Below are 1036878 nucleotides of genomic sequence, written 5' to 3'. Positions count from 1 at the left end.
CATCACCATCTTCCCTTCGACCAAGAAAGACAACAACTGCTGGGAAGTCAACACCGCAAAGGGCCTCTCTCACGATGCAGGCGGCGATAACCAAGGCCTTAACAACATGATCCAATATGTCATCAAGACATACTCGGCCGACCCAGCCAAGGTCTTCGTCACTGGCAGCAGCTCAGGATGCATGATGACTAACGTCATGATGGCCACCTATCCCGATGTTGTCAAGGCCGCAACCTGCTACTCTGGAGTGGCAGCAGGTTGCGTAGCCGGTAGCCCAGGAGCAAGTCCCAGTACCGCCGACCCGCGCTGCGCAAACGGCCAGGTCATCAAAACCCCAGCAGAGTGGGCTGCGCAAGTCAAAGCCATGTACCCAGGCTTTAACGGCCAATATCCCCGCCTTATGACCTACCACGGAACCGCAGACACCCTCGTCAGGTACCCCAATCTGGGCGAGCAGCTCAAGGAATGGAGCGATCTTCTTGGTGTTTCTTTCACAAGGAATGTTACAAACACTCCCCAGAACGGTTACACATCTATGATCTACGGCGATGGCACTAAGCTTGTAGGTGTCAGCGCACAGAATGTTGGACACTATGTTCCTCCTCATGAGGATGCGGACATGAAGTGGTTCGGCCTCTAAGCTATGTCAATCATTGACCAGCGTGGAACTCTCACCTGTATCCGGTGCCACATTGGTGGGCGTGAATCACTGTCAGAGGTCTACATGTACATATTGCCAAACGCTACCTGTGCGGCTTTCTTCAGCACGTATATATATTCAAATACTTTACTTTATGATAAATTGCTCTGCATACAGGTGTTACGACATGTGACTTTGTTTGCGTGACGTGGTGAATCGCTGTGCATACCACCGAGTCATCTTCCTTAGACACAAACAATAACTACGTCACAAAGATTAAGCAAGAAATAAAAAGGATTGCTGTGATTCGTCTGAACAGTCAGCCTCCGCACTCCTGTTCATTCATGCATCGCGGGGGGAGTTTGGAAAACACGCGGCACAGTCTGGCCCATCAGTCCGCGGGACACCCTTGCGCAGTTTATTTAAACACCAGCAAAAAGTTTAAACTAGTCCCTAGTCTCAACATCATTGGCTGTACCCATAACCATTTCCAGGTTCTTCTCGCTGTCTTTCCACTCTTCTTTAACCAGGTCGAGTACCCATTGCCCCCTGGGCTTCAGACGGAACTTGAAAGGCTTCGGCTCGACCATGAACCCAACCACGACCATGGACAGCGGATCCACATCCTCACCCTCGGCAGCCTCTATATCAAACGCCCAGAGTAAGTATGCAATATTCAAAAATGCTCCATCAGTCGCGACACGCTTTCCCTGACATATCCTTCTCCCCTGACCAAACACAGGGAGCGGGAGGTCATTCCGAACCTTCCCACTCCGCAACCAGCGCTCAGGCAAGAATTGCTCCGCATCCCCCAGAGCCCCATCAAACACGTTCTTATCGCGGCCAATGGCCCACGCATTCGCCATGATGGTAACCCCTTTCTTGATTTCCACACCGCCGTATTTATCCGCCCAATCGGCGCGCCGAGGAATGGAGCCCGGAGAAACTGGCCGCCAACGAAACAGCTCGTGCGCGGCCGCGTCAATGTATGCGAGGCTGCTGCGGTCCGAAAATCTGGGGAGACGAGTCCGTCCCACAACGTCGTCGAGCACGTGGTGCGCGCGAGTCAAGAAGTCCCGGTTGTGTAGGGCTGCGACGAATAGCCAGAGTAGTTGACGCGGCGATGTCTCCATGCCGCCTTGTATCGATGTTGCGAGTGTGAAGGCGAGGTCGAGGTCTTCTACTGGGTCGTCTGCCGGAGCATGTTTTGCGGCTGTTGCAAGGGCTTGTTTTGTAGCATTCCAGCCCGGTGCATCTCTGCCGTGATGGAAGAGATGCATGTAGAGATTGGCTTGGGATGCAAACAGCTTGTCAGCAGACTGCTGCCATGGGGAAATGACAGTAGGCAGATAGCGCAAGAAAGGCATCAGATCTGGGATTTGGGGATTTGCGGCAAGATGCGTGACCTTTTCTTGGGTGCCAATGACTTTTTGCAATATTGGCTCCTCGATCTTGGAGATGCGAAGGCCATAATGAAGACCCAAGATGACGCTGGACTGGGTCCGCTCGAACAAAGGATACAAGGCCTTTGTGGTAATTGTAGAACCATCAGCACATTTTTCTAGAGCAACGCTGATGTCAAAAAGCAGCTGCTTAGCCTCTAGTTCCATGAGCGGCTGGTACTTGTGCGCTGCAGGTGCACCCAGACTTGGTGAGAGAACGCGATGATGCAACTTGAGATGGTCACCATAGTCGTGCATCAGCGTAAATCGGGAGCGTCCCGGCTTTGCTCCAGTGATCATTTCCATGCTCACTGAAGCCGGTCTGTTACTATACCATTGGCTGCGGCGACCGAAAAGCTCGGTGACGGCTTCATACGAATTGAGAACAACAATAGGTACGATACCAAAGAGTTTCGCGATCGTAATCGGCCCATTTTGTTCAGACCATGCACTCCAATTTTCCAAGGGCTTCTCTATCGGCGAGCTGTGGATATCGCCGATAAGTGGCAGCTTAAGGAGCGGCTTCTCCGGTGTATCATAGCGTTTGTTGTTGGTGTAGAGGTAAGCGGCTGTTAGTGCGCCGATAGCTAGAAAGACTGCTAGAGTAGAGTAGGACATGGTGGTAGCTGACGATAAGAGCCGTCTGAGGGCTTGTTTGGTTCTCAGTTTTCCGTCTCCATTTTATTCCCGTTTTAGGTTTAGAGTTTCAATAGAGGAGTGCTGGCTGGCCTTACAGCTAGGCTCACGTCATAGTAGTCACGTTGTAGGATAGGCTACTCGAACTAGCAACAAAACGGACTTTTGTTTCGTCTAAGAAGGAGGTAAAGGGTTCATCAGCGCTAAGCACGGGTTACTTTAGCATGGAAGCGCTAACACTTTCTAGCGCCATCTGATAATTGTCAGTGGTATATTTTCCAAAAGTGACGTCGTTTCTATCTTACAAAGTAGTTTTCTAGACCGGGCCTACGTGGTTCCCGGATCGGGTCCAGGGGACGGAAAGTGGACCTGAGCTGAACAAGCCCTGAACTTTGGCTGACACGCACCGATAGTCGGTACAGGAAAAACATGGAGTGATGCATACAGAAGGCGTTACGTGGAGAAAGAACTCCAAGTCAATCGTTTTGCTCCTCAAAACATACTCTACTCTTGCCTAATTGGGGGTTATTAAGTCCCAGCTACCCCGACATATTTATTGCGGCATCTGAGTCTTCAACTCGTTACAGTCTCTTCAGTTGCGCGCAACGCACACGTTTTCAAAGAGCACTTTGCTTTCACAATATTCATGGCTGTGTTTTCTTTTGATCTATGTTCCGATCTTTCATCTTGTTGGATCAAGGATGGGGGCAGTCTTGTAGAGCATGTAAGCTAATATCACGGTCTCAAGCTTGAAACTCCGGATCAAGCGTTAGGATCGGACGTGGCTGCGTGTGGTTTCTTCTCTCGTATTTATTCAGTCAGTTTCTACCCCAGTTTGCATGTTGTATAGTCTGCGAAGGCCATGTTCCTTATAGTAAACTGTAACCCCATTAATGAGCTCGAAGGTGGGACGTCAGCGCAACGGGTACTGGCTCTCTCTCAGCGGCTGCAAAGGTTTTTTATATGTATTCCTAATTCATCTTGATATTTGTGCATAGCTAGATTATTTGGAAGATTGTGATTGATCGTTGAACTGTGCTTGGAAATATGGAACTTATCATTATGCTATATGGTACCCATCCATCAGAGGCTGGATGGTTATGTATTAAATTGGCAACACCATTTAGATCTTACAAGTTCGAGAAATGGCGGTTACGAGAAAGTCTGTACCCACAATCATCTGAACCCATTCCTAGGACATCATTCTGGCATAAAGTCTTCGTCACAAAATTCAAAATTTTGTGAATGTCGATCATGGCTGTACTTGAAATCACACTTCTTGCAAGCTTCCATAATGTCGTACTGGATGTTTCTGTAACCTTCTCGGTAGGTTCTCCCAAAAGTACCTGTTCCACACTTATGTCTGAGCAACACTTTGCGAAACCATGTTAAACTTTCATGAACATTGTTCATACCAGGCATCGTCAGAGTAGACTTGATCGAAATGTACGAATTCCATTGAGGATCTGACACGATCCAGAGTAGGATTTTGCTCTCAGGGAACCTTTCTGTATAGAAAAACTTTTCCTCATCTAACACTGTGTAATCCCAAAGGGCCAGTACCATCTGAACTAGATGCCGGATTACCCATTCGTCGTTGACTTCTTCAGATGCTGGTTTTGTAATATAGGCGCATATTCCAGTGAGCATCGCTTCTGTGTTTACGAAAACACAAGCTTGGGTGGGGTCTATGGAAGAATGAGGCTCCACGGTAAGCGAATGAATGGTCTTGGTGTATCGGAAACATGGTGCGTAAATTTTGTAAAGCTGCGCTCGCGGTTTCTCACAAGTGTTCTGGATAAAAGTGTTGAGTCTTCTGGCATAGTTCGTGGCATCGCGACTGTCATGGAAACCAAGGACGACACGATCTGACAGCCTATCAAAGTCAGATGCGGTGGCACAAAGTACGCTGGTTTGGCTGGTGGCGTAACGCTGGAAGTAATTCTCGTTGCTCGAAGCCCAGGCTTCGCGCAGCTTGAGCCCGAGTTCGTCAGCCGAAGCGATCAGCTTATTTTGCTCCAATATATTTTTCAGGGCCCAAACTTTCTTGGCGGCTGATTCAGTGAGAGCAAGATACGTCAATTCTCGTACGGGCATGCCACCACCATCTTTGCGGTACTGCACATAGAGCGAAATCAGGATTCTCTGTGGCGACATATCTTGCACGTCTTTGATCTCTTGGCTCCCTGTCCAAGCCTGTTCGATAGTCTTGACGTCCTGGGCGTGTGGTAAAAGAAACCAGCAACGACTCATATAAACCGTTTTCAACCTTCGGTAGCACGAGTACGCCAGATGTTCATTGGCAGCAGTGTCGTTTCCGGTGATGTACAGCCCTCGTACTCGCGCCTCATACTTGGCGCATTCCCAGACCCTGAAATCGACATGTTCTCCGGTGGTCTCAAAGAGGGGTTGGAAAGAAGATTCAATGGTGGAGTCCATTGCATCGAAGGCCGGTTGGTTGGGCACCCCAATTGTCTCAGCTCCGGTAATAGTACCGTCAAGTCTGTCGCCACACCAAGAGTTTGCGTAACCCGGTATTGAAAGAATGTCGGGTTCTTCGATGATTGTGTAGGATGATCGCGAGCCTTTATCTACCACAGACATAAGTTGCCTTATGATACTGGGACGGAAGATATCACGGGCCCAATCAACGATGTAGTCCATAATTAGAACCAGTTGAAGTGCTTCGTCATAGCCAGTAATACTCCCTTCCCACAGGAGTACGATGTTCTGCTTCTGTGTCAACAAAAGAATCAAATAATCCGAATCAACTCACATAATAGGGCAGATCGTCTGGGCCAGACTTTGTGACGTAACATCCGTATACCCTCCACATCTCACCAACGTACGCAAGAAACCAAGATAATGGGCCCCCTGGTATCGGCATTCTATTGAATTCATCTTCTTGGAGCTTCAGCTGTAGGTACAGATGATTCCGTATCGGTACTGCCGTTTGTATCTCAATTTTCCGAAAGTCGCTGTTGCTTTTGAGGCTTTTGGCTTCCATTACTAAGAATGGGTAGATGGAGGCTCGCCCACCACTATCTGGGTTACAGCTGATAGTCAATCTGTTGAGCAGTTCATCGATCTCAGGGTCTTTTCCTAGGTAGGAATTATGTGGTCGCTCCAAGATCTTCTCAATGGCATCTGTAGTTTTCAGCCCGTAGATTCGATCAGGTTGCATCTCTATCTGACGATGATTTTCGGGGTCATTCTGGATTACGCTTCGCTCGCCAATGCGAGTGGTAAAAATGTCAGTCAGCCCTGTGGGCAAACTAGATTCACAATTAGTTGTCATGTTTTGCTTGGTGACTTCATCAACTTACATGCTATACTGTTTTGAAAATGGCTCACATTCGCATACTGAACGATGTTTTTGACGCTCCGCGAGGTTCTTTGTTCGACTGTTACTTTCTGTCGAGTTTACCTCGACAAGGGATTGCCACCGACGTTTGCGGCACTGCTGGCTACCTTCTATCAGTGTACTGGATCTGTAGCAAATCAAGCTCGGAGTTTGACATACCATGCAACTTCGATTTCAAATCTTTCAAAGATGCGATTTTCAAGCGCCATCCGCCAGGTATCTTCGTTCACGTTCGTGCTTCTCGATTCAACAGCCACCTGGCTTACGCGCGTTGCCCGTGTCTTGTTTTCAAGCTCCCATGGCTTATTGGTGATATCCGGTCGAGGCTGTACTGCATATGACTCGTAAATCATCTGGCCTAATTGTTGAATGTGCTGGAACTTTGTCTGATGTTCTTCTGGAACATTTCCCGGACGCTCTGGGCAGTACTTCCGTTCGTGGAACTTGATGCGAAACTCATCGAGGATCCGCTTGTTTTCAGTAATCTTTTGGCCTTCTGTTGGATTGTCTGGAACAAAATCAATTGAATTTCCCTTTCTTTTCTTGGGTACTGAATTTGAGTGCAAATTTGACGTTCCATCTCTTTTTCTCTTCCTTCCATCACCAGCAGCAATACGTTGGCCCTGTGCATTTCCCTTGGCTCTGAGATCTAAAGTCATGATTGCTGGAGCGAAAAGGCAGTGGAATATGGTGGCTCTGGCCTAAGTACTTCGGGATGTAAGTCCAATAGGTAGAGTTTGGAAGCTTTGCTACCAGATAAGAAGTCGAGACAGATTGTGGCAGGGCTTGCGTTATGAAAGGTGTAGCCAAGATAGCCGGTCAGGGGTATGCATCCATACCACGCTTATTGGGGCCAAAGAGCCCACACAAAGATCCTTCATGCAGGGGCGTGTTTTGATGCAAGGGCTTGAGACTCGCTTCTAAATACCTTCCGTCCGAGAATCGCTCAATCTTAATCCAATTGCACTTCTCCCACTCTAGCGCGGGCGCCACAAATGTTGGCTCTCTGGGCGTATTCGTGCATTCACGTGTCAACCAATCTACTTCTAACACACATCCTCCGTCCCTGCTGCAGGTCCCGGGAGCATAACACGTTGACCAGCCCAGCTTCTTTCCCCTCAAAGCCGCGTGTGAACAGGAAGTGTCTGACTATGTTTGTGATGTACGAGTCTGGGTTAGAGTGAGGATAACTGGCAAGTTGTTAATTTGGTATAACTTAGTGTGAAACCAATCGAGCTGCGGAAACGTCAAAATCGCATATGGCATCAATTTCGTATTCGCCATGCTGGTAAGTCTCGATTCATCTTTTGAAGCCTTAGAAATTGTATCTGCAGCGGAGTATTATTGGGCATAGTGGTGCCGTGACAAGACGGTCGTTGTGGCTTACAGAGCTTACTCATTCGACAAGTACCACCTTTCCTCCATTAGTGACGTCAGTGTACTATGAAGCGAGGCTTATTGCGGAAGTATGAATAGAATTGAAGAGCAAACAAACGTCACCTGTACACTCAAGTCCATCTGCCCTTGATTAGAGGATGTGGTATTTCTGGGTAAACTTTACCGAGGAAGTCTCATAGATGCAGCGACCAAGATGGGACATGAAGGAGTGGCTCAAATTGGCTGCTCAACCAGCCTCGAGATATATCGTGACAACAACCTGGTCATACGACAAGAATGAACATTTCCCATTTGTCAGGGAAGCCACTTGGCGTATGAGCCCAAGCGTTATTTGGACATGGTCGGACTGGATGGCGAAAGATAAACGTACGTCGACGCGGGAGTCTCCAAAGGGGTTTTATTCGGGCCAGCTACGATGCCATGTCGACATGCAGCCAGGTTATGTCGTGCTTTCTAGTGGCATTGGCAGGGTAACATTGTGTGCAGTCTAGCACACGGAAGAGAGTTGCGATCCAACGAGACGGCTTGGTGCAACGCGTAAGAGTGTCGGAAAAGACCAAGTCTGATGCACCTTTTCGGAGCCTGTCGGCTGGTCGGGTTCAGCCCTGCTAGCGCGTAGCGGGGGGCACAGCCAACCCCACCACCACATTGCCATCTTGGCCGTTCACAACCCACTTAGTGACATCAAGCTCGCTGGCCTTCAAATCATTGCGCTGTATGGATTTTGTACACTAACCTGTTTCTATTTCTCTTACTTCTGCGTCTAGATCAGGGCAGCCGCTCTGCTTGCATTTCCTTGCGCCACCGCTGGCTGACCCGCGGTTACTAGCCGCAGTATGGCCAACGCCGCCTGGAATTGCTGCTAGGCCCACTAGTACCTGTTAATCCGTGTCGCCGGTAGGGTTTGTGTTCAACAGCAATTGTGGACTTCGGCAGGCATACCATCAGCGATCGGCAGTTTCCTGATGTCTGGATCAGCCGTATAAGAGTCTGCTAGTGCCCCTCTTGTTTTTTTCTTTTCTCAAGGGGAGGCTTTTAGTGTGCAGTGTTGTCTAGATTGGAAACCATCCGGACTTCTCTCTTAACTACCATCCCCCCACCAAGTGCTTCATTAAGCATAAATCTCGTCTTTTGTAGGATACTTGGAATACAGATTCTGCAGCATATTCGACGGTTGCTCATAATGGCGAGCAAACCAATCTTTGTAGCGACTCATCCCCGAGCATGCTCAACAGCTTTTGAGCGGGTGAGCACGACGCCATTGTTTCCCCTCCTCACAAAATAAGGTTCTCACAGTCATCTAGGTCTTCATGACACGTCACGAAACCCTCCAATGTGTTCACGAGCCTTTTGGCGACGCTTACTATTTCGGCCCTGAACGTCTTGCTGAGCGCTATGAGAACGACCCAAAAGCCAGGAAAGAGAGTGGTTATGAAGAGAGCACTTACAGGACGATTTTCGACCGCATCGCGAGAGAGAACGAAGAGGTTCGTTTGCTAATCTTTCCGTGTGTTTCTACAGTGTTATCGCCTCTCTTTTCAAGATATCTCATCCCTGGAGTCCTTTTTAGCATCATCTGCAACGTCTCGACTATACCATCCGTCTTTCTTTTCTTATGAAGTTTTTTTTGTTTTCTTGTTTGAAATTTCAAAATTTCTAGTTCCTTACTCTTGCCCAAACATATTACTGGTGAGCACGGCTAGTCTCCGTGTTTTAATTCTTGGTAATCTGAATTTGCAAAGACTTTGCACGAAGTCCAGAGCAACCACCCATGCTTGCATCAATTGGAGATTGCGAACCAACTTTCCTCATATTACCGGCATGAAATGGAACTCCTGATGGTCTCTTTCGTATTTTTCTTTTCAGCTTGTCGTCTTCTCCCAATCCGAGCAAAACATGCATTTCCTCATGTCGTTAACAGACCTCGCACTCACCGACGCCTAGGGAAAACGCGTTTTCATAAAAGACATGGCCCAATACTGGATTCCACCATCCGGCAAACCGGCAACCATTGCTCCATCACTTTCCAACTACCGCCGCGGTGTAGGAACAAACACAACAGAGCTCTCGCCGGTCGCTACACGCTCTGACCCTTCCAAGCCACCTTACCCATACGACACTGAAGGCGAGCCTGGAAACCCAACCGTGATCCCCAAAGACCTTTTGGCCACATACCACTTTACTTTCTTGATCCGTCACCCCAAATACAGCATCCCATCGTACTACCGCTGCACGATCCCCCCTCTGGACGCCATGACCGGGTTCTACAACTTCCGGCCCGACGAAGCAGGCTACGAAGAACTCCGCCGCCTCTTCGACTTCTTACGGGCAGAAGGCCAAATCGGACCAAAGTTCGCAGGCCAAACCGACGAAGCGCACAAAGAGCAGACCAACGGGCACACGGGGGGCGTGGAAATCTGCGTCATCGATGCCGACGACTTGCTGGACAAGCCGAGTGAAATGGTCGAGGCGTTTTGCAAGACGACGGGCATCGAGTGGGATCCTGGTATGCTGCAGTGGGATTCGGAGAAGGATCAGAGCATTGCTAAGGAGGCGTTTGAGAAGTGGAAGGGGTTTCATGAGGATGCGTTGGATAGTGATCGTCTGAGGGCGAGGACGCATGTAAGTCGCATTCCACCAGGGGGTTTGCTTCGAGGCAATTGGCGACTAACGATGAGTAGAAGAAACAGCCCAAGTCAGACGAGCAAATGTTTGAGGAGTGGAAGGAAAAGTTTGGCGAGGAGGGCGCAAAGACGATTCGGGATACGGTTGCGGCGAATGTGGAGCATTATGAGTACTTGAAGCAGTTTGCTATCAAGGTCTAAGCCAACGTGGAGAGTAGAATTTCCATTCCAGAATATGGCTTTTTAGTTTGTTCCCTTTGCTTCTAAAGCCAAGATGGGGATTGAAAAAAGAGAGAGAGAGAGAGGGATAAAAATACATTATGCAGTCAGCTGAAAAAGGTGCAAACAAATCCCCGCATGGTTCCCCAAAGTAAGAAGAAAAAATGGCCCTCCAAATGCACATATTCGTACCCCATGGATTTTCAAAAAAAATAAGAAATGAACATGCCAACACCATTTCCCAAAACACCTGCGCTGGCCTAAATAAATAAAAAAAGTCAAGATCGAAATCAAAAAAAAGCAAGAAGAGAAGTATTTCAGGTATGAAGAGCGCCCATCTCAATCTGCCGTCTCCTCTCCTCACGACTCAAATTTCTCGAATGAGTACTCTGGCCACCCGCACTCTCAGCCCGATGGGCACTTCTCCCTCTCTCCTGCAATTGCATCCACGCCTGTTGTTCACCCAGGCTATCCGGCCTGCTGTGCCCTCTGCCGCGCTGCCACTCCGAGTGCGCTTGCACAGGGGTACCCACGAGTTCCTGGCTATGCAATTCGCGGTCGTGCTGGTCTGGGTCTTCGGGGAGATCGATGCGGAACGTGCTGTTTGCGTCGGGACTGGGTCTGGAATCTGACTTGTGGAGGAGGAGGGCCATTTGCTGGTTTACGCGGTCGTCTTCGCTGTAGAGGACGGCGGGAGGGTGGTCGGCTGGGCGCATGGCGGTGGGGTACATGTTTGTGACGAAGTTGTTGTAGTAGGATTGTTCGGACCAGAGGTTGGCGCGGGCGTCCGGGTGCTGACGGGGTGGGGGCTTGTTTGCGGCTCGGAAGGTGATGATGCAGAGGACGGTGTAGGTGAGGGTTGCGACGGCGCTTAGAACGGTGCCGGTGGTGGCTGAGAGGCCCCAATGGTAGGCACTCGAGGATAGGAAGTTGTAGGCGATGGAGATGAGGCCGAAGGCTGACGAGGCAAGTGCGGGTCTATGTTGGATATTGTTAGCTTTGCGCCTCCTCGTGGTGGGGTGTCTTTGAGGGGGGGGGGGGGGGGGGGTGTTCGCACAGGAAGACGTTTTCGGCTTGGAAGTGTTTGTCGCGACAGGCGAAGCAGAGCAGCGCGGTGAATGAGTAGCCGGCTGTCAGCAATGCGACAACGAATACGGAGAGGACGGCCTGAGTGAAGCGCAGCTGTGCGTCTTTGGCGTAGAGGCCGGGCAGTATGAGGTACCTGCGATCATGGTTTAGTTTACAGTGGCTCCGTGCGTGTATCTAAGACTGTGGTGGTGTACACACCCTCCGAGAATCATCCACGACGCTGCTACGGCTATCAGGCGCCAGTACCACGGGGGCCTCTCTTTGTCCTCGCGGCCATGGTCGTGAATGCTCACATAGGCGTCGTTGGTAGCGCGCATTGGATCGGTCGACGACGGCCTGGCTGGTGGTCCGGGTCGCGATTCAGGCGGTTGCTGGCGTCTTAGCAGCGGGCGACGGGGAACCAGATGCTCTCATACGCGACGGGACGGGACGGGTAAACGAGTGACTGAGGTGAGACGGGTGCCTTTAACCAATGTCCCTGTCGCCGCCGTCGTCGTCGCCGTCAAGCGCGGATGCGTGTGCCTGGCTTTCTCGTCTCGTCTTGAATTCAGCCTGGCGACGTAGCGCACGTCACTTCGGCCCGTTGAGGCGTGCAGATGCAGCCGAGGCGCACGGCGCAATGGTTTCCAGCAGGTGGGGGTCACCACCACCACTAGCAGCGACCGACGGAACACAGGGGAGAGCGGAGAGAGAGAGATTCGCGAATGCCGTTTGTTGCAAGCTGGGGAGAATGGAAGAATGGAAGAATGACCAAAGACGCGGGCTGAATGCTTAGTCGAGGAACATGGAGCCAGTGTGCCGGTACGCTGCTGAGGCCGCCGCCGACGCCTGCATTGTACTTACACTGCATGCACTACACGCTCAGCCACTGGCTGTCATCATCGCCCCATCCACCCACCATGTCGACACGCTCTCCTCGCCGTGTGCCGCCTTGCGGAGAGGCGCCCGCCATCTCTTTGTTCCTTCTTTTGTGCCAGGCCAGGGCAGCCCCATGTTCCAGATCGCCTCACAGCCAATGCCAGCCTCGTATTTGTCTCTCGCCCTGCCACGATGCAACCTATCGACTGCGCCGCAGCCCCATCGGCCATGCGGCTTATTCTTACTTGACTCGCCTGTTGCGCTGCTGACGCCTTGGTGTCTTCGTCTTCCTCTGCGTTCCAGTCCTCCAATAGACACTACTATTAGTGCCAGCGAATATGACGTCTGGTCTTCGTGTCCAGCTCATCAATCCCGTCATATGGCCTCGAGCCCTAGCATAGCGTTACTCGAGCCCCAGCGTTACTGCACGAGTACAACAGCGTTGGTGCCATGTGAAAACACTCGCAGCCCTTGCACTGCCTTGCCGTTCGGATGCACGCCCTTCCGATCTGTCTAGCACATCTGCCAAGCAGGTACTCTACGCCTGTGTAGCCACATTTATCTGAAATCTCCAATATCGTACTCTTGGCCTGTGGCCCCTAAGTTGTAGTCATCAAGTGCGCGTGGTCCAGGCTGGCATGCGAACCAGCCAGGTCCCGCATGCGGGGAGATAAGTACCGTTTAGTCTATTGCACCAGCAAGCGGATTACTCCGCCAATCTTCTTTCCACCCTGCGCTTGTCTCTGGCCACAGGGATTTCCAAATATCTGCAAACTGTTCGCTTCCCATCAATTCATCTATATCGTCTTCAAGCAGCTTGCCATTGCAGAGCCTGGCGTTACTGTCGACTTCCTCAATCCTAACCTCGTTTCGGTGTGTGTCTCGAGGGTCGCGCCTGCATATCCAGCTTCTCCCTATCCATGCAAGAATGCCTCGAAAACCCGGACTCATCGTCTGGTCGTTGAGTACCGGTACTCTGCCCACCCGCAAACGTATCAAATCCAGCTTTGGAGGTAGGCCAGCTTTGACCGAGGCATGAGTTACCAACATTTGTTGAAAGATGGATTGTGCGAGACTCTCATCTACAGCAGCGTTGATCAACACTTGGCGCATAGCGATTGCCATTGCTACTTTATCCTCTTCATCGTTCGAAGGCGACATAAGGATGCAAGGGGCATCTGGCCCGTCATCCTCACGGTAGCCAGTGCATTTAAGCATTAGTGACAAGCTTTCCAGGTATCGCATAGAGCCGAGAGTCTGGTATATTCGAACCTCGACACCATCACCTGCAGAGCGTAGCATCTCAATGCTCAGCTTTCTGATTCCTGGGCATGAGTCTCTCAGCTGGATAACCTGGTGTACTGACAGAACAAAGTCATCGATACAGAGCACTTGTAGATCATCGCCGTGGCGTTGAAGTATTGCTTCGAAGCTCATGCTTCCGGGCCCAACAATCCCCAGCTCAGCCAAAGGGTGCAGTGATGTGCAAAGCCGTGTCATTATCGATTCAGCATCAACGTGTTCTTCGTATTCACCGGAGATGGCTAGTAGACTCAGGCATCTCAATCGCGGGAGCCCGTCTTGTTCTGCAAGATCAGCCAATTTCTTAACAACATCCAACTCCATCTGTCTTCCAAGCTGGAGAGATCGCAGAACAGAAAAGTCATTGTGGCACTCCCAAGCGGCTAGTTCAAATCCGGAAACCTCACGCAGGGCGTGGATAGCAAGATCCTGTATTTGACCTTTGGTTTCGGGCACCTCGCGCCATTCGCTGTCTGACTGAGGACGAAAACCCCGCCATTGGGGTCGCGTGGGCCTCTGTCGTATAATTTCTCCAGATGACATTATTGTCTTTTCCCACATACAGACATGCTTTAGGTTGGGTGCTAGTCCAGCCGACAACTGCAATGTGGCCTCGCCGTTGTAGTTCGCGCAACCACTCTCATCATACCTGGAGTAGAGAACACTGATACTATACAAGCACGAAGAGGTCGCTAGCATGTAATCGGTGTCTTCAATATCCTGAAGGACATCCTGCTGGTGAAGGCTGTGGAAATCGAGTCCATGGACGTGAAGCCGACAACCCGGCATTTGCTCATTCAACACAGCGAGAATACAACAAGGTAACTGCTCCATCGACGCCCATATAAGGTCTTTGAGATGGAGACCTGAGATGAATTTCGCAAGGCGTTGCCAGTGTTCCTCGGGTCGACGCTGAGTCCTTGATTTCCACGCTTGAAGCGGAGGTGCCGGGTAGAAGTCGGGGGCAAGTTTCGTCCATGAGGCATGCAACGCACTATTCTTGTCATCCTCGCGCTTGGTATGGTCGTCTGCACCTATCCCGAGCTCCAGAACCCTAATACAGGTACGACTGTTCGCTTCGTCCAATATACATTCTAATCGTCCGAATCTTTCATCGAATTCTGCACCGTCTATATTGATTGACACTCGGGAAAAGCGCTCTCGCCTAGCCGCAGCGCGGCATACCCTGCTAGCCGACGCAAAAGCTAACAAACTGGCCCTATGCGGTTCACATTGCCCAAGATATTCACATACTAACTCCAAAACTAACTGTGGCAGTGCTTCCATGGTACTTTGGCGTAGCGCAGGATCTTGACCAAACTGGGTTGGGTGTACGTAAGGGATCAAGCAGTTGACTCGGTCGGGCCGAGCGTTTTTTCGCCGGGCACGTGAAACCTCATTACCCCCCATTTCTATAGTAAGTAGCTTTCTGGCAATTCCAAGTCCACTCCTTGCACACTGTTCGCCTGGTACCGACGCGCCATGTCGTCACCTGCCGCCTCTGAGACTAGTCCTGAGATTCTCAGACGGGGTCCCAAAGCACTACTACGCCTATTGAGTGCGTAACTCAACAGCTGTTAGTGTTATCTGTGCCTTCCTGGTCGCTCATCGATAGAGAGTGGAGGCTGTCACTCCACCCTATTATATACGTAGTCATGCCAGCCCATTTTGTGTCCATAAAGACTATTGTTCTTCAAAGCTACCCAACATATATTGAGTTCAACAACTCTGATGCATCGCTATGCTGGATTGCAAGCAGCCCCGGGCCACTTCAGTACTCACTCAGCAGAAATAGATACTCCCACTGAATGTGAACAGCCACGCCCACTACTTCCAAATCTCACCCTCAATGCCAACAACAACACTTCCATGCCCTCCTTACCAGTCAAACTTCTCCCCATATTTCCCAATAAACTTCCCTACATCTGCATCCCTCTTCCCCTCGGCAATCTCCAACATTGCCACCGCACTCGTCTCCGAACTCTCAACCCCATTACCTACCCTCTGCTCCCTATCATCGGCTATATCCGAAACCACGTACCCGGGACAAAAACTCCAAACCTTGAAGCCGTCGGCCTTGAGTTGGTAGTACTGGTACGCCGTCAGCATATTCAGCGCTGCTTTACTCATGCGGTACCCGGGGTACCGCACACCGGCGTACTGGTGGCTGTGGTCTGATTTCATGGCGATGCTGCCCATTGACGAGCTGACGTTTATAATGCGGGGGTTAGGAGATTTCTTGAGGATTGGAAGGAGCGATGTAGTGATGAGCGTGGGGCCGAAGACGTTTGTTTCGAAGATTGTGCGGAGGTACTCGCGGTTGGGTGGCCATTGCTCGTCGCGTTCGGGGCAGACGCCTGCATTGTTGATCAGGACGTCGAGCTGGGGGAAGTCTTGCTCGATTTTTTTGCTCGCGGATTCGATAGAGGTGTCGTCGTTGGCGTCTAGGTGGATGAGGGATACGGTTCCTTGAATGGGTTTGGATTGGATGTTTTTGAGAACGGCTTCGCCTTTGGAGAGGTTGCGTGCGCCGATTATGACGTGGTATTTTGGGGAAGCGGAAGCGAAGTGGATTACAGTGTCAAGACCGATGCCGTTTGTTCCGCCTGAAGATGTATGTTAGTGCTTCGTTTTTGGATCTTACGAGAAGACAGATGCATTATACCAGTGACGAGGATGATTTCTTTCTCAGTTTGTGCCGGCATTTTCAACTGGTTTGGTATGTATGTAAAGTGATTGAGGTTATATGATTGAACAGAAATTGAGTGTTTGTTGGGGTGCTATATGTTCTTGTAAATTGAACAACATTTATACCCTCCCCACTTGTTGGAGGCCTTGTTCCCGTGTCCGGTCCGTTCCAAGTACCCAACACCACTAATCCATTATCGCTCATGACGTGTCGGATTCGGCCAAGTCCTAGTCACAAGGCATGTGCAGTATGGTAGGATGTGGTCAAGTTGCAAAATGAGCGGATATAGTCTATTAAGTCCGACGGAGATAAGTTTGTGGTGGTCGCTGCAAGTGCTTCCCGAGACGGCTTGATTACCCTGCGTAAAAGTACTGTGGGTTGGCACATAGTACGACGGAGCATGATGGGTGCACGACTAGGTGTATTAGAGATCATTTGCAGTCAGCTCGGAATACACCAGTCTAAATTCGTGGAATTTTACTCATAACAGGAGACAAGCGCTTCTTAATCTGGCTTTCACCCTTGGCCAATGCTTATAAAACAGTTATTAACTATGTTTAAGAATTTTAAATGGCGCATAGCTCTACAGTAAGAACGTTCTTAGCATGAAAAATAAACAATCCAGCATTTGTTGCTTCGCCAGGGACCCCATCATGTTCCGTCGTATGTGCCGACCCGTAGTAGATGCATTCTATACATGTTTAGTAGTTGCTCCACAATCTTCCGTCATTCCAAACAAATGCTTATTCTTGGGAAAGAGGATGTTCATCTCTATCAAATCAATGCGATTATGCACTAATGGCATGGTTTTCATATCCTCAAACCACACATCCCTGAGTCTGACTTCTTTGTTTGTATCTGTTTGGCATGTAGCGTATGAGATTTTTTTTCTTCAGAAAAGAATGGCAGGCCACACCACAAACTGCCGGAACCGGGTATAAAATCCCTAAGTATACCCAAGTCTCTATATTTTACCAAGCGTCTTGGGAGAGGTTGTGTTATCAAGGTTTGGTCAGTGGATATACGCATCATTTTGGCAGGAATTACTCCGATATATATATATGTATCAGGGCTCACTTGTTGCTCAAGTTCGTAGGTCTACAGGAATTGCTCGATGACTTCAAGATGGACTACTTTTGTTTTGCTTTTTTTCGTGCAGGCTGGAGCGCTGCCAGTGGTTGGACCGATCAGCCGCGTGGGGCAACAGAGGCTAGCGTTGCGCAACAAGACGTCATACTCTGTATTACAACAACATTTATGTCTACGCGCATCTAATACAGCCCGCCGACTATCGCATCTCTCCCGGTCAATGCTACGTGTTCGTGCATAGTGCTGCCGAAGAGATGCCTTCCCTTGTTCGAAAGCTGCTCATTTTCGCAGCAGTGGATGGCCTGATCCTGCAGCCCTCCCCGCCCCGCAACCATCCGCCCACGACACAACAAGCCATCAAAGTCGACTACAAGGGCAATGTCGGGCCGCTACTAAAGGATAGACGCGAGGAAGACACTACGCCTATATCTGTCGAGGCACATGGCATAATTGGTATGGGTGTTTGTATGGGCGCATTGCGATGCTCACGAGTTGCTGACAAGCCGAACAGGGCTTCTCAAAATCGCGACATCCCACTTCCTAATCTCTATATCCGATCGCGAACAGGTCGCACAAATACGTGGAAAGCCTGTTTACAAAATTACCGATGTCGCCCTTATTCCGCTCTCTTCCCAGGCCGATGCCGACAAGGCCATTGCAGCCACTCGTGACCACCTGAGACGTCGCAACAAGTCACCAGGAGGTGAGGATGAAGATACCGAGAGCGAGGGCGACGACGATGCGCCCAGTGTGACGGACTCAGTCGTCGGGGATCTACCTCCAGCATCGAATGAAGTCACGGACCCAGTCACTGGGCGAAAAAGTAGTCCTTCACAAAAGACCAGCGTTGCCGAAGATGTCATACAACGGAAAGGTGTATATGGGAGATTTGCTGACAAGTGGTTCTCTCGAAAAGGTTGGAGTGCAGACAACAGGCGTCTGCAAGGATTTACCTCAGAAGAAAATCTGGCCGCCAGGTATGCAAGGCAGGATGCCGATCCAGCAGTCCCGAAGGAGCAACAAGGACCTGAGGGCGAATCAAAGCCGGATGTCATTCCAACCGAGGATGAAAACGTACCACAAGAAGTCAGTCCTACAGCAATACCGAAAGCACTGGGCGGCAAGAAGGATGCAGCAACCGTAGCTCTGTTGCCGAAAATCTTGCAGACGACGAAGATGTACTTTGCATCAGGTAATTTTTTCTATTCATACGACTATGACATTTCAAATGGCATCGGCCAGCAGCAGCCTAGTTCGAGCGTGCCACTCTTCAAACAGTTTGATCCTTTGGTCAGTCAGTATCCCATATACGTGTTGCCAATCCATTGACCTCTTTCCAGTTTTTCTGGAATCAGAACATAATATCCCCTTTTATTGAGGCCGGTCAACACTCTTTTGTGCTGCCAATCATCCAGGGCTTCGTTGGACAGCGATCTTTCACCCTCAAGACCACAGATTCACAGTCCAGTAGTCTCGTGGTTGATCCAAGCGCAACGCCAGACGACATACAACTACAGCCTTGGCTAGAGAAGCAAAAACAGGAGACACAGCAAGCAGAGAGCGAGAACTCCGAGATCAGCTCAGAGCAGGACTCTTTTGCACAAGGCAAAGACTTTTTGTTAACACTAATTTCACGTCGATCTACTAAGCGAGCTGGACTTCGCTATTTACGTCGTGGCACGGACGACGAGGGTTGCACTGCGAACAGCGTGGAGACTGAGCAGATCCTCTCGACTCCAACTTTTGACACGACCCAAGATAAGATTTTTTCTTTTACACAATTCCGCGGATCTATACCATTGTTCTTTTCTCAGTCGCCGTACAGTCTCAAGCCTCAAGTTACTACCTGGGGCTCCTTTGAGACAAATGCGCTTGCCTTCAAACGGCACTTTACTGACCTATCGTCGCGGTACGGAGAGGTATACTGTGACTCATTGATTGATAAGCACGGCACAGAGGCGAAGATTGGCGAATTGTATGAGCAGCATGCAAAGGCACTAAATGAGAACGGGGGTATCGATGGAAAAGGCAAACAGTTGGGATTTGAGTGGTTCGACTTTCACAATGTCTGCCGTGGGATGAGGTTTGAGAACGTCTCCAGGCTGATGGATTCGATCGAAACTTTTATGAAATCTTCAGGCTGGGTTGAGATTGCAGATGATCAAGTACAGCAAAAGCAGACTGGCATTTTGCGAACAAACTGCATGGATTGTCTGGACCGCACCAATGTGGTTCAATCAGCTTGTGCTAGAACTGCTCTGGAAGCGCAGTTGTCCTTGGGCAACTACCATATCGATCTCCAGCATGACCCTAGTACTTCATGGTTCAACACCCTGTGGGCGGACAATGGCGATGCCATCTCTAGACAATATGCCGGCACAGCTGCGCTCAAGGGCGACTTTACACGAACGCGTAAACGGCAGATTACGGGCGCTCTGACTGACTTTGGACTGACTTTGACTCGTTATTACAACAATATTGTCAATGACTACTTTGCCCAAGCACTCATCGACTACCTTCTTGGTCGCGCGACCGACACCATTTTTTCCGAGTTTGAGGCAGACATGAAGAGCTCAGATCACTTTGTTGATCTGCGTAGAGTACGACAGCAAGCCATCGAGCGCTCAGCAGGTATCGTCATTGAAGACCATGACGAGGACTTGGTCCAGGGCTGGACGCTCAGTGTACCCACCGCAGCAAACCAAGTAAAGACAACAACGTTTGAAGAAGCGATTCTTCTACTTACAGAAAAGGCTCTGTACTTTTGCCGTCTGGACTGGGGTACCGAAAAGGTACGAGAGTTTGAGCGCATCCCGCTTGAGAATGTGCAGGGCCTCATGCGTGGTGTTTATATTACGTCAACCCTAGCACAGCGACATATGGACACGGACAAGAACGTGGGGCTCATCATTCGGTACCGACCCAATAGTCGCGGCAAGCTAGTACGTAGAAATACCAGAGTGTTGGATTCGGAGCCTGGCGATGATTCGGCCAAGGACGAGACTCAGAAAGCTCCAAAGCAAGATGATGCCAGCGGTCGGTTCCTGGCCTTCAAAGCGTTACCAGCTCACAGCAGTGTTCCCGTGGCATCTGGTGATGCAGTTGAAGATGAGACCGAGATTGTCAAGTCGGTTTGTGATGAGATTGCACGGGTCGCTAACGGCGTGCGCAGGGGAGATGGTGAGGGGGATAGAAAAGTGGAGATTGAAGAAAAGGATATTATCAGCCTTGAGGATGCAAAGAAGAGTACTGGTTACCTGGAACAGTTTGAGTATTCGCTGAAGAAGCTTGTTTGGGGATGAATAGATGGGGGCCACCTGTACCCACGTAGGGGGGCGGGATCTGTAGAGTAAAGAAGTTATTAGATAATATGTAGTGGCACTTGTTAGCGTTGCAACACCATAAGGGCATAATATATATCTTAGCTAGTAGCTACTAGCTTCCGTCGATTGAAATGTATGTAGTATGAGAACTTTTCAACTTGGATATCAAAATAAACCTAACTTTGGTATAGAGCACACCAACAAAGATGCCGTTCTCCTTCATGCCGCAATCCTCGGGTCTTCTAGAGACCAGAATATAACAAAAAATGTCCGCAGTCAGTGACGCAGATATCAGGCGTACCGCTGCAGGGGTGTAATTGTTAGCGAGCGAGTTGATGAATAGGGTTACCTTGGCTGCAGGAGCAATATAACCGTGCTGTTCACCTACCGAGCTCTTCTCCTATTCCACATTCCTACAAAATCTGGGAAATGGCCAAATTACGTGCTTGGGTGAAGAAACACCTCCCATCCATATCGGATGCCAAGAAGCAGTCTAAAGACCAATTCCCATTCCTTCCATCTTCACGCCGTCCTGTCACACCGACTTCATTGAGTACACCAGGATGTCTATTCTTCCAACTCCCTGGCGATATTCGCACCATGATTCTCAATATGGCCTTTGGCGGGCGTACTCTTCATATGGACATTGTGCGCCGAGACGAAGCCTGGCGATGGAGAGGCGCCATTTGCCACCGAAACTTAGCAGGAGTACAGCCATCTATGCGACACGGCTGGCACGGACCATGGATCGATTACTACATGTGTAACGCCTATGGATGCAAAGAAACAACTCCAGAAGAGTGCAACATCGGCATCATGGGGTTCCTGTTATCATGTAAACAAGCCTACACCGAAGGAGTTGATTTCCTATACTCTACCAACACCATCGACATTCAGAGCACGCCTCTACTCCTCCATCTCCCCCAATTCATTTTACCCAGACGACTTGCATGCATTAAATCTCTGGAAATTATCATTTGGGCACAAAGTACAGAGCCAGACAACGACAAATCTGCCATGACTGGAAACTATCTGGAGTCTATTCTCAACAACATCGCTACGTACTGCCACCAACTCCGCAGTCTCTGCATCAGCTTCATGGCGACGGACGAGAACTATAACAAAAATTGACACTGCGCCAGCATTACACCTCGTCGATTCCTTTCATCGCCCCACACACCTGCGCGACATGAAAGTCCAAGTTCCTTATAAATGCTACTTCACAATAGCCGCTGGCAGGTCCGTCGTGAATCATCCGCGTGAAGCACCGGCCATCGGGAGGCTTCAGAGATTGCTATGGAGATCAGTGGATAGCGAGGAGCCTGTGCTGCAGGATAGGTCGCTTGAGCGGTATCCGTTTCCGCCGCTGAGGGTCCCGGTGCGGGGGGATGGGAATGAGGATAGCGCTGGATATTGGCTTTTGCCGGGTGATGAAGGACCTTATAAGCCTGTTAGATGGTCGGGGTGTCCAGGGTAGTTGTATACTACGCTTTAAAATATGGGTTGGTATTGTAATGGAATGTGTAGCTGGGTTTAGATGATGTAATGCGTATACTAGCATTTAGCCAAGCAAGAATATTGTTTCTCGCTTACGATAGACTTATTGGTTGTTCTTTTCTTTTCGATTGGAGTAGATTGCAATTATGGTAAACACTTTGAATGATGAGTAATTATGGAAATTTAACCCTCTGAAAAAAATCCTCGAGCTGAGCCAATTGTAGTATTATTATTATTATTATTATTGATTAACGTCCTGTCTCAGCTGGTAGGCTATATAAGACGTGCAGGCTATGCCTACAGGTAACTACGTAGTGCTATCAATTTGGTGTAGGTGGGGGAGGGGGCTATCTAAATCGAGGTGAGGCTCGTGGCCTAGTGTGGAGGAGGGTAGTAGGAGGTCTTGCGGGTGAGAGGAGAGGTAAGTTGGGTGTAGGGCGAAGGCACCTAGTGTAGGTGTTGTCCTAGTTGTCGAGGTTTCCTTTATACCAGGCCTGCGTTGCAGCCCTAGTTTCCTTAATAAAGGCAATAGTAGCCTGTACGCCTACTGTAGTATCTAGTAAGAAAGCTAGCGATAGGGGGTCCTTTGTAGTTTCTTGCATCTTCTTCCTAGCCTCCTTGTATAGCGTGCAGCTAAGGAGGATATGTGCAGGGTCTTGAGTAGCTCGATAGTTGCAGGGGCAAACTTTAGAGTCTACTTTTCCTCGCTTGAATAGGAAGTCTCGTAGATAGCAGTGACCTAACTTAAGCTGATAGAAGGCGCTAGAGGCTTCTCTACTAGTAGGAGGAGTAGCAATCTGCTTTCTAGTCTTCCACTTGTACCTTGCGGCGTAAGTAGTAGGATTTAGAGTAATAGCTTTTCTCCTGTATTGTCCTAGATAGCTAAGCCACTCTCGCTCGCCTAGCTGCTTTATTCGTGTGCCTATTACAGCTAGGCTCGTCCTGCTAGAGCTAGGATCTAGCTTTGTCGCCTCCTTTGCTAGCGCGTCTGCTCTCTCGTTTCCTATAACGCCCTGGTGTCCTGGTACCCACTGTATGGTAGGTAATATGCCTTTTTCTTGTAGCTTTTCTGCTGCTATAGTGCATCTAAGTTGCCACTCTTGCCCTGGGTAGTCAGAAGCAGTCTTTAGTCTGAATATTGCAGCCTGGTTATCTGCATATACTCTAACTTCAAGGTAGTCGTCTGCTAGGTCAAAAGCTTTCTCTAGGCCTAGGGTAATACCCTCTAGTTCTCCGTTGTAGACTAGCTGGTTGTATCCTATATTAACCTTTTCATAAGCTATGAGACTAGCTCCTTTGTAGAAAGCTACTCCTACTCCTATACCCTTGCCTTCCTTTGTAGCTGAGGCGTCTGAGTAGATCGAGAGGAGATATTCGTCTTCTAGAAGCTCCTTGTGGTGCTTTGCTTCGATTTCCTTTGACTTCTTAGATATATTAGTCTTGTAGGGTATTGTAGAGCTCCAGGGCATAGAGGCGTAGTGCTTGATCTCCTCACTATCGTCCGATAGAGCTGTTGAGATAGATCTAGTAATACGCTCTAGCTGCTTTCCTTGATTACTAGTGATAGCAATATTAAGAGGGTGGCTAGGAGCTAGCTTTCTTGCTCTAAAGGCGTATTGTCGTAGGGCGTTGTTAAGTCTAACTCTAGGAGGACATAGAGCTGCTTCTACCTCGCTAGGTATGGCAGGTGAGGTTCTGAAGGATCCTAGGATCTTTCTACAGGCTTGGTTCTGCAGCTTCTGTCTCTGGTTAAGCGCTGTCTGCTGCTCCCTCCAGAAGATTTGGCAGCCATAGTCAGCTACGCTGGTGATGCAGGCTAGGTAGAGCTGTCGTACTGCTCTAGGAGAGAGGCCTTTGTTTGAGTTAGCTAGCCTGCTAAGGCGGTGGAAGGCTGCGCTAGCCTGCTGGTTTCTAATAAGGCTGTGGTGCTTGAATTTGAGGCTGCAGTCAAAGTAGACACCTAGCCATCTAACTAGCTCCTTAGACTGTACTATCTCCTGATTAGGTAGAGTAAGTACTCTAGCTTGATCCTTTCTTGATCTTGTCCAGTTTACTAGTTCAGTCTTTGAGCTATCGAATTGGATGGCTGACTCCTCTGCTAGTCTAAAGAGATTCTGAATCTCCTTTTCTAGTAGCTTGATATTCTTCCTTACTGACGTAGATGATATTGAGATCTGGAGGTCGTCTATATAGGAGGAGGAGTAGATATTCGCATTAGTCTGAATTGCATTGAATAGTGGTTTTGAGTAGATCAGAAATAGGATGGGCGAGGCAGGGCTTCCTTGAGGGGTTCCTGTCGAGATTACCTGCGGCTCCTCAGTCTGTCCGTCAAAGGACAGCTGCAGTATTCTGTCCTCTAAAAAGGACTTTGTCCAGGCTAGTAGGCAGCAGGGGAGGCCTTGATCTTTCATGACTTCAAGAAGCTTGTTTTTTGAGACGTGATCGAAGGCTCCTTTGATATCAAGAAAGATAGTAGTAGTAGTCTTCTGCTTTCTTTTCTGCTGCTGTATGTTGTTGTAGAAGAGTAGCGCAGCGTCGATAGCGGATTTCTTTAGTCTTCCTCCTAGTTGAGAGGGGTGGAGTAGATCTGTTGTTTCCGCTAGTGCACCTAGTCTCCTAGCTACTAGTCTCTCTAGTACTTTGCCTAGGCAGTTTAGGAGTGAGATAACTCTATAGGCCTTAGGGATCGAGTAGTCAGGCTTGTTTGGCTTTCTTAAGATGACTCCCTTTGCTTTTCTCCAGCACCTTGGGTGGTAGCCTAGGTTGAATAGAGTAGAGTATATCCTAAATAGAGCTTCTGGCTGCGCTGAGTAGACCTTTTGGATCACCTCCTGGCTGATCAGATCAGGCCCTGGTGAGGTGGCTTTCACCTTACAGCAGGCAAAGGAGAGTTCGTCCTCTGTCAGGGCAGGCCAGGTCCATCTGCTGTCTCCCCTGTAGATGTGGAAGGAGGGGGTCGCTGTCGTAGGAGGCGGAGGAAAGAGATCCTCTCTAAAAGCCTTACATTTCTTAGTGAAGGATTCCTTGCCTTTAATAGCAGGTATTCGAGTACTAAGGTTATCTTTAGTATATGCTAGCGCTTTAAAGATCTCCTTAGGTGAGTCTTTTTGGAGGAAAGCCTCCCAGTGGCTCTGTTTAGCTCGTTGAATAGCTTTTAGGTATCTATTTTTTGTACGTAGATACTCTCGTTTCCACTGGTAGAGGGAGCTATTATTTTCCTTTGCTGCCTCCTTCTTGTAGGCTCTATAGGCTCTACTTAGGTCTCGCTTATGGCTATCTAGCTCGCTAGTCCACCAGGGCTTCGTCTTTGGCTTTTGGTTGACTAGTGGAGTTGACTTTTCTAGCGCTTTCTGTATAGCTCTCGTAAGATCTTCTCCTAGCTCGTCTAGCTTAGTTTCTAGTAGGATATTTTGTCCTAGGATAAGCTTTCTTGAGGTGTAGTTCGAGCAAGGAGGTAGTGTTGATAGGCGCTTCTCTAGATCTAGGACTTTGATCTCCTGTCCTAGCGTCTCCTTGAAAGTCGTCCAGTCCGTTCGTTTCGTATTATACTGTTTTGGCAGGCTGGCTGGCTGGCTAGGTAGCTGGCTAGTAGTATAGATACTAAATAGAATAGCGTGGTGGTCAGAACCTACTTCAGGTATAGTCTGCCAGTCCAGGATACTAGCAGCTGTATTGCTGGTTGCAAAAGTAAGGTCTAATACGCTTTCTTGCCGCATATGAGATCTCAAGAAAGTGCCTGCCCCTGGAGTATTTAGTAGAGTGAGATCTTGAGTATCTATCCACTCTACTAGTTCCTCTGCTTGTGTGCTAGGGCTGCGCTCCTCTAGGCTCCACCTAGGATGGTGGGTGTTGAAGTCTCCTAGGATAATTGACTGAGGCTGTAGGATCTCCTGCAGGAGGCGCCTCTGAATTGTCGTCTTATTTAGCCCTTCTTGGAGGCTTTTTTCGTTATAAATATTATAGATATAGAGGCTAGAAGTAGAGGCTAGTACTTTGATAGCTAGGAAATCGTTATCGTCGCTAATAAAGGGATTAACCTCTCCTTTTAGGTCTTTTCTAATATAGAATAGTACTCTAGGCCTTAAGGAGGTATCCTTAGGGGTAGGTAGTATCTGAGTAAAGTCCTGGTGAGCGGTAGATCTAGTGTTTTCGTACGAGGATCCCTTAGGTAACCAGGGCTCCTGTACTGCGACGATCCTGGCGTCTACTTTAATAGCTAGGTCTAGGGCGCTCTCAGTAGCAGGGCTATTCCTATTAACATTTATTTGTAGGACTTTTAACATTCTAGTTAGAAGAGGTAGTCCTAGATATCCTAGCTTGTAGGATATCACATTCGTGGCTATTAGCTGCGTGAGGTTTGCTACAATTAACACACTTAAATATAGTGTGTACGCAGGCTTTGCCTTTAGTAGGGCAGGACTTGCATCTGTGTAGACTAGTGTGGTGAGCCTCACCACAAATCTGACAGGCTACTCTAGTGCACCTAGCCTCAAGGTGGCCAAAGCCTTGGCATTTAGAGCACTGCTTTAAGTTGTTAATAACTCGTAGCTTCTCTGCTCTTAGGCTCTCTCCTAGGATATAGAGCTTTCCTCTTATAGCCTTGAGGGCCTCCTCTTCAGTCGCAAAGGCGACGCAGGCGGAGCCATAGCTTTGCTGCCCTCTCTTAGACTCAGGAGTGAGCCAGAAGGGAGTGCCTACTACTTTAAGGCCTTTGTTAAAGGTCTCAATCTCCTCCTTGATTACCTCTAGGCCGTGGTTAGTAGGTAGCCTATGGACGACTATTTTAAACCACGAGGTAATTGGCTGCGCTACCTTAAAGGCTACTAGATCCTTCCAGATACCCTGGTTTTCCAGCAGGTAGTTGGCTGTAAAAGCAGGCGTGGTAGTGACTACCTTATTCCCTTTTGAGGATAGCGTGACTGAGGCGACTACGGGCGATTGCACCCCTCCTTTCAAGGTGAAGGCTTGGTTGAAGGCATTTCTTAGCCTAAGGGCGTCAAAGGCAGCAGGGCCTCCTTGGTTGACTAGGACGAGCTGCCTCTCCTTTAGGCTAGGCTTAGCCTTTTGAGGTGCCTTCTTCTGCATAGTAGTCCACTGTTGCTCCTTGTTTGCAGCTGCAATGGCAGCGTACGATATAGGCTGCGTAAGAGCAGCTGTCTGTCTATCACCCTGCTGGTTTGGTTGTGCAGGAATAGGCTTTTCAAGGCGTCGAACTTTGTCTCTAAGCTCCTTTGAGACATTTGAGAGAGAGGAGATCTGATCTCCTAGGATTGCTGAGTTCTTCTTACTAACTCTACCTGTCTCAGTATAGTCTCTGAAGACTTCTACTAGGTCTAGTAGACTAGTCTGCTGGGTAGGGTTGTTTTCAGCTAGATTAGCTGCTTGGATTACTAGGTTCCTAGCTATCTCAAGAGCCTCTTCTACTGTCGTTGCCTTAGGTGTCCTATTCTGGCTAGAGAAAGGGTTCCTTAGTGTCGAGCCTATAAAAGGAGAGAAGTTGCTCCTAGTACGTCTATGAGTGCGAGTCTTCTCTGGTGAGAAGTTTGCTTGTCTTTTATTTGGTGGTAGAATAGGTATTTCAAATATATTAGAGGTTTCTAGATTTTGAGTGGGGGTAGCAGGCTGCGTAGCTTCCATTTCTATCTCGTTCTGGATCTGTCCTTCTAGCTCTGCTATCTCCTGCCTTATCCTTGGTAGCTCGACGTCGATAGTATCGCTGTCTGGCGGCATCTTGCTTAGTAATCGGCGTGGTCTGTGTGTTCTGTCAGAAGTGAGACGTGTCCAAACGTGTCTACTTTTGAAGGCCTCTAGCTCTACAGCGCGTAGGCTGCACGTTTTAATAGTGGTTGTAATCGATTTCTTAGGGTTTATTTGTATATATTTGACTGATATTACACCTATTCTAGAAAACTCGAAGTTGGTGTGCAGGTGAGCCAATTGTAGTAGTATACCGCTAAAGTCCGTGATACTCTTCCTTAACCCAGAAAATTCCCATAATTTTTAGGGCTTTTTTTTTTTACCGAAGATGTCACTGAGACAAGCTTCCAAGAAGAATATCATAAAGCACAAGTGATCCAGAAAAACAACGAAAGGAAGGTTTCACAGCCTCATCATTCATCCATTCTATTACAGAACGTCTTGTCATAATCTATACACCTTCAATACCCCTTCCAAATAACCTCGTCGCACTCCGGATGCTTAAACGCCCCATTACACAACTCATACTCATACTCAAGATCTGGCTGAAACTCCCAATACAAACTCTCAGCATCACTCCCCATCCTAAACGTATATTCGGCCGCCGCATCCTCGACATAAATCTTGGGAACGCCATTCGCAGCAGCAGCCTCAACCTGCAGCTGCACCTCACACGACCGCTCCATAAGCGTATACAAATAAGCAGCCTCATCAACCGTATCACCCACAGTCTGTGTATTTCGCCGTTAGTACCAGAAAAAAAAACATGGAACATGCCTGTAAAAGGGACGGTCAGGGTTCCAACTTACCAGCAACCCATGATTTCTTAAAATCAGACCCTTGCCCTTTGGCCCCAGCGCAGCAGCCAACCGCTTCCCCTCCGCCTCATCAAACACAATACCGCCGAAATCCCGGTACACAGCCTGTGCGTCGCCGTAGAAGTAGCAGACGTCCTGATTGATCATGTCAAGAGGCTTGGCAAAGGCGCTCCAGGCCTTGCCGGCGGTACCGTGGCAGTGGCACGCAGCGTTGACATCGGGCCTTGCCTTGTGCACAGCCGAGTGAATGAGAAAGCCGGCGGCGTTGGCGGGCCTGCTGCGGTTTCCGCCGACGACGTTGCCGTCGTAGTCGACGAGCACCATGTCTGCGGCTGTGAGTAGGCCAAAGTGCTTACCGAGCGGGTTGGTCCAGAAGGTGTGCAGGTTTTCCGGGTCGCGCACCGAGATGTGGCCGCTCATGCCTTCGGTGAGGCCTTTTCGGGCGAACACGCGGAAGGCGCCTGGAATTAGTGTTATTATTTATCTTGGTTGCATTGCATGAGGGCTGCGTGAGAAGGTGTACCGACCGGCCATGTGGGAGAGGATCCATGCCCGCTGTTTGTCAAACGAGGAAAAGAGAGGGACGCTGGGAAGACACACGCCTTGGGATATGGCTTGCAGCGGCGTCAATTCTTTGGATGCATCGTGCTTGGAATGTGGTACCAGCTGCTTGGATTGCGGCGTTGGTGTTGCTTCGGCTGGGATGGCGGAGGGGGCCATGGCGGTGGTAGATGCGATGAAGAAAGTTACTACTACAATCCGTGATGAGTAGAAAAGCGAAAATCTTCGGAAAGTGGGTGCTAAATTAGAGTCCGATCGGGTCAATGCAGCGGAGATGATGGCTTCTTATCTCAACTCGATCAAATCCTTCTTCGCTCAGTAAGGCGTGTACATGCGAAGTAGTAGTTGCATATCCACCGGCCCGGTTTCAACTCGTGGCCACCACCTGCGGGGTAGTAGCCGGCCTTGCGTACCTGAACGACCACTTTTCTTCGCTCTTCTCCGGTTTACAGCGGACAACACCACATTGTCGCCTTGAAACTCCACTCGGCATTGTCATCGGTATGAACCTTTCCGGTCAAGATACTCTTTTTGATTTTTTTACGTACATTCCATTCCTCGTACTGTTCCGATGCCAACGTTGTCCAGCCGGCCGGCAAACACACAATCATTCGTGCCATGTGTACTCATCGTAAAAGAATAAAAGAATTCATATAAATTAAGAAAAGGGATTAGTATGTGTTTTTTTTAGGTTCAGCAATCCAGGTCTTCGCTTAAAAGCCAGTAGCCCGCCCCTGGGCCTAGCAATGGTGTAAAAGTATGAAGAAATTATAAACAGTTGTTATATCTTACAGTAGTCCCTTAATCCTGAATCTACATCTTTCCACCAGGGAAGCTCGAAAGCAATCCCATATCGAACTTGGCAGCCTGCGGGCACCCCAGGGCAGCAAGAACAGGATCAAGCACAGTCGTCAACTTGCGCACCGCAAGCACAACATTGCCAAGCAGGCCATCGAGGATATCCGGTGTGGCAAACTGTACAAACTGGAACGCAAAGCACATAGCATTGTTGCCCTCAAGCAGCGTCTCCGCGTTGAAAACACCGCCAGTCAAATCCGCGATGTTGACACCAGTAAATGTGTTGGGCTTGCCCGTGTTGCCGCCAATAACAGCCATGTAGGGCAGTGCCTGTAGCGCGCGCACAGCATCAAGGGCGAAAGATGCAATGCCGTATTCATCACCGATAGCACGGCGGTAATACTACAATCAAATGTCAGCAAGCAGCTCCTATTCAAGGCTCCTAATTCAGAGCGCCAAGAGATCGTAAAAAAAGGCAACATACATTGTCGGGAATCCTCTCACGACCAGACGCCCACTTGAAACTGCCCCGCTCTCCCGTCACGCCCTCAAACGACTTGAGCGTCTCCAGATCGAGATATCCATCTGGGTACTCGGCGCTGTGGTTGCGGAAGAAGTGGTACGTGAAGAGATACGTAGCCGTGTTGATCGCAAAGTGCGTAAACGGCCCAGCAAAGTACCGCCCATTAGTCGCGATAGAGTTGTTGAAGCGAGAACCCCGGAAGGGATGCATGACGGTAAGATCGTATCCATTTGGACCGAGGGGCATGGCAGCCAGCTCCTCAAACTGAGCCAAGTTGAGGGAATCGGTGTCGCCACTAGCATATTCACCACACACACATTAGCCATACCCCTCACTCACTTCATTCGTCAAACATCCAACTGATGAGAAAGAAACAGGGAAACAAAAAGGGGAAAAAAGGGGAGAGGGGGATGAATAACGTACGTCTTGTACAAATCCGCACGCGTAGGCGAGCAATCCGCCTCAAATCGATTATGCGACGCGCTGAGACCCTGGGGCTCACCAAGAAGGCCAAGCGACGACGTCGCGGCGGTAAGCAGGCCGCCGCTCTTGGGCTTACCGCCAATAGACACGGTGGTGAGATCGCCGGCGACGAGGCCCGAGTAGACGGATAGGAAGGCAGAGAGGTCCGTTGCCATGCCGAAGACTATTCATCCTCTATTAGCATATCGAATCGGGAGGGGGGGGGAGCTTCTCGCTGGATTTTGGACGTGGAGAGAGGGATGAGACGGACCTTGGGTAGATGCAGTCGTCAAGTCAAGCACCGATGCAACACCGGTTCGTGAGATGTACCCATGGTTGGCGAGGACATTGAGACCAGGACAGGGTCCACGGATGTCGTTTGGTCCTGGTGCTATCTATTCATTGTCCTCGTCAGTTTACTACCATTTCTCCCCTTTCTCCATCCCCCCCACTTCAAAGAAAAGGGGGGAAGAAGAAAGAAGAACAAGGAGGAGGGGAACTCACATATTGATGCGCCCCTGTAGTGTCTACACGCTGCGCATCCGCATCGAATCCGGGCTTGACAAGCCCGAATCCCAACTGTCGCTTTTCAGACGCAGCAGCAGCCTCGCGCTCGATCCTGGCTACGATACTGTTGATTTCTGCAAGCGTCTCGCTGCTGATGTCGCCGTTGTTGAGTAAGTTGGCGGGGAACGCTACGGCGGCCGTGATACACAGCGATGCTGTGTATAGAATTGACGTCTTCATCTTTCTGTTGTCGGTTGTCCAAGCCACTCTCTTTCTCTCCTTTGCTACAAATACCCGAAAGTGCAAGGAAAAGATACACCAGTTACGTTGAGTAGGATTGTGTGTGTGTGTGTGTGTGTGTGTGTGTGTGTGTGTGTGTGTGTGTATTACAACAAACAAAGATTCCGAGAATCCAGATATCCGCAGGGATGCGTTGTTATCTGTGTGTATTAAAGAGAGTGTAGTATAACGAATCTTGCTGGGTTTTTCCAATCCCAAAAAAAGAAAGAATCCGTAAAACCATTGTCCCTCATCTCCATCTCTTTCCACCCTATATACCCTAATGCCCTCATTCGCCTCCCCACCCCCAGACCGTAAACTCAAACGCTTATGAACAACCGAGTCATGTCCCATTAACCTCCCCTGATCTCCCCCGAGCCCTGAATCGCGGCAAAAAAATGGTCTTGATACCTACCTATCGCAAGGAAACCCCAGCCGCAACCCCACCCCCGCCGATCTCGTGTTGCAAGGCGCCATGAAAGCGTGGATTGGTAATTTACCTGATTGGCTCGTCTACCCGTGTAAGCCGTCGATATCGTGTGTGTGTGTGGGGGGGGGGGGGGGGGAGAGAAAAGGTGGGTCGGGGGGGGGGGAGACTTGATAAGATTGGATTGGGGGGGGCAGTTACTAGTTACAACAGGGACTACAATTCGACGGGGATCAGCGGGGGGTAAACGGAGAGAAAAATAAGGGAGTGGACTGTGCTTTTTTGAGGCACACGAAATTCGGCGCCTTAACTTGTTTGGTAGCACGTAAGCCACAGCAGAGTTTTAGGATTAGTGCGTATTACGGAAGTAATGAGCGGTCGGTTTCCGTACGTACTTGGGTAAGAGGGTTTTTTTTTAAAAAATATCCGGACTAAAGTAGGAGGCTTGGGACCATGTGGGTTAGTGGGTGCTAGAAGGAGCCAAGATCGCCCCTTGCTTGGTTTGCGCGTGATAGGGAGATGAAAGAGGGGGTTCTTCTTGTGATTGTTTGCCGAGTTTTTGCCGGAAGGTTTGAAGGTTTCTGGGATTTTTGCTTGGTTGTTGACTTGGTGTCGCGCCAGAGGTGTTCTGGAGGAGGGGAAGTAGAGGCGCTTGTTAAGCATGTGAGCGGTTCCGATGAGGGGGACGGAAGGATGGTTCCTTGTTAGCATGGAATAATGGTGGAACGAAAAAAAAAGCAGATGCAAAGGCGTTAGATGTATAGTAGTAGTCGAATGATTAACATTATGACGTCGTAACTCGTGCTATTTTCTATGGATATGGTTGGGGGCCTTTTCTTTTCGCTCCAGCGCAGCCGTTGACTGCTCATTCGTTTTCGGAACCCATTTTTGACCCAAAAGAGATGATGATAAGGAAAGGGTATCATAAACGTGTATGCGGTCGATGTGGCAATCCTTCTTCTAGCGAATTCATAGATGCGGGAGATGCCAGAGTGACTCGTCCTGTGACCTCGTCGACGACAAGGTTGTCCATCTCCATATACGCTTCTTGTCGCTTTCCGTCCACATCAACTAATGACTCTTCGCTAACGTTCGTAGTGCCATCCACGTTTGACCGCCGTTTGTTTGAGCATGAGCTTGTGGCTTCAATCTTGGTATTCTTAGAACCCAGTTTGGACGCATGTGCTGAGTTCATGCCCGATAGGTTTGAAGCCTGGCTCTTGAACCTCCTTTCTCGCGACGAGTTTTGGTATGAGCTAATTACAGTGGTAACGGCTTGTCTAAAGAAGACTCGGAGTACAGGTATTGACGTGGCGACAATGGCCATGGCAGACTCTGCTGACGACCAGATGACAGTGTTGGTGGCGTCGTCTATATACGTCAGCCAAGTTCAGAAAAGTACATGTTACGCAACCTACACGAGAGATCTAGTTTGGTCAGTAACTCGACATATCGAGCTCGAAGGATTGCGGTCACTCCTGCTCTTTGATCTGGTTAGCAGAACCCAGATGGTTCGTGATGAATGGCTTACAATACTCCCAGACTCATGGCAATGCAGACACCAATCTTCTCCGCCGGGCGCATCTGCAGATTCCAAATGATTTTCCAGGGAATGAGTGCTAGAGAAATGTCCATGATTGCAGACCATACTAGACATGGTATTAGTACACAATCCTGACGCATCACCAAGGTACTACCAACTAGCTTGAAATCGTCCATAGATGACAGACGGATGCTTATCCATACATGTGCCCGGTATGATGTCCACAAAGGTCTTTGTCAACGGCTTGCAAAGGACCCAAGGAAGGATGCAGGTCGGTATGGCGAAGATGACGAGGGTAGTCATGGCAAAGCACACATACGCCTTGATCCATCCTTCAGTCAAACGAAATAGTGTCACTCCGAACGATATCTTGCTGAGGGTGATGGCAGTTGTGGAGACGGTAAGGCCGGTTGCGCCAAGATAAGTGATGGTCTCGAAATGGCTGAAGTCAACTGGTGGAAAGGAGTCAGCCAGACCCTCGGTATCACATGCGTCTCTCATGCAGCTTCTTACTATCAAGCGAGTGTTTTCCAAAACCTAGATTTACACTCAACTGATTGAGGATGGCTTGACATAGCAAGAATAACTGCAAGTTGTGCGTCAGTCGTTTTCTTTGGGTAGAGGTTTTGTCGTTGCTTACCCAGCTGACAGTAAGGATTAAGCTGTCGTACCACAACTTGCCTTGGTTTTTTTGAATCGCCAGCCGAAGTGCGAGAAAAAACCCGGCGACCCCGCAGAGCGACCACACAGTGATGCTCATGAGCGGGCCATGAGTCTCCGCTGGGTTACTGACCCAGTTCTGCAACTGCGTTGACATCCTGGGTGTGCAGAGTGAGCCAGGCCTGGACAAATGCGCTTCCCCGGCGATCAGGCTGCGAGGAGACCCTCAGTTGGGACAAAGACTTGGAAAATACGGGTAGCGATCGCATGTACATGTAACAATTGTTGGGTGAGGGTTACACGACATGAACGATGGATGCCGCCGACACCAACTAACCGTCCTCCCCGTTACCAGTCCCTAGCTGCCGGAATGGTTTCTGCCCGAGCCCACTCTCTAGATTCGGAAGTTTACTCGAGAGGGTGGATGCCAAGGGCCGTTGGATTCCATTTTGTGCGGATGTGTCCACCCCTCCCAATGGGGTTTGCCATTTTGTCTCCGTTACGGGGCAGCGTCGCATTTTGATTATCATCAAGGACTTGGCTGATTAGGACCGACTCATCACCCTTTGGCCTGCAGCAGGTGATCTAGACTGCCTTCCTTGTTCCTGCCTTCAGGGTTGGGCAGTTAACAATGACTCGTATAGTGTGGGCTGGCTCGCGGCCCGCTTGTAGATCAGGCCCACAAACAACCGGCCTAGCCCTTGGGCTAAGATCGCGCTCATGTGCCCGACACTGCCGTCAGACTTGAGTCGTACATTAGATAGAGTTTGCAAAAATCAGCGAGAGTTGCAGATCAGTGTCTCTTGAACTTTAGTCAACGACGCCCGCTGTTGAATGGGAAATAACTCCCAGACATTGTAAAGTCGCGTCACTAGCCACGTCGGAGTCGTGAAGGGACACGGCCCTGTGATGGCAATCAGTGACATTGCACATGAATTTAGTGGCCACATAGTGTCTACTGCTTTTGACCGTCATGGCCTACCCTGTTTGGATTTTGCTTGAAGTTGTTTGATCATTACGCCTGAGTCCTTGGCTGCGTCTCAGTAACAGCCACAAAATCACAGCCCTATAATGGTTCAAGGCTGAGTGGGCTGTGGGTCTATCGCGTGCGACGGCCAGGATAGCGACTGTCTACCATGACCATGGCACAGTAGAAGCGAGTAATATCCTCGAGCCCAGTTGAGCCATGATGCCTTGGCAGCATACCATGCGTGGTACGAGAGGTTTGTTGATTGGTGTGGGTAGATCTTGGTAGATCTGGTGGGATGTTGCCCTCAACTGGGTGTTTACGAGTTGGAAGAGTCTTGTAGGAAGATGGTCGAGTGTCCATAGCGTGGCCTATATGTGACAAAACTTGTTGCTGCATATATTGAGCTGTGCGATCCGTGCACATGCTGCATGTTGCTAGGTGATGGTCCTTGGCCTCATTGGTTCCTTAAGCTCCGATCAGCCTCCTATGACGGCAAAAAGCTTTTGGCGCTCATGGCTTGCAGCTTCGGTACTATATGCCGTACCCATCCGTTCTCTAGGGAGAAGGTCCGAAGAAGACGCCATCATTGTGCCCGGCGTTTTCACTACAACGTTACATGGGGAATAACTGTGCTGTATGTCCGACACGGTGCAATACCGACTCCTCGGAACCTACCCACAAACTTACCTGCATTCACTGATCGTGAAACCCCGGCACTGACATGCTGCGCACATGGCACGCCGCCTTCATCCGCCGGCTAGTCAGCACAATAACCTTTTGGCATCAAGTGACACGAGCCGCCGCCGTGTTGCCCACCCACTACTAGAAACCAATCTTTATACAAAACCAATTCATCGCAGCAAACACAGTAGCCTCACGCATTTGCTGCTCTTGAGATTGTCGCTTTTGGGGGACTACTACACTTAGAAGAACATTTGCTTGTGCAGAGTCAGAAACTCGGTCTCGTGAATAAAAAAACAACACGACAAGAAACCCGTTCGTTCTTGTCAAGCCATGTCGGACACTTCAAAACGTCCTGGAGCACCAGACAGCCACACCATGTGACTTTGATGGGGCCTGCTGCATTACCCGTGCGTCGAGTCATGAGATGGAGTCTTAAGGCTGGAGAACTTAAAACAGTGGACCGACATAGAGTGGTCCACTTCGCTGTGGGAGCATTGGATAGGACACAGCAACCCTCACACTGCATGTCAGGATTCATGAATCGTCACTTCTGATCCGATTCAATCCGATCCGATCCGATCCTTTGTGGCTGAGTTCCATACATCAGGCCTTTCATGCCATGGTTAGTTCAATGTTTCAGAGCGTCATTGTCCATAATTTTTTGATTCGTCTATCGTGAAAACTCGTCATCTACTACGCCTCACCAAGCCGCAATACTCCAATGCGCAGCTTAGCAAACCGCATGCGTCTTGCCGGTCTTGGCCTGCAGACTATGGTTCTCTTCAAAATGATCTGTCGCCTTCTTTTGGAAGACGGGGCTGACGAGCGTCGACCGGCGGCGCATCGCGAACTGGTGCCTATGTCCGAGTCAGCATGTTTCCAATCAAGACTCCGTCATCAGTTGCCAGAAGAAAAAATACTTACTCCTTGTGCTCTTGGATTTTCTTGGCGTCGAGTGCGTCAAGCGTTTGCAAGGCCAGCTTGAAGTCTGCAATCAAAGCGTCGCATCGTGACTTGGTAAAGTCCTCACGAACAACGACACGCAACATCTTCATCTTCTCCGAGTGAGGAGCCATAGTGTAGGCGGGTACAACCCATCCACGCTCACGAAGCTGGTGCGCAATGGCAAACTCGTCGTACTGCTTGCCAAGATCCTCGTCGATGCGGCATGCAACAAGAGGGAGTCCTTCTCCTCCGCGTTGGCTCATGATGACAAAGCCCATGGATTCGAGGTTTGCAGCTAGGTAGTCAGCAGTGCGCGTCAGGTTCAACATTATCCTCCTGTAACCACGCTTTCCTAGACGGATGAGTTGGTAGTATTGTCCGATAATCTGCGAAGCGCCACGCGAGAAGTTGAGCGTGAAGGACGCCTGGTCGGCGCCTAGGTAGTTGATGTTGAAAACGAGTTCTTGGGGCAGATACTGGGGATCGCGCCAGACGACCCAGCCAACACCGGGGTAAACGAGGCCATATTTATGTCCTGAGGCATTAATGGTTGTGACCTTGGGAAGGCGGAAGTCCCAGAGAAGCCCGGGGTTGACAAAGGGAGCAACAAAGCCACCTGAAGCAGCATCGACGTGGATGTTGACATCCATGTCTCGCTCGACCAGAAGGTCATTGATGGCTTTGATGTCTTCGTATTCGCCAGTGTATGTTGTTCCAAGAATTGCGCCTGATGATTTGTCAGTGGTGGATCCTACACCGAAGTCTATACATAGATTTCATACAAATTCCGATTGTGTTTTCGTCACACAGATCTACGCATTCCTTGGGGTCGATGACATAGCGATCAGCTGTGCAGTAGACGTATTTTTCTTCAATGTCGAAGTATCGGCAGGCTTTCTGTGAGTCGTTAGCGTTTCCCGACTAGCAACAGTGGTCCATCAGCCAAACATCCAGATACTCACCTCCCAGCAAACCTGCACAGCGGAGTTCATAACCATGTTGGGCTTGTCGTATGGCTTTCCCTCTGCCTTTCGTTTGTTTTGCCACAACTTCTTCATGGCCAGCACTCCCAGCTAGGTAGTGTTAGTCGCAGACTCCTATTTCTGCTCATTTCAACACTAACCATAATGGCTTCTGAAGATCCAATCGTCGAAGTACCGATAATGTTTGCATCATCTGTGCTTGGAGCGTTGAAAAGCCTGGCAATCATAGAGACACATCCTAATACAGCTCAGTCCTTGTTATGACGATTTCTGCCGTGCTCTGAAGACACGTACGGTTTTGGATGTCGGCGCTGACGGGGTATTCTTCGTAATCGATGAAGTTCTTGGAGAAGGCGTCGCTAGACGATACGGTTACTTTGGTATTCTCGATAAGAGGTCATTGTGGCCATACACCATGAGTTTCTCAACTTCCTCCTCCTGCGAGTTGTGTTAGCGTCGAATGGCTGCAGGAATGTCATGGGGGGGTGCATACCATGTATGTGGTGACGAAAGAGGCCAAGTTCAGCGTTGGTGTTCCGTCGAGTGTGAGATCGTCCTTGATCATCCGGTAGGCCCTAACGAGACATGAGCAACTTGTCCAAAGCTGCGGTTATGAGCGTGGTGGTACATACACCTGAGGGGGCATTTCCCGCTCCTGTATCTGGTCAGTGTGCTGTACTTGGCAATTCGTATTGTCTGGACAAACTTACCGGCATCTCATACTTTGGGAGATCCTCGGCAGCATACTTGCTACCATAGACGGTGGCAGTGAAGTCATCAACCTCATCGTCTGGGCTCAAGTTGATGGTGCTTGCAGTAGCAATGTCGTCGAATTGAGCCTTCTCCTCGGAAATCTCCTTGAAGGTGGCTACGCGGTTGATGTGCACCATGTTGAGATATGTGAGGGGGAGTGCTGGAGGGGAGTGCTGGAGGGGTAGAAGCTGGTGGGCAGGAGACAAGGCAGCGAGGGGGCGGGGAAGGCGCAGCTTAATATGGCTCAAACACCAAGGCGCGTAAGCAGCTACGTAGCTTCGACGGGTAGTAAGGAATCAAAGCCCCCAATCCCATTGTGCATTCTAGTCTCCGGTACAGCTCAACAGCACAGCGCAGCAGCGCAGTAATGCAGCCCCCACCATGGACGGCACGCGCTTATCCCAATGTGATGTGGCCGGCCATAGGCCAGCATGCAAGCCAACGCTGTACGACGCGTCAGTTACGAGCCAGACCGCTATCGAGCCAGGATACGTGTAGCTGGGCATTTGCCATAGAGCCCCTGGCATATCCTCACCGTCGTCCCGAGGGGCAGCGGGTAAGACGATGAATTGCAGTCTGGCACAGCGGCATGGCGGGGTAGTAAGTAGTAACACGGGCCTGGCTAAGCATTTGGCCTCGAAAAGCTTGTCTTTGGCATCACACCAAAGTGTCCTCACCGCCCTTCACCCTTTTAGCCCATTGGGGTCATGGGCTAGCTATCTTGGGGCGGCTAGTAGCGGGGTGTCATGGACAGGTGGGGGGTGGGGTGTTTGGCCAGGTACAATTGTGCACCTACGCACACGTACCGCGTCATTGTCACTGACTCTCTTTGGATGTATGTATCCGCCCACTCCCGCCTCCACATCTTCCTTACACATAGTACACGTAACACAACACATCTAGGCCGATGCGATAAGACAATGGTACGTTCAAGTGTGCACCTAGCCTATTGGAAGCCTCTGCACATCGACGCGTCTGGCTGAATGTACTCGGTACCATCTATATTAAGTGTACAGTATATATATATATGTATGCAAAACCATAGCCTTGCACCTGAGCTACAAAGACGTATATCCTCATGTACTTCGTACGTCTGATTAGTTTTTGTTGTCGCAGAGCTGAAAGAGAAAAGAGGCTCGGGTGTTGCCGCGGGCGCCCCGGACCCCGAGGCGCATAAGCAGAATGGCCGTTGGCTACGACACTGCCTCATTGGTGCCGAGTCTAGTAGTAGCAGTAGTAGGCTGGGCAGTCCACTTCTCTCTACACCTGTTTCACCGAACACGAACTCTCCAAGGTCAAGCAAATTCCCTCTCCAGTCTTGACCGACATATTGCTTCCGCCATCCGTCTAGCTGTGCCATGGCAACAACTGAAGCGGTACATGTGGCCACGTACTTGTTCTTGCACACCGTCCCCTCAGCCTAGCAAAACACACATGTACTACCTGACACGTATGCATTCCCTCTGCAAAGTGGCCTTGTCTGTTCCTTGGAAGCTGGGTAGAGGCCAATGGTTTGGCAATTGCGAGTTTGTCTAGTTGGTACTGTGAGATTGCGCCCTTGGGCTGTATTCGGGCTCCTGTAATTCCCGCAGCATGCAGCAACCTCTTACAAAAGCCAGGCGTCTTTTGTAACGACTAGTTGCCCGAGACCATCTCGCTTGATCCTCCAGTACCATGTGGGCAACAGGAAGCGGATGCATGCAGCCGAAAATGGACCCTGTTCGTACATGATCTACATTGCCCCTCTTCCCGTCTTAGATGATATTCGCTATGCTGATACGACTTGTGCTTGACGGTGCTGGACTGGGACTTGATAGGCTCTTTGGCGGTGAATACGTGTCGGGTGCAAGTTGCACTCGTTTGACGGGATTGTGCACTGGTGGATAATAAGCTGCCGGCTGCGTATTTCGGTGATGGCGTTCGCCTCTTAATTGCCGCACCATGTGCTCAATCCGGCCCCAGTCATTCCATTCCGCGCTTCCATTCGACAATGCATTGGGTGGTGGCGGTTGTGAGCATAACCCGTCTCGCATTGCTTCGTCGCCTCCCGGCGATGCCGTAGCGCCAGGTGCCGAGTCCTGGCCCGACACAGAAACCATACTGGTGCCTGCCCAGACCCAAGAATGCTCCAGACTGCCTTGTATGTCAGCACTGAGGTATGCAATCATCTCCTCGTCGTGTTCCAGCTGTTTGCCGTTGCCGCTGCAGTTGCGTGTTCGGTCGAATAGCCGCTCTAGAAAGAAGGCAATATTCTTGCCACAAGCAGCGTTAATCTTGCGTGTGCTGCCAATAGCTTCGGAGAGATGCAAGCACACCAGGGCTGCATCATACTCGCCCCGGAAGCATAGTACCAGAATGCATCGCCACAGATGCAGGCATACCGTGTTACTCGCAGCCAATGCCATTCTCTCTGTTCCTGTCTGGCCAGAATTACGGAGTGAAGGGTTGTGCAATACTCTTGACACATACTTTGCCGTGTCCTGGGCAACAGAGACGCATCGTTCCAATGCATTGGCTCGGCCCATAGCACTCGACAATGGGCTGAGGTTCCGCCGGTGGAGATGGAATCGAGCTGAGAGTAAGACGAAAACTGTTGGCAACACCTTTGCGTCGAGCAGTGCCCCTGAGTCTGGCTGGTGGTTTTCAGGTAGGAGTAGCAACTTTGAGCGAAGCTGTCCATCGAAGCTTTCCGCTGTTTGTGCGAGTATAACGCTGGACTTTAAAGCGTGCTGTAAGGGGGCGTAGAGGCGCGTGATGTGTATTGTTGCCACGAAGCCAGTAAAATGGGAAGGTTTTGTCGAGGGACGGAAGGGCTCATTGGGCTGTATGTAACGATCGTCGACTGATGATGGGAGCGAAATCTCGCAGTCGTTCTCGTTGATCAACATTGGACGATTCGTCTCGAGTGACATGATCCTGCATCGCTGTCAGTCCCTGGAATAGTTTCACGTCAGATGGACATATTTTGCTCACCTGTCCCGAACGTAGATAGACCACCAAAGTCTGCGTCGAATTTCGCCGTCGAAGGCAGACCAGCAGTCCATTTCAGGACTGATCTGTAGTTCTTGTGCAATTCTCACCGCAGACGCAAGCCAGATGGAGCCGAGGGAGCGCTGGTTACTTTCTGTCGCAAATATGCTTAGCAACAAAGCTGCCTGAGCATGTGTAATGCTAAGCTCCTGTGTCCAGGGCTGAAGAGCAGACACTGCAGTCTCAAACATAGCCTGGCCTTCTGATAGCACGTTGCAAGAAACATTGTGCTCTGATCTAGGATGTAAACAGCCACAAGCCAGTACTGCAAAGAACAAGCCAATCCAATCCCGAGAGCAACCTTGAAAGCTGCGTGCGGCATAAACCTCGTCTGCTTTGTGCTGAAAAGTAGGCCAATGTAATGCAGGATACCAGTCGTGTACCGTATCGAGGAAGGATCGAGAAAAGTACGCATAGTCGGCGCGCAAAGGCACCGCAGGCAGCGGCCAATTCGGTTCCGTATTCCGCAAGACGTTTTGGTGGGGCATGTTGAATATGTCGCGAGCATGTTCTCTGATGTTACTGCGAACGTGGTTGAAGTTGTCGAGGATTGGTACACATATCTGCCGTGGTCCTAGTACCACTCCAGTGTGTACTTCGGAGTGTCTCCGTTTCATGTCTGTTCGCTCTCCGTCCATGGAACTCTGGTCAGATACTTTGTTTCGTAGCTGGGAATTTACATGAGTCAACTCGGCAATTTGACTCTGTAGGTCCTGGACCTGCCTGTGCATAATGAGCATTTCCACCACAAACCTTTTTGTACAGAATGACGCGTACTTACTTGATTGATGACATGCGGCGATTCGTCTCCTTGGTGAACTGACACCGATGATTTCGGCTCGAACATTCTGAACATGCTGAGGTCTCGGTAGCATCGCACTGCAAAGATGGTCAGCCAAGTTCGACAAAGGCCCCAATCCGCCTGTTCAAGCCATGCGTACAATAATGTACCTTCGCTGATTAGGGGCCGCAGATGCCTTAGAGGGGCATTGCCTGCTCAACGTGCGGAGATGGACAGCGGACATTTTGGATAAGTGCATAGACGACTACGACACAAGCCACAAAGTCTTCCCCTTGTCTCCAAACAGCTAATATCTTGCTCGCATTCTTCCGGGGAAATTTGGGTCAAGGTGTGTGTGTGTGTGTGTGTCTGGGTCAAATGCAGTCGCTGCTATGATTTACAAACTCACCTTGACTTTGCGTTCTCGACATGCATCGCATGAAGGGTCTTTTCTTCGCTGCCTGTAGGCTCTCTTCTGCGCAGTTAAGTTGGTAGAGGGTATTTGGGTGGGAGAGATGACCAAGGCACTGCTATCGTGGCGTTGAATGTCGGGCAAGCCTGCAGAGGCAGCACTCGGTGAGGCAGAATGGCTGTAAGAGCTCGAAGGATAGTGCGGTGATCTGGAGCCTGGTTGAGGGATATTCGGTGCAGCAAGCAGAGTCGTCGGACGAGGAGTTTGTTGCGCCAGGGCAAAGGGATTGGGCACAGGCGTCATGGTTGTTGGAGATGCTCCGTTTGAGCTTGTGGAAGACTTGTGCATGGCTAGCAGCACAGGAGCGGGGAAGCAGTTCGGATGCTCCGGTCCAAACTTTGATGAGTGATGAGGGCCCGTAGACAGGATGCTGTGGCTGTAGAGCAGTCAATAGTTACGGCAGCAGCCGATGACGGCAAGCACTGTCGAGGTCCCAACGATTGACCACCTCGTGGCACCACACAGAAGCAGGCAGCCAATGAGGGTGGCTGTCAGCAGCACATAACGTAGCCGAGCGTGAGGCGGCGAGATGCGCAATGTGATGGGAGTGTGGATGGATGAGACGATCAACGGGCCCTTAGTCCAGAGTGGGGGACCCGTACAGGTAGAGCGGAAGGATTGGTAGCTGGTAGTAGAAGAAACAATCCGAGGCGTAGACCTACACAAGCTGGATGCGCGGTGGTCGGGCGGTGTTCCGTGTCGCTTGATGGAGCGCTCCCAGCCAACCGATGGGTGAGTGGGCGAGAAGTCAAAGCTTGGGGTAACAATCGGGAGCAGAGACGGCTAGGGTGGAAAGAACGACCCGCAGCTCCTTCTCTATTAGTTCAACGGCGACCGAGGCCACCGGATATGAGCAAGTGACGGGAGAGAGTCCGGGGGGACGGCAGACAGCGCAGTCAGTGAAGAAGGCTGAGAAAGACGGACCAGGGTGACCAGGGCAGGCGAGAAGTGGACTCGACGCCTCTGTAGGAAGCAATATTCGAGGTGGTGATGCTGCACAGTTGATTAGCCCCAGCCCGGATGGTAATGGTGGAGACCCTGGCACACCTTCGGGGCGCGGCGAGCTGGCAACAAGGTTTATTCGCCGCGGTACTGGTGGATATTGGCTACTACTCTAGACGGTGGGAGTACGGGGGACAAGGGGTAGGAGGGAGGGAGAGAGAATTGGCAGAGGCAGGGAGGGAAGGAGGCAGGTCCGCGGAAGCACATGCAAAAGGGTGCTGGCGCTCGTGGGTGGCTGTTGAGAGTCGAGTAATAGTAATAGGCAAGATTGGGGGAAGGGGAGGGGGGCTCGATGGCCCTTGTCTTGCTTTCCCGGATGGGTTGGCTAGTGTGGTAGTGCGGCAGCAAAAAAGAGAAACACGGTGCTGTTTGGAGCGGCTGACGTAGGGGCAATGGCCAGTAGGAGGGTGGTTTTGGGTAAGTAAGTAGGTATGCAAAGCACAAGAGGCAGCGAAGCTTTTTGCGGGTCTCGAGCGTCACCAAAGTCGAGATATATTCCCTAGGCCTGGGCCAGCGGGTGGGGCAATGGGTGGCATGCAAGCGTGCGGTGCCTGTGTGTTTCGTGAAGACAGCCCAATGGCTCCGTAAAGCGGGTACAGCTGGAGGCGCTTGCTGGATACGGGACGACGCGAAAGCACAAGTCGAGGCTCTAGGACTACACGGGATGCCATCTCCGTGGTCGACTCGGACGCCGATCCGGGCAGACCAGACAGGCCTGCGAGGACGAGACAGTCGGGACTTGTCGAAGCCTCTTGTTCCAGAAGATGATCGGTTCGTGCCTAAAGGGCCAGCGGTCCACAACGCTTCTCCCGAAACGCCCATGGCAAGCGTCTTCGGCGAGATTCCAGCAGGGGCCGACCTGCATGTGGGAATTGAAGGCTTTTCGTTACCGCCTGTCGCCCCGGCCAAGACATGGCAGGGCAGGGCAGGGCAGGGCAGGGCCCGGCTGCAAGGCGAGCACTGTAAGTACGGAAGAGGACTGGCGATGCGTCAGCCAACGGCGCAGGTCGGGCGGACAGGCGAAAGGGCCCATGGGGCGGTGCCTGTGTCAGTCCAGGGGCGGCGGGAGAGCGGGTGCGTGGGCGGGTTTCTGGATCGAATGAGCATGGAGACGGTGGTTCAGCGGAGGGGCCAAGCCACAGCAGAGTTCCAACGGCGGGTGCGCCACAGACGTCAAGCCACCGCGCCCCACCGTAATGCAGTGTCGAGTCTGAGTGCAGGCTGACATTGGCGGCCCCGGTGGCGCCCATTCCCCCCATCGGCCGTCCCATGAGAGACTGCACGCATGTGCATGCGCACGACTGGCGCGTCTCTGAGCCCGCCGTGGACCGGCCCTGCGCAGTGCCGATGCAGATGCGGATGCAGATGCAAGTGCCAGAATAGCCTGTGGGCTCGCTCGCACCGCTGGCCGAGGCGATCCCTGGCCCTGCCCTGCCCGTGCCAGTGCCAGTGCCAGTGCCGACCAGATAACGAAAGCAGCCATGTGCGGACTAGAGCGACCAAGTAGGTGGCTATGTACCGACTAGAGGAACCAAGTACGGGCTGCTATGTATACTTACACCTGCCACGTGAGCACATACTGTAAGTAGATGCATCCATGATTACAACACGTGCAATGTATGTAGTGTGGTCTGGGTGTGCACATGCTATACTTGTCTGCTAGGTGCAATGCACGACTTTTTCTTCTTCTTCTTCTTCTTCTTCTTCTTTTACTACTACTACTACTACTACTACTACTACCACCACATGGTCGTCTGGCACGTACTATGCAAGTACCACCTGCAGAACGTGTTTCCCCACGTTTGGCCTGTCCGCGCCCGTCCCGAGGGCCCCACTGCCATGCTATGCCATGCCCTGTCATAAGCATGCCCTTGCCGTGCCCTGCCGTGCCAACTCGTCTCCTAATTTCCTACATAGCACCATACTCACATACACACTAGTAGCCGTCGACGCTTGCTCGCACGGCATCACCACCACTCAGCCCACCGCTCAGCCTGGCCCCGAGGCGGTGACCAGGCCCTACCTGCTAGCACCAAAGGGGCCCCAGTGTGCCTCCAACTGCCGAACCGCTCGTCTAGACCGGCACGGCGCTGCTCGTTGCCACGTCGAGCTGCCTCTGCCCGTCGCCTAGCACGCGCGCATCCCGAGCCCTACGAGGCGTTCGCCGCACGTCTCAAGCACAGCTGCCATGTTTCTGATACACGCCTTGGCACACCTCCCTTCCCTGCTGCCTTGTTCCCTATTCCCTCCCTCCCTTCTCGCCTCGTCACTCGTCCCTCGTCACACCCGTCGCCTGTTGCCGCCTGCCGTTGAATATTGATTACCTGCACCCATCCTCCTTGGCTGCATCTACCACCTCAACCTGCCACCACGCCAGACAAAAAGGTCCCTTACCCACCCACCATCTGCCAAGCTGATCTCGTGCTGATCATCCATGATTGCGCGGCCCCCCTTGGCCGCCCGGCAGTCTCCGTCTCAGGAAGCCAGCCGAGAGGGGGGCTTTTCGAGAAGGGCCAAGGGCAAGACCAACTTGGTCGAGTAAAACACACCATCTGCAAGACTGCCCGTCGTCTGCAACACAGGCCCCCGCCTATTCTCAAATCGACCATGGTTACCCGAAATGCGCCGTTGGCAGCACACCAACACTTCCCTTCCCCCCCCTAACCCTCTTGCCTTGGCTCTCCCACCGCAGCCGATCGACGCCTTGTCAAGTCCAATTGGACATATTCCGCCGCTAGTCTTGCGCTTGCAAAATCCCCCCCAAAAAGCTTGGTCGTCCGGCGGTGCAGGGAGAATGCCGCAAAGGCGAATCGCGTGCTGAACATTGGTGGCGACCTGCCGACGCGTCCACCAGACGGCATTTGTGCCATGTCGGCGAACGCTCTTACAGCCGCCTAGAAAAGGTATCAATCGACAAAAATGATCGGCAAAAGGATTCAACGTGGTTGCCCCTGCAATATCCGCACTTTTTTCCATGCATCGTCCCTCTTGCCTCACCCACCCCACCCCACCCCACGGCATGCCATCGCGGTATTTGCCAGCCCCCATATCCGCCTCGCGTCATGGCCTCATTTCCCCTCCCGTCCATGGTGCTCGCACGATATTCATGACAAATATCTTGGTAACACACCAGTCATCCCAGCGCGCCTCACAAGGTGAGACCTGTCTTACACTACCAAGGTTGAAGTTGCCACTGTGCAATGACCCGACCGAGTGGCTCAATGAACCCCCCAAACCTTAACTTGACCACCTCCACTCAACCACTCGGAAAAATACGAGACAACCACCATCCACCATGTGGCCTTCAGAACCAGGGACCATTGCTTGTACTTACTGCCCTGCTTACATCCGACCACTAGTCCAAATGCATGACACGATAGGTCTAGGCGAAACGCTGTGCAAATCATCAAACATGTTATAGGGCTGAGATCTTTAGAGCCCAGCATTCTGACATGACACGCACACTACCAATGCTTATTAATGGTTTGACTTTTTGCATGTAGCATATACTGTGCAGTCCACTTTGTGTTTTGTTCCGCCACGTACTTGCAAAAAAAAAGACTCTCTGGAGGTGTTTGGCTGTTTGGAACCATTGCAGCTAGCGTGGTAAACTGCCTCGGTACACTCTTTGCATGGTGAACGACCAGGCCGAGGTCGCGAACAGGGTTGTTGTACTAGGCATGTATTCCACCCTGTCTGTTTCCTTACTTCCCCCCCCCCCTCGCAATCACTCCGCTCTACAAAACATCTGTCACAACTCTAATCCGCACGTGATCATCACCATGGCATCGGCAGAACAAGATGTCCGACTCCAAGACTTTGCCAACATCTTCAGCCTCAAAGGCAAAGTCGCCGTCGTCAGCGGCGGCTCGCGAGGCCTAGGGCTCCACGCAGCATCAGGGTGTGTACCATGCATATTTTTCTGCACGCATCCAAAAATAACCTCACGATGCCCATGATGAACAAACAAACCCTCCATAAAGAGAAAGGAAAAAAAAACTAACTCTCTCCCGCGAAAATCAAAAGTCTCATGCAAGCCGGCTGCTCCAAGGTTTTTATCACCTCGCGCAAGGCCTCGGCATGCGACGCGGCCGCAGCCGCCCTCAACGCTTTGCCAAACAAATCTCCGGACGCAAAAGCCTATTCCGTTCCCGCCGATAGTTCCAAAGTCTCCGAGATCGTCCGGCTGGTGAGCGAGATAGCCAAGCACACAGATCACGTGGATATATTGTTTGCAAATGCGGGGGCCACATGGGGCAGTAGGTTTGACGCCGTCGACGAGAAGAATGGCTGGGACCGTGTCATGGATCTGAATGTCAAGGGTGTATTTTTTACCATACAAAAGTATGTTTCTTTTGTTTTTTTGTCCTCTTCCCTCCCCGGCCTTCTTTATCTTCTCTCCCCCTCCCCACTCAACCCAAGTATGAGGTTCGTCTAGGATTAGAAGCAAGAAAATCTGACAAGGGGAACTGGGTACAAAAAGGAAAGAAAAAGCACGAGCAAAAGAACGGGAGAAACGGAAAGAACCGATTCATGTTGGGGGAAAAAGGAAAAAAATGAAAAAGAAAAAAAAACAAGAGGATTGGGGGACGTTTGCTGACATTTGAGGTTTTTTTTTAGATTCGCCCCGTTGCTCACAAAGGCAGCTTCAGTTCAGAATCCCGCACGGGTGATCGTAACAGGTAGCGTTGCTGGTCTAGGCACTGGCTCTATGGGTGGTGAGTCGGCCGCGTTTTCGTACGCAGTGTCGAAAGCTGCAGTGTTGCATCTTGTGCGTAACCTGGCTGTCGAGCTGGGACCGCGCCACATTCTCGTCACGGGCATTGCGCCGGGCTTCTTCGCGAGCAAGATGACGGATGTGGTGATGCAGAAGGCGGGTGGAGAGGAGGCGCTGGGCAAGGCCACTCCGAACGGACGGGTAGGCAGGCCCGAGGATATTGCTGCCGCCGTCGTGTTTCTGAGCTCCAGGGCAGGAAGCCATGTCAACGGTGACACGATTGTGCTTGACGGGGGGAAGATTCACGGAGGTGTCAAGCTGTAGAAAGTTTTCTTGGTCAACCCAACCAACACCATTCAACAAAAACTCTTCTTTTTTTTTCGTCTTCTTCTTCTTTTTTGTTTTACTCTTCCCCAGTCGGAATCCTCATCCCATGCATACCCGCATACCCACTCTTCTCGGGTCTTTTCCACCCTTTCAACACCTCCCTTCTCACCCCCTCCTCAATCTCCAGCACCTCGACCCGAATCGGCCGACATGTACTCTTCATATCCGGCGCTGACGTCTCACCCTCTCCTTCTTTCCCTTCCTCGGCCTGATGCCACCCCCACGCACTCAAATCCCCCCCAGGACACGTACTCAACGCACACAGCAAATCCTGCTCCGCAAAAAACGTGATAAAGCTCTCCTCAGTCGCCGGACTAGCCTCCATAAAATACCTGCCCTGGTCGTCCAGCCCAGTGACTTGAAATACATTCAGTACGTCATGGACGTCAAACTCGGTGAGGCCAAAGGGCAGCACAGCCCGCACGAGGTTCGAGTGGCAGTGGAAATCGTAGCTCGCGCCCGTAAGCATATGGGATACTATGACTTCATATCAGCCCCGACAATTCCCCCTGTATCTTCATCCCTTCACCCCAACCAAAGGGGAAATCAAAAAAAAAATATTTTACCATAAGGATCACACCTGGTACCCAACAAATCATGACAGCGACCCCCCCACCTCGTCCGTTCCTTAGCCTCGCCCGCATCTCCAACCCTGCGTCTGTCCCCAAGCCGACAGCCATCCTCGACAAGCCCGCAAAGCGGGCGCATAAAGGGCAAGCAACTCCACAGGCGATCCCCCTCGCCCACATGACTACTCTGCAGCTGCCGCGTGCGACTGGCCCAGAAGCGCTCGCGCGGATCGGCTGCGTTCCATATGTTCAGGTCGCCGACTTGCGGGCCCTGCGGCGTAGAGAGCCGGAAGAGGGTGCCGGCGGGGACGCGGAAGGCGTGGGCGCTGCGTGGCGGGATGAGGTGGGTGTGGATGGTGGTGAGGGAGGAAGGGGGGAGGGAGCGCAGGGCTGCGTAGAGGGAGGAAGGGGGGTGGAGGGGGGAGGTGGGCGAGGTGGGGAAGTAGGCTGGAGTTGGGGGAGTGTCGTTTGAGGGGGGCATTGTGGATGATGAAGTGGTGGGTAAGGTGGTGGTGGTGGTTGAGTTGGATGGATAGATAAGATTGATAACAATGGACTTGTGGTTTACGTGGGACTTGGTTTGGATCTGCAGGATTGGTATGTACATATGGATGCGACTCAAAGCCGTTGATAACCGTACATGGGCATCCCGATTTCGGGGGGCATTGCACAATGGCAGATTGTAGATTAGCTTTCTTATCGGGAACGAGGGACATTTACGGGTACAGAGAAGCATATCTGATTCAGATAATGGATACATTCTACATTCCTAAATCACACTTTTCGACACTCATACAGTGTCTTTTTGATAAAAACACGCCGTGCTACATGCGATATGGATAAACGCAAATTTTGAACTGACAAAACAAGTCACAAACGACGTCATATGCTTACACACCCGCACTCTGAACATCAGCCTGCTCGCCATTTACCGCAGCTTCCAGCTTATCCACGACAGAAGTGCCATTCTGTTTCCTTGCATCATGTGTTGGACTTGATCCTGGGGTAGGAATTTCCAGGGTATTCGATCGCTTAGGGCGGAAGGGAATAGGCGTTGTTGGTCTCGACGACAAGAACTGTAATCAGTCAGTATCTCCTTCAGTCCTCAAACCCCGCCACCACGAGACTCACCGAAGAAGCAGCGCTCAACATGGCAATCAGAGACGCTTGAACCACATCCTGGTGGATTCCTACACCCCAGACCTTGTGGCTGCTCTGGGCAGCAGTACATCCAATGTACGTCGCTGCCTTGGCATCCTTGCTCGTACCGATAGTGTGCTCATTATAGTCTACGACATCCAAATCAATACCCAGACTCCTCAGTGCATCAGCCAGCGACGACAGAGCACCGTTTCCCGAACCGCGAATGTTGTGTTCCTGACCGTCAATCTCGATGACACCGGTAAAGATACGGCGGAGATTCTGGGTGCTGACAGTCCTACCCTCTTGCGGCGGTTGAGGAGTGGCTGAGCGATCGGCCTTGATTTCGTAGTCGACAAGAGAGAAGCGGGGGTTGCGCTTGAGATGGTAGGCCTCCTCGAAAAGAGCCGTGATTTCACTAGGCAAAAGCTCGCGGCCAAGCATATCCGTCTCCTTTTGCACAATCTTGGAAAAGGCAATTTGCAGACCACGTGGGAGGTCGAGCTCGAGCTGGCGCTGAATGATCCAGGCAATGCCTCCCTTTCCACTTTGCGAGTTGACACGGATGATGGCTTCGTATGTACGGCCAATATCCTGCGGGTCCAGAGGGAGATATGGGATTTGCCATCGGCTCTCGTTTGTCGCGCCGTTCTTCTTGCGCATCTGGAATCCCTTTTTGATGGCGTCCTGATGTGAGCCACTGAAGGCGCACACGACAAGCTGGCCACCATACGGCGCACGAGGATGGACTGGGATCTTGTTACAGCTCTCGACCATGTCAATGACTGACTTGAGGTCCGAAAAGTCAATCTTGGGATGAATTCCCTGCGTGTACAGGTTCAGGCCCAGAGTGACGAGGTCGACATTTCCTGTACGCTCTCCATTGCCAAACAGCGTGCCCTCTACACGGTCTGCGCCAGCCATCTGGGCCAGTTCGGCAGCCGCAACAGCGCAACCACGGTCGTTGTGTGGGTGCAGCGACACGCAAATCTTGTCCCTCTCGCTAATGTTCTTGCAAAAGTACTCAATCTGGTCAGCGTAAACGTTGGGCGTAGACATTTCAACCGTAGCCGGCAGGTTGAAGATGATTGGGTTCTCGACCGATGGCTCCCATGCAGCCTTGACCGCCTCGCAGACCTCAATGACAAACTCTGGTGAAGAGTCTGAAAACGTCTCTGGCGAAAACTCGTACGACCAGTGGGTTCCAGCCTGCTCTGGGTCGTCCTTTGTGATGGATCGCGCGTACTTTGTGCACTCGACGGCAAGAGCGATTGTCTCGTCGTTGTTCATGTCGAAGACAATCTGCTGGAAGCACGGGCTTGTGGCAAGGTACAGGTGGAGGATGGCGTTGCGAGCGCCCTTGAGGGAGTCGACGGTTCGGCGGATGAGCTCCTTGCGGCAGGGCGAGAGGACCTGTATGGCGACATCGTCGGGGACTATGCCGGGCGTCTGGATGAGGCGTTGTGTAAAGTCAAAGTCAGTTTGCGAGGCCGAGGGAAACGAGACTTCGATTTCCTTGTAGCCAAGCTTGACGAGCATCTGGAAGTAGTCCCATTTTTGCGCTCCGTCCTAGGGCCCGTGTTAGTGCAGGTTGTTAGGTGCAGCGGATGCAGACATACCATGGGGTCGACTAGACTCTGGTTGCCATCTCGCAGATCGGTCGACAGCCAACGCGGTGGCTTGTCAATAGTCTTGTTAGGCCATGTCCTGTCCGGCAGATGCAGTGGCTTAAACGGCTGGTACTTTTTCCATGGCTCTGCAAGCATCGGCATGTTGAAGTGTGGTCGCACGGATTGCTTTTTTTTTTGCGAGTCAAAGTCAACTGGCTCACGCCAAGGGGCGATGATTGAGTTTGTATGAAGTTGGATGAGAAGACGAAGATGTCCAGAGGGTATGTGGTGAGGATATATGAAGAGAAAGACGGCAGCGAGATGAGACTAATTAGCAAAAAAAAAAAGACAGTGGTATGAATCACATCCCAGAAGGAAAAAGGAAAAAGTTTGGTGCTCGGTGATTCAACGCGCCTAAGCCGTCCTGTGAATGGCATATGACGATGCGGGGCGCAGAAAATCGCTTGCGGCCTGTGCTCTCCAATTGCGGGGTCCGATTTTCGGCCTGGCGTCCATGACTGCTACCCGGCCAATCCGAGGATATGTATCAATTGCATACGAGACGTCGCGAGCATTGCACGGGACAGAGACGACGACACCAACCAACTGCATTGTGCATGGCCAGCCGACGACGACATTGGCCGCAGAGAGTGTCAACACTTTGGCCTGCGGGCTGTGTGAGTGGGAATGCAAATCAGGACAAGGCCGAGCGGGTATTCCAGGAACGCCGTCTAGCGCAGACTCCAATTCGACACCAAAGACGCCGCTGGCTACAAAAAATAACGCCGGCATCCATGTACATACATACATACATGCGTACAGACAGACAGACAGACAGACAGATGGCTGTTTCACCGATCCTGATCCCGGCCTAGAACACAGGCACCCTCAACCCACAGCAGTCAATCTCGCTGCCCTTGATCCCAACAGTGCGTCCAAAGTAGAGGCTGCTAAACTCCTGTATAAACGCCCGGTCCGCCTCCGACCAGGTGTCGAGTCCCATGCGTGACAGGTCGTCCTGGTCGATAATCAGTGCCTTGCTGTCATCGTCGTCGTTGTCGTCGTTGTCGCTGTCGCGCTCGCCCTGCTCGTCGGCCTCGATGATTTGCGCCAGAGACTGGATGAGCAGCGAGGACTGGCGGTGAAAGTATGCGATAATTGCTGTTTCCAACGACTGAGAGTACTCGGCCAAGTCGCCAATGAGCTCCCGATCCGCCTCGTGCTCTGCAGTCGCGTATGCATCCCTCTCGCCCGCCGACGCCCACCACATGTAGCCCATGTATGCAAGCCGTGACCAAGTCATGGGCTCAACAACTGTCTCGTCGTACGCTTCGTTGAAGTCGTCGTCGGCGCCTTGGCCATCCATCTCGTCGCGTGACAGTAGCGGAGCCGTGTCGTCGTTTTCCTCGTCTGTATACGCCTCGGGTGCCGTTTTTGACCGGTTGCGCTGCTTGTACAACTCCCTATGTAGCATTTTGTAGCGCGAAACGTCCCGCTGGCTAGCCTTGATGAGGCTGCCGTCGCTCGTCCGTACCCGTGGCCAGCGTCGTTCTTGCGGCGGCGCATCGTACGTGTGTGGAAGCTCGACGATAATGTCATACAGCTTAGTCTTGGTAGTTATGATTTCATCCGTCGTGCATGCCACCCACCCAGCCGACGCCTCAGCGCCTGGAGTGTGTCCGCCATGCTTTGGCTTGCTTAGGTCTTCGAGGTATGGGATTTCATGCACGCCGACGGAGAAGAGGCAGGGCAGTCGTAGCAGCTCCTCTGTGCCGGGCGTGAGGAGCTCCGTGTCGCGTGGTGATATGCTTGAGAGAATGGAGAGATTGTACACTGGCAGCGTCAGCGTCGTGATCAGTCAATGCGCTGCAGAGCCATGGAAAACATACCAAATTCGCAAGCCGTCCTGACAGGCGGAATGCCGACAAACAGTATCCTCTTCCTCAACAGCGCAGCCTGCTGCAGCCGAAACACCAATGGCCCAAACACATCCAGAAACCGCTGAATCGACAGTGCAGGATGATACTCGGGCAAGCTCTCCTCGTCCTTGAGCGCTGCGCTGACTGTCGAAATGGCGCGTTCCCTACTATGCCCCTTTCCCTCTCCCTCGCCATCCTCACCCCCATACCCCCGCCGCTCAACCTGCTCCCTCCAAAACTCCTCCAATGGCGCCACCGTGTCCGCATCTTCAGCCAGCGCCGCCGCCATCTTCTCCAACCTCCCCGCAAGCAACCACGCCCGCCCCAACCGCCCAAACTCGCCCTCCTTTTTCACAAGCACCCCTACAGAAATGAACTTGGCATTGCGCTCCTCATCCCCCGCCTCCCCCTTTGCAAACGCGCTCAGCCCGGCATATCCCTGGTGCGTAAAGTAGACGAGATCGCTCTGCACAGAATGCAATCCCGACGGCAACGATTTATATTCCACCGCGTTCTCGAGCTCGATGTCTGGCGTCGCTGTGCGTTTCCAACTCACGGTGTACCTAGCAATGCCGTTGTGTCAGTCGCCCAAGTAGCTCATCCAGGTAACTATGTAACTCGGCAAACAGGAGGTCTCGAAAAGCTGGGAAATGACGTACCCGACTTTCTTGTCGAAGCGGATCAAAAACAGCGCCTCGACGCTCGGCGCGTCCCCGCTGGGCGACTCGCCGGATGTCGTGCTCGACTCGCGCGAAGCAGACATGGTGGTGCTGCTTGCGAAGGGGAATGCGTTGCGCGGCTGCAAGCCCGCTTGATGCAACGGGCGGCGGCCGGGGGGGCGCGCGGTTTCGCTTGCGAGGTTTGGGGGGGGGATCCACTTGCCGTTGCTGCCGGATGACGGATTGCAACCGTTTCTAGAATGTGCAATGTAACAGTGGCTTGTGTTTAAAGTAATTTGACTTTCTCCTAGTATTGTTATTCAAGGAAAATATAAATACCAGGCCATCATGTGATTTTAAGGCATCTATTAGTCATCCCATATATCTGTCTTTCCCACAAGGCAGCAATCTTCCAGTTCATTGTGGGAGATGTGCGTGCATTGATGATTTCCATTCGCTACTAGAGTCTATCTGAAGTAGCTGGGTACAGTGATTTTGGCTTAGAAAACGGTACAATAGCTAGTAATGAAGGAGAAGTGAAGAAAGTTTCTTCGGTGCAAAAACTTGAAAATCTTTTCTCTAGTATCTCAAAATCCGAAGAGAAATTGGGTCTCATGCTGAAATAGTCCTCAGTATGTAGGAGTTTTTTTTTCCAACTTTGGAGGGAGAAAGAAAGAAACATGTCAATGCAGCGAAAGCTTTATAAAACAGTACGATTGGGTATTATCAGCCAGACTCGAAGTCATCTCGACCATAGGGCACCATCCACCTCCTCATCCCACATCCTCCTAGTCTCGAATTTCCGCACACCCCCTAAACCTTTACCTCAGCATTCTCCACCCTCTCCGGACTTTGCTCCAGCCCCGCCCCCTTCTCCCCAAACCGTCCCCTCTCCGCGTTCCTCGTAGAACTATACTCAACCCTCGTTCTGTACGCAGGGGTCTTCGTCATAAACATCTCCTCTACATCCTCTAGCGTCTTCCCGGCCGTCTCTGGGAAAAGCAAAAACGTATGGATGGCCATTGCAGCGCAGAAGCAGCCAAAGATGAGGTAAACCTTCCACTGGATATTGACAAAGGCTGGGGGAACAAAGTAGGATAGTGCAAAGTTGAAGATCCAGTTTGCAGAGGTCGACAGCGCAACGGCTTTGCCGCGGATACGGAGAGGGAAGATTTCAGGGGGGTAGACCCACGATGCTGGACCCCAGGTAGGGGCGTAGGAAGCGACAAAGAGGTAGGTGCAGGCAATTACGGCTTTGGCTGGGGCACCGCCAATTTCCCAGGATTGTTCGGCAATGTTATTAAGGCCACCAGGGGGAGCGGGCTTGCCGTACGAGGCCATGAGGCCGGCGTTGGCAAACATCCACGCCATCATGAGTGTGGCGCCAATGACAAACATGGGGCGGCGGCCCCAGCGGTCCATGAAGAGGAGGGCGGGTACAGTCATGACTACGTTGATGACGTATTGAATGGAGCTGGCGATTAGATTGGCGTTAGAACTGAGACCTGCCATACCGAACACGTATGTGATATAGTACCTGTAAGATTGTCAGTCTGATAATGAGCGAATGCGGTTGGTTGCTGGATACTTACATCATAACGTTCATTCCCGTAAGTTGGGACCAGATCTGGGTAAAGATGCCAATATGAAGGCGGTTAATCATATTGGGCTTGAACAACTCCATAAAAGTGACATCGGCGTTCTGGCGTTCGAATTCAATCGCCTGGCGAATCTCATCCATTTCGAGCTTGACAAACGGGCTGTTGGGATCGCCCTTGCCGTGAACCAGGACAAGAACAGCCTGGGTCTCTTCCCAGCGGTCGTGACGAGCAAGCCAACGTGGGGATTCCGGGAGAAAGATGAGACCGAAACCAAGGAGAATGGCGGGGACCATCTGCAGGGCCCATGGGATACGGAAGGCTTTGGGTCCATCCAAGAAAGTGCAGCCGTAGGAGATGTAGAACATCAAGAGTATTCCCCAAGTGATAGACCACTACATTTTGCGAAATACGGTCAGCAAATGCTCAAAACGTGTCGTGGATGGTGTGGGTTGTGAAGGCTTACCTGTTGACTTCCGACAACGCGACCACGTCGAGACGGAGGCGCTAGCTCGGATATGTAGACGGGGACTTGGGCAGAGCAGATACCGACAGAGAGACCGTTGATAAAGCGACCGACAATGAGCATGGCAATGTTCTGGGCGGCACAAGAAATTATCGATCCGATGACCCAGATGACGCAGCCGATCTGGATCGCGCGACGACGACCCAACTTATCAGTCAGATATCCAGATAGGAGAGCACCAACAAAGGAGCCGCCAGGCATACTATTTTGTGTTAAAACCATACCATAATTGTCCCGATGAACACCTACGATGCGGTGATACCACCCTGCACATCAGCCTTAGGTCCAGAGCAAGCATCCTCGGGCCCTGTGAAAGGCGGACCCAATGGTCCTTGATTGAAGTAGCAACGATATTGTTGAGTCGGTAAACTATCGTTGTCAGCATCTCAATCTCTCTCAAGCAGTCGGAAATTCAAGGGAGACAAGTAGACATACATAGCGCTCATAGAACTAATATCAAACCCAAACAACCCACCACCAATAACGGCAATAGCCGTGATACCGTAGATATTCCCAATCTGATACATGATCGTGACGTCCGTCTCGAACAAGCGCAGTTGAAAGAAGAAACAACCAACAAAGCTAACGCGGGCACGCGGCGAGACTTATATATCCTTCGCTGTCCACACCCCGCCAGCCAGCCTAGGAACCACAAACGCGGGCAATAGCCAGGTCCCGGAAAACGCCAAACGTGGGAGCCCCGCAAGCGGACATTTGACTCTGTCCCGGCATTGGTAATGCTTTGGTCGCGGGGGCTCATCGGGGCACCCACACCGCAGGCACACAAAGATGAGGTGCGGCTACTGATGTGATACCAAGCTTGGTATAGCCTCCGGGCAGCCAGTCAGTGATTGGGGAGAGCCCAAGCAACAACGTGGATCTCGCGGGGCGCAAAGAAGAAATGTCAAGCCCCGACGCGACCAGGATGATTTAGTGCTTGTCGTTGCGACTCGTGGCTTGAGGATTGATGCCGAGGCCACTGGCGACGGGCGGCGGGTTATGGAAAGCAGGGGGGCGAATTCAGATGTCCGCCTTGTGCATGATTAGGGAAAAAAAGCAGGGCTTCGATCGATCAGAAGCCCTGCCTATCTGCCGTACAGCGTTGTTGGGTCGGTACCGTGAATCTGCTGCCATTTGTTTACTTGCTTCCCCATGGCCGCGCGTGTATGTCGATGGTCGGGCACCTCCGCACTCTCCGCAAAAAAAAACGTGCCCCTTTCTCTCCAGACTCCAGACTCTCCAGACACCCACAGTTTCTCCTCTCATACGCCCCTCCCCCTCCCCCCATTCGATATTGATTTTTTTTTCTTCGCGCGCAAGACGAAAGTGGGCCTGGTTGCCAATTCGCGCAGCGTGTGTGATGAGGTTCCCACTGATGACGTCGGCAGGTTGCGGTTACAAGCAAGGTGTGGCCAATCAAGTGGTTGTGGTCCGCTTTTACGAGTGGATCCATGTTGCAGTCGGCGTTGGACGTTGGAAGCGCCTCCCGTCGAATCCACATCTCAAGCTTTGCGCCGAGGCACGCTTGAGGCTGGCGTTGCCTGGTGTAGCATGGATTTATGGTGGTGGTAAGGCTTGGTCAAGTCTTCTACGTCGTGCCTTGTATCATCATTGGGTTGCGATTCGTATCGCTTCATCGTACTCATAACTGGTGGGAAGCTAGGTTCCCCTCGATACTATCCCCGCCACCACGTATAGACAAGGCGGGCGTTGCATGTTGCATGCGCTCGTGTTTCTAGCGCATATCGACAAGATGCAGAAAACTGGGTACTGCGTGGTAGTTAGCACATAGCTCCGGTGCAAGAGTGGAGTCCACCACACACACTTAGTGAGGAGAAAGACATGCGGAGAAGAAGGGGAAAAGGAGGGGAAGGGGAAAAAGGAAGATGTCTTTACATCTGCACTGCAACATCAAGCTGTCCCATCTAACCTTCAGCCGTTGTATACACCAATGTTGTTGCGTAACTCTACTCGTGTTCACCCGTCTGTCGCGGCTCCACATCCGACATGATGTCCCATGTTCCTTGTCCATGAGGCCTAATCAAGCAAAGCGGGTGCATTTCCCAAGCAAGTCATTGTGCTGCCGATCAAAAGCTTACTTGGAAACCCAAGGCCAATGCATTTCGAGCATGGTAATGTTCTAAGGTCTCACCTTTTGGACCATCTACGACCAATCTCCAACATCTCAGCGACTCCCATGCATCAGCCCATGTCGATTAAACAAGCGTGAAGTCGATTTCGTGGTCGAAAGACCATAATTATACATTCGGAAGCACCCCATCCGGGGGTACCATTACCAGGCCGGACCGTCTGAAGCCTGGCGATAACGAAGTCACGTACTTGCCAGTGTTCGATACAAGGAGCTTCCAGGGAAAAGCTCTAAAATAAGAGTGAACTTGACGCATAATATTCAGCGTAAGCGTCATCTGGGTATATTTGATCCGGTGGTGCAAGCAGAGATAAGTCGCCAACAGCTTTCGTGCCGAGCCGAAAATCGTAGTCCCACACGCTCGCTATTATAGCGAGTCTAGGACTCAAAGTATGTAGTTAGCAATGCTTTGATAGATTAAGTCCCCGCAGCATTGATTGTGGGTCGTTTGCCATACTAGCCGTCGCTATAAGTCATCATGGTTTCTTGAAGTGTACTTATCTTCACAGTTCTCGGGTGAAGAGATCTCGCTGCCTAGAGCACCGATCGAGCGCCTAGCCATAGATCCGCTGGCGTGTAATCAGGTCGCACCAGCATTGGACCCACCGCAGAGAATTCACGTAATGGAACTTCTTGCACAAGGTCGAGTGTTTGCCAGTATTCGCTCACAGAAGTGCATAGAAGCTTTGAATCAAGTCCACGCGCATGGTCATCGAGTGAGTGGTAAGGACGATCTTCCTTCTCACATTTGTATCCGTACCAGAATTTAGATGAAAATCCTAGCCCAGGATTGCATAAGAATGCAAGTACTAGCTTTAATCCTCATAACACATATAGCCTCCTGACTGATCCATGCTTGGGTGTACCATCTATCTTTCCAGGCTTTATGGAGGAGACTGAGGATATGTTCGCAGCACTGAGGTTTCATGATAATTTGTGTCGTTTCTCAATTAGAGTGCAACATAGTAAATATTAATCAGTATTCGGATGTGTTGTTCAATATTACATTTATAAATCGTTCTGTTTTAGGTGCCTAGAAGTTGCTACAAGCTCTATTCTAAGTTTTGGCAACACGAGATTGGAAAAGAGATTATATTGAAAAAGTAGGGAAAGAAAACCACAGGGCGTTAAACGCGATACTATGAGTTCATTGCCTTTGTTCTATCGTTTGGTATAGATGTAACGAACAAGGCCTGATTTCATTGTACAACATACAAGGCACTAGTATTATTCTTAGTTGCAACTTAGATTTTTATTTACATCTATCAATACATAGAGAAGCATAGTACGATAGTAACACTAACTGGCTCAAGATATCTAGAAAGATGACTACAGGATGTCTCGGACAGTATTCACAAATGGCCATGCACCGTCTTATGCTGATGAAAGGGCGGCTGGACGGTTGTAGTAGACGCAGCCTCGCTCGACACTGTCGCAACACTCATGCTAAATGAAATAACTTTGGATGTTTCACTACTTGACGTCATACTCTCGTCAAGCATATCCGCCGCGATTCCCATCGCATTCGCAGTAGGCACCGTAGTAGCTCCCCACGGAGCCACATATGATGTGTACGTTGGCTTGAAACCGATTGTACTCACGCAATAGTCATAGCCATATCCAATACCAGAGCCTAGTAATATGTTAAGTCGACGATTCAGATCTTAGAAAATGATTGTTGAACATACAGTTGTTGAACACCGCGGGGTTCCAGGCAACGAAGCGCCCATGAGCAATGCCATTTGCTTGTTCAATGAGACCGCAAGGATTGGAGAGCCCTGAAAAAATTAGCACTTGAGCAGATGCTTCAGCGGGATTTCCTATACGTACGGCCAGTTTCATTGGCCGTGACAAACTTGCTACAAGCCGCAAGAATTCCGGGTTGGCGGAAGTGACGCGCCATCACGCAGTAGGTACGTCCTTTCTCAAAACATTAGTCCCTTGTGCTTTCGCAATAACAGCGGGCTGGAAACTAACCTGGCATCCAATTCTCACAATTAGGTCCGACCCCTGGATTCCAATCATTCAATCTCTTCGAATCAATCGCCCACAATGCTACGAACTGCTGACAACTCATCCCGTATGTAGCAGTGTCCTGAAGGTTACAGTATTGAGTCATACTCGATGTGAAATTCTGTTTCATGCGCTGTACGCAGTATGTAAGATTTCCATTTAGCATGCAAGGATCATTCAGCTGATTCCACTCTGCAATGTCTGTGGCATTCACGCCGGCATCCTTGGCGACGTCTGCACATGATGCACTGGCGCCAAAGTCAGAACCATTGACGTACGTGATACAGTCGAGGCGCGTCCCGTTTCCGTATGTGTAGTGCCATTCATCGCTACCGTTGATGAAGCCCGTGTTGGTAGGACGAGGAAGAAGACTGGCAACAGTGCCTGGCATGCTTGAAAGACTGCACATTGTTAGAGATACGATTCCGCCGTACTCGACAAAGTAAGGCCACTTCTTTGGGATTACTTACGGTGTTGTCGCCTCAGAAGTAATGGGCACTGGGCTCGGATTGACCCAGTCTCCCCCTGGAGTAGATATACATATTGGATACCCAACATAACTCTTCACCTTCGTACAATCCTCACCAAACACCGGATTCCAAGAGACGATCTGAACCCATGCTACCTTGTTTGCATCAGCAATCTTGGCACACGTATCGCCGCTCTTCACAGTATATGTTTTGCACCTTTGATTAGTGGGTATGCAGAGTGTTCCTGAAGTCGGAAAATTTGCGCAAAAACCCTGGAGGCCGTTGGCAGTGAGGAGACTGGCAACGCTTATGCCGCGGGAAGCGGCAACCGATTGGCACGTGTCTCCACTTCGAATTGTATACATTGCACCCGTACATGTCGTGGGTGTTGGTGTGGTTCCCGAAGTTGTTGTCCTGCTTGATGTTAGCGTGATCGTGGTGGTGTGGGTTGTACTCACGATGTAATCCATGCGGTCGAGGAGGCTATTGGTGTGACAGCAAAACCTGTCTTCTTGCAAGCTGAAGTTAAAGACGTGAATGTTTTTGCCATGTCAGAATTTGACAAAAGTGGCATCTCCAGGCGTGTTTGCATCTGCTTCAAGAAGCAGTCGTCGCATGTAATGGTTGAAGCTGTATTGGTGGTAAGCTCTAGTTGGCAAGCTTTTTTGGAACTATGTACCTGCTGGCTTGGTCTGTGATTGATTGTCAGGATTGACACCAGCTGCATCTCGAACAACGGCATTACAAAACTTGTCACTGCAGTTGTCAGCCTTCACTGTTGCTCGAACTTTGCTTGTCCTTGCCTTACCCGTTCGTCTGGCATAGCAGATTGTAATTCTCTAGCACAGACTCTACCCAAATAGCAGGAAGTACAGCATTGCCTTGAGTATCCACATATCGCGTCGTGCATGCACCAAGTGCTCTCCTCAACCACGTCGATAGTGAGGTCGTACATGCTGCCGTACATAAGGCTTTCAGAATGTTGTCCGCTTCATGTCTCCCCCGACCCGCCCATCCAAGTGAAGAGTCACAATTTTGCGCTTGGTTGAGAACGGCGACGCAAGTTGAAGAAAGGTTAGTGAATGCAGTAGTGAAGTTGTACAATTGAATCTGAGCGAAAACAGAACTGGTATGAAGCAGTAATAGTAGCCTCCTGCCCAACTGAGAGGGTCGCATTTTGTTGAAAGTCTTTGTCTTGAATGAAAAAGTTTGGCCAGGTTAAGCAAATGCAAACGCTTGTGTTAGAGGGCGGTAGAGCGTATCGTCGAAGGGCCTCGTAAAGATTCTGTAAATACAAGCTTCCGATCGCAGGTCCGCAGCAACGCAAAATCCTCCAAGCACGCCTTGCGACATGTACACCTTGTATGACAGGGCTAACGATCTGTCTCCATATGTAAAGGTGGGGTCGTATGTCCTGTATTGTGGCTCTCTAAGATTACGCTACGAACATATTCTCCCGCACTTTAGGACTGCTACACGCGACGAACTGAACGCCCGTTTGTGTGACCCTTTAATTTGGTGGTATTAGAGAAGCATCCTTGGAACCACCTAGACGGTAGTCTATTTTGACATCATGCCGCAGGTCTGGTTAGACTGGGCCTATTTTGATCCTACTTGTGCCGCTGATATGCAGGTACGCGGACGGAGCGGTTAATGTGCGGGAAGTTATCTATTAGACGAATTAGTAGTTATAGGACCATGAGTTTAGCGACGACATTTCTGCGTAAGCCCTAGGTAGGACGCCTTACCTATCAACATCACTTCAATATCGAGATCAAATCTGATTGGACAGTATCTCAAGCCATCAGTTGGTCATAATCTCTCTACTCCTTTCCCTGGTCGCATCTCTCAGGCGCAGGCACCCCGGCAGGATTCATTTGTAGATCCTGACAACTGTTATGGACGGAAAAATGGGTCTAAATGTAGTAGCAGGTGCTGTGCGATGGCTAATATATTGAACAATACAGTGATTTTGTTCATTTTCTCAATACCCGCCGCCTATATCGCAGATTCCGATTTGCTGGGATTCCGTTCCTGCTGCAGTAGCGTACTGCTGCGCGATCCCAGGTCAGAGCGCCTTTGCAGGTACCACATGATTGCCATCTACGTCGTGAATACTGGTATCCGACCATATACATGGCATGAGGTCAGCAGGAATGATACAAGCCATCGACGAAAATAGCGGCTGGTATCTGCATTCATAGACAATCACCAACACAGCCTGAATCCATGGTGCCGACCACGACGTGCTCTGCATTGGTTAGATGTAAGGCCGACCACCTAGACTTCACTCGGTGTAGAACGTATCTTCTGACCTTCTGTCAAGCGAAATTGTATACGGGTGGCAATGATGATCGTGATTGAGGATGGCAACAGATTCCTCACGATCTTTCCTCGGGGCGGTTAAAAGACGTGTTGGGTGACCTCGCAGCGATAATCACAGAATTTGCTCGTTTCTACTTGTTCATTCCAAATTACATTTGTTTCAAGGCGAATTGTTGCCACTATGAGATCAACAAGCTTTAAAGCCATCCTCGCTCTTGGCGCCCTGGGTTTGGCAAGCGCGTATCTTGTGGATCCACCAACAACAGCGGCATCAGATACCGTGTCGGATTGTAGTGGCTGGGTGATAATAGCATCCAGCGATACTTGCTCATCTCTCGCGACGGAAAACTTGATTAGTGAAGTTCAATTGAAGACATACGTATGTTCATAGTAGACATAATTTTAGACAAGTTCTCAACAGTGACAGAACCCATCGATCGGCACGCAATGTAAGCTTGTCATTGGCAACTCCTACTGCATCGAGCAAAATTGGGGAGTACCGCCGCCAACGAAGCCGACTTCTTCATCGACGTTGGCTCCATCGCCGACCAATGGCGTTGCAACTCCGTCTCCAATCCAATCTGGTATGACTTCCAACTGCAACAAGTTCCATCTTGTTGTGAGTGGTGATGGCTGCTATGATATAGCATCAGCTTACTCCATCTCTCTGGATGACTTTTACGCCTGGAACCCAGCAGTCGGCAATGAGTGCACAAGCCTCTGGGCCAAGACCTATGTTTGCGTCGGATTAATCGGCAGTGCACCTACAGCAAAGCCCACCATCACCTCCGCTCCATCTACGACGGTGAAGCCAACCAGCACTGTTGCGACGTCCACTGGCAATGGTGTTACAACACCCAAGCCCGTACAGCCAAGTATGGTTCCGAATTGCAACGGCTTCTATCTTGTCAAGGCTGGAGATGGATGCTATGACATTGCTGCTGCAGCAAGCATTCCTCTTGACCAGTTCTACCAGTGGAATCCCTCAGTTGGAACCGACTGCTCGAAGCTATGGTCTGGTTACAATGTCTGTATCCGCACCATTGGGTTCACTGTACCGCCATCTTCAACGATCAAGACCTCCACGATCCCAACCACGACCAAGCCAGCTTCCAATACACCTACTCCAGTACAGCAAGGCATGATCGCAAATTGCAAGAAGTTCTACAAGGTCGTGGCTGGAGACGGTTGCTGGGACATTGCCAACAACAACAAAATTGCCTTGGATAACTTTTACAAGTGGAACCCGGCTGTGAAGTCGGACTGCTCTGGCCTGTGGGCACAATACTACGTCTGTGTTGGTATTTAGTGTGCAGGTGATTCGTCTACACCTCTGATGGGTGGCCGTCCCTAACTGTGTACTTGACTAGGTAATCTTCTGTTGGAGATGATCGTTGTGGAGATGATGAATTTTTTGCTTTTGATTTGTTATAATATTTAAATTTTCACTAGCAATGCTATGTATGCTGTTAAGTGCGGCCTTCCTTTGATCATGTGGCATGCGAATGTATACTTTTCATAAGGGGTTGAGAACTTGCATTGCGGGACTTGAAGAGATATGACCTGTAACAATACCTAAGGCTTTTGGCACGTAGAATAATCGCTCCCCTGTGATCAATGTCACGTGTCGCCCCGTTGTCAGTCTACACTAGCGATCTATTGTTGGCCACGATTGGCCAAGACACGCTTGCAGCATATAGATACGATCATAGGGCATCTCGAAGTGTGAACATTTAAAATATGATTGCTGATTGAACTATTGAAACCAAAGAAGGTTTAGGTAGTACAATATCATTATAGTAACGACAGGTTAGTTAGGGAAAGCATGACTCTGATAAGTGATTTCGCAGCATGCGAAATTGGCTGCCGAGGTACTCATCCAAACCAGTCCATACCTGGAGTTTCTTGATCGGCTCCACTAGGGCAAACTCCGCGCTTTTGCAAATTATACCATTCGGATTTAGCCTGCTCCATTCCCCCTGTGAGTATCAGCTCTGCTTGCTTCTTCTTCAGGGCCTCGGCAATCCTTATTGCCATTGCAGCGACTTCCTTCTCATCTTTGTCGTCTTCTGATACTGATCGAACAAAGCGTGTGTTCTCGTCCGAAGGTGGCGCGCCAGCATCACCTTCACTAGCATCGCTGGGTTCTGGCTCATTCCTGAATGCATAACCTGTTCGGTCGAATCGCCTCATATCTCCAACGCGTATCACTGTAAGCTTTGTAACTACACCCTGATTGTAGCGCTTCTGAAGTTCAGGAAGTTCATCGTAGAGCCAAATAGAGGGAGTGTCAAGAGCGTGAGTGTACTGTTTCTTGAGCATCTTTTTGTTGTCCAGCATGACGAACACTTCGCCAGTGCATGTCATAGCCATGGCTCGCGACATAGCCTTGAAGTACTTCATACCGTTATCCTTCCATTGCGACTTTTCACCGAGGAGGCCGTTGAGCCAGCAGCACCTGGGGTTCGAGTAGTCCAAGCAGTAGTAATTCTGCCCAGTCTCGCAGCTATCACGCACGTCACCTTTCTCATTAGGCCACAATTGCTGTAAAAGCCACATCAGAAAGGGTCCCCCCCAAGTTTTTGACAACTTACCCAGATAGTGCGATAGAATTCCTGCCTGATAGCGGGCTGAAGACAACCCCAGTCAGTAGTCCAGCGCGACAAAGAGGCGCCTCTGTAATCTGGGTTGTCTTTCAAAGCCTTTGAGCGTTGTCCATAGAATAAGCATTGCCCAAATGTAGCTCCCCATTTCATTCTTTGGATCATCGATTCAGGGGTGAATTGACCAAGGTTGACATTGGAGACTGATCTGGCCTTCTTTCCGCAGAAAAGACATGGGGTCTTGATGAGTGGGCCGTATGTTTGACGCTAGAAAGGGGAGTTGTCAGTAGTGAGGAATGACTGATCCATCCAAGACATTCGTACCGCTCGCTTCCCCAGTTTCGATTGCAAGCTATATGTTATAACCTTTCCACCTGTTTTTGTTGGCACTGCATCGTCGTTCTTGATTCCTTTCCAAAGATAGCGATCAAGTTCAGGGTCCTCGGCTGAAGTGTTCACCATCATATTGTAGTGGAAAGGATGGAGATTCAACGATCTTGAACCAAGCTGCAGCAACTCTTCCTGATGCGCAAACGAGACGGAGGTGCATAGAAGCAGCCATAGTATAAGGAAAGCCATAGTATAAGAACTGAAGGCGTCAATTAGGAAACTAGACCTGAGCCTCGCAATGCTGAATCGAGGGTAGAGACAGACTCGAAGAACGCAAAATGATGGACGTAAACAAGACTTTCGAGACCATAGGATTTCTCTCTTCAGAAGTGAGATTGTGCGCGATTGTCAGCTGGAAAATGCTTGCATAGCCCTCCTGACGGCCGGGGCCGTCTAAAGTTTGGCTTGATTGCCTCTTTCCAATATTCCTTTTCGTTGAGATCTCGCGGACTGAACGCCTAATCGCAATATTAGTCCATATCCAAATCCTGCATTATTATTATTATTATTATTATTATTAATTAACGTCCTGTCTCAGCTGGTAGGCTATATAAGACGTGCAGGCTAGGCCTACAGGTAACTACGTAGTGCTATCAATTTGGTGTAGGTGGGGGAGGGGGCTATCTAAATCGAGGTGAGGCTCGTAGCCTAGTGTGGAGGAGGGTAGTAGGAGGTCTTGCGGGTGATAGGAGAGGTAGGCTGGGTGTAGGGCGAAGGCACCTAGTGTAGGTGTTGTCCTAGTTATCGAGGTTTCCTTTATACCAGGCCTGCGTTGCAGCCCTAGTTTCCTTAATAAAGGTAATAGTAGCCTGTACGCCTATTGTAGTATCTAGTAAGAAAGCTAGCGATAGGGGATCCTTTGTAGTTTCTTGCATCTTCTTCCTAGCCTCCTTGTATAGCGTGCAGCTAAGGAGGATATGTGCAGGGTCTTGGGTAGCTCTATAGTTGCAGGGGCAAGCTTTAGAGTCTACTTTTCCTCGCTTGAATAGGAAGTCTCGTAGATAGCAGTGACCTAACTTAAGCTGATAGAAGGCGCTAGAGGCTTCTCTACTAGTAGGAGGAGTAGCAATCTGCTTTCTAGTCTTCCACTTGTACCTTGCGGCGTAAGTAGTAGGATTTAGAGTAATAGCTTTTCTCCCGTATTGTCCTAGATAGCTAAGCCACTCTCGCTCGCCTAGCTGCTTTATTCGTGTGCCTATTACAGCTAGGCTCGTCCTGCTAGAGCTAGGATCTAGCTTTGTCGCCTCCTTTGCTAGCGCGTCTGCTCTCTCGTTTCCTATAACGCCCTGGTGTCCTGGTACCCACTGTATGGTAGGTAATATGCCTTTTTCTTGTAGCTTTTCTGCTGCTATAGTGCATCTGAGTTGCCACTCTTGCCCTGGGTAGTCAGAAGCAGTCTTTAGTCTGAGTATTGCAGCCTGGTTATCTGCATATATTCTAACTTCAAGGTAGTCGTCTGCTAGGTCAACAGCCTTTTCTAGGCCTAGGGTAATACCTTCTAGTTCTCCGTTGTAGACTAGCTGGTTGTATCCTATATTAGCCTTTTCTTGAGCTATAAGGCTAGCTCCTTTGTAGAGGGCTACTCCTACTCCTACTCCTTTGCCTTTGCTTGTAGCTGAGGCGTCTGAGTAGATAGAAAGAAGATGCTCGTCTTCTAGTAGTTCCTTGTGGTGCTCTGCTTCGCTTTCCTTTGATTTCTTAGATATATTAATCCTATAGGGCGTAGTAGCGCTCCAGGGCATAGAGGCGTAGTGCTGAATCTTCTCGCTATCTTCTGATAGAGCTGTTGAGATAGATCTAGTAATACGCTCTAGCTGCTTGCCTTGATTGCTATTGATAGCGATATTAAGAGGGTGGCTAGGAGCTAGCTTTCTTGCTCTAAAGGCGTATTGTCGTAGGGCGTTATTTAGCCTAATCCTAGGAGGGTAGAGAGCTGCTTCTACCTCGCTAGGTATAGCAGGCGAGGTTCTAAAGGAGCCTAGGATCTTCCTACAGGCTTGATTCTGCAGCTTCTGCCTTTGGTTAAGCGTTGTCTGCTGCTCTCTCCAGAAGATTTGGCAGCCGTAGTCAGCTACGCTGGTGACGCAGGCTAGGTAGAGCTGTCGTACTGCTCTAGGCGAGAGGCCTTTGTTTGAGTTAGCTAGCCTGCTAAGGCGGTGGAAGGCTGCGCTAGCCTGCTGGTTCCTAATGTAGCTGTGGTGCTTGAATTTAAGGCTGCAGTCAAAGTATATACCTAGCCATCTAACTAGCTCCTTAGACTGTACTATTTCCTGATTAGGTAGAGTAAGTACTCTAGCTTGATCCTTTCTAGATCTTGTCCAGTTTACTAGTTCAGTCTTTGAGCTATCGAACTGGATAGCTGACTCCCCTGCTAGTCTGAATAGATTCTGAATCTCCTTTTCTAGTAGCTTGATATTCCTTCTTACTGACGTAGTTGATATAGAGATCTGGAGGTCGTCTATATAAGAGGAGGAGTAGATATTCGCATTAGTCTGAATCGCCTTAAATAGTGGCTTTGAGTAGATCAGAAACAGGATAGGCGAGGCTGGGCTTCCTTGAGGGGTACCTGTCGAGATCTCCTGCGGCTCCTCAGTCTGTCCGTCAAAGGACAGCTGCAGTACTCTGTCCTCTAGGAAGGACTTTGTCCAGGCTAGTAGGCAGCAGGGGAGGCCTTGATCTCTCATGCCTTCAAGGAGCTTGTTTTTTGAGACATGATCGAAGGCTCCTTTAATATCAAGAAAGATAGTAGTAGTAATCTTCTGCTTTCTTTTCTGCTGCTGTATATTGTTATAGAAGAGTAGCGCAGCGTCGATAGCGGATTTCTTCAGTCTTCCTCCTAGTTGAGAGGGGTGGAGTAGATCTGTTGTTTCCGCTAGTGCGCCTAGTCTTCTAGCTACTAGTCTTTCTAGTACTTTGCCTAGGCAGTTTAGGAGTGAGATAACTCTATAGGCCTTAGGGATCGAGTAGTTAGGCTTGCTTGGCTTCTTTAGGATAACTCCCTTTGCTTTTCTCCAGCACCTTGGGTGGTAGCCTAGATTGAAGAAGGTGGAGTATATCCTAAATAGGGCTTCTGACTGCGCTAGGTAGGCCTTTTGGATCACCTCCTGGCTGATCAGATCAGGCCCTGGTGAGGTAGCCTTCACCTTGCAGCAGGCAAAGGAGAGTTCGTCCTTTGTTAGAGTAGGCCAGGTCCACTTGCTGTCTCCCCTGTAGGTGTGGAAGGAGGGGGTGGCTGTCGTAGGAGGCTGAGGAAAGAGATCCTCTCTAAAAGCCTTGCATTTCTCAGTAAACGTCTCCCTACCTTTAATAGTAGGTATTTGAGTACTAAGGTTATCTTTAGTGTATGCTAGTGCTTTAAAGATCTCTTTTGGTGAGTCTTTTCGAAGGAAGGCCTCCCAGTGGCTTTGCTTAGCTCGTTGAATAGCTTTTAAGTATCCATTTTTCGTACGTAGATACTCTCTTTTCCACTGGTAGAGAGAGCTATTATTTTCCTTTTCTACCTCCTTCTTGTAGGCTCTATAGGCTCTACTTAGTTCTCTCCTACGGCTATCTAGCTCGCTAGTCCACCAGGGCTTTGTCTTTGGCTTTAGGTTGACTAGTGGAGTTGACTTTTCTAGTGCGCTCTGTATAGCCTTCGTAAGATCTTCTCCTAGCTTATCTAGCTTAGTTTCTAGCGCGATATTTTGTCCTAGAATAAGCTTTCTTGAGGTGTAGTTTGAATAAGGAGGTAGTGTCGACAGTCGCTTTTCTAGATCTAGGGCTTTGATCTCCTGTCCTAGCGTCTCCTTGAAAATCGTCCAGTCCGTTCGTTTAGTATTATACTGTTTTGGCTGGCTAGGCAGCTGGCTAGGCAGCTGACTAGGTAGCTGGCTAGTAGTATAGGTACTAAATAGTATTGCGTGGTGATCAGATCCTACTTTAGGTATAGTCTGCCAGTCCTGGATACTAGCAGCTATATTATTGGTTGCAAAAGTAAGATCTAGTACGCTCTCTTTCCGCATATGAGACCTAAAGAAGGTGCCTACCCCTAGAGTATTTAGTAGAGTGAGATTTTGCGCGTCTATCCAATCTACTAGCTCCTCCGCTAGTGTACTAGGGCTGCGCTCCTCTAGGCTCCACCTAGGATGGTGGGTGTTGAAGTCTCCTAGGATGATTGACTGAGGTTGTAGAGTCTCCTGTAGGAGGCGCCTCTGGATTGTCGTCTTATTTTGGCCTTCTAGAAGGCTTTTCTCGTTATAAATGTTATATATATAGAAGTTAGAAGTAGAGGCTAGTACTTTAATAGCTAGAAAGTCGTTATCGTTGCTAATAAAAGGAATAACCTCTACTTCTAGATCTTTCCTAATATAGAAGAGTACTCTAGGCCTTAAGGAGGAGTCCTCTAGGGTAGGTAGTATCTGAGTAAAGTTCTGGTGAGCGATAGATCTAGTGCTTGAGTAGGAGGATCTCTTGAGTAGCCAGGGCTCCTGTACTGCGACGATTTTGGCGTCTACTTTAATAGCTAGGTCTAGCGCGCTCTCAGTAGCAGAACTACTTCTATTAACATTTATTTGTAGGATCTTTAACATCCTAGTTAGTAGGGCCTGTCCTAGTAGTCCTAGCTATAAGAATATCGCAGCTAGAGCTATTTGCCGCGTGAGGCTTACTGCAGTTAACGCACTTAAAGATAGTGTGTACGCAGGCTTTGCCTTTTATAGGGCAGGAGTTGCATTTATGTAGGCTAGTGTGGTGAGCCTCACTGCAAATCTGACAGGCTACTCTACTACATCTAGTCTCAAGGTGGCCAAAACCTTGGCATTTAGAGCACTGCTTTAAGTTGTTAATAACTCGTAGCTTCTCTGCTCTCAGGCTCTCTCCGAGAATATAGAGCTTTCCTCTAATAGCCTTTAGAGCCTCCTCTTCAGTTGCGAAGGCGACGCAGGCGGAGCCATAGCTCTGCTGTCCTCTCTTAGCCTCAGGAGTGAGCCAGAAAGGGGTGCCTACTACTTTGAGGCCTTTGTTAAAGGTCTCAATCTCCTCCTTGATTACCTCTAGGCCGTGGTTAGTAGGTAGTCTATGGACGACTACTTTGAACCACGAGGTAATGGGCTGAGCTACCTTGAAGGCTACTAGATCCTTCCAGATACTCTGGTTTTCTAGCAGGTAGTTGGCTGTAAAGGCAGGTGTAGTAGTGACTACCTTATTCCCTTTTGAGGATAGCGTGACTGAGGCGACTACAGGCGATTGCACCCCTCCTTTTAAGGTGAAGGCTTGGTTGAAGGCATTTCTTAGCCTGAGGGCGTCAAAGGCAGCAGGGCCTCCTTGGTTGACTAGGACTAGCTGCCTCTCCTTTAGGCTAGGCTTAGCCTTTTGAGGTGCCTTCTTCTGCACAGTAGTCCACTGTTGCTCCTTATTTGCTGTTGCAGCTGCGGCGTACGATATAGGCTGCGTAGGAGCAGCTGTCTGTCTATTACCCTGCTGGTTTGGTTGTGCATGGGTAGGTTTGTCGAGGCGGCGAACCTTGTCTCTTAGCTCCTTAGAGACGTTTGAAAGCGAGGAGATCTGATCTCCTAGAATTGCTGCGTTCTTCTTATTAACTCGGCCTGTCTCAGTGTAGTCTCTAAAGACTTCTACTAGGTCGAGCAGGCTAGTCTGCTGTGAGGGGTTGCTTTCAGCTAGACTAGCTGCTTGGACTACTAGGTTTCTAGCTATCTCGAGGGCCTCTTCTACTGTCGTAGCCCTAGGTGTTTTGTTTTGGCTAGCGAAAGGATTCCTTAGTGTTGAGCCAATAAAAGGCGAGAAGTTGCTTCTAGTGCGGGTGTGTGTGGGTCTATTAGGCTCGGCAGGTAGGTCATCTACTGTAGAGGGGGGTGTGCTATCCCTAGGGCGCGAGGATTCCTGAGTCCCTTGGGTTCTTTGTACTTCTACTACGATTGTGTCCATCTCGTCGATCTCCTGAGTGTAGCTAGTAGCGCTCATCTTTGATCTTCTACTAGCCTCTTCTAGGCTAGTAGTAGAGGCTGATCTTTTCTTCTTATTCTGCTCTATACTAGAGCTTCGCTCTATGTCCTGCTGGACTCGAGCTTCTAGATCGCTACCTTCGAGTTCTACCTGATCTCTCTGAGTTGGCATTAATCTAGATGGTCTGTGCGCTGAAAATTTTTCTTGAGGTTTGTAAGATAGCTGTAGGGAGACGAGTACTTTCCTCTACTGCGCGACAGCGCGCTAGATGCACGCTTTAGAAGTAGTTGCAAACGATTTTTTATAAGAGATTTGTATATATTTAGCTAATATTACACCTATTCTAGAAAACTCGAAGTTGGTGTGCAAATCCTGCATTAGATTGCCATGCAGATCTATCACTTCAGCAGGATTTCAGGCAACCAGTCAAGCATTTGCCCTGACTGTGAGGCTTAGACTAACATATGCTCAATCCTACGCTAGGGTAAACTCTCGCAGGATCAACAGCAAGTGCATGGCGTTTTCTATTTCCACACTTGTGCAATATATTCAGAGTGCGCAATTGTATGAGGAGGATCTAGCCGATAGAACCTTGGAAGCACTATTTTGGTTGTTGGCTCCTACTAATATCAGAGCAATACGGTGCGCCTTGTTATAGCCGATGTGGCACGTTCAGGTCCATAGATTTATCCGGAAAAGAACGCCAGTGCGTTGAAGTTTCGCCAACCCTCTCTACTAGTGTTCAGGCCAGTCTTGCGACCGGGGTATGGATACATTCAGCCATTGGACTACTCTAAGATTCTTATGTTAGGGTTGCGTTTAGATGCGAAAGGTGGCTGGCGATGAAGCATGCTTCGTGCGCGACTGATCATCGTTCCTGTATTATTCTAATGGTTTCCATTTACTAGTTGTTTTCATTCTGTTCATTTCCCGTCAGTCAGAGTCAAGAAGATTGACTTCGAGTCCACGAGCCATGAATGCGTCTTTGAGACTGCTTTTTTGGTCCATATTGTTTTGCACTGTCTCGTTAGGAGAATGCGCGGTCCAAGCAACACGCCTTGATGGAGGGAGAACATTGCCCAGCCCTGCTCGCATTGGGAAGGCGCAAGTACTGCCACCTCCAATCACACCGAACACCGTGACAGAGATTTGGCGAAGGGCAGAGAAGGGAAGGTGTACAGAAAATGAGCCCTGCACTGGAGGTGAATGTTGTAATGGAAAGACGTACGTTCCTTGTCCACATTCGATCCTCCGTCGCTGATCACCTATAGTGGATGGGTAAGCTTCCATGGTTTTATATTTATGTTGTCCAGATCAGTGTTTGACACTCGCAGTGTGGGTCTGGAAGTGACTTCTGCGGAAAGGATGTCTGCATTTCTAACTGCGACCATAAATCGGAGTGTGGCAGCGGTGCAGCGGTGCCTGGAACAACATGCCCACTGAAAGTCTGCTGCAGTGGATCAGGATACTGTGGGGTAAAAGCAGACTACTGTGATAGTACATGTCAGAGCAATTGTGAGGCCCATATATCTACGTGTATGCGACGATCACTAACTTTGTTCTTGTTCAGGCCAGCAACCTGGCTCTAGTGAGCCGAATCGCGGAGACATACGCAAGCTGGTCATTGGGTACGTACTCATGTGAAACAGGATGCCCGTGGCTAATTTCTATCAGGTACTGGGCAGGTTGGAGTCTGACGACAAGAAGTTGCTCTAAACGAACGATTGATGATGTCCCGGTTGGCTCATTGACGCATCTCAACCTTGCCTTCGCATATATTGAACCTGGAACATTCGAGATTGTACCTATGCCCCGAACATCGGACAAAGTCTTTTCACAAATTACAAATCTGAAGCAAAAGGCGCCAGGCCTTAAAATCTGGATATCGTTGGGTGGTTGGACCTATAGTGACAATGACACGGACACACAGGCTGTCTGGGGAGATCTCTCGCGGACGAACGCAAATAGGTACAAATTTGCTGCAAACTTACATAAATTCATGAAGACATGGGGCTTTGACGGTGTCGATTTGGTAAGTTAGCCTTGGCGATGTTTACAAGATGAATTTTCTAACATTTCAAAAGGATTGGGAGTACCCGGGTGCACCAGGTATGTTACATGTGATTGTCTCATCAATTCAGCTTAACCGATATGACTCTCAGATCGTGGTGGTAAGCCGGATGATCCAGACAATTTTGTTTTACTTCTTGAAACACTTAACACGGTATTCGCGGAGGCAGGATCAGATTTTGGCATCTCGTTCACCGCACCATCTTCCTATTGGTATTTGCGATGGTTTAAGATTGATCTGCTTTGGAAATATGTTTCCTGGATCAATCTGATGTCTTATGATCTGTGAGTACAATGTCTCACTTTGCGAGGAGCATCGGCCTAACAGCCAAACCAGACATGGCAGCTGGGATGCGCCCGGCACTTACATTGGGCCATACGTCTATGCACATACCAACAAAACAGAAATCAAAGAATCTCTTGATTTGTTTTGGCGGATGGGCGTTCCTGCAGATCGGATCAATCTGGGTATAGGATTTTATGGTCGGTCGTACACGCTTGAGGATGCGAACTGCAATAAGCCTGGCTGCCCGCATTCGGCACCCGGTGTGGCTGGGCAATGCACTGGTGAAGGTGGTATACTTTCCTTCGCTGAGATTGAGTCATACATAAAGCGATTCAACCTTGAAAAGATTCACGACAAGGAAGCTGGCGTGAAGTATTTGGCGTGGGGCTCGAACAACCAGTGGGTGTCTTATGACGACGAAGAAACACTCCAAGACAAAGTCGATTTCGCAAAAGAGCAAGGGTGAGTAAGCCCGTCAATTTGAAGCTGTTTATCACTGATTTAGTACTAGGCTGCTTGGCCTATTCGTCTGGTCTATAGATCTAGATGACACAGATCATACGGCATTAAAAGCCCTTCTGGGTGGAAAACTAGACATATTTGCCGATCAGAATGGATATAATCCGAGCGCTATTGACCAAGGCAATTTTGCGTCTGCGACAGGCACGGAATGCAAATGGTCTTCCTGTGGTACCACGTCGTGTGGTGCCGGCTATCAGTCAGCTGGTGCTCAGCAATATTGCGGCATGCGCGATGGTAAAGCTCAGAGGCAAACTTTGTGCTGCCCGCTGAAGTCGACTCCTGATCCGAAGAAATGCAGATGGTCTGGCGGACAACAAGGTGTCGAGGGATTTTGGTGCTCAGGTACTTGCCGTGATGGTGAGATACCTGTTGTATCGAGTACAGAACCATATATCGACGATGAGCACCTGTCTTGCTGGTTCGGTTTTGCACAGTACTGCTGTGAAAGTTCGACTGGTGGTATCAATGATGTGTGTGGCTGGACGAGCGAGTGTCTCGATTTGAAGAACGGGAGACCGGCAAACTCAAATACCCTCAAAGGCGTCTGTGGAGGTGAGTCTGATGGCAGATCTATCTTGGGGATCAAACTAAGGGACTTTGCAGATCGTAACTTCGTCACAACCAAACGTGGAACGTGCCAGGGTAATAAAGGCGTCTCTTTTTGCTGCGATAAAGGCATCGACACATCTTCGTGCTACTGGAATGAGGGCGGTGACTTCCCGATTTGTTCAAACTCGGAATTTTGCAGCTCAACCACTAGCAAAATTGACCAAGATCAATACGGCGGGCCGAATGGGGATGGCAAAGGAGACAGTACACACGAGTGCAAATATACGATACCCCAGCAGCAGGGTATCTGGTCGTGGTATAATGCGGACCTTGCTTTTTGTTGCAACACCAAAGGGATGGGCAAGGTAATCTCTCCTGCTTTTCGCGCTATTTGCTGGTTTGTTGACTCTGCTAGGAAACGATAAATTTGCCCGTGCCGTTAAAGTAAGTCTCTCAATATCTGAAACCCATCGTAAGTGTACCTTTTTAACAAACCACAGAAATCTGTTTCCTACACCTGGACCCGACTCAAATACCGAGAAGCTTTACATCAAAATTGACCAGACAATGGGTGGTCAAATCACACCCGGAAATAGCAACGACCCCGATGATCATGCCTTTGGCTTCTACATTATGTCGGGCCCCGAAGAAGAAATCACGACAGTAAACAAACGCGATGGCTCACATTGGGAACTGTTCGACTGTGACAACACTATTAGCGAAAATCGCCAAACCGTGAAGGCGGTATGTACAGACTCATCCGCAAACAGTAATTGCGACATCATTTTTAAAGGCGGCTTGGAGCATACTGTTGTTGAGATGCCCAGCGACTGCGGTCCTGGCAAATATGCTGTTGCGAGGAAAATGGAGTTGTCGACCACCCATACTCACATTCGACATAAGCTGGAGAAGCGAGGCCTTGCTGATGCCCTCGTATATGACTTTACTTTTGACTACGACTTCACTACGTTCGAAAAGCGTGCTGGCCAGTCCAACGTTCTGGTAAGAATTGACTACAGTGATAATCCTGGCTACTGGGACAGTATTATTGAAGCACCTCCTGGAAATCAAAAGCGCAAACGGGATCTAGAAATAGAAACAATATTTGGTGGCAACAAGAAGGCTTGGCTAGAACATACTTGGCGCAAGGAGAAGCGTGAGCTGCATTACACCGAGCTGCACAAGAGATGGTGGTCAGGCAATGTAAAAGAATGGTGGGACAAGCAAAGAGATGTTGACATTAAGTATCAAGGTGTCAGACACCGGGTGAAGGTAAGTTTATGATTCCATGGAAACTTGATCTGGAGCTAACCTTTCAGGAACAATTTAACATCAAAATCTTCGAAGAGACCCTGAAAGACTGTGCAGAGTGGGCTGACGACCTGTACTTCAAGAGCTGGGTTGAGATGGATCTTGATGTTCAAACGGCAGCTGGAGTCACAGTGATTGTGAGTAATCGCATTGCAAAATCTGTAGCAATTCCATCTCATAAAGTACCAGGGCAAGCTTGGAAACCTTGAAAGTTTCGAAGAGTCTTCCGCATGGTTCCGCACAGAAGGCCAGGTGACAGCTCAACTCAAATTCGAAGCCTTTGGCAAGGTTTCTTTCCATACTGGTAATGTTGAGCTTTTTGGAGCCCACAACTTTGGAGCGACCTTCCGCGTTCCCGGCTTCGTCACCATTGGCCCTGATTTCCGAATCATTGGCTCACTCGCCGGAGAAGCGCAATTGAAGATGTAGATGATCTTACTTCTTTATCAAAAAGAATTCGGCTAATTGTTTTAGAAATGCAACGTACGAAATGAAGTTTCCAGGTTGGGACTACTCGATGCGATATCCCATCGCCGATGGTGAAGACGACAAGCCTGACGAGGAGACTCCAAAGAAAGATGTCTCTGGATCTGGCGTCCATGACAAGTTTACCTGGGATTTGGACGCCTCGGGCAAGGTCACTGCACATATGTAAGAAGTCGTTTTCTGTCATTAACTAACTGTGTTGACGCATATCAGTATCCCAAAAGTTACATTTGGCATAGTGTTCGATAGCTCTGCAATATCTAATGCTGCAGTAAGTAGAAGTAGGTGTGTGTGGCGATAGTGGAAGCGTCTAACGTATTTGCAGCTTGATCTGGGCATTGATTCGTATGCGCAGCTGTACGCAGACACGAAGGTTGGTAGCAATCAACCCTTTATATACTGCTACGGTATGGATGCCGGTGCGGAGCTTTTTGGAAACATCGAAGCGCCGACGGTTTTCAAAACCAGGTGGAGCAAACATTATACTCTCTGGAACGACGAAGTAAGTCAGATGCATCGCTCCATTAATGCTCACTAACGCGAATCACCAGTATGCTGTCATTCCTCGATACTGCAGCGATGGGTCAACTTAGATGTGACAGCAAACCTTGGCTTCAGGCGGCACAGTTGTTTGACACTGGGTGTTGTAATTTATTTTATCCGAATATGTGGCATGTAGAACCGGGGTAATATCCGCCTCGGTTGCTTTTGTAAATATATAAAGTCTCCCGTCCCGAGTAAAGACAGGCTGCTTTCAGCCCCAATTACGTTTCCCTTCACCCGCGCGAGACACGCGCAAGTTGCCGTCAATGCCTGCTCGATCTATTGCCCTAACGCAGAGCATCCTTTCCAAAATCTTTGCGCAACTCTTTTATGACGATCATGCGGCTTTTTATGCTCTTCGAGCAGTATGTCGCGCGAGCAGAAGTGTTTCCGAGGAGTTCCTTTTCCGTAAGATTACCCTTAGAGGCGCGCACGATTTTGAAAGAGCATTTTTGCAAAGAATTAGAATGCCGAATGAGGCGGTTGGCGAAAAGGTGCAATGCGTTCGAGTCAAACCTCCCCGGCATAATCCTACGATTTACGAAGAGCTCGTAAGACTACTAGTAAACTGCTGGAGTCATTTGGTGCAGTTAAAGAAAATAATGTAAATTCTGCAGAATCGTATTGGGGTTATAGAGGCTGACACACAATAGATGGGAAACTCCATATCCTTTCCCTCTTTCGTTGCAATCCGCCTTGTCAGATCGCCCAAACCTGCGACTTACATACATCAACAATGATCGTGAAGGTTATTCAATGGATAAAGCTATTCTTTCATCCACACATCTGGAGCACCTTGAATTTACTGCTCTTGCAATCCAACCACAGGCCGTTTGTTTTTCAGAAATGTGCGAGTTGAAACGGTGCCTACTCCAAGCCCGTAACCTGAAGAAACTATGTTTGCGAGTCAGTGTCGCCTCCGGGGCACAGAACGATGACTACCAAGAAAGTCCACTCAACCTTCCGTTTCGAGGCGATGATACATTTCCGGCGCTCGAGGAGTTGACCTTAGACCCAATGCTTCAAAATTACTTTCCAACGGTAGAGCACTGTGAGATTTGGTCACGTTGCATGGATTGGGGTCATCTAAATACCCTGGATTTTGGTTCTGGCACCCCAACAGCTCTTCTTCAAGCATTGACAGGACGTGTTGCACAGCTAAAGACACTCAAATTCGGCTTCTGGAACGACTATGGGGCTGCCAGCGGCCTTTGGAACTCAAGCAATAACACAAAAGTTCTTGAGCGTTTTATAGATTCAATCGATGCGCTGAGAAATGTGAAGATGCATAGCTTGGATGACGAGGCTATGCAAAAGGTGCGACCTACACTTTTAGCAAAGCATGGACGAAGTCTGTGGAGTTTGCAAGCAGAGTATGCAAAGAGTGTAGCATGGGAACCCGAGCATTTTTACGCTTTAGCTGAGACAGCTCAAACGATAAAGATACTGCGCTTACCAATGAAGGTCGAGAAAAAGCAAGGAAATGAGAGCTTGAGCGTGTGGCCGGACGAGAAGGCTACGCAGAAGAGATGGGCCATCGCACGTCTGAAGAAGCTCTTCTCTAGCTTTAGCCAACAGAAGCATGGTATCTCACCAGGGATAGCGCTGGGCTCCGCGGCTCGTCGATCTATTCACTCGGCACTGACTTCGCTTCGCCATCTCAGGCAGCTTTACCTCAAAGTGTATCTGGAATACAACTCGTACCAGCTAATCTCATACCCAGACCCAGATGCTTGGGGCTCGCCTCAGATCAAGCAAAAGGCTGCCCGTGACCTGATGCTGCGCTTGTGGCACGACTTTGGTCATAACAGCGCACTTGAGCAAATCGAAGTGACCTTCGTTTCGCCAGGTGGTAGCACAAAGATATGGTACTGTACCGTGTTCCGGAAATGGGAGAAGAGAGCTTCGGATGGGATATGGAAGAGTAAAGTCGAGGTGGAGATGCGCGAAGAGGGGAGGGACTACGATCCGAGCACCTTTGATCCGTTTGGCTAAGGGATGTCATTTGCAACATCGTTCTCTTGATTAATTCGATGTTGATTAGGTCCATGATTGCTCTGATTGATGTCTCTAAGAATTTTGAAAGTAATTGAAAGGAACTTGTAAACTAAGGAGCGCAAAGATTCAGCCTACTGTATACTGCTCTTTGGGAGAGACGCCGGTTGGTTGAGATGTCGCTATTGTGGCCGAATGTGGAGTAGTTTCGACGAACTATGTGCATTAACTCCCACACTTATGGAGAGGCTAATACACTAAGCCACGCTATGCATCCTAGACAAGCTATCGCCATGTAAGGTCGCTTTTAAAGCACCGAACCGACTTGACAACACAGGAATGATTGTATGGGTTAGCGTGCCAGCCTGGTAGCATTCTCACCCTTGCAGCAAGTACTTTCTCTTGGACAGGCTGCAATACACTGTTTCCTAGCATCGATGTCGTGTTGTGACATAACCTTGATATCACGCATTTCTTTTGGCCTAAGAATTCCCCTATGATGCTTGGAGAGCCGATGATACTATTGTGGCGGCGGAGGAACTCCTTCATGAGAAATTCATGTCCTGAGATAGTGGGGCCACAAACGCCTGCGATGTTGTGAAAAGATACTCATACCATGGGCGGGAACTATTGATCTTGTTAGAGGCCGAGAAAACGGCACAGCCATGCAGGAAAAACATATTATAGGAAAGGTTGAGCGCATGGTCATGACATAGAAATGAAAGCTATAATATTCTAGCATGTGCTCGGCTTCATCCGTAGTAAACGTTGTCCTGCCTCGCAATTATCATTGCAGAAATCGCAACAGCAAACGCCCCAAATACGGCCCAAAAAATAAGAACGAGCAATCGACTACCCGTTGTAGTCCCAATACAAAATGCCCAAAAAAGCCCGAGCCAAATAGACCACAGCCAGATCCAAAACCACCAATTCCACGCCATCCAACACGTCGAGCAAAGCACCGACATGCAAAACATTGCCCCAAACCACCACTTATCCTTTCTCCACCATTCTCTCATTCCCCTGCGAATACTATACATCCCCTTCTTCTCTTCTGCATACGCATAACTAACCCTCCCACCGCTGATCTCCTTCTTGATCCGTTCGTCAAGCTGTTTCTCACGAAGCAAAGAGACATCAAGGTCTGCGATATCAAGATCGGATTGCATGGCAGCCGCTAGCTCGAGCACGGCGCGGTGCACGCCGGAGACTTCTTCTGAGAGGCGCGAGTGCAAGAGGAGGGTATAGTGCGTATACAGCCACATTATATAGATTCCGATTGTCCACGCGAGGAGGAGAATGATGCAGAGGAACAGCTGGAGGAAGGAGAAGCCCCACCTATAAGTCTGGAATAGGATTTTAGTTGAAGATCAAAAATAGAACAAGGAGGGAAGACAGAAAGAAGGGGCGCACTTACGCCTGTGTTTTGACACTGCCCTTTGTTTTCAATATATGTGCGGTTGAAGAGATTGCCATCTCTGACCCAACTCATACCCTGTGCACCGGAGATGTTATAAGACTTCAATCTGGTGTCTTCAAGGGTGTAAGCAGTGATATTGAGTGTTGGTGGATTCAGTGTGCTGTTTGTCCCGCCCCAATACGAATCCGAATAAGAGAAAGGGGATGACGGGCCAGGGAAGTCCGATGGCTCATTCCGTCCACCACCAAGGCCATATACATGGACGTCTGTTGAGAATTAGCAGACCTATAGGGGCTGGGGGTTTGTTGTCTTACATAGAGAGACTCTGTAAGCTAGGTCACTCTGCTGGATTCTTCCATTACCGATTACAGGATCTCTTCCTTTCCCTAGAGTCTTATCCAAGACCCACAGGTTATCCGATTCGTTTATTCTCGAGCCATCTCGGATAAAATAAAGTACCCGCGAGAAATTACCAAATGGAACAAGATTATCGCTCAGGTCCGGCACTCTCGACGAAACATTAGAATCATAGCCGCTCATAGCGCTCATCAGCGTTGGAAATGCGAGGATGAAAAGCATGGTCGCGGTCATGAATGCCATAGCGACTTTTGACCTAAGTCGACGCTGCGTTATGAAGCTCTTAATTGTGCGGCATGTTGAGAGAACAGAGGCGTCGTTCTCGATAAAGATGGCACGGAAGACCTGATATGTGACTGGCTCACTCGCCATACAAATTGTCAAATACCGTGCGAATTCGCGCCAGGATATAAATGCCAGAATCACCTGGCCGCCGCGTCCGATACCCTGTTATTGTTGTTGTTAGCACAACAATTTATGGTGGTACTACATCTAAAGGGCCGATTAGCGTACAATATCCCATACGATATCCACGAGCTTTGCCTGCGCAAAACTTAGATTCCCGCCCCCAAGGGTAATCTGGAAGAAGCCTGTGGAAGACCACATGCTGAACGTGTCCGGCCGCAGGCTAAAACTGCTGTCCGGCAAGCACGCAGAATCAGTCGTGGTAAACGCAGACATCATGCCAACCATGATTGCGCTGACGATGAGACCAAAGAGCCAGAAGACGCCGAGGGTCCAACCGAAGCCGCGCAACCATTGTGTGGATTTGAGATCGTGCTTCAGATCATGCCAGGCGGCCCGTACAGGTCCGAACCTGGATTGCATGGGTATGGCTTCGGACTAGAGATTGAGTAGTGCTTATTAAACACAAGTTTGGCGTTGACAAGGCATAAAGAGATGGACAATGCATGGTTCAATCGAGCGTGATAATGAGCTTTTTTATCAATCTTGAACTTGGTGGCGAAGAGAAGGCTGAGGCACGAGGCTGAGGCAAGCCAAGGCTGACATGCATTTTCGCCCCCAAGGAGCCGTGCCGATCACCCAGCGGTACTATGCGATTCAACATAGAGCGCTTATTTCTTGATACTGTAATTCACTATTCAAACCTAATTAGTCGCTGCATCTTAATTCACATCCAAGAACAGTTTTTTTACAGCCTAGTAGGAGAAGCCTATAGTTGATCATAGTTAAAGTGATCACATATAATGTTGGGATTGAGCGGATAGATACTTGTAGCTTTGGGTACATTATTTTTAGTGAAGGAGTCCATCCATGCATTCGAACTCAATGAGAATAAGCCGCCTCTTTTACTGCAAGGTCTTGGATTTTGGCTTAGATGAATGAATGTCAATTTTAGCGCGACTTAGCTGTCTATAAACCCGTCGACAAGCGCCAACCAGGCTGTGTAGCAACACAGACCCATATAGCTGAAGCATGAAGTCTACAATTTTTATCACAGAGACAAGAGTCAAACTACCGTATCCAACGCTCTTTCGCAATATTGGCTACGTATCTATAGTGCAGCTAATCAGAGAATGCAATAGGTTAATTGATCTAATACGTTTCAATAGAAGAATTAAGGTTTACGAGTAAAAATCATTACATGAAGCAAACTGTTGCATGCACTAACTAGATAGAGCGCCTTTCACTGTTCGCTGCTTAGCAACCCTGCACGAGTGTAGAGCATCCTAAATATTATAATAATAATAACAAGACACATGCGATCCAATTGCGTAATTTGGTTCTAGTCACTTCTCACTAATTTCCACTTGCATCTTTACCCTCATTTGGCTTTACTAAATCGCAAGTCCATGGGTATTGGGCATTAGGCCTACATGTACCCTACGGACGATATGGATCTCTATACTCAATTACCCACGAATTTAGTCATCTTGGTACCTAAGGAGATTACCACGTCTATGGGGGCGTATGCACAGTGCCTGAAAAGGGTCTAAGAGGCTGTAGGCAGCATCAATCTCAGCCGCACCCTCCGCCTCCGCCTCCGCCTCCGCCTCACACTCATGCATAGCAGCTGCAGCTGCAGTGTAACTCAAGACGAGCGTGCACGCCCTGCCAATCGCCGGGCTACGAGTGTACGCGAACGCTGCTGTGAGCACTTGCAAGTCGCATTGAAGGCTAACCCAACCCTACCCCAACCCATGCTGGAAACCTTTTACTCATTTGCTAGGCCATACCTGACATAAGCTTCTGTTCTCTACGCCCGTTGCTGCCGTACTTAACACCGCCAATACTTTCGTATTAGAACCGAACGCAAACTTCCGGGCCACATAACGCCGAATGCGAGGGGACATGGCGCAGTGGTGAAGCGCCGTCACTTACTGTGAGCAATCTGCCGTCAGCAGATGTCGAAGTTCTAAATCCTTCTCCTCTCTCCACTTTTTACAGTTTTACTAAAATGAGAGATTTGCTTAGCAAACTACTTATACGACTCAGGGAATGACTCGCCAAAATTTGAGAGTACTAGTATATATGGGTATGTTTCACTAGCTCGAATTTTTAGCCAGTCAGATCTAGAATAAAACAATCCTCACTAGGGTAACGTTGACGGGTTTAATTACTATACAGGGTACTATAAGGATTACTAAGATTATAGTAAGAGCCATGTAGTAAGAGTAAGCGGAGAAGCAAAGGCAAAAGTACAGAGCTTACTAGGGTACCTTTAGATCTAAACTCACTTCTAATTAAATCTATTCAATGCGAACTTTCTAGGAAAGGAAATAATGATAAGCGTGTTCTTATACTTCTTTGAGAATACGGTACAGCTAGTAATCGAGCTAACGAAACATATCCATGTAAGTATACTAGTGAGATTCATTAAGAGTGAACCTAAGAGAGCTACTTATTAAAATTACTCTCGGCTAAGGGCCTCACCTGTATCTAGATAACCCCATCTTCGACTCCTTGGTTGAACCCCCCAAATTCCTCTATGTAGCTTTAGAGGTAAAATAGCATATTAAAATATAATCACAATGACGCTAAATGTGATCATATGATTATTCTGAGCCTAACGTCCGTCCCTGCGAGATATAAAACTCTATATGTTGGAAATAACCAATTGGATCGTAGGGATCGTAGAGCGGTCCATGATCCTTGCGATCTAATTGGTTAGTTCCAACATTTAGAATCTTATGTCGCGCAGGGATAGACACTGGTAAATTCAGCGCAAAGACGTCAATCTACTCTGAGTACGGATAGGGAGTCGTATAAGTATATTCCTTTAGATCTGCACTTTGCCAGCTTTCTCTTCGTTCGCTCTCAGACTTATCCACCGTTCTTCTCGCTAAAGCATCCGCTATTTCTCCGCCTTTGTCTCAGTTATAAATACTACTGCACCATACTACGAAATGCAATTCGTTCACTTACACCTGCTAGTAGCAGCGTATTCTATCAGCTCAGCCGTCGCACAATGTTCAAAAAGTGCTGGTGTTTATAATGTAAATGCAGATATGGACTACATGAAGATCGCAGCTTAACTAATACCTATATGTAGGCATGCTCCTCTGACGGAAAATTTGTAGTATGTAGAAATGACCCTAATATCACACCTGAACTAACAAGCAGCACTAGCTAGAATGCACTGGCTACCATGGAAGGGTGGCCGAGCATTGCACAGGTAATAACATTATTTGCGCCAATTATCTTGGGGGCATTGGTTGCTTATACACCTCGTGCGGCTGAGCTAAACTTTAGAGTGGGATTAGAGTATATATTAGAGCGTTTAAAATATTTACATCGCAAGCGTCGGTGCGATAAATAAATCAATATATTATCTCTGCGAACTGCATCTGAGGATCGTAAGGCTCTGCTAAAACTAACTTCTAACTTCCCTACCTAGGGCACACGAATCCCCTCATGGCGCAAAGAGTCGACAATTTTAGTTTCTTAGAATTCATGCTAACACTAGTATCGTACGGCGACAATGAACTGCTTATTTTTAAGACTATTTTCCACAAACCCAGAAGTGCGGTTAGAAATATTATACTATCTTTGGTCCCACTGTCGCCCATCTTGTATCGGTCACTCTAGTGTTAATCTACTTTACACTTTACATTCCCGTTATAGTATGATTGTAACTGCCTAAACACCCTTCGTTTCTTCTCCTCGCCTACAACGTCGTACCCCTACCTACTTCTCTATATACCTAGTCCAATTGTTACTTAGGTAACTATCTCGCATCTTGTTTATATGTTAATTGCTGTGTAGCCTAGTGCTTAGCTATTTATTAAATATAATCCTATTACCTAGCTATGTCTACTTAAAGCTTCTAAACGTCAGACTGCTATAATAAGCTACACCCCTTATTACATATAATACCTATAAGATTTCTACTTGACTGTAATCTCTACTTATCTATGAGTTAACATCTATTCTTTATTTGTATCTAATGGCTTTAATACCTAGCTATCACTTATATGAAATTATACTAGAGCTATTTTATCCAGAGAAATTAGTACGATAATACAAAGCCCTGATTGGATCTTTAGGATAAACCAAGGATTCGTCTAGATCTTACTCTGTTATTTATACTTCTCCCTGTTATAGATTTTAGTTCTATGCGCAGATTTTGTAATATTATTAGATTGAAGTAGTAGAAGAAGAAGTAGCGTCTGGATTTAGTGGGGTTGTGTCACTACCACTATAGAAACACGGAAATAAGGTCTATATTGCATACTTAGTAAGGGATACTATGTAAATAATAGTACAACAACACCCATATCGATGTCCCGAAGATTTACCTCATCTTTATAGAAATTATTATACTCTGACAACGTTGCTTGTAGCTAAATGGACATTTCGGGAACGTGACTGTATAGACTACATGTCCTCGTGAACGGATGCCTCGCGAACTCTATCTCGTCGTTGCTTTTTGAATTTAACCTTGAAACATCGCAGACTTGGCAATCTGAAGTGAGAGGAGCACGAGTATGTAGCTACTGCAAGCATAGGACGCTCTCTATGAAGCTATCCCGATAATGGTAGCGACTACTATGTCACGAGCGATGACTTGTTATGTCATTAGGTCAAAACTTGAGATATTAATCATACGCAGCTTACTCACCTTGCCAATGACCACAGCGCCTAAGCTGACCAGCTCCTCGATTAGCTCGCTTCGGAATACGCGCTCTTTGCCAGTACCTATCTGACCCTCGAAGGTGCCCACCCACCCAACGTAAGCAAAACATGTTTCCATTCCCTTGACATGAAAGTGGTCTTTGAGGGTGATGGGTAGACCATGCAAAGGACCAACAGGTTTGCCATGTTGCTTGTAATAAGCATCGAGCTCTCGAGCTCGTTCAAGAGCTACGCTAAAGCCCACTTCGAGGAGGTTGAGACTCTATTTGTTGTTAGAACGGCCGGTAGTACCGAGGTCGCACAAACCATTTGATGTCCATAGGCGGCTCTCTTGCAGAACGCTTCAACGACATCGTATGCAGGCATTGACCCATTACCTGTACTCTCGACGATCTCCGTAGGATCCATGCGAGTGATGCTGAGTGTTTTCTCATCTAGCAGACTTTCAATAAAGGATCCGGCGATGACTTTGCGCGTTTTTGCTTCCACAAGCGTGTCCTTGGACAGTCGCCATTCTTTTGGTATCTTATCCAACTCGCCTTGCTTCTTAGCTAGAGCTGTCTCTTGCCACGGTTGCATCCTGCCTGGACGCCAGAATGGATGATTAGTACGCGGATCCAAACCGTACCAGAGTACACCGATTGTAAGTATCAAGACTGCTGCGGTAGTGCATTGTCGCCAAGGGCGCATGTCGTCCTTCTTATAGAAGTCTAGCATGAACGGCAAGCTGTGACTGAATATTGGGAAATGCAAACGATAGGAAACACCTGTAGTGCATGGGTTTAGTCGATATCATTTTTCACCCCTCGCTGCTGATCGTGAATCATGATGGGATACTTTCACTCAGCAGGCAGCACACAAAGGCATGAGCATCCGTTCGTCTCTCCAAAGGACGGCAGGCGACCAACAAGAATGTCTCCTTAGGGGTTTCACCGGTTCCAAATGTGCGGTCTCACCCGCGCGCCACAGCCAATCAGTGGCTCGTGTTGATTGTCCATGCCAACTTGCTTTTCCATGTTCGGACGCTGTTGACACAAGCCCATCAGCAATCAGCCTGCCATCGAACGAAACTCATAAATCGTCCTCGTGGTCTCGCATCTATGGTCAGTTGGTTGGTTGGACAAGGCCGTAGTATGGGGTCAGTGTAGACCGAGCACCTGCCCCCATTTGCGACGAAGCGCATGCAGCCAAGCCGTTGGCGTGATATCGGGGCGCTGAAGCCCCGCGTCTTCACCGGGTCTCGTAAGGCGTTCCCCTGATTCGTCCATGTCCTGGTGATACCCAGTAGCAAGTGCTTATGGCGTCATCACACAATCGTCAGCTATACCAGATGGCGCGAAGCCTGTCTGTATCTAATCATGATTATCCGATAGTGATATTGGAATCTTTGCTCGCCTACAGGACCAATCGATGATCGCGCAAAGTGTAGTCGGTGAGAGTCTCTATATGTGGTCATCAGTCCCTCGCATCGCGTTCTGACGCACTCACCTAATGTCTATCCGCCTCATCACCATGGACTCGGTCAACTTCCAAATGCTCTACAATTGGCTGGGCAAGCGAGAGCTGGGATGATACGTGCATGACATCTTACGGCTTCGCAGCCTCACATTCGTCTCCTCCCCGACCAAACAAGAACCAGTTCCTATTGGACGGGACGAACAATATCGCTATCACTCACGCCGAGTCGAATATGAAGCAGCTCCTGTTGGCTACAACTCTCTTGAACGGGAACGTACAGCTGTGCAATACTGCCTTCGCACGTTCGAAGCTGGGATGGCGGCAGGCGTACAGGACGCGAAAGAACCCAATCAGACCGTCTTCTTCAATGTCGCCCGTCTTTTCATATTTCATGTCGCAATCGACCATTCGCAGATGTTCCTTTGTTCTCTCCGAGCCTTCAGATGTCCAATTAATGACCACCAGGATGCCTCCAAATGCTGTACGAGCCATGTTTCAGAGACAAGTCATACATCAGCCCTACGTGCTTTTTCGTAGTGATGTACCTGTATTTGTTTAGTAGCAATGACTAGATTATGATCTTTTGTGGCAGTGTTGCCCACCGTGTGATATATAATCGCATAGGTCCTTGTGGAGGATGCATTAGACAAACATTTATAACAACGATCAACAAACCAGTCCACGAGATACCAACGCCAACAACGAGCAAACGAAATTGATAGAAGCGAACTCCAAGAAACAAAAACATGGCAATCTCAATCGAAGCTACCATTGCGATAGTCACCCTTCTCATCATGTGCGTCCCTGGCGGATTTTGGATTGTTTATCGAATAAGTTGGCTGCGGCCCAGACCGCAGCGCGAGATAGATGAAGAGATAGCTTTGACATATCAAAGACGTAAGCTTGATTCGATCGCGAACCTTGTCCTTTCCTGCCATAACTAACAAAGCACTAGAGCCTATCTCCAACAACCCAAGTCCCACACCAACATGGCCCGTCATGGTTGATGCTCCCTTCGGCAGGCTCTTTGACATGAACGGACAGTTGCCTGTTGCAATGATATCTCTAGAAGTAAATTTCCTATTGTCATCGACTACTGTATAAGTCACTGGCAGGTGGAACAAGGTGACGCTTACCACATCGCTTTCCTCTTCATTTTCCTGACAAAGATTGTCGTTTCCCCGCTCCCCGAGAATGATTCACTGTCACACTGATTAAGCCGACATTCGGCCGTAGCATCTTGTTGGGGACAGCCAGCCTTCACACCAACTATGGCACGGTAGCGTTCACTTGAGGAAGCACGCAACCCGGGCCCTTACAAGACCCTTGGCCGAATAGTTATGGCACAGCGCCAATATGCAGGTATTAAGGGCAAAGATCCGTTCAGTGGGCGTCTACTACATCCTGCGGAATATCCTGTAAATTAGAGGCTATGCACCAATCAAAGACCCTAGTCGCAATGCAAAGGACCAAGCAGCGAGTGAAGCAAGCATGCAACTAATGCTAGGTGAACAAGACAAAGGTAAGCGGTCTCATTCCGGATGCAGTCGATCATACTTCTAGCTTTGATATTGTGCAATGGCGAACATCGTGCAATAGATGTTGAGCCAACAACGCGTTGTGTGACTATAGCTAAAACGTGGGTCACTCGCGGAATAGAGCTTTAGTTATAGATATAACTAAAGTACCAATACTAAGATATAATTACTAGGTATCAATCTAGATAAGCTAAGGGCTGATAAGTGTAACAACGAAATCTAACCTATTCTTATACCTATTACCTTAAGGTCTGGCTATCCCCTCTCTAATATCTTGACGGGAGGTTTGGGATGGCGTTGCTATCCCTTTATGCACTGCCATCCCGGATGGCCAGCCTTGGGGGGATGGCACATCACATGACTCCAAGCCCTGTAATAGCCATTACTTTCTAAAGTGGACGTGGTTGGCTCTCAAACTCGTCGTCTCTTGTTAAGGAGAGAATTCTTTTTGTTACTTGTAACATTCAAGTAGCGATATAACGTACCTTACGAGTTAGTGGCCTAAACGGGTTCGTGGCCCACTTAGGATGGTATTTGGGCCAGGGGCACCCACCGTGGATTAGAATTGGGGTCGGGGCTGGGCTGGCCCTACTAAGAGCTAGGTTATGGTAGGGCTACTTGATGGTTGACCTGAAGCGTAGGGTTTGCACTTACCCATTCTATCCGCTGAGGACATATTCGTGTTGCTTGGTGAACATAAAATAGAGGTGTCTGCGTTTCTGAAAGATAGGTGGTAGAACATATGGCGATGAGTCTCATTGACGCATAAGCTAGTAGTACCATGGTTTGGAAAGGGCGTAAGGGTGACCTACCTTGCTTTGATCTGCCTGCGAATTTTTCGATGAGAATGTTTCAACTACGGGCTACGTAGTAGATTTTCTCAGTAGCGCGGAAGATATTATAGTCATTGTCTTGTTGAACGCTATGTCATTCAATCTATAGCTTTTTATGACAAATGCGACATCTGCGTTCAGTCTCATGTCAAGACACGAATCTATGCATACTTTTGACCTTTTCTCTGGATGTTATTTCTATTCACATAAACTAAATATAGAAAAGCGTTCATTGAAGTCTGTAGTTCACAGTTCAACTTTTCTTCCTCAAATCTTCACCAATCTTCCTAAATAGTTTCGCAAAACTCCTTCGGGTCTCCCAGATTGGCAACAGACAACTAATAGCACTACTGGCAAATACCCAAATGAAGCTTACCACCACCCATGCAGTGAAGAAGCCCTGAGAAAAGATGTAATGCGAGAAGAACATAGGCATGGGGAGAAGGAAGTCCAAGATGAAGGTTAACAGAAACGCGGAGATGCAGGCGAGCTTGAAAGCGCGACGGAGTGTGGAGGGGTCGTCTTCCTCCTCCAGTGGGGGAGCCAAATGATGTGGAAGCTCTGCTTTTGCGGCTGCTTCGGGTTGTGTGGTGGCATCGGCTGCAATCTTCTTTTCGCCAGTATCGGAGAGTTCAGGTGTGGAAGCACCTGTAGGCAATGCAGCGTTGTCTATGCCATCGGTAACGACGGCGTTGATGGCACGAGTAGTCTCCCAGTCGAAACTGTCCGGTTTGATCAAAGTGATTGTGGTTGTTACAATGAGTCCGGTCATGATAGCTGCCAGATTGCCTGCGAGGGTTGGATATGACATACCAGTAGTCTCTACGGTGATTTCGCCGTAATAGCTCTTTGCGGTCGCTAGCCATGCAGTGAGACCTGCGGCAAGACCAGAGAGACAACCAGATATAGCGGCAACTTTGCTTTGTTTCCTCCATGTTATGGCGAAGGCGGTTGGAAACACAGCGCCGCCGATTAGCAGACCCATAACGCTTCAACATGTTACTAAAGATTGATATAATAGCCATGGGATAGGGGAAAACGTACAGGAAAAGCCATCCAAGATCGATCGATGCCGCATTCCAGATGCAGGCGAACACAGACATGATCAACCCGAAAACGCAAATCATGATGTGCGAAACGAAGACTAACTGTTTTGGTGAAGCTTTGGGCGAAACGTATTCCTTGTAAACGTCAAATGTAAGCAACGAAGAGACGGCGATGAGTTCTGCAGACGCGCATGACGTGACGGCCATGAATAGAACCACCAGCAGTGCAACAGCACCTCCCTGTCCCATCAATGTCTCCGCAGCGAAGGCCGCTGCTAGACCGGACGAGATTTGGCCAGAGGTAGGTACCTCTGGGTAAGTGGGAAAGCGTGGGTTATCGGTGAGCGCCACAGCCGCAAGACCAAGCGTTGTCGAAAAGCCAAATGGGATAGCGAACCAGGCAATCCCTCCTAGCAGATACGCCCGTACGGCAGTAGAGGGCTTGGAAGCGATCGCACGCTGCCAGTAGGCCTGATCGAGGAAAACGGTTCCGGATCCAGAGCATAGTTGGATGACACCGAATATCAAACCAAAGTTCGACTTCAAGGTGACGTATGATCCGTCCTGGTTCCCACTGACAGGCCGTTGAGTCCCAGCTTTTTTGAGCAGCTCGTACATCTCGCTAGGTGAGCCGATCAAAGGACTGATAGCGTATGCGTTGAACATGAAATAGAGGATGATGATCATGAGGATCAAGGTGTGGCTGTAGTCGCAGATAAAAGTCGCTCGCAGACCACCGAGGATAACGTAGGCGCAGACACCTGTCTCTATTAATACATCTCTGGAATAGACTTCTCAGGTGTTACTCACCAACTGGAATCAAGAATACAGCAGCATATACTGGCATGCCCGTCAAGCTAGTAACGACCGCACTTCCGCCCAACAAGAGCTGGCTGCCCACCAAAATGTTCGTCACAAACGCGAAGACCATAAATACTAGATGTGCAACCGTTCCGTATCTCGCTTTCACAATTTCAAGGTATGTATGACATCTTGGGGCATTCTGCTTGACCTTGCAAGCCAGAATCGAGAACATGAGAATCTGAACTGTAGCCCCAGCAGCGTACCAGAACGGCCCTGCGACACCATATTGGTATGCGACGGTAGAGGATTGGAGCAGAGTGGCAGCCCAGGTCCATGCCGAAACGATACCAGAAGCGATGAGACCGGGTTTGACTGAGCGCGACGCAGTGTTGAACTCTTCGGATGATTGTGTTGAGTAACGTGTGTATCTGTTTTGGAGACTGGAGATGCCCATCATAAGAAAGGCAAAGAAGAAGCCGATGCCAACGACGACGCCTGGAAGGCTCAGCTGCCATCATTGAGTGAAATCTTAGGGAACGTACCATAGCCGGCTCCCACTGGGAGAGGTATCTTAATCGTGTCTGCCATTGTGAAGGCTTCAACAATTGGAATGTAGAGGCTGGAAAACTCCGCAGGTTCTCTGTTTCCAGGAAAGCAATTATATCAACAAATTCCCCACAGCCATGCCGACTCCAAATACCGCCCAGGGTCTGTAGAGATACTGCCATTGTACTCGAGGAGCAGTTTGCCGCCTACGACGTTTCCGTGGCGATATTACAACATGATGCTCAACCTCTATTGGTGTGATAGGCAAAACCGGTTGCAAAACAGTAGTTGCAGCGACGATCCAACGGTACGACATGGGCGCCTCGTGCAATAAGCCAGAATCGAGAAACCTCCACATGTACAAGACCACGACGGATGGTCTGTCCAATTAGATTACCTAGCTGTGCGGTGTACTTGGGCTGCGTGAAACGATTCCAACGCGACGACGTCTCCGATAACTGTCCGTCAAGTCGAGATAAGGAACATGCTAGCAGTAGGCCTGCCGCTGAGATGCTTGTTGCTAAGGCGGTGATGTCATGTTTGAGGTGGGGATGCAGCTGCCGAAAGCGGCACGTCGAGCAGTTGATAAACCCCCTGCTCGGTTAGCAATCTACCCCGCGAACGACAAATCGCTGAGGTGAAAGTTGGAGCTACCTGACAGCTCCAATTGGAGTCAGATAAGTAGATTTGGAGAGCGTGAACCTTAAATCTCCAGGCCATGTCAATGAATAGTAGTGTAAATCCCGTTACTTCGGTACAGGTCATCCCAGCCCAGCCACGTAACTCAAACCTGGAGCGAACGGATCGAAACCAAATGTGGACCAGAGAGGATATTCAGCCACGAAGACATCCGAACTAACAAATCCTGAACCAAAGTCTTCTCTGATCTCCTCGAGGAATTCGACATGCTAATATTATGAGCAACAACTTTCTCGTATCTGGTAATAAGCTGCTGGCAGCAGCTCACCACGAAAACAGCCCCAACAGAATATTCGAACACTTTAATAAATTGAGCCCGACTGATCCGCGCCGGCCGTTCTATCATCTTCCCACATGTCGGCTGTCAAATTTAGGCTTTCCAATCCAGACACATATTTCTCAACAGTATCCAGCATTTCGCCTTCGTTGTTTAATCCCATAGTGAATAGCTTCAGCTCCTCATTTCTCGTCCTTATCTCGAGCACACCATTACTGCAGCTTCTGTAGTGCCTTAAAGAAGCTTCAATGCCCTCAATCTCACTGACAGCTCGCTGGAACGTTGCCGCTGTTACAAGCCAGATGCCTCTGTCTCGAGAACCGAACCGGGATTGCATGGCCTCTTGACTTCCTCGAATGGATTCTCGAAAACCGCCACGTAGTTTTATAGTATATTCGTTCTACCCAGGACAAGAACGCCCAATTCTAGACGACGCACATGGAATCTGACTACCCGTTCTTACCATGCAGACTCCTCCTGCCTGGTTTTCTCTGGGTCATGGTCACACCTGGTATCTCCCACACCCCGAACCGGCCACGCAGTCCTCTCACCTACATTCTTCTTCCTCGTAAAGGTGGATCCCTTGATCTTCGCATCCCTCTCAATCCTCGGTTCATGTGCGGGATTTCTCGCGAGATTCTCCGCTTCGAAGCCCACCATTCGTCTTCGACGGGGAAGATTATCTTTATTGGAAGCAATAGCTTGGTAGTGCAATACTGCGATGCTAACTAGACCACTAGAGTATTTCGTGAGATCCGAGACGAGTGCTTGGGCTCAGACCAGTGAAATCAAAACGAACAGGAAAAATGCATGTGGGGGGAAAGCTATCACTCTGCAGGTGAGGCTGAGACATGTGTCAAGAAATCGGCTTTGAGTTACGATGTGCTACCTTGACTTCTTGTTCCTATAATTGAGGGAAAACAGCTTCAGTTATTAGGCTCAAATTCGGGAGATCCGTTATATTGGAGTTTCCGTACGTGGATATTGAAGGATGTTATGCAAGCCAGGCTGAATATATGTAGGTTGCCAAGACAACATAGCGTTTATTTAGGGTTGACCTAATTGTAAAGTAACGACTGTTAGAAAGTACGGGCGCGCTGACTACAATTGGTGTGCTGAGTCGATAGTTTTTCTTCTTTACTGTAGTTGTTGTAACATGGCATAGCTATGCGGGTGACCTCGTATTAGTGTGAGAGGCCGCCTTTTGGCCTAGGTGGTTTTTCGCCGGAAGTAATCCCATGGCCATTTAAGCAAATCAACTTGATAGGACCTGTTAACGCCGCATAATGCCGCTGAAAAAGAGATGGTATACCGCCTCCCCTATTCTCTTAGCTCTTCGCTCCCGCAGTCCGGATCTGGAACGTAGCTCCGGCCAGCGCAGCACTCTCTGCCGTAACTGTCGCTTGTATGACTAAGCTTGCAAGACATCCTCTTATCGGACCAGCTGGGAAGTACAGGAATGGCTGAACCCTGGCCTGGCTATTCGCGTCCTGTCCTAGCGTTACATTGCCTGTTTGTGCTACTAGTGCTGCTTGGATGGTGGCATCGTATTTCCTCGTATCAAACGGTATGCGGCCGAGGGGCTTGAAGGTATTGTCCGTGAGGACGTAGATGCCATGGTGATTGGTTTTGAGGTTATTAATCTCCCTTCTAAAGAGGAGCGTTTAGAGATCTTTGCACAGAGATTTGATGCAGTCGAGAGTTGTTTTTGGTCGAGGTGCGTCTTAGGATAATCTGTGTCGAATGTTAGCAGTGATCATGAGGGCCCAAGTATGACTTGAGGGACGGATGTACTGTTCAACCACACCCAATCCGACCCTGTACCTCAAATTCTCTAGTCGATGGAAAACAGCTTCTCTTGCTTCCTCCTCGTCCACTGTTGCAGGGCCTCCTCCCCCCACCAGCCCGCCATATGTTCCTCTTGCTGTGCCTGCTGCCGTGCTTGACGCGTCGTTGCTTGTGCTCGACAATCGTTTTGGCTTCGTGGCTGACGATCTATGGATCCACTCCTCTTCTCGTGCGGTGAGATCAGCTGTTATGCGATATGCTATAGGTACAAGCTCTATGAGGAAGAGATTGAGACACGATGTGTTCGCTAGTAAGAACGTGGGGTTGACATAGGATGTAGAGGGCTCGTTCGGTGCGGAGAGATTGGCTTGCGCTATGTTGAAGAGTGGTTTGCGTGTTTATGCGCTCAGACGAGTAACAGGGTAGCTCGGTCCACGGGTAATGGTGGGAGTGGGTTCGGTGCGCGAAGAAGGAAGATCAGCGCGCTTCGATGTAGAGCGGGCTGCACTGGCGGCTCGAATATATGCGGTTTTTCGGTTTTCGCTGATATCTAGGTGTTTCTTCGTAGGTCAACAGGTTCTGATTACAGCTTGGGTGAAGTGTGGGGTCTATTGCGGTCTGCTATATTAATCGCTTGACTTTTTTTCTCTCTATTTGCTGTATAGCGTATTAGATTAAGTATCTTAAAAAAGAATAACAGGCTGTACTCTAACCTACTAGAAATAGATACTAAAAGAAATAGCTTTATATTTGAATTACTTTACAAAAAGATTTAGGTAGATCTTTATAAGGCCTTGTTAAGCCTTAACAAACAAGTCAGTATTACTATTAAAGTCTCTGAATAGGTATATATTAAATATATAAACCTCTATTATGTATAACAACTAAAATGTAGTTAGAATAAAGGTGGTAGTATAGTAAACTATAGTTGTAATAAAGATAATTAAGCGATAAAGGAGTACGCTAGAATTTCATGGAAACTAAGACATGAATCGCTGAAGCTCAACATCTGTCCAACGACCCACCTTCTCCGCCAACCACATGTCCTTTGCTTGTTCAGTCGCTTTACCTGCAACACCAACAGGCTCGTAGTACTCGCCGCTCTTCACCTCCGATGACACTGACGCCCACAGCTGATTCCATGCGCCTTTCTCCACCGTCATCATAAGCGGCTTACCGACCTTCAACAGCACGCGAACGGGCAGCGACGCACCATCGGCGCCTGCTTGCAAGCCCGTGTTCACGACACCCGGGTGTATAGACGCCCACTTGATGTCCCGGTGCATTTGCGCCATGTGGCGCGTCCAGAGAATGCTGGCAGTTTTACTCTGGCCATAGCGCTCCATGCCGCCCATCTGCTCCGCAGGCGTCTTGAGGGATTCAAAGACGACGCCTGCTTTGGGAGCACCTGAATGAGCTCCAGAAGATACAACGACGACGCGGACGTCGGCAAAAGGGTCACTGGCTGCGGTACTTTTCAGAATTGGAAGGAGCAGCTTCGCGAATAGAGCGTGGCCGAGATGGTTTGTACCGAACTGGACTTCGTAGCCGTCTTTTGTGACAGCAGGTGGGCATGCCATTATCCCAGCGTTGAGCATCAGGATGTCGAGACGTCGCGCCTCAGATAAGAATCGACGTGCTGCTTGTTGGACAGAGTCTAGGGAGTTGAGGTCTAGTTGAAGGGGCTTGATGACGGGCAGAATGCTTCCGCCCACTTGGGCGTGGATTTCTCGGATCGCTTCATTTGCTTTGTCGAGGTTTCGGGACGCCATCCATATTTCGGCAGGACCGTGGCGTGCATATTCGAGGATGGCTTGTTTGCCTAGACCGTTGTTGCCTCCGGTCACGATGATCACTTTGCCTTGGAGGCTAGGAATTTCCGTTGCGGGTGAAAATGATCTAGAACACATTGTGGTCGAGTTGTGGAATATGCGGATTGTAACTTGGGTATGATTGAGAGGCAGATTAGACTTTGGGGGAGGAGATATAGAGCAACGAAGAAGATAGAAGTCGATATTATGCTCTCAACGAGCATACGGCTTTCTATTCAAATAGCTCGACTGGCTGTATTCTATATATGTTCCATAAGCTTTGGCCCTTGATAGACTGTGGTGTCTGTTACTATAATCGGCAGCTTAACGTGGTTGGTCCTCAGACATTACTTAACTCCACTAGTAAGATTGCACTTTCGTTGGCTCAGCCCATATCGAGAATCACAATGTTATCCCAAACCGGACAAGCGCAATCCCATCAGGAGCTGCGCCTGTGCTAGCGTGGAGGGCCTGAAGCCACACTTGCTTCGTGGACTTCGAAGACAAACCACGGACCGCATGCGAATGGGGCCAATCTTACTGTGTGTCAGCGCTGACCGAAAATGCACTATTTTTATCTCCTTTTAGCAGCGGCTGACAAAGCGTAGACCGCTGCCCTGATTCGGCCTTTCGAGGAGATTTGTAGCGAGCGCCTATAGAGAAGTCTCACCTCTCATACGGGCCTGATATTCCACTAATTCATCTCGTTCAGAATTTGGTCACTTAAGACATGCAATGAGAGATTTTCTGAATCGAACGGGCTGAACTCAGCATACAAGATGATACCTTCTTGCTTCCGTAGGTCGCATTTCTTATCCAACTGTTGTTCTTGTGGTAGAGTTCCCTATCAACATTGTTATCTGGAGTAGTCATACTAGACGACAAGGAACTCTTACTAGAGCCTGCGCCACCATTGACAACGTGCTATGAGAGGCTTCTCATTCGATCACGTATTATAAGTGCCTTGCATCTCGCGTAAGGTACCGTGGTAAAAAGAAGATCTCTTATATTTCTATATACCCGCCTCCAGTCCCTGACATAGTTTATGATGTGTTCAATCTATCACACCATCGAAAAATGTCTATGTTTCTCGGCCTGAAGCTGTGTTGCCGCCGCGATAGCAGGAAAGTTCCCTGTTATAATGGTATGCGGGATTCCCTTGTAAGGTGAGATGTAATCGCCCGCTGTAAACACTCCTCGCTCGGACGTCTGAAACGCTGGTGCATCGGCCTTGACATCTCCTATCTCCGACAAAGCCAAGCCAAGTTGGGTTGCAAATAATCCTCCAGAATACGTCAAAGGATTGTGGACCAGGAAGCGGAATTCTTTCGTGTTTCCGTTGGTGAAAGCGACCTTGACACCTCGCTCGACGTTCACTAAGCTATAAATGCAACACCTATCCACCCCGGACGGTGTTCTCGGACATATTGCTTGGATTTGTTTCACCACCTCTTCAGAACCATTCGTGAAGATCGTAACTGAGCTGCGTTATCGGCCATGTGTACCAAAAGGGTAGGCATCATTGCTAGACCTTGAATAGCAAGGGCATCAGAATTTGCGAGCTAAGACCAACGCGAATTAACTTCTACGCTCCTTTATTTCTATATAAGTTTCACTTCGAGTAGGTATATAGATAGTACGGGGATTACTTTGCGCACCTCTATAGCCCTAAATTATTTGTGTTCGATATAGTATCTACGATCCTTAATTCTATATAAGTTACGATTACAGCGAATTAAACTACAGCCATTTACTAATCTTTGGTCTAGTATGCGTCTTGCTGATTTAGCGCGCTTAGCCTTGTAAGTGCCGTTGTTATTATAGTGTGGTTTAAGGCTCTTTAGCTATAGATGTTCTTAGACGAGTGGGTGTATACTATAAGATGGAAGGTAGAAGAGTAGAGTAAAGGACAGAACACGTGCAGATGCTGTAACGGCGCAGGCAAGACTACTTGGATTCGTATTGGTACTAGTATCACTCAGAGGCATATAGGAGTGCGTAGGACAATAAATAAGCCCTAATTTAAAAAGACACATATAGGCCATGTACGAAAGGATATCGAAAAACTACGGAATAAGCTATTATAGACAGGTGGGTTTTATATCCTATTAGTTCCCGCTAACCTTAAGGGGAACTAGTTCGGACCTGATTTGGATATCAGTCGTGATGGTAGCTTAGTCGTTACACTTATAGCTTATTAATTTTTCACTTAATTTTAAGTATAAGTATAATATAGAGAGTTATTCTACTTGAACTTTACTGTCTAATATTGCACCTTGCCGCTCTATCTGCGAAAATTGACTAATAAGAAGCTTAACAAAAGAAGTCTTATATTACTTCCACTCGAGATATACTCTTAACACGGTCCTTCTCTAGCCTATAGTTAATTAGAGTTTTCTTTCCAGTTAGTGTCACTCCACCGCTAGTTAACTATTATGAACAAATAGGTTAGATGTCGCAGGGTAAGCGCTGTCGGGAACTTTTTTACTAATAATGCCGTGCGATAAGCTTTATATAAGCTTAGCTAGGAGGCTACAAATAATACAATATACACTCTCTCTAAAAATCCCTTCTACAACACCTGCATCTAACCGTGCGATATTAGACCTTTAAAGGATATAGAAAGTAGGGGTTAGAAGTTAACTAACATAAAGGGAACAAAGAAGTGATTAGCGCAGGGCGCCCGAGGATCACGTGTCATCATACTTAGACGGCGCCATCAGTGATAGCAGGTCCTAAGGGTAATAGCCAACTCCTAATGTGATGCCAGCCCTCGCAGGTTAGTGTGAGACGGTTAAGTGTAATTAGACGCAGGTACAGAGTAGCAAGAGTGATATTAGGGTAAACAGTCTCGATTCACGTAGACGAATAGCTACCGAGCCTTAGTAGTGTTCCTACTGCTTATATACGTAAGAGAGGGAAAGAGCCAACTAATAGGGGCTAGAGTGGGTTAGGCTACCCAAAGGTAGCCGGAATAGTGAAAGAAAAGGTGATGTTTTGACAGTTAGAGTAACTATTAGGGATAACAGTCTCTAGATGCGATAGCACATAGACATGCAACAAGTATATAATTCTAGAGAATTCCCTTCATACGCTCGTTGTAATTAGTTAACTCTTATAACTCTATCTCCAACCTAGATTAAGGCTTAGTTATTCTATCGTTTATATAGAAGTAGATTGTTCGCCCAAATACCTACCATCCCACCTAGTCACTAGACAACCCACACATAGTCAGCAATTTCAGACTCACCTGTCTCAGTGCTATACTAAGCGCTAAGGTGGATAGGTGGGGTCGGGTTATGGTTGAATTCCCTAAATAGGTAATAGCTAGACTAAATTGGGAATAGTCGCTATATATATAGAGAACCCAACCCCTATGTAAACAGTAAGGTATTAGAATCGTTCGTCACACCGCTAGAAACAGTAAGGTATTAGAATCGTTCGTCACACCGCTAGAAAAAGCGAGCTAAATAGGGCCGACTTCGGCTAGTAATCTAGGAGTCCCGGCTCCTAAGAAAAAGTAGGAATCTAGTTATCTATAAGTACCCAAGTAACTACAAGTAAGTCCTACTCGCAACACAGGTCTATCCTCCATCTTCGCACAAAAGATCAATCTACCTTATCGTCAAACATGAAGCTAATTTTTCTAAGTCTTTTGCCAGCGGCGTCGGCCTACTACACGTGGTACACCAACGACGGATGGTCTAAGCCAGCTGATTATAACAGCCAGGCGTGCGCGTCAAACCCAAACGCATATTATTTCTGCGTACGCCAAAAGCACAAATGTGTCACAAGAATAAGACGCTGACAATCCTGTAGGGTGTTCAAGCTGGGACTCGAGGTGAAAACCCATACCCCAACGCCTTTCCTCGTGGACGCAATGGTTGTATCCTCGCGGACACTCAGGCTAGGGGATGCGACTGGGAAGGAGCTGTTGGCATTGTAAGTTAACGTTGTATTATATTTTACTATGATTACAAGCTAACCATTCTTGCAAAGGTTGTTTGCGTAAGTTACTATGCTGTACACAGGGCAACTAGCTAGCGTTTTACTAACTGCACAATAGTGTTGAAGGAAAATAAGCAGAGCTCCCTGTGATGGCATGAAGCCCAGTTAGTAAGCCCTCGATGATATCTTAGTCACATGCATAAGCGCATGGTACGGGTCTGAAAGACGCTTAGGCTGAACCCCTAAACTTTGGCCGAAGGTTAACTCGAGCCGCTACTAATTAACCTTCAGACCCTTAGCAGTCTATAATTCTCTTCTCCATCGAATACAATCATTAGTATGCCTGTGCGATAGATCCCTGAGCGTAGCCCCTTACACTCCCTAACTAAATCTGCTATCATTAACGGCTAATGTATTATACGTTTACCTGCGGATCACATCAGTCTGATGAGATGTTGATTTGATTAGGTTGGTTGGTTGGTTGATTCCTACACGGTTTCAGCCACGAATCGCAGCTATGCCTGGTTGACAGGCTTAGTAGACAGCTGACGTGGTGCAGACCTTGATCCGCGCCGCCCCACTTTACTCTTGAAAGAGCTATCTGTCCCTAGAGGCCTACCGCATCTGGCTTCTATCTATGACTATGCACATTTTGTCTCTAGAAGTAACGTGTTTGCCTATATTTGTGTTCCTTGAATTGTCTTCCTATGTATGCGCGGTACTTAAAGCCTTATATGTGTAGCGTTGTTTCAAGGCTCGTGGGTGGCACGGTTGCCTCATGCTTTGCGACCGTAATACCTTCAGTCTCCCCCTAGCGTTCAGCTGTCGTATATGCTAGCTTGCCCTTATGCCCCACGGCCTGCAATGTGTTCTCCAAGCTCCGGTATTCTTCAGTGTTATAATGCCATCCACTAGGTTCCTATGCAGCTATGTTTTGTAGTGTGACCTGCCACCAGGCGCTACTAAGTGCCTTGTCAATACACGCTATACATTTTTAGAATGTACTTATAACTACTGTCCACGCAGTCTTTGAACTGTGTATGTGGCTTTGCCTATGTTTCCATAGTCTTGCTTATATATATATTTAGTTTACAATTGTCGAATTTGGACAGCTAATCACCGCCATGCCATGTTACGACGTCATAAAGTTCGCTTCTGCCACGTCCTTCACCACGCCTAAAAACACCACCAAGAGTCCTAGTTAGACGTCTAAAGTCACAGGAAAGATGCAGTCGGCCGTTAAAATAAATGAATCTCCAGAGATCAGAAGTTTGGTGTTGGACCTAGAGGACGATGTAATACGGCGATACGCAAGAGGTGTCCTTATCCCCTCAGGCAGATGTCATGTGACCTTCAACATGGACCAATACAAGGATATCACCACACATATGATGCAGAAATACAACAAGGTAGAGAGTAGCAAATACGATCTTTGAGCATTGCTTACTAGTGAAGGACACATTGAAAGATCAGCATCCCTGGCTTGTGGCGGGATGTGAACAGCCCAGCCGTACCCGTCGATGGCTCAATGTGTGTCACTCCTGCCCGGCATCCTTGTCGAGGCCAGCGGCTGCCGTATTAGTGGTCTTCGCCCCGCTCTTTCCACTAGCTGTATGTAGCCTGTTAGTCACTGTTGAATATTGAGGCATGCCACGACACCCACCACTTGTTCGGTACTGGATTGCGCGCACCATGCGCCAACTAAAAACGTCGTATTGCACTTCGGGAATATGCTCAGCTTGTAGTTGAGCATTAACACGAGTGTAGATCGCAGCCAATTCATTGCCTGGCACTAAAGGCCAGCTAACCTCTGGGTTGGCCTTTACTAGTGCATTAATCTCGGCCTTAGTTATGTTCTACCAGTTCAGATCATCGTTCGCTCCGTTTAAATAAGAGTATTCTGCTATACGTAGAACCTGTCCCATTGTAATTTATTATAACCCGATTTTTCCTGAGCTTCATGTGTTTTAGCACTTTTCTTAAGATCGAATGGTAGCATGGCTTCTATGCGTCCGGCGAATTGACGTCTGTCCAGGTTCTGTAAGTAGGTTCTCTGGGTCGCTAGTAACATTGTGCGGGGCTTGTGCAAGCTTGTCGAGTCTGACTGGTCCAAGCTCGTTTAGCCTTGACAGCCCGTGCCCCCTCCTGAGTCTTCCACGTACGCCCACTAGCAAGCGCCATGCAGGCATTAACATTGTAAGACATATGGACGCGTTGAATACCGTATCCAAGGGTTCAACCAATCAAAGGTTACCTTAAGTAAATCAAAGGTGGCATCGGTAGGGTATGCCACCAACATCGGTTCGAGGTTGAGCCAGGTCTGGCTTCACCCTAGACCATCAAGGATGGGAGCTAACCATCTGCAATTGTGACCATCTAAGCCTGATACTACACGCGCTCTGTGTGCAGTACTTGTCACGCAACAATCGCCTAATATTGGTAACAATCAAGAAGCCCCTGGTAAATCGGCATGCATTAGGTCTTGGCTACTTTAATACTCACATTCGATCAGAGAGTCCTATTATTATTATTATTATTATTAATTAACGTCCTGTCTCAGCTGGTAGGCTATATAAGACGTGCAGGCTAGGCCTACAGGTAACTACGTAGTGCTATCAATTTGGTGTAGGTGGGGGAGGGGGCTATCTAAATCGAGGTGAGGCTCGTAGCCTAGTGTGGAGGAGGGTAGTAGGAGGTCTTGCGGGTGATAGGAGAGGTAGGCTGGGTGTAGGGCGAAGGCACCTAGTGTAGGTGTTGTCCTAGTTATCGAGGTTTCCTTTATACCAGGCCTGCGTTGCAGCCCTAGTTTCCTTAATAAAGGTAATAGTAGCCTGTACGCCTATTGTAGTATCTAGTAAGAAAGCTAGCGATAGGGGATCCTTTGTAGTTTCTTGCATCTTCTTCCTAGCCTCCTTGTATAGCGTGCAGCTAAGGAGGATATGTGCAGGGTCTTGGGTAGCTCTATAGTTGCAGGGGCAAGCTTTAGAGTCTACTTTTCCTCGCTTGAATAGGAAGTCTCGTAGATAGCAGTGACCTAACTTAAGCTGATAGAAGGCGCTAGAGGCTTCTCTACTAGTAGGAGGAGTAGCAATCTGCTTTCTAGTCTTCCACTTGTACCTTGCGGCGTAAGTAGTAGGATTTAGAGTAATAGCTTTTCTCCCGTATTGTCCTAGATAGCTAAGCCACTCTCGCTCGCCTAGCTGCTTTATTCGTGTGCCTATTACAGCTAGGCTCGTCCTGCTAGAGCTAGGATCTAGCTTTGTCGCCTCCTTTGCTAGCGCGTCTGCTCTCTCGTTTCCTATAACGCCCTGGTGTCCTGGTACCCACTGTATGGTAGGTAATATGCCTTTTTCTTGTAGCTTTTCTGCTGCTATAGTGCATCTGAGTTGCCACTCTTGCCCTGGGTAGTCAGAAGCAGTCTTTAGTCTGAGTATTGCAGCCTGGTTATCTGCATATATTCTAACTTCAAGGTAGTCGTCTGCTAGGTCAACAGCCTTTTCTAGGCCTAGGGTAATACCTTCTAGTTCTCCGTTGTAGACTAGCTGGTTGTATCCTATATTAGCCTTTTCTTGAGCTATAAGGCTAGCTCCTTTGTAGAGGGCTACTCCTACTCCTACTCCTTTGCCTTTGCTTGTAGCTGAGGCGTCTGAGTAGATAGAAAGAAGATGCTCGTCTTCTAGTAGTTCCTTGTGGTGCTCTGCTTCGCTTTCCTTTGATTTCTTAGATATATTAATCCTATAGGGCGTAGTAGCGCTCCAGGGCATAGAGGCGTAGTGCTGAATCTTCTCGCTATCTTCTGATAGAGCTGTTGAGATAGATCTAGTAATACGCTCTAGCTGCTTGCCTTGATTGCTATTGATAGCGATATTAAGAGGGTGGCTAGGAGCTAGCTTTCTTGCTCTAAAGGCGTATTGTCGTAGGGCGTTATTTAGCCTAATCCTAGGAGGGTAGAGAGCTGCTTCTACCTCGCTAGGTATAGCAGGCGAGGTTCTAAAGGAGCCTAGGATCTTCCTACAGGCTTGATTCTGCAGCTTCTGCCTTTGGTTAAGCGTTGTCTGCTGCTCTCTCCAGAAGATTTGGCAGCCGTAGTCAGCTACGCTGGTGACGCAGGCTAGGTAGAGCTGTCGTACTGCTCTAGGCGAGAGGCCTTTGTTTGAGTTAGCTAGCCTGCTAAGGCGGTGGAAGGCTGCGCTCAGAGAGTCCTATTGTTTCTAAGCTATTTTTGCATTTACGGAGGCTCCATATTACACCTATCCGATCGTCACCGCAGCCTAAGCATCTAGCCCGCCTATCCAGACTACAACCGAAAGGCCCGCATATTAAGTCTTGACGTCTCGTACACTATAGAATAGATCATGTAGATCAGTGGTCGATAGAACCTGGCCCCGAGACATGTCGAAGATATTGTGGAGCCGCATGATGACGTCCCTTACTATCGTGGATTCTAATTCGAGGTCTGATAATGCTTGCGGGAACTTTTGTTCATGGCTCTCACCTAGTTGAATCCACTCTTGAATCGGAGCTATTGCATCTCCACATGTTTCGTCATTCTGGACATCAAATTGGGGCTCTTGCATGAGTACTATGGAAACCCTAATTGTAATTGTTAGTGGTATGCGTGTGCCTTGGATAAAAAGCGAGTACGTTACCAAGCTACCATGCGTGCTGTGAGGGGGCTTGTGAGTTTTAACGCATGTATGCCTCCTCGTATCTGAACCATCTTCTTGACACCCTCAATGTGCATACTACTGACAGTAGTGTTGCCTTTGCCGAACTGTAAACCGGACATTAGCTCATCTTCTGCAGCATGGTCATACATGAATGTTGATTATTACCTCAATGGCAGCCAACGTGACTACGGAATCTATAGTCTCGTCTCTACATGCCAGGGACTGATCTTCAACACGTCGTCGCACTAATGCGATTGAGTCGGCCATCAACAGTTCGGAGTTTTCAACCCCATTCTGTGCTTTCAGGTCTAGGTCCAAGGATGCCGTCTGAAGAGATACGTGAAATAAGGCGGGGTCGTTGAGAGCGAGTGGCCACCATGAAACAACGAACGGATTCGACCATGTTTCGAGATCTAAAGGATAGTACTGGAAGGCTATATTGGACAGGACTATACTGTGTCAGCTGTATTGCTGTATATTTAGCAGCTTGGTGTCTGCACGAGCCAGATGACCCGAAAGTACTGCATTGCGTTTTTCCGGGGCGTAGTGTATCGCATGGGCTTACAGAAGTAATTCAAGGATCTGCAAACCACACCCAATGATGGATAAGCTCCAGCACACGAGCTCGTGGTAGCCTGGTCCGTGGTAACGGGCCGAAGTGGTCCAGAGGCCTGTCGATAGTGGGTTTTGGCAATGAAGAATGCGAATGAACAAGCTGTGTATTTCTCATGGGAGTATCAGAGCCATAATTTGTACTGTTAGGAACAGCATTCTGTTCCGTCCAAGGTAACGACAGCGGCTCGTTCACATACACGCAACGGCGCATATTTCTCTTTACGTATGCATCGTGAACATTTTGGTGTGCGGAGATCGCAGCTAAGCTTCCATCTTGCGCATGCATCGCAAGATCTTCTCAGCGTTCGGCGCATGTTTGCGCGATCATTCGAAAAGAAACATGGTTCGAGCTGATGCCAATGAGATGGAGTCATGCACACTAGAGACGCCGCAGGACGCCGCAAGACGCCGCAGGACGCCGCAAGACGCCGCAGGGACGCCCTCGCTTGTTCTATTAATCAGCCGCCCTTCTAACTATTACTACTGCAGCGTTAATAGGTTATATGCATCCAATGATAATCTAAATATGTGATAAAATATCCATCAGTTGACTAAAAAAGAATAATCATCATTAGTTATCTTTGTATTTACGGTAAAATCATAGGGCGCACTGTAAAGTGATAAGCTGTAACAGATAGATAGTAATGCTTCTATATCGACTGCGAACGTTAAATAACTTTAGCAGAGTGGCTATTCAGTGCTAGAAATGAAAGAAAAGTCAACTCGTGGCCTGAAGATGAATGTAAGTACTCTATTTTGGCGACATTTTAGCATTGTAACATCCCAGAGCAATCTTCTTTTCTCAGTGCAGAGCGCGGAAGTACCGGGTAGCGTGGCATTCCACGTCTTACTAATACATAAAAGATAGCCACGCTTTTCGCACGTTCAGCAGCGCTTTCCAGACTTCTGGGAGCCCTAGGTCGCGGAAATTAGATCCTTTGCGACCTTTTCTAGTTACCTTAATTCGTACTTAGGTACTTTAACCAGCACTTGCTATAATCTGATGATATTGAACTTAGGTTGGTATGAGAAGGTGGCGAGGAAGCAGCATCAAATATATGCTGGACCGTGGTTGTGACCTAGTCGAGAACTGTGTTTCATCGAGGGAAAAAGAAATATATAAGACTATGATAGGAGCTGAAGAGTCTGTTGAACTACGTCTGTCTACTGTGTACAAGTATTCTGATCAAGGTAGTTGAGGCCCAAATTGACATTGCCATTTCCAGACCTACAGCCAATATCCCAAAGTGTCTGTCTAGCACTTGGCCTTCTGTAAGACGAGTTAGTACGTACTTCGCTTCCCGCATATGTAAATATGACTTACGCAGACCTTGACGCATTCCAGCTGGTCAAGGGCGAGGACAGTAGAGTTGCAGGTAACATCACACTAGATATTCGCGTTAGTAAAACTAATAACTCAAGATTAGGTGAGTACAACGTACAGCAGCATCGCAAACCTCCTTTCCAACGCTGCGCTCCTCGATGGCCTCGGCTTCGCGACGAGCAAGTGGAGGGGCATCACAAGCAGACTTGCAGAGCTTTTTTGCGATAAGACCGGTTACAGCATCCTATAAGTAACTCTAGTTAGTAAGGCTTTTTTTTAAATACTTAAATAATCTTCTTACGCAAGTGACTTTGCAGGCGTCCTGGCAGACCGTGAGCTCGGTGCCAGTCAAGGTACCGCAAGTACGCTTGGAGAGGAGATCTGGGCTTGGGGTGGCCGAGATAGTGAGAGCTTCGCGACGGGCAAGTGGAGGGAGATCACAAGCATCCTTGCAGAGTTCTTTTGCTACAACACTTTTTATAGCATCCTATAAGTAACTCTAGTTAGTAAGGCTTTTTTTAATACTTAAACAATCTTCTTACGCAAGTGACTTTGCAGGCGTCCTGGCAGACCTTGAGCTCGGTGCCAGTCAAGGTACCACAGGTACGCTTGGAGAGGAGATCTGGGCCTGGGGCGGCCGAGACAGTGAGAGCGGCACAGAGGAGAAGGTTGATTGTGGTGAACTGCATGTTGGCTAGTTTGGTAGAAACGACCAGGTTTCAAGTAAGAAGGGAGTGACGATTGTACTGTGAAGGATTGTACTGTGAAGAGATGCTGAGACTGAAGTGAATGAGGATGCTTCTTCAACACTGACGAGAAGCCAGCTACTTATACACATCTGAAGAGGTATGAGATTAAAAAAGCTCCTGCATTAATCCGTCAAATTCGTCCTTTTTGCATTGTGACAGGTTCTAATAGGTCTAGTGTCTTCGGTGCGTGGAATTCAACTAACGCTCGTTGATGCTCCGTAGAGAACCGCCGCTCTCACCCGCTTCAAGTTGTCAAAAGTCCCAATAGGCCTAGTGTCTCCCGTCTACTGCGTTTCAACCAACGCCCTCTGGTACTCCGTAGATTTTCCATACCGAACAGGCACTTATTCGCGCTAACAACGAAAGAAGAGGATGTGCTTATGTACCTGGATTACAGATTTAGTATATAGACACATTGTGGACGCAGCAACCTGCGAATGTATTGAAGCGAGAGTACTGGTAATGCAAGAAGCACTTTACAACTCACTTTGCACATAGTAAGTCTTGAAAAATGCAGGTAGCAGTTCGAATTCAGCCTCAAGATTGGAACACATACGCGAACAGGCTAGTCATGTCTAACAGGGAAGAACTTCCCTTGCACTAATCTAATTACAGTATGAGACTGCCGAAGTTACGATGATAGCACGGTCAGCCTTACGAGAAGCCTCAGGAGTCGGTAGGCTCTCTCGTGTTTCAGAGTTGCTGTAGTGTTCTAAAACATGTCACTGCTGTCTCTTCACTGCAAGCCACTCTTTATGAGTATCCAGAGTGCATATTATGTTATGTCCTATAGTATAATCTTTACGAACTATCTAAGTGGTTCGACTCTTTTGTTCGATCTGAATGTGAAGAGAGTTTTCTCTGAGCTAGAACTATATCACCTATTAGAAAATTTTCCCTGATACCTGTGACAAATCTGCCTCCCTTATGGGTTAGTCTTCCCTTTGTGACTTCGCGTGCCTGAGCTATTCCACAATATTATACCATTCCTCATCAAGTAAGAAAATCAGCTTACTATCTGAGCATTGCAAGACCACTATGCATAACGCTAGAAGTAAGCGCAGTTACGGCCAGACTTGATTATTGGCACTACCTTCGGAAGTGACCATGAGTTCGCAGGCTTTGTCTTGGAAATAGCTTGACACAGACCCCGGAGCAGTGAATATAGACCCTGTCAGCGGTTAACACGGACACTAGAATGCTTGATTCGGACGCTAGAGTGCTTGGTCTAGACCTTGGCATGCTTAGCATAAGCCTCTCGGTAGCGAATCAAATCTATTTTGCTGACTGATATTCTGTGTAGGTAGGTTGACGTACAGCTTAACGTATACAAGGTATACACATATGGTCATATCGCCTACGTAATGCAGGACTGAGTATTGGGTTATGTTTATGGCGCCATCTTTCATCTTCAAACTGCACTGAAACCCCATCAGATCCTTTTTATGGAAAAATGTCGGCAAGATTAACAGGAACAGTGAGATTTTGGGCGCTTTTTACCACAATGCCGCGGAGTCCAGGATTACGTGTTGCACTTTGCATATTCGGTGAGACTTTTGTAGTAGTGTACACACCAACCTGCTTAAAAAACATTTACAGAGTCCGGATCTACCAACATGATACTTGAGGTTAAATTGGCCAGGGCACGAACTTGAGGACCTATCGGGTGGTGGCGGCATGTTAGCTTACCATGACATTTTAGCGCCGTACCATGGGCGGCACACTAGGCTTGATATGATGTACGTTATCTATATGCGACTAGCGCCGCAAATTTTCGTGTTATTATTTTAGCAACACGTTCGAAACACGTTCCTGTTATACTTGTAGAATAAGAGGGGGTCCCTAGTGTCAAGTGCGATTACGTCGTTAGTGGCGCCGCTAGTTTCTACTAGTGGTGATATATCTTACGGCCTGTTTAAAAAAGTATAGCTCACCGTAAAACGTGAATTAGAACACGCACATTCCGCGGGATGCCCGCAGGAACCTGCCCCTAGCCCATCGTAATTTAAACTCTGCCACGACGTGCTCGCCGTACTTGTATCAGTAGTATGCCTGACTTAAACTCGAGTTAAAGTCACAAATCTAAAGATCAAGCCGTAGCATAACCAAAAAGTTATGCGCATCACTTTGCGAAGGCTATACACTGGGCAAAAGCCTTTTCTATCTTTTCGACCGTAGATGTATCTGCCAGATATTAAAATATCTCTAATCTTGCGATCATCCATAAGAGGAGCTACTACAAACCTCTTTTTTATCACGGTAGAAGTGGAAGCGGAACTGCACGGTATGAGATGCGGGGTTTGGTCCGAAACTTTATGCAGGTACCCGGTGGAACGAAAGTATTCATAGTGGGGCTTCGGAGGGGATGGAGCTAAGCCTAATTAAGTAATTGATTTGGTTTTAATACGGTGTATCACCACCTTGAGCAGCAATTACAGCCTCACATCGGTGCCTCATAGTATTTACTATGGACTGTAGATGCTCTGGAGTAATAGCTTCCCAGGCGTCTATTACAATCCTCCGAAGCTGATTGTAGTTGCAAGGATTATCTGATAAATCTGGATAATACTCTTCTATCCAATCTTCCATCCTCGCCCATACTGACTCAATTGGGTTTAAATCTGGTGACCAAGCTGGCCACTGTATTACCTCTACGCCTCCCTCTTGTAGCGCACGTTTTGTATCTCGAGCTGAGTGTGGCCTAGCGTTATCCTGCATAAAAAGTAAATCTGGATTACTTGTTACCCACTTACTTACGAGAGGTACAATCCGCTCACGATAACGAGCTCCATTAATTGATCCTCAACCCTTTTCCCAAAAGAGATAAGGACCTTTTTGACTCCCATTGAAGCAGCCCCAGAACATCCAACCCCTCCTCCGTGGGATTCTATTTACTAGGCAGGTAGGCTCTAGCCGTTCATGTGGGAGCCGAGTTACATATATATCCCGATAAGAGGCTCCAGTTACCCACGTTTCGTCGCTCCAAAGCACGCGATTCCATTGTTCAATAGTCTAATCTTGGTGCTCTAGGGCCTATTGGAGTCGATCCATCCGAATCCGCTCGTCATTTGGTGGCTTTCGGTATGCTTTTCTTCTTCTATACCCTTCCTTTTGAAGAGCGTTCTGAATACACCGCTTAGAGGCTTGCCAGCGTAGGTAGAAGTGCCTAGCAAGTTTGTGGTAGCTCATTCGTCGCGTGCGGCGGCTCTGTCGGATAAAGCTAATCAGCTCGTCAATTTGCTCACGGCTGAGTTTGCGAGGTCTACCGCTCTTTTTCTTTGGGGTAATAGGCACGGATAACGCGTATTGAACCTGGTTCAAGGAGCAGCCAACTTGCTCCTGGATCTCTTTGTAGGTGTGGCCAGCATGGCGTAAGGTGTGGATACGAAGTCTCTCATCGCGAGATAGATACGGGCGGTGTTGACAAGAGGGAGGCGTTACAGGTTCATCCATTGTTGCTGAATACAAAGAGAAACTCCTTGGAGCTAGAGTAAGATTAAGGGGGGAGCAGTCTTGGCACAGTAATATTGAGACGTTTTTGGTAGAAATAGAGCTATTTTGAATTTTCCGAAGTACATCCGGCAAAAACGGGATAATAGACCCACTATGAATACTTTCGTTCCACCGGGTAGTAAGAAGCTTCGCAATACCAGCCACCTGTGGCTTCGACTTCAAACCCTGGTGCTGGTGATCATACATAGTAAGTGGCGCAACACGATAGCACCTCGTGTTAGTGTATGCATGTAGAGCCGAGTTGAATGGCCGACCAATTATATTGACAGCAAACTACTATGCTACATGGCAGAAATGATATATGTGGGCCACTAGCAAGGGCACAATACAGGCCAGGGTGAAGAGTAAGCCCTATACTATAAAGAGTACTATCTATACTCTATAGAGTTGTGATTATTCAGAATATCTCTATAATAAATATGGTGTCATCCGAAGAAGAGCCTGATCTTCATTTTAGCGCGCCCCCCCACACATAACTTGTGCCATGTGGCGTTGTAGTGGGTACTAGCAAAGTAAGCACACTATCATCCTCTAAGGCACTGCGAAACGGCAAAGGTTGCCGACCCCTGTCTTATCTGGGTGCCAAATATCTGTCCTGGGGATGCCCTGTAACCTTTGCCCTGTGAAACGATGTCACATTTTAGGGCCTATCCAAGTGTCAGATGTACATGCTTTAACTATTTGCGCAGGCATATTACCCCGAATAAGTATCTCAAACGCATCTAGCGAAGCTTATATGTCGTCGCAAACCTTCGGCTGTTATTCTCTCTTAAGTATAGCATCATTCTTCGTAGATGAGCCACGTCAGCCACACTAAGTGTATCACTTACTTAGTGGTGCTGCGCGATTTACCTGTGTACATAAAGACGTACTGCACGCTCCTTTATTGCTTACTTCTTACCACTATTCATTTTTCAAGTCTTGCTTCTCACGCTGAATTCATAGATACCTTAGGACTTTGTCTTCGTCCATTCCAACTGTACCTTCCAATCATGTCCGCATTTGCAGCCATTCTGTCTCTGCGTCTTTCACAGGGTATATTCACCGTACTTAATATTGGTCTATCTAGCTACTGTATGTTGCCACAAGAATTTCCTAGCACTACATGATTTCTAACTTGGGGAATCTGGACAGTGGTGCACGAACTAGTCGATGTGACTAGCGACGTGACTGTCGGGCTTGTTGCGGCATGTGTCTCTGCTATGGGCATATTTTGTGCTCCTAGTACGAGCAAAGTTATGTCAACAAGAGGTAAAACTCTCCCGAGCATGGAGATTGATTTATGCTTAATACTTACAGGGTCAAATCTCTACTTTGCGTTTGCTGTAGACTGGGTTGTGAGCATTTTCAACTTGATTGCACTCATCTACCTTGGGAAATTTGTTACCAGCTCATCCTTCTGTCAAGAGAAGATATGCACAGTCGCCAAGCTGAATACTGTGTTAACTGGATTGAATTTTTCCAACTGGGCAGCTACAGCGACGTATATTGGTATTCAGATATCCAAGCCGTGGACAAAAGGTACTGAGCCTGTCCCAGAGATGGGGAAAATCCAGCTTTAGGGCTTGTTTAGCATTCATTCTACATCAGGCTAAGCTCTGTAGATGTCGATGATAATAGCGAGGGGGTTTGAATAAGCTCTAGCTATTTTATGTTAGTTGTATGTACCTGACTTTATCTGTACATCTAACAGTTAGACGATTAATGACCTCTTATGTTAATGAGTATACCGTCTTTGCATTAATGAAGTGAGCCTGCTTATAAGATCGCGTATAGCAGAAAGCTGAAATTACTACACTATAGGACCTGATAACTAGAATAAAACTTAGCTTTTGTTGGAGATAAGCTATTCAGTTGTTCTCCGACCTTACTCAACAAACGTTACCCTGAACCAAATTGTCACCATTCAACCAACCCTGAACCAAATCAACCATCGTTCCAACAACTCAACGATCTTACCCTAAACCAATCTAATAACCTACCCTGAACCAAACTAGAACCTATGATAATGAATATATATAGTAGTAGAGTAGCTAGGTAGAAGAAAGACAAGAGAAAAACCTACTAAGGGAAAACAAGAGAAAGCAACACACCTCATTAAGAGTTAATCACAATACAATCACTTTCTATTCTCTTCCTCTATATTCTTTATTCTCCTACTTTGATAAAGTTGCCTCTGAGTCTATTGCTAGACAAGTAGAAGGCAGAGACCTCTACCGCTGAGCTACTAGTAGAACAAGCAACTACTTCCGCTATCTTCTTTATTTAATCTTAACAGCTTTTTCTTAATTAGCACGAGAATATTAAAGGCTAAGATGGAAGATGAAGATAACAGAATACTAAGCGGAGAATAGCCGAAAGTAGTAAAGTTGTTACTACAATAGGTTAAAAACTTTTAGCCGTTAGCTATGTCAAGTAGGGTGGCGCTACTTGATATAAATATATCCAGAGGTAGCGCTGATCGATCGATAGATCTAGACACTCGGCAGGTAGATGCTAGGGGAGAGGAGATAGGACAATTTGGATAAAACTATGATCTGATTGAATATCTAGTGTACTCTATCTCTGTGGTCGCCTCTAGTTCTATCTACTTAGCTGAACTACTCCTATATATATTTGGCTGTATCAGGTTCTAGAAGAATCTGGGTGTGATCGAGCGCCCGGATTCTGTCGGAGACCTTGAGATCACCTAACCAGCTCAGATCTTCAACAAGAAAGACCACTACTTATCTTTTATATATGAAAACTACTATACTATCTCGATCATCTCATTATTATTATTATTATTATTATTATTGATTAACGTCCTGTCTCAGCTGGTAGGCTATATAAGACGTGCAGGCTATGCCTACAGGTAACTACGTAGTGCTATCAATTTGGTGTAGGTGGGGGAGGGGGCTATCTAAATCGAGGTGAGGCTCGTGGCCTAGTGTGGAGGAGGGTAGTAGGAGGTCTTGCGGGTGAGAGGAGAGGTAAGTTGGGTGTAGGGCGAAGGCACCTAGTGTAGGTGTTGTCCTAGTTGTCGAGGTTTCCTTTATACCAGGCCTGCGTTGCAGCCCTAGTTTCCTTAATAAAGGCAATAGTAGCCTGTACGCCTACTGTAGTATCTAGTAAGAAAGCTAGCGATAGGGGGTCCTTTGTAGTTTCTTGCATCTTCTTCCTAGCCTCCTTGTATAGCGTGCAGCTAAGGAGGATATGTGCAGGGTCTTGAGTAGCTCGATAGTTGCAGGGGCAAACTTTAGAGTCTACTTTTCCTCGCTTGAATAGGAAGTCTCGTAGATAGCAGTGACCTAACTTAAGCTGATAGAAGGCGCTAGAGGCTTCTCTACTAGTAGGAGGAGTAGCAATCTGCTTTCTAGTCTTCCACTTGTACCTTGCGGCGTAAGTAGTAGGATTTAGAGTAATAGCTTTTCTCCTGTATTGTCCTAGATAGCTAAGCCACTCTCGCTCGCCTAGCTGCTTTATTCGTGTGCCTATTACAGCTAGGCTCGTCCTGCTAGAGCTAGGATCTAGCTTTGTCGCCTCCTTTGCTAGCGCGTCTGCTCTCTCGTTTCCTATAACGCCCTGGTGTCCTGGTACCCACTGTATGGTAGGTAATATGCCTTTTTCTTGTAGCTTTTCTGCTGCTATAGTGCATCTAAGTTGCCACTCTTGCCCTGGGTAGTCAGAAGCAGTCTTTAGTCTGAATATTGCAGCCTGGTTATCTGCATATACTCTAACTTCAAGGTAGTCGTCTGCTAGGTCAAAAGCTTTCTCTAGGCCTAGGGTAATACCCTCTAGTTCTCCGTTGTAGACTAGCTGGTTGTATCCTATATTAACCTTTTCATAAGCTATGAGACTAGCTCCTTTGTAGAAAGCTACTCCTACTCCTATACCCTTGCCTTCCTTTGTAGCTGAGGCGTCTGAGTAGATCGAGAGGAGATATTCGTCTTCTAGAAGCTCCTTGTGGTGCTTTGCTTCGATTTCCTTTGACTTCTTAGATATATTAGTCTTGTAGGGCATTGTAGAGCTCCAGGGCATAGAGGCGTAGTGCTTGATCTCCTCACTATCGTCCGATAGAGCTGTTGAGATAGATCTAGTAATACGCTCTAGCTGCTTTCCTTGATTACTAGTGATAGCAATATTAAGAGGGTGGCTAGGAGCTAGCTTTCTTGCTCTAAAGGCGTATTGTCGTAGGGCGTTGTTAAGTCTAACTCTAGGAGGACATAGAGCTGCTTCTACCTCGCTAGGTATGGCAGGTGAGGTTCTGAAGGATCCTAGGATCTTTCTACAGGCTTGGTTCTGCAGCTTCTGTCTCTGGTTAAGCGCTGTCTGCTGCTCCCTCCAGAAGATTTGGCAGCCATAGTCAGCTACGCTGGTGATGCAGGCTAGGTAGAGCTGTCGTACTGCTCTAGGAGAGAGGCCTTTGTTTGAGTTAGCTAGCCTGCTAAGGCGGTGGAAGGCTGCGCTAGCCTGCTGGTTTCTAATAAGGCTGTGGTGCTTGAATTTGAGGCTGCAGTCAAAGTAGACACCTAGCCATCTAACTAGCTCCTTAGACTGTACTATCTCCTGATTAGGTAGAGTAAGTACTCTAGCTTGATCCTTTCTTGATCTTGTCCAGTTTACTAGTTCAGTCTTTGAGCTATCGAATTGGATGGCTGACTCCTCTGCTAGTCTAAAGAGATTCTGAATCTCCTTTTCTAGTAGCTTGATATTCTTCCTTACTGACGTAGATGATATTGAGATCTGGAGGTCGTCTATATAGGAGGAGGAGTAGATATTCGCATTAGTCTGAATTGCATTGAATAGTGGTTTTGAGTAGATCAGAAATAGGATGGGCGAGGCAGGGCTTCCTTGAGGGGTTCCTGTCGAGATTACCTGCGGCTCCTCAGTCTGTCCGTCAAAGGACAGCTGCAGTATTCTGTCCTCTAAAAAGGACTTTGTCCAGGCTAGTAGGCAGCAGGGGAGGCCTTGATCTTTCATGACTTCAAGAAGCTTGTTTTTTGAGACGTGATCGAAGGCTCCTTTGATATCAAGAAAGATAGTAGTAGTAGTCTTCTGCTTTCTTTTCTGCTGCTGTATGTTGTTGTAGAAGAGTAGCGCAGCGTCGATAGCGGATTTCTTTAGTCTTCCTCCTAGTTGAGAGGGGTGGAGTAGATCTGTTGTTTCCGCTAGTGCACCTAGTCTCCTAGCTACTAGTCTCTCTAGTACTTTGCCTAGGCAGTTTAGGAGTGAGATAACTCTATAGGCCTTAGGGATCGAGTAGTCAGGCTTGTTTGGCTTTCTTAAGATGACTCCCTTTGCTTTTCTCCAGCACCTTGGGTGGTAGCCTAGGTTGAATAGAGTAGAGTATATCCTAAATAGAGCTTCTGGCTGCGCTGAGTAGACCTTTTGGATCACCTCCTGGCTGATCAGATCAGGCCCTGGTGAGGTGGCTTTCACCTTACAGCAGGCAAAGGAGAGTTCGTCCTCTGTCAGGGCAGGCCAGGTCCATCTGCTGTCTCCCCTGTAGATGTGGAAGGAGGGGGTCGCTGTCGTAGGAGGCGGAGGAAAGAGATCCTCTCTAAAAGCCTTACATTTCTTAGTGAAGGATTCCTTGCCTTTAATAGCAGGTATTCGAGTACTAAGGTTATCTTTAGTATATGCTAGCGCTTTAAAGATCTCCTTAGGTGAGTCTTTTTGGAGGAAAGCCTCCCAGTGGCTCTGTTTAGCTCGTTGAATAGCTTTTAGGTATCTATTTTTTGTACGTAGATACTCTCGTTTCCACTGGTAGAGGGAGCTATTATTTTCCTTTGCTGCCTCCTTCTTGTAGGCTCTATAGGCTCTACTTAGGTCTCGCTTATGGCTATCTAGCTCGCTAGTCCACCAGGGCTTCGTCTTTGGCTTTTGGTTGACTAGTGGAGTTGACTTTTCTAGCGCTTTCTGTATAGCTCTCGTAAGATCTTCTCCTAGCTCGTCTAGCTTAGTTTCTAGTAGGATATTTTGTCCTAGGATAAGCTTTCTTGAGGTGTAGTTCGAGCAAGGAGGTAGTGTTGATAGGCGCTTCTCTAGATCTAGGACTTTGATCTCCTGTCCTAGCGTCTCCTTGAAAGTCGTCCAGTCCGTTCGTTTCGTATTATACTGTTTTGGCAGGCTGGCTGGCTGGCTAGGTAGCTGGCTAGTAGTATAGATACTAAATAGAATAGCGTGGTGGTCAGAACCTACTTCAGGTATAGTCTGCCAGTCCAGGATACTAGCAGCTGTATTGCTGGTTGCAAAAGTAAGGTCTAATACGCTTTCTTGCCGCATATGAGATCTCAAGAAAGTGCCTGCCCCTGGAGTATTTAGTAGAGTGAGATCTTGAGTATCTATCCACTCTACTAGTTCCTCTGCTTGTGTGCTAGGGCTGCGCTCCTCTAGGCTCCACCTAGGATGGTGGGTGTTGAAGTCTCCTAGGATAATTGACTGAGGCTGTAGGATCTCCTGCAGGAGGCGCCTCTGAATTGTCGTCTTATTTAGCCCTTCTTGGAGGCTTTTTTCGTTATAAATATTGTAGATATAGAGGCTAGAAGTAGAGGCTAGTACTTTGATAGCTAGGAAATCGTTATCGTCGCTAATAAAGGGATTAACCTCTCCTTTTAGGTCTTTTCTAATATAGAATAGTACTCTAGGCCTTAAGGAGGTATCCTTAGGGGTAGGTAGTATCTGAGTAAAGTCCTGGTGAGCGGTAGATCTAGTGTTTTCGTACGAGGATCCCTTAGGTAACCAGGGCTCCTGTACTGCGACGATCCTGGCGTCTACTTTAATAGCTAGGTCTAGGGCGCTCTCAGTAGCAGGGCTATTCCTATTAACATTTATTTGTAGGACTTTTAACATTCTAGTTAGAAGAGGTAGTCCTAGATATCCTAGCTTGTAGGATATCACATTCGTGGCTATTAGCTGCGTAAGGTTTGCTACAATTAACACACTTAAATATAGTGTGTACGCAGGCTTTGCCTTTAGTAGGGCAGGACTTGCATCTGTGTAGACTAGTGTGGTGAGCCTCACCACAAATCTAACAGGCTACTCTAGTGCACCTAGCCTCAAGGTGGCCAAAGCCTTGGCATTTAGAGCACTGCTTTAAGTTGTTAATAACTCGTAGCTTCTCTGCTCTTAGGCTCTCTCCTAGGATATAGAGCTTTCCTCTTATAGCCTTGAGGGCCTCCTCTTCAGTCGCAAAGGCGACGCAGGCGGAGCCATAGCTTTACTACCCTCTCTTAGACTCAGGAGTGAGCCAGAAGGGAGTGCCTACTACTTTAAGGCCTTTGTTAAAGGTCTCAATCTCCTCCTTGATTACCTCTAGGCCGTGGTTAGTAGGTAGCCTATGGACGACTATTTTAAACCACGAGGTAATTGGCTGCGCTACCTTAAAGGCTACTAGATCCTTCCAGATACCCTGGTTTTCCAGCAGGTAGTTGGCTGTAAAAGCAGGCGTGGTAGTGACTACCTTATTCCCTTTTGAGGATAGCGTGACTGAGGCGACTACGGGCAATTGCACCCCTCCTTTCAAGGTGAAGGCTTAGTTGAAGGCATTTCTTAGCCTAAGGGCGTCAAAGGCAGCAGGGCCTCCTTGGTTGACTAGGACGAGCTGCCTCTCCTTTAGGCTAGGCTTAGCCTTTTGAGGTGCCTTCTTCTGCATAGTAGTCCACTGTTGCTCCTTGTTTGCAGCTGCAATGGTAGCGTACGATATAGGCTGCGTAAGAGTAGCTGTCTGTCTATCACCCTGCTGGTTTGGTTGTGTAGGAATAGGCTTTTTAAGGCGTCGAACTTTGTCTCTAAGCTCCTTTGAGACATTTGAGAGAGAGGAGATCTGATCTCCTAGGATTGCTGAGTTCTTCTTACTAACTCTACCTGTCTTAGTATAGTCTCTGAAGACTTCTACTAGGTCTAGTAGACTAGTCTGCTGGGTAGGGTTGTTTTTAGCTAGATTAGCTGCTTGGATTACTAGGTTCCTAGCTATCTTAAGAGCCTCTTCTACTGTCGTTGCCTTAGGTGTCCTATTCTGGCTAGAGAAAGGGTTCCTTAGTGTCGAGCCTATAAAAGGAGAGAAGTTGCTCCTAGTACGTCTATGAGTGCGAGTCTTCTCTGGTGAGAAGTTTGCTTGTCTTTTATTTGGTGGTAGAATAGGTATTTTAAATATATTAGAGGTTTCTAGATTTTGAGTGGGGGTAGCAGGCTGCGTAGCTTCCATTTCTATCTCGTTCTGGATCTGTCCTTCTAGCTCTGCTATCTCCTGCCTTATCCTTGGTAGCTTGACGTCGATAGTATCGCTGTCTGGCGGCATCTTGCTTAGTAATCGGCGTGGTCTGTGTGTTCTGTTAGAAGTGAGACGTGTCCAAACGTGTCTACTTTTGAAGGCCTCTAGCTCTACAGCGCGTAGGCTGCACGTTTTAATAGTGGTTGTAATCGATTTCTTAGGGTTTATTTGTATATATTTGACTGATATTACACCTATTCTAGAAAACTCGAAGTTGGTGTGGTGTTTGGTGTGTGTTCTATGCGTACACACTATATTTAAGTGTGTTAATTGTAGCAAACCTCACGCAGCTAATAGCCACGAATGTGATATCCTACAAGCTAGGATATCTAGGACTACCTCTTCTAACTAGAATGTTAAAAGTCCTACAAATAAATGTTAATAGGAATAGCCCTGCTACTGAGAGCGCCCTAGACCTAGCTATTAAAGTAGACGCCAGGATCGTCGCAGTACAGGAGCCCTGGTTACCTAAGGGATCCTCGTACGAAAACACTAGATCTACCGCTCACCAGGACTTTACTCAGATACTACCTACCCCTAAGGATACCTCCTTAAGGCCTAGAGTACTATTCTATATTAGAAAAGACCTAAAAGGAGAGGTTAATCCCTTTATTAGCGACGATAACGATTTCCTAGCTATCAAAGTACTAGCCTCTACTTCTAGCCTCTATATCTACAATATTTATAACGAAAAAAGCCTCCAAGAAGAGCTAAATAAGACGACAATTCAGAGGCGCCTCCTGCAGGAGATCCTACAGCCTCAGTCAATTATCCTAGGAGACTTCAACACCCACCATCCTAGGTGGAGCCTAGAGGAGCGCAGCCCTAGCACACAAGCAGAGGAACTAGTAGAGTGGATAGATACTCAAGATCTCACTCTACTAAATACTCCAGGGGCAGGCACTTTCTTAAGATCTCATATGCGGCAAGAAAGCGTATTAGACCTTACTTTTACAACCAGCAATACAGCTGCTAGTATCCTAGACTGGCAGACTATACCTGAAGTAGGTTCTAACCACCACGCTATTCTATTTAGTATCTATACTACTAGCCAGCTACCTAGCCAGCCAGCCAGCCTGCCAAAACAGTATAATACGAAACGAACAGACTAGACGACTTTCAAGGAGACGCTAGGACAGAAGATCAAAGTCCTAGATCTAGAGAAGCGCCTATCAACACTACCTCCTTGCTCGAACTACACCTCAAGAAAGCTTATCCTAGGACAAAATATCCTACTAGAAACTAAGCTAGACGAGCTAGGAGAAGATCTTACGAGAGCTATACAGAAAGCGCTAGAAAAGTCAACTCCACTAGTCAACCAAAAGCCAAAGACGAAGCCCTAGTGGACTAGCGAGCTAGATAGCCATAAGCGAGACCTAAGTAGAGCCTATAGAGCCTACAAGAAGGAGGCAGCAAAGGAAAATAATAGCTCCCTCTACCAGTGGAAACGAGAGTATCTACGTACAAAAAATAGATACCTAAAAGCTATTCAACGAGCTAAACAGAGCCACTGGGAGGCTTTCCTCCAAAAAGACTCACCTAAGGAGATCTTTAAAGCGCTAGCATATACTAAAGATAACCTTAGTACTCAAATACCTGCTATTAAAGGCAAGGAATCCTTCACTAAGAAATGTAAGGCTTTTAGAGAGGATCTCTTTCCTCCGCCTCCTACAACAGCGACCCCCTCCTTCCACATCTACAGGGGAGACAGCAGATGGACCTGGCCTGCCCTAACAGAGGACGAACTCTCCTTTGCCTGCTGTAAGGTGAAAGCCACCTCACTAGGGCCTGATCTGATCAGCCAGAAGGTGATCCAAAAGGTCTACTCAGCGCAGCCAAAAGCTCTATTTAGGATATACTCTACTCTATTCAACCTAGACTACCACCCAAGGTGCTGGAGAAAAGCAAAGGGAGTCATCTTAAGAAAGCCAAACAAGCCTAACTACTCAATCCCTAAGGCCTATAGAGTTATCTCACTCCTAAACTGCCTAGGCAAAGTACTAGAGAGACTAGTAGCTAGGAGACTAGGTGCACTAGCGGAAACAACAGATCTACTCCACCCCTCTCAACTAGGAGGAAGACTAAAGAAATCCGCTATCGACGCTGCGCTACTCTTCTACAACAACATACAGCAGCAGAAAAGAAAGCAGAAGACTACTACTACTATCTTTCTTGATATCAAAGGAGCCTTCGATCACGTCTCAAAAAACAAGCTTCTTGAAGTCATGAAAGATCAAGGCCTCCCCTGCTGCCTACTAGCCTGGACAAAGTCCTTTTTAGAGGACAGAATACTGCAGCTGTCCTTTGACGGACAGACTGAGGAGCCGCAGGTAATCTCGACAGGAACCCCTCAAGGAAGCCCTGCCTCGCCCATCCTATTTCTGATCTACTCAAAACCACTATTCAATGCAATTCAGACTAATGCGAATATCTACTCCTCCTCCTATATAGACGACCTCCAGATCTCAATATCATCTACGTCAGTAAGGAAGAATATCAAGCTACTAGAAAAGGAGATTCAGAATCTCTTTAGACTAGCAGAGGAGTCAGCCATCCAATTCGATAGCTCAAAGACTGAACTAGTAAACTGGACAAGATCAAGAAAGGATCAAGCTAGAGTACTTACTCTACCTAATCAGGAGATAGTACAGTCTAAGGAGCTAGTTAGATGGCTAGGTGTCTACTTTGACTGCAGCCTCAAATTCAAGCACCACAGCCTTATTAGAAACCAGCAGGCTAGCGCAGCCTTCCACCGCCTTAGCAGGCTAGCTAACTCAAACAAAGGCCTCTCTCCTAGAGCAGTACGACAGCTCTACCTAGCCTGCATCACCAGCGTAGCTGACTATGGCTGCCAAATCTTCTGGAGGGAGCAGCAGACAGCGCTTAACCAGAGACAGAAGCTGCAGAACCAAGCCTGTAGAAAGATCCTAGGATCCTTCAGAACCTCACCTGCCATACCTAGCGAGGTAGAAGCAGCTCTATGTCCTCCTAGAGTTAGACTTAACAACGCCCTACAACAATACGCCTTTAGAGCAAGAAAGCTAGCTCCTAGCCACCCTCTTAATATTGCTATCACTAGTAATCAAGGAAAGCAGCTAGAGCGTATTACTAGATCTATCTCAACAGCTCTATCGGACGATAGTGAGGAGATCAAGCACTACGCCTCTATGCCCTGAAGCTCTACAATGCCCTACAAGACTAATATATCTAAGAAGTCAAAGGAAATCGAAGCAAAGCACCACAAGGAGCTTCTAGAAGACGAATATCTCCTCTCGATCTACTCAGACGCCTCAGCTACAAAGGAAGGCAAGGGTATAGAAGTAGGAGTAGCTTTCTACAAAGGAGCTAGTCTCATAGCTTATGAAAAGGTTAATATAGGATACAACCAGCTAGTCTACAACGGAGAACTAGAGGGTATTACCCTAGGCCTAGAGAAAGCTTTTGACCTAGCAGACGACTACCTTGAAGTTAGAGTATATGCAGATAACCAGGCTGCAATATTCAGACTAAAGACTGCTTCTAACTACCCAGGGCAAGAGTGGCAACTTAGATGCACTATAGCAGCAGAAAAGCTACAAGAAAAAGGCATATTACCTACCATACAGTGGGTACCAGGACACCAGGGCGTTATAGGAAACGAGAGAGCAGACGCGCTAGCAAAGGAGGCGACAAAGCTAGATCCTAGCTCTAGCAGGACGAGCCTAGCTGTAATAGGCACACGAATAAAGCAGCTAGGCGAGCGAGAGTGGCTTAGCTATCTAGGACAATACAGGAGAAAAGCTATTACTCTAAATCCTACTACTTACGCCGCAAGGTACAAGTGGAAGACTAGAAAGCAGATTACTACTCCTCCTACTAGTAGAGAAGCCTCTAGCGCCTTCTATCAGCTTAAGTTAGGTCACTGCTATCTACGAGACTTCCTATTCAAGCGAGGAAAAGTAGACTCTAAAGTTTGCCCCTACAACTATCGAGCTACTCAAGACCCTGCACATATCCTCCTTAGCTGCACGCTATACAAGGAGGCTAGGAAGAAGATGCAAGAAACTACAAAGGACCCCCTATCGCTAGCTTTCTTACTAGATACTACAGTAGGCGTACAGGCTACTATTGCCTTTATTAAGGAAACTAGAGCTGCAACGCAGGCCTGGTATAAAGGAAACCTCAACAACTAGGACAACACCTACACTAGGTGCCTTCGCCCTACACCCAACTTACCTCTCCTCTCACCCGCAAGACCTCCTACTACCCTCCTCCACACTAGGCCACGAGCCTCACCTCGATTTAGATAGCCCCCTCCCCCACCTACACCAAATTGATAGCACTACGTAGTTACATGTAGGCCTAGCCTGCACGTCTTATATAGCCTACCAGCTGAGACAGGACGTTAATCAATAATAATAATAATAATAATAATAATAATAGTGTGTACGCAGGCTTTGCCTTTAGTAGGGCAGGACTTGCATCTGTGTAGACTAGTGTGGTGAGCCTCACCACAAATCTGACAGGCTACTCTAGTGCACCTAGCCTCAAGGTGGCCAAAGCCTTGGCATTTAGAGCACTGCTTTAAGTTGTTAATAACTCGTAGCTTCTCTACTCTTAGGCTCTCTCCTAGGATATAGAGCTTTCCTCTTATAGCCTTGAGGGCCTCCTCTTCAGTCGCAAAGGCGACGCAGGCGGAGCCATAGCTTTGCTGCCCTCTCTTAGACTCAGAAGTGAGCCAGAAGGGAGTGCCTACTACTTTAAGGCCTTTGTTAAAGGTCTCAATCTCCTCCTTAATTACCTCTAGGCCGTGGTTAGTAGGTAGCCTATAGACGACTATTTTAAACCACAAGGTAATTGGCTGCGCTACCTTAAAGGCTACTAGATCCTTCCAGATACCCTGGTTTTCCAGCAGGTAGTTGGCTGTAAAAGCAGGCGTGGTAGTGACTACCTTATTCCCTTTTGAGGATAGCGTGACTGAGGCGACTACGGGCGATTGCACCCCTCCTTTCAAGGTGAAGGCTTAGTTGAAGGCATTTCTTAGCCTAAGGGCGTCAAAGGCAGCAGGGCCTCCTTGGTTAACTAGGACGAGCTGCCTCTCCTTTAGGCTAGGCTTAGCCTTTTGAGGTGCCTTCTTCTACATAGTAGTCCACTGTTGCTCCTTGTTTGCAGCTACAATAGCAGCGTACGATATAGGCTGCGTAAGAGCAGCTGTCTATCTATCACCCTGCTGGTTTGGTTGTGCAGGAATAGGCTTTTCAAGGCGTCGAACTTTGTCTCTAAGCTCCTTTGAGACATTTGAGAGAGAGGAGATCTAATCTCCTAGGATTGCTAAGTTCTTCTTACTAACTCTACCTGTCTCAGTATAGTCTCTAAAGACTTCTACTAGGTCTAGTAGACTAGTCTGCTAGGTAGGGTTGTTTTCAGCTAGATTAGCTGCTTAGATTACTAGGTTCCTAGCTATCTCAAGAGCCTCTTCTACTGTCGTTGCCTTAGGTGTCCTATTCTGGCTAGAGAAAGGGTTCCTTAGTGTCGAGCCTATAAAAGGAGAGAAGTTGCTCCTAGTACGTCTATGAGTGCGAGTCTTCTCTGGTGAGAAGTTTGCTTGTCTTTTATTTGGTGGTAGAATAGGTATTTCAAATATATTAGAGGTTTCTAGATTTTGAGTGGGGGTAGCAGGCTGCGTAGCTTCCATTTCTATCTCGTTCTGGATCTGTCCTTCTAGCTCTGCTATCTCCTGCCTTATCCTTGGTAGCTCGACGTCGATAGTATCGCTGTCTGGCGGCATCTTGCTTAGTAATCGGCGTGGTCTGTGTGTTCTGTCAGAAGTGAGACGTGTCCAAACGTGTCTACTTTTGAAGGCCTCTAGCTCTACAGCGCGTAGGCTGCACGTTTTAATAGTGGTTGTAATCGATTTCTTAGGGTTTATTTGTATATATTTGACTGATATTACACCTATTCTAGAAAACTCGAAGTTGGTGTGTCGATCATCTCATTGCTAGTATTAGTTTTACTATTCTTCTTTAGATATCTAAAAAAAAATAGCTTAAGTTGACTTACGATACAAATATCCTATAGCGACGAAAATTTCGTTGCGCAACTCAAAAAGGAAAGCTTCCCAGCGGGGAATTAAACACTAGTCTCCCGCGAGCTGTCAATTGCTTGACAAGCGGAAATACTGACCCCTGTGTAACTATGGTGTTTGCCATGATATCTGTTAAATTTTCCGTTCCAGGTTACAGGAACCTGAAGCCAGAGTTCTGTTTTCTAGTAGTCATATTATTAATATTTCAACAGTAGCCGACATTTTGTCGCCCTTTTTAATTGAGCCACTCAGCATGTTGGTAGGGCTCAGTGCCTTATAGCAGCATCGTGGCGTTTAGTTGTCAACGCTGATTGGCTTTGTGCCACTATAAGCCCACTTTCGAAGGTCATGTAGCCCGCGAAGTCATCTTTCTAAGCCAAGGTCGATACGTCAGGTGCGATTAAGTGGAAGTTGTACAGTAGAGCCCTTCAAAAGGCTTTGCCCATGTTAGCGCAGTGTATCGAACAACCAAGCAACTTAGCTTGGCTAGTTGACTTCAGTTAATTACGCAATAAGCAACCACGAGGAGTGGGATATTCCCGCGCGGTACTGTTTTCGCGCAGCACGAAGACGCGCTTCGTCAATCAAGCTTGTCCTTGGAAACTCAACCTAACCATCGAGCTAGATAGTTTACTCTATACTACTCATCGCTATACCGAGTTGTCGTCAGTTGTTTTACCCAGGTATCTTACCCTACTAGACTAGAACTAACGTTCATACCCGAAAATCAAGAGATCTAGTATACTTGGGACTTTGTCCTGCGTACGACTTGAACAGGTGCTGAACCAATATAAACTATAAGAAGAGCTGGACTTGCTGCTAGGCTTAAAGAAGATGAGTTACGGCCTAAGTTGTAGAGTGTCCCAAAATGCGTGGAGAAGCAGAGCTATGTTTGCAAGGGTTACGTAGAGGTGTGCAAGCTACTTGTCTGTAAGGCACGTAATAGATAACGTAATTCTAAGTATGTTCAGTGTTTTAAAGCGTAAGCGCATTCCACTTCTCCAGGAGCGCACCAAGACTGCCTCGAACTTCGCTTATCTCTCTTAGATTCTCTGGCTCTCTACCCGGAAGACTTTGCACGTATTCCATTTGAGGAAATCCCCATTCAGGAGATACATCCTTGACGTCTTTGGGTGCTTCTCCCATGAATGAAGCTCTCGCTGCTGGCGGGACCTTCTTGCCCATTGCCCACACAACTGCCTCAATCGCACTCATCACGAGACGCATGGCAGGGATGTCCCAGACGCCGCGCCGCAAGGCTCCTGCCGCACGAGTGAACAGGTCCTGACAGATGGTCTCGTCCAGGAACGGAACTAGGGTCAAGCATACATGGAAGCAGCCATGCATAAACATGATTGTATAGTCGCTTGACAGCTGCGTTCGGAAGTGACACTCAGCCACCTCGACAACGTATTGGCAGTGCTCGATGCGAAGGTCCCGTGTTGTCGCTTCGTCGGCGAAGATGAGTTCGGCTTGCACTGGCCGGAGTATGAACATAGCTATCTCATCAAAGTGTATCCTTGACATAACGTCAGCTCATTAGATTCATCGGATGTGTCCTTGCTTTACCTCAAGATATTGGTACCTGGGGTGGAGTTCCTTTCGTTGCGTAGGTGACTGGGCAGTGCCTTGCGGAGCGCTTTCAATCTCTCATACAATCTCTTGCGTGCTCCAAGATTTTCGGGGGTCTCGGATTCAAGTACGTCCTTGTTGAATTGCGACACCTCATGCTCGAAAACTGTCAAATTGCATTGAGCGTTGAACACACCTGGTGCGAAAGGAGGTCGATATGAAGCACTTGTGTATGGTTCGTTCAGGATATCAATGTTGCGACAGACTTCCTGATCCCACTCTGGCAAATGGAACAAGCGAGGAACAATAGGCATACGAATGGCCGGCAATCGACCATGGAAGCTTGCTAATATACTAGCTTCCTCAGTGCCGAGATATTTAATTTATTGATCAAACGATACGTACCTTTCATAGCAATAGATGCCCCACTGCGCTTTGCAGTAGACCTGCTTCGCCAGAGGATCACGTGTGGTCTCCAGACGATTTTCGATGTACAGACGGTCGAGCATATCGTACCCGAGGTGACGATAGATCACTCCAGCCTTGTCTTGACCTAAGTAACAACTAACGACGAACATGATGAGCAAGCCCTGAACCGTGGCTAAGGATGGAGTCTCACGGACGTGACCAAGGTGGCGCCTTGCTTCTGCGTCGAAAGCTTTGATCAGATCATAAGCTGACACGGTCAGGATTTTCTTGACTTTTGTTGAGAAAAACTAGGTCAACGTGCTCAGTTGGTTCACGTTTGGCGATTTAAATGGAAGAGCCGACTCACAGACTGCCAAATTGCCATCAGTAAAGGCCTGTGAGAGATTCAAAGAAGATACGAGACATATGGTCGTCTGAATTTGAGCCCGCACACCGCAGATACCTTCGGCACGTGGCATGGAGTTCTCAGTTTCGTGACCTAGTCCACTTACCGATACACAGCAGATTGCATTGACAAGGAACGGCGAGCAGAACTCTGTCACAGCAAGGTTTCCTGCATCCATGTTCTTCAAAAAACATTTCAGATCAATGAAGGGTGTCATGTAGTTGCCATCCCATGCGAAAAATGAAGAGACCAGGGAGGACACGATACCGTCTCTAGCAACCAATGTCCATGGTCGCGCGCGAAGCTTGAGAGGACTTCTTCTCAAAGCCTCGCTGTCCAGCTTTTCAATTTCCGGATGCGAGGACACTGGCGATGTCGGGGTTGGATTGGGAAGCAAGATGTGCGCTTGCCTGACAAGCCGGAGAACTTGTACCGAGTCGGAGCTCGTGCGTATTCGGCGAAAGAACTCATATGCTTCTGTATCCGGCCGCTCGCGGATGAGGTCGAAGAGCTCACGTAGTTGGTCTCGTTCGGCTTCCACTTGATCGTAACGTCGTTTTAATGTCACTCTGCGGTTCTCGTCGCCACTCTCTACTGCGTATTCGCAGTCGATGTCTAGAGTCTTACATCTTGAGCAGATCGGCCGTTCGCCAGAACACTTTACCAATCACTGTCAATTATCTACGTTAATCAAAATGTGGAAGAGACTTGCCTTGGTCTTCTTCACGCGGCAAGCTTCGCACGCAACAATCCTTTTCAAGCGTTTTGGTGCAACCAAAATCGGTCGATTCGGCTTTGGGCCTGTTGAAGGGAGCAAAGGCTTAAGGATACGTCGGGGCTGAGAGTCCATAACTCACTTGATTAGGACGATGTCTAGGTCTTCACGGGATTGAAGCCGACAGTCCATACATATCATTGACGTCAGAGTGTTTTGTGGACAGTCACGGGTGCAGCTTGGATTAGCTGATTGGTTTGGCAAAGAGTTCCGCCCCACTCGAGTAATCTGGAAAATCTCTCAGCACCTACATAATAAAGCAAGCAGGCTGGTAACGCCATCCACCACCGAATGGCGCACCCCACCAGAATGGCGCACCTTGCCAAGACCCCACCTCTTTTGGCCATCACCAACAATGTCGCAACAAATTGATCTTGGATTACTTCTCGTTAAATGAGAATTAAGCTTGCTATTTAAGCTATAAAGTCTACAACGCGAACCTGAGCCAGCAACGCGTTGCTGCTGTCTACAACATGCCCGAAAGTACTCTTCGAAGGCAACGCGCCATACCAGCTTTTCAACGCGTTATCTACCCTGACTGCTCTAGGCTTACAAAGCAAGAAGGGGAGGTGCCTGTTCAACACATAAGAAAGCTTGATACGCGAGGGTTTGCTCCTACGCTTGCTTATGTGCAAGAGATGGCTGATCAACTATTGGCTGCTCGCGATGGGGGCAAGGTTGGAGAAAACTGACCTACAGGTTCATACAGCGGAAACCTAAGATTGAGTCTCAGGTTTCTAGACTAAGAGATTACCAGAAAGTTCTGTGCAGCGATACAGCTATTGTCAGTCCCTGGTTTGATCTTGTATGTAACGTCAAAGCTAAGCATGGGATCTTAGACCAAGATATCTACAACTTTGACGAGGCTGGCTTGCAGATAGGCATTGGAGGGTCATTCAAGGTATTGACTGCGTCCCAGAGACGTCGTGCACCACTCAGCCTTCAGCCTGGCGATCGTGAGTGGATAACTTTGATCGCTTGTATCAACGCGATGGGCTGGTCTATCCCACCCTGCTTCATCCTTAAAGCAAAGCTACCGTCGGCAAATTCGTGATGCACACCGACGCGTGATGCACATGCCACCAACATTGTGAGAGGTTTGGCATATAGAAATGGAGATATCAAAGATAGTATCAAGACTAATCCTTGGGGTCTAGTCCTAGGTTTGGAGGAAGTATTTATACAGTACGTGTCTGCATCCCTATTGGCCCGAGGGATGCCGCTAGAAGAAGCCCTTGTAGTACTAGATACCTTAAGACCTAGCGATTGTTTTTCGTACTAAGCTCTTGCCTAGAAATACGGTTATTGCTACGCGACGTTGAGCTACAGGCACCGCGGAGTATACGCTTTAAATAAAGTATGTAAAATTTAAATACTAACTCTTACTTAATTTACGCATTAAGGTAGAGGTTAGAGGGTATATTAGAGGGTTAATAAAGTGGTGGCCTATATCTACAAGGTAAATAATCGCGGATATTATCGCGTACTTCACTATATAGGAGTAGGCTGGTAAATGTAACTGCACAGGCAAGATCTGTTCAGATTAGTGCCGGTTGGAAGTGTCACTTAGAGGCATATGGGAGTGCGTAGGACAATAGAAGAACCTTAAAACAAGAAAGAACACCTATAGGCCTATTACGCTAAGCAGTGGTGTGGCGGAAATTTGCCGAGTGATCATTTGTCAGACTGTGAGGGATTTTCTGATCAAGGATTAATTTAGATCACTGTAATAAAAGACTGTGATAATTGATAGTAGAAACTAACCATATTGATTGCCCTCTCTCTCTGTCTGCTCTCCAGCGGCGCGCAGGCGCGCCGCCTTATGAGCGCTATCGCTATTGCTTTTTGTATCAGGTAGGCCGCTGAGTATCAGCCTTGCCTAAGGGTACTAGGCCTTGGCGCTCGGCTCTGATCGGCCCGGATCACAGAATCCGGGTGCTCAGTCACACCCGTATGGTCTCTTTCCATACGATCCTTCGTCAGGGAGAGATCCTTCCCGTTACTTTAATAACTAGTCACAGCCACCCGCCATTCTATACCTATTCGTAGTCTCCATGCAAGTCTAGATGCCAAGTCTGCTAAACTAAGTGGCATAGCACGGATGGATTACCGCAGCGCTTGGCTGATATCACCAATGTTGTGTTAATGGCATTTGTTGATTCCCATTTGTTCAGGAAGCGCTACGAGCAGCGCACGGAGATGTCAGATCTGCCAAATCCTACGGTGGGCCTTACTGCAGCCAAGCTACAAGGCAATCGGGTTCAACGAAGGGGTCTCAACCTTCGCCCTGTTTCCTTCCACCACAGTGGCTTTCACACCCATTTCTCATTTAATCACTTATACGCTACTGAAGTCTTTGCAATCTTTATTTGTTTAGTATTTGAGAATTGGACGAGCAATATACCCCAAGACACGTCCACTGTGGACTATTCGGGCTTGGCGTGCAAGATGAGAAGCGAAGCCGTCTCCGGACAGGAAATGGCAGAAATGAGGTCAGTCTCGCCCAGATGAGAAATCAGACCTGGATTGCTCATACTGAAGCTCTAGTCACACAACAGGCTTGCTGAGAAGCGGCTATGCGAGTGCTGATCCGCGCGATGACACCTTTGGCGATAACAGTCATGATACGAATGTTGTCGAATTGGAAGACTACTCCTCTCCATCGCAAGTAAAGCTCCGCTATCTCATCCGACAGTTCCGGTTTCAATTCGCTTCCTTAGCCTTTTCTCGATGTACGGGCTCTCGTTGGAACGCAGATACCGAACGTCGCAAAGTAGTCATCCATCACAACAGGACAGTCGCCGCAGCGCATGGCTTACTGCACGTTATTCCTCTTTCTGGAGCTATCATACTGCTGGCGTTCCATTGGACGAGCTTTTGGGTCAATGAAAAAAACGACTACTCCACTGAATTGCAATTCGCAGCAAAGCTTCATGAGCTATCCATGCAGGCATCAATTACCGAGATTCTCCTGAGCCTTATTCGTGCAGGTCTTATCAACGGCCTTGTTCCACTCGGCATTTTATCAGGCGCTATGCAGCCCACTCAGCTGTCTTATCTATGGTCACTGGATATCTTATCCCTCTTTCGAGCTCGTGCATTACAGGGATGGCGAAAGATAGTCTTCGTGGTTGCTGTACCCCTCTTGTTCGCTTTGACGGCGCTGGTTGGACCGTCAAGTGCTGTTCTTATGATCCTACGTGCGGGTGTTCCACGCACAACATCAAGCGGAGCATATTGGGGAGTAGCATCTGATCAAGCTTCGTACCCTTCTCAAATTCCTATCACAAACTTTGACTTGTATATACCTTAACATAAGATAATATTAGATACTAAACTATAACAGTGACCTTCAAAAGCTTAATTTAACCCTATTGTACTCGGACATATACGAAGATAAGGGATTCTATGGGTCAAATATTATTTCGCATCCCGCTGAGCATTACTGGGTCTTAAAACGACTTCTACGGTGGACCTATAAGCACGAGCCCCTCAAGACCAGGGGTAGAGAAATTCGAGAGGTTAATGTCACAGTTCCGACAGAAGTTATACTCAGTGAATTGGGAAAAGGAAAACCGCTCGGGGGAAACACGACGATAACTATGGTGGCTCCACACCCAGTTGTAGGGACCCAGTGCTGGGAATCTAGCGTCAATAACAACAGCGAGTGGAATCACTCCTGGCCGTGGATATCACTAATTCCAGATCTTCCCACGTTAATCTCTAAATTATCGGATACTGTTGAACTTTCGATCTACGATTGGGAAGTGGATGAAGAATACTCCACTTTGGTCTACTTTAGTCCGGTCTGGATGTCATCACCAGAGCCAGTAGACCACCCATTGCTCGTAGTATTCTTCCGAGGTATAACGGATGAAATATGGAATCAATCCACGCTGGTCAAGCCTGGTCTGCTGTCGTCAATGATCGAAAGTCAAGGCTCTGATGAGTTCGTCACTGTCACTGTATCAGTGTGTGCTATTTCTGCGCATTGGAACTCTGGTGAGGTTCAAAGTCACTACAATGGGGTGTATACACTGTCCGCTACTGGTCAATCGTCATTAATACAGCAATCGGCATACCGGAAGATCTCGCTAGACATTGCTGGTGATCATCCAATGCGAAGCGCGAAGTTCCTTTCCACTCTCATGGGAATGCTTGAAGCACCACATCTCGTCAACCTTTGGCTAGGAGGTGTACTAGCTTCAGCTCTGGCAATCTGGCTCGCCAAGGTACCAACGTTGGCATCCGTTAAACAGCCGCACGGGCTGTACCCTTACGAATTCTTCGCAGATAAACCACCACATAAGAATATAGAGGACTATACTCCTTATAAGACGGTTTATACAACATATGGCTATGGCTATGGGATGCAGTCAACGTCCGTCCATTTGTCTATGGCGGTGCTACTTCTGTACTGCGTTATTACTATTGGCTACATGCTATACACATTCGCCACTGGCTCGGCCTCAACAGCTTGGACTTCTGGAGTTGAACTACTTGCACTTGCGCTCCAGTCCAAAAGGCCAGATCATTTGGGTCACATTGGCGTCGGGATCGACTCCACTAAGACTCTAGGTGAAAGTGTTGGAATCCGAGTCAATGCAGATAATGAAGTTGAATTAGTGTTTGCGCACGATTGGGACTTGAACACAAGGGGATTGCAGAAAGTTAAACAGAATACAGAATACTAATAATTATATAATATAACTACTATCAACTGGCTACTATGTAGATTTCCACCGACGAAAGTTAAAAAGATTGCCACTACCGCTCCCAGTGGACTGTAAGTACAAATCTAGCTCTAATTAAGGGCTACAAAATGAGTTACCAACCTTCCAAATTAGGTAAGTATTGGGAGAGATAATTACAGAAAACGATCCCGAAGGTGGAGACCCATTTACCACACTACATCAGAGGTAGCGCTGATCGATAGATCTAAGATACGTAGCTAAAGGTCTACCGCCTTTTCGGGGCTATATTAGTTACCAAGTAGAAACTCAAGATAAGACTCTTATAATGTCGATATGTAGTATAATATCTAAGACTTTACTCTTAAGTAGTTTCCCTGCTATAGTTTAGAAGCTTGTTTAGGCGCAGCAGCTCGACAGCCTATCTAGGACTATCCATCATGCTGTTCAAAAATCACTCCATATTATTCCACAAAAGCGAGCTGTCAACCATCCAATGTGGGAAACTGGCGACATGAAGAGGGCTTGTATATAGATCGTAAGAATCAACTTCGTAGAACACTGCTTTGCCTGTTTTCTCTAAGAAATCTGAAGAAAGAAAAAAAATGACACGGGTTGGTGCGGGACGCGTACATATAGTGCAGTCGCGGCGTTCGCCACCAAAAAAAGCAAAGCTCTCCAGCGGGGAATTGAACCTAGGGTGGTTGTTAATAAGCGAAAATCTTATGAGATAATCTGGAAGTACTTACCCCGGTCTCCCGCGATTTGTCAGATGACAAGCGGAAATACTGACCACTATGTCACTGCGTCGTCTACCATAATATCCGGTAATTTTTCCGTTCTGAGTTACAGCAACCCGTAGCCAGAGTTCTGTTTTCGGGTATATTAGCCTTATCATAGTAGCCAATGTTTCGTCGCTCTTTTGTGTTGGCCCTCTAGCGTGTTGGTGGCGTTCTATTCTTTAAAGCAGCATCGCAGCGTCTAATAATTAATGCTGACTGACTGTATACAATCATAACCCTCTTCTCCGAGAACCGAAATAGCTGGACAGCCAAGTCCCCACCAAAATCGCTTGCACTGATCAAGATGCAACAACAGCTGAAAGTGCAGCCTAAATCACCTAAAATCACATTTCAAACTGAGCAAAAAAATGATGAAAAACGTGAGGCTCTGTACTGATACAGATCCTTCACTTCTTGCAGTCGTTTTGGGTAGCTATCGATCGTTTTGTTGACTCCGAATTTGTTAAGTGCACGCCAAATCTGACCAAAACGCCGCATCCTAGCACGCTTTGTTGCACAACCACGCTGCCAAAATACACGGTGGATCGGTGAAACCCACGTCTCTATAATGCTAAGATCTGGTGACTTTGGTGTTGAGAGGATATAATCTATCTTATATGGCTCTATCCAGCGTAAAGTCGTCTTACTTACATATATGAGATGAATCCTGGTCCTACTAAAGAATATATTCACCTCCCTTCTCCAAAATATAAGCTTGAAGCTGAGGTAAAACGTGCTTAGTATATATTTTACTATCTATCTTACTATTGTCTGACGCTGTAGTATAGGGCAAAGCCCATGTAAAGTTGTATCCGACAACACAGAAGATGTGGAAGTGACTTTGCAGTTCAGGATCTGGCCTGTGATTCTTGTCGTACTGTATATACTTCGGTAGTGCTTTGTAAACTATCCAGGCTCACGCTTAATATCAAGCTGGTAGCGAGGGCCAGTCATCCAGTGGAGTTCATCCCACCAAAGCACGTTGCGCCAGTCCCTGGCATATGGTCTCTCAGTAAGATACCTGTCGATATATGCCTTTCTTTGGTTAATCTGTGAAGGACTATGAGCTTCTTTGGTAACAGCTTTGTGAGATTTGATGCCGGAGTGCCTGGTGACGCGGCGTTGGATATATTTGGGGTGCCATTGGATGTTTTGAGCACCGCGTTCATGTCTATATTCCTTCACCACAACAGCTCTCTCAGCCAAATCCTGCCAAGGATCACTCTTCTCATGAAAGGGAGCATCTCGGATATATGTGGTAATAGCTTCGGCATCTGATGTGGTAAAACGGGGTGGGTGGCCGTGAGGATCGTGATGGTCAGAATGCTGGAGACGACGGCATCGGTGGGTTGCAACCACGTCGGATGTAGTAGATTTTGGTATGCCAAATACAGTGGAAGTACGCTTAAAACTGCATGGTAGCTTCTGCTCTTGGCAGTAATAGATTATAGCGATACTAGCAGCGCGGCGGGGGGTATCAAGTTGCGGTGGTGCGTCTTCAGATTTGATCAGCTCCTGCGGCAGCATTGTGAGTCGTACACAGTCCGGCATTACGATAAACGTATTCGCGTACTAAAACTCACTACTTTTGTATATAAAATCAATATATTTACGTGCGTGGTAGTGGAGTATCAGGTGGTGGCTGGTGGTGGGTTGCACTGTTTTGGTGGGGGACTTAACTGTCCGGCTATTTCGGTTCCCGGGGAGAGCGGGGACAAATCTCGCCAGTCTATAAAGTTCTTTTTCGGCGTGTATGATGCCGATGCCAGTCACACAAACATGCCGACAATTTGTCTGCGCTATGCACTCCAGAATGGTTGGACGTGAGAGTTGCCGAAGACTTAATTTTTGATTTGCTGATCACATGCCGTAGCCATGGTTGCTGACTGTGGCTTTGTCTGAAAAAATGATCGGTTCGAGGCACCTGCCGTTGCGGCGAAAGTAACCACATATGGATCGCTTCGTCATCTATTGTTTGTTGGCCGAGCCTAAGATCCAGCGGCATTGTGAGATAGCATGATCGCACTATTTATTGAAATATAGGAGAGAGCCCATTCAGCATTATCCAAATATCTCAAACAATCTTCCAGGCCTTGCCATATGAACATAGCAAAATGGCAGATATTTCTTGTACTGGGGACAGCAACTGCCCCAATCATTTTCACCCCGACAATCAATTATATATTGCAGATCCAAGTCAGGGACATGTTAACAATGACCTCGAAATAGGCAGAAGTAGCTCCGCAACTGGCCCTATGATCAAAAATGAAGCGCAAAATTCACAGGGTGACCAACATTCGAACATCAAGGATGAAATTGGCTTCCGAAGAATAATCCGTAACTTCACGCCTTCGTATGTACATGTCCCCATGATTATTGTCAACTTCGCTAGTTAAATTGACTTGTTTGTAGTTGGTTCATTATTACCATGAGCACTGGAGCTCTATCCATCATGCTGCATCAAATACCATATCATGCCCACTGGCTGGATATTGTTTCAGAAATGGTCTTCGTCCTTAACATCCTGTTGTTCTTGCTCTTCACGTTCATTTCAACCCTAAGGTACACAATGTATTCTCGGTTGTTCCCAGCTGTTCTCCGCCATCCTCATCAAAGCTTGTTTCTTGCAACATTCCCAGTTGGCCTTGCGACACTTATTAACATGATCGTGCTTGCTTGCGTTCGTCCTTGGGGTCAAGGTATGGCGATCTTCGCTTGGGTGTTGTGGTGGATCGACAGTGTCCTTGCGGTGGCCACTTGTTTTCATTTAACTTGAGTTATGTAAGTTCTATCCTTTTTCATGTTATAGGTTGAGTCTCAGGGTCTAGCTCACAACAAACACAGATTATCCAATCGTCGGCATGACCTCGAAGAAATGACCGCTTTATATCTTATACCTATCGTTGCTATTGTCATTGCCGCGACATCTGGAGCGCTTGTAGCAGGAGTATTAACAAATGCCAAACATCAACTGTGGACGCTTGTGATTAGTTATATCTTCTGGGGCATCGGAACACCTCTATCCTGGATTATTATTATTATTATTATTATTATTTTAGTTTAGCGTCCTGTGTCAGCCGGTAGGCTATATAAGACGTGCAGGCTAGGCCTACAAGTATCTACGTAGTTCTATCAATTTAGTGTTGGTGGGGGAGGGGTTTATCTAAATCGAGGTGAGGCTCGTAGCCTATTATAGAGGGAGGTAGAGGGGGGTCTTGCGGGTAGAGGTGTTATGTAGGGTAGGTGTAGGGCAGAGGCACCTAGTATAGGTGTAGCCCTAGTTCTCAAGGTTTCCTTCGTACCAGGCTTGTGTTGCAGCCTTCGTTTCTTCAATAAAGGTAATTGTAGCCTGTATGCCTATGCTCGTGTTTAGGAGAAAGGCTAGCGATAGAGGGTCCTTGCTAGCCTCCTGCATCTTCGTCCTAGCCTCCTTGTACAGCGCGCAGTTAAGGAGGATATGTGCAGCGTCTTGCGTAGCTCTATAGTTACAGGGGCAAACCTTAGAGTCTACTTTGCCTCGCTTGAAGAGGAAATCTCTTAGATAGCAGTGTCCTAGCTTGAGCTGAAAGAAAGCGCTAGAGGCTTCTCTGCTAGTAGGAGGAGTGGCAATCTGCTTCCTAGTTTTCCACTTATACCTTGCGGCGTAAGTAGTTGGATTTAGAGCAATAGCTTTTCTCCTATATTGTCCTAGGTAGCTAAGCCACTCTCGCTCGCCTAGCTGCTTTATTCGTGAGCCTATTATAGCTAGACTTGTCCTGCTAGAGCTAGGATCTAGCTTTGTCGCCTCCTTTGCTAGCGCGTCTGCTTTCTCGTTTCCTATCACGCCTTGGTGTCCTGGTACCCACTGTATAGTAGGTAAAATGCCTTTTTCTTGTAGCTTCTTTGCTGCCTTGCTACATCTAAGTTGCCATTCTTGTCCTGGCTTATCAGAAGCAGTCTGTAGTCTGAATATTGCAGCCTGATTGTCTGCATATACTCTGACTTCTAGGTAGTCGTCTACTAGATCGACAGCTTTCTCTAGGCCTAGGGTAATGCCCTCTAGTTCTCCGTTGTAGACTAGCTGGTTGTATCCTATGTTAACCTTCTCATGAGCTATGAGACTAGCTCCTTGGTAGAAAGCTACTCCTACTCCTATTCCCTTGCCTTCCTTTGTAGCTGAGGCGTCTGAGTAGATGGATAGAAGGTATTTGTCTTCTGGTCGCTCCTTATGGTGCTTTGCTTCGATTTCCTTTGACTTCTTAGATATATTGATCTTGTAGGGCATTGTAGAGCTCCAGGGCAAGGAGGCGTAGTGCTGAATCTTCTCACTGTCGTCCGATAGAGCTGTTGAGATAGATCTAGTAATACGCTCTAGCTGCTTCCCCTGATTACTAGTAATAGCAATATTAATAGGGTGGCTAGGAGCTAGCTTTCTTGCTCTAAAGGCGTATTGTCGTAGGGCGTTATTTAGCCTAATTCTAGGAGGAAATAGCGCTGCTTCTACCTCGCTGGGTATAGCTGGCGAGGTTCTAAAGGAGCCTAGGATCTTCCTACAGGCTTGATTCTGTAGCTTCTGCCTCTGGTTAAGTGCTGCCTGCTGCTCCTTCCAGAAGATTTGACAGCCATAGTCAGCTACGCTAGTAACGCAGGCTAGGTAGAGCTGTCGTACTGCTCTAGGCGAGAGGCCTTTGTTTGAGTTTGCTAGTCTGTTAAGGCGGTAGAAGGCTGCACTAGCCTGCTGGATTCTGATGAGGCTGTGGTGCTTGAACTTCAGGCTACTATCAAAGTAGACGCCCAGCCATCTTACGAGTTCTTTAGACTTTACTATTTCCTGATTTGGTAGAGTAAGCACTCTACTTTGATCTTTTCTCGATCTTGTCCAGTTTACTAGTTCAGTCTTTGAGCTGTCGAATTGGATGGCTAGCTCCTCTGCTAGTCTAAAGAGATTCTGAATCTCCTTTTCTAGTAGCTTGATATTTTTCCTTACTGATGTAGATGATATCGAGATCTGGAGGTCGTCTATATAGGAGGAGGAGTAAGTGCTCTGGCTATTCTGAATCGATTCAAACAGCGGTTTTGAGTAGATTAGGAATAGGATAGGCGAGGCTGGGCTTCCTTGAGGGGTACCTGTTGCGATCTCCTTTGGCTTCTCTGTTTGTCCATCAAAGGATAACTGTAGGACCCTATCTTCGAAGAAGGACTTTGTCCAGGCTAGTAGACAGCAGGGTAGGCCTTGATCTTTCATTGCTTCTAGTAGCTTGTTTTTTGAGACGTGGTCGAAGGCTCCTTTAATATCAAGAAAGATAGTAGTAGTAATCTTTTGCTTTCTTTTCTGCTGTTGTATATTGTTGTAGAAGAGTAGCGCAGCGTCGATAGCGGATTTCTTCAGTCTTCCTCCTAGTTGAGAGGGGTGGAGTAGATCTGTTGTTTCCGCTAGTGCGCCTAGTCTCCTAGCTACTAGCCTTTCTAGTACTTTACCTAGACAGTTTAGGAGTGAGATCACCCTATAAGCCTTAGGGATTGAGTAGTCAGGCTTGCTTGTCTTTTTTAAGATGACTCCCTTTGCTTTTCTCCAGCACCTTGGGTGGTAGCCTAGGTTGAAGAGAGTAGAGTATATCCTAAATAGAGCTTCTGGCTGCGCTAAGTAGACCTTTCGGATCACCTCCTGGCTGATCAGATCAGGCCCTGGTGATGTAGCCTTCACCTTGCAGCAGGCAAAGTGGAGTTCGTCCTCTGTTAGGGCAGGCCAGGTCCACCTGCCGTCTCCCCTGTAAGTGTGGAAGGAGGGGGTAGCTGTCGTAGGAGGCGGAGGAAAGAGATCCTCTCTAAAAGCCTTACACTTTTCAGTAAACGACTCCTTACCTTTGATAGTAGGTATTCGAGTACTAAGATTATCTTTTGTGTATGCTAGGGCTTTAAAGATCTCCTTTGGCGAGTCTTTTTGGAGGAAAGCCTCCCAGTGGCTCTGTTTAGCTCGTCGAATAGCTTTTAAATATCTATTTTTCGTACGTAGATACTCTCTTTTCCACTGGTAGAGGGAGCTATTATTTTCCTTTGCTGCCTCCTTCTTGTAGGCTCTATAGGCTCTACTTAGGTGTCGCTTACGGCTATCTAGTTCGCTAGTCCACCAGGGCTTCGTCTTTGGCTTTTGGTTAACTAGTGGAGTTGACTTTTCTAGCGCTTTCTGTATAGCTCTCGTAAGATCCTGGCCTAGCTCGTCTAGCTTAGTTTCTAGCGGGATATTTTGTCCTAGAATAAGCTTTCTTGAGGTGTAGTTCGAGCAAAGAGGTAGTGTTGATAGGCGCTTCTCTAGATCTAGGGCTTTGATCTCCTGTCCTAGCGTCTCCTTGAAAGTCGTCCAGTCCGTTCGTTTCGTATTATACTGTTTTGGCAGGCTAGCTGGCTGGCTAGGTAGCTGGCTAGTAGTATAGATACTAAATAGAATAGCGTGGTGGTCAGAACCTACTTCAGGTATAGTCTGCCAGTCCTGGATATTGGCAGCTGTATTGCTGGTTGCAAAAGTAAGGTCTAATACGCTTTCTTGCCGCATATGAGATCTCAAGAAAGTGCCTGCCCCTGGAGTATTTAGTAGAGTGAGATCTTGAGTATCTATCCACTCTACTAGCTCCTCTGCTTGTGTGCTAGGGCTGCGCTCCTCTAGGCTCCACCTAGGATGGTGGGTGTTGAAGTCTCCTAGGATAATTGACTGAGGCTGTAGGGTCTCCTGCAGGAGGCGCCTCTGGATCGTCGTCTTATTTAGCCCTTCTTGAAGGCTTTTTTCGTTATAAATGTTATAGATATAGAGGCTAGAAGTAGAGGCTAGTACTTTGATAGCTAGAAAGTCGTTATCGTCGCTAATAAAGGGATTAACCTCTACTTCTAGGTCCTTTCTAATATAGAACAGTACTCTAGGCCTTAAGGAGGTATCCTTAGGGGTAGGTAGTATCTGAGTAAAGTTCTGGTGAGCGGTAGATCTAGTGTTTGCGTACGAGGATCCCTTAGGTAGCCAAGGCTCCTGCACTACAATGATTTTGGCGTCTGCTTTAATAGCTAGATCTAGCGCGCTCTCAGTAGTTGGACTATTTCTATTAACATTTATTTGTAGGACTTTTAACATTCTAGTTAGAAGAGGTAGTCCTAGCTATCCTAGCTTGTAGGATATCACATTCGTGGCTATTAGCTGCGTGAGGTTTGCTACAGTTGACACACTTAAAAATAGTGTGTACGCAGGCTTTGCCTTTAGTAGGGCAGGACTTGCATTTATGTAGGCTGGTGTGGTGAGCCTCGCTGCACATCTGACAGGCTACTCTCGCGCACCTAGCCTCGAGGTGGCCAAATCCTTGGCATTTTGAGCACTGCTTTGAGTTATTGATAACTCGTAGCTTCTCTGCTCTTAGGCTCTCCCCTAGGATATAGAGCTTTCCTCTAATAGCCTTAAGGGCCTCCTCTTCGGTCGCAAAGGCGACGCAGGCAGAGCCATAGCTCTGCTGTCCTCTCTTAGACTCAGGGGTGAGCCAGAAAGGATTGCCTACTACTTTAAGGCCTTTGTTGAAGGTCTCAATCTCCTCCTTAATTACCTCTAGGCCATGGTTCGTAGGTAGTTTGTGAATAACTACTTTAAACCACGAGGTAATAGGCTGCGCTGCCTTAAAGGCTACTAGATCCTTCCAGATACTCTGGTTTTCCAGCAGGTAGTTGGCTGTAAAGGCAGGCGTGGTAGTGACTACCTTATTCCCTTTTGAGGATAGCGTGACTGAGGCGACTACAGGCGATTGCACTCCTCCTTTCCCGGTGAAGGCTTGGTTGAAGGCATTTCTTAGCCTGAGGGCGTCAAAGGCAGCGGGGCCTCCTTGGTTGACTAGGACTAGCTGCCTCTCCTTTAGGCTAGGCTTAGCCTTTTGAGGTGCCTTTTTCTGCACATTAGTCCACTGTTGCTCCTTGTTTGCTGCTGCAGCTGCAGCGTACGATATAGGCTGCGTAGGAGCAGCTGTCTGTCTGTTACCCTGCTGGTTTGGTTGTGCAGGGGTAGGTTTGTCGAGGCGACGAACCTTGTCTCTTAGCTCCTTAGAGACGTTTGAAAGCGAGGAGATCTGATCTCCTAGAATTGCAGCGTTTTTCCTACTAACTCGGCCTGTCTCAGTGTAGTCTCTGAAGACTTCTACTAAGTCGAGTAGGCTAGTCTGCTGCGAGGGGTTGCTTTCAGCTAGACTAGCTGCTTGGACTACTAGGTTTCTAGCTATCTCAAGTGCCTCTTCTACTGTCGTAGCCTTAGGCGTCTTATTTTGGCTAGCGAAAGGATTCCTTAGTGTTGAGCCAATAAAAGGCGAGAAGTTGCTTCTAGTGCGGGTGTGCGTGGGTCTAGTGGGCTCGGCTGGTAGGTCATTAATTGTAGAGGGGGGTGTGCTATCCCTAGGGCGTGAGGATTCCTCAGTCCCTTGGGTTCCTTGTACTTCTACTACGATCGTGTCCATCTCGTCGATCTCCTGAGTGTAGCTAGTAGCGCTCATCTTGGATCTTCTACTAGCCTCTTCTAGGCTAGTAGAGGCTGGTCTTTTCTTCTTATTCTGCTCTATACTAGAGCTTCGCTCTATATCCTGCTGGACTCGAGCTTCTAGATCGCTACCTTCGAGTTCTACCTGATCTCTTTGAGTTGGCATTAATCTAGATGGTCTGTGCGCTGAAAATTTTTCTTGAGGTTTGTAAGATAGCTGTAGAGAGACTAGTATTTCCCTCTACTACGCGGCAGCGCGCTAGATGCACGCTTTAAAAGTAGTCGTAAACGATTTCTTATAAGAGATTTGTATATATTTAGCTAGTATTACACCTATTCTAGAAAACTCGAAGTTGGTGTGTGTGCTGAATATCCTGGATTATTCTAACCCTGTATTTCTTTCGACTCACAGTGCATAAGCCACTTCAACGCGAGGTGATTGTCTCATTGTTACTTCCAATTGGACCACTTGGACTGTCGGGGTTCTCGTATGTCTTCTTCTTCGTCTTCGTATCTTTGTTGACTGTTGACGACACTAACCTTGGAATAGCTTGATAGCGCTTGGAAAAGTAGCTAGACACAGCTTTCCACTCAGCGGCACGATCCCACACGTGGCCAATACCGGAGATATTTTCTACCTCTTCGGCTTAATAGTCGGCATATTACTCTGGGGTTTTGCAGTCGTTTGGTTTATTACCGCTGCCATTATGATTGCAACAGCATATCCGTTCCCCTTCAACATGGGATGGTGGGGCTTTATATTTCCAGTTGGTAAGTTAACTGAAAATTTTATACTTAAGAGTGGCATTTTCCTCACACAGATATTAGGAGTTTTCACACTTTTGACTATTTCGATTGGAGAAGAGTTCGAATTTAAATTTTTCAAAGTTCTATCTTGCGTAAGTTGCACCTTTATTTGAAAAGAGCACAGACTAATTTTACAGGTTTTGACCGGAATTTGTGTAGTCATGTGGTTTATCGTGGCAGCGAGAACGGTGAAGCGGGCTGCTAGTGGTAAGATGTTCTTTGCACCATGCTTAGGAACAGACTTGTTTCTGAAAAGAGTGGAATAACCGAAAAAAGCTTTAGGGATGTTGTGGCGATGAATGTGATAGCTGTGAACAGTAGCTGCAGATTTACATGATAAATTGTGGACTCAGCTCTATTCTTTGAAAGTCTTACCGGACTGCACGATGCAAATTGGAGACAACGACAGGCATCCAATAAAAAGCAATAATCGATTGTAATCAGTTGTCTGACAAAAGTATACCTAGAAGAATACATTTCCCCCTAAAATATGTGGTTAACTAGTCCTGCTTGCAGGTAGGAGTACAACCATCTTCCTTAAAGTGGCATAATCTTTTTTTTCTGAACCACAAAAAGGAACGAACAAGCTCTCCAGCGGGGAATTGAACCACGGTCTCCCGCGATCTGCCAATTGCTTAACAAGCGGAAATACTCACCACTGTGTAATTGTGCTGTCTACTATTATATCTGTTGAACTTTCCGTTCTAGGTGACGAATACGTTTTAATCTTCCTCCTTTCGGTCACAGCAAGCCGAGAGCGGGCTTCTGTTTTAGGTATCGCGCCCTCGAAGCGGATACCAAGTTCCTAAAGAGTCCTTTGGCCGAAGCTCCATTAAAGAAAGATTTAGTAGCGCAGGTAGTATCTCATGCCAGGAACGGGTCTTTACCTTGCTGCAAAATCTCTCAAGTAAAAGAATCAATAGTTGTGGCAAGAACGAAAGAATGTTGATTCTACCTATTGCTAACAGCTCGTAATCCGCGTGTAGAAATTCTTCTCGCTATTACGCGCATAGTTTTGATCGCTGTAGATAAGTACTCTTAGAGCTCTTTATCCTTTTCCGATATCTCGCCAATAGGACTGATATCAATAAACCTCAAATCTCTTTGAAAACGACGCTACGAGATGCGTGTGCACCTGTGCGTTCGAATCTTTATTTCTTTACCCTCTTTGCGCGATTTGGCCGGTGCCTAGTCTCCTTGCACCCAGGCTCAGTCCCTAGTTCATCACAGCAACTCCATATAAAACCCTCTGGATATACCTCACGCATATCCTGTGTATCTATTGTGCCGTGGCATCTCTCGTCGTGGTCAGCCCAGAAGTCGCCCTCGTAGTCTACTTCTAATTCGCCTGCAGATTACAAGTTAATTGGCGTCTTTGTACGTAACCTCTCTTATCTAGTATGTACTCACCTTCATGCCATTGACAACTCTTCTTCTCGTTATGCAGGACGTCATACTCCTCGCCGCACTGCTCGCATATATCGAACCGCGGTCTACGTACTGGCGCATCAGTCTGCTCGTCAGAGTAGTCCGACTCAGTGTCATCATCTTCCTTGTCCTGTTCCTCTGAACGGGCCCTCTTCAACGCGCCGGGCCGCAGCATCAATTCGCCTTGAATATACGCGAAGTTGGCAGGAGAGGTTGTACTCAAGTGCTTCAGCAACGCACGCACACGCTCCGGCGTGGCAGAGTCGATAACATTGTACAAGTTCTGGGTTTCTTCGGAAGAACGTTGAGAATGCGCATCTGAGGAGGCCATTTTGCGAATTGTGAGTTACTTCAGACGCATATGTGATTATTCATGTGACTGTTGAGGTACGCGATTGCAGTTGACGTGCACCACCAGTAGTAAGCTGCGCACCCCAGTCAGCCGCACACCCCACACAACCTGACGCGACTCTCTCCACAACCACCACCATGCCGCGACAATAACGTTCTGTTCAGACTCTTCATCAGGGTAGACTTTGTCCTAACAGAATCGTATCAAAATAACCAAAAGAAAATATCTCCATGCCCTTACAGCAGCCGTACGACGTCCCAGAATCAACGCTAGAAACGCGTCTCGCAGTACCTAGCCACGGTCAGTGATAGTCTCTGTTAATCACAAGCTATTGCCTATTAAAGAGCAGTCCCTTTTACAATAAATTCTAGAGCAAGATCAACTTGGCTTTCCACTACATATTATCAACATGCAACGAATAGCAGACGCTTTACTTACCGCGCGGCTATGATCTGTTATGGGCGGAGAGGCTTGACTAACGAGTTTGCATTCATCTATTGTACCGAAGAGGAAATATAAAGAAGAAAACGAAACCCATCCTACGGACCCCCCTTTTGAACTACACCCCTTCTAGTCTTACTAGGCCTAGTCGTACGGAAAGGTTAGGTGGTGTATTTGTTGAGTCACGTGTGTATGTCACGTGATAATGCACGTGACCCTCTCTTGCGGTGAATACAAAAGTAGCCATCTACAATTCTAGACGGCTATAGTAGCTATACTACACTAGACTTCGACTAATACTGCATCAAGTGCAAGATTATTACTATTCGCATGCTGCTCTATACTCCACCTTCTCTAGCCACTTAATATAAGTTACTTCTTTCTACTAAAGCACGTATATGTGTGTAAGTGTTATGAACCTGAAGGCAGAAGGACTGCAACAAAAACAAGGAAGGAAATCTTGATACCCTAATTCCTCAAGGCTTGTTTTCGGAGGTTCGGCAGGTAGGAGTAAGAATATTGTTACAAACAAACAAGATTGGCCTTTGGAGGGCCAGAAGGATGCAAGGGGTCAAAGGAAAAGTGATGACCATGCATGAAAGGGTTAATAGAGACCTGGCAAGAGTCAGTGTAGGGCGTTGAGGCACGTGACGTGCCATCTCGCTAAGAAAGGATAAATAGGATAGTAGGACTAAGTGTAATAGGTATGAGAATAGGTTGGATTTCATTGTTACTGTCAGGGACTGGGCTAACTATCGGGCTGGGCAGATAGTTAGGCAGCTGAGGATATTTACTATCCTGTGCAGAGTATCATCAGAACGCTGATCATGTAAGGGTGTATAGTAGCAGCGAGCAATACTCCGAGAAATGTAAGATTGATTCATGCCCTTCTATGTCTATCCTTGGGCTTCTTCTTATACAAGCCGGCAGAGGCGTACCATGGGACCGCCATCTCAACGGCCTCGCAGCGCTCTGGTAGCGAAGGGTCTTCGCCAGAACCGTTGAGGGTTTATTCCAAGGTACCCCTGGCCCTGCGCGCCAGCGACCCTCTGTCGAGTCGTCGTGGCGTCATACTCTTACATAGGGGTTCTTAGAGAAGGTTAGTCAATAGTACTAATAAAAAGAGCGATAGTATAGTTATTAATGCGTTCTCTAATATTAAATAGGGATGTAGTAGGAGGACGAGTGCTAGAGAATAGACGTACACTAGACTGGCTAATTTATATATATCGTGTGAGTATGCTGGGCGTTTAGAAGAAAAAGTATCCTATTATACTACACGTGCCAGCACGCGAGGATTGACATTAATTGAAGAAAAAAGAAAACGAAAACCCTCACCTCAGCCTAGGGCGCGTGTAACTCGTGGTCACAACCTTCGATGCTCCACCAAAAAAGAAAAACTCTCCAGCGGGGAATTGAACCCCGGTCTCCCGCGTATTGTCAGATGACAAGCGGAAATACTGACCACTATACTACTGAAGATGATTGATGGTAGATTTCACTTTTTTGCAATTAATGAGTGGAGTATGCATAGCCACAGCAACTTATTGCTGGAGATATCATCTGTGCCCCACACAAACCCTTTATCTCGTTTTGATGATCACAATCCCGTCCGCTAGATGACTAAGAACTTTGCACTCAGCCAATGACTTGGCGCAACATTTACCCTGCTTCCCCCCAAGTCGTTGTCGCCTTGATGTTATTTCACTGTTTAGTATTTGTGGCTGACACAGCTGAGATCCATTCGATCTAATTCAAGAAGTTCCCTGCGTGGCGAAAGTTGCATTAACTTTGTTCCAACACTATGGCGAACTTCCCCGCCCGAGTCGCTTGGCAGCTGAGACTCCATTTATTTATAAAAGCAACGATGATTCTACCGAATGTACTCCGTCTATACTGGTCAACACGAGTTCTCTTTCACGTTTTCAAACTCGAGTGGACTCTTAGTGTTCTTGTCAAGATTACTTCCGATTTTCACGAGACCAACTAAGCGCACAATTAGCAAATTCGCCAACGGTGCTCGAACAGGATAAGGCTGGGGATAGATGGAGCCACATGCTCAAACAGAGGGATCGGTCTGCGAGAATTGCAAAGATATCAAGCGGGAACTCCCTACAAATAATGACATTTTGTGGAAATTTCCTATCAACCTGAGACAAATTATAGAAAAAGGTAGAAAATATGGCCCAGGATTCCGTTGTTCCTACCCAAGACTGTCGCCCCAGTAATGCTCAATCTCAAAAGGAAGATAGGAATACAAGTTGACGCAATTGGATCTTATAGCGCCAGTTCAGGTGAGTTTTTATTGATAAAAGAACACAAAGAAGAACGCCCCAAATGCATCATTCGCTCATCGACAATCTCGTCTAAGCTAAGCATCTCTCATAACCTAGAAAAACCCACCTACTTGTTGGATGGATACCAGAAGTCAGTCTGCGGGAAGAACTCTTCTTTGATAAGGCGCGGCGTCGTAAAGCGGAGCAGCGTATTGGGGCTGCCCGCCTTGTCGTTCGTCCCAGACGCGCGGCTGCCGCCAAAGCTCTGCTGCCCGGTGAGTGCGGCTGTAGTCTTGCAGTCTGCATAATCTTAGCTGTTTATCGTGTACATGAGTACCTGGACGACCTACTGATATAGAAATTTCCCGCAGAGTACCGCAGCGTATCCTCTGCCTCGCGTATTGCTGCGCGCGAGTTGGCAAACACCGCACCAGTGAGTGCGAATCCGCCGCCCGCTTGGTCAACCTTTTCGAGAATTGCCGGCCACTGCGCATCGGGGTAGACGTGAATTACTAACACAGGCCCGAAGATCTCATAGTTGAAGAGCTTGTGGTCGGGCGAGTCGGCGATGTACACGGTAGGCTTGACGTAGAAGCCTTCCGTGTCGTCGTAGGTGCCACCTGCGAGTAGCTTGAGTGAGGGGTCCTTGTTGCTCTCGTCGATGACGGCTTTGATCTTCTCAAAGGAGTTGCGGTGGATCACAGGGCCCATAAAGGCAGCGAGGTCCTTGTGCGGGTTGCCCTGGGTGATAATCTTTACGTCGGCGAGAAAGGCCTCGAGGAACTCGTTGGATCGGGATTTAGGGAGGTAGAGGCGTGATGTGGCAGAGCACTTCTGGCCCTGGTACTCGAAAGAACCGCGGATGGTGTGCTTGACGGCTGATAGGATGTCGGCAGTTGGGTGGATGAGGGTAAAGTTTTTGCCAGAGGTCTCGCCGACGAGACGGGGGAACTCGCGGTAGGTGTGTTTGCCAATCTCCTGGCCGACCTTGGCCTGCAATTTGCGGAAAACATCTGAAGAGCCTACGAAGCCGAGACCAGCAAAGTCACGGTGGTTTAGGATGACGTCGTTGATCTCCTCTGGATCGCCGGGGATAAACTGGATGACATCTGGGGGAAGACCAGCCTCGAGGAGAATCTCGTAAACAATCTGGCTGGCGTAGACGTTGGAGGGAGAAGGTTTCCATAGTACTACATTACCCATAATGGCAGGTCCAGAAATTAAGTTGCCACCAATGGCAGTGAAGTTGAATGGCGAGACGGCGTACACGAAACCCTCGAGCGGTCGGTAGTCCAGACGAGACCACATACCGTCAGAACCACGGTAGGGTTGCCTGCCAAGGAGTTCCGCAGCGTAGTTGGTGTTGAGACGGAAGAAGTCAGCTAGCTCAGCAGCAGCATCGACCTCGCCCTGCCATATGTTCTTGCCCTGGCCAAGCATGGTGGCAGCGATAAGTTTATAGCGGTACTTCCTGGAGACGAGCTCTGCAGCCTTGATGAAGATGGCGGCACGGTCCACAAAGGGAGTGTCTTGCCATGACTTCTTCGCCTTGAGTGCGGCGTCAATTGCAGCCGAAACTTGGTCCTTGGAAGTCAAGGGATTGTTGGTGAAGACAGTCTTGTGATCTGCAGGCAGGACCTGGTCCCATGACTTGCTCGACTGTTGAGCAATACCATTGATGAAGATGTTGGACTTGAGGGGAATCTGCGCCTGGAGCTCCTTCAGAGCCTTTTCAATCTCAGCCCGTTCAGGCGAGCCCTTCTCGTAGTTTGGATTGGGCTCGTTCCGCTCTGGGGGAAGCTGGAACGGAAGCGTAGCACTGCCCGTGGTCTTTGTGCGGATTTGGGTGTTGCGGCCCACATGAAGAGCAGCGGTCCTCGAGGCAGCAGGCCTTAAGCGTAAAAGTAAAGTAGACATGATGGGCGTGTATATGGATTGGACGCTGTGAGCAGCGCCCCGCCCTTGAAGTATTCCATTGTTGGCCAGCAAATGCACTCCAAGCCGAAGTCGCAGCAACAGTTTCCCACGATACGGGATCAGAGCCGGCGTAGAACACACCCCTCTCATTCAATAATGGATGGCGCACCATGCTCCGTGCGCCAAGCTGCTCGTCGGTACTACTAGGAAACACAGGCATGCATCTGCGGCCCGTGCGCGATCGGGAGAGCAACCGTAGTAGCGCGTGGAATATATGCGAGCATGCATGCGAGACTGTGGAGCATCGCCTTTACCCCCAACTGTCGTCCTTCCGGCAGGCATGCCGAACATGGTCAACGTCCACGATGGCTGCGAGAACGCGGACGGCGATGCTGCGGAAAATTCGCCGTGTGCAGAGAGGAGCAGCTGGCACTGACCGTCGCCTTTTGTAGATGAGTTCCCGCCGTTTACAACCCTCGAATCCACCCTGTTTCTGCTCCTCACCTTGAATGTCCATGTCGTCTCCCATCTGAACCCATGCCGAGTATTGTGCCTCCCAGCGGCGTCTGGTGCCCTGCTGTTACCTTTTTCAATCCAGATACCGACGAGCTCGCACTTGATGCCCAGGCGCGCTACTTCCACTACCTATCGACGACGGGCCTCGCTGGGCTCGTGATCCTGGGCACGAATGCAGAGACGTTTCTCTTGACGCGTGAAGAGCGCAAAGAGCTCGTCATAACGGCAAGGCGTGCGGTCGGCCCGCACTTCCCCCTCATGGTAGGCGTAGGCGGACATTCTACACGTCAAGTTCTTCAATACATCGCCGACGCAGCCGACGCAGCCGCCAACTCTGTGCTTCTGCTCCCGCCCGCCTACTTTGGAGCTGCAACGACACCACAGGTTGTAGAGGCCTTTTACGACGATGTTGCCAAGAGGAGCCCGTTGCCCATCGTCATCTACAACTTTCCTGGCGTGTGCAATGGCGTAGACCTCCAGTCCGACCTGATCGCCAACTTAGCCCAGCGACACTCCAACATTGTCGGTGTCAAGCTGACTTGCGGCTCTGTCGCCAAAATCACCCGTCTGGCAGCTGTCCTCCCAAAGGAGCGCTTCGCAGTCTTTGGTGACCAGTCTGATTTCATCTTAGGCGGCCTAACCTCTGGGTCCAGTGGCTGCATTGCCGCGTTCACCAACGTCTTCCCTAGAACCATTGCGCACATCTACAAGCTGCACCAGCAGGGTCGGAACGATGAGGCCCTGGCATTGCACCAAAAGGCTGCATTAGCTGAGCAGCTTATCAAGGCCGGCATTGCTGCGACCAAGTACGCGGCTGCGATACACAGCGCCAAATACGCGGGAATCGACAATGCTGTGGAGCTGCTGAGACCACGCAAGCCCTACTTTGAGCCTGCACCTGCTATCAGAGAGAAAGTCATGTCTACAATGGCTGAAGTGGCTAGGATCGAACAGAGCTTAGGTTCGTACCCAAACCTCTCTGCTCGATTGTAGCGACCCTGCCTTCTTTCATGTCATTCTCGCTTGCTGATTGTTTTTCTCGTCGTTTCTTTCCCGACATACCTGCTAGCTAGACAAATCTTAGGGCGTGTTTAGCTGCGGACTCTACGCTGAGAACTTGGCCTAACTCAACCCCAAACCAGCTTGCGGATAGCCTTATTTTCATCCTCAGAAATTGTCCACTGAAGTCAGGCATTAATACAATACATTGCGTTTAGCGCAGTTTTCTATACGATCTCTCAATTAAATACTCTATTTGATTATCTCTCTCTATCTACGCCTCGACTATTAGTCCTACACTATGACAGAGAACTCAGTCGAAAACCAAAGAGTTAGAGTTATCATGCCTAACAACAAGCTCGTCGCACTCGCCTCCTATAGTAAGACAATGCAGGAGTAGGAGGTAATGACATGGCTTCACTGCAGCTTGCTTGAAGATTATAGCCCCACTGTTATTTGTTTTTAAGAAAGCTTGAGCAGTTTCTAACCTAAGGATTGACTATTTAAGTGCAAGTAAAAGAGGCAAATGAAAGCTTGAAACTAGACTTGAGGTTCAGACTAGATTCTTGTTTTTAATGTTCTTTCTTTGTATTGTTGTTTTATCGTATGCCTACTTATCCTTGTGCAGTTTCACGTCGCATGTGGCTTGAGAGTCTTTTGAATAAGAGAAAAACGTGGTTCAACTAGTGAAAAATGGCAAGCCATTCTCATATACAAAGCGAGGGCTCAACACCCCCTACCCATTTTTGGGATCATTCCTCATTCTTCTAACTCTCAGCCACTCACTGCCTACCCGTATTCTCCCTCGTATCATTAACATGCAGCCCTTCCCTCTCGCTGCCCATCAAACGTGCAAGCGTGACTGCCTCCCTCAGCGCTTTTCCTAACGCGCCCCTCACCCCCATCTCCTCCATAACCATAATCCCCCCAATCGTGCACCCCTCCGGACTCGTCCCCATATCCCGCAACTCCCCTGGCTGAATTCCACTCTGCAACATCTCCGCCGAGCCCCGCATGCTCTGGTATATCATCTCTTGCGCAGATTTTCTAGGGACACCCACTGCAACAGACGCATCAATAAAGGCGTCGCAGATGATGGCCCAGAAGGCGGGTGTCGAGCCACCCACGGCAGATGCGGGAGCCATGAGTTTCGGAGCGAGCTGCACCGTGCGGCCGAGCTGGTTAAAGATGGCTTCGCAAGTTTTGATGTGCTTGTGAGGCATGTCTGGATCTGGGTCTTCGATGGCGGTGAGCGATTGGGAGACCTGCGCCGCCACGTTGGGAAGGGTGCGGAGGACCCATGTTCTCTCATCTATGCTTCGTGATCCTTGGGCAGAGGAGATGACCTTTTGTAGGCTTTCGCGCGACCAACCTGCGGCAATACTGATAAGAAGTTTGCCCCTGAGACCCGCTGCGACGCCGTCGTCCTTTAGAGTTGCTTCAACGTCTGCGGGATGCACGCCTAGAATCACGACTGAGGCATCTGAGACTGCATGTGCGTTCTGGTTGCGAGAGATGACAAGTTTCCCAGACTCTTTCTCCTTGGGAAAGCGCTTTGCTAACCGTTCTTCCGATGCAGCACTGTATACACAGGCTATGAAATGCGTGAAATGGACTTCGGAGCCTTCTGAGGCCTCGATCAAACTTTTCAATATGGATGTTCCTAGATTGCCTAGGGTTCTATGTGAGATGGTGATTTTACCGTTGGGGTCTTATAATCTACCGCAGCCAAGAATGCACAGAGTAGGGCCAGCCATGTTGTTCTTGTATTATCGTTTGGTACGTTTCTACAAATGAGGAGAAATAATACTTTACGCAAGTTCGGTGATACGTTTTGTATATCGTTTCTGCTGAGAGCCGACGTTACCCTTCGGCCGAAGTCGCAACGGCTGCCTCGCCGATTGGGTGTTCCTGCCCCACATCGTGATACGTTGTTATCGTTCATGACACCATCGATCCGCAGAGATGGTGATGCCTAGCAATGTGTATCGATGAGTCAGACGCTGTCTGTATCTAAAGAGGTGGATGTCTTTCCAGGAACATAGATATTCATGGTAACCTCTTGGTTTGGGGATATCCAGCCCGAGTCGCTTGAAGACATAGGGCCCAACATTTCCGTGCTTGCGAGACAGTCTCAAGATCGACCTACAACGTACGGCTGTGTATAGCTGCTCAGAGACGGGAATGAGTCGGAGGGAAGAGAAACACTGCTGATTACAACACCCACAAAGATCTGGGAAACAAACGAATATCAATCTTATGACTTTATTCATGCTGTTTCATGTGCTTACAGCGTGGAAACTGTCTCCTACACTCTCCTAAGTCCCATCCGTCTCCAGAACTCCTTCTTCAATGCATCGAACTCATCCTTGGTCCTCAACACCGCATCCCGATTCTCTACCGCTCTCTGCAAAAGATACGCCACGCAATCCCCCATGCTCCCCCAAGTTGAGCACTTGAAAACATCTGGTGCCTTTCCATCTGCGCACTGTTCTTTCAGAAGCGAAAAACCAACCTCATCCGACATACCATGCAGCTGTGCGAAGGCAACCGGCACTGTAGGCAATCCACTCTTTTCCCGCTGCACGTGCAATCGCTGTGCCGTGATGACGCTCTTCTTGTTGTGGCTAGCAAGGAGTAGGTTGAGCGCCGGGAACGGTCGCGAGACACCAAAATCCCAGAGCTTCTGCTGGAGGGCACCCTCCATGATGCCGTTGTACGCTGCGTTAGTGTCCTCCTTTGTATTATGGATCACAGAACGGTCGTCAGACGAAATGTAAGCGCCTCGAACGAGCTTCAAGCCGAGCGTGAAGCCATCTTTCTCTGCCTCAGCGAGATGCTGCTGGAGATACCTGGGTTGGTTCTTTAGGTACGCCTGATATGTGTTGTAGATGACGACTTTGGGCTCACGATTGAACTTGCGCATCAGCTCGAGCGACGTGCGAGCGATGCCTTTCTGGAAGTACTGCGACTCGGCGTCGACGATGATCTGGATTCCGCGTTCCTTGCACCTGGTTTCAATCTCGTCGAGGGCATCCATCATCTGCTGTGGCGGCAGCTCGCCTCTGTGGAAGGCCTCTCCCACCGCGGGCCCGCCACCGGTAGTCTTGAGTGCGAGGATGTCGCCTTTATCGATCATGTCGACCGTGGCGAGCGTTCCTACGCGCCACTCTTCGATCACGGGATCATGTGCTGATACGGTCTCTGCTTTTGCTGCTTGTTCAGCGTGGAAGCTCGATGCTTTGCTCTTGTGGTCGAACACCATCTCTTTGGCGTATGTGAGGATGGTTCCTTTAAAACCGAGGTCTTTCAAAGACTTGCAGCAAGCCTTCGTCTCTTGCTTCGACTCTCCCGCACAAAACTGGTTGTAGAAAGTCTTCTTGAGGATTCCATGGAGGACGGGATTCCGATCCACGTTGAAAAGGTAGCTCCTGCCTGGTTTCGCGAAGAATGACAACAATTTCAAGGAGGGTATCAAAAGGTATCTCTTAGAAGATATGGTGGCTATGGAAAAAGATCGAAGGAACATCTGAAGAGGCATCTTTGCTCTCATGATTTTGTCAGTGGAGGTTTTTGAGTTGTTCCCACTGCTTGTGCAGGCCAAGAACGAGGGGCCATAATCACACTTACAATGGTGCATCTGATGCTGCTACCTCTCGAGGCAATACTTTTGTCGTCCGCGATATTGTTTTCGTATCATTGCTCATTCCTGTGTGTGCTCCGACACTCCTGGTCGGCGGAATGACACCAGTGTGCCACCGAACCTGGAGGTAAGATACAGTGGCCAAGCTATCCTTTGCCAATCTCCTTGTGGTCACCACACCGATACTATATGGTAGCATTGTTATTCCGGGTAGCGTCTCTTAGTTGAGCGAAGAAACGTTCAATCAGCAAGGTAGCCTAGAGACCAAATGGCGGACCATTACCATTAAATAACCATCTTCATGTACTTGCTGTATACCCCACCAAGCCATACACAGGCACCTCGAAACGACAGCCCCGCATCTGCTTCTCCAGCGAGATCTGTGCTTCCGTAGACAAAATAGGCTAACCCATGAGCAACTTATGCTCCTCCCGATAATTAGTCATACAACGGACAGGCAGCCGATTCGCAGAGCGCCGCGTTTTAGCATATACGTGTAGTGCGTGATCGATAACGGAATAATGATCCGGGCGGTTACTCTTGTTTCTAGCCCTGTAGAAGCCGATGGTAGCCTTCTGGAACCGACTATCGAATCGTCTGGGCTTTGGCGGAGCATCTAGTATGCAACGAACACTGAAGCGAATGAATCGATATTGAGAAGCTCCATTGGCTTTATTGGTGCCTGAAGCTTGAGATGGCTGCCCAGTTTCGAATATCCTAGTGCTCTTGGTATGCATCCCTAGCTTGGCTACTAGCACACTGGTAATCATACCTGTTCCATTGCCTAATGCGGCTTGCTCTTACGCGATATACACTTGGTACTACAGTCACTCGTCAAAAGTTTCGCATAGCTAGCCCCACCCACCCCACTAACTACCAACCTCACCACCACTTTGAGTGCCCACCACCACTCCACCACTGCACCAATTCGAGCGCTGAGTGTAGAAAAAGATGGTGCGCGGTCCAAATATGACAATGTATCAGCGAGACATTACAATTAGGATGTTGCAGGGGGGTGCAACGCTCTCAGAAGTCGCGACCAAGTTTGGACGCGCGCCATCCACTATCCACCGACTACTATATGTAAAGTTCTCCACCACCACTACCACGTGCGATAGGCCTCGATCCGGCCGACCAAGTATACTATTGGCTCTTCAGAAGAAGATTAAATATTAAGCTATACGTGCGACGCTAAAAAATACTATATAAAAAGCTTGCCTAAGTAGCTTTTATAATGCGACCTGATGGCACCTCTTCGAAGCCTCCTAGCCACAGTACATTATACTAGACACTCCGCAGTTAGAATCTACGCAAATTTTGCTATAAACGCATATAATAATTCTACCTATAATATAACGATTACAGCATAGCAGAGGAAGAGTAGAATATCTTTTGTAAGGTTCTAAAAGACTGCTGGCGGCATATACCGCGCAGCATTGAGGCTATAATTGGCTCAATGCCGCGCCGTCTAGCAGCTTGTCGAGCTGTAAAAGGCTGGCAAACCAAATACTAGTATCCAGGAATAAAATCTATTTGTCAGATTTCAAAAATATATTGTTTTGGTAGAGATTTTGGTGGTAGAGTTATGTTGGGTGAGTTTTGGTGAGGGTGGGGATTCGGAGGAGTTTGTGAAACTTTCGACTTAGTACTGTAGAATGATCTGCTACTGCCGCCTTTGAATGTTCTTTATCCTCGGTTTTCTATGTGTGCTTCATATCTGAGCCACTCACCAAGAATGAAGGTGCATAAACACAAAAACAATGTAACACAGTCGTAGTTCCAAATATTTGCTGTTCTAGAAAGTGCCTATCTAGAAGCTGGATGTTGGCCACAAAACACAACGGTTGTTTAACCGCCGTCCCCAAATATTATCAACATTCAATCCGAACCCTCACAACCTCTCTGCCCTCATACCACCATCCTCTACTACCCCCCTAAACCACCCCCTCAACCCTGTATTCACAATTCCCCCCACCCCAAACGCTGGCACAATTCTCACACACCGCACGGCCGTCGTCCCTGCTAATCCTCTTTGTATCCGCTTCGCCCGTTTCCCTCTCTCTCTCTTTCCAGGAATTGAAAACAAGTCCAGCCCCAGAAGATGCACAGGCGTCGCCGCTAGTTGCGACAGGACTGGCATCAGCAGCTGCGCCACCGCCATTTGCGCCGCGGGATCGGCGATGGGGATGCGGTGTGTGAGCATGGGCGGGAGGGTGAAGGAGCCCAGGATGGTAATGGCGTCGCGAGCGAGGAAAGTTGCGGCTACAGCTTTGGGGAATTTGGTGGGAGATCGAGGAGGAAGTGGTGGTTTAGTTTGAGGCGTATTCGCGGGTCCCGGGGGCCGCCCGCCGAACGTTTGCACGAAGCAAATGTCTTTGCAGACCCCGAGTGGAACGTTGACGGTGCACGTCGCGATGAAGATGAGTGAATTGGCAAGGAATTCGGGGGACTTGTTCATGGAGATGCTAGTGAGGGTGTTCATGCTGTTGGCAGTAGTGTAGGTGGCTGCATAGAGCATCCACATGTAGATGAAGGGTTTTGCAGCAAAGAATGACTTTGGGTAGCGGATGGTGCAGAGTAGGTTTTCTTTCAGGGCGGTTGAGAGGGGCCGCGTGGTTGAGGAGACATTTTCGACGACAGCTCTATGAGAGGTTACAATATGAAAATGGAGAAGTGTGAAAGGGGATCCACCTGTCTATCGCCGTGAGAATGGGCGATATGAGTGTAGCCGAGAGAAAAGCTGCAGAAACATCACCGGCTAGGTAGCTAGGAAGTCGACTGTTTCGCCAGCCTCGAGTGATGCTCTGAGTTTCGACAAGCTCCGTCATGAGAGCAGTGATGAAGCGAAGAAAGGCCAGCTTCCCCAATTCCAACTATATCCAATCGCCCAAGTCTACGTGTATGTGACGCGGACCAAAATGATCACAGGCTGATGTGTTGAGCTTCCGGTCAATTGCCCGATCTCGTATTCATTGCCTTGTTCCAGAAGCGCATTTTGGCCTCCGTTAACGGTATGCTATCATGCGATCAATATGGAGCTATACGGCAAGAATTCCGTCAGTTGTTCAATGCATCTGCATCATGATAGACAATACATCGGCAGGCCTCCCGTAGGGCACCAGCTCGCATTGCCCCACCACCAGCGCTAATTCCCCGTAGTTGCATATCGTCAGTCCCTACGTATTCCGATAATTCCGATGCCGGCCAAGAATCGCTTGATTGTAGTTGGGATTGTTGCAACATCGCTTCGCTACGTGTTGTTTACAAAGTAGGGACATCTCTGCGACACATTCCTGCACCGCAGTTTCATTGAATAGTTACAGCTACTCAAAATGACCCTTCCTGGGAGCGAACCTATTGCTATTATTGGCGGCGGTGCATTTGGTCTATCCACAGCGCTCGAGCTTTCAAGAAACGGATACACCAACATCACTGTTTTCGAGAAGGACGAAGAGATTCCTTCGCGTTGGTCCGCTGCAAACGATCTCAACAAGATTGCACGAGCAGAGTATGAGGACGACTGGTACACTGATCTTGCAATCGTATGCCTCCCCCTCACATTGGGTTTGCTAAAAAAAAAAAGAAAAACAGCCCCATCTAACTCAGGAATCAGGAAGCAATGAAAGAATGGCAAACACCCTTCTACGCCCCCTACTTCCACCGTGTCGGCTTTCTAAACTGCTGCTCGGAAGCTGCTCCCCAAAAAGCCATCGACACAATGGAGCGGTTTAAAGCAGCGGCAGAGCGCAGCTCCGTCATAAAGCCTTTCGTCCGTAAGGTTAGTGACCGTAAAGATCTCCTTCAAGCATGCTGGCAGTTCACTGGTGCTTTTCCCGGATGGAGAGGCTATATAAACACATATGACGGCTATGTGCACTCTGCGAATGCGCTGCGTGGTGTTTATCGTGCTGCGAGGTCTAACGGTGTGAGGTTTTTCCTCGGCGAGAAGGTCGGCGCGGTTGAGGAAGTTGTTTACGAGAGCACCAGTCGGGGAAGGCGGGGCACTGGTGTACGAACCCAGGATGGTCGCGTGCACCCTGCATCCCTCATTGTTGTTGCAGTAGGAGCAGCTGCACACAAGATTCTGCCCGAGCTGAGCACCAATGTCTCAGCAAAGTCGTGGTCTGTCGGCCATGTACGCCTCACTGACGACGAGACTGCGGCGCTCCGCGGTATTCCCGTTGTATATGCCCGTGATTTAGGCTTCTTCTTCGAGCCAGACCCGAAGACGAACCTCCTCAAGCTATGCCCGATGGGCGGCGGCTATATCAACACGGATCCTTCAAGTGGTGTGTCGAAAGCGCCGGAAGAAGTCAACCGCTTTGTACCGTACGAGGATGAGCTCAAGATGAAGGAGCTCCTCCGTCAGACACTGCCACACCTTGCAGACCGACCATTGGTCAAGAAGTCACTGTGCTGGTTCGCTGATACCGATGACTCGGATTTCATCATCGACTACGTGCCCAAGACATCGGCTTCGGTTATGGTCATGACCGGCGATTCCGGTCATGGTTTCAAGATGTTCCCTATCGTAGGTCGTTGGGTGCGTGACCTGTTGAACGCGTCGGGCGGACAGCAGCCGATCAAGAGGTGGCGGTGGAGGGAACCGAAGCCTGTCAATGGCGAGACGATTGAAGAAGCCGACGTGAGCTGGCGAGTGGGAGATGTCAGAGAGCTCCGCGATCTGTCGGAGCAACCAGTCAGGGCGAAGTTGTAGTGTTGTGGGTTCATGGTTGGATAGCCCAGATTGGAGCGCGAATTAGACTATCCGTTTTATTTCTGAAAATTGACTGTCGAGGTTAACATGACTGAGAAATCCTTGCTTGTGACAAATGTGCCGAAACAAACCAAAGGTTTTCCCTGCAGAGCCTGCTCTGTGTCATCTTACGACACGCCACATCTCTTATGGTTCATTTCTGTATTGTTTGTCGTTTGGATGCACCATGAGCCGAACACTGGCAAGAATATCCCAAGACTTTGTTACTTAACTCGCACCGTTTTCATGAACTCCCAGATCGATATAAGAACATTCTAGATGTGATGCTCATGTGGATCCACCATTTGATATATATCCATAGTCGCGAGCATATTGAACCAATCAGTCGTACCCAGATCCATTGACTCCGCCACAGCAAGAATCTGCTCTGCAGTCAAATCGTCGCCGAATCCGCTACTCTCGTCGCTAAATGCAGTGTACATTCCCATAGCTTCGGGATTCATCATGGTCCGCGTCGATTGCATGTCGGAGGGCATCGAGTTTTCATGTGGTGGTGATTGGTTCTGACCCACGGGTTGCTGTTGTTGAGGTAGAAGAAGTGCCGGGTATTGCTGGCAAGTCCGGTTTGCAGAGTACTCAGAGAGCAGTTCCTCCAGTTTACGCAACTCAGCAGCCCTGAATTTGGCAATTTTGTTCCCGTTTGATATCATGGTATCGAGGAAAGCAAAGGCCTTGTTTATCCAGGCTGAACTGTTTTCGGAAAGGGTATCATCGACGAATCGTATCAAGACAAGAACCATTGTGGACACAAAGAGGGAGTCAAGGTCCCATGGAAGAAAAGTCTCTATTAAATCTGTCAGTTTTGATGGACTTCTCAATATGATACATTAGTTATACCTAACAAGTCCTGCTCTTGCAGGCTCTCAAGGATGTTGAGAATCTTCTGTGAAGCATCCAGCGACATGCTTAGAAGAGGCCTGATCTTGCGAGACGATAGCAGCGGTCCCACCTCTTTTGGAGACTCGAACACTTTCTTCAGACAACAAAACAGTAGTGGTCTCGTTGTTACAACGATTGTCTACGCAAAATGATCAGCGGGAAACCCAGTGTAGAAGTTCCATTGAGTTCAGACATGCATGTACGGTACGATAAACTAGGTAGATATTACGTTCACGCAGCATACATGGAGTATTAACGTACCTGATAGTACATTAGATGCAGATGTGCAGGCATTCTTGATATACCACCGAGCCGCTCGTCGGAATGCAAAGGGAAGGAATTTCGTAGCTCCTCTGCGATCGCTGCCATGTCGTAGAGCAGAGCCTTGATACTAATGACAAACTTCTTACGAAGCCAACCTTTCGGGCCATAAACGCCTACGTATTGTTAGCCTGGAACGAATCTATGCCCGATTTGATCGCCATCGTGTTGGATAATATCAGTGACCAGAGCTCAGCCGACTTACTCCTCGCTATATCCGCGTATATACGCGCGAGCCTGATCTGCATCTTCAGCGCTGCTGTCCGCTGAACAGAGCCAGGAAAGTGTGTGAGCTGGCACGTTATCTCATCGTCCCGTATGGACTGCGGTACGCCCATCTGCGAACTCATCTGCCTGTCAAGAATATAGATGGACCACCAGATCTTGCGACATCGCTGAACGAACGCTTCTCCTAGTTCTGAAACTGGCATGTCCGTGTGCATACCCTCTGCTAATGCTATTCGCATCGCTTGGCCTATCTTGATGGTACTCAGTGATTGTGACAAATTTGTAAGCAGGCAAAGCTTACTGTTACATGTGCGGCGTTGCGCGAGTCTAGTGCTTGCAGATAGAGAGCGATACCGCATAGTATCTCTGATGCCAAGAGTGGTTCTCGGCACAATCGGCTGGTATCAGGTAGTAGCTGAAGAGCGTGTACGAAGAAATCGGCTCCAGGCGGCTTAGATGCTTGGTGTTTGCGTTGTACAAGTGTCCTTCCAAAGGCAATGATTAGTAGAAACTGAACATACCACAAGCCGCCCTGAAGCTTGTTGGGTTCTGCATTCCCGTAGAACGCATACATCTTGGCGTTGAACTCTTCTTCATCAAACAAATGTACCAACTGACCACAATGGAACTTGACAGCATTGACAAGAAATATGGCGTAGTCGATACTTGGAATGACAGGAGCATTTGTCTCTAGCAGACTACGAGTGCCGTCCTGGGAATGGTATGCAAGTCAGCAAGGTACACAAGGCCAAGGCCTTCAATATATCAAGTTATGACAACTTAACCAAGGAAGATCGTACGCCGACCCATCGAACAGGAAGTCTGTTCCGGGCAGAGGGGTTCTGCGGATATGCTGATGAACTACATTCAGCACCTGGCCATGAAAAGACCAATTGGAGGAGGTCCCCAAGTAGAATGCCCTCCCGGATGAAGCGGCCATGAACTTCGAGGGCGATTCAAGCAAAGGGTTTGTCAATTCATGGCTTTCCCCATTCCCCTGATCTGTCTTTGGAGAGTTGTCCCGCGTCTCTGTAGGACTCGATCGAGAGGTCTCCCGCGGTTCATGGTCACCACCACGAGGGGGCTGGAGAGATTGTTCCCGGCGGAAGCTGCCAGCCTGAACTTGATGCTCGCCATGCTCTCGAGATTCACGGACCAAGCCAGGGGTAGTTTCTCTGTGGTTCAGCCTTCGCTCCAAACGAGCGACTTTTTGTTGCAGGTCAGAAAGGTAACTATTAATTCGTCAGTTTGTAGATTGCCATTGCATTCCAAAAGGCGAAATAGGTTTCTGATTCGGGACAGATAGCGGAATCGTGCCTGTTGATCTCACCAAAATTAAACAAGGCCTGACTCACCCCTGCGTGACCAGCACCTTATTGTCCCGATCATCAAAAACACAACTCAAGTTCCTCTTGATACAGTTTGTACAAGGCTCCGGTCCCGAGCACTTGATCTTCTGCCGTCGACACCGTGAGCACCTTCACTGATAAGCGATTGCACGTCTATCGGAAGGGTTCCCTACGCGTTGGAAGATCGCTTAGAAGCGCGTCGCTGTTCGCTCGAGTTGGACATCGTCTGCATTGCAGTCATAAAGGTGTCACATGGCTAGCTGCAGCAATGCAACGAACTCACGATATACAGCTATAGGCAGCGTGGGCTGAGATGAGGTCAAGCGTCAGGTTACGAGATGGCAATTTGCGGGAAGTTCAACGCTAGTGGAACGTGGTAGAACGTAGCCGTCTAGCGACTCATTCTTTAATCTGAGCTTTCTACATGTGTTCTCCGTTTCCTTCAACAAACGCTCCCTCACGAGAGGCCCTTCGAATTCACACGTCATCTGATATGCAGCCTGCAGGTTTGAATCTACTTGCGAGATATTGTTCCCTCAGGATACTACGGCACTTTTAATTCTAGCGCATGCATGCGCCACCGGCTGCCCATCCGAGCGAGATGTCGGGCGCGCTCCCGATCCCCACATTGCATCGGTGCTGCCCAGATATCGCGATTACGGGCTATCTGGCTTGCTAAAATGTAGACTCACAGGCGCGATAACGATGAGCTCATCACTTTCACGAGCGCCGAAGCTACGTGATCGATGTTGCTCCGGTTCAGCCCGGCCAAGTTGATGCGCCCGTTCTGTAGCATGTGGATGTGGAACTCAGCGGCAAGGCGTTCGCATTGCTGGGGGCTCAGCGGAAGGAAGCAGAACAGGCCATTTGACGAGAGGATCGAGCTCCAGCTGCCCGGGGCCTTTGGACATATCGGAATCAGCCAAATGCCATCAAGTGAGCGCAATGGGAAGTACTCACACTACGCTTCTCAACCAGCTCCACGTGCAGTGCTTTTCTGTTGTCGGCAAGACGCTTCTGAATCTTGTCTAATTCTGCTTGCCAGTCCTGTCGCAATTCCTTGTCGCTGAGTATAATGTTCACTAGCCGCGCGCCATACGCCGGACTTGACGAGAACTCCCACCGAATCAAGCACCTCAATCTCTCATACACCCTCGCCGCAACATCCGCATCCTGACTCACAGCATGCAGCACACCAACCCTCTCCCCATACAATCCAAAGTTCTTCGAAAAAGACTGACAAGCGAGGAGTTCCAAGTTTCTGCCCGCAAACAATCGCAGACCATATGCGTCTTCATCCAGCGACGCACCCAGCCCCTGATACGCCATGTCGAATAGCGGGAACAGCTTCTTCGCCTGCATCTCATCGGCGAGCGTATCCCACTGCGCAAGCGAGAAGTCGGCACCGGATGGGTTGTGGCAGCATCCTTGCAGCACGAATATGCTCCCTGCATATGCGGTTCTCGTCGCTGTAAGCAGCGAGTCGAAGTCTACTGTTCCGGTCGAGACATCGTAGTGCCTGTACGTCACCACTTCGAAGCCAACGAGGTTGAACAGCGGGACGTAATTTCCCCGCGCTGGGGTCCCGATGTAGACTTTCTTTCCTTTGAATGAGGGCGTACGGGCGAGGAAGAGGGCGCCGAGGTGGATGGCACCCGTGCCTGAGATGGCCTGTACAGAAGTCACTCTCCCCGAAGACAGGATATCCGCCTCCCATCCGAATAGCACTTTCGCAGCGTTAGTCAGGAACGCCGTGCTGCCGGTTGTCACTTCGTAGTCGTGATTCGCGTCTTGCTGTGCGAGGATACGCTTTGCCTGTGCCCTTTGTGATTAGACTTGAATTACCAATTTTGACTGGCGTACAGACCGCCCCCAACGCCCTCAGCTCGTGATACAGCCCCCTCTCATTCCTATACACGCCAAAGCCAAGGTCAACTTTCTCAGGCGCCGTGTCCTCGCGTACCTGCTGCGAGAGGAGATACACGGGGTCTGCGGGGCTGGGGGCAACGCTGCGGAACATGTTTGTAATTGCACAAAGCCCTGATAGAAAGTCGCTACAAAGATGCCGTGGGAACATGAGGTACACACGATTTTTGCACTTGCATATATGTATACATGTATACTGGACTATGCTCTAGCCGTGTTGGGCGTCGGAGCCATGTATGTGCGATTCGAGCTGTATGCCCGGAATGTCGCCCGAGTGGCCGCATATTCGCGGACGCAGAGAGATGCAGGCTGGCAATCCGAGGCTCCGCGCTGATTGTGATGCGTGACGTGTGTCGTTCCCGCGCCAGGACTTGAGGGCTGGCGGACTGGGTGGCTGCGAGCAGCGAACATTGTGCCTAATCAAAGCTAGCTTCGCGCGAGGGCCTCAAATCCAGCGTGAGCAGTTTGGCTTGTTTGTAACGTTTTGGTATTTTCGGACACTCGCCCGTCCTAGACACATCCGTCTCAGACGCTACCTTGAAGTGCTGAAGAGTATCATTATAGTAACTACTGTACAAACTATATAGGACTTAAGTCCTTTTTGTAAAAAGGCTAAGAACTGCGTGTAAGGTACTATAGAGGCCGCTTTTCTGTTCAGCCTAATGCTACATTTTGAGAACAGTCTTTTCAGGGCAGAGTTGAGTGTCTAGGTCCCATATCGACAGGAAACAAGAATTCCTCACTCAGGCCAAAACCGCCATAGGTGGGCATTTCTGAACTCCAATCCCAATGATCGAAAATGGAGAAAGCCGTGCTGTCTGTATCGAATACATCGTTCATTTCGCCGGTCAAGTTGAAATCTGCTAGCATGCCATTACTATCATCCAAAGCAGGACGTTCGTATGAAGGTCGACGGGAGGGAAGCCTGGTAGGTCTCCCGGATGGATCCGTGGCTGGAGAAAGTCAGTTTTGTGAGTTCATAACGTGTAGACTATCGTACAGTGTGCTCGTGCCCGTTCTCGGAGGGAACAGAGGTGCTCCAAATTACTTTGCACTCTTCCGTGGTCTCGTCCAATATGCTGAAGAGATCTGACACAGCTCTGCCACATATTGTCTAGTTGATCTTGTTCAAACGGGCTTGCTCCAACCTTTGCACCCTCAGCAAGTATGCAAATTCCGCCGCAGGTAATGAGATCTGGGAACAATGAGCAATTTTTATACAAGCATGGGCAAGATGACATACAAAAGAGACTGAACCACCAGGCACCGGCAGTACCCGCCACTATAGCATTCTCAATCACAGTTGCAAGTTCACTGGCAGTTTGGACACACGTTTTGGCACACTGATCCAGTAATCCAGCATTAAGAGCATGTCCCTTTGCTCGGAGTAGCCCATGCACTCGGGAAAGATCTTGTTCACGCCGGTTCAGAAAGTTAGAAGCCACGAACGAGCTGAATGTTGGGCGATATAGCAGTATTCGAAGGTGAAGAAATCGTGCATGGAGAACATTGGTCTGACGACTATAGATGTAATCCACCTGCTGGTGTCTCTCTGGATCCCGGTCCCAGTTTAATTGTTCGGGTAGATTTGACTTGAAGTCTTCAAGAAGATTGTCAAGCCGTATCAGAGTGCCAATATCGGGCAACGTATGTGCATTGGCAGTATGGGCTTGCCCAGTAGAAGTGGTTCGCGAATCCGAGAAGTAAACAGTATCAAGTATTGTACCTAAGAGTTTAGCAAGTTTGATGTTCTCTACCGTAAATAGATTGTGGGATGGCACTCCGTCAGGTTGTTGGCAGGTATCTCCATGCACATCCAAAAACTCGTCGTCAACGGCGGTCGGCAAGGGCACGTCGTCCGTTACCTGGAGCAATGGACGTCGACCAAGAGTCATACATACAGTCCTAGTAAAGAGAGTTAGCGAGTTTCTAGGTTTCTTTAGTCCCTCACGTCGGAGAAAAGATCGAATATAAACTGATTTTAACAGAGGACATCTCGCAGTGGATACCTATCCAACAACTGACCCTAAGCCGCGAGGTAGGAACGATGCAGGCTAAATCTTGCATCTCCTCAAAAGGTACAGTCGCTGCGAAGCGGCGCACTTCCTACTCTGCATTCGCTATGCGCAGGTTGTATATCGAGACGTCCTTGTCGTCCACTTTGACGATCAAACTTTCGCCATGAGGACGGGAAACAAAACTATAGTTCGTTCGATAAATAGGGCTGTTGTCCTTCAGGAACTTATTGAAATAACAAAAATAGACAGGATTACTTCAAAGTCCACGATGAGGGGGCCAGATACATCTAAACGATGATGCGTGATACTCACATTTCCATCTGGAGACAGCCGAACCATACCCTTCTTCGTATTTCGTTCTCAGCGCAAGAGCGACGTCCAGCGTGCCGGTTTGAGTTGAGCCCTATACCAACAGCCATGCGGCAAGCAAGTCCAACAACGTTGTAACATCGAGTCGGTAGCTCTGTCGTAAGAAGCCAGTGCGAGACAAGTAAAAGAGCCTGGACTTGCCCAAGACCTGCTTGATCAAGCAGATCAACATGCATCAAATCGTTCATTCGATCACCGAACGTCGCACAGACTGACTGCTTGTTTGGTAAGCCGGCGCTAAATTCGCAGCCCAATGCAAACATTGCATTGAGTGCGCAGAAGAATGCGGAAGGTGGGCATCTATCCCCTCCTAGGCCGATATCACGATGTAGAAGTACCGATGGCTCAGGGTAGCCTTCTTTCGTCCACAGAGACTCATACCTGGCCCGAAAGCTGACAGAATGACACCAAGGATAAAATATATGGACATTCTGGAAGAAGCGGTCGATAAGCCTATCTGCGATGTTCCTTGGGGGCAGGGCGTAATGTGCTTGTATCATCAAATTTCCATTGTATCGCCATGGCATTGAAGTCGCTCCCAATGGTCCTCGTCGATGATCCCCGTGTGGGACCTCTTGAAGCAATGAATGAACGGAAGATTGCCCATAGAATTCCTCGTCTCCAAAGGGGCCTCTCTGTGATGTTGCCACAGCCCCCATGGCACTCACAGGGCTTGGGCCTTCGACATCTACAATGGCATGCACTGGAATCTCTTCCCGCTGAGCATCTCGGGTACTGGGACTTCCAGAGACCCTTTGAGGCGGAGCTTGGAACGGCGAGGTCTTTAGGTCTTCCACCGTGGCATGCAATTCGCGTACCTGTCGCTGAAGCGATGCGATATACCTGTTCATCTTTTAATCATAAATGATAGCTAGCGACTGGAACGGACTCACTCCTGTTCGCTTACATGCTTTGCTGTAGTCGATACAGTATACAGGCAGGCATGCGCCGGTTCGCCTCGTTTCTCGCACGGCCTGCACGGCTTTGCTCCGTCACAACGTATCTTACGCTCACGGCAGGCATCGCAAGCCAAAGCTACTCTTTTTCGCTTATTGAGACGTTCCGGTTCGGCGGGTTGATCCATACATGCAGCGTTCGGGTTGTGGTTAGCAGAGAAGCGTAAATCCCGGAGGGGGCCAGCAATGTACATCCGAGCCTGCGCGAATGTGCACCAATGAAAAGATAGCTTCGGGACGCATCCGTGCATCCGGAACCTTCCCCTCATCTACGTATGTATGCTGGCTACTGCGTCGGAGAAAACAAGCAGATTTAAGCACCGAGCACCCTGATTTCCAGCATTTTAATTGTCCAATTAGTATCAGAGTAAGAACAAAGACGCAAGAGACTTTAGTCCCAATCATCGACAGTATAGAGAGGCCTTGAAGTCTCGGCTTACTTCCGATTTTTCTGCGACACAGAAGCCTGGCGCCATCCTAAGATTGGCGGCCATTACAAAAGCAAGACATTTTAATCGTACCTGTTCACTGAGTATTCTACGCATCTGTTTTGAAAAACCCATTCAGATTATCATGCTTAAGAGAACATTGAGCTCGCGACTTTTGGCAGGACGAGTGTCACGAAGAGCACTGTCGACCATTCCCCATCATGCGAAAGGCGATCATCAAGGCTGGGGGCAGCGTACGAAGTACAGTGGAATTCTCTTGGGATCAGCTTTCTCAGCCGCTGCTTTAGGGACTGGTAGCCTTATCACGGGTCGAGAAGAGCGGGTCGATGCACCAAAAATAAAGATCCCAAGCTATGCAAGTCGCGAGGAGATGGAGCAGGTAAGCATTGCGAGCACATCAAGACTAGCCAGAACTAATATTCAGGCTGTAGGCTGTTCACGATATTAGAGAGATGTTAGGCGAGGATGCCGTGAGCATCGAGGATGAGATCCTGCGTAGCCACGGATATTCAGATTGGTCCACCATAAACATCGATCGACTCCCAGTTGCTGTAGTGTTTCCCAAGTCTACAGAAGAAGTATCGCAAATTGCCAAAATATGTTACAAATACCGAGTTCCAATCAGTTGAGTCAACACGGGTGATTTTTATTTCGTAAACTAATTGATATTAGTTCCTTACTCTGGTGGATCCAGCGTCGAAGGTCATTTCTCTGCTCCATATGGTGGAGTAAGCGTGGACTTTATGAACATGGCGCAGATCTTGACCATACACCAAGAAGAGTAAGTCTGACTCATGAAGTAATGACTAATACTGATTCAACTTAGTATGAACATTGAAGTTCAGCCATCGGTGTCGTGGTTGGAGATGAATGAGAAGATCAAAGACACTGGGCTCTTCTTCCCCATAGATCCTGGTCCTTCGGTAAAATTGTCTCTACGTAATAAAAGACCTATACTAATGCCATTCACAGGCACAGATCGGTGGAATGATTGGAACTAATTGTAGGCAAGTGCAAATATAACGAATTATCTGGAATGATTCTCACATGCAGTAGTGGCACGAATGCAGTCCGATACGGAACCATGAGGGATTGGGTAGTAAATTTGACTGTAGTTCTTGCTGATGGATCCATTGTGAAAACCCGCCGGCGGCCGAGAAAATCCTCAGCAGGATACAGCCTGAATTCACTCTTCGTTGGATCCGAAGGCACTCTTGGTCTTGTTACAGAGGCCACGCTGAAATTAGCACCCATTCCCGCCGAAAATGGAGTAGCGGTAGTCACTTTTCCCACCATCAAGGACGCAGCAAGCATGGCCGCAGAGGTGATCAATGCAGGAATCCCGATAGGAGCGGTTGAAATCCTAGACGACGTACTGATGAGGGTGATAAATCGTATTGGAAACACGCCAAGGAAATGGGCTGAGGTCCCCACACTCTTCTTCAAGTTCAGTGGCAGCAAAGTGGCGGTTGCGGACAGCATCGAACAAGTGCAAAAGATCGCGAAAAAGTTCAGAACGATTGATTATCACTATGAGAGCGATCCTGTGGAGCAGAAGATGTTGTGGTCAGCGAGAAAAGAGGCTCTTTGGAGCATGCTCGCGTTGAGGAAGACGGACGGCCATGTATGGTCGACCGATGTTGCTGTTCCTCTTTCAAGAGTAGCAGAACTTATCGGTGAGAGTTGTGAGTAAATGAAAACCAACTCCGGACTGACAGCGAAACAGAAGTCTCAAAGAAGGATCTGGATAGTCTAGGACTCTTCGGGAGCGTTCTCGGACACGTGGGAGATGGGAACTTCCACGAGACTATATTATTCGAGGAAAAGGATCGTGAAGCGGTCGAGCAATGTGTCCATAAAATGGTACAGAGAGCTCTAGAGATGGAGGGCACATGTACTGTAAGTCAACAAGATCATAGGATCCCAGGCGGCTCTAGCTAACCAAAACAGGGTGAACATGGAATTGGGCTAGGGAAGAAGGAAATGTTACATGAAGAGCTTGGTGAAGGCCCGATTGAGCTTATGCGCTCAATAAAAAAGTCCATGGACCCGAGGTGGCTGATGAATCCGGGAAAGATATTTGATTATGCTTGATATGGTGTTGTGGTACTCATAACAATTCGCCATATCAACAAATTGTCGCTGAATAAACAGGTGGGAAGCAAGCAGGCTACTATTTGCTCCAAGTGCTTATGTACGAGGCTATTATGCAAGGAGCATTTCCCTCTCTGATATGTGCTAACCTAATCAGCATGAAGCTTATGAATGAAGAATCATTGCGCACAAAAGAGCCCACACTGACGGGAACCAGAACAAAGCCCTTGAAGACTGTCTTTGCTACGCTAATGTATGTAATTGTATTCGTACTCGTTCTTTTCTATTTTCTTTATATAGCGACATCCAAAACTGCCGAAGCACCATTCTCCATGCTCTGGACAGCGCTCTTCAAAGCAGACTGTAGCTGCTCAGCATCGGCAACTCGAGCGGCGAAAATGACTCCATCACTCGAAGCCCTTGCGATCTCGGAGTAATTTGGACTCGGTGTGAAGGAGATGTTCAACTCCTCTCGTGTTGCACGTGATGCAGGCCCGTCAGGATGAACGAGCAGCATGGATCTCCGAGGCGCGTTCCAGCCCTCATTGTTGAGCACAATCGTGAGTATTGGAATCTGATATCGTGCTGAAATCCAGTACACACTGGACGGAACACTGAAAAGGAATGAGCCGTCTCCAACGATTTGAACCACAAAGCGTGGTTTCCGTCCATTCTTTGCGTCTTCAGCATCAGCTGCCATTTTTATTCCAAGTGCGCCTCCGCCGCTCCATCCGAGACCACCGCCTCCGCAGTGGATCCATTGTCCCGGAATTGTAGCTCGGACCTGATCGGCAACAATTGTATGGTTTGTGATTGCTTCGACAGCATAAATCGTGTCTTGAGGAAGGTGCTTGCGGATTGTAGAGCAGACGTAAGCTGTACTGAGCTTGTCGGTCAACTTTGCCCTCTCATCCAAAATCTGAATACGTTCCTGGTATGATGCTTGAAGTTTTTCCCAACGACGGTCAAACTCCGGAGTCGCCAGTTTCTCGGCCAAAGTCGTGTTCAGGTACGCTGTGATCTGAGAAATTGCGATCTCAGAGTCGACACGGTACCGTTGCTGAGCGTTAATGTAGAATAAGAGCATTGACTGTTTCAATGGGTCTACATCGAAATGGAAAATTTTTGCTGATTGTTTGGGATTGCATTGAGTCTGCATCCATGGTACATCGCAATCAAATATGAGTATGACATCGGCCGTTGTGATGGCATCGTCTGCTCCATACTTCGTTCCCAGCCAACCAGGATGATCAGCTGGAAAGCACATGTCGGAGCCTCCCGTATCCAAAACCCGTAAGCCCTTCACAGTGTTTGCTAGAGATACCAAAGCTTTGACAGACGCACGGTTTCTTCCGCTATAACCTGCTATAACGAGTGGTTCCGAAGCTGCCACCAAATTCTCGGCGATATGTTGTACAGCTTCTTCTGGGAGCGCTGAAGGTCCAATAGGTTGCCAATTCTTCAGGTCAATGCTATAAGGCTCGATTTCTTCCTCCATGACTTCACGTGCGCCCATTAGGTAAACAGGTCCTTGTGGGTGACTTGTGGCAAATTGAAGGGCTCGTGCCACCATTTGTTTTACGTTCTTGCCAGTCTTGAGCTCACCTACGTATCGGCAATACTGCGATATGATCTGCTTCTGATCAGGGACATCTTGTATCCAGTGACTGTGGTGGTCAGCATGATTAATCTCTACAAGGCAATTGAAGCTGGAAAATGTACATGAACTCTGTCCGAGAGCCCCGCATCTCTCCCTCGAGGGTGAAAGGAGACAACCCGGCGAAAATCAGGACGGGAGCACGGCCCATGGACGCATTATGGATCGCAGCTCCCAAAGCTGATGTGCCAACGTCAACATGAATAATGACGCATTGAGGCTCTCCACTTTGTCTTGCGTATCCATCGGCCATAGACAACGCAACCATTTCATTAGGACACGTGATGATGCGTGGAAATTTGTCTGGCATTTCTCGTTGGCCTTTGACCATTGCTTCGAGAATACTCGGATGATCTGAGCCTAAGTTGACGAAACAGTGCTTCACCCCTGCATCTGTTAAAGCCTCGAAGAAGGCAAACGAAGTTGTATACCTGTTTACACAAGTCATTTTTTTGATAGTATACTCCGGCTGCAGCACTTACATGATGGCGTTTTTGGTTTTTGTCCACTTTGACTTCGCCGTCGTGGTTTCTGTTCGATCCGACGTTTTTTGAAGGTAGCAGGCGATTTGTAAAAGTTTTTTGAGTCGTTTTTTTTTTCATAAAGTTGTTCCATTTGAATGCATACTTGCCGCTGTAGGTCGCGGTAGTGATATCCGGTAGTGACTAGGTAGAGTGGGCCAGCGGATGCTTCCCGATCATTTGGAACGTTTCCAATTGGCCATCGCACAAACCTCGGAAAATTATACATGTCCAATCAGGCTCTCGCCTCGCTCAGATGAGTCGCATTTTGGATACGAATTCAGCATTCCGTACCCGATTGACAATTGGTTTCAGACCCAAATTTTGGATTGTTGCGTTTCTGCCGATCGGTCCATGTCATACTTGGGGCTCCATGATTTGATACATCCGTGCCAAGGCGTAGCCACTTGCTTTGGAAGAATAGCCGAACGCCGCTACCGAGGCATTCGGGTAGGTTCCGGGCTGTGGGTCATCCACCAGAAACTGAGTATTGGTCAAACACGTGAGAGCAATTGCATTACGTTGAAAAGATCTCGTAGATGCAGGCAATTAACGAAAACATCGACAAGCAAAAATGACGCCAGTTCCCGAACTCCTGGAGCGCTTAACAGTAGAAGAGAAGATTAGCCTTCTGGCAGCTACGGATTGGTGGCGCACCCCTGTAATTGACCGGAATGGGGTTTATGTACCACAAATCAAGGTAAGTCTTTATATCTCAAGCTCTCCCTGATCGCGGCTAAATATGCAGATGTCTGACGGCCCGAATGGAGCTCGCGGAGAGAGCTACGTGAGCGGAATTACTGCTGCCTGTTTCCCATGTTCCACATGTGTGGGTGCTACATTCGATGTCTCCAGTGCCTATCGCCTCGGTCAAGAAATAGCAAGAGAGGCACATACAAAATCTGCGAAAGTACTTTTAGCCCCTACGATGAATATCATTCGATCGCCGCTTGGGGGACGTAATTACGAGACTTTCTCAGAGGACCCGTATTTGATTGGCACTCTGGCAGCAGCATTTGTCAACGGTTGTCAATCAGAAGGCATTGCAGCGACCCCAAAACATTTTGTCGCCAACGACTCAGAAAAGCGACGGACCAAGATGACCTCTCAGATTGATGAGCAGACTTTGCGAGAAATTTATATGCTCCCATTTCAGCTCGTGATGCGAGAATCAGATCCGTGGTGCTTCATGACCTCGTAAGTAAAGCAAGCCGTTAGCTGGTGCATGCGGCGGCCTCATGATTTTTTCATATTGCTCCGCATCGAGGTTTCCATAAGTCAACATGTCCTACCGGAGATTCCCTAACCCACGTGTTTGACCCTCGTACTGATACAGAGACTAGGTACAATCGTCTTAATGGAGAGTATTGTGCAGACAGCCATCGCCTTCTAGAAACAATACTTCGGAAAGAATGGGGTTTCCGTGGTGCTGTTGTATCAGACTGGATGGGAACCTATTCCACCGCTACAGCAATCAAAGCTGGCCTCGATCTCGAAATGCCCGGTCCAACCAAACAGCGCGGGCAGAAGCTTTTGGACGCAATTAATTGTGGTGAATTAGAGCTAGGCGATATCGACAAATGCGTTATGAGGGTGCTGGAATTAGCCGTGAAGACTGGTTGCTTTGAAAATCCCAAAGAGAGTCCCGAGAAGTCAGTTATCGACGAAGACAGGCTTAATTTCATTACGGATGTGGCCGCCGAAGGTATGGTGCTGCTCAAAAACGCTGGAAATATCCTTCCTGTGGCCCGATCTTCTCGCATCGCTGTCATTGGTGAATTCGCAACCAACCCTAGCATCGGCGGAGGTGGTAGCGCTAAGGTCCTTGCGCAGCATATTGTGTCTCCGCTAGATGGTTTCCAGCTACGTGGGATAAACTGTCAGTACTCGGCAGGAGTTCCTGTGTCTCCAACCCTTCCACATATTCCTACAGGTTCCTCGGTTCACCTCGAATGGTTCAATGGTTCCGTTATAGGCATGAACAGGGTGCACGAGCAAGACATCAGTAATGCCGAGTACATGATCAAAGAAGCTTGGCCTACGTATCTCGACGAAAACTACTGCACTCTGATGAGGTTCTCGCTCACACCAGGATCTACTGGAGATCATATGTTTTCAGTAATTACTACTGGCGAGGCGAGGGTTTTCTTGAATGGTACAGAGATCTTCCACAGGCCCCAAGAACAAGACCTAATGCTTGAGTCATTCTACTTTTACAAATCCAAGATAGAACGCCGATTCAGTACTTCAATGATCCAAGGTCAGACCTATGAAGTAGAGGTCCATTCTTGGGCAACGGATCCTAGCGTCCTTGCACGAATAAACGGACGAATGTTCCAAGGATCATCGCTACGTTTTAGGGAATATGTCGACATACCGAAGGCAATAGAAGAGGCGGCAGACACCGCAGCGAATGTGGATTATGCACTAGTATTCGTTGGAAACACGAATGAAATTGAGTCGGAAGGTTATGATCGGGATACGATGGATCTCAGTCATGACCAATACCGTTTGATCGCAGCTGTTACTGCACGCAATCCGAAAACAGTGGTCATCAACTTCTCTGGGTCTCCAGTCACTGTTTCACCTTTCATTGAACAAGTCCCTGCCTTCTTGCAGAGCTGGTTCCCGGGCCAAGAATGTGGCCATAGTGTTGCGAAAGTCGTACTTGGCGAGGTAAATCCTTCTGGACGATTGCCACTTTCCTGGCCGAAGAAGAACGAGGATAACCCAGCCTACGGAAATTTCCCTTGCGACGACAATGATGTTCTTGTCTACGAGGAAGGACTCAAGGTCGGATACCGGTATTATGATGATGCCACAGCCCCAGAGCCACAGTTTCACTTTGGATCAGGCCTATCATATACAAACTTTACACTATCTCATTTGCAGATCGAAAGTAAGACATTCAAAGCTCCTGAAGATGTCAAAGTCAAAATTACATGCGACCTGACCAACACTGGTCCTAGGGATGGGAAGCAAGTTGTGCAGATATACGTTGGTCCCAGGAGAAACACCTCACGACCTATCAAAGAACTCAAGGCATTTACTAAAGTTTTTGTAAAGGCTGGAACGAAACGAAGTGTCTCCGTGGATCTCACTAAATATGCGTTCAGCTCGTACAACACTGCTGCAGGGAAATGGCAACTGAACGCAGGTGACTACTGCATTTACGCTTCTTTCTCTGCGAAGATACACGAACAGGTTGTTCAGATACATGTTCCGGAGACACAGTTCTGGACCGGCGTCTAAATCCGGATACGATTTCATTGGCCTCGACGGGGCAGATTAGAGCACGCCGCTTGCCAGCTGATGTTTGAAAATTCGAGGATTCGAAATTGGGACTTGGTTATCAAGTAGAAGAAGTGCTCATAGCCTCATTTGCTACGTATGATCCCTTAGACGTCATGACGACATATACATAAGCTTACCATGCATCATCTTTGCTGTCACTAGATCAACTCACGTTTAGGTTGACTGCAATTCTGACTTTTTCTTCTAGTCCCATTTTAGGAAATAAACACTCTCGAGTTCATACCCAGTATGCGAGACTTCTCCACATAACTAATGTATGTGGTCTATTCATTTGGAACCCCTTGCTGGCCGCTAAAAGATCGGAGAGAATCATGATCAATCGCCGAAGCTTGTTGAAGCCATTGTGTGTAATATTCATAACGCCTTGGAAGCCAGATAGTTTAGTGAAACTGTACTTGGGAAGTCGGTGTCTTGTCTAAAGAGATGGACCACATGCATTCAAATCATCTGGCGCCCACTTGCAATCGCTTCCGGTAGAGCGAGACTTCGTCTTGAATATGTTATAGACCCAATGCTTGGTTTTTCATAATCATTGTTAACCCATAGTTCGTTTGAAGAAGCAAATTACATAGATTGTCACATTCGAAAATTCGTTTGACCAATACCTAGGTATAATTCGCGACATGGCTAGAGCATTGCACAAGTTCGTGGATGGCGAGGGATTTCATTCTTGTTTCTGGCTGCGTACTCTCTTAATATCTTTCTGTGATATGACGCTAGGATAATTGTCGGGTCGGGTTTTGCCCCTATCGTGCGGTTCTTGAGTCAAGTGGGCTACAGCTAGATTGTGGAGGCTGCATCCGTGACACGGACGCTCAACAACCACCACCTGGAAGCTACCCGAGGAACCAATCATATTAATGCCGTGACCATGTTTTCCCATCGGAGTTGTTCCGTGCGGGGCCCCAGAATTTCTCCTCTTGCCGCCAAACATACCCATGGGGAGAAAACTAGCGACGGAAGTGTGGAGAACAATCGGCCCACATTCCAATTGCATGTCTATATGACGAGCTCGAGGATTCATCTCTGCAGGACATCACCACCCTGGTCTTCACCTCGCACAACGCATATTAGATTTCGCATCTCTAAATCTCGTCTTGACCACCGAAAGCGCACAGGGTATTCAGGTTAGAATATGGCAGAAAAGCAGAGGAACGAGCGACGGACGAGCGTCACTGTAATGCTGAATCCAGGGCGTGAATTGGACGATCGTATCACGGAACTCGCTGCTCAAGCTCCACCGTTCTGGAAGAATTCGAATCTGTTCAAGCTTTATCTCTTGATGATCCCAGGATGTTTGTTTCCGGCTATCACACTGGGTTTCGATGCAGCCATGATGAATGGCTTGCAGGCAGTGCCCAGATGGGACCAGTGTAAGTCTTTCTATCTGTAACACTAGGATTGGGCAGCAAAGGCTCACAAGATCAGACTTTGATAAACCCCGTGGGGCTCTTCTCGGTATCATGTCCGCTATTCTCCCTCTCGGTTGCTGTATCGCATCACCATTCGTGCCTCTAGTTGGTGACCGTTGGGGCCGAAGAGCTGGCATTTTCTTTGGTGCCGCCGTCATGCTGTGTGGAGGTATAATTCAGGGAACATCCGTGAACTGTAACTATGCATGATATTCCGAGTTGACGCTATTCATGCACTGACATTTTCAAGTTGCCATGTTCCTCGTCTCTCGTTTCATCATCGGCTGTGGATTGGTCTTCGCCAACGCTTACGCACCAATGTTGATTGGAGAGCTCGCGCATGCAAAACAGCGTCAGGTTATCACCTCTCTCTATCAAACATCCTGGTACATTGGTGCCATCCTCGCCGCTTGGACCACCTTCGGAACATTTAGTATGCATAGTGATGCGTCGTGGAGGATACCTTCCTACCTACAGGCAGCACCAGCTATTATACCTATGGGCTTCATCTTCTTCCTCCCCGAATCCCCACGTTGGTTGATTGCGAACGGACGAGCAGACGAGGCGAAGGCGATGCTTGTAAAATGGCACGGCAATGGCGATGAGAATGATGAGTATGTCAAACTTGAATTTCAGCAAATGCGAAACGTTATCGAGGCTGAAGTAAATTCATCCGCCGGATGGAAGACTTTGTTCGCTACCCCAGGTAACAGGAGACGAGTTTTGATCTTGGTGTGCCTGGGATGCTTCAGTCAATGGTCTGGCAATGGCCTTGTTTCGTAAGTCCTTCTAACCATGTGTTGCGATTATGCGACCACGTTTAACCCATTCTATAGCTACTACCTTGTCCGCGTCCTGGAGACTGTTGGTGTGACGAATGCTCGTGATAGAAATATCTTGAACGGATGCCTAATGATTTTCAGTACGTTCTACACCTTTGTTTTGGCTATGCAAACATGTCTAATTCATATTCCAGACTGGATCACCTCCGTCGTCTCTGCCTTCCTTACAGCCCGTTTGAAGCGCCGAACACAATTCCTTGTCTCTGTGTTTGGTATGCTTGCTGTCTTTGCCACACAAACGCTGTGTGCCGGACTCTTCAACGTGAACAAGGACCACCAGGCAGGACAGGCCGTCATCGCTATGCTTTTCCTGTTCTACATATTCTACAATCTGGCCTTCAACGCTCTACTCTACTCCTATCCTGTGGAGATCCTGCCGTATCCGATTCGAGCCAAGGGATTCTCACTGCTGATGTTCTTCGGTAAAGCTAGTAACTTTATCAACATCATGGTCAATCCCATTGGTCTCAAGGCTCTTGAATGGAAATTCTACTTCGTCTACGTGGCATGGCTGAGCATCGAATGCCTGATAATCTACTTCTTCTTTGTGGAGACCAAGGGGCCAAGTCTGGAGGCTATTGCGGCGGTCTTTGACGGAGAGACGAATGGGACTCCTGATAGTGCCGACGAAATCGAACGTGGTGATGATCTTAACGAGAAGAAACAATGGAATGCCGTTCACAAAGAATAAAGCCGGCATATCCAGGGTTTGCGACTAGGTCGAGCTGAACACACGCATAAGTGCGCTACTACTGGTTGAACCTTGATGGTCGGAATAATGCGCACTAGAACGATGAGTTATTCTCATGTGAAATCGGATAAAAAAGCAATAGCTTGAGACTGTTTTTCATGTGACTGATCGCAATCTGCTAGGACGATAGCTCTGATTTGGATTGTGGTATTATTATTCCATTATAGTCCTGTATCAGCCGTTGGCTATGTAGGACTTTGGCCGACGGCCGTTCTATCTAACTAGTTACAATTTGATACTTTGTGCTGTATTGCGTGACTGTGGTGCTTCGGCCTATATCTAGCTAAGCTGTTGCTAGCTTTCTAGACGCCTGGTGCTTAAGAGCAGTTTGGTAACAGGGAGAGATGTAGGGCAGCTAGGCTTCCTTCCAGCGAGCTCTCTTAGGGAGAAGGAAATAGTGCTAAATATTTCAAATTTTTAACTATTCTTTTTTTTTTCCTTTTTTTTTTTTTTTTTTTTCCTCTTTTGTTATTGTTTTTCTTATTTTTCTTTCTAGCCTTCTTGGCCGAGATGCCACTTTCTTGTTCCTATCCGCGTGCTAGTAATAAAAGCTAATGTAGCTTCTATACCGCTCGTGGTATGGAGTAGTCGTGGGAGTTTGAGTATTTTTTGGTTTAGAGTCTTTTTAAGCTGGTTTCTTTCTACGCTGTAAAAGCCGCAGTATCGAAGTAGGTGCTCTGCAGTTTGCGGTTTCCCACATCTACAAAGGTCGCATTCTCTTCTCTTTACTCTCTTTAGGTAGGAGTTAAAGTATCCGTGCCCTATCTTAAGAGAGTAGAAGGAGCTTAAAATGTCTCTTTTCGTGCCTCTAGGGATTGCTAGTTGGTTTTTGAGCTTTAGATCGAAGATAGCTCCGTAGCTGGTCTTCTTCTCTCTTACTTTTTCTCTATACTTTCTCCACTCTTCTGCCTGGCTAGCTCGTTGGAGGAGCTTAATCTTAGTGCCTAGGAAGGCTAGGCTTGTTTGTGATTTTTTTGGTGTTTGTTTTGTAGCTTCCTTTGCTAGAGCGTCTGCTCTTTCATTTCCTTCTATGTCTGTATGGCCTGGTGCCCATTTTAAGAAGATCTTTGCTTTTCTGTTAAGGATAGCTTTGGCTGCTTTTTGGCACCGAATTACCCATTGTTGGCCTGGCTTATCTGATAGACTTTGGAGCCTATAGATGGCAGCTTGGTTGTCAGCGTAAACGTGGATATTCTGGTCTTTTTGGGCTATTTTAGCAGCGTATTCAAACGCTGCTGTAACGCCCTCAAGCTCTCCGTTATAGACTAGTTGTTGCTCGCCTATGTTCTTTGTCTCTGCGTAGATTTCTTCTTGGTTAGGGTTATAGACCGCTAGGCCTACTCCTATCCCATCTCTGTCTTTAGTTTTAGAGGCGTCTGAGTAGATTACTATAGAGTTATCCTCTATTGTTTGGATATAATCTTTGTGGGCGGCTGCCTCTTCTTCTTTGGATTTCTTTGATATAGAGATATTGTAGTTAAGAGAGTCCCATGGTCTGAACCTATATGAGATGATCTCTTCTATCTCTTTGGTAGATGGGATGGAGCTTGTGATAGCGCGTAGTTGTCTTGGTTTATTTGGCTGTTTTGATTGCTGAAGGGTTGTTTTTTGTAGCCTTGCAATAGCTTTTGTAATTGGATGGGTTGGAGCTAGTTGTATAGCTCGTAGAGCGTATTTTCGATTCGTTTGGCTTAGCCGTACGGCTGGTGACGGCAAGCTAGCTTCGATACTTGTTGGGATAGCTGGAGCTGTTTTAAATACTCCTAGTACCTTTCTACAAGCCGCGTTATGCAGCGGTTGAAGCTGATCTTTAATAAAGCTCTGGTTGCGCCAATAGATTGGCGACCCATAGTCTGCAATGCTGGTGACGCATGCTAGGTATAGTTGTCTGATAGCAAAGGGAGATAGCCCGCGGTCGATGTTAGCTAGTCTCCCTAGTCTATTAAAAGCTGTTTTTGCTTGGCTAGCTCTAATAGCTACGTGCTCTCTAAAGGATAGCTTATTGTCGAGGTATACCCCTAGCCACTTAATCGTATCTTTGTGGTATATTTTCTCCTTGCTAGGGAGTTCTAGAGGTATTTCTTTTCTTCTTTTGTTTTTTGTATAGTGGATTAGCTCTGTCTTTGCTATGTCGAATTCGATTGCTAGTTGTTTTCCTTTTGTAACTAGTTTGTTAACCTCGCGTTGTAGTATCTTCACGTTTTTCTTAATAGACGTTGACGAGGTTGTGATTGAGATATCGTCGATATAGGATAGCTGGAATCCATCTATTTGAGGGAATAGGTCTCTAATATAGATGAGAAAGAAGATTGGCGAGACTGGGCTGCCTTGTGGGATGCCCGCGTTAATCTCGCTAAACTCTTCTATTTGGCCGTCAAAGGCAAGCCTTAGAGATCTGTTAGATAGAAAGGTTTTAGCCCAAGTGATTAGGCTGATAGGTAGGCCTAGTCTTTTTAGTGTATCTAGGAACTGATTGTGCGAAACGTGGTCAAACGCTCCTTTAACGTCTAGAAAGACTGTTGATGTAGTATAGCCTTGTTGTTTTTGGTGCTGGATCTGATCTACAAGAAGTAGAGCTGCGTCTATAGCTGATTTCTTTAGTCTCCCTCCTATCTGCGAGTCGTGTAGGAGGTTGGTAGTCTCGGCTAGGTAGCCGAGTCTTTTAGCTATTATCCGTTCTGTTACTTTCCCTAGGCAGCTTAGTAGAGTAATTACCCTATAGGCCTTTGGGGTAGAATAGTCGGGCTTGGACGGCTTCTTTAGAATAGCTCCTGTAGCTCTTCTCCAGCAGGTTGGGTGGTATCCGTAGTTGAATAGCAGAGAGTAAGCTTTGAAGAACGTATTTGGCTGAGCTTGGTAGGCTGCTGTGATAATATCCTGTGATAAAGCGTCTGGGCCTGGTGAGCTACTTTTAACCTTATTAGAGCAAGCGCGTTCTAGCTCAGTTGTTGATAGCGCTGGCCACTCCCACTCTTTCTCTTGGTGGTTATTAAAGCTTGGTAGTGCTGTACTTGGTGGCGGTGGGAATAATGCTTTTCGAAAGGCTTTGCACTTTCCTTTAAAAGAGGTTTCTAGCGTCTCTCCCTGGATAGGAGGGATTCTTTCTACTCTCTTTTCCTTTGTATAGTCCATAGCTTTAAAGATAGATTGTGGGTCTTCTTTTTCTAGGAAGTTACTCCAGTGTTCTCTTTTAGCTCTCTTAATTGCCGTTTGGTACGTTGTTCGCGCTAGAAGGAAGTCTCTCTTAAAAAGATAGGCTTCTTCTATAGAGGTAGCTTGAAGTTGTTGTGCGAATATTCTTTGGCAGTGAGATACGTTTCTTCGTAGCTTAGTTAACTCCTGGTTCCACCAGGGCTTTGCTTTTAGCCCTTCTTTTAGTTGTGGAATAGCTTTATCTGCGGCTTGTTGGATTACTAGCGTAATAGCTTCTCCAATTGCGTCTAGTTGCAGCTTTAGCTTATTATCTTGGCCTAGGAGTAGGTTTCTTGAATCTGCTTTTCTTGGTTGGTGGATCTGATCTAGCGATTGTAGAGCTGCGTTGCTCTGGATAGCTTTGCCTAGCTCTTCTCTAAATAGGTCCCAGTCTGCCCTTTTTGTATTGTATCTTGTTTGGTTAGTAGGGCTATTAACTAGGTCCTTTGTTGTCTGGATTGAGAAGAGTATCCCATAGTGGTCAGATCCTGTTTCTGTTGTTGTTTGCCAGTCTCTTACTTTCGCGGCTAGGTCTGGTGTGGCGATAGTTAGATCTAGCGTTGTTTCTCTAGACAGGTGCGGTCTAAAGAAAGTGGCTGTTCCTGGCGTGTTAAGGAGGCTAAGGTCCTGGTCTTCTATCCAATCTGCTAATAGCTGGCCGTCTTGGCTAGTTTTACAGCCTGGGTCCCACCAAGGGTGGTGCTCGTTGGCGTCTATTAGTAGTAAGGTGGATATTGGTAGCTGAGTATTAGCGAGTAATCTTTGAAAGGTTTTTATATTTTCTGCGTTTTTTTGGTTGTATACGTTGTAGATGTTGAACTTTAGGCGTCCTTCTTGAATCGTGATAGCAATAGCGTCGTGGTCACCTATCTCCTCTCGCTGGCTAACCTCTGCTGTTAGAGATCTAGATATATAAAATAGAGCTCTTGGGCGGAGGTTTGGGTCTACTTTTGGAAAGATTTGGTAGAAGCTCTGGTGGGCTATTGACCTTGGGGCTTCGTAGTTATTACTGCTAGAAGGTGCAATCCACGGCTCTTGGATTGCGATAATGTCCACTTTAAGTTCAATTGCTAGTTGTAGCGTTGACTCTGTAGCGTGCATACTTTTGTTTAGGTTTACTTGTAGTACTTTAAGGTTTTCTACCATTATTTAATAGATAGGAATACCTCGCAGTCTTTGCTGTTAGCAAAGTGGGGTTGTTTGCAGTTTTTGCATTTTGGCAGGGTATGGTTGCAGGCCTTCCCTTTGGTTTTGCAAATACTGCAGTTGTGCTGAGTAGTTAGGTGGTTTTCAGCGCAAAACTGGCAGCTAGCTAGGTTTCTACACCTGCTATAGTTGTGTCCAAATCCTTGGCACTTGCTGCATTGCGCAGTTAGTGGGATTTGGCGGTATTTCTCTACCCGAAGGGATTGGCCAAGAATTGTTATTCTACTACCAATCTTCTTCGCCTCTTCTTCAGATTTAAAGGCAATTACAATAGAGCTTGTTTGCTTATTCTTCCAGCTTCTGGATAGCCAGTATGGGTTACCAACGATTGTTTGGTTCTTATTATACGTTGGGATTTCTGTATGGAGTAGCTGAAGGTTTTCAGCTCCGTCAAAGGTTGTTGGTACTCCATGTACAATAAGCTTAGTCCAGGACTCTAGCGGCTGGGCTTTCTTAATTGGGAGCTGGCTTTGCCATGTATTAACTTGCTTTAGAAGAAATTCTCCTGAGTATCCTTCTGTGGTTGTTAGGATAAGGTTATTTCTTCTGCTTGTTGAAACTTGCTGGATAACTGGGCCAGCGATGCCTGCCTTTTGGAAGGCTTGGTTGATCTTGTTTCTAACTAGTAGAGGGCTAATTATTTGGCCGTCTTCTAGTGTAACCAGCGTCTGGTAGTAAGATGCTGGTTTTTTAGCCTGTTGTGCTTGCTTCTTCCTTGGCTGTACTGTCGTCCAGGCCTGGTTTGAGTTGTTTGCTGCAATAGCTGCGTATGAGCTTTGGGCTGGTTTTTGGGTAGGTTGCGCAGCTATTGGTTGTGCCTTGTTTGAGGCTGCGATCGTCGCTTGTTTAAGCGTCTTTGTTGCTTGCTGTGAGGCGTTTGCGAGCGTGGCTGAGTGGTAAGCTAGTTTGGCAGATAGCTTTTCTGTGATTTGGTTGGCTACTCTGCCTGTTTCGGTATAGTCCCTAAAGACGTCTAGTAGCTCTAGTAGCTTGTTTTGGGCTATATGAGATTCTTCCATTGTAGAGGCCTGGAGAATTAGGTCTCTAGCCCAATAGATTGCCTGTTCAGCGTTCTTGGCAATTGGTTTTGGGCTGGAGGTGTTTTGGTATGGGTTTCTGCCTCTGTAGGTAGTCTCTGGCGAGAAGTTGGCGTATCGCTTGTTTAGTGGTAGTATTGGTATTTCAAACACGCTTGGTGTTTGTTGGTTTTGGGTGGGGGTGGCTGGTGGGGACTCTACGTCCATTTCTCTATTAATTTGAGCCTCTGGTCCTTGGCTCTCTTGCCCGTTTTCCTGCGTATTTACTATAATAGTATCACTATCAGGCGGCATTTTATTACTAAGCTTTTTCTCTTAGTAAGCTGCGGGGTGGTCTGTGTGTTCTTGTTTTCGTGAGTGAGACGTGTTCAAATTAGCTACTTTACCAGCTTCTAGCTCTATAGCGCGTGGGCTGCACGACTTGGCACTAGTTGCAATCGATTTCTTGGGATGGATTTGTATATATTGAGCTAAAATTACACCTATTCTAGAAAACTCGAAGTTGGTGTGTGTGTGTTTGGATTGTGGTAGTACAACGGTTTTGTCGGCGTATTCGCAACCTGTTATTGGCAATTCAAGGCGATCATGCCGTTTTACATGGGTGTGACCTGTTACTCTCGTTTACAATTCTGCGGAACCATTCTGTCAATACACGGAGCTCCTCACTGAGAAATATCGAAACAGCGCATTCTAAGTCTGAGTGATATGTCCAATATCCGATGGCCAACGAACCAAGTCGCATAAATCATAAACTGTTCACAAAAAATATTAGGTGCTGTTGCCTTTTTTCCTGTAGCATGGAAATCTTGTTCGAAACAAGAGAGTTTCCAAGCTTCCAGTTAACGGTTGACATTACAGGCAGCTCGTTTATATCCGTCGAGCTCAGGCTAATCGTGGAAGTCCTCAATTGCCCTAATAACAGACTGCTATCTACAAGGTCTCAGTCTCGTAGGCCATATACCTTCTTGGCTTTTAAAGTAGCGTTGAATTTTGTATGGAGTGCTTTCAAATATGATGCTAATACCAGAACTGGTTGCGGAATCGGTATTTAGTATAGCGAGGTAGGCGGCATTCCTAAAACGGGTTCACGTCAAGATGAAGACCGTCTCAGTATTCACTATACTGCTGAATATTGATCGATTGGGGTATGAAAAAGCGTATGAATATACTCAGGGAAAGAAGTACAGACCTACCCCTTCTAAGACCGCTAGGGATTTCAATATGCATTGTAATTCTTAGACCTTAAAAGCTTGAGGTACTATCTATATTCGTCATATAGGGTTTATTGAGTGTTGAAGGCTGTGTATCGTCAACCAGCCGGTTAAACTAGTTAGTAAAAGACTGGAATATTCCAGAGATGGAACATGGATACTACTGCACGCATGTGCTGGATTTGGCAGACGACGTCTCGGTAGCAGCGAAGCTGACGGTGGTCCTTTGCGGCGGGCCGCCGGAAGGTAGTGAACAGCTGCTTCTAATTGGCCTGCTCGCCGAGCGTACGGCGAATGCATGCAGTGTATACGCGCCAGCCAATCACAGCGTCGCAAGTTGCACTGCATTCCGCCGAGAGACCGGCCCTTAATGTCAGACTGCGCCCCGTCACACGAGTCTTGGGAAACTGCACCTCTCTCTTGAGCTTCTTATGAGTATGGCTTTTGTGGCTCCTCAAAGACCTGCGCTGTCTTAGTCAAAGTACCGACCAGGCCGAGCTTTTTTACGATGCACATCCAAAATCCAAACCATGCACTATACGCGGCGACCAATGACGCCCTCATGGGTTTGCCAGTGCGAACCAAAGCACCTCGAGTGCGTGCCTTTTCTCCAAAGGTCCGCACGGGATGTATAACGTGGTATGTTGCTGTCAGTCCGTGTTGAACAATTGTTGCTGCTGCTTCATCTTCGTCCTTTTGTTACGACTGTGTTGTCGATTCACACAAGACATTGTGGCCTTTATCCCAGAGTCACACTTGCGTCCTTTCTCCTTCGTCCTTTCTTCTTCATCCGAGGCTTCATGAAGTTCTTATTAACCCTTTGCGACAGCAAGTAAGTGTACTCTATTGTTGCTGTTGTATGAGGACGTGCCAGGCTTCCCTCAATACATACACACAAGCCACCATCGTTCTCCATGTCCCACATCTTCTGCCCCAGTCCTATGCGTGGGGAAAGCGGATTGTCCCAACATGTTCATCTGAGCACGGACAAAGGCTGACATAACACCTTGAACTTGCTAGAATGCGCCGGAAGAAATGTGACGAAGAGAAACCAACCTGCCGCCGATGCAGGGAAAGTCAGGTCAAGTGCGATGGATACGCGCCTGTACCCGTCTCACAGAAGAAGCCAGCCTCCCAAAAGCAAACGGCTGCCAAGAAGAGAGCTATCAAGCAGACACAAGAGATGGTGCAACATGTAGCCAGCCAGTCGCAACCACGTTTCATCATCCAAGGCAATCGGCTCAACTTCGACATTGACGGCGGCGTTTACGACCGCATGTTCTTCCATCATTTCCGCGCCATCACTATAGTCGATTTCGTCCACGTCATCAATCCTAGGGATTTCTGGTCCCAGAGGGTGCTTCCAATGTGTTATAACGATCCTGCTGTGCGCAATACCGTCGTTGCGCTTGGCGCAGCTCACTATCTCTATCTTCAAAAGCTCCAAAGCTCTAATTCTGGAGACACTAACGCGTCCATGTCCCACTTCGAGTGTGTTGCGATACAGTATTACAACAATGCCATTGCAGAGTTAGTTAAGCTTAACAACGGCGACAAGTCAACATGGGACACTCAGCTCAAGACCCTTACCTGCTGCCTACTATTTATCTGTCTTGAGAACATTTTAGGCCGCTCTGAAGAAGGAATTCGCCATATACAAGCTGGCGCCCGTCTCCTTAAAAATTCCGACTTCTCGATTGCCCCACAGAATTTACAACAGCTTATGCAAGAGATTGCAACTGTCTTGCTTCACTTTTTCGTCGATGTGGCCTATCTCGAGGAAGAACACAACATCCCCAATATGGTACCCTACGCCCTACCTACAACAGAGATCGGCGATGGGCTGGAGCCATTTTCAAGTCTCCAAGAAGCCAAAGACACCATATGGGACCTAGATGTCAAAATGGCCTATGTGGGATCTGGCAAACCCGATTCAGATGAGGCACCCGACCCCGAGTGTTGTATGCTCGACGTGGCCCCTTTCATTGAGCCTTTTAAACGCTGGAAGATCAAATTCAACAATCTTATCTCGTCCCAAATCGACTCTCCGAATGTTCCCATTGACGTCCAGCGGGAGACAGTGAACCTCATGCTCCGCCGCTGCATGTGGGACATAATGCTACTCCCAGAAGGCAAAAATTCAGACGAAGAACTAGCGAAACTCAATCATGAACTGGTCGATCTGGTGGAGCTCCTGTACAGCATCGAGGCCTCCTCGATCGGCCGGCCTATTTTTGTATTGGAAGGCGACACTATTCCCGCACTGTACTTTTCCGGTTTATTTTCGGAAGATCCTGTCTTCGTCCAGCGCATTACCACCCTCTTGCGTGAGTCTCCAAGACGCGAAGGTCTTTGGGATAGCCGGCAAACGGCAGATAAGCTGTCAGCTGAGTTCAGGAGTCTTGCTGCTTGTCCATCAAAAAATTGTTCATTAAAGGCTTGCCCGTCAAAATTGATCCCGCCTCCTTCGACTCCCGGCCTTCTTCTAGATACCACCCCGGAACTCATTCTGGACACCAGTCCAGAAGTCACTCTGGATTCCACTCCGGAACTGAGTCCGGAGCCTATCCCGGATTTCTTTTCATATCCTGTTCTTAAAGAGGAAACATTGTAACGTCCATCCCTACGTGGCGGGACACCCTGCGTCACGGGATGCCACGGACACTCCCCAGCATTATAAACTCAACAATACGTTAGAAGAATAGATGTTCTCGGAAAAGGAGCCTTAAGGTGCTAACTCTATTCTCTCTTTATCTTTTCTAGAGATATGTTTTACTTACTATTGAAAACGACAGTTTCTATAAGCGTTATATAATCTACTTCACTTTAACTAGTAGTAGATAGGTTAAAGGCTTAATTGGTCGTAGTATTACGCATTGGTTTGTCGAACGTGGAGCAAAAAATCTCATTTTGATCTCGCGCTTTGGCGATGACAAGCAGGGACACAACATGATTGAAGAACTGCGCACATCTGGGATCCATGTGCTCAGCCTGGTATGCGACATTGAAAATCCGCCGAGTTTGAAGCGGGCATTAGAGAATTGCTCGAAGACAATGCCGCCTTTCTGAGAGTGTATTCAAGCTGCAATGACCATCCGCGTAAGCTCGAAGCTGTCTCTCTAGAACTATGCTAACAAATTGCTGCCAGGACTCAACGTTTTCTACCATGACTTGGGATGATTGGAATGCGGTAACGTCGGCCAAGGTACAGGGATCCTGGAACCTCCACGAATCACTCCCTACAGATATGCATTTTTTCATCATGCTCTCATCCATGGCAGGCATCTTTGGAAATGTTGGCCAGTCTAGTTGTTGCGCCGGAAACACATATCAGGAAGTACTTGCACGATATCGAGTATCAATAGGCGAGAAAGCGTCCAGCATTGACCTCAGCATCGTGACGAGTCAGGGCTACGTCGCTGAAAACCAGATAGTGATGGATCGTCTGACAATGCTCAACCTTTTCCGTCCACTCTCGATAAGAGAGGTCCTCGCCCTTCTCGACTACGTTTGTAACCCCAACTTGTCTCCCAGCAGACCCTGTCGGAGCCAAATTGTCACCGGATTTGAGTCGCCAGCCGACATCGAGTCAAAAGGACGAGATGTACCCAGCGCAATAGAGAGGCCTTTCTTTCAGAATATGCGACAAGCAGAATGTACATTCAAGTGTGGCGATAACCTGGCGTCACATGTACGCACGTTGCGATCGGCATTTACGGAGGCGACCTCAGAAGATGCGGCGGCATCGATCGTCGCGAAAGCGCTGAAGATGAAGGTCAGGCGTGTGCTCGGATTACCAGCGGATCTGATCAGTATGAATTCTGCGCTAGACAGCTACGGCGTTGATCTCTTGATTGGCCTGGAGCTACGGAATTGGTTGTCAAAAGAGTCGGGCGCTGACCTTGCTGTATTCGGTATTCTGGGTGGAGCAACGCTACTGAGAATTGGCCAGATGGTAGCTGCGAAGAATTCGCTGAGGATTCAAAGCTAAGCACTAAAGAGGAGCAGAAGTCAAGACAGCATGCTGTCATCCCGTTAGTGTTGTTATCCGAGTGTTGTGTGTTGCCTGGCTGTTTCTGATGATCGACGTCGTGATGTAGTGCGTTATTTGTTTGACAAGAATACATATCGAATTAAGCTCCTTCACAAAGCTGTCACCACTGGCAAATTGAATTGGAGTAGGGAATATAGCCTAGTTCGAGAAGAAGCTATTTGAGGATATATACAAGATCTATGCAGAGCGGCAAGTGAACGGCTTATGCGCGGTTCCAGTTGTGGTAAGTTTGATTATGTCCGCAATCGTTGCGTAAGATCCGGCACCCAGCGTCACGATCCCAATGATGAACGCCAACAAGCAGGCCGCGCTCATCAACAGATTTTCTCTCGCAAAGGGGCTGCCCTTGCGAAGGAGACGGTACCACATCACTGCGGGAATCCAGAATGAGAAGCCGGAGACGAACAGCGCAGAGGCGAGGGATAGCAGGTCAGAAAATATAGGGATGGCTTCGGCAATAACCCACGCAATGATGGTGAAAATGATGACCAGTGCAATCCAGGAAGCCCAACCGGCGACCGTGTTAATATACTTCAACACCGAGTTCTTGAACATACGGCCGTGGATATAGCGCAGGGCGACAGTAGTGTTGATGCTACCGGAAATGAAGATGACAGGGAGCGCAATGCCAAATGCAATTTTCGAGACGAGCGTACCAGCCGAGAGGAGTGCTGGGGAATCGACCCCTTTGCCAATGAAAGCGTAGCACAACGCTCCGGTAAGCGTGTAGATGCAGATTTGAATGACGCCAGATGCCCAAATAGATTTCATATATTCTTGTGGCGTATGCATTTCGTCCATGAAGCTGAATTGTCCGATGGCAAAGCTGAAAGCGAAGATGATGTTGGAAACAGCGACGAAGGCTTCCGAAAAAGTCAAGTCCTCTTTGGGCCAGGCAGACCAGTCAACAGCAGACATGCCACCAGCCTTGTCACCAGCTTGGACACCGGTTGCGATGATGGTGATGCCGATTGCGATTAGGATGGAAGCAAAGTCAATGTATCCAAGGATGGCGACTTCAGAGAAAGAGGGCGGAATGGCGAGAATGAGCAAGATGATGGCGGAAACGGCAGAGAACACGATGGAACAGACATGGCCACCGTTAATGTTGATGAGCGCAATACTGCCGGTCAAGGCGTGCGAACCAACAACCATGACGAGTTCGAGCACCAGCGCAGCACCGAAGAGTTCGTAGCCGAAGCGGCCGAGCAGAAGGCGGCCTGCATCGGCGTAGGACGCGACCTCTGGGAACTTCAGCTTCACCTGGCCAACAATGTAGCTGGTAAAGATGGCAACGCAGCCCAGTCCGACGGTGAGCAGAACGCCTGGAAACATGCCGAGAGTTGCGTAGGCCTGGGGCAAAGAAAGCGCGCCAAGGGCGATGGCCTCAACGATGGTGACAACTGCGAGGCGCTTCCATCCCAGACGATGGAAGTGAGCATCTCCGTCTTTGGCGATTTGTTTGGCACGTTGCGATTCCCAGACCTCGCCCTCGCCGAACACTTGGTTGTCAGCTAGATTAGAATCGTTATCGTTCTTTTCATTCTTGCGTCGTGTCGACGGGATGTGTAAGGACATGTCGAGCTTGAAAGGAGGGAAGGTGACAGATGACGGCAATTAGGAATCAAAGAGATGCGAAGCTCAGATTTCATATAGCACAAGTGATGGAATGAATAAGAGCAGACAAGAAAATTGAACAAGACACCAGCCCCTCTCCACATGGTGCAAGATGCCCCATGGTACATATATCAAGGCAGATTCCCCGCAAGCTCGCCAAAAGTAATAGAATTGACACAACTAACACGATATCGTCATCTCCACACGTGGAGACCCAGCGCACAAGTCGGCATCGCCTTCCGGCGGTGCAGAGTCTGAGCGCGCCACTTGCTGCTCACGATGTTCTGGGTGTGATGTGAAGCATTCGGGAAGCATTCGGCCTGACTAGGCGTGCAGATCCTTGCTGAGCATCGCGTTGGTCTTTCCTGAAAGCGACAGCTAGGCGAGACGTTTTAGCTAATACAAGGATGGCCGGCCGTTCAACGGCTGCACTATTGCATTGCTGAAAATTCTTGATGCACTAAGTCGGTCCAAAGTGGATTCTATGTGTCGCCAGATTCTTCATACAGTGCTAGGCTTTACTGTTTGCGATACAGACATGGCAGTCTTTGGCCGCAGCGTTGCATTGCGCACATGCGCGTTACACTTCTTAACCGGGATGCGAACGTGCAATGTTGCGGTTATTCGAGGCCCAGATTCGTTGGGGCAGGCGAGCTGGAAGATGGGGTCAAAGTGACTCTTGGTTTCCATTCACGAGTTCCACCATTGCAAGTCTTTCTGGCGTATTCTCGGACCTACGAATCCTCCTCTGAGAGCGGCCATAGCGATCCGATCAGCGTCTATTTCCCCTCTTGCGCGCTGCCATCTACGATATCATGCAAAGCTCTTTCGAGTGTGATCTAGTTCAGGGTCACAGCATATGTTGGCGCATGAAGAATAGCGCGAGGAGGAGGCTTGGTCTCTCAAAACGCCAACGTCGATAGTACCGAACGGTCGTGTCCGTCGTTGTCGCCCAAGTAGCTAGTTCAGCCCTGGAACCCGTCACTTCCGCTCGATCTTGGCCCGCCTTCTCTTCTTACAAGTCTCATTGCATTGCTCTCTCGAGAAGAACTGTCTATTCCTTTATTACCCTTCTCTTGCCATGTCTCCATCTGCCCGCGTTACGCCCCAAAACAGCTCCTATGCCTACAACCTTCCTGCAGTAATGCCAACAAAAAAAGATCTCACTTATCACCTTTTTAACCTCGCACTCAGCCCCCTTAGAGATTTAGTACACTTTATACTCAAACTCGTCGCGTGATTCATCCTACACTCGTGACAACACGAAAGGAGTACTCCAACTCGACTACCTCTAACCGTTCATGTTTCGCCTGCACCCCATCTGCTTCCTCATACTTACAGCCATGTAATTGATTCCCTGCTCCCCCTTCTCCTATTGCCCTGCAAAAGAGCACTCAGCTCGTCAGCCCCATCAACTCGACCTCCCTTTACGTAGCTTCTCGATTACATCTCGTTTTTCTTATAGAATATGAGTGCTACTCAGAGCACTTGGAATTCATACATCGTCTGAGCGGCTCTCGGACGACGCGCTCAAACTCTTGGTGTAACCTTTCTTGGATCACTAATTAGTCACCGCACAATTAGTAGTCGTTGGCTCTCTATCGAACAGAATGTCTTATATACCAAAGCAGTTGCCCCACGGAGCGCAGCCCCTTATAAGTATAGCCCAACCCTGTGCCATACTAACGTTAACTGGCTTTGTATTACATAGACAAGTCACGTCATCTTTTCCCTGCGATCATCGCCCTAATACGGAGTCCAAGATGACTATTCACATAGTAAACGTTATAGAGCTACGCAGCTCTTATCAATGTTAGTGTCGCGTCATTTTGAACAGTCTAGAGTGCAAGCGGTGTCTAAGGTTCTCTTAAAGAGTTACCCACGTTATTAATTGAGTTATCGCGTACAATAGTCATTTAATAGTCAAATTTAATAGTGTCTTGTCGGTGTGGCAAACTCGCTATACGTTGACATTATTTGAGATAGAAAGACAGCAGACACTGAGCTAACTACAGGGGACCACTTCATCATATACCCAAGAGACAGAGCTAACTATAGGAGAGAGAAAGGAAACTTTTGCTGAAACAATCGGCCAGCTAGGGCAAAGGTCGCTGAGAGAAGCAGCTCATCCAGCTGTGAGCAGAGGCTAAGAAGCAAAGGCCAAATTAAAGAACAAAGAGCAAATGGCAAAGAATAGAAAGAAAGGAAGAAAGCAAAGGTGAGGAGACAGGAGCGGAAGGAGAAGGACATGAGAGTTGATGAAGCCTTCTGGGCTTGATCCCTTATAGATTCCCTTGCCTTGTTGTCCTATGCTTCCTCCTACGTAGGCTAAGAATGCTTTCTAGCCGCCTGAGGAAAGCTAGTCTGGTCTTGACACAGGGTCACCTTTCTGGAGTGAATCAGCAACTGTATTCAGCAGTATCTCGACTGCATGCTCATGGCCATGAACTGAAGCTAAGCAGAGTGCTTTGATGTAGAACCCATCTTGTGCTTCAACGTCGGCGCCCACATCGACGTCGGCGCCCGCGTTCAGTAGTATCTTAACCACCTGCCGGTGGCCTTCCACTAAAGCTACGCATAGTGCATAATCGTAGACTTTACTCTGGGCGTCAACGTCGACACCCGCGCCAAGCAGCGTCTTGACCACCTGCTTGTGGCCTCTAGCTGAAGCTAGGTATAGTGCGTTAACGGGAGCGCCCGCTTTGGCGTCAGCACCCGCATTCAGCAGTATCTTAACCACCCGCTCGTGGCCTTCGCACGACGCTGCCTGTAGCGCGCTGGAATACTCTCCACCCTGCGCATTAACTTCAGCCCCTGCATTAAGCAGCATCTTGACTATCTGTACATAGCCTTCATACGATGCTGCTTGCAATGCAGTACCGTATTTTCCACCCTGAACATTAACATCAGCCCCTGCGTTAAGTAATGCCTTAACCACTTGTCCATAACCTTCTACTGAGGCTGCCTGTAGTGCATTGCCATGCTCTTCACTTTGCGCATTAATATTAGCGCCCGCGTTTAGCAGTATCTTAACTATCTGCTCGTCGCCTTCCGCTGAAGCTGCTTGTAGTGCGTTGCCATACTCTCCACCTTGCGCGTTGACCTCGGCACCTACGTCAAGTAAGGTCTTGACTATCTTCTCTTGACCCATATAAGACGCTGCCTGTAGTGCGTTGCCATACTTTCCACCTTGCGCGTTAACCTCGGCGCCCGCATCAAGTAACATCCCAACTATCTCCTCTTGACCACTATAACACGCTGCCTGTAGTGCGTTGCTATACTCTCCACCTTGCGCGTTAACCTCGGCACCTACGTCAAGTAAGGTCTTGACTATCTTCTCTTGACCCATATAAGACGCTGCCTGTAGTGCGTTGCCATACTTTCCACCTTGCGCGTTGACCTCGGCGCCCGCATCAAGTAACATCCTAACTATCTCTTCTTGACTACTCCCACTCCTACACAAGGCTGCCTGCAGTGCGTTGCCATACTTTCCACCTTGCGCGTTGACCTCGGCGCCCGCATCAAGTAACATCCTAACTATCTCTTCTTGACTACTCCCACTCCTACACAAGGCTGCCTGTAGTGCGTTGCCATACACTCCACCCTGCGCGTTGACCTTGGCGCCTCTGTCTAGCAATGTCTTGACTATCTTCTCTTGACCACTGTAAGACGCTGCCTGTAGCGCGTTGCCATACGATCCGCTATGCGCGTTGACCTCAGCGCCTGCGTCGATCAGTATCTCGACCACCCGTTCGTGGCCTTCCTTTGAAGCCGCCTGCAGCGCATTTCCGTATTTGAATCCTCCACCCTGCGCGCTGATCTCGGCGCCCTTACGAAGCAGTAATTGCACCATCTCAGGTTGGCCATACTGTGCTGCAGAAATCAAAGGAGTCCATCCCCGGCTATCTTTAGCGTTTACCGCCTCTGCAATAGGCACATTCACAGTAGCCAACACCTTCTCAGCTATATCAGGGAGTCCAAACTGTGATGTGTAGTGCAAGGGTGTACGAACAGGATAACGTGTGCTATAGCAATTGTACTTGTAGTCAGAGGCGAATAAAACTTCTTCAATAGATGAAAACGAGTTTCCTTGGAGGAGCTCACAGGCACGAGCGGCGACCTCTGCTTCGACGGGTTTCGCATGGCGTGCCCAATACTTGGCCGCATAGTCCAGGAAGCTATTTTGCTGCAACCTTTCTCTGAACTCTTTGTCATTGGGGCAGCTGCCACTCTGGAAAGCGCTGAACGACAGATACTTAAGGCATGTGGTAGCGATATACACATGGCCTCTGGGGTTCCACAGGTCTCCAGTGCGCTCGAAGTATTCCTGTGTAGTATAATGCACGAGACGAATGATATCACTCTCTTGGTCAACAGTGACAAGACCAGCGCATACAGAGATCAGGTCCTCCAGAGTACGTACGTTCTCTGGGTCTATCTCGTCTTCCCCATCCTCTATTGCTAGAGCGCAGCAGATCTCGGCGGTAGTAAGCTGTCGTTCGGCGAGCGTGATCCACGACAGGACCTCTCTAGCCAATTTACAGTCCACCTCTGACTGACTATCGATTCTCTGAAGAGTAGTATCATATGCGTCTTCAAGTCCAGCTGCCCCTTTTTTGAGTTTGGACAGAATTTCTTTCACCTTTTTCGTGGTTATTTTGCCTCGTAGCGAATTTGTGTATAGAAAAGCAAGTAGAAACCTATAGCTGTGTAAGTACGGATAACTAGTTTGATTGTATAGAATACTCACATGCCATCTGCTGCATCTGCTATTTTCTCCTGCACTGCTTTCTGCAGCTCTGTGTCGTGCTGTATGTATGGAGATAAAGTATGCATCTGCCCAGCCACAAAACGCTTGACATCTTCTCTGCTAGCCTGCACCTCGAGACTTGGCCCTCTACTCAATGCATCCTTGATGTCTGGCATAAACCGCGAGGTGACCATCAGGCGAATATCGTGTATTGCTTGGAGATCTCGGAGTTTGGCCAGGAACTGGCAACGAGTGTCTTCATGGCATTCATCCAGTGCATCGACCACTATATATACAGATTGATAAGATGCAATCACGTCTCGAAGCGTGTCATAGATCTCGAAGAGGGATGGCTTAGTTCCACGGTCGGCATGCTTCAGATACAATTCCTCTAAGCGATCTGCCTTCGATAATTGACCCTGGACTAGCTGCTTCAGAATGGCTGCCAGTAGGCTCGAAATTTCTTGTTCCTCTCGAGCTTTGTAGTTACAGTACACATAAGCGACCCCATGCGAACTGTCCTGGACTGTATTTAGCAAATGATCAATTGCAATAGCTGCAATCATGGTCTTGCCAGCTCCAGGGATACCTGGGCAGAATAGCGTAGCCCTACTCTCATTGATCCAATGTGCAAGTTCATGCGTATTGAGAAACCACTGTCCGGTCCCCTCCTGCTTATTCTTGATGATACTCGATTGCTGAGCGGGGTAGTCTGAGGCCGATATCCATTTCAGGAGCTTGCTGTGCTTTGCAGAATCTTGGTTCCCTTGAATCGTTTCTACCCCAGAATGGATAGCAGATACATGCTCCCGAACGAACTTGGTGTCAGCTTTAACAGCTTTCGAAAGTTTGCTTGTATATGTAAGTAAGCGACGTTGCACTGTCGTGTTATTTTGACAACTTACAATTGATCCATATGCAACGCGACCAATATATGTGTCTTGAGCCGCTCTATTCGAGCTAAAACCTCTGAAATCTCCTCCTTTTTGAACTTCCACATAAGCGCATTACTAGCTTTCTTGAGTCGACCCCCGTCAGTCATCCTAGCTTGTAACGTTTCCAGCGCCTGCTTGAACTCGTCTAACGGTCCATTCTCGACTGCAAGCTCTCGAACAGCGACATAACATGACTGGCTGGCTTCTTCTTCTTCTAAGTGGAATCTGAGACTGAGGAGAAGGCTGTGAAGATTTGAAACCTCCACTGCGCATTTCGCGCGGTCCTTTGGTGCATCCTTGACGTCGTTCAGGTAGCTGAGCACCTTAGCTGAAAGCTGGAGAATCGCAACGATGCTGGCCGTGACACTGAGTGGGTCCATACTGAAAATAACAGCGATCTGGTTTTGAGCATCTACCAGCTAACAATGATGAGAGTGTAAAGGCTGACACGATGAATGAACGGTTAGGCTGAAGAGGATGCAGCGGCAAGGCCGAGCAGCTGCAGGCGATGGCCACCTGTTAAGATCCTTGGAAACGCTTACAAATATGCACCAATGCAGACTAGGAAGTAGTTTGGAGGATGCAGCCCGAAACACTGTGCTGCAATCCTTCTAACCGTGCCGCAATCACGTGACTTACTCTGTGACCAGTATGCCTTGGCACTACTGAGTAGTTGCATGAAGCTTAAGTATATAGAAATATGCAATAGGATGACATGGCCTGGGATGTTCAACTTCAGTTATGATTACAAGTACAGGGTACAAGTCGCTTGCACAAACTTGTTCATGCATACTGTCACTTCATCCGCGAAAACCAACCCTGAGAGCCCTTGACACTAAAATCTTACATTGCTTCTACTCAAGAATCTTACTCCTAAGAGTGAGTTGACCGGAAACCGTATGTGGCCAGAGAGTTCATGACCGAGCTTACAGCCTCTAGTAATACAGTTCAGTTTATCTTTCTCGACGTTCAATATAGAAAGGATTCGATTTCTTTGAACCGGACTGAACACCTTCAAGACAACTCTTCGATGGAATCACGCAGGAAAGCGCCCCGAGACGCTGTTGCCAGTCTTTGAGCTACGCCCTGTCAACTACTCTACACTACCTCTAATAAGACTCCGTTCGATTAGTCTATAGCAATAGAATCTGTATTCGTGTCTGTCCCTTCTTCCTATGAGCCCGCACCGTGACAGAGAAAGAAAAGGAACGAGGGAGTACAATTCCCACGAAGATATATACAGCCAGCTGGAACATCAGTCAGTCCGACGACTGAAGTTTGACCTGCACATGAACGACGACGGCAAATTGTGTTATCGTCCATTGCTTTGGAAACTGTCGAAGTTGCTCAGAGTTCAACCACGATTCGACAGTTGGAGTATTCAACACATCCGGCATCAGAGTATTCCACACCAAAAACACAGACATAAATGTTGTGTGCCACACCTTTAAAGACTGTCTCCATCCAATCAAAAAGTGGTCAGACGCCCACCGCACCAACACCCCCATCATTGTCAGTCTCGAGCTTAAAAAACAACAACCCCGATGCCTACTTCAATGGCATCACAAAAAGATATAAAAAAAGAAGAGGTAGAATGCCCCCCTCTGGACTATTCTCAATACACACAACGGAGTAAAGAAAGGGGAACGAGAGATGCGAGTGTACGGGATCGAATTATTTACGGGTTGGGGCTTACATTTTATGGTGTTTAATCGTGGTGGGGGTGTTCGGTTTTGTGAATGAATTTTTTTTTTAAAAAAAAGATTCTGGAACGTAGAGCCTAGTTACTGGAGTTGATTTAGAATGCAGTATTTGTATTGATTCTATAAAGGAGCACCAGAATCTCTGCTAGATGAGCTAGGAGTTACAGCAGTAGCTAGTCACAGTAACGTTGAGCTCAATATGTCACCTCAGTGCCCGCTTGAGGGCCGTGGTCATGATGTTCATTCAAGACAGACATTGCCCATAATAAGCAACATAGAACACTAGAGGTAGCTTGATGAATCATATATGAATTACCGTATCCTTGAACTATAATTTTGCGCCCACAGGACCCTGCGCCTTGATAGCTTCATCAATAGCAGCCATAGCATGCAGCAGCCTCTCATCCTGAAGTCTCGGCGCAACAACCTGTACGCAAAGCGGCGTGCCGAGATAAATCGAGCGATCAAAGTTTGTCCCTGCATATCTATCAGCACAACACCCACGTAAAACATTGAAAAAAAAAACTTACACAAAGCCCTATTCGCTTTATCCCAGCTCCCCAACTCCTTCCCCTCCATCTCCCCACGCATATCCCCCTTGCCAAACCGCCTCACAGGAACCACACCCGCGGGATAATCCAGCAGCACAAACGAGCTCGTGTAGCTAACCCCATTGTATCCATCAATTGGGGGCACAGGATGCGGCGCAACGGGACATATAAAGGCATCAATCTCGCCACCTTGCTGCTTCCAAATCTTTAAAAACTCTGTTCGTAATTTCTCACGCTTACCATGTAGTTCCTGGACTTTCTGCAACGGCATGGGCGCCTTGCGTTTAAGACGCGAGGAGAGCCAGGGGGATAAGGGTTCACCGGTTGATTCGATGAGGTCGAAGATTGCGTTTCCGCCTTCGACACCGAGGAGGGCGTTGCAGAGGGACTGGCATTGGGAGAAGAGCGGGGTGATGTCCATTTCCACGACTTCGACACCAGAGGTGAGCAGGGCGGATTTGACTTCGTCGAGGAGGCGCAGGATGGGTGGGTGGGGATCGATGACGCCGTCGCGGCGGACGATGCCGATACGGAGGGGGCGCTTGGGGAGGGAGAGGGAGGGCCAGGGGAGGGGCGCAACGTCTGGATCGGCTTCCCAGGGTTTTTGGGCGGATATGGCGTGGAAGAAGAGATTGATGTCGCGGATGCTGTGGGCGAGGGGCCCGGCGCTGGCTGGGATGCCGATTTTTGAGGCTCCTGGAAGGGCGCCGCTTTCTTGGCCGGCGTAGGGGATACGCTCCCAGCTGGGCTTGACGCCAAAGGTTCCGTCGCACATGGATGGGATGCGGATGCTGCCTCCGACGTCTGTACCTACGCCCAGAATGGAACCGCGCATGGCGAGTAGGGCGCCCTCGCCGCCAGAGCTTCCGCCCGCTGTTACGGCGGTGTTGAGCGGGTTGATGGTGCGGCCAAAGACATTGTTGTGGGAATCCAGGGCCATGAGGGTTTGCGGGACATTGGTTTTGCAATATAAAACAGCCCCGGCGTTGAGCAGGCAATCGACTATGACGGCGTTTTCAGTCGCGGGCTTGAAACACAGCGCGGCAATACCGATAGATGCGTCGAAGCCGCGGACCTTGAAAGAATCTTTGAGGGAGACTGGCACGCCATGAAGAGGCCCAAGAGGCGGTTTTCCTGAGGCCAAGTGAGCATCAAGCTCTGAGGCTCTCTTTAGCGCATCATCGAAGAAGATTTCTGTAAGGCAGTTTGTGAGTTGGTGTGCAATGGCTGCTCTCTATGTTGGTATTAGTGTCTCATCTATATTTCAAACATTCTACATGGACACAGTGCTTACTTTACAAAATGCTGTAGCCACATCAAGACAATTCAGTCGCTTTTCCCTAATTGCAGCAGCCAATGCAACAGCATCGTACTGCTCCGTGATTTGGAGCTCTTGTTCAGTCAAAAGTCCACATTGGCGTGGTATCTCAGTATAGTTGGTAACCTCGGGTCCGGGCAGAGTGCTCAGCTTCCAGTCTGCTGGTATGCGCGAATCCCGCTCAGCTTTCTTTTGCTTGGAGATAGGCTCCCAGTTGGCTGGCGCTGATGATTCTCTGGCTGACATGTTGATGGTTGACAATGGTGGAGTGCCGTAGTGTGACGTTGTGAGGGCTGGATGAAGCTGGGGTAGAAGCCGAGGTTGGCCAAATCCGGAATAGCGGCTGGGGCACAGAGAGCCAGGGTGCAGGTGGGCTTGAGGGGCGACTCTCTCGACAGTCTCTTGGTCGTCTTCTTGGTCAACCATGTCAATATTTGTCCCAAGGCTCAGGCGCACCAAAGCCAATGCCTCAACACGGTTCGCTGCTCCATTCTCGCCCAATTCAAGCTGTGTAACATGGTATTTTCTTGTCTTCTTCTTCTTCTTGCTCTCAAGACGATGCGCTGAGATAGCAGAATGCCCTTCCACGCTATGGCATGTGTGCTGGCGGCTAGAGCATGCACCGAAAGACGCCCAGTGACCTTGGCATTATGGGAGTGAAGATTCAAGGAGCCATTGGTAGGATGCGTTGAGCTGAGTGAGACGGGGCGTAATTCAGGACATTCATCCAGGATGTCGACTTCGCACTGCACGGACTCCAGCAACACCATGAGAGCGCGTCGCAAGAATTCGTCGGACAGAAAAGACGTCACATGTTTTCGCGGCGAGCAAGGGGATTGCGGCATGCTGGAACGGGACGAAAAGGGAGAAGAATCGCGTTGCTGGCTGACCCCTGGCTAAGACCGGGCAAGGCGCGAGCAGTAGCGCCGATCCTTGCCCTCAACGGCGAGTCCCTGACCCTGCCCCAGAATATTTTCCCTTTTTGCGGTCTTTGGCCATCTGGCACCCCGACGCACGCTGTCACTGTGCTTCTGCTTATTGTTAAGCTAGACCGCCCATTGGCGTGGTTGGGTCACTACTTTCTTGTTTTCTTCTTCATCATCTCTCTCACCCTTGGCTTCTCCGTTGCCTTCTCACCCTCTTTTTAATAGACACGGCCTCTGTTTATCATCCCGACATGGAGACCACAAACTCGTCACTGCCCAAGGGCGCGCACCCTTACTATCCTGTCGAGAAGGAGATTGTTGGCTACCTGGCCAACACAAGCGGCACCTTTGACCTGGTGCTCAAGTTCACGGCTGGGTGCGTGGCCATCTTCGGTGTCACGTATGTTATGGTCAAGCGGTCACGGCCCAATGCCAGCACCGGGGACCTGGCCACCATCATGTGGTTTGTCCTGTGCGGATGCATCCACTCGTTCTTCGAGGGCTACTTTGCCTACAACTTCCGCAACATGGGCGGCATGAACGACCTGTTTGGCCAGCTGTGGAAAGAGTACGCGCTGAGCGACTCCCGCTACCTGACCCAGGACGCCTTTGTGCTCTGCATGGAGACCATCACTGCTGTATGTACTTGCCAGACTAAGAGGTTGATCATCGTGCGCTGTGTCACGGACTGACCCTTGCTGTAGGTATTTTGGGGCCCGGGCTCCTTCCTGACTGCCTACCTCATCTCCATCGACCACCCGCTCCGCTACTCGGCCCAGCTCATTGTCTCGCTTGGCCAGTTCTACGGCGACGTCCTGTACTACACGACCTCTCTTTTCGACCATTACATCCTCAACCTGTCCTACTCGCGCCCTGAGCAGTTTTACTACTGGGGCTACTTTGTCCTCATGAACGCTTTCTGGATCGTTATCCCCGGATACCTCATGTACCAGAGTGTCATGGCCACATGGAGCGCATTTGCGGCTGTCAATGACGCAGCCAGACTGGTTGAGAAGCTGGGCAAGAAGCGAAACTAGGAAAAGAGCATGATTGTCCAGTCGTGGTGACAGGATGCTTCGAGGATGAGGGGGGGGTTTGATGAGACGCTAGGGACGTGGCCATTGTTGTTACGAATGCATGTTTGCATGAGTGGGTTGGCATATTCACCAATAAGTTACATTTTGAGTTCACTGCTTATTTCAAGTGGACTTGAAGTCATTTTTATAATACGAGTAGAATAAGGTCAAGGGTAGACTATAGAATTCATCACATGAACGCTACCAATATGGTTCTATCTTTGGGGCGTGCGTCGAGGTAGCAAAATTACCGGTGAGATTTTAGAGTGGAAGCATTGGCGGAAATGGGCTGATCATAAATTGCTTCTTTTTGCGGATCACATCATTCCATGCATCAAAACGCCCAGCTTGGCTCCTCGCTGTTTGGTAGGCTGTATTTTCTTGTTTCTACTAGACTTCTTGGTCAACGCCCCTCCACCACCCCACGCTTGCCCAGACATCCCTCGTCACGATGCAGTTGAGCGCACGCCTTGTTTCTTATTTTGGCCTTTTCAGCTGCACTGCAGCTCTGCCTCGCAGCACGCAAGATGCGTCACGTGCACTCTCGCTGCAAATGGCGCAATCCATCATGGCTCGCGAGCAAGGTATCCTGAGCAGCGGGCAAGATTCATCTGGGCTTCTTCAAGCAGGATTGGTCCAGAAAGCGTTTCACGCACTTGTGACACAGTACCCGCAGCATAGCTCCAAGGCTGCAATCGATGCGTATGTGTTCAAGAGCCTGGATTCCGTTGTCCCGGTCGTGTCCAACGCGACCAAAGATACCACCTACCCACTTGACCGATTGAGCAACGGAAACGGACTACTACGAGCATGGCAAGAAACAAACCAGGAAAAATACCACAGCGCCGCTGCGGCCCTGCGACATAGCATTGACCTGCAGCCCAAGACGGCAGAAGGAGGACTGTGGTACTACGTCTACCCCTATTGGAGCTATCTCGACGGCATGTACAGTTTCGCCCCCTTCCTGGCGGCTTACAACCAGGCCGTGGATAGCAACAAACAGGACTGCCAGTCGGCCATTGTGCAGCAGCTCGACCTGCTGTGGCGCCACTGCTACAACAACAAGACAGGGCTGCTGGTGCATGGGTACGACGCCCGCCGCGCGGCAGTATGGGCGAATAGCGTCTCAGGCGCGAGCCCGCACGTCTGGGGCCGCAGCCTGGGATGGTTCTGCATGGCGCTCGTGGACCTTGTCGAACTGCTCCCGGCTTCTGCGCGCGAAGCCAGAGCCTATGTCGAGGGCAAGTTGCAGCAGCTCATGCCGGCGGTGGTGGGCGCGGCAGATGGGAAGACGGGGGGTTGGTGGCAGGTCATGGACCAGCCGGGGCGACAGGGGAATTACATTGAGAGCAGTGCGAGCAGCATGTTTGTGTATGCTCTGCTGAAGAGTGTGAGGCTGGGGGTGTTTGGGCGGGGCGGTGATGCAGAGGCGTATTCGCGTGTGGCGCGTAGGGCTTACGAGTATGTTGCGGACAGCTTTGTGGTGCGCAATGGAAATGGGACGTTGGGATGGAATGGGACGGTGAGCGTGTGCAGTCTGAATTCGACGGCTACGTACGAGGTATGTGTTCACGACGTGGGGAAAAGTGTTGAAGTTGAAGTTGCTGACTAGTGCGCTTTTTTTAGTACTATGTTGGGAGGCCGATTTTGTACAACAGCGTGCTGGGCAGTGGGGCGTTTGTGCTGGCGAGCTTGGAGTATGAACGGCTGGGCCAGAAATAGGGGACGGCAAAGGGGCGCTGGAGGAAGATGCAGAGGTAGGGGTATTGTGCATGTCTGGGTGGTGGTGGTGGTGAGGTGAAAATAGAGGGCTGTTTTAATGTGGATGGATGCACAATGATGCACATGGGGGCGGGCAGGCACAATGTTGGCAGCAAAAGAGGCCGCCGATGCATGCAATTCGCCGACAGACACGTATCTCAGTAAGCTTGGAATGGCAGCTGTCTACCCACTTGGCATGGATGCGTGTCTGTTGACCGTGGAGACTGGACGTGGGCGGGCGGGGCTGGAGGGTGTCCGTCTCGTCTCTGTGCGTGTGTATGTACAGGTCCAAGTAGAGGGATGTCAAGTGAAGACAGACCAGCAGAAGAAAGAGAGGCCGGGTGCATCGGAGCATATCCAAGCAAGTATGCGCGTGCTCGCCGATCGCCCACCACCGCCGATCGGCTGTTATCGCGTCTGTGGCCGTCGCAGTCGAGTCGGCCGGGGGACGTGCCATGCATGCACTACGCCAGGCCGGCCTTGGGCGCTATCCGCACCCATTGGGTCATCCAACATCATCACACCGGCTTGCGCCCTGTCTCGCTCCCACTGCGCTACTACCGCCAGCCCTCTCCCTCCCATACTCGCGGTCTGTATGTATGGCGCCGCCGCCTTCACCTCGCCCGCCCCATACACTCGCTGGCCCGTGATACACGCAAACACTCTGCCCTCGCCGTCACGGCCTGCTGCCCGCTCCTGCGTAGCTCTGGAAACGCCCACCAGCCACTCCCGACCAGAGCTCAAAAACACAACAGCTCCAAACCTCCCGCCTTCACCACCCCCCGCTGCCACCGTCCCCCGCGACGCCCCACTGCTTGCCCCAATGATTGCGGGACTCGATGCCCGCTTCCCCCCGGCCCAGTGACCCCAAAGACTCGACTGGACAGAAGAGAAATGGCCCGCCAGGCAAGAAGATGGGCGCGACGGACAAACAGACCGGCATGGATGGCAAGGACTTTGCAAAGGCAATTGGAATCAACAAGCCCGCCAACGTGCGCGACAAGATAAAGCGCTGGCAGCAGAACATCGAGCCAGAGCCCGCCGCCCCAACACCAACGCCCGCCGCTCCTGCAACACCAGCGGCGGCCACGACAACCACCGAAGACGCGAGCGCTGCCTCTTCGCCCGCCCCCGCTGCGCCTGCCACACCCGCTGCTGCGCCCGTCACATCCGCTACGCCCGCTACGCCCACTACCCCCGTCACGACACCCAAGGCCAAGGCCCTCGACGACAAGCCAAATTGGAAGCCTTCGCACGAACGCGGCAAGTCTGTCGGTGCCAGTCCAGAGCGCCCCGGCAGCGGAAAGAAGACGCCCATCCCCCACAACGAGCTCGACGAAGATGTCCTCACTGCAACTGCGCCTAAGAAGCGCGTCATCAGTGACTCGCACTGGCGCAGCAAACAGCCACCCCCCAAGGACGCCGCCGGCCGCCCCCAGCCAAAGATCATCGCCAATGCCTGGGTCCGCCCCTCGAAAATCATCCCCAAGAAGCCCGCCAGCCCTGAACTCAAACCCCTTGCGCCCGTAACCCTCCAGCAGAGCCCTCTTCTCCCCTTTGCCGAATACATTGGGAAAAGCACCGGGCAGATCAAGCCTCCACCCAAGCAACGCGGACCCTCAAAGCCCTCCACCTCTGGCAGCGACCAACGACCAACAAGTAGCGGTGGAGGGAGCGGGAAGAGTGCAAAAAGTGACAAGGGTGCAAAGAGCGATGGCCCGCGACCCAAATCAACGTCTCCGAAGCCAGAGAAAGAAAAGACGGAGTTGGTGAGGGTGCGACCTAGCAGACGGCGTGCGCGCACTTCACCGCGGGGATCCATGTCAGCAGACGACCTTGCAAAATACCCACAGAGACTTGCCCACAGATCCGATACTGCACTGAGCGAGGACCCCAATCTAGTTGTCACAGTCGAGTACGAAGAGGGGAGTGCCGTTTCATTCCCACGAGAGAGCAGAATTACTTCGCCGCGGAATGACGAACTTAGAGAGCGAAGACGACGGCGCCGCCCGCGGAGCCAAGGCGACCGTACAGCCGATGAAGCTCTCAAGAACCCCCAGAAACCCTCACGAAGGAAGAGTCGCAGGTCGTACCCAAGGACCGAGGAGGAGGCCGCCACGCCATTGGTAATCCCAGCAGTGTCAGAGACACCTCCCGCCAGGCCTGTAGGAAGCCGCTTAGAAGCCTGGCTCAGCAGCACACCCGACCCTCTCGTGAACCCCAAAACCCGCCCCAGGCGAAGAAGATCCAAGGATTCTGCATCAAGCTCAGAGCTACCTTCAAATCTGGGAACATCAGAGGTCACTCTGTCGACTGACGTGACGGAGGAAACACCCGTCAAAAAATCACGCTCGCGACGTAGGCGTAGATCCAGAGGATCCGCTTCGTCCCAGGATCTCCCTGCCGCAGCCGGCAGGTCCGAGGTCACCGTGTCGACAGATGCGACACAAGACGAGCCCGCAAAGGAATCGCAGAAGAGGAGAGGATCCAAGGACTCTGTGTCATCCCTCGATTTGCCCTACCCGGCCGAGAAATCAGAAGTCAGTGCATCCACTGAGAGGACAAGACCCGAATCTGTCGACAAGAACCGCCGTCGCAGCAGTGGAAGTGGCAGCGCCAGCAGCAGCAAGCAACGACGCAGGCAAGCCAGCCGCGAGATGACCATCAAGACACAAGATCTCGACGAGACCCCGTCCACCATCGCCTCGGATGCCATGAGCGAAACGACTGTCCAAGATAAAGATAGCGAAGTGTCCTTTGCCTCAACACCGAGTCTGAAGCGCCGTGGTGCAAGGCGCAAAAGCCAGTACTCTCCCACCAAGGGTCGATCTATGTCGTCTCCCCTTCGCGAATCCACCTCTATAGACGACATGCCCAAGGAAGACGCTCGAGACCAAGAGGCAAAAGAAGCTGCACCCTCTGAAGCTGCTGACGATCACATGGCTGATCTGATGCCGCAGCCACTGCGACCGCGTCAGATACTGGGCCCGCGCATGTTCCCATCTACTGGCAAGCGCCTCTCTACAATTGCCTCTCAATCAACACGATCATCAGGCGTTGGTGCCTCAGACACAGTGAGTGCCTTCTCCGAGCGAACCCGGACCCGAGCGCCTTCGTCTGAAGTCGGCTCGCTCCTGAACCCCGAAACCTCGACAATCATCAGTCGCCAGAGCACCCGCCGGAGGAAAATTGCCAGGCATGAGGATCTCATGTCAGTGCTCTCCATGCCCAAAGCAGCAGGGTCCAAGAGCATCGTCTCCGCTCGCAGCATTCGTACCAACAGGAGCCGCCTAGCCACTGCCACCATTGAAGACATCATGCAGGAGCTCTCCTCTGACGAGGCCAAATATATGCGAGAGCTCCGTACTCTTGTCGATGGTGTCATTCCCGTGCTTCTCAGCTGTGTCCTAAACAAATCAGAGGCCGCCATTGCTGCTGGCCTCTTCTCTCGCTCATCCAAATCAACAGATCCAAGTGAAATCACAAAGCCTATTGTCGACATGGGTGTCTGTCTAGAGCGACTAAAGACCCTGCACAAGCGCGTCCCCAAAGACGACTCTGATGAACTGATTGAGTGGGCACAAAGCGCACAGCGTGTCTACTCCGACTACATTTCCGTCTGGCGTCTTGGCTTCCAAGACGTGGTAATTAGTCTTGCACCCGCCGACGAAGATCCCTTTAAGCCTGCCAAGGTTGTCAATGGGCCAGACGATGGCGCACCGTGGGATGAAGGCATGCCACGTAATGCAGAGGGATACGTCGTCAACAGTGACGGCGAGCGTGTTGATGTTGCCTATATGCTCAAGCGCCCATTGGTGCGACTCAAGTATCTCTCAAAGAGCTTAAAGGTTTGTTACAAATTCTTCCAACAGAACATGTTCATATGCTGACTTTTCTAGGGTATCAACCACGTAAAACCATCCGAGCGCGTAGAGAAGGTGTCAAGCATCTTCCAAGACTTGGTCATCGCCGCCCGAAAGCGGTCCAACGATGAGCAGGCCCGCCTCGAAGACGAAGCAGCAGCCGACATTGACCCCACCCGTGCTCGTGATCCTCGCAGTCTTGCTCCTCTTGCGGGCGTGCGAATTGATCCGTCACGATGTGTGCGAGCTAGGGACCACTTTGATTTGCATCTCTACCATTCGAGTGGTCAAGAAATGAGTTGTCGCGTTGAGATTTTACTCCGTGACAATGCTCCGGGTCAGGGCGCTGGAGGTGATATTCTGATTTGCGAAGTCGATTCCACCGGACGATGGTTACTCCTGCCGCCGGTCCAGCTGAGTAACGCATCGGCTCGCAATGGCGATGCCAAGGGCGAGATTATTGTCATGATCCGCGGAACTCAGGCAGATGGTTCCGAATGGAGCGAGGTCATGTCTCTAATCTCTGACGATGAACAGGCTGGCTTTGAGTGGGTACAGATGCTTGGACTCAATCCCATCCCTCCCGAAATGTCCGAAGTCAGGAAAATCCAAGCCGCAACCAGTCAAGCACAGCGAACAAGCAGCCATGGCTCGTCCTCCCCATCTCATGCAACAGGCTCAACCACACTTGATAAGAGCCGAACCCCCAGCCCACATGAGATTGATATTCCTATCGGCGAGCGACATACGGAAGTATCAAAAGTATGGCACTACGATACCCCACACAAGCGAAATCAGTCACGAACCGTGTCGCCCATTACGCCTCCGAGCGGCGATGCCTCCTACAGTAGTCTTTATGACGCCAAGGACGTCGCCCAAGCAGAGCCGCGTACTCCGGTTGAACAAATGTTCCCGACAGGTCAGACCTACGAAGATGCTGACCGGACACCTCGCGGCCTCGATGAAGCAGTGCGCATGGCCAACACTGGTTCTCCATCAAGCCTCAAACGAACAAGAGCAAAGAGACTTTCCAAGAACCCTTCATCTGCACACTCTGGACGTCCATCTCGCCAAATCACACTGGATGATCCCACTGAACTAGAGGATGTTCAACCAGCCGAGGAACTCCCAAAGCCCCGTAGAAAGTCCACAAAGCGACGACCCCAGTCGCTTCCGTCTGCGCCATCGGCGCTTTCACAGTCAAGCAAGGGCTTCAGTGTCTGGATGCCAACCTCTGAGGTTGATGACTCAGACTCGGACTCTTCCGAAGGAGACAAACGCACAGTCCCAGAGTCAGAGCTTTCTCCTCCTGGCTCCCCACCTTCACCCCAACGTCCGCAACAACACAGGCGGGTCTCATCTGTGCCTTCTCTGGAACTCCCCAGCATTCCCAGACAAAGAAAGTCAAGCCGTCCTTCCACACCTTCTGAGGATTCACGTGTAGAATCCGACAATGTTCGTGAAGTGGCCTCGGCGCCTCCCAAGATGCACCAGAAGAAGCACAGCATCACGGTTGAGGATATTCAAGAGCCAGAGGCTCCGACTGATGTGCCGCCCCCACCAACTCCACCACATCGCTCCCCCAGCCCGGCAAGCCCTGAGACATTAAAGGGCTCCAAGACTCCCGTACTTCTACCAACACTACCTGGCTTCAGGGGCAAGCGCCGTTCATCTTCACCCCTGAAGCACGAGTATGAGCCATCGACCTGCACGGAAGAGTCGAGTGAAAGCGAGGAGGACTCTGAATCCGAAGAGGAAGCTGGCGAGGAACAGGAGGAGAGTGCTACTTCTGAGTCATCTGAGGACGAGTTAGATGATGATGTTCCCATGCCATTGATGCCAATCGGATATATCGGACCCCGCGGATACACTTCGCGCCCACAAACTGCGGTTCGAGAGCCCAGCCGCCCGACTACGGCTGAGAAAACAGAAGAGGATACGAAGAAGTTCCCCAAGGTGTCACCGCCACCTTCCATCTATACCCTTCCCAATGGCACCATCACTCCTTCCCAGTCCGCATCAAACTCGCCTTACCGGACGGTTCCGCAAAACTCTGGAAAGGCCTCACGCACAATAGCGTCCCTGTTTGCTTGGTCTGATCAGGGCAAATGGGACAGCCTGCATCCCGACGAATGTAGTATTGTCGTCACACCAGGAAAGATTGAGGTGTTCGAAATCTCAAGCAATCATTCCAAACCTTTCCTTGCTGATGGCGACGAGATCATCACTCCCGAGGGAAGTGCTCCCCTTATTGCGGTTGAGCTTACCCCTCTGGTACCGTTGCGCAAGTCAACGGCTATTGATATCTCCATTCGTTCCCCGCCCACTGGGGAATCGCGTCTCAAACCTGGAAATAACATCATGTTGAGGAGTCGCAATGCGACTGAATGCACTCAGTTGTACTCCATGATCAACCAGGCGCGTATCAACAATCCCACGTACATTGCGCTGCAGAACGCACGCGGCCCCTACGGACAATCAAGCTGGGCCGAAGCAATGGACCGCCAAAACGCAGCTAGGACAAGCAGCGAGACTCCTTCTGGATGGATCGGAGGCACACTGGGCAGGAGAAGTAGCTACCGAAAGTCAAGCACACGCGCCGCTTCTGTCTCGGCTGCCACTGAATCTTCAGTTGGGACCATGAACAGCGCCCTTCGCTCAGCGCTGGGCCGATTTTCGTTTGGCAAGAATGGCGTTTTCAGCATCCGCAACTCAACTCTGGGATCACGCAGCACCGGCTCATCCTTTGACAGCGGCTCCAACTCTCGGCCAGGTTCAGGCGCCTCAACCCCCACCGGTGATATGACTCGAGCACCCGGTGCGCCACCTGGCATCACAAACACAAAGTGCCGGCTTTACGAGCGCGAGTCGCTCAAGAAATGGCGTGACATGGGCAGCGCCAGGCTAACCATTATGCTGCCTTCGCCCAACCCCAGCATGCCCTCGTCGCCCACCAACTCTCGCCAACGCGCCCCTGGTACACGAGACCATCGCCAGGAACGACGGATTGTGCTAACGGGTAAGAAACACGGCGAGCTCCTTCTTGACGTGCAGTTGTCCGAGACGTGCTTTGAGCGCGTGGCCCGTAGCGGCATAGCAGTCAGCGTGTGGGAAGACAATGTCGACGAAGCCGGCCAGATTGGCGGTGTTAGCAAGACGGGCGGCGTGCTGGGTGCGCGCGCACGCGTCTTTATGATTCAGATGAAGAGTGAGAGGGAGTGTGCGTATTGCTTTAGCCTATTGGGCAAGTTGAGGTATTAGATGTTTCATTGAAGAGATGTGAGAGTTGCATGGGGAAGAGAGGGGGTGAGAGGGAAGGGGATGTATGTGGGATTGAGGGATGAAGCGATGAACTCTTTTCGAACCTTTTTTTTTGATTTTGCCTTGTAACACAAAACATACCCGAGCGAACTTGTTTACATATCAGCCGTTTATTTTAAATCTAATACTATATACTCTTCTTTTATTCTTTTTGTTTTTTTTTGACTCGACGATTTGGGGAAATGTACATGTTTGGGGTCGAGGGTGGTTGGGTTAAGAGGGAGGAGAGAGTTTGTACATATGTTTTCGGTTTAGGTGGAAATGCATAGAACGTGTACATAGTTTATAACGCAAACCCAAATCACTTCAAATACTTCGTTACCCATCCCCCATCTCGAACCTCAGAAATCCCCCCTCCTTCAACCTTTTCCCCATCATCCAACAAACATTCCTAGTTTAAACCTTTGCTCCTTTTTTTTGCCCTTCTTACCAACCCCCCCCCCCCCTCTTCTTCCCCTGTCCCCCATGTTTTTTCCAACCCACCTCAACGTCCGGAATCACACGCACACCCAAACTACCCAATCTTTCTTATTCTTACACGTAAAGTAAAGGTTCTACCTACCTGTTCTATTCTGTTCTGTTCTGGTCTATTTCACCACGGCAAGCAACACCGCAAAACGCAAGCAACAACCGCGCCAACTTGGGTCAAAGTGCCGGTCTGCACCACGCCTTTTTTTCTACGTATGTCGCACAGGCACGGCGGGGCTGGGCTTGAATGTGCGATTGTGCGGTTGTTTACGCGACAATCACGGGACGGGGGGGGCGGGCGGGCGGGGAAGGTGATTGGGTGGGTGCAAGTGCCGGCTGTTGGTGTGGGTTTGGTTGAGTATGGTTATATGGGCTTGGCGGGTTGTATTGATAGAGTGTGTAGAGGGGAGGTGGAGGAGGAGGTGGGGCGGAGAGGGAGAGAGTGTATGCTATTTCTCTCTATTTTGTATGTTCGATGGGGGGAGCGGGATATGCGTGGGTGGTGGGATGGGGCGGTGATATGGCTCCGAGGGGGTGTTGTTTCGGAGTAGTAAGGATGTTTGCCTGGTTGGGTTTTTTGGGGCTGGTTTGGCGGGTTTGAGGGTTTGATAGGGGGTGGAGGGGTATATGTAGCGGTCTGGTGTTTTTTTTTTTGCTATAGAACATCGTTCAAGACTGCACTAGATTCTTCGGGGAGGGACTGGAATAGGGCCCGGGTAGAAGGGATGTTGAGCATCAGCACGGCTTGAAGCAGTGTGGAGGGCGGTGTCGCGTTTGTAGAACGTCTGGAATTATTGCCAGGCAAGAGGATTGTTTTTCATGTATATCTGACATGTAAGAAGCACACAGCCCAGGTTTCATTGCGTAGTCGCATTGTTCATCCTGGCGGCAGTTTTAATCCCCCAAGAGTGATTGCCAGTGCTTCACTCCCTAGCGCCACGCTAACACACTCCTAGCGCCCGTTTTTTACGTGGTAGCCCGAACGTATACGCTTACCGAACAACGAATTGCCGTTTCTACACTCCGATTCCCAAACACAGCCGAGATGTCTTCCCAGATTGGGTTCTGCTATCAGATGGGAAGAACGGCGCTGGTCCAGAACAAGTCCAAGTCCGTGCACGCGTATAGAAGTACTTGGAAAGGTACGTCACCTGCTGAGCCACTCCCCCAACCTCAACGTACAGACAACCGGTACATAATTACGGAAACATGCGATGCTGACCTTACGGACTTGTTTGCAATCCCCAACCCTGTGTTTCCGAGTTGCTGCGCCTCTAAATTTCGGTAAGCCGCAAAATGACCCGCGTACATACTTACGGGGACGAGATTAGCAGGTAAAAGTCGATTGTTTCTGCTCGCCGCGAGAAGATGACGGGTCAGCGAATCATAGGTGAGATTTGTGACACTGTGGGCTCCGGGATAAAGCCGGTGGGGCCCTTGGGTGTGTAGATGCAGGGACGGGCGGCAAGGGGTATTCCCTGGTGCTGGTCTTCATTTGGGAGGCAGGTGTGGTTGAGCACGCACATACATACATGTTGTATAGTAATGACCAGCAATAGACTAGGCTAGGCCTGTGCGAGATGGGAGATATGGTGGTGGAGATATAAAAGTTGATTTCCCTGTGTGCTCTTTGTTTCGCTACTACCACAGAAACACATCAACTACAGAAATGCATCATCCGCTCTGATAAACATTTCAAACGACCATCACTTTCGGACAATCCATCGACTCATTTTCGGACATTCCATCGACTAGAATTTCAACATGCGCGTTTCACTTCTCGTCTCAGCACTCGTTGCGCCGCTTGCCCTTGCCGCTCCCACACTAGATGCCCGCCAGGCTGCTCCAGTCAAGCCCGCACCTTGTGTGCGTGACAGCAAAGTCACAGTGCAGGAGACAGAAGCACGATTCAAGCGGTTTGCGCAGGCGTTTATCTATCAGCGAGATATCAGCAAGGCATTTTCGTTTATTGCGGTGGATTATATTGTACGTTGTCCTATTGCTTTCATCTCCTATTCCGACTGCGACTCCACAACGAACAGTTGACTGACTCGACCGATGGCAGAATCACAACCCACAAGTAGCCAATGGATCCACTGCTGCATGGGAAGTTCTTTCCCCCTTCTGGAACACAGCCAACATAACCGCCAAGCGCGATGCGTTCATCTCTCCCATGAGCTGGGTCAACTACGACTCGGACTTTGGCGATGTCGTGGATCGGTTTAGGTGGGAAGGTGGATGCATTGTTGAGCACGTAAGTTGTCAACCGTTGAAGCCGCGTATGATCGGTGATGAGAGATGAAGGCTAACGTAGTAATACAGTGGGATCAGAATGAGACATTTCCCGCAATCAAAGGCTGCAAGGCTGTCTACTAAGCGTGATGGCATGTATGTAATTTACGGCATTATTTATAGAAGATACAGTGGGTATGGGAGTTCCGGTGGGTTGTGGGGATGAGGATGTATATATGATATCTCTATTGTACATGTCAAATGTAACGCACGATACAGTTCCATCTTCCCTCTTCATCCGCGTCACATTTCAGACTGCCTATCAGTTTTGCAAGGCTGGCTGTATATCTGGCAAGCAACTCATCCAGCATCACTCTCACCACTAACTCCATCACGACATTTCTTACCTACTACCTGCATCATCGCGAAAATTTGTCTTGAAAAGCCGCAATAGTAACCCCCATTAAGCACAAACCATCTGATACTCCGACCAAAGCCGAAAGCTTAGACATCGATAATTGCCTTCTTGCTTTCGCCCTTGAACTCAACCTTGAGCTCGCCCTTGAACTCGCCCTTGGACTCGTTTTCAGGCCGTAGTATCTGCGCATCTGCAGGGCCGGAGCTACCATCAGTGTAGTGCTCTGCATCAGGATCCACATCAAGGTAGTCTTCTCCACGCAACAAACTATACTCTCCACTCTGCTTTGTCTCCTGGACCTGCGGTGCGCGCGTGGTGAAGCTACTATGGCAGTTGGGACACTCATGTACTTGTGGAGCCGCAAAAAGCGCGACCATTGATCGCACATTGCAAGCGAAGAGGTAACCATGTACGAACCTTTGTTTTCGAATAATCAGCCACTTTCACTTTACTTGACCTTTTCCATTGTATCAAATCCAAAAAAGAAAGAGAGCTTACATGTTCAAAATCATAGGTGCAGTCGTATATCCAGCCAAAAGCCCAAATCCTGGCCTCTCCAGGTACCCGATTTCAACAGCCCAAATGGCAGTTAGGATACTCAAGTACGCGATGCATGCCACGCCATCGACAGCCTTGAAGCTTGCTTGGGGCATGCGTCCAAATCTCCTTTGGTGTACGAGGCTCCTGGTTGATGCGAAAGCGGTGAGAGCGAGCGGGATGAACCCGAAGCAAAAGGCTGTTACGGGGCGGTAGCGGTACCAGGAGTAGTTGTGGATTGATACGACTGTGGTAGCGATGAGAAGGGGTAATGCGAGGAGGGATGTGAGAAGAGTCAATATGCGAAGGGGAAGTTCGTAGCTGGCGAGCTTGCTCTGGGTGGGAGCCATGATGTTGATTCCCAAGAATGGGTTTTTTTTTAGTGATTTACAAAGGCTGGGCTTAGAGCCGGGTTTTCTTTAGTATGTATGACTTTTGAATGGAGAGTCTGGAGAAGCAGAGGCGTCTTTTTGGCGTGTATAAGACTGAGGCAATCCCCTAGGCAACAACAATGCCTTATGGCAAAGCCACGAGAAGGCCGCGCGGACGTACATGACACAGCAACTCTGCACCTCTCTTGGTCCAATCGGTTGTGCCACGGGACAGGGTAAAGCAAACATGAGGCATAACGGCGCTGCAAGACATCCATCATTGAAGCTCTGAGCCAATCGACACTTGGGATGAAGCTGGGTTTAGGTGCTCGGATTCGGTATAGCGCTGTTTGTGGGGGTACTCGGGTCCCCTAGGCTCGTTGTCTGGGGGCCGGAGCGCGTGGCTTGTTGCACAAATATCACAACTTCACGCCTGACCAAAGTATCGCTAGCTGGACATCATGAGTTGATCGGGAGTTGAACATTCTGCGTCTTGTTCAGGATGTCGTGACGTATTGAAGTAGTCGTTTGCGCACAGTTTTGGAGTCAACGGTGAGCACGTGATTGTTACTTCGACTGTGTCGAGATCTTTGGTTTGATCTTTGCACTTCTTCTTGCGAAACAAACACTAAATGCTTGAGCCAGGGATGGCCATTGCAGGCTCACCGTACTTGAATAGGCAAACAAATGATCTAGGGCGCATAGCAAGAATATTAATCGTAATATCGTATTCATATTTTGAAATATTTGTCGTCTTCCTCAAAAATTATGTCTCTCGGACTTCTATAGTTCATGTGCACCACGGCTGGACGTTGAGGCGTATGACTACGCCGCCAGTCAAACATGCCGTCCTTTGGAGGCACTGGCGGCGGCGACTGATTGTCCACTCTCCACCCTTCATTATGCAAGATATTTCGGACGCCCTCTGGGCTCAGAGGGCGTAGAGTAACTGGCGTGCTTAAGCCTGTATTCATGGTTGGAGACTTGCCATCTCCACGCCCTATGCTAACAGTCGTCCTGCTAGTCCCGCGCCCACTGAGCGAGCTACTCGCCCTGATCCGGTTACTAAGCACGCTATTGCTCCTGAACACATTGAGCGAGCTATTGTTGCTATAGTGCTTCACTTTGATCGCAAGAGGCCTCAGTATCGGTAGGGTTGCGCATAAGATGCCGACGTTGACTTCGACCATGGACCATGTATTGACAGGGACGAAGCCGTAGATAGGATCGTCAGAAGTGGTGAAGAGGTAGAGAAATCGGAATCTGACAATGGCAGCTACCATGCTGACAACTCCCAGTCCGAAATTGATGTACAATGCGAGCTTTTCGCGTGGTTTGCGGGGTATGCGCCGGATGAGTTGTATGGGCAGAGTGAGGATCCATATGTCGATCACTATGTGGAAAGAAGATGATGCTGTGTCCTTTTAGTAAGAAAAATAACAACCATGTGACAGTGGTCTTGAGAAGAGAGTCATACCATGATAGAAAGCATTCCTGTTGATGCAGTAGCCTGGGACAGTGTCGGTGAAGTCCCAAAGCTTGCGCAGCGGTATACATTGGGTAGCCGCCACAATCGTGAAAATGACTTGGTATGTGGCAAGAACAATGATGGTCCTCTTGCAAATATCTTCGAACCGTTTGTTGTAGGCTGCGACTGGTCAGCTTGATTGGGATGTACGTTGCTTACTACACCAACCTAATCTGCGGTAGACCAAGAGTATGGAGATCTTGATCAAGGTCACAATGGCAGCGTAACCAATGAGCATGGCAACAATGAGCTGTGTGCATTAGCCTAGTCCGATTAGGAACTGAAATAAGCATACCCTGATGTTGACGCCCACCTGTTTCAGAGACATGGTCGACGCCCTGAAACCCATGTTGAACTCTAGCGCGCCAACTAAAGCTTCAGAAAGGTGCACCAAAGTGAGTACCTAGTACGTATTAGGCAGCTTCTTATGGTCGCTTTCCAAGCAACATACAGTGGCCATAATCATGGCCCAGTCATCTGGGCCCATACTCCGAATAATGAATTTGCGCGTGTATACACGCAGAGCAACAGATGATACTGATTCTTGTGAGTGACTGTTTCGACATGATTTATGGCTTGCACATACCTCCAAGAACTGTCGTAACTGCTGAGACACAGATTAAGATAAGTCGCCGCTGGCGCTCATTGCGTGATGGATGCATCGACTCATCCATGACGCTCAATGCTTTTCATCGAGGTATAAAAATGCGACCTTTATTACGCTCACGAATAGGACTCTATAGCACCGGGGCATTAAGGCAGGATCCCAAGTTATATCCAGCAGCTGTTCCACTGACATCCGATCACCCCTACCCGCGATTATCTCTGGCACACAGGAATCCACATAATTCAGGTTTTGACACAACTAGTTTACAGTGTATTCCATGTTGAAGACGGAGGGACATGCATCAGAAACACGACAACCGCCGTAACCATTGGCGCATGCGACCCACATGTTGGATTAGTACAGGGATGTTAGCGCAATCCTGTGGCCTCATGTCAGGAGTGCCAAGAACACCACCTCGGAGCGTCCGGCGAAATTCTGGATGAGATTTGGAGAGTGTAGTGTCACCACCCATACAACCCATGGTGAATGAATGCAGTAGCCATTGCAAAATGCGAGTTTATGGTGAGTATTCGTATTTACATATACTTCCATCACTTCTGCAACGAAAGATATACGAAGGGGTGAACGGACTTCTCAATGAAACAAAGTCTGGCAGACTTTTCGTCAAGAAATGTGACATGACCATACAGCTTGACCACAAGACGGCAAAGATACTGCACAAATACGAAGCATGCATCCCTTGACCGGGTACAGCCGCTCGCACACACACACACAGGTCCCAACGGCTTTCGCCTGGTAACCCCAGGCCCGAAATTACGGGCGTAAACTAACTGATGCTAGTAAATCCACGTGTGTGAAGGATTTAGTGTCAGAGAAATGTTTTGGCAGCTCTCGCAAGGGTTGAAAAAACCAGCCCAATCGAACCTCGAGTTTGGCCTTAGATATTTCCGGACGTTGTTTAGGAGCTACGAAGGAAGGGGTTGTTCGGTCTGCAATGCCTGTCAAGTTTTGCTTGCCACCACGCTACTGTAAGGCTGGTGTCAACACGAAACAAGGATACTTACATAGAACAGGAAAGCTTTGAGTGCACAGCCTCGGAATTGGGAATGAGGCAAAAGCTCAGTTTGGTGAATGTTAATTGCGGTCCTCATGTGCCATTGCACACCAACCACCAAGTACTAATTCTTCATGAGACTTGGAAAGGACAATCTCTTTTCCGGGTTGCGCACGTAAAGAAAAGAAGATAAGGTAGCTTTGGTACGCCCCAAGACTGCGCAATCATGCACACCGTTCAGTCGTTCCGTAAAGGAATGTATTGCGACATACGTGGAATTCGGCCAGACCCAAGCACACGAGTCAAGTGACATCGAACGTGATTCCTTGTGCTACTCCTGATTGGCTTGATCACCATAATACCGTTGATAAGATCGTCCCGAGGCAACAGGACCAGGGGGGCGTCTTAACGTTCTTGAGCCTCGCAAAACGTGCTAATCACATACCGGGGACAACGGAGACTGGACTATTCTGTCCTTACCCCGCAAACTCGTCTCATCCACCGTCCTTTGTCCAGCCCTCCTCCCATGCTACCGACAAAACCGGAAAATCAAAACAACCGGGCCTATCCCAGCAAAACCTACCATCCGCAACGCGAAATATCTCTACAACCACGTGCTTATTTTGTACTGAAATACGCGTAATTAGATACGTAGTCTTTATTTTTGCTATGCCTCGTTGCTTAAAAATTAATACGCCGCCGCTAGAGCTTTAGCCGCTGGAGGAGCAAGCGGATAGGTACTGCCTATAGCTCTAAACTCCTAAACGCGCCGCCATTTTTGCAGTGTATCTGTGGGCCTAATAACAGTTAATCATAACTATTATAGATATCTATCAAGGTCGAGCTCCAAAATATTGAATTAAGTCTGCATTAGCAGGTATGCGAAAATGCGGTGTATTGGCGTGATGTTGCATCGCGGTTGATGGGGCCGCCGTTTTCCGGTTTTGTCGGTAGCATGGGAGCCCTCATCCTTGGGCGTGGAATCCACAGCCTCGGTCCTGTGGCTGACAAAGTCGCCAAGTGGCTCACTAAGAGTGTCCCTGTTACTGATAAGAATTTTCGGCATGATTAATCTGAACATCTTACCTACAAACTGCAGAATTGTCTGCCACACCTATTCGATTCAACACCACGCACCCCTAGCTACAAGACAACCAGGGCCCTGGAGTAAAACTCACACCACTTTTGCTGTGGGACCGTTCAACCAAGGACCGAAAAATTACCTTACTTGCTGCGATTGCCTTGGCAGTAGCTATACTAAACCTAATGTTACAAGGAAGTCGCGGCCACCCACGACGACCACGTCCTTCATCACGAAACGCGACGGAGCTACCACACTAATCTGACTCTACGAGACGTCAGCGACAAAAGTTTCAGCTTTGAAGAAAGTGCTTACCCGTTTTGCTTACATGACGACGTATATTACACGGTAAACTTGACCCTCAAAGCTAATCGTTCGCGCCCCAGCGCCTCACACCCAAATCCGGATACCAGTTGATCGCCTCAAACACCGGGCTTTCCAGACATTTCCTAGTCGAATCCTACTTACTAATATTGTCCAACCAAAATTCACAATTTCCAGTTATTCGGCCAAATGGTGGGGTTTCGCCAAGGGCTAATTAACTGTGACATCCGCATTTGGCTCTAAAACGGAATATATAACGTCGATCAAAAAACTGTTCGCCGTTACGCCTAGCTCGTCATGCAGAAAGTAGAAGGAGAAAAGAGGCTGTAGGGGTCACTTCAGGTATGAAATGCGTTAGGTATGACCTAGGCATTAACTAGGCGACAAGGGCACGCGCAAGAACTGTCCGGCGTCAGCTTGGCTTACATCTTTCTTTCCACGGTACTCCGCACAACAACCTCCCGAGGTCTCCGGGATATTCGCTAGAAGGGAGAAGAACAAAAGACATCAAGTTGGTATGGGACGAACGTACGGTTTTGGACGCCTGATTTAGGGCCACCAATTCCTTAGAGAATTTTTTTTTTGGAATACGGCTGATCGAGCATTGCGCAATTTCCCACTACACATTAATCGAATCCTCCATCTGAGGTGGAAATTGTCGACAAGCGCTGCGCGTCTAGAACCATGACACTGGTAATCCGCACTATGAGAGACTGCTCCTAGCCACACGCCGAGATACCCACCCGGCCCAGCCCGGATCACGATGTAAGTATCGGCGATCGAAACTCGTTCTCAACCATCCGGTCCGTATCCAGGGGGATAGCAACATCACATGCCGGACTACTCGCCTACTGTAACCTTTACTAACGACGTACATATCAGTGACTCAAGCTTGCTTCAAGGCACCCGCTCTCTAATCAGTGGGATAGCCACAGCACGGGCCTAGATACCCACCTGCTCCAGTTTTGATCACGGCATCCACCGCACATCTATCAGTCAGCAGTGACCCATTTCCGCTTTCCAGTATCCGGTGTGTATCCAGTGACCACATTTATACGAAGTAGAATGCATGAACGCCCAAACTCGTCACTTCACGTACCAATCAAGATCAAGGTTGGTGAAAATGTCATGTTTGGATTATCTCACAGTAATTACACTGGAAACCACCTCTTACACTATCCGCCGCCTTACCTTCCCCTAGGCATGAACTTCATGCACCCTAGTCAAACTCCTAGCTGTCCCATCGTCCGCTACATTCCTACTCACAATGCGCCCCCCCATCTCCTCTCCAGCTACCTGTCCCCCGTCCGCAACATGAAAGCATAAGGACGCATCCACAAAATCCACATCGTCATCGTTCTCCGGCCGGAAAACCGTAACCTTGGTGATAATCTTCTGCCCCAACTGCGCCTTATGCTGCATGAGAAAATACGCAAAGGCCGCTCCATTCGGTGATCCTATCCCCCCCCCCCCCCTCCGTTAGCACACTCTGTCTCTCTCTCTCCCTTCACCCAAATAAAGTCAACCTTCAAAGAGAATAGGAACAACACATACCTAGCAACGCCTTCCCTTGCTCCGTCCCCATCCCAAACTCCGTCCCGGGCCACTCCCCCAACGTCTGTTGTACATCCCGTAACGCACTCGCAATAAGCCTATTCGTAACATCATTCGAAATCCCTATCATGAACAAAAACCGCACATTCCCCACGTGAGCATTGTCGCGCACCCAGTATCCCCATAGAATATCCGAAAAGGCGCGTAGAGCGGGCAGGTCCTCGAGGTTCGGGGAGCGCTTGCCTGCGTACCAGAGGGTGCGGGCGGCGGATTGTGGGCTTTCGAGGAAGAGGCCGAATAGTGCGCCGCCGCGGGGATTAATGGCGAATTCGTAGTGGGCTTTTGTTGCCTACGTTGTAACATTAACTTTTATTTTTCTTCTACTTTGAACAACTCTTTTCTTGTCTCTTTTCTTGCACAACTTTGACAAGGGGAGGGGAAAATAGAGGACAAAGGCTTACACGATACTGCCTTCCCACCCCAGGAACACTATACCACTGATTTATCGCAGGCACCTGGTTCCCGTGCTCATCCTGCATGTCCGGTTCCCAATGTTCAATCCTATAACAGTGGTTGTCGCCGCCCTGGGTGGCTGATGTACCACTGAGACCTAGCGAGCGCATGGCGTGCGGGAAGCCCCAATGGGTGGAGAAGCTGCAGCTGAAGGAGGAAGGGTTGACGCTGCGCCAGTGCCAGGCTGAGAGCTCGGATTTGAGGTCGCTGGTGAAGGGGCTGGCGGCTGAGCGGGGGTTACGCGTGTCTTGGAGGAGGGAGCCGGCGGTTTCGTCGGAGCCAGTTAGGCCGCACATGAGGGCGCCGCCTTTGGTTGTGTAGGTGGCCCATTCGCTGGGCGAGGCGTAGTCATCGTCCCAGAAGGCGGTGGTCAGTTGGAAGTCGTTGGTTTCGAGATTGGGGGATGTTGAGAGCGGTTGGATTACTCGGGTGGCGACGAAGGAGATAAAGGTTGCAGCGCTGATGGCGGTGTTGAACTTCATGATGCCGGTTGTTGAGTTGATATTGACACAGTATTATAGCTTAGTGATTGGAGAGGGGAAGGTAAACAAAGGTTCACTGACGGTCATGAATTTGCGAGTACTGTGAGAGGAGTCGTACATGTGACCGTGGCTGCGCAGACTCGAGTGAAAGTGAAAGGTCACACACGTACGAATTGAACCCATAGGCCATCATCGTGCTATCCTCCAGAGCCATCAAATACGCAGCTTTGAGATTCATCAAACATCGTAAATACGGGATCAGTCTTGTCAGCTCGTGGGATATGATGAGCAGTCTCTTCAGTCACATTCGTGAATACAACCATCGATTTACTCATAAACTTCATGTAGTCTTGATATTCTTTCATAAAACCAACACAACTTCTACCGCAATGGAATACCCTCATCATCACCCGCATCACCATCCATTTCATCGCCACCAAAGCCCTCACTACCGACATCATCGCCCACATCGAAGCGCATAAACTTTTCGTTTTTGGCCTCAGCTGCACAATTATTAGCATTCCTCTCTTGTGGATACAATTGAGAAAAAAGGCGGTAGACTTACTTCCCCATTCAATCACCTGACCATCCTGCACCTCACAGTCCTTGAGCACAGTTTTATCACCATCCTTTGCATCTCCACCCTCCATTTTGCACCGCCTACCGAGGATACAATCGGTAAGCTGGACATTAGGACCGACCTCGACGCCATCCATCAACAAACATCTTAGCAGCCTTGCGCCCTCGCCAATCTTGCAGTTTGAGCCAATGACGCTTTCTTTGATGTTGGTCTTCTCCTCGACAATGACATTGTCGGCGAGCAGCGAATTTTCTGCCTCTACTCGGCATTTGCGTGGAATGGATTCTTTGTGTGCAATCTTGGAGTGATGGGCAAATGGTGAAGCGGCTTCTTTTCCAACCTCCTCGGTGGATGGCAGTTTGGCGAGTCGGAGCGAGATGGTCAGCAGGAGGTGGGAGTCGTCAACACGGCGGATAAGAGGCTCATTGGGACCCGAAGGCTGGACGTATGCGAGGATAGGCGGGACGACAAGTTTTGAGTTTGCTGTGAGTGACTTTGCGGAGTCGGGTATGCTCGACGATCTCGTGACTCTTGATGCTAACGCAGTCGTTGGGCTCTCTTCGTTCTCTACATTGTTTCCAGAGTATGTGGTGCTGAACTTGGAAACATCGATGTCCTCCTCAACCATTTGGGACCCGTGATCTGACTCTTCGTTCTCTTCTTGCAATATCTGCCGCAGACCCAGCTTCTCGCCTAGTCCATCTTGCCAACTGGCTTTCGCCCACCAACCCATTACTTCCTCACTTATACTCTCAAACTTTTCGTTCTTGCGGATCATCTCCATGACCCAATAGGGGAAAATGTAAATGTGCGCGTCGCGGTGCGTCGTTAACATCCTGATACGAGCATGTTTTCTGATGAGTGAATGTCGAAGGGGAAACGTTTTTTGTTCTTCAGTAATATCGTTGAGAGTGTCTGTGGGAACCGAGTACACGAGTTTGGAGATGTTGCGCCGCAATGAGTCGGTGGGTACAGAGACGATTGGCTTGGGCAAAGGTGTTGTCGCAATGAAGTCGGTCTCTTCCTTCTTTCTGCTACCCTCGCCCTTGGTCTCATACCATACGCCCATTCCGCCTCTTCGTCCTAGTTTTTCTCCTCCAGCACCATATGCGATCTTGCCGCCGTTGTGATCCAGCCCTCCACTTGCGCCTGCAAATCCGCCCTGTTCGACCATCCATGCATCCACCAACGATGTACCGTCCAGCTCGCATACGAGATCGCAAGGAAGTACGATGAAGTCGCCCTTGATTGCACTTTGTAGTTCAGATAATCGGAAGAGGTCGCCAGTACTAGTCTGGTGTGAGAGGCCTTTTGGCGCGAGAATGTCTGGTTTCGGTGATGGGAGGGTTGTGAGATGTGGATTTTGTGACATGGCAGCCTCGATGGCTTCTAGTGATTCTGGCGGGGTAACGACTGTGATGTCTGCGCATTGTTAGCCCTCTACTGTGTTCAACTCTTTTTTTTTCTTGCAGCCTACCTGTTACTCCCATGCGATAGCACCATTCCAGCGGGTACCAGACCATAGGCCGGTTGGCGATGGGCAGCAGCGCCTTTGGTATGTCTTTCGGCGAAGATGTAAAGGTACTGAACGAGGCTCCAGGTCCGCAGAGAATGAGGGCCTGGAAGCCAGGTGGGGGAAGACTCGTCGCGTGCGGCATCGTCGAATAATTTTGGATGTGTGTCTTGGTGCAGTCCTGGTCGGGGACGGGGCGCGGTGATTTTCACAGTGCCCCAATGGGTAAGAAGACAGCGGCCTTGGCCTGTGTATGCCAGAGTAGGTGTAGGTAGGCAGTCTGCTGACTCCTCTGCTGCAGGTACAGAGGAATGGTGTGGGGGTGTGTAAGAGTCACCCCGCTACGTCAAAAAGCGGACATGACTCGTAGGACGGCAAGCACAGCAGCCTAGGGCCGCTAACGCATGTGTCAAGCATCAGCCTTGCGTTTTCCCCAGCCACCCACAACAACAGGGAAGCTCTGCACTGCTGACGCTCGAAACAAAACAACTCACGCCCCTAAAAGAAAAAGCAACAACTGCAGGATCCAAGCTACAACAGAAGACCAAACCTCTCCATAGCGACATGACCTAGAGAATGTCGTCTTTCAATTACGACCGTTACGACCGTCGCCAGTCGAGCTCTCGCAACCGCAGCGCCCTGGGCTTCTATGTTCCTCTGATCCTCACCGTGACTGTCGCGACAGCTGGCCTGGCGGCATGGGTGTGGAGCGCGCGCGAAGACGGGCAGGACTACTCTTCAGACGATGATCTGAGCTACGGTGAAGACAGTGCCCACGACAGGCGAAATGGCACGGCGCCCATGGGCCGTGACCTGGGGCCCGGGGGCGTGGGCGGTGAAGCATACAGCAATGATGCAACTCTGCTCGGCCGCGCCCAGGGAGTCATCCGCCGCACACCCTCGCCCCAGCAGTTCTTCGATACCGTGAGCAAGAAGACGGCGGCCGGCTGGGCTGCTGCTGGCGCTGCTGCTGGCGCTGCCCTGGCCTCGATCCGCGAGGAGGACAAGGACGAGGCCTTTGGCGACCACTCACGATGGAGTGAGGAGGCAGCCCTGAGGAGGAACGTCGAAGCCCAGAGCCGGGACAGCACCGCAGCTGTAGACGCGCAAACCAAGAGCTTCGCGGCCAGCATGCGCAAGATCGAAGACAAGAACTGGGGCAAGCGCAAAACCGTCGTCCTCGTCGTCAGCGCAGAAAGCCTGTCAGAAAACCACTTCGACGACTCCACCACCTACCGCGAAGAGACTGCAGTCAGCCTCCTCATGCTCCTCTCATACATTATGCCAATCACTAACGCCAAACAGACCATCCTCTCCCACCTCCCCGACACCGACTTCTCCCGCATAAACCTCTTCGTCCTCATCTACTCCCCTGCTTTCCGCTCCCGCCCCCAGTCCCGCGCAAACTCCTCCCTCGGCGGCTCCTACTCTGCTATCAGCACCCCGGCGCGCACACCGGGCGAGGAACTCTCCTCCATCGACCCCATCGTGTACACCCCTGCCCCCAGCACACGCGACTCCGACGCCACCCTCTGGAACACGCTGCACTCACAGGCCCTGCGCCTCGTCGAGGACCCCGCAATGATCATGCCGTTTAGCACCCCGACGGGCTTCGTGCACATGCTGCGCCACATTGGTCCGGATCTCGTGTACGTTGTTGATGCGCTCAGCGGCGTCAATGGCCAGAACATTGAGGATGTGAGGAAGTGGGTTGGCCAGACGATCGTCGTTGTTGGTGGCGATGGCACGGGCTTGGGTGGGCTCGTCGATACGGATGATGAGGGCCCGCTGCGCAAGGGCAAGGAGAACGAGCATACCGTCAGGTGGTGGCAGGTCACTGATATGGTGGGTCTGGGTAAAGGCGTTGAGGTTGTGGATGCTTCTAGACTTGCTGATGACTATGAGAGGCGCGTTGGCGGACGCGAGTAGATGAATGTGTTTTCCAACCTTTGTTTTCAGATACGATGCTTCGCATGGGCGTTTGACGATTGCTTTATGTTTATACCGGGCCCCCCAAAGCCAATTTACGTACTTGACTGAACGAATACACTTATGTCATTTTTAATTGCTTCAATTCGTCATTAACTGAAGGGAAGACCTACGACCCCTTTTTGACCAGAAACGCCTATCCACATTCAACACCTTTGGCATAATAGAAAAAAGATATCGTAAAACGAGATATGAGTTGGGAAATATGCAAAAATAAAAGTCTACATGCGAACACGAAGGAGGTACCGCAGCTTAACCTGCGCAACATCATACGCAATGTACTCGTTGTACAACAAGGTCGCTCCAGACACATTCGTCTTGCCAGCCGGAGTCGATACATCGGGCTATTCAACCCGTCAGTTTCCAAGGGATCAAAAAAAGGGGCAGAGGAGTGTCAAACTTACCATTGTACATCCCTTCAGCGCGGGATTGATGCAGCTTGCATCCTTCCACTTACTTGGGCCCGTCGAACCCATTCCCCATGTACTGTACATGCCATTCTTGACCGCATCCTCGCCAGCAGTGTACGAGGCATGGGTGAGCTGGTGCATTGGATTGCCGAGCTCGGCCTCGCAAAGGAGGAGCAAAGCAGTGCCTCCAGAGTTGTATGAGGCGCAGTAGTTTGCGGATTTGGAAGACATGTCGGCGAGGTAGATACCTTTGCCGAACATGTAGCCGGATACAGGGGCTTCGGGGGGTGCGATGCGGAGACCTTGGCTGAGGATTCCACCGACTGTAGGTGCATACTTGGTCAGTGGTTGTTCCACAAAGTGTTAACAAAGGATAGGTGCTTACAGTTGGTGACGCGAGAACCGTGCCATAGGAGACGGCGGTTGCTCGAAATCTTCGAGAACTTGCTCTTATCGAAACGTTCGAATTCACCCTTGCGTTCGATGCGGAAGATATCTTGGACTTGGTAATTGACTGCATGCGTTTTTCCTTTTGAGCAATTGAGATACTGGTCGATTTCGACAAACTCCTGGCTCTTGTGGTCAAGTGGGGTCATCTCTTCCATGCCGAGACCCTGGAATTGCTTGTCGAGCTTGTGGATGCCGCTGTCATCCTTCAGCTGGCTCTTGAGCATGGCAGCAGTCTCCTTCATGTCTGACAGACTCTCGAGTAGCTCGATTTCCTTCTTAAGGGCGTCATTGTCTCGGATGACTGGCGGACGGTTGCGACCAAAGGCGTGTGGGATCACGGAAAAGTAGTGGTTGGATAGGCGTTCTACTTCTGCTCGCGATGCTGCATCCGTATTGTCTAGAATTACGGAGAGCTCCTTCAAAGCTTGGAAACCACGAGCAATTGTTCCCTTGCTAAGTTTGCCCAGCGGTAGTTTGTTTGCATCGTAATTGAGGGCAGACATGGTGGCATCGAAATAATCCTAATTTGGGTGAGCTGAAGGCCTTCATGACATGTGATTTGGTGACCAAATGAAAGAAGACTCATGCTTACCTGGTTGAAGATGAGCTTCATAAGGTCCTGTGTGGGCTTGTCAAGCGTGCACTCGGCGGGTTTGACGTCTTTCTTTTCGTCATCCGCACCCGCACCCGTGTCATCCTCGTCCTCATCATCTGAGTCAGGGTTGTACGAACGCTCCACGTATGCGTATTTTCCTGACTTCGGCTCTGCACTACGATTCTCCCATTTGAGACCTGATTTGTCCTTGAACTTCTTTTCAAATTCCCTCATGGCCTCAAGCAAGCTGCCTGAGCCCAGCACAGCGCTCTGCCCACGCTCACCAACGCGCCCCCAGCGAGTCTACAGGTTGACAAAAAAAGGTTAGGCGATAAAACGTTCAGAAAAAACTATTTGAGAAAGTGCTGCTTACCCAAGTTTTATAGTCTGTTCCATTGACAAGAAGCTAGGTCCATTAGTCGAGTCTAGGGTTGTTTGCAATCAAGGAAACACACCTGACATTTGTAAAACTTGTCTGCACAGATAGACACAAGGTTAGAATGTATATCACAGATGTTTTTCTAGACGTAAAGCTTACTGTTGTTGGCACCGGCGTTGGTTTGGTTAAGTGACGCATCGTATATAGTGCCATTAGAGTCAATGTACACCTGATAGTTTGCAAGAGGACAGTGTTCATCTATGGAGATGGCAATCGTCTTTGATTTTGCATTCTGGCCATCTCCTACCTTGGCATCCTCCTTAATCTTGGGTTTCTTTTCTTGAGATGGTGCTGGAGGAGTGGTAGAGGCAGGTCGTTTGTTTGAACCATTCTTCTGCGCAGGAGCAGTGCCAGACGACAGCAAGTACTGTGTTTCATCTACTTTGGAGCCTGCACCAAACGTCAACCTCAACACTTTATTTGCTTCTTCCAAGAGGGCCTCGTGGGACAAGATTGCGTACCTTTGGACTCGCATTCGTCCAGCCATTCAATGGTCACTACAGGTACGTTGTGGGCAGCCGCGGCTTTGGTCTTGGTCGAGTTGCTCTCGTAATCCTTTTCAGTTGCAATGAGATGGGTCGTGTTTGCTGTGACACTTGATGCAATCGTAGCACCCAGTGACGTAAGACGCGACTGAAGTGCTGATTGTGATGTTCCCGGGAAGCGGCCAGATGTAGCGACGGAGCATCCATCCAGAGGTGGAGCAGCCTGTGGGGTAGCCTTTGTTGCAGCTTTACGAGGCATTGGTGCGAATGGAAGGTTGAGAAATGTAATGTAGTTTTCAGCTGCAGCAGCGATGAGCGCCTTTATTTGAACACTTTCGGGAAATCAATCAGGCGTCCGACGAGACGAGTGACGCGCGCGAAGGTAGCACCCTTAGGCATCAGCCCAGAAAGGGACTAGCTCGCCATGTCTGCCTGCGCGGGTCGACGCGCTACCACATGATAAGAAGACCAAGCAAGACACGCACTGGCGCTGCTCAGTCTGACTCCATCTCAGTCACTGATCCCCAGCAATGGCATCGCTTCTCACAATACCGCTCGAGTTGCTCGTTGCAATCTCAGCCCTTCTACCGACTGAAGATCTCGGCGCCCTGCGACTGGTCTGCAAACAAACAGAAAAGTCTCTCTATGAATGGTTCTCGCAAGAGTTCTTCAGCAAGAAGCAGTTTATGCTCACGCATACAAGCCTGCAGGCGTTGATTGATATTTCCAAGCACGCCAGCTTCTCCAAGAAGCTGACACACGTCATCATTGCCACCAACGTCTACGAGGAAATACCACTGCGCTTCAGGGATGAAGAGGCGGCTGCTCGATACATCCAAGGCTACGAAGAGCAAAAGGCCTTGTTGAGTACAGGCGTAGACCGCGAGATGTTCTCTGAGGCATTCTCGCGGCTGGAAAACCTCCAAACTGTGGGCATTCGCGACTTCGATTCTAATAAGCGGACTCGCGATGACAAGAGCTGGTCATCCTGGGGTGCTACAACAGTATACCGTGAGACAGGAGTCCGGCTGAGCTTTGCGGATCGGGGGTCATACTCGCCCGAAATCACGACGCGCTTTGTCTCCCGCATCTTCTCCAGTGTGCTATATGCCCTGGGGAGAGCCAATCGACAGCCTCCGCAATTTGAGGTGCTACTTCGCCAACATGGACTGCTCGACTCGGCTTTTTTCCTTCCAGACTTCCTTTTGCCAACAATCGAGCCGGTCTTGCGCAACACGACCACACTTTTGTTGAATGTCAGCCTGGTTGTACGCCTTCTGCATACCCACAGCAATGGCACTTCGGCCGATCTACATCCAGGCCGTTCACTTCGGCATTTCCTAAGACACACACCCAACCTGACGCATCTGCGGTTGAACTTTGAGAAACACTTGGTCGCTAATAACGAGGCCTTCCTACAGTGGCTAAGCGCACCACCACCTGCAACAACGATGCCCGTATCATTCCTTCACCCTGACCCAGTCGCGCTACCATTGCTAAAAACGCTTGAACTCGGTCAGCAGAGCATCAAGGCCGATATTCTCATCTCGCTCATGGGCAAATTTGCGCCAACGTTGGAAGATCTCAGTCTCTGGAGAATGAACCTCCACAGCTTTACCCACATCCCAATGGGTCACCAGCCAAACTTTTGGAGAGACTTCTTTACCAGCGTCTCCAAGATCCCTCAGCTCAACCTCACTCACCTTAAAGTCGGTATGCTGCAGCAGGACCACTCGCATGTGAACTTTAGGGAAAAAGAGGACGCGAAGTCGCTCAAGGTCAAAGAACACACAGGGAAGGGAATGGAAAAGTTTTGGGAAGAGCTGGCGGAACAAGTCTTTGTGGAACGGCAGCCTGAAATATCACGCTCTAATGGCGATGATTCGGGTGAAGATGAGGATATGGACGACGAGGAAGAGGAAGAGGAAGACGACGAAGACGACGAAGACGACGACGATAGTGATGTATCTGACAGTGTTGAAACACACAATGCCGTATATGCGAGTGCTTTGTGGTGAAAAGAAGATAGATGGCTAGGGCCTTGGGGGGTGGGTTTGCATATCTACGCCATGTCTGGGTATGATCTTGTTCAATTTAGTGTAAATGATAGTAATGAAATCTTACGGGCTCTTTACATCTCACCTCGATATCCATTGCATATGTTGCTATCGAAAAGCGCAGTAGCTTGAAAGATGTTGCGTGTTGATGCGCATCCTACGCCGCTCTGAACAGTGAATGAAACGAGCAGATTGGTGCTCATCGCCGTGTTTCTGCCCACACAGCACTTTTGGGAAACGTGTGCAGCTGATGTCAACAAGCCCGGATTTGCGGGGTAATCATGGTATAAAAAGTCGCTGTTATAAGACACAAGGGTGTTGACCGCCTCGCCGCCGCTACTACTCGACCCTCACTTCACCTTGTCGGTGAGCACGCCGCCTGGCAACTTTGCTGGGCAAAAGTGATAGTTGGGCAGCATCCTCCAGCTTTGCCCATATTCCGTGCCAGTTTGCGATTTTCGATGTTGTGAATGCAGCGGAAAGACGCGGTCAGCCACCGGTCAACAAGTTGGCCAATGAACGGGCCTTTAGGCCGCCAAATAGCAATCCATTCACTCCAATTCCCTCATGGGCCCGAAACAGGTGTCATCCATCTCGTGTCACCTATCAATAGCTGTTAAGATGATGTCGGCGCCCAGCTGAGCTGCATATACCACAAGGACACGATGTCGCACACACGATGCATCTGGGGAAGTGCAGGGGCGGGGTCGGACAGGAGCACATGACGACAAATCTGGTTCGACGCCCACGACGTCTCATCGTCGGGCTCACCACTGCCCTCACCCCTCGCTCGCGCCCTCTCGGTGGCATAAAAACAGTGTCGGCACATGGTGTGCAATTCCGACGAACACGGCGGGACTAGAATCGTTTTGAACACCTCAAAAGGAAAAACCGGTGCTGCAGCACGGATTACTTGACCGGATCTTGGCGCCTGCACGGTTTCGGGGGCTTCACCGGTGAGCAGCTCACACAGCACTAATAGAGCGACCGCGCCTCCGCCGATGCGACAAGTTTTGCATTCGCAGTGTTTCTGCAGGTCGGAAAAAGGTGCAACCATGCAAGTTCTCGACGCGACCAGTCTTGCCGAACGCCTCAGGTGGGAGGACCAAGACTACTGGCTGCACCTCGAGGCCGAGACGCCGTTCGACAAGTACCCAGGTAAACACGGAAGCCTCTCGACCTGTTGCGCATCATGCTAACATTGTCCAGCCAAGCAGCATGCGCGGCGCGTGCAAGAAAAGATGGGCATCGAGGATGGGTTGATCTACCTTCCAGGCCAGCCGGCGAGGAACAACGAAGATAGCGACATGCCAGCTCCCTTTCGCCAGCGACGATACTTTTACTACTTGAGCGGGTGCGTTGCGCCCAAGTCACTGACTGCTTCATTCATGTGCTGATAGTGGCAAGATGTAATGAACCTGACTGCCACATGGCTTACGACGTCCAGCGCGATGTCCTAACTTTATTCATTCCGCGCATCAATCCTGCGCGCGTCATCTGGAATGGCCGTGGCTCCACTCGAGCAGAGGCGCTCACCAAGTATGACATTGACCAAGTGTTCTACACGGATGAGTTGCAGTATGTCATCCAGGAGTGGGCCCATGTCAATCGCCACGCCGGCGTTTACGTCTTGCATCCATCTTCGCGGGTACCAGGCTGCGATAATCTTGTCCCTCGCACAGACTTTCATTCTCTTCAACCAGCCATGAACATGTGTCGCATGATCAAGGATAGCCATGAAATCAGCCTCATCCGGAAAGCGAATGACATCAGCTCACAGGCGCATCGAGAGGTGCTTGAGAACATCCTCAGCTTTAACAACGAAGCCCAAGTCGAAGGCCTCTTCATGGATGTGTGTATATCACGTCAGGCCAAACAGCAAGCCTATGCCCCCATTGCCGCATCCGGACCGAATGCAGGTACTCTGCATTATGATGCAAACAATGAGAGCTTTGCCGGTCGGCAACTCATGTGTTTAGATGCTGGCTGTGAGTACGAGTTGTATGCTAGCGACATTACGCGTTCTTTCCCGCTATCTGCTTCTTGGCCTAGCAAAGAAGCCAAAAACGTCTACAAGCTGGTTCAACGCATGCAGGACACTTGCATCGAGAGATTAGGTCCTGGTGTTAGGTATCTAGACCTGCACATTCTGGCGCATCAAATTGCGATTGATGGCCTTCTGCAGCTCGGAATCCTGCATAATGGAACAAAAGAAGAAATCTACAAAGCAGGTACAAGCAGAGCCTTCTTTCCTCACGGCTTGGGGCATCACGTCGGCTTAGAAGTCCACGACCCGAGCCAAGCAGATCTGATGAGCATCCGAAGAGGCAAGCTTGTCACTCAACAGGTTAGTTCGAAACGTGCGATGTGCGTCGACACCGCTAATCTTCCATAGGCACCTTCTCTCTACCCAGAAAATTTTCACAGCCCAGTATACAATTCTGAGACATGTCATGCGCCAGCAAATCCTCAGAGCAGCCATCTTGAGGAAGGCATGGTGGTGACTGTCGAGCCTGGTATCTACTTCTCGGCCTATGCTTTGCAACACTTCTATCTCCCGTCGCCGGTCCATTCAAAATTTATCAACACTGAAGCACTGAAACGTTACTTACCTGTGGGCGGAGTTCGCATCGAAGATGATATTCTGATAACTGCCAGAGGCTATGAGAATCTGACCACTGCTCCCAAGGGCGAAGCGATGTTCGAAATCATCAGACAGGGCAAGTCAAAGGTGAAAAGTTCACTAGCTCCAACAGTAGCAATCTCACAGGGGAAAAGCAAAGATGTAGAAGCGCCACTCTTACGCGCGCCAGGAATCCCAAAGGAAATGACGCAACTTGTACAAAGACCGCTTACACGATCTGCAACCTTACCAGCTGACCTCAAACACAAGAATGTGGAACTTGAGCCTCGGGCAGGACCATCACTCTTATCAAACTTTGGACGCTCCATGACTACAGAGGAAAAGATTGAGCAGTGGCGGAAGAAGCGCAGTTCAAAACCAGCAACGCCATCGCTTACAACAACCATGGGGAAAGTACAGCCCGTTTGTGGCGATAACCATCCGGGAATGCAGCATATATATATGGGTGATGCCCCTAGCATGTCTTCATTGCCACGAACAAATCCCAAGTCTACCGACTTGTCTGCATGCAAGAACTGTGCCATTCTCGTTCAAACACTTGACCGGCTGAGGCAAAATCTTGCATCATCAGCACAGGGGTCACCACCACCAGTGACAGCAACCACACAAAAGGACAACACAAGAAGCCCTGTTTTGGAGCTTGGAAGCAAGGAGGTCAAGGTATCGACTGGCGCGCCATCAGATACTCTTGAGCACAGAGGGATCAGGAGGGAACGAGTATGCTCACAACCGCGCTCTCACCCAAATTTGAGGTCGAACCAAGCGAAAATGCCGTCCCCTGCACAACACACACAACTCGGGTTTCCAACAGAGGTTAATGCTTCGGAAGAACAACTTGCATCATGTTCTCCTCGCTCCAAAGATGCGACCACGCAACCCCAACCTGGACTATCTACCACAGTGTCACCCTTGTCCTTGCCATCACCGAGACCTCAACATCCCAGCACAGAAGCAGTCTCGGAAGTGGAGGTGGTACGAAGAAAGCTAGAATCATTGCAATCCAGGCTTAGTCATCTCGAACAGCGCGGGCAGCCTACACGGCCTCCCATTCCACGGCCTTCTATGCCAAACTTGATGTCACACAATCTGTGAACTGACATACTGCGTATACTGCATTACTCCAATGGAGCAATGTAATGCACGACCCCTTTCTTGATTTTCAGCATGTATCGTGTTGGTAATGACGGGCGGCTTCTTGCTTGGACTTAACGGCGTCGATCTGGGAGGTATATTAGGTGTCAAGTGGGCTTTTCTAGAATAGCATACCATACGCTACCTTATATTCTTGCGTTCATTTTAGCATATTCGATATACGTTTAATCATTACTCAAAAAGAGAGGTCTTGCAGGTATTCGGTAGTTCCTTGTGAAGACATACTGGTATTACATGCGATGTTGTAGACGTTCTCTGGAGGTTGGTCTCTGTATACACGTACACTCATACCTGCATATGGTTGGCCCAGCAATGGCTTACCGAGGTGTGTACAGCCTTGCCATTTGCCTGACCCAAAAAAAGATGTTACAGCCACACAGGCATTGCGAAACTCCAGTCAGGCTGGGCTTGTAAACACCGTGGGGCTGACGGGCCGATGTGGCATAATGATGTGCAGATGGTAATACTTACGCGGTGATGCTAGCGAGGATGGGGTTGCCGGGCGTCGACGATACAGTAGTAGTCGATGGCCCCGCATCCGATTTTCATGTTCAAAACCAGCTCGCGCTCGTCTTCCAATCTTACCCAAAATCGCAACACTCGAGCTTCGTAAATGTCAACAATGCAAGCTACAACAGCCAGCGCTCGCGCTACCATTGAGGCGTTCCATGCGAGACTCGCTGCAGCCGAGAAGCAACAACATCAAGCTTGGGAACAACAGGACCACCAACAATTCCAGGACATGTATAGTCCATGCAACTCTTCATCAACATTCCACGATCTTCAGTGTGGGCACAGGATCCAGACTGAGTATACTGCAAGCTGTGGCGGGCTCTGCGCACGTCCTGTACAGGGCTATCCCTTTGTCTGTCCAACATGCCTCATCGACGTGGTGCGCGCCGAAGTAGCTCTCGAAGGGCTTACTTTGAAGCTGAATCAGAACGAGGCGGTGGAGGGTGCCGGATCGAGTCAGGAGTCGGAGGTGCGCCGTGTTGCCGAACAATATATCGCAGCCATGCTCCGAAGAGGCTATCGCGCCTGTAAGGCCGTCGCCAAGTTTGACGAACCGCGCCTCCAATTCTTTGACGAGTTTATGCGACAGGATGGTTTCGGCGGCGTAGAAGAAGAGCGTAATAAAGAGGAGCCGGTGACGCCTCGCAAACGTCCAGGCACGGCAACGGCAAAAAAAGCAAAGCAGAACAGCTCGGACCAAACACCTCGAACGTTGAATTTCCGTGATTCTGCTACCGGCAATCCTCCTGCAGAAAGGAAAAAAAGGGCTGATGTCAACCAAGCAGTCGGTGGCGCCATGGATGGAAATCCTAGCCAATCTGTTGAGACATGGGTCAACCTTCCTCCTGAAAGCGCGGCCACAGAGGCGGTACGCAGGGCAATGGAAGCTTTCAGTCTACTCTAAGCCCTCAAGGGGAGAGAAGTACAAACGTCGTTACTCGGGCAGATCCGCCAAAGATGAAGATCACCATATGCAAACACAGGGCGACAAGTACACATCAATGTCAAGAAAATGGACAGGCGCGGTGGGGACCGAGCCATCAATGTCAGCCACCCGCCCTGCGGCTGAAGTCATCGATCAGATCAAACCGGTGAAGATCAATACGGGCATTGAGTCCGTCCCTGTACCAGGAAGCCATTGGTGGCACATTGTCCGGACACTGGGGGAGAATGAGATGGCGGGTGGAACAATGCGGAACATCCTCGGAACTCTTGGCATTGAGCCGCACTCTCCTGATCAGAGCGCTGGCGTCATGCCCAACACCATGCTCATTAACATCCTTTGTTAAGACCCAGAACGGACATGAGGCCAAGCGAACTCTTCGCCGAACCGTAGAGGATCGGTATATCACAACAAGTATTCAGGAGGGAGGGGGTTAGTAGCGTTGAAGAATCAGTGCGCAGCAGGATCGCGATCGTGACAGAACCTAGTCAAGCGCTCGGGTTGATTCTTCCTGGGCAGGGACATCAACACCATGCACGCCACCCTTTTCGCGAGATCTGCAAACGACAATTCTCCATTGCTTCCAAGCACTGTTGTCCGTCGCCGAAGTTGAGCGGGATGTCTCGTGACGAGAGTCTCATCAGCCGTCTGTGGTTGGTAGCGATGGATTAAGGTTTGACAGGGACCTGCCGACCACCAGCAGTAACTCTATTCAGCAAGTTATCAGCGCGCTGCCGACAAATCCTGCGCGATGATGTTGACTACTAGCGGCTCGGGCACGACCCTTTTGTGGACCCGCCTTAAAGCGAAACATGGACGTCGAGGTTTCTGTTCGCCTACGTAGGCCCTGTTCAGAAGCCTACTTACTACTCGCGTAGTATGCCGCTTCGGCAACCACCACACCCACTCACCATAGTAGAGTAGGCACGAGAGAATACGAGGATGTGTATACACAGGTGTATCTACAGTACAGCGATTAACTTTGTCCCATCGGCCGTGTCTGTCAGTCCAGTCACGTGCTGTCAGCTATATCCCTGAACAAGCGTCCTGTACCCACGGCTCGGTTACAACATGTATGGATCCTCAGGGTGACATTGAAGCCGTATCTTGAACCACCAAAAAACCATCGACTATAACACCACAGGCTATTCGGAATGGATACACTGCTGAATCATATGGGCTCAGGCACAGACGCCACTGCTTGCCCTGAGAGTAAAGTCCGTTCCAAGAACTGCAATGACCAATTCCTAAAATGATGGCTCGACAATGAGCCGCTGTAGATCGACAAGCATGCATAGTGAAAGCACGACAGCATGCTAGCCCTTTTGGTGCTAGATTTTGCAAAGTCGGCAAGCCTACTAAAGGTGGTCAGAACCGAAGGCATGTTGCCTGATTATATGCCGCATTGGGGTGTTTTGGACCCTGTACTATCTGCAGCCTGGCGACGCCAACACGCCATCATGTTTCGCATGCCACGTGTGGTTGCTCGATGAACCCATTCAGGCCCACGAAAGAACGTTTGAATACAGTCGGCGTTAAGAGCAAGGTATGTAAGTATGGCAAAGTGGATCCTGTGCATCCGCCCACGTTAGCTCTCGCAATTTTCATCCGCATCTTCAGGCCATCCATATGTAGACGCGGTATTAACTTTTTTTACCCCTCTACAAACAATTACAGTAAGTATTTCGGTTTCAAGAACCATGGATGGTCACCGGAATTGCCATCATCCCCTCCCGAAACTAAACTATTCACGGAAACAATCGGCCAGACACTCTGCATGCCTACAACACGTGGATCAGTTTCCGAGTGAACAGGGAATGTGTCGCGACATGCCGTTGATCAATCCACTTGGGTTTGGACTAGCGCGCGCGGTAGATGTGAACCCCACATAACGCTAGAGAGTCATTGGCCACACTGGGCATGGTCTGACTGCCCGTATACTACTACATGCTCATTCCCGCCTTCACTGTCTGCGGCTTTGAACGACGCTTGACTTCCCTTTCGTTCCTCCCGCCTGCAAGTCCGACATCTAAGCCCGCATATCTTAGCATGGACGTCTACAGCCAAAGTTCCCATGCTGGTGGCCTTGTCGCTCGTGGTGGAGGACTTCACCCTCCACCAGAGGTCCTGTTGAACTGGCCGAAACCGAACTACGTCGACCCCGAGGAAAGAGGATGGGCAGCACCGATTGTGCTCTTGATGTTTCTGGGGGTGACGTTCCTCGTCTACGTTGCGCGCATGTGGGCCCGAATCGCTATATCGAAGAACACTGGACTGGACGATATCCTCATCAGCCTCTCTATGATACCCCTGTTTGGATTGACGATAGCAACTGTACTTGGTAAGGCTCGCGTTCACGTGTCATGATATCGGCTGACGAGGAAAGGCATCCGAATCTATGGCTATCAGTGGCATAGCTGGGATCAAACAACCGAGACTCTGGTCACTTCACGAGAGGTATGTCGGTGTGCCTTGGATTTCCGTTTTTGTACTTGCTGACCTTTTAGATTGCTCTAGCTATTGAACTTCTCTACATGATCTCCACATCACTGATCAAAGTCTCGATTTTATGCTTCTATCGCCGCATCACTGGACGTCTCACGCACCAGTTTGTCTACTGTGAGTAGCAGTCACTGTATTTCATGATGAGAACACGTTCTGAATTTTTCACGTGGAACAGGGGTATATGCCACTATTGCATTCTGCGTCATCTACGGCGTTGTATTCACCTTTGTCATCCTCTTTACCTGCACACCGATTGAGGGGTTCTGGCGTTACTTCGACATAGCGTGGAGAATTCAAAACAAGTTGGTGTGTCGTGATGAGGGGGCGATAATTGTGGCTTGCGCAGCGATAAGCTCTGTTCAGGACTTCATCATCTGCCTGCTTCCTGTCCTCTTGATTTGGAACCTGCAGATTAGCAAGCGTCAGAAGCTTGCACTGTGTGGCATCTTCGGAATGGGACTGATTACGTGCTTTTGTGGCCTGATGCGTACATACTACGCCACAAAACTATATTATTGTAAGCTCCTTGGTAACCTGACTGGGTGGTTCAGAAACCTAACGCTTGCAACGCAGTCACCTATGACATCACCTGGATCGCCTACTACGGCTGGATCTGGACAAACCTCGAAGCACAGCTAGCCGTCATTTGCGCCTCAGCCCCTTCCCTCAAGGTCTTCTTCAACCGCTATCTTACACAGTACACTTCACGCGACGGATACACTGGAAACCTCAGCCGCGGAAATCCGCCCGAAGTAGCATCGAAACTGGCATCGAATGCGTTTGTATCAAAACAATCTCAGTTTTCATCACACAAATCTCAAATCCGTGGCGGTGACGCTACCTCTAGTGAGGAGATCCCACTAGACGGCATCCACGTCAATCACAAACTTCAGATCAGTATCGAGGAGCGAGACGACAGCAGCTATAAGAGTTTCGAGAGCACAAAAGCATTGACTGAGCTACCACCATCCCACCAGGTGTGGCGAGATAGAATAGAATGGGCAGAGAGCTGCAGGAATGTCTGTGCCGCTTTCCGACCAGGCAGCATGGGAAATCCTGGAATCCGTTCTCGCGAAGGCGATATCGAAGCCGGCCGCGCTATTTGAATTTGAAAAAAGCTACACTTATACACTTTGTATACGGATCTTCCTTGTTTTGTACAACACGCTTTATTTTTCGAGCCTGATATCATTTGCATTTTCCTCTCTCTTTCACACACACACGGCGTATGACTTATCAAATTTGACGAATTTTTTCGAATTTTTACACAGGGGGCTCCCGGGGGACCTTTTAATACTTGGATTTATAGAAGATGGGGACGATTGCATGGAAAGGTATGTTCTTGGGTGGTCTTTTGAGCTTATCATACGGAAAAGGTGGATATGTAAACCACCGATAATACATCATTCTGGCTACAGGTCTCAAATCGTATTAAGACCAGAATCACATAAGAAGAAAAAGTCAAATAAAATCTACAAATCAACAATATTTTTGTGAAAACACGACCTCCCTTCTCCAACCCTTCCCACCAAGAAAGAAAGAAAATCAAAAAAATCAAAATACAACCCACACACACACACACACACACTCGCAGTCAAAGCCCCTCCTCCTCCGCACAGATAATGCCCTTAACTTACTTACTTACCTACCTACCGCCTCTCGCGCGACGGCACTGTCACTTGTCACTTGTCACCTGTCACCCCATCCCCCCTTAAGTCCCCAAAAAACGTGCCCAAACCCAAGAAACTCTCTAGTTTCAAATTACAACAAACCGCAGATCCCCTCTCACTAATAATGCGGGGAGGGGGGAATAAACTTTTCGTCCGTGTGTTCTCGTAAGTAGAGTTAGTTGCGGGGACAAAAAAGGGCCGAAAAAGAAAAAAAACTCCACGTGGGTTTATTTGATGGGGAAAAGGCGCGCCGAGGTATGTCTGTGTGTGTGTGGGCGGGCACACGTGGGTATACGTGCTAGTAGTGGTAGGAAGGGTTGATCTACGTTGGGTAGTCTGTGGGGGGATAGGAAAAGGGGAAGGATGATCGTGCGTCAATCGATAGTTTTCCAAGGTATAAAAATGTATTCTAGCTAGCTAAGCGCGGGATTGGTTGAGACTCAGTACGGCAGATATGCAGACATGTGGTCGTTCAATGTAATAGTGCTTTGCGTACCTCCTCCACGTCCTCCAGATTCCCACATACCAGACCCCCTCGCTCATCCGTATCTGTTACTGCAACAGCCAGCACGCGCTCGCCGGTTGCGGAATCTAGAGCTGCGCCGCCGGCGCACTCGATGATGAGGGCGATGGGAGCGAGTTCGTAGAGGCGGCGGAGTTTAGCTTTGCTTTGTGGTGTTACGGGGGAGATGTAGATGCCGTGGCCCTTGACGAGTGCGTGTACGATGTCCGGGACGAGACCGCCACTGTAGCGGAGTGTGTATTTCCGCTGGATGAAATGCGTGATCAGACTCATGTATTTCTCGTCATCAGCCGCGGCGCGCAAGTTGGCGGGGGCGAAGTACCGGGTCTTCGTCTCTGAAGGGGAGGCCAACTGTACGGTTGGCCGGATGACTTGGATGGAGCCTGAGGCCGAGTATCCGACTTCAAAGCAGGTGGGCGCGGTGTTGGGGAGGCGGAGGGCGATGATGGCTGTGGTACGGGGACCCAAGACACCGAGGATTGAAGCGATTTGGTGGGTGGATGGGTTGGATTGCAGGGCTGAGGGTCCAGTCCAGATGCCTAGGATGGTGCCTACGCTCCAGTTTGGGGCGATGATGGAGGAGCCGTCGAGAGGGTCGAAGGCTAGTGTGTATTGCTCGGTGGTTTCTGAACTAGTACTGCTATTTTCTGAGGATGACTTCTCGATTGGGTCTTCCTCGCTGCTGGCGGTGACTATGCTAGGGCAGTCTTTGATTGTTTGGCGGATGGCGTCCTCGGCGAGTACGTCGACGTTGAGTTGATCGTCGCCGAATGCATTAGCGGTGCCGACTTGGGTTACACTGGGCGAAGTGCGCAGATGGCCTGCTATGGTGTGCACTGACTTCAAGAGGGATGGTAGGACAGAGTCGCGGAGCTGGGCGTGCGTATCTGGTATAAGGTTTTGGAGATGAATCGCGAGGTCAGTGCCGGATGCCATGGCGCGTGTTTTGTGCTCCGGATTAATTTGAATCTTTATGTTTGGACCAGGTGCGTTGTTGGTTTGAATGTTATTGAGATATCGCGGATACGTCACATGTGCAATGGTCGTTGAAAGTAAGAAATTCTCCGGCTAGTGCTATCCCATCCATGCTGTGACGTCGTAGTGGAGTTGAAGTCCGCTGGCCGAGTAGCTCCACTGTATCCCTGCTTAGTTCTTACCTTTCTGTGCATTTTTGTATATCTGGGATTTGAGTTCATACGGTAACAAACAGCAATGCCCGACTTGACTAGCTTCAGTCCAGCCAGTGCGTACGACGTTGGTCAAGATGCCGTGGCCTGGTACTGTTGATGTCCGAGGCGCGGGGTAATGAATGGTAGTACTAGTACTACTACGACAGCGGGGTAGGCGTACAAACTAAAATCTTTTTTTTCGATCATACCATTATGTGTCACAGGTTCCTTCTCGTATATAAATGATCCTTCGGCTCGTATCGTCTCAGATCTAACCACATCGTCAGGCCACTTTTAATCATACTTTCGCTTCGCTCCAATCTTGACACGATGCCGCAGATTCTCAAGATTGCAGCCGCGCAATCTCGCACCCTCTCTACAACAGCTCAAACCCTCTCAGCCCTTGAAACGACCACCAAGAGGGCTGCATCTCAGGGAATAGACATACTCCTGTTCCCGGAGGCGTACTTGGGCGGATATCCCCGCACTTGCTCTTTCGGTGCTGCAGTCGGCGCCCGCGCGCCCGAAGGTCGCGAGCAATTCCTGCACTACTTTCACGATGCTGTCGATCTAGGAGACACTCCAAGTGGTGCAGGCGAAGATTGGATTGACCGAAAGCTCGAATTACCGAAAGGAAAAGAGTACAGAGGTGATGGCACCAGAGAAGAGCTGGAAAGGATTGCAAAGGAGACGGGTGTATTTATCGTGACAGGCCTGGTGGAGAAGTCTGGAGGAACACTGTACTGTGGATCTGTATTTGTGGATCCGAAAATAGGTGTTTTGGGTAAGAGGCGGAAGGTGATGCCGACAGGCAGTGAACGCTTGGTATGGGGGATGGGTAGTGCGAGTACGCTAAGGGCAGTAACGACTGAGATCAAGGGCGTGAAGCTGTGCATGGGTTCGGCGATTTGCTGGGAAAACTACATGCCATTGCTAAGACAGAGTCTGTACAGCCAGAACGTCAATCTTTGGTTTGCGCCGACAGCAGACGCACGCGATACTTGGGCTGCGCTGATGCGGACGGTTGGGTGCGAGGGGCGTTGTTTTGTTCTCAGCGCAAATCAGTGCGTCAAGAAGAAGCATCTTCCTGAATGGATAACAGGCGGAACAAAGAATGAAACAGCTCGCTCGCCAAGCATCGCAAGCAGCAGCGGCGTTGGCAGAACGATATTGCAACAGAGTGGCGGTGCCGCGCGCCGGCGAAGCACCATCACGAGAACAGAAGACGGCCATGAGATCTGCTTGCCATTGCCCAAGGGACAAGATGCAACGACTAACGGTGACTCGTCAGCTATCGATTCCATAGAAGAAACCTCTAGCATCAAACTACAGCCCTTCTCGCAACCTCGGTCATGGTCCGCAGACGGTGAAGAGTTTGTCTCTCGCGGTGGCTCAATGATTGTATCGCCTCTTGGTGAGGTGTTAGCCGGACCGCTTTGGGAAAATGAAGATGAGCTCCTTGTCACAGAAGTTGATTTTGAAGATTGTGAGCGAGGAAGACTTGACTTTGACTCTGCGGGAAGCTATTCGCGCATGGATAGCTTCAAACTCAATGTCGAGGGTCTTGACCTAAATCCGCCACCAATGTAAAACTAGGAAACAGTTCTAAAATCGAGATCATCAAAAGTTCAACCCTTACTGTTTTCTTTATGTCAATTGGTACCAGCATAGTCTTCACGATTTGTGTAAATGTAATAATACATAGGTTGCAAATACCCAATCATCCGTGTAGCACCTAGTTGCAAAATTCGGCAGCTGAGTCTTCCCACTGAATTCGACTCTTCAACCTCGACATAAAACTTCAATATGTCTCCTAATTGCATCGAAAAGCGAATTCATTCCTGTGCGTAAACGCCAGTTCACGGGCTCATCTTTGTGCACATCGTCCAAGCTACCTCCTTCAAACTGTAGAGCGATCAACATGAATTCCCGGAGGGAGCCGACATTTCTCTGTCCACAGTGTCGTGAGGCATATCAGACCTACCTATACGATATACCGAAAGAAGAGTGTGCGAAAGAAGGAGATGCCAACTGCTTGAACACGGGTGATAAGCAGACATGTGAGACTGCTGCGACTACGGATGAACTGCAGAACTATAGAAGGGTGAGACGTTACGCTCCTGCAAATGAGTTGAGCGAGACAAATCAATAGTGATGGAATCATGAGCAAACATGGCATGACGTGGACAAGAAGAGCAACCACTGCAATACTAGAATCTTGATTGGGTGTGAGTTTAGAATCTAAAGCTTCGTGTCAATCTTGCCGTGTACTGCACATTTTAAGGGAAATCTCGAACTTCGTCCCGGTTCAGAGGCTAAGCCAAAGAAAATCATACAACCAATTGTGTACAATGGCCCAAAGAGGCGAGATCTGGTGAGTGGCCACGGAGTATCGGACACACTACCTTGCTGTGCCCGTCATCTCGTCCCGCTATCCGGGATATCCAAACTTTCGGTTAATCAGCACCGCGTAATCGGATAATAAGCTCCCCAAGATTTCTATACGTAGATAGGTCGTATTTCGGTAGGATTTCGGTAGTATTCAAGAATTCCTGTTACCAAGAACTTTTTAAGGTTTCCTCCGTAATAGACACTAGAATCTCCGCGGGCCTGGTTAATTAGAAAACAAGCTAGAATGCGAGCTAGAATGCGATCTAGAAAACAAGCTAGAAAACAGGCTTAAAAAAGAGCCAAGAATTTAGCCAAGATCAGCTAGAAAACTAGCCAAACAACAGCCAAGACATAAGTTTGGGAACCAGCCAGAAAATGGACCCAGAAGTCAGTCTTGCGCTGGTCTAGCTAGAGTAGCTAGAGAAACAGTTCAAAAAAATCCGTTCTACGCAGGAGCAGCAGGAGGCAAAGAGCGCGCGCTAGTATAGGCGCGCCTGATGTCACATGTGAAGTAGGAACATCTTAACAGCCTAGCTAGCAGTGCTTGGACTCCAACCTGCGCCTCATATTAGTTGGGGGCACATCGTTGATGGTTTTACCGCCTCCGCCAAGAACCCGTAACGCACACTTATTGTGCTTGGCGTGGATTGTGACACTGGTGATTGGGTTGCTTAGACCACTCTGTGACCTCACTGACTACTTTGACATCTTACTAGTCGAGATCTAACGACATAAAGCGGCACAGGGTTGTGGAAGTTAGAAGCTTGAGTGAAGGTGGTAAGTATCGCACTGGGTTTAGCTGACTAAAGCATGCCGCGCTCCTAATACGCTGCTTATTCCAAAGGTACCACGTGTGATGCTAGCACGAGTTGGACTGTATCGGTTCGGCGCTTGAATGTCAATTTCGAGTCTATATGATCCCTGCGCAGCAGTGCTTCGGCAAGGCCAAGGGATCTCGAATTTCGTGGACGAGATGCTGCATAGCGCTATTCCTCTCAGTGAACTGACTCTCTTCGAAGCTCCGACAACGAATAGAGAAAAGGCGGCCGGGTCAGCAAACGTGTCCCTCATGCGCTAGTTGCCCTGGCATGTAAGGGAAGACTCTCGTTAACATTAATTCCAACATCATAAGGGTATCAGGTGCGCAGAAAATATGTGCTACGTCTTCTTGCATTGCGGGATCATTGACTTGATAAAGGCTAAAAGACGAAAGCATCAAACGATTGCTTCGAAGAGTTCGAATTCGCTGATGCGATTGCACTGTTGGTGCTGCCGATCCACGACCGCTTTTGCCTATAAGAAGAGGGTGACTATTTCCCTTAGCACATACTGGGGCGATAGTACCTTATCTTAGAGCAAATCACTTGCTCGCCCCCTCCGATTCTTTTCGTGGAATCGAGATCGTTGCGGTTGACGTAACGATATCATGACTTAGAATGGGTTTTCGATTCACCGAATGTAATATTATGATTCATTAAGTAATCAGTCTCTCGATCAGGCGATACGGCTTTTGGCTATGCATGCTCAGCTGATCGAGAAACCCATCTGAGGAACGATGTAGGCCAGAGGGAGGTCTGAATGTGAGTGATACAATTACGGAGTCCGTAAAAACTAGTGGTGTACATAGGTATGTTCCGTTAGCTTGATTAGATTGTATCAAAAGAAGACATGAGGATTTGAGAGATGTCATAGTAAATACCGATGTAGATATCCTTGTTCACGAAATAGGCCTTTACTTAGTCTTAGTAACTCTAGCATTACCCCAGTACAGCTACAAAAATCGTTAGTATTGCACTAGTAAGCGTTGTTTCACTCTAGGTCTAATTGGCTAATTTACTGAGCTAACGGAACATGCCCGTGTACGCTAGTATTGGAGCGACGGCACGTCCCAGAGAGGGAGGGCTAGACGTGAGTAGTACAATGATGGAATCTGCAAAGGCTTCACAGTATTATCACGGCGACGGGATGTTCCCTTAGAACACTTTGAACCCAGTTGCTAGCAATGGACGTGCTCGTGGTCAAGCAATCTGCGAACAGTATAATTATGGCGGTCGCAGCCACCCATTTGCTCATCACTTCGCACAGTATCTACAACATCAACAATCGCAAGAACCACTTCAGCCTTCTCAATCCTACTTCAGTGCAAGTACTTTCATCGCTATCATGCAATTCTCTTTGATCCGCAACCTCACCCTGGCCGTTCTGGCGGGTTCAGCAGTGGCTCTTCCTGCCATTACTCAAGATGCTGGTAGCTTAGCCAATGTTGAGGCGACCCAAACCGATGTTGAGGTGAGTCAATCTACAGTTCTTTCGCTAGAAATTCAGTATCGATTGGAAAAGCTAAGCAGTAAACAGGCCCCAGTCATGCTCGAGAAACGGATTATTCCCGCTATAGCCTTGCTCCAAGTCATTGGAGGCAAGCTCTTTGCTGGTGTAATGAGTGCGGCCATCGAGCGCGCCAAAGACGCCCTCGCACCCTCCGCGGACGACTGGAAAAATTTCGACGAGGTAAGCTAATGCCACAAACTTGAATTTATACCATGTGCTAAGAAACCGCTTTAGGCTCGCACAGCCTTTATGCAGGATCATATTCCTGATCTTTACAACAACCGAGTATCAGGCACAAAGGGTGTTATTTGCATGAATGGACCCTACTCTACTAGTCCTGGTGCTGTGTTTGAAGGACCCGCTACTGAGAAATTCTCATGGGATATTTACCACACCACGTAAGCTCCTTAATCTCTTCCTCCAGCTGTAAACTAGTTATACTAATGCTGCCTCAAAAAGCTACGCTTGTTTCGAGATTTATTCAGGCTCCGTTACTAACGAGGGTGACGGTGGATGGATCAATGTAAGTTGCTGCAAGTCTTAGTTTCGAGCTCAGATACTAATGAGTTCAAAGTGGGGTGCGGAAGGCTGTTCTATCAACGGCCATACCATCAGCTGTTAAAAAGGCACTTAGTCGCTCTCAACTATTGTCGCAAGCATAATCTGGATACCAGAAGAGCTTTGTGGATTGCTATGAGCGCCTGGAGAGATTAAAGGCTCTCTTTGTTTCAACAACTTTGAGTTTCGACGCATAAGTATAAAGAGACAAATAGGGTTAGAGTGAGAGTCGGAGTCAAAGTTAAAGTGAGAGCTAGAGTGAGAGTTGTAAACAGAGTTAGAGTTAATAGGTACAGTTGATCGTTTAATTAGATTTCTTTAACGTTGTTCTCTTGATATTTTTTCTGAAAACAATTTTTGATTTCCTGTCGTTCCATGTCAAGATACATACATACTAAAAGTATACTAGATAGGAGTTTACATAAATCATAATTAAAGATGCTTATTAAAAATACTTGATCTAAATTGGTTTTCGACATGTGTTACACGGGTTTGGATCTATACTTCTCTTGCCGGGTCCACACTAAGGCCAGTGAGCTTTATGCTAGTATTCCGTAAAAGTTGTCTAGCGAGACAGTAGAGTAGAGTGCTTAATAGAAAAGGCAATAGGTTTAATAACTATTAATACATATTGCTGTAGACTAACAGGTAATACGTAATCTTATTAAGTAAAGCAACTGGTAAGATAGTGTGACGGGCTAGATAGCCCATCACAATACAGATAGCGGTAGCTATCTTATGTATCAACTATACAACGATATAAGCAGCTCTGATATCTTGTGCTAGCCTTTTTGGCGCGGTGGGCGGCTTGTAGCTGGCTGCGCAGTCTGATAGGGCTCGAACCGTTATAGAAAGTACAATTTAAGTTAACAATAACTAGCGAGAATAATAAAAAAAATCTATCTATCCTTATATCCTTATTACTTCTAATCCTACTGTCCTTTACTTTCCTACTATCCCTAGGATAGTTGTAATGTTAGTGATAGTTGCTATTCTAAGGCATCCTGCCATCCCTCGGATAGTCGCTCTTGACGGGATGGTACATCACGTGACCCAACCCCGCAATGATCATTACCTTCTGATGCGGATATCCATAGGCTCCCTGCCTTCTTGTTACGTGTAACAGCATGTCACTACCCCTGTTTCTTTTTTTTGGACAGAGCCTGGATTGCTACAAAACTAGGCTTAGGAGTAGTCGGAAAACGGTTGCCCACGGAGCAGGTCCCCATCCGGTTAATAAACTATAATACTAACCCGTGTTGTGCACCTTTTGCTCATGGCACATGATACTGTTGCATCGTTATGGTTGTTGCACCAATCATTGTCTGCGCTGGACGCTGTTGGGTCGATAATTTCAGCGGCGGCCCGTCATTCCTGCATGCCTGCCGGCAAAGGCTCATCGTGACACGATAGGCGCGGGCGATTACGATTACCCCGGTGCGGGCAGATGAGATTGCATATGGGGTGCAGCTATCCCCGCCATTAATGCTCCGCCGTCCAAGTAAGCTCCGTATAAGTAAGCTTGAGGCCGCACAAGATTGCTTGTTATATCTTGTCTTCCGCTCTTTGCTTGTTCAGCCACCATTTTCCCTACAAATTGGTGGGTGTCACACCTCTACTTTGCCTACACAAAGAAGCACAGCTGGAGAATACCCCTGCTGTTTGATCAGACATGACAAAAACGGTTGCAGCCCCGGAGCATGATAAGGATGTCTCTGCAACGCAAATGGCAGAGGACCTACTTGAGCCTGTAATACTTGAAGCAGGTTCTATTAAGGATGATTCAAGACAAAAATTGCAGCCGCCACCGCTGGTGGCTGCTATGACTCCCGAGGAGCGAGATCTAGCCGAAAAGCGGTTGCGAAGGAAAATCGATACAAGGCTGATGCCCATGGTTATTTTGATGTACATCATGAGTAAGTTGAGTTGATACTAAGTCGCAGGGTGATGTGATGGCCAAGATGGAGACTAATCCTACCAGACTACCTTGATAGAAACAACATCGCTGCTGTACGTCTGGCTGGTCTCCAAGATGAATTAAACCTCTCCAGTGTGCAGTATGAGGTATGGCTGTACCATTCGATTGTGTTCAAAGCTGCGGAACGTATACTTACTTACCTTGTCTAGACCATCATCTCCATCCTTTTTGTCGGGTATATTCTCATGCAAGTCCCCTCTAACCTATTCCTTAATAAGTTTGGAAAACCTGCACTCTACCTCCCGGCTTGCATGGTTGTTTGGGGTACTATCTCCGGAGCTACAGCGGCATGTCAAAATTTTGGCGGACTGATTGCATGTCGATTTTTCCTGGGAGTGGTGGAGGCTGCATAGTGAGTGTTGCTTGAATATGCTCTAAATTAGCTTCTGACGAGTTCTAGCTTCCCCGGCTGCTTGTTCTATCTCAGCGCATGGTATACAAGGAAGGAGCTTGGGTTCAGAACTGCCGCATTGTACTCTGGGTCTCTGATATCAGGCGCCTTCGGTGGACTAATCACAGCTGGCATCAAAGCAAATATGGATGGGACCCATGGATTGCGAGCGTGGCGCTGGGTGTTCATCATAGAGGTAATTTTACCAAGAGAGTGTTTAAAAAATGCTAATCTTTGCAGGGAAGTATCACTGTCGGCATGGCCCTTTCGGCGTTTTGGATACTACCAAACTTCCCACTCACAACGTCGTGGCTGACCGATGAAGAACGTCAGCTTGCTGTCTTTCGGTTAGAAGAAGACATAGGCGAAGAAGATTGGGTATCTTCAGAGGCGCAGACTTTCTTTCAGGGCCTCAAACTTGCTTTGGTCGACATCAAGACCTGGATCCTCACAATCATGCTCCTTTCTATTGTATCGTCGGCATCGGTGACGAACTTCTTCCCAACTGTGGTGAAGACCCTTGGATACTCGAACACCGAAACACTGTTACTTACAGCCCCGCCTTATCTCCTGGCGGTCATTACGACTTATCTCAACGCCTGGCACGCAGACCGTACAGGCGAACGCTTCCTTCACATCGTACTCCCACTCTGTGTCGCCGTATTCGCCTTTATACTGGCAGCTGCTACTCACACAACAGCACCTCGATACGTTGCCATGATGCTTATGGTACCGGGTGTGTATACGGGCTACGTCGTTGTATTGGCCTGGATTTCCAACTCGTTGCCGCGCCCGCCTGCTAAGAGAGCGGCGGCGCTAGCATTCATCAACGCCGTCAGCAACTCGAGCTCGATTTATGCTAGTTACATGTATCCACAGCCAAAGAACGGGCAGCCGAAATTGACCATACCCTTGAGTGTAGATTGTGCTACAGCTGTGCTGGCGATTATCATGGCGGGCATTATGCGCATCGTTCTCGTACGACTCAACAAAAGGCTTGACCGAGGAGAACATGTTGAGGGCGCAATCAACAGCGTCCCACGTGCCGGGCAAGAGCGTGGATTCAGATTCTTGGTCTAAAACACCGATATCAACAGTTTGAAGGACAGCAGGGGGGCACACGAGATAGAGTTAGTAATATGCGTCAAGTGATTTCTATCCTCTTGTTACTTTTTTTGCCACCTCCTGACGTTGTCCGCGCCGGATGACGAGTCGCATGATGGTGAAGATTATCCTTCTGGATTTCCGTAAGATACTGTTCGTGCAACTCATGTCGCATACTTTGTTGTGGCCTGGTTGCATACAAAGCTCGCCCAGTGTGAATGGGTGGTGTTCAACAGCGAAACTCGAAGCTTCTATAGCGTCATCGGCCCGGGCAAAGCTTAGCGCCATCACGAGTGTGGCCCAGCGCGTCGCGACTCATCACCTCTCACTCGTCCACAACCTTCCATCCCAGCAGCGCATCATTCATCAGGCTTCTATTCGCACTCTCGCTCCAACATCGCTATCGGCCCGCCTCGACTGTAACATGCACTTTTGGCTGCCCAACAGCTATTGCGATAACAACCGACCAGCCCTTTGCGATAGGTGTAGTTAGCGTGGGTTGTACACGACTGCAAGTGCCCTGTGCACACACACGATGCGCTTTCACGAGACCATACGAATTACTACGTCAATTGTCTCACCACACCCTTGACCACTCATTCATCTGTCGTCTTTTCAGTAGCAGGTATTGCTCCTGGCTCTTGATCTCTCTCGCTTATTTGGACATTTCCAAGGCAACCACGCGTCGTCAGCTGACGCACTGCCATATCGACAACCCTCAACTCAAACTTGGACTTTAGCTGTCCCCACTATGGATTTCTCAAGTAGCGCCTTTCGGTCTTCCCCAGCTTCTAAAGTCTCAGACGATGTCATGTCTCATGCAAACCTCGTCATGGCGTGTAGATGGGGGTGGACCAGTTCGCCAAGTGCAGAGAGCGGTGGCGCAACCTCACGCTTTGCTACCTCCACACAACCTTCCTCATCAGCCTCGACATTCAATAATGTACGGTCAAAACGACTCGCACCGTGTCAAGGCCGTCTCTACCATCAGCTCTTGTGTTCGCATCGCATCCGCACAGATTTAGTCGAAGACTGCGGTGCAAACTGTGTCGAGCCTTACGGAAACACCGTAGAGGCTGCCTTCATCTGCCACGAGTGCATCCAAGCAGAAGCATCAAAGATTTGGGAAGAGCGACAAGCGCAGCACAACTCCTTGTACCCACCAATCGAGCAAATGTCACAGGAGCAGTACGATCAATGGTATGCCCAACATCGGCAGTTGGAGGCAGACTTCTCTCGTGACCAGCGAGTCTACGAGATGGAGCTCAAAGCCAAAACACGCCCAAGTAATATCTGCTCTGCCATGGAGGCCAGTAAAGAGGAGATGGAATTTGCCAACGAGCTCGACTCTCTATCTCTATCCCTGATGGCGTCCAATACCTCGATGACTAATTCTGCACCGCTTCAAGTTCAGAACCGAACCCGGACGACTTTGGCTACAGATCCGGAAGAGCAACTACATTGGGATTTGAATACCCTTGCTCTGGACCGCGGATCTTGCGGTATTGAGTACTCTGCTTCGCAGCCAAACAACGGCGTAAAGTCAACTCGGCAACTCGATGTAGAGGAGCTATGGAGGAAGCCCCGGAATTGAGACTGACAGCCGTGTTAGTTGGAGACCACTGGGCGTGTATAGCAATTGTCTTGTCGATTAGCGATAGCATGGTCTGGCGCATGAAATAGAAATTTGATAGCTTTTGATCATCACATGTGCTTGTGTTTTCGAAATACTGTCGTTAGATTTATTTGTCAAATACAGACTCATTCACAATGCTCATAGTCCATAGCGAATATTTAAGAGGAACATTCCTTTGCTATCAATAAGCTGTGGCTTACCTGCACCGCTGAACTGAGATGATAGTAGAGCATCCATGGTTTTGCTAATAACGATAGGAAGCCATCGGGTGGAGACGCATGTAGACGCGCTCGGCCAAGCTTCCGCCCCACATTCAAGCAAATTCATGCCTTGATCCCCACACTCGTCAGGCCTGTTGTCTCACTTTGAGAACGTCTTCCAATATGAATTTTGAACGTCGACAACTTTCCATCAAATTATCTACTGGAGCCTTGGCGCAATGGTAGCGCGTTGGTTTTCGGCCTTGTCTGCCTGTCCACCAAAGGTTGAGGGTTCGAGCCCCTTGGGCTTCGGTTTTTTTTTGTCGCGGTGACGTGACCTTGGTTTTTGCACTTCTTGTATGTGGAGCTGTTGAAATAATGGATCTAGGCCGACTGGTGTGTCGTTTTTTTATGCATAGTGTTTCTTATGTTCATATTCGGACGCAAGTCTTAGTCTTCAGTTAGCAGACAAAATTTAGTCAAGCGAGGGTATGGTATGTTCATTATGATATCGTCATTTGATAGTGAGGCTTATTAGAGGATGGCATGAATAACTCGGATGCTACTAGTTTGGAGCATTGTTCCAAACAGCCGGTAAGTTGTACCCCTGGGCTTGCCATAGATGGAAGTATAGTAGAAGACGTCATAACACACGTCGATCCAAAGCTTAATATTAGTCACCCACAAGACGATTTCCATACTTACGTCTCCAAGAATTTGCACGGGCATCTTGGGATTAGTAGCGGGAATGAATCATGACGAAAAACAAGATTGTCTTGGACTTGTGCCTGTTGCCTGATGTTGGATATATTGATCTGCATTTCGCAGTGCAGCATAGCCGCAAACGACAAGATATGCCCCTTTTACAGGTTCTGTCTGGCGAGACCCAACATGTAGCTACGGACCCAGATGAGAAAAACTAACAAGGCGGAAAAATTCGATTTCGATCGAATGACCATGAATCAAGTCTTCATTTACAGTGAAGTTTGGTACACTGGTAAATTCAATCCAAGAGTATCTTCTTACGTGTTCAACAAGCTGAAACAGGTCAAGAATACTACAAGCAAGCTAACCGACTTTGAATTTGAACACCGGAATGAACTTCACACAACATATACATAAGAAGTAAGGGAAGCAAATATAGAGCTATGTAAGTCAAAAAACTGTAGCCTCAGCGTCGGACCCAAACCTAAATTTCCCATCAGCATAGAAAACTCCCGGGCAGCTTCCGTTAGCCTAGAAGAAAGATAAAGTATGCATAAACCCACTACCAAGAACAACCAAGAATTGCCCTACCCCATTGCCAGCAACCCAACGTCACGATACCTTAACCCCATCCCACCAATCCCTTGATTCCCGCCGCCGCCGCCTCCTCCCCTATCTCCCCTATTCGCTATGAAGATATCAATAAACCTACCTGCCATATCCTCGCCGCCCAAAAGAGGACATTCCCCTTAACCACTGAGCCCAACCGTCCAAGCACACACAGCTCACCGATCAGAGATGCAAAAGATCGACCACGCCCCCAACTCTGGAACATACCGATCGAACTATCGTATCGGGTAATAAGCTTAAATCCATGTTTGTGTATTTATGTGTGTAGAAATTTTGATTGCATTTGTACCCATCACAACGATCATGTGCTTTCTCTTGTGCACGCACGCACACGCGGAACTCGGCTGCACCGTTTTCTTTTTTTCAATAGTGAGAGAAGCGCATGAGATGTGTAGTTTGCCCGAGCGATGCCGAGTATCGGTTTATCGACGTGATGTTCGAAGCCAAGGTGCACGGTGTGGATGTGTTTATTGAGGGGTTGGGCTGAAAGGCGTGATGGGAGGCGATGGAGAAGGCGAAAGCCCGGATGGGCATAGCGCAAAGCATGGAGCATTGGAGAGGATAGTGCAAATGGGAGGAGGAGATCTGAGGTATTGGAATGTGCGAGAGGCGGGTACTTCGAAGAGAGAGAGAAAAAAGGCAAGATGTGTTGGGCATAAGTGCAATGTGACGAGGTGTGATGTACATTTATGCTTAATTGCTTTCAACAAGTATTATACAGATATACAAACAAAAGGTATGCAGGGACTAAGCTACTCAAACAACGCCCCTAATGCAGCCCTAACTTCCTTCCTATGTCCTATCTCACATTCATCATCATACATTAGAAAGAAAAAGAAAAGAAAGGTTCCCTCCATCATAAACATCGTTATACATACATGACTGTGACCTCTTCTTTTGATGACGTACTCCCCCCCCCCCAGTTGGCTGCTTCGGGGGTGGCGAAAACTCTAAAGGGAAATTCGCCATGTCCGATAAAAGTCGGACACAGATAGTCGCGCGGTATACAGTCCAAGCCAAAACCCTGGTTTTACGGTACGTAAACAAGGTTGACGGGGGAGTGGGAAGGTAGTGTGCAACATTCGTAAATATAGTTTGCCCTTATCTGCAGCAGGACTTGTCTTTACTCGGCACGGGGCGTCGGAAACCGCTTGCCGTGTTGCGCCAAGGCGTGCCATCGAGGGAGATGGCGTGGTGGTAGACTTTGAGGGCAGCCAGGGTTTATCCAATTGTTCTTCTTTCTCCAAGGATGAGTTCATGTCCGTTTTATTGGTGGTACCGCATGTATGTGTTCGTGATTAAGAGGCCAAGCGAAACCGAACCCTGAGGCTGAAAGAGAGGAGCACCTCGATGATGGCATCCCTTACGTCAGGAACCTTTGTGGCCATTGCGTATATGTATGTACGTAGTGCAGTGCCTGCAAGCAGCGGTGTTGTAGGATAGTATAACGACAGCCTGTCAAGACCGGTACTGCAAGCCGTCAAGTCGCACAATGCAGACATGGTGCGAAAAATGTCTCGCATGCATGTGTTGGAAAATGCGCGGGGTAGTAAGCCATGTGCGCTGGGCGTACTGATCGCCAAAGCTAGTTGTCTGGACGTTGCCTAATACGGCATTATGGTCGAGCTTAGCTTCACCCCAATCCTCACCAAGCTCTGCGGAATGTGACATGATGCGCCTGTATCCGTCCAGTCTGTTGGCCTAGCAAAACTTTATTCGAACCGGTGGCGCAATAGTAATGAGTGTCTGAGTCTGGATCCGAGTCATCCGAACATGGAACCCGGTCTTGGTTGTGTCTTGCCCGCAGCAGGAGCAAGAATGGCAGGGTCCGGGCGTACTATCAGCTCAACAAACTCGGGAATTTTGGGGAGCAGCGCGGTTGATCCCGTGGGGTCAGCGTTTCCGTACTCTAGGTCGTTGTCTAGAGTGCGTATCATACGGGACGAGCGATGGCTTGATTGCTGACTGCTCTTCAGAGTGATGGATGTAGGCGGTGCTCCAGAACCAAGTCGCGAAAGGGGAAGCGTTACTTGTACTTGAACCAAGGCAATCTTCATCAGCGGTCTTAGTGTGGCTGTGCATCCGGCAATGATGCAGGTGCCCACTTCGATGGTACTCCACATACAGATGTGGACGGCTCTGTAGAAGTAGTCGCCATTTTTGAGTACACCCTTGATATATTTGAATCGTATGAGTGAGCATACCGCGCCGCTGTCAAACGTTAGCACTGAGACTGGATATGGTCTTGTGGGCCGTACAGTGTGGCCACTACCAAGATGATGCCAACTGAAATTTTGGCTCGTCGCTCCATTGGGGAATTCCAAAGCAGCAAGACCGGCATGAAAAGGAAGGCGACATCCGTGATGGAATTAAAGACGGCTAAAGAACCAACATTAGCTTCTTACAGGCTATGAGTCGGTCGGTGCTCGTCGTACCTTGCTGGTAGGCCATGAATATGTCGAGTTGAATAGGCGTACAGTCTCGCATGAGTTCCCGGATGAGATACTGATCCAGATTTGGGCCGCATCGAAGGAAGACGTAGAAATAGGTGGCGATTGACGACATGATGCTGAGAGTGACAAACATGTATATGACCATCAAATGCCATCGCTTGACTACAATGCGGGCGAAGAAGATGGCAAGGGATATCTTGATGAGCATCATGGTCAAGACGTAGGAGGATTCGGAAACAGTGGCAATCTACAATAGTCAGCTAGGCAGTGGTAGAAGGGTGACGGAATGCGAGCACCTTCATCAGGTGGTTCAATTGATCAAAGTCGGTTATAACGGTACCGCCACCATGGTGGAAGATGTAAATGATTGTTCCACAGTATACAGTGAATATCGCCTAATCAGGTCAGAACAGAGAATGAGTGAATCGGGGGATCAGTACCTACTCCTACCGATACCATGGCAATATCGTCCCAACCGAAGTTGGAGATAATCACAGTGCGAGTGTAGACTCGCAAGGATATGAAGATCCATGCGAGGATAAGAAAGGCGATGATGAGCCTGTAAGTATGCCCCACCAGGTGTGACACTTGTCCAGGAGCCGGTTCATTCATGATGCCGTGACTACCAGTCGTGATAGATAGAAGATGGCACGTCCAAGGTGTTCGATTGCCAGAGGGTAAGAAAAAGAGATGCGTATCCAAGGAAGAGGCGAATATGTTGGACAATGTAAGCGCGAAGCTAAAGCAGTTGACGGGACACGAACTGGCGCGACCCAAAAAAAAATAGCTGGAAACGCTACATGTCACTTATAGATAGGGGAGGGAAAGAGAGAGAGACGGATTGTAGAGGGAACGGTTCGCGGGCCAGATTAAGAACACTAAGAGGCAGTGCACAAAGTGCCGCGTTATTTCTTTGATTAACAAAGTGCCGCAAAAAAGCAAGAAGCAACAGGGTTGGTGAAGCTGCTAAAGTCATGGGTTGAGGGGAGTGTATGCAGCGTGGACAGGATTAGGCAAACTATGAAGATAGTTTATGCAGGGATGCATCGGAGGACGACTAAGCCGCCCCAGGCCATCAAACCTCGACCATCCGAAGCCCCGGATGGCGTCAAGGGGCTACCGGCGACGCTGGCTCGATAGATTACTTAGTAGCAGGCGTGTGACGGAGGCCAGCCCAAAGCTTGGTATGGTCTGATTTGTCGTGAAACAGCAGCTGGCCAGACCTATACCTAGGGATCGACGTGCCAGATATTGTCTGGCTGAAGAAAAGACCCCGCAGCTTGTGATTGGCAGGGCGAAAGGGCATCTCGATGAGGACATTGTAGCAAGATGCTGGCAGGTGGTGTTGATTGGTAGGTGGGCGGGGAATGGTGGGCGTGCGAGGGTGGGAACGGGTAGACGCGTCTCCGCCCGTCGCAGCAGTAGGCGTGTACCTGGCGATTTGCAGCAATAGGGCCGACGTGAGCCTGGGCCTCTGGTTCCTCCACCCGCCGTACATGGACTAATCCGTCGTCTCTGCACCGCGCTGACCACACACGCTCCACAAAACAAGTCCATACGAAGCACACACACACACACACACACACACACACACACACACACACACACAGAAGCGTTGCGCGCTCGGCCCAGCATTCCGAGCCGCGGGTGGGTCCGCATCTGTCTTCCCTGCCGGCTTTGTTTAGAGCAGGGCAGCGCGTACGCACTACACCAACATCTCTAGTATACGCTCGGCATTGATGGCCATGCAGCCTCAGCTTGCTTTTTCGGAAACAGATTGCTGCACACACACACAAATCCCTGAACCCTGCTGCTTGTGCAGCCTCTGCCTGCTCCTCTATCCCCAATTGTGACGTCGACTTCACCGGTATACTACCAATTATGCCGCCTTCACGTCGCCACCGAGGCCAACCTCACCATTCAACTCCGCCTTCAGAGGCAGATGACACAGACAATGACATGGACCTCGGAGCTCGCCAAGAGCACACAACCGACGATGAGGGCGAAGCCGAGGCCGACGACCCAGTAGGCCTGGATGACGAAGACCACGCTGGTCACGAGGAAGACGAAAATGAAAACGAAGACGAAGAGGACGAAGAACTTGAAGATGAAGCGCTTGCTTCGCCCTCTCAAACAACTCCACTCCCCAATCTGGACCCACCACCGCCATATCTCCGTGAAATCAGCACCTTGGCCTCATGGACCGTCTCCTCTTCCAAACCAGGCTGCTCAATACCCCAGCTCCGGCATGCAAACACAAATCTCTTCTGGCAATCCGACGGCCCCCAACCACACTACCTCAACATCCACTTCTTCAAGCTCGTCCGCATAGTCGGCCTTCGCCTCTATCTCGACTTTGAGCAAGATGAATCCTACACTCCCACACGCATCATCTTCCTCGCCGGCAGCGGCATGAACGACCTCCAAGAATGGGGAGAAATGCGACTTGAAAGCCCCCGAGGCTGGATCTGGGCCGACTTCTCAGGTGTCGGCGACGTAGACAGCGACGACCAAGGCGACGACCAAGGCGACGACGACAACGACGACAATGAAGACCAAGCCAACCCTCCTCCCACCACCACAAATGTTCAACGACACCACCTCCTCACAGACACCACCACCCCAGTCCCAACCCAAACACCCCACCAAGACCTATCTTCCGACTCGGAAAACGCCGTCCCCTTCCCCCCACCGCACCTCCACACCCCCCTCCCCACCTCCTCCTTCGACCAACCCAACATCTACACCTCCACCCCCTCCCTCCATCCAACCTCAACCCCTTCCCTCCACTACCCCCGCGCCCCCTTCACCTCCTTCACCCCCTCCCACCCAAGCTCCTCCTTCCCACGCCGCATCCCCCCTTCCCGCAGCCCCCGCGCCCCCAAAATGCCCACCCTACGCTGCCATCTCCTCCAAGTCAAGATCCTCGAAAATCACCAGAATGGAAAGGATACCCATCTGCGTGGCTTGCAGGTTTTTGCAAGGAATGATGACGATAATGCTGGTGCTGTTGGCGGAAGAGGTGTCGGCGAGAAGAAGGCTCATAATGGGGCGGTTGTGGCGACCACGACGACGAGGGAAAGAGGGGACAAGGTAAGGGAGAGGGAGAGGGAGGAACGGTTGGAGTTGGGGGGTGGGCTTGGAGGGTATGGGGTGGATATACGATAGGCGTGTGGTATGTACAAGTAACTCTCACTCTGATGATAACACTCTGGTGTTGTGTTTCAAGAGTGGTAATGATATCCAAGCAGTATAGCGAGACAAATCGTTCGGAAAGAAAAAAAGAAACATTAATCTGGCATTGAAAGTCATTTGAAACAGAAAAAAAAAATTAAAAGACACAAGGCTTGGGGCCCCGTTTCCATTTCCATCCTTCACGGACCTTAATTTTCCTTAAATACAAACAAAAAACCAAAAAAACCCAACCCCTCCACAATTCGCCCCATACCGTCCATAGCACCCAGCCCTATTTGTCAAACATAGTTTTAAAAAAATTGTTATACGCCATGATTCTCCAAAAAACGCTTTTTGCTCCTTCTTCTCCGTACGCCCTTTGCAAAACGTGCCAGGGGGAGGTTTAAGCCTGAAGAAGAAAAGTCTGGATCTCGCTCAACCAGGTTCTAATACAGCGCTCAAAAGCCGGTTCAAGGCGAAAAAAAGAAAACTCCGAACCCGATGTTGGTAGGAGTAGTGCGGCGTCAACCAAGCTTTGGGATCCGCTAAAAGCTAGATGATTCCTTTCCCTTCGGGTTGGATGCATTTGCTTGTGACAGTGCTACAACTGTCCATCTAGAACAGCCCGTCGCCCTTCTTCAATGTGTTGTTAACGTCCTTTGGCTCGGGCTCGGACTCGGGCTTTGCAACTTCGGCATCCGTCAGCCCATTTTGATGGTTGCCGTTCATCTTTGCCTTCTCAGCCACATCCTCTTCATTGTCTTCGTATGCTTGGTCGACCTTGTGGCCAGCCTGCTCAGCCTTGGCAACAACCTCCCTGGCAATCTGCTTTGCCTTTTGGGCAGAAGCCTCGGTACCCTCGTCAAGCTCGTGTAGCTTCTGGCTGACTCTGCGGCTGACATTGTCTAGAAACTTTTGGTTGGCCGGGCTCATGCTACCTTGCCTCTCGTCCTTGACCGTGGCATTGACTGGTCGCCTTCCACGAACAGCATCCCTAGCAATGTTCACACCCGATGAGATGGCATCTTCAGCTGACTTGTCCAGCGAGTCGAGTTCGCGCTCTACCTTGCGGCTAGCATCGCCAGCTGCGTCGGAAATGGTGCGGGGCTTCGAGCGCTTGGTGTTGGGAGACGAGCGGCGGAGGTAGGACTTGAAGAAGAATCGCATAAAGAGGAAGGTCAGAGGGGCGAGGTAGATCAGATTGACGTAGATGGCGAAGGCCTGACCGGAAGTATCGACACAAGGAACCGTCTGGTACTCGGTGCGGTAGAAGGTCTTCTCGATAGTCTCGTGAGGGTGGAGCAAGTTGTGTACAGCGTTGTGCAGAGGAGTGGGCACCGCAGTGGCTGCCTCTTGTAGTGGCTGCTGCTGGCGGACTGCAATGGGTTGACCAGGGACGGCAATGTTCTCCGCAAGACCCTCGTCACCAGCTGCACGGTAGATGAGCTTCCTGAGGAAGGCAACGGCAACGCCAGTTACAGTAGGCAAAGCCTCGGCAACAGACTCAGTAGCAGAGGCGACTGCAGAAGAGACTGTAGACGCGACCGCCTCGGGAGCAGCCTTCTGGGCAACCTTCTCAGCAACCTTGTATGCGACCGAGACGGGGACGGTGTAGGAAATGAAGAGGTGCATAGCGGCAAAGGCGGAACCGACGAGGAATTGGGTAATTTGCAGCGTGGTGAGGGTCCGCTTGACGACATTGGGGACACGGTAGCCGAGGGCTGATACAGTGTAGTAGGTGTACTAGAAGAATTAGCAGGCGTCCATCTGGAGCAAAGGGTAGAGATTCTTACCATCATAGCGTGGATTCCAGAGTTGACCAGAGCAAACATCCAGATGGGTGGGGACATGAAGCGCATACCAGCCCACATGGACAGCATGGCACCGGCGTGGTGGTACTTTTGGAGGGTGGTGCTTCGCTTGCCCTTTGCGAGGATAATGGCCGTGTCGAGAACCTCGTAGAACTTGGAGAGATAGAACCACCAGCCCCAGAAAGCAAGCCCCTCGTTCCAGATCCTGCCGAGATCGGAGCTGTCGGGAAGACCGCTGGCAGCCAAGGCAATGTTTGGGTTGAGGCTGCTCCAAGAGTCATTGGTGTTGTTGAAGGTAACGGCGTCGCCAAGTCCGCGGGGGCCGTGGATCTTGCAGAGGGCGTCGATGGTGCCAACGACGGCGTTGGGCTCGCTGTAGTGGGGGAAGGAGTGCTTGAGGCAGCGGATCATGGCGACGCAGGTGATGGCCGAGTAGACGGCCAAGAAGACGTTGTGGAAGATGACAAACGCGAAGAAGGGTCGGGTTTTGGCGATCCTCCACGGCTTGTTTCCATGCTGGCGGTTGTACCAGTTGACGTAGGTGACGGTGACAAAGTAGACAGAGGCAATGGTCAGCGGGACCTTGTAGGACAAAGCGCCCTGGTAGATGTCCTCAGGAATGGGAAATGGGTTCGCAAACGTCGCCTCGCCGGTCCACGGAGGTGGGATGGGCGAGGGCGCAGCGTCGGGAGGGAACTGAAAGACTGCTCTCGACGGCCAGTCGCCGGGGTGCAGAGAAGGACCTGCGCCAGACATGATGGCTCGGTGTGTGGATGGTTTAACTCGGAGGTCGCAGGGCGTGGTGATGGTCCGGTGTGGTGAAGGGGCCGCGAGGGAAGTTTTCTGCGGTTCGGTAAGGCCCAATCCCGAGCCGTTACGCTAAGCAGCGGCGTCGTCGATAAGCCTCGAGAGGTGGGGATAGCTGTCGTGGGTACGAGGCCCGGGCAACAGCAGAGGGAGAGTGAGACGGTTGCGATTGGGTTCTTTGTTGTGTTGTTTTTATCACCCCAAGACGCGCAATGGCCAGTGTTGTTTGCGCAATTGACAGTTCCAACACACGAATCCGGGGCAGCGAAGACAAGTTATACCGAGAGCAATGCGCACAGATAGACTCGGGGGGACCACGTATTTAGTAAAGGTGCATCGGACCGGAAGCTGGAAAGAGCAGGCAATGGACCTGGACGGGACTCTTGGTTTTGGTGAGGATTTTAGCGGCGACGCAACATTTTTGGGCGAATAACATCGCTATGACGTGCCGAGGCCCCAGTCCCCAGTCCCCCCTAGCCACAAGTAACAAAACGCTCAAAGACTTGGCCTTGGGAGTTTGTTGCCGCTGCCGTGAGCCTCGCAAGCCTAACGCTATTAGGAAGTGCAGGCCATGTTTCTATGTGTGCGTGAATGCATATACGTGTCTCTTTCATTCGCTCTCGATGCCAAAACCCCATCCGGTCCACAGTGCTGTTCAATTGCCACCAGATCCAGATCTGGTCAACAAAAAAAAGATGCAAAAAATTCGGGCAGGGATTGTACGTAGCGAACACGTCGAGGGTCCAGCCCAAGCCTAATAAAGCTGCGGAACAGAGCCGCTGGGCCGTAACTGGCAAGGTGACTTGGGGGGGAGACAGCGACGATAATACATGCGGGGAACATTATCACAACAGCCGGTATATTATTTCGACTACATATGTACATGCACGTCTATCCAAGGACACCCAATCTGTCATCACAGCTTCAGAACTTGGGCTTGCTGCTCAGCGGGATTGGCGGAGGCTCATTTGAGACCCCGCCGCCGCCGCCGTTTAGATCCTTCTTCTTTGGCGGTGGTGGGGGAGGGGCCTTCTTTCCCAACCCTCCCTGGCTATTCGCTACCGGCGACTGTACTGCTGGTGCTGGCGGTGGTGGTGATGCACTTGATGACGCAAGATTGTTAACCTTGGCTGCAATTCCATACTTTTGGTTGAGAGAATTGGCAGACTTCCACCCAGATGCAACCTGCTCGCCGTGTTGTTGGTGGAAGTTGTTCGCTGTCGACGCCGCTCCTTTCAGATCAGAGACAGACACCTTGGAAGGGTCATTGTGCAGATTGCTCGCCGTACGCAGCGCGGCCTGCTTGTCCGCCCATGATGTACCCGTTGCAGGAGGTTCTGCTGGCGACTTTGGCCCCGACAATCTTGCAAACCTACTTTGCAGCTCGCTCATCTGCGATCCTTGATTATTGGTAGGTGCTTCCTGCGAATTGACGCTTAGGCCAGAGTTCTGCCGAGGCGGTACTGGTGGTGAGGGCTTCGCACGCGACGGTATGGGAGGGGACGGATTCGCCCGAGGCGGCACTGGAGGTGATGCCGTCCGACCAATGCCCAAGCCCGTAACTGCTACACCCGCCTGCCCAAGGCGACCCAACGCAGCCTGGTTCATGACCCCTTGTGCCGGTGTCCCTTGCTGTGTGGCTTCGTTGTATGTCGGTGGAGGAGGTGGCGTAAACTCGTCGGGATAAGAGTTCTGTCGCGGAGGTAGCCGGGGAGGGAGGCTAGGCTTCGGCTTGGGAGGAGGTGCTGGTGACGCTGCTGAAGCAGCACCCGGTCGGAAGGCTGGGGGTTTGGGTAGATGGGCAGTGCTCAATCCGGTCGTGTCGGATCTATATGGTCCTGGGGCCGGCTTGTTGGCTTCTTCTTCTGCTCTTCGCCGCGCCTCTTCCCTCTCCTGTAGCCTCTGCTTAGCCCCTGTAGTGGGAGCAGATGCCACTCCGGTGGGCGAACAGGCGCTCGCTGCTGCTGAAGAGCCTGCATTGTAGTCGAGGCGCTTTGGCGGTGGAGCAAACGAGGCCGGGTCTTTCAACGACGACAGAGGCGTAGATTGATGTTGACGGGCAGCTTCTGCGTGAAGATCCTTGCCCTTGGCCTTGCCAACCCAGCCTTTCTATATATCAGAAGCAAGTCAGAATGCATGCCTGTCAGAGAAATGTGTCTTTGCATACCACTTGTCCAATCTTGGAATCGCTTTGCCCCCCTGCACTGCTCCCGCTGTTGGCGCGTTCTTTCTCTGGGTGCCAGCCACTCTTGGCTACACTCTTGAATTTGTCCATGCTGGCGGAGAGTATGTGTCGAGTTAGGCGTGGTGAAGGTGTCCGCGGATAGCAGATCGACGCACGTGCGGCCGATGAGATCACCAGCCAAGCGCTGCTCCAGCAACTGTCAGGCTGGGCCGCATCTCCGCATCACCCACCGCGACCCGATGCCACGTAGCAGCCGGACTCGTTTTGGGATGCCAGGTGCACACGCTCTCGCCTCTGTGATTGTTATTGTTCTGGCTGCATGCACGACGTGAGCAGTTGTTTTGATGCGAACATGTGACGAGCATCTTCGACACAAGCAGCAAGGTCATGGGAGAGGAGCGGGAACGGCCGCCGGAAATAAGAATCTCCCGCTCCGCATTACACCTTGACATTGCCGCGGCTCCGCCTCTGTGGTGGAGGCATCGTTCATTGCCCGAACGGGAATATACTTGTAACCACCAAGACAAGAAATGGGCCCATTACCACTCACTTACTCCCAGGATCCCCCGGATAACATCCTCTCGGCCAATCATGTTCGGCACCAACCGCCCCGCAGAGGGATCTCCGCGCGGTGGGGAGTAGGCGTAGCATGTGTAAAGGCTGATTATTAGTACACCCGCATTTGCTTTTCCCGTGTCGATCAGGACACTCCCTCTTCCAGCTGAAACAAACAGGCCCGTCACACAAGACAAGAGGGGTGCATCGGAGCGATGGAGCACAACAACGCACCATGTCCACACAACCCGGAGAATACGGTGTTTGCATCGACTAAGCTTTGTTAGATCGACGACTAGCCTCCTCTCCAAGCCTAAAATACCCAATTCCGAGCCAGTGGGGTTACTTGTCTCCAACACCCGCAGGTTGGGGCTATGGCTGGAACGGCCATCGCAGCCTGTGGCCAATGAAGTCGAATGCCTTCTGCCGGCACACCGGACTTGGGGCTGGTTGGCCTGACGGCCTGCAGCATCGCACATGGCGCCAGATAACAGCAACATGCCTGCGCCTCTTCAGCTTGGAGTGTTGTTATGTGCTCCCCTCCTGCTTCACCTCTCTATTCCAGCCCGTCTATTCTTTGCAGTCAAGTACTCCAAGATTGTCAATCAGTCTAATCGAGACGTAAACTTCCATAAAAGTTGCCATCTTATCTCGCGTCATCCATTCAAGAAACCAGGTCAGCCCTGGCATTCCTCTCGGCCCCGCATCTCCTGCTACTGGCCAGGACGCGGACAACCACCACCATAGCCCAGCCTCTAAACCGGCTATACTTGAGTGATCAGACATCTCACTGCACATCCGTCTTCTGACTGGTCTTGATACCTGCCACTTACTGCAGTCCATCTGTCTGCCCCAAATCGTCTCGTCAGCAGATCACCTCAGCCGCAATGGCTCCCCAGCAAGACGGTTGGGAAAAAGAGGAACGGGGCCCTCCGCCATGGGTTACCCAGGACGACTTTTATGTGACAATTGTCACGACGATAAGTTTACATTCAGAAGCGCCCGCGGAACAAAGTGAGCCCACATCCATGGCTTTTCAGACACAGTCTCTCGACGACGCCGATACTCAGACAAGACGTCGTCCCAGCACACGCCCCGATGGATACCCTTCAACGCTACCTTGGCCTCCATATCCATATGGAGGCCACGCTGCCACGACGAACCCTTGGGAAATGTCTATATCGAAAACAGCAGCCCTTACAGAAACACCATATCCCGAGTTGGATTCGACTCTGTTATTGTCAATAACCAATGGTTTTCCAACAACAACTGGAGCATCATCATCACCAACCATTGGTTCGTATGGAGGCCGGCCCTCTGGATGGGAATGGTCTGACAAGGGTACCGACAAGGCGCCAGTGTATGCTGCAGCAGCTATAGTGCCCGTCATAATCCTTGTGTTAATTGGGGGAGTAACTCTGCTGTGTCTGCGCAGGCGCAAGAAGCGCAGGGCAGAAGCTGCTGCGCAGGAAATGAAGTTGGAGCCAGGCTCACCCACGATACGTCCTCACATGGCACCATTACCCGCGCCGATACCAGCAGTGGCTGTATCACAAAATTACACTGCGCCTCCAAGCCATCTCCCACCAACATCTGGCTGGAACCAACCCCAGCCCATAATCATAGGCCCCATCGTATCATCTTCCAATGGCGCCTACCTCACCGGCATGGATACCTCAGACATGGTCTCCATCACCTCTAACCCCCGCATGTCCGTCGACCCCTTTTCCGATAGCTACAGCTTGTCAGGTCCACCGCCGCCCTACCGACCCAATAGCGTGCCTCCACCGAGCTTCACGAGCAACTCTCGACACAGCAGTGTTCGACTTCCTACCAGTCCTGTGTGCTTGGCGCGCTCGCCGTTTGATGATCCAGAGGATGGCATGTCGTTTATGGAGGATGGGGAGGTTCAGGGTGAGCGGTATGCCAGGGCGTATACTACAAGGTGATGACAAAGGCAGGGTATTTGGCGGGTTGTTATTTTGTGTATATACTTGTATTGGTCTTTTTGTCTGGCGTTTGTCGGGTTTTCGTTCCGGAATGCGTTTATGGGGTTTTTAGTTGACATGTATATGGGTAGTTGGTACTGGTTTTCTGCATCTTTGGCGAAAATAATTCAATGACGTTTGCTAAATGCTCTTATCTATGGTGATGTGAGTGCTGTATGTTACCATTCCGCCGCTTCGGATATCGTTGTTTGATCACGACCGTGTTTGCTGGGAGTTAGATGTAACCAGGAACATACTTTCATTGTTCTTGCTTTTTCTCGCCAAGTTCTACAAGGCAAATAAATTCCCATAGTACCCAAACTCCATGCATGTTGAGATGAGGTGCGTGCACCATTACTTCTATTTCCTGTTGAGGAAGTCGCGAATCAACGAACCGCCACATCCGTCTATCACAACCAGTAAACCCACCCAAGCAATCCTGCTCTGCTCCCTTACCTCACAGCCTCATTCCCAGTCCCCTTTCTCCTAAAACTCCTTTTTTTGTCTTTCCTGATTAGCAACAAGGACCATATCTTGGGATCTCCCATCTCGATTTACTAGCAACACCTGATACACAAGCCGGTACGGTTGTCAGCGCAACAAACTAGTATAGAGGCCATTCGATCGCGTCAACGGGATATGGGCCAATCGGTTTGCCGGAGCGTTGCGGGTTGTACGCGCTATGCTTGGCACTGACGTCAGGTACGGGATGGTGGGATGCGGTGGGCTGCAAGCTGAGAGTGGAAATGTAACATTTCCTGCTGGAAACAGAGAGGTTTTGTTTCCCAGCCGATTCAGCATACTATCATATCTGCCCACATCTTTCTTGACGGGCATTTGAACCCCCCGACTTGCATGCTCACCGGGATCCCATATTCCAACTGCAGCTGGGAACATGGGCACTATACTTACTAGTCAACGAGCCACGCCAACAAGCTGATCAACAGAAGGGAGAGAAAGACAGCAGCTGATAGTTCGCGACGGTACCTTGCATGCAAGACGCAGCCGCTCGGATCTAAAACAGGAGGCGATACCGACCAGGTACAGTTACGTCCGTCCGTCCATCCACATCCATCGAGCCGGACGATCTATCGTTCCACGGAGCGAGCTCGATCCCCCACACGCACACGCACACCCTCCGGACACAAAGTTGGAATTGTGGAGGTAAGGTAGGGAGGTAGGAGGGGTCGGAAATTAACACACATGCAAAAAAATGTCAATGACGCTTCCACCACGTATATACCACACGCTTAACTGCAAGCTAATCGGGCGGGAGAGCGCTGGGGCCAAAATTAGCACGCCATCCCCCTCGACCTGGTGATGCGGAGAAAGTAGAGAAAAGAGCGCATGCGGTTGATGAGTTAGGCGATGAAGGGGTTTTTTTTGTTCACGGGTAGGTAAAAGAGAGAGGCAGTTTGTGTATCGGGGTAAATAATGGGGAGGGGGAGATTTCGCATAAGGATATGACGGCTAGATTCGTCCATGTGCTTGGCTTGGCGGGGGATTTGGGGGAGGGATGGCGCGGTGCATATTGCTGACACACATACGGAGAGAAAGGCTTTTGCCAGCTGGCATTGTACTTTGAAAAGAAAAAGAACGGACTTTCTTTTCGCTTTCTTTATCTGGGATAATGGGGGATGTGTTTTTTTTGGCTTTGCTTGTTTCCGTGGTATTTTAGTTGGAAGATGCAAGGTGTGATCTTATTCGTAAGTATGGAAAGGGAGGAATCAAGACAAGGGAGGGGACCATGACATTGGGGCGCATGAGTGGCTGGCGAAGGAGGGACTCTAGAGTGTAGAAGGCCCGGACTTGGCGCATGGGGGAGGGCCTTGGTAGGGCATAGTATCTAGGGCCTCGAGTCGTCGGGCCTTGTCAGGTCTATGTTTAACCCATCGCCTTGTTGCAGCACGCTGCCGTTCACGGGCAAAAGGCCATGGTGGAGGTCGTCGTCGTCTTCTCTCTATCTCTCTCTATGTGTGGTTTTGTGTAGGGAGATACTACTAGGTCATCCATGTGTAATGTATAGTCATGTCTTTTTCCTGGGGCCCGGCCGTTCACCTTATTCGCTGCTAGGCTGGGCGCGGCGTCGGCGATGCAAGACGATTCCTCCACGGGCTCCCTCCCTGCCGTCACCACCCAATGATGCCAGCCTCGCCATGTCGTTATGGACGGCCCATGCGGCTCGGTACCTGAGCTAGACGACTGCTGCTAGGCCTCAGCAGAGACGGCGAGCCCGGCGTCCCTCAGCACCCGTGTTTGCAAGCGCTGCTGCTGCTTGGTGGGCCACGATCGGGGTACTTGTCACGATTTCTCCTTCTTCGCCGAACTATACGTCTTTTGCATTTGCAGCTTCAGACTCTTTGCCCGGCCCCACTGCGCTCGCTGCCTAGTACGCGAAGAAACCTTTCACCGTTTCTTCCTCGCCAGAGAGCCTTTTACTGCGCCGCTTGCTGTCCGTGACCAGTGTCGTCGTCGAGGTATCACCGCCTGCAGCCTGCTACCCAACACCCACCACACGTCTCTCCTTGACTACTAGCTCAACCCTTTTTGCTCCAGCCTGCAGATAAACATACATACATACAGACAGACAGACACAAACACAGACAACCCCCCATCTATCCATCTCGGCCACGACACCTGCCGTCTACACCGCTCACCCTTCCACCCAACGCCTCGCTTCCACCACCCGCCGCCGTCGTCTTATATTGGTCGCTACATGCTCCGTAGGACAGCAACGCTGTGTTACCGGGCTGGCTATGAGTCTGGATCAGCATACATATGCGTACGGTTTCCCTTTTGCCCGATTCCCACCCCCTACGTGCACCCTTTCTCTCTCTCAAGCCCTAGGCCCAAGGAGACATGTGCTACTGTCGGGGCCGGTGCCACAAGCTTCACCGTCACAACCATCCGCCGTCGTCCATGGTTTCTCTGCCTGGCTTAAGCGTCGAATCTGACACAAGTCAGTCCCAATGGGGGTTTGGGGTAGGCAGAGGGGCAGGCAGCACCGCACGGTTGCCATCTGAAGCTTGTTGCCCACCGGCCCTAGGCGCTCTCTCCCCCCGAAACTGTATTCCAGTAAAACTCGCCCAATTCCCTACAAACCAACATGTTTCTTCTTCTCCTTCTTCCTCGTCTCCTTGCTACTTCCCCATCTGCTCCCATTGACCGCTTGCCCGGTTTTGTTTTTCTCCGTACATCGGCTTGCACCTGCATGTGCCCTAGGCTAACGTGGGTCACACGCTAGATCGACCGACTGGCCTCTACCAAGTCCATCCTCAACACCAAAGTCGCTGACCTTTCCGGACGCTCCCCTCAAGACTCCAATCACTGATACGGCTCCTCATTCGCACTTCCTCGACGCCTGGGCAACCCCGCTACCCAATGCCCAGCATACCCCTGTCCAAGCGCCCCTGTTCGCTTTGTCGACGCCCATAGACCGGCCGTCGAGCTCGTACAGCCAGCCCGTCCGCACCCCCGAAGACCCCGAGTTCCATGTCAACCACTTTGCTCCTCAGAACCTGCCTCTGCCGCCAGTCGACGTCTCGCGCAGACTGGCGTCCTCGCCTGATCTCGGCCAGCTGAAGAACGCCGCCGCCGGGGCACGAGGGCCACCGCAAGATCATCGTGGGGTATCTCGGCCTGTCACCATGGACTTTTCGCAAATGCAAACACCGCCCCCGACAAGGGATGACTCGTCTAGGCAGAGTCTACAACAGAGTGCTGGGAATGGAGTGGCCACACCGGCTACGGTCATACATAGGACCCCTAGCCAGATGCCGCCGTCAGAAGCGCTCTTCGATCAGACTCCATTTGGCTTTGGCAGTCTGCAGTACACGCCGGATATGATGCAGTTTCCTAGCAATGGGCACATGACGGCACCACCCATGCCGCAATCACGGCTGTTCTGGGATCCGGCGAATGATGGCATGCACATGGATCTTGATTTACCCATGGGCGTAGATGGATTTGCCCCTACGCCACAGAGAATGGATCAGGGCATGAACTGGCAAAGCATGCACCATGCCGCTAACATTATGCAGACGCCGGGCTTCCAGAGTTTCCAGGCTTCGCCCGGACCAATGTCGTTTGCAAATTGCCACATGGATCAGGGGCAAATGTCACGGCAAGACTCGTTTGCATCTGCAACTACTGGTGTAGATCCCAGCATGCTCTTTAGTTTTTCTAATCCCGACATGACTGCTTCTTTTGGTGCTATGCCCCAACTATCCAATGTGGACTTGAGCTCAAGACAGCCGTATGAGACGCAGTTGCGAGATGCACAGGCTGAAAGGGAGATGGCGAAAAAGGCAAGGGGTCAGCATTCTCGCAGTAATACAAGTTCTTCCTCTGGCTCAGTAGATGACGTGAGGCCTGTCCTTCATCGGAGTAACACCGATGGTGGAGTAAGAACATCGAGAGCGCCTCTCATGGAACCTTGGACGGCCATACCAAGTAATGCCTCGAACATACCACGGCGCCCCTCACCTCTCAAGCGTCAAAGCGGCGGTTCGCTCAAGTCTATCCCAGAGATACGACGACCACGGACACGGCTTATCATTGACGAGACAGGTCGTGCTCGTACAGAAACTGTACTTGCTGGGGATGAAGACAAGACTCCAAAGGCTCTACGCCAATCCTCTCAGCAGGACCTTCGGCGGCAGTACCCCGGTCTGTACGGAGCGGATGATAGCGAGTCGGAGGAAGACGAGCCAGGAGCGGTGATTAGTCGTAAAACATCCTTCACCGTACCACAGCCTGAACGTCGAGCACCAAAATATGCACGAGTGGAAAGCGATAGCCATGAAAGAAGCAACTCTCTCAAAATGACACGATCTACTTCACGCCCAGGCGTGGCCTCATTCGACAAACCTTCGCTGGAGAAACTGCGGCTTGCAGGCAGATCTGCTAGCGATAATTCCACAAGGCGAACCGGCATCATGGACCTTCCCCCTTCGACCAAGAACTCCAGAGACAACCAAGATCATATGCCCGACTCTCCGGGCAACGCTTTGGGCGCTCTGAAAAAGGTCGTTGGGGCGAGGCAGCAACGGATTGGTACGGTGGTTGCAAGCTAGTCTCCTCTTGCTTTGCTAACTCCCTCAGAACGTGCCTCTCAGAACACGCTCAAAGCCCACAATCAACGCTGGGCTGCTGCTGCTGCTGCCTCCGCTGAACTTAATAATACCGGAAACCACGGCCACTACGATCCTTACTCCAATTCCTTAAACCGCTCCGTGACGACTACACCGTCGACGGACCGAAGCAACTTTTCGAGCGAAAGCACGCGGTGTATTTGTAATGGTCTTGTCGATGACGATGATAAACCTATGGTACAGTGCGAATCTTGCAATATGTGGCTGCATATTATATGTGTGGGGTTAGACAAGGGGAGTTTACCGCCGGTGTACGTGTGCGTTTTTTGTACGGGACAGACGCCGCTTGTACGGGCTGGACGGTCGAGAGGACCGCCTGTCCCGCTTGATTCGCCGCTTACACATAAATCGGTATTTAGAGGGTGAAATGGTTGCGTACAAAAGAGAAGGGAGATGGTTTGGTTTTTCGTTCGTGCCTGCCAGCATCATACCAGCATCTTGCCCCCAGTTCAATCCGAAAGCATCACCCTGGATTTTACCTACCCCTTTATCCGCAAAGCAAACTCACACAACCTACATGTCTTTTCACGGTCACCTCATATTATACATGTGCGAAAAAAAAAGAAGAAAATCAACACATCCGATACAATCAACACCCACATACACGGTCTTCCTTGCACACCACACCACATTTGTCTGCTGGCTTTTCAGACTACCTGTCTCATGTGGCTAGAACGCTCTTGCTCTTTTCTTCGCAAGTTTTTTTTTTCGTTTTTTCCACATCGCCCGGTTATCCGACGTTAATCTTTCCCTCCTTGCCTCTTTCGCTTTTTGTCTGTCTGTTTGTTTGCTTTCTTGCTCGGAAAAATGATAACATTTATGATGTGAATGGATATGAGATTTTTCATTTTTTTGTTTTTTTGTTTTCGTTCGTTCTGGGGTGTTCAGAGTACGAGGGAAATTGCAGAAGAAAGGAGATGAAGGGGGTAGCATAAAGGCGCGGTTGGTGTTTGCATTTACATGGAGAGAAGGCGTGTGCGTGCGTGCGAGTGGGATGGACTAAGGGGGGGGGGGGGGGGGGGGTTTGTATATATAGATATGCGTGGGGCTGGGGAGAAGGGTAGGGGATTCATGATGAATAGGATCGGTATTGGACGTGGGACTGTGGCAAAGTCAAGAGAATTGTCGTCTTTGATTGATTGATTGATTTATCGTGACCCCCTTCATATTCTATTCACCTTCCCCCCATAAACTCTGGTTTAAACGCCTTGACACCCCCCGCCTTCATCAACTCCCGCAGCGCCATGGTAGCATACTGGCTACTTCCAAGTTGCAACTTGATCACCACTGCAATCTTGTCTTTTTCTTCTTTCTCTTCTCCATCTTCTACTCGCACCTCGGCCTCCGCCTTGGCCCCAGCACCATCCCTCTCCCTGCCCAACACCTCCAAATCCGTCTGCACAAACTGCTCGTCCACCCTCGCATACCCATGCACCTCATAACCCACCTCTCTCAGCGGCCTGGCCAGAAACTTGCGATATCCGCCACTGAGACTGACTTCCCGCCACGACCTTCGCATGTTCTGTGGATCGAGCCCCCCGCCCTGTTCGCTCGCCATAAAAGTCTTGTAGAAAGCGCCGATGGGGTTGGGCGGGTACTCGACGTCGAATCCGGGCTGGGGGAGAACAACGTCGTAGATTGTGTAGGCGCCAGATGCGGCTTCGGCGGCGGAAAGGGGGCGGGCGCGTTCAAAGTTTGATTCGGGGGCGAGAGCGTTTTCGGTGCCGTGGGGGTTTATGATTGTTTCGCCGTCTTGATCCAGGCTTGTGTCGGGTTGCTGTTGCGTACGGTTGGTGGGGTTGACTTCTTTATCGCGGTGCTCGTGGACGAGGACGAGGTCGCCTTGGACGACTTGGGAGCCGTAGGTTGCCCAGCGCTTGCCGGCGACGGTGTTCCAGACGAGGGATTGGTAGGCGTGGACGTACATTAGGCGGAGAGTGCGGGGGATGGTCATTAGGGCGCCTTGCCAGTCGGTTTTGCGGTCATGGCGGCCGGTTTTGCTGTTGCGTGAGCTGAGGTGCTGGATGATGTTGCGTTCGGCGGTGAATTTTCGGGGGAGTAGGTTCAGGGCTTCGCTACCGTTGCCAGTGGTTTTCCAGATATGGAGGGCTTTGGCGCGGTTGCGGTCATCTTGGGAGACTTGGATGGCTGGGTCGGTCGAGGTACCTTCAGCGGCGGCGAGGGCGACATCGCTGTATGCTAGGAGATCTTCGACTGCGCCTTTGAGGTCGTCTTGGAGCATCTTGCGGCCGATGGCGTCAGTGCTGGCGGCAAAAGAGCCGAAGCGCTGGAGGCCGTAGTAGTTGATGAATCCTTTCTCGGAAAAATCGGTGATAGCCTTGCGAACCACGTCGTTGGCAAGTTTCTGCCGTTGCTCAAAGTCCAGGCCCTCCTCACTCTGGAAGTGGCAGTCTCGTAGTGTGATTGTGAACTCGTTGCCCATCAAGTCGCCCAGCTTGATATCATGATGGGAATGCTCAAAGTCACCCACCGCAGCATTGAACAGCACTTTGTTAAAACTCTGTATACGCTGCGCCGTCTGACGCTTGACGCACACTCTCTGCACGGTACATGCCCTCCTATCCTTTGTACCTGCAAAGCCGAAGCCTTTAGTTCCGCAGTTGAGCTTGCTGCCGAGAAAGCCTACAACCTCCATTGTGTCCTTGTTCTCTTTGTATAGATTGAAGTGCAGGTATTCACCACCCAGCTCCTCCCAATCCAAACCGCCTCTCCGCCTGCCCTGGTCCTCTCGGTCCCGGCTTCCCCCCTTTGCCTTTTTGTTCTTACGCTCTGCTGGGGGCGTGGCTTTGATGCGGATTGACTGGTCATTCTCCATGGCACTTTCCAGCAAGTTGGGAAATATCCGGCGAAGGCTTTGATGTGCTTTGGTACGCATATCCTTGTCTGTAATGGGCGGTGATATGACTGGCTTGAAGTCCTTGGCCTTTTTCGATTCTCGCTTTCGTACTTGTTGCACAAGTTTGATAATGTCCTCCGTAGTCTGGCGACCAAATATCGAATCTAGTGTTTCGCGGTCTTCGTCTGTAATCTACATTGCGTCAGTATGAATAAGCACTTGCATCCTGTCACTACTCACGGTTTCTCCTGCTTCCTGGCCAGTAGCCTTGACCTGTCCAAGAATTTCCTCGCCATTGGTCTCTGTGTTCTTGGTCTCGGCAGGAACTGCCACTGGTACAGGCAGCGTAGCCTCTCCAGTTTCCGCATCCTTCATGTCTGTGTCAATCTTTTCATCCTTTGCGCCCGTCTCGGTCGGCTTTGCGTCTTCTTTAACTTCCGTCGCCTTTGCACTCTTCTTTGCTTCCACTTCTGTGCTTCTCAGGTGCAGTACCTGCCCGTCGAGTCCAATCTCGTTGACCAAGAAATCGGTGTATCTTTGCTTTAACACGCCCGTGAACCCGAGATTGTCCGGGCACACATATTCCATTATTCCAGCGCGCACTTCGCGCTCCAGCTCGGCGTCAATTCCTGCAGGCGCAGAGGAAATAGACTGTAGGGTTGCTGCTGGCGCAGCGTTGCTTGCGGAGAACGTAGGAACACAATCATTGTCAAGTCGCGCACGTTTCGCGGGCCGCGCGGCGTCATCCGGGGAGTTTGACATGGCTGCGCACAAAAAATCGCAACTTGGGAGTGGAGGTTAAAAGTCGCGACTTGCGGTCGAGCTTCGAGTAGTGAACTTTCTAGCGGGGAAGTTTTTCGCGAGGACGTGCACGCGGGGGCTACTTTTGGCGAGCAGCGTATCGCCTCGAACACGACGGCTTGGCTTAGCACATGTAGCCTCTGTTCACACTTTTGTAGTACAGTTATTAACAGTTCAGTTAAGAATAATAGTTTCCATATCTATGAACTCAAGAATACAAATATCACAAGTAAAAACTCAGAGAATGGCATGCATTGTTGCACCGACAGAAACTTACCCAAGCTGACAGCATCACATAAGACTGCATACTCGCATCTTTGCCCTGCCTTCACAGCATGAAGCGACGTACTTGCACTCTAGACAATGTGACATGTCTGCAGAGTAGATGCGGCTGATCTATTGAAAGCATTCACTACCAGCAGGGAGTATCTTGCATGCTGTTTTATACACTGCAAGCAGAACATAAATAAATCGCCTAGGATGTTGCCTACCTTGGTCACTCGAAGGGACACTATCCATCAGACGTAAAGACATGTGATAGTTAGCCTCAACTCGAGTAAAACCACATCGTATACTGTCACTCGATAGCTGGAGAGTGATAAATCGGCTTAGTACCATTCCTTGCCGCAGTGCATGGAGGTGGTCGGTATCTGTCACAACGTCAGGCGTGGCAAAAGCAGCGGAGAGGGTCAAACCGCGCTCGAACTCCGTCACTTTACTACTGTCCACATCATGGCCACGGAAGCGAGCATCCAAAATATCTAAGAGCATGATTATTTGCAGGCAAGTCATCCAAACACAGGAAGGGACAGCCTCGTCCTATGTACTATTAGCAGCCTTGAGTTTCCCACCTCCCAGTCATATCACAATGGCAATGCCGCTAGTGCATGTAGCGGACCGTGAGGAGCCTAGAAGACCATAGTGAGATCTGATCGACGTCAGGTTTCCCCACCTACCAAACAAAAAGAAGGGCTTTTCCACGGCCCCCTTCTGCTGCCAGGTTGGCATGCAGCCATCAGCACTCCCTGAGATCGTCGTTTGCAGATACCAAGCCAATCCGTCGTCCATCCAGAACAATCTTTGATCCATAGCCGCCCAAGCATCAATCCCTATATGCCGTACGTCGTCAAACTCGACGAAGTGTCACACCTTGGAGCCCGCCAGTACAGCCTAAAAGCCTGTACTCAAAGAAAAACAGGAAAGGAGGAAAATGACAAGAATAGGTAACCATTCCGCCAACGCCATGCATACGTACCATGCCAGTAAGATTGTACCAGAAGTACAGACCATGAGAGGTAGCAGTAAAAGGAGGTATGAGACAGATGCTAATCGCGTGCTGTACACATGAGTAACAGGGGCACCCGGCAGAGGGTGGATGATCGAGCGCCCCTTTGTAACAGTGTTACGTACTGACCATTAGAACCTGCTGGCAGCAGCGCCCCAGAGTGAGTTGTAGATTTTGTCGACAACGTACGAAGCGCGAATGGTGCGGTGGTTGAAGTTACGGCCGTTGAGACCCTGAAGAGCCTTCTCGCCACCAGACACGGAGTCAAACTTGACGAAAATTTCACCCTCACTGTTAGTGTCGACAGCAATGTGAACGACCTTGCCGTACTTCTTGTCACACTCAGACTTGACTTCAAGTTCGAGGTCTTTGACCCAGTTGTCACCCCAGTTACGCTGTTCCCTATTGTAGTGTTAGCGACGTCGGTTATGAGATGAGGAGGAACATACTCGTCAGGGTCAAAAGCGTTCTCAATCTTGATGCACTTGGATGCCATGGGTTTATCAACGACGGGCACGCGTGGCTTGCTAACAACAGGCTGAGCACCCTGTTTCGTAGGTTCGGGGTTATCGCGGCGGGCGAGAGCATCCATGAGCTTGCTGCGATCGTAAGTCTTGAAGTTGACTCCAGCAACATCAGTATCGTCAAGAGCAGAAGCACCACTAACGCCACGGTCATCCTTGCTGTGCGTGCGGTCAAAGACACCGCCACTACCACCTGCATATGCACCACGGCCACCAGCTCCACTAAAAGCAGAGCCCTGGTAGGACTGAGCTTGCTGGGAGAAGGTGCGGAGCAGGTTAGCAGTCGACTCAGGGGTGAATTTGTCGTTACCGAGACCAACGCGGATCTGGCGGCCGGCAAGCTCGAAACCGTTCATCTCTGCGAGAGCATTCTTAGCGTGCGAGGGGTCAACAAACCTAAGGCCATGTTAGTCACCATCCAGAACCACAAAAAGTAGTGGTCACTCACTGAACGAAACCGTATCCCTTGGAGCGGCCGGGGTTCATTTCATCACGTTGGAGGATGACTTGCTCAAGCTCACCAAAAGGCTCAAAAATCTCCTGGAGATCCTTCTCGGTGACACTAAAGTGAATGTTGCCAACATAGAGACGATGGAAGGGAGCACCGTTGGCACCAGGCGCGGTACCACCTTCTGATGGGCGGGCAGCACGGTTCTTCTCGGCTTCGGTAAGCTGGGCGATGATGGGAACACCCTTCAGTTTCTGACCAGTCAGTTCCAATGCTTGCGGTACAGACTCTTCATCCTTGAACTCAACATAGCCGACACTGAACATGTTAGTTGTATTCTAGGAGGTATAGCGAAGAGAGTGCTTACCCCTTGGAGCGACCAGTCACTCGATCTTTGACAATCTGAGCCTCGACAACTGGGCCAACTCGCTCGAAGAAGGCGCGCAAGTGGCGAGTCTCGGCACGCTGAGAAATCTGCTGGACGAAAATGGTACGCTTGTCACGGTCGTCTTCAGTAATCTCGGGCTCGGGCGGAGTGTTGTTGCGACGGCTGTTGCGACGCTCATCACCGTTGCGGCGGCGGTCACGGGACCTATCACGGTACCTGTCATCGACACGGTCACGACGAGGGGAGCGGGTGCGTGGGCGTCCACCTCCGCTGTAAAAGTCACCGCGGTCACGACGGGGTCCGCCGCGCCGGTCTCTGGAGCTGCTACGGCGATGCCTATCACGGTCTTCATCTGTGTCAGCACCTTTGCTCGATCGGGGCCGGCTTCCTTCTCTTCTTCGGTGATCTCTATCGCGGCTACGGTGCCGGTCTCCATTGGACTCACGATAACGGTCACCTCGTCCCCTACTCCTATCACGTCGGTCGCGTCGATCTGAGTGGCGGTCGCGGTCGTCTCGGCCGTCTCGGCGGATGTCGACGTCGCGCGCCTCGCTGCTAGCGTTGCGCTCGCGGTCCTTCATCTCGACCTCGCGCGCCGTCTCCTCGAGGAGGGCATCGACTGCGGCTGAGGTAGACATGTTGTGGGTAGTGCCTAGCGCTCGATAAGTGTGGTCGGTCGGAAGTGATGAGCTTGGTCACTGCAAGATGCGATGTTGTTTGAGAGGTGAGCTTTGGCTCAGATAGTGAATTCAATTAGGATAGTGAGTGAGTGAGTGAGCGCGTAAACAATTGTCACTACAGTTGCTGTATGACGTCTTGAATGCTCCGTACAAACTGTGCTCGATGAGAGTGTGCTTGATTTGAAGCGTTTGTTGGTGCGCACAGATCGTTGTAGGTGAGTGAGGTGGACAACGGAGAGGCTGGCCCGATTGAGACAGTCTGAAAACTTGGAGGGGTCTTGGCAAGGGACCCGCATGACTAAGCTGGTGGCTACAGGCAGCCATTCACGTGCTTGTGGAATCCAAGCGCTGCAAACACCACGATGCATGTGTGGAATAAAACCACGGGTCTTATTGAACATTAATATTATTTCTATGTAGGAGGTTCTTGATAGAGCAGCGTGAGCGTAGTGCCAGCAGCCAGCAGTGTAAGCGATCCAAAATGATCTTGCAACCGGTTCAACGCCTCCCAATGCCAGCCTTCATGAATGGTGTCAACCAGAGGGAGACAATAATGATGCGTCGTCACATTTCGATGATCAGTTAGTCTTGATGACCTTGGTAGGGCCCATCTCGAGTTCGGTGCCAAATACCCAGTCCCAGAAACGGCTTGTGACACCAAAGCCGTTTTGGTAGTCGGCGAAGTGGTGCTTCAGATGATACTTCTTGAGCTGCTGGTAGTAGGAAGGTAGCCTTGGTCACGTCAGCAGGAATCAGCAAAAAGAGGAAGCACACGTACTTTTGGTGATGGAGAAAGTAATGCGTCATATCGTAACAGGTGTATCCAAAGACACCACCGCAGAAGGCAGCCACAGCAGCATGCCAGTTCCAGAAGATAATACCATGCGCGACAGACCAGAATGGTGTTGCTAGAGCAGTAAACAGAGTAGGGGGCATTACAAGGCGGTACTTGTCCATGGGAAGGTAGTGGTGGATACCGTGGAGGATGAAGTGAAGGGTAATTGCAACACGGTTGTCTGGAAGGTGGCTATTGCATGTCAGCACCAGCCGAGTCTATAGGGAGAGATGATACTTACTCGTCCAGGTGGAACAGTCCTCTATGCAGAACATATTCAATGATTGTCCAGAAACACAAGCCAAAGATCCAGTAGCCCGCCAGTTCAGGCACCGATCGTAGGCCGCCATAGGCCACTGCTGTTCCGTACGCTACACAGGGCCACCATATTGTGGGCACAACCCACCAGGGCGTCTTGCTCAAGGGCTCGAGGAAGTTGCCAAATAGCGGAGCGGAATCGCCGCCTTTGTAGTGTCGCGGCCGGTGGACTTGGTCGAGATAGAATTGCTTGCTGAATCCGCCATTCCAGACTTGCATGAAGAGTGGCTTGTTGAGGTCCAAGAACTTGTGTTCCTTGTAGTCTTTATTGGGATCCGTCTCTTTTGACAAGTCTTCCTCGGAAGACATTCCAGTTGCCGCATACAGCGGTTTGCCGTCCTGCGACATGGCCTTGAGCTCCTGTATGCCAGCTTGCGAAGGAGGCAAGGGGATGATGTCGGCAGGCTTTGAGCTCTTCACTGCACCATTGATCACCGACTCGGTAGCCATGAAGCCGATGAGGTTTTCCTCGAGAATCTCGTATGCCGAATCAGAGTGTGCGTGGGAGATTTCATCTTTCAAGATGGCCTCAATGTCCTTGCCTGCATACTCGAGAATGAGCTCGGGACCACCAGGGTGGCCGTCGAGGAAGTCTGTGACATCGTAGACTTTTGTGCCAATGGTAACATAGCACGACTTTTCGGTGTTGTGGGCGCGCACTTCAGCAGTCGGAATGGTCGGGAGGGTACGGCCAGGCATTGTGGCGGTCGAAGACATGTAGCCGTAGCTTCAGGGCCGTAGAGGGGCGGACGCCGTATGGGAGGAACGTGGTGCGGATGCGCGGATAGATGTAGTTTGCGTACTCGAGAGGCGGCGTGCGTGCGAAGATAACGCAGGGTCTGCGGGGAAAGGAGACTCGCTACTGTGGATGAAGCCAAGTTCCCACAAGACACCAACGCGTAAGGAAGGAATGTATAGGGTCGGAGAGCAAGCAGGGCCGTGAAGAAGTCGTATCCAGGCCTGGGCGGTGTGTGCCGTGTATAGTGGGTACTTGGGGATGTAGGACTACATATGTATGTCTCTAGGCAGTGAATTGGTCAGGAGAGCCAAGAGATCGCTCGCCCTGCAGATCTGACCACCGGCAGCTAATGGTGGCGAGACCGCCGGTCTTCTCGTCCGTCCGCCTCCGAGACTCCGAGATGGAACTGCAACCACCAAAGCGCAGTCGTCGAAAAGGAGTTGTAATTTCCTTTTACTGGGGTTTCCCGCTGTGGGTTTAGATGCAGTATTTTTTTCCGTTTTGCCCGCACTTGAATCTGCCCCATTACACGGGCAAACTTGGCACGCTCGCCGGCCTGGCTACTACACCTCCATAGCATGACCCGGCTTGACACTCCTCGCACTCGTGCACCCACTGCCATATGAGCCATGACATACACTTCCCGCATGCTGGGGACAGTTTGGTACAGCCTGTCATTGTGTACACAGTAGAATGGCGCCATTGACTGCCCTTGACACAAATACATCATTCTTATGAATAATAGCGATGTCCTGACTCTGCGCCCACACACTTACATTCAGCATTCGAGAGGATTCATTACTGCCGTTAACACATTGTATTTTTATGTGGCCGGCGAAAGGGCGGCAAAGATGTTGTTTTCTACATGTGCAGCAGTGCCAAGCCAGAATATCGATAACGTCACGTGAGCTCTCTTGGACTGAGAAGTCCGCGAAATATCATAATATTCAAATAACTAATTATCGTATCTGAGTAGTTGCTATATTTGAATATATCATATTTGAATATGACATTCGATTATTTTTATTTTTATGGCACATACGGCCATAGGCAATTTTTCAGCACTGGATCCCGTTCGTTCTCCGTTCGTTAAATATTTGACCGGCGGACTAGTAGTCAGGTGGGAGACCACTGGCGAATCCCCGCTGTCGTATGTTTTTGATCTTTTATGTTTATATTTTTTTGCCCCTTCTGCGCAGGTCACGTGCTTAGAATCTTGGCATGTTCTTAGTGTACGTGCGGATTGGGTCTCACTATGCATACGACTAATCCCAAGCTGGCACATGACCATGGATGGCTGACATGCCAGCCTTTTAAACCTGACTTGTACGTATTGGTATCTCGACATGTACACATGTCTTTCCTCTACTCCACATACCAGGTAGCGACAGCGAGCCGGACCGAATGTTTGAAACGGGCTCGCGTGGGCGGCCACGATAGGCTGGCGAGGGCTGGTCAGCCTCGGCGGACCCTTGTCGGTATTCCTGGTGGCCAGGGGCAGGCACACCCTATGGCGTCACTGGCCGTTATCAAGTTGCAACTTCTCTCCCGCACTGGCAGCATCCAGCAGCCAGCAGCCAGCATCAGCCAGCATCAGCCAAGGTTTCAACATATTTCTTGTTTGCCCTGCATCGCTCCGCCACAATGCCTCCCTTGCACTTCCCCAGCCTTGCTTTCAAGAACCCTCACAGCCCTCTCACCTCATCATCCCCGTCTTCTCAACATCGTCCCTTTGACCTGAGTCTTCGGGTTCTTGCATCTTGTACCCTACACATCATTCCCTGAGCACCAATACCTGTCCTGTGACTGCGCACATTGGATGCGCAATCACAGCTCATGATGCCTGCTGCTAGCCTTTCAAGCGGTGGCACCCAGCCTATAATGCCCGTTTCTATCGCTCGCCTATGCTCCGCATTCTTCCTACTGGGCGGGCTGCCTTTGGCCGAAGGGTTACACCACATGGCAATGAAGGCGCCACTGAAAACCAATCGAAGAAAAATGAATATTACCCCCTTGCTTGTCACGAACCGTTGCCCAGAGAGCATTTGGCCAGGCATCTCAACTCAATCCGGCTCAGGGCCAAGCGAGAACGGGTTTGAATTGAAACCTGGGGAGACCAAGAATCAGACCGTGTCCGAAGACTGGCAGGGCCGGTTGTGGGGGAGGACCAATTGCTCATTCAACGATGACGGCTCGGCTGCAGCATCAGGGCGGGGGAAGGCTTGTGCAACTGGAGACTGCGCAGGTGCTCTCAACTGCAAGACTGGCGTAGGTATTGCCATGATTCGCAACAAACCTCTGCTGACTCTACACAGGGCGATGTCCCTGTCTCGCTTGCGGAGTTTACACTGGACGCTGGCGATGGACACACCTACTACGACATTTCATTGGTTGATGGCTACAACCTCCCAATGGCAATTGTCCTCCAGCCACTTGAAAATGTCACGCTAGACGAGCTCCCCCCAAATCTGACCAATCCATCATGCCAGGGTACGGACGGCCTCCTTGCTCCGCAAGGCTATGATCCCTATTCTGAAAATCCAAATTTCCTTAGCACAAACTCTTCGTTTCCACTTCCATTCGACCAGGAAGTGGATGAAAAGAGAATTTCCCGGTGGTGTCCCTGGGACTTGCAACAAACCCCTCCAGAGAAGCCTGGCGACGGCGTCTATCCCTACCCAGACGACAACATCAAAAGACCTCAGTTTAATCCTTGCTACTCCGCCTGTGCAAAGAACAATCGACCCGAGGACTGCTGTACTGGAAAATACGGCTCCCCTAGCTCGTGCTCACCGAGTCTGTACTCCAAGAACGTCAAAAAAGTGTGCCCAGATGCTTACAGTTATGGTGTGTTTGAATCATTTTTGTACAAAGGAAGCATTGCTAACATCTTACTTTAGCTTTCGATGACCAAAGTTCGACTTTTATCATTCCATCCGGTGCTGGTTTTGAAGTCGTCTTTTGTCCCGGCGGTCGCTCCACGACAATTCTTATGACAAACAAAGATGAAGTGCAGCAGTTGGCACAGCAGGGAAGAGTCAACAAGCAAGCTACCATAAGCCTAATGGGTACTCGAACTAGCAAGGTCCGTAGGAGCGCTGCTTTGGCAGCGTATCGGCTAGATTGGGCTGTGCTGGTAGCCGCTGTCATCACCACAAACACCGTCATAAGTGCACAATTTTTGTAGCAAGGCACTGCTACAGTTGGTCGTCTGTGGGTCTGGAAAACACCCAATACGACTGGTACTGTTCTGTGCTTGGATAGTTATATACCCTGCATCGCGAATCAATTCTTTCATCCTCATCATTCATCGATGCCAGTTGTTTCACCACTTCTTGTGAAAGGATCACTTTTCCTTGTGTACTTGGTATATCCGTGGAGCATCTACAAAGGGAAGATGAAGCGCATCTTACACACAACCTCCGCACCGGATTGTTGCTCAAAGTAAACTTCCAGAATTATACTTCGGTCCTTTTGCTCATACAAACGGAAGGCTACGTCCGCGATAATGGTAACACAATACATACGCCCTTTAATGTTCTCTCCAAATGGTATCAATCAAGCCCTTGGAGGAAGATTCATGCTCGGTCTCCAAGAGCGAGAGTGCGATAGTACTAGACGCAAAATAATTGTTCCATGCTGCGTGGGTCATGACCGCCTAGAACGCTCGCATCACAGTCGCTAACCGATCCAGCGCCGTCCCATATGACTACGTATGACACGGAACAGTCCACGCCGATCTTTTTATGGATTTCGCATTCTGCATCTGTATCGCGTGGTCTGTGGACGGGGCAACAACGCCGGCCTAGCGCCATGTTTTCCAACAGACCGGCCCACTAGACGCGCCTGCCTAACTGGTTTGGCACCGGAGCACCACCTCCGCACACCTAATCCGGACCACCGCTTGGTGTCATGCACTGCTCAATGTGTCTCCGCGCGGCATATCGTACTCTGACAAGGTCCACCGTCTGTTATATTTGCTGAAGAGGCCCTTTGTTGTTTTTCAAGAAGACAGTGCATTGCCGCTTCATTACTTGTTCCGCCCATCTGCAGTTCCGGTAACGATTGAGGTTCACCAACGGATTGACTACCTCGAAAAATAGCCACCATGGCAAGGAATCAGGCTTTCAACACCCATCGATTAGTTGAGGGCTGGACCTTCAAGCAGGCTGACGATGCCGAAGATGGCTGGATGCCAGTGAAGTCAGTGCCGACGAATGTCCATCTAGACCTAATGGACAATGACAAGTATGTTTTGATCTAAGCAAAGAAGAATACTATCGCTTGGAAAGGACTTACAAGACACAGAATTCCAGACCCGTTTCTAGGCTTCAATGAGCTCAAAGCTGAGTGGGTAGCAGACAAGGTGTGGAAGTACAAAGTTGAGTTGCCCAAAGTACCTGAAGCAAAGCAAGGCACTGTGCATGTCCTAGCATTTGATGGCTTGGACACTTTTGCAACCGTCAGGCTTAATGGAGCAACTATCCTTGAAAGTAACAACATGTTTATCCCACACCGCATCGACGTTACTCAGAAGCTCGGATCCGACAAAAATGTCTTGGAAATCGACTTTGCCTCTGCTCGGCTTGAGGCCATCAAAATTAAGGACAGCCACCCGGAGCACAAATGGGTTGGGTTCAATGGCGACATGGCAAGGCTTGGCGTAAGGAAAGCCCAGTACCACTGGGGTTGGGATTGGGGCCCAATCCTCAATACGTGTGGCCCGTGGCGTGAAGTGCGGTTGGAAACCTACGCAGCCAGAATCGAAGATTTGAGGATCGACTATCAACTTGATGACAACTTGAAGGCAGTCCAAGGGACGATCTCGGCAGTCGTCGAAGGCTCCTCGGCAGACAGTGTCTGCTTCAATGTGTTTGATGGAGAGACGAGTGTGTTTAGGGAAACGACAAAGATCAACAACGGCGTGGCAAATGTGGATTTCCATGTCAATAGCCCGAAACTGTGGTATCCCCATGGCTACGGTGGGCAGCCTCTCTACACTTTCACTGCAACGGCCCTGGCAGATGGAGCAGAGCTGCATCAAACATCACGTAGAACAGGTTTCCGAAGAGGCGAGCTCGTCCAACAGCCCGATGCCATTGGAAAGAGCTTTTACTTCCGAGTCAACGGTGTCGATGTCTTCTGTGGTGGCTCAGACTGGATCCCTGCAGACTCATTTACCCCCAGAGTGAGCGAGGACAGGTACCGCAAATGGTTGGAGATGATGGTAGATGGCTATCAGGTAATGATTCGCATATGGGGCGGTGGCATCTGGGAAGAGAATATCTTTTACGACATCTGCGACGAGATTGGTGTTTTGGTGTGGCAGGATTTCATGTTTGGGTGCGGCAACTATCCCGCCTTTCCGGACATTCTGCGATCAATCAAGGAAGAATGCAGGGCCAACGTCACCCGACTGCGACACCACCCATCGATAATCATCTATGCTGGGAACAACGAGGACTATCAGGTGCAAGAACAATATGGCTTGACCTACGATTACGAGGACAAGGACCCGGAGAGCTGGCTCAAGACTGATTTCCCTGCGCGGTACATTTACGAAAAGGTACGTGCGTTCGACATGCTGGCAAACCCCGAGTCATTGATACTAACGGGCATGCGGGCAGCTGCTACCTGACGTCGTTGCCGCGGAGAGCCCGCATGTACCGTATCATCCGGGCTCGCCATGGGGCGACGGGCTCAAAACATCCAACCCCACAGTGGGTGACATGCATCAATGGAACGGTAACGATCCCCATATTGCGGCCGGTTCAACAAACTAATAATACATGTATCTAGTGTGGCATGGCAGGCAGGAAAAGTACCAAATCTTTGATACCCTGGGCGGGCGTTTCAATAGCGAGTTTGGTATGGAGGCGTTTCCCCATATCGATACGATCAAGTACTATTGCACCGACCCTTCGCAACTGTACCCGCAGAGCCACATGCTCGACTTTCACAACAAGGCAGATGGCCACGAGCGACGAATAGCAACGTATCTAGTGGAAAATTTCCGCACCAAGACGGATTTGGAGGTATGCGCCGCGTTGGACGATTACCTGGCTCATGGTCGAGAACTATGACCAAGTGGGGTCGCAATATAGGCTGTATGAATGCTAACAACGAATAGTCTTTTATCCATCTCACACAACTCTCGCAGGCCGAAGCGCTAATGTTTGGCTATCGAGGCTGGAGGCGCCAATGGGGACAAGACAGGCACTGCGGCGGCGCGCTTGTCTGGCAGCTCAATGATTGCTGGCCAGTCACTTCGTGGTCGATTGTGGACTACTTTCAGCGCAAGAAGCCGGCGTATTACGCAATGCGCAGGGTGCTTGCGCCCATTGCCGTTGCTGTCAAGCGGGCACACTTTGATTGGAGCGTGGTGCACGCAAGAGTGCCCAGCACGAGCGACTTTGAGGTTTGGGTCGCGAACCAGAGGCTAGAGGAGGTCACGGGGACGGTTGAGTTGCGGTATATTAGCATTACGAGTGGAAAGGAGATTAAGGACAAGGTGATCAAGAAGAACATCCAGCTTGTACCGAACGGTACGACGGACGTCTTGTCGGGCACGATAGACAACCGGAGCGAGGAGCCGCATGTCCTAGCCGTACGCATATGGGTCAATGGGGAGATTGTGTCGCGCGATGTGGATTGGCCGCAGCCGCTCAAGTACCTGGACTTTTCAAGTCGAGGCGTCGAAGTAACACCGCAGGGCGAGACGATTGTAGTCAGAGCCCAGAAGCCGACAAAGGGCCTAGTCTTCGAGGAGCGCTCGGGCGTCCTGATACACGACAGTGCCGTAGACATTGTCCCTGGTGATGAGCAGGTCATCAAAGTGAGGGGACTAGGTAAGCAGGATGAACCGTTAAGGTGGACCTATCTGGGCAAAGACTAGAGGTCAGCATATGCATACGCATCGGAGCGGGCATGATGGGGAGATGATGATGAGATGGGGGCAAGGAACGGTGGCAAAACGGTGGGATTATGCAGCGCCTATCAGATTGGTACCCAGCGTGCATGGGGATAGGCGGCTACTTGACAGACAGCTAGTGAGAGTAAGCGGATCTGGGTCAGCCCCGTGTGTCGATAAGATTAAAATTGAAGATGGGAAACCCGGGGGTTGGAGGGGGGGTACCCATGAAGCACACCAAGGTCGTGTGGGCTTCTACCAGATCGTTTGTGTACAAGGTTGGGCGTCTATGCGTGAGCCATAGTGGCTTAGAAGCACAAGGTGTCATATGGCAAGGGGTGGGGGAGGGGCGAAGGAGAGATTGAACACGATTGTGAAGCGGGATACAAGCTTTGGTCGAGTAGAGTTACAACTGGCGGGTATATGCGAGGCTGGTATAGGGCGTGTAGTTCGTGTTAAGGCTAGCCAAGCGTTCCATATGAGGTGTGTCAACGTCCAAGGGTAATTAAACGGCCAGCTCGGCATTGGTCGGCATGCTGTCGTTTGGAGGGGGGAGAGGGTCTCGCAGGTGCATGTGTGGCAGCCGCATGCCGCCGTACAGGGAGGGGGGGAACATGTGGTGCGGCGAACGGCGGACGGTGTCTTGGTCGGCCTAGGCTTGCTGTCGACCCGGGCGTTGGATGGTAGCCCTTGTATGGATACGTAAGGAAGGACGCACATGGTAGCAGCATGGATGTGTAGTCAGAAGTCTGTCAGCACGAAGGCGGCGGTACAGCTAGTGTAGTGGGCTGGCGAGTCGCTGGATCGCAGGGGGTAAGGGGGGTGGTGGCGGCCGGAGAGCCCTGGGCGCGTGCAGTGTGTGCATTCACTCACGCATCGGCTGCTGCTATCCCGAGCGAGCGGGTGTATGAGGCAGAGTGTGTGTGTGAGCACTTACGACTAGGTTTGCGGTTAGGTTCACGATGGCCAGGAATACGCCCGCTGGCCGGCCTCTTGAATACGAGCGAGGGCGCATTACCATACTTACTTACTTACCATACGGCCAGGCCCAACTGTTGGTTGTGCGATCGGGGCAGCCGTCTGCCACATCGTGGCGGGAAGGATGAGCCGCACCTTGCTGAAACGACGTGCAGTAGTGCCGGCGGCGCAGTCTGACGGACAGGTCTGCGGTGCAAGGCAGAGGCAAGCAAAAAACATGAAGCCGGCAATCGACGACGGCTGGGTGCATGCGTTCGTCGTCGTCGCATCGCTTCTGGAGGCCTTCGAGAAGGCCTGGCAGCTGGGGGGGCCGGCGGCGCGTCCCATCCCATCTCCAATCTCGCTTGGCAGCGCAGACGCAATCGTTCCCGTCCGCCCGTGTCCAACGTTCGCCTGTTTTTTTCTCCTCCACCTGCAAACCCTGCTGCATTTGGGCCACCAGGGGGCGGGGAGGGAGGGTTCAAGGGCTATAATGCGGGGACTATACCCTCGCTCGTGGGCCGCTGTGGCTCGTCTTTTTCATTATCACTCCGGCCTTACTATGCGATCCGCTAGCTGCCGCAAAGTACACCACCTCGACGCGCCGCCCCAAGCATTATGACGGCGCCCGCCTGAAGCTGCCAGATGCCAAATACTCCTTGATCCATTTTACCTGGAACCAATTTTGCTGAAGCCTGTCCGTGGCATGCCTTGTGCAAGGCTGTCCACCTGCCCCCTCGCCCATTCTCATCGTCTGATATATCAACCATCCCGGTCTCAACGCCATCCCTAGTAGTCCTACTCGAGCTATATTGCATCTCGGCCTGCCACTGGTACATCCCTCATACCATCTTCTTGGCTACTTGGATCTCGTCGTCTGCCGCCCACGCCACCGCTATTTGACTCTGCCTACGCCTCGACCTGCCTCCTGGGTCCGCAATCACTTGCCGTGCAGACATTCTGCACCGCACCTCATTCCCTCCCTCCCCCTGTCTGCCGTCGTGCATCGCACAATCTACCCGGGTACCGCCGAAACTCTTACATCATGTTTCACACCTTTCAGTCCTCTGTCGGCGTGCGCCTGCCTGGCGGAGACAGTGACAGCCCGGGAAAACCATCACGACACCCAGGTTCACGCCGCATCTCCACCAGCAACGCCTGCGTCGAATGCAGAAGACGCAAGATCCGCTGCGATGGCCTGCAGCCGTGTGGTCAGTGCCAGTGGTACCAGCACCCAGAAGCATGCAGCTACTCAAAACCCGCCCAACGAGTTGTGCCCAGCAGAAAGTAAGTACAAGTCTACCACACAAACCCCTCTTGTTTCCACATCATTGCGTACTGACCAAGGTGAAAAGGCTGCTCGAAAAGCTCTCCAACAACATTGAACAGTACAAGAGTGTTCTCACCAAACTCTATGGAGTAAAGAGCCTCGAGTCGTTGACTAATCTTCCGCGTGAAGAGCTCCTGGAACTAGCTCTCTCCTCTGCACCGACAAACTCGACAACATCACCATCAGCTGCAGCCACATCTGCAACAAACTCTCAAGTCTTGTCTGATGCCCGGACCGTGTCTGAAGCCCCTGAGAGTCTCGAGGCACTTGAACAGGCGCCTCCCGAAGATCCGTACTGGGACGAGGCACGCAAGCACCAGCTCAGAGTTCAGGGAATATCCGATGATGTAAACGGCCTTTCCATGTCAGTAGACAGGCTGTCATCCTACGTTGGCATCTCTTCAATCACAGCGGCACTCAAGGTTATTGTACGCTGCGCCCCACAGGCTCAGTCGCTCATTTCACACAGCCGGCAGGAGACGGCACTCCCAAGCCGTGCAGGTTCCCCGAAGCCTGAGTTGACAGACAGCAATCCGGATGCCTTGCCGTCTCTCGAGCATGGCCAGGGGCTGATCGAAATCTACTTTGAGCGCGTACACCCTTTCTTTCCAATGATTGACGAGGGCAAGTTTTGGTCTACCTATCTCTACGGCAACCGCAAAGACTCAGCATGGCTGGCACTGCTGAACATGGTCTTTGCAATGGGCTCGCTTGCATCGTCCGATGCAGACAACGAGGCACACTATGTGTACTTTAGTCGATCCCGACGGCACCTGTCTCTGGAGTCGTTTGGGAGCGGCAATCTGGAAGTGCTGCAAGCATTGGCCATTATGGGCGGGTACTACATGCACTACCTGAACCGCCCCAACGAGGCACACTCACTCATGGGCGCTACACTTCGCATGGCTACTGCATTAGGACTGCACCGCGAGTATTCGGACAGAAGTGATGCGAGCGGACAATTCATAGTGCCAGGCGAGAAAGACTCGATTTCTCCTGAGATGAGAAGACGCATCTGGTGGAGTCTCTTCTGTCTCGACTCTTGGGCATCAACTACAACAGGTCGACCTTCACTGGGGAGGATGGGTCCTTCTATTACCGTCCTCAGACCTGGAACGGCCGAGAATTCTGTAAGTATGAAAAAACTCCTGCTATGTTCCATGTCTGTAGCTCATCTTCCACTAGACACACAACATGCCACCCAATAGCCCTCAGTACATGTCACAACTAAAGGCTCTTCCTTTGACCCATGCCTCTGCGTTTTGTCAGATAGCTACTAGAATACAGGACCGTCTTGTCGAGTGCCCGATCCTGCCTTCTGCAGAGACAGCTAGCTACGACGCTCAGTTGGTCAAATGGAACGATGAGCTACCGTCTATCCTTTTGAATGCCAGCGAGCCGTGTCCCGAGTTTCTGCGTCGAGTACGGCTGGTTATGAAGTGGCGGTTGCAAAACATGCGTATCATCCTTCATCGACCCTTTTTGCTCGCCGCCGCACTTCGACGCGCACCGTGGGCTGCTCTAAGCACAGAAGAGAAGGTTGCAGTCAGGAAGTGTCGGCAAATTGCCTGCCAGACGATTAAAGATATGAGTCAAGAATGCATGCCTGATCTGATATCCTGTTGGAATGCAGTATGGTTCTGCTTCCAGGCTTGCATGGTTCCACTAGTGTCACTCTTCAGTGACGCGAGCATGCCCGACGAGACGGAAAAGTGGAAAGCCAGCATCGAGACAGCACTGGCATTTTTTGGACAGGCCAAGGACTGGAGCATTGCTGCGAAGCGAAGCTGCGATGTTGTCACACGACTATATGCCGCATACAAAACCCACGCTTCCACGGCATCTCACCAGCCCCAGACCGTCGTTTCACCAATCATCTATCCGCAGCAGCAGCAGAGCCACCACCAGCAGGTGCATGCTCAATTTACAGTCCCGGGAACACAAGCACCCGCGATGCTCAACACGGACGCCGCCGCTGCCTACGCACAACATGCCGCCACATTTGCCCATTACAACCCCGCCACCCCAACCTGGGCCGCACCCAGGAACGACCCTACTATTCTCAACAACTTCTGGGATGATATGATGTGGGATACCAACATGCCTGACCTGCTCGACCCACCTTTTGGACTCAGTAACGAGTACGATTATGCACACGCCGTGCAAGAGTCTGGACCCGGCGCACCATGCTGGATGAATGGGAACTAAACCTTGTCCCATGGAGGGAAAGTACAACATAGTCCCACACAGCCAGATCGACGACCAGCCATAAACAGATGCACATCCGAAAAAAAAAGGGTTTTTACATTTGAACCCTGGTGTTCCTTGCTTGTCAGGAAAACGGCTGAGACAAACCCCCCGGTGGCGGGCGGATCCGCAATTTTCCCACGATAGACGCCAAAAAGAAGAAGCACGGGCTGAGACTATTCCGGAATCCCACGGCCCAACTGGGGAGTCTTTTGCACCCTAACTGTGTACTTATCCACCCTTTTCGTTCTCGGACCCTTTTCCATACCCAGGATACCCCGTCATATTCTTTCTTTACCGACGTAAGCGAGAGGGATAAAATATGCCGCGTCAGAAACATAGCGTCGCGTTTTTTTCTTCTTATTTCTAACGTAATCTTTTGATTACTATGACGACAAATTACCGCAGATACGGCAGAAAGGGATCAAGTAGGTTGGTGGCGGGGAGGGCTTGTTTCTCGAGTCGAGTGTGCACTGCACCGGGTGATACTCTGGTTTTTTTTTTCGTGGCGCATGATTACGGCAGACGGCGGTTTTTTTTTTGTTTGGCGTCTTTTAACTTGACGGAGGTTTTTTTTCGGGCCGTTGATATACCGGGTTTGAGGGGATGGGAATGGTGCACCCATAGAGGTGTACGGATCAGAGTCGGCTAGGTGGGTTGATGGGAGTGCAGGCAGTGATGGATGGTGAGGAAACACATGGTTTGGGTCTGTCTTCTTCTTTTTTTCCCTTCATCACTTTGATTCACGTTTTTTTTTTGGTTTGTTCTCTTCTTCACGTTTTATGACAGCATTGTTTTACTTTCTTCTCACATCATTTCTCTTCTTGATCACCGCATTTGCATGGATACATGTTCTTTTCTCGTTCATCTTCTTCTTCTCGATTCCCCGATTTGTCATTCAACTCATGTTACAACCCACCTTTATGATCCTTTCATCACCGTTTTCGGCGGTAAGCATGTGTGATTCAGCTACTACTTCTTCTTATACCTTTCTTGTCATTATTTTTTGTCATTACACACGTAGGGCTATTCTGTTAGAGATGAGAGGGGCTTGTTTGCATCTTGATACCCGGAATTACTGGTTGCAGCTAAATTGGCATGAAGCGGAGGTGATGTTTGAGCGGGCAGGGGGCATATAGGTGACTAAAGATATAGGCACGTCACTGCAAACACGTAGATATGAAGCGAAGTGGCATTATCCTGGGCGTATATGCATAAACAGTCAGGGTTGGCATCTTGTCTGCATCTTGGCCTCCGGTGTTCTTGTGCTACATGTGGTGGGCCGGAGCCCAGCGGGTGCTTATTATCGATAAGACGCATACGTAGTAGTGGCATGGCGTTTGTGACGAGCCATGTGAACAAGGTGGGGGTTGACAGAAGATTGGCAGAGACTAGCATCAAACATGTTACTAACATGTTGCCTTACAATAGTAGTAGCACGTCTTTTCTTTCATCGCACAAGACTGTGGTCTCGTGCAAACTTACCGTGTATAGCATAGGCAATGGGTGACAGCACCTCTCTCCACCATCAATCTTCCCCACGTGCGCTGTATCCAAGACCCAAGCCTGGCCCTTACGTTGTCGATCTTAGCCTAGCAGCTTGGCCACCACCGGACCAATCTGACCGCTGCCCTGCCGTCAAGGGCGACGGCACTTGATGATGATGATGATGTGTACTAGTAAATAGAGATAGGCGTGCTGACAGCCAGACCTCCTCTTGTCCTCCTTTCTCGCGCGCGCGTTCACACTTCTCCCATTGCGATACGGCATAACACTACGTACGGCATAACGCTACGCCGCTGCAACCATGTCCGAACCCGATCTCCACCGTGCCATATCCATGAAACCACATCCGTTCCACACCCATCCGGATCGCATAGAACGTACATCTAGCCCACACGTTCATCTGACTCCTGCCGGCAGCTCCTCGCACGGCAACAGTTCCACCCGAGGCAAAACAGGCGCCAGCAGCACAGCAATTGATCGCTCGCCATCCACGTCGACGGATCATCATGCCCGCCATGTCCCCGCCTCATCAGGTGGAGCCGCCGACGTAGAATCACAGTCGCCGCCCGCCTATACGCAGGACACAGACCCGTACAGGCTGGCGGCCGCCATCAAGCCCGAATCCGAGCTCGCCCTGATCCGCGCCAACACGTCTCGCAAGCGCGATGGCTGCGGCCCCATCAGCCTGAACGCAAAGTCGCGCTCGGCAAAGAAACTCGAGGAATTCTACTCTGCCCAAAACGAAAACATCGAGCGCCTCCTCAAACCCGTCGACGACCACCGGCGTGCTGCCAAAGAAGAAGGCGATGCAAACCACCTCAAGTACAAAATCGCAGTCATTGGCTCTTTCGCCGCAAACATCACCCTCGCCGTGCTCCAGCTCTACGCAGCAATCTCGTCGCAATCCCTCTCCCTCTTCACCACCATGGCCGATTCCCTCTTCGACCCCATGTCCAACCTCACGCTGATCCTCTGCAACCGCGCCGTGGCCCGCGTCGACGCGCGCAAGTTCCCCTCTGGCAAAGCGCGCATCGAAACCGCAGGCAACCTCTGTTTCTGCGCCTTGATGATCACCGTCTCCGTCGTCATCATTGTCGAATCCATCCGCACCGTCGCCGAGCACAAGGGCCCAGACACCAACGATTTCTACCTCCCCTCGGTCATCGCCGTCGCCATTGCCTTTGCCACCAAATTCAGCCTCTTCCTCTACTGCTGGGCACTGCGCAACAAGTACAGCCAAATCCGCATCTTGTGGGAGGACCACCGCAACGATCTCTTCATCAATGGCTTCGGTGTGCTTACTAGCGTCGGTGGCTCAAAGCTTAAATGGTGGATCGATCCCATGGGCGCCATGATGCTCTCCGTCCTCATCATCTTTCTATGGAGCAGAACTGCGTATTCCGAGTTTCAGCTTCTCATTGGCGTCACGGCTGATACAAGCATGTTGCAGCATATCACGTATATTTGTAGGTTTTTCTTTTCCTTTCTCCCTTTTCTCCCCTCTAAAATAGGTATAAAGAGTAAACAGCAAGATCAAATGACTGATTGAGCAAAACAACAACTAGCAATGACACACTCCCCCTCCATCCTCCAAATCGACACCGTCCGCGCTTACCACTCTGGTCCCCGCCTCATCGTCGAAGTAGACATCGTCATGAATCCAGAAGATACTCTGCGCGCTACCCACGATATCGCAGAGGAACTCCAGATTAAGCTCGAGAGCCTGCCCGATGTCGAGCGCGCCTATGTCCATGTTGATTATGAGACTGATCATCGGCCTGAGCACTTTTTGAAGAAGGAGTTGTAGTGACTTGTTGGGGTTTGGAGGCAAGGTGAAGGGAAAAGGAGGTTGGGGGTTGTTGGGATCATCTTATGAAGTAAACGATTGAATCAATGAATATGTTTAAATTTGGTTTTCTAGTAGGAATTGGGGGAGGGGGAAACAGGAACGGAATAGGAACGCTCGTCTCTTCTTCTTATTCTTCTTCTTCTTCTTCTTCTTTTCTCTCCACCCACCTCTTGATGTACTTATTCGCTCCTATCTCTCTCTTTTCTCCTCTTTTTTTTTAAAAAAAAAGATTCCTCCCTCAGCGTGGATTTGAAAAAAATACAATGAAAAAAACCCCTCCCCCACTTTGATTCTGTTAAAGAGAAAAGAAAATACGACAAAAAACGAACAAAAAAACGTAAAAACCTTTACTCGAAACCGCCCAAAATATTTTAAATCAATCATTAAAGGGTAGTTAATTATGATTATAATTATCAAAAATTCTACCTTCTATCCTTAAGAACAGAAGCCCAAGCAGAAAAAAAGCCAGAAAAAACATGACGATAAAAAATGAGATGCTAATGAATACTAGCTCTTTTTGTGTGTCTCAAACTAGGTTACCTAGATATAGCAATGTTTTCTTTACTCAAAGAAAAGATGGACATAGTAGTTACCACGTAGTTTAATTCAAGAGTAGAGAAGAAGAAGAAGAAGAAGAAGAAGAAGAAGAAGAAGAAGAAGAAGAAGAAGAAGAAGAAGAAGAAGAAGAAGAAGAAGAAAAAAGTTATTTCTGAGAAAAACAAAAAAAGGGGGGGGAGGTTTCGTTAGTACTACATAAGAATTGAGGAATTCAAAAAAGAAAGAAAGAAAAAAGGAAAGTCGTTCACTACAATGGCATGTAAAAGTTAAAGGAAACAAATGAATTGGGTATGATACATACTAGATTATTGTTTAGAGATGACAAATTTCTTTTTAGCTTTTTGGAAAGGGAAGAGGTGGACGAGATTCTCCAAGAAAAAAAAAACAACGAACAATTCACAGTTACATCATTCACCGTAACTCACCAGGCAGACACACAACTCACATCACATCACGCGACAAACAACCACTCAAATATATCCACGTCTATCATTACAACTATAGAAGAAGAAAAAAACAAATCTCTCCTCCCACTTTGTTTCATACTTGCACACAAACCACTCTCGTATAAAAAAAAACGCCATCATGGGACAGTGCAAGGTGGAAAACATGAATCGGGGTCGACGGACGATTAAATATAAAAAGAAAAAGACACAGAGGACGAATAATCTATTCTTTCTCCTGGCAAAGAAGATGCTAAAACTCTCTTTTGCCTTACAAGACTTTTGGTGCTACATGATGGTGTTGGAGAATTCGGGCTATGCGATTCGGGTTGGGGACTTGCGCATGGGGCTGGGGGGATTGCGTGTGCCGCGGTGTTGGGGAATGGTGTAGTGGGCCGGTGTGCAAGGGGAAGTGATGTACTCTCATCGACGCTCCTTCCTCAAGTCGTCATTGTCGTTGGCGTGAGCTGCCGGAGTCGTCGATGTAATCGTTCATCCGTATCGTGCTAGTCATGCTCTGGCTAACGGTCGTCTCCACATGCCGTGGCTACTCAAGCGCTTGCGATCCTGCAACGTACGTCGTGGGGTCGACACGATACCTCCTTCCATTTCCATTTCCACCCTTTGGAAACAATCAGGGGCATCGGCAATTCATCCAGAACCACGCGGGGGTAACTTTGCCCACGGAAAATCGATCCTGCAGAATTGCGCTTCTGCACACGTAAACATGGTTCGATCGCCAACGTGCTGCGCAGCACTGTAGGGAACTAGAATCCATGTTTCAGCCACACGTTAGATACTGCCTCCATAGAAGGCTATCCAACATCACGACCAATACATAGCTCAACCCTACGGCGCTGGGAAGGGGGTGGGGGAAGGGTGTCAAGACGCTCAGGCCATGACACCTTGGTTGCCGCCTGGAGGAAGATGGTGTCAGTGGGCTGGATAATAGATACTGGGGTGACATGTCGACTCTAGTAGAGACTAGCAGGACGAAAATAGGGATTGTTGGAAAGCGACATACCAACTTGGCGCTTGATCTGCTCACGGGCCCATCGAGCAGTGTCGCGGGTACGGCCGCTGAAGTCAGCGTTTGCGCGAGTCTCCCTTGCCAAAGCAGTGAGGAAGTCGTGACGGAAGTACTCCCTGAAATCGCCTGCAGGGAATGCATCGGCAAGGTCACTGAGAAACGTTAGAAATCTTGCTTGTTGTAAATCTGTCACCAGCACTTACCCAATAACACCGCATGAAGAGCGGAGGAGGGCCTCGGTGCGGTTGCTGTCCTGTTGGATGGTTCGCAGAAGATCAAAGATTGAGTCCATGTAAGGAACAATGAGCTGGGTCTTGTTGCTGCTCTTCATTGCAACAATGCATCCATCCCATGCATCCATGATGCCCTCGCGAAGAGAGGTGATGTAATCAATCATCTCATAGTTGCCCTCGGTCGTGATAGTCACTTGGCCGGCTTGTTGAAGAACCTGCGCAACTACGGGGAGGTATGTCTCAAAGGCACCGTGGATGGCATGTGCAATATCACCAAAGCACTGCAGGATCGCGGGCTTGAGCTGGTTTCCCAGGGCGGGGCTTCGGAGGTTGTTGAGAAGAGAGTTCATGAATGCATCACAGTAAGGCTGGACCTGCTCTCCCAGGGATCGAGTAATGTCAGAAACCAGACCAATGGCCATGGAGCAGAGAGCTGGTTCCTCCTGGTTGTTCAAGGCGTTGTACAGGAAAGGCGAGAATGCTTCCATGTACTTTTGGAAGTCCTCCTCGAGAGCGGTGGCAATGGATCCAATGGCGGCAAAGACGGTGTCTGGAACACTCGACTTGGGAGGAAGCGATGCCAACAAGCTCAGCAGGGCCTGCATGATACGGTCAGACTGAGGCCTGATGTCACCCTCGAGTCGCTGAATGATGGTCATGATGACACTGGAAAGACTGGTCTGCATTTCTTCAAGAGTTAGCTTGTCCTCGACATTAACAACCTGAGCCTGGAGCGCCATGGACTTGTCCAGACGTTCGAGAATGACGTTTGAGAGCTCGTTGACAAGTGGAACACTGTCACCAGCAGCATTGTTTACAAAAGAGTTGAGGACTTCGTAAGCAGCGGTGCGCAGCGTGTTGTCGGCATCGGCTCGCTCCGTGACCTGCAAGAGGCTCTGGACACTCTGCGCAAAGTGAGGCGACAGAGGGTTGCTTTGGCATCCTGGTTCTCCAGCGAATCGATCGGCAAGGTTCATCAGAGACCAGCAGCAAGATGCGGCCATCTTGGGGTTGCTGGCGAGCCCGTTGAAGAGAGCGCCAATGAGTGGTGGGAGGTGCTGCTGTGCGTCGAGTGCGCTTGGAACAGCTTCGCAAATGCGGCCTAGGGCATAGGCAGCAGAGTCCTTGACGTGGATGTTTTGGTCGTCCATCATTCCAATCAGAGTTGGAAGGGCCTGCTTCACAATGGGATCGAGAACCGATTCCTCGGGTCCCTCCATAATGGCGCCAAAGGCAGAAACCGACGCATCCCTGTAATGCCAATCTTCTGAGCGAATGTACTTTTCGATAAAAGCCAACACTGGAGGCATGACGCCGCTTCCGACGCACTGGGCCCAGAGCTGCAGACATTGGTATGCGGCACGCGATGTGTTGTACTCATTGTCGTCGGCATCTTCGTCTTGCTTGGCCATGAGCTCTAGCAGCACTGGGACAACCTCCTGAGTGGCGACACGGGCAAAGTTGAAGTATTCTCGCAGCTCAGTGGAGCCCTCTGCCTGTGCTTGTGTGTTGTCGTCTTCAATGGCGATTTCCTCCTCGCAGACGGTGCACCAGAATTCCACTGCCAGCTTGGCGACATCCTCCTCGTCGCTCTTCATGCCCTGGATTGTCAGACCAAAGAGCGCCTTCTCCATGTAGAAGCGCATCTTGTCGTAGTAGAGACCCATTATGCGGTTCAAGCATCCGTATGAACCTTGCTGAATGCGCGTGTCTTCGGCCTGCGTGGCCTCGCAGATGACCTGCATGATGTAGTTGCGCTCGCCCTCATTGTCAAAGTTGGAGCGGACAAACTCGATCGAGTCGCTTAGGGCGTTGATGGCTGCTACACGGACGTCGTTGTTGGTCTCCTCCTTGCGGGCACCCTGGACAACGGCAGTCAGGATGGCATTGGAGTGGTGTGCCAGAGCATCGCGCAGCTCCACGTCGTCTGTATCACACACAAAACCAATTGTAGTGAGCGAAGATTGCTTTTGGCTGTCTGTGCCTTGGCCAACATTCTCGACAAGTGTGGTCATGAGCTCCGGCCACTGATTGCGGGGTATCTCAATGGCGGCGACAGAGGCAATGAATTGTGCAGCGGCCGAGCCTACGCCCTTGTTGGGGGTAGCAAGTGTGCCGAGGGCCATGGCCTTGACCTGCTGTTTGATCTGGGGGTCGAGGCCGAGCCATCGCTCCTGGACCTGACGTAACCGGGCGTATTCGCGGGCGGTGAAAGCGTTCTTCAGGGCCAGCGCGGCGGCCTGCCGAATTTGCGGTGCGGCCTGTTCATTTGCGAGTTCGCCACCGAGGACAGTGAGATATTGCGGCTGGAAGCGAGGCAATCACGTTAGTGGGCACTGCATGTGGTAGAAGGCGGGCGTGCAGCCTTGTGGTTGCGGCGACTTACAAAGTTGGAGTCGGCAGCCTGTTGAAGCTGCTGCTCTGCGCTGTTACGAATACTGGCATCTGCAGAGAGGAGTCAGCTGAGGAGAAGGCCTCGAGCAAGCAAAAAGCAAAAAGCAGCGTCGGGAGAGGAGGTGAGGGCGGCGTACCGGCAGCGTAAGTTCCCTCCAACACCTGGTTGATATCCATAATGGGTGAAGGGGAGCGTTTGGCGGGCTCGAAGAGGGGTATCTAGTGGGCGAAGAGATTAAAAGGCCGCTGGGGCGGGATAGGCAGAAGGGAGGCGCGGCAAAGAGGGGCACAGAGAGCGTGTGTGTGCAAGGAAGAGAGAGAGAGAGGAAGAGGGAGGGAATGTAAAGGTGGAAAAAAGGTGCGGCGGACAGGTTTGTCGTAGGGAGGGAATTTGCAGCGAACGAAGGTCGAGCGTAGACAAGCCTAGTTCACGTGTTGTTTTCCTTGTTAAGGGTCTTTCTGCCCCACTACCGGGATGGCTCTTGGGAGAGGAAGTGTCTGTGTGTGTGTGTGCGTGTGTGCGTAGACGGGTAAGAGAGGACAGGAGAACAAGGGGAGGGAACTAGGGCAAGCAAACGGGCGGGCAGAGACAAAGGGCGAGTGTGAGTGGGGGGTTTTGTGTGGGTGGGTATGGGAAAGTATGGAAGGCGGACGAAGGTGTAGTTCTGCCTCGCCCAGGCACCGTCGACGACAGACACAGACACTCGGGCCCTCAAACACAGAAGGCGCGCGCAGCTGTCGAGGGCAGCAGCGCCCGCCTGGCAACGGCACATTGGCTCGCTTGCGCGTCGTGCTTGCGACTCCCCCCCGCCCGACGCTCGCCCTCCCGCCTGCAGCCCTGTCTGGATACATCCATGGTGCGATGTGTCTACTACTAGCCATGTGCATCGAGTGCGTGGTACTTGGTACGCGCACATACACGTCTGCTTATCCGCCTGGCCATGGAGACAAACACCACACGTGTGTGTACACATCGATACAGATACTACTTACCAGTACACACACGCCCTCTCCACTCGGAACAAGAAACCTGCGCTGCCTGTGCGTACATACATACATACATACTAGCACAGTACATCGACCAGAGCCAGCATGCCAAGCCATTCCATGTGTCCCAATCGAAGGCGTGACGAGGCGATTGGGCCTCTCACCGCATATCATCACCATGACGAATAGCACTCGCCCATGTCTGTCCGGCCGTTTCCCCGTACCTGTAGTGCACTACATGCTAAGTACACATGCTACATGTCGGTACCGTGGCTGCATGTACTATCCAACACATGCCCTCGTCATAGTGGAGCCCGGCCGCCGGACACCGAGGCAACGAGGGGGGGGGGGAGGGTTGGAAAGAGGGAGAATGGAGACGTGCACGTGATGTCTATCAACCTTCTACAGCTGCAACACCACCGTCTACTCTGCTACAAAGCAAAAAAAAAAGACGAAGAAGAAGAAAATGCGCCTGATAATGCACCCTGCCCTCCACCCCAGGCAAGAAAAGAAAAAAAGGCAAAAAAAAAGATGAGACGCTTTTACATCCGTCCCATGGCTCTTGGGTTCTCTGCTTCCTGCCTCCTCCAGTCCCGCATCTCCTTGGTGCCCAAGCTGCCTAGTCCTCCTTCCCCCCGCCGCTCCCATCCTCCCAGTCGCACCACTAGCCCCGTCGCATTGTCCGCTCCTTCGCTGCCCGTCGACGTCTCCACCGCAAAGCTAACCATGTCCCGCGCTGCCTGCTCCGGCGTCTTTGCCTCCTTGACAATGTCCACAATCTCTTGGTCTGAAAGGTGTCCTGACACCCCGTCTGAGCACAGAACGAGGAATGAATATTCGGCTGGCGACAGCTCGATCCGCCGTATCTCTGGCTCTGCAGACACCCCAACCCGCTTCGACGCCATGTCGCCAAACGACCGCGTGTTCGCCAGCCCAGACATGCGTTCTTCCCCGAACGAGTCGGTGACAAACGACGCCGCGAACCGTCGGAGTCGAGTCGCTTCTTCTGGCAGCGATGGATGGTGGTTGGACGTCAACGGCACGGCCAGTCCAGTCGCCGTGTTGCACAAAAGTATCCTCGTGTCCCCCACGTGCGCTGTAATCAGTGATGATGGCGAAGATGGGTGCCAGAATGGCGATGCCGTCGGGGTAGAAATGAGTGCCACACTGCATGTGCTGCCGCCCTTGAATCGGTTTTCTCCCCCAATCTGTCTGCTCGTCGTGCGCGATGGCTGGCCGAGAATGTCATCGTCGTTCAGCGCCTTGTCCGCTCGAACCGCATCCTCCTCTTTTTTGCCCACCTGTGCCGCAACAAAGTCATAGTCGGCCTTGAGAAACGCATACTCGAGCACAGTCTCAATCCCAATGCCCTCTTCAACCCTGTCTGATATGCCCGACCATCTTGTCTGGCCCTTCTGCACAACTTCCTTTTCAGCAGCATGGCCTTGTCCACCTGCCGACATGGAAAAGTGCTCTGGTTTGAAGCGTCGAAAGTACCCGCCCACCAGCTCTTTCCACTGCTTGACTAGCTGTCGTTCCAGCTCCTCTGCCTTGCGTATGCTGTCCGATTGCTTGACCGGCGGCACGCCAGCCATGGCACTCTCAGTTGATTTGGACCCCGCTGTTGGTAGCTGGTCCTTGGTACCGGGCTGTGGTGGCTTCATAGCTTGCGTCCCGGGCGGCGTGTGAGTCTCAATGGCCTCTAGACTCTCCTTGTCCCTCTGTCTTTGATCTCCAGACGTAGCCTGGCCCTTTGCTTTCGGGCTGCCGGCGTGTGCCTCGCCCCTGTCCCGCACGAGACTGCTTTTCAGCTCAAATTGTTGTGTCGCCTTTTCCAAGTAGTCGTGCAGCTGCTCCCTGAGGAACCCTGAGCATTCGGCACCGCCATGCCCGTCAAAGACACCAAAATAGAAGACCTGAGGATCGCCACTTGCGCCTACTTCTGGTCTCACTTGGCCATCGTCTCCACCCTGCCCTTTTCTAGTCAGGGAAATGGGCCGCCGCTTCGCGAATGCGGGGAGGTCGATGGTGCCGGCTTGGAATGCATCCTCATTGTATGGCCGTGCCCCTCGGGACAATGACACGCCAAAGTGATGTTTGGCACTCTTCAACGGTATGCGCACCACCGTCATGTCTCGTGACGGCGGGCCCAAGACGGCAGCGGGCGAGCGGCTGGTCTGGTCGGCATTGTAGGGCGTGCTCTTGTCGCGAGGGAGTCGGTGGTGGAGCGCGGGCTGGGTTCGCGAGTCCGGCGACAGGGAGCTCGAGGGGATATGGGTTATGAAGTAGTCATGGAAGCTGCGCTGCTGGCGGGCGAGCGGCACAATGCATGGCAAGACGAGGGCGTGGTATGTGGATGGGGGGATCCTGCAGGCGTGCGCATACAGGCAAACAGCCCGAGGCCCTGGAGAGGCTCGGGATCGGTGCAGCATCGGTGTCCACATGTCGTCTCTTGCTGCGAGGGACACATGGCGCGGATGGGCAGGTGGCTATGCCATGGTGAATGTGCTGGGGATACCCCAATTCCAAGCCTCAAGACTTCGCCCATATCCCGCCGCTGTTCCTGGGCCGCTCTGCCGAGTCTGCTTCTCCCGCTACGTCACCTCATTGGACCGTGGCGCTGGGTGATGCAATGGCCTCTCAGTAGTCCCTTGGCTGCCATCGACACGCTCTCCAGTATTTACACCCAGTATACAATCACTCTGCCTTGACACGGCGATGGCGACGAGAGAAATCCGTTCCAAATTCCACTCACGATGCTGGTTGGCAATGGCCGAGTCACGTGAGCACATCATCCCAACACCTCCTGTCGCTCTCACCACACAAGACCTAGAGTGCAAGTGGCACGGCGCCAAACATGCACCATCTTAGCGTGACTGATTATACATTACCAACATTTTCATCGAAAACTCATGTTAAAAGGCTAAGCTCCTACGTGATTTTATTTCAAGTTGACATTCTCATCGCATTGCACGTATTCACTCATTCTCCCCCTCCATACACACCATCTCATCCCGCCTTTGGCTACGATGCTGGCGTTGTTTTTCCCTTTACGATAATCATGCGCGGTACACCCTCCGTCGACCCAATGGTCGGGCTCCATGGCGATTGTGCGTCCTCACCATGAATGCTGTCCATGCTCATCCTCTTAGTCTCTATGTTCACTGGTTTGCTGTTCACATTCCGCGTCACAGTCTCGGGACCCCTCAGTGCAATCTCGTCGTCCGAAGACTCCACCTTGCGAGGCTTGGAAATGAACGATGCTGATTTGCGGACATCGTTGAATATCTGCTGGAACAGAGGGCGCAGGATGGCAATGGAAGCTGCGATAATCCCAGTTCCGGGTTCGGCAGTCGCCCAAATGGTTGCCTTGATCGCTTGCGCTGTTTCCACGTCAGTAACATTCTTCCAATATACAACTTACAAAGGAAAAAAACATACGGCTCAACGTTTCCAATGTGCTCAAATCTAAGCCATCCAGATACACCAGTCTCATGATCGAACTTACACTGCCAACAGCTCCCAAGGCCATGACCATGCCAACACTCATCTTACTCCGGCGATCCAAATCACTATCCATCAGGACCGAGATGGGGATCAAGACAAATGTCCAGTCTGCCAAGACGTTGATGATGCCGTAGATGTATCCCGTGCTCCTGCGAATTGCTGGAGGCAGGCATTTGCCTGACGTCTTTTGAATAAAGCCGTCGGCAATATGTCCAGGGTCGCCGCATTGGAAGAGAACAATGAACAAGTAGAATAGGCCGTAAACCACACCAATTGTAAGAACGGTGTGGAAGACATGCTTTTGCCATCTTTTGGTCAAGACTCGCAGGAAGAAAAGACCAAGAGAGACTTTCAGAAAGGTTGTTGTAAGAACATAGAAGACTTCCGAAAGTTGGACAAACTATTCACTGGTTAGCATGTTGAGTAGAGGGAACGTCAATATAAGTAGTTGAGCAGTGACGTACGACCAGAGTTGTGCGGATACTAGCTTGGCTCCAGAGCTGGATGCTTTTCTCTCGAACGCTCATGACGAGAATGAGTGCGCAGTAAACCGTAAATAGCATCAGTGTCGCTATCATGGCGGCATCATCCCAACCAGGAGACTTCGTAACGCGATACCGGGCCCATATTCGTAGGCAGACACTGAGATAGGTGAGTATTAAAAGGGTGATTATGAGGTGGACGATAATGGCGCCAAGGAGCACCAGCTCCTCAGTCTTAGCGCTGTCCATTATGTGATGCTAATAAACATTGAAAAACAAAAAAAGAATTATTGTAGGTGGTGAATATTGACTCCCGACCACAACCCGACAGAAGATTGGCCGAGAGAACAGGAAGCAGGTGGCAGGCTTCAAACTGTACGCAGCAGTCGTTTGGTTATGAATGTCACGTTGGAAATGTTTACCCCGGTATCATGCGATCCGGCCAAGGCTTGCTTCATGTTTAGCCCTGGGTTGTGAAGTTTGTCGTTGAGATCGCAGCCACCCATTGGCTATCACGGGTCTTGGTGACTCCTGTGAGTTTGTGATACACCAAAATGTCATAGAGACACGGCCCAGACGTTTTGAGTCCAACGTTCTGGCACAAGGATGGCCCGCTCTGCCACGTGGCTCTTGGGAAGCTTACCGGCAGGATACTTGCGTGCTCTTGTAAGGATGTAGTGGATAGACATCTCAATGCGTACAGCTTGATGTGGTAAAGAGAAGGAGTATCCTTGTCAATCCTTTCTATGCATGTAGGGCCGTTCCCTCCAAATTCTTTCAAGCCTCACTCTGCTCTGGCCCCATTTTCATCGCTAGCTACCACTTAGCGGACCATTGACTAATTCCCGTGACGAAGTCCTTCTGAGAAGGCCATTTTGATACCCGTTTCGAAACCGCGGCACAGCGAGAAGATAGCTATACCAGCCTATCTTATCGGATCAAACGTCATATCTCTGTATTTTCCTTGGCAATTGCTTTATCACTCTCACTATGCATGTGCCAGAATAGTACTCACGAAGGCGCAGACGTTTGACTAAACATGTCACGTTTGACCCTTGAACACAAGACGTGTTTCACCGTTGAAGATTGCAGCCGGAAACAGTGCCAGCCGAGGCGTACACGGACATGACTCTCCCATTTGACAGCTCAGACAAGCGAAAATCATCGGAACCCCAGATTCCTCAGGCAAACATTGTTCTTGTGTCGAGGTCCGTGAGGGTCAATGCGAGCGGTCCGCCGTAATTCGGTCGTTCGGCAAAACAACTGTTCCGTCGTTAGCGCCTCGGCATAAATCTTCTTTGTCCTTGAGCTTCGACTCCAACACTGCAACCTCTCCAACATCAAAGCAGCAACACCTACGGGCAATGCCTCTTGGTGGCTGGGTCTGCTACCAATGCCCAATCATGTATCTGGCACTTTCGCAATCTGCTTTCACGGATTGAAACGCGCAGACATGCGCTCTTCAGCCTTAATTCAGGCTACATGATGCCATCTGGCTACGCCAACGCTGCGCACTAACCTCCAACCTAGCGTCAGCATCGCATCGCCTTCTCTTGGTACGTTGTATATCTCTCGCTTTCTTTCTCTTATGATGAAAAAAAGACAAAAATTCACAGACCTGTTCGTAACAATAGTGTCGAAAAATTTGCTTAACATCTTCTGATTTGAACAATTCTTCATTGCTGCGCTGCCTCCATTACTGAGCTCAGTAACTAACAGTCAGCAGGTAAAGACCTTTCACCGAGTGTTTTGAGAATTCTCCGACAGTGCCGTCTTGATGCTTCAAAAAGAAACGGTCGTTTGTTAGCTTGTGACCTTGTTGCTTTTCCTAAGCATCGGATCCTCAGCAGCAACAAAAGGTTATGAGGCTTGTTTACCATTAGCTCATCGTCCCTCGAGATGTGCTTTATATCCTCAAGACAATGACAGATGATTTTAGCACAATGACCAGTACTCTGATATACGTTTCCTTTGTCCAACCAAGATCTGTAACACGACTATCAAAGAGCTGTGTGAAGTCATATATATCCCTGGATGCTAGTTACCCTACTAATATACCCTGTTTGCTTTCCACCTATCAAAACAAGAAACTTATGTCTTCCATCTCATCGCAAATATCTCCCAAGTCTTCTGGTGCATTTTTACACGACCAAACATTGTATCAACCTGGTGAACCAGACTGTAAATCAGTAAAGGCTTCGTCTAGTCGTGCTTGCCGGAATTCGGCTTGTTCTGATGAGATGGCCCAAGTTGCACAATCACAAGCCGATGCTGTTGCAACGACCCAACAACCCAGACTTGCGGGATCACAGCAAACGAGCGGTTCCAGTGGTGTAATCGGTTTGCCTAGCGTAATCGACCCATCTTTCTTCGATGATTGCTTTGATCTAAATCAGTTCATTACTAACGATTGCTTTACGAATGATGTCCTCAATCTCGATAACCTTGACTGGGCTGCAACGACTGACCCTGACTTGGCTGCCAACGGTCCCGATGCTAAGCAGTCTCAATACACTGACCTCTTGCAGAATGATCAACCTGAAATTGGCTTAGGGCTATCCTATGCTCCGCCCGAGCAGTACAATAATTTACAACATACGGCTGAGCCTGAATATGACCTTGGAGATGTACTAAACTCGCTCGAACCAGTATCTAAGGAACCATATGGTAATGCACCTCTAGCGTTAAATGCCTGGGACCCAACTTCATGGACGATGTCGGAATATGAAGGTGCTACACCAGGACTCTCAGCACTTCCTGGCGGCACTCAATCCATGCCGGAAATGTTACAATATCCAAGCGCTAGCCAAGGGCGACAGACGTATCCTGATCCATCTGCTCCACTATATCAGACTCAGCCCTACCTCCAGTTCCCACAGCAACAATATTCACAACAATACCCAGAATGCCCTCCAATTCCCATCGAGAACTATAAGGTAGCAAAGCAAATGAAAGCACAACCGGTAAAAAAACGGAAGCGTTCAGCATTTAGCACGGACTCGGAGGACGACGCACCCACTACCATGCGGCCGCGAGAGGATCAACTTGTAAAAGTCATCGCATCACCAGATGCCTCCCGCAAACAATCCATGATTTCCGAGGACGGCTTCCTAAGCCAACCTGTAAGCAGGGGCGTCCTGAAAGCTGGTGAAAAGCCAAAGAAATGCGAGGATAAACCTTGGGTCCGTATCAACCACACCACCAAAGGCGAAACGACTCGCACAGCTCGAATCAATCAGCATGCAGAGGAGGGTCATAGATACAAGACCAAGAAACTCCCTTATGGGGATTGGGAATCGACACACTATACATTTGACTACAGTAAGAACAATGGTATGCACGAATTTAAGAAACGCACCATGTCTGCCCGTCAGATCCACGAGTACATTACACAGTATCCTGGTGATAACCTCCGTATCTGGATCCAACCCGTAGCTTCTGATTCTGCTCGTCGATATGCGTCTGCATCCCATAGCCATTGCCGATTCGAGAAGTGTCCAATGCGAAAGTACACTGGCAAGGGCACAGCAGAAGTAGGCAACTACCGAGTTGCTTTTGACGAGAAGCACAAGACCTATGGTCCGGGTGTAGTTGACCCATATGATTGTGTTGGTTACGTCCATTTGTACTGTATGGAGCGCTTTCTAGACTTTGCGTTCATTTGCCAAATTGCAGATGTTAGAGTGGACCAGCGCGTGAGCATGGAGAAGGAACCCAAGGGCCATTTTGCCTCTGCGTTTGGCCCTAAGCACCACCACGAAGCAGCTGTAGCGAAAAAGTTTATCAACGCTGCCAGGAGAGGCCGGCTTGCTGAGACACCTGAGTTTGCAGACTACCCTGTTCATGAAGAATATGCCCGAGGTGCGCCCAAGCCACATGAACGCACGCTCGTCTACGCTCTATACGACATGAACATCAAACACCGTGCAAAGTCGCAGATGAAACAGTTTATCCTCCAACGCACGATCCGACCTGGATCCTTCACCGTGCACCGTGGTGACATGGAGGTGAAGCTTGTAGACAAGAAGATCGAGCGGCTCCCTGCTTTCAAAGAGTTCTTGAAAGACGGATCGAAAAAGGACTTTGACTACTCAGCGTACTACGACAAGTTCCATCCAGAGATCAAGGAGCGAATCAAAGAATGTATGGCGCTCCGGGAGCAATTAATCGCCGAAGACGGAGCGGAGAATAGCACCAAACGCTCTCGACGACCCCGACGTTCCTCCCTCGAAGAATCCGAAGACGAAATCGTAATGCCCTCGAAGAGGCACAAAAAACGTAGACTCGATGACTCGGATTCGTCAGACTCCTCCCCTCCATCCCGCAAGACTGGCTCCAAAAAGCCCACACTCACCTTCGACATCTCTTCCCCCCAAGACCCGCAGCCTTCATCCCGCCCCAGCTCTCTGCGCCAAAAACCTCGCATCAACTACTCGGAACCCCACGACTCCCTCCCCTCTCCTCGCACCACCACCCCAGCCTCCGCTCTCTCGCCCTCATCCACCGCCCCAAAACCCGCTCTCTCTCCCTCCGACCCATCCCTCTCCACCACCCCCGCAGCCAACGACGCCCGCAAAGAAAGCTGCACGGCCCTCTTCCCCACCAACGACAGCGAGTGGGCGAACCTCGATCTCGCCCCGCTCGACGGCACCGAGGCTTTCCTGACACAAGCTCAGATCGATGCGCTGCTTAATGCGGCGTATCGGCGCAAGTCGAGTACGTTGAGTATGGGGCCGGTGGCTACGTCGGCGCCGGGTACGCTGCCTGGGGTTCTGTCGGTGCCGTTGGTTGCATCGTCGTCGTCGTCGTCGTCGTCATCGCTGCGCAGGGCGAGTTTTAATGCAAAACCCGTGTCGGCGTGTAGGGAGTTTAGGGTGGAGGATCCGCCGGTTTGTGTGGCGGAGGGGAGGGAGTTGAGGAGGAGTAGTAGGAGGGGGAAAGTGGAGAAGGTGTAGAGAGGGTTTGATATAAGGCATGGTTTGGAGTTTTGTTAGGATGGTAGGTGAGAGTGACTGAGGTTGGATATTCATGTGTAGTTGTTTTCTTGGATTTCAATAGATGAATTGTTAGTGTGTTGCTATCTACTATTCCTCATTGTGTACCCAGTGAAGCGTCTTGTCACTGGACTGGGTTTCTCTGTGCTGAGTGTGATTGTGGTGTTTGATTAGTGTAGTATGTTCCGGGTCCCGTGACAAGTTTCCCATCACGCAATGTTCGGTTGAAGCACTTGATTGGCCAGCTTGCGTGAACGGTAGCGCCACGGGTCGGAGGATTAGAATACTCTACGAACCTTGGTAACTTGTCTGCTAGTAGTCCGGAGGCTAGCCTCCCGCGAACGACGCCGTTGACAGATGAAGCGTGCGGCCGTAAAGCCACGAGCCAGCGCTTCAGCCCTGCCAAGGCGACGAGCAGGAATGTCACGAGGAAGACGGGCGGCCCGTCTACGGAGCCCGAAAGAACAAAGTCAAAGAGGGCACAAGTGATTGGACGGCTGGTGGGACAGATAGACTTGTGTGTGTAGCCGCGCGGATGATGATGAAATCCCAACCATTCAGCATTCAAAGGCACCGCCATGGCTACCCAACAATCCACCTCAACACGTTCCTTGTTCCTGCCCGGGTGACCAGTAAGCCCTTGATCATTCTTCTCTACTCACAGTTGCTGAGCAATCTTCCCGTCCCGGCGATTTCATCAGCAAACTCTACGCCCAGAGATCCTTCGCTTATACCACACATGTGTACTAATACCCAGGCACGGCACGCCCTTGTCGACTAATAATACCCCGTCGCATTATCGTATTGCATCACCGCCCCACCAGGCTGGCGACATACCAGCCCTCACCTCCTGCCTCTGTGTACCAACATTGTACGTAGTAAGACGACATGGCTTCGCGTAATTCGACGCCATTGCGCTCGCGCTCCTCTTCCAACAGCACCTCGTCTTCCGATGCCACCATGATGGACGCAGCGCCGCAATCCCCAAACGGCCCAGCCCGTCTCCGCAACCCTTCGTACGGCCATCTCCCCACACCCACGACAACGCATATGCACTCGCTCAACACCCGGCCCGATCCGTCCTTTTCGCTCCTCCTGTCGCTCCCCAGAGAGCTACGGGAGCGCGTCTATTCATTTGCTCTCGTCTCGGACTCGCCCTTTTGGTGGCCATCCAAATCGCCAGACGCTGACCATCACAATGTCAACGCCAGCCTTGTTCGCACCAACAAGCAGGTGTATAGCGAGGCAATCGACATTCTGTACTCGCAGAACAAGTTCCTCTTCACCCACCCAAGCGATTGCAACGTGTTCCGCGTGGTCGCATCTTCCGCTTCCGTCAACATAACGAGTGTCTATTTCCGCATTAGACAAAAAGACTTGAAGCTGTGGACCGCGTATCTAGGAAGCAAACAAGCAGAGAGGAGTTTGAGGAGCGATCTACCCAAGCTGAAGAGTCTGTGGGTGTTTCTGAGGTGTGTTGCCATGGGGCTGCCTGCTGCGTTTGGGAGTCTGCAAGCTGCACCTGTGGGTGCCTTGGGAGGACCTGGAGGACACGCTCAAGCTTTGCCCATCGCCTTGGGACAGCAGATGCATGCCCTTCAGCAACAAGTTCAGAGCCTCACGCAGGTCATGGCCAATGCGAATGCACAGGTTGCCGTTGGAGGCAGTCAAGCCCAAACAGGAGGCAACCAGCTTCCACCTCCCCCGCCCCCCGCACCGGCAATGCCCTTTTTGCAGTTTGCACAAGGCCCCATGGGAATGGGTGGGCCTCACCATGGCCATCACCATCACCAGAACCACCCTCCGCATGTCAACTTGCTGGCGCAACAACAGCTACAGATGCACCAGCAAGCCAACATCCATCCACCACCACCACTGTTCCACGCGCCACATCATATCGGGTCCATGGTAAATCCACAAGCGAACAGAACAGATCCACGTGATTCACATACTCTGTTCTCCACGTTTCTCCGTTTCGAGCGAGAGCTGGGTATTGAGTCGCTCTGCCTAAATCTTCGTGATGCGTTGTATTCCGGCCCATCCACATTGATGAACTTTGATTCATCCTCCAGCAGTGATGCTTCATCGGTAGCGGGGAGCCCCCCAGTTGCACCCAGCAACGAACCCCGGCCGGAGGTCAAGATAGTATGCATTGTGCATATTCCGCGTAGGATAATGGAGCGAGTGGTCGCACTTCACCCAGATGAGTTGGTTGTTGACCCCAAAACTCAGGATGCGAGGACGCGTTTCAGGAAACTGCATGGTATCGAGGTTAGTTTGGAGTTGAATGGATGCCCTCCACTGCGTCCAGGGCTAGATGCGGCAGACCATGGTGATATGCATGCGCATGAGCACTGAGTGCTTGCGAAGTCGCACTTCTCGTATGTTGTCGATGGCTCTTTTTTAAGTTGTAGTACAAGATACCCGTATGAGGGCATGGATGCTCCTCGAGACAAAAAATTCATTTCAGCTTCGCTTTCAAGTCAAAACATGCAGCTCTCACTCACCGTTACTTTCGTTTTTCATCGCCTGTCGTTTGAAGCGGTGCAAAATATAACTGTTTGCGCTGTCTAGGCACTTGAAAATCTCACTTCAACCCGATTCTCTACGACTACACCATCCACTCAACTAGCCATTGTAAGTATGGACTACACGAACATGCCGCCAAATTCCCCTCAAGTCGAACCTGAACCCCATGAATCAATCAACGCCATCTCGACAATCGATTCCTATAACCTACTTGTCATCGCCCTCTGCTCCTCCACCTGCAACCCCCACAGCCTCGCACTCCCAATGCTCTTCCACCTCCTCACCTGCGGCCACATAGTCACCATCGACCACCCCGACCAGCGCTGCGCCCGAAACTGCCACCACACCCTCTCCACTCCCTTGCCGCCCTCACCCAGCGCATTCCAAGAGCCACAGTACACGTACGTTTCTTCCTTCCTAGCTACCCAACAACTCGACTTGATCGACCACAGCGACGACAAAATCACACTCATCGCCGGCGGCACCGAGGCCCACACCGATACTCTCTACTGCGAAGTCTGCACGGGAATTCCGTTTGACAAGTACTACACCATGTTGCCTCCCACAAGCACCTCTTTTCCTCGCCGCTGTCTGGCGCTCTCGCGCGCTATTATTGCTGCGGCGACGATGCTTCCTGCGCCGGCTGTAGAGGAGCTGCTGTGCCCGGTGTTGTATGTGCCTGGACGCGTGCCTCATGAGTTGAAGTGTGGGCATAGGGTTTGGTGTGTGCCGGAGAGGCGGTGCGGGGTTAATTGTAGGGATATGGGATGGAAGGGGGTGGATGGGGTTGTTTGTGCGGAGTGTGTGGGGAGAGGGGAAAGGGTGTATCGAAGGTATTGGGGGGTTGCAGTGAAGTGAAGGTGAAGGGGGGGTTCACCTTTCACTTGCTTGGTGGTGCTGCATTATTGGGACGGTTTGGGCGTTTGTTTGGAGGTGAGTGGACGAAGATCCACTACTTTTTCACAATGTTTTGCCTACTTCGCACTTATAAGGTGAAGTTTTTGATCCGAGTTGTGTAAAGCGAATACACAAAAGTACGACTCAACTACGACCACAGCAAAGAGAAATAATCAGTCGAGATAAACAACGAGGCCTCAATGGCGAGACAGCGGTCTATCACTTCTAGGCGCTCGTCTCAAAGCCGGGATGCTTCCAAGATGAGGTCATCGCGGACAGTGTCACCAGGTTCAAAGACCGCAGAAATGGGAACGTTACCGAAGTTGTGGCTGAAACTCAGGCTCAATGTTGGCAATAAGGAAGAGAAGACGGATCCGTTTCCTGCTACAGCGAATGAACAGAATACAGACTACAACAGTGGCCTTCCACAGTACCCTGCTGGGCAGTTGTCAGTGAAGACACGAACTGGACGGACAGTACATAAGCGGCAGCATGAGGATGTCATACAGGGCAGTGACTATGACCAGTTGATGGGTCTTAGCTCTGAGGGCTTTGATAACGACGACTTCAAGTTTCAGCCAGACTTCTCAAGTGACTTGCGTAAGTGTATTTCCTCGGGAAACCTATACAAGGCTGCACTGCTAAGCAGCACAGCAAATGCGTTGAGTAACGCCCAAGGATACTCAGGAGTCTTCTCACCAGAAAAACGTCAGAAAAAACGAAGCCTGGGTCGTCCACGCGGCAAACGACCCTCGTTCACATCGCACTTGGATAAGGTAAGTGAAGAAGAAGACTGTCCGTCATCATCCACACTCGCAGCTCAGTCTTCTATTGAGCACACGAGCTTCCAACCCAGCCAGGACGTCTACGACATCCTAAACAGCCTCAAGGCCAGCACCAAAACGCACATCGACCTCCCCAGTCTCGGCAACACCAACGACCCCGACACCATCCAACCCTACAGCGCTGAGCTCCTCACCCACCTCTACATAACCTGCTACCACCAAAACCTGTGGAACCTCTGCGACCTCATCACCGACACCTGGATCCGGGCCTTCCACACGCGCCGCAAAAAAGCCACGACAGACCCTACCTACACGCTGTGGCGCCCCAACAAAGCGCTCTCGCACCGCAAACGCGCCGCCCAGCGCGCCCGCCTCGCCGGCGTCCTGATGCCCTCAGAATACGACGCCAACCCGCGCAACCTCGGTCTCGACGCCACGGACCCGGACCTTGACGCCAACACAACAGACACGCAGCTCCACCTCGTCACCCTCCTCTACGAGCACACCCCGACCGCCTGCGGCGCGCGCATGCTGTGGGCCGATGCGCTGGCGCTGGCGGGGGATCAGACGGAGAAGGAGATGGAGGTGGCGCGGAGGAGGGGGGTGACGGTGCATCCGGATTTAGTGTGGAATGTTATGCAGAGTGGGCTGAGGATGGTGAGGAGGAGGTTGACGATGAAGTGTGAGGAGAGTACTGAGGGTGCGTGGTGTAGGAGGTATCATGAGCATGGGAGGAGTGGGGCGAATGGGGGGAGGTGTTATAGGGAGGTTGCTGCGGAGGAGAGGGAGGAGGAGGAGGAGGAGGAGGGGGAGGAGTAGGGGTTCATTTTTGTGTGGCCAGGGGGATGGGCAGGAGAGAGAAAAGTAGGGGGAGGGTTTGGTTGCGTTTGATGGGTGGAAGGCGGGTGTGGAGACGATGCGGATGATGAAGACAGAGGGAGAGATGTGTGTATATGAAGCGGGATACGGGAGTGAGGCGTGTCAATTTCGACAATGGTACACATGCAGATTCCCGAGTCCAAGTTGTTGGAGTGGGCAAGTAGCAGGTGATGGACTTTGGATGGGATTACTTAGTACCAGACTAGTCAACAGCGGTTCAGAAACGTACGTGTTAGAGTCATGCTCTACACAGTAGAAAGAAAGCAGAATTTTCAGTGCCTGGCTTTTTGCAAGCACAAAGATGCATGTTTTGTGCAAGTGGGTTCTCTATCTATTGCCGCAGTGGGGAGTCATTGTGGGTGAGTGGGAATCAGTGCGCACGGAAAAGTATCCGGGCAATAATTTTTGCTTTACTCCAGCAAGTATATAGTCAAAGGCCATGATGACTGATAACAAAGCCTGTGATGACCTGGCGTTTACAATACTTGCAACATGTTGTACTCTGGTCTCTTATTTGCCCCTCCAGTACGCTCTTGCACCTTCCACTTCCTCATAATCTTCACCACTAACCTGAAAGCAGTGAAGCGCCATGCACACAACCTCTGCTTCCAGGCACTATGATAACAACTGCATCTAGTCTATACAGCCGAGGAGACAGGTTGACATGAATTTCTCCGTCCCCGGCGATTTTGCCGTCCACCAACTTGCCTCTACTCGAGCTTGATCCCACTTTGCTCACAGGACCCCTCAGATACCGACCGCAACAACCATGCTTCTCGTAAAGCGGAAGAATTCTTCGACTCACGCGGCCGCGAATTGAGCCGCATCTATGAAGTATAAATCGGGTATCCCCAACATTGGCGCCTTGGAAGATACCCACCTAGCCAAGGAAGACGCCCACGACTGTCCCCAGCTCCGATATCAAATTCAGTCAGCAACGCAACCCCCGGTTACAGACATCTCAACAAGAAACATATCCGGCAGCCAGGTTCCGCCATGTGGCGTGATAACCGTAGTCTGCCACCTCGCTACGGCCGATGTTACCTGCACCATGCTACCGGAGTCGCATAGCGAGCCGCGGCCGCAAAAAATCGGAGACCCGTCATACACCGAGCGCTCATACACACCATCCGTACGAATACGAAGAGATTACAATATTGATGTAAAGATCATCCCAGACAAGCAATTAATAGCATGACATTGGTTTTGCTTGGGAAGAAGCTTCAAAGTTTTGGCGGACACATGATGAGCTTGGTTTGGCACCAAGCTTTGGATCGCAGCTTTTCCCTTCCATTGTAGGCAGCCCGGCCAAGGCGCTTGCGGTCACACCGATACGCCAGTGGAGCACCGACTGGCGGGAATCAAGGCTGGGCGTGCTTTTTGTTTTATGTCAGGTCATCTGCTGCCCTGCATATTCCAAACTGAGCACAAAGCTTTGCGGAGAAAGAGCAAAAGCCAGTGGATTCTGGAGACGTTTTTGTCGCCTTGGCAGCCTCAGCAAACGGTCCAGCCGGGGCGCTCAATGTTGCCAAGCTTTGTGCCTGACTCGCAGGCATTGCTCTCGTAACAAGAGGCTCCTGTCGTGTGTGTCGGATGGTGCTCTCTAGCCGCTTTGCCACCTTGCCTGATCCTTGACAGCCGATGCATGCGGGCCGCTTTCCAACTTGTTAAACCAGGAACGCGGAGAATGACATATGGCCGGGGTGACGATCACCATGTGTTGTCGGGGAACACAACCCGCAATATTACATGAAAAGAACCCCATGTAAGTTTGTACAATCTAAGTCTATTCGACACCGTTTGAGTCGGAGAAGCACTCGAAAGTCGGCAGATGCATTTGGAGGAGCCAAGCAGCTAGCGCAGGTGAAGGATCTGGAGCCGCATCGCTTGACACCACACCGCCGCCATAGGGCTTGTCCACGAGCTTGATTTCAAAAGCCGAAGTTCTGCCCAGACACCCGTTCGGGGGTATTTATGCCGGCAACCAGGCTCGTCACGAGGCATGGTCAACACGAGCGACCCTACTTTACCCGTCAAGGCTGTTCTCCATCGGGCGTTTGCAACGATACCATAGGCCATAACGGCAGTTCTCCGGCGCTATGAAGTATTGCACCCAGCTTCCTGGCTGGGCTGGTTAAAAATGTGTGGGAGGCGGGATGGATTGGGGAATGATGCGGGGTTTCCTGGGTGGTGGTGCCAATAACTGACTCAGTGCTTAGCTAAACTCCAAGCTCCACAAGACGCACCAACAAGGAAGCTTTCTCCACTCAAGCCTTGATGGACCACTGAGCAGGTCTGGGCGTGCGACCTGCAGCACGGCATGCTGTGCGATAGGCCATGGCCTGATGGTTCGATTACTTAGGACGAGAAGATATACGGTCGGCTTGCCAAACAAGGCCAAGTTGCAACGCTCGCAAACGCCGACAACGCGCTTGGCCTATCGTACGTCGGGGAAAGTAATGTTGACAAGGCCATGCTGTATCCCGCCCCTCGGAGACAGCGCCTCTTGGCACTGACTGAACGTGGAGTTACACCGGGGCCAAATTTTCTGGGGTCTATCAGGGATGGTGTGGTATCATGGTCTGGTAGCCTTAATCTCTCCGCATGTCGTACCCCACGCCACCTTTTTACTACATATAAGAAGCGCCCACATTTTCCTGGAATTTGATTCTGTACTGCCTCTCCAAGCTGCTGGACAGACCCAGGTTTCGCAGCTCTAGAGCAATCAAACCGCCACTTCATACGAGCATCTGCAAAATCTTGCCCAGCATGTGGAACCCTTGGCGTGAGAACTTGAAGGACACCCCCAAGGAGAGCCTTAACTGGCGTCTCTGGTATGGTGTCTTTGGTAAGAACCAATTGTCTTGCTCTCACTCGTGTTGTTGCTAACAAGAACGCAGTTTTTGGAATCATGGGTGCTGCCCGTGGTATCGACGAAGGTCTGATTGGCACAACGGCCGAACTCACTCCTTTCCAGAAGAAGTTTGGTCTCGATGACGACCACAAGAGCGAGCACGAAAAGGCAGAGCTCTTGTCTAATATCACCTCCATGGTGCAGATGGGATCTATTCTGCGAGCCTTAATCGCTTTCTTCATCACTGACAAGATTGGCCGTCTCTGGGCTACACGCCAGCTCTGCCTCATCTGGGTCATTGGTATCACCATCTTCCTCACTAGCTCCTTGACTGGATCTATCGGCCAGATCTACGTTGGAAGATTTATCGCTGGTGTCGGAATCGGTCAGACTACTGTCGTTGCCCCTACCTACCTTGCCGAGACGGCACCCAGGGCTATTCGAGGTGCCTGTGTCGGTGCATTCTCCGGCTCCGTGTACATTGGTATCATGCTTGCCTACTTCGCATCCTGGGGCTCGTCCATCCACATCTCGTCTAAGACTGACACCCAGTGGCTCGTGCCTAACAGCATGCATCTCATGTTCGCCGGTATCATTTTCATCCTCTCTTGGTTTGCCAAGGAGAGTCCGCGTTGGTTGATCAAGGTTGGCCGCCATGAGGATGCTCTTAAGAACTTGTCTATTCTTCGCCAGCTTCCCGAGGACCACCCCTACGTCACTTCTGAGATCATGGACATCAACGACCAGCTCAACCGTGAGCGCGAGGCCACCATGGGCACGTCTTGGCTCGGACCGGTCCGTGAGCTGTTTAGCAGCAAGGCCAACCTCTACCGTATCCAGCTTTCCATCTTCTCTCAACTGCTCTCACAGTGGTCTGGCGCGAACAGTATGTATTGTCCGCGCGTATAACCTTTTGTGATATTTGCTAACTCTGTGAAGGCATCACCATCTACGCACCCCAATACTTCGCAATGATGGGTAAGACTGGTCAAAGCGAGAAGCTCTTTGCTACCGCTATCTTTGGTGTTGTCAAGTTCGTCAGCTCCATGCTTTGCGCCTTCTTCCTGATTGACTATATTGGCCGCAAGCGATCTCTGTCTACCGGTATCACACTGCAACTCGTATCCATGCTGTACATGGCCATCTTCCTGCTTGTCGACACCGGCATCGGCGAGAAGGGTGTTGTACAAACCCCAAGCCAGAAACACGCCGCTATGGGCGCCATTGTTATGATCTACTTCTCCGGTTTCGGATGGGCTCTAGGTTGGAACTCGATCCAGTACCTGATCAACTCCGAAATCTACCCTCTTCGTCTCCGTGCGCTCGGTGGTTCCATCGCCATGACATTCCACTTTGTCAACCAGTACGGAAACTCCAAGGCCGTGCCCCTCATGTTCATCTCTATGACCCACGGCGGCACTATGCTCTTCTTCTCGTGCGTCACAGCCATTGGTCTCGTCTGGGTCTGGTTCTTCCTTCCAGAGACCTCTGGCAAGTCGCTCGAGTCGCTCGACGAACTGTTCAATCTGCCCTGGTACCTTATTGGCCGCAAGGGCGCCGAGCTTACGCGTGGCACTGGCGCCATGTCTGAGATTCTCGACCATGCTGGCGAGAAGGCTACCACGGTCGAGATGGAGAATGCTGAGACACTGAACCATCGCGCTGAAGCCAAGGCGTAAGAATTTATCGAGTATAGTAGTGTATATAGCGTTTTTGTCAGTGATGGCGTGCAAGTAATTGATATGAAGTCATGAACGTACATGATATGAACACTTTGCCTCCTTCTTAATTAATTGCCTCATGCTCTTGTGCATTGTCATGATCATGACATCAAGTGAGTGATTTCTACTTTAAATCGGTGATTTCTTGGAAACGGCTTGTGGGAAGCGCACATCTGTGAATGCAGTAAACATGAGAATTGCAAGATGACTGAAGAGCATTCTTCCAAGGGGCAACCACTATACTAATGTAGTCTAGTCTGGAATAGGCTAGGCAGGAGATATACTATGGATAGGGGTCACGTGAATACAGCATGGACGACGTGTATTGGCATATAGATATGTGACGTCTACCAGGTTCACCATACATCACATGCATTAATTCGAGTCTACATGTTATATGTCTGACGATTCATGATACTGTAATACATTGATACATTAATTTTTTTTTCTTTCCATACGACTTTGTAACGCCATTGTCTTTCTATGCATCAAAATTCGATGCCGCACTGTCTACGGCACAAGCCCACAAGTCAGGAAAGTCGCCAAACAACATTGGAGCTCAAGAACAAACCAAACGCACTTACTTGGAACCCGGCTGCAGCGCAAATCCAAGCTTGACTTTGTTCGGGTTGGTAAAGTCGTGAATGACGTACTTGCCCTTGAAGAAGTTGGTGCCGAAGAGGTGGAAATCCACACCTCCACCAATATTCTGCAGACCACCCAGGCAGACCTTGCCATCGTCATCGACGGGCTGCGAGATGAGCTGGCAGCCAGGGGTGTAGAACTTGCGGCCGCCGATGACGACGGTCCAGCCTGGGGGCTTGCTGTTGCAGGGGATCGTGTAGCCCTGGTCGTCCTGTGTGACTGCGCCGGGGATACGCGAGTACCACGCCTTGACGACATCCGGGTCGGTGAAGCTAACATCCGTGCCGGAGTTGAGATGGATCTTCATCTTGCGGGCAGAAGTCTTGGCATTCTGGTCGCCGACGGCCCAGCCCTGGGCGTAGAAGCAGTACGCCTCCCAGTAGTCCTCGAGGAAGTTGTCGACCCAGGTGATGGGCCCGCTGATCTTCTTCTGGTTGATGAAGCCGAAGTCGAAGACGCCGTGACCCTTGGTGTGGGCGACGGCAAAGACGGGCTTCGCGAGCTGTGGGAGCGCTTCGCGGAACCAGGTCTTTATTGAGCCTATGGTTTCGCCAAGGAAGTTGTACTCCATAGGGCCGAGTCCAAACCGGCCGTCCACTGTCTTGTCGTTTGTGAAGTCCTCAACAGCTTGGGTGGCGGCTCCAAAGGTTGTCTTGGCGGTTATGCCACCGACGGTGACTGTGGGGTGTTAGTATATTTTGGATTGTAGAGATTGCATTTTTGGGGCACTCACTGGGCTCAACGTATAGATTGCCGAATGCCTGTGAATTGACGCCGTCGTATCCAATAGAGAAATTTCCTGGTTTCATGTGCGCAGGGTTGAGGTCGTAGACTGTGTGGCCGACAGTCTGATTCTTAGGGATAGCGGAGGAATACACCCAACTTGACAAATCGTTAACATAAATTCCATTATTTACCCAGATGCGGCTGGGGTGACTTACAGATCGGAAGCTGCCGTCGTGCCGAAGAGACGGAAGGTCTTGCCAGCAATTTGCACGGGATAAATGAACGACGTGTCCCATGGATCAGGACTTTTACCATACAAGGTGCCGGTGGCCTGGCGAGCAGCCAGTGTAGCGTGTCTCTTAGCAGCAAACTGGTTCGCAGCCTCTGCGAGCTTGGGGTGCACTTCAACACCGGCCCTGCGCTTGATGTCGACGATGTGCTCGAGTTGGTGCATGGGGGCTCCATGGACTTCTCTCGACTCTAGAGTAAAAGAGGCACCAGCTATTTTGAATGGAGTGTTAGCTAAGCTCGCCCAAGTTTTTTTTTGAGTTCAGGAATTTGGTTCAACGTACCATCTGGGACAGGTGTGGCAGCAACTGCGCCGGTGTAGGCGAGTATAGCAATAGCTTTAGCGAGGGTCAACATGGTGAGACAGGCTAGTTATCTATTAAGAACAAAAATGAGTGTGATCTATAATCTATTACGGAAACGATGGTGGTACGCAGTGTATGCGATTAGAATCGAGAGTAGGACGACTGTCGTAAGTAACATTTCCAATCCAAAGTCAATGGTATTCTTATACAAAGCATCATTGACGCTGTCACTGTGAAATTTCATTTCTGCTCGTAAGGTCTGGGCTGGGTGTTCAAAGGTTAATTGTAATTTTGCGGAGCACTAGATGATCATAGCGCCAAGTAGTATTCTGACAGTGGCCCGTTATTTTTAGTGGTTGGAGACCAGCCCGACGATGTTCGATCTCGCGGTCAGTCTGACGGTGGCATTGCTGACAGGAGTAGGCTTCATTTGGGTAATTGTGCCGATTGGAATGAATTTGTCAGTTCCCAATATGAAATATTGCTCCGGGGTCGCAGCTTGGTTGAAATACAATGTAGTGTTGAGTTTTAAATTCATATACAAATGATCAAAGGATGAAGATGATAGTTTTTGCGGCTAGAAAGAACTAGTTTTGATGGGGGGTTTGCATAAGTATCGTAAGTGTTGGAGTGCATGAACCATGTTTCCGCCCATAACGTTCTGACTCGCGCAACCGTCATTTCCGTGCGCCCCTAAAAGTTCCAGAATGAGTACTCTATTTGACCTATGTACACAGTACATATAGCTCAGGCGGCCCATAGCAGTGCAATTATTCGTTCGAAAAAAGTTCAAAGTTCTGACAAGGTATGAATCGTTGAAAACTTACCTACGTAAGCCACAAAGCAAATTTACACTCGGAACCAGGAACATCCTAGCGGTAGAGAGCGTTTTTGACAGCATCGATGATGCGCGGTCCAATCACGCCTGCAATTTGAGGTACCATCTTACAATGGATGTTCCCGACGCTTGCTGAGTCAGATAGCAATACGAGATGGAGACTCCATGAGTGGTTGCCAAGTCATTAAGCTTTTCTAGAAATACTTGACTTTCGTTGATCTCACCCATGTTCATAGCCGTGTATAATTGGCATATATGTACGTGCTGCACAGTGTTGCATTCCAACCCAAGTAATGCAGGCTGGTCAAGACCACCAAGATGTATCCACTGTAGTTTTTCAAAGTCAATAACAGCACCATTCAACTCTCTCGTACCGTCCACAACCTGATCAGCTCTCTTCCCTCCAGTTCCTTGGAGTAGCTCATCAGGTATATAGTATTCTACAACCTATCTACTTCCACAAGACCCTCAGTGCCCATGTGGTTTGATTCAATCAAACTGTGTTCACAAAGTTGAACCAAGAGCTTATATCTACGCACCTTAAGATCCAAATTCCTCCCTTACAAAACACTGACAGGAGTGATCGAGATATACAACTGATACTGCAATTATGGCTTCTTAAAGCGAAAAAACCGCGATGTCATACAGCCGCAGCCAATTCCATCAAGGCTGATATATTGAGACGATGTACCGAAGCCGCTCAACTACTTGGTGTTTTGTCAAGTGTGTAAGAAGATGGAAGAAAATTGCAAAATTCAGCCCTCCTTAGGCGGGAATTGAAAAGTAATACCCCATAAGCGATTTATGCATAACCAACGGATGTGCTGACCGCTATGTTCTGGAGCTATCGAACGCGTTATCGATTGAGTCTTCTATTTTGAGTTGCATCACGCCATAATCTTATTTCTGTCTTAAGGTATAGTGCCCATACTATGGTAGCTAACATATTGTCTCGCTGTATTGTAAGTCCCTTAGCTTATTGGTAGCGTTTGACGGTAGGCCCGATATCTGGATTCTGTGGCCATGTACCGTGATACTGCCGGGAAGCTCTCCCAGAGGATGTTTGGCGCTTTACGTAACACTGGCTGAATTGAAGCTATTGGTGGGCTCACGCATGGTTCGCTGGTTTAGTGTGAACTCCATAGAGCCGTGTGTTAACTAGTGAATAAGAGAGAATAGAGAAGAGCAATTTGAAGCTCCGGTAAGTTAGTCGAGAGAGTGCGGAGCATGTGTGGACCGGAAGATAAGTTTTTTGGGCTGCTCGGTGACCCATACAAACTCGCTCATCCCCATGGCACATACCATTTGGATCTTATAACCCGGAACACGTCGAGAGTTGGGATACATAGTCATGATCATATGAGGAAGTAATTTGAACTTCAGATGGCACCACAACTATTGATCTAGTCAATACCCAGCTTAACACATTCTTCGTAAAGTGAGGATACATTTTTAAGCAGATGATTCCCAAGATTACCGTCACAACAACCCTCTTAATTGGTAATATTACTGGCCCAAGCGGGTCCGGCAGCTCATTCGACCTCGTGACAGTGAAAGACTCAGGTAGTCAAAAACGCGATGCGTCCAAGGATATGGTATAATTACAAATCGAAGTAGTACACGAAGAAAATTGAGCGGTGGAAGCACTGCGAACAAAGGGCGTGGTCAGGTTTGAACATGATGCCAATCTTGGCGCATCAGCAAAAGACATATTGGTAGAGAATGCGATGAGCAAAATTTCAATCAGCTAAAACAATCCAACTCGGGTAAGTGGATGGAAGAGACATGAATGTTAGTTTTGGAAAGAAATGGCTTGGCAGGCATGAATGGGGTTGTTTAGGATTGGTCTTTCTGCCCAGTTACCACCCACCACTTTACTTACATTATGGATCTATAGCTTTAGAAAAAAACAAGCCAAGTGCTATTTAGTAACATCATATTTTATCCACCTGAAAGACGAACGCTCAGCTAGTCTTGGGAGCTGCAAGCCATCTCTATGTCAAGCGATTGACCAATGGCAGGGGCACACAACACCATGTACGCAGTAGCTGCCAAGACCATCCGCTTCACAGCAGGAACCTTACTCTTAATAGTAGGTACAATACGCTGAAATTCAGCAACAACGAGCAGTAGGATTTAGGCATATGCCGGTATGGAAGGAATCAACGTGGGCAAGAAAGTATATAGCTGGCGAAAGCTGCTGCTGGTGGCATTGCTTCTTACTTTGAGTGGTCTCGTTTTTGTACGCGCCATTTGACAGTGAACACGACAACATGAGGGTTCCATGGGTAATGTTTCTATTATCCCAGCGGGAAGAATTGTCAATGAACTAACAATGGCAGACTTCAGCGAGCATGCTGCTCTTTGCACGTGCGGTACCCCATAGCTTTCGAAAATGACCAGCACAACTAACAGTCTTAAGAAAATGTACTAGCATCAAGATCCGACATCCGTTTCAACCACATCCAAGTCATCGGCACGCACAACTCGTACCACCGCGAGATATCCTTAGCTGAGGGCAAGGTTCTTGAAGACAAAACATCCTCGTTGGGGCTACTTTCCTCAGTAAAAGAATTATACTATTCCCACGCCGAGCTACAAAACCAGCTGGAATATCAATCCGTCCGCTCCTTCGAACTAGACCTGCATTCTGATGAAAAAGGTGGTCTATATTATCCTCCTTCGATCTGGGGATACACGAACTCCACCACGATGCCGTTCGACGGCGAGATCCTCAAGAAACCGGGGATCAAAGTCTTCCACATGGTGAATTACGATGTGAACGCCGTTTGCCACACCTTTATCGAGTGTCTCCAGCAGATCAAAGCCTGGTCAGACAACAACCCCCACCATGTCCCTATCACCATCGGCCTAGAACTGAAAACCGACGCCATTATGAGCAATCTCAGCGGAGTTGGCCTGGATGAAGCAACAAACTGGACCTTACCACGTATCCTCAATGTCGACGCCGAAATCCTCTCCGTTTTCCCGCCCAAGCAGCTCCTCCGCCCAGACGACGTGCGCAAACCGGGCCTCACCCTCGAACAATCTATCCTGTATCACGGCTGGCCCAGACTAGACTCTGTCCGCGGCCGCATCCTCTTCTACTTCGACAACAATCCTAAGCCGTCCGACCCGAACTCCCCTCGCGAACTCTACACTGAGGGTGCACCCAGCCTAGAGAACCGCACCGTGTTCACGAATGCTCTGGAAGGCGCCCCTGATGCTGCGTTTATCAAGTATAACGAGCCGAGCAGTGCGACCAGTATGGCGGAAATCCAGCGTCTGGTGCGCAAAGGCTACCTCGTGCGTACGCGTGCTGATAAATCGGTTACCACGGTGCTAAACCGCACTACCGAGATGAGAGAGGCTGCGTTGGCGAGCGGCGCCCAGATTGTAAGTACAGATTACCCTGCTTGGGGCATGAGTTCGAGGTGGGGGTGGGATTACGTGGCAAGGCTGCCTAAGGGGAGACCCGCCAGGTGTAATCCGATCATTGCACCGAAGTCGTGTAGGGATGGGAAATTGGAGTAGGGTGGGGGAGGCTGGAGAGTTGGGGGAAGTGGGAAAATATAGAGGGAGTGAGCACGCCAAAAGAAAGTTGCAGTGAGTGGTACAGGGAGCGTTGGTGTGTATTGTTCCACATGGCTTGGTTGGGCTGGAGTCTCACTGCGTTTCTCATACACTGGTGTGAGTCTTTTTTTTCGGCACATCCAATTCTCCTGTCCTTTGCTTCTTCTTAGACAACTCTAATCCTACGTTCAATTCTTTTTATCACCCACCTCTACCCATCGTATCCTTGTGGTTAAGAGGCCTTCTCTCCATGTTTCTTCTCCTGTACGATATGAGAATGTAAATTCGTTCGTCTCGCCTCCCTGCAGATTAGAAAGTCTGAGTTTCTCAAAAGTGCAACGCAAAGGTGGTTTCAGTCTTGATACTGTATCGATATACTATCCAAACTTGAACACTCCTTTTCTAAAGCGTGGTAATTCCACTCCCGAGCAGATTTTACACGGAACAATTTTGGTCCAAGTATCTCGATTTTTTCGTTCGCTCCAATCCGAGCTAGAGCTTCAATCACTTTCTCTTCTCGCTAGTCAAGAAGTACTGTCATCACGGTCTGAAATATATTCCTTGCAGCCGCCTGCACACTGCTTCTGTGATCCGAACGTCTAATCTTCGTCGTCTAAGCAGAATCTTCATCACTTCTGTACGGCTTCCATCATTTGCTGTGGCTGCCTCTATCACTGCTTCTACGATTGGTATATCTACTCGCCGGTCGAGTAGAAGCGTCATCACATCTTCGCCGCTACCATGGTTTGATGCAGCTGCCTTCACTACTGCTTCCGTAATTGGGAATTCTAGTATTGCTGATTGCTTTCTCAATGTATCAATGGCTGTGGCTTGAACAAAGTCGTCTTCATCTTTTAGTCGTGCTGCAAAGGACTCGAATATATCACGAGGCAGCGCTTTCATGCCTAGTGTTTCGATAGCGGCCTTTTTGAACCAAACCGTGCTTATTTTCTAACCGTGCTGCAACGGATTTGAGGGAATCACCAGACATCGTTGGCAGTCTGCCTATTTCTCCGACAGCGTTTCCTTGAACAGAGATTTCTTCATCCTCATGCCATGCTGCAATACCTCGGACGGATTTCTGACGATCATAGTCTACTCCTGGCAGAGTGGAGACTGCTTAGCAGCAGAAGGCTCCTTCGATGCATGATCGACAGTAGCTTCTGGCCGGGCCCAGTACTGTAGTAAACAATTTCTAAACAGTAATGTTTTGGCACTTGTAGTCGTGTAGTGATCTGGTATCCCCCATCGCGCTCTGCTGATTATTCTTGGCTTTGAACTACTTTCGAGTGGCAACAGCAACGATAGCTGGGGCCTCGGGAAGGTCAGACGGCATTACAACGGTTTCTTCGACAGTCACAAAAAAGTGGCATTTCTATCAAAGGTCATGTTAACTTCACTTTCAAGTTCAAGGAAGTGTTACTATTTATTGGTGCAATTCTTGTACTCGTCTGTACACCTCTCTTCCATCAATCATGAATTATGTGTTGACAACAAGACAGGTGATTGTGAAATTCTTCAGCACCTGCGTGTACAATGTGTAATTTCATCCTCTACGTAAATGTGAGCTAGACCTTCAGATGCAAGATGAGTTTCCACTAAGCCGCTCCACTTGCTAGACCCCGGCCCAAAGCTCGCTGCAGCTACCAGTCTTGTATTCTTCTACAAGATACTCCGTGGCGATGAGGTCGCATATGAGCATGCAACGTACCAGAATTATGGCGAAGTTGTTCAGCTGGAGCCTGACCAATTAACCTACATAGCACATCAGGCTTGGAAAAATATAGCTGGAGCGGGAGCGGGGAAGCGTCTCGAGAATACGAAAGATGCTACGACTCTAGGGCCAAACATCCACGGTGATTTCACTATGGGCGCGATTTACGACACTGCTAGCCACAGGGCACGTCGAAGAATATATGCACCCGCATTCAGCGATAGGGCTTTCAAGCAGCAGGAGCCCTTATTCCTCGACTACCTCAACTCATTGATAAAAATCATTAAGGAAATGGCAACGAACGAACCCGACACCGGAATGGACATCTCCAAGTGTCTCAACTTCCTAGCGTTTGATGTGAGTTCAATAACATGACAAGAACTTCTTATTTAGCTAAATATTGGAAATAGGTGATGGCGGACTTAACCTTTGGAGAGCCTTTGGGTCTTCTTGAAAAATCGGAATACACACCATGGATTGCGTCAATCTTCGGGCGCCTTCTCTTCATGTCGATCGGATGTGTCGCACGAGAGTGCAAGCTTTTTGCTAAACTACTAGCCGTTATCATGCCGAAACAGGCGACACAAAAGGCCCATAAGCACTATAACAACTCTGCCAACCAAGTAGAGAAGCGATTAGCACGCCGTATCGATACCGAGAAACCTGAAATATGGAAACTTGTACTAAAAAAGAATGAAAATGGTACTCCAAGTTTGTCAAAACACGAGATGACAGCCGATGCAGCATCATTGATTTTTGCCGGGACTGAGACGTCTACTACTATAGTGAGCGGTCTCGTATACCTCTTACTGAAGAACCCCCAAAAATGCAACGACTTCAGTCCGAAATACGCGCGTTAAAGAAGGAATTGAACCTTGAGGTCTTGCCTCATCTACATTACTTGGCCGCGTGTGTATCAGAGGCTCTCAGGATTTACAGTAGGCCGAGCCATATGCACTGAAATGAGACGCCTTTGGGCATCATCATCGTAAAGGAATATCTACACAATACTTGTACAATGAAAGGCAATACGTGAACACAATCAACAACAAAGATAATAGACTCTTGAAAGTAGCAAAGTCGAAGGAAATGAGACGTCGAGAACCGTAAAACAGACGGACACAGAGCAGCGCGAATCTCCGCCCATGTCCCCAACTACACATGTGAACATCCTAAGCGATGGGGTAGTTTAGGCTCCCAAATCAAGGCAAGGTGCCAAAAATACAAGCACCCAAGACACCCTCCAACCCTGGTATCAGTACCCGAGCGGCACATATGCCAAGGGAAACAAAGGATGAAGTTCAATTTAACTTCACTTGTAAACGAGGACCGTGCAGAACCCTCCAAGACAACCCTTGAAAATCAGCCCTACGCCCTATAGTGCATTTAGCCGTCAGGTACAGGTGGGGCAGTGCATCTACCGATCAGGGACTACCCGCAAATCCACCCCACCCCCTGGCCGCAGAGGCTAGTCTGCCCTATGGCCCGCTGCATCGCAGCTTGTAGCCGATATGAGATCGATGGCTTACAGTTGTGAGCTGAAGATTTCCATTTTGAGATTAGATCCTTGAGGTGGGTATCTAGACGAGTACCATCGCTAAAGTTGGGGGTTGCCTCGTGCACATTTTCGTCTGCCCCATGCGACTTAGTCGTCTCACCTGCATATGAGACATTAGAATTTCGTATCTTCATCTCAACCACCACAAGGTTCTGGTTAAGATGCTCGTTTACGTTGAATATTGATGCGTCTTGGCTGAGGCCTCCGGACGTGTGATGGAGTAGCATGGGAGTATGGTAGCGGTTGAGCGATTGAGCATTTTCCTGAAACTGCGATTGCTCCGTGTCTCCTGGGCTTTTGCATTCTCGATCAGATTCGATCAAGTCTAAACTTGGGCTCTTTGGACTACCCTCACATGATTTGTCTCTCAAATCTTTCTTTCCTCTTGTTGTTGTTGATTCATGTCGCTCATTCTGACCCAACAAAACTCTCCATCATGATTTCAGAGCCGCTTGTCAGTCTGCTGGCCCTGATCAGTGTGGCCAATGGCTATGTATTACAATGTGCAAAGCCTGTTTCACCCGCCAACTGGTCGTCCTCCTCGACTCCCTCGCCTCTCTTGAAGCGAGCCGGTGATCCCAGTAACATGGAATGGATCAAGCGGTTGGCAGCCATCGGCGACAGCCATACGGCAGGAATTGGTGCTGGACGACCGCTTGGCCACCAAATCTCTTCCGACGAGGTGGCTTTCAAAGTGCCTATGGATCTTGACCAGATTCGCGACAACTATTCATGTTCTAGGTACGACTTGGCATACCCCAAAGTCATAGAAGCGCAATTGAGTGCCCATATCGAGAAGAACGGCGGATTTTAGTACCTTACTTGTAGCGGTGATCGGTCTGAAGGGGTATACCTGCAGGCTAAGGCGCTAAAGGGTGATCTTAATTTCGTCACCTTTACTGCTAGAGGAAACGGTCTATGTCTAGCTAGTATAATTAAAGATTGTATTATATTGCCCTAATTTAAGAATAGCGCCTGCGAGATGATTATAGCTAAGTCTTAGGAGAATGTAAAGACGATTATGAAAGACAATATTAAGCAGATTCTCGAAGCGCTTAACGAAAAGATGAGCAAGGACGGCATCCTTGTTGTTAACTGATACGCCTAGTTTTTTGACACAAGGATAAATAACTGTGAGAAGCAGTCTTGGGACTTTGCCTGGTTCCTTCCGCTAGGTGCTTCTTATCAGGCCTTGACTGTTGCTCGTCGCCTGACGTCCAACAAATTGGTCCCTGATATAAACTCGGCCATCCGAGCAGCTGTTAACGCGGCTGCTGAGGACAGCGATATCAAGTACCTGGTCGGTTACTCCGATTGGGACTGGTGGGTCACTGAGGAGGTTGATGGTCAAATGTGCTCGCCCAGCAGCAATGGTGATTATCCAGATCCACGCCAACCGGACATGCACTTCATCAAGCCTGACACCCATCCTTTCTTTGGCTGGCAGAGTCAAGTCGGTCGCGATTCACCACGCAAGCGCGAATTGGACTTTGATATGGATCTCGAAGAGATGCTGAGCTCGCCCAGGCTCTCCAAATCTGAGAAACGTCAGGTCAAGCGTGTCAAGGCCGCTATGGAGGTCCGTGAGGATCATCTAAGGCGTACAATGTACGATTCGATTCTCTACAAATCACCTGACCCGCGTGCTACCGTCAGGCATAAACTCGACCGACGGGCTCCTTCACCACCAGGCTGCCCTGGAGATGGCGGCCCGGACATGACCCTTGGTCTGGTTCTGCCCGACCACGTTGGTGCCAACGTAAGTAACTCTCTAAATCAACTCCCATAATCTTTCGTATGATTCGCACTAACGCAAACATTTCCACCCCAACGCAGCCGACCACCTGACTATCGCCTCCTTCGCTCTCGCCGAACCCATGGACCTCCGCTCCATCGCCTTCCGCGTCGACGCCCCCTACTGCACCAGTGTCCGCGACGAGTTCACCTGCTTCTCCACAACCAGCAGCAAATACTACGTTAACGGCAATCGCACAAACGCAAACTACGAGTCCTTCTGCAAAGAAGTCGACGAAAAACATCCCTCGGGCACAGTTAACTGGAGCTACTCCAAGCTCTACGACGCCGGCACCCCTAAAGAGCACGACTTGATCGTCAGCCTTGCAAATGGAAATTCAGTGTTTCACAAGGACCAATGCATCGATTCGATGCGGGCAATCATAAATTCATGTGACACGAGGGATAATCCCATGAACTGGAAGGGCGACGGCCGCTACATCCGCGAGGCGGGAGACATAAGATACGAAATGCATCCTCGACGCAGCAATCGGCCATGGCCCCCGTCCAAAATTGTCTACGGGCGCTGCGAGAGCTGGTACAAAGTGCTGTTTGGGCAGTATACGATTGAAGGTGCAGGTTGGGCGACGTGGAATTGGGGACAGAAGACTATGCTGCCGAATATGAAAGGGTGTTATGGGTTAGGGACTACAGACTGGAAGTTTGAGTATTATGATGATCCGGGGAAGCATAAGGGGTATGAGTGGAAGGTGATGTTTCGAACGCCGATTTGGGTGAGGGCGAGGTGTTGGAGTAATAATAAGGTTGTGAGGGCTGCAGGAGGGTAGACAGATGGGTGCAAAGGGAATGATTCAAGTGCGGGTTTAGTGTTTGTCTGGATAGATTTAACACATGTTTTAGATGAAAGGTGATAGTTCAAGTGTTGGGTATTGTTTCTTGTGTAAAAGAAGCCTTGCTGTCGTGAAGTGTTTGGATAGTTTGGTCTTGATTAGATGGCCTGGAGGTCATAGGTTTCATACAATGTATTACATAAGGATACAACCGTCTCTTCCAGGACTCCACGAGGTAGAAAACCTCAGTCGGCCGCCACGGGGTATATCAATGCTGTCCAATCTCCGAGAAGCATCACAGCTACCGCATAACTGGCGGTCTCGCCTCCTTATTGAAAGCCATCCTGCTGCACAGCCATTCAACCGCCTCTTGCACACCCGTACCCGTAAGCGCACTACAGGGCAACACTCTGCTATCCCTCATATTGCCTCCCTTTTCGCCCTCAAACACCCTCCGCACAAACCCCTCCTTGATCCTAACCACCTCCACACAATCCTCTCTGTCTTGCTTATTCGCCAGAATAAGTATGGGCACACCACTCGCCTCTTCATTCGCCAACACGCTCTCTAGCACAAGCTTACACTCATCCAGCCTGCCTATATCCTCATTACTCGCTGCATTGCTCGCGCTCAGATCCGCTAGCGTCGCATTGCCCACATCGCTGCTGTCGATAACAAAGACAATGGCATGGCAGCTGCTGTAGTAAGACTGCCATAGGCCGCGGAGGCTATGCTGGCCACCAACGTCCCATATCTTGAGGTAGATGGGCGGGTTTGGCGGGGGAAGGGCAATGGTAGCGACGTTTTGGCCCACAGTGGGCACGGTGCGGAGGTTGGCGTTGGACGAGGTATATGTGCCTTTTATTTGCTCGAGGAGAGTTGTTTTGCCGGCATTGTCAAGGCCGAGGAGCAGGACCGAGTATTCTGGGCGCGAATGTTAGAGAGTGCGGGCGCATGGCAGATTGGGGCCTCAGATCAAGTGATCCCGGGGGATTATGTTACCTTCTTTGCTCGTCGCATGCAGGTATATGGACTTGAAGAGGTGGTACATGGTTTGCGCAACGCGTGCTGTTGGCGCGTGGGCTTCACATGTTGATGGTGGATCGGAGGGTCCGTACGGGACGCGGTTGACGCCTGCAACGTGGTCCTTATCGATAACAGGCTTGATCTGGAAGGGAAAGACATCCTACACCCCTTTTTCTTCTCTTGTTCAACACTCAAACTGCAACTCCATTATTCCATGTTGGGTCAAGTAACACAGCTAAACAGGAACCACGCGAGATGAGCAACGATCAAATTTACATCTTCTATCGCTGGATACATTGACACCCAACATCACACTACGGGAGGTTAAGAAAGACGGCGCCACACCAATCCACGCTTTAACTGCACCAAACATTTACCCAGTCGTTCAGATGTACTCCCAGTCCCCTTTTTGTTTGCTGCTATCGTCTCGTTTCGCCCACTGAACAACATCCACTACATATCAGCAATGGTGGCTTAGTCAACTTGCCGGCTGGTCCTTGGTCGAGTTTTCCTGGACGATAAGACTGTCAATGCCGATCCGGACGTCCTTCGCTATCATCGCATCGATCTAGGGAGACAGGCCCACTTGGAAAAATTCCCTCAGATCCATTGACCAAGTTGAACATGTTCTGAGGGGCCAATCGATGCGCTGCATCACTGCCGCCTTGATGATAACACCCCCCGCAACTATGGTGCAACAAAGCCGCTATTAGATAAAGCTTACGCCATCTAGCAGAGGTAAATCCAAAGCAGCAAATATGACTGGCGGAAGGTGTAGCTAGGTGTGAAGATGTTGATGAACTGTGTCAAAAGTATGCATGTGCAAAATCATAGGTCTCGCACAGGGTCATAAGGTCGGGCTCGTTGGGCCGGCATGCTAGTAGCAACGGCAGCAGCATTAGTAGATGCCTTTTGTTTCGCAGCCAAAGCTTTCTTGCGAGCTGTGCAATAAACAGTCAGGTTCAGCTACTGAAGAGGTAGATTATTGCACATGCCTTCATGCTTCATGCGAGTTAACGATAGACCGAGACGTTTCCCTACGACTTCCAAGCTCACTGGACGGATGCTCTTTTCGGCTAGCTTCTGGTTGACATTGTTCACAATCGCGTTCTTTGCCTCTTGACTGAGAGCCCTCCATAGTATGTCAGGGTCTTGTTCTCTGAGCCTCCTGGCTTCTTTGGTTATTATCGCCTATCCATGGTCAGGTTTCGCAGAGGGTGAGGGGAAAAGATTACGGTCTCACAACAAATACGTCATCCCATTCGCGCGCGGTCAACCCGGCATATCTACGAACCTCATGTTTTGACGGTTGGTCTGGTAGCCGCCGCATGGCACCAAAAAGAGGTTGACAATTCTTGAATTCTCATGCGTCGGACATGATAGCACGCGTCCTGGTTATAGCATGCGGCCAGCTTGGCCAACACTGCCACCATAACCTCCCCCTATTACTTACTCCGCGGGTCTGAGGTGTGTCCACATGAAGGAGAAGAGTGCCACGCACGGGTTTGTTGGCCGCAGTTTGTAACAAATAGGCCGCAACATACGTAGTAGTTACGAGGTGCGCCACAGGGGCCACCCCTGAACGCGATGCCAAGAACAACAAGCCCACAATCCTTCGTCTGTGTATCTAACCTCAGCAGAAGGACGCTTGGGCTATACTGCGCCTTTCCACCTATTTATATGCGACGATACATACAGGGGTCCGAGTCGAAATGATAAATGCTGACTTTGTCAGTTTTGCATATCACAAGTATTAAATAACTATAGGACGGTGCATTAGCTATCCTTAAGGTATACTCCCGCGATTTTATTGCAAGGCTGCTGTGTTTTTCAAACTCAATTGATCCTACATGAAGATTTTTTTTTCAAATTTGTATCACATATTTGCTTATCTCTTTAGTTACGTTTTGGAATGAACTGCAATAGTTTCTCATGCAAAAAGAAACAGGATTGTATCGTCTCCGAGATACCCTCTTATCAAAGTCTAACAAAATGATTTAAGAAAAAACTCTGAATTAGCCTTGCCTGCGATGCGACAACTATTGGGTCATGATTATACTCGGATGCTCCTGGCGAACCGTTCTTCAAAATGTTCCTACTCCAACTCACGAAGCGCACCAAAATCCTTGGCTCGTCCACGATTACCATCATGTTGAAAAAAATTTTCACGTACCAGAGCATGAAGCATACGCAATTTTCCTCTGCTCCAGCGCCGCCAGGGTGAGCTGATAGACAATAAGCCCCTTTCCGTCCGTTGATGAGAAGAAACAGTTGGAAGCAATCGGAGGAGTTGATGCACAATGCAAACTTCCACAGGATGGAACTGTGGTGTATAGCATATTTGCGAAGAATCTCTGCGGTCATTCATGGAACGGAGACAATGGGTATATCTTTGCGCAAACTGTACTAGATATATCTCCACCTCGGCGCTGCATATCGGCCACTCATGGCTCCGGCGAAACGTGGGCGCAGTAAGACTGTGACTAATAGTAAAATAGAACAGTGGCCAAAAGGACGAAAGAACATCCACTCGGTTCAAAAAGCCAATAGATCTGATGGTGGCAACACAGCTGCTAAGACAGATGATCACCACTCCAAGAGCCCCGGATCCCGCCATGTTAGACAAGGATTTATCATCAGTTACCCACCCAGGAAATACCGCTCCATAACACATCGAGCCATGACCAGTGCGCAGAAATATGCAAAACAGCAGCATCTAGAGGAACAAGTTCATTTCATCATCATCACGCGCGATAACAACAAGCCAAATGCATACGGCACGGCCTCCACCGCGCATGGTCCTTTAACATGGGCAGCTGTAGCAAAAGCATACAACGAGAAATACAATGTCTCCGTCACTGCAGCAGCCATGGAGAAGCGAGTGAGACAGCATCGCGCTTTGTGGCTATCAAACCACCCAAACTATCCCACCACAATCGTGTACGCGAAAAAAGACAAGTGCCTACAAACTCCTTGTCCAGACACTAGCGCTAGGGAACGTAGAGACCGAAGTACACATGATCTTCTGGACAAACGGGATGCGAATGAGCATGTAGCAGGCTGGTTACCACCAGACGATATCCGCAACCAATCCGACATGCGTTCCTACATCGAGCGCGGAACAGCAATCAACACTGGTGTCGTCACTATCCAGATCCTAAATGGGCACGGTGAACCAGTTGACGCTATTAGTATCGACTGTCACATCTTCCAAAAAAGTGCTTGTCTTCTCGGTCGACTTCGAAGCAGCGAACTTACACTGGAAGTTCAGCTGAACGGTTCGGCAGTAGCAGCCATCCAGTGCTATGTTGTATGTGCATCCTCACATGACCTCCCCCCATCGCCGAATCAAGAGATAGCGAATGAGGTTTCTCTCATACAGCTTTACTGTCTCGCTGCGCAGTTGGAAGATGATCATGTCAAAGGGTTGGTGTTGGATCGCTGGCGGATGCTGGCGGATCAGGCTGAAGAAGTTGAGTTGGAACTTGATGAGCTTGACCTGCTATTCGATTGTACGGAAGATGGTGATGCGGCGCGTACGTTTTGGGTGGAGGCAGTTTGTGCGGCGGGATTGAGTGAGGGGTTGCTTACGAGGAAGAAGTGTGGGATAGCGCTTGCTGAACATGTTCGAGACTTGATGTTGTCTTACGCCTGAATGCTGATGATCTCAACGATGGTACTAGAATGCTTTCTCGACCCAAAAGCATGAGAGCGCACTCGCCCTGAAGTGTCTCGTAGCAATGAAAAATTAGAGTATGGGTATTTTTTATACGCGCACGCTAGCAAAGACTCTTTGCAAAGTGTGCCCCTGTACGTTCCGTCGTACGCACCAAATCGCAATATGATTGATTGTATCCTAAGTTTCTCGGCAAAAGGTTGTGTTGATGATCGTGCGGTTTCGTCATAACAGATTCGTCATTTCGAATGATATATCTTAGAGCAGAGTGGGGTGTTATTGGTGTTATGCTCTTGCACCTCAGCACTGTCTGATGATGCATTCCAAGCTCCCGAAACAGATGGCCAGATCGAGTAGTACATAATAGAAAAAAACTTGACCCAGCGTCTCGTGAGATTTCATTTGTGAGTATTCAAAGAAGGACAAAACATCTGAATGTTCAGCAGGTATGCCTCCCAGAACAGTGCCGATAAATGCCGCGAAACTCAGGAGGCATACTTACTACCCTGGGCACAGGGAAGTCCAACAGGAGTTTGGCTGGTTTTCAGAAACCAAACCGGCCCGGAGTGCCATGATCCGAAACATTGGAAGCACCTTGTCCACAACGTTGCAAGCCTGTCGCATATCATCTGACTGTTTCCCCTCCGTCTTACCTGCAGGGCAAATACGATCATCGCGGCCGTAAATACAAGGTATGGACTGGATATCAACACCGTTTTTCGATAGCTTATCCGCATTAGGTATAGCAAGGGGAAAGATTACGAATGTGAGGAAAGATACGCGAGTCGTGATTCAGAATACGTACCAGTTCGACACCCGCCCGACATGGTGGGTATGGGTAGATTTACCCCGCTCGACACGTGATTTACTTCAACTCGACCGCCACTGGACGTGACTGGAGCGACGGAAATTCCTCCGTTGAAACACGATCCCGTCTTACTACTCACCCAATTGATCAGCATGCATTATTATAATGAATATCGACTTGGTTCGTTGGAGCTATGATGCCTACGCGATGGCTCGAATGCAAAGCCAGACGCCAGCACTTCCGTCAACACTGCGATGCCATCCATAGGAAATACGGACAACATCAACAAGGACCGTATGTACGCGCTTGACGAACATTTAGTCTAAAGTGCATTCAAACAATGCAGTTTGCGTGCAGCAATGGCTTCCTGTCTGACTCACAAAACGCTGCAGTTGAGGCGAGCAATCCGCCGTCTTGACCAGTACCTATCTACATTTCTCTACTGGTACCGAGGCAAACCATTCCACCGGTTGCGCTGCAAACGCCATGGCCAAAGTGAACGGCGAGGTTGGTTCTTTCAGAACATCAATAATGCGCAATTGCAGCGAACAATATGATAATAGAGCCCCTTCCCGTCAAGATCGCGACATTAAGTTTACGCCCAGCGAGGTCCGATACGTTCTACTGTATCTCCATCTGCTTCGAAGCTATCAGCTATTACGCTTGATCGTTCCCTAAGATGCCCAAGGAAGGGGTTACTCCCGTATCTCCGTGATTCTCGAGTCAATGGCGCACATCCATATGAACATAATTATCAAGGGCTGTTCTAGCCACCAGAAAACCGCTTTTTGATAGGACGACTGATTAGAGTTTTCTTATTTCCTTTGCTTGGCGTCTTGTTTCTGGAACTCTGGTCTTAGTTCGACGCGGCTGGGGTACTGCATAAGCCGGACATTTCGGGCCATAGCCCGATACACTGTCAAGATGGAACTGCCTTGTATGCCTCTCCCTAGATGGTTTTAAGTCTAATCGTATCCCCACAAAATCTTCTCCACATCTCCTTCATTGCAAACGTCTCTACTAAAACAATGGCGGAAAAGAAGGAGGCACATGTCAGTATGACCACGGAGGATGCCGTAAGTACCAATCTCCAAACTTTGTTTCACCTTCACCTTCTCACACGATGATAGTCCAACAACAATGTTGTGTCAGAAATCGCCATTGTCACAGGCTCGGAAGCAATTGCAGAAGCCAGATTGAAAGAGCCCGTCAAACTCTTCACGAGCTCGGCCATCCTACTCTACATTTGCGGATTTGTTGGCTTCTTCTGCTCCACCTGCAACGGATTCGATGGCTCCATGTTCGGCGCTCTTCTCACCAACAAACAATTCAAGGAATACTACAACGTCCAAAGTACCGGTGCATGGGCTGGCATCGTGACATCAATGTATCAGATAGGGGGAGTTGTCGTGCTTCCCTTCGTCGGCCCGGCTTGTGATACCTGGGGCCGTAGGGTCGGTATGGTTATCGGAGGCACACTTGGTTGCATCGGTGTAATCATCCAAGCGACTTCCCCCGCCTCGAGCCCTGTAGGCCAATGTAGGTCGTTCCAATCAGCGACGGCGAGTGCAAATCTCACTAACCTTCTGATAAGTCATGGGTGGTCGTTTTCTGCTTGGATTTGCCGTACCGATAATGACGACTGCTGGACCCGTGTACGTCATCGAGACTGCGCATCCGTCCCATCGTGGTGTTATAACTGGTCTTTATAATACTTTCTGGTTTGTCGGATCACTTCTTGCAGCCGGCGTTACGCGCGGATCTGCGGGTCTTGCAGGCAATCAATCCTGGAAAATTCCCGTGTGGCTCCAAATGCTCTTTCCAGGCCTTCTTGTTATACTGCCCTGGTTTTTACCTGTAAGCCGCACGGACCAAGGCACCGGGTGCACGGACCAAGACACTGAGATGCACGTATACTGACTGTGTTAAAGGAATCACCTCGCTGGCTTTACACTCGTGGCAAACAGACAGAGGCCAAGAGAATTCTTTCAAAGTATCATGGCTGTGGCAATGAAGATAGCATATGGGTCTCCATGCAAGTCCGCGAGTATGACATCTATCTGAACATGGATGGAGGTGATAAGCGCTGGTGGGATTACAAGTCTCTCTTCATGAGCCGCTCAGCCCGCTACCGTCTTGCTTGTAACTGCGTAGTGTCCGTATTCGCGCAATGGGCTGGAAATGGAGCTGTAGATTATTTCATCTCAGGAGTGCTCGAATCAGCTGGTGTTACATCGGAGATAAAGCAGATGAATATTAACCTGGGTAAGAGCTGTATGCAACTTACCTTTGTAAGTTTTCTAGCCTCAAACATGGTGTCCATTCTGATAAGATACAACAGGCTGTCGTTGGTGCTACGTTCGTTGACAAGCTCGGCCGCCGGCCCATGTTGATAGGAACATTCAGTATCATCAGTGTCGTCTGGGTTGCTGCTATTGTGGCAGTCTCGTACCAGAACAGTCACCACAGTATTCCTGCTGGCAACGCCTTTATTGCACTAGTATTTCTCTTCAATGCCGTCTTCGCCTTTGGAATTACGCCGCTCCAAGCGCTCTATCCAGTCGAGGTGCTCTCTTTCGAAATGAGAGCCAAAGGTATGGCGTTCTCGCAGGTTGCGCTCCAAGCGGCTATGTTGATCAACCAATTCGCGTATCCTGTCGCTTTGAGAAATATCGGCTGGAGGCTCTACATTGTCTTCGCGTGCTGGTGCCCTGTTCAGGCATTTGTTGTCTGGCTCTTCATTCCAGAGACTAAAAACCGCACTCTTGAAGAAATCGATGACATCTTCAATGCGTCGAATCCGAGGAACGCATCGTTGATGAAGAAGAAAGTTGCTGTTGATGGACAGGGAAATGTCCTTGAGCTTGAGAAGATCTAACTACGAGCATATCGCTTGACTGGCTCTCTCTTGCGAAGTCCCAGACGGTGGTCAATACGTCAGTTATCAATCCAGTTGGAAGGTTGTTGACTCTTGTTGAACTGAAGGCATAATCATTCTTTCTACCATAAGAGACACTTAAATATTATAAGAGAACAAAGGATCCATCTCATCACCTGACGGAGAATGAGATGGAAGTAAGAAGATAGTTTTGACAAACTCAAACTCAAACATCAAACTGATACGCAAACTCGCAATGCTTGCTGAGGTGTGAGAGAGCCCTTCCCAACAACTCTTGTTTGCAAATTACCATTACATGATGATTTTGGAATCTTCTAGAGGTTTGCTTTCAATTCACACTTCAATCCGTCCCTTCATCATGATACTTTTTTAACGTCCGAACATTCACGAGATCGTATTCAACAGTCACCTTTTTGAATTATCATAAGACTGAAACAGGAACACGTACAGTGACATCTCAAGGTTCAGGTCTACGAATTCACCAACACCAACACCAACACCAAGTTCCTATAGCTTCCTTTCCCAATTCTCTTCAACACCAACGCCTGACGCTCATCCAAATTCCAGGACGTAGAAAGAATTACCGTACTCATGAGCCTTTCACACTAGAGCTGACTGGGCCCATACATCTCCTCAACAGCTTTGCCCGCCTCTCGCATCGCATGCTGCTTTTCAACCCCCGACGCATCTCGTGCCGATCTCAAAGCAGCCTTTGCCTTCTCTAAGCGGCTCTCCATCTCCAGGACCTTCTTTTCAGCGTTCAACATCTCAGGCGACGAGTTGTCCTCCCTCAGCTTACTCAACTCAGTGTGCGACATGCCGCTTACAACACTCGGCAAAAGTCCATTCGAGTGGCGGATCAGCTCCTCTGGGGTAGCAAAGTGGTAGAGCGCTTTGATGAACGTAGTGGGCGGATGGTTGACGGAAGATGTGTAGCAACCGCGTGCAGTGTGCGGATGATGATGGTACCGCTTGCAATACTCTTCGCGCGAGCAGTTAATCAAACACTCCTCCGACGCATAATTAAAGACCTGCTTTACTCTGTCTGACATCCTGGAAATCCAATTCGCATCCGCCTGGCCACCCAGCCCACTCATCAGATCCACAATGAACCGCAGCGTCTGCACGTCCTTCGAGTTCTCCGCCAAATGCGTAACAACGCCTTGTCCGAAGTCCTCTGCGCTGAGCTTCGTCGGGTGCATAGCTGCCATTGATGCCCGCGAGCGACCAGCGACACGCTGAATGTCACTCACCACCGCATCAGTAGTCACCTGACTGAGCCGCTTCCGCTCCACAAACAGGAAATGAAGCCGATCGATAACCATGTCGACAACCCACTCCACCTCGAGTATCTGTGCGAAAAACAGCAGATCAAGCAGCCCTTCCACCGTCCAGTCTATCTTCTCTGCCTTCACCGCGCCGAATCGGTCGTACACCCCTGGTGTAGCCGCCTGTGCTTTCCACAGGTAATGTTCTGGCAGCCGCGTTGCACGCACGGGAGCGATGACTTGAATGAACACATTGACCGTGCGTGCGGTGAACTTCTCGGGGACATCGATGACAGTGAAGTGTGTATTTCGCTGCAGATTTCGGGCGTAGAAAGGTGAGTTGGCAACCAGTATCTCGATATCGACGCACTGCGGGTTGTCTTTTACCAGGCGGTCCTCGTGTGGGTTGAGGAAGTGGAAGCGCACGAACGAGGCGGTGCGGCTGCGGATGTGGAATTTGGCGCGGGTCGTGGGCGTGATGTACGTGTCTGAGATAGATGCTGGGTCGTAGAATCCGGGCATCGAGCGTGTGGAGGGTATAGAGAGGAGGGCTTTGGTCTGAGGGGAAGGATTGGGGGGAAGGGGGTGGGGGGTAGGCTGAGTAGGATCAGAATGCAACGCTTCTTCACCTACCATTTGTGTGTCCATGTCTACGTCCTCGTCTGAATCTCCTTCTGCATCGATGTCTGGGACTGGGTACGTGAGTACGCGGGCGTAGTCTTCGTTTTCGCCGAGAAAGATTTTTCGGGCGACGCCGCAGCGTTTGCTCAGCGTCTTCCATGCCAATGGCTTTAACTGCTCGCGGAACTTCTCGTTGAATTCGGCAGTCACTTCATTCCAGTCTTTCGGACCGGTGGCGCCGGGAACGAGGTTGTCGCGACAGTAGATGATGAAGCGATCTTGTTCGGACACGGACTGAGGGCGTGAGAGCCATGGGCGGGTACAGAGTAGTTGAGAGATAGTCTGCTCGGCGGTGACGGAAGAGGGTCGTTGACGGGGTGCTTTGGCTGCAATAACACGTGCACCTTTGGTGTTGTTCGGAGAAGACATGGTGACTGCGTTGATATTGTTCTGGTCAGTGTTCTCTGTATCGATCTTAGAGTCTTCTGACAGAAATCTGAAAGCGGCTTTATGTTTGATGACACCGTAAGACGACAAGCTTGTGACTCACTGTTCGATATGCAGGAATATGACTTCGAATTGTTTATTCTTGCCCTTTGGGGTTTTGGTTGAGATTTGAGGTAATGTTTGAGAGAGAAGATTTGACAGAGGGGCGATAGGTTTTTATCTCAATGCGAAATCGAAGTGAGTGTGTATAACACCGTGATTACGTTGAAGTAAATTGTACAATGACTGTGAAACTGTGAAAGTGAAATGGAAATAGCTAGCTTTGGTATGGAAAAATAGTCAGAAACGCTTGTGATCCGGTTGCCTCAGTCCACATGGGAAGGAGAGTGAAAGTGATGACTACCATGTAAACAAGCGGTCAAAGTTGTGCCAAACGCGAGCTTGGGATGATTGTTTGATTCATGAACTGAATGAACCAGACACATATCTTGATACTCGTGGCGGTAAGATGAGCGTTTGATCATTTGATCATTCCATACTAAAAGCTCGTAGCAACTGTATCGCAGCACTCGCCTATCATTAGAATTACTGCCTGGAGATGTAACTGATGTACCAAACACAAGAGGAAGTAATACATACCATGTCAATAAAAATCGGTTCGTGTATTCAGGTCTTTTTGCAGCTGTTACGATACATGTCTATCATCCAGACAAGCATTCAGTCACTTCAGATAAGCCATCTCGAATGGAATACAACATATGCATATTTCAAGTCGAAGAGATCATCTATAATTCATTCCATGTAGCGCTCTCATAAGCGCATGAGTGGTATCTAAAAGCAGGCTAGGGTATCTAGAGTAAGACAAACGCGATAATCTGACCGGGACGCATCTACAACATGGAGAAAACGGTAGCGCATGCGGCTAGAGCGGCCATCATTCCAACGCTGACACGGAGACCGCTTCCAGCATCCTCCTCTGCACCTTCTCCCTTCTGTCCTTCTTTGAATCCATCTCCCATATAAAGCGCTCCCAGCTTTGTAAGACCGCCATCATCATCGAACAATGCTACTCCATCGCCAGTCCATTCATTCGCGTCATCGGGCCGGAATGCGCCAAACCATGCATATCTCGCGACGTTCTCCTCTCCATCAAGGTAGGGTAGTGTCTGGTTCATCATTTCCACGGTGTTGTCCGCATCTTGCTGAGGCAGCGCCATCTCCGTAATCCAGAGCTCGAGCGGTACGCTTCGCGATGTGTTTTTGTTGTAGAACTCGTCTAGGGTACCTAGCCAACTCGCAAGGCCATCAAAAGCACCGTACCAATGCACAGCCACAAAATCGGCTGGACAACCGTTTGTGGAGTCAATGTCATAGCAGGACTCGTTGAATTGACGTAACCAGTCAAGGCCGTTTGGGCTACCAGTTGTGCTAGGGTGGCTGATCAGCCATTTTCTTCCTCCGCTATCGCCCTTGCGAAACGGGACGACGTAATCGATATAAGCTTTCGCAGCATCTTCGGGGCTTATGCTGCTTCCGCCGCTGCTTTCTGAGCCGTCCGGTTCATTGAAGGATAGCAGATGTTTGCTACTCTCTGGCAAGCCTCGTATTACACGCTCAGTTTGTTGATCCTTGGTGGCGTCGATACCATGAATCATAGGCACGAACTCAAGTCGGTTGGCTGGGATAAGATCGCTATTTGGGTAGGGTGACCAGTTGTAGTACCATGACAGTTGCGAGCTTTCGGAGGTGAGAAGTTGATTATCAGACTTGTGCGTGTCGCCAATGAATGCAAAACCACGTTTTGACTGTTGTGCAAGCGCTGTTGTGGCGAGTATCGAAAGCGCAGTGGTGGTGAGTCTCATTTGTTGTTTGTGTTGTCTGGATGGGTGTAGGCGAGGCATGTTGGTACTTGTGGAATCACAGATTGGATATCCACAAAAGCTTTGCTAATGTTTCAAAGAAGAGAGATATCTGGGGAAAGACGATTGATAATGGATCCCAGCGTATACCTTAGCTCTTATCTTTCTACTACACATGTTGCGGCAAGGTACATGCCCATGCTGGGCTCGTGCTGGGCTTGCGTCATTGGTCGCGGGAAAGTTGGTCAGCCCGGCCGAAGCAAGGCGACGCAAGATGCTATGACGAACAACAAGCGAGGTAGGATCAGCAGCTACGTTACTCAATGGAGCAATTCGGACCAACTGGGGCCGTAAGACAGCCCTTGAGCGGTTGGAACGTACCGATGTTTATCCTCAGCTTGCCAAAAGCCATGTGGCACACTAGACCCAAAGCATGATAGCGTATGTCCATTCAGCTGTCTGGAAGTTAGCACAAATAGGTATAGACCAAAGTTCCCATAGAAAAGTAACTTCTAATTTAGTCAGAATGCTATGCTGACTATGGTGTTTCGTGCATCCATTACAACTATCATAGCATTATACGTCAGCTCCATGTGGTATGAGTAGACATGGCGGTCGCAGAATCTCGGGTCGGCGCGTGTCACGACGGTAAAGCACAAGAGTGGCGACGGAATTGGCATAGGCGCATACGGTATCGATGTTTGTGTGAACCAGGCCTTGGCCCTATTTATTTCATGGACCAGACACCGTAGAAATCGAAGTGCCATATCATGCATACATGATGAGTGTGAAAGACCCTAAAGATTCATCGCTCATTTGACTCCAAACCGTGCCCATGCCTTGACCGTTTTCTTCGCCGCAACATCACCACCCTTGTTTCCTCTATTCCTCAGAGGCGGTGATGGCCTTGCGGACAGCACGGCCACGCTGCCTGGAGTTCAAGCGGCGCTCGAGAGTCTGGGGACCCTTCTGGACGACCTCGGCACCTTCGGTGAGGATAAGCTCGATGTGGGAGGGGTTGGACATGTATGGGTTGATCTGTTCGTGTTAGGAAAGTTTACGCGATTCGTCTCGGTGTACGTACACGACCGTGAGCACGGTAAGTGCGCCTTCGCTGCTTAGGAGCCTGGTTGACCTGGATGTGCTTGATGATCAGGTTGCTGGTGTCGAGGCCCTTGGTGTCGGCGTTGGCCTCAGCGTTCTTGAGGAGACCGATGAGGATCTCGGCGGACTTGACGGGCCAGCGGGCCTTGGAAACACCGAAAGCCTTGCCTACTCAAGTCAGCGTGCGTTCCTGCAATCGCCAGAACAAACTCCATCTAATCTCCAAGTCCCCATCTCTTGCATACGTCCTCCCATCGCGCCAATGCGCCAATCGATTTCAGGGCCACTCACCCTGAGCAGTGCGTCCAGTGCTGCCTGCGTACCGCCTCATGGGAACGGCCTCCTTGTGCTCCAGGACATTTCCGAGGTAGGTAAGGGCGCGCTCGAGCTTCCAGCCGTTGACGGCCTGAGCGGTCTCGCGGGTGTTCTTGAAGGAAACGCGGAGGTAGCTGCCGCGGGCGCGGGCAGACTTTGCGCCGTCAATGGAGGTTGCTCCGTAGCGAACCTGCAAAAATTAATTCCATATTCGAGTCGCAAAAGTCAATGATGCATCGTGACGGTGGTAGACGTACCATTTTGTCGATTTGTGCTGTGGGTGTTAGTGGAGGTTGACGACGTGGTGTCTGGGAAATTCATGTCAATTTTCGATGTGGGCAGAGCGGCTCGGCAGCACTGCACGGGCCACGTCACGTGTCTAGGTGTGCGCGGTTCTGCGCTAAGACCAATACTCGGATTTTTTTTGAGCTCGAACTTCAAGCTCCTGCAGTACCCATCGCTCTATCGCGACACCCAGTATCCACACCCACTTCAACGCGCAATATCGCTGCGCACCGAGTGGAATCACATATCACGAGTTAGTACCATGTACATTGCAACTTTAGATCTCATAATTAACCATGCGCGACAGCCTTTTCATCTCCATAAGCTTCAACGAAAACTCCGAACCTAGTAGCAATGGCCTTCACTCCCAGGTATGCTTCCCACTTCTCGAACCTCCACTGCGAGGTATAAAAGACTTGGAATACGCTCTTTTGAGCAGTACTGCGCCAACTTGAAACTTTTCACTTCGGCCTGTCGCTCAATAGATTCAAGTCTAAAATACTTCCAAGAAAAAAACTTTACTAACACATCTTCAGAGGTGGTCGCGGTGGTGGTCGTGGCGGTGGTGACCGTGGCGGTCGCGGTGGCTTCACTCCTAGAGGCGGACGTGGTGGAGGCCGCGGCGGTGGTGATCGTGGTGGCCGCGGCGGAGGCCGTGGTGGTGGCCGTGGTGCTCCACGAGGCCGCGGTGGTGCTCGCGGCGGTGGTCGCGGAGGCGCGCGTGGAGGAGCCAAGGTTATTGTCGAGCCGTGAGTAAAGTCCTCGTCCAGAGTATAACCCCTCGCTAACTTTAGATTCAGCCATCGCCATGCAGGTGTCTTCGTCGCTCGCGGCAAAGAAGATCTTCTCGTCACCAAGAACCTGACCCCCGGAGAGTCCGTCTACGGAGAGAAGCGCATTAGCGTTGGCGCCAGCGCCGCAAAGGACGGCGAGACCGAGGCCAGCAGCACCGAATACCGTGTTTGGAACCCCTTCCGTTCCAAGTTGGCTGCTGGTATCTTGGGTGGTGTCGACAACATCTATATGGGCCCTGGCTCCAAGGTGCTCTACCTTGGTGCTGCTTCAGGCACATCAGTCTCCCACGTCGCCGATATCGTCGGTCCTGAAGGAACTGTCTTTGCCGTTGAATTCTCCCACCGCTCCGGCCGTGATCTGATCAACATGGCAACCCACCGCACCAATGTCATCCCCATCGTCGAGGACGCCAGGCATCCATCGAAATACAGGATGCTTTTGGGCATGGTCGACTGCATCTTCGCTGATGTTGCTCAGCCCGATCAAGCACGTATTGTTGGACTCAACGCCGGCATGTTCTTGAAGGTTGGTGGCGGTATCGTCATCTCCATCAAGGCCAACTGTATCGACTCCACGGCCGCTCCCGAGGCTGTGTTCGCACAGGAAGTCGCCAAGCTACGAGAGATGGGCATCAAGCCCAAGGAGCAGCTTACCCTTGAGCCTTTCGAGCGTGACCACGCCATGGTTGTGGGTGTCTACCAGCGTTCGCAATAAACGGGGCTAGGTGCGATGGGCTGACGGCGCTTTTTCTTATCTGAACGATGCATGCAATGTGGTCATATACCTGTACTTTCATGGAACTTGGTGTTTCTCAGGCGTCATGTGGGGAATCTTTTGTTTTGATAAAAGATCTATGGATGCGATTTGGACTGTTCGATTGAACGAGCCTCTGAAAAAAATGCGCCGTGATGTTTATCTTGGTGCATCGAGAACATGAGCCTGGGTTGCAGCTTTGGCCTTTGCACAGCTGCTGTCACGATTCAGCAGCGTTGAAAAATGTATTGTGTTCAATTAGCTTTGATATTGGGATTTTTCTCAAACAAAATAGGCTTCTTATCTCCGATGAATCCTAGTAATTCCCATCACTTAACATGTATCAGCCTTGCACTATTGGACAGCAGTAGGAAGGGCCGATTGTCGCATTCAAAGTGGGAAACACTACAACTGCAGAGACAACATTCCAGCATTGGGGATATTACCTATACATAACAAACGGATGATATCAGCAGTAAACACGGTGCTCATCATTGTACGATTGACTTTGTCTGGTAGTAGAAAGCAATAAAACCTTTTTTTGAATTGACAGTCTGTTGATTCACTAAAAGGCATCATGTCAAAGCAGCCTTTAAGACATATCTACATGATTCCTTTCTGGTTTGTGGAGTAAAAAGGCCTCTTGATCACCAAAAGATTAGCCATCGAGATTGCCAATTGTCGAGCTTTGCGCTACGTTTCTTGTTGGAACCAGAGTATAGGGTCTACGGTTTATTTTACAACACAATACGTAGCTAAGAAAAAGTGGACGAAGCGCAGGGTCATCTTATTCCAATTTTATCTAATAGTAGCGTGTATGCGACAAGAAAACGGCAAGATTTCCATATCCTAGGAAGATCGATAGACTTGAGAAAACAGGTGATACTAGAATGCAGAAAAAGCAGCGGAACGCTAATGGACGTTCTTGCCTCTGCATCGAGGTACGGTGATGATACACAATATGTTGAGGCGTGACGTCAGATCAACGTACTGGTAGAAACGGTAAAAACATCAAAACCGCAGTCAGTGATGCAGACAAGGTCTCTACCTAGACACAAAATCATCTCCATACTTCAAAATGGCGTCTCCTCAAGCACCGGTAGCACCCTTGTACAAGAACATTATCGTTTCTGGTGGGGCGCGAGGCATTGGCCGAGCATTGACCAGGATGATGCTTGAGGCTGGTCACCACGCCTACGTCTTCGACATTGACAAGGAGGAACTCGAGCATACGTGCAAAGTCCATCTCCAGCAGTACCACGCGGACGGTAGACTAGGATATGCCGTCTGCGACCTTCGGAATGTGAATGAGATCCGGGCCAAAGTCAAGGAAGCCGCCAGCTTCTTCAACGATCGTATCGATGTTCTCATCAACAACGGCGGCATTGCTAGTCCTCAATGGAAAGACGGCAAGACGATGGAAGACCCCTCAACGATTGATGAGTGGCAGGCGTATATCGACACCAATCTCACTGCTCCATTTGCCATGAGTCAGGCGTGTGTTCCTTACATGAAGGCACGAGCCTCAGATGTTGAAGAGGGGGCACACATGCAGAATGCAAACAACTCCAGCCCTGCAGGACCGTGTATCATACACATTGGCTCATTCCGCGCACACCAGTCGGACCCCAACCAGGAGGGATATGCATCAAGCAAGTCTGGTCTGATTGGACTAATGCACTCAATGGCAATCAGTCTGGGACATCTAGGTATCAGGGTTAATCTCATCGCGCCCGGTCGCATCAAGGTGGCACATGAGAGCAAGGAGGGCGACGAGAAAGGGACAGATTGGGCCAGTCAGATCAGCGAAAAGGATATTTCAGATCACCCAACCAACAGAGCGGGTAGACCAAAGGACATTGCTGATGCCGCGCTGTATCTGATTGAGGCAGGCTTCGTGACCGGTCAGGACATCACGGTTGACGGAGGAGCGCTCAGGAAGAAGGCATGAGGATCAAGAAAGAGGACATGCCTAGAGTATGCGTGGAGGATATAGATAATCAGTTAGTTCCAGATTACAATGAAAGATGATACCCAGATCATGAATATATCGTGGCATGGTGGGGTGCTAGAGACGACAGGGATTGGATCGCGGAACAGGACCGCTTGTTGATCTTGCTCGCACGGACCCATGGCCAAAAAAGTGACGCAGGCGAAGTTCTGCAATGACTTTGCGCACGCATTTTTGTACCAGCTTCAAACACCTTCAAATTGGCTTCTAGACTAAGCGCTGCCGGTCGTGTTACGGCCGCCACGATCCATGTCCGCTTCTTGAAATCACACAGTCGACCCCGGGCGGAATTTCGATTCCAGCCTCTCCTCCTACCGCCCTCTAAGCCACTCGAACCCGTCGATGCGAAAGGCAGACCACTTGCGGATAATAGCAGCCTGAGGAATAATTCAAAAAACATGTCCTGCAGCGTTGAAATCATCACTACGCCAACGGCCGACAGTCCAGGTACTGCGCTCGTGCTGCGCACGGCAACCAAGCACTATGTCTTTGGCAGCATGGCAGAGGGCACACAGCGTGCAATGGTGCAACAGGGAACGCGCTTGCTGAAGGCACAGGATTTCTTCCTTACTGGCAGGGCTGAATGGAAGAATATGGGCGGGCTCATTGGCATGATGCTTACACTGGCCGACGCGAGCACAAGCTCCTACACCACCTCCATGGAAACCTTCCGACTGGCCCAGGAGCGAGGCAAGAAGGCTGAAATACCGTCAAAACCGCATTTTGACGTATACGGTCCCCCCAACTTGAAGCATACATTGGGCACATGCCGGAGGTTCATCTTTCGCAAAGGCATACCCATTGTTGCCACCGAGTACACAAACCAGTCACCGGCTAGGGACGAGAAGGGCGTCATACTTCCCACATGGCAAGACTCCAACATCAATTTATGGGCCATGTCGATCTCTCCAGCTGGCTCCCAACCAGATGCACAAGCAGAAGCCGAAATAGAGGAACGGCGACGACACTTTGACACGCATCTGAACACCTTTGAGGACTTCCAGGCCCCAGAAAACGAAACTCCAGAAGCTCGCGAGGCCAGATACGATAAGATACGGACCGCGACCATCAAGTTCATGTTTGATTCCAACTGGAGCTTCGACACTCTTGTCGAGCAACACATCTCGGAAGTGAAAATGCCAGCCGCTATGTTTGTTCGCAACCCGGAAACTCACAGCTATGAGCCTTACGATGGACCGAAACTAGGAGGTTCAGAACCTCTGCCCGATATCACCGTGTGGACACGGACACCTTGGCCTGGCGCCCAGATCCTGGCTCTCCCACCGACTAAGCCCGCTTCAGAGTGCGTGTCGTACATTGTGCGAGCGCAGCCTATCCGCGGACAGTTCGATGTTGCGCGTGCGAAAGAGCTGGGCATCACTCCAGGGCCAAAATTTGGCCAGCTTTCCAAAGGCATATCCGTCCAGAATGCTAGTGGAGAGTGGGTCACACCGGAACAAGTTATGGGTGCGGATAGACCTGGTCAAGGAATTGCTATACTCGATGTTCCCTCGGTCGACTATGTTGACAGTATTGTTCAGCGAGAGGAACTGAACTCACCAGAAGTCATGAACGGTATTGGAGCTATCATCTGGATGCTTGGCCCGGGCGTGGCAGGCCACTCAACTCTGACAGAGTTCATGAAGAAATTGAGGGACGTGGAACATGTCATATCTTCTATAGATACTGCGCCTAATCGTATGACTAATGACTCGGTTGCCATTCAAGCTACGCGTCTTGGACAAGTAGATCCTGCCAGATACTCCACGCCTGTGTTTGACAATACTAGCGTCCCTCAGAAGAGTATCTACAGAGCCGGCCAATCGGCGTCATCTGAGCTGCCAAAGGGTGTCATTGCTGCTGACCGAGGGTTGTCCTTTGCACTTATGCCAAGATTTACCATGAAGAAAGAATTGATCTCGAGGCCTTTTGACGACGAAGCGGCAAGACGAGACACAGCGCCCGAGGTACTCGAGTTGGCCCAGGAAGCTCAGACAGTGTTGCAACACCATCGCGAGGACATGAACAAGTGGAGACAGCTCCTGGCACGTCCAGATACAGAAGTTATTACGCTCGGTACGGGCTCGGCCTTACCATCAAAGTACCGCAATGTTTCTGCGACTTTGGTCCGGGTTCCTGGCATTGGCAACTACTTATTTGACTGCGGCGAGAACACGCTTGGACAGCTCGCGAGAGTTTTTCCCCATGAGGAACTCATCGATGTTCTCAAGAATCTGAGGGTCATCTGGATTAGCCACTTGCACGCTGACCATCATCTGGGAACAGCTGCCGTAATCCGGGCCTGGTACCAAGTAGTACACAACAGTGTGCCAAACCTGCAACCACTCGGCAATACTGTGGGTGGTACTGACATCAGTGCGTACGGTTTATCTGTCATTTCACATAGTGGCATGCTTCAGTGGCTACATGAGTATTCTGCGATTGAAGATTTCGGATACAGTCGCATCCTGCCGTTGCAAATCACTGCCAATGAACACGGCAGTTCTTCCCGACTCTCGATCATGAATACCTTCGGAAAGGAGAGAACAGAAAACCCAGAAGTGCACAGATCAATGTATGAGAAGTTCTTTGGCTTCGTGGATATTCAGACTGCGAACGTATCACATTGCCATGGCTCCATGGCCGTCTCAATCACCTTTCCTCGCTCACCCTCGGATCCCGAAGCTGTCAAGCCGCTCAAGGTCAGCTACTCAGGCGACTGCAGGCCAAGCTGGCACTTTTCAAAGATCGGCACAGATACCACTGTGCTCATCCACGAAGCGACATTTGACGACGCGCTCGTGGGCGATGCCAAAGCAAAGAAGCATTCGACCACTTCCGAAGCCCTAGGCATCGGCGCAAAAATGAACGCCAAAGCAGTCGTCCTCACCCACTTCAGCCAGCGCTACCAAAAGATCCCCGTCCTACAAACCGTCACAGACGGCGAGCAAGAAGACCCCCTCCTCGACCCGTCAAAAACCGCCGAAGACCCCACCCTCAATGACGACGAAGTCGATCCCACCCTCGACAACGCAGACAACATGGATATCCATCCCACCATTGCCCGACCCCCGCGCGACTCCGCGAAGCCCATCCCCGCCCTCCAGCGCCAGTCCTCGTCACTCGCCAAAATGGAGCAAGTAGTCAAGATCCGCAACAAAGACCTCAAAGTCGCCATTGCGTTCGACTACATGCGCGTGCGCATCGGCGATATCTGCGAGTTGGAGCATTTCACTGATGCGCTAAATACGCTGTTACTCAAGGAAGTGGAGGCGGATGGCGAGACTGTGGATGGAGAGGCGAGTGAAGGGAAGGGTAGTGCGAAGAGGGCGAGCGAGAGTGATGGCGAGGGGCGAAAGGGGAATAAGAAGAAGGTGAAGACGAAGCAGGTGCAGAAGGGCAAGAAGGAGAAGAGTGTGAGGAATAATTAAGGGAGAGGGTTGTTGCAAGAGTCCCTTTTGGCGATAGAGAATAGAAATTTTGCGATGTAATGATCGAATGACAATTCTCTCTCACTCTCTCTCGGCGTCTAAATGAGATCTGTACCTCCAGTATCTCATGACCTTTTCCTTTCTAACATCCATCACATCGTCTCCCCGTTTCTTCTTCTTCGCCCTCAAGCAAAGACAAACCCCATTAATAGAAACGACAAAACAGCCCCCTCTTATACCTCTCCCCCAGCAAAAGGCCACGCAATCCTCGCTTCAACCCACTCATCCTCGATCATCTTCGATACGCCTCCAAAATCACACACGTCAACACTCTTCTCTTCCTCGTAACATCGTACCACGCCAAGTAACTTCACCGCCACGCTGAACGCGCAAAAAAAACGGGGGGGAGGGGGGGAGGCGAATACAATTAAGTTGGTGATTGTAACGTTGTCGATGGGGGGGAAAGCGCAGGGTTTACCCCCCTTTTGGGGGTTGTAGAGGCGGAGCAATAGTTAGCCCGAGGGGAGATGGGATACCCGGTGAGTTGTGATAGAGCTTGGCGGGATAGGTAGTAAAGGTGGCGGGGAGTGGGGCTGGGTTGTACACTTGGCATGGGTGGACTTATCTAAGTAAGTAAAGTTTGCCCTGTGTTGGGAGGGAGGGGTGAAGCGGGTGTTGCCGGGGGACATATGCATGGTATAAATCGTTGCTAGGAGCATGGCTCCTAGATGGGGTGAGGGAAAAAAAAGCTGGGGTATAACAATGTACAACAACTATTTCCATGTTGTACGAACAGGACAGAAATCAAAGTTCGGGCAAGGGCCGAGGAGAAAGCGTTTTCATGTCCACAGTCGTACGGAAGCTCTTGAGGAACTCCCGCATTGCACTAGGTAGCTTGGGTCGCTCCCACGCTTTCATTACCGTAATGATGTAGGCTTCGTCAGCATCGCGGTTGCGGTTCATGTAGAAGAGCGTGTTGCCGAGTGGAAACCACATAGCGCTTAGTCCTGTGACGCCGAATTTTTCTTGCATGAAGTAATCGACTGAGCGGCAGATCATGCGGGCAAAGGGACGCGGATGCGGGCGGTCTGGATGGGAGAGGGAGTAGTCGGATGTTGGATCTATGCCTGAGGCAATGTCGAGGGAGGAGTAGAGGAAGAGGCAGATGAGCCAGTAGCGGACGGTGAGACAGGCAATGTCGATGTTTGGGAAGGATATCGTTGTGTACAAGTCTACAAAGGTAGGGGTGTAGATTGAGTCAGGGTCTGCGGATTTCCAGCTTTCGAGTTGGAAATGCATGGTCCAGCATTTGGAGAGGGTGTGGAGTCTGAGTTTTTCTTTGTCAAGGGTGTCTAGGGAGGCGAATTGGAGTTTGTCGACCGACCAGAGGAGCTCTGGTATGCCACACATGATGTCCACGAGGGCATCTTCGTATAACTTTGTTCTTCCTTTCCAAGGTAGCGTTTTCCAGTCCTGTGCATCGAAGATGGTCGGCTTCCGGGCGCGTATTGCGGGTCCCAGGAGTCGGTATCTGGCAGTGGTAAAGAACATGTGGGCTGCATCATCGGCAGCAAACGCCTCGGGTCCCCGGCTGATGATCATAGCTAGTTCACCTTCCGCATGGCTGAGCCAGCTCTTAGCTTGATTAGACGAGTCAGGCTCAGCGCCATATAGCATGTCAAAAATGCCCATGATGCGAGGCACAATGAGCAGTGATTTGCTGTTTGCTCTAGCAGGATTCTGCAACGCCATTGCCGTTTCCTTGAGCGCCTTACCGTATAGCATCCTCCCGTGCCGGGTAAGGCTTGCATTCCCTGTGGTAATCCCAAGTTGCGTCATGCCGACGGCCAAGGTAGCCATCTGTAGTGCCTCATCACGTGTACTGAGCAAAGGTAGCAAATTAAACAATTCCCTGGCGTCGACATTGGTGTTACGTATTGTGCCTGCAGGACTGTACATTTCGAGAAACGCAGCAACGGTCCTCTCGCTGTAGGCCGCTTTGGCAAGGCCCTGGGGGAGCATCAAGTTCACAGAAGTGGGGCGTGTGTCGCATCGTTGTACAGCAAAGGTGGACTTTGAATGATGCACCACCTGGTAGTCTTGCAGATCTGGCTGGGTGGGTGATGTCTGGGCGGTCGCACATTTGTATGTTTTGAGTGCGGCAGCCCGACTTAGCGCGCCTTGCTGGTAGATGAAGATGCGATCAGAGTCGTAACCTCGACATTTGATCCCACGTCCCTTACACTGGCCGCATTCAGGCTGGACTAGGTCGCACTAGAGGAATGAATATCAGCCGCAGGGTCCTGGCTACTACTACTCTGTGGCGAGGACAGGGCTTTCGACTTACACCTTTTTTCCTCTTCCTACAATCAACACATCCCTTGGAGCGCCCTGGAACCCCGACCATGGCGATCTAAGTGTGGAGAAAGAAGAGGCGCGTGTACGCCGATTACCTACTTAGTCAACAAACAGGTTAACGCGCAAGGCCAGCGCAGAATGTTCCCTATGCAGAATCGGACGGCATGCTTCCTTTAATCGCCAGCAAGGGTACATTGGTGGAGTTAGGTTGACAGATAAGCAGCTCACCCATTGGTGTGGACATGTCTATGACGCTGAGATCCGTGAGGTCCGAACAAGGCACCTTAGTCATAAGCCGACCCGCTTTATCAGCTTCCCTGTCCAATCATGCACATTCACTCTTATCCTCTTCTGGTTCAATCTGCGCAACCAATCAAAGTTCTCGTACTGGAACGCCAAGATCTCCGCCCCACCGCTGTAGTAACCCGGTACCCTGCAGCCCGCCGGTGGGGCGTGTGAATATAGTATGAGTACTCCGACGATCGTTGTAAAACACCTCTGATCGGGCCCCAGTGCCGTCGCAGAATCAACTCTTTGCGGTTGTACTGAGCCCACCGCTTCTGAGGCAGTGCACGAAGCATCATACATGCTGCGCCCACGGGCCCCTTGGCGCTTCTTCCTTGAGTGTCACGTACACAATCGTCTCGAAAAAGGGGCATCATGACGTTGATATCGAAACAGTAGTGTAGGATATAACATGGAGTGGGCCATCGCACGAGAAAAGGGACATTAGAAGTGTTGATATCAAGCAACTCCCCTTGATACTACAATAAGCACTTTCTTCTTCAATCACCTTCATCACTTTCTTCCCTCTGTTGTTTGGTGCAAATATATACAACATGGTCGCTAAACCACCCTCATCGAGCACTTTTGCTCGCAAAGTCGCGAATCCACTAGGTTTCACAAAGACGTACAACTTTTGGTTGTACTTTGTATTCGGGGGTGCGCTTCTTGGTTGTAAGTGAACTTATTCTCCCCTTTCCACTCCCTCCCAAATCACCTAAGTTGGGCCTTTATTTTTATTTTGTTTTCAAAATTTCCAACACAATGTGCCACAGTTTCACTAGCACGCCTGCAATACCTTGCATTCTCGAGCAAGTTTTGTCCCGCCGACGGGCCGAGTCCGACGGGAAATAGCGCCGCGCCAGGAGAATGCTACTACTACCTCAACTTCAACAGATTCAAAGTGGGGATTCTGCTGCATCTTGGCGGTGTCTTGCCCGCAGGCATAATTGCCGTGATGCAATTCACGCCATTTATCCGACACCGCTGGCTCATTCTGCACCGAATTGGCGGATACGCTTCGCTGCTGCTGTACCTGATCAGTCTCGTCGGCGCACTGATGATTATCCGACATGCATTTGGCGGCGGTCTCGATGTCCAGAGCTCGCTCGGTGCGCTGGGTTTCACTACCCTGGGCTGCTTCATTATCAGCTACATCAATGTCAAGAAGCTACAAATTGAGCAACATCGCGCCTGGATGCTACGCGGCTGGTTCTATGCCGGCTGCATCATCACGACTCGCATCATCATGATCATCTCAGCACAGGTTATCAAGAACAGTGGGTACTACACTGTGTGGCCTTGTGCGAAGATTGCGGCTACCATCGAAGACGAGATCGATCTTGTTACTTCGTATCCCACATGCTCTGCCTTTGTCGACGGCTCAAACCCAGACGCCGTGTCTGCTGTGGCCGCAACTATTGGATCCGGAGACAGGGCAAACACGGGTGCTGCGCTGAACATTGCATTCGGTATGGCAGTCTGGCTGGCATTTGCACTACATGCTATGGGTGTCGAGATCTACCTGCACCTTACACCGCGTGAGGCCCAGCGTCTGCGCCAAGTCAGTTACCAGAAGCAGCTCGAGGCCGGTATGCGCAACCCTGGTTCCGCAGGCCTCACATCAGACCGTCTGGGTGATGCGGAAAGGTGGTCGCCCAATGCATCCAAAAAAGATAGTACGAGTCCATTGATAACCGGGACTCCAGAGCCTAATCCTAGAGTAGAGCGCAGATGAGGAGAGGAAATTAGACTGAGTGAGGTGGATTTGTCAAATGACAGCAAAGGTATAGAATGCTTGGAACAATTCCGTTTTCTTTATGTTGCAGTTTCGTTAATCGCTGTTTTTAGAAACTTAGAGATTAAACTTAGCCAGTCTCGAGTTGCCTCCAGAAACTTTCATGTTTTTTCAGTGGTACGATCTTTATTTATTATGACAATTGCATTATCATATGGCAGCCTTCTGACCCCGTATCTTCATATCAACGTCTGGGAAACTGATTTAGTCTTGAGCAACATTTTTTTGAAAACTAGCATTTAGAGAGAAGAACTACAATAGCAGGGATTCGCCATTAGCCATTCAACTAACAACCAATCCAATAATCACAATCTCGAATATCGTCACATGTGGGAGAATAGATCGTGTCATTCGTATGTATTTACAGGGTACAACCTTTATACAGTCTCCTAGCTCAAGAACTTTCGTGAAGCATTACGAGCCCGCTCGTCCGTAAACACCTCTAGTCGCACGCCACACAGTATGACTTGCATGCGCCGCACATCACCGTCTGCATCGGGAGCAAGAGGCTCGACACGAATGCGCCAGTGCGCACGTTTGAGTGTCCATTCCACCTCTAAATCTTGCTCGTGAGCTCGGAGATATGAAGATTCGGAATCTGATTTATCACCGCCCCACAACCATGTACCGTTGGAGTTTGCCCGCCGGATACCAAGGCGGCCAGTATTGTCATCCACGCCAAGCTCTGCGGAAGCACCGTCGATCTCCAGGGCACAGTCAGTCTCGAGGCGTACACGAACGCGGCGATCGCTCACGCCAGAATTGGCCGGGCTAACTGGTTGCGCCGCAACACCCCCGCCAGACTGCAGGTGCATAAGTCCTAGAGGTTGCGTGGCTGGTAGACCCATTTTTGAAGCTACAACGGAGAACAGGGACGTGACGCGTGCGAGTGTCGAATTGTAGAATGTGGCTCGAAAGTCGACTTCCAGTGGACCCGTTCGTGAAGCCTTGGGGACCGACCATGGCAAAAACAACGATGTCGACTCCGTGGAGGAAATCTCGAGAACCAAGATATTACTATTTGCATGGTCATCCGTATATGGACGCGCGTATGACACGTAGCCTGCTCGCGTGACAGCACTGCTGCTTGCGTTTGACGGTGCAGGACTGTCGACTTTGCCAACAGGCTGTGGGCCTGGGGACGCACTGATTGACTGGCCACCATGGACCGATCCAGAATCCGAGTCGCCCGATGCTGTTTTATCAGGGATGAAGGAAACACCCGACGGACGAATGTCTTCGAGGCGCACCAACATCTCGGACTGCTGGCGCCGCACATTGAACGAGATTTCACAGGGTATCAGCTTTTGCTCAAGCCCCTTGAGATGGAAATATCGTGCGTCTCTAAGGAGTTTGGATCGGTGTTCACTATTCCGGATCTCGACATTGTATCCTTGTAGTATCTGTATCAGCTCGTTAAAAGTCTCTCCGTTCCTATTCGGCACGGAGGGTGGCTTGATGGATGGCGGACGGAGTAGCACGTCACGATCCAGGCCAGGAAATGCTTCTGTGGGTGTCAAGAAGAAATGTGCGAATCCGAGTGAGAAGAAGTTGGGACTGTCGCCTGGAGCAGAAAAGAGGTCACGCGGTATCTGAAACGGAGTCCCTCCTATGCGCACAAATATGTCGGTGCCAAACAGCTGTTGAGTAAGTCGAGGTACTAGACTACAGTCAGCTTTCAGCCTTTGTGCTGGTCGTAGATGAGCTCACATGAGTAGAACTGCGCATCAGCATACAACTTGACAAAATGCTCGCCATCTTTGGGAGTGATGTGGTAGCCCTGTAGATGCAGCGCAATGTCACGGAACGTTTCTGGATCACGGTCGATGTACAAGGTTCTCACGTCACCAGCGCGACCCCCGTTATCGTGTAGTTGCTGGCCGAAAAAATGGGAAAAGTATGAAGGTGCTCTAGTAGTCTTAGCTGGCCGGTCTCGGTTGCTTCTTTCACTTTTGGCACATGCTTACCATCCGACGAGAGCGAAGCTCCAGACAATCTAAATAGCTCTGAGCCGATCTGTATGGGAAATACCTTGCCTGCGGGCAACATGTCTATTCCAGAGGGCGCATCTTGTATCTTCCTCGGCGTTGAAACGTCAATGACCCTGCCTTGCGGTCCTGTGCCCTTGCTCTGCTCCTTGCGCCGCTCAGCTTGTGTGTTTTCTCGCGGCGCCGGTTGCGATGCAGTTTCGGTGGGCACGGGAGGAGCTGTGCTACGCGTCGTCGTCGTTGTCGCTGTGGTCGCATGTGTGTCGACTGGTGCCGATATGACAGGCGACGTAGCCGACGCATCTGACGACTGACGCGACTTGTTTATGCGCTTCGACGGGTTCTCTGTAGCTGCACCGCCAGTCTGCGATACGGCCGAAGATGGCTCAGAATCGAGCTTGCGCTTCATGCCCGTCTGCACTACCGGTCTCTGCTGCTGTTGTTGCTGCTGCTGCAATCGAGGAGGCGGGGGCGGCGGAGACAATGGGATCTGGGTTTGCGTAGCATTTGGTGGTGGTGGTGGAGACGACGCGCTTGGGGGTTGCTGGAAAGGCGGATACGCAGAGTCACCGTTGGTGACGGGGAGCGGGATGCTGAGGTCGTTTGTGGGATTTGCTTGACCCTGGAACTCTTGGGCCAGCTCACCCTGAGGTTCATACTGGTTGGTGAATTGGGTGAAGTCGAGCGAGTTTGTCCAGTCCCATGCTGCAGGCGCCTGAGCACTAAAGTTGAAGCCGGCAAACTGGCCCTGCGCTACCTGATGTTGTTGCGCAACATAGTCTCGATAGGCTGTCGAGGCGTCATAGACTGGGGCTTGGCTCGCAGTCTCGGCTGTACTGGTGTCCTGATCCGCGTTGTAGCTGTTGTACGATTGTTGTGGATACGGCTGCGATGCTCCACCTGCTTGGTCAGAAGTTTGAAATACGAAGTCCCGAGAGGTTGCGCGCGACCGGTCAGACATTGGCTGACCACTCCCAGGCAATCGCCCCGTACGTAGTGTCGGGCGACAGGTAGCCTACGTGCTGGAGCCAATTCGAGGCGCTGGAAAACCGGGGGTCTAGAGTCGCTGAGGGAGAGCTGAGTAAGGTCTTGGTGATGAGCAGCTCGCGGAGACAGTACTGGATTTGGACTGGCGTTGGAACGGGCGTTGGCTTCGACGACGGCCAGCCGAACGATTCGAGCGAGCGCTGGAGGGAGGGCAATACGATCCACGAGCAACAAGCAACGTCGCGGATATATAACAACGCTGTTGCGCGCCAGCAAGGCGTCTCAGCCATCTGCGTGTAATCATTACCTTGCTCTTCGGCCTGCCCGCCAGCCGCTTGCGCGAGTCAATGTCGCCGCACATCACAGACCTTTGCCCGGGCGGCTCAAATTCGCCCCCAATCTCTATCTTCATCATGCAGTGATGTGAGGCTAAAGCTGACTGGTCTCTATACCGCAGGTGATAGAGATGGTTGGCGGAAGGGGTTGCACCTGCTGACGTGAGATTTTGCTGTGTTACCTCCATCTGTGATCTCACCTCCGCCTCGGGTGTGGTTAGCGACAAAGCTGCAGCTTAAAATCACAGACCATGACCATGTAGTATCTACCATCCGTAGCGGACGTAATCACGCCGCGGCGTAGATCATTATATGTACGGCAGGTGACTATAGAAGAAACGACGCATCTGCCTATCAGACAGTAGCCGGCACCCTATTCTCATCTCATCCCGCCATTCTTCCCATACGGCTTCAACTCTACTAAAACTTGGCATCACTGAACGGCACATACTTCTCCTGGCTCGCATCTTCGACCTTCTTGGCCGCTCTCTTGTACGAATCCGTTTGCTGTAGCCTCCTCATGTACTTGTACAGAGTGGGGTAGTTTGTGTCACTCAAAGGCACGCGCTGGCAGGCTCCCTCAAGCGCAAAGTGGATCATAATATCCGCTGCGGTAATGCTGGAACCGCAGAAGAATTCTCCCTTCGAGGGAGACTTGATAAGATAATCTTCCAAGAAATCAAAGTGCGTCTTCAACTCTGGGTCGACAAAAGAGCCGTCGACTTTGGCGGCGACGCCCCCAGTGATGGGCTTGAGGAAGAAGGGAACGGGAGCATTCTTGATACCTACATGGTGTCAGCAAAATAACGTGGGAGAAAGACGTGTTCGACGGATACTTACTGCCACTGATGATAGCAGCAATCAGAACTGTAAACAGACTGCCTTCAGTAAAATCCATGAGAAACTGCGTGCTGGTCAGTTATCATGCTTTAATAAGTCACGTGAAAGGGTGGGAGGGGAAGAGGCAGAGGCACCTGGATACACCAACTCCTCTGAGCCTCTGTGCCATAACAATACGTCAAGAAAATCCGAGGACAAGTAACGCACCTTGTACCTCATCCACTCTTCCGTTTCTGCGCCAAGCACGCCCTCCTGGCCCTCGGGGTACCTCGCAGGAACCAACTGCTTTCCAAAATGGTCGCAAATATACTCCATAATAGTCTCACTCTCTGCAATGACGATATCCTTTTCCGAATTTGCTGGTCTAATGGTAACAACTGGAGATTTTCCCAAAGGGTGGACAGCCTTTAGGTCAGGACCTGCACGCCTGTTGGCATTGCGCTTGTAGACCTTGATGTTGTATTCGAGATTCAGTTCCTCGAGCAGCCATACGATGCGCTGGCCGCGCGATTTGTTCAGCCTGTGGTACCATTAGACAAAAACTCTTTTGTATGGCGTGATGCGTTGTGTTTGGCGATGCGGAAGCGCATTATGCCGGGACATGTTCTACACGCACCAGTGGACTGTGATGGTTGCGCCTTGTTGGTTCGACATTGCTGCTTATTACGCTTTACTTATGGGAACGGTATAGGGTTGCAATTATTGGGGTATTGGGGTATGGCTGGCTGAGACTTTGGGCGGAAGTTGTGGACTTTTATAATGCTCGTCGCCTGTCATCACCGAGGTTTGTCCACAAGCTCGTTGTAGTTTCGTCACAAGCTTCGGCGCTCAGCCCACCAAGGGTAGACTCCCCGCCCGAGAAGCCTCGTCTATATCGGATGTTGTATGTTCCGACGATGCGATAGAACTTGTAGTTCTATACAAAAGCTTGTTTTCAGGTATCGTATGTGCACAGAAATATGCGATGGGCAAGACTTGGAACTGTGACGACAGAGTCACTCAGCGCGTGCTGCGCAACTTCGTCGTCATAGCTATAGCGACAACATGAACAATATGCAATACACAATGCAATAGTTCGCGCTATTCGTTATACTTTAGCTGCTGTGCAATCTTAAGTGCAATCACCAATAGTCGACCCTACAACGGCACATCAATCCTCTCGCTGGTGCAATCCAAAAACGCCAAGACATCACGGCCCTCGCCGCACCCGCCGACCTCATCGCAAGCGCACCTCTCCAAACCACAACCTCACTCATCGCGCCCCTCTCTACACCGCGCAAATTTCACAACCATGCAGCCTACACTCCGCCGGATGGCCGGCCACAACCATGGCAGTACGTACCTACCCCAAAACTCGCGTATACGAGACGCAATGGACTGACAACCACAACCAGTGATCCACGCGGATCCCGCCATCATCAAATGGGCCAGTACGTTTTAGCCCCCCCCCCCCCCTTCGGACCCCTTCCAATCCGGCCACGCACTCTTAGCCACCTTGAACAAAGTCTCGGAAACATGATACCAGCTTAACCGCCGTCAATGGCCACGGGGCCCATCGCAGTTTACTAACGTAGCAAAACTAGCCATGACCACGAACCGCCACAAATACTTCCGCTGGACACGACGAACAGCCTGGATCACATTCGCATACGTTGCTCTGGTACCTGGTTTGCTGGGCGCTGCGGGATACTGGGCTGAGGTGAGTTTGAAGATGCATGCATAACATGGAATGTGGGAATAGGAAGAAAAAGAAGCTGACGAATTGGATAGGGAAGGTGGGAGATGCGTGGTAAGCGACGGGGTGATACCATCTCTGAGTTTTAAGTGCTGGAGATGTATTGTGGGAGGGAAAAGAGGAGATGTGGACGAAGAATCAGATCGCATTGCCGCTAGAGCGGTGTGGTGTGTGTATTGAATGCGAAAGAAGTACTCTCCGAAGTTCTTGAGGGATTATATGGGTTTATGTTGTCTTTGTGTGCAAGTTTTTTGTTTGTACTAACCGGCTCCTGCATAGGATATGTGTAGCAAAAGAACAGTTGTGGAGGCAATGTATGATTGCTAGACGTCTACGATCGATGTAAAAACGGTGCAGTGCTAAAACACTGATAGTGAAAGCCAGCCCTATTATTCGTCAGCCTCACATTCTGCTACTGGCGACACATGATGCAAAGAACCCCCAATATCTTCCTAAGCCATAAGAGTAGTCAACTATCTCGCCGTCACCACCTTTGCCGGAAACTCTTACACTGTCACATTGATTTCGAGAAACTGCTTCGCAAACAATCTTTGCAAGTGGCTAAGCCATCGATAAAAACGAGTGTGAGTTATCTATCGCTATCGCTAGCAGAGTTCTAGGTACAAAAATCCAAAAAAAGAACAGTCTATATCTGACAAACGAAATCCCCTAATCTATATCCATTCTTCGCCTGCAACCAAAATCTAGACTACCGCTGTCGCTGTGGGCACCACCACCACCACCAGTTCATAAAGTACTCACTCCATGACCTCAGTCCTAGTACGCACTAGAAGCCGCGGGATACGCCGACTGCGTACCCTCAGGATGCACCTCGTGACTAGCCTCTGGCCCAGCAGGCTCCGCCTTGTACGGAATCCCACACCTCTTAGCACAGCTCTCTACAATCTCTGTAAAGTCGCTGGTAAGCGTGGGCCTGAGCGCCGCAATCTGCTGGGGGGTCAAGAACTCCGAGTAACCGGCACTGGCGTCGAGGACCTCATCTGGGGTTGCGGAAAAGAAGCCCCGGGCGGCCTCGACGCGGCCCGGGTCGGCGTTGTCGAAGCCGGCGACGAAGACGGCGGGTTCGCATTCTGGGTTGAATTGCCAGTGGACGAGGCCTTTGGGGAAGAGCATGCCGGTGTAGTTGGAGAGGGTGGTTTCGATTTGCGTGTATGGGCCGATGACGGGGGGTGCGCCGCCGACGACGTGGCCGAAGCCTGAGTCGTTTTCGAGGAGGATGGCGCCGAGGAGCTTGCCTTGGACGACGGTGAGGAATTCGTTGGAGCGAGGGTGCCAGTGCGGGGTGTTGAGGCCGCAGGGATTGACGAAACCGACGGCGGCGGCGAGGCCGGTGGAGGCGAGGGCGGGGAAGTTGTTTACCGTGGAGAGGAAGATGGAGCCGCCGGTTGGGGGGGTCACAGTGTTGTTGATGAACTGGAAGGTGTCGTTTGCGGCGTTGGGGGCATTGGGGAAGAGAATGGCTTCGCGGGCGGTTTCGGATTGGGCCAGGAGGAGCGCGTTGCGCTGCGTGGTAAGTTGTTCGGCCGTGAGGGCGTTGACGGTGTTGGGGTTGATGAGGCGCTTGGTGACTGGGAGGCGGGCTTCTCCCACTGGAGAAGCGGTCGCGGCTGCCACGAGGAGGGAGAGGATGGGAAGGGTGAGCATTTTGTGTTGATGTTGGGATGAGAGATTGTTGTAGTGATTGATAGAGAGGTGAAGAGTGTGGTGGGATATCTGAAGCTGGAGTAGGTCCCCCTTTTATGCTCTTCTCTCACCTTTCAGATGCGCTCCTTGAGTGCTAGTATTCTTCTTCCTCAGTGTCGTCACAAGGAAGGCGTATGCCTTGTCAAGCCACAGCTGATTACAGAATCCACACCAAGTGGCACTTCTCATCCACGGATACCTAGACAAGTCTCCAGATTTGGTAGATTTCTCGTTGTAATAATCAGCATAATATGGGGGGGACATATCATCGGGTTCGTTGTGCTTTCCCTGGTTCAGTTGAATGTGGGCGAGGGAGGTCACTAGACCATTGGATGTGTGTGTAGGCACTCCATAACGACGCGTATCGTGGGCATCAATAAGCGTTGGTTATTGACGATCATTCGTAAATGGCTCGCCATGCCTCAGTGCAGTCTTTGAAATCCAAAGGATGCCTTGGTCTTTCTTGGTATGCATCAATCCTCTGGAAGGCAGTGATAGAGGTTTAGCACCTCGCTGTATGTCAACGTATGTAGCTTCTACAGCATCCTTAACTCCATATTTCCGGAAGTGAGTGATGGGCAAAAAGGGAGACATGACATTATCTCCGCGATATGACGACGAATCAATACATCTTACTCCAGTTGGTAGTCAGTGCTTTGAACTAAGCCTTCGTGGTCTGGGCTTGGATTGCTTCAACACACTTGACATCTGAGCAATTGTCAGACGAGTCAGTGGACGAGACACTTGTGTCTCGGTCCATTTTTCTCTTCCAGGAATCTTTGACAATACACATTCTGACTCATGGTCTGAGCTTCTGGCGTGCCCAGACTGTGGATATCAGGCCCAGCGGCAAGCTCCGGACCTGTTCACCGACCCGCCTGCATGCAACAGGTTTAGTGGTGAAATTCTCTCAGCAAGAACGTAAATTTCCCAAAATTCGGAGCCGGGACGGTCCATCGGCTGTAATGTCGGTCATCTAATCTCGATAGAGATGCCAAGGGAGGAAGACGGCCGTGACCAGCGAGCAGGATGTGCTTGGCTAGCTGTATAAGCACATCAAGAAAGCGTATAGCCGTCTTTTACTTGAAAAAAATCCATTTGGGTAATTCATGGGTGTCACATTAGTTGCCAAGAGCGGAGAACTGTTCTTAGGAGGAAGCGTGGGAATCCTCGTAATCAAGCCTCTGTCTTGGCCGTGACGTTACTTGCTCGGGCATTCTCCGTGCTCTCCACCCAACATCTCAGGCTGACGCCATAAGCACGCCCTACACATGGGTTCTCTATGGCAAATCATGGTTGCGTGCTCATCCTGGTGTGGCGGTGTGATCACACGCTTCCGCGATGACTGTGTATGGTCATGTCGAGTCTTCTGACGCGGTCGTGCATACCCATGCTCTTGGGGGATATATTCGGGTGGGGAAGAGGCTGAGAGCATGCAGAATTAGGGTCACGCTGCGGTCCGAGCGGCCCGAGATGGTGCTGTAGTCGTGGTTCACAACTGTTGGTAGTAGCCGGATTTTAGCACTGTCGATCTACGTCGTGACTTTTAGTTGCAATCCCACCCGAAATTATAATTAGTATCGGAAAACTGCAGAAACAGCAGCAAAATGTTCCGTGATAATCATGAAAATGCTCGGATTCTTTTCCGTTGTGGCTGTAGTAGGTTTGCCATGGAAATCAAAACGAAGTATTTTTTTTACTATCGTAGACCTTTACTGGTAGGTGATTTTGGAATGGTCACCATGCATACGTGAGATGTACGAGCAAGTGGGGTTGGCTGTGGCTGAGCTACTCTTCTGTAAGCTAGGTCTTATACTTCCCCCAGCCACAGAGACAGAGTTTGGAGACCAGATGACCATGAAATGACGGAGACTTCTTCCGCCACTCGAAAAGGACTCTTGAGGCGCTCTTTAGAATTTACTTCATACGGCGCGGCTGCTCCGGGTCGAAGGTCCAAGATGATGACAGAGTTTCAAGGTCAGTGCTTGCGACTGCTTTGGAAGCTATCTACATTGAGTATTGAGTGGAGCTGTAGGTGCAGATTGTGCACAATATAATTCTAGCGTCTAAATATCCGCGGGAGCGTCTCTCAAAAGACAAAGGTTAGATCCCACACTTGTGGCGTGAAAAGTGGCTTGAAGTGATCACATAGGATGTGTGAGTGTCGGGACCTCCCAAAGAACTGTTGTTCGCTACGCCGCCACGTGGCGGTTTAATGAGGTGCTGGGCTTACAAAGCCGTGTGGCTTACATACATCACCAATGGCTTGCGACAGAGGATGTAGTGAAGAATGATTGATTTACTCTAATTACTATCTCTAACCGAACACCCATGATAAGTCTTGCCATGAGGTTTAACTAGCACTAGCTTACACGACGCTAGACGGCATCGCGTCAACACTGTAGTCTACCCGTCTTCAGATGACCTGATTTGCATTTCGGTCCACAGTGACAGAGTTTCCTTCATGAAAGTCGGTATATCTGCTCACTTTTTACTCTCCTGCTCCTGCTGCCAGGCCTCCAGCCACTTGCACTTCTGGCCATCGGGCGCCCACTGCAGCGGGCGGGTAACAGCCAACCGCCAGAAGCCCATGGACTTTTCACTTATCCTGGTCTCGGGGTCATGGAATGCATGTTCCAGAGCCTTGAAAAAGGCCTCGCATTCTTGCTGCAGACCCAGCACACGAAGACAGCGGAGGATGCGCGTGAGGCGGAGGTGATTGTGGTCAAACAAGCCGGCCCAGTTCTGGAATTGTTTACGCCAGTTGGAGGCGCGGACAATGTGGTACGGCAGCGTATTGGAGACTGACATGTTTTTGTGAGCTCCAGGAGGGAAAGCGGGCTCTTTTGGGATTGCCTTGACCCCGGAAGCAGAGGTATCTGCATTAATGGGAGAGTCCGTATTCACGCCAGTCTGGGTAGCTTCAGAGATAGCGTCTTTGTCCGAATTGTTCTCTAGAGTCGTTGATACCCTGAAGCCATAAAACTTGAGCATGCGCTCAAAACTCCGACGCAGCTGATGGCGAAGCTCACTTCGCGACCGGAATGCTTGCATAACCGCAAGATCAATGACAGGTGCATCCCAGTTAAACATGGAACCCTCTGGCAATGGAAATAGCATCTGAATGTAGTTGTGTGAGGACTCAAGCTGAGAATCCGGCCATGATAGGATCTCCTCTAGCGTGCGATTTTTCGCATCGTTGGCCTTGATGTCTGGATCGTAGAAGCGAACAATGAGCTGGCTCCTGGCCTCAGCGGAGTCCTTTCCCATGTTCGAAATCGCCGAAGGCCCCATTCTGGAGCGCTTCTGTGATGTAGTAGAGACGTGTTGAGCCTTGCGCTTTGTGTGATTTTGTTGGACCGCGCCCGGCTGAGATATTGATGTCGGTGTCAATTCTGTTGGCTGTGATTGTACAGAGGAGGGAGTTTCAGGGATTCTGCAAGAATTGGGGTTTGCAGTGAACTCGCCCTCATGCGCCTTATCACCGGGTGTCCTTTCCATGTTTACTGTCAGTCAGGTGGCTTTAGGCAGCCGTGGTTCTGATTTCGTGCCTTACCACTGCACCAAACGAACAGTACAACCAAGAGCACAGTGAGACGTATTTTTCCCACGTCCTACACAAGAATTTGCTACATGCCTCACAATGTCGAGTCGCACATTGTGTACCAATGATGAGACGAGATGAAAGCAGTAACAGTGACCGGGACGCATGCAGTTGCAAGACGCTAGCCTGTTCCAGCATAGCCAACCTTTTTGGCGGCTTCCCTCCCTCCGGATGTCCAAGCAGCGACGATCTTGCCCCAAAGTCTTCATCCACAAGACTTGCATCGAGCTGGCAGACACGTCCAGGGCACCATGTTCTTTTTTGCTTCTACACCTACTTGTCTACACCACTTCCACACCGACAGCTGAGTTGTACGATTCATGGCAGTCCGCGGCATGGCAGTTTCGTGCAGGCTGACGTCACTGGTGCTGAATGTTGACAAGCACGGTCTCCACTCACATCTAGACCATTCACAACGCGCGGGTCTCATTCTTGATAGCCAGCACAGCCGAAGGAGTCAACATACAAACCTGCTCAGCCATGGACCTATACAGGGTATTCACCCGCTATGAGCCGTAGTGGGTATAAAAGTAAAGAACATGAGCGACAAGTATGGCTCTGTCGAATTTTCCGGTGGGCTTGAAAACTTCGCTTGAACATTGATCTCCTTGGTCCAGCTGAACCAGTACGCTGCCTACCAATCATCGGGAAATCGTACAAAACAGCACACCTCAAGTCTAAACTGACCAGCGCATCCCTGACGATGGGTTCAGAAGGTAGGTCAAGTCCAGTGATTGTTTCTCTTCCGATTGGACTACTGCGATGCTCACCACTGAACAGAACAGAAGCCAACGCCTGAGAATAGCACGCTGTTCCAGGGCTTCGAGTGGAATGTCCCGGATGATCACAAACACTGGAAGCGTCTTGCTGAACAGCTCCCAAAGCTCAAAGCGATCGGTATCACTAACATTTGGCTACCTCCGGGTTGTAAAGCCGCGAATCCAAAGGGTGTGGGCTATGACATCTATGACCTATACGACCTGGGCGAATTTGATCAGAAAGGCGCCAAAGGCACGAAATGGGGAACAAAGGAAGAGCTATTGGAGCTCAGCAAGGTTGCCAAGGAACACAACGTTGGCCTTTACTGGGATGCCGTGTTGAATCACAAGGCGGGTGCAGATAGGACAGAGAAGTGCCGGGTTGTGGAAGTGGATGAAAACGACCGCACAAAGGAGATATCCGATGCCTACGAAATCGAGGGGTGGCTAGGATTCGACTTCCCAGGGCGCGGCGAGCAGTATTCCAAGATGAAGTACCACTGGGAGCACTTTTCTGGAACCGACTACAACCAGGCCAACGAGAAGAAGGCCATCTACAAGATCCTGGGTGAAAACAAGGGCTGGTCGCAAAGCGTGGACACGGAATCCGGCAACGCTGATTACATGATGTTCGCCGACATTGACTACTCGCACCCTGAAGTTCAAGCGGATGTCAAGAATTGGGGTGTCTGGATAACCAAAGAAGTGGGACTCAAGGGATTCCGCCTCGATGCTGTGCAGCACTTCAGCTCAAGATTTAGCAACGAATGGATCAAGAACCTCCGCGAGCAGTGCGGAGACGACATGTTCATCGTGGGCGAGTTCTGGTCGGGCGATGTCAAGGAAATGAGTGAATGGCTCGACGGCATGCAGCACGAAATTTGCCTGTACGACTCGCCCTTGCTTAACAAGTTTGGCTCGTTGTCGACGTGCGAATCGGCCGATCTGAGGACAGTGTTTGACGACTCGCTGGTCCGGCTGCGGCCGATGGATGCTGTGACGGTTGTCACTAACCACGACACGCAGCCTGGACAGGTCATGGAGACCAAGATTGAGGGCTTCTTTAAGCCGCTTGCATATGCACTGATTCTGCTCCGACAGGAAGGATACCCATGCCCGTTCTATGGCGATCTGTATGGCCTGTCGGAGCCGCACGAAACGCCGGCGTCGTGCGGTGGCAAGCTTGCAGACCTTATCCTGGCGCGTAAGCTGTTTGCATACGGAGCGCAGGAAGACTACTTGGACGAGGCCAATTGCATTGGGTTCGTGCGTCGTGGGACATGGGACAAGGTGGCGGGTCTTGCATGTGTGATGAGCAATGCGGGGCCAGGGCAGATCAGAATGGCTGTGGGCGAGATGCACGCCGGGGAGAAGTGGAGCGACGTGCTTGGATGGGAGCAGGGCGAGGTAGAGATTGACAGCGAAGGCTACGGAGTGTTCAGGTGTCCTGGCACCAGCGTCGCGGTGTGGGTGCGAAGTGATGCTGAGGGACGCGACCAGTTCCCCACCAACTGGGATGCGGATGTGTATGGCCAGGGATCGTGTGCGTAATGGTTGCGATGGAGGGTGTACGGATGGGGTAGTTGAATCACGGCGCTGGCGGCCGATGACGCAAGGCCGCCCACCCTCTTCACTTGTCCAAGTCAGGCGTGTACTGTTGTGAGTAGCGATGGGCATTATATCACTGGAAAAAGAAGACATGGCGTGATGCGCTGTCGTCGCCCTCTGCCCTGTCGCCGCGGCTCGCAGGCTGTTAGCTGGTGGAAGATGCGCGAAAGTGCGTGGGGCGGCCGACAGGGCTGCCGCGCAGCACAGCCAATCACCCGCCGCACAACAATAGCCGTTTTGGACGTTTCGCGGCCTTTCTGGCAAGCGAGTATGCGACATCCCGCGAAGCATGATCGACGGCCCATGCCGGCAGAATGCTCCCTCCCTCTGTACCATGATGCACACGCACACGCACATGCTCGCACGCGCGCCCGCGACACGGCCAACATGCGAGGCCAACGGCCCCGTCCTGCCGCCGGACATGAAGCCGCATGTGCCATGTGATCCCCGCTATCGCTCTGTCTAGATCTTGGGTCGCGTGTCAGTCTGCCGAGCTTCAATTTAACTCGGCGCCTGCCCGCTCTTCCATCCTCTGTCTCCCCTGCCGACGACCCGAGACAAGTAAATCTTTCACTGCCCTCTCCCTCTGCACTCTGTGCCTCTTTTCCCTCCACTCCATCCAGAACCACTGCTAACAAGCGTCTTCCTTCACGCTTCTCATGTCCTTGGTTCAGCATGTTGGCCACCAGGAGGGCACTGACCGCGACGAGGCGCTCGTAGACTTGTTTCTGCCGCCGATTGACCGCCAGCATAGCCGTCAAGATGCAGCTGACCGTCGTCTTTCGCTTGAGAGCGCCATGTCGCATGCCGGCTTCCTCAATCCCCAGGGAAAGGCAATCCGGAGGGTCATCAGTTACGATGTAATTCCCAATCCCGACGAGCCTTCCGCAGGCGAGGAGCCGGGAGGTCTGACGCCTTACAAGGTGTCGACGACCAAGCGTGTCGGTAAGTTTTGCTACTTTGGGTAATAATAAAGGCACATTCATCCCGACCGACTAACTTTGCCTGTAGCACAGGTCATTGCAACGGTCCTCGCCTGCTGGTTCGCAAGTGGCATCGTCTTTGGCTTCGCGGCACTCAAGCCAATTCTCATCAGGGAGGGTGTTTTCCGCAATCTCTGCACCCCCGAAGAAATTGATCATGATGTCGAAGTCTGCTTCGAGCAGGATCTCCGATTGAACTTCTTCTTTTCGTTGGCGTCTACCACTGCAAACGTATCGGCCCTGCCAGTCGGCACACTGCTCGACCGCTACGGCCCCAAGCTCTGCTTTCTTACCGGTTCATGGTGTCTTGCTGCAGGCAGCATTCTAATGAGTTTTGCTTCCAAGATCGAGCGCTTTGAAGGCTATACCATTGGCAATTTCTTCCTTGCCTTGGGGGGCACCTTTGTCTTCTTGCCATCCTTCCAGATTGCCAATGCATTTCCCAAGTACAGTGGCTCCATCGTTGCGCTCGTCACTGGCGCATTTGATGCTTCAGCAGCAGTCTTTCTCTTTTACAGAATCATGTACGATGCCAGTGACAGGACCTTCAAGCCAGAGACATTCTTCTTGGTATATCTGGTTGTCCCACTCGCAATCGCCATTGCCCAACTTACTTTCTTGCCGACCGAGAACTACAAAACTGAGGCACAGCTTGAGATGAAGATTCAGAAAGCTGCAAACGTGATGCGCGATGTACACTCCTCGGACGACGAATTGTCAGATGAGGAGATGTGGAGGCGCAGAAAAGCCCGCAGCGAACGCCGCAAGGAACGACTGAGCAAGCTTGACGACCTTGTTGGCAACGAAGCTGCGCGCAAACTCCGAGAAGAAAAACGAGAGCAGAATCTAGAGACCTCTGGTGTCTGGGGAGCACTGCACAACAAGTCGGCCAAGGATCAAATGCTTACGCCCTGGTTCATTTTGCTCGTCCTTCTGACTATTATCCAGATGGTGCGCATGAACTACTTCATCGCAACTATCCGCGAGCAGTACACGTACATGCTCGGTTCCGTCGAATTGGCTGAGAAGGTTAACAACTTCTTCGATGTTGCACTCCCACTTGCCGGAGTCCTTGCTACTCCCTTCCTCGGCATTCTGCTTGACAACGTTAGCACCGCCGGTGTCCTCTTTCTCATTGTCGTCATGACTACTGCCATTGGCATCATTGGTTCAATACCTACCCTATGGGCTGGTTACGTCAATGTCGTCCTATTCGTCTTTCTACGCCCGCTCTATTACTCAGCCATGTCAGACTACGCTACCAAGGTGTTTGGCTTTGCTACGTTTGGCAGGGTATATGGCACCATTATCTGTGTATCCGGACTCGTCAACCTTTCGCAGACAGCTATCGATGCATTGACTAAGAGCCTCTTCGAGGGTGACCCGACCCCTGTCAACATCTTCTTTGCAGCCTCGGCGTTCGTGGTCGGTATGGCGCTGGTCGTGTACGTTACAGTCCAGGTGTACCGTATGCGCAAGAAGCTGGATCAAGACGATGCAATGACATTTACAAACACCGATGCCGGCTCTGTCATGGAAAGTTTAATGGAAGAGGACGAGCCAAGAAGCTACGGAGCCATTCATCGTCCACGTCAGCCCTGGGAAGTCTGAACTTCCAATTCGTACTCAATTTTTATCCGGTTAATTTTCCCATCGACTTTGATCATCGTCACGATTATGACTCGAGTACGGCCGTCACCATATTGAGATGTTGTATTTTCTTTCTCTGCAATTAAAAAAGGGTCGAAAAATCTTTTTCTTCATGGGGCGTTTGGTTTCCTGAGGGCCTCCGACAAGAAATTTTCATAAGCGTTGCTTTGTTCATGGTCATTATCAAGCGAGCGTTGTCCCGAGTTTTCGGTTTGTTTCATGGTTCCATCTGCTCTATCATGTTTGCGTCTGCCAGTCCTTTGTAGACTAGATTGATATTTGTAAGAATTGGCGCTGTTTGTAAAACATTATCAATAATACCCTTATCAGTGTCCACAACTCTTTGCAATTTCGCTCTCGGGTTTAGCACATGGAAAAAGACTTTGTCGATCTAAGAATATGCAGCTGACAAGAGGGTGCCGAAAATAGGATTATACTAGTAGTATCTTGACATGGATCTGCATAAGGATGTCTTCTAGGTCTGATTAATCTTTATGCAAGGCTTGGATGAATTAATTCCGTTTGTCCTGGTCAGCGGAGTGGAGAACGGCAGACAAAGTATTCTCGCACATTCCGACGAGGACGTACAAAAACCAGACCATCGAATCCGAAATGGTGCAATGTACGACAGATGGAATTTGTGTTACTTGGAGTGTCATACACTGATCGTAGGAACTCTCATAGCAAACAGGTCCATGCAGGCATTTTTGAACACGCTTTGCAGCTGTTTGGTCGAATAATTGGATATCTGATCTTCATCATGCCTTCGTACCCTATCTTCAATCAAAGGGGGGAAAAGGGTCTACACTGCACCAGGTACCCAAGAGATATGTGTGTTCGGGATTCCCAGTCCAGATGCAGGGAACAAATGACGCGGGGTTTGCCAGATGATGTGGTCCGTGCGGGTTGCTACGGTACAGGGAAGTAGCGTTGGATGACGGCCAACTAGTGCTATTTACACTCGGTCGTCTACGCTCGCACCACCACACATCACATTATCGCGCAGCACATCTTCCCTAGGGCACCAAACTTTGCCTCGAATTTCTTTTCGGAAAAAAACAATTCCCTCTTCAAACATACATAACCCTCCAATACCGTCAAGTTGGCGCGTCTCAAAGAATCCCCGGTCCAGCTGGATCCGCCTCTCCCTGTCTCACCAAACAAAATGGCCTTCTCCCCTGGAATGCCCGTCTTCCCCGCCAGCCCCGACCGCGGCGGTGCCATGAAATCACTCTATGGCGACTCTGCAAGTGCATCTCCCGTCATGTCCCCATCAACACCGCCACTCCGCACCCACTCACCGCTACGACATACCCACCGTCGAACCGACTCGGACGTCTCCGTGACAGCCCTCACCGGCATGTTTGAGAACCTCGAAGTTAAGGACCCAAGAGAAGCGTCCAGACGCTTCAAGGAATTGCTTGAGAAGGAAAGGATGAGAAATGCAGAGAAGCTGGCTAAGATCGAAAAGGAGCATGCGAAAAAGGAGAAGGAACACGAAATGGCTATCAGCCGGCGTGACATTCGCATTGAAGAGCTGAGGAGTGAACTTGAGCATGCTAGTGGCTCGCTCGAGGTTGCAATCACCAAGGAACGCTACGAGAAGGAACGCAAGGCAAACAAAGCTGCCATTAACCAATGGGAGACTGTGTTCAAGCAAAACGAAGAGCGATGGAAGGGCATGCAGCACAAGATGGTGAGTTTGGCTTACGCGTTTGGCTGACTACCTTAAGCTCACAATGTACAGATTGAAGCCGAGAACCAGAGCCGAGTCTTCGAAGGCAAATACAAAAGCTACAAAAAGCAGTGGATCGAGGCGAACAACGATAAACTCCGGCATTCATCTATGATCCCACAGCTCCAGTCAAAGATTCAAACCCTTCAGCGCAATCTGCAGCGGGCCGAATCAGATGTCAAGTTCAAGACTGAGGAAGCTACCAAATATAAGAACGACGTCTACAGCTTACAGGTCGAAGTTGAAAGCACCAACACTCGCCTCAGCGAAGAGTTGCAGGCACTCAAGGAAAAGTTGAGCCTGGTTGAGGCAGAACGCGATGCTCTCAAGACCAGTCTCAAAGAGGAAGAGGTCTTGCGTATCGCTGCCGAGGGCCAGATACCGCTACCCTCCGCCGAGGATGACGAACGCGACGAATTCGCCTCGCCAGTCCGATCCCCGCGCAAGCAACACAGCAACTCTCGCCAGGATGACGACAAGGAAAACGTCTCACCGAAGAAGGGTGCAGTCGAGCTGAGGTTCATCCAGCAAGAGCTAGCTGCAGAGAAGCGCGCCCGCGAGCGTGCTGAGGAGCAGATTGACTACATGAAGATGGAGTGCCAGTTCCAGTGCTGCTCATGCCGAATTGCTGAGACCAGGGGCAAGCAATTCGTTCACGATGACTCTCTCCAAGCCGAAATGCAGCGCATCAAGTCAACATTCACACCTCCAGCTAGCAACCACGAAGACGATGTCATGGAAGATGTAGTCATGAAGCAAGAGCCTGTTGAAGCTGAGCGTCCTATCACGCCTGTGGCTGAACAGCCTGCTCAAGAGCCAGACACTGTTGTTGCTTTCTCACCAGTAACAGGTACTTTCCGCTCTGTGCCTTCTCCAGTCAAAGCACAGTCAGCAGCCGTCCTGCCCGAGCCATCACCTGTAGTGGAGATGAGTGAAGCACCGCCAATGGACCTTGAGACGAGAAGCGTACCGGTTCCTGCCGAGGTCTCTCTTCCAGAGTCTCGTCCAGCATCTCGCGTAGCTTTTGCGCGAGAGAGCCGCAAGGGCAGGTCAGCAGATATCAACATTCATGAGGATGCCGTTGAGGACAGTGACGACGACAATGAGTCCCCATCAACTCAAGAACCCGAGCCTACTGGTCCTGTTACACCCTACCTTACCCGCACCATTACTACCACGACCACTATCCCACTGCACTTCTCACCTGCGACCCCAGCATTCAAGGCAGGTCGAGGCCCTATGACACCCTCGACTGTTGCCCATGCTGCAGCAGATGCTCAGACACCTGCCTTGAGCGAGTTGTCGTTGAACAAGTTGGGCATTGACCGAGAGGCTGCTCTTGCCGCCATCCGCGAACGACGCGGCCGTGCTAAGAGCATGGCTGCTGGCCAAGGGACGCCAATGAAACAGATGTTCGAGGGAGTGAAGGACCGGAGAGACATCAGTGCTCCTATCCCAAGGGTACGGAGTGTGTCAAGGATGCGGAGCGTGTCAAGGGCGCAAAGATGATTGTTCAGATCATGAGCGCTTTGAGACGACGGTGCCTGGTGTGCTGCCCAGGGCGCAGCGAGAGTCGTGATACCACTTGATTTCCCCGTTCGCGGCTTTACTTTGCGCTTAGCGGCATTGCATGGAGTTTGGGCTGCCACTGCTTCATCATTTGGCTGATTTGGCGTTTTGTTCTACATCTCCTTGGTCTGTTTTGGGTAGGCAAAAACTGCGTTATATACCACAGTTATGCTTTACGGATGATGAATACATAGTATAGTTTATTGTAATTTTTGGTATTTGCTGGTCTACTTTTGTAACACTGCGTTTTTGTGTACTGTTTTAGACATTGGTGTGAGACTTATGGCTGCAAGTTCTCAGCCGAGAAGTAGATGGTGTGGTATTTGTTGGTGGTAGGGCCAGGCAACTCCAAGCAGTGCCGTCGACATGAGAACAAGTCTGTAGATAATGTATGTAGTGTTGGTAATTCGTTCCCATAAACCTAGTACCCTACTGTTTTCTCGCTAGCGCGGTGTGGCAGAATGCAAAGGCGGTCGGTCTAGCGCCAAGGCCCGACTAGCGCACCATTGGCGAACACACACTAGCGAAATTCCCTTGTAGACACTTGCTCGAACTTCAGCGACAACGACTAAGACGCCCAACCCTCTTTCTCCCTCACACACCGACAAACGCAACCATGTCTGACAACGGAGAAATCGAGGTCGAGAACCCCACCGGCATCAACATCCTTCCCAAGGATGTCGCCGAGGAGCAGGGCAGCGTGAAGCTGTTCAACAAGGCAGGCACAAGATGAAAACCATAACGCGGAGCGAATCTAACACCTCACAGTGGTCCTACGAGGAGGTCGAAGTCCGCGACATCTCATTGACGTACGTTTCCCCTACCACGATCTTGCGCCGCACACATACATGAAGGAATATTGTGATGGCATTGGATTCTTTTTGTATTGCGCTGCGAGACCTTCGGCTAACTGAAGCCGCAGCGACTACATCCAGATCCGCTCCCCCGTCTACATCTCACACTCGGCCGGCCGATATGCCGTCAAGCGATTCAGGAAGGCCCAGTGCCCCATCATTGAGCGCCTCACCAACTCGCTCATGATGAACGGCCGTAACAACGGAAAGAAGCTCATGGCTGTGCGCATCGTTGCCCACGCTTTCGAGATCGTACGTCTACCCGCTTTCAAAAAAAAAAAAGCAGAAACGCAATATTGGTCAAGGAAGAGAAGATTTGGTGCAAGATGGCTGACAATTGCAGATCCACATCATGACCGACCAGAACCCCATCCAGGTCGCCGTCGACGCCATTGTCAACTGCGGTCCCCGTGAAGACTCCACCCGTATTGGTTCCGCCGGTACCGTCCGTCGCCAGGCCGTCGATGTGTCTCCTCTCCGCCGTGTCAACCAGGGTATCTCCCTCCTTACCATTGGTGCCCGTGAGGCGTCTTTCCGCAACATCAAGAGCATTGCCGAGTGCCTTGCTGAGGAGCTGATCAATGCTGCCAAGGGAAGCAGCAACTCGTACGCCATCAAGAAGAAGGATGAGCTCGAGCGTGTCGCCAAGTCCAACCGATAAGGGCGTGCATTCTGTGTATGTGTGTGCATGGTGTCTCTGGATGGAGTTCTTTCGAATGGCTGTTCTGGTCGGATTTTGATCGGACGGGATTGGGGGATCTTATGCATGACATGGCTTCTCTAGGTGAATAAGACCTCCTCTTTCATGGTTGCATGACAAAAAATGGACAATACGATACCAAATTCAAAGCAATTGGACTTGTTGCGTGCAGGGTGATGTAAGGTCCCCCAGAGGGGAATGTCTTTTTCCTTTAGCGGAAAGAACGAGGTACTGGTTTGCATGGTGTGTAAGAATACAGTTTGTGCACCACTGGTCTTTGACATGGTCAACAATGGTTAGAAATATTGTATCATGAATCCGTCTATTGGGTATTGTCCATCCCTTTTTTTTTTTTACATATATTTTGAGCCCCTAAAACGCCATTGTTCCGATGAAGAGAAGAAAAAAACCAAGGGGCACTTGGCTTTTTTCGTCATGACCAATTGCTTTCACGCCTCTCTACGCCCTGCAGTACAACGTTTTCGAGGATACTTGCAAGATCCTCAAAGCGCACTTTACCGCCGTGTTCCTGAGCGAAGCGGTGTGCCTCAGCGTAGGCTCTATCCATGATGTGCTGATCAATCTTGACAAGCCAGTGCCTGCCCGTGAGCAGGAGCCGACTCCCATCCGTGTGCAAGTGGCCCAGTAAGCCCGAAGCCCTGAGCAATCTCTCGACCCAGACTCTGTCTTTGCCTTCGTTCCACGCGGCCTCGACCAAATCGACACATCCGACGTCTTCGATTCTACTCTTGACATGACTCACGACGCGATCCCTCCGCTCCGCCTCTTCCTCGGCCTCGCGTTCTCGCTCTCGCTTCAGCGCTTCGCGCTCCTCGCGCTCCTTGGCCCGAATCACCTCCTCCGCCGCAGCCCTACGTTCGCGTTCGAGCGCGAGCGCCGCCTCGCGCTCCTCGCGGCCCTCGTCTTCCTGTCTGCGTCTGATCTCGGCTTCCTGGCGGAGCCACTCGTTGTAGGCGCGCTGCTGGTCTTTGCGGGCGAGGGACTTTGCTTTTTTCGTCCCGACGGTGCGGTGCGTGGGTGGTGCGCGGGCGGGCTGGGGAGGAGGTGGTGGGTTGGCGGGGCCGGGGGCGAAGGGGTCGCGGACGTCGTGGTGCTCGTCGTCTTCGACGTGGGCTTGGTGGCGCGGCGCTGGTGGCGGCGTGGGTGCGCGTGGTCGTGCGGCACCCGGGGGGCTGTCGGCTTCGTCGTCGTCTTGGAGAACGAGGCGCTCGTCTAGGGGTGCGTCGGCGGCAGCGGCTTGTGTGTCGCTATTTGTGGGGTCGTTGTCGGCTTGATTTGGCGGGTCGTGCGTGTCGGTCTGGTCCAAAGGCGTGTGGTGAGCGCCTTGTTGGCGGGCATTGTACCATTCACCGATTTGCGGGGCAAAATAGAGGGTTCCGCAGAGTATGGCTGTGTGTAATAGGTCTTGCGATAGTGGTGTGCCGGCGCGGGTGAATGGGAGGAGCAAGTTGAGCAGGGTGAAAGGAAGGGATAGTATGGCTCCCATTTTCGTGGCTGTTCACTGTCTCCTTGATCTATTTCCAGGGACAAGGTTTGGGGGGGTGTAAATTTGTGTTGAAGCGACAACGTCGTTCCGGATGGATCGACTTGGCTCAAGGTCCCATGGAGAAAGGTGGTTAAAATTCAGTTTACTGCGTGCTTGTTTACTGCGTTGTAATTTGGTGAGGGCACATGTGAACGAATTGGTGGGTGTTCATTTGTGTGAATTGAGTTGGGAATTGATGATGCAACAGCGGCCACCCGCTCGTAACGGCGGGACTTTGGTCCGCTAGTTCCGCATTTGGATTAGCGCACAACCTTGATGATTGCGCAGGTCAGCCGTATCAATCAAGCATAGTCTGCGAGCTTTTTGCTGCTTTTTCAATTCTGGTGTTGGGTAAACTTTCTTTCAAGTTTATTATGCCAGCAAAAACGGGTGAAATCTAGTGTTAAATGCCTACATTTTGTGCACTGGTAGCATCGGGCTGACTTTCTTCCTTACGGCCGTAACTTCTGTTTCGTCTGTGGCACATTTTACACAACTGAGCAAAAGATATACCAGGCCTGCGCCCCGCATTGGCCAAATGCAGTTTAGGGGTTCGGAAAAAATGGTATTTTGGTAACACTGGCCGACCGTTATGTGGATTTGCGGCCGAAACTAACAGCATCGGAGGTTTGTTCCTCCTTCTTCCTCCCAAACATGCGGGCCACCAGCCACAACTCAGCCGCCCGACCCGTAGTGCAACGCCAAGAATCACACTTTTACGGTCGAAAGGGTTAACATTACATGCAGTTTTGGTTGAGAGGTGATTCATGTCACCAATTACCGACATTTTTGATACCTTTGTGATATGCTAGACATCTCTTGGGTGTGGGGAATTGCCACAATGTCGGAATATCACCCGCAAGCCTCACCAATCATGCTCTCTGAGAAGCAAGCCATGCTCACAATCTGTGAAACAAGCGCTGACGAATGCGACTGAGATGTATGCACTTGGCGTTGAGAGAGCGCATTACGGTCCATACTACGCCATACGCACGCTAGATGTCATGGTATCCCGGCGTCTCCGTTGAGGGGCAATGGAGAACCCGCTTTCACAAGAGTATGGCACATCTCACCTGACAAGGCTCGTTATATATAAGAGCAATCCCCAGATGAACAGAAGACATGCAGATATCGAACCATCTTTCATCACTACATTTACCCTCAGACTATCTAGAGTGAACGTCTTGAGCCATTTTCATTTCAAGTACAACCTTTCATCTTCCTCTCAACTCTAATCTACCTAGCCCCCTAAATCCCTTTCTATCAATCAAGTCGTCCTCGACCTCCTTTCTACACATAGCCCAATATGGTTGTCCCAACAACTGATGTCTGGCCCAATACGGCCGGTTTCGACACAGACTATCAAGAGCACGAACCCGTCGAACTCACCGTTCACGGTAATATCCCACGATATGCTGCAGGTGTTCTTTACCGAACAGGACCTCTGGGATTCAAGGCGAAAACAGACGACGGCAAAATCTGGGCAGCAAGACATTGGTTCGACGGCTTCTCCTGCGTCCATCGCTTCCAGATCGACTTCCCGGATGGCAGCAATACTGCCAAAGTCACCTATCGATCCAGGCGTACAGTAGATGAGTACATCAACATGGTTCGCACCACGGGCAAACTTGAGACTGCGACTTTCGGTGCGAAGCGAGACCCGTGTGAGAGCTTCTTCCAAAAGGTCATGAGCATATTCGTACCTAAGATGAAGAACGAGAAGAACGTCGGAGTAACTCTATCCATCAACATGCCTGGAAGCGAAAAGGTTGCCCGTGGTAAGCCACTCGAGACCAGCAATCATACCAGTGGCATAAAGACGCTGTGCGCGAAGACAGATTCCAGCGCTCTCAAGTTGATTGACCCGGAGACCTTGGAGCCAAAGGGGTATGCTCGCCAATCGGCCCTTCACCCAGACCTCAGAGGACCATTCTCCGCCGCGCATGCAAAGTCCGATCCAAACACAGGCGATATGTACAACTTCAATCTTGAGTTTGGTGCTCTTGGCTGTACTTATCGTGTCTTCCGCGTATCGGCCGCTACAGGAGAAACAGAAATCCTTGCGACCTTCCCCGGCACGCCAGCATACATTCACTCTATCTTCCTGTCTGAGAGCTATGTTATTGTCTGCGTCTGGAACTCCCACATCACATGGAACGGCATTGGGCTTCTGTGGCACAAGAACATTGTCGACGCCATTGCCCCTTTTGATCCCAACTCAAAAGCCCGCTGGTACGTCGTCGATCGCAAATCAGACAAAGGCCTGGTTGCAACTTTTGAGAGCGACCCTTTCTTTTGCTTCCACAGCATCAATGCCTGGGAAGAACCGTCTGCCTCTGACAAGAGCAAGACCGACGTCATTGTGGAACTGAGCATGTTCGAGAACCTCGATGTTGTAAAGCGCTTCTACTATGACAACATCATTTCTTCCATCGACACACCAGAATTCAATGGCGAGAAGCGCATGTCTTGTCTCCCTATGCAGACACGATTCCGACTCCCAAGCGTCGACGTTGGCTTGCCTCCTACAACGCCTCTGCCAGCTGAACTTGTGTTCAAAGCGGAAAAGTTCAACTCCATGGAACTCGGCACCATCAACCCAGCCTACCTCCTTCGCCCCCACCGCTACACCTATGGCTGTGCAGACCGTCTCCGATCAACATTTTTTGACGGTATCGTCAAATTCGACAACCACACGCTCAAGTCCATCTTCTGGGAGCAGGACGGTCACACGCCTGGTGAGCCAATTTTCATTGCTGACCCAGAAGGCACTGAGGAAGATGACGGTATTCTGCTGAGTGTAGTGCTTGATGGGTACAAGGAGAAGAGCTACCTACTTGTCCTCAAGGCAAAGGATTTGAGCGTTTTGGGCAGAGCAGACATGCATGGCCCTATGAGCTTTGGATTCCATGGCACATTTGGTGGGGCAGGCGCAAAGTACAGAGGTGATATCTAATCGTGGAAGCAACTTGCTTAACAAAACCGTAACGTTTTTTATTGTGGAAAATAATATATATATCCAGAAAGTAATCGCTCCTAACTCTCCACCCACCATCCAACACCAATCTATTGCAAATTCAACACATTCTCCTCCCCTCCCCCACAAACCAAACAGCCTTACACCCCGTGCCCAATTGCCGCCGCCGCCGCTCCATATCAGTGAAATCTCATCCACCTTTATTTCTCGGGCTGACGGTTCACAACAGGGACCCTGAAAGTACCCTTGTAAGGTTGAAGATCCTTTCCACCATTCACCTTGATGTCCACATTGTGCTCTCCCGACACCAACAACCTGACTGGCTTGGTAACGCACTGACTCATCATGAAGGCTATTTTTTTTTCACACAAATTTGTCAGCCGCACCAATTCCTTCATACCAACCCTCCCACTCTTGAGAAGGAAAATAAAAAAGACACCAAAGAGAGCAAGGAAGACTTACTGTCAGTAGTATTGTCATAGGAATACTGGAGCTCCTGGGGCGTGCAGACGGGGGTTGTGCGTCCGTTGAAATAAGTGTACGAGGCCGTGCAGTCGGTTACGAGGGGTTTCTGGTAGTAGGGTGACTTGTACTCGGCGTGCAGCTTCTCGGTGTAGCCGCGTCCTCCGGCGAAGTCGTGCATGATGGTTACGTCCCAGTAGCCAATGTCTTCGATGGCAGGGGCGGCGCTGACGGCGGTGACGAGGGTGAGAAGAGTGGTGGCGAAGTGCATGTTTGCTAGGTTGTTGTGGGGAGTTTGAAGGTTAGAAAGTTAAATGCGGGTTGTTGGAGTTGGAAACAAATGGTAGATGGAATGCTGTGATGATGTTGTAGCTGGTAGTCTGGCGGGCAGTGTCTTATATGTTATTTTACTTTCTCTCTATTCCTGCCGTGACTCCCCTTAGAGCCAATGCTTCTCGTAAATAAGATTCGAAATCTGCTTCTGTAGTAGAAGGCTTGGTGGGTGCTAAGACGCCGTATTCGGCTTTGATCGTACTTGGGAGTGCGGAGCTTAATGTCACGATGTTTTGACGTTACGCCACATAACGGCCGGCCGAGAATCTCGCCCCGGATCTGAGGCAAACCTTCCCACGTGAAAGAGTGTATTTTGGCGGCACAAATGAGGGGGGGCGGAAATAAGTCCGGGAGCTATGAAGAGGTACAGCAGGACCGTATCAAGGGACGGAATCGCAATATGCAGAAGAGAGGATGGTGTGCTTTTTTATAGCTCACATATTGACTGGGTAGGTTAATAGAACCTCTTTATATGTCTCAAATTCGCACAGATGAAAGTGATGAACGCACGACAATTTTCTTTTCCACCTGCACCTTTACTAGCTCCTTAGAGATGCCTCTCCTTTGATACAGGTATGATTGTCATCACAACCAACTTTCAACTCCAAAGTTGTTGTTTTTACCAATCCCCGCGGTTACATCAATGTCAGATGTGACGTGTAAGACGGACGGGTGGTTCCGAGATTGAAGTACACCATGCTGAAATCATACAATGCGAAGCATCATGTCGACAGTGGCGTAAAGTGGGCGATGATTTTATTCTCCCGACTTCAAAGTTTTTGGAGTCGTTCGGAGAGCTCGCAATGTGCTCTGGTTGGATAAGAGGTGGAAGTGCTGATGTTCCGCACTTCCATCACTCAGTGGCTAATTATAACCATTGGCGGTGTGGAGATGCTAGTAAGCAATACGATGTAAGAGCATTTTTCTGCCAGTTTAATTTGATTGACCAAATCACAAAAATAACTCGAGGAATACGATGCGCGATCTGACTACACTGTCGTGCTTGTGCATTTACTTTTTCTTTGGTGTTTTAAATCAAGCGCATACTTTGTGGGCGTGGAGTAAGACCATCCGTGTTTGACTTTGTACAATAGCCAATGAGAATACTGGCTGTCGTGAAGAGTCCTCCGCAAGAGTGATTGGTGATGAAATAGACAGACACTAAGTACAACTGAGTCGCTGATACAGTGGCCAAAATAGGGGGTGGTAGCTATAAAGACGGCGCAACGCCCGCAAAGAGGTTGCACACTAATAAATGCTGCACACGCTGTGACAAGACAGCACACGACTCTTGTACCAACAAAGAGGGTTTAAGCCTCCCAAAACCACGGTAATCCTAGGTATTTTTTTGCAACTATGAATCGCAAGCATTGCGGTAGTGCTACACGATGTTGCTGCGAAATTGTTACACTGATGTTTTGTGGGGAGCGTCCTTGTCAACTTTACCTCGAATCTCAACCGGAGTATGAGTTTGGTAGCTCGTAATGCTGATGGCCTGAGTAAAGAGAAAAATATCCTGTTGAAGTCTGGATAGATAGTTCATCGGCGTGTGAGTAATCCAGTCCACCACTAACAACGGATCCCCCTTTTGGTATGATTTTGAGCGAGGATATGTCACGTGGTTTGCGTTCGGCTCTCGAGTCATGGTATGTTCAACGGAGGTGTCGAATTTTTGAGCCACTTTTTCTAGCTTCAAAAGAACAATCCTTTAGACGGCTGCCAAAACCTCTCTTATCATCCAATGACAACCTGAGCTGTCAAGTCTTGTGTCCGGGTACTCCCGAATCCCCAATTTCGCCGAGCAGTCCCGAATCCCCGAGTTTGACTCGACGCCACGCGCCAATCAAAGTTGGAGAAACGGGATCCGGCTGATCAGCAGCCAAGTGGATGAGGCTCTTGATGTGGGTCAAGATAGTAACGACTATTCATGTGAAGCCATTCGGTGATGGCTCGGTTTTGCTTTGGTGCAAAATCACGGTCTGCAAACGCATATATATCGCCACGATGGAGAACGCTCAACCTGGGCATACATCAGTCACTCAGATACCATCTTTCAACTTACGCAAAGCCCTTCATTATCCACGACTCCTCGATATAATACAATTCACTCGCTACTATCTTTTCATACTCACTATGGTTGAACCAACCTCCAACACCTCGGACCGCAGCTCTTCTGTGACTCTAACCCCTCGCCCATCCAGCTCGTCGGTTCAGCATCACGCATTGTCAGCTTCTTCACTTCGATCTGCACTCAAGAAGCCATTCCAGGGCTGGAGCAAGGAGCTTCTTCGAGCACGAGACAACGACGATGACGATTATAACTTTTCGAGTGGTATGCGTCGTGGCGCGCAAGACTACAACGACGAGGCTTAAGACACTGCTTTGCTCAGCAACAAAAGAAAGGAAGTCGATAGGGGATGAAATGGTGGAAGAAAAGCTTGGTGACTGGCTTGCATTGGTTGGAGAGACGCAAGCTGATTTCGGCTGGATCGGCTCACTGTATTTTGTGCTAGTCGAAGGCATGTGGCGATACGTATTGATTGCGGACAGAGCGGTGCCAACGTTACGTTTCCGAGCTATTTGTTATTGATACCCGGCTCATTTCATTATTGTAATTTTGCGCAATCAATCCTTGTTCGATTTGACGAGTTCCGCGGACTGCAACATGCGAGACCGATGCGTTGATCATTGATGTCTGGTGCGATGTTATGTCATGAAGTCTTGGCGCATGTCTCTCTCAAGACCCACGTTCCCTGCTCTTTTGGACGGTCAACCATGCACCTCAAACTTGACGTTCACGATGTTCACCGGCCCCCATTGCGCTCTCACATAACCGATGGGTGCAATGCCCCTTTGCTCCATAGTGTGCTAGGGCGCGCTAACTCCGGGCTGGCTTAACGAGATTACCATCACCCCGGCATTGGTTCACAAGGCGACGCCCGAAACACGCCTCAGCCAAAGCACTCGCAGGCCAAGCCGTTCAAATCATCGGACCTAGCAGCAGAATCAATACCCAAGTCAGCTATTTGTGCAGCAGAGGATATGCATGGCGAACCAAAAGAGCGAGGGCCTTTGGACCTCCAAGTCGCTGGCCAGATCGCTGTCAGCAGGTCAACACAAGCTATTTACAACTGCAAGCCTCGTGCAATGCCCGCTCTGATCAACGCCCTGCGCCGCTGCATACATACTGTTGTGGAGAATTTTCCATAATTTCTTCTAGGCAACCATCTTGAATAGGTTTCAGCCAGCCCAGGTTAGTGGCCAATCAGCCTCAAAAGGTACTAGGCGGATCAATATCAGGGGGCTGTGCGCCTAAGGCCGCCTGCATCGTGCGTTGTTCCCGCCGTCATGCAGGCAGACAGCCAAAGTCCTCCTGGTTAAATAGACTGCGGTATCCCGATCTACGCCTTCACAGCTAAGCTTCGCTCGTTACTGCTTGTTGTTTCTAGCCTAATCATAGCACATTCTCTTCCAACGACATACCATTCCCAGTTCAGAACACTCAAATCAGCATAATGTCTAAGATTTTCTCCACCGCCCTTCTTGTCTCATGCGCGGCAGCGCAACTGACCACTTCGGCATGGATGGCGGGCACCGGAAGCAACAGCCTTTCGTATGCTGCCTCCGTAATCACTGTTGAAAATGATAGTACTACAATGTCTATTGACGTTAAGGGCATGACCGTAAGCAGAAATAAATTTTGACTCTAGTCACACATTCTTATATCAAGTCCAGGAAGATCTAGGTGCGGTAGGCGAGATAGGCCAGACGGTCACTCTTGCAGGCAACACCTTCTACGGAGTCAATGCTGTGGCTGAGAATGAAGGCGTGACTGTGACCATTGTGGGCCAATGCACACGCAAGAACACCGATGATCAGGAGGCTACATGCACTATGTCGACAAAGGGTCTCGACGCCGCCATCAGCTCAGCCTGTGCAGACGCCGATTCTGACGACGAGTTGTGCAGTGCGGGAGCTCTTGACACGAGTACGACCACAACACTGCCAGACGGCTACTTCAATATGGTTCCATTTGTCGTTACGGCTGGCGAGAACCTGCTCCCCAGCGCTTCTGCAGCTGCTACACCTTCTGCCGGCAGTGCCTCCCTTACCTCTTCCAACTCCGCCAAGCCCACTTCTTCGGGCTCAGAGGAGGCTGCTAGCTCTGGAGCTTCCCGCACTTCCCAGGGTTCATCAGCAGCCCCAGAGGCTACCAACGCTGCGCCGTTGATGACCATGGTTCCTGCTTTGGCTGGTCTCGGTGCCGCTGCCGCTTTCTTCTTGTAAACGTTCTTGGAGGAGACGTATCGTCTTGCTTCAAAAACCCTGAGTAGCTTTCCGCGTCACGAATCCGTCATCAGCACAAAGTGCCTAAAATCTATCATACCCAGTCATTACTCTTTTTTAATGATATAAATTCTCACGCTGTTTTGAAACTACTCTCAGCCATAAAGGATTGTGCCTTCAATTAGAAAACTTTTCCTGAAATCTTGATCTTTCGTCTCATCGTTCGAGGCAAACCAGCCTCTCCCCCTTTTTCCCAAAGCAGCAATTTCCATGTTTGTCTTTCATCACTTTTCCGCAGTACACATGGCCTTCGCAGTGGTTACTCGCGCACTTCCAGCCGCTTACTTCACCTCCTTTCTCAAGCACATAGCATCCCTCTTTACAACCCCTGACTCCCATGTCCGCTCCATTCGCAACTCGCGCATGTCCGCATCGCATGTCCCACGGAAACCCATCGCTCTTCACGACTACCGTTTTCCGAGGCAAGCCCGGCAAGTCCTCAAGAGACACGCGGCTGAAGTCAGCATGTGAGTTTGAACGCGGTAGTTCTGGGATGTCGTGGGCATTTTGACGAGTCGATGTGCTTGGTTTCAGCGACATCCATCGGCGCGGTGGGCGTGGCGGGACTAGAACGGTGAGTTTGTAGGGTTCTTTGTTCCATTCGTACTCTTGTAGGGGGTCTATGCTCGGATCGTAATACATTGGTCCTGAATATCGATGTGTGTATGTGTTATAGAGATGTTTGTGGAGTGCTGGTGGGGGGTATATTACAATAAATAATGGCTGTAAATAAGAGACGTGCGGGTTTCTTTGCTGATCGCGAGACAAGGGCTTTGTGTGGGTGATTGCGCGTGACCCTGCATTGTGATTGGGACAAACGGAGGACGTCGTGTTAGATAATGCATTAATGACCAATGAATTGTTGGAGTCACTGTTCAGCTGCGGCGTTGGCCCTTGTTACGCAGGGTGTGAATACATGGCAACAATGGGAGGATGATGCAAACAAGTGTGTCTGAAAATACACTTCCAAATGCTATCTAGAGCTAAATAAGTTTCCAGGGCAATTGATTAGGCTTGTGGTATTTCCGGTTTGTCCTGTTCGTATCGATGTGATGGCGTCATGTTCGTATAACTGATAGGGTGTTTTCTTGCAACACGGCATCTGCTTAAGATAATGACCTGACAAGGTACTCACGACGCAAGGATGTCAATCACGGAAATTCTTCTATAAGTCATAGAGCTTCATTCATGATCCATGTCTATAAAAGAGACAATATTGGTAACACCGCAAACCTTACGCCCCTGATCATTCACAATCACTCCGTTTACACATGCCATTCATGTTTGGTTTGGATTCACGAACATGTCGAACCACTCCAATGCGAGAAGCATTATCTGTCTCTACTTCCAGTTCCTTGTTCAACCATAAACCGTGCATGAACTCGTAAATGGAGAGATTTATCAACACCCAACTTCACCCGGTCGATGCGTGCAGCATCTGCACTGAACCCTTCAGCACGACTCACCAACCCGTTGCGCTTCCATGCCAACATATATTCGGCCACAACTGCATCAAGAAGTGGCTCACCGGCGGTCGAGGCAACACAAATGCTTGTCCAACATGTCGCCATATCTTAGTCCCCAAGCCCAACCTCCGCGGCTCCTTCAACGTAAACTCCATCTGGCAAGAACTCTGCCACCAAACCAACGAGCGCCTCCAAGTCTTCATGCAGAGACTCTGGTCCGGCCTCCAAACCCTGTGGAAAAGCCACCCCAAAGGCTCCTTCTCCGTAACCTCCATCCTCAACCAAGCCATCATCCCCGCCCTCACACACACCATCCGCACCACACGCCCCTCCCCAGGCCCAACCCCAGACCCCATCCTCGACTGCTACAACCTCACCTCCGCATCTTGGGACTCCCTAGGAAGACCCGACATCGCCACCGGCCTCGCCATCCCCCTCGTGCGCCTCGCCCGGCTCACCGCCAACGCAGGCGCCGTCCTCCCCAAATACCTAACCACAAGCTCGCGTACAAACCGCCTTATCTGGCGCGCAAACGCCTGTCTCCCCCTCACTTGCGACCACATCTCCTGGGACTTCATCATGCAAGCCGCCGCCCCCGCGTCAGTGCGCTACTTTGACCTGCTGCACCTCTACACCGTGCTGATCAGCCAGGGCATTGCGCATTTCCCTGCCCCGCACCCGTTTCCAACAAAAAGACACGAGGTTGTGAATTTAGTGGTCGAGCGGTGCTGTAGTAAGATTGGGGGTGGGGGATGTGCGTGGAAGGGGCGGCCGAGTGGGGAGTTCAAGGATGTGCTGGTGGGTGTTTATGAGGAGTTGAGGAGATGGCAGGGGGAGAAGGGGAGGATGAGTTTGAGGGGGAGTTATGAGGAGGAGGGGGTTGTGAGGGGGGTTTGGGCGCTTGCTGGGTGGAATAAGGAGAGGGCGAGATCGTGATTGAGGGCTTGGGGATGGGGGGGTGTATGTGTGGCTTGGTCCTGGGTTTGGGGGGTTTGTAACGGGAGGGGGCTGTACGAGATGTCTTGTATCACCATACAGGGGAAGTTTTTGTAGTCTTTTAATGCTGAACTAACAGGGGCTCTGGTACTTTTGCGTACTGGACTGGGCGATGGATATGTATGCCTTCCCTTGAGGGGTATGCGGTTAGGATCCCCGGCGGCGAGCAGCTATGTTTAAAAGGTCATAACGTGTCTCTATGACCTGGGGACTATCTGACGTACATGTTCCTGCAGTGAGGCTGTCTTGAGCAAATCCCTAGATGAATGTACACTCTTTTCCAACGTTTTTGTCGATTACATATTTGCACAGATAGGGAATCATGAATGCATCCGCAGTCTCACTCAACCTGCATCCATCTCAGGATCCATTTGAAATCTCATGTTCCTAGGGGAGGCATGGACAAAGCTTAGCTTTATGGAGGATTGAAGTGGCTGATCGTAGAAAAGAGTGATATCGTTTCAATCCTCTCAATGACCCGGCAACTCTCCAGAATCGTCGCTTCGGAAACATCTATTTCACACTGACTTCAACCAAACCCACCGTATCAACAAAAAAAAACCCTCTTTGCCATCCCTCTCCCCCTCTTGCCTCACTCTAAACCACATCCCCGACTTTAACAACCGTCGCAAACACATCCGCCAACTCCGCTAGCGCCACCCTCTTCACCTCCTCCCCGCTCACCCCGGGGATGTCGCGATCCCCAATCGCCTCCTCCGCAAGCAAGACTTCGTACCCCTTCTGGAACCCCTCGCGCGCAGTCGTCGACACGCACATGTGCGCCATGTAGCCCGTCAAAACAAGCTTCTTGATACCCATGCTCTGCAGCGTTTCGTGTAGAGTGGTCTGCTCGAAGGCGCCCGGGAATTGTTTCCAGATAGTTGGTTCGGTGTCCTTGGGTGGGAGCGGGTTAGTTCTTCTGTGGCGATGTGCAAGATGGAGTGGGGGTGATGGGGGTGGGGGAAGGGGGAAGGTGTATTTACTTGTGCTTTTAGTTCCTGGAATTCATCGGCGAGATGGGTACCAGGTGTGAATACTGGGGCGCCGTCGTCTTCCTTGTGCAGGATGTGGATTATTTTTCCGCCGGCCTTGCGGTATTTGGTGAGGAGGCCGGCAATGGCTTTTCCGCTTGCTTCAGCGTTTGTTACTTTGAGTTTGCCGGAGGCCTTGTTGGTGTTACATAGGTTTGCGGTTCTGCTTCACTGCGGGGTAGGGAAAGTGGGATGGGGATGTACGTATTCATTTTGCGCGTCAATGATGAGGAGCGCAGAATCGCTGGTGGATGCAGTGGACGGTGGGATTCCGACAATGTCACGGAAACTTGGTGCCATATTGACTCTGCGTCTTGTTTATTCGTCTCATGTTGTGAATAATGATGGCAGTGAACTCAGCAATGTCCTATATAGAGTCTGGATATAGACAGGCTACCCTTGGGTTTAAAGTGTTATATAATTGTTTAAGAGGCGTTCTATAGTCATTCAAGTAGTTGCTGCCGAGACATATTAGATACCGTTGTACGCCGGCGGAATGATTGACAAAAGGCATCCCGCAGTGGGGTGCCTGCATGACGCGATAATAACCCTCCGGCCCAATGGGACTTGCTCATCCCGCGTCGCTCTCTGTAACGTTGGGATCCCTGGTGTAAGTCTTGTTTGCGTGATCCGTACATTGGACCTAGTATTCCAAGAATGAAAAAAAAATCCGTCTTCATAGAATGAGTGCGGCACTGGGATAGATCGTTCATTTCTCCCATAGGGACTATTTGTAAATGTGCGTGGCGCAGCCATACAGGTGGCATGGATCTTCATAACAGGGCGCACAAATTGAAACGAATGTCCATCGAAAAATAGCCATGTTGCTAGATAATTGTTGCTTCTGTTCTAGTGATGCAATATCGCAATAATATTTCGATTAAAGATATCTCCAAGACAAATTGGGTAGTAGACTACATACAACACAGCCCCCATCCTCTCCATGATCACAAACTGCGCGCGGTATCCCCTAAGTTAAAATCCAGAACTCTGCTACCATATTTTACTATCAACATCAGCTGGAAACTCATTCTTACAGTAAAAACCAGCAGCTTACATCAAAGGTACGTCCTACCCCCCGGCGCCTGCTCCCTAATCTCCTTCAACAACCTCCCATGCTCCTCAATAGCCTTGCGACTCGTCTTCTGCGCCTCTCCCTGACGCAGCGCATACGAGTACCAAGTTTTGAAGCAGTCTTTTTGTTGTGCGCTCGGATAGCGTACGCCCTTTGCACGATGGGCTTGCAGGACTGCGTTTTCAAGAGTGCGGGTTGCGGCGGGCATGGCTACGGTTTGTATTGGGGATGCTGGAGTTTGCACAATAGATTCAATGTCTTGAAGATTTTATCGACGAGAAGAAGAAGACGGCAAGAAGTTTGAGACAGAAAGAATCTCAATGCAAGATGGTGGGAAGTAGATGGCGCTGTGAAAGTATTTGATCACGTGACTGTTATGGCTTTCTGACTCTGAGAACCTGGCAACTCTTCTTGTCACAGAACAGAGATGCGTTGCGCGACGGCGGTATTTAAGGTAAAGGACAGGAATAGAAAAATCTGGGGAAAGCAAGCTGACCGAATCACCGTTTTAATCTTTTTTGCACTTTTCGGCTCTCCGCGATCGTCTCCGCATTCTCGTACAACGCCAGTTGTGCGCATCCGCACGGGAAAGGGGGGTTCAACCATTCCCATCACATCTCAACCCCAGCAGCAAATAGTGCCCGGGGGATTTAGGATCGGGCGAGAAAGTCAAAGTCCGACGCGGACCATTTCTATCCTTTTTGTCCGAAATACGCATCAAAACACCCAAAGAAGCAAAAAAACTAGTTCCGTATACTTTCCCAAAGCTGAAAAATCCCGAGTCTCTGGTAGGTTTCGCAAGGTATACTCGAAGTGGAAGTGTTTTGCTTTTGTCTTAACGGGCTGTCAGCAAGAGTGTGTGGTTTGATCGGGAAAGAACGGGATGGTTTGCGTTTTGATAAGATGCACGCAGCGCGGTGAACGTGTAGATCAGGGTCGCTTATCTTGGGGGAAGATGGTGAGTTTGGCACCGGTGGGATGGATCAAAACGCGGGGTAAGGACTAAGTTCGCCGAAGATCACTGCACTGGCATCGGCGGTGTGATTAGAAGTGCAGCACCGACACGTGGACTGCGGATGCGCATCTTCGATGTTGATGCGATGGATGGGCTGTTGCTATCTGACAAAAACGTGGTGTCATTAGAATCTAGCAAAGAGAAACAGGGGGGGTAGGAAAAAGGTACGTACCGTTGATTTGGCAACCTAACAGGATGAGTTGGGTCAGCGTGTCTCGAACCAGACTAACAGACGCAGTGCCCCCCTCGTACCTGAGCATGGAAGCAAGACCGTTTTCTGTGTTCCCTCCCTCCGCAAAAAAGAAATCTGGGCATCCATCAGCAACATTTATGAGTAGCGTGACCAACCCTCTTGTTGGCCCCCCAATCATGGCTAAATCCAAATGTCGCCACCCAACCGCCCATCCTGATCATTCGGACACCGATGCCTGCAAAGACCCCGAGGGCCTTTTTGTCATCAACAACTCCGAGGAGGAACTATTAACCCCAGGGAATGGATGAAACGATAAGTGTACTACGACGATAATCGAGATTTGAGCTAGATAAGGTATGTTGGTGTATTTGTTCTCTTTTATATGAAAGTATATTGGGCCAATGTAGATGTAAGGCTGGTGTCCCGTCTAATCCGTGCTTCGGTCACGTGCTGCTGATGGTTTGTGGTGCTTCGTTTCGAGAACGACACGCCATGAGAGATTTTTCGTGATATGAAGTGTTGAGTAATGTGTCGTTTAACTTGTATGGAACCTGGAATCATGATAGTTGCAAAGACATTGGAATCAATGTTGTCTGTCGCATTCGTTGTGATCTCTGTGGCATCTTGTCTCAACAGAGTTCAGTGTTCGTTGTTGAGTACGCTTGAAGACGGTCCGACTTAACATCATGCCTATGTTTTAGTTGTTGCAAAGCATATCGATCCTACCTGCCTTGTTGAGTAGACCGAGCGACACAATATCGTAAATCACTTTAAAACACGACCTGATATCAGCTTCATGTTCCAGTATCTAGTGTCCTTGGGCATGTGCGTGATAATCTCTCAGATTTGCTCGGAGTTGAGGATGAACCCATGAGGGACATCGAGACCCTATCTGATAGTGTTTCAGTCAATCAAGTCACAAGGCTATATGGTCAATTACAGTTTCCTTTCTAGTAAGATGACAAGACGGCAGAAGTCTGATGGCGAGTGCTTTTCCAATTATCCCCACTGTATATCCGAGGTGAAGGACAAGACGTCGTGTGGTTCCATCGCCATCGCCATTCAATCAGGACCGAATCGCAATAAAGCAGCGCCCAACAAGAAAAAGGCGACAATCCTTGTGAGAATAATCACGCAAGTAGCTGACAACCTACACTACAAACTGAAAAAGGGGGTTTCCAATCAGAAATACATGCTCAAGATGATTCGATCTTGATGGGCGTCAAACCAATCAACTTTCCATGCGAGATCGCGATGAGGGCGATGAAGGATCTCTAAAAGACATGCTTCATCGTCCAAACCCACACTTGAGTCGCAGGAAACTGCAGGCGAACAAAAATAACATATGGACTTCCGATCGAGCCAAAAAAACCAAGCCATAGAACTTGCGCTGCCTCATCTGGCAAAAGTGAACACGCCACTAACCCCAGGTCAAGCCGGCTAAACAGAAGAAAGTACAAAAGTAAGAGTTAAAAGTCGGTTATAGCCATGGCGGCCAGCTTTGCTAGGCATAAACCACATTGAAGTCATTGAATCTAGTCCAAGATGCGGGATATTGTCTTGTATACCGCTATTTTGCCGCTTGTTGAGGTTGGGTTCCCACACAGCCGCAACAAAAAAACGTGGGACTGAGATGTATATGTTTCTTTGCCACATACACCAAAAAAGGTGGAAAGTGGGCGCAAAGGGAAAATTTTTTGATCAAGGAAAACCGGAGTTTGGTACCCGGGAAAGAGATAGTAAGAGGAAGAAGAGAGAAAATCAATACTCAATCATGCCCTTGTCCAATAAGACTGTTTTTATCAAAACCTGGTCCCTGTTTTCTATGCACGTAGCGTTTACCTTTTTTGTCTTTTGGCGGGTTTGAATTTCTTTATCGTTTTTTTCAACTTTTTTCCTATATGGTAATGCATGAGTTTACCATGTCTCCACAACCCGCTCCAATTTGCTCCGTGGGTGTTTTGTTTTGTTTTTGCTCCTTTATCTTCCTTTTTCTCCTGAAACTTTAAATCTTTTGTCGTTGCCGAGTTTCCGGACAAAAAAAGAGATGGGTAACACGGGACCCGCTTTGTTCGTTTACTATCATTTCCCAAAACAGTTTTCGTAATGCAATTTTAAAAGATAATGCATGTTGGTAACTTTTTGTCGAAGCAATAAAACTTGAAGTATTTGTCAGATGGAATTCATGAGACAATAGGAATCGTCCGGTGGTTCCAATAGTCTGTAAGGTGACCTGTTGTGGTTCGAATACTAGCACAGGCTAATTTCTAAGTTCGCCCACACACACGCCATGTTGATGTGTGTGGAGCCGCCCGATCTTGGCATGGAACCGGGGTGCAGTAGTCTGGATGACGTCCTATAGTTCTCCCAAGTATAGTGGCCTAGTGTCGACAGTGCTTCTGAACTTCCCAAACGAGTTGGATATCCGGATAACGTTTGTGGAGGGATTGAAGACAGTCCCCAAAACCATGTCATGTGCGACCTTTGCACAATTTCCGATGGCTATGGGATTTGTTTTCTTATCTGTCCAATTTGGGCATATTCCTTTTCTCCGCCGATTTTCGTGATTCGTTCCAGAACCTTTTCTCCGTTGGCTCACCCACATGTCGACCCACTTCTGCACTCCACGTCTTCCCTCCACCCAAGATATCCACCGCGCTTGGCGTGTCGTAGTGGAAGCGGTAGAAGTACCGGCTCCTATATATCTTGGCAGGACGTGTTCAGCCGGTGGTAAACTGAAAGATTGCCGAGATTTCCGCCTAGAGCCTTCTGTGTCCCGTCACGTGCGATACTACCCCTGATAGATTCATCGTGTATGCATGTTTAGCCCGATTGAAGTTGTTCTTGGGCCGTGAAAGGATATGGGGAGTGTGGGGTAGGGTGTCTGCACTTATTTCTGTGGCGTTCCTTTATATTAACGTCCTCGAAACCCGGTTCAAACAGCGCGTAAAACCCGGGTAGAGCGATGTTCTTTTAATTATGTTATGCAGATTTACGCAAGGGCTACGGATCTTTTTGATCACCCTGTCGTGGCCGTTGCTACCGAAACTGGATGCCGATCGGTGCATGTTCCTTGTGTCTTGACTTGGTCATTGTGGCCGCCGCTTAGGGCGAGCTTGTCGAAGTGAGAGGCTCTAAACCCACCACCAATGTGTGCACCATCACGAATAGAGACAGCACGCAAGATGAGACCTCATGACCCCCAGTGTCACTTCATCCTGCGATTCAGGCTCAACTATCACTCGGCGTAGAGATATAAGTTGATAGCTGCTCCCAATCAGTAGCATCACTGCATCCAACACAGATCAGCAACACTCAACACAAGATGGTTTCCTTCAAGTCTCTGCTTCTTGCCGCTGTGGCTACTACCAGCGTCCTCGCTGCTCCCTTCGACTTCCTTCGTGAGCGCGAAGATGGCAACGCGACTGCTCTTCTTGAGAAGCGTCAGTCTACTCCCAGCTCCGAGGGATACCACAACGGATACTTCTACTCGTGGTGGACTGATGGAGGTGGCTCTGCCCAGTACACCATGGGCGAGGGCAGCAGGTACTCTGTGACCTGGAGGAACACTGGCAACTTTGTTGGTGGCAAGGGGTGGAATCCTGGAAACGGCCGGTAGGTTGCGAAGACTGTTGGTGATGGGAATTTTACTAATGTGACTTCTTAGTGTCATCAACTATGGCGGAGCCTTCAACCCCCAGGGCAACGGATACCTCGCCGTGTACGGATGGACTCGCAACCCGCTTGTCGAGTACTACGTCATTGAATCCTATGGAACCTACAACCCCAGCAGTGGAGCCCAGATCAAGGGAAGCTTCCAGACTGACGGTGGTACTTACAACGTCGCCGTCTCCACTCGTTACAACCAGCCCTCCATTGACGGAACAAGGACCTTTCAGCAGTACTGGTAAGTCATTTTGGTTTTTGATTCGACAGAAGCGTAGATTTTAACTATTATGACAGGTCTGTCCGCACCCAGAAGCGTGTCGGTGGAAGCGTAAACATGCAGAACCACTTCAACGCTTGGTCCCGCTATGGCTTGAACCTTGGTCAACACTACTACCAGATCGTCGCCACTGAGGGTTACCAGTCTTCTGGAAGCTCTGACATCTACGTGCAGACCCAGTAGAGGAGTTGATGTTTGTGAAGCGAGCAACTACCAGACGAGATTAGGCAAGAACAGTGCCTCAGATAGTTGTGAGCAGATTGGAGAAAGAGCCATGCGTTGGATTTTCTGTACCTAGAAGCATGTCAATTCACGCGCTATAAAACCTTACGTTTCTGAAGTTCTTCTTTGTTTTGCAGTGGCTGAGCATTGTGTTGTGGTCCAGCAATATCGGCTAAAATCTACGTGAGGTTCAAAACGAAAATCACGAAGTAGCTGACATGATGACCAAACGATAGCACTTGTCCCTAGTAGGTGTACCAATGTGTTGATTTCACCGGGGTGCCTTGATGCTCGTTTTGTGTGTAGCTGACTCATAAAGGCTTACATTACAGACCTCATAGTCTCGTAGCTATCGAATGCTGGTGTGAGTTCGACGTAGCTAACGCGCGTATACTGACTGATCGAACGGTTTTCTCTTCTCATCTACCAACAAGCAACCGCATACTACTCTTGCTCGGCAACTTTACATTTTGTTGAAAACGTTTGTTCCAGTCATGTATTGCTCCGTGTCCTCTCTCATCCTGCCCTCGGTCTCCATATCATAACTGTCCTCGGTGACAATCAACTCATCAGTCAGTCCTTCCAACAATACACTATTCTGCGCCTCAGCCTCGGCCATGAGGTCGAAGCTTTCTCCAGACTCACTGTCGGCCTTTTCAAAAACGTCAAGACCACCATCGAACCAACGTGCCTGCTCACCAATCCAGTCAACACCACCTGTACGGCGACTTCGGCGTAAGACTTCCTTCTCTTCGAGAGGAAGCAAAGGAAGATCAACCTTGGGCGGCAGAATAGTGCGGCGGTGCCAAGCACCGAGGAACATGCCTTCAGGATCAACTTCGTTGCGGACACGATTGTATTCATCAAGGTCGTTACCATAAGCTGACGAAAGATAGGCGTAATCGACGGATTGAAAGTTCTTTGCCCAATGAGGTCGGCCATTGTATTCTTTCATCAAATGCTCGAATGCTTCGTAATAGCGTTCTCTGCAAGGGGGATCCTGGCCATAGGGACGATACAGCGTGGCATTGAGATACAGGGAAGGCGTGTGCGAATAAGAGGTATCAAGGTACGGACGCGGCTCTCGGTCGACAGTGTTTGCAATACGGACTTCAATAGGCGAATGAACGTATAGACCTTTGGTGCTGAATGGGAGGCCAGAGGATTTCTCATCGCCGTGGAGCCAGTTTGTGATGCGAGTCAAGGCCTCGGGACCTTTCTCGAGAGGAATGCTCCATTCGTTGACGAACTGAGAGTAGAGACAGTTCATGAGAAGTTCGGTACGTTGTTCGCCTACAGCAGAGATGACGGCCCCATCTTTGAAACCGTATTGCATGCCAAAGACGAACCATTCCACCCAGGGCAGAAAACGTGGAACGTACTGCGATATCCAGAGTAAGATGTGGTAGGTATGATAGCCAACACTACCGCCATACCAGTTGTATTCGGGTGCTCGGTGCGCTTTTTTGGTCTTGTCTGCACGCCATACAACCGCGCGCTTCATATACGGTAGCCACCATACTCTAACGAATTCGTTAGAAGTCCATAACCCGTTGTTCCAGTCTGCCAGGACGTCTTCAATAGGTCGAATGGTCTGCACCCATTCAATATTGTTCGCCTCAACCATTTGGAATTCAATCTCGACAATTATACCCAACGCACCCAAGGATACCAATGCAGCTCGGAAGAGGTCGGGAGATTGTTGAGGAGAACAACGAACAGCTTGCCCATTGGCCAGTACTATGCGCAAACTCTGAACGCGGTCTGAGAGTAGTCCATGACTATATGAGCTACCATGCGTTGCTGTGCCAATGGCTCCAGCTAGAGATTGAACGTCGATAGAGCCCAAGTTTGGCATGGTCAAACCGTAAGATTTTGCCTGGAGATTCAAGCTGTGCATGCGTATTCCAGCCTGAACTGTCATTGTTTTGCGCTCCTTGTCGACCTTCAAGATCTGGTTGAAGTCATCAAGATTGATCATCCATGATGAAGTGCATGTTAGGTCTGAAGGCGAATGTCCACATCCTACGGTGACAACCCGTCTCCGCATGCGACGTGCAAGATTGACGACTTTCTGAACCTCCTCGAGACTCTGGGGACGGATATAGAGCTCTGGTCGCGAGTGGAAGGTTCGGGCCCATGTGTGGTGAATGTGGGAGTGGGATGCACGGAAAGGGACGCCGGGATCGGTACGGTCGAGCTCTATGGAGAGACGTGGTGGCATCATGACGCCTGGTACACCGCCAGCAGGAGGCGAGTGCGCCATGTTGGTGGTGCTCAAGAATATAAACTCATGGGATACGATGGTGGCGTACAGTAGACAGAGTCGAGATCGAAAGATTAGTAGATGACGTTAGCGCGACCCCGCCATGCAGGAACATGCCAAGACATGGCCAGATGGTGCGATGCGTGCGCTATATGCCCTAATCCTGGGTTCTGAGGATGATGGCGCAGAAGAACTTCAGCACGCAATACAAGAGGCCGATTCCTACAAATCCAGCTCGCCCAAAGCTGAAATCCCAGATGGCGACTTGTTGATCGGCTTTTGCAGCGGCTCTGGTTGAGAATTTGCATCTCGCGAGAGCAACCCACTATGTCGCATGGCAAACATTCCCGAGAGCATATTTATACAAGGAATATTGTATGTCGCTCGTACAATATGTTTGATGTCAGATACAGCGAACTATGGACGATTGTCCTGCCGATGGCCGATCCGTCACGTGAGGAGCTTTCAGAGTTTTAGCGCGTTTGTAGCGCGTCACCAACAGCGGGGCCGCCGCAGTGCCAGCCCAACCTCACCCTTCGGTCTCGATTTCGACGTCGTCCTTTTGTCCGACCTTGAGCATCTATGTTGGGATCCGACATCAAGGAGACTATGGTTTTGACTCGGCAGCTTACATCAGCACTCAATTTGCGTGACTTTGATAATGCGAAACAAGCGTGCAATCTTCGAACGAGGAACGTGTTCCTCTACGGTATGATTGCTCTCAAGTGGATCGAGTTTGTTGCTGAGGAAAGAACTGTTTGTTTCCTGTACTCGCAAACATGATATTACACCTACTGCTGTTTCATAAAAGCATCAATAGCATACAATCAGACCAAACTCGAAGCTTCAAATGCCTCAATACTCAATATATCACTGCCTTATATATCAACATAACTGCAGATGGGCATGCTGAGAATAGCTGATTTTGTTTCATACCTTTTTTGCTATTGTTATTCGAAAGCGATAGCACTCCCAACTAACAGTTCCTTCATCCACTTCCAGGGTTACCAGAATACTGTATAACGCCACATAGTACGTCAAGCATCAGCCTATTCGAAGTTACCGAGAAGTGGTCGCTGCTTTTAGTCAATTTCACAGGTGCAATCTCTCAGAGTGAAAGAGGGCACACTTGCCTTATCTACTCTTGCGCAATACCAGCAAACGTCAGACATACCAATCAATCCCCTTCACTGATCTCAATGGCAACGCGCGTAATCCAAAAAACTCAATCCATCCACCAATTATTGTATGCATGAACGTGGAAAACCGTTCACTCGCACAGCAAGTTTGGAACAAATCTCCCAAAAGCTGCGCCACCTAGACAAGGAGGGTAGGCATGACATGACTATCCGCTCAAGTACATTCACTCTCACCTAGTCGCGCCTTCCTGACGCCCAACTCTCACTTTCACTCGCTAGCGGCTTTTAGCCCACTTTCATACCAATATATCTACCCCTCCCACCCTTTCTCTCAACACACTGGTCAACTTCTTTTCTTGGCCTCGATTGAACTTTCTTCTTCTTCTGACTTCAACCCACGCAGCGGTCATCCCAATGCGTCTGTTCATCATTGCGCTGTTTGCGCTGCTAGTGACTTGCCTCGCTGGCAGCACTCACTCCATTGGCGACGTCCTACCCGCCATCGAGATCACCGAGGGTTACTTTCAAGGTCACTCAATTATCGGCCGTGATGCTCCCAAGTGCAGTGCATCAAAGCCCTGTATCGACGGTGTCTGCTGCAACAGTGACGGTATTTATCTTCTACCAAGACTTTGTGTATCGAAGAATACTGACGAAGCTTAGGTTACTGTGATCCTCATACTGCAAAGCGCCGTATCGCATATTATGCAACATCTAACATCCGCCGACGCTCCTGCGAGCAGATCTGGCCTGTTCGCTTGAACACCACTGGTTTCACGCACATTGTCCTCGGTTTCGCTGTTTTCGACCCAAAAAATTTCACGGTTGGTATGCAGCACCCTGATGATGGAGAAGTTTACAAACAGTTTCTCCGTCTACCGGATAACGTTCGGAAAGGATTGGTCAGTGCCTACTTAAAGCCCTCTTAAGGTGCGATAACTGACATAATCACAGGCGATCGGCGGCTGGGAAATGTCCAACGAGGGACCGACACGCACTGCCTGGTCTGACATGTCGAGTACCAAATCCAACCGCAAGGCTTTCATCGATTCGCTCAAACAATTTCTCAACACTTGGAAATTCACTGGTATTGAGATCCATTGGGAGTGGCCTGGTGCGTCGAATCGCGGTGGTAAACCAGCCGATGCTCAAAACCAAGTCGACTTGATTCACGAGCTGCGTGAATATCTGGGAAAGGATTTCATCATTTCTGTTGTTCTTCCGGCTCAAAGCGTGTACCTCGAGAATATGGCCCCGTTGAAGATGCAAAGTGTTGTCGATTGGTTCACCGTCTTGACTTACGACCTTCATGGGTCTTGGGATGCCTTCATCAACGGTTTAGGACCCAAGATCAAGCCACACACTGATCTTGCCGAGATAGATTCCGCTCTGAACCTGCTCTCCTCCGCCAGTCTCGACCCTGCCAAAATCAACATGGGCCTCGCGAATTACGGACGTGGCTTTACGGTTGCCAACCAGACCTGCAAGTACTATGGCTGTGAGTTCACCGGCCCAAGCAAAGCTGGTAGCTGTACCAGGGAAGATGGTCTTCTCAGTGCTTGTGAGATTTCAAGGATCATACGTGAGAAGAACTTGACCCCTCAGGTCATCTACGGTGGTGCCGGTGTCAAGGAGATCTCCTGGGACGATCAGTGGATTGGATATGACGACCACGATACACTCGCGATGAAGCTGACACTGGCAAACAAGCGCTGTCTTGGGGGTACCTCTCTTTGGGCCATTGAGCACGATTACTGCGATGGTGGTGGTGTCGGCGGGCCACAAGCACCACAGAGTTCAGTTCAACCTGGTCTGCCGCCTTCCACCCTGTCTCCTGCTCCTCCCTCTGCTCCATCATCTGTACAGCCGGGCTTGCCGTCTTCTAATGCACCAGGTTCATCCACTCAACTTGCTCCACCTAGCATTCAGTCATCTCTTCAGCCTGACCTGCCGTCTTCTGCACCGTCTCCTGTTCAGCCTGGGCTACCGTCTTCTGTTCAGCCCGGCCACTCGTCCTCTCCTGTACCAGGTTCATCCTCTAAGTCTTTTCTGGCACCCTCTGCTTCATCTTTCATTCAGACGGGCCTCCCTTCCTCTGCTTCGCCTGGCTTCCCATCTTCTGTCCAACCCGGTTTATCATCTTCTGCTTCGTCTGGTACTCCGTCTCCCGTTCAGCCTGGCATCCCGTCTTCCGCTCCACCTGGTTCATCAGCTTCACCTGGCCTTCCGTCGTCTGCTCCAACAGCATCTGCAAATCCTGCCCCGTCTTCAATACCATCATCGAGTGCCTCCACCCAGGGTACAATTGCGCCCCAACCATCTAACAGCTCGATTGGTCAGAATTCTCCTTCTGTTGTGCCCTCTGGGTCTGAACACCCTTCATCGCGAGGATCTCCCACCCCATCTTCCGCTATTTGGAGCAGCCAACCAGTATCTGGATCCACATTGAGCCATTCTGATGTCTCTTCGTCAGTGCAGATACCAGTGCCAACATCTCTGTCGCCATCGCCATCGCCAGCTCCAGCTCCATCTTCAGCTCCAGCCCCATTACCGTTGCCATTACCATCTCTATCGGCATCCCCATCGCCATCCCGGGGTCAGCCTCCGTCCCAGCCTGGATCACACTCAACTACATCGACGGGATCTCGAACTACCACACGGGAAAGCTCCAGTATGTTTTCTTCTGGACCTTGGAGTATTATCACTTCAGTGGCCAGCATATCGGCCCCAATTTCTTCGCGTTCTGGCTCATCTGCTGCTGGGTCTTCTCCTATTTGGTCGGGTAGCTCTGCTGGGTCTTCCATCTCAACCATCACCCCTGTCGTTTCCTCCACCACGGCCATCGTTCCTCCCGGTTCCTCTGATTCTGGCTCTTCTGTTGTTTGGTCAGGTAGCTCTACAAGAACTTCTGCCACGGCAATCGTTCCCGTCGTTCCCACCCTTCCAAGTGGACCTACTTCTTCAACAACGCCCATCACTCAAGTCGGATCATCTTCAGTTGCGGGTAGTTCGCGGGCGGGTTTCCCAAGTGGTTCGAGCCATGCTTCATCCTGGATCCCGCCTCCTTTTGGCAGTTCGGCAGCACAGTCGCCTCCCCACAGCGGCTCGAGCCTGGTCATCTCCTCTTCGCCTCCAGGAAGCTCACCAATGCAGTCTTCCGGTGGCAAGACAGCCACTCGTCCTCCGACTTCCGCTCAGGGTAGCAATACCCCGACTGGTATCATTGTCCCATCCAAAGCCAGTACTGCTCCGCCAGTTGTTATCGTCAGTTCCACTTCCAGTCCTGCAAAGCCGTCGCCTACTGCTACAGGATGTCCCAATGAGTGCCGGAACTTGGATTGGTGTAGCATCTTTTGCGTAGGCTGGGTTTTCCCGAGGCCCATCGATGTGCAGCCACCTCATGAATGTCTACTCCCTGCGAACATCAACTGGTGTCGGGCTTGGTGGTGGGGTTTCCCTGGAAACATTGAGCACCATGACGGCGATCCGGATTCGCACTCAGACAGTGATCCAGACTGTAAGCCAAACAACTGCGTTGCGGAATGTGCGGTATGGCGTACTGTCACATTTTTCATGTTCAAGCGGCCCGTCTGCCCATGTGTCCCCAAGAAGTGCGACAAGGATGGTGAGAGCGACAGTCCCAGCGACAGTGACCGCGACGACCCCAAAGTGAAGCCTAAGCCCACATCTCGTCCAAAGGAGAAAAACCCAAGGTGCAAGCTCTTCGGTTGTGGTTGTGGCTGGATGGGCCTTTCTTTCGGACCCGGATGCCCTGGACTGGAGATCGAAATCACTTCTCCGTGCGGTCTTTTCGGCTGTAACCCTTGCGTTTTCTTCGGGTGCCCTGGCACACAACCATCAGGCATTATCGGTTACGATGGGTACTGTCCAGGAGGAGGATGCGAGCCTTGTCCCCCAGAAATCTGCAGTCGCCCTGGCTGCACAATCTCTGGTGGCTGTGGACCCAAGCCTGGACCAGCACCGACCAAGCCACCGAATCGTCCTGACCCGGATGACTGCGATGACAGCAAGAGGACAGTCATCACTGAACGCTTCGTATGGTGCACTGAGGGATTCAATGTTTCTGCCCTTCCATCAAGTCTTCGAGGAACTTCCTCGACCATGGTTTCTTCGCTCTGCTTGCCAATGATCGATGCCACAGTGACTATGTGCGGTGGTGCAATGCCTGGGTTCGACACGACAACGACACAGACAGGTACCAAAACGGTCAGTTCAAATGGTCCTGCCTGCATTCGAGCTCCATTGTCTTTGGATGACGACGAGGGTGACAACAGCCCGAACGATCCATTTCACACGTCCAAAACCTTCGCTAGCAACACGACTAGCATGATTCCATCCAAGACTTCGTTTACACCGCCCAAAGCAACCAAGATCTCGCTCGCGCCACCTAGCCCTAGTCATGGCCCCATGGACAAGTTCGGACACTGGAAGGTGAAAATCAATCAGTACATGTTCAACGACTACTCCGAGGTCAACTGGAAGCTTTATGACCCCAACGGCAACCACGCTGGTGAGCACAACGTCCACGGCAAAGGCATGAAGGAGATGAAGGACTATATTCAGTCTGTTAATCGTCCATTTGAGCACATGATGCCTTTCGGTGTTGACATGACCGTCTCGAACCCTCACGACGTCAACAAGTGTGTTGTTAACCTCTCCATCAAGAAGGAAATGCCAGGCTGCAAAAGCCTCCGTGGCGAGGCATGCAGGCCATACATGACAACGGAGACTTTCACTGAAGACCAATTTTTCATGGTCTCAGTGTGTGATTTCGAATGTGGATGGCTGAATCTCAAGTCACTTCTGGAGCCGTCGGATTTGTGGTGCCAGGACTTGAACGATGCAGACTGGGAACCGATGGCCAATGGGTGGAAGAGGGTCTTCGAGTGTGGTTGGAAGGGGTTCTGATGATGGGAACATGAAGGGATGGATTTTTTTTAAATTCTTTGTATTTACTGCTCCAAAGGGTACACAGCCTCGACACAGCGGCCTTGTGGAGTTAATCTAGAAAGGCACGATGCTGATGCGCTAGATGAATAATAAATTGATTCCACTACCAATACCTTCTCTTGCACGTTCAGTCACCCTTTCCTAAACTATCCTCATACTTATGTACTTCATCTCTGGCCTCACCTCTCTTCCCCTTGTCACTTTGCGTGAAACCACCTTTCCGCATATCTCGCGTGATGTCGCTATGATTACGCCAGTACAATACGATAAAAAAATATTTTCGAAAAAAAAAAATCGACAAATGCAACATGATTACATACATACATACAAACATCATACTCAAACCGTCCACCCCTTCTCCCTCGCAACCTCCCATGCCGCATCATCATCCACCTCAACAAAAACCCTCATCTCCTTCTCCACCAAAACCCTACAAACCCTCCACTTCTCCTCATCCCCAAAAACATCTTCCGCCTCCCCAAAAGCAAGCATAGCAACCTCCTTGCACCAAGGCAAGTTGCGTAAACCCGCATAAAACGTATCTGCAACCCTCTGTCTCGCGTCTTCTACTCTAATCTCTGCTTTGCTCTTCTTGCCATCTCTCCGTGGTTTCTTATTTTGCAGCTGTCTCGATTCTTGCAAACGGCGTAGCTGTGCGAGTTCAAACTGGATGTAAGCCTTCCACAGTGCAGGACAATGCTTGCCGCTAGATTCGACGGCGCGTTTATACAGCGCGCGGATAGAATGTTCCGTCGAGCCCGCGAGCTCTCCCCTTCGCATCTCGTAGTGAATTGCAAATGCCCAGCCAGCTATACTGCGTTCTTCGGTGCGCTGGAGTGCGGTATGCTGCATTACGCCGCGGACACGGTCGTCGATTGAGAAGCGGGATTCGTTTGCGGCGTAGAGGGCGAGCAGGAGGGTGTTGTCTGGGAAGCGAGAGAGGAGGGGCTCCAGGGTTGAGCGGGTGAGGGCGGGTTTGACGATGGGGGCGTGCGTGGTGTGGAAGGTGAGGAGGCGAGATATGAATTGCGCGTGGAGTTCGGCGGAGGAGGAGTAAGTGGTGGCATGGGAAGTGAACCAGATTGAGAGGTGGGAGTGGAGGTTTAGGGCGCGAGGGGCGTCGTAAGAGCTTGTGAGGTAGAGGAGGAGGGCGGAGAGGGAGGTACTGAGGATTGCGGTAGCGTGGTCTTGGGCGAGTAGGGCTTGTTCGCTGATCTCTGCGAGTCTTGTACGAAGACTATCTACGAGAGTCTCGTCGGGTTGCGATTGTGCAGTTTCGGCGGGAGGGTTGCCGTGCGGCGAGACAAGTCGCCATAGTGCAGTGTTTCTTTCTCCCCTCCGAAGAGCGTCCCAGACCCAGCTGTCCAGAAGTTCCAATAATTGAGGAGTTGGATTTTCTGATTTGGCTGGTTGCATAGCAAGCACTGTGCGGAATACTTGATCGGCTTTGTCCGAGTTTCCAAGCCGAGATTCAACCAATCCATAAGCATTGTATAGACGCAAGCTTGATGGCCGAGCCTTGAGCAGTCGCTTTGCTGTTTTGAAAGCCTCATTAGGGTAGTTTCGAAGCTCAAACGCAAGAAGATACTCCCCAAAGACATCTTCACTCGATGGGTCTGAGGCTACAAGTTTGAGCAGTTGTCTGATAAAATCAGTACCCAGTCCGATGCTACTTGTAGAGAAACTTTGGTCAAACAACAGCTCAGTTGTCATCTGAAAACTTTTCGACGGGCAATTCGAGAAGTGATTGAGCGATTGTACAAAGTTAGAAGATTCATCTTCGTTGAGGGGAGACGATGACCAGTGGCGTTGCAGAAAAGGATCAGACCACCAGCTCTGCTGGTGCGCGCCCGACTTTGGTATAGGAGGTAGTCCGCAAAAGCACAGGAAGGCCTCTACAAGTAGTCCTGACGGTACATGTTCGGGAACAAGCTTCAGGTATGGTGCTACGTCATCGAAGAGAATGGTATGGAAAGCATCATCCTCTGCTATGTCGTCAGACGTGCGGCCTGGTAACACGAGTTGTCTTGTGGCTTCCGTTTCGCGTTTTTTAAAATCTTCAAAAAACGAGTCTGACGAGTCCTTCTCCAACAAGGGGGCAAACTCAAGCGATGCAGGCTCGCCTGATGGACTGTATTGCTTCCACCCTTTTGATTGTGGCTCGCCAATGCGTGCTACCTCGCTATCCCAGAACATCTCAAATGCGTCAATGGTCGCATCCTCTGCGGGCCGTAAAATACGGAATTCAATTAAAGCTTGCCAAATTGCTACTGAAAGCTCCTGGTATCCGGCTTCATATGTCATGGATGTAAGGCGCAGTATTATGTGCAGCAGGCCCGTAGGTGAAATGTTTTGTGTGCTTGCACTGAGAGTTTCGATGCATTTGAAGAAGATAGCTCGGCAGTCCTCGTACTTGAAAGTTGTGAATCGCGACTGTACAAAGTCGAGATACATCATCCACAGTTCGACGCTTTCTGGATGTTTTACAAGAACGTCCTTCCATTTACTGGCGAGCTTGGCGCCTTCCCATGCTCTCTCAGCTTCTTTCAACAGCCCTTTGTAAAGTTGTAGCTGGCCCTCGGGGTGTTTACCGATCTTCTTGAGGGCTTCTCCGTATATATCGATGCGTATATCAGCAAGATGGGCTTTGTCAGAAACTGTCAGCTCAGCAGATGGCCGCTCAAGCTTCAGCATGGCTTCCTGGTGAGCGATCAGCGCCAGCCACCCTGAGACATCTTCAGGATGCTCTTTGGTGCTCCGTGCGAGTCTCGAGTTGGTGCGAGTGGCTTCAGCATCAAACGTAACATCAACATCAGACTCATATTGCGCATCTGGGTCAGCTGGCTCGGCAGATTTTGGCTCTTCTATTCCTCGATAGTCGAATTCTGGTGTTCCTTCGTCGTCATCTTCATCAGTATCACTGTCGTGACGCTTCCTTTTGCCGGTTGCAGACAAGAGCACGTAGTCTTTGTTGAGATCTGAGGCGTCGCCTCCGGCTTTTACTAGACGTAGCGCACGTTCACCTGACCGCTTTGTAGATTTGTCTGTGAGTAGGCGCTGTTGACGTCGGCGCGTGGCAGGCGAAACATATATTTTCTTGTCTGTAGACAATTCTCGGTCAATCTTCTGCTGCAATGGAAGGCCCAAGACGAATCCATGACCATATCGACGGTAAGGTGGAATTTCATAACGGTTCAAGGTACCATATCGTAACACGTCCTCGTCTCCTCGCCGGTCGCTGAAATAGGGCTTGTTTGCAGACGCGTCTGTTTCCCGGATCTGTGGACTTGGTGATTTCGAAGTTCTTCTATGTTGATCTTTTTGTTTTGATGTACGGTCAGATTGGCTGTGTGGTTGGGGTTCCTTGGATAGTTCCTGAGCAGGCTTGGGCTTTGGCCGGAAGCTCGCGAAACTCGAGGTGTTCGCACTCATTGTAAGTGGCAAGCATCCGACGAAATTCTTGAATACTGAGAGACAATATAAGCTAATGTCATGGTGCTCTTGTTTGTAGCCACGATGAAGGGTGCGAGAGACGCAGCATGAGTCGAGTGATAGTGCAAACACAAGGGAGCTGCTACTACTTCAACGCCAAATTCATTTCGGTTTTCCTGGAAGAAGCTGTGTGGATGCTGTGAACACCTAACAGCTAGGACGGAGGGCTGTGTGCAATGAAGGGCAGGCAGCACGTGTCTCGGGAGTCCGATGGCGCATGTGGCTGAAGCGGCCCGCCGTAAAAACCCACTAGCGTGAAATCTTGCAAATGGTCCGTCTCGAAATTTTGAATGCGCATCACCATCCTCAAGCTTTCCCACCCAACCCGCCACGACAACTTCCACGCTGTTTCGCAGCCTCTTATGGCTTCCGGGATTTCCAAAAACGAACCTTGATATCTTGTGCGACACGAAAAATTCCCGGAAATGGCGACAGCGCTTCAGAAACAGCTCGCGACTATCGCGGCCTCGAGCACCCACCAGCTCGACCTGCGCGCCCAGAAGGCGGCACATGGCAAATCTCTACTATTTGAACCCAAGATCGCCGCATCACAGTCATTCGAAAATGTCTATTTAATATGCTACGAGGGCTACCGGGAGCTGTGCGCGCTGGATTCGAGGTTTTTGCGCTTCTCCAAGAATCTCTTCAGCGAGCAGAGCAAAGCCGAAGACCGCACCCAGATGACCAAGGATGAGAATGCTAAGCTCAATATTGTACTTGAGGCTTTCATCACGCTGGTTGGGCCCCGATTGCTGCTCAAGCCAGCAGAGAAGGCGCTGGAGTGGCTTGTAAGGCGATTCCGGTACGTTGAACAGCACTATTTCGCCTGCACAAGTTCGTGCTGTTGGCATGGCTAATGGCAAACAGAATCCATGAATACAACACCGAATGCCTCGTCTTCACCTACTTGCCTTACCACAACACACCCCAATTCCTAGCCCTGCTATCTATCTTGCCCCCGCAGCCATCGCACGCCATCCGCTTCCTCTTTCCTTATATCCAGGCCCCCACCAATGTACCCCAGCGAACCATTGCCTACACAGCCATCAATACACCTCAATTCTTCAAGGCCTACCATGCATATGTTGCCAAAGTAGTGGAGGTAGGCCACCAGGCTGCTCACATGCTGTCCTTCTGGTCTGGAATCACTGTCGAGGCAATCTACGGCATATTGAGCAACTCAAACTCCGGCAAAAAGCATCTCCAAGACCAGAATACCGAGAAGCTGGTTTTAGATCTACTTCCAGTTCTTAATAGTTGCATGCATGCCAAGCATGGAGCCGACACTGTATTAGCCTGCTACGCCATCGTCATCATGCTGGTGAACCAGGCAAAGGTTGGAGACAAGGTTTTGGATGGCCTGATGGAGGCTGTGATTGCAGCTCATGACGAAACATCACTCCAATCCTGCGTAGGTTGCTTAGCAATCATCGCAAACGAGCGCTCCAAAGCACAGCTTCCGACCAAGGTTGCAAAAAAGCTCCTCAGGGTTCCGCAACTTGTGCAAAGGCTCAAGAGTGTATCCGAGCAGTGTCAAGCCGAGCGGCTTGTACTGGGATGCGCGCTTGGTGCACTCAACGTCGGCTCGGAGGAAAACCATGCCATCTTCCATGAGCTTATCACATCGGGTCTGATCAGCAAATCCCGCATTCAAATCGTACTATCAGCGGTAGTCCAGCTTCTGCGCGACAGTGTGCCAGGCTCTGAAATGCATGGAGAGTTACTTCAGGTTGTTACCAAACTAGTCGAATCGAAGGACCTGTCATCCATGCTACAGGATGCGGCAAAGCAGAACAATGTCGATTTGGAATCCCTCGGGCTCACCATTACGCAAACATTCGAGATTGAGAATATTCAAGAAATAGATTCTGACGAAGAGATGGTTGACGTTGATGAGGCAACTAAGAAGCCCGTTGTAGATGTGCCTGAGATCACAACTACCAGCTTCCTTAATGCAGGATCAGAAAAGGAATTCGCCGAAGTTGCTCATGCTTTTGAGCAGGCAGTATTGACCAAACAGGCTAAACCATTCCTTGCCTCCGATGCACTGCACCAGGGGGTTGCACTTCAGCAAACGCGCTATCTATCCTTCCTTGCCCGTGTCTGGACCAGTAACCGCCCAGTTGCCATTCGTATCGCCGCTCTACGTGCTACGGCATCGTCATTCGAGAAATCAGAGGTTGCTCATACCCTGCAAAACCTTTTGCCATACTTTGTGCATGCGCTCGCCGATCCCTCCCCCCTCATTCGGCGGTCTGCTGCCGCTTGCATCACCCTTTTGTCGCAAAAGGCCTCTGCGAGATCAAAAGCTCAGTCGTGGGGCAAGTCCGACGTGTACGGCCAAACTTCTAAGAACATCTCCGAGCTGAAGCCTGAAGACGTATACATCTTTATTGTCTCAATGCTCCAGCAGATGCTTGAGGAGTGCGTAATGGATGCGCATTTCATCATTCCTGCGCTCCGAAGTGTTCTCGAGGGAACGCAGTCGCAGAACCAACCTAAACAAGCTTTCAAGATGCAAACGCGAACGGCCATACTCGGCTTCTTCGCAAGTCACGCCGGCTGTACGCCCTTGCTAAAAGTCCGGTTGTGTTTGCTGCCAATGTTCAACATTCGTGGAAAGGTCTCAGACACGGTCCGCACGAACTACATCCTTCCATTGTTGAACGAATGGTCTGCTCTTCCAATTGATGCCGTAATAAACCAGTGCAGCAGCGAAGCCATCTCTCTTGATGATGCTGAGTGCTCGCACCTCGCTGCAATCACACCGAGGGAGGCAAAGAGTGCCCAGTTGTTACAAGATATCATCTCTGGAACACTTAACAAAGAGCGAGAAGTGTTGGTAATAGCTGCTTTCGGTCGAATTCAGGCGTCATGGTCTGCTTTCCGGTCTGAATCTCGACACTCCCTTGCCCAATGCATGCTGGGCTTGGCTTTGAGCGATAGCGACGGGTCTTTCGACAAGCTTTGCAGAGAACAATCCATAGAGATCCTACGCAACGTTAATCTCGATTCTGAAATTCTTGTTACTTTCTTGGACAGCGTTCCGTCGCCCACCGCGATGCCCGGAGGACCACCAGCAGCGAAGCGGAGACGGACTAGCCGAAGCGAAATGGCCCGAGTCGAACTCTCTTCTCAAAATGACGTTCAAGGTCTTCTTCGAAGACTCACATTGGTACTCGAATTGGTCGAAGGATCTAATCCAGGACAACATCCAGAGCTTTTCAAGAGCCTTTTCGGTATCTTTGCTGAAATGCAACCGCTTAAGCAACAGTCGGAATCCGAATTGGTATACCTGCAGAGTATCATCCTTGGGTCGTTAAGTCCAATTGTTAGGACACTGAAGGAGATGCCAGACACTGTCGACTATCAGTCAGCAGTGCGCGCAGACCTTTTGATTGATTGCATCCGACACTCCTCCAGCCCGCAAGTACAGAATAGCGCTCTGCTTTTGATTTCAAACCTTGCTTCTTGGGTTCCTGACCTTATTCTGCACAACCTTATGCCTATCTTCACTTTCATCGGATCCACTCTGCTTCGACAGCACGATGACTACTCAGCCCAGGTTGTTGATAAGACAATCTCACGCGTCGTACCGCAATTGGCTGCTTCGCTTCGCTCAAAGCATAGGGACTTCATTGCTGGAGTTTCAGACTTGCTGCTCAGTTTTACTGCGGCGTTCGAACACATTCCCTTGCACAGAAGGATGAAGCTGTTTGCACAGTTGGCTCGCACACTGGGCCCCGAAGACTCTCTCCCGGCTATCGTTGCTCTGCTTGCCGACCGGTACCATAGCAAGGAGCAACGAAGGTTCTGCGCAGACTTGTTGCTTTACTTTGATCCTATCAACACCCTGGTCACCTTCAAGGGCTACCTTGATCTACTCACCGATGCCACCGGACCGAAACCACAGGTCGCGGAGACACTCTTTGGACTAAAGGAGAAGGCAAAGGAGAACAAGTTTGATTCGGGAATCCAAAGCATGCTTACATGCTTAACCGATCTGGCCCTGGATGACAAGGTAAAAGCACACGTCACTAGAGCGTACCGAAAGAAGGACGACCCAGAAAGGCCACGAAGGATCTTTGCAGACATTATCGAAACCACCGTCCAGCTTTCCAAGAAACTGGCGTCAAACTCAAAGACGTATGCAGCATGCAGTCGTGTTCTCGCCAGTTGCTTGGATCTTTTGCCAACGACCGATCTCATCAAGTCTGCTGAGTTGATCCTCTCCAGCACAGACTCTCATGTGCAGGTCGCTGCAGTCAAATCAGTCGAGCTTCGAGCGGGCACTGCTAAGCAAAATGACCGCAAGTCTGTGGAAGCACTCATCTCCTTCTTGCCTAGCGTTCAAACGCTTCTGCAACAGACATCTGAGATGGATGCGAAGATGGTCTCGGTCAGTTGCATCGACCGGATCATCGAGCGCTTCGGCAAGAAGGATGTATCTGCTGTATCATCAGTGGCTCAAACCATTGCCGGTCCTGAATCGCTATCGAGCAGCGACGACAGAATTCGCATCTTGTCTTTGATCTGTCTGACTTCTGTCATCGACGTTCTTGAAGACGAAGCCATCTCGCTACTACCTACAATCGTTCCCGTTGCGTTTGAGTACCTGTCAAATGCGATTGACGAAGAGAAGGCTGGCCTTCACAATGCTGTGTTCACCCTGCTTGCGAACATTGTCGACCGTCTGGGATACATGTTCTCGCGGGAGTACTTGGATACTGCTTTGCGGTTGTCTCAACGTTCTGCTGCTGCCGACCTGGAGGATGCTTGCGATGAAACCCGCGCTAGCTTCTACCAGAGTGTATCGGAGCATCTCAGTGGACAAGAAGTCTTTTCTTCTATCAAGGCGACATGGCCAAATGCTGCCTCTCAAGGTTTCGACGCCTTGTTCGAACAACTCCAACTTTTGCAGTCCACAATCAATGCTCAGACTAAGGCCAAACTCGTCAAGGCGAGCTCGCCGTTATTCAGCTTGTTCCTACAAACATTCCGCATGCGGGACACTCTCCAATCGGAGGCTGAAGAAGAGATTGATGAGGAGGAAACTGAGCAACTCGAAGCCACGCTGATTGAATCGGTCATTGCGATGGTTCTCAAGCTCAGCGATGCCACATTCCGACCTTTCTTCGTGCAGCTTGTAGATCAAGAAGGCCCACTGCCAGCCAAGCCTCAACGCGCCATCACCTTCTACAAGTTCCTTGCAGCTTTCTTCGACAAATTCAAGGTATGCATCTACCCAAACCTTCATCATCTACAATCACTAACACCTTCCCAGTCCCTCGTAACAAGCTACTCAAGCTACATAATTGAGCCTGCCGCCAAAATTCTCACCCACCTCGCCAAAAACGACACGGAAGTCTCCACTCGCACTGCCATCCTTTCCGCGCTCCAAAAGTCCTTCCAGCACGACCAAGACGGCTTCTGGCAAGCTCCTTCTCACTTCGGTACCATCATGCCTCCTCTCCTTTCCCTCCTCTCCCTTCCCTCAGCTTCATCATCTACACCGGAAAACAACACCAACAACGTCATCCCCACCATCACCGATCTCGCCGCTGCCTCGTCATCTAGCATGGACAACCACCGTGAGATGAACAGTATCCTGCTCAAGAACATGCGAAGCGAGGATCGAAACACGCGCTTGGCGACTGTGCTTTGCGAACAGAGTCTTACGCGGAGGTTGGGCGAGGAGTGGTTGGGCTTGTTGCCCGAGATGCTGCCATTCATTAGTGAACTTATGGAGGATGATGATGAGATTGTTGAGCGCGAGTGTCAGCGATGGAAGAACGGGATGGAGGAGATCCTTGGTGAGAGTTTGGAGGGTATGCTGCAGTAGTGTTTGAAGTGTACTTGTTTTTTTTTAAAAAAAAAAGAAAGAAAGAAGGGAATGAACAAGTTTACGCGTTTTGTTTGACTAAATTTGGTTCTCTGTTAAAATATCCTTGACAAATAGGCATAGTACAACAAAACGAGGAAGAAAATGAACAAGGATTAAAATATGGTATCATAAAACCTAAATGCCAAAAAGAATAAAATACCCTTCCCTTTTTCTTTCTTTCCTCCAAATCATCTCAATATTACTTATTCCATCGATGCATAAAACTCTCTTATCATACATGTATAGGAAAAAAAATCTTTGCAATCATAAAAGATTGCAGCCAACGATATTGCACAGACACCCGTTTACCCTCACTCATTCAGGCGCATTCCCCCCCGTTCCATCACCCCCTCCAAATCCCGCACCCCCAAACGACGCATCGCCAAATGACAGCATATCATGTGGCAAATACTCTAGGTCCCAGGGCATCATATCCGCGCCAAGCAGCGACATATCGACGTCTTGGGTATCAATAACCATATCCCCAAAAGCATGATTCGATGGGGCGTGAAACGTAGTAAAAGTAGGCGAGAAATCGTTTTGCGGAGGTGGGGGCTGCATTTGCGTAGGGCCACGCGTGAAAGGTTGTTGGGTGGGGATTGGGGTGCGGACTACGGCGGGGGAGTTGCTGGAGAAGGGGGAGTGCAGGTTCAGGAGGAGGTCGGCGTCTGAGACCATGACTGGGTCAGGGTTAGGCATGTTGCTGTATGCTTGGTTGGTTGGGGGTGGGGGCATCGATGATGAGCTGAAGCGTGAGATGCTTTGTGGTGATGTTAAAGACTTTTGTGGCTCGAATTTGATGGGCGGGTCTGATATCAGGGATGCAATGGAAGGTTGTGTGCTGGCTGGTGTTTGGTGGGGAGGTGGTGGCTTTGTGGTTCGACCTTCACCGTTCTCTGAAGTGTACATGACAGCTACGTTTGTCGAAGGCGAGTTCATGGTTCCGGTAAGCGACCATCCTATTGCTACGCACAAGTTAATGAGACGTTCGAAACCGCCAGGATGAACCACATACCTTGACTAGGGTGCACCATTGGTGAGCCAGGCAACTTTGGAGATCGCGCACCTTTCCTGATTGCAGCTGCCATCTTGGCAACATCCGCATCCGAGTTCTGAGCCGTCAAGTATGTGCCCCAACTAAGCTTCCTCCTCCAGCCTGGGCTAGTGAATGATGGTTCCGGTCGGGGTGCCTCCAAAGCGCTCTCCATCTCTTCCGCAGTGTAAAGCAGGGGATCGCAAACCCCCTTCGCCTTTTGATCGAGCACGGTCATGATGTACTTGACCCCTGCCCAGTAGGTCTCGAGGGCCTTTAGCGCACGGTAGCAACGTTGGTAGTTCTGGTTGGCAGCAGACGCAAGAAGTGTATGCTTGGCGGCAGTCTGCTTCTGCTCGCGATCGTTGACGGAAGAACTGGCAGTTCCAAGACGGTCAAGCGAGTTGCCAATGGATTCTTTCTGGTCATTGTCTTCATTTCGATTAGGGCTTGCAGGTCCGGAATGGGGTTGAGACGATGCAGAGTGGATAGCCGTCTCCTTGAGAAAGGCACACGCAGCAATGTATATGGGCTGACTAAAGTGGTGTTAGTTTCACCATTGAGACAGATAGGACATGGAAACACAAACCTAGTAAACGGATTACCCATGCCAGTCTTCACATCTATGAGCTCTGTGAAAGCTAGGATATCGGCAACAGTCTTTGCAGAAGACATGGACAATTCTCGGCTATGATTGGATTGCGGCTGAGGCGTACCCTCGAAAGTTCTCAATAGTGTCGGTTGGTGCAGCAGAACGATGAGTGTATGGAACCAGCAGTGGAGCAACAAGAAGTTTGTTCCCTGATTGAGTTTGACGTATTGTTGGAAGTTTACAGCATTGAAGTGCAACTTAGGCGAGAGATTTTGATAGATGTTTGTCAATCGGTCCTCCCAAACCCCCAATTGCTTGTGAAGTTCTGGTGTGACGTCGGCAGCACTTCTGATGCGGTTCAGCAAATCAGTCACGCGTCCATAGAGATGAATGACTCGGATCAAGGCAGGGTAGGGAAGTGGCCATCCGGAAGAATCGACCTCATCCAGAGAAGGAAAGGAAATTTCGATGTCGCGGTCGCGCAGGGTAACTGGACGCCCGGTGCCAGATGAGATGACTCGATCTAGGAAGAAGATTGACCAGAAAGTGTCCAATCTCTCACGCTCAGCCGCCCGCTGCTCCTGCTCTTCGGCACTCCTTTCACGATTGTCTTGTGATACAGACTGCTCCGCTTGCCGCGACTCTTCTAGGTTACTCTTGACCGAGTTCGGCGTTGGCCCGTGGCGCCCTTCATACTTGAGACCTCCTACAGACTGCATTCCCAAATCTTGAGCCATGCGAATAGCTATTCCAAGATACATCCACAAGCCACTATCGCGGCTTGCACCGAATTCGTCGTAGGCGAGGAGAAGAGCAGCTTGCACTACCGCCACACTGGGGCACGGAAAGGCGTCTGGAATTGCGGACTTTGCTCTTTGAGCAAATGCCTGGCCGTATTCTGAGGGTTGAAGCTTGGAGCCTTCATTCTCGCTGTCTTTCTGATCATTATTGTTACCCGTCAACATGGGATGGGTCGAGAATCGGGCCGCCAAGGCGCAAACAGCGTCTACAAGTATGGCATCCACTTGCTTCTCCTCCAAGTCGCGCATGAACCTTTCTCTTTGCAGAAACGGGAATGAGCAACCAAGGTGGGCGAAGAAGACTTTGCAGAGGTGGGTGATGAGCGGACTCGGAGACATAGACGAAGCATCGTATACGGGTATCTCTATTGGGGTACGAGCTTCTTGTGCAGGTGGCGAGCCCACGGAAGGCTGGGCAGGTGAGGATTCGACAATGTGCGCTGGTAACGTCAGCAGCAGTTCAGGTTGAATTGTTTAGGCGATAGTTTTTGCAGACGACAATGTTCAACACCTAACCTGGGTTTATACGTACGATCGGATGTAGTCTGCGCACTTCCGTGTTGTTTCCCGCGCACCTTAACGACCATTTGCCTAAGGCCAGGCACAATGGCGGTGGGGCCAAAGTACCGAAAGTACGGCATCCTATTGCGCGTGCTCAAAGTCAGGCCGGAACTGCCAGTGGCGATATCCAGCTTGGGTGACGGATTGACAGTGCTGGAGTCAGACGCTTGGGAGGTCGTGTGTGGAATAGACGGTCGCGTAAGCTGGGGATCAATAGGAGCCTCATTCTTCAGGGCTGAGGTGCTGTTGTTGGATACTGTGCTTGCTCGTCGGGAGGGAGCCTTCTTGCTATTCTTCTGCGCATCGCCCGCGCCATTGTCGTCGCCGTAGCCAGCGCACTCGTGCTTGTTTTGGGTACAGGTACCACAAACCGGGCGCTCACCTATTCTACTGTCAGCATCAATGGCTGTGTTTTGGACATGGGCGACCTCACCGGAACAGCGCGTCTTCTTCTTCCGACATGTCAAGCAGGCCGAGTTGATGCGACGGCGCTTGGCATAGGGCCCGTCATGGTTGGTGACGAAGCGGATGGGCTTGGGCTGGGGCACGGCAGCATTCGCAGAGGCCGGCGGAGAGGCCGCTTGATTCATGAAAAGCAGAGTTTGAGGCCAGAGATGGGCGGAAGGGGCCGCATCAAAGGCGGGATGCGGCGATGCAGGGGAGCAGGTGCTGGGTGGGGTAGCGACAGCCAGCAGCGCGTCAACGGCCGATCGGAGACGAGCCAGACCAGAGGGTGGAGAACATGCAGAGGGACGAGAAGCTGTGGGGAAGCAGGCGCATGTTCAGAGGCGCCGGCGTGGGTCCATGGACTGATGCTGCGACGACTGCTTGGAGGTGCAGGTGTATGTAGTAAGTACGGAGCACCCGAGTACCGAGAAGGGGCGGACGGGGGTGGTGAGGTGAGCGGTGGTGCGGCTTGCGTGTGCGGCGTGTGCGTGTGCGTGTGTGCGTGTGGAGCGGAGAACCCCAGATTTCACAGGGCGCTATGTCCATGCGCCAGCGAAGGAAAAAAGTCGCCGCGCCGGGCCTACTCGACGTCCCGCCATTGTCGGCCATACGACACAATCCATCCCACCCGCCGCCACCATGGAGTCGATCCGCCCAGCACTGGCAAAGATCCGCCTGGCTGCACCACAGCGAGTCTACGCCAGGCCGCCGCTGTGCCAATGTCTGCACACATCGGCTGCGCGGGGCGCCACGCCTCTGCCTCACCCGTCAGGTACGCACGGCTTTGCACCACATGTGCCCATTCACCCATTGACGTCGCACAGTGCCCGGCCCACCACCTGAGACGCCCCAGGCCCAACCTTCGGATGCAGCGCAGCGGGTTGCGAGGAAGAGGCGGCAGGCCGACATGATGAAGCAGGCGCGCGAGATGCGCGAGTCCTACACCCCCTCCAACAAGCCAAAGAGCATGCTGGCCAAGCGCTTCTGGAAAGACGTCTCGGTCAAGGAGACGCATGGCGGCCTGCAGGTCTTCCTCGATCACCGCCCCGTCCGAATGCCCAACAAGCAGATCCTCACCGTCCCCGCCTCCAAGCCCCAGCTCGCGGCTGCCATTGCCCTCGAATGGGACCTTCTCATGAGCGCACAGCAGGCGCTCAAGAACGACTACATCCCCATGACCTCGCTGGCTGCGCGTGCCATTGACATCGAGGCCGCGGACAAGGCGGGGCAGACCGACATCCGGAACGACATCCTCGCCTACTTTATGCGTGTGCTCTCTACCGACACACTGCTCTGCTGGGCTCCCGAAAAGGTCATCAACGACACACTGCAGGACGGGAAGACGCTGCGCCAGATCCAGGAAGAGGTTGCTATGGGCATCATTGCATATCTCCAGACACACGTGTTCCCTGGCGTAGAGATCAAGCCTACGCTCGACCCCAACTCCATCATTCCCGTGGAGCAGCCCAAGATGACGCAGGAAGTAATTCGCGGGTGGTGTGCAGGCCTCCCTGCCTACGAGCTTGCGGGGCTGGAGCGGGCAGTGCTGGCATCCAAGAGCCTGCTCGTCAGCGCACGGCTGGTGCACGAATGGAGCGAGGCATTTGCCCAATCACGGCCAGCCGCCGAGGGCAGTCGTTTTGGCATCAACGAAGCGGCCGAGGCAAGCAGTTTGGAAGTCAAGTGGCAGACGGTGCAGTGGGGTGAGGTAGAAGACACACACGATGTGCAAAGGGAAGACCTGCGGCGACAGCTAGGAAGCGCCGTTGTTCTCGTTAGCGGGAACGCGTCATAAGGTACCAGACAAGTGTAAATTAGTGCATGTAACATAGCATAGCAACTGCTTCAGTCTAGAGAATCTGGGACGACGAGCACGTGATAGGCGGCGGCGGCGTGCAAAGCTCCGAGGCGCGCGATTGGCTAGCAGGACCCTCAAGGCACCGCCCGTTGAGGCTGCATGCACGTCGACGGCCGTGATTGGCTGTTGTGGCTGTTGTGGCTGGTGAGCCCGCGCCTCTGACGAAACCCCAAGCTTGACGAGCGCCCCGCTATCAGTTTCCCTGGCCGCAAGCAAAGCCCAGACCCCTATATACGAAGCCTGGCTACCAAGCCCATGCATAGTACATTCATCGGTTGCACAGTCTTGCTTTGTGCAGTGCCCTCAACTTCAATTGAACATCGAACCCGCAACCCCGCCCTCCGTCTTTGCTGTGTTCCTATACGCGTTCTGCTGTATCTCTGGCTTGGTCGGCCAATCAAGCGGCCATGGAAGGGTAAGTGCTCGGCTCCAAGCCTGCCAGTCGTCATGGCGGGGATCAGTGTACAAGGCACAGCTTGCAGCTGCTAAGGGCCATTGCTGACTGCCTACTTGTACAGGCATAAGCGCTCCAAGTCGGCCAGTGTGAAGAACCTCCTGTCGCGTGTGTCGTCAAAGCCCGACGGCGACGCACCCGAGCCTAGCGACAACTCTCCCCCAGGCTCAACTACGTCGGCCACCTCGCAGCACGCTGCTCAGATCAAAGGATACAACGCGCCAGGACACGGCCGCAGTCTCTCCAAAAAGAACCCGCATCTTTCTACTAGCATGTCCGGCCCCGGCCCAAGCCAAGACGCACTCAGTCCCTCGTCTCCCAGCATCCAGCAGACACCCACCTCTCCCACAAAAGCAACCTCAATCGAGCAGTCAGTGAAGCTCTTTAGGGTTTTTGAGTCGCTGCGGAATGGCGATACGGCAGCTATATCACGCGCAATCCGAGAGCAGTCGAGCCCAGCCGATGGCGAGAGTAGCAGGTCGTCAATACAGCTCCCCAATGCACGCACAGAGGGAACCTCAATCCTGCACTTAGCTATTCAGTGTGCGGAGCTACCAGTAATTGAATTCGTCCTGTCAAACGCCACTGCATCATCCGACTCACCTGTCGACATCAACGGCCGCGACCGCGATGGCAACACACCGCTCCACCTTGCTGCCATACTCGGTCGCACTGCAGTTGTGCGCATGCTACTCGACCAGCCCGGCATCAACGACTCGGTGACCAACTACAACGGTCAAACCCCGCTAGATCTCGCCCGTACACCAGACATTTTCCAGGCCCTGCAGCTGTCGCGGTCCATTTTCATCGACACGTACGTGAAGAGGATACAACAAATGGTCTTGTCAGGGGACATGGATAGGCTGGAGAAGATCCTCCAGGATAACCGGGTCAAGAGCACTCTCGATGTCAATGGCGGCGAGCTAGCGACTGACCCGGTTGTTGTTGACGCTGGAGGCACGCTTCTCCATGAAGCTGCAAAGAAAAAGGATGTCAAGCTGGCTCAGTTGCTCTTGTTGAACGGAGCCGACCCATTTCGCCGCGATCGCAAGGGTAAGCTTCCCCAGGACTACACCAAGGACGACCGTACCCGCGCAATCTTGAAGCGATCACCCGCAGCCGCAGCCGCACAAAGAGGAATACAAGAGAAGACCATCCTCGCTGGTGCACCACCAGGACAAGCAGCTGCAGAGGTTGGAATGGGTGTCAAGGAATCACGCGAGATGAAGGGATACCTGAAGAAGTGGACAAACTACACGACTGGGTACAAACTGCGTTGGTTCGTCCTTGAAGATGGTGTGTTAAGCTACTATAAGCACCAGGATGATACGGGATCTGCATGCCGTGGTGCGATTAACATGCGCATCGCCAAGCTGTACATGGATCCCCAAGACAAGCAGCGCTTTGAGATTCAAGGCAAATCGTCTGTAAAGTACCATCTCAAGGCAAATCATCAAGTCGAGGCTAAACGATGGTACTGGGCATTGAACAACGCGATTCAGTGGGCCAAGGACGAAGCGCGCGAAGAAGAAAAGCGAGCTACTCAAGACCAAGAGATGCTCAAGCAGGCCAAAATTGAGCAGATCAAGGGCGAGGGCGACTCTTCCAGCCTTGGGAGCTCCAAGATAGCTGGCAGCTCCAAGCAGCATCCAACCAGTAAGTTGCTCTAGAAGACGTCTCTCTACATACTAATATATCCCAGCATCCAATCTAAACATTCCTTTGAACAGCGTTGATGCCACGTCTTCACGAACTGCGGTCAGTGTCACAGAAGATCCCGGTAGCGCCTACGAGCCTAGTATGCACAGCCAGGGTCTTGACAGGCTGGTCAGTCACATGGGAACAGCGACTGTTGCTGGCGATGACGACGACGACGATGAGTATGGGGACGATTCGAGTAGTCACGAGATGAAACCGCAGAGCAAGGATGCCTTTAACATCACTGCGCAGTCCGCGAAGCTACAGCTTGATTTGTTAACCTCTGTTTCTGCAGCACTGCAGACAGAAAAGGAACGATCGCCCAATATGCAGATTTCTGACCCTATGATGTTGCAAGCGCTGGCCTCGTACGAATCAGCCATTGGCAACCTCAAAGGACTCATCGGAGATCTCCTCAGAATATCCAGGGACCGTGATGCTTACTGGCAATACCGACTAGATCGCGAAGCCAATGTGCGTCGCATGTGGGAAGAGAGCATGGCCAAGGTCGCAAAGGAACAAGAAGAGCTTGAGAATAGGATAGGCGAGTCGGAGGAAAAGCGGCGAAAGCAGAAAAAAGCACTCCGGGAAGCGTTGGAAGGCTTCGAGAAAACCGAAGCTGGAATACCAGCAAAGCAAGACGAAGATGAATTCGCTGATGCACAAGAAGACGGTGCGCAGCAAAAGGAGGCTACAGCGCCCGTAGGCGCATCCACCCGAAACCAGAAGATTAAGAAAAAGGCCACCCTGGCAGACATTGCAGCCCACATCTCCGACTCTGAGTCTGAGGATGACGAAGAGTTCTTCGACGCCATTGGTGCTGGCGAAGTCGAAGTTGTGGAGATGCCCGCTCCCAGCGCTCCTCAAGAAGTGAAGAGTGGCGCCCCAGATTCTTCCGAAGATCCATTAGAGAAAAAGTCTATGGAAATTGCCACTGCGTGGGCAGGCTACGAAGATGGTCCACGAAAGCGACTGGCAATGGATGCAGATGACAGGCCGAAGATTTCACTTTGGGTATGTTCAATCTCACTGCCACTTTACACAATACTAACGGCTGGCTAGGGAATTCTCAAGTCCATGATTGGCAAGGATATGACCAAGATGACGTTGCCGGTATCCTTCAACGAGCCAACCTCGCTCCTCCAACGTGTGGCCGAGGATATGGAGTACACTGATCTTCTCGACACTGCTGCCGAACGATCAGACTCCACAGAACGATTGCTTTATGTCGCTGCATTTGCGGCTTCCGAATACGCTTCTACTATTGGGCGTGTCGCAAAGCCTTTCAATCCCCTCCTTGCTGAGACTTATGAGTATGCCAGGCCGGACAAGGGCTACCGCTTCTTCATTGAGCAGGTCAGCCATCATCCACCCATCGGTGCTGCCTTTGCAGAGTCCAAGAAATGGGATTACTATGTACGTTCTGAAATCTAAGCTTTATAACATCATCTGACAAAATGCAGGGCGAGTCGGCGGTAAAGTCAAAGTTTTACGGCAAATCCTTCGACATCAACCCGCTGGGTACTTGGTTCCTGCGACTGCGACCGACTGCAACAGGCGGAAAAGAAGAAATGTACACGTGGAAGAAGGTCACATCTACCGTCATCGGCATCATTACCGGAAACCCCGTCATCGACAACTACGGCCTCATGGAAATCACCAACTGGACTACCGGGGAGAAGTGTTTGCTGGATTTCAAACCTCGTGGCTGGAAAGCCTCTTCAGCATACCAGGTCATCGGAAAAGTCATGGATGCAGAAGGCCGAGTACGCTGGAGCATCGGCGGGCGATGGAATGACAAGATCTACGCTAGATTCACCCCTGGCTTTGAGGATGCAGACATTGACAAGGGCGGTAAGCCGTCAAAACACGATGACAACAAGGCTTTCCTCGTCTGGCAGTGCCACGAGCGTCCAACCGGCATACCCTTCAATCTTACTCCGTTTGTCGTGACGCTCAACGCCATCAACGATAAGTTGCGCCCGATTATTGCCCCAACAGACACCCGACTCCGGCCTGATCAGCGCGCCATGGAAGATGGTGAGTACGACTTTGCGGCCACGGAAAAGAACCGCGTGGAAGAGAAACAGCGTGCTACACGGCGGCAGCGAGAGTCAGAGGGTAGAGAGTTCCAGCCTAGATGGTTCTCAAAGGGCACATGCGAGATTACCGGTGAAGAGTACTGGGTTTTCAACCACGAGTACTGGAAGATCAGAGACCGTGTTGCAAAGGGTGAAACGTCGTGGGATGAGGCTGGTTTGGAAGATATCTTTTAGATTTATTTCTATTCGTCGGTTTGGCTTGGTAAAAACGCTAGAGTTGTAATTTGAATGATATACACACACTTTTCGGTTACTCGAAACATTTGGTCTTATCGCTGTGCCGTACCTAGCTGTTCCATAGTAAGATTTGTATTCCCACCCGTCCTCTCGAGACTTCAACAAACCACATGAACAGCCAACACACCTCAGCCCAACCCCACCAACCCTACAAATTCCTAACCGGAATATTCCTCTCCAGATACCCAAACCACCTCGGCATCGACCTCCGCATATCCGGCCTCCCTTGCTCCCCCCTCAAAAGATCCTCAATCGCACTCGCCCACCGCAACAAATCCCCTTCCCCCCACGCACTCGCCATAATCCCCAATCCAAACGGCATTCCCGTCTCCTCGCCCACCCCCGCCGGCACCGTAACCATGGGATACCCGGCCTGGGCCGCAACCTGGTACGTCTGGCCTACATCCGGCGGCACGAGCAGGGCATCGATTCTGCGTCCGTTGTGCACGAGAGCGGCATCAATTCCTTCCTCACGCGTTGTTCTTTGTATAAATGACAGAGCCTGGAAGTACGTTTCGTCCATGAGACCTCTTGTTTCGAGGGAGGCGAGAAAGCCGTCTTGGCCAGAGTAAAAGGCGGGTATACCGCCGGGCCAGGGATTGCCGCCCTCGGTACCGTCGTTGGCGTAGTTGTACGCGACTATGTCTTCCAGGGAGCGGATGGACGTGTTTTCGAGAGAGGAGAGGTAGGCGCGGATGTTGTTGTAGAAATCTGTTTTGACGACTGTGTATTCGGATTCGTTGGGGTAGCCGCGGGTGGAGCCGTAGTCCCAGTTCCAGCCGTCGGGGGAGATGATGGTGGCGTGGTGTGGGAGTTCGGTTTCGTTGAAGACGGTGGCGCCGGAGGATTGGAGGAGGGCGAGGAGGGAGAGGAGGTGGGATTGTTGAGGGGGTGGGGTGTGTGTCCAGAAGGTATGCCAGGGGAGGCCAAAGGTGGCGGTTTTGAGGGCCGAGGCGTTGGAGAGAAAGGAGGTGTAGCCGGCTTGCGGGGTTTTGCCGTGCTGGGCGGAGGTGTAGTTGTCGTTGGGGTCGATGCCGTAGATTGCGTCGAGGGCGTAGGCGGCGTCGTGGACGGTGCGGGCGAAGGTGCCGATGGTGTCTTGGTGGATGCTTTCTGGGATTACGCCAGCGCGGGAGGTAAGGCCTACGGTAGGTTTGATGCCGACTAAAGCGTTGCGTTCTGCGGGGTTGATGATGCTGCCGTCGGTTTCGGTGCCTGGTGGTGTGTCAGTGTTGGATCGGAGAGACGTCTTCTAGGACGTGAGCTTGCCTAGTGAGAAAGTAACGATATTCGCGGCTACTGCTGCTGCACTTCCCGTACTACTTCCTCCAGGATTGACGGTTAGATTATATGGACTCCTGGCCTGGCCACCCCTTGCAGAGTACCCTTCTGAATAGTTGTTCGATCGCATATCAGCCCATTCAGACATGGTTGCTTTACCCATGAGAAGAGCACCTGCTTCCCGTAACTTTGCAACAACATGTGCGTCTCGAGGTACCACGCTTCCTATTAGCATCCAGCTTCCTGCGGTAGTCTCCATCCGGTCTTTGGTCGCAATGTTGTCTTTGACAATGTACGGTATACCATGTAGTGGGCCTCGTACATGACCAGCAGCACGCTCAGCGTCAAGTGCAATAGCTATCTTCTCGGCATCTGGATTAAGTTCCATGATCGAATTGATGTATTTGTCAACTTGGTGTACTCTATCGAGGTAGCATCTAAGGAGATCCACAGATGTGATGGTTCCGTCACCTAGGTACCCTTGGAGTTGGTCGATAGTGGCCTCTTCGAGCGTGACTCCTCGACATTTCGGCATCTGAAACAAGGCAGAGGTATTTGCTGCATCTTGCGTTGGAAAGAAGAAGGGGAAGGGCTGTTGTAGTGGATCGGTATCTAGCACACATGTTGTGTTCTGCTCCCCACCGTTGCATGCTGCCCCTAATGCCGTGCTGAGGGCAAGGATAGACAAGAAGGCTGTGAACATTTCGATAATAGCCGGTTAAATTAATAGATGACTCTTGTGTCTTCCGTGACGTTCTGTGAATAGCAATAGTGCTGTTGGGTTCTCGTAGTTGCTTTTATCAAGCGGTTGCAAGGCAACAAGAAATGCGTGTCTTGCTTGCCTACAGGGTACGGACCGATCTTGCCTAGTGATAACTGGAGGAAAGGGCCCCTGTGTCCATTTGCAACTACATCTGTCGATTCCTTGGGTTGTTGTTCCTGTGTGTGATGTTCAATGTTGCAGGAATGGACACGTACTGTGACGTCATCAGTGTCTGATTCAGTCGTGTTGTTGAGTTTGTGTAACCCTCTGTCCGACTACCAAGACGACTACGGACTCCTTTACTACAAAACCGAATTAAGACAATTTTGCGGTATTCCATTTGGCGTCGATTGCGAATACTAGAACGGGAAATGTTAGTATGGCACATATGCTAACTGCTCTATGCAATGGTCACGACATCCCCAGTCCACCCAATAGAGAAAATGGATGACTGCAGCTCAAACCTCAGCCAAATCAAGTAAGTCCCTGCCAATCTTGCCCGAGCTGTTTGATCTCCTTATTTCAGTCTTGTTTTTAAATCATCTCAAATGTGGGCTTGGTGAGATTACAAAAGTTTTACTTTTGCCAGCCTGATCGGACCTGATTACACTCGGCCATCCTTGCCACTAACACACTATCAGGAAAAGCCATCAATCAAAACCGAGTGTACATTCAACCGATAAAAACAAGTTCGGTTGCCTCAGACATATGGACATCGCTCTCAGTGTTTTAATAAATACTTCAATAGTCACAGAAGTTGATGGGCAAAAACGACGCACCAGGGATTTCGCTACATACAAACACTAAGCCTTAAACATTGGTATAATCAGTCCTGGTTATTATTTTTTCAAAAAAAAATTGTATGTCCACTCTCATCTTCCCGCAATGAATTATCGGGTGGTGCGCGGACGGAATACTGTGTCTACATCTCAGAACATAACTCAGTCTTCGCCCTAGCAAAATCTTCCAAATTTCAAACAACCAAAGTCTGTGGACTCTTAATCAACTGGCCAAGTTAACTTCTTGAACCTGGCAGGAGTTTGAAAAGAACCTACAATTATTACCTACCTCTCCCAAGAAGTCTTGCGCACTCTCAAAACAGCCTTTATCAGTGCCCCCGACTACAGGATATTCAGCCATCTCTCTTCGCCTCATCCCCCAAATTAACGGCAATATATCCGTATACGGTATCGTGCTCTCATAATACTCCGCCAAGCGCTGCGCAAGCATCTCCTCTTATCTGCCGAAGCACTCACTCGGCGACAGCACTGCACCAGGATAATTTGAAACCCTGTATCTTTACAGGCATATCTGAAGAAAAAAGTTCCGACACCCTCACGAAAGCCATTGTGCCAAAGCCGATGGCCAACCTCACCAGCGAGCTTTGTAATAGTACCCCAGCTACTACATCCGTTATTTGGCAGAAACAGTTGTGGCTCAAAAATATTGTTCTGCGACATCAGTGCGGCACCGCAGAAACCCGGGGTTTGATCTAGGATGACGCTCGTGCGAATCTGGACCCCAAACTGATAAGGTTACGACGGCTATCGGTGAAGCTGAGAACCGACAATGCTTGTAAGAATATTGAGCGCCATAGCAGGACGCATCTACTGGCTCTGGCAAAGAGCCCAGATGGGATGCGATGCAAGTGGTGGGGCGGAAAAACTAGAAATGATTGTGCCATGCAATAATCGCCCCCAAACGACGCGCAATATCAGTACGAGCGCTGTATAGTATGCATTGAATCGGCTGCCAGCATCCGCAATGCTAGTCACGACATGACAACAATTCGCCACAGACCATACTCACCACGTGGTCGAGGTAACTATGTCCCACAGAACACAATGTAGGAGTGAACTTTTAGCAGCCACCTCCGTACTCTGTATTCACCTTACATCTAGAAAAGAGGGACTATCGTCATCTTCTTCTGTCTAAGACTATAGTAAGACTATACCAAGACTTTAGCAAGACATAAATGAGGTTTGATACAGATTGAATCAGCTACTCCAATGACAGGGGTAACGAATAACCCTCGTCAACGCGGCGCAGTCATACCTGGCAGATATCGCCGCCAAGCAACATAGCCGCCGACGAGCTGACTGCCTGGTTTCATAGCAGAGCCTCCATAGCCATGATTATATTCATGAAGTATAGGTATTGTTAGGTTTGCCTTGAACCCAGCTTTTTTCCGTTAAGTTGTCAGGATGTACAACATACGTGACAAACGTCACATTCATTCATACGATCCACCCCTGGCAACATTTCTCCGGTCTATAGGCCTAGGTGCCTTTTGTGTTTTAATAACTCATCTTCTTCGTTACCATGTTTCGCACGAACCGAAGAAACCAGTCAGAACAGAATCACTGCGTCTTGCATTCCAGCGATGCGCGGTACACATCTTGCCATGTGCTTTCGCTTTGTTCCTTATCATAATTAATATACACGGTCATTTTATCGGATTTGAACTCGCAGGTGAATCAGGAAAGACGTCAGAGTATACGGCACTTCTTCAGATCGCAGCCAAAATTCAAGAGCTTCTCATCATCGCAAGCCTTACGGCCATTATTATGCACAAAGTTCGGTATGATCTCATTGACGGAAATGGCGTTCCCTTTGGTTTAGTAGGGGTAGGAGCACTGTTCACCCAATTGAGCTTTTTCTGGTCCACAGCTTTTATCGGGTCATTTTCAAGTCACGGGGCAGTGAGACGAAATGCAGCAACACTTTGCTTAGTCGTGCTCGCAGGCTTCATCGCTGTGACATCCGGTCCTGCTGTTGCGGTTCTGCTTATACCACGCGAACATACTTGGCCTGCTGGGGGAACCAAGTACTGGATCAACGGCAGTTCAGAAGACCTTTGGCCCTCGACACTCGATATCAAACACTACATGCCTGATCTTGGCGCTGGTGTTTTCGGGGCCAGCTGCTCTTCATCAAATGCATACACCAATGCGCTTTGCCCAGCCGGCGGGTATATAGCGCTGGCAAACAGATTTTCCTCGACCGACAACCCCAGGCCGTGGTCGGCCCCTAAGGACTCTCGATACGCACCAGCTGAATTCTTGATTTGGAGTCCAGAAGGACAAGTACCACCCTACAGTCTAGCATCAGCACAGAGAGCTAGAGTAGCGCTGGAATCATCAGCAACCGGCGTTCATGGTCCTGTAGCGTGGGTTGCGGCTAGGATTAATGACGAATGGCAAACAGCTGCTGACGCAATACCTGTCGACTCTAGCTCCCGCTTTGGAAGATACAGATACTACAATCAGATGAAATCTATAGTCGAAACATGGGTTCCGGCAGTGCGAGTGGTGTGCAGCCCCTTGCAGCCCTTCGAGTCCGGGCAGACATCTCTCCAATTTCCTGTCGTTCCAGAGTTCCGCAGTGCGATCACGAACGATCTAATTTTTGATGATCAGAGCCCTGGTTATCCTACCGAATTGCACACGGTAGAGTTGCCAGACGAGACGTTGCAGTCTCTACAGCAAACACCGCATCCGTCAATTGTTTCTTTGGATATGGCCGATAGTACGTGGACCACTGCTACTCTGGGCATCATAGTTGAGGCCCCTATGCCAGATAATAGTCAACGCAACCTTTCCGCTTGTGTTGTTGATGCGAGATGGGCCAAAGGATCGTTGTCTGTGGGCCTTGCTCAGGCGGTGCAACCAGAGATCTATTCGGTCACAAAAGCTCCCAAGTCCGGTGACATATCTGAAACATCTTATCGGGCATATGACATGTTCCGGTTGGATGCTGGACATCAAGAATCTTGGCGCCGACTTCGTATCACTGCCGACTGGTTTGACGCTGTCAATTTAAAGCTCAACACGAGCATAGATACGCCATGGAATACGACAGTAACAAACAACAATGCTCTGAATTTCAATGACACCGAAACAAGAACGACGATATCTTCTCTCATGTCTATGGCAACATCCGACTCGTTTCTAGTGCCAAATGTCGAACACATACTCGCTTCGGTCTTTGCAGATGCCATATCCCGCGCTGGAAGCTGGCGAGTCTTGAACATCACCGTTCCGATTCAAAGAAAAAAGTACAATCCGGTTTCGTACCATATGCGCAAATCTTCATATCAGTCCGAACTCCTGGAGGATGGACAAGCATACGAGAACCCCTCTACCGTGTCGACGTCTACATTCACCGAATTCCACATCAGACAAGAAATCACAGGCTACGCCTTCAAAGTATCTTCTACGACCGACGTACTTGCTCTTATTGTCGTCTTCTTACATCTAGTCATGGCGGTCATTCACACACTCCGCTTGGTTGTCCGGCGGCGTAGTTCCAGCTGCTGGGACTCCATACCCGAGTTGCTGACGCTTACTCAACAGTCAAGCCCCTCTGTGGTTGCTTTGAAAAATACAACAACAGGGATACATCGGATGAGTACGTTTCAGCGAACGGCGAGAATACGAGTGTCAGATTATGATTCTCAACATGTGGAGCTGGTCTTTGATGAAGATCATGGCAGCCAGGATATACTGGATAAACCGTCGTCAAACTGTAAATATGGGTAGTGATGTATAATATATGCAATATGTTCGTTTTTCTGTGTAGAAGAGAACTGTTTCAATGTCGGTTCTCTTGTGAGCCTTTGGTTTTTCTTGTTTATGATTCGTGGTGTTTTAGCTCGATTCAGATATCTACAGATTGTTCAAATGTAGATGTCAACTCAATCGAATATTAGCGTATCCATCAATTGTCTTCACATTTCAATGAGGGATTTGAAAACAGGCACTTCAAAATCCTTGCAGTGAATCTCACTCACCAACAATAAATCATGCCATCCTAGAAAAGCACATTGTTCAAAAAGCGCCCATTTGATTAGTGACTCTGGTTACTTCACCTGGCGGTTTTCACTGAGCACCAACAATGGCTAAACGATGTCAAATTCCCAGGTAATATATGCTCAATCCTTCCTTTAGACCATAAAACTCCAATCCGTTTCCCTAAACGAACCCCAGCTACTAATTTAGGACCTACTCCCGGCGCCTCTCCCAAAGCCAAGAATCTCCCGTACCAATGGACACAACCGAAGAACTACACCATGAAATTATAGAACTTCAATGCAAAGAAGAAAGCTTACGGGCTGAAAACACCGCTTTACAAAAAGCAGTCGAAGAGCAAGCCACCCTGATACAAGAGCTGTACCTTGAAAAAGAAGGAGAAAAAGAGGAAGAAAAGGTAGCCAACTACGCCGAATACGTCAAAACCCTCCAGGTCGATCTCAAGCAAGCCCGCCACCAAATCGAGTACTACAAAGTCCTCGCCGAGGACTCGCAGCGGCGTGCAAACCGCTATCAGGAGTCTCTAACGCAAGCCACAAAAGACCAGGTAGCAGCCAGCCAACTAGAAGCGCAGAACGAGCAACTCCAACGCGAACTCGTGCAGCACAAATTCACCATTTACAAATTGCGATCGGAAAATGAGCTTGCGGCTGAGAACTTTGCGCGCTTGCGCGATCGCGACAAGAAGGCTTTGGCAGCGTGTGAAATCCGACTGGCGGACCTAGTCTCGCATGCGTGCGAGGTAGAGACGGAGAGTGAGGCCTTCAGCGATGTTTTCACGAATTTGATTGATACGCTTGAGAACGAGAATGTGGTGGCTAGATCTCTGCTTAACGATCGAGCGGCGCTGCTCAACAAGATGGAAGTCTTGTACAGCGTAGTTGTAAGTGAAGTTGCACCGCTGAAACGAGTTTTTAGAAGGGCACTCCAGATGCTGCAGCTTTATCAGGGCTTGTTTCAGGCGCTGTCGGATCCGCATAGGACTACAATTGGGAGTCTGCCGCCAGACCTAGATGCATTGATGACCGGGGCGTGCGACGACTTGCATGCGTACCGAGAGATCCATGGAATGCTTTCGAATGTTGGAGGCGCGGCGCAAGATCAGATTCGCAAGGAGCTTGGTGGTATGTCTGAAAGTGCGGGTGGTATGCTTACGAGCTTACACTACATCAAGAGGGATGTTGGGGCTTTCTTGGCCCGTCTGCATGCGGAGCCGAGAGCCTGGTTCACCATGAAGGCAAAGTTCGGAAGCATCTGGCGGTAGAGTAACCGTGAGGTTGTTCTATACGGACTAGTCGCGTACTGTAAGTTTATGTGGTTTGGGTTAGCGATGGCACAGGCGTTTTCATACGAGCTGACAGAAGTTTGTTAGAATGCTCTTTTCAATTAGTTTCTTCACCGTTTAGCCAAGTATACTCTTTAAGTTCAATAGAGAATGATGACCAAGAAGGTGTTTCACAACTGCATTCAAGACTGTGAAATGGTATGTAAACACAGGTAGAAGTGGGCGCTTTGGTATTTTGGGGCTAGAGTAAGTGCGGAATCGGGCCGTTCCTGCATTACAGAGAAATGGCCGCCTTGGGTATCTCTTGTGAAGATGAATTGCATCTAGTGAGCTGCACAACTGCCTCTTGTCAATATCGGCGTCCTCATGCACACTGCTCATGTTCAGGAACCAAACCCCTGGATCAATGGATATCGAGTGCTTTCAAATCCATCCCAAGTGTACCTGCAACACCATGAACGCCTCGCCGAGAAAACCTTCGTATCATGAGATGTTGTTGTATTTGTGATAGGGAATAGCGCTTAAAATTGGTCCAAGGTCATGCTCATGGATACATCTGTGTTCTCAACCATCTTGGTAAACTCTTCAAAGCTGATCTTGCCGTCGCGGTCTAGGTCAGCCTCCATGATGGTCTTGTCGACAATCTACGAAGTGTTAGCACTGCTTCTAGCGCTCATCGCCTTGGCACTCGTGTGCACACGCACCTGCTGCAGTTGTTGGTCCTTCAAGTTGCTGCCGACCATCATCTTCAGTACTATGAAGAGCTCGCCGTTGCTGATGTAGCCATCGCGATCAATATCGTATACGCGGAATGCGAAACGTAGCTTCTCCTCCTTGTTGCCCTTGCTGCTGAAGGCTGAGAGGCCAGAGACAAACTCTTGGAAGTCAACGTCACCGCCACCGTCTTCGTCAAAGATGGCGATCATTCGTGTTGCGAGAGGATTCGAGGAGATCTGAGGGAGAGCCAGAAATTCGTCACGCTCAATGGTTCCAGAGTTGTCCTGGGCAGGGGTTAGCCAGGCTGTGTGGCTTGTCGGTCCAGCTTCAATTGCGCACCTTATCCAGCTTCATAAATCGCTTCCTCAGGCGGTCTACCTCCTCGCGGTCGACTACGTGCCGTCAGCAAGCATTCCTTTAGCCAGACCCTTTGCAGGTGGGCTTTCTTTTCAGCCGCCTACGTACAATTCGAGCCCGAGGCGATGTTGTCGAGCAGCCCTGACTGTTGGTTACCCATGTTGGCGGCTTGTTGGCGGTAAGGATTAGGGTGCGGTGAAGGTAGGAGTGGTCGAGGGCCTGGCTTGTGGGGTTGCTGGGCTTGGTTGTGTCGCCGTGCGCCCGCCAACTTGGAGGTCCCGCCTGCCGCCACCAAGGGTCCATCTGCGCTAGACGCAGGCACCTCCGACGTCAATCGCCAAGCCAGGACATTCACTGTCCTACACCTGCACATTGCTTCGCTTCTAAGTTAGAGCGTCGCAACCAGAGACATCGACAGACACCATGGACTCAGACGCGCCCGTAGAAATCGGCTCCATGCTGCAGGACGCATCCATCAACCGACATCCATCACCGCGACACGACGTGAACCCATCGACCGCCGCATCCAAGAAGCAACCAGTCCATCTCAATGAACACGCCGATCCAGACGCCTCGGATGTTGGAGAAGACGAGATTCCTCTCAGTGTGTTGGATCCGGTGCCGCGGAACAAGACAATGCCTCCACTGCCAGACCTCCGATTCGAACAAAGCTACTTGAAGAGCATTGAGCACGCAGAGGGATGGAAGGGAGTGTTGTGGATTACGCTACGAGATCAGGTACCATATTCTTATCGTATTTCTGGTGAGATGTCCATACTGATAAGGACTAGGTCATAATGTGCTTTGCACAGGGTGTTCTATGGACCCTCCTCCTCAATGGCTGGAGGCATTGGAATCGATCAACAAAGTTCAGTGGACACGGTGTAGGCGCGCGGATACGGAGGTGGTGGTGGGGTGTTAACAATTGGAGTATACCGACCGCAAAATCAAGGCTGAGGGACCCAAAGTTGGCGAGAAATATGTCCGAGGTAAGTGCGGTCTTTTTGAAAGTTTGGCTCCAGACCTAAGCGTGGCAATGGGCATCGGCTAACGACTACAGTATTACAAGGGTGAGTTTTCAAATGCTGCCCAAGACTGAGGGAGATCGTTCGTAGCATTGCCCGCACTGCTGCGTCGACCGGAGTGTCGCCAGTTGAATTGGGCTACGTAGCGTAAAAAACAACGATTTGAATACAAAAAAATTACAATAAAAAATCGCCTCATCAAAAACATGCATAAGTCGACCAGCTTAACAAAACCCCGATGCAGTATGCTGTCGGAATATATGTGCCTTGGGGTTTCTCTGTGTACATAGAGATAAGACTCAGACAGCGATTAAGTGCAATAGACCATTTCCCCTTCAGCGGGGTATGCAAAGCTTTTGTACCGCCGTATATCCGCTTCTCGAATCCGTTCTCTCAATTGGGAAGAGGAAAGGATGCATCGCCCGCTGTGACGTACCCTGATACGAGGCGTCTACACTGAAAATCCATGCCCAAATCTCTCTTCTTTTTGGACAATCTTGAATCTAAGAGTTGTTCTTAGAGTACTAGTATCGCACAACGGTAAAATCCTGAACTTACAAAATGTGGTCATGCCGATGAGGGAAGAAGAACAACAACAGGGCTATACTGTTATTACACAGCCAATATCGGACAGGAACACAATCAAGTAATTTATCAGGGAAAGCCCTTGAGATGTGCAACTGTTCCAGCACAAATCCATCCATTTCATTGGATAGAGTAGTATGGTTATGTCACGTGATAACGCAAGACCGCGTTTTGGTTCGGCGCGTCGCGCTCGCCGCTACTTCGCCTCCACCCTTGTCGCCTCCAAACAATCATCTCGCAAACAGGAATGCTAGTCGGTGAGTAAAGCTACTCACCATGAAACCTTTCCGCCCCCTCACCCTCTCGCGCCCACGTCCCGAAAATGGCGAGCCACCGAGCAAGAAACGAAGAATTGGATCCAATGCACTGTCGGCGGGCAACCGCCAACCGCTCAACACTATGAACAATCCAGCACCGGCACAATTCCTACCCCCAGGTCTAGAAGGAAACTATTATACGGTATTATGGCGAAAACATACGGTCAAGAAGAACAAGACATGGGATGGGGATGGTGTTCTTGCTGTCGTGGGTGGATACGCTACGCTTAACGATAGCGAGACGGGGAAAGAGCTGGGAAAGGGAGCATGCAGTCGGCCACTACTCCCCGGGTCTACTCTTTCCATTGGTGGAAGAGAAATAGAGGTTGAGAATTCCATGGATAAAGCAGATTATCTTTCGGGTCGCATGTTCCTAGGCAAGGCTGTGGCTGCACCAATACAGCAGCCAAAGCCACCTGAGCTAGGACACAAGCCTCTGTCATCGGTTAAACCAAATTCGAAGAAGACCCAAGAAACTGCTGCCGATAAGGAGAGCGTGCCCGAGTATAAGCCCTCAGCTCATCGCAAGCAGCAATTCAAGGCACCGTTGCTATCTACCACCGTCATGCCACAGCGCAATCCATCAATTCCGCAACCCCGTCACGACCCAGATGCACCCAACGCCCTCATCATGAAACGACCTGGTTCCTGTCCCAAAGGAAAGCAGATAGTTGATGTAGTCGTCGACCCGGTCCTCAGCAAGCATCTCCGAGATCATCAGCGCGAGGGTGTACAATTTTTGTACGAATGCGTTATGGGTATGCGATGCGAGGGCGAGGGTGCCATCATGGCTGACGAGATGGGCTTGGGTAAAACGCTTCAGACCATCACACTTCTCTGGACACTGATGAAGCAGAATCCGATACATGATTCGCCTCCTGTTATCAAGAAAGCCCTGATCGTCTGTCCTGCTGGTCTAGTCGACAACTGGAAACGTGAGTTCCGCAAGTGGCTCGGAAATGAGAGGGTCGGTGTGTTCGTCTTGGATGCAAAGAACAAGAAGATAGCCAACTTCACCATGGGCAAGTCTTACAACATTATGATTGTCGGATATGAGATGCTTCGTATCGTTCAAGAAGAGTTAAAGAAAGGTAGTGGTGTCGACATTGTCATTGCAGACGAGGGTCATAGGCTAAAGACAGCTAACAACAAAGCTATGTTGGCTATTCAGTCTTTGAATACGGAGAGGCGTATCATCTTGTCTGGTACTCCATTACAGAACGATCTTGGCGAGTTCTACACTGCAATCGATTTTGTTAACCCTGGACTCCTTGGGCAACGAACCGCCTTTAAGCGATCGTTCGAACTGCCGATTATGCGTAGTCGTCAACCGGATGCCAGCGAAGCAGAACTTGAAAAAGGCGAGGCTCGCTGGAAGGAGCTTGTATCTCTGACTAGTCAGTTCATGATCCGGCGGACAGCGGAAGTCCTTTCGAAATACCTCCCACCGAAAACTGAGCATATTGTCTTTTGTCGGCCGACCAAAGGACAAGCGGAAACTTACCGCGCTATTCTCGACTCGCCAACATTCAGGCTCGCGCTGGGCAGTACAGATATTGCGCTCCAGCTCATCAACGTGCTAAAGAAAGTCTGCAATAGCCCTTCGCTGCTCAAATCATCCAAAGACAATGATGACACACCGTCCGAGATGCTGCAATCCATCATTCCGCTCATCCCCAGCAAGATCCTCAACTCCAGCGCTTCGAGTGCAAAGTTGCGACTACTCGACAGCCTTGTTCACTCCATCTACACCACGACCGAAGAAAAGATCGTCATAGTCTCAAACTACACAACAACACTGGACATGATTGAGCGCCTCCTCGTCTCCCTCTCCTACACCTTCCTCCGCCTCGACGGTAGCACACCAGCCTCAAAGCGCCAGTCGCTCATTGAGAAATTCAACAAAACCCCCAAAACCACCTCGTTCGCCTTCCTTCTCTCGGCCAAATCCGGCGGCGTAGGTCTCAATCTCATCGGCGCCTCGCGTATTGTGCTTTTCGACATTGACTGGAACCCCGCCACAGACCTGCAAGCCATGGCGCGTATCCACCGCGACGGCCAGAAGCTGCCATGCAAGGTCTACCGCTTCCTCGTCCAGGGCGGCCTCGACGAGAAAATCTACCAACGCCAAGTCATGAAGATGGGACTCGCCAACGCAGTCGTAGACAACAAAGCTTCTGCATCCTCCTTCTCCCAAGAAGAACTCCGCGACTTGTTTCGTCTAGATGAGCGCGAAGGGTGCCAGACTCACGATTTACTCGGCTGCACGTGCGAGTGTCGAGGCAAGCTCGAGAATACGCCTGATGTGTCAAACGAAGAGTCTGGGGAGGAGGAGGAGGAGGAATACCCGATGCTTCGGAAGGCTAGCGAGGTTAATGTCGAGGAGCAGGAGGCGAAGATTAGGGCGAGGCGCGCGGCTAAGCAGCCTAAGTTGAGGATGTTGATGGAGTATCGGCATATTGATACAAAGATTCTTAAGGGCATGGATAAGAATGCTGACGAGGCAAACGCAGAAGATGAAACCGTGGATGATTTGGCGGTCGCGGTGGATGATGATGTTTTCCTTGGTGTTTTGAAGCAGCCGGAGTGTAATGTAGGGTTCCTGCTTACCAAGTCGACGTCGTAGATTCTTTTGTTACATGGGCAGGGATGTGGGAGGTCGGTGGTGTATTTGCTACATGCACGTATATGCATAGCGTTGGCGTTTCTTCTTTTCTATGCATTGGGATCGGAAGGCAAAGAACATGAGGCGGGTAATGATGAGGTGTTTATCGAATATAGAGTATCGCATCATTCAAGTTCTTTTTTTCCAAAGGGGGAAAGGGGTGCGAGTCGCTTTAGAGTACCTGGTTTTTTGTAAACAAAGATTTCATTATCCGGCCAAGGTAAATAGAGTGAATAAGACTATACTATGGACCACGATATGCATCCATCTCTTTGGATATTCCGTTTGTGCAACTTGTTTCCACCAACCCCAATGTTCCACTCATCTTTGTCTTGGCTGGTTCGGTTCAAACCTGGAGGATCGTGGCCTAGGCGTCGGAACGTTGGTTCAGTCAAGGAACATTGGCACATAGATGACTTACAGTGCCTGTGGACAAGCTCAAGGAAGATGCTTGCACCTTGTCTTGTAGCATGGGCTTGCCGTTTCAATGGCAAACTGGCGAATGGGGCGAAGATGCTAGGGAGTACGTGTATATATGCCCAGCAATACTTTTGGGACAACCTGCTTCAACCATCATCTTGTTAGTCATAAAAAAATCGATGCACGCGTCTTTGAGTTCAGTGGCTTGGAAGAAAGTCGGCTAGCTGGTAGCATCCGCAGAACTTAAAGTAACTCTTTGTCATAGTTGAGATGCTTCTCCTTGCTGTAAGTTCGGTCATCTGGTTCCGTTGTGTAGAAGCAGCCAGTGTAAAGCCATTTGGCGTAGGTACTAAAAGGCCGTGATATAACCTCGGGTAATGCGACGGTCCTCGTTGCCCTCTCTTTCCAGTCTCTGTCAAACATTTTGTTGAAGTTGGAGCTTGCACGAAGGTGTGCCTCATTCAAAAAAGAGGTCGTCTCGGAGCTTCCAACAACGACTTTGACAGGTTCTGAAGTGAGTCTTGGTCTCGTCGGTAACCTGTGTTGTACTTGAAAGGGGGGTTTTCTTACATTGGTCCATCGTCGATGGGAAGAAGCAACACAGGTGTGCGTGACATAATGAGGGCCATGACAGGTAGGCACGACACACGTGCCCAGCTTTCACGTACCAAAGCAGCAATAATTGGTTACGCAATCGCCACAGAACAGGAAGTGAGTGGGATTGCATAAACCCAGCACAGCAACCTTGCGAAGGTGGCAGTGGAGAAACAAGCAAAGAGGCTATTTGATCATTTTTGGTTCAATAGATACATACACTAGATTACTTGTCAGGTCATACAGTATACAACTTGGAGACCGGAGAACAATAGAGTAAGAAGAGAAGAAGAAGAAGAAGAAGAAGAAGAAGAAGAAGAAGAAGAAGAAGAAGAAGAAGAAGAAGAAGAAGAAGAAGAAGAAGAAGACGAATTCTAGAAAGTAAGGAAGATAAGAAAGGAAACCTAAAAAACGACATCCCGGGTATATGCGCCGACATGAAGGGACATATCATCTTCGTAGTAGTTCACCGTGTAGCGCCAAATGCCATGATTTGCAAACAGAAGGAGAGAGTAAGCGCATCCAAAAGAAAAAGAGGAAAAGAGGCCGTGAGAAAGATTTTAGTTGGAGGGAGAAAGGGAGAGAGAAAGGACATCAAACACCACTCATGTGTACCTCTTCTTCTTGGCCCAGAAAGTCGGCTTCTTCGAAATCACTATTACTGCCTGCACCCACGCGACCCTCGATTCGCGCGGCATTCTCAAAATCCATGTCAATGTCGTCGTCGCTGATGGTCCGCCTTGTGGTACGCCTGGACCTAGGCTGGGCAAACTGTCGTACGGGCGGCAATGCATTTATGCCATGTATGGGCGTCTCACTCAGTGGGCTGACAGGCACATCGTCAAACTCAACGGCCAAGTTGGCGCCTCTTGATGTCGAGGAGCGAGCACTGAAGAGGAAGTTTGTGTTGAGTGGCCTTACCTCGTCTTCGTCGTGCCAGGAGCGTTTTGAGGGATTGTGCAGACGTTGCGAGGAGGGCGAGGTGGTGGAGTCGTAGCCGCTATCGGCAGAAGATTGGTCTGGGAAGGGTTGGGTGAAGGCGTCGGCGGTGAGTGGAAAAGCAATGGCGGGTCTCTGGCGGGTTGGAGATGTCGTGTAGAGGTGAGGGTTTGTGGTGGGTTGTTCAGCGAAGCCGCCAATGTTGTACAGGCCACAGAAGGGCAGCAGCTCGCGCTGGTGTTGGTAGTGGTCGGGCACGGCCTCTGGCGGGGGCTTGATGTCCAGGCGAGGCCTCGCCCTAGCGAAGCGGTCCGCGGGCGAGGAGAGCATCTTGTGCGTCTTGCAGCCTTCGGGCACGCTCTTGCGTACTCGCATGCCAACGCTCAGCAGATCTGCCTGGCCGTGGGGAGGGGCGTTGGAGGCAAGGTGGTGTCGGGGGTGGGCAATTGGCCGTGTGTTTTGGTGCCGCGGACGGGTGAGTGGGTCGAGGCCCGGCAGGTGGTGGCAGTTGTGCAAGCCGTCCCGGGCGTCAAAATAGGTCGTGATGCTCGGCTGGAACTGTTTCTTGCAGGGGTGTTGTTGGGCGAGCGCAGGTGGTGTAGAGCAATGGTGCATAGCGATTGCAGAGGCAGAGGACGAGGAAGAGGGCGCGGGCCGGGGCAGTCCAGACAGTTATGCAGCCTCGCTGCGGCAGTGGAGAGAGAGGGGTGGTCTTTCTGATGCCGCTTGAATGCACGCTCGAGCCCTGTGCCGGGGGGCGGATCGATCTGATCGGCTGCTCGGCTCGTGCAAGAACGGCGGATAGAAAGGGCTCGATGGTCCGACAGCACTGGCAGAGCGGAAGATTGGAGGGCACAGGCGCAGAAGATGGCGTAGAGCGGTCCACGGTCGCATGGGGACGGCGGTCGCTGAGATGACGCGACAGACCAAGGGCAATGGGCACACGAGGGTGATCGCTGACCAGCTTATTCACGGGATCCACTGCGGGAGGCGGGCTAACATGAAGCCACGCGTGCCGCGTCCGAGGCGCGAGCATGAGGGCGAGTGCGGGTCGCCTCCATCTGCTTGCGCGCACTGAGACTTTGACGACAGACTCGCTCCGCCGCTGAAACTGCTGAGACTCCGGCCCTGTCTCGAGACGGCGCCTCTGAGCCCATCCAAAAGACTCTTCTGCTCCCATCGGCTTTGCGTTTGCTTCTGCTCAGCGACAACCGCCTGCAATCCCTGCTAGCGCCCATCAGATGCCATGACATCGCAGCAAGCGTTATGGCGCTCCGACACTGCCGACACGCATCTTTCAAGCCAAGGGAATTGCGACTACGTCAACCTACCTCGCTACCACGTTCCCATGATACCCTACAAGCCCGTCGATCGGTCGTGCACAGCTAGCCCTCGTCGCCTTTGAACGAGGCTGATTGCCAATCTCGAACCCTCGCCCTCACACTGTCCAGACATGCAAGGAACGAGGCATTGCTGCTTGGCCGCTTGAGACTTGTTTCATTTATCCAAATCGTACAATCGCGGAAGAAACACTAAATCCCATGACCTGCCGACGGCGGGCCTTGTTCCGCCAAAAACGCCAGTACGCCTTACAGTAAAATACAGGTCCATGTCCTCTCGCCTTGTCGAGACCAAACCCCCGGGATATACTAAACAATTGACTCGCCTCCGAACCTAACCCAGCTAGCCCTTAGGCAGACCTTCATCTCAGAGGAAGATGCAACATACTGGCTGCAACTCTCAAGGCAGATTGGCGGGGATGTTGCCCATCTCAACCTCCTTCCTGTGCTGCCTGGCAGCCCACTTGTCCGCTATCCAAGTAACCACTGTGACACCAGTGCTGGCACCGACCAACAAGAAGACCACAAGGGTTCCCCAGAGCGCAAATTTGCTCGATTGACAAAGCGACTTGAAGTCGCCGTTGCCCATGCCAGGCGGCATAGCAATGCCCTTAGGTAGGTCTTGCTCAAGTGGCCGCGAGCTTTGCATCTTGCACGTCCATGTCTGAATGGTGTCGACATCGGGTGCGTTTCCGTTGAGAATGTGTGCCCAGACAGTAGTAATGAGCGTAAGAAGAAGAGTAGGGAGTAGTGTTGCCAAGGAAAGAAGAGCGCGGAGAGTGTATTTCTGACGAAGTGCCAACTGTCACATGTTAGTCTACATGACTTCACGGAACCATTGCCACACAACTATACGTACCTTGGGAATGAATGACGCGATCAAGAAAGCGCCGCAGAGAACCAATGTTACCACGGAAGAAGCGACAAGTGCCTTGGTTCCTTGCACATCAAAGTGCTGGGGCCACATGGGCACCCACCATGGGTTGGACAGGTGTTGCTCGTTGAAGACACGAAGAGTGTGCGCCGAAGTACCAAGGATAGCGATGCTGAGTACAACAACAAGGCCAGTGATGACGGTCTGGGCCATGTGGAAAGGAGCGGGGTTGATCTTCATCTTGACGATCGTGTTCTCTCAAGTTCCGGTCTGATAGATAGTATTGTTCGTAATCGAGAAAAGCTGAATGAAACAAAACAACAAGGATGCAAAGATTGTATCGTTCGAACAGGGTATCAACCAGGATCACCTATTCCTTATCCTTCCGTGTAGTAAAAAATAAAATAAATAAAGAGGGCTGCCAACAACCGTGACGAAGAAACAAGAAGAACGTGAACGAGAAAAGAGCCAGATATATTCGTTCCTGAGGCCGTCGTCCAAGAGGAACAAAACCTTACTGCCTGAGCTGGATAGACACAAGAAAAGTAAGCAACCAAGACGGGTGGCCAACATGCCTTTAAAACGACTTGGTCGCAATTGCGGTTTCAAGCCCACAGAACACCCTTTTGCCGCTACCCGGCCTCTCGCGACCCCCCACCTCCACTCGAAATAGACGGAAGAGAAATGAAAAGTATCAAAGAAAAAAAACATTGGCCCAATCTGCCTTGCCGCTGGAAACTACCCAGTCGTGTCCGCCATAGTAGCGCTACGATACATGGCACAATTGGTTGGTCCCAGCGCTACGTACTAGTCATTCGCAAAGCGCGTAAATCATGCAGTCCCACGCACCCCCCAGAATAGCAATATTAGTCTCTTTGCAGCCCACACTAACTACTGTCTTAACCGCATGCGGTACATTTTGCCTAGCATCCCCATAACTCGTTCCCTTTCGTTGGAAAGGGGGGTTACTGCAGCTTATTTTGGTGGGCCCCCCCTCCCATCCTTGTTGTGTGAGATTTGCCAGCCAATCAGCGTGCGGAGATATGCTTTTTTCTAAGTACACAAAGCATTCAGCCAGTGTAAGCGCCGACACTTTGCCTGAAGCAGCCCACGGTCCTTGCACATGCACATGTGTGCAAGTCCCTGGGTTCTGTTCTTGCGAAGCGCCCTGTTGTGCAGTTGGCGTTTCATGGTTTGGTGCCTACGTGCATTTTGGGGGGGTTGCTCGAGAGCTGTTATTCGATGGCTTGATGGTGTAGTGTCACCAAGTTGTCAGCCCCCCCTCCCCCCCCCCCAGCTCGAGGATTAGGTTTTTTTTTCTTTAACCCGTAGTTCGCTTACCATGCGGCCAACGATAAGCCATGGTGCTTGCAAGACGCGCGGTATGATGGGGCCCATTGGCAATAAACAGGTGGGGTCTTTATCGTTCACAACTCTCCCCTCTTACTAAAACAGTGAAGAGTTTCAGGGCGAGTGTGTTCAGTTTGGATGGAGATGTGGTGAAAACTTTGCCTGGAGTACACCTAGAGTAGAGCAAGACATGAAGTGTCAAAGCACAGACTGTCTATTCGTATAACGTACATTTGACCAGAACGGTAGCGGCTCATGTGCTACGAAGCTTGGCCAGTAAGGCCTCCGAACCCCCATTTCTTACGACCCAGACTTTGTGAGGCCTTGGACTTGCCCTTCTTGGCTGCCTCTAAAGAATGTCCCTTCTCCCACTCCTCATCAGCCTTGAACGCAGTTATCGCTTGCTCAAGGTTGTAATTTGCTTGTTCGAGATAAAGAAGGGCAACGTCATATCTATCACTTAAGTCAGCATACACCATTCACCACCACAAGATACAGCACACAGGGCGGCTTACTCTGCAACCTTGCACTTAACCATAAACTTTCTCAACTTCGTCTTCTTAATTTCTTCCTCCTCGCCCTCGAGCGGCCGCGGACTAAGACTGACCCCGCCCTTGTAATACTCTCCGGGTATAAGAATTGTTCTGCGCGCGGCTAGCAAGTGGTCGGCAAACAGGTTGTTTGTTCGGCGGAGGGCATCGGCCGGAACACCGTATCGAAGAGATAAAGACCGAACCGAGTCGTTATTCTGGTCTACGAAATGCAACACATCCGGCGCATCCTCTCCGTTTTCTTTTGACTTCTCGGGTGGTGTTTGCAATGAATTATGTGCTGAGTAGGGTGGTAACTCGTCATCCGCCAGGTGCTCGTCTGGTGGCGAATATGTAGGAGGATCGCGTAGACCTTGCGGGGGCAACGCTGATGGGCCCGTCGCTATCTGGCAGAATGGACAATAGTTTTGGAATCTAGGGTTGTCTGTTAAACATCGGGCACATATAGCGCGGCCGCAGCAGTCAAGTCTACGCTCGAACTGCGAGGGCTTCTCCGTCTTCTCGTCATATGTGGGTGGTATCGAGGTAAGGAGCGTAGCGCATGTGCAGCATGCTTCAGACATGGCGGCTACAGGAGAGTAAGTATCTGGCGAAGATGTGAAGTGCTGGATACAAGATTCGTAATACAGATACACTTGGGGGGGCAAAGGAAGCCATGCTACGTCATGACTAAAGCGGTTAGACATCGCGTTGGCACGTGAAGGCGCGACATGGGTGATATGTTGGTCAGATTGAATTCTTCTTTACATGAATGAATCAAGTGTCTAGACATGAATATAGCAATCTCCCCGCTGAACTGTAACACAATGGTCGCGTGCAATGAGTGCTCAACTATGGGTGTAGGTATAGAGGCTGGTTCGCCAGTCGAACGTGCAAGGGTCCAGTCGGTCCTGCCAAGCCACGCACCGTCCAGTTAGCGAGCGCACGGCCCACCACACCAATTTCCCCGTCAAACTCGAACTTTTGCTATACTCACCGACTCTCCTCAACCGCTCACCACCCGCACCAGCCGAGGTATGTCTTTTGTCAACCCGAGTGCCCTTCAGAGCCTGGGGATGCAATCGCCGTTGTCCGCAAGGATGACGGCGACACTGCTTCTCCTCTGCGACAAGAGCTGAAGAACCCTCATGCTTGCAGTCTGAGGGCACTCTCCATGCTCTGGCATCTGGAGGCTAACCACAATTCTACGCGTAGATACCTCAGTCGCCTTCCGCCGCCACCGAGAATCTCCACACGCCGCCAAAATGGTCAAGACCTCCGTCCTTAACGATGCGCTCAACGCCATCAACAACGCCGAGAAGGCTGGCAAGCGCCAGGTCCTGATCCGTCCTTCCTCCAAGGTCATTGTCAAGTTCCTCCGCGTCATGCAGAAGCACGGTACGTACAATTTTTTTTTTCACAGACGTCTTGATCTCCTTTCTCCGAACGACGACAAAGGCGCGCATCCGCATCCACATCTACCTCCGTTCCTTTCCTCCCCTCCCCTCTTCGGGCTGATAACTAGTTAATGATCTCGATTTCCCACGATCATTGACCTTTAAGTGTCCGATATATTGAACTGCGGAGGACTTACACGTCTTCGGAACCGTTTCATGACGTCTGATGTTTATTTCGCCGCAACATACACTGACATTTGCTTTTTTTTCAGGCTACATTGGCGAGTTCGAGGAGGTCGACGACCACCGCAACGGCAAGATTGTCATCCAGCTCATCGGCCGTATCAACAAGACCGGTGTCATCTCCCCTCGCTACAACGTCCAGCTCCGCGACATGGAGAAGTGGGTCGTCAAGCTACTCCCCTCTCGTCAATTCGGTTTCATCGTTCTGACCACCTCTGCTGGTATCATGGACCACGAGGAGGCCCGCAGGAAGCACGTTGCCGGCAAGATTCTGGGTTTCTTCTACTAGGATGTTCGAGTATGTGGTGGAGTGGGATGCAATATACCCGGGCTTAGACAAGCAAAATCACCTGCATTTGGCTAAGTGGTCCATCATGGGAGCGTTCAACGAAGAAATGACAAAAAAGTTGATGAATTCAAATGACTCTTTTGGAAGTATATGATTGGTGTGATTATTATTGTATGTATTGACTGAACATGATTAACAAAGGGTTGAGAAGTACTTGGTGATATTATACCTTTTTTTTTTAAAAAAAAAAAGTCAAGTCAAAATGCATTCCCTATCGGTACAATTCTACACGGGACTAGCCAGAGAGAAGATTTTTTTGAAATATTTATCTCATTAACTATACACAAGACACTATGCTCAAAGTATGCTAAAACCTAGAATGCCTATCAAAAGCACCTTTTGGAATCAATCCATCCATCCATCATTCGTAATTCATAAAACCCATTGTGATGATGTCTTCTTAAATCATGGACATCAAACTTTCCCAATTGATCAAAGAAAAAACCCCTCCAGTGAACTTAACGCCAGTGCTCAAAGACATCCCCTTCATCACCTTTGCTTTTACATCCCAGATGTTTCTTTATTGCCCCTCTAATCATACAGATCCATGCCAGCATCGTCATCGTCCAGCTCATGGATGGCGTCAGACTCATCGTACATCTCCGAGTCGTCTTCGCTGTCCGTGTGGTTGGGCAGGACGGCAACGTGACCCTCATCGAGCACAACCCTCGCCGTCTCACCATCCTTGATGGAGCCGCGGAGGATGAGTACAGCAAGTCGGTTGAGCACCTCCTTCTCGATGAGTCGGGCCAGTGGTCTGGCACCGTATGCTGGCGAGTAGCCGGCAGAACCAAGGTAATCGCGCACCTCGGGTGTCATCTCGATGCGCACGTTCCTTCCATTCTGGTTGAGTCGCTTCTGGATCTCGTCCATTCTTACGTCCACGATGCTGCGGATCTCGCGCTTCGTGAGGCGGTTGAAGATGACAATCGACGAGATACGGTTGAGGAACTCGGGCAGGAACCAGTTGCGTAGCGCGTTCATGACCATCTCCTTGGTGGTGGGGTCGATCTTGCCGTCGGGTGCGTTGGGGCGCGACAAGTGCTCGGCACCCAAGTTGGAGGTCATGACGACAATGCAGTTCTTTGCATCAACGATTCTGCCTTGACCGTCGGTGATGCGACCGTCGTCCATGAGTTGCAGGAGAACGGTAAGAACTTCCTTGGCAGCCTTCTCAACTTCATCAAAGAGCAGGATGGAGAACGGCTTCCGACGGAGGGATTCGGTAAGCTGGCCTCCTGCATCGTGACCGACGTAGCCAGGTGGTGCACCAATCATCCTGCTGAGAGAGTGACGCTCCTGGTATTCGGACATGTCGAATCGGATCATGGCCTTTGGATCGTCAAACAAGAACTCAGCAAGAGCCTTGGTGAGTAAAGTCTTTCCGGTACCAGATGGACCACAGAAGAGGAAGCTTGGTGGTTGGTTGGGGTTGGCAAGACCAGAGCGCTGAAGTCGAATGGCGTTGGAGACAGATGTGACAGCCTCCTTCTGACCAACGACGACTTGTTGTAGGTGACGCTCCATGTTTAGCAGCTTGTCCTTCTCTGTGGTCTTGAGACGAGTGACTGGAATTCCGGTCCAGCGAGCGACAATCTCATTGATCTGGTCTGGACCAACAGCATCACTCAGGAGAGACTCACCACCTCCACTTGCCTGGTGTGAGTACATCTCAGCGTCTGCGCGAGCCTTTTCACGCTCGAGCTCGCTGATGCGCTGCTCAACATCGGGAATGGCGTAGTACTTGAGATCAGAGGCAGTCTGGATGTCGCGCATACGCTCAGCCTCGGCGAGCTTGGTCTTAAGGCCCTCGAGTTTGAGCTTCTGGTCCTGGATCTCCTTGCTACGGCCCTTTTCGCGTTCGTACATTTCGCGAAGTGGCCTCAACTCTTCCTCGATGTTGGCAGCCTCAGCTCTGGCCTCCTTTAGACGCGTTTGCGAGGCTTCATCCTTCTCTCGCGAGAGGGCATGAATCTCAATTTGGAGTTGTCTGTGGCGTCGCTCGAGGTTATCCAGAGCTTCGGGTTGTGACTCTCGGGTGACACGGACAGCTGCCGCAGCCTCATCGATCAGATCGACGGCGGAATCTGGCAGTCGCCGTTGGGTGAGGTAGCGGGCGGCGAGGGTAGCAGCTGCAACGATGGCACCATCCATAATGGTGACACCGTGGTGCGTCTCGTATCGCTCCTTCAGTCCTCGAAGAATGGAGATTGTCTCGGGGATTGAAGGCTCCTTGACCAGGACCTGCTGGAAACGACGTTCGAATGCAGCGTCCTTCTCGATGTACTTGCGATATTCGCCCAAGGTGGTTGCACCAATGCAGTGAAGCTGTCCACGAGCCAGCATGGGCTTCAGCAAGTTGGCAGCATCCATGCCTCCCTCGCCAGAAGATCCAGCGCCCATGAGGAGATGGATTTCGTCGACGAACAACACTATCATCTCCTTGGACTCTTCAATCTCCTTCAACACTCCCTTCATACGGTCTTCGAACTCTCCGCGGTACTTGCTGCCAGCAACTAGAGCGCCGACGTCGAGTGAAAGCAGCTTGCATGCTGCCAGGTTTGCTGGTACATCTGCATCGACAATTCGGCGGGCGAGACCTTCAACGACTGTAGTCTTACCAACACCAGGCTCACCAATCAGAACAGGGTTGTTCTTGGTTCGCCTTGTCAGGATACGAATGACTCGTCGTGTTTCGTCTTCACGACCAATGACAGGGTCGATCTTGCCCTCTCGTGCCATGGCGGTCATGTCGATGGTGAATTTCTTGAGGTTCTCGTTCTCCTCCTCGGCGTCTGCCGTCTTCGAGTCCACCCGCTTTGTTCCTCGAAGTGCTTGGATGGCATTGTCGATCTGCTTCGTGTTGGGTACGTTTGATTCGGCGAGGATTCGTTGTATTTGGGAATCCTGGCAGAGCGACATGATGAGATGGTCGACAGCAATGAAGCTATCCTTTTGTGTCTTGCTTAGCTCTTCCGCAGCACGCAGCACCTTTGCCATGGCTGGCGAGGGTGATGTGCGCTCTGGCGGGGGATCTTGACTTGGTAACCGGACCATTGCCTTCTTGAGGTTACGTTCGAAGGCTTGTGGGTCGCCATTTGCGCGTTCGAGGACTTGCTTGAATAGCGGTGGTGGGGGTACGTCGACTGTGTTTGCGAGGTCCTTGGGTGGATCTATCAATGACACCGCGAGGTGTAGGGGTGTGAGTTGTGAGTGTGCATAGCCCTTGGCGAGGTCGAAGCTGTCTGCCAGGGCCTTTGCAGCTCGGTCGGTATAGGCGTCGAATGAAGTCATTTTGATTAGTGACTGTAGCCTTATTTATGGCTTGAAGCCAAGATGAAAATCGTGCGTTGTGAACCTGCTGTCAGGTTTCGTACTAGGTGTATGTACACTTTTGGTTGATGGGTATCTCTGCAGAAACAAAACAAGTTGAGTAGGACAAGACCCAGGCGAGATTTATATAAGTTGGACGCAAGTGAGGGCGAAGTATCAGGAAACAACCAGTGATGTGGAGTGATTTCTCGTCATGTCTCGAAGCTAGGCGTGCATTCCACCCTGCACGTAGAAGCTTCTGGGCACCTGCTGCAAGTTTCCGGTCAAGTCGCAGCATCCCCGCCAATCAAGGTTACGTCACTGCTTGGCACGTCATTCCTGAACAGGACTAGCGCAGCTCGGTGCCAGTACCCGGACATCGTGAGATGTCTGCCCAACATCAAATCGTGGCTCAATAAGCACTTCTCGAGTCTGGACACGCCAATGAACAGCGTGTACTGGTATGACTCTTTGAAGCGGGGTGCCTGATTCTCAAGACAATCCGGCGTGGGCCTCATCGACACGTCAGAGCTACAATGGGAGCATTTGACTTTGACAAGTCACGCCTGGCACGAGCGTACGAGCACCCGTAGCCATCCACTTCGTTCGTTCAAGATGTATGACTTTGCTTGACCGGATAGACTGTTGCCGTAGTTATGGTAGACATTGCGCACCGACCACTACCAATAAGCTATTCTGTTTCAACTAAGTTTAGTATTGCTTGGGGAGACTATAATAGCCAACAAAGATCGAGACGGTTGTAGTTACAGAACGAAATGGCAGGTAAATACAGATTAAGCTACTCTGACATCTCTGACAGTTGCATATGCATTACCCGAAACGGTATATGCCATGACCTTTCTTCCAAGTAGGTTGACTAGAGAGAGAAGAGACGTTCTGGTTTCGCAAATTGCGAAAATGGAGCAGCTGCTGAAATATTATGGAAATCACACACTGCAAATGTTGAAGACGAAAGTTGTTCAAGAGCCTCATATAGGGTATATATAATAACTGTATAAACCATATCCCATTCGCGTTGATGTCACTCCCAACTGGGTCATCCGTGTACCTTTTTTTTTCGTCGCTGCAAACCAGTGCACTAACTACTTCGTAAGAAAAGATCGCTTCATAGAGAGAAAGAAATCGTTCAAGCGGAACCCTTGGCCTCCTCGGCCTTCTTCTGCTCATCAGCCGCCTTCTGGGCCTCCTCGGCCGCCTTCTGAGCCTCATCCTGCTTCTTCTGCTCGTCCTACTTCTGCTGCTCCTCTTCAGCCTTGCGCTACTGATCGTTGTTGCTCTTGGTGTAGTTACCCTGTTGCTTCAGGAGCTCCCCAAGCTCCTGGGCAGCAAGCGACTCATTAAGCTTATTATCGTTCTCATCCTCATCGTTGCTTTGAAGGTCCTCAACTGCACCCTGCCAGATGCCACCGAGAATTGCAGCAGGGTCCTCGACAATGTTGGCATGGCTGGGTCGCTCGTCAAAGATTTGGTAGCCCCGGGTCTTTAGGGGAAGCGCTCCGTTAATGGGGCCAGTGGCACCAGCAATGCCATTGAAGCGTCCAATCCTGTCAAAGGCGTTGTCGCGAAGAATATCGCTGGCAATGAGCTTGCGGGAATCGAAGATCATGACGCTCTGCCTGTTGCGGCCACCGCGGTTGGCAACAATGATGTTCTGAGCAAAGAAGCTCTGCTCACGCGTGCGGCCACGGCCATCATCAATGACAATAACAATCTCCTGAACGATGATGACATCGGTTCTGCTGTCACGGAACTGGTTCTGGAAGTTGCTCTTGCGGAAGAGGTTGTTCAGATCGTTGTTGAAGCCGTTGTTGACCTGGTCAACGATGAGGACCTGTTGGATCTGCTGAACAATTTGCTGGCGGAAGCCGTCATCGACGACCCGGATGTTCTGCTGCTGAATCTGAATGACCTTTTGCTGCTTGTTGAAGTTGTTGAAACCGTCGATGAAGTTGAAGGCGCCATCATTGCGGTTGAAGCCGTTGATGACGGAGCTGATGTCGACCTGGCGCCTGTCGAGGCTAAGGCCAGACTGGTGGCTGATGGGCTTTGCGGCAACGAAGCCGGCAGCGAGGACAAAGGTAACAATGGCCTTGAAAGACATGTTGATAGTAAATGTAAAGACTGGAATAGACTTGACTTTAAGTTGCGGGTATTAAAGTTTGTAGATGATTAAACGTCACAGACGTATCTTGTTAAAATGGCAAAGAGAGTGATTGCTGCAGACTATCAAAGTCGCTAAAGAATGGAAAGGTATTAAAGGAAGGAAGAAAAAGCAAGGCTGAAGGCTTGGAGTGAATGTGGGATGAGGATGATTCTCTGTTTACGCGACCATCGAGTACCTTTTATCCATTTCCCGCCATGGCAGAATTTTCTTGATTATGCCCTAGTAAACGTCCATCTGTGGTCTGCCTGGTCCCCTGTGCTATCGTTGTGTGACACACGTAGCGTGATTGTCACTTGCTACCGGCGAAGAATGCACCCGCAGCCGCCAAGAAATGCGATGTGCAACGACATGCCTGCTAAGATTTGCTTGACAGTTTTGCCTTACTGTCTGAGGCACATTCAAGAGCCTGAGGATAGCGGAGCCTCAATATCCGACTGTCTGCCAAGGCGTGACTGTAGTCTGGGGTGTGTGGCAGACCATGCTTTGGCGACAGTGAGACACCATGTTCGGTGCACCTCCTACCCGCTTAAGATTGATAAAGGATCGCTCTGTGCGACAGAGCCGAATGCGGAGGCGGCTAAACGGAAAGGGCGCTGGGACAACTCTCTGCTCCGGAGCCGTTGTGGGATGAACAAGTACGTGACGCTGAGAACAGCACTCGGGAGAACGCTTTGGTCGTTGTCCCGTGACACTCATCAGTCGTCTCCGTTTCCACGTGATTTCGTAGCCATCGTACTACTGCTACTACCATCTACGACGACAGCAACACGCCTGTCTTTCATGTCATGGCCACGCCCAGTGGTGTCATCAAAGTGTCACCCTTCACACGTCCATTCTGTAACATGAAGGGAACCCGCCAACGCCAACTGACTCTGAGCGCTAGAATCTTCCTACCTGTCAGTTTAGAAGCCTGTGTAGAGAACAAAGCCATGGTGGTGGTGATGAGGAGGTGGAGCCGAGACGTCGCTGAAACCCCACGCGTGTGGGACAGAACTTTTGGCGAACACCAACCCCAGCCTCGCTCCCAAAATGGGGATATTACTATGCATTAAGCAAATGTCGATCAGTTTGGACCTGATTCGGCCCCAAGGCATGCGCATACAGGTCGGTCGGCCAATTTAAACAAGATTTTTTTTAAGTTCCGAGTGTCTTGGACGTTCGAGCGGATGCTTGGCTGTCGATTCAGTTTGGTCAATAAATAGAGCGTCCACCCTGCACCTGGGCACAAGTGCAATCCTGTTTTGTTTTTCTGTCTGGCATGTTATTACACTGCATGAGCATACGTGGTTCCAGGAGAAAGGAAAAGTAACTTCAAAAGTCATGAGGTTGAGATTTTGCCGAATGCCATCCCTATGTACACATCATTTACTACACGCCTGGTGTCCCTCTCAACCCCTCCCCTTTAGCGATAGAAACTTCATCTAAAAGCATAACATGGTAGTCCCTAAAGTCACAAATTGCCCCTGTCTCCGAAAACGCCTGCAAATGCCTGCAACGGCAGCTGGCCCCAAGCCGAGTAGGAACGAATGCCAGCCGTTAGCCTATGCGTTTCGCTTCCATCTCCTTGCTTGGGTCTGCACATGAGAATATCCTGTGAATTACAATTCATCTAGAAGAACAAAACAATCTACTCATCGTCCGAGTCCGTGTCAGTATCAGTCTCGCTCTCGGAATCCACATCACCCTCGGTGTCGCTGCCACTGGAGTCATCGGCTGCTGATTTCCGCTTCTTGATTGGCGCACCACCAGTCTTCATTTGACGCATCTGGCCAGCAATGGAATCTATCAAGTGTCAGTCATTATGCTCAGGTTGCCTGGACATGAAAGAAAAAAACTTACCTTCTTCTGGCTCGCTGATCTCTTCCTCCTCTTCGACCTGTTCGGCTTTGCTGGCGTCCTCGACAACCAGCGTAACCTCCATCTTGGTGTCCATGCCAACATAGCTATCGCAGATCAAGTGCATGACGAAGGTATAACTACCAGGCTGTGGAGGGGCGCCGAATTGCATCTTGAGTGTTTGTACATTGAATGTAGGCTTACCACTCTCATCAAGAATTGGCTTGTCAAACGTTGAAAATGTGAAGGGAGGCACTGCAATGCGCCCTTGTTTGCTGTCTGCAAGAAATACGTGCCATCTTGGTGCGTGATCCCGGGCGTAGTATGGAGCGTGTGCTAGAGGTGGCTGAATGGGTTTGTCACTAGTGTTGTCGTTCTTACGTCCCGTAATCGCCGCGACATCGCCTTCCGCAGGATCAATATCAAGAAGATCTTTCGGGTTGACCTCAGGAACGTTGGTGGCGCCTGAGGGAATGAAACGACCCTTGAGTACGAACTGGACTAAGCTGCTGGGTGTGACAAATCGCTCGCCAACAACCTTGAAGAATGCCTTTTCGAGATGAAATAGAGGAATCTGCGAGGCTACAGACATGGCTGTGCTGTACTGTTCTTGGGAGAGGAGACCGGACTTTACGATGCGTGCTTTGCGTTGAGCGTCTGGGATTTGCATGAACTCTTGAATGGTAAGATGTGTTCTTGATCGCTCAGCTTCAGCCGCATCTGCAACAGCAGGTGTGAAATAAGGCAATTGTTCTAGTGGGGAGGATCCTGGTCGGAGAGCTTGAATGAGATTCTGGGATGTCCTGTATGCTGATAGGACTGCCGTGGTGTTGCCATACGCCAGCGCAATGGCGGCATATGCTTCGTTCAAACGGAATGCGATAGGTGCGACGGCGAACTTTTCCTCATTTAGGGTCTCATCCTCGAGTTCAACACGGCCAAGATATGCCCACAGCAAGGTTAGAACCTTGCGTCTCCGGCTGTCCTCCAGATCATCGAGCTTTTGGCGGTCCTTCAATGTGAGTGTTTGTGGAATGAGCGAGCCGGAGTTCTCAGAAAGAACCTTCTGCTCCAACTTGGATAGGCCGTTTTCTGCTTTTTGCCCAGTAAGGAGGTCGTTAAACTCTTCTCCGCTGCTCAGCGCATAGATGACACCCGTCTCGCCTTGGTCGTTGTCGTAGTCGCGGAAGATCTTGCCAGCACTTGCAACCAAGACCTTTTCCTTTGTCAACCTCTGGGTTCCATACCACCACTTGCCAACTGTGTAGGGAAGAATGACACCAAGCGCGAGCGCATAAATCAGCAAGACGTACTTGCCAGATCCCTCGGTAACTAGCCACTGTGGGAGCGCAATGCCGATGCTGAAGCTCTGTTTGCCGTCGGGGTGTCCGTATGTTAGAAAGTTGTTGCGAATTTCCTCGTCAGTGAGAGCTTTGAAGGCCTTGGTGACATCAACCCAGTGGTCGTTGATAGTTTGCTGCGTAATGTTCTTCTCGGGGTCCTCGCGGGCTTTGTCAGGGTGCAAAGAAAGAGAGAGTTTTCGGTAATGCTTCTTGATCGCCTTCTCATCCGCACTCTGTGTTGTGAGTCAGTATAATTATCCACGAGTCAAGGCGCTAGGCAGAACGCTCTTACCCTTGATACACCGAGAACCGCGTATGGGTCCCAAATGTCAGGCGTCGTCCTTGCAGTGACCAGAATGAGGTAGACCATTGCAGCATTCAGTGCCCAACCGCCCACCATGACGAGACCACGCTTGATCCTCCTTTCCATGCGCTTCTGCTTCTTTCGCTGTCCTTGGATGAGATCTGCATGTTCGGGAGTGAAGTCAGACTCTATGCGCGCTCCAGTGTTCTCGAGTTCTATGAGCACAGTCAGTATGGCGATGTTGTAATACAACCAAGATGCGCACCTTTGCTGGGTCTCAGAAATGATATTGTGGTGGGGACGGTGACGAGTGTGGTGACCGTGAGGATGAAGTAGGGGAAGAACTGGCCCTGCAAATTTGTTAGAGGCGAATTGTTTTCTGTGCGCATCCAAGCTCTACCTGCTCATCGTAATTGTAGTCGGTGCCGGACATGTTTAATGTCTGTCCCTAGGGACAAGTGGAGATGTTGCGAGAGAGCGAATAGAAGAAATAGCGGGGTAGCCTCGAGTTTGGCAAGCAGCAGAAAGAGAGGGAGGGTGTGTCCTAGGCCTGTGGCATTACGAAGAAGGCGTGGGCGGGGCGTACGAAAGAAAGTCGTGGCCACTTATTGAAGTTGTTCCGACCACTGTGTTCTTTCCCGCCGCACCACGACACATGGCCGCCGCGATTACGCTTGGCTAAGCAGGGGTCGTGTCGTCACGTGCCAGCGCGCCATCGCATTTACTACGTCACGACGAAACTCAAACCTCGAGGATGTAGATATTTTATTTGCGTGGGGGAGAATGAACACTTGAGCAGGATGGAAGAAGATGTGATTGTGGGTGACGCGACATGCCAGAAACCTAAATTCAGAGAATATGACAAGACATGGTTGGGTTGTGGTTGACAATTTGACTGCAACCTGTCCAGAAGTGCAAAAGTCGACTAGACACATTTGTCATGAGATTTAGTCCACAGACATAACGTTCGTCACGGGCAAATGCGATGCCAATTAAACTGGATAAGATGTATGCTATGCTAGGTGCATGTATTTTCCACGCTCAATGCCCTGATTTGAATATTTCACGTCAATCATTCCCAGTAATGCGCCGATGCAACGCCGAAAGTGTACAAGATGGCATACTATACTGCCTTCTCTTCCTAACCAAGGCACAAGGGCCAACAGCCGCTCGAGGAAAGATACAAGGCCTCGACAAATTTCCGTGTCTGGCTTTTGTGTTCAACAGAAACATCAGACGACCTATGCTGCAACCTCTGCTGACTCTGCCGCAACTGAGCCGTTTGCGCCATTCTGCGAAGGGCTCTGTATTCCTGCATCTAGCGGTGCGGCATGTAGCGCGGGCTTTTCAACGCCCTTCATCTTTCCACTTCTTCGCTTCTCAAGGGCAGCCTTCACCCAGTCCGCAACTTCTTGGTCTTCTACCACTTCAATAGCCTGGGCTGGTCCTTTGTCCCCAGCCGCTTGATCTGGGGTAGCTTCTTGCGCAGCCGCAACCTCTTCTTCATCCTCTTCTGTGATGGTGTCAGGCTTGGCAAGAGGGGCGAGCCATGCGTGCTGGAGTAACATTGCATAGGTTGGCCGCAGGTTGGGGATTTTGTTCAAACAACCCCGTACAAAGTTCTTGGCCGCATCGGAATATCCTTCATCAGGTAGATCCGGTGGGTCGCCATCGACGATAGCCTAAAGAAAGTTAGTAATTGGCTTGCCGGAAACAATGGCATTTTGTAACGCTTACACTAAGCTGACTGAAAATGTTGTTGTACGTCTCAGGTGGATAAGGATATTGTCCAAGCGCGCATTCGATAATGGTCAGACCCAGACTCCAGATGTCGCTTTGCACGCTATATGTACCACCTCCAGGGTTGGCACCTGCTTGTGCGATTCCGCCCGAGGATATTCTCTCTGGTGCCATGTAACTCTGGCACCCGATGTTGGTCTTGGCAATACTGGCGACGAGGTTGCCGCTCACACCAAAGTCACAAATCTTGATAGCGCCCCTTGTGTTGACGAGGATGTTGGTAGGCTTGACATCGCGGTGGATGATGTTGTGTTCATCCTTCAATGATTTCAGGCCCATGGTTGTCGCCAGAGTGATTTTCCTCAGCACACCTTCCGGTACACCATCGGCGTAAAGCTTGTCTATGGATCCGCCGTCCATGAATTCCATGCAAATATACACGGCTCCTTCTTGGAAGAAGGCACCGTAGAAGTCGACAATGTAAGGCGATCTACAGCGATGGAGGACATCCAGCTCCATGATGATGGTAGCAAACTTTGAGTCTTCCAGTTCCAGTCTCATTTCCTTCATTGCCATGACAATGCCCGTGCCTGCAGCAGGCTTTGCGCTCGAAGGACTCGATTCCTCGTCAAAGTTTTTGCGAGACGGCGAGCCTGGCGCAGCCTTGTTTCCAGCAAGGCCCTGGCCTGGCTTGCGCATTCGGGGTCTGCTATGCCTGACCTTGTATACTGTGCCATAATTACCCTTGCCAAGCTCGTCGAGCGTGTCGACTTCGTCAAGTGAGATGTTGAAGGTGGTTCCGCTAGCAAACTGCACACCCTCTGAGTTGAGAATAGCCTTGCCCGCAAACTTCAAGCTTCCAGTCTTGGTGTCGATGTACTGTGAAAACTGGTCGAACTGGGTTTCTTGTTTGTGCGGTTGCGCGTCGTTTTGAGCCTTGTCACCGCCATTCATCATGCCCAGGGTTAGGCCAGGCTTCTTCCTACCAGCAGGAGGAGCAGCAGGGCTGGTGCCAGGCAGTCCGCCTGGGAGTTGCATACCGCGTCGCTCAGCCATGGACTTTTTGGGTTCGGGCATGCGGCCCGGAATAGCAGGCGCCGACTGAAAGTTAGTCGTCGGTGGTCTCGCAGGCATTCGGAAGTTGGGGGGGATGCCGCCGGGATTTCCGCCTGGAGACATTGGGTTGCGGTTGTCGAGGGATGGGCCTGGGCTCTGAGGCGCAGGCCCTCTGCCCGGCAAGCCAGTGGGCGGGGCGCCCTTGCGCCCCAGATGCACTGCTTGTATTCTGGCAAGGATATCTTGGGAGACATTCAGGCCACTGCCTCTGCTCGAGATGGTGGGCGGGTTTGCGGGACGGGGATTTCTGGCGGCATTGATGTTGCCGAGGGGCGTAGAGGAAGATGTCATGTTGGTAGTTGCGGTGGCCGTGGAGGCTTTTCGCGGGGCGGGGCGTTCGGCGGAGGGGTCTTCAGGCAACGAGGCATCGGCCGTAGGACTAGCGGGCACAGGCGAGGGAGAGGGGCTGTCGAAGGCGGTGTCGGAATCGACTTCGACGTCCGGGGTGGAGGGATTGGAGTCTGCCATGGCGAAGGGGTGACGAGTGTCACAGGCCTGAATTGGCGGGGTACGTAAGGGTGGACGAGGGAGCAAACGAGGGTGGAGGGAATAGTGATGCGGGCGCAACAGAGAAGTAGAATGGGTAGCTGCGACGGCAGCGCGAGAGGGAGTGTGGCGGCGATGCCGGGGGAGGACGAGGATAGTGGAGGTGTGGTGGTTGTGGGTTGTAGCGTGCAAGTTCGCGCGCTGTGACGTGATGGTGCAGAGACCAAGATGGCGCCAGTGTGGAGGCTCTGGGTGCACGCACCACGAGAGCACGGGAGAGGAGACTGGCAGACGGGCTGCAGATACGGAGACGCTCGCATGGGGGATTTGGGATGGCCAGAATGCGGGTTGCAGACATGCATATCTGGATTTGCATGGATTCGTGCATTCACGCGTTCACGTTTGGATGCATGTTCGCGCACACGTACATGTTCACACACGACAGCAGCGGGAGGAGGTGCATACAGAGGCCAAGGGCACGCGCGGCGACACCTGGCTCGCCAGGCAGGCTTGAGGAGAGGCGATGCAGACGGATGCTCTGGCTGGTTGTCGGATGCGCAGTCAGCAGGAGGCAAAGTGCAGCGCGCAGAGCCCACCACGTCCAGACAAAGGGCCGATGCGCGCGCCCAGGGCCCGATGATGGATGCGCAGGGCCGGCGCGCCCAGGCGTCTGGAGCGGCGGCGGGCGGTCTTGCATGTGTGGCGCAGCGACAGTCGTGGTGGTGGACGTAGTACGTCGGTAGATGCGTGCAGAGTTGCCATGTCGCTCGATGCAGGCGTAGTGCAGTACTGTGTAGGCAGAGGCAGCTGGTTGGCCAGGCGGCGTGGATGCTCTCCTCGCCATCGCCTCCGACTGCGCCCGCCATGGCCGGCGGCGCCATGTTTCTGCAGCATGCAGGGCCCCGACACGTCCCAGACACGCCCAAACACGCTTAACCAGGCTCGTTCGGTTGAACCTGCACTCAGGCGGACTGAGCGGGCGCCCGGCCGTGACGTCCTGGTCGCTTTGGTAGCGCGTCCCGGCAGCCAAGACAGTCTGCGCTTCATGATATACCTGGACCGTTTCCGCCTCCATGCCACTGATTGCTGCCTCGACACCCCACGCTTGCTTCGCCATGTCCTTCTTCTCCCCGCCCATGGCCTTGCGCCTGCGCTCCCTCTCCTCCTCCTCTCCCTTTGTCGCCCTCACCTCCCAGTCCCAAGACTCCGTCACCGGCGCCATGTTCGCCTCGCTCCAAAATGCCCATCCCTCGCATCCCGACTTTGCCAATCTGGCCCTCCTCGTCTTCGAGGCCGTCATGGAGGTCGTCTGTGTGAGCGCGCCGGGCTATGTTGTCGCCCGAATGGGCCAATTCGACGCAGACAGCCAAAAGTTTCTTGCCAATCTCAACACTCAATTGTTCACGCCTTGCCTCAGTGAGTGACGGCCTCCTTATCTGCCCGTACTCGACCTGACCCTCCGCCTTGCAGTCTTCACCAAACTCGCCTCTCAATTGACGGCGGAGAAATTGGCCGAGTTGGCAGTCATTCCCGTCATTTTCGTCGTCCAGACGCTCATATCTTACATTGCCGCCCTCGCCGTCTCGCGCATGTTCAAGTTCAACAAGAGGGCCTCCAACTTTGTCGTCGCCATGGCAGTACGTCTACCTTTACAATCCATTGTGATCCGGCGCAAACTGACACTCTCAGGTTTTTGGTAACTCCAACTCGCTGCCAATCTCCCTCGTTATCTCCCTCTCCAAAACACTCCGCGGCCTCCACTGGGACAGAATACCGGGCGATAACGACAATGAAGTCGGTGCTCGCGGTATCCTCTACCTCCTCATCTTCCAGCAGCTCGGTCAGCTCGTGCGGTGGACTTGGGGCTTCAACGTGCTCTTGGCCCCAGCCAGCGCTTACAAGGACGATGAGGGAAGAAACCATGCCCTCGAGAGCGGAGAGTACAGCGACGACGAGACGCAGCGCCTGCTCGACGACTCGCATTCTGACTATGAATCTGGAAATGTCACGAGCTATGCCACCTCTGCCGACTGCAGCGATTCAGACTCAGATTCCATTTTCAACCGTGGCCAGGCTCAAGCGGCGGCCCTATTCATTACACCCACCAATGGCAATGCAACAGTCCCTGGAGCTGGCGACATGAGCGGAAGCCCCAAGGGCACTTTCGCAAACGGACACCTCAATGGCGTGCTCGCAGCTCACCAGAAACAGCAAGACGCGCCCAAGGGCATCAAGGGTATGCCCACGCGGGCTCGTCTGGCACTGCAACGCTCGGCCACTTCAGTATCTGTGTCAACGACACGTGCTGGCCACCGCGTCTTCAACAGCTTGCCCAAATGGCTCCAAGGACCGCTGTCCAAGCTTGGTTCGGGCTTGTCCAAGTTCGCCAGGGGCGTGTGGGACTTTATGAACCCTCCGCTCTGGGCCATGCTGATTGCCATCTTGGTCGCCTCTATTCCACCGCTACAACGCTTGTTCTTCACGCCTGGAACATTCATCAACACGTCGGTTACGCGCGCTGTAAATCAAAGCGGACAAGTGGCGGTGCCCCTGATTCTGGTTGTCCTGGGCGCCAATCTTGCTCGCAACACGCTGCCAAAGGAGGACCAAAACTCAATCGAGGACCCCAGCGTAGAGAGGAAGTTGGTCATTGCCTCACTTATCAGTCGCATGCTCATCCCAACGCTCCTCATGGCACCAATGCTGGCCCTGACTGCCAAGTACGTGCCTGTCAGCATCCTCGACGACCCGATTTTCATTGTTGTCTGCTTCCTTCTCAGCGGCGCACCTAGCGCGCTTCAACTGGCGCAGATCTGCCAGATCAACAATGTGTACATGGGCGCCATGTCGCGGATCCTGTTTCAGAGCTATGTGGTATGGATTCTGCCATCGACTCTGCTATTGGTCATGCTTGCATTGGAAACCGTCGAATGGGCAACATGAACGAGCAGAGCGGGAGACCAAACAGGCGCCAGGGTGCGCATGTGGCACAAGCAAGGAAATTGTATACTTGAGTGCATGGCGAAAACAGGGATCTTGTGTTTGGTACAGCGCGGCGTTTTGGTGTTTTGGCGTTTTCCTACGCGTTGTGACGTAGGTCGTAGGCCTTAGATAGGCCTCTGCACGGCTCCGTCGCCACGTCCAAAAGCGGGCTGCATGTGGATTGTAACGCTGCACTTGCACTGTACGAGTATTTTATTAGTTGGATTTGTTGCTCATTACCACAATAGACGGCCCCAAGGCGGCTTGGCCACGTGTGCACTACGTACTGAATTTCGTCACATTCCACATTGCCGGTTTTCTGTCCACTGGTGTTTTGCTTGCTTATCTCGTTGTGGTTTGGCCGTTCGTACACTGCCAAGCCCACCACCACACATGGAACCTCGTCAAGACGGCGCGCAGCATGGGAGGCGCCGGGATGCACCTTGGGCTCGCCATGGCCATGACGCCCCGAGTCTCAATGGGTTCGATGCGTGTTTTGGTGGTTTCTCTGCAGCCCCGTCGCTGTGAATGCCATGACGCTCCCTCTGCTCGTCGGTCTGCCCAACTGATCCTGACTGCCAATCAGCTTGGCACGTGGACCCCTTACTCGCGTATCCTGTTCTTGCCTGCCTGCCCTGCCTGGCCTGGGTATCGATAACACTCACACACAACGCCCGCCCACCAAGCGGCCCAATCCTCCTGCCACCATTTGGAAGCGGCTGTTGTCACAGACTCTCTCACGCCTTGGGGACAGGGTTCCCAACACTTTTGCTATCTCCCTCGCCGATCCGGCTTACGTACCCAGCCGGACTGCTCCAGACTCCCCTCGGCCATTACCAGACCATGGCCACTTCTTCCAATTGGCAGGCCCAACAGCCCGCTGGCCCACAGTCAAGCGACTCTCTAGCCCTCTCTCGCAACACCACTTTGGAAGACGGTCCATCGCCACACTCAAGCAAAGGTTAGTCGGTCACTCTCTTGTTTCTTGGTTGCACGCACACCCCATCACTTTGTTGCGTTGTATGTATGGTGGGGTATGGGGTTTGGCCGGTGCTCGGTTCATGTGCAACAATCACTCCGCGGTCTTGAAGGCGCCTAGGCTTTAGGTGTTCCCTAACACACGTGTGGCTGTATTCTAGCTTCTCAGGTAGCTTACATGAAATGCACGGCGCTTGGGAACAGAGACTGTACTCTCTTCGTACAGATCTGCACTTTGCAAGCGATCCACATCCAGCGCAGTTGCTTACTATACATGTGCAGCCGTATCCTTTCCCGATGACAGCAAAATTTCCCCATTGATCATCGGCAAGAACAAGGAGCTCGACCAAAAAGATTACCTGGATCTTGACAAGCCTCCTAGACACTTTCCAACAAGTGTCAGTAAAAAGCGCCTGTCCGGGCGTCCTTCCTATGAACGCGAAGGATCATCCAAATCTGGAGTGCCCGACGCCAGCACGGCCTTGACCTCGCTACTTCCAGAAGGCTCAATTGATGCGGCTTCTCATAGTCACCAAGCCCACGAGAACCTGTTGAAACAGGTCGGCACCTGGCTCAAGCAGGAGCGAAGCCGGCGCCATGCACGAAGGGCAAGACGCAAGGCTGCCAAAGCTGGTGTCACTGACCATGAATCCGAGAGCGCTGCAGCAGAGACACTCGACAAGTCCATCTCTCATCACAGGAGCGACTCTGACTCTTCCCATGGCGAGGATGCACTTACTCAACTGGCACAAATTCTCGAAAAGAACATGGCCTTGAAGCTTTCCGAAGCCAAGAAGCGCCATCACCACTTGCACAGGTCATCCATTGGCTTGAAGCGACACTCTGCAATTTCTCTTGATTCGGACTACTTTGAGTCGGTAGATCAGCTCGTCCCTAGTTGTGAAGCCACTTTGGACAATTCAAAGACCATGGCATACAACGTCGATGAGCCTGGAGCCGAGTCCAATGTTGATGTAGCGGACAAGGAAAAAGAGGCTTGGTCCAAATTTCGAGCTGAAATCCTTCGTCTTACTCACACATTGAAGTTGAAGGGATGGAGGAAGGTGCCCAGCGAGCTGAGCAACGAAATCAGTGTACAAAGATTGAGCGGTGCGCTTACAAACGCTGTTTACGTCGTATCTCCTCCTAAGAATCTACCGGTTCCCGAGCAGAGTGAAGATGGCCCACCAAAGCCCAGGAATCCTCCACCGTAAGTCTTGTTGCAGTTCACTTAGCTTTTGTCTAACATTTCTTTCAGCAAGCTTTTGCTTCGTATCTATGGTCCACAGGTAGAACACCTGATTGACCGAGAGTCGGAATTACAGATCTTGACGCGACTTGCCCGCAAACGTATTGGTCCACGCTTGCTCGGTACTTTTGGCAATGGTCGATTTGAAGAGTTTCTGCATGCCGAACCACTTACTTCCAAGGAGCTACGTAACCCAGAAACCTCGGTACAGATCGCAAAGCGTATGCGAGAACTTCATGAGGGCATTGATTTGCTGAAAAAAGAGCGAGAGGCTGGTCCGTTTGTTTGGCAAAACTGGGACAAGTGGGTCAATCGCTGCGAACACATTGTGACCTGGTTGGATCAACAGATCCGCGAGAGTAGCCAGGACCTCTCCAGAGCCTCTTCAGACAAATGGAAGAGGCGAGGATATGTTTGCGGTGCCGAGTGGCCCATGTTCAAGCAAATGATTTACAAGTACCGGAAGTGGCTAGAAGATCAGTATGGCGGTCTTGATAAGATCAATGAGCGCATGGTCTTTGCCCATAATGACGTGAGTTACAATGCGAAGTGAAAATGGTATAATCTAATTCGATTACAGACCCAGTATGGAAACATCCTTCGCATGATGCCAGAAGGCGAGTCGCCACTGATGCTACCGGCAAATCAGCACAAGCAGCTGGTGGTTATTGATTTCGAATATGCAAACGCCAATCTTCCTGGGTTGGAATTTGCCAATCACTTCGTAAGCTTTATCCGTTTTATCAACTCTTAATTCGGTGCCCGTTGGGCATCGCCATGATGCAAGGACAAGCTGACATGATGTTTCAGACGGAATGGACGTATAATTACCACGATGTAGAAGCTCCCTGGCGTTGCAACACTAAGTATTACCCAACAATCGAAGAGCAGCATCGTTTCATCCGGGCGTACTTGATGCACAACCCTTCGTACAAGGCTAGTGGCGGATACACGTCCAATCCCCCTACACCACACCTTGGACCGCTTCCCTCTTCCGGTAGTACGACTGCTCTAGCAGCAACAGCTGCCCCAAGCAGCATCTCCGCCTTTATGCTCGACTCGCGAGCTCCTCCAGGCGAAAAGTATCAAGAGCAAGAGGCCCAGTACGAGCGACAAATTGAAGAGGAAACGCGCCGCCTCCTAGCAGAGACCAAACTCTGGCGTCTCGCCAACTCCGCCATGTGGGTTGCCTGGGGCATAGTCCAAGCACACATCCCGGGCCTCCCTAACTTCGACGAGGAGAGCGAAGACAACAAGACAAGCGCCAACCCAAGCGCAGAGGCAGCAACGCTAGACAGCGCAACTGCCGAGCTGGAAGCCGCAGCTAAAGCAGAGCAAAAGAGCACGGGGACAGTGAGTGAAGAAACGGCGGCAAAGATACAGGCGCAGGCGCAGATGGAAAATGATGCTGACCTTTTCAAGTCGCAGGACGAGGAGGAATTCGATTACTTGCAGTATGCTAATGACCGAGCAATGTTTGTCTGGGGGGATGCGCTTAGGATGGGGATTGTGAGCCAGAACGAATTGCCTGAGGAATTGCTGCAGAGGATCAAGCTTGTCGAGTATTGAGATGGGACTGAATGGTGTATAGGGGTAAGGTCGAATGAAAAGTGGAAGGGGGATGATGGATGCCTTATGACAACGATATGAATGGTGTACCTATGTAAAACGTCAATCATGTAACGACATGAGGCATGTCATGTACGTAGTAGCATATGAAAAAAAAAACATATTAAGAAAAACCCCCAGTATACCAGGACTTAATCGCCAATCTATACATATTCAAGAAACATGCAATCATTCTTCTTTCTCTAGGAAAAAAACAACAAGTCATACAAGTCTGATTCGTACACCATACGCCTTCCTTCCCGCACTCACGTAAGAGAAGCAAAAATCGTTAATAATCCCCCCCCCCCCCCCCCCCCCCCCCGCCCACCAGCTCAGCTCAACTCAGCTCAAATCCATCTTATCCCCCTGGGCCTCGGCCTCGTCCGGCTTCGGCTTCGCGGGAAACAAGCGCTCCAACCCCCTAACTTCGTCGCCCCTAACCCTGGTGCCACCAGCCTCCCAGGCGCCCTCGACGCCATCCGTCGTATCCACGCCCCTGCGCTCCAGCACGCGCTTGGCCTGGGATTCGATGTAGAGTCTACGCTGGGCGCTGCGGTCTTGTGGTGCATCTGTTGCTGTTGGTGCGGAAGAGGAAGAGGAGGAGGTAGAAGCGAGATGGGGTTTCAGCGATGCAACGAGTTGGCGGAGATAAGGAAGCTGGGTTGTTGTGAATGTGGTGTGTGTGGTTAGTGGTGGGGAAGTAGTGGTGGCTTTTTCGTTTATTGGGGGTGTGGTTTGGATGCCGAGGGCTTGTGCTGCGGGGGTGGAGGAGAGGAAGGCGAAAGGTGCCGTGTTGTTGTCGTTGTTGCTTGGTGTTTCTGTGGCTGTTGTTGTTGAGCTGCGTGTTTCGCGCTTGGGGCCTGTGGAAGAAGAAGAAGAAGAAGAAGAAGAAGAAGAAGAAGAAGGGGGGTGAAGGAGGGATTTCAGGCGCGCGATTTGGGCTTCGTTGCGGGTTTTTTCGGCGACGAGGGCGGCGTGCAAAGTACGTGTTTCGAGGAGTTTGCGGCGGAGGGTGTAGAGGGATTCAGGGGTTAGGGCGTTGTCTTTGGAGGGGGGTTGGAGGTTCTGAGTTATGTTAGATTTCCCAACTTTGTCTGCCTTTGCTTCTCTTGGTGGCATATATATATAGAGAGAGAGGGAGGGAGAGAGAGAATACGTACCTCGTAATGTCCCAATCTAACCCAATCTCCCAGTCCTTCGTCTTCACCTTTCCCTCTTCCAAGCGCAAACACGTTTCTCAGTGTCCAAATCTCCAATTTGTCAAAGTTCTTGTCTACGGCATTTTCCATGAGTGTCTCGAGTTTCAGGACTCCTTCTTCAATCTCCAGTCGCGCCTCGGGATATACATTGTTGCCTTCTTCGTCTTTCTGCGGTGTGCGACCTTGCGAGGCATAGAGGTCTGCGAAGCCGAGTAGGGCTGGGTCCGCGGACGAGAGGCCGGTTTCGAAGGAGTCGGTACAGCGGTAGAGGACTTCGTTAACGGCGTTGATGATGTCGTCGATTAGGGACTGGAAGATGTTACACCGTCAGATAAATGTCTTGAATCATGCGCCGTATGCAATCGTTTTTTTTTTCTCTTCTGGGCAACCATGACATGAGGAATTGGGAAACATGCATTCCCCGCCAAACACTTGGTCAAATCCCCACTATCACCACCTTGCACTGCGGGATCACACATACAATCGGAGGCCAGGTAAAGTGCTCGGTAAGGAGCATATTCTCCTGCTGCTTTGCGCTCGCCATTTTGTCCCTTGTCCCTGCTGCCGTTCGCGTTGCTGCTGTTGTCGCAAATGCCCACCGGGATGTTTTGCGACACGCGCCGAGAGGGGACGTGTGTTTACCCCAAAGGGCGTCTGACGACGAACAAGGGTCACACACGCGCTAGGCGGGCCTCGCTAAGGCCGCTTCGTTTGGAACCCTTGCGTGCGGAAGACTGCGAGCCGATAAGTGAGACATGAGGGGGAAATGATGATTCCGGCGGCAGCGGTTATGATTCCCGAATACTACTATATTCTTTGATCATCTATCTTGGACAAACGGAAACAAGATGTGTGTGATGATTGCTGACAAGTGAGAAATGCATATTTGCAGTTGATTGCAGACAGCCTGTTCAACTATGGTGATACACAATACAGTGCCTCTAGCACCATCTCTTCCAATCCTATATAATACAACGCAACCACATGTATAGCACCAAGTGTCGTCTAGAGTGCATACAACATGGCGCTCTCCCCGCGATGGTAATGATAATGATGATGATGATGATGATGATGATGATGACGACGACGACGAACCGTGGCCCTCGAGCCACCGCTCAAGTACAAGCTTTCCCTGCCACCCTCCCGAAGCTGCACGTGCAGACATTGTGGTATACAGATTTGTTCTTATGCTAAGCGCGCAAGACAAAACAATACTTTTCCGTGGGCGCGCGGAAAGCAAACAAAAGGAAAGACGGGAGAATAATTGGTAATCCAAGACAACAAAAGAACACACATAACGCCAATAAGTCCGGTATGAGACCTAGAGTAAACCTTTCTCTCCATGCGTCATGTCGCTGTCGTAAATGCGGTAGATGTGAAGCAAAAGACAAAACCACCGCCATTATTGCATCCCTCACCAACACGGCGGAACTCGATAACTATACAAAGACGTTCCTGTCCGAGAACGTCAAAGACGAGGCCACCTCAGTACTGTCGCTGTTGTTCACGGAATCGGCGCTCTTCTTCCGCCCGGCGGGCCTTCTTCTCCCGCTCCAGCTTGATCTTGTGGGCTTCTGTCCCATCGTCCATGAGCGATTCCTTGAACCAAGGGTGTTGCAGAGCCTCCTTGGCCGTGATTCGCTTCTTGGGGTCATACACGAAGATGCGTCGTAATAGATCGAGGAATTGCCTGTTGAAGTCGGTGTGGGCAGGGATGGTTTCCTGTACATGTTAGTTGTCATCAAGTCATGCATTGTGGCTGGACGTACGGGGAGCTTCTTCATCGCTTTGACATATTTCTTGGACGCCTTGTTGGTCTCGGCGTTGGGGTAGTCGAGCTTGTAGTTCTTAAAATATCTTGCAGCACTACTCATGTCAGCAAAGAAACTTTCTTAGGCACAGTGCATGCATCTACTTACGAGCTTGCCGAATTGCGTGATGATCCACGGTCTTGCTTGTAGACGGCCCGTACAATGTCCCGGTCAATCTTGCCGCTGCAGACGGCTTCCATCATGGCCAGATGCTCAAGGTTATCGTGCGTTTGGAACAGGGCGTCGCCAGTGAAGAACTCGACCAGGATGCATCCGATACTCCAAATGTCGCAAGGGAAGCTCCAGCCTAGGTTGAGGATAATCTCTGGCGCACGGTAGTGGCGGGTTGACACAACAGACGAGTGGTACTCGTCATTAAAGGTTGCCGATCCAAAGTCGATGAGTCTGATCTCCGGGTCAAGGAGGACCTTGCGATGTCGTGCCGTCCTATTGACCGTGGTAGACGATGACGGTACAGTTCTATTGTACGTGAAAGTCTGGTAGTTGTTGTTGACAAGCAAGATGTTCTCTGGCTTCAAGTCCGTGTGGATCAGGTTGAGATCATGTAAGAAGGCAACGCTGGTAAAGAGCTGCTTGGCAAATTTCTGGATGTGAGAGCTGGGGAATGGCACAAAGCCGTTGGACTTGAGAAAGTCAAACACACTTTGGCCATAGAGGTCAGTAACAATGCAGATATGGTTTCGGTAGTCGAAGCAATCTCGCAGGTGTATGCATCGGTTGATGTTGTGCTTATCGTTGGAAGCCAGTGTTGACAGCACTCGCAGTTCGATACGGCTGGCGTCTCGGTACTTGGGCACAGATCTGATGACTTTGATGGCGCAGTTTGTGCCTTTTCGTCTATCGTAGGCCTGGACGACTTTGCCAAACGTGCCCTGACCGAGTAGCTTTGTGATTTGATCTATTGGTCAGGTGTTAGCATCCACGGTAACACATGGCGGTGTGAGAACAACGTACATCGCTCAGTAAGGTCGGCATCTGGGACTACAATGTAGTGGCCGTCTTCATCGTCGACCTTTTGGTCTTTGTTGTATGATTTCTGGGTCGCGTCAGTATCTGGTGTTTTGAAACAAGAGGCGGGTGTGTGTGTGTGTGTGACTTACGTCTTGGATCACCTGGACATAAACATCTTTGGCCTTGATGACTGGGTTGGGCGGTGGCTGGTAGAGGCTAAAGGGGTCGTCATGTTGGTCTAACTCTCGTCGCTTGGCCTGCTTTGCTTCGTCCTGGACCACGGCGCGTGTGCGCTTGCGTTTCTGGCCGGCGGCCGTGGTGTCGTGGGGCGAGATGTTGTGGCCGTTGCTGACCTGGGAGCCGAGCGAGGTGGGCGCAGTGGTGTTGAGGGCAGAGGTTGTGCGGTCGGTGGACAGCGAGTGGTTGGGCGAGTCGTAGTAGGGCGTCTGGGTGGTCGAGTACGAGGTGTGCTGGTTGTAGACGGGGTCGTAGGCCGTCGACGCGGTCGTTTTGCGCTTCTTGTCTGCATGGCGCGCCGACGAGTTTGTGGCAGCGTGTGCAGCAGCATCATCGTCGTCGTCGTCGTCGATAACAATGACCTCTCTGGGGATGCCGTTTTTGTAAAAGTCGGCCCAGTCCGGGTTCCGGCGTCGATGAGCCGAGCCGGCGTCGGTCGCGCTCATGTCGATCGGGGCTGGGTGAGGGATGGGGGGCAGCTGGGGGGGTTGTCTGTTGTGGGCAGTTGCAGTTGCAGATGCAGCGGTTCGGCGCAGGTCAGAGGTCGAGGAGCCGCTAGCGTAGCCGTTGTAGAGCGAATTGCCTATCCGACCAGAGCCGTTGGCAACCTGGGCATTGGAGATGTTTGGCTGGTAAGCGTGGTGGTGCGAATAAAACTGATGATGGGGCGGGAGTGTGGCCGTGGCGGTGGAGGGCGTAGACATGGTTGGGCCGTCGTCCCGGGGCATTCGAGAAGCGACGTCGTGACGCTGCTTTCGCTGTGCGCAGCCTAGCGGGTCAAGCACGTCGACGAGGCTGCTGGACGGCGCAGGGCAGCCCTGGATGCGAGCACTGCCAGGCGAGCAGCGGGAGCGAGGACGGCGAGACGGGCGACCAGGAGGCAGCGCAGAAGGCGATGCACTCGAGGGCGCGGGCGTGGTGTTGGTGGTGGTGGTGGTGGGTGCGGGTGCTATGGCGGCAGGCCTGGCCAGTCGAGGGCGCTCTCTCTCTCTCGCTCAGAGGCTCCGGGGGTGCGGAGAAGAAAGGGCCTTCACGTCGCTTGGAGGGAGTGCGTGGGCCAGAGCGGCGTCAGGCGGGCGGGCTGTGATGGGGGAGGTGTGTGGTGGCAGCAGAGGGCGAGGGGCGAGGCACAAAGGCTGTAGTCACACATGCCCAAGCAAAAGGCAGAAAAGCGTCGTGGTCGCCAGACGGAGGGCAGCCAAGGTCGAGATGACACTTGCGGAGTCTGTGGTGAGAAGCCGGGCCTGTGCGGTCCACTTGGTCGTCATTCGCTTTCGCGGCACGCCAGCGACCGTCTCTCTTTCGCGTCTCGCGCCACCCTCGAGCCAGGCCAGGACGACGGGCTGGGCAGGTCAGAGTTTGAGCTTGCGACTCTACAGGCATAGCCCGAGGGGGGGCACCCAGTCATCTGCTGCTCTGTCCATCCATCCACGACCCATCCGTGAATCCATCCATCTACACATGAACATAATTCCGGCTCCGGCTCCGTCTTGAAACCGTCGCACACGTCCAGATGCCCAGCCCACAGGAGACGGAGAACAAGCCGTGCGGCTCTCTGCCCATCTAGAGAAGCCTACCCATCTAATGCCTACCTACTCCTTGGACACAGCAATTCGGCCCACAAGACACCGCCTGTCTGCTCCAATGGCGCCGCCAGAGTGAAGCGGTATGCGCGCAACATGGTCACGAGAAACAAACGGTCCTGCGCCGCCCATGGAGCATGTCATCTGCTTGTCCAACCAGCCTTACCTTGCAGCCAAGTCGTCTTTTGTTGAGAATAGGCGTCTGCACATAATTCTTTAGGCCCGACCATGTCCCCCACGATGGCCCTGGGGAGCAACTTGTCGAATGCGTTTGTTCGGCCGTGGTTGTCGTCGTCGTATATATAGCACTATGTGATATAACTATGTAGCTCCAATATATACACTTTACCGTGTGCCCCCGATTTGGCTGCTGTCGCTTCCGCTGTAATGCCTGAATACGAGCGCGGTCCCTGCCGCAGCTCGACTAACGCTAAAACACCCTTTTCTGACCATGACACACCCATTTTCCTCCTCTTTCTCCTTCTTGCTCTTATATCCGCTGCTACATACACGCACCGATCCAGGAACGGGAATGCTCCCTCAGCACATGTGCCTGAGTATAGGCTGAGGTGAGACGTGCAGCAGCATGCCCTATCGGTGTCGCTTGGCTCAGCCATTACTCAGCCCACCCACTGCTCGCCTCACGGTTGCTGCACTCCACTCTGCTACTGCACCCAGTAACGTCATCGTCCAACGTCTGCCCTTCGCCCTCCACCACTGCGCTTCTGCTTCCACTCTCAAAGCCCGTCCAAGCTCCCGGCTCAATAGCCCGCGGCCCTCTATCCTGTGCATTCGCTGCCTGTCAGCCGCCTTGACGCGCCCTCTTGGGCGCCTCCTTGTTGCGTCCTAGCGCTGGTATAGCCGCCAAGGCTGAGTCGTGGGTGACTTTCTGCAATCGTGGCGGCGGCGCAATTGCCTCTCGGCACGTGCCAGACACGCCGCCCATTGGTGGATATCAAGCCCGGCCATCGCTTGCATTGCCCCAGTCGACCAAGTACATTCAAAATGCCGTGCACTCCACTTCGCATTGCTTCCCATGCCAAAGCCGATCAATTTCCTGGCTATCTACCCGTATCCAAATTGATAACAAGACATAACTACTCAGACACAAAAAAGTCATTAAACGAGCGTGTCGACAGAAGCCTGACTCGCAAAAGGACAGTTTACCCTCCTCTACGTACTCGAGTACGGTACGATACAATACGCTCTCAATCGATAGTCAGACAGCCCCCATTCGAGACACCATGTTCAAACAGCCGATCCCATGCAAATTTTTTCTGGCAACTGCCCGTCCGTCATTCCAAACCAGATACTGGCCATGGCAGCCGCCATGGAAAACAGACATGAAGGAAATTCGTGCATCATCATTCGTAGTGACCCATCCAAATATACACCGCTCGACCATAGCAACAGTCGACATCAACATAGTCTACACACCTACAGCTTGGGGGGGCCATTGATATCTTCGAAGAAATCAAAAACCAGCTTGCCCACGCTCTCAACAATCGTGTCGACATCGCTGTCCGTAATGTTGAAGGGTGGGGCAATAATGATGTGGTCTCCACGGTCGCCATCAACGGTGCCTGACCCTGGATAAACGTAGACATTATATCCGTCTTTCAACCCTGTATGCGCAAATCAGCATTCCACAATGCCCCAATGACAACTTCACGCAAACCTACCTTGCTCGTGAATTCTCCACGCTATGGCTGCCTCCGAGTCAAATGGCGCCTTGCTCTTTTTATCGCGTACAAATTCAATCTGCAACACTCAGCTCAGTTTCGCCACGACTTGAACAATCTGCCAAACTTACTCCCCGGAAGAGACCTGCTCCGCGTATGTTCCCTACGTTAGGATGATCGCCAAGACGCGCCACCAACTTCTTCATTAGCTTGTCCCCTTTATCCTTGACATTCTCCACAAGATGGTCGTGGTGTACAATCTTCTGCACCGCCAGGCCAGCGGCGCATGCTGCTGGGAAGTTCTGGAATGTGTGTCCATGGGCAAAGCAGCTGTCTCCAAGGGTGTCGACAATATCTGCACTAACCAGCAGTGCCGAAACTGCTGCATAGCCCCCCGCAAGCGCTTTGCCCACCAGCTGAATATCTGGAACCACCCCCTCCTCTTGCCAAGCGTGCATGTAGCCCGTACGCCCCATGCCACACATGATTTCGTCCAGGATGAAGAGTACATTGTACTTTTTGCATACCTTCTTCATGGCCGTCAGGTAGCCAGGCAATGCGGGGACGCAACCAAGTGCCTGCGTAACAATGTCAGTCATCAGAGCCGCTATACCAGGTGTCCAACTCCCAGTGCAAAACTCACCGCACCCACAACTGGCTCCATAAAAAAGCCCGCCACCGTGTCCGCACCAAGCTCGCAAATCTTGCTCTCAAGCTCTTCTGCTAGCCGCTTAACATACTCATCTGCCGTCTCCCCATCCTTCATATCTCGATATGGATTGCATGGAGAGACAAACTGCGTGTTGTCAGGCAGAATCTGCTTGTACATGTCTTTCCGTCCCTTGTGCCCACTGACTTCAAGAGCACCCAGCGTCGCTCCGTGATATGATCGATCACGAGCAATAAACCACCGTCGGCCAGACTGACCTTCTTGCTTCAACTTGGTGTGGTACTGATATGCGAGCTTCTTAGCCGCCTCGGTAGCCTCAGAGCCTGTCTCATGTGAGCTTGTTGGTTCTAATGTTTACCAAACCCACATTACCTGAATTGTAAAAGGCCACCTCAGCCATCTCGTCGCCTGTCGATTCGACAAGGTAGTCTGCAAACTCCCACGCTGCCTCTGTGTCGAAGCTCATAGAAGCTGCGTAGGCGACTCCCGTTTCTTCTTGTCTCCTGATTGCCTCATGAACTCGCCTGTCGCCATGGCCAATGTTGGACACTCCAGCCCCACCGGAAGCATCAAACAACTTCCAGGTCTTAGTACCATCGGTGACTGATAGCCAGCTTCCTTTCGCACCCGTGAGCCAGAGTGGCACACTCCTCACCATACGTTTGAGAAGTGGACTCCGGCGATTCTGACGATTCCATGAAGCCGCCATTACCGGAGTGCAACTGTCCATCGATGGTGAAGCGCCGGTAACAGACACTGTGCAGGGACTGCTGCTTTCATCGAGCAACAGGGCTGGCGCCATGATATAGATATGTTTCTGACAAAGAGTTGAGTGGATTGACACAATGAATCAGAAGCGGAACTAAAGAATCCTGAGAACCGGAGCGGGTTACCTTGAACTTTATACTACCGAGGCTATTCATGGAACCACAATGCGACATGACCGGTAAAGCTTCTTTTGGAAGCAGAGAGTCTACCACGTAATCAGGGCCCAGGTCACTAGGACCATAGCTTGCACAGTCGGCAACCCGAATCCAGTTTGATATTCCGAGCCGCGCGGGAAGACTAGAGTCGGGGCACTTTTCCCCGATAAATGGCTTTGGCTTATGACTAGCTGAAAAGTTGAAAGAAGCTTGCGCATGCGTTGCGCTGGGAAAGTCACGGGCTTATTCATTCTCGCGGAAACTTAACGGTCAACTGCTTACCAGAAGTATATCCGGGCGGCCAATCACCTCTGGCTATGGCACTCTTGCATACAGCATGTGGTTTCCAACGTTATCAAACGACAGTCAGCCCTGTGTTATGGACAGTTTTGTATGTAAGACCAGAGTAAGGCGGCACAGTTGCAGCCATGCCAGGGCAAGGCGCCGGACGCCCCGAGGACAGGCACAATGGCTGCACACATAGCGGAATCTGTAGCTATGGGTTATGCCCTGCTGCCAGGGCAGCCACAGAGGCATGTGGGAGGATGCAGCACCCGAACCAAGCAAAAGTAGCCTCGCATTAGTTGGACCCAAATGCACACGATAATGCGCTGTTGCCACATGGTTATGTGGGGATCCCAAGAGACCCCTGTGTGGTAGGGTGAGCAAGGTTGCTGCTGCAACATCCGCATGCGTCTAGTAAGTGCCAGGGCGATCGGATCGGAATTAACCGTTTATCTTGTGTAACAAAGCTAGAAGAGAACATATCAACACAGTCAGCTTGAAGTGTTTGCCAAAAAAAAAGGCAAACGAGCATTGTCAATTGACAAGAGTGCTTCGTCATTGCAGACCAGAAGCAGAGGTACTCCAAAACAGCCAAAGGCAAGGCAAGCCAGGTGCATGCCGCTGCAGGCGCCTCCACAGGGGGCTGACCGGTGTCATGGACGGCTAGTGGCCTCGCGAATGCCTGGTGAGTTGATCTGACTCTGTGCGATGGCCAGACTAGAAGTTCTGGTAGGGGTGAATAGCCGCAAGATGACGCGAAGACACTAAGGTGAAGCATTCGACGACATCTTGGATGCGGAGGCTGACCGTCGGTCAATGATTCGATGGAGACGTGCCAGGTGACACCAACACATCTATACTCGTATGTCCGTAGTTGACCTGAAATAGTCGGACTCTACTCAGCTTGGAAGGTCCACGAGGAGCCGGGTGTACGGAGACTGGCTGCCACCAGCTGCAAATCAGTGACACCAACGTGACATAACGGCACGAGGCGGCGGGAAAAAGCAAGCCTGCAGACATCGGGGCTCGAGTTTGGGACAGCGATTGGGAGGGGGGCTCTTGCAGCAGAGCGTCCGCTAGCAAGTGAAGCGAAGGCGGCTTGGGGGTGGCGGCGAGGGCCACAGTCGTCAGGCCTTTGCTATATTGGCAGGTAATTAATCGTGGCCACGACCCTGCAGCGACGGCTTGGGCTTTTGCAAGCGCCAACATGGGGTGAAGGGCAAAAAAAATCACTGGGGCCGTCAGTGTTGGCCGAGAGGTGCTAGAGGATTGGAGTTATCAATCAAGGGCCTGCCTGAGACGGAGACGGAGCAGGCCAACACCCGGGCCGTAGCGCACAGGTGAACGAGAAGCCGACCCGGACCGGCAGTGCCTCGTTCGCTGCCAAGCCCGTCCCTCTAGCTTCCCCACATTCGTCCAACCGCCGCCGTGGCCGACATTCACCACCTTTGGTTCCCCATTGCAGTCGACGGGCTTACGTCAGGTGAGTGAGGCCGACGGCAATGTGCCGTGGACGATGTACAATGTACGCACCCGCACAACCTCTGACCCATGCACAGCGTCCACCGGAAAAGCACTGCCACCAGGCCCGACAAGATGAATCCCCGCGTCGAAGAGGTCAGCGACTCGGACAGTGAGCCGTCCGAGATGGACATTGGCGACGTGCCCTATCTGATGAATGCGAGCAATGCGCCCAGTACCGGTAACACAACCATGATGCCGCCAGCCATGGCTTCGCAGATGCTGCAGCCACAATCGCCCTCGATCAAGACGACAACGGACCGCGAAAAGTCAAAACACTACCAATGCCTGTACCCCATATACTTTGATATATCGAGAAGTAGGGCAGAGGGCCGCCGTGTGGGCAAGGAATTGGCTGTGGAAAACCCTCTTGCCCGGGAAATGGCAGACGCGGCAGCAGACCTTGGCCTGAGGACAGTCTTCGAGCCCGACAAGACCCACCCCAAGGACTGGAGCAACCCTGGTAGAGTGCGCGTTCTGCTCAAGCACGAAGGCAAGAACATGCACCAGCAAATCAAAAACAAGCACCACCTCTACATCCTCATCTCGCAAGCCCTCAAGGCGAACCCAACACAGAAGAACACTCCCTTCCGACTGCCAATTGCAGGCCTACCCATGCCCAAGGAGATGCCAGAGCCAGCGATACCCAAGGGCTGGAAGATGAACAAGATTCTTCCCTTGCACTCTCCAGCCCTGACAGGAGGCGGTGTCAGCGAGAACTTTTTGCAGGACATGATGGCCGAGATGGCAGGCGAGGCAGGCGGCAGCGGGGCAAGTAGTGGGGCAGAGTCCAAAAAGAAGATAAAGGACAAAAAGAAAAAGTGAGAGACCAGCGGTGGAGGAGGTTGCCGCTCGCCCACTGTCGTGTCCATACCATTCCCAGGGAACAGAGGACCGGTAAACGTTCTACGTTGTTGCTGCAGCCGTGTAGTCTCGAGGCTACCAAATCATGAGACAGGTACCTCGACGCACGTCTAGACAGGGTGCATAGCAGGACTTGCTAAAGCCTGGTATTGTGGCGTCTGCAGAAAATCAATACCTACACTACTGCACTAATACCACGCTCTACGTTGGGTGAGACCATGACTTTGATCGACAGGACTAGACAGTCACTCATGCCGGCTACTGGGCTTGGGCTTGATCCCTCCCGTCTGCATGCATGCATTCCCTGTCACGTGGATGCAAGGTGTCGTGAGCCATAGCCCCGCAACCTCAACATCCAAGCTCAACCTCCAGTTCCGAACAATCTGTCCGCGGGCCGATCATTGCAATTTTGAGCTAAATTTGACATGCATGCACCCCTGCTGATCATGCAGCATTATTTCTGAACGGCAATATCTTTCATTCGTCCAATTCGAATCATTTTCCGTATCTCACATGTCGATTTAGTAATTGTTCTTATTGAACCGGTCAAACAAGAGTCAAACTGGGATTTGTTGACTTTGGAGGCGCGCTGTGTATGCTCCAGTACGAGTGATTGCAGCCTGGACCTTTGCGATATTCTCACCTATGACCACCAGGCCGGGATAGACCCGAGTATTACCCACAGACTGTGGTTCTGAGCCATATCCCTTCTGCTGTTATCATTGGCTTTCTCTGAACATGCAACATGTGCGCCCTGTTCGTATCCTAAAAACGTTTGACACATGCTGTCTTCCTTCCGATCACCCGTCACAACAGACATTACGTATCGGATTCACAATCATCACGTGAGATGGAAGTTCTTTGTATCATGTCCACAGTGATGCCCAACAAGGTATTTCTTTCCCGACTGCTGAAGTATTCAGTGCTTATACTCTATGCTCCTTCCTCTATGGTCAAGCTGTCAGGCCTCGCCCAGACTCTGGCTATGAACGGCGTTCCATGCTGCTAGCATCGGGAATGCCGTATTGCGCCTGCCTACTCTAGCTATCTATGTATATGTTCGGCCGTTGGGAATGCCGTGTCACACTGATTATCCAGTCAACTTCTTGATACCGTAAGCATGTTCGGGAATTGCAACATCAACAGTATGCGAATAGACATTGTGACGTCCAATGTCATGCTGTGGAGTGATCGGGGGGGCAAATGCCGTGCCCTCGACTACCGATCATTACGACGACTATGAATTTGATTGGTATACACGAAACCAACATGTATCCTTGTCCATCACGTACATATTGCACGACTCCACACAGGACCTCGACTCAGCTTCATTGAGAATGTGCCAGTCCCTTCATGCAAACACCATCTGATTATACAAACAAGGGTCCAAGTGCCTTTGCGTCACCTTGCACAGCAAAGATTGAACGTATGCTGGCGTAGTCCATTGAGCCAAGACCCTTGCGCTAGCAAGTACCGGTACTAGGTTATGTGTTCTTCTTTTGGTTAGACCGGGCGCTCTATGCAGGCTGAACACAAGACGGTTAGGCAGTATGCATTGTCCCTCACATGCACGCAAAACCTCTGCATGCACCAAAATCGTGTGCCGTTATTTCCACTTGATGAGAGAAAAACGGCCCATCACATGATTGCAATCCAATGTTCATTGGGAGAAGCAAGCATATCGGACCGACTTGAGAAACAAAAGCAGGTCTGCTCTACGGCCTTTGTATTGACAAGCAGGCATTGCTCGAATACATGCAGATCTGGAACGGCATTGGGTGAATCAACAAGTAGTGACTGGTCAAGCTTGTTTCAATTAGGAGGGTGCCATTCTGCTGCAATTGCGCTTTTGGCGTCCCGCCGTATCTTACTCAACACAGCAGAGTTGGGGAATTTGATTCCTACAGATCGACGGAGGTGTGACAACCCAGGTAAAAGCAAATTCTCAAAACTGGGATACACATCGAGGAAACTCGTCGACCTCCGTTGGTATCCACTCGTGCGTATCCTGATTACTTGTAGGGGATAGCGAAATCATTTCACCCGTCCTTTCAGTTGCCGAAGGACATGAGTAAATGGATACGTCAAAAATCCAAGACTATCCCATCCTCTGTCACAGTTTTTTTTTCATCTCCCAGTCTTCTAGTCTTTTGGAGCGGTGTGTTAGTCACAATGCCCACTCCCAAGCCAAGAAACAGCAAGACCATCAGAGGATGGAAATACATGTCAACACTGTAGGTTTGCATGGAAACGGCAATCCCAGTTAGAAGCCAAGACTTGACAAGTACATGCGGCTCACGCCATTAAATCATAGAGACCGGCTTTTGCACCGTCTTCTGCAGACTTGCATGTTGGACTTGACACTGCCACGCACACACACACACTCATCGCCCTCCCTGACTGTCTGCCCATCCAAACCCCACATTCCACTTTAATCATTCCCCCCCCCCTCCCTGGCCCAAACGCAAAAGGAAGAGAGAAGAAGAAAAAATGAGTGCAACTCGGCCCGAGCCAGCCGCAAAAAGTACCCCTCAGCCCTAGCGTATCCGTCTCTCCCCCTACTACCCCACCTCCCGAAAACCTCCCCCTACCACTAGTAAAAGGTCTACACTCCACCAAAAAAAAAATCACCTCTAGTACACCCCCCCATCATCTTGCCCGTATAAGCTAAGAAAAACCCCCCAATCAAACTTGCGCAATTCTTCCCTGTCCGACCCCCGAACCCCCCCCCCCCCCCCCCCCCCTCCTAACTAGACCACGTTTACACACATACACATATACACACCGCTGACATTCTTCGCTTGTCCCTGTAGTAGTACTAGTATGCGCTTGTCCTTTTCTCTCTCCGCCAACGCAGCCCCAACACGCATCGAGTATGTAAAACGGGCCGGGAGTACTAAGGGGGTGGGGGGTGTGTGAAGAGACAGTTTTAACACCCTGCTAGTATGTACTATCCTACACACACACACACACACGACTTTAACGACACATGATTTGTTCAAGGAAGATAGCGGCGCATTTTTTTTGTCTCGCGTCGGAACTAATCACCCTTCTGTTTTCGATGTCGCATGGAGAAAAATCTCGGGGAAGGGGGGTCTGGAATACATATGATGGGCTGATTGTCGAGCGATACTTACACGCACGCACACACACAGAGAGAGAGTATCTTTGGTGGTTTTATCTGGCATGTTGTATGTATGCTTTCGCCTCTCTCTCTCTCTCTCTTTCGGGCAAAATGTCGGCGGTGGGGGGGGGCGATCGGTTGCAGGGGCTGAGAATGGAGAGGGTTTACGTGCATGATAGTACAGTGCGGATTTGCTTTTTTTCCTTCTTCGAGGGAAAAAAGAGGTGGAGATAAGGGGGAGGGGGAGGAGGGGAGGTGTGTGTGGCTGCCTTGCAGGTCTGGAGTTAGTGGCGCTGTCCTTTGTTTTCTTCTTCTTTGCTTTTGTTACTTATTTGGGGTGGGGTGGGGGAGGGTTAAGGTCGGCTTTAAGGGGGGCCCAAGATGCGGAGGGCCTGGATTGAGGGTGGGATGAGTGCGGAGTGTGGAAGCTTGGGGTGCAGGAGGCTTAGGATAAGGGGATAGGGGACAAGGTTCAATTTGTTGTTGTTGTTTTGTTTGTAGATGTGGGTTGGCTTGGCTGGGGTTGTGGGATGCTTAGATAGACTGTCGAGGATGACGCTGATGGCTGGTGGTGTGTTAGGAAGTCGACATGCGTAGGGCTTGACTCGATTTTTGCCGGAAAGTAGGGATGACGCTTGTGATTTGGATAGAATGTGCGATAAAGGGGGGGGGTTGACATAAACTTGTTTTAAGGCTCTTGACTCGTAAAAGTTCCAAGGTCAGCATATATCAGCTGTCACAGTCCGTTAAAACTTACCGCAGACACTTTATCATGACAACAAAGTCCTGCATAAAGTGAAACAATACATTTGCAAGAAGTGGTAGAAATTTCAACAATTGATTGAAAATATGTACAAAAAGCGATTGCCGTAGACAGAAATTCATCAACACGCCCTAGAGTCCACCCAATGCTCTATGCCATTGCCATCTCTCAGTGACTCATCTCCACATGATCACCATGCAAACCTCATCAATAATATCCTCGGCACAGTTGCCAGCAGCTTAGTTACCAGACTGCTGAGCGAAACCGAGAGTAGGGCTGTTGTTGCCCATGTTGAAGATGACGTACTTGCTCTTGAGGAAAACATCACCGAAGATGTCCAAACCAAGGTCGGAATTCGACTGAAGACCACCGTAGCAGGTGCCATCGCCGTTAGGGGCAAAGTTGATGTACTCTCCGGGAATGGTCTGCTTGACGCCACTGACAACGATAGAGAAGTCTGGCAGGGTGCTGGAGCAAGGGAAGATGTAGCCTCCGGCCGAGTCGCTGTTTTGTGCGCCACTAACCTGTGCATAGTAGGCACTGAGGATAGAGTCATCGAGCAAGACAAGGGTGGTGCCGGTGTCGGCAATACCATCAATGCTTGCTGAAGTGGTCCTGCTGCCGACGGCGTAGGCAGTGGCGGGAAATTCCCAGAAGCCTTGGCTGGGATCAACGTTGACGTAGGTGATGGCACCGGTGTACTTGGTTGAGTCGATGAAGCCAAAGTCGTAGGAGCCAGCAGCGTGGTACTTGAGGCTGACAGAGAACAGCGGCTGGGCAAGCTGAGACTTTACGGTGTCAAAGAAAGTGGTCTGCTTGACAGGCCTAACCTCGTTAATGGAGCTCATAGCGAGGCCCAAAAGACCGTCAGTGGTGGTATCCTGGGTGAAGGAGGCCGAAACTGATGTGGCAGCCTCAACAGCCTGGGAAGTTGCTGTGATGGGACCAACAGTGACTGAAATAAAGTTAGCGTGAGTCCTGATAAGCACAAGAGTCTTTTGATGATTATATCGATCACTTACCCTTATCGGCGTACACTTTGCCAGAGGCACCAGATCCGTCTCCATAGGAGATCTTCCAGGTGTAACCACTCAGGACATTGGATGGGTTCACGGTGTAGTAAGAACGACCGCTGATTTGCGACTTGGGCTGGAGCGAAGAGAATACCCAGCTTCAGTGGCGTTAGTCTAAGCTCATGATGAGATAGCTGAAGCAGTGTGTCAAACTTACAGATCGGAGCTTCCAGTGTCAAAGTCCAATTGGAAAGTCTGTGTGCCAATGGTGACTGGGCACAAGTACGATGTATCGTACTGATCGCTAGGGGTGGCAGTGACAGAGCCGCTGCTTGCGCTAGCCTCAACCACGACCGTGTTTGCACGGTTCTCAGCCGCCTTGAGAAGGTTCTCAGGAACAGCCTTGCCGTACTTGCGTAGAGCCTTGACCTTTTCTGCAGGCCCGTTCTTCAGATGGGTAGAGTGGGGGACCTGGTTGATAGAAAAGGCGCCGCGTTTGTCTATATCCATTCCAAGGTCAGTCAAGATTCAAAAGGCAGTCCCCTTTTTTGACGTACCGAGCTGGATGGGGTTTGCGGCAACGCTGCCAGCAAGGGCGAGGGCCGCTGTGATGTTGATAATGGATGGCATAGTGGCAATGGACCGTGGAGACTCTTGAAGGCAAGCGAAAGAAGGGCAGTGGAGCTGTGATGGATACAAGACATAGAGGTTGGACTTGGCTTTATACCAAGCATTGCCATGAGCATGGCGATGTGAGGCCCACTTTCCTTGACGATGATGTGCTCCGTACCCTGTCGATAAGTCGTGTGTAGAGGGCGCTATGTTAGCGTGGACTGAGACATATCAGGGTGTTTAGTGGAGGATCAGTTTGGTCACGAAATTTGCTACTGCAGCCATTCATGGCAGGCAACCTGATTTGGACGAGCCGCGAATGCCTTGTGTTTATTGGGCTCGTGTTTCAAGCGTTTACCTGCTCAATCCGACCTGGCGTGGATCATGGGAGCGGGCCCCGAGTATGGGAGCGGGCGCATAGATGGACATGATTGTTCTCTGCAATCGACAGACAAAGAGGAAGGTGTCAAAAAAAAGCCTATCGTGTGTAGCCATAGGGCCGACTGAGTGTATGGTGTTGTATTGGTCAAGAGTGGGATTAGTAGTCAACGGTGTGTGCTAGCCGTCTTGGACGCATAGACAGTGATTTCCTTGATGTAGGGCTTGCACACAATAGGAAGGCTGCATTGACCGAACTGTTGGTAGCGTGGGTGGATGCGGCGATACTAAGAGTGGCGTTGGGGGTTAAAGTGCCAGGGGGGAAGAGTAGTATGCACCAGTCAAAAGATCAAGGTACTGCCAAGGCTTGCCATACCACGCTTAGCAGCGTTAAGCTCAAGCCAAGGCAGCCACAGCTATGAAACCAAGCAAGGCGAAACCCGGGGGATGCGTAGGGCACTGTCATCCTAGCCATTGCAAAGGTGCTGTGAGTATGGCAATTGTGCGATGTGCATGGGTGGGCGCTGCTGCGTGATCACATGCACTCTACATAGTACATAGACGACTGCTGTACTACCCACATACCATGCGGCCTGCCAACCGTGTCAGCGAGTCTAGTCCCATGGAACCATTTCAGACGGCCATGGAAGACAGCGATCGGCAGGCCGCCATGGCAAATGAAAGCCGTCGGGGGATACCCAGGACACGAAATTAGAGACTTTCGGCAGCGACTGGATTGGGTAGGTGGCCAAGTAGTCTTCGCTTTGGGCAAGGGAGTCGAGACGGCTGACGCGCAACTAGAGGATGTTCCCGTATGTTTTACAGGCCTGCAGTGTGTCCCGTCGAGGGCCGGGGCATGATGCGAATTTCGGTGTTGGCCAGTTAGCCAGTGTTTCTGGCAGGTGCGGCCTTGAACCTTCCTCTTTGGGCGACAGGCCGACAGACGAAGCGTCATATGCCTGCACACGTGCAACACGCCCATGGAGGGTACCAAGCCTTGGGATGCTCCTCTTGGACAACGCTTATCAATCCCTCGCAGCCTCGGCGCTGCCGCACATGCAGGCCTGCATGCCCTTCTGCCGCAACCCACCGATAACACCTCCTGCATGCTGTCCATGTAGACCTGTCTCCAGGCGTCGAAAAAGGTCCTACGTCACGGCACCTGCCGCTTTGACATATGGCCCGCAAGTCGACCTTCCAAGGGCCGATTGTCTCGAGCACATTTTTGCCCGCTAACCGCCGCCCTCTGCCCCGTTCTCCTCCAACCGCCTCCAGGCCAAGCTGCTATAGGAAGCTTGGTATTCACGCTTCATTCCATGCTACTCGCCTGCTTCGGACTTGGATGCTAATTGGGTATCATTTACAGCACTCGTCCTCTCCGCGCCTTTTCTACAATCCACTAACAACAACTCGCACGCACCGCAGCACCACAACTATCCACTTCCTGTCTGCCCGCTAACAGCACTCTCCAGCTGCTTGAGTGCCGCCCGGTACGCCTGCTTCTTCCCATCGCCCGTCACGGCACTCTCCTTCCACTCCATACGCTTAACCCTCTTATTGCCGCGTTTGATGCTGTCGCCCTTGGCTATTTGCTTCAAGAACCACGCCGCCTCCGTCTTGCTAAACAATGTCCACGCCTGTCCTGCCTTGCCAGCTCGCGCTGTCCTGCCCACGCGGTGCACATAGCTGGTGATGCTTGTCGGCAGGTCGTAGTTGATTACGTGCGTAATGTCGGGAATATCCAACCCTCGAGACGCAGCGTCTGATGCAATCAGAATCTTGATGGTCCCAGAACTGAACGACTTGAGCAGTTTGCGCGACGCATCTGCTGTCAATGCCCTAGTCATGGTCTGGAGATAGTTCTTGAATCCCGGCATAAGTGCACGCAACAAATGCGACAGGCGGGATGCGCTCTCTGTACTCTTGGTGAAGATTAGAACGCGGCCTGTTTGCTGCGACATTGAGGCTGCGCTGACTTGGCCAGCATCAGAATCAGAGTCAGACGAAGAGTCGGACGAAGAATCTGATGAGTCCGAATCCGATGACGAGTCTGCATCTTCATGTTTTTCGGCGAAAACAAAGCTGAGCAGCACGTGCAACAGGTGCAACGGCTTGTTCGCCCCATCGCCAACGTGCACGGCAAACTCTTCCAGCCTCGACGGTAGCTCGAAAACATTGTCTTCAGTTTCCAGAGGCTGCAGCTCTGTGCTTGCATCCTGCACAACAACCAGCTTCGGTCGCCTTAGCTTCAATGTCCCGAGTTTGCTGACGTCCTTTTCCATTGTTGCCGAAAGCACAACTTTAATCACCTGTCTTTGGGGCAACGCCACCGACCAGGCAGAGTTAGCATCCCGTACTTGCTTGGCCATTCGTTCTCGAGCATTCATGAATTCGGGTCGAGTTTCACCATGAACAGCATCCATCAGCACGCTCGCCCAGCCCTGGAAGTTTTGGTTAAGTAGCTGGTCTGCTTCATCAATGACAAGCCATCGGACATTGTTGAGCAGAAAGCCCGTTGTATGCTCAATGTGCTCCACAAGTCGCCCTGGCGTACATATGAGAATATCCACGCCCGAATCGTACTTTGGCACGTGTCCGAGAGACATTTTCTTCAAATCATCATATGGTCCTCCTCTTTCCATCAGGCCCGTCTGGTACTGCTGTGACGCTTTCTCATTGAGTTCTTGTGCTCGTTTCGGGTCGTATTGCGCCCTCATCTTGACAAGCTGCTTTTGTTCCGTGGCGAATGCAACATTGCCCAATGCTGTTCCAACTTTGATCCTTGTCCCAGCACATAATTCCTCGGCGACTTGAAGGGCCTGGTTGACAAGTTGTCGGCTTGGTACAACTATAATTGCCGAGAGTATGGGGACAGCGCGATCCTTGAGTGCCTCGATAATTGGCAGCAGATATGCTAGCGTCTTTCCAGATCCCGTCTTCGCAGAGACACAAATGTCGCCAAGATGCTGGTCAAAGCCAGGGTGTAGCATAGGTAGCAGTGCCGTTTGCACAGCCAAGGCGTTCTTGAACCCTTGTTTCTCTAGTTTCTTTACATATGTAGCGTCGACGCCAAGCTCGGAAAATGGGACCGTCTTGGATGCCTCGATGGTTGTGGGCTGAGCGAGCCATGTGGGAAGGGTAGAAAAGGTCGGCTCGTATATTGGCTCGGGAACGGGTGCTGGCTGTGGCATGGGCTCTAGATCGTGGAGCTCTTCCTCCTCTTCTTCCTTGTCAGCTGCCTCGTCTTCATGCTGCTGGCTCTTTGCCTCGGCTAGCTTTGAGGATTTTTCGAATTTGGAAAGTATGCTCTTGTGTTTCTTTGCGACCTCGTCACTCTCATCGTTTGCTTCGTCGGTTTCGCGCTTTCTCCTCTTTGGTTTTTTGATAGATTTTGGCACTGTATGATCTTCTACAGGCGTGGTCACAGACGCGACGACGGGCTCGTTCGTGTTATGCGCAGGATTCGAGGTTTCGCTGTGTACCGGGGTGGGTGAAGGCTGTTTTTGGGGCGCAGACGCAGGCGGCGCAAACCGCTTGAATAGAGGGCCAGCCATCGCGTGTGATATCCAATGCGATCCCCGTGTAGAGACTACTCAAGCAATAGTCTGAAAAAACCCGTGGCGCTTTATATTTGTTGCAGCAAAAGAAGTCATGCACTAGGAATTCCGGACCCTAGAAATTTGGTCGGAGCTTGGAGAGCCAAACGCCGACCAGTGACGCGCCTCGGATTGTACATGCACACATGCACACGCGACGAAGGCACCACTCGTCGCCCTTGGCCACCAATGCTTCGATGAGCTGTCATGCGTTCTTTCCTTGAGAAGAGTCGAGGAAACCGTCCTCCTGCACCGCCATCATGCCGTACAACATCGCGTTCGTACTCAATGCCCCTCGCGCCCTCCACCTGAACTAACACGCTGCAGTATGGTCAGCGACAACTTCTATCCACAGCCCGGTATGAAACATGCCAGCAGGCAATAAACTGTCTTCTCATATCCTACAGGAGGAGTAGAGAGTCACATGTACCAGCTATCAAGTGTGAGCACCCTCGAAGCCGCTAGCCCGTGACTTGTCCTTACCATCCCAGAAACTCATCGACCGTGGACACAAAGTCATTGTCATCACCCACGCCTATGCCGGCCGAAAGGGCGTGCGATACCTGACCAATGGACTCAAAGTCTACTATGTTCCCTTCTGGGTCATCTATCGCGAGACCACCTTTCCTACCGTCTTCTCCTTTTTCCCCATCTTCCGCAACATTGTCATCCGCGAGCGCATTGAGATCGTCCATGGACATGCCAGTCTGAGCAGCCTTTGCCATGAAGCCATTCTGCATGCGCGCACAATGGGCCTGAGGACAGTTTTCACCGACCACAGTCTGTTTGGTTTCGCTGATGCTGCAAGCATTTTGACCAACAAGTTGCTCAAGTTCACCTTGAGCGACGTGGATCATGTCATCTGTGTTAGCCATACTTGGTGCGTCTTTTCAATGCCTCATCTTCATTTGCTAACCAATAGTAGCAAGGAGAACACTGTGCTTAGAGCATCTCTCGATCCCCTCATGGTCTCCGTCATTCCCAATGCAGTAGTCGCCGAAAACTTCCGTCCTCTTTCGCAAAACTCGCAAGACGCAGTCCAGCCCAAGGCGCCGGGTCCTCGGCAGCCCATGGACCCGGACGAGATCATCACAGTGATTGTAATACAGCGACTATACTACAACAAGGGCACTGATCTGTTGGTAGCCGCTATCCCTCACATCATTGCGGCGAACCCAAACGTTCGCTTCATAATTGCCGGGAATGGTCCCAAGGCTATCGATCTTGAACAAATGATCGAACGGAACGTGCTGCAGGATAAGGTTCTCATGATCGGCCCGGTCCGCCACGAAGAAGTGCGTGATGTCATGGTGCGTGGGCACATCTACCTCTGCCCATCATTGACTGAGGCATTCGGTACGGTCATTGTAGAAGCTGCCTCATGTGGTCTCTATGTTGTAGCCACAAGAGTAGGCGGTATTCCAGAAGTCCTACCCGCCCACATGGTGGAATTTGCGGCACCCGAAGAGGACGAACTTGTCGAAGCGACCGGACGCGCAATTGCCAAACTGCGGGCAGGAAAAGTCAGGACAGAGCTGTTTCACAATCAAGTCAAGCAAATGTACTCGTGGACCGACATTGCGCAAAGGACAGAACGAGTATACGATGGTATCAGTGGTGTGATTAGCCATGACGAATTCTATCAGGGTGCAGGGGCAGCTGGTGCATGGAGCGCTACTCGGGGTCGAGCAGGTGTGCAAAGCTTCGCCCTCATTGAACGACTCAAGCGATATTATGGTTGCGGGATCTGGGCCGGCAAACTCTTCTGCATTTGCGTCATTGTCGACTACCTCATCTTCGTCGTGTTGGAAATGTTTGCGCCCAGGTCAAGGATTGACATTTGCAAGGACTGGCCCAAAAAAGCCGTCCAGCCAAAACCAGAGGCAAACAAGAGATATTTGCGTAATATAGATGACGACACGGGAGTGCTTAGAAAGAGGAGCTCCAGATATCGCAAGCCGAAAAGAGATGTACTAGAAGATAGATGAAAAAGAAGCGAAGACATGGAAGTATTTTTGAAAAAAAGGGACTTTTTTATTGTTCAATATTACGACTACTGTCGCTCAACCTATGAGCATGACAGAGAATCGTCAAGAAGGTATAATGCTATCTACTCAAAGCCCGTAGGCGGTATATCATACCGGAACGCTGAACCGGTAACTCCTCCCATAAGAAACAAAAAAAAACGCCAGTAAAATGCTTTGTACAAGAACATGGAAGAAAGGAAGAAGGAATCAGAAAAGTCATTTCACACATGACCAACCCTCATGGAGCTCAAGCATAGAACCAGTACTGCGCACTGTACTCGACGGTGAAGCTACCCTCGATGCCCTCGCACGTCTTGGGCGCAACACCGCCGGCAGTGTGTACCCGGTAGACCTCTTTGTAAGCCCAGTGCTTGTCAGTACCAACAGTGGCATTGAGCTTCAACCACGGGACGCTGCCGAGACTGTTGGTACCCAAGCTGGCGGTGGTAGGGGCTGGGCTCTTTGCATCGACGGTGCATTCGACACGGCCGTAGTCGACATCCTGGGTCTGGAGCATGAAGAGTGGGACGCCGGCGGCGGTGAACTCGTGGTGGCCCGACAGGCGCTTCTCGGCCTCTGGGGAGACGGGAATGGCGTAGTTGAGGGCTAGGTTGGTGACTTTGGCGAGCGTGTCCGTGTTGAGGCGTGCGGCGTCGCAGGTTACGTTGAAGAGGGAGGCGACGGCGCCGACAGCTTTGGGGACGTCGGAGGCGGTGGACGAGGCGCAGGTGTAGTTTTGGGTGCCGCGGCCGATGGCGATGTGGCGGAGCGAGGTGCCTTGGGCTGGGGCGGCGAAGGGAGTGGGGGCTGGGTGGATTGTCAGCATATGCGGGTGGGTGGAGGAGGGTGAGAGGGGACGTACCATTGGGAAGCTTGACGTTGGTCAAATCACAGAGAGCGTCGGTCTTCTTCAGCTGCTCGTAGATACCGACGGGCAGGTTCTGTCTCGGGATGAGTGCCGCGATCGAATCGGCATTCTGTGTTGGAGCGGCGAAGAGAGCGGCAGGCGCAAGAGCCAAGACGAGGCTGATGGAGGTCGAGAAGATCATTTTCGGGTTGGAGGCAGTAGAGTGCTTAGGTAGATGTAGGTGTTGTTGTGGTGTTTGTGTGTAACCGTCGATTCAAGGTTGTTGACAGGCACCGTTATATATATCCCCAAGTAAAGGAAGGTGCAAGTGAAGGTGAAAAAAATAGACCCTGACCACACCGATCTTTTCCCAGAATAGATCTCTCTTTGGTAAAGGTGCGTGAGCGTGAGTTGTCTTTGTTGCTGACTGCTGATGCTTCCTCTTTCGTAAATAGAAAAAATCTCGGAACGGAATCTATCCGTAGTTTAAATCGAGAAGTGAATTAGATAAAAAAAAAATCACAAGATGAGTGAACCGAATGCAAGATTCCCAGAAAAGAAACTCAAGGCAAGAAACAACCCCAGTAACAATGGAAGACCGTTATTCGTGGAGCGGGAGAGGGTGAGAGAGAGGGGAGTAGGCGTGCGTGAGTGTGTATGAGAGTGTGTGAGTAAGAAACAAAACAAAGCCGTTCTCCAGCAGTTCCTATATACACAAATTCCCCCTCATAGAAACTCTAGACCAACGTACGCGACACGACAGCTTGTTTTCCAGCGCGTAGTCGACATAGTACCCGACCCACAAACCGACATGGGGTTCTGAATTGCCCAAAACCCAGTCGTTTACACTTCCCCCATGCCACGACCGCTCTGTTGCCGCCGTAGTCCCCACTTTTTTTGGACCCTTGCAAGCCAGAGAGAAAAAGACCCCAAATATAGCTGGCAGGGGTGCGATTGGACCACAGCGCTCGACAACAGCCATGCACGAGCGGGAGGGGGGCCGTGCGTTTTCTGCCTTTCTTTTTTGGCTCGCTTGACTACCGAGGCGTCCAAAGGCGAGGAAGAACGAGAAAAGAGATTGACGCGTTCGGTTCTACGCCACATGGGGAGCTGGCGCGAACGCCTGACGGGGGAGGCGGGTTGAGCAGTGAATATCCTGGGAGCGGAGCGTGAAACCGGTGCTGGTCATCATGAGCGATGATTTCATGGTTAGTCGTACGTAGTCATCTGGCTACACGTGAACACATACTTTTACGCTGATGCCATGCTGACCGCAAGCATGACGCTGTTCTCCAAATACGCAAGGCTTGCGTACACACACACATGCAGCTTGCATGTTACGCCCTACACGCAACTCGATCCAACAATACACCCATATCTCGCAAAGAAACAAGTATCATTACCCACAAACACCACACCAGCATCTCAACACCGGTGGAAATTACGCTCACCCCAAAATACCTCCCTTCCTTCGCGCAAACCTCCCAACGGGGGGGGAGGAGGAGGAGGGGGGGGGCAACGCAACCCACCCATCCACCCGCAGAGCCGCCCGTACTACACCATACATAGCCCTTTTCCTTCCTATTTCCCACTTTCCCACCTACCCGCCCTCTGTTTACCATGCCCCCCCTCCCCCGGGCACCAAACCCCTTCCAGAAGGTCGCCAGATCAAAATCGCTAGAACAAGGAAATAAATAGATACATCAAAGTTGTCCCTTAATATAGCCTGACAACCCGATATTGACAGCTAATATGGCTCCACTGGGACTAGCCGCCATTGTCGGGGGGGGGGGGGGGCGTGCGAATGCAGCCAATCATGTGGGCGGGAGGGGTGCCGGGCGCGAAGATGGGCGCGTGGAGGTGGCTGGCAAGGCCGGCCGGGTAGCGGATGGGCGAGTGTTGCATGGCGTTCGGATAACTACCCGTAGTGGTCGTTGTTCTTGTTCGTTTTTTCTTCTTCTCTCGGTGTGGAGAGAAGCAGGCTTGAGTCAGGAAAATGGCCTGATTTACATGATGGAGGTCAATTGAGTGCATGTGGGGAATGTTTTTTTTTTTGTCTAGTACTATCAAGGTGTACAAACTACTCTGAGTTCTACTATGTTTTACACACCAAAAGTTTCTTGGGCGCATCGCTGTGCCCAAGATCCAGACGCCAGAAAGAACTTGCTTGGAGGTTTGGATGGATGACACGGATTCAACTTTGTTTCCTGTCATTTCTGCTGCTACTGTGAAGCGCGTGTACAAGGAATGTCTGCCTCTCTTGGAAGGAAGGTTTACGACTGGGCAGGTGTAGAAAAAACTATTCGTCGAGTGTTTAGCGCTTCCAATTATTCGAGTGTTTGAGGACACAGCCGCCGGATAGAGCCAGTGCCGGTGCATTGTCATACCAAGGAAACCTGTTTGCACAAGGCAAAGTCTAGAATCCTGTGGCCTTGGATTTTGGACATGTTTTGATTGCCAATTGCTAGGCGTGTGGGTCTAGTCTTGTGAGAGGTGCGTGTGACTTGGTGTTTTCGAATATCCTCAGTATGCCAACCACATGTCGAAAAAATGGAAAAGGGCGTTACACATTGTACACAGCTTGCTTAAACAAGAAGGAAAAAGAGGCAAAAAAAGAGCAGGTATCAGTACCCGATTCAAAGTCCAGATTGTACCAGGCGCGTACGTATATGGCCGAAAGGTGTAACTCTACATCCCGACAAGAAGGGAAAAAGTCACTCGTGGAAACGACCCTAATAGTACATGTCCAAACAACAAACACCATCCTGTGTCCCCATGACCTCTCAAACTGCATCACGAATGGCCCTCATTCTCATTATGCCAAACATGTGTGTCTTCAGCCCCTGGAAGAGGCCCTCCCGGTCCGGCAGCAGCAACAGCCGCTGCTCCAGCCCCCGCCTCGTAACTAAAAAGAAAATAGAAAACCATGAAATGAAGCGCTAGCAGATATCCCGCAAACAAGTTTCGACTCGTACGCGTCTGCAGCACAAACTTGGTGACGCGTAATATCATGCGTTCGAAGAGGTGCATACGCTTCATTGCTCGGGCGCTTTCGCGACCCCTGAAGGCCGCAAAAGGGCTGATATTGGACTCGTATGCTGAGCGGTATTTTGTATCCACAGTCGAGGCGCCTCCATCGCCCATGTTAATGGCTGAGGGGTTCGGGTTTGCGGCAAAGCTCGAGGCACTGGATGCAGGGCCCCTGTTGACCGCATTGTAACTGCTGATATACCTGGTCTTTTCATAGAGATCCAGGTTGTCCTTTTGCAAGGCTCCAACTTCGCTTCGGAGAGAGGATATGGTCTGGTAGGACTTCTGGAGCTCGGCTTCGAGTTCCGAGTTCCGCTTCTTGAAGCGATCGCGCTGTGCGGTGACCATGGGAAGGATGCCTGAGCCTCCTCCCATTTCACCGCCTCCACCTCCTGCACGAAGAGAAGCAAGCGTTGGGGCTTGTGACGAATTGTCGAAGCCTGAGATGATTGATGATGTTGGGGACGAGCGACCCTTTCGACCACCAAAGGATGATTGTGGGAATCGCGAGACATATGTACCCGCGACTGACATACCCGAAGGATCAAAGGCATTTGTAGCCTCTTGCTGGACTTTTTCGAGGTCAGCCTCCAGGGTCTCGTTAAGCTGTCGTGACTTCTCCAACTCCATGTTTGTACTTGACAGCTCCTCTTGAAGCGCCTCTAGCCTGCTCTGCAGGTCTTGATGTGACACACGCATGACTGTAAGCTCATTACTAAGCTTTTTGTTACGAGCAAGCAGGAGCTGTTCCAGCGTCTCTCCCTTGCCTTTGCCGGATGCACCATTTTGTGAGAGTGCAATCTCAGTAGCCTCGTCATCGTCATCACCAGTTGCGAACTCGATTGACTAGCACAGATTAGCATACATACACGATTGTATACCCTTAGAAGTCATACCTTCAAGACCTCAAGTTCTTGCTTGACGTTCTCGTAGTCGCTCCATTTTTGGACCTTTTCGCGGAGCGCTTCTTTCTCGCTCTTTAAAGACTTGATCTCCCGTTCCAAACTCCGCATTTCGGTTTCCAGGCGCGTCCTGTCGGAGTCCTTTTCGAAACGCGCATTTTCCAGCTTTCGTAGGAGTGACGAGTTTTCAGATCGCAGACGTAGGAAGGCAGGGTCGTCTTCAATTGCGACTTGTTGAGCAGGCGCCGATGCAGACTGAGCCAACTCCAGACGTAGTTGTTCGTTCCGGGCCGTAATCTCAGCCAACCGGTGGCTTGTTCGCTCAAGTTCCGAGCTGACAATCTCAAGCTCCGCAGCTGTGGCACCTCGACCTCCTTCTTCGGCGGCCTCTCCCTGGCCAAGTCGCTGTGAGACTTCATAACTGGCCTTGAGCTCCTTCAGCAGCCGATCCTGGTTCTCAACCTTCTCTTCCAGGGCCTTCTCCTTAGACTCCCAGTTGTCCTGTTTCTCGCTCAAGACAGCCGACCATGATGCTTCAACCTCCTTGATCTTGCTGTCGCGGCTATCTTCAAGAGCCTTCCGTGCGGTGCGTTCCTCTTCCAGTTTCTTCTCCGACTCGTCGAGCTGTGTTGTAAGTTTGGCTACGGTTTTCTGCAAGCGCTCGTTTTCAGACGTGAGTTTCGGCACAAGCTCCTCGGATGTGACGAGGGAGTCGACGGAGGCTTCGAGCAGAGGATATGGGTCGGGAGCCTCGGAAAGCGGCGAGTAGACTTGGAAGAAGGCGGCTTGTACGGTCTTGGACTGGTTGGATATAAGATCAATGAAGTTTTGGTAAGCTGTCAAGTTGGCTTAGCATAAGCAAGTCAATCCCAGTGCGCTGCTACATGCTTACACTTGAGGAGGCCTTTGATGTCGTTGAGTTTGCTCGCGTCGTCTTGTTTCCTAAAGTCTTTTGTCTTTTGCGCGAGGTCTTTTCTTTGTGTGAGAGTGTCTCGCTGGTGCGCAACGAGGTCCGAGGCTACGGTATCAAGTTGTGGGATGAGCGTGGTGAGGTCGATGTCTGGCGCATTGTTAGCCTATATGTGCAGATTGGTTCTGCAGTGAGCAGTCCATACTTCTCCATGCACCGATGGCCTTTTGGAACTTGTTGCCTTCTTCGGGAACATGTCCGGGTTCTTGCGATTGCTCGCTGGTGGCTGGTGGAGCCACGACGGTGTCCTCCATGTCAATGCCACCCTCCATGGTAGCGTTGCGGTCGTCGGTACCAGCTGTGGAAGAAGTATAGATATTTGCGTGCAGCACTGGATCTCGAAGACAGCGCGTTGAAGGTGACGAGGTGGACGTGGTGGGTTACGTATGCATGCCAGGTGCCCATGAAACTGCGGAGGGTGCGGCGTTAGGCGGCCCTAATTGGTGGGCTGGGCTACTATGGAGCATGGGAAGCGCGATACATGGTACATAGCTTGCCAGGCTCCCGACTACACATCCACCCACAATGACATCCAAGGCATAGCCGGTCATGGCGCATGTGATGCTTCAACACCATGGCAGAAGCATCTTCCCAATCGCAGCTGTCCGGGCGGTGTCCCTCGCAACACGGCCCCTACATCCTCCGCAAGCTCGTCGCCAACCTGCCACTGGCCGCTGATGGCGCCTCCGACAATGTCCGCATCACCTGCGTAGAGGTGTCGGGTGTGTATATCCCATTATCTCTAGCCATCCTGGAGCTTGCTGACCTATGAAGACGGTAATCTCTACGTCGGTACTTCGGCCGCCGAGATCCTTCACTTTGTTCTACTGCCACCCGAGTCCAACGATCCTGCTGAAGAACCCACGGCCATCATCGCCTCAAGGTTGGAGCCTCCGCACAACGATCCCAATGGACCCGGTGTACAACAGATCCTGCTCCTTCCCAGCATCAACAAGGCCTGCGTGCTTTGCAACAATACCTTATCGCTGTACTCGCTCCCTGAATTGAGCCCAGACTCAACCTTCAAGCCCATCGGATGTCTCTGGGTCGGAGGTGTGGACCTCAACCAAGACCTAGATGCACCGTCTGAAGATGGCGTTGTGGTGGTCATTGGGCTGAAGAAGCGATTGCGACTGGTGCAGATATCCGAGAACTCGCCCCCAAAAGCCATCAAAGCAATTGAGTATGGAGGCTGCTTGGTATCAGTGCGCCGCGATACCTTTTCGTGTGCCGCCGATGCCCACTCCTATGCGCTTCTTGATGTGGTGCACCAGCAGAAAATTGGCCTCTTTCCCATCTCATCCTTGGATCCAGATGTTGGTGACGTAGGTGGGGCCGCCGAACATCTGGCTACCGTGCCGAATGCGCCATCCAGAAGTATCTCTTCAGCTAGTCCACAGCCGCGTCTGGAAGAACAGCATGGTCATGTGAGAAGTACAAGTCTGAGTGTTCTCGGCTTGAGTGGTCACACCTCCCGCACCGCAAGCCCGCGTCCTGCAGCGCAACGATATGGCTTTGATGTACCAGAGTCGTTGTCTCGTGATATGTCGCCAGCCCCAGCACGGTCATCCTTCGAGAGAACAGACCGAGCATCTAGTCAATCTCGGGCCGGCGCAACTTCGCCCGACAAACCTCTGCCTGCACCTCCTTCAGAAAATAACCAGCCCCAAGAGGAGCCTTCACTGCCTGAGCCGCCTCGTTTCATTCCGCTGAAACCTCATGTCGCATCGCCTAATCCAAATGAGTTCCTGCTTACAGTGGGTACTACACCCACTGATCAAGGAGTTGGTATGTTTGTAAATCTTGATGGTGACATGTGTCGCGGAAGCATTCAGTTCAGCAGTTATCCCGACGCCATTGCGGTAGATGGGTCTGGAGTAGACATGTCCGGATCTATGGGTACAAACATGAACGTTGAGGAGGGCTACGTGTTAGCTGTTGTGCATCGAGAACATGACGGTACCCTGGCCTATGGCGTGGAGATTCAACGGTGGGACGTAGATCCAAGTGATGGGGAAGTTGATAAATACTGGCTCGACTTCAGTCCACTGGGACTCACATTGGATGACAGCCGCTCCTACATCTCAGCTCCAGTCGGTATGCGTACTGTAGTTCGACCTTATGACCTGGTCATCCCAGAAGTAGGCGCAAAACTTACCGTGCAGCCACTGCAACTAGAGTCTTCTGCGAACACTTCAGGAAAATCCGCTGAAAAGCCAGAAGCTCAAACAAAAGCAGATCGGGATTTTGTTGAGCGCCTCTCAAGGTTACAGTCGCAAACTGTTATTTGGGCTGGAGATCAGATTTGGTGGACCGTACGCAATCCACTGGTGACTCGTCTAGATGCTCGGATTGAGGAGGCTCAATATGCCACCCAAGGAGATAGGACGCGTATACAGCCGAGTCGAGCATTACTGGAGAAACTGCTTGGCGACATACGCGGGCAGGAGCCACGCAATGAGTCAGAGTACCTCAGTCTCATTTACATCCGCCAAAAGGCCTCGCTCATGCTCTTCATGGACGTGGTTCTCCGCACCAAGACAAACATTATCATATTCGAGAATGAAAAGCGCATCACTGAGCAAGCACTGATTGAGGGTGAAATGGATCCACGGGTTGTCCTGAGTCTAATGCCTATTCTCAATAAGGAGGTAGTCCAAGGGTCCGATGGCATACAGATATATGGCGGAATCACGACCGTGGTAGAACAGTTTCTGCGTCAAATTGACTTTTCCGCCATGTCGACGAACGCCAATGGGCCGTTTGGGGACAACCTGCTACATTTCGTCAAGCGCTATCTTCAATTCTGGAAGAGGCGGAAAGGAATGGCAAGCGTAACAAACGACCCTCATGTTTTCAAGACTATTGATGCAGCACTGCTTCACATCCTTCTGCTCTTGGACCAGGGGACTTCAAAGGGGACATCAAGCCCAGGTAGCCACCGAGCAGAGCTTTACGAACTTGTTGATAGAGAAGTCGAATGTTTTGACAGAGCTGTCGAACTACTCGAACAATTCGAGCGTCTCTACGTACTTAGTCGGTTATACCAAGGTAATTGCAAAGCTTCTGTCAAATCATCCAAGGTGCTTGCAACCTGGAGGCGGATAATTGAAGGCGAAGAAGACCGGGGCGGCGAGCTTGTAGATGGCGAGGTCAAAGTGCGAGAATACTTGAGCAAAATTCGCGATCAAACACTGGTCGAAGAGTACGGCGCATGGCTCGCAAATCGAAACCCCAAGCTCGGCGTCCAGGTCTTTGCTGATGACCAGAGCAGGGTCAGATTTGATCCTGCACGAGCTGTTGATTTACTAAGAGAGAAGGCACCAGGTGCCGTCAAAGAGTACCTGGAGTACCTTGTGTTCGGAAGCAAGAAGGTTTGTTTAGAAAGCCGATATTTGCCGATATTTTCACTAACATCATTTGCAGCATCCACAATACGTGAACGAACTGATTGCTTTCTATCTTGATACAGTCATCAGCGAGCTGGAGAAGAATCCCGAGTCGCGCGCTACGTTATCCGAGGGCTACGAGACATACCGTATCCTCGAGCCACCCAAGCCCACGTACTACTTGTTCATAAGTGACAATGCTAGTGATGTCGAGTGGTGTCGCGCCAGACTCCGCCTACTTCAGTTGCTTGGCGAGACTTCGTCTTACGATGTCAATGCAGTGCTGTCGCGTCTACAGCCCTATGAGCAAGAGCTTGTCTCTGAGATGATCATTTTGAACGGCCGGCAGGAGAGACACGAAGAAGCTTTGAAACTACTCACCCACGGCCTCGGCGACTACGATACCGCCATAAACTACTGCCTTTACGGCTATGCATCCATCCATCGCCCTGTAACAACTGGTAGCCCCCCTGTTTCGCTCAATCAGATTCCCACTCGTGCAGAGCAATCTCGTTTGTTCAGAGTCCTCTTGCAAGAGTTCTTGAATATTGAGGATCTCTCTCAGCGTGTCGAGCGCACGAGTGAACTGCTTGAACGTTTCGGCGGCTGGCTTGATGTAGCTGATGTTTTGGCGATTGTGCCAGACGAATGGTCCGTGAATGCGTTTTCTGGGTTCTTAATTCACGCTCTTCGTAAGTTGGTTAGAGACAAAGCAGAAAGTGATATTCTGCGGGCGCTCAGCGATGCTCAAAATAGCCAGATGAGCAGTGAACTGGTGGAAAAGCGAGATGAGCTGGGTGCGACATTCGAGAGAGTTGCCTAGGTCGGGTACATATGGATTGGGTATATTTAGCGAATCTTAATATAAGAAATACTTTGTAAACAAGTTCCAGAATTGAACTGTAGTGAAAATCGGTAAACATCTCGGACCAACCATGAAGATGGTTCATGCCTGGCCCGCGATGGTCTTGGCGTTTGCATATCCGAAGGCACGAACAACACTCCAGTCTAGACACCGACGCTTCAAACGCCGCAGCTAGGTCTGCACACCCTTGCTTCAATACGAAATCAAATTGTCTATTGCACGAGCAGCCACAACACCAAAATGCAGCGCCGCATGGTAAGGAGCATAATTTTCACATTGTGTTCGGCAGTCCGGCGCTAATCAGGTGGCAGCTCACCAAAGACGACGAGGCCTCAGCGCAGAGCGAGGATCTCGAGGTGCGACGTGAGGATCAAGAGAAGATCAACAGATTCAGTTCTCTGCACCAAAAGGAAGAGATTCTCGAGGAAGAGCTGCGGGCGAAGATTGTACGCCCCAGTTACTTTCTTTGGATTTTCCCTTAAACTAACCAGCAATCACAGAAAGAGAAGGAAGACCTTGAGGAAATCTCGGGTGAACTAGAGCTTGTTGATGAGGAAGAGAAAGTACCGTAAGTTGTTCCATGTGAACTATATTTATTTTCCTTGTTATTCAAAACGAGGTGGATCATACACTAATCAACAAAAACAGATACAAAGTTGGCGACTGCTTCATCTCATTACCCCAGCCCCAAGTTCTCGAACTCCTCAGCTCATCAACCGAGACCATCGAAGGCGAAGTCGACGCCCTCAAGACGAAGCTCGAGGGCATCCAAGAAGAGATGGGAGAGCTAAAGAAGGCCCTCTACGGCCGTTTCGGCCGCAGCATCAACCTAGAGACCTAAAAAAAAAGTTTTAGTAGTCCACAAAGCATCTAGATTTTTCTACAATCTTCCCTCCTACGACTTATGACTGTAGCGAATCATTACAGAAAAAAAGAAGAGAAGACGCATTTTCTAGATACTCCCAGTTCCGAGGTTCATTATTACCCCGACTCCGACCTCGGAATTCGCACCGTTACACCATCGGACTAGCAACGCGCACCTCGTGCAGACCGAAAAACATATGCACAGATACGTACGTGACTCAAACTCTTGGCACACACACACATTATGTATGAGCTGGCCCTTTTTTCTTCCTTCTCCACCCATGGAACACAGCCCAGAACACCGTACTAAAGAATTAATTTCTGCAACAACCCGACTGATTGCATACGCCCTATGAAATACAAGCCTTGCTTCTCCTTCACTACGCAACGGCTCAATGGGCATACTGGCAACCCCGTTAAGCCGGTTTGTTGCTCAAACGGCGCCAGCCCCACACTTCCTTGAGATATGGGCTAGGCGCTATGATGGATCCCCGCTTCCCTAATCCAATCTAGAATCGAGATTATGCAGTCATTTATAAATCATAGCGCCATGTATCTGCACCCGTTGACGATCGTTGCTTGCACTTGGGAGAAAGCGGGCGGGTCTAATGCCGAAGTAGCGGTGGTGCTCTGCATGGTCCCATCGGGTACTGGGTATTGGAATACCCGTTTTATTTCCCTTTGTTTTTTCCCTTACTTTACAATTTGAGCGCTGCCCTACATGGCTTTTCAAAAATAACTTTTCCGATATTTTTTGGGGCTCTCAATCTTCTTCTCTCTTTGGCGAGTGACTTTTGCTTGGTGTGAGTGACGAGCAGACTACGCCAGTTGAACCAATCCCTATTATTATTATTGCTGTTGCTCTTTTTTAATTGTCGGTTGAAAAGTAGAAGGAAGAGGGGAAATAATTTCTCGGGGAGGATGGAGTCCGGGGCTGATCTTGAAAAAAGTTATTCCCGGGAGCAACAGGGTGTTGGGCCTACTCACGAGGCTATCACATCGCCGGTTGCGCTGGTGAGAAGTTTTACCTCAAAGAGTCAGAGGAGTCTGAGCAGACAGCGGTGTATGTATTTTGTTTCACCTTTTCTTCTTGATTTCTCTTTTTTCTTAAGAGAGGGGAAATTTGGAGTCGGTAGGAGAGTTGACTTACTGACGGATATACTTAGCCGGCGTGGACACTGCGCGTGCAGCACGCTTGAAAGAACTCAATAAAGACGTTGATGAATCTGATGTCGAGAACGAAGATGTCATTGAAAGAGTCGAGTCACGAGTATCGAGTTCGCACAACGGGACGAGTGCACCGTCCGAGACATCGAGTGAGCATGGTCAACCGCGGCGTGTCTTGAGATTTGAAGATGGGGATCCCGAGAACCCAGATAACTGGGGTCGTGTGAGCAGAATAACGGTTTATACTTGTTGGTATAGTGCTGATGTTATGTGCAGTGGAAGAAAATTTATGCCGTCTTCGTTGCAATCATAAGTGGTAAGCATTCACCTTCCTCACACCCCAATTTTCCTTGCTCAAACTAAGCATATCCAGTCATGAACAGCACCATGAGCTCAAGTCTAGCAGCTGGAGCCACAGGCCCTATATCCCGCCATTTCAACGAGTACAACCAGTACATGCTCGTTCTCCCTACCTCCATGTACCTCGTTGGGTACGCATTCGGTCCTATGCTATGGGGCCCACTGTCTGAGAGCTACGGCCGCAAAGGCACAATGGTGATATCGTTTTTCATCTTGACAGTCTTTTCAATTGCTTCGGCGCTTTCGCCCAACTTTGGCGCTCTGGTCGTGTTCAGGTTCCTCGTTGGTGTAGGCGGGAGCTGTGCGATTAGCGTTGTTGGTGGTATCTGTGCGGATATTTATCATGACCCAAAACAACGCGGTAGAAGTATGGCAATATTTATGGTATGTTTTTTCTCTGTTATGTATTCAAGGGTTCATTTTCTGATCTTGTGAGTTAGGCTGCGACGACATTTGGTCCTATATTAGGACCCCCGATATCGGGTTTCGTTGCCGTGGTCAACTGGAGTTGGGCTTTTTGGGTTGGAGCCATCTTCGCAGGCGCGACATGGCCTATTTTCTACTTCTTCGATGAGACGTATGGCCCAACGATTTTGAAGCGTCGCGCTCAACGGTTACGCAAGGAGACGGGTGACGAGAGCATCGTTGCACCACTGGAGCTGGAGAAAACGGACTTGAATCACCTTGTTACGGTAATCTTAACGAGGCCAATACGAATGGTCATCTTTGAGCCACTCGTCCTTTTTACTTGCTTGTACTTGAGCTACGCATGTAAGTTCGCGTCGTCATTTTCTTTCACCTGTACACATCCGCGGCTGATGCTTACAAAAAATGCAGATTCCATATTCTATATTTTCATGCAATCCTACCCCATTATCTTCACAGGAACATATGGTTTCAACGCCGGAGAAATGGGTCTGGCATTCCTACCTATTGGCGTTGGAGCCACCATCTCTGCAGGCATCTACCTTGCCTGGGACTGGTATCTTGCGCGCGCCCAGCGTCTACAGCGCCCCTGGTCGCAACGTGAGGAAATGCGTCGACTCCCCCTTGCATGCATTGCAGGCCCCTTTTTCGTCATCAGTGCTTTCTGGCTAGGCTGGACGGCGCGAAAGGACATCCACTGGATTGTGCCCGTACTTGCTGGAGTCCTATTTGGCATGGGCTATTTATGTCTTTTCATGGCTCTTCTAAACTACCTTGTCGACGCATACGAAATATTTGCCGCCTCGGCCATGGCTGCTGCTTCGCTATCTCGATCATCATTTGGGGCAATATTGCCGTTTGCCACGAAGCCCATGTATAGGGCTATGGGTGTACCGTGGGCGACGAGCCTTCTGGGGTTTTTCTCGCTAGCCCTGTGCGTGGTGCCGTTTGTGTTCGTCAAATGGGGTGAAAAGATGAGGGATAAGAGTAAATTTTGTCAGTACTTGAGACAGAAGAAGATAGAAGAGGAAGAGGAGAGGGAAAGGGAGCGAAGGAAAAAGGGGGGAGTGGTAGAGGCTGAGGTGGGCGAGGTTAAGGGGAAAGAATATGTATGAGTTGTTCGCACCAGTTGCTCCAACATATCGATTTGCAACTGCTGTCATGCTGTTTGGATTTAAAAATGCTAAGTTTTTGGCCGAATCAATCAAGGTCTCAAAAGTCAATGAAGTGGATTCATTTATGTCAAAGCAAAGTGTAGAAAAATCAAGTGCGCGAAGAGCAGCCAGCATTTGTACTGGCAGCTATATCGTAGTAGCAACTGCATAGCATATGATTTGGAAACAGCCACCACCGAATAGCCATTACTACATGAGGACAATGGTGGGGGCTGGTATACCATGCGGGGTAGCCTTACACTGCAAGCTGAACAACGTCATATGATGCACATTCAATGGCCCTTCATCTTACCTTTATCCCTCCTCACCACCAGCCTCGGCACAGGCAAGATGCACCGACGACTCGAGCACCAACCAGACAAAGGCGGCGCAATGGGCAGCGCAAAGTCTCTCTTACCATTACCCTTTGCACAACCAGCAGCTGCCAAACAAACACCAGATGATTCACCGGCTCCCTCAAACATCACATCTTCAAGCAAAGACCCGTACAAGGCAGCTAAGGAAGCACTGGACCGTGATGGCTTCGTCGTCCTCTCCGCATCTCTCTTCCCCTCGTTCGATCTGGATGCCCTTCGCGCCGCAGCCTCACGCATGACCACGGCAGCACGAGAAGGAAAATGGCCCTACATCCGTACCCTACCCAAGCAATTCCCGCCCTGGCCCCAAGATCCCTCAGACGGTATATGGGGCGTGCAGCACCTGCTCCACCCATCCAACCCCGATCATCTTGTCTTCGCAAAATCCTACTTCGACAGCGAACTCCTGAAATACGTTGCCGCGCTGATCGGATGTGGCGAAGACGACTTAACCATGGAGCTGTACAACATGCTTGTACGGCCAGACAAAGAGTTTAGTCTACGGTGGCACAGAGACGACATTGCTGCGACGGCCACGGCCGAAGAGGAACTGGAGCGGTTGCAGAAACCAGGTCATCACGCTCAGTGGAATCTGGCCTTGTACGATGACAGCAGTCTTGTGCTCGTCCCTGGATCGCATAAACGCGCACGTACACATGTCGAGCGCAATGCGGACCCTTATGAAGCAAATATGCCCGGTCAAATCACCGTGAAGCTAAAGGCGGGCGAAGTGGCATTTTACAATAACAATATTCTTCATCGTGGCGTCTACGATTGCACAAAGGAGAGAATGACGTTGCATGGTAGTATTGGGACTCCACTGGCGGGCAGTCAGCGAGCGAGGAATGTACTGCAACATGGTGTGGGGGAATGGGCCAAGGAATATGACTTTGAAGGATTCGAGCCTGGGATGGCGGAGCGAGCGAAGAAGATGCGAGAGAGACTAGTGGAAATGGGAGAGAAGAGTGGAGACGTTGGCTTCTTCTCAAAGGATGAATAATTTTGGCAATACCTCCCGGTGGTTCCTCGTTTTTGGGGTCTATCCTAACCTTCCTCTTCATCCCAATAGTTGTAATCCTTCGAATTGAACTCTCTTCCTCATCCATGCTCACAGTACCCACCAACGGTCTGATAATGGGACCGATAGCACGTATAAGTAGTGTCCGTACAAGGTTATCTGCTGTATCCGAGACGTAGTCACGCCACGCATATTCAATGTTGGACCAAAAATCATCATCCTTTGCAGACACACACACACACACATCATGATAGAATGATAGTCACGGAAGGTTCGGGCCATTTCAGTTTGGGTGTTTCGGATATCTTTTTCATTCAGTACGTAACCGGCACATCCCATGAACTCCAGGTGCTGTACCTGAGCCCGCTCCTCTCATTTCATGTCCCGCTGTGAAGCTTGCATCCCAATATAGTGACCCGTTCATTTCATGAAGACGCCGATCGGAAATGGAAAGAGGAATGCCGTTGAAAAACTGAAAGAGGTGTCCCGAGTCTCGCGTTTGGATTCATTGACTTGTCCGTAAACGCAAATTTACTCGGCGTCGCCAATCGCTCGGGCTAGGCATTGTTAGTTTGTTTTCAACGGTTTACTCCCCAAGGCCCAATTCATATGGAGCCGAAGAGGGTAATATCACGAAAACTAAATGGCGGACATACTGTAGATGCTGAGCTTGGAGTGACCGACAACCTTCTTGATCTGACCGTTGGCCTCGAGGTCGGCAAGCGCCTTTCGTGCGAGCGAGCCGTTGATCTTCAGACGATCGACAAGGGTGGCAACGGTGATGAGGCGGTAGGACTGGACATCCTTCTGGAGCTTGTCGTTGGTGGTCTTGTCGAGAACGACGGCGTGCTGGGCCTTGTCCTTGACTGCGGGTTTGTCAGTGGCGTTTCTTCATTATGGAACCCGGAATGTGCGCAAAAGGCCGTGGGAAGGAATGGGGCTCTCAAAAGATGATTTCGCGTATGGTAGGATATTCTCGGTGTGTGTAGAGGTGCTGGATGGTGCGTATTGCGGTATCACATACCCTTGCCCTTAGACCACTTCTTCTTTTGCTTCTTGCCTCCAGTTGCTGCAGGTGCCTTGGAAATAGTCAGCGTCCATTCTTTCCCTCACCCCTTCAATAGGTTATTCGGCGACAGGACATACCATTTTGTCGGATGTGTGTGGTTGCTGAGGAGAGACCGACAAGCTGAGCCGACACCAATTTCGTGTCCGGTGCGCGATCTTGGCGCGCTAAGTCAGCGGTCAAGCGAGCGATATGATCACGTGATATTCATCCGCCAGTCCATTCATCTTCCTTGGTCAGCACCATTTGCAACGGTCTTGCACCAGCTTACTATCCGTGCATCGATTTGATAATACCCCTTGTATGAGTTTTCACAACCAAGGATGCAGCCAGCACGTGCGTTCTATGTCGTCACTTGCACTTGCTACAAACATATATTTAGCAACACTTGCGCTATCCGTTCCTGGCTTCACTCCTTTCTGCCCCTTGAATCCCTTGGCACGGCTGTCGAGCACCACATTGTCGTATTCCAAAAGCGGTGATCAGGCGACTGTTTTAAGGTTGCGGACATGCTGCCACATGCGATACTTTCGATGAATCAAAAGACTAGCGCGTATATCGCCTGCCGTTACACTCACCCCCACGTATGGCTGTATTGACGTTCTTGAACGGGAAGGTGTGGTTCGCGTGATCAAAAGTATTTTTTGCGGGGCGGTATTGACAGGTGTGGGGTTATCAGAGTGTTGCTGGCAGATGAAGTGAGTGCCGGGCATGTGTGTAAACTGCCCAGATTTGTGCAAGGTATCGGAGATTGACCTCGACGGCTAATTGCCGTGACTTGGACACGTACGGGTCTGACCGTTAATGCGCTGCGACAAATGTCGAATGAGTGTACGAGCTGTTAAGTGTCAAGGGGACTTGGTCGAGAAGACGGAGCATCCGTTAGTGCTCCAATCTCAAGATGTGGCGAATGGATGATCAATATTGGAGCGAGACTACTGCCAGCCCAGGCAATTATCCCAACAAAAGATTGTCTATACAGTAAAACACAAAACATAGGAACATGGAGTGTCGCCTTCCAATTACTGCAATTATACAGCTATTCGGCACAAGCCAACTACCAAGGACCCTTGCGCCCCCAAGTACTTCCTACCTCTCCTTACACAGTTTTCTCCACGATATATGCAGCGCAGAGACTACCCAACAATGATTGTAACTGAGACAAGGAGACTAACAAGAGAATGACAAGCTTGACGGTAAAAGAAAAAGGACGTCAACATACGACTGAGACCCACAGAAAGAGATGAAGGCAAGGGAAGGTAATTCCAGCTAAAACTTTCTCCTCCCATCTTTTGTGATTTTTTTCCCTTGCCAACAGGCTTGCAGAAACCTCCAATGCAAGCAGGGCGGTCTCCTCTACGTGATTGCAAATGCTCGCTAAGATGGAAGAACAAGTCCGTGGTAACCAGAACAGGGAACAGGGCTGACAAGTGGTGAATGCTGGTGGCTCAAATCCACAAGTGCAACAATGAGAGGAATTCGCCAAGACGCCATGTCCAAATGGTGGATGCATAATCATTAAAAGAAATGGGTGTGGGGTTTCGAGAGTTCGTGAACTTCCATCTCCTGTGGGGAGGGTTAGCAAATCTTTCCGAGAGCATCGTAGAGACAATGCGTACCATTTTGAAGGAGTTGAGTTCTTCCTTGATTTGTTGCGCAAGCATCGGCGTCAGCCTATTACACGTGGCAATGTCACCTCTGCGGTCGTAGTCTTGCGGTGACCATGCGTCGTGAAACTGAATGCGTGGGCTGAAGCTGATATTGCGCATACCACCATGAGGCGTGGTTGGAAGACTTCTGGTGCTGCCGTTGTGAATACGAGGTGGCTTTGCAAAGTAGTCGTCGGTGCGGGATTGTCCAACTTCTGTTTTTGGAGTGGCGGGAGAACTGGACCTCGACGAGCCTACGTTAGGAAGACTGTCTTCAGGTCTTATTACTGGAGAATTCGACTCGGAACTAGTACCAGTACCTGGTTCATTGTTAGCAGTTGCATGTGCAAAAGATACAGAGTACCCACGTTTCAAAATACCCTTTTTCATCGAAGAAAGAACCTCGGCACGGTCGCGTTCAGACCCAACAATGCTCTTCCTGGAAATAGAATCACTACCCGAGACTGAAGGGTCAACAATCTCTGCGGTCTGTCCAGCATCGATCGAGTTGCGCTCAAGTCTTGGGTAGCCAGTGCCTCCCCGAGTCTGTGTCTGCGGGTGGGCGTTGACGTTAACCTTGTGTCTCTCGGCCTCAACAGTGACGAGAGACACTTGACCAACACTAGGTCTGATGGGGCCATCAGCAGCAGGAACACCAATAACTGACTTGGGTCTGAAGAGACCCTTGATCGATTTGGTACCCTTTTTCATTCCATGACCCATTTTGCGAAGCATAACCGACGCAGAAGATGCAGCAGACTGTATGGACAAGTTGTCCGTGGAGCCGACGCCACCCTGGCCAGAGTAAATGCCAGCCCCGATACCTGCAGCCTCTTGCTTTGCGATAATGGCTGCTTGCTCAGCATCTTCATCATTCTGATACTGGCCCTTTCTCAACCTTGCGCGTTCGACCGAGATGCTATTCTCAGCAGAAGCACGTCGGAGTTCAGCGGCACTGCCAAAGGAGAACGCCCTGCGCAGACGGGACTTCATACCCTTGTCCTTGTCGTTGACAGCACTGAGCTGCTGCATCGCGGCACTGGACGTCGCCTCTGGCTTGGCTTGGCCCGGAGACTCTGACGGAGAGATGGGATGTGACAGAGGGGAGGGAGCCCGACGTCTGTTCGGCTCAGTTGCTTTGCCGGAGTTGCCTCCTGCTACGGAGGCGTAGCTGCGTTGTGTGTTTGCAGCAGGCCGAGACTGCAATTTATATTAGCACGATTATGTGTGGTGTGTTGGCTAGACTCACCTGTGATCTCGACGAATTGTTGGACGACGCACTGCCTGCGCTGCCCTGTCGTTCATGACTCTGACTTGAGGCAGGACGACTTCCGGCGCGGCCAGAACTGGATGGTCTAGTAACGTTTTGGTTCAACACTGGAGGTTGACCTGCGGATGGGCTGGTCTGCAATGATGCTTTGCTCGGGGTGATATTCTCCCCTTCTAGTCCGTTGAAACTGCGCCTTCTGTATCGTTTAGCCTGGTCCGTACCGCCTGTGCGAACAGTATCATCGGCGCTGTTGGCTCGGTTGTGGGCGGGTTTCGATGGCTGTGGCAAGCTGACAGCACCTGATGTGCCGTTTGGCGTTGATTGTGAAGGTGCCGCCTGAGAGTTTCCTTCAGGTGCGGAGCGCTGTGTTGGGGTAGTGGAGCCAGTGGGTACGCTATTTGACGAATCTGACCTTCCGGCGCCACGTCGATACCGCCCTGGCGATGGCTTCACTGGCGATTCGCCAACAGAAAACGAAAGATCAAGATTGGTGGAGGAGAGAGTGAGTGATGGCGCAATGCTGTCGATAGGCTTCTTGGCATCGCTGTCGTCTTTGGCGGCTACAGCCGTCCCGGCCGAGGAACGATTGGAAGACCCTGATGTGGATACAGTGGAGTCGGATGAAGAAGATGGGTGGGAGGGATGACCTAGACGGGCCTGGCTGGCGGGAGCCGGGAGTTGCTGCAGGCCTTGGGGGGAAGGTGCCGAGACGGACCTGTTCTCCTGGCGCAGTTGCGGCGTGCTGCTAAAGGCATATGGGGCTATGGGTGCGGCGGCTGTTCTGTATCCTGTAGGTGCAGAATTCGCGCTGTGCTCCTTGCGTGGCATCTGCGACGGGCGCGGCTGTTGCTGGGTGGAGTGGGTGGGCGTGTTTTTGTAGGCATCGGACGACGAGTATGGCATTGTATGAGGTCCTGTCGTCTGGATGACTGACGTGAGTACCTGAGCCATCGGTGGCCTGTGAGGGTAACGGCTGTTAGGAGCTCGATGGGGGGATCAGCTATAGGCTCGTCGACTGCGATAGTAGCAGTACCGGCAGCGGCAGCGACCGAAATGAGCAAGCGAAAACCTGTCAAGCATCACAAGGTTAGCATGATGGTTGGATGGGTGCGAACGGGCGGTGAGTGGTAGGTGGTGGAGCGATGTGGACTGAGGACAGACAGAATCGCGGAACCGAGGCGGGCGAGCAGGAGCAGGAGCAGGAGCAGGAGAGCAGCGGGTTCAAGGGATGAGGGCATTGGTGATGCAGCCATGAGGCTGTAGGTCGGCAGTGGTGACGGGCTTCGAGGGGACTGTATACCTGGGAGTGAAAGGAAAGCAGCGCAAAGGTATTAAAACAGTAAATAGAAAGAGAAGGTCGTCGAGCGCTTGGAAGGCTGTCGTGAATCGACGGAGATGGCAGCGTGTACCAAGCCTCCCGAGCAGTCCCTCAAGCCTGCATTGGTCGGTATACGAGAGTGGGCCGTCTGCTGCTGGAAACGACGAGCGATTCAAGAAGCAAGCAGAAAAGGAAAATAATAGAGGGAGTGTAGGGTTGGCGGTCGCGGTGAAGAGTTGAGGTTGTCAGGCAAAGGGGCCGCACTAGTCGGGGAGCACGCACGGGCGCGCTGCTAGGAGACTCTCAATTAGCTTCTCACGCCAGAAGACAACGGGGCACGTTGCCTCTGCTCTCCACGGTGCCACGGTCAAGGTCACGGCCAGGTCACGGGGTTTCTGTGCACACACTCTCGCACGGGGCTCAGGATTCAATGCAAGCAGATAGATGGCTTTTGCAGTCTTGCCCTCTTTGCGGTCGCGGTCGCGGTCGAGGCCTGGGCTGGGCGGGCTGGTGCTGCCTGAGGCCACGGCGGCCTGCTTACGTAGCCTCTTCACTATTGTTTACATAGGCGCGCATGGCATTTATCCTGCAATCGAGCCGATCGCCCGTTGTGCTTGATCCGCCTCGGAGACGTTGGAAAAAAGAAGCATAGAGTTTCCGGCTCCTTCGCCAGCTTCACTCCTGACCCTAGTCCTTGCTGCCCCCCGGCCCACGGTGCTCGGGCGCTGCCGATGCAGCAAAACAAACGGAGGGCCTGGTGACGCCTCCAAGGCCACGGCTGGTGCTGGTGCTGGTGCAGCTGTCGCTACTGCTCGCACTGCTCCTGCTCCTGCTCCTGCTCCTGCTCCCTCTCCGATCTTTTTTGCACCCTGGCGCTTCGGAAGCTTGTTGCTGCATGGCAACGGCACACTGCACAAGTCCATGTCTCAACGCCACGGCTGCAGTCGATATGCCGAAGCACCGAGAGGCAGCACAAAAGAGGATGGCAGCAATGGCGCGGTAAACGCTTTCGAGCCCGTATTCCAGGGTCTGCGGGACACATCATGCCTTAACAGACGAAGCGTGCGAGGACGGGTTGGAATTTGTGCCGTCCCAAGCAAAGAGGGTGTGTGTGGGCGCGGGTGGGGTGTGGCATCGCCCGTCGCATGTGAGCGAATAGGCGTGTGGTTGGACGCGTTGAGGCCATGCCAAATACGACGCGATCTGGTAAACAGAGTGGGAATCGCTATGTGAGAGGGGGAACGACAGGGCCAATCCCGAATCCACACAGCTCGGCCGGCGCGACCCACAGCAGGGCGTCTGCGGCTGAGGGTTTGCAGTGCAGGGCAGGGCAGGGCAGGACAGGACAGGACGAGCAACGAATGGCGGTGGGATTCTTCGAGTTGCTGGTTGCAGTGCGATAAGAGGCCGTTGTCGCCATGGGCACGGGGCATGGGTATGGGTATGGGTATGGGTATGGATGCAGATGTGCATGGCTCACCGACTTGCCTGTACCCCGCTCCAGCAGAGGCGAAGGCCTTTTGCGGGCTCACGACAGGCCGTGTTGGGCATGTCCCTACAGGGTCCGCGGCACAACATCGGCCCAAACACGACCCGACACGTCCTCTATACGTACACACTACAGCACTCGACTGTCCATGTAGAACCACGACGCCCAGTACTTGTCCTCCTCGTGCGGGTGCGCCGCCCGCAACCCAATGCCTACGCCGCGACACACAACATGCAAATGCCCGCCAAGGCGTGTGGGGAAGCCGGCGAGATGAGACGTGTTTGATTTGCATGTATGCCGCGCATGCCATCATTTCCTGCGATATGAGTGCGCAATCAGTGCGAAACCGACGGTGCTTGTTGCTGGCTGGCTGGCAATCCCCCTCGTCTGCGCGCCTGGCCTCTTGCCGTACCCCAGAGTACAGTCCCGTACCCCGACCACAGCACCTGCCATGGCGCGATCGTCTTCAAGCTGCCATTTCTATTTTCGGCCTCGGAGCCAATCCCCGCCCTCGTTTCTGCATGCCCGCGACAATGCCTACACTCACCCATTGGCACATACTAGAGTGCACACATACTTCATGCGTACGCTCGCGACAACCATACACCCCTACTGCACCAACCGTATCCTGCTCCTGAAGCATTGCGCGAACCGAGTCTCACGCCGCCAGCCACGTCCGCTAGTCTCGCCGGCATGCTGCAATCGACTCATCGCATGGCTAGCCGTCCAGGCTGGCGGGACCGCGCGACGTAATCGTAAGTATCGACGAAACCAGCCCTGCAGAGCGCCCAACACTAATGCCGCTACTGCTGCATCCACAGTCTTGCCGCGGCGACTGCAGCACGCCGTTAATCCAACTGCGTCGTTATGCTACTTACCATCGCCCCAGGCCTCAGGCGCGGACGCGGACGCGATGACCGCAACGACTCATGATGCACGGCCGTCAGCAAACCACTAGTTCCCTATACACATGTCCGAGCAACGCCGGCTGTCCACCAAGCCGCCATTCTGACCGGTGCTGATGGACAGATACTCATCCACCTGTTCTCATCCCACCTCTTCCGATAGGCGTAGCCAACCAAACCTAGTAGTTCCCGTCCCGGCTCAGAATACGCCTTTTCCACCTGCCATGCATCATGCACCCTCTGACGCTTCCTCAACCGTTTTCAGTCACAAATCAACTCTTGCCCGCCAATCATGTCTTCTACACTTTCTACCCGTCTGGTACGCCATACTGGCCCACTTGCTGTCTGCGCCTCCCAGCTCCGCATACTGATGCTGCTCATGCCGATGCCGCTGTGTACACCTCCCCCCCCCCATGCTCTCTGATTGCAACTACTCAGCCAATAGGAACGCACATGACTAGCTGAATGTACACACATGTACATACGTGTAGCCTCCCGATCCCCGATTCCCGTCCTGCCGTCGCCTGCGGGATCTTGGAAAGCCTCCTGTGACCCATGGCTAAAATGACACTGTCGAACTGCTGTTCGATCATCTTGCAGAATAACGGGCGTGCACCCACACCTAATACTGCTGATCTCGACAACACGCAATCCAAACTATATACTTACCTTGACCTGTTTCACGACTCGCCCAACGAGCAACATGATCTGGTTTAGATAAATCCAGTCGAACTCTCTGGTCCATGCTTCTCTGGTGATTGACTGGCTGAAGTCTGTCTTTGACACTAACCATATGGCCTGATTGCCCCCAGCATCCCCATGCGACCCCGACTACGTATAATTCGCTTGGCAATTTGGGGTCAGACTTATGAACAGGCATTTGAAAAAAACTGCAACGTTCTAGACCGCATTCCTTGGTGGAAATTTCTCATGTTTTTTTTTCTCATTGTGTTATGCAAACAGCAAGTCTTCAAACTGCCTATTTATCTACATGCTGCCTCGGCTTGGGTGAATGATTTCGGTCCGAGAGCACTTTGTACCAATGCGCTTGAGCCAGATTGCTGCTGGCCGGCACCCAATGTCTCTTTTCCTTTCCTTTCTTTTTCTTGCGACCCCAACTTTTGATACACCAACCAACTTTGCGTCATTCCCCGCGTCGTTGAAAAGCAGACACAGGCCAATTGCTGAGCTGCGGCCAAGGCCAATGCCCATCGATCTGGTGCAGCTGTTTCAGATTTCGGATGATGGGTTGCCTATGATCTACAAGTACCATGTGTGTATCACAAAGTGCCTGCCGCAGAATGACGCGAGCAGGATTCTCAGGCCCTCTTTTGCATCCGCTTTCTTGGGCATCCTGAGCGTTTACTTATGTATCGGTAAAGCATGTACCCGGCTGCTGCCATGACATCCATGTATCTGAAACTCGGGAGATTGGAGAGCCAAAGTGGGCCATTGCGCTTCTTAGCTGTGCTGTTTTAATTCCTTTTTTCCCGTCAGTTGTAGATCAGCCGTCTCCATGGTATATATCATCGCTCTTAACTAGTTTCGCCTTTTGGAACGGCGACTAAATTCGCAACCTTACCAGCACCCCAAGGCATCCGAGCGCGCCGCAAATAATCCTGTCTCCTGCGTCTCACATGGCCGAAACTCAAAGGGCCAGCCCTCTCACTCAGCATTTTTTGCGAGGGTGAGGAAAAAAAGAGAGGGGGTCCTTCAGCCAAGCTCATTCACAAAACGCAAGCACCCACAGAAAGGCAATTGCTAAACACAAAAGGCATGTAGATTATGGATCAAAGCACGCTCGAACAGTCTACAGTAAAAAAAAGAGAGAGTGAGAGTGAGATCAAAAAAAAGCAAAAGAGAAAAAAGACAGCGAAGCCCATGGGGATCTATGTCAAATTACGTTAGTAACATGGATCGAAAGAAGCGGTTCCCATTAGGAATGCCACGTACCGAACCCACAACCTTTGGTGATCAGAGACAGTTCAAAGCCGAAAACCAACGCGCTACCATTGCGCCAAGGCTCCTCTTTGGGGAAGTGTAGATGACTGTTTCCCCTTGAAGCCATTATATACTTTGTTAATATCGATAATACTCACTATTAAAAGTAAGGTTGGGGACGGGGGGGAATTAAGACTTGTGGTAAGTCAAACCCTTGAAAGTATAAGAAATGGAAATTTAGACACCCGACCGAATTCCCGGTTTGAAAAGAAAAAAAGCAAAGACAAAAGTACCCAAGTGACAAAGCCATGCAGCAACACCTATTCCCAGGTCATCCCTAGCGCATACATACAAAACATAGTTACCATACGTACACTTTCTCATGATACAATCAATCTCAAGTGGTGCCACGTGACTGTCCCACTCCATCAGCATTAGCCGAACCCTAACCAAAAAAAGAATTTAATTTCGAACAACGCACACAACACGACCTTGTCCCACATGACAGCATGCCAGCAAGCAAAAAAACGAAATGCATCGGCCGGGAATCGAACCCGGGGCTAGCCGAAACTGTTCTCGAGGAGATGGCAACGGCTAATTTTACCACTAAACCACCGATGCTAGAGTTGTTGGAGAAGCTGGTGCTTCTGTTGATGAAAAGAGGTGGAGTTGCAACAAATATGTTTCAAGAACCCATTGAAATGCCGTGTGCGGATCTGGCTAAAGCCCAATAAGCACTGACGTATACTAGCGACCACGAGTTCTCGAAACATTCTCCTACTTTCATACTCTTGATGCCATATTCACCGCTGGTCTATGTTGAATAACTGAGCAATGCATGGTAAATCAGGAAAAAAATGCAGAAGAGACGGGTTGGTTGAAAAGAAATGTTTCACGCTCAATTGTTGCCTTGAATCCGTAACACATGCTCAAGAAAAGCTATTAGTGTTGACTTGGTTGTAGAGATACAGTACAGTCAAGGGACATCCAGTATATGAATAAAATAAAAAGGTTAAGATACAGGTCTTCACATGTCGCCATTGTTACCGTTCATTTGTCTCGACAGGATTGAGAGAAAAGTGAGGCCAAAAAAAATCTACAAGAAGAGAACCTAAAATCTCTTCATAATAACAGAATGATCACATTACATGTCGAATCCTATTTGTACCAAAAAAAAGAGGTAATCAGCCTGTTTGAGTGCAGTATCAAGATTTTGGCAGAAAATAAACAAGAAACCTTGCAATGCACCATATACTCAGTTTTCCATGCCCTGCCTGCCTTTTTTAAACCCCCCCCTTTCTCTCTGCTCCTCACACCTTAATCATATTTCCTAACCGGCCTCCCCTTCTCAGCCTGCTCACACAACCCCCTCTTAGGCGTCTTCTCCAGCCAATCCTTCTCTCTCTTCACATGGCCCACCCGACGATAAGGCTTCCCCTTATCACCCCTAAACAGCTTATGCCAGTTCTCCAAGCCATCGACCACCTGTTTCTTCGCACTTTTAAGTTCCTGCGCGTGTCGGTTCTTCAGCTCGCCGCTGCTGAGCTTCTTCCTGTGGCGCGCCTTCTCCATTGCAGCAGCGCGTTCCTCGGGGGTGAGAGAGGCCTTTTCTTCGGGATCCACGGGCATGTACATTTGCTCTACACCGCGTAGGTCTGGGACCGAGTCTTCGGCGAAGCAGCCGGTTAGGAAGGCACGGGCGGCGTCTTTGCCGGCGAAAAAGTGGTATGAGCCCCCCGGGCCGTAGGTGGTGGGCGAGATGGAGACGTCGTAGATTGTGCCGTTAATAGCTAGGTAGATGGGCTTCTTGGGGTCAGAGCCGTCGTATAGTGCGAGTTCGCTGTCGGTGAGGACAACCTCGCCTTGCTGTGATAAGTGGTTAGTATGGACTCTGTACACATGTGCCGCCGAGATGTCGACATGGGGTGACGTACAATCAGACTCTTCCATTCGCGGGCTCGTGTCCACCATGGGTTGTAGCCCCATGTCATGCTCTCTCCACTGGTACTCAGATAGCTCAGTCCACAGCTCAACAGTACCAGTCCGCCCAGTATACGCAGTACATCTAGTACTGAGAGGCCATTTGACGTTGCCTCGGCCTGCTCTTTGACCGCCTGCTTGAGCTCAGCCTTTTCTTTTGCAGCTACAAGATCTGGGACTCCAGCCGAGTTTGTCGCATCTGTGGGCCCATTATCCTTTGCAGGGCGACGGTATCGTGCCGATGATGACATTATGTCAGTGTTATCGGTGGTAATATAGGAGTCGCGAGAGTGCGGTTGTGCAACGCGGAGTCGAATAGGATAGATACGACGATGGTGCCAACTACCCAACCTGAAGTCTGCCGATAGTTTCTGTAGTGTCTCGAGATCAGTGACCAAAGAAGGGCAGAACGCAGAGAGAGACTGTATACCCGTTTACAACCGGCCTGCAGCTCGAGAACAGCACTGCACAATGGCAGATGAACTCAACTACACCAGCTTACTATCCTCAAAAACAAAGAACTACCCAGGTGAGATTGCCCAAAAACGTGTCCAAAAGCCAAGAGAGACGATGCAATGCGCGCGCGGAATGCGGAGAAATAGATTGCTCCTCGCGTCTTGTACGTCGGAAGTAACGCGCATCCCCGTTCCGATGATTGGGCCCCTCGTCCCGGAATCCCGGTTGATGTCATCTGGCCACTGCGCTTTCGCTTGAGCCCGCAGAAATTCTAGAATTCGGTGCATGAAGAAATTAATTACACATTGAACTTCACCTTTACAGGTATACTAAAATGGATATACACAAACCCTGTGTTGAAAAATCTGAGCACCAATCTTGCACAGACAAGCCTTTTTTATTTCCTTTTCTTTTATCATACAAGTTTACATATTATGTTTGTTGGTGTAAGAGAGTGTCCTGCCAAACGCATAATTGTGGCAGCAATTAGTCGCATTAAATATTTACAGCAACTAGGCAATATCTTTCTTTTCATGTTCAAGTAGTAACGTTTGAATCATTGATCCAAGGAGTCGTGGATGTTGCGGATTTCGACCTGCGCCTCTCTGTCACTCTTTGGGAAAACTTGTTTGAGACCCGCCTGGAAGACTCCGACATTGTAGTCAATGAGAGCCTTTTTCTCTGCTGGATTGTCCTGGCCCATGATACACACCAATGCGAGGTACCTGCCAGCGATCAGCACCCACCCCTTGACGAGGCACCATTTCTAGATTGACTTACTTGTTAATCTCACGCAAGTAAAGATACCTGCTATTCTTCTTCTCCATGGTGATCAAGCTCTCTGCATCGTTGTTGCCCATCTCACTTTCATTGTCTCCGTCGTCAGGCCGATCCCAACCATAAATCTCGCTGACATCAATGACAACGTCGATGTAGTCGGAACAGATCTCATAGCTGCCGATATCGGTTGGGCTCGTATCAGTTGCAATGTATATTTTGCTCATAATGTCGAAGAGATATGCTTTCTCAATGTTGCAAGCCCCACACAGGTTGTTGAGCAATGCCTCGAGTGTAGGCAGTTGCGGAATAAGTTTTTGGATGACTTTACTAAAGGCCTCGAAGATGGACTGGTCGTAAATGGACGTCTGATAGAAGGATATGGGCGCTTGCTCGTAGCCGTGGTCTGAAAGTTCGTCTTGAACTCGTTGGATAATGTCACGGAAGGTGTCACCGCGGAAGTCATCTGACAACCCGTCGACTTTGTGGACAAAGACTTCTACGTTAATGTTGGGGTATGATTGCTGCAGGTTGAGAATGGTCATGTTGAGCCGGGCAATAGCATCGAGATACTCATCCTGTGCGTCAATGACCCATATAAGCGCTCCGATTTCCTCAAAGATATTGTCGGTATCGAAGGCTGGGTCGAAGTAGTCTAGGTGGCCGGGGAGATCCCATACTTGAAAGTCCATGAACGAGCTGTTGTGTTTGTTTAGTATAAGAAGATATGTACTTGAGGTGTGGCTTACTGCATAGACTCTTTCTTGATCCTGTAGGTAGTCTCTAGATATAGGGTTTCGCTCGGCGGCAACTTGTGGAAGACGACACTTGATATCGACGACTTTCCACTCCTGTGACATGATTAGCGTTGGAAACACAAAACCTTTTGCTGAAACTCACCTTCGCTGACCCATGAGCAGCAGCCGTGGTTTGCCATCTCCGGCCTTGCTGTTTGGCACGCGGCCTGTATGGTACTGGGGTGAAAAGTCAACCGGCGGTTGTTCGGCATTCGGCAAGTCCTGTAGAAAGCGGTCCATGGTTAATTGTGCACTTGGCTTGAGAAGTGACGAGCTGGCTGATGTTTGTGCTTTTTCTTGGGCATTTTCGCGGGTGATGTTGCGCGCTGCGTCGACGGCTGCTGAGCGCTGCTGGGAGAGGTAACGGCTCTCCATAGTAGTGTATGGGGTGGTGGAGGTGGCAATGGTGGTTGTACAGGGTATATGGCTAAGAAAAAGACAAGTAGCGCAAAGAAACGGGTATCGTGAGAAAAGGAAGCGCCGCGCCAAAGGAAGAAAAAAACACAGAACCAAAGATTACAAAGCGGCGCCTTCTGTCTTGACCTCAACGGACCGACATTTGCGCGGTGAAGCGTGGTACTTTAGGAGAGGGCAGCCACGCTCGGACAGGGCGTGATATGCAGGCCTGGAGGCAAGCCACGAGGGCGTCGGGCTCGTAGGAATGGCGAGGCTGACGACAAAGTGACGGGTCAATGAGGAGCGGCCGTGATGTTTTACAAGAGTGACACGCCCAAGGCAATTGACAGTGGGCCGAGGGTACAAAAGGGGAGCTTAGGCCATGGTGCAAACGAGCATATAGGGCTGGGGGAGACTGGCGACGCGACACACGTGGCTTAGACGGGAGCTAGCTGAAGAGAGAGAGAGACGACAATGGACCATGTGGGGAGAGTGCGGAGCGGGAGAAGAGAGATGGGCTTACCTCCATGGTTATACGGTGGTAGTGTAGCGTCTCTGCGGTGCGCACGGTGGAGGTGGTCGTTAGGCCCTAGCCTCGCGACAATCAGTCAGTCGGTACCCTTCCTTCCTTCCTGCACCCTGGCCGCCTGTTGGCTCGGAGCCCGACCTGACTGCCAGCCTCGGGCCAGATGCGCGCACAAGTATCCAAGACCTCTCTTCCAACACCACCCGGTTTCACTCGCCCGCCCAAACAGGCCTTGTGCAGGTGCAATTCCACTCGGAGGCGCCCTTCGTTGGTTGCTCCAAGCCGACAACGCCGGGTCGGCAGGGATGCTTTGGCAGCGGAAGCCGGCCCTAGAACCTCTTCCTGGCACACGAGTCGATGCCGAATCGGAAATAAATCAAAACTGCTGATACGCAGCCGCAGTGGCCTGACTCCAACGCCCTCGACGACGAAAAAATTATCGCAGGATCAAGTCGAGCGTCACTGCGACGCGACGGTTGGGTCGTGGTTACGTCGTTGCCCTCTGCCATCTTGGCCCAAAGCAGCAAGATCTTCAGGCACCGCGCTCTGTCGCCTCCAACATCCACCACACTTTCCTCTCCAGCCGACGCCTCGAGCATTCATGGCCAAGCAACCCAGTCCAGGCCCTCGGAGCGGTGAAGGCAATCATATCGACAGGGCAGCCCGGCATGAGTCAGAGCTGACGGGAGTATCCCATGGCAGACCAGGATTGACCTTCTTGTCGCGGATAACTATAGATCCACTCCGTAGCAACGTCACTGCGCTGCGCAAGCACTGCTTGGGCGCCGTACCAGGGGCTTCGCTCTTCTTCCATGCTGAGTACTCGTAGCTGACAGCCCTGTGTACTACGGCTAGTCGTGGGAGCCCAAGCCGAAAAGAAATAAAAGAAAAGGAAAAGAAAGCACCAATCAGACCACACAGGCATATACTAGTCACACCCAGATCTAGTTTCCAATGCACATATGTCCCTATCTGGCTGGTATTGCATTGCTAAGACTGAGAAAGCAATATCAAATGCATCCGACGCTCCGGTTCCAATTGCCGGGGTATTAAGCCAGAAAACCAAAAGCAGTGATCTTCCAATCTCCATAAACCGAATACCCATACACCCGCATCCAGCCGCACCTTTGATTTAGACTCCATTCAAACGCCACATAGCACATGGAATCATACCCACCATCACTCATCCTGTACAAACTCCTTCTGGTCCCCTCAGTCCCTCGGGCCAGTCACTTCGGCGCCTAAAGTACCAGCTGCCACCTGTCCAAGCCCACCAAAGAAAGCAAGGAACAGGGCCAGCGCAGTCGATTCTCCAGCAGACACGACGTCACCGTCTGACAGTGACCCGTCCGATTCCATGGCCTCGACTTCTCGTTTTGTCTCTTCGCTTGGCTGATAGGTAGCGTCCTGCTCGTCTTCCAATACATCCGCGTCAGATTCGGGGCTGTACACTTTTCCTCTAGTGCTCCGCCTGACAGGTCCAGCTGAAGCAGCCGGCTGCGCTGCGCCAGATGAACCATTCGCCTTCTTTGAAGGACGTCCGCGCTTCTTAGGCGTAGTCGTATCAAGAGCTGGCGGTGGCTCTTCGACGTGTTCCATGACCCTTGCCAGTTCCTTTTTGAAAGCAACGTGCTTCTCCTGGCTTGGTACCAGGAAAGAAAGCACGCTACTTTCTAGTATCGAATGAACGTCCAAGTCTCTAGTAAAAGTCCAGGTGAGCAGGCTGATGGTTGTAAAGAACACATCAAGACTTGTGACACTGATGGCAGGATGTGTGCTGATATGTTTGAGTTTCTGACCGGCGTTGCTGATAGTTGCCAGGAGCTTGTTTGCATGAGGGGAATCACTCCTTCCAAACGAATGTGCAAACAAGTCTAGGACATGAGACCGTGAAGAGGGCCGGTTCACATAGAGTAGAGTTGCCCAGACCCGCCAGTACACCAGGATAGAAGCCAGCGACAATGCGTAAAAGACCTTGGCATAAGAACGATGGGCTGCTGCCTTGGATACGTGTTGATGGCCAAGGGAGTAGGGAATAATCTGGATCCTTGTCAGATGAGACTATTATATCAGAAGCGTGCTACGTACCTGGGGCGCAAAGGCGAAAGCAAGAGGCATAGCCAGGTAGCCCACTCGCATCATGCTCTTGTCACCAAACTCAGACACCAATTGTGGGAACAAGTTGAGTGTGATGAGTGACGCAACGATACCCATGTCGTAGACGAGGGCGTACGGTGTGAACAGCGTGTCGTGTCGCGGCGAGTCCCCGCGCTGCAGAGTTAGAGGTGTGTACAAAATGGTGATGAAGAACAAGCTCAAGGAATATCCCAGACTTCCAATAGAGCTCAGTAGTACAAAAGACGCAATAGTAGTGTTGGAGAGATTGCGCCTGCGTCCTAGACGTGATTGAGTCAGCGAAATACTCTGGAGAAATCGCATGTACGGGGTCGCTGATGGTGTTCTACGTACCTTCAGCACCCATAAAGATGGAGCTTGCTATCAGCCCCACAAAGTATTGGCTGGTGTAGAGAAATCCCTCGGGCTTCATGATTCCTACAGCATCGAATTCGCGCACAAGATCTATATCGGCAATCCAATCGCCCAGATGCCATTGTCCTTGCTCCCCAGTGCCATACCAACCACTCCATAAGCTACCTGGGATCTCCTGCTTGTTGTGCTCAGCCCACCGTACATAGGAGATGGCGCGCCAAAGGAAGGCGAAGCTCCCCACTGAGAGCAGTGATATGAGCGCAATGGCGGAGAAGACAAAGGCGTGACGTCGGCGCGCGGGGTCTTGGGAGCGCGTGTGGGTTGATGGCGGTTGTGATCTGGCAGCGCGACGAGTAGTGAGCAGAACGTGAGCTGTGAGGACTGTAACGAGCAAGACCTGCCCGCCAAAGAGTGCAATGGGGAGTGAGTTGCTCCTCGTGGCAGCGTCAGTCTCAACTGGCGCCATGATTGCTATGCGAAGTTATGCAAAGGTTAGACACCGAGATCAAGGAGCATGATGCGAGCGTGTCAATAGTAGGGATGGAAAACAACAAAGCAAGCTAAACCAGCCTCAAGCAGCTCTCTCTTGTTTTGAACTGCGACGCGACCACAATTCCCCGCTCACGTCACTGCACGTCAATGTGGGAATCCCTGTCTTACGCTAGACCCAAGCGAGCCTTAGCCGTCGATCTGGCACGGGCCGCCATCTTCGTTTTAGCACATGCGCGACGCGATCTCTCAACTCCAACGGCACCAATTCTACATCCACCATGCCTCACACATACGGTGACGAGGACCTCGAAGTCGCCTCAGAAAAGTATCACGAGTCATCCGACGAAGACTTTGACCCCAATGCCGTCCCAGCTGAAGATGCATCGAGCTCTGAGGACGAAGACCATGTCACCATAGAACCCGCACAGCGCAAAGGCAAGCGAAAAGCGCCTCAGAATGAGGAGCTAGACTCTGGAGATGAGGTCACCATACAAGCTGCGCGACGGAAGCGGTCGAAGAAGAAGGGGGCCAAGGGCAACAAAGACGATGATGCCGAGCTGATCATATCCGACGATGAAGGTGGGGAGGGCGGCCTGGTCAAGACGCGGGCACAAAGAAGAACAGAGGGCAAGGAGACAAGGCCGCTCGCGAGAACCGAGGGGGCGACCGTCGATGTCGATGCCCTGTGGGCTCAGATGATGGCAGCGCCTCTGAAACCGCTACAAGAGTCCAAGACGCAAGAAGAAGTCGATGCGCCAACGCAGCACACGCCCGTGGCCAACGTCCAAGCATCTGCAGAGGAAGAGGAACAGCTCACCATCAAGAAAACCTTCACCTTTGCCGGCCAGGACACAACCGAAGAGAAGCAAATACCCCGCTCCCAACTCGACGAGTACCTCAAAGACGGCTGGAAACAAACCGAAGACACACCCGCCGCAGAATCACCAGCCCACTCCTCCGACCAAGCTGACTCCAAAATCCGTCGCCCACTCCGCCGCCCCTCGCGCTTCGACCCCAACCCAACCGGTTACGTCCGCGCCCTCGCCCCAGAATTTCAACTCTCATGGCCCCGCACATCCGCCCGACCAGAGCCAGAAACCAGCACAGAAGCAGACGCAGCCACACACCCCTCACTCCCCAGAAAACCAGAGAAAACCCAGAGACTCAACGTCGTCGACAAGTCGCGCATGGACTGGACAGGCTTCGTCGACAAGGAAGGAATTGCAGAAGAACTCGATACTCATGGTAAGACTAAAGAGGCGTACTTGGGTCGTATGGAGTTCTTGGCTGGTGTTGAGGCCCGTAGGGAGGAGGAGAGGAGGAATGCGAAGATCAAGGCTGTAGCGGCGGCGGCGCATACGGTGGGCTGATGGAGGGAAAACTGGTGTCTGAGTGTGTGCAGATTTTGTTTGTTGCTTTAATGATACCCACAATATTATTCTAGAGAAAGAAAGAAGAATGAGAAATTATGAAAAAAAAAATTCCTCATTGTACCATATTTTTGTAATCAAATCCGCTGGGTGTGATGGCTAAGGGTAGCTTGTTGTACGTGTTCACTGCAAAGAGAAGACGTCACGGTAGTGTGGGTGTAGGCTGGCACACTACTTTTTGCACGAGAAAAAAAAGCATTTGCATACTTTGGAATTCATGTCATATGATGGAAAAGAGAAAAGAAAATCGCAAACAAAATATTCTAACATGGTAGATCGACCTCCAAGACATCTGCTGTTCCGAGCCAATGGATACGCACAACTTGCAGCGTATGACACGGCATGACAGCAATGGAAATCCCGATCTACCCAGCCACGTCTCTTACATTTCCCTCTTTTTGTTTTGGATATTTCCCCTTATGCGTCTCTTTCCTTTCTTCCTCTCCTCCTTTCCCCTTCTTCTATCATCTTTCTCTTCCCCTACATATATGATACTACAATCTTTCAAGATGTAGTAATGAATGGCATAGTGAGGCGTTGGGGCCAACTCGATAGCCAGGAGCGCTAGTTTTGATAACATGTGTGATCATCGCTTGCGTCAGTAACTCATCGAGATGACTGCTTCTGCCGTTGAACAGTTGAGAATGATATCCCCATTCTCAATACCCGTCACCAAAACCCGGGAACTGATCTTCCAGAGCAGTAACGAAATCGTATTCGTCTTCGTCTACATCATCCAATTCATCGCTGTAAGATAGGGTTTTGATACGTCTCGGTTTGAGGTTCGCGCGGATGGGTAGTACCACGGATCTGGTCCCTTCAAAGCTTTCAGCCTTGAGCTTTGAAAGCGTATATCCGGCCAGGCTGAAGACAAAGCTCAATTTTTCGGGCCATGGGTATCTGTTATACAGTGCCGATGCTTTGATTGTGTCCCAATGACATGATCCATAACGACGATAAGGTGCCATCCATGGTCTGATATTAGGATCGTCTGGATTATCAGGCTGTATAGCTAGGTAATTTTGGTAGCATTTTTCGATTAATGCATACCGACCCTCTCCCACAAGCTTTTTGTTGTTCCATATTTCATTCCATGCACCATAAACGCGTTCGATTTTTTCTTTCAGTGAACTGAGTTCTTTGCTGACCACGGCTATTCCTTCGTCGTGCAGGTATTGGTATGGATGTATTAAGACTTCATCCCGCTCAATAGCGTTCTCAAGTATCTCCTTGACTTTCTTCATCGTCTCAATGTTGTGTGCCCTCACGACATCGAAGTAGAGATAGTCCAGTATGTTGTCTGGTTTGTAGCCGTATTTTTTCTCACGACATTTCAGAGTATCTATCGAGATCCTCGCATTTTTGCAGTCTTTAGCTGCCCTTTTGTAGGCTGGATCTTTCGGATTCTCACATAATGTCTTTACGGAGCTGTTGTACTTGCTCTGAGTGAGGATGTATCCTTGCTTACTTGCATCGACAAGGAGATCATGTACGTCGTAGAGCTTCTCAAGGGTTCCGGAATGAACGCAGTTTTCGCTGTAGGCCTGGCTCTCTGCCAGAATCGTTGCCTGACCTAGCAGCGATGAATGATCACGGAACTCGAAAGCCCTTTTCAAAAATGCATCCACTTTGTCGGGTCTTTTAACGTCTACAATATGCTTCAGTTTCTCGGTTCTTTTTTCAATGCCATAAAGGGAGGGCTCAGGAGGCTGAACTGGTGCAGGAGCATTGAAGAACGGTTGCACAAGTGTGTTCTCCCAGCAAATCCAGAATATGTCGCCGTCATAATCACCTCCCTGCAGCTTGCCAGCTAAGGGGAAAGATCCTTTGGAGGAAAAGACAGCCACATCTACTAAATGAGACAGCTCGGGATGTATGACTGTCCGTACCTTCTGAATATCAGAACGACGGCAAGCAGGGTGACGAGCGACCAAGACATTCAAGTCCCTGAGTTCCAAGTATCTCTCATTAGTGGTTTCGTCGAGGAATGGCCAAGAGAACAATACTTGAATCTCTCCAGGATTCAATACTCCCTTTGGATCTGCCACTCCGTATAAGAATGTTGATTTGGGAAGCAGTACACGTAGTTTAGCCTCTTGAAATATCTGTCTACTCAGAATAAAGGATTCGAGATTCTGGGCAAGATACGGAAACTTCAGAGGGTCAAAGCCGGATTCCAGTAGGTTCAGAACCTTTTCCTCGAGAGATGCTGGTTGACCAGCTCGTCCAGGGGTTTCTTCGCGAAGTTTTGTGTTTGCTCCGTTTCGGTATACCCACTCATGCACCTTTGTGGTGTCTTGAAGAACATTCAGTAGATTCATGCGCTCTTTTTCAAGAGAGTCAAACATGAGATCAGATATCGCCTCCTTTGGTACACCCCTATCAGCCAATATCGGAATGAACAATGAATGCAGCTCAGATGGAGATGGGGTTGAGCTGTAGTTTAACACCTCAAAAGTACGATGATAAGGAGACTGGTCATTTGGTGGCTCGAATTTCCATTGACTATCGTTGATCATGATCCAGGGCTCCAAGTGAGTCGGCTCCTTGGTGAATCTTTCTGCGTTAATTACCCAAATTCCTTTAGCACCTCCTATGCGCCCCTGAAAGGCACTAGGTAGTGGATCGGTAACGCCCGTAGCCTTGGTGTACAGATCCCATATCTTCTTGGCTGCACCCACTGACATGACGCAACACCCATCATCCATCACAGTACGCGCCGGGAAAGGTGGCCAGTCCAGTGTTGTGTCATTGAATCGTGTATCTTCTTGGTCACCTTTACTCCTACTGTCACGCACACGCCGGATTTGCTCTGCGTCGAAGCACAAAGTAGGTATAGTCCGGGAAAGGCCAAGATCAATGCGAGCAAAGGCCTTACAGAAGCTTTGTTCTTTGTTGAGATCCATAGGTAAGAACTTGTTTAACATTTCACCCACTGTGTACGGTTGCTCAATGCCGGTGCCTTCTGTGGCAAACAGAACAATCTTCTTGTTGTGAAGCATATCGTCTTGGTGAGACTTGTGCTTCCTTTTTATGTTGTCAACATGGAATACTCTCCATTTGCGTCCCAAAAAGGAGTGCTCTGTGAGCAACCACTCTTGCCACTTCTTTCTGATCTTCACTATGTCATCCTTGGTGAAGCCATCTATCTTGGAAGAATTAAACTCGGGTAAATCCAGATAGAGGAACCGATCTGAACCGAACATTCGCTGCAGTCGACAGGACTTTTCTTCTTGTATCGGTAGTAGCCTGAGACACATGATCGATCCTGTTCGTCTGGAACTGAAAGTCAGTTTTCCCTTGAAGGTAAAACCATCCATTTCCCGATTTACTGCTTGCCAGAGGCGATTGGTTTCGCGTGACTTGACCGTAGGTCTGCCCAGGCTCTTAAAGTAGCAATCAATGGAGTGCCAAAATGTTTGTGGGTCAGTGAAGATATTTGAGTCGTCAACAACATCCGCAATCGTTCGCAATGAAACAGAGTGTTCTAGCGCAATGCGCAGACAGATGAATAACACATAGTAGGGAATATATTCCAATTCCACTGGAAGCATTTCCACGAAGAGACTTTGCTTGGGTATGTCGCGTATGTCATATGGCATCTTATCCGTAGATGAATCGTGCTGTTGTTGGTTGGTGGCGACCCCAGAGGGTTCCAGGCAAGCAACCGGATCTGACCGATTTTGCTTTTCTTCAAGTTTGGCTGCCGCCTTGGCAAATTCCTCCTCATCTACAGAGCCAAAGGTAGATCTGCTTTGCCCGTTGCTGTCTTGAGAAAAGCTTCTATTGAGGTCGGTCTGGATGTCTTGCTCACATACCCTGTCGTTTTGGGTCGACATGGCAAATTGCTTTTCCGCTTGGATCAGACTTTCATCATCCCAGGAGCCTAATGTGGTGGAGCTACTTCCATTTATAGCCCTTACTGTAGAGCTGGGTTGTCGATAAGCATCGGTGTCGCCATTAAATGATGTGAAAGAAGTCGCTGCGGTATTGGCGGTCTCCTGTGACCAGAAAATGCCATTGTTGAAGGACGGATTTGCGGATGATGGATCAGGAATAGGCTGACGCGAGGGAGCCATGTCGACGGTCGGTATTTTGAACGAGTCCTCTGTATTACGCGATGTGTTGACTGCCTGCTTTCCTCTCGAGGTTTTTGTCAATTTTGACGAGGTTCCATAATGATTGGAGTTCTCCAAGGGCCGTTTTCTTGCTGAATGCAATGAGACGGGTTTACTTGCCTGAGATGGATGTGGTGGCCTAAAAGATGGAGAAGGCGATGGAGATCGTGCCTCAAGCCCTGGGTTCATTTCATTGTCGGTGTCTTCGTCTGTAGGAGATCCTGGATCTGGAGCGGTCTTATACGATTCATATGACTCCCGTGATTCTCGCTGAGATCGCCGGTCAAAACGTAGTGGAGTGGGTTGCTGTGGTGTCTTGATTGCTTCTGTCTGTAAGTTAGTATTTATACACATGGGTTTCCTATTACTTCAAGCGGAGCCCACGAAACACGGAGGCCTAAATGTCAAGCTGTCATAAAGTGCCAATGTGGTTGGCATGAATCTGGCGTAAAAATGCCAGAGATTGGAGAGTTTATCAAGGAAAAGGAGTACTGACTGTGAGGAGAAGAAGTAGGGCTTCTGGGCTGCCTAATGTCCTGCGTCCGGGTCTTTGAGGGTGGTCTGCATGCCTTTACTGTATCTGACATTAACTTGTGAAAAAGATTCAAGCTCTCTTTGGATCGTTCTTGCCCAGCGCTGGAGTCGAATTCTTTAATTGCCCGCTCAAGGGCTTGCTTGTTTTGGTAAAACAGGAACATGATGTACTCGTAGACTTGATTGCCTAAGTCATCTCGGTCCAATTTTGATGGGGAATAGTGGCCACGAATTTGGATGTCAAGGTCGAAGTCTCTGTTGATGGATTCCACGAGTTTGTTGAGATCTTCTCCTGGCTGGTAGCGGGACGGCGTGCTTGGAAGCGAGGGAGGTGCGGGAGGACCCTTCGCCCTAGCATGATCCGCCATGCGGGGCAACAGCTGTCTTGCTTGCCTGATACCTAGTTCAAGACACAACCAAAACACAAGCAAACATGTAAAATATTAAGAAAAGGAGTCTCGGGTATGCTAGATGGTAGGGTTGGTCGAGGCAGCACTCCAAGGCTGAGAATACCTTGCCTGGGCGGCTATCGTTTCGGTGATGAGAGTGCTGGTCTGTGCCCGGCGCGTTCTCGCGGTGTCACGGGAGTCTCATTCACGCAAACAGAAGCCATCTCGCTTATGCAAACAAGGAGCAAGGGTCTGGAATTGACTAACGTGCATCCCTTCGTGACGGAACAACTGGTGTGGCGGAACACTCCTCCCTACGCAAGTAGATAAGAGGCAGAAAGACTTAGGGAAACATATTCATAAGCTCTTATTATTTTTATTTGTATATATTCTATATACAATTAAAGCTTTGATAGGCCTGTACGGAGCACGGGCAATTTCATTAAAATTCTACTACAGCAGCCGTTAGGCCCGAGTAGGACCGCCACGACTAAGTAGAACGTCTTTGAAGTTCCGTCTTTCTAAAGTCATTACAGAGTACTGTGCCCTTTATAAATCAAATCGCTGGAGTTCTGCTCCATCCTCATCAACGACTATAACACTTCCCTTAAAGTTACCACGGGCAACGCTTTTATCGTACGAGACGGCCTGCATAAATTCGTCCCGCTTTGAGTGCCCAATCGAGCTCGTGACAATCCATTGAAATGAAATTGTGTCCGGAGAATCGTCGTCGCCTTCGACACATGCCTGGTAGGTCGCTCCTTTTTCAAATTCGAGTACGTGTCCGTTATTGTTCAGGGGGCACGGATAGTTGGCGGCAAGCTCTGTCCCTGTAGAGCTATTCTGGACGTAGCAACCGTCAACTTGGCGCGATGTTGTCCCTGTAGCAAAGACGATTGTGGAATACACAGACATTGTGTGTGTTTGTCCCAAAGTCAGTCCACCAGAGCAACCAACTCCGTTTGATTTTCCAGGTGGTTTTTGCCCTACTTTCTTTGGTATCCTCTTGCATGAACAGTCTGTATATACCAGATCATTGTTTTCTGTGGGTATGCAAAAAACGGAAGTTTCATCCCTGGGGTCGCATTTTCGATCGTAGCTACCGATGTAGTTTTCGCGTGCGTTTGGATATGTCCTGACACAACTGGCCCTAAAGCTATATGGCGTTGTGCACTCGCAAGTTCTAGTTGCCCATGATATACGGTTGAAAACAGAGTGAGAATCCATCTCCTGGCATACATTAACGTCGATTGCACTCGCAAAATCGGTGTTGATGATTTGTTGATAGGAGACCTTTGCGACTAGAAGAATAATAAACAACGGTAGCTTTGGTAACATGATGACGAGTGTCCGCGAGAAATTAGTAACTTGGTTCGACCAACAAAGTTGTAACATGCCTTAAGCTGTCCAGGCTATCCGTTTAAATACAGTCCGTTATCTGCTGACCGGCAATGGCGAGCCCAGGTCCGTGTCGAATTCGTAGAAACCTTCTGTCGCAGCAGATACCAAGGCTTACTAAGCTTATTTAGTACTACGCTCTAGTAACTCGAGAGTTATCTGACGGTCGTTTTTTTAGCTCTCACACCTTCTCATAAGGTTTCGCTGCTATTCCAACCATGGTGCCTATGTCGCCGATGTGCAATGGTATGTATTAACTTTGGCGCGGAATTATATAGCATCCGCATACGAGTGGAAGGTAGGGCCGCCCTTGAAGCATATCCTCTAACGTAAGATAGCTACATAGAGAAACGCCTCATCACGTAGTCAGCTAAATAGACTTGACTTATCACGAAGTATGCTGGCTGTCCCTGCCGTCAACTCATGTAGGAACGGCATATTTAGAGATAACCCATTATTCGCACAAGGGGAACAACGACGCAGATTCGTATTACCAGGTGCCCGGCAACGTCCCTGCCTACAGAAACTTCTTTCTGTCCCAATCATGCCATTATCACCCGTCCTCAATAAAGACTATTTCGTGAACCTTGCACCGTTTCTAGTTAGCAGACAAAAGATTATCCGGGCTCACCTTGGCGTTGTCGTATTGATGACATAGCACAAATGTCGGGACGTGTGTGGTGTCACAATGTGGCACGTTCGTGAACCGAATGGCCGATTGAATCGATTGGTCCCCAGTCTGCCATTCAGAACTAGAAGGTCGCAAATGTGATCCAGGACTTCACGCACTTACTCGCAGCCTTCGCCTCAACCGGATTACACCGACTTTTACTTGATTCCAAGAAAATAACTGCTCCCTACAGCATGCAATCCCTAGGGTGACCTCCCTGTCTCTCAATACCTCTAGGGTGACGAATTATGCGGAAAGCTCGGCGCAATTTTGGGGTAAGGGACTCCATAAGACTACAACATAGTAATCTCAGACATTAGCCGCACCTTCCGTTCGGCCAATCAGCTACAAGCAGTGGCCTTCACATGGTGGCTTGAGGGTCAGACAGACACCCGAAAATCATCTAACTACTCTGTACGGAGGTGCCTTTCAAAAGTATTATCTACTAAGAATAATCTAGCCGATGTACGGCCGCCTTAGCTAAGGCTTATCTCTCCCCTCTATATACTTATTGCCACCTTGTAGCTTAATAATCTTTTAAATGTATATAAGGATTCGCTTAATCTAGGCTTAGATCTTAAGTTATAAGAGATCTCTCTAGTAGTTCTACTAGATTCTAACTACCTTAGCCCTTAACTATAGAGCTCCTTTCTTCGTAGTCTCTCTTTTTATATAGAATTAGCATAGCTTAATATAGTTATAGTCTAGCGAGTTTCTATACTAGAGTAGTCTCTTAACGTCGTACAGGCGATAGATTACACTCTAATAGTAGTAGGCTGTTACACGGGGTTTGGTGCTGATACTTCTCTAAGCTCGATCCGGGTTAGGGTGAGTGAGATGGTGTGAAGAGCGCCGTGAGGTATTTGTCTGGCGATACAGTGGAGTGGGCGTGCTTGTATAGAAAGTAACAATAGGTTGACAATTCCTAATCTATATCGAATAGACTAACAAGTATCAATCTTGTGAAGTTAAGTAACTAGTAAGAAAGTACAATTTGAGTTGACCACAACGAGAGTAATAATGAAATCCATCCATCCTTATATCCTCATTGTTTCTGTCCTGGTGCTCCCTATTCTCCCTTTTCTTTGGGAGCAGTGGGAGCATAATTCTCCCAAGGCCCCCCGTGCTCCGGGAGCAGGGCTCTTGGCGGGAGCACACATATCACGTGACCTCCAGCCCCGCGATGGTCGTTACCTTCTGACGTGGACGTGGTTGGTCTTTAACCTCGTCATCCCGCGTCAAGGAGAGAATCCTTCTTGTTACTTGTAACATTATCCCCCCTCTTAGGCGTATCGTCCCGATACCCTGGATTATCATTTTGCCGTGCCGCATGTTGAATCGTCGGCTGCATATAAGGTCGGTAGGCCCCGGGCCATTGTAACCGTCCCTTCCTGACTCCAGCCTTCCTAACCATGCCCAAGGTCCCGTCTTCCTCTCGTCAGGCTCCTGCGATAACCTCGACTCAACGTCGCCAGGCTCGGTCCGACAAGATCCGTTGTCGGGGAAAAGAGATGACTTTCCGCTGTAAGCGCTGTGAGAAGAAGAACCTTCGTTGCTTCGTGGACACTGCGTCCGGGCAGTGTGCTGGTTGTATTGCTGTAAAGGCTGAGTGTAGTTTGTTTGTAACTGAAGAAGAGTGGGAAAAGGTGGAGGCAGAGAAGCGTCAAAAGCGTCTCGAGCTTGCTCGTTCTGAGGAGCAGACCGCGCGACTTCGTCGCGAGCTCCTAGAAGTTGAAGAGCGGGAGCGGGCGTACGCTGATCGTGATCACGCTCTTCTGAGTCTTCAGAATCGTGAGAAAGAGGAAGCTGAGGGGACCTCTGCCCCTGGTATGGGTTTTCCGACAACCGAACCATCGCTACCCGCACAGTCGACTGACCCTGGCTGGTTACAGGCTGATTATTCCTCTTCTTACGACCCTTTCTTGTCCCTTGATTATTACCTACCCTTCGAGAATCCGGTTCTCGCTTCTTCGAATGTTTCCGGTGAAAATCACGTACCAGTGACTTGCAGTTCGTCAGATTTCCTTCAGGTTCCCAAGTGTTGTGGCTCTCGGGCCATCCTCGCCACTTGACCAAGTACTTCCACTGACTACCGATTTTCCGCAGGTCCCTAATTTCTTCGACCTCGTATTCGTCGTCTTCGAGCTCTATGTCCGTTGCTAGCTCGGCATCTGGAGGTGCTGGCTCCAGGAGTTTCTTGTGAAAGACAGGGTGGATTCGCATGCCTTGTGGGAGTTTCAACTTGTAGTTTACTTTTCCTATTTCCTCTAGGATCTCGAATGGTCCTACTCGGAGGTTGTCCAATTTCCTGCATGGTCGTTTAGTTTTCAGGTTTTGTCGTGACAAGAAAACTTTGTCCCCCTTCTTAAAGGTTGGTCCCTCAATCCTTTGTTTATTCGCTGCCTTGGATGTCGTGAGGTTCCGTTGAGCTAGGTTCTTGCTTAATTCTTCGTGCAAATCTCGCATAAGCTTCGCTTTGTCGTCTGCCCCTACCGCGATACTCTCAATGTCCTTCGGATCTCGATGAGCTACCGGCTCATATCCGTAGTTCGCGTAGTGCGGCGAATGCTTCGTCGTTGTGGATCTCGTGCTGTTGTAGGCCAATTGCGCTGTCGGCAACAACTCTACCCAGTTGTCCTGCAATTTGTTGGCGTACATCCGTAAGTACTGTTCTAATGTCTGGTTTGTTCGTTCCGTCTGGCCGTCTGTTTCCGGGTGAAAGCTTGTCGAAAGCTTCTTTTTGACACCTAACTTCGCCAGGAATGTATTCCAGTATTTAGACGTAAACAGTTTATCACGATCGGTGATGAACTCTTCAGGTATCCCATGCTCTGACACTAATGCTTTGGTGACTTCGTACGCGCATTCTTCTGCCGTAATAGTCTCTTCCGTAGGCACAAACTTTGCCGCCTTAGTCAATCGGTCCACGATTACTAGGATTGTGTCGCAAAATCGAGCTGATCCTGGTTCCAACGATCTCGGGAGCTTCACTATGAAGTCCATCGTTACACTTGTCCATGGTCTAGACGGCGGCTGTAAGGGTTGTAACAGGCCATAGGGCTTATGTCTCTTGGGCTTGTTCTGGTGACATGCCAAACAGTTGCCTAGTATCTCCTGCACCTTCGTACGCATACGTGGTATCGCAAACACCTTAGACAGTCGTCTAACCATTTCTTCGATTCCTGCGTGTCCGTATTCCGTGGACTCGTGCAGTTCCTGTATGAGACTCGATCTCATGTGTGGAGGTACATATGTTCGATCCTTCGAAACCATATCTCGGTACTCCCGTTCGTCGTTCAACAGTTCGTCGGAGCCTGCTTCGTCGGGCTCGAACTGCCAGCTGGCTGCTCGCTGCTGCCACTGTTGCTGTAGCGTTTCTACCTGCTCGGCCACCTTAGCTACCTTAGCTAGTTCCGGCTGGTTGTACTTCAGACTGCCATCGGGCATCGTCTTAAGTAAGGCGTCATGTGGTTCTTTATGACCCTCTTCGCGCAAATCAGACCTTCTACTTAAAGCGTCTGCGGCTCCATTGAGCGTTCCCGCGCGGTGCGTTATCTTAAAGTCGAACTGAGCAAGCGTCTCGGCCCATCGGACTTGTCGTCGGTTGAGTTTCTTCGTTGTCATGAAACTCGTCAGATTCTGGTGATCGGTAAAAACCTCGATCGTGTCGGGGAGTCCTAACAGGTACACCTCCCATTGTTCAAAGGCATCGACTACTCCAAGTAGTTCCTTATCGTGAACGTCGTAATTGAGTTCTGCTCCTGAGAACTTCCGTGAATGGTAGAACACCGGTCTCCATTTCTTATCCGTGCACTGCTGTGACAATACAGCTCCGAGTGCATAGTCAGACGCGTCGGTCTCGACTCTGGTGGGTCTCTGAGGGCTGTACATCTCTAGTACCGGCGCCTCCAGGAATATCTGCTTGATTCGATCAAAAGCCTCCTGATGTTCCTGCTCCCATTTGAAACCTATTTCCTTCTTCGTTATCTCCGTAAGGGGTGCCGTGATCTTCGAGTAATCTTTGATGAACTTTCGATAATAGTTCGCAAATCCTAAGAAGGATTGAACATCCTTGACTGTGTTGGGTTTTGGCCATTCCTGTACAGTCTGTATCTTCTTTGGGTTCATTTTCACTCCTTCGGTTGAGATGATAAATCCGAGGAATTCCGTTTCCTGCGTGTGAAACTCACACTTTCCTGGTTGAAGGTATAGCTTGTATTCCTTAAGCTTTCGTAAAACCTTCTTAACATGCTCGACATGTTCTTCGCGTGTGCCGCTGGAGTACACTAGTACATCGTCCAGATACGCGGTAACAAAGATTCCGAGGTATTCGTGGAGCGCGTTGTTGATGACTGATTGAAAGGTTGCCGGCGCATTCGTCAACCCGAATGGCATAACCGTATACTCGAACAGTCCATACTTCGTCTTAAACGCCGTCATCCACTCGTGACCTTCTTTGATCCTGATTCGGTAAAATCCTTCCCGAACGTCGAACTTCGTGAACCACTTAGCTCCTTGGAGTCGATCCATGAGCTCTGTAATCAGTGGTAAGGGATATCGATTCTTCCGAGTAACGCTGTTCAACCTCCTGAAGTCGACACATAGTCGCCACTTCCCGTTAGGCTTCTTTACGAACAGTATAGGCGAGGCCATCGGGCCTGATCCTGGTCGGATAAATCCCTTCTTCAAGTTCTTCTGGAGGTAATCCCGCAGCTCAGCATCGTGCTCGGGCGCTATAGGGTACATTCCTCCTGGGCTCAACTTCGCTCCTTCCTCCAAGATGATCTCGTGATCCCAATCCTGGTGTTCTGCTAAGTCTGTTGCTTCGTTTTCCTCGAACAGTTCCTTGAACTCTGATGTTCGGTATTCTGCTGGAATCGCCAGCAGTGGTTCGTCATTAGCGGACGCAACCTGTGGTACCGGTCCTTCCTTCGTGGTCGCGACCTGCCGTATCCAGATGACTCCTACTCTCTGAGGGTCCTTCGCATAGATTCTCGCGATCTTATGCGGCGAAATCACACCGAATCTCCCATCTGGGTGCGCGCGTTGATCCGTCGGGCGTGTTTCTCGTCGTACACCAGCAACCTTGTGCACAGGTTCTCGGCTGTGTATCGATTTCTTTTGCCAGTCGATGGCAGGGTTGTACTCTAACAACCAGTCGTAGCCAATTATCATCTCGGTCTCACCGAGATCCATAATACTAATCTTCGTTCGGCTTTCTTGACCAGCCAGGCGTAACGATACTGCCTCGGTCTCAAGTCGAATCCAGCCGTTCCCGTATGTCGTGGGACTATCGTCGGCTAATACCACTCGCATCGGCACCTTCTTGGCCCGATAGGGTATGTTGTTCTTCTCCACCACTCGGGGTGAGATAACGGTTCGTGCGGCCCCACTGTCTATGAGCGCCGTCACCTCGTGTCCGTCTATAAGTACCGTAGCCTGCAGCCGCAAATCCTGCGCTCCCAGTTCGCGTACTTCCTTGAGGGTCGTTTTAGGACTGCCTTCACCAGCGTGACCCTGTCCCTGGCGGCATCCTAGTTTTTTGTCTGCTTACCTTTCCTCTGTTTAGGAAAGTAGCCTTCGCCTTCCTTGGCGGAATAGTGTATCGTACACTGATCGTCGTAACAGAAGCTCCAATGGATATTCGGGTGCGGTATATCGTCCTTCGCAACCTTCCTCGTTGGACTCGGCTTCTTCGTTCTGTGAATCGGGCATCCGTCTGCCTCACAGATGTTTGCTGACAAGGTGCTATGGAGGTAATCGTTCACTCCGCGAGCATCCTCAAACTGTTGTCGGTGGAAGGCGCATCCCTTCCTGCAATGCGTCCATAAGAGTCGTTCGTGGCTCTTTTCCTCGTTGGACTTTCCCTGATCCTGCCTAGGTACCCTAGTCATCGTGACTCTTGGTCTTGCAGCTCTGTGCATCCTGCAGTTCTTCGCATTGCATTCCTCGGCGGATATCGTGCTATGGTAGTAGTCGTCTACCTTTCGAGCATTCCGTCGTTGTTCCCTGTGGAACTGGCAATTGGTCGTACAATTGATCCAGCATAGCTCTTCGTGAGCTTCCTTTTCTCCTGGCTGGTGCACCTGGCAATGCTGTACTCGACACTCGTTATGCCATAAGTTGATATGGCAGCAATCGTCCTCGTTGTTCCTGGTTTCTTCTCGCTTCCTCAAGTGATAATCACACTGTCTTGGGCAGTCAACCCAACGTAGGCGCTCGTGTTGCTCCATTCGTTCCTTGAACGTCCGAGGCGTCTCCTCGTCATCAGATTCCTTGAATCTGGGTTGTTCCTGGGCAGCCCTGCAGGCAATCTCATCTGCTCGGGGTCCCGTGATTGTGATTCGTCCTTCGATATCGCAGTCGTTGGCTTGGTGCCTGGTATTTCCACAAATCCAGCACTGTTGGTTTCTTAGGCGGCGTAGTACCTCTGCCCCTTCAACCTGCCAATCCGTTGGTAGTGGTTCGTCCCACTTGAAGTCTTGGAGTCCTATCGCCTTCTGTACTAGCTCAAAGGCCTCATCGGTGGCTTGTCTTGCTTCGTCGTACAGGTCTAGGTCGCTGAGAGTCTCGTCTAGTTCCTCAGTCGGGTATGGTGTTGCCATCCGTAGCATTCCGATCTTAACCGCTCCTTGCTTGACTTCATTCTTCGGGCAGTCCCTACGGAAGTGTCCTACTTCGCCGCAGCGGAGGCATGCCTTACTGTCGTAACGCTTCTGGCGTTCTTCCTTGGAAAGACCGTCGTTAAACTTTCCTCGGGTCTTGTTCTTATCCTTAGACTTGTCTTGTACTTTGCCGGTCATGTACGTGTCTCCGTCGTGATCCTTGTTGCTCCGATACCTTCGGGTGTTGGCAAAGGGTGGCCCTGGCTTGTATCCTTTCTGGGCTTCCTTTCGTTCCCATAATCGCGTGTCGATTCTTGTTGCCAACTCGATCAACGAGTACAAGTCCCTCGGCTTGTCATAGTGTACAAGTTCGTCCTTGATGTTTTCCTTCAGACCTGCTTCGTATACCGTCCGGAGTGCCGAATCGTCCCAATTGATTCGCGCTTGTAGTTGCTTGAACTCCGCCGTATAGGCCGAAACTGCTTTGGTCTGCCTCAGGCGAGGTATCGCTTTCTCCGCCTGGCTTTCCGCGTCTACCTCCCCAAAGATGCGTCCCATTTCCTCCTTGAAGTTGGCCCAACTGCTGAATAAGGTACGCGTCTCGTCCTTAGTTCCCTTGTTGTTGATGTCCAATAGAAAATCCTCCACGTAGGGTTGCATCCAGCTGGCTGCTTTTCCTTTTAGGTGTGTGTTTGCCATAAGGATCTTCTCTGCATCGTTTGGCACATCGTTGTAGCCGCAGTATAACTCGATAGTGGTGAGGAACGTCCGTAACCCTTCTCGGTTACCATCGTATTTGTCCGGGGTTGCCATCTTGGGTTTTTTGATAGGCTTTTCGTTTGGTGTGGCCATCAGCTGACTCGTGAGCTGATTGATCATCGCTTGCATCTCGGCCATCTGCCGTGCATGGATCTCGGCCTGTCGCCTAAGACTATGAACCATTTGCCTAGGGTTATCCATTGTCTCCTCCTCATCGTCGCTGGGAGTCAACATCTCGTCGTCGATTGCTGGGTTAGGCATCGGTCCGGGACCTTGAACTGGTCCACCGGCACTAGCCTGTGACTGAGAATGGTTGTGAGACATCGTAAGTCTTAATCGGGCGTCCTAATGTTAATCTTCCTAAGTCCACTGAATCCGTGGGTGGTCAAAGTGTTACACGGGGTTTGGTGCTGATACTTCTCTAAGCTCGATCCGGGTTAGGGTGAGTGAGATGGTGTGAAGAGCGCCGTGAGGTATTTGTCTGGCGATACAGTGGAGTGGGCGTGCTTGTATAGAAAGTAACAATAGGTTGACAATTCCTAATCTATATCGAATAGACTAACAAGTATCAATCTTGTGAAGTTAAGTAACTAGTAAGAAAGTACAATTTGAGTTGACCACAACGAGAGTAATAATGAAATCCATCCATCCTTATATCCTCATTGTTTCTGTCCTGGTGCTCCCTATTCTCCCTTTTCTTTGGGAGCAGTGGGAGCATAATTCTCCCAAGGCCCCCCGTGCTCCGGGAGCAGGGCTCTTGGCGGGAGCACACATATCACGTGACCTCCAGCCCCGCGATGGTCGTTACCTTCTGACGTGGACGTGGTTGGTCTTTAACCTCGTCATCCCGCGTCAAGGAGAGAATCCTTCTTGTTACTTGTAACATAGGCGTAGCTAGGTGCCTTATCCTCTATTATAACAGTCTAAGGTCTATCTTAGAGGCATTCTTTAGTAAAAGGAATTAGCTTTAGAATTAGAACGCAGGTCTAATATCTCTACTAGTCTATACTACCTCTAGACGTGCGCACTAGCTTACTTATCTTCTCTATCTATCTCTATTAAGGCTTCCTACCACGCTTATTATATAGCCCTATCCTCCTTATAGACTCTAATAGCTCCTACTCCTCTCTCTATAGAGGCTTAAGCTTAGCGTTCAGCTACTTAATCTAACGAGTAGCATCCTCTTTCTCTACCTTTATCTCTAGCTAATAGATATAGCATAGACTTTTCTTATCGTATAAGAAGCAGCCCTAGAATATAAACTTAGAGTATCCCTTCCACTGTTACGAGCCAAGGCAAGCTACTTACAAGTAATTAGTTTGGAGGATCTAAAGGGATAAGCTGCGCCGCAATCCTTTAACCGTGCTGTAGTCACGTGACTAGTTGTACACGATTAGATGTATCCAGCTAATTAGGGCGCGATTGTCAACGATCACTTTATTAATTGTACACGATCACTTTAACAGCTGATTAGAACCACGCCTTCTACCTAATCGTCTACGATCACTATATTGATCGTACACGATCACTTTCACTCCTTAGTATATAGTATAGGCATTGAGCCCTTATAGCTCAATGTGTTCAACTTAAGTTTTAAGTATAAGTATAATATAGAGAGTTATTCTACTTGCACGTTACGTCTAATATTGCACTCTGCCGCTCTATCTGTGAAAACTAACTAATAAGAAGCTTGACACCAGAAGTCTTATATTACTTCTACTCGAGCTATACTCTTAACATCCACCTCTTATAGATGTAGCTCTTAACTACTCTCTCGTCTGCCTTTCTCTAGACTCTATAGCCCCTACGTTAGTAGTTAATTACTACTAACGTCTCGTCTGTCTAGATAACATTCTTCTAGTCCTCTAACGTCTAGTCCTTATACTCTAATGCCTACTTAAGACGAGCACTCCTTATCTCCTATATTAACTTAGGCTTCCTCGTTAGCTTAGTCTTTTTATATCCTACTACTCTTAATACCCTCTAGATAGTAGAGGTAGAGATTTTAACTCCTTAGAGACTAAGCCTACTAGTAAGATTAGTATAGCTCTTCTCTTGTCTATATCTATTATATCGTACTTATTAGAATATCTGCTCCTTTACCTCCTCTGCCTGCTTAGCAGGTCTACTAGTCTTTAGAGTATCCTAAACGTGGTATAGAAGAATCTTAATAGGAAGTTCGTTTAGCTTAAAGCCTATAGTAATAGCTCTACTATAGATACGATTAACAGTACGAGGGTGAACACTAGTTAGCGCAGCAACTTGTGACGTATTCTTGCCAATAGGAGGTGACTTTAATGTGATTACTAAGGTACGGGTATATATATCAGTATAAGGAGCTATAGTAAGAAGATAACTACGTAGTAGTAGGTAGGCTGATCAAACAGCTCCTCAGCTTAAAGGTGGGAGTTGCGCCAAGAAGAGTTGCGCCGAATCGCCGAGATTAGCGGTAGACAATACTTTTGAAAGGCACCTCCGTACATACGGAGTATATTGGCCATTTTCGTGAGGTTTTATGGCAACTAACTTAGTGATTGTTTGTGCTAGACTTTAAGCTTGTTCATCTACGCAGCCTCTGCCTCGAATCTCTACTGCATCGCTCGCACATAGCTAATAAAGCCCTTCAACTCATCTGGCCTTGCTTCCTTTAAATTCTGACCTCGAAAATCTTCTATCAGTTCTTGTAACTCAGCACTGCTTGACATTATAACGGGCGGGATCAGTAAGCTGGCCGCCCCACCAAATTTGACCCAACACTCTACGCAATTATCTCTGCAACAACGCAATAGTATAAGATAAAACTAAGAGGCATAATTTATTATCTAGTTCTATATAAAGTGCGAGTCTGTCCTTGAATATAGCACTTCGTACACGTTGGCAGCGCGCGCTGACGTCGCTAATTGCCCTCAGCCTCCTCACCCTTTCTACCTCTGTAGTAAGCTGTTAAGTGTTAGACGCTGTTAAGTGCTAACTATATATACTATCCTGTGTAGAGTATCAGCAGAATGCTGATTATTCGTACCTTTTGGTTGTAGTAGCGCAGTGGCACAGGGCTGGCTATCTAACAATTACTATAACCTACTCGCGATTGCCTAGCTATATAATAACTGCTCTCCTAACTCTGTTAGCGCTTATAACTAACTTAGACGTACTAGAGAAGCCTATTGCGAATCTAAAGTTGTAGATATCTTAGTCTAGGATGTTATGGGGTAGGTTATAGACCTACCCTATTTGAGCCTAATAAGAGAACGGACACTGTAAGTAGACACTAGACCTTCGCTACTCTACATATACCTAAGCAATATAATAACCTCTGGCTCCTTATAGTATCCTGCTAGGCCCAGCCCATAACATGGAGACGCGTCTGAAGTGTCGACTTTAGTACATCGTACGCTTTCGCGAGACTATAGATTATTTTGGATTATTACGATATGGAGCTATTTATATTTGTAGGCATACACTAACTTAAAATTAATTCTAATATATGCCTGGATAGGATAGTATAACTATTATAGTGTCTATAGGCGGTGATAGTGCTGCGAAGTTAAAGTACCTGCAATTTTGTCCGTCACGGCGGTTGTTCCGTTACGAAGGGATGTACGTTAGATAAGTGGGGTTAGTATTTGATGTGCATAAAAGCCTACCTAACGCTGCATTGACACGGGACGGTAGCGGCACAAGGCAAGAGGCGGGGTGAATTGAGAAGAAAGAATAACATGTGTCACATATGACTCGATAACGGTCGTCTAGATTGGTGCCGTGTCGTTTTTTCGCCCTGTGGCGGATATCCCAACCATGCAATAGGTATTTGTGAAATTCAAATGAACCGTGAACCGACCCCGCGCCTTGAGCCGTCCAACCTTAAACCTTCATCTCCTCGAGACCGTGCTTCCAGACAGTAACGTAGGGGGTGACACCATCCTCACGGTAGTTGAGGAGGACGATCATGCCGTCGGGGTTCATGGACTCGCCGGTGAAGAACTCGTAGTCCTTGAAGTTGGTAATGATCTTCTTGGCAAAAGCCTGGGCTCCAGTCTCGAACTCCTTGATGGCGGCCTCATCGGCGCCCTTGTTCTTGAGAGCCTCCTTGACTGCCTTCATGTAGCCTGATGGTAGTTAGTGTTTGTACGCTGATGGACTGTGGTCATGTGGCGCACCCTTGAGGTATGTGAGGTAGCCCTTCTTGTCAAAGCCCGTCTCGTTGAGACGGAAAGAGTGGACGACATCAATCTTGGTCTCAGCTTGGTCTTCGGCACCCTCCTCCTGCTCCTCAGCGGAGGCATTGGCACCAGTGTCTGCAGGGCTGTTAGGCCGGGTGAGTGTATCGTTGTGTCACTAGCACGCACCGAAAGTCTCGCCTCCGACAGTGATCTTGGAGCAGTCGGCCTCGTAGGCGACGCCGTCAATCTCCTTGAGGTTGTACGAGTCGGAGATGATCTCGTCACCGGTGAGGATGTCCTGGGAACGTGTCAATACTGCATGTCTGCATCAGGCGCCAGGTGCTTTTCCGCCGGCGCAGGCTGTAGTGAAGCGCAACAGGGAAGGCGGGGTAGTTGCGCGGGCAGGGGCAACGGCGTGCGGGCAGGAGCAGCAACGGACCTTGTAAATGATCATACTGGCGGTGTGGTGGATGTGCAGATGTGGTGATGGGGGGAGAAAGAGGGTCGGCTGGTCGGGGGGCTGGAGGATTCTTTCTTTGACTCGGGGCGGAAAGGGAGCGCGGGACTATAAGGGCGTGAGAGAGAATTTGGTGGGGTCGAAAATTGGGTTTGAGGGTGGTCTAGCCGGAAGTGGGCTGTGGCTGGTGCATGGCGAAGCATGGCGAGGCGTGGCTAGTGGGTGGCGGCTCTGGGAATGCGTGGAGCGCGCACCGGGCGTGCTGTGGCGGTGCAGGTGGCCTGGTTTCTCAGGCACTGCACTTTTGGTCCGGCCGGGCAGGCGAAATGTCATGATGCGCCCGTACGTCGCGCCAGTGCTTCTCCCTGTCACAGGCAAGCACCAAGCAGCACCACCCTCACACGACTTTCTCCCTCGCCTCGCCTCGCTCTGCCCACCTCAGCCTCTCCTTTCCGAGCCCTCCGCCGCCGGCCATTCCAACCACGGGCTCATCCTCACCTGCTTCCCACCTGCACCTGCCGTTTAGCCGTCTGCTGCATCACTCCTTCTCCCTAATTTCCTTGCTCCGCCGCTCCTGGGCTCTTGCTGTCGCCCGTCATCGCCCACGCCTGCCCTGCACCCCATCGACGAGCACTCTGCACTCCCCCGCTCGCTGCTGCATAGCTACACTTGCAATCCATAATTCGCTGCCCTGGAGCACCATTGCTGCACCATGGCGAGCGCAAACTCAACTGCATCCTACCACCTACCGCCGCTGCCTGAATATACCCTTCAGCCTCTACAGCCGCTCACATCATGGGCATCCGACGCCTTTATACAAGCCGCCCTCCCTGTTGTCGGCTACTGGTTCGTGTCCCTGATATTCCACACCATTGACGTATACGACCTGTTTCCCCAATACCGACTGCACACGCCCGCAGAGGTCCTGAAGCGCAATCACGTCTCGCGATACGAAGTCCTGCGCGACGTCATACTCCAGCAGGTCATTCAGATCATAGCATCCTTCAGCCTCTCCATATTCGACGATGCCCCGACTACCGGAAAAGCCGATTATGACGTCGCTTGGTATGCCCAGAAGATTCGCCTTGCACAGCGCGCAGTCCCATACGTCTTGTCCGCAGTTGGCGTTAATCCAGTCGCCCTGGCCTCAAAGCTTGCTTCTTCCCACCCGCTTCTCTCTTCGGTCGTTGCTGGAGGGAGATACCCAGCGCTGCTACAGTCGGCGATAGTTGCCGGTGAGCAGACGCTGGTCCCGGCCTTTGCTTCCTGGGAACTGGCCGTCGCTAGCTTCGCCTACTGGTACGCCATCCCTGCGTTCCAATTTAGCGCTGCCATTGTCATCATGGATGCATGGGAATACATGCTGCATCGTGCAATGCACCTGAACAAGTGGTTATACGGTACGCTCGGCTCCTGAACTCCCCAGTGCTTAGCTAACATACACAGTGACCTTCCACTCACGTCACCACCGACTCTACGTCCCATATGCTTATGGCGCGCTGTACAACCACCCAATTGAAGGTTTCGCGCTAGACACTCTTGGCGCTGGTCTCAGCTACCTTCTCACCGGCCTGACCATGCGACAATCCATGTGGTTCTTCACCGGCTCAACCATCAAGACTGTCCTCGACCATGGCGGCTATGCATTCCCCTACGACCCTATCCACTGGATCTTCCCCAACAATGCCGCGTACCATGATATCCACCACCAGAGCTGGGGCATCAAAACCAACTTCTCACAGCCGTTCTTTGTCTACTTGGATCGCATCGGAGGTACCATGTACAAGGGCGACGTGACTGCCAAGTACGAGCGTGCCCGTATGACGGCACAGCACAAGCTTGACCAAGAGAAGGAGAATGAGGCAACCGCCGTCCCGGCGACTGCTGCAGCAGTCTCCAGCCCATCTCAGGAGGATTCCTCTCTCCCGCAAGGGGCTTCAACCCCCCGCATTTCAAGAAAAAAGGCGACTAGCATTTCATCATCGGCGGGAACAAACTTTAAAGATTTGACAAACAAAGTCAATCAAAACCTGCACGGCAGGAGAGCCAATGTGTTGGGATTGGAGAGCTCACATTGATTGCACCCACTTGTTTCATTTGTAGACAAGAACCATCCGGTTGCTATAGGTAATGTCTAGTCCTAGTGCTACAAACTTTCGCTTCTTTTGATTTTTTTTCTTCTTGTATTATCTGGTAGCTTCAGCCTTGGGCTGCTTTGCGTACCGTTTGGGATATGGTTTTATCTTTTTCATTCTTTACTCATGCACTATACGATTCTGGAACGGCGTTTACTGCATGGCTGGATCACAATTGAATTTAAGCCCTATTATTGACTGTATGAGATCTTTCCGCCTGTGTTGTAGTCCTTGATTTTTTGGCCCGTCTTCTTGACAAGTAGGCGCTGCGCGTGACTTTGCGATGCTCATGCTTCATCCTGTATTCTTTTCTGATAACCCCACCAGCTCGTCAGCTAATGTCTCTGGGCTGCTTTCAGTCTTAGATTTCTGACCCAATTCTGAGATTCACTACATACCATGTTTGCACATTGTGGACTTTTCCATGTCCCAACATTGTATCACTCTCTCGCTGTTCCAAGAGCCGTGAACACTAAAACCCAACTTGACATTTCTCACAATGCATCTAGCTCTTCATCGTGTTGTTCGTCTACCATGTTATTTTGAAAGGGTTATATATCCGGTCGTTCCTTTCCAACCACCTGTTGTTTCTCATATCCCACAACGTAACATCTCTACAAAAACACTGTACCAGACAAGATCCAAATGGTTTCCTTTTTGGGTAGAATAGAGACTCGCCGTCTTCACAGCACTGACATGAAACGCTTGGTGCGTATCCTGCGAGATGTCCCAACACCTACTGAGGAGCGTTATGAGCGCAAAGTGTCACTCTACCAAAAACACACCAAGTTGGATATCCAGGATCTCCCTCGACGCTTACGCTCCTCTCCTCTATTCTTCCGGAGTTCTGGGAACCTCTGCTGCATCCACAAAGGCTTGGATGCCCATCTAATCAACGACATTTGGGCATGGGTGAAGCACGAGTTTGAAGGCGCAATCGGCCAGTTCCTTTACCCTTTGATCATATCTAATCTTCTGACCCCGGACCAAGAGTGGAGGGTGCGTCAAATGGAACCTGTGCTGCAAATGTGGCGACGGGATTTCAAACTTGATGCTTCTGCGCCGCCTGGCCGCGAGCCCATCTACTGTGGAGACAAGTGGCACTACCAGCCCGACCAGTGTCCAGCTTGTATCATGGCGCGTATTGGTTCTGATGAAGACGTCCTCTTCGCTCTCTTTGCGGGCATGGTGGGCCGCTTGAGTACAAAAAGTCTGACAAATCCCAACCCCGCTCCTGACACTCCTTACTGGGCAGAGATGAGCTCGAGGCGTGTACGATTCGTAAAATACTGGATCAAGAAGACTTCTGGCAGTGAGAGGACCCTTTACGAATCCGGTGATCTTGGTATGAGACTAAAGTTTTTGATGCTGGAGCGAAGGCACCAAAAGGAGACTTTGTATCAGACACTCTCTGGCACAACAGTGAACTCCTCTTCAGATACATCCTCCGATCACAAAACAGGCGAGCACTCATTTCACATGCAGGTCGACACAAAACTAGGTCCGAATCCCCGCCCTTTCAGCGTAGAGCAGTTCTCCCCAGCAGAACCCCTAGGTTTCGATATGCGCGACAAGCAGGCCTACACTTCTCCCAAATCATACAACCGACAAGACACATACTCGGCATATCATCAAGATACCTACCAAACCTCACCCAGTAAGTCCTCATTCTATTCATCCTACCACCATCACTCAAACAACTCACTGAGCCCCAGCGACAGCATCAGCATGACAGCCCTACATCCCGCGCCCCTACGCATAAAAAAGCGAGATCTAACCCACAGCCACCACCGCAACTCCTCTTCCCTAAGCACAACCAGCACTATCCTCTCCTACACCGGCGGCCCCTCACAACACCCACAATACCGCGACCCCTTCAACGACCCCATCTACAACATCACCCAACCAGCAAACTCACATCAAGCAGAGTCACACCAAGAAAAGTACCGAAGACTCTTGGCTACCGAAAACCCTTATGCGTACTCTACTTCGGCGTTCAACACCGACGCCGACGAGCACCACCAGCAGCGCGACCCTGCGCTTCCGCAGCCCAAGCAGGCATCCATGTACTTTGCCTATTGGGACAAGAAGTTCAATGGGGGATGGTTCGACCGTGTTGATATGGAGCCGAGACGCGAGGAGCGCGAGATGTGGGAGAGGGAGGGGCGCGAGATGGAGAGGGAGACGGAGTCGGATACCGAGTCTGAGGGGAGTAAGAGGGTTACGCGGTGGGAAGACTTTTACTAGGACGTTACTATGATGTTATGATTATGACTATTCTTTTCCAATTGATTTGCTTGTGTGGGGAAAGTGAGGAGCATGGGCGCGTGAATGTGCCGGGGTCCTCGGGTGTGTGAGGTGTGGAGTGCATGTTGGAGTAGTCCCTTGTGAATGTGATGACCTAACCATGGCCCAATTGCATATCGGACCCGAGTATACACAGAACATGGTACTTGTCTCAAGGCAGAGCATTTATGCGGTGTGCTTATTTGCTTTACCCGGAGAGCATCTTCCGAAGTCTGCCTTGTGGTGGGGTCTTATCGTAAGGCTGACTGGCAGTAAATTAGTTTGGCCGTTTTAGGCGTCCAGGCTAGCATCGGAACGAAACAATATGAACAAGAGGGGCTGTCATCTAGTGGGGTATAACGTTATCTTTGTAACTATTTTTTTTAGCTGTGTATGTAGAATTCAAAATTGTGTTCAAGGTAGCAATGTAAACACTGGTGAACGAATGGATGAATTAACCAAACTACTACTCGAGCAGAGAAACTTTGCTCGATCCCTAAACTCCAAAGACATAAAAATCTAATAGTTACCTTTGAAAAAAGCAGACCGCCTCCCAATTTGTATTGCCTGCAGTTCCATGCAGCAGAGAAAAAGGGGGGTATCATATGCATGCGCCTGAAGCCCAAAAAGGAGACCTACGATCCCATGTACTTCCCCACAAACGCCATAGAGACAGCAATCAGACCCACCCGATAAGCGCCAGGATTCATATCTGGAAAACGTATATGCCAATGTATTCTGGTAGTGGTACCCCGCAGTGTTGACTATTGCAAGGCAGACACGACACCCTCCCCCACATATGCTTCTCGCAAAGCCCATACAACCATCTGCAACACCAGTCATGCAACTGCTTGGAGGGGAAGTTGGGAGAATCCCTACTTCCTGTGCAGATCCCTGGAGTTTCTGTCCAACCTGCGGTGAACTGCACCCATGACCACCTTGAGAATACCCGCTGCAGTCAGTGACTCGCCTTCTGCACCACTAAAAGGAACGGTATCCACAATATCTCTAAGATTATCGTCCTCGGCCAATTCGGCAAGCCCGTCATCAAGCTGCTTGAGATGTTCACGCGCACCGGGCTCCCGGCCCACCTGGAAGAACTGGATACCGACTTGCCAGGCAGGCGCGTCGAGCTTATCAAGCTTCTTGGCAGTCTGAATAATGGGAGACTCAACATCGTCAGAGGGCTCACCATCGGTGATGACAATGATGTTAATGGGCTTAGTTTTGTCGTCCCGTTCGTAGCGCTGGAGATAGGGTTTTAGGATCTTGTGGAGGCGCTGGCCAGTTGGTGTGGCACCGCCAGGTCGAACAGTCTGGAAGATTTCGATAATAGTGCTGGGACTGGTAATTTTCTTGTAGAGGCTCGAATCAGGATGGTTCAAGAAGTAGATATCGATGCCATCTTCGTCGTGGGCTGTACAAATTGGTGTGATAGTCGCAAGGGCTTCCTGCGTCTCTCTCCATGAACGGCCAGCCATGGATCCGGAATCGTCAATCAAGAAAATAGTATCAAAGCTCCTAAGGAAAGCGTAGGGGTCAGAGTCTGAAGTCGTTGTTATAGACGATGACTGGAATGCGCTTGCATTTTGAGCTGGGCCTGGTGTATAGGCCGGCGGGGCTTCGTTGTTAGATCCCGAGGCGTTCATCGCTGTGCTACCTAGTGATCTGTTAGTATCTAGAGGGGTAAATGGCAGGAACATATCCAGCTCGGTGTGCTTGTTTATCTTACCTGGCCTTCTTGTAGCTGGTGATGGGGAGGTAAATGGGCTAGCAGCCGAAGGTGGTGGTGCGAGGCCGCTGTTACGGGATCCAGCCCTTTTGGGGCTGACCGGCGCAGCTGTAAACGTGTTGTTCAGTGTCTGACCCGTGACCGCTGTCCCTCGCGCCGAATGATCATTACTCGAAGTCGATGACTTGCGCGTCGAAAAAGCCCTTTTGACCTTGCCGAGCATACTTCCTCGCTGTAAAGGTGATTGGGGTTGTAGGTGGAGTGAAGGGTGATCCGAAGAGTTGGTAGGAGTTCTGCAGTACTGAGAAGGAAGTGAAAACGCCATTGAGCTTAGGCCAACAAACGTGGCAAGAGCAATTAGGTAAGACTGTTTGCAGTTTCCTAACTAAGGCCCTTGTGCTTGGGTGAATAAAGAACTTGTGTTCGTTCCATGGTTTGATTATAATCTCTTTATATCACTACAAACAATGGCCACTCTGCCTCGGCGGAAGCCTGTACGCCTCTTTGTATTAGGCCATAGCCAGTTTCGACAAATGAGACAGACATTTTTTCAGCAAAGCCTATCATGCGTACCTTGGGTTTTCTTCTTACAGAGATAGCTCAGATTTGCTCAGCCTTCTCTAGTAGTGGCGCGAACGTGCACAGCCGCATCACTAGTGTATGACCAATCACATCACCTATACAGCCGAGAGGATATTGTCCAATCCCGCATTACACGACGATTAATCATTCAAAGGTACAGCCTTGAATATTTGCGCACATGCATATTCCGTTCCATGGGAAAGTAATATGGGAAACCCTTTGAACCAGACTAGTGGTACCGAGTAGATAGTCCCCCGTCTACCAAATGTTGAGATAACGGCGACCTTCCGTTTCTGGTACCCCAAGGGAACGAGGCGTTCCTTAAGGCAGGATGCTTTTTATCAGATTTTGATCCGAAGTCCGCATCCCTACATAACAAGGGAAACGGTGTGGTGAGAGCGAGCGTAAGGCCGAAGGCATCCTGGTAGTAAGGGCGAATTCCGTAACAAAGGTACTACAGCTAAGGCTGAATCTCACCAACGGTGGACAAGGGCTAGCCAGCACACGAACGCCATGTACATGTCTATGACTTAGGCTCTAAAATGCATGGGGTTCAACAGGCCCGTAGTCAGGCATCAAATATGCACTAATCCTTTAATGTACGTATGTCTCTAGGAGTCCAGTCTCTCTCGCTAGCCATGAACATATCCCTTACCGCCACGTGCCTGGTAAGGCAGCTACTCGGCGTCATTTGGGGCCCTTTTCGTGCGCCTCCGTTAGCAAGCAATCGATTACCCGTCAAAGATCTTGGGTGAGCCCACAACACTGGTCTCTTGGCTAATTGCCAGGCGTACTCAGTTCGACGGGTGGTCCAACACTCAGCGCAGATACCAACGTCCGGACTGCCAGTATCCAGACTAAGATGGCTCTGTACAAGATCTAGAAGCGGAAGCAATCGTGATCGTAGTCCGCAATGCGCATGGTTGCTGTCGACTTGGTAGTTGGAGCATTGGCGAAGCGACGACAGAAGACGATCAATGTCTCCGAGATAGTATGTTGGTTCCGTATTGTCGTAGATCTTGCCCTGCAGACGCACGGTATCGATTTTGAAAAAGAAGCGGATCATTTCCCCAAGTTGAAACGAATCACATTGCAACGACGTATCGTAGCCAAGCTTGCATTGTCGCTCTCCAGAAGTATACAGCTTGAGGAAGTGCGACTGCAGAGAGTTGATCGTTTCCAAAATGTACTCTCGCCGTTGAATGAGCTCGTCTTCGACACCATTTGGTATGTCCCACCACAGCGCCTTTGTATGATCCTCCTCTGTGCCCGGCTGCCATTGTATAGAGTCCCGTATGATCAAATGCTTCGAGTATCGCGTTACCCACAATGGGTGGTCAAAGAGGAGACCGACTAACAACTTCTGTCGTATTCTCTCTTCTGTTTGTGATGTGTTTGGTTTACCTCTTGACTTGGCGTCAAGGAGTTGCATGTATTTTTTCTTCTGTACGTATTTCGAAAGGCACACAATGGCATCGAATCGATCGGCCACGACGGCGAGGTTAGCCAGGTTGGCGACGGGAGGGTTCGATACGGCAAGGTCTAGGCCATGAATGGCACGGAGAAAGTCTGCGAGCAAATTGCGGATGGACGAGACTTTGGCTACTGCCACTCGGCCGACATTGACAATGGATATGTGAGGAAGCACGTTGTCAGGTGCATCGCCGATATTCTCGTGCCCGCTCAATCTAAGGGCGTCAAGCGACTTTGCCAGCTGCTGACCTTCGTGAAACCGGTGGCTGAGTAAGTTCTCAAAGTATCGCGAGTTTTGCTGGAGGATCTTGGAGTCGACGCGGTACGAGAAACGCTGTCCTCCCTCTTCCTGGGCGACGTCAAGGATGAGATCGCCCCCGGCTGCAACGACCAACAATCCCTCTTCGTCCGACATGGTTCAGGATTGGTAGTGTGACTGTGCAAGGCGTACTTCCTCATGGATATGGCCAGAACATGATGACTTGATTCGATGGCGATTCGCTTTTGGTGCTGAGTGACAAGGCCAGAGACTGAGGTCACAGCCCGCGGGCGGAGCGATGCCTTGTCGAGGGGCTAGCCAATAGGGGGAGCCCAACTGCGGATGGTGGCGCTGGCCCCTTGTCCAGGCAGTCTACACATGCCTCTAGACCACCATTTGATCTTGCATTCACCTTGTCACCCCTTATATTTCTTCTGAGTTTTACTAGGCGGCTTGGTCACTAGATTGTGTCTGCCTGTTGTCCTGCCATTGTTGAGGCGGGTGTTTTAGCATCTTGACATCACGCGGACCTTTGATTGAGCAATGTGCGCATTTGTATTAATAAGTATGTCTTCCAAGCCAAGGGCAAGTAAAGACGGGCTTCAAAATGAAGACAACAATGAGACAAAGGAAATGTAAACTCCGTTCTGAATGCCGGGTATCTTCCCACGCGCCAAGGTCGTAAATCTAACACGATAGAGACGGTGACCTAAAGACCTTGGCGTCATCCTAAATTGTGGCCACTCGCTCAAAACAAAAAGAAAATCGTAAAAAGACTACGACGGCCATGTCGCAGGCCGAGTGCACATATGCCGGGCATGTGCCGGTACATGATGGGTGAGACGCGCTAGTTTAGCATGGCAGTCCGTCGTGCGTGAGTGGGTGCTAGCGGACACGGCGAGCTGGCAGCTTCATTCGCATCCACTCGTCGCCGACAATGGCATGGCCAACACGCGAGTCGTAGAATGCACGCTGGCGCTGAGCGCGCTCAACGTAGGTGAGGCGGTGCCTGTGTACACGGCCTTTGGTGTCGCGTATGTAGTCGTACTTTTCCTCGCCCTGGGAACAGTTAGCATAATCATCTTGACGAGAGAGATGACGGGACAAGAAGTGTTACTTACGATAATAGCCCATATGGCCTGCTCCTGGGGGTTCATCTGGCAGTAGTAGGTTGGTCGAGGCAGGGGCTTCTCGCCACTCAGCCGACTCGATATGCTGTCCACGCTGGAACGGATAGAGAGGACCATGGTGGAAGGCGCGACGATGGTGCAGTGGTGCAGTGGTGCGGGTCTTTGTCGGCGTGGGGGTTGGTGGTGCGAACACTCGCCGCAGAGGGCTTTGGATGCGCGTTACCGGACGAACGTGTCGATCGTGTAGTTGTTGGAGCAGCGACGTGAAGTGACAGACGGATGTTGATTCATCAAGTAAGGAAGGAATAAAGTAGGCTGGAGAGTAATGCAGCAATGCAAATGCACAATGTTGAGGCGTGACCCGTAGTTCGCCCCACGATGGATGGAAACGGTAAAGGTTTTAATCGCGCAAGTCGGAGGGCGAAACCGGCATTGTGTGGGAGCCGCGGTCGACTGTCAACGTCTGGCGATACACAGAGGGAGGGACTATACACTTAATATAACCAACAGGGCTGCAAAGGGTACAATCCAGGAGCAATCCGGGGCATCATGGGCCGCCCACGGGGAACTCAAAAGTAATTGCGCCTTCCGCACTACGTGGATGGTTGAAGCCTTCCAAGACATGCCGAGAAGGACCAGCCCAGACACAAGGGAGCTCCTCTGCCCAGACCCAACCACCACGCTGCAGATCCAAAGCACACGATGCACAATGGTGCTCGAAACATTGCATCACCATGCTACGCCAGCCTTGGCTGTCCAAGCAACGCAGCCAGGTTGCGCGGCGCCCAGCGGAGCGGAGGCTTGTCGGGACAAGAGCGTCCATGTTGGGTAGACCAACACGCACTGCATCTGAGGCGCAATCTCCAGATCTGCAACTCCAAGACACTTGGCGGGGGATCGACAGGACAGCGTGCGGCTTGAAATGAAGCATCTCGGGACTTGTAGCGTGCGGGTGAGAGAGATCGCCAGAGGCTGCGCCCACGCCTGGTTAGCTGGGGCGCCATCCCGCATGCACATCACTACGCCTTGCTATACCACAGCGCACCATACGCCCAGTGTTTGACATGTTCATCACACGTAATATCCCCTCTTGGACTGACTTGGGCGGCTCCTCAAACCTTGATAATGAGCCAGCTTCCTTGACATCCCGCCAGCTTCTGTCCGTGGATAACAACACATCACCGTCTCTCAGGGGGCGCTTTCTCGAGACCCTTTGTCCAGCTTGCTCCCTTGTACAGCACCATACGTAACCATTCACAGGCTGTTGCATGTGTTTGCTGGTCCCGGTGTCCTCTACTAGCCGATCCACGCCATGTGCGTGACTACCCGGGCCGCGCCACGACTGTTGCTTTTGGTCAACAGCATACGCCGCTAGAAGTTTGGCGGCAGAATCATAATTATGCACCAAAGAACCAGCGCATATTCGACGTTAGACCCAGGCCGTTGAACACTAAAGACGAGATGGGTTGGACTTGAACGGCCGCGGTCACAGGGTTCACCAGCCTTCAGACCATGGCAGTTCCACAGTTCCGCTTGTGTGCAAGCACAACTGGGTAGATAGCCAAGTGAACAATTACGTCTAGTCTTGTTTTGTAGTAACAAAGCAAAGGGAGGCTTCCGGGACCTTCCGTCATGATTTCGGTATGCAACCAGCCAAAGGGGTCGGCCAAGCCCAGACTGCGGGCTCTTGTGGTTGCTTACCATGTAACCATCCTTTCTCCTATCCTTCCTTTTGCTTCTACCTTGGCAAACTCTGTTCAACCGTGCTCAACGTCTGGAATTGCTGTCAAAGATGAATAAACCCCTTACCAACTCCCGCTCCGGAGCACTTGGCATACTAAAGACCCTCTACTGGTTATGAATAAGCAAAATCCTGCTGTGAACGGCAAAACACACACACACACACACACACACACACACACACACACGAAACCTTGGTGCACATTGCTAAACGGCTCCGGATACCTAGAAAAGGCCTTACAACATGAGAAACCCCTTACTCAAGTGCCTTCAGTGATGAGCATTGATCGAGCATGTACGCAGCAACTACGATTCGTTGATGTTGAGTTCTGCTGAATAAGGAGTACTATTGACTCTTTGCATGTAATTCTGTGCTCGTAGTTACATGCAGCGTTTGTTTCATCTCTTGTAACAGACTAAGTTGTTTTCCAAGTCACGATGGGCCTTGGGACCCAGTGCGTAAGGTCACTGATTACTATCCAAGTTTACCCCCGCGGCGACTGCGGCAACGATAATATCATGACAACGCCAGCACAGGTACGTAAGCCGAGTCACTCAGGAGCTATTATTCGGTGTGTTCAAGTGTCAGAAAGAGGGGACAGAGTTTGACATGAGCAATTACTGGCAGTAAGTTGATACCCGGTGGATACCGGCCGACGTCGGAGCAGGGTTGCTGCGGTTTCTGGCGGGGGGCTCACCTTCATATGTGGGGTAGCTGCTGGACTTCCGCCATCAAACTTGTGCGCGCCATATTTTCTCATTTTCAGAACAAACATACCAATTGCCAATAGAAAAAATGCCTACGCACAATATTGTCGTTCTCGCTGGTAAGTTGAAGTGTTGAAAGTCGGGCATCACTGTACTAATTCGCGTCCAGGTGATGGTGTTGGCCCTGAGGTAACAGCAACATCCGCGTGTGCCCACCGCGTCTACTCACCGGTATTCCTAGGTTGTCGCTGAAGCGATCAAAGTCCTCAAGGTTATTGAAAAGCATACCGATAATACCTTCAACTTCCAGGAGCATCTGTTTGGAGGTGTAAGTTGGGAGCTACGACGTAGGAGTCGGAACCGATCATAACCTTCTACAGTGCTCGATAGACGCGCACAACAACCCTCTTACCGACGAGACCCTCACGGCCGCAAAGAATGCCGATGCCATCATCCTGGGTGCCGTAGGAGGGCCGGTACGTAATTGTGTACTATCAAAAGGGCGACCCAATTTAATAAATGGTGTAGAAATGGGGCACGGGCAAGGTGCGCCCAGAACAGGGTATTCTCAAGCTCCGCAAAGAACTCGGGACCTTTGGAAATCTACGACCCTGCTTCTTCGTCTCCGACTCCCTAGTCGACTCCTCGCCCCTCAAAGCCGAAAATGTGCGGGGTGTCAACTTCAACATCATCCGTGAATTGACTGGTGGCATATACTTTGGTGACAGGAAAGAAGACGATGGCGATGGCTTGGCAACGGATACTGAAATATACACTGTCAAGGAAGTTGAACGCATTGTACGTTTGGCTGGCAACCTTGCCTCGGTCGAGGACCCACCAGTGCCTGTGTGGAGTTTGGACAAAGCCAACGTGCTCGCGACATCGAGATTATGGAGGAAAACATTCGAGCGCATCATGAAGGACGAGTACCCGCACCTCAAGACGGGCACTCACCTCATCGACTCCGCTGCCATGCTCATGATCAAGAATCCCCGCGCGCTGAACGGTGTTGTTGTCACAAGTAATCTGTTTGGTGACATTATTAGCGACGAGGCAAGCGTTATCCCAGGCAGTTTGGGTCTTCTGCCAAGCGCCAGCTTGGGCGGTATTCCTGACGGCAAGACAAAACTCAATGGCATCTACGAGCCTATCCATGGTAAGGCCCGATGATATCCGCAAACATTTTGCCTGCTCACACGAACATAGGTTCTGCACCAGATATCGCTGGAAAGGGCATTGTCAACCCCGTTGCAACCGTCCTCTCCGTAAGCATGATGTTCAAGTACTCTTTGTGCCTGCCGGAGCTTGCGCAAAAGATCGACGAGGCAACAAAAATCGCTATTGACAATGGCGTCCGAACCGCCGATATCGGTGGCAAGTCAAGTACAAGTGAAGTTGGCGACGCGATAGCCGCGGAACTGGAGAAGCTACTGAAGAAATGATTTTGAGATATGAGATAATGTGCTTAGCATTTAGTCATGATTATGGCTGAGTAGTGACGCTTTACTCGTAGCTCTTTGCAGAAAAAAGTTCAATTGTACATCTCTCCCCCGTGTATCTTTGGCTAGCCTCATCCATGTACACGTGATTAATATGGAACGCTTTCTTAGTAATACCCGACATAGAAGCGAACAATCAACTTAAAAATGACAGGCCCAGTATACTTGTATGTCTACTTTTTGTTCGTGTCATCCTAAATCATGTTATGGAGACGGAATGAGAGCCGAACGAATGATTTTGAGTGCCAATACGTATGTAGAGTAGCCCGACAAAGTATACCATGACTGCTCTCGGGAACAACGACACGCGTCCCATCACATAAGCAAAAATCTCTAGAGTCATGTCTGGTAGAGATCATGCCTTGGCAATGCAACAAAAACAAGATAAATGTAGCCAAGATTTACTGCACCCATGGTACTTGCTGCTGTAGTCTACAACGGGATTGAATGGAGTAGTGAAGGTAAGAATGATGTAGAGCATGCCGCTTGGTAGGAACCACACATATTTCTTTTTGATACAAAATCGGGTCCCCTCTCTGTAGATGGTGGGTTTGATGACGCGCCTGATTACTCGTCTTAGCTATGTAGCACGTAAGGGCTGGTGTTGCGGTGAACTGGGACGAAAGGACGGGGCTGGTACGCTGGTACTCGGAGACTTGAGATTTTGGTAGCACATGGTAATGGCGCTACGCGACATGTCTTCTCGAAGTATACAGCTTATGCATATAATATTAGTAATTTCTGGTCCTTTCTCTTGAGGAAACAGTCTTTGTAAGGGCCATCATTTGGAGATAAGAAATCTTTACCACGATGAAACATGGGATAAGATGCGAGCACAGACGTATCCACAAACGGCGAAGATGGATCTGTAACCGATCGAATCCACAGCACAGCCTCCAAAAAAAGCAATGGGAAAGCCGATTGGCAGTATTTCTTGGCCGGTACTAGTTTTCCACCGTGGTACCGAACGGAATTCAACTTTTTCCCGACTCCGATCAGAACCAATCTTCCCCAAACCACGAATGAGTCTTCGGGTAGAAAACTCTTCGAAGGAAAAAACCCACACAGAAGCCAGATTTTGGAAGATAAGTTCGGGTCCGTTTCGGCAAGTCTTGGAACCTCATTGTCGCAGCGTAATAGCTTATTTTCTTAAAAAGATCCCTTCGCTTGACTTTTTTCTCTGTTTGCTACATAGCGTATTAGATTAATTATCTTAGAAAAGAATGGCAGGCCACACCCCAACCTACCAGAATCGGGTATCAAGAAAATTGACTTTACAGTCAAAGTACGTAATAAAGAGATTTGGGTGGACCTCTGTGAGACCTTGTTGAACCCTGAAAAATGGGCTGGTATTACTACCAAAGCCTCTCAACGGGTATATGTCAAATAGACAAATCTCCATTGGGTACAATAACCAATTGGATACGATAACTGCGTCAACCATGGCTGCGGCGAAGAAGAATTTTAGACTGCGTAAAATCCATTTACAGTTTTCTACAGCATGAGCACGGCCCGATAGCAACATGGTAATAGAAAAGAGCATGCTTTAGAAGACGTTTTATCCATCGCGCAAAGACTTGCACTCTTCCAGCCACTACAACCGCCAGACTTCAAACCAAGCAACTTGCACAACCACCATGAAGATCTCTTTGGCTCTTCTTGCTTCCGGGCTGCTTACTGCAGTCTATGCCGTCGACTCTAAATCGGACTCGGCGCCCCTGCTGCGTAGAGCTACCAAGTGTGGGTATAAATGCACCGGTAAGCCAAACAGATGATATGTAGCCCCTACTCGTGCAATACACCGCTAACCTCGAAAAAACGAAACCGCAGGTGAGTACCCGTTCGGCTGTCAGAACAACACGGCACATCCGGAATCACGTAGCTGCCAACCCTTCACTGCCGCCGGGTGCTACAGCGATCCCAAGCAGACTATCCTGCACGGCAATTATTACGCTTTACTTAGGCACTACCGGGACAACGTGCATGAGAAATGTGCGTGGACCTGCCGTAAATACAACTACTATGCTGTGTCCGGAAAGTGGTGCCAATGTGGCGATCGCCTGAAGAGATGGGCAGTCAAGGTCGCTCCGGTGCGGTGTGAAGTTCCGTGCCCTGGCAATTCCACGCAGAGCTGTGCTACCAAGAACGTTGATGCGGTTTATATTAAAGTAGCTCATATGGGGGACCGCACCGTAAATGCCCCCAAGGGTTGGCAAGGGGAACCGGCGATTTGATGTGAAGTAGAAGGAGGAGTGTGGAGGCTTGGGATGGAACATGTCATGGAATTTGGGTCGAGAAAAGAGAAATGAGGCATGTTGGCATGGTGCGTCTGGCCTTCTACATCAAATGTTTGTCTTTTTTTTTCTACAAGGGAGGAAGAGATTCTTGGGGTTGTGCGAAGGGGGCAGGAAGCTAGGAGAATTGATACTATTACACCAAAGCATGAGCCCCTCCCCCGGAACCTGAAGGCAATGCTTGACTCAAGCAGTGAGTGTGGCATGCTGAGCGGTGCTGTTGGCGACATGGTACTGGCCATTTATTCAAATTCAAGGGCGTTACAAAAAGAACGACAATGACTGCTTTCCGAAACAGCCGGCCTTAAATGACCACCGTGACATGATCGTCCGCGGAATAAAAAAGATGTGATCTTAGGTAGCTTTGCTTGCCGTTCCTACTGGGCGGACCGCGATATGTTTCCGTATCGATAGCATTTCCTCCAATAGGTAGAGGACGTCAGGTTGAGCTGAAACATGAGGCGGGTAAAATGATCGACGGGACTGGCTTTCGTGTATGTAAGTATGCGCACGCGCGCTTCATTGTGAATACGTATGTGCCCTGTCTGTGCCTCTGATTGGCTGGTCTAGAGTATGTGGGGCATCCGTAATGTATGATTTTTGTTTCTCTGTCATTCCCATGAGACATGAGAGATTGCCTTGGAGATGGGAATGGTGATTCTAGGGGCACAGGGATGTGCGTTGGAAACCAATTTCAGCTGGACTTGTGGTGCATGACTGCATACTTCAGCTTACTGTATCAGTTTTTGCTAAAAGAGTACACAGCGTGAAAGCAATACGGCTACAAAAGCCGAGTAAGCAGTATCACGAGTACTGCTGTGCAACATGTACAGTGCTTGGTAAAGGATCCTATGGGCGTTCTTGGTCGTTCTTGGTTGTGTATCGGGACTTCGCCTCCAGATGCCGCTACGTTGCCGGAATCCGAGCCCCGCGTAACGAGGCCCTGACTAGTTGTTAGTCCCGGACGGGTGTCTTGAAAGAGATCATCAGGCACCCCCTGCAGCCTGCAACTTGCACAAACGACGACACCAGGCTGTTGGCAGTGGCGATAGGCTACACCCGGACGGAGCACCTGCAGAAGGTAGCGCAGCCGACGGCATCAACTAGATTGTTCACAGACACATTGTCCTGCAGAAGAAATACGAGAGGGCGGTTAATCGGGTGGTAGTTGCTACATGCTCAAAGGAAGTGGAGTACAAATAACCTAAAAACCAATTCACAGGTAATGGACAGACGAGGTCGATCACAAGCACGTGGCGAGAGTAAGCGATGTGTGCCTTATCGATACGTAGGGGCCTGGCAGCCACTGGCGCCATATCACTCACATGCCTACGCACGATTGGTATTATAGCCGAAGAAACGTAAACGGTCTGTTCATGAAACGAATCTGCTGTCAGTCTTCCTGGTCGCGTGCTAATCATTGCGCAAAACGGTGGGCGTGGTATTTGACGAAGTGATCCTTCGCCAGGGACAAGCGCCCCTGCTACGCCAAAAACGGGAGAGCGTGAAACAAGATGCGGACTCGGTCAGCCACGAACAGCAGAACCTCCATCGCGGACCCGGGCAGCGAGTCCTTCACTCGAGACCCACAGGCTCTCGCGTCTCGCTGCCTTTCCCAAACAGGTCCACTTCCGCCGATGCGCCACCTGGTTTCGCTCTCGCCATTGGCTCGTCGCATAGTCAGGGGCCCGTATACTACTACATCTACGCTCCACTCTTGGGCAGAGGCTACTAGCATGCTGCGAGCACAACCCTTCTTCAGCCGCCGAGACTGGGCGTGCTAAGATGTGTTATACGGGACCCATCGACAACTATGGTCCAGTCGCCAGGAGGTCATTTAAAAGCTGCCTGCCTGCCCTTGTGAAAGAGGGCATCAATCCCAGTGATAGATACACATTCACTCGTGACAAGCTAGTCTTCGTCCACATTCATTCTACATTCACTCACTTTGTTGTTCGAAAGCGCCGGACCGCCTTTCTTCTTTGAGCCTCTTTGTTGCTGTCGAGAAACACATTCTTCACAGAGACAGCACCATCATCACACTGTCCTTTTCAGCTCTGACTCTACTTTGCAACTTCCAATCCTTCCTTGCATTCATAACAACCACAGTCTCTACGAAAGAAAAAACGCACTATACACACATCATGTATATGAAAACTCTGTCTGTGCTCGCCCTAGTTGGCGCTGCCCAGGCTCACATGAGCTTGTACTACCCTCCCCCACTAGGTGGAGCGCCATCCATCAACCCTCAGTCAACCGAAATCGACCCCGAGTTCAACTTCCCGCTTGGATGCTGCGGCCCCGATGGAGGTGACAGCAAGCCTTCTCCAGGACCCTGCCGTGGTCACCTTGACAAGTTCGATACTGAGAAGGCGTCTGTCACCTGGCAGTCTGGCCAAGATGCCTACTTCCAGCTTACCAGTTTCGACTATGACAAAGCCGCTCCCGGTGGTACTCACTATGGTGGATCCTGCCAGGTCGGATTTTCCACTGACAAGGGCAAGAGCTGGAAATTGGCTGCATCATACCACGGTGCTTGCCCGCATGCTACCGAAGATGGTTCACCCGAGGCCCAGACCTTCGACTTCAAGGTCCCTACCAACATGCCTGAGGGCGATGCTCTGTTTGTCTGGATCTGGCTGAACCGTGAGCATGAGAGCTTTGAGTCCTGCAGCAAGGTGCACATTGGCGGTGGGGGATCAGGCAACAGCACTGAGCCTAGCAAGCCCTCCCAATCAGCATCTCAGCCTGAGGAGCCAGCATACTCTGCCACTTCACCCAAGGAGACACCTCAGCCTGAGACACCACAGCCCGAGACAACTCAGCCACCCAGCTACGAGAAGGAACCAGCTGGCGACAACAGCAACAACAACAACGGCAATGTCGTCACCGTAACCACCGTAGTCGCAACCACAATCTACAAGTACGAAACCGCCGAAACCGCTGCCCCGGACTCCTCCTCGCGCAACTGGGGCCGCGCCCACCCAGCCGTCAAGCCCAACACGCGCCGCTACCAAGTCGACGGCTCCCGCTGCGACTGCACCCGCGACGCCCTCACCCTCGCCGCCCGCTGCTTCTGCGACTCGCCCGAAAAGAGCATCGAACGCAAGGCCCTGCGTCTGCACCGCCGTACCTTCTACAAGCGCACCGACGCCTGCGACTGGAACTCTGCCCCTGCCATGGAGACTTCGTACTATACCATCGATGCTCACTGTGCTGCGGGCGCCAAAGACCGCATGCCTGAGAGCGACAAGTTTGAGCTTGGCTGGGATGTCTCCTGTGGTGTTGTTGAGGGCGAGAGTGAGTATGAGATTAAGACTATGACTTGTGATATGTATGGTTAGGTCATTGAGTGGTAGTTGGTTGGTTGGTTGTTGTTGTTTTTCTTCTGCGTACATATCCTTCTTTCTTCTTCTTTTTTCACTCGTTCATCACGCTTTCTGGACGCTGCCTTCTTTTTCACTTCTTGCTTCTTGGTCGCCACTGCGCTACCTTGATTGCTTCGACATTTTCTTTTGGATGGTGGGGTGTTTTGCAGCAATCTTGCACGACGGAAATGCGCTTGCTTCGTGTATCTGTACTGGGAAGGAAATCTTGCTGCCCCTTTGGCGTTCTCACGCTAGATCATACAATGTACACATCTGGCAGACAGGGAAGATTTAGATAAAAAAAAAGGGACTAAGACGTGTGTCATGTCTTTGGCACTGTCTTATAAAACAATGTAACATTTGAGAAATCATCACAAGACTCTTTGTTGTGAGCAATTTTTTTTATGGATTCGGTAATGTATCATTCTCTCGAGCAGCATACAACAAGAACTCAACCCAACACAACCTTCACAGGCCCCTTAGCATGTGCCTCCCACACATACTTCGGCACCCAGCCACACGCCACTCTATACGCAACCCCCTCCTTGCGCTGAATCCAAAGCACATTATAGAACTGACACACCGCACCTGGCGGTGCGTCCTCGCCCACGCTCTTCCCCTGCCTCCGCTCTCTAAGCACCTTCTTCCGAACATTGAACCAAATCTTCTGCTCAAACCGCGTCCGATACGCTTGCGTCGCACTGATCTTTAGCAGCCCCTCTTCATGCCTTTCCATCTCCAACTTTTCCTGACTGTTAATTTCATTCTCTGTAGCACTAAGTTCCGGGACGAGAGCACTGTTACTATCATCTTTCGCTGCTTCCTTACTAAACGCCATTGACGTATCAAACAGCAGTGCGCGTTTCTGCTGCTCGGTAATGGGTGGAGAGGCAAACGGTATGATTCTACAGACACTACCGTATGTGTAGTAGAGTTCTAGGTCGGCGAAGACATTCCATTCAAGTGAGGATTCGAGGTCCCGCGCGTTGGCGCTGCCGGTTGATATGGCGACGAGTTCGATGGGGAGGTTGGGGTTGATGCGGTCGTTGTTCATGTGGCGGATGAGGCCAGCGAACATGCCGTTTGGCTGTTGGAGGACGATGACGGGGGGGACTTTTTTGTCGCGGGGGCCGAGGGCAAACATGCGGTCTTCGAAGACGGAGACTTTGACATCGCCCCTGGTAGATTCGTAGGCACGAAGTCAGTGTTAAATATCGCATGCAGTTCGTACATGGAACTCTTACCAGCTCACCATTTCTTGGGACCGGAGGGGTCGTAGGATCGTAGCCGGGAGGAACATGGCGGAGGTGGTTTCGAAGGTTAGGTAGGATGTTGTGCAGAGTTCGGGTTGCCGTGAGGCATCGAGCGATAGCGGTATGGGGTGTCTGAAGAATAGCTTTCGATCTGTTGCATGGCTATAACTCGGGGCTTCCGTGCCGAGTTCGTGGTGGGATTCCCACTCCTCTGGAAGTGCGTCAGATGAACCTGAGAGCTTGACATGCCCCCCAAGATTGGGCGGATCCGACATTAGTTCAGACTGTAGTAGATCGTTAGATGCACGCCACTCTATCAAGTTTTGTGTTTGCCAGCTCAGGGCTCGATTTCGCATTTGATCCTCGTTCATGTAGGCTAGGCCAGAGCGAAGACTCATTGGATCCACGAAACACTGCCATCCGCACCATGCCCATGATGGAAGGCTTGACACGCCTACGGATGTGCTTGATGAGTTGCCTCGATCTACGCGCCGTTCTGCAGTTTCAAATGGCTGCCATAGCAGAATATGGTCGAGAAACATGCTCGGTATGCCCGATATAAAATTTCCAGGAAACGATCGCGACAAGGCGCTCAAGACACCCGAAAAGCCTAGTAATGCATCTTGGGGATAAGAAAACTCTCGGCCATTGTACGGACAGATTAGATCAACGTAGAAGCTGAAATCGGGCCACCATCGGGTCGCAAATCGCTTGCCCATGTCCGTGGAGACTGAGATGGCTTCATGGTCCTGACCTGGCTTAAGATCCGCGCCATCCCACAAGCAACACTGGCAATCCCAAAAGATTCCTTTCTCGGTAAATACAACGGCCCTTTTACAAAGTATCTGCTCTTGGAACGTCCATCCTCTTGTTGCCCACCGAGAATCTCTCAAATTCTGATATCGATAGTCCATAGCTCTCATGACTCTATCTTCGTCAAGGTCAGAAGAATCTGACTCTTCGAATAAATGGTCAAAGCGAGGCCATTCTGACAACTGATCGCTTTGGTACATGGCATCCGGCGCTGCAGCAATGATGGTGAGATACGCTCCTGCGTATATCTTATCCATCCTTGTGACTTGATCGAGTGTCCCTGCATCGTTTTGCACAATGCAAAGTCGGTCGACCCAGAGATATCGTTCGCCTAATGCAGCCGTTACGCTCATAGCATGTCTGATCACTCCCGGTAGGAGTTCTGCGATAGCGGAGCTGGAAAAGCATCCAGGTGTTTGGAGGTCTGCTATGCTCGCAGCGTCAAGGAGTAAACTGCGTGGTGCTGGAGTAGATGAGTCGCGGGTTTCTGGCCAGGTATAGCTTAGAGCCAAGTAATGATTCGCGGAGGCTCCGGGTACAATGCACTGGTCGTGAGTATCGATGAGCCATTGAGGCACATCGTTTTGGGGTTGCTGTGGTATCGGCTTTGGGACGCAGATATCGCCATGTGATGAGTTGCATGCTTCTATCCACTGACGAATTCGACTCGGATACCTGACTTGTTTGCCGCTTGAGGCGGACAGCGGTTTAATGTCCATTGAAGTTATATGCAGGATTGACTTTAAGATCCAGAAGAAATATTTCTCGTGTTATTCATTGCTAGAACGTCATTTCTTAACACAAAATGGCTGTACAGCAGAGCAAATCAAGTTCATTATTTAATTCATCGTGTGTTGGCGCCAAGGTGCGGCTGGACTTGAATTGACGAGGCAGCCGTCGGTCTAGCTATTTATTGTCAGTATCTGCCCAGCCACGGCTTTCTGTTGCAGCCTTCTATGGCTGGGAGGCGCCCAAAAATGCCACCATGCGCTCAATCGCTGCAACCCCTTGACTTGAGCCGAGCCGTCCTCTTCTCAGAGGTGGGGTACTGCACGTGGCCATGAGGATAGTTAGTTCCTACAGCTCGTGTATTTTTAGACACAAGCTACTTGTATACAAAGAAAAAACTGCCGAGCGACTACAAGCCGTGCGGGGGAGCATTGCATAAGGTCGTATCGTCAGGTCCCATAGGGGCTTGGTACAATGCGGTTCGGTGCATTCCCTCAGATGAAGTTAGACTACAAGTATCGAAACTGAGATAATAGGGAGAATGGCGGCGTTTATATCAGAGAATCGCAATATTTGAGGGGCGTTACGGGTACAGACAGGCCGTAGATAGAGTAGAGATGATGGTATGCGATGTGTGTAGTAGTAAAGTTGAGATTGTTTACCACCAAGGTCCGTGCATTACGTTGTGCTGGTATTCGCGATGGACCATAGGGTGGCATGTTTTCATTGCTGAGTAGTAACCACATAGGCTTAGCTGTTTGGCGTACACCTGGGATTATAGAGGCACATAATTGGATTATTTCTTTCATTTATTAAGGACGTGACTACGAAATGCAAATTCGTATGATACAACGACAAGCAAATTGGGAATGATTCCGCTCGCGAGTATTTCCACATCTAATCATAACAATTTCATCCTAATACTGTATCCTGTTTCGTATGGAAGCACCTAGGATGACTTCCAGAACTCACCACCCAACCACCTGTTGAGCATCTCGAGAGAAGCCTCGGGCTGGTCGTAGGGGACCATGTGACCACCAGCGTGAAGCTTCAAGAAGGTGAAGTTACCGCTGGACTTGACCTGGCCGACAGTCTTGCCGTCACCGTCAATCTTGAAGTCCTTCATCTCGGCCTTGTTGTAGTCCTTAGCACCGGGCCACTCAAGAGCCTCAGTCCAGGCCTTGTTACCGAGCCAGTTGCAGATGTAGTCAGCATCACCGGCGTAGATGAGGACGGGAATCTCGGCGAGGATGCCAGGAACAACGCGGTGGAAGGGCTTCATCCAGTCACCCTGGAGCAAGAAGTTGCGGTTGATGTCGAAATTGCAAGATTCATAGCCAGAGACCTCAGCGCCGACAGCCTTCATGACTTCCTTCTTGTTGAGGTAGCCCTGAATCCAGTCAAGCTCGTCGTAGCAGAGCGAGTTGCTGCCGCATGGCTTGCGAACGTCGTAGACGTTCTGGCCAGTGCGCTGGTAAGGACCAATCATGGCGTTGTTACAGTAGATGGAAGCGGGAACACAGGACCAGACAGACTCAGAGTTGTAGCAGTTCTCAATGAGGCTGGCGCAGCGGGGGTAGGCGTTGTCCATAGCCTTGCACTGAGACTCGTCAAGAACGGCAGGCCAGCCACCCTCACCGCAGGCCATAGGACGGTAGTACTCGTACTGAGTAAGACCATCGGTCAGACCGTTACCGATGAGAACGGACTGAAGGTTGATGTTGCGCTTCTTGTGGGAAAGGATCTCGGAGGCAAAGACGGGGATGTAGTGACCAGCATAAGACTCGCCAGAGATGTGGAAGCTCTGGTGCGAGTACTCGGGAAACTGCTTAAAGAAGAGGGTGAGCAGGGCGTAGATGTCCTTGCCAGCAGCAACAGTGTTGCTAACTGAGCCGCTCGAGTATGAGTATCCGACGTTGACGGGCTGGTCGAGGAAGATGACGGAAGCGTTGCTGTTCCACGAGTATGGGTTGTTCTTGATCTTCTGGTCCTTGGTGATGGACGCGGGACCGAGCTCCATGAACAGACCGGTCAGCGAGGAGCAGCCGGGTCCGCCGTTGAGCCAGAGGACAACGGGGTCGTTCTTGGGGTCATTGCGCGACTCAAAGAACCCTGTAATGCATTAGATACACGGAGTGGCGATGGCGGATGTTCATTGGGGTACTCACAGTAGAACAGGTGCTTGTCCTCCTCCTCATCGTCAAGGTAGCCAGAGTACTGCTTGACCTTGTCGACGCCGAGAACGCTGGGGTCGACCTTCTTGGCCCTCAAGCTGTATTGCTCGAGCCTGCCGTCGATCTCGCGCTCCTTCTGGCCGTCCTTGTTCTCAACCCAGACGCTCTGGATGTCGGCGCCCTTGATGATGTGGTCCCACTCGCTGTCAGGCTTGCGAGTATGCGGCTTGGGCTGGGAGAAGAAGGCGGCCTTCTCGAAGCTCTCAGGGAACATCATGGCAACCTCGTCCCAGATTGCGCGCGCCTCGCCAGTGAGCGATTTGAGGCTATCCTCGAGGCTGTGCATGCCCTTGGCCCACGAAGACTCCTTGAGCTCGCTGAAGGAGCTGGGGAACTTGAGGACCTGCTGCTGCTGGGGCGCAACAGCAGCGGCCGCTCCAACGAGCAGCGCCGAGGTGGCTACCTTCATGGTGGCGGGTGTGCTAAGCTTCCAGAGCCGCAGCTATATGTGATTGAAGAACAGGAAGAGCTTCTACCAGTGACGGAAGAAGCAGCTGATGATGGATTGGGGGAGAGGGGGATGGAATGTGGAGAGAGAGAGGGTGAGGGAGGGTTAAGAAGGAGGAGGTGAGATGGAGGAGGTGTGGGATAGCTCGTGCGGAGGAGCCGCCTGTCCAGGCAACGGAAGCATGACGCGCACCCCCGAAGCTTATCAGAGAGGCTGGCGCGTCCAAGCTCGAGCATCACATGGGCTTAGCGTTTCACGATAACTGACCGGCCCATGTGTGAGGACGGGACGACAGAGGGCCCTGGCAGACACGTCAGGAACACGACCGTCACCGTCTGTTCTGCTGCACGTGTTGGAGGGCGCGTTCTCTGCGCAGCGCCGGCGCCTGGCCGCTGGAGCAGCTAGAGAGCTCTACTAGGCGTGCGACTGCAGCAGAGCGCCGCGGGACCTGCATGTGCCCGATCGGGCCTAGCGTCCTTTGAATCATTCTGAGTGAACCGGCTGGGGGCTATGTCATCCGCTGAGCGCCATGCCCCCACCAAAAATGCCATCCAACTTTTATACCGCGCGCCCGGCACCAGCACCTCGACCACAACTACCCCCCACAGCGCCCCCATAGATCGCCAACATGCCGGTCGGCATCATCAAACCGTCCAACCAGATCAAGCTGACCAACGTGTCGCTGGTGCGCATGAAGAAGGGTGCGAAGACCCCGCCAAGCCCCCTCTGCCTATTCTGCATTCCACTGACACGCCCCAGGCAAGAAGCGCTTCGAAATCGCATGCTACAAGAACAAAGTCCTCGAGTGGCGCAACAAGGTCGAAAAGGATCTTTCCAACGTCCTGCAAATCGAAAACGTCTTCCTCAACGTCTCCAAGGGCCAAGTCGCCCCCAAGACCGATCTCGAAAAAGCCTTTCCCAACAAGTCGCTCGAGGAAATCATCATAGATATACTCGACCATGGCGAGCTGCAAGTGGGCGAGAAGGAGCGCAATGCCGAGCTCGAGAGGACCAAGAATGAGGTCATCGACATCGTGTCCGGAAAGCTGGTGGATCCCAAGACGAAGCGCGTGTACACGACAGGCATGATTGAGAAGGCGCTGGATCAGCTGAGTTCGGCTGCAGCGTCGCAGCAGAGTGAAAAGGAAAAGGGCGAGGCCAAGGAAGACGGTGACGAAAAGGCAAAGGCGAAGGAGCTACCAAAGTGGACTGGCGTCGTCACCAACAAGTCAGCCAAATCGCAAGCCCTGTTTGCCATGAAGGCGCTCATCGCTCATCAGCCAATACCCGTCGCACGCATGCAGATGAAGCTGCGCATTACGTGTCCAACCTCTGTCCTCAAGCAGAGCATCAAGACTGCGCCAAAGGCCCAAGCGGGTGCCGAAGACAAGGGCACAGTAGGCACCGTCAAGGATGCCATACTCGGCCTCATGGAAAAGGTCGAGAGCCAAGACACCGTAGGCGCAGAATGGGAAGCAGTGGGCCTCATCGAGCCCGGTGCGTTCAAGGGTCTTAACGAGCTGATCGAGGGCCAAACAAAAGGAAGGGGCAACGTCGAAGTGCTCGAAATGGCGGTTGGTGCTGATGATTGATCGAGCGAGTGGAGACACGTCTTTTCAGTACGCGTCGCGTGTTGCTCTCGCTCTCACGTGCGGGTGTTCCACTGCCAGAAGAGGAAATAGCCTGCGTAAGGGACGGTGGGCCCTTTCGCGTGGTGCCTCTGGAGTAAAATGCATGGACTTATACGGTCTGCAAGGGCAACATGGCAAACATACTCCACCGCTCCTTTTGCTTGCCTCACTCTGCAACATGGTCATCCGAGCACATGCTCCGAACCATACACAGCTTCCGTGCACGGTTCTGCCGCAGTCGGGCCTTTGCGACACAGCGGCAAGCACCGCGCTGTGTGCACGTGACTCTTTCACATGCTGTTCTAGCCCTTGCGTATCGAAAGTTTGTATGATGGGAAAGCGATGGCTTGGATGACTGAAATTCAGTCATTGGTTATATCCTCCATAACAGCGCAATTCCAATATACATACAATTGCTCTATCACATGTTTTCTGCATTGCTGCATCCTCGCATAACGCCATGTGCCCCCACGATTGGTACATTCTGTACAACAGACGGGTCTCCGTTTGACCACCCTCTCATCCCGAACTAATGCAGTAATACCCGCAACCAGGATTGATTGCATGTGGCCAAGAAACCACTCGCCGTGGGACAACTGTTCCTCACCCCCTCCATCCTGCATGCTACTCAGCTTGTCATCCCCCACGCAGACAGACAGTGTGGGGGCTGAGAGTGAATATTCTATTCATCCCCTTTTCCCAAACCATCCCATGTACTCCAGGTGAAGTGGTCAGATGCGTATCATCAATTTGAACAAATTGCATGCTCAATATTCTTGTTGCAAAAGAATCCCATAAATGCTATCCCTAAATCCAACTCCACAGTCTGCAACCCTAACGCAATACCCCCCTAAACCCCCCCTCCTCTAACCTTTTTTATCTCCCTTACACTTCAACTCTGCATATTGTATCACAAGATGTGTCATAACGTCGTAACTACCGTTCCCAACCCAGAACAAACGCATACAAAAACAAAAGAAAGAGAGAGAAAGACAAAAGGGAAAGAAAAGCCATAACCTAACCCCATGCAAACGTAAAATCGTAACAAATGAAAAGAAAGTGACAATCAGTGACGTAAAACAAAAAAGAAGAAGAGGAAGAATAACCAAAAGGGAAAAAAGAGGACAAGTGTACCAGAACTAAATCAGCTCTCTGTCAGTCCCACCAGCGTCGCCGCATCACCCGCCCGTTGTCACTCAAGATACCGAGTACATCGGCGCTGCTAGTCCGTACGCCCCACACCCGTTCAATTGGGTCCGCAATTGACGTCCAGTCCAGCCGGTGCACGTCGTGCATGTCGAGGACGGCGCAGACGAGCCACGGTGAGTACATGGGACAGCTGGTATCTTGGTACAGAAAGGGGGACAGCGGGCTCGGCGCCGTGTCCTTGTCCTTGTCTGAGGTAGTTGTGCTGGTGGTGGTAGTGCTCTGAGCGAATGTCAAAGGATGGGGTCGCTGATGCTGTTGTTCTTGCTGTTGTTCTTCTTCTTCGTCTTCTTCATCCGACGCAATTGACTCGTCTTCGTCGTCGAGTTCCATGCTGCTCTCCGTGCTGGTCGGAGATGTGGTGACGGACGAAGAGCCGGCACTCGATGCTTCTGACAGCATCGACTCGTCGCTCATCTTGGTCTTCAGTAGAGGTAGCGTACTCGCAGACCTGAACACTCCCGCTGCAACGCTCTCTTCCATGTCATCGTAGCCTGCCAGTGTCTCCAGTGCCCCGGTCGACTTTGAAAACGATGATTCTTCGACGGGCGTGACGCTGATGCGGAGAAATGGCGAGTCGAATGACTGAGATCGTATCCGCACTTTCGGGGAGGAGGGGGTCTGCGGTGCAACGGCAAGAGTCGCCATATTGTAGCGGCTAGGGCGCGAAAAACCGTCTATGTGGCAACCATAGAAAAAACAAAGTACTGAAAGGACCATAGGTATATAAACTATAAACGTAGGCTGCTCATCCCTCACTAAGGCTTATATCAATCATAGTTCCCTCGTGCATGCGCACCCACCCGGCTCGCTGGCCCTGCACCGCGAATCTGTGACCACGCCACGACGTTTGTAACAAGACGAGGCTGCGGTGCTTCAGAGGACCGTTTTTCGGACGAGGCGCACATGGCGGGGGGAGGGATGGTGTTAGTGGGTGGAATATCATAACACTGCGTAAGCCGAGAGCTGCGACGGGTTGGTGCACCATGCATTGGAGACAGCGCACTCCACACTTGGCGGTTAGTCCTCCAATGGCCATGAATCGATGAACACCAAGGTACAGGGATCGAGACATGTATCACGAGCCTAGGATTTACTGCTTCTTTGTTTCAAGTGTACCCGCTATGGTAATGCTGTTCGCAATGCTGTCGATATCTTATTAGTAGCTCGCGACCACATTTCATCATATAGTGGAGTAACAAGTCTGCATACGAGCAACGCATTGTCGCGACTCCTTCCTTGATTTTTTTTTAAAAAAAGACCCATTCTTGGAGGACAGCGATGCACCACGATGGACTTGATAAGCATAAGTGTTGTGTGACGTGGTGGACATAGTATGGCTGCACTGCCGACGATAGTCTTCATTTGTCAACAAGTAAGCGGGCCGAGCGCCGCAAAGCAACCATCGTGATGCAGAAAAGCATTGAATCTGTCGGTAGTAAAAAACGTCAAGTCATTCGTTGGAACAAGTCGAAATTTGAATGTGTGATTTTGGTACAGGCTGTATTCGGCCAACCCTAACCGTGGCGCATCATTTCACCCCATATCGTGCATTGCCGCATGAAGTGTAAACGTGAAAGCCAATGAAAGCCGTTTGATAAACACCGTAAGTGCACCACCCATTTCGTAAAGGCATGTCCCAGCCCCAGCTGCCCAGCGCAAGCGAAAACATTTATCCCTTCTTCTTGGAGACACCGACGGTTCGGCCGCGGCGACCGGTGGTCTTGGAGTGCTGACCACGGACACGGAGACCCCAGTAGTGACGGAGACCACGGTGAGCACGGATCTTCTTCAGGCGCTCAAGATCTTCACGGAGCTTGGAGGCAACACCGTTGGCGAGGATCTGGCTGTTCTTGCCATCGACGATATCGCGCTGCCTGTTGAGGAACCAGGAAGGAATCTTGTCTATGTGTGTGTCAGTGATAGTGCAATGGAGATAACATCGGCCGCTGCGTACACTGGAGTGGGTTCTGGATGATGGTGACGATGCGCTCAAGCTCTTCGGAGGTGAGGTCACCGGCGCGCTTGGTGAGATCGACATCGGCCTTCTTGCAGACCAAGTTGGAGTAACGGCGACCGACACCAGTGATCTTGGTCAAGGCGTACATGACCTTCTGCTTGCCATCGACGTTCGTGTTCAACAAACGGATGATGTATTGGAAGCTGTGCAAGTCAGCATTGCTCTAACTATGCGAGAACGAGTCAAAATCGACATTGCCCGTGTGCGTGTGCGCAATTCCATTCTCACAGCCACCAGCTATCGCAATCCGCCTGTCCAGTCCAACTAGCATGTCCAGTTTTGTCCAATTCTTCTAGCCAGATCCCTACTATCCTATTGAACACCTTGCACACGAGCGTCCACCATTGCTCTTCTCACTGGCTCTTGCACGCTGTTGAACTAGGGAGGCGGATTGACATAACGAGTAGCTGAGATCGAAGCGGGCATTGCGACAAGACGAAAGCGACGAACGATGCGTGAACTCTTAGGTTGGTGTCTTGACATACTTAGACTTCTCTCCGGAGACGAGCGCTGTGCGATTGTCAGCATGTCTGTACTATGCGTGTCGGGTCCTTCAGCACTGCGACCCTGCCCTCTGCGCGAGCGGAATGGTTTTCGCTCGACACACGAGTATAGTCGCAATGAGCAAGGGGCTTTCAAGTAGCCAGGGCGTACTCACACATGATGGCGGCTTGTCGTACGTCGATGTGGTGTTGTCGATGCTCTGTCGAGTGGGTTATCGAAAATCATCAAATTCACCAGCAAGCGAGTGGGAGCCAAGACGACGGCACGTGCGCTAAGCTAGCCCCATTCCGATACTAGCGCCTTCGACACCATCGCTCCAGTTATTACATGTAGGCCCTTATGTTGGACCACACTTTGAGAGCCACTTAAATCTGTTGCCGCATCGTTCCAGTTGTATGAACTAAACAATATTTTCTGTGACCTTCCGTCCAGAATATCACCTCACCGCTCTTTCTTGCTCTGTTACTTGTTCAATTCAGTGGTGGGCTGTGCAAAACGACCTGAAGGTGCTGCCTAGCAATGCGCTCCCAGCATTTGATCCATCTCAACTTACAACAAAAAACAGTAAAACAAGGCACAAGACCAACCATGTGAGCGAATTCACGTCATGTTCAATATTGTTGCCTGCATAGCCAGGCTGACATTCACCAGCCACATCCCGCTGTCGCGCGACAAGCGCCTCTCATGTGGTGTAGTCTGTACTACTTCCAGTTCGTGGCCCCCAACTCACTCTTCTCCGTCCGCAAGACATGGCTTGCCATCCCGCTTTACTTGCCCGGCCGTACTTGATAAACCTGTCCTTCTGACCTCAGTCATCGATCTCGGGAATTTCTTTTGGTCATAAATTCAAAAGCATTATTCAAATGCTCTTTCCTCATTGTGTCATGTGTGGCTTCGGCCCCTGCCAATCTCTGCGAATTGGAGCTTACACCCATGCGACTGCGCCACACGTTTAGCCCCAACAATTCACCATCGAGGCGTCCTGCGCCTGAATGTAGGCAAGACCATCGATAATGGTGGGTGCAGGGTATGCCAAACTACTTCTTAAATTCTTCAGAACACCCACCGAACCGGTTCCCGCAGCTATTTGACCGTCTCGCTTTGCCCTTTGACTACTTATTCTGTTTTTTACTGGCTTTGTTTTTGGACATACATTTATCTCAACCTAAAGCCCTTCGTTGTTGGCAAACCAGGATTTTACTACTGTTTTATTTCTGGCTGGATCAACTCATGCATTCATCGAAAGTCTGTTCTGCATACTTTAGTCACGGAAGCGGACACACTGCTTAGCCATTATGTCCATTGGGCTTGGTACTCCAACGGTGGCCTATCTGCCTCCTGCAAATACGTCTTTCGACACCACTCATGATACTGGTACTTCAGACGCGATACCCCCTATGCCTGGACTCGCTAGGCAGGACACAAACTCTTCTACCGGAAGTGCACTCAGGCCACCCAATGGAAATTGGGCATTCGAAATCAGTGGTGTCTGCCCAAGTTGCCATCATTACCACAAATCGCTTCGGGTACATGTCAGAATTTCGAATGATTCTACCCAGGTTCGCGATGTCTACTGCAAAAAGTGCAAACGCTTATTGTTGTCTTCTGGAAACGCCAACGCCACGCGACTATCCCTTCTGTCTACCATGAGTCTAGAACCAGATCCCATTGAAACTGAGTTCCGAACGACTTTGATTCATATGATACGGGCTTCTACTCCAATCGCGGTGCTCTCTCCTGTCCTCACAGTCATTCCAGAAGTGAAATCGGCCGGTCCATCAAGGGAGACTTCAATCCGTTCCAGGTCAGGCAGAAGTTCCCGAATGCCTACAACAACCTTTGACGACAATCCATTGCAGAAAACAGTCCATAGTATCGGTGGATACAAGCACAATAAGAATCCTTTAGCCGAGGGCCGGCACATACTTTCCGACATCAAGAAAAAAGTCAGAGCAAGATTCTTCAAGTCGCGAAACATCCCCTTTAACCTGGATAAATGGTTTTCGAGGAAAGAGAGCTCAAAGTACGAAGGCCATCATCAGGATCTGGCATGCGCACCGATCAGCGCTTCTCCTCCAATTGAAATAGCGCCATCCTCTCGTGAGGAACACGCGGAATCACCCGAGGATATCGACACCAACTTTGATTTGGCTGCACTTGATATATTCACCTCGTCAACCACTGCTGCGGATGCGCTGGCTTCATTGAAAACCTTGGACCCTCAGGCTTTGCGGGCTTTGCCTCCCCAAAAGCGAATTTCATGGGGTCGTAAGCAACTCACTGAATTCAAAACTCGTTTTTCTGGTGTCACGGCTCATGTAGGACCTCCTGGCATGAACGATACTGATGGTATCACTGAGCCCGGAGAATATCTACATTGGCTAGATGGCCACTCCCCTCGGCGCCATTCCATCCTGGCATTCATGGGGGGCGGATTTCCCTCCTATGAGGATAACGACTTTCGCAGGGCAAGTGATCATACGCTCAACGGTCGCCCGCTAAGCATGAGTGAAACACACCTTTCGGAAGCCGATACCCTTGTTGACGGTGTGAGCATCTCCTCTGTACCACGTCATATCCTCGTCGAGACTCTGCACCGAGATCATCGCAGATCACTGCCAGCCCGCCCTCTTTCCATTGACAACGTTGTTCATGACTGGTCACAAATTCAGCGAAACAGAGCTGAGGCTCGGAGATCCATTGACTCGACCGCAACCGGAGGTGCTGTTCGAAGCATTGCTGCCAGAAGCCATGCTTACAATCGCTTATCCCGCAATTCATTGAACCATGCATCCTCTTTCTACGGTACGGAGCCAACTACTTCACGAGATCAACTCCAAATCGGTGAAGAAGCCGAGCGTGCTGGCGCTCGCGCTAGCACATCACAGCGCCCACGATCACTTTCCCCGTCGCCACCGAAAGTCGAAACTGATACAATGTCGCAACATGAATGAACTCGAATGACATGTCCCAAATCTTTTCGTTTTTTATTTCGGAACCTTTGGGACGAGCTTTACGTTGTCTTGGTTATTTGTTGGATTTTGCGATTCCTGTTTGCTCTCATTAACTAGACCCATTATATACCAAACTGAGTTTCTTTCCTACTATCTACGCTGCTGGACAGTCCCGTATCAAGTATTGGAATAAGGTCATTTCTATGGTTACATGAATTACATATTTCCATTAGGAAGCTTGTGGTTTACTAGTTTCCGTTGATAATGATTTAGCTCTGTTTCTCTTTCGTATAGTTTGCGGTGTAAGTAGGAACTTTTAACCTCTACACCAGTCAGGGGGTTCGCATAACAATGCAATGGATGATAATTATCGATCCCTAATATGACACGCATCCCACTTGAGTACGACGACTCCTTGTTTGATGACCGAAAATGCACATTGAAAAAGAATCGCTACTCGAATCTCACTTGTCATACAAATATTGACTCTTGTGTCACGAGTAGCATTTTCAACTTCACGCCAGATTTCCTAAACATTCACAGTCGCTACAATAGCATAAGAAGTTTCATTACAATTTCCAATCATCTACCAATCGAAACAATAAAAGATTTGTGAGCAAAATAGTGGTGAATAGTGCGCAACAAGGTAAGGTCAAACATGTCGTGAGCGACAACGATTCTGCGTATAATTACAAGCTTTTCTTTTCGCAGTCGCATCAACCATCTTTTGTATACTAATCTCTGGCATTTGCCAAGATATATTTCAACAAGATCAAAAACTTGCTTAAAATGGCATCAGTTTGTCCTGACGCTGACAAAGTTGCAAAGACAGGGGTATTACAAGAGCCAAGGCCAAGACTTGGATTACATGACCTCGTGTCTTACATCAATATGATTTTCATCACAACTAACGAGAGCTAAATGCTTATTAAATATGCAGCCAAGAACAAACTTCAGTTCGACTTGGTCCCTGTGACTTGTAGAGGCAGTGTCATACTGTGCGGCTGAAAAAACTTCCAAATGTCTTTTTGTGACAACATCGGCTAGCGAGGTGAGCATTGTGCTTTGGTGGCTTCTTGAACTGCAGGATGACAGCTTTTCATGATGACTTGGTTGTGTTATTGACATGGAGAGTCTGACTGTTAGATTAACAGGCACAACATGTTTGTCATGACGACCCATGAAAGTGTAAACATAGAACGGAACTTTGTCAACAAGATCTTAATGTAGAATGTATCAAGAAGTGAGATTGACATAGCCCAGGAGCTTCAGCTTTTGATGCATGTAGATAACTCGATTGCTCTTGTCCAACATCTATATAAGGTCAACAGTGCCACTTCATTCCAGTTCATTCCACAGCATCAACCATCAAACGCAATCTAATCACCAGCAACTACTTAACTCAAACTTCTTCATTATCAATGGCCCAAGTCCTCGGTGTAGTAGCCAACGTCCTCGGCGTCTTTGGCTTCTTTGCTTCCTCCTTTCAAAACCCCAACCCAAATGTCTGCAATGTCCGCATTGCAGCAGCCTTGAACGGTCCCGAGCTCAGCGGTGCCGACGGAACCATCCAAGCAGTCCGGATTTACAACGAGAACCAACAACTTATCGGTTCTCGAGGCGGCGGCTATATTGGCAGTGGCGGCTTCGCTGACTTTGGCGTTCAACAATCTAACAACCAGCAAGCTATGTTTGTCCAGATCCAAGCCACTAACGACGCAATCTGCATCCCATATGCCACTACTACCTTTGTAGATGGCGCAAAGTACGGTTGGGTCGGCGATTGGGGCGCCTTCTGCGGGTTGAACTGGTACTACGGTAACGTCGTAGTAAGTCTCTCTTCCCCCCACCAAGTCCCCGACGCCATTTCTTCTTTCCGCATACTAACAAGTAGCCTAGGTTGATGGCAGCTAGTAAGCACCCACCACTCAGAGACAACGACGAAGCCATCAGACCACTAACTTTTGACCAACACAGCAAACCCAGATGCACCTGGATCGACAACGACCACACCAACGACTTCAAAGCCGGCATGCTAATGATCCACTGGATCGACTTCACCAACAAGAGAACCCAAGGCTCCCGCCCAGCCGATTACTGCCGCTACCCTGCCTTCCGCGCCTACACGCCCGAAGGCGGATCCATCTTCAAACGCGATGCCGCCGACGAACCCACGCACGTGGACCCCAGACTCGTCATTAGTTCCGAGCCTGGCCACAACGCAACTGAGCTCTGTGCTAGCAACACTTCACGCGGCCCGGACTTTGTCTCTCTGTTCGAAGGCATCTATTGCAACATGGAGACTCGTGAGACGGTGCCTGTTTGCGACACGGGTGTTACGGGCCTTTGCTTTAATGCCGAGGCCAAGCAGCTGCAGAAGCCGGATGGAAGGGTTGAGCAGAAGAACTTTACTGAAGTCATCGCGTGGAACTGAACGTGGTGGTTGGATTGACAATGATAAATATGGCAGCTTCGGCGCGGCTTGGTGTGCGCTTGTACCTATACCATCACACCATTGAGTTTGTTTAGAGTTTTCTTTTGTACTTAGACGGCGCGATTAGATCACATTCATTTTAGAAATTGGGGCCTTTTGCAGCTAAAACGTTAATTTCAATCATTTTCTAGACTGAGTATGGATGGTTGATTCGTATTCAGAAGTAAAGTTCTCGTCGGTGCTCTCGAAGCCACGCACGAACGCCGCCTTGAACCGGGCCCGACGCCTCCGAATTCAATACCTTCCCCTTTGAGTCTCCTCTAAAAAAAAGAAAAAAGTGCAATGGCAACAAAAAAACATACAACAGCGGGGATTCGCCAGTGGTCACCCGCCTGACTACTAGTCCGCCGGTCGAAGACTTAACGTGCGGCGAACGAACGAGAGCCAGTGCTGAATTTCGCCGATGGTCGTATGTGACAGAATTTTTTCGGATGGAGAGAGATGTAGCTGGTAAAGATGAGAAAAGAGGGCAGCATTTGACAGATTTTATCAAATTGCTAGAAGAGCGGACTTGATGACTGGCTACTTTTTTTGGCAAGTTGAATTGCTCCAATTATGTCCTAGTAGCATATTATGAAGGCCTTGAGACTTCTTCACGTCACTGCGGAAAGCACTAAAAATCGAAATAGACACGTGGGAGTACTTGATGCATTTCAAAGTTGATTTAAAAATAAGTAAGGACAATGGCAAAGCATAAGAAACGAAGATATGAAGAGAAGGTTCGATAAGTCTCCACTCTTCCTCTTCCCATGATCCTCTAGAGCGCCTACCAATCGTCAATCATATCATTAAACTCCTCACTCTCAACATCCATAACCTTTCTCGCAGCCTCGCTCCCACTAACAGGCAGCATCTCAAGGCCTCCCTCGTCATCTTCATCATCATCTCCACCCTTAGCCTTGCCCTTGAAATCCTTCGGGACCTCTTCCGGATCCAGCAATCCAACTTGGAACAGCACGCTAGCCTGGTCCCAATACAGTCTCTCGCTCCAGATCTTGCCTGCGCGAAATCCAACAATGCTTATGACGACGATTTCGACCTTTTCGTTTGTAGGAGGGACGCCCGGTAGGATCCAGGGCATCTGGCAAGTGTGTTTAAAATTAAAGTAGATCTCGTCGACAATACGGTCGACGCCTATAGTGCGCGAAATGAGGCGCATGTGGAGGGATGGAGGACAGCTTCTCAGAAAGTAGTCACGGTAGAAGCGCTTGAGGTCGGATACACCGATACCGCCCGTCATCGTTGGGGTAAAGTTTACAGAGGGCCTTGGGCTTCGAGTATATGTTTCTAAGAGCTTGTCGACTGCCTTGCCATGGAACTTTTCTGTTTGTTTGTTAGATTATTACTACGGGAAGGTTGCCCGAAGGAAAGACGCACGCTCTTCGTTCTGTTCTAGTACTCGCTCCAAGTCAACTTCAGCGCTGAAGCCTTTTCTTACTGTGCTCAAACTCCGGCTCCATGCAAGCGCATCAGCGACGGCGTCATATTCGGGCAAATCGTGTTCGGCGAATCCAGCGTCTACTCCTTCGTACGTGAAGCAAGGATACAAGATCTTGTCCTGCAAACCTCCAACGCCAATGCCAGGCGTGACGCGCTTCTGCACCGTTTTCCGCTTGCCCTGGATGCCGAGGACTTCTGGACGGCGCACCACGCCCACAGTGCACTCATTTCCGGATGCGCCCTCTGCAAGGTGTACGAGGACGCGAAAAGAGGAGGTGAAGCGATGTCGTGTGTCGGGTATCGAAGTCGGGTAATAAGCGATGAGGGAACAGAGTTTCGAGGTCGCGGCTCTGGGCTCTGAAAAGATGTCTAAGCACACAGCAGCTGCGTCTCCAAAAGCTGAGAGTTTACCGTCAGCGAATGTTTTCTCGGACTGCAGCTAACAGCCAGTGGTCGTTCCCAATGCGCAAGACTAAGAAAGGGTCGTATACCTACGATAGCGTAACGCTCTCCAATACTCATGTTCTCGCCCAACTTATGGAGGGTCTGCACATATTGCTTCCCGCCATTGCCCATGGGGATGTATTCGACGACAAAGCCCTCGTCGCGCCATGCCTTCATGGTGTGGACATCGAACTCGGCATCTTCAGCGGTAATGTAGAGCAGGGGCGTGCTACTCCTAAAGGACAACCAGCCATTGCGGTCGGCAAGGAATTGTTGCGCCATCTCGTCGTTGTTGGTGTTGCTTGGAAAATCGTTCGCATCAGGCGCTCCGGTCAAGCCAGGATTGTTGCAGCTCCACTAATATTCGTGAGGCTTGCCCAGTTCTGCGCTGGTCACGTCCGATTTCCGCTGCAGGATGGCCAAGGATGCTTTCCGAGGCAGAGACAAAAGAGGAAGATGTATTCAGTGTACAACAGCACACGAGGCACGACTTATCTTATGGCGCATTTTCGGCTTGGCCACACACCAAACCCTGTTGTACTGTGATGGAGACGGGATCTAGTGGAGGCGTGCGCGCGTCCGCCGACTTGCATATGACGTAACTGGAGACATGTGTCCGCCTCGGGTTTAGCAGTGCCGCTAGGGGCCGTTGTCAACACCACAGAAATAGCCAATCTTTGTTCAGGGCTAAGCCTTGCCGCAGTTTTCTTCCGTGCATAGCCAGGGCCTATAGGTGCTGGGATATTTATTTGGGCCCGTGATACCGCAGTCGCAGAAAGCTGTTCCTGGTCATTAATATATATTATTCCCTCTCAAGGCCAAAGTATATCTCTGAGAAGCGCACTGTGCAAGCTTATGCAAGCACATTCAAGAGTTTGTAGTGATAAATATAAATCGATAAAAGAGGCCCAACTATCAATCCGGAAGACTGCCAATTGTGCAAGTCCTGATCATGCGACAGTGCCCACCTCCTAATGGCACCCAATTCCCGCAACACAGGTATTGCACGAGTCAGCCACCGAACAAAGTCCCACGATCGACATACATACAATGCAGGCTAGTTGGGGTCGTGATGGCATCAGGTGGCCTCGGTGGCCTCATTATGCCGACTCTCTTTATTGAAGAACCCAAGGTTCACCCGCATGGCCCGCAATATCTGCCTTCATGATTAGCGCCATTTCTCAATCGAGCATGAGTTACGAACGCCTTTGCAAGCTTTCCTTTGCTTTGCGTCTGCTATCTCTTTGATCTCTTTGGCTTTCATCTCCAGCCATTCTTCTGGTGTACCATGAAAGTAATAATCCAGCTGCTCGGAAAAGATCCATTCACTGTCATCGTCGATTGGATTAAAGAAATCGTAGCCTAGTACGCTGACGTTCATGTTGGCGTTTCGAAACGTAGCTAAAAAGGGCCTGATAGTTTCGAGGACCTCAAACAAGCCCTTTTTGTATTGTATGTGCCAGGGTAGATAGATTTTAACTTTTAGATGTCGGTTGCCTTTGAGCATGAGAAGGCTATCAAGACTGTCTTCCAGAGTCGTTTTCGCGATTCTTGACATCCCCAACCCGTAGGGTGAATTTTCATGTATACTTATGGTAAGGCTGTTGATAACATCTTTGATAGGAAAACACATGGGCCCGAAGTGGTTACGATTAAGGTGGGCTCGAACACATCGGTAATCGATTTCAGCGGCTGTTATGGCCCTGAAGTACCTCGTTGCAGCCTCAGATGCAAACTCGATGCCCACGAATTTAGAGTTAGCGAATGGTGGTACAGAAAGACGCGGCAAATCAAGAATGGGTTGGTCAGATATCTTGACTGCATCAGGGATTTTTGAAAGAGCCATATCGAGATGTTCGGCATGCTCATCACCCCAAAGAAGATCGTAGCTATGAGCACAAAATGGTCAGCGGAATCTCCTCGATAATTCCACCTTGCCAGTTCTCATAAAAGGCCTTCCAATTGTCAATCTGCAGCTACAAGAGCCAATAACGCACATCTGATCGCGAAGCTCGCGCGGCAGTCTTGAAAGGATGAGCGATGTCAAAGGGGGACATAATTCCAGTTCGGAGCACGCCGTGGCAACAGTGTTTAGTTTTCTATAGATAATCAGCCATCAATCCACACATGATTCCTGTGTAAATATACTCTTCAGTAATGACCAGCTGTTCTTTGAGTCGCCGAAGCGTGGGATCCTTATCCATCCTTTGCTGGTCTTCTTCAGCTTGAGCTTCCAGTTCTTCAAATTCATCGTAAATCACCATGAGTAGAGCTCTAGCTATTCTGTCTCCATCAATTTCTTTCCATGAATTTCCAAAGATTCTTTTCTTGCGTGCTTCAATGCTGGAAACATTAGCGGCGTGTATCAACTCGAAGTTACAATATTCGCAAACTCTTGTTTTATCCCGAGGTAGCTGGTCATGATGCTAGTTCGGGCGTTAGTACATCATGGCCCATGGCTCCAAAACTCCTTACGCTCTTCCTTCGTCGTACAAGCTAAGTAACTGCACAGACTGATCATGATCAAGGCCCCAGAGCCTGCGATCAAGTCCGGAATTAGGTTCACTATGAAGAAGTCAATCAGCTGCGATCGCGTCACCAAAGGGACAATTGATTGGAAGAACACCGTACTGGCGCAATTGTTCACTCATGATTCTTGTCTGATAATATGAATAGTGAATTGGGAAGAAAGAACAGAAACGAAATTGGAGATGGCATCTGTTGACTGCCTGTTGGTAGCTGCGGGGCGTTTAGGCGTCAGCAGGTCGTGATTGGTGGATGCAAAGGACGGAGTACATGCGTTTTCACGTGAGCACATGCCCCATGAACTAGTCAGGCAACTGCGACTGTGACAGTTCAATTTGCGGAAAAAGTGCGTTCGATTTGCAATGATCCTCACCTTTATAACACCTGTCCCATCAGTTGTGAGACCAATGCCATTGTTCGAGCGCTAAATATCTCACTATAAGAATATTCTATTGTTGCCAAATAATCTACACCTGGAATCTCAAAGGAACAGCACAGTATTACACTGTCCCGGAAGGCAAGCAGCACACATCATCTCTTCACATTTAACAGTCAAGAATCCCCTCTTTCACGACTTTGCCGGAGCCCCAAGGCTCCATATGTTTGTAAATTTTGGTTGTACAGACCTGCGAAATTACGTACAGAAACCCTATGCCTAGGCTTGCTGCCGCTACTAAAAAAACAACGCCTTCGCATCTAACCGGTCACCTGCCATTATGCGAAGTATTGAAAGCAGATATGACTGCCCCCCCCCCCCCCCCCCCTTCCCTCGAGCCAAAAAAGAAACTCAAACACCATCGCGTGCGTGCGTGCGAGCTATGGGTGCCTATCCCGCTCTTGTCGCAAACGCCATCTGATGCTTTTTAAACGCCAGGTTAAAACGCCAAGTAGAGTATGGATCGAAGAAAAATTATTGTAAAGTGGACGTGACCAAACCTATTTGTAGTGTTGTGTTTTGATGCGCAAAAATGCACTCTTTTCCTACTTTTTTTCTGGTTTTCTTGTTAGAGGCCTTCGGTAGCACTGATACGCACCTGGAGCGGCGTTTGATGGCCGGTGCGAAGGTATGCGTGCGCTCGGCGTGTAAACGAATCCGGTCTCGGAGGGCAAGTTGCTAACAAGGTGGATCTTTGGTTGCGCATCAAAATGCAGCCGGAACTGAATAATAAGGAAACGTCAGAAACCCCAAGGTTGTAAGCAAAATGAAAGGGTGGAAGTATTGCGAACATGCGCAAGCTTAGCTGAAACAAAGCCTATGCTGCCGTCGGAGTAGGGACTCCGTTGGCAGCAAGCTTGGACTGTTGGCGCTTTGCTGCAGAATGTTCGCTGTCCTACATTAGCACAATCGTCAGCATGATGGTGTAATACTACCCCCGAGACACGGGCGAGCGCTGGGAGGATTTGGTGAGGCGTTCTTCACGCACGTCAAGGCCAGTATCGGCGAAGTGGCGCTTAGCACTTTTCGCGTCCTTCTTCTTTTTATCTTTGCTAGGCTTCTTCGGCCGCGTTTCTCCCGGCAGGAATACGTCGTCAGGAAGTGCAGTGCTACTTGGTCAGTGAACGGTAAAGCGACAGTGTTTGAAAGACTTACTTGCGAGTGTGAACCACCTTGACAGACATAAGCTTTTCGTCGTAAAGATCTGAGTCTGTGATATAGCTCCTAAACTGACTGACAGGGTAAGAGATATCCAGCGACTTAGTAGCATCTGTCGGAATAGTCAGCATGGTGAACCATGAAGTATGCAAATTGATTAGACGCACCCGGAGGCAAAGTGAGGCCAATGTAGAAGGTCGTGGTGTAGATGATGTGGGTATCGTCGTCGGCTGGCGCAGTGCCGTCCGCAGGCACTTCAGAAGCTGGAATCATGTATTCGAGGGAACCCTGAGTAACTTCGTGGAACTGATCGTCTTTACAACGATGATACCGCTCGAAGTAGTTGATGTATGGACGTGCAGTATCGATACCAGTCTGTCCATCATCAATACCCTTGACAATGTGGCGGATTTTGGACTGCACTAGTCCAGAGAATGTCGAGTTTGCCTCCTTAGTCCGACTTGCAGCAACCACACTCAGGTAATATTTGTGGTCTTTGGTAAAAAATGAGTGTCGTTCGAATAGTGCATTCCAGTCTTTTGTTCCCGCAAAGATGTGTTGTAGGATCTTGTCCGCTCTTCCAAATTCATCCTTCATAATACGCAGGGTAGATGGCATGACTGTATGTGTGGCACACATGGAGGGGAATGCAGGCGTGATTATGGGCATGAGGTGTGCTCTGTCACCACCATATACCTGTGGGTTCCATACTCGCAAACCCAAATCGCCTTCTTCGATATGCTTCAGCATGACCGGTCTCGGCCAAGTCCACTTATACATCAGACTGAAGAACTTGGAAACAATGGTAGCACCATTTGCCATGGGATATAGTTGGCAAATACGAGCAACCATGATAGCCCACGCGACACCACCAGGGTATCCGAAGACAGCTCCGTAGATGCCTCTACGGTTGGACCACAGCTTGATGGCCCTCAGAGCATGTCTGAAGCTGACTTTCTGCGGTACCGCATCCAGGAGCTCATTGGTGACTCGTGTACCGTTTACGCTTCGGGTTGCTGATTCCGACAGGCCCTCTAGATCTTTCTTCTCAATAGTGTCCATGTTCCTGGGTATCGAAGACCGCTTCGGCAACGATGCAAATAGCAAATCTATGCTCACTTCACGGTATTCCATCTTGATAATCGGCACGAAGGCATCTTCGACGGGTACGAACTCGTTGATGTCGTCGACATTGGACATTTCTCGAAAGGTTGGAGGGAAGAATTCGAAAAACTCGTGGATGGCCACGAATTTAGGCGCGACAACGAGCGTGTCAATATCGGACGACGGGCCATGAACACCGAGAGCATAACTGCCAAATGTGAAGATCTTGCCGCCTGCAGCATCGATAACGGACTGCTGCACACCCTTTTGCTTTCCCACGCGACGGATGAATTCTTCGACGACTTTCTGAATGTGTTCGATGACTTCTTCCCTGTATCATGTCAGACAAGCGCTCTCGCATCCTCAGCAGCGGGCGTGACGTACCTCCTTCGGTTGCCTTCTGGGGTTTCAAAGACGTTTTCCGCCTTGAGTGTCTCGATGAGCTTGTCGTTCAGCTTGATGTCATGCTCGGTAGGTGCGGCCTCTGAGATGGCACTAGTGACACCAAATTGGCGGGATGGCTTCTTCTGGCCGTCCATGGTCGACGTGATGGGATGGGTGTGGGGAGTCGCGCAACTTCGGAGGTGCTGCGGTACGCTGATGTTTGGCGGATCCTGCTAGGTAATGAGGCGCGTGTCGGAGTGGATTGTCGTGAGAGGCGGCTAGACTGAAGGGGTTCTGGTGATGTTATGAGCGCTCCCACATGGCGACGCGACTTTGTTTGATCCTGGGTCTGGCAAAGGAAATGAATGCGACAGCAGAAGCCTAGGATGCATCCGTCTTTGGCACGAGTCGTTGCCAAGCCCGCTAGGGCGCCACTGCAGTTGGTTCCAGGAACGGTCCAGTGCGTCGGCTCCTCCAACATCAACATGGCAAAACAGCTGCCGGCGCAGCTATCTCACAAAAGCGCCTTGGTATTGCTACCTCCTTCACATATCACTGCGCCAATCGAAGCAGTACGACGTGTCTACGACAAGCAGTTTCTACGATGGCCTCCGCATATCAACTTGCTGTACCCTTTCCTGATATCACCCTCCGAGTCTGGCAAACTCAAGGACGACATTCGCATCCGAATTGGACAAGTAGCCCGCACCATACCCCCTTTTCATATGTCACTCGACTCAAATCAACCTGGTGTCTTTCACCATACTCTCAAGAACAAGACCGTCTGGCTTGGCCCCACCACTTACAGTAATATCCGAAAACTTCAGGCGGCTTTGCACTCCGAATTCTCTGTGAATGAAGTTGACCGAGACCGCCGGCCTTTCATGCCCCATCTTTCAGTAGGAAAAACAAAAAGCCAAGGTGGCGTAGACACGATTAGCGTAGAGATTGCAAAGAGCATCTCCAGGTTCCGCACACACAATGTAGAAAAAGATAACAAATCCACTGCCCTGGAGTGGTATGTCGACAGGGTTCATGTCCTTGAACGCAAAGATGAGAAGGATCCCTTCAAGATTATTGGCACTATATCATTAGGGGAAACTAGTACAAGGGCGGAGCAGGCGACTACTTCAGTCGGCTGATTCAATCACGTTCCGACTACAGCGACTTGGGTGAGGCAGTATGTACGCCTGATCTCAGTTCTCAGCAAAGAAAGTCTTCAGTTGCTCATCCAGCCATTTGACGTCCTCTGTCGACTGCCCAGGTCCACCAGCCCTGTTTCGTCCGTTAATCACGAAAACGTTGTTACCTTTTTCATGGGTAAACTCACCAGTGGCCCCAAATTGATGGGAAAATCTTCAGAGTTCCTACGCCAGGCCTCATGTTCTGAACTTCAATCTCAGAATCCTCGGGTGGGAAGTAGAGATCTGTTTTCGCTGGGAGAACCAGCGTCTTCGCCTTGATAGCCTGCATGGCCTTTTTGAAGTCACCGTTATACGGCTCTTGTTGTGAGCAATCTCCAGCTTGCCATGTGTGCGCCATTGTGAGCATGTTTTCTGGATCTTTCGACAGCGCCCATGACTCCCAAAAGTTGACAAGGAAGTCATCCAGGTCCTTGTATCCAAGCGTCGGGGCACTCTGATACAACTTCTCGCGATAAAAGCTTTGAGAGAAACCCCAACCAGCATAAACGCGTCCAAGGGCCTTGAGGCCGGCTTCTCGTGTCTCAGACGAGAATGTCACTTTCTTTCCTTGGGCTGTGTACAGATCTGGTTTCGCAACGCCTGCTGAACTGGTACCTAGCGCAGCGTAAAGACTACTTTTGACGCCCTCCAGGAAGACCTGGTTGTGCAGACTGGTCTTTGCGCTTCCACAAAACGGCACGGCAAGGTCCATGAAATCGGGAAACTGGGTGGCCCATTGATACGTCTGCCCAGCACCCATGGACCACCCGAGTACTGCACGAACATGTTTGATGCCCAAGTGCTTTGTCACAAGCTCATATTGCGCGCGCACGTTGTCGTAAAATAACACCTCTGGGAAGGGACGTAGAGCTGGCATGTTTGATGGTGAGGAGGATTGGCCATTGCCAAACAGAGCAGGCATGATAATGTAGTATTTGGACGGGTCAAGTGTTTTACCTGCGCCAGTGAGCCAGACATTGTCGGATATGGCTGTGTGGATTGATAAGCAATTGCAGCATGACGGTTGAGTGCGCAGTGCTTACTTCCAGAATACCATGTTGGATAGATGACGGCTGGCAGCGAAGGGTCACCTAGTGTCTTGTATGCGATGAAAGCATCTGGTATTTCACCTCCAGATTTGAGCTTGAAGTTGCCTAGATTGTAGGTTTGGTAGTCTTTCTCTGAGGACATGTTGAATTTGATTTTAAACTTTACAAATCGCGGACAGAAATAATGGCGAGAGCATTTGAAGCATCAGATGTTCCATGGACTGCAGGAAATGAGAGTTGTCATCTGTCATAGCGCTTTCAACAAGAAACCTTGGGTAAGCTGACCTTCCACTAAGCATTGGTGCTGTTATCATTCGTAGCGGGGTAGCTCAGATGCGTAGCGGGGTAGTACATGACGTTAGCAACCCTTCGGCGCCGTCTTTGGAGAACATGTCCCGCGTATAGCCGTTCAGACAACATCATTGTACCAAACACTTTAAGAAGCGGTAGTGATGCTGAGACGTTTTTTTTTTCTCCCGAAATAATCATGCTTGAATAGCCGTCTAAAGAAGCGATGCAGTGGCCTTTCTCGGGCGGTATGCCGCGGCTGCCTTTGAGTTTTCTGCAGGGTTCCGGGCTAAACATTCCTCCGCTAGTATTTGCCGTGTCTCCAACACGCCGTAGCTGCTTGATCATCACTTAGTAAACATTATTTTTTTTCCCTCATTGGAGTCATCTGCATCGATGAAAAGGGCAATCTTGGTCACGCGACGGCAACCAGTCTTGACCTTGACAACGCGTATTGAGCAGCACCAACAACCTTACCTCTGCTTTCCAAAAAGAACATACAACAAAACAACTCATCAATCCCCCACCATGGCTGCCGAACGCGCAGCTGCCGAAAAGGAAATAAAACGCAACCCACACGGAGACTTCAAAGCAGTCGAAGCCTCGCGTCCCCCCTTTGACAAGACGTCCTCTTTTCACTACATGCAAACACCCAAACCAGACTGGACACCCGGCAGCGGACCCAATGATGCCTCCAATCAAGGAAAATCGCACCGCTCCATCGCACCCTACGAGCAAGGCCGCCCCGTAGTCCACAACTACAAGCTCCTCATTTCAGCCATTGTCCCACGCCCCATCGGCTTCGTCTCAACCATCAGCGCAGATGGTCAATCAACCAACCTCGCACCGTTTAGCTACTTCAACCTCGTCAACCACGACCCCCCCATGTTCGTCCTCGGCTTCGCAGGTGGCATGGACAAGGCCAAGGACACGCTGAAGAATCTGCTCGATACCAAGGAAGCTACCGTTAATATCATCTCAGAGCATTACATTGAAGCTGCCAACTTTTGCAGCATCAATGCGCCGCCGGGAATTAGTGAGTGGTCGTTTAGCGGGCTGCATCCTGAAAAGAGTAAGATTGTGAGACCGGATCGCGTCAAGGAGGCTGTGTTTAGTATCGAGGCGAAGCTGGTGGATAGTGTCGAGTGGACGAGTAAGAACCCTGACACGCCGGGCAAGAAGACGGGCGTTACGGTGTTTATTGAGGGTGTCAATTTCTGGGCGAGGGAAGATGCGATTGATGAGCAGGGTGTGCTTATCGATCCTGCTGTAAGTTTTCTGCTTGACTATCACCCGTGTGGGCTTGCTGTCGTGTCTGATATGAGCTAATTTGTTTGCGTTGTTCAGGTTCTCAAGCCCATTTCTAGATGGGGTGGTATTACGTATGGGCGTACGACACAGGCGTTTGAGCTGCCTAGACCGGATTATGACGAGGTCACCAAGGATCCAGAGGTCAAGAAGTTGGCGCAGCCAAAGGGCGAGAGCCAGTTGTAGACGCGGAAACCTGCATCTAGACGTTTTGGTTTTGAACAAGAAAGGGTTAGAAGAAGAAATACACGCTCAAGAATTAATTTCTTTTGATTGATATTACGCGTTCTACCCTCCATCATGTCTCCTCGTATCTCATTCTTTTTTTTAAAACCCACCAAGACTCCACTGCATCAGAAAGAGATCTTCATCTACTCCTGTCGCTCCTTGGCATCCTCGACCGCCTTCCTCCAATCATAAAACTTCATATAGATGCCCTCTGAGATGGTAATGCACGAGCTACCTACAGCACATCCAACCCAGAGTCCTACCAATTTCAAATCCTGTGGGAAGCAAAGGAACAGGGCCAATGGTACAGCAATAACGTAGTAAACGAACAGATTGCAAACGCCGCCGACACTCTGCTTGCCCAATCCACGTAGCAGCGCATTAACCATTGCAGTTGTCGAGTCTGCAAACTGAAAGGTAGCGAGCAGGGGTAGCACAGTAGCAACAATGCTCACGACTTCAGGATCGCTACTGAAGGCGCGGGGCAAGACGTTGCGGAATGCTGTAAGGAAAGTAAAGTCGATAAGCCCGATTGCGAGAAAGGTTGCAACGTAAGTTTTGGTGGCTGTCCGGGCTGCAGAGAGGGAACCTGCGCCGATGAGATTGCCCAAGCGGGTTGAAACTGCGACACCAACGCTAAAGGGTACGTGGTAGATGGCTACAGCGAGAGTCATGACGCTGCAAATATCGAATTAGTATCGAATAGAAGAGGTTGGAAAGGGTGTGATAAATTACATTGATTGGGCTGCTAGATGAGCCGTGGAAAGATAGCTCGTTGAGAAAGTGAGAATGTCCTGAGATGGTTAGCAGATTGGACATAAAGTTTTGTAAACGAGTGACATACGAATGCAAGCCACTCTGTTTCCACCATGATGATACCCGGCACTGCCAACTTGGCCATTGGTCCCCAATTCGTAAACGCAGCTTTCGTGAAGCCGCCCCAACACTCTAGCGATGCGGGGTTCACAAAGTAGACATAGATGAAGAGGAGTAATGGCAAAAGGTTGTTAGAAACAACGGTTGCAAGTGCGGCGCCAGTAAGGTTCCAATTCAAGACGAAGACAAAGACATAGTTCAGGGCAATGTTGACTGGTGTTGCAATGAGCAGCACGAAGAGCGAAGCATTGAAGAGCCCCTGGGCTTGTGTAAATCTCTTGCCGGCTTCAAAGATTGCATATCCTGGTGCACCAGCTAGCAGCAGTGAGAGATAGTAGCCTGCAAGGTGAGCTAATTCCTTTTCTGGAACAAGAGCTGCAAGGATCCAGCCCGAACATAGCCAGATGGCGCCAATGGGAAGGGTGACAGCGAGCATGAACAAGATCATGCGTTGAAGGTGCAGACCAACCATGGTCTTCTTGCCGGATCCATAGGCTTGCGCACAGAGAGTATCCAGAGATGTGGCTAGACCTTCATAGATGGCTAGTCCAGTGATGTTGGCGGTCATGGTAGCGAGAGAGACAGCTCCAAGCTCATCCGTCCCAACTATATTAGATGCGAGTCAGTTGATGCCTCAGGGGCTATTATACTAAGCACTTACTGTGTCCAACAACAAAGATAGTCACCAAGCTAAACGAGTACTGCAGTAGGTACGTTCCCATGAGCGGAACACTGTACTTGAACAACAGCTGTGCTTCCTGGCGCGCCGTCGTCCCCAGCTCTTCCACCGTGCCATCTCTTCCTAGTAGACTTTCAATATCGGTCGTGTCAGCAATAGCTCCATACTGATACTGCTTCGCTGCATTGTCGTGGGCCTTTAGCAAGCCGACGCGCTCAGCGGTGCTCGTGGAGAATCGGCGGGCCTCGGAAGGGTCCATTGTGTATACGGTGCTACCGCCAGAAGTAAAGGGGAAAGGAACAAAAACCAGGGCTAAGGACGATATATCATAGTCGTGGCCTAGGGGCGCATCTCTGGTGTGGTGATCGACTTTGTTCTGGCGTTTCGAGCTTACTTTTGGTTGCGGCTGCCACAGTGGGGCGAGGAGCTGAGCTTCTGGCCCCTGTGTCGTCAATGGCGCCATACGTGTAAGTATGGGGCGGCTTGCAGCGAAGCAGTAAAGCGCCGGAGAACTTAACGGAGAGTGGGCAGCATAATCCGCTTACAGGCGCCTGTGTGGGGGACCTCCGCGAATGTTGTCCAGATGGGGGGAAACCTGGTGTAAGGTTTGCCCACAAGTGGGCTTAGGTTTGTTGATGGATGTGGGTGCGGAGACGGGCTTTTCTTTTCACGGGCACAGTCCGTAGCTTGCCATGGCTACCATGTTCAGCTACGATTGCCAGCCGCAATCGTGATCCAGACTTTGGGGAGAGTGCGGACCGTGAAAGGCACCGGTCAATTTTCTATTGGCGAGCGCTCGTTTGGTAGACTGTCTACCTCCGAACCAGCCGCGGTCCGCGATGCACTACTGTCCATTGTCGATACATGCACATGGATGGCTGTCGAGGATCTTCAACAGTCATCTTAAGACTGGCACCCTTGTCCTAGCCAAAGTGATAGCAAGAGATACTACCATGGCGGCTGAGTAGTGCAGAGTATTAAGGAGCTGTTGCTAATGTTGGTGTTGTTTTCGTCACGTGAGCTGTAGTTAGCCGAGGAAGGAGGTCCATCTTGGCATACCTTTGATCGGTCGAGTATCAGCAGAGTTTCTTACCTAGAGCCAGTCAGATAGCGTTTCTTCGTGCATTAAGAGGGCCTGTAGAGGGATCGTACATAATTCGTATGCAGCTAAAGATACACTCAACCAGGAACAAGGCTGATACTCTCCCTGCATAACTAAAATTCTCCTCCTACTGCAGGCTTGGACGAATCGAGCGTAGCGTAGTGTGAGTTTTCTAGTTGCGCAGCCAGAGTAAAGGCGGCCTGAAAACAGAACTAGTCCGCTACACATCACCAATGGCCACGAGCGCCTTCGCATGGAGCCACAGGGGTACAACTAAATTCGTGTCCAAGCATCTTTATATCAAGATGTGACAGGAAACGAGTTGGGTGCTTTGCTAGAAACACCATTAAACGAATGCGGTACGGAGTGTCTGAAAAGCCCTCTAAAGATATCTTATCACAACAACTCCGCCGTACGGAACGGCTTAATCGAAGTAATAGTCTCAAAGAACAGGTTGAGATTTTGGCGAATAAACGGCACTAGTCGTGAGCTTCTTTTTGAAGAGCTATGACCTCAGGTAATAGAATCTTGCCATCTAGGGAGAGATTTTGGGTGTTGATTTAGCTTATAAGCATGGTAAAATAGCACGCGATTGGTCATTTGACACTGCTGGAGTTACATCAAGGCCTTGTGCAACATTGTCTCTTACAATGGATAAAGATGAGCAAATTTTTGGTTGACATGTCGAAAGGTTTCGAAGGCTACAAAACAGTATATTCCAACTCAACCTAGGAAGATAAAACGAGTTTGAGATAGCAGTTCTCGGTCATAGATATATTAACAGAAAAAATACTGACTGTTTTACTACTGATAACTACTGCTGTGCTTGTGTCTTCCCCCCAAGCCCGTACTTTTCTGAAATAGATAGAATGATCGGCTTTGCACATTCAAATGAAATATTTTGTCACACCAAAATGGAACAATGGCCTCACTGAGAAGGATTATGCCTAAATCTACACTATATTGCTTCTGTTCCCTCATATGATGAAGTGGCAGATGACCATACTGAGTTTTCTTTACCCGTGGTAACCCAAAGTTTTACGTGCCCATGCTGAACCTTTGGAAACCACTCTGAAGTATACATAATTGTGAGATACTAACTGAAAGCCCACACCTTTACGTGGCTAGCACTGCGCATAAAAGAATACATTAATACTGCTGGAAAACCTTTTATTTCTTTTTCCTTTTTATTAGCTATAATGCAGCGTAAAGAATGGAAGTAGATTATCGTTTTCTGTCTTTGCGCAAGTGCTAAACTAGTATGCACGAGGCAGAGAAACGGCGCCGAAAGCGCCTGCGCCGATACTCCAAACAAGGCAGCCTAGACTTACACCCCTGACACAAAAGAAGTGTTGGCTTTACAACTCATCCTTCACTCGAAATTGGCTCCAGCATTATTGACAGAAGTCGAGGCAAGTACAGAAGTACATAACCACTTGCAGGTGATTTCGCCTATCTAACTACGTTATGCTCAATATCAACTCGGTTCATAAGAAACTCGCAGTACTACTCCAAGTTTAACAACGGGGCTGTATAATATGCCGCTAGCGTCCTTCCCCCCGCATTACAAGCATCTCATCGAAGCAATATAGAAAGCCCCTGATGGTCACAACACGCAGTGCGGCGACCCTTCCTACCGCTACGGGCGGGTTATAAGCAATCAACGCGCTTCTCTAGCGCTGTGGAAGGGCATCGGTTTGTAATTTTTTCTTTAAATTTCTTCAGTATCTTGTATTAAGTAAAGGTAAGCAACGAATGATGGTGGAGACTCCGCACGTGGTTTGCGAGCATTAAATCCCTCATTTTTATATCCCTCAAGCTAGCACACGGAAACTGCCAGGACACTGTGGGAGCTTTCACCAGATCTGATAAAATCTCCGAATTCAGCCACAGATTTGGAGGCGTCTAGTGTTCAATTGGCTCAACCCACACCGGCTGATTTTGGTGTATTACTATGAGGGATTTTTCTTGGGCTGATGACGCGTAGAAGCGCATCAAGCTGGTTGGCCACATACGACTCGGGCCGTTGATGGTAAAACCATTTGGTGTAGCTTGTGACTTAAGCCACGGGCCGCTATGACAGCAAAAGCTTCATTCAACGATTGCCGTTAGTCTAGGCCACAAAGCCTTTCATTGTAAGATGAGAGTCCTGTTTTATTTGATCGCGCTTGATCACGATTGCAGAATCCGACAAACAGGCTTGCGTCTTTTTTCTTTCCATTCCTAGGAGGCTCTTTCTGAGGTGCATTGCCACACTATACTGTCGGCCTAGCCCACAGAGCATCCTCAACAATGACCCCCAGTAAGGGCAATGTGCCTGACGATCACGAAGAGAACGAACCCACCGGAGATATAAACGACATCGAGAAGCAAGAGAGAACGACCCATATTGTTTGGGAGGATGTCAATCATCCCGGGAGGGGCCGTTCAGACGGTAGAACCGTTCGCCGCCAATCGCGCAGCAGAAGCCAAGGTTCCATTTCGAGTGTTCGAAGTCGTACAAACTCTATATCTGGCATCCCTATCGAGTTCCGCACGCTTTCCATCCAAGTGAGCGAAAGCAAGGCCAAAGCAAGAGACCCGCCATTGAAAAATACCGGCGATACCAAGAACGCGAACAGCGATTACTTTGGGCAACTCGACTACCACACACTGAGTGCGAAGAGCGTCTGCGACCGCTTCAACGTCTTTGAGAAGCAGGGTCTCAGCAAAGAGGCGGCTGCTACACGCCTTCAGCGCGATGGCAAAAATGCGATCCCTAGCCCACCCGAACACATGTGGCGGAAAATCTTCTGGTATGTATTTGGAGGCTTCTGCTCAGTGCTATGGATTGGAGTCATCATCTTCTTCATATGCTGGAGGCCTTTGGGAGACCCTCACCCTGCAGCGTATAACCTGGGCCTGGCCATCTTAGTGCTCATCGTCATCCTCCTTCAGGCCTGCTTCTCAGCCTTCCAAGATTGGTCGACGAAGCGAACGATGCAGTCAATCTTGGACCTGCTTCCCTCGGATGCAATGGTCCTCCGCGACGGCTCATTTGTCAAAGTTCCTTCTACCGATATAGTTGTCGGTGACATTGTTCGTATCTCCATCGGCGACAAAGTACCTGCCGACATGCGTTTGTTGACCACTTCGGGCGATGTACGATTCGATCGTTCGATGATAACGGGAGAAGCCGAGGAAGTAGACGGTGCGCTCGATTCTACAGACGAAAACTTCCTCGAGTCTCGCAATATTTCTTTCATGGGAACTATGGTAGTCAATGGCAGCGCTGTTGGCATTGTTGTGTTGACAGGAGAGAATTCCGTCATGGGTCGTATCGCGCAGGCGACGTCTGGAGTCAAGGAAGAGCCTACTCTTATCCAACGCGAGATCAGCCGATTCGTCTACATTATCGTAGGCTTGACAGTATTCCTTGCACTCTTGTAAGTTTGAAAACTAGATTATCCATGGAAAAAGCTGACCGTACAAAAGGTTATTGTTCGTCTGGGTCGGATGGTTACGAAAAGACCACAAGGGCTTCCTCTCCGTCGTCGCCATGCTCAACAACGTCATGGGTTGTGTCGTCGCATTCATTCCCGAGGGCATGCCCGTTGGCGTAGCGCTGACGCTCATGATGGTAGCGCGACGCATGAAGAGTGCCAATGTCTTACCCAAGGGACTCTCTACAGTTGAGACTCTCGGATGTGTCAACGTCATATGTTCCGACAAGACGGGCACTCTCACTGAGAACAAAATGACGGTAACTTCAATAGGATTTGTGGACGAGCTGAGGTCTGCGGAGGACCTTGCACCTATACTCGTTTCTGAAAGCTGTCCAGGAGCTTTGCAAAACCTCCATAAGGCCGCCATCTTATGTAACGACGCCATGTTCGATCCTACAACTATTCAATTGCCCGTAAATGAAAGAGCCATTCAAGGCAATGCGACCGATGGAGCTGTGTTACGTTTTGCTGAAGGGGCGAAGCTGGGGCGTTCTCTCCACGAGACTTTCCCTCGCGTCTTTTCGATCCCATTCAACTCAAAGAATAAATGGATGCTCTCGCTACACGAACAAGGAAAGAAAAGCGAAGAATCGGAAAAGCCAGATTATTTAGTTCTTGTCAAAGGCGCGCCCGATGTGCTACTCCCAAAATGCTCCTCTTGGCTGTCATTCCACACAAACACTGTCCAACCACTAGACAGTGAAGCGCGACGCCTTCTATCCCAGGCACAAGAGAAGCTTTCGCGCAATGCAGAACGTGTTATCATGCTCTGCCAGCGGCAATATAAGCCAGTTGCATCCCTGCGCTCAAACGCCTTTTCGGATGAACTTACTGAGCACGCTCTCACTGACCTAACTATCATTGGCATTTTGGGCATCCTTGACCCTCCACGTCCAGAATCAGCTGAAACTGTTGCAACGTGTCGGAGAGCCGGTATTAGATTCTTCATGGTTACAGGCGACTTTGGTCTCACGGGAGCTGCAATCGCCCGGCGAATCGGTATCTTTTCTAGTGACAGAGAACCGGACACAATAGCGGACATCGTAGATCGCAATGCTTCTGGAGATGTGGCGACTGCAAAAACCGTGAGTAGTAGCTCTGGAAACCAATCTCTACTTCTCGAGGGCACACAGCTTGGCGATCTGAGCGACGCTGATTGGGACGTGGTTTGTCAATACGAGGAAATTGTGTTCGGGCGCACAACACCTGAACAGAAATTGCGCATTGTCAATGAGCTCAAGGGACGTCGAAATGTAGTCGCTGTGACTGGAGACGGTGTTAATGATGCCCCTGCCCTTCGTGCTAGCGATGTAGGTATCGCTATCGTGTCCGGTTCTGATGTTGCCCTGGAAGCTTCCGACTTGGTCCTGATGGATAAGTTTTCTTCAATCATCGATGGTATTCGTCTTGGGCGACTGGTATTTCAGAACCTTCAGAAAGTTATTGGGTAAGTCCATCGACTCTAGCAAGACAATACGTGACTGACTCATTGGCACAGATATCTCTTACCTGCAGGGTCCTGGTCTGAAATTTGGCCTGTCATCCTGAATGTTTTCTTTGGAGTACCCCTTCCATTGAGCTCGTTTCTCATGATCATCATCTGTGTTTTCACGGATCTCTTCTGCTCGCTCTCCCTTATCATGGAACGTGAGGAGTTCGATCTTCTCTCGCTACCTCCCCGAGACACCAAACGCGATCATCTCATCAACGTCAAGATTTACATACAGTCATATCTCTTCATTGGAGTGATGCAGACTGTCTGCGCGCATTCCATGTTCTTCCTTTACATGTGGCGTCATGCAAAGATACCTGCTTCCGCCCTCTTCTTTGCCTACGAAAAGTATACAGACGGTTTCTATGGGTACAGCATGGACGAACTCAACTACTTCAATACTGTCGGACAATGCGTCTACTTTGTCACTCTTGTCATTTTACAATGGGGCAATATTCTATCTATCCGCAACAAGCGCCTCAGCATCCTACAGGCCGACCCGTTCCGCAAAGAACGCCGCAATCCTTGGCTCGCTGCAGGTATTCTTATCAGCTTGGGCATTGCTATCTTTGTAACGGAGGTTGAAGGCATACAGAACCTATTTGGTACTGCTTCAGTACCAATAGAGTTCTGGCTCATTCCACTACCATTGGCGCTCGGTATTATAGTTATGGATGAGATGAGGAAGTTGGCTGTTAGGATGTGGCCAAATGGGCCCATTGCACGCATCGCGTGGTAGTTTCAGATGACCTGGTATGCCAGATAATCTTCTCGCATGTTTCAGTATGTCTGCATATAATTAATAATCAGAGGACGATGATAAAATCCACACAATAATACTTCCGTTTCGTAATTAATTGGGATTTGAAATTTACTTTACTTCGTGTTGAGGCCTACCTTACTGGTAGCATGAAACGTTGATGTTAAATTCAGTGACGAAAATACACATCTGCCCCAAAAATGAACACCGCATATGCTTATCATCTCATGAGATTCAACCCCACAAACTATAGATAGAAGTGGCAAGTCGCACCGTTGATGCAAATTAAACTGACATGAAACCAAAGACTACGCATTCCTGGAATTGAAACCCCTTCCCATGCAAGCAGAATAAACTCCGCATACTCTAATATCTGCGACGGCCGTTGGGCGATTTTTTAATTGTATTGACCTGACATCCCTATTGTCATATTAGTATTCTTTTTGCGTGGCAAAATCCTACACAGATATCAACTTACGCCTTGGCCATTGCAATTCCCAGCAAACGTTCAACCACCAGAGTTACACTGGCATGATGCGCCGGAGCCACGAGTGCATGGACCGCCAGAGATGATATCGGCTCCGTGGCATGTGAGCTGCGTCTGGGCTGTCGCGAAGCCAGAAAACAAGAGCATGCTGGTAGCGACAATAGAGACGAAGTGGAGTTGCATTTTGAAGATTTTGTCAGATTGAGAGTATCAATAATTATGGAAGACCCAGCTTCGCCCAGTTTGGCTATGAAAGCAGAGTGAGGTAAGGTCGTGGCGTCTTCATCACTAACTCGTGACATGATAAGAGTTAGATGTACCCACGATGCTTTCGATCCAGGGAGTGTCAGCTTCATCAGATCGGTTTTGTTGAGATCCCACCGACCAATTACTAATCTACACCATGACAGCCTCTGTATCTACCCGAATTGATTGATACGCTCGGCCTAGACTGATCAGTGATAAGCCTATAGAGTGTAGCTATGGTGAAGCAGAATAACAGGGAAACAAATATGCAGAGGTATCAAGTACGATTAATCAGGTGTTTTCCTTGATATTGACGTAAAGACATAGCACCAGCGCAAGTATCGAGGTGGGAGAAACATGTCCAAGACATGGATCAACTTCTAGACCCAGAGGTGACGGTCTATAATATGGGATGAGGTTGTACGCAGGTAAGACCTAGTTCTAACTACGACGGAACATGCAGGGGTGGTTCCTGTCAAAGCAATAAATCTTAGATGTGTCAGTTGCTTATACCAAACGCATCTGCCCGCCATAGTACCGTCCAGTGTTCATTCTCACCCTCTCCTATGAAAATCATTCTCCCCTTCTTTTCGGTTTTCTATCAATGATCTAAACGCCATCAAAGATGTCTTTTAGGTGGCCTGAAACTGTTTTATGAACGCTTATGAAGGAGATAGGCGAAGTCAACCTGCTCGTATTAGATTAGAAGAGCATATCTATATTTACCAAGTGACTAATAGGAATTTGGATTAAAAGGTTCGAGCTAGCTACAAAATAGGTCTACTACACCTGATTGGGACCCGTGCATGATCTATGAGTATACTCAGCTCAGAAAGGAGCGAAATGCCCCTTCCCTTTATCCACGACCTCGTTATTGCAAGTAACAAGAAGAATTATCTCCTCGACAGGGATAAGAGCACTAAAGGCCAGCCAGCATCCACGTTAGAAGGTGATGATCTTTCAGGACCGAAGATTACGTAATTGGCATCCCGCCAAGAAGCATTACCTCTATAGTAACAATGATGGAGGGAATAGCAGAACTGAAAACAACAGGGGTACAAAGATATATATATTATTATACCTGTCATAGTCAGTCTTTTTCAATTGAAGCCTCATAGCATTATCTTGCGGTATACCTCGTAACTATCTCACGCTGACCTAGGCCGAGGGAGGGAAGTGTATCCTTGATCACGTATAACATGGAGCTTAGCGACCTCGACAGTTAAAAAGGATACACGACAAACAGCAGATCACACAAGTATCTCAAATCTTAAATTGATATAGTCGCATGTATTGTGTTTTACATTCTGCTGTCTCATGTCGGTGAGAACCGGATGCGAGAACTATACAGAGACTATTGAAGCCAGTCAACAGCACTCAACTCACCACTGCAAAATGCCTTGCACCGACATCTCGAACCAATCACGCGAACAACAACACACTAAATTAGCGATAGTCATTACAAGGTGTCGAGAAGATGCTATACTTGGCAAATGACATAACAGTATTGTGGGCGAGTATGTCACGATGCTGCAAGCTCATTCGCTGAACTAGGTAAAAACACATCGGCGCCATGGCCAATCATGAGGGCTCATTCATTTCGCATAGCAAGAAACAACAAAGTCAAAAAACTCAAAACGCGAAACAAATAGCGAAATCAAAGAGAGAGAAAAGATTGATAGTCGTAGTGATTCCACGGGGTGCGATAAAAATAGCAGTATGACCCTATTTCTTCTTTCCTCTGGCGCAAAAGACAAAAAAGAGGACAAGAAAGAGAAACACCATAAAAAGAACACGAACACTCAAACTCTCTGTACACAAAAAAGATCAACAAAAGCCTCACTTTACAACACTCTATCCCAATACGATAACCTTTTTCCCGCAAGGATCTTCCCCTCTCCACACTTGCCCTCACCCCCCCATGTTACGCCTAGCAACAAGCCTCCTCCCCCCCGCATACCGAGAAACCTCGCGCGGGTCAGAGCGGACGAACACGCACATGCACACACATGAAAAACAAGACTACCCTATCCCATTCGATCGGAAACAAACACGTTGAAACATGGACGAATTTTTTTACAAAGTGGCGAGCAAGTTTAACGCCCCTCCCCCCCCCCCACCTGGTGACCTGGGTGTGTGATATCCCAAAGCGGTAAGCCGTTGATGGGCGGCCCTCATTACTCAGTGGGGCATACCGTCCGTTTTTACACTAGTTGCCTTTGCGGGCCAAGTTTGTAAGTAAGGAAGAGGAAGCGCCTCGCTTCCGCCCTGGCCATTCCGCATGCCCAAAGTGCAAGCATTAAGAGAGATAGAGAAAAAAAAACGCATGAGGCTGCACACGCCGCAAGCATGCATGCAATACACAGAAAAGGGTTGAGGGGGGTTTGTTATGTCATGTCATGCCATGGGCGGAATGCCAATGCCTGCCAATGTTCATGCCAATGCCCCCAATAAGGGAGGAGGTGAGGGGGGAAGAATGGGAAGCGAGGGAGAGAGAGAGGATAGAGAGCCAACCACACACACACACATACACACACACACATACACACACACACATACACACACACACACACACACACACACAAGACGCGGCGAGTAATGAAAATTTCTGATGTCTTGGAGCATGTAATGCGGAGAAAAATGATAATGCATGTAGGGGTTTTATCTTGGTATGCCGATTCTTGATAATGCCGAGAACGCCCGGGCCGTACCTGATGTGGCCATTTTTGGGCCTTGCAGCTTTTGTGGCAAAGGCCAGAAATATGTACGGGAGGGCGGAAAGAACGGAGAAAGCACATTCCGTCCCTCTCTTGCTCTCTCTCTCTGGCTCGCGATTCGTCCCGCATCTGTTTTTTTTTAACGAGATTCATGCACTAACAGAGGTAACATGACAGAGGGTTAGCGGGTACGGGCAATTTCTTGTTGAGGGTGCTTTAGTTCAAAAAAGACCCTAGTTGCCCATCGGCTTCTGAACAAGATGCCCTGGTAAGATGTGAGCAAGTAGTAGTAGAACGGGCTTTGCTATCAGGACACAAGGGCACAAAGGGGAATAGCGCCGTGTCCGAGTTTTTTTTTTTCCCTTCCATCTCGTGCCGACGACTGGGTCTTGTTACCCCACGCACGTGTGGGACTGAGCAGTGGAGAAAGAAGGGCCGAGCGTGGCTTGAGCTGGAAAAGACGTAATGGCCAGTCGGTTAACCCCAAGGGCGATGATGCAACGATTCGGTGAGCAAAAAGAGCGGGCGGGCGGACAGCATCATCATCCATTACGTCGTTTGTTGTCACTGTTGCTGTTCAGTTTTTACCGCCTCGAAAAACAAACGAAGACGCAAAGGGAGTGGTGACGGACTGCTTGAGCAATCGCGGTGAGAGTAGAGCATAACGCAATGCGACGCGTGTGTGGCATGGGGGTTACAAAGCGCGTGTTTGACGGTCATTGGGGGTTAGTGGTGTGTGCAGGCAGTGTAAAAGATGGGCGACCAATCAGCGCGTGCGAGTGAGGCTCGGTGCCCGCACCCGTACCAACGCCCGTGGGTGATAGCTCCCGAGACCCCAAGGTCCCTGATCGCACGCCTCCTGCCGCTGCTGCAAAACAAATTTAACTTTCGGAACAAAAAACAACACGGGCGATCATTAGACATGCCATTAATAACCCTTGATATGCACAAGTAGATTTGTTCATTCTCGACTATTGCGTATGCATGCGCCTGTAGTTCCAAAGTGCATTTTTTGGGGGAGAAGCGGCCAATTACCGCACAAAAAAAAACCATACCATCTCATGATGGTAAGAAAAAGCAATGTCGAAAGTTCCGTCGACATGACGAAATGCCGAAAATCATAGTCAATGGATTCTATAGGACAAGTCCCACCCAATGCATGTAGTAGACCAAAAGAAATAATGCCAAATCCCAGCACCAAGACATGGAACCAGTCCGAGGGTTCTTACATGGAAATAACGCCAGGGAAATGCAATGGCAAGAATAGTTCAGACGCATCAAATATTGACAGTGAAGAAAAGGTAAAGGTGGATGCAGGCATTAGTCGGGTCTGGCGAGAATGGCAGCCACGGCGTCACACGGGGCGCAGGGCTGGATTTTGCGTTTCGGCTCCTCAGGAGCAGGAGCAGGAGGCGGGCATACGCACTCGTCCTCGTCGGAGCTGGAGGCTGAGGCCCGGCGCGCTTGGGAGAGCCCCGAGGCGTCTTTTGGCACAAAGAAGGACCCGCTGCGTTCGTATTGTGGCGTGCTCGATCCCTCGGCAGAGAGGAATACTGATGCACGTCTGGAAAAGTGGCCGCTCGATAGCTCGTCGTCGCATGAAGGGTAGGCGGTGCCCCAAAAGGGCAGCTTTGGCGGAGTTCCTTGGCCGTTGTATGGCACGTAGATGGATCCACCGCGCGGTCTCAGGAATGGGCTGGGGTCGTCAAAGTCTTCAAATGGACTCTCTGCTGCGCTCTTGTCCGATTCTTCTTTGGTGGCCTCGAGGTGTGATCTCTGTAGCGCCATTTCGAGCTCTTCGGCCGAAAATGGCTGCGAAGCCTGGCGGGTGCGATCTGATCCAGTAGCAGGCCTCGATGATTGGCGGCCATCGCTAGTTCGAATGGCGCCTTGTGACTGCTTGCGGCGAGCATCGCGAGGATCCTCGGTAGGATTGCGAGAGAGGCCGACTAGGCCAGGTTAGCATGCCATCTGCCATGTCGACGAGGCGTTGCACATACCATTCAGGACGTCACCTTCGTCGTCGGATGCCTCTTTGATGTTGGCGGGCCTGTCGTCGCCAGCAATGCTGGCACCAATGCCGCTATCTACCCACTCAGACTCGGGGTCGTAGTCTGAGGCACAGCTACCCCTTCTGCTGCGGTGCATGCTGCGGCTGCGGCTGCGTCGCCTAAAGCTGCTCCGACGGCTGGGAAGCCTGCTTCCCATGGGTGAGTAGAGCGAGGCGTTGCTGTGTCGGCGCCATGCAGTCGAAAAGCTAAAGGCCTCGAGCTTCTTCTTGTGCTCTGGGTCGACGGCACGGCGGTACTTGAGCGGAGGCATCTTCTCTCCAGGCTTGTAGAAGTCGGACTCTGGCTCTTCTGGCTTTGCGATCCTGTGGGAGCCAGCCGTGAGGACACGCTTTAACCTTGTGCGTAGGTGGCCGGGCATTGTGGGCGGATGGGGTGATTAGATTACTGTGTGGTGGTGTGGGAGGGTGTGGAGGGAGGGGATGTGCGCCGAAGAAGAAGGCCGTCGGAAGGGCGAAGCGATATGATGTCGGGCGTAGTGAGGCTGATTCGGTGTGGGGGGCGTGACACAGACGCTGAGGGGGCCCTAGGCCTGATTGGAGGGCGGACCACAGATGGAGAGACTGGGACGGACACTGGACTGGGACTGGGACGAGAGCCTCGTCAGGCGGTTGCAGTTGCAGGCTGGGGAAGCGGAGGGGGTTATAGCTGTAGCAGAGCAGATGGCACCCAAGCCCGTGTATGACGGGCAGCGGGTGGGCGGCAGGGCGAAGCTAGAAGAAAACGCGGAGGGGCGCCGCGCTTGGCCGGCTGCACTCTAACGTATGAATGGATGCAGCGCAGGTGGTGTATGGATGAGCTACTGACGCGACGGTGCCGGGGGGGAGGTTAGTGACCAGGGCCGGCAGCACCTCTGGGCCAGCCTGGGAGAAGCGAAGGAGAAGGGGGGGGTTGCGTGGGAGGGCGGCCAGGGTGAGGGTGCAAGCGAGGGGCTGGCGGTAGAAGTTTTCTAGAAAGGCAGGCAGGCGCGAAATGCGCAGGCGGTCGGAAGCCGTCGGCCGACAGCATTTCCACTCTTCCATCGTTCGACTGTGGGCCAGACTGGCTGCGGCGTGAGCGCTAGGCCGCTGGGGGGGTGAACTGCCGTTGGCCATGCAGCCATGCCTTTGCCACTGTTGCCCGTAATTCGCGCATTGCTTTTGCCCAAGCCCTCTCCAAACCTACCACCCTCCGAGCCGCCGGCCTCGTGTCGAGTCGATGCTCCGTCCTGCTGCTGTTGCTGTTGCTGTTGCTGCGCCCGTCGTCCGCCTGCAGCCGCTGTCAAGATCGACTTTGCGCGCCCGCGTTGGCTGAAGATCGCCCATCTGCTGCATGTGTGGTGCGGAGACGAATATCCAGAGTACCTCCTCTATCTGCAAATTTAACACAGTACGGCCGAGAGTGCATTGTACACATACGCCCCTTGGTGGTGGCCGTAACAGCCAAATGTAACCTCTACGAGACATCAGTGCCACCCTGACACGGCTACACACAATGTTTCCACGGTTGGTCGTTCACGTCGCGCCGGACAAGGCCGTGCTGGGATGGACAGTCGACTGAGCTGGACCGCACTCGACCTGCACCGGACGGACGGCTCACTAACATGACGCCGCCCCGCATCCCTCAAATCCCATGCTCTCCTTTTTTACCCCATGGACGGTAACACAGACACACGCACGCCCACACCCAGTAATCGGGTGCAGCCCAGCGCTGAACAGTAGCGGCAGTCACCCTTGGGGCGCTGCATCGCCCAGCCGGCGCAACAATCGCTGCAAATGGCAAGCACAAGTAGGCGCCCTGGCCTACATACCCATCGCTGCATCACCACAGCCGTCGGAGCCGCCGTCGTGATTGGCAGGCGCGCCTCTAGCCGCTGCACCTACCCACCTACCCCGGCAATGACCTCATAGGCGTCGGCCTGCTCGACACCAAACACCAAACATCGTCATGACTTGACCTCACCAGCTGTGCCCTGTTTCTCCCACCGTCGACTCATGACAATTAATACCACTATTCTGGTAATTTGCTTTCCTCGCTTGTGCTGACCCTTGAATCCCTCCGAGCATTGAAGCCCACCATCCTTCACACCCTGGCCCAACACACGGCCCACCACTGTCGACATGGACAAGATCAAGAACGTCCTGTGCGTAGACAAAGCAGCCGCCGCCGCCGTCATCTCCCATAGCTAACCCGTCGTCAGTCACGGACACAAAAAGGACCAGGGTCAGGACGTCACTCATGACCCTCATCAGCCTGCATCCACCAACGAGACGTCTGTTTTCTCATCACTCCACCGGCGCAGTGTCACTAACACAAGACACAGTCAGCAATCCCCCACCCACAATGAAACTTCCAGCAGCCGCCAAGGCAAACATGCCCCTCCTGGTCAGCCGCTCTACAACATCAAAACTACCTCTGGTGCTCCCTATACCGAGTTAGCCAAGCCAGGTACTTTGGAACGGCTCCAAGGTCACAAACTTCATGGGAAACCAGAGCAAATCGGCGCAAATGGCCCACTCGACACTGATAAGGCACAATCCCCAGTCAACAACGGCACGTCTCCTGCAGGAACTTTTCGTCCCGATGCTCACCCACATGGTCACACTCAAGAGGCTAGTATTGCCAGCATCAAGAGCGGAGTCATTGGTTTTGGTCCGACAGAATCCCAAGGACATGCAGCCATGTCAATGCACAATCCCACTAAAAGCAACATTGCCGGGGACCAAGTAGTCGGAGGTGGAAGTCCTGGCGCTGCCCGAGTGACTCAAGGCAAAAGTGTACAGCCAAGTGCAGGGGCTGAAACACATCCCCGTACGTAGATTCTTCCTTGATTCTCAATATACCAGTTTCAACCACGACGTTCTGACTAGGGGTTTTAGAGACGAGTGTAGTTGATAACCCGCCAGCTAGCACTGCTGTTCCCAGCTACGCGGACGAACAGCAACCCTTCGAGAATACTCTGCGTCAGGAGAGTTACATTACTGACACTAATCGATCATTTCCGCTTGCTGGCGGTGTGACATCTAACCCACAGGAAAGCTCAAGCCATGGAAGTCATGGACGTGAGGGACTTGCTGGAGCGGCAGCTACCGCAACTGTTCTCGGAGCCTCCCACGCCATCTCCAAGTCCGAAGAAAACAATGTCAAACATCAAGGCGCTGAACCTCGTCAAGCTACATACGGAGATGGTCCGTCGATTACTGCATCGTCTACGACTGTCCCACCAGCCACTGTACGTACACCACTTAGATATTTGTTCGATCTGGCTAGACAAAAATCTAACAATCACGTAGACTCAAATGGCCTCGGATGTTTCGAGCCAGCCAGAATCTAGCCACCATCCTACAGGAATTACCGCAGCTACTGCTGTCGCTTCTGGTTCTTCTTTGCTTACATCATCCACTCAAGAGAAGAGACTGGAGACTGACAACAACGGAACTATTCTTCCCACGACTGAACCTATTGGCGAGTGTGAACGCCCAATCATCCCACGGCTTGAGTCGCGACATAGACATATTCCTGGCGAATATATTGCTACGCCAAGTGACGAGTCTAGCCTGTCTCTGGATTATGATCCTGTAATAGAATCAACATCCAGTCACGCAGATGCGAGTGAACCAGTTCAAGCTCCCTCTGTGGTCACCGTCTCAAATTCGGAGGAGCACCCTGTGGATCCTATTTCTACCACTGGAACCCACGAGCTGAGGCACACCGGAACACTTGAAGAGCCAAGACCAAAGTCTGCTGGTGACAACCATCATACCCGTGATGCTGCAATCGCTGGTGGTCTTCTTGCTGGAACCGCGGGCCTAGGAGCTCATGCAGCATCTAAAGATCACAAAGCTCGGGATACCGAAAGCAGCTCACTACTGTATGAAGACTCCCAACCGTACAGTGGCAAGGGACTCGACCCACGTGTTTTGGGAGACAAACTCAAGATGGAGGAGCAACGTTTTAATCCCCAAGCCAAGGCCCACTATGACAGTGATCCAGCCATATCTGGCCCTCCAGTATCACACAATCTTTCTCGCGACACTACTCTAGCTGGTGTCGGTGCTACTCGTCATGGGGCTCAGGATGCAGTGGATGTGTATGGTAGCCATAAGATGACGCAGCTTGATGCATCCATGCCTGAGCAGCGGTACGATCCTACTGCTTCCAGTGCTCGAGCCTCCAACTCCATTGCGCCTAGGAGCCAATATGACTACAACAACCCTACCATATTGAGCTATGTCAACCGAACAGACCCAAATGCCCATGTCAACAGGAATGCCACCTTCACTGGTGCTGGCTTGGCTGGCGTCGCCTTGGGTGCTGGAGCTTACACTCGCGAGCCGCATGCTCATGATGCTCAAGACTTGTCACTCCGCCAAAACGAAGAGTATGCTTCACATACGCAGGGAGGACCAGTTTCTCAGCCTATTTATCCCACCCAGGATACTTCACAGACTTCCTGGCCTCTGCGTGACAGCCCTACTTATGCATCGGATCCCACTCAGGGCACCATTGCGCCGTACAACACACACGTCCAAGACCCTGATATCCAATCCTATGGTGCTGTTCAGGATCCAGTCCACGAAGGACACGACACTCGCAATGCTGCCCTTCTAGGTGGTGCTGTGGGAGCAGCAGGACTCGGCAGCGCAGCATACGCCCATGATCGTCATCAGGATCAAGACCGTCGTGAATCCAATGATTATCTCAAGAAGACATCTCTCGACCACGAGAAGGGACAACATCATCGTGACAGGGACTTTGACCAGGAAAATGAGACGGAAGAAAAGAAAAAGCACAGATTGTTGGGCTTCTTGCACCGTGATAAATCCAGGAAAGAGAAATCGTCGGCAAGCCCAGAGTCTTCGCCGCGCCAATCAAAAGACTACAGTCCAAGGCACTCCAAAGAGGATAGCGAGGACCCAGATTCACCCCGCTGGAAAGGCAGACACCTTTTGCACAAGGATCCACCAAAAGGTCATCCTGCACGCGAGGTTCTCGAAAAATCTCACCATAGCAACCCATATGCTGTAGGAAAGAGACAGCATGTAGGTACTGATGGGCCAATTGGTGATCCCTACTCGATAAGCGGCGACCGGTGAGTTTATGTTGTATCCCCAGGAGCGTTTCCAGGTCAAACCTAACTTCAGCCACAGCGAAACGCGTCACGGTGTATACGGTGCCCACCCCACCAGTGATCTTACTCACAACTCTACCGTACTTGAGCCGCACACAGGCTTGCCCATGAATGCTCAACAATTTGGCACTGGAGCTGGAGGCGTTGACGGTAATCGTGCCATTCATGGTCAGCATGAACATCCTGGAACCACGACAGGCCAGAGTGTCACGAACTGGGAGGCTGTCCGAAAGGCCAATACGCCTTATTAAGTATGGTTAAGACAAGAGTGCGACCATGCTGTGCATGAAAGAAGTAATGTATATTTGACGCAGCACGTGATTAAAGAGTCAGGTAGTTACTTGATACGACTGTTACGACTAGCGGATATTTTTTTGAATCTCACGCATTTGAATTTCCAGCAATCATGCTGTAAAAACTTCCCGTGTCTCATTTGCAAGATAACAGTTGAGGTGTATCGTTGCATCCATGTTGTATTTTACGTTTGCCAGAGTTTATTGCGGATGAATATGAGTCGCCGAAATGAGCTCAACTGCAGAACTGTGCTATGGAAGCTGACCGGGTTAGTTTCACCCGAGGCTAATCCAGTAAAAAGGCTTGAATCTGCGGATCAAACGCTTGGAAGTGCTTCGCAGTTGGCTAAGCTTCTTAGTAGGATTTGCGCAAATGCTTGCATATTGTTGACAGGAACGTAAAGAGTAAATACTATAGAATAAATAACCTTTTGTCTACAAAAGTACTCTAAGTATTGAGATGCAATCATAAACAACCACGATCTTCCCATCAGACACGCTCAGATCACACCCGGATAAAAGCCGCGGCAGAGGCTTGAACAACTCCCCCGATTATGACGTTTCTGGACCTGGGGATGATTTCACAGAGGAATTGTTCGCATGCAAATCACCCAACCTGCGGAGAAGAAGCGGGGCGACTCATAGGGATGGATGGTCAGGCACGAAGTGCAGCCATGCAAGCGAATACGACGCAAGCCATCTTTTCGAGAAAAAAAAATGAACACTTGAGACGGAGAATTGCTTGCAGGGGATACCGATGCAAGTAAGATTAGCTTCGGGTGAAGTCACCACCCGGGAAGTGTAAAAAAAACAACAAAAAGATGAAGTCGTGCTGCTGGACAATGTTGACGTGTTTGCGCTGCAATTCAATTCTTCACTACTAGCCGTCATGAAGCTTGCTGCCCCCCTCCCCCCCCCCTTTTTTTTTTTTGGGGGGGGGGGGGGGCGCTGAGCTCCCGTTGTCCATCAAGGGCTTGCACTTGTTGACTCAAAAGCAATATTGTCCAAATATTTTGGACAATGATGCACCGTGGTATCAGGACCGCATTCCTCTCTCTCTCTCTCTCTCTTCGAATCAAGCGACGCCCACATCAGAAATTGAGCTTCTACGTCTGCAAAGAGGCTGGTGCTCAAACATGCAGTTGATTTTTTTTGCCGCATAATCAGAATTTGATGTCCTTCGAGTATAAAGTCAAGCTTATGGTTGCAAACGTATATATTGCATTATATTGGGTATGTAATGCGAGCAGCAATTTCAAAACCAAACTTTTAAACGTTAATACCTTCCAGGCCCCCCCAGCCCCAGCCCACCAGCCCACCATCCAGAATCAACCCAAGACCTATTCTCCGCATGTGCCGTCTCGACAGCACGGAAAAGCTTCCGGCGGTCAAGATGTAAGTCTTCATGACCGTTTGTCAATTCAGAAGGTGTTCGTTGCCCTGTCCGTGGTCTTTGTGGACTAAGACCAGTTTCCGACGTAGCGGCTTCGGCGTCCGAGTTGGACACTGGAGATGCAGACCGAGGTGTTGATGAAGCTGGTGAGAGGGTGTTGTCAGTGGGGTACATGCTTGGTATAGCTCCAAGGATGCGACCAGCTGCGAAAACACAGCCACCGACTGCGTGTCTAATCAGAGAGTCGCCTGTAAGGCTTCCGGTAATAAAAACATCCCGAGCTACTTCGAGCGAGGTTGTTTCAGCTTTTGCGCGAAGCGTGCGACCCGAGACTAGGTTCTCCGACGATAATTCGACCGGGATATTGTCAGGTGCACTTAGAACCTCAGCTTGTAACGCTGGGGACAAGAAGTCGAGTGTACCACGCCTTCCAACGACATAGGCCAAGCCACCTACTTCACGCGTAACAATGTCACCCGACGGTAACCGCAGTTCTACTTTGGCCACATCCCCAGACCTATACGCACCAACAACTTCTGCGCCAGGTAGGCCTTCGTAAAGCGTCCAGTCTCGCTGCTGGAAGGCGCTTGATCTTCTCCTTGCATAGGCGGGCCGTCCAGATTTGCTCTTTTTCGAAGATGCAATTGCTGCAAGCTTCATCTGGCGATACACAGTGGCATATTCGGGATAAGCAGTATGATGACACCCTCGGAGTGGAGACGGGCGCTTTTCAGGATTCCACTGGTAGACGTGTATGATCCTACGTCTTGGCGGCGCCGAAATGATGACGTCTGCAGCGGAAAATCCTGATCCAATAACGAGTAATGGCGCTTCGGGCAAATCGAGTTGTGAGATGGGTGAGAGCAGTGGCGGAGGTGGAATGTTGACTGTGAAGATGCCAGATGCTAGCACAAGATGCCTGCATCGTATTCCGAGACTGCCGATTGAGAAGCCCTTGACGGTGCGGTATACGTTGTCGACCTTGAGCCCCGTGAGCACGCAGTCGGATATGCCTACCGCATCTGGATAGGTCTTGAGGTAGTCAGCGACTTCAGTCCTTGATGGACGTATGAATTCCGCCTCGTCTGTCTTGCTGGTTCTAGCCAGATGGTCTGCATATGAATAACCTGGTAGGCTAAGCTGTTCGGCATAACTTAGCGTGCCTATGTCGGCGCTCGCAGAGGGCGAATCTTCGGCCCACTGCCCTCCTGCATGTACAGTGTCTCCAATAGCAAGATGTGAGATGGCCTTGTCAGGCTCGTACCGCCATTCAATACATGATTTGGGATTCAACTCAGTGTCGGCATTTGGGCGAATGAGGGTATCGAGAAGCGTATTGACGGGTAGCGCCTGGGTCGAGTAGCGAAGCGAGGAAAGAAAATGCGCGTAGAGATCTGGGGTTAGGTGGAGAAGGTTAGGCGCGTTCTGGAGTTTTGCGTCGAGAATGGCGTCATGATGGCCGCCGGCGTAGTAGGGAATATGGCCATGCAGGATGTAGGAGAGGATGAGGGCAGATGGGCCATTGCCTGTATTTGTAATCAGTGTCTGGTCCGCAAATGCTATTCACTCGGGCGCATACCGATGATCACCGTGTCGACGCATTTTGGGAACGAACGAGCCATGGACTGTTGTAGCAGTATGCCATGAGGAAGAGGGAGAGAGAGAGAGAGAGGAGAGATGGACCGGGTAGGATTCGAGTGAAGGGGACGGCAAGGTATTTCGGTAGTGTATTATTATCTCTTCAATATGACGGCTGCTCTAAATCTTTTTGCGCTAGGCGCGGTCCTTGTTCCGCCCCAGTGGGGGTTGTGTCGGGTCTTGCCTTCCAGATTGGAGGGGATGGTTTGCGAGGCTCCCCCGGCTCGTCGCCCCTGCACAGGCAGGAATGAGGCAAGTATCGCATCTGAGCTGGTTAGGCGAGCTGGGAGCGGTGCGGTGCGCATTGCGTGATTGATGCAGCACAGGAACGCGTGAGGTGCACGAGATGCTTAGGAATCTAACTACGATGGCGTCTGGCATTAGGTCACCGGCCCTGCGCGCCCTATGGACTTGCAGCATGCATCATGCGGGGCAGGGCAAAGCAAGTGCACCTCTAGGTAGAATATGTACCGAAACCAGATCAAAAAAAAACACAAACTATGGTATCTTTCCAAACAACTACGCTGTCAACGATGCGGTCAAATGAAGTTATCAAAATGTGCTCATAATGGCAAAAATATGTACGCGCCGTGATTTCAAAGCGACGGACGTCTCCGGTCAGATGTGTGGGTACTCGGGCGGTACGCTAGTACCCCACATCAGCACGTCCGCTAACCAATCCATGATCACATCCCTCACGGCACTTCTAGTATCTGTACGTTATTGTGTTACGCTCTGCAACCGGCGACACGTCATGGGCTTGCTGCTGCGGCACGTTGCCCTCGGGCGTTCGTGGGCGTTCGGCCCGTGGTCGCGTATGCTCATCCTCTTCGGCAATCGGTGGCTGAGCACCATGCATGGTTAGGTTGTTGGCAGAACTCTCTTGTCGGCCCAGGTAAGATGGAGTCGACTGGTAGCCAGGATGATACGAGTCGGGCGAGCCACCATAATCATTTGTTCCTCTTGGGTTTGGTGGGGCGGGTGGAGATGTGTATGGAGATGTATAGTGATCGGCAAACGGATTCTCTTCTGGCGCGCTCGGCTTTGGTTGCGACGTCTCTTCGTTCCTGTAGGTGCCAGAGGGAGAGGTGAGCGGCTGGGTGCTTGTCACATTTGCAGGAGGTAATGTGGGGGCGCTGATCTGGGGTGGCGTGTATGACTGAGGAGGCACACCAGCTGGGACATTGCCGTTTGGAGCTGGGGGTGAGGGCGAGGCACCCATGACGCGGCGCGCCTGGAGCACTGCGCGCTGGTGCTTGGAGGCAGCGAGAGAGAGTTGTTCGTTTGTCTCAATGAGTGTGAGCATGGTGTCGTCATCGGGCGGCGGATTGTCGCAGGCAATGTAGCCGTGTATGCTCCGTTGAGCGGTGGTGCAGCGTTCGGCAAACTCCTTGACCAGTTCATTGCTTAGCAGCTCGTTGGCGGGGGTCGATTGCACGAATTGCAGGAGAAGCTTCGCTGATGTGCGCGCTTCTTCGATGCGGCCTGCCAGCTCTGTGGGCGGGGGCAAAGTCTTGGAATTGGATCTGCTGCTTCCAGAGCTGAAGCCGCCCTGTATGTTCTGCGAGCCGGACCATCCTGGCGCATTGAGCGTCCGGGGACTGAATTGCTTTGCGGCATTGGCCATGAGCCCCTTTTCTTTTTTGTACATGGCGAAGAGCGTGTTTAGGTTGGAGTCGTAGGACTTCTCGCGCTCCATGGCATCCAGCGTCTCTTTTGTGATTTGCGCAACGCTGGGGTCCTGTCCATGGCGCAAGAGGTGCTTCACCGTGTCGGCAAATGGCTTGTCAAGGTTCTTGGTAAAGGAGGGACCCGGATTGTCGGACAATATGCGGATGAGCATAATGGCATTGTACTGGACATGGGGACGGGTGTAGTTTTCTTTGGAGAGGAAGGTGCGGATTTGTCTGGCGGCGGCGGATGCAGCAGCTGGGCTTGCGACGGCGGACTCGACAATGGTGGGCAGGTGGAGCACCTCTTCGCCCTATTCGTCGCGGCATGGTCAGTGGGGGAGGGGACAGCCATGTGCAGACAAAGACATACCGAGTTAGCAGCGGCAGACTCGCAGAAGAGTCTCTGGTTGCTGTTAGCTTGGGCGGACAAGCGTTGGCGAGACGAGGTGGCTTACCACGCCCCTGGCAGCATTTGCTTCTGGCGTATCGGCGTCAGGGTCTACAGGGACGCTGTCCTGGGGCGGCGCGGCTGTGTGTGTGTTAACGCAGTACTCAGAGTGTCGGCGCGCGACTAACATGGGCGTTTGCGCATCAGGCTGCCCAGGTTGAGGCGCTTCTTAAGCTCCATGGCGGCGATATCCAGCAAAGGCCGATGTGGGGGTGTGTGTGTGTGGAGGCGAGGGCAGGATGATGTCAAGGCAAGGCGCAAACTAGCAGCACAGAGTGGCTGGGAGGCTGGAGGGCTGAGGGCCCAGGCAATATGTATGGATGGACGGAATACAGGACCTGTGGTGGTTGTGTGGGCAGTAAGAAAGAGATGATGAGGCCTCCAGCACAGGCGCGCTTTGCTCCGCGCGGGCGGATGTCCCTAGGTAAGATATGACTTGGCCCCGAGCCATGGCAGAGGCGCAGACGGGTGAGGGTGGGCGACGTAAACGGCCGCGTACAAGGTGTGGCAATGGGCTGTTGATGGCTGTGCAGCGTCCTTAACCACGTCTGACAGCCACCATCACCGCCTTAGACGGTAGTAGTACGCGTCCCAGAGGGCGGAGGGTGTTGCCAAGCAATACCGCTCTTTGTCGACATGCACGCCCACGGCCCCATTGTCGGCTTCATTGGACCCTGTGGATGGAGCAGGACCGAGCATTACAGTAAGCGCTTCGACTCGACACCCTGGACATGGGTCCCGATACATATTCCATACTCTGCCCAGCTTTGTTCCTGGACACGGGCGCACACATGCACACACACGCACAAACAGCGACCATGGTGGCTGCAGGGAGAGTGGACCCCCAGGCACTACGCGAGACGGCATCATGATGGACATGGCGACATCCAGCGCTAGACAGACGTGTACACGTGTACTGCCAACTTGACCGAGTCGTCTACTCTGCCCAGCATCTGGAGCGGCGGCCGGAGTAGGCTGTGGCCACCTCTTTGGCCACGCATGAGTCAGCCAAGATGCAGTCGCGTGTGTCTACACCTACTCTTGTATCTTTGTACGGCATGCACTTACACCACCAGGCGCACGGCTGAGTTCGCTGCCTGCCGATCCACCCGTCCACCATCTGTAGCCTAACTGTGACTGCACCTGCGTCACTCGCTGCTCCATGACACACAGCCAGGCACCCAGCTCCACGTTTGCAGCTCCCTTGACTCCTCAGATTCGGGACGGTTATCTTGTCAGACTATAGTGCCTGGATGTAGGACACGGGTGCATGCTACTCTGCTATATATCTAGTAGTGCACTACTGCTCTACAGCGGGCATCGCAGCACAAGGCAGGGATCTGAGACGCGCTTCCTCGGCAGGCCATCATGCCCCAGCCTATGCGGCGGCCATGGCTTGGCTAGACGTCATTCCTCATGCGCATTCGCTCCAGCTGCGAGACACCTGTTGACAGCCACTCACAACCGAAGGGTCAAGTGCTAGCTCAAAGTATATGACCGCGACTATGGCCATTGCACCCCTTTGTCCCGTGCAACACCCTCTCCTCCTGACCTTTGAACCACCATAGCAATCCGCCGTCCTCGTACAACCCCACCACCCTACAAAATGGCGCCTGAATCCGCTGCTGCAATGGCCGGCCGTGCCCGCATGCGCACTGAAGAAACTGAACAAGAGCGAATCACCAGAGAAAGATCAAACTTCGCCGCCTTTGAATCAGATATGCCTAAGCTCGCCAACCGCTTCAGCTTCTCCCTCAAGGACAACCTCTCCTCCTACCTTGGCCGCAAGAACCCCTTCTACTCCCCCGTCAATTCAAAAACCGACTATGTCTGGATCCTCGACAACACCGCCTACCAGAATCGCCTTGGAAGGTGGAAGGCCGAGTTTGTCGCCTGCTACTTCGTCAAAGACAGCGGCAAGGACCTTTCCCAGATAGTCGCTTGGGTCAGCGAGAAGATTGGCCTTGCAGACGATGAGCAGGCCAGGCGGACCGTCGCAACCAGGCTCCAGCCCTTTGCCGACCAGATCCTTCCTGCTCACTCGGTCGAGATTGATCTTTTGGGTTTGAACGCCAGACTGGGCCCTAGCGGTCGCGATGGCATCAGCGTAGACGAGCTGGCCATTCCCGGCAACGACTACAAAGACGGCCAAGTCACCAGCTTCAAGGCCGTCGACGCAACTGCAACTCCATTCAACATTACGTTTGCCAAGTCCAAGGGCTGGGCAGTCCTCTCCGACATTGACGACACCATCAAGAAGACGCTCACGCCCTCGCCCGTTGGTATCCTGACGACTACCTTTGCAGAGGAGCCAGAGCCCATCAAGGGAATGCCCGAGCTATACAAGCACATTGTACAAAAGCTCGACAACCCGCCTTTCTGGTATCTCTCTGCCTCGCCCTACAACCTCTACCCCTTCCTCCGCAAATTCCGCGACCAGTACTACCCCAACGGCACCATGATCCTGCGCGACGCCAGCTGGATGAACCTCGCCGGCTTCCTCGCAAACCTGACCCAAGGCACCGAAGCCTACAAGGTCGATCGCATCGAGAAGGTCTATGGATGGTTCCCTAAGCGCAGGTTCATCCTCATTGGCGACTCGACCCAAACTGACCCGGAGTCGTACGGCGAGGCCTACCGCAAGTTTGGCAGCAAGTGGATTGGCGCCATCTACATTCGCAAAGTCACGGGCGTTGCGGAGATGGATGAGGGCTCTAAGAATAGCCCGGAGCGGTTCGACAAGGCGTTCAAGGGCGTGCCCAAGGATCTTTGGTACGTTTTTGAGGATCCGCAGGAGCTTTATGCCAAGATTGATGCCTTGCCTGCTATCAAGTAGGCAGTGTGTCCATGTGGACTTGCGTCGCGCTTGTTTGGAGTCTCTGGAGACTTGAGGAAGTCACGTTTTATTCCATTCTTCATTTCATATGATACCACTGTTTTTGGAATTGGGAGGTTTAATGCGTACTTTGGGGGGGTTAAAGAATGGCGTTGCGGTATCAATGCTTGTTCTTCTTTCTTTCCTTTCTGTGATAATATAGGTGGTTACTTATCATATTTCACTTTGTTTGTATTCTTTAGGCATCCATGTCATTCACGCACGTTTGAAATGAGAGGAGGTTTTTTTTTTTTCCTTCTTCACAAGTCTGGCGTATAAGTATCCCTTCAATACCACTTATCTGGCTATGTAACATGGTTTGATCAATTGAATCAACATTCCTCTCTGTGCTATCTAACCCTGCCACTTTCTTCTTTCCTTTCTTTGTCTTGTAACCACACGATATGAGCATTCAGACTTGCACGTTTTTGGTATCGCCTCGATACTACTACAAGTCAAGTAAAGTATGACGGACAACCACAACTACAACCAGGACCCCGACCTACTAGCCATGTACACACTGTTACTGCTTAGCATGGGGGTATGCGGGTATTGTTTCTTCCTAGGCACGGTTGCAGTCCGCATGTGGGTTTACAGGGTGAGTCTAGGACCCAAGCCTCGGGCATGTTGAGGGAGTATTAATCAGCAAAATGGGGGGTTGTTAATTAAGCGGGTCATATGCAGACACTGTGGGTGTGAGTAAGGGAGTAAGAGAAAGGATGAGGATGAGGGAAGCAAACCAGTTAGTAGTGCTGCTACTCATCAGCCCAACGCCCCAGCAGCAAAAGCAGTAAAGATGAGGTAGAAGGATTTTATTTAAAACTTTCGATGCTATTATATGAAAGATAAAAAAAAGAGCGGCCGTTAGATTCATCAACATCCACCACGGTTTTATTTTACCATGGTACCTATTACCTTCAACCCTTCCCTTCCCAGTCATTATGGTCTGGACAATAAATATGTAAGTTTGTAACTGGGAGAGATGTAGATTGGAAAAAAACAGAAGAGCACACAGAAACGACAACCCCCCATTATTCAGATTTCCCCCTCATGATTCGTTGACCAGAATTAACACATGGCATTCCCCCTCCCCCTTTCCCTTTGATGTTTTCCTTCCTCCTCCGTCTCCTTCTTCTTTCTTCCTTCCTTCCTCGAAGCAGCGACGCTCAAGCTCGATGCATGTGCAACCCGCGAGCTGGTGGACTCGAGCGGGATTGTCAGACACCAGAGCGTGCATCTAGCTGCTTCTCTTCCTTTCCTTTCATTCCTTCCCTTCCATGTCCACCGCGCATGCGCAAAATAGACGGAGTCCTAGGGCTGAGCAATAGTTGAACCAATCCCGACTTTTTTGGGGAGCACTCAGGAAAGCCCAAAAACCCTTGATGAAAGAGTTGGGAAAAATTCCTATATAGTTAAAGTGCTCTCTCTTTTGTCTGGGGATCTGCTACGAGTCCGTGCCCAGATGGTATCCCACGCCTCCGCCCCTGGCTAATTCCCGAATCATGAGGGGAATTATAATATTCTGATTGGGCGAGATTATTTAAATAAATAAATAAAAAAAAAAGTTCTGAGTTGTTGAAAACTTGGATGTCGTTCAAATTAAGAGTGTGTAGTAGTGCTTGGGCCAAAACAGCGAAGCGAAGCAGAAGAAAAAAAGAGTCGGTCGCCTCAGGGGACAAAGAATCCTTAACGCTTAATCCCTAAAGCGGATAGTAAAAAGCAGTGGAGTCGTGTTGTCGACGAAGAGGGGTGATTTATTGGGGACACGCATTAAAGGGGGGGAGGGGGGATGCGGGTCGTGCCACGAGGGTCTAGACACATACACAAAAGAGACGACGTGTATGTATGTGTACAGGCGTGGTAACAACGAGGTGGTACTCTCACCGCCTCTACCACCCCCACCCCCTGCGACCAGCCCACCAAAAAAGTGGGGTCGGGGAAGTGGCCATGCCATGCGATGCACGAGAGTGGAGTAAAAAAGGTCGTGGAATGCAGGTTCATGGCTCCCCGGGGGCTTCTATGGTCGTTGTCCTTCTGCTTTTGTTCAAGGGTCCTCGTAGTCGTAGAAGCCGTCGAAGAGATCCGTGACAACTTTGAGCATGGGTTCCATCAGACACCGCTCATCCTCCGGTAAGCCACCAAAGATGCGGAGTCGCTGCGTCTCTAGCTCTAGCTCTTGCTCCTGCTCCCGCTGAATTCGCAGGCGCATCTGCCATGCTGTGTATGTCTGCTGCCAGTGGTTTGCTGGCACGTTGGCGAGCGGGCAGCCAGAGGGCTGGAAGCAAGAGCTTGTTGGCGAGAGAGTCGAAGAGGCGGTGCTGACAGACTCGCTGCGGATGTGGATTGGTGTCGTGTTAATGTTCAGGTTGTTGTTGGCATTAGGATTATTGTGGTTGTTGTTGTTGTTGTTGTTATTGCGGTTCCTGGGACGGCTTCTGGTTCGCTTTCTGTTGTGACGTTTGCCCATGTCTTCTCTTTTTTTTCGAGTCTTTTGGTGGCGGTAGTAGTGTAGAATAGGGTAGGTGTAGTAGATGATGCTGAGATTGCGTAGAGTAGAGTAGTTGTAGTTGTTGTAGTAGCAGTAAGGGGAGAGAGGCGGGGCGAAAAGCCGCAAAGGCGGCTAATAATCTCAGTAGAGACGGGCATAGAGGCAGGATGGCGTGCAAGACTTATATACACCGGCCGTGGTCACATCATTCATGCAGGTACGCTACCCAGTCAGCCATGGCCGGGAGTCGTAGGCTGCAGGGTGACTCAGAGCCGCGCCGTGGTGTGACGGGGATCAGGACGATGCTACCAGCCAGCGAATGGCGGCCCGCTGTCACTGGCGGGCCATCGCGTCATTGGTCAGCTGCCGCAGCCGAAGACCGGGCGTTGCAGGAGTCATGCCTGGTCCTGGGCCTGCACAACTCAGCGCTGTAAGGCTCTTCACCTCCTTCTTGCCCAAACAACTCATCACCAATCTCCCGAATCTGGTCTCCGTTTTTGCTTCTTCGCCTCAGGCCGCCGTGGCAAAAGGGCCAACATGTCGCTCTGCCTGCCTTGCGCCTCCGAGACACTGCCCGCCCAAAAACCGGTTTCGCCTGCGGCTGCGCAGTCACCTAATACACCCGCGAACTCATGACTGCAACAAAGCACCACATGACAGGAATAGCATCTCTTCAACACCGCCATGTGCCTGGCCAGCCCTGGCCATGACCACCCCCGGATAGAAGGCGGTAGAAAATCTCAACATCCGCGCTCTGGCCGCCATGGGGTCGACCCCCGACGGGTAGGCCGCCTGCGTGGGCTGCCACATCACGATGTCGACCGCCATGTCACGCTGCCGCCCATGCCACAACACAGGAACCGTTCCAAGGATCTTGACACCCATTCTTCATCACAAACGCCCGGGGTGCTCGCTTTTCTCCTGAGCCATCACTACGTCATGGATCCATTTTCCAAGTCATCCAGCCTTGCGCTCCTGACAGAGTGCACCTCATGCGCTAGAAAGAAAAAAAATCAAGTAGGTATCAGGTCGAAGCTACGCTGCCTAGTCGCTGCCCTGTCGCTGCCAGCAGTATCATGCAAATGGCAGATCATGCTAGCCCTTTTGGTCCAATTGAGAGCGCGTCGGCCCGCCCGAGGCAATTGTAGATTCAGATACGCCCCAAATCACGTGCTCATTGCAAGTATACCCACCAGGACTTACATTTCTGTAAAGATGAAATCGCCAATAGTCAACTTCAGGCATGCCCCTAGTCTAAGTAGTCGCCCTGTTTACATAAGTTCATGTCGGAGTTCTCTGCATCTGTTTTTGCCGACATGCCGTCTGACCTACGGCTCTCCATGGACGCCCCGATCCCAACACAGCACTAGCTAAACAAATGTCCACCACTCGAAACACTCAGAAATTCCAGAAACGCGTAACCTCAGTCTTGATTCGCTTCCACTCATGTCACTTTTGTCTGTTTCGGGTCTGCTGCGACGGTTTGGGCGGACTTGGCCTGCATCGCCGATAGTTGCTGCACCATCAGCTCAGCTGTAAGCGTTGGGGTGGGTGAATAATAAGTAGCCCATGTTTCCTTCTATCGGCCGCGTAAGACTATTTGGTCATATTCATGCTACTCAGTTCAACGTGGCGCCTCCCATCATGACTTTCTCAACAAGAACCCTTCTACTTGGCTTAGGTGCGTGTGTGTGTAGTAGGGTAGATCGATCTTCAATCCCTGGGCTGATTTTTTGATACTACTAGCAATAGCCACCACCATCGTGTCCGCCCAGTTCGGACCTGGCCCTGGCGATAGATGGAGCCCTGGATCGAGTGATCAATGGACCTCTGGCTCATATGGAAGCGGGGGTGATGCCGCCAACAGCGACTACGCCACACAATATAGCAGTGATGGTGCAAATGGCGGTTTCGCAGACGCGGATTCAGAATCGCGTCGCAAGATCATCGCAGCACATGGTGTCCTCGCCGCCCTCGCCTTCGTCCTCTTCTTCCCCCTCGGCTCGATCCTCATCCGCCTAGGCTCTTTCCGTGGCCTCTGGCTCGTACATGGCCTGTTCCAACTCTTCGCCTATACCGTCTACCTCGCTGCCTTTGGCATCGGTGTATGGATGATCAATGACATGCCTGTGAGCCTATTGAGCAACTACCATCCCATCATCGGCATCATCGTCTTCGTCATGCTCTTCTTTCAGCCCATCCTCGGCTTCATACACCACCTCCAGTACAAAAAGTACACTCGACGAACACTATGGTCCCATTGCCATCTGTGGCTAGGACGCATCCTCATCACCCTTGGCATGATTAATGGAGGACTTGGTCTCTTGCTTGCCTCTGGTGCACCTGCATTCACGGGTATTGCTGCTAGTCGTGGCCAGATGATTGTGTACGGTGTTGCCGCAGGCATCATGTGGGTGCTGTGGGTTGTCTCGTCTGTGTATGGGGAGAGGAGGAGTGCGTTGTCGAGAAAAGCGGCGCTGAACAAAGAGGTCGGAATTGTGGAGCATCCTAGACATGTTCCTCACAAGGGAGCTTATGCCTGAGTTGATTGAGATACTCAGTTGTGCTGTCTTTTTTTTCTCCTTACGACAGCGAAAGATATCACATTGATGTCTAGTGTTTTTTTTTACGATTACGACTCATTACGTATACTTGCGTCGTAGCTTTGCATGCAGTAACGATTGTTTGGTTGATTTCCAGTTTTATTTTTAACAAACAGTCTTTGCTCTACTCTGCTAAACATGATGCATTTCAATTCTCGTTCATCCCTCAAAAAAAAAACAATACAATTATGACCTCTAAGCGCAAAGAACAATAGATGGAATCACAGAAAATGACATCAACAATATGACATTCGTAACCACCATGACAGCCAATTTCACAGACTCGAAATCTTTTCCCATCCCTCATGGCACAAACGTATCTACAGTACATAACCCACCGGCCAAACCAATGCGAAACCCAAGTTCAAGAAAAAGAAAGGGGGGGGGGGGGGGGGGGGGGAGGTCATCAGTCTCGAATGCAAATTGAACAAAAAGAAAAACTTCCTACACGATGAAGCCAAATCTCAAACCACCACCCATCCATCTATGCAACTCTCACTCCAACCATGCATTTCACCCAAAAAAAAGAAATACAACCTATGCTGCACCATTTATCCCACGTTTTACCTTCCCCACCCATCTACCTACCCAACCGCCCAACTCTCAAAACCAATAACTCTCCCCCGACCGACTAACTTCAAACAAACACCCCAAGCCCTTGCCGTGCTCCTGCAACGCCACCTCTCCCTGCCTCAACTCGCTCAGAATCTGGTCGTCGACGAGCGGCCCATCTGCAAACGTATCTTTGACGTGTATAATGACGACCTTGAGGCCCTTGAGCGGCGAGTCAAACGCCGCGGAGAGCATGGCGCGGCTGTGTTCGACAGAGACGCTCGAAAGGTTGAGAGCAGCGGGGGCAGAAGGGTGTGAGGAGGCGTGAGGACCGGCAGTAGTAGCATTGGCTTCGTTACTGCTATTGCCGCCGTTGGGGTCCGGTGCAAAGGCTGCAGGATTCGGGGTGTGTGTCCCGGTATCGCCTCTTGAGGCGGGGAAGTCTGATAGCGCTTCGTCGTCTGTCTGCGGGTTGGTTGCTGAGATGGGGGAATCGATGCCTTTGCCGACGCCCATGTAGTTGATTCTGGGTTTGCGTGCGTCTGGGGATGCGAGGCTGTCGAGCTGCAAGGGACCGCTGGCTCGTTTTCGCTTCTTCTTCATGCGGAGCTCTTCTTTGCCTCTTTCGTGCGCCCTCTTCTTCTCTCGTACCATCTCGGCGAGCACACTGAGCTCTTCTAGTAAATGGCGAGGTGCCAGATGCCCGAAGAGGACTGCGTCGCCTCGTGCGTTGGTATATGACACTTCGATGAAAATTCCCTTCAGGATGCCTGCGGCTATCTTGGGAGCGGCTTCGCTCCATATTTGAGCGTTACGTGGGGTGAGAGACAAAGAGTCTGGCTCTACATCGCCAAAGATGAGAATCTCGCGTTTGGGCGTTGTAAGTGTAGATTCTGCACGGATGAAGTAGGCCGTTGAATCAATGACACATTCGTCTCTCATTGACTGCTGTGTTTGCGCGACCGTCATGCCACTGGCTCGTCGGTTCAGTTCGGTACCTCCGTTAAGACTTGGTGTGCCTGGAGCACTGTGTATTGCACCAGTTATACTCATAGAACGGCCGTCATGCCCATCTACTTGCTGAGTACCTGGTGTCTCCAGGAGGTTGATACTTGAACCGCGATGCACGTGGCCCGATCCTTGCATGCAATGTCCATGGCTTACTTTGAACCCTTTGACACCAAGACCATCACAGACTTCAATATAGCCTCTTGAGCTTCCTTCGCCTAGTGCGATGTTTCCACCCTCGGCAAGCCTTTGGAACGTAACAAGGCCGACCCCGCCATCTTCGTCTGTGAGATTAGGCCAAATGATGTTATTGAAGACATGGGTTTTGATAGCATTGACTGTAAAGGGCAATGCAGCTAAACGCTTTGGTCGCGACGTATTATGGAAAGCTGCTGTGTTGATGACAAAGCCGGAGAGATGGTCTAAATGTGGATGCGTAATGAGGTATGTTGATACATGCTCTCTCATAATGTGCAGCGCATTCGCCCTGGCACTCTGGCAGGGAAATGGCAGTCCAGCAAAAGCACCTTCTTCTAGCGTCGTGATAGTAACCGGCATCTCACTCTCGGACATGGGCGTTTGGACGTCGGATTCATCGTCCGAAGGCGTAACATGGGTCGTGCCCGGAGATGGAGAATCGGTTTGGTCAATAGTCGCGGCACCATTACTGTTTCGAGAATTTTGCAGAGGCGGGCCTGGGTCAGAGACAAGCGGAAAGTCTTTTGTTAGAATGTTGGTGATGGATGCAAGATGAGACCCTGCATCTACGGCAATGACGGAGTTCTTCGCCCAGTTTGTAGCTGTTGAACGTACAAGGAAGCCGGTGACATTGTCTTCGCTTGGCCCACCGCCTGAACCCTGTTGATGTTAGTCTTGATCTGGACGAAACGCTCCTATGGTGACTGCTGTCTCTTCGTGAACCCGAACCCCAAATCAGAAGCACGGTGCGGATACACCAGGAACCACGGATATTTCCTGAACTGACTCACCAAACAGATTACCTGAATCGCAGGTTCATTCGAGTGTCCGGAAGACCTCCGAACCACCCTTCCATCATCTTCTCTCATACCCACAGTGATGACGCGTCTCTCGCAACCTTTCTTCCGTCCTCTTTCTCAGTAAAAAGATTGTGCCGTCTAGATTTCGTAGCTCTTACACGGCTGTTAATCCTAAACCTCGGCTTCAAGCTGCCCACACGGTCGACCTTCCTCTTAATGCTCTAGCTCCGATAGGTGAACGGTAGCGTTTCAACCAAGAAACAAGGTGACAGTCGAAGATTTGGTTGGAGTCGCTTCAGATTCCCGTGACGTGTTTTCGATAAGTTGTTGGTGGGTCTGTCTGTGCTTGCAGATGCAAATGATTACGCTTTTTCTCTCTCTCTTCTCGTTGCGATTATGGGCGACTTATTAAGGCGCAACGGCAATCCTTGAAGCCCGGACTCTGGGTCCTGATCGCGGCGCTTTATCGCACAATTCTGTGACAATTGTTCCACTGCGTGGATGACCGGCCGCACAAATCACTAGTAGCTGATGCAGGGAGGGGAAGTCTGACAAGAGCTCTTACACAGCCTATCTTCCCAGCAGCCGGATTGCACCTTTACCCTTGTCCCTGTAGTTTTAGTAGCTGCTGTCAAACACACCCAGCTCTTTTCCCAAGGGGGGATCCTGCGAGTAAAAAGAATGAACAAGTCGAAGAAGGGCTGGCCGGGTGAAGATTGCCAGCTCAAGCGCAACAGGGAGTGGGGATGACAGAAACCACAAGAGTCTTGGGATGCCCTGCGATGTGGTTTGGTGATCACCGACCAAGCCGTGTTTATCGCCGCGAAAAGGACCGCAGGTGCTATAGAGGACTAGGGTAACGACAACGCGTCGCTCTCAAGATTAGCCGTCGTGTAAGTATGTCGATAGCGCGAGATGTGTGCGCAGCGATTGTCGGCAGTACAAAGTAGGTGTCATGGTCCTCGGACTTGAAAGCGGACTCGAAGGCACAAAGACATGCATGTGTCTATGCGCCTGCGCCGTTCTTTCCAGCCTTCCTATGGCGGTTGGCCCGGGTTATTCGCTCCTTGTTCGCCCTCAACCAATCGCTCGCGGTCCCAAGCCAAGCCACAGAAGCTGGCCCCGCCCTTGTCGAGCCCAGATCTGGGGATGTGAACGCCCGAAGAGATCTAGGCGTGGTGACGGAATGTAAGTAAGATACATATCATGTTTAGCGATTGTCGTCTCGATGCAAGGTGAGACATGTCAAGGAATTTAAGTGGGGAATGCCCCAGGTCCAGCCAGCATGTCATCAGCAACAATGACTAGGGGAACCACTTTCACAATGCACATCACGTGATGAGTGACCAGTGTTTGTGTTGGGTATCATGAACTTTCTTTGTGCAGCATTTTTTTCAGCCTCTTCCGGGCCGTGGCAGTAGTGCTGATCTACCAAGGGCTGCCCAGCGTGATCTCATGAATCCTCATCCGTCATCCCATCTATACCCATGCCAGGTTCGTAAATCATCCGCATCATAAATCAAAGCAAAACCTCACAAAGAGAGCGAAGCATCTACTTGAAGACCTTACCGTCGGCCCACTCCATGGTCTTGCCGTTGACGGTGATGGGCTTGTCCCATGCCCACTGGTCATTGACGAACTCACGGTCTTCCTCCTTGGTGGGGTCGAGCTTGGTGAACTCGTAGCTCTCGAAGTCGGGAGCGACATCGAAAGCGGGGAGAGCCTCCTGTCCGCGGACAAGGAAGGCTCCTGTGACAACGGAGTCGTTGGACTGGCCGTATACAGAGCAAGCTCCGAAGAGGTACTTGCGGCTGGCCTCAAGGCGAGCGAAGAAACCACCTGTGCAGCGTTAGCATTGGTGCAAAGATGAAAATAGACGGATGCAACTTACCAATCAAGTTGGAGGTCATGAAGGTGAGGGTCAACTCATCGTTGTACTTGTAGTCAACCTTGTACAGGGAGTACTCCTCAAAGTTGGCGTTCTCCCAGAACCAGGGAAGGGCAACCTCACGCGTCTCCTCGTTGGAATACTTGCGCTTCCAGTCATCAAGGACGAAGGTGGCCCTTGGCAGAGCCTCGAGAGGGTGCTTGGCCTTGGGCTTAGGGGCCTCCTCCTCCTCCTCAGGCTCTTCAGCCTTGGGCTTGGCGGCGGCCTTGGGCTGCTCCTTCTTCTTCTCGCCACCCTCCTTCTTGGGCGCGACGTTCTTCAGAGCCTCGGTGATGAACTCGAGCTTGGGGGCAACAGCTGAGTAGCTGGCCTGGTTGTAGACGGTCTCGTACCAACGGGTGACGTTGGGGTTGGAGTCACGCCACTGCTTGTCGAAGAAGTACTGGAAGCCACGGGCCATGATGCTGGTGGTAAAGATATCGGCAAGAGTCAGACGCTCACCGACAAGGTAGGTGTGTGTAAGAAGGTGCTCCTCGATGACGTGGATGGCCCTGAGGGCGGCCTTCTGGGAGTCCTCGACGTTCTTCTTGTTGTAAGGGTCGCGGCCGAGGATGGGGCGGAACCAGCCGCCGAGAGGAGGGAGGACCTCAGAGTTGGCAAAGGACATCCATCGTAGGATGGTGGCGTAGTCCTGCTTGGTCTTACCAAGAAGGCTGGTCTTCTCGTTCTGCGAAGCAACTGCGGGACGTCAGCTCTGAGTCACCACCAAGACAAGAAGCAGTCAAATAGAAACAGAGTTGCAAGCGTAAATCAGAATAGTAAAGTTCTCAACAATAGTTTTCAGACAGGGATAACTGAATGATAAACATTCCACATCATGTTGTGCAGATAGGGGCAGACAAGCGGGGTAGCACTTACGGTAGACAGCGATGGCAATGCACTCGCTGAGGACAAAGCCGTCAGCGCCCTCGAAGGTGGGAACCTTGCCGAGCTTGTTGATCTTCAGGTAGTCGGCAGAGACACCCTTTGCAGGCTCGGTGTCGACAAACTCAATGTCGAGGCCATTCTCCTTCGCGACGGCCAGGAGAGAGGTCGTGCGTGGGTTGCCCTGTCAAAGTCGTGTTAGCACTTGTTGCGACGCATTCTGGTGCCGCAGCTGATAAAACACGTACCGAGTAGCTGTAGAGCTTTCCGAAAGACATGATTGCAGACTTGACCGTGGTTGAGCAAAACAATCAGTGTGAAGAAGCGGATGTGGAAGAAAAAAAAAGGCTGGTTGAAATGAGCGCGGGGCTATGGCCCTCGCAGAAATCTGTGTCTGTGCACAGACGGTAATTTTAGTTCGCCCGTCTTGGCATTTTTGCATGTGGTTCGGTCGACGTTCAACCCACTGGCAGTTTTTTGACGAGACTACCGCGGTGCGTGCGTATACGCCAGATACGCAATGGCAGGCAGAGAGCTTTCACGGAGCATGTGGAGGGCATTCGACGCCCTTGGAAGCCGTCCGCTACCCCAATGCCAGCGGGCGATTCGACCAGCTCAACGGAGCCTCCACCCTCAGATACGGCGATGCATCTCGACAACAGCTGCAAGGCACGCAGAGGTTACAGAAGACGAGGTACGGGAACCATTCAAGGCAGCGCCTGAATTCGACTTCGATGGAATCAAGGGCAGCGGTGAAGAAGGAGAAAAGAAAAATATATTACGAACGCTGCGTGTTGTGCCTGCATCGCCATCTTACTTCAGCGCGAAGCCCACATTCACCGACGACTTTCTCTCGCTATCTGCTCTTCTCCGCAAGGTCGCCACTCTCCCTACTATACCACCTGCAGAGGCCCCAAAGGTGGCGTGGAAGACAATTGAGCAATATCGCATCATGACCAACGAGCCAGTAAAAACGGCGCGATATCACCGGATGCTGCAGATTCTGAGGAGGTTGAACTGCATTCACCCCTCGCTCATGCCGGAGGAGGTTTTGCAAGCTATGCAGCGGTACAAAAAGCCAGTCCAGCCTGGAGACATCAAGCCGAAGCCTGGTGTCATTGACGAGCTTGGACGTGCCAAAGGCGTCGGGCGGAGGAAGACATCATCTGCGGTTGCATGGCTTGTGGAGGGTGAAGGTGAGGTACTGGTCAATGGCAAATCCCTCTCTCAATTCTTTGGACGGCTACACCATCGAGAGAGCGCGGTGTGGGCGCTCAAGGCTACCCAGCGCCTGGACAAGTACAACGTATTTGCACTAGTACAAGGTGGCGGTCTGACTGGCCAGGCGGAGGCAATGACTCTGGCAGTAGCAAAATCATTGTTGGTCCATGAGCCCGCATTAAAGCCAGCACTTCGGAGAGGTGAGTTGTTCTTTCTTTTCTTGGGCAAAACCCAAGTGTCTTCCATGGCGACAATGCTTTTCCAGTGGCTCTACGGATATGGCCAATGCAGACACCGTGCCTGGCGCACGGTTGCGGTTATGCCCTACAGTCTCGAAAGAAGCCCCTGAACACGTCCAATCTGTTTTCTATGCGCTTTCCAAACATGACGGCTGATTGCTTTTCTAGCTGGTACCATAACGCGCGACCCAAGGAAGGTGGAGAGGAAGAAGCCGGGTCATGTCAAAGCACGCAAGATGCCTACCTGGGTCAAGCGATAAAGAATATATTTCATACACACCGTCTATGTGTCACTGAGTGCGGACTTGGTAGCATTGTCGAATATATCAGTCTCGAGCACAGCCACGTGTGATGACCGCACTTTTCAAATATATGGATAGCGGCGATTCCCAAGAGTTACGTGTATCCTTTACTACTGTGCGCATTGACGCTACTGCCTGTCGAGTGCGCTGGGCTCAAAGAAAAAAAATATAATGGCTTCAACGGCGTCGCGGACAAGTTGGACTAGTACGTCTGGAGATGTAACGAATAGGGCATAAGCAGGCGCTTTGTGGCTAATGCGCCGTTTATCTTGTCACGGTACACCTGCCGGGTCATGGCTCCTTTCCCGCTCAGTAAACTTTTTTGAGTGTTAGGGCTGTAACGCTTTGGGGTTTGACGTGTGGTTAATCCCGAACTTAATGCCTTGTTTTACTTACAGACCGAGTATCAGCTTGTGCAGGCATGTGGGATCAACCCTGTCAACGTGGTAGTGGCTGCACGTTATTGGCTTGTCGGACCGTCCCTGACAGTCTTTGACAACCGTCTCTTCAGTAATAATCCTGGTGTGGAACTACATTGTCGCATAAGCAGCTTGACTACGTTACTGTAAGCACACGGCTTTGTTGACGACATGGCCGGCGTCAACGTCGGGCTCGCTTGGCCGAGACATTGATCGACTTTGAAAAAATAAAATGAAGGATTGGCCAAAAAGAGAGCAACCTATGAGGGCGACGCAGATGAGCAGGGCACTTTTGGCGATAGGGCACTTGTATTGCCGGTGGTATTTTTGACCAGCGCAACGGTGCAGTGTTTTGGTAAGTTGATGCGAGATGGCGACGTTCCTGACTCGTCTGTTTTGAACTCAGCTGCAAGGCGACCAATTGGACAGTGTCTCAAACGGTGGTACCAAGCATGCACTTGCATCGACATCTCGGTTGGTCCGGAACGTATGTACTTACGTACGTCCTTGTAGCGCGGAAGATGGGTAGTGGGAAAGTGCTGATAGCGGATAGAAAGATATGCATTCCGAGGTGAACACTGGGATGTAGAAGGGGGTGGGGAACAGGCTGGTGGTTGGCGGCGGGGGCTTCCTGGTCAGCGGTTTGGCCGCCGCTAGAGGAGGGTATGGAAGAGAGAAAAAAAAGGGCTATGTACCTGGGTATGTAAGCAGAGGTAACGGCGGTCCTGTTAATTGCGCATTGACTTGGACGAGGTAGGAGGTAGCGGTGACATGAATCAGGCGGCGGAAGGGGGCGGGGGTGCTGTATTTGGAAGGCGGCAAAAGGTTCTCGAAGCATGTTCAAGGCCTGTGGTGCTTTGCCATGTTAGGACGAGCACTGGTGTGGGCTGAGGCGGCAGCTGGGGCCACTTGATGATCGCCAGCCGTACCGAAATGACGCACTCGCATGGCCTGTGAGGACAGGCAAGGCGGTCAATTGGACCACTTTGGTTTCGGTAGGCGACACCGGAGCTGCAGAGGCATGGTGTGCACTGCAGGCTTACTTGCCAGTACTTGGTTGCAAGGCCGGCGGCGGCTGGCGGGGCTCACGTGGAAGGAGATGGATGGTACTAGAGAATGTCCCGTGACCTGGCCGGCGCCGTGCACAGAGGCGTGTGGCGCGACAAGCGGTGGATTGCTGGTGTCATTTGCAGGGCGAGGCGGGCTTTTTTAGCTCCAAATAAACGGTGCAGCTTATTATTAGGGCTAATGTGGGCAGCTCTGCCGGGCTGGGAACACGACGGAGAGTTCGCGGCAGCAGCCACTAAGGTAAGTCGGCAGCAGAGTCCGAAATGGCGCTAGGCCGGCTCGGGGCCAGGCCCAGGCGTTGGAGGTTAAGATTTGAGGAGGAGGATGGCGCGTACATGGGCGGCGCAGGAGGGAGGGGGGCGTGGCAGCGACAGGAGAGGGTGCAGAGGGAGAGGGAGAGGGAGAGGGAGAGGGAGAGGGAGAGGGAGAGGGAGAGGGAGAGGGAGAGGGAGAGGGAGAGGGAGAGGGAGAGGGAGAGGGAGAGGGAGAGGGAGAGGGAGAGGGAGAGGGAGAGGGAGAGGGAGAGGGAGAGGGAGAGGGAGAGGGAGAGGGAGAGGGAGAGGGAGAGGGAGAGGGAGAGGGAGAGGGAGAGGGAGAGGGAGAGGGAGAGGGAGCGGGAGCAGCAGCAGCAGGAGGAACATGTTTCAACGGGGCGCAGTGGTTGGCGAGGGCAGGATCGACGAGTGAGGACGGGGCCTGGGACTGGGACGAGGAGCATCACAAGACAGGATCGACCACAGGCGAGCGCATCCCTGCGCCTCGGCGGGAACTTGCAGCATGGCAGAGATGAGAGGTTGGCGGATCGAGAGTCGAGTCCGAGATGGCCCCTAAACCTTTTGTCACCCTCACCCTCACCCTCACCCTCATGCGCCCGCGCCCGCGCTCGAGCAGTCCAGCACACATGGCCTGCTGCTGCTGCCATGACGACATGCTTGAGGCCGGCAGAGTTCGACGTTTGTTTGATGATTTGGCAGCAGTAGGCGGCATTGGTCGCGCTGCAGCAGGCGAGCGCTCCATGGCCGCATGCTCCATGCTCTCTTATGGGCGTATGAAACAAGAGCGCGACGGGGCTCGGAAAAGCGCTGTTGAAGGTTAGCGGTCGCTCTCCACGGCGCGCGCTGCGGGCAAATGCTGCGCGGGCAAATACTGAGCGGCGCGTTGTCACTGTTGCGCGCCAAGCCCAGCCTGGTGAAGGGGACAAGCTGCTCGACATGCAGGCCTGCGACATTTGGCCGCCGTGGGCCCGCCCGACGGGCTCTGCTGCTCCTCTGGCTCGCCATGTAGCCGACGAGGGCGCAGCAGCAGGCCACGGGACAGGACAGGACAGGACAGGACTGCTGCTGCTGCTGCTGCTCGAGGCCCTGGGCTCGTGCAGACGTCGTCCGGCGGTGCAGCGCAGCCAGAAACACGACAATGCCCTGCAGCATGGCTGCACAGGCGCCTGCAGATCCACCATGGCCGATCCGTAACTATGGCGGGCAGGGTATTTGCAGCCCCACCCTGACCAGATCGGAAATCGGATACTTCGCATGGTCGCTGACACTGCCAGCCCACCGCCCACACATGTCTGCTACTCGTCAGCACGCCCTCGCCCTCGTCCGGCCTGCAGCAGCCACACCCATTGCCCAGGCACCCACCATTGTTTTGCCCTCTAGTTTCAACACCCTGGCAGACCCCATCTCCAGCCTGCCCCGGCGTGGCTTGGGCAACTCTTCCTTTTGGCCCTCACCCGCCCTAATGCCCTCCCAATCTAGCCCTAGTCCTCTGGCACCATCCCAATCCCCTCCCGTCAATCTCCCTCCCCCAGCCAGGTCGACAACTCTTTGTGTGTGTGCGTGTGTGTGCGTGTGCTACAGCCAGAGACTAGCATCGCCGACCAAAACAACACTCCCACTCCCAACTCCCACCCCCCCTCCCCACCCACTACTACGCCCTCGCAAGGACCTCTCTTCCGGCAGCCACTCTACGGCTCCCGTGAACCTGCCTCAAGCTTCTGCCCGTCGTCGTGACGCTCCACGCCCGCACGGGCGCCAGTGATCCTCGACTCTCTTTTCTAATAAAGCCCGTCCGGTCGGTCTCTGCCCGCACCGTCCTGGTGCTCCTCTCGACTGTAAACTGGCCGTCTGTCGCACTTCAGTCTGGCCCCGGACCGACGGCTTCGTTCGTCTCTCTGCATGTACTCCTTCTTGCCCAGTGCGCGCCCTCCAAGACACTATCCACGCTGAACAACGTCAGTGTGCGTTTAGGCCGTTAAGCTACCGCAACGCAGACGTTTAATTGTTTGAGACGATCTCCTTGGACCCGCCGCTGCGAAGTCCGACTCGTTGGAACACTCATCGCATTGCAAGGACTACCCTCCAAACTTGTCACGCATAAGCCTCGCCTCACCACCAGCCCGCTTGAGACAGGGTCCTCCACGCTCGACTCCACCGGACAATTTCGCTGTCGGCTACTAGCTAGCCCTCTAGTCGGTCCACTCGACGCACATATTTTCTCCAGCATTTCCACTTCGGGTCCGGTCGGTCCCTGGAGCATTGCATTTGCCATCCTTCCTCGTCCCACTCCCCAAAGCGAGGATATCCTGGTTACCGCCGAGGCTCTTGCGCGAGCCTCCTCAGCTGCATCATTGGGCTCCATTGGCCCAGTAGTCGACGTGTCAAGGCCGTGTTTATATCCAAACCATCTGGTCCTTCAACCCATCTGGTCTCCCAATTTTTGGACGTCGTACATTTACCAACATCCGACCCGCATCTTCCCTCTCTCCTTCCGGCCCATTCGCACGCGCACACATTGCCCAAACGACGCGCCTCTTCCATCCATCCGACCTGTGCATTCCTTCTCAATCACTGTCACCGTCATCTGCGCCTCGTCCCCCGCCTCGTCCCCACTTGTTGCGCCCATCATCTTCGTCTAATCTTGCTCAAGCCTGCAAGCTGGCCAATTACGCGACGCCGCCAGTCTCGCCCTCGGCGTACCGGGCTCTCGAATCGCCCTTCGGTCTGCAAATGAAAGGCGGGCTGGTTGGGATGGACAATGACCGCCGGCCACGGCATACTCCCTCAGGTTACGCAAGCCAGCAAGGCACGCTCCTTCCACCACAGGCCTCCTATCCAGTGGTAAGCGCACCCGATCGCTTCAGGCAGCCGCCTCTGACAGCGCCTGCCCCGCCTACCTCCCTCCCCTCTTCCGGATCTCGTGCCAGTCCTCAGGGTTACGGTTACGCTTACGGTGAAAGCGCACAGTTTGGCTCATCAGTCCAGCCCTCCAACGTTGCATATAGTGCCCAAGACTATGGCACCGACCAGCAGCAGCAGCAGCAGGCACAGCGTACTTCCCAACAATACTCGCCCTACGGCCAGAACATCATGTACGGCGCGCAGGCCTCGGCCACGGGCTCGTCGCAGTATGAGCCTGTGGAACAATACCAGCAAAATAGGGACTCGGCTATACAGGTCCTCAGCACCGGCTTTGGCGTTGCACAACAGCAATACTATGAAGGCGGGCCCACGAGCGCACCTACTGCTACCATTGCCTCTCAGAGCGTCCCCTCACAGTATCCCTCTCTCGCATATACAGCATCCCAAACACAGGTCGGACGAGAAGCCCTTGCTCCCGCCTACTCTGCTGCCGGCATGGCGGACCCTAACCAAGCAACCTCGCAACCGGGCTACCCGCAGGCCAACTATAGCGAGTCGCAATCTGCCAGCGGCAACGACTACGACGACTTTTACCGCACTTATCAGAGTGAGCTCAAGAAGACATTTGAGCATGTGCGTGACAGCCGCCTCAGTGAGGCCGGCACCATGTTGTTTAGAATGTCGGACTGGCTGTTGCACTTTGCCGAGACTTTGGGTAAGTTCCTCCACCTGTGCCGAGTAGAGCGAGCAGCTGAATTGACTGTAGCAGGCCTAGTGCGCGACGATGAAACCTACTACCAACAGCGCTTGCAGCTATGGGAAGAGTTCAACACGTGCTGGCTCTCGACCCTCCAGAAGCAAAAGGCCATGACTCAGGAAATGATCAACACAGGCCAGCGCCCACAGGCCCCAAAATCGCTTATTGACTATGACTTTTTGGAGAAGATGGGCACCCAGCTCGTCAAGAACTGTGACAGTATGGAAAAGCATGGTCTGGTCGACTACCAGATGGGTGTATGGGAGGAGGAGATTGTAGCAAGTGAGTATAGAATGTGCCATTGTTGATCACGGCGTCTGTTGCTAACTTTTGCGCAGTGTTGACATCTTGCATGGACCTCCTTGAGGAAGTCGGCGCAGGCCCTTCAGCACAACGACCCACATCTACAGCACGCCGGCGATGATAACATCGAACTCTGGTAACGACAATAGTGTTGGGGGAGCTTCCTATTGTGCGACATCCGCCGACCGTTTCTGGAAGTGCGTTGGCGCACATAGCGCCGGTAACCCCCCTCCCCCCTCTCCCTCCCCCAAACTCGCACTGAGCGCGCGACCTTGATCACCATACGCAAATGATGTGGCCTGCTTTTTTCTTACCTGTACATATACCGGACATGGCGCAGTCCATGGGATTGTTTTTCTTTTCACCAAATCTACAAAAGGCAATGGGCATGAGGTGTTCAGGGCAGAAGGCGGTCTGCATTCATTTTCCTTTGGTCAAAAATAGCGCCATGTGCGGCCATGTTCTTTGTAGCGTTTCCATCTCTTTTTGACGTCGTGTCAGACATTACAGCATTTTCTTTTGTCGCCAGTTCTTTTTGGCTTTCAATATTTTCTTGGGTTGTGCATTTTTGGGGAAACAAGGGGGGGGGGAGTCAGGGTACGAACGCAATTGTAACGCACGGTTCATGTTGACGACATGTGTTGGATGCACAGATGTTTTGGAACATGGTTGCTTTTGGGCTGGCACTGTAATGCTGGGTACGCATGGTCCGGCGCAGGCGCTGGAAGGTCTTGATGGGGAACGCGACGATGCATGGGTCGATGAGGTGGACAAAGTGAAGCGCCGGAGTGACGAGTCCATGTGGATCCCACCGGACCGCGCTTACCTAAAAACAAGAAGCAGCAAAGGGACGGTCAAGGATTTGGAATTGTCGGACGCCGCCAGACAAAACCTGTTCTGCATGTTGGGCAACAATAGACTCTTCTGTCTTGGGCCTGAGAAATGCTAGGGCAGCGAACGACACCTCGTCACCACGAACCCAAAGGGCGATGCACTGCCAACGACAGGATTGGGCCGCGACTGTAGTTTAGATTTGGTTTGGTAATACTTAGAAGGATACAGCTACATTCCAAGCCTGCCTGGTGTGAGTGCAAGTCAAAGTTGTGAGGCTACCGAAGGATGCGATCATGTGGGGGCCATCAAGTTGTAGTGCCATGTGCATGTGTGTTGTTGTAGTATAGCAACAGTAGTAGTAGAATGGCATCAGCCCACTTTTGCCACTTTCCTCCTTCTGGGGTTGCATTGGTGCGCTCCGCGGGGACAGCAAAGCCGGCCCAGTATGCAGACTGGATGGCAGCCTTGTGTATTGACAGCATGATCGTCTATCTATGCCCTACACCACGCCAGGATCGTGTTCAGTCTGTGCTGCGACTTGGCGACGCGGCACGGTCACGACGCGGGCTTAGAGTAGGAGTTAGCAGTAAGCCACATGAACAGAAAGCCAGATCGACAGGCGCCACAATCATGGGCAGAAGAAGCAACTGTCGTTGTTTGCATAAGACGGTCGAGGTCCCGCCCCTTGCAGCACATCCCCAAGGCCCATGTTGGATGCTATTGGACCCGGTCGGCGATCATACAAGATCGGGTCATGGGCGCAGTATCGCCAATAACTTGCTGGGACCACGGCGGCGTCCAGCGCCTGTGTCGGTTCCACGACTAATGCCCACACGGAAGAATCCTTCGTGCCCACTCGACGTAGGTACAGGCTTGATCAAGCACGCCCGTGGCTGTTACGGTCGGCACTCATCCGGTCATACTGCCCTGCCCCGCTTCCTTCAATACTCTGACCCTGGCAACTCCAATGCTCCAGGGCCCCTCCCTCAGATCTGCCATGTACCAGGGCCCCGTCAGCCTCGTATTGTGGGCTGAAGTCATGCCTTGCTCTCTTTGATTGCCGGCATCCTTCCTCATGCAGCAGCCCGGTCGCCGCCACCAATCGATTGCAGACCCTGTTGGCAGGAGACGATCGGCTCGTCTCCTCCGTCCTGGGTGCTCATGCTCATCTCATCAGCCCTCAGTTGCGCACCAGTCCCGACAGGACCGCGGACAAATGCATGGGAAATGACACTCCTACATGGCGATACAACCGGCTAGCGCCATTTCCACCCTCCATCTCTCTCGTCCAAGCAACCTGGCTCGCCTGAACTCCAGCTCCCCCAGAATAGATCTTCGCCGGGGGAACATCCAAGCTCCAGTCTATACGGTCCGCCCAGCGATTGGCTCGGTACACGTCTGCTCAAACTGCTCCCTTGCCTACTGACGTGATAGGACAGACGCCCACCATGAACTGTGGGCCCTTGCACAATTTCAGCCCGACATGTCACTGCGACTGCCCACTCACAGCTACCACGTCACACCGAACCAGGATATCGGTACCCAGTCGGCAGTCTTGCTTTACGCTGCGAGAACGCTGCGAGAACGCCCGTCGCCTCGTCTAAATTACATGGTTCTACCTTTTCATGTATGCCTCATTTTTGTCGCCACACAAGTACTCCAACGCAACGTGCCAGATTATCGTTGGCTGGAAAACACCGCGAGCATTTTCAAGTAGCTCACAGTATTGTACACATTGTGCCATCGACACGTAACCAAGGATGGCTTGGATATCGACGCGCATTGCACGCGTAAGCAGTGTAGTGGCTGGCACATGACCGTGGCAGCTATCAGCCCCAGTTGCAGCTGATACTGTACCCGCTGCTCCAGAGAAGAGCACGCGTGCATCGCACGCCCGTGCCGTAGGCCTGTTTTTTTTTACCAATTACGTTATGATATGGGTATATTCTACTCCACATTTTGCGTAATTCGCCTATGAGACTCAATTAGTACCTATCGTGGATTATGCTATCATTGAAACCTTAACTTTCTGACCGAGCCTTGTTTTTCGTTCCTCGATCTTTCGGGGACGGCTCAGAATACTGATCACAAGCTTCTACTTAAAAAAAACAAGAGAACAAATATAGTAACAAAGCGGATACCGAGCGGGAAGGTAACCCTTGTGATAATGATCGTCGGAGCTTCAACAAAGTCTTGTCTTGAAAGTGTTTAACGCTGAACCTCACAGCTACGGGAATATCGTCTCAAACAGCAGGACAACTGAAGAAAGCGCTTAGATCAAAGTATCTTTCTCAATCCCTTTAGTTCCTTTCTCAGCTTCTTGCGCTGCGCTGCTTGAAGGGAATCGATACCAGACAAAGGAAAACAAAAGACAGCGTATTACCAGCATTGATGACCTTCTCATACCAAAAAGAACAATCTCTTGCCACATCAACTCTCTGCTAAGAATTCACACGTCGCAATCACAGTCACGATAAGTCGAAGTTAAGCTTAGTAAAGAGCACACCGGCGCTAAAGCTGCATCGGACTAGGCTAGTTCTATTTACGTGCTGAACCAAATATCGCTCTACTATCTGAAGCCATGATCGCCCTCAAAGGTCCTTCGTAAATCAGTTCATACTGCTCCTTCCATACTCAGCTATAAATGTCCGCCAACACAATGCAACGAGAAAGACACATACGTATGCTGAAATTTCGCTTAGCAAGAAGATGTGCATAAGCATACAGTCGTAGTAACTCTACGAAAGGACTCACGCCGATTGGTACATGTGACAGCGGCTCAAATGGCAGAACTGCTGTGGCGAGATTACACTGGTTCAAACACTCGACCACGAATAAGCAAACCAGGCAGTGCTTCACCACTACACGTCCCGGGCTTCTTCGTCCACATGTCCTAAGCAAACTTTTAAGTCGGAAGACGAGCTTATGCAACACACCATAGCTACATCCTTTCGGTTTACAAAGCATGATCTCACTAAACAAATGCACGTACATGTAAAAGCAGTCAAAGATTTTCATTACATGTCGCGAGACTAACTCCAACATGCATATCTAGTGTTTTCCAATAATCATTCCCCCAAGACATGTTCATAGTACCGCACAACATACCACAATATATCAAACTCCCCCAAACTCCCAACTACTATGAAGAGATTTACCAAAGAAAACTACATCGTGTATCTCTCATGCCAAATTTTGACCCGAAAAAAAGGGACATCAAATCATGGAACACGTCTTACGTATGACATCTCTCGTTCCCAGAACAGCCTGGCCACTCCTGCATTGCTTCCTCGACCCCGGCTCCACCCCCCCATCTATTCATTTTTTTTATACACAAAAGTTTTCCCAAGTCCACGTAAGTTTAGGCAATCCGTTTACAGAATGGAGAGAGAGAGAAGAAGAAGAAGAAGAAAACATATCCGGTGAGAGAAGGTCCAAGAGGCCGTAACGCAAGCTTGCATATGTACCCCGGTTTTGCATTAGCCTAGCATAACCTAATCCCCATCCAGAACGAAAAAAAAAGGTAGAAAAAAAAACCCCCACGGTTGGTTCAAAAAATGCAGTGTGCCGAGTCAAGTGCCGATGGAGTGTTTGCGGGGGAACGGACACGTGCATCATATGATGTTTTTTTTCTCCTCTCGGCTTTGTAGTACAAGCAGTAGAAATCTTGGGACCGAAAAAGCGTTTTTTTCTAATAGCGGGTCTGGATCCACGGGCGGTGAGAGGGGTGCATGCAGGATACACGCGTAACCGAGGGAGAGGGATTGAGGAGGTGTGTGTGTGTAAACACATGCTTCGCTGTGTTATGCGTTGCGGTGAATTGTGCATAACACACTGGTGATGTTGAAAGATCTCTCTCATATGGGGGGGGGGGGGGGGGGGAGATTGTAGTTGGAAGAAAAGAGAACAAGAAGAAGGACCTTTCAACGGACGTTTCTTTTCTCATTTCCTTACATCATTGACAGTCGACTCCGTGACGTACCATACATGCCGTCCGCTTCCGACAAGTCTCCCTTCGACACGAGGGAGGTTGTTCTCCCTCACATCCCTCTTTTGCTCCACCACCTTGTCGGTCCACTCGAGCCATGCTTTGTCTTTCAAGCACGCGCCCCACGCTAGACTCTTGCTCGTGAACAGGCCGATGCAAAACGCTGTTTTGGGGCTTTCATGAAGTGCCAGGTAGACAGTGACCTCGCTTTTTTTCGGCATGTTGAGATCCTGATGGCTGTCGAATCGCGGCACTGGTTGGCTGAGCGGATGCGGAATATCAAGACGCATGTGCTGCCCGTCTTTCTTGGGTGTTTCGCCTGGCACAGCGGCAGTCACGCCGGTGGATTGCAGCGGGTGCGAAACGATTTTGATGCGGCCGGTTGGACTGAGGTATTCTGAGCCATCCAATAGCCCCTCTCTTGAAAACGAGTACGCGCCGTGTTGGAATGCGCCTGCCGTGACTGTATCAATACTTGAGAACACTCCGAGGAACTGGCATGGCTGTGTATTATATGGATACGGATCGTATTCCAGGACAAAGAGATTAGGCAAGGGCTGCGCCAGGCTCATCATTGATTGCGGCCTGCTTTTCTGGAGCCGACTGCGCGGTCTGTCCGGTCTCTGATGCAGCGACTGTACCGTTGGCGGCTTATGCAGTTTCCCGTACTTTGGCTTTCGCTCCGTGACCGCATCGCTCATTGATCGTCTCCGCTTCCCTTTTGTCTCAGCTCTTTCTTCATATTTGCTGCGCACATAATTGTAAATTGCCCCCAATTCTCGAAACTCAAAGTGGCCCATTGTTCACAGAGCGGTGGGCGCAACCCGCAAAGTTGAAAGTGAGTGAGTGCCCGAGTCAGCCGGTTTTCGGCAAAAGCGAGTGTTGTGGTTTGATGTAGGGGTGCTGATAAGACAAGGGGGGGTAATACGGCCACGACGACAGGTAACGACAGAGAGAGCAACGACGGATGTGGTAGAAAACTGCTAAAAGCGAGCGAAACTTTAGATCATGTATCCATTTGGGCCAATTCGATTGATGAGACGGCACGTTTCACTGTGCGACAGTTGTCGCAGGCATGCGTATGGGGGTTGCGTTGGCAAGGTAATCATCATTGGTACTTGGTACGTCATTAGGGGCCGACACAGCCACCCGGCTAGCCACTTGCAGACATTTTAACAGACCTCCTTACTCCGGTCCCAGATTCCATCTCCTGGTACCAAATCCTACCGACCCCATTCTGGCCGTTCAGGATTCCGGCAGTTAATTCAACCGGACTCGGCATGACGGTCGGGACATTTGGGGAAAGATTGCCACACATGTACTTGTGCTTGTATGTAGTATACAGAGCTCCTGATAAAGGTGGCGACGAATAGTGCACGCATGATACGTGCTATGCGCGTCGCTGCTTTTTTTCATTGATTTCTCAACACAGACTAAAAATTGTCCTTTTCTTCTTGCGACCTGCACGTCTTACACACAGGCCTTCTGTGTCTCAGCACATTCCCAATTGAGCCTACTACGCTTGTGTAGGCACACCCCTCCAGCATCAACGCAAGAGCCAGAAAGTCATGGTGAGTTTCATCATCATCATCACCGCCTTTTTACATGCATAGTATTGTATACTTTTCTTCATGAGGCCTAGTCAAGATGGTACCGGACTTGTGTAAAATGAACGTAATTCTTGAACAATCATTACATGGTGGAATATAGTGCAGCAGTCACTCATTGTTGCATAAATTTCCTCTTAGCTTCTGCTCTGGCGCTAGAAAACCCCCTTTTACTGCCATGCAATCTTGGCCCACTCCTCCACGTCTGCCCAAAGAACTTCAGGCCTCTCCAATGCCGCGAAATGTCCACCTTTCTCATGAGCCCTGAAGAAAACCACTTTCGCTGTTTTCTCTGCCCAAGCCTTTGGAATCGGCGACAGCTCATACGGAAACCAACTGTAACCTGTGGGCTTATCAACATATAACGTCGTCCTGTTATCTCTATATGTGTAGATGGATGTTGGATAACAGCCAGTCAACCAGTATAGTGTGATATCCGTCAGAATGGTATTGAGAGACGGTCTCGTAGAAGGGTCGGACCACGCGAGGAACTTCTCTCCAATCCAAGCTAGTTGAGCAATAGGTGAACTGGATAGTACCAGGCCGATAGTAGAGGGTTTCGTCTCGTGTTCCTTGGCATACGCGTGTCCTACGGCTATGAATGCGTCGCCTCTCTCGATACCCACTTTTTCCGCACTACTGATCACATCGCTGGGGGAAGAGTAGTCCTTGATATCCTTAGTGAGCATGAAGTTCAAGTGCATACCCTTGCATTCAGGGTACATTGCAGCAATTTGCCGCGAGAATATACTGCCAATGTCGCCACCCTGTACGAGATAGCCTGATTCGCCAAATCCCAGCGAGAGCATGAACTTATGCAAGATGCGCGAAGTATCGGCGGCTTTCCAATCCTTGTCTAGTGGTGGATCGGAAGAAAGAGCAAAGCCGGGGAGAGAGGGCACGATGATGTGATATGGCAGAGTGTCTTGCGTGTACTTTCCACGCAACAGGTCCATCATTGGTACGAACTCGAGAAAAGAGCCGGGCCACCCGTGAAAGAAGGCAATAGGGATAGCATCATGCTTGGTAGAGAAGAGAGCGACAAAGTGAATGTCGTACTTGCCGCCATCATCGTCATTGACGGTGGTTTTGAAGTTAGGGAAAGAATTGATGATACTTTCCTCTTTGCGCCTGGGAAAGCTTAGTTAGAAGTGCGACCTAAGCATTCGACAAAAAGACATACCAGTCAAATGTCTCGAGCCACTCCTTCTTCGCATCAACTACCCACTTTCGACTTATTCCAAACCTTCCATGTCCCCCTTCATCCTGCTTATTCTCATACGTCTCTTTTGCAATTGGGCTGAGCTTGAGCAACGTCTTGAAATCTTGCAGCTTCTCTTCCTCAACATGCAGTTCAAACGGTGTTGTTTGTTGAGCATCCTTGGGTACAATGCCGAAAGGCTTAGGTGTTGCCATTGTTTCTGTGAGTACTCGGCGTTGTCACAAGCTATTTGGATAGACTTTAAGAGATTTTGTTCAATTGATGAGAGTGTGTTTGGAGAGCCTTTATGTTTGTGACGAGGTTGTGTATGTGATCAACTGACTGGGCTGACAAATGCCCCTCTTCCGTATTGGGCAAAACCGGAAAATCGATGCAACCACATACGTAGTACGTATGTAAGTAGTTACCGTACACTAACATTACATTGTCAGTAATACGAGAATTCATCTACAACAACTCTCAAAATGCGCAGCAAGAATACTTGACATGGTATAAGATTCAATTGATGCTTCTATACATTGGAGAATGTGGTGGCTGTGCTCTACTTTCATGCTTCGGCATCGAGATTGTAAAGCCTTCATTTTTCTGTTATCCAGATTATCGGAGGGAAATACTGATGCATTATTAATATAGCAAAAAGTGCACGTCAGAGGCGCATTTCGGATTAAGGTGTTTGTTTTACATAAAACGTTCATCTAAGAGCATCGCATACACGCCGAGAAGGAGTCCTAGCACTTACAAATCTCCAACATTTAACGTGTGTTGTGCCCCACAGCTAAGTAGTTCCTTGCCGACCACGTATTCCACATGACTCAACTCCCATCATACATGCAATCACTGTAAACGAGGAAACTATGTATGATTTCACAACAATTCGTCATGTGTACATAAAGTTTCCTTTAGGCGCATTTTCAAATGGATACTGGGACAGGTTGTTCGCGAGTTCTCGAAATAGCAGAACAAGCTGGGGCACCCAAGCATGCCCGAGCACGGTGACCGATCGAGTTCCAGATACATGTGGGGAAGTGACAGGGAAGCTGCTAGTTCTAGTGGTAGGGATGTCCAGACTGAGCGAATGTTTGGTCAATTTAGTCTGCGACTGAATCATGCGAGTCGATTGTAAGCACAGAAAAGTCAAGTAGCCAAGATGCGTAAATCTAAGACTATACGCGTATATGTTTTGCGAGGAATTCGAGAATCGGCACAGACAAGGGACCCATATTTGAACTAAGAAATAATTGGAATTAGTATACGGGCAGTTATTCGCCCATTATCATCCACCATCCTCCGCCAAATAGCAGAGAAGCAACTATGATAGTGAGGATGGCTGCGCCTGCCCTATCCCCTGTTGTTATCGCATTATGCTTGACCTCGAAACTTCCAGCATCACTTCCAGCATTTGGGTCGTTTTTACTGATGCCTCCCGTGTCCAATCCGACCGGTCCAACGACCTGGTCAATGAGGAGATTTTGCATCACCTCCAATGCAGACATTTGCTCTCCGACGCCGACTTCTCCGTCGTTTACGCCGTTCCTCCACCAACGAAGACCACATCCGCCTTTTCCTGGTCCGCATTGTTTTGCTGCCGCAGCAGCAGAAGCCCTGAGCTTGGGCATGATCTTTTCTCTTGTCCAGGGAGCAGTCAACATTGTGTATCCCATCCAGCGGCTGAGATAGGCCTTAAAAGAGCGCTGGTCGTGATCGCAAAGTCCGTTTCGCTCGCAAGCTACTTCGCTCATGACGTCTGGTGCGCCTTCCGGGTTGAAGAAAACACCAACACCATCGATAATTCCCTCCAAACGCGTCCGCCAATATTGAGCTTGGCTCTGTAGTAAGTTAGAAGTGAATTCAGAGAGAAAAGGTAAATCTTAGGAGAGAAACTTACGGCATTACCCCTAGTCTCTGACATATTCCATAAAGCTGCGGCGCCCGACATGTGAATACCTGCGTTGTATGTCCATTGGATATGGTTCAACTCTGTGCAATTTTGTCGCTCGCTGGTTCCATCATAGAAATGATAATCTTTGCTCATCAACCCGACGCTGAGTTCCCACTCCCACGCTCTTATCGCCCACTCTGTATAGGTGTCGTTTTTGGTGTACTTTGCAAGCCTGGCAGCGATGTTGAAGAAGCATCCGTTTGAGATTGTGTTCTTGTAGTCGAAGCCATTGTTGAAGGAGAAAATCTGCCAGTTAAGTCCACCTCCACAGGTCCTAGAATTCCATCGCGGTACCTGCGTGTTGAAAACTGCAATAGCAAGCGATAGCCAGGACATTTGTCCTTCGGCGTCTGGAAGCTTGTTTTCAGCTGCTGATAGGGCCGTCAATGCCCAAAAGGCTTGATCGTCGTTTCCTAGAGTACTGGTCTGGTTGGACGGCATAAACGCCTGTGGTTGACCTATTTGATGCACCATGGCTTGTGTTGTGATGTTGTTGTATGTATCGTCACCAGTGTAATACCAGTAGTCGACAAAGGAACCAAACATGGCACCGCATAGCCACCAGTAGTAGGGATCTGGCAAGTTTCCCGGGACGTCTCCGGGTCGGTCACCGGTGTACCATTCTCGAAGACCTGCAGCGACAACTTTGGTCGCTTGTCTGATAGAGGCTGATCATGTTAACAGAGGCTACATAGACTTATGCAGGGGAGAGCGAACCTGGATCGTCAACATCCAACTCTAGTGCGGATGTGGTGAATGGCGACAGTATTCCCACTGCGCCGAAAAACAGGCTGGAAGGCCTCATGACGGATCTTCAAGATTATCACGAATACAAGGCAGGCATGCAAGGAGTCGGCATATGGCGAGGTGGGGAAACGAAGGTGCGTCAAGTGACTGGCAAAGGACGAGAGCGGGAGCAAGAGTGAAAGAAAGAGAGAGTGGTGGAGAACGAGTGTAGCGCAAGTATGTCGTAGGGAAAAGGAGAAATCTCGAATTCACCCGACGTAGGTTGCGAGGCGCGATGAGGCTATGAAACCCCTTGGGAGGTGAGGCCAAGTCATGGCGCGGTGCCGCAGCAGGTGCTGGGCGACAGTGCGACGCTTGGAAGTCATCTCTCCGCGTGGTTCAAGGACGGGGTTGGGTGCTACGACTGGGTAGCAGCCTTGGCAGCCGAGCCTGAGACGCTTAAAAAGTGTCTCATCTCACAAGTACGGCCTGCGCGCCGTTTGAAATTCAGACCAAAGCGGTATGCCTGACACGAAGCGCCAAGTATCACGGCGGTGTTGGCGTCCCTTGGAGGGAGGTTGGCGCCAAGCGCGGGTGCCACCAGCACTGCCAAATCCTGCCAGACGACATCCGCAGCGTCCGCCCGTCTGCATCTACGCTCAAGACTGACGGCATCGACAGCGCCGCCCCTGTTTCCTGCTTGATGGGCGATCCGGGGAGATCATGTGCGCCACATGGACAGATCATCGTGCCCTTCCCTTCCTCTGGGTGCAATGCCGCCAGCCGATCGCGTACAACGGCCGACAATCTCGCCTCCTGGCAAGCCTAGCGACGAGTTTCAACAGGCCTATAGTAGCAACGTCAAAGCAGCATTTATCATGGGCCGTTTTGCCATACTACGATGAATGGGTACAACGTCAGAAAACGTTCCCCCCAATCTGTTACACAATGTTTGTGGGTTATGGGCTTGTCAGAACTACGGGCGTGTCATGACTACGTCACCGCACATACGTGCTGTACGTAGTCTCTCTTTTGGAAACAAAGACAGCAAAGCTTGTTGTAGAACATTTGAGCGAGACCGAGCTATGGGCATTTGAGCCAGCTTGGTTTCATTCAGCACCAACGTGCATCCATCTGCTCTGAGACGATCCAACTCCTGAGCGCTCTGGCCTTATTGCTCATGTCCATGTTGGTCTTCGCGTCCAGATGGCTTGCAGCGGAAAAGGCGTCCACGACTTTTGTAACCGCTGCCCCGTTGTCTTGGTCAAAGGGGACCATGTCGAGAAATTGCCGTAACGAGATCGAGCCTAATTTAATCCGCGATTGTACAACATAATCGACGCTAGCAGTATCCCTGTAATCCAATGTCGTTCGTGCTACCAGCCCCCACCTGTCTAGTTTCGTAGAGCATTGGCGAGCATACAGCTGCTCTGTTGATGCCAATCGTACAAAGGCTCTCACCACTGCGCTCTGCGTAACATGATGCGAAGACGAAACCTCAAGAAGATTAAGGAACTCGTCAAGAGAAGCAGTGCCGATGAAAGTATGGCGGTGTTGATACTCCATTTCTCGTTCTTCAGCCGTCAACATGTCCATCGTAGCATTGCATCGAGCAGTGCGCAGCTGGTGTCGTGTACTGACAGGGTCACAGACCTGGCTAGAGGATCCGCGACATTGGTGCTGTCTAGTTCGTCTCTGGATGGGGATCGCAGCGTGCTCCTGGACTCGATGGACTCGATGGAAGGCTGTAGTATATAAACTTTGGTTTGCTGACTTATTGTCCTCAACAACTTTACAGCGATGCATTAAATGGCTATCCGTCGTTTGACTTATGGGAGGTACATCCAAATCATCGTCGTCAAACAGTGTCGTATCCGAAGTCGGTGATGTGCGCTCGCTCGGGCTATTCATCTGAGGCTCTGGTATAAATATATTGAGAGCATGTCGATCTTCCGGTGCAGGAAAGCGGAATGCAGCCATCTCCTCTCGTTGCGAGCTCGGAGTTTGTTGAGAAGGCGCCATAGCGTTTGGTTGTTCTTTCGAAGGACTCAAGTCAGTCTCAGCATTTATCTTTGTCGACCAGGTTTTTCTTGAGGCCTCTAAGCTGCTCCTCTCTGCATTTAGTTGAAGAGCGACTAATACGGCACTATTCGTACAATCGCGGTCTAACATCGGTCGCCATACACTAGACCTTCGACGGTGCACTGTTAGGTAAGTACGGGCGGCATGTCAGCCGAGCTTTACGGTTATCCCCTTAATTCGTGCACAGACAGGCTTACTTTTTGCTGGTTCAACCCTTTCCAGTGAGACGATCTGGGCAATATTTGAGTCTGCGCCACGATTTTCTTGGGCTGCGGTGAAGGAAAGTGAGATTATACGCGCTTGTGATGTGTGCGTGGGACTTCCTTGGAGATTGTTGGTTGTCTATTTTCTTTTTACGGCGGAGAAGTTTGTTTGATAGTCGCATATCTTGCCACGGTTGCTGGCTTCATGGTGGCTTTAAATGCCCGAGGGTCTGAAAAAACATGTGAGTTTTGCGCGCTTGGAGAGATGGTGCAGTTGTGACGATGAGGTGAGAATCACGCGTAGCAGGACACATGGCAGGAAACGTGTAAGCTCCACTTTCGCTAGCCTGCAGGGTTAGTACATACCATTAGGAGACACTAGAAGCGGACTGTGTAATACCAACAGGGTGATCCTCTTGTTGGAGCAACTAATGCATTGAGCGAGAGGGCAAGGTGACCGACGGTATAGGTGGCTGTCGTTCTGAGGCTTTACTATAGGTGGGTAGTATATGGTCTAAATACGCAACCTGCTTACAGCCAACAAATGACACAGTACTACTAAGATAAGCCTGTAACGCTCTAATCGGAGCCCGTAAGCACAGAATTGGATAGTTTTGTTTTCCTTGCATCCAATCTAGGCCACAGCCAGCAAACGTGCCAGGAACTATGCAATGTAATGTTACACTAAGAAGAACCTGTAAGATACATATACATTTGTCACACACACCAAGTACGTTGATGGAAGGGATACATGGAATCCTGGCCTTGAAGTTATATCGTATTTTTACCAACCTCTAAACCGCTTGCCCTCTTCCTCTGCCACGTGCCATACGTACACTATGAGGAATGAACTTGAGGGCGGACATACTCGACGTTAGACTATCCATGGGGTCTACAGTTTGCACTGATGAGATGGATTTGTGAGAGACAGTCGCTTGGGGACTTCCACGTCCAACTGTACGACCTGGGCTTTGACCTTGGCCAAACCCTCCACGTCCATGGAGCTTGGTAGGATAGCGTCGAGTCTCTCCTTGGCTGTGTTCTTCTTTCTCATCTTCGTCTTGGTCGCGAACGACATCCATACTGTCACCTACGGTACTTGCACTCGACTCACCTCTTTTCCTTCCAGTCGCTCCACTGGTACCTCCTGCTGAGCTCAAGGTAGAGCTTCTCCGTCGGTGAGGGGGTATTAGCATGCTACTTCGTCTATCGATGCCATCTTTTACGACAATGAAATCGTACTCGCGGGGAAACTGATGCTTATCTATGCAGTGCAAGCGGCGCTTCTGGGGCGTGCTGCATAGCCGATCGCACTCTGGCAAAAGACAGGCGTACTGGAACAGATCAGCTGGAAGGCCCATAACATGCTGTCGTACGTACTTATCACTCGCCACACTTGGAGCCTCCAGATGCAGATGGAGGTCTTATCGCCTCTTGAGTGGGAACGAGAATCTGGGGGCTAGGGGCAGACATGCAAGAAACGAAGCAAAGACGCATGACCTACCGTTTTCTCTCCCTGGTCCCGCTTGGCAGCGTTGATGGGGTCATGGTACTCTGCAATATGCAGGTGCAGGTAGTGCTGGTCTGGGAAGTTCTTGTGGCATTCGCTGCAGCGGTTCATGTGGACCTGATGATAGTGGACATCGTGTTCCTCAATGGAAGCAAAGGTAAGCGGGTCGTGCGGGGGCAGTGAGCACTTCATGACGGCGTGCTCGTGTGATACAGCGGAATCGGCGTCTAGCTGGACAATCTTGATGTCGACCGATGCCTCACGTGAGTACGAGGTGCTGTGGGCGTCTGGTGACGACGAGTCGCGGTGTGAGCGCTTGACTCCCATGTTTTTTGTGTGTGTTTGCTTGCTGGGTTGACTAGAGGGAGGCTGGTATGAAATTGGGCAGTACCTTTGACTGGCGAGTGATGGCGCCCGAGTCTTGCGCTGCGGGGCTGCCTCGATGGCGCGGGGTGGCAAGGTGAGAATGTGGTGTGATGTGGTGGGCAGAGGAGAATGTGTATGTAGTCGTAGATGGTATACGTTCTACAGGGAGGACATGGTAGTCGGCCGGGACGTGGCTGCTTAGCTCCGACATTCATGGCCACTAGTTCGCGACTCAGCCGCCGCCGACTCGACTTTCTCACACCTCTCCACCACGGCCATCGCCTCCCCTTCTGACGCCATACATTTCTGCGTCTTGGGTGCTGTTTGCTTCCGAGACCCTCGCCCGCGCTGATTGTCCTTTACCCAGGGCACGCCACTTCACCATAAATGGAGCACGCCAGCCACAACGCCCGCCGTCTGCTCCGTGCCTTGGTCTGACCTGCCCGCCGACCGTGGGGTCACATCTGAACGTCGCCGGCTCCTGCACACTCCAGCCATGGCCGCCAACACCGAACAGCTCGACAGGTACGCTTTTCCCCCCTGCCCCCGTCCCGCCACGCCCACATGCTGACTCACCACAGGCGGGCGAGAGCGATTGCGACGGAGCTCTACAGGCGCGTCGATGGCGGCTCCGGGTGCGCCGAACTAGCTGCCGTGCTGCAAGAGTAGGCGACGATGCCTCCCAATTGCCGCGACTACTAATCCCCCATAGGTACCGTGCCGCCTGCGAGGCCCTCATCTGCAACTTCGAATACGCGACCGCCCACGAACTCCAGACGGCGCTGTGGAACGCCCATCTCAAGGTCAACGCCGCTTTCCGACAAGAACACAAGCTTGTATGCACCATCGAATCTCCACACCTGCAACGGCACTAACACGTGGGCAGCTCAAGCGCTCCAAGGACCATGTCGTGGAGGTCCGAAAGTTTCAAAAGACCTATCTCCAATTCATCAAGGCCAGCCAGCGCTTCTACCGTCAGTATATTTTGAATCTTGATGCCCAATTCCATGGCATTCCTGAGCTGCGCAAGATTGCCCAGAAATGGAAGGATGACAGTAGGCTCCCTCTCCCCGCCAGCCACGCTAAGCTTAACCGTAATGCAGCCTCCAAATCGTCTCCGCGCCGACCCATTCCTGCGAATTGGAAGACGCAGGTCCTCTTTTCGTGCCACCAGACACTCATCCAACTCGGCGATCTCTCCCGCTACCGCGAGACCGAACTCGTCGATAAGAACAAAGAGCGCAATTGGGGCCCCGCCAAGGGATATTACGATTTGGCGGCTGAGATTTACCCAGACTCTGGACACGCACCGAATCAGCTCGCCGTAATTGCGCGTGAGGACGGTGACCACTTCCGTTGCGTGTACCACCTGTACCGCTCACTTGCAAGCAAAGAACCATACCCTCAGGCCAAAGCCAACCTGGCCACCGAATTCAAGCGCGTTATCGCTGCATGGGACAACGGACAGCTCATCAACAACCACAAATCAGCCGAAGGAACGACTGGTCGTGCTCTTATTGCATGGTTCATCCGATTGCATAGCAAGATCTATAAGGGCGAGGAATTCGCAGCACACGATGAGTTGGAAGGCGAGGTACTCAGCCATCTAGCCATTGAACTCAAGGAACGTCCGCTGGATTCTATTTTGACCAAGATAATTCTCATCAATATGTCAGCAGAGTACTTTGCTACCGTCCAGCTGCAAAGTATGTCGAGAATTCTCTGTATTTGACTGTGCTGACTCTTCCAGGCGAAAATCCACCTCCCAACATTATGCGCACATATTTCTACTACCTCCGTCTTAATGTCAAGACCTTCTTCATTCTCCTGCAGGTTTTGCAGCCAGAACTGGACCGTCTGTCGGAAGGCAACGACGTGAAGCACCAAAATGGAGAACGCACGATGCAACTCTCAGACAAAATCACCGCTGTGGCCCGCCGTATTCTGCCAGGACTTCGTCTGTACAGCACATGGTTCACACGCTACTGGCAGGTCCTTAATGCCAACATTGCTGACACCCTAAACACTGTCGACGTGCAAGAGCTGTGGAAGGCATATGCCGCAACGCTCTCCCTCCTGGCTTCCAGTTTCCCGGTCGATCAGCTGCCTAAGGAAGTCTACATGCTCGAGGAGGATACAGACACCATTGGGTTTGAGCCCCTTATTCATCCTGACACTATGAAGGTGTGGTACAACGGAGACAAGATGAAACCAAAGTGGAGCGAATTGAACCGGAACCATCCGAATGTTGAGATGCTCATGCGAGTCAAAGACCTACTAATCGATGGTCTGCTTCTTGTACAGAACCCGGATGCTCCTTTGGACCTCGCAGGCCCGCGATTTATCTACCGGGAAGAAGGGGTGCCATCTGAATTGTTAGCGAGCCCCACCAACCAGCCTGACGGCTCTCCTGTTTTGTCTGTGCAAGCAGCTGATATGCCTCTTTTTCAGCATGTAGAGGCACCGATTCCAGATGACCAAAAGTCTTACAGTGTTGCTGCAGCCTCGGAATCCGCATCTATCACGCTCGCCAAGGACAACGCGATGCGAAACATGGTAGATGATCTGGTAGGAGAGGAGGCCGGATTGGACCCACTGGTCGAAGAGGATGAAAACATTCCACCCACTCCACCGGAGCAGACATTTGATGACACCACTGTTGTCAATGATACCACGTACGCTCCGGCATCTTATTCGATCAATGACTTGGTCAACTCGGTCAGGAACTACAAGCCCTTCTCTCCTGCTCCTGCGCCTGGATTACTTTCTACACCCATGGGTAGGACTGCATCTACTTCTTCCATCCGCCAGCCACCGAACCTGCCCTCAGTACCCGATGGTCAGTCGAATTCGAACTCCATCTGGAACCGCGCGCCCGGCCCAGCATCACCGCCCATGATGAATTCCAATGGGTTTGGGAATGATGTTCGTAGGTCTCCTATGATTGGTACCAAGGCTGGTATGTCTGGTCATGTACGAGGAGATTCGGCAAACTCCCTTCTGAGTGCTGACGTCCTGACCCCTACTACTAACCGGACCCTACGGCCCATTAGCGGTAGTTTTAGTGGCGGTCTTGGCAGTGGTGCCGCTTGGGGAAACCAAGGAAGCAGCCCCGTGCCGTGGGGATCTGCCACGTATAGTAACAACTTCAACAACAGCCAATACGGATATGCCCCCAATGTCAACATGGCGAGTCCGCTACTGTTCAACTCATATGGCGAGGGCACCAGTAATGCATGGGGCCATACGCCGCCCAACGGCCAAGGCGGTTGATTGACTGTAGGCGCAGCCGTAGTAGGCTGCTCGTTGCTGTCTTCTCATCAATCGTCAAGGACTTCGAGATCCTTCTGCCGTCCTTAGCTGTCGCTGTGCACCAACAAAGGATCGACTTGCACGAAGCATGCATATACTGATTTGTTTCTGCCTGATACCGGTGCAACAGCCAGGGCGTCTATCAAACGATTCTCGGAACAAGGTCTTGAGGGATCTGGTCCGCCCTCTGGAAGTTACTCACGCTTTGGTTCACGTCCTGACGACTTTTTGTAGTGAAGGGAACAAGCAAAGGAGGGGAAGGTGACGAACTCTATATGCTTCACATTTGAGATTACTGTGGTATTTTTGGGGCTTATGTTAACTTTTTGTGTCTATGGCATGTCAGATGGGAGAAGGCAAGTCTTTTTATCATGTAGCTTGCTGAAGTCGCATGGGGGCGTGCTGTCCTTTGGGCGAGCGCAGATGTCGAGCTGCCATGGGTGGGGGGCCAGTCGTGACAGTGTTTTGTGCTTTAGGATACTATCATGGAGTTATGCGTATATGTGATATCTTTCTTGTCTCTGGTGGCGTGATGATGATGACGACGAAGGTGATCGTGGCAGTGGTGGCGTGGGATGTGTGTGACTAAGCAGCGAAGGTGCAAACAGGGCAAACAGCGGCATGCAAGCAAGGCGTAGAAGCGCTGCAGGGTTTCAGCCATCGCACCTTCACACTCGAGCGCGCCTGCTTCGCTGGTTTGCCTTGTTTTCTTGGACTGTGCCTGCTGATGGAGAAGCGGCTGCTGCTCCTTCAGGACGACGCTGGACTCGTTGGGGGTGGCTCATAGCCCGCAATTCCGAAAGGTACTCACCCACTTGTCGCTGTGCTGTCCCGCTCCATGCCACTCCGCTATCGCGAACATCTCGCCCGCCATGTCTGCTGGCGGCCCTGGAGATTTCCGGGAGCCATCCGCCCTGTATAGCTTCACGTCGTTGATGGACTCGCTCTCTAATGGCCTCGCAGGAAGCATCCACCAAAAGGGTAGCAGGTTGCCCACCATTCAGCCTGCGTCGCCGCCAACCAAAGGCGCGCCGCATTCTTCCACATCGCCCAATCAGCCTGCATATTTTCCCATTCCTAGGGGCCACCCACATGCCACAGTTATTGCAAGCTCTGGCTCCTCTACCACCGAATCTTTTTCCGAAGTGACGTCGTCATCGTCGCGGGATTCGCTACCCAATCCCCAAGGGCGCAACGCCCCTATCACGCCCCAGAAACAGGTGCGCAGCAACAGGCGGAAGCAGTCGAACAAGTCGGGCGGCAGATGGAGTAAGGGAGGAGGCTCATCAGACGATACCGGGTCTGACCGCAAACCCCCCACGTCACAGCCAGCAGAGCCCACGCACAGCGCCGCCTCGTCCCCCCAGAGCGCGTCCAAGATACGCCAACAACCTTATATTGCTACAAACAACCCATCGTCGAGCCAGACGCGATTCATGGCAACAGCCTTTGGAGGTCCTTCGGGAGATTCGCGGAGGGGAGTTGTCTCTCCTCGCCCCAAGGGTCGCGGTATGAGCCAGCCCCACATGTATGCTCTGACACTGAATCTGACTGGCCCTGTGCAGAAGCGAAGAACACTCTCTGCCGCAATGTCACCATCTACGGTCACTGTCGGTACGAGAATAGTAAGTGCCCGTGACCGCATCTGCCAAAGTGCCTATAGTGACCCTGTCTAGCCTGTCCGTACATACACGACAACCTCAAACTGAATCAGAATGAGAACACCAAAAAGAGGTTCAATGTTGACTCACCATCTTTCACTCCGTTGCAAGCAAACACGAATGGATCCGTGACACCTTCGCCTCGCAGTGCTGCCATCTCCCCCAAGGCAGCTAATGCCGCCGTCTTTACACCTAAATCACAACGTTCCAGTGAGTTTTGAACAGTAGTCAGCTGTCCTGTCATTCGCATGCTGATTTCTTTTAGCTGTCACCACCCCGCGCGTGCATGCAAAAGAGCCCGCAATTGATTGGCATTCGCAAGAGTTTCAAGAATTCGTTCCACAGTCCTTTGACGGTCAGCAGATGGTGCGTGGGGCTTTCATTATATTTGGTTCTTTATCCTCAGAATGATTTGACATGGCGTGCCTAGCACCCATCTGGCTTGAACGAGGATCTCGACTTACAATCAGTCCAGGTCGATCCTAATCTTGGCTACGATCCGTTTAGTACGCCCACCAGCATATCCACACTGGGTGGCCCAAGCCACCAGGCTGCTACCATCAACCCTTACGCACAAGATGCTTCGGCGACGTACTTTCAGAACGCCAATGCTTTCCAGAATCCAGCCTATCACTTGTACTGGCCGGTAGGACCTCAGCCTACCGGCTTGCTTGCTTACCAGCGCACTGCTCATGACTTTTTCATACCCGATGCGCTGCGAGAAGAGTTGCAGAAGAAGGCAGAGGTCGCACGCCAGATTGCCCCAAACAGTACTCTGCCGGTCATTGAGCAGTTTCATTCGTTGTTTTGCTTGGACATGTCACCTCAGAAAAACACTGTACCTTTCGGATATGCTAGCTGGATATACAGAGCTGTATCCAGCAAAGACGGAAAAACGTACGCACTGCGCCGTCTCGAAAACTTTCGACTGACGAGTGAGACTGCTATTCGCTCTGCTCAGCCATGGAAACGTGTTTTGAATGGCAATGTCGTTACTATCCATGAAGCGTTTACCACTCGAGCCTTCGGCGATAGTTCCTTGATCCTCGTCACAGACTACCACCCAAATTCCAAATCACTTGCCGATGAGCATTTCAAGCCCGTGCAGCGATTTCATGGAAGACAGCCAACATCATCGCATGTACCAGAGCAGGTTTTATGGGGTTACACTGTCCAAATTGCGTCAGCGTTGAAGGCCATACATGGGTCAGGATTGGCTGCAAGGTTGATTACGCCTTCGAAAATCCTACTCACATCAAAGAACCGGATACGGTTAAATGCCTGTGGCATCATGGATATTGTTCAGTTTGATAATGCGCGATCTGTGCCTGAACTTCAGGCAGACGACTTTGTTCAACTTGGACGGTTGATACTTTGCATTGCGAATAGCAACCCAACAGCTCACTTACAGATGCAGAAGTCTATGGACTATATTACAAGAAGTTATACGGCCCGCCTCAAGGAATGTGTTCAATGGCTGCTCAACCCCCAGCCACCAGCTGGAACGCCATCATCTCCCACCTCTCCAGCACCTCTGCAAAAGGACATTGACACTTTCCTTGGTGGGATTGCCGATCAGTTTGCATCTGTTTTTGATAGTGAGCTTCATGCCCAGGACAGCCTCACGGTCCATCTTGGTAGAGAGTTGGAATCATCACGATTGGTCCGCCTGTTGATCAAGCTCAATATGATCAATGAGCGGCCAGAGCTAGACGCGTCCCAAAACATGCCAGGGAACAGTGGTACAAATCCATCGTCGGTGTGGGCCGAAACTGGCGAGCGGTATTATTTAAAACTCTTCCGCGATTACGTTTTCCACCAAGTGGATGCAAACGGACATCCCGTTACGGATCTGGCGCATATCCTGGACTGTCTTAACAAGCTGGATGCTGGTACAGATGAGAGAATAGGACTAATCAGCAGGGACGAGCAAAACGTGTTGATTGTGAGCTACCGAGAAGTGAAACGAGCACTAGAATCAGCATTCCAGGATTTAGTACGGGCGGGGCGGAAATAGGATTTCACCAGGTCCAGTTCACTCGGATAGTCTCGCTACCAACGTAGGCCATCTGCAATCTGTCCCAGTACGGGTGTTAGGGGCAAGCATCCATACAAGATGACATTGTCATAATTGAGATTGTTGGTAGCTTACAGGCTTCTTCAAAGAGAATGAGTGTATGTGTCATAACGGGCCAGGAGCTTGTTATTAGGGATTAGGATGTTGGGGGGGTTTTTTTTGCACGAGCTACGCAGTGTTGTATCGAGGGATGGAAGAGTAGGAAACAGGTCAGACACAGATTATTCACAACACAATCAGACGTTTTTAAAAATCTCATTCCTTGTCGGAATGACCACTGGGTGGAACCTTGGCCGCTAATGCAAAGTACTAGAGATGGTGGTCTGATATTTGGTAACTAGAACGTGACGGCGTGATAATAACGACGGTAAAGCATAACCTGGCAGGCGTATGCAAATATACTCACATCCCTCACCACTGCTGAAGCCCAAGACCATATCTTCTTCCTTTCCTTACGCACAACGAACCTATAATCAAGGATGCTTGGTCGGCACTGTCTCGCCAGTATCGCGCCGTGGGGCTCGGCGAATTTAGCACGACTTAGCGCGAGATTTGCTGTCCCTCAAATCCCTCAATGTCCGAAACTCCGCCCCACATTAAGCACTTTCTCCCCGCTACGACTTCAACAATCGCCTTTCCTAAGAAAAACAGCAACCATAGCAACAACCACAAAAATGCCTGGAAACTACGAGCTACTGTGCCTTGAGAACCCGCTCCTGGATATACAGGGCGTTGGGTAAGTCGGACACCCTCCCCCCGACAGCTTGTTGCCATGATACATCCCAGTTATCGGAGTGGAAGAGCACCGCAATGAGCTTGCATTGACAGCTCACAGTGACCAAGCTCTTCTCGACAAGTATGGCCTCAAAGCCAACGATGCTATCCTCGCCGACCCAGAGAAGCACATGGGATTGTACGAGGACTTGATCCAGAACTACAAGGCCGTCCTCATCGCCGGTGGTGCTGCGCAGAACACTGCCCGAGGTGCTGCATACGTCCTTGAGCCCAACTCAGTCGTCTACATTGGTTGTATTGGCAAGGACAAGTACGGTGAGACTCTCGAGAAGATCTCTGCCGACGCTGGTGTCAAGACCGAGTACCTCTACGACGAGAAGACCCCCACCGGTCGCTGCGGTGTTGTCATCACTGGCCACAACCGCTCACTATGCACCGACCTCGCTGCTGCCAACAACTACAAGCTTGAGCACCTGAAGCAGGACCACATCTGGAAGCAGGTTGAAAACGCCAAGGTCTTCTACGTTGGTGGCTTCCACTTGACCGTCTGCGTACCCGCCATCAAGGCGCTTGCCGAGGAGGCTGCATCCAAAAACAAGGTACGGACATGTTTTTGATCGGCCTGATAAAAGTTCCGAATACTGACTATTTCATAGCAATTCATCCTTAACCTCTCCGCTCCATTCATCTCACAATTCTTCAAGGATCCTCTCGATGAGGTCATCCCATACGTCGACATCCTGATCGGCAATGAGACCGAAGCCGCAGCGTTCGCTGAGTCCCACGGCTTTGAGACCAAGGATGTTAAGGAGATTGCAAAGAAGATTGCTAGCCTGCCCAAGAAGAACACCAACAGGCCAAGGACAGTCGTCTTCACTCAAGGCACTGACCCCACCATCGCTGTCACTGCCAAGGAGGGCGGTGAGCCTGAAATCAAAGAGGTTGCTGTGCATGCCATCAGCAGCGACAAGATTAACGATACCAACGGTGCCGGTGATGCATTCGCTGGTGGTTTCGTCGCTGGTATTGTCCAGGGCAAGCCTCTTGAGAAGGCCATTGACATGGGCCAGTGGCTTGCGAAACTTAGCATTCAGGAGCTCGGCCCCTCGTACCCGCAGCCCAAGCAGACTTACAGCGGCTAAGCGTTTTTCACATAATGTGAGCGTGGAAGCTCGTGTATTTCAACAATCTACGAGAGAGAAAAGTAGCATGCCACCACAACGTGGAGGCGTGCTTGCCGTCTCCAGGCACCCACATGGCGGGGCATCTGGATCTCGGTATTGTCATTGCATCGTGACGACGTGTTTATTTTGGCGTAGGGCGATTATAAAAGTAAAACATGGCCTTTCAACAGCCAAAGATAGATACCCTCAGCGGTTAAGCTGCTAGATAACGAAGAAAATAAGATGAGCCAGTCAATGATTGACTGAGGTTGCTGCATTATCATAGAGATATTCTACTCTTGTGCAATTATGAAATGTATGATTGTGTGATTCATGTACAGCATTAACAACGGGTCGTCGCTGCTCTTCAGATACCATTCATCCAAGTCTCCACGCTAAATGATCAAGTGATAAAACGCCACACCATGCCTCGTTGGATACATTAGGCGTCCTATTCCTCGTTGTCATCGTCATCTTCTTCTTCCAGGTCTGTACGCTCAACGATGAGATTACCACTCCGCCCAATGCGCTGCTTGATCGAGCCCCCAGCCTTCAAATCGTAAACTTCTCTCGGCATGGGCGACACAAGCTGGAACTTGTACTCATGCTCGAAATCCTTTGGCTCTTCAACCTTTTCTCCAGCTTCGTTTCCAGACTGCAAGATGTCATAGCATTCCACGAAAGCATAGAGTTCCTCAATATCCGCATCTGCTGCAAACTTGCGCACTACACGTTGAGCATCAGGCATGCGCAGACTGATTCTCACCACATTAGTTTCGCTGGTATCGGGTTCGGGAGGTATGGAAGCTGCGCGCCACTTGCGCCATTGCTCGAGGTTCTGGGCGTAGCGCTCAATGGCTTGTTCGCGCTCGAGGGCTTCCTTTTCTTCTCTTGCTTTGCGCTCTGCCTCCTCCTTCTTTTTGCGCGCTTTTTCGCGGTCAGCGGCAAGCGAACGCTCGTATGCGCTATTCTGCTGCTCTCTGATACTGCGCGTGGCCTGCTGTTCTGCGCGTTGGCTGCGCACGCGGTTCAGTGGCTCGGTATGCTGCTGCATTGCAGTGCGCAGCTTGGCAACGTATTGCTGAGGGGGCGTGGGCCCTGTGACCCGGGTAGCGATGCCCATGGCGGTCGAAGATACCTGTGGTGTGTGTACAATCAATCCCGTAAATGGGAACTTTGTGCATGAGAGCGCAGCGGAGACTTGGTATGCTTCGGAATCCTGGACATTGCCTGCCCAGAGAATTATGTTGTTATCGGGATTTCGTACAAACTCGACGACTTCAGGCGCAAGAAGCGTATCGCGAATGAAGGAGGATGTCTCGTCGTGCTCCGGGCTGATGAGTACGACCATGAGGAATTGGAGGTTCTTCTTTGCCAGGTCGAAGGCTTGAGCATATCCGCTCTCAAAGAACGGCAGGTTGTGGCTTCCATATTCCTCCTCGAATTCGCGGATAAATCGGGCAGCCGTGTCTCGTGGGTTCAAGGGCCGGCGCCCGCTTGTGCTGCGTTGCGACGCAGGCGTGTTGATATTACTGGCTGTAAGCCTTCCCCATACACGAGGTAGGAAAGGAAATATCCATCCTAGTAACCGGAAACTCTTTGAGAATAAAGAGTACACGAGCGAGAAGGGCGCGAAAAAGATTGCGAGGACCAGTGGAACTTGAGTGGTGACCTGGCTTTCTGGTTGCGGGACGACCCTTGGTGCTGGCTCTATCATTGGTCTCCTTCCACTACTTGTTGACGACCGAGGCGCTCCGAAGCCATTCAACAGTGTTTCTTGCCGCCGGGTATCTCGTGGGGGTTGTTGTGCGGCGGCGACGGCAACGGGATCTTCGGTAGGTTCGCCATCGAAGAAGCGCGTGACGGCAATGTTGACGTTCCACTGCGCTCGCTGGAGGAGTGGTATCGCGGCTTCGACTGCTTGATCTGTGACAGCAGTGTATTGCTGAAGTGCAGCTTGTTGGTCTGGCGAGAGTGATCCGATGTCCACGCCGGTATCCGCCATCCTGGCGTCGGCGACCTTCTAAACTAGTCCAAGGCTTGGTTCAAAACTCGCGCTTGTGGGATATGGGAGACAAATTCCGAGTACACGGGGTGCGAAATCTGAAAGGACTGTGATGTGATGTGGTGGGGTGTATAGTGGGTGAAAGCGTAAGTTTATACGTTGCCTGTTCTTCGCGGCGATGATGTACATCGAGGTGGTCGTAGCTTCAGCCCACCAACTACGTACTACAGAACCCAAAGGTGAGGCTAATCCCCGACTCTTGTCACGCAAGGTATTGACAACCTAGGTTATCGATTCGCCCAAATAAAAATGTCGGGCTGATCCAGCCCTAGTTTCTAGTTTGAGAAGTAGATTTGCACTCTAAAATGAAAAATGTTTTTTGATTTCGTCATGGGTCGTCGTCGCCTCTACCATGGTCCGGAGGTTCAAACTGGCTGTACTGAAGTTTGGACCGCCTGCATTAAACAGAACGCAATATACACAACTGGCAATGGAGAACGTCTCGTATTGCAGGCATTATCAACGGATTGTAATGCTCTCAAACACTCGCCTGCTTTCAATACGAATAGACTTAGGTTTTGAATTCCAACGAACGCCACATCCAATCCAATAGTTGCAAATAGCCACAGATACACAACGTCCCCACCAAAGCATGTACCGATGTCATCTTCTGTGCAAATACCAAGGGTAACGAAATGCTTCACTTTTCCCACTCCGTCTTTGTGGCAAGGAAGTCCATTTTAAGGACTTGTTCCCAGAGGATTATGCAACAAGTCTGTTTTCCCGACAGATGCATATACCTTGTGATTACAGTAATGTGTGATCAATTGAACTTATGGATTGCCCGACAATACAGTATATTGGGGGTTTCAATGAGTTTGAGAATGTGTAGTGCTATGAGGATGAGATGTGCCCTACTTGTATTTCAACGGGAAGACATCTACGTTTTTATCGGATTGAGATTGGATGGGGTCATAATGCAGCTAGAAGACAGGATGCAAACGAGCCACCCAAGCTTTTGCTAGTTTGCAAATTTTAGGTACCAAATTTCTGAGACTATTAAGACGTTAATTTTGTGAAGTCGCTGTGTTCACAAAATCACCATGCTGGGTTGGCGCAGTGTTAACGCGTCGCACTTGTACCATGTACAGCCATGCGAAGATCAGCAGTTCCCGAGATGGTGGTACAAAGTGAATAGTTCGTGAAAAGTGAGCTACTAGGCCTGAGTCAATTTAGATCAGTTCTGAAAAGCAAAAACGCTCTCTAGGGCGAGTTTCACTATAATGTGAAAGAAGTAGGCTAGTGAAAGTGTTACAGATTGGATGGATCATAACAAATTGAAATCAAACAGGGTTGAATAAGCTTAGTTGTCTCATTAGTGACATGCTCTACATATACTAACCTCTTTACTGGGCATACACGATCAAAGGCAAGCGCTGCTTGTTTTTACTCGGGATAATTCCAATATAATCAAGCTCACTAAGAAGAAACTTCTCTAGTTATAACTATCTAGGAATTTAAAAACATTTCATGCGAATCTAAGCCGTTACTAAATCGTCTTGTCAATAACCAAGGCAAGGGATATGTAAATAGCAACAGATATTGTTATAGTGCAACTAACAATTAAAGTAGTAAATACGAGTTTAGATTCTATTTATATGTCAAGGTAGCAAAAAGCCCCGCGATAGTTGTAGAGCCATGCGCCAATAAAGCAAAAACGCTAGGTTATCAAGCACATCAACTTATCGTAAAGATAACACATTTTGTGCCATACAAAAAGATTTATACCGTTACTATTGCTAGGGTATTTGTTTTATCTAGAAAGTGCTACGCATAAATAGCCTACTTTTTCATAGTATACGTAGATGTATAAGTATCATCTCAACCATTTTCACATTTCCGTCTAGCGCATTCGGTCAGGATCCTACTTCACTCTGCTTCTTAGCTTTTAATTTCTAAGTAGCCTAGGTTGGCCTTCTCGTAGCTCATCGTGTAGTAAATTGACGTTTTCTCTTTCTCAAATCGTGCTTCTACCCACTCCCTAACCCCACCCTACTCTTGTCTTTACCACGATCATGCTCGCCCTTCTCAATGATCACAACTACCCGCAAATTTTGTAGCGCTACCTTCAAGTTGTACATCCACTAGTCAAGTTCATTATTGTCCCCATCAAGTGCTATATCAAGATAGTGTCTTGCGTTCTCGATAACTTTAGCGTTAAAACACTCAAGCTTTTAAGCTAAATCATCGATAACTAGACTAAGAATCTTGTCCTGTAGAGCTTGTAGAACAACGACGTAGGTCTAAAGCGATTTAGTATTGCTAGTTCGGGCCCGAGCCCACTCTCCGTCAGGGGTCAACAATAGACAGTCACTCCTTCCGAGTAGACAAGAGGCTTCATCCAGTGCAACAGCCATTCTATAGCTTGCCGGTTGCAAAATCGTAATAATAAATGACCAGTTTCGTCTCAGTCCATACTTATCTGAAGGTAAGCATGTAATCTGCTAGTTTAGTTTATTTATCTTTTCGCAGTATTCTTGGTGTCGCATTCTTAGATATTCGTCCCACAGCATCTCGTGAGCGGCCGGCAACCATTTAGCGTCACTTTCGACACCCGGTCTTAGCTCTGGTACAACTTGTCGGAACCATGTAAGTTGTCTACCAGCCTAAATATAGCGGGTGAGTTCTGTGAGTATACGTTCTGGCTAAGAGCGCCGTATGAGCTCATAAAGCAATAGCTATTCTTGGCTTTCTAAGACGAAGAGAGGCATATACGAGCCAAGTAGGTTAGAATGTTTAGTCTTAGATAATGTATCTGAAGCCGCTGGTAAACATGATAGTTGGGTTTGTGTATAGTCGGTCGCGATGGTATGCAAGGAGATTATATCGTCCTGACCCTGCATAGTTGGCTCGGGACACTCAGGAGCTGAGCGTGTCTTATAGTGTTTACCCTTGTTCGACATTCTAGGGGATAAAGAATCTAGGTCGAATTTGAATATTGGTCGTAGGAAGGAGGGTTGAAGGATAGTGACGACATGGACATATGTGGAAGCTGGCGTGAACGTGTTTATATGGCATGCTTGAAACTGTGCACGAATGTGAAAGAATGCGAAAGAATGTGTTTGCTCTTACCTTTAAATGGGCTCTAGGAAACTTGTAGGGCAGCAAGGGCAGGTTTTCACAATGAAGAGTAGTTGTAGCAATCTAGAAACGATAAGTCAATCTATTTTTTATTCATAATCACTTAGCTAGGAAGCACCCGTTCGTGGTGGGACACACCCTTGTCGCCTCGTGGAAACAGTGATAAGAAGCTCGTAGAGGATGTGCGATTTAACGGTGGGGCTAAGTTGAGTACGACGCCTATTATATATTTTCAATTTTGAAAATTTTTTATCTATATTACTAGATTTAAGTTGCTCCTATGGCGCAGTGGTAACGCGTCGCACTTGTACCATCTTGCAATGCGAAGATCTCTAGTTCGACTCTGGATGGGAGCACTTATTTTTGGGTCCCGACACGACTGGTTGTACTAACATGCATTTACAATTCAGTAGAACATGTCATTTGCATCATTTTTGCTCGGGGGCTGGCCCCATACCCTCACCTTGTTATTACAAATTTAACTGCATAACTACTGCAATTGGTTTAATGGTGTGCGGCGCATGAAGAGCTGTGATAAGGTTAGTCCCAAGAACTCCTACTATTATTGGTCACAGCTATGCTAAGATGTTACTAGATATAGTTAGTGCGTGCAATAGTTTAGCTAATATACAACTATTAACTATCTAACTAGTTAACTACCTATTATTTTTAATAGTTATATAATATCTCCACTACTAACTATAACTAAAGGCACAGGCCCTAAATATGGCAATGTGGATGGTGGGCTGATCGTAAATCCACCAAGCGATTTCCCTTTCAATGATCTAACAGCTGCATTGGAATGGTTGCGAAAAAACGAGACGACCAAACCTCCAAGCCGCTACAAATCTTTCGATTCGACTCCAAGGCTGGCAGTAGCCCCCTAGGGCCAATCAATGGGTACAATTCTATTTAGTCATAGTCTGTACATTTTCGCAATATATTTGCATTGTACCCATGCGTAGTTGGCGTGGAATCTACAGGACATTGAAACGGACTATGGAAAATGCAATGATATATGTCCGGTCTCAACTGTCTTCCACAGAGGAGCTCGTATTCAGTGATGTTTTGGCACTATATGCAGTGAGCGAGACTTATCTCTACGAGGCTCTCATACGAATCGTTGGAGCTTCGCTCCGAAAGACCGTCTATGTCAATCCTACCAACGGAGTCGAATACCACGGCTGGGATATACCAGGTCCAGATCAGACGGCCTATAGCTTGCTTGCTGTTCAGGACTCGAACCACGAGGCTTCTTTGGATATCATAGAGCGTTTACGAGCATTTATCAAGGGCATACCTGGTATGCGTCTGGAATTCAACCCACTTGCCCCACTAGTATGCGACATGCTCCTCTACGACGAGGAAGAAGACCAATCGTACCATATCGAGCACAAATTCATGTCCATAGACCGAGCTGAAAGACTGCTCTGGTTACCCGATGAGTATCGTGATCACAAGCTCAACGGGCATTTCCTCTTGAAGCAAGTAGAGGAAGATTTGGTTATTTATACCCGCTCTGGAAGAGACAACACTAGCGCTGCTGGAACGGAACCTCACGAGATCAAACTGTCGGAAATGGGGAGCGAAAGCATCTTCGCCAAAATAATTAGGGCTAATGGGCCCATCGCCAAGGCGAGACTTGACCAGAAGTGGAGTGATGTTGGGCTTTACGATGACACATTCGAATTCCATTCTCAGAACAAGGCCAGAGCATCCTGTGGAGACAACGTTAGCAAACACCACGCCACTGTCGATGCAGCTCAAATGGGCCTAGATTTTGGAGTTAAAATCAATCAATAGTGCTGTAAACTACGCCGATACGTCTGCATACTCTTATGCAACCATCGCACCGCAGACGCAGTTATCATCGAACACAAGTGGACCAGTAATGACCAAGAACTATACTAATCTTCTGGTTTGGTTCCCGTTTCGCTAGTAGCAAGTGTGAGTGTTGCTAAGAGGGGCATCCTACTTGTATTTGTTGCACATACTATGTCGGACTAAGTAGTTTGAGTTCAACGGGGTTGTCAGAAGGCTCCATCACTATTCGAAGATCTGGGATGGCTAGTTGGGCATTAATTACGATATCTCTCCTGTGATTTTTAACTTAACTCTCCGCTGTATCCAATCCCCGTGTATTGCATTCAAGCCTCTTCGGATGCCCGTTATCCGTTTTTTATAACACCTTATACGTTATTTATTATGCTACGGACAAACTCACTTTATCTTGGTAGTATGGCCGACATAGCACCAATAATTAGTCCGCTACTACGCTGGAGAAAAGGCTGAGATATAGAGCTAAGGTTAGCCTAGGCCTCTTATCTGTGGGATAAGCAGCTATAGAACCCGCAAGGACTCTAATTTAAAAGATTTCGTCATGGCTCCCTTGAAAGCTTATATAAGGCTATCCTCAACGTTTGCCATAGTCCAGCTAGTCTGACTTTGGGTGATCTTTTAGACTTGCCCCCGCGCCCTACACACCCAGAGGTCGGCATAGCAATTAGCACGAGCCCATCAGTGGCGCCTCCTCGTATAGGTATCCGTTTAGCGCGCACTTCACCTGAACGCGACTAAAAGGGCTTCATAGCGGTAGATAGAGCCGAAGAAACTTTGTCTGAGCCCTCTTGTATTTTTTTCAGCTGTTAAACTGTGTCATATATTCGCGACATATGTTTTAGTACGCTATATAAACTTGCTCTAGCACTTCTTCATCGTCAACATGGCTTCAGCATATTCTCTTAGGCAAGCATTCGCTCTTCTTATCCTACTATCAAAAATTGCAGCCGCTACGACAACAGTTTGGCGAAACCTTCCGTATATCATCGGACACAATGATATTGATGTCACACCAGCTATCAGACGCCGCATTATTGGACTGTCCTTCGATGCTATCGCAGGACGCCGCTCCTTTACATTCGGTGCCTCACGAGCTAGTGATTACCAATTACCACATCTAGATGGGGTTGCTAAGGATCATTTTGCCCTTTATTTTGACTCCAATGACCATGCTCTATACCTCAACAATACCAGTTCGGAACGCATACACCTCTCGCCAGCGGCGTCTATTGTTCTACTTACTACATACATCAAAATCTCCATTCCGGATAACTACCCCTTTAACCACGGCCACTGTAGGCTTGAAAGCTTGTAGATTTAAGCTCGTGTTGCCCACACCTACCCTTGCCTATAAGGAAGCCGTTGAAACCTATTTTCTTTTACTACGAGTCTGCTTCTCTAAACCTAGTCAACCTAGTGACATTCAACCCAGTCGAACCTGATCCTCCCAAGAAACATGAACGCACGCTGCCCTCTTTCACGATAACATCCGTCTACCACGAGTGCCTACTATCATTGGTATTCATCGCAGCCATGATGTTGGTCTATAGGTCAGGAGCTTTAAGTATTGCTTCGTCGTAAGCTACCTAGTTATAATCCAATCTGAATCTTCCTTCATCCCATCTCTTTTCGGCTCTGCACTCACTTTGTACCACCCTTGTAGTCAAAAATCCAAATGATCTGGGTTCTCTGAATTTGCTCTCTTATCGTCTCTTCGGCGAATCCTCAGTGATGTTGCGTTTTGGTTGCGATTCACGTCGCCCACAGGCATTGAAATTTTGCATTCTTTTTTTTTTTTTACAAAGCGTATGTCCCGACAGATAAATTACGGAGGTCCGACACATGGAATCAGGCGGTTCCGTACTCAAAAATCGTCGCATTTAGTCTTGTCTCGTACGCACATGACACGTCTCTATTTTCGAAGAAAGATAGAGAGAGAGAGTGAACATGTATGTATCCAGCTCGAAATCCGCCAAATGGAACAGCGGATTGAGCGAGGCAAGAGACTGGGATTTGGGTACTACAAGGCTTTGCGCATCGAGAGCCTTCTTTCTTTCATATTCATAAATTCGATGAATGATGGGTTGAAAGACAGTAGGCGCGTTGCGATGCGTGTGCAAAGACACCCCACGGCCGATGGTGAGGGTGCCTTGTAGCTAGAAGGTTGATTGGTAGGAGGGCGGAGCTGTTTCGCACCGAAAGGTTTTTCTTCATGATTATGTCACGATCTGTGCTATACCTAGTTTGGCACTAGCTTCTTCCTCCCCCTCTGCTATGCTTCCTCGATACCAGCCACTTCACGCGGCATATTTAGCCATTGCACCAATGACATGACTGTATGGATAACCGTGCTTCCCAAGTTCGCTTGAACGAGGGTACTAAGCTCTGGATTTGCTGCTCGGATTGCGACATCGCTTGCGATAGGTTTGGCATGGTTGATATGGCGCTAGCTTCGAGTTGGCATCCCGTGCATGTTCAAGCCGTGTGTATAATCGAGTGACACATAAGAATTTGCGAAGCTGATTTCCATCTTTTCCACCTTGGATTCTACTCCTCCCTAAAAGTCTGTTTGGAAATTCTGGTCTCCCAGCTGCTCGTCAAGGATGACGGCTCATACTCACAATGCAGCCGCGGAGCACATAGGCGGGCCTCCGGCAACTGGCCAAGACGCAGAGTTAGGCGCAAACGCGACGGTATCGCATGAGAAAGACTTAGCAATTGGCCTTGTAGGGGAACATGCGCAGGAAATCGACCCAGACATTGAGGCTAGAGTCTTGAAAAAAGTAGACTGGTTCTTAATACCCGCTATGATTGTCGGTATTTCTCACAGCCGGTAACCTACGAGCCGTTTGGATCGTCTGATTAACTCAAAGCCTAGGATATGGACTGGTGTACTACGACAAAGCCATCTTGGGCTCCGCAGTCCTCTTCGGCATGACAAAGGACCTCTCACTCAGCATCACAGACACCAGCACGAGGCCACCTACGACAAACACATCCCGTCTGTCATGGGCGACATCCCTGTTCTACTTTGGCATGCTAGCAGGTCTTTACCCCATGACTTTTGCTCTACAGCGCTTCAATCTCGGCCGCATACTGGGTGGCGTCGTTATGCTCTGGGCTCTGGTCTGTATGCTTACCGCAGCCGTCACCACGTACAAAGGGCTTTATGCGCAGCGCTTCTTTCTCGGTTTCGTTGAGAGTATCATACCAACTGGTTTCATGACGATAGTATCTAGCTACTATACGCAACAGGAACAGGCTATACGACAGAGCTGGTGGTTTAGTTCTACAGGCCTCTTTACGATCATCGGAGGTGCACTCAACTATGGCTTTGCACAAATTACTGCTGGGGACTTGAAACGCTGGCAGTACATCTACCTTTTAGCGGGCTGTTTGACTTTCCTCTTCGGTATCTGGTGCTTTTTAATTCCCAACTCGTGTGCTTCGGCATGGTTTCTCTCGCCTGCAGAGCGTGTTGTAGCTGTTGAGCGTCTGCGCAAAGGCGCGACTGGTGTGCGTTGCCAGAAGATCAAACCTGGTCAGCTCAAAGAAGCAGCACTGGATATCAAAATTTGGCTCGTATTTATCCTTATGGCTTCGGCGTACACGGTTAACGGTGCAGTGTCTGGGTTTGGTCCGCTGATTGTCAGTACATTCGGCTGGTCGACACTCGAATCGATCCTCTGGCAATTTCCCCTCGGCGGGTTGTGCCTCATTACCATCTTGCTGTGCGGTTACCTCAGTTCACGGATCCCAAATATCCGCCTCATTTTACTCGTTGTAAACTGCCTCCCTGTCATCGCTGGCTGTGCTATGATTTGGAGAGCAGAATGGACCTACCATGCCGCCACCCCTGTCGCAGGATACTCCATCATTGGCACTTTTGGCGCTGTCGTCAGCCAGACCATTGTTATTGGCATGTCTAACGTGGCTGGAGCAACTAAAAAGAGCGCCATGGCAGCCGCCATCTTTGTCGCGTATTGTGTGGGGAATATTGTTGGACCGCAGTTGATTGATAGCCGAGAAAAGCCAGCACATTACCCAAAGCTGTGGACGGGCTTGATTATTTGGTATGTATACTAGTCGTTACCTGCTTCTCTTTTTGAAACTAATGAGATACGTAGTTACTGCATCACAATCGTTGCAGCTGTAGTGCTCTATCTTGTCCTTCAGCGCGAAAACAAGAAGAGAGTTAGTATCCCTATTGACGAAGCAGAGCGTGATAAGCTGGCATTTATGGACTTGACTGACAAAGAGAATCCTTACTTTCGATATGTTTTGTAGTCAGGGTTTGAGCGCTTTTATGGGCATTGGACCGTGTAGCCAAAGAAAAGCTGGAGCCGCCAAAGCTTTGGAATGATCCTTCATATTGTTGCTGCGACGAGAAGAAAAAAAACAAATCAGATGAGAATAGATGAGGTGGAGACCAAGAGAGGAATTTGTGCAATTTCGATAGTAACATCGTCATGTACAGCTATAAACTCAATCAAGCTGGAATCAAAACTGCGCGACCTGGCCGAAGGCTACAATCCAATAGCGGCTCAAATACACGCAAAAATTCCACAGTCTAGTCCCGTACAACAACGCCAATTGCAACATGGACACAGCCTTTCCACCCGCGTGTCACATCCGTGTACTCCCCCCTCATAAAGCCCCAGGGGATATGTAGCAATGCTCGCTCGAAAGACAAAAGAACAAGGAAAATACAACAGACGCCGAAATCCAGGGACAAAGAAGATAGACACAACGCCCTTGGTTTCAAACCCCAAAGACCAGTTGACTCAACAGATTGGGTTTGCTTTGCTGTATGCATCCATTGGAAGCTCAAATATACAGCCGTCGTCGTCGCCGCGCATTCATCGCTTGGCTGACTGTTGCTCCTGACAAAAAGGAAAAGTGAATGATAGGGTATAGTTGTAACAGGGAGGAGTGCGGATAAGGCATCTTCACGGTACGAGATAACAAAAGAAAAAAGATTGCTGATGCTTCACAGTTATCCATCAACGAAGTGCCCGAGGTCGGGGTCGAACGCCAGCTTCAGTCGCGCTGCGTACTCTGATTGTGGGTGGCCGTATCTCTGGTGCATCGGCCATAGCGGCGTCATAGCTAGGGACAGGCGGGCTAGTTTCCCTCGGCTGTTGCTGGTTCTGTAGGAATGGTGCTCGCTCGTCCCAATAACCATTTTGATGGCTAGCCGTGTTTCGCAGGCTGGGAGAGCCGACAGGACTGGTGTATTCGGGAGGAAGCTCGCCGGGTTGCAGAAGAGTCAGGCCTTGGTTGGCTGGGATTGTCCTTCGATAGTCCTCGCTGGTACCTTCGCCGGGATCATCATTCGAGTCTACGAGGCTGAGTGCCGCGAGGGATATGTCTGTCGGACTACGTTGGGGGCCTGGGCTCGTGGGCACCTGTCTTCCAAGACGCATCTGCTGGCTACTAGACCGTGCATGTGCGTAGCCTGCTTGAATATAGCTGCCAGCCATTCCTTCTCTGACACCTTCCCGCCCAGAGTCTAGCAGTATGGATCCTTGTTCGCTACCATATGGTGGTGGTGGGGCCAAGCTTCCGGTTTGTGGTGCTAAACCCCACTTCTTAACATTGGCCTCAATGAATACGAAGCCCATCTGGCCAAAGTTGACATGGACGTGGCATGGACCATTTGCGCCGACTGTGGGGAAGAAGTTCTGGGTCTTGAGGCCGTGTGCGACGTCATCAAGCCTTTTACCGTTGCGCGTGAAGAAAACTGTTCCGGTTCGAGGTCGGTATCCAACACCAATGACATCTCCTTGAACGTAGGCAGGACCGTATGCAGATGGTTGGAAGGGCTGGTTGTATCGGCGGTTTCCATTGGACATGTATGATATTGACGACTTATGGTAACCTAAGAGGAGTTAGAATGCAGATCAAAGGATGGGGTACATTGGCAGACGCACCTGGGAGCCTGAACAATGGATATGGCTTAGTTGTCACGCCAATCGCTATGCTTGTGCTCTCGGGCTTTTCGTAAACCTTGGCCTCCCAGTAATAGACTTCGTTTTGCTTGGGTATCGGTAGGTTGCTCTGAACGCTGCATTCGGAATCGAAAAACTCGATTTCAGTACGGCCTTCTACAAAGCAGTTTGCAATCTCGAGTTCGGGCTCAAATTCCCAGGCAGATACACCCTTTTCTTGAATAGCCAGGAATTGCGAAAGAGAGATGTCGGTTTGGACGGATTCGGGCGGGTTTGCTTGGACGAAAGCTGTGAAAGTCAGTGCACGTCCGTTCCGATTGAGTGATTAAGCAAAAACGCAATATATCAGGCATACCTTTGGCTCTCAGGTACTCTGTTCGCTGCAGATCGTCCATAGACTCGAGCGCCTCGGCCTCTTCTTTGGCAAATTGCTGTTCGTCATCATATTCACCTGGCCGCGTTATCCGGTCGAGGAAGATGCGGCCTGTTTGCGTGTACCTGAAGTAGTAAACAATGGCGGCGATGATGAGGCATATTCCCGCAGCGCCAAGGACGGAAAAGATGCCGATCATGATTCCCTTTGCCGTGGATCCGAGGCTGTTGTGGGGAGCTGTTGTGTGCGCGACGACATTGTGTTGGGCGCGGTGGTGTGTGAAGGGTGTTGGCTGCATGGGTGGGAGATTGTGACCGGGGTGATACGACGTGTAGAGCGTCGTCGTGGGCCCGTCCGGGTGGAGGGGCTCCTGGGGCAGCATTGCAAGGGGCCAGCGAGACAGCTATCACGGGCGGGAGGCGGCGGAAGGTGGGCGGCGCAGTCCAGGCCGTGAAGGGGAGCGCAGCGGCGCTGGTGATGGTGGTGGTCGGGCTATCAGCGCTGGCAGTGGATGAAGCAGTGGGGGCCGGGACCAGCTCGGTGACGTGCGGCGACAGAGGCGCAGTGCTGGCGACGCGGCGGGGCGACGATGTGCGGCGATGGAGGCGAGATGCGCGGGTGGCAGCAGTTGCAGGCGTCGTCGGTGTCGAGAGAGGACCAAGGAAAAGACGTCGAGAGGCGGGATGGGATGGCGCCGGCGGGCGGCAGTAGTAGAGGGAGGAGTGGTGAGATGTGCGTGAGACGTCAAGTGCCTGACGCTGCGTTGCCACCTCGTCCGCCGCCTGCACACGACACACGCAGGGCCGCGCCTCTAATCAGTCTGCCGATCTAGCCGTCACGCCTTCGCTTGGACTCTTCTAGGCGACTCTGCTGCAACTGTATCAGAACTCGCTCTGCGTCTTGCTTTGCTTTCCCAACGCCGTCGCCCCTAGCTCTGCCCTCGATGATTGCCCGTTGGTTGCCCGCTGCCGCCGTCCAGGCCCAGGCCTCGGCCAGAACCAGACTTGCACCCCAACACCATCGCCTTGCATGGCCACGACACAATGCTTTGCATCTCTGCATGCTGCCTTTGCCCGCCTGGGTATCGAGCAGCCATGCGCCATGCACACCGGGTCACGTGATTCGGCATGGTCAATCACTGTGGCATCGGCGTCTGTCGTGGGCGCTGTTTCGCTTGGTGCGAGGCAAAAGCAATCTGACATTGACCCCATGGTTTCAGACGAGGTCAAATGCTAAAATTGGCGTGCAGCTGTAGTCGCCCGTAGGCGCCGCCGGCACACGGTTCGTGAAGCAGCCATTCCACCACTCACTGCCTAAACGTTATGCAATCGTGAAACATTGACAGTCCACAGCCGCCACCAAGGCGCCTCACCATTCAAAACCACTGAGCCCCCCACCACAGTCCACCACGGCAACTGCTTTGTTCATCGGCACCTCGAATCCTCTCGATGCCCCCGTCCCGCAATGTCCGCCCCGCAATCGAATCGCCATCTGTGCATCAGCCTCGCAAGGCTCGGCCTGCCTACCGTTGACGTCAATCATATCGGATGATGTCAGACTGCCTGTGCACCACCTTCATGTTTTCCCCTGCTTCGGATGATACGACACATGTGTACACGTTGAGCACGTAAGTGTTTGATATGTGGCGGTGCCAAAAATGTGTAATAATTGTTCCTGATGAAGCGAGATAGATCTGCTAGCCAATCACAGCTTATCATCTTGGTAACATATAGCTTTTTTGAGGCAAAATAGAGACTATTTGCTGATTCCGAACCCCGGCCGCACAAAAACGGGATAGCCCTCGTATATCAAATACTTACGTGCTCAACGAGTACAAGGAGCAGCATGTCGTCATCTAGCACTACAGAAACATACAACTGCGTACTTGCATGCTCGACTCGACTAAGATTTCTACTGTAGGACAAAGGAAAGCCCAACGATGGGTTGCCAGGCGCATGCACGCAGGGATTAAATATGTTGCAGATGCTTCCCAGGCACCGATCATACACTGAGTCATGTCTGTGCAGCCTTGATCCTACTACTCACAGTCTGTTCGCGCCTCCAAACAACAAGAATGTGCTTCACATTGGCTTCGTCGTATCACGATGCTTCTCCGCCGAGCCAGCTAGTTTGATATACGTAACACCGGAATATGCCAGGGCGAATGCAGTTCACAAGAATAGAGAAAAAAAAGAAGGAAATTGGGACATGACAGGAAATGAACAATGTTGCTAAATGTCGCTCCTGATCAAGTATGTCAGTGATGGTTGGAGTAGTATCCTGAAGATTGATAGGTTACCGAGAGGCTCTTGCTCAGCGACAAAGGAGAGCGATGAGACCGAGAAATAACCCAGCCACACATGTGCTTGCTGGTAAAGACTAGATAGGAGACAACCCCGACAGCGATCTAGAGCTGGCAAAACTTCCGCTGAGTCGATGGCTTTGCTGCATGCCAACCTAAGCAAGTACAGGCAAGAATCACGGCCACATTAGTCTGAAATTTATTCAGGGCTGCACACCATAGACACACGTGCCAGTTGAGTGTCAAAGTACGAGCATGTTGAAAGCAAGCCAACGAGGCGCGACAGGAGTGGCTGAAGACATGGGGAGCTCCTTCAGGTTAGGTAGTGGGTTAAAGCCCCTAATAACCAAGGGAGCGTTGTTGGTGTGTGGTGTAACGCGAGGGTCGTCTCTCGTGTGAAACTATCGATTTAGTAGAGGAAAGGCGACAGCTAGCGAATGCTTGTTTCGGTACTCTAGTATCAGTGTGGGCAAAGACTACACAGTAGCGAGTCTGCCCGGGCGGGAGGCAACGGTCGGGCCAAGACATGTGATTTCTCGCAACATGCCAGACGCGCAACGCTTGCAATATCAGCGGGGTTTGGGAAAGGCCCGTCCGATAATACAACAATACGGTGTGGCAGCAAAATGTATATGTATATCTGTACTCGAATACAATGATGTAACGTGCATCGAGCCGTGCAACGTGCGGGCTGTCAAAGGCGCTGCCCAGCCTGCGACACCACGAGGGCCATGTGAATGCAGTGGCAGCGAAGAGGCATGACGGCAGCGGTCTTGTTTTCTAGAGCGACAGCCGATATATCCAGGAACTGGCTGGTACACATGCAGTACAGGTGTGGCAGTTGTCTCGTCGCCGCCCTCTCCAAGCAAGTGACCCAGCCAGAGTTGGGAGGTGGGAGGTGGCAGATGAGCGGATCGCCCGCAGCAGACGCGCACTCACAAAACTTTGAACTGGCCTTCCCCCTCCCCTTATAGCTACCGCCCAAACTGCGTCCCTCACCCGCCTCACCCTCAGGTCTGCCGAGGCTTTTTTGCATGCTGTTGTCGACTAAGTTGCTCTGCAGCTGCTCCTTTCTCTCGACTACCGAAGCACTCGATTGGTCGCACACTTAAGGACCCGCAAGCACGTTTCCGCTGCGCCCCGCGCATCACCACTAGCAAACTTGTCGCGGCACACCGAAATTATCACGACAGATTGCTGAAACGCCCGTCGACTTTGCAAAGCAAAAAAAAATGCAATTTGTTTTATGAGACGCTCTCTCTTCGTCAAAGGCCTGTAGGTTGGCACTGCCCCTCCATTCATCCTTCAACCGCCTTCCCCACTAAAGCTAACCATGAAGCGTACCAGCAGACCAAGCTTGAGCCGACACGGCCTACTCTTTTTTTCCCTCACCTTATCTCGCAGTGCAGTCCTACTTCACCACTACTCCCCTTAATCCAGGGTTGCTAGTCGACACGCCCCGCATCTTTTTCTTGCACGGCCAAATACACCGCCCTCCGCTATGGCGTGGCAACCACAGGACGATCCTCTACGGCAGCTGGTCCAGTGCCTGAGCGACTCGCTCAGTGCCAATGACGCAAATGCGCGAAAGAATGCCGGAGAAGTCAGTATCTCTTATTCATGTGCTGGAGAGTTGCATGGCGCTGACCTCGAATACACAGATGCTCAAATCGGCGCAAACTTCGCCTGATATCGACAAATACCTAGCCTATGTTTTCTCGAACAATCAGCCCCCGTCCAGCGTCAACATGGACGCTGCGCAGTACTTCCAAGCAAGAGCTGCCGCAGCCGTCATGCTTAAGAACGACGTGAAGACGGCCTACAAAACCATGCCCGACTCAACCAAAGACTATATACGATCCGTCATCCTTCTCGGCCTACAAGACCCCACATCGCAAATAAGAGGATATGCAGGCAACGTCATTACGGAAATTGTGCGCCAGGGAGGCATCATGGCATGGCCACAAATTCTTTCGGAGCTCATCAGCATGGTTAGCAACGCCGATGGCAATGTCTCGACACAGGCGCAAGAAGGCGCCATGAGTGCGTTGTTGAAGATTTGTGAGGACAACAGGAAAGCCCTCGATAAGGAATACCAGGGGCAGAAGCCCCTCGACTTTATATTTCCCAAGCTTCTCGAAATCACTACAAGCTCTCAGCCTCGGGTGCGCGCTGATGCATTAGCTGCTATCAACGTGTTCGTCCCGGAAAAGCCACCGGCTGTTGTTTCCCACATCGATACACTGCTACAACAACTGTTTCAATTGGCCGGCGACTCAAGTGAAGATGTGCGCAAGCACGTCTGCCGAACCTTTGTTCACATCGCCGATATTGCCCCCCAAAAGATAATACCACACATGGACGGCCTTGTCGAGTTCATGATCACACAGCAACGCACACCAAACAACCCAGACTTGGCCCTGGACGCAGCAGAGTTCTGGCTGTGTGCTAGTGAAGACGAAAAGATGCGCGATCACCTTGGCCCATACCTGGCCAAGATAGTACCGGTTCTGCTTGCGAGTATGGTATACAGTGAAGATGACATTATGCGCCTCGAGGGTGAAGAAGAAGACTATGAGGTTGAGGATCGAGAACAAGACATCAAACCAACTTTTGCGTCGAGCAAAGCTGGAAGACTCACTACCAACGCAAACGGCGAGACCGTTCCTGCCAATGGAGGAGCAGGAGCCTCAGCCGAGGACAACGATGATGACCTGAGTGATGGTGAAATTGACGACTTTGACGACGACGACGATGAGTTTGGAGACCCAGAGGAGCAGTGGAACCTTCGGAAATGCTCTGCAGCGGCTCTCGACGTCCTCGCGTCAGTGTTCCATGAAGCTGTTTTCCAAGCAACTCTTCCTTACCTCACAGATAATCTTAATCATGCTGAGTGGCCCCACCGCGAATCGGCTGTCCTTGCACTCGGTGCTATTGCAGATGGTTGCATGTCGGTTGTTGAACCGCATCTTCCTATGCTCACTCCATTCCTCATCACTCTGCTGGAGGACCCTAAGCCTGTTGTTCGCCAGATCACATGTTGGACTCTCGGACGTTACTCGGGCTGGGCCTCTCACCTCGACGCGACTGGCAAGAAACAATTCTTCGAGCCGGTCATGGAGGGTATCTTGATGAAGATGCTCGACAGAAACAAGCGTGTGCAGGAAGCCGCAGCATCTGCCTTTGCCAATTTGGAAGAAAAGGCAAATTCCGAGCTTGCACCATACTGCACTGTCATTGTCCGACAGTTTGTTCAGTGCTTTTCCATGTACAAGGACAGGAACATGTTCATCCTCTATGACTGTGTCCAGACGTTGGCCGAGCATGTTGGGCCTGAGCTTTCCAAAGACGAGCTTGTTCAAACACTTATGCCCGCTCTCATTCAACGCTGGAATAAGGTGTCGGACCACTCGCGGGAAATGTTCCCATTACTTGAATGTCTTTCATATGTTGCCACAGCCCTCGGGCCCAAGTTTGCTCCGTATGCAGCTGGTATATTTGCCAGGTGTATCAAAATCATTCACCGCAATCTTGAAGAAGGAGTCATGGCATCTGAGATCAATGGCTTTGAGCCTCCAGACAAAGATTTCTTAGTGACCAGTCTGGACTTGCTCAGCGCTATCATTCAGGCCTTGAACCTTCAGGACAGCGCAACACTAGTCACACAGGCGCCGACATTTTTCCAACTATTGGCTGTCTGCATGAGAGACCCTAACAACGATGTACGACAGTCGGCCTATGCTCTTCTCGGAGATTGTGCCATCTATGTCTTCCAACAGCTCCAGCCTTGCTTGCCCGACATCTTGAACATCCTGATCCCGCAGCTCGACTTTGCTCAAGTAACGACTGATGGCCTGGAGACGGGTTATTCAGTCATCAACAATGCGTGCTGGTCTGTTGGCGAGATTGCCATGTGTCACAAGGAAGGCATGCAACCCTATGTCGAGAAACTGTTGCAAAAACTTGGTACCATCTTGTTTGACCAGAGGGTTCCCGAGTCTCTGAATGAGAATGCGGCCATTGCTCTGGGCCGCTTAGGTCTTGGGTGTGCCCCTTCACTAGCGGTCCATCTTGCGCAGATTGCTCCGGCTTTCATCCGTGCCATTAAGAATGTCCAATGGACAGACGAGAAGTGCCACGCTCTGACTGGTTTCATGTTGATTGTGCTGGCGAACCCTGGCGCCATGGAGCAATCTCTGCTTGAATTCTTCAGTGACATGTCAATGGCGGACAGCAACGTGGTCCGAGGCCCTGCAGGCAGACAGGTGCTGGAGACATTCCAAAAGGTAAGACAAAGGAAATTATTGTTAGTCGTATCTGTAATTTACTAACGCTCGTGACCAGGTCATCCAACAGTACAAGGGCATGATTTCGGACTTTGACGCCTTTCTGGGTGGTCTTCCCGCAGAGCAACAAGCACGGTTCCGGGAGCTGTACAGCGTCTGAGCGTCTGTCTTTTCTCTCTCTTCCCCTCTCCCCCCCCCCCCCCCCCCCCCCCCCCCAAAAAAAAATTATTTCATGTGGTATAGCGGGCGTTGAATACGGGCATGTGTGCAGTATGGTGTTATAGTGAGAAGAAGAAATATCAGGGGGGAAGAAAAAAGCAGAAGAAAAGCGAGGGTCAGAGTGAAAGGTCCATGGGGTGAGGGTGGGGGATATCACTCCCGACTGAAGGAGAAGAACGAAACGAAGTCAATGAAAGCATTTCACGGCAGAAGGATTATGGGAGCGGAGGGTAACGGTTCTCACGGCATCATATATAGACATTTGTTTCGTTTTTTTTTTCTTATATTCCAGCGAGCGATTTCTTTTTTTTCTGTCCTTTGCTGCTGCTTGGTTTGATTTTTTTTCTCCCACTGAGCTCGACAAAGTGCTATGAAGCAACATTTTCCCGGGCGTTCTTTTTCTTTCTCATTTATGTGAGTGTAGTATGCTGGGTATGGGGGTAGTTTCATACATAGTACAAGTAGATAGCTTAGCTTAGTTTTTTTTCTAAAGTGATAGTCTAAGTGAGGGCGTGTGAGAGGAATCTATGTATAGATGCGTAGGGGGGAAGGGAGGGTGGAGAGATTGTGTGAGTGAGAGAGAAGGTCTGTACAAGGGGGGCTGTGAGAAAGGGGTGTGTGTGTATGTGTGAAGGAGACTGTACGGGAAGTCTATGTTTAGTGTGATGAGACAGAGTGTGTGTGATAGACAGTGTGAATGAAAGATAAAAGTTTTAGCATTACTTCTCGTTTTACAAATTTGGCCGGATATACATGTCCTAGAGTGTTGTTAGTGGTGTTTTGTCTAGTTCATCTTCTGGGGTTCTATGATTCAAGTGTATTTGTCAATTTATAGTTCTGAGCTAGATGGGCCGGTCGGTTGTCTCGACTGTTGTTTCCTGTCTCCCTTCTTCTCCTCTCCCCTTCCCCTCCTTCCCCCCCGTCTTGAGTGAATCCTCGTAACATGGTCCCATGATCTTGGTTGTCGGATTCATAGTTCCTAGTTTCGGTGTCTCTAACCCACCAGGTCTCCAGCATACGAAATGTTAATCTGAAGCCATGATTGTCTGCAACACCCAACACACAGGACTGACTCGGTGAACACAATACGGAAAAATTTACTCTTTTTTTTTCCTCGCTTTTGTCCCGTCCCTCCTCAGAAGCTGATCACTAAAAAGAATAGGAACATGGAGCTCTAATTAACAGGTTTCACGCTATTTATTCATCCGGATAATTTGAAGATAATGTGCTCATCTAGTCGACAATCCAGATCATCAGACTAGCGCATATAGTTCCCTCTTGACACCCCCAAGCCCATCCCGCCCAGTTCTCCCGCTAGCCCCTTTCCAGTGATTTATACGGGCAAGTTAGGTTCGTGGCCGGGACCTAGTGATTTAGTCCAGGGTACCTTGCTATAATGGCATCAACTACAGGCCTGTACCAAGTCGACGTTCATATGCATGTTGTCTGTGTACATGTGTACTATAGACATGTGAGTGGGTTTGAGTGTGTGTGGGTGTGCGCTATCACACAGTAGTTCAGTACTAGTAGTGTACACGTAAAGATCACAGAGAAGGGAAGGGGTGAGGGCCCGCTACTATGTAGAACAGCGCCTTAGTAGAGGCAGTATGACATCATTTTTATGCACGCACTCCCTTACTGGTGTTGGTACGGTGGCTACGTATCTTGCAGCAGTTGGCTGAGTGGCTCGTATTCTCTAGAATTCGCAGCTGTCATGGTTAGGCAACGAGTCACGGCTAGCCTCTCCCTCTTTATTGCTAATTTTTTTTTCAGCCCAATTGCTCGGAGTAGAGGCAGAAGGATTGCTATAGGCTATTATGCAATCATGCTATTTATATTCTCTATTGTAGTCGGAAATCGGTCTCGGACTATCGGCAAAGTGTTCTTGTTATCCTCCCTGTTTTTCTTGTTCTTAGTTGCTTTTCCCCCCGTTTTTCATCTCCCATTTCTTCACTTCTACGACGTGGAAATGAATGTACATGTGATGTAGAGAGTTGGAGATGATAATTTCAGCTAAGCTCGCCATCATTTGGTCTGAAAATTCACTCTACACTTACTGCACAGGCAGATAGATGGACACACACCTACTAAACGAGATTGCATTTGCACCTAGGACCAGAAACGCCTAGTGTAAAGTTAGATACTGAAGAGGTCAAATCATCCGACAAAACCCCCCTTTTCCACAGGGATTAGGAATTGATAGTACTGGAGTACGCCGCTTTGTGCTGCATCCGAGTACACAATAAGTAATCGGGAAAGGGCTAAACCTGGTGGGTACTATAGGTTGATACTAGTCGAGAGAGAAAGTTGGAGACTACCCCTCTTTTTTCACAGGCTAAAAAACCACCGACGGGTCGGAAACAATTGAAGGTTTCGGAGCAAAGACACGTATTAGTGCGCTATCGGGAACGCAGGCGATTAGCATGTTGGCATCAAATGGGAAAATCTTTTTATCGCAAGACTAGTCTGAACGCGACTCAGGGCCTAGACTAGTGGTCGATCTTGTGGGGAGGGGGGAAGGGACTTTGGCACTAGGAGCATTGAGAGGAGTCCGTCGACGACAATTTCTAGAAACGACTCGATGACCGGTCCGAACGTTTCATGGTACGAGGCGCTTTACTTGGGAACTTCTTGGGCCGCGGAACCAAGGACTAGAGTACAGTACAGATGTTATGCACGAAACATGCAAGTGGGAGTATCTTTTTTTGCATCATCTCTGTTTTTCCATGTGTCTCCTGCTTTGGGAGGGAGGCGGGCTGGGAGTAATAATCTTTCCTCTCGGGCATGCCGCATGGGAGCTGGATTGCTGTGTAACGATATATTGGCAATATCAGCAGATGGAAGGTCTCAACGAGACTATAGCTGGTATGATGTAAGTGGATGCAGCAAATGCAAGCAGGCGTGTATATCCGGGCAGAGAGCCGAGTACTCGGAGCAGGCGTCTGGACGCCATTGGCTAGTGACGGCAAAGAGGACATGTGGTTCTTGTGTCGCCAACCACACCCGTGGGTAGCAATTGGTCCCGCACCAATGACATGACAGGAAAAAAGGCTTTTAATAGCCATGTGCCGGCGGGTGGAGAGGGGTTGTTTGCAGGGTGGTGCAAGTAGCTTGTGGCTTGCAGACAGCTGGAAAAATGGAGACAAATGCGGGTTTGGATTGGCAGGGTCAAAGGCGGGCTTGGGACGAGTGTGGCTAGCAGTGTCTCGATTGGGTGTTACGGGGCGTTGTGATTGGACGAGGCCAAGGGTATTGGAGACATCATTGTGTACCATGTTCATGTATAGAATTTGTCAATTACTTGTTGCGGTCACCGGGAGGGCTAGGGGGCCGCAATGTCGAGCAGACAATGAAGAGGAAGAAAATAGTTCAGGCGGAAATAGGCTAGGTGCAGAAACTCCAGAGATGGCATGGATGAGCCGAGGTGCATTTCTGCTGGCTGCAAAGTTGTTAGGGTAAAGAGAGGTTGAAGCTAAGAATAGCCTTTATGGCCGGTTGCTAACCGGATTGGGATGCTAGTGCAATTGTGGCTTTTGGCAAAGTAGCCGGAGGCCGTGTAGGTACGTACTACTCTACTACCGAGTGATGGGCTGGGAGTGGCTTCATGGAGGCTCTGCCCGAGCGCGAAACGGGCCAGGTAGTAGTGGGCGGGCAAGAGGGTAGTAGTCGACGGGCGCTACGGTGCTAGTGAGATGGACTGCAGCTCGTATCTCGCGATGGCCGTTCTCATTTCACCAAGAGGACAGGAGGGCGCGAGGGGAGGGGAAGGGGAAAGAGAGAGTCAGAGGCGTGGATGAACAGCGGTCAGTGCAGGCAGAGGGTGCAACGGGCGCAGGCTCGTCAGCATGTTCGGCGAGGAGGGGGAAGGGATTGGCGGCGGCCGTTGGGACGACATGGGACAGTGGGATGGAGAGTACACATGTGGTCAGGCGCCACGGCGGGCGGGCTCGCCTAAGTGGCAGCGTGGCAGGGCAAAGAGGCTCGCTGACTCATCTGGGCTGGCTGTGGCGGCGACGAGAGGCTTGTGCCTGGCCGAGCCACCAGAATAGAGCCGCTACTTGGATGGTCTGGTCACGACTCGGCGCCGCGCGACGCGAATAAGTATAGCGGCGAGCGTGCGACGAGCGCGCGCGCAGCGTAGTATCGATAAAAAAAGTGAGGCCAGCGCGGCGGCCGTGGACATGGACAGGCTGAATGGCCGACAGACCCTTTGTGCGTTTGGGCAGATGGATGGTGCAGAGTGCAGTGTGCCGTTGCCGTCATCAGCACTCGCGTGACGGCAGGTGACGCACCGAGGGCTATTTTTGACCTCGAGATATTGGACGGGCCCGGCGTGCGCGCGCAGAGTTGTAGCAATGGCTGCCATTGGCATCAGCAGAAGGCTGTGCTGTGCGGGTTTGGGGCTGGAGGAGCTGGAGCTGGCGCTGGAAGTGGGAGCTGTGCAGACCATGGTGTGGCCCACGGGCAGACAGGCCCTGGACAGGAGACAGGAGGCAGGATGCAAGCAGCCAGCCAGCCAGACAGGCCAGCCAGCATGGCGCGCAGGCAGCGGCATCACGGCCGCAGACAGGACCACGGCGATGGTGATGATGATGATGATGATGATGAGCATCAGCCCTCGAGCGTGGTGCAGGAAAAATTAGCAACGAGGCCCCGAAGCTGACCCGGGGCCGATTGACAGTGGCCGGTCTGGTGTGGGTGCGGCCTGGGACTGGCACTGGCACGACAGGCAGCAAGGGCAGGCAGGGCAGGCGCGACGGGCAGGGCAGGGCAGGCACGACGACGGGCAGGGCAGGGCAGGCACGACGACGGGCAGGGCAGGGCAGGCACGACGACGGGCAGGGCAGGGCAGGGCAGGGCAGCAGGGCAGCAGGGCACGCGGCTGGTAGCTACCCGTTGCAGCTTGGCCCAGCATGCTATCCGCCTGGCTACTGGTCGATCCTTCTCCACGCACGGCCCGCCACACTGTTGGCCTGCCACAGCTCGGCGCTCCTCAATGGCCGTTTTTCACGCCTCTTGCGCGCTGAGCATCCCCGCTGCAAGCGGCTCATGCACCCACTGCTGCCACCGCCCACCGCCCACCGCCCACTGCCCACTGCACTAGACGACGCCCACCAGCACCAGCACCAGCACCAGCACCAGCGTCCGCACCAACGTCCGCACCAGCAACCGCACCAAATGCCTCGAACCGCCCCCAGCCTGCTCCTTCATCGGCACCGGCATCGGCACCCCGGCTGCCCTGCCCAAACGTCTCTCCTCTGTCCTGTCGCTCCCACCACTGCTCACGGCCCTGCCAGGGGGACCGACGCCCACACCAGAGTTGCCTCTTGCTGCAACCCCAGCTGACAGCCAGACCTAGAGCCAGACCACACCTGTTACATGCTCCTGTCCCTCGCCTCAAGTTTCGCCGCGCAGGGGTCCTTCTCAATCCATTCCTGATTCTCCCAGTCACTCACTCACGCACTCACTCACTCACACCCCCCCCGTCCCCACTATCCACCCATCCGTAGCTACACACATACGTAGTTGTACATATCCGTCCACGCTTGCATCCGCACTCTCCCACCTGTCCCGCTCCAGGCTGGCTGCCCTCGGCTCAAGCCATGGCGCCTGTCATGTATGTACGTCCATAGTCCATGTAGCCATGCCGGAACCTCTCGCTGCTGGCTACACGCGAGGGGTCCATGTGGCCACTGGAAACAGAAGCTTAATCCCCACGGGAGTTACACCGGGACCATGTCATACGAGCATGAGCCAGCCGGTCCCATACTGTGTGCATCAATCTATCAACTGTAGCTCCCGCAAGCTTCGCTGTAGTCCCTGCTAGCTTCCCTCCCCTCTGGTCGGCTGCTACCCAAATCCCTCCCATCCCCCCCTCCCTCCGCCCCCCGTGGCGTCACTGCTATTTGCGTGGCCGCCATGTCTCTGCTAATCCTCCTTGGCCCCGTTTCTTCGTCTCCGTTGTCGTTGGTTGCCGAGCACAAGTCACCCTGCGCTTTTGCTCACATACCACCTCCAGCCTGGCGACCCTCTAGTCTCGTAGCCTTGCCCTGATCCTGCATGGTCGCGGTGCAGGGGGCAGCGTGCAGACGAGCTTGACCCCATCCGCTGTCACCTCGTCTCGTTGCCTGTCCGCCAGAAGCATCGCTGGCTTTTGCGTCAATATCTGGGCCAGCCCTAAAGCTATCTAAGCTTATCCATCCTATCTGCACTCTGCACTCTGCACTATATATCACCACAAGCCCATCGTAGTTACTCTGCCCAAAAACACCCTGTCCAATTTATTCACCGGTTTCGACCCCATTACCCTCGCTTTGTCAACTCTGCGCCACATCTACTACACCTGGGACACTTGCTCTCTCTCACACACACTCACACACACACACAACACCACCACCACCACCACCTCCAAACGACTTACCTATATCCTAATCCCACCTGCACTGGGCCTCTGCAAGTCTCAACTGCGCAGTCCCACTCCTCTCGATTCCTCCCACTCGCTAAAACGACTGTCGACTTTCACCAAAACTAACAAAATGGCTGGACCTGGTGGTGGCCCTTCAAGGCGCAGCCATACCAAATCCCGAAAGGGTTGCAAAACCTGCAAGCGGAGGCATATTCGCTGTGACGAGACATTTCCCCAATGGTAAACCACAAAAGCCTTTTTTTCCCCTCTGTTTTTCTTCATGTCCCCGTCCACAGACTAACGACCACTCCAGTCGCAACTGCACGAAGCACCAAGTCCGCTGCGACTACATGGACAGTCCCACTGCCATGATGCCGGAATCTCCACAGTCTCCTCAACAGCCCAACCTGCTCTGGACACCCGAGATTGAGGCTACCATCGAACTCTGGAGACAGACGGGAGAATTCCCCTTCCCAGAGCTTCGAGTCTACCCTCAGCCACAATGGCGTTCCTTGACGACGGTTGATCTCCGTCTCATACACCACCTCTCTTCGATTTCGAACGAAATGTTCAGGAACAGGACCTCGAAATCGACTCTCTGGACTGACATGATGCCCAAGTACGCAATTGACCACCCTCGCCTTTGCCAATCTGTCCAAACACGGCTGACTTGTCCAGATTCTTGAGCATTGCCGCTTCCCATCCATTCGTTATGCATAGCATTCTCGCTTTTTCTGCCTCGCATCTTGCTTGGATCTCTCAGTCGGCTGAGACACGCAACCTTGCCTTTCACCAAGCAAGTCTTGCCCTCAAGGGCCTGCACGACGGCATTACCAACTTTACTAAACACAACTCAGACGCAGTACTTGCGTCTTCTCTTCTACTTGCATGGCAGGCAACGGACTGGTGAGGATGCTCCCCCCGACCAAGTTGTTGATTCACGGCTAACAACAGACACACAGGCGAGGCTGGGCTTCTCTGGTTACCGGTACAAAAACAGTAGGTTGAACCCTGCAAGCCTGCAGATGCACAAACTAACAGTAGAACCAGGTAATACAGTCCATGCAGCCCTGGAGGCACGAATCTCTCTTTGCAGACTACATCGCAGAGCATACTCCTATGCCTGACCGACATTTCATGAACCCCATCAGTACGCCGATATCGCCAGAAGCACACAGGGAGCACATCAACACGCTTGTCGACATTCACGCCTCTCTACAACGCCTACAGCCCTACTTGGTCCACAACGAACAGGAGTCGAAATGGGTAGATCAGCTCAAAGGCTACCTCGACCGCCTGAGATCGTCAGGTCAAGCACAGAGCCCAGAAGAACAGTTCAACCAGCTGTATGCCCTACGCAAGTGGCTATTCTGGGTCCCGATTTCACTTTTGGCTGCAAAACGCGGAGACATCATCGTACTGGTTATCCTAGCGCACTTCTACGCTACCGCATTGGCCTTGGAGCCAATGTTCCCCGATGTTGCGTCCGTCTTTGTCGCAGACCTGTCTGTTCGTCCACTGGAAGAAATCACGCAGCTTGTCCAGGCATTCCAAGACCCACGATACGATTCACACGTACAGACCATGTCGTACCTGGTCCAATTCCCCCTGGACATGGCAACATCATACAAAGGAAGGCGCGAATGGGCAAGACAACAAAGCATGGCCATGCCGCCAATGCAGCAGCCATCAAGCTATCCGCTAGAGTCGATCAACCAGGATCTGGAGAACCAAATTGCTCAGTACAGCTACGGTCAGAGCCAGAGCCTCTCTCCCGCGTTTGCACCGTCGCCTCTGACATTTCTTCCGGCTGGCATGGCTTCTACGCCCACATCGCCATATCTCGAAGTACCTCGGTCGTCAACAGCGGTGGATGCATACGGAACGGCTAGCAGCTATGCGTCGTCAAACAGCTACGCGTCTCCGCTCGGGTCACCGGTAGCGCTGCTGCCGCCATACTCAGCCCCGCAGGAGCATGCAATCTCATTCGGAATGCCATCGGGCTATCCCAGCGGGTTCGTGGCTACACCTATCTGGACGTGAACGAAGGCAGGCTGAACGAACCCTCAGGAACCAAATGAATGCTGCTCCACTGCAAGCGACGGCTTCCCAGGTGCATTATCACATTCCTTCGCCCAATGCAGCAGGCCGGCAGGAGCAGACACCAACTGCGGGGTATGCGCCAAACCAATACAGCCAGGCCTGAGCACCGTTATTTCCCAGATTCGAGAAATCGCACCGACAAGATGAAACGCGACATCCGCCCGGCCCGTTGTCGTCATCTCCACTGCTGCATGGGACGGCGAGGACAATTTCCGATCGATTGGCCTGGGGCCATGGAAGGGGGGAGGGGGGAGGGGGGGTGGAGGTGGTGCATGGGGCCACACGGTCAGGTTCAAGTTGGTCCGATGACAAGGACTCAGTTGCAAGTTGCAAGCTGTCGAGAGCTTTTGCAGTAGTCAGCTTTGGGCCTGGCGGCGGCGGGGCTTCGGCGCAACAGCTGGGGGAGCGCAAGATGGAAAGGTTTAGCGAGCCGGCATGTTGTGCACGGGCATGCGACAAGGCCGTCCTATCCTGTTACGTCAACGCAACTAGTCCGGCGTTCGCTTATGTACGTGTGGAAAAGTAGGCACATGGAGCTGGCGGGAATAGGCCCAGCAAGGCAGAGGCTGGAAGGAGGAGCGGGAGGAGCAGGGACAGGGCGGCCATTGACGCCGACGATTGCTGCTTGGACGCGGAGTTGAGGGCAAGCTCAGCATCATCTCAGACAATAGACATGTGTAATGAAGAAGAATGTGTATCATGGCAAGTGGAGCGGCGGCTACAAGCAGCCAATTGCGCAATCTCCCTTTTTTTTTTCTCTCTCTCTTTCCTTGTAGATAACTTGCCGTGATGGCCCCCACATCCCCTGAGAGCGAGGGTACTTTGCACCTAGCTGGTACACATGTACACGGCAACCACAAGGGCAAGCAGCGTGGTCGCAGAGCCCAAGACTGGCGCACGAGATGACAAGCGGATGGCGGGATACTCAGTTGGGAATGGATATAAGAATTAAGGTTGTCCGGTGTGGTGCTAGTCGCTCAGCCCTAGTGGCCTTTTCCCCTTGTGACAGTCCTGGTTTGCCCTGCGTTTTCGCGTCGAGGATTGGCAGGCCACTTGCCATATATAGTCATTTCAGAGCCAATGGGCAGCAAGCGGCAGACAGGCCCCTGCTACGCCTAACCCAGCACGCCGGCTTTACGTACTAGCACCGTGGCAGCAAAACAGGACCATGGACGATGCATTACAACCGCTGTTTCCCCCCGCGCCAAGGGTTGGCGTCGAGGCATCGCCTAGCCCGGCAGCCCTACTGCCACATGTCGCCCTGGCGTGTATACAGACATGTACGTACATGTGCAGGCTCAAAGGCGGCCGTCGTACGATGCACAAAGGCAATCGCACGCTAGCGTATGACCTACAGCATGGCCGGGATCGCGCGTGATGTCATTCCAGTCGGCCGGTTCGGTCTGGGCGGGTAGTGGAACCCCAGCCTGTTCGCGGGCGCACCGCCACGCGTCCACTGACTGGCCCGCCATGCTCCCCACCTTGGCTGCTGCTTCGGGGCTTAATTGCGAAGAGTCAGTGGTAGGCTAACGACCAAACTGCCGCACTCCTCGCACCGCCACATGCTTCCAGCCGAGTCTCGACGTTGTCCCTCCACCTCGGCGATCTTTTTGGTCGCGTAGCTTTTCCTCCTGCACACATGCGTGCGTCAGTGCTTGAAACCCGCGCCTAGCAAATCCTTTTGCACCCCCAGCCCCCGCGCAACCAACCGTCCGACGCGATACGCGAGAATCCTCCTGGCCTGCCCTCGCAACTGCAAGCACCATACACTCACTGTGTCGCCTGCGTGCCTCATAGTTTGAACTGCGTCACATCGTGTCCTGACCTATACAACGTACCCCAACAGCTTTTATCCACATGACGCCCACATGGCAAGCCATTCGGCACAAAGTGCTTAGCTCACACACCACGCCAGACCCTAACCAAGTCGACCCATTGCCTCGGATCCCCAGGATTCTTGCATGGCTTGGGAGGCACATGAGAGAGAGAAAAAGAGAAGGAAAGAGAGAAGAAGACTGTGGAAAATTCCGCAGCTGCCCAAAGCACATTCCGCGCGGACCTGCAAGGTTCCCGACGCTCTTCACTAAGGCACACATGTGCTAACATGGCAAGCCCTGCAGATACCCAATCCGCCCCTGATCACCTTTTGGTGTCCTCATTTGTGGACAGCTAGCGACCAAAATGGCAGCTTCCCAGCCGTTTTCGTGCAACGACAGACAGGACGTCTGTATCTAAGACCCACAAGATATGTCTGCCGTTGAGCCTCCGGCCTTCCGCTCCGTCGTCTCCATCCGAGTCTCTAAAATTGCTTGTTTGCCACAACAGACCCATCAGCGAGCATGTTGAGCCTTCCAGCGTTATCGCTGCATCCCGCAGCCCCTCATTGGAGCCTCAAGGAGCTGCATGGGTGTTAAGGCTTAGTTCCGCGCTGCAATTGTGGCCAATTAGTGCGCTGTCTGCGTAAAAGTTAGTGTTGGGCGGATCGTTCCGTCACCCTGCCCTCTCTTTTAGTATGCAGTCTTCACAAGTATCTCTGTTGCCATCGCTGCTCACATGAACACCCAGCAGAGAGGAAGAATTGCAAGTGTGTCCAAGTAGAATTGCGAATGACTCGGTACCTTACCCTTCCAACTCACGTGCAGGGGGGGGGGGGGAAGTGCGCCTACTCATTGACCGCTACTCAACCATCTGTAAATCTTTACTCGGCCGAGTTTGCATCGTGATGTGCTTTGCTTACGTGCGTAAACTATCTTTTATACACTAGCACACTTCAGGTGATTGATAATTTTCTATTTCTGGGACAACAACGCGCTTCCACTCCCTCTGCCAGAGGCCGCAGTGCGGCACTTCGGGTTTTCGCATCAGTTCCCCCCGAAAACAGCAATGTTCGGCGTCCAAGGGCGGAAGAAGCAATCCGACAAAACGATATGCGCATATAACCTTTGGCTCAAGACGCTTGCGTCCAAGGCAAGCACAATCAGTTAAATCACTAACTGCCCTACCACTGACTGAAAGTTCGTGGGGGCGTAACGGCTCGCTCGTCTCTGGATGCCACCAATGCCCGTGTCCCAAGTTTTTCTTCGGAACATTTCTTTCTCCCTATTCCGCACGCACGCACCCACCATCGCACGTTCTGGAGCTGCCCTGCCAGGCTCATCAAACTCCTGAGGAAATCTGCGCTCACACCATCACACCGGTTCCCCGAAATACAACCACATCCATGCACAGGCATGCGATCTGACCGCCGAATTCAACTACTCATGTGTGTGTGTGTGTGTGTGTGTGTGTGTATGTAGTGTACCTATGTGTGAGCTACGATTCAAGCGACCTTTTTCTGCGTCTCCACGTCTCCACCCAGGTCTCGGTACAACCTTCGCCACAACAAATCAAGATTGGCCCTAGTCATCCCGCCATCAGAACACTACTCCGGTTACTGTCACCACAACCACCACTACTGTCATGCACACGTGCTGTCGCCGGAGAAAAAGTTACCTCTCTAGCGGATGCGGAGATACGCGCCACACAGCGATCGGCAACCTTTGGATGCACCAAGTCGCTCCATTCTGCAATCCGTGGCGCTGAGAGTTTCTAGGAGAACATTTTTCTAGCTAATCTTTTACAACAGGGTCCAGCCCATCAAATTGCCTTGTATGGTGGCGATCTCACACATCCAACCATACGTACCGTCACTGTCCTGCGATAGCCTCAACCTACTCGGCGTCCAAGGCTTAGACGCGCCGGACCAATAAGCCCGAGCATTATAGGGGCTAACATGATAGCAGATGCTAGCGTCTGTATCGTGACGACGAACCATAACCCTCAGAATTATAAGCTAACGGGACGTGCCGCATGCCCGCAAAAGAAAGGGAGATACGAGGTCGGAGACTTACCATCTCAAGATGCGTATACACGTGTCTGCTGCTGTGGGTAGTGGCGATTCCTGTCACTTGCCGGCCCTGCAACTTGCAGAATCTAGGTTGGAGCCTCCTTATCGAGATTTATGCCTCTTCCAAGCGTGCTGCTTATATTAGGGCCTGTTCGGTTGCGCGGTTGCGGTTTGCGGTTTCGGTTTACTAAGCCCGATTTGGGCTGCGATTTTGAACCGCAGCTAAAACCGCCATCGTGTTCAGTAAACTACGCAGTTTTCAAGCATTAACCCTTACTATATTTTATTAGTGCCGCTCTAGTAGAAAAAGCTATATCTAGTGCTTATCTTACCTATGTCGCATACTCTATTAGGAAAGGTTAAACCGCGATTCTTATCCGCTACAAGAGGGGCAGTGGTTAGCTACGATTTTGCCTATACTATATATCAAAAACTAACTACAAAAAAAGCTATCGCAATAACTATAGCTGCTACAGCAGTTACCGCAGAGCTAGTAGTTACTACTAGCAATAGCTATCGCCTACTACCTTTAAGTATTTAAGCTTATAATAATAATCGTGATCGTAGGTATCTCTAGCTAGCTAACTACTTAAGTAATAATACGTAGTTATTTACTAAGAGCTAACTTACCTAGCTAGTATTTTAAGCGTTAGCTAATTAGTTATAGTATTATAGCCTCTATAATAGGCACGTATTAGTTAAAGAAAAGCTACTTATATTTTTATATATCTATAGTATTAGATTATTATAGAGAAACGCTAGGTATTACTATAGATAATTACTAGATACTATATCTTAGTTAGTCTCTAAGCTCTTATAGTTATAGCTAAATTACTTACTAGATATAAGACACTTTTACTAGGTATTAGATGGGCTAATCTAGATATATCTAGAAGTAGTAAGACTAGCTTTAAATACTATACTAGCTATAATACGTAGTAACTTATAACGCTAGCTAGCCTTTAGAGACTACGTAAAAGTAATTAATAAGATATATCTAAAGCTTTATATACTAAGTAGTTAGTAGTTACACTTCTATAATTATAAAGGAGAGCTTACTTAAAACGTCTTTATAGTAGTAGATTTTAATATAAACTTTATCTATATACTAGTAGGCTAAGAGGGCTTAGCTTATAATAGGCGAGTACTATAAGATACTATTTACTAAGGATTTTTAGCACTACTAAGTTAGTATTATTTAGCTAACGCTAGATATACTAATAGGATACTTACGCTCTTACTATATAGAGGCGTATACTATTATCTATAAGAGGTTAGAGCTATTAGGCGTACGCTAGAGGATAAAAAAGAACTTTTTAATATATGTTACTTTAGCTTATAGATAGTAGTTAAGCGTACCTTTAGAGTATAGAAATAGCGCTAGCGTATTTTTAATTAACTATATAAGTTCTTAATTACTACCTAAGTTAATCTAGTATATAAGTTAGTTATAGTATATAATTTTATTAATAAGTTCTATCTAGTTAGTAAGGATTTAGAGTGGCTAGATCTAGTAGGTAGTAAGTTAGATAGCAAGGTAGATAGTAAGGTAGTAGTAGAGCTAGCTAGCCTAGACCTAAGGAGAGAGCTAATTATAGATTAACTATAGGAAAACTACTATTTTATTAGTAGTATATCTTAAAGCTAGTCTTATAAGTATTAAAATAATAGTTATATAATAAAAATTAGACTTTTTTTAGTAGTATTATAGAAGGTTTTTAGTAGAGGGTTTTACTATACTATAGCTAATATATCGCAATATTAGCCTATACACAGCTAGCGTTTTTTAGTTTTATAGTAAAAGCTAATATATTAGATTTTAAGCTATCTACTACCTTCTACCTCTACTACCTCCTACCTCCTAACTACTACTCTACTACCTACTTAAAACTATCTATTACTATATTAAACTACTCTAAATCTACGCCTAAATTAATAATTATTTCTTTATAATTAAGTAGAAAATCCCGCGCCTAGTTATAGCGCGATCTTAGACTTATTAAGTAGAAATACTTTACTATATACTTATTCTAAAACTCCTTACTTATAGCGTATTTTAACTAGTATAGTAGGCACTAATACTCTAACTCTATAATCTATATAGTATTACGCTAGTAATCTTTTTCTATTACTACTACTAAATTTAATATCTATATAGTAAGTTTAGTAAGCTGCTACTTAAGCTAATTAACTACTATTTACTACTGTTTTAATAAGCTTATAACTAACGCTAGAGTAGATCTTTTACTACCTACTATAAACGACACCTTACTACTATAGCTAGGTAATGGTGAAGTATTATTAGTAGGCTAGCTAACTAGATTCTCTACTAATATAGTGTTGCCTCTTATCGCAAGTATACCTCTAAATAATTAGCCTAGCTCCTCTATAAATTAAAGTAGTTTTAACTTAAACTTTTAGGCTTCTAGATAAGCTATAAGATACGCTTTTAGTATATCTAGATTACTAGTTATAAAGCTAAACTTATTAATACTAAATCTAGACTATAAAGTAAGGTACTCTTAGATTTTCTAGTTTTTTTTCTAGGTGTTAATTTTATTTTTAAGAGCTTATAGAGTTACTACTAATTAGCCTACAACTAACTATACTGTTACAAGTAACAGCAGGAAGGATCCTCTCCCTGGGTATGACGACGAGTAGTTGGGAAGCCACTTGGGATCCCAATGAACAGGATGACCATCGCGGGGCTCGAGGTCACGTGATGTGCCATCCCGCCAAGGCTGGCCATCCGGGATGGCAGTGCATGATGGGATGGCAGCGCCATCCCAACCATCCCGCCAAGATGGGATGGATGGGATGACAGGACTGGAAGCAATGAGGATATAAGGATGGATGGATTTTATTATTTACTCTCGTTGTGGTTAACTCAAATTGTACTTTCTTACTAGTTACTTAACTTTACAAGATTGGTACTTGTTAGTCTATTTGATATAGATTAGGAATTGTTAACCTATTGTTACTTTCTATCTAAGCACGCCTACTCCACTGTATCGCTAGATAAATACCTCACGGCGCTCTTTACACCATCTCACTCGCCCTAACCTGGATTGAGCTTAGAGAAGTATTAGCACCAAACCCCGTGTAACACTTTGACCACCCACGGATTTAGTGGACTTAGGAAGATTAATATTAGGACGCCCGATTAAGACTTACGATGTCTCACAACTATTCTTAGTCATAGGCTAGTGCTGGTGGACTAGTTTAAGGTCCCGGACTGATGCCTAACCTAGCAATCGACGACGAGATGTTGACTCCCAGCGACGATGAGGAGGAGACAATGGATAACCCTAGGCAAATGGTTCATAGTCTTAGGCGACAGGCCGAGATCTATGCACGGTAGATGGCTGAGATGCAAGCGATGATCAATCAGCTTACGAGTTAGCTGATGGCTATACTAAACGAAAAGCCTATCAAAAAACCTAAGATGGCGACCCCGGACAAATACGATGGTAACTGAGAAGGGTTACGGACGTTCCTCACCACTATCGAGTTATACTGCGGCTATAATGATGTGCTAAACGATGCAGAGAAGATCCTTATGGTAAATACACACCTAAAAGGAAAAGTAGCTAGTTGGATGTAACCCTACGTGGAGGATTTTCTATTGGACATTAATAACAAAGGAACTAAGGACGAGACGCGTACCTTATTCAGCAGTTGGGCTAACTTCAAGGAGGAAATGGGACGCATCTTTGGGGAGGTAGACGCGGAAAGCTAGGCGGAGAAAGCGATATCTCGCCTGAGGCAGACCAAAGCAGTTTCAGCTTATACGGCGGAGTTTAAGCAACTACAAGCGCGAATTAATTGGGACGATTCGGTACTCTGGACGGTATACGAAGCAGGTCTGAAGGAAAACATCAAGGACGAACTTGTACACTACGACAAGCCAAAGGATTTGTACTTGTTGATCGAGTTGGCAATAAGAATCGACACGCGATTATGGGAACGGAAGGAAGCCCAGAGAGGATACCGACTAGGGCCACCCTTTGCCAACACCCGAAGGTATCGGAACAATAAGGATCACGACGGAGATACGTATATGACTGGCAAGGTATAAGACAAGTCTAAGGATAAGAAGAAAACCCGAGGAAAGTTTAACGACGGTCTTTCTAAGGAAGAACGCCAGAAGCGTTACGACAGTAAGGCATGCCTCCGCTGCGGCGAAGTAGGGCACTTCCGCAGGGACTGCCCGAAGAATGAAGTTAAGCAAGGAGCGGTCAAAATAGGGATGCTACGGATAGCAACACCATACCCGACTGAGGAACTAGACGAGACTCTCAGCGACCTAGACCTGTACGACGAAGCAAGACAAGCCACTGACGAGGCCTTTGAGCTAGTATAGAAGGCGATAGGACTCCAAGACTTCAAGTGGGACGAACCACTACTAACGGATTGGCAGGTTGAAGGGGCAGAGGTACTACGCCGCCTAAGAAACCAACAGTGCTGGATTTGTGGAAATACCAGGCACCAAGCCAACGATTGCGATATCGAAGGACGAATTACAATCACGGGACCCCGAGCAGATGAGATTGCCTGCAGGGCTGCCCAGGAACAACCCAGATTCAAGGAATCTGATAACGAGGAGACGCCTCGGACGTTCAAGGAACGAATGGAGCAACACGAGCGCCTACGTTGGGTTGACTGCCCAAGACAGTGTGATTATCACTTGAGGAAGCGAGAAGAAACCAGGAACAACGAGGACGATTGCTGCCACATCAACTTATGGCATAACGAGTGTCGGGTACAGCACTGCCAGGTGCACCAGCCAGGAGAAAAGGAAGCTCACGAAGAGCTATGCTGGATCAATTGTACGACCAATTGCCAGTTCCACAGGGAACAACGACGGAATGCTCGAAAGGTAGACGACTACTACTATAGCACGATATCCGCCGAGGAATGCAATGCGAAGAACTGCAGGATGCACAGAGCTGCAAGACCAAGAGTCACGACGACTAGGGTACCTAGGCAGGGTCAGGAAAGGTCCAACAAAGAAAAGAGCCACGAACGACTCTTATGGACGCATTGCAGGAAGGGATGCGCCTTCCACCGATAACAATTCGAGGATGCTCGAGGAGTAAACGACCATCTCCATAGCACCCTGTCAGCAAACATCTGTGAGGCAGACGGATGCCCGATTCACAGAACGAAGAAGCCAAGTCCAACGAGGAAGGTTGCGAAGGATGATATACCGCACCAGAATACCTATTGGAGCTTCTGTTGCGACGATCAGTGTACAGTACACTATGCCGCCAAGGAAGGCGAAGGCTACTTTCCTAAGAAGAGGAAAGATAAGCAGACAAAAAACTAGGATGCCGCCAGGGACAGGGTCACGCTGGTGAAGGCAGTCCTAAAACGACCCTCAAGGAAGTACGCGAACTGGGAGCGCAGGATTTGCGGCTGCAGGCTACGGTACTTATAGATGGACACGAGGTGACGGCGCTCATAGACAGTGGGGCCGCACGAACCGTTATCTCACCCCGAGTGGTGGAGAAGAACAACATACCCTATCGGACCAAGAAGGTGCCGATGCGAGTGGTGTTAGCCGACGATAGTCCCACGACATACGGGAACGGCTGGATTCGACTTGAGACCGAGGCCGTATCGTTACGCCTGGCTGGTCAAGAAAGCCGAACGAAAATTAGTATTATGGATCTTGGTGAGACCGAGATGATAATTGGCTACGACTGGTTGTTAGAACACAACCCTGCCATCGACTGGCAAAAGAAATCGATACACAGCCGAGAACCTGTGCACAAGGTTGCTGGTGTACGACGAGAAACACGCCCGACGGATCAACGCGCGAACCCAGATGGGAGATTCGGTGTGATTTCGCCGCATAAGATCGCGAGAATCTATGCGAAGGACCCTCAGAGAGTAGGAGTCATATGGATACGGCAGGTCGCGACCACGAAGGAAGGACCGGTACCACAGGTTGCGTCCGTAAATGACGAACCACTGCTGGCGGTTCCAGCAGAATACCAAACATCAGAGTTCAAGGAACTGTTCGAAGAAAACGAAGCAACAGACTTAGCAGAACACCAGGATTGGGATCACGAGATCATCTTGGAGGAAGGAGCGAAGTTGAGCCCAGGAGGAATGTACCCTATAGCGCCCGAGCACGATGCTGAGCTGCGGGATTACCTCCAGAAGAACTTGAGGAAGGGATTTATCCGACCAGGATCAGGCCCGATGGCCTCGCCTATATTGTTCGTAAAGAAGCCTAACGGGAAGTGGCGACTATGTGTCGACTTTAGGAGGTTGAACAGCGTTACTCGGAAGAATCGATATCCCTTACCACTGATTACGGAGCTCATGGATTGACTCCAGGGAGCCAAGTGGTTTACGAAGTTCGACGTTCGGGAAGGATTTTACCGAATTAGGATCAAGGAAGGTCACGAGTGGATGACGGCGTTTAAGACGAAGTATGGACTGTTCGAATATACGGTTATGCCATTCGGGTTGACGAATGCGCCGGCAACCTTTCAATCGGTCATCAACAACGCGCTCCACGAATACCTCGGAATCTTTGTTACCACGTATCTGGACGATGTACTAGTGTACTCCAGCGGCACACGCGAAGAACATGTCGAGCATATTAAGAAGGTTTTACGAAAGCTTAAGGAATACAAGCTATACCTTCAACCAGGAAAGTGTGAGTTTCACACGCAGGAAACGGAATTCCTCGGATTTATCATCTCAACCGAAGGAGTGAAAATGAACCCAAAGAAGATACAGACTGTACAGGAATGGCCAAAACCCAACACAGTCAAGGATGTTCAGTCCTTTCTAGGATTTGCGAACTATTATCGAAAGTTCATCAAAGATTACTCGAAGATCACGGCACCCCTTACGGAGATAACGAAGAAGGAAATAGGTTTCAAATGGGAACAGGAACATCAGGAGGCTTTTGATCGAATCAAGCAGATATTCCTGGAGGCGCCAGTACTCGAGATATACAACCCTCAACGACCCACCAGAGTCGAGACCGACGCGTCTGACTACGCACTCGGAGCTGTATTGTCACAGCAGTGCACGGATAAGAAATGGAAACCGGTGTTCTACCATTCACGGAAGTTCTTAGGAGCAGAACTCAACTACGACGTTCACGATAAGGAACTACTTGGAGTAGTCGATGCCTTTAAACAATGGGAGGTATACCTGCTAGGACTCCCCGACACGATCGAGGTTTTTACCGATCACCAGAACTTGACAAGTTTCATAACAACGAAGAAACTCAACTAACGACAAGTACGATGGGCAGAAACGCTAGCCCAGTTCGACTTTAAAATCACCCACAGGGCAGGAACGCTCAACGGAGCAGCGGATGCCCTTAGTCAACGAAGCGACTTACGAGAAGAAGGTCATAAGGAACCCCACGAAGCAATGCTAAGGCAGATGCCCGACGGCAGTCTGAAGTACAATCAGCCGGAACTAGCTAAGATAGCAACCACGGTAGTTCACCAAGTAATGACGCTTCAGCAGCAGTGGCAAGAGAAAGCCAATAGCTGGCAGTTCGAGCCCGAGAGCTCCGATGGACTGTTACAAGACGAACAGGAGTACCGATGTATGGTTTCGAAGGATCGAACATACGTACCCCCACACATGAGACCGTATCTCATCAAGGAACTGCATGAGTCCCCCGAGTATGGACATGCAGGAATCGAAGAAATGGTTAGACGACTGTCTAAGGTGTTCGCCATACCACGTATGCGTACGAAGGTGCAGGAAATACTAGGCAACTGTTTGGCATGTCACCAGAACAAGCCCAAGAGGCATAAGCCCTACGGCCTGTTGCAACCCTTACAGCCACTATCTAGACTATAGACAAGCGTAACGATGGACTTCATAGTGAAGCTCCCGAGATCGTTAGAACCAGGATCAGCTCGATTTTGCGACACAATACTAGTAATCGTGGACCGATTAACTAAAGCAGCAAAGTTCGTGCCAACGGAAGAGACTATTATAGCAGAAGAATGCGCGTACGAAGTCCAGAAAGCACTAGTATCAGAGCACGGGATACCTGAAGAATTCATTACAGATAGAGATAAGCTGTTCACGTCCTTGTACTGGACGACATTCCTGGCAAAATTAGGTGTGAAAAAGAAGCTTTCGACGAGCTTTCACCCGGAAACAGATGGCCAGACAGAACGAACAAATCAGACATTAGAGCAGTATCTGCGGATATACGTCAACAAGTTACAGGACAACTGGGTTAAGTACTTGCCGGCAGCGTAACTAGCTTACAATAGCACGAAATCCGCAACGACAAGGCAGTCACCACACTATGCGAACTACGGATATGAGCCGGTAGCTCATCGAGATCTAAAGGATATTGAAAGTATTACTAATAGTGCAGACGAGAAAGCACGCCTTTTGCGAGAATTACACGAAGAACTAAGCAAGCGGATCGCTTAGAGGAACCTCACGACATCCAAAGCAGCGAACAGGCTAAGGATCGAGGGACCGACCTTTAAGGAAGGGGACAAAGTTTTCCTATCGAGACAGAACCTAAAAACTAAAAGACCATGCAAGAAACTGGACAATCTCCGAGTAGGACCATTCGAGATCCTAGAGAAAATAGGGCTAGTAAACTACAAACTACGGCTACCACCAGGCATGAAAGTACACCCCATATTCTATAAGAAGCTTTTGGAACTAGCACCCCAAGACGCCGAACTAGCAGAAGACATCGAACTCAAGAACGACGAGTATATGGTCGAAGCGGTCAAGGACCTACGGAAAATCGGTCGTCAGTGGAAATACTTAGTCAAGTGGCAAGGATGGCCGGATAGCCAGAACACTTGGGAACCAGAAGGAAATTTAACGAACTGCAAGGAATTAATACGAGTGTATCACAGACAGCATCCAGAGAAGAGAGGGATGGACCCCCGACAGAAAGGAAATAATCAAGGGACAAAGGATCGGAAGAATCAGCCTGTAACCAGCCCGGGTCAGTCGACGGTCCGGATAGCGTTGGTTCGGTTAATGGAAGACCCATACCAGGGGCTAAGCTCCCCTCGGCCTTCTCTTTTGCACGATCCTAGAACGCAAGAACAGCCAGGTCACGACGAGCAAACGAACGCTCGCGGGATTTCACCTCGAGAAGTTCACGGCGAAGACGCGCGGCGTTCTCTTTAGCCCAAGCAACTTCAAGCTCCTTTTGTTCACGCTCTTGCTAAATACGCTCCTACTCTTCCTCAGAAACAAACAGACTACACTCAGCTTTCACGGAAATACAACCAGCGCAACGACCAGTTGCAGTGTCCACGAAACAGCGAAGATTCTTCTCCTCGCAACGAGAACAACGATAGGAAGTCATCTCGTTCCCCTGCTCTATTACACGATCAGCACGGGAATAACGCTCTTCGTTCGACTTTTGAGCGCGAACACGGGTACGGGAGGACGGGACCTTGGGCATGGTTAGGAAGGCTGGAGTTGGGAAGGAACAGTTACAATGGCCCGGGGCCTACCGACCTTATATGCAGCCGACGCTTCAACACGCGGCACGGGAAAACGATAACCCAGAGTATCGAGACGATAGCCCTAAAGGGGGAGGTAATGTTACAAGTAACAACAGGAAGGATCCTCTCCCTAGGTATAACGACGAGTAGTTAGGAAGCCACTTGGGATCCCAATGAACAGGATGACCATCGCGGGGCTCGAGGTCACGTGATATGCCATCCCGCCAAGGCTGGCCATCCGGGATGGCAGTGCATGATGGGATGGCAGCGCCATCCCAACCATCCCGCCAAGATGGGATGGATGGGATGACAGGACTGGAAGCAATGAGGATATAAGGATGGATGGATTTTATTATTTACTCTCGTTGTGGTTAACTCAAATTGTACTTTCTTACTAGTTACTTAACTTTACAAGATTGGTACTTGTTAGTCTATTTGATATAGATTAGGAATTGTTAACCTATTGTTACTTTCTATCTAAGCACGCCTACTCCACTGTATCGCTAGATAAATACCTCACGGCGCTCTTTACACCATCTCACTCGCCCTAACCTGGATTGAGCTTAGAGAAGTATTAGCACCAAACCCCGTGTAACACTTTGACCACCCACGGATTTAGTGGACTTAGGAAGATTAATATTAGGACGCCCGATTAAGACTTACGATGTCTCACAACTATTCTTAGTCATAGGCTAGTGCTGGTGGACTAGTTTAAGGTCCCGGACTGATGCCTAACCTAGCAATCGACGACGAGATGTTGACTCCCAGCGACGATGAGGAGGAGACAATGGATAACCCTAGGCAAATGGTTCATAGTCTTAGGCGACAGGCCGAGATCTATGCACGGTAGATGGCTGAGATGCAAGCGATGATCAATCAGCTTACGAGTTAGCTGATGGCTATACTAAACGAAAAGCCTATCAAAAAACCTAAGATGGCGACCCCGGACAAATACGATGGTAACTGAGAAGGGTTACGGACGTTCCTCACCACTATCGAGTTATACTGCGGCTATAATGATGTGCTAAACGATGCAGAGAAGATCCTTATGGTAAATACACACCTAAAAGGAAAAGTAGCTAGTTGGATGTAACCCTACGTGGAGGATTTTCTATTGGACATTAATAACAAAGGAACTAAGGACGAGACGCGTACCTTATTCAGCAGTTGGGCTAACTTCAAGGAGGAAATGGGACGCATCTTTGGGGAGGTAGACGCGGAAAGCTAGGCGGAGAAAGCGATATCTCGCCTGAGGCAGACCAAAGCAGTTTCAGCTTATACGGCGGAGTTTAAGCAACTACAAGCGCGAATTAATTGGGACGATTCGGTACTCTGGACGGTATACGAAGCAGGTCTGAAGGAAAACATCAAGGACGAACTTGTACACTACGACAAGCCAAAGGATTTGTACTTGTTGATCGAGTTGGCAATAAGAATCGACACGCGATTATGGGAACGGAAGGAAGCCCAGAGAGGATACCGACTAGGGCCACCCTTTGCCAACACCCGAAGGTATCGGAACAATAAGGATCACGACGGAGATACGTATATGACTGGCAAGGTATAAGACAAGTCTAAGGATAAGAAGAAAACCCGAGGAAAGTTTAACGACGGTCTTTCTAAGGAAGAACGCCAGAAGCGTTACGACAGTAAGGCATGCCTCCGCTGCGGCGAAGTAGGGCACTTCCGCAGGGACTGCCCGAAGAATGAAGTTAAGCAAGGAGCGGTCAAAATAGGGATGCTACGGATAGCAACACCATACCCGACTGAGGAACTAGACGAGACTCTCAGCGACCTAGACCTGTACGACGAAGCAAGACAAGCCACTGACGAGGCCTTTGAGCTAGTATAGAAGGCGATAGGACTCCAAGACTTCAAGTGGGACGAACCACTACTAACGGATTGGCAGGTTGAAGGGGCAGAGGTACTACGCCGCCTAAGAAACCAACAGTGCTGGATTTGTGGAAATACCAGGCACCAAGCCAACGATTGCGATATCGAAGGACGAATTACAATCACGGGACCCCGAGCAGATGAGATTGCCTGCAGGGCTGCCCAGGAACAACCCAGATTCAAGGAATCTGATAACGAGGAGACGCCTCGGACGTTCAAGGAACGAATGGAGCAACACGAGCGCCTACGTTGGGTTGACTGCCCAAGACAGTGTGATTATCACTTGAGGAAGCGAGAAGAAACCAGGAACAACGAGGACGATTGCTGCCACATCAACTTATGGCATAACGAGTGTCGGGTACAGCACTGCCAGGTGCACCAGCCAGGAGAAAAGGAAGCTCACGAAGAGCTATGCTGGATCAATTGTACGACCAATTGCCAGTTCCACAGGGAACAACGACGGAATGCTCGAAAGGTAGACGACTACTACTATAGCACGATATCCGCCGAGGAATGCAATGCGAAGAACTGCAGGATGCACAGAGCTGCAAGACCAAGAGTCACGACGACTAGGGTACCTAGGCAGGGTCAGGAAAGGTCCAACAAAGAAAAGAGCCACGAACGACTCTTATGGACGCATTGCAGGAAGGGATGCGCCTTCCACCGATAACAATTCGAGGATGCTCGAGGAGTAAACGACCATCTCCATAGCACCCTGTCAGCAAACATCTGTGAGGCAGACGGATGCCCGATTCACAGAACGAAGAAGCCAAGTCCAACGAGGAAGGTTGCGAAGGATGATATACCGCACCAGAATACCTATTGGAGCTTCTGTTGCGACGATCAGTGTACAGTACACTATGCCGCCAAGGAAGGCGAAGGCTACTTTCCTAAGAAGAGGAAAGATAAGCAGACAAAAAACTAGGATGCCGCCAGGGACAGGGTCACGCTGGTGAAGGCAGTCCTAAAACGACCCTCAAGGAAGTACGCGAACTGGGAGCGCAGGATTTGCGGCTGCAGGCTACGGTACTTATAGATGGACACGAGGTGACGGCGCTCATAGACAGTGGGGCCGCACGAACCGTTATCTCACCCCGAGTGGTGGAGAAGAACAACATACCCTATCGGACCAAGAAGGTGCCGATGCGAGTGGTGTTAGCCGACGATAGTCCCACGACATACGGGAACGGCTGGATTCGACTTGAGACCGAGGCCGTATCGTTACGCCTGGCTGGTCAAGAAAGCCGAACGAAAATTAGTATTATGGATCTTGGTGAGACCGAGATGATAATTGGCTACGACTGGTTGTTAGAACACAACCCTGCCATCGACTGGCAAAAGAAATCGATACACAGCCGAGAACCTGTGCACAAGGTTGCTGGTGTACGACGAGAAACACGCCCGACGGATCAACGCGCGAACCCAGATGGGAGATTCGGTGTGATTTCGCCGCATAAGATCGCGAGAATCTATGCGAAGGACCCTCAGAGAGTAGGAGTCATATGGATACGGCAGGTCGCGACCACGAAGGAAGGACCGGTACCACAGGTTGCGTCCGTAAATGACGAACCACTGCTGGCGGTTCCAGCAGAATACCAAACATCAGAGTTCAAGGAACTGTTCGAAGAAAACGAAGCAACAGACTTAGCAGAACACCAGGATTGGGATCACGAGATCATCTTGGAGGAAGGAGCGAAGTTGAGCCCAGGAGGAATGTACCCTATAGCGCCCGAGCACGATGCTGAGCTGCGGGATTACCTCCAGAAGAACTTGAGGAAGGGATTTATCCGACCAGGATCAGGCCCGATGGCCTCGCCTATATTGTTCGTAAAGAAGCCTAACGGGAAGTGGCGACTATGTGTCGACTTTAGGAGGTTGAACAGCGTTACTCGGAAGAATCGATATCCCTTACCACTGATTACGGAGCTCATGGATTGACTCCAGGGAGCCAAGTGGTTTACGAAGTTCGACGTTCGGGAAGGATTTTACCGAATTAGGATCAAGGAAGGTCACGAGTGGATGACGGCGTTTAAGACGAAGTATGGACTGTTCGAATATACGGTTATGCCATTCGGGTTGACGAATGCGCCGGCAACCTTTCAATCGGTCATCAACAACGCGCTCCACGAATACCTCGGAATCTTTGTTACCACGTATCTGGACGATGTACTAGTGTACTCCAGCGGCACACGCGAAGAACATGTCGAGCATATTAAGAAGGTTTTACGAAAGCTTAAGGAATACAAGCTATACCTTCAACCAGGAAAGTGTGAGTTTCACACGCAGGAAACGGAATTCCTCGGATTTATCATCTCAACCGAAGGAGTGAAAATGAACCCAAAGAAGATACAGACTGTACAGGAATGGCCAAAACCCAACACAGTCAAGGATGTTCAGTCCTTTCTAGGATTTGCGAACTATTATCGAAAGTTCATCAAAGATTACTCGAAGATCACGGCACCCCTTACGGAGATAACGAAGAAGGAAATAGGTTTCAAATGGGAACAGGAACATCAGGAGGCTTTTGATCGAATCAAGCAGATATTCCTGGAGGCGCCAGTACTCGAGATATACAACCCTCAACGACCCACCAGAGTCGAGACCGACGCGTCTGACTACGCACTCGGAGCTGTATTGTCACAGCAGTGCACGGATAAGAAATGGAAACCGGTGTTCTACCATTCACGGAAGTTCTTAGGAGCAGAACTCAACTACGACGTTCACGATAAGGAACTACTTGGAGTAGTCGATGCCTTTAAACAATGGGAGGTATACCTGCTAGGACTCCCCGACACGATCGAGGTTTTTACCGATCACCAGAACTTGACAAGTTTCATAACAACGAAGAAACTCAACTAACGACAAGTACGATGGGCAGAAACGCTAGCCCAGTTCGACTTTAAAATCACCCACAGGGCAGGAACGCTCAACGGAGCAGCGGATGCCCTTAGTCAACGAAGCGACTTACGAGAAGAAGGTCATAAGGAACCCCACGAAGCAATGCTAAGGCAGATGCCCGACGGCAGTCTGAAGTACAATCAGCCGGAACTAGCTAAGATAGCAACCACGGTAGTTCACCAAGTAATGACGCTTCAGCAGCAGTGGCAAGAGAAAGCCAATAGCTGGCAGTTCGAGCCCGAGAGCTCCGATGGACTGTTACAAGACGAACAGGAGTACCGATGTATGGTTTCGAAGGATCGAACATACGTACCCCCACACATGAGACCGTATCTCATCAAGGAACTGCATGAGTCCCCCGAGTATGGACATGCAGGAATCGAAGAAATGGTTAGACGACTGTCTAAGGTGTTCGCCATACCACGTATGCGTACGAAGGTGCAGGAAATACTAGGCAACTGTTTGGCATGTCACCAGAACAAGCCCAAGAGGCATAAGCCCTACGGCCTGTTGCAACCCTTACAGCCACTATCTAGACTATAGACAAGCGTAACGATGGACTTCATAGTGAAGCTCCCGAGATCGTTAGAACCAGGATCAGCTCGATTTTGCGACACAATACTAGTAATCGTGGACCGATTAACTAAAGCAGCAAAGTTCGTGCCAACGGAAGAGACTATTATAGCAGAAGAATGCGCGTACGAAGTCCAGAAAGCACTAGTATCAGAGCACGGGATACCTGAAGAATTCATTACAGATAGAGATAAGCTGTTCACGTCCTTGTACTGGACGACATTCCTGGCAAAATTAGGTGTGAAAAAGAAGCTTTCGACGAGCTTTCACCCGGAAACAGATGGCCAGACAGAACGAACAAATCAGACATTAGAGCAGTATCTGCGGATATACGTCAACAAGTTACAGGACAACTGGGTTAAGTACTTGCCGGCAGCGTAACTAGCTTACAATAGCACGAAATCCGCAACGACAAGGCAGTCACCACACTATGCGAACTACGGATATGAGCCGGTAGCTCATCGAGATCTAAAGGATATTGAAAGTATTACTAATAGTGCAGACGAGAAAGCACGCCTTTTGCGAGAATTACACGAAGAACTAAGCAAGCGGATCGCTTAGAGGAACCTCACGACATCCAAAGCAGCGAACAGGCTAAGGATCGAGGGACCGACCTTTAAGGAAGGGGACAAAGTTTTCCTATCGAGACAGAACCTAAAAACTAAAAGACCATGCAAGAAACTGGACAATCTCCGAGTAGGACCATTCGAGATCCTAGAGAAAATAGGGCTAGTAAACTACAAACTACGGCTACCACCAGGCATGAAAGTACACCCCATATTCTATAAGAAGCTTTTGGAACTAGCACCCCAAGACGCCGAACTAGCAGAAGACATCGAACTCAAGAACGACGAGTATATGGTCGAAGCGGTCAAGGACCTACGGAAAATCGGTCGTCAGTGGAAATACTTAGTCAAGTGGCAAGGATGGCCGGATAGCCAGAACACTTGGGAACCAGAAGGAAATTTAACGAACTGCAAGGAATTAATACGAGTGTATCACAGACAGCATCCAGAGAAGAGAGGGATGGACCCCCGACAGAAAGGAAATAATCAAGGGACAAAGGATCGGAAGAATCAGCCTGTAACCAGCCCGGGTCAGTCGACGGTCCGGATAGCGTTGGTTCGGTTAATGGAAGACCCATACCAGGGGCTAAGCTCCCCTCGGCCTTCTCTTTTGCACGATCCTAGAACGCAAGAACAGCCAGGTCACGACGAGCAAACGAACGCTCGCGGGATTTCACCTCGAGAAGTTCACGGCGAAGACGCGCGGCGTTCTCTTTAGCCCAAGCAACTTCAAGCTCCTTTTGTTCACGCTCTTGCTAAATACGCTCCTACTCTTCCTCAGAAACAAACAGACTACACTCAGCTTTCACGGAAATACAACCAGCGCAACGACCAGTTGCAGTGTCCACGAAACAGCGAAGATTCTTCTCCTCGCAACGAGAACAACGATAGGAAGTCATCTCGTTCCCCTGCTCTATTACACGATCAGCACGGGAATAACGCTCTTCGTTCGACTTTTGAGCGCGAACACGGGTACGGGAGGACGGGACCTTGGGCATGGTTAGGAAGGCTGGAGTTGGGAAGGAACAGTTACAATGGCCCGGGGCCTACCGACCTTATATGCAGCCGACGCTTCAACACGCGGCACGGGAAAACGATAACCCAGAGTATCGAGACGATAGCCCTAAAGGGGGAGGTAATGTTACAAGTAACAACAGGAAGGATCCTCTCCCTAGGTATAACGACGAGTAGTTAGGAAGCCACTTGGGATCCCAATGAACAGGATGACCATCGCGGGGCTCGAGGTCACGTGATATGCCATCCCGCCAAGGCTGGCCATCCGGGATGGCAGTGCATGATGGGATGGCAGCGCCATCCCAACCATCCCGCCAAGATGGGATGGATGGGATGACAGGACTGGAAGCAATGAGGATATAAGGATGGATGGATTTTATTATTTACTCTCGTTGTGGTTAACTCAAATTGTACTTTCTTACTAGTTACTTAACTTTACAAGATTGGTACTTGTTAGTCTATTTGATATAGATTAGGAATTGTTAACCTATTGTTACTTTCTATCTAAGCACGCCTACTCCACTGTATCGCTAGATAAATACCTCACGGCGCTCTTTACACCATCTCACTCGCCCTAACCTGGATTGAGCTTAGAGAAGTATTAGCACCAAACCCCGTGTAACACTTTGACCACCCACGGATTTAGTGGACTTAGGAAGATTAATATTAGGACGCCCGATTAAGACTTACGATGTCTCACAACTATTCTTAGTCATAGGCTAGTGCTGGTGGACTAGTTTAAGGTCCCGGACTGATGCCTAACCTAGCAATCGACGACGAGATGTTGACTCCCAGCGACGATGAGGAGGAGACAATGGATAACCCTAGGCAAATGGTTCATAGTCTTAGGCGACAGGCCGAGATCTATGCACGGTAGATGGCTGAGATGCAAGCGATGATCAATCAGCTTACGAGTTAGCTGATGGCTATACTAAACGAAAAGCCTATCAAAAAACCTAAGATGGCGACCCCGGACAAATACGATGGTAACTGAGAAGGGTTACGGACGTTCCTCACCACTATCGAGTTATACTGCGGCTATAATGATGTGCTAAACGATGCAGAGAAGATCCTTATGGTAAATACACACCTAAAAGGAAAAGTAGCTAGTTGGATGTAACCCTACGTGGAGGATTTTCTATTGGACATTAATAACAAAGGAACTAAGGACGAGACGCGTACCTTATTCAGCAGTTGGGCTAACTTCAAGGAGGAAATGGGACGCATCTTTGGGGAGGTAGACGCGGAAAGCTAGGCGGAGAAAGCGATATCTCGCCTGAGGCAGACCAAAGCAGTTTCAGCTTATACGGCGGAGTTTAAGCAACTACAAGCGCGAATTAATTGGGACGATTCGGTACTCTGGACGGTATACGAAGCAGGTCTGAAGGAAAACATCAAGGACGAACTTGTACACTACGACAAGCCAAAGGATTTGTACTTGTTGATCGAGTTGGCAATAAGAATCGACACGCGATTATGGGAACGGAAGGAAGCCCAGAGAGGATACCGACTAGGGCCACCCTTTGCCAACACCCGAAGGTATCGGAACAATAAGGATCACGACGGAGATACGTATATGACTGGCAAGGTATAAGACAAGTCTAAGGATAAGAAGAAAACCCGAGGAAAGTTTAACGACGGTCTTTCTAAGGAAGAACGCCAGAAGCGTTACGACAGTAAGGCATGCCTCCGCTGCGGCGAAGTAGGGCACTTCCGCAGGGACTGCCCGAAGAATGAAGTTAAGCAAGGAGCGGTCAAAATAGGGATGCTACGGATAGCAACACCATACCCGACTGAGGAACTAGACGAGACTCTCAGCGACCTAGACCTGTACGACGAAGCAAGACAAGCCACTGACGAGGCCTTTGAGCTAGTATAGAAGGCGATAGGACTCCAAGACTTCAAGTGGGACGAACCACTACTAACGGATTGGCAGGTTGAAGGGGCAGAGGTACTACGCCGCCTAAGAAACCAACAGTGCTGGATTTGTGGAAATACCAGGCACCAAGCCAACGATTGCGATATCGAAGGACGAATTACAATCACGGGACCCCGAGCAGATGAGATTGCCTGCAGGGCTGCCCAGGAACAACCCAGATTCAAGGAATCTGATAACGAGGAGACGCCTCGGACGTTCAAGGAACGAATGGAGCAACACGAGCGCCTACGTTGGGTTGACTGCCCAAGACAGTGTGATTATCACTTGAGGAAGCGAGAAGAAACCAGGAACAACGAGGACGATTGCTGCCACATCAACTTATGGCATAACGAGTGTCGGGTACAGCACTGCCAGGTGCACCAGCCAGGAGAAAAGGAAGCTCACGAAGAGCTATGCTGGATCAATTGTACGACCAATTGCCAGTTCCACAGGGAACAACGACGGAATGCTCGAAAGGTAGACGACTACTACTATAGCACGATATCCGCCGAGGAATGCAATGCGAAGAACTGCAGGATGCACAGAGCTGCAAGACCAAGAGTCACGACGACTAGGGTACCTAGGCAGGGTCAGGAAAGGTCCAACAAAGAAAAGAGCCACGAACGACTCTTATGGACGCATTGCAGGAAGGGATGCGCCTTCCACCGATAACAATTCGAGGATGCTCGAGGAGTAAACGACCATCTCCATAGCACCCTGTCAGCAAACATCTGTGAGGCAGACGGATGCCCGATTCACAGAACGAAGAAGCCAAGTCCAACGAGGAAGGTTGCGAAGGATGATATACCGCACCAGAATACCTATTGGAGCTTCTGTTGCGACGATCAGTGTACAGTACACTATGCCGCCAAGGAAGGCGAAGGCTACTTTCCTAAGAAGAGGAAAGATAAGCAGACAAAAAACTAGGATGCCGCCAGGGACAGGGTCACGCTGGTGAAGGCAGTCCTAAAACGACCCTCAAGGAAGTACGCGAACTGGGAGCGCAGGATTTGCGGCTGCAGGCTACGGTACTTATAGATGGACACGAGGTGACGGCGCTCATAGACAGTGGGGCCGCACGAACCGTTATCTCACCCCGAGTGGTGGAGAAGAACAACATACCCTATCGGACCAAGAAGGTGCCGATGCGAGTGGTGTTAGCCGACGATAGTCCCACGACATACGGGAACGGCTGGATTCGACTTGAGACCGAGGCCGTATCGTTACGCCTGGCTGGTCAAGAAAGCCGAACGAAAATTAGTATTATGGATCTTGGTGAGACCGAGATGATAATTGGCTACGACTGGTTGTTAGAACACAACCCTGCCATCGACTGGCAAAAGAAATCGATACACAGCCGAGAACCTGTGCACAAGGTTGCTGGTGTACGACGAGAAACACGCCCGACGGATCAACGCGCGAACCCAGATGGGAGATTCGGTGTGATTTCGCCGCATAAGATCGCGAGAATCTATGCGAAGGACCCTCAGAGAGTAGGAGTCATATGGATACGGCAGGTCGCGACCACGAAGGAAGGACCGGTACCACAGGTTGCGTCCGTAAATGACGAACCACTGCTGGCGGTTCCAGCAGAATACCAAACATCAGAGTTCAAGGAACTGTTCGAAGAAAACGAAGCAACAGACTTAGCAGAACACCAGGATTGGGATCACGAGATCATCTTGGAGGAAGGAGCGAAGTTGAGCCCAGGAGGAATGTACCCTATAGCGCCCGAGCACGATGCTGAGCTGCGGGATTACCTCCAGAAGAACTTGAGGAAGGGATTTATCCGACCAGGATCAGGCCCGATGGCCTCGCCTATATTGTTCGTAAAGAAGCCTAACGGGAAGTGGCGACTATGTGTCGACTTTAGGAGGTTGAACAGCGTTACTCGGAAGAATCGATATCCCTTACCACTGATTACGGAGCTCATGGATTGACTCCAGGGAGCCAAGTGGTTTACGAAGTTCGACGTTCGGGAAGGATTTTACCGAATTAGGATCAAGGAAGGTCACGAGTGGATGACGGCGTTTAAGACGAAGTATGGACTGTTCGAATATACGGTTATGCCATTCGGGTTGACGAATGCGCCGGCAACCTTTCAATCGGTCATCAACAACGCGCTCCACGAATACCTCGGAATCTTTGTTACCACGTATCTGGACGATGTACTAGTGTACTCCAGCGGCACACGCGAAGAACATGTCGAGCATATTAAGAAGGTTTTACGAAAGCTTAAGGAATACAAGCTATACCTTCAACCAGGAAAGTGTGAGTTTCACACGCAGGAAACGGAATTCCTCGGATTTATCATCTCAACCGAAGGAGTGAAAATGAACCCAAAGAAGATACAGACTGTACAGGAATGGCCAAAACCCAACACAGTCAAGGATGTTCAGTCCTTTCTAGGATTTGCGAACTATTATCGAAAGTTCATCAAAGATTACTCGAAGATCACGGCACCCCTTACGGAGATAACGAAGAAGGAAATAGGTTTCAAATGGGAACAGGAACATCAGGAGGCTTTTGATCGAATCAAGCAGATATTCCTGGAGGCGCCAGTACTCGAGATATACAACCCTCAACGACCCACCAGAGTCGAGACCGACGCGTCTGACTACGCACTCGGAGCTGTATTGTCACAGCAGTGCACGGATAAGAAATGGAAACCGGTGTTCTACCATTCACGGAAGTTCTTAGGAGCAGAACTCAACTACGACGTTCACGATAAGGAACTACTTGGAGTAGTCGATGCCTTTAAACAATGGGAGGTATACCTGCTAGGACTCCCCGACACGATCGAGGTTTTTACCGATCACCAGAACTTGACAAGTTTCATAACAACGAAGAAACTCAACTAACGACAAGTACGATGGGCAGAAACGCTAGCCCAGTTCGACTTTAAAATCACCCACAGGGCAGGAACGCTCAACGGAGCAGCGGATGCCCTTAGTCAACGAAGCGACTTACGAGAAGAAGGTCATAAGGAACCCCACGAAGCAATGCTAAGGCAGATGCCCGACGGCAGTCTGAAGTACAATCAGCCGGAACTAGCTAAGATAGCAACCACGGTAGTTCACCAAGTAATGACGCTTCAGCAGCAGTGGCAAGAGAAAGCCAATAGCTGGCAGTTCGAGCCCGAGAGCTCCGATGGACTGTTACAAGACGAACAGGAGTACCGATGTATGGTTTCGAAGGATCGAACATACGTACCCCCACACATGAGACCGTATCTCATCAAGGAACTGCATGAGTCCCCCGAGTATGGACATGCAGGAATCGAAGAAATGGTTAGACGACTGTCTAAGGTGTTCGCCATACCACGTATGCGTACGAAGGTGCAGGAAATACTAGGCAACTGTTTGGCATGTCACCAGAACAAGCCCAAGAGGCATAAGCCCTACGGCCTGTTGCAACCCTTACAGCCACTATCTAGACTATAGACAAGCGTAACGATGGACTTCATAGTGAAGCTCCCGAGATCGTTAGAACCAGGATCAGCTCGATTTTGCGACACAATACTAGTAATCGTGGACCGATTAACTAAAGCAGCAAAGTTCGTGCCAACGGAAGAGACTATTATAGCAGAAGAATGCGCGTACGAAGTCCAGAAAGCACTAGTATCAGAGCACGGGATACCTGAAGAATTCATTACAGATAGAGATAAGCTGTTCACGTCCTTGTACTGGACGACATTCCTGGCAAAATTAGGTGTGAAAAAGAAGCTTTCGACGAGCTTTCACCCGGAAACAGATGGCCAGACAGAACGAACAAATCAGACATTAGAGCAGTATCTGCGGATATACGTCAACAAGTTACAGGACAACTGGGTTAAGTACTTGCCGGCAGCGTAACTAGCTTACAATAGCACGAAATCCGCAACGACAAGGCAGTCACCACACTATGCGAACTACGGATATGAGCCGGTAGCTCATCGAGATCTAAAGGATATTGAAAGTATTACTAATAGTGCAGACGAGAAAGCACGCCTTTTGCGAGAATTACACGAAGAACTAAGCAAGCGGATCGCTTAGAGGAACCTCACGACATCCAAAGCAGCGAACAGGCTAAGGATCGAGGGACCGACCTTTAAGGAAGGGGACAAAGTTTTCCTATCGAGACAGAACCTAAAAACTAAAAGACCATGCAAGAAACTGGACAATCTCCGAGTAGGACCATTCGAGATCCTAGAGAAAATAGGGCTAGTAAACTACAAACTACGGCTACCACCAGGCATGAAAGTACACCCCATATTCTATAAGAAGCTTTTGGAACTAGCACCCCAAGACGCCGAACTAGCAGAAGACATCGAACTCAAGAACGACGAGTATATGGTCGAAGCGGTCAAGGACCTACGGAAAATCGGTCGTCAGTGGAAATACTTAGTCAAGTGGCAAGGATGGCCGGATAGCCAGAACACTTGGGAACCAGAAGGAAATTTAACGAACTGCAAGGAATTAATACGAGTGTATCACAGACAGCATCCAGAGAAGAGAGGGATGGACCCCCGACAGAAAGGAAATAATCAAGGGACAAAGGATCGGAAGAATCAGCCTGTAACCAGCCCGGGTCAGTCGACGGTCCGGATAGCGTTGGTTCGGTTAATGGAAGACCCATACCAGGGGCTAAGCTCCCCTCGGCCTTCTCTTTTGCACGATCCTAGAACGCAAGAACAGCCAGGTCACGACGAGCAAACGAACGCTCGCGGGATTTCACCTCGAGAAGTTCACGGCGAAGACGCGCGGCGTTCTCTTTAGCCCAAGCAACTTCAAGCTCCTTTTGTTCACGCTCTTGCTAAATACGCTCCTACTCTTCCTCAGAAACAAACAGACTACACTCAGCTTTCACGGAAATACAACCAGCGCAACGACCAGTTGCAGTGTCCACGAAACAGCGAAGATTCTTCTCCTCGCAACGAGAACAACGATAGGAAGTCATCTCGTTCCCCTGCTCTATTACACGATCAGCACGGGAATAACGCTCTTCGTTCGACTTTTGAGCGCGAACACGGGTACGGGAGGACGGGACCTTGGGCATGGTTAGGAAGGCTGGAGTTGGGAAGGAACAGTTACAATGGCCCGGGGCCTACCGACCTTATATGCAGCCGACGCTTCAACACGCGGCACGGGAAAACGATAACCCAGAGTATCGAGACGATAGCCCTAAAGGGGGAGGTAATGTTACAAGTAACAACAGGAAGGATCCTCTCCCTAGGTATAACGACGAGTAGTTAGGAAGCCACTTGGGATCCCAATGAACAGGATGACCATCGCGGGGCTCGAGGTCACGTGATATGCCATCCCGCCAAGGCTGGCCATCCGGGATGGCAGTGCATGATGGGATGGCAGCGCCATCCCAACCATCCCGCCAAGATGGGATGGATGGGATGACAGGACTGGAAGCAATGAGGATATAAGGATGGATGGATTTCATTATTTACTCTCGTTGTGGTCAACTCAAATTGTACTTTCTTACTAGTTACTCAACTTCACAAGATTGGTACTTATTAGTCTATTCGATATAGATTAGGAATTGTCAACCTATTGTTACTTTCTATCCAAGCACGCCCACTCCACTGTATCGCCAGACAAATACCTCACGGCGCTCTTCACACCATCTCACTCGCCCTAACCCGGATCGAGCTTAGAGAAGTATCAGCACCAAACCCCGTGTAACATATACGTCCTATTTAGCCTTCTCTAGCGCTAATTTTTTCTAGCTATTATCTATCTACTATCTATACTCCTCTCTAGCTTCTAATAGTAACGTTAATAACACTCTCTCTATTTTGTACGTCTATATAAGATTTCGACCCTATTAGGCACTCGCGGGCGGCAATGACGACGACGACGATACTAGTAGCTATATTAATAACTAGCTTATCTAAGTGGACTCTAGTAGCTAACTTATAGAAAGCGACTACTGCGCGAAGCTTTGCAACATCAATTAATTATATTAAGACGTTATTTTAATAGTAAGTCTGCTATAATATAGATAACCTAAAGTAACGAAGTAATAGAGAATTAAAACGCCAAAACGCTAGCTAAACCGCCCCTTAATCTTCTATCTCAATTCGGAAAAGTAAAACCGCAGCACTAGCTAGGATCCCCTGCCGCAACCCCTACCCAAGCTCTATACCCGAATAGGTATCAAAATCGCAACCGCAACCGCGCAACCGAACAGGCCCTTAGTCTTACTACAATCTGGACCGTCTAGTTCACGTAACGTGCTTTCATGTTTAGGCGATCGCGGCGGTACTTACACGTCTCGCACCAAGCTCGGGTCGCGTTACGTGGATAACTCGGAGAGATCTGGTATACCCTCTTGGAAAACTCAAGCCAAGCGACATCTTTTTCTCTCCCTTTTTCCTTGTTCTCTGTTTTCTCAAAAGGTATAGGAGGCCTGAAATTACGTGTACCAGGGTACGTGTTAGCCGTGTGTTGCACTCTTCGGCCCGGTTTTCGAGTGAGAAACGTGGTCAACTGTACCGAGCCATGCTGCGCAATATCTGCAAAATGGTTGACATGGTTATTTGTAAATGATTCATGCACCATGATCGATTCACGAATATCCCTGGTTTGACGCTGACCCTCTTGCTATCTCAAGTCTGGCAAGGGAGGAGAGAAGATATGACAAGGTTTGTGTGTGTGGCACAATCGCTTGCGGCGGATGATGTTTCGTTTCGAATATGATACTCTTTTCCTTTTTCCACTGTCAGAGCACGTAAGCCCAGGCTGCAAGGATTCCACTACCCCAGTCAACCCGGCAGTTGGCTGCTCACAGCCCAGGGCCTTGGCCGACTCGTCTGTAAGCAACCGATGATGCCCAGTATTTGTAATCAAAGAGACGTCATCCCGGACCATACGCTGCATTTCTGACAAGAGCCTTTTTTTTTCTTCCTTTACGGCACATACCAGGCAAAGTATGGCAGTCTACTAATGCACTGTTGATATGCATTCGACCCTTGCAAAGTTTAAAGCCAAATTGAACAAGACGGCGTCAAGGCTAATATCAATATATGGACCACCCAACAGCCTAATACCACAAGGTGCGTCTACAACGAGGGAATTTACAAGCTGGCAGAGGATTCCGCCTTGCATCTATTTACCTGGCAATTGCATACAATCCTGTATGCGTCTACTCATATACATATTACAGAAGAAATATACTTAGATGATATTCACTCAAGATTCATACGCACACTACATAGTTCTATCCACATTCCGCCACCATCCCACCTTACCCCTCTCCATTTCTTTAACACTCACCATCCCCCAGTCCCGCGCTCTCAACCTAACCAATAATGAAACGGAACATGATCTCCGGGATCCCACCAAGGTACATACGAGAAACTAAAGACGAATAGAGTGTTTTGCTCCCATTAGTTGCAGGTCGGTACATGTGCGGATATGCCGGACTGACTAGATTTTGCTAGAATCAAGACCCCATACGTTCTTGTGCAGATAAAGCATGATAGACAACAATATGGTTTAGATATCGTCATGGAGCTAGTACGATTTCGTGTAGAACGAACATGAAGAAGAATGCATGGCTCGCAAAAACTTCTCTTACTAACTCACATCTTTATACAGTGGACGTTTTTGGTTCGTGGGGACAACTTATTGACAATAATAAAACTCGTCATGGCTATAGAACAATCTGTTTGATGAGGTTATGCAGGAATGAAGATTTTCATGTTTTCGTTCTTCAAACTGGATTCTAGCTATAGCGTTGCGTGTTCGGAATAAGCATGATGCTTTGGAGACAGATTTTTTCTTCTCTTTCTTCCTGGTCGAGAAGATGCATGTGCGGTGTATGGGCGATAATAACACAACATGCGGCAGTGACCTGGCCTGTGAATATCTAAGGGTTATATTTGAGCGTTTCTCTGGTAGAATTTCTTTCAGATGGTGTTGCGGTGCGTTTTTGGTATTGTCTTTCAAGTGGATTTCATAAAGAAGTGTGGTTGGAGTTCAGGATACAAAGCTAACCTGACGCAGCGAATTAGTCGGAACACTTGACTGTTTGAAGAGAGGACTTGAAAAGACTTCAAATTAGCTATGAGTAAATGCAAATCTAAGTCTACCTACATATCGAACCAATACTATGAGAGCGTACTTTGGCTTCTCACCCTATCTCGTTTTATGACGCAATTGTCAGGACTATATCTCAGCTCACCAGAACATGACTTGTAATAGTTTAGAAGTACGCTGTATACAAAATTATTCAGCAAATTTCTTTGTTACCAAATGCTTTGGTTGCGCATCAATGCTGTTGTTCTGCAACTCGCAGATATCATCGCTAATTGGTTGACCCTGAACCCCAGCAATGAAAGAAAACCTAGTTCAGCTGAACTGACGGCGCATAAAATATCTATGTATAGCCACTGTAAGACACCTAGTGCCAGGCAACATGCCTGCAAATTGCAACTACGTCCGTGTACCACGACACCATTAGACAGTGACCTTTATATAGCTCGACCAGACCAAGTCGAAACCAGTTCAACCCGCCTTTAGCCGTGACAAGTATACGTAACCCACGAGAAAAGTTTTGATTTACTAGCGGAGACAGATTTACGTTACATTAGTGTAGCATCGTACGTGGTTTTGCGCAGTGGTCTGATACTCCACAAAAACGGAGAGACGAGCCCCAATGATCGACGCGGGACAGCAAGACGGGCTAGCTGGTTTGTTTTATGGAAACAGAATATTACATGCGGCTGGCTCTTGATCTGCGCATAAATGGCATGATTACAGCCTTGAGTCAGGCCAGGCTATAGCGCGCAAAGCTAACGCTTTGTCATTAGCTTGGAATGGAACAATCGTGCCATTTTGATTTCAACGTGTGCCGATGACGATATGCATAGCGTGATACATTAGTGTAGAGTCGGGAAAAGGTCTGTGCCCAGAGGGAGAGAGCCCAGGATATGGATGAAACTACCATGGTACCTAGGTACTTCCGTGTCTATTGCGTACATGTGTCACCTTCCTCAAAAAGATCAGGCTGCAGGTACTTGTAACACCCATGACCTTGTGTCAGCACGGTCATCGCTAATATCCGCAGCACAGCTCGAATTTTCTGCCTAGGCATCTTGGACGCTTTCTTAGTTCCAATTAAAGTTTGAGAATAGCCAGAGGCCATGCAAGTGATGCTGAATCAGAAGCAACAGCGGCAAATGGTGACAGGCCTTGCATAAACTTCAAGCTACGGTAGACGTGACAAAAAGCAAGTGACAAGGCACGAAGTGCATACCAAAAAAGGCTAAAAACCCTTAGTTGGTACGATCTACACAGGATAGACATGCATCACTTGACATGGCGGGGTTCTCGGAACTGTTCCGACCGCGGGCCGATGTGATCCCGGCGGTAGGCGCCGATGGCGTAAGAGCCATCAGCGACAACACATTACCAGCAAGAGCAACCTGGCCTTCAAACGCAACCATGTCTGGAGGCTGGAACACTATAGAGTCCGATGCTGTTAGTGCAGTTCCACCTGCACCAGAAAATCCTCTTCACCTACTGACGACTCGCGCAGGGCGTATTCACCTATCTGATTGAGAAGCTCGGTGTCAAGGACGTACAGTTCGAAGAGCTCACCACACTCGAAGCATCGGACCTGCAAAACCTCGGTACAATCTATGGAGTCATCTTCCTCTTCAAATACCCTACCGGCGAGAAGCCTAGCGATGTACCAAAGGACGGCACCTACGACTACGAGGCGGCGAGCTCCATCTTCTTCCCGGCGCAAACCATACAGAATGCCTGTGGAACACAGGCGATAGTATCGCTTCTGTTGAACAGAGAGGAGGAGATTGATATCGGCAAGGAACTGAGAGAGTTCAAGGAGTTTGCAGGTGACTTCCCACCAGACGTATGTTGAACCGACAATGATATTTCGCGACATATGCTGACCCGGGCAAAAGCTTCGTGGCGAGACTCTCTCCAACTCCGATCTTATCCGCGAAACACACAACTCATTCGCCCGCTCATCGCCCTTCATCGACGAGACGCAGCGAACAGCGACGGAAGACGACGATGTATTCCACTTCATCGCGTAAGCATTCCGCCCTTGTTCAAGCAAAAGAAGAAGAAGAAAAAACCTTCCTCCCCCCATCCACCCTCGAGCGCATAACTAATGCATGACTCTACCAGCTACACAAGCATAAACAACAAACTCTACGAACTCGACGGCCTCCAACCAGCGCCCATTTCCCATGGACCCTGCACTTCTTCAGAATTCCCCCAGAAGATCATCCCCGTACTCCAACGCCGCATCGCCCGCTACCCCGCCACCGAAATCCGCTTCAACCTCATGGCCTGCTGTCGCGACCTACGTATCCGCGCCCGAGAGATTGGCGACGAGGAAGAGTTGGAGGAGCAAGAAGATAAGCGCGCAAGGTGGTTGTGGGAGAACTCGCTGCGAAGGCATAACTTTGTGGGCTTTGTGGGCGAGCTGCTGAAGAGCGTTGTGAGGGCAAAGTTGGATCAAGGTGGCGATGCGTATGACAAGTGGGTTGAAGAGGCCAAGGGAAGGTCGGCCAAGAGGAGGGAGGACCTGAGGAAACAGGGTATTGCGGAGGATTGAGGGAAGTGAGAGGTGGCACTGTCGTTGTGTGGTGGTAATGCAAGTAGGATTGGGCCTTTTTTTTTTGCGTATGATGACGCTGCATGTACATGACTAAAGATATGTGCAGTAACTCTGATGATTGCCCAAATCTTCTATTTCGGATAGCAAGATACACCGATGAAATAGCATATGCAGAGAGTTATCTTCTTCTTACAAGACTGCAAGAACTCTTCACAACCCCGCTTAGAATATGTCATGGTGATTTCACTTCTAGCCTCTGGTAAAACCCACACGTTTCCACAAACACAGCAAGATTCAAGGTAGAGGAGCGAGAGAAAAAAGCAATTATAATGATGAGATAACAATTGGTATTCAGGATCATACCAAGTCCTTCAAGGTCTGTCATCTACTAAATACCTTCATCCCTCATCCCTCCTCATGGTCCGACAACAATAGACACACCAATTAAAACAAACTAATAACCAAGACAACTCCAGCCAGCTCCTACAAACGCCATTTTTCGCTATGCTAGCTCGATAGCCTGGGGGGAGGGATATATACGCTTCGCTACATTACTTCATAAACGTGGTACGATATGGTATTGGAAAATGCCATGAGATGGTGAGAGAGAAAATGGAAAACGGGAGAAAAAAAAGAAGAAGAACAAAGGAAAGATGAGCTCATGTCTGTGTCGAAACAAGACATTTACAGCTTGCTTACTGCGCAGTAGGCGGGGGGAGCCTGGAGGACAGCAGGCTCCATGGCACATGAAGGGCCTTCAGACAGAACGTAGTCGGTGGTGGGGGTGTCCTGAGTGACGGGTGCAGCCTCCTCCACAGTCTCGACAGACTCCACAAACTCGATAGACTCCACAAGCTCCATTGCACGGCTTGTAGGCTGTGCGTCCTCAACTTCCAGAACTGCTTCGGCAACGACATGTTCAACCTTCTCCTCAATCTCAGGTACAGCTGCAGGCACAGGTACAGGCGCAGCAGTCTCCATCATGCTGATCACAGTCTGAGACTCGGTGACGGTGAGAGTAGAGTAAGACGTAGCTGTCATGGTCGCAGTAACAGCAGTCGGCATTGGAGCGGCCATGACAACGTCGGTGGGCAGCTGGAGCATGTGTGCAGCTGAAGAATCTTGTTGAATCGCATGCATGCTCATGGCCAAGTACACAACGGCAGCACCAAGCAGAACAATGATCATGTTACGCTTGTCACCCAGCAGAACAAGAGCATAGTTCTTGAGAAGGGTACTGAGTGGGACTTCTGACGATGAACGTGAACGGGCAGCTTCTTGGAGTGCAGCCTCAGCCCTTTCTTTCTCCTTGACAGCATTCTCCAGGGCACGGAGACGGTCAGCGACGGCATCCGACTCAGCGAGAGCCTTAGCCTCCAACTCCAGACGCACAGCTTCTTTGGCTTCCTCCAACTTAGCCCGGAGGTCTTCCTCAAACTTCTTCTTCTCTGCAGCCTTTTCTTCGATACTTCGTCGTAGCGCTGCAGCAGCCTCCTCGAAACTCTTTTGCAATTCAGCCTCTTCCTTGCGCTTCTTCTCGTTGGCTTCCTCTTCCAGGATCTTCGCCTTGGCAGCGGCTTCCTGTATTTGCCGTTGAAGCTCTACAGTGTATTGCTGCTTGCGCTGGTCTGCCTCAAGTTCCTCGCGTGCTCGCTTCTCTAACGTCTTGCGAACTTCCTCTGGAATCCAGGGGTGGATCTCAACGTCGCAACGTTCCATGTCGTTCCAGCACGCACCCCACGCCGCGGAACGCATCAGTCCGTTGGCGGCGTAAATCTTGATGTCCCACTTCCTTGTGCCTGCACCGATGCCCTTGCCTGGCTTCTTGAGTTGGCGGTGGCAGTCAATGCACATGCTGTGGTCGCCGTTGGCAGACGTGCTGCCCTCGGTAAGTGTTCCTCCACTCATCCGGCTGCCCCGTCCGGTATTCTCGTCACCAATGCTGGCTGTGTCATCGTCATCCTCCCGGTCATCGTCGTCTTCGGGTGGTACAAAGTGTCCACATGGAAGTAGTCGGGGCGTCTTGAGCTCAAGGCTCTCCAGAATGCGTTCCTCGAGCAAGTCGTACTCGTCTCTTGGATGCGGAATGAGAAGACCACGGCGCATCAGGATGATGTCCTGCAGCTTCTCCTCTAGCAGCTTGTAGTTCTCGACCAGCCAGTCGGGCATGATCCTTGCCATGATGTCGTGCGAGTAGGGTAGCTGCATCGGCAGGATGGTGACGTGCAGCAGAACCAGCGGAGCCTGCTGTGGAACCGGCATGGGTCTCGGACTGTGAGGTTCGCGTATGCTTCTCCTCCTCGAGCCAGAATGCCTTGAGCCTGGCGTCTCGGCTCCCGCGTTTCGGTTTGGCGTAGTCAACTTGTACGAGGCCTTTAACCGCTCGTGGGAAGACTGGTGCGCTAGCAGAGGCGGAGGCGAGGACATCTGCATGGCGCGTACAGAGTCTGAGTTGCGGAAGCGAGGGCGCTCCTTACGAGCTCGTGCGCCAGCTTCATTCGCTGGCAAGATGGGCTTTGAGGATATCGAGGTTTCCGAGGGAATAGCCGAGACGAAGCTGTAGTGCGACGACATCCGTTGCTGCGAGCCGGGCCGAGATGTGTAGGAGCTTCGGTAGGGCTGGGGCTCGTCGTCGGGTTCCTGGGACTGCTGCTGCTGCTGGAGCTCGATGGTGTGGACGACGTCGTTGGGGAATGAGCGTTCAGAGTGAAAAGAGTCGCCTTCTTCATACATGTCCGAAGGCGACAAGGGTTCGCGATCCTGTGGGTCCTCGTAGACGGCAAAAGAGGTAAGACCTGCCGGCGGCTGGGGGGCGGGGTGGTGCATGGTAGTCATAGCGGCGGGCCTCTGCTCAGTTGCTCGTACGACGGTCGTGGAAGCGGATGCAGTAGCAGGCTCAGCAGTACCGTGGGAGTGAAGAGATGGGAGAGGGGAGAGAGGGGGAGAGGGGCACTGGCGGTGTTGGCTACGAGAAGGATGCGAGGCAACGGGCCAGGGATGCCATTGTGAATTTCACAGAGGTGGTCGTCTTGGTGCGTGGTCACCCGCCCGCGTCTATCTGGCGAGGTTGGGACACTAGTGGGATGCGCTGGCGACGTGTCAGAAGAGTGCTGGTGATTGTTTACCTCACCGACACTTTTGGCGGGGCGTTCGCTGTGCGCGTAACCGGATGTGTACGGTACCGGCACGTAGCCTCTTGTCAGCCCCATCCTTTCCCTGCCACTCTGCAACGGCTTCATGCTTCCCACTGGCCCGCCCGCTGCATCCTCTCCAGTGTACCCATCTGTTTGCTGGTCACGCACATGAACGATTGGCCTTTGACAGCGTGCAGCCGCTTCCAATATGCACGTCTACAGCCTCACCTTGTATGCCATGAACCTCTGTACCCGCGCCTGGCGATGGCCTTGTACATACAAGTACTGCTAAATACTCCTCTATCGGCCCGTGCGGGATAAACCCCGAAATGCACTCGTCACGTGATGTGCTCAATCATCTAGTACCGTGGTCGCACACCGTAAGGTGAAACTCGTCAAATTCCTTTTCCCTGCATCTCCTCTGGTAAGTGGTCTGGATGCTCACCATGCCACAACCTAGTACACCGCTCGACTGATCACGCACGCATGCTACGTATACTATCAACACAACAAGCCCGACCTTTGACACGGGAATGCATGATTTGTATAGCCTAAATGCTGCAGTAGACAACAGGGCAAGATGTACAACTAGTAGCAAACAACAAGTGACCCCTCGCACAGTACAAAGCTCCTCAAAGTGAACATCATCATCTTCTCTTGTTACTCATATACTACACATGCGTTGTAAACAAATCTCTTCTTCTATTTCGGTCTCATCCAAGAAACTGCCTATACACATTCCTCTACAACTCGTCCTTCTCCTTATTCTGCTCTATCGCCTGGTTGAGCGCTGCGAGAATCTCCTCTTGTGTTGCGTCTTCGGGGACCTTCAATTGCTTCAGGATGCTCCCCTTGTCGCCTTTGCCTCCAAAGTTCTTGAGCTTGATCCCATCGGCATCTACACCCGCCTTCTTGAGAGCCTCCTGTAGCTCCTCGTCACTCGTGCCCTTGTCTTCCTTCTCAGTCTCCTTGCTATCACCCTTGGCCTTATTGGCCTTCTTAGACTTGCCACTCTTAGCCTTGGGCTTGGTAGTCTTGGGCTTTTGCTGGTTCGGCGGCTTGAAGTGCTTCATCTTCTTCATCATCATATCCATGATTATATCGTCCATCTTTTTCTTCTCAGCCTGAACCTCCTTGACTGTGAACGCAGGGTCGTCAGTCTCGCCAAGCTTGCTCTGCTTTGCCTCGTTCTCCTCGAGCCAGGCTTGGGCCTTGGATGCAGCATCCTGCACAGCCTTTAGGTCGGACTCCGTGTAGATGGTAGGTACTTCGGTGATTTCAGGAGCAGCCGGTGTCTTTTCATCGTCAAGCTCGTCCATAGGGTCCGTGGATGGAGATGCAGATGCTTGAGCCACAGCCTCGCTACTCTTAGAGCTCTCCGCTATCTGTGTCTTAATCTGCCCGTCAACAAGCTGCACAACCTCCTTGATGTGATCAATGGTATCTTTGAGCTCCTTGAGGGCCTCCGGGCGCTTGGATGCTTCCGTCTTGCGGTTGAGAACGGGCTTAACGAGGTCCTCAAGCTCCTTGAGCTTGCTTCGGAGCGTTTGCTCATCCGCGTCTGCACCTTCCGCGTAGAGCCAGTCCGAGGTGGTACCAAGTTTCTCCTCGAGAGTAGAGCGAACCACCGGAGTTGAAGCACTAATAAACGACTCATCTTCTAGGTAGTCACGTGCGCGGTATGTGAAGGCTTCCAGTGAGTTAAGAACTTCTTCACGAGCACGACGGGCCTTGTCTGACGCATCAAAAGCAGCGAGCCTGTTTCTTGTTAGTTATCTGGAAAATCGAATAAAGTGCAACTAGCAAAGATGGATTTTACCTCTCTTGCATCCTTTTAAATTCCTTGCGAGGAATCTTCTTGTAACCTAGCTCCACAACATCAAAAGTATGAGCGGACTTAACGACCTTGATCTTCTTCTCAGTAGCTTTGGCGTCATCAGTGCTCTCGGCACCGGCAGATGACGACGAGGAAGAAGAGGAAGAAGAGGCAGAAGACGATTTAGAAGCGGATGATGAAGAACTTTCGTCTTCTTTCAAGGCTTCCTGGTCCTTCTTGCCACCCATGCCGAACAAGTTCTTCACACCATCAACGATACCAGCCTTGGGCTCTTCAGACTCGCTTTCGCAAGTGACCCAAGCAGAGAGAACTTCAGGGGTACCAGTGATGGGGCTAAGTCTGACCTTGACGTAATTGTTGAAGCTTTCGCGATCACACTTGTCATCATCAATCATCTTGGTGATAACTCTAGTCAAGTTACCACTCTTGAAGTGAAGAGTAGGCTCTTTTGAGATGGCACCCTTGGCTCCAGGCACAGCTTGGTACATGGAAAACTCGAACTCGCCCATCATTTGGAAAGGGAGATCCTTGACCATGCCGATTTTGGTGTTGGGGGTGAAGATTTTCTGGTCGCGATCCTTGAGGTCAAACATGTACTTGTAACCGTGGTTGTAGCCCTGAGTATCCAACTCGCGAATCTCCTTGACACGGAAAGAGGGACTCAGGCTAGCAGCCTTGAAGGCAGCACCGAAAACAGCGGCTTCATCAGAGTTAACGTTAGCCCTGATCTTGCCCTTTCCAGCAATTGCCTCAAGACGAGCCTGAACAAAGGGAGTACGGCTTGCACCACCATGAACAATAACAGAGTCAATATCAGCCAGAGTAAGACCAGCAGCTTCAAGAGCTCGGTTGATGGGACCATCAACACGTTCAGCATAGGCTGCTGCAAGCTCCTCAAACTTGGAACGAGTGAGCTTGTACCTGAAGTCAACGTCCTCGTAAAAGCTTTCGAAGAAAGCAGATGTGTCCTTGTTGGCGCTAAGCATCTGGCGAATCTTCTCTGCCTCCTTGAAAAGTTTAGCGGCAGTACGTCCGTGAGTCTTAACCTGCTCAGCCGTGAAAGATGCGCTCTTGGCTGCGGGAAGCTCGATGAATGTAGAAACCATATCATCAACGATTAGCGAGTTCAATGCATCGCCTCCAAGCGTCCTGTCCCATCCGGTGCCCATGACTTGAACTTCCTGGATAGTCTTGGTGCGCTTGCCTACATCCTTGACCGAACGGCCCTGGAACTTGACAATTGTGGCAGACGCTGAACCAGCGCCCATGTCAAATACCATGTTGATTTCTGGCTTGCCATCTTTGGTGATATCTGGGAACGTCCTACTGGTGGCATAGTTGAGACCAACAGCTAAACCATCGGAAATAACGCTGAGAACCTTGAGGCCTGCCAGCCGTGATGCGACCTCTAGTGCGCGCCTTTCGGATACAGTGTAGAAGGCTGGGACGGTAAAAACAACCTCTTGGACATCGTAGCCCTTGCCTGCCAGCGCCTTTGCGTTCTCTCTAACATTTTTTAGTTCCATAGCCAATAGCTCCTCAACCGTGTATGATTTATCCTCGCTGAACACCTGACTCTCAAAGCTGACTGTTGGGCGTCCCGTTGTGGCAGTAACCTCGAGGGCTGGATACCTCTCCTTATACGTGGCGACCGCATCGTCCTCACTCGAGATGCCTAGAAGGTGCTTCAGGTTAGGGTACACATCGCCAGGGAACCGTGCCTGTAGCGCAATTGCATCGCCACCATAGAAGCGTTCGGGATAAGAGCCTGCGGGGAGGGCACCGCCTTTGGATGGCTTGAAGGCAATGGCTGCAGTCTCCTTGCGCTTCGAGTCTTTGGTGAGAACAATCTCAAGAGGGTTTCCGGGCTTCACAAGTGCAGCCTTGATGTATTCAGTACCGAGATCAACACCGATGATAGCTGACGCAGCGGAGGCGGTCGACGAGAAGAGGAATGCGAGACCGAGGAGGACAGTTGCGGGCGAGAGATGGCCTCTCCGGCGTCCGGGTGGCGCCATGTTGTGTGAGGAAAGAGGCAATGTGTCGCTAACCGCAGGCGCGGGACACTTGTAGTGGGATGTGCGGGCTCCGCAGGGCACAAGTAGGGTATATAGCGTTCAAGAACAGACGAGGACGTGGAAGAGAGGAGAAGAGTAAGGAAAGAAAGGGAACCTATCCCAGTAAAAAGCGGTGAGTAAGGTGGTGGTCGGGATCGTGATTGACAAAACGTGGAAACGTGGAATGGTGGTGGTTTCGTAGTAAAATGCAGCCAAGAGTTACCCTGTTCTGACACTATTTGACACCTGGTCTTTCTCAAGAGGCCAGCTTGACTTTTGAGCACCAACCCACATCACAAATTAAACAGCCATCACAAGCAAGGCTAATTTAATGGCTGTCTGAATCATTTCGTAAAAAGACATATCTGGTCTTATCTCTGTCTACATGATCGAGCACTCGATGTGGCGGCTCTCGAGATCCTGTGCTTACTCCAGTTAAGCCAATCACATCGCCAGGAAGCATGTCTTCGCCGCATTGCATACCAGCGACGCTGTTGAGTTCGCGATCTGGAGCTGCACTCTGTTTTCAGTTGTGCTCTACACAAGCATGCATTGAATGACTTGCATCAGTGCCTAAACGTCATGGACCCGGTCGAGCAAAGATGATAGCGTGTCCTTTCGTCGGTGGGTGCCGGTCCATCATATCCCACGGTTAAACTCCACTAATCCATCCTTGCCGCCTCGCTCATGAAACTCAGGCTCCAAAGATTTTGCGCTAACGGCCTGGCGTTGTGGAAATGCAGCGAGCGCAAGCGGGAGTGCAAAGATGGAAGTGGTAAAAATAAGGCCTGTTCGCGCTTTAGCGGGTGCTGTCGTCATGTCACTGCGTTCCACTTTCGACTCACCCAAGTTGATTGGAGTTACCATTCTCGGTCTCTGCTTGAGCCACTCTGTCTTCTGTAATCGGACAAGGACGAGGGGCGGCAGAACCATGATGGGCGTGGCATTGAGCACTCGACTCAGCGCTGTCTCTCCCACAGCAAGTGTTGCAGCTTTCTTGCTTTTACCTAGGGGTTTGACCTCGAGATCGCCAGTCTCCACCCTATGCCTGTCGATCTCTGACAACGCTGGGTAAACATCGATACCCTGCCTAATCTCCTCACCACGCATGAGAAAGACATTGAGCGCACCTGCTGTAGCGACAGCTGCGAATGGTACCAAACGCCCCGCGATAAGTTTTGCATTTGGCGATAGGCTCTTGAGGCGGGGTACTAGCGCGTTTAGGCCAACGGCAACACCACAAGACGCGCTGACAGCAAGAAGGTATGATTTGATAATGGTCGAGGTCGAGAGAGGAATCGACTTGTTCGCGTTGGAGAAGTTGATTCCAACATTGACCGACTGGTTCGTCACCTGCCACCCGAGTGTTCCGGCCGTCTGTTTCTGTTCAGCATATTGCCTACCCAACACAATGCAGAGTTGCATACCCCAAGGCCTGGCGTGAGCATGCCAGCCGTGACAACCAAGTTTGTCAATACGAAGCAGGACATGCGAAAGGGCAGGAAGACTGGCTTTCCCGTGTCTTGGAATCCGTCAGCGTCTCCCCCTCATTGTGCACCTTCCCCGAGCAAAGTACCTGGGTGAATTGTTGAATCAATTATCTTCTTTGCGTTCCAGAGCTCCGGTGTCATTTCTGCCATCTTGCCCGTCTTGTAGGCGGTGACGAGTTTCTTCGCATTTTCGAGACCAGCGGCGGATGTGAGTAACGTCCTGCGTCATGCATGGTCAACCCAGGCTTTGCCAGAGAAACGGTGCATGCTGGGAACAACAAAGGTGCGGTCGTGAAACTAAAGGTAGTGGTACTCACTACACCCAAGTTGCGCAGGCAAATCTGTTCGGTGCGCAATGACTCTCACCTCGGGTCTGAAATATTGGCAGAGTGCCGCACGCGACCCCAGTATGTGCTGAGGTCGAATTGCGACACAGGCAGGTCGCGGTTGCCAGGCAAAGAAGATGTCATGTTGGCGAGTACACGACGCCTCAGATCGCAATGGGAGCGAGCAAAGTTCCAAAAAAATACGTGAACTGGGTCGGAGAGATGTAATCGTGCGGCTAAGTAAAGACGCAACGATATCGGCAGCGATACGCGCGGGAACTAGCCACAAACGTCATGACTGCATTTTTTGGCGCGACTTCAGGTCGACTACGAAAACCGCCCCTCCCGTAAAGCAATGTTTGTCTAAAATGATATAAAGCCCGAATGCATATAAATGCGACAACGCAACAAATATTACAAAAGCCCGCCTATGCTATTCCATGATGCATTTATCAAACATTACACGGTATCAACGAACAGCTTGAAAAAAAAATCAAAATCAAAAACTTTACATGCTACGTTCCGTTGCCACGGCGGTCTCTCTTTCCGTCGTCTGCTCATTTCTTCTTCTTCTTCTTGGACTGGGGGCTCGAAGGAGAAGTTCCCAATATGTCGTCAAATGTCTTACTCGGGTCACTGCTTGATTCGGGTCTTCGCGAAGGTGAACCGGCCGACATGGGCGGGGCAACACCTGGAGGTAACGGTAGCGCCTCGAGCCCCAGATTCATGACGCTCTCACGGCGTCTGTCGGGACTCTGAGACCGGTCACGGATGCTAGTCCCCGAAGGATCGAGCAGTCCAGGAGGCGGCAGGAGCGAAGCATGCCCGTTCAATTCTTGCATGGCGGCATTCAACAGCGTGTCGTCAGCCGCCCAGAGTTGCGCCTTCTTCCAACAGTGGGACCGCCGGAATACACCTTCGACTCCGTGTTCGACAATGTCCGCGGGTAAGCTAACCACCTGTGCGCCTCCTGCAACGCCGAACCACGTCCGTGTCCGTAATGTATCCTCACGGGCCCATGGCACACCGCTTCGGGGTACTTCACACAGAAAGTACTCGACGCCTTCGGTGAATCTGACACCGGGAGCATCAACCACTAACATGGGCAACGATTGTATAACGGCGTAGAGGAACAGCCACTGTCCTGTCCGTAGATCCCAAAGATCATCCAATGAAGAGCCCGCAGCATGCTTGGATTCAAACACACGGAATGCATCCAGAAATGGCGTCTGCTGTTCAGAATCGGCGTTGTGCGATTCTTTTAGCAGCTTGGCAACTTCGTCTTTGTGTATCTTCTTTCCTCGCGCTTTTGCATCCTGCTTTGTATTTCCAGTCATGGCGTTTGGCAATGTGGGATATAGCGGTAGATCGAAGGGTATAGGTGGCTGCACAGGCGGAGTACTGCGGTCGTACTCGCTCAAAACTTTCCTAAGTGTACGTGAGACGACCGATTTAATATCCGTGCCCTCATCCTCAGCAATGAAGCCGTCGGCCGTGCGATTCGTCAGATTCTTCCTGTCTACGAGAAGATCGTAGAGGCTAGACATATCGCGATATATTTCCAACAGCACCAGCCGGTTGAGACCACTTGTTGTAAGATCGTTTTTCTTCGACTTGGCCTTGGGCAGCCATGAGCCATATTTGTGTCTGTAATAATCGAGAATGAATGACCGGGTCGTGTTGAAAGCAGCTCTCCACTTCTTGAAGCTTATGACCTTGCCCTCGGAGGCCATGGCACTGTTCATGATTCCAGAGAAGATGGCTGGGAATTCAAAGTCTTTGAGTTTTCCGTTAATGGTGGCTTCTCGGTTATCGAGATCCATAGCAGCCCGTTGGAGTCGTGTCGCCGTCTTGGCGCTGATCATGGCGAATTTTGGAGAGTTGTATTCTTTGATGCTGTCGTATTTCCCAGCAGCATGCACGAAGCCTTCAGTGAAGAGTCCCATGGAACGCAGCTTTTCGCCAAGAACAATGGCTTCAATGGTTTTCTCGCGGCTGTGTCGCACATCGGCCAGCGCCAACTCGTCAACATAGCAGTCAAAGCTCGAAGCAGCGACTTCACCAAAGGTAGAACCGTCGACGTTGGAGAAGGCATAGTGGGACAATATGTCTCCTATTCGCAGGAAAATGTCAAAAATGTCCGAGTGGCGTTCAGTTGCAACTAGCGATTGACCGATGAGAAAAGCGAAGAAATTACGGTAGGTGACCAAGGTATCAGTGTCCTGGGTGTTGAGCTGGGGCTCGTGCGGCGTGATGGCGGAGTCTGAACTCAGTGAGATGGGCATGTACAGATGCTTTTCTGAGTAGTCATCTTCGACAGCATCGCTGAGCGCTCTTGAGCCTTTGGACTCATCGGAACTTCCTATTTGGCTCTGCTCGGGGGATGCAGCCCTGGAGTGGTCGGGATAGGGTTCGCCAGAGACGCGGCGTGACGTCCGCTCGGCTAGCTCGAGAGGAGGAACGGCGCTAACGTCACTGTAGAGGCTGCCGTGCACAAGGCGTGTGAGCAACTGCGAAGCTGCATAGACAGAAGAGTCGATACGGAAGGAAGCGCCTTTTTCAGAAGTCCGGGGAAAGAGGTAGACAAAGGTATCTCCTGTTTCATCCCACAACTCGGGCACCTGTTGTTAATGTCAGCGCACTCGACACCGCTGCAATAGCCAGCACCAACGGCCTACCTTTTCGCCGTCCAGCAACGCCTTCAGATCATATGGCACCTTGCCCTTGTGTCCGACAATCCATGCTGGCGGATTGCCATTGGCAGCATTCCCTGACCCGGCCGGGTCGGCTCCGTTGGCCGGGCCGCCTCCAAACAGGATGCTTTTTCTGCGCAGTTTTTTCAGCCGGCCCTCAGAATTTGGGTCTAAGCCCGGGGTCGAGGGGCGGCTATTGGACGGGGTGGATGGATGCGAGGAGACGTCGAGCAATGGCGGCGGCTCAAGGGGCTCGAGATCGGCGGGGACGACGGGGTGGAGACTGGGGTTTGCGAGGGAAGCCGGGTTGGGCGACTTGGGCGACTTGGGGGCGGCGGGTTGCGGGGGTTCTGGGGCGAGGAGGTTGACAGAGGAGATGCGGTTGCGAACTTTGGAGAAGCGGCTGCTCGGTTCTGACGAGGGAGCCGGGCTGCTCTTGATAGATGCGGCCGACGACTCGGAGGATGAACCGACAGAGAAGAGGCTCGACAGGCGGTTGGTCGCCTTCTTCTTTTCACCCAACATGGTGACGGCAGGTGCGAGTGGTACGGGGAATACGTGGCACAGAGAGCCGTGGAGAGGTGTAGGAGGCGGAGCGGTCGAGGATGGAGGATGTGCTATGTGTCGAGCAGCATGGGGCCAGTGAGGACACAGTGAGCAGCAGCAGCAACACAAGTCTCTATGCAGGCAGGGCGCCCGGCTGATGGCTGAGGTTTATAACGCACCGTAGGCCCAAAGCTTTGTGAAAAAGACTAGGTGATCTATATTTGATCTGTCGCAGGTGCGGCAGTGTCACGACCACGCTCGTGCGTGCACCGGCAGCGTCCCGGGGCCAGTGGCCAACAACGTGGGTCATGCAGTGCCGACTCCCATTGGCCTCGAGTCCTCAGCTGTCACGATGCCTCGCTCTAAGTCAGTACAGTGTGCGGGTGCGATGGCACCCCAGTCCCCCACTGGACAAGCCCCCTTTGCGCCCTGTCTAGGACCCTTTTGCGCGTGCTGGTTGAAGGCCCTGTGCCTCGTATTGCGGCCAAAGGGCCCGCCTCGTCTCCCGACAGGCCCATGCCCATTCGCATTGTGCCACTGCCACTGCCACTGCTGCCGTTTCGCCCTCTCTCTCCGCCTGTCCACGGGGAGCAGCTCTCTCCAGCGGCCCACGACGGCGCCTCTGCTGCCAGTACAATGACAGCACGGCGCCCGGCTGCTGATGCTTGGGCGCAACACACCAGCGCCTGGGAGGACGTCGGCAGGGAAATTTTAGCGATGCGGATGACGTACCACTGCCCGTATCGATAGTGTGCATCATGAGCGTGTCACACATGCACACACGCACCTTAAGCCGCATCCCCCATGTCAGGCCTGTGTACTCTACGAACGTGGTTTGGGTCAGCATCCATGTGCCGCACATACCACAGACACGCCCAAGACAATTGATTCCTTCTTCGCGCCCTCCTCTGACACTCCTCTTGTCGGCCACTGCAGACCACGTTGCCCCGCCCAGGAACAGAGTCGTCCCATACCTGCACGCTAGCCCCTTCGGTCCCTGCTTCTACACCCCCGGCGCCTTACTCACCATCGCTCAATCCGGCGCCATCAGCACTCGATACTCGTTCCAACATGGGTGGTGGCGAAACAATTGCAGATCAGATCCTCGAGACCTTTGTGCTCCCTGACGTGGCCCCGTCCAAAACTAGCTCCAAAAAGCTCATCAATCTTTTGCGAGGGCACGTCCATCTCTGCGCCCGCATCTTTGTCTTCACTTTCGGACAAGACGCGGCCCAATAAAGACCCTTTGCCCCCGAGTCATTTGCTAACGGTACCAGATGGCCTAATCTGTCTTTGCTCCCTACTCAATTGCTCGACAGAGCATCCCACAATGTGCTCCAGCACAAGCCCACTGCCTACCCAGCTCTGTGCTATGGCCCAGATGCCGGTGACCCACGACTGCGCGATAACGTTGCGCAATGGCTGACTGCCTTCTACAAGCCTCCCGACCCAGTGTCTACAGAGCGAATATGCATTTCTGGAGGTGCTTCGCAGAACTTGGCCTGTTTACTCCAAGACTTCACAGACCCCTTGTATACGAGAAACATATGGATCGTGGCACCGGCGTACATGCTAGCTTTTCGCATCTTTGAAGATGCTGGCTTCCACAACCGGCTTCGGGCCGTTCCTGAAGATGACGAGGGCATCGACATGGACTATTTGAGAAGTGAGATTAAAAAAAGTGAAGACAGCGCAATTGCAGAGAACAACAATGAGCCGGTTCGTGTGTTTTCTTCCCCTTGTCTTGGAATATGGTCTGCTTGCAACCTCTCTCTCTCTCCCCCTCTCCCCTCTAACCCCATGCCCAATGCTGTCTTCGAGCCTATGTCATCTCACAGGCTGAATTTCTTTTGCCCATATCCACTGACAACATCAACAGCTTCTGAAGCCTCCGCGCCCATTTAACAAAATATACAAACACATCATCTACGCTGTGCCAGGCTTCTCGAATCCTAGCTCCAAAACAATGAGCCTGCGGAGAAGAGAAGAACTTGTGCATTTGGCGAGAGAGTATGATGCTCTTATCATCACAGACGACGTATATGACTTTCTGCAATGGCCATCCAGTCTCACCCCTAGCACTCTTTCAATCGAAAACGCCAGTTTGCCTCGCATCGTAGATGTGGACCGATACCTCAGTGGCGGCGCCGAAAGACAAGGTGCAGATGGGTTTGGCAATGCCGTTTCCAATGGCTCCTTCTCCAAGATTTGTGGTCCAGGCCTCCGCACGGGTTGGTGCGAGGGCACTCCAAAACTAGCCTACGCCGTTTCACAAACGTAAGCCTGCCTTTTCGGAAATTTCATTCAATCATGCCTACTTGTTTTTGTCCTGGGGTGTTTTTTTAAGTGGACTTTCTCTGTGTAAATCAAGACGTATGTAATCATACCCGGATTATTCTGCATAATGACAGGCCAGTACTGGTGAATCCGTGTCTCGCTAGATAAGTTAGTAATGGCTAACATTGTTGTAGAGGATCGAGCCGCTCAGGTGGATCACCCAGTCAGCTGACAGCTTGTTGTGTGGCCGAGACGTTGGAGACTGGCGAACTACAGCGCTACGTGTACGATACGCTTCAACCCGCGTATGGTGATCGGTACAGGCATATGATGGAAGCCATCAAGAAATACCTGCTTCCCCTTGGTGTTCGTGTCCCGCAGACTGATCGTGAGGTGGCGGGTGGATACTTCATCTGGCTCACACTGCCTCCGCCACTGAAGGGCGCCGAGGTAGCACAACGCGCAAAGGAGGATGACAACCTAGCTGTTGCACAAGTAAGCATAAGCCATCATAATATTTCTGGTCCACAACATGTGCATGGCTAATGATGATGATTGCACAGGGCGAAATGTTCGAAGTGAGTCGTCTTCTCCGCTGTTCTGTCCTCGCGCTAATTGATACAGGTCCCTGGTGACACTAAATGCAAAGGCACATCTTTCAGCAACGACCTCAGAGTCTGCTTTGCGGTACGAGTCGATAGCTGCAATTTGGGGTTTGGGCTAACTTGTTGGCAGTGGGAAGAAGTAAATATGCTTGCAGAAGGCATCCAACGACTTGCCGATGTAATTAGTCGTATGTTGAGCGAGGAGGCTAACAGCGGACATAGCACCAAGCGGCCCGCTAGCCAAGAAGAGGACGCAAAGGCCTTGTGGTGAACGATTGGTATATCCTGTTTGAGTAGTGTAAGAGACTTGCCGAACTGGAGATGTGTTTGTTGAAGCCATTGGTAGGCTCATAAATGGCCCTGGATCTTGTCTGCACGGTGACATGTACACGCGATCCAGACTCGCTTGTTTGGCTTTGAATAATTGTCGCCTGGCGAAGCAGAGTACAATATACCGAAGGCGATATAATAAGATGTATATCAAGGTTCTGCTAAGCTCATGGGATTTACACAGGCGTCGGGTGATATGTACTTAGCTGGCTAAACAAGCGTTTCATGCAACCAATACCCACGACCCACCGGCTCCACTTTGGTTGAAATGAAAAAGCAGCATGCCCGGTGGCAGCACGAAACAAAGAGGCCGTTTCGTGTGAGCCTCAGGCGGCGATTGGCATGCCACGGGATGCAATAATCTGCGTACCTGCATCATGTGGTGTTTTCGTGGGGCATGGCGCAAAGCCGCGACGGAGAGTGTTTCTTTGATCTTTGTTTTGCACCTGCAAGGCTCATCCAACGTCGTGCACAGCGTTCATCACCGACAAGACCAGTCTCTTCCATGTCCAGTTCACTATGTGGGGGTATATGCACAAGCAGCAGCAGCAGCAGCAGCAGCAATAGCAGCCTCGCGGTCTGGTGAATTACTGCCCAGGCCCATGACTCTTGCTGCGGGCCCTTGATGTGGATGGGCGATTAGCAACACATCGGTACATCCACATGGGATTGTTCCCGGAGCGTAGCGTCAAATGGCGTCTTCTCTGCATGCGGCGTTGAAGCGCTGGCATAAGGCTTCATCTCCAAAAACGGCCAACGAGGGCCTGTCGATGGCCTGGCGTTTCAGTGCCGTCGCACCTCCGCCCGTCGGGAGTGGCGCTGCCAACCACATCCCTGTCTTCGATCCAGGGACAAACGCTCGCCTTCCACCCTTAGAACATCCTCCACCACTCACTGGCCTACAACGCCCGCTTGTTTCACGCGGAGAGAGCCATCTACGGGAATACTGCCGTCCTCTTGATTAGTGCACACCCTAAGTAATTTTGGATCTACGCCACCGGGACTGGGCTGCGTTCAGGCTACGCGTTCCGAGGACAGCTCTAGGAGGCGGCCATGCGGCTTACGGATGCGGCCACAAGGCCTCATCATGGAACACCAGAAAGCCATGAGCTTTTGTACGAGCGCGATGGCGCGCAGAGGTATGATGAAGAGGCGGCTATCAAAGACAGCTGTCGTGGCAGCGTCCAAGAACGTACAACACATCTATTCAGGGCTGGGGAAAATGATGCGAGACCAGGACAGCGAACACCACACGCCCCTCTTTCCAAACGTGAAACAAGTCGTCTCCAGAAACGCGATTGGCCACACGAATCCTTTGTAAGTCCCCTCGCGAACACATTGCGTACTTATACAAGGCTGCAGTGCCCCCTCCCGGAGCCTCTCCCCTTCACGCAGGTTCGCTGTTACGCCCTTTCAGCACTCATTGTGTTGCTTCACTTCTTGTTGTTCACAGTCATTCTTTACTGTTGCTGAGAGCCTTTTCTTATTCACGCTCACAATAACATTCCCAACTACCTTCATCCACATTCGTTGCTAGCCAACCTTTTACTTTGACACAATCACTTGCGCATTTGTGCACTTTCCCACTCGATACAACAAAAACAACAAATCGTCTTTTGCAGGTCAACTGACGACCATTCTTCCAGTCCTTTGGATCATTCCTCCCACACTTTACAACACCGAAACTCACACTACGCACTGTCATCATGGTGGCTTTCGGCGCTGGAGCGTTTCTCCTGACGCTGCGCGTTCTCCTTTCCGCAACTCCATCTTCTGCCGTCCCTGTTGCTCAAGCACCAGCTGCCCCAGCACCAGCAGCGCCGGCTGGTGGCTCTGGTTTCTGGATGCAGAGTATCAAGCGTCAAGGCCAGGCTGCTTTCAACCCCAACCCACAATCCTACCAAGTCTTCCGTAACGTCAAGGAGCTGGGAGCCAAGGGCGATGGCGTTACTGACGATACTGACATCATTAACAAGATTATCGCTGACGGTGACCGTTGTGGTGAGGGCTGCGACTCCACAACCACTACCCCCGCTCTCATCTACTTCCCTGCCGGTACCTACATCATCAGCAAACCCATCATTCAATACTACTACACCCAGTTCATTGGTGACCCATTGAACATGCCTGTCTTGAAGGCCACTGCCGACTTCGAAGGTATGGGCTTGATCGATGCCGACCCCTATATCCCTGGTGGCGATGGAGCCAACTGGTACACCAACCAGAACAACTTCTACCGTCAGGTCCGCAACTTTATTATCGACATATCTGCCACAAAGGTCGCTGCTGGTATCCACTGGCAAGTCTCCCAAGCCACTAGTCTGCAAAACATTGTTTTCGAGATGGCCAAGGGCGACGCTGGCAAGGACCAGAAGGGTATCTTCCAGGACAACGGCTCTGGTGGTTTCATGACCGACCTGACCTTCAACGGTGGTGCTATTGGTGCTTTCATGGGTTCCCAGCAATTCACCATCCGCAACATGACTTTCAATGACTGCGGTACCGCCATCTTCCAAAACTGGAACTGGGTCTTTACCTACAAGAGCATCTTCATCAACAACTGCAAGGTCGGTCTCGACATGGCCAACAGCCCTTCTAACCAGACCGTTGGTTCTGTTCTCTTGCTTGACAGCAAGCTCACCAATACTCCAATTGGCATCAACTCCTCTTTCACTGCGAACAGCATCCCTACCACTGGCGGTACTCTCATCCTGGACAATGTTGACTTCAGTGGATCCGAGAAGGCTATTGTCGGTGCTGCCGGCAACACCATCCTTGAAGGTGGCCGCAAGATCGATGCCTGGGCTCAAGGTAACGCCCTTGCTGCTGGATCCACCCAGGGCCGTGTTCAAGGCGATATCAGTGGTGCACCTGCAAAGCCTAAGAGCCTTCAGGGCGAGAATGGTTGGTTCGAGCGCAGCAGGCCCCAGTATGAGAATGTGGATGTCTCCAAGTTTGTCAGCCTCAAGTCTAAGGGTGCCAAGGGTGACGGTGCGACTGATGATACTGCCGCTCTCCAGTCTGCTATTGATGGCCTTCAGGAAGGCGAGATCCTCCATGTCGACCACGGTACCTACCTCATCACCAAGACCGTTACCATTCCCGCTGAGAAGAATGTTAAGATTGTTGGCGAAGTCTACAGCACCCTTCTCATCACCGGCGAGTTCTTCTCTAACATGAACGATCCCCAGCCTGGTTTCAAGATTGGCGCCAACAGCGGCGACAAGGGCACTTTTGAGGCTTCTGATCTCATCATCGGTACCCAGGGTCCCGCTCCCGGTGGTATCTTGATGGAGTGGAACATCAACGCGGAGAATGGTGCAGCCGGTCTCTGGGACGTTCACTTTCGTGTCGGTGGCTACGCTGGTACCAAGCTCCAGTCCTCCAACTGCAAGAAGAACCCCGATACCGAACATCAGCCCAACCCAGAGTGCATCGGTACCTTCATGCAGCTGCACATCACCAAGAACTCGAACGGCTACTTCGAAAACGTCTGGCTCTGGACTGCCGACCACGAGCTCGACCAAGATGACCACGCTCAGATTGACATCTACAACGGTCGTGGTATGCTTGTTGAATCTCAAGGTCCAGTCTGGATGTACGGAACCGCCTCTGAGCACTCTCAAATGTCGCAGTACCAGTTCTCTGGCGCAAAAGACATCTTCTATGGCGCTATTCAAACCGAGACTCCCTACTACCAGCCAAACCCCACTGCTGACGTTCCTTTCACCAAGAACGATAAGTTCTTTGATCCGGATATGAGCCAAGCCAAGGCTGCATGGGCCGTTCGCGTCACTGACGGTAGCGAGAGCATCTGGAGCTACGGCGCGGGTACCTACTCGTTCTTCCAAAACTACGCACAGGATTGTGTTGTTAGCCAGAATTGCCAAGAAAACATTAACGAAGTTGTCAACTCAACCAATGTCAACTGGTTTGGTCTTTCGACAAAGGCCTCGGTCAACATGATCACCTCGGGTGGCAAGGGTCTAGCTAAGGATGAGGACAACCGCTCCAACTTCTGCGCTACACTGGCTATCTTTGCGCAAGCATGAAGTGTTGTTCGTATATGACATGATGACTGGACCCATTTTACTTTCTTGCCCACCGACTTTTGGAGGGACCTCTTTTTCTTCTTCTTCTTCTTCTTCTTTTTTGTGTGTACAGCGTATCAACAAATACATATGCCCTTTTGTCTTTTGTGTCTTCCTCGTATTTTACAGGAAGCACTTCACACTCGCTTTGGGAGGAAACTGCTTCAATCGATATACATATATACCCCAGGGCATGCAACAGTGGACGAAAGGGACTTGATGAAGGAATATGGGAGTTTAGGGCTGGCTCCTATGTATATTTTTTTTCTTTTATGTTTGAACCAAGGTAGACGAAAATCACAACGTTTTTCATCCCGATTTTTAATTACTTTTTCGTGTGTGATGCGTGAGTGACAATTGGGCGAGTACGGTTGCTGCCTCAAATTTAATCGCAGACGTGCTTGACGAGAAGTGAGACGAAGGTGTGGGAAATGAAGACGGGGCAACCGTCTGTTAGAAGGCGGTCGCATTAGCAGGAAACATTTCATCGCGATGAACACGTCCCTGCTGATCCAATGCAAGGTGGCATTGTGCTTGGAGAATTGGAGAAACGGCCAAGGCACTTAACAAAAGTGGGTGGGTCACGGAGGTGTGCGGGGAGAAAGGTCGGAGCTCGGTCTCAACGCCAAAAAGTTCCTGGGCGGGCTTTTTTGGTTTTACGCGACAAAGCCTCCATGTCACTCTACTACGAGGCTGCGGCCATTCTCGCCAATTCCGACAATGTTGGCGGGTCGCTCAAGTCGCGCATATACAACAAAAAAGATTTGAAGAGCACGCCCGGGCAGCTCTTTGCGCTGATTGCAGAAACATCGAAATGGTCGCTCGTATTGAAGGATGTGATTGAGAAATGCAAGTTACTCGCGGAAGAGAAAAAGGTCCATATCTCAAATACTTCATTCTGAGAAAGATAGCTTACGTCTCCCAGCTTACTCCAATTCTCGCTCTTCTGCTTTCACATGATTTGCTCCTCGCGAAGAATGGCGTTGCAGCACCCGCCAACCATGTACTTAAGCTCGCCATTACCCGACACAAAGCCCGCTTGAGCGCCGAGCTCACGAAAGCCCGTATACGCCATGGATTTTCTACTCTTGAAGCGTTTAAAGAGGCTGTGAATGATGGTGGACTGGATAAAGAAGACGGCAATGCTTCGAAGAGCAGACATCCCCGCTGGGTGCGCGTCAACACTATTAAGACGACATTAAAGGAACAGCTTGCAACGACTTTTGCTGGATATACCAAGACAGGAGTCCTAGAGGACGTCCTCACTGCGCCAAAGAGCTCCAAAGTCTACTACGAAGACCCAAACATCCCTAATTTGCTTGCGCTGCCATCTAAGGTTGATCTCAGTAGGTCCATTGCCTACACAAAGGGTCAGATAATATTCCAGGATAAAGCATCTTGCTTCCCTGCATACTTGCTGGATCCGACCCCAGATGATGGTGATGTCATCGATGCGACCGCAGCACCAGGAAACAAAACCACACATCTTGCCGCCATTGTTTCTGATAGAAGACAGCCAGGCGAGGAACAAAAGGTCATTGCTTTTGAGCGCGACAAAGGCAGAACTTTTACCTTGCAGAAGATGGTCAAGTTGGCGTCGGCAGATAGCATTGTCCAAGTAAAGGGTAATAGCGACTTCATAGCCGCTAAACCTGCGTCGGACGAGTACGCCAACGTTGGAGCCATACTTCTTGATCCAAGCTGCTCAGGTACTGGTATTGTTGGGCGTGATGATGCGATCAAAATGCATCTTCCTGATACACCTGGCTCCCAAACGATATCACAAAAGCCAGAAAGGGGGAAAAAGCGAAAGAGAGGTGATGAGGCAACGAAGGGCGACGCGCAGCCGACACTGAACTTGGACATGGATGATTCGACGCCTGAAGAGACACCAGTACAGGGCAAACTGACAGAACGACTGGCCGCCTTGTCCAGCTTCCAACTTCATATTCTCACTCACGCCATGCGGTTCGAGAGTGCGCACAAAATTACTTACTCTACATGCTCGATACATTTCGAAGAGAACGAAGGCGTCGTTTTTCAGGCGTTGGCATCCTCGGTTGCAAAGGAGCGGGGGTGGAGGATACTCAAACGGGATCAGCAAGCGGAGGGATTGCAAAAATGGCACAGAAGAGGTATCTGGGAAGAGGATAAGATTCACGGTGACCTGGACGAGTCATTCAAGAAAGATGTATTGGAAGCATGTATTCGCTGTGACAAGGATACTGAAGAAGGTACTATGGGCTTCTTTGTGGCTGCCTTTGTTCGTGAAGGCGATCAGCAGCCGGCACAAGGAACTGAAGTTGCGGTTTCCGAGGACGAGGAATGGGGTGGCTTCAGTGATCACGGTGAAGTTGAGGAAACAGTAGCACCAGTGATTGAAGAGTCTGAAAGCCGTAAGAAGAAAAAGCGAAAACACGGAAAGAAGTGAGGTGAATGGGAAAAGGAAACAGCCAGCCAGTGTGCACCATGGGTGGAAAGCGCAATACCATCTCCCTCAGATGGGCAGGAGCCTTGGCCCTAGCGCGAAAACCTCTAGCAACAGCTACCACTCTTGTCAATTCAGTCAACCTCAGCCTTGCATTATCCGCGTCGCGTATCCTTTGATTTTGTTGTCAATCACGTTGGTGCTGACGATATGGCACCTGACCGCGCATCAAATGTGTCGGTTCCACTCACTGTGTCTTCTCACCACACCTCCGCATCTCCCAGCAACTCTGAACTCTCCCGACCTAGACTCAAGGAAGTCACGAAATGGATTCGCGATGAGTTGGACTTACGTGTGGCTCGGGACGGCCCTGATGTGCTTCAACCCGACGACATCATAACCCTCCACGAGATCTTTCTTGCTCTCCAAAACGCCAAACATATCACCTTATCCGACTTGCGAGCGAGTGGCATTCACAGAGCAGTGAAGGACATTGCTGGAGTGGCGACTCGCTGGCCTGGTCGGTTGTGTGATGACTGCGACACGATCATCGATATCTGGACCGCCAAGTTTGGTTCTTTGAATGCAATTCACCCATTCTTGTACGGCAGAGGGGGCCGGCTTGAGGGAATTGCCAGCGTGCACGAGCAATCTCGCGATGTGAGCAGCTATCACTACAGCTTTGTGCCTGGACTAATCTCAGCGAACAGGCGTTACTCAAGCGGTGGGCCAAGACATGTCCCCAAAATATCCACCCCAAGCGATCTCATAGACTAGGCGACCTAGGCTTTGTCGCTGGAAGGTATTTTGAGCACATAGCCTGGGTCAGTTTGGAGCTGACAACCTCTGTAGCTGGTGGATCAATCCTTTGTTCGCACATCATGCCGGCATTATTGGCCTCGAGTCATGTGATGGTGGCACAACTTATGATAAATATGGTGCGTATGCCTTGTTGCTGAAAGATACTGGTGAACTCGAAGCCAGCTGCGAATCGCGCTTCACCTACCGGGTTCCGCAGAAGGACAAGGGCAAATTTCGACTTACTTCCGCTACTCCAAGAAGCAGAGATCCCGTGCGAGTACTTCGCAGCCATAGTATCAATAGCATATGGGGTCCAAAGGCTGGAGTAAGATATGAAGGTGTGTACAGCGTCAAAGGTTGGTCTATCAAGCAAGCAAAAAGTACAGACACATCCGGCGAGCAATGGAAAGAGGGCGACATTCTCTTCGACGTCAGATTCGAGCGTGCTGACCAGACGCCCATGGGTGTCGTTATCAATCGGCCTACTGCGACTGAAATCGACGATTATGCAGAATACAAGCGCCTTCGGAAGCTGAGCCAGCATGGCAAAGAAAAGGAAGCAAAAGCAGCACATGACAATCAAGATCATCATCCTACACCCAAGGCTGTGCACCCCATTATGCCTCCATATTCTCCGTACGCGGCACCGAAACCACTAGCGTTCGATCTTGCCCCAAGCGCACTACGTAAAGACATGGTTAAACGTCTTCATTTCGACGAAGAAGCACACGTTCATGTTACGGGAGACGATGAAGCACTCTCGCCAAAGACTGCTCCAGTCACAGACCCGTTGGACTTCGCCACAGTGGAAAAGAATAACACATTGGCTATTCCTTCTGGATCCAACCGACAAAACATTCACGCAAGAGCCGATCTGCCATCCAACGGTCCAGATGGGCGTTCAAGCCAGGCAGGTTCCAATGCAAGCAGCGCACACACGACGCAAACGACTCATACCGCTGCCAGCAATCTATCTAAAATCAACGTCCGAGAGGTGGCCCCATGGATTGACTTTGATGCTAACCTGACCATCCCTGAGCCGTCTGAAGAGCCGCTCATAATCCATCAACGGCCTATCATTGCTCAAACGAATACCACCCCAACAGGCTCACCTAAAGCTCACAACACCGGCTCGCCCAAACACCAATCTCGAGAGCATCTGTATAGTCCGATTCAAAGCACTCTTTCGTCTATTGTTACCGAGCGCTATTCTGATGATCGACAGGCGAGGAGGCATGAGGGTGACTTCAAGGGTATGCTTGGGGAAGTCCTTAGTCCTCAGCACACGGTGAAGAAAGAGAAGAGGAGTGAAGCTCCTCGCAAGAAGAACCTGATGACCAAATTATTTGATGGCATTCTCGATGACGACAACAGCAAAGTGGACGGATCATCATGGGAGACAAAAACCAGTTTCTTCAAAACTGACCCAGCCATACCAAGACACAAGTCAGCAGATTTCTCTACTTCTTGGAAGCAGATTTCGCAACCCTTTTCTCACGTCTTTCTCAACCCATGCAGCGCAGAGAGCCAGCTCAAGCTGCCTCGTAGTAACGATATCGGCTTTGTCAAAGGAACAGCTCACCTTCTTTCTTCTGATACGGCCTCGAATAACGTCAACACATCTATTTCTACCAGTGTTCCTAACGAGGAACCCTTCATCGAGAACCCGACTGTACGACGACAGAATGCAATGCCAATATCGATGAAGATTCTGACCTCACAACCTAGCTCTGCGACTACTGTTAGTAGTGCGATATGCACACCTATTTTGGGGCGCCCTAATTCTTCGCTGAAGCACACCGACGAGAGATCTCTGGCAGAGACTAATTTAAGGAAGATGATCGAGTAGCTGCGAAGTCTGGGAATACAGAAGGAGTTGTAATGCTCCGTTGTCGACTTGAAAGAGATTGGCAAATAGGATTGGCATGGCAGTAGCGTAGAAGGAGTACCAGAGGATGATGTGACACAGCCTCCATACCTACATATGTGTGAGGAAGTTCTCGCTTCGGTAGAAAAAACCCCTAGTATCAATCCTACTTTTCCTGCGCCTAACTACCAAAACACCAGTTACGTAGGCACAGCAGTGCACCATCCGCCTCTGACATCATACCCTTTTGTTCCTGTCTCCACTCACTCCCCATCTTTTAGTAACAGTACGCCTCTTCTGGGGCCTACATTCCGCTCTATCCGGCCCTAGACTATGCCACCCACGAGTACGCCCGACGAACGACCGAAAGGAGGAGAAACTCGAAGCCAGGGAAACGCGTTCATGACATACTACATTCAACGAACACCAAGGTACAGACAGGAGCCGTTGACGTAAATTGTAGTAGCATCTCTTCCAGAAACATTGTATATAGACACAATACATGCAAAATTTAGTACAATCGACTACGTGGGCGGCGGCTTCTTCGCGCCTCGCTTTCTCTCAGCTCTCTCATCGGGTACTTTCGCACCCGCATATCGCTCGGCCGTCTGTGCACAAGCCCAATTATTAACCGCAGAGCGCGCTCGCGCGGCTAAGTACGTATGCGGTCGCTGGTGCATATGCAATGGAAAACATCTGCAGGCCGCTTGGAAACGTCTACGTTTGAGGCTGAGCCATGCTTGTCGTGAACATTTGACACGGATCCCGGACGAAGGTTTCATAATCGGAAAAAAAACTCTTTCCCTGCACCTTTTTTTTCGGGGGAAAATGAGGAAAAAAGGTACGGTGGAATGGGGTTTGCTAATTGGTTAACAAATGCCTCTCTCTTATCTTTTCACACAGGAATCAAAGGGAAATCAACCCATGGGATGGTCCGTGTTCTGTGTGCGACCGTGCGCTCTTTTTTTCCTTGCTAGTACTATGACTCGCTGTGTGGATCGGATTTGTTGGGGCTGGCAATGTTGCAGTTGCGGTGCTACTCTCGGCGATATGGGGGCAACTTCTTTCACAATACTACTGGGTCAGAATCCTACGTACTGCATTGTCGCTAGTGGTAAGGAAAGGAGGCTGTGCAGTATGTACAGGAAATCGAGGGGGGGTATCAAGACTGCATTACTGGAAAAAAAATAACAATAACGTCCTGTACAATGAATGCGCTCAGTATCTCATTGCGAGGACGAGATTGGAAGACAACAACTCATGCAGTTCCGTCCTCTTTCACACTTCTTTGGCGTGATGCTATCATCGTACATACTAGAGCATCTCTCTTAGCGACTTGTCATACTGGCTCTCCTGGCCTCAAGAACAGCGTCCTCGTGCGTTGGGGGTCCCTCGTAGTTCTTCTTGCCCCAGACGAAATACCAGATGGTGGAGATGACGACGACGGCGGCAAGCACAACGGAAGCGTAGTTCATGGTTGCGGGGGTGACTTCGCGGAAAGTGGGCATGCAGAAGAGAGGAGTGGCAAGGGCGGACCAGGCTGTAGAGATTGTTAGTTTCCACTTGACTGTGGGCACATAGAGTAGAACATACCAAGAGCGACAACGTTGCAGAAGGTACCAAGCACTCCGAGGTGGAATTCTCCAGTCTTGACTTGCTTGCGGCCGGTAAGGAGCGAGACCAGGATAGGGGCTGCATAGCTCAATGTCAAGCAAATGACACCAACACCAGAGAAGGCATTGAAAGCGGCGGCGGCTCCGAAGTAGATAACACCAAGGATGATCTGAATTACCATGCTGAGCATCATAGCGTTGAGCGGGACATCAAGCTTGGTGTTGACAGTCCTCCACAGCTTGTAGCCTGGGATAGCGCCATCACGAGAGAAGGCCCAGGTAGCACGGGATGCAGCAGTCGTGCATCCAATACCGCAAATCAGTCCTAGGACAAGGAGTGGAACGAGTAGTCCAATAGTTCCACCAGAAGATCCTACTGCACTCTTGATGATGACTGGTACGGGCTGTCCAGAAGCCAAAGCTGCGAGGTCGGCCTGGTTGGGGAGGACGAACACGAGAGGGATGAGGAAGACAAGGCCGCAGATAGTGTTCAATGCAACGGTGGCGACCATGGCCTTGGGGACCTGGGTGGCTGGCTCTCTGACTTCTTCACACATCCTATGTCAACTGTTAGCATTTGACTTAGTTTGGGTGGGAATTACTGCATATGGACAGGGCGAATGTCGCAATGGTATATGGGCTGCAAAGGGGATGTCGCATAGGAAGTGTCGCTTGGGAAATGTCGCTTGGGAGTATGCATTGGGCAGGAACAAGCTGTTTGAAGTTGCTTGGGCAGGCAAGGGGAGGCTCACGAGACGATCATTCCGGTGGAGGAGGTTGCGTAGGCAGCGTGGAGGAGTCCGACCATGAAAGACCATCCGGGGACCCATCCAGAGTTAGAGGGATCGAATTCAGTAAAGACGTATTCGGCGCTTCGGCGACCATTCTTCGCAATGGCAAGGACGCAAATGACAATGGCAATCACACCGGCAAAGGTCCAGAAAATGGCAAAGGTCTGTTCGGGTGTAAGTGATGGATACAGCAAGGGAGTGAAGGGGGCAATCTCACATCGAGCCAGGGCAAGTACTTGTTGCCAAAGGCAGACACGCAGTTGCAGAGAAGGGTGATGCCAAGGAAGATGAGGAAAACTTGGTAGGGCTCGCCTGCCAGTATGCCAACACCTGGGGAGGATTCGTAGACATTGACGCATGCCACGACAAAGAGGGCGGTAGCAAAGTTGACCGAGAGAGTAATGGTAATGTTGCCGACTACGAAACACCAACCACATACCCACGAGGCGATTTTGCGGTAAGCGGGGGGCGTAATCATGAAGGTTTGGTAGTAGACACCACCACTGGTGGGGTAAACGCTGGTAATCTCGCCGAGGGAGGCGGCAACGGCGAGGATGATGAGGGATACGGCGAGCCAGCCCCAGATGATGTTGGTAGGGCCACCACCAACTACAGGATAGTAAAGGGTAGTTGCCAAACCGTAAGGGACGGAAGCCAGAACGAAGGACATGAAGGCGACTTGGGCTGTTGATCTTGATCGCACCAGTTCGGACTTGTAGCCCATGGCAGCGAGGAGACCATCTGGATCGCTGGGGCCAGCAACATCGTCTCCAGACCCCGAGTAGGTGTTGTCCAACTTGGAGTCCTTCTCGATACCATTGGGGCGCAGGGCATGGCCGTGGTCAGCGGCATAGGCATCCGACTGGGTGCCGTAGCGGTAGTCAGACATGGTGGGCGTGTCGCTATCGTCTGTGAAGAGGAAGCCTGGAGTCGGAATGGGCCTGGGAAGTTGTCGCAAAACAAATCTCTGTGGCATGTGCCAAACGGCGGATCAGCGCAGGCTTTGAAGGCCTGCAGAGGAACGTCGGTGGGCGCATGGTCCAGGGCGACTAGACAGTTTGGAGACAAGTCTGGTCAGGCTACCCACACGCATGTCGGATGGCAAAACTGTGCCGAGCTTGGGATCCAATTGCTGGCGGGACGGGTTCGGATAGGGCTCCCCAGAAGGTCTTGGAAAAACACCGAGCATGTGGAAAACAGGCCCTAATGCATCCACGCTCCGCGCTCCACTGCCTGGGTAATGAGAGGGTTTCTAGAAGTGGGCCAGAGGTGGCGCTGCTGGGAGCCGATGATGAGCCGGCCGTCTGACGACATGCTTCAAGGAGAGTCCCTGGCAATGGCAATGGCAATGCAACGCTGACCCAGGGCCAGCATGAAGGAGAGCCATGCGCTGATGAACGCGTGGGGAGTGAAGGAGGCATTTCGCAGCGCGCCGTGTTTGAATCGGGGGCCGAACCAATCGCATTTGTCCGAGTGTATCTCCCAAGAGAGCCATGGCAGCCGCCCGCTTCGGCTCACGCTCCAGATTCTGGCAGCGATCCGGGGCCACGGTCGCCCAAGCTACTCTACTTAGTAGGCTGGAGCTGCATGGGCTCGTATCCGTGGAGCGAGCAAGTGTATGAATAAGGGGGACAGGTAAGTAGAGGCTGATGCATTGATGGATGGTGACATTGGTTCTGCACGACTTGTTCAGCTGCCGAACGCGCCCTACAGTGTCAAATGCGGTAATGGCTATCGGTGGGGGACTGGGGCCATGGTGTGCATGTGTGGAGCAGCGCCCGGTATAAAGCGCAGATCGAGAGAAGGGGAGGCAGACCATACTGCGTACTGTACACATGCATACACAAATACATGATGCATCACGAGATTGTCGCTCTGGAGAAGCAGCACCAGCCCCTCCCCGTCGACGGCTTCGCTTTTGCTCCGGGCACTACCTACAATCTCACAGCCTACGAATCAACCTCGTCGCGTGACCAACTTCACGAACGCATCCGCAATGCCACCATTATTATTGTGACGACGCTTAGACTGGATGCCGAAACTTTGCACCCCACCATTACCCCCAATCTGCGCTACATAGCCGTCTCCGCAACAGGCACCGACCCAGTCGACCTCGATGCCTGTCGGTCACGCAACATTCGCGTAACAAACTGTCCGGGGGCTAATCTGGACGCCGTCTCAGAACACGCCATCAGCCTTTACTTCGCTGCCAGGAGGCGCACCGTATTGCTCGACCGCATAACACGAGCACAACCGAGCGAATGGAAGGACAAGGGTAGTGTCAACCACTACATGCGCCTTCCGGATGGCAAGCCGCCCATTACGTGCAGGGACGAGGTCATGGGCGTTATCGGATACGGTGGTCTGGGTGCGTTTTACTCGTTCTCCCTGCCCTGTTTAGGATGCAAGATCCTGGGCTGATCATAATCAACGACCACAGGCAAAAAGATAGCTGCATTGGGCAATGCACTCGGCATGCACGTACTGGTTGCCAGCCGCAAGACACCCGCGACGCCTGCACTCAGTGACATCCTTCCAGCCCCAGATACGTCTGATGGCCGCATTCCTTTTGACGATGTCCTCCGCCAGTCTACTGTGCTCGTCTTGTCGCTGCCCCGAACCGCTGAGACACTCAACCTCATCTCCACACAGGAGCTCGCCAAAATGCATCCATACTCTGTCATCATCAACATAGCGCGGGGTGGCATCGTGCATGAGGCAGCTGTCGTCCAGGCTCTTAAGGAGAAGCGCATCGCTGGCTATGCCACGGATGTCTATCAAGTGGAGCCTGCCGGTGGACCTGAAGATACACCATTACTCGAGGAGGAGACAAAGGATCTGAACATCACCATGAGCCCGCACCTAGCGTGGTTCTCGCAAAGGACCATTAAGAATCTAGGTGACATATTGAAGGAGACGGTAGAGGGGTGGGTAAGTGGCAACGAGATCAATGTTGTTGTATAACAAGCCCAATACCCAAGGGCGAGGAATCATTTCTGGTTTGTCATCTTTGAAGCCGATTAGATTCACATCTCAGCCCAGCCAGCCTAGAGATGGCGGGAACAATAAACTATGGTACCGAGTGTATGGGCATATGCAAGACCCCGCGCTACATGCCTGGGATGATGTTGATGTTGTGGCGTTGAGGCTTGATGGTTGGAGTGTCGTCGGATTGGTGCAGATCACGTGACAGATGATGAAACCCTAGGACCCCTGCTTGGCGGTTGCAAGGCAGCGGCGCATCGCCTCGGGCCATCAACTAACATCACGTCGGCTCTCTCTCTACGCGTCAGAACATCACCAATAACACCCTCCGCCTCTTCGAGCTGTCAATTCTTCCGCGCACTGCCATCCCTCGGTGGGTGTCGCGCGCACCTTTGCGCCCACCCTTTGTATCCCGCAACTGCAAGCCTTCCAGCCGCCGTCGGCTCTGGTTCCCCCGGCGGCAAGCCCGTCCCACAGCCGCCCCACCGACATATTCACCAGCTCCAGCTCCGTCACCACCACCATGTCGGGCTCAGTTGCAGTTGCACGCCCGTCGCAACCTCCACGTTTGCGTCGGGAGTCCCAACGGCCCGGAGTCGCGCGCACCGCCACACGCCAGTCCAACATGGAGGACGACAGCGCGAAGCCAGAAGAGGTCAGGAAATATGGTATGCCCTCCGCCAAAAGCACCGTATGTCTTGCAACAACTAACATGTAGCTCAGTATACACGCAGCAGGATATCCTGGCCAAGCACAAGGGAAAACCACCTTCCCTCCGCGTATACCTGCACCCCAAGCACTTTCGTCTAAATGACTCCCAGGAGACATTGTCCTATGCTTCGCCCATGCGCGAGCTTCTCCAGGCTATCAAGGACAAGGTGGTGCCTCACAACATGGTAGAGGAGCTGTATGAGTTCAACACACCCTGGTACGACAACTGCCTCATTGTCGAAGTGCACGACTACCGCTCGAGCGGTGTGAAACCCAAGGACGATGCCAACAATACTGGAGAAGGGTCTACCAACGCTTTCTCAATCCATAACTATAATAGCTTCATCACTCCATCTCCTTATGCTCCCTTTCCGGTCAACAAGCCTGAACAGAAGCCTACGCAACCCCCGGCTCAGAGCAAAGATGGGGACGCCAAAGAGGACAAAGAGAACATGCCTGCTCCTGGCCAGAACGGTACACCAAACAAGCAGGCAGGACTCGGCAAAGTCAGAACTGTGGTACTCTTCCCAACTCCGCTGTCACACTTGGCCGACATACAGCTACTGGCCACGACGCCTGTTCCAGACATGGCCGCCTTGAAGAGGATGCAGGCTCAAGGCAGAGCTGCGGGTATGCCGCCAACCCCGTTGACCGGTGTACCTTCTACACCGACGTTTCCCAACGGCCCCAGCCCGAAGCGCCAAAAGATGGTCCTTGACGACAGCAATCTCCACGAGTTCGAAGCCGAAGTCTTGAATAATACCTGCCCGCCGCTTTATTTGGAACCCACCAAGAGTTTTGGGGAATCGCTTGCGCTCATGGACGCTATTACGCACCCGAACAACAAGAACCCTGCGCCTCCTCGCAAGACCCGCAAGAGAACGACCGCGGAATTGGCCGCGGACGAAGCCGAAGCGCAGGGTCTACAGCGCTTTATGCTTGCTGGTGACGAATTCCAAAGTGTCATGGCAGCCGCAGCTACTGGAAATGACGATAATGCAGTGCGCGCAGCCGCCAACTCGCAAACGTTTGCACGTTTCAAGACCATTGCCAACATCCGGGCCAATCACGAAGAGAATGATCGACGGAAGAAGGAGGAGGACGCTCGCATTGCTCAGGCTAAACGACAAGCACAAATGGAGGCGGAACTTCAGAGGAAGAGAGAATTGGAAAGCAGACAACAGGCCGAAGTTGCTGAGCGTCAACAAGCAGCCCTTCGGCAGCAAGCACAACACCAGGCGCAGCTCCAGCAGAACCAATTGCAACAGACTCAATTGCAGCAAAACGAAGCCTTACGGGCCGCTGCGGCAGCACAGCACCAAATGGCGAGTGCTGCAGCAGCACAAGTTACACAGACGCCTCAATCAGCAACACAGTCCCAATTTTCGCCAACAATACGCCAACAGACACCCATGACCGCCTCCGCAGCATCCCCACGGGTCGGTGGTCAAGCCTCACATCCTATTGGGGGCACTCCAATGGTGCCATCGGCCTCCAACCAAGCCATCAACAGTCCAGCGCGACCGCCGTCTTCTATCTCTCATCACCAGAACCAAATGGCCCGCTCAATCAGCCAGCAGCAAAATCCAAGCCGCACTGGTACACCCCATATTGTTCAGGGTACGCCAGTCATGAACCCGTCAATGCCAAATCGTAACATGACGCCTACACCGAGTCGCATGAATCAAAACAGCCCGTCTATGGCGATGCAAGGTCAGACACCAATGATGATGCAGACACCCCAGCCTGGTCAGAATATGACACCCGAAGCAATGCAGCAACTTCGCGTGCAACAGATGCGTATGCAGCAGCTACAGCAACAAGGAGGATCTCCGGGTAATCAACAACAACAAATGCAGCAAATGGCATTCCAAAAGGCCCAACAACATATTCAGCAAACTGGTGTCCCTCCCAACCAAAACCCACAGGCCTACCGCCAGCAGCTGGCACAGCACTATTTCCGACAATTGCAACAACAGCACCAAAATCAACAGCAGCAGCAACAGCAAATGGGCATGCAAAACATGTCATCCCAAGGGGCCATGCCGCAAAACGCTATGCCCCAGCAAGGCATGGCCTTTGCTAACATGAGCTTGCAACAGATGCGGCTACGGTACCAGCAACAGAAGGCGACGGTTATGCAAAACTACAGCAACACGCAAAGCATACCCCCACAGATCATGCAGCAGATGCAGCACATGGAGCTACAAATCAAACAGCGGGAACAACGCGAACAGCAACAAGCGCAGATGGCACAAATGCAGAATGGCATGGGCAATCAAATGAACGGGGGCCAAATGGGTGGCATGCAGAATGCCAACCCTGCGAATCCAATGCAAATGCAGCAGTATCAACAACTGCTCCAACAGCAGCGCCAGGCAGCGGCAAATCAGAACCGAATCATGCAAATGCGCCAGCAGGCCATGGCAAATGGTGGCCAGCTACCGCAGGGTATGATGGGCAACATGAATGCTATGGGCGGCATGCAAGGCACGATGCAGGGCATGAATGCCATGGGCAACATGGGAAATGTCCAAGGCATGAACATGGGCCAGATGGGCCAGATGAACGGCGGCATGGGTGGCATGCAAAACGGGCAGATGAACACTGGTATGCAAGGCATGCAGAACATGCAAGGCATGCAAGGCATGAACCAGATGAATCAGATGAATCAGCAGCAGATGCAGCAGATGATGATGATGCGCCAGGCACAGCAACAGGCTCAGCGGATGGGACAACCGGGCGGTCAACAAGGCGGCGATATGGGATGGACCGGTTAACCACTATGAGACTGCTCAAGAGGAGACTTGGTCAACAAGTACCATTGTACCCTGCCCTCGTTTTGTGTTTCAATGTCCTTTGGCGTTTTCTTCCTGGAAACGGAAGACAATCCGAGATCTGAACTGGATACCAATGGGTGTTTTGGGAGCATTTGCTGGGCGAAATGAAAAAAAAGAAGAAAGTTGCTTCAAGATACCCCTGGTCTGGGATGGATTTCCGTTTTATGCCAAATTTTTTGTACTGTTCTCTCGCTAGCGCTTTTGATATGGTGCGGTTTGTTGCTGCGCATTTCATTTAAAAATGTCCATAGTTTTACCTTCTTGTAGCGATTTGTAAGTAGCATCTGAAATGACGTTGTTGAGAAGGAAAGCATTTGTTAGGATGATGTTGATTTATGAGTATATCTTGTTGGGCTCCAGTGACGAATACACTATTCTCTAGGTCTTGGGGAACGTGTCCCGCCAGCCACCAAGTTTCTTCTGTATAGTGACGTATGGCAAGTAGAAAAAACAAAAATAATGTGCATCAACAGTCCCTACTATTTCTCAATCAATGCTGTTCATCACTTTCGACTAAACAGTGGATGCGAAATGTTGGTGTCGTTCATTTTCTTTGACGTTACTACTATCATACAAGCCAATTTTCATCCAGTTTCTAGCATACACTGACATGTACTTTTCAGCAGCTACAGGGCAACTCACGAATATACGATGAAGTCACCCGTGAATGTAAAGTTCTGTGGACTCGTTTCACCCCAATGCTTTGGTTTCGAACACTATTTCTTCGAAGCGGCCTGAGCAAGGTCAGCGAGAGCCTCGCGGCGCTTGAACTTGGCGTCTTGGATCACGCCTAGAGTATGTTAGAACAGAGAGCAGAATTTAACAGAAGGGAACTACATACTGGCATCAGCGTCGCTACTGAAGTTGCCAGACCATGTGACGAATGTCTGTCCCTGGTGCTTGCCAGATGTGACGGGGTATGCGCGGATGGTGGAGACGACCGAAGAGTATGAAAGCTCTGGCTTGGAAGTAATGACGGAGTACGTAATGAAATGGTCAATGGACTAGAATTTTCCAAATTAGCGACTCGTGAAGAAAAAAAAGAAACCACGGAAATGAGAAAAAAATGTACGTACTGAGTGCTCCTCCTGCTTCACCTCGAGCTCTGTGCCGTCCTTGAATGTCCACTTGACAATGTCGGTCTCGTCCGATGTGCCCTTGACGAACTCGCTCTTCTCGAGCTTGGTCCAGAACTTGCTGAAGTCCTGGAGCTTGATCAGGTGCCAAACATCGCTGAAGGGCGCCTCGATGACGGCAGACTCGTGGACGGAGGTGGAGGTGGGGATGGTCGAGGACATGGTGGTTAGATTTTTGCTTGGTTAACAATTGATGTTGCAGAAATCGATTTCAGTGGAGGTGAAAAGAAGAGGCGAGTGGAGTTTAGAGTGGATGGTTGAAAGCAGTCGAAAGAGAAGTTTAGGTGGGGCACCATTGCTTGTTGCAAACCTATAGCGTCATGGCAGAGCTCGCGGCAGAGCTAATGGCAGCTACCCCTCCCCCGCGCCGTTCCTGCTTGGACAGTCTCGCCACCTCAGCCTTGTGCAAGACGATATCGTCGAATCATGCGTCATCAGCTTGTTGTCACTGGTTCCTTTGGTGAGCTACTCTCTTGGCACTCTGGCTCGCCGCCGCTTGTTCTGGCTCCAGCCCAAGGAATCTAATATGTAACACCAATTGATTGCCATGAACCAAGTATGTAAGTAAAGTAATGCTCTAGAACTACTAAAAAAGAAACGATTACCAGACGACGGAATATGGGTTCTCCCAGCTAAGATACTCCCAGCTAAGATACAACCTTGCACATACTGTTGACGATCAAGCGTCCTCTTGACACACTTCCCTTTCTCTTTCTTGTCATTCCTCGTCCTTCTTTATCATTCTAATACCTTGATCACTTAACATCCAACTCGGACAATAGAAGCTACCGACAGACTTGTCAGCCATGCGTGGAGCACACCCTTATTGTAGCCCAGACAGCCAATCATATCCTCTTCCCTGCAGCCACCGCCACATCGGACGAAACTAGCCTCCGGTTTCACCGACCACTCGGACGCGCAATACTCTACTGCCTACCTATAACGTGGTCAGACAACGCTCTAGACACTGGATAGAGGAGCTTGTCATCGATGATCCTTCTCGTTGTTTCTGTATGCTTCCGAGGAAACTAGAAATATAGCATGCGATTGGCTTTTCGATATCGATGGCGTGTAATGTGACTGACTGGACGCTGTGGCGATTGCAGCAAGGGGTGTCGCACATACGTACGCTTGCACGTGCAAAGTGGTGCCTGGAGCCTTTCATTGTGTATAATATGCTTGAAAAGGAAAGCAACATTTCATATCAACCGAACACTCAAGTCTACAACTTCTTGTCAATCCATCATCACAATCTACAAACTATCAATATGCCTTCAGTTGCATACATGAACCAGTCAGCGCCTTTCTGGGACTTCATTGCAAGTCTTGAGCAGCAAGGCGCTCAACAACCTCGCTCTGGCCAGAACCGCGAAGACGGTGCTGAGAACGAGCAAGGGCCTCATGGGCCTCCAGATCCATTTGCCCCTTGGACTTGGGGTCACGGATTCTTTGGTGGGGGTAGAGGAATGCCCCATCGTGGTGGTCCTCCTCCTCACGGTCATCATGAACATCAGCCTGCAGGAGAAAAGGATGCAGAGATGAATGATGCAAACGACAACGGGGAGGGTCCGTCTGGCACCTCCGGCTCTGACAACGAAGCCCGTGACGAAGGCTGTGCAAACAGACGAGAACGCCATGGCCGTTGTGGTGGAGGACCACGCGGCCGCTGTGGACCTGGTGGCAGGGATGGCTTTGGGCCTCGCCACGGTCCTGGACCGCACCATGGATTCGGTTCTCACCATGGCCCTTATCATGGCGGTCGCCGCGGAGGGTGGGGTCCATGGGGACACGGGGGTCCACATGGAGGCGGTCCCTTTGGTTTTGGGGGCAACTCTTTCGACCCATCCACCTTTGTCACTCACCTTTTCAACCAGTTTAACGACTCACGTCCTTCAAACGATGACTCTGGAAACAAGGCCAGATCATCTGGAAACGAAGATCATACTCCTGAAGCTGACATTTTCGATACCGAGTCAGCCTATGTGGTTCACATCTCCCTTCCTGGTGCCAAAAAGGAAGACGTGGGTGTGAACTGGGATGCTGAGAAAAGCGAGCTAAGCGTTGCTGGTGTCATATACCGCCCCGGAACCGAGGAGTTCTTGAAGACACTTGCTGTTGACGAGAGGAAGGTGGGCGCTTTTGAGAGGAAGATTCGTCTAGGAACAAGAGTCAATCCTGCAAGTATTGATGCTGATGGAATCACTGCCAAGTTGGAGGACGGTGTGTTGAGGGTTGAAGTGCCCAAGCTGGACTCGGGCTACGTAGAAATCCGCAAAGTGGACATTGAGTAGTTTTTTCAAGAAGCCGGGTGAAGTAGTGATGGGATAGCATAGTGTAGCGATATGTATGGATGCTCTTTTGCGTTTCAATATGAAGAGTAGGTACTTGTAATCAACATATTTCCTAAATACATAGTGAACATTGTAAAGATTATGTTATTTCGTGACCCATTCTCATTCATTTCGTAAAGAGCGACTTGTTGCCTTACCCACGCCCTTCCTTCATCCATTAACGAAGACTTAGGCCTTCCCAGCAATGAGATCAGCACACATCTCCGCCAACGCATAAATAGTACAAGAAGGCATAGCAGCAATCGGTTCCGGGAGAACACTAGCATCGCAAACCCTCAGTCCCTCGACTCCTCTAACTCTGAACGCATCGTCCAACACCGTTCCCAACGCACATGTACCCATGGGATGGCAAATTGTACCTGCAAATTGCTTTATCCTTTCATCAATCTCCTCATCGCTACTCTTCGTCGTCAACGCGGAGAACTGCGCACCAGCAGGCGGAACCTCGCCCTCGACCTCCGCAGCCAACGGCCCCGTCTCCACCAGGCGCAAGTTCTCACGCACAGCGCGACGCAGAATAAACCGATCAGTGGTAGTAGCGAGGAAACGCGGATCGCACACAGGTTTATCGTTGGGATCCGCCGAGTTGAGGGTCACGCTACCGCGAGACATGGGAAGCATATGGAATGCACAAAGCGAAATATGAGCGCCATCTTCCTTGACCGTGGGGAAAATGGTCGGGTCAACAATAAAAGGGTAGTAAACCGCCAAACTGAGGTAGTGGTACCGGTTTGGCCTCAGTAGAAGGTTCTCTTGTTGCGGTTCATCAATGCGGATGCCATCGTCCTTGAGGTGCGGAGAAAGCTCTGTGTCGGGAATATTCGCGAACAAACAAAAGTCAAAGGGGAGACCCTGGCCATATGCTGGTTCTGTATACCCGTTGAAGGGGCGGGCATAGCCTTTTGAGGCGTCTTTGAGCTTAAAGTACATCGTCATGGCGTTGTGGTCGCAGAGGTTCTGACCTACGGCGGGTGAATTGACGGTTTGGGGGATGTTGTGTTTGGCCAGTTCGTCGGCGGGTCCAATGCCAGATAGCATCAAAATCTTTGGTGAGACCTGGGTTCCGCATGAAATTATGACTTCTTTTGTAGCCATGATGCGTTTGCCGGAGGTAAGTTCCACTCCAATCGCTCGCTTTGAGTCGTCGAGAAGAATGCGAGCTACGGATGTATCGCAAAAGACTTCGACGCCGCTTAGGTCGTATACTTTGGCACTGTGTTGCCGTGTTGCAGTAGACTCGGAAGTAGCACGCCAGCACTGCGTGATATCCCCCAGACCTGTTGGGTCTCCCCTGGTTGGATTGTACTTGTGGCCCAGGTTCTCTGCACTCTCCTGGATAAGGTTCCGGATTGGATACTTTCTTCCACCTACAGTATGAATCTTGCCCTCAAAGCCATACCGATCTTTATCGGCTGTCGCATCGAAATGCGTCTCTATGCGCTTGTAGTACTTTTTCATATTGCCATATGTGAATCTTGCATTTCCCGCTCTTTCAGCCATGACGTCCAGATCAGCAGCAGAGGCACGCATCCACAACCCAATGTTGACACCACTTGCTCCTGACAGCAAACGACCCGCAACATTCATGATGTTCCTGCCACCCAGATGTTCTTGTGGTGTGGTTGAGTAGTCTATGAGGAAACCTTTCTGGAATAGCGGCATCCAGTTGAGTGGGTCCGCGACATTGTCGATAGCGGGATCGTCTACTGCGTTTGGACCTGCTTCGAGTAATGCGATGCTAGAGTTGGGTAGGTATTCTTTTAGACGAGAAGCAATCACGACACCAGCAGTGCCTCCGCCTGCAATGACGTAGTTGAATGAGGACTCCATTGTGACTATGGGATCAGGAATGACTGAATCCAAGCATGGTGGGGTGGGCCACCAACATAGGGCTACTTATACGCCTTTTAGAGTGAGTTCTTGTATATTGATTCGACTAATTTTGAACATTTTACGCTGATGCGCGGGTGAGATTTAGGCGTTTGAGGCTTTGTTGGGCGCTTACATGAGATTGTCTTGAGCAGTTTTTTCTCCTAAATCGGCAGCACAAGGCATATTGGTCTTCCAATAGATTCTATGGGGCGTATTCTGATTGCAGTTGCCTCGGTTAAATAAGGAAAGGCGATTCGTCGGGTAAACAAGAACGAAAGATATCGATGCAAAATTGGTGATCGAACTAGGTTAGGTAGAATATGTTGTAAGATTTCCACGCCCGTCTTCGTCAAAACGACAAGCATCTGATCGGTGTTACCCCAGAATCTTGTCATGCAATATCTGAAGTATAAGCGCGGTTCATTGTGATAATCGCGTATGAGGTCTGTACTCAACAGTAACAGTAATGAACATTGCCTTTCTTACTACCTTGGTTCGCTCTAACTGATTTGGAGGCCCACATGCATGAAAACTCAACTAGTCAATATCGAGCAAGCACCTTTGGCGAGATGGGGGCAGGATAGTCTCACCCGCTTCGACATGCATCTTCATTCAGATATATCCCAGGAATTGTGAACTGACAAACTTCCTTTGCTCCCTTGTTTACTTTTGGACTGGGTCGTCGATGGGGTAGAGAGGATCTAACTTTTTCGAACATGAGTTTGCAGCCAACGGTGTACTTCGAGGGGAAGATGTTTGTTGTTGCATCCTTGAGATTGTTCTAGCAGGTGGTTGATAGGTATTTTCCGAGTAAATGTGCCCGATCAGGGCTAGAGTATCGCTTTTGTTATTCTATAAGCTCATATGGCAGGTACATGCTGAGACTGGTAGTGGCCCGTAGTTGGACTACACTGAATCTGGTATAGAGTATTCCCGACGAGAATCCTTGAGCGTACTTCGGTAGTACACATGCTCCCAATGTAGCGATACGTTAGTAGATGAAGGGATTCCCGTTGGTGAACATGGAGCTTGTGACGCTCCATTCACTCCATCAAACGGGTCTCACCTTCCTAATTACGTCAACACTATCCCTAAAGCTACTTTATCCCACCTCTCGCACTTCACTATTTGAAAGCTACCACCTCACACTCAACTACTACGATGTCTGCAACTCGGAAGTTCCCTACAGTTGAAATTGAAGCAAAGGACGACATGGCGAACGACCGTACTACCAACAGCGTTCACGCAAACAATACATCTGTGCCTGCACCACCCAGGCTGGTCACTCCCTCTGGTGCCGACCTGACCTTGTCAGACTTGAACGTCGGGAGCAACACCCCCCACCTTTCTTCTCCCATCCACACACCCTCAACGCCCGGCCATTTCATCAACCAAGAGCCAAACCCGACGTCCTTCTCCTGCTCTCCAACTCTCGTTTCCTCCATCTTCCCGACCGAGCTACCTCTCCGTACCCCACCTCGCCCTTCGCTCATCAGCCGTGTATTCAGCCTATCACCGCCGTCTGTGCATGCAGCTCGCGCTGGAAATCGTGAACCTCGTACTTTTCATACACCAGACATTGAGATGGGTGGACGGGAGCGCTTGACTCACGTCTTGCAGCAAGATGAGAGGGCCAAGAATATCGAGAAGATTGAGAAGGTCAAGCTGGCGTTGCTGCTAGTGGGTGGGACGACGCTTTGTTTAGCGATGGGTATAATGGTGTATTTGGTTGTGAAGTTTGCTGCGGAGGATGACAGGCATTAGTGCGTGGGGGAAGATGCAGGGATGCATGATTGGTATCTGGGAGTTTCCAGGAACAACAGCACAGAGGAACCGAATTTGTTTCCTCCTGTCTCTGCAGGGCGTGGGGAGTCAGCTAATGCAGTCCGTCTGATTGATCAGTTCCTCGTCTCACACGGACATGGTGATTTATAAAATGAAATCAATGCGTCGACTCTCAGAAATCAAATGATCATAGTATGTGTGGGGACATGAAAAAATTACTCCATTTGGGAAAGCATTTGAGTATGGGCAGAAGACATATGATGTCAACAACGCCCCACAGCCAGATTCTACGGGTATATCGAGCAAGATTTCTTCACGTTAACCATAACTGCATTTTTTTGTATCTGCATTAGCGATTATAATTAGGTATTACGATAAATCACTAAATCATCGCCTTCGCTGAGGCCCAGACAGAATGCATCCATCCGCACAAGCCGGGTCGGTGCTGTTGTACGCAATCTCGCCCACACTCGCACCAGGCTCTACACTAGGATCCCTTGGGATCGAAAACATGCGTCCATCCTCTGGTGCGACAACAGTCTCAAGGATATCGCCAAAAGCATTCAGAACGTTGGCGATAGGCTGGCCCTTTGAAACAGGCTCGTCAACGCTAACGAGCGTCTCGACGAAACCACCGTACTGCGTGTACGTATCGTGGAAGGTGGTAATGACATAAGTCTTGCTTAGATCGGGCTCGACAGTCGTGTTGGAGGGAGTGATTTTCAAATCGACCATGACGCGGTTTACGTAGTCGACTACACGGTTGACGAGGGTAGTGTTCCAGACTCTGGCCTGGCCCATTTCGACGGTGAGAGAGGGGATGCCATAGTCAACAAAAGTAGTCTCGATGGAGCCGGGCTCGCCGACATCGATCTTCAGCGTGTCGGGCTGGAGGAGCTTGGCGAGGCGCTCGACATAGGGAAGGCGGAAGTCCGCATAGCACCATAGAGAGGTGTCCGCGCCTGTGCTGGGAGTGTCTAGTCCAAGATTGTTAGTTGGAAATTCTGGACATGAATTTGAGAATAGAGAACGTACGGAGATCGATACCAACATCGACGTTGCTCGTGTTGGCCCAGATCTGGTTCCAGATGTTGTAGGCAAGGATGTTCGGTCCACTGCCCCCTTCCGCAGGTGCAATGCCAGGGAAAATGCGGTTCACGTTAATGAGAGATCCGCTTCCAGCAGCAGTGTAGTAGTTGCGCTGCCTCATGTAGATTCCCATGGGGTTGATGGTCGGGATACCAATGACTAGATCCAGATTAGCCCCAGATTTCAATATGACGACTGGAACATCATACCAGTGCCATTAAGTGTTGCAACTTGGTCCTGGAGCTGCTCGAAGACGCGCTGAACCACGCGAACCGGGTTCAGCTCGTCACCGTGAATGGTACCCGAAAGCGACAGCTTCTTGCCCGTGTGCAGACTCTCCTCTGTTCCACGCGCAACCATGATGGGTATGTAAACCGGGTGTCCGCCATTGAGCTCGCCCGCGCGCATATAGTATTTGGAGACTGTCTGGGGAGGTACGTCCGCCAGGTTAAGGCCCTGGATAACAGGAACGCCATTCACAACATCGCTGGTGAAATTGAGCGCATGTGAGCTGCCGACGAGAGCCGCCGTGGTCGCAATTGCCGAGAGAAGCTGCATTTTCGCGTGGTAGAGCTGGCTGAGGCTACGATGGCCATGCTAGAGCTTACCAACGTCCATTTTATACGTCTACCATGGCCCGATAAGACTTCAACCGTCTTGCTCCAACTGTCCATCCTAATAGAACTGTTTGTCGCAAACAGGAAGGTCGGCATGGGTGTTGTCCACTCAGTGACGGTGCCCAGCCTGACCGACTCTTGGCATCTCGTACGTAGTTGACCCGAGTCTCGGGTACGAGCGGTAGATACAGGTCGTCATGGCCACAGAGTCAACTGATTCAGGACAGGATAACCGTGAGTAGAACATCGGCATTGTGTTTACATGTATTCGAGTAACCATTGACTTGGGATCGGCGGATCGTTTCGGCTGTCCCGGTGCGGTGGGACGGAAGTTCGCACGAGTCATGACAACTCGGTAGGAACAGATAAGACTGTACTTGGGGTCTTGTGCTTACCCTGCCGCTTTTGTGAACTATTGAAAAACATTTATTGTTGAGTAGAAACATACTTTGGCTTCGGTTTGTTCGTTCAACAAGATTCAATTGCTGTCTCGCCATGGACGCTACGTACGCTCACTTTGTGTCGAAATAACATCAGAAGGTACATGCTTCATACAAGAGCAGAGTCCGAGGGCCTCACTACTAGCGACGAAGGCTACGTGCTGTTTGTGGCACAGCAAATTTTGGCGATCAATAAGGAGTACCCTTGACTCTTGAGCAACGTCAGCAGTGCGCAGAGCTGTCAGGCAACTGCCTTCATCCGTCCTCAATACCCCTGGAGATTTATTTCTCTCAGAAAATGACGGCGGTAATACAGAGGGTGATGGCGATGACGAACACGAGCACGAGGAAATGATGGGCGTGAGGTTGCTAGATGACACTGCTACAACTCTAAAAGGGTAATGGAGGCACTTCACACGCCACAAGGCCAATTGAACAGCAAACTTTAGCCTGCAAACAAGCTCTCTACATACCAGACCGGCCTCTTCCCTTGTATAGCAGACACATCAGCGGTAGAGCAGCAATGACTGGAAGTGCATAACGACGAACTCCAGAAACAATTACTCGGGGAGGGGCAGTCTGGAAATGATTGATAAACTAACCATACAAAACTTCCTACTACAAAAGAGAAACTATTGTCGAGCGTACCCTTGGTCTTGGTGATCGAGAGCCCTCACTCCGACACACTGCAATAAAAGATACGGCTGATTCTCGACTGGCCAGAGTGACCGCAGTCTGACTGATCAATACTTAGCTCCAACTTTGTTCTCCATCTTGGTCGGTGTCGTCTGCGCCTGCGTCGAGCAGCATCTCCACTACCATCTCGGTTTGAGGGTTTCTATATGTATCAGGTCTATTATTTTTAGCAGCTTGAAGTGCGTTCCCATAGTATCCGCCCTGGCCATTGACGTCTGCGCCTGCGTTAAGTAGCATCTTCCCTATTTCTTCATTACCACTACGAGAAGCAGCTTGAAGCGCGTTCCCATACTCTCCACCCTGGGCATTGACGTCCGCGCCTGCGTCAAGCAGCCCCTCCACTATGCCATACCAGCCATTATAAGCAGCAGCCTGAAGTGCATTCCCATAGTATCCACCCTGGGCATTGACGTCCGCGCCTGCGTCAAGCAGCATCTTCACTGTTTCTTTACTACGCACTCTGTATTTACTACGAGAAGTAGCAGAAGCAGATTGAAGCGCGTTCCCATAGTATCCACCCTGGGCATTGACGTCCGCGCCTGCGTTAAGCAGTATCTTCACTATTTCTTCATTACTACTACGAGAAGCAGCAGCTTGAAGTGCGTTCCCGTACTCTCCACCCTGGGCATTGACGTCTATTTCTGTGTTGAGAAGAAATGGTAATAGTCCTGCAAGTCTTCTTGTAACAACCTTCTGTAGTACGAGCGCCTCGCATTCTTCTTCTTGTGCAACTCCTAGTTTTATATGCAGCAACCGTCTGACAACTTGATCATATCCTCTCATTGCAGCCTTCAATATGGCCTTTGGCTTATCGCTTATTACGGCCACTTTTACATGATGCCCTGCATTCCCCCACGAAAGTATATGCAGTGCTTCATCATAGTCTTGCACAGCTCTGGTAGATTGCTGATCTGGCATGAGCCCGACTATCTGACTGTAGCATGTCTTCTGGTCCTCGAGGCTCTCCTCTGGCCTTTCCTCAAACAAGAGAATTGTTGGGTCATTGACAACTGCTATGCCTGAAAACTTGATCTCGGCCTGATATGGCTCAATCGTCTCGTATCCTGATGGACGATTAGAGGAGGTCGCCTCTGTAGAAATTTCTTGTGCTGAAACGAAATAGGTAACGTCCAGTGTCGTAAAGGAACACATGATATCGAGGACATCGTTCATAGTGAATGTGTTTGATTGATTTGTTTGCGTCGATTGGAGCAGATATGCAACAGCCTCGTGAACAACCTTGGAGGTCGGCCTTTGGTAGTCTATGGTGATGTTTTTCGTGTCTAGAGGATTTGAAGACATACCAAGCAGGGCATATATCTTATCGCGTTCATCAGTTGCTTTGCTCCCATGAAACTTGTGCAGAAGGGTGTGTAAGTTGGGTGTTTGTGCCCACCAGGAACTTGACCGGAATGACTTTGCCATTATGTCTAATACAGGTTGACAGTGTGGCGGAAACTTTTGCTCTACAAAGGAGAGTGCGAGGACAAAAATTTCCGTTGGAATGGACCGAACGCCACAGCAGACATCGGCTCTGTGGGCTTTGGCTGCCTCTTGTAGGATCCAGACCCTTGTAAACCATTCTCGATTCAAAAGTTGCTTGATTGCGATGGAATGATCCTTCCAATTCCAGTCTTTGAACGTTTCTGGCTTGTAGTGATAATCAGGATCGGTGTTTCGAAATTGGCTGAGTGTTTCCATCAAGGCGATGATTTGCGGTGTCGCCTTGCCTAACCAGATGAGAAGTTTTTCAGCCTTTTCATATATTTGCCCCATCTGCTGGACTTGTTGACTCTGTTCCGCTTTGTTTTCTTGATTTATACAAATCGCGTCGATCCACAGAATGCGATCCCTATCGTGTAACTGCAGGTTTCGCAGTGCCGCATATAGGTTATCCGTTATCCAAAATGGCTTTCCATTAAGTTTTATACACTCCACAAGCTCGCTGCTACCCCATGTGTAGGAAAGAGCTTCGTATGGAAGGTGTAAGTTTTGCAGTGACTGCGGGGAGAGCTCGCATTCGAGTTCAGAGCCACTCCCTCTCAGTAGCTTCAAGAGTCGGAAATCCGAGTTCTCGGATTCAAGCGCTGTATAATGATACATATCCATGGATGAAAGCGGTATTCTCACGGTACTGGACGTAGCTGTGCAAATGCTGATGCGTGTGGAACAAGTGAAGACGAGTGTGTAGCGGGACAAGGGAGGATGTCCGAAAGGCACAGATAATACGAAAACCACTGCAGTATGCGTCGTCCTCTTGTCTCACATATACTGACAGGCTGACGCTAGACCAAACTCGTTAGGTGGGGTTATATCCTTGTGTAACGTAGCACAGATTCCAGCAAGGCTGCATTTGAGGAGAGAACCCAATCGCTAGGCACTGTATATGTATTCTATGCACATGACCGTAGTCTCTTTAGCCTAAGGGCCCTCCTTCTTCTTGTAGTACCTTTGCGACTAGGAAACAACGGCATACAACGAACAGTTCAAGGACTCAGGCCTAGAAGGGAAAGTGTAGCTATATTTCTTTTTCTTACTATGGACCGTTCACACTGTAGTAAAAAGTAAAGTAAACAAAACCTTGAGACAGAAAAAGTCATAGCTCGTATAAACCATTATTCACCGTGACAGCAAAACTTCCCCCCAGAAAAAAACGAATACAGTACCCTGAGATTAGTATTCAAGTTCTTGCTCTTTGGCAGCCTTATTGGCCCACTTTGAACCTACTTGCAGTCTTTGGTCGCATGATGATGGTTTTTTTTGGTGGCTGTACGTAACACACAGTGCGCTTTAGTGTAGGCTTCGCCGCTAAAAGGTATCGTCGGTAGGGTTGTCGTGATGATCTCAGCGTGTGCGTAGTATGTGCAGCTAGATATATTGGAGTAGCTTGGTTCTGCGGAAAGCAAATGGCTATGTCGAGCATCATGAATCAGTATGTTGATAGTGCCTAGTTAAGAGGGGGGAGAGAGAGAGTATGTGTGTGTGTGTGTGTGTGTGTGTGTGTGTGTGTGTGTGTGTGTGTATATTGTTTATGATACACATCAAAAGCTTCGATGTACTTTGAACTTTTTAGTCAGACCACGATGCTTTACTCAAAGCGCTTTACTCTGGGTAAGTGTCGTCATTGGCAATAGTGTCGATTTGTTTTTGGCTGCACGACTACTGCATGCAAGTATCTGTGCTGGAAGACAGTGACCAAAGTGCCCCGTATTCTCAACACTTTACTTTTTTTTTTTGAATAGTTGCTTTGGGACAATGGGAATTTCTGAGTGAGAGAGAAAAGCTATATAAGTCGACAGATTTCCGTATTCAAAATAGCACCATCGGCATCAGCTCTGAACAACCTCAGCCTTGAACAACTTCAGCTTTGAAAATCACTTCCAATCTCCCTGACGGAACCAACAATATGCGTTTCTCTACAGTCACGACTCTTCTTTTCGGCGGCATTGCAAGCGCGCAATTGGGCTCTGACATGCCTATAACGTGTCAGAATGGTACGTTTTCATGATCCTGCCCAAGTTGCAAATACTAATGCAAGCTCCTACTACTAGGACAAGCGCCCATTATCACGTGTGGCAATCCGGCTCCTGAAATGTGTGGTTGCACCTGCAGTGATGGAATGATGTTTAACCAGCCCAGACCTTCATTCCCAGGAAACACAACTCCACCTCCGATGCCAGCCGACCCAATGCCGCCTCCACCTCCACCTCCCCAAGTTGATCCTGAGCCGTACAAGTTTGCGTCCAAACCATGCCTAGGAAGAATCATCTACGACTGGAAAGCTATTGAGGGTGCCCATCAGCCTAATTCGCTCAAAAACGGTGAACTCGCAACCGACACAATTGACATTCCAGAAAATGCCATCTTGATAGTGACCGATAGGAACTTAAGATGCGAGATCTTTGAGGTATCAGTCGACAACAAAGTCCTAGGTGAGACGTATGGAACAGCTCCCCTCGACAACAAGCCGTGCGGAAATGCAGACCAGTGCATGAACAACAACGGAGGGGCGCACGGTTTCTTCTTCGTTCCAAAAGGTAAGTCAAGCCAAACCAGCTTCCGTGATCGGCTTCAGCTATATTTTGCACATACATATAAAAGGTTGGGGGCTAATTCTCGAAATCTTTAGGACGCCGTACAATCGGTACCAGATGGGTCAAGGTATCAGAGGCATGCAAGTATCATGCCAGTGGGTCTTCGCCTTACCAGATACGCGCAATGTGCTAGGTGGGCTAGTTTTGAGCTTGGGCATGGCGGAAAGGCATCTTTGATGCAGGGCTGGTTGATGCGGAGACTTTGGGGTTACTTGATAAGTAAGGGTAATGTGGGGTTGACTGTGGGACAGAAGACGAATAGCTTGTAATTGATAATTAAACCGAACATTGCATATGATTCATGATCTGTATTGCAGTCATGTTTGTAGTGGCGCACATTGTTCGTCTAGACTTGTCGTTTCCGCCTACCGAATGGGTCCCGCCGTTTCAGTGTAATGATGTGCTTTTGCTTGTCGTGTTCAAAGGCATTTGGCGCCTCAAAAAGCCTTTCAGGGCAAGCCGTACAGAGTCAATACGTCGGGTAGATGGCCAGCGCAGAATTACATGGGTCCGTCACCCACGTTGAAAAGGAAAAGAAAGAAAGAAAAAAGAAGGGTTTTTGAAAACAGGCGCTTATACTTTTCGTACTCGCTCCTCGTAGGCTGTCCATGCGGCTTTCCTGTAGCGTTCTGCTTCTGACTTGCGGTCTTGTGCTCGGACAATACCACGCCCGACAATGATGATATCACATCCTTGGTCGTAAATCAATTTATGGGGGGTGTTGTACTGCTGGCCAAGGGCGTCGCCTAGCTTCTTGCCCTCTTGACCTGGAGGCGGTAGTTGACAACCTGGAGTCATGGTAATAAAATTGTCCTCGGGCTCTGAATTCAAGCTGCGCTGGGCAATGAAGCCCATGACAAAGTCTCGATGGCTCCGGGCAATCTGAACCGTTGTCTTCTGATATTCGGGCGTCATGAGGTGGCCCTCGGAGCTCATTTCAGCAAGCAAAAGGAGCGAACGCAGAAACGGTGGCGGGCCGAGACGGATAAGCTCTGTGGCAGTATCGAGATTGAAGACGTCTTCTCCATTGTCGTTGGGTTCGGGACGGGGTGATATGCTTTCTGTGCGCATGGATATGGAAGTCGTGACGCTCACCACACTTTGCTTCCTGTCGGGAGCGCGGATGCTCAGTCTTCTCTCTTCGCCCTCCATCTCGATTGGGGACTCGATGGTGAAGTCGGGGTTTTTCATGTCGTCATCAAATTGGTCGTCATCTTCGTCGTCGCCTGCTCCGTTTACCTGCCGTGTAGCGGAAATCTCGGTGTTTACAGAAGTGTTGTACTTGGCAATGGTTGTTTCGGCAGCTTTCTCGAGTGCGGTAACGATGGCGGGACCGGGCAGAACGTGGGCGTTTGTGATTTCGGCCCACAGGGCGATGCGGTGGTGGCCAGAAGTGTACTGCTTCTGTACGGTTTCTGGTATGGTGTTAGCAGCTCGTCTAGACGGCAGGGTAGCGAACAAACGAGTGGTGGACAAACATACCTCCAATATCAGCGAATTTGCGGTCTTCGAAAATGAGGAAGGATTTGCGCGCGGCGACCTCTCTTAGGGCCTGGGCTGTCCTGTCGGACCAGTCGGTGACGATGTCGCAATGTGTTTTGAGCAGGCAGATAGAGTCGCCCACTTCTTCGGCGAGTTGCAGCAGTTCTGCAGAGGTCTCGACATCGGCCGAGAGGCAGAGATTGGTCTGCTTGGCGGCTATCAAACTAAGCAGGTATGAGGCCAGAGGACCGGCGGAGGACAACGAGGCCCGCGCACGGTAGGTGCTGGTGAGGGTGAAATGGGGGGACATGGCGACGGAGAAGACGGGCGCGGTTGGGGTGGCCAGTCGCGTGTTTTGTTCGGTGGTGAGTCTTGTGCAGACTGTGGGCGCGGGGTGGTGAGGGGCAGCGACAACGGCAGCAGGCAGGGAACGAGGGAAGCCGCGAGCTGGACGTGTGATTATTTTATAGAAGAAGAAAAAAGGAAGGGAAGATGTCGAGGAAAAAGAAAGAGAGGGAGGGGAGTAAAAGAGTCAAAAGAGCAGACGAGGGAGAGATCAAGTGAGGGGACTTGCAGGTAGAGCCAAAGCCAAAGCCAAAGCCAAAGCCGAAGCGGACCAGCAGGTGGTCAAGGGAAAGTCGACGGCCGGGTCGGCCCAGTCGGCCAGCAGGCAGTCAGTCAGGCGTGTCGTGTCGTGTCGTGTCGAGGCGTGGATACACGCATACATACTTACGTATGTACATGATGCATCCGTCCATCCATTCATCCACCCACCCATACGCGAGAGGGACAAAATTAATTGCGCCTGTTCCTGGCGCGGCCCGCTGGCCGCAGATGCTGGCTGGGCCTCTGCAGCCTGCGCCCCCCCGACAGACGCCCTGTAGACGCAGCTATGCACAGCACTGCCTGCGCATTGGTCCCCACCCTTGGTTCCATCCAGGCCTCGCCTTCTGATCCCCCAGTCCATCACCACCCAGCCTGCCCTGCTCCGCCGTCGCCGCGCTCGTGTCGGTGAGCGGGCATACACGCGCGCTTCCAGCCCATCATGCTCGCCCTCGCCTACCCCGAGCCACCCGTCCATTTGCCCGAAGCTGTGTATTGCTCTACCTGTCCTGCTCCCGCCCGGCACACGCCGTTAGCCGACTGGACCGCCGATACATGTACACCTAGTACATAAACCATGTACATACATACATACATACATACATACATACATGCTGTACATGCTCAATCGCTTGGCATCCTCTCCCCTTACTGCGACTTTGGACCCTATGCCTCAGAAGCATGCGGACTAGCAGATCTCCTTGTCCCTTTCATGTCCCCTTCTCTTAACACGGTACACTAAACCATGCCGGGTGATCAAGGACTTCTCCGCACACGCATCTTGCACATACACACACCACATACGTCAGTTTGCGCCTCGTGGCAGAAAAGGGGAGCGAATGCGAGTTTCAGGACAGGTGCTGGCGTCGCATTCAAAGCTACCACAGTTAAGCCTGCTGTCTTGCATCTGGATATGTAAAGCACGGACCATTTGCCATCTAACCGCTTTCGGACCACTCACCACAGCTTGCCCCCCAGCAGTGACCAGTGAAGCTCTCAAAGCCCGACTTCATCGTCATGCAATTCCAAGGTTGAGGAGCCAAATAGCGAGCATGTTGTAGGTGAATCGCCGCTCTTGGAAGCCGACTTCACCTAGTATCACACACACAAGATTTAATTTCCTGAGCTAGTGTTCAAGTTCTAATTCACCACGCCGTGTTTAGCCCACAACAAACACTCACTTTGATTCTTGTGACTCACTTGCTATCCTCTCTTCTCTCTTCCATTGCACTCAGCAAATTGCAGCTCTTAACTACTTTCAACGTCAACATCATGCCACCCAAAAAGGACACTGCCGGCGCAGAAGCTAACGAGCTTCTCGTAGGCTTCGCTGACAAGGAGACTAAGCTTATTGCCGCCGCGTACCTGAGCTGCACGGGCCCTGACAAGGTGAGTGCACGCTACCTTTTGCTGGTTCAACCCTCTGCAGGGACGTGTGCTAACAACATACATATAGTTCGACTATGACCGCATGGCCGCGCTCACCAAGAACACAGCTGGCTCGCTCAAGAAAATGTGTAAGTGACTTCCACCCACACCCGTTCGCCTAGTAATCCCTGGCACGCGCTAATCCGATACCTCCCAAACTCAGGGCCTCCCGTCAAAAGAAAAGCCATGGAGAGCCACCCGTCCTTTGCCAAGTTCCTCGGCCAGTCTAACGGCGACGCTACTACAGCATCTACCTCTGAGGCCCCAAAGCTTACTACCGCAGCTCCCAGGTCCAGGAAGCGCAAACCCGCAGATGAGGAGGCGTCTGAGGAACCCACAAAGTCCGAGCCCGACACCTCGGAGCCCGACAAGAAGCCAACCAACAAGTCTGCGCCTGCTGCCAAGAAAAAGGCTCGCGGTCGTCCCAAGAAGCAGGCCAAGATTGAGTCTACCGACGAGGAAAACTCCGCTGACGGTGGCGATGGCCGTGGTGAGTTTACGTCGAAGAGAGCTGTACAGCGTTGGCTGCAGAGTACTGACTAACGAGTAAGACTCCCAAGTCGAGTATGACTAGTCGCGTTTGATGCAAGCGGCTCATGTCTTGTCACATGCTCTTGATCACTGGCTTTGCTACTGCAACATGTGCCGTTGGGGTATGCTGTGGTGGATATTCATCGCATAGCGTTTCTCAACGTGCGGTATCTTTGACTGATGTACCATGTTTGGGTCTATTGAGACCGCGACAGCAGTGTACATGTGCGGGTTTTTCCAATGTCACATCCATCATCTCTTGAAGATGCTTTGGACCATCGGGAATTGGGTTTATCACACCTTTTTTTTCTTGTCTACTCTGAACGTGGTATGAGCGTTCAGTAGTATCGAGGTTCTAGTGTAATCGGTTTTTCACTTCTTCACCTTCTTCTTTTTTCAACTCTAGGGGAACGTCAGACATGGAAGGAAAAAATTCAAAAGTTCAATAGTGCAGTCCACGAATTTGTTTCTTCTCATCTGTCCAGTGTTTACTCCAAATGTGTGTAGGGTATTATGCTTCCCAACTTTTTCTCTTCTCATATCCATATCGTCTCTCCCAACATGTCAATGCCCATGTATACTGGAAAAACATTCATTGCATACAGCACTCACAATCAACAGAAAACTCCTCCTATGAAAACCCTAATTTCCCTTGTTTCCTCTCTTTCCACCCCTCTTCTTCCTCTCCACATGTCCCAAAAGCGTCTTCTTCACATCACCCAAACTCCTCTTATTCTTGCTCTTCGCCTTACCCAACGTCATCAAAAAGTTCTTCTTGCGCGCCTTGTCCTGGTTCGTCGTACTCTTGCCCTCTGCATGTCGCTTCTCCTTGCGCTTGCCCGCCTGCGACATGTGGTTCGTCTCGCGGTCTTGCCTGGCCATTGCGATCTTCTCTTCCTTGGTGTTCTTCTTGCCCAGCGACGCCGCCAGTTCAATCGTTTCCGCCGTAATGGCTTCGTCGGCGTGGCGCGCGGCGAGAAGTTGGGCCCGCTTGTGCGAGGCGAGAGATGAGGTGATTGTTGACGAGGCGCGTAGGGCTTGCAGTTGTTTTAGGTCGGCGGGAGTGAGAATGGTAGTAGTGAGAAGTTTGGAAATGGACTTTGCTTCTGGCTCTTCGCTCTTCGAGGCTTCCTTGCCGTCGGCTGACGGGCCGGGTGTGGGTGTTGCACTGCCGAGTTTCGCCTTCTTGCTTGGTCGCTCCTTGTGGTCTTCCTTCTCGTCTTCCGAATCGCTAATTTGGATATCTTCGCCATCGCTCTCGACGTTGATCCATCCTCCTGAATCATCGCTGTCGCCGTCACTCTCCACTTCCCACTTCTTCCAGTCGTCCTCGTCATCAAGATCAACATCGCCATTGTCTGCGTCGGGATCTAGTCCAGCAGCTTCCAACTTCTTCCTACGTTCTTCTTCCTTCCACTTTTCAAGGAGTTCAATGCCTTCGATTTCGCCAATGGCTTCTTCACCATAACGTCGCTCTTTGATGGTACCAGCACGAATGCCCATTGTCGCATCCTTGCCGCGGTCACGCTTCTTGAGAAGATCGGCACCGACTTCGCGGTAAAGAGAAAGGAGACCCTTAGCGGCCATCATTGTGCCCTTGTCCTTTGATTTACGGTACTATTACTGTTAGCTTTCGGCGTAGAGGCAAGTAGGATAGGATAGCTCATACCATAACTAAGTCTTGTAGTAATGTGTCTGTCATGGCCAGAGGTTGACGTGCACATATCTCACGAATGGCATTCAATCCTGCGGCAGCGACCTCAGAAGCTGATGCTTCCGACACGAACTCATTCGCGATCTTTTGAACCAGCGGCTCAAGAACATCTGGTGGAACATAACTATGGGTTGCCTGTGCTAAACACGCAAGGTATGTTGTTACTGAAGCTTGTCGGGGTGTGAGGTGCTTTAAGAAGTACGAATACAACGGCAGGACTGTGAGTTGGTGCAATCCGACAAGTCTGGTCACGAGCTGTAGAGCCAGAAGCTTCGTCTCAAGAGCGAGCTTGTTCTTGGAGTTCTGGATATGTTTTGAAAAGAGCGTTTCCGCGAAACCCTGTGGGTCATGAAGCAAATGTAAAGCGCTAAAGTTCAGTGGGCTGTAGAGGGTTAGCATTGAGCAGGCGGCAACGGGACCGAGGTACTCACTGCGGCGCATTCTTCTTTTTGTCTTTCTTTTTCATGGTGGCAGCTGCTTGCTTCAGTTCACGCGACTTCTTCTTGCTCTTTTTGTTGATGCCAGCTTGGTGCCTCAGTTTGGCCAAGTCAACCTCGTTGTCGTCGTCGCTCTCTTCGGCGGCTGCTTCTCTCTCTTGGTCGCCACCAAGAAAGAACCTGACTCCGCCCGCGATGGTCTTCTCATTGTCGCTCAACGCAGCCAATCGCATAACCTCGACTGTCCTTGCGTCAGTCCATATTTGACGCTTCCACAAGTCCCGTGTGATTTTAACGGCCAAGAAACCGCGCGGTGAAGTAGTGTCGGCTTCGAGAAGATTGTACAGAGTTGTCTGTAGCGCTTTGTTGACCTTGTGATTTGTAGCTTTCGCGTTGGACGATCGGACATCTGAGACTATTTTCTGAAAGAGCAAAGTTCGAAGGGACTTTGAATTTGTTGTGATGAGGATGGGAAACAGCGTGTTGAGGAGGGTGACCGAGTCAATCACTTCCTTGTTTTTAAGCAAGCAAATAGCACCCACCACCTTGTCGCGCAGATCCATCTCGAGGACTTCATGGTGTGTGGACAACAGATCTATAAGACTCTGGGGAAATTCAGGGAGGGTCAGATCTGGGTATAGGTTCGCCGTGTGCGATACAAATTCTATGAGACTTGAGAAACAAAGTCAGCGTTCTGCCCCACGCAGCATCCATTGTGGTAGACATACTCTTTCAGTGCGACCAGACCTCCATCCGTAGTTGAAGGATCCGCAAGGAACAAATCAAGAAGCGTCCGGTACTGCTGATACTGTTGCTCAAAATCATCTCTATAAGATTGAGGGTCCCTCTTCAGCTTGAATCTGAGTGCGGCATGGTCAGACTCAAGCTTCTCCAAAGCGCCGACTTTGCGCTTCATGGTAATGGGCCGAGGTTGGTCGGTGGGCGGGCTAACGGTGAATTCTTGAAGGAAAAACCTCACTCGGACCGGAAAAGGAGTTTAGAATGGGCCGGAAGTCTCGTACGGCAAGCAATGTGTACTGGACAACGTGGTTCACTCGCGTCGCCGTTGCGCCTCGTTGACTTTGCGACATAGAATTTTAGTGGGGCCATGCCACCAATTGGCTGGGTCGGGCCGACACTGGATCCGGGGAGCTTTGGCCTCCTTCACCGTAAAGATTTCACGATGCTCGACTGCCTGCGCCAGCTTTCTCCCGCCGCGCAGTTTCAACTGGCGCGCACCCACTCTTCGAAAAGCTCTGCTTGAATCCTGCATTACACATCCTGATTCGAGGCCAGCTTCTGCATCCTCGAACGACAGACACGGCAGCACTACTCGGGCCAGCGCCCGCCGTCGCCCACCATGACTAGCTTCTCTTCCATGTCGCTGTACGCCTTGACGGTGAAGCAGCCCACAGCGACACAGGATGCCATTTCTGGTGACTTCCTCGGAAACGGCAAGCAGCAGATCCTCACTGCGAGCGGCTCCCGGCTGGCCATCCTCGAGGTTTCGCGGCGGCAGAAGGGCTTTCAAGAGCTCTACTCGCAAGATGTATTCGGCATCATCCGTCGCATTGCCAAGTTCAGGATTGCGGGCGGCACCAAAGGTATGTCGGGCACCCTTCCCCGCTACAAGCAGTATAGTGATTTTCAAAGCACACGACACCTTCGAGCTCGCCGCTCCCTGAGCCCGCGGTGGACTGGACTGCGTTTCCTACTAAGAAAAGAAGCCTTGCTGACTCTGTAAGACCACATTGTCATAACCACCGACTCTGGACGTTTGGTTACGTACGAGTACCTTCCTGATGAGCACACCTTCAAGACCCTTCACTTCGAGACATTCGGCAAGTCTGGAATACGACGTGTCGTGCCAGGCGAGTACCTGGCAGCCGACCCGAAAGGGCGCGCTATTATGATTGCCTCGACGGAGAAGAACAAGCTGGTCTACATCCTCACCCGAAGTGGTCAGACCGATATTGCCATCTCCTCCCCACTTGAGGCGCACAAGCCCCAGACACTTGTCTATTGCCTGATCGGTCTCGACGTTGGTTACGACAACCCCATGTTTGCAACGCTCGAAGTGGATTACTCGAATTCCGAGACTGATCCCACGGGCGAAGCTTACGAGGAGATCAAGAAGGAGCTTGTGTACTACGAGCTGGATCTGGGTCTGAACCACATTGTACGAAAGTGGTCAGAGCCTGTCGATCGCACAGCAAATACTCTCTTCCGGGTACCCGGAGGCCCAAGTGCACCGAGTGGTGTATTGTGCTGCGGAGAGGACAGCATCACATACCGTCGCATCTTCAACAACAAGTCAAGCGTCCGCCGCCTGGCAATTCCACGCCGCGAGGGCGCGACTGAAGATCCTAACCGGAAGCGTATGATTGTTGCTGGTACTCTATACTCTCTCAAAGGCGGTGACTTCTTCTATCTTCTACAGACAGAGGATGGCGATGTCTTCAAGCTTACCGTTGATGCTCCCAACGGCACGGTCGAGAACATCAAGATCAAGTATTTTGATACCATTCCTGTAACGACAAGTATTTGTATTCTCCGGGCGGGTTTCGTCTACGCTGCGTGCGAGTCTGGAGACCGCATTTTGTATGAACTGGAGTCGCTGGGTGACGAAACTGATGACCCAGTCTTTGAAAGCAGCCAGTTTCCCGTTGACCCGGAGGCCTCGTTTGCACCTCCGTTCTTCCGTCCCCGCGCTCTGGTCAACCTCACTGCGGTAGAGGCTATGCCAAGTCTTAACCCGATTATGGACATGGAAGTTGCCAACCCTGCATTGGAAGACGCGCCTCAGATATACACAATCAACGGTACAGGTGGCCGAAGTTCTTTCCGCACCACGAGGAACGCGTTAGAGGTCTTGGATCTCATCGAGTCTCCTCTACCACAGAACGCTTCCGATGTATGGACAACGAAGCTGACTAGCGAAGACGAGACGGACACACTCATTGTTCTTTGCCTCCACAGCAGAACACTCGTCTTGAAGATTGGCGACGATGTCGAGGAAGCCTCCAACACTGGTTTCCTTCCAGATACAAACACCCTTGGCGTGCAGCAGTTTGGCGAGGATTGCATCATCCAAATCCACCCCAAGGGAATTCGTCACATTCAGGGCATCCAGTTTCCCAATGACGATGCGAGCGCGACGCACGCCAGCCTGACTGATTGGCAACCTCCTGCGCACCGCACCATTGTAGCTTGTGCAACCAACAACCGCCAAGTCGCAATCGCCCTCAGCTCTGGTCAGATTCTGTACTTTGAGTGTGATTCTGATGGTTCCCTTGCCATGGCTGAAGAAGAGATTGTTTTGGATAGTACCATCAACTGTCTTGCCATGCCCGATGTACCAGAGGGTAGCGTACGAGCCTTCTTCCTGGCTGTTGGCTGCAGTGACCAAACGGTCAGGATCTACAATCTGAGTCCTGACATGGAGGGCAACATCTTGCGAAGCATCTCCGTCCAAGCACTTACGTCGCCCCCAAGCGACTTGACCGTCAACCTTATGACGGACAAGTCGTCCCGTGGGTATAGCCAGTTCCTTCACATTGGCTTGCGAAGTGGTGTGTACATTCGATCGGTACTGGACGAGATGACTGGTGATATTGGCGATACCCGGAGACGCTTCCTCGGCCCTGAGCCTATCAAATTTGCAAAGGTCACTGTTGCCGGGGAGCCCGCCATTCTAGCCATGACTTCGCGGCCATGGCTAGGCTACACTCATCCTCGCACCGGAGTGCTGCAGCTGACGCCACTGAACTACATTTCTTTCAAGTCCGCATGGAACTTTGATGGCTCACAATTCAAGGGAATCATCTGCGTGAGCGCTAATGAGTTACGGTAAGCAAAGCCCTTCTTTTTCCTCCCATGATTGCGATGATGAAACCTTGTACACCTTAAACACGATGAGGGTTCAAACCTTTTGGTTCCAATTGTTCCTACTGAACGCAGTTACCCACTCAACACTGTTATATTGGTTGGCTTGGAGAATAGTTGCTAACTACGCTAGAATTTTCACATTCAACGATTTGACGGATAATACCACTTATGAAAGTATACCATTGAAGTACACCCCTAGGAAGATGGTCGGATACCATGACCAGGGCGTGTTCTACGTAATTCAGAGCGACAATAACACGATTAGTGCTGATCGAAGGCAACAGCTAATTGCGCAAAGTGGTGGAAAGAAGGAAGACGGCACCAATGGCTCGATGGAGACTGAGCAGTCTAATGGTGCAACTGACAGCGACGAATTCCCCGCAGTAGACTTTGGTTATCCAAGGGCTCAGGGCAGTTGGGCATCTTGCATCCAAGTAGTCGATCCTGTCACTGAGAAGGCAGTCACTCACACTATCGAGCTCAATGGCAACATATCCCTTGTCAGTGCCGCTCTAGTTTTCTTCGAGAGCCGTAATGATGAAGCATTCCTTGCTGTTGGTACTGCAAAAGACCTGAGCTTCACACCATACAAGTTCTCGTCTGCCTCGATCCAGATATACAAGATCAATCCAACTGGCCGCGAACTGGAGTTCTTCCACGAAACTACTGTCAGCGATCCACCTCTGGCATTACTTGCCTTCAAGGGCAAGTTGCTCGCTGGTATCGGACGTCACCTATGTCTTTATGATTGCGGTATGAAGTCAGTCCTGCGCAAAGCTCAGGCGCCCAACTGTGTACCAACGCGCATCACGGGTCTCAAGACACAGGGTAGCCGATTGGTCGTTTCCGATCAAGCACAGTCGGTCACGTACGTCGTACATAAAGACCAGGTTCACCCCAATCGCCTGATCCCTTTCGTTGATGACACCGTCGCTCGGCATACCACAGCCTCTGAGATGCTAGACTATGACACCACTGTGGGCGGTGACAAGTTTGGTAACATCTGGCTTGTGCGCTGCCCACAAAAGGTTTCCGAATCTTCTGACGAGTCACCAGACGGCTCTGATCTGCTTGTCGACAAGAGCTATCTCGGCGGTACTCCCAATAGGCTCGACCTGATCGCACATTACTTCACCAATGACATACCGGTGTCAATACAGAAGACGGTCTTGCTATCAGGTGGTGAACGCGTCGTTTTCTGGGCTGGTCTCCAAGGCACCCTTGGCGCTCTCATCCCCTTCAACTCACGCCGTTCACACAAGATGTTCCAGCAGCTCGAGCTCCAACTCCGCTCTGATGACAAGCCACTGTCCGGGCGCGACCATCTCGCTTTCCGTAGCTACTTTGCACCCGTCAAAAGTGTCATTGATGGTGATCTTATTGAACGCTTCCTAGTTCTTCCCCGTGACAAGAGGGAGAGCATTGCTGGTCAAATTACTGGTTCGGAATGGACTCCCAGCCAGATCGATGAGTCGATTTGGAACATGAGGGGCTTGTACGCCTTCTAGAAGACGCAAAGATCTACTTTCAATCTTTGCTAACAATGGCGTTTGGAGCTCTTAGGTTTGGGAAAACATCCGTGCTTTGTCCTGCGCTTATAGCGTGCCTTTAGTGAAGAAAGCAGTAATCTGTACTAGTAGATAGGCATGTAGGTCGCAATTGACCAAATGATACCCAGAATATAGCTTTCCGTGTCCTTTGGCTTGATCAGCGCTGGCGGTGGGGTCTGTGGACGTGACAGGCCTGTCCCGAGGCGATGGATACTGTCTGTTCTTGGTCAGAAGATAACAGTGGTAACAGGTGTCAAATTTGTTACGTACTGGGTATACTGAGTAGTGACACAGATACTAGCCATGTTTGTTCGTTATGGCAAACTCCCAATAGGGGCATGATGTCCCATGCTAACCCTTCGGACAATAAGACCAATATTATTAACGCTTGGTTCTCTGATGAAGCCAAGAAGCTATGATGACAACAACATACTTATGCAGGAGGCCGTGTTTCGACCGTGGGGCGTCGAGTTCAGCTGGGGGTGTGAATGGATGATCTGGAGTACTAAACTTCGGAGGAAAGCAAGGACCTGAGCATGGCCCGAGACATAGCCAGCCATCCGCAACACGGCAATATTGTCCGTCCCGTAGCTTCCTTTTTTTCGCCCTTGAAGACTGAAAAGCCGTTCTTGTCTACTCGTGAATTGACTCTTCAACATCGACAGTTGATCCCAGAAAAAAAACATTGAAGCGAATCCTTCTGATCCCAATTCCCAGACCGTCGGTCGCTAACCTAATCTCTGACCCGCTCTGAACCTCTGCCCCGGGACCTCGGATCGCCACCGCCCATTCGGACCGAGAAAAAAAACAGGACAACAGAAGAAGAACGAGAAGACGAGCATCCAGCAGCTTCAAAGGAACCAACCAAGAGGAAAGCCAAGAAGAAAGCCAAGATTTCAGACATGGCCGCAACACCAGCAACCAAATACCCCATTGTGCTCGTCACAGTAGCGACGCGCAAGGAGGGAGTCACGCGAGCAGAATTCTACAAGCACAACGAAACCCGCTACGCACCTCTGCTCAAGGAAACAGCAGGCAAAGTGCACCCGCTAGCCTGGAACCGACTGTACCACGTTGACGAGTCAGAAGTTCCCACCGGGCTGTCGCGCGTGCTGATTGGCAGCGACAGCGCAGACGACGTCTTCGACTGGGATTGCAAGGGCGAAATGGTGTTTGCGGACGAGCTACATTTGCAGCAGTTCATCACGTTTATGCATTCCGAGGAGGCGCTGGTTATGCTGACTGAGGAGGAGAAGTTTACGGATACGACCAAGACCAAGTTTTTTGTGATGAAGAGGGGTGGGTGTGGTGTTGGATTGTAAAAGGATTCATGTCGTGGTGTAAGTACGGACGTGAGCAGAGGGAGAGAGGCTTTTGTTCTTTTGGTTGTTTCCTCGCCGGGGGGGTTTTTTTTTTTGGGACAAAAGAATTCTTGCAAAAGGTGTTCTTTTGGTAGGATAACTGGGTTTTGGGATAGTCAGCTTTTGGCTTTTGGGACTGGGTTTGCTATGCGTATGTGTGTATGTTAACAGTATGTTCGAATAAGTGTGGAAAGTTGAATATCAACAGAGTCTTGGTGGAATGTGGTGTTAGTGGCAAGACAGGTGTTTAGTTGGAACCAATGGCATATGCCTCACAACAGGATACTACATAGTAGGTCTAGTAGTAGGTCTAGTAGTAGGTCTAGTAGTAGGTCTAGTAGTAGGTCTAGTAGTAGGTCTAGTAGTATGTAATAGGCATATGGCGACCATCTTAGTAATGAATGAATCGAAATAGCACTGAAACTGCCGTAATATTACGAATGTTCGCTGTACGTGGGTGAACAGCATATTCGTGCTCGATCCCTACATAAGGACTTACCAATAAAAGCCAAGCTGAACGCCTGCCTAACTGATTCAAGCAGCCTGCCCCGTTCCATGTTTCCTGAGCCTTCAGTCTTGCCCCCAAAGTGCCATGAATCCCAAAAACACTTGAAGTGCAAAAAGTGCCGCAAGAACCACGGGCTCTAGCTTCTTCCCAGGGGCCAGGTTGCTTGACTCGGCGTATTTCTCTAGACTATACCCGTTGGAACCCGCAATGACCACGTCAAAATCCCACTCTCTGTATCCAATATTCTTAGCGCCCTCAATACGAAGTGATTCCCCCCACAGGGCGCACTTTATAATTGTTCGGCTTGCAGACTCCCGACATCCGGGACCGAGCCGTATTGCAGGCGCCCGCTCGAAGTAGGTGTTGAAACCCTGACAGATTTGGTCGTGGCCAGATTCCGTGCCCCTGTTATCCGTATTCCTATATGACGTTGCGACGATTGGGCTAGCATCTCGGGTATTCGACTCGTTACTGCTACTTGGGCCATCGCCAAGCAGACTACTAGCTAGCTTGCCCCATTCATCGCATCTCCTAGCACACTCGAGTGTATCAAAGGACTTTAGTTCGTAGTGACCGAGATAGTGGCTTCCGACAAACGATCCGTTGGCGGAGACAAAGCTTTCGATGTAGCCGGGGGGGATCGGGGCGTTCTCCGCCGCATGGCGTATCTCTGACGAGTAGGAGAATCCCCGCATGTTGTCGTACTTCGGAACGGGGCCATAACCCGATGGCTGTACCTCGCAATCACCATGAGTTCCCCGAATGGTCATGGGTGGAGGAGGTAGCCCAGTAGATCCAGGAGACCTTAGTGGAGTAGCTATCACGCTCACTGTACTAGGAGTTGGTATGTCTGTGGTTGTAGACGCAGCGCGAATCTCGCTATACAGCGATTTTTCCTTTAGATGATTCGCCATCTCCATGGTGTTCCAGTAATGGGCAGGTGGCATCGGTTTCGTCCACTGGGGAAAGGCCGTCACGCTCATTGCGCTGATGTTCGAAGTTGTTGTCATGACAGCGGCGATAGGTTTGATGTGAAAGTGTCGCCTTTTTGGAAAGACAGCTTTCATATCCAACTGCCATTGTGGTACGGTAGCGATCCAAACTGTCTGCTCGGCACCACTGTAACACAAAACTACTGCTATAGTTCGTCCATAAAGGATATCTGTGAGATCAGCAGAACATCACACTTAGTCTATGATCATTGACAATGCAAATTATCAAATTATGCACCTCGGGACAGCGGAGGCAACGAAGGGTATGGAGCGAGGCGCATCTTGTTGATGAAGTCGAATCCGCTCTAGATGAGTACTGGTGGTTCCAGTACCATGTTTTACTTGCCCAAGTGCAAATAGCCAGCGAGTAGTTTACGAGCCTGCACTGTATATCTCATCGAGATCTCAAAGGCGAATATCAACGATGAGTAGACGGTCTGATGTCGTGTGTTGTTGTTGCTGTTGTTGCAAGGTCCTCGAGTAAGGAAGTCGCTGCATGCTAGAAGCGCCAATGCGACACATTGCTCACGCGCCCACATAGGCCAACCACCAAACAATCGCTCGATTCATCCGAAAAGATGAGAGAATTATGTCGAACCTCAGGAATCGAGGTCAAGGATATTGAACAGCTTCCATGTGCCAAAGTTCGACGTTGTTGGCACTAACCCGCATTCCCAGGCCCGTGGTTATCATACGATCGTACGACCTTGACGAACAAAGTCACCCCACCCCCATGCCGGCGCAGCCCGACACGCACCCTCCTCAGTCCCATGTCTCGCCACCAGTACCTCTGCAGCCCTATAGTGATATACACACATCACGCGACATATTCGCAAGCAGCCAATAGCAGTATGCGTTTTATTTCGACGTCTCACGATCCGCACCCCTGCCATTCCTATCCTTCGCGCTGGGATGCGCCTAAATGCTTTTCCTGCTTCCTGATTCCGGGCCTTGGGTATCACGCAACGCAAAAAAAGATGGGGTTGGCAAATGGATGATGCATTGGGCGGTAGAGAACCGTATAGGCAGAGACAACAGGTAAATGGGCCAGCATCATGATGATTCTCATGAATATAAAGAATGTTAGTGTTCTCGCCTTGTGTTACCTTTTTCCATCCACCAAGGTCACATACATTTAATCATCTCCATACATCATCAACAGTGATAACCACCACATATCTTTGCCTACCAACGCTTCAAGTGCAATCTACAAGGCAAAAAAGAGAAAAAAGTCACATAGACCGACAAACTTCAACATCACAAAACCATCTTACTGTACCGCCGCCAAATCACAATCCCAACAACAACAACAACAATGCCTGCAGCAGCAAAGTCCTATCTCCCCGCCTTTGCCGCCTTCATGGGTCCGTCTCTCTTTCCCGCCATCCCTCCCCATCCATCCCATCTCCCACCAAAATAACTAACACCTCACCCCTCCAGCCTTCGGCCTAACCTACACCACCGTCGTCGCCTCGAAAGAAGGCGCCGCCGTCGACGGCGCCCGCACCCGCTGGCAACAGCAACACGCACGAGCCCGATACGCGCTGTCAGGCGGCATGCCGGCGCTGAGCGAGAGCAAGTGAGGGAGAATAGGAATACTGGGGTTTCTTGCCTTTGTTTCAGTCCCAGGAAACCCCCCCCCCCCAAAAAAAGGGGGGCGCTGTTTGATTGTTCTTCGTCTTCTTCTTCTTTTTTAAAAAACCTTTCTTGTCGATATTTGTGTTAGTGGAGTTGAGGAAGGGGAAAAGGGCGTTACTATAGCTACTCCGTTAGTTTGCTTGGTAACAGTGTTTGTTTTTTTTCTTTTGGGGTATGTAAAGGGTTTCTGGGGTTGGAAAAGACGAATCGACAATGGAAAGTTGGAGTTGTTTTTTTTTCTCCTTTGTTCTCTTTTGGGTACGAGATGAAGGAATGAATACAAATATCAGGTCTTGTTTCATGAGTGAGAAGATGTGAGATGTGATGAAAATGGCCCGCCTGTGCTCCATGCATGTACAAGCATCTTGTTCGTATTTTAAACAATCTTGTGTGTATCAAATTGACTACCTTGTCCTTGTATGCCCAAGACTTTCAAGGCAATTTAGATGGACGTTGATATACCCCTATCCTATTGTCTTCGACCACTCAGTCCTCAATGCATTGCGTAATCATTATCACGCACACACACAATTCAAGAATACTAAACTGCTCCTGAACATTTGGTACTATATTTGGATTTCTCGCAAATGTCTACGTACACACCCTCGAATCATGGACAGTCTATGTGTCCCTGTTCCATCTCATCCATCCCCACTTGACCTCGGGGCCAGTAAGATATCTACAAGAAAAACCCAATACCGTTAAAACGCCTTTGAAAAGGATTGATGTACGCTTGATACCGTTGCGCAGTCGCCGAAATGAACAAAGGAAAATAGCTATGCACGCTCGCTGTAGTTCGACCCAAGTCGCACCTAGAGAAAGCTGACTTGGGTATCAAGAATAATAAAAGGAATCGTCCAATCATGTGTAAAACAGTCTAAGAGATGAAGCCACGGGAAATTGTAGGGCTTGATCGAAGCATCAAGAAAGTCAAAGTTTTTTTTTTTTTTTTTAAAAAAAGACCATGTATATTGCAAAAGAATTATGCGTCAAACATGGATGTGACGTCGGATATTCTTTGCATGACTGTGTTCATGGCGGTAATCTTCCTTTCTAGACGGTCTGCAAGACGTGCCTCGTTGGCTTCATCGGAAAGGACGAGTGAGTAGTGTGCAAAAACCTTGTCGGGATTGGTCAAGAGAACCTCTTGCTCCTCAAGTGGGGCTGAGGTAGCAGTACGAGCAGGCGAGGAGTAGTAGAGGTCATACTCGTCATCTTGTTCCTCAGCCTCGTCAACGGGTGCGGCGGTGGGCTGTGTAGATTGAACAGGGTTCTTAATGATGGGGTAGTCGGCCTTGATGTCCTCAACAGATGCATCATCCTCAGCATTGAAGATGGCGCTGTATCCCTTACCGGACATGGCCTGGGTGTCGAGAGGGTTCGAGGGACCCTCGGGAAGCTCGGTAACGGCGAAAGCAACAGGTTGCTGGAAGTTGAAGCCATTGTTGACGTTCCAGTTTGGGTTGGCGTTGTTCGAGTTGTTCAAGTTGAGCATGGCAAAGTCAATCTGGGGTTCAGGAGCCATAGTCATGCTGACTTGGGGGTCCTCGGGCTGCGACATGGCGTTGAACTGCGGCTGAGGCTGGAAGGCAGGAGCGGGAGCAGCGGTAACGGCAGCGGAGGTGGAAGGCATGGCAGTCATGGGAGCCTTGATCTGAAGAGACTCGTCGCGGGAGAGCTCCTCGAGGAAGGGAGTGAAGGCCTGGTGGCGGAGAAGGCGTTCAATGAATGCACGCGAGCGGGCATTCTCCTCCATGAGAAGACGGTTCTGTGCGCGGAGCTCGTTGGCCTCGTTGACCTTCATGGCGACCTCACCTTCGAGTTGGCCAATGTATTCTGCACGACGTTAGCTGAGATTGTATACACATGTATCGAGGTGTATTGCTTGCCCTTTCTCCTTGAGCGGAAGGCGCGCGCGGAGACCTTGTTGCGCAATTGACGGCGCTCTTTGGAACTAAGCTTCTTACCCTCCTCGGAGGCAAGTAGCCTCTCATCCTCGTCCATGTCCTCCTCGTCCTTCTTGGCGCGGATGATGTGGGGGAGTAGACCCTGGTTGTTGTCTTGCATGGATGTTGAGGCGTTTTGGCTGTCGGCTCGGATCTGTGCGACAACGCGGGTGATCATCTCTTCAGTATGAGCGTCACTAAGTGGGCTCGAGGTCTTGCGGCTAGCCTGGCTAGTGGAAGGCAGACGGGACCGGGGGAGTTGGGGTTGCTGCTGCTGCTGTTGTTGTTGTTGTTGTTGCAGGGCTTGCTGTTGCTTCTGGTGGGCCAGCTGCTGTGCTCGCTGCTGCTGGGCCTGCGCCTGCGCCTTGGCCATCGCAGCTTGTTGCTGGTGCATACCAGGCCAGACCCTGACGTTGGGTACCTCCTCTTGAGTGATGGCGCTGGGGTCGACAAAGTCGTCTTGGGAGCCTTCGTTGAAGACAAAGCTGTTGCTGCGGTAGTCGATGCCCATGTTCATGGGGACTTCCATGGAGAGCCCGCTGTTCCATGCGCTACCGTCCATGATGGAGTCGCCTCCCATCATGGCCATTTCGTCGAGGCCGGAGGAGGAGAAGAGAGGGAAGCCGGTGTTGTAGTTGGGAGCGAGGCCGGCAATGGATCCAGAGGGAAGGCCGGTCTGTTGCTTGAAGCGTTCGTACTCGTGGCTAGGCTTTGCTGGAGTCTGAAGGTCGTCGTCGATGTTGGTGCTGGTCGGGCTGCCCATAGCCGACGTAGCACTCTGTTCACGCTTGAGGGTGGTGGGCTGGGTGGGCGAGGGCATCTGACCAAAGTCGAAGAACTCGTTGGGATCGACGCACTGATTAGATAGGCCGTTGAAGGGCGCCATCGACATGGCCGGTTGAACTGCGGTAGCCATGTTGTTTGTTTGACTACTGGGGAGTCGCGGCTGGGTGTTTGGGCGGCCCTTGGGCAGACAAGGTCGTGTCTTGGGGACGTCGCGGTGCGGGCAGTGGGAAGGGCGACAGGAGCGGTTAGGCTGGCTAGGAGTCGTCGTCAGCTCGTTTCTGGGCCTTGTTCAAGCACGGAGGATGGGAGCCGAAGGGTCCGCACCTTGGGGGAGCGTCTGTGTGCAAAGGGGGTTCTGAGGTGTAGGCGCAGATGGAAAGTGTCGACAATAATAAGAGTCGGGCGAGGGACGACGGGCGGATGTGCGGAAGTGTCGGAAGGAAAAGCAGGAGAAGAGGATGTGTCGAGTTGGCAGGTTGGCAGGTAGGCAGAAGAGGAGAAGGGAATGGGTGGACGAGGGACGGGCGCAGGTCTTGCTTGTGCTTGTGCTGGGGGGGGGCTCCACCGCCCGTCGGGGAGGCGTTTCACAATCGAGGCGGAGTCTCTGGCTGCAAATAGCAGGACAAGGCCGGGGGCGATCAACGCCTACCCAGCGTTGGCAGCCGCCCTGGTCTGGCGTCTCCTGAGCGCCGGGAATACCCCCAACGCTCCCTGACGCCACGGCCGAGCACATGGACAACCGGGACGGCATGGACAAGTGCGTGGACGAGCCGGCCCTTGTTGCGCTGCTGCTTGCACCCTCTCCTGATGCGTGCCGCCATTGACGGCCGTCTGCCCTCGAAGCCAGCACACGATGTTGCGCTGGGCAGGTGTACATAGCATGCACCCCCGGCCTCGCGGCGCCGATGCCGACGCTTGGTGCAGCCAACCAAGGGCCGCCATGGTGCACCACCACTGAGGCTGTGCTGTCAGCGGGCTCGCGCTAGCCGCTTCGGGCCAGCGTTGCGGTAATTCCTGCTTTGGCAGCCAGCCAGTCAGCCAGTCAGCCACACCGGGACGCTAGGTCGGCATGTCGTCGCAGCGTTCCAGCCACAGCCATCACCGCCGCCCGACACGCCAACGCGCGTTTACGCTCGTACTGCTGATGCGCACTAGTAACCAACTGTGTGCTACACGGTATTTGCTCGCATAGTTGATACCAACTACAAATACTCGCACGCGCTTTCCCTGCAGTGCATACACCCTTTATCGGCTTGCCAATAGCGCTGGCTCTGGCTCCTTGCCTCATCTGGGCTGTTCACACGCCACCGTGCATGATTGGCCGGCGGCTGCCTAGGCCGCCCGCCGGAACGGGATGCGGTGCACAACCACACATTGCACTCGCACTCAGTCTTCGCATGGCCTCCCCGGCTCCAGCGGCAGTCCAGAACCGTGTGCAGCCCAGCAGCATGTGTGATGGCAGTCGCAGAAACTCGCACACCCTCTCACACTCGCGCGTCTTTTCATTGGTAGCGTGCGAGAGGTGCGAAACGCCCGTCGCCGGTCAAGCACGTCGAAGCTGTCACCTTGCTCACTACATACTTATACGGCGCGGAGCTGACCGTCCAATAGAACCTCACATTGTTTTGCTTGGGCATCCAGCCACCCTGGGCCATGGTTTGCCCATGCCATGTCCCGTCGATCCGCCTCATGTCAACGACGCTCGGCACGAGCAAACTGCCTACTTTCTTACATACTCACTTTACTCTTCACGTTTTGCATTTGCACTGCACAGGCTTTATCGCAGCATGCACTGCGCCACTGGACCCTGCCCAGTATCGGACATTCACACGAGGGCCGATGACGCGGCCTCTCTCCAAGTCCATCTGTCGGTCGTCCAAGTACTCATGTCCGTGTGGATAAAATTAGGAACAACAAGCCTTCGACTTCGCGAAGACGAACACCACTAGGAAGGATGCTGCCACTCTCGCACGCTAATAGTACTATACGCCGCCTGACATCCCTCTTGGGCGGCGTAAGACTATACTTGCCTGCCCGTCTCTGTCACACAAAGCCGATATCGTTCTTGGCCGGCCTTATTCCTCCTTCCGCAACCTCCTCCTTGGGAACGGTTCTGGACGGCACCTGGCCTGCAAAAAGCCGAACTCCCCCCCCCCCCCTGACTGCCATCGACCATGTCGTCATTGCCCATTTGAGTTTTCCTGTGTGGTAAACCCCCCATCCCCTCATCTGCACCTTCCAGGAGTGCCTGTCGCTGCATCCCATCATTTTGCTGTCTTGATACTCTGCTCATTCTCTCATTTGCTAATCACCCATCTTCTAGCCCGCATGTCCTTCCCCGTCCACCTCCTATTTTTACTTCACTACATTCCTGTTCCTTGTTTCCCGGGGTTTCTCCGTCCGCACTATGATCGTGCAACATAGCATATCGTCAAGTCATCCACTTGTCCAAATTTCGCTCGCCCTGTTCCATGCGCATACTACCAATCAACAACACCCACCAACACCCTCCACTCACGCCGCCATCAAAAAAAGCATGTAGTATATCTTGCTAACGGCTATGCTTACGCCCTTTGCTCATTCGGCCCGTATCCAAACCCTATCAGAAGCATCCTTCTTCACCCTGAAACCCCTGCAACTCCGTTCCCGAGTGGGATAGCCCTCAGTCAGTACAGGTGACAAGACAAGTCCGTTTCACCACCTTCCCCCAAGCCTGTATCAACACCCGTCCTTTGACACCACTACCACTCATGCTGCTCGAAACCCCATCTCCCGAGACAATGTAGGTGCGACACGTGTCTCGTCAACTACTCGTATTTACACTATCTACTTAGTACACCCTCTATCGGCTCTCACTTACTAGCGGCTAACCATCAAATTAATTTGCCCGTGTCAAATTACTAATTAACTCTCTCTTAATCTTTCCCACTAAGAAAAGAGGGAATGGAGGGGGGCCGTGCTTATTACTCTACTGCTACACACTAATCTTCCGGTTTCCATTACTCTACTCCACACTAGTCTCTATTTTTTTTTGGTGATTCCTAGTCCGCCTCGGTCGAAGTAACTTGCACTTGGAACACGAGCAATTGGACTCGGCCCCTTTCTCCCAAGGATCTGCCCACAAAGACGAGCAGCAAGGAAGAATTATGAATGACGGAAAAAAGAAAAAGAAAATTTTTCTTTCCACATTGTGATTGGTCATGCTCAGGGTCAAAATTAATGCCTCCCTATCGTCGGGTCCCCCACATTGGAATCCCTGCTATGTATTATGTCATGCGAGCATCTTTGCCCATTCTAATCAAGACCACCGCCCCAAATCTCTCCCATCTCAAGGTTTCTGTATACATTGGATCTGAGGGATGGGTTGGCAACGTTTTTTTTTTCAGTATCAATACTGGGAAGCGACCCTACTGGTGATTACGCAGGAGAAGAGAGAAAACAAAGAAACATTTGCAACAAAAGGCTTACTATCAAGATGTGACTGCACAAAGTTTCAACAACCAAACAACCTCTCCCCATATGCTGATGTGTGCACGACTAAAAATCCCTTCTTTCTTTGTAATGGAGCAAAGCAAACTAAAAAGCTATCCATCTTACACAGCCTTTCAGGGATTCTGGCCTGGTAGCTCAGGTTCACGTTCCTTGGCTAAGAAACCATGCACATCTTCCTCGACCGGTCCCTCGTCGGACACATACTGCTGCTGCTGCTGCTGCTGTTGCTGCTGTTGTGCCAACGAAGCAGAGTCGAGGCCCTCTCTCTCGACAAAGTGATGCACAACACTGCCACTATTCCTCTGCTTTGCACTTGGCAAGAAATCGGCCATGCGCTCCTCGCCAAGCCCCAGTCTGCTCACCATGTTGCGAAAGGTACTTTCCATATTCCGGTCTCCTAGGATACCGCTTCTCGCCACGCCTTCGCCCTTGGCAACGTCGCGAACCACATCACGCGCACGCTCGTAGTCGCCTTCTTGCACCAAGGCCCGTACCACTGCGATCAGCGCACCCCACCCGGGGAGCAGCCCTTGCTTCGACATGCGTGTCAGCACGCTCATCATCTTGCCTACCTCGCCATACACTGCATATCCTTCTACCAGACGGTCGTAGAGGATGCGGTCGCTTGGCATGCGTGGCGCCGTGAAAAGCAGGTTGACAATGCTGTCCACCTCGGCCAGATTCGCCGGCTCAGACTGGAAATAGTGCGTTACCAGCGACGTGTACACGTGCGCTGAAGGTGTCAAATTCCGCTTGCTCATGTGCTCCATGACGGCCCGGACAGCTGTGTAGTTGGCGTATCCTTTGAGCAGCCGGTCAATCGCTGTCGAGTAGACGTGGTCGTTCAGCGTCAACCCGCTGCTTTCTAGGTCGTCCAAAATTGCCAGCACTTTTTCCGTTTGTTCCTGCTCACTCTGCCCGTCAAACACTTGGTTCTCAAACGCGGCGCTCATGAGCATTGTGTGCGTTGCAATGTCGCCCTCAATCCCTTCCTTCTCCATCTGCGATAAAAGTCTCAAAGCGGTCCGTGTGTCCTTGGCCAACAGGTACAGTCGTATCAAGCTGTTGTATGTAATGGCGTCCGGCTTGACCTGGAAGTTTGCCGCCCACCCAAGAATCTTCTGCACGTATGCTACACGCTTCTCGTGACGCATTGATTCGGGACGTATCTGTACAATGGCCGATATCGCTCCGTTGACAACCTCGATAGAAGGTTTTGTGCACTTGTTCACAGCCTTGCTGGGACTCTTGCTGGCGCCTTTTTGACCCTTGCCCTGTGCCTTCGCGTTGTTCGTGGCGTACTCTGCTGCGAGCCAGCGTTTACCCATCTCATCCAGCGCAGCCAGCGCTTTGTCGATTTGTCGCAGCGACATCAGACCGTTGATCCGCGTCGTCCAGGCATAGTTTTCTGGTTCGATACCGCTATTCACCATCCTTTGCCACATGGCATTGAATCCATTAAGGTCCTTTGCTTTGGCGCACCCATTCAGAAGAGCAACCCACGACTGTACGTCTGGCTTGACGCCATGTGACATCATGTGATTCCACACTTCTACTGCACGTTGTGGATTAAGAAGGGTCAAGTAACCCGAAAGGAAGCTGTTGTATACTGAGCGGGGAATCGATGTCTTGTTTTCGCTAAGATATGTTTCTTGGACCTCTTTCCAGATGCGGTCCAACTTTGTGATTGATGTCATGGTTTTAACGACACGGGCTATGCTCTTCATGTGGAATGCTTCTAGGTTGGTCATCTCGTCGGGGGCTTCGCCCTCTTTTCCAAGGGCTACCATGGCCTTTCGGGGCGTTGCCTCAATTCTTGCTCTTGCTTCCTGTTGAATGTTGATTGGCAATTCCCTAAATTGCTCAGACTTTTGGGTGTGTATGAATACGGTGTCCACACGCGACTTAGCAAGTAGCCTCTCAAGAAAACGTAAAAGCGGCACTGCTTTTTGTCGGATAGTCGGCTCCAGAGCGTCCGAAAGGCTGTACAGGTATACAGCACAAAAGCCTAATCCGGGTCTAATGACATATTTGGGAACATACCTCTGCAAGCGCATGTTAAAATCTCTAACGTCGTACACGTCGGGCATTTCTTCAAGAGGTGGCAGAGACCAGTCGTCGCTGATGGCCTCAAGTGCATCGCTTTCTGATCTCATGCATTGGAAGAATAGTCGCCATAAAGAAACCAACTCATCAAGCAGCAATGGCAAGTTTTGCTGAGAGGCTTCCGACGCCTGAATCACCTCATGTGTCAGACGGGCTATTGTCTGCTTGACCCAGTATTCGGGGCGAGCAATACCAAGTTGCTGGTATTTGAATAGCACCTGGGTCGGGGTGACAAGCACACTTTTCCTGCCTGAGCAAAGCGCTCCCGTGACGGCTCCGAGAAGACGACTGAAAACAAACTCTTGTCTCAGCAATTCTCCAGGATACGTTGGCTCAGTCAGGGCTTTGCATCCTTTCTCTGTGTACGTCTTCTCGAACAAACCCCAGGCTCCTTGGACATGACTTTTGTCAAGAGCTTCACGGATGGGAGCAGCATAAGTCAGCTTGTCACTTGGTGCCTCTGTTTGTCCTACTTCCTGGTATGTGTCTTCTTTCCCGTAGTCCTCGTACAAAGAATCGGTTGCTGTACTATCGTCCAATAGACCTGAGTAACGGCTGAGCGGTACCCGCTGACTGCTTCGTTGTGGATATTGTATGTCTGGCTCATCTTGTGTTGTTTTCCGAATAAGCGGCCGCTGCCTTTGCAATTTCACCCGCGTGCTCGATCCAACCTGGACTGTTTCTTGTGCAGGGGGTAGCTCTTCCTGAACCGTGGACTCTGCCTTGCCTTCATCTGGCTTAATATTCGGTCGCGGACGCAGCGAGGTGAATGCGGTTCGAGATTGCAATTGAGCATTCCGAGCAAGACTGGCGTTTCTGGAAAGACGTGTCCGACATTGTCGACATACGTATGCGCCCAACATGTCGTCCTGGTATGTTTCGAGTGGCAGGCGAAGAGTGCCGATACTAAAATTGTGGTCAGGCATTTGAGCAACGAAACTTTTCAGCGCATGTATTCTTCACTTACACAGCTGAATCGGATCAGGTCTTCATGCGCGCAGGCAATCAACTTCAGGCCTTGACAGGTCAATTGGCGACGGCTTGACGTTGCAGCTTCATGGATTTCAAAAAGACGGCCAAAGTTACGCGCGATGCATCGTGAGACCGAGCGGAATAGCGCCGGCCAATGAGACACAATGACGTCCACACACCTCACGTGATTACAAACGTCGTGAAGAACGTCTTCCACCGGACCCAACCTGATTTCGCTTTTCCGCAGACTATAGAAGACGGTTTCTTAGTGTAATTGCAATTATTTGGTTCATATAGTCATGACTACCTTAGTCCCGCGTCAACCCTACTCAAAAGACGAGCTTGAGAAGCTGTATCCAAGAGAGCTCGAGCTGCAGCTTGTACAGATCGTAAGACAGATGATTGTGACATCTCTTTGTAATTTTACTAATCAGAAATAGCTATTACGTCATGGTCAGACTCTCTAACACGGTACAATTGTCCACACACCAGTACTGACATGAGTATCCAGGCGAAAGAAGCCCTGTCTCACCTCGCTTTCAAAACGTAGACAAGCCTTTGATTCCGCACATCACATGATAATCGCTAATAACAATACTAGACGGGACTCCCAGCATGTATGACATAGCCACCAAGCAACTCCAAAGTTTGGTCTGACGCCTTCACAGATTGGCCATACTGTAATTCTGCTCGCCAACTAACAAGCGTAATACTCAACACCAAGGATTTCTCGAAATGGGATCGGCTCAAATACCGAAGGCGACTAGAGACTTTTGGCATGGACGATGGGCCCGGTAGCAAAACCTTATCCTTCGAAGCAACCACCACTAATAATAACCCCTAGTCATTGCCTCGGGACCCAAGGGCGAGTTTGATGCGATATGCCAACCAGGCGAGCTTACAGACAAAGGCCGGGAGACAACACTGGCTCTAGGCGAGCGACTCCGCCATCTCTACATCGACCAGCTCAAGTTCATGCCAGCGCTGATATCCGACAGCGACATGATCTACTTACGCGCAACGCCTATCCCACGTGCTCTAGAGTCCGTTCAACAGGCGTTCTGGGGCTTTTACCCGCCCTCATCAAGAACTTCTGATTTCCCTCCTCCAACCATTATCACCAGAACACCTGCGGATGAGACGCTATATCCAAACGACGCCAGTTGTAGGCGTTTCGCCCAACTCAGTCGCGCATTTGCACAGCGCGCAGCTGATAGGTGGAACGATACGGACGATATGCGTTACCTCTCCAAAATCCTCTCAAAATGGATGCCTAATGAACAAAAGGTCGCTGTTGACTCCCACCCACGACTCTCGGGTATCATGGACACGTTGAACGCGACTGACGCTCATGGACCGGAGACCAAGCTCCCCAAGGCATTCTACGATCCCAAAGCCCGCTCAATCATCGATAAGATTGCCGTGGAAGAATGGTACAAGGGCTACACCGAGTCATCAGAGTACCGTATGCTCGGCATCGGCGGTCTGATGGGCGACATCACATCTCGCATGGTCGGCAGCGTCGAACGTAACGGAAACTCCGGGATCGTCGAGGTAGGCGGTGTAGATGGCCAGCTAGGCAAAGGCCGAGGCGGAGAAACAAACATCCGCTTTGCCATGTCTGGCTGTCACGATACGACCTTGGCCGGCATGTTGACGTCACTCGGTGCATTTGAAGGCGAGAACTGGCCGCCCTTCACGTCCCATATCGCCGTTGAGATGTTCAGAAAGCGAGGTGCCAGCACTGTCACCCAGACGCCTCCTCTGCCCGAACAGAACCCACAGCCCCAAAGCCAAAGCTGGTGGTCTTCCCTCTTTGGCAGCACAAGAGTCATTTCAGACGCTAGTCTCGCACCCCAGGGCATTGCGCGAAAGCCTTTGACCGACCTTACGCAGACCCAGCGCGACCAGTTGAACGACTACTATGTACGAATCAGGTACAACGACAAGATCATGCAGATACCAGGTTGCAAAGCACCAGGCAAGCATCTCGAGGGCGACACGACCTTTTGCACGCTAGAAGCTTTCAAGGGCATCGTTGACAAGTACACACCCAAGAACTGGAAGGCTGCATGCACCAGTCGTTTGGATCAGCCTGCGTTCCCCGAGCAGCCCGAACCAGCTGGGTACGAATAGATGCGTTTCCCTAGACATAGACATAGAGTCTCTTCTTCTTATTTAGCCAAACATCATGATATTAGAATTAGTTTAGTCAAGATACAAATTCTAGATTTTTCTTGTTCTTCTTCTCTGGAATTCTAATAATAAACCCAACTCTGATCCCAGTTTTTCACTAGATTACTTTTCTTTTCTTTTTCGTCGCCTTACAAAACAGACAAGTTGGCATGGCTAACAAACCAAGTTCCATTGTTAGTATCGAGCGTAAGATTATTCTGTACCGTCTTTCCTCCCTTCAAACTACCGCTTTCAACAATACCGCCCGCAACGGGGCGCTGGAGTTTGTTCTCTCCGCTCTTGACTGTGAAGTTGGCAAGAGGAATCTCCCAGCCATTACGCGTGACTACCGTCGGCAGACCAAAGAACTTCGCCGTCAGCTCTTCATGCGAAAAGTGCAGCTCAAAGTAACCGCGGTAATACAAGTCTTGCCATTGCAACTCCTGGTTCGCCGACTGAATAATGGACGAGTAGTTGTTTGCGGTTGCAAGAGAAATGTTTGCGCCATAGGGGCATGGTGAAGTTACTGCCGAGCCAGCAAACTCGACGCCGATACTGCCGGCGCCAGTGCTTGGATCGTAGTTCTTTTCGTCGAGCCAGATGAGGTCGCTGACCCACGAGGCGTGGCTGTCTCCAGCGAGGAAAATGTTGTTGTTGATGTTGTTGCTGTAAAGGTGGTTCAGCGTGCGGTTCTTGTTGGCGAGATACCCGTCCCATGCATCGTAGTTAAGTGGGTTTTCTTCGCCGTATGCTGCGGACTGGTTCAGGCGCGAGAAGACGATCTGAGAGCCAACAACGCGCCATGTTGCGCCTCGCTTGGCCGAATGCGAGAGACTGTGGTAGAACCAGTTCTCCTGGTTAGCGCCCATGAGAGAGCGGCTGGCATCATTAGAGATAGCGTGAATGTAATCAGTATTCCAGTAAAGATCGGTGATCGAGCGATCGTATTGGCGTGTGTCGAGCATGATCAAATCGACCAGTTTGCCAATGGAGAAGGAGCGCCAGATACGCAGGTTATCGTCCATGTCAACTTGGCGAATTGGCATCCATTCAAAGTAGGCACGAACTGCGTTCATTTTCCGTTGGTCGACTGAGACACCTCCATCGTAAATGAAAGAGTCTTCAGTGTTGTTGAGCTTGGAGCTGCCGTCACGATACTGTTGATTGTTAATAGTAATTTTTGTATAGAAGAAGGATTGAGCATACCGTGTTATCAGCTACTTCATGATCGTCCCAAACAGGAATCCATGCAAATTCCTGGTGACTGGCAACAAGATCCAAGTCGGTGCGGTAGGTTGCAAGTCGCTTGCGGTAATCGTACAAAGTATAGATGTCACGGTCCGGTTGGGGGATACGGCCAATGCTGCTACCCCAACCATACTCGCCGTTCTTGTACTCGTAAATGTAGTCTCCAAGATGAACAACATAATCAACAGAGTCCTGCATCGCTATTAGTTTAGGGCAGATTTGACTCGACAAGTAGCAAAACAGACCTTTCGCACGGTGTTACCGTACGCATTGAAGAAGCCAAAGGGATAGTTTGAGCAGCTGTACACAGCAAGCCTGACATTAGTGATGTCATCATCGGCATTTGGTGTGGTCTTGGTGCGGCCAAGAGGACTCTTGTTGTCCGAATCGCATACATTGAACTGGTAGTAATAGGTGCTGTATGGCTTCAAGTTCTTGGCCTCGACCTTGACCGTAAAATCAACATCGGAGCTGGTGTATACTTTGCCCGAGTCGACCGTTGACGAGCATTCCTTGTCCTCGCAGACCTTGTATTCCACGCAAACTGGTGACTTGGAAATCTGCACATACTTTTCGTTGTCGTGGTCGAAAAGAGGTGCGTAGCCCGTGACTGTAACATTCGATTGCGAGTTGTCGTTCTGAGGCGCAACGCGTGTCCAGAGAATGACGCTGTTTGGGTATGGGTCTCCCGAGGCAACGCCATGGGTGAAGTTCAAGCTGGAAGGTTCATACGCGGATGCTGGATCATTCCTCTTGGCCACCTTGTGGATTGAGATTCCAAGGGCTGGATGGTGTTCCGAAGGTGAGCGGTAATTCAGATTCTTCGACCAGCTGGTGCTAGCAACGGATACCAGCGGCAATAACGAAAGGAGTTGAAGCTTCATGTTGAAAAACTTCCCTTGCGCTTTGGAAGAGTACCGCTCAAGCTTGGGGGATCAAACTTTTTGGCCATCCATGACCTTTTTGTAGCTTTCCATGGTGTTGGACTTTCTCCAGGATTCCCGGTTACCGGGGAGCTAGTCCTGTAAATTTCTCCAATGCTACTGCATGGCCCGCGGGAACAAGTATTGATGGGATGCAAAATCCCAATCACAGTTCGTGTACCTGGCATGCTGCGGCATTTGGGTCGCCGACACGGGATAGACAATGGATGACAGCGCGGCGGACATGGCAATGAAGGATAGTCGAAGAGGAGCAGATCGTCATCGAGCATAATCATCGCAACGTTCATTCGATAGCAATGCCGGGCTACAGTACGTCTGCAGAATGGCATTGCTTGGTTCAGGACATGTGCGTTGGTAGGGCGATGTTATTGGCTGCAAGGAGACGGACGGGCGAACGTGCTCGGCAACCAAAGCTTGTCAGTAACATGGCATGGTGCACTGACTTGCACTAATGCAGAAGGTGCCGTGGAAGCTCACTCCCGACGATATGATCGTGTGTTAAGAAATCTGAACAATGTAAGAAAAAGCTAATTGTTATCACCAATACGAGAGTAGATTTTGAATATGTTCATGCGAATGAATAGAGAAAGGGACGAGTGAATGTGGTCCACGATAGCATACTTAGTCCTATCAGTATGTACAAAGACTAAAGTCCCACACTCCACCATAACGGAAAGATATATACAAGAATTTCTGCATCCATACTGGTGAGAAGCAGTGTGTTCAGCGCGCAGATCTACCAAGCCATCTAGTTTTCGGCCAAGCTGAACGCGCTGGTAACGAACTTGGCGTTGCTGCCAGAGAAAGGCTCAGTACCAGCACCAGCGCTAATCAGAATTTGACTGCTGGGAAGGCCTTGCTTGGAAGTAAGATACTTGAGAAAGTCCATGAGGTCTCCACTGAAGTTCTGAACTTGTTTCTCAGCGACGAAGCTGAACACGTTCATCTGGCCGTTCTTGCCATTGTACAGCTTCCAGCTGTTGCCTGCAAGGGTGACGGTAGCGATGGGACTGCCAGTAGCGGAGATGGGACCAGCGCCGCCAAGGGCAGCAAGCCATATCATGACCTCGTATTCTTCGCTGCCGGTGGGTGTACTCGAAGTGAAGAGATCGTAGGCTACATCTGCGATGATGTTGTTGCCGGTGTAGGTCCACTGCCAGACTGAAGGGAGGGACTTGATCGACGCAAGCGACTTCTTGTTGATGTTTGTTACTACGTTGGCAAAGGATTTGACTTTTCCCTGACTATTGGTATGGTTAGACACATGATGCTAATGCGAATTAATAAGGGTGTAACGAACCCGCCAGCCCATGACCACGAGGTATGCCATTTGAGTGTGTTGCCGCTGAGGCCGTCAACTCCAGTGCATTGAGATCCGGAAGTAGCATCAGCCTTGCCCCAGAGGTTGTTGTAGGTGGTGTAGGCGCCATTGACTTGAGAGCCCCATTGATCACAGAAGTCTGCACGCTTCTGAATAGAGGACGCAGGCACCGCAAGGGCAAGGGATGCCGAGCTTGCAGCAAGGAATACAGAAAACTTCATGGTTGACAAGATTATGTTTTGAAAGGAAAGGGTGGACAGGCGTGGTTCGAATTCACAAACTTGGAGCGAATTGCTGACCCTTAAGTATTTTAATTGTGCAAAGATTCGTATAACCAGCAAGATGAAGGGTGGAGCAGGCATACACGGGAAACCCTGTACAGTAACCAACCGACGTTTCGACATAAACCTAAGTACACGCCGAGGGAGCTATTCCAGAACAAGCAGTTTCTCCTCTTCAATATGTTCAATGATTGGCCATGAACACGTCGATCATCTCGAATAGGCCGGGGTCCTGTCCTAGACATTGGTGGGGAATTGACCTAGCTTTGCCTTGGAATAGCCGACGGAAGAAATTCACAAAGTGGTCGCATGTTCTTCTCCCTACATGATCAGCATTCCCCATGTACCCCGTAACCGGTAACGCCATGCTTGCATTCGAAACACGGTACCGCTGCCCGTTTCCGTACATAGTGTTTGCGCTAGTTGTGCCCCACGTGTGAAACAAATCGCCGGTGCTTAATTGAATGCCAATTTAAATGCTGATAGCGCCATGGAAATAAAGCCATAATTCTCCGGCACGGATGCAAGAAGAATCCTGTTGATAGTATTCAACAAGCTTTTTTTCAGTCTGTGCGGACGAAAGCTTGCTCCACCATAAGTGAGTCTAAATAGTCCATGTCGTCTGGGCGGCTGGTGTCACAGAATGATCTTAATGTAGGCTACACATATGACAGGTCAGCAAATGTCGCTTGCTGGGATAAGACCTAGTAATCCACTTACTGTGCCCATGTCGCCCTTCCTGTCAACTTTCCATTCGTTTCCTGAAAGACGCACCTCATGTTGAACATAGAATGGCTCTGGCCTCGAAGCTTCCCAAAATGCTGTGAGATGACGAGTGATTTTGGTCAAATTTGGGCTAACATTAGGCGCAACAGGTGCATCGAGCCATGGCTGCATGTTCTCCCATTTTCGTTCCGGCAGGTCCCATCTTTCCCCTTCTGATGCTTTCATGAGCACATCTACACTGAGTTCTTCAACATAAGGGAAGTAATCAAGCAAACTTTTGATGGCTACTGTGGCGGCATCTGGCTTGGGTACCTCATCTGCATTGATGCGAGGATTTCCATATTTGTCAACGAGAAGCTGAGGACCGCCGTTCCACCACTCATACCCAGGCCAGAGAATAAGCCTCAATTTTTTTGTTTTGTCCATGAGCGGCAAAAGTCCAAGAAAACGAGGTGATAAATGATCATGACCGCGTATGGGAATGTAATACCCGTGGGGGCCACGCAGAGACCTTTGTATCTCTATGGTGATTCGCAGCGTACTATCGTCGCAAGCTCGTTCCGCCTCTTCTGTGAACTCGGAGCCGAGCCTTTCTGCCAGTATGTTGCTCATAGGCCGATCTGTAGGATTTGGTGATTTGCTTGGCTGGGCGGCGTGCAGACAGCGGGCATGGTATTCGAGACACTCTTGTCTTAGCTGGCGACAGGTTGCAAGAATATTTGCAGGCGGACGTTGAGGCAGCCTGATACGCGTGTCTATGTATGTCTCCCCCATAGCATGATTCGATCGGTACAAATTGTGGGTGTCTTTGGTTGTACTTGAAGTATAGACGTATTGTGGTAGTGTGAGATGGGATAGAATCTCATCCCGCAGTTCACGGGGCAAGGACAAGAGTAACGATGAACCGGCGGAGGACATGATGGTTTGTGCAGAACCCAAGGAGGTCCGATGCCTTATGTAGCTCAAGCCCAAAGCTATATCCAGGAGTCTGTTGGTTGACGCGCTCTAAGCTCCTTTATGTTGTTGCTCTGCGGGGGCCATCGGACTTCCGCATTCGCTCCGCACGTAGTCCGTGGCACTTCAGCGTAGTCGTGACTTTGTGAGTGTAAGTTCAGCTGGAGGGAAATTGATCAATGGGGTAAGTAGTTGCATGGGTAGTCTAACCTCTAGTAAACGGCGATGCTCAGCGAGGTGTTGCGCGTGTGCCAGTTTGTGATAGTCACGTGACGTCTCTGACATGTGCAAGATGGATCATGTAACCACATGCGGTTCAAGACAGTGTATCAACGTCCGTTGCTGAATCGGAAGAGCGCCTTATGTTGATATGTACATGCGCTTAAAGGCCTGAGGAAGGCCAAGATGGTCGGTAGCAAGAGGAAACGGGGCGTGCTACCGCAGGTACTGCGCAATGGACGTCACGCTGCATGTCCGCCGTGTTGTACCTTAAGCAATGAAGCCGGGACGACACCCGACGACCGAGAGCCGACTTGTTAGCAGCATGGCACCGGACGATAGTCGAACGACCGACACCAAAGCCATTGCAGAGCCTTGGCCAACATTGCGCTCGTCGCAGCAGAGGGCGCACCGGCACGATCCCAGCATGCAAACGGCGGCATCAAGCAGCACAGCCCAGGTACCCTGAGCTTCACGCGACAAACACTCATTTGCAAGCACAAGCTTACGCAAACAGCCTGCGTCGCTTTTCGCTGACCCCTCTAGCCTTGCTTCACGCGCAAACACGCCCATCACAACTGCGCGCGCCAGCCAGCCCGGTAGCCGTCTCGCCTGCGCAGCGTCCACAACAGTCACCGGCCAAGCAGTGACGGCATCAGCAGCAACAGCAACAACAACCGCAATAGCGGCAGCAGAGGAAGAGCCGTATACAAGCCATCATTACCGCCCCCCGCTCACAGCCCCGCGCGGGGGAGACAGAAGAAGCGGCAATCGAGTCCTTGCCTCACCGCGACGCGGCAGCAGCAGCAGCAGCAATACTACGTTACCCAGGCAACAAAACTGCGACGACGTCCTCGCCAGCGCTATCAGACACAATCTCACTCTTACCATGCAACCGCGCGTCCCTCAAGACTTCTCCAGTGCTTTCGGGCAGCAGCAAAACAACACCAGCCATGATGGCGGGGGTGGCCAATGTTGGACCTCCCGGCTTCCCTTGAGAGCCCAGGGCGGCGCTCCCGAACAACGTCGGCCTCGCTTGTCGCCTGATCGCCCCCACGAACCCGAACAGGACGAGGATGATGACGAGGCACAGTCGGTGGTAGATGACATGTCACTAGAGCGCACATTCGATCCCCTCCACCGCGTCATGGCCGTTGCTTCCAAGCGCCCTCGCCAGACAATCGAAAATGCTGAGGACAAGGACATGAGCAGTACGCTACGCAACAATGGGGCCGTTGCTGTCATGGTATATCACAGTGAAGGTCCAGACTTGCAAGCAAACGACATCTGGCCTCAATGCCGCAGCCCAGCAAAACTGCCTGCTAGGTACCATTTCCTAGACCATAACATACAGTATGCATCCGGTCCCAAGCCACAGACCTCCAACAACGGTGGAGTTAAAGGGATAGTCTCCAAACAGGAACAAGAAGCATACGCTCTTCCCGCAGACGCCCTGATTAGCCGCTCACAGTGGAAGCTGCCTGTTGAATTGGTAGAGTTGATTGCTTCATTTCTTAATCGTGACGACATTAAAGCACTACGGCTTGTCAGCCGCGAGCTGAATCACTATGTCTCTCAGGTTATATTCAAAACAGTTGTCGTCCCTTTCAACACTGAAATCTACGGTATGCTAGGGACAGAAACAAAGCCCGATTTGAAAGGGAAGAAGCGGGCAAAATTCGAGACAACCAGGTATTCTTGGAAAAACGCCAACGGCGATGAAGTGTACGACGGCCACGGCCTTGACGTCTTTCGTGGATTCGGTAAACACATTCGAAGATATGGAATGAGTTTCGAGGTCAATGAAGACTCACTTTCAGCGCCGCCCACAAAATCACTAACTGAGAACAAAACAAGCTTTTGGGGTAGATATGAGTGGCCGTATGAAGAGTACCGTCGATTTGATGCTGTCGCTGGCCTCGAAACAGCCGCTGACGAAACACCGCGGATGAAAACCGCATTCTCTGAGCTCACCGAGGTGAAAGAACTTGCACTCTCAATCGACAGTGGCCTTGGATGGCTCAATGGGCCCGACAAGTCTATACGGGCGCGCATTTTTCACAGACCTTCCAATGTTTTTGGAACGAATAAAGCTGTCCCGGACCGTAGGACCCAAGCTCAACAGGAGCTTTGGAGACACATTGATTCATGCTATCGGGAAGTCAGCAGTGATATCAGACACGCAACCCTCTACAGAATGGAAAGCCAACGTCCTCTGTCTGAACTCCAAGATGCCGGCCTGCTGGCTGACGTACAGCCGGAAATGCCTTACTTAGATCCTCAGCTGATACATGAGGCAACTCCACACGATATCCTTGATATTCCTATGCCCACTTCCTTTGATGACCCATACGTCTTGGAACGCTTCGTGTCCGCACCCTCTTCATTAGGTACCGGTATTTTGTTCGCATCATCTGCCTCGCCACCTGATGCTGGACAAGTCGTGAATCCGATCATCCCTGCCAACCTCACTACAGCTCAGCAAGAGTGGTTGTTGGAAACGGAATGGGCCCAGCGAGCTTTCATATCTTCATACATGCTCTCTATCATCGATAACCCTTCCACATTCCAACAGGTACATACTCTGAATATCGCAGGACTTTCTGATCGCTACTTGCCAATGCTGAACCGTTCGGACTTTTGGGATGCACTGCCCAGTCTTTGCGACGTCACTCTTATGGTAATACCGGGATGGCGAACAGTTCACAAGGACGAGGCTGGCTTTGTTACTACCTCAGCAGTTAATCCTGTTCTAGGGGCCAATATGTTATTTGCCATACTTCGCGATCATATCGCTCGCCGCTCAAACATTCGAAAACTGACCGTCGGCTGGACGGCTGGCGGTGAGCATGCTGAAGGGCTCTATGCAAGGAACAAACTTCTATGCCCTGCACCTATCATGGACTTGCGGGTTCCTTCGGATCGTCCTGCATCTGTCAACCCTGCAGCGCTTCTTGAGGCCGATGCAGCTCTTTTGCGGGCATTACTCCTTGAGTTGCCCCATATCGAGAGATTGAGGCTAAAGAACTGCTGGATTACACCTTCCAGCCTGTTGCAATTTGTCAAAGTCCATGATGCATACCACTTGAAGGAATTGGTACTCGATTCCGTTTCGCTTACGGCGATACTACGTCCCAATGCTCCTAACGCCAATGGAAATTTTGTACCCCATCAAGCAGTCGCTGTCCAGAATGCTCCTCCTCAAGCGGCAATGCCCGCAATCCCCCAGTTCTTACCTGCCCATCAACAAATCCTGCAAGTCTATGTCCATGCTCAGCAGTTACAACTTCAGCAGCTTCATGCAAATGCAGCTGCGCTACAGCAAAACCACATTGCGGCTATGCAAGCTCAGTTGCAACAGCAACTCCAGCAGATGCAGATGCACAACCTAATTTTGCAACACCAAGGACAGGGACCGAATCAAGCCCTAGTGCCAGCTCCACTACAAACACCACTGCAAGCCCAGCAGCATCAGCCAGTCAATCCTACTGCGATTATCACAAACATCACTCATATCGCTGCCCAAGTAAACCAACTACATCATCAGATTACAGCTGGTCAGCATCATCCCTTAGGACAACCTATGCATGCTCCGATACCAGCAGCCAATCTGGCCACCACAGATTATCAGTCTCCACTTACGGCAAGGCCGCGCGAAGGATCATGGATGGATATCATCGACCAGATCTCGCCTGGAACCAATCTTTCTGATTTTGAATCCAACTATTCCAAGGCTGACAGCAACCGCCAAACGTCTCTTCGAGAGATTGAGTTCATATCATGCGGTTATGCCAAACTCACTCACGCTCCATTCGACCAGACAGCTATCGACCTCGGTCAGGGTGCTGCCGCCGCTTCGCGTCACCCATGGTTCACCCGGCGCATGGCCGCCCTTTCTCCTGCAATGATGAGCACTAAGTGGACCTATCTTGCTGACATCATACAAGAAGTCGATTCGTTAGAATTCACCGTCCTTGAGAATGGCTGGAACCTGCAGACTGGTTGGGAAGACAACGAGGAAGCGCGCGCTGTTGAATTTGATGGTCTTTTTCCTGGTGGTACGGGCCGCTTCACAGGCACCATACGCCATTCGGACAGGATGGTCGATGTTTCTGGGATGTAGTGATGCCTCTGAGCAGTCTTTGCTTTTCAACTGTGTACCAATACTATCACAAAACTTCGCAGAACTCACTTTATGACTAGGGAAGAGGGGTTTCAAATACCAAAATTCCTGGAAGAACCAATTTATAACAGCATCAGACAGTATAGGCCTTCATGTATTGATGAGTCAGCACATGCACTGGCCAATGCAGAGTGTTTAGCTATCATGTAAATGTCCTTCTGCGAAGCCTTGCTGATATCTAGAAGCGGAAAATGGGTGATTGCTCTTCATTCAATCCTTGAGAACTCTATTTCCCCTTAACAAATGTCTCGGCAAGGCATCATGCCAAGTAGGCAAGAACCCATCGCACCAGGCACAGACTGCAGCTCTTCTAAATAGATCATACTACCTCTTTGAGGTAGGTGTTGTATTCCTTTTTGGTACTGCAAATAGAGCCCAGACTCGTTTAGAGACTAGCGTGCGGGTTGATGAGGGGGAAAGCGGAGCAGGAGGAAAGGCCGACGCATCGTGTCCTGGCAGTAGTGATTAGTGATGTCATTCACTGTTCCCATCGAATGTCTGTTGACTCTCTATCACCCCTAAATATCTTCTGAAAACCAACCTCCAAGCCCCGATGTGTTCCATCGTGCAAAATAACCTGATGGGAACATGTTGATCATATGTCTCAAGCGGTTCTCGAACCCTTCTCATAGATTGACAGTGGTAATCACAGATTGCAGAATATGCAGTAGCGTCTTAGCCTCACTATCCCTTTTTGTCACACATAGCCACCTGGATACATGCACCACCATCCAAGAGTGAAGACACGGAAAGGCTAAGATCATTTGAGAATTGAGACGTCTACAGATCTTGGTCTATCCGAACCAAGACAGCTAGGCGATGTCTTGGGAGCGATCATGCCACAGAAAAAGATGTAAGCTCACTGTTCAAGAGATTGGAGATACCAATACCAAGACATTGAACGGCGTGTTCACAGTACCACTAAAATCCGCCATTCATTGGTCCATCGTGCTGCAAACTGATGAATCCCCTGGCCACATGCTTACCTCAGTAGCTTTGCATGGGAATGCCCGTGATCATCTTATGTTCTAAGGACGGCTCCAAGACCACTAACCAAGCGCTTGGGCATGCCTCTCACTTCCAAGCCTTTTGGCATTACGAAAAGGCTTTCATATCCATGTTGGGGACTTGGCTGCTCAGTCGCAAAAGCCTCACCAAGACACCGGCATGTATCCTCAGAACCTAAACACGAACCAATTATTAATCCTCATCTACTCACTGATGTCATTGGGCTCTGAATGGGAAGTATCGTGGTAATTTTGCGAGAAAGCGGAGAGCCGCTTTTGTATAAAGACTGGTGTAAGGATGAATTCAGAACGGCATCGACCCATAAACTCACTCTCCTCGCTATACCCACAAACCACGCGTATCTGAAATCACATTGACGCATAACGTGTTCACAATGCACTTCACTACTCAAGCCCTTGTTGCTCTGCTCGGTGCCTCTCTGGCCTTGGCTGCCCCAACTCAGGCATCTGATTACAAAGAGAGCTGCAAGAAGGAGTTTGACAAGGTGTGGAACTCACACGATGACAAGTGGTGGAAGAAGGAGAAGACCTTCTACTTTGACACTGAGTATGTCGTAAAGGCCACTCCTGACCAAGTCATTGCCAACAGCGGCGTTCCTACACCTGGTGAGCACGGTGCACGTGGCCTTTTCAAGTACGGCATCAATATCGCAGAGAACGTAATCTGCTACAACATCACCCTCAGCGGCGTGACTGGCCAATATCAAAGCCCAGCAATAACCGCGACACACATCCATGAGGGCGTTAAGGGCAAGCCCGGCCCACCCCGCCTGGTAAGCATGGCCCTTTTAAAATTTCACTCTACCCACATTCCTGGAAACAAACAATATTTACTGATAGGCTCTAGGCCTTCCCTAACCCAACTAGTCCCGACTACCGTTGCAATTCTGTTGGATGCTTGAAAGGCCCCCTCTTCGTCAACGTGACCAACTCAGCGACCGGTAAAGATCAAGCCGATGGCTTTCACGTCTCTCAGATTGTTAAGGACCCCAAGAGTTTCTTTACCGATTCGCATACCTCCATGTTTATTGCTGGTGCTGTTCGCGGGCAGCTTCCTGGCTACTAAATGCGACATTCCAGGATCTGCGATCGTGAGAAGTCCTGGATTGAAGTGTAATAGTGAGGATAACCATAAGTTTTATTGCACACTACATATATATGTGTAGAATAATGTAATTGCTAGCGGACAATATAGGTGAATATTATTGCATAGTTGACATTTGGTGGCAAGCACAGTTGGTTTTCATGGTCCGAATCTCGAATGAAACCATCTAGTATGCTGAGCTGTGCCGACAGGACACCCCCCTTTTTATTCATGGGAAAACTGATATGTGCTAGTTCTTCCAAATATTACGAATGGGATACATGTGTGTCGGAATGCATCCGGAATTTGATTCCGAGCATCTTCATATTACTAGCGTCGTTCATGACAACTTCTCTAAATCTCCACCATCGCCGATTCGTATACATAACAAAACAAAATCATGTCACACCAGATCGCAAAATCGACGTCAGGTACCCGCTCTTTCAGTAGATCTGTCTACGCCCTCAGCGCTCAACTTAGCGGTGGACCATGCATGACGTCGACTTGATGTCAAAGTGGTGACGCCCTCCATGTACATACACAAATCTCTCCTCATAAATAGCCTTTCGTGCGAAAGATGTACATTCAGATTATACAAATCTTCATATTTTCAACAACTCACCTGAATCGTTGACACTTTTCAATTTCCCAATTACAAATACACGTATCTTAACATGAGCCAGAATAAGAACCCCGACGCAGTCAGCGACTCGCGCCAGTTTGCAGGACATGTAGCTCCTAGCGAGCCTCTTATGACTGGTGGTGTAAGTAGCTGTCTTCCTTTTCAGAGGGCATACTGGAGCGTCTTGATCAATCACATTGCATCACTCCAATGTGGCGATGGCTCAATCTGACCCGTAGATAATTACCTCTTCATCAACCCCAGCTAACCAAACCCACAGCACCAAATCGGCAAACTCGTCGGTAACGACGCAGTCCCCGAATTCCACGCTCAAACCCTCCCCGCGGGCTCGGCCCCCACAGACAAAACCTACACTCCCAACCCAGACCTCAACAACCAAAAGATGTACCAGCAAGCCTCCAAGACGCTCCAAGGCGCCACATCCGCCGACGTGCACACTGGCCTTGGCCACCCAGGCCAGGGTCAGACGTCCAAGGAGCTGCATGATGGATCGAGTGTTGGACAAGGTCTTGCTGGACTGGCGTCCGGCGTCAAGGATCAGCAGAGTGGCGGGGATATTAGCACGCTGAAGGATTATCCGACGCATGCTGCTCAGAGGAATCTGGGCGATGTGCCGACGGGTCAGAGGGGTAATGTGGGCGGGCCTTCTGCTGAGGAGAGGGAACCTGCTCAGGCTTAGATTCTTTTTGATAAGAAACATGAATGATGATAGTTATACATTTCTCTTTAGTTCTTCTTGAGAAAAGGATAATAGGTTTATGTGAAGAGATTTCGTGCTTTGGTCTTCGGTTTCGCTTTCTTATTGTTCTTTTTGTGTGTAACAACACGTCGCTGGCTAAAAAAGCGCTTGCCGCCTTGATTGTAAATGGGCGCACATATCTTCACAGGGGTTAAGAATTCCAAAGAGGCTTTTGTGCTGAATACAAAAAGGTGTCGAAGTTGGCACTGAAGGCGTGTTCGATGCCCTGGAGGGTGCGTTCCATGAAGCCGCCTAGGCAGTTTACGCCCTGGACAGCCTTAATCATTAACGATTATGAGGTCCTCTGTTTTGACTACTCAAGACAAAGACATCTTTGTCGCCTAATGGATAGAGTTCTCAGAAGACTTGCGGTTGATCGGGTTGGTGATATTGGCCCCTAAATGTCAGCTACGGACTCAGGTGCTTGCCGAGGATATTGGTGGCGTACCTTGCTCCAAGGACACATCTGGTGGTAGTCCCACACAGCTGAGCAGGACATGGGTTGATGCTTGGTAAGAGAGGTCTGGCCTACAGAATCGTCCAATCAATCTGTGCATACAAATATACAGCTGCAGAGTTCGAGTTCGTTTACTAGATGGCCTTGCCTGTCTTACAGATCTGGGCTTAGCGCGGACGTCTTTATCCGCTCCCGCCCGTACTACTGCAGTGCCATTGCTGACAGATCGAGTTCAGGGCGCATCTATTGGTTAGTAATTAGAGATGGAATGCTTCCCTGTTCTGGGTCATGTACCTGTCGATTACTATACACAAGGCATAAAAACTTTTGTTTCTGTGCATCCTCAACTGTCCCCGTGTTTCATTCACATCACATCAAGATGGGGGCTATTCGGAAATCATTTGCCTTACTCGGATGGGCAGCTGCATTCGCTACTTGTGTAAGCGGCTCGTCCAAGAAAGTATATGAGCCGACAGATGCCATTCAGTCCATCATCCAACGCGCTGCAGCCGGTATGGTTCCTATACGCACAAATTCGCTTGCAGGACTTCTGACCATCGCCACATAGACTCAATCGACCTTGGGGCTGTTCCGGGCCTGGATCTGTCTTCTACACTTGAAAGTATAGCCTCTACGTACGCCGATGCCACCACGACAAAGGTCTCAGCGCGAGCTATCTCGAATCTCACTGGACTTATCGACGTCCATGGTAAGTTCGCATTCTCACATATCGATCTCGCATCTAACAGATCCTGCAGCGCATTGCGTACCAGATTGGTACCGTGCAATCGTCCCTAGAACCGGCGGGAATCCAACGCCCTCATGGAACGTAACTGGACACCTCGACTTCATGGCAAGCCAAAGCATTTCTCAAGCCGTTCTGGCCTTCTCAGCGCCTGGCGCCAATGTATATCCCGGAAACCAGGCCGCCACAATTGCGCTTGCACGACTGATCAACGAACAATCTGCAGCATTTGCTCAGGCCTACCCAAATAAATTCACATTCTACGCTGTCGTCCCGTTGCCGTACACCCCAAACGCAATCGCCGAAGCTACATACGCGCTCGACACTTTGGGCGCTGCTGGTATCGCGCTCTATTCGAACTTCGAAGGACGTTATCTCGGTGATGCTGCTTTTAAGCCTTTCTTCGAGGCCATGAATGCGCGTGGGAGCAATCAAATCATATACGTGCACCCTACAACACCGTATATACGCCTCAACGGCACATTGATCGAGGCAAATCCTACTGTATATCCTACAGGAAACATTGAATTTTACTTTGAGACTGCGCGTATGCTGGGCGATCTTGCCGTAACACAGACCTTGCTGAACTTCACCAACATCAACTACATCATTCCGCACGTCGGCGGCGCCTTTCCTTCAGTCACCGATCGGCTCTTGAAATCCTTCCCCGCGATTTACGATCGCACCATGGATGTCCTGAAGATGCGCTTTTTCTGGGATTCTGCGGGTCCAACGTACTTTCACCAGGTTGGGGGCTTGCTGGCTTATGATATTCCGACGACAAATCTCTTTTTTGGCACGGATTTCCCGTATGCCCCGATTTTCACGTATGGTCCGTCGTTGGTTGGTATTCAGACCTCGCCGTTTGTCACGGATGCCGAGAGGCTTGGGATATTTGCTAGCAATGCACGAAGATTGTTTGGTGACCGTATTCCATTGTAGATAGCATCTCAATCCTACATAACGCATGAATTATAAGCCTTTGTATAAAGTTTATTTACAATGTGATCAACGTTCAAGCTTTTCCTGAACACGTAGAGAGGCAGTAAGCACCTTGTACGAGAAGCCGGTCAGCTTACCAGTAGCACAAGGAGGAAACAAGGGAGAGAAATGATAACTTATTTCCGAATAGGAAGTCATGGGGTGTGGGGAGTAGTTCGAGAACCACAAGCAGTGGTAGAATATGTGATATTGTAATCTTTTCATTCATGGCAGTAGTATAGTCATTTCAGATATCGTTCATGTCATTGGCTCTAATAGTCCACTGAAGTCTGGATACCTTGTCATCCTGTTTTCCTTGTGCCTTCAATAAAACCATGCATCCGTCACTTCTCCGAAATTTCGCCATTTCACCATTTCATGATGATCAAACACTAGGACGAACTATAAAAAAATACATTAGACATAACTACCCTATCCAGGAAAATGCCTGCTTGGTAACTTACAACTTGGTGCAACCAAAAGACTTGTACTGCCTGGTGTAAGTCGCACATTCCTTTTGATAAGGTGCACCGACTACATGCTTTGACTGCTCATCGTACAGTCCCTTGCAGCCAGCATCATAGTAAGAGCGGCACTGATAGGTGCCGTCGTATGTGAAGAGAGTCGAAATTGGGAAGATGTTGTCGTCGGTGCATTCGGAATTGGAAGCACCGCCATTGATGTATTGTCGGCATTCGACATTGGTATATAAGGTGCCGTCAAGTTCAACACAGGCACCGTATGCGTCTGAAGTCATTATGCGGTAGATGGTCAGACCGTTGGCATCACAGTCTGGAGCATTGTAGAAGGTGGCTTCAGAGTTCGTTAGTTCAGTAGAATGAGAGGGTAAGCATGTATGGCCTACCTTCCCAAGCAGTGGCCACGCTGAGGAGGGTTGCGAAGAGAGAAAGGCGAGAGAAGAGCATGTTGGCGAGGGGTTGTGAATTTAGTGAAGAAGAAGAGAAGGAGATTTTTTGGACTGTATTCTTGTGTTTCAATTCTGCCGAGGCTGCAAGCTGTACTTATACTTGATGGAAGTACGAGTGGATTAATGAGAGGCTCACAATGTGCAGTATTGTAAAGCACTACCGATGTCATTATGGATCCTCAATTTTGGCCCCAAGCCAATTGATCATGCTTGACCCGAACTAAGCAGTTTTCAGGACACCATACTAAGGCGGTTGTGGCCCACGGACAGCCACTCCTTCCGTAGTCTTCCCGAAAAGCAATTTAGACTCTGCGGTTTTATTTGCATGACGTATGGCATATAGCTAGACTATGGTTCTGTCAGGGCTCCAAGACCTCGACTCCAACATGTTGGTGACGATTTGGCTGTAGAATTTTGGAGGTGGAGGTGGAGGCCAAGTTGGTTAGATGCAAGGTTAGTGAGTTTGCTGGCCGGTGGAATGGTGTCAGTTCAACGAAAGTGTGTTCATGTAGTCTTTCTTTGCACAGGACTGGGAAGACAATGTTAGACCAAATGATGCCCTCTGTATTGATGAATATGAGCCAGACCAACATGGCTTCTGGATGCGCCGGGGGATTGTTGGCCAATGAGCTTGTGTCACTGTTCAACAGACGCGTCCGTGGGCACGGTCTGTTGGAAAACCCAGATAGGGCTGCAATGAAGCCGTTTGTGGTTTTAGACAAGACACGTGGCTGGCCAAAAAATACATAGTCAATAGAAGCAAATGCCGTGTCGTGGCCAACAGCCTGGACAAGCGTATGTGGTGGCATCCAGTCGGTCTGCCGTGGATGAAGTGTACATACTATGCAAGACGAGTTAGCGGCGGCAGAAGCGGCGCCCCACCTTGGCTTGCAGGGATGCGGCAGCAGAGATCTCCGGGGCCGAACTTTTTTTGCGACCGCTTGCGACTTGTGAAATTTGTACACACGCGACAATTCCCTTGCAAATTCCCCTCCTCGGATCCATGGCGCCCAGTTTCGATGACGATTTTGTCTACACCATCTCCGACCATGACGATGTGTCCGACGATGGTGGCGCCGACGATTCTGCGGCGGCGAGCGCAAAGCTAGCAGGCGCTGGCAAGAAGAGGAAATACACAGAGGATCCAGACCTGGGTGTCAGGCCCAAGGAAGTCGCCTCAAAGAAGGCAAAGAAGGACAAGAAGAAGGGAAAGAAGGGAAAGCAAGTCGAGCCCGAACCAGAGCCCGAAGACGACGAAGACGAGAACGTAATGCCACAGCCAGGCGAGGACATTGAGCAAAATGACGACATTGCCAGCGATTTTGAATTTGCTGTGGGCGATATAGACACGGGATTTGTGGAGGAGTTCGACGGCTGGGGAAACGACAATGGCACGGTCGCACAGGAGTCTGGAAAGAAGAATACTGCTGTAGACGTCGACGACATCATTGAGCGCAGGCGGAATAAGCAGAAGGCAAAGCAGACTGCCGAGCCAGATTCCTCAGATGCCTCGGTCGATGGTGACTTTGAGGGTTTCGGCGACGACGACGAGCTCATGGCGGAGGATGGCTTCGGTATGGGCGCTCCCAGCGACTCTGAAGACGAAGAGGATGAGGAGGAAGGTTCAGACAATGAACAAGACAGGGCAAATGACGACTCTGATGAAGAGGATGGTTCAGACGGCGATCAAGACGAAGAGGAAGATTTACCTCACGTTCCCCACCCTATGGATCTCGAGGCTGCCGAGACAGAAGATGAAGATGCAAGTGAGCAAGAAGACGCCGTCGAAGCCAAGAAGGCTGCCGCTTTCTTCGCGCCCGAAGACAGTGTCACAATCAAGAAGAAAAAGGGCACAAAAGGTGCGACAGGGTCATTCCAGGCCATGTCACTCTCGCGACCTATTCTGCGGGGCCTAGCATCCGTAGGCTTCACGGAGCCGACTCCGATTCAGAGCAAGGCTGTTCCTATCGCCATGCAAGGAAAAGACGTTGTTGGTGGTGCCGAGACTGGTTCGGGTAAAACAGCTGCTTTCCTTATCCCCATCCTTGAGCGTCTGTTGTACCGCCAGAAGAAGATCCCGACCACGCGTGTTGCCATCTTCATGCCTACGCGTGAGTTGGCAGTACAATGTTTCAATGTTGCTACGAAGCTCGCGTCGTTCACCGATATCACTTTTGCATTGATGGCTGGTGGTTTCTCTTCGCGCGAGCAGGAAGCTGTTTTGAAGACGAGGCCAGACGTGGTTATTGCAACTCCCGGTCGTTTTATTGACCACATGCATAACACGGCTGCCTTTCAAGTTGAGAACCTCGAGATCCTTGTTCTTGATGAAGCCGATCGTATGCTCGAAGAAGGGTTCGAAAGCCAGCTAAATGAGATCCTCACCACCATCCCTAAATCACGCCAGACAATGCTCTTCTCCGCTACCATGACGAGCTCAGTCGACAAGCTGATTCGAATTGGTATGGATAAGCCTGTGCGGCTCATGGTGGATTCTAAGAAACAGACTGTCAAAGGGCTGACGCAGGAATTCGTGAGATTGCGGCAAGGCAAGGAAGACAAGAGGCTCGCATATCTGATGTATATCTGTGAAAAGATTTACACTGAGAAGGTTATCGTTTTCTTCAGACAAAAGAAAGAGGCGCATAGGGTTCGAGTTGTGTTCGCACTTTGTGGGCTCAAAGCAAGCGAGCTTCATGGTAACATGAGTCAAGAACAGGTAAGTTGTTCTCCACGCTGTATATACAATGTTGTACTGACAACTGCATAGCGTATTCAAGCTGTTGAAGCGTTCCGTTCTGGCAAGTCCTCTTACTTACTTGCGACTGACGTTGCCTCGCGTGGTCTTGACATCAAGAACGTTTCAACAGTTATCAACTACGAAGCGCCTCAGACGCACGAGATCTACTTGCATCGTGTCGGTCGTACGGCTCGTGCCGGACGAAGCGGTCGAGCGTGTACACTTGCCGCAGAGCCGGACCGTAAAGTGGTCAAGCAAGCGGTAAAGGCATCGCGCGAGCAAGGAGCCAAGGTGGTCAGCCGTCAAGTCCCTGCGGAGGAGACGGAGAAATGGATGAAGAAGATCAAGAGTCTGGAGAAGGAGATTGAGGAGGTTTTGGAAGAAGAGAAAGAGGAGCGTGCTATGACTGTCACTGAGCGGGATCTCAAGCGCGGTGAAAACCTGATTGTGCATGAAGATGAGATCAAGGCTCGACCGAGACGTACATGGTTTGAGACGGAGAAGGAGAAGTTGGCTGAAAAGGAGAGGGGTGCGGCAGCGCTCAATGGGCCGGCTGGAGGTAAGGACAAGAAGAAGAAGCTCAGTGGAAAGGACAAGAAGAAGCTGGAAGCAAAGGATGTGCGCAAAGACGGCAAACAGTGGAAGAAGGGCAAGGGGGATCGTGGCATGAGCACAAGAACTGCAAAGGAGAAGCAGTCCAAGATGAAGTCCAAGTCCAAGAAGATTGCGGCCAAGTCGAGTTTCAAGGGCTTCAAGGAGTAGGCATGTAGTTGGGTTTAGTGTTTTTGCATAGGATGAGCAGAGAAATGTACACTTACATAATGACAACCGTGACAATGGGGCTGATGTGCAGTTGACCTCATGTGCCAAGCAAGCCCCTATCTGGCTTAGGCGGGTAACCGGGACCTGACGGACGAACTGGCGAAGGAATTCTGGCGCTCAATTTCCAGGTACCACAAACCTGCACTCAGCTTGCTCCTTGACACGTACACGCTCTCCCCGCAGACACTTGCATACCTTCACTTTGCTTTTGCGGCGGTTCGTCCCACAACGCTGTGTTCCTCGACCCTTGCAGTTCCTGCAGCCCACAGGTTCGTTATCGGCTTATCGGCGCCGACTAGACATTCGACAACTTTCTGGCCCGCACAGCTCCAACAGCTGCCGCCGGCTTCACACGACACACTCCGCTCAACCATCAACGCGTCGCCTCTGGCTCCTTGCATCGGATCACACACAACTGCTGAATTCTGAGCCTCTATCTGCTCTTCTTACTACACGCATCGCTGTTGCCTAGTACGTCAGAGCGTAATCAGCGCACGCACTCGACCTTCACCCAACAGTAAGCGCAGCGGGGTAATCCGGGATATCTCAGGCCGCAAAGTCCAACACGTACCGAGCTCGCAATTTCAGTACGCGACTGCGCGGAAGAGACAGTCCCCTTCATCATGGCATCTGTTCAGCAGCAAGCCAATGGCAACGGCAATGGCGCAGCAGTGAGGCCCCCAAGACCGGAGCACGAGGGCCCCCAAGAGAACATCTTCCTCTTCATCCCCAACTTGATTGGTATGCGCGCTCTTCTCACACCATTCCCGTTATACAGCTAACAGACTGGTAGGCTACTCGCGCGTCTTCCTTGCCTTAACATCGCTCTACTACATGCCTCTCCACCCACGCACATGCACTCTCCTCTACAGCGTATCCTGCCTTCTGGATGCACTGGACGGCTATGCCGCCCGCAGATACGAACAGAGCACCAAATTCGGGGCCGTGTTGGACATGGTCACGGACAGATGCACCACAACCTGCCTGCTCGTTTTCTTGGCCCAGGCTTTCCCTCGGTGGAGCATCGTGTTCCAGCTGCTGATTTCCCTGGACCTGGCGAGCCACTACATGCACATGTATGCCACCTTGAGCATGGGTGGTAGCGCGCGCAGCCACAAGAATGTCGATGAGAGCAGGAACTGGCTGCTGAAGCAGTACTACTCAAACAATGTACGTCTGAAGTGCGCTACCGTTTGGTTGCAGTAACCCTTTCCATGCCTTGGCTGCTGACAATATTCACAGAAAGTTCTCTTCACACTCTGCGCCATGAACGAAGTCTTCTTCATCGCCCTATACCTTCTCTCCTTCAGCTCACCCTACCTCTCGCCCACCCTATTCTCCGACTCCAAGAACCCGTCTTCCCTTCAACCCGGCTCGCCTGCAGCCCCGGAGCCTTCCATGTTCTTCGCTAGCCCCTTTTCTGCTGCAGCTATGGAGATGGCCCGCGCAAACAAGATGGATTCCACCGTTCCTTGGATCTTCATGGTGGTAGCGCTGCCATTTATGCTGATCAAGCAATGGATCAATGGTGTGCAGATGAAGACAGCAAGTCAATGGCTTGCCGAAGGTGACCGTGAGGCGAGGAGGCTGGCAGGCCTACCCAGGAGAAATGGCTCGAAGAAGAGCCAGTAAACACATCGTTGAAAGACGAGAGATATCAGCTCTCACCGCATCGCGCAGCTGTGTCTACCTATGTAGGCTGTGTGGACTGGCTTAGCGTTGAGGTTCGGCCGTGGTATGGCAAACCCTCTGCCAATGCTAATTTGCTCAGCAAAGTACGGGTAACCCAATGGCCCCAGTGCAGTGGTCTGAAGTATATTGATCACTGTGCATTTCCTACACCTTCTTCCATTAGCGATCTTGTAGTCACTGGCGATTTTGGCTTTTTGCCCCTGGCATCATAGTCTTTCTATTTTCCATTTCCAGAGTCTTGATCGCACACTTGCGCTTCATTTGCACTTCTTACTTCTGCTCTTCGTTTACATATTGTAACTCTTATAGATCGTGCCACGGCACAATACTCGAACGAGCTTCGATGGCCTCGTCCATAATAATCAAGTACAGAAACGAAACAAGGAAAAGCATACGTAAGAGCACTTTTCAATTTTAGCGTGATATGAAGGGATCATAGAATTTGCGCAAGGACTTGTGCCTAGACACAATGTATCGTTGGAGAAGGTCGTAAAAGGTGATGGGGGACAGAGCCCCAGACATCTCGAAAGAGAAGAGAACAGAACAAGGCCGCACCATTCAAAATACCACTGATATCCCAGGCCTCTTCCTGTCATGACGATGCCAGGACATTGAGTACCTTTGATCCACAACCACCCCCTGACATCATCCGCCGCCTACAAAGCCAAAACACCCGCAACCGCAACCGCAATACCCGCACCCATAACTCCCACCGCACTACGCATACCGGACGCACCTCCTGTCTCCTTCGCACCCGCGCCACCACTCGTTCCCGTCGGGCTGCTACCTCCCGACTGGGTCTCAGTCTCATTCTTCCTCTCCCCCAAGATGGCCTGGTCAATCAACCCCTGCACCTCCTTGTTGAACTCGTCATAGTAGGCCTTGACATCGGTCGGCAGCGCACTGTACCACACTGGCGTCGTAGAGAAGGTTTCCAACGCGCCGATCTCGGTTACTTTGGGAGGAATCGAGTAGGTGGCTGTTGCGGCAAAGGAGGCTAGGCCTTTGTGTGCCGAGGCGGCGCTGGAGACGGCAGCTGGGTCGCCGGTTAGAGAGGCGAGGCCGGATGAGACTTGGGAGAGGATAGAGGATTTGTAGGCGGAGAGCTGGGTGTTGGGGGTTAGTTGATGTTGTTTTTAGAGAGAAAAAAGGGGGGGAGGGGAAAGAAACGTACATCTGTGAGGACGTTGAGGTTGGTGGGGAGGGGAGTGGTTATGATTGCGAATTCGGCGACGGTGGTGGATGCTGCTGCCAGGATGGCGAAGATGAGAGTATTGGAATACATCTTTTCTTTTCGATGATTTCTTTTTGGTTGTTGACTTGGATTTGGGTTGTCTTTTTACACGTAGATTCGTTCGTCTTTAGACAATGTCGGTTATATGTCAAGGTTGCAAAGCGAAAGTGAGGTGATTATATATAAATATAGCAGCAGCTGAGAACGGTTTCAGCTGGTTCCACAAAAAAACCGTTTGCTCTCAGATGAGGAAAGAACGAGTGAATCCGAATGTTCAAAGTGAAGAGTGAGGCAAGAATTTGGGGAAAGGGGGATGGGACACCATGTATGGGGAAAGCGAAAAGCGGGTTCAAGCGACTGCTTTAAGTAAAATTGGTTTCTTGGGCGTACAATTCCGTGCATAGATTTCAACTCGGCCCCCCGCTGCACACGCGCTCGCGCTCGCGCGCCAACCAGTACAGCCCTGTGTTCCATCCTTTTACTCGAGACGCCCAGAATCGGGCGTGTGCGTACGTGGGGGGTAAGTGAAGTGCGAGACAGGACTCAGCCACGCCCTAAGGATACACCAAGCGTATAGCATTTAAATATGGCAACAAATGCTGAGCAGTGCAGTGTTTGTCAGCCGCGCCTTCGTAATTTTCTGTCTTTTTTTGGGATTGTTTAGTCGGCACCTCCACATAAAAAACAAACGGGAGGGAGAATGGGAATTGCGGGAAAAAAGAAAAGGGAGGCATGGGGAATGGACATGGCAGAACGAGGCTAGATGGGGGTTTGTGCTCAGACGTTGACTGTTGCACGCTGCAATCGATTACTAGTAGTACGTTCGACCCACAGATAAATAACCCTCCCTTGAACGACACGCGTTCGGTGCGACAAATACACGTTGCTAGAGCAGCCAGCCCTGACCGACATCGACGATCACATTACGTTTGATGGCTTTCGGAGAATTCTTTTGTTTGACAGAAATGTGTTTTTCAGGAGGTGGTGTGGGTAATTCCATTATTTCTTGTGGCGGGTCTGTTTCCGGATCTTGGACCGCATTAGCGTCGGCTCTATACGCGATAAGCCTTTTTGTGAGAGATGGGGCTGTGTCTTCTAGGCCTCCCAATACATTTATCATGACATTATCCTTATAAAGCAGACCCGAGTTCTCGCGCGGGTGCCCTTTTATGTCATTACTCAAATCTCGCGTACAGCGGTGTTGACTCCGGCGCGCTCGTTGCCTGCCTTGTCCGTGGCAATTTCGCGTTCTTCGCTGGATGCCTCGCTTGCAACCTCAGCCGTGTGAGAGAGGCTGGCTTTGCGTTCTTTCCAGCCCAGGAAGAGGAAGCCGATGATGACGACGATCCAGTATACGTTGTATGAAATCACAGAGCCGTAGGTCGCGCTGTTCTGCCAGCCGAGCAGGGAATTGAAGATTCCCCAACTGTGAAGCGACGTTAGCGGGGATCTTGTATTCGAAATGACATATGCTTACCCGCCACTACCGTTTTCTAGCGGAGAACAACACTATGGCGCAAAAGTCAGCCTAGGAATCCGAAGATAGACGAGGTCAAAACTTACGTTGACGTGCCAAACGCTTTTCCTGATATCATAGCTGCCAGGACCCGCACCGGCTTCAGCAGCACCCTCTCCAGCAAGCTTGACCCATGCATTTTGCTCAAGACTCCAGACACCCTTAGAGAAGAGACCTGCAGCTACGAGATAGAGAAAGCATGTGGACACCACAAGGAAGATCTGCAGCGAGGTCTTGTTGCCGCCTTTGTAGATCAGATAGCCGACCAGAGCGCCTGCACCCAGGCCACAAATGACAGCAAGAGGAAAACTTGTCGCTGGAGCGCTGAGACTTACACCAGCGATGAACCTGGATTCTAGTTTAGCCGGAGAAGATTTTATGAAAGTTGGGTCGCATCGACTTACAGCACTGCTTCGATGCCCTCGCGAAGCACCGTTACAAACGGCAAGATGAACATGGCATACTTCTCAGTCCAGCGCTTCAGTTTACCTTTGACAGGTAGATTAAGATCTTTCTGTTCCAGCACCTTGGAAATCTTGGCCCTCCATTTATCCTGGAGCTTGCTGACGCGAAGCAAAGCTGCGCCCATGAGGGTGATAATGACGCTAGCCACGAGTCCAAAGACGCCTTCCCAAATATTCTCAGCAGACTCAAAAGTATTCTTTCCTGCCGTGTAAAAGGTTCCTATCACGCCGGCGCAGATGATTAGACAGATGAATACGCCTGCTGCCACGCCGTACCAGACCTGGCGCACGAGCCGCTTATAGACGGCGGCATCTTGCGAGGGGCCTAGAGTTTGCTTGAGGAAGGCAAGGAGCACAGAAACAATAATGCTGGTTTCTAGACATTCGCGGAAGCAAATGAAGAAGACTAGTAGTACAAAGTTAGTACGAAAGGCGCTAAGTGTTCGCGTGGAGGGGCAGTTGTTATATAGTCTGCTAACACACCTGGTACTGCAAAGACGTTTGGCATCTTGATAGTTGTCAAGCTCGCTCAATTGGCATTCGATCTGAGAATCAGATAAAATGCGAGGAGTTTAAGAAGACAGGATCTAATCAGATGGGGGTGGGCGGCGCCTGCTCTCAGCTTCCTCGTGCATGTGCATCCCGTCTCTGTACCATGACGCTAGCGTCAAGCCGAGTTTCGGAATACCTGTGCCCTGGCTTTTGATTAAGTTTGCGAGCCGAGGTGAGAGGACGGGCCGATGAAATGTCGTGAAAGTTTTTTTTTTCTGTTGGTGTCATTGTTCTCAGAAGCCCTCGGTAGTACTGGTGGTGCTGTTCAATCATTGTTTTCACGTTTGTCTACATAGTAGTACCACGACCATGCCACACAACAGCTACCCCTACAAAACCCCTACACACTCCAAAAATCGCCACAACAATGATCTGCAAGTTTCTCATGCCCAGCCACGCCAAATCAATTCAAGACTTTAATAGCGCAGGCTAAGGCAGGCTTGTTGGTTCTTCGGCGCCTCTTAACCAACTGGATGGGCCGATAGTGGTCCAGATTATCAGATGGTCCGATAACAGGCGCATCGGTGACACCCCGCAGCGAATCACGAGACGGGATGCTTGACGCAAGCCAGACATGATTGGATATGCGGCCCGTACATACACCAGGCTTGCCAGAAGAGCATATGTGCCCCGCTCGGTGTTGTTTAACCAGTGCCTTTTCACGCTGCAAGCTTTTGGCAGATGATCTGATAACAATGTGCCGTGGCTTCAGCTAGTCGCCGGCAGCTGATGGCAAGGCATAATCTGATTTTCAGGTATCGGACCAGTCTGGTGCCATTTATCTGATGATCCCATGCTCACACAGTCAAACCTAGTCTTGTCTGATTATCGGCCCCTTGAGCTGAGTAAGTCGTGGTGTACTCCCGCTTGCAGGACCATCCAGTACAGCTTTTGTAGCTGACTAGACGCTTCAATTCTCACCTCGCCGCCCAACATGGCGATTTCCTTGTCAAATTTCCTCGTTTCACTGCTACTTCTGGGGTCGACTGCTCAGGCTGCGACTGTTACCTACGACTTCGATGTAGCATGGATATATGCGAATCCAGATGGACAGTATAGACGCCCAACCATTGGAATCAACGGGCAATGGCCCATCCCAGCTATCGTAGCAACAAAAGGCGACCAGGTCATTGTCAATGTCAAGAACTCGCTGGGAAACGAGTCGACGAGTTTGCATTTTCACGGTTTGTTTATGAATGGCACGACGCATATGGACGGCGTGGTTGGAGGTACCCAGTGTGGGATCCCTCCAGGTAGCTCTTTTACATACAATTTCACAGTGAGTATCGAGTTTTCCAAGAAGAATAGCCAAAGCTGATCTTTATAGGTTAACCAACCAGGAACATATTGGTACCATAGCCATGAGCGTGCTCAGTATCCTGACGGCCTCCGCGGACCGCTCATTGTGCATGATCCAGAGAGTCCATACAAGGATCTTTACGACCAGGAGGTCGTAGTAACATTATCTGACTGGTGAGAAAATCCCCTAAAATGGAGATCATCGAAAGAGAGTGACTGACCAAGTACGATTATACTTGCAGGTACCACGACTCAATGCACAAACTTCTCGCAAGCTTCCTTAGCATTGCCAATCCCTCAGGCGCAGAACCTGTGCCTCAGGCAGCCCTGCTCAACGACACCCAGAACCTGACTGTCAGTATTGAGCCTGGCAAAACATATCTCTTCCGCATGATCAACATGGGCGCTTTTGCCGCCCAGTACGTCTGGTTCGAGGAGCACACGATGCGCGTTGTTGAAGTCGATGGTGTGTACACTGAGCCCATGGAAGCAGATATGATTTACCTCACTGCCGCTCAGCGCTACAGTGTGCTCGTCACTGCCAAGAACGATACAAATTCCAATTTTGCCTTTGTCGGCAGCATGGACGAGGATATGTTCGATACGGTGCCTGAAGGGCTGAATCCTAATGTCACGGGATGGCTAGTATACGATGACAAAAAAGAACTACCAGCTGCGAAGGACGTGGATGCTTTTGAACCGTTTGATGATTTCAAACTCGTGCCGTGGGATAAGGAAGGAGCATTCGATCGTGTCGATCAATCCATCACTCTCGACGTGAAGATGGACAACTTGAACGATGGAGCAAACTAGTAAGTCATCTTCCCCCCCCGTATTCTCGATATCAGACATCTGACACATACAAAGTGCCTTCTTCAACGACATAACCTACGTCGGCCCCAAAGTACCCACCCTCTACACCGTCCTCTCCACAGGTCCCAACGCCACCGACCCTATCATCTACGGCAGCAACACCAATGCCTTCATCCTCGCCCAAAACCAAGTTGTAGAAATCATCCTCAACAACCTGGACCCCGGAAAGTACGTCGTCACTCCCTTCCTCCCCTAAAGCAAAAAAAAAAAAAGAAAGATATCTAACAAGCCAAAAAAGGCATCCCTTCCACCTCCACGGCCACACCTTCCAAGTCCTCCTCCGCAGTGACGCAGACGCAGGTTCCTACAACACCTCTTCACCTTCTCCCTCGTCGCAAAACCCCACCCCAATGCGCCGCGACACCATCCTCGTCCGCCCCAACGGCCACCTTGTCCTGCGCTTCCGCTCCGACAACCCGGGCATCTGGCTCTTCCACTGCCACATCGAGTGGCACGTCGCCTCGGGCCTCATCGCCACCATCATCGAAGCCCCCTTGTCCGTCCAGCGCCAACTCGACGGCAAAATCCCCCAGGACCACTGGGATGTGTGTCGTGCGGCCAGTGTGCCCACGCAGGGCAATGCCGCGGGAAATACAAAGCATCTCGACGATTTGAGTGGAGAGAATAAGAGTCCTGGGAGATTGCCCGACGGCTTTACCGGAGGCGGTATTGCCGCGCTGGTCATGAGTGTGGTGAGTGCGTTTGTGGGAATTGCCGTTATTGCGTGGTATGGAATGAAACCTGTTGGGGGGGTAAGGTGAAAAGGCAAGGGGTTTGTATATAGTTGAAAAGGAAAAAAAAGAATGGGGGGGGGGGGGGGGGGAGGAAGCAAAGAATTCCTAGGTGCAAGTGAATGATTTGCAAAGGAATCCTTTCTTTTTTTTAAGTTGGGTTTTGCAAACTAAAGATTTTTTTTGACATGTAGTTAGTCGAATACATCTTTTCTCTATCTCTCTCATGTTTTTTTTTCGGGGGTTCGTTTTTAACGAAAAGAGAAGGAGGGAGGGAGAGAGAGAGAAAAAACATCATCACTCCTCGTCCCAGTAATAATTATACATGTCCATTCCACGCAGCGCATCCGCATAATTCTTCCCCGGCGTTGCACCCGCAGCGCCTGCACAAACAATCAGGGGCAAAAAGTGCTCGGCCCCGGTATTCGGATGCGCAATATACGAATGCGGCCACGTTCTCCAATGCAGAAACTTGTCCTCTCTCTTCGCATCGTCGTCCGTCATGGCAGCATCGGTAACATGCTTGCTCCACTCTGCAATCTGCGCTTGGAGCGACGGATTATTAATCTGCTGGAAGAAGCGCAAGTTGTGGAACGTGGGGAAGCCTGAACCGACAATGGCAATGTTTTGGCTGCGGAGCGTGGATAGCGCGCGGCCGATGGCGTAGGATTGTGCGGCTGACTCGGAGGAGAGGACTGAGATTTGGACTATGGGGATTGAGGCCGGGGGGTCGATGAGTTTCATTGGGACGAAGACGCCGTGGTCCCATGCTGTATGGTTCGTCATCAGTCCGACGTAACCTAACTCAACAAACAAGAATGATGGAGGAGTGAGAAGGACTTACGTCGCTTGGGGTCTTTTTCGCATTCGATACCCGCTTCACTGAGTGCCTTGACGACTTGGTCTGCCACCTCTGGACTACCAGGTGCATCGTGTTTGACCTGGTAGGATTCGGGTGGGAAGCCGTAGTAGTCGTACAGCAACTCGTGTTTGGGGCCGCTGGAGACGGTAACCTTTGTTGTAGACCAATGGGCTGTAACTAGTACGATTGCTTTGGGTGCCTCTGGTGTGCCCAGCTTGAGGATCTTGGGCACCCGCGTCTTGAGCGACTTTGTGATGGCTTCATGCGATGGATCGCCGAGAAGCGGCATGGGGCCTCCGCCGTGGGAGACGGAGATCACGGGTGCAATACGCGTCATGTTGCCGGCGTAGGATGATATTGGAAGTTGCTCTACGCCTCGGAGGGGATTGATCGTGGCGTTGCTGGAAGAAGAGGGCTGTTGCGCAGAGGTTCGTTGTATGCCAAGTAGGGATGTGATTAGGGAAGATGCGCGATGAAATGGTTTCATGTTAGATGTGGTAAGAATGCTAGGAGAAGCTTAAGCTGATATATATGCAGGTCCGGACGAATTGAGAGCATCGCGGCTTCGGGATTTATCGAGCCGTGAAAGAAGCGACCTAACAGCTTACACTACATAGTAGATATATGTATTTGTAAGATAACTTGTAAGTGCGGAAACGCGCCGCTCCTACTACTACTCGATAGCGCGATGTCACGTGTCAGGGTCGCGTCAAGTATGTACACAGCATGGAGAGATGAAGAGCAGTAACAGCATGGTCCCATCGTGGGAGGTCTATGTTATCATCAAGGTCGATATTCGAATGCGCCAGAAAAAGAGGTGGGAGGTGCTGCCAGGAACGGTACTACGTAGGTAACACGACTACTATACGACTTTCTCAGTGAAGACGCCGGACACATCACACCCTTTTGCCCTCCCTTCATCAGCGCTGCAAAGTCGATATTGGCAATATGCGTCTCTGCTTCTCTATGCTACTAGGCAGGCACCCATGCGGCCTAGTTGGGTTTTGCCCTTGGACTCGCAACAGGGGAAGAGGTGGATCGAGTGCCAAAAACGTCAGCGACGCCATTCTCAGTGCCGTCTTGCCACATTCCTGCACTTGCAGAAAAAGCCCGTCTCACTTCTCTATCCTCCTCGTTCAAACTGACACTCGGCAAGGGTTTTGGCTGTGTGTTGATATAGCTGTTGCCACTGCTGCTTTCCTTCTGCCTAGGCATGTTCTGAGACTCGGAGCCCAGCCATGCCGTCATGTTATGGCTTTGTAGTGCTAACATTGTACGTATGTCTTCGCACAAGCCTTGCTGGTTTTTGGAATGCGGGTATATCTGGAGGAGAGATGTGAGGAGCAACGTGTGTTCGATTAGATGGTGGGGATTGACATTTGACTGGACACTGGTTTTGGGAAAGTCTCGCACATATTCGACGACTTTTCTGCGGAGGGTTTCTTCGCTCTGAGGAGTAATCACGAGGTTCGGGATCATTGGAGGTGGAAACTGATGGTACGGAGCGTAGGATACTGGAAAGCTCGGTCGGATCTGTTGATATGCGAATGTCTGCGTTGGAAGAGCATGTTGCATCAGGAAAGGAACGTCAAATGGGCCATGTACTGGAAAAGCATTCAGGTTGGAGTGTGGCGCAGAAACCGTCCTTGTATTCATTCTCCGGTAGATGTCGTGACTTTGGTGGTTGTTTCGCGTGCTTTTGTTAAAAGGCGCATTCGTCAATCCCGACCTCCGAGCGCCATGGCTGTATAAATCCTTGCGCCTGTTCCCTATGAACCTGTGGGACTCCGATGTTTTTTCATCTCGATTCTTCCGTTTCGGTTCACATATTGTTGGACGGGGAGGTGACGAGCCCTCGTTGACAACAATCGGGTCGTGGCAGCTACCGCTCATGCTGGCAAAGGGCTTCGGGGTTAGTTTTCGCAAAGCAGAAGAGAGGGGTTGATGAGGAGGGTTGGGTGAGAGATTCTTTGTTTCGGCCGTGTTTGTGGTCGTAGCTGTCGACGGGTGAAGGGTGATCGGTGAAGGGTGATCGATATCATGATCACTGATGGAGAATACCGTTGAAAGTGGAATACTGGATGATTTCGGGATCTCTACTGCGGTCTTTGCCTTTTTTCTACGAGGCTCTTTAACATGGATAGTGTCGCTAGCTGGTTTCGCGACTTTGGGCTTCTTAGTGCCAGCGATTAAACGTTTTGCATTTGCGGTGCTCCGCCGAGTGGAGACCATGTTGTGTCGAAGTGCGTCGAGACCACGCAAACGATATGAGGCAGAACCAAGACCTTATCTGTCAATCTGTTTCTGAAGTTGTCGTAATCAGCACCACACCTGGCTCGGTTGGATACGATCCCTTCGCGTGCTATGTTCTAGTGTTTCTTTGACTGTGAGCAGACCTAACTCTCCGACAAGAATGTAGAGAGAATAGAGACGAGAATGGAGGGTGTGATTTGTTAGAAAAAAAAAAGCAGAGTTGTGATGTTGCCTATGTATGTTTAGAAGGCGCGGGGTGCATGGGAAAAGACATCCAGTGTAAGGGGAAGGCGCAACTCGTATATGAACAACAATCTTGGAAACAAACATGTGGCTGACACTCTAGATTAGAGACACTTGAAAGAAACTTCTTAGTTAAACTCGCGCTGTAATAAAAGACACAGAGACATTAGAAAGAATGATTAGGATAATCCTTTCATCCCCACTTCTCTGGCGTACGCCGAAACAAGCTCTTCACTCAATCCGCATCCAGAAAAGCACGAAGCTTCACCAATTCTTCCTGATCTCGAAGTTCACTAACCACGCGATTAATAGCTCCATCATCCCACGCGATGCCATGCCACAGCAACACGCCCATGTCCCGCATCGTCCTCACTTCATCCTCGCGCGCCTTCAGACCCGGTGCAGCTGCGAACAAGTGCTCCCAGAACGCCTCTCGAAGCTTTGCGGCTCCTCCAAAGTAGACCCATGTAGATGTTGTGCTTGAAGAATTTTGTTCGTAATATCCTAGCAAATGCTCCAGCCCATAAAGACACGTTCCAAAGGGCAAGAACTCTGCTTCAGCCCAATCGACCAAGCCAGTCATCTCCCACCGACTCTCGTCGATGATAATGTTGGATGGTATAATATCCCCGTGATTTAGAATGACAGGGTAGTCCGTCATTTCTTGCATGGCTGAAAGTGTCTTCTCTGTTCTTTTTCTCAAGCATGTGTCGGGTAGTTCTGCAGCAAGTTTCCTGAGTCGATAGATAATGCTTGAACCGACTTTGCCGCGACACTGTGAGAGTATATCTGATGTATCTTCCATTGGCGAGTCAGCTCGCGTGGTTCTGGGTGTTGGTGATGCTGGCGCTTTCGACGCGCACTGCCAGCCTTGTGCCATGAATTCGGCAAAGCTCAAGACCAATGTTTCCAGTCGTGCTTGCTCTTTTGTATTCAAGGTATGTGCGCGCGGCATCAGGCGACTGAGAGATGTACCGGGAATTCTGTTCATCTCGTAAGCCTTCAGGCTTACAGGTAGGGGTACGTCCAGGAGCGCGACGGTTGGGGCCAGCGATGGATAGATTTTGGTTGCGATGTGCATAATGTCGAGATCAAGTGCGTGAGACGCAGGCCGGAGTTGAACGATGAGTTCGTTTCTTGTGCTGCACTCTTGAAATTCCTCTGCCAGGTCCTTATCCATAACTATGCTGTGCTCAGTACCGCTCAAAGGCGCAACCAAGAACGTGCAACTGCAATATCCCTGTTGTTCAAACTCTTTCACCTCATACCCTATATATGCATTTTGTACAGCTCTCATACATGACCTTCCATCTTCGTTGCTCAGGTTGAAGCGACCCCAGAAGCTTTGAGATGCCATGATTACTTGGACGTAATCGATATTGAGATGGAGACTTAAGAGGGATCCAAGTCATGGCGGATGATGGGTGCCGCGCAAGTCATCCCGTGCTGCATTATTGATGACGGGTTGTCGCAAGCCTGTTCGCTACACATGTCCAAGTATGTGGCTACATGGTGTGTCGTACTTTACTGTGGTTCGCTGAGATGCCGCACGTGGCAATCGGGCGTGGGAGGGATGAAGGTTGGACGGAGCGGGGGTGTGGTGTGCATCGGCTTGCCGTGTAAGCATGGCCGGGTGAATCCCTCAGCAAAAAGCGCAGTTAATTATCACTCATAGAATGCTTGAATTCAGGAACATTGGGTATGAAGTTTGATAGAGTACTAAACATAGTACATTCGTCTTATATTAATTGCTATATGCGTTCGATCAATCGAACAAAGAAAAACGCCTCCCCAAATCTGAGTCCTTTTACCAAAGCCAGCTCAGTTATCAGAAGAATGGTATCATATGTGCCGCCAACTATCTTAAAACCCGCCTGCAAGACTTCTACTCTGTTTACAATGAAGCAAAGGCAACTGCAACAAAAGCAACAGCAACACTGATGAAGGATTGTGCGCTAAAGCCAGAGGCGTTGCTGGTGGTAGTCTGGGGAGGTGAGGCACCGGTTCCGCTTCCGGCACTAGCACTAGCACCAGCACCGGCACCAGCACCAGCACCGGCACCAGTTCCGTTTCCGCCAGCAGCAGCACCTCCTTGTCCATTGCCAGAGTCGGCGCCGTTTCCAGCAGATGGTGAGGTGGGTGTAGTGCCAGTCATGCCACCGGATCCAGCAGGCTCGCCAGGAGACAGGTTCTCCGAGGCTTGGGCAGCAAGGGCAGTGAATGCTTGTATGGTCTTGTTACCGCTTGTGGGCCTGTGTGCTATAGTCAGTTTCTGTCTCAAAACATATTGGATTACAGAAGGGCAAGTGACTTACGCGTTGATGGCTCCAACCATACCACTCTGGCAATGCTTGGCCTGAGAACAGTAGAACCAGATGGGCTTCGCGTCGGTAACGCGAATAGTGTAAGTCAGGACCTGGTTTGTTGCAGCGAAGGAAGCATTGGTAGGCATGAAACCAGAGAAGAAAGCGTCGGTCTTGTTAGGCATGACGTTTTGGATGGGTATGCAAGGATTATCGAAGGTGGATTGGACGACGGAATGGTTCTATGAGAACGATTAGTTCAGGAATATAACCAGGCGCAGAAACGGCGACTAGGCATACCTTTGGGTGGAACTGGAATTGAACCATGTCGCCTGGCTGAGCCGCGACATTGTTTGGGTAAAAGGCCAAAGAGCCATTGGGTCCGCCGACCTGGACAACGTGCATTCTGAGCATCATCCCTCCTTGAGCGGCGGCGAGACCAAAGATGGCCGAAACGATAGCTGTTGTTGAAAAGTACATATTGAATAACTGTGGTTGGGGTTTTTTTCCCTTTCGAAAGGCGACTCGGGTATTAAATTGGCGATTGTGTTTGTAGTATTGAAAGTCTCGTCAAGAGAATGCAAAGGCGACTAGCGCTCTGGAGTTCGTCAAAGTAACCGTTGGACTAGCCAACAGGTGTATTAGGAGATAAGGGTGAAAGACCGTGAGGTTTGGAGAAGAAAAGAAGATGCAAAGGAAACCCGCAACAAAGTAAGGAGAAAATGTGGGATGCAGGAGTGAAAAAGAGAAGCCTAAGGTGACGGTCCAGGGCCGTCTTAAGGCATGAAAGTTTTGCCATGCGTTGGCACGGCGGTTAACGGGTTTTCCGATACATGGGGTTGGGGTTGCGACAGGTTGGAGGCGCAGAGTGCTTCAGCCTCTCGATTCAGTACAAACCCTGCAAAATGAGGCTTAACAGAAGGATCATTAAGGATAGCCTGCGCTTGAGCCGACAAGACTGATTCTAATTGTTCTTGCTCACTGAGGAATAAGTACATGGAGTTGGAGCAACCAGGCGCTACGAATATTGAGTTGTATGCACTTGGCGAGCCATTGTGTGGTGTAAATCATGTTGTGAAGCTGTTGTTCGAAGTGTTGGTGCCGGGGTGTGGACGATGCGACACGCTCCACGTTTCCGTCCGTGTTTGAGCCCTGTCACGTTATGCTTCAGGCTGCGCGTCGCAACGGCAATCATTAAACCGACCAAGCTAGGCAGTCGGAACTTCTGTTTGCGAGATTGCACCACAGCACTTGTTGTTGGCCATGTGGACAATGGCGTTGGAGAAGAGGTTGGGATTGAGGAAGTACGGCCAGATGTTTCAAACACGTCAAAATGTTGGATCTTTTATTCGCTTGGCTGATCGTTTCAGTCTTGCATCAACTGTACAGAGGGAGATGACTGCACATGGCTGTGACTATTATTATGAATGCATGCCTTGGCCTGATGGCGTAGCCGCTGTCGGGTGGTGAATTGCGCAGTACCTCTGACGCGACGACTCCATTTTGACTCCATATTTAGATGAGTTGCAGAGCCGTGAGCGCTCCTTCTATCCAATGAATCCAAGCAAATGTTGTCGTGGAAGGAGGGAAAGGCTTCCGAGAGTGCACATGTCCATATGGGCGGGCCTTGGGCTACTTTTAGGGACAATATCACAAACTCGCCATGGCTGCTGGTTTTGGCTACTCAAGTATGTTTTGTGCATTTAGTCCGGCATCAAATCGCGTAGGTCTTTATAGCAAACCAAGCGGCTGCTCAAAAGTCGAGCACAAGCTGTGGCGCCAATTTCTCCAAGTCCTCGACTTGTAAGAAGCCATCGGCAAGACCGCCATTCTTGGCGGCCGTCTTTCTTTCGTCCTTGCTCCTCAAGAAGGCCTCTGTGACGAAGATGTCGATGTACTTGCCCACAAGCTTCATTGCGCCCGTTTGTATCTGCATATCGGGATCATCAAAGTTTTCGAGCAGCAGACGCGCGAGCAGCGGCCGAGGCACGACGGGGTCGGACAAGGTCGTGTTGGCTGGCGGGGGCTTTGAGCGAGCTGGTGCAGTTGCAGGTCCGACGTCTTCCATTATGGAATCGAAGTCGTCGCTATCAATTTGATCTATGAGTTCTTCAGGCGCGTCATCGTCAGACAGATCGATGACGTCAGTTGCTGGTTGAAAGGCATTCTTTTTGTTTGCAGCGCCAGATGCGCGGGATGCCGCTGGTGCAGGAGCGCGTCTTGCAGTGGTGGAAGAGGAGGCTTGGGGAGCGGCGTTGACCGGACGCGGGGGATTGAAGGCAGGCCCTTTTCTTCGGGCAGCATTAGCTCCAGTAGCTTTTGGAGGCATGATGGGTGTTGCTGAGGCCTCAATCAGGTCAGGGAGGAGGGGGGGGGCGGTCGATTGGGGTGGGCAATGCGATGGCGCGTGTGTTGATGATGCGGCCAAAGCCAAAGACGATGGACACGCGCTCTCACGTGCACATGATCCGTACTACATACACTACGCAACACTGGTACCGCGACGTCATTGATTATGTTAGGGAGACTACTACTGTACTTTGACGGATATATTCCTTGTGACCTGCAATAAGGCCGATACATTTGCATGGCGCTACCGGGCGTAAAGACATCAGCAGGGGTGAAGTATTGCGCGGATGATGCCGACTTTGCCGCAATCATGCGTATAGTAGCTGTTGTGTTGTACTTGATACGTACACAAGTTTGTGCGTGCAGTTTCTACCGTTTTGGCGTCGATGGATCCAGTAAGGCGTACAAGAATATATAGCACCAACCCCTGCCCTAGGGCCAATCTGCTTTTGAAAGCTTGATCGCAAATCACGATTCCACCAAGCGGGCCGCACGGTCGCGGCGTTCAACTCGTATTGGCAAAGCCGGTAAAGTTAGATGAAGTGCTGCACGAGTGCTACCGTACAAGTGCTCAACATGGCACCATGGGCAATGGCACCGTGCGACGAGGCGAGCAGCGGCGTGCCTTGGTGGGGAAAATGGGTGCAGAGGCGTGGCTTCAGAGAAACAAAGAAAGGCAGGCGTAGACACAGGGTTGGCTGTACATGAGATTGCATTGCAGAGGGCAGAGTTGCACAGCACTGGCAGCCGACGATGCAAAGGGTCCTGGGGTGCAGGGCGCCTGACACATCGCACACAGATGGGCGTGTAACCGACGGGCGTGTAGCAGCAGCAGAAGAAGAGGAAGAGGAAGAAGCGCAGGAGCCGATGTGCAGGCAAAGGGGCAACCTGATTGATTGATTGCTTGTACGCTCTTGGTGGCTTAGCGCTGGCTTGTCTGGTTGTTTGGAGCATGTCACTTTGGCGGGCAGCGGGTGGATGCAGCGGCAGGCTATCTGCGGTGGGATGTCGGTGTGGTTGTGTGTAGGATTGGGCGTGGGATGCCTATGTAGCTATTCATGGAACGCATGGCGAGCGAGTGGCGGACATGGAGCTGGATGCGGACGAGCAGCAGGCTGAATGCGGCATACGGCGGGCTCTTGTGGGTCAGGGTAGTCGACGTCGTGGCCTGGTGGCTGCCGAGGGGCAACATCTGGACATTGGAGTGTGGACGCCTCGACGTCTGGCCCTCTTGAGATTCTCGACATGCCGGCGACGTGGTCACGACGACGGCGGGCCGGGCGAGGTGGGGTAGCAGAACCGGCCCCCAATGCAGCCAAGTAGCCACTCTTTACTTTATTGTATCGCGCGTTGAACTAGCACCCGCCCGCCCAGCCTTCTTCGTCGCCCGACTGGTGGTGCGTGGTCGTGCAGGCAAGACGACGACGACGACAACAACAACAACAACAACAACAACAACAACAAGCCAAGTACGGGCGGGCATGTGTGCACACTGGCCTCTCAGCCGTAGGCGATGGTGGCGTGGGCGCGGTGAGGGCAAAGCGCGGTGAGGGCAGAGGGCATGTCAGGCACATTGGCATACCTAGCGACACTGTGGCTTGCTGAGGGCCTGCGGCCCTTTGTGTGCGCGCCCAGAGCCAGAGGCTCCATGGGTGATGGCGAGGCAGAATGCAGCCCAGTCCCAGCTCAGATCAGACGGCCTGCTCTTACACACTCTACCACCTACACACTAGCTCCCTCTTGCTAATGCTCATCTCATGCTCACCCCCCCCAAAGCTTGCCGGCGCCAGGCCCGCGCGCTGGTGCTGCTCCAGACACCCCTGTCCATGTACCCGATAGTGTGGCATGCGGCGAGCCCGTCAACCCAGACGCCCACCCAAGTAGGCCGCAGTATATCATACACTGGCTCGCCATAAGTCTGCTCTTCTCACGCTGCCGCTGCCACTGCCGCCCCGGCAACCCTACTATCTTTTTTTCTTCTCCCTCCCCCTCACTTGCCCGCTGCGCCCGCCCTCGCCCTCACCTTCACCCTCACCCACAGGCACTGCAGGGACCGCCCCATCACTGTCACCACTGACACGACTGGCATTACGGGCACCACAACCACCGCGGCCACTCCCGTCACTGTCGTCAATCACCGCTCCGACTCCTGGACCGCTATCTTCTCTATCGCACAGAAACATCAAGAGTCGAGCGTTTGCTGGCCGCCCCGCCCACTTGCAGCCTTTATCTACCTCTGCACCAATCCCGCCTATCTTGATTCTTGGCTGTCCACTCGCGGCTCCCCAGGCAAACACTGCACCTGCCCATCTTCGCCCTTTTTGCCATGCCCCACTCAGCCAATAATTCCACTTCCAGCCAGACCAAGATGTCGCGGCCCTCATCCGCTTCCACCCAGTCCGCCACTGCGTTTCCCAAACAGGCTGGCGCCGCCCTTCTGTCTCCAGACAACCACGCTGCAGCAGGCCCCCAGTCACCCTCAGCTTCAAACTTCTCCTTCGCCTCCTCGCCCCATTCCGTCATCGATGTTCCAGACAATTCGCATCAATATCCACGAGAGACGGCGTCTCATGCTCCCGGCTCCCTGCGACCCATGACCTCACGTGCCCGTGCCCAGTTCTACGAGAGTCAATTCGTCGACAGAGGCTCAGACATATCGTCTGCTCGCGATCGCGTCACCAAGGATGCCCCTATTGTAGCAGAGTTGCGGACAAATGTGATTGTATGTGCTCCATTTCTCCACTTCCGCTCGGTTTGTACATGCACTAACTACCAACCCTGTGTAGATCAAAGATGAATACACACTTGTCACTGACCTCTCGCACCATCTCTCCACGCGCTACCAAAGGCCCGAGACATCGATTATGATCACCGTCAACCATTCAGCATGCTTGCTCCTCGGAGGGTCCTTTGAGCCCACTTACGTCCTCACCATCAATGCCTTGCCCGTCCAAATGCAGCCCACCACCAACAAGCGCAATGCCGCTTTGATGCAGACATTCATGGCTGAGTCGATTGGCGTTCCATCAGACCGAGGCATTATCAAATTTGTGCCTATTCCCGAAGACAGCCTGGCTATCAATGGCATGACCGTCTTGGGCGAGATCGAGCGGCTAGAGCGCCAGCACGCCGAAGAGAATGGCGGTAGCATTGTCAAGCGTGCCACGACCAAGAGCTCCCGCAAATCCGCCATGACCAAGGCCAAGAGTAGCATGCAGCTTTCCCGCGGCTTATCCAAGGCAGACCCAGTGCCAAAACCAGTCGCCGCTGCGGATGTTCCACAAGATGGTCCACTCGATTCTGCGGTAGCCGTCAATGACTCGACTGCCGCCCAGAGACCCATAAGCAAGATGAGCACCAAAAGCAAGATGAGCACCAAAAAGTCAGAGCCAATTCTTTCTGTTTTCGCCAAAAGCACAACCATGCACACGAACCTGCCGCCCCCACCACCCATCCCAGTTGACAGGCCGATGACCCCAACTATCAGCAAGCGTCACAGCTTCATGAAGGTTTTTCGTCGATGAGCCATAACCACCTACCTTGTACACCGTCGTATACGCTCGTCTCAGCATTTGTCCATTTTTGCATTTCGCACAGCACGCAGACGTTGCATAGTGTGACAAAGATTGCATTATAAGGCGTTTGGGATTGGACCTTTTGGATAGCAGATTCATTACTCACCACACTGATATACCCTTTTTTTCATTTCCTTTGTTCACAAGACTCAACAGAGCAGGGCGTCAAATAGAAGTCCCAATGGCAAAAAAACATCTCACATCATCCTGTGTTGCGATTGTCATAGTGCTTGTTCCAAATCACCGATGGTGCATAGTCAGAATTTAGCTAAGATGAGAGGGGCTTACAGAACCTAGTATCATTGCTTACGGTGTTGCGTGGCATTTCGGTGCAGTCGCGAATGCGAAATCTCAGCTCGGAAAGTCATTCGTGCAGCTCTCTCACTCTCGCCTTTCCTGCCTGATTCATCCATCTTGTTACAAGAAATGTGTGGCTGCCACTAAACAACATAGACGCACGCTACCAACGGATTGTCCGTAAATTTTTTTCCCCTTCTCTCTCTAAGCGAAGCCTACGCTACGCTAAGTGCGTGGACCAGCCATGGTCTTTCGGGTAACAAGCCTTGATCTCATACCGGCAGTCGATTGACTCGGACACAAACACGCACGCGCCGTGTGGCGTTCAGCCTCATCGCGCAAGTCCGGTCTCGCAACTCACATACACACACGCGTAGCGATTGTTGCTATACTAACCTATTCTACACGCACGGATCAGCTCTGCTCATCATCAGCATCTGTGTAGCCACCCTTTGTCTTTCCTCTTCCTCTTTTGATATCTGAAACACGCTCTCTGAGTGCACGTACTTTCACTTCTGCCAGAAACTTTCTTTTGGAAAAAAAAAATAAGAAACAGCATAGGAAACAAGGGAACTTGAGGCACGGCAGGAACACCAGTGTTTGACTCTGTGAACAAAGCTTCTTAAGCGAGACATCGTGTTCGCCCGTAGCTAAAGGCGACATTGTCCTACGGCATATCCATGATTCGCCAAGCTAGAATCATTTTACTCCCCCTTTTTCTTCTTCCGCATTTTAGTAATCGCTGTGAAGGGTTGGCGGGGATATGAGTCGACATGTTTGTCAGAGCGATTGAGGCTAGAGAAAGGCTCAATAGAACTAGGATAGACATGTCTTTTTTTTTTCTCAACGTGCGCCAACTGCAGATGGATGGCACGAGAATAGACGCTGTTAGCGTGGGAAAGTGAACTCCACTGTGAGTGGTGGGGGTGAAGAGGCCGAGAGAAGAAGAAAAGAAGAAGCCACTGGACCATGCTTTTCGACTTTCAACGGCCTGTTTGCTTTTCTAGAGGTTCTTTTCCTTCGTGGTGGGTATGGGAAAGTGCACCAAGGTAAGGCTGGGTATTACTATGTATGTTAATTGACAAAACTGATGCTGTGGTGAGTACACATTCACGTGTCAAATTTGAAGGGTCTCTCTGTAATTTACCAGCGCCATCAATAAACCTCAGCCTCAACAACCATATTCCGGACCCTTGCTAATTCTCAGCAATGTCGGTAGTGCTGTTTTTTTGTACCATTATCCTTGCAACAGCCACACTTTAAACTAGTGCTAGCAGAACCTCTTCTTCCCGTAGCAACCACCCGCACGCGAGTAAACCCCCCTTGCTCGCCTGAATAAAAGCAAAAAACACCAGAACGCTCAAAGCTTGTACACATATATTGGAAACTTTAATTCACGGTGCGTAAAAAGCAACAAGCAGAGATACTAGAGGGGTATGCTTTACAAACTAAATAGACGATGTAGCCATTAGTATAATGCGCATTCACGTGTCATTGTCAAACAGAACTAGAGAATCATCTGATTTTCCTTCTTCATGCGAGGTGCTTGAAGAGAAAATACTAAAGCAGGAACAAATGCCCAACATGCGGTTTTCGTTTGGGACCTTTTTTGGACGGGGAAAAAGAGTCGGACGCAGGGTCACGGGAATTTAGTTTCATCTCAACAAATACTAACCCGTCGATCTTGTTTACAACGCCGATTAGCGGGGTAAATAGAACGTCATAACACAAACGCACAGAAATCGGAACAAGGAGAAGAAGAAGAAGAAGAAGAAGAACGTTATGCTTAAACTATTGATTTCTACATCCTCAAACGTTGATTCAAAGTAGATCAAAAAAGACACACACGCACATAAATCAAAACCAAACATAGCCTTTTATAGTCCCCCAGCCAAAATCACTTCCAACTAATTCCCCCCCTCCCACTAACCTCACTCAATCCACCCAAGACCAACCGCCCGACATCCCCCCAACAACCCTATCCGTAAACTCTGGCAACCTGGCGAGCCCCAAACAGCCTCTAGCCTCGCACTCGTCGTCGACGCCCCTCCTCAGCAGGCCCCAAACCCCACTCGGCAGGCTCTCGCCGGTCGCCCGCACCGCCTCGTCGACCAAGCTCTTGCTCTCCCTTGCCCTCGCCCTCGCCACCTCCTCCAGCCCCTTCAGCAGCCCCATCTTGACCCTGAACCGGCGATTGCGCGGCACGCCTTGCATCGCGGCGTAGTACTGTGCGAGCCAGGCGGCGAGCGGGGGCCAGGGGGCGAGCGCGAGGCCGGGGTTGGAGAGGGAGCGGCGCAGGGTGCCGAGTTCGGTGGTGAAGTCGGAGAGCGCGAGGTGCGACCAGCGGCGGCGGAGCTTGAGGAGGCGGAGGGAGAGGATGTATTCTTGGGTGTGGAAGAGGGGCGTGTTGGCGGATGGGGTGGGGGTGTGGAGGAGAGAGGTTTTGTAGATTGAAGAGGGGAAGAAGGGGTTGATTGGCCGTCTTTTTGTGGGGGTTGGGGGGTTTGTTTGGCGGCTAAGGGGGAGCGGGCGCGTGGGAGGGGCTTCGTTTGGTAGGTTTGTCTGAGTTTCGTGGGTGGCTGAGGTGCTGGGTTGAAAAGTGCTGGGGGTGGGTTTGTAGAGGATTGGTGCAGAGGATCCGGTGGGGCCTGCTGGGTCTTCCCATTCGTATAGTTTGATGCACTCGATGCATGCACAGGGGGTGTAATCGGTGGGCTGGCTGTTGGCATCTAGGTATTTGACTCGGAGCTGCTCGTATTGCTCCGCTAGTATATCGTCAGCGTCTTCGAGGTCTTTGTCTTCATTGCCTACCTGTGCTTCGTCGATTGGGACCCATTGGTCCATGTCTGCCATGATTGAGTCTTCACATGCTTGCATTTCTTCGGGAGATGCAAGAGTGAGTTCTTCCAGTGTATTCAATAGAGGATCATATTCAATCTCCATCTCATCTGGGGGGTTAGCTGGAGGGTTGGTAAAGCCGGCTCCTGTCAATGCCTGGTGCAATCTCAGTGACACCTCGTCATGATCACAACGTTCCATCATGATGGCTTCTAGCTGCACTGAGTGTATTATGTCGGTTCTAGTACGTCTTTTGTATGTTTCACTATCACTCTGGTGAAATTTGTTGTTTACTCGGGAAACTCTTATTTATCTCAAGCCTGCATGCACAGTGTTGCTCGTCTGCAATAGCGATGTGAAAGATAAATTCAATCATGTTCATACAATGTGTAATAGGTCACAGGCACACTTCTAACAACTAAACTCTCCCCAATGAAATGTGATGTTGTGACTGATAAGTGCTATCTGACTCCAATATCCAGGTCCATGTCCACGAACTAGAAAATGACGATATAGTAGACGTTGTACATGCATAAGACAAGGTTCTGGACTTTAGCTCAATCAGTACACTCCAACTGGACTACACGTCCAATGACACCTCTCAAGAACCTTGCTGTATCGCACGTGAAATGATATCGTGTAGTCTACTACAAAGAGCACAGATGAAGTCTGGCCCCGTGTGGTGGTTGTTGTCGTGCCGCAACGCTTGGTGGGACCTGGATGCATAGTGATGTCATGCCGCTGCACTAAGAGTTTTCACCCGCAGAGCCTCCCACCACTACACCCTAGTTGGACGATCGCGGACACCCAGAACCCTATCAGAATGCCATGCACATTAGGCGACTCAGGATGATTGATTAAAAACACACTGTACTGCCGGGATATTCTTCAACTATTCGGGTTTCCGGCAGTTTTGGATCAGTAAATTATCTACTGCATTCAAGATCGCGATGCACTCAAGTACCCCAAGGTTTGCCGAGCCAGTTCACTAGTTGCTTGAGGACTTTGCGAAATCTTGAGCTCCAGACCCACTCGGCCCATCTTTATCTTGAGCCGCATGCAGATCTGTCGTTGTTTCGTCGTCGGCTGCGTGCGTGCATGCCGGTAGCAAGTGGAGCGAGAACACTACCACTAATTTTTCGCTGCGCGGGCGAAGCTTGTCGTCAGATAGTTGGGCCCACAGGGGTCTGTCGCCAAACAGCTCCGATACAAGGCCAGGCTAGGGTCCACTGCTATACATACTCGTCCCATGTTGTCGTCGATGGCATCCACGCCCCCGATCCCAACGTCAATTTTTAGGCCGATGTTCTGCGCTCGACATCCTATCGTGGACAGACCCACGCTGACATACGCTCTGGCAATGGAGGAGTACTTCTCTGTAACGAGTATGGAGACCAGACGTCATATCGACAGTGGAGGCCAAATGTGGACTTTTGTTGGGTTCAAGAGGGCCTTCAAATCTCAACCCACACCCAGTGTCACTTCTCCAGCTTTTCCCTTCCAGCCAGCCTCGCGACCATGGCAATCGAGTCTCGGCACCCTTCGCCCACGCCAGCGGGTGCGCAGCCATTTTCCGACAAAGACGCCAAGCAACACCGTCCAAGAATGTCGACTGATATGAGTGACGGAGAAAAGTCGCAGAGCGACAATGTACCCGTTGACCCCCAGGGAAGACGACACCCATCCATGGCTCCCAGGCCAGATGGAAAGCGCGAGCTGCGAGAATGGGAGTGCTGGGATAAGCTCGCATACTCGTGGCCAAAGTGGAAAAAGGCAATGTACCTGGCTTCCATTGCTGGAATCCAAATCTCCATGAACTTCAACACGTCAGTGTATCCCAGTGCCGTCAACCCCGTTGCGGAGCACTTTGGAATTAGCACGCAGGCCGCTCGAGTCGGACAGATGATTTATCTCGTCTTCTACTCGTTTGGATGCGAGCTGTGGGCACCGTGGAGCGAGGAGTTTGGACGATGGCCGATTCTGCAGCTGAGCATGCTTCTCATCAATATTTGGGAGATTCCATGCTCAGTGGCACCGAATTTTGCTACCATTATCGTTTGTAGAGCTTTGGTGAGTCTTTCGGTCCAAAAACCCCCCCCCCCCCCCCCTCCCTCCTCTTACCCGATACTGATATTTATTAGGGCGGTCTCTCTACTGCTGGAGGCAGTGTCACACTTGGTCTTATCGCGGACATGTATGAACCAGAAAACCAGCACTGGCCGTTGTGCTTCATTGTGCTGTCGTCGACTATCGGAACTAGCATTGGAGGCGTCATTGGCGGCCCAATTGAGCGCTGTAAGTACATTGGAAGAGATATCACAAAAGATGTTGCTGATGCTGGGTTGCAGACCTTACATGGCAATGGAACTTTTGGATCCAACTCATCTTCGGCGTTGCAGTGCAGGCAGTCCACTTCTTCATGCCCGAAAGCCGAGCCACGATCCTCATCGACCGCGAAGCAAAGCGCCGCCGCGAAACAGGCGAAGACGCCAACATCTACGGCCCCAACGAGCTCAAGAAGCCCCGCATCTCTCTCAAAGAAGCCGGCAAAATCTGGCTCCGACCTTTTGAAATGTTCATCAGAGAACCCATCGTGCTCCTTCTTTCCCTCCTCTCCGGCTTCTCCGACGCCCTCATCTTCACCTTCCTCGAAGCCTTCAACGTCACCTTCCCCAACAACTTTGGCTTCGGCACCCTCCAGGTAGCCTGGGCATTCATCCCCATCAACGCCTCCTACTTCTTCACCTACTTCCTCTACTGGCCCTGGTTCTGGCGCGACGACCATCTCCGCAAGAAAAACGGCCCGGACTGGATGACTCCCGAGCGCCGTCTCAAGCCACTGCTGCTACTCGCCCTCTTCGAACCCATCGGCCTCTTTGGCTTCGCCTGGACTTGTAAGATTTTCCATACCATTAAACCCCCTTTTTCTGAACGTAACGTTTGAAAATGGAAAAGAAGAAGTAGAAAAGGCTAACAAACGAAATCAAAAGGCATGGGCCCGCCCCAAACCCACTGGATCGCCCCAATGATCTTCTCCTTCCTCGTCGGCCTCGCAAACTTTGCAATCTACTACTCCTCGGTCGACTACATGATTGCCGCTTACGGCCCTTATTCTGCCTCTGCTACTGGCGGCAACGCATTTGCGCGCGACTTCCTCGCTGGTATCTCGGCAATGTATGCAACACCGCTGTATCATAACCTGGCGGATTCGTCGCCGCAGAAATCGCAGTATGCGACTACGCTACTGGCGTGCCTGTCGTGCTTGATTGTCGTGCCCATTTACGTCTTCTACTGGAAGGGACCGCAGATTCGCAAGGCGAGTAAGTTTGCGTCCATTTTGGCAGAGGATAGAAAGGCCGAGGGGGTGAGGAGGTTGAGTAAGGCTGATAATTTGCCTGCTTGAGAACAAAAAAAATATATAACGTCGTATTTGAATAACGATCGTCATTGGCGGGGGGCGTTTTTCTGATTACAGAGAGATGGAGAAAAATATCGTTTTTCTGGCATGTTTTGAACAATCAATAAGCCAGAACACACCATTTTCGCGTCTCACCGATGTAGGCACTGCCAACCGAACAAAAAAGAATGTCATTTTCATTATTCGGCCTTTTGGAGATGGTGATAGGGTGGGGGGTATGCAATTCGAGAGAATCCAACAAAACAAAGAACATTGTTGCGTCAAATAAACCCAATAGACACTCACAGGAAAAAAAAAACGAACAATTCCGCCGCTAATTCGTCACCACGTCTAACCCGTTTCTTTCTCTCGCTCTCGAATTCCGAAAACAACCAAAAAAAAGGAGAGAAGAGAACAAAAGATGGCCGAAAAGTATACATGTATGTGTGTGTATGAGTAGTATATGTGTAAATATATAGCCCAAAACAACTTTTGGCGCGCGTTTTGATCTTTTCTCCCTAGAAGGGGGGGCGCAAATAAATCATTTTTTTTTTACCTAAAGCGCGCTGTGCATCTACCCATGACCTCGCCCTGGCAGACGAGCTCGGCGTTGAATTCTGAGCCGTCCAGAGTGAGGTAAATATCAAAGTATACGCGGTAAAAAGTGCCTTGGGGGGTATCCATGCGTTCAAAGTCCTTTTCGAGGTTTTTCCGTGACAGATCCGATGTCAGTGTGACGACTTCCTTGATGCCTGTTTTTTCTCATGTTAGAAACCAATCAACTGTATGATTGAGATTGGGCAAGACTTACGAGGATCCTTGGTGTACTCTGGGCAGACATCATCGTCACATGCGTACAGAATATCCTCGTACATGAGGGTTGCACCTGGCGCCACCTGCCTGAAGAACGAGACCTTGACGGGCTCGCCGATCTTGACTCTTTGACCCTTTTGCACAAATATCTGACGTGTGTACTTGCAACGATCTTTGCCGTCGAGCGAAGGGACGCGGTATTGTTCTGGGTGGTGACCCTCCTTGAAGGGCTGAAGGGTGGCCATAAGGTAATGCCTACGTGCAACACGGTGTGTAACGATGCGTTCGGTGATACCGGCGGTAACGGCTCCCTTGACAATGGCGGCGACCGAGTCCATGGGTCGAACAACCTTGGACTGGAATTGGGGAGGGACGTGGAGCTTGATTTGTTGGAAGAGGTACTCCGAGGCACCAAACCCACCGACGACCAGGACATTCTGCATCAGTTAGCATTGGACAGATGTGGCCTTGTAAGTCGAGTGTTATTTTACCTGTAATGACCTGTTCTGCGCCTGAATAGCAATGATTTGGTTCCTGACAAGCTCAAGAATTCGGTTCACCACAGGCTCAAAGCACTGCAGAATCTCCTCGTTGGTAAAAGTCATGTATCCTTCTTCGATGCCCGCTTCAGGGAACTCGGCCTCGATGCCAACGTCAACGGCCCATTTCTGTCCATTGTTACGGAAGTCGGCCTTTATCCTGTTCTCAAAGTCCATGATGCACTTGGCGTAGACCTTGCCGGCAGTCTTTGAGCCATCCGGGAGCTTCATTTTCCTGATTTTGGCACGGAGAATGTTGCTAAAGTTGCGGTTGAGCGCCGTGGAACCGCACGAGTCACCAGAGCCTGCTGTGCACTCGGCGACGGAGAAGGGTTGCTCCTCTTCAACCTCGTAGGCGATCAAATCGACGGTACCGCCACCACAATCGACAATGAGCACGGCGTCGTGTATCTTGAGGTTGAGCAGACCAGTCTTGGAGCAGAACATGGCAGCAGCCTCGGGTTCAGTAATCAGTGTCAGCCTGTTGTCGTTTTCGTCGCGAAGGAAGCCCGCCTGAATGGCAGCCGCGCGCGTAGCAGCCTTTCCAGCATCGTTCCAGATGGCAGGAACTGTCAGATAGTACCTGATGTTGCGCTCTTCTCTGTTGAATACCTCGCCCAGCGTCTTCTGCAGCTGGTTCCGCATCGCCTGTCGGAGGTGGAAGAGGTAGTCGGCAGCGACATCGATCTCAGACTTGCCCGGGGGTAGCGGGGGCAGGTTGATGGGGTCAATGTATGTGTTTCCGGACAGCATCAGCTGCAGCTTGAACCACTCGACCTTTTGCACGCCAGGCTTGGGGTAGCCCGTGGGGGCCAAAGCATCGGCAATGTCAGGACCCCAGCCAACAACCTTTTGGTACTGGTCGTAGTAGAGCACCGTAGGAATCTTTTGTTTGGTCTGGTTGCCCGCGCCAGGCCACTCGGTAATGATGTCTTCCTTGGCCTCAGTGTTTGTCGCAAAGGCGAATGCGACACCGGAGAAGGTGGTGCCCTGGGTGCGAGTGTTGCGGTCAGCTTCTGCGCGCGTTGATGCCCAAGGGCCGTTTACTCACAAAATCAATGCCGACAATCAGCTGCGCCTTTGAGCGACCCTCGCCCGCGACCTCTGCCATGGCGTTGGGCCTGTTGTACACGGCGGGCGGGCCATGGGGCGTAGGCGCACCAGGCGGGGGAGGAGCCCCATAGCCGTGGCCATAGCCAGGGCCCGGAGGCCCTTGAGGAGGGTATCCAGGCGGGCCAGACTGGGGAGGGTAGGGCGGCTGTTGGGGAGGATAGCCAGGCGCAGACGTGTTGATGGGCGGGAGGGGACTCGCAGGGCGGCCGTGGGCAGAGGGAGGCGCACCGAGGCCGCCTGGAGGAGCATACGTGTATGAGGGCGGGCGGCCCAGGGGATTCTGGGGATTCATGGGGAGCGAGGAGCTGCTGGAATTGGAGGCCTGAGGAGACAGCGAGGTTGGACGTTGCTGGCCGGTGGGGGTGGCAGCAGCAGCTGAGGGAGTGGGCGACGACGAGTTGTGAGAGGAGCTCTTTCGTTTCGAACTCACGAGGTTCTTGAAACGGGTGTTCATGGAATTCATCAGACTGCGAGCGAGCGAAGGCTGCGAGGTGCGGGTGGGGTGCGGTCAAGGATATCAGCGAGCGCTGCTGCTGCTGCGGCTGACGGCGAGCTGGGCACTGTCCCAAACCGCTCAAGGCTGTGTGAAGGAAGCCCCGCCAACTGGGCTGCGGCGCAGTCTGCCTCAAGGCTGACGGCGCGGCAGCCTCGCGGTGGCCTTGCAGACGCACATGCGAATGCACTGGACGGACGGATGGATCCAACTGCAAATGCAAATGCAAATGCGAATGGACATGCAGAGCATCGCGCTCCGCTGTCCTCGACCGCAGCAGTCCTGGCACGCACACACATACACCCGCCGCGGGGTCGCCCAGCACAAGGGCCGGGGCATCTTCCGCCGTCAGCATCCTGTGCTGAGGGCAATAGGTGCTTAGTAGCGTACACGACTGGCGACCAGACCGGAATCGCCTGCGCTGAATCAGCCCCTTCCAGCCGCCGTCCCAGCCCACACGTGACGCATACCCCGTCGCAGAATGCCCATTCTGCATGCCCGCACTTGGCCTCTTGTCTGTCCTCTGTCCTCTGCCCATGCCACGCTATGCCATGCCATGCCATCCATGCCACAAGACCCACCAAACGCCCCCAGGGTCCGCCCACGCCCTCCCGGCCCACGCCCCCAACACCCGCCGCCATGGCTGTACACCACGTACTTGGACTCGCACTGCACACAAGCCATCCACTGAAAACTGTCCCATTGCCACCATGGCTAGTATGTCGCTATGCCGACCTATCCCTGAAATGCTAAACAAACAAAATTCGTGGTATCCAAAAGCCCCGTAAAACGCCAACAAAACCCACCCACACTCGCCCCCTCCAAAAACGCCGCGCCCATGCCATGGTTGTTCCTGTTCCTGTTCCTGTCCATGCCCATCCCCAATCCCGTATCCTCTAATATTTCCTTTCTTCTCTAAACCCACCAGTGCCCTGCCCCCTGTCCTACACCTACACCATCACTCCAGCGCCCCAATCAGCACCATCCACCCCAGCACGCCCGACACCACCAGCAGCACAAACGCAACCACAAACATGGCCGCAATCCTCTCCACCGAATACCGCACGTCGTCCGGTCTCTCCAAGTCCACGCCCACCTCGCTTTCGGCATCCACCTCGCCGTACTCCCCCTCTTGGCCCGGCGGAATGTGCTGGATCAGCGTGTCGCGGTAGCTCTGTCGTACGGCAACCGCATACGAGGGTGGTGCTTCGCCTGTACACGACGCGTCGCCGTCCTCGACGTACGTTTGCGCTGCCACGAGGTGCCCAAGCGGTACGTCATCGGGGCTGCCTGGTCGTGATACATCGTTATAGGGATGCGTTATCACCTCGTCCACCATCACCAGCTGCCGGTATTCGTGGCCCTCATGACGACAACCTGGCGGCACGACTGAGTGCGCGCCCATTGGCACTTCATCTTGGTACCGGTCGTGGCTTATGTATGGGGGCGGGGGTGGCAGTGTCGAGAGTAGTGGTTTGTTGCTCGGCGCCGTCTCATCTGAAGAGGCGGCGGCTGCTGCTGCTGCTGGGCATTGTGTCGACCGTGGAATTGCTGCGTGGAATCGAAAATCGCCACATGGTGCTGATATGGTAGTGTTCTATGCCAATCGTCAATCGAGGGGGGTCCTTTCTTTGGAACGGTAGCTTTGATTAATTGTCTGTACCTCCATGGTGGCTTCCCGGAGCTGTAAATGTCGAGGAAGCTATGGCATATGATGGGCGCTCAGTTAATACACACAAAGAGAGGTGCTGTTGAGCCAAATTAGTAGAGACTGCCTGTGCTACGTATGACATAAGAAAGGAGATTGGCATTTTAAGAAGGGGACATGGTCAGCAAGTGGTAGGCAGCTACAGCAAACGCTTAGGCCGCAGCCGCAGCAGCGCAGTAGTCTATCACGGCCCCCCACCAGACGACTGGGATGATGTTGCTGCGGCCATGGCAGAGATATGCGCCTCCAACTGACGGTAGTGGCTGGCGCTGGGGCGCGCGGGGACAAGGTCGCTCGCTAGCCACGAGCTTGAGATGCAATGCCGATCACCCGAACAGGCACACTCTCGCAGCCTAGACGACACACGGAGCATTTGTTTCCCATCATCAACTCGACCTCTGCCTTGATTCCTTTTCCTCTACTTTTCCTTTTTTTCAGAACCGAGCTACATCTCCTTTTGTTCGCTCGCTGCTCATCAGTACGACTAAGCACAGGGATTCATGTAAGCCCTACCTCCCGCACTGTCTCCAGTCACAGAACTCAAATCGAACAACCATGCCGCGAGAAAACTTGCACATGGTAACTTTGTGAAGGAAGCATTCCAAAATAAGTACACAAGGCATCTGTGAACTTTGGAACTTGCTTACCATGGCCAAATCGCCGGGTCCAATCAAACTTCTCCCCCTTCCCCAAAACGTACGCTCTACCATATACCCTAAAAGCGTAGTCTACGGAAAGCAGCGCACGCGGGTGGATCTGAGCCAGAAAAAAAAACAGTAGATCAGACATATAGCTCCCCCCCCTCTCCGCTGATTCGACTTTCCTAGACTATCGGAAAGTTTAGCTCGACCCAAAAGTCTCTACACCTGCAGAGTCTCCCCCTGTACACGCAAGTCGCAAGTTCCTGGTTTGCAAAACACGGCATTCCGACGCCCAGCCAAGTTGGCTGCGGCCGTGCCCTTCGTTGGAACCACGTCGCAGCGCATCCACCTGCTTTCTGCCTAGCACACACACACACACGCACATGTTGAGCGGTACCCGCAACTTTGACCAATTCGAAGCACAGGCAGAAAAAAAGGGGGAGGGTTTGCCCATGCGCGTGTTTGAACCAGTTGACGCGAATGGACGTGCACACTCCGACAGTGAGAACGATACGTCCGGTTACGCCCATTGAACGTCTTTCGTCAACTTTTTTTTTTGGTTTTTGTCTGTAGTCCTGAACCACAATTGTCCATGGTTTGCGAATTCACAGGCTTCTGGGTTTTCCCATTTACCAACCGGGAAAGCCTAGCTCGGCCCCGCTTTCGCCGTCAAGTTACCTTCATCTAGTGATGATGGCCAGTTTTGCTGCCACGTTTTTTTTGTGGTTGCGAGTAAGTTGCTATCGCGTTTGCTGGATAGTGTCTGCAACTGGTGTTTGATGATGCGGAAATTGATGACGCGAATAATCCTTGACCTTGAATGAAGAATGGAAGAAAGTAGTGCATACACGGTAAGGAATAACTTTCAATTGGAGCGTTTTGGTATCGAGAAAGAAGAGATACGAGATACGCGGTTGTTTGTCGGTAAAATACGAACAGGGCTTTTGAAGACAATTTAGCAAAATGACGGACACGCGTTGCTCTCATATCATGTTGTGGACTCAGCGCGCCGGGGTAGATTCCGCTATGCCTGATTAGGTTAGACTAATCGGGCTGAAAAGGGTGCTGCGTCTTGAGATATCAACCACGCTGATCTACAACATGATACTCCCTTTTAAGGAGGATATGGGGGCAGAAGACATGGATGTAGCAAGAGAATCGGATAGCAATCGTAAAAGCCCCTACAGTAGTCTTGTTGCTGCCTCTGATTAACGCAGTAGTTCCACGCCCCGAGTAGCACCAATCCCCTAATCCGCGCTAAAACTCCCTAGTAACAATCAAACATGTATACCAGAACAACACAACAAGCACAGGGAACAAAGTAAAATTCTGACTACATGGAATATACTCTATCCACGACAATAGGCCCACATTTTGAGACGCCCACAATAAGCCTGATAGTGTACATTGCTAGCCGGAAAAACTGAAAAGAACTTGTTACATCCAATGCGAAATCTCAGAACCGCAAAACTATCAACTCCCCGTCTATTTTCTGCTCGAAAATCAGTTCGTCTTCGCAATTTCTACGCCTCCTGTGGCTCCTAGCGCCTTCTTGATATCTCCATAAATTGCGAACTGTCCAGCAGTCAAAGTACCGACCATGAAGAGACGAGCACCGATACCACCGAAAGAACCACGGACACCAAGCTCCTTGGCGATCTTGATCAGACGGCTGGTGGTTCCCTCTCCGGGCAGGCCCTTGGTCTTGTTGATCCTGGAGAGCATAGTGTCGGCAGGCTGCGAGATGATGGCAGCGGCGAAACCAGCCATCAGACCGGAGCTCAGGTTGTAGAAGGTCTGCATGCCAGAAGAGGTCTTGCTCTTGTCGACGACGGTGTAGATGGCCTCGTTGACCTTCTCGAAGACGACGAACTTGGCCATGGTGTAAGGAACCCTAGGTCGGATGGTTAGTTGGGGATCAGTCTGGCATCAAAAAGACTGTGACGTACTGCTTGAACAGGATGGGTCCGAAACCAGAGTAAAAGGCACCGACACCCTCGTTCTTCAGAATCTTGCTGAAACCACCAACGAGACCGTTGGCAAAGGTTGGGTCACCGACGAGACGGATACGGGTAGCCTCAAGAGGGCAGAGGGCGACGTCGGCGAAGAACTCGGCAACGGCGGCGGAGGCGAGGTAGACGGCGGTACGGTTGTTGGAGGCGGTCTCGTAGCCGACCATGTTGATGGCCTGCTGCTTGAAGAACTCATAACCACCAAACTTGAAGGCACCCTGGAGGAAGTAACCGGCAGCGGTAGGACCGAAACCAGTCCAGACGGCACCGGCACCCTCATTGGCAATAACCTTTCTGAAGCCACCGATCAGGCCAGTGTTGTAGGTAGCGGGGTCAAGCTGTATCCTGGTCTTGACGCTGTGAAGATTGTTAGCTTGGCATTCTGTCGTCATTTTCCATGTGCCGCCGGGAGTCGCAAAAAAATATGCTCTCCACAGCCATTGTCATCGCCCAGAGTCATTGAAGAAGCGGAGAAACATACACATCGACGGGTGTGAGGGCACCGTGGGTGACGGAGCAGCAGACGGCACCAGCGAAAGCGAATCGCGCATACAGTCCAACGCCGGTGGGCGCGGCCGGATCGACTTTGGCTCCAATCGTAGCCTTTGCGGCGTCGAGCTTGGAGGAGCCGGTCGAGGTGGGTAGAGGAGAGGTGGCCATTTCGCTGATATGAATTGTAGACGCGAAGAGGGTGGAGTGGAGTGGAGTGGAGAGGTGAGGTGCGGTGCGGTGGTGTTGAGAATGGACAGATGGAGATCAAGAAACCCTAGTTGTTGGTGAGAAGTTTTGTGCTTGGCACAGGACCCGTTCTTTTCCGACCACAATCCGGATACCCGCCCTTGTCGGCATTCCTCCATTCACGTCACTGCACTCTAGTGCGTGCGCAACCGGAGCCCGGGTCTGTTAATCCCGCAGCCGCATCGCTTTCTTTTTTATATGTTTACTTACAATTCTCACCGCTCTATCAACGCGGAGCCGCCCTTGTTTTAATATCTAGCTCCTTAGAAGCATATTGCACCGCACTAACACTATGCTGAATCACATGTCAGCTCCGCGCCCCGCAACTAGCTTGACAATATTCAAACTTTTGCCCCCATTTCTGGCTAGAGATGTCGGAATGATTTGGTCACTTGTTACTTTAGTGCAAGTCAAGAGAAAATTCTAGTCTTGTGATTGTGCGACATGCAGTTGTGCTCTGATAAGCCACGTTATACGGTTCTTACGTCATAGGTGTATTCAAGGTAAATGGCATATTTGCCCCATCTCTCGAAGCGGTAGAGATACATGCGAAAGACAAAAATAGAAACAGATTTTCCTCCTTCGCCACCATGCAAAAAAGAAACACGAAGCCAGTAATTCCCGACCATATTTGCATTTCTCAGGTTACCAAGTCACTGGCTCTTACGACCACAAGCCACTAACCGTCTCTACTCCTCTTTCTACAACTGCCTTGACACGTGCTCGTAGCGCATTATTCGAACATTCTACATCCAAATCCTCCAGCCACACCTTGGCCACAAAGCGATCAAACTTGATCTCGACTCCTGGAACAGGAATGCCTAGGTTGTGCAAACGCTTCAACTCCTGTTTGTCCTCTGTAGACAATTGGTCATCGGTTGAATAAGATTCGGTGGCGCCATGAGTATCTGTTGCAGATGTAGCGTCAGGCGCTGTAGCCTCTGGAGAGGGTGTGTCGGCGTCTGTAGTAGCGGCTGGTGTTCCGTTGGTGGTTGCTGTTGTGGTACTGTTGCGAGGAAGTGTAATGGGACGGACAGCTTCTTCGCCGAATTGTGCCTCTAGGAAGAGGAAAAGGCGAGCAAGACGTGTCGAAGGGTCAGGTGTCCGATGAGGATGCGGTTTATCCTTGAAGCGGTGAGCAAATTTTATGGTAGAAATGTCGTCTGAAGCTGGAGGCCCATGGTTGTGCGAGTGTTGCTTTGATGATTCTTGTTGGATATGTTAGTAAATGATGTGACTGGAAAACATGATAGGGGCAAAACTTACGCCGTACAGCCGCTGGGGAGGATTCAACTGTGAACAGGACGGCGAGGACGGCATCGGCAATTCCATCGTTGATTACATTGCCTTCCCACTCGACTTCCACCCTACCACCGTTCTTGACGAGCACGCCTACGCAATCCATGACGGTGAATTTGATCTCCGTCCGGTTGACCTCCTCATCTGCTTCTTCCTTGTGCCCATTTTCAGTGCCGTTCATCTTGCCTTCAACAGCTGCATCAGTGAGACGAGTCTCCTTGATGGCACCAAACGTGCCTTCAAGAGCCCACCGTATCAAATCAATGCCTGCTGCCGACAGTGTAATATGTTGACGGCAAAGAATAGTCGTAGTTGTCAATCCAGCATACTCTTTCAAATCCTCTGGTGCCATGAGACTTATCTTGAAATCGTTCTGTATCAACACTCCACTGATGATGTCTATATTTTCCCCCTCCGATTCCTGCTTTGCCCCAGCCTGATCAGATTCACTGCCACCAGGGGTCAGAGAACGAGGCATTGGCGGAGTAATGGAGGCTAGCTTTCCCACAACTTTTGCGATCTTGTCGGTTTTGAAGGGGATGCGGAGTTCCTCACAGTTGGCCGGAGAGTAGATTTTAGTAGGAATGGTTTTTTGGGCATTGAAAGAGAGAAGCTTGGACTTTAAGCGGGTCATGTTGCCTTTTTCGCCGTGGACAAGAATCTAGGGTGTGTGTTAGTATCCACAATCAACTCTGAATGCTAAGCGTGAGGCTTTTAGGAACTTACGACAACTGGCGCGCCAACTTCCTGCACAAACTCCATGTTCTCTTTTCCGTCAACGTGAGCAGCAAAACTGTATTCCTGGACTGTGCACCGTCGGGGTATCATGGTCTGCTCATTCTCCCGTTGACCTGGTCGACGCGCTGTGTTGCTTGCTCGTGTCATTATAGCGGGGATTTGATCAGGCTCGTGTACAATATGCTTCGCCATTGTGCCTTCGACAGAGTAACCCGTGATGATGACACCGTTTCTCGGATCTGGCGCCCATCGCTCAAGCAGCTCACGTGATGTCCCTGACTGCATCATACCAGGTGAAGCCAGCATGACACAGCCTCCCAGATCATCGAAGCGCTCCAGACTCTTGAGTGATCGAACAAATTTGAAGTCCCAAGCTCCACGACGGCCTGTGTCGCCTGCTGCTTCGGCCTCTGCCATGCGCTCAGCGAAGAGTCGCTTGATGTTGTCGTTCATGGCCGAAACGTATGTTTGGTAGACCTGCATACACTTTCGCGCCAGACTCGAGTTGTAATAGATGGGTATTTTCTGGACCTCTGGATGTTTGCTCCAGTACTCGTCCAAGATGAGCAAAAGCTCTTGCGCTCGTCCCAGGGCAAAAACTGGGAGCAGGGCCCGGCCACCGCGGTTAAGCACATCAGTAATGGCTTTCATGAGCTGTGCTTCTCGCTCAACACGGGGAGTGTGCATCGAGATACCAAAGGTTGACTCAGTAATGAGAACATCAATCTTGACGCCAGGCGGTACGGAAGCTGACACCAAATGTCGGTCATCTTCTCGCGAGTAATCGCCAGTGAAGAGTATCTTTAAACCAGCAATCTCCATGAGGAACATGGCAGCACCAAGTACGTGACCTGCTGGATACGGTGTTATCCGTACACCAGAGACTGTGTGTGTAGTGTAGAAATCAATGGACTCAATCATGGGGTAGGTGTTGAGATGATCGGCCTCAGTGTACATTTGGATCTTGGTCTCAGAGTTGCTTGACATGTTGCCAACACGGACCGAATCTTGGATGAGCCACTTATAGATTGCTTTGGTAGGATGTGTCATGAAGACACGGCCCTTGAAGTTTGTTTTGGCAAGGACGTATGGGAGAGAAGCTGCATGGTCGACGTGAAAACTAGCCTAATGTCAGCCTACTGAACGACGGCCAACAAGGACAAGGACAAGCTCGGAGAGCAGACGTAGAGGAGGAACTAGATACAGGGGCGGAAAGCGGGGATTGGTACATCATTGAAGTCGAACGGGGAGGATGCAAATTATATTCCATTGATACTGATATACAAGTCGCTGAACTGCGAGTGCCCAATGTGCGCTCATGGTCCGACTCCAGTGATGCGCCAAACCCCAAGTCCCACAGCAAGCAAGATGTGCGTATACATACTGTGATATCAAGAGCACGTCTACAGTGCTAAGATCAAAGTCGTCGTAAAAGGGCATGGCGGACAAGCCCTCGTGGGCGGGGTGCATGCCGGCGTCGAGCTGCGCCTTGTTAGCAGGGTCGTCTTGGGCTCCGAGTCTATCTGCGCACCATGACCGTCTTGCCCTTGTACTGGATGATGTGACATGACCGCCCAACCTCGTTGCCGCCTCCCAAGCAGAGGAACATGAGCTCGTCGGAGGGATCTATAGGGTCGTCGTCTTCGGGCGCCATTGCAGCCGCCTTTCTCTTTGCAGCCATGGTTGCAGCAGGCAGGGTCAAACAAGCGCACTTCTTCTTGACGGACACGGGCGAGGCAAGAGGCGGATACTACAAAAGATGGGGGAAAGATGAGTGCCAGAGAACGCGTCGAAGGTGCAACAAAGAACGCTCTAGCTCAGCTTCACTCGTCAGATGGTCAGTGTCCGCGTAGCAATCATGCGCCCCAGTAATGACAGGCGAGGGTGAAGGTAAAGCTGCTGCTACTGCCTGGTGTTGTTGCGCGTTGGGTGAGAGTGAGGTGATGTTCCGTTGCGGCTGCGCTTTGTCGGGCGCGTCTGCCAAGCCCCAGTTAGTGCGCCTGCCACCGCTGGCGTAACTTCGTAACCTTGCTCCATCAAGACTCCCACAGGTATCGACGCGCCGACCGACACCACCCACCGCGACCGTCTACAGAAATCACGGCTCATCGCCAGCCCTGTCACCCGCACAATTTGCCACTCCCGGATGACACGCGGATAGACGCTTCTCGCCTGCGCAACTCCCCACAGGGGACGAGCTGCCCACCATGTCCTACAACCAGCAGTATCCTCCGCCCCAGGGCCAGCAGCAGCCGCCGCCGCCGCGCGCATTCTCTCCGCAAAATTACCAGCACTCACCAACGGCCCTTTCCCCGACCATGGGCAGCGGCATTCCTCCCAACAAGCGACAGCGCCTGTCGCCTAACCCGCCGTCGCCAGCACCGTACCAGTCGCCCTTCGGCATGCCTGGCGCGCCGGCATATCCCTCGTCGCCATACGCCAATTCCCCTCAGACACCCGGCTATCTATCGCTGCCAACATCCCCCGCCGCGATGCAGCCCCCGCCTTTCCACCAGCCGCAGCCCTACCAGCAACCAAATACGCACTCGCCCGCGCCACAGAGTTCTATGCCGCCGCCAAAGGTTCCGTACAGCAAGGCCACTGACAACTCGGAGTTGGAAAAGGCGAATGCGCGCGATTTGGACGTTAATAACATCAGCGATGTGCTCACCGGATCGGGTATCGACTTGCGCGCCGAGGAGGACAATCTGCTGCAGAACTATCGGAGCTTCACCTCACAAGGCTCTGCATCTACAGTATCACCGCACGGAAGTTTTAACAACTGGAACCAGCAAGGCCATGGCGCATACCAGGGAACCGGTCCGCTCAGCCAGGAAATGACCAAGGAGCAGCAGCAAGCCGAGTTTATCAGGAAGCACGAACAGGCCGCTCGGATCCTGAATGAGTCGGCTCAACACCCCTTGAATGACCCATTCCTGTCGGCAAGTGTGCTCCGGCACCGCATCGCAAAACGTGGATACGAGCACGGAATTCAGATCAACGTGGATGGTCTGTTCGACAAGATCCCTGACAAGGGCCAGCAAGAGATTACGCGCAGTACCCAGACCGGCGCAAACGGCGAGCAAATCATCGGTCTGGAAGCTGCCAGTCTGCTCAACCAGAATGCTCCGCTTGTGGAGATTCTGACATTAATAACTCTTGCTGCCGAGGAGCGTGTACGGACTCTTGTCGAAGATTCCTTTGCTCTGTGTCAAGGTCGCCAGAACACCTCCGATGGCGTCATCCCCCCTCAGATGGTTGATATCGCCGTTATAGATGAGAATGCTCAAGAAAAGATGATTCGGCCTGTTAATATCTTGAAGACACCATGGGAAGCACCGGATAGTGCTGTCAGCCCCACAGCGACAGCAAACAAGGGTGGGTTTATTCTTCGAGTGTTTGAAACAGCAGCTAACAGACATAGGCCTACCCAATGCAGCACGTCTACCTACACCACCAAGCGAAGCGCCGCCTACCCCCCAGCGGACATTTCAAAATGTCAACCGCGTCGCTAATGCACTTACCAAGCGCGTTCAAGACGACTACAAATGGGAACAAGAACGCCTTCGCAAGCGAGCCAAGCGACAAGCGGGTGTTTCCAGTACATCAGCAGATGCGCCAGCGATACCAATACCGCTCCCGGAGCCAGTTACAAAGAAAGCCTTGGCAGCTGCGAAGAAGCAGAGCCAGTCAGACGTCGTTGTATTCGGCAAAGCCAACGAAACAGCCAGCATGGCCCTCGGCGGAAAAAAGAAGAAGTATTCATGGATGACTGGTGGAGGCGGAGGCGGAGGTGGAGGCGGTGGAAGCGCATCTGGCGCCTCAACACCACGGCCTGTGGCAGCATCTGGCGGCAGCGGCACGGCAACACCGGCCGTCCAAGCGCCCGAGAAGGCCCTTATCGGCCGCAAACGCAAGTTCGGCGAGGCCATTGAGCAGACAGAGACGGGCGCTGGCATCCAACTTCGCGATCTCATTCACGTGCTCGAGAATGATGGCCGCGAAAAGAAGACGCTTACGCTCATCTTGGCACGCATGAAGAACACGGACAAGGATATCAAGACGGAGGTTAATAGGAACATGCCCCCCATCTCCACTAATGTACCTGGACGGGTATGAAGAAATTCAAGAAAGATTATTTTCTCCCGATTTTTTGGGGATCTTTTCGTTATTCGTTTGCATTCATCAGCGATGGCGTTCTCACATCCGGGTTGGGGTGGGAGGTTCAAATCGTGGAAGCTGACAAGGAGCAAAAAAAGAAGTGTTTTTGAGTGCACGTATATGTGCCTTTTTGTCATTTTTCTCTTTTCTTATTTTGCACTATCCCAAGAGCTGGGATAAAACTTTTTTTTTCTTCTCAAATGGATTGCGGAAAGGGTTCCATTAAGCTACCTTTTTCTGTTCTTTTGAACGGCTATGTACCCTTTTAAACAATGAAAGAAATGGTATAAATGTCTTGAATTGCATTGTTGACATGGGAACGCGTAATGTTGCTCGGGTTCCATCTTCTCTCTCTCTCTATGTTAGACATGTGCACGTTTTATTTCTGTGATTCCTAAAACCTAAACTAAGAGGTACCTCGGAAAATATTGGGGGCCACAGGCGGCGTAGAAATTGCGAAGACGAACTGAGAATTTGGTGGTGAAGTTAGAAAAGAGGGTTAGGTGGTGGTGGTTGGGTGTTGAGTTGTGATTTCAAGATTACACATTGCCTGTAACAACTTTTTACGTTTTTCGGCTATGGATGTACACTATCGCTTGTTTTAGACATGTTGCCCTTGAGTCTGTCTTGATAGAGTATGCTCAGTAGTCAGAAATGGATTTCCTTGTAGGGTTATTATCGACTTTTAAGATGCTTGGCAGATCGTGCCATGTACCTAATCGGGTTAGACTAACCAGACTGTAAAGAGTGTTACGTCTTGGCATCTTTTCCAAGTTATTATTAATGTTTAGTAGTTAGTCTTATATACGTTTTTTTAAGGGTATTGTAGTAGGTTCTCTTCAGTATCTCAAAGATTCTTTTATTACAATGCCAAGGGATCTGCAAGTTTAAGAGTTTAAATCTTTCTCCTGTATCACTGAAAAGTAATGCCCTCGACATTGAAGCCAGCTTTGATATTCAACCAAGTGTCTTTTAATATATCAATCTTAAGAAGGGGCTTTTCTGTTTTAGTTCAGTATAATCTGTTTTTATTATTTGCTCCCTAATAGACTCCTGCACTATTTTAGAGATTAAAAAATTACAAATCTTGCCAGCTTAGATAGCCTCGTATAAGCTGATACGATTATATCAAGTATACGCATTTCTTTTTAATAAACACAGTCCTGATGTTACCAGTAGCGTGTGATGGAGAGTGCAATATAGAGAGACTTTGATAGAAGATGGGGTCTATTATCTTCTCTTCTTACCTTTGTCTTTAACTACCCTCCGCTAGCTGTGCTGCTGTAAACGCTCTCGCTACGCTATAACAATCTATACACTTTTCTAAATTATCATCGTTTCTATATTTATTAGTATCTTCCGTTCTACATATTTAAATATCACTCTTCGTCACGCCATGTCCTCACCGTTCTAAGCTGGGCCGGCATCAGCAACGGGGCCTATAAACGCGCCACTATAAAACGCGTGCGCTGGCGAGGAGTAAGAAAACCTCATGTAAGCCCCGGAAAAATAAATAGCCTCTGATGAGTATTCCGGTGCTATTCATTCGTAAGTAAAAGAAAGTCCCTCTCTATTTATTTGCCGCTCGCACCAACGTCAGTTACGCGCCCCTTGACGAGCTCACTCTATACAACATTAATTATACCTTTACCCCAAGGTCTATCTCACGCAGCTTAAATATACAGCTTAACCTATTCGATAACAGTTTATAGCTACGCGCTTGAACGGAGTATAAGGAGCTCTGCGAGTTCCCATGTCTCTTATAGAGTAGAGCGGAAGAAGGCTACAAAGGTTAGAGCCTAGAATATGCCTAGTCCTAAAAGACATACCATTGTAGAGAAACATTTAAAAGAAGGTCTTCTATCAAGTGCGAGTCTTGAGTAATGTGTTGTAGAATCATGTTATTAAACTTTTACTTCTTAGTATACACGTGCTTTTGTAATCTCGCTAGGTATAGTAGGTCTAGAATGAGATTGTGAATGTAAAAAAGGTAGCTCTAACAGCCTAGCGAGCGGTACTGAAGGGCAGTGCAGATTAAGCTCTATTTTCTCCATCTATCTATTACCTGATAGTTTTTATCTTGAAAACATTAGGAAATTTCTAATTGCAAAGGTTCTGCTTTGTTAGGCTTTCCTGGTACCAACCCTACTTAGAAAATTCATCTAAAAAACTGATATACACACTAAAGATATAAAACGTATCTTATGAGCCTATATAATGCTTGTAAGGTTATGGTCAGGTTGTAGAACTTGATTTCACTTAATTCGGAAACACAGTATTATTATTATTATTATCATTGTTTTTCTTCTTCATTATCATTATCATTATTATCGGCGTCTAGAATGATAATACTTTCATCCTCGCTAAAACTACTACTGCTATTATTATAACCTTCTAGTATCACTCTTTTGTAATCATCGTCTTTGTTATCGTTGTATTTAACGGTATGTTCACCTACTTTAGTACCTGTGTCTTCGTTAAAGTACTTTTATTATCCTTATCTATAATAATTTGCTTCGTCTTCCCTTTTCCTTTTCCTATTCTCAAAGTTTCGTGGACGTCTCTTGTTTTTTAATTACTATTAAATACATACGTTCCTGTTAGCTGTGTTCGCGTTTTGATTTTCTCTTCGAGCTACGCCTTGTTTTTACACCAAATCTATGTTTCAATCTTAGGTTTTATCAAAATGTACACATACGAAGAACAAAAACTAAAAACTAAAGCAAAACTAATGCTGCATATACTAACCATGGTTAATACGCGCTTACCATAGTTCGCACGTTTTTTGGAGTGCTAGTCGGCGAATTTTTATGTTCACAGTCGCTACCATTCAACCACTCACCGGCAGTACATTTGATTATAAGCCTCCTCAAGAGGCAATAATTATTCTATTACAAAATCATTCAACTTTAGTTCTACTACGTATCTTCGTATGGGAATTATGCTATGCGACTTTTTACTATTTAGTAATGATGGCTTCTTGTAGATTGATATGCATCGGCAGGACACTTTACAAGGAGAAAGAAACAGCTTTCATACCTTCTCATCACCGGTTTATAACGCACATACTTCTTGGATAATATGGCTTCCTCAAGCGAGCAGTCTTGCTCATGTGGGTCGGACAGCTACTCAGACCCGTGGTGTGCAGTGTATTCAAACGCCGCGACCAATCCTTCTGGTAGGAAGGATATAAACCATCACTCCAAAAACAAATCTAACTTTAAACATGAAGTCATCCCTGCCCCTCAGCGTATCACCGAGTTCTTCTGCCAAGCGGATGGAACATACAGAATGCCTACTGTGAAACCATTTGGACCCGACCCGACGATTTGGCCTTCAACACCACCACACCCAGAAAACTGGTCATCTTCCAACACAGAATGCTCGATAGCATGGCCTGACCTTGCAACCTTTCCACCGGCGCCACAAGGCCCCATAGAACCACCAACTTCTAAATATCGACTGAAAAACGAAGAAGAGGAAGAACCCTTCGAGAAACTCGGCAGCGCCGCGTTACTAGAAGGCAGTATCCCCTACTTTGGCACCGGGTACGGAGAATACGGTCGCAACATTGACACCAATACCGTATGTCGCTTCTTTGATAAAAATCGCATGAGGAGACAACAAAGTGCGAAAGGAGACGCCCCACTGATTTTCTCTTCCGTCTTACCAGCGTCCACTCGGCAAGCCGCCGCTCCATCCCGCCAGCCTGATTCACCACGCGTGGTCTGTGCATATCCTGCATTACCACAACCTGTGACACCATCCGCTCCAAGATACGAAACCTACAGCCACGCACTCGCCACCCGTCCCTCCTAAATCACAACTCTACCATTCCTCCCGTGCCACCCCCTAACGCATGAATTTCGCGCGCTGCATAGAGGTCCCGACCAGATGGTTGTAACGATGAGAGATGAGCAAAGGGAAAGAAAAGACTCTTTTTCGTCAACGACCATTGTGGCTTGTCTGAGCAAATCTCGCTGCGCCTAAAGGGTCTAGACTTGCAGACGACGTTTTGTTATCCGGGTAAATAGGCCTAGTATTTGTGAGAAGCTCCGTGTATGAGACATGTCATCGACTTCTCCATATCGGAGGAAAAAAAAGGTTGGTGAAGGGAGTGAGCTTCGTAGTTTGGTTTACAAAGGGAAGGATTTGTTTCTATACTTGCTGCCAATGTCATGTGCACATGTCGATCTTGGGGATCGCTATCACAGTGGATACCCTTTTTTTTTGCTCTTCAACTGCCAAGAAAGGTAAGTATGTGTGCCGGCCGATCAGGGTTGGAAGCGTGACAAATTCTAGAACGCGCCCCGCATGGTAGCAAAACGCATGTCGAAACCGCATCCACAGGTGGATCTGGTGTTGTCCTTGGCGATTACAATGAGAGAACTTGCCTTGGGCTTCTAAGAATCAGGGCTTGGACGATGAAGATGGCAATAGTAACGCATGTAGATTGATGGTAGTAATGATTAATGTGCTGTTATTATAATTATGATGAAAAATACGAGTTCTAATTTTCTATGATATTTCCAGAAGTTGGGGGAATGGGGAAAAGGCAGCAATAGGTAAATGATCGCAGCCAGGATGATTAAGTTCAACAACATGAACAGGGAAAGCAATTGCATTGTCATTCAAGGGTATTATCCTAACTAAGAAAGGAGGCAGGTAAAAGGCAGAAAAAAATGGGGGCATTGGTCGAAACAGCAGTCATAAGAGACGTGTTGTTCAGAGAGCGGTGTGAAGCTTGCCTGCGAGCTCTACATACCTAGGCCAGGTATTTGTAAAAACAAGGTACTTGATGCTGTCATAGGCAGCGTCAAAAATTTCGTCTGTGAATTCACTCGGTACTATGCTCTTTGTACTCGAGGTTGATGATGACGTTGTATCACTTTGGATACTAGTTGGGCGACTGAGTGTGTCTTCCCACGGGCACACGACGTTTTCCCGGAAGACGGGTGATTGGACATCGTCAGGCGTTTTGCAGCGCGGCATATATGGATCGAATTCTACTTCTGCGAAGACGGTTTGTAGTGTCTTGAAGATCTTGTATTCGATGTTGATGGCCATCTCAGCAGTAAACGGGTTGACGAGCGTGAAGAAGATGAGTGATGCCTCGTTAAACATTTGGCGGCGTTGCGCTGTAGTGACGACCTTAAGGCCGGCCCATTTTCTCCTAAAGTTGCGCACTTCGCGCAAGAAGATACAGTTCTCGGCTGTGAACTCACGGGCTGCGGCCCAGGCAATGAGGGGCTCGATGCTGTGTTCGATGCTGAATTCCAGAGCTTGCATAGATACTTTGGTTCTGGAAGATTTGTCGAGGCTCTCCATTGGCGACTTTTCAACCAAGATGGGCCGCGAAGATTTGAAAGAATCGGTTTCGGAGATTGAAGAGCGACGATAGGGCTGCATCTTCAGTGCATCCCGGAGAGGGATGACGACCAGGACTTGTTGGCAAACTATCAGTGATGGTATGAACCTATTTGGTTGAGTTAATGTCAAGATCGAAGCACTACGGGTAAAACCTAGACCTACCATCCTGCTGGTGCGAAGAATCTGTTGACGCTGGTAGCGATGTTCATGTTTGAGTATGTGAAGGCAATCCAAAGCGGTGTTCCTGGTAGACTAGCCAGAATGTAAGTGATTTGAGTAAGGAACGCAGAAAATAAACATACCCAGCAATGATGGCCAGTCTTGTTTGCCAGGCCCATGAGTGGACGTCCCTGATGTCGCGGATCTTCCATAGAATCCAAGGGCCCACTAGCATCGTCCAGAACAATTGAACAAAAATCGATGGAATCCTGCACTCTGATTAGTTCAGACATCCATCTTTTCACAAATGCGCCACATACCATTCACCCCCTCGGCGGCATTTGTGGAAGTCTGTAGCCACTCCAAAGAAGCCGAAAGACGCATGAAAACGGCGCGAACCGAAGAATAATATGATAGCAGGAATAAACTGGACTGGTCAGCGCAAAGAATTTGTGATCTAAGCAAATAGCTCTTACGGAAATCGCCAACCCAGCCAAGGTACCAAAGTACACTTTCTTTGCTGCATCGAGATCGCGCCACGCTTCGTATAGCCCACGGGGAGTGTATGAGATGCGCTTCTTGCGTGCTCCTTCAAGGAAGTTACGCGTCAACCGATTCTGTCTCTCATAGACCGTGAGAACCTTTGCGTTGCAAGCTATGAAGCGTTAGTCGAAGCCCATACGTGTAAGCAGAACTACTCACCCTGGAAGAATGCCATGCCAGATGGAAGGAAGACAGACATGATCCAGAATTCGGCTGAGCATGGAAAGAAGCCATTCCAAGGGTAGACAAACAGGACAATAGTGAGATACACATGGAGCATACAAACTGCTGCGAAAAGCACCTTGATATTTCGCAGCTGTATGCAGAATGCATCACGTCGTCGATATAAAAAGTAGAGCTCTGCAGACAGTGTGATGGTGTAGAATATGGCGAAGACGATGTAGGCTATCCCAAGGGCGTCCATGTTCATTCTCCTTTCGCCATCTAGCGCTCGCGGGCGCATGACGGCTGCCATGACGACCAGGCTGTAGGGGTGCTGAGTAAGTGTGATAGTTTCGACTGATAGTCAACGAGGTATGAAGATTTGAAGACCCGGATCCCCCCTCTTACTTAATGGAACGAATGTGGAGACGTGTTGCTCAGAAAACTGATTTCAACAGGTACCGAGTACACGGCCCAAGTCATGCAACGGGCCGCAGGGTGAGAAAAGCGGCATACGACTGCAGAAGGCGGGAAGGCGGTAGAAGGACTGAGTTTGACGGGCACATGGGCCTGTTCTGGCTAAGAGGGCCAGCGGGATGTGTTTGGACATGGCTCGGTGGCCTCAGTCACACGCGCTTATTCGAAACTGGTAAAGACAGATGTTGCTCAGCCAGAACGATTGTATGTTGTTAGTGTAACAGAAGGGATGCGCATCCGCTGCATGGAGAGACGTGCAAACGCTGCATGCCGGTAATTGTCACAAGGCCCAACGTGCGAATGGAGGCTGCTACCTTGTCCTATTGCTACCGCTACAAGAAGAGACAAGTCTGATTGGAACTGCTGGATGCATTGGTCAGCTAGTGGTATCTGTATATTTTGAAAACAGCAAGATGATTGGACGGAATTGTTGAGCATGGGCCACCTGGGTGTGTGGCTCTCGTTTGTCTTGGATCATCGCGTCCCAGTTCAGACGTCGGAGGTTTCAAGCAGCTCCAAGAACCCCAGGAACCACTGCCGACTATCACCTCCGTACTGCATCTACCGTTTAACGGGCTCGGGTGCATCGTTGCACTATTAAATTTCGCCGCTTTGGCCTAGGCCAAGTACAGGTAATCCGAACTATTCTCGCTAGGAACTCCTCTGTTCAACAAGTGTGCTGTTAGTAGTATTGACCGACATCACCCCGAATAGTAGAGTAGTGTCACCATGGCATTCATGGCATCCATGGCGCACTGTATCGGCGTACGCACTAACAGTCGCGACTTCGGCAGCCTACATAGCACTTATTGATGCAAATCGGCTTTTATTGTACGGAAGATCTATGCCGCTCAGTAGTTTCAGTTTCGATTGTACCTCTCTCCATTAACCGGCAGAAAGTCTGACATTCATGCGTTCGTTGACCCTTCGCAATTCCGGAACATTGAAAACACAACTCTACGTCAAGTTGGGTTCAAAACTCCTGTCAGTCTTGAAATGGTTTCAAGTCCGGTCTGATGGGAATCTGACGGAAATCTTCTCGCCGAGATGTCATTGCGTCTGTCAAAAGCGTCATTGGACATGGCATCGTCGTTGGGACTTGACCTGCCTTTTCAGGCCGTGCAGAGGATTCTGGCCATCCCTGAATACTGAGGTATACTATATTTCAGATGGCTATAATTGTTCGGTTCAAAGAACCGTGTCGTGTGACAAGGTATTCAACAACGCTGTACTACAAATGGAACCACGCCGGTTGGCTCAAACCTCTTGAGCAACTTGAGATAGTTACTATGCCTTTCGCAGGAAGGTCACATCTTCACTTCTTTCCCGTACATGTAACGATATTTGCCTGAACATTGACGCAGCAATGTTCAGGAGACTGATAAGATATGCACCTTCCCTGAAAGCATATTTACATATGCGGGGTTATGCAAGTCTTGCTCAACTTTGTGCAACCTTGGAAGCCAGTCAATCCTACATTATGATACTGAGCACATACTACCCTACGGCTTTCTGCATATACCCGTCAACCCGCGTTTCCCCCACGAACTGCGTGACATGGCACAATGAGTTTGCTGATGCTACCATGCATAGCTGTCTCGAATCCTTTCTTGATATGTATCAACTAGCAGATCATAAAATCAATTTGTCTATCCAATAGGACCTAACCACTTGTGTTTACGGGATTTCATTCTATACATGGGAGTCTGTGGAGAAGAGCGAATCACGATCTTCTGCCGCTGTCGTACGTCAAGTGCAAGTACGCAGAAGCGATGGCTAAGCTTAATTGATAGATCTGGGTCAGTAATCTTCATTCTGCTGTTACTCCGTGCTGAGTTTGTGATTAAGAACAAACTGGAGTACTCAACCCCAAATCTATTCGACTCAGCTGAGCGACTCGACAGATACACATTATCAACACATCAAAGAGTCGACACTACCGTTCGTATTTTTAATCAGACAGCTACAGACAACTTCATTACTAATACGTGCACCCCTCTTGTGAATAATGTCCTCCAACTTCAACTATGGTCACACGGTGACAAGATCCGATCAACCACAGTTGAGAAAACACATAGCAATCAATATCTGCATCTGTAGCTGCCTATGAATAACATATACTCTGTGACTCCCTTCCAAGCCTTTCACAAAAAAAAGCTCACTCACTCTCGGAGATAGCCACACATCCAACGTAGCCAAGATATTCCACCAAACCCACGTGACTCCTAACAATGTCTTCATCAGACCCTTTCAGACCATTTCCACTACACCCTTCCAAACTACCTGGCTCCTCTCCCCGGACTCACCTCACCCCCACCAAATTCCTCACCAAAGAGAATTCACGCAGCCACCTAGCCTACGCATGGACTGCACGTAGAAAATGGATCCTCCTTACTGTCATTTCATCCTGCCAAACCAGCACAGCCTTCAACACAGCCAGCTATTCCAACGCCGTTCCCTCACTTAACACATACTTTGGCATCGAAAATGCCCAAAAGGGGATAGCAACCTCCCTGATCTCGCACGCAGTCGGGTACAGGCTCTGGCGCCCGTTTTCAGAGGACATGGGTCGTAAGTCAGTCACGCAGGCTTCGCTTGGTCTGACCAATATGTCTGTCCTGATTTGCGCATCGTCAGGAAGCTTTGGTGGAGTCATTGGAGGGAGGATTGTGGGTTGATTGTCGTAAGCTAGATGCGACGTAACTATGAGTATCATCGAGGATATGTTTGACAAGGAAGAGCAGTTCTGTGCCGTCTTATGGGCATCTCTCTTCACATGTCTTGGTGCTGTCCTTGCTGGCGTTGCTAGAGGCGCAGTTCAACAATTTCTTGACTGGAGATGGACCTTTTGGCTTCAGTTCGTTCTTGGTGTAGCTACACAGTTCCTCCACTGGCTGCTTGCGGAAGAGATGCGGGTGTCGGTTCTGCTGGATCGTGAGGCGGAAAGGCAAAGAGAGGAGGGCAACATGAATATCTATGGACCCAATTACGACAAAGCCTGGATGGAGATGTATCAATGCCCCCAATGGGCCATGGCAATGCTCCGGCCGTACGAAATGCTCATTTCCGAGCCTATTATCCTGACCTTCGCTCTACTGAGCGGCTATATCGATACTCTCATCTTCTCCTTCTTCGAGAGGCACAGCTATCTTTTCCAGCAGTGGTTGTTCACACCTACAAGCATTTCCTTCATTCTTGTCGCATTAACGGTCTCGTGTGTGGTGGGTTACTGTACCTTTGTCCCTTTTATCAGTCACCACAACGCGCGACGCACCAAAGGCGAAAAGGTGGTTCTCAAGACTCGCCTCGATCGTCCTCTATACTACATCATCTGCCTTCCACACGGTCTACTGATATGCGCTTTTGTCGTAGCAGGACCGCCGCTCCACTGGTTTGGTGTAGTTGTCACGTCTGTTCTGATTGGAATCGCCAACATCTGGTTGTGTTTGGCTTTGCTGTTTCGTTCTGTGTACCGGTACACATCCCGTACTTTAGGGGCCCGAAAGTCCATGTCAAACCCAAATTCGCAACACATTCACAAGCCAGAAGGGATAGTGACAATGAAAGGAGGACTTTTGGATGAAGGAATCCTGTACATACTCGGACTGTTAGGATACTAGGGCGGTTAAAATATTTCAAGGAGCGCAGGCGCAGGTAATCAGTATATATCATATGGTTCAAGTAATTTAGAAATATGAACTGATCATTTTCCTGAATTTGACTGGCTAGACAACGATCTTCGTGTGTTTCCGATTCCTGTGGATATAGTGTACGTCATGGTAACATAAGCGACGTCGCTATCGAGCTTCCGACAACTTCTAATCTGACACCATCTAGGATACAGCATCATGTCATTGACTGTAATACAAGATTCTATCCTTGCATAGATCTTGATATTCTCTAAATTTAAAATGTAGTTACGCACTACGAGCCTTTGGCTCAAATCTAACAAACTTTCATTCCATCCAGGCCTTTCACAGTTCCACGCGCAACCATGGCCCAAGCAAAACCCAAGAACATTGTTATTGTAGGAGGCTCACTAGGCGGCCTCATGGCTGGAGTCGCATTGAAGCATCTGAGAAAAGACCTCAACATCCGCATCTTCGAGCGCAACCCAACGCCCCTTCTCCAAGACCAAGGCGCAGGCGTCGTAGCCGGCCCAAAAGTACAAAAGTTCTTCGAAACCCACGACCGAACCCACACACCACTGACAGTCCCAAGCCACCAGCGGCAATATCTCGATAAGGAAGGAAAGATAATCAGCCGCCACGACCAAGACCAACACATGACAAGCTGGGACCTCCTCTACCACCTCCTCCGCACAAACTACGACGGCACAAAAACCGACTACGCCGCAGTCCCCACCCCGGAACCCAACGAAGGAACAACATCCTACGAATACGGGTGCACAGTCACAAGCGTAGCCGTCCCATCCCCAGACTTCTCCAACCCCATCCAAATATCCTACACCCACACCTCCGGCACCTCTCGCAACACTCCGGCAGACCTCGTCCTCGCCGCCGACGGCCCCAGCTCCCAAATCCGCACCTCATACTTCCCCTCCACAGCGCGTACCTACGCCGGTTACATAGCCTGGCGCGGCACCCTCCCCGAAACCTCTCTCAGCACTCCCACCCACTCCCTCTTCACAAACACCTTCACCTTCTACCATGCCCCCGGCACCCAAATCCTCGCTTACACGATCCCCGGGTCCCATGGTACTACGGCACCGGGGCAGCGCTTGCTAAACTGGGTCTGGTACGTTAATGCTGCGCAAGGTTCCAAGGAGCATGAGGATGTTATGACGGATGTGCATGGGCGGAAGCATCACGTTACGCTTCCGCCTGGCGCTATTAACCCGCGGGTTTGGGAGCGCCAGAAGAAGAGGGCGGAAGAGATGTTACCGCCGCAGTTTGCGGAGGTGGTGCGGGGGACGGAGGTCCCGTTTGTGCAGGCGATTACGGATGTGATTGCGCCGGCGGCGGTGTTGGAGGGAGGAAGGGTGGTGTTGCTGGGTGATGCGCTTGCCGGGTTTCGGCCGCATACTGCGGCGAGTACGAATCAGGCAGCTTTGGGTGCTATGGCGCTGGCTGGGGCGGTGGAGCGCTTGTTGGGAGGGGAGATGGTGGCGCTGGGGGAGTGGGAGGCGGAGGTTATGCGGTACGCGGTTGAGATGCAGCGACGAGGGGTGGAGATGGGGGATAAGAGTCAGTTTGGCGAGCATGAGATGCAGAGATAGAGAAATTATTGTTTGGTCTGGTTTGGGATATTTTCTGTACAGTACATAGACACATTTACATGGAATGATGATCCGAGACTCCTGTGCGTTAAGATGAATAGCAGTGGTTATTAATTTCTTTCAAGCCCCGCATTGTCTATACCCAAACAACCATCCGTCTAGTCTTCAGCAGCATCCGCTTCCAGCTCATCCGGTCCCAATTCCTCTCTTGCGCCTCCGACATCACACTCGTGAATAATCTTTTTCCAGCCCAGGGGTTCCGACGGATCTTTGATATGCTCGATAGTAGGGAAGTAGTGCTCGTTCTTCTTCATGGTAGCGACCCAGGGGACATTATCAAATGTCATGACTTTCATGCGGAAATACTCATTGTCCTTGATCTTCTTGATTTCGACAAGGAAAGCGGAGAGATTAGGCGTAGGGACATTGTTGACGTGTGTGACAAAGTTTGTGGGTGCGAGCTAGTGGTACTGGTTAGCAAAGAAAAAATACAGAAAGAGAAATCGAGAAACTTACCCCGTACATGTACGCTGGTGAGCCACGGGCCCGCGAGGAAATGTAGACGTCTGAGTGGATTTTGCTGATTTGCTGACGCACGGCTTGATGAGGACGGTGGAAAGTGGCACCGCAGAAGCTGACCAGACGGTCGGTCTCGAGGTCCTCTGTTGGAACGGTAGAGACCTTGATGGTCTTTTCTTCGCGTTTGCGCACAATGACTGCGTCAAGGACTTCATTGTTGTACATAACGTCCAGATCCGGAGAGCGGGTTACGAGTTTGCCGTTGAGTGTCAAAAGGACATCGCCCTCGTGAAGGCCATCGCTATGACCCGAATCGACCTTCCGGACCATGAAGAGCTGATGGCGCTCTGGATCGACCGTTTCTGTCTTTTCGATCCATTCCTCTGAAACACCCATGACGCGAGCTTGGCTCATCTGAACTGTTTGGAATTCGACGTTCAAGATACGAAGCTTTGGAGTCTTGCCGCTTCGGATCTCGTTGAGTACTGGAAGGAGGTTGGGTGTCGCAAGACCGAGATGATATTCTACGTCCTTGCCACTATGCGAAGTTCGCTCACCCAAGTATGAAAGCCAGAGAGCCTGGACAGTGCCATCCTCGGCAATAAGCACACCAGAACCGCTATGCGAAGCCTGGTTTGTGTCTACGGTGATGGCATCAAAATTGGTTGCACGGTACCGCGGCGTGATTGCACTAGCCGGAATAGCAACAGTAGTAATATCTGTCACAACCGTCTTAGCCACAACAGGTCGGAAGTTTTGGTTGATACCAAAGAAAATAGTCTCAGCACCCTTCTTGATGAAATCCGTTGCAAACTTGGGAGTCTTCACAGGTGCATTGACTAGCGAGGCATCGTACTTGACAATGGCATAGTTCTGTAACGGGTGCATGAAGACAACCTTTGCATCAACAAAAATGCTGTCGGCGATGATCAAGGATATATCGCACAGGTCGTAGGGCAGAATTGCTCTTGAAACAAGGACAAGACCCTGGTCGGCATCAACCACAAGACCATAGCCCTGCTTGTTCAACTTGGGGAAGCCGTCGAGCTTGATGGGCATGGAGACGTGCACGCGTACAAAACTGCGGACAATGTCTACAGCCTCTGGATAACTAGAGCTCATCTTGACAAAGTTGGCACGACGTGGAACTGGAGGCACAGGTGGTATGGCATCGGCAAGTGGGCTAAAGTCCCACAAGCCAGTCGTATCATTACGAGTTGCTACCCGAATCTTTGCGTGCCAATGCCTATCGATTGCAGTAATGCTCGTGTTTGCAGTGTGCAGATCGCGCAGGTGCTTGTACATCATGACGACTCGCTTGCGGTCAGGAATCTTCTTCATGACTTGAATGAAAGTGTCTAGGTCTGGTGTTGGCTGGTTGTCAACTTCTTGAATCAGCCAGCCAGACGTGTAGCCATCGGCAAATCTGAATGAGCCAGCCGCCTCACACACATACACACCTGCGCCCTTGAGCGAGATGGCGTATAGGCGAGCTTGTTGATATGAGAGGTCGTGGAACGAAGCACCTGCAACAGAAACAAACTTGTCGGGGGTAATGGCATGGAGATCACCGACATCAATCTCGACGTCCATGTTCTCTCCTGCACGCTGAATGGTCACAGAAATGGTTTGGCCCACGTGCTCATCCAGGATTGCATCGAGACGGACAAACTGGGTCAGTAGCTCTCCGTTGACACGCAGCAGAAGATCACCCTCTTCAACCTTGTTCGATGCAGGACCTTGGGGGAGAACAACCTCGGCAACCAGCATGCCCGTTTCTTTGGGGAACTGGGTGCGGATGTCCTTTTCTAGCTCGGCAGAGAGACCCAATCGTCGACATTCGTCGAAGGGCTTGAGTATCCACTGCGTCTGAATGGTGCCTCTGGTGACATGCTTGCCTTGGCGGATCAGCTCGAGCGCGCGCAGAGGGCGGTCCAAGGGCAGGAAGTAGTCGGTCGCAGCACCGTCAGCGCGTCCGCCCGCCTGTAGCGCAACGGCATATCCGTCGCGGTCGACTACAGGACTGCCCGAAGAACCTCCGCTGGCGGCAGCGGCGGCCTGTATGTAGTTTGTGTTGAAGTCGGAGTAGCCCTCGCCGTACTCAGGCGCGTTGCGATCCAGTCGGCTGATGACGCCAGACAGAATACTCAGCTTCTCTCCAGCATCGTTACCGACCACGCGAATCTCAACGCCAACCTTTGCATTGTCTGGGCGTAGCTTAAGGGCGGTGACGGGCATGTAGCGAATCTTTGAAGGGTCGAAGCGCAGGATACCAAAGTCGTGGACGGGGTCGCGGTAGACGGGGTGGACGTCGCACTCCTCGTGGTTGTCGAAGATGCAGTAGCCGATAAAGGGCCCGGCGCCCACGACATGTCTGTTTGTGAGGATGTAGCCTTGTTCGGCATCGACGACGAAGCCCGTAGCTTCTGAGCTGACGGCGGGATCTGTGTCAAAGGAGCATGTCTGGCAAAAGTGAATCGAGACAACGCTCTTCACCACGTTCTCGATGGTCTTTTGCCACTCGGCCGTGTCAGGCCCAGAGGCGGAAGCAGCAACGTGGGCAGGCGGCGGCAGGTCGTCGGCGGCGCTGTATTCGCTGGGGGCGTCTTCCATGGTGTCGTCGTGGCCGTTTGTCACGTGTGCAGAGGGTTCGGGCTTGATGTGCTTGAGGGGGCGGTCGGTGGCGGGCGAAGTTGGGGGTTGCTTGCGCTTGACGGAGCCATTGTGGTCCATTTGCGGCGGTGGGTGGAGCAGGCGGCGGGCGCAGGCGAGCACAGTAGTACTGGGCAGCCTGGCAAGCGGGCGCGTGTGGAGAAGAGTGAGCGGTCGTCGTCTGGTTGCGCAGAAAGTTTTTGTGCAGGCGGCGACTGAGACTCGGCCAAGCAGCATTCCAGCCTGGGGATCAGTTTGCAGAGGCTGACGCTGAAGCGGAGGATGAAGACGCAGACAACACACGGCACGCACGGCTCGGGAGGCTCAGGTGGCCAGGCAGTGCCAGTGCTGCTGTTTCTGCTGCCAATTGCACACGGGGAAACTGGGAGAGGGCACGCGCACAAGGGAGCGCAGGCGACGGTGAGGACGGAATGGCCGCTGGCTGCATGCAACAAGACATGCTACTAGTAAGTAGTACAAGTACGTAGTTTGCGCATCCGCCCCCTGCTCGTCGCCCGCTGTGCCATGACTCAGCATATGCGGCATTACCTAATGCTGCATCCGCCCTGCATCACCGCTCTTGCACCCACCTCCCATGCAACCGACAAAACTGGAAAATGGCGGCCCCATCAACCGCGATGCAACATCACGCCAAAACACTGCCAAAACACCGCATTTTCGCATACCTGCTAATGCAGACTTAATTCAATATATTGGAGCTCGACCTTGATAGATATCTATAACAGATTTGAGTAACTATTATTAGGCCTACAGATACACTACAAAAATGGCAGCGCGTTTAGGAGTTTAGAGCTATAGGTAGTACCTATCCGCTTGCTCCTCTAGCGGCGGCGTATTAATTTTCAAGCAACGAGGCATAGCAGAAATAAAGACTACGCATTTAATTACGCGTATTTTAGTACAAAATAAGCACGTGGTTGTAGAGATATTTCGCGTTGCGGATGGTAGGTGTTAGTAAGATAAGCCCAGTTGTTTTAATTTTCCGGTTTTGTCGGTAGCATGGGAGACCCATCTTGCACTATGCTTCATTCATCCATAATGCCATTAGCTTCATCGATTCGTCCTACTACGCCCTCTGGCAGTCCCTACTATAAGATAGGCAGTCCTATTATTGTACAAATAGCCTTCAAGACTCCATAATAAAAACCCATGATCAAAGTCCACACTTGAAATCCATCATCAGATTCCCTTGTGCCTCTCTGCCGAAGTGCCCATGCCTTCATGCCTTGGTAGTGTTTGGCTTGATCTCTTTCATGCGCGCGATGATCTCGAGGTCAACTGGGTCGTGATCCGCTTCTCCATAGATGACGTCGGCAATCGTTGATGCCTTCACGTATACTTGTACTTCACATTCTTCGCCCAGGCCCGCAGCCATCATAGCGGTCCGGTATGGTTCCATACCTCGGATCTCTGAGAACTCTAGAAGTCTAATCCACTTTTTCTTGTTCATGTAACGGATCGCTTGTGTTAAGGGATGTGACTGCTTGATTTTGGAGTTGGGGGCAGTATACTCCATCGTTGGTCCGACCAGCTGGCATGAAGTGCGAGCCCGCGTTGTGGCAACAATAGTTCTCTCGAATTCAAACAAGTGTCCGACAGCTCCCACGGTGTCGACAGTGACTGATGCGCGGTCTTTGCCCATGAAGGAGTCGATTGTCACGATCTCAATGTCTAGCAACTTCTTCGCGAGCGCGTTCTTGCGGGTCGAGTGGGCCACCATTACTGCGTAGTCTCGCTGGCGTCGCAGCATCATCACTTGCGCGTGGTATGGTGTGATAATGACATGGTCCTTGCCGTCCATGTATGCCATGCGGTTGATTGCGTCTTGGATTGTGACCGCGGCAGTCTCCCTGCAGTACGTAGAGCGATTGGCGTCTCGCTGCGTCGTGATGTTCTTGGTGTTGAGGAATATCAAATTTGACTTGATGCCCCAGATCTTCTTGTTAATCTCGGCATACTTTTCTGACAGTTCTTCGTTGAATGCTCCCTGCACTGGCTTCATGCCTGGCATTGCGTTGACGTGTGCGCAGAGCTTGAACAGGGCTTCATTGTGGAAGCGGGACGATGCTTCCAACTGACTGACAACACCACCCGTTGCTTGGATGCGTGCGATAGTAGAGACGGTGAGGAGCTTAGAGAACGGATTCTGCTTTTCATCCCCGAAGGCGGCAGGACGGAGTTGGTTCACTGCGCCGCTGATTATTCGTAGGCTTGCATGCCAGTAGTGTGAGAAAAGGCCGACAGTCTCTGCGTCATTGGCACGTCCGGCTTCCTCCAGGGCGACTACGTGTGTGCGACGCGTCATATTGAATGATGCCTGCGTTGCGACTGAGACTGTGGTGCAAATCACGCTGGCACGCTCAAGGAGGACATTTAGGACTATCTTTGCCGCCGTGGCAATCTTGTCCTTGATCTCCTTACTTGGCTTGCCCTTCGTGTTGCTCAGCTCTGAGCGTGCGTCGAGGAGGGGTTTCAACTCTTCGCCCCATGCCTCGAGCTCTTCCTCTGAGAAGGCATCGAGCAACTCTTGTGATGCTTTGAACGCGGGAAATCGTGCGAGCTGTAGGATGTACCGAGCCGCTGATCCTTCGATATGCTTGAAGCGTCGGTCCGCGATACCTGGGCATCCTCCGCGAAAGGCTGCCAAGTAATCGGACAGTAGGCTATTCAACAAATCCTCTGTGATTTTGGCGGACGGGTTAATAGCTGTGCGGGAAACTTCTGCGGTTGGATGGTAGTTCGGGTTGGATATTGCTGCAACTGCCTTGACTTCGGCTTCCGTGCTGTGCAGACGCAGTACCAGAGGGGTTGGCAGCCCCATCTGTTGGCAGTATGCTTTTGCCATAGCCGACATAAGTACGTATTGTGAGTCGACAGCCTCGTTCTGCATAGCTGCGATTGTGATTCGGCCTCGCTCGGTGACAGTACGGCGTGATGCTTGGGGAGGTGCCATATTGTCTCGGGCTTCCTTGTAGCGGTCTTGCTGCTGCTTCTCCGTCTTGCCCTTCGTGGCTGACTCTGATGCATCGTCAGTGGGCTTTGCGGTGTCTTCTTTCTCCTTATTGGCCTTCTTCTTTGCCTTAGTGACGACTTGCTTCTGCAAGTGCAATTCTTGCTCATGGTTCGAGATGTTCATAAGCTCCTCTGGCACTTCGACGTTGCCGAGGTATGGTAGCATGGTGGCCATGGCGAGGTATGTCTTTCCCGAGCCTGATAGTCCAGTGAGCCATATCGTACGGTCATACACCCCAGTCTCGACCCATCGTCCAAATTCCTCCTGTTGGTGTGGATGGAGCATTTTGGTGATGAAATCGATAGCGATCCGGCGGTGTTGAGCTTCAATGTCTTCGTACAGGGCTGTCGCTGTGGACTGCGCGTGGTCGGTGCAGATCAGCATCTGTCGTGCTGCGTCGAGGCGGCGGGCCTTCTCTGCGTAGGTTGCTCGTTGTCCTTCAGAAAGCGTCATCCTCGCAAGGTTCTCCATCAGTCGCTTGCATTCCTTGTCAACGTTCTTGGTGTAGATGACGATGTTCATCTTGCAGTTCTTCTGTGTCCATGTCAGGAGGTCTCCGTTGCTCATCATTTTCAAGCGCGTCATCGGGAGTTTGTTGTACTCCATCTTGTCTGCGACGGTGCCGTTCTTCCATGGTCGCTCGACGATGACGTTGATCATGCCCATGGCTGTGGCCCCGGTCGGCTCTGTGACCCTGCCGCGCCAGACCTCTTCGTTGACAGCCTGCGTGTCTGCAGTGGGGTTCATGTCAACAGTAACGTGATCTCCCGGCATGAGGCGGGGCTTGTTTGCATCGTGTCGCACGGAGACTTGCAAGTGGTACGCCATGTAGAGTTTTGCGTCGTTGTTGAAAGACCCTGGCACTGGGACCACAGCGGCCTTCGCGTTGTATTCTTGGTTTCCCATCTGAAAACGTTGTTCGATGAGCGCGCCGATACCTACTTCGTGTCTGAATTCTTTCCAAGTACCGAAATGCATCTGGGGCAGCGCGGTGAACTTTGGGAGCTGCGACGTCTCTTTCACACCGGTGTTGGATAGTGATGGGTTGTTGAGCGACTTGTAGAATTCGGTGGTTGGGTCATTATGGGCGAGGTCATGGAAACGCTTGATAAGTCCTTGCATAAGCTTGTCGATATTGTGTGATCGGACAAGCATGAAGATAATTGGCGATGAACGCGTGACGATGCGCAAGTCTTTCACTAGGTTTGGCACGTCCTGCTTGTGCGCATGCACGTTGCTAGTGCAATGTTCCTTGTTGTGCTTGATGGTGATTAGGAACAACTTGTAGTCTGACATCACCAAACCGGCATGCATGCCCTTCCAGTAGTCTTTGATGTACTCTGTCTGGTGGAAGATCTTTGCCAGCGATGGATACCATTTCGGGTCTGTGACGTCGACGATGCGGTGAGTAGGCACGTATTCAATGTCTTGCTGACCTTGTGAATGGGGGCCGCATGTGTTCGCGTATGTGAGATCGACGTATGCCTTATGGTTCGGCTGTTCGTCGGGTAGGGAGTCGTCGAGGTAGTTGATAGTGTGTCCCAGGCGAGCGAATGATCGGTTCTCAGCCTGCTCAACGATCTGGAGGGTTACGTGGTCATCTTGGTTCTGCGTAAACTGCTTAGGCTCCTCCGGGACCTTGCAGACGTTTCGCTCTAGGGGTGCGATACGTTTCCTCGCGTTAGCCTTCGCCTCAAGCCTCGCGAAGCAGTCAGCCATCTCTTCGGCGCGAGTCATGTCACCCTGCTTCTTCTTTTGCTCTCGATCCTTGCTGGGGAGGACTGTGAGTGACTTCCAGTGTGCGATGTCTGCGGCTTGCATCTGGCAGTGAGCGGTCTTAACTGGGAGGAGACCCGTCGTCACTTCCAGGAACTTGTGATGCATGACTTGCTCAATGGCGTTGACGGTGGTCATCCAATGGTGAGTGTAACGCATCCACTCGAGGAACAACTCGACTTTGTCTGCGTGCAAGTGACCATTCTTGTCGCGGCAGTGTGGGCGTTTGGCTAAGAAGTGATGCAGTTGAGCCATGATCTGATCATCCGTCGGGTGCATGATTGATCCGGGTTGCAGCCTTGAAATCACGACATGTTCGTCTGCGGTCTTGCGGAGGTCAGTAGTGACTGCATCCCGGTCGAGCTCCCGCGTAGTGTTGTCGCGATATGTTGGGAGTGACTTAGAGCGGGGGCGGCCTCCACCAAGCTTGGGGGTGTTCAGCACTTGCTCCCAAACCGGGATGCCTCTACCTCTAGCTTCATGTACCGCTTGCCAGAGGTCGTCAGCTAGGGGCTCGAGGTCAGGGTGATTCATCTTCAGTAGCTTGTGCACCACGGTGTCAACAGGCTTGGCGTTAGGCTTCTTTATGTCGTCTTTGAATTCCAACAACCTGTTGGCGGGTGCGGTGAAGGGCGAGTCTTCAGCGTAGTCCTCGCGTTCCTTGGCGGTCATGACAAGAGGTGCGATGTTCATGTCCATAGACTCAATCTCTTTGGCGGTGATCAAGCCTTTGATCGGTGCAGGCACGAAGTATGCAGCCATCGCATGCGTATAGTTGTTCTGGAACTCAGATGGCTTAGCTTTGCCGAATTTGTAATTCAGCTTAGCTTCGCTCTTGCCCTTGGGGTTGGGGGGCTCTGCGTCGCCTTGCTTAGTATCTGGCTCGCCGGCGTCTGACTCGTCTTCGTCTTCTTCGTCAGTAGACTCAAAGTACTCCTCTATCACCGGATAGACGGAGACTTTGCCGTTGACGTCGTGCAACTTGACGTGAGCCATCTTGATTGCATGGTCGATGCCGATGCGTTCTTCAAGAATGTCTGGGTTCATCGTTGCGGTGTGATGTATGGAGTGAGATAGTGAGTGGGGGTAAGCAGAGATGCTTTACAGGACTTGGAATCAGTGTAGAGGTGTATGGGAGTGTGAGAGTATGTGAGTGTGGTGGGGATAAGCAGAGATGCTTTACAGGACTTGGAATCAGTGTAAAGGTGTATGGGAGTATGTGAGTGTAGTGGGGTAAAATCGGTTGTGGGTGAGAGTTCTGATATAAGTAGGTGCCTGGCTTGGCGCGTTTGTTTGCTCTCGCTCTCACTTGCTCTTGCGGTGACTGTGCCTTTTGGCAGGAAAATGAGTTAATATTGACGTAATGACGATTTTGGTCTGAATGGGGCCAGCTTTGGGCTATACGCTCGCATGGTGGCGTAGAAAGCTTGTCCTTGGGTAGGGAGTCCTGTGCAGTTGTCGAGTGAGGGCGCGTCTAACCATGACAGTCAACGCAGTCCTCAGTTGACAACCGTATCGGAGCTGTCCTATCCAAGCTGTTGCAGTGGAAACCGTTGTCCTTAGTTAGTCTTTGCGTTAGAACGCGTCCGGCGCTGATTGCCGTAACGCTGTTCCCATGCGTCGACTATCCCGGGGACGTCTTGGCGGAGTTGCGATTCCGGGACAAAGGAATCTTCAGACGCGTCGTAGCCTTGCTATCTGACTTTGTATTGCCATTGCTTCTGTCTCGTACCTAGCATGCGTCGTAGCTCCTTTGTGAGGATGCGGTCGACGATGTATCGTTGTGTCTCACCGGGGGCAGTGGGTAAGGCTGGAGAGGCGTTAGATGTGGGAGTGATTGCCAGCTGCTGCGCATCTGGGGTTGAGGTGTCGTCCGCAGCTTTAGTGACTCGGCCCACGGCAACTGGAGCTCGTCCATATGAGTCTATTTGGGCCGGCGATACATGGACTGTGAAGACCACCGGGTGTATCTTCATATGGGCTAGCAGGTCGAGTCGGAAAGCGCCTTTACGAATCCGTTCCAACACCTTGAACGGGGCAGTCTTGATGACGTCGAGGGCGGAGGAGTGAGGTATACGGCAGCCTTTGTTCAGCTTTCACATCACCTTGAGGTAGACCATGTCTCCAATGCTGATTGGTGAGTGCTTCTGGTTATAGTAAATGGCCATTTTTGCCTGCGTGAGCTTGAGGGTCTCTTCTGCTTCATTTCTAATATCTCTCCGGTCGCGATAGAATTGTTCAGCTGATTCAAGTCCCGTGTCTGTCTGATGGACGTTGGTCCCGTCGCGCGGGTGGATACCATATAGGATCTTGAACGGCGTCTCCCCTGTAGTGAAGTTGCGCGAGGTGTTGATAGCGAACTGTACGTCGGGCAGTAATTCGTCCCAGCTGACCACTGGTGCATCATGGTTGGTAATCATACAGCGGAGCAGGATTTCGACGATTTAATTTGTTCTCTCACTTTGTCCGTCGGCTTGCGGGTGATATGCCGTGGTCATGGCGAGTGTCGTGCGTCGTATATTCACGTCAGTCGCGCCACGGTTTGCGAATGTAACGTGGCTTTCATTGCCGTTCACGAATTGATTGCTAGTGGAAGCAAAGGTACTCGAGGATGGTTCGGAGATGGCATTGGGTCGTGAGTGAATGAGTGTTAGGTGCCGTCAACTCGCAGAGCTGATAGGTTACACTGTAGACAGGGTTTTTTTTCCTTTTCGGTAGTAAAGTCTGCTGGGGGCCTGCTTTGGGCTGGTTATCCGGGCTGGACCTTGACGGTGCCACGGTTTCGATGTCGATCGCTCAATGCGTTCGGCGACGCTACACAATGTAGGCCGAGAGGGGGGAGGGCGGCACTGCGCAATGCAGATCAAAGCTGGAGCAGCTACCAGATGTCACGGCCGGGACAGCCTCCAAAAACAGACGGGTATATCAAAACAGTATTGTACAAGTGTACCTATCTCGGGACTGCGGAGGTGAGGCTGGATACAGGATCCCAGCCAAGGCGCTATACCCAAATAGGGTAAGTCATGGCAGCGTCATAACAGATCAGGGTATTCCTCATAGCCTTGGCAGTTCTTAGGTCGTCGGTGATCTTCCAGATGCAATACTGTATAAATATAGCATTAGATTCGGTTATTAACCTAGTAATGGTAAGGCGATTGGACAACTTCCTGTTGCTGGCGTCGACAACGGCTATCTTAGTTCTCTCTGCCTCCTTCTTGGTCTTTGCTGCGTGGTATTTGCAGGCAGCGCCCAGTGCTGTTCGACGCTGTTCGATCTGGGTGTTGTGAGAGATGTTGTCTTAGATTTCGGAGAAGTAGAAGATTATGTCGCTTGTGACCAGTCGCATGTTGCAAAGACCTATTGTCTAATGGCATGCGACATAATATTTGATGCTTCCACTGGAGATGGTCTCACTAACGGGAACCATAGCTCTTAGCATGTTTGATTCTGCTAGAAGAACTCCCATGTCCTTCTCCTTCTTGTCTCGCTCGCTATCTCGCGCCTAGCTAGAGCCTTTAGTAGAGTACTTGGAAGGGTCGTTAGCTAGCACTAGCCCAACGATAAGAAATTCAATCGTTTTTGGCGTCCCATATTTCTCTTCAGGGTTTAGTTAGATAGGCAGGACCCAGTTTTCAAGCAGAATATCCAAAGTGGCTTGATATAGGTTATTTAGCTCAGAAAGTTGGTTACAGTAGGCAACTAAAGAGAAACTGAGAAAGCGTCTTTGACACTAAAACTTGAAAACTTCTCTCTATAGCTTAGAGGTTTATAGTGAACTAGTTAATGCTAATAATTTCTTTAAACACGGTATTTTCTCTTTGGTGTTGGAGGGTGAGAAACTTAAGCTCCTGACCTCGCGGATGCCTTAGATCAACCATACACTAGGCTTTAAAAGATAAATCTCACACTGAACCGTAAATAATTAAAGACAAATTTAAAAGTTAGGTAAAAGAGAAGAGCAAGGGAGCCTTCACTTACCACAATCTTGAGATAACTTTTATAAGGTTTCTGCTTCTCTTCTCGACGACACTATTGTAGTTGTAAAAGAGAGTTTCGAAGAACTAAAAGGAAATGAGGACGACTTATCTTTCTCGTATGCCGCAATATGTTGGGCGATGGCGGATAGATTAGAAGAAGTCCAGAAGCTTTGATTTAAACATGGTTGGTATTGGAAAAGCCTGAGGAGCAGAATCTTTGCAATGAGAAAGGCCCTCACGTCTTTAAGACGAAGACTATCAATTAATAGATAGAGAGAGGAAATGAAGCTCAATCTACACTTCCCTTTAGCCCCGCTCGCCAGGCTATCAGAGTTATCTGTTCTAAACCCATAGTAGTCCCATTCCACATACCACACCTCCCGAAAACAGCAAGCACACCCCCACACCACCCCCGCACCTCTCCAACTCTCGTACCCCGCACCTCCTTTCCCTCCTTCCCCCAAAGCAACATCACCAGGACAACCCAATGCTCGAAATTGCCGCCTTCACGGCTCCCTCCGCCATAACCGCCTCCCAGTCCGGTGCCTCGCGCATCGAACTTTGCACCTCGTACTCCCTCGGCGGCACGACCCCTCCCCTCTCTACCCTCTCCCTCGTCCGCAGCGCAACCCACCTCCCCATCACCGTCATGATCCGCCCGCGCGGCGGCGATTTTGTATACAGCGCTTCCGAGTACACTACGATGGAATCTGAAATCGCCAACTTGAAGGGTCTGGCTGATGGATTCGTATTCGGGATTCTAGACACTGAGGGAAGATTGGATGAGGAGAGATGTATGCGCCTAGTGCGGTTGGCAGCGCCGCGGGAGTGCACGTTTCATCGGGCGATTGATGCGGCGAGGGATTTGCACGAGGGGGTTGAGGCGGCCGTTCGATGCGGGTTTAGACGTGTGTTGACGAGTGGTGGGGAGAAGAGCGCGGTGGAGGGGGTGGAGAGGATACGCGGGTTGCAGGAGGTGTTTGGGGGGCGGATAGAGGTTATTGCGGGGGGAGGGGTGAGGAGTGGGAATGTTGAGGTTGTGAAGGGGAGGACGGGGGTGCCGTGGGTGCATTCTGCGGCTGTGACGGGAGAGGGGGAGGATGTGGATGGGGAGGAGGTTGGGAGGATTAGGGAGGTGCTGGAGGGGATGTAAGGGTGTGTATATACGTTAGAAGCGTTGCTATATACAAGTACATATGGTGTGGGTGTTGCAAATGTCTGGTCTGGAGATTAATCAGGCTAGATCAAAGCGTACATGAGAGCACCGAGAAGAGACATTCCAAATGAGGCGTTGGCATCAACACCGACATGTCCTGCACCTCCCGTTGTGGTGGGTTGAGCATCTTTCCTCGTCTCCGTCACAACAGCCGTTCTGCCGGCAATGGTCGTAGCTTGTGTGATGGTTGTAGCAGGGATCGTAGTCTCAATCTGCTGTCCTCCCACAGTTGCCGTAGCAACAGATTCAGCGACCGTTGTGGGTGCTGTATAGGTAACTGGAGGGAGTGTAGTAGTGAACACAACAATCGAGCCCAGTTCTGACACAGGAATAGCACCACCAACACCTGTGCCGGTGAACTGCGGTGGAATCGACATGGTCGATGTATTTGGCCTCTCTGCCTCGTTGCCAGAGTAGATATTCGCGCTCTGTCCGTCTTTGGTGTAGTTTCCACTAATCAGGTTTACATCTATGCCGCCAGAATGGTAATCTCCTGTTGCGATGGTGCCGTAAGAGCCATCTGGGAATTGGAAGTTTGTCGTGAATTTGTCGTAGCACATTGGGATGTTGAGGTTCTGGAGGTTCACGCAGTTGAGACTAGGATGGCATGCGAAGCCCTCTGCGCGCTCATTTATAGAGCGCCGCTCAAACGAGATGCCTTGAACTGAAGCTACGACATTGGTGTAGAGCGAGCTGAGGCCTGGTCCGACCGAAGGAGGTGTCTCGGTGGTTGCGCCATTGGGTTTGCAGGCCTTGTAGGAAGCTTCATCGTCTTTTTTGAATCCTTCAAAAGGCGAGGCGACAGCCACGGCGGCAAGAGCGAGCGACAGGTATTTCAGGGTCATGTCGACGTGGTAGTGGTGGATTACGACTGATTATGGGTATTGCACAATGCAGTGCTGAACGATCGACGAATACCACAAGTGGCAATGAATAGCGAGGGTAAAAGAATGGACACCTGAGCGAAGGAAGATGGGTTGATCCAACGGCTAGGGAGAGGCGAGGGCGGCCCTGAATCTATATACCGCGACTGCAGCCCTCACATGCAGTACTAACAGGGTTCGTTAGACTGCTTTTTCCTTCCAGAGCTAGCCAACAATGAGCATCACGCGGGCGGCTGGCACTGTCTAATCGAAGGCACGCTAGTATACGAGGACAATCGCCAACCTATGAGAACTAGTTTTTGTTGCGTATTCACCAGATTTATCACATCTGAATAGAAAACGGCAATGTATATGTGACTCGATGAAGAGCGAGTTGCGCGATCACTGGAATCCGCCTCTCATTTCCCAAATCCTCCTTGTGTTGGCAAGTTCCTGGAAAAAACGTCAACGGCAATCCAAGATTCTGCACCAAGGAAGGGATTTTATTGGCAAGGGGTTTGATACGGCAAGGCGGCAATAAGTGGAGTACACCAACACCATCTCATTCGCCAGAGGCACACCTAGACAATAACCCAATTTTTCTTGCCCTTCAGGTTAAAATCCACCCTAAAAAGGCGCATTTGACTCGAACCATCATCTGCAGATTTGGCTCGCTTTTTGTTTGGGTTGGGAAAGGTCGCAGCTGGTGTGGTAAAGAGAAAATGCGGGTTGCAACGTCATGACAGGACGCCTTATTCCCAGCAATGAGGGCGCGGATGGCTGGTTCCTGGCGGTGTATCCACTGTGTTGTGGGTAATCTATGCCACATGCAATGTTTATCCAGGGCTATAATTTGCGCTAGAAAACGATACTAGAATTTTTTATGAAAGCAAAGTTGAACACGTCTTGACGCGTTACTGCATGTTCCGATGGAGGTTGCGCGGAAGTCGTACCATGACTAGTGTCTCACACGAATCGAGTTCGCCTCATCGCATCTATTTTGGGTAATCTTATGATCTTGCTTTCTTGGTGTCATACAAGCAAAGTGTACATACATATTCCTTTTTTCAAGCCATTTTATCGTAACGAACCACGTGCGCACCCCTCTGTACCCCGCCATTTGCCAAGCAGCGTGCAGCCGACTTAAAATAGCATCTAGGCATTCAAGCAGGTTCAGATGCGAATGGTTTCAATATGCCATAGTATCACCGAGGTTGCGGCTGTAACGGCATGCTCATGCTACTGGTATGCAGGGACAAAGCAGCGTACCTGGACAAGATGTGGACTCAGGATTCCCGAGACCCGCATCTCTGCAGTGTGGACCATTGATATCCGTATTAGAAAAAAAAAGGCCAAGAAGCTTAGCATAGTATTTGAAAAGTAGCTGCGGCAACCAAAAGGACGAGTAGCCAGAATCTTGTAATATGTCGTTCATCTTGGCTAGAGGACTTGATATCAGATCTATGGCAGTGTTGATACAGCCAATCAACTCAATCCTTTCTCCTAGTATACTGCATGGAAGCCCCCTCAGCAATGCTGCGATGAACTGAAACTTGCAACAGTTTATTCGGATGTCAACTGAGCTTCCAGAATGAAACACGACAATACACGTGACTATTTATTTGAAACTTATCGACTCTCAAACACGATATTGAGAACAACTGGCCACATGAGCAAGCCAAGTACAATGCACCGTCCATGGCAGCAATGCATGCACTCGACGCATTTACACCCCACCCCCAGCCTGCCTGCACAAAGTACGCCAAGCTTTATCTAGACCCGCAATGCCAAGTTTCCTTGAAGCTTGGAGGATTCAGACTGAGAGAAACATGAATCGATATGCACACTATCAAACGTGACCTGGTCGGGGCAAAACATGGGCTAGAAACACAGGGTAACACTGCCGGAGCCAGCACGAAGTCAAGGAGAGAAGTCCTCTGGAGGGCGTTCAATCGCATCAAGACTAGGACTTCGATCTGAGGAAATTATTGAAAGAGTTAGTATAGATCGACGGTTCGGTAATCGCAGATGCAGATAGGACTTGTGGCGGGCTAAGATGGTGCATGGCCGGTCTTGTTGCTGTTCACCTCGGCAGAAGTGCATTTACATGATTGACATGGTTGACACAGCCACTCGAAGCAGCCCCGTGTGCGTGCGCAGTCTTCGAATGATGCAATTACAACCAAGATGCCGCCGTCAGGATGTAGATCGGCAGAGCTTGTACCGTACTCTACCTGACACTGGAGTCTTGGAGGGGGGCGCAGATGGACAAGACGCGATCAAACACTGGCCAGACCCGGTCCAAGCCACGCCCACAGTGACATCATGGCGCCCGTACCTGCAGCGACACGCAACCCGGGCTTTTTGTTTAAGTAAACCTGCTGCTGTCCATCACTCAACACTACACTACGCATTAGTGTGGCTGTGGCTTGCGATCGCTACGTATTTCTTGCGGGCCTCTGTCTTCCTGCCCCCGCACTCCCTTGTCTTCTTCAGTCTGCCATTCTTATTCTTGAGGAAGAGTAGCACGTCTTCGCCTCCTTGGTTCCACTCGCTGTCACCACTACAACACCAGCATGGTCCACCAACGCACATGGCAGCACGCGCTGCAACTGGCCGCCGCTGTTGGTCTCGCCGGTGCAGTTGCAATTCCAGAGCCCACGATTGTCCCAGCAAAGGTGGTTGAGGCCCGTGAGCCACTCGTCACTCCAGCCGCCGTCCGATTCGACAGCCGGATGAGCTACGTGCAGAGAGACATTATCGACGACATCAAGAGCGGCGTTGGGGGCTATGCACAGTCCCTAGGCAGTGTGCTGGGTTCAGACCTGCCCAGCTTCTTTACTGATGGTAAGCAACTCTTTCAGGGATAGAGCGCGCTAGTAAAGCTTATGCTGACACTTCTTCTCTAGGCATTCCAGCGTGGTTCGAAGGCCTCCCCACGGGCTCTCAAGTCCTCAAGTCCCTTGATATTGGCGACGATGATTTGGCCTCGAAGCCTACTCAAGTCCTCAACATTCCTCCGTATGCGAACTGGACCGACCAGGGCTGGAACGTCCGCTTCCACGGCAATGTCTACAAGTACCCGGATATCGATCAGAAAAAGGTCGATGAGCTGGCCAATGTCTTTTTGATTGACACAAGCATCGACAAGCTGCCTCAAAACGAGCAAGAACAGGCACGCAACCTCACCCGCTCCATCTTCATTGTCCAGCAAGGCGACAAGAATGTTTCCATGAGCCTTGAGCCCTCGCCCATGCAAGGCGCTGATGGTGAGCCTGGTGGCGGTAACTCGGTCCAGGCACCTGGCGGAACCCAGTCCCTTACCCTTCCCTACGAGACTACCGACCTGGGTGACTTTGACGTCTTCGTACCCATCAAGTTGAACGGCCTCACACCCGGTAACCAGACCAACAACGTTCAGCGCCTCAACGTTCACACCAATGGCACAGACAGCGGCAATGCCACTGCCTTCCTGGTCCCCCCTCAGGGTATCACCTTCATCTCGGACATTGACGATATTCTGCGTGTGACCAAGATCTACGAACCCAAGGAAGGTCTCCTCAACAGCTTCGCCCGCCCCTTCACTCCCTGGATGAACATGCCCGACATCTATGCCAACTGGTCGCGCACTCTTCCCAACAACACGCACTTCCATTACCTAACCACCACGCCTGAACAAGCTACCCGCCTCTACATGGACTTTATCTACAAGACCTACCCAGGAGGGTCCTTCGATACTCGCCCGCTCAACTTCTCCGACGTCGAGGCCACCCTCTCCATCCGTCTATACCTCCTCACCAAGATTTTCGAGACGTTTCCTCAGCGCAAGTTTGTTCTTGTCGCCGACACCTCAAACAGCGATGTCATGAAGGACTACCCTAAGATGGCCCACGACTACCCCAACCAGGTTCAATGCATCTTCTTGCGCAACACGTCAGCCACTGACGACAAGATGTGGTTCCCCTACAACACCGAGGGCTTCAAGGGCTTGAACAGCCGCAGCTACATGTTCTTCCGCGAGCCAAATGACCTGACTGGTCTCGACATTGTCAACGGACAGTGCCTGAACGAGACGATCCCGCAGAACGTTACATTCTCCAGGCAAGCAGAAATTCTCGGTATCCATGGAGACAGTGCTGGTAGCAGGGTCCAGGGAGGAGCAACGCTCAGCTTCGTCTTCGCCCTCTTTGCTGCTGTTGCTCTGTCGATATAAAATGCACATGGATGACGATACGACCAATGTTGAATGAAATGAGCGTACATGAAGGATGGCGTTTTGCTTGGTATAAATGTGGCGTTGGGTCTCTAGTGCAGCGCACTTGGTCTTTGTTGTTTCTGTCATGTTCTTCTCTTGTGTGTATAACATTGATCCTATGCAGGGTCGCTGTTGATAGGCTATGATACTACGATACTTGTTCACACTCTGCATTGCACACTTTTATGACGTGTTGTTTCAAGTGAATACTGATATTGCCAAATTCCTACCCACGCACACTCTCTTCAAACCGCCTCGCAATCTCCAACATCTCAGCATCCAACCTCGATCCACTCAAGAAGGTCACACTAAACGGCAAAATACCCTCATCCTCCTCCCGCCCGCTCAACTCCCTAACCGGATACTCCCCCGCCGGCACCGCAACCCCACACAAATCCAACACATTCCCACAATGCGTAAACTCACCCAGCGCGCTATTCTTCCTAATCGGATCCTGCAGCACCTCGTCGATCCGCCAATGCGTCGGCGTCGTCGGCACAACAAGCACATCTATTCCGTGCGCCGAATACGCAAACACGTCCTCTGCCTGGCGCGTATACAGCGCTTTGGCTTGTAAATCACGATACGCGTCTACCGCCGAGCTCTTTCTCTGCAGTACCGCATCCATCAGCTGCGCCGTCACGGGATGCAATCCCCCGCGGTTTTTGTCGAGAAAGTCATCAGGGAGAGAGGCGAGGCGCTCGGATACAAAAGTGCCTTCGTACAGCAGCTCCCCTGCTTTGTGGAAGGGGGACCAATTGATCGGTGTTAGAACGCCGCCGAGGGCTTGGAGTTTCGACACCGTGGCGTTGAACAGACGGCGGGTTGGAGCGGAGCAAACACCCAGCGCCTCCTGTGGCGGGATGCCGAATTTGAAGGTTGAAGATTGGGGGCCGATGCTGTTGATGTGGCGTTCAAAGGCTAGTGCTGGTTTGGAGTAGGGATCTAGAGGGTCGTAGCTTTCCAAAATCTGCCAGAGCGTGCGGGCGTCTGGGATGGTTTTTGTAGCGAGGGCGACGCAGTCGAGGGATAGGCAGGCGGGCGTTATGCCGCGGAAGGAGATGGTACCTCGTGTGGGTTTGAAGCCGACGATGCCGTTTAGACCCGCGGGCACGCGCCCGGAACCTGCGGTGTCGGTGGCGAGGGAGAAGGAGACAATGTTTGCGGCTACGGAGACGGCGCTGCCGCTGCTGGAGCCGCCGCTTATGTAGGAGGGGTGGTAGACGGAGTGGGGGGTGCCGTAGGGACTGCGGCAGCCGACTAGGCCTGTAGCGAGCTGGTCGAGGTTTGTTTTGCCGATGAAGATTGCGCCTTGGGAAATGACTTTTTCATAGACGACGGCAGAGGTGGAGGGGATGTGGGCGAGGGGTGGGCAGGCGGTTGTGGTGGGGAGGCCTGCAATGTCGATGCTGTCTTTGACGCTGAAGGGGATGCCGAAGAGAGGGGGGAGAGCAGTTCGGTCGGGGAACTTTGTGATTAGGTCTCGAGCGGCTTCTAGAGCGGATTCAAGTGGTTGGAGATGGATCCATACTGCTGGGTCGATTTTTTTGTATGCTTCAATTTTACTGTAGACTGCTTCGATGACGGTCAGAGGGGAAAGACCGTTCCTGTAGGCTCGTTGTAGACTGGATATTGTGAGGTCGCCATCAAATTCAGGTGGTGTTTGAGGAGGCGTAGAGGCGAGTTGAATCTGCTTTGTGGAGAAAGGCTCAAGAGCCTCAACGAGGGGTTGTAGGCTGCCGATGAAGCCAAAGAGGCCTTGTGACCAGTGGATCATGTCTAATGTTGGCTTCTTAAAGCATGCATCGTTGTATCCACTGGTTGCTTCTTCGATGCCACAGCATTCGAAGCCGCGGTCGTTTGCTTCTCGAATGGTTGTAGCGAAGCAGCATTCTGTAGTGACGCCCGATACAATCAAATGTGTGATGGCTCGCGCTTTGAGCTGATGTAGGATGGACGTGTTCCAGAACGAGCCTTTTCCGGGCTTGTCTACAACTACCTCACCAGGCAGCGGCCTCAATTCATCGATAATGTCGTGGCCGTATTCTCCTCTGGTCAACAGGCGACCCAGCTCCCCCTTGTCGCCAATGACTAATTTGTGCTGGGTGTTACCAGGAGCTGCTTCTTGCCTGGTGAGCTTTGATGAAGGGCAGTCTGAGAGGTCCGGTTTGTGGCCTTCGCGTGTATGAACAATAGTCAAGCCTGCGCTTCGACATGCGTCCAGGAGTCGTTTGGTGGGCGCAATGGAAGCTTGAACTGCTTCCAAATTTCCACCCTGGATCTCACCGAATCCTTGAGGGAGTAGGAAGTCGCGCTGCATGTCTATAATGAGCAATGCAGTGTGATCCAGGGGAAAAGAAAAGGCATATGGCTTTGCGTCAAAAGAGACCATGTTGGGTTTCGCAGTCGTCTTTGCCATGGTATCTAAGCATAGGCGTTCACTTGACGCTGGTCAGGACGACATACAAGGAGGCAGTCGAAATGTTCAGAATTAGCTGAATAGACGATGGTAATAGAAGAGCTCCAAGCGTGCAGCAAGGTGCTGCGTCTTTAGCATTCAACCCATTCTGAATGAAGATTGTCATCTGCGAACTGCCCCGAAAGCGGAGTATGCAGCGGGCCTACGGCGGGCGGCGGCGCGAGAACTCTGGGGTCTTATCAGACCAGTACCAACCCTAATCCAGTTTAACGCATCTTCTGATAAGCCCCACTCATGGATATCCAGGTCAAGGCAAACCTGGTTTCTCACTCTACGGTTCCTATCAACATGGTTCTGCCGAAAATCATACATGCCCTCACGCGTGCTTCGTGGCGCCGAGAGTTCCTATCTTGATAGACATGGGTTGTCGCGATGGAACCTCCAATGTGGATATCTGCGGAAGCGATCTTGATCCGGGCACCGTGCCCTAGCCAAGTTGTCTTTGGTATTAAACGGATCGCTAGTAGATGAGTATGAACAAGATGTTTGGTATTTGCTTCGTGTTCTTCACACTCGAATAAACGCGAACATGTCAGTACTCAAGGCGAGGCTGAAAGCGAGGCTTGCCCCTCACCTCCATCTGAGAGTTCCGTTCAAGAGCGGAAAGTATGGCTCACGCTGGTCGAATCAAGGTGCGTAGTCACTCGAGCCTTTCTGGTTTGCAACGATACTGATGGTCTACTTCATAACAGATATGGATCCAATCCCTCCAGAACAGCGCGTCTGGGGCGCTCTGGATTATTGGGCATACTGGTGTGCAGATATGCTGGCTCCTCCTCTGATTTCGACTGTCAGCAGTGTCATGGCACTGGGATTCACAGCTAGAGAAACAATCCCGATCGTCTTTTTTGGTTTTGCCATCTGTAGCGTAGTCATCACCCTCACTGCTAAAATGGGTGCTACGTATGCTGTTTCCTTTCCAGTCATTGTTCGCAGTGTTTTTGGAATGTACGGCTCCATCCCAGCCATTGCTATTCGATCTTTCGTTGCCATGATCTGGACTGCTATCCTCACAGTCCAAGCCAGCAATTACCTCCAGCGCTGCATCGAAGCCATATGGCCGAGTTTCATCACTTTTCCGAATCACCTACCCGAGAGTGCTGGGATTGATTGTAAGTTTCCGTATCTACTGACAGATTGACCAATTTTTAACGAAAATTCAGCTGCTGGATTGCTTTGCCTGTTCTTGTACTGGTTCCTACAAACTGGGCTGGCGCTCATGAAAATTTCCAAGTTGCGTGTTCTGTTTTGGATCAAGAGCATCGTAGTCCCCCCAACGTTTTTGGCCTTATTCATTTGGGCTGTTACAATCACAAAAGGGTGAGGTCCTTTTGCAATCCGAAACAGTGTAACATACTAATCTGTTTGTCAGTGGCGGACCGCTCATCAAGGGAGAAATGAAATTGACTTCAACGTACATGAATACCGCCTACTCAGTGCTAAAAGGACTCAACGCTGTTATTGGGCTCTTCTCCTCGTTGGCAACCAACATGCCTGATTTTGGCAGGTTCTCCAAAAACCGGATGTCTGGCAACCATCAGTTCCTTGCTCTTCCCATAATTGGAACACTTGGGGCATTGACGCCAATATTCGTCACCGACGCCCATTCATATCTATGGGGCGACTTTGAGTGGTACATGCCAAATGTTATTGCCAAGTTTGACTCCCGGGCAGCAAAGTTTTTCGTATCTGCAAGCTTCCTCCTTGCGACCATCGGCAACCAGATTGCGGCGGGTACCTATCCCTTCTCAAACGATGTATCGGGTATGATGCCCAAATATATCAACAATTTCAGGGCTACCGTCTTTCTTTCAATCTTTGCCATTGCCTGCACGCCTTGGAATATCGTCAGGAATGCGTCAGGACTACTTGCCTTTCTAGGCGGCTACTCCTGCATCATGGGACCTCTTGCGGGCACAATGATCAGTGATTACTACCTTGTCAAGAAGAGTAAGCTCGACGTCGATCAGCTATACACCTCTCATGGCATCTACTGGTATGACTACGGCTGGAACTGGAGAGCCTGGGTGTCTTTTCTTACAGGCGTCGCGCCCCTCCTGCCGGGCTTTGCGAAAAGCATCGATGACACACTTGAAATCGGTGGCGCATGGAAAATCTACACATTCGCGTGGGCCTTTGGAATTTGTCTGTCAACTTTGACGCACTATGTGATTTGCATGTACATTTCTGTGCCGACAAAGTCACTGGTTGAGTCGGCGGTATATCCCCCACAACTCGAAGATGTCGCATCGTCTGTTCTCGAAGGCGAAGAAGTCTCAATCAAGGAAACAACGGTTGCAAAAGCCAAGGGAGTAAAGGAAATAGTTTAGATATTGATAATTAGAAATCTACGTCATGGATAGTTTCGCACTTGTTTAGAAAATCAAGGCCAAATCAAAGAAATCGCTGTTCCTATGGTGTCTGTTTTCCAATGCCCGTGTTTTCTTGGGCACCATGAAGCTGGCATTGCTCCTAGTGATATAGCTGATTAATCCCTGCTTGATTGGCGCCCTGGTTGGCTTGGCTTTTCCCGCTTCTTATCATGTGCCTCAACGACATCTCAATTAATCCACTTTCATTGTTGATGGTCAATCAGACGATCATTGGCTCAAGGGTCTTCTCTACGGCGATGGATAGTTAAATCCGAAATGCATTAAGAATCAAGCTTGTTCAATGAGCTATGTTCGTAGCGCACTGAGGAGCATCACAACAAGCTACCAGGCGTTGCCTGAGCGGATATGAATCAGTCACAGCAAAAATATCAACCACAGACTAGCATTGCCAATGCCACCGGGTCTCATCTATTGCACAAAAGGTTTTATACCTTACATTCTTACCAGCAGCCATGGAAATCATTCCGGATGAGATTTTCGCACCAAGCCACTTCCTCCCGCAAGTAATCAACTTCCAAAACACTCCTAAAGCAAGATCACGACGGCCATGCGACCCTTGCCGTCGACGCAAGTCACGATGCGAGAAGCCAGATGATCATCAACCCTGCCTTTTATGCCGCTTTCATCACCAGGAATGCACATTCAACGAAAACCCGCCACCGCGAAAACGACGAGCACTAATGATCAATGCCAGCACAGAGCCCAGCGAATCTGTCGCAAATCCACTGGCATATTCACCAAACAGTCGTAGGAGCAGTACTACTGCCTCTACGTCGCCTCAGAATGCGCCCGCCACGATCCGTCAGGATCCACCCATAGACGATTACGCGAACCTTCGTGGTCCCTCACTCCTGAAGAAGACGCTGGGATTGCAGACCGGTAGGCACAGCCGTCTTCTTGGATCTACTTCAGAGTATGAAACACTCTTACTTTCATATGAACCAACTCAAAGCCCTCCAAATCCTGGTTCATCTGCTGGACCGTCTACGTTGAGGCGCGTGGACAATATAGGTGCCACGACATTCATCTCATCGCCCGATGTCGGCTCACTCAACCATCAGCATGATATCCCAGATGTAGACGCGATAGAAATAGCTGTCGCACCGCACGGATCCGCTTTGATCCACCTATACTTCCGAATTGTACATCCTAGCTTTCCAATCTTGCATAAGAAAGTCTTTCTAGAAAAGTATGCACGCACGCACAGGGAGTTTTCGCCGCCTCTTCTTGCTGCAGTCTATCTCCTAGCTCTGGACTGGTGGTCGTATTCGACCGAGTTGGCCTCGCTACCGAAACCGGATGTGTCTTATCTCGAGGAGCTAGCCATGAAATCGTATAGTAATATTATCCATCGGCCCAAGCTCTCGACCATACAGGCAGGTTTACTGCTTCTCCAGCGACACGAGGAGAATAGCTGGGCGATGACGACGCAACTTGTTGGCCTTGCTCAGGACATGGGTCTCCACCTCGATTGCACAGAATGGCACATTCCAAACTGGGAGCGGGGGCTTCGAAAGCGCCTGGCGTGGGCTGTATACATGCAGGACAAATGGGGCTCCCTCATCCATGGCAGACCCTCGCACATTACGCCATCAGACTGGGAGGCGCAACCACTCAACGAATACGACTTCCCCGAAAACGCCGCAGATGAGGATGACGAAGACGGAAGCACAGAAGTGGAGAAGGGTCGCGTCTTGTTCTGCTACATGGCTGAGCTTACAAAGATTCTTGGAAGAATTTTAACAACCTTTTACACAATCAGGGCTGAACGCGAGTTTGCATGCCGTGCGAGTGAAGGCGTGCGCTCGCTTCTCGACACTGCAAAGCCGCTGCAGCTTGCCCTGCGTCAATGGTATGCCGACATGCCGCCAACCCTCAAAATGCAAGACATTGCTGCGAGAAAACTTTCTAGCGTAGGCTATCTTCATCTCGGCTATTATGCTGTTGAAATGACGTTACATCGGCGAATCATCCGCTCTTTGTCGTCGGCAGATGATGCAGAGCTGTGCTTCATCTGCCGTCAAGCAGCCCAAACACGACTCACTTCAGCCATGAGATTTGTTCAATCCCTGCGGCCCGAGCACCATCAATCATTCTGGTACTCTGCGTCAAAGTACAACTTTGTCCTCATCGGTTCATTCATATCTCTCCTATGGGTAACATCTAATACTGAGGACGAAGCAGCCCAGTACCGAAAGAAGCTAGATGAATACAAGTGGATGCTGCGCCTGTCGAGTAAATCGGCAGATTTCCTCGGGTCTGCACTGACGCTGCTCAACAACTCGACTGTCGCATTGGTAAACAAAGTGGCTGAAAATTTTGATACTCACGGAGAAAATACAGCCGGTCTGTTGGCGACGAGAGGTGCAGCTTCTGCGGCAGCGGGCCTTGCTCATTTGGATACAGTTCGATCTACGCCTCCTGATTTAGCGCTCGCTGGGGCCGAGGTCTGTGACAGCACTAGAGGCACGCCTCCTGATGGAACCAGCGTGAACGAGCACTCATGGTTCCAAGCGCTGACGGAAGGCGAGTTCTACAGCGCATCACAAAGCACAAGATGAACTCGGCAGCGAGTGTTACTATGTGTCAATGCGGCATTTTGTAGAGTAAACTTTATTTTGCTCCGAGGAAACGATCTGTCAAATCGAGACCTTGTCTTGAATCGAATGCATTGGAAAGAGTCCGAGTGCAATCGATTGGCCATAATTAACCTACTGACGATGCATTTCAATTGTGCTTGTTCACAGACAGTATCTCTTGATTCGTCAAATCACTCATGGGTCCCGGTTAGCCCCAGCTTCGAAAGAGTCGGGGTACCAAAGACAAAGAGTCGACGCGTCGGAATGTCGGAACACAGACGCCAGAGATCTTCCTTGGGCCGAGAGCAAATCATCGCAAACAAGGTTGATTGACAAATACGGACCCGCGATGTGTCGGCATGTTAGCTACTATCCTAAGGCGTCTTACTATCCTTTAGATAGTTACTCTTAGCAGGATAGCGTATTACGTGACCTTAAGCGCCGCGATAACCATTTCCTTCTGATGTGGATGTCCATAGGCTCCTTGCCTTCTCGTGACTTGCTAAGGAGAGAATTCTTTGTTACTTGTAACACAATACTTTGTAATTACACTTAAATGGAAGTTCCGTGCATTGTGAGCTAGCCTACGTAGTAGAGATAAGCTTCCGCTTCGCTTTGACAAAGTCCCAAAACGAGTCAAGGCTGGGGGGAGCTCAGTTGCATACTCTATCATTGTGAATTTTATGGAATACCTACGGATCGCTCTTCATGGTTCAAGGGAAACGGCCTCCACGTTTTACCGCTCTGGTGGCGCTCACGCCAATCAAGCTAGTAGTGAACGGAGTTGTGCCGAACCGAAGGTTGCGGATTACATGCCCCGCAGCAAGCATCGACATTCAGGGTCCATGTCCTCGGTTCGGAGCAGTGAACGAGGATTGTCTATCCACACTGGCTAGGATTTCTAGAGACCTCCAATGGGAAGCCTAGCGACCGCATCGCATCAGAAAGGGTCATTGAGCCTGTGGAGGAAAGATTTAGGCCTCGGAGATGACTATCCAATTGATCCTCGGTTCGGATCTGCTCATTGAGGATAGGTCTTCTGCTATCGTGTTTACTCGGGATGCGTGAATAAAAGACCATCTGCCACGCACCACTTCGCAAAGAAGATAACTATATCTCAAATCAAACGCATTCCGAACTCATCAAGCAGTCTTCACTTCCGGATTTGTTCCTCGAATCCGATTGAGCATGATGAATGACGACGCCATTTCGAGGCTCGAAGCTCGGGTTGTCGCAGCCGAGCGTCTAGCACAGCGCGTAAGTAATTCATGGATTATTCCAGACAACCTATACTCACCAGACATTCTATACTAGGCGCATGATCGTGGTGCAGTGGAGAATGTTTTCAGCAAGTATATGCATCTGCACAATGTCTTCCTAGATGAGCAAATCAAGGAACTATGGGTCTCCCGAGGCACTCCAGGCATTCATGCTCAATACACAAATGTCGGAGTATACACCGACTATGATAGCGTCATGAAATACCACACTGGACGTCCATCTCCGAAAGGGAAGCTCATCTTACACGAAACAACAACACCAATTATCGAAGTCGCTGAAGATGGAAACACAGCTAAGGGCTTCTGGCTAATGGCTGGTGTTGAATCAGGTACAACAGACCCTAAGAATGTTGGTGCCATGCCGGAAGACCTTTATGAGCCCCCAGAGAAGAATGTCGACGGCAAGCGCGTCTGGGCGCATTGGGTCTGGTGCCATTACGCGCTTGATTTTCTGAAACAGGATAACGAATGGAAGATCTGGCATTTTCGATGTCTGGAGGCGGCAAGAGCTCCGTACAGCGAGAACTGGATCACATTTGCCTCGAAAAATCAAGTCGCATTTGACAAGGTCCGTGCTCAGGTCTCTGCATAAACTCTTGAATCGCAATGCTGACATATAGACACAGGATCTTGCGTACTTTGGTGAAGATGGCAAGGCGGTATTCATGCCTGAACCAGATCAGCCTGCAGTGAAGGTTTGTGGCACTGTGTACAAGACGAACATTGCTGATTATCTATTATCTAGAGAGCTGATATTTTTGGACCCGACCGAAGCAGGAAGCTTGATGTGCCGTTGCCTCGTGCGTATAAGACCTTTAGCGAAGTTGAAGAATATTGATTCTCGCGACGATGTAAAGCAAGATACCGTCCGCTTACTCGTTGAGACTAAGTATCCATGTCTGTAGTCTGTAGTCAAGCACGAGTGGAGGTATTGAATCGTAAAAGAGACGCATGGCACTCGGTCTATATGTGTTCAAATGCTAATCTGAACAAGTGGGGAAATGCGGGCTAAATACATGAGTATCAATAATTATGGTGTTCATCCTTATGTGAACCATGCAATGAAAACGTAATTTGTACGCGATTGGAGCGGTGCATGGCCCAGAGTAGTGAGCTTAGCTTCCGTTGGGCCTGATGAAGACTCGACTTCACGCCATAACCGAAAGTGATCAAAATGTAAGCATATACGTTCCAATCCAAAATCGATTTTCTGGGTAGGCTGAACAACATGGAGATAGAAGATTCCAAGCAGACCAGGAATATTCTCGGGGTAAAATCAACCCCATAGATCTGTCGGTTTACAAGAGCTTGCGAACGGAAAGCCAGCAGGCGCTCTGTCCCTTGCGAACACTGCTTTTCTCGAAGACTGATTTACCGGCAAGTATGAAAGTGCGCATTTAAACATGATTTCAATCGGGATTGTTTATCGTAATTGCAACATTTTTATAAGCAACGAAGCTCCATCCTATTGGAAAAAATCAATATGAAAGACTTTCCGATGCCAGACCCCAAACACGTCGAGCTATCCTTATCAGGCGTTGGGCAGCTCAGCAACCAACCGCCATCAGCTGCAGAGACTATCTCATAGAACTTAGAAGATATAAATAACTGATTCAAGTTCGCGCGTACCTTTTCAGAAAAGTCACGGCTAATCGAGTTGCTCAAAGCTACACTTGACGTATCGTGCGATGCAAATGGCGACCTTAGGGCCTTTGTCATTTTTCGCAAGAGGTATAAGAACGTCAAAAAAATGTCTTCATGTGAACCTCTCCTTTAAGAAATCCCTAGTAAAACCAATATCAGAGATTACTCTGCAGCTATTCATAATATTATGTAGCTATACCGTAAAGTCATTCTTCGTTAGTCAAGACTACACCTCTTTGCTTTCCTGCGCGACTAATATACGCTCGCCACTTCGGGTTGAGATAATACACGGGAATTCCTAAAACGAAACATGCCGCAAGAACGCCAGCTAAGACTCCAAATGCATATGAGTATCCGCCCTTGTCCAACATGGGATTCAGACCATATGTGAAGCCAAAAGAGACAATATTCTTTGTGCCTACCACCATCACTAATGCAGGACCCGGATGTCTCGGATTAGCTTCAGAAGCGAATGTCGTAGATACGATCAGAACAGTCACCCACGTGGTGGAGAAGAAAGTATACGCAAGCACAGGGCCCCACCAGCTAGTTTTGCCGCCGGCAGTGAAGCCATATGTGATCAACATGCCCACAGCAATTACTGCAGGCAGCACCAGCACTACCAAGCGATGCTCGGGTTTATGGACGCCGTGGTCACGCCGCGCCATCCAAAGTACCAGACGCTCGCCTAGCAGAACAGAGTAAGCTGAGCCAAGTATACCGCCTACAATTGACCCAATGTTGATGAGACCGATGTCTTTGGGTAGCCAGCCTTTGGCCTGCAGGACGGTATCGTAAGTCAATGACATGTCCACCACACAGCTGAGCGTGATAGATGTGACCAAAACCACATATAGAATGGCTGGCGACGTCAAACTTTGTGCCATGCGTACCCATGACATTAGAATAATGTACGCAGGTCGTGAGTGTGGCTTTGACCAAGGCATCAGTTTCTGTACGTACATGGTTCGGGTAGCTGGCTCATCCTGTGCATCTTGCGACACCTGTCTGTTGGCCTGGCCGAGATATTCCTGGGCTTGATCGTCGGGCACAACTTGCGTAACACCAAATTCATCCGTGAAGATGACAACTCCGTCGATGCTTGTCGCAGGCCGGCTAAAGCGTGTCTCGAATCCGCAAAAGAAGGCTACAACAAGGCCTATCCCGATTAGGATAGCAAACACCCAATAATACCAACGCCATCCTAAGTCGGCGTTGATGTAGCTGGCTGATATGTTGAACACACCGGCGGAAATGGTTTGTATCATCCAGTACAAGCCGAAGATTCGACCGCGTTCATGCAAAAAAGTGACTTCGGTCAACATCAGAGGCAATAGCGACTCAGACGCGCCAGTTGCGAGCCCTTGTAGAGTCCGAGTAGCTAGATGGCTGCTATAGTCACTCTGCACTGCGGCACCGATCGTTGCCACGAACAGGATAATAGTCGACGCAAGAAATACTGGTCTGCGGCCGTATGCCATCGACACGGGTAGAATGATATAGTTTCCTTTTCCCAGTCAGCACAATGCTTGGAAAACACGTAATGGGAGAAACACCAAGTCCAATTGCAAGATTCGGTATTGTGAGTAGGTAGGCTATATGTTGTGCGTCGTATCCTTGGGGCATATACATATTGAAGAACACGCTTAAGAAGGAGCCTAAGCCACCTGCAAGTGCGAGGCTAACCAGAGCTACAAAGAGAAATTAGACATAGATACAACGTATTGCAAGTGCTCTCTGCGATTTTAGAGACTCACAGAACCAGCAGCAACTGAAGATGACAGCCCACTTTTCCCTTGGCCGGAAATTGAGAGGATCATTGGGATCTTGCGATGGTATAGGCAGCTTTCGGACATTGCCAAGTCGGTCTATCAACAAAGCGTTGCCTTCAATATGCTTATCTGATTCTCTCGAGGATCCAAAGGACTCTAGAGGTTCCTTGGCACCGCTTTGGGATGTTTGCACGGCTGCGATCAGTGAGACGTGCGGCTTGGATTCGATATCCATGACTGTGCCCACTGGACTCTGGGGCCTATCTAATGTCGTAATTTGCACGTCGATTGGAGTTTGTTGTCTCGAAAGGCATAACAAACTCTGATACCGGTCTGAGTGCATCGTGTTATTAATGCATGTCGGCTCCACATTCGGGACTACACTGCCCCAGATTCCTCGGCTCGCTTCATCCTGGTTCCTCCAGAATTTTGCGGGGAACCCAGCATAGATATCCCGCGGGGCGGAAACAGTTTTCCATCCCGCGGATCCGAACCGAAGCGTTTTCGGGTCAGGGCATGCAGCTACCGTGGTCATTGGAAAAGTGACCTACGATAATATACAAGTCGACTGTGGAGGATGTACAACGTTGCATTCAGCCTTGATCACAAAACTCACTCTATATCATTCTAAGCCTTCAGACTGGGGCTCAACAGTGACTAGAAAAGAACCCTGTTGTCGACAACCATGACCTCCAAGAGCATTGAGACGCCAGCGGCAGCCATCGCACTGCCGAGTACGGGCTATTGCAAACTGTTCGATGGCAGGAATCACCAGTTCAGTGACTGGCGGACGGCTTCTTTCGCGATGGCCGTGCAGTCGCCAAAGGCGCTGTTCCGCGCGAGAGAGCACTAAAGCATACTGATCAGATGTATTCTTTTGCAGAGTTTTTGTAAGTATCCATTGACTACTGCTCGGCTTCTGCATGCAGTAACAGTCGCTGGTATTCCAATGCGTCATTCTTGAGTGTGATCGTAACCCATTCCCTGTATTTAGCGGGAAAGGCATGCATGCTCTTGCTATTTGGGTACGACACAAAGATTTGGTTCAGGCTATCTGCTTGGAACCAAGTGAAGTAGTTGTGCTTGAGAGTGTGTTTTAATACAATAAATTAAAAGGTTAGAATTCTGACTAGAGCGTGAAGTATCTTTTACAGTCAAACGATGGCTTTCACTGACCATAACATCAGCTTGTCACGCTTGCATTCACAACCATCGTTGGAATTGCCTCTTTTATAATCTACGGACAGGCTTCAGGGCAATCAAAGTAACTGGATATGGTCGGCCATCGTGTTTGTATTTATTGCATACCACTTTGCCTTTGCGGGAGCCAACTGAACAGGCATCGTCTACACTCCCGATTACTACCCCACACGTGTGGGCCCAGCCTTCTTCATCCTCTGCGCTTTGCATGATATCCTCAGTTTTCGAACATTGTACGCTGTCCAGCCTTTTATCGATCTTAAGGGACGCGATAAAGTGTTTCTCGCCTGTGGAATTCTCACTGGTGTCGTCGGCGGTCTGCGTTTAACCGTCTACCTTTTTCAGCATGTGTATAGAAGCATTCTGCTCCCTGTTTACCGTGAGGATGAGTGAAATTAACCCTACATACTCAGGAATGACCAAAGTAAGATCAGGAGTCGACGGATAGGAGCTGTTAGTTGCCAGTGGTTTTAATTCTTAGTCTTATTTCTCGGGATGTTGTTAGGAGTCATATCAAAGCCTAGAGAATACCTCAAGTGCGCAAGAGTGAGAACTGAATCTCTTGATTTCAAAATCTATGCCTATAACAAGGGCTCGTTCGGTAAAGCAGTGTCCGTGAAAGGATACGTGCCTAAAGATCCCCAAAGCTCTTCAAATCCCATATCTTCAGAAAGTCCAGCTAGAGAAGCTTCTGGCATAAAGCCCGACATCAAAAGCGATTGGTCTGTGAACAATGGCATTGCATCACGGCCATCTGTCGCTGTGCCATGGTCACATCGACCGTCCAAAACTGAGTTTGACCTTGCTGCATTCAAACCAGGTTCAAGCTCGACTGCGGCAGATACGCCGTTGCGCAATGTCTGCAATCCATGTATGAAGCCAGATGGCTGTCCACCTCGGCTGAACTGCGCTTCGGCATGCTTTACAGCGGTTTTGAGCAGTTCCAAATCCGACCGGACCATGAGTTTCCTTGGGTTTTTGAGGATATGTAGAGCAAGAGTAACGATCGCCAACAATAGCTGCGTGGCGGCTAGTGCGAGCGATTGGATGCTGTGGTCAGCCAGTTCTAATGTCCGTTGTACGATGGCACGGGCAGCGGCAATGCAAATATTCTCTGCTTGTAGTAGCCGCACACGTGATGGAAGAGTAGGGTCTAATCTATTCACCTCCGCGGTGAAGGAATGCGTAGAGAACACGATAGAAGCGCGTAGCAGAGTTATCTGCGCCTAGTGTTATTGTTAAAGCTGGTACAATCGCCTGTGGAATGGGATATGTACTGTTCGCTTACCTGGTAATACTGTAGGGCTATGAAGCTCGATATGTGTTGCTGGTCTGACTGTCGGGCGATTCCCTGGCTAGTGAAAAGGCCGTGCCCGGGCTTCAAGTATTCTGGAGTCGCATTTACCCATTCGGAGAGTTGCTGGTCAAGCCTCCCAATTTTAGACAAAAGATGTGACGCAGAGCTTGAGTGCTGTCGATAAACATCTCTGGTAATCTGACCGAATATCCGCGAGAGTTTGATCCACTCAGAGAAGACCTCTGGAAAATCATCTGGAGGGAGTTGGTCCACATCATCATCATTTATTGCCGACGGCCTCCCTGACTCTAGCTCCATTACCTTTTCCAAGGCATAGCAAGACCACCAGATCCGTCGTTGAGTTGATACATGGGCTTGGGTGCCGGTAAGGTTGATAGGCCGGGATGCTGAAGCTGACCGAGACCGGATGTTGCGGTGGAGACCAATCGAGTGCGCAATTCTGATTGCTTGTGCCAGAACGTGCCAAGCCTGTCCATCTTTATATCTATGCCGTAAAGTAACCGCAAGCAGTAGGGATGCTTGAACACTTGTGAGATAAGGTGACGCGATCAAATGCGCGAAGAGACTATAGGCTGCACTAAGGTATGTACCGCCCCATTCTGTGGGCTCTCCTGCAGCTTCATCGGCACCAAGTGTGATGATTGAGAATATTACAATAAGCTGAGGAATACGTGTAGAAGTCAGGCCACCTCGCAATCCACCTGGACTGGACTGCTCTAGTTGGTGGAAGTAATCAATATCCGCCTCTACACTTGACCGGTCCACGGCGGGATAGATCGGCCAGATCCTGGTAAAGAACGTATCTAAGTACACCTGGAGAGATTGTGAATCTGGTAGAGAAGGAATGACCGTCTCTGGTGCCAGAGAAAACTCTTCAACATGATGCATGCCGTGCCGAAAACTAGACGACATGTCCTGTAGACCATTGCGACGCAGGTATAGGTCGACAAACATTGCGAGAGCTTGCAAATTGCTGCCACCCACGTACTAACGTTACGACATTAGATAAAGATTGAGGCAGCCACGCCATGTCAGCAAGAGGAATAACACACCTTGACCTTTCCAGAACTAACATCCGTATTCACTACACAGTCAGGATCGAAATCTTGTGCGCCGCTGTCTCTTCCATTTCCTGCCCTTATCTCCTGATAGCGACGAGAAGCCCACGATAGAGCTGCTGTGTCAGTCGAGTTTTGGTCACTGGCGAGAGAACTGGGAGTGTAAACGGCCTCCTGTTGCGGTCTCGAAACCTCTGTCAAGGCTGTGGTAACCGATCTTGTTCTGCTACCGTAGCGAGCGGCCCGGTCCTTGGTACTGCTTTGGTGATTCTGCTCTGAAGAAGAGGCTGTAATGGTAGCAGATGGAGTCGTAGCGTGGCTGGCTCCTTGATTCTGGTTTTGATGGGTGGCATTGGAGTTGCGACCTGGAAGAAGGCCATCTTTGGTCGCCCATCGTCGAACACTGGGGCCGGCGTCTGGACAGCGCGGGTCTGTTGTTTCGCAGACCTCGTCCCGCAGCCAGCAATTCCGGCATTTTGGGATTTCTGTGTCGCACTTGACCTTGCGCTTGCGACACTGATCGCAGGCTAGGCTTAGACGAATGCGCTTGGGAGGCGCACTAGACGATGGGCTGGCCATTGCAGGAGCGGAATGGCTGACATGACCTCGTGAGCCGCCGAAAGAGATAGTAACGCAGCTCGTGGAGAATCGAGTTGTCAGATCTTTCGCAGTTTCATGAATTCAGTGGCCAAGAAGGTCAAAGGTGCAGGACATGGGGCACAGTTGCTGGTGTTGTTGAGATGGCCGAAACCCCGAGAATGCTCGAACTCTTTTTGTGCAAGCGCCATGGGGAGTATGCGGGGAAGTGTTGGCAGGCACGTGGCCAGTTAACCTGAGTTAACTTTACCGAGGTTGGTTTGATTTCGTCTTCAAGAGTTCGCTGGAAAGATATATTTATCGTAGTGATGGTTGTAGGTAGGCAGTCAATGCATAAAGTAATACATTCCGCTTCGATTTCCAGGTGTATGCGTCGTGTCACGAGTACCAACAATGCTTTTCAACAAAGGCGCGCGCGTTGGCGCGTCTAGAAGTTGAGGGTGTGTTGTGACCAGGTAGCAAGCGCGGTTCTGCTTGCACACGTCGCATGTTGTTTGGCTGCTCGAGACAAATGTATGTATGTACGGATGGATGGATGGATGGATGGGCCTATGGTACGGCTTGGCGCTCCCATGGTGAGCTGACATGCCGCCTGACCCGCGATTCAAGTCTTGTGTAGTAATGAAGGGGGAGATGACGAGGAGTGCACCCATACACTTTGGCGCTGTAAACTTTACCACCTCTGAACATTACCAGAACAAAAGGCGCATCTAGCGTCACACGCAGAGTTACGCAGAGAAATTTGAAGGAGAACATTTGTAATCTCCTCACAATTTCTACCATGAGGTGGAAAAGGCTGCCGCATGGCAGTTGACCGCACGTGGGTGGTGGTCGAGTCTGTGGGATCAAAGGACCCAAAGGAGTCTCTCTCTACCATCCTAAATCTGCTAGATGACCTGACCCACATCTCCGCATCCTTAACCCCAAAACGAGGGGTAAAACAATCGTGAAACCAAAAAAACAAAATCTATCAAGATGACTAAGATCGCATTGCGTAGCCAGCACGTGCATCAGGGAACCATACGTAAACAATTGTCCGCACAATGTGCCAAAATCCCGCAAATATTTCTTTTTTCTCCCCACGCAGTTCCGTTCAAAAAGAAGAAGGAAAATGCTCCGCTTCACTGTAATCGCAAGAATGCCCAAGAGAAGAAGAAAAAAGAACAAAGGAACTCGCGTTTGGTTCACGAATAGTTGACCAAACAAAGGGGCAAGAGTCAGAAAATCTGACGTCATACCATCCAATTTCGCATATTACGCTATACATCCCAACCCAGTTTCCACATATCTTGCTTTGTCTCTTCCGATATCCGCAGGTTAGAAAGAAGGTACACAGAGAGAGAGAAAAAAGGGGAGGGGGAAGAGAAGCAGGATAAACAAGCGGTCAAAAACCTCTCTCAACGCTAGACAACACGAAGTGAAGCGGAGAAATACAAAGAATGCACCATGCGCTCATCACTCCCCTTGTTTACTGGGGTAAAAATCACAAAAAGATAACAACCCTGTTGTTGGATGCAAAGATGCGTCCCAGGGTACCGGGGAAAACCTAGAAAACATGCAGGGTCCGTTGCATATCCGCAGCGTGCCGCCGGGTCTTTCTATTGGGCGAGAGAGAAAAGAAGAGGGGATAATTGGTTGTTGTAGCCAGCAGGCCCCCGTGCTAAAAGAGTACGCCACGCGGACAAAAAGGTTAATTCACGTGGTGGACAAGGGTGACAACAAAAGAAAACAAGGAAATATACTGTTGCAACTACTAGAAACTTGGAAATCAAGGACATTTTGGGAAAAAAAAGCATTAGGTTTAAAAATGCATCTATCGTTATGATCGTGATTTATTTGTTTATAATTTTCAAAAAAAAAAGACTAAGAATACATAAAAAATGATGATACAAGAACCTAGCAGTTCAAATCGCTAACGGATTAAGTCATCAGTTTTGGGGGGTGGGGGGTATCATGTTTTTTTCTCTCTCTCCTGATTTGAGCACTTCATTTCAGAACCCGTTGCGCCAGATCCCATACGCCTCTTTGCTCGCTAAAAAAAGATCGTATAAGCTATAGCCACGTTGCAGTCATAGATACGTCAAACAAACATCAACAAGGTGATAGGTTGAACGAAGTATGAAAAACGTCATCGTAAAAGGCTCGACTCAAGCCCAGGTCTTGGACGTGTTGAGACCAAGCTCAAGATGCTGGGCAATAGCAGACGCAAAGTCACCGCCAACATTCGACGAATGGCGACGGCGCTCACGACGTATTTGGTGTTCTGCTTCCATGAGACGCTCCTGGATCCAGGCACGTTGCTTTTCATCGTTGCGGATACAGTCGGTATTGAGGAGCTCAGTAAGAGTGGCCACAATCTGCTGGTTGATCTCAGCGAGCTTTTGAGACTCGTCCGTGTGTATGTCGTCGACACTAGTACGTGGGGTCGCGCTCGTCCTGGAGCTGACAGGTATTGGGTCACTCGCTGTTGGAAACGACGAGGAGTACTTGGTAGACGTAGGGGATGATGAAAGAGATTGAAATTCGGGTGAGTTGGGAGTCATAGGTGCGTTGAAGGGGATCTCCATAGCCATACGACGTTGGAGAGCTTCTTTTTGGGCGGAGAGCAGCATGTACTTCTCCATCGATTGATGCTGAGCACCAGTGTTAGTACATCTCGCTTCGTAGATTACTATAGATGCACTTACCCGACACAAAGCGGGCCTTGACATGGGGCTCATGGTGTCGTTCAACTTAGTGTCGCCTGACGTTTGCATTGTTGGTGGTTTGCAAGGTTTGATGTCTGATTGTGTGGAGAGGTTGGGCCCTAATAGATATACCTCTTGACAATGCCAAGAGCGTTGCGTGGTGGGAGATCGGCGAGGCCCTAGAAAGGTGGGTACCAAAGCCTAATCAGTGTGTGGATCGAAGTGGAGCCGAGACGACGAGGTGATGCTGCTGTGAAGCTTTGGTGACGGTGACGCGCAAGCTGTGGGACGAAAGTGGTTGATGATGGTTTAATTCCAGAGATTGTTTGACAAAGAAGGGCAACCCCGAGCTTTATGACCTTCGGGTAACTTAACCGCCTTTGCAACGAAAGCTGAGTAGGCCATGACGTCCAGTGAGGAGATCCCATTCAAGACACAGCGCGGCTGAATCCGCCCTTCCAGGCTTTGAGCAGCCGGCCACGTTTCGCACTACCCAGTTGGGATAGCCAGGGGTTTTTGGTGGGTGATGTTATGATTGGTAGAGTCGTCCCCTTTGATGATCTGCATGTGTTGTGAGGGGGCAGCTAAGCGAAATCACGTCACCGGTAGGGACTTGAAGTAGGACCCTCGGAGTAGAATCGCGATCGTTCAAACAAGCCCACTGATAAGTTCCAACGAAGATCGTGATTGCGTGCTGTACCTGCATGGCTGTTAGGAAAAAACGGTAGTGGGTTGCCTCTCACAGCTCAGCATGTGAATACAACGGCCGATGTCTGTGTACAATTTTCTCAGTACCATCACAATTCCATCATGATGCGAAATTGCCCATGCGTTACAAAAGATGACGTCGGGCTGAAACCCGAATTATCCCAGCCGCACATCTCGACAAAGGACCCCTGGTATAGTTTGGATACGCCTCACAAATCGCCATCAGCTTATCGAATAGATGCCCGCGTAAGACATGCAGCGTGAGCTTCCAACAATGTTAGAAATCCGGATCACTGAGCACAGCATCTGATTGCTACGATTGCAGGCCTACAAGATTATGGGGCAGAAATCAGGCTTGGACGCCACATTTGTGGCTCAGTCTCGCACGTGTGCCGGGTTCCGGCTTAGCGGTGACGTTCCTGTCCAACTCTTTAGCACTAATCATATTCCACGGGTGAAGTGCCTCGGGTTGTGACCATGGACAAGGCTTCTAGATGAAGGTCCAAATCCTTCGCTGATGCAACGTGCCGCACGTCACATGAAAACGCCACGTCGGAGTCACACATCGACAACGAGGTCTGTAAAGGAATGTCCTGCAATCTAAGTGGTACGTAGCGATGCGATCAGGGAACCTGCATGGAAATCCTGACTTTTCGTTTATAGGGGCGTCCAATTTGCGAGCACCTGCAGATTTCAAGGCCCATCGCTTCCAGGTGTATGTGTCTTTCGGCATAGGCGTACTTGGGCTGATAGGATGCTTTACGTCCAAAACTAAGACTTTGTTCGATGGGAGTAGAACAACTGATGAAGTGATTTTGAGTGTCTCAAAAAGACATACACAAGCGTCACTCTTCAATTGTCTGTCGCTCCGACCAGAAACCTTTGCCGTAGCTGATAAGAATTTCCTGGCCACGGGCGATGCCTTTTGCCCTCTTTCCACTTTTACCAGCACTGAGGACGAACACGCCGACTCGCTTCTCCACCTTGCCGTTTCCGCAGTCCACATGTATGTCGCGAAACTCAGCATTGGGTGCGGACGAGACTCCTCGGTAGTCGTTGATGAAGCGGGCTTCGTTGCCCATCATGGACGCATCGACGCCGATACCTAGTTCTCGGTCTAGTGAGAGGTCGTAGTCGGATGTTTCATTGGTATCATTCTGATCGTGAACATAGCCTAGATATGGCAGGATGAATGAGTCTGGGGGGAGCTGCTGGTTAGCACAGAGAGCATGTTGCCCAAACGCTGGATGAGCAGAGTCTGTGACTGGAGTAATCTTGACATTGGTGTATGGTCCACTAGGCTTGTAGATGGGAACATTGGGGCCCATATGGGATTTTGGGAATACAATTGTCATGAGCTTCTCCCGGGAGAGCTTCTTTGAATATGAAGGGGCATGGAGGTAAATAGCATGCCCGTCCCATCCCTTTGGGACAGTGGTTTGGGTTCTTGGCATTCTACAATGGAACCGGCGAGGCCGTCTGATGGCTAAAGGACTCGGGGGGGCCGCGGTTGACACGTTAGTTTCCGGTGATGGCGGTGATGGTGTCTGAGCAGATAAGAGGAGTTGGAGACACACTGTAGGTAGGTGGCGTTGGGGTAGAACAATGGCGTCCGGTGAGCTGCAAGGACGGAAGAGCAAGGCTGCTGCTCGTGCTGCCTGGGGGGCGAGGGGCATTTGCCTGGACGGCATGACCTCGGAACAAGGGGGGCGACTAGCGCGCGCCTGGATTTCCCTCACCGTCAATACCACCCTCACCAACACGACGCTACGCCTCACCATTCTCACCGTGATTCGATACGCTTTGTTGGACCCAAGGAAATGACGACCGCTTGGGGTAAGCCCGCACATGGTAGTGGAGATCGAGATGGCCGTGTTCCGTGGTGCACTATGTGCTGCTTAACATATTTCGATATAGGCAAGCCGATGCCGCCATCAATGCATAAGAGCTTACTGCTACTGTAGCGCCCACGAGACCCATGCGCCGCTCCAGGCGATACTGGATGCGAGATTAAGTACCCGGTTCCGCCTGAATGTGCAACCGCTCGTAAGCCGGTGACGGATCACGCCTGACCCGACTTACTGCAGAAGAAGCTTGTCAAAACGACGACAGCGTAGAAGCCTCGCGCTGACGTCTGACAACAACCACTCACTCTACTTACATGTGTCTATACAATGCTCCGCCAGGCCACCACTGCCATGAATGTACAACACAAGTGTTCATACGGCTATGTACCAACAAGCAGCGCATGTCGGTCGGTCCTTTGCTCGATTAGTCAAAGGTCTAGAAGCCTCCGGCGATGCAGGAACCCGTCAATATGCACTGGGAGCATGGGCCAATGACATTACATCGACAGTTACAGACGGCCTGAATTCGCGCCCTCTCCTTTCAGCAGGTTGCTATTTTTTGCGCGTACGCGGGGAGGCTCCTCGATATGTCAATGAGTGGACACAGCAAATCTCGGGGCTGACGGGCCTCGGGGGTGTCGCAATGCTAGCCCTTCGAGATGGTCCTTTAACCGTCGCTTTGTTCAGGTGTTCAGTGATGGAGCCAAGAGCGGTGTGGCCTACGACGCGTAACTGAATCCACTTGACCAAAACGCTCAACATTGGCGTCCCCCTCTTGCATGTTTGTGCAGCCCGCATCTCTGCCGTCCTGCGGCTGGCGACCATAAGCTTCAGGAGAATCGCGCCTAGCGGGTGATTAAGCAGATTCGGCGTGCACAAGTCGCTCGCTAGCCGACAGGGCTCCTAAAAGAGTTAGCATGGGAGTCGAGATCCTGAGACGACATGAGTCGCTTGGTAGGGAGGCTGTCAAACTCATTTCGTTTGTTTCCAGCATCCTCGTCCTCATTGGCCCACCCAGCACGTATCAATAAACGACTCATAACGGCGGCCAATGTCGACGCTATCCACCACCTCCCCCTATTCCGTACTGTTTCCACGCACAGCCCGCGGCGCGGCGCTACCCCGACGCCACGCTAAAACTCTTGTGATGCTACCGAACGGAGACGGCCACGTCCAAGTGCCCCCTGTTGATGGGGGTGAGCATTCTCGGCAAGGCCAGCTTGTGTACAGTTGTATATAATGTCTTCCCCAGCGGCCTCTTGGGTTTTTTCTTTACCACACACTCACTACACTCGCTAATACCCGGTTATCACCGATCACATTCGTTCTCTACGACCTCCTCCGCCCCTACTTAATACCAACCGTATCTAATACCAACCCATCAACTCTCAAGATGCGTTCCTTCGCCGTTGTTGCTGGCTTCGCCGCCGTTGCCCTTGCTGCTCCTGCCTACGATACCTACCCCGAGTCCTCCGCTGCTGCTGGCTACCCTGCCAGCTCCGCTCCCGCTGGCTACCCTGCTAGCTCCATGCCTGCCAGCTCCGCTCCTGCTGGTTACCCTGCCAGCTCCATGCCTGCTGGCTACCCCGCCAGCTCCATGCCTGCTGGCTACCCTGCTAGCTCCATGCCTGCTGGTTACCCTGCCAGCTCCATGGCTACTGGTTACCCTGCCAGCACGCCTGCTGCTGTCACCACCACCGAGGTCATCTCCGCTACCACCTACGTCTGCCCCGAGGAGACCACCATCACCTACGGACCCAGCACCTACACCGTCCCCGCTAGCGGCACCCTGAGCATTCCTCAGTACACCGCTACCTACGTCCACACCCCGGTGCCCTCCGTCCCGGCTCCTGCCCAGTCCACCCCTGCTGTCCCCCAGCCCGCCGTCAGCAAGCCCGCCTACACTCCTCCTGCCTACTCCGCCGTTCCTCCCCCGGCTCCTCACTACCCTGCCTCCAACGGCTCCACCCCCGTCGTTCCCGCTGGCACCGCCACTGGCTCTGCTCCCACCCCCACCAAGTCTACTCCTCCTCAGTTCACTGGTGCTGCCGGCAAGGCTACCGTTGGCTTCTTCGCCATCGCTGGTGCCGTTGCTGCTTTCTTGTAAGCAACTCGCTCTTGAGTGGTTTGTTGTGACATGAGTTTTTGTGTCGCTACGGTCTATTCTTGAGTTTGGAAAGAGGAGGGTGATCAAAAATATGGCTTCACGGGTTACGACTTTAACTCTGCATCACGATTCAGTCCAGGATTGGGAGCGCCGTGTTTGTTGTACGAACCCCTGCTTCCTTGCGCAATTCTGTCGCAGCAGCATTTCGATGGAGATATAATACTTGGTATTGTAATACGCATTGGTTGAAATGCTTAGTCGCCCTATGGAGGGAGTCGTGTGGTCCAGGTGGCCTTTCTTGTTCATAGATTCTTTGGCCGTATTTTTTGAAAAGAATCGGCAACATAATTAACAATAGACCACCTATATACCTTTTACACCCATATCCCCACGCTCTGCCTGTGATGTACTGGTTTTTGTGATTCTTCGTCTAAGTGACATTTTCTCCCCCCCTATCCTGTCACTGCCTAGATCTGACCGCCTTTTTTTCGGCCATCTTTCACTTCACCCGTCCAAAAAAAATTAATAACCGCCCTTATGTACTACGCCAGAATAGTATGCAATCCTCGGCCCGTCAGCACGACATCTCCGCTCAATTCCAATTCGCTGCAACCCCATATCCTCACCTCGCCGCCTGTAGACAACCGAACAGCGCTCACCCATGCAATGCTAATATACCTACCCAGCCCTAACTAATACTTACCACTCTCGGTGCTTACTCGCTTCATTTCCTCTCCGCTCACCCACCCACCCAACCGTGTTTGTTTCAACTCAGGCCAACCTTGGGGGAAACGGAAACCCCGACAGAGAGAGTGAGTGAGAGAGAGGGAGTGGGCAGATTCCGTTCACAACAGCAAAGTAACAAAAGCTGGGGTGTTCAACCATTTTTTTTTACTGTCAACATCACCTTACAAGGCACAAAGTACAGTTGAAGTAAGCTTTTTTTTCCTTTTCCTTTCTTTCTTTGTTTGTTTTGTTTTTGTTTGTTTATTCCGGGAAAAAAAAGGGGGGGCGGGATGATAGCATTAGTGACGTAGCCAGCCACACGGGACGGATGAAAGGAATGGGCCAAAAAAAACGTCTTCTTTTTTTTGTTGGGCGTGCAGGTGCCCGGGGCGAGCGAGTGGGTGAGCGGGTGAGGCGTTGAGGCAGGCGGTAAGGCAGGTTAATGGCTGGCGGTGTGCGTGATAGGATGTGTGTGTGTGTGTGGGTGGGTGGGTGGGTTTTGCATAATTTGTGTATGTATGACTTGCATATATGAACTCTAGCTTGTTTACGGTCTGAAATACATGGGGATATAGCGATGTAGCGATAATAGCTCATGTGAAGCGGCAGTTGGATGTTTGTCTGTGGCCGGTAGCAAGGCCGCGGTGTAAGTGTCTACCCCATCTAGCTAATAAGTAATTAACTGCAGAGCGGAATGAAACCCGTCTCCTCCGGCAGGGGGTTTTTTTTATTTTGTTTTGCCGGGTTGGCGTAGAAGACGGATGGACAGACGCGACTTACCGCTTTTTGGGGATTTGGTCGCGGAAATGGGGAGGGTTAGTGCTTATACCAGGCCTTGTTTTCTGGGATTGGAGGGTCGAAGACACTTTCCGCTGTTAATGTCTTGGGTTGCTGTGGCAGACGCAGGTACAGGGTTTATGTCACATGTGTGATGGGAGAGGAGGTGGTTGTAGTATCTTGGATTCTAGCTAATCGGGTGTTTTTTTTGGGGGGGGGGTTGGTAGTACGAAGACGTACCCCGGTCCCCTTGATCCTCCCTCGTCACAAACACCATCCTGCGTACTCCAATTGACTTTCCTCCTCGATTTCAACACATGTATGGTAGTTGTTCATGTACAGGCTCTTCACTCAATTCGGCGAACCTTGTCGGCACCTCGCACCGCTCTTCCCACAATCGCTCGCAACACCGTAGTCGCAGCACCCTCCGCTCGAGTTGCACTGGTATGCGTGGGTACTGATGCGCTTGGTGCGTATCGCATACGTGCCGGCGCCGACGACGCAGTTGCCACAATAGACGCCTGCAGCGAGGCCGCTGACACAGGCGCAGCCGTTATAGCTACATGCCCGTTTATCGAGAGGGAGGCTATCGCGGTTGACCAAAGTGGGGTTGTTGTTGGCCTCTGGTGATAGCGAGGCGAGTGCCGTAACGGCGAAGAGTAGAGATAACGCGTGTTGGAAATGCATTGTTTATTGGTCTTTACTTTCGAAGTGGGTGTGAAGGCTAGGAAAATTGGTGAGTATCGAGATCGAAGAGTGAGTCAGCTAGATAGAGAGTTTTATTGTTTGCTGTGCGGGATGGGGGTGAGGCTGCTGTTCAACAAGCATCGATTCGGAGTTGGAACCGCTGATTGGATGTGCCATCGTATTCTTCGCTTTCGAGCTGCAAGCCACCAATTTTTCAGCTCAACGTTGCTGGTTAGCCGCTTCCCCTCTCAATAAATTTCAACTGGAAACATGGGTTGCAGTAGCTCGCGTCCTTGCTATGACGTTGGCCGTGTGGAGTTTTCCATGAGATCTTTAACAACACCTTCCAATTGAAGCCTTGGACATGAATCAACGATGGTAGCACGATTGATGGAGAGCCGTGTTAACTACATACACCGTGACATTTTCAATCCCACCGGCTAAACAATTCTTGTTGATGCATGATATGTACTTCTTTTCTCTTTTCTCTTCTCGAGATCACAAGATTTCGATCTCTAGGCAAAAGCTGTCTCAAACAACTGGTTCTTTCCCCCCAGAATACTCCAACTTGCCCACAGCCTCTGAAACCCCATGCATGCACATCGAAGATCTAAGAACCACGCATATATATGTAAATCGCCTGGAGTGAGGCTAGGTATATATGCATAACAGAAACACACGTGCCCTCATGTGCATACTTGCATTTACTTTCAAACCTACTTACATCTGCACCTTCGAACGTGGCGTGAGAAACACACATTGCTACAAGTAACAAAAAAACAATGAGAGACTTTGATCTCCAATCATTCCGTCGTTTGAATTTTCGAGGAAGAAAAGTAAGATGGAATCTTCAGTCTGACATTTGACGTCGCTTTGAACCCTGTTACAGTCGTTAATACCCGTCTCACGCAACCCGTACATTGTAATACCAGATCGAACTGTAAAAGCACGTCGTCGGTGCTGTAAAATGACATGCCTGCTTTTTTTTTCTCTCAGACACAACAACACAAGTCATTATGCAACCCCAACATCGCAGAGTGCAAGTAATGGAAGACACATACACCTCTCACCCAAAGATGAGCAGCAATATTCGTGAAGAGGAAGACATTGATCTAGGTGATGTACCTCAAACCATCTCATCTTGAAGACTCTGTTCTAGTAAAGAGACATAAACCCCCGCCTTCTATACCGAAATTCCGTTAAGAAAATTGACGCCAAAACGCCATCGTACATGACCTCGTAACGACCACATCTCTCATAGCTCACAAGAGCGTATCACCAAGCGCACACCTCACAATCGACACACCGGCACGCACTGTGTCGCCCGCACCCTCAGCATCAAGGCTAGGGTTAACCTCGACAAGGTCCAGCGCAATAAGCGAACCCGTCTCAGCAACACACTCAGCAATGAAGTCGCCTTCTCGCAGCGTAAGACCGCCACGGACAGGCGTGCCGGTGCTGGGCGCCCACATGGGGTCGAGGGCGTCGACGTCAAAGGAGAGATGGATGGGAGTGTCGCTTCCGATCCAGCCCAGGGCCATATCCATAACCTTACCGATGCCGTGCCTGTACAAAAAGAGATATGTATTAGCCACACTGAATTTCAACGCCAAAGTCCGATGCCAACGAACAAGGGAAAAAAAAGAAAGAAATTTACCTGTCAATATCATGCATAGAAAACGCCTTGACACCATGCTCCCTCAGAATCTTCTTCTCTCCCTTGTCAATATCCCTCAGACCGATGTAGACGAGCTTCTTCAAGCTAAGTCGGTGCTCCTCCTTGATCCATCCGAAAACGTCTTCGCGGTCTTCGGTCGCAAGGCCCGTGAGGAAAGAGACAGGCATGCCGTGGATATTGCCGCTGTCAGACGTCTCGGGTGTGTTGATGTCGGCATGCGCATCGACCCAGATGACTGCGATTTCCCTGCCGAGGCGTTCGCGGACGGCCTTTGCAGTGCCGGAAATGGTGCCGATGGCGATGGAGTGGTCGCCGCCGAGGGTGAGGACCAGCTTGCCATCTTTGGCGTGCTTGTACACTTGGTTGCTGACTTCGCGCGTCACGGCGCTGGCGAACTTGGGGCGCTTCATGCCCCGGTAGTCAGGGTCCTCGGTTGGTTGGAGCTCAGAGTAGTTGTGTACCTGGCCGTCGTAGGTCACGTTGTACTCCAGGTCTTCTTCTAGCTGCTTGATGAGGCCGTTTTCGATGAGGGCCATGGGTGCGGCATCGACGCCAGCTTTGGGCTGGACATGGAATTATTAGCTACTAGCACAGTGTGTGTGTGTGTGTGTGTGTGTGTGTGTGTGTGTGTGTGTGTGTGTGGGAGATTGTTGGGAGTCTTACCTGACCCCCGCTGAAGCCGACTGCGACGATACCCAGCTCATGTCGGCTAGGCAGGAAGTTGGGCTGTTTTGTTGGTGCAGAAGTCATTTTTTTTACTGAAAAGGTACGTTAATATGGTCGTCCACAGTGTTTCGTGCAGATGAGTTGAGCGTGCAGAATGTTTGCTGTTCGATGTTCCTCGTTGCGGAAGTGCGACTCGGACACCAGCTTGCCAAAAGAAAAGAAGGGAAAAGAGATAAAACAAGACCACGGCCTAAACGCAGCATCATGGAGCTCTTACCTAACGTCGACTTGCTTTAGTACGGCAGGATGTAATATATGGTGGGATTTAATTCAAAAAGATGCTCAGATAGCTGTCCAAGTACACAAGACGCCTCCACCAAGACTCAGGTTCTAATCAACAAGATTAAGATAATAAAAAAAAGGAAACCACGAGATGCGAAGATAACACAAGATCAAAGCAGGGCAGACGCGGGGCGCCCTTTTTATCTCTGGCACGGGTCTCGGTTGTTAGGTAATTAGGTGTCGCTGATTTTTCGTGGCCATCGTGTACACCTGTACTTAGGGGAAGAGCAACTTGAGGCTCTCGTCAAATTTATCACTTAGGGGAAGTAGTCGGGCCCGGAAGGTCTGGTAACAGATGGAGCGGGCCCACTACTAAGCAAGAAGGCCGAGGCAAGCCATGTCGCATTAGGTAGGTGGCACGCTTGATCACTTTGCAGAGGGCGAGGAGGCCGGGGAGACGCAAAGGCGCTCGAGATTCGCAATGGAGCATATCGTGTGTGTATGTTGTAGATAGGTACTTGTATATGTTGGTGTAGGGCAATTGAGCGGCCAGCAGACGGGACGGGGTGCCATGTTGCGGGCACAGCAGAGTGGGATGCATTGGCCTAATCCTTGCTGGGAAACGGCGGGTGCAGTCGGCTTTGCGCCCCATTTCCACCCTCACACTCAGCCGCCGCCGCCGCCCTGGCCGTTATCTTCGCCCGGCTGCAGCCTCGCACACCTGACCTCTGTTGTACACCGATTGCATAATTGCCAATACCCTTATATCCACTATCGCCAAAATGTCCGGTCAGGCTATCCGCTTTGTCGCTGCAGTGGCGGCCAAGCCAAGTACGGGCACAATTCAATTACTCTGTCATGTGAAGCCTGGTGTCAGTGCGAATCGCGAGGGCATTGCTGCCATTTCAGACGAGCGCATCCAGCTATGTGTTGCAGCCCAGACAAGAGACGGCGAGGCCAACAAAGCTGTGAGGCGAGTCGTTGCCGGTGCGCTTGGAGTACCAAAGTCTGATGTCGAGGTTATCAAGGGTATGAAGAGCAGGGATAAGACGGTGGCTATTCGGACAAGTCTCTTGGAAGCGCCTGAAGAACACGTCCAAAGGATAAAAGTTATGCTACAAAGAGTTGCTGCAACATAGAGACCGTATTCTTCTTTTGGGTTAGCAACAAAATGAGTCCAACAGTCTAATGGTAAAAGAAAAACAATCACTGGTATCGCGGAACAGATTCAAAAAGCGAACAAGTCTTGCCAATTCTTAATATAATTATCATTATACGACTGCCATGTACAAGTCATTAAGGAGCGTTATATATACACCGTAGCCATGTCCATCCCCCCGTAAAATTACCAATTATGTAAATGCATCTATGATACAACTCGCTCGTTGTATATGAACTTTTGGTTTGAATACGAGTCACAAGGGCATCTAGTATTGCCAGGCACCAGGGGCATCGACGGGAGCTATCATAAACGTTAGTAATCTGCATGTACCAAAAAGAGTAGAGTAAAATGTGGTTCAAACTTACAGGCAATAGCGCTGAATGACAGGCAGTCGTCGCTGAAGGTGACGTTGTCGAGGTTGCCGTAGACCTTCCATCCATCCTCCTCAGAGCCGGGGCAGGCAAGGAAGCCGCAGTCCCAGTTCAGGTAGCCGAACAGGTCGCTGTTGGGAGCTGGGGTGCGGCTGAAGCCGGTGACGGTGGAGCCAGGGGGGATGTAGGCAGAGTGAGCGGTGGTGTAGCTCAGGGAACCGTCAGGGCCGACGTAGACCTGCTGGCCACCAGGAACAACGACACCGAGGCTGAGAGTGTCGTTGCCACCAGCGAATGTGGTGGTGTTGCCTGGTGGGCAGTTCTCAGCGCCAATGGACTCTGATGGGCAGTAGGAAGAAGGTCCCTCTCCGCCAAGGTAGAAGGATCCGCCGCGAGCGTTCATGTTCTGGAAGTGGATGGGAGAGCCGCTGCGCGAGGAGATGACGGTGAAGTAGGGGCTGGCGTCTGCTTGCCTGGCAACAGGCTGAACAGCGGTAGGGGCTGCCATGGCGGCAGCGAAGAGAGAGGCGAGAGCAGTGGTGTACTTCATCTTGATGGTATTGGTGTTTGAAAGTCTCGAGGCAAACAGGTGAATTAGGTATTAGAGTTGAGGTGTTGTGAAGTGGTAGAGTTGAGCCGATGGTCCTGTTGGAGGTGTCGTCGATGTCTCTTTATGTGCACACAAGCGGGACCATGCGACATGACCTTTCGTCATCGCATCGAGCCGTCTTGCGTGTATGCGGAGTCGCTTGCGCACCTATCCAGAGCGCACAGCCCTGTCTCTGGGAGAGGAACCCTGGTCACACGCGACAGGCTAAGCTCATTCCACCAACGACTTGGGTGAAGATCAACCAACGCTAGCACAAGGATAGAGCGAATTCAGTGGGGCTACCCGCCGTGTTGTATTGAGATGGCCCCGAATAACCGTCGTACCCGACCCTTCGCATCCGAACACGAGCGACGGTGATGGTGATCTTCTCGTGTTGGCTAGTACAATGTTCATCAAGTCATGCGACGATGCAACGACAAGCAGCCTCACGCCGTCGACTCCCGGTGAGATACCTCTCTACCACTGTTACCGTATGATACCATTGGGTACCAGTTGGTTTGCGATGGTTGCTTTCGCTTGCCAGGCAGTCCTGGACGGGGATTTTGCATCCCGAGAAGACGGTGTCCCCCTAGCAACTCCCTTGTTCATCGTCTTTGCTATTTTGGTCCGAATGCCGGTGATATCACTAGCAGCTATCGACGCGTTTGTGCTAGCTGGGAGTTGTGAACCGATCAGCATATGCGGCGACATTCCTGTGCAATCATCGAAATTGGTGGAACAAATTCACGACCAGACCATCGTCATACCGTTCCCCACTCTCCGGGATGTGCCACACCCGTCGGGCTACTGTTGCCATGTCCGCAGATAAACTGTACTTGCATGCGATAGTGAGTTGCCTTTCGTCTATGTAAGCCCTCGTATTGCACTTGCGGGACCCTGCGCCTCTCTGGGGTAACGTTGATTGCCACCCCTTTGGGCATTACTAGCAACGTCACCTGCCATGGTTGTTTCTGGCATAAGACCGCCACCGTCTGGCCCTCGTACGAAGCGTTCTTGTTAGCAACTCCGACCATGTCCGGAGCGGGTCCTTTGGAAGCGCAAAATAACAGGACCGTTTTTGTCATGCCACATCGCAAGCAAGGCGTGTACTATGTAGTGGTTAAAGAGCGCATGACATGTGACCCCTGTCAGTCAATATGGAGAAACTGCTTAATTTGGCCGCTCAACTAACACCAAAAGCTTGACAGACGGCTCGCATGGCTGCACCCGTGCGTTTCAATAGCCTACAACCGCCTCTTGCATGAACCATGATATGGGAACACACTAGAAGGAGCGAGCAGCGGTGAATGTTTTGCGCCCAACTTCCAACAATAGAATAGAATGCCTTGAGACTGCTACTACATCCACAGACAGAGCTTACCACTTGCTGTTCCAGCTGCCACCCAGTCAAGCGTAGGATGGAACTTTGCAACAGACGGTACTGCTGTAATACCATCCCCTCCCAGTTGCGCCAGCTGTTCGCCCTTTGCCGTGTAAATGTCCACGAAGCGGTTCATATTGCCAATGCAGAAGCGCTGCACATTATCCTGGGGAAGCTGCTGCCACTGCGCTCGTAATCTACACACGTAGTTAGCATAATGGTTCGCAGGTATTGCATATGTGGGCCGACAAACATTGTAACCCATCGCCCAGTCTGGTTGTTGTGCGGCACAATAACCGTAGGCTCCATCTCGGCCTCTTCCAGCGTCGTCCCGGCCTTCCAGTGAGCACAGTTCCCGAAATCATGGATTTTAATAGTGTCATCGTATGAAGCCGTGGCCACCTGACCAACAGAGTTCCACGCGGCGTGTGAGACGGATAGCTTGCTGGTATGCTCGCCAACAAGGGTCGGTAAGCGATCATCCCCCTTGCCTGTGATTTTGCGCAGATCCCAAATCTTCAATGTACGGTCTAGAGAGGCTGTGGCTACAAGATGTGGGTGTAGAGGATGTAGAGTGAAGCCGCCAATCTTCTTGTCCGACAACTGGAAGACTTGTAGTCCCGCTGCCTTTTCAGACGGCGTACGCATGTCGTATATGCCGAACTGGCCGTCGAGCGTGGAAAAATACAGCGTGTTCGGACCGTCCTTGGAGATCTCGAGCCCAGAGAGCGGTGCTTCTTCGTTTGCATCCGAGGGTGAATAAACTTCAATAGCAACCCCTTTTGCAAGATCCAACTTTCGTACCGTCGAATCATACGAAGCAGAGTATAGTGTGTTGGCATCGTGAGGACTGAATTGGAACGTGTGTATTGTCCGTGTATGCGGCTTCAAGGTCGTAATGGTAGGCCCTTCTCTGTCCGTATCCTCATCGTCTTCCACCTTCACCTCGGCGGCTTTCTGGGAAGCGTCACATATGCCGAGATTTCCAAGTTTATCGCCAGCAAATACAAGAGGTTTGTCTGTGGTGGGATGCAGTCCCATAGAGTAGATGCGCTCGGGAGTGATTTTGATCTCATTAGGCTCAAAGTCCTCCCAAAGCTGCAGCCCACTCATGCGCTCTCGAAGCGCCCTTAGCTCTTTGTCCGTTGTTTCCTTTACGTCGTTGTAATCAAAAGTGCGCGCATATGGGTCTGCTGGCCCAACAGAGAGAAAATTGCCGCTCTTGTCCCAGTCCTTGCCGGCGACCACAATGTCACTGAAGTTGTATGCATCACTAATGCGCTGTCTCTTTGCACGATCAGCCTCTTTTATGGCAGCGTATTCATCCTCTGCTTTGCGCTTCGCGACCTCACTGTCGGCCACGATGCCCCTTAGCCGTGACGAAGTTCGACGCGGCGCAGTCTCCTCTTCCTTGATCTTTTTGGGCGCTGGCTTCTTGGTCTTTGGCCTCGATGGCACAGATGCCTTCGCCTTGGCTGTAGGCCCTAGGCCTGCTTGCGCAGCCTCCATCTCGAGGTTGCGCAGGAGCGCCTGTGTCTTTGCAATGTTTTCCTGTCTCTTGCGCTCATACTCGCTGACCTCAACATTTTTCCCGCGCGCCATCGCGGTCTTCTTTCTATAATGCGATGCGATATGATGCGATACGAAGGAAAGGACTGATTCGTCGGGGATCGGGGCGCTGTTGCGAGCGACAGTGATGGATACTGTGGATTACGATGGGGATGTGAACAAGGTGACAGACGAATCGCGTCGGGGATTGACTGTCGCCTCCGAGATTTGCGGGACGTCCGATGTGTTCCTGAATATCGAGGGGCGAAGTCTTCCCGCAGTGCAGGACGAGGGCAGCGTCATTGCCACTAGCGTAGACGCGGTGGACGCGTCAGTCACGTGCTGGCGCGTGCATCATCTAGATTCAGCCTTCAGCCTTGAGAAAGCCAATGGAGTGGCCAAGTCTCTCTAATGCGGGTGTGGGCGTGCAACGGCGGGATCTAGCGAGGAGCGGATCATGCTGTCTCCGATGCGTGCGCTTGTGTGCCCGCCTATGTATGGTTGCGAACTGTCTGTCAGCGCGCCATGGACCGCCGTTAGTGCGAGATGTGATCGATTGCGGTCTTGGCAGATTGGTCGAGTGGCCATCGTCTTTGGCTATCGGCTGATCTGAACTTTCTCAATTCCAGATTCCACCACCATGGCACCCTCACGCCTGGCCACTTCGTTGTTCGGAACGTGCCGAGCAGCCTCAATTCGCCCAGCCGCAACATGGCGACAGCGATGCCTGTATCACTCATATGATTACCCCTCGCCGCCACCATTTCCCCCCGCCGAAACGGCGATTCTTGCGTCTGCATACGCACACGTACCAAACCATGGCTTCACCATGGATGCACTTAAGCTGGGCGCTCGAGATGCTGGCTACCTCGACGTCTCCACAAATTTACTTCCACGAGGCGTCTTTGAACTGATCAATTACCATCTCGTCACTCAGCGATTGGCTTTGCAAAGCAATGTCCAATTCCCCGAAGAGGGCGAACACGGGAAGAAGATGGGGGCCGGCGCCAAGGTCAGGACGTTAACGCTCGCACGGCTCCGCGCAAATGCACCCATTATCCACCGTTGGCAAGAGGTACGGCTATCATGGTGCACTTTCGCAGACAATTGGCTAACGCTTTACAGGCACTGGCAATAATGTCCCAGCCCACGTACGTTCCTGCTTCCATCACCGAACTGGCCAAGCTCGCAGACGAAATATGGTTTCTGTCAGGCGACCAGAGTGTCGATAGTAGCTGGTACACGAAACGAGCAACCCTCTCGGCAATCTACTCGACGACAGAGCTGTACATGACACAGGACAAGTCGCATAATTTTGTAGAGACTGAGCAGTTTCTAGACAACAGACTGCAGGATCTGATGAAAGTCGGTGGCTTCATGGGCAGTCTGGGAGAATGGCTCAACTACACGGGCCATTCTGCCATCAATGTACTTCGGAGTAAGGGAGCTCGTGTCTAGGCCTGATCTGCCTCCTCATCCAGTGCCAGATTTTTTTTATATTTTGATTGTGTAATAGTATGTATAGTATGTAGGCGCATCCGCTCCACGGAGCCAGAATAGGCGACGAGGTCATAGAGGAGGGATCTCGATTACGACTCTGAGTGTTACAAAGATCGTACGATGAGGCGGGGGTTGGAGTGGACATCGCCGATGGACTACGTAGCAGTTTGAACGGTGCAGTCATCAATCAAACCTTACCAGCTCACTACTGTGTTGCATGGTTCGCCCGGAAATTTTTCCCGGCGCCTTGACCTTGCCGGAGTTTGCTGGAAGCGTGTGCCATCCGAGCTTCACGGGCGACTTGAGCAGAACACAGCAGCACATGACGTCTTAGTAGAACAACACAATACTGGCTGGGGTTGAGATAGGTACGGCAAATAGCAAGGCTCCACTTGAAGCTGGCGTCGGTTTGCAGGCTGAAGAGAATGGCGCAGTCTAGGGCCTCATGGACGTACAGATGTAAAGTAGAGTACAGAGGAGTACTTGTAGGTACTACTTGACATCAAGTGACTGCTGACGACTGGCATGAACGGCCAATGACGCGGTGGCGAGAGGTCTAGTCGGACCTCTTTCAGCTCAGGGTCTTGTCGGGTGGGATGCTAGCAGCGATGGTCACAATCAGTTCGATCGAGCAGCTCCGTGGGCCACGCTAGGCGCATCATCACGCCAACAGAATCAGGGTCCAGTAACCCACGGTAAGAAAAAAAACATCATCATCTCCGGCACGGGCGCGCTGAGAGGCTGGGGCTGGGGCTGGGGCTGGAACGGGCCAGGGCAAAACGAGAGCAATCTCGATGGCGTTGTGCGAGGCGGGTACACCTAGTGCTATGTCGACGACGGGTCGCACCGCCCGTTGAGTCGAGTCAAGTCGAGTCGCGATGGGTCCAAACGGAGGACAGGATGCGTCTGGAAGGTCGCACTGCCGGCAGTGGGAGAGGCTGTGTGTCCATAGAGCAGAGAAAGTAGAGCTAGCGTGTGGAGAGTGAAAGAAGCAGGGCGTTATGCCGCATGGGGCATAGCGGGACCCTTGTCCGTGATCACCGATTCAGAGAGGCATCGGGGGTCAGACAACAGACAGGGCCTTCTCTTATGTCGCATTTACGATAGGGTCCAATCCGGGCGATAGACAGGTGAACCGACGAGGCTCATCGTCGATGGATCGCTTGGCCTAGCCCCGGGCGCGCTACACCATGTCTTCGTTCTCTTCCAGGCACCTCGATCTCCATGACCTTTCTTGGCGTCGTGGGAATCGAGCACATCGCCATCCTTACCCACAGCCAGATCGATAATCATCATGGCTCCGGATTCAGAGAGCCCAAGAACCGCCTCTTCAGACCATCTGCTTCACCCACAGCCTCCATCCTCCACGCCCTCAGCCCGCTCCCTCTGTCCACCACCACCTGTCCCCGACAAACCCACCTCCCGGATCTCTGCTGCACAATCCCCCCATCGTTTTCGACCGCCGTCCACGACCTTACCTGCCCTCTCACACCTTGCCCACCCGGGTGGCGTTCAATCCCCAATCCCCACATTCCAGCACCCGTCTGCATTCCTATATCGACCGCCCTCTTGCGCATATGGAGAACGTCCTCTACCAATAACTCGACATATCACGCCAGCAGCCATGGACGACCCTCCAGGCACCATACCCAAGCCTATCATGAACCACCCTCGTCGCCCCCCCGCCCACAAGTCCGTCTCCCTCCGACACAGCCCTCCAGCCTCTGCATCGGGCGCACAACCCAAGGAACGGAATACCAGCCGCAGCTCCCCAACCCTAGCCAGCGACAAGGCCAACCCACCGTCGAGTGTGTCGCCGCAGCTCACCTCGCTTAAGAATAGCTCGGGAGAGAGCAGTGACGCCGGACAATGGTTTGAGAAGACGAACAACACAGCCAAACAGAGCAAGTCTAGTTTTGTTGACAGTGGGTTGTGTCTGAGTCCTCGAGTCGATGGAGCACTGCTAATCGTCACACTATAGATGAGCCGCCTTTTTTCCTCCGCAACTCCTCTTCCTCGGAGACACCACCCGACCACCCACATTCCAATACTACAAACTCAGCAATGCCATACCGTCCTGGCTTAGGTCATCTGGGTACCGACGGCAGCAGTACCGAAGATTTCCGAAGCGTCATCGACGACCTAACCGTGGCAAACAAGCGCCTCAAACAGAGGCTCAAGAAGTACGAGAAGCTCTACGATGCTCATCTGCAGGACGAGAAGCTATTCGAAGTCAGGTTCCACGGTCTACCTGATCACAAGAAGAAAGAGTTGGAAGAGACACTGCGCAAATTTGCTTCTGAGCTCGATGACGGAACCACCCACGATTACGTGCGCGTGTCGACGGCCTATACCCCAGTACTCGAGACCCACAACACCTCTTCGTCAACATCACGGTTTGCCGAGTCTGGCTATGCGTCCTTGTCAACATCTGGTCAAAACTCGGCAGGAGCCTCAAACCAAGAAAAGGATCGTAAGATGACCCGGTCAGCATACAGCCGCCAGCAACAGAGCATTCAATCATACCTTCATGACATCCCAATGGGTTTGATGCCGAATACCAAAAGTGTTCCAATGACCGAGAAGTCGAAAAAGAAAATGATCGTTCGGCGCTTGGAGCAAATATTTGCTGGAAAGCGATCAGTGCCAGGATCGCATCCGCAGCCAATGCAACAGCAAGAGGTTGCCCAATCAGCAGCAACGGCAGATCGCGAGCAACGGGAAGCGACTGGCCAGCATTTCAGACCAGAAGGCCAGCGTGAAGCTCGCATCATGTCTGGCCGTGGCGTAGCTGATGAAGACGATGTGAATCAGAACGTGGCCGTCCAAGGACTGCGACCCGCTCTGCACATTGAGGAACATGACTTCGCTGGCTCAGGCTCTTCTCCTGATCAACGACCCACCCGTCCACTAGACTTGGACCCTTATCGCGCGCAGATACCAAACGAGAACATGAGTTACATCCGGCACCTCGGTTTCAGCCCACCCGATATGAATACTGGAGAAGCCCCACTTGGCCATGGTTGGATATATCTCAACTTGCTTATCAACATGGCACAACTACACACCCTCAATGTTACTCCCGAGTTTGTCAAGGATGCCCTCCAGGATTATAGCAGCCACATTGAGATTTCTCGCGATGGACGCAAGGTTCGATGGAAGGGCGGTCGCGAGGTCACGCAACACAGTGGCGAAAGTTCATCGGAGCATTACAGTAACGCCTCACCCAACGAGACAGGATCTTTCTCGCCCTTCAAGCGCATGAAGACTGGAAATAGCGGCAGCGGCAGTGATCCCACTGGCTCTGAGCAGGCAAGGCGATTGGCCCGCTATCAGCGCGAGAGAGAACAGAACAAGTTTGCTTACAAGCCACTATTCTTCCACAAGGAAGATTCCGACAACGAGGATGACTTCTACGGCTTCGATGCTGATTCCTCGGTAAATTATTCTCATCAGCCGCAACAGACGGGCAACTCTTCGGGACTCAGCAGCTCGGTTATGCAGAGCTCTTCTTCCAGGCCAAGAAGGCGTGAGAACGGACCCATGATTTTCTACAACAAAGCCAAGTTCTGTACTGACCTTAGTGGTGACAACAACGGGGCGTTTCTCACGATGCCCGGTAATTACCAACCTATTACCAACCAGCCTCTGGGCGCAAAGTTGAGCTCTTCATCCCTGGACAATGCTGTCACCGAACTTTCTGAGTCACGAGGCTCCTTGGATACCCTGATGATGGAGACTGAGTCAAACAACGGTTCACGCACCGTCTCTAGTGGAGACAACATAAGCTTTTCCCCAGAAGCCCTGAGGGGTACCAGTGGCAACAACAGTCCTGAGCTCATGGACTTTGAGGCTTCTGGTATTGGTGGAGTACAGCCGGAGGACAACTTCTCCATCCATGTTCGTCGCTCGCAAATACCAACAGTACCGTCCCACGTCGCCGCTCGCCACCGAACCAGCTTTTACCCCAAGCCCATTCAAGATGCGCTCCGTTCCGAGCATGATTCAATGGAAACCGAGTCTCCACGATCCAGTCCCCAGCGTGTTATTCATGAGAAGATTCTTTCTGCATCACGCAAGGATCTGCCCAGCTCGACTCTACCGCCTGCATCCTTCCTTCCTCTCGACTCTTGTTCCTCAGGCGATATCGATTCCGAATTTGCATCCGACGCTTCGTCTGAACCCGAATCTGATTCCGATTGCCCGGCTACAGCTATGCAAATTCTCAATATTGCGCCTGTCCGCTCGGATGAATCTGAAGCGTCAGACTCTGATTACGAAGATAGCGACGATGGCAGCGTTGATCTGCTGGCCACTGCTCGCCTGCAAAATCCCAATGCTGTTATTGCAAGCGAGCGCGAATACGACGCCGCACTTGCAGATCGCCTCGCTGAGGAGATACCTGCTGGCAGTTCAGCAGCGACGGCAGGCGGTGGAAGTGGATTCAACAGTCCTGTCGACGGTGCCCATGAAGTAGAGAATCGGGTTAATCGACAAAGTGGGTCGAGTAGTATGGCATCTGGTCCCGTCAGATTGAAGCGTGCTAGGACCAGCGATTCGACGAACCCGCAACCGACAAAGAGCCCAAAGACTAGGAAAGCAGAAATCTAGAGTCGGTTTGGACGATTTCATTTTAGGGAAATTTGATTGCATCGCTATTTCTCGTGTTGGAGTTGAAGAGGTTCTGGAACCCGAGGAGGCTTTCTTTTTTTTCCTGTGCATAGTTTTACATCTTTGATACCCCCTTTTTGTTGCCCGATGGCAGTTTGATATCCTCTTGGGCCACACGAATGAAATTTGCTCAAACACATGTATGCGTGCCTCGTTGTGAATCTTGTAGGGTTGCACATGGTCAATTAACAACGAAACCATGCTATCACGTTGGTCTCGTTTTGTGAAATCTCAGCCACAATTAAGAACATGTGTTCACCCTGTCTGGCAATGCAGAAGCCGGGAGAGTGTCAAGGTAGCCACTTTTCGGTGCGGCATTTCATACCTTGCTTCTGTAATGGACCATCCTCGAGAGACGTTAGATCTAAAACCATTCTTGTCTTGTACAACTATCATGTCCTTTTCTTGTCTGAGAAGGGCACGTAGAACTCTCGTATTAATCGTCGCATATCGGTAGTAGCTCGGCGCGTCAAGTTTGCACCAGCGGTACGTCATAGTCGCCGACTTCCGCGTCGTACCCGCAAGTACCCGGTCCTTGGTTCCTTGGTCCAAGACGGCCCCTAAATAAATTTCAAAAAAGTGAAAATGCTCAATGTACTAAGAGATTATGCCCAAAATTCTCCGTTTTGAGCCAGATCAAACATCTTGCTATTGTGACAATCATGTTGTCTAGTCGCCTGTCCCAATTGCCTTCTGGCGTCAGGGAACTAGTTTCTGTAAGCTCGAGAACGGGTGTCTTACGAGTAGCATCATCATGTCGTGCTGGTGGTGCTCTGGTAAGTGGAAAGAGTTCGGAGCAGAAAAGGCAGATTACGATGGAGCAATTGAACCAAGACAAAGACAGTATGCATCAATCGCTCTTACATTACAACTATCTACTCCGGTCATCGAGGCTGACAAACATACATCTAGGCCGAGAACGTGTAGTCATACTAGGGTCAGGCTGGGCAGGCTTCACTGTCGCCCGCGCTCTTGATCCCTCAAAGTATCAAACTGTTGTCGTTTCTCCCCGGTCATACTTTGCCTTTACCCCTCTACTTGCCTCTACAGCAGTAGGCACACTGGAATTCAGAACTGCACTAGAACCTGTCCGGAGCCGAAGAACCAAAGTGGAATTTCTGCAGGGCTGGGCTGATGATGTGGATTTCAAGAATCGGACCATTACTATAGAAGAAGCAGTCGATGATCCAAAGCAAGGTGTGGCGCTGACGACTGACCGACACGCGGGAAAATCCGCAGAGCAGAGAGCTCTTGAGAAAAAGCAGGAGACCAAAGAGGGAAAAATGTTCGATGTGAACTACGACAAGTTGATTGTTACCGTGGGCTGCTATAGCCAGACATTTGGCACACCGGGCGTCAAGGAGCACGCCTTCTTCCTGAAAGACGTGGGTGACGCACGCAGAATCCGAAACCGCATCCTAGCCTGCTTCGAAGGCGCTGCTCTCCCTACCACGCCCGTGGACATGAAGCGTCAACTGCTAAACTTTGCTGTCGTAGGCGGCGGACCAACAGGCATCGAGTTTAGCGCGGAACTCCACGACCTGATCAATGAAGACTTGAAGAAGCTATACCCAGAACTCATCCAGTACCACAAGATCACTGTGTACGATGTAGCAGAAAAGGTTCTCCCCATGTTCGACAAGAAACTAGCCGACTACGCCATGCAAAAGTTCAAGCGCGAGGGCATTGACATCAAAACGAGTCATCACGTCGAGGAGCTGCGTGCTGGAGCACCTGTGGAAACAAGTAATTCAGAAACAGTCCAAGACTCGCACCTCTACACTCTCAAGGTCAAAGAACAAGGCGAAATCGGTGTGGGCATGTGTGTATGGAGTACGTCCTTCCTTCCTTCCACCCTCTCTCTCAAAAACCCCCCCCCCCCCCCCCCCCCCACCTCCTTTACTAACAACTCCTTCCCTCCCCCAACAGGCACAGGCTTAATGCAAAACCCCTTCGTCCACACCGCTCTCTCCAGCGTCCGCTCCGCCCCCTCGAACCTCATAACCCCTTCTTCCTCTCCCTCACCCTCTTCCATCCAATGGACCGTGAAAAAAGACGCAAAATCCGGTTCCATCATAACGGACTCCCATCTCCGCGTTAAACTCGTTCCGGCCTCATCATCATCATCATCATCTTCTTCTTCACCTGCGGACAAGGACTCTACAGAAGCAGCAACAGCAGACAAAACAGAAGCTATACACCCAGACGTCTTCGCCCTGGGCGACTGCGGCACAATTGACGCTACAAACTACCCAGCCACAGCGCAAGTTGCGAGTCAGAAAGCAGTGTGGCTCGCTAAACAGCTGAATAAATCGTCAACCTTGGCAGATTCACCAAAGGGCTTCACGTACCGCGATCTGGGCACCCTGGCGTACATTGGGAATTGGAATGCGCTCTTCCAAGGCGGCGGCAAGTGGGGCGGCAGATTGCAAGGGTACGTAGCGTGGATTATTTGGCGCGGAGCGTATATTACGCGGACGGTGAGTTTGCGGAATAAAGTGCTTGTGCCGGTGTATTGGGTGGTGAATTGGGTCTTTGGGAGGGATATAAGTCGGTTTTGAAAGTTCCATGGGCCACGCTTGGGGGGATCAAGTTCAAAGGGAAATCGGGGGTTCGAGTATATGTATATATATATTTTTTTAAAAAAAAAACTCTCTCAGAGTTATACATGTTTCAAGGAAAAGGGAAAAAGGACAAAAATTTCCAATGTGTAGAGTACACAAGCCGGGTATCCTCAAAAAATCCATCATCAAAAACGCCAATAATGCTTCCTTGAAATAAAAGAAGAAGAAAAACAACAACAACAACAACAACAAAGCACACGGGTCCCTTTTTACTTCCCCCCCAAATACCCCACCACATCCCCCGCCCTCTCCAACCTCGCCCTCGTCTCAGGCAACGCCTTATTCAAGGCCTGCAAGCCCTCCACCGCCCTCTCCCAATTCCTCTGCACCTCATCCTGCCTAACCCCGCTCTCCACGGCCGCCACCTCTACCTCGCCAACCCTCTCCTCAACGCGGGCCCACGCGGCCTCGGCCTCGAGCTCCTCGGTCGCAAACCTCTCTTCAAACGCCTTGGCCGCGCCCGCCGGCGTCGCCCTCCTATGCTGACTAATCCGTGCAATAAGCGCATCGCGCCTCGCGACCGCATCTCCCAGTTTCGAGCGCAGCTTCTCGTCAAAGGCTTCGAATTCTTCGCGTTCGACTTGGCTTGTTTCTTCGTCTTCTTCTTCTGCTAGACCTTGCATGGCGGATTCGGCAAAGGTGCCGTCGGCGCCGCTGATGATGTCAATCCCGTTTATGCTAATGTTTTGCCGCATGCCGCGTAGTACTTGGGCGACAAACGCGTCGACGAGGTCTTCGACGCTGCGGCGCAGGTCGTCGGGTTCGGCGGTTGACGAGGTGACGGGAGGTAGGTGCAGGTCGAGTTTTTGGCGGGCGGCGGTGCGGATTTGGGAGGTGAGGTAGGTGAGGTCGGAGGGGGATTGGAGTTCGATTTTACGGTGCGACGAGTCCATGATTTCGGCTTCGATTGTGTGTATGTGTGTGTGTGTGTGTGTCTTGAAAAGAAGGCGCTCTGTTTTTTGGGAAACGTGTGCGGTTGTTTGCTGGAGAAAAAGATTGCTGACTTGTTGTTTTCGTGATGTTGTTTGTTTGGTGGTCGGCGGAATGTGGATCGCGCTGCGCGACGTTTTGCGGCGGCCACACTCTAATCGATAGGGGGGAGGGGGGGGGGGGGGGACGGGGGGTACCGAGGTGTGGGGCCAATGCACCCTGGATCCCCATGTGCTGTACGGAGTGAGACAGCATAGCGGACGCACCTGGGCAGTTCAAGTATGTATAAGCGTTTGGTTTATAAATGTTTATTTATGTTATTCGAGTTTATAAATGTCTCATTGACAATGAGTGAAGCATCCTGTAACACCGTGACCCAATCCCTCATGTAGTATGCAACCCACAACGCCTACAACAGTGCCAAACGCCATTCCAGTCCCATGTCAACATAATCCCAAGAACACGCTGTCAAAAAAAATGACAGAACATATATGTACCAATTCCACCCAATTATCGTCCTCACTATGCAACTTCAAACCTCAGTATGTGTTGTTGTCACAGCCTTGCGAGTTACCGTGCAGCTGGGAGCTGAGAGCAGAGAGCATGCTTATGAGGGAAACATGTTCTTGACCTCCTCTTCTGTGAGTATGATATCCTGGACAGGATCCTGGCGACACTCGAGGTCATCAAAGTGGTAATCGGCGTATGAGGGAAGGAAGATTTCTGGATACACAGACGGAGGCAGTTAGCAACACATGCACAGCTAATTGCTTCGATGCCGCCTTTTCTGTAGTACTGAGAAGAGCGACGTACCTTGATTCCAATCGAATCCCTGGCTAGCCTTGACACAAGTAATCTGCGGGGTGTTAGCTGTTGGTCCTGCTTGGAACACGACACGATTGTAGTCGCAGAATGCGGGCCCGTACCAAACGAGGACATTCCTCTTCCCCAATATTAATCACCGTATGCTCTGCCTTGGAGAATGTCGCGCTCATCAGACTCTCTCTCCGCCTCATGCTGCTCGCCGACTGCGGGCTGTTGGACGGCGACGACGAAGCGGAGCTGCCGTAAGAGCCATAGGAGAAGCGGTTCTCAGTCGGGGTAAACTGGTAGTTGCGGGAATGAGAAGCATAGCTGGGCGTGCTGGGCGTGGAAGCACTCGAGGACGAGGATGAGTCGACCGAGTGCCGGGAGGCGGCAGGGTGCTTGCCCTTGCGCCGGGGAATAGCAATAGCATTGGATGACGAAGACATGTTTGGGGGATGGCAGCAGTCGCAGGACGAGATGTATAGCCGTAACACCCGATCAAAAGGGACAGTAGCAATTGTTTTAGCAAAAAGACGCCCAAAGTATCCGCACAATCATGGAGAGAGAGAGAGAGAGTGGTTGAGAGTGAGAGAGGGAAGAAGGAAAGCACAGGCAAGGTGGACGAGTGTGGAGCGACTTGGTAGTCGACGCAGCCTTGTGTCTGACTCGGCCAACCATACGGCGATGAGACGTGGCGGACGGCCAATCAGACGGCACCACCTTGCTTCCGCCTGACGATCGGTCCGGGGCAGCAGCAGCAGCGGCGGCGGCGCAGGCGTGTACGTGTGACAGGCACCCGTGCGTGGTGCATGAGGAGCACATGAGGAGCGCACTCATCAGGGCAGCAGTAGCGCCATGCCACTGCACCTTCATCCTGGACGTCTGGCTCCAATGCTTATCTCTTATCACCAACATGCACCCTCGTGTCTGCCCTATACACCACCCTGCCACGCTCGGCCATGTGGCCCGCTAGGTGACGTAGCCTGTATCCAAGCTCCGTCGACACCCCATGGCCCGTCATCGGCCCCGGCACTGCATCGACCGACGGCAAGACGACGCCAATGTCCATCTAACACTTGGTGAGTCACCCCGTCGTCCATCTGTCAACCGCACTCGTCTCGACTAACAAACAAGAGCCCTGCAGCTCAATTGCATTAAACAACAGCGCATTGCAAACTACGCTGGCCTGACACCATGGTATTTCGTATCGTACATCTGGATATCGCTCGCGCAATTAAAAAACAAAATAAAAACAAGAAAATTTCCATCAAGTCGGTCCTGCCGAAACCCAAACCATGGACTCAAGTTCCACAAACACTACTCACATGAAAAAAAAAAGAAGATATTCCTTTCGGGTACCCGGACTGCCTTCGGTGCCATCCCACGAAGCGTGTGCAACATGCGTATTAGTAGCGAGAGACTATGAAGGTGTAGGTAGGAATCTGAGAGAAAGAAAGAAAAAAACACGCACGCAAGGCTGCTTGCAAATGCCGCCCTTTCAAAACATGACAAAAAAAGACTACAGCGGCCCTCCACACCAAAGTGGCTGATCAAAACCGCCCAAGCCGACGATACGGCACGACGCGTCAGCATCACAGAGGGTATCCTCCAAAAAGCGCACAATTGACTCCTGGACTCCGGCGCCGAGATGCTGATCAATGGTTTCGTAGGCAGGGGAAATGTACTCCGACGAGGGCGAAAAGGAGAGCATAAGGATGGGGTTGGTTTGGGGGGTGGGGAGGCGTCAAACAGCGGGGAATACGTAGTGGCAATCGGGGGTATCGTACATGGTTCGTGACATGTGTCGCCCGGGGAGAAGACGAGTCTACCATCCCTTCTTTCGGGCGAAACGCTTGTTGAGGAGGACCAGGACCTTGCTCACGTTGAACTGGACGTATTCCAGGTCCAAGTCCTCCTGGTTATCTTTCTGCATCTCCAACAGATCGTCCAGCTTGAGATCCAGCTCCAGCAGACCGCGGTTGCGGCCCTTGTAGTGGAGCGAGATGACAAAGGTACCCGGCAGCGGGCTCGTGAAGTTGAAGTAAATGTTGGCTCTCCTATTCTCCGGAACATTGCTCTTCTGAATGACACCCTCTCGTTCAAGCTGCTGGTGAGTGAACTTGTACGGGCCCAGGACTTGATGCTTTTGCTGTTTCCTCGTCTTGCCCTCAGACTGACTGCGTACGTTGTGGAGATACGACTTGTACGTGTCAAGCTGGCTGACTAGGAAGCCATTGTGGTCGCGGATGGTGCGGAAAACCTCTTCAAGCTTCCTCGTCTCCTCAATCACCTTGTCCTTCATCGAACCCAGGTGGACAAGCTCTTGTTCGACTTCGTCTCGGAGCAGAGAAAATCCGTCTTCCTTGTCAATCACGCCAGATTCTTGCAACTGGCTCAAGAGCTCCATGCTGCGGATGCCCTTCTTGACCATGACGGAATCGTTCTTGGTCGTGGCGGCTGCTTCGGCAATCTTGTCCAGTCTCAATGGCCGTCGCGTGATTGATGTGTTTGCAGGCAGCGAACGGAGAATCATGACAAATGTTGATTTGGCCTCCATGAAGAAAATCTCCTCTTGCGTAATGTCGAGCGCAGCTGTGAGATCGTCAAGCGGCGTCTCCCACTTGCTGAACAATGGAAGATTGATGGCCCGGTTCTCCTTTCGCGGAAGCTGAGCAGGCGCTGGTCCCAGCTCTTGAAGAATCACACCCAAATGCGAGCTATCCTCTTTTGCCTGTAAACGATTAGCATCTTAACAACCGCTACCACAGCCATTTCAAGCTTACGAGTTCTGCTGCATGTCGCTCCAAGAGCGAGTGTGTTGCATACACTTCATTGAGCGTAATGGAAAGTTCGAGATCCTTCTTGGACAACGCAACATAGTTGTCCATTTCCAGGGTGTCGTAGAAATCCTGGACTTCGCACAGATCTAGCAAGAACTTGTTGATGCGCTCCTTGTTTTGGTGGATAAAAGGCTGCAATTTTACCATGTACGGTTCCTTTGCGTACGACGGCTTGTTTGCAAGATTCTGCAGCATCTTTGCAATGTAGGTAAGCGTCCGCTTGGGGTTCTCTGCCGGCAGGACATCAATGAGCATGTAGGATCTAGGAGTGACAATGGCAGGGTTAATAAAACGCAAGAAAAAGAAGCCACCAATAAGCGTGCAAATCGTTTGATCCTGAGCGTCGGGATACTTTCGTCTCGACAAACTTCGAATCTGCTTGCAAATCCACCGGATGCCGTACGGCGTCTCTTCGAGACCTTTGATAATGGTGGTGAGGAAGTTATTGGCAATCTCCATGAGCATGTTTACCCGAGGTTGGATGATATTCTGCACCGTCTCGTTCTCGGCAGCTTCCTCTGCCGTGACGCCCTTTGGCATATCCGGGGGCAGGGTTCCTTGGAGTTCGCGTTCGGTGACCATTTTCTCGTAGACCTTGAGGGGGTTGATTTCCAGGTCCAGATCCTTGAGCTCAATAAGCGAGTTGATGCTGTCCTGCAGTACTACCTTGAGGTAGCTCTGACCAGGTCCTCTCCGGGTGTACGTGGTCATCATGCGCGACACGGGGGTGTTTGCGCGCAGAAGCGAACTATAGTCTGGGGTATTGTCAAACTGGTATGTAAGGACAGACTATAGCATGGTTAGTTATAATCTACCAGAGTCATGTTGCGCAACGTACCTGAAACATGGTCAAGAGCAAATGCTCTTCTCGGCTCTCATACTGGTTTCCGTAAATTGTGAACATGACTGTCTGCAGTAGCGCATCAATCTCGGCCATGGAGACGAGGCGACACAGGTGCGCAATGTGCCGGGGTTCGGACTGGAGCAAAAATAGCAGGTTGCCATATTTTTGTGTCTTTTCGTCATTTGGGAAAAATCCTTCTTGGAGTTCAAGACCGTCTGCGAGATGGTCTGCAACTTCGTTTTGCTGCGCGTATAGTCAGTACCAAGCAAGTGTACAGGACAGAAAAAAAATCATAGAGACGTACCTCCTCCAACGCCATGCGGTTCTGGATAAGGAGTGCTATCCGCGAGTCAAGATATCGCACATCCTTTTCTAGAACGAAGTTCTTCTTGGACTGGGACGAAATCTTTGCCTTTAGTTCGCGCAATACTTTCTGTGCTGCTACGAGTTAGCCGGCGAACCCAGACGAAAAGACTTTGAACATGGCAGACATACCTCGAGCAAGGTCATCCTCAATCTCCAGCTCCTTGTCTTTTGCTGACATGGACAGGTACAGCGCCGTGACCGAGTAGCGCTTGGATTGGCGCACCGAGCGCGAGCCATCGTGCGACGACATTGTGTTCTGGCGCGAGACGGGTATGAAGGACGATGACGACGACGTCGATGCCCGCGAGGGGGCATGTAGCATGGAGACTGCCATGCTGAGCGTCGCCTGGGAGAGGGGGGGGGGGGGTTTGGGGTGCGGTCAGGGCCAGAAAGGGAGGGTGTGTGTTGCGGCGCTAGCGAAATAGCAAAAGCGTGGGAGCAAAGGGGAGGCTTTGTTTGTGCGCCACGCTGGTCCAAGGCCGTGGGCCGGCGTCTGCGGTGGAATTGCAGCGGGAGGGCCCGTCCAGCGAGTCGGCGGCAGCAGGGCTCGGCGATTAATTAAGTAGGAGGCAGTGGTGTGGCAGCGAAGGGCGACGAAGGTACAATTATCGGAGGAGAGAGGGGGGGAACGGCGAGGAACAGGCTGCGAGTACTAGTTTACGTGAGATGGGCGTTGGAAAGCGGCGGTGGACGGCTGGCGAATGGAAGGGCGAGGGAGCCCGAGACGCGAAATGGTGCGGGGGAGCTCAGACGGTGAGTGGTGGACAGAGGTGCAGCTGCGACATTCCAGAATAGCGACGGCGCGGTGCTGGGAGCGAGGAGGGTGTGAAGGCGGCCGACGACGGGTGAACAGGGACGTGTGGCGTGTGTGAGAGTGCGGGTGTGTATGTGTGTGTGTGTGTGTGGGAGAGTGAGAGGAGAGTGGAGGGAGTCGCAAGAGAGAGAGAGAGAGAGAAAGCGCGCGCACACGCAGGCACACAAGAGAATGGCGCGGGTGGAGTGGAGTGGAGTGGAGTGCAGAGTGGGGAGTCGGGGGGAGGGGTGTGTGTGTGAATATGTGTGGGTGGAGTGGGTGTGCAGGATGGTCGGATAGTTGGTGTGTGTGTGTGTGTGTGTTGCAGGGCGGCTTTTGCAGGTCAAGGCCAGCGGGCAGGAGCGATGGATGGGCGGGAAGGAGCAGATGTTTCAGTCGCTCGAGTCGGCATGGGCTGGGTGATGACAAGTGGGCCAGGGCGAGGGCGTGTGGAGAGCATGCACGAGGCCGCAGCTGCTGCACGCGCAAAGTGGGACGGCCGGGCAAAGGGGTGGCGCTTGTGGATATAGAGAAAAGATGCAGCGAGCAGGACGACAAGGAGCTCTCTTTGGGGTGGGTGCCGCAACTGTTGAGGCCAAAGTCTGGGAGCTAGGGAGAGCTTCACAAGGGGCCATGGCGGCAGGGCATCCATCGTCTGCACGCCCCTTGTGCACACAACAGGGCCATTCTGAAACTCTGGTCACCTGCGCTCAATTTCCCCTAAACCCCGGCCCTCTGCGCCCAAAGAGGCCAAGGCCCTCTCCAGCCAACGCCTCTCGTTCCTGGCTAACAGCACTAGCGAGCGCGCGCCCACACACCCTCATCACCAACTACTGCACTACTGCACTACTGCACTACCGCGCTACCGCACTACCGCACTACCGCACCCCCACCCGCCCCCCTCCACCGTCCTCGCCCGTCATTTTGACTTTCGGCCTCTGTCCGTCAGCTGTCAAGGAACAAGTGGGCTCTGCGCCGACGTTTGTTGTTGCAGCTCCTCCTAGCACCTGCTACTATACATACTTTGTCCGACTGCCACGCCCACTACTCCTACCTAAACACTGACTTCCAGTACTTACATACTACCGCTGCCGCTGATCCGTCTCACGCGCCCTCTTGTCTGCGGCCCCAGGTTCATCCATCTATCTGAGGCATTGCCCGACTGAGAAACATGCTTACCCACACGCGCCCTGTTTTGGCGTGCAGCCCACGGCAATGCTGCGGCACCATCTGTGGAGGTGGCTACCACGACGCCCCGACTGACAGCCTTCCAAGGGTCGTCGCACACGCTGCCGCTGCATGCGTCCTCCCACACCCAAATGCCACCACCAGCTAGCCTACTTACTGGCCCGTCGCTATGACCCGACGCCAAACCATCCTGCTTGCTTGCCTGCTTGCCTGCTTGCCTGTGTCCCGACCGCATCCGCGACAAATACCGAACCTTTGTCGTGACACCTGATGATAAGCCATGCTGTCACCGATCGACCCAGCATCTTGATTCAATCTTTTCGGTCCGATGCACATCTTAACATCTCATCAAGAAGAAACGCGCGTGCCACTACCACCGCCTCCTCGACAAAAGTCTTGCACCAACACCAAGAGCTGCCGTCCGACTGACTGTCATGGCCTAGCGCATACCACACTACTACCGTGACCAATACAACTGCGCCACTTGATTGCGACCAGCGGCACGAGCTACCAAACCCGCTACGTGCCGACTACATACAGTAGTGTCGCCGCCATCCATGTCTGTACATGCCACACATATGTACATCCGTCTCAAGCATTGTCTGTCAACCTGCCCGATTGCCGGAGCCGCGCCATCAAAACATGCATACATCTGTACTTAATGTAGGTAGTCTATAGCTCGGCATCGCGGGGCCTGGGTAAGCAAGCAGCCTTTTGCGAACCATGGATCCAGTCTAGAGATAAACTCAAGGAATAATGATCCCGAAAGCCAATCCAAGCGACGTTGTGGTGCCTCCAATCACCGCCTTCCATTTTTTGATAAGCGCTATCAAGCCAAATACGTGCCGCCCTCTGCCGACAATAGTATGTATACACGCGTATGTACTGACCAACTGTCAACTGCGCAAATGAAAAAAAAATTCGGATAAAACAAAAACAGGATAACAATCATAAGGGTCATAACAAAACAGCACTTTTGGACGAAAGTAAAAAATAAACGTGCATTCGACCAAGCCATGACGCCATGAACGCCCACCGCAAAACAAAATACGTGCCAGCCCAAACGGTGATCGGAACAACTCCACACTTGGCCTTGCTTCGGTCAGACTGGGGAGGGGGGAGGGGATGGGGCAAGGGCACAGGCACCAAGCCAAGTTGTGCGTGCGTGCCAAAAGCTCGTGGAGGGGGTGGTTCTCAGCACTGCTATGCAGCTTACACAGCCTGTACCTGGGCCCGTGCGCCCCCACCCGAGCCCACCTAGGCAAGCTGCAAGCAAGCAAAACCCAAAAGAGCGCAAGAGCGCGAGAAAGACAGAGAGAGAGAAGGAAAAAAAAAACCGATCATGGGCGATCATTGCGCCAAACTGCCACTCCACCTTTTTCTTGGGCAACTTAGCCACCAAATTCCACCACCATTCCAAAAAAAAAAGATGTGCCAGCGAGTCAGGCGCGTGTCAACGCACCACGGCCGCAAGGAGCACATTCAGCCCGAAATAACTGTGTTTTGCGCCTTTTGCGTTAGCCTTTGAACCTTTCTTGATCTTTGTTGTTGTGGAGGTTGTTTTTCTTTCTTGGCGACCTCTTTTGATTTCCCTTTTTCTTGGGGCCTACGGCAACGCCCTCAGGGAACGGTTCGGACGACCGTGGGTGTGGGGGGAAATATAGCATGTAGTATATACGCGCAACGCACGCGCTTGCGCGTATTCTTGCATATACATATATACGTTTGTGTGTGTGTGTGTTGTATGCAAACTGTTTCCACCGGATAAAAAGATAGGCAAAGACGCATTTTCCGCATGTCTGGTTCTGCCAATTTTCCAGGCGCATGTACGCACATACACACCCCGTCTTTATCGAATATGGAATCTCCCGTTGGGTTTGGGGTTGCGAGCAAGGGGGGCTGGCAGACAAGATTGGGTTTCTGGCACCAGGCTGTGGTTCGTGCGGACGTTGGGCGAAAAAAAATAAAACTCCCCGCGAACCTTGGGTCCATGTAGCCCTTGTCCCCATGTCGACATGTGACGACATCATTTGCATGCCGTACGATGGGCCGTGTACGTAGGGTACTCCGATGGGTTTTTGTGAAGAGGGAAAAAAGTAAGGAAGAGAGAGGAAAAAACCACTTACACCAATGCTGCAGCCTTCCACTCCTGAAGCGACAAGAAACGCTGTATCTCGGGTGCCGAAGAGACGATTTTGAGCTCCACACCGACGATAAGCACGATAACGACCAGACGCCCCAGTAGGCTCGGCACTATAGTAAACGCCAGCAGAGGCACCGCCAATATCAGCGGGAACCACACGGCTGCTGACTGATGATGCCCAGCCCCTTGTTCGCCCGCCGCTGCCATTGTCGCCGTCGTCGAAGTAGTAGCCGCCACCGCCGAGCGCGGCACAGTGACAAGGTCAGACGCGCGCTCCAAAAACCGACTCTCTGCATAATCAATCGGCTCGTGCTCATCCATCCACTCGCGGTATCGCCCCACATCGTCTTCCCCGGCTGGCCGGAGCTTGCTCGACACATCGCTGAAAGAGGATAGAGCTTTGTCTGCGATTCAAGTTAGCAATGGCCCTGAGAGAAACCCCTTCTTTCGTATACATATAAAAATAGTTTGCTTGCGACGATCTTTCTCTTCTCTTGTCTCTCATGTACCTCACCCTGTCATACTAAAAATGTAACAAGCTTATTTTCGTCATGTAACACGCACACATCCCCGTAAATGCAACTGCAACTTACTGTACTGTTCCAGCTTCTGGAATATGCGACCCAGCAGCTCGGTTCTCTTGAAATGTGACTCGCCGCCGTACCGCGCGTCGTTTCGTCGAGACGCAGGATACGCGTGGCCTGAGGGATCTTTGGGCGACATTTGCGCAATGCATCGGTCCAGCGTACGCAGCTCTTCTTCCAGTTCGCTCATCTCATCTTGTAGGTGCAATAGCACCCGGTGGTTTAGGTGCTCAAACTTACGGTACACGGGTACGAGGTTGACTTCCCGTGCTGTCTCACCTTGCGAGGGGGCACTAAGTTCGTTCGCCAGAAGCTCATAGCCTGTCAGAGCCGGCTTGGTCTGAGCAGATGCCGGGCCGTGTTGCTGATAAGGTTGTGCTTGGCCTGGATGAGGTGAGAATGGCTGTGGGATTTGTTTGACCAGGCTGTGTGGATATGCGTGAACAGCTTCTGGGGATTGGTGTGGCGCATAGCCAATGGCCAGTGGGGCTGGAAATGTGTGCATAGGTGACCAGGCCTGTGGTGAGTTTGCCGCACCATTACTTGTAACTGATGGAGATGCGCCCGAGTATACCTGCGGACTGTACATGGGCGTAGGCGGATAAACCTGGCCGGGTGTACCCCCATTGAATTGGAAACCCTTTTGTGGTTTGGGGTTCTTCAATATGTGATTGGCTAGCTCTCGCTCCTGTTGCTTTAGACGTCTGGCATGAAGGTCGCTACCGCGGGATGATGTAGATGGCGCCCGAGGTGGAGAAACCTTATTTGTAACCTTTTTAGACTTTTTAGACGACTCACTGCTGGGCTGGGCCTCTTCTTCACTTTCTGTGCAACTGCCTTCACTATCTCCGCTCTGGGCTACCGTCTCTTCGTCTTCATCCCTAGGCCCATGCACAAAGCTACTAGCATATAGCGGCTTCTTGAACTTGCGAAACTCTTGATGAGGTAGCTGAGGCACCATTGGGCTGGAATTTTGTGCTAATGTTCGTGGGCTGATATCCAATCCATTGGAATCTGTTCCTGCTGCGGATGGGCGCTTATCGCTCGAGTTGGAGTCATTCAGAGGCGGGGAGGGCAAAAAGGAAGGAGCACTGATCGACGGAACGAAGCCCTGCAGGTATGCAGGCGTGGAATTGTCGGTGTCATTGTCTGGCTGGAGATACTTGAAGACATCTGATTCAGCGGCACTCATCATGGAACTGGTAGGACTTTGCCTCTCCGTAGCCATCTCGTATCGGTATGGGTAGCCGTCGTCCTCCCGGGATTTCTGCGTTACCGTTGAGTTACTTCCACTAGAGTTGCTCGATTGCTGTGACACGCTCGAGGCCGATGATGGTTCGGACAGTTCGGCAAGCTTCCCACCGTGGCGATGGAGAGAGCTATGTTTACGTTGTACGCGTGAGCGACCTGCAGCACTGTCTTCTGTGTGTCGCCGACGAAGCGCTCTGGGCTGACCTGTAGAGCTGACAATGGAACTCCCTCGACGTCTTGATTGCATGGTGGTCTTTTTCTCTCGTATTTGGCCGAGTCTGGGTATATATCCCACGGTACTTGCCTCTTCGTCCAACTCTTCTTGCCCGCCGCGCGGCGCAGGTGACAATTCACCCTGGTGTGAGTCGCGTCTCAAAAGCTTCTTGAGAGTGGTGCGGGCTGCTTTGTTCTTTTTGTCGTCTTCGTTTTGGTCCTCGCTGTAAGACAGGGAGGAAGAGGGCGGGGAGCCTTTGGTGCCCGAAGTGGTCCGGGATGGTCTGCGTCGAATGTGGGGTCCACTAGCAGCCACACCGACTTCTTTTTCTTGGAGGCTGTCGTAGTGATATTGGGGATCGTCTGTGGTGGGGTTGCGATGCCGTGAAGGGGACTGAGCGCCCTCGGGTGGTGAGGCCCGGTCCGACTACAAGACAGCACAATTCAGGTCAGTCTCAACGGCCATCAGAGAGTCGGCTCGCAAAGGCATTGTTTCGTTATCAACGCACCATGATACGTAGTGCTTGCGAGGGTCAGCTGCCGCCAGCTAAAGGCAGCGCTCGGGGTAATGTATCTGATATTTTTTGACAACGGCCTGGTGGGCAAAAACCTGCCGAAGAGGGGATGGCACAGTGGGCAGCAGAGCAGTATGCGAGTCCTTGCATGCTGGAGGGATCAGTAGCACATGTCGTGTGACAAAGGGAACTGAGACTGGTAAACTAAGCAAACGGTCTCTATAGTGGTACGGGTCGACGCCGGTGGCTCGTTGCAGCTTGTGTGTGCCATGACCATGGCTGTTTGTGGTATGCGGAAGACGAGGAGAGTGCACTCGAGGCTGGACGAGGCCACTATGAAAAATATTTGAGCCGGACAGTCACCGCCTTGCACATGCAGAGCAAGCAGGACGTCTTTCCGGTGTGGAGCGGAAGTGCGCGGTGCTGCCCAATAGTGGTGGATAGAGGCCGTCAAGCGACTTGTCCCCACCACGTGGGCCCTATTGCCCGGAGCCGTCTCTTCAACTGCGCTTCCTCCCTTCTGCTAAATCGATCGACGCGCATTCTGATGATGCACCCGTCCAGCCCAGCCGGCCAGTCATCGGTGTGCGTACATAGTATGCCATCTTTTTTTCTGGCAACCCAAGAGCATGCAACAAGCCCCTCAAGGCCACGTCAACAAACACCGGGATTCGCACACGAACAGTATGGTTCTACCGCTGCCAGTGGATGGCCAAGCCGCACAGCTGCTCCGTTTCCGAGCTGGGGATCCCTGCCCTTGCTTGGCCCCACGCCTCAAACCCTCAAGATTACGCCCAAAGTCTCGCATCTCCAAGGCGAGCAGATCTGATGACATGGAAGTTATGCATCCATTTTTGCTTCGTTTCAACTTCGTGACCTGAAATACTCAACCATGTACACATACCGAGGCAGCTGTGTCCGACGCTGGGGTCTGTTTCATTATTATACTCGCCATAATAAGCTGCTCTATTCTTATCAGCTTATCTACCCTTGCAAGTACGCACAATGGCTCGCTGTGGCTTGATGTGGCGCGAATTAGAAGCAGCGGATAGCTAGCATGCAAAGGAGGCAGCCGGACAGCTCCGTCCCGCTGGCCTGTCATGTTCCGGTCGTGATGCGGATTCTCTTTGAAAAGTACAGCGTTTCATTTTGGTCATACATTGCTCGTGGTCGCTTAGTTCCCGAGACAACGAAAATACCCCAACGAGACATATCGAAATACCGTGACGGGTGTGATAGCAACCGGTCAGTAGAGATTGCGACAATTTAGCTACTTCCACCAATCACCCAAGAACCTTGCCTCTCAACGTCGTCATCTGCAGCACTTCCTCCTTGGTCAGCCCATCCCTCCTAATCTCGCCCTTCTTCCCAGCCTTTCTCATCTCCCTATTTCTCTCCATACCTATACCCTCGCCCCAACCCCAGTTCTCCTCAACCCATGTTACTGGCCACAGCAGCCATGTTCCTAGCACGCAAAACAGCGTAGCCCAGGCTTGCCAAATCCATATCAGCATCCAGCCCCCGGGTGCGATGAAGCGTATCCATTGATCTACTTGGTAAAGATCGTCTTGTTTCTCAATCAGGTATTTGTCCGTAGAAGGCGAGTGGCGCAGGCTGAGAACCGTGGTCAGACGGACCGGCGCGTAGTAAAAGGGCACTGCCCAGATGCGGAAAATCTGGAAGATTGTCACATAGAGCGTCAGGTTCGCTTCGTCGAATGCTACCAATGGGAATTAGTGCCTAGTTCCGTGTAAACCGTATGGACAACACGACGCAACATACCGACACTCTGCACCGTCAGATCAATTCTCGGGCTCATGATCTTGTACCAACGGTAGGTCGCATTGACCAGCCATCGAGAGTTTGGCCCGCTCCATGTTCGACAGAATGGATGGGAGAAAGCGGCGTCTGGCGTGAAATACTTCTCAATCGTTGCGCGTTGTAGAGAGGGCGGTGATTGCGTGAGGAGATGGATCACCGCCGGAATTTCCTTGACTGGCGATTTCACGTCAGCAAGAGCTACAGACCTAGGAATTGGAACAAACCTGGGTCTTCCATGTCGTCGATCGGTGTGCCGAGTGAATACGCGCATTGCGTGCTTGTCGGAAGGCGGCTGCTTTATGTACATACATCGCGCAACCTTTGACGTGCTTTTCCATGTGAAGACGCGTCCATATGACGTCATGTTCGTCACTGCATCACTTTGACACTTGTGCCACCATCGCAATCAAGTCTGGGCGGCCGCAACTTTGCATTCATTATATCGATCGTAAATGTATCGAGGCATTTTTGTAATTACATAGACCATAGAAACACCAATCCACTAAACTTTCACCACGTCTATTGAGACCTGTACTGCTGGATTTCCGCCTCGGAAATTTGCCTTAGCTTGTTCACGTTTGGTGACTCGCCGCTTGCGATACCCTTGGCCAGTTCAATAAGCCCACCGACTTGGGTCCTCTTGGATATGGCGTATTGAGCAGTGCTGGCCTTGACACGGATGATGCCAATGCGTGGGTCTTCTGGACCACCGTCGTGCTTACCGTCGCCGAGGTCGCCGATCCAGGCCTTGAGCGCTGGCGAGTAGTGCTTGCGGACAACCTCGCGATCAGTCTCGATGGATGCATGGCCAGAGATGGATGCCCATTCTCCGGAGTTGTTGATGAAGCCAATGTTGACCGACGCGTGTTCTTTCAGGTCGTCCGTCTTGCCAGACTCAGTATTGGTGTGGAAGAGGAGATCAAAGCCGTGTCCTTCCTGTGCATTCGTTAGCGGTGCCACATCAATGGATACTCCTTGGTGCTTACCTTGGCAGCTAGTGCCATTGCTCTCGAGGCCAGAAGATCGCTGTCAGCAACTTGCGTGGTCAAGAGGCAGAACTTGGTCTTGTCAACGAAGCTGAGCAGATCCTCGACCTTCTCCTTCAGAGAAGGTTCTTCGAGGTTCTTCTGAGTGTAGGGGTCGGCGGTCTTGGAGCCAGTATCCGCGTTGCTGAAACCAGACATGTTCAAGGTAGTGTTGGAGAAGACGCGTTGAGAGGTGAGTGATTTGGGTAGCTGCAAGGAAGGCGTCAGCTTCTGTAAACACAACGTTCGTGGTAGTCTTCGTGCAGCTGGTGCAGCACAACGATGAAGATAGCGAGATGCAATCATACCTGAGTAGAGGACTATTGGGAGCAGGTGGTGTGGTGCAGGAGAGATCCACGAGAGGGCACGACTATGTAGTGACAACGCCGTGGTGACGTCACATGGTCCTGTCGCGTTTGCCCACCCCGCTGCTAGGTGGGGAGGAACAATTAGACAGTTAACCGGATCTGCTTTTGCGAAACAATGCTGGGCTTACCCAAATGATCAATGGTTGCGTCATGTCTCTTAGTAATGGTTCAGGTACGACAGGAGCAGTAAGCTAAAAAGAAACGTGGGCTTGAACATCACACCGGCGATCAGTCCAACTAACTGCGAGCCGCATCATTTAGCGTGAGCTTGAGAATATCAGATAATGGTATTGACCATCTAGATCTGCCGTGCGTCTAGAAGGAAAGTACCGTACCCCACGCCGTGACCCCGTCCAATGCCATGCTGGTATCCCATAAACAACAGCGGAGAATGTCCCGACCACAAGCTAAAAAGAAAGAATCGGGCTAGATCCCAGACTATACAGATGTCTCGGATATGTCACCCTTTTTTTGGAGGGTCTAGATCCCTCATGACAGGCGGCACTTTGTGTGCTCTATGGGTCAGCGGCGGCATCCTTGTCCTCGAGCGACGCCTTCTTGAGGTCTTCGGCAGCATCGGCGGCGGCATCCTTCTCTTGAGCCAGTTCAGCCTCTGCAGATGCATTACCGTTAACCGCCTGATTCTTCTGGGCAGGTTTGCGGGCAGCGTCAGTGCTACCGCTAGCCTCTTCCTCTGCCTCTTCTGCTTCAAGACGCTCAATTTCCTTTTGTGCCTTGGCAATGTTCTGTAGTCTACGTTAGCTCTGTGACAGCAATGAAACTCGCAGGCAGATTTACCTCTTTGGTCTTGCGGTCTTGGTCTTCTTTCCAGTGCGCGAGCTTGGCCTTGAGCTTCTCGACAGTGGCAGGAACATCTTCTTGGCTCGAGGGAGCCTCAACGCCAACCTTGGCCAATTCCTCAATGATGCCAATGTTGAGGTTGAACTTGGCGGGAGCAGAGCTGGCGCCGCCCTTCTTGCCCTTTTTGCCCTTCTTTCCGCCAGTGCCGACAAAGTAGCTCTCTTCTTCGGTATCCTTCTTCGAGATGCGAGTGCCCTTCAAGCCAGACTCGTCGACAGTGCGTTGAGCGGAAGCAGCAAACTTGCTTGCCGCAGTGGTCTCCTTGGGTGGGAGAGCGGATGGGTCAAAGTGACGGATCAAGCCTTCGGCAGCAATGATCTCGTCACCGTAAGCAGGTGTGCTGGCCTCTTCGAGACGCTTGCTGGCAGCCTCCTTGCGCTTGCTTGCAACATACTGGAGTTGCTCTTGACGCCTCTTCTCAAAGCGAATCTTGCGAGCCTCGGACTCGTACGTCTTGTATGCGCGCAGCTGCTGGAAGTATGCATCCTTGAGATCCTTTCGTGCCTGGTACTTCTCTTGCTGCTCAGCGCGCGCCTTGTCCGTCTGCTCACGAAGCGTTCGCAGGTTCTTGAAGGCCTCGTCTTGCTCGGCCTTGAGAGCATCCAGCTCAGTCTGGAGCTTGGTGTACTTGTCGCTCAGGGCCTTGTTCTCGGGGTCGTCCAGGAGCTTCTTCTGCTCAGCGATCTGGGCCTTGATGTCGTCAATCTTCTTCTGCTGAGCGTCGAAGCCAGAAAAGTTCTTGCGGGCCTTGTTAAGGGCGCTGATCTCGGCGAGGGCCTTCTTCTCATCAACCAGCTTCATCATGCCACCGTCGACTTGCTTCTGCAGACGTGCGATTTCCTGGTCAACCTCCTCGACAGACTTGTAGTTCGACTTTCCCTTTGCAGTCTTGAGTTCGGCCAACTGCTGCTTAAGCTGGTCGTCGAGCTTCTTGATCTTCTCGAAAATGGCATTGCGGCCAGACTTGTTCCCTTGCTGTGTCTGGCGGATAGCGTTGAGCTCGGTCTTGAGCTCCTGCTGACGTTTGGCATTGGGCGAGTCCTTGTTGTTCGGCTTTGCATTGTCGAGCTTAGCCTTGCAGGCGTTCTAGCAATGGTTAGTACTGGTTGTCAGACCCTTATATCTGCATGTGATGCAGGTACCCGACGGCCCATCAATACTCGATCTACTTACCAGCTTCTCCTGAGCCACAGCGTGCTCCTTCTCAAGTTTGGCAAGTTCCTCCTTGTACTTCTCCTCGTCAGGCTTGTCCGGCTTGACGATCTGCTGCTTGCCTTGCGGGGCAGAGCCATTGGCGGTGGCCTTCTGGGCGGCGGGGGGAGTTGCAACGTCGGCCATGTCTGCTATGCAGTCAATTGGGTTGACGAGTTGACTGACGGAGTGCGACGGTAGAGGAGAGTCTGCGCGAGTTGCGTTGACCACCAAAGGGTGAGGGTGGACAGTAAGAGCGGTGGGGAGGACAACTATTAAAATCGAGGGTCTCGAGTGAACCGCGGAAGGTTGGCAACTTTTCCCGAATTTTAGCGGATGGGCTAGTGCCGCATTCTCCATCCATCGAACATTCACCGGGGGCCTCGAACCTCACCCACCAAACTACGGGATGGCGGAGCAATCGCGGGGCCGTGTCCCCATCTTGTTGCTCAAAACGAAGTCGGTACCCATGGACACGTACGAAGAGCTGTTCCTTGGCCTCGACAATGGCCGCTACGCTCCCGTTTTTGTGCCAGTGCTGGAGCACAGGTTCAAGCGAGACGCCCTGCGCGAGGTACGCGAGCATGTCACCAGCCGAGGCTTGGTGCCCAAATCGCAACAAGGCCTTGCGACATACGGCGCCCTGATATTTACCTCGCAGCGGGCCGTTGAGGCGTTCACCGAGGTCATCCAAGAAATTCGCAGCCAAGAAACCTACCGGGTTGACGACCTGCTTCCAGAGAGCCTGCCACTCTATGTCGTAGGCCCGGCTACCGCGCGCGGACTGCGAGCGTTAGGACTTAAATGCCCGATCCTAGGTGAAGAAACTGGCAATGGTGAAGCCTTAGCTGGCTTTATCCTTCAACATTATAACGCCTTGTATACAGATACTCCCAACCCACCTGTTCTGTTCATGGTCGGAGATAAGAGAAGGGATATAATACCAAAGACACTCCAGTCGGCAGAGCTGGAGCCGAACACCAGGGCAAAAGTAGACGAATTGGTTATATACGAGACCGGGGAGATGCAGTCATTCAAGGAGGACTTTTCGGCCATTTGGAAAGACAACACCAAGAGGGGTTTTGAACGTCAATGGATCGTTGTATTCTCCCCAAGCGGATGCCAGGCGATGCTCGAGAGCCTGGATCTCTTGGATGCTGAGACTGGTAGAGCAAAAGCGTCTACCGAACAGAGGAACATACTCATAGCCACCATCGGCCCGACTACTCGCGACTACCTTATACAGCAATTTGGTTTTACTCCCGATGTGTGTGCAGAAAAGCCAACCCCAGAGGGTGTAGCAGAGGGTATTAAAGATTTTCTTGAGAAGCGTGGTTGAAGAAAGCACTGTTCCTGGTCAACACCCTGTGTAAAATAAATAGGTTGTTGTGTGTTTTCGTGCTTTATCAGAGGCGCTACAGGCCATGTTTGCTGTAGGCAATCGCACTCGCATTCGCACGTTTCATTCTTATGACGACTAAGATTATTGATTGCAACTTTGTTCTGGCAGCTATTGCTGCACGTGCCTTCCTGACGCGTTGATGTGCCAAATACTGCCATTGACGTCACTACACACGCGACGCGCCTGCCACAAACTTCCAGCGCAATCGTCTGCCCGTACCCTTATTTCTTTGCCATTCTTCACTGTTCAACTTTTCATCGACAAATTCTCTACATTCTACTAAATTGACCAATATCAGCACATTTGTCTGCAACACGCTTTCTTACACACAATTCAAGTAACATGTCCAGCCCCGCGAAAAGCAGCGATGTCGCAGCTGGCACCAAGAGGAAGCACGATGTCGAGCCGTCGCCCAAGCGCGAAACTAAAGCAGCGAAGAAGCAGACTACTCTCGAGGAGACGATGGGATCAAGCAAAGAAAAGGATGAGGAGATGAAAGACGCTTCAGACGACGGCAAGAATGTGAAACAAACAGACAAATTTGAGGAAAGGGTCGATGAGGACCTTGCTGACGCCAGTGATGAGCAGGCGTTGTCCAACGACGACAATGCAAAGCCGTCTGATACCGAGAAACAGGGTGGCAACGATTCCAACACTCAGTCAAAAGTGCATACAACGACACGGGACGAAGAAGAAAACGATTCGCACAATACTACAAAAGAATCAGTCGCCGATGGAGAGGGCGCGATCGAGAAATCATCCCAGCGTGCAAAGCAGGTTCCGTCGAACGTACTTGAAAAAGGCGTCATCTACTTTTTCACTCGCAACCGCGTCGGCATTGAAGAATCTGAAAGCGTGGGTGATCTACAGCGGACATTCTTCGTCCTTCGACCTATGCCAGTCGGTGCCAAACTCGGTGATGGCCCGCTTGCGGATGACAACAACAATCGTCTGTTTGCGCTTCCAAAGAAGGTTTTCCCAAAGTCGCATAATGACCGTTTCATGGCTTTTGTGGAGAAAGCAAACGTTACGATAAAGGAGCTGAAGGAGGAATTCTTCAGTGCGGAAGAGTACAATACAAAGACACAGGGCACTCGGCGCGTTGAGCCCGTTGCTCCAGTGGCTGAGGGTGTGTACGCAATCACACGTACTGAGGACCGTACATGTCATCTTGTCTATTCTACTACTATCCCTTCAAAGCTCGGTGAGGTACAAGATGATCTGGGTATCAGGAATCAGGGCAGTTTCATCATCAGCGTCAAGAACCCTGAGCGGAGTGGACCTGCCCAGGCCCAGCTCCCTCAAAAACCCAGTTTCCCTCAAGAGTGAGCGAGCTTGACATTGTGAAATCACCACATACTGATCATGGGACAGATTTATCGAAGAGTTCCGTGGACTAGCTTGGGTCGAGGCGAAGCCGAAGTATCTGGACTATGAGTACTGTCAGATTCTACTTATTGGCGAGAAGCTGGAATCAGGCGTCAAGCCTACCACGAAGGATCAGAAGCACGATAAGGAAACGCCACTCGAAGAGATTGAGAAGCTCGAGCATGAAGATGAGCTTCGGGTCGAGCATCTTCATGGTGAGTTCTCTGTTAGATGTTTGACAACGCAGGTGCTAACCGATCATCAGGTGACGATTCAGTCTACGATGACCTCAAGATTACCAAGAAGGAGTATCCCCAGGTCTCTACAACCTGGTAAGCGGATATTAGGAGTTATATTCATGTTGTTGTTGCCTGAGTACAGGTTTGTCGGGCAGTGTGAAACACGAATAATTGGCGTTTATAAGGGGCGGAAAACAATGTACCAACCATGAGTACGTGACGGAACTCGACTCAATACTGATGACAGTATGGTAGGAAATAGATAGCGTAACGTATACCTCTACGTGCCGGGACACAGCGTGTAGAGTGACACTTTGTCTTCCAAAACTTTGGACTATCCGTGACATGCTGGATGCGCTGACATGCCGACACACCACCAGGTCTGGCATCAGCGGGTCTGAAATTTTGTGCCATCCTTTTTTTCGGCGCAATTGCCTGCAAGATCCGATAGGATCCGACTCGTTACACTTTATGGTATTAGAAAGTTTGTCGGCGATTAAGTCGGATATTATTGTGTTGCTGGTAGAGCCGAACCTGTCATACGTATATAGCTCTCCAGCTCCAGGTATTGCTAATGCAGTGTACTGTACTTTTTCGGGCACTTGGTGGTCTAGGTGGCGCTGAGCCGGGTATCGTTACAGAATCCCTAATCCTAGATAATAGAGGAAAGCTAGCAGCAGGGTTGCACTGATCAGAAGAAAACTCTAATTAAATATAAGCTGGAAGATATCAGATACCCTGATAGTGTCGCTCTACCACTTCTAAAGCAATGGCATGTCTGTATAAAAGTATTCCCATCTAAACCCTTTGAACTCCTATCATCATCTGAACCACAATTGAAAACGCTCCACTTACAGTCCCATCGCTCAGTAAGACGAAGGTAACTCGAGATCTTTTGCCAACAGGGGTCATCGATGCTACTGATGACATACTGCCGAATCATAACTCATGTATGTACTGTGCTATGTAGCACACGTTTTATGCTGTAGAGACGCCAAAAGGATAATGAGGCTTTCTTTGGATAATTTGCCATAGAAGAATAATACGCTATTAGTAATTACGACTCTGCATTGTATAGCTCGTAATATATACACAGTGTAGCTCTTACTCTCCACCCTGGCCTGCATGGTCCTCGCACAGAATTTTGTTACTCTATTTTTCCTAAGCCTTCTCGCTTTTGCCGCTGCTGACTTATGGCCTCTCTACCGATTTTTTTTCCTTTTATGATCAAGCCTTTACTTAGCGTTGCAACAAAAAGTTACAAGAATGTTGTCCGGGTGCTTTACGCGTAGAATGTAGTACAGGAAGTTATTCAGCCTGATGCTATTTATAATTTTAACTTACTGTTACTAGAATTTCACCTGTTTAAAGAGCGATAATTCGTGTAAGAAGGATGGTGATTACGTTACGAATACTGATGCCAATGGTATCTGGGCTGCTAAATGTTAGAGAATCCCATGTTGGGTTAGTATTGGCGGAGATAGTGGTGTTTGTAAGATCCTGATGTGGAGACCCATTTACCACGCTATGTACGATGTCCGTATCTGTTGGTTTTGTCAAAAGGGTCTCGCAGGGTGCTTGCATCATCAGTTCTTCAACAGGGTCCGGAAATTTGAAAAGAGAACACCGTGAACACTTCCCTTTCCAAAATTCCTTTATGTCTCAAGTAACCTCACTTAATTTTGAAAATTCGCAATTTATTCTCAAAGACAACCAAAAGCTCATCATGCTTACCCCTGGAAAGCACCACTGGCTAAGGCCAGGCTACTACAATACCCCTTCGTTCCGCCAAATCTGCCGTGACAGCTGGCTCAATGTACTCACAGAAACTCTTTGCGTCATCATATCAATTATTCTCTGGAGATTTTGTCCACCGCTAATCCCTTATAACTTCCCTTACTTCGAGGGCGTAGAGACCCATCCCATTGGCCTGAAATACTCACAGCCACTGCGAGAAGAGTATATCGACACGATCATGATGGCAGCCATCTCGTTTCTCGTTCCTAGCAGCATAATGCTCGTCATGAATCTGTGGGTGCTCAGAGACTACTATAATTGGGACGCATCGGTAAGTATTTTCCTGCTCCCTATCCCTACAACAGTCCCTAATATTGAAGAAAGTTCCATCTCGGCTGACGTTGGAATCCCAAAACCCTAGTTCACAGGCCTCAGCTACGCCCTCTCAACTTCGACCTTATTCTCGTGCATTATCAAAGTCCTCATCGGCGGCCTCCGACCCAATTTCTACGCGATATGCAGACCAACAACCTACCTTCCTGAGCCTACTACTACTGCGTCAGTTCCCCCCATGCCGTCTTACATACAATACAGCACAGTCGACCAGCTTTGCACCAACACCGACAAATTATCCCTTAATGAAGCGCAAAAAAGCTTTCCAGCCAGCCACGCCTCCTCCGCATTCGCTGGCTTCGTGTTTCTCACGCTTTGGCTCAGCGCACACTACAAGACACTTGGGCAATCTCACCACGACACCAAACGCCACAACGTAGCTGCAGAGACTGCCCTTCACAACCCCAAAGGCAGTTTTAAGACTCTCTCAGATCAATACTTTACTGCCGTTTCGCATTGGAAGCTCATAGTTTTTTCCACTCCGCTGTGGGTTGCTGTTGTGCTCTCGTTGTCCAAACTGAGAGACGGATGGCAGCATCCTGTTGATGTGGCGTGCGGTGCGTGTATTGGGGGGTTCTTTGCGGTGGTGGCGTATAAGATGGTTTTTTGGAGCGTGTGGGATGCGAGGGATAATCATGTGCCGAGGAGACATGTGGATAGTGCTGGTGTGGGTAGGGAGTAAAGGATTATAGGATTTGGAGTTGGCCGTGAGTTATGGAGGACAGGGAGTGATTTGATGGAGTCGATGACTTTATTTTGCACCTATTTGTTGAACTGGAAATGTATTGGTAGGTGTGTGGAGTTAGATTGTCCTCATTTCGCATTTTGGTCGAGATTATACTGAATGGGCTACCATCTCCCTGCTGGCTACCGCTACTTCCTCTTCAAATCACTAACAAGCTATTGACTTGGAGTTCGACTTGCTGTATGTCCGGAAGTATTCAATAACGTTTTTTTATCTCCGATCATTTTTATTGCGACTTCAACAAACAGGTGCTCGCTTCACTCCGTTCGATTGTCCGAATTGTGATTTCTCAAAGTAATACCGAACAGGAGTTGTGTCTTTAAAATTCTGAGCGTTACTATATCAAAGTATCCATTGAACCATCCTACTATTCATATCCCACACCCTTCGTATCTCCCCATAGTTCTCAAGACGCACTCAGCACATCCCCCTCCTTGTTAACAAACACTACATCCCCCACGTCCTCCACAACAGTCACTTCCCTAACAACGCCCCCATCATCCCACCCAAAATCCACAACACCTCCACCTCGAATCCTCAACCCCTTAACTTTCCCACCCTTCCAACTCTCAGGAATAGCCGGACCAAGCACAACCCTCCTCTTCCCCTCCAGCCCCTCAGCCGGCGCCGGCAAATCTACAACAAGCATACTCAACACCAACCCTCCATACCCATAATTCGCATCAATCTGGAATGGGGTGCGCTCCCCTTTATACATACTAAATCCATTGCCTACGAAATTTTGCTCAATTGCATATCTGAGCTCCAAATGCGCTTGTGCCGTATCATTCAACCGTGCCCAGCACGCACCGCGCCATACTTTTTCCCAGCCGGAGTTTGCATCGGGCCCGTTGCCGATGCCGCGGCTGATGAGTTTGTTGCGGACGGCAGATTGCACTGTGGTGTTTGAGTAGCCGCCGAGGAAAGAGGAGAGGGAGTATCCGGGGTGCCAGCCTACGAGTTCGGAGATGTGGCGGTGGGTATCGTTTTGGAATTCGTAACCAAAGGAGTCTGGGAGTTTCCACTCTTTAATTTGGGACCACGATCCCACATGGAAGCCTTTATCGAGGCGGGAGAGCGTCGAGGAGACATTGGAGGTAAATTCAGTGTCGGATTCGCCGACGAGGGAGTGCGTGGTCAGGACCGCTTCAAAGACTTGGTGGATGAGTTGTTGGTAGTGAGCGCAGCCGAAAGTTGTGGGACCATGTTCGGGACTGCTGCAGGGGTTTACGACGAGGGTGTTGTCGTTGGTGAAGGAGTCAGCGTGGAGTTGGGAGAGCCAGAACTGAGCAACGCTTCTGATGAGTGGGTAGCCTTGTGTGCGCAGCCAGGTCGTGTCGCGGGTGTAGTCCCAGTAGTCGAAGACGTGTAGCATCATCCATGCTGGGGCGGCGGGATAGTTGGCCCAGCCTTCTCCATCCTTCATAGCTGTATGTCCGAAAATGTTCATTTCGTTGTGGACGACCCAGCCTGGTGCGCCGTATAGTAGCATGGCTGTTTCGTGGCCTCGTGGGACCCACGTGTTTATCATGTAGTCCCACAGTGGCGTCTGAGTTTCTGTCAAGCCTGTTTGGTCGGCAGTCCAATAATTCATTTGCAGATTGATATTGGCGTGGTAGTCGGCAGACCAGTCGGGCGCCATCTGTTCAGTCCATCGCCCCTGTAGATTGGTCGGTAGAGAGCCTGGTCGCGAGCTGGAAATCAACAAGTATTGTGCATAGTCAAAGAGCAAGTTTTCGACAAATGGGTCACCTGAAGTAACGTTGGAGTCATAACTCGCCATCAGCTCCGGTGTTGGAACCTGAGCTGAGTTCAGGGGGTCGGGAAGAAGAAACTCGAAGCGACCTGTGAGGGATGTAAAGTCTTCTAGATGGCTGCTCTTCAGTTCCTCGAGAGTTTTCGTGGATGCTTTTCGTATCGTCTCTTCAACTACTGGGCCTGGGTCATTTCCTCGAAATGAGTATTGGTGCTCCGCGGTGCCTTTCTTCATATCGTAATTCGTCTCGGCCCCTATGATAACCGTAGCGCTCTTTGCTCCATCCCCAGGTGTAACCGTCAGAATTCCAGTGTTGCTATCACAAGTTGCCTTTACATCGGAATTGGGTAACAAGCGCGCAATTGTATCGTACAGCATTCCTTCTGGCGGACCTAGTTGGGTCACACCTCGCAGCCTCAAATGGCCAGAGTCCGCTCCAGTACCATTGGCAACACAGGTTTTGTTTTCAAGTTTGGCATCAACCAGTTCATTACCCAATTTTAGCTCGAAAGCTGGCAGGCTTCCGGACGACTGAACCGTGTAGACACAAATTTGGTCCGGGTAAGAGCAAAAAACTGTAGTTTCAAGCTGAGTGTCATTGGTGTTGAAAGAAGTCGAATGGAGGCCATTTGCCAAATCCAGTTTGCGCGTGTAGTTGGAAACTTGACTTCCAACAAGGGACGGGATAGCTACAGTGAGATTGGCCAGGACTCGGTATGATCCATAGTTGTCGTTAGTTCCAAGTAACTTTGTCACATTGCCGGTGCCATTGGTGAAGATCCAGTCTCGAATTCCGGGTAACGCGGAATCAATTGATGATTGAGGGTTACCACCAGTGTAGTTCTTGGACCATATTTAGTCTACACATGTCTAAGCGTATAGTGCTAGACTTACAGATGCTTCGAAGGGACCCCCTGACCACAAGCTGTCGAGATTCAGCGTAAGAGTTTCAGCAGAGGGAGGGCCGATTGGCATAGCAGCTAGTCGTCCATTGCCGACAGGTAAAGCGGTTCGGATGACGTCGCTGGTATTGGCAGGTGAAGTGGACCATATCAACTTAGCGCTGGTGCCATGTATAAGTGCAGATATCAATGGCGGGAATAGCGATTTTAGTAGCATTGTGAAATGTTGAGATTGCCCACGGCTCCTAGCAAGCACGCATTCTTCACAAAGCGATGGGGCTCTACATAAATGTTCATGGACCTTGTGCTCTCCCCGCTTTGTTTGTGGGGACGGGTATTGGTTTTCTTTTGGTGATCGCCATGTACGTAGATTCTCCGCGAATGGAATTAGTCGATTTGCCCCATAGTTACCGACAATACGGGCGCCTATTGGCCACGAGACGTGATAGGGTGTCAGAACAGGAAGGAGTACTTGTTTTATAGCTGCGATCCCTCAAGTATACAACCAGATGCTCGTTGATCTCCAAGGATTTTCCCGCATTGAGCAGTCCTTCCGGAATTTTGTAGCTCGTTTAGTTGCTAGGCAAGTTCCTTGCCGAGATGGGGTGGAAGAGCCATTGCTCATTCCTTTACTACTGCCGCGGCGCTGCAAGTCTTCATACAATGTTTGGGGCTGCTGGCATATTTTCACTTTTACTTCAAGAAAACTTAGCTGTTGTTCATCTGCAGAGGCAACATGGCGTGACGTGGATGCTCTTCTGAGTCGACCTTGTTTCCAGTCGCTGTATCAATGCCTGTTGATCCCGGAAGTATTACCAAACTGAACACAATGTCCGCAATGTCCTGCATCTTTGACGTATTCTATCCACTTATATGTATTGAATTTGATATGGGATGTTGGCTGCAAGCATCCGAACTCGAGAAGCTCGTCTATCATGCCATGATATGAACAGGCTGTGCGGAAACAATGGTGGTGGTGTTGAGTGAGGGTGTTGCGGTTGGAGGGGCAATTCCAGCCAATCGGCGGTTCGATTGCCCGAGCGGCGCTAAGTTTGGTGAACGATGATTCCATGATCATCACAGCTTCTGCGCCCTCAATTGAAGCCGGAATAGCAAAGATGAGGACGCCGTACACGTGCAGACAGTGTCTTTCACAGTTGAAGACACCACGAGCTTCACTGCGCTCTCCGCAAGCCCTCCGTCCGTTGGCCCAGAATGCGGCAACATCACGAAGTCACTTCACCAAGAGTCCAGCACCGCCAAAACTAGCCCTGCCAAAGCGCAGCCTCTCTACGACCCCGCAGCGAGCATTCGAAAAGCCGTTCGAGCCATATGAATACATTGACCCTGAGGGAATTCGCCGGACGAGGGTTCTGACCGAGGAGAATCTCTTCAATTCGTTCTCCAACTCGCCTATCCCGCAAATACGGAAGCGCGCAGCTTTCATGCGCCAGCATGCCTATTGCCCGCATCCTTCGCACCAGCCTACACGTGCCATCAACAACCCTATGGATCTCGAAGCCCGGAAGTCCTCTGAGACGGGTACCCCCCCTGCGCACGTAGATTTCGAGTGTCCAGACTGCGGCATTCCGGTATACTGTTGCGAAGAACATTGGGCAGACGATTACGAGGCACATCTGGAAGTCTGCGATGTGCTGAGGCAGATTAACGAGGATGACCACGATCTGCGGAGTGGGCGTTTCTTCCGCGAGTTCCAATTCGCTGAGCCCCAGATGGAGGAGATTTTGGTCAACATGACGAGCTGGGACACGTACCTGTACACTCGTGACTTTGATGCGCTCAATGAGGACCGTGAGATGAGGCAGGCGACAAAGCTTCTGACATATCCCATGACCATTGCCAGCATTCTGAATGAGTTGAGTCCCTATAATATCCGGAAGAATGGACGCATGACACCAGAGGGATTGAAGAGCTTTAGCGGTATGTGTGTACTCATTTTTCTTTGGTTATGCAGTACTGACATGAACACAGCACTCCGGCATACGCTTCACCCACCCCGAACAGGTGGTGGTGACACTTGGAAGAATGCACGTATCGCTCCACCCTCTGTCCGCCTCTTCATTCTCGGCGCACGCGCAGAATCCTCCCTACCCCGCGAAACATGGATGCAACTTGCCTATCTCTTCCACCGTGTTCAGTTCTCTTTGAATTTCATCGGACCCGAGAGCATGGCGAACCGCGAGAAAGAACTGCCCCTCCCCGAGCGCACGCCCCTAAATCCCTTTGGCGCTGTAATCGAAGACCGCATCAGCAATGCCATGAAGATCAGCACTTTTGTTGAATATTATCACAACATCCATAAGACGGGCTACTTCTACCCCTACGACCCCTACTTTGACTGTTTCGTAGTCTTCCATCCAGGTTTCGGCAACCCTGCCTCAGCCCACGAGTGGGAAGAAACGCTACCGCTTCTCCTCGAGACCAAGGTTCCGATCATTGCAACCGGCTACAGTCCATGGGATATGCAGCAAGATGTCGAATTTTTGAACAAGAGGTTCGGTAATGAGATGGATATGCTGCTTGAGCCCGGCGAGAATCTGTTCCGAAGCTTGCGTTGGGATCTCAACGATCTTGACCCTCACGATGTCACGTGCAGCAACTGGGGAGTATACTCTTTCCGCGGCAAGAGGTACGAGGCCACGAAGAGGGATGAAGAGAAGGAGGTGCACAGTGAACGGACTGAGTGATTGAGCGTGAAAGCTGTGGTATGTGTGTAGTCATGTACAATACTGTATATTGCAACTGAGCATGTCTGACATGTAATATGACGATTGTTGATCCCTTCTTTTTGTCTAATTAAAACCTTGAATGGCAGCATATGTGTCGAATACTTCGGAAATTCTAAATCAATAATTCAGGATATTGTCAACGATTATTTGGGCTGATGCTTGGCCATCGCCGCAAGCGTAGTAGTCCAACCGTGCCACATCGAAAATCAGGCATGTGGTTATACAACATTCGCCAACCGGTCAGTGAACCCCTCTTCTACCTCAGACTACTCACTTCTATCAGTCCCAGTCGTACAAATCTTCGCTTCGGTTCGCAGAATTTCACAAGTGTTCACTCCATCCATTGTTCACCATGTCAACTGCTACATACGAGATTATCGACTCGCCAGCCGATATCCAATACCTAGTCAACCTGCTTACCCGTCAATACAAACAGCTGCGAGACCTAGACATCCCCAACTCACCCCTATACATCGATGTGCAAGGCGTAAACCTCAACCGTGTAGGCCCCATCTCTCTCCTTACGCTCCTTTCCTCATCAACCTACTACCTCGTCGACATACTCCAACTAGGTACAATTGCATTCACTACTCCCAGCGCCCAACGCGCTCCCGCATTCATAACTCCCAACACCCAAACCCAGACTTTGAAATCTATCTTTGAAGACGCAGCTATTCCCAAAGTCTTTTTCGACGCCCGCAATGCCTCAGCTGCGCTATTTGTACAGTAGACAATAGCGCTGCAGGGTGTGCAGGATATACAGCTTATGGAGTGTGCGGCGCGGGACGTATGGCTCCCACGGGACTACCTTATCAGTCTTGATGAATGTTTTGAGCAGACGCGGCCGCAGATGGAAACACTCGGGAGATGCTTCCAAAAGTGGGAGTGGACGAGTGCCAAAGAGGCTGGGGAAAAGCTAATCAAGCCGGAGTTGGGAGGGTCGGATAAGGTGTTTGAAGAGCGCCCTATCAAAAAGGAGATTAAGAAGCATTGTGGGGGGCGTGTGGAGTATCTTCCTGAGCTTAGAAAAATGTTATGGGAGGAGAAGGGAGAGGAGTGGAAGGAAATCGTGAAGGTGGCGACGGAGAGGCGAGTTGAAGAGACGCAGGAGGTAGGGTATCTGTCACTCGGGAGAAATGAGGTTGTATGGAGGGGGGAGGAGAGCAAGACGTTGGATTTTTGGATTGAGAAGGGTCAAATGGGGAATCATGGCGTGTCTCAAGTCAAAAAGCCGGATCAGCTTAAACAGTGGCGATGAGGGTGTTGTTCCCGATGAGAGTTCTGGCTGTGATTATGATGGTTATTGTGGTGATGACTTTGGAGGGGTAAAGTCCTGTGATGCATAAGGATACTTGCGCATAGTTGCAGACAATATAGTAACTATCATCAATACTCGGCTAGAAGTACGGGAGACAGGGCTTTTTTGTCTGATATCAGATAAATGGATATGTTTAGGTAGTTTCTCATAAAATCATGTCTCATTCATGCTGTCTGCTTAGTGGCATCCAGGGGTGCACACGCCTCCGTAGCAGTAGCAAACCTGGCGCTTGACCTTGTCGTGGCACCCAGGAGTACAGAATCCTCCGTAGCAGTAACATACTTGGCGTTTGTCAATAGTCTATTGGAGTCAGTAGTGTTCTTGGATCCTGCATTGCTATCGGTGGGAGTAGAGGCTCAACATACCATACCCTCCATAACCTCGTTGGTGAGCGCGTCACGAACTTCAATGGTGTTGGAGTCAGCTGAAGGGGAGTGTCAGTGAGCCCTGGAGTACTGTATTCTACAGGTGTTTTGAGAATAAGGCTGGCATACCAGCGGGAGCGGCGAGCGTAGCGCCCAAGAGAGCAGCGACGGTGAAGAGTTGAGCGGCGAACTTCATGGTGACGGTTGCAAAGTGACTCTGTTGGATCTATCTGATGATTCTGTGTGCTGTGGACTAAATCTATTGACGGAGCTCATGCTCTTTATGTGCTCTTTTGCTACTCTGGCTTGGCACTTCTCTCCTACCAGAGGGCGCCATCACATACATAAAATCCCGCATGCACATTCTGTTCTAGCGACCTTCTCGCAACTTGGCAGCATCCTGTACTAGCAGTGACAAACATACCATAGAGTAACTAAATTCGGTAAAATCAACGCATTACACAAGCTGCGAGGGCCACATGTGGATTCACAGCATCTTCACATGTACAGCCACCAACGCCAGTGGGTCGTGAACGGTCTCTACTAGCAGATATGTTGAGCGTCATTTCTAGTCCTCGGTACCATACATTAGACGCTTTACAACTCTAGTGGTGGGCCGGCCCGTCACCCCACAAACTACCTTCTAGACAAAGTGAAGACGATGAGCGTTGGTGGCTGAACCACAGTGTAAGCAATGAGGAATCGGTGCTTCGGTAAGGAATCGGTTCATCGGTCGGAGGCATAGTAATGTGACCGATGTAACAGAACAAGAGGATATGATTTTCCGCTATGCTGACTATCCGACTCTGTACCAATCGCCCTCAAGTCTGACAGCTGCGTACAAGAGTCCGTGTCCCGATCAGCGGAACCACACCAAAGATGGGCTTAGCGCCATCTATGTAGTATCGGGAGGCCTTAAAATCAGTTACACTAAAGAAACGTCACGACACACAGGATCTAAGACACGTGGGTCAGATGTGAACGCCTAAATGAGGGGAAAAGAGTATTCTTCTAAGATATTTCTGTAACATAATAGGGACAAGAAAGTGGCTTCGATACCTGGGCCGTCGGCCGCCAAGCCGACATCAAGCCCAGAAACCGGCATCCTTCAATCCTTGGATCGTTCCTCTGAACCCCACGACTTCCTTGGGATCAATGCCGAGCTCCTCGGGGCTGATGAATTCATCTGTTACCTCCCACGGATCACACGCCTCGCCGTACTTGAACTGCAATGACAGCTCTACACCCACCAGGCCGTGCAGATGGGCAGCGGTTTCTGGGCTGATCTCAGCATAGACGCAGTCTTTGCCTGTTACCTCGGACCAGACATCCACCATTTGTTGGAATGTCCACTTTTCTAATGCAACATTGGCGCAGCGGCCGAATGCTTTGCTTCCTGTGGCCAGGACTTGCCGTACCCAGATGCCGGGGTTAACGCTCATGTCACCGGCAAGAAGGACTTTGGCATCTGGCTTTGAGGGGACGGCTTGAACCCAGCGGCCTGTGTCTGGCTGTCCATCATGTCAGTATCTCGAGCATACAAGGTCGGGGTTTGCAAAGTAACTTGCATATTCAATAGGCTTGCACATGGGGAAGAAAGCCATGTTTTGCGGGTAATACCCAAAGTACAGATACGTCGTTATAGCCGCGAGTTGAGGGAGCTCGGCTTTGATGCGAGCATCGACATTCGCCTTGTAGTCCATATGCGGGACTTCCATCTTGCCCCAGAACCGGCGCTTTGCACTCGGACATGTCGACCAGATGTAGTGCTCTACTGTACGAGACGACGCAGCAGCCCGTGCTAGATTCATTCCATGGCGCTCTTCGATTTGGCCGCATTCGTGTTGCGTCTTACCCCGGAAAAGCGATTCCCACCAGTTGGTGACTGCGAAGACGGCATGTACGCCGTCGAACGCAGCACGGAGAGAGGCCTCATCGTCAAAGTCGGCCTTTACCACCTCTATACCTTCTTTTGCGAGCTTTTTGGCGGCCTCGCTGTCAGGATTTCGTGTAACCGCGCGGACCTTCCAGCCAGCTGTCTTCTTCATAATGTTTACTACGCCGCCACCCTGGCTTCCGGTAGCGCCTGTCACTGCAATGATTTTGACCTTTGGGTCAGGCCAGTCCGGGATCGTGCCCGGCAGTCCGCTTGTTTCTCCATGCATCATCTCGAACCATGGCTCAAAGACAGCTTCAGTGCGCTTTGCGAATGCTCCGCTCTTGTATCCTGGATGGCCCCAATCAATGATTTCATCGTGTGCAGCTTCGATCAGCTGGCCAGTCTTGGTATTCTCCACATCACTGAGGAAGGAATCAAAACCAGCTATTAACGTCGATTGCAACGTCATCTGTTCCGGGCGGAAGGCTTTGCTAAAGCCAGGCATGGCAGGTGTCTCGATACCACCAGGCATCACGCAGTTGACAGTAATGTTTTCCTTGACCTGCAGGATCGGTCCCACCGTCTTGACCCACTGATGGACTGCGGCCTTTGCAGCGCAGTACTCGGGAAAGGTTTGGCAAGGATATATACCAATCATGCTGCCAGTCACTACGATCTTGCCTCCCTTTCCCCCCGGATTATGCCGCATAAAGTGAGTTGCCAGTGTAGTTCCATATATCGTTCCTTTCAAATCAATGTCAGTGCAGGTGGTGTTGGGCTCCGCGGGCAAATCATCAATGGCCGCATCGCGGCGTGCAAAGTTGTAAACGGAGCCTCGATCTACACACCCGGCGTTGGAAATCAGTACATCAAGTCGACCCCACCTTTTCCACACTGATTGAAAGAGGTTGGATTGTGAGGAGTAGGAGCTCACATCGCACTGGACAAACATTGATGTGTTTTCGGATGCGTCGAGCGAACGGACAACTGCCTGGCCCTCCTTCTCCCGTCTACCGCAGATGGCTACGCGGTAGCCATTGCGATGAAGATGTGCTGCCAGCCATGAACCGATACCACTCTGTCATTTGTTAGTATACGCATCGCGATCTCAAGAATTATCATACGACGAACCGTGGCACCGGTAACAATGGCGACCCTTTGTTCATTCGACACCCGAACCATTATGCAGCACTTGCTTCCTCAAGGGTTTCCTGGAATAAATATTGTGGAAACTATCACCTTATGCTCGCAGAAAAATAAGAAGTTACCACCGCTCTGGGTAGATGTGTGCACGTGAAATCCCACTTTGTTGGATCCTTTTCTATTTCACTGTATGGATTGAATCCTCCGCGGAACTTAAAAGAGGACCCACCGCTTGCCGACTAGCCTACATTTCTCTCGATGGCAGAACAAAACGTCGCGGTCGCAGGATCTGGCCTGCATGGTCCCTTCTCTTCCATCGGACCGTTTGTCTGGTACCTGCGTGTACAGACAAGCCTGACACATGTACGCCCATGCCCATCACCGATGTAGAACCGACGCGGTTCACTCTCAATTGACTTTGCACGAGCAATCCCGTCTATACTAAGAAGTTAGAAGAGTGTTATTGAGCTAGTAAAATACTTTAGACGGAGCATGGACGGCAAACCTGCCAAATACACAAGTCATGCAACTGGGACGCGTGAGGGTACTACAATTTGCGGAAGACTGAACCCCGATGTCCACAAGTCGAGTCGGACGTCCCTGGCCCGGTCGCTGATTGACGCTGACAAGGAAGGAATCGCGAAGTTATTCGACCGAGTCGCTTATCACAAAAACTAACCAAGAGTCGCGAATCAACAATTGCATCAGGTGATTGCGGCACAGTACAGCACACGCGTTGCAAATGAGGAGTTGCATCCATCCATGATTGTTTCGCTAAGAAAATGAGATTACATCAGAGCAGCGGTAAGTACTGCAGCTTACTGGCCCAATCCGAACGCATATGTAAGAAAAGGGAAACCCGAAGTCCACAAAGAATCATTCCCACCCGCTCCATACTCAGTATGCAACGATCTGCGTGTCGTTAGCGGTGTGCGCATAGCGGGCCGGGTCAGATATGCGCGAACGTTGCGTTGGGCATAAGAAAAACAAAGGGTGAAAGGATGAAGCTAAGCCCCACACGCCGAGCAAGTACATACGTAGTTACTACTATTGTCCTTTTGTGCCGCAACCACGCCGCCTCAACAAACACATTCCTACAAAGAAAAAAACAGCAAACCAGGACGAACCCTTACTTATCCAAGCACAATCCGTAACAAAGACAGAACCCGTGCCACGTGGGAATACAAGGTGCTTGCGCTGTAAGCAAATCAACCCGCTCGCGTTTCTGTCTCACGCTTACACACACTACCCAACGGCCGGACTCTCTCTCTCTCTCTCTTTCCCCACCCCTATCGGACCTTTGTATCACTCCCTCCGATCGCTAGCACATCTATCTCATGCAACCTATCAATCTTTCGAACTCGGTCCCCCCAACACAGAAAATCCAAGGCACGCGGGTTTTCTTTTCCATCGTCCAATCTAACCCAACCCAACCCAACCCCCCTTCTTGCAGATCCGTTTCGTTTCCTCGCAGCGCTTTCTATTCCCTTGGGCTGTTGCCGCGCGAACAAAGCTTGAATGGGGCGGGGACGCATGCTGATATGCGAGATGTTTCTTTCCTTTTTTGAGGGAGAGGGGTCTGTGTTAGGAGAGGCAGGTAGAGTCAGGCGGCGGGGAGATACCATAGGGCCGGGACTAGTATTAGGCTTTTTCTAACGAATCGTCAGAGGGCACGGCACGCTGGGGGGGGGAAGCGGAAGGGATGTAGTTAAAAGTAATAGATGAGGTTTGTACCCTAGAGTAGTCTTTTCTGGGGACTTAGATATTATTACAAAGTCCGTTGCCTTGGACTTTCTCACTACCTGTTTTTGAATACTTTACGTACAACCTTTTTTTTTTGTTTGGTTATTGAGTAGTATTGTTTTGTTAGCGGAAGGAGTGCAGACGGTTGCGCTGGCGCTGGTGCTTGCTTCCCCCCCTTTCCCTTCACTAACCTACTTCTCTTTACTATGCATGATGCATAGAACAATTCCTATTGAGAATGGGCGGCAATTGAGCATTGTGATTGCGAGTTCGATATCGATTTCAATTGCGGTTATCGCGGTGGGCTTGAGGCTTGCGGCTAAGAGGATACGGAATCGTGTTGATGGAAGCGATTGGTGTATCGTTGTCGCTTGTGTGAGTTTTATGCTACCATGGAGAGATACTGGGTTGGTTGTTTGGGCGTTAACGTTTCTTTGATATAGTTGTGGAATGCGGCTTTGCATGGGACTTGCATTTCGCTGGTTACGCATGGCGGGTTTGGATTCCATCTTGCGGAAGTCATGCAGCGGTTTGGACCGGGGACGGTTACGTACTTCTTCAAGGTATTTTTCATTGTTAGATATGCTCTCTCTATTGATTTATATATCTAACCTATTGAGCTACAGGGACTCATGACCTTCACCATGCTCTGGAACGCAACCGTCTGCTTCAGCAAACTCTCCGTCTTACTCATGTACTCGGCCTTGATCCCCACACCCACCATGATACGAATGAGCGTCGCTTTCGGTGCCTTCATCGTAGTATGGTGTCTCGCAGACATCATGACCGCATTCCTCATCTGCCGCCCACTGGCGCGAAACTGGGACATTACCGTACCCGGCACATGCGGAAGTCGACCGGATTTCTACTTTGCAATGGGCGTCATCAATCTAGTCACCGACGCCCTCCTCATCGGAATGCCCATGCCATATCTCTACAAACTCGCAATGCCAATGCGCAAAAAACTTCTCGCCATGGGCCTCCTCAGCATCGGAATAGGGTATATAACTTCCCTCTCTCTTACCCCTTATTCTCTCCCTTTCACATATGTACCAACACGCTAACATGGAGAAAAAAAAATAATAGTACCTGGGCCATAATCATCTACCGCCAAACCCTCATCCCCCACCTCGACCTTGCAGACATGACCTACAGCGGCATCCTCGCGACCCTCCTCTCGGGCCTCGAACCCGCCGTCGCCATCGTACTCGCCTGCATCCCCTTACTGCGACCTCTCTTCGTCAAATCGCGCCACAACCTCGACTCCGGGTACCGATACGGCAGTAGTAACGGCAAGCACATCAGCTTCCTGTCGAAAAGAGGGGGTGGAAGCAGCGCATTATCGCACGGCCTGGATCCCACGGCCACGTTTTCCGAACTCGTGGATCATCAGACGAACAATTCGTCGCAGATTGAACTTAGGCCGGTCGAGGGCATACAGCGGGTTTGCATCTCGTCGGATGAGGAGAGGGGGAAGGAGGAGAGGGGGAAGACGATGGCGAACGGGGGGGTGCCGCCCAGGACAATTAGTGTGGAGAGGATGTGGGAGGTTAAGAGGAGTCATGGATAGAAGTGTGTTGTTGTTGTTTTTTGTTTGCTTTCACTGGAATTTCTTGGCCGCGCTCACAAGAAAAAGTCATCTAAGATGTGGAAGGAATTGAATAAAATAAAAAAGTGAGGGTTCAGTGCTTTTGGGCCATCTGATAACTAGATTATAAAGAGAAAGTCGACAAATTTTTCAATTTTTTTTTTCATTTTTTTTGTTTTAGCTATTAAAGAAACTGTAACACTTATTATCTGGATGGGGCTGGGGGAAAAAAGGGGGGGCAAGTCTCAAAAGGGACCACTACAAGATGGTGCAAACCACGCCCTTTCGCCTCCTCGTCTCAAGCTTCTTGAGCTCGTACCCGTGGTAATCGTTTCTCGTCTCGAGGCTCTTGAGCTCTGGCCCATAAAAATCGTGCCTTGGCATGAGCTTTTTGGACTCGTGGTGGTGCTTCTTAGTGTCCTCATCTTCATGGTGCTCCTCTTCGTGGTGTTCCTCCTCATGATGCTCATGCTCCCCATGCTCCTCATGCTCTTCTTCGGCCTCGTGGTGCTCCTTCTCCTCCTCATGATGTTCCTCCTCATGGTGCTCATCGTCATGAACATGGTGCTTCTTCTCATTATACGCACCAACACGGGGGGCCCCGCATCCACTCTCTGTACAAAGCTCCACCGGATAAAGCAACTGTCTCTTACTTTCCGCCAGAGCCACAGCATCGGGTGTCAATGCGTCACGCACTGGGGCGGCCATTACGGCGGCGGCAAGAGCAGTGGTAGTGAGAAGGGTTGAGGGATGCATTTTGAATTGTGAATTTAGGCGTACTAGGAACAGTTAGTTTGGGGTGAGGATAGAAAGAATGACGACGCACTTTGACCAGATCTGTTGTATGTAGAGGTGCTCGAGGCTACTAGAGGTTTGGTAGGAGATGAAGATGCGAGAGAAGAAGAAAGAGATGATATATATACATGGAGTCAACAACGAACCATGGTATCTTTGTATCGAATTTCACCCCTTCTTTCCGTTCAAGAAAAGGGCGGGGTCACGGTACTGTGCACCGGAAACAGCAGTGCGGTAACAAATACACATAGACAAGACGCATTTTGGATAGGGTACATAACGATGTAAGAAGGTATGTGGAAGTTACATCATGAGTCTTCATTCAAAGTAACCCCACTCGCCCTGCTTCTATATAGAAACCCCAAAATAAGGGCCCAAAAAAAAACGGACCCCCTACACATCTATTCCCAACGCCAATCATGCAAAACGGGGTATCTTCCGTAGCCCAATCCAGCCCATCGCAATGCCTCCTAACCAAGTAAAAAAATGCAAGAAGAAGAAAAAACCCTTGCCATCCCAACCTCCCCACCCAAACAACACTAACCTATGTACATCTCAACCCCTTTCCCCTTTCAAACACCCGGATACGGCACCACGCCCGGAAAAAACCTCATACAATCATTCATCAGCACGCCGCCGGAATCCAACCCAAACTGCGGCTTAACAATCGTCTCGACAAAACACGTCACCGCCTGGGCACCCTGAACAGGAAACCCGCCGCTAAGCCCGCGGCCGGTCGTGGCGGGCTTGCCACCCTGATTGCGGGCCAGCTCGACGATAATGGGGAGGTCAGAGACGTCGAAGATGGCCGAGTCGTTGAGGTCGAACTCGGTAGCGGGGCCGGTGAGGTAGGACCATGTGGTGGCCCAGTGGATGTCGTTTTCGCGGCGGTAGTCCTGGCGGCCGAAGAAGAAGAGGGGGTTGTTGCGGACGGGGGAGGAGAGGAGGGGCGGGGTGCCCTGGAGGTTGATGCTGAAGAGCGGGGCGGGCGTGAGGCCGAGCGAGGTGGCGACGGAGCCGCCGAGGCCGTGGCCGACGATGCCGTAGTTTGTGGTGCGTAGACCGGTGCTGGAGGAGAAGGTGAAGGAGCTGAACTGGCGCTGGAGGAGCGCGGCCGAGTCAAGTTGGGAGAGCACGAATTGGATGTCGGCGATGCGGGTGTCGATGGCTTTTGTGACGGTGGTGTTCCAGGCGGTTAGAGGGGAGAAGTTGGAGAGCGAGACGGTGCCGCTGTTGTAGACGGTGTCGAGGGCGCGTCGGCCGTTGTTGGGGAATTCGACAATGGAGGCGTCGCCGGGGTGGTCGACTAGGACGACTGCGGCTCCGTTGGCGGCGATGAAGCGGGCCATGGTTGAGTACAGTAATCGGCTCGTGTCGACGTGTGGCTCTAATACCACGACGGGAATCTTGCTGGCATCGATGGATGCTGAGCTCTTGCAGCAGGCGTTGTAGGTCATGTCTTCAAAGACACCAATGTCACGCTGTCCGCCAACAATGAACTGCTCATTGGCAATTCGAGCAGTCTGTGGTGGCATGTAGCTGTTCTGACACTCGCTCGAGCAAGAGTCTCTAGGGATAGGCATGAACAGGCTGACCATGACGCGGCGGTCTTCTGTGGAAAAGTATGGATCCTTGCGTGTGGTGTCTGTTAGAGGAAAATGCGAGACGGCAACCTTGAACCCGTGGTTGTTGTCTGCCCCAGGGATCTGAACTGCAAGGCTGCTTCTAGAGATAACAGCAAGCACAAGAGTAAAGGTGACTCCCAAAAAGGCCACCATGATGAATGTTCGAGCAGTGTTTGCAAAGTACGGGTTGCGACGAGGGGTGAAGTCAAGTTTAGTCGGCCGAAACATGGAGCGCAACGCGTCACTTATATTTTATTGAATCTCCGCGCGTAGACTATTTCGTCTACACGATTGAGAGTGTAATTTCAATTATGCCGAGCTAAGAGCGGCGGTGTGATCGAATCTGATGATGGCAAACGGACTTGTGCGCGATGGTCGTGTGACTGTCACCACGTGCGCGCTGGTTCAAAATGTTTCTCAAAGACAAACACATGGCTGCACCAGTGGAACAATATTCCTTGCGATACTTGACGATGTGACTGTTGCCTGTGATTCATTTTGCCTGGTGCGTAGAGACGGCGTGCCTCTTGACAGGGTGCGCCAAGCCAATATACTGGGGTACTGGGGTAGATTCCTTAGTAGTACCTCACTCACTCCTTTACCCCACATATTTTTCCCGCTCACTAGATTGGAAAGAGTAGGTCAAAGTCAAAAATTCCTACAACGACCGGGTATGTTTGAAAAAAGACGCTAGAGAGAGAAACAGAGAACAGGCACTGCGGGAGGAGGAGGACGACGAGGGAAAGGACGAAATGGTCGGTTTTTTGCTACTCTATTGCAAGACAACATTAACCGTCCTATCTTGTAACTTTTTTCTTTGAAAATAAAATACTCCAGCTCTTGCCGTCTAAACCAAAATAAAGTGAAAGATGCGGCCGTGTCGTCGTGAAAATTGGACAAAGGGGATGGGGTATAATGTAATTTCCACAACACAGAGGATTCTCGACCAGGGCACCCTGGAACTGTGTGGAGAATCCAACTTCAAGAACGCGGGTATCCAGTCTTGTTGTCGAAACACGCAAAAATCCCCTGAACCAGAGCCTAAGAACAGCGTGCAAAACAAAAAATGTGAAAAAAAATGGGTAAAAGTGCGTGACACGATGTGCTCAAGCAGACTCCAAAGAGGATAGAGAGAGCCTCTTGCGCTTTTCGATTGGGAGTCGCTTCCACATGCCGACATGTTCAATGCCCTCTTCGAACCAATGAGGTTCGGCATCTATCTCGACGTGACCGTCTTCGTTCCTGAGCTGCTCATGAAATCCGTGCTTCTCCCACATGGACTGTAGGTTCGCTTGTGCGTGGATCATAACAAGACCCTGCCATGTGATTTCCCTCTCCTTTTGGTGGCCGAGTATTTGGGCCATTTCCAATGCGGTGGGAGACGGGGGACGGTAGATCAAGTCGGGGTTCGCTGTGGCGTAGTCGAGCGCGGCGTTGATGAGCAGCTTCGCAAGACCGAGACTGCGGTAGGGAGCAAGTACAGCGAGCCTGCCAAGCTTGATATACGGCTCCGCTGGCTGTTTGTGCTCCTGGTCGTGGGTTGGGGGATCTGCGTCGGGATGCTTGTCTGTTTCGTGGTGTTGGACGTACTTGTTCGGGCCGTGGGGCGGGGGAATCAGTCGGATCGTCGCAACTGGCACGCGCGTAGCAGTAGCAGATGCGCGGCGGGCATCATCGGCAGGCGTGTTGGCCGAGTCAGCACGGCGCAGCACCTTGGGTGGTGATGTCGAGTGGGTAGCGACCGAGGCGTAGGCAACCCAGTGCCAGCTGCGGGCATCGTCCTCGTCGAACTCGGCTTCGAGCGGAACGCCCTGCTCTCCAAAGACGACCTCGCGGACAGCCATGGCATCGCGAAATTTGGCGGGGACCGAGATGGTCTGCCTGCTGCATGGCAGGGAGTTGTCGTAGCCGTCGAGGGCGCCCTTGAGCGGGCAAATGGTGTTGACAAACTCTGTGCCCAGATTGGGGCCTCCCAGCGGCGCACTGTTTGGCGAGCCGAAGCCGCCCTTTAGTACGCTGGTCATGGTGGTATAGACAATGGATTTGCAGTCGGGTGCGTGTGTGTGTGTGTGTGTGGTAATGTGGCGTTGGGGGTTGTGGCAAAGTGCGAAGTTGGTCGGGCGAAGGATGCGGGTATAGTTTGTATTCTGGGGAAGGCTGCGTCACAATTGCACAGGCAAGGCGTGCGCGGCAGTTGTCGTCGTCTTCAAGCTCAAGTATTCTAGGTCAACCCTGCTTGGGGCACAGGCGTGGTGCGCCCGACTCTATAAAGAGGGACTCGAGCATATACGTCTGCCTCAGTGGTCCATCGAGTAGCAGGCCGAAAGACGCTGTTTCGGGTGCCTGTGTTTCAGGCGCAGTCAGGGTCCAAGGGTGCAGCCCTAGGCTCATAGCGGCAGCAAAGGCTGGAGATCAGATGGGCGAGCAGGTCGAAAGGTTGCAGACGAACACACTGTAAACCCAATCAACCCCACAGTCTGTCGACTGGTGATGTCACAGGCCTGGCACGCTTGTCCTGCCCGCACGGGGCATGGCTGCAGCGCCGTCGCCCGCCAATCATATGGGCGCGTCAGCCATGTGCTTAGGCCGTGAATAGTCTACTGCTTGTGGCGACATCACCAACTGTGTGCCTCACGGTAACCTAGCGTCTGTCTACCCGTGAAACCTGGCCCATTGCATGCTGACGCCAGTCCTCCCATAAGGCCGCCAGGAAGGCTGTGTAGACGCAGAGAAGGGTGGCGCAAATCCTTCCGTCCTTGGCCACCTGCAAATCCCATCAAATGCTATCAAGAACATGATGCGCTTCTCTCCATTACGCATTTCGAATACGATGCATCTTCTTACAGGCGGGGACGCTCTTCCAGACCCTTTGCAATGCCCCTACTGATCCAATCGCTAATAGCCATGTTCGTTACCATAGGATTAACCCCACTCGCACTGGGGAAAACACTGGCGTCGGCCACGTATAACCCCTCCGTGCCCCAAACTCTGCCCTGGGGGTCGACAACACCCTCCCATTCTTGCGCACTCATGCGACACGTTCCCATCTGATGTGCAGACACAAACATACTTTCGGGCGACTGGAAGCCCTTGGCCTCGACCTCTGCGAGCCATGCCTGGAATCCTGCGTTGTTGATGCCGTCCCCCAACGGCGCTGATGGGTCCCGAACAAATGACCTCAGCCCAGGTATGGTTGTGAAGATTTCTTCGGCACCTTCAATGTATTGGATCTTGGCCAGGGCCAAAATACCTTGCATGATGTTTTGCCTGTCAAACTTGCTGACTTGGTACGAAACCCGCACTCTGCCATCGACGGGATCTGCATAGACCCTTCCTGCATCTTTGTCCTTGACAATGGAAATATAACCCACCATGTGCTTTAGCCTGGCAGCATCGAGTTTCCACTGTAAGCCTCCCTTCCAATCTACCCACATGAGACCAGTAGATGGTACCATGTTGGTGGCTTCAAGCTTGGCACCATGGCCTTTACCATCAAGATTCTCGAATTCGCCAACGACAGCCGTCAGGATGCCCCCTTCCCAGGGGTTGATTTCTGCCTTGTGGTAAGCACCAAGAAACGTGACAGGATGAAGATATAGGTTCTGCCCAATTCGCGGGTTCTTGAGACCAGAGCGCATCAGCAGTAGCGGAGACTGCAGTGTGCCTGCCGAGACAATGACGCGCTTTGCCTTGATCAGCACCTTGCGCCGATTGACAGGCGAACCTGCTACTCCACCGTTCACGTCACGAGATACCCATGTTCCTTCGACGCCCGTGGCTACCTGTTGACCGTTTTGCGTGGAAAAAACAATCTTTTCGGCATGGAAGCCTTCGACAAACTGTGCGCCTGCACGAGCCGCATCCGGCAGGAACGACACTACCGGCCCTTGCTTCTCACACGAGCCACAGCCAAAATTGCAATAGCCACAGTAATGCTGTTTCCCCCCGGTATTCTGAGGAACTGGCTTGGCATTCCATCCTAGTTTCCTGGCACCATCTAACAACATCATGTTGCCCGGATTTTGCTTGGTATGCTCAGTCGAGACACCCATCCGGTCACAGACACGGTCTAGCGACTGCTGAAAGTCTGCAGATGTAAAAAAAGGCAGGCCCCGTGCTGCCCATTCGCGGCGGACGTAGCCTTGGGTCTGGAGAGAAGCGGACCAATTGACGGTTCCTCCCCCACCCCAAGACTGCCCCGCCACGACGCTTACAGAGGCATCGTCAGATGTCAAGAAGGAGCCGCTCATGAAGAGATGGTGCCACCCATCAACTTCAGCCATAGGATAATGGTCCGGAGTCCAGTGATAGGCCTTTTCGACAATCAAGACACGGTGCCCTGCTTCAGCCAGGTTCTTTGCGGATACGCCGCCTCCACAACCGCTGCCCACAACGAGCACGTCTGTTTCAATCACCTCAGGATCGTCGCCGGGAGGGATCTGGATAAACTCATAGTCAAACCCTTTACCCGGCCGCATGCCAATTGGCACTCGCGGTAGACCTAGAACACGGCGCAAAGCCGGCGACGTCTTGATCCACGCTTGCTTGCAGAGAATGGTGAGTGAGCGACGCATCTGCCGGAGTGGACCCAAGCGAGCGCTTCCCCAAGCGTGGAGAATTGACTCTCGAACATGGACGGGCTGGGCGCTAATGGGCGTGAGGTATCCAGTTAGGAACAAAGACCCCGGTCTGGTATCAAGCAAGTCGAGCACCATGGCCAATTCCTTCTTCTGACTATGGGGCATATACAGGGCGAATACTCGCTGCATTTCTGCACGGAATGCGGGGTCCTGACTTGCATATGCGGCCAAGTACTCTTTGGCAGCCGCCCCAACATCAGAGTCGCTGTCGGGTATGCGGGCCCTCAGTGTACTGATAGCAGTAGAATAGTCCTGGTCAGACGCAGCAATATCAGTTTGCGCCGTAGCCGTCGAGGCGGGCTGGATGGCAGGAATGACGGCATCTGCAATGGCAAGCAGCGTGGTCCATTGCGCGGGCGTAAGCGGATCTTCAGTAGGGAGCGGAGGCAAAGGTGTAGCTCTCGGCGAAATGGGTTCGTTCCGGCGTGGTGTTGCCATGACGCCACGTAGGTAGGTATTTCAGGGATAGCCTTGATATGTTGCGCAAGCGCTCAGAGGGTCTGAGGTGTGGAGCAGCGGAGCATAGTACAGACAGGCGCCTGTCTGTCTGTCTGTCTGTCTTGTCGAGGGTGGAGGGCCGGAGGGGGTGGAGCGGGCGCGTCTTGTCGTTGGCCGCCGTGCCATTGTTTGAGCTTCACTGGCGGCAGCTGGGCGGAATGGAGCCTCGGTCCAGATGGGCAAAAGCAAAGCTTCGCCACTAACTAGAGTAGAGGAAGATGCACGGACATGGTGCATGTCTCGTATTATCCGGATCCAGCCGCATTGTGTGAATGCAGGGAGAGCAGAATCGCCAGATCCGTACGAGGGACATGGCGGCGCACAGCAGCTGTCAGTGGCAGTGGCAGGCAGTGGCAGTGAGTGGCAGAGTGCCGGAGCCGATGCCAATGCGACTGAGATCCAGGGATGATGGACCAGCGAAAGACGTCAAATGTCTGCAGGGTTGCACATGCACGGACTGATGATTGACCGACCGATGTCGTACGAGTCGTCGGATCCAGCCCTACCACCATCCACATGTCCTCTGGGTCATGGCAGATGTCCAACAGTAGTAGCACGGACAGTAGTGCAGCTATAGTAGCACCATGCAAACAAGAATGCTCCGAAGTTGAGGCGGATCGTGAAGCTGGCTGTGGACCTCTGGCCCTCACCGACGGCATATTCCAAGAGCAAGCAGCGCGTCGAGCCCTGTCTAGAGCACTATTGAGCGGATCCGATGCGATTGGCAGTCCCACCCACCCACGCTTGCCCACGTAGACACACGCACACATACACACACACACACACTTGCAGGTCGTGCTGGGACATTGTGAAGTTCGGCCGCAATATACTGGGTAATGAGGGCGGGCGCGCCTGGCGACGGCTATTTCTGAGGCGTGGCTGGTGGCTGCATGCATCATGCATGGCATGGAGGAGTAGTGGCTATTGCCCCGCCAGTTGTTGCAGACTCGCCGCATCTCAGCGGGCTTTCCCTCTCCCGACAGCGCCTCTCGCGGCATACCTGCCTGGGCGTGGGCAGCGGGTGTCGATGGGCGATGGTGGGCGATGGTGGGCGATGCAAGATGCGGGTTCTGAGGACAGCCATGGCAGATGTACATGCGGGTTTGCTCGTGTTGTGCAGGCGCCAAGGCCCATGATGGGCGCAGAGATGACGACGGGATCAGCAGGCGAGGCCGCTCGCGATGCAGCTTCATGATTGCTCGAGGTTAGAGTTTATGACTGACGCTGGCGTCCCGCCCCTCGGAGATGGTCGAGTCGATGTGGGCAGGGATGGAGGGCATATGCGCGGGCCGTGAGTGGCCAGAGATAAGAGGCGCCCAAATGGGCAGGGTGGGGCCCAACGGCTGGCCACCTCGACCGCAGATGCAACGCTGTTCGCACGAGACAGGCGCAAGCACGCAGCCCGCAAAAGCACAGTGCACACGCCTCCAGCACATACGTCGACGGCCATGGCGGTCGTGGATGGAGGTACGCGGCCGTTGGGCCACCCCGGCGGCGTTCCCTGCACCTTTTGTTTTTGATCGCTGCAGTTGCTTTTTGATGTCATTGCAGCGGTGTATGGCGGGGCAGGGTCGAGTCGGAGGCGCGCGCATGTTGGCGGTTACCATTGCCATGCTCAGAGAAAAAACACAGCGGCCGGTCGTAGCCCGATGATACCCTTGTCGGCTGGTTGCTGGTTGCTGGTCGCTGGTCGCTGGCCGCTGGCCGCTGGCCCTTCACTCGGCTGCGCCAAGCATGCGGCCATAATTCCCCATCAGGCGACCGCCTCCCCCCCACCCCGTCAGTTCGTTGTTGGTAATGGTTACCAGAGCCGCTGGCTGGCCTTGACTTAATTCACCCTGTCCCCAGAGCCTCACCCCAGCTCCTCCGCACTCACGCGACACCAACTGCTGCCTTGCCTTGGTCTGCCCTATCCGCACACTCGCATACAACCACCCACCTGCACCTACAGACACCTCACTCTACACACGCCCTCTCGCCTACCAAACCCTCGCCTGTCATCCTTCCCAACCCTGGTACTATGCGCTGCTAGCTCCACGGTTGACTGCGTGGCCCCGGCGTCCTCCTCCATCGTCGCTCTTCTTATCGTCTGCACGTCAGCTACCAATCGACTTGCAGCCCGACTCTCCAAACACCCCGACCAGGAACCGCCTTCATCCCTTTGGGCCTGTCTGCCAGGATAGCCTCTGCTGCACCACTGCACAAGTACTGCTTGCCTCCCGCTCAGCCACGACTTGAAACCACACGCCTGTTCCTGTGCAATCGCACCAATACCATCCCACCACTTTCACCGCCTGGGCTGCCCTTGTCCACGTCTCCCGACAGCCCGGTTGTTTTTTAATACTTGGACGTCGCGCCTCCAAGCCCTCACTACTACCACTACACCACCCCACCTCTTCTCACCAGCCTCTAGCCAACATGGCCACGACCTTCTCCACCACCACCGCTACCACGACCTTCGCCCAGCACGCGCCCTATCAGCACCACGCATACCGCAAGTCGACACACTCGCAGTACTCGCCCACAAACTCGGCCATCAACACGCCCGCAAACATCTCTCCCACTTCACCTCGCAACACACATCTGCCCCTCTCCCGCCACCAGGGCATCTACCAACCCAGGACCGCCATCGGCATCCCCGCGGCTCTACGCAAGACTGAGAGGCCCGCCAGCAAGTCTCCTCCCAAGCAAGACTCGGGCGCAGAGTCCAACAACACCAACCCATGGTCGACCAATGCCGGCTTTGGATGGGCCGCCAACGACGGCACCATCACACCCATCTCTCATATTGGCAACGAAGACATGCAGAGCCTCTACAGTCCCGAACCCTTGTCTCCCGTTGCCGGACCAATTACACGGAACCACTGGCAGGTATGTTATTACTACTCTCTCTTTCGCCCCTATTGGCCCTGGTGCATGCCACTCTTGTCGCGTGCTCGGTTGGGGGCTCGAGGGTCCCGTCTTACGTACATGGCCGAAGTGGACCTCGCTAGCGTCGTGCTTGTCGGTCCTCCCGCTGTCTGCTGAGCCGAGATGCCGAGCGCTTGCTACTTGCCACATTTCAATAAACATGTGGGCAAGATGCACGACTCCACGGCCCACTGCTGCAGTCCGGCCAATATCGCTACCTCTGAGGCAGCGTGAGGCGTTGGGAAATTTGATCGTCTTGCGTGCCCACCGACTTGCCACTTCGGTCACTAGGCCATCGTCCACACCCCCGCGCTAAAGAATTTACCCGATGCAGGGCTTGATCTCTTTAGCCCGCCAAGCTCTTTTTGGCTTCTAGTTGTATCGAAAGTCCAGACCAATGATACTAACCCTCTTCTTTAGGCCGATGCTTCCACGCTGGTCTGCTCCGCCTCGTCTTGCCAGGAGCCCTTTGGATTCTTCCAGCGCCGTCACCACTGCCGCAAGTGCGGCGGCATCTTCTGCGCACAGCACTCTCGCAACCAAGTCCGCCTTGACGAGCTTGCGCGCTTCCATCCCCAAGGTCACTGGCACCGTGCATGTGATCGTTGTCACAGCTCCTTCCGCGAGTGGGAGCATCTGCGCTCCAGCCGAACTAACAGCGAGAGCTCTGACAGCAGCGGACCGGCCTCGGCAAAGTCGATTCAGACTCCCGCGGTTGCGAAGCGGCCAGACAATACCCGCGTGGGCAGCTTGGCGCAGAGCCTCCAGGGGACCTGGAACTGGAGCACTTTCTAAACACCTGGCGTCTCCATTGCCCGCCTGCTTTGCAGCTGGGCCGTGTTTTTTTTACCTCATGTCATACCTTCTCTCGATGATATCCGGATGACCACGATTGCCGCCGCATCGGTTACTCCACCTTTTCGGACTTCAACCAAAGTCTCTGCATAACATTTGCATAATAATGGCGTCTTGCTTTCACCAGTTGGGTTGGTCTTTTGTCATTTCAGCGTTTTCCTATTACCTCCTTTCGGGCCACATTCCTCGAGGGCAGTCGCTCCCCCTTTTCCAAATCAATCCCTTTTCACGGCCGACGAGATATCCGGAGTAATGACTGTCGGTTGGGTACTACAATTAGACGTTTCCGTACGATGGACGATGGACGGAGGATGAGGCGGGATGGTCGACAGATATGGCGTTCGTCCGTTCATGGGGTCTGGTTCAACATCATGTCTTTTATCTGTGTACTGTTATAGCGTCTCAACATGAGCGAGGCTCTTGAGCCATCATACCATGCGACTTGGTTGTCGTTAGAATGAACATTGGTATAACCTGATGCGTGCAACATTGCAGAGTAGATTTGAGTGAGAGCAGAGGCTGACTTTTAAGTTTCTGGATCGGCGTTGCCATATGGCACCGTGATGGCGTGATTGCGACCAGGGGATGAGCAAAGGATAGAGTCATCGATCGCGTGACCGCGCTGAAGGTTTGAAACAGCGTACGTCATGTCGATGGTGCTGTATATATTCGTATCCTGTGAGGCCGGATTCTGATTGGTATCGAGGGTGTGCGTGCCGGACCTCTTTGCCTGGCTTGAATGGAGGTGAGCTTGGTGTACGAAGATGCAATGTGGTGCAGCAGCACATGGCTGGTCACAACGTGTCACAAGCGGAAATTAAAATGCCAAAAAGCAAAGCGCCAACCGACAAGGTCTTGCTGCACAACATCTTATGACTCTGACGAACATATGGTCAACGCTCGTCGCACTGGGCTGGCGCGGAGCTTTGGCGAACGCCGATTGGTCGGCTTCGGCGGAGTGGTCAATGTCGCTTTTTTTCTCCGCCAATTCACCATGACCCTAACCCTTGTCTTTGATCAATCCAGGCACCGTGGCACTTGGCAGAAAACGTCCCGGACGACCCTGAGCGCATCTGGCATTCGACGTCATACGCTCCTCCCTGTTCAAGGCTTTTGGGGGCGCAATCGCCCCCACGAAAGCAGTCCGAGTTTCGCGACGACAATTCGGCATCATGGCGACTACCACAACTCAGACGGTGCAAGGGGAGGCTGCAGGAGCATTGCATAGCAATGGGACGGTGCAGGCGAATGGGAAGCCACGAAAATTACATGGGCGCGCATTCTACGAGAGCATCGGAAGCCCGAAACTCGTGCTTGCGCCCATGGTGGAACAGTCAGAGTTCGTATGTTTCCATGCCACTGTTGCCCTTTCCCTGCAAGATCTCAGGCTAACAATAACGTCTTTGTAGGCATGGCGACTTCTATCGCGCTCTTTCCTCCCCGATTCCGAGAAGGGATCCCTCCTAGCGTATACGCCCATGTTCCACTCCAAAATGTTTGGCGAGAAGAGCCAGTACCGGGATTCGCACTTCCAGCCCCTCAAGTCGCCTCTCCCTTCACCTGTCGATAACTACCACTTGTCTCAGCTCCCTGATTCGAGCAGACATCTTGACGGCAACCCAGCCTTCGACAGGCCCCTCACTGTTCAATTCTGCTCCAACGATCCAGATGACTTTCTCAGAGCAGCCAAGCACGTTGCGCCATTTTGCGACGCGGTAGACTTGAACTTGGGATGCCCCCAAGGAATTGCGAAACGAGGAAAATATGGTGCATTCTTGCAGGAAGACTGGGATTTGATTGCGAGAATGATTCGGAAACTACACGAGGAGCTCGATATTCCCGTCACGGCGAAGATGCGAATTCTGGAGACGCCAGAGAAGACGTTGGCGTATGCAAAGACGATACTAGATGCAGGCGCAAGCATCCTCACAGTTCATGGTCGGCGGAGAGAACAAAAAGGTCACAACACGGGATTGGCAGATTGGCAGATGATTCGATTTCTGCGAGAAAACCTGCCCAAAGAGACTGTACTATTTGCAAACGGAAACATTCTACAGCACGAGGATATTGCAGCGTGTCTAGAGGCAACAGGTGCAGATGGTGTGATGAGCGCAGAAGGAAACCTGTATGACCCAACCATCTTTGCGCCGCCGCCACCCGTAGGCCAAGAAGGGCGTGAATACTGGAGGGGTCGTGATGGCAAAGGCGGGTACAGGATGGATGCTGTGATGAGACGATACATGGACATTATACACAAGTACGCGCTGGGTCAAGAACCTCCCCAACGGAAACCGTTATGGATGCCTGGAGATCCTGAGGAACTCCCCAAGCAAGAAGAGGCAGCCAAGTCAGACGAAGAGGATGAGCAAGGCCCGCCAAAGAAGAAGAGAAAGCAAATGTCCAAATCCGAGAAGAAGAAGGAGGCGTCGAATCCAAACTTAACGGCCATGCAGGCACATCTCTTCCATCTCCTTCGACCGCTCGTCGCAGAGCACCACAACGTACGAGACGCGCTTGCACGTTCGCGGACAGGCGATATTGATGCGTTCGAGAATGTCCTCAGTCTGGTCGAGGCAGCTGTGAAAGAAGGTATCCAAAAATACGAGCAGGAGCAAGCCAAGACCACAGAGGACACAACAGCCGTAGCTGAATCTACCGCCCAAGACACCTCCGCAGCACCTACCGAACCCCTCGACCCTTATGAGTCTTCGCTAGCCACTGTGGCTCGCTGCAAACGCCCTTACTGGGTCTGCCAGCCCTATGTCCGACCGCTTCCAAAGGAGGCTTTGGAGAAGGGCAGTATGACGGTCAGCAAGAAGGAGAAGAAACGGCTAGAGCAGCAGGCGGAGCAAGCTGCCAAGAAGGAAGATGCAGAGGTCAAGGATGCGGGTTTGGAACCTGAGGGTAGAGTAGAGAAGCAGGTGTTGTCGGATCAGAAGGGTGAGGGGAAGCAGGTTGTTGAGGAGCCTAGGGATGGGTTGGTTTGTGGGTAGTTGGCGGGGGCAATGTAGGTCAAGCTATACCCGGTGATTAAGAGCTGTGGTATAACATGATATAGATGTGAATTCATAGCTCAGTATTTTCCTACTACCGTCCTTTTATGCACCTGTTCGCACACTACGAACTCTTTGATTTCGCCGGGTACGTTCATCATTTGATACCCGCTTTCTTCTCTAAGCACTTGCCCCCAATGCCTCCCACAACACACGCTATTACTATCATCCCACCTTCCTTCCTTACATACATCTCTTTTATCAGCTCCATCATCTACGACACTTTAATCCACTGAACTTTTTCTCTCACCTTCCACGCACCAATGCCTCGAACCAGCCAACCCCCCCCCCCCCCCCCCCAACACTTTTCGTAAAAGCATCCAAAGGCCTCACCAGCTACCTCCCCCTCCGCCACGCGAGAAAGAAAGAAAGAAAAGGCAAGAGATGGAAGGGGGGGGGTGTTGGGAGGGGATGGCGATGCGGTGATTGGAAATTTCTCCGTTGGATCAGAAATACATGTGGCAGCAAACTAACCCCGTCGAGTCGAGCCCCCGTGCTGGGATTTTTCAACGACTTGTATCGGCCCCTTCGCAGACTGAGTCTGTGCTGCGGAATCCCCAACTAATGTATTTCGAAAGTCTTTTGACATTTCTACGCATCTTGAGCAGCAGATGGGGGGGGGGGGTTATGCAATTCGCTAATCGCTGCCCGCACGGCTAGGATTGAAGAATTGAAGAAAGTGGAGCCGACAATGGGATATTAGGATGTTGATGTTGAAGCGCAGATGCAGTTATGGAAAAAAAGTCGCAGGAGAAATGGTTACACGAGTATCTGGCCAAGGGAAGGGATATCGGTCTCGTGGTGCCGGGGTGCAGGATGCGAAGAAGAGGTGGCCTGGGCCCAGAGGGTTCGATTTGACTTGTCTTTCCGATATTGAGGCTGAGAACGGCAAGACGACGTATACTACTCTAGCTGAAGGAGAATGGGTGGGTGATTTACTTCTCAGCGTGTTGAAATAAGTATTACGTCTACTTGTCGAATATCCCATGTCCCCTTATACAAACAGTCCAACAATAAACCTACATTCCCCTCCTCCCCAGAACCTCATCCACCCTCCCCAAATACCCCCTTGCAACCCCCCACCGTCCTGCAACCCACTCCACCAACCTCCGAAACGCCATCGCTTCCTCCTGTCCAACCACCCCATCCTCATCATCCACCCACCCCCATGTCTCCAGCACCGCAACCCCAGCCCTAATCACACACCCCAGCCCCGCAAAAGGTAATCTCGCAATCTCCTCTTCACACGCGATAACGCGTATGCCGACCTGCACCATGTCCCACGCCATACGCCTCGAGACCCTCAGCGCAACTTTAATCTTCTCACCCTCTTCTCCCTGGAGCCTCGAGTACTGTATTTGCGTGAGCTGCAAGATGAGATGCGAGCAGAATGCCAGCGCGATAGCGTCGCAGTGGAGCCAGGTGTGCGGTTGAGGTTTATCAATTAGGAGGGTGATGAGGGTGTTTATTTTCTCATCGGCGGATGCGTAGTTGGATGGTAGTGGTAGATGATGCGTCAGCGCGTGGGTGTAGGACAGGATATGACTCGCTGCTACGGCTGTGGCGCTGCGGATGTGCGTTTTGCGTGGGCTGGTGGCGTCCGGGGTGGGTGGGGGTGCGGGGATGGTGGCTGGGAGGGAGGAAGCGAGGGAGATGACTAGGGGGTCCAAGGGAGAGAGGCCAAGAGGAAAACCGGGGGTAAGGTGGGTTGTGGAGAGGGTTGCGGAGAGGAAGAGGATGCTGGAGGTGAGCCAGTCTGGGATTGGGGTGGGGGAGAGGAGGTTGAAGAGGGAGATGCCGGTTGAGAGGGTGAGATATGCGGCGTGGGATTGGCCATGGCCTGTTTCGTAGATTGCTAGTAGGAGGGATATTTGTAGGATTTGGAGGCTAATTTGGTCGCTTGAGTGAAGGAGGGCGAGGACTTGCTTGAGGGCTAGGTAGAGCTGGGGTTGAGTGGTGTGAGCCTGTTGTATGCAGGTCCGGCGGGTGACGAGCCAGAGACATAGTAAGAGTAAGGGATGGCGTAGTCTGTCTTTGTGCTGCGATTGTTGCGACAGATCTTCCGTCTCCCCGTAGAGATAGGACGTGGGAAAAACGGGACACCACTGCTGTATGCAGGTACCGAACTCGTCTAGTGCTAGTGCCAGGTCTACGTCGGCTAGGTCGAGCATTTCGTATACGACTTCGGAGAGCTTGGCTGCCGCACCGGGTGTACCGCCAGATGTGATCCATGTCGTAGCTGCATGGAGCAGCTCATCGGCGCCGCGGAGTGTCAGATCTGCATGGAGACAGGTATCAAAGTGCTGGACCAATGGCGTGACATGGTCGTCTTGCTGGCGAATAGGCTCCTTGAATGGCGTGTAGTCGCAGTGCCTTTCTTTTCTACAACCACTTAGCTCCTATCTCTTCTTTTGATGGACACGGAGAAGGTCCCTACACAGAACATCTTTGGCAACGTGGCAGGGTGCGGTCACACCTCTGTTTCCTGACTCGGCAGTATGCGCATACATTAGACGCTTTTTGCGTCACTGGTATCAGACCTGCAGCTATGCTCATTTTTCTTCCTTTTGATACAGTCCACAGCTCAATGGAGTTGGTGGCTAGAAGGTCGTGCCAGAATCAGACCATGGGATGCGGCGGCCGATGCAGATTTACGCCTACATGATTTCAGGGCTGTTCAGTAATCAAGAAGAACGGGAATAGTGACGGAATTGGAGGCCTGATGTAGGATCGAGGGAGACAGCTCTGATAGGTTGATATACTGAGTTAAGCAGGTATCGGCATTACTCGGAGATGAAGTTGCCTCGGCCGATACAGTTTTGTTCCTCAAGGTATTCATGGACAGACCATTAGCAGTTGATGTTTGGGTGTATCATTTTTGTGTGCGAGACATTGTGGCTGGCGGAGGACGTTAGTCAGCAGGCGACACCAATCGACGGCCGTCGCTCGCACCCCCCCCTGCCGACCGACACCAATCGACAGCCGTCGCTCAACCCCCCCTGTCCAGCGACAGCCGTCGATTGGTGTCGCGCCCCCCCACATACCCATAGTGGCTAGCTGTGGCTGGCGGGCGACGGCCGTCGATTGGTGTCGCTCGTTCCACATACCAACTTTGGCTAAAACTGTGGCTGGAACTGTGGCGGACGAGCGACAGCCGTCGATTGGTGTCGCTCACTTCCAACAGTGGCTAAATTGTGTGACTAATCGGGGGGGGGGGGGGGGGGGCGAGCGCCGCCAATCGACAGCCGTCGCTGAGCAGGGGGGTGCAGCGACGGCTGTCGATTGGCCGGCTCGTCTGCCCCCACTCTGGCGAGCGACACCAATCGACGGCTGTCGCTCGACAGGGGGTTGAGCGACGGCTGTCGATTGGCCTGTTCATTTGCCCTTCCCTGACGAGCGACACCAATCGACAGTCGCCAAGCAGTCACCAGCCACCGTCGGAAGGTGTCGCCTGCTCTACCCACTGCTCAGCCTGACCATGTTGGCTGGCAGCAACATACATACCACAATCATAGCCATTGAGTGGCGCTGAAGAGAGGTGCAGCTCAATATCACTCGCTCTAACTAGCTTGACTCCCCACCCGATTAGGTGGAGAACGAAGGCGCAAGATGGCAGTGCCCGAGTGACGGTGATACTACACCCGAAGCCCTTCACCCGCAGGTATTGAAAACCCACCCTGTTTCTCAACCTATGCAGACGTCTCTCAATTCTCACGTAACCTCTAACCTAGACTCAACACCATCTTGGTCAGAAGAAGAAAAAAACGAGAATCCCTCAGTCCCATTCTATGCCAAGATCAAACACCCAACCGTATCTTCAACAAATCCTTCTCTACAATCTTCTCCTTGTTCTCACTCAACTCCTCAAAAATCCCAATGCATTCCTTGCCCTCGCCGTGGCCCTGGTCAATGTATTGTGTCAAACGGAGTGCCACGAGCTTGCTAAGCGAGTAGCCCGAGTGCTGCTGGAGCGTGGTGACGCCGATGATGGAGACTACGTTGATCCAGGTTTTGACAGGGGAGTTGAGGAGCAAAGGGTAGAAGGCGTGGAACATGAGGTAGGGGCCTTTGACGTTAATTTCAAAGGCACGCTACCAGTCTTCTGGGTCCGAGTCGGGGATCGACGTTAGTTTGTGGAGGTACCCGGCGTTGTTGATGAGGATGTCGACCCGGCCGTCAAAGTCCTGGGACACTTGCTTGGCCGTGGCGTTGACGCTTTCGGCGCTTGTGATGTCGAGGTTCAGTGTTGCGATGCGTGGTGGGGGGGTGGCTGGCTGCTTCTACGACTGCGCTGACGACGGGGTCGAGGGATGAATGCGCGGCGAGTATCATGTTGGAAGCGCCGGCTTGTGCATAGCTTATTACTGTTGCTTTTCCCAGGCCTTTGGATGCACCAGTTATGACAACGATTTCTCCCTTGAGGTTGGCCTTTTGGGGGGTCAATGTAGGCGTAGGTGTCATGGTGTTGGCGAGAGAGACGTCCTGAAAGATTTTAAGTCGTTACACGCTAAGACTGTACCCAGGATTTATCTACCTCCAATTGTTTGCACTCTTGCCAAGTCTTGTTCCATGTTGACGGCTTTCTTTTGGCCTCGAAGCGGAAGAAATTCGTATGCCAAGGCGAAATCACCGGAATTCGCCCTGTGTTTCTACATGGATTTCTCCGCAGAAATTCATAGAGCCATGATTCAGAGCACCAAAGGAACACGGAAACGTACCTAGGACACAGTTACTTACAAATGTACACAGACGCTATTCCGGCTACTCTGTTTTCTGTCTCGATTTGGTTACTGTTTTGGGGTTAGAGTTTTAATTTGAGAGCGCAAATCTCTTGGTAGACTCAAAGAGTGCAATAAAAATTGCACTTTCAATTCAAGACACGCGTGACTATCTACCAGCAGTATCACTATCAGCTTACATAAACAAACATGATTTAGATGTAAAGTCTTTAATTGTGTACACATGGATGTGTCAAAAGTGGTCAAAAGGCACACGTTTTGTAAGATTGTTGTGAAGGCATCAACTGTTTTTTGTTCAGTGCTGGAAGAAGGCATTACATATCTAAGAGGTTCTATTAAAAAAGTATTTTGTACGTAGCAAAGTCGTAAACTTGTAATTTTTTTTACAAGGTAATTTCCAAAGCCGGGGTCTCCATGAGGGGAAGAATCTTCTCCACTGCCCTCTCGGCAGTAATCATAACACCCATGACAGGGTTTGTGGTCAGAGGAGGAACAATACTGGCGTCTACGACGAACAGATTCTTCATGCCAATGACCTTGGTATCGGTATCTACACACTCGCCCATTCGGCAGCTGCTGCTCCAGTGCTGCACGTTGCCGAGCGTGTAATCGCTTGGAGTCTTCAACCAGGTCTCAATCTCGTCGACTGTCGAGTTCTTTGCAATGTTGAGAGGCGTAAGAGTTTCTGGAAGAGCTTGGAAGATGTTGTGAGTGAAGGTCGCTATCGCCTGGACGTCGCGGGGATCAGCGAAGAAGTTGGATGAAGGCAGAGCGATGCCATTGGCGTCGAGGCTGACACGACCAAAAGAGCGAAGACCTGATGTGCCGTAGACGTTGAGGGTGAAGGTGTTGTTGTCATTTGCATAGTCGAAAGCCCCCGAAGAGTCAATGGTACCTTGGCAACCAACGAGGTCTTCGCCTTGTTGGATGAAGTCCCAGAACGCACTTGTTTGTGAGGCAAAGGTGTATGGTCCAGTGCGGTTCTTCAGGTACATCTCAGCGTCCGTTGCTGGAGGGTTAGAGTACTCGTAGACGAAAGAATCGACCGACTCGTCGTGGAGCTCAATGAAGGTATTCGGGTTGTCGAATACCTTGTCACCAACGGCAGTGTTATTGATCCAGTCCTGAGGTGGGACCGTAACCTGACCGTTCTTTGCAAGGCCCTCCAAAAGAGTTGAGTTGCCAATACCGGACCACATCAGGAGCTGGGGGCTCAGGAGCGCACCTGCTGATGAGATGACTACACCACCTTGCTTGAGGCAGATGCTGGTTTGGTTGGTATTCCCAGTCTCGACATCGACACCGGTTGCAACGTCGCCATCACGACGAACGCGCAGGACCTTTGTTCCGGTCCTGAAGCCAAAGTTCGATCGCTTGAGAGCGTTTTGGAGATATGTCTTGACTGGTCCACTCCTCTGACCTCCCTCGTAGTTCCAGATGGGATGACCAAAGACCTTGGTTTTAGAATGTTCTGATGGCCCGTCATTCAAGCCAACGTCGGCATATCCGGCTCCATCGACAAGCCACTGCCTGGCAGCCTCATAGCCGCTTTGGAGGTATCGCTGTCCGTCCATTGAAGGGTTGTCGGTACTTGGCTGAGTTTCCCTCACTTTCTGAATGGCACTTTGCATGTCCTTGTTCTTCCAGCCTTCTGGGAAATACCTGTCCCAATCGCTAGCGGGAGGCTGGAAGAAAAGTCCAGCGTTGATGGCAGTGTTACCGCCAACAGTGCAGCCCTGGAAGGCGTTGACGACATTGGATGGGCATACCAAGCCCTGACCAGGGTTGGAGAAAATGGTCTTGTACAAGCCTGGAACGTCGACACGGCTGAGTTCTGTGCCCTCCAGCCACTCCGGCCGTGTACGACCACCGGTAATGTAGTATGATGGGCCTCCCTGCTCTAGGAGAAGAGTCCTCTTTCCAGCCTCACTCATGCGGTCTGCTGTAACGATACCAGCTGGTCCGGAACCTACAGCATGTCAGTTTCATCGCCAAAAGTCAAAGTACAAGTTCCGAGTCTTACCAACAACAATGACATCCCACTCGCCGCCAGGACAACTCGAAGCAGAGGCGGAGCCAACCAATAAGGCGGCAGCAACCACCGCATTCCAAGTATAAATCGCCATTATTAAAGAATTAAGAGTAAGTATGATTACAGCTTTAAAACGCTGAAGTTGCTATATCCGTCATTTCCAAAGGCCAAGAGGGCTCTCTTTAAGCAACTTTCCCATCCAGCGCTAAACCCGGACCGCCTTCCTCGGGACCGGGGGGGGGGGGTGGTTGGGGCCAACAAAAAGGAAACAGAAAGCACGGTGGTTGCAGCGTTGCCACCTATTTCCAGGCAAATTTGCAACAAGAGGGTTGAAGCCGCCGCCCCCGAATACGAAAAGCAACGATACCATGGCACCCTTTCGGCACGACAGAGTCCGTGCGTAATGCTTAATTTAAAGTCCGGCGAGCGGGCACCATGCCTTGTCGGATGGAAGCGTCAGTGCACTGATCGCTTATCGACATAACACAAGGATATTGAGTCGTTTTGCTAGCAGAGTCCCTTGCGCCACAGCCTCCACAGCGTGGCTATTCATGGATATGACGATGGGGGCTTAGAAATAGGGCGGGCGGGCGGCGATGGAGTTGGGCTAGTAAACGTCGTAAATGCCGTCATATGAAGGTACGACTAAAAACTTTAATTTGCGGCGCTATGCTGAACTGGGGACGATGTACAAAGACATATCTCGACCTCTTTCTGGGTACCTTGAGGAAATGGCTCAAACAGTTTTTTTTTTGATCAGAGAATATGAACAAGGTACATTTGCTGTTGTAAGCATAGTAGCATATGGACATATCCACATCTTCCTTGTGTGGGCCTCCAGCAAGGAAGTTATCGTGACTAACACGGGATAGGATAGTGTAGCAAACCCTATTCGACATCTGGTCTAGCCTACTTTAGGTTCCGCACCATTCTGACACCTCTTTCTCCCTCCGTAATTCCACTATTATCAGCACACTTACAACCAGAAACAACGGCCTCTGAGAAAAACTCCCTTGTTGTAATTATAACGTCTCCACTGCAACAACAAAACACGCGCCGTTAAATGAAGGTTTGTTTGCTCATGGGTTGTACTCAGACAGAATAAAAGGGGGGGGGGGGGTTAAGGTAATTTGGGTCATCGTACAGGGCAGATCCCGTAGTACCGCGTTGTGTCGCATTTCCCGATCGGTCCGACCGGACAAAACCTAATGCGAAGACAGCAACACGACCAAGTTAATCTCGTTACTTGCGGATCTATTCTTTGAGTTCTTACATCATACTACAATTTAATATTACGTGAGCACAAGCTCAGTAGCCTCTCTATGCAGATATGTATTTGTTATTATTATTTTTTCTTTTCAGCTGTTGGAAATCAGGAATGTAAAGGTTGCTCAAACGGTGCAAGAAGGCGGGGCTTGGAAGCAGTGTAGTAAAGTGGACGTGGAGGTAAGGTTCTAGATGGCAAGCATTAAATGTCAAAGCATGGACGATCGCAATTCACTCGACTGCCGGATGCCGAGAATACGCCACGTGAGTGTGGCGGTCTATGCGCACTGCTCTGAGTGTTCTACCTAGCTTCAAGTGTACTTAGCAGTCGGAGTTCATTGTGTTATGAACCATGGAGTCTTGATGACACGAGGTATTTTATACTTATACGAGTAATAATACGGTGTGCTTACGGGAATACGGGCTTGCGTCATCACTTATTCGTTAAAGCGATTAGAGGTACGGAGGTGTACTGAAATAGAGAGCAAATTGATGTGTGTGGAACAGCCTATACGCACCATCTACAGAAGAACTATTCTAGTAGTCGATGTATACTACCACGGAAAAGCCGCCTATGCCGCACTTGCTAGCACCGGTTCAGCCTGAACAGCCGGTTTCTTTGTGATTTTCATCTTTTTTGTCTTCTTGCCTTTTTTGACGGGTACCACTTCACTCGTACTAGCTGATGCCTGCCCAGTTTCGGCATTCGCATCGTTTCCGGCTGTAGTCTTGGGATCAGATGCGCCCGCCATCTGCTCAAACTGTGTTACAGAGTCGGTACGAACAAGACCGGTCAGCTTCGGCTCTTCCTTTGGAGACGCGCTGATTGGCGCTTCTTGCTCTGCTTTCTTGTACATCTGCTCCCACTTCATGCTGGTCATCAATCCCAAGCCATCTGTGAACGACTCAGGCGTAGCAAGGAATTGTGGGTTGGACGCGGTGGCTCCCACTTCACCAGAGACATCTAGTACACTCTCCGCAACGAGTGCATTCTTGGTAGGCTCTTCAACGAGTGACTGAGGTTCTGCTACATCTTCTCGTTTGCTGTTGCTGGCATCCTCACTCTCGATAGCAATTCCAGGGTCCACATTCCCATGCGACTCAGAAATGTCTGGCACAGGCTCCAATGTGTGAGCGACGACACTGTCAGCCCTGACTATCGGCGTTGATGTCGGCGTGGCCGGCTTTGGAACATAGTTACTCATCATGGTTTTCCAGACGAGCTGCAGCAGTCTGCTGCTGCCCTCAACTGTCGTGATGAAGTCTGGTTTTCGAAATGGGGTAGGGTCTTCCGTTACGGCATTGCGGAGCGCATCTTCAATATATGCTGGATACCATGCATCGTCTTCGGGCAGCAATGGAAAGGCATGTTGTCTTGCTACTGCAAGCATGTCGAAGATGGTCACATCTTCTCCAAACAATTTGATCTTGGTCTGTGCAAGCTCTGCGAGGCCTGGTAGCCTATAGCGTACGGCGGCGCAATACACGCATACACTAAGCTTGTAGCTTTCGGGAATGATCTTGTCCGAACCAGCATGTACGCCAAGAGTCTGGTATTTACCAGTGTACAGATAATGTACTAGAGTATGCGCAGTTGCTAGGTCGAGCTCCGGTAAGGGTACAGATTGCTTGATGAAAGATGGGTTGTAGGACCTTGCAAGTACTTCGCTTCGGCTCAAGATGCTCTCGTGGACTAGAAAGCGAACTGCTTCGGGCCCCACTTCCAGCACAGCTATGTGTGTAGAGGCATATGGACTCGAAAGCCAAATGTCAGTCCGCTATTGACGTAAATAGCCCAGATAAACTTACGACCTGTCCTCTGCGCTAATGGCTAGGTCTCCAAAACCATGCAAGTAATCACCCGTTCCATCTTGCTCATGCGACACGCCGAGGGTAGAGTTGTCGCTGATTGACATGTTGTACTAGCCTCAAAGTGACAATTGCTTCTGACTCTAGAAGGCCCGTTTAGACAGCTCCATTTATCATAGACTTCAAAAATGAGGCTCGAACATATGCGCTGTCAAATTGCCACATTCGCAGAGTATGTATGCACTTCTGAGTTGTCAGTGCTACGATGAATTTCAGCACTCAAGATACGGTAATCCTGTTGGTCAGCCTGGTCGTCCTTCACTGCACCCCGCGAACGGTGGGTCCAATGACACAAGAGACGGCGCAGAGCCGAACAACATCGGTAAGATCGGGCTCGGATGCACTGTCGTTAAAGCCTCAGCCTGATTTTTTGATGCACAAGACCCCTCTCGCATCCTGCAGTTCACGTCGGTATCGCTCTAGAATTGAGTCGTAGAAGTGGGGGCTATAGAAAACCCAAAGGTATGCTTCCATAGACAATGTACTACGTGTTCAGCGTTATCGCACCTGTTCTCACTTCAGGCTCGTGTAGAATGATCTGCGCCTCCTGCATCATCGCTGTAGTATTCTTCATCGTCTGGACTCAATCTTCGCGCCATTTCGTATTCCTCAGCATTGTGTACCTCCTTGACGGGGCTGTCATTGATATTCTTGAACATCCGGTAAAAGATGATGCCGGTAATTGCAGCAGCACTTGCCAAGCCAAAGTACAGCCATTGCTGGTGGGGGTCCCTCGCCAGAGGCGCGATCAGTATGCCTAATGCACTGCCCCCAGCGCTTGTGAGAAGAAACAAGCTCATGATAAAGCTTTTCATATTCTCTGGCGCTTTCGCATATGCCAGCTCCAACCCCGTGATACTGGCGAGAATTTCGCTAAGAGCAACGAGCACATATGCTGGTGCTTGCCACGCAACGTGGATTTCGTTTGGCTTGAACCTTCCCTCCCCTATTTTGCCCGCGTTGCAGTTTGAAGGGCTGTAATAGCATGGCGGTGCTGCGTAGATGTATGTTTGGAGGATGCCAGCATACAACATAGCCAGTGCAGCCACCAAGAAGCCAAGCGAAATGCGCGTTATCGGCTGGAAGGCAAGGTGCAGGCGGGTACGGATGAAAGGGTAGATGAAGCGGTCCATAAGTGGAATTAGTATGATGATCGTGATGGGATCGATATTGGGAAGAATGTCGTTTGGAAGACCGTGCAGCTCCATTTGTCCAGCTTGCGAGATAAAGTTATTCATCATCTGCGAGAACGTGACCCAGTAAATAGGAAAGAACAAGAAAACTTTGCACGCCACCAGTGCTGTCTTTAGTTCTTCAACAAACTTGTCGTCCCAGGTCACTCTTGACTTGAGTCTTCCATGTCCTTGGGCTGAGGCTTTCGCTTTGTTAAGGTCGCCGCCATTCCTTGCAGCAATGTACAGAGCCCGGAAGCAATTGCCAATAACACCACCTTGAGGCGGTTTGATGATATATTGCTTCTTCCCTCTTACCAGTATCACATAACCGACGCAAAACATGATCAGTGGTAAAAGGTATGCGCTCCAGAAACCAACATGCAACTCCAGCATTGTGGTTGCGACTGCAGATATCGAACCAACGTTTATGCACATGTAGAAAACCATGTAGATCCTCTGTACCGTGAGCTCTGGGTCGACAATGACCTTTTTCCCACTCGGCAGAGTTTTGACAAAGGGCTTGTTGGACCGAACTTGCTCTGCGATCAACGGTGACACATTACTTTTGATACCACCCGTACCGAGTCCAATGATTAACATGGCAACAACAAGCCCGGGGAAGGCGGCCCCACTCCGGATAGCCCACGGCAAGCTCGTCAAAAAGAGAATTGTGATCCCGCCCATGTAAATCAAACTGAACCATTTGATTGTTGCGTACTTGCCGAGATACTGGTCCGCAATAATGGCTCCGAACAAAGGCGTTAGATAGCACCAAAACTGGAAAAAGTTGGTCATTGCAGTAGCGCCTGACTGTTTTAGGCCAAGAGCTCCAGGAAGACCGTTGGCATCGTTGTATCCGTTGGCGATATAGTTTTGGAATGGTCCGGATAAGCCATAGTAGGCAAAGCGCTCACATAGCTCCACGATAGCTACCAGGAAGGCACCACGAGGAAGAGTGTCAGCTACTCGCGGAAGAAAGAGGTCGTCTTCTGGTGTGGGAACAGCTCCGATGTGAACGGGCGGTTCAAAACTTGTCTCCTCCGAGCCCTCATCTGCGATTTTGCCGTGAACAGTCAACCTTGCGCTGGCATCATCGGTTTGTGCAACGGTCGTGTATGCACCTCTGTTTTCGGCGTCTCGACTCCGCGAGGATGCCATGTTGAAAGTGGATTTCGTCCTTTGCTACTCCGGTGTACCACGGCTTTCCTCCTCTTGTATTTCCCCTTGTACCTGCCCTGATCTGCAGTTGAAATGGTTCACTGCAAACTGTATACGCTATAGTTTCATCGCATGATTGATAGAAACATGGGTTATGTGAATGCACGCATAGTGAAGGCGGTATATCTGAAGAGTTTGAAGAATGGAATCTGAATTGTAGTCCATGAAGACACGCGTTCACGAAGTGAGACGGTGCTCGCGTCGAACTAAGCCGAATGGAGCACTGAATAGCCCCACCATCTTTCACAAGCGCGGAACATCGGAATACATCGACTGTTGTGAATGCTACAACATTGTCTCATCGAAACCAGAGTCTGACCTTCATTTCTTGTCTGCAAAGAATCCAAGCAACTTCCCCTCCACATCTCTCACCCCCAGCCCACCAGTCAGACTACCCCTAATCCACCTGGGTAACTTATCTTGTATCCGCTTGCTCCCATACCGTCTGTCCAACATCAAGATGGCCGCATAATCACCTTTGTGTCTGATAGCCCGTCCTACACATTGATTGACAGAGCGCATGCATGCATTCTCGTAAAACTCGCGCGCTGCGGCCTTGCCATCACCACCATGTTTTGCTTCTTTGGCAGCGATATACTGCATCTTTGCTTTCCACTCTGCTGAATGCGCGTTTGGAAATGGAAGGCCGACAACGACAACACCTCGACCCAGTGCGTCACTGAAGTTGATGCCCTCGGACAGTGTTCCACCAATAACGGCAAAGAGCAGCGCACCTCGGCCGTTACCAGATGCGATTGCCGCACTGTAGGCATTGAGAACCGAGTCGACAGCTGCCTCCTTGACTGCCGAGGATGCATCTAAATTCTGTTGTTGACTGCGCTGCTCTAAGAACACGGGCTTGCTGCTTTTGAAAGCATCCCAGAAGGTGGTGTTGGACTGTGCAGGCTTGAGGCGCTTCCACGCCGCGATACAGGTGTCCAGATACGAATAGCTGGGGAAGAAGACTACCACTCCATCGGGTATGTCTCGCGCAAATCCCGAAATAGCAGCCCCGAGGTCAATTATTGTCTTTTCTTTGTTGCGATTATCAAACGTAAAATCGAACTCGGCACCACTAGTCGCTCGTACAACCGGTACAGCAAGCAGGTTCGAAGGCGGTATAACATGCCCACAGGACAGGGTTTTGATCTTCGAAGGCTCCAGATATGATAGCAGATGCTGCTCATAGTCGCTCATTGGGGACATTGTACCGCCTGCAAGTACTACTGCTCTTGCTTCTTCAACGACATCTTTGAAATGAAACGTGGGGTCGAGAAGCATGTATCGCAGCGTTGTTACGCCATCCTCCTTTGAGTAGAAGAATCGGCCTTCCGCAGAAGGGTTCATCAAGGAGAGCAGAAAAGCTTGTACATGCATGAGCACAGGAACACTGTGACGGGGCCCCTTCTTGGACACTTGCTTTGTCGGCTCATCAACTGTTTGCTCAGCGTATGCGGTATATCCATCAACCTTTCGAGCAAGTCTGCTTTCTTGGAGGTATGCATTGAGCTTGAAAACGTTGATCTGGTCTACGCCCTTTCCGGACATTATAGATACCATGTCAACCAGGCCATCAGTCGCCTTTGGGTCAGCGTCGATGGACTGCAAATATGCAAGGATTGAATCTAGGATCCTGACTGTCTGGGCAACGTAGACTCGGTTCTTTCCTTTCAGCTTGTTGCGAAACTTTTGAAGATAGGCTGTAAGCTGGGCGCGTGCTTGTTGAACTTGGCCGAGCGTTACAGAAACAGAGTAAATGCCTGCTATAGCGTCCATCAAGTTGTGCGCTTCGTCAATAATGACGACATGATCTTTAAGAGATAGTCCAAGTGCCTCGCGAGCAGTGCGCTGTAAAAGCAACGGATACGGCAATGTCACAATCTACGCTCGTTAGTACACCGATGTTTGTCGAATTGGTCGAAAATCAAGCTCACCTCGCAGTACTTTGTCGCTGGTCTTGAAGCATAGTAAGGACATACTCCCAGCTTCTTGCCCAGCAATCCGAGATCCTCAATGTCCCTAATCTTTGCAAGCGCATGATCACGGAAGTCGTTTATTAGGGGCTCTTGTTCTTTACTCGGCATATGGGGACATCGGCTTTCGGCACTGCTATTCTGTTGTAGCTCTAGGCATCGTTCGTTGATAGCAGTAGCGCTTCCCAGCTTATTCACTTTACCATTAATACACAAATTCTTCCTTGATCCGAGTGTAAGGTGCTTGACATCTTCGACGAGTGAATCTATATCAGCGCCGTTCGTATCATCGTCTAGAGCAATAGCAGGCGGCATCTTGACCCGGCCCAACTCACTCGAAAACTGTGTCAGTTGAGAGTGCGTCCGGGAACAGAAAAATATCTTTGTCTCGTCGGGTACCTCCCCATCGTCGTTCTTCGGCGCGTCGTCAGTATATCCTAATGATGCCATCAACGCCTGTGTTTCTGCCGATAGCCCAGACTCATTAAAGGTACCGCCTCGTGCCCGCTTTTGAGATTCTTGGTCGCTTTCATAGTCGTCAAGCACGAATTGTGCTTCATCGTCATCGTTCGTTTCACCCGGCACAACCTTCCGTCTCTTGTAACTTGATTCGCCATTCTCGTAGCGCTCTTTTGCACGCTTCTCCTTTGCTTTGATTTTTGCAATGCGTTCATTCAACTCTTGTTTGCGACGAAGTGCTTCTTGCTTACGCTGCTTCTGTGCATGTTCGACGATCCACGATGGCTCTTCGCTATTCGCTGCATCGGCTGCAAATCCTTCTTCGAAAGTCTTCCTTTTATGGTCTCTCAACCATGTCAAGGAGCCGCAGATCAGGCTCAGCGACTTGCCTGTCCCGGTCGGTGATTCAAAGATGCCGACCTGGCCATTTTCTAAACATTCGTATACAGCGCCCATGAATTCATTTTGTATGTCATAGGGCGTGTAGGGGTGGTGAAAGTCCCGTTGCTCGGCTTTGCTGACCATTTTGAAAACGTATACCAATGAATGAATGTAAGTAGTTGAAAGACGCGACGCGTTCACGAAAACGGGTGTTCACGTGCCGCGCTAAGTGCTCACTAGCGTACGAACGACCAAGCAGTCCTATTATATGTACATGAATAGATTGCAAGCGAAACAGAACATGTTCAACTGCCTCTGGCACGTGGTTTAATGGCCATGCGGTTTATGGGGGAAGGACTGCGGGGAGGTCCAATAGAATGCAACAACATGTAGGAATCAGCGCTATATAATATCGTAGGCACTTCAGCATCGTTTTCTCAAAAGATGTTTCCAACAAAGATCTTCATATCGCTTGTATTGGAACTCTGTAGAAACATCGAGATCCGGGTATCATTTGCCTGTCCTTGTACTCTCTTTGTCGTGAAGCATCAAGACTCTTCACTGCCACCCCTGCTTACTTCCCGTGCAATAAACGCATCAGGATCCACCGGACAGCTTTTGACATCTACCTTGTGCTTGTCCGCCCATGCCCTGACTTTTGCCTTGTTGATTACGGCATCTGCGCCGCCTTTCTTCTTCTGTTCGAGAACGTCCATCATCTGCAAGGTTGCGATGATGTCCTCGGGCACAATGTACGTCTTTTCGCGAAGCTCTTGCACGGTGAGTGTCTTCTTGGACGGACATGAGAGGAGGGTACGAGCAATTGTTTGCGACCAATAGTGATTGTAAGCAATACGGCCGAGATCGGACAGCGCTGTCGTGATGTTAGCACTGGCCGGTGTCTAAGAGGACAGACCAGGAACGGCTTACGCTTCTCAGGACCACCCAGTCTCTCCTCTCGCCTACTCATTTCATAGCTTGCACCCATCAATAGCTGACCCAATCCTTGCTTCTGCCATGGTGGGAAGACCAATATACATGCTAGGTTATTATTGTCCCAACTCATCTTCTCCTTGCTGAAGAAGCCCACGACCTGCCCCTGTGTCCTGACTCCGCTCGGCGGCGTCTCTTCATCAAGGCTAGTGTTGGGTATGCTAGGCGTGGGGTTGTGCGCAACTAGGAGATAGTACAAGAAGGTTGTGACGTCGTAGAAGACCGATTTGGTGTCGAGGAAGAGCTTCGCAAAGAGCGATAGGTTCTGCGCATAAAGCTTATTCTTCTCGCCATCGATTTCATAGAGGGAATAGTTGTCTTTTGTGTAGACGTTAATGCCCGGGGGTGGAGTGTTGCGAAGGGGACATGCTTTCTGAGGCGTATCAGCTCAACCGGTCTTTCTAAACCACGCAAGTCCTTCAGGCGTACCAGATGGCCCAAGAAGCCAACAAGCTCCTTGCTATACTTGAAGCACCACTGGCACACGTAGAGCCGTTCGACGCGCCTTCCCACCAGTTCTTCTGGGTAGAAGGACGGGTACCATGGCTTGATCAGCAGCGAGCCGAGCACAACCTCGAGGACGTTAGGGCCCGTGGGCGGTTTCTGTGAGTTCTTGAGTGCGGGGGTGGTGGGCGTCGATGTCATGGAGGCTACATCGGGGGCCATTGAACAGGTGCTGACGCGCAGAGGGCTCGTTTCACATGCTGCTATGCTGCCGTGGGGTGACGCGGAGCCCGCAAGCATTGTTAGCGCGACGCGGCTGCACGTGACCGTGTCTTCCCATGTGTAGTTCGTATATTTTATCTACTAAGGGCAACGAGCATGATGACCCCTAGAAGCTACTTCTTTACATTCTCGCATAAAGACCCACGAGGAAGATCTTTTTCCTAAAAGCATCCTGATTTTGAACCTCGCAGCCACGCCATAGGTACCCTCGCTCACTTCTTGTTCGGACTTGCCGGAGGAGTAAAGATTCCTGAAGATCTTGTTGTATCCTGCATTCCGCACTGGTACGAGTGCAGTGCTTTGAGTACAGCCTTGTTCTCTGAGTAGTAATCCCACGCATCTTCGTCTTGCATGATCGCTGGCAAGCGGGCGTGCAGCTGCAGGATGATTGCGTTGCGGAGACCATGATCCAATTCTGCGCCGACGTCGCCATGGATATCTGCAGCCAGATAGACTATAGTCAGAGGATCTTGAATGAAGGGAATACGATCGATAATTGTCTTCGAAACTTTTTGCTTGATTGATTCGAGGTTGTACTGCACACGTTGTCAGAACTGTAAATCATAAGAATTGTGGAGGGAGCTTGACCTTATCACATGCGATGAAGAGGGCCAACAAATCGCGCATGATGCAGTCTTTCTCAAATGCGTCTCTGAGCGCAAAGCTGCTAAAAATTGATCCTGTGGTTGGGTTGGACACTCCATATATCTCCTTGAGCATTGTGCTCACTGTCTGGCTGTCCTCGGGCAGTGTGATAGAGCGCTGGCTGGTTTCCTTCAGAACGTTAGCAGGGCTCAGGTGCCTTGTATAGCGCACACATGTCTCTTACTGCAAAGTTTCCATCACAAACCGCGTTGAAGTACTGCGATCGTGTGCAGAGCCTAGCTGATGTGTCAGCTACGTCGACAAAGTAAGAGACATTGTGCTTACAAGACGCGATGAGCTTGGAATACCCTACCGACAGCGACGATGGTAAAGTCGGTACATTTACCAGCCTTGTAGATACTACGACCGTTAGTTGGGACTATGAGGGTTTTAGTTAAGTACTTACCGGGCCCATTCTGATGCGTTCTCGTTCGGAGCTGCCACCCACAATCGACATTTCTGGTTGGTATAGCCCTCCTTCTCCATATTGAAGTCAGCACGGGCTAGTGCAGCATTGCTATATAAGTGCATCAGTATTGCTAGAATATGAGTGAAAAAGGTTATACATACGAAACAGCTTCATGGACTTCAAAGTAGGAATTGCCAACTGTGGTGGCAATCCGCCCAAGCGCATGCACAAAGTCCCCGGCATCCGCACTAGTCGTGAAGTACAGGTCGACCTGCATATGTGGCATAAGTACGCAAACTTTCTTGCACGAGTTGTTGAAGCGAGTGCAGACTGCGCGCGCCTTGGAGACCTGGAAGTAGATCGGCTCCTCAGTATCGGGGAATTGTGCCATTACAGTAACACCAGGTTCGGTCTGGTACGCCAGCCCAAACTCAGAGTTAGCACGATCAAGCACCAGCTGCGCTCGGCCTGACGATTCGACATCGTGACTGACGGTAAATGATTGCAATTGCCAAGTAACCGGGCCCTGATCATTGTCGAGGGATAGAATTGAAGAGGTCATGGCTGCTGATAGACCTGGGTACTGGAGAATAGTAAGTTATACGAGATCGACGACGGAAGCCTTCAGATTGTAAGTAACAGTAGGTAATAAGGTTTAGCTGGACTTAGAACTGGAGTATGTTAGAGTCCTGTCAACGTACATATTGGTGAGATGGTACCTGAGCGGTGAGAGGTGAGACTCCGATAGGTAAGTGAGTCCATAACATGGTTTCTGCATCAAGATGAGGTGAGAGAGAGACTCCACTACCCACTGTCAATGTTTCGGGGTAACTTATTGATTGTGAGAGAAAAAAAAACCTCCTAAAAACTTAGTGCTTGGCAAGCACAGCTATGGCAGAAGCAATCTAGACACTCGTGCTGCCCCTCGCAGCACCATACATAAGGATCCCAATGACACCAAACATTGGCATTGATTCATTACTTTTCAATTTAAAAAAAACTTTTTCACCTAAACCTCCAACCCATCTACTCCTGCCAACTCTCCCACCCCTCCTCCCTCCACACCCCACTCTTTCCACCTTCCTTAAATACCACTCTCACCCCATCCACTCTCTGGAATCGATCCACCGCCTTGCACATGTCAACCACACTCAGCGCCGCACCCATAACCGCCGTCAGTGCTTCCATCTCCACGCCCGTCTGTCCCGTACACTGGACTTTGGCTTCGATTTTCACGCCTCCATGTCCGTCGGAGAAAGGGGCAAGTTCGACGCTGACATGGGTTAGTGGGATGGGATGGCATAGGGGAACTAGATCGGGGCATTTTTTGGCTGCCATTATGCCTGCTATGCGGGATACGCCTAGGACGTCGCCCTTTTTGGCGGTGTTGGAGCGGATGAGGGAGAGAGGGGTTGAGTTTGTGAAGTGGACCGAGCCGATGGCAATGGCGGTGCGGATGGTGTGCTGTTTCGTAGATACGGATACCATGTGTGCTGAGCCCGAGGGGGTAAGGTGTGGTAGGTATGGCTCTGGTAATTCTCTCCCGTCGTCTTTTTCCTTCTCTTTTTGCTGTGATGCGAGGTCGAGATCTGGTAATATGGATCGCGAAGAGGTCGAGTACATTTTGCGCGCAGTGGAGTCATGAAAAACTTGGCTGTCTAAATCTCTGTGTAGACTTGGTCTCTTGTTCGTGCTTGAGAGCGTCGTTGGTAGCGGCCTGGCTTCTGCTTGCCCTTGTTGTGACGGCACCTCGGACTCCGTCTCACTGGTCAAGAATCCCAGGCCTTCAGCTTGAAACTCATCCCAGTTTATTGCTCCCTCTGCATCTCCATGCATTGCGCCTCTATTATCAAAGACTTGGTACCACCGCACTGCCATTCGTTCCGCAGCTTCGTTGCTGAGATCGTGATCGCGAACCATTCGATCAAGTACAGCTTGAATTCGCCCATCCATAATGTCTTTCTCTACCTGACCAATGGTGTCAAATCGGGTCTGCCATTTCTTTACCAAGATCTTGAGCCACGTCTGCAGTGTCGCTTTGTTCTGGCTGGTCCATACATCATATGGCAGCGTGTCGATACGCGGATATGAGTTTTTGAGGCGCTGAGCCATTTCGAACACATATGATTGAAGTTCTGGGACCGATCCCTCAAATATGACAATGAGATTCTCGTCAATAGGAATAAACCCGGAAGTGGGAACCTGCAAACGCAGGCTATCACTCGGCCTAGATGCAGTAGAAATGACCGAATTCATGTCTTTGCCATTTGTGTCTTGGTCTTGGTCTTCGGACCTTGATCGAGATACCGAGCCTATTCCAGGCCTCTGCAGTTGTATAGTGGTACCCTCCTTTACCTGTGCTGTTGCCCGTATGTTCTCGGAATTAAGACCTGTACTTTGTAGCTTTGGCTCCCCCCAGCCCCTGCCAACCATCTTCATTGCTTGGTCGAGTATTAAGTCCAAACTCTTCGAAGTAGGCTGATTCTCCCGATCATTGGCGTCCACGGTTTTAGGAATCCTCTTGGCCTCCGGCTCTTCATTCTCTTCAAGCTGCTTCAGTAGCAAGCGCTTCTTCGACAAAATCGCTTCCTTTCGTGTTTTGATTTCTTCCAGTTGTTGAGCTTGTTCGCGAATTTCGTTGACTTGTTGCTTATAGGTATGAAGCAGTCGGTCGACCTCGTCAATCTCTTGCACATGCCTGATAGTATCGATTGTTACTCCGCTCGACTTTCCTGCACTCGTTTCGGCCAGCTTCCCCTCTTCGCGCCGTGTTATGCGAGCCCGCAACTTATCAATCTTATCCTCGGTCTTCTTCAACGCCCTCTGGATCTCGGAAGGTATCTTGACCTCCTCTAGGAATGCTTTGAGAGTTTTTATTTTTTCTGCCTGGCGTTGCAGCATTGTATCTTTATTCTTTTCTGCTGCATCTTGTCGTATTCGATCGGCAATCATTTGAGCGTCTTTCATGATCAGTCTGTGGTCCACTCCCGTTAATCCCCGAGTCAAGGTTAGCAGCTTAGAATGGGCTTTCACATTGAGAAATTTGAATCTTGTACCAGTGCCAGACTTGAGCTTCGTGTCCGCAACCATTCTCCAGTATATATCGTACTTTCTATCAGTCAATCCATACTTCCGTCGCACTTCCTCAAGGTTCGGTGGTAGAGTGCCTTTTCCGGGGCCGAACTGAGAAACGTTGTCTAACATGTTCACGTATCCGTCACCATGCTTGAGCTTGATCCGTGATCTAGGATGTGTCCCTTGCCTCCGAGGTCGCTGTGCAAGTGGCTTGGAAGTGGAGAAGGCCCGAACAATGTTTGTGGACTGCAACGTTGAGGAATGCAGATGCAGCATTGAGGCTTGAAGAACGTTTGACGCTAGAGAGAATATATGGGAACTCTTTGCACTCGGATGCAGGGTTTGTAGAGGAGATGGTCGCCATGAACCTACGTCTGCCAATGGCTTTGCACCTACATGCAGTCAGCAATGCACATCACACACACACATACAAAAATGATATGTAGACATAAAAGAGAATGTCATTCGAGTATGTAGTTGGGGCACGATGATGCGCCAAGAGATAATATAGACTCACAATGAAGGAGAACGCTCAAAACTCCATTCATGTAACGGCCGTCATATCACAACAAGCCTCCAAGCGATCTGAGATGATTAAGAAGAGGAAAAGGGGACCACGATCACCCACCAATTAAGATCATAGGCCTGTTCTCCATGCTGGCGAGATCTTCCAGATCAGCGTGCTTTTCTGCTTTGCGCTTTACAGCTGCTCCCACAACTTCGAGCAATTCGCGTTCTCGCTGGCCCCAGCCAAGTATAGTATCATCGCTCAGACGGCCATCATGACGGTCCATTTCGACTTTCCTGATACGTTCAAATGCTTCTTGATCGATGGGTTCACCGTTGTTACCCTGCCGCAGTACGTCGCGCAACGATACCTCGGCGTTTCCATGTAAGCACACCTTCAGATTGCCGTCACTTGTTATGCGCAGTCGATTACAAGAGCCGCAAAAATCGTTGGTCATGCTTGTAATGAAGCCGACCTTGCCTACAAAGCCAGGGACCTCGTACGTCTTGCTTGTGTCGTTCTTGTGACCCGGAACTGGCCTGAGCCCTGGATATTTTACGCGGATGATGTCCAACATTTCTTGGAAGCTGATCATCTTGTTCTCACTCCACTTGTTACCGCCAAAGGGCATGTATTCTATGAAACGCACTTCAATGTCTTTCTCGCGGCCCATCTCAACAAAGGGTAGGATCTCGCGCTCGTTCAGGCCACGCATGACAACACAGTTGACCTTGAGTTTCACGTTTGCTCCCAACTTGTTCATCTCGAGTATGCGGTCGATCGACTTCATGACCGCATCGAAACCTTTTCGCCTCGTCATGATCTGAAACTGAAACGGATCCAAGGTATCTAGACTCAGATTGACGCCTGTCAAACCAGCCTCGACCATGGCGTCGAGTTTCCGGTGCAGCGATATGCCGTTGGTGGTGAGGGCGAGCTCGCGCAGGCCTTTGGGGCGCAGACTACCGATTTGCTGCATGAGAGGCACTATGTCGCGGCGAACGGTGGGTTCACCCCCGGTAAGGCGGATCTTAGTCACACCTTGCGACACAAATAGCGACGAGAGGTAGAAGATTTCGGGTGTGGTGAGCATGTTAGCGGACGGCGACAGCGGAACGCCCTCTGTTCTTCGTCAGTTAATTTTTTTGTCGAGTCGTGTTCAAGGCACACCTTCAGGCATGCAGTACAGACATCGCAGATTGCAGCGCTCTGTGATGCTGATGCGCAGATAGTCATGCTGCCGGTTGAACGTGTCGGTCAAAAAGGCAGAGAAAGGCTTCGCGTTCTTGATTGCTGCTCTCCGGTCCTCGCCGCCCGATCGCTGTGGTATCGGTACCGGGTCGATACCTGGGAGAAACTCGGAAGCAGACTCTCGTGTTTCTGTATCTGTCGCAATACATCTTGTCCGTATGGCGGAAATGGGCGATCGTGCAGATAGTTCGCCACGGCCAGCGACTCTTCGCAATGTTTGGGGACCCGCCCGTACCCTAGCCATGTGCGCCATCATACCGAGTCGAGTCTGGAGAAACCGTGCCCAACATCTGGAGGGGCGAACATGGGAAAGCTATATAAGCCAGTGGGCAGTAGGGCGGAGACGACTGAGATGTGAACTGGTTTAGTGGGCTGTCCGAGGCCCATGCAGGGATCTGTAGTCGCACTTGGCAGCATTACTAAGGATTGTGCTCGCAACTGGTGGGGTATCTTCGCCAATGACAATCTGTTGATAATCGTATTCATTCAAGTCTGTTGCCACAGCGCCGTAGCCTACCTATTGTGCAGAGTGACATGTTCTCTCAAAGACTGACAGTGTGCAAAAATGAGTTTTGTAATATGACGCAACGATTCCGGCCTTACCCCTCTATGCCTGTCTTCATCATGTACAGTAGTGCTCGACAAAACACCAATACTAACTTACACAGTATCCGTTCAAGAAATGTTTACGCAAGTCTTACGTTCTTTTGTTATTTTTCACCAACTCGGCACTTGCACCTGACACACTACGTTCTTCGCCTTTCCCGTCTTTCATATTTCTTAACCAGAGCTTCGAATCTTTTTTTGCCTCGCTGCGACACGAATCGTAGCCGGGCATTGCATTGTCTTTGTAGACTTGCGCGCGCCGCTATCCGCTTGGCCTTGACTTTCCCCGCCAGTTTCTTTTGGATGGGCATGCAATAATCGCTGTGCGTCATCTTGACAGGGACACCACTTGTGGCCAGCTGTTGTTGATCCTGGTCGTGATATCTTCTCGTAGTGGGCATGCCTCCTCGCTCCCACACCATCTCCGGATGCCACTCCAAGCAACTCCCACACGTGATCTTCAAACATGGCCCTTCATAGTCGATATCATTCTTCCGCTTCCCTGTCCGTTTTCGTTGTATACCACCGTAATGAAAGCGGTAAAGCTTCGTATTACAATCTCTGGTTGTGCTTATCCTGCGGACACATTTCTTTTTTGTTGTGGGTTGATTGCTCTGGACATTGGAAGGATTGTAGGCATTCCAGATATGCTTTGGTATGATTATCTTCAACCCCATGATAACGTCTGTGGCAGACAGAGGACTGCTCTTTGCACAAAAGCACGAATGCGATCCAAAAGCATTCGTCTGATCGGCTTGCTGCACGTTCTATGTATATGTGCGCAAGCGATTGTCAGTCTCACGCTTGTGGTTTCATTTGCTCCTCATTGTTCTCATCCGCGTGACAAAGGATGAAGTACTTCCTGCGACTAACCAGACATTGTATGGAAGACGGACCCAGTAGAACATCTATTCGGAAAAAATTCAAACAATGTCTTTGATTGAGTCTATGAATCTTGAAAATGCAACGATGCGGCCATGCGCTGTGTAGAATACATGCAGAGATTGCGCTTCCGATTCTTAATCATAACACCTTTCCCAGAGTCCGCCACTTCGAGCAAAATTTTGGCTTTCGACAAACTTGCTCAGTGTGCACCTACCGAAACGGTCCCCGTCACAGAACTCCAGTGGTTGCACGCGGTCATTTACAATAACGCGGACCGATTCTTCTTTCTCGCCCTTGCATTGCAGCTTCTCGACATACAGGCGGGCGGCGAACGGCACTGTCCATGCAGCCGAGTAACCATGAGTCTGCTTAGTGTCTTCAATCGTAGTATTAGACAATGTCTTGGTCTTGTTGTACAGTCCAAGCGCAGCTAGAACACCACTAATGTCATTGTCGTGACTAAAATCAGCATATACTTTGCGGTCCAGAGGGAATGTCTTTGGATCCGAGTCAAGTGTGCGGTTCGTGTTGGTGTTATCTTCAACAGGCTTCTTTGTCAGGCGCGCCAACAGCTCGTTGACGTACCCAACGCCCTGCGTAGGCCCAAGTGGGTTTCCTACACTGTAGCCGTAGTACTTGCCCAGAGTCTGGAAGTAGTCATACTCACGCCATTCCTCGTCTGTGAACAGCTTACAAAACTCTGACAACTGCGCCGAAGGGTGTGCAAGGGTGTCGAAAGGGCACATGTCCATCATGTAGACAATAGAGGTCGCACTAAGATTGGTACCGAGAGCTGAGTTGACGCGATTCTGAATCGGCGGCACAAATTTGGCAGCCCAGATCTTCTGCGCTCGATCCCCCAGGCCATGGTTCGGCCCACCCTCGAAAGCAGGGCAGATATCGTGAGACAGTGTGTTGTTCCAGTTTCGGCCTTCTGGAATAACTAAATCAATCTTCTGGGGCTTTGTGTTCAACGATTGTGCAACGCCCATGAGCCAGCGCTCAGCCGACTCCACGACACGATGCTGGCCGCCCGCGCGGACAAATGGTGTGTTCTCGTCCATGAGTTTCTGGTACCGGCGGTAGAAGTGTGCGCCCGAGTTCACCATCTCTTGCCTTCCAGCATCCGTCAACTCATCCGCACCCAGTGCATAATCATAATCCTTTAAGAACTTGAATGCATCCGGGTACGATGTGCTCGTGTTCTGGATTTCGGCAATTAGGAGGTGGTAGGCTATCGATTTGCCAAACGTCGGGTCGCGGCCACCATGGCGGGAGAGGACGTTCGCGAAGGTGACTTCGCAGCCTTTGGGAGGAGCAACGTCTATCTCTGAGGGCACAGAATACCAAAGGGAATACTGGCCAAGGTAATGGGTTGTCTTGGGGCTGCAACGGTAGCCCTCGTCGATGGTGTCGCAGGACTTTGAGGTTGAGAATGGGAATAAGCTGATGGCAATTAGTGGAGGAGAACGGAAAGAATGGTCAGATGGCACATACTTGAAGAAGCCGTAGACGACTACACAGGCGCCAACTGCCTGAATTGCACGGCGACGTAGTCCTGTTGCTTCATTGTGGCGTCGCGACGGCTTTGACGTCAGCAGTTCCTTCTCGCTCATGGGCAGAGATGTATAGCTCTGGGGTCGGTTTCCGCGCATCCTGTTCCAAGGTTGCGACATGTATAGAGTGGTGGTGTATGTGGTAGTGCTGGACCGTCTTCAGCTGGACAAGTATGAGAGAGATGCGGAAACTGAAACCGTGACGCCTGTGCCGACCCAAAGGCAAGTCTCAGGACGCGCCAAGGCACCGTCTCTCCAGATTCCTGGCAAACAAGGCGCGCAACATCATTGTATGGAAAATGATGTGCAGCGATCCACGACCGGTGGAGACCAACATGGTGCTATTCACGGACAATGAGGTTACCCTGCTCTGGGCAATCAGTCGTTGCAGGGTGTTCGTGCCAAGACCGCTAGGGCAGCCGAATCAAAGCTTCGAGAAACCTCAACGCTCCCTATAGACGTTGACTTTACCTTTTTGTCGGTGCTAGGTAAAAAAATACACATCAACAAGGTCCACAAACGCTCTTGACGCTCTATCGGTACGGCGATACGGCGATGGCCGTAGTGCAGCCCGGTGTCGGATAATGCATGCTGCGGAGCGATGTAACGCCGTTCGGTCAGCACAAGATAATCGGCAACGCATCTCCTCATTGGCTATTACCCCGTCTTTTGACTGGGAACATATCTCCCTATCTGTAGTAGTAGGGTCCCTATCAAGCTTCGTCAAGCTTTAGCCACTCTGGTGGACATGCCTACTTCGGATAGCTGTGGGACTTGCCGCATGGCTGACGAAACCCGTCCCGTAGTATCTCCGCTGTCAAGGGACATTGTTCTTAAATAGTGTCGGCCTTTGCCTCACTCCAGCACGCGACCTTTTGACACTCTCACTGCGGGTTGAGCAGACACCATGAAGCCCAGCGAGCGACAAACTCTCGACGATGAGGCCCAGCTGCAAGGTACGTTTGGAACAGGCGTCATACTTCGGGAATATACATTGATTTAATCTTTCTACACAGCGCTTGGCCACAAGGGCGAGCTGCAACGCAACTTCAGTCTCTTGTCCATGCTGGGCCTGGCTTTCGCCATTCTGAATTCATGGACTGCCCTCTCTACGTCGCTCGGGCTTGCCTTGCCATCAGGTGGCTCAACAAGCGTCATCTGGGGTCTTCTCACAGCCGGGATTTGTAACTTAGCCTTAGCTTCGTCGCTCGCCGAGTTTCTCTCCGCGTATCCTACAGCCGGTGGACAGTAAGACTCGGCCGAGCACTGGTCTTGAATTACGCTAACCCAAGCAAAGATATCACTGGGTTGCTGCCATTACTCCGAAGAAATGGGTTCCACTCGCATCCTTCATCACTGGCTGGATTAACGTGTCAGGCTGGGTTGCCCTGACCACTTCCGGAAGCCTCCTTGCTTCGCAACTCATCTCTGGTCTTATCGCCCTTTGGCATCCAGACTTTAGTTTGCACCCGTGGCAAGTCTGGCTAATCTACGTAGCCTGGACCCTCATTGCATTTGTCATCAACGCCTTCATGAACAGCCTGCTGCCCTATGTCAACCGAACAGCATTTATCTGGTCTATCGGTGGTTTTGCAATCATCTGCATCACCGTTCTGGCCTGCGCTTCTCCCGACTTCGCTTCCGCCGAGTTCGTCTTCACTAAGTTTATCAACGAGACGGGCTGGCCAGATGGCATTGCTTGGCTTCTTGGATTGCTCCAGGGCGGATTTGGCTTGACCGGCTACGACGCCGTTGCCCATATGATTGAAGAGATTCCAAACGCGTCAGTCGAAGGCCCAAAGATTATGATCTACTGCGTCTTTATCGGCACTTTCACCGGCTTCATCTTCCTCATGGTTTTGCTCTTCGTTTCTGGAGGTGATGCCGCATCAATCATCTCAGCAGCACCCGGCCCACTCCTGCAAATCCTTTTCAACGCAACGAAAAGCCGGGCGGGAGCTACTTGTCTCTTGATGTTCCCATTGGTCTGTATTCTCTTCGCAGAAACTGCCATCATGACTACCTCAAGTCGCATGACTTATGCGTTTGCTCGTGACGGAGGACTACCATTTTCAAAGTTCTTCGCAAAGGTGCATCCGCGACTTGGTCAACCACTCAACGCATTGATCCTGGCCGCTACTTTGACGATTCTCTTTGGCCTGATCTTGATCGGCTCCAGCAGCGCTTTCAACGCCCTTATTTCTGCATCTGTCGTCGCTTTGGGTGTGAGTTACGCCATACCCGTTGCCATCAATCTTGTCCGCGGTAGAAAAATGCTGGGATCTAGACCTTTTGCCATGCCAGAACCTCTTGGCTGGGCGGCAAATATTATTGGTGTTGCGTATACCATTGTTACCACGGTGTTGTTCTTGTTCCCACCGGCGTTACCCGTCACAGCTTCAAATATGAGTAAGTATTTTTTCGATATGCTTGTAAGTGTTTATCTAACTGTATCTAGATTACTGTGTTGTCGCATTCGGCATCATCCTCTTCATCAGTACGTTCCAGTGGTTTGTAGATGGCCGCAAAAACTTTACAGGACCAAGAACAGATATGGGGCTTGAGGTTCTCGAAGCTATGAGGACTCATGAGCAGGATGGCGTGGAACCTGGACTGCCAAAAGCTGCCGATGATAAGGCAGATCCGCATACGATTAAGCCATAATGGGAAAATCACCTCCACTCTTGAATTCTATTCTTCTAAGATCAGAAATTTTGTACATTAATTCTTAGATCATCACTCTACATCTTCACGTGTTTGCTGGTTGTGAAAGGAGATTTTGTAGAGACGTTATTCATTCCATAACGCATGATTTATTCAGCCCTAATGACCAGTGTTTGGGCATGAGGCAATCGCTATTTTCTTCAATTCAAAGCTATACAGTCATCATGCTCATGATAGTGTATATGCCGAAATCTTGATTTCTTGACATTTCATGTCCCTTATCTATATCTGGTTTGCCGCACTGTAAGTTGCACGGAAAGGTTCCGCGAACAATTGCCGATGACGGAATGTGGAGTGACCCCGCGTCCTACGCGTCTTACTAGCCGCAAGATCATACCTCAGTAACTATTTATACCAGATTACATGTTTCTTGTACAAGCAACATATTGCACAATTGAACATTCGCAATGGCTGCTACCAAGGTTGCTCTTATCACGGCGAGCTCAGCGGGTCTGGGAGCCCAAATCGCCCGGGCACTCGCACCAGACTTCCGCGTCGTACGTTGAAACAGCTAATTCAGCCGCTGAGATATAGAAACTAACAAAGTCAGGTGATAAACTACTCTTCCAATTCAGACCGTGCGCAGTCCCTCATCAAAGAACTCACATCCATACCTGGCAGTTCCTCGGAGGCAAACCGACGCTTCCACCTCGTCCAAGCGGACATGTCGTCCAAGCCCTCCGTCCAGAGTCTCGTCAAAGAAACGCTCGAGAAAATGGGCAGACTAGATGTCGTAGTTTCCAACGCCGGCTGGACTCGCATGACGACCTTTACAGACATCGAGCAGCAAGTCAACGACGAAGACTGGGACAAGTGCTTCACCATGAACGTCAAGACGCACTTGTGGCTCGCATATGCCGCCAAAGATGCCTTGGCAGAAACAGAAGGCACATTCATCTCGACAGCGAGTATTGCCGGTGTCAAGCCCAGTGGAAGCAGTGTTCCCTATGCCGTCACCAAAGCCGCGCAGATTCACCTCATGAAAAGTCTGGCTATTATCCTAGCGCCCAAGATTCGGGTAAACAGTATTAGCCCTGGCATGCTGTTGACGGAGTGGGGTCTCAAGTTCCCAGAGTCGAAGCGCACTGCTTCTATCAACAATACAAAGTTGAAGAGGTTGGCAACAGTGGAGGATTGTGCCGAGCAGGTGAGGGTGTTGGCGCTGAGTCGGAGTATGACGGGGCAGAATATTTGTATTGATGGGGGGATGTCGGTATAGTGGGTAGTATGAAGTAAGTGCATGGGGATTTTGTGCACAAGAGGCTTCTTCTGGAAGATGGTATATGGAACTTCTGCTCCAAGTCGTTATATAAATGAGATATGATTTATGCGCGGAAATTCTCATTACGGTACCCAAACCTCTCATCGTACCTAGTGATATTTCTGTTCACCCTCGTCTCCCGCGTTGGGTCTAGGGTCGTTTTAATCACCTCTCAATGAAGCGACCGCGTCTTCATCCTTGTGGTACAGATCTTTGAGGTATTTCCTAGAGGCTCTGGAAACCTCCACAGTTGCCTGAGCGTGCTTTTGCTTGGTAACGATGCAACCGCGATTGTCTCTTTCCCCGCCGGTTTCTATCAATGACACGGCAATATGGAAGGCTGGAGCAGAAAAAGGTTGGTATCTATACACTGGAAGAGATACGAGGCAACCTGTAATGTACCATTTCTTATCTCACGCCCATTTCATTGCAGCGCCTTGAGCTCTTTGCAATCTTCGATATATGTTCGCGTTTTGTTGTGCACTCTAATCTCGCCCTCCATTTTGCTCTCTAGTTTTTGGAAAAACGACTCCCAGACTTCTGCTCTGGCCTTGTCGAAGAATGCTGGGCAGTATGTCGTCAGATTGATTCTTGACATGAAAGCTTCGTCAAACATGCCCACTCTGTTTATGGTGAGAAAGAGGATCCCCTGGTAGTAATCCATTGCGCGCCAAGTACACTGATCAGTTGAGCAGTTACGTGACAGAGACTGTGTCGCTACGACGGTCGAACAATGACAACAATTACATACATAGATCCCAGAATTATTCTTCCTGTATCCAAAAAGACTTATATGAGATCAGGTAAGTGCAACCCCTTATAACAGTTTTTATAGTCTTGCAGACCGAAGCCTGACATCTATTATTTAAAACAGTTTTTCACGCTGGCCACAATACACTCTGCCATTCTTCTCCGATAGCTCTAAGCCTTGCATCCAATGTATCCTTTCCCTGTCCAACATATAGGACCTTTGAGTAGGCGGACTCTCCCCAGAAGCTCCAGGTCGTATTCGCAGGCACAAAGACGACATCACCCACACTTAGACTTAGCTTCTCATAGAAGCCCTGCACTTCCACCCCAATTAGCCCATCTACAACTTCAAGCGCTGTGTGGCCAGGCAAGAACCACGTCAAAGGCTCCGCACCAGTAGGTAGCTTAGACATGGTGATTGTGCCCTCAGTAAAGTTGCCATCGGACTGTGTGGCGGTAATGAAGGGCTCGATCACAAAATACGAGGCGTTGTCTGCAGACGAGGCGAGGATCTTGGGACCATAGCCCTTAGCCACGAAGAAGGGCGTCTCGCTGTTGGCAGCGAGCTCGTTCGTTCCATTCCTCCACGGGGCATCCTTGTTGCCACTCATGCCGTTTGCATCAAAGTCCATGGGCGGACTGAACTCTAGCTGCGCCCATACGTCGTACGACTGTAGCGCGCTGATGACCGCTGCATCGCCACCAGGACTGGTAAAGTTTCCCTGGGGGAATGGTGCCGAGGTCGAAGAGGAGTAATTTGCTGAGGCGAGGAAGTAAAAGAGATCTTCAAAACCGCCAGGTTGAATGACGCCGACCATTTCAGTGAAGGGATCGAGGATCTGAAATGTGTGCGTTGTATTGTGCGGGACTGCACCGTAGTCGCCGGGTGTGAAGAGACGGCCAGCAGTGCTGTTATCTTTAGAGGCCCAGAGGGCGAAGCGACCGCGGAGGTTGTAAAAGTTCTCATAGTGGGCTTGATGAATCTATAAGACGTGGTTCAGAATTTTCTCTGTCTGTGTACATAGAGAGGACATGACCTACGTGAGGAAGCACACCCAGCTCGCTGCTGGCGGGTGCCGCAGTGCTAATTAGCGTAAAGGCATAGTCTGAGGAAGGCCCTGTGACTGGGAACCGGTAGACCTGGGAGCCAATACGCACACCATCGAGCGTGTATGCGCGGACGGCGTAGGGACGGACATAGTCTGGGACCTGGGTAACTACGAGGCTGCTGTTATCGTGTTTCGAAATGCTTTGGCTAGCCGCGACAGCTCCAATCAAGGTAACAATAAAAATTGAAAACATGTTCAAATAGGTACAAACTGCCAAAGCAGTAACTGATTAAATCGGGCTCTTGCTCTCTTTTACACTCCTTGAATCAATTGCGCTCGGCAGTTTTGTCGGCACTCCTTGAATCAATTGCGCTCGGCAGTTTTGTCAGCACTAGAACTTCTCACCACACCTTTGCTGACCTTGGTACCGACTGTATCCGTGACCTTTCGAAGGGATTCTGCTGAGGCCATGCAAGACACGGTGTTTTGCATTGCCGCTTGCTAACCTGATATCCGAGTGGGGCTGGTAGCCTACGTAGGCTCATGATCTACATAGTAAAGTTTGCAAACATGGACTCCACAATTGTTCGATATTGGTATACGTAATCGGAGAGTGGACCTAGTGGCGGGAGACTCACAACCTTGGCCAGCTAGATTGCGCGGCGCTGTTCTAGGCAAGCCTCTCGCCTCTCTCGGGCAATCCGTGAAACCCGATAGTAGTATCCCGCCGGATGTTCCGGCCGGAACCCAACACCGCTAACACGAAATACGCGGACAACTGTAGAGCTTTTTTGTACCAATCACACATTCATTTCAACGTTTAGATCCAAACTCGATGTACAAAATGTTTGAGAGCCAATCATTAAGTCGGAATTCTCTACGGGACACTGCAAATATTTTTGACTGTGGAGGAAGAAGGCCACCATCATTGCATTTATAGATGCTACAGAATTGGGCGTGGCTGTACAGGAATACATCTTGCATGTCGCGACAGAGGCTCTAATGTCCGCGTCACCTTCTTCACTACCGATCTTCCAAACTTTCAATCTAAGATGATGGCTGCGGTGCTGTTTCGAAACAAGCTCTAGCTGGTGAACAAAATCTGATAACAGGGCTTCTTGCTTGAAGTTTTTCAAGCTTGTCGCTCGGGTAGCCTAGTGACCATGGGCGACGTATATCGAACGCGTCAGCTTAGATGCAGGTTGTGACAGAAGATTCCCAATATCTCTATCACATCGCCGTAGTAGTGAGAAGTTCATGCCCAGAAGATACTGCTTTTCAGTTATTCTGACTCTCGCTCAATAGTTTTCATTTATTCGTACCTTCATCATGAGGGTCGTCTCATCATTCGTTATAACCTCAGCACTTGCGGCTCGTGTATTGGGCGCATCTAATAGCTCATCTGGTCTTCTCTCGTCCGATCCTGGTACGTTGCTCTTGTCGCTGGCACGTATCTTGCTAACGTCTATTTTAAGACCGTTTGGGCAACTTCGCTAAGGCCTATCAAAAAGCCAAAGCGTTTGTGGCCCAATTGACCAACTCACAGAAGATCTCTATTATCACCAAGGGCGATGTTACCTCAAACTCTTCCTCGACTTCCAAAGTCTCATGGATCGCTTACACAACCAAAGATGCTATCGCAGGCATGAACTCTGCAGGTGTCATTGGTGGAGGCCGACATTTCCTGCTCAACGAGCAGGAGACAAACCGAACAGCAGGACTGGGTGGTTCTACAACCATTGGTTACTCCAGCAACGTTGACGACAAGACAATCCACGAGTTGTACCTTTGGCCATTTGCAGATGCCGTGAGGTCAGGTATGGCTGCAGTAATGTGCTCAATGAACCGTGCCAACAGCACATACTCATGCGAGAACAACCGCCTGCTCAATGAGCTTCCAAAGGATGAACTTGGGTTCCCTGGGTTCGTCTGGCCTGATGTGGGAGGCCAGATCACAGCATTCGGAGCTGCTAATGGATGATCTGATTACGGCTCATCCAGTCTCTGGTCGGAGTCGACCATGGAGGCAGGCATTGCTAACGGCTCTCTTACACAAGTTCGTCTCAATGATATGGCCATGCGTAACGTTATTCCTTACTATTTAGTTGGTCTGGACGATGGAATGTTTCCATCGAAGGCCGAGATCACCGAGTACCGCGAAGTACGGGCAAACCATAGCAGACTGATTCGCAATATCGGCGCAAACTCCCTCGTCCTGCTCAAAAACTCGAACAGCTCAAATGCCGGTGTTCCCCTTGAAAAGCCACGCATTGTTAGCATCTTTGGTGCTCATGCTGGACCTGCCATGGCAGGTCCCAATATGGCCTTCGGTGTGCAAGGTACCGAAGGACCAACCTACCAAGGCCATTTGGTTTCTGGGTCTGGTTCTGCTCAATTGTCACTCAGTTACATCAGTACACCTTACCAAAGCATCATGAATCGCACTATCAATGATGGCGCCATGCTTTGGTGGGTCATGAACGACACATACTCATCCTCATCTAACTCGGGAGGTATGGTTAATGGCTCACCTATGTCTGGAACGAACTGGAATGGGGGAGGCAACTCTACGGATAGCGGTATGGGCGGTGGTCCAAGCATGGACAGTGGCGTGAGTATGGGCGGAGGAGCCGGTGGTGCTGGCATTGGACAGTCTGGCACTTCCACAAGGCCGTCCTTCAGCAATTACGCCTCAGTTTCAGAAGTATGCATAGTCTTCTTGAACTCTTTCTCTGGTGAAGGTGCAGACCACACAGAGCTCTTCAACAAGGACCAGGACACAATGGTCACAACCATCGCTTCCGAGTGTAACAACACTATTGTCGTCATCAACACCCAAGGCCCCCGTTTGATGGAAGCATGGATTGATAACGAGAATGTGACTGCTGTTTTGTATGGCGGTTATCTCGGGCAGGAATCTGGCAATGCGATAGCTGACGTACTTTACGGCGATGCCTACCCAAGTGGCAGACTGATCAACACGATCGCGAAGAACGGAAGCGACTATCCGGTCAAAATCTGCTATGACGCCGACTGCGACTTCAACGAGGGCGTACACATCGACTACAGGCACTTTGATAAGTACAACAAGACAGTCCGCTTCCCTTTCGGATATAGCCTTTCTTACACTTCTTTTGAGTACTCACGAGTCCAAGTCAGCAGTACTGATTCGTCCGCATTGGCAAGCACGTATCCTACAGGAATTGCTACCCTCGGTGGAAAGTCTGATCTCTTTGACAATATTGTCTCTATCGATTTCACACTCTCCAACACAGGCGAAAAGGCAGGCACAGAGGTTGCTCAGCTCTATGTTGAATACCCGGCTAGCGCTGAGCAACCTCCTAAGCAGCTACGTGGATTTAAGAAATTTGCTCTCGAAGCTAGCGTTTCGACTAAAGTCACCTTCGAGATCCGCCGCAGGGATATTAGTTACTGGGATGTCCCAGCACAAGATTGGGCACTTGCTAAGGGCGATTACACTTTTTACGTGAGCTCAAATTCGCGCGATAGCAAGGGAACCGTAACATCACTGTTTAAAGGTAGTACGCACTCACGGAATGTTCATGTCGTTTCTATGGCTAAAATCAGGTTAAATGGATAGTTTGGGAAGTTTTGTATTTGCTAGTGTACTTCGAGGGTGTTTAAGGTTAGAAGCCTATTCCTCGCCATATTTACGGGCTGCTGAGTAGGCCGTGCCATATCTTCTAGAGCCTATCCCCTCACGAAGATACTTAACAACTTAGATAATAGAGCCTTTTATTATATTGCATCTGGTAGTATGCCAGGATGATGCCTCTGGATAATTGCTGTCTTTTGGTCGGTCGCATGACCTTACGTCTTGCAACAATTGTGGACATTTCGTGCCTTTGAATAGTGATAGCGTCAGGAAACCAAGTTAATTATCTGTATCGATACTTTCCTCATCAGATGTAAATGTAGCTTGTTTTGTAGCCCTTAATTAAAGTTAGGTTCTCACTTAATGAAACACTTTTGTTCACAGATAGTAAAACCAGAAAAAGCGACAAAATAAGCTCTCACACGTAGTTGGGTTTTTATCTCAGCAGTTCCTGCTAAGTCCAATAGTAACTTAGTTCGGATCCTTCCCGGATATGGGTCGTGTCGAACGCTCAGCCGTTACACTACCGTGCGCGCAGCCTGCGACTAAAACACTGTACGCAGCTATAGGAGTAATTGTTTAGACTACTAAGACTAATCTAGTAAGTTTCCCGCGATAACAGCTCTTATGTGAGCATCTATAGCCTCGGTTAGTGTGGGTGTTGCATGCACTGACCTGTTGCATGCACTGACCACCTACGTACAGTGGCCCGTTACACTTTCATACTAGCGTAGAATAGAACTTCGAAAGAGCACCTCCTCTATACAGAAATAAGAAGCTCCGAAGATAAAGCCGGTGAAACCTCTAGTGATATTGGCCGGCGTATGCGCCGGACCAAGCGTCCGATCTCTCCACATTCCGACAGATACTATCCTTCTTACGTGTGCTTTCGCAATTTATTTTAGCTTAGAATCCTACCCTACGTAGTATTCAGACTATAAAACGTGGAATTCTGTGCGCCGCAGAACGACATACAACACCACAAATCGCTCCGATACAACAACATGTTACTTATTCTTACGTCTATACTTTTGTTTCAGCAGGCTGCTGCTCAATACGTGAGTGGTGTCAGTTGGCCTAACTCTTTTCCAAAGCAAATTGCTATTGGCCGCCGCCGCCAGGGGTTGACTACTGCGGAATATCTATATCACCATACCATTGTCCACGGCCAAAAGGCATGGAACGCTCCAGATAGTGTGGACCAACCTCTCGCTTACATCCAAGACCATATCTTCGATTCAGCCTATGGCATCAACACAACGGCTAACTTGCCGCAACCCAACTATTTCGGCCATAATGATATAACGGAGTTATACAGCCGTTCGCAGGACGCTTTCGCCACTCCACCACCAAACAACTATACTATGGACGTCATCGGACCAGATGGCAATGCCTTTAACGACTTTTCAGCCTCCGTTAACATGTACGCCACAGAGGTTTTTGAAAAAGTCAACAGCACTTGTCAGCCTGCTGATTCGTCCTTCAATGCTTTTTACTGGGCCTTTGCAAACAATACCAACGCCAACAGCTCCTCATTCGACAATAGCACATTTGCCGCCACTATCATGCAAACACTCCTTGAGTCCATGCCATCTAGTACTATCTACAACGCTAGTATCCATACTTCAGTACCAGGCCTCGACTCCCGCCCATATTACGGCGGTTTCAACAATCCAACGATCAACGCTGTCCTGAAATTCTGGCTCTGTGATGGCAACCTAAGTGTTTTTAGGTTCAGAAATGCAATGAAAAGCATTATTACAAACAATGATATCTTGGGCGTCAATCTAGATCAGAGTTTTGTTGTCTTTAGTCGCTCAGTACTCATTTACGATCGTAGTACAAAAACTCCCTTTGACATGGAGAGAGCTACTAAAGCTCTTGTTGTTGATCAGTATCGTAGTGACGCTAGTATGAATCCGATGTAAATAGTATTGGCCCACGGGTCTTACTGCGGAGGAAGCGAGTTATCTTCACGCACTATGTATATAATATGAAAGAATTGAGTCCCTTTGTTTGAATTTACTTCAAAAGCACAGATAACGTGCACAAACTATCGAGATCATATGCTTCAGACTTTAAAGTCTTGTTTAGTTGCAGTGATATCGACATGAAGATATTCGCGTTGGACACTTTTGCAATTGAACAGATTACTACAAGCACCTCATAAAACATGCCCGCCTAGAGCTCTATGCAGATATCGTTCATAAGGCAAGAGGACGCTACACACATTTGTTAATTTAAAGCTTAAGTTAGACTTCTACCTACAGCTCTGTACGCAAGTCAACATCCACAGTGATTAAATTCTACCTCCTAGCACTAACAGACGATCTAATTGTGAGAAGCTAGCGTCCTCTGAGTTCCTATGGGTCTCCCTAGTGCCTATTGGACTTGATCGAGCCCTCTTAGTCATACCTGACTTAGCACTGAGAATGTAAGCTCAACGAACACGGCCTTAGCCCAGTAGCTGTTCGTCTGTAGTGAATTTAAAACATTTCATCACTTCTGCTATCGTTGCTCTTAACTAGTGCTTATCATAGCCTTGTTGTCTAACAACGATTATATAAGATTTAGTATAACAGAAAACAACCTTCTCGAATCTAAGAATGCTACCAAGAAATCTATGTATTATCAAACCAGTTAAGCTAAGCACAAGAAAAAGGGGCTGGGATATCTACAACATACCCAGATCAAGTCAGGTACTAGAGTTTCACGCACCAATAGAGCAAGACTCTGAAGGTTTTCATATATTACACGGGATGCCCTGCTCCTCAGTTCGTCTAGACCAGAGGACTGCTTCAACCGCGCCAAGCTCGAGATACCAGGGACTTTTGAAAACAACACCACGATCGCAGATCTGGAAGCAGCAGATTGTATAAAATTATTGATGATGGCAAATGATTCCCAGGTCCTATATAACTCTGGTTGGGATGCTTTTGGAGGAAGCTCTCAGGCCTCGGGTGTGGCGGGCCAATATGCCAGTGTGATCCGAGAAGCGGGTTTGCCCGTATGCTCATATTCGTGTTCGCTCGAGGCTAAGGACCCACCCAAAGGCTGTACGCGTGAGACAATGGAGCTATTTTATTTGTTTATAGTGTGATACGCAAGTGGATCGAGATTCTTCCGCCAGTTATTGAGTCAGACGCCATATTGATCCAAGATTTTCGTTGAGATGACTTGGACGGAACTTTGAAAATGTTCCCGCTAGCACTCGAGATTCTGAAATGACTTTTGTGTAACATCTGAAGTGCCATCATCTTCATTTTCCTTGACGCTATCGACTTGCTGGATGATCCAAGCCGCGTTAAGGAATCAAGTCGGAGATTACTAAACTACTAGTAGAGCCGAGTAGTTATTTAAGTTATCTGACATAATATTATATCATCTGACTACTAAAATCCCGCAGATCCTATAGTCTTCTCGTATTCTTATACGAATACACGTGATATAATCATATTATATAGCCGGTTAAATTCGCCAATTTTAATTCATTATATAAAAATGCACGAGTGGTCGTTATCCATCTGTAAGACACTTTAAATTAACTATCTTCGCTTCTACAATGCATTTTTCACACCCAAGTCCACTTCTTCTTATAGCACTAGCTCATCTTTGTCACGCTAGTGGCAAATTGTGGTTCTGTAACCAAAACGCACCGACTTCAACACTCCAAGCTTGTGCACAAGTTTCTAATGGATACGTGAAAAAGTATACGGTTACTGTTGCAGGGACTGGGAATTCACGTGGCTATCAGACTGTTAATGTAAGAAGCGCAGTTCCTTAAACGTAAACGAGATAAATCTAATACAATTAGTATCGTTGCTGCATACCAGATGATCTACTACCTGTTACACAGTTTTTCGATGGTTGTGAGGCCTCTTATAACGGTGATGGATCTTCTGTAGTTAATTGGAATGGATATTGTTAATCCTTACTGTTTGGCTCCGGCAGGAGTACGGATAGATGGCTCACGTGCTTGCTGCAGCTATTCAGGAAGCTTCTGGCCATGTCTCAGGGTACTGCTTTGGATACATGGTTCAGCTCTGGTGGAATGTCATGTGTATTTTTCAAGTCATTGGAAAGGCATCAGATTGCGATTGCAACTTCGTCGGCAAGGTCTGGTAAGCGGGCGTTTGGTACTGAGATTATAATCATGTACTTAGCACCAAGATAAAACCTTTTCAGTTATCCTATAACTTCTACAGCATTTCATTGTTTTTTTGTCAGACTATCCTAATGATCTACATCTCACAATCTGTAGCTGTCTGAGATCGTCCATTCCTGTTTAATTATAACTTGACGAGACTCATGACTGGCTATCGAAGAGCTCTCACCACGGCAGTACCGTAGCCCATCTCTTGCTTTTGATACCAGAGTAGTTGTTTTAGAGTTTTCTTTCAAATCGCCTTGTATTGATATACTGTGGGCTTGTGATATTGTTTCATTGAGTAAAGCATTTGAGCTTGACTTTCACCTTGTTAGGGGTCTCAGCGCGATGCTTATTCGTGCCCCACTAAGTTCCCCTGTGACTGGATCTAGAGCATATTGTAGAGATAAGCCAGTAGTTTTAAATCCTTGGGCAAACCCCTTGAGCGTGAGTGTTGTGGCAGATATGAGGCTGTAACATAGTGATCAGCTGCATGCTGAGAAGAAGGTTGCTTGGAGAGCCTCTCCTTTCTTCTCGCTTCAATCTCAGCAGAGCAGGTATCTTAGTGAATTTTTGCGCCATTTCGTATAACGCGCTCGCGATTGTCTTCCTCGCCTTCCCGGAAGCACCACACCCCTCGTTAGTAAACATGAATTGGTCATGTCTTATGGTTGGCGTTCTTTTCGGCGTTGCAACAGTGCACTATTTTTTCTTCGGTAGGTGTACCTACAAGGGCCCAGTAGAGTATGTTAAGAAGTCAGTGTAGCATGGGAACTCTAGCGTATTGAACGATATGAATTATCTCTCGATGCGTTGGTTGTATCTGGTATTGTCACTGTACATACTAACAAGCGCAGCTAAGGACTAGCATTGGTTAAGTATGGAGCATCCATCTTTCTTATCTACGCTGAGCTCCAAGTTAACAAGACCCATTCATCCGCCCAGCTATTGTTCCGGATACGTCGCGCCCCAAGGCTGATAGCCATCTTCCTGAAAAATCTTCTCAAGCTGCCGTCTTCTGACCCCGACATTTCCACCATCAAACAACGGAAGACACGCTGCATCCTGTAAAATCTTCGAAAATGGCATATCTTCTGCATAGGATTTCCTGTGCACATCTCCCATTAGTACCTCGATCACACATTGTCAACTTAGACAAATAAGATGAAGTAACTCACATTCCCACAACGCTCATACACCCCAGCACCACCTGAGTGACCTGCTCACTACACCAAATCTTCGCTTCAAGAGCAACTTCCAATCTCGCCTGCCAACCCACCTTCTCCTCTTTACTTTCCAGCACGCACATGGCCTTCCACACCAATACACGAGCAGCCTCAATCTTCATCTTGGCATCAATCAGCCTATCACTCACACTTTGATGTTCCAGCACAGGAATCTTCCCGCCTCGGTTTTCCTTTTTGCAAAAGGTGAGCGCAGCTTCGAATGCGTGACGCATGACGCCAACGCACATTGCGCCGACAATAGCTGCAGACATGCCAAACGTCTGTTCGACTACTTGGGCGCCCTCTCCCGGTTTGGCGAGGACATTGGCGGCAGGGACTCGGAAGTTGGTGAAGCGGGAGTGGGGCCCATTGACGGATTTGTGACCCCCGAGCGAGGGGTCGGCGAGGACTTGGTAGGCGGAGGGGTTGTTAGAGGCAATATCAGAGCGGGTAACCAGGAGGATGAGGATGTTCGAAATGGGGTCTGAAGCGGAGTCTTGGGGGACATCAGGTTTTCCTTGTCGGCAAACGATGCATTGGAGGTCGGCTCCTCGCTGGTCCCAGCCGCCAGAGTTTGTTGTCCATAGCTGGACAACTGTTAGTATGAAATAAAAATTACATAGTTATTGTGATTGAATCAAACAGTTCAAGTAGTTCGCCCAAGACACACCTTTTCTCCATTGATTATCCATTCTTCTCCCTCTAGATACGCTGTAGTCTGCAAGCCTGGTGCTCCTTTCTCCAGCCAATTAGCGGTTCCCTGAGGCTCACTATGTACAAAGCTTGCGAGCCTCTCTCCCGTCTGTTCCAAGAATGGTGCAAGGAATTTCTCATGTTGCTCCTTGCTTCCGGCTAGAATCAAAGGCGTAAGACCCAGTCCAGTACCCAAGATGGTGATTGCGGTACTTGGCTCTACAGCATGGAGCTCTTCTATCACAATGGCTGCGTCGACGAGTCCAGCAGAAGTGCCGCCTAGGGGTACGGGAATTTGGCCCTTGATAAGACCTGCAGATACGGCGGTCTGATATATGGGAAGAGTGGATTGAAAGCGCTCTGTCTGTGTGGTAAGGTGGGAGTAATAGGTCGGAGCCTTAGATAGAACAGTGTCAGCGAAGGCGTGGACATTGGCCCGGAGCTCCTTTTGTTCAGGTGTGAGGGAGAAATCTATCATGATGGCTGTATTCTGTGATCAGACGCCTTTTTTTCAAACACCCTTCCTCCGACCAGTTAATCTCCAAGGCCCATTTATATAAAATGGATCATGAGGCGTTCCATGTGCCAGCTTATTAAGCTAATGCGGTCAGCTACATCCCGTGTCCAATGATTTCAGAGGATCTTATTCTTGGCCGGACCTTTGTCCTCATTTGATCTGAGGTCACAAATGAGAATGGAAAACGCGGATGCTTGCGAAAGAAACGGGGTATCTTATTGTAACTCCTGGGTCTAGGCCCTTATTGTAATGCCGGCATATCATCATCGCAAGCCAGAAATGTCTCTTGACATTGAATGAACACGGGCTTCAAGCTCCTTTTTCTTCTTCTCTAGCTGGCGTGCTTCCTCTTCTTCTCGTCGCAAGTCTTCCTCAGTCAAAGGCGCAACTGGCTCAGGCTCATATTGGGTCTCGTCAGCCTCATCTATGTAGTCCTCTCGTGATCGATTCAGCTGTTCGAGCTGGACCTGCTGCTCTGCTAGCCGCTCTTCGTAGTATTGCACCGATGCTGCGACTTGAGCGTATCTTTGGCGCAAGGTTGCAATCTTGTCGTGCACACCTGGGATTGGACTGAGTCTTATTAGCAAGGTTGAGGATCCTCCTGGTTGAATACACATACTAAACACCAAGAAGCTTCTCGGCTCCTTCCAACAGTGACTCGACGTCTATTTCGTTCTTGTTGTTGGGGTTGTACATTCTGTAACCCAAGCCTGAACCCGCACCTCCTCCTCCACCTCTCCGTATCCTTTCTACAAGCTCATTGCCCAAGACTGCGGCGACGGCTGTGTTACGTCTAGGCGCTCTTACTGCATTGGCGCCGCCTCCGGATATGCTAGTACCACCTCCTCCATTAGGGTTGAAGATAGTGTTGCGCCTGTTGGTCGAAGGAGCGGGTTCCGCATGTTTGGGGGCTGCTGGCGGCGGAGGAACAGAGAAAAGGGCTCGCTCATGCAGCTCGGTATCGCGAATCAGGCTGGTTATATCATGGTTTTGCAGCAACGCATTGGTGAATATCTTTGGTGGGGCGAATCTGGGACGGGTTCAGTCCAAGGGTGCAGTCCAAGAGCAAAGAACATACGGTAGTTCAGCAATAGAGGCCGAGCAAAGCGATATTTGCTCAAGATACGCGTCCAGAAGCGTCATTATGTGCAATTCCTGAATAGGAAGAGGGTGTGCTATGGCGACGCGGGGGGTAAACAATGGTGGGCGCTCGGTGCTCGATAACTATTCCCCGATGTTCCGCGCTGGCGTCAGTGAAGCTGGGAGCTCCACCCTCAGCTTAGCACCAACACCACCAACCCTCGCCCACCACTGTCAACGTCCATTGCCCCCGATCTTCGCTCTGCACCTTCCCCTTCATCCGCAGAAATCACAAGAGCGACCGTCATGGCGGACAGCATGGAAGGCGTCGTTACGGCGGGCGAGGCGCCCAAAAGCGAGAACGTAGAGCAGAAGGCCATTGCTGGTAAGTCGCCCAATCTGCGCCCTACAGCATGCCTTTTACCTCAAAATGACCCTGTGCCGACTGCATGACGGCATGGTCGACTCGCAAGATGTGTTCAAACCACATGATTGCCACCGAGAGTGCGGCCTGCAAGTACCTGGCCCAGAGTGCTGATCCGACGACTATAGATATCCGCAGCAACTTTGTCCTTCTTGAACGCGCCGTAGCCCAGTTCGATACCCGATTCACTCTGCGCGCTCTCCGCTCAATATCTTCTCTCCGCAAGAGGCTCACCGACCGAGTACTATGTTCCGTCGTCATCTTGACATACTCACCCAACAACGCCACAGCCCGGACTTTCATCGAGTATATCGGTATGGACGGCGAGGCGATACAGAGCGTTGTATCCCAGTACAAGGAGGAGGTACAACTCAACAAAAACAGCACCAAGGAGCCATTGCCCGAGGTGGACGTCTACATAGCTATTTTGATACAGGTATGTTCGTTTTGGATGTAGGGCGGACAACGACTGACAGGAACAGGTATATCTCTATGACCAGAAGGAGTTTGAAGAGGGCGCCGAATTCTCCGAGAAGCTGGTAGACAAGATCCGAGAGTTGAACAGGCGGACACTCGACTCGCTAGCGGCAAAGGCCTACTTCTACTTCTCGCTCTTCCACGAGGAGATGGACCCTAAGCCTCCATCCAAGCAATCAGCCGTCATCACCATCCGTGGAAAACTGCTTGCTGCTCTCCGAAGCGCTGTTCTCCGAAAAGACCCCGATACCCAAGCGTCCGTCACCACACTGCTGCTCCGAAACTACCTCTCGACTGCCGACATCACACAAGCCGATTTGCTTGTGGCCCAGACACAATTCCCACCCAATGCTCCCAATAACCAGGTTGCGAGATACCTGTACTACCTTGGCCGCATAAGGGCTATCCAGCTATCCTACACTGAGGCACACGAGCACCTGACCAGCGCAACCCGCAAGTCGCCATCTGCGCACTGCGCGACTGGCTTCTACCAGGCTTCCATGAAGCTACTTTGCGTTGTTGAGTTGTTGATGGGTGATATTCCCGAGCGCGATGTCTTCAGCCAGCCTCGCTTGGAACGTGCTATGGAACCCTACTTCCGTCTGGTCCAGGCTGTCCGTGTGGGTGACTTGCAAGGCTTCTTGAAGGTGGTTCAGCAATCGTCATCCGTCTTCCACCGTGACGGCACCTACACGCTTATTCTTCGTCTGCGACAAAACGTCATCAAGACAGGCATCCGCATGCTGTCACTTTCCTACTCACGCATTTCACTGCGCGACATTTGCATCCGCCTTGGTCTCGAGAGCGAGGAATCGGCCGAGTACATTGTCGCAAAGGCTATTCGCGATGGAGTGATCGAGGCGTCAATTGACCACGAGAAAGGCTTTATGCAGACCAAGGTGGCTGGAGACATCTACGCAACCCGTGAGCCCGGCGAGGCGTTCCATGAACGTATTCGCGCATGCCTGACTCTGCATGACGAGTGCGTCAAGGCAATGCGCTACCCAATGAACCAGCACCGCCTGGAACTCAAGAACGCCCAGGAGGCGCGCGAGAGGGAGCGCGAGTTGGCCAAGGAGATCCAGGACGGAGACATTGATGAGGACGATGCGGCTGGTGATTTTGAGGGTTTGTAAGCGGGGTCTGATAGTCGAGCGTGTACGATAGCCATGTGCGGAACTGGTATTAGGAAGCGCTTGCAAAGACGAGATAGATCAACATGTTAATGATGCATGAATAGAACAGACTTGAGACAACGCAAGGCTCGCAAGAGTGGCTGTATCCCACTACTGAGGCAGAAGCATGTGACAAAAGGCAAGCGTGCCAAACCAAAAGGACATCCATGCCGCACATCGATGCATGTGCTAGCCGGTTGCAGCAAGACGCCGTTTCGTGAATTAGTAGCCCCCGCAACCAGCTCAAGACCCAACGCGTTGCTGCCCCACTGCCCGTCCTCCCTCACGTCACGACGACTTGACCAGATTGCCAATGCTCTCTTGGGAACTACACCATGCTTGATTGGGGCAGCCATGTAAGTCTTCTCTTGTCAATTCCACATACGCCAATACATTAAATGGGCATCATCATTGTCCTAACACCAGCATCAGGATTGACGTACCCCGGCGTCTGCGGCGCGCCATCCTCCTCAACGACCTTCCGCTGGTCAAGCGCATCATTCGCAACAACCCCAACTACATCCGCAACCCAGACTTTGACGATCGCTCAAACACCTCGCTGCATCTTGCTGCAAAGCATGGCTTCACCACTATCGCCGAGTTCCTCGTCGATGCCGGCCACGAAGATGGTATGATCAGTCGCAACAACGACTGGGAGACGCCGCTGATGCTCGCCGCCATGGCCGGCAAAGAAGAATGCGGCGTCTACCTCGCCAAGCGATTCCCCGAATGCGTGGGCTGGAAGAACAAGACGGGTTTGGATGCACTGATGCTGGCGTGCAAGTCAGGGTCCGGCACCTTGCACTTGATTCCCACGTTGATTATGCACGGCACAAATATACTCTCTGCATGCGACAACCAGGGAAATACCGCGCTACATCATGCTTCTGCAGCCGGCGAGCTGAAAGCTTTAAGGATGTTGTTGCAGTACGGTGCGAATCCGGTTGCCAGTAATAGTTATAGCTGGACGCCGGTGCACTACAGTGCGACAAGCGCGGCAGAAGCGTATTTCAAAACACTGATAATCGAGTTTGAGAAGAAGAAGGCGGAGGGCAAGCGGCTGAATGCTGAGAGGGAACGTCAGCGTTCGGCTGGTGTGCGGTTGGTTACGGATCCTGAGGGGCTGAATGGTGCAAAGGAGGCGAGTGCGAATTCCAGGCCTGAGGGTGCTGGGCACCGTAGGAGCGGTAGTAGGCAGAGAGCAAGAGATGATGCGGCCATTGCGGGGCTGCCCGCTCCTGGTATGGAGTGGAGTCCCGTGGAGAAGAGGAGAGCTATGACGCCGACTGAAGGCCGCGGCTGGGCTTTTGCTGCTGATGGTATTCGTCCTAGAGCTGATACTGGAGAGTCTATCTAGTGACCGACAAGGCTTTTGTATTGTATTGTTTGGGTATGGGGAGTTTGGGTGTTTTTTTGTACTACTATGATCGTTCGGATAGGGATCGGTTGCATGATTCGCCTAAAGGTTTTTGTTAGAATACGAAGACCACGGATGCCCCGCTAGATCGGGAGTCGTTTGGAATTGAATCAAGATCTCATTCAATGATTGTTTGCTTGTTATAGTTTTTGCTTTGTAAGATGGCAGAGGGGCAGTGTGCTTGAACATACGTCTGGATGCTACAGCATGTCTTGGGGTTCATGGATTGATCAGCTGTCCACCTTAATAGATTGCCAGATGGACGTTTTGATGAGAAATTACTGGCCCTCTGCTGGCTTGATCCAAATTGCATAAAAGAGAAAAGTACCAATAACGCCATTTACCATGCTATACCCCATACTATCCACTGAGCCTTTTCTGTCCTTCCCTTGTCTCGCTACGAACCATTTCGTTCATTCAGTTATTCCCAACTCCCAATTTCAATCACCAACATGAGAAATCGTCGAATGAATATATCCATCAAATATCAACAGTGAGGAAAGTCATCATAAAAGACCTCACTCAAAACCCACCAATCCCCTCCTCCCCGCTATCCTCTTCCATTCTTTCTTGCTTCCTCCCCCTATCACTCACATCCCCACGGCCCTCCCCTTTACTAAGCACTCCCCCCAAACCAACAGCCATCTGTCCGTCTTCTTCCCCATCCTCGTAGTACTCCCACTCAAACCCAATATCCTCCAACGCATGCGGCGCTTCTCTATCCTCGACCTTACATTTCACCTCCCTCAGTCCGACCGCTACGATGGACTCGTCTTCCGCGTGTTTTGACGACGAAGACTGAATATCTGATGCGGAGTCTACGCGGCGTACAGAGGCGGAGGGTGCGGTAGTGGAGAAGGTGGGTTTTTGGCTGGTTTCCAGGGCGGTGACGAGGTAGATGGGTTTGCCTTGAAGGGTTGTTTTGCGGAGGAAGGAGAGGGTTTGTGGAGAGTTGGCGAGGTGAGAGAGCAATGTGGTAGGGTTTGTGAGGGTTTTGAGTGCTGTTTTTTGGGCCGTTATGACGCAGTTGATTTCGTCGTGGGCGATTGATGGTGTGTGAGATTGGGAGTTGTTGGAGAGAGGATCGGTAATGAGTTGGCCCAGTGTGAGGGATGTTGGTGGGAGGGGAGCTGGGAGGTGGAGTAGAGATGCCATTGTTGTTTTTGAGTTTGGAGTAGAGTTTGGACTTAGAATTCAAGTATAGAATTTCAAGGCGGGTCGAATAAGGCTGGTTGTTTATCACCACTGCTCCGTCTTTACAGATATATTTAAATTCGACTTCAAAATTCAACGTCGATCCGTGCACTGTAAAACTTGGATCACATTCTTCACTCAGCACAGACACTAGAGCACGAGAATCCCTACTTATGCATCCACTTGGCAGTCGATCAGCATGCCCATGCTTGACATTGCGTGATGACGAGCGGTCGCTACCTCGCTTGTCGTCGGGCGGACGGCGAATGCTCGGCTGAACGCGAGAAGGAACCGGTAGCGATGACGATTTCTAGGTTCAAACTGCCCCGCATTATGAAATCGATTACCCCATCGGTAACGAGGGACCACATGCGCTGTTATTTGGACATGTCTGAGTGGTGGTCTGATGGCGATCGGCTGACTTGTTCCTGAGACGCATGACATCCGAGGCTAGGTTGTGTACCACAACGGAAAAGCTCGGAGCCGCAATTGGAGTCGCAACCGCATGTGCTGCAGACGGTATGTTGCATGACACGATAAGTTAAAAGTGTGAGGAGAGAAACACTACATGTATATATGCGTGTGCGAATGTGACGAGGTTGATCGCGTGAGTGGATTTATCTGGAAGCGAAATATCATAGGATTCGACGGTCGAAAGAGAGGAAATGACAGTATTGGCGGTGAATCCCTGCGTTTTTCCCAAGAAATGCGAACGGACGTATCGAGTGAGATGCCGGCAGTTGGAAGAACCTGTGAATGCCTAGAGCATGCTACAAGCCGTCTTATCTACCACTTCATCTGTCTGTTTTCGTCTAGAGACGGATTACTCTAGTCGTCGCTATTGCTGTGCTGGCATTGTAGTATTCGGAATTTGCTGTAACATATGACGTAGCCGCATGAGGAGTTCTTTGGTGTGATGGAGATTTTGTGCACATCTTGACTATCTTTGCAATCGAGTAGTGCTCTAGCAGGTGGAGAGCTCATCCCGCATTGTCTTATTGGTCAATTCTCACATGTGAGCAAGATGAGCTGACTAAGGCGCAGCGTGGCGTTTGTGGCTGGTGGCTGGGCAGACGCAATCGGCGACAAAGACGCGCTTCACATGTGACGTTTAACGTTTCCATCAAGTCGTGTCGCCATTGCAGTTTTCACGCCATTTCCAGACACAGTAGCGACCGTCGCTTTATCTTTGAAGAGATGGCAGGAGTCGAGATAGGTCTCTCCGCCAGGTCAAAGGCCTACAGTGTCCTTTGCCCTCGGCAGTGGGCGGATAGCTAACACTGCCACACAACGACATGAGCAAGGTACCGTAGGCATGACGACTCGACTCGGCTCTTTCGCCATGATCGCAGCCCACGCAAATACCCACCACCAATAACAACATGGTAGAGCCAGCACCCAATGCAGCGAGCAGCCAGCCTCGCCGCCAAAATGCCCTCGCCGAGATCCAATTCGCCTCTATCATCGACAGTGACCTCACTCCTTCCGAGGACGAGACGCCAGAGGAGAGGGCCTTGGAACTCGAGACAGTGCAGTCAGCCATAGGCGTCAGTATTGGCAGACAGCAGACGCGTCTCACCTCCCCAAAGACACCGGCTGCGGAAAAAGCTGCGGCTCTCGACGCGACCGAAGATGGGGCCTTCTTCGACGGCTGGCAGGAGGCTGCCGAAACGTCTCCAGAACGAAAAACACCGGCATCGCCTGCACGCATGCCAGAGTCACCGACAGTGACATCCAAGCATATCGAAAAACCCGACTCCAAGCCAGCGCCTGTCCAGACGGCAAGAAATGCCGACCGTGGGCAACAATCGGATCCGCTAACGCGCCTTCCTTCACCATGGCGCGCCGGCCCAAAGACATTCCAGAAGGAGAAGCAGGGTGATCATCGCGCTCTGCTGCGCCAGCACCTGCATAGTGGACGAAGGCGGGCGTCCTCGGGAAGTTCAATGGGCGAGGCTGTGCGCAAATACATAAACTTTAATATACCAGCCTCGCTTACCAAGTCTTACAAAGACATGCATTTTTCGCTACCGAGTCTGTCATCTTCATCAGTGGATACTGCCCCAAAGCAATCTAGTAAGAGGAGGCGGGATACGCTTGCCAACCCACCACGACCTCAGAACATACCACAGCACGATGGCGCCCGTCAGTCCGCACCTAACGACTCTGGAAACGAGCAGAGCAATTTTTCAAATGCTTCTCAGCGGTCCAACACTGCTCCAGTACCACAGCGTGAATTTAGCGACAGCAGCTCATCCACTCTTTCTCCAACCAGTCAAACACCAGTCGAACGGCCGGCGCCTAGGCTGCGTCGGTCCAACTCCGAAGGGTCCCTGCTTTTGTATCGAACGCGATCCCTTGCGTCTTCTTTGGGCGACGATTCGCGCTTTGAAAGTGTACATGAACAGGTCAACAGTAGACTCAAGGCTCTGAAAGACAGTTGGCAAGACTCGAACTTCAAGCTTCCAAGTCCCTCGCTCCACAATTTTAACCTGAGTTCCAGTACCGACTTGTTCAGGAACCGCAATTCCAGCACTGCATCTAAAGCACGTGATGCCGAGGAAAGCTCTACTCCTCGAACAGGTCTTCGTGGAAGCGCATCCGGGCCGACACCACGCAGTGACTCTTTAAAACCGAAGCGTTCTTCACTCCGCCCTGGTGATGCAGAGAATGAGCTGCATCCATACTTCACACAGGCTCTCCAAGAAATAGAGGGAGATCTGGTGATACTAGGAGGCTACCGTGGCTCTGTTTTGCGGTCAGCGGAACCTCCTCATCGGCAGTTGTGGGTACCTATCAAGGTTGGACTGAATCTACGAAAAGTAGATCTTGAGGTACCTCTTGATCCAGATGCCGATGAGAAAATGCATGAAACCATTATTCCCAGTGGCATGCTGACGCACATTGGACCTGTTGATATTGCAAAACGCCTTTTCAAGCGATTGAGGGCGAGCGATAACGCTAAAGAGGGGAAGCTGAGAGTACACAACTACGGGTACGATTGGAGACTATCGCCACATTTTCTCAGCAGGCAGATGATTAAGTTTCTTGAAACACTGCCTTGTAATCAGCCGGGAGTACCTCCAGAGAAGCGGGGCGCTACGATGATTGCACACTCACTAGGTGGTCTAATCACCCGCCATGTGATCAATCAGCGTCCTGATCTTGTTGCTGGAATCGTATACGCTGGAGTACCTCAGCGATGTGTCAATATCCTCGGTCCCTTCCGCAACGGGGACGACGTGCTCTTGTCCTCTCGTGTCTTGACCGCTCAAGTAAACTTTAGCATCCGCACGTCCTACGCACTGCTGCCCCTCGACGGAAAGTGCTTCATCAACAAATACACCAAAGAGGAATATCCCGTCGACTTCTTTGACGTAAACACCTGGAAGGAATGCCGCCTATCCCCTTGCATAGCAGCACCCCTGCCGCGCCCCGAGCCCTCCAAAGACAGCACCTTCAGCGTAAGCGGCCTCATGAATGCCGTCTCAAACGTCCTCCCTACGTTTCCTCCCCGCAAAAATAGCTCCGCAAAAGACGCATCCGATGTGGCTCGCAACGCCACAAACGCCGTCGCAGAAGGCAGCGTCGAGCAAGCGGGTATGGGCCCGCAAATGGGCAACAACCAGGCCACAGAAACCTCCAAAGAACCTAACCCCGCAACTCACGTTACGATCCCGTACAACAAGGCTATTGAGTACCTAACTCGCACTCTTGCAGAAGTCAAGAAATTCAAGCAAGAACTCGATCACCGGCCTGAACACACGGCCGCAAACCGGTATCCCCCCATCGCCCTGATTTACGGCAAATCCATCCCCACGGTATACGGCGCGAAGGTGGAAAGCAGAGAAGCCATCAAGCGCGCAGATGTATACGATGAGCTTGCGTTTGCGAGTGGAGATGGCGTTGTACTGGCCCGAGCGGCTATGGTGCCTTCTGGATACAGCGTTGTGAAGGGGGGTGTGGTGTCGAGTGACCGCGGCCATGTTACGCTGTTGGGGGATTTGGAGGCTGTGGGGAGGTGTCTGCATGCTGTTGTTCAGGCGAGGAAGAAGGGTGTGGGGTTGGGGGAGAAGATACGGTGAGTAGGTCGGAATTGTGGTGGAGGAAGTAAGGTTATTTACATGTCTATCAACTAGATGATTGAATCATTGGATGTATGTGGTATGGAGAGACAGGTTTAAGAGATGCTGTGTAATATTGCTCGGGGTAGTGGGTGGTGATGTCGGAGTGTGCTGCTCATGTCTTGTCGGTGGTCTTTGAGATGTTATGTATGATATGTTTGCATGTTACATTGTACACTCTGACCTTTGCCTTTTGTAATTACTAGTCTACTTAATGTGTTAGAAATGTCTTTGAAAACATCCAACGCGATTCAAACCCTTGCAAGTTTCCATGTCACAGGCGTAGTAAACATTCCTATCCGGCACTGCTCTAGAACTTTGTAAAGATAGAGCGCTTTGTACGTTGATCGTCTTTTTTTCTTCTTGAGAAAAATTCAAGAGCTAGGTAGCTCAAGTCATCCACGGGCGAGAAGTCCGAGTTAGACACAACACATAAAGTGTACGAGTTGACGAGAAGAAAAAAGTTTCTTTGATATCGTGTAGTGAGTGTTTACAAGGTTGGAAGAATGAAGCCAGTGGACTGGACTGAGTGTCTAAGAATTTATGCGATGAGGAAGGTGTTTAGTTTTTGTTTCTCAGGGGTACATTTTCATTCGTGATCTCTGATGACGAACTTCGATTTTGAGGGCGGAGTTTGTTGTGGAAAAAAAGGGGGGGGTGAGCATGTGGCAAAATGACTGAGTCAACTCGTAGCAAAACGGGTGCTTTACGCTGAGATGGAAGTGAAGATCTTCTATACACGGAAGCATGAAAAGATATTCATGAAGTGGTAGTAGTTGTGGATTACATGTTTGTTGTCATTGTTGCACTGCTTTGTGAACATGCATTGATTTCACTTGCGATGTCTTGGTGAATTCTTTTGCGAAAACACATTTGCATAGAAACCTAGCGGATGCCCAACTAACTTGAGCACAAAATAACATGGCCTCATCTTGAAGATGCGCACAAGACTTGGGAGATTGTGAAAGCAGTGAAAGTCAACACCACATTGCTTCAACATACAAAGTGGCCATCCGTGTCCTACTGTCTCGGCATACATAGACGATCTTAACATGAACTTTTCCTTCGATTCCACGCTCAACAAAGAAACAGAAGTCTGGCCATGGACGGAGAGCGAGAAATCTGAGACCGAGCAAGTTGACCAGAGATCAACCCACGAGACCAAGTCGCGGAGTCTCGAACAGGCTGTTTGGTTCCTGTGGCGATTCTGTTGACGTACCTGGGAATGTGCGCTTCGCTTTCCCCGTGCCGACTGAATCATTGCGCAAGAACGATCTGCGTCCAAGAGTTGCATGTGAACTTGCACGTCCACCCCGGGCCCAGTGATAGTGATGGGGCATGGATGTTGACTAAGAATACTGAGGCGGGCTTAACTTCGCTACTGATGGTTGTCCTTGGGACGAATTCGTCCAGATTTTACTGGAGCTGGGTCTTGTCGCCCCTTTTCTGGTACTGAGGCTGGTGAGCGTGGCTGTTCCGCGGAGCATATGTGTAGGCTTCCTCCAAGGGATTAGTCGACGCCGCCATGGTCTCATTAGTGCAGCGGTCTCCCCAGCTGGCACAGACTGCCGTAGCAGGTTCGGATGTCCGTGAGCATCAGCACAGGGAACATTCAGGCCGGACTTAACGGTGCAAGTGAATTGGTGCTGTCAGGCGGAGGCGGTTACGCGGAAGATCACAATTGAGCCGGCGGCACCAATGTCGATGTTGAGGGATTGACGCCAGCTTATCTCGGTTAGCGCACTTGGCGCTTGTTTCGGTAACGGTACCCAGGTAACTGCACTAGGCTGTCCAACATCAGACGTTGCCAGAATCTTTGATCGCATCGCCAATCGCTCAACCTACTCGATCTAGAATGCTGAATCTGATAGAGATCGATTTCGACTTACTGTAGCTTACTGCAGCGAAGCGAAATTTCAAGTTTAGTCCCATCACCATGTTGGCTCCACAAGTCGCACGTAGGCGTAGTTGGATGCAGGCATGGTCACGGCGCGCTAACCACAATGATTGGCTGAACAAAGGATGACCCGC

At 50.7% G+C, this 1036878-nt stretch overlaps 328 protein-coding genes across 328 annotated transcripts in view; 152 read left to right on the top strand and 176 right to left on the bottom strand.

The window, feature by feature from the left end:
• PSV08DRAFT_168509 (carbohydrate esterase) overlaps positions 1-640 on the top strand; it is a gene marked incomplete at both ends in the record, with an annotated part of 929 nt that extends 289 nt beyond the window's left edge. The window contains one exon of the mRNA XM_014218105.1: positions 1-640. This exon is cut by the window's left edge and continues 77 nt beyond it. Within this exon, the coding sequence (XP_014073580.1) occupies positions 1-640 (640 nt within the window).
• Positions 641-1086: 446 nt separating this feature from the next.
• PSV08DRAFT_377093 (cytochrome P450) lies at positions 1087-2700 on the bottom strand (the record flags this gene model as incomplete). Its single annotated transcript, XM_014218106.1, has 1 exon — positions 1087-2700. One exon carries the CDS (start codon positions 2698-2700, stop codon positions 1087-1089), a length of 1614 nt encoding a protein of 537 aa, XP_014073581.1.
• A 1218-nt stretch (positions 2701-3918) lies between these two features.
• PSV08DRAFT_358538 (uncharacterized protein) lies at positions 3919-6741 on the bottom strand (the record flags this gene model as incomplete). The annotated part of the gene is made up of 4 exons (XM_014218073.1): positions 3919-5448; positions 5495-5993; positions 6045-6185; positions 6242-6741. 4 exons carry the CDS (start codon positions 6739-6741, stop codon positions 3919-3921), a joined length of 2670 nt encoding a protein of 889 aa, XP_014073548.1.
• A 1769-nt stretch (positions 6742-8510) lies between these two features.
• PSV08DRAFT_4913 (P-loop containing nucleoside triphosphate hydrolase protein) lies at positions 8511-10420 on the top strand. Its single transcript, XM_014218107.2, has 4 exons — positions 8511-8726; positions 8785-8967; positions 9425-10102; positions 10162-10420. Exons 1-4 carry the CDS (start codon positions 8664-8666, stop codon positions 10303-10305), a joined length of 1068 nt encoding a protein of 355 aa, XP_014073582.1. The 5' UTR covers positions 8511-8663; the 3' UTR covers positions 10306-10420.
• PSV08DRAFT_358536 (uncharacterized protein) lies at positions 10183-12089 on the bottom strand. The gene is made up of 3 exons (XM_014218108.2): positions 11611-12089; positions 11381-11545; positions 10183-11301 (listed from the first exon to the last, which is right to left on the bottom strand). Exons 1-3 carry the CDS (start codon positions 11727-11729, stop codon positions 10641-10643), a joined length of 945 nt encoding a protein of 314 aa, XP_014073583.1. The 5' UTR covers positions 11730-12089; the 3' UTR covers positions 10183-10640.
• Positions 12090-12951: 862 nt separating this feature from the next.
• On the bottom strand, positions 12952-14859 carry PSV08DRAFT_358535 (uncharacterized protein; the record flags this gene model as incomplete). The annotated part of the gene is made up of 2 exons (XM_014218079.1): positions 12952-14791; positions 14843-14859. 2 exons carry the CDS (start codon positions 14857-14859, stop codon positions 12952-12954), a joined length of 1857 nt encoding a protein of 618 aa, XP_014073554.1.
• A 383-nt stretch (positions 14860-15242) lies between these two features.
• PSV08DRAFT_261763 (uncharacterized protein) lies at positions 15243-16346 on the bottom strand. Its single transcript, XM_014218056.2, has 2 exons — positions 16238-16346; positions 15243-16178 (listed from the first exon to the last, which is right to left on the bottom strand). The coding sequence occupies exons 1-2, from the start codon at positions 16275-16277 to the stop codon at positions 15451-15453; spliced, it is 768 nt and encodes a 255-aa protein (XP_014073531.1). The 5' UTR covers positions 16278-16346; the 3' UTR covers positions 15243-15450.
• A 1205-nt stretch (positions 16347-17551) lies between these two features.
• PSV08DRAFT_194114 (SacI homology domain-containing protein) lies at positions 17552-20802 on the top strand. The gene is made up of 3 exons (XM_066091995.1): positions 17552-17803; positions 17862-18640; positions 18691-20802. The coding sequence occupies exons 1-3, from the start codon at positions 17605-17607 to the stop codon at positions 20650-20652; spliced, it is 2940 nt and encodes a 979-aa protein (XP_065950063.1). The 5' UTR covers positions 17552-17604; the 3' UTR covers positions 20653-20802.
• Positions 20803-21102: 300 nt separating this feature from the next.
• PSV08DRAFT_406937 (uncharacterized protein) lies at positions 21103-22264 on the top strand (the record flags this gene model as incomplete). The annotated part of the gene is made up of 2 exons (XM_066093754.1): positions 21103-21754; positions 21816-22264. 2 exons carry the CDS (start codon positions 21103-21105, stop codon positions 22148-22150), a joined length of 987 nt encoding a protein of 328 aa, XP_065950062.1. The 3' UTR covers positions 22151-22264.
• Positions 22265-28272: 6008 nt separating this feature from the next.
• PSV08DRAFT_261740 (class II aldolase/adducin N-terminal) lies at positions 28273-29546 on the bottom strand. The gene is made up of 3 exons (XM_014218110.2): positions 29213-29546; positions 28677-29146; positions 28273-28598 (listed from the first exon to the last, which is right to left on the bottom strand). Exons 1-3 carry the CDS (start codon positions 29403-29405, stop codon positions 28329-28331), a joined length of 933 nt encoding a protein of 310 aa, XP_014073585.1. The 5' UTR covers positions 29406-29546; the 3' UTR covers positions 28273-28328.
• Positions 29547-30059: 513 nt separating this feature from the next.
• On the bottom strand, positions 30060-31776 carry PSV08DRAFT_358530 (uncharacterized protein; the record flags this gene model as incomplete). The annotated part of the gene is made up of 5 exons (XM_014218074.1): positions 30060-30446; positions 30529-30862; positions 30991-31213; positions 31301-31424; positions 31534-31776. 5 exons carry the CDS (start codon positions 31774-31776, stop codon positions 30060-30062), a joined length of 1311 nt encoding a protein of 436 aa, XP_014073549.1.
• A 1388-nt stretch (positions 31777-33164) lies between these two features.
• Positions 33165-34602, bottom strand: PSV08DRAFT_214834 (uncharacterized protein; the record flags this gene model as incomplete). Its single annotated transcript, XM_014218111.1, has 6 exons — positions 33165-33613; positions 33661-33725; positions 33774-33891; positions 33944-34237; positions 34299-34371; positions 34426-34602. The coding sequence occupies 6 exons, from the start codon at positions 34600-34602 to the stop codon at positions 33165-33167; spliced, it is 1176 nt and encodes a 391-aa protein (XP_014073586.1).
• A 2135-nt stretch (positions 34603-36737) lies between these two features.
• Positions 36738-38977, bottom strand: PSV08DRAFT_358528 (pyridoxal phosphate-dependent transferase). Its single transcript, XM_014218112.2, has 10 exons — positions 38738-38977; positions 38660-38682; positions 38521-38602; positions 38440-38465; positions 38322-38386; positions 38168-38265; positions 38007-38117; positions 37827-37941; positions 37024-37771; positions 36738-36956 (listed from the first exon to the last, which is right to left on the bottom strand). Exons 1-10 carry the CDS (start codon positions 38915-38917, stop codon positions 36830-36832), a joined length of 1575 nt encoding a protein of 524 aa, XP_014073587.1. The 5' UTR covers positions 38918-38977; the 3' UTR covers positions 36738-36829.
• Positions 38978-40534: 1557 nt separating this feature from the next.
• On the bottom strand, positions 40535-43306 carry PSV08DRAFT_406932 (fungal-specific transcription factor domain-containing protein; the record flags this gene model as incomplete). Its single annotated transcript, XM_014218080.1, has 4 exons — positions 40535-41696; positions 41754-42533; positions 42592-42689; positions 43001-43306. The coding sequence occupies 4 exons, from the start codon at positions 43304-43306 to the stop codon at positions 40535-40537; spliced, it is 2346 nt and encodes a 781-aa protein (XP_014073555.1).
• A 1151-nt stretch (positions 43307-44457) lies between these two features.
• Positions 44458-46378, top strand: PSV08DRAFT_243197 (uncharacterized protein; the record flags this gene model as incomplete). Its single annotated transcript, XM_066092299.1, has 5 exons — positions 44458-44486; positions 44522-45224; positions 45592-45646; positions 45729-45837; positions 46006-46378. 5 exons carry the CDS (start codon positions 44458-44460, stop codon positions 46376-46378), a joined length of 1269 nt encoding a protein of 422 aa, XP_065950061.1.
• A 1399-nt stretch (positions 46379-47777) lies between these two features.
• On the top strand, positions 47778-49146 carry PSV08DRAFT_4857 (uncharacterized protein). The gene is made up of 3 exons (XM_014218062.2): positions 47778-47966; positions 48092-48409; positions 48686-49146. The coding sequence occupies exons 1-3, from the start codon at positions 47848-47850 to the stop codon at positions 49104-49106; spliced, it is 858 nt and encodes a 285-aa protein (XP_014073537.1). The 5' UTR covers positions 47778-47847; the 3' UTR covers positions 49107-49146.
• PSV08DRAFT_406929 (2-isopropylmalate synthase) lies at positions 48784-52890 on the bottom strand. Its single transcript, XM_014218115.2, has 5 exons — positions 52498-52890; positions 50870-52447; positions 50637-50814; positions 49736-50185; positions 48784-49646 (listed from the first exon to the last, which is right to left on the bottom strand). Exons 1-5 carry the CDS (start codon positions 52648-52650, stop codon positions 49186-49188), a joined length of 2820 nt encoding a protein of 939 aa, XP_014073590.2. The 5' UTR covers positions 52651-52890; the 3' UTR covers positions 48784-49185.
• Positions 52891-53079: 189 nt separating this feature from the next.
• PSV08DRAFT_4846 (uncharacterized protein) lies at positions 53080-55201 on the bottom strand. The gene is made up of 3 exons (XM_014218116.2): positions 55067-55201; positions 54378-54970; positions 53080-54321 (listed from the first exon to the last, which is right to left on the bottom strand). Exons 1-3 carry the CDS (start codon positions 55168-55170, stop codon positions 53360-53362), a joined length of 1659 nt encoding a protein of 552 aa, XP_014073591.1. The 5' UTR covers positions 55171-55201; the 3' UTR covers positions 53080-53359.
• Positions 55202-55765: 564 nt separating this feature from the next.
• On the bottom strand, positions 55766-57820 carry PSV08DRAFT_358523 (general substrate transporter). Its single transcript, XM_014218117.1, has 5 exons — positions 57626-57820; positions 57440-57559; positions 57131-57392; positions 56659-57059; positions 55766-56603 (listed from the first exon to the last, which is right to left on the bottom strand). Exons 1-5 carry the CDS (start codon positions 57715-57717, stop codon positions 55880-55882), a joined length of 1599 nt encoding a protein of 532 aa, XP_014073592.1. The 5' UTR covers positions 57718-57820; the 3' UTR covers positions 55766-55879.
• A 2871-nt stretch (positions 57821-60691) lies between these two features.
• On the bottom strand, positions 60692-62998 carry PSV08DRAFT_169619 (uncharacterized protein; the record flags this gene model as incomplete). The annotated part of the gene is made up of 8 exons (XM_014218083.2): positions 60692-60972; positions 61028-61117; positions 61170-61259; positions 61317-61753; positions 61823-62236; positions 62281-62452; positions 62502-62578; positions 62631-62998. The coding sequence occupies 8 exons, from the start codon at positions 62996-62998 to the stop codon at positions 60692-60694; spliced, it is 1929 nt and encodes a 642-aa protein (XP_014073558.2).
• Positions 62999-64328: 1330 nt separating this feature from the next.
• Positions 64329-65456, top strand: PSV08DRAFT_169861 (uncharacterized protein; the record flags this gene model as incomplete). The annotated part of the gene is made up of 2 exons (XM_014218063.1): positions 64329-64526; positions 64575-65456. The coding sequence occupies 2 exons, from the start codon at positions 64329-64331 to the stop codon at positions 65454-65456; spliced, it is 1080 nt and encodes a 359-aa protein (XP_014073538.1).
• A 566-nt stretch (positions 65457-66022) lies between these two features.
• Positions 66023-67329, bottom strand: PSV08DRAFT_169331 (uncharacterized protein; the record flags this gene model as incomplete). The annotated part of the gene is made up of 3 exons (XM_014218064.1): positions 66023-66691; positions 66742-67017; positions 67075-67329. The coding sequence occupies 3 exons, from the start codon at positions 67327-67329 to the stop codon at positions 66023-66025; spliced, it is 1200 nt and encodes a 399-aa protein (XP_014073539.1).
• Positions 67330-74141: 6812 nt separating this feature from the next.
• Positions 74142-80842, top strand: PSV08DRAFT_367764 (uncharacterized protein; the record flags this gene model as incomplete). Its single annotated transcript, XM_014218084.2, has 18 exons — positions 74142-74188; positions 74228-74304; positions 74352-74358; positions 74755-75112; positions 75165-75189; positions 75243-75435; positions 75488-75898; positions 75948-76510; positions 76562-76872; positions 76923-76951; positions 77008-77779; positions 77827-77955; positions 78008-78243; positions 78293-78469; positions 78518-78575; positions 78630-78806; positions 78856-78887; positions 79501-80842. 18 exons carry the CDS (start codon positions 74142-74144, stop codon positions 80840-80842), a joined length of 4944 nt encoding a protein of 1647 aa, XP_014073559.2.
• Positions 80843-81576: 734 nt separating this feature from the next.
• PSV08DRAFT_4826 (uncharacterized protein) lies at positions 81577-83520 on the bottom strand. The gene is made up of 4 exons (XM_014218119.2): positions 83133-83520; positions 82577-83066; positions 82260-82528; positions 81577-82188 (listed from the first exon to the last, which is right to left on the bottom strand). The coding sequence occupies exons 1-4, from the start codon at positions 83445-83447 to the stop codon at positions 81595-81597; spliced, it is 1668 nt and encodes a 555-aa protein (XP_014073594.1). The 5' UTR covers positions 83448-83520; the 3' UTR covers positions 81577-81594.
• Positions 83521-87458: 3938 nt separating this feature from the next.
• On the bottom strand, positions 87459-88295 carry PSV08DRAFT_243188 (amidase signature domain-containing protein; the record flags this gene model as incomplete). The annotated part of the gene is made up of 3 exons (XM_014218085.2): positions 87459-87605; positions 87703-87978; positions 88023-88295. The coding sequence occupies 3 exons, from the start codon at positions 88293-88295 to the stop codon at positions 87459-87461; spliced, it is 696 nt and encodes a 231-aa protein (XP_014073560.2).
• A 1625-nt stretch (positions 88296-89920) lies between these two features.
• On the top strand, positions 89921-90278 carry PSV08DRAFT_346803 (uncharacterized protein; the record flags this gene model as incomplete). The annotated part of the gene is made up of 2 exons (XM_014218075.1): positions 89921-90071; positions 90130-90278. 2 exons carry the CDS (start codon positions 89921-89923, stop codon positions 90276-90278), a joined length of 300 nt encoding a protein of 99 aa, XP_014073550.1.
• Positions 90279-91798: 1520 nt separating this feature from the next.
• PSV08DRAFT_214809 (Sodium:solute symporter family-domain-containing protein) lies at positions 91799-93983 on the bottom strand (the record flags this gene model as incomplete). Its single annotated transcript, XM_066092117.1, has 4 exons — positions 91799-92534; positions 92590-93356; positions 93406-93898; positions 93934-93983. The coding sequence occupies 4 exons, from the start codon at positions 93981-93983 to the stop codon at positions 91799-91801; spliced, it is 2046 nt and encodes a 681-aa protein (XP_065950060.1).
• Positions 93984-97542: 3559 nt separating this feature from the next.
• Positions 97543-98745, bottom strand: PSV08DRAFT_261667 (uncharacterized protein). Its single transcript, XM_014218058.2, has one exon. It carries the CDS (start codon positions 98613-98615, stop codon positions 97686-97688), a length of 930 nt encoding a protein of 309 aa, XP_014073533.1. The 5' UTR covers positions 98616-98745; the 3' UTR covers positions 97543-97685.
• A 3344-nt stretch (positions 98746-102089) lies between these two features.
• PSV08DRAFT_261661 (uncharacterized protein) lies at positions 102090-102696 on the top strand. Its single transcript, XM_014218121.2, has 4 exons — positions 102090-102282; positions 102336-102458; positions 102516-102524; positions 102583-102696. Exons 1-4 carry the CDS (start codon positions 102148-102150, stop codon positions 102586-102588), a joined length of 273 nt encoding a protein of 90 aa, XP_014073596.1. The 5' UTR covers positions 102090-102147; the 3' UTR covers positions 102589-102696.
• Positions 102697-105223: 2527 nt separating this feature from the next.
• Positions 105224-109762, bottom strand: PSV08DRAFT_346799 (uncharacterized protein; the record flags this gene model as incomplete). The annotated part of the gene is made up of 9 exons (XM_066092785.1): positions 105224-106666; positions 106898-107057; positions 107114-107238; positions 107300-107583; positions 108925-109000; positions 109074-109136; positions 109192-109317; positions 109375-109560; positions 109616-109762. 9 exons carry the CDS (start codon positions 109760-109762, stop codon positions 105224-105226), a joined length of 2610 nt encoding a protein of 869 aa, XP_065950059.1.
• Positions 109763-114327: 4565 nt separating this feature from the next.
• On the top strand, positions 114328-114897 carry PSV08DRAFT_346798 (uncharacterized protein; the record flags this gene model as incomplete). Its single annotated transcript, XM_014218124.1, has 3 exons — positions 114328-114409; positions 114470-114586; positions 114635-114897. The coding sequence occupies 3 exons, from the start codon at positions 114328-114330 to the stop codon at positions 114895-114897; spliced, it is 462 nt and encodes a 153-aa protein (XP_014073599.1).
• A 13731-nt stretch (positions 114898-128628) lies between these two features.
• PSV08DRAFT_398464 (uncharacterized protein) lies at positions 128629-130910 on the bottom strand (the record flags this gene model as incomplete). The annotated part of the gene is made up of 6 exons (XM_066093558.1): positions 130752-130910; positions 130146-130697; positions 129631-129941; positions 129422-129579; positions 129223-129391; positions 128629-129172 (listed from the first exon to the last, which is right to left on the bottom strand). The coding sequence occupies exons 1-6, from the start codon at positions 130887-130889 to the stop codon at positions 128629-128631; spliced, it is 1872 nt and encodes a 623-aa protein (XP_065950058.1). The 5' UTR covers positions 130890-130910.
• A 2203-nt stretch (positions 130911-133113) lies between these two features.
• Positions 133114-135508, top strand: PSV08DRAFT_214798 (uncharacterized protein; the record flags this gene model as incomplete). The annotated part of the gene is made up of 3 exons (XM_066092116.1): positions 133114-133306; positions 133362-134114; positions 134161-135508. The coding sequence occupies exons 1-3, from the start codon at positions 133263-133265 to the stop codon at positions 135506-135508; spliced, it is 2145 nt and encodes a 714-aa protein (XP_065950057.1). The 5' UTR covers positions 133114-133262.
• Positions 135509-137010: 1502 nt separating this feature from the next.
• Positions 137011-137838, bottom strand: PSV08DRAFT_194067 (uncharacterized protein; the record flags this gene model as incomplete). Its single annotated transcript, XM_014220115.2, has 1 exon — positions 137011-137838. The coding sequence occupies one exon, from the start codon at positions 137836-137838 to the stop codon at positions 137194-137196; it is 645 nt and encodes a 214-aa protein (XP_014075590.1). The 3' UTR covers positions 137011-137193.
• A 704-nt stretch (positions 137839-138542) lies between these two features.
• Positions 138543-139351, top strand: PSV08DRAFT_170118 (voltage-dependent anion channel; the record flags this gene model as incomplete). Its single annotated transcript, XM_066091848.1, has 3 exons — positions 138543-138640; positions 138700-139046; positions 139116-139351. The coding sequence occupies 3 exons, from the start codon at positions 138543-138545 to the stop codon at positions 139349-139351; spliced, it is 681 nt and encodes a 226-aa protein (XP_065950056.1).
• A 5775-nt stretch (positions 139352-145126) lies between these two features.
• Positions 145127-145830, top strand: PSV08DRAFT_169083 (voltage-dependent anion channel; the record flags this gene model as incomplete). Its single annotated transcript, XM_066091844.1, has 4 exons — positions 145127-145245; positions 145308-145528; positions 145586-145656; positions 145702-145830. Coding segments are annotated over 4 exons (540 nt in total), but the record flags the coding sequence as incomplete, so codon positions are not given.
• A 660-nt stretch (positions 145831-146490) lies between these two features.
• On the bottom strand, positions 146491-147376 carry PSV08DRAFT_214796 (uncharacterized protein). Its single transcript, XM_014220113.2, has 2 exons — positions 146975-147376; positions 146491-146912 (listed from the first exon to the last, which is right to left on the bottom strand). Exons 1-2 carry the CDS (start codon positions 147321-147323, stop codon positions 146716-146718), a joined length of 546 nt encoding a protein of 181 aa, XP_014075588.1. The 5' UTR covers positions 147324-147376; the 3' UTR covers positions 146491-146715.
• A 2812-nt stretch (positions 147377-150188) lies between these two features.
• PSV08DRAFT_367755 (Aldehyde/histidinol dehydrogenase) lies at positions 150189-151978 on the bottom strand (the record flags this gene model as incomplete). Its single annotated transcript, XM_014220112.1, has 2 exons — positions 150189-150361; positions 150412-151978. 2 exons carry the CDS (start codon positions 151976-151978, stop codon positions 150189-150191), a joined length of 1740 nt encoding a protein of 579 aa, XP_014075587.1.
• A 306-nt stretch (positions 151979-152284) lies between these two features.
• PSV08DRAFT_214794 (uncharacterized protein) lies at positions 152285-153487 on the top strand (the record flags this gene model as incomplete). The annotated part of the gene is made up of 1 exon (XM_014220111.1): positions 152285-153487. Exon 1 carries the CDS (start codon positions 152516-152518, stop codon positions 153485-153487), a length of 972 nt encoding a protein of 323 aa, XP_014075586.1. The 5' UTR covers positions 152285-152515.
• Positions 153488-154246: 759 nt separating this feature from the next.
• Positions 154247-157034, bottom strand: PSV08DRAFT_377027 (FAD-linked oxidoreductase-like protein; the record flags this gene model as incomplete). Its single annotated transcript, XM_014220110.2, has 2 exons — positions 154247-155173; positions 155914-157034. The coding sequence occupies 2 exons, from the start codon at positions 157032-157034 to the stop codon at positions 154276-154278; spliced, it is 2019 nt and encodes a 672-aa protein (XP_014075585.1). The 3' UTR covers positions 154247-154275.
• Positions 157035-158354: 1320 nt separating this feature from the next.
• PSV08DRAFT_214787 (uncharacterized protein) lies at positions 158355-159964 on the bottom strand (the record flags this gene model as incomplete). Its single annotated transcript, XM_014220108.1, has 3 exons — positions 158355-158420; positions 159244-159778; positions 159828-159964. 3 exons carry the CDS (start codon positions 159962-159964, stop codon positions 158355-158357), a joined length of 738 nt encoding a protein of 245 aa, XP_014075583.1.
• A 504-nt stretch (positions 159965-160468) lies between these two features.
• PSV08DRAFT_398457 (FAD dependent oxidoreductase) lies at positions 160469-161916 on the top strand (the record flags this gene model as incomplete). Its single annotated transcript, XM_014220107.1, has 2 exons — positions 160469-160678; positions 160750-161916. The coding sequence occupies 2 exons, from the start codon at positions 160469-160471 to the stop codon at positions 161851-161853; spliced, it is 1314 nt and encodes a 437-aa protein (XP_014075582.1). The 3' UTR covers positions 161854-161916.
• Positions 161917-162128: 212 nt separating this feature from the next.
• Positions 162129-164931, bottom strand: PSV08DRAFT_406916 (uncharacterized protein; the record flags this gene model as incomplete). The annotated part of the gene is made up of 9 exons (XM_014220106.1): positions 162129-162697; positions 162751-162931; positions 163054-163229; positions 163319-163592; positions 163643-164031; positions 164122-164425; positions 164465-164573; positions 164697-164750; positions 164864-164931. 9 exons carry the CDS (start codon positions 164929-164931, stop codon positions 162168-162170), a joined length of 2085 nt encoding a protein of 694 aa, XP_014075581.1. The 3' UTR covers positions 162129-162167.
• A 447-nt stretch (positions 164932-165378) lies between these two features.
• On the bottom strand, positions 165379-166710 carry PSV08DRAFT_168204 (pyridoxal phosphate-dependent transferase; the record flags this gene model as incomplete). Its single annotated transcript, XM_014220105.1, has 3 exons — positions 165379-165591; positions 165651-166505; positions 166558-166710. The coding sequence occupies 3 exons, from the start codon at positions 166708-166710 to the stop codon at positions 165379-165381; spliced, it is 1221 nt and encodes a 406-aa protein (XP_014075580.1).
• Positions 166711-167593: 883 nt separating this feature from the next.
• Positions 167594-170108, bottom strand: PSV08DRAFT_377017 (fungal-specific transcription factor domain-containing protein; the record flags this gene model as incomplete). The annotated part of the gene is made up of 4 exons (XM_014220104.2): positions 169897-170108; positions 168947-169846; positions 167860-168521; positions 167594-167811 (listed from the first exon to the last, which is right to left on the bottom strand). The coding sequence occupies exons 1-4, from the start codon at positions 170085-170087 to the stop codon at positions 167594-167596; spliced, it is 1971 nt and encodes a 656-aa protein (XP_014075579.1). The 5' UTR covers positions 170088-170108.
• Positions 170109-170860: 752 nt separating this feature from the next.
• On the top strand, positions 170861-172502 carry PSV08DRAFT_367748 (FAD-linked oxidase-like protein; the record flags this gene model as incomplete). The annotated part of the gene is made up of 6 exons (XM_014220103.1): positions 170861-171032; positions 171081-171189; positions 171235-171331; positions 171421-172084; positions 172135-172307; positions 172359-172502. 6 exons carry the CDS (start codon positions 170861-170863, stop codon positions 172500-172502), a joined length of 1359 nt encoding a protein of 452 aa, XP_014075578.1.
• Positions 172503-172794: 292 nt separating this feature from the next.
• Positions 172795-174607, bottom strand: PSV08DRAFT_377016 (thiamine pyrophosphate enzyme, N-terminal TPP binding domain-containing protein; the record flags this gene model as incomplete). The annotated part of the gene is made up of 2 exons (XM_014220102.1): positions 172795-174169; positions 174225-174607. The coding sequence occupies 2 exons, from the start codon at positions 174605-174607 to the stop codon at positions 172795-172797; spliced, it is 1758 nt and encodes a 585-aa protein (XP_014075577.1).
• A 605-nt stretch (positions 174608-175212) lies between these two features.
• PSV08DRAFT_4756 (glycoside hydrolase) lies at positions 175213-178106 on the top strand. The gene is made up of 3 exons (XM_014220101.2): positions 175213-175380; positions 175429-175877; positions 176024-178106. Exons 1-3 carry the CDS (start codon positions 175255-175257, stop codon positions 177930-177932), a joined length of 2484 nt encoding a protein of 827 aa, XP_014075576.1. The 5' UTR covers positions 175213-175254; the 3' UTR covers positions 177933-178106.
• A 1069-nt stretch (positions 178107-179175) lies between these two features.
• Positions 179176-180940, top strand: PSV08DRAFT_169252 (general substrate transporter; the record flags this gene model as incomplete). The annotated part of the gene is made up of 5 exons (XM_014220100.1): positions 179176-179314; positions 179424-179603; positions 179658-180186; positions 180244-180329; positions 180384-180940. The coding sequence occupies 5 exons, from the start codon at positions 179176-179178 to the stop codon at positions 180938-180940; spliced, it is 1491 nt and encodes a 496-aa protein (XP_014075575.1).
• Positions 180941-188154: 7214 nt separating this feature from the next.
• PSV08DRAFT_367744 (uncharacterized protein) lies at positions 188155-190490 on the top strand (the record flags this gene model as incomplete). The annotated part of the gene is made up of 3 exons (XM_014220099.1): positions 188155-188295; positions 188680-190091; positions 190442-190490. 3 exons carry the CDS (start codon positions 188155-188157, stop codon positions 190488-190490), a joined length of 1602 nt encoding a protein of 533 aa, XP_014075574.1.
• Positions 190491-190733: 243 nt separating this feature from the next.
• On the top strand, positions 190734-191637 carry PSV08DRAFT_346775 (KR domain-containing protein; the record flags this gene model as incomplete). Its single annotated transcript, XM_014220098.1, has 2 exons — positions 190734-190745; positions 190795-191637. The coding sequence occupies 2 exons, from the start codon at positions 190734-190736 to the stop codon at positions 191635-191637; spliced, it is 855 nt and encodes a 284-aa protein (XP_014075573.1).
• A 188-nt stretch (positions 191638-191825) lies between these two features.
• Positions 191826-193415, bottom strand: PSV08DRAFT_358509 (transmembrane amino acid transporter protein-domain-containing protein). Its single transcript, XM_014220097.2, has one exon. It carries the CDS (start codon positions 193276-193278, stop codon positions 191878-191880), a length of 1401 nt encoding a protein of 466 aa, XP_014075572.2. The 5' UTR covers positions 193279-193415; the 3' UTR covers positions 191826-191877.
• Positions 193416-195676: 2261 nt separating this feature from the next.
• PSV08DRAFT_406913 (uncharacterized protein) lies at positions 195677-199489 on the bottom strand (the record flags this gene model as incomplete). The annotated part of the gene is made up of 5 exons (XM_014220096.1): positions 198973-199489; positions 198068-198919; positions 197152-198017; positions 195965-196230; positions 195677-195865 (listed from the first exon to the last, which is right to left on the bottom strand). The coding sequence occupies exons 1-5, from the start codon at positions 199380-199382 to the stop codon at positions 195677-195679; spliced, it is 2583 nt and encodes an 860-aa protein (XP_014075571.1). The 5' UTR covers positions 199383-199489.
• Positions 199490-201033: 1544 nt separating this feature from the next.
• On the bottom strand, positions 201034-202820 carry PSV08DRAFT_168379 (amidase signature domain-containing protein; the record flags this gene model as incomplete). Its single annotated transcript, XM_014220095.1, has 3 exons — positions 201034-201182; positions 201236-202490; positions 202551-202820. 3 exons carry the CDS (start codon positions 202818-202820, stop codon positions 201034-201036), a joined length of 1674 nt encoding a protein of 557 aa, XP_014075570.1.
• Positions 202821-203581: 761 nt separating this feature from the next.
• Positions 203582-204778, top strand: PSV08DRAFT_4697 (Emopamil binding protein-domain-containing protein). Its single transcript, XM_014220094.2, has 2 exons — positions 203582-204138; positions 204205-204778. The coding sequence occupies exons 1-2, from the start codon at positions 203752-203754 to the stop codon at positions 204535-204537; spliced, it is 720 nt and encodes a 239-aa protein (XP_014075569.1). The 5' UTR covers positions 203582-203751; the 3' UTR covers positions 204538-204778.
• A 163-nt stretch (positions 204779-204941) lies between these two features.
• On the top strand, positions 204942-206526 carry PSV08DRAFT_214765 (glycoside hydrolase). Its single transcript, XM_014220093.1, has 2 exons — positions 204942-206137; positions 206203-206526. The coding sequence occupies exons 1-2, from the start codon at positions 205028-205030 to the stop codon at positions 206296-206298; spliced, it is 1206 nt and encodes a 401-aa protein (XP_014075568.1). The 5' UTR covers positions 204942-205027; the 3' UTR covers positions 206299-206526.
• Positions 206441-213545, top strand: PSV08DRAFT_376992 (uncharacterized protein; the record flags this gene model as incomplete). The annotated part of the gene is made up of 3 exons (XM_014220092.2): positions 206441-206605; positions 207225-210185; positions 210237-213545. 3 exons carry the CDS (start codon positions 206441-206443, stop codon positions 213459-213461), a joined length of 6351 nt encoding a protein of 2116 aa, XP_014075567.1. The 3' UTR covers positions 213462-213545.
• A 2208-nt stretch (positions 213546-215753) lies between these two features.
• Positions 215754-216365, top strand: PSV08DRAFT_376984 (uncharacterized protein; the record flags this gene model as incomplete). Its single annotated transcript, XM_014220091.1, has 3 exons — positions 215754-215975; positions 216055-216243; positions 216312-216365. 3 exons carry the CDS (start codon positions 215754-215756, stop codon positions 216363-216365), a joined length of 465 nt encoding a protein of 154 aa, XP_014075566.1.
• On the bottom strand, positions 216333-217621 carry PSV08DRAFT_261540 (uncharacterized protein). Its single transcript, XM_014220090.2, has 2 exons — positions 217138-217621; positions 216333-217056 (listed from the first exon to the last, which is right to left on the bottom strand). The coding sequence occupies exons 1-2, from the start codon at positions 217524-217526 to the stop codon at positions 216726-216728; spliced, it is 720 nt and encodes a 239-aa protein (XP_014075565.1). The 5' UTR covers positions 217527-217621; the 3' UTR covers positions 216333-216725.
• A 657-nt stretch (positions 217622-218278) lies between these two features.
• Positions 218279-219749, bottom strand: PSV08DRAFT_358503 (uncharacterized protein; the record flags this gene model as incomplete). The annotated part of the gene is made up of 6 exons (XM_014220089.2): positions 218279-218961; positions 219025-219195; positions 219244-219325; positions 219371-219478; positions 219527-219612; positions 219662-219749. 6 exons carry the CDS (start codon positions 219747-219749, stop codon positions 218279-218281), a joined length of 1218 nt encoding a protein of 405 aa, XP_014075564.2.
• Positions 219750-223581: 3832 nt separating this feature from the next.
• PSV08DRAFT_243156 (uncharacterized protein) lies at positions 223582-224651 on the bottom strand (the record flags this gene model as incomplete). The annotated part of the gene is made up of 3 exons (XM_066092298.1): positions 223582-223607; positions 223657-224005; positions 224118-224651. 3 exons carry the CDS (start codon positions 224649-224651, stop codon positions 223582-223584), a joined length of 909 nt encoding a protein of 302 aa, XP_065950054.1.
• Positions 224652-224943: 292 nt separating this feature from the next.
• PSV08DRAFT_214756 (uncharacterized protein) lies at positions 224944-226982 on the bottom strand. Its single transcript, XM_014220087.2, has 3 exons — positions 226709-226982; positions 225217-226653; positions 224944-225154 (listed from the first exon to the last, which is right to left on the bottom strand). Exons 1-3 carry the CDS (start codon positions 226887-226889, stop codon positions 225033-225035), a joined length of 1740 nt encoding a protein of 579 aa, XP_014075562.1. The 5' UTR covers positions 226890-226982; the 3' UTR covers positions 224944-225032.
• A 235-nt stretch (positions 226983-227217) lies between these two features.
• PSV08DRAFT_194022 (uncharacterized protein) lies at positions 227218-228809 on the top strand. Its single transcript, XM_014220086.2, has 2 exons — positions 227218-227995; positions 228050-228809. Exons 1-2 carry the CDS (start codon positions 227321-227323, stop codon positions 228671-228673), a joined length of 1299 nt encoding a protein of 432 aa, XP_014075561.1. The 5' UTR covers positions 227218-227320; the 3' UTR covers positions 228674-228809.
• PSV08DRAFT_261485 (poly polymerase catalytic domain-containing protein) lies at positions 228783-231408 on the bottom strand. Its single transcript, XM_014220085.2, has 8 exons — positions 231089-231408; positions 230727-231017; positions 230644-230663; positions 230562-230594; positions 230186-230491; positions 229529-230114; positions 229138-229466; positions 228783-229077 (listed from the first exon to the last, which is right to left on the bottom strand). The coding sequence occupies exons 1-8, from the start codon at positions 231369-231371 to the stop codon at positions 228955-228957; spliced, it is 1971 nt and encodes a 656-aa protein (XP_014075560.1). The 5' UTR covers positions 231372-231408; the 3' UTR covers positions 228783-228954.
• Positions 231409-231610: 202 nt separating this feature from the next.
• PSV08DRAFT_261468 (uncharacterized protein) lies at positions 231611-233250 on the top strand. The gene has a single exon (XM_014220084.2). It carries the CDS (start codon positions 231643-231645, stop codon positions 233128-233130), a length of 1488 nt encoding a protein of 495 aa, XP_014075559.1. The 5' UTR covers positions 231611-231642; the 3' UTR covers positions 233131-233250.
• Positions 233251-234177: 927 nt separating this feature from the next.
• PSV08DRAFT_214745 (peptidase M24, structural domain-containing protein) lies at positions 234178-237201 on the top strand. Its single transcript, XM_014220083.2, has 4 exons — positions 234178-234327; positions 234379-234523; positions 234577-235516; positions 235565-237201. Exons 1-4 carry the CDS (start codon positions 234225-234227, stop codon positions 236903-236905), a joined length of 2529 nt encoding a protein of 842 aa, XP_014075558.1. The 5' UTR covers positions 234178-234224; the 3' UTR covers positions 236906-237201.
• A 386-nt stretch (positions 237202-237587) lies between these two features.
• PSV08DRAFT_243150 (uncharacterized protein) lies at positions 237588-238767 on the top strand (the record flags this gene model as incomplete). Its single annotated transcript, XM_014220082.2, has 2 exons — positions 237588-238346; positions 238462-238767. The coding sequence occupies 2 exons, from the start codon at positions 237588-237590 to the stop codon at positions 238765-238767; spliced, it is 1065 nt and encodes a 354-aa protein (XP_014075557.2).
• A 1703-nt stretch (positions 238768-240470) lies between these two features.
• Positions 240471-242032, top strand: PSV08DRAFT_170006 (uncharacterized protein; the record flags this gene model as incomplete). The annotated part of the gene is made up of 5 exons (XM_014220081.1): positions 240471-240762; positions 240808-240878; positions 240929-241040; positions 241102-241443; positions 241500-242032. The coding sequence occupies 5 exons, from the start codon at positions 240471-240473 to the stop codon at positions 242030-242032; spliced, it is 1350 nt and encodes a 449-aa protein (XP_014075556.1).
• A 955-nt stretch (positions 242033-242987) lies between these two features.
• Positions 242988-244160, bottom strand: PSV08DRAFT_358497 (uncharacterized protein). Its single transcript, XM_014220080.1, has one exon. It carries the CDS (start codon positions 244053-244055, stop codon positions 243069-243071), a length of 987 nt encoding a protein of 328 aa, XP_014075555.1. The 5' UTR covers positions 244056-244160; the 3' UTR covers positions 242988-243068.
• Positions 244161-244597: 437 nt separating this feature from the next.
• PSV08DRAFT_214740 (carbon-nitrogen hydrolase) lies at positions 244598-246041 on the top strand. Its single transcript, XM_014220079.1, has one exon. The coding sequence runs from the start codon at positions 244619-244621 to the stop codon at positions 245876-245878; it is 1260 nt and encodes a 419-aa protein (XP_014075554.1). The 5' UTR covers positions 244598-244618; the 3' UTR covers positions 245879-246041.
• Positions 246042-248842: 2801 nt separating this feature from the next.
• PSV08DRAFT_346755 (uncharacterized protein) lies at positions 248843-249629 on the top strand (the record flags this gene model as incomplete). The annotated part of the gene is made up of 5 exons (XM_066092784.1): positions 248843-248968; positions 249035-249187; positions 249242-249405; positions 249467-249530; positions 249582-249629. The coding sequence occupies 5 exons, from the start codon at positions 248843-248845 to the stop codon at positions 249627-249629; spliced, it is 555 nt and encodes a 184-aa protein (XP_065950053.1).
• Positions 249630-251237: 1608 nt separating this feature from the next.
• On the top strand, positions 251238-254876 carry PSV08DRAFT_398441 (pantothenate transporter liz1; the record flags this gene model as incomplete). The annotated part of the gene is made up of 6 exons (XM_014220076.2): positions 251238-251481; positions 251547-251629; positions 251693-251895; positions 251944-252130; positions 252175-252912; positions 253664-254876. 6 exons carry the CDS (start codon positions 251238-251240, stop codon positions 254630-254632), a joined length of 2424 nt encoding a protein of 807 aa, XP_014075551.2. The 3' UTR covers positions 254633-254876.
• A 3071-nt stretch (positions 254877-257947) lies between these two features.
• Positions 257948-259298, bottom strand: PSV08DRAFT_376973 (uncharacterized protein). The gene is made up of 5 exons (XM_014220072.2): positions 259107-259298; positions 258959-259057; positions 258645-258909; positions 258468-258588; positions 257948-258420 (listed from the first exon to the last, which is right to left on the bottom strand). Exons 1-5 carry the CDS (start codon positions 259272-259274, stop codon positions 257973-257975), a joined length of 1101 nt encoding a protein of 366 aa, XP_014075547.1. The 5' UTR covers positions 259275-259298; the 3' UTR covers positions 257948-257972.
• Positions 259299-260538: 1240 nt separating this feature from the next.
• PSV08DRAFT_376966 (galactose-binding domain-like protein) lies at positions 260539-261830 on the top strand (the record flags this gene model as incomplete). Its single annotated transcript, XM_014220071.2, has 1 exon — positions 260539-261830. Exon 1 carries the CDS (start codon positions 260544-260546, stop codon positions 261828-261830), a length of 1287 nt encoding a protein of 428 aa, XP_014075546.2. The 5' UTR covers positions 260539-260543.
• Positions 261831-261974: 144 nt separating this feature from the next.
• Positions 261975-264403, bottom strand: PSV08DRAFT_358492 (GNS1/SUR4 family-domain-containing protein; the record flags this gene model as incomplete). The annotated part of the gene is made up of 2 exons (XM_014220070.2): positions 261975-263579; positions 263630-264403. The coding sequence occupies 2 exons, from the start codon at positions 264401-264403 to the stop codon at positions 262452-262454; spliced, it is 1902 nt and encodes a 633-aa protein (XP_014075545.1). The 3' UTR covers positions 261975-262451.
• An 896-nt stretch (positions 264404-265299) lies between these two features.
• PSV08DRAFT_406901 (uncharacterized protein) lies at positions 265300-266760 on the bottom strand. The gene is made up of 2 exons (XM_014220069.1): positions 266622-266760; positions 265300-266563 (listed from the first exon to the last, which is right to left on the bottom strand). Exons 1-2 carry the CDS (start codon positions 266727-266729, stop codon positions 265379-265381), a joined length of 1293 nt encoding a protein of 430 aa, XP_014075544.1. The 5' UTR covers positions 266730-266760; the 3' UTR covers positions 265300-265378.
• Positions 266761-268081: 1321 nt separating this feature from the next.
• Positions 268082-269221, top strand: PSV08DRAFT_398437 (uncharacterized protein; the record flags this gene model as incomplete). Its single annotated transcript, XM_014220068.2, has 1 exon — positions 268082-269221. One exon carries the CDS (start codon positions 268082-268084, stop codon positions 269141-269143), a length of 1062 nt encoding a protein of 353 aa, XP_014075543.1. The 3' UTR covers positions 269144-269221.
• A 2694-nt stretch (positions 269222-271915) lies between these two features.
• Positions 271916-274888, top strand: PSV08DRAFT_406900 (uncharacterized protein). The gene is made up of 3 exons (XM_014220067.2): positions 271916-271964; positions 272427-274237; positions 274286-274888. The coding sequence occupies exons 1-3, from the start codon at positions 271939-271941 to the stop codon at positions 274699-274701; spliced, it is 2253 nt and encodes a 750-aa protein (XP_014075542.1). The 5' UTR covers positions 271916-271938; the 3' UTR covers positions 274702-274888.
• A 562-nt stretch (positions 274889-275450) lies between these two features.
• On the bottom strand, positions 275451-277985 carry PSV08DRAFT_358488 (pseudouridine synthase). The gene is made up of 2 exons (XM_014220066.1): positions 277433-277985; positions 275451-277384 (listed from the first exon to the last, which is right to left on the bottom strand). The coding sequence occupies exons 1-2, from the start codon at positions 277952-277954 to the stop codon at positions 275510-275512; spliced, it is 2397 nt and encodes a 798-aa protein (XP_014075541.1). The 5' UTR covers positions 277955-277985; the 3' UTR covers positions 275451-275509.
• Positions 277986-279097: 1112 nt separating this feature from the next.
• On the bottom strand, positions 279098-281543 carry PSV08DRAFT_4595 (uncharacterized protein). Its single transcript, XM_014220065.2, has 4 exons — positions 280618-281543; positions 280251-280568; positions 279728-280198; positions 279098-279680 (listed from the first exon to the last, which is right to left on the bottom strand). Exons 1-4 carry the CDS (start codon positions 281274-281276, stop codon positions 279410-279412), a joined length of 1719 nt encoding a protein of 572 aa, XP_014075540.1. The 5' UTR covers positions 281277-281543; the 3' UTR covers positions 279098-279409.
• Positions 281544-281707: 164 nt separating this feature from the next.
• Positions 281708-283488, bottom strand: PSV08DRAFT_214718 (uncharacterized protein). Its single transcript, XM_014220064.2, has 3 exons — positions 282395-283488; positions 282097-282345; positions 281708-282050 (listed from the first exon to the last, which is right to left on the bottom strand). Exons 1-3 carry the CDS (start codon positions 283186-283188, stop codon positions 281897-281899), a joined length of 1197 nt encoding a protein of 398 aa, XP_014075539.2. The 5' UTR covers positions 283189-283488; the 3' UTR covers positions 281708-281896.
• Positions 283489-284906: 1418 nt separating this feature from the next.
• PSV08DRAFT_406896 (glycoside hydrolase) lies at positions 284907-290577 on the top strand. The gene is made up of 8 exons (XM_014220062.2): positions 284907-285478; positions 285526-286057; positions 286111-286380; positions 287314-287458; positions 287519-288776; positions 288838-288955; positions 289010-289245; positions 289341-290577. Exons 1-8 carry the CDS (start codon positions 285047-285049, stop codon positions 290103-290105), a joined length of 3756 nt encoding a protein of 1251 aa, XP_014075537.2. The 5' UTR covers positions 284907-285046; the 3' UTR covers positions 290106-290577.
• A 1545-nt stretch (positions 290578-292122) lies between these two features.
• On the top strand, positions 292123-298137 carry PSV08DRAFT_406894 (Co Zn Cd cation transporter; the record flags this gene model as incomplete). Its single annotated transcript, XM_014220061.2, has 7 exons — positions 292123-292364; positions 292433-293537; positions 293593-294575; positions 295759-295763; positions 296578-296652; positions 296694-297626; positions 297726-298137. 7 exons carry the CDS (start codon positions 292123-292125, stop codon positions 297965-297967), a joined length of 3585 nt encoding a protein of 1194 aa, XP_014075536.2. The 3' UTR covers positions 297968-298137.
• A 1847-nt stretch (positions 298138-299984) lies between these two features.
• PSV08DRAFT_367717 (importin subunit beta-1) lies at positions 299985-307892 on the bottom strand (the record flags this gene model as incomplete). The annotated part of the gene is made up of 8 exons (XM_014220059.2): positions 299985-300192; positions 300244-302579; positions 302660-302718; positions 302805-302886; positions 304380-306021; positions 306683-307037; positions 307096-307561; positions 307683-307892. The coding sequence occupies 8 exons, from the start codon at positions 307890-307892 to the stop codon at positions 299985-299987; spliced, it is 5358 nt and encodes a 1785-aa protein (XP_014075534.2).
• A 1991-nt stretch (positions 307893-309883) lies between these two features.
• On the top strand, positions 309884-312598 carry PSV08DRAFT_367716 (uncharacterized protein; the record flags this gene model as incomplete). The annotated part of the gene is made up of 1 exon (XM_014220055.1): positions 309884-312598. The coding sequence occupies one exon, from the start codon at positions 309884-309886 to the stop codon at positions 312596-312598; it is 2715 nt and encodes a 904-aa protein (XP_014075530.1).
• A 1779-nt stretch (positions 312599-314377) lies between these two features.
• On the top strand, positions 314378-315058 carry PSV08DRAFT_261244 (uncharacterized protein). Its single transcript, XM_014220053.1, has one exon. It carries the CDS (start codon positions 314390-314392, stop codon positions 314993-314995), a length of 606 nt encoding a protein of 201 aa, XP_014075528.1. The 5' UTR covers positions 314378-314389; the 3' UTR covers positions 314996-315058.
• A 1121-nt stretch (positions 315059-316179) lies between these two features.
• On the top strand, positions 316180-317667 carry PSV08DRAFT_406890 (uncharacterized protein; the record flags this gene model as incomplete). The annotated part of the gene is made up of 1 exon (XM_014220051.2): positions 316180-317667. Exon 1 carries the CDS (start codon positions 316264-316266, stop codon positions 317665-317667), a length of 1404 nt encoding a protein of 467 aa, XP_014075526.1. The 5' UTR covers positions 316180-316263.
• A 2694-nt stretch (positions 317668-320361) lies between these two features.
• Positions 320362-322352, top strand: PSV08DRAFT_406889 (general substrate transporter). Its single transcript, XM_014220050.2, has 3 exons — positions 320362-320575; positions 320628-321467; positions 321521-322352. Exons 1-3 carry the CDS (start codon positions 320497-320499, stop codon positions 322258-322260), a joined length of 1659 nt encoding a protein of 552 aa, XP_014075525.1. The 5' UTR covers positions 320362-320496; the 3' UTR covers positions 322261-322352.
• Positions 322353-322882: 530 nt separating this feature from the next.
• Positions 322883-324318, bottom strand: PSV08DRAFT_367713 (aspartic peptidase domain-containing protein; the record flags this gene model as incomplete). The annotated part of the gene is made up of 4 exons (XM_014220049.1): positions 322883-323625; positions 323681-323829; positions 323889-324174; positions 324246-324318. The coding sequence occupies 4 exons, from the start codon at positions 324316-324318 to the stop codon at positions 322883-322885; spliced, it is 1251 nt and encodes a 416-aa protein (XP_014075524.1).
• A 3121-nt stretch (positions 324319-327439) lies between these two features.
• On the top strand, positions 327440-328638 carry PSV08DRAFT_367712 (PLC-like phosphodiesterase; the record flags this gene model as incomplete). Its single annotated transcript, XM_014220047.1, has 2 exons — positions 327440-327479; positions 327539-328638. 2 exons carry the CDS (start codon positions 327440-327442, stop codon positions 328636-328638), a joined length of 1140 nt encoding a protein of 379 aa, XP_014075522.1.
• Positions 328639-330213: 1575 nt separating this feature from the next.
• Positions 330214-331251, top strand: PSV08DRAFT_367711 (cytochrome P450; the record flags this gene model as incomplete). Its single annotated transcript, XM_014220046.1, has 3 exons — positions 330214-330240; positions 330311-330748; positions 330802-331251. The coding sequence occupies 3 exons, from the start codon at positions 330214-330216 to the stop codon at positions 331249-331251; spliced, it is 915 nt and encodes a 304-aa protein (XP_014075521.1).
• Positions 331252-332385: 1134 nt separating this feature from the next.
• On the top strand, positions 332386-334531 carry PSV08DRAFT_406888 (uncharacterized protein; the record flags this gene model as incomplete). Its single annotated transcript, XM_014220045.1, has 3 exons — positions 332386-332712; positions 333058-333712; positions 333786-334531. The coding sequence occupies 3 exons, from the start codon at positions 332386-332388 to the stop codon at positions 334529-334531; spliced, it is 1728 nt and encodes a 575-aa protein (XP_014075520.1).
• Positions 334532-334660: 129 nt separating this feature from the next.
• Positions 334661-335634, bottom strand: PSV08DRAFT_214694 (P-loop containing nucleoside triphosphate hydrolase protein). The gene is made up of 2 exons (XM_014220044.2): positions 335537-335634; positions 334661-335458 (listed from the first exon to the last, which is right to left on the bottom strand). The coding sequence occupies exons 1-2, from the start codon at positions 335583-335585 to the stop codon at positions 334836-334838; spliced, it is 672 nt and encodes a 223-aa protein (XP_014075519.1). The 5' UTR covers positions 335586-335634; the 3' UTR covers positions 334661-334835.
• Positions 335635-338006: 2372 nt separating this feature from the next.
• On the top strand, positions 338007-339215 carry PSV08DRAFT_358474 (uncharacterized protein; the record flags this gene model as incomplete). The annotated part of the gene is made up of 2 exons (XM_066092959.1): positions 338007-338031; positions 338059-339215. The coding sequence occupies 2 exons, from the start codon at positions 338007-338009 to the stop codon at positions 339213-339215; spliced, it is 1182 nt and encodes a 393-aa protein (XP_065950052.1).
• Positions 339216-341072: 1857 nt separating this feature from the next.
• PSV08DRAFT_376920 (general substrate transporter) lies at positions 341073-342922 on the top strand (the record flags this gene model as incomplete). The annotated part of the gene is made up of 5 exons (XM_014220041.1): positions 341073-341120; positions 341175-341583; positions 341639-341901; positions 341976-342335; positions 342386-342922. 5 exons carry the CDS (start codon positions 341073-341075, stop codon positions 342920-342922), a joined length of 1617 nt encoding a protein of 538 aa, XP_014075516.1.
• A 626-nt stretch (positions 342923-343548) lies between these two features.
• PSV08DRAFT_168466 (uncharacterized protein) lies at positions 343549-345261 on the bottom strand (the record flags this gene model as incomplete). Its single annotated transcript, XM_014220040.1, has 2 exons — positions 343549-344769; positions 344845-345261. 2 exons carry the CDS (start codon positions 345259-345261, stop codon positions 343549-343551), a joined length of 1638 nt encoding a protein of 545 aa, XP_014075515.1.
• Positions 345262-346153: 892 nt separating this feature from the next.
• Positions 346154-347180, bottom strand: PSV08DRAFT_358473 (glycoside hydrolase; the record flags this gene model as incomplete). The annotated part of the gene is made up of 1 exon (XM_014220039.1): positions 346154-347180. The coding sequence occupies one exon, from the start codon at positions 347178-347180 to the stop codon at positions 346170-346172; it is 1011 nt and encodes a 336-aa protein (XP_014075514.1). The 3' UTR covers positions 346154-346169.
• A 631-nt stretch (positions 347181-347811) lies between these two features.
• Positions 347812-348846, bottom strand: PSV08DRAFT_193959 (60S ribosomal protein uL22). The gene is made up of 4 exons (XM_014220038.2): positions 348815-348846; positions 348534-348747; positions 348223-348410; positions 347812-348176 (listed from the first exon to the last, which is right to left on the bottom strand). The coding sequence occupies exons 1-4, from the start codon at positions 348815-348817 to the stop codon at positions 348021-348023; spliced, it is 561 nt and encodes a 186-aa protein (XP_014075513.1). The 5' UTR covers positions 348818-348846; the 3' UTR covers positions 347812-348020.
• A 166-nt stretch (positions 348847-349012) lies between these two features.
• Positions 349013-350699, top strand: PSV08DRAFT_261185 (Fibrillarin-domain-containing protein). Its single transcript, XM_014220037.2, has 4 exons — positions 349013-349095; positions 349150-349213; positions 349379-349591; positions 349643-350699. Exons 2-4 carry the CDS (start codon positions 349197-349199, stop codon positions 350349-350351), a joined length of 939 nt encoding a protein of 312 aa, XP_014075512.1. The 5' UTR covers positions 349013-349095; positions 349150-349196; the 3' UTR covers positions 350352-350699.
• A 722-nt stretch (positions 350700-351421) lies between these two features.
• On the top strand, positions 351422-355920 carry PSV08DRAFT_406885 (uncharacterized protein). Its single transcript, XM_066093753.1, has 3 exons — positions 351422-352308; positions 352728-352886; positions 352917-355920. Exons 1-3 carry the CDS (start codon positions 351469-351471, stop codon positions 355830-355832), a joined length of 3915 nt encoding a protein of 1304 aa, XP_065950051.1. The 5' UTR covers positions 351422-351468; the 3' UTR covers positions 355833-355920.
• A 710-nt stretch (positions 355921-356630) lies between these two features.
• PSV08DRAFT_376900 (uncharacterized protein) lies at positions 356631-358311 on the bottom strand. Its single transcript, XM_014220035.2, has 2 exons — positions 358180-358311; positions 356631-358106 (listed from the first exon to the last, which is right to left on the bottom strand). The coding sequence occupies exons 1-2, from the start codon at positions 358237-358239 to the stop codon at positions 356637-356639; spliced, it is 1530 nt and encodes a 509-aa protein (XP_014075510.2). The 5' UTR covers positions 358240-358311; the 3' UTR covers positions 356631-356636.
• A 718-nt stretch (positions 358312-359029) lies between these two features.
• On the top strand, positions 359030-360210 carry PSV08DRAFT_168571 (uncharacterized protein; the record flags this gene model as incomplete). The annotated part of the gene is made up of 2 exons (XM_014220034.1): positions 359030-359147; positions 359249-360210. The coding sequence occupies 2 exons, from the start codon at positions 359030-359032 to the stop codon at positions 360208-360210; spliced, it is 1080 nt and encodes a 359-aa protein (XP_014075509.1).
• Positions 360211-360382: 172 nt separating this feature from the next.
• Positions 360383-363257, bottom strand: PSV08DRAFT_214674 (uncharacterized protein). The gene is made up of 3 exons (XM_014220033.1): positions 362238-363257; positions 361981-362178; positions 360383-361930 (listed from the first exon to the last, which is right to left on the bottom strand). Exons 1-3 carry the CDS (start codon positions 363217-363219, stop codon positions 360660-360662), a joined length of 2451 nt encoding a protein of 816 aa, XP_014075508.1. The 5' UTR covers positions 363220-363257; the 3' UTR covers positions 360383-360659.
• A 575-nt stretch (positions 363258-363832) lies between these two features.
• On the bottom strand, positions 363833-365223 carry PSV08DRAFT_261134 (glutathione S-transferase). The gene is made up of 4 exons (XM_014220032.1): positions 365037-365223; positions 364628-364940; positions 364421-364484; positions 363833-364365 (listed from the first exon to the last, which is right to left on the bottom strand). Exons 1-4 carry the CDS (start codon positions 365072-365074, stop codon positions 364001-364003), a joined length of 780 nt encoding a protein of 259 aa, XP_014075507.1. The 5' UTR covers positions 365075-365223; the 3' UTR covers positions 363833-364000.
• A 424-nt stretch (positions 365224-365647) lies between these two features.
• On the top strand, positions 365648-366358 carry PSV08DRAFT_358465 (uncharacterized protein). Its single transcript, XM_014220031.2, has 4 exons — positions 365648-365754; positions 365815-365850; positions 366004-366119; positions 366191-366358. The coding sequence occupies exons 1-4, from the start codon at positions 365712-365714 to the stop codon at positions 366242-366244; spliced, it is 249 nt and encodes an 82-aa protein (XP_014075506.1). The 5' UTR covers positions 365648-365711; the 3' UTR covers positions 366245-366358.
• A 574-nt stretch (positions 366359-366932) lies between these two features.
• On the bottom strand, positions 366933-367820 carry PSV08DRAFT_346714 (RmlC-like cupin domain-containing protein; the record flags this gene model as incomplete). Its single annotated transcript, XM_014220030.1, has 1 exon — positions 366933-367820. One exon carries the CDS (start codon positions 367818-367820, stop codon positions 366933-366935), a length of 888 nt encoding a protein of 295 aa, XP_014075505.1.
• A 2523-nt stretch (positions 367821-370343) lies between these two features.
• Positions 370344-371532, bottom strand: PSV08DRAFT_398413 (opioid growth factor receptor conserved region-domain-containing protein; the record flags this gene model as incomplete). The annotated part of the gene is made up of 2 exons (XM_014220029.1): positions 371416-371532; positions 370344-371352 (listed from the first exon to the last, which is right to left on the bottom strand). Exon 2 carries the CDS (start codon positions 371151-371153, stop codon positions 370344-370346), a length of 810 nt encoding a protein of 269 aa, XP_014075504.1. The 5' UTR covers positions 371154-371352; positions 371416-371532.
• Positions 371533-372033: 501 nt separating this feature from the next.
• On the top strand, positions 372034-373841 carry PSV08DRAFT_4484 (glycoside hydrolase). The gene is made up of 2 exons (XM_014220027.2): positions 372034-372179; positions 372244-373841. Exons 1-2 carry the CDS (start codon positions 372167-372169, stop codon positions 373770-373772), a joined length of 1542 nt encoding a protein of 513 aa, XP_014075502.1. The 5' UTR covers positions 372034-372166; the 3' UTR covers positions 373773-373841.
• A 539-nt stretch (positions 373842-374380) lies between these two features.
• Positions 374381-376797, top strand: PSV08DRAFT_214663 (major facilitator superfamily domain-containing protein). The gene is made up of 2 exons (XM_014220026.2): positions 374381-374774; positions 374841-376797. The coding sequence occupies exons 1-2, from the start codon at positions 374489-374491 to the stop codon at positions 376421-376423; spliced, it is 1869 nt and encodes a 622-aa protein (XP_014075501.1). The 5' UTR covers positions 374381-374488; the 3' UTR covers positions 376424-376797.
• A 726-nt stretch (positions 376798-377523) lies between these two features.
• On the top strand, positions 377524-379773 carry PSV08DRAFT_214660 (uncharacterized protein). Its single transcript, XM_014220025.1, has 2 exons — positions 377524-378158; positions 378210-379773. The coding sequence occupies exons 1-2, from the start codon at positions 377628-377630 to the stop codon at positions 379704-379706; spliced, it is 2028 nt and encodes a 675-aa protein (XP_014075500.1). The 5' UTR covers positions 377524-377627; the 3' UTR covers positions 379707-379773.
• A 556-nt stretch (positions 379774-380329) lies between these two features.
• PSV08DRAFT_406877 (40S ribosomal protein uS7) lies at positions 380330-381460 on the top strand. The gene is made up of 4 exons (XM_014220024.2): positions 380330-380484; positions 380535-380575; positions 380689-380872; positions 380964-381460. The coding sequence occupies exons 1-4, from the start codon at positions 380383-380385 to the stop codon at positions 381279-381281; spliced, it is 645 nt and encodes a 214-aa protein (XP_014075499.1). The 5' UTR covers positions 380330-380382; the 3' UTR covers positions 381282-381460.
• A 188-nt stretch (positions 381461-381648) lies between these two features.
• PSV08DRAFT_376896 (uncharacterized protein) lies at positions 381649-383049 on the bottom strand. The gene has a single exon (XM_014220023.2). The coding sequence runs from the start codon at positions 382825-382827 to the stop codon at positions 381754-381756; it is 1074 nt and encodes a 357-aa protein (XP_014075498.1). The 5' UTR covers positions 382828-383049; the 3' UTR covers positions 381649-381753.
• A 955-nt stretch (positions 383050-384004) lies between these two features.
• PSV08DRAFT_214654 (carotenoid oxygenase) lies at positions 384005-385978 on the top strand. Its single transcript, XM_014220022.2, has one exon. It carries the CDS (start codon positions 384173-384175, stop codon positions 385820-385822), a length of 1650 nt encoding a protein of 549 aa, XP_014075497.1. The 5' UTR covers positions 384005-384172; the 3' UTR covers positions 385823-385978.
• A 65-nt stretch (positions 385979-386043) lies between these two features.
• PSV08DRAFT_376893 (uncharacterized protein) lies at positions 386044-386576 on the bottom strand (the record flags this gene model as incomplete). Its single annotated transcript, XM_014220021.1, has 2 exons — positions 386044-386195; positions 386306-386576. 2 exons carry the CDS (start codon positions 386574-386576, stop codon positions 386044-386046), a joined length of 423 nt encoding a protein of 140 aa, XP_014075496.1.
• Positions 386577-388664: 2088 nt separating this feature from the next.
• Positions 388665-389035, top strand: PSV08DRAFT_261062 (uncharacterized protein). Its single transcript, XM_014220020.1, has one exon. It carries the CDS (start codon positions 388772-388774, stop codon positions 389009-389011), a length of 240 nt encoding a protein of 79 aa, XP_014075495.1. The 5' UTR covers positions 388665-388771; the 3' UTR covers positions 389012-389035.
• A 1048-nt stretch (positions 389036-390083) lies between these two features.
• On the top strand, positions 390084-390933 carry PSV08DRAFT_261046 (uncharacterized protein). The gene is made up of 2 exons (XM_014220019.2): positions 390084-390321; positions 390374-390933. The coding sequence occupies exons 1-2, from the start codon at positions 390154-390156 to the stop codon at positions 390923-390925; spliced, it is 720 nt and encodes a 239-aa protein (XP_014075494.1). The 5' UTR covers positions 390084-390153; the 3' UTR covers positions 390926-390933.
• Positions 390934-391033: 100 nt separating this feature from the next.
• Positions 391034-391729, bottom strand: PSV08DRAFT_4452 (uncharacterized protein). The gene has a single exon (XM_066093964.1). It carries the CDS (start codon positions 391625-391627, stop codon positions 391142-391144), a length of 486 nt encoding a protein of 161 aa, XP_065950050.1. The 5' UTR covers positions 391628-391729; the 3' UTR covers positions 391034-391141.
• A 644-nt stretch (positions 391730-392373) lies between these two features.
• PSV08DRAFT_168017 (uncharacterized protein) lies at positions 392374-393387 on the top strand (the record flags this gene model as incomplete). Its single annotated transcript, XM_014220017.1, has 1 exon — positions 392374-393387. The coding sequence occupies one exon, from the start codon at positions 392374-392376 to the stop codon at positions 393385-393387; it is 1014 nt and encodes a 337-aa protein (XP_014075492.1).
• A 657-nt stretch (positions 393388-394044) lies between these two features.
• On the bottom strand, positions 394045-394778 carry PSV08DRAFT_168155 (Isochorismatase-like protein; the record flags this gene model as incomplete). The annotated part of the gene is made up of 3 exons (XM_014220016.1): positions 394045-394341; positions 394431-394613; positions 394683-394778. 3 exons carry the CDS (start codon positions 394776-394778, stop codon positions 394045-394047), a joined length of 576 nt encoding a protein of 191 aa, XP_014075491.1.
• Positions 394779-395536: 758 nt separating this feature from the next.
• Positions 395537-395764, bottom strand: PSV08DRAFT_376887 (uncharacterized protein; the record flags this gene model as incomplete). The annotated part of the gene is made up of 1 exon (XM_014220015.2): positions 395537-395764. The coding sequence occupies one exon, from the start codon at positions 395759-395761 to the stop codon at positions 395537-395539; it is 225 nt and encodes a 74-aa protein (XP_014075490.1).
• A 4292-nt stretch (positions 395765-400056) lies between these two features.
• On the top strand, positions 400057-401029 carry PSV08DRAFT_4444 (glycoside hydrolase). The gene is made up of 3 exons (XM_014220014.2): positions 400057-400376; positions 400429-400668; positions 400725-401029. Exons 1-3 carry the CDS (start codon positions 400087-400089, stop codon positions 400888-400890), a joined length of 696 nt encoding a protein of 231 aa, XP_014075489.1. The 5' UTR covers positions 400057-400086; the 3' UTR covers positions 400891-401029.
• A 136-nt stretch (positions 401030-401165) lies between these two features.
• PSV08DRAFT_398405 (D-arabinono-1,4-lactone oxidase-domain-containing protein) lies at positions 401166-403231 on the bottom strand. Its single transcript, XM_014220013.2, has one exon. The coding sequence runs from the start codon at positions 403193-403195 to the stop codon at positions 401393-401395; it is 1803 nt and encodes a 600-aa protein (XP_014075488.2). The 5' UTR covers positions 403196-403231; the 3' UTR covers positions 401166-401392.
• A 1822-nt stretch (positions 403232-405053) lies between these two features.
• Positions 405054-409263, top strand: PSV08DRAFT_168040 (glycoside hydrolase; the record flags this gene model as incomplete). The annotated part of the gene is made up of 4 exons (XM_014220012.1): positions 405054-405236; positions 405289-406886; positions 407031-407677; positions 407837-409263. Coding segments are annotated over 4 exons (3855 nt in total), but the record flags the coding sequence as incomplete, so codon positions are not given.
• A 381-nt stretch (positions 409264-409644) lies between these two features.
• Positions 409645-412737, bottom strand: PSV08DRAFT_398404 (NRDE-2, necessary for RNA interference-domain-containing protein; the record flags this gene model as incomplete). Its single annotated transcript, XM_014220011.1, has 1 exon — positions 409645-412737. One exon carries the CDS (start codon positions 412735-412737, stop codon positions 409645-409647), a length of 3093 nt encoding a protein of 1030 aa, XP_014075486.1.
• Positions 412738-413222: 485 nt separating this feature from the next.
• PSV08DRAFT_214645 (uncharacterized protein) lies at positions 413223-418668 on the top strand (the record flags this gene model as incomplete). The annotated part of the gene is made up of 3 exons (XM_014220010.2): positions 413223-413599; positions 413665-418030; positions 418082-418668. 3 exons carry the CDS (start codon positions 413223-413225, stop codon positions 418637-418639), a joined length of 5301 nt encoding a protein of 1766 aa, XP_014075485.1. The 3' UTR covers positions 418640-418668.
• Positions 418669-418772: 104 nt separating this feature from the next.
• On the bottom strand, positions 418773-422257 carry PSV08DRAFT_214642 (fungal-specific transcription factor domain-containing protein; the record flags this gene model as incomplete). The annotated part of the gene is made up of 5 exons (XM_014220009.1): positions 418773-419646; positions 419697-420250; positions 420304-421546; positions 421639-422044; positions 422096-422257. 5 exons carry the CDS (start codon positions 422255-422257, stop codon positions 418997-418999), a joined length of 3015 nt encoding a protein of 1004 aa, XP_014075484.1. The 3' UTR covers positions 418773-418996.
• Positions 422258-422717: 460 nt separating this feature from the next.
• Positions 422718-428400, top strand: PSV08DRAFT_406871 (Oxysterol-binding protein-domain-containing protein; the record flags this gene model as incomplete). The annotated part of the gene is made up of 6 exons (XM_066093752.1): positions 422718-422886; positions 422939-423902; positions 424491-426082; positions 426129-427138; positions 427187-427540; positions 427588-428400. The coding sequence occupies exons 1-6, from the start codon at positions 422754-422756 to the stop codon at positions 428398-428400; spliced, it is 4866 nt and encodes a 1621-aa protein (XP_065950049.1). The 5' UTR covers positions 422718-422753.
• A 211-nt stretch (positions 428401-428611) lies between these two features.
• On the bottom strand, positions 428612-430447 carry PSV08DRAFT_376876 (amidase signature domain-containing protein; the record flags this gene model as incomplete). Its single annotated transcript, XM_014220006.1, has 2 exons — positions 428612-429678; positions 429784-430447. The coding sequence occupies 2 exons, from the start codon at positions 430445-430447 to the stop codon at positions 428612-428614; spliced, it is 1731 nt and encodes a 576-aa protein (XP_014075481.1).
• A 2264-nt stretch (positions 430448-432711) lies between these two features.
• On the top strand, positions 432712-435048 carry PSV08DRAFT_170256 (uncharacterized protein; the record flags this gene model as incomplete). Its single annotated transcript, XM_014220005.1, has 1 exon — positions 432712-435048. One exon carries the CDS (start codon positions 432712-432714, stop codon positions 435046-435048), a length of 2337 nt encoding a protein of 778 aa, XP_014075480.1.
• A 505-nt stretch (positions 435049-435553) lies between these two features.
• Positions 435554-436582, top strand: PSV08DRAFT_243088 (uncharacterized protein; the record flags this gene model as incomplete). Its single annotated transcript, XM_014220004.1, has 2 exons — positions 435554-436201; positions 436268-436582. The coding sequence occupies 2 exons, from the start codon at positions 435554-435556 to the stop codon at positions 436580-436582; spliced, it is 963 nt and encodes a 320-aa protein (XP_014075479.1).
• A 324-nt stretch (positions 436583-436906) lies between these two features.
• PSV08DRAFT_260949 (uncharacterized protein) lies at positions 436907-437890 on the bottom strand. Its single transcript, XM_014220003.1, has 4 exons — positions 437786-437890; positions 437660-437712; positions 437308-437604; positions 436907-437247 (listed from the first exon to the last, which is right to left on the bottom strand). Exons 1-4 carry the CDS (start codon positions 437835-437837, stop codon positions 437125-437127), a joined length of 525 nt encoding a protein of 174 aa, XP_014075478.1. The 5' UTR covers positions 437838-437890; the 3' UTR covers positions 436907-437124.
• Positions 437891-438006: 116 nt separating this feature from the next.
• On the top strand, positions 438007-438900 carry PSV08DRAFT_260945 (uncharacterized protein). Its single transcript, XM_014220002.1, has 3 exons — positions 438007-438415; positions 438469-438666; positions 438738-438900. The coding sequence occupies exons 1-3, from the start codon at positions 438101-438103 to the stop codon at positions 438774-438776; spliced, it is 552 nt and encodes a 183-aa protein (XP_014075477.1). The 5' UTR covers positions 438007-438100; the 3' UTR covers positions 438777-438900.
• Positions 438901-439563: 663 nt separating this feature from the next.
• Positions 439564-442230, top strand: PSV08DRAFT_358445 (SNF2 family N-terminal domain-containing protein; the record flags this gene model as incomplete). Its single annotated transcript, XM_014220001.1, has 1 exon — positions 439564-442230. One exon carries the CDS (start codon positions 439564-439566, stop codon positions 442228-442230), a length of 2667 nt encoding a protein of 888 aa, XP_014075476.1.
• A 702-nt stretch (positions 442231-442932) lies between these two features.
• PSV08DRAFT_346686 (uncharacterized protein) lies at positions 442933-443306 on the bottom strand (the record flags this gene model as incomplete). The annotated part of the gene is made up of 2 exons (XM_014220000.1): positions 442933-443209; positions 443260-443306. The coding sequence occupies 2 exons, from the start codon at positions 443304-443306 to the stop codon at positions 442933-442935; spliced, it is 324 nt and encodes a 107-aa protein (XP_014075475.1).
• Positions 443307-443541: 235 nt separating this feature from the next.
• Positions 443542-444853, bottom strand: PSV08DRAFT_4395 (ribonucleotide reductase inhibitor-domain-containing protein). Its single transcript, XM_014219999.2, has one exon. The coding sequence runs from the start codon at positions 444835-444837 to the stop codon at positions 443878-443880; it is 960 nt and encodes a 319-aa protein (XP_014075474.1). The 5' UTR covers positions 444838-444853; the 3' UTR covers positions 443542-443877.
• An 841-nt stretch (positions 444854-445694) lies between these two features.
• On the bottom strand, positions 445695-446974 carry PSV08DRAFT_260923 (uncharacterized protein). Its single transcript, XM_014219998.2, has 2 exons — positions 446422-446974; positions 445695-446364 (listed from the first exon to the last, which is right to left on the bottom strand). Exons 1-2 carry the CDS (start codon positions 446674-446676, stop codon positions 445963-445965), a joined length of 657 nt encoding a protein of 218 aa, XP_014075473.1. The 5' UTR covers positions 446677-446974; the 3' UTR covers positions 445695-445962.
• Positions 446975-448046: 1072 nt separating this feature from the next.
• Positions 448047-448900, bottom strand: PSV08DRAFT_169423 (uncharacterized protein; the record flags this gene model as incomplete). The annotated part of the gene is made up of 2 exons (XM_014219997.1): positions 448047-448239; positions 448302-448900. 2 exons carry the CDS (start codon positions 448898-448900, stop codon positions 448047-448049), a joined length of 792 nt encoding a protein of 263 aa, XP_014075472.1.
• A 629-nt stretch (positions 448901-449529) lies between these two features.
• PSV08DRAFT_260913 (40S ribosomal protein uS8) lies at positions 449530-450374 on the top strand. Its single transcript, XM_014219996.2, has 2 exons — positions 449530-449714; positions 449986-450374. The coding sequence occupies exons 1-2, from the start codon at positions 449582-449584 to the stop codon at positions 450243-450245; spliced, it is 393 nt and encodes a 130-aa protein (XP_014075471.1). The 5' UTR covers positions 449530-449581; the 3' UTR covers positions 450246-450374.
• A 189-nt stretch (positions 450375-450563) lies between these two features.
• PSV08DRAFT_193887 (P-loop containing nucleoside triphosphate hydrolase protein) lies at positions 450564-453714 on the bottom strand. The gene has a single exon (XM_014219995.2). The coding sequence runs from the start codon at positions 453597-453599 to the stop codon at positions 450837-450839; it is 2763 nt and encodes a 920-aa protein (XP_014075470.1). The 5' UTR covers positions 453600-453714; the 3' UTR covers positions 450564-450836.
• A 1182-nt stretch (positions 453715-454896) lies between these two features.
• On the bottom strand, positions 454897-455739 carry PSV08DRAFT_398391 (uncharacterized protein; the record flags this gene model as incomplete). Its single annotated transcript, XM_014219994.1, has 1 exon — positions 454897-455739. The coding sequence occupies one exon, from the start codon at positions 455737-455739 to the stop codon at positions 454897-454899; it is 843 nt and encodes a 280-aa protein (XP_014075469.1).
• A 411-nt stretch (positions 455740-456150) lies between these two features.
• On the top strand, positions 456151-456854 carry PSV08DRAFT_243078 (uncharacterized protein; the record flags this gene model as incomplete). The annotated part of the gene is made up of 2 exons (XM_066092297.1): positions 456151-456437; positions 456530-456854. 2 exons carry the CDS (start codon positions 456151-456153, stop codon positions 456852-456854), a joined length of 612 nt encoding a protein of 203 aa, XP_065950048.1.
• A 239-nt stretch (positions 456855-457093) lies between these two features.
• On the bottom strand, positions 457094-459718 carry PSV08DRAFT_358438 (Sec63 Brl domain-containing protein; the record flags this gene model as incomplete). The annotated part of the gene is made up of 5 exons (XM_014219992.1): positions 457094-457584; positions 457642-459214; positions 459274-459500; positions 459551-459635; positions 459686-459718. 5 exons carry the CDS (start codon positions 459716-459718, stop codon positions 457430-457432), a joined length of 2073 nt encoding a protein of 690 aa, XP_014075467.1. The 3' UTR covers positions 457094-457429.
• Positions 459719-460254: 536 nt separating this feature from the next.
• On the bottom strand, positions 460255-462609 carry PSV08DRAFT_214610 (kinase-like domain-containing protein; the record flags this gene model as incomplete). Its single annotated transcript, XM_014219991.2, has 2 exons — positions 460255-460967; positions 461023-462609. The coding sequence occupies 2 exons, from the start codon at positions 462607-462609 to the stop codon at positions 460527-460529; spliced, it is 2028 nt and encodes a 675-aa protein (XP_014075466.1). The 3' UTR covers positions 460255-460526.
• A 1063-nt stretch (positions 462610-463672) lies between these two features.
• On the top strand, positions 463673-469405 carry PSV08DRAFT_214607 (uncharacterized protein; the record flags this gene model as incomplete). Its single annotated transcript, XM_014219990.2, has 8 exons — positions 463673-464043; positions 464098-464264; positions 464317-465501; positions 466429-466570; positions 466870-467797; positions 467846-468368; positions 468417-468560; positions 468647-469405. The coding sequence occupies exons 1-8, from the start codon at positions 463701-463703 to the stop codon at positions 469403-469405; spliced, it is 4191 nt and encodes a 1396-aa protein (XP_014075465.1). The 5' UTR covers positions 463673-463700.
• A 380-nt stretch (positions 469406-469785) lies between these two features.
• Positions 469786-471266, bottom strand: PSV08DRAFT_4367 (Mis12 protein-domain-containing protein; the record flags this gene model as incomplete). Its single annotated transcript, XM_014219989.2, has 3 exons — positions 471125-471266; positions 470605-470952; positions 469786-470509 (listed from the first exon to the last, which is right to left on the bottom strand). Exons 1-3 carry the CDS (start codon positions 471185-471187, stop codon positions 469787-469789), a joined length of 1134 nt encoding a protein of 377 aa, XP_014075464.1. The 5' UTR covers positions 471188-471266.
• A 430-nt stretch (positions 471267-471696) lies between these two features.
• On the bottom strand, positions 471697-474391 carry PSV08DRAFT_406860 (kinase-like domain-containing protein; the record flags this gene model as incomplete). The annotated part of the gene is made up of 5 exons (XM_014219988.2): positions 471697-472365; positions 472413-472509; positions 472563-473373; positions 473430-473511; positions 473576-474391. The coding sequence occupies 5 exons, from the start codon at positions 474389-474391 to the stop codon at positions 472129-472131; spliced, it is 2043 nt and encodes a 680-aa protein (XP_014075463.2). The 3' UTR covers positions 471697-472128.
• A 2187-nt stretch (positions 474392-476578) lies between these two features.
• Positions 476579-478400, bottom strand: PSV08DRAFT_358433 (pyridoxal phosphate-dependent transferase; the record flags this gene model as incomplete). The annotated part of the gene is made up of 5 exons (XM_014219987.1): positions 476579-476871; positions 476929-477007; positions 477060-477506; positions 477572-477921; positions 477971-478400. The coding sequence occupies 5 exons, from the start codon at positions 478398-478400 to the stop codon at positions 476684-476686; spliced, it is 1494 nt and encodes a 497-aa protein (XP_014075462.1). The 3' UTR covers positions 476579-476683.
• A 1838-nt stretch (positions 478401-480238) lies between these two features.
• Positions 480239-481317, top strand: PSV08DRAFT_4351 (signal recognition particle, SRP19 subunit). The gene is made up of 2 exons (XM_014219986.2): positions 480239-480289; positions 480366-481317. The coding sequence occupies exon 2, from the start codon at positions 480403-480405 to the stop codon at positions 481150-481152; it is 750 nt and encodes a 249-aa protein (XP_014075461.1). The 5' UTR covers positions 480239-480289; positions 480366-480402; the 3' UTR covers positions 481153-481317.
• A 3859-nt stretch (positions 481318-485176) lies between these two features.
• On the bottom strand, positions 485177-486721 carry PSV08DRAFT_193867 (aspartic peptidase domain-containing protein; the record flags this gene model as incomplete). The annotated part of the gene is made up of 4 exons (XM_014219985.2): positions 485177-486033; positions 486101-486249; positions 486309-486591; positions 486649-486721. 4 exons carry the CDS (start codon positions 486719-486721, stop codon positions 485318-485320), a joined length of 1221 nt encoding a protein of 406 aa, XP_014075460.2. The 3' UTR covers positions 485177-485317.
• A 1663-nt stretch (positions 486722-488384) lies between these two features.
• Positions 488385-490683, bottom strand: PSV08DRAFT_406856 (P-loop containing nucleoside triphosphate hydrolase protein). Its single transcript, XM_014219984.1, has one exon. It carries the CDS (start codon positions 490633-490635, stop codon positions 488515-488517), a length of 2121 nt encoding a protein of 706 aa, XP_014075459.1. The 5' UTR covers positions 490636-490683; the 3' UTR covers positions 488385-488514.
• Positions 490684-490829: 146 nt separating this feature from the next.
• Positions 490830-492808, top strand: PSV08DRAFT_4322 (glycosyltransferase). The gene is made up of 4 exons (XM_066093961.1): positions 490830-490954; positions 491005-491119; positions 491169-491557; positions 491603-492808. The coding sequence occupies exons 2-4, from the start codon at positions 491102-491104 to the stop codon at positions 492663-492665; spliced, it is 1470 nt and encodes a 489-aa protein (XP_065950047.1). The 5' UTR covers positions 490830-490954; positions 491005-491101; the 3' UTR covers positions 492666-492808.
• PSV08DRAFT_214587 (uncharacterized protein) lies at positions 492692-494220 on the bottom strand. Its single transcript, XM_014219982.2, has 2 exons — positions 493567-494220; positions 492692-493511 (listed from the first exon to the last, which is right to left on the bottom strand). The coding sequence occupies exons 1-2, from the start codon at positions 493751-493753 to the stop codon at positions 492952-492954; spliced, it is 747 nt and encodes a 248-aa protein (XP_014075457.1). The 5' UTR covers positions 493754-494220; the 3' UTR covers positions 492692-492951.
• A 1898-nt stretch (positions 494221-496118) lies between these two features.
• On the bottom strand, positions 496119-498725 carry PSV08DRAFT_406853 (CASP C terminal-domain-containing protein; the record flags this gene model as incomplete). The annotated part of the gene is made up of 4 exons (XM_014219981.1): positions 496119-497427; positions 497478-498319; positions 498376-498543; positions 498599-498725. 4 exons carry the CDS (start codon positions 498723-498725, stop codon positions 496345-496347), a joined length of 2220 nt encoding a protein of 739 aa, XP_014075456.1. The 3' UTR covers positions 496119-496344.
• Positions 498726-499027: 302 nt separating this feature from the next.
• On the top strand, positions 499028-503548 carry PSV08DRAFT_169826 (uncharacterized protein; the record flags this gene model as incomplete). The annotated part of the gene is made up of 6 exons (XM_014219980.2): positions 499028-499175; positions 499228-501827; positions 501880-502639; positions 502855-503153; positions 503208-503275; positions 503356-503548. 6 exons carry the CDS (start codon positions 499028-499030, stop codon positions 503546-503548), a joined length of 4068 nt encoding a protein of 1355 aa, XP_014075455.1.
• A 944-nt stretch (positions 503549-504492) lies between these two features.
• PSV08DRAFT_358424 (major facilitator superfamily domain-containing protein) lies at positions 504493-506737 on the top strand (the record flags this gene model as incomplete). Its single annotated transcript, XM_014219979.1, has 6 exons — positions 504493-504634; positions 504738-504961; positions 505015-505054; positions 505112-505482; positions 505539-505869; positions 505936-506737. The coding sequence occupies 6 exons, from the start codon at positions 504493-504495 to the stop codon at positions 506637-506639; spliced, it is 1812 nt and encodes a 603-aa protein (XP_014075454.1). The 3' UTR covers positions 506640-506737.
• Positions 506738-506984: 247 nt separating this feature from the next.
• On the top strand, positions 506985-508157 carry PSV08DRAFT_214575 (uncharacterized protein). Its single transcript, XM_014219978.2, has one exon. It carries the CDS (start codon positions 507030-507032, stop codon positions 508053-508055), a length of 1026 nt encoding a protein of 341 aa, XP_014075453.1. The 5' UTR covers positions 506985-507029; the 3' UTR covers positions 508056-508157.
• A 447-nt stretch (positions 508158-508604) lies between these two features.
• On the bottom strand, positions 508605-509222 carry PSV08DRAFT_346662 (40S ribosomal protein eS25; the record flags this gene model as incomplete). The annotated part of the gene is made up of 4 exons (XM_014219977.2): positions 508605-508630; positions 508730-508939; positions 509098-509152; positions 509220-509222. The coding sequence occupies 4 exons, from the start codon at positions 509220-509222 to the stop codon at positions 508605-508607; spliced, it is 294 nt and encodes a 97-aa protein (XP_014075452.2).
• A 1435-nt stretch (positions 509223-510657) lies between these two features.
• Positions 510658-513296, bottom strand: PSV08DRAFT_243062 (uncharacterized protein; the record flags this gene model as incomplete). Its single annotated transcript, XM_014219976.1, has 5 exons — positions 510658-510705; positions 510759-511108; positions 511157-511988; positions 512038-513016; positions 513220-513296. The coding sequence occupies 5 exons, from the start codon at positions 513294-513296 to the stop codon at positions 510658-510660; spliced, it is 2286 nt and encodes a 761-aa protein (XP_014075451.1).
• A 510-nt stretch (positions 513297-513806) lies between these two features.
• Positions 513807-515503, top strand: PSV08DRAFT_243061 (uncharacterized protein; the record flags this gene model as incomplete). Its single annotated transcript, XM_066092296.1, has 3 exons — positions 513807-513886; positions 514114-514605; positions 514696-515503. 3 exons carry the CDS (start codon positions 513807-513809, stop codon positions 515501-515503), a joined length of 1380 nt encoding a protein of 459 aa, XP_065950046.1.
• A 3305-nt stretch (positions 515504-518808) lies between these two features.
• Positions 518809-519967, bottom strand: PSV08DRAFT_193839 (uncharacterized protein). Its single transcript, XM_014219974.1, has 2 exons — positions 519646-519967; positions 518809-519577 (listed from the first exon to the last, which is right to left on the bottom strand). Exons 1-2 carry the CDS (start codon positions 519940-519942, stop codon positions 519029-519031), a joined length of 846 nt encoding a protein of 281 aa, XP_014075449.1. The 5' UTR covers positions 519943-519967; the 3' UTR covers positions 518809-519028.
• Positions 519968-520512: 545 nt separating this feature from the next.
• On the bottom strand, positions 520513-522102 carry PSV08DRAFT_4274 (Gtr1/RagA G protein conserved region-domain-containing protein). Its single transcript, XM_014219973.2, has 4 exons — positions 521825-522102; positions 521674-521775; positions 520928-521623; positions 520513-520872 (listed from the first exon to the last, which is right to left on the bottom strand). Exons 1-4 carry the CDS (start codon positions 522094-522096, stop codon positions 520704-520706), a joined length of 1239 nt encoding a protein of 412 aa, XP_014075448.1. The 5' UTR covers positions 522097-522102; the 3' UTR covers positions 520513-520703.
• Positions 522103-523589: 1487 nt separating this feature from the next.
• PSV08DRAFT_260669 (uncharacterized protein) lies at positions 523590-525675 on the bottom strand. Its single transcript, XM_014219972.1, has 3 exons — positions 525113-525675; positions 524732-525039; positions 523590-524683 (listed from the first exon to the last, which is right to left on the bottom strand). Exons 1-3 carry the CDS (start codon positions 525597-525599, stop codon positions 523856-523858), a joined length of 1623 nt encoding a protein of 540 aa, XP_014075447.1. The 5' UTR covers positions 525600-525675; the 3' UTR covers positions 523590-523855.
• Positions 525676-525903: 228 nt separating this feature from the next.
• PSV08DRAFT_406846 (bucentaur or craniofacial development-domain-containing protein) lies at positions 525904-527130 on the top strand (the record flags this gene model as incomplete). The annotated part of the gene is made up of 1 exon (XM_014219971.2): positions 525904-527130. One exon carries the CDS (start codon positions 525904-525906, stop codon positions 526993-526995), a length of 1092 nt encoding a protein of 363 aa, XP_014075446.2. The 3' UTR covers positions 526996-527130.
• A 238-nt stretch (positions 527131-527368) lies between these two features.
• PSV08DRAFT_214557 (RNA dependent RNA polymerase-domain-containing protein) lies at positions 527369-533714 on the bottom strand (the record flags this gene model as incomplete). Its single annotated transcript, XM_014219970.2, has 6 exons — positions 527369-531499; positions 531670-532107; positions 532579-532617; positions 532714-533397; positions 533613-533634; positions 533682-533714. 6 exons carry the CDS (start codon positions 533712-533714, stop codon positions 527715-527717), a joined length of 5001 nt encoding a protein of 1666 aa, XP_014075445.1. The 3' UTR covers positions 527369-527714.
• An 11512-nt stretch (positions 533715-545226) lies between these two features.
• Positions 545227-546176, bottom strand: PSV08DRAFT_260606 (Mss4-like protein). Its single transcript, XM_014219969.2, has 4 exons — positions 546128-546176; positions 545875-545986; positions 545686-545823; positions 545227-545634 (listed from the first exon to the last, which is right to left on the bottom strand). Exons 1-4 carry the CDS (start codon positions 546140-546142, stop codon positions 545390-545392), a joined length of 510 nt encoding a protein of 169 aa, XP_014075444.1. The 5' UTR covers positions 546143-546176; the 3' UTR covers positions 545227-545389.
• Positions 546177-546689: 513 nt separating this feature from the next.
• On the top strand, positions 546690-548670 carry PSV08DRAFT_193823 (fatty acid hydroxylase superfamily-domain-containing protein). The gene is made up of 2 exons (XM_066091994.1): positions 546690-547545; positions 547592-548670. Exons 1-2 carry the CDS (start codon positions 546858-546860, stop codon positions 548221-548223), a joined length of 1320 nt encoding a protein of 439 aa, XP_065950045.1. The 5' UTR covers positions 546690-546857; the 3' UTR covers positions 548224-548670.
• Positions 548671-548925: 255 nt separating this feature from the next.
• Positions 548926-550527, top strand: PSV08DRAFT_214550 (uncharacterized protein; the record flags this gene model as incomplete). The annotated part of the gene is made up of 1 exon (XM_014219967.1): positions 548926-550527. One exon carries the CDS (start codon positions 548926-548928, stop codon positions 550525-550527), a length of 1602 nt encoding a protein of 533 aa, XP_014075442.1.
• A 914-nt stretch (positions 550528-551441) lies between these two features.
• Positions 551442-555859, bottom strand: PSV08DRAFT_367653 (von willebrand factor; the record flags this gene model as incomplete). Its single annotated transcript, XM_014219966.2, has 5 exons — positions 551442-552226; positions 552299-552591; positions 553642-554734; positions 555509-555671; positions 555734-555859. 5 exons carry the CDS (start codon positions 555857-555859, stop codon positions 551442-551444), a joined length of 2460 nt encoding a protein of 819 aa, XP_014075441.2.
• A 2357-nt stretch (positions 555860-558216) lies between these two features.
• Positions 558217-559786, top strand: PSV08DRAFT_260518 (Isopropylmalate dehydrogenase-like domain-containing protein). The gene is made up of 6 exons (XM_014219963.2): positions 558217-558309; positions 558360-558379; positions 558432-558518; positions 558571-558666; positions 558719-559346; positions 559397-559786. The coding sequence occupies exons 1-6, from the start codon at positions 558279-558281 to the stop codon at positions 559630-559632; spliced, it is 1098 nt and encodes a 365-aa protein (XP_014075438.1). The 5' UTR covers positions 558217-558278; the 3' UTR covers positions 559633-559786.
• Positions 559787-561326: 1540 nt separating this feature from the next.
• On the top strand, positions 561327-561923 carry PSV08DRAFT_367651 (uncharacterized protein; the record flags this gene model as incomplete). The annotated part of the gene is made up of 2 exons (XM_014219962.1): positions 561327-561447; positions 561520-561923. The coding sequence occupies 2 exons, from the start codon at positions 561327-561329 to the stop codon at positions 561921-561923; spliced, it is 525 nt and encodes a 174-aa protein (XP_014075437.1).
• A 2204-nt stretch (positions 561924-564127) lies between these two features.
• PSV08DRAFT_358409 (lytic polysaccharide monooxygenase) lies at positions 564128-565462 on the top strand (the record flags this gene model as incomplete). The annotated part of the gene is made up of 1 exon (XM_066092958.1): positions 564128-565462. The coding sequence occupies one exon, from the start codon at positions 564128-564130 to the stop codon at positions 565325-565327; it is 1200 nt and encodes a 399-aa protein (XP_065950044.1). The 3' UTR covers positions 565328-565462.
• A 277-nt stretch (positions 565463-565739) lies between these two features.
• On the bottom strand, positions 565740-568186 carry PSV08DRAFT_214535 (heterokaryon incompatibility protein-domain-containing protein). The gene is made up of 2 exons (XM_014219960.1): positions 566596-568186; positions 565740-566529 (listed from the first exon to the last, which is right to left on the bottom strand). Exons 1-2 carry the CDS (start codon positions 568134-568136, stop codon positions 565803-565805), a joined length of 2268 nt encoding a protein of 755 aa, XP_014075435.1. The 5' UTR covers positions 568137-568186; the 3' UTR covers positions 565740-565802.
• Positions 568187-568942: 756 nt separating this feature from the next.
• Positions 568943-570748, bottom strand: PSV08DRAFT_260498 (Alpha/Beta hydrolase protein). Its single transcript, XM_014219959.2, has 2 exons — positions 570315-570748; positions 568943-570258 (listed from the first exon to the last, which is right to left on the bottom strand). The coding sequence occupies exons 1-2, from the start codon at positions 570664-570666 to the stop codon at positions 569096-569098; spliced, it is 1515 nt and encodes a 504-aa protein (XP_014075434.2). The 5' UTR covers positions 570667-570748; the 3' UTR covers positions 568943-569095.
• A 629-nt stretch (positions 570749-571377) lies between these two features.
• On the top strand, positions 571378-572882 carry PSV08DRAFT_193800 (SBDS protein C-terminal domain-containing protein). Its single transcript, XM_014219958.2, has 2 exons — positions 571378-571529; positions 571588-572882. The coding sequence occupies exons 1-2, from the start codon at positions 571457-571459 to the stop codon at positions 572418-572420; spliced, it is 906 nt and encodes a 301-aa protein (XP_014075433.1). The 5' UTR covers positions 571378-571456; the 3' UTR covers positions 572421-572882.
• Positions 572883-573234: 352 nt separating this feature from the next.
• On the bottom strand, positions 573235-574169 carry PSV08DRAFT_260471 (uncharacterized protein). Its single transcript, XM_014219957.2, has one exon. It carries the CDS (start codon positions 574146-574148, stop codon positions 573615-573617), a length of 534 nt encoding a protein of 177 aa, XP_014075432.2. The 5' UTR covers positions 574149-574169; the 3' UTR covers positions 573235-573614.
• A 989-nt stretch (positions 574170-575158) lies between these two features.
• Positions 575159-576386, bottom strand: PSV08DRAFT_260463 (40S ribosomal protein uS13). Its single transcript, XM_014219956.2, has 4 exons — positions 576344-576386; positions 576171-576195; positions 575623-575828; positions 575159-575570 (listed from the first exon to the last, which is right to left on the bottom strand). Exons 1-4 carry the CDS (start codon positions 576345-576347, stop codon positions 575338-575340), a joined length of 468 nt encoding a protein of 155 aa, XP_014075431.1. The 5' UTR covers positions 576348-576386; the 3' UTR covers positions 575159-575337.
• Positions 576387-577484: 1098 nt separating this feature from the next.
• Positions 577485-579164, top strand: PSV08DRAFT_376827 (uncharacterized protein; the record flags this gene model as incomplete). The annotated part of the gene is made up of 2 exons (XM_014219955.2): positions 577485-578736; positions 578791-579164. 2 exons carry the CDS (start codon positions 577485-577487, stop codon positions 579141-579143), a joined length of 1605 nt encoding a protein of 534 aa, XP_014075430.1. The 3' UTR covers positions 579144-579164.
• A 1400-nt stretch (positions 579165-580564) lies between these two features.
• Positions 580565-581577, top strand: PSV08DRAFT_169894 (uncharacterized protein; the record flags this gene model as incomplete). The annotated part of the gene is made up of 3 exons (XM_066091847.1): positions 580565-580972; positions 581043-581056; positions 581121-581577. 3 exons carry the CDS (start codon positions 580565-580567, stop codon positions 581575-581577), a joined length of 879 nt encoding a protein of 292 aa, XP_065950043.1.
• A 690-nt stretch (positions 581578-582267) lies between these two features.
• PSV08DRAFT_214517 (uncharacterized protein) lies at positions 582268-583825 on the bottom strand. The gene is made up of 3 exons (XM_014219952.2): positions 583569-583825; positions 583015-583476; positions 582268-582960 (listed from the first exon to the last, which is right to left on the bottom strand). Exons 1-3 carry the CDS (start codon positions 583801-583803, stop codon positions 582404-582406), a joined length of 1254 nt encoding a protein of 417 aa, XP_014075427.1. The 5' UTR covers positions 583804-583825; the 3' UTR covers positions 582268-582403.
• A 574-nt stretch (positions 583826-584399) lies between these two features.
• Positions 584400-586198, bottom strand: PSV08DRAFT_214514 (uncharacterized protein). The gene is made up of 7 exons (XM_014219951.2): positions 586153-586198; positions 585997-586086; positions 585915-585947; positions 585670-585864; positions 585519-585620; positions 584726-585410; positions 584400-584677 (listed from the first exon to the last, which is right to left on the bottom strand). Exons 1-7 carry the CDS (start codon positions 586170-586172, stop codon positions 584600-584602), a joined length of 1203 nt encoding a protein of 400 aa, XP_014075426.2. The 5' UTR covers positions 586173-586198; the 3' UTR covers positions 584400-584599.
• Positions 586199-587414: 1216 nt separating this feature from the next.
• PSV08DRAFT_367634 (Poly(A) polymerase pla1) lies at positions 587415-591504 on the bottom strand (the record flags this gene model as incomplete). The annotated part of the gene is made up of 8 exons (XM_066093127.1): positions 587415-587592; positions 587639-587753; positions 587809-589076; positions 589130-589272; positions 589323-589638; positions 590318-590319; positions 590576-591303; positions 591357-591504. 8 exons carry the CDS (start codon positions 591502-591504, stop codon positions 587415-587417), a joined length of 2898 nt encoding a protein of 965 aa, XP_065950042.1.
• Positions 591505-592119: 615 nt separating this feature from the next.
• On the top strand, positions 592120-593235 carry PSV08DRAFT_260396 (uncharacterized protein). Its single transcript, XM_014219947.2, has 2 exons — positions 592120-592919; positions 592998-593235. Exons 1-2 carry the CDS (start codon positions 592179-592181, stop codon positions 593142-593144), a joined length of 888 nt encoding a protein of 295 aa, XP_014075422.1. The 5' UTR covers positions 592120-592178; the 3' UTR covers positions 593145-593235.
• Positions 593195-595204, bottom strand: PSV08DRAFT_398352 (mate-domain-containing protein; the record flags this gene model as incomplete). The annotated part of the gene is made up of 4 exons (XM_014219946.2): positions 593195-593864; positions 593922-593980; positions 594031-594668; positions 594724-595204. 4 exons carry the CDS (start codon positions 595202-595204, stop codon positions 593330-593332), a joined length of 1713 nt encoding a protein of 570 aa, XP_014075421.2. The 3' UTR covers positions 593195-593329.
• A 2931-nt stretch (positions 595205-598135) lies between these two features.
• PSV08DRAFT_193768 (uncharacterized protein) lies at positions 598136-601677 on the top strand (the record flags this gene model as incomplete). The annotated part of the gene is made up of 3 exons (XM_014219945.1): positions 598136-599268; positions 599318-600775; positions 600827-601677. 3 exons carry the CDS (start codon positions 598136-598138, stop codon positions 601557-601559), a joined length of 3324 nt encoding a protein of 1107 aa, XP_014075420.1. The 3' UTR covers positions 601560-601677.
• Positions 601678-605975: 4298 nt separating this feature from the next.
• PSV08DRAFT_260356 (uncharacterized protein) lies at positions 605976-607699 on the bottom strand. The gene is made up of 2 exons (XM_014219944.1): positions 607031-607699; positions 605976-606979 (listed from the first exon to the last, which is right to left on the bottom strand). Exons 1-2 carry the CDS (start codon positions 607458-607460, stop codon positions 606351-606353), a joined length of 1059 nt encoding a protein of 352 aa, XP_014075419.1. The 5' UTR covers positions 607461-607699; the 3' UTR covers positions 605976-606350.
• A 1426-nt stretch (positions 607700-609125) lies between these two features.
• PSV08DRAFT_358393 (uncharacterized protein) lies at positions 609126-612625 on the top strand. Its single transcript, XM_014219942.2, has 6 exons — positions 609126-609221; positions 609279-609350; positions 609402-609889; positions 609958-610310; positions 610372-612170; positions 612229-612625. Exons 1-6 carry the CDS (start codon positions 609199-609201, stop codon positions 612458-612460), a joined length of 2967 nt encoding a protein of 988 aa, XP_014075417.1. The 5' UTR covers positions 609126-609198; the 3' UTR covers positions 612461-612625.
• Positions 612626-613776: 1151 nt separating this feature from the next.
• PSV08DRAFT_406821 (uncharacterized protein) lies at positions 613777-617784 on the bottom strand (the record flags this gene model as incomplete). Its single annotated transcript, XM_066093751.1, has 5 exons — positions 613777-615421; positions 615475-615520; positions 616309-617517; positions 617577-617609; positions 617662-617784. 5 exons carry the CDS (start codon positions 617782-617784, stop codon positions 613779-613781), a joined length of 3054 nt encoding a protein of 1017 aa, XP_065950041.1.
• A 1341-nt stretch (positions 617785-619125) lies between these two features.
• PSV08DRAFT_398346 (uncharacterized protein) lies at positions 619126-620881 on the top strand. Its single transcript, XM_014219939.2, has one exon. The coding sequence runs from the start codon at positions 619261-619263 to the stop codon at positions 620488-620490; it is 1230 nt and encodes a 409-aa protein (XP_014075414.2). The 5' UTR covers positions 619126-619260; the 3' UTR covers positions 620491-620881.
• Positions 620882-622085: 1204 nt separating this feature from the next.
• On the bottom strand, positions 622086-623166 carry PSV08DRAFT_260288 (uncharacterized protein). The gene has a single exon (XM_014219938.1). The coding sequence runs from the start codon at positions 622994-622996 to the stop codon at positions 622574-622576; it is 423 nt and encodes a 140-aa protein (XP_014075413.1). The 5' UTR covers positions 622997-623166; the 3' UTR covers positions 622086-622573.
• Positions 623167-624607: 1441 nt separating this feature from the next.
• On the top strand, positions 624608-625883 carry PSV08DRAFT_358388 (uncharacterized protein). Its single transcript, XM_066092957.1, has 2 exons — positions 624608-624698; positions 624764-625883. Exons 1-2 carry the CDS (start codon positions 624662-624664, stop codon positions 625558-625560), a joined length of 834 nt encoding a protein of 277 aa, XP_065950040.1. The 5' UTR covers positions 624608-624661; the 3' UTR covers positions 625561-625883.
• Positions 625884-626223: 340 nt separating this feature from the next.
• PSV08DRAFT_214478 (uncharacterized protein) lies at positions 626224-631312 on the bottom strand (the record flags this gene model as incomplete). Its single annotated transcript, XM_014219935.2, has 5 exons — positions 631239-631312; positions 630985-631174; positions 630070-630804; positions 629748-630017; positions 626224-628031 (listed from the first exon to the last, which is right to left on the bottom strand). Exons 1-5 carry the CDS (start codon positions 631266-631268, stop codon positions 626224-626226), a joined length of 3033 nt encoding a protein of 1010 aa, XP_014075410.1. The 5' UTR covers positions 631269-631312.
• A 134-nt stretch (positions 631313-631446) lies between these two features.
• On the top strand, positions 631447-632789 carry PSV08DRAFT_214475 (mitochondrial 37S ribosomal protein uS9m). The gene is made up of 2 exons (XM_014219934.1): positions 631447-632411; positions 632619-632789. Exons 1-2 carry the CDS (start codon positions 631511-631513, stop codon positions 632708-632710), a joined length of 993 nt encoding a protein of 330 aa, XP_014075409.1. The 5' UTR covers positions 631447-631510; the 3' UTR covers positions 632711-632789.
• Positions 632790-634474: 1685 nt separating this feature from the next.
• On the bottom strand, positions 634475-635161 carry PSV08DRAFT_376808 (uncharacterized protein; the record flags this gene model as incomplete). Its single annotated transcript, XM_014219933.2, has 1 exon — positions 634475-635161. One exon carries the CDS (start codon positions 635159-635161, stop codon positions 634475-634477), a length of 687 nt encoding a protein of 228 aa, XP_014075408.2.
• Positions 635162-637237: 2076 nt separating this feature from the next.
• On the top strand, positions 637238-638557 carry PSV08DRAFT_406815 (uncharacterized protein; the record flags this gene model as incomplete). The annotated part of the gene is made up of 3 exons (XM_014219931.2): positions 637238-638091; positions 638143-638415; positions 638472-638557. Exons 1-3 carry the CDS (start codon positions 637245-637247, stop codon positions 638555-638557), a joined length of 1206 nt encoding a protein of 401 aa, XP_014075406.2. The 5' UTR covers positions 637238-637244.
• A 4629-nt stretch (positions 638558-643186) lies between these two features.
• PSV08DRAFT_260216 (uncharacterized protein) lies at positions 643187-644339 on the bottom strand. The gene has a single exon (XM_014219927.2). It carries the CDS (start codon positions 644056-644058, stop codon positions 643213-643215), a length of 846 nt encoding a protein of 281 aa, XP_014075402.1. The 5' UTR covers positions 644059-644339; the 3' UTR covers positions 643187-643212.
• A 550-nt stretch (positions 644340-644889) lies between these two features.
• On the bottom strand, positions 644890-649218 carry PSV08DRAFT_406813 (mannan endo-1,6-alpha-mannosidase). The gene is made up of 6 exons (XM_014219925.2): positions 648744-649218; positions 647973-648694; positions 647369-647913; positions 646539-646543; positions 646049-646295; positions 644890-645996 (listed from the first exon to the last, which is right to left on the bottom strand). The coding sequence occupies exons 1-6, from the start codon at positions 648829-648831 to the stop codon at positions 645036-645038; spliced, it is 2568 nt and encodes an 855-aa protein (XP_014075400.2). The 5' UTR covers positions 648832-649218; the 3' UTR covers positions 644890-645035.
• A 647-nt stretch (positions 649219-649865) lies between these two features.
• PSV08DRAFT_214462 (uncharacterized protein) lies at positions 649866-651218 on the bottom strand (the record flags this gene model as incomplete). The annotated part of the gene is made up of 2 exons (XM_014219923.1): positions 651032-651218; positions 649866-650956 (listed from the first exon to the last, which is right to left on the bottom strand). Coding segments are annotated over exons 1-2 (1092 nt in total). The 5' UTR covers positions 651033-651218.
• A 403-nt stretch (positions 651219-651621) lies between these two features.
• PSV08DRAFT_260172 (uncharacterized protein) lies at positions 651622-653050 on the bottom strand. The gene is made up of 3 exons (XM_014219922.2): positions 652939-653050; positions 652542-652834; positions 651622-652371 (listed from the first exon to the last, which is right to left on the bottom strand). Exons 2-3 carry the CDS (start codon positions 652737-652739, stop codon positions 651832-651834), a joined length of 738 nt encoding a protein of 245 aa, XP_014075397.2. The 5' UTR covers positions 652740-652834; positions 652939-653050; the 3' UTR covers positions 651622-651831.
• Positions 653051-653182: 132 nt separating this feature from the next.
• PSV08DRAFT_4059 (uncharacterized protein) lies at positions 653183-656363 on the top strand. The gene is made up of 6 exons (XM_014219921.2): positions 653183-653438; positions 653495-653578; positions 653626-653749; positions 653800-653968; positions 654017-654619; positions 654664-656363. Exons 1-6 carry the CDS (start codon positions 653410-653412, stop codon positions 656184-656186), a joined length of 2532 nt encoding a protein of 843 aa, XP_014075396.1. The 5' UTR covers positions 653183-653409; the 3' UTR covers positions 656187-656363.
• A 713-nt stretch (positions 656364-657076) lies between these two features.
• PSV08DRAFT_376791 (uncharacterized protein) lies at positions 657077-660001 on the top strand. Its single transcript, XM_014219920.2, has 5 exons — positions 657077-657734; positions 657791-657850; positions 657902-658096; positions 658152-658252; positions 658362-660001. Exons 1-5 carry the CDS (start codon positions 657098-657100, stop codon positions 659901-659903), a joined length of 2535 nt encoding a protein of 844 aa, XP_014075395.1. The 5' UTR covers positions 657077-657097; the 3' UTR covers positions 659904-660001.
• A 417-nt stretch (positions 660002-660418) lies between these two features.
• PSV08DRAFT_260114 (pfkB family carbohydrate kinase-domain-containing protein) lies at positions 660419-662164 on the top strand. Its single transcript, XM_014219919.2, has 3 exons — positions 660419-660699; positions 660799-661297; positions 661355-662164. The coding sequence occupies exons 1-3, from the start codon at positions 660443-660445 to the stop codon at positions 661838-661840; spliced, it is 1242 nt and encodes a 413-aa protein (XP_014075394.2). The 5' UTR covers positions 660419-660442; the 3' UTR covers positions 661841-662164.
• Positions 662165-662173: 9 nt separating this feature from the next.
• On the bottom strand, positions 662174-664002 carry PSV08DRAFT_358375 (uncharacterized protein). Its single transcript, XM_014219918.2, has one exon. It carries the CDS (start codon positions 663864-663866, stop codon positions 662313-662315), a length of 1554 nt encoding a protein of 517 aa, XP_014075393.1. The 5' UTR covers positions 663867-664002; the 3' UTR covers positions 662174-662312.
• A 3962-nt stretch (positions 664003-667964) lies between these two features.
• PSV08DRAFT_168371 (uncharacterized protein) lies at positions 667965-668810 on the top strand (the record flags this gene model as incomplete). The annotated part of the gene is made up of 1 exon (XM_014219917.1): positions 667965-668810. The coding sequence occupies one exon, from the start codon at positions 667965-667967 to the stop codon at positions 668808-668810; it is 846 nt and encodes a 281-aa protein (XP_014075392.1).
• Positions 668811-669729: 919 nt separating this feature from the next.
• On the top strand, positions 669730-670161 carry PSV08DRAFT_346607 (uncharacterized protein; the record flags this gene model as incomplete). Its single annotated transcript, XM_014219916.1, has 1 exon — positions 669730-670161. One exon carries the CDS (start codon positions 669730-669732, stop codon positions 670159-670161), a length of 432 nt encoding a protein of 143 aa, XP_014075391.1.
• Positions 670162-671449: 1288 nt separating this feature from the next.
• Positions 671450-673226, top strand: PSV08DRAFT_193714 (major facilitator superfamily domain-containing protein; the record flags this gene model as incomplete). The annotated part of the gene is made up of 3 exons (XM_014219915.1): positions 671450-671663; positions 671725-672919; positions 672974-673226. The coding sequence occupies 3 exons, from the start codon at positions 671450-671452 to the stop codon at positions 673131-673133; spliced, it is 1569 nt and encodes a 522-aa protein (XP_014075390.1). The 3' UTR covers positions 673134-673226.
• Positions 673227-673674: 448 nt separating this feature from the next.
• PSV08DRAFT_4024 (concanavalin A-like lectin/glucanase domain-containing protein) lies at positions 673675-675600 on the bottom strand. Its single transcript, XM_014219914.2, has 3 exons — positions 675153-675600; positions 674780-675085; positions 673675-674727 (listed from the first exon to the last, which is right to left on the bottom strand). Exons 1-3 carry the CDS (start codon positions 675550-675552, stop codon positions 673850-673852), a joined length of 1584 nt encoding a protein of 527 aa, XP_014075389.1. The 5' UTR covers positions 675553-675600; the 3' UTR covers positions 673675-673849.
• Positions 675601-678668: 3068 nt separating this feature from the next.
• PSV08DRAFT_4018 (armadillo-type protein) lies at positions 678669-681963 on the top strand. The gene is made up of 4 exons (XM_014219913.2): positions 678669-678747; positions 678820-679075; positions 679134-681758; positions 681817-681963. Exons 2-4 carry the CDS (start codon positions 678974-678976, stop codon positions 681916-681918), a joined length of 2829 nt encoding a protein of 942 aa, XP_014075388.1. The 5' UTR covers positions 678669-678747; positions 678820-678973; the 3' UTR covers positions 681919-681963.
• A 6550-nt stretch (positions 681964-688513) lies between these two features.
• PSV08DRAFT_214434 (uncharacterized protein) lies at positions 688514-690523 on the top strand (the record flags this gene model as incomplete). The annotated part of the gene is made up of 5 exons (XM_014219912.1): positions 688514-688623; positions 688697-689002; positions 689062-689289; positions 689346-689382; positions 689434-690523. 5 exons carry the CDS (start codon positions 688514-688516, stop codon positions 690424-690426), a joined length of 1674 nt encoding a protein of 557 aa, XP_014075387.1. The 3' UTR covers positions 690427-690523.
• A 31633-nt stretch (positions 690524-722156) lies between these two features.
• PSV08DRAFT_169052 (ubiquitin carboxyl-terminal hydrolase) lies at positions 722157-723300 on the top strand (the record flags this gene model as incomplete). Its single annotated transcript, XM_014220326.1, has 4 exons — positions 722157-722192; positions 722251-722586; positions 722639-722769; positions 722868-723300. The coding sequence occupies 4 exons, from the start codon at positions 722157-722159 to the stop codon at positions 723298-723300; spliced, it is 936 nt and encodes a 311-aa protein (XP_014075801.1).
• A 366-nt stretch (positions 723301-723666) lies between these two features.
• Positions 723667-726222, bottom strand: PSV08DRAFT_3949 (uncharacterized protein). The gene has a single exon (XM_014220325.2). The coding sequence runs from the start codon at positions 726136-726138 to the stop codon at positions 723988-723990; it is 2151 nt and encodes a 716-aa protein (XP_014075800.1). The 5' UTR covers positions 726139-726222; the 3' UTR covers positions 723667-723987.
• A 759-nt stretch (positions 726223-726981) lies between these two features.
• PSV08DRAFT_214424 (Hsp70 protein-domain-containing protein) lies at positions 726982-730502 on the bottom strand. Its single transcript, XM_014220324.2, has 2 exons — positions 728257-730502; positions 726982-728195 (listed from the first exon to the last, which is right to left on the bottom strand). Exons 1-2 carry the CDS (start codon positions 730290-730292, stop codon positions 727181-727183), a joined length of 3051 nt encoding a protein of 1016 aa, XP_014075799.1. The 5' UTR covers positions 730293-730502; the 3' UTR covers positions 726982-727180.
• A 126-nt stretch (positions 730503-730628) lies between these two features.
• Positions 730629-735365, bottom strand: PSV08DRAFT_406796 (Tricarboxylate carrier-domain-containing protein; the record flags this gene model as incomplete). Its single annotated transcript, XM_014220323.2, has 7 exons — positions 730629-731119; positions 731177-731708; positions 731759-731853; positions 731908-732041; positions 732188-732310; positions 732730-734768; positions 734826-735365. 7 exons carry the CDS (start codon positions 735363-735365, stop codon positions 730971-730973), a joined length of 3612 nt encoding a protein of 1203 aa, XP_014075798.2. The 3' UTR covers positions 730629-730970.
• Positions 735366-736272: 907 nt separating this feature from the next.
• PSV08DRAFT_259894 (pyridoxal phosphate-dependent transferase) lies at positions 736273-738761 on the top strand. The gene is made up of 7 exons (XM_014220321.2): positions 736273-736564; positions 736664-737105; positions 737266-737663; positions 737858-738158; positions 738227-738241; positions 738288-738350; positions 738399-738761. The coding sequence occupies exons 1-7, from the start codon at positions 736458-736460 to the stop codon at positions 738537-738539; spliced, it is 1467 nt and encodes a 488-aa protein (XP_014075796.1). The 5' UTR covers positions 736273-736457; the 3' UTR covers positions 738540-738761.
• An 890-nt stretch (positions 738762-739651) lies between these two features.
• PSV08DRAFT_193686 (glycoside hydrolase) lies at positions 739652-743007 on the top strand (the record flags this gene model as incomplete). Its single annotated transcript, XM_014220320.2, has 2 exons — positions 739652-739915; positions 740245-743007. 2 exons carry the CDS (start codon positions 739652-739654, stop codon positions 742648-742650), a joined length of 2670 nt encoding a protein of 889 aa, XP_014075795.1. The 3' UTR covers positions 742651-743007.
• A 356-nt stretch (positions 743008-743363) lies between these two features.
• PSV08DRAFT_376764 (uncharacterized protein) lies at positions 743364-747870 on the top strand (the record flags this gene model as incomplete). Its single annotated transcript, XM_014220319.2, has 5 exons — positions 743364-743564; positions 743615-745116; positions 745402-745777; positions 745798-745919; positions 745970-747870. The coding sequence occupies 5 exons, from the start codon at positions 743364-743366 to the stop codon at positions 747765-747767; spliced, it is 3999 nt and encodes a 1332-aa protein (XP_014075794.1). The 3' UTR covers positions 747768-747870.
• Positions 747871-748628: 758 nt separating this feature from the next.
• On the bottom strand, positions 748629-751145 carry PSV08DRAFT_406793 (amino acid/polyamine transporter I). The gene is made up of 4 exons (XM_014220318.1): positions 750407-751145; positions 750151-750353; positions 749379-749956; positions 748629-749325 (listed from the first exon to the last, which is right to left on the bottom strand). Exons 1-4 carry the CDS (start codon positions 751076-751078, stop codon positions 749114-749116), a joined length of 1665 nt encoding a protein of 554 aa, XP_014075793.1. The 5' UTR covers positions 751079-751145; the 3' UTR covers positions 748629-749113.
• Positions 751146-752043: 898 nt separating this feature from the next.
• On the top strand, positions 752044-753291 carry PSV08DRAFT_193675 (D-isomer specific 2-hydroxyacid dehydrogenase; the record flags this gene model as incomplete). The annotated part of the gene is made up of 2 exons (XM_066091993.1): positions 752044-752557; positions 752630-753291. 2 exons carry the CDS (start codon positions 752044-752046, stop codon positions 753151-753153), a joined length of 1038 nt encoding a protein of 345 aa, XP_065950039.1. The 3' UTR covers positions 753154-753291.
• A 406-nt stretch (positions 753292-753697) lies between these two features.
• PSV08DRAFT_406791 (Spt20 family-domain-containing protein) lies at positions 753698-756831 on the top strand (the record flags this gene model as incomplete). The annotated part of the gene is made up of 6 exons (XM_066093750.1): positions 753698-753842; positions 753898-754127; positions 754164-754189; positions 754226-754403; positions 754446-754886; positions 754929-756831. 6 exons carry the CDS (start codon positions 753698-753700, stop codon positions 756663-756665), a joined length of 2757 nt encoding a protein of 918 aa, XP_065950038.1. The 3' UTR covers positions 756666-756831.
• A 415-nt stretch (positions 756832-757246) lies between these two features.
• On the bottom strand, positions 757247-758130 carry PSV08DRAFT_193672 (uncharacterized protein). The gene is made up of 3 exons (XM_014220314.2): positions 757802-758130; positions 757567-757729; positions 757247-757515 (listed from the first exon to the last, which is right to left on the bottom strand). The coding sequence occupies exons 1-3, from the start codon at positions 758021-758023 to the stop codon at positions 757442-757444; spliced, it is 459 nt and encodes a 152-aa protein (XP_014075789.1). The 5' UTR covers positions 758024-758130; the 3' UTR covers positions 757247-757441.
• A 999-nt stretch (positions 758131-759129) lies between these two features.
• Positions 759130-760152, top strand: PSV08DRAFT_242992 (HSP20-like chaperone; the record flags this gene model as incomplete). Its single annotated transcript, XM_014220313.2, has 1 exon — positions 759130-760152. The coding sequence occupies one exon, from the start codon at positions 759130-759132 to the stop codon at positions 760150-760152; it is 1023 nt and encodes a 340-aa protein (XP_014075788.2).
• A 228-nt stretch (positions 760153-760380) lies between these two features.
• PSV08DRAFT_214394 (GMC oxidoreductase) lies at positions 760381-762042 on the bottom strand (the record flags this gene model as incomplete). Its single annotated transcript, XM_066092114.1, has 1 exon — positions 760381-762042. One exon carries the CDS (start codon positions 762040-762042, stop codon positions 760381-760383), a length of 1662 nt encoding a protein of 553 aa, XP_065950037.1.
• A 1203-nt stretch (positions 762043-763245) lies between these two features.
• Positions 763246-763848, top strand: PSV08DRAFT_346584 (uncharacterized protein; the record flags this gene model as incomplete). The annotated part of the gene is made up of 1 exon (XM_014220311.1): positions 763246-763848. The coding sequence occupies one exon, from the start codon at positions 763246-763248 to the stop codon at positions 763846-763848; it is 603 nt and encodes a 200-aa protein (XP_014075786.1).
• Positions 763849-764256: 408 nt separating this feature from the next.
• Positions 764257-765536, bottom strand: PSV08DRAFT_376753 (uncharacterized protein; the record flags this gene model as incomplete). Its single annotated transcript, XM_014220310.2, has 3 exons — positions 765168-765536; positions 764905-765117; positions 764257-764846 (listed from the first exon to the last, which is right to left on the bottom strand). Exons 1-3 carry the CDS (start codon positions 765514-765516, stop codon positions 764257-764259), a joined length of 1152 nt encoding a protein of 383 aa, XP_014075785.1. The 5' UTR covers positions 765517-765536.
• Positions 765537-766598: 1062 nt separating this feature from the next.
• PSV08DRAFT_398312 (heterokaryon incompatibility protein-domain-containing protein) lies at positions 766599-768950 on the bottom strand. Its single transcript, XM_066093557.1, has 2 exons — positions 768016-768950; positions 766599-767973 (listed from the first exon to the last, which is right to left on the bottom strand). The coding sequence occupies exons 1-2, from the start codon at positions 768818-768820 to the stop codon at positions 766766-766768; spliced, it is 2013 nt and encodes a 670-aa protein (XP_065950036.1). The 5' UTR covers positions 768821-768950; the 3' UTR covers positions 766599-766765.
• Positions 768951-769954: 1004 nt separating this feature from the next.
• On the top strand, positions 769955-771037 carry PSV08DRAFT_259807 (uncharacterized protein). Its single transcript, XM_014220308.1, has one exon. It carries the CDS (start codon positions 770304-770306, stop codon positions 770838-770840), a length of 537 nt encoding a protein of 178 aa, XP_014075783.1. The 5' UTR covers positions 769955-770303; the 3' UTR covers positions 770841-771037.
• An 11-nt stretch (positions 771038-771048) lies between these two features.
• Positions 771049-772597, bottom strand: PSV08DRAFT_214389 (Orotidine 5'-phosphate decarboxylase domain-containing protein; the record flags this gene model as incomplete). The annotated part of the gene is made up of 2 exons (XM_014220307.2): positions 771049-772220; positions 772288-772597. The coding sequence occupies 2 exons, from the start codon at positions 772595-772597 to the stop codon at positions 771379-771381; spliced, it is 1152 nt and encodes a 383-aa protein (XP_014075782.1). The 3' UTR covers positions 771049-771378.
• Positions 771099-771349, top strand: PSV08DRAFT_259804 (uncharacterized protein). The gene has a single exon (XM_066092484.1). It carries the CDS (start codon positions 771107-771109, stop codon positions 771329-771331), a length of 225 nt encoding a protein of 74 aa, XP_065950035.1. The 5' UTR covers positions 771099-771106; the 3' UTR covers positions 771332-771349.
• Positions 772598-774162: 1565 nt separating the features above from the next.
• Positions 774163-774861, top strand: PSV08DRAFT_376750 (uncharacterized protein; the record flags this gene model as incomplete). Its single annotated transcript, XM_014220306.1, has 3 exons — positions 774163-774279; positions 774347-774407; positions 774482-774861. 3 exons carry the CDS (start codon positions 774163-774165, stop codon positions 774859-774861), a joined length of 558 nt encoding a protein of 185 aa, XP_014075781.1.
• A 322-nt stretch (positions 774862-775183) lies between these two features.
• On the bottom strand, positions 775184-778036 carry PSV08DRAFT_193654 (SDA1-domain-containing protein). The gene is made up of 4 exons (XM_014220305.1): positions 777729-778036; positions 776995-777672; positions 776519-776945; positions 775184-776466 (listed from the first exon to the last, which is right to left on the bottom strand). Exons 1-4 carry the CDS (start codon positions 777914-777916, stop codon positions 775492-775494), a joined length of 2268 nt encoding a protein of 755 aa, XP_014075780.1. The 5' UTR covers positions 777917-778036; the 3' UTR covers positions 775184-775491.
• A 324-nt stretch (positions 778037-778360) lies between these two features.
• PSV08DRAFT_398307 (CPSF A subunit region-domain-containing protein) lies at positions 778361-782566 on the top strand (the record flags this gene model as incomplete). The annotated part of the gene is made up of 3 exons (XM_014220304.2): positions 778361-778604; positions 778746-780849; positions 781019-782566. 3 exons carry the CDS (start codon positions 778361-778363, stop codon positions 782394-782396), a joined length of 3726 nt encoding a protein of 1241 aa, XP_014075779.1. The 3' UTR covers positions 782397-782566.
• Positions 782567-783087: 521 nt separating this feature from the next.
• On the top strand, positions 783088-783900 carry PSV08DRAFT_259771 (uncharacterized protein). The gene has a single exon (XM_014220303.1). The coding sequence runs from the start codon at positions 783341-783343 to the stop codon at positions 783758-783760; it is 420 nt and encodes a 139-aa protein (XP_014075778.1). The 5' UTR covers positions 783088-783340; the 3' UTR covers positions 783761-783900.
• A 314-nt stretch (positions 783901-784214) lies between these two features.
• On the bottom strand, positions 784215-785357 carry PSV08DRAFT_376738 (uncharacterized protein). Its single transcript, XM_066093330.1, has one exon. It carries the CDS (start codon positions 785315-785317, stop codon positions 784370-784372), a length of 948 nt encoding a protein of 315 aa, XP_065950034.1. The 5' UTR covers positions 785318-785357; the 3' UTR covers positions 784215-784369.
• Positions 785358-786431: 1074 nt separating this feature from the next.
• Positions 786432-787238, top strand: PSV08DRAFT_259748 (uncharacterized protein). The gene is made up of 2 exons (XM_014220301.2): positions 786432-786663; positions 786740-787238. The coding sequence occupies exons 1-2, from the start codon at positions 786615-786617 to the stop codon at positions 786880-786882; spliced, it is 192 nt and encodes a 63-aa protein (XP_014075776.1). The 5' UTR covers positions 786432-786614; the 3' UTR covers positions 786883-787238.
• A 230-nt stretch (positions 787239-787468) lies between these two features.
• PSV08DRAFT_398304 (uncharacterized protein) lies at positions 787469-790104 on the bottom strand. Its single transcript, XM_014220300.1, has 3 exons — positions 789994-790104; positions 788827-789923; positions 787469-788773 (listed from the first exon to the last, which is right to left on the bottom strand). The coding sequence occupies exons 2-3, from the start codon at positions 789797-789799 to the stop codon at positions 787920-787922; spliced, it is 1827 nt and encodes a 608-aa protein (XP_014075775.1). The 5' UTR covers positions 789800-789923; positions 789994-790104; the 3' UTR covers positions 787469-787919.
• Positions 790105-793121: 3017 nt separating this feature from the next.
• Positions 793122-796130, bottom strand: PSV08DRAFT_193649 (uncharacterized protein; the record flags this gene model as incomplete). Its single annotated transcript, XM_014220299.1, has 2 exons — positions 793122-795902; positions 795939-796130. The coding sequence occupies 2 exons, from the start codon at positions 796128-796130 to the stop codon at positions 793275-793277; spliced, it is 2820 nt and encodes a 939-aa protein (XP_014075774.1). The 3' UTR covers positions 793122-793274.
• Positions 796131-796492: 362 nt separating this feature from the next.
• PSV08DRAFT_398302 (histidine phosphatase superfamily) lies at positions 796493-798492 on the top strand. The gene is made up of 6 exons (XM_014220298.1): positions 796493-796628; positions 796680-796692; positions 796751-796785; positions 796841-796856; positions 796908-797033; positions 797084-798492. Exons 1-6 carry the CDS (start codon positions 796539-796541, stop codon positions 798373-798375), a joined length of 1572 nt encoding a protein of 523 aa, XP_014075773.1. The 5' UTR covers positions 796493-796538; the 3' UTR covers positions 798376-798492.
• Positions 798493-798556: 64 nt separating this feature from the next.
• PSV08DRAFT_376729 (PhoD-like phosphatase-domain-containing protein) lies at positions 798557-800546 on the bottom strand (the record flags this gene model as incomplete). The annotated part of the gene is made up of 3 exons (XM_014220297.2): positions 798557-799571; positions 799621-799854; positions 799908-800546. The coding sequence occupies 3 exons, from the start codon at positions 800544-800546 to the stop codon at positions 798564-798566; spliced, it is 1881 nt and encodes a 626-aa protein (XP_014075772.1). The 3' UTR covers positions 798557-798563.
• Positions 800547-801173: 627 nt separating this feature from the next.
• PSV08DRAFT_193639 (glycoside hydrolase) lies at positions 801174-802196 on the bottom strand. Its single transcript, XM_014220296.2, has 2 exons — positions 801907-802196; positions 801174-801850 (listed from the first exon to the last, which is right to left on the bottom strand). Exons 1-2 carry the CDS (start codon positions 802146-802148, stop codon positions 801355-801357), a joined length of 738 nt encoding a protein of 245 aa, XP_014075771.1. The 5' UTR covers positions 802149-802196; the 3' UTR covers positions 801174-801354.
• Positions 802197-802771: 575 nt separating this feature from the next.
• On the bottom strand, positions 802772-803857 carry PSV08DRAFT_376726 (uncharacterized protein; the record flags this gene model as incomplete). Its single annotated transcript, XM_014220295.2, has 2 exons — positions 802929-803857; positions 802772-802867 (listed from the first exon to the last, which is right to left on the bottom strand). Exons 1-2 carry the CDS (start codon positions 803850-803852, stop codon positions 802772-802774), a joined length of 1020 nt encoding a protein of 339 aa, XP_014075770.1. The 5' UTR covers positions 803853-803857.
• Positions 803858-805191: 1334 nt separating this feature from the next.
• PSV08DRAFT_214367 (uncharacterized protein) lies at positions 805192-808361 on the top strand. The gene has a single exon (XM_014220294.2). The coding sequence runs from the start codon at positions 805216-805218 to the stop codon at positions 808228-808230; it is 3015 nt and encodes a 1004-aa protein (XP_014075769.1). The 5' UTR covers positions 805192-805215; the 3' UTR covers positions 808231-808361.
• A 1331-nt stretch (positions 808362-809692) lies between these two features.
• On the top strand, positions 809693-810384 carry PSV08DRAFT_346565 (uncharacterized protein; the record flags this gene model as incomplete). Its single annotated transcript, XM_014220293.1, has 2 exons — positions 809693-810091; positions 810166-810384. The coding sequence occupies 2 exons, from the start codon at positions 809693-809695 to the stop codon at positions 810382-810384; spliced, it is 618 nt and encodes a 205-aa protein (XP_014075768.1).
• A 692-nt stretch (positions 810385-811076) lies between these two features.
• On the top strand, positions 811077-811788 carry PSV08DRAFT_358337 (uncharacterized protein; the record flags this gene model as incomplete). Its single annotated transcript, XM_014220292.1, has 2 exons — positions 811077-811166; positions 811305-811788. The coding sequence occupies 2 exons, from the start codon at positions 811077-811079 to the stop codon at positions 811722-811724; spliced, it is 510 nt and encodes a 169-aa protein (XP_014075767.1). The 3' UTR covers positions 811725-811788.
• An 815-nt stretch (positions 811789-812603) lies between these two features.
• PSV08DRAFT_358336 (uncharacterized protein) lies at positions 812604-813928 on the top strand (the record flags this gene model as incomplete). Its single annotated transcript, XM_014220291.2, has 3 exons — positions 812604-812753; positions 812810-812950; positions 813000-813928. The coding sequence occupies exons 1-3, from the start codon at positions 812621-812623 to the stop codon at positions 813926-813928; spliced, it is 1203 nt and encodes a 400-aa protein (XP_014075766.1). The 5' UTR covers positions 812604-812620.
• A 265-nt stretch (positions 813929-814193) lies between these two features.
• On the bottom strand, positions 814194-814949 carry PSV08DRAFT_3818 (uncharacterized protein). The gene is made up of 3 exons (XM_014220290.2): positions 814833-814949; positions 814432-814780; positions 814194-814369 (listed from the first exon to the last, which is right to left on the bottom strand). Exons 1-3 carry the CDS (start codon positions 814891-814893, stop codon positions 814360-814362), a joined length of 420 nt encoding a protein of 139 aa, XP_014075765.1. The 5' UTR covers positions 814894-814949; the 3' UTR covers positions 814194-814359.
• Positions 814950-815838: 889 nt separating this feature from the next.
• On the top strand, positions 815839-818467 carry PSV08DRAFT_214364 (P-loop containing nucleoside triphosphate hydrolase protein). The gene is made up of 2 exons (XM_014220289.2): positions 815839-817614; positions 817666-818467. Exons 1-2 carry the CDS (start codon positions 815899-815901, stop codon positions 818395-818397), a joined length of 2448 nt encoding a protein of 815 aa, XP_014075764.1. The 5' UTR covers positions 815839-815898; the 3' UTR covers positions 818398-818467.
• A 516-nt stretch (positions 818468-818983) lies between these two features.
• PSV08DRAFT_3807 (CDP-alcohol phosphatidyltransferase-domain-containing protein) lies at positions 818984-820300 on the top strand. Its single transcript, XM_014220288.2, has 3 exons — positions 818984-819198; positions 819251-819627; positions 819700-820300. The coding sequence occupies exons 1-3, from the start codon at positions 819081-819083 to the stop codon at positions 820087-820089; spliced, it is 885 nt and encodes a 294-aa protein (XP_014075763.1). The 5' UTR covers positions 818984-819080; the 3' UTR covers positions 820090-820300.
• A 398-nt stretch (positions 820301-820698) lies between these two features.
• Positions 820699-821478, bottom strand: PSV08DRAFT_259642 (uncharacterized protein). The gene is made up of 2 exons (XM_014220287.2): positions 821324-821478; positions 820699-821255 (listed from the first exon to the last, which is right to left on the bottom strand). Exons 1-2 carry the CDS (start codon positions 821432-821434, stop codon positions 820806-820808), a joined length of 561 nt encoding a protein of 186 aa, XP_014075762.1. The 5' UTR covers positions 821435-821478; the 3' UTR covers positions 820699-820805.
• Positions 821479-822149: 671 nt separating this feature from the next.
• On the bottom strand, positions 822150-823928 carry PSV08DRAFT_214359 (iron permease FTR1/Fip1/EfeU). The gene is made up of 5 exons (XM_014220286.1): positions 823847-823928; positions 823304-823769; positions 822947-823247; positions 822861-822892; positions 822150-822809 (listed from the first exon to the last, which is right to left on the bottom strand). Exons 1-5 carry the CDS (start codon positions 823869-823871, stop codon positions 822563-822565), a joined length of 1071 nt encoding a protein of 356 aa, XP_014075761.1. The 5' UTR covers positions 823872-823928; the 3' UTR covers positions 822150-822562.
• A 906-nt stretch (positions 823929-824834) lies between these two features.
• PSV08DRAFT_193624 (Cupredoxin) lies at positions 824835-826882 on the top strand. Its single transcript, XM_014220285.2, has 5 exons — positions 824835-825194; positions 825243-825388; positions 825457-826026; positions 826082-826255; positions 826326-826882. The coding sequence occupies exons 1-5, from the start codon at positions 824850-824852 to the stop codon at positions 826846-826848; spliced, it is 1758 nt and encodes a 585-aa protein (XP_014075760.1). The 5' UTR covers positions 824835-824849; the 3' UTR covers positions 826849-826882.
• Positions 826883-826908: 26 nt separating this feature from the next.
• PSV08DRAFT_193621 (Extradiol ring-cleavage dioxygenase, class III enzyme, subunit B) lies at positions 826909-828176 on the bottom strand. Its single transcript, XM_014220284.2, has 2 exons — positions 827663-828176; positions 826909-827588 (listed from the first exon to the last, which is right to left on the bottom strand). Exons 1-2 carry the CDS (start codon positions 828165-828167, stop codon positions 827116-827118), a joined length of 978 nt encoding a protein of 325 aa, XP_014075759.1. The 5' UTR covers positions 828168-828176; the 3' UTR covers positions 826909-827115.
• A 497-nt stretch (positions 828177-828673) lies between these two features.
• On the bottom strand, positions 828674-829912 carry PSV08DRAFT_398291 (uncharacterized protein; the record flags this gene model as incomplete). Its single annotated transcript, XM_014220283.1, has 1 exon — positions 828674-829912. The coding sequence occupies one exon, from the start codon at positions 829910-829912 to the stop codon at positions 828674-828676; it is 1239 nt and encodes a 412-aa protein (XP_014075758.1).
• Positions 829913-830411: 499 nt separating this feature from the next.
• On the bottom strand, positions 830412-831533 carry PSV08DRAFT_214351 (uncharacterized protein; the record flags this gene model as incomplete). The annotated part of the gene is made up of 1 exon (XM_014220282.1): positions 830412-831533. The coding sequence occupies one exon, from the start codon at positions 831531-831533 to the stop codon at positions 830412-830414; it is 1122 nt and encodes a 373-aa protein (XP_014075757.1).
• A 347-nt stretch (positions 831534-831880) lies between these two features.
• Positions 831881-833058, bottom strand: PSV08DRAFT_358327 (Cupredoxin). The gene is made up of 3 exons (XM_014220281.2): positions 832780-833058; positions 832492-832721; positions 831881-832428 (listed from the first exon to the last, which is right to left on the bottom strand). The coding sequence occupies exons 1-3, from the start codon at positions 832957-832959 to the stop codon at positions 832071-832073; spliced, it is 768 nt and encodes a 255-aa protein (XP_014075756.1). The 5' UTR covers positions 832960-833058; the 3' UTR covers positions 831881-832070.
• A 1104-nt stretch (positions 833059-834162) lies between these two features.
• Positions 834163-834808, bottom strand: PSV08DRAFT_358326 (CENP-S associating centromere protein X-domain-containing protein; the record flags this gene model as incomplete). Its single annotated transcript, XM_014220280.2, has 1 exon — positions 834163-834808. The coding sequence occupies one exon, from the start codon at positions 834806-834808 to the stop codon at positions 834233-834235; it is 576 nt and encodes a 191-aa protein (XP_014075755.2). The 3' UTR covers positions 834163-834232.
• Positions 834809-836766: 1958 nt separating this feature from the next.
• On the top strand, positions 836767-838705 carry PSV08DRAFT_259590 (uncharacterized protein). The gene is made up of 2 exons (XM_014220279.2): positions 836767-837550; positions 837615-838705. The coding sequence occupies exons 1-2, from the start codon at positions 837155-837157 to the stop codon at positions 838350-838352; spliced, it is 1134 nt and encodes a 377-aa protein (XP_014075754.2). The 5' UTR covers positions 836767-837154; the 3' UTR covers positions 838353-838705.
• A 1930-nt stretch (positions 838706-840635) lies between these two features.
• On the bottom strand, positions 840636-841742 carry PSV08DRAFT_358324 (uncharacterized protein; the record flags this gene model as incomplete). Its single annotated transcript, XM_014220278.1, has 1 exon — positions 840636-841742. The coding sequence occupies one exon, from the start codon at positions 841740-841742 to the stop codon at positions 840636-840638; it is 1107 nt and encodes a 368-aa protein (XP_014075753.1).
• A 1314-nt stretch (positions 841743-843056) lies between these two features.
• PSV08DRAFT_242959 (major facilitator superfamily domain-containing protein) lies at positions 843057-844941 on the top strand (the record flags this gene model as incomplete). The annotated part of the gene is made up of 4 exons (XM_014220277.1): positions 843057-843608; positions 843680-843833; positions 843887-844432; positions 844529-844941. The coding sequence occupies 4 exons, from the start codon at positions 843057-843059 to the stop codon at positions 844939-844941; spliced, it is 1665 nt and encodes a 554-aa protein (XP_014075752.1).
• A 169-nt stretch (positions 844942-845110) lies between these two features.
• Positions 845111-847854, bottom strand: PSV08DRAFT_358323 (uncharacterized protein; the record flags this gene model as incomplete). Its single annotated transcript, XM_066092956.1, has 4 exons — positions 845111-845687; positions 845747-846185; positions 846240-847277; positions 847339-847854. The coding sequence occupies 4 exons, from the start codon at positions 847852-847854 to the stop codon at positions 845488-845490; spliced, it is 2193 nt and encodes a 730-aa protein (XP_065950033.1). The 3' UTR covers positions 845111-845487.
• Positions 847855-848579: 725 nt separating this feature from the next.
• Positions 848580-849267, bottom strand: PSV08DRAFT_259570 (uncharacterized protein). The gene has a single exon (XM_014220275.2). The coding sequence runs from the start codon at positions 849230-849232 to the stop codon at positions 848852-848854; it is 381 nt and encodes a 126-aa protein (XP_014075750.2). The 5' UTR covers positions 849233-849267; the 3' UTR covers positions 848580-848851.
• Positions 849268-851550: 2283 nt separating this feature from the next.
• Positions 851551-853044, bottom strand: PSV08DRAFT_193612 (mitochondrial carrier domain-containing protein). Its single transcript, XM_014220274.1, has 3 exons — positions 852736-853044; positions 852192-852611; positions 851551-852136 (listed from the first exon to the last, which is right to left on the bottom strand). The coding sequence occupies exons 1-3, from the start codon at positions 852912-852914 to the stop codon at positions 851746-851748; spliced, it is 990 nt and encodes a 329-aa protein (XP_014075749.1). The 5' UTR covers positions 852915-853044; the 3' UTR covers positions 851551-851745.
• Positions 853045-853403: 359 nt separating this feature from the next.
• On the bottom strand, positions 853404-856966 carry PSV08DRAFT_398282 (beta-lactamase-like protein). Its single transcript, XM_014220273.1, has 5 exons — positions 856561-856966; positions 856414-856511; positions 855018-856149; positions 854259-854952; positions 853404-854200 (listed from the first exon to the last, which is right to left on the bottom strand). The coding sequence occupies exons 1-5, from the start codon at positions 856708-856710 to the stop codon at positions 853656-853658; spliced, it is 2619 nt and encodes an 872-aa protein (XP_014075748.1). The 5' UTR covers positions 856711-856966; the 3' UTR covers positions 853404-853655.
• Positions 856967-857236: 270 nt separating this feature from the next.
• PSV08DRAFT_398281 (uncharacterized protein) lies at positions 857237-859488 on the top strand (the record flags this gene model as incomplete). The annotated part of the gene is made up of 2 exons (XM_066093556.1): positions 857237-858407; positions 858454-859488. 2 exons carry the CDS (start codon positions 857237-857239, stop codon positions 859146-859148), a joined length of 1866 nt encoding a protein of 621 aa, XP_065950032.1. The 3' UTR covers positions 859149-859488.
• A 2783-nt stretch (positions 859489-862271) lies between these two features.
• On the top strand, positions 862272-863009 carry PSV08DRAFT_242953 (uncharacterized protein; the record flags this gene model as incomplete). Its single annotated transcript, XM_014220271.2, has 1 exon — positions 862272-863009. The coding sequence occupies one exon, from the start codon at positions 862272-862274 to the stop codon at positions 863007-863009; it is 738 nt and encodes a 245-aa protein (XP_014075746.2).
• Positions 863010-863915: 906 nt separating this feature from the next.
• Positions 863916-865737, bottom strand: PSV08DRAFT_168604 (uncharacterized protein; the record flags this gene model as incomplete). The annotated part of the gene is made up of 6 exons (XM_014220270.1): positions 863916-864666; positions 864723-864812; positions 864863-864988; positions 865040-865146; positions 865196-865374; positions 865422-865737. The coding sequence occupies 6 exons, from the start codon at positions 865735-865737 to the stop codon at positions 863916-863918; spliced, it is 1569 nt and encodes a 522-aa protein (XP_014075745.1).
• A 2395-nt stretch (positions 865738-868132) lies between these two features.
• PSV08DRAFT_169973 (major facilitator superfamily domain-containing protein) lies at positions 868133-869521 on the top strand (the record flags this gene model as incomplete). Its single annotated transcript, XM_014220269.1, is given in 2 exon segments — positions 868133-868574; positions 868590-869521. 2 exon segments carry the CDS (start codon positions 868133-868135, stop codon positions 869519-869521), a joined length of 1374 nt encoding a protein of 457 aa, XP_014075744.1.
• A 374-nt stretch (positions 869522-869895) lies between these two features.
• On the top strand, positions 869896-871140 carry PSV08DRAFT_214333 (uncharacterized protein; the record flags this gene model as incomplete). Its single annotated transcript, XM_014220268.1, has 1 exon — positions 869896-871140. One exon carries the CDS (start codon positions 869896-869898, stop codon positions 871138-871140), a length of 1245 nt encoding a protein of 414 aa, XP_014075743.1.
• PSV08DRAFT_398279 (trypsin-like cysteine/serine peptidase domain-containing protein) lies at positions 871131-874857 on the bottom strand (the record flags this gene model as incomplete). Its single annotated transcript, XM_014220267.2, has 3 exons — positions 871131-871601; positions 871657-874554; positions 874687-874857. The coding sequence occupies 3 exons, from the start codon at positions 874855-874857 to the stop codon at positions 871299-871301; spliced, it is 3372 nt and encodes a 1123-aa protein (XP_014075742.2). The 3' UTR covers positions 871131-871298.
• Positions 874858-875495: 638 nt separating this feature from the next.
• PSV08DRAFT_214327 (uncharacterized protein) lies at positions 875496-879064 on the bottom strand (the record flags this gene model as incomplete). The annotated part of the gene is made up of 2 exons (XM_014220266.1): positions 875496-877429; positions 877490-879064. 2 exons carry the CDS (start codon positions 879062-879064, stop codon positions 875552-875554), a joined length of 3453 nt encoding a protein of 1150 aa, XP_014075741.1. The 3' UTR covers positions 875496-875551.
• A 1616-nt stretch (positions 879065-880680) lies between these two features.
• PSV08DRAFT_346536 (uncharacterized protein) lies at positions 880681-881619 on the bottom strand (the record flags this gene model as incomplete). Its single annotated transcript, XM_066092782.1, has 4 exons — positions 880681-880793; positions 880854-881163; positions 881227-881516; positions 881583-881619. The coding sequence occupies 4 exons, from the start codon at positions 881617-881619 to the stop codon at positions 880681-880683; spliced, it is 750 nt and encodes a 249-aa protein (XP_065950031.1).
• Positions 881620-883550: 1931 nt separating this feature from the next.
• PSV08DRAFT_3719 (copper homeostasis protein CutC) lies at positions 883551-884294 on the top strand. Its single transcript, XM_014220265.2, has one exon. The coding sequence runs from the start codon at positions 883586-883588 to the stop codon at positions 884249-884251; it is 666 nt and encodes a 221-aa protein (XP_014075740.1). The 5' UTR covers positions 883551-883585; the 3' UTR covers positions 884252-884294.
• Positions 884236-885272, bottom strand: PSV08DRAFT_259479 (uncharacterized protein). Its single transcript, XM_014220264.2, has one exon. The coding sequence runs from the start codon at positions 885157-885159 to the stop codon at positions 884338-884340; it is 822 nt and encodes a 273-aa protein (XP_014075739.1). The 5' UTR covers positions 885160-885272; the 3' UTR covers positions 884236-884337.
• A 2308-nt stretch (positions 885273-887580) lies between these two features.
• Positions 887581-889670, top strand: PSV08DRAFT_214323 (uncharacterized protein). The gene is made up of 2 exons (XM_014220263.2): positions 887581-888024; positions 888087-889670. Exons 1-2 carry the CDS (start codon positions 887754-887756, stop codon positions 889388-889390), a joined length of 1575 nt encoding a protein of 524 aa, XP_014075738.1. The 5' UTR covers positions 887581-887753; the 3' UTR covers positions 889391-889670.
• Positions 889636-891851, bottom strand: PSV08DRAFT_406761 (amidase signature domain-containing protein; the record flags this gene model as incomplete). Its single annotated transcript, XM_014220262.1, has 1 exon — positions 889636-891851. One exon carries the CDS (start codon positions 891849-891851, stop codon positions 889659-889661), a length of 2193 nt encoding a protein of 730 aa, XP_014075737.1. The 3' UTR covers positions 889636-889658.
• Positions 891852-892184: 333 nt separating this feature from the next.
• PSV08DRAFT_358312 (permease for cytosine/purines, uracil, thiamine, allantoin-domain-containing protein) lies at positions 892185-894266 on the top strand. The gene is made up of 4 exons (XM_014220261.1): positions 892185-892543; positions 892604-893023; positions 893075-893231; positions 893284-894266. Exons 1-4 carry the CDS (start codon positions 892441-892443, stop codon positions 894239-894241), a joined length of 1638 nt encoding a protein of 545 aa, XP_014075736.1. The 5' UTR covers positions 892185-892440; the 3' UTR covers positions 894242-894266.
• A 490-nt stretch (positions 894267-894756) lies between these two features.
• PSV08DRAFT_214313 (fungal-specific transcription factor domain-containing protein) lies at positions 894757-896865 on the top strand (the record flags this gene model as incomplete). Its single annotated transcript, XM_014220260.1, has 1 exon — positions 894757-896865. One exon carries the CDS (start codon positions 894757-894759, stop codon positions 896863-896865), a length of 2109 nt encoding a protein of 702 aa, XP_014075735.1.
• Positions 896866-898074: 1209 nt separating this feature from the next.
• PSV08DRAFT_376685 (SnoaL-like domain-containing protein) lies at positions 898075-899037 on the top strand (the record flags this gene model as incomplete). The annotated part of the gene is made up of 4 exons (XM_014220258.2): positions 898075-898140; positions 898198-898731; positions 898790-898858; positions 898909-899037. The coding sequence occupies 4 exons, from the start codon at positions 898075-898077 to the stop codon at positions 898999-899001; spliced, it is 762 nt and encodes a 253-aa protein (XP_014075733.1). The 3' UTR covers positions 899002-899037.
• A 976-nt stretch (positions 899038-900013) lies between these two features.
• Positions 900014-901814, bottom strand: PSV08DRAFT_346529 (major facilitator superfamily domain-containing protein; the record flags this gene model as incomplete). Its single annotated transcript, XM_014220257.1, has 3 exons — positions 900014-901314; positions 901364-901498; positions 901565-901814. The coding sequence occupies 3 exons, from the start codon at positions 901812-901814 to the stop codon at positions 900014-900016; spliced, it is 1686 nt and encodes a 561-aa protein (XP_014075732.1).
• A 1511-nt stretch (positions 901815-903325) lies between these two features.
• Positions 903326-905734, bottom strand: PSV08DRAFT_358310 (fungal-specific transcription factor domain-containing protein; the record flags this gene model as incomplete). The annotated part of the gene is made up of 3 exons (XM_066092955.1): positions 903326-904005; positions 904068-905084; positions 905150-905734. 3 exons carry the CDS (start codon positions 905732-905734, stop codon positions 903361-903363), a joined length of 2247 nt encoding a protein of 748 aa, XP_065950030.1. The 3' UTR covers positions 903326-903360.
• A 2165-nt stretch (positions 905735-907899) lies between these two features.
• Positions 907900-908472, bottom strand: PSV08DRAFT_346527 (uncharacterized protein; the record flags this gene model as incomplete). The annotated part of the gene is made up of 2 exons (XM_014220255.1): positions 907900-908385; positions 908440-908472. 2 exons carry the CDS (start codon positions 908470-908472, stop codon positions 907900-907902), a joined length of 519 nt encoding a protein of 172 aa, XP_014075730.1.
• Positions 908473-909895: 1423 nt separating this feature from the next.
• PSV08DRAFT_259414 (uncharacterized protein) lies at positions 909896-910691 on the bottom strand. The gene has a single exon (XM_014220254.2). The coding sequence runs from the start codon at positions 910599-910601 to the stop codon at positions 909993-909995; it is 609 nt and encodes a 202-aa protein (XP_014075729.1). The 5' UTR covers positions 910602-910691; the 3' UTR covers positions 909896-909992.
• Positions 910692-912356: 1665 nt separating this feature from the next.
• Positions 912357-913124, top strand: PSV08DRAFT_259409 (uncharacterized protein). Its single transcript, XM_014220252.2, has one exon. The coding sequence runs from the start codon at positions 912388-912390 to the stop codon at positions 913099-913101; it is 714 nt and encodes a 237-aa protein (XP_014075727.2). The 5' UTR covers positions 912357-912387; the 3' UTR covers positions 913102-913124.
• Positions 913125-914875: 1751 nt separating this feature from the next.
• PSV08DRAFT_259354 (uncharacterized protein) lies at positions 914876-915346 on the bottom strand. Its single transcript, XM_014220251.1, has one exon. The coding sequence runs from the start codon at positions 915289-915291 to the stop codon at positions 914956-914958; it is 336 nt and encodes a 111-aa protein (XP_014075726.1). The 5' UTR covers positions 915292-915346; the 3' UTR covers positions 914876-914955.
• A 1034-nt stretch (positions 915347-916380) lies between these two features.
• Positions 916381-918089, bottom strand: PSV08DRAFT_406757 (uncharacterized protein). The gene is made up of 4 exons (XM_014220250.2): positions 917913-918089; positions 917633-917727; positions 916949-917532; positions 916381-916857 (listed from the first exon to the last, which is right to left on the bottom strand). Exons 2-4 carry the CDS (start codon positions 917717-917719, stop codon positions 916554-916556), a joined length of 975 nt encoding a protein of 324 aa, XP_014075725.1. The 5' UTR covers positions 917720-917727; positions 917913-918089; the 3' UTR covers positions 916381-916553.
• A 560-nt stretch (positions 918090-918649) lies between these two features.
• Positions 918650-919056, top strand: PSV08DRAFT_358305 (uncharacterized protein; the record flags this gene model as incomplete). Its single annotated transcript, XM_014220249.2, has 1 exon — positions 918650-919056. Exon 1 carries the CDS (start codon positions 918700-918702, stop codon positions 919054-919056), a length of 357 nt encoding a protein of 118 aa, XP_014075724.2. The 5' UTR covers positions 918650-918699.
• A 92-nt stretch (positions 919057-919148) lies between these two features.
• Positions 919149-920091, bottom strand: PSV08DRAFT_259324 (uncharacterized protein). The gene is made up of 2 exons (XM_014220248.1): positions 919445-920091; positions 919149-919379 (listed from the first exon to the last, which is right to left on the bottom strand). Exons 1-2 carry the CDS (start codon positions 919998-920000, stop codon positions 919345-919347), a joined length of 591 nt encoding a protein of 196 aa, XP_014075723.1. The 5' UTR covers positions 920001-920091; the 3' UTR covers positions 919149-919344.
• A 1107-nt stretch (positions 920092-921198) lies between these two features.
• On the bottom strand, positions 921199-923058 carry PSV08DRAFT_193572 (WD40-repeat-containing domain protein). Its single transcript, XM_014220247.2, has 2 exons — positions 921674-923058; positions 921199-921617 (listed from the first exon to the last, which is right to left on the bottom strand). Exons 1-2 carry the CDS (start codon positions 923020-923022, stop codon positions 921398-921400), a joined length of 1569 nt encoding a protein of 522 aa, XP_014075722.1. The 5' UTR covers positions 923023-923058; the 3' UTR covers positions 921199-921397.
• A 550-nt stretch (positions 923059-923608) lies between these two features.
• PSV08DRAFT_214302 (COQ9-domain-containing protein) lies at positions 923609-924724 on the top strand (the record flags this gene model as incomplete). Its single annotated transcript, XM_014220246.1, has 2 exons — positions 923609-924043; positions 924094-924724. The coding sequence occupies 2 exons, from the start codon at positions 923609-923611 to the stop codon at positions 924424-924426; spliced, it is 768 nt and encodes a 255-aa protein (XP_014075721.1). The 3' UTR covers positions 924427-924724.
• Positions 924725-926092: 1368 nt separating this feature from the next.
• On the top strand, positions 926093-931700 carry PSV08DRAFT_367556 (frequency clock protein; the record flags this gene model as incomplete). Its single annotated transcript, XM_066093126.1, has 10 exons — positions 926093-926393; positions 926555-926598; positions 926629-926700; positions 926731-926799; positions 926836-928995; positions 929309-929434; positions 929566-929625; positions 929928-929982; positions 930076-930972; positions 931069-931700. The coding sequence occupies 10 exons, from the start codon at positions 926093-926095 to the stop codon at positions 931698-931700; spliced, it is 4416 nt and encodes a 1471-aa protein (XP_065950029.1).
• A 442-nt stretch (positions 931701-932142) lies between these two features.
• PSV08DRAFT_259280 (uncharacterized protein) lies at positions 932143-932794 on the bottom strand (the record flags this gene model as incomplete). Its single annotated transcript, XM_014220243.2, has 1 exon — positions 932143-932794. A coding segment is annotated over exon 1 (506 nt), but the record flags the coding sequence as incomplete, so codon positions are not given.
• A 185-nt stretch (positions 932795-932979) lies between these two features.
• On the bottom strand, positions 932980-934114 carry PSV08DRAFT_259276 (uncharacterized protein). Its single transcript, XM_014220242.2, has 3 exons — positions 933620-934114; positions 933507-933549; positions 932980-933416 (listed from the first exon to the last, which is right to left on the bottom strand). The coding sequence occupies exons 1-3, from the start codon at positions 933944-933946 to the stop codon at positions 933301-933303; spliced, it is 486 nt and encodes a 161-aa protein (XP_014075717.1). The 5' UTR covers positions 933947-934114; the 3' UTR covers positions 932980-933300.
• A 1211-nt stretch (positions 934115-935325) lies between these two features.
• On the bottom strand, positions 935326-937884 carry PSV08DRAFT_376671 (Rho GTPase activation protein; the record flags this gene model as incomplete). The annotated part of the gene is made up of 5 exons (XM_014220240.1): positions 935326-936231; positions 936284-937129; positions 937179-937427; positions 937489-937622; positions 937680-937884. The coding sequence occupies 5 exons, from the start codon at positions 937882-937884 to the stop codon at positions 935326-935328; spliced, it is 2340 nt and encodes a 779-aa protein (XP_014075715.1).
• Positions 937885-941653: 3769 nt separating this feature from the next.
• PSV08DRAFT_406750 (uncharacterized protein) lies at positions 941654-946427 on the bottom strand (the record flags this gene model as incomplete). Its single annotated transcript, XM_014220237.1, has 5 exons — positions 946283-946427; positions 946020-946232; positions 945533-945957; positions 942268-944149; positions 941654-942078 (listed from the first exon to the last, which is right to left on the bottom strand). The coding sequence occupies exons 1-5, from the start codon at positions 946293-946295 to the stop codon at positions 941654-941656; spliced, it is 2958 nt and encodes a 985-aa protein (XP_014075712.1). The 5' UTR covers positions 946296-946427.
• Positions 946428-946475: 48 nt separating this feature from the next.
• Positions 946476-947426, bottom strand: PSV08DRAFT_358295 (uncharacterized protein). Its single transcript, XM_014220236.2, has 3 exons — positions 947392-947426; positions 947045-947293; positions 946476-946994 (listed from the first exon to the last, which is right to left on the bottom strand). The coding sequence occupies exons 2-3, from the start codon at positions 947240-947242 to the stop codon at positions 946578-946580; spliced, it is 615 nt and encodes a 204-aa protein (XP_014075711.1). The 5' UTR covers positions 947243-947293; positions 947392-947426; the 3' UTR covers positions 946476-946577.
• Positions 947427-947714: 288 nt separating this feature from the next.
• Positions 947715-949786, bottom strand: PSV08DRAFT_406748 (uncharacterized protein). Its single transcript, XM_014220235.2, has 3 exons — positions 949486-949786; positions 948250-949398; positions 947715-948197 (listed from the first exon to the last, which is right to left on the bottom strand). The coding sequence occupies exons 1-3, from the start codon at positions 949648-949650 to the stop codon at positions 947967-947969; spliced, it is 1545 nt and encodes a 514-aa protein (XP_014075710.1). The 5' UTR covers positions 949651-949786; the 3' UTR covers positions 947715-947966.
• Positions 949787-949889: 103 nt separating this feature from the next.
• Positions 949890-952823, top strand: PSV08DRAFT_214281 (tetrapyrrole biosynthesis, uroporphyrinogen III synthase). The gene is made up of 4 exons (XM_066092113.1): positions 949890-950834; positions 951204-952230; positions 952280-952488; positions 952539-952823. Exons 1-4 carry the CDS (start codon positions 949913-949915, stop codon positions 952607-952609), a joined length of 2229 nt encoding a protein of 742 aa, XP_065950028.1. The 5' UTR covers positions 949890-949912; the 3' UTR covers positions 952610-952823.
• A 1346-nt stretch (positions 952824-954169) lies between these two features.
• Positions 954170-955324, top strand: PSV08DRAFT_346508 (phosphatidic acid phosphatase type 2/haloperoxidase; the record flags this gene model as incomplete). Its single annotated transcript, XM_014220233.2, has 2 exons — positions 954170-954580; positions 954671-955324. 2 exons carry the CDS (start codon positions 954170-954172, stop codon positions 955322-955324), a joined length of 1065 nt encoding a protein of 354 aa, XP_014075708.2.
• A 2437-nt stretch (positions 955325-957761) lies between these two features.
• PSV08DRAFT_406745 (zinc-finger of mitochondrial splicing suppressor 51-domain-containing protein) lies at positions 957762-960860 on the top strand (the record flags this gene model as incomplete). Its single annotated transcript, XM_014220231.2, has 5 exons — positions 957762-957857; positions 957922-957940; positions 958019-958083; positions 959209-959986; positions 960038-960860. 5 exons carry the CDS (start codon positions 957762-957764, stop codon positions 960751-960753), a joined length of 1674 nt encoding a protein of 557 aa, XP_014075706.2. The 3' UTR covers positions 960754-960860.
• A 287-nt stretch (positions 960861-961147) lies between these two features.
• PSV08DRAFT_358290 (uncharacterized protein) lies at positions 961148-962053 on the top strand (the record flags this gene model as incomplete). Its single annotated transcript, XM_014220230.2, has 2 exons — positions 961148-961516; positions 961541-962053. 2 exons carry the CDS (start codon positions 961148-961150, stop codon positions 962051-962053), a joined length of 882 nt encoding a protein of 293 aa, XP_014075705.2.
• A 237-nt stretch (positions 962054-962290) lies between these two features.
• Positions 962291-962674, bottom strand: PSV08DRAFT_346504 (uncharacterized protein; the record flags this gene model as incomplete). Its single annotated transcript, XM_014220228.1, has 3 exons — positions 962291-962413; positions 962479-962537; positions 962608-962674. The coding sequence occupies 3 exons, from the start codon at positions 962672-962674 to the stop codon at positions 962291-962293; spliced, it is 249 nt and encodes an 82-aa protein (XP_014075703.1).
• An 889-nt stretch (positions 962675-963563) lies between these two features.
• Positions 963564-965539, bottom strand: PSV08DRAFT_169364 (uncharacterized protein; the record flags this gene model as incomplete). Its single annotated transcript, XM_014220227.1, has 3 exons — positions 963564-963985; positions 964043-965435; positions 965489-965539. The coding sequence occupies 3 exons, from the start codon at positions 965537-965539 to the stop codon at positions 963564-963566; spliced, it is 1866 nt and encodes a 621-aa protein (XP_014075702.1).
• A 1917-nt stretch (positions 965540-967456) lies between these two features.
• PSV08DRAFT_168620 (uncharacterized protein) lies at positions 967457-968813 on the top strand (the record flags this gene model as incomplete). Its single annotated transcript, XM_014220226.1, has 4 exons — positions 967457-967618; positions 967687-967806; positions 967870-968243; positions 968330-968813. 4 exons carry the CDS (start codon positions 967457-967459, stop codon positions 968811-968813), a joined length of 1140 nt encoding a protein of 379 aa, XP_014075701.1.
• A 276-nt stretch (positions 968814-969089) lies between these two features.
• Positions 969090-969587, bottom strand: PSV08DRAFT_242915 (uncharacterized protein; the record flags this gene model as incomplete). Its single annotated transcript, XM_014220225.1, has 1 exon — positions 969090-969587. One exon carries the CDS (start codon positions 969585-969587, stop codon positions 969090-969092), a length of 498 nt encoding a protein of 165 aa, XP_014075700.1.
• A 611-nt stretch (positions 969588-970198) lies between these two features.
• On the bottom strand, positions 970199-971404 carry PSV08DRAFT_242914 (uncharacterized protein; the record flags this gene model as incomplete). Its single annotated transcript, XM_014220224.1, has 1 exon — positions 970199-971404. One exon carries the CDS (start codon positions 971402-971404, stop codon positions 970199-970201), a length of 1206 nt encoding a protein of 401 aa, XP_014075699.1.
• A 953-nt stretch (positions 971405-972357) lies between these two features.
• PSV08DRAFT_214274 (uncharacterized protein) lies at positions 972358-973275 on the bottom strand (the record flags this gene model as incomplete). The annotated part of the gene is made up of 1 exon (XM_014220223.1): positions 972358-973275. One exon carries the CDS (start codon positions 973273-973275, stop codon positions 972358-972360), a length of 918 nt encoding a protein of 305 aa, XP_014075698.1.
• Positions 973276-974005: 730 nt separating this feature from the next.
• PSV08DRAFT_214271 (uncharacterized protein) lies at positions 974006-976399 on the bottom strand. The gene is made up of 2 exons (XM_066092112.1): positions 974730-976399; positions 974006-974663 (listed from the first exon to the last, which is right to left on the bottom strand). The coding sequence occupies exons 1-2, from the start codon at positions 976327-976329 to the stop codon at positions 974092-974094; spliced, it is 2172 nt and encodes a 723-aa protein (XP_065950027.1). The 5' UTR covers positions 976330-976399; the 3' UTR covers positions 974006-974091.
• Positions 976400-978807: 2408 nt separating this feature from the next.
• On the top strand, positions 978808-980094 carry PSV08DRAFT_346498 (uncharacterized protein; the record flags this gene model as incomplete). The annotated part of the gene is made up of 2 exons (XM_014220221.1): positions 978808-979260; positions 979720-980094. 2 exons carry the CDS (start codon positions 978808-978810, stop codon positions 980092-980094), a joined length of 828 nt encoding a protein of 275 aa, XP_014075696.1.
• Positions 980095-981326: 1232 nt separating this feature from the next.
• Positions 981327-983239, top strand: PSV08DRAFT_193537 (uncharacterized protein; the record flags this gene model as incomplete). Its single annotated transcript, XM_014220220.1, has 2 exons — positions 981327-981497; positions 981564-983239. 2 exons carry the CDS (start codon positions 981327-981329, stop codon positions 983145-983147), a joined length of 1755 nt encoding a protein of 584 aa, XP_014075695.1. The 3' UTR covers positions 983148-983239.
• A 987-nt stretch (positions 983240-984226) lies between these two features.
• Positions 984227-985763, bottom strand: PSV08DRAFT_376657 (uncharacterized protein; the record flags this gene model as incomplete). Its single annotated transcript, XM_066093329.1, has 2 exons — positions 984227-985589; positions 985684-985763. The coding sequence occupies 2 exons, from the start codon at positions 985761-985763 to the stop codon at positions 984227-984229; spliced, it is 1443 nt and encodes a 480-aa protein (XP_065950026.1).
• A 1241-nt stretch (positions 985764-987004) lies between these two features.
• Positions 987005-987668, bottom strand: PSV08DRAFT_358285 (oxidoreductase-like protein; the record flags this gene model as incomplete). Its single annotated transcript, XM_014220218.2, has 2 exons — positions 987005-987298; positions 987492-987668. The coding sequence occupies 2 exons, from the start codon at positions 987666-987668 to the stop codon at positions 987005-987007; spliced, it is 471 nt and encodes a 156-aa protein (XP_014075693.2).
• A 553-nt stretch (positions 987669-988221) lies between these two features.
• Positions 988222-990317, bottom strand: PSV08DRAFT_398247 (uncharacterized protein). Its single transcript, XM_014220217.1, has 2 exons — positions 989970-990317; positions 988222-989915 (listed from the first exon to the last, which is right to left on the bottom strand). Exons 1-2 carry the CDS (start codon positions 990070-990072, stop codon positions 988330-988332), a joined length of 1689 nt encoding a protein of 562 aa, XP_014075692.1. The 5' UTR covers positions 990073-990317; the 3' UTR covers positions 988222-988329.
• A 1397-nt stretch (positions 990318-991714) lies between these two features.
• Positions 991715-993160, bottom strand: PSV08DRAFT_358283 (uncharacterized protein; the record flags this gene model as incomplete). The annotated part of the gene is made up of 2 exons (XM_066092954.1): positions 991715-992999; positions 993054-993160. The coding sequence occupies 2 exons, from the start codon at positions 993158-993160 to the stop codon at positions 991817-991819; spliced, it is 1290 nt and encodes a 429-aa protein (XP_065950025.1). The 3' UTR covers positions 991715-991816.
• Positions 993161-993631: 471 nt separating this feature from the next.
• PSV08DRAFT_406738 (helicase C-terminal domain-containing protein) lies at positions 993632-998463 on the bottom strand (the record flags this gene model as incomplete). Its single annotated transcript, XM_014220215.1, has 3 exons — positions 993632-995429; positions 995859-997387; positions 997441-998463. The coding sequence occupies 3 exons, from the start codon at positions 998461-998463 to the stop codon at positions 993632-993634; spliced, it is 4350 nt and encodes a 1449-aa protein (XP_014075690.1).
• A 159-nt stretch (positions 998464-998622) lies between these two features.
• On the bottom strand, positions 998623-1001654 carry PSV08DRAFT_398243 (acyl-CoA N-acyltransferase; the record flags this gene model as incomplete). Its single annotated transcript, XM_066093555.1, has 10 exons — positions 998623-998721; positions 998898-999193; positions 999250-999685; positions 999742-1000088; positions 1000255-1000477; positions 1000627-1000812; positions 1000868-1000919; positions 1000969-1001043; positions 1001090-1001200; positions 1001254-1001654. The coding sequence occupies 10 exons, from the start codon at positions 1001652-1001654 to the stop codon at positions 998716-998718; spliced, it is 2133 nt and encodes a 710-aa protein (XP_065950024.1). The 3' UTR covers positions 998623-998715.
• Positions 1001655-1002118: 464 nt separating this feature from the next.
• PSV08DRAFT_168937 (uncharacterized protein) lies at positions 1002119-1004443 on the bottom strand (the record flags this gene model as incomplete). The annotated part of the gene is made up of 1 exon (XM_014220213.1): positions 1002119-1004443. The coding sequence occupies one exon, from the start codon at positions 1004441-1004443 to the stop codon at positions 1002119-1002121; it is 2325 nt and encodes a 774-aa protein (XP_014075688.1).
• Positions 1004444-1004609: 166 nt separating this feature from the next.
• PSV08DRAFT_214259 (uncharacterized protein) lies at positions 1004610-1006287 on the bottom strand. Its single transcript, XM_014220212.2, has 2 exons — positions 1005846-1006287; positions 1004610-1005797 (listed from the first exon to the last, which is right to left on the bottom strand). Exons 1-2 carry the CDS (start codon positions 1006180-1006182, stop codon positions 1004788-1004790), a joined length of 1347 nt encoding a protein of 448 aa, XP_014075687.1. The 5' UTR covers positions 1006183-1006287; the 3' UTR covers positions 1004610-1004787.
• A 1170-nt stretch (positions 1006288-1007457) lies between these two features.
• Positions 1007458-1009108, bottom strand: PSV08DRAFT_259115 (histidine phosphatase superfamily). The gene is made up of 2 exons (XM_014220211.2): positions 1008915-1009108; positions 1007458-1008863 (listed from the first exon to the last, which is right to left on the bottom strand). Exons 1-2 carry the CDS (start codon positions 1009070-1009072, stop codon positions 1007552-1007554), a joined length of 1470 nt encoding a protein of 489 aa, XP_014075686.1. The 5' UTR covers positions 1009073-1009108; the 3' UTR covers positions 1007458-1007551.
• Positions 1009109-1009839: 731 nt separating this feature from the next.
• Positions 1009840-1011827, top strand: PSV08DRAFT_3484 (amino acid/polyamine transporter I). The gene is made up of 4 exons (XM_014220210.2): positions 1009840-1009929; positions 1009990-1010221; positions 1010271-1011382; positions 1011432-1011827. Exons 1-4 carry the CDS (start codon positions 1009881-1009883, stop codon positions 1011635-1011637), a joined length of 1599 nt encoding a protein of 532 aa, XP_014075685.1. The 5' UTR covers positions 1009840-1009880; the 3' UTR covers positions 1011638-1011827.
• A 221-nt stretch (positions 1011828-1012048) lies between these two features.
• Positions 1012049-1013057, top strand: PSV08DRAFT_398239 (uncharacterized protein). Its single transcript, XM_014220209.2, has 2 exons — positions 1012049-1012194; positions 1012248-1013057. The coding sequence occupies exons 1-2, from the start codon at positions 1012105-1012107 to the stop codon at positions 1012914-1012916; spliced, it is 759 nt and encodes a 252-aa protein (XP_014075684.1). The 5' UTR covers positions 1012049-1012104; the 3' UTR covers positions 1012917-1013057.
• A 317-nt stretch (positions 1013058-1013374) lies between these two features.
• Positions 1013375-1013622, bottom strand: PSV08DRAFT_376636 (uncharacterized protein; the record flags this gene model as incomplete). The annotated part of the gene is made up of 1 exon (XM_066093328.1): positions 1013375-1013622. One exon carries the CDS (start codon positions 1013620-1013622, stop codon positions 1013383-1013385), a length of 240 nt encoding a protein of 79 aa, XP_065950023.1. The 3' UTR covers positions 1013375-1013382.
• PSV08DRAFT_193516 (RmlC-like cupin domain-containing protein) lies at positions 1013563-1015206 on the bottom strand. Its single transcript, XM_014220208.2, has 2 exons — positions 1014750-1015206; positions 1013563-1014691 (listed from the first exon to the last, which is right to left on the bottom strand). Exons 1-2 carry the CDS (start codon positions 1015008-1015010, stop codon positions 1013837-1013839), a joined length of 1116 nt encoding a protein of 371 aa, XP_014075683.1. The 5' UTR covers positions 1015011-1015206; the 3' UTR covers positions 1013563-1013836.
• Positions 1015207-1016029: 823 nt separating this feature from the next.
• PSV08DRAFT_358273 (glycoside hydrolase) lies at positions 1016030-1018358 on the top strand (the record flags this gene model as incomplete). Its single annotated transcript, XM_014220207.1, has 3 exons — positions 1016030-1016183; positions 1016233-1016680; positions 1016759-1018358. The coding sequence occupies exons 1-3, from the start codon at positions 1016087-1016089 to the stop codon at positions 1018356-1018358; spliced, it is 2145 nt and encodes a 714-aa protein (XP_014075682.1). The 5' UTR covers positions 1016030-1016086.
• Positions 1018359-1019377: 1019 nt separating this feature from the next.
• PSV08DRAFT_346481 (uncharacterized protein) lies at positions 1019378-1020301 on the top strand (the record flags this gene model as incomplete). Its single annotated transcript, XM_014220206.1, has 1 exon — positions 1019378-1020301. The coding sequence occupies one exon, from the start codon at positions 1019378-1019380 to the stop codon at positions 1020299-1020301; it is 924 nt and encodes a 307-aa protein (XP_014075681.1).
• Positions 1020302-1021879: 1578 nt separating this feature from the next.
• On the top strand, positions 1021880-1022505 carry PSV08DRAFT_3466 (uncharacterized protein). The gene is made up of 2 exons (XM_066092783.1): positions 1021880-1022136; positions 1022188-1022505. Exons 1-2 carry the CDS (start codon positions 1021936-1021938, stop codon positions 1022299-1022301), a joined length of 315 nt encoding a protein of 104 aa, XP_065950022.1. The 5' UTR covers positions 1021880-1021935; the 3' UTR covers positions 1022302-1022505.
• A 972-nt stretch (positions 1022506-1023477) lies between these two features.
• PSV08DRAFT_193511 (acyl-CoA dehydrogenase/oxidase) lies at positions 1023478-1026099 on the bottom strand (the record flags this gene model as incomplete). Its single annotated transcript, XM_066091992.1, has 6 exons — positions 1023478-1023628; positions 1023699-1024242; positions 1024413-1024884; positions 1025259-1025526; positions 1025576-1025830; positions 1026035-1026099. Coding segments are annotated over 6 exons (1755 nt in total), but the record flags the coding sequence as incomplete, so codon positions are not given.
• Positions 1026100-1026246: 147 nt separating this feature from the next.
• Positions 1026247-1028194, top strand: PSV08DRAFT_259068 (proteasome regulatory subunit C-terminal-domain-containing protein). Its single transcript, XM_014220203.2, has 3 exons — positions 1026247-1026421; positions 1026589-1026896; positions 1026943-1028194. Exons 1-3 carry the CDS (start codon positions 1026343-1026345, stop codon positions 1028071-1028073), a joined length of 1518 nt encoding a protein of 505 aa, XP_014075678.1. The 5' UTR covers positions 1026247-1026342; the 3' UTR covers positions 1028074-1028194.
• Positions 1028195-1028292: 98 nt separating this feature from the next.
• PSV08DRAFT_376628 (ankyrin repeat-containing domain protein) lies at positions 1028293-1029645 on the top strand (the record flags this gene model as incomplete). The annotated part of the gene is made up of 2 exons (XM_014220202.2): positions 1028293-1028468; positions 1028545-1029645. The coding sequence occupies 2 exons, from the start codon at positions 1028293-1028295 to the stop codon at positions 1029467-1029469; spliced, it is 1101 nt and encodes a 366-aa protein (XP_014075677.1). The 3' UTR covers positions 1029470-1029645.
• A 114-nt stretch (positions 1029646-1029759) lies between these two features.
• Positions 1029760-1030843, bottom strand: PSV08DRAFT_259050 (uncharacterized protein). Its single transcript, XM_014220201.1, has one exon. It carries the CDS (start codon positions 1030682-1030684, stop codon positions 1030052-1030054), a length of 633 nt encoding a protein of 210 aa, XP_014075676.1. The 5' UTR covers positions 1030685-1030843; the 3' UTR covers positions 1029760-1030051.
• Positions 1030844-1032093: 1250 nt separating this feature from the next.
• PSV08DRAFT_214232 (uncharacterized protein) lies at positions 1032094-1035028 on the top strand. Its single transcript, XM_014220200.1, has one exon. It carries the CDS (start codon positions 1032106-1032108, stop codon positions 1034806-1034808), a length of 2703 nt encoding a protein of 900 aa, XP_014075675.1. The 5' UTR covers positions 1032094-1032105; the 3' UTR covers positions 1034809-1035028.
• Positions 1035029-1036878: the final 1850 nt, after the last annotated feature.

Source organism: Bipolaris maydis, assembly GCF_028858645.1.
Source record: "Bipolaris maydis strain C4 unplaced genomic scaffold PSV08scaffold_1, whole genome shotgun sequence".
NCBI lineage: Eukaryota > Fungi > Ascomycota > Dothideomycetes > Pleosporales > Pleosporaceae > Bipolaris > Bipolaris maydis.
The sequence above is the reverse complement of the archived record's forward strand: the minus strand, read 5'-3'. Positions and strand labels throughout refer to the sequence as shown.

What these genes read in the sequence shown, in the direction of transcription:
- PSV08DRAFT_4913 (XM_014218107.2), top strand. Translation starts at nt 8,664, where the DNA reads ATGGCGAGCAAACCAATCTTTGTAGCGACTCATCCCCGAGCATGCTCA. An exon ending in GCTCAACAGCTTTTGAGCGG is followed by an intron (nt 8,727 to 8,784) that starts GTGAGCACGACG and finishes ACAGTCATCTAG; the next exon opens with GTCTTCATGACACGTCACGA. An exon ending in GTCTGAGGGCGAGGACGCAT is followed by an intron (nt 10,103 to 10,161) that starts GTAAGTCGCATT and finishes AACGATGAGTAG; the next exon opens with AAGAAACAGCCCAAGTCAGA.
- PSV08DRAFT_358536 (XM_014218108.2), bottom strand. Translation starts at nt 11,729, where the DNA reads ATGCGCGCTACCAACGACGCCTATGTGAGCATTCACGACCATGGCCGC. An exon ending in TCGTGGATGATTCTCGGAGG is followed by an intron (nt 11,546 to 11,610) that starts GTGTGTACACCA and finishes CCATGATCGCAG; the next exon opens with GTACCTCATACTGCCCGGCC. An exon ending in CAAGCCGAAAACGTCTTCCT is followed by an intron (nt 11,302 to 11,380) that starts GTGCGAACACCC and finishes TATCCAACATAG; the next exon opens with ACCCGCACTTGCCTCGTCAG.
- PSV08DRAFT_261763 (XM_014218056.2), bottom strand. Translation starts at nt 16,277, where the DNA reads ATGCCGGCACAAACTGAGAAAGAAATCATCCTCGTCACTG. An exon ending in AGAAATCATCCTCGTCACTG is followed by an intron (nt 16,179 to 16,237) that starts GTATAATGCATC and finishes ATACATCTTCAG; the next exon opens with GCGGAACAAACGGCATCGGT.
- PSV08DRAFT_194114 (XM_066091995.1), top strand. Translation starts at nt 17,605, where the DNA reads ATGCCTTCCCTTGTTCGAAAGCTGCTCATTTTCGCAGCAGTGGATGGC. An exon ending in CGAGGCACATGGCATAATTG is followed by an intron (nt 17,804 to 17,861) that starts GTATGGGTGTTT and finishes CAAGCCGAACAG; the next exon opens with GGCTTCTCAAAATCGCGACA. An exon ending in TCAAACAGTTTGATCCTTTG is followed by an intron (nt 18,641 to 18,690) that starts GTCAGTCAGTAT and finishes ACCTCTTTCCAG; the next exon opens with TTTTTCTGGAATCAGAACAT.
- PSV08DRAFT_261740 (XM_014218110.2), bottom strand. Translation starts at nt 29,405, where the DNA reads ATGGCCCCCTCCGCCATCCCAGCCGAAGCAACACCAACGCCGCAATCC. An exon ending in GATCCTCTCCCACATGGCCG is followed by an intron (nt 29,147 to 29,212) that starts GTCGGTACACCT and finishes CACTAATTCCAG; the next exon opens with GCGCCTTCCGCGTGTTCGCC. An exon ending in TAAGAAATCATGGGTTGCTG is followed by an intron (nt 28,599 to 28,676) that starts GTAAGTTGGAAC and finishes CGAAATACACAG; the next exon opens with ACTGTGGGTGATACGGTTGA.
- PSV08DRAFT_358528 (XM_014218112.2), bottom strand. Translation starts at nt 38,917, where the DNA reads ATGGTGCACATCAACCGCGTAGCCACCTTCAAGGAGATTTCCGAGGAG. An exon ending in CGGGAAATGCCCCCTCAGGT is followed by an intron (nt 38,603 to 38,659) that starts GTATGTACCACC and finishes ATGTCTCGTTAG; the next exon opens with GGCCTACCGGATGATCAAGG. An exon ending in GAAGTTGAGAAACTCATGGT is followed by an intron (nt 38,387 to 38,439) that starts GTATGGCCACAA and finishes CGTATCGTCTAG; the next exon opens with CGACGCCTTCTCCAAGAACT.
- PSV08DRAFT_4857 (XM_014218062.2), top strand. Translation starts at nt 47,848, where the DNA reads ATGGCATCGGCAGAACAAGATGTCCGACTCCAAGACTTTGCCAACATC. An exon ending in GGGCTCCACGCAGCATCAGG is followed by an intron (nt 47,967 to 48,091) that starts GTGTGTACCATG and finishes GAAAATCAAAAG; the next exon opens with TCTCATGCAAGCCGGCTGCT. An exon ending in GTATTTTTTACCATACAAAA is followed by an intron (nt 48,410 to 48,685) that starts GTATGTTTCTTT and finishes GTTTTTTTTTAG; the next exon opens with ATTCGCCCCGTTGCTCACAA.
- PSV08DRAFT_406929 (XM_014218115.2), bottom strand. Translation starts at nt 52,650, where the DNA reads ATGCCGATGCTTGCAGAGCCATGGAAAAAGTACCAGCCGTTTAAGCCA. An exon ending in AGAGTCTAGTCGACCCCATG is followed by an intron (nt 52,448 to 52,497) that starts GTATGTCTGCAT and finishes CACGGGCCCTAG; the next exon opens with GACGGAGCGCAAAAATGGGA. An exon ending in TACCAGGTGTGATCCTTATG is followed by an intron (nt 49,647 to 49,735) that starts GTAAAATATTTT and finishes ATGAAGTCATAG; the next exon opens with TATCCCATATGCTTACGGGC.
- PSV08DRAFT_4846 (XM_014218116.2), bottom strand. Translation starts at nt 55,170, where the DNA reads ATGTCTGCTTCGCGCGAGTCGAGCACGACATCCGGCGAGTCGCCCAGC. An exon ending in CGCTTCGACAAGAAAGTCGG is followed by an intron (nt 54,971 to 55,066) that starts GTACGTCATTTC and finishes CGGCATTGCTAG; the next exon opens with GTACACCGTGAGTTGGAAAC. An exon ending in CAGGACGGCTTGCGAATTTG is followed by an intron (nt 54,322 to 54,377) that starts GTATGTTTTCCA and finishes TGACGCTGCCAG; the next exon opens with TGTACAATCTCTCCATTCTC.
- PSV08DRAFT_358523 (XM_014218117.1), bottom strand. Translation starts at nt 57,717, where the DNA reads ATGTATCAGATTGGGAATATCTACGGTATCACGGCTATTGCCGTTATT. An exon ending in CAGGGTGGTATCACCGCATC is followed by an intron (nt 57,393 to 57,439) that starts GTAGGTGTTCAT and finishes AACACAAAATAG; the next exon opens with TATGCCTGGCGGCTCCTTTG. An exon ending in GCGTTGTCGGAAGTCAACAG is followed by an intron (nt 57,060 to 57,130) that starts GTAAGCCTTCAC and finishes CGCAAAATGTAG; the next exon opens with TGGTCTATCACTTGGGGAAT.
- PSV08DRAFT_4826 (XM_014218119.2), bottom strand. Translation starts at nt 83,447, where the DNA reads ATGCAATCCAGGTTCGGACCTGTACGGGCCGCCTGGCATGATCTGAAG. An exon ending in TGGATATCGTATGGGATATT is followed by an intron (nt 83,067 to 83,132) that starts GTACGCTAATCG and finishes CAACAATAACAG; the next exon opens with GGTATCGGACGCGGCGGCCA. An exon ending in AGCTTACAGAGTCTCTCTAT is followed by an intron (nt 82,529 to 82,576) that starts GTAAGACAACAA and finishes AATTCTCAACAG; the next exon opens with ACGTCCATGTATATGGCCTT.
- PSV08DRAFT_261667 (XM_014218058.2), bottom strand. Translation starts at nt 98,615, where the DNA reads ATGTGTTCTAGATCATTTTCACCCGCAACGGAAATTCCTAGCCTCCAA.
- PSV08DRAFT_261661 (XM_014218121.2), top strand. Translation starts at nt 102,148, where the DNA reads ATGAAGCTAATTTTTCTAAGTCTTTTGCCAGCGGCGTCGGCCTACTAC. An exon ending in CAAACGCATATTATTTCTGC is followed by an intron (nt 102,283 to 102,335) that starts GTACGCCAAAAG and finishes ACAATCCTGTAG; the next exon opens with GGTGTTCAAGCTGGGACTCG.
- PSV08DRAFT_214796 (XM_014220113.2), bottom strand. Translation starts at nt 147,323, where the DNA reads ATGGCCTCCTCAGATGCGCATTCTCAACGTTCTTCCGAAGAAACCCAG. An exon ending in GAGTTGTCAATGGCATGAAG is followed by an intron (nt 146,913 to 146,974) that starts GTGAGTACATAC and finishes TGTAATCTGCAG; the next exon opens with GCGAATTAGAAGTAGACTAC.
- PSV08DRAFT_4756 (XM_014220101.2), top strand. Translation starts at nt 175,255, where the DNA reads ATGACGCCAGTTCCCGAACTCCTGGAGCGCTTAACAGTAGAAGAGAAG. An exon ending in TTTATGTACCACAAATCAAG is followed by an intron (nt 175,381 to 175,428) that starts GTAAGTCTTTAT and finishes CTAAATATGCAG; the next exon opens with ATGTCTGACGGCCCGAATGG. An exon ending in CCGTGGTGCTTCATGACCTC is followed by an intron (nt 175,878 to 176,023) that starts GTAAGTAAAGCA and finishes TACAGAGACTAG; the next exon opens with GTACAATCGTCTTAATGGAG.
- PSV08DRAFT_358509 (XM_014220097.2), bottom strand. Translation starts at nt 193,278, where the DNA reads ATGTCCTTACACATCCCGTCGACACGACGCAAGAATGAAAAGAACGAT.
- PSV08DRAFT_4697 (XM_014220094.2), top strand. Translation starts at nt 203,752, where the DNA reads ATGGAGACCACAAACTCGTCACTGCCCAAGGGCGCGCACCCTTACTAT. An exon ending in GCATGGAGACCATCACTGCT is followed by an intron (nt 204,139 to 204,204) that starts GTATGTACTTGC and finishes CCCTTGCTGTAG; the next exon opens with GTATTTTGGGGCCCGGGCTC.
- PSV08DRAFT_214765 (XM_014220093.1), top strand. Translation starts at nt 205,028, where the DNA reads ATGCAGTTGAGCGCACGCCTTGTTTCTTATTTTGGCCTTTTCAGCTGC. An exon ending in ATTCGACGGCTACGTACGAG is followed by an intron (nt 206,138 to 206,202) that starts GTATGTGTTCAC and finishes CGCTTTTTTTAG; the next exon opens with TACTATGTTGGGAGGCCGAT.
- PSV08DRAFT_261540 (XM_014220090.2), bottom strand. Translation starts at nt 217,526, where the DNA reads ATGGCTCCCACCCAGAGCAAGCTCGCCAGCTACGAACTTCCCCTTCGC. An exon ending in GCACCTATGATTTTGAACAT is followed by an intron (nt 217,057 to 217,137) that starts GTAAGCTCTCTT and finishes TCGAAAACAAAG; the next exon opens with GTTCGTACATGGTTACCTCT.
- PSV08DRAFT_214756 (XM_014220087.2), bottom strand. Translation starts at nt 226,889, where the DNA reads ATGCCGCACGCGACGAGTCTTCCCCCACCTGGCTTCCAGGCCCTCATT. An exon ending in CTATCGCATGGGAGTAACAG is followed by an intron (nt 226,654 to 226,708) that starts GTAGGCTGCAAG and finishes AACAATGCGCAG; the next exon opens with ACATCACAGTCGTTACCCCG. An exon ending in TCAGGTGATTGAATGGGGAA is followed by an intron (nt 225,155 to 225,216) that starts GTAAGTCTACCG and finishes ATAATTGTGCAG; the next exon opens with CTGAGGCCAAAAACGAAAAG.
- PSV08DRAFT_194022 (XM_014220086.2), top strand. Translation starts at nt 227,321, where the DNA reads ATGTCGTCTTTCAATTACGACCGTTACGACCGTCGCCAGTCGAGCTCT. An exon ending in CCTACCGCGAAGAGACTGCA is followed by an intron (nt 227,996 to 228,049) that starts GTCAGCCTCCTC and finishes AACGCCAAACAG; the next exon opens with ACCATCCTCTCCCACCTCCC.
- PSV08DRAFT_261485 (XM_014220085.2), bottom strand. Translation starts at nt 231,371, where the DNA reads ATGCCTCGTAAAGCTGCAACAAAGGCTACCCCACAGGCTGCTCCACCT. An exon ending in GGACGAATGCGAGTCCAAAG is followed by an intron (nt 231,018 to 231,088) that starts GTACGCAATCTT and finishes CGTTTGGTGCAG; the next exon opens with GCTCCAAAGTAGATGAAACA. An exon ending in GAACAGACTATAAAACTTGG is followed by an intron (nt 230,492 to 230,561) that starts GTAAGCAGCACT and finishes GTCAACCTGTAG; the next exon opens with ACTCGCTGGGGGCGCGTTGG.
- PSV08DRAFT_261468 (XM_014220084.2), top strand. Translation starts at nt 231,643, where the DNA reads ATGGCATCGCTTCTCACAATACCGCTCGAGTTGCTCGTTGCAATCTCA.
- PSV08DRAFT_214745 (XM_014220083.2), top strand. Translation starts at nt 234,225, where the DNA reads ATGCAAGTTCTCGACGCGACCAGTCTTGCCGAACGCCTCAGGTGGGAG. An exon ending in TACTTTTACTACTTGAGCGG is followed by an intron (nt 234,524 to 234,576) that starts GTGCGTTGCGCC and finishes GATAGTGGCAAG; the next exon opens with ATGTAATGAACCTGACTGCC. An exon ending in GCAAGCTTGTCACTCAACAG is followed by an intron (nt 235,517 to 235,564) that starts GTTAGTTCGAAA and finishes AATCTTCCATAG; the next exon opens with GCACCTTCTCTCTACCCAGA.
- PSV08DRAFT_358497 (XM_014220080.1), bottom strand. Translation starts at nt 244,055, where the DNA reads ATGGCATCCGGCACTGACCTCGCGATTCATCTCCAAAACCTTATACCA.
- PSV08DRAFT_214740 (XM_014220079.1), top strand. Translation starts at nt 244,619, where the DNA reads ATGCCGCAGATTCTCAAGATTGCAGCCGCGCAATCTCGCACCCTCTCT.
- PSV08DRAFT_376973 (XM_014220072.2), bottom strand. Translation starts at nt 259,274, where the DNA reads ATGAATGAACCGGCTCCTGGACAAGTGTCACACCTGGTGGGGCATACT. An exon ending in ATTCATGGCCTACCAGCAAG is followed by an intron (nt 258,589 to 258,644) that starts GTACGACGAGCA and finishes TTGGTTCTTTAG; the next exon opens with CCGTCTTTAATTCCATCACG. An exon ending in ATCTTGGTAGTGGCCACACT is followed by an intron (nt 258,421 to 258,467) that starts GTACGGCCCACA and finishes AACGTTTGACAG; the next exon opens with CGGCGCGGTATGCTCACTCA.
- PSV08DRAFT_406901 (XM_014220069.1), bottom strand. Translation starts at nt 266,729, where the DNA reads ATGGACAAATTCAAGAGTGTAGCCAAGAGTGGCTGGCACCCAGAGAAA. An exon ending in ATTCCAAGATTGGACAAGTG is followed by an intron (nt 266,564 to 266,621) that starts GTATGCAAAGAC and finishes TCTGATATATAG; the next exon opens with AAAGGCTGGGTTGGCAAGGC.
- PSV08DRAFT_406900 (XM_014220067.2), top strand. Translation starts at nt 271,939, where the DNA reads ATGAGTCTGGATCAGCATACATATGC. An exon ending in CTGGATCAGCATACATATGC is followed by an intron (nt 271,965 to 272,426) that starts GTACGGTTTCCC and finishes GTCACACGCTAG; the next exon opens with ATCGACCGACTGGCCTCTAC. An exon ending in GGCGAGGCAGCAACGGATTG is followed by an intron (nt 274,238 to 274,285) that starts GTACGGTGGTTG and finishes TAACTCCCTCAG; the next exon opens with AACGTGCCTCTCAGAACACG.
- PSV08DRAFT_358488 (XM_014220066.1), bottom strand. Translation starts at nt 277,954, where the DNA reads ATGTCAAACTCCCCGGATGACGCCGCGCGGCCCGCGAAACGTGCGCGA. An exon ending in GCCAGGAAGCAGGAGAAACC is followed by an intron (nt 277,385 to 277,432) that starts GTGAGTAGTGAC and finishes GACGCAATGTAG; the next exon opens with ATTACAGACGAAGACCGCGA.
- PSV08DRAFT_4595 (XM_014220065.2), bottom strand. Translation starts at nt 281,276, where the DNA reads ATGTCTACCTCAGCCGCAGTCGATGCCCTCCTCGAGGAGACGGCGCGC. An exon ending in GTGACTGGTCGCTCCAAGGG is followed by an intron (nt 280,569 to 280,617) that starts GTAAGCACTCTC and finishes TAACATGTTCAG; the next exon opens with TGTCGGCTATGTTGAGTTCA. An exon ending in AACGCTTTTGACCCTGACGA is followed by an intron (nt 279,681 to 279,727) that starts GTATGTTCCTCC and finishes ACACTACAATAG; the next exon opens with GGAACAGCGTAACTGGGGTG.
- PSV08DRAFT_214718 (XM_014220064.2), bottom strand. Translation starts at nt 283,188, where the DNA reads ATGTCTTCGACCGCCACAATGCCTGGCCGTACCCTCCCGACCATTCCG. An exon ending in GGACTGTTCCACCTGGACGA is followed by an intron (nt 282,346 to 282,394) that starts GTAAGTATCATC and finishes GACATGCAATAG; the next exon opens with CCACCTTCCAGACAACCGTG. An exon ending in TACTTTCTCCATCACCAAAA is followed by an intron (nt 282,051 to 282,096) that starts GTACGTGTGCTT and finishes GACGTGACCAAG; the next exon opens with GCTACCTTCCTACTACCAGC.
- PSV08DRAFT_406896 (XM_014220062.2), top strand. Translation starts at nt 285,047, where the DNA reads ATGATGCCTGCTGCTAGCCTTTCAAGCGGTGGCACCCAGCCTATAATG. An exon ending in TGACATGCATCAATGGAACG is followed by an intron (nt 288,956 to 289,009) that starts GTAACGATCCCC and finishes ACATGTATCTAG; the next exon opens with TGTGGCATGGCAGGCAGGAA. An exon ending in GCACCAAGACGGATTTGGAG is followed by an intron (nt 289,246 to 289,340) that starts GTATGCGCCGCG and finishes AACAACGAATAG; the next exon opens with TCTTTTATCCATCTCACACA.
- PSV08DRAFT_261244 (XM_014220053.1), top strand. Translation starts at nt 314,390, where the DNA reads ATGGGAATGGGTGGGCCTCACCATGGCCATCACCATCACCAGAACCAC.
- PSV08DRAFT_406889 (XM_014220050.2), top strand. Translation starts at nt 320,497, where the DNA reads ATGTGGAACCCTTGGCGTGAGAACTTGAAGGACACCCCCAAGGAGAGC. An exon ending in TCTCTGGTATGGTGTCTTTG is followed by an intron (nt 320,576 to 320,627) that starts GTAAGAACCAAT and finishes ACAAGAACGCAG; the next exon opens with TTTTTGGAATCATGGGTGCT. An exon ending in ACAGTGGTCTGGCGCGAACA is followed by an intron (nt 321,468 to 321,520) that starts GTATGTATTGTC and finishes AACTCTGTGAAG; the next exon opens with GCATCACCATCTACGCACCC.
- PSV08DRAFT_214694 (XM_014220044.2), bottom strand. Translation starts at nt 335,585, where the DNA reads ATGTACCACCTCTTCAAGTCCATATACCTGCATGCGACGAGCAAAGAA. An exon ending in GCATGCGACGAGCAAAGAAG is followed by an intron (nt 335,459 to 335,536) that starts GTAACATAATCC and finishes ATTCGCGCCCAG; the next exon opens with AATACTCGGTCCTGCTCCTC.
- PSV08DRAFT_193959 (XM_014220038.2), bottom strand. An exon ending in CACTGGACGCACTGCTCAGG is followed by an intron (nt 348,411 to 348,533) that starts GTGAGTGGCCCT and finishes TGACTTGAGTAG; the next exon opens with GCAAGGCTTTCGGTGTTTCC. An exon ending in CTTACCGTGCTCACGGTCGT is followed by an intron (nt 348,177 to 348,222) that starts GTACGTACACCG and finishes TAACACGAACAG; the next exon opens with ATCAACCCATACATGTCCAA.
- PSV08DRAFT_261185 (XM_014220037.2), top strand. An exon ending in GCCAAGGTTATTGTCGAGCC is followed by an intron (nt 349,592 to 349,642) that starts GTGAGTAAAGTC and finishes CTTTAGATTCAG; the next exon opens with CCATCGCCATGCAGGTGTCT.
- PSV08DRAFT_406885 (XM_066093753.1), top strand. Translation starts at nt 351,469, where the DNA reads ATGGCGTCTCCTCAAGCACCGGTAGCACCCTTGTACAAGAACATTATC. An exon ending in TGACCGGTCAGGACATCACG is followed by an intron (nt 352,309 to 352,727) that starts GTTGACGGAGGA and finishes CCGCCCTCTAAG; the next exon opens with CCACTCGAACCCGTCGATGC. An exon ending in GCACGGCAACCAAGCACTAT is followed by an intron (nt 352,887 to 352,916) that starts GTCTTTGGCAGC and finishes GAGGGCACACAG; the next exon opens with CGTGCAATGGTGCAACAGGG.
- PSV08DRAFT_376900 (XM_014220035.2), bottom strand. Translation starts at nt 358,239, where the DNA reads ATGGTCGGGGTTCCAGGGCGCTCCAAGGGATGTGTTGATTGTAGGAAG. An exon ending in GTAGGAAGAGGAAAAAAGGT is followed by an intron (nt 358,107 to 358,179) that starts GTAAGTCGAAAG and finishes TCATTCCTCTAG; the next exon opens with TGCGACCTAGTCCAGCCTGA.
- PSV08DRAFT_214674 (XM_014220033.1), bottom strand. Translation starts at nt 363,219, where the DNA reads ATGTCTGACCGGTCGCGCGCAACCTCTCGGGACTTCGTATTTCAAACT. An exon ending in AGCTTCGCTCTCGTCGGATG is followed by an intron (nt 362,179 to 362,237) that starts GTAAGCATGTGC and finishes AGACTACTAGAG; the next exon opens with CACCTTCATACTTTTCCCAT. An exon ending in TGATGCGCAGTTCTACTCAT is followed by an intron (nt 361,931 to 361,980) that starts GTGAGCTCATCT and finishes ACTGTAGTCTAG; the next exon opens with TACCTCGACTTACTCAACAG.
- PSV08DRAFT_261134 (XM_014220032.1), bottom strand. Translation starts at nt 365,074, where the DNA reads ATGTCGAACCAACAAGGCGCAACCATCACAGTCCACTG. An exon ending in AAGAGTGGATGAGGTACAAG is followed by an intron (nt 364,485 to 364,627) that starts GTGCGTTACTTG and finishes ACCAGCACGCAG; the next exon opens with TTTCTCATGGATTTTACTGA. An exon ending in TGCTGCTATCATCAGTGGCA is followed by an intron (nt 364,366 to 364,420) that starts GTAAGTATCCGT and finishes GACACCATGTAG; the next exon opens with GTATCAAGAATGCTCCCGTT.
- PSV08DRAFT_358465 (XM_014220031.2), top strand. Translation starts at nt 365,712, where the DNA reads ATGCAGCCTACACTCCGCCGGATGGCCGGCCACAACCATGGCA. An exon ending in CGCCATCATCAAATGGGCCA is followed by an intron (nt 365,851 to 366,003) that starts GTACGTTTTAGC and finishes TAGCAAAACTAG; the next exon opens with CCATGACCACGAACCGCCAC. An exon ending in CTGCGGGATACTGGGCTGAG is followed by an intron (nt 366,120 to 366,190) that starts GTGAGTTTGAAG and finishes CGAATTGGATAG; the next exon opens with GGAAGGTGGGAGATGCGTGG.
- PSV08DRAFT_214663 (XM_014220026.2), top strand. Translation starts at nt 374,489, where the DNA reads ATGTCCTTGGTTCAGCATGTTGGCCACCAGGAGGGCACTGACCGCGAC. An exon ending in GTCGACGACCAAGCGTGTCG is followed by an intron (nt 374,775 to 374,840) that starts GTAAGTTTTGCT and finishes CTTTGCCTGTAG; the next exon opens with CACAGGTCATTGCAACGGTC.
- PSV08DRAFT_214660 (XM_014220025.1), top strand. Translation starts at nt 377,628, where the DNA reads ATGGCCTTCTCCCCTGGAATGCCCGTCTTCCCCGCCAGCCCCGACCGC. An exon ending in AGGGCATGCAGCACAAGATG is followed by an intron (nt 378,159 to 378,209) that starts GTGAGTTTGGCT and finishes CACAATGTACAG; the next exon opens with ATTGAAGCCGAGAACCAGAG.
- PSV08DRAFT_406877 (XM_014220024.2), top strand. Translation starts at nt 380,383, where the DNA reads ATGTCTGACAACGGAGAAATCGAGGTCGAGAACCCCACCGGCATCAAC. An exon ending in GTCCGCGACATCTCATTGAC is followed by an intron (nt 380,576 to 380,688) that starts GTACGTTTCCCC and finishes CTGAAGCCGCAG; the next exon opens with CGACTACATCCAGATCCGCT. An exon ending in TTGCCCACGCTTTCGAGATC is followed by an intron (nt 380,873 to 380,963) that starts GTACGTCTACCC and finishes TGACAATTGCAG; the next exon opens with ATCCACATCATGACCGACCA.
- PSV08DRAFT_376896 (XM_014220023.2), bottom strand. Translation starts at nt 382,827, where the DNA reads ATGGGAGCCATACTATCCCTTCCTTTCACCCTGCTCAACTTGCTCCTC.
- PSV08DRAFT_214654 (XM_014220022.2), top strand. Translation starts at nt 384,173, where the DNA reads ATGGTTGTCCCAACAACTGATGTCTGGCCCAATACGGCCGGTTTCGAC.
- PSV08DRAFT_261062 (XM_014220020.1), top strand. Translation starts at nt 388,772, where the DNA reads ATGGTTGAACCAACCTCCAACACCTCGGACCGCAGCTCTTCTGTGACT.
- PSV08DRAFT_261046 (XM_014220019.2), top strand. Translation starts at nt 390,154, where the DNA reads ATGTCTAAGATTTTCTCCACCGCCCTTCTTGTCTCATGCGCGGCAGCG. An exon ending in TTGACGTTAAGGGCATGACC is followed by an intron (nt 390,322 to 390,373) that starts GTAAGCAGAAAT and finishes TATCAAGTCCAG; the next exon opens with GAAGATCTAGGTGCGGTAGG.
- PSV08DRAFT_4452 (XM_066093964.1), bottom strand. Translation starts at nt 391,627, where the DNA reads ATGTATTACGATCCGAGCATAGACCCCCTACAAGAGTACGAATGGAAC.
- PSV08DRAFT_4444 (XM_014220014.2), top strand. Translation starts at nt 400,087, where the DNA reads ATGGTTTCCTTCAAGTCTCTGCTTCTTGCCGCTGTGGCTACTACCAGC. An exon ending in TGGAATCCTGGAAACGGCCG is followed by an intron (nt 400,377 to 400,428) that starts GTAGGTTGCGAA and finishes GTGACTTCTTAG; the next exon opens with TGTCATCAACTATGGCGGAG. An exon ending in AGGACCTTTCAGCAGTACTG is followed by an intron (nt 400,669 to 400,724) that starts GTAAGTCATTTT and finishes CTATTATGACAG; the next exon opens with GTCTGTCCGCACCCAGAAGC.
- PSV08DRAFT_398405 (XM_014220013.2), bottom strand. Translation starts at nt 403,195, where the DNA reads ATGGCGCACTCGCCTCCTGCTGGCGGTGTACCAGGCGTCATGATGCCA.
- PSV08DRAFT_260949 (XM_014220003.1), bottom strand. Translation starts at nt 437,837, where the DNA reads ATGGGTAACCAACAGTCAGGGCTGCTCGACAACATCGCCTCGGGCTCG. An exon ending in CATCGCCTCGGGCTCGAATT is followed by an intron (nt 437,713 to 437,785) that starts GTACGTAGGCGG and finishes GACGGCACGTAG; the next exon opens with TCGACCGCGAGGAGGTAGAC. An exon ending in GATTTATGAAGCTGGATAAG is followed by an intron (nt 437,605 to 437,659) that starts GTGCGCAATTGA and finishes ACCCCTGCCCAG; the next exon opens with GACAACTCTGGAACCATTGA.
- PSV08DRAFT_260945 (XM_014220002.1), top strand. Translation starts at nt 438,101, where the DNA reads ATGGACTCAGACGCGCCCGTAGAAATCGGCTCCATGCTGCAGGACGCA. An exon ending in GGATTACGCTACGAGATCAG is followed by an intron (nt 438,416 to 438,468) that starts GTACCATATTCT and finishes GATAAGGACTAG; the next exon opens with GTCATAATGTGCTTTGCACA. An exon ending in TGGCGAGAAATATGTCCGAG is followed by an intron (nt 438,667 to 438,737) that starts GTAAGTGCGGTC and finishes TAACGACTACAG; the next exon opens with TATTACAAGGGTGAGTTTTC.
- PSV08DRAFT_4395 (XM_014219999.2), bottom strand. Translation starts at nt 444,837, where the DNA reads ATGCACCATTGCTCTACACCACCTGCGCTCGCCCAACAACACCCCTGC.
- PSV08DRAFT_260923 (XM_014219998.2), bottom strand. Translation starts at nt 446,676, where the DNA reads ATGAAGATCAACCCCGCTCCTTTCCACATGGCCCAGACCGTCATCACT. An exon ending in TCGCGTCATTCATTCCCAAG is followed by an intron (nt 446,365 to 446,421) that starts GTACGTATAGTT and finishes AACATGTGACAG; the next exon opens with TTGGCACTTCGTCAGAAATA.
- PSV08DRAFT_260913 (XM_014219996.2), top strand. Translation starts at nt 449,582, where the DNA reads ATGGTCAAGACCTCCGTCCTTAACGATGCGCTCAACGCCATCAACAAC. An exon ending in CCGCGTCATGCAGAAGCACG is followed by an intron (nt 449,715 to 449,985) that starts GTACGTACAATT and finishes CTTTTTTTTCAG; the next exon opens with GCTACATTGGCGAGTTCGAG.
- PSV08DRAFT_193887 (XM_014219995.2), bottom strand. Translation starts at nt 453,599, where the DNA reads ATGACTTCATTCGACGCCTATACCGACCGAGCTGCAAAGGCCCTGGCA.
- PSV08DRAFT_4351 (XM_014219986.2), top strand. Translation starts at nt 480,403, where the DNA reads ATGAATCCCCGCGTCGAAGAGGTCAGCGACTCGGACAGTGAGCCGTCC.
- PSV08DRAFT_406856 (XM_014219984.1), bottom strand. Translation starts at nt 490,635, where the DNA reads ATGGCTGGCCCTCTATTCAAGCGGTTTGCGCCGCCTGCGTCTGCGCCC.
- PSV08DRAFT_4322 (XM_066093961.1), top strand. An exon ending in ATCTGTGTTAGCCATACTTG is followed by an intron (nt 491,558 to 491,602) that starts GTGCGTCTTTTC and finishes AACCAATAGTAG; the next exon opens with CAAGGAGAACACTGTGCTTA.
- PSV08DRAFT_214587 (XM_014219982.2), bottom strand. Translation starts at nt 493,753, where the DNA reads ATGATCTTCTCGACCTCCATCAGCCTCGTCTTGGCTCTTGCGCCTGCC. An exon ending in CAACGTCAAGCTTCCCAATG is followed by an intron (nt 493,512 to 493,566) that starts GTACGTCCCCTC and finishes CAATCCACCCAG; the next exon opens with CCCCCACTCCCTTCGCCGCC.
- PSV08DRAFT_214575 (XM_014219978.2), top strand. Translation starts at nt 507,030, where the DNA reads ATGCACCGACGACTCGAGCACCAACCAGACAAAGGCGGCGCAATGGGC.
- PSV08DRAFT_193839 (XM_014219974.1), bottom strand. Translation starts at nt 519,942, where the DNA reads ATGTCATCATCGGCACGATACCGTCGCCCTGCAAAGGATAATGGGCCC. An exon ending in GCGAATGGAAGAGTCTGATT is followed by an intron (nt 519,578 to 519,645) that starts GTACGTCACCCC and finishes CACTTATCACAG; the next exon opens with CAAGGCGAGGTTGTCCTCAC.
- PSV08DRAFT_4274 (XM_014219973.2), bottom strand. Translation starts at nt 522,096, where the DNA reads ATGGAGAGCCGTTACCTCTCCCAGCAGCGCTCAGCAGCCGTCGACGCA. An exon ending in CTGCTCATGGGTCAGCGAAG is followed by an intron (nt 521,776 to 521,824) that starts GTGAGTTTCAGC and finishes ATCATGTCACAG; the next exon opens with GAGTGGAAAGTCGTCGATAT. An exon ending in TACTTGCGTGAGATTAACAA is followed by an intron (nt 520,873 to 520,927) that starts GTAAGTCAATCT and finishes GATCGCTGGCAG; the next exon opens with GTACCTCGCATTGGTGTGTA.
- PSV08DRAFT_260669 (XM_014219972.1), bottom strand. Translation starts at nt 525,599, where the DNA reads ATGGCGCCAGTTGAGACTGACGCTGCCACGAGGAGCAACTCACTCCCC. An exon ending in CATCTTTATGGGTGCTGAAG is followed by an intron (nt 525,040 to 525,112) that starts GTACGTAGAACA and finishes AATCACGTCTAG; the next exon opens with GACGCAGGCGCAATCTCTCC. An exon ending in CTTTCGCCTTTGCGCCCCAG is followed by an intron (nt 524,684 to 524,731) that starts GTACGTAGCACG and finishes ACAAGGATCCAG; the next exon opens with ATTATTCCCTACTCCCTTGG.
- PSV08DRAFT_260606 (XM_014219969.2), bottom strand. An exon ending in TGTCGGAGGCGAGACTTTCG is followed by an intron (nt 545,824 to 545,874) that starts GTGCGTGCTAGT and finishes ACAGCCCTGCAG; the next exon opens with ACACTGGTGCCAATGCCTCC. An exon ending in CTACCTCACATACCTCAAGG is followed by an intron (nt 545,635 to 545,685) that starts GTGCGCCACATG and finishes AACTACCATCAG; the next exon opens with GCTACATGAAGGCAGTCAAG.
- PSV08DRAFT_193823 (XM_066091994.1), top strand. Translation starts at nt 546,858, where the DNA reads ATGGCGAGCGCAAACTCAACTGCATCCTACCACCTACCGCCGCTGCCT. An exon ending in CCTGAACAAGTGGTTATACG is followed by an intron (nt 547,546 to 547,591) that starts GTACGCTCGGCT and finishes TAACATACACAG; the next exon opens with TGACCTTCCACTCACGTCAC.
- PSV08DRAFT_260518 (XM_014219963.2), top strand. Translation starts at nt 558,279, where the DNA reads ATGCCTACGCACAATATTGTCGTTCTCGCTG. An exon ending in GTGATGGTGTTGGCCCTGAG is followed by an intron (nt 558,380 to 558,431) that starts GTAACAGCAACA and finishes CGGTATTCCTAG; the next exon opens with GTTGTCGCTGAAGCGATCAA. An exon ending in AGGAGCATCTGTTTGGAGGT is followed by an intron (nt 558,519 to 558,570) that starts GTAAGTTGGGAG and finishes AACCTTCTACAG; the next exon opens with TGCTCGATAGACGCGCACAA.
- PSV08DRAFT_214535 (XM_014219960.1), bottom strand. Translation starts at nt 568,136, where the DNA reads ATGGACATTAAACCGCTGTCCGCCTCAAGCGGCAAACAAGTCAGGTAT. An exon ending in TCCCAAGAAATGGTGAGCTG is followed by an intron (nt 566,530 to 566,595) that starts GTAAGAGTTCCA and finishes CGAATCTACCAG; the next exon opens with GGGCGATGTCAAAGTCTCCG.
- PSV08DRAFT_260498 (XM_014219959.2), bottom strand. Translation starts at nt 570,666, where the DNA reads ATGCACAGCCTCGAGGATAGCCTCAAATCGCTCACTGGCGAGGCGCGC. An exon ending in GGACAAGCACCTGTTCTACT is followed by an intron (nt 570,259 to 570,314) that starts GTGAGTACCCCA and finishes AATGCATTACAG; the next exon opens with GGTTCTTTGAGTCGCGCAAT.
- PSV08DRAFT_193800 (XM_014219958.2), top strand. Translation starts at nt 571,457, where the DNA reads ATGCCGGTCGGCATCATCAAACCGTCCAACCAGATCAAGCTGACCAAC. An exon ending in GCTGGTGCGCATGAAGAAGG is followed by an intron (nt 571,530 to 571,587) that starts GTGCGAAGACCC and finishes GACACGCCCCAG; the next exon opens with GCAAGAAGCGCTTCGAAATC.
- PSV08DRAFT_260471 (XM_014219957.2), bottom strand. Translation starts at nt 574,148, where the DNA reads ATGGAAGAGAGCGTTGCAGCGGGAGTGTTCAGGTCTGCGAGTACGCTA.
- PSV08DRAFT_260463 (XM_014219956.2), bottom strand. An exon ending in GTCTCCGGAGAGAAGTCTAA is followed by an intron (nt 575,829 to 576,170) that starts GTATGTCAAGAC and finishes TGACTTGCACAG; the next exon opens with CTTCCAATACATCATCCGTT. An exon ending in CATCCAGAACCCACTCCAGT is followed by an intron (nt 575,571 to 575,622) that starts GTACGCAGCGGC and finishes ACACACACATAG; the next exon opens with ACAAGATTCCTTCCTGGTTC.
- PSV08DRAFT_214517 (XM_014219952.2), bottom strand. Translation starts at nt 583,803, where the DNA reads ATGGCGCAACAATTCCTTGCCGACCGCAATGGCTGGTTGTCCTTTAGG. An exon ending in AGAGCGTTACGCTATCGTAG is followed by an intron (nt 583,477 to 583,568) that starts GTATACGACCCT and finishes GTAAACTCTCAG; the next exon opens with CTTTTGGAGACGCAGCTGCT. An exon ending in ACTAGAACAGAACGAAGAGC is followed by an intron (nt 582,961 to 583,014) that starts GTGCGTCTTTCC and finishes ACAAACAAACAG; the next exon opens with AAAAGTTCCATGGCAAGGCA.
- PSV08DRAFT_214514 (XM_014219951.2), bottom strand. Translation starts at nt 586,172, where the DNA reads ATGAGTGAACAATTGCGCCA. An exon ending in ATGAGTGAACAATTGCGCCA is followed by an intron (nt 586,087 to 586,152) that starts GTACGGTGTTCT and finishes ACTTCTTCATAG; the next exon opens with TGAACCTAATTCCGGACTTG. An exon ending in TTGTACGACGAAGGAAGAGC is followed by an intron (nt 585,948 to 585,996) that starts GTAAGGAGTTTT and finishes CGCCCGAACTAG; the next exon opens with CATCATGACCAGCTACCTCG.
- PSV08DRAFT_260396 (XM_014219947.2), top strand. Translation starts at nt 592,179, where the DNA reads ATGGCTGCCGAACGCGCAGCTGCCGAAAAGGAAATAAAACGCAACCCA. An exon ending in GTGTGCTTATCGATCCTGCT is followed by an intron (nt 592,920 to 592,997) that starts GTAAGTTTTCTG and finishes TGCGTTGTTCAG; the next exon opens with GTTCTCAAGCCCATTTCTAG.
- PSV08DRAFT_260356 (XM_014219944.1), bottom strand. Translation starts at nt 607,460, where the DNA reads ATGCCCGGCCACCTACGCACAAGGTTAAAGCGTGTCCTCACGGCTGGC. An exon ending in CGAAGGTGACGTCCTGAATG is followed by an intron (nt 606,980 to 607,030) that starts GTATGTGCAACG and finishes AACCTGGCCTAG; the next exon opens with TCGGCCTCTCTCGCAATCCT.
- PSV08DRAFT_358393 (XM_014219942.2), top strand. Translation starts at nt 609,199, where the DNA reads ATGGACAAGATCAAGAACGTCCT. An exon ending in GACAAGATCAAGAACGTCCT is followed by an intron (nt 609,222 to 609,278) that starts GTGCGTAGACAA and finishes ACCCGTCGTCAG; the next exon opens with TCACGGACACAAAAAGGACC. An exon ending in TACTCGATAAGCGGCGACCG is followed by an intron (nt 612,171 to 612,228) that starts GTGAGTTTATGT and finishes CTTCAGCCACAG; the next exon opens with CGAAACGCGTCACGGTGTAT.
- PSV08DRAFT_398346 (XM_014219939.2), top strand. Translation starts at nt 619,261, where the DNA reads ATGGCGCCTGAATCCGCTGCTGCAATGGCCGGCCGTGCCCGCATGCGC.
- PSV08DRAFT_260288 (XM_014219938.1), bottom strand. Translation starts at nt 622,996, where the DNA reads ATGGGCAAACGTCACAACAGAAAGCGAACCAGAAGCCGTCCCAGGAAC.
- PSV08DRAFT_358388 (XM_066092957.1), top strand. Translation starts at nt 624,662, where the DNA reads ATGACTTTCTCAACAAGAACCCTTCTACTTGGCTTAG. An exon ending in AACCCTTCTACTTGGCTTAG is followed by an intron (nt 624,699 to 624,763) that starts GTGCGTGTGTGT and finishes TGATACTACTAG; the next exon opens with CAATAGCCACCACCATCGTG.
- PSV08DRAFT_214475 (XM_014219934.1), top strand. Translation starts at nt 631,511, where the DNA reads ATGGCAGGCAGAGAGCTTTCACGGAGCATGTGGAGGGCATTCGACGCC. An exon ending in AAAGCCAGCACTTCGGAGAG is followed by an intron (nt 632,412 to 632,618) that starts GTGAGTTGTTCT and finishes TTGCTTTTCTAG; the next exon opens with CTGGTACCATAACGCGCGAC.
- PSV08DRAFT_260216 (XM_014219927.2), bottom strand. Translation starts at nt 644,058, where the DNA reads ATGGGCCACTTTGAGTTTCGAGAATTGGGGGCAATTTACAATTATGTG.
- PSV08DRAFT_406813 (XM_014219925.2), bottom strand. Translation starts at nt 648,831, where the DNA reads ATGAGGCCTTCCAGCCTGTTTTTCGGCGCAGTGGGAATACTGTCGCCA. An exon ending in GTTGGATGTTGACGATCCAG is followed by an intron (nt 648,695 to 648,743) that starts GTTCGCTCTCCC and finishes TAACATGATCAG; the next exon opens with CCTCTATCAGACAAGCGACC. An exon ending in CAGAGACTAGGGGTAATGCC is followed by an intron (nt 647,914 to 647,972) that starts GTAAGTTTCTCT and finishes AACTTACTACAG; the next exon opens with AGCCAAGCTCAATATTGGCG.
- PSV08DRAFT_260172 (XM_014219922.2), bottom strand. Translation starts at nt 652,739, where the DNA reads ATGAAGTGCTCACTGCCCCCGCACGACCCGCTTACCTTTGCTTCCATT. An exon ending in GGGACCAGGGAGAGAAAACG is followed by an intron (nt 652,372 to 652,541) that starts GTAGGTCATGCG and finishes GATCTGTTCCAG; the next exon opens with TACGCCTGTCTTTTGCCAGA.
- PSV08DRAFT_4059 (XM_014219921.2), top strand. Translation starts at nt 653,410, where the DNA reads ATGGCCGCCAACACCGAACAGCTCGACAG. An exon ending in CTAGCTGCCGTGCTGCAAGA is followed by an intron (nt 653,579 to 653,625) that starts GTAGGCGACGAT and finishes AATCCCCCATAG; the next exon opens with GTACCGTGCCGCCTGCGAGG. An exon ending in CCAGAAATGGAAGGATGACA is followed by an intron (nt 653,969 to 654,016) that starts GTAGGCTCCCTC and finishes ACCGTAATGCAG; the next exon opens with CCTCCAAATCGTCTCCGCGC.
- PSV08DRAFT_376791 (XM_014219920.2), top strand. Translation starts at nt 657,098, where the DNA reads ATGTCTGCTGGCGGCCCTGGAGATTTCCGGGAGCCATCCGCCCTGTAT. An exon ending in TCCTCGCCCCAAGGGTCGCG is followed by an intron (nt 657,735 to 657,790) that starts GTATGAGCCAGC and finishes GGCCCTGTGCAG; the next exon opens with AAGCGAAGAACACTCTCTGC. An exon ending in CCTTTGACGGTCAGCAGATG is followed by an intron (nt 658,253 to 658,361) that starts GTGCGTGGGGCT and finishes CAATCAGTCCAG; the next exon opens with GTCGATCCTAATCTTGGCTA.
- PSV08DRAFT_260114 (XM_014219919.2), top strand. Translation starts at nt 660,443, where the DNA reads ATGCTTGGTCGGCACTGTCTCGCCAGTATCGCGCCGTGGGGCTCGGCG. An exon ending in CTGGATATACAGGGCGTTGG is followed by an intron (nt 660,700 to 660,798) that starts GTAAGTCGGACA and finishes GACAGCTCACAG; the next exon opens with TGACCAAGCTCTTCTCGACA. An exon ending in AGGCTGCATCCAAAAACAAG is followed by an intron (nt 661,298 to 661,354) that starts GTACGGACATGT and finishes ACTATTTCATAG; the next exon opens with CAATTCATCCTTAACCTCTC.
- PSV08DRAFT_358375 (XM_014219918.2), bottom strand. Translation starts at nt 663,866, where the DNA reads ATGGCGGATACCGGCGTGGACATCGGATCACTCTCGCCAGACCAACAA.
- PSV08DRAFT_4024 (XM_014219914.2), bottom strand. Translation starts at nt 675,552, where the DNA reads ATGCTGCCCCAGGAGCCCCTCCACCCGGACGGGCCCACGACGACGCTC. An exon ending in AGAGTACCTGAGAGCCAAAG is followed by an intron (nt 675,086 to 675,152) that starts GTATGCCTGATA and finishes TGACTTTCACAG; the next exon opens with CTTTCGTCCAAGCAAACCCG. An exon ending in TCCATTGTTCAGGCTCCCAG is followed by an intron (nt 674,728 to 674,779) that starts GTGCGTCTGCCA and finishes AACTCCTCTTAG; the next exon opens with GTTACCATAAGTCGTCAATA.
- PSV08DRAFT_4018 (XM_014219913.2), top strand. Translation starts at nt 678,974, where the DNA reads ATGGCGTGGCAACCACAGGACGATCCTCTACGGCAGCTGGTCCAGTGC. An exon ending in CGCGAAAGAATGCCGGAGAA is followed by an intron (nt 679,076 to 679,133) that starts GTCAGTATCTCT and finishes TCGAATACACAG; the next exon opens with ATGCTCAAATCGGCGCAAAC. An exon ending in TGCTGGAGACATTCCAAAAG is followed by an intron (nt 681,759 to 681,816) that starts GTAAGACAAAGG and finishes GCTCGTGACCAG; the next exon opens with GTCATCCAACAGTACAAGGG.
- PSV08DRAFT_3949 (XM_014220325.2), bottom strand. Translation starts at nt 726,138, where the DNA reads ATGACTACCATGCACCACCCCGCCCCCCAGCCGCCGGCAGGTCTTACC.
- PSV08DRAFT_214424 (XM_014220324.2), bottom strand. Translation starts at nt 730,292, where the DNA reads ATGGCGCCACCCGGACGCCGGAGAGGCCATCTCTCGCCCGCAACTGTC. An exon ending in TTTAAAAGGATGCAAGAGAG is followed by an intron (nt 728,196 to 728,256) that starts GTAAAATCCATC and finishes AACAAGAAACAG; the next exon opens with GCTCGCTGCTTTTGATGCGT.
- PSV08DRAFT_259894 (XM_014220321.2), top strand. Translation starts at nt 736,458, where the DNA reads ATGGGTGGTGGCGAAACAATTGCAGATCAGATCCTCGAGACCTTTGTG. An exon ending in CAGAGAACAACAATGAGCCG is followed by an intron (nt 737,106 to 737,265) that starts GTTCGTGTGTTT and finishes CAACATCAACAG; the next exon opens with CTTCTGAAGCCTCCGCGCCC. An exon ending in ACCTCAGAGTCTGCTTTGCG is followed by an intron (nt 738,351 to 738,398) that starts GTACGAGTCGAT and finishes ACTTGTTGGCAG; the next exon opens with TGGGAAGAAGTAAATATGCT.
- PSV08DRAFT_406793 (XM_014220318.1), bottom strand. Translation starts at nt 751,078, where the DNA reads ATGTCTGACTACCGCTACGGCACCCAGTCGGATGCCTATGCCGCTGAC. An exon ending in AGTACTTGCCCTGGCTCGAT is followed by an intron (nt 750,354 to 750,406) that starts GTGAGATTGCCC and finishes ACACCCGAACAG; the next exon opens with ACCTTTGCCATTTTCTGGAC. An exon ending in TCCACCGGAATGATCGTCTC is followed by an intron (nt 749,957 to 750,150) that starts GTGAGCCTCCCC and finishes CAGTTGACATAG; the next exon opens with GATGTGTGAAGAAGTCAGAG.
- PSV08DRAFT_193672 (XM_014220314.2), bottom strand. Translation starts at nt 758,023, where the DNA reads ATGTCCTCGACCATCCCCACCTCCACCTCCGTCCACGAGTCTGCCGTC. An exon ending in TGAAGCAGGAGGAGCACTCA is followed by an intron (nt 757,730 to 757,801) that starts GTACGTACATTT and finishes GGAAAATTCTAG; the next exon opens with TCCATTGACCATTTCATTAC. An exon ending in CAGTAGCGACGCTGATGCCA is followed by an intron (nt 757,516 to 757,566) that starts GTATGTAGTTCC and finishes AACATACTCTAG; the next exon opens with GCGTGATCCAAGACGCCAAG.
- PSV08DRAFT_398312 (XM_066093557.1), bottom strand. Translation starts at nt 768,820, where the DNA reads ATGGATATGTATCATTATACAGCGCTTGAATCCGAGAACTCGGATTTC. An exon ending in TAAGATATATGCCCTGCTTG is followed by an intron (nt 767,974 to 768,015) that starts GTATGTCTTCAA and finishes ACATCACCATAG; the next exon opens with ACTACCAAAGGCCGACCTCC.
- PSV08DRAFT_259807 (XM_014220308.1), top strand. Translation starts at nt 770,304, where the DNA reads ATGTGTGGTTGCACCTGCAGTGATGGAATGATGTTTAACCAGCCCAGA.
- PSV08DRAFT_259804 (XM_066092484.1), top strand. Translation starts at nt 771,107, where the DNA reads ATGATCTGTATTGCAGTCATGTTTGTAGTGGCGCACATTGTTCGTCTA.
- PSV08DRAFT_193654 (XM_014220305.1), bottom strand. Translation starts at nt 777,916, where the DNA reads ATGAAGCGCAAAGTCGGCGCTTTGGAGAAGCTTGAGTCTGACCATGCC. An exon ending in AAAAAGAAGAATGCGCCGCA is followed by an intron (nt 776,946 to 776,994) that starts GTGAGTACCTCG and finishes AACCCTCTACAG; the next exon opens with CCCACTGAACTTTAGCGCTT. An exon ending in TACTACAAGACTTAGTTATG is followed by an intron (nt 776,467 to 776,518) that starts GTATGAGCTATC and finishes TAACAGTAATAG; the next exon opens with TACCGTAAATCAAAGGACAA.
- PSV08DRAFT_259771 (XM_014220303.1), top strand. Translation starts at nt 783,341, where the DNA reads ATGGCCGCAACACCAGCAACCAAATACCCCATTGTGCTCGTCACAGTA.
- PSV08DRAFT_376738 (XM_066093330.1), bottom strand. Translation starts at nt 785,317, where the DNA reads ATGACAACAACTTCGAACATCAGCGCAATGAGCGTGACGGCCTTTCCC.
- PSV08DRAFT_259748 (XM_014220301.2), top strand. Translation starts at nt 786,615, where the DNA reads ATGCCTGCAGCAGCAAAGTCCTATCTCCCCGCCTTTGCCGCCTTCATG. An exon ending in CGCCTTTGCCGCCTTCATGG is followed by an intron (nt 786,664 to 786,739) that starts GTCCGTCTCTCT and finishes TCACCCCTCCAG; the next exon opens with CCTTCGGCCTAACCTACACC.
- PSV08DRAFT_398304 (XM_014220300.1), bottom strand. Translation starts at nt 789,799, where the DNA reads ATGGCTACCGCAGTTCAACCGGCCATGTCGATGGCGCCCTTCAACGGC. An exon ending in CTTCCGCTCAAGGAGAAAGG is followed by an intron (nt 788,774 to 788,826) that starts GCAAGCAATACA and finishes AACGTCGTGCAG; the next exon opens with AATACATTGGCCAACTCGAA.
- PSV08DRAFT_398302 (XM_014220298.1), top strand. Translation starts at nt 796,539, where the DNA reads ATGACTACCTTAGTCCCGCGTCAACCCTACTCAAAAGACGAGCTTGAG. An exon ending in TGGCATGGACGATGGGCCCG is followed by an intron (nt 797,034 to 797,083) that starts GTAGCAAAACCT and finishes AATAACCCCTAG; the next exon opens with TCATTGCCTCGGGACCCAAG.
- PSV08DRAFT_193639 (XM_014220296.2), bottom strand. Translation starts at nt 802,148, where the DNA reads ATGAAGTTTTCTGTATTCCTTGCTGCAAGCTCGGCATCCCTTGCCCTT. An exon ending in TCGTGGTCATGGGCTGGCGG is followed by an intron (nt 801,851 to 801,906) that starts GTTCGTTACACC and finishes CCATACCAATAG; the next exon opens with TCAGGGAAAAGTCAAATCCT.
- PSV08DRAFT_214367 (XM_014220294.2), top strand. Translation starts at nt 805,216, where the DNA reads ATGTCACTAGAGCGCACATTCGATCCCCTCCACCGCGTCATGGCCGTT.
- PSV08DRAFT_3818 (XM_014220290.2), bottom strand. Translation starts at nt 814,893, where the DNA reads ATGCTCTTCTCTCGCCTTTCTCTCTTCGCAACCCTCCTCAGCGTGGCC. An exon ending in CGTGGCCACTGCTTGGGAAG is followed by an intron (nt 814,781 to 814,832) that starts GTAGGCCATACA and finishes CGAACTCTGAAG; the next exon opens with CCACCTTCTACAATGCTCCA.
- PSV08DRAFT_214364 (XM_014220289.2), top strand. Translation starts at nt 815,899, where the DNA reads ATGGCGCCCAGTTTCGATGACGATTTTGTCTACACCATCTCCGACCAT. An exon ending in GTAACATGAGTCAAGAACAG is followed by an intron (nt 817,615 to 817,665) that starts GTAAGTTGTTCT and finishes ACAACTGCATAG; the next exon opens with CGTATTCAAGCTGTTGAAGC.
- PSV08DRAFT_3807 (XM_014220288.2), top strand. Translation starts at nt 819,081, where the DNA reads ATGGCATCTGTTCAGCAGCAAGCCAATGGCAACGGCAATGGCGCAGCA. An exon ending in CTTCATCCCCAACTTGATTG is followed by an intron (nt 819,199 to 819,250) that starts GTATGCGCGCTC and finishes ACAGACTGGTAG; the next exon opens with GCTACTCGCGCGTCTTCCTT. An exon ending in AGCAGTACTACTCAAACAAT is followed by an intron (nt 819,628 to 819,699) that starts GTACGTCTGAAG and finishes CAATATTCACAG; the next exon opens with AAAGTTCTCTTCACACTCTG.
- PSV08DRAFT_259642 (XM_014220287.2), bottom strand. Translation starts at nt 821,434, where the DNA reads ATGTATTCCAATACTCTCATCTTCGCCATCCTGGCAGCAGCATCCACC. An exon ending in ACCTCAACGTCCTCACAGAT is followed by an intron (nt 821,256 to 821,323) that starts GTACGTTTCTTT and finishes CCCAACACCCAG; the next exon opens with CTCTCCGCCTACAAATCCTC.
- PSV08DRAFT_214359 (XM_014220286.1), bottom strand. Translation starts at nt 823,871, where the DNA reads ATGCCAAACGTCTTTGCAGTACCAG. An exon ending in AAACGTCTTTGCAGTACCAG is followed by an intron (nt 823,770 to 823,846) that starts GTGTGTTAGCAG and finishes TTGTACTACTAG; the next exon opens with TCTTCTTCATTTGCTTCCGC. An exon ending in AAAGCGTTTGGCACGTCAAC is followed by an intron (nt 822,893 to 822,946) that starts GTAAGTTTTGAC and finishes TTTGCGCCATAG; the next exon opens with TGTTGTTCTCCGCTAGAAAA.
- PSV08DRAFT_193624 (XM_014220285.2), top strand. Translation starts at nt 824,850, where the DNA reads ATGGCGATTTCCTTGTCAAATTTCCTCGTTTCACTGCTACTTCTGGGG. An exon ending in CTTTTACATACAATTTCACA is followed by an intron (nt 825,195 to 825,242) that starts GTGAGTATCGAG and finishes TGATCTTTATAG; the next exon opens with GTTAACCAACCAGGAACATA. An exon ending in AACAACCTGGACCCCGGAAA is followed by an intron (nt 826,256 to 826,325) that starts GTACGTCGTCAC and finishes AAGCCAAAAAAG; the next exon opens with GCATCCCTTCCACCTCCACG.
- PSV08DRAFT_193621 (XM_014220284.2), bottom strand. Translation starts at nt 828,167, where the DNA reads ATGAAACCATTTCATCGCGCATCTTCCCTAATCACATCCCTACTTGGC. An exon ending in CGAAAAAGACCCCAAGCGAC is followed by an intron (nt 827,589 to 827,662) that starts GTAAGTCCTTCT and finishes CGAACCATACAG; the next exon opens with CATGGGACCACGGCGTCTTC.
- PSV08DRAFT_358327 (XM_014220281.2), bottom strand. Translation starts at nt 832,959, where the DNA reads ATGTACTTTTCAACAACAGCTATCGTTTCGGCCATCTTTGGTCTCGCC. An exon ending in AATTCCAGTTCCACCCAAAG is followed by an intron (nt 832,722 to 832,779) that starts GTATGCCTAGTC and finishes TCGTTCTCATAG; the next exon opens with AACCATTCCGTCGTCCAATC. An exon ending in ATGGTTGGAGCCATCAACGC is followed by an intron (nt 832,429 to 832,491) that starts GTAAGTCACTTG and finishes TATAGCACACAG; the next exon opens with GCCCACAAGCGGTAACAAGA.
- PSV08DRAFT_259590 (XM_014220279.2), top strand. Translation starts at nt 837,155, where the DNA reads ATGCCCCACTCAGCCAATAATTCCACTTCCAGCCAGACCAAGATGTCG. An exon ending in AGTTGCGGACAAATGTGATT is followed by an intron (nt 837,551 to 837,614) that starts GTATGTGCTCCA and finishes AACCCTGTGTAG; the next exon opens with ATCAAAGATGAATACACACT.
- PSV08DRAFT_259570 (XM_014220275.2), bottom strand. Translation starts at nt 849,232, where the DNA reads ATGGTGGACGAGGTGATAACGCATCCCTATAACGATGTATCACGACCA.
- PSV08DRAFT_193612 (XM_014220274.1), bottom strand. Translation starts at nt 852,914, where the DNA reads ATGGCCACCTCTCCTCTACCCACCTCGACCGGCTCCTCCAAGCTCGAC. An exon ending in GCCCTCACACCCGTCGATGT is followed by an intron (nt 852,612 to 852,735) that starts GTATGTTTCTCC and finishes CAATCTTCACAG; the next exon opens with CGTCAAGACCAGGATACAGC. An exon ending in GGACCCATCCTGTTCAAGCA is followed by an intron (nt 852,137 to 852,191) that starts GTACGTCACAGT and finishes CATCCGACCTAG; the next exon opens with GGTTCCTTACACCATGGCCA.
- PSV08DRAFT_398282 (XM_014220273.1), bottom strand. Translation starts at nt 856,710, where the DNA reads ATGGCTGCAAAGAGAAAGGCGGCTGCAATGGCGCCCGAAGACGACGAC. An exon ending in GACGTGCTCTTGATATCACA is followed by an intron (nt 856,150 to 856,413) that starts GTATGTATACGC and finishes ACATTAGGCTAG; the next exon opens with TTTTCACGTCGACCATGCAG. An exon ending in CTCCCCAGCGGCTGTACGGC is followed by an intron (nt 854,201 to 854,258) that starts GTAAGTTTTGCC and finishes ATATCCAACAAG; the next exon opens with AATCATCAAAGCAACACTCG.
- PSV08DRAFT_3719 (XM_014220265.2), top strand. Translation starts at nt 883,586, where the DNA reads ATGCTCGAAATTGCCGCCTTCACGGCTCCCTCCGCCATAACCGCCTCC.
- PSV08DRAFT_259479 (XM_014220264.2), bottom strand. Translation starts at nt 885,159, where the DNA reads ATGACCCTGAAATACCTGTCGCTCGCTCTTGCCGCCGTGGCTGTCGCC.
- PSV08DRAFT_214323 (XM_014220263.2), top strand. Translation starts at nt 887,754, where the DNA reads ATGGTCCACCAACGCACATGGCAGCACGCGCTGCAACTGGCCGCCGCT. An exon ending in GCCCAGCTTCTTTACTGATG is followed by an intron (nt 888,025 to 888,086) that starts GTAAGCAACTCT and finishes CTTCTTCTCTAG; the next exon opens with GCATTCCAGCGTGGTTCGAA.
- PSV08DRAFT_358312 (XM_014220261.1), top strand. Translation starts at nt 892,441, where the DNA reads ATGTCAGTACTCAAGGCGAGGCTGAAAGCGAGGCTTGCCCCTCACCTC. An exon ending in CTCACGCTGGTCGAATCAAG is followed by an intron (nt 892,544 to 892,603) that starts GTGCGTAGTCAC and finishes ACTTCATAACAG; the next exon opens with ATATGGATCCAATCCCTCCA. An exon ending in GCTGTTACAATCACAAAAGG is followed by an intron (nt 893,232 to 893,283) that starts GTGAGGTCCTTT and finishes TCTGTTTGTCAG; the next exon opens with TGGCGGACCGCTCATCAAGG.
- PSV08DRAFT_259414 (XM_014220254.2), bottom strand. Translation starts at nt 910,601, where the DNA reads ATGCCAAGAACCCAAACCACTGTCCCAAAGGGATGGGACGGGCATGCT.
- PSV08DRAFT_259409 (XM_014220252.2), top strand. Translation starts at nt 912,388, where the DNA reads ATGCGTTCCTTCGCCGTTGTTGCTGGCTTCGCCGCCGTTGCCCTTGCT.
- PSV08DRAFT_259354 (XM_014220251.1), bottom strand. Translation starts at nt 915,291, where the DNA reads ATGCATTTCCAACACGCGTTATCTCTACTCTTCGCCGTTACGGCACTC.
- PSV08DRAFT_406757 (XM_014220250.2), bottom strand. Translation starts at nt 917,719, where the DNA reads ATGACTTCTGCACCAACAAAACAGCCCAACTTCCTGCCTAGCCGACAT. An exon ending in TCGGCTTCAGCGGGGGTCAG is followed by an intron (nt 917,533 to 917,632) that starts GTAAGACTCCCA and finishes TTCCATGTCCAG; the next exon opens with CCCAAAGCTGGCGTCGATGC. An exon ending in TCTATGCATGATATTGACAG is followed by an intron (nt 916,858 to 916,948) that starts GTAAATTTCTTT and finishes CTTTTTGTACAG; the next exon opens with GCACGGCATCGGTAAGGTTA.
- PSV08DRAFT_259324 (XM_014220248.1), bottom strand. Translation starts at nt 920,000, where the DNA reads ATGAAGTACACCACTGCTCTCGCCTCTCTCTTCGCTGCCGCCATGGCA. An exon ending in GTCATTCAGCGCTATTGCCT is followed by an intron (nt 919,380 to 919,444) that starts GTAAGTTTGAAC and finishes CGTTTATGATAG; the next exon opens with CTCCCGTCGATGCCCCTGGT.
- PSV08DRAFT_193572 (XM_014220247.2), bottom strand. Translation starts at nt 923,022, where the DNA reads ATGGCGCGCGGGAAAAATGTTGAGGTCAGCGAGTATGAGCGCAAGAGA. An exon ending in ACTGGGCGATGGGTTACAAT is followed by an intron (nt 921,618 to 921,673) that starts GTTTGTCGGCCC and finishes CTACGTGTGTAG; the next exon opens with ATTACGAGCGCAGTGGCAGC.
- PSV08DRAFT_259276 (XM_014220242.2), bottom strand. Translation starts at nt 933,946, where the DNA reads ATGTCTTCGTCATCCAATGCTATTGCTATTCCCCGGCGCAAGGGCAAG. An exon ending in AAGAGGAATGTCCTCGTTTG is followed by an intron (nt 933,550 to 933,619) that starts GTACGGGCCCGC and finishes AACACCCCGCAG; the next exon opens with ATTACTTGTGTCAAGGCTAG. An exon ending in GGGATTCGATTGGAATCAAG is followed by an intron (nt 933,417 to 933,506) that starts GTACGTCGCTCT and finishes CTGTGTATCCAG; the next exon opens with AAATCTTCCTTCCCTCATAC.
- PSV08DRAFT_358295 (XM_014220236.2), bottom strand. Translation starts at nt 947,242, where the DNA reads ATGTCTGGTTTCAGCAACGCGGATACTGGCTCCAAGACCGCCGACCCC. An exon ending in CAATGGCACTAGCTGCCAAG is followed by an intron (nt 946,995 to 947,044) that starts GTAAGCACCAAG and finishes ACGAATGCACAG; the next exon opens with GAAGGACACGGCTTTGATCT.
- PSV08DRAFT_406748 (XM_014220235.2), bottom strand. Translation starts at nt 949,650, where the DNA reads ATGGCCGACGTTGCAACTCCCCCCGCCGCCCAGAAGGCCACCGCCAAT. An exon ending in CTGTGGCTCAGGAGAAGCTG is followed by an intron (nt 949,399 to 949,485) that starts GTAAGTAGATCG and finishes AACCATTGCTAG; the next exon opens with AACGCCTGCAAGGCTAAGCT. An exon ending in AAGACCGCAAGACCAAAGAG is followed by an intron (nt 948,198 to 948,249) that starts GTAAATCTGCCT and finishes CGTAGACTACAG; the next exon opens with AACATTGCCAAGGCACAAAA.
- PSV08DRAFT_214281 (XM_066092113.1), top strand. Translation starts at nt 949,913, where the DNA reads ATGGCGGAGCAATCGCGGGGCCGTGTCCCCATCTTGTTGCTCAAAACG. An exon ending in TAAAGATTTTCTTGAGAAGC is followed by an intron (nt 950,835 to 951,203) that starts GTGGTTGAAGAA and finishes GACCAATATCAG; the next exon opens with CACATTTGTCTGCAACACGC. An exon ending in AAACCCAGTTTCCCTCAAGA is followed by an intron (nt 952,231 to 952,279) that starts GTGAGCGAGCTT and finishes ATCATGGGACAG; the next exon opens with ATTTATCGAAGAGTTCCGTG.
- PSV08DRAFT_214271 (XM_066092112.1), bottom strand. Translation starts at nt 976,329, where the DNA reads ATGGCAACACCACGCCGGAACGAACCCATTTCGCCGAGAGCTACACCT. An exon ending in TCTTGATGGTAAAGGCCATG is followed by an intron (nt 974,664 to 974,729) that starts GTGCCAAGCTTG and finishes ATTGGAAGGGAG; the next exon opens with GCTTACAGTGGAAACTCGAT.
- PSV08DRAFT_398247 (XM_014220217.1), bottom strand. Translation starts at nt 990,072, where the DNA reads ATGGCGATTTATACTTGGAATGCGGTGGTTGCTGCCGCCTTATTGGTT. An exon ending in GTGGGATGTCATTGTTGTTG is followed by an intron (nt 989,916 to 989,969) that starts GTAAGACTCGGA and finishes GACATGCTGTAG; the next exon opens with GTTCCGGACCAGCTGGTATC.
- PSV08DRAFT_214259 (XM_014220212.2), bottom strand. Translation starts at nt 1,006,182, where the DNA reads ATGATGGCGCACATGGCTAGGGTACGGGCGGGTCCCCAAACATTGCGA. An exon ending in TCTGTACTGCATGCCTGAAG is followed by an intron (nt 1,005,798 to 1,005,845) that starts GTGTGCCTTGAA and finishes GACGAAGAACAG; the next exon opens with AGGGCGTTCCGCTGTCGCCG.
- PSV08DRAFT_259115 (XM_014220211.2), bottom strand. Translation starts at nt 1,009,072, where the DNA reads ATGCGCGGAAACCGACCCCAGAGCTATACATCTCTGCCCATGAGCGAG. An exon ending in GTCGTCTACGGCTTCTTCAA is followed by an intron (nt 1,008,864 to 1,008,914) that starts GTATGTGCCATC and finishes AATTGCCATCAG; the next exon opens with CTTATTCCCATTCTCAACCT.
- PSV08DRAFT_3484 (XM_014220210.2), top strand. Translation starts at nt 1,009,881, where the DNA reads ATGAAGCCCAGCGAGCGACAAACTCTCGACGATGAGGCCCAGCTGCAA. An exon ending in CGATGAGGCCCAGCTGCAAG is followed by an intron (nt 1,009,930 to 1,009,989) that starts GTACGTTTGGAA and finishes CTTTCTACACAG; the next exon opens with CGCTTGGCCACAAGGGCGAG. An exon ending in TATCCTACAGCCGGTGGACA is followed by an intron (nt 1,010,222 to 1,010,270) that starts GTAAGACTCGGC and finishes ACCCAAGCAAAG; the next exon opens with ATATCACTGGGTTGCTGCCA.
- PSV08DRAFT_398239 (XM_014220209.2), top strand. Translation starts at nt 1,012,105, where the DNA reads ATGGCTGCTACCAAGGTTGCTCTTATCACGGCGAGCTCAGCGGGTCTG. An exon ending in TCGCACCAGACTTCCGCGTC is followed by an intron (nt 1,012,195 to 1,012,247) that starts GTACGTTGAAAC and finishes TAACAAAGTCAG; the next exon opens with GTGATAAACTACTCTTCCAA.
- PSV08DRAFT_193516 (XM_014220208.2), bottom strand. Translation starts at nt 1,015,010, where the DNA reads ATGTTTTCAATTTTTATTGTTACCTTGATTGGAGCTGTCGCGGCTAGC. An exon ending in AGCTGGGTGTGCTTCCTCAC is followed by an intron (nt 1,014,692 to 1,014,749) that starts GTAGGTCATGTC and finishes CACGTCTTATAG; the next exon opens with ATTCATCAAGCCCACTATGA.
- PSV08DRAFT_3466 (XM_066092783.1), top strand. Translation starts at nt 1,021,936, where the DNA reads ATGCATTTTTCACACCCAAGTCCACTTCTTCTTATAGCACTAGCTCAT. An exon ending in GTGGCTATCAGACTGTTAAT is followed by an intron (nt 1,022,137 to 1,022,187) that starts GTAAGAAGCGCA and finishes TAATACAATTAG; the next exon opens with TATCGTTGCTGCATACCAGA.
- PSV08DRAFT_259068 (XM_014220203.2), top strand. Translation starts at nt 1,026,343, where the DNA reads ATGGCGGACAGCATGGAAGGCGTCGTTACGGCGGGCGAGGCGCCCAAA. An exon ending in AGAGCAGAAGGCCATTGCTG is followed by an intron (nt 1,026,422 to 1,026,588) that starts GTAAGTCGCCCA and finishes CGACGACTATAG; the next exon opens with ATATCCGCAGCAACTTTGTC. An exon ending in ACATAGCTATTTTGATACAG is followed by an intron (nt 1,026,897 to 1,026,942) that starts GTATGTTCGTTT and finishes TGACAGGAACAG; the next exon opens with GTATATCTCTATGACCAGAA.
- PSV08DRAFT_259050 (XM_014220201.1), bottom strand. Translation starts at nt 1,030,684, where the DNA reads ATGGCATCTCTACTCCACCTCCCAGCTCCCCTCCCACCAACATCCCTC.
- PSV08DRAFT_214232 (XM_014220200.1), top strand. Translation starts at nt 1,032,106, where the DNA reads ATGGTAGAGCCAGCACCCAATGCAGCGAGCAGCCAGCCTCGCCGCCAA.